Below are 1,074,909 nucleotides of genomic sequence, written 5' to 3' on the forward strand. Positions count from 1 at the left end.
AATCAGTGATTCTCCGACGAACAGAAAGTGGAGTCATAACACTAGCAGAAGCAGAGAATAAAGTAGCAGTTGGGACAGATAGAACAGGAACAGTAGGAGTAGCAGGCAGAGTAGCCTGTGAACTAGCAGGTGTAAGCGATACAGGTATAGGTTGAGAAGCCGGCAACCCTGGAAGAGGGGGTGCCAAAGGAACATTAATATTGACCACAGGAGGTACAGGAGCTTGATTCTGAGGAGCAGGAGCAGGAATACCAGGCTGTCCAGCAACCGGTAAAGGTGGAGCCGTAGCACCCTGTGCATACGGTGGGGGTGACCGTAACAAGTAAGACAACAGAGGATCATTTTCGGGGTCCTCTACTATCTTAGCTGTACTCGATGGCAAGGCAGGATAGCACTTGTCTATCGCTAAATTACGCTCTCTATTGGCCACCTCCATTGCTTTCTCAGACTCGTTGAGTTGCAGCTGCTTAGCAGACTGTTCTAAAGTCAACTCTTGCTCTTTCTGTTCTTTCTTCAGCTTTTTAATTTCTCTCTGTTTAGATTCTTTTCGCCAATAACGAAGAGAATCAAACATTGCCGGCCGGGCTTTCTTCTTGAACAATTTCGTTTCTAAATTATCAATAACTTGAGGTTCAAAACTACCATGCAGTGGCCAACTAAGGACACCGTCTTTCTCCGTATATCGGACCCACACCTCATTGTAAGATATAGAACCCACCCCAAACTTACAATACAGATCATAAAGAGGAGTTCCAATCGGAGGAACCAGACATGAGTCCTCCAACCGGGAATCACTGTTGCAACCAAAACACGACAACATACAATTTTTCCGACTTACCATTTTATAATCCGGAACACAGAACAGACAAAAACACGAACAAAGGTGCGCACTTGAACCAAGAATTTAGGCCTACCAAAGCGAACAAATGTATCGATACCCAAAACTAAACCAAATGATTATCGTAACTAGAACAACCAGTGATAATCTTACGAAACCAAACCAAACCAAGAACTAAAAGGATTTTATCCTAACAGGAACAACCCTTACGAGATAACCAACTAGCAACCACTTAATACTTAACTGAGGCACTGAAGACGTCACCAAGGAGAAACCCGTCTCGTCTCGCCGTACTAAGGACTGCACCTCGGGTCCAAGACAGGGCGACGGTCAAGGCAACGGACCACTGCAGCCGTCCGAACGGGAACCCTCGTGGAAGAGATCGTCGGGCCACTTTTGCGATATGCCGGGATCGATGAAGTGGGGCGCCTCCCTCAGGAATCTTCACACGAAGCTTCTCGAACTCTTCAGGCTTTTGGACCGGTACCGAATGACGTCGCCCCACGTGGGGCGCCAATTGGAGTTCTGGACTTTTTGGTTCCGTCCAGAGGTGTCAGGGATAACACCCGAAGACCCCGGAGTTCTACCTGTCTCGGTGCACAAGTAAACAGAAACACGGGCTTCTCGATGGTGGCGTCAAAGACCAAAGGTTTATTACTGCAGGGACACAGAAGTCACAGAAACCACACACGGGCAGAATCTAGGAGCCTGTTCGATTTGTACAAAAAGGGTTGCTCCTTATATAATGAATATTGGGCTTCGGGCAAATTCTTTACATGTTAGTACATTCCAAAACCTTTGTGTCCTAAACAATAAATATTTGGCGTTGCACAGGAATCGTCAACAATATCTGATGTCAAAACATTACGAACGAGGGGTTCCCACTGTTCCATCATAATCCCATGTCAACTTTTCATTCAAGACCCGGACCGCCTCATCGTAAATTTCGTTACCTCCCCCTAATAAAGGCCCAGAAGGAAAGGAGCAGAGCCAGGTGCAGAAGATAGAAAAGCAGGATAAGAGATGTTTGTGGGTCGTAAATGGGCAAGGCTACCAGCTTCGGCCGCCTAATCATGATCAGGCCAACGAACACGAGAACCAGTATAGCAGGACTGGCCTCGGGCAGAAGAGGCAGTTTCTGTCGAGTCATGTAGCCATGGCGTGTTCTGTTCTAAGGTGCACGTGTCACTAGCAAGGTGAATCTCCGGCTAAAGCTTACGTGTCCTTAAGTGAAAGAGGTCACTGCGTGTCCATTGTCTACGTGAGGGCAAGAAACACAAAATGGCTTCCGTGATCTAAGATGGATGCCGTGGGTAGATCAGAAATGTGTTCGTAACAGGAGTGCTCTTGCTCGTAGCATAGCGAAAACACCAGGATATGCTAAATGGATCATTTGCGGTTCACTGATACCAAAATTATGTATTTACGACAATGTTGAAAACACGGGTTCAAATCGTCACGGAACCTCACGTGTATTCCGGTTGTAAGTATGATGTCCATTACACATACTGGTGTGGTGGGGGTTCAAAGATGATGTGTATTATTTTTTGACTTACATTGCATTGGCCCCGTTTATGTATCATTACAGTTATCTCCCGACCTATTGGCAGGATTCATTCGAACAGTTTGTGAGTATAGTGCCTGCATCAGCTGTCATTTAGCATATTCGATGTAGTCAGACGTTATAGTCTAATAGCATGTTGGTTTTTGGTTTCTAGGCTGTGGGAAGATTTCTGCCCAGTTAAGCCTTGCAATCACCGGCTGGTGGTGCTTGGTAAGACTTTATAGATGTTTCGTTGGACGCTTTTTAGAGCACTTTTTTGTTTGATTGATTAGAAAATGTTAAGTTACACTAAGGCAGCATGTTTTTGATTGGTTCGGTCTGAATTTTTGAGCACTGTGGTGATGGATTTAGTACACGTTAAGTCACACTCTGGTAGCATGTCTCTGTTTGGTTTTCCTTTGGGTGATGAGACGATACCTGGTATGCAAGGTGCTTTTATATGCATTTATACTTATATTTATTTGTAGATATAATTGTGCAACTGGTCCTGAGGATGGTCCTATGGAATTAATTAACCGAAGAAGGACCGAAACGTCGACGCTTAACACCGTCTTGCTGATATTGATATCATTTTTTATGTCAAAGAAGAATGTATTATCATGAGAAATTCTCTCATACATGGTATTTTGTATGATCCGTGTGTCTAGCATGAGGTGTTGTATACTACGGAAAATTATCAACTGTTGTAGTATTTTTGTTGCCAAGCTTAAATTTTGATGATAAAATATTCTAATAAATTAAGTTGTTGGAAATAAAAAACAGTAAGAAACTGTATCTACCTTGCCTTGGATGAATGATTGATCACTTACAGTGACAGTACGAAATAATGAAGAAATGTATAAATTATTCCTTTGAGGACAAATGTTTATCTGCTATTTTAGCTGGCCCCTCACTTTTCCCTGGCACTCCCTTGCTAGCTACCACTACAGCGAGGGAAGAATGGGAACGTCCTAGCACTCTTAAAAAGAGACAGGTCAGAATCGCTCTACATGGAGCTTTATTGACCGAATACTATACAGCTGGAGCAGCCCCAGCAAGTCTGTTGGTGAGAATAGAGCCCGCATATTCCTGGACGATAGTGCGTTTAGACTCGATTGGAGTTTCATCGCCAACAAATGTACCAGGGGATGGCTCATTCTAATCATTAGTACCGCCAAAAGGTTGAGTGAGGAACTTTTAAAAAAAATCCTTGAACTCGAGGAAACTATACAGCGTGATACCACCCTGTTAGATACCAAAGAGCAATTGAAGATTATCCAAGACGATCTGACTGACTATAAAAACTATATGGTAACCCAGAAATCGAAAGGTCTAACCCGGAATTTAGAGAGATTCACACATGAGTGGGCGTTCCCATATGTGAAAGACGAATACTACCAGACACCACAAGAACAACAGACTTTCGGTGGACGATCAAGGGGGCGAGGTACAAGGCAACAAACTAGACGTACCCCAAACCACAGGACATTTGATAACACTTCCAGTGAGGAAGAAGAGGATATACCACAGGGTAATCGGGTTAGATTTAACCAACAGGGCCGGAGTGACGAGGATTTGGGTGCCTTATTGAGGTCTTTTTTCTCCCAGGGCCAAAGGAACAACCATCGAGGGGGAGGTCAGGCAGGAAGGGGCAGAGGCCGAGGCAACCAGCCCAACCAGTCCAATCAGCAACTCCCACAATGGCAAATCTTCTCGCCCAGAGTGACCCGCAGCAGAGGCAGGATGCAGAACTGAATGAAAGTATTGTAGAGAATCTTTCAGACCACACACTTACGAGGAATGAAGAGAGAGTCCTCTATAAAGGGCTTGGATTTATCCCCACCCCCACTCATGACTCCTTTAAATGTAGGATTGAGTTCCATGAAACCATGAGGAAGATCAAACTAAAAAGTTTTTTCAAAAATTAAAAATCTGAGGAGGCGGCATCTTTTGCTACAGACCTTAGAAAACCTTCTACTTTCTGCCCACCAGCCACTTCTATTGGGCCGGAGGTTGCAGTATTTGAATCTCTGGTGTTGCAAGACATAGAAAGAATTGAAACTACGCAGAAGAAGTTCAAATACAAGAATATGACCAAAGATGACTGGGAGGCCGTCAAGAGCCTACAAAATAATCAAGCATTGACGATTAAGTCAGCAGATAAGGGTGGGGCGATTGTCCTCCTGAACTCTGTAGACTAGGATGCTGAAGTGATGCGCTTACTGAACGTAAGGACTAATTATCAACCACTAAGTCGGGATCCCTTGGAAGACCTACTTAAAACTATACGTGAGATGGTGGGTAGAGCCAAGGAAAACAATTGGATTTCGGTGAAAGAAGCGGAGTTCTTGGTGAATGCCAATCCCAGAACCCCGTATTTTTATATACTTCCCAAGATCCATAAGCCCACATGTCCACCCCCTGGACGCCCGGCTGTTTCGGGGATTCAATCTGTTCTGGAGCCCCTCTTGCAGTATGCAGATTTTTTTCTGCGAGAATCAGTGGTTAATCAGAAATCATTTGTTAAAGATACCACTGATATTCTCAATATCTTGGAAGATATGCAATACAACCCCACCCATGAGTTCTTTGTCATGATTGACATTGAATCATTGTACACATGTATACCCCAGGATGTGGCGCTGGTGACAGCAGCCCGCGCCCTGGGTGATCAGGAATGGTTTTATGACACGACCCAGGCATTTGTACTGCAATGCATTGAACTGGCCCTCACAAGAAACTATTTCTGTTACAAGGACCAGCTCTATCTCCAGATCTCGGGGTCTTCGATGGGGGCCACTATGGCCCCCAGCCTGGCCTGTATCTATGTTGGGCAATTTGAGGAGCACGTCATCTACCCAGCGAGCAGTCCTTTCCAGAGCAACTTACGTCTCTGGAAGAGATATATAGATGACGTGCTCTGCATCTGGTCAGGCACGGAGGAGGATCTATTGAGTTTCTTGAAATGGCTCAATGATCAAGATGCAAATTTAAAGTTTACCTGGACCTATGACAGACATAAGGCAGTATACCTGGACCTCGATATTGAATACAAAAATGAGACTATTAACACCTGTGTACACCAGAAGCCTACGGATAGGAACTCTCTACTCTTATATGATTCATTTCACCCCGGGCACTGAGAGATAACCTGCCGGTAGGACAGTTTCTGAGGTACAGGCGGAACTGTTCTTCTACAAATACTTTTTTGGATCAATCACAAGAACTCACCAACAAACTGGTGAATCAGAATTATCCACAAAAAGTGGTGAAAAAAGAGCCGTCAATACACCACGCAGTGCCCTTCTGGAGAAAATTGTTAGGCATAGAAAGGACTGTGTTCCAGTTGTAATGACATATGATCCTATGGCAACCAAGATACGACAATCTATTCGAAAACATGGGTCCCTCCTATCTAACAATGAATTTTAAATGCCGCCTCCGAGATTTGCGTTCAAGAGAGCGTGTAATCTCAAGGACAAACTGGTACATACCTGTGAGCCTGTAGAGAGAACATCATCTGTGTCTACTGTTCCTAATGGTCATTACCCTTGTGGAACCTGCTCTGTCTGTCCTCTTCCTAAAAAGAGCACCAGCGTTATGCTAACATCTGGTAAAGAATGGTTCCTCAATCAATTTAGTAATTGCAACAAAACCCATGTGGTGTATAGACTAACGTGCCAATGTGGTCTACACTATATAGGGATCACGTCACGCAAAATCAAGGTCTGAGTGCAAGAGCATCTAAGCACTATAAGGGCAGGAAAATTGACGACTAAACTGGTGCAACACTGTTTTAATGAAAAGCATCCCTTTACCTGGACTGTCCTCGAAAAGGTGAAAGGGACCCCGCAAAACATTGAGAATATCCTGCTCTCCAAAGAAGCACGTTGGATTTATAGAGAGAAGACTGATCAAGTGGGGCTTAATGAAATTATTGAGTGGAACAGGATTAGACTCTGATGAGGGAGTCCCCCCGTTTTAGGTCTCGCGACCTATCAATGCGCACAAGCGCATTGAGCGGAGCGAGAATTCAAGTGCTCAAAATCCTCGTCAAACCAAGGGCTTCTTGGTGCGGTTTTCTTTAAGTTCACGTGAATCACGTGACCAAACAAGCAGGCGCATCAGCCCCCTCCCTCCTAATTGCATTTTTTCACGCCGCACAGCACATCAAAGGGCTTCTCCCAGCGTGTGCTGTGCGGCTTCTCCTCCCCTAATTATTCATGGCTGGCCACTGGCCGGCCGTACTTTCAGTTTCCCTGCCTCTCTTGTTGTCTAATTTTCACAGAAAGAATCACGTTTTTGAGTCGCCTAATAATTAGAAGCATTGTGTAAAGGATAGCATACTTGTCACTAAAGTGTCTCTTGTTTGTTGTATGTTCATGTTGAAAGCATTCGCCCGCTTCAGAGCACCGCGCTCAGTTTATTTATTTTACTTTAATTCGGTGCGTGTGCCCGATTTAGGGACACTGCTCTGTTTATATCTTTATTTGTACTTTAATTCAAAGCACGCCGCCCGCTTCAGGGACACCGCGCTCTGTTTATTTATTTATTTTTCTACTTTAATTCGGAGCGCAGCGCCCGCTTCAGGGAAATTGCGCTCTGTTTATTTTTTCATTTTTTTACTTTGGCTCATTGTTCTTGTTTGAAGGTAGAGACCGGATAAGAACCATTGCATTTGGTGAGGGGAGAGTTGAGGGGCGAGAAAGGGGTTAGTTAAGGACCGACTAGTTCCTATGTTATTAAAGTATAACCCCCATGCCAAGCCTCTTCCACATCTTTATTAGCCACTGACTTATCCGTGCAATAATAAGGCGCTATCTGGCCGGCAGGAGTGGGAAAGCTGAGGACTGTAAATGAATTCAGGTGTTTGGAACAGGCACAGCGAATACCTGTGTTACGTATAAAGCCAGAGCTCACATAGACAGTGTCTCTAGCGCAGGGAGGAGTGAGAACCGAAGCAGCTGCTGGGATCATTGTCTGAAGCTAACTTCTATGTGAGGAAGCAGGGCTAACGAAGGATAACGCAGCTGAGAGCTGGCTCTTGCAGCTGGACATCATCCACTCCCCCACAAGGCTGTCCGCGGCTTCAGTACTCTCCTTCCGCAACAAGATCTCGTCCCACCCACACTTTTAGCCCTCTTCTTCTGAGTCTTTTACTCAATTGAAACTTTCTTGCCAGACAATTGTTCTGCCTACCCAGCTACAGACCACAAGAACCCTGCCCTGGGGCAGTGGCTTCTCAGACCCCATTCCGACAAAGGGTCATCCGAGCGTGGACTGCCCCTTTCATTTGCACTAATATCACATGCTGAATGACTAACATGTACAAAAGCTCTTTTCATTACACACCGCAGGGCGAGTGAAGAGTTAAGGGCCCGGTGTTACGAATCTTTACTAAAACAAGAGGCCTGACCCCTGGTACATCAGGAGGGGCTGGTGTGAGAAGGTGTCACGTGTAACAGATGCTTGTTTGACACAGTGATCCCCCCCATGATGTTGGTTTTTGTTCACTCTGCTAAACGCTTCCTTTGTTCATTAACATGCATGGCTCTTCTCTCAGCGCGGCAGAGAATGCGTGTCGTGATCTGCACAGTTGCAGAGCGTCAGGAGTTGAGTTCAGCGCTTTCAAGGTGTGTAGGCATGTAGCAGTTGCCCCCTCCTCACTAGACTTGTGGCGTGCCTCTTGTGTGAGCCACTCCCGTCCTTTCCAGTCCATCCCTTAATATCAATGGGGGCTTTGTTGCAAATACAATATGTTCACTTTAATGAGGGATGACGCTTGCCAAGAAAGAGCACATCAGAAGAGTAGGCTCTTTTCGCCTATGGAAGCTGTGAGAGTTTGTGCAAATTCAACTACATACAGACTTTTACAGGTACGCAAATCTCTCCCTTCGGTTTATTATTTAAGAATGCATTAATCGCGCTGTGAAGTTCCTTCATCAGCGAGAGATCTGCCACCAGTTTACAAAATAAAGCATATTTCATATATGTTTGGTACAACAGTCAACTGCACATCCCAGGAAAATAATTCATTTGACATCTGAGTATCTCTCAGTGTGATAGGATTTCACAGTGCGAGAGATAATTGAAAATTAGGACTATTCCAAAGCCCAAAGTGTTTCTACCTGTAATGGCAGCAGAATTTGCAAAATGCATGGAAAGTCAAAGTAGATACTTTTCATTTTTGTACAAGCGCCCAGCTGACAGCTCGGGGATAATTAACAACATAGAAAAATTGCACAATGTGATATCTCAGCAGGCATTAAAACAAAACAAACAAGCATTTGCAATGCAATAGGTCTCGCATTCACGAGAGTTTGAGCTATTACAATTGCAAATAACAATGCCTTTTATTTTGGTTTTCATTTTAAAAACATAAAGGGCTTTGTCATTTACAAAACCAATAGCTCCAACTTTCCTACTGCGAGACCTATTGGCAACGCCAGTGCTTGTTTTCTTTGCTCTTTGATATCATTGAGTTTATGGTTAAGATTTTAACTCCCTACACATCAGTATGTTGTACCCAGTCCAAACTTGACACTGCAGCATGACGCACATGGTCTTAGAACATCTGCGTGGGACCATCGTTCATGACATATCAGTAACCTACTAGCACTATAATGAATTATAAACATCGATATATAAACAGGGAGCCTGATGTGTACAGACTATTTTTCTCGCTTGGGACACCTGGCCACCATGAGTATATTAAGCAGGCTCACATTGGATGGTGAGCTTCCCGAATATGTTCGTATTTTAGCCAGATTGGGATCTTAACAGTTTCATTCATGACTAGCCTAAGATGGCCTCTATATTCCCTGCACCGGATCATGTGATCCACTTGCTTTGCGGGGGAGTGTTTAACTAATTGACTCTAATCAAGTGAAGGCTGAAATGTATACACAAGACAATATGCTCACTACTAGTTACACGGGTGAGAATCGTGTATTTTGGCAGGCGCGCACTTGGAATCCAGTTATGGGTGTCTGGATTGGATTAGATTAGAGCCATAAATTACTAGCTTAAGATGGCCGCCACATTTGGGGCACCACATCACGTGACAGATACGCTGTAGCGTCTGCATGCCCCACGGAGGCATTTTAATATGGCAGAAGGACGCGGAGATCAGTGAACGAGATAAGGCGCTCGTCAGGAGACATAACGGTGAGGTTTAGAGTTACCGACGTGTGATTTGTGATGCACTCGAATGGTTGGTTGGCGATACGCTTGCTAGTATTTCCCTCGAGCTATGTGCAGATGCGTATACAGTGTTGTGTATTGTTGATGCGATACTTGGAGGGTGGTGCACTTTGCACTACGTTACAATAGTGGCTTCTCTGGAAACTATCGAAACCACTTTTGAATTCTTCCGGGTAAACTGTGTTTTTAGAATGGCCTGGCGCTCATTTAATACTCTGAGTGCATGTGGACTCTACACGAGAGAGAGAAGTGCAGCGTAGAAATGGTGAGCTTTACTTTGTGTTTGAAGTTGAAGATGGGAGGGTTCCCTGTGATAATGAAGATTGCACAAGATATTCAGATATCGCTGACATTATTGTTATGTGTTTTTATGCCCCTAGATTGATGTGCACAGTCTATGTGAGGTTGGAGACTCACGTTAGGAGTACTCTTTTAGCCCCTTAGATTCCCTGGCAGCTGGTATGAGCAAACAGGCTGCCTAAGGGTAGACAATTTTGACACAGTACTATACACATACATACAGCTCATAAGGGTGATACTGTATGTTTTTAACCACCTATATGTGCCTCTTTCTTTGACAGTTGACAAAGAACAAGTGTCCAATAGTGGAGTGGCAGCATATTGTGCGGCCCTGATGAATCTGCCAAAATTGCTGTGGCAGTGAAACATGTCGGCAATAGGTAATGGTGTGCATGAATAGCTACCAGCCTTTTTAGTTTAACAGCATACACCATGTTTTCTACGAATAAAGTTATGAAGAGAAGTGTTTGCTGTTTTTTATGCACTTTTTTGTCACTAGCAGACTTTCTCTGCTTCCACAGTTCCATACACTTTTTGGTTTGTTGTTTTGGACACATTCTCTCGTTTTCTTTGTGAACCGGATGACAACCGATGATGAGACAGGGGCCCTGTCTGGAGATTTCATACCAGTTACCCCGATGGTGGTGTTTCCGTGAGGTGTCATTCGGTTCTTTCACATTTTTTCTAAGTAGAACTTGGTCTAATCTGATGTGGTGGACACCTGGTACTGATTAAAGGTGTCAGACAGTTTTTGTTTTGTTCTGTGTAACTGTCAAAGAAGTGTTGGCCTATTGTTTTTTTCTTCAATTTTAAGGAACTTAGGACGGAGTGCAGTGAAACGTCCCCCTACCAGAACGAAAGTATATAGGGGAGGATAACAGTTATCAGTACTTACAGACTGTTCTGTTACAGAATTAACTGACACAATTCACGTTCTCTGGACAGGGTTTTTGAGTGGAGGGCAGCCCTGTCCGTATTTTCTCTCTAAGCTCCTATTTCTGCTAGACCAAATGGTATTCCCCCAATCTTGTTCAAACAAGAGCCGGAATACTGGGCTGTCGTTTTCAGACCAATGTTTGAAAAAAATCTGCAGTCCTCAACAATTCCACCATCCTGGAGGCGAGAAATCATCTCCCCAATCTTCAAAAAAGGAGATAGGAATGACCCAAGAAGCTATTGTCTCATAGCCCTACTCGATAACGAGGCCAAATACTATACAGGCCTCTTACTCCAGGAGCTAACATGTTGGGTGGAAGACACAACAGCAATTCCATATAATCAAACCGGTTTTTGCAAAAACATGGGGATAACCACTAACATACTAGCCCTATCTCTTTTGATTGATTCTGCACTTGCAGCAAAACAACCTCTATACCTGTGCTATATTGACTATAGCTCTGCCTTTGACCACGTCAATAGAAACCTGTTGTGGCAAAAATTAAAAAAGCTGAAAATCCCTCTGCTGCTGTTAAACCAATGAATTTGCCTGCATAGTGTACCTGGGTCCAGGTCAAACTAGGTGCAGGGGTTTTTTTATCCAGGAAGATCCCTACAAGCACAGGGGTAAAACAAGAATGCATGCTTGCAGTTGCACCAACATTATTTAATTTTTTCATGGCTGAACTGTCAATCTTGCGGAACAAAAGTAATTCCCATGCACCCAAGTTAGGGAGTACCCAGCTGTCCAATTTAATCTACGCGGACGATCTGGTGCTCATCAGTCTGACCTCGATAGGCCTACAGCAGCTGCTGGACATCACATCGCAATACTCTATAACAAACAAACTCAGAATCAACCAAGAAAAATCTAAAGTCATGTGTATCAGTACTCGCAAAACAAAAACAACGAACAATTGGTTCTTGGACTCAAGGAAGCTGGACGTTGTAAGCGAATATAGATACTTGGGGGTCATTTTAGACTCCAAGGACAGCTTCAAGTGACAATGCAAGGCCATAAAAAAAGAGAGGATTAATGACTGCGGTATCTCTAAGTCTCTAGGAAACCTAAAAAACAAGATCACTGGATCAAGCCTCCTCCAATAATAAAGGTGATTCAGATAAAACTGATTCCATCAATCACCTACGGAATCGAAGCGATGAGAGGAAGGGACGCTGAAACAGTGGATGGTACGGTAGCATTGCGCATGATCTTTGGCTTGCCGAGGTACACATCACCCGCGCAAATGAGGCTCGAATTTGGGCTTGCAAAGGAAGAGCTATTAAGGAGAACAAGGGTCCTCAGGGAATTCGATAAACAAACAAATTAAATTATAGACCACAATCCGTACTATAATCCAGTTTCCAGGCCCAGCCGGGCGAGGAATGTTTAATTTAGAATCAAAAGGAATTTGATTGACCTAGAGAGGGTCACATACAAACATTTAGATAGGGCACAATCCTGTACCTATCCCAAGAGTTGGAAAGACCATAGGGTAAGGAAAGTAGGTGAATCAAGAGGAGAGTTTTTTACAGGCAAAAAAAGTTTTGGAGCCAACTGTCACTTGCAAATTAATAATCAATTACAGCAAGTTTCGACATACAGTGTCTACAGAATAATATACAAATGGATTTCCTGCAACACTGTTTTAAGCGTCAACGTTTCGATCCCCTGGCTCCTAATGAACCGGGATCATCATCAGGACTGTATTAATCACTGCCTGTTTTCATTACGAATGCCTGCCAAGTCTGTGGGGTGGTCTTGGTCAGGCGCTGTTAGGCGTTGGGGGTACTACGAGGTGCCCAGATGTTGCCTTGTCTTAGACGGAATTGGCTTGAAAAACCATAGGTTCACGAGTGAGCCTTCCTTAGTAGTTGGGCTCGGAATTAGGAGTGCGTTGCTCCTTGGGTTATGGAGCCGCTTTAATGAAGCGGTCTCGGGTGCTTACTCCGCAGTGTGCTCGGTGATGGGTTGATGGTGGAGACACAGTGGTCTCTCTCCTCATCTCTGTCAGCGTGAATCCGCATTCGCTTCAGGGACACCGCGCTCTGTTTATTTATTTATTTTTCTACTTTAATTCGGAGCGCAGCGCCCGCTTCAGGGAAATTGCGCTGTGTTTATTTTTTCATTTTTTTACTTTGGCTCATTGTTCTTGTTTGAAGGTAGAGACCGGATAAGAACCATTGCATTTGGTGAGGGGAGAGTTGAGGGGCGAGAAAGGGGTTAGTTAAGGACCGACTAGTTCCTATGTTATTAAAGTATAACCCCCATGCCAAGCCTCTTCCACATCTTTATTAGCCACTGACTTATCCGTGCAATAATAAGGCGCTATCTGGCCGGCAGGAGTGGGAAAGCTGAGGACTGTAAATGAATTCAGGTGTTTGGAACAGGCACAGCGAATACCTGTGTTACGTATAAAGCCAGAGCTCACATAGACAGTGTCTCTAGCGCAGGGAGGAGTGAGAACCGAAGCAGCTGCTGGGATCATTGTCTGAAGCTAACTTCTATGTGAGGAAGCAGGGCTAACGAAGGATAACGCAGCTGAGAGCTGGCTCTTGCAGCTGGACATCATCCACTCCCCCACAAGGCTGTCCGCGGCTTCAGTACTCTCCTTCCGCAACAAGATCTCGTCCCACCCACACTTTTAGCCCTCTTCTTCTGAGTCTTTTACTCAATTGAAACTTTCTTGCCAGACAATTGTTCTGCCTACCCAGCTACAGACCACAAGAACCCTGCCCTGGGGCAGTGGCTTCTCAGACCCCATTCCGACAAAGGGTCATCCGAGCGTGGACTGCCCCTTTCATTTGCACTAATATCACATGCTGAATGACTAACATGTACAAAAGCTCTTTTCATTACACACCGCAGGGCGAGTGAAGAGTTAAGGGCCCGGTGTTACGAATCTTTACTAAAACAAGAGGCCTGACCCCTGGTACATCAGGAGGGGCTGGTGTGAGAAGGTGTCACGTGTAACAGATGCTTGTTTGACACAGTGATCCCCCCATGATGTTGGTTTTTGTTCACTCTGCTAAACGCTTCCTTTGTTCATTAACATGCATGGCTCTTCTCTCAGCGCGGCAGAGAATGCGTGTCGTGATCTGCACAGTTGCAGAGCGTCAGGAGTTGAGTTCAGCGCTTTCAAGGTGTGTAGGCATGTAGAAGTTGCCCCCTCCTCACTAGACTTGTGGCGTGCCTCTTGTGTGAGCCACTCCCGTCCTTTCCAGTCGATCCCTTAATATCAATGGGGGCTTTGTTGCAAATACAATATGTTCACTTTAATGAGGGATGACGCTTGCCAAGAAAGAGCACATCAGAAGAGTAGGCTCTTTTCGCCTATGGAAGCTGTGAGAGTTTGTGCAAATTCAACTACATACAGACTTTTACAGGTACGCAAATCTCTCCCTTCGGTTTATTATTTAAGAATGCATTAATCGCGCTGTGAAGTTCCTTCATCAGCGAGAGATCTGCCACCAGTTTACAAAATAAAGCATATTTCATATATGTTTGGTACAACAGTCAACTGCACATCCCAGGAAAATAATTCATTTGACATCTGAGTATCTCTCAGTGTGATAGGATTTCACAGTGCGAGAGATAATTGAAAATTAGGACTATTCCAAAGCCCAAAGTGTTTCTACCTGTAATGGCAGCAGAATTTGCAAAATGCATGGAAAGTCAAAGTAGATACTTTTCATTTTTGTACAAGCGCCCAGCTGACAGCTCGGGGATAATTAACAACATAGAAAAATTGCACAATGTGATATCTCAGCAGGCATTAAAACAAAACAAACAAGCATTTGCAATGCAATAGGTCTCGCATTCACGAGAGTTTGAGCTATTACAATTGCAAATAACAATGCCTTTTATTTTGGTTTTCATTTTAAAAACATAAAGGGCTTTGTCATTTACAAAACCAATAGCTCCAACTTTCCTACTGCGAGACCTATTGGCAACGCCAGTGCTTGTTTTCTTTGCTCTTTGATATCATTGAGTTTATGGTTAAGATTTTAACTCCCTACACATCAGTATGTTGTACCCAGTCCAAACTTGACACTGCAGCATGACGCACATGGTCTTAGAACATCTGCGTGGGACCATCGTTCATGACATATCAGTAACCTACTAGCACTATAATGAATTATAAACATCGATATATAAACAGGGAGCCTGATGTGTACAGACTATTTTTCTCGCTTGGGACACCTGGCCACCATGAGTATATTAAGCAGGCTCACATTGGATGGTGAGCTTCCCGAATATGTTCGTATTTTAGCCAGATTGGGATCTTAACAGTTTCATTCATGACTAGCCTAAGATGGCCTCTATATTCCCTGCACCGGATCATGTGATCCACTTGCTTTGCGGGGGAGTGTTTAACTAATTGACTCTAATCAAGTGAAGGCTGAAATGTATACACAAGACAATATGCTCACTACTAGTTACACGGGTGAGAATCGTGTATTTTGGCAGCGTGAATCCGCATTCACGCTGACAGAGATGAGGAGAGAGACCACTGTATCTCCACCATCAACCCATCACCGAGCACACTGCCGTGTAAGCACCCGAGACTGCTTCAATAAAGCGGCTCCATAACCCAAGGAGCAACGCACTCCTAATTCCGAGCCCAACTGCTAAGGAAGACTCACTCGTGAACCTACGGTTTTTCAAGCCAATTCCGTCTAAGACAAGGCAACTCCTGGGCACCTCGTAGTACCCCCAACGCCTAACAGCACCTGACCAAGACCACCCCACAGACTTGGCAGGCATTCGTAATGAAAACAGGCAGTGATTAATACAGTCCTGATGATGATCCCGGTTCATTAGGAGCCAGGGGATCGAAACGTTGACGCTTAAAACAGTGTTGCAGGAAATCCATTTGTATATTATTCTGTAGACACTGTATGTCGAAACTTGCTGTAATTGATTATTAATTTGCAAGCGACAGTTGGCTCCAAAACTTTTTTTGCCTGTAAAAAACTCTCCTCTTGATTCACCTACTTTCCTTACCCTATGGTCTTTCCAACTCTTGGGATAGGTACAGGATTGTGCCCTATCTAAATGTTTGGGTGTGACCCTCTCTAGGTCAATCAAATTCCTTTTGATTCTAAATTAAACATTCCTCGCCCGGCTGGGACTGGAAACTGGATTATAGTACTGATTGCGGTCTATACGTTTATTTGTTTGTTTATCGAATTCCCTGAGGACCCTTGTTCTCCTTAATAGCTGATTACCCATGGTCCAAAGGTATTTTTTGGGTTCCCTTGTTTACATGAAAAATGCAAAGGAAGAGCTGGCACGCAAAGGAGTACATTTAAAAAGCTTGTACAAAATAATCAGGGGAGAAGCAAAAACACTCAACTCTCTCCTGTGGAAGGAACTACAAACTAAAGAAAAACTGCCCTGCAAGGCTTCACCTGGAGGACGCAATCAAACAGTTGGGGCTGCGTCAATTATGGGATCTCCCAGGGCCCTTGGCGGGCTTCAAAAAAGCTGTAAATAACATTGTCAGAAAAGAATCTCTCTTGCAGGACAAAGCCTCATTGGCGGAGCGAGCACATGGCTGGCTAACTATACAATCTTACACCAAACTCAGGCCCCAAACATATCTTCAGACCAGCTTCAGCAAAAAGACAAAAGAGAAGTTTTTGACATATCGCTTAGGACAGTTGCCCTCTGCAAATCACTTGGCCCTTTGGCAGCGCCCCTCATTGCTAGCAAAGTGCTGCCTTTGTGGTAACGGCGAAGAAAACATCATACACCTCATCATCATCTGTAAGGACCTGCTACAAGAACGCCGGACCCTCTTGAGACCACTATTCAATAAAAAACGGATAAGGTCATGCAGGCAAGCAGTCCTGGCATGCTTCTCCGGCGATGAAGTCCAACTGAGCTGCAGATTGGTAAAATATCTTAATGCCCACCTTAATAAAGTATAAGAATAAACAGAAAAAGTCAAATTTGTCTGGTTGAAGAGCAGAAACAAGTACCACAATCCTCATGAAGAAGGCACTGCACTCGCATTAGTGGAAAAGTAGGAAGGACAGTGACGGAACCCAGCACCACCTTTGTACCCTTATAGCCAAAGTAATCGGATGGCAACAAGGGTCTAGTCGGTATCTTGGTGTTCATTTATCTTTACTTCTACAAACCCTAAAACTTTGAACAGCTAATGGTCAGAGCTCAAGAATCAAATAACTACGGCTTAGACGTGTCCCTGAAACTTTTGGTTCTTCAAGCAATCAATTGCTTGCGTTGCTACAAGGGCACTGTTGGGATTTCTTTCTTCTTTTTTCCTCCTATTGTATTTTCGCTTTCTTGAGCGGGACTAAGCAAGCACAAGTTTATGCAGAGGATCAACTCTTGTGGCCCAGGCACATTAAGGACTGCAATAATTAACTGAATTCGAATGGGAATGCAAGTTAGCCCAACCATGCAAAGTTTTTAATGGCATAACAGAATTGAGCCAGTTCTTAGGCCAATCTTACACTCTGCCCGTATTTTAATAGTTTTAGCTTCAGTACTTTTTAATAGCAGCTCTTGCTCATAGCTCCCCATAGTATCATTGTAATTTGTTAAGGCTGTTCCGAAACATGAAACTGTTTTTATTGATGATGGTTTGTAATGGTTTTAATTAACTTTACAATAAAGTATTACCTTACCACTGGCAACATTGCGTCCACACAAGGTTAAGGCCCACCTGTATTTTCCCATTAGACAATTAATTTATGAATCCAAAGGCAGCAACTTACATTTCTCACGATACATTGATCACCAGAAATCTTTTATTACCTACAATGAACTGTATAAAAGAAGGCCACAGACCAATTGTAAATTGAGACAGTCCTTAGACCCTGTGCCTGTAACTGTTCTCCCAGCCGCCATGCTTAATTAAACAAACTGTTCCTGTTTTGCCAAACCCTTCTAGGCTGTTGTTTTTTTTCAAGGTATTTCATGTTCAAGTAACAACAGATCAACAATTTGCCTCCGTTTGCATTACTTTTGGTGACTCTACACCGGCGCAATATGTGCAGAGTCACCAAAGGCGATAGTTTTTGATGCAGTGCCCAATTTACTAACCTTTGTAGACAGGGCCTCTGTGCCTGTTACTCTGTGGTCTGAAGATCCCTGATGGTCCAAGACTGCTTAGAAGATTCAATCTTATTAACAGATTAATAAAAAAAGCAAAATGTAAAATTTTAAAACAGTAGATTTTCAAACTGAAAGCTAAAAATGTAATTGGTATGCTTATCTTGATTACTGGGAGCAGCATAGTTGAGTGGTGTCCACAATAGAAGCAGCACTGGTGTCCGAAGCCGAAAAGAGACCATGCAATAGGAGCGAAAAAGACCAGGTGGTATGATAGAATTTACCATATCGCTTCATCCTTTTGGAAGTAAAACTACTTTTTGAAAAGCTCCAACCTTCTTAATAAAATTTAAATTTTCTGATTGTTTTGTTTGTGAATTAAATACATATTTCATAATGTACTTCTTTGATGTGTACTTTTGTCTGTATGTGTGTTTATTGTTTTAATCGTGGACATTTTGCGAGCGCTCAGCCGGGAGCTGCACGCATCTCCCGCTAGGGGCACCATTGCGAGGAAAGTGAGCCCGTCTGGCGGTGTGACGTCATACACCCAGGCTGGACACAAACTACGCCTCTCGCGGAAGTTCGTAGAGGGCTCTACGAAATCTTTACTGTTGCAGGGTTGTTTGCCAGCCACACAGGGCCACCATGTCCAGCACCGGGCTGCGAGCGGAGCTGGAGGAATACCTAAAGGCGCTCAACGTCGAGGCCGTCTGCCTGGAACACCCCGAGGTACGTGCTCCGACCCAGGCGCTCTTGACGTGTCGGGAATCCCTCACAGGTTCCTCGAAACTTATGCACAGACGTTCGTATTAGACACGTGTCCCCGAGTAATGTGCCTGGGTCTTCACGGCACTTACAGCCTGTCGCCTTCCTCGGAGTAAGGAGCACTGCCACGTGTCTCCGGCGCACGTCTATGCTTGCTTTCTCTTTTGAAGGCGCTGAATGGTTTGCCTCCTAGCAGTGCTTTAAATGGGGGGAAAATATTGTAGGTGCTCATTTAAATATGGCTAGGGGCGGGGCTTAGGGCAAGACCTGCCGATACTTATTGACTTCGATACTACTTGCAGCACATACCACAACACGAGACATTTCTTTCAATAAACAAAGCAGGGTTGTTTACTCATTACGCACAACGAAAGCCAAACACGGTGATATTTTAAGGTTTCATTGTGTTGTAATTCATGCAACATCAATACTGTTATTTACTGTTGCTTGGCACAATTCTATATATTCTCGAGTGCCACAAAGAAAAATGCAGACATGCACATACAAAGCATTCCACCCATTTCATGTAATATAACTTCTAACATAGCGTCTCTACTCTCCCTGCCCCCCCCCCCCACCCGTTTCTCTCGTTTTTGTCGTATGCAACATCAATACTGTTAATTGCTGTTGCTTGGCACAATTCTATATATTCTCGAGTGCCACAAAGAACAAGCATTTACAATGCAATAGGTCTCGCAGCATTTACGTTTGAGTTATTGGCATTGTGTATGACAATGCCAATAGTTATAACTTTTGCAAATGTGACACCTATAGCATTTGTAATGCAATATGAGTTGTATTTATGTGACTTAGATGTATTGATATTACAAATAACAATGGCTTTTAATTTTTTTTAATAGTTAATACTTAAATAAAAGTTATTGTAATTGAGTCGGTGGAAGGGTTAAGTAGGTCGTGTCCCCGAGTGATGGGGTGGTGTCCCCGAGTGACGAGTGGTGCCCCTGAGTGATGTGGTGGTGACCCCGAGTGATGTGGTGGTGTCCCCGAGGGATGTGGTGGTGTCCCCGAGTGACGAGTGGTGCCCCTGAGTGATGTGGTGGTGACCCCGAGTGATGTGGTGGTGTCCCCGAGGGATGTGGTAGTGTCCCCGAGTGAAGTGGTGGTAGCCCCTCATTTCCACTATCTATTCGGCATGCCACTGACACCTGTCCCTTGTAACAACTGCATCAAATCGACTGCCAGATTCGACACAATATCAGGCATGGGGAAGGCCAAAAGACTCAGCAGCAAAGCTGCATGCCACCGTTACAGCTGGAGGACTCTGCCTACCCTGCCTTGAATTGCACCAAATGACAATACACCTTCCCGAGTTTGTGGACTACTTCCAACCTTCTTTCAAAACCCCTAATTAGCTGATTCTGCAAAAAAAATATTTGGGAAACTTCAGACATTTCCACACAATAAAAGAAGAGCACAAAGGCTCTGCTCGTAACAACCCTATCTTTCAGGCACATTGAAGGTTTGGAAGTCGGGCCACAAACTTTTAAATTAGATGAAATTCTTCCACTCTTTGTCCTAAACAGATATCACTTTAGATTAGAAGGGAGATCTTTGGTTCTGGAAGGGTTTTTTGGATCTGGACCACCTAATACATAGTGGGCAATTTGTCGCTTTTACGGATCTCCAACACAAATTCCATATGGAGTCGCAATTTCTTCAATATCAACACTAGAAATGTATTCTTCTTCTTCAGAGGCTACATGGCAACCCTCAAACACCTGGTGATTCCACACAGCACAGGTATCTGACCAGGTAGGGAACACATATTAAGCTAATCTCAGGTCTCTATGAAACACTCATTGATCACATGCTCAAAACCCACCTCAAGTTTCCTGTAAAAACGATGGAAGCTCCATCTTTCTGACTCTCTAGAGGAAACCGATTGGATGAGTGGCAGCTAGCAGGGAAACGGGTGAGGGGGGAAATTATTATTTCAGTGCTCAGACGGGGATATGGAGCCTGTGCATGTTCCCCACGCAGGCAATAATGTAACGTCCAATTAAAGACTTATACATAAACTGAACAATCAGAAGGAAGATATGGGATTTTACAAACTTCTCACCTAATCCGCACCACAGCATCTACCATCCTGTGCAGACTCTGTTTGACAATTTGAGTATCCACTCTAAAGCCAAGCATGGTCTTTCCAGAGACCAGCTGCATCAGATGACCACGGTTAAAGTGGGATGCTTTACTGCTTCAGTTCCCTTCTTCTCATGTCTATCCATGTGTTATTCAATTGCTTGGATTCAACTGTTTTCCGTTCCTTAGACCCTGACCAAACATGGTTTGTTGTTCTTTTCAGTGGTATCAGACAGCCAAGACAAACTATGCCTTATAGAGATCTGTACCCTTAGATGGATGAGGTTCAATCCACTGAGTGGAATATCAGTATTGTGTAGTGCCACTTTTTGAATGCTCTTGCTCACATGCTACTGTGTGGTCAAAATGAATGCAATTTATTGTTATGCTGTGACCTACTATTGTTTATCGTAAAATCTAATACATATAATTATTACAAAAGTAGGCATTTTTCTGTTCATCTTTTGGTTCCATAATGTACATTATTGGCTTGGACAATGGCAACAAAAGGTAGAAATGGGGCGGATTCAAATCTTAAATACTGAACTACAGACTACAATGAGAATACGTGGTGAAATGAGAAGCCAACAGTCAGAAAAACAAAAACCAGTTTCAGAGAAAACGTGTTTTTCAAGTTAGCAGAGCGGCTGGGAAACCCTGCATTAGCTGATCAAAGAGACATAACTTCCAACCATGGGCCATGCTTTGCTGTAGAAAAGCAGCCGCTGCAAGAGAGAATGTCACAGGAAAGCTTGTAAAAATGGCTGTGTTTAGAGTGGTCTTCTGACATGCAGGTTCCCGAGGGCTGTCTTACGATCTGGGTGCTTTTCCTTCAAGGTCATATCCTGAAACGGTTTCCACCCAAGTAGTTGTGTACCCTCTTCTGAGTTGGGTACAGCATAAAACGTTTGAGTGAAAATTTCAGTTATAAAAGGAATGCAAATTCTTTTCTTAAAAGAGAAATAGCATTACAAAACAAAGCACTGGATAAGCAACTAGCATGACTTGTACTGTGTGAAGATTCTTATGGAGGGTTAAGTAGGAACAGTTGCCTTCCGTGCAAGTGCAGCTAGCAGGACTGTTAACCTATGGCACAAAGCCCCTCAACGGAGATGGGAAAACCTGCTTCTCCTTTGGACAGATCTGCGATGGCTGGGTATGCCGTAAGGAACGACTTCCATATTATCAAAGCCGTAATGTAAAGTCAATTACACCTTGATAACCATCCATGAAATACTTTACTCCTGTATTGTTAGCAAGAGAGGCCACACTGCCTATAGACAGACTCTCAAAGAGAGTACTCCACTCAAGCCAAAATTACATTATCCAGCAGCTGGTTTTCTCACGTTTTAGTGGAAACAAATAATGCAACTATTAGGGATCACAAGTCTATACTAAAGGAAAAAAGTATTGTTCAAAAACGATCTCTAAATAAACTTGGCCAATAATAGTCAAGAAAACACTTTATAAAACCCAGGCACAATTTCTGCATGGTCTGATAAAATTACAAAAATAAGATGAGATGCATTGTGGAGTGATCCTGCAGACACTTTGCAGCATTACGTTCCCTCCCGCAACATTCTTTACCCAACACCCATACTGATCCATCAAAAAAATACAAGATATCAACTCGCTCTATTTTCAACTACAAAAAGAAAAGAAATCAAAGAATATTAACATATGTTGCAATTGGAGGTTATCAACAAGACATGGACTTGTGACCTGTGCTCTATTCATTTTTTTCATGGGTCCTTTCATATGGAAGCGTGCACTTCAGACTACAGGGAAGTTACAACATTTGAACGGATGAGGAAACCGGAATAACATTCAAGGATGCACTGGCACTGCGTACTCTGGCTTAGTTATACAACTCTAAACTGAATCTGCTATAAATTGACCGCAAGAGTTATTTTAACTCTAGTAATAACCCGATACAAAGACTGACACTGCTCAATATATAGAGAATAAAAGATAACCAGTGAACACAACAACAAAGTTCAAGGAAATTATTCGAAAAACAAACACTAAAAGCAGAGACACATCAAAGATACAAACAAATACAACTATTTCTAGTCTTGGCAAGTAAGCACAATTCGAAACTGCGTAACCTGTTCAAACTGTTCGGGGGAAAAACAAACTGGTTTTTCATCTGCAGTTCTAGGGCGATCCTCACTTTCTCCTCTTCAAAATCTACCTTCATCTGCTGGCCTCAGTTATCCATTTCGTCAGTTCCACCTTTTATACCTATGCGGTAGACACACGTTCTCCGTATAATGGAATTAAGTTCAATCTGAACACTGACCTCTTACCTTGCTGTATGGAGGCCATTTATTCCTGGCCCAATAGTGAAAAACGAAATCCTCCACTTTTGCACATTTCTCAAGTTCTTTCTGACCTAGGCCTGGTGCACTTCCATCTGTGAAGCCTTCAGTCTTGATATCATACTTGACTCCTTGGGTAAATCATTTAGTCAGCTCTGGTTTCGCCAACCTCAGACACCTCTCCTTTCACAACAAATCTGTTTAAATCAATATTCTTTCAAATTCTCCAGACTAGACAATTGTCTCAACATGCATTCTGTCTCTTCCTCGTCCCCAATCTCCACTGTCCAAACGTCAGTCTTCCTTCCTCTGAAACGCCACAAATGTAACCAGGTCTCACTTAGCAAGGCAAAGAAATTACATTCCAACTCCTCTGCATCGTTTACTGTGCTTTATACCTAAATAGTTATCCTTTCCTTGTCATAAAATTCACCCGCCTACGAAAAACTTGCGGTCCAAGGTCCCAAAGCTGGCCTTCCTTCCATTCTACAATAAAACCAATACTCGCAACAGCTCAGCTCAAAATAAAAGTGACACACCACGCGCACTGATTCAACAGGACTAATACAAGAAACTCAAATTCCGCATTTGAATAGAGAGGACATTTTTTCACACCCTGATCCTAAAGTATTGCACCAACGTACCATAGCTTTTTGATTTGTCTGAGTTGTAGGGGAAACCACAAACAAGATTCTTTGATAGCCACAAATCTACAGTGCAGCCTTCTGGCCCTTAAAATGTATCGTAGACTGAAAATAACCACCATTAACTCACTTGGTTTCTCCCATACCCATCATGTGCCTTTACTGACTTCACGCCAGAGATGTCTACTAACACATGTAATGCCTATTTTCCTTTCACCCTGCAGTGCACAATAAGGCAAGTAATTTTCCCTTCTGCTGGCCTGCAGTAAATCGCCCCTTCCTTTGTTACATCCTGGTAATCTCAAAAACAGCTTACTGTGTAGCAGAGCCCAGTTCTCTTGTAAATATGAGGTACCTTACAACCCACTTTTTAATAATTATTTTTCATATTATCTCCCACTTCCTTTGTGCCCATGCTCAACTGTATTCATCTCATTTTGCTTACTAACTAAAATGACCCATTATTTGTTCTTCATTGGTGGTTCCTTAAATCTAACACATGCATGTCCATTTAAGATTTCTATCACTACTTCCACACTGAAACAGTTTGCAAACAACAGCTTCCATTTCATTCTCCTCTTCCTCAGCCTTCAATTGCAAACAACAAAGATGTTTGAGCATCCTCCTCCCCAACAATGCTTCAGTATTAACAACGTACTTTGTCCTCTAAAAGCCATTTTCTACAGTTTTAGGATACATCTCAAATAACTCTCTGTTCAAAGTACAAATGAGGATCGCCCAGGAAGGTGTGAACCTTTCAGCACAAGTTAAACACTATGCATGTCAGCAAGACAATCTGCTGAGCTGTAGGTTGTCAAATAGCAATCTCATCTCCAGAATAACCTGTTGGACCAGCAAAAGTCAAAGGGACAGAATAGGACATCTGGTGCATTTCTTAGAACACATTGTAATGCTACCCAAGTGCTGCTGGCACCCTGAAGTAACCTCATATCTATCGGCTAAACCTACACTGCTGCGTTTAGCAAAATGAAAATTTTGATTGTTGACAATAGAATGTCTGGTCAAAAAGAAAGCAACAGATGATCTGACCAACGCAACTTTGTGAAGTACAACATACTTCTTTAATGCTTTCACCATTCTTCAGCTTTCAAGTGTACATCAACAGACACCAATCTCATCTCCAGGCCCACCAACTCTTGGAGTGGTTTACCACAGACCAGTCCTTCAATCCATTGTGCATATATAAACTGGATCCGTCTGGATACTATCGTTCACATTCACCATTCACTCAGCACAAACTGGTGGTGATCCCTCGCCCCAGAAAATCCGTGTCAGACATTACACACTACCTTCAGAATACACCATTTGTGTAGAACATAGCAAGGAACTTGTGAGGCGTCAGCATGTCAACACACGCACACAGATAGTATGATACTGCAAATTATTGCCCACTAGCAAACAAAACGCACCGTGCTTCCTATCATCCATTCTCCTTGTCCCTGAAATGATGAGGATTAATGTAGCCACGTGCTGAAGAAATATTTATTAACTACAATATGTAACATCTGGGGGAGAGCTGAAACTCCAGCCTAGACCATCTATCACCGTTACCATTCCAAATCATGTTCTAGTAATGAAGACGAATTAACAATAACACACTAGCAAAAAAGGCAACACGTTGTCTACTACTAAGCCCACATCTCTACAAATCCATGGCAAGATACTACAGGCCCCAAAATACTGCAGGCCAAAAGAGACGGGTTAGGAATTAGACAAGCCCATAAAACAACAGTGCATTTAAAGCATTCGATCGTCCAGGTCTGTAATTCAAGGTCCACGTGGAAGCCTTCGATGTATGACGGTTTCAAAATGTTTCTTCTTCCGTCAATAATGTCAGTGTATGTTTATTCAAAGCAAGCTATAGTGGGTATTCATCACATATGTGACATTTCGACAAGTGTCTCAATTATACTTAATTGATTCCTCACCTCAAGGATTTTTACTAAAACCTTTAATCACAGCAGAGGTGATGTGTGAATGAACTGCAGTCGTAAATCAACTTCACATGTTCTAGTAATACGACAATGCACAAGAGTCAAGGGCACCCACCGTTAAGAAGCACTGTGTGCGTCACATGAACTTTTAGCACACACACAAGCAGGTGTGAATGTCCCCAAGGAAAGCCAAGTAAGCACTCTGTTGCAGAACACATGCAAAAAAGTGGGTCCGGTCATTAAAATATAGCGACTTTGCTTCATGTGAAGAGCGCCGCACTCAGTAAGACGAAACTGAACGTCGATTAATGTTGCTCTTTAAACCGTAGTCACAAAAGAAGCTTTCACTCTTCCCAGTCCCCTTCAACAGGCTGCGTTCAGCACCAACGAGAGCGCACTTACTAATAAGGGACTTTGTTACCATTCAATAAACTTTGCAATTATACGAAACTTGTGAGAGCCTCTTATGGTAATTGTAGATACCGAGGAAAACACAAAGAATGGTGCATACAATTTACCAATGGTTGTAAAATGAAACCACCTCTGAAAATACGCAATTATGCGTCTTACTTACAATGTTTTTTCGAATGAATTAGATTCATGGTGCCCTCTACGCTTCCCAGCTGAGTGGTCGCTCCCCTGTGGCTCCGGTATCGTTGTGCAGCGCATTGTGCCGGAAACTGACTGAATTCCATTGCCTGCTGTGTGCTTTAAATGCCGCCTTGTTTATTTGCTTTGTGATATTGCCAGCGCTACTTTTATTTGCTTTGTGATATTGCCAGCGCTACTTTTATTTGCTTCGTGATATTGCCAGCGCTACTTTCCTGCTGTGTTTGCGTTCTCCCCCAAGCGATCTTGCCGTGCTGACCCCTCCGCCTCCATTTTGTTGTTGTTGTCCTCCTACGTAGCCCGCCCCGCCTACCAGCTGAGCCGCCCTCGCCCCTCCCCACCCTCAATATATGACAGCTGCTCCCGCGCGCAGCGTTTACGCGCAGCGTTCGCGCCCAATCCGCGCCGAAGGTGCGCCAAAGGTAAGCCCGTCTACGCCCGTCCGCGCCTGTACCGCGCCCAGCGCCATACCCCCTGGCCCTCACATTGCCCAGCCCTCCCGCATTACCTACGATGCCCCCACCCTCCTAGCCCTTAACCCCGGCCGCTCCCCCAACTGCGTCCAAGCCGCTCCTGGACACACCCATGGACCTTTCTCATGCTACTCCTGCAAATTCATCGGCACCGTCAACAACTCCGCTACGATCACCCCACAGACTCCCGACCCCAACAACCTACAATGCATCTTGCTCAACACCCGTTCGGTCCACAGGCACGCCATTGACCTATGGAATCTACTAGACACCATCTCTCCGGACGTCGCCTTCCTAACAGAAACATGGATGAACGCCTCTTCCGCCCCAGACATCACCATCGCCATCCCAGAAGACTATAAGATCATACGCAAAGACCGTACCGGACACACAGGAGGAGGAATCGCCATCGTCCACAAAAAATCCATCCACATCTCAACCAGCTCTGACGTCAATCTCGCCAACTCTGAACACCTTCACTTCCAGATTCACACCGACCCCAAAACCACACTCAGAGGCACCCTCCTTTACAGACCTCCAGGACCCCGCGCACAATTTAGTGAAGACCTCACGGATTTCATCACTCCACACGCCCTCCCCTCCAAAGATTACATCCTTCTGGGAGACCTCAATTTTCACCTTGAAAAGAACAACGACCGCAACACCGCTACCCTTCTGGACAACCTCTCCAACCTCGGACTTAAACAACTGGTCACTTCCCCCACTCACATCGCAGGTCACACACTCGACCCTATCTTCACCTCCAGCAACCATGTCTCCTTTAGCCACACTACGGCTCTCCTCTGGACTGACCACAGCTGCGTCCATTTTACCTACAACAAGCCCAAACCCAACAACCACCCCCAACCTACTCTGCAAAGAAACTGGAACAAAATCACCATCGACCAGATCTCCTCATCGCTTCTTCAAAAGCCCCCCGCCCACTCCTCAAACCCCGACCAAGCCGCCACCAACCTCACCCTATGGTTATCCAACAGCGCCGACATGCTAGCACCCCTGAAAAAACGACAAATCAAACTTGGCAGCAAGAAAGCCTCCTGGTTCAACGATGATCTTAAGAAATCCAAGAAAATTTGCCGCTCCCTGGAGAAAGCCTGGAAAAAAGACCCAACCACCAGCACCAAGGAAGCCTTCAAAAACGCCACTCGCACACACCACCAACTGATCCGAAAAGCCAAGCAAACCTCCTTCAAGGACCGACTAGATAGCAACGCCCACAACAGCAAGGAACTTTTCAACATCGTCAAGGAATTCACCAACCCCTCGGCCAACTCCAACGACATCACCCCCTCTCAAGCCCTCTGCGACTCCCTAGCCTCATTCTTCCACAACAAAATTGCAGACATCCACAACAGCTTCGACAACCAACCCGGAGACCATTCCACCCAACCATCCGCTGGACCTTCACCACCCTCGAACACCCTTAATGACTGGAACCCAATCTCTACTGAGGACACTATCCGCCTGATGAACTCCATCCACTCAGGATCCCCCACAGACCCATGCCCTCACCACATCTTCAACAAAGCAGACTCCATCATAGCACCGCACCTCAGAAACGTCATCAACTGCTCCCTCAACTCCGCCACCTTCCCGGAAAGCTGGAAACACGCAGAACTCAGCGCCCTTCTGAAAAAGCCCACAGCGGACCCCACCGAACTCAAAAACTACCGTCCCATCTCGCTCCTTCCATTCCCGGCCAAAGTAATTGAGAAAGCCGTCAACAACCAGCTCGCCGCCTTCCTCGAAGCCAACAACTCCCTCGACTCCTCACAGTCCGGCTTCCGAGCCAAACACAGCACTGAAACCGCCCTCATCGCAGCAACAGATGACATTCGAACCCTACTGGACAACGGAGACACAGTCGCCCTCATCCTCCTCGACCTCTCCGCAGCCTTCGACACAGTCTGCCACAACACCCTTCTACAGCGCCTCAGAAACATCGGAATCCAAGGAAAAGCACTAGAATGGATCACCTCGTTCCTCACCGGAAGAACCCAGCGAGTCCGCCTTCCACCATTCAAGTCAGAGGCCACTGAAGTCATCTGCGGCGTCCCACAAGGATCTTCACTCAGCCCCACCCTTTTCAACGTATACATGAGCCCCCTCGCAACCATCGCACGCCAACACAACCTCAACATCTCCTACGCGGACGACACTCAACTGATCCTATCACTCACCAATGACCCTCACACCGCCAAAACTAACCTACACGAAGGAATGAAAGAAGTTGCCGAATGGATGAAACATAGCCGTCTGAAACTGAACTCTGACAAAACAGAAGTCCTTATCTTAGGTACCTCCCCCTCTGCATGGGACGATTCTTGGTGGCCAGAAGCCCTTGGGAAAGCACCCATCCCGACAGACCACGCACGGAACCTGGACGTCATCCTGGATTCCTCACTCTCTATGTACAAACAAGTCAACGCCGTCTCTTCATCCTGCTTCAACATTCTTTGCATGCTCAAAAAAACATTTCGTTGGATCCCCACCGAAACTAGGAAAACGGTCACCCACGCCCTGGTCACGAGCCGACTGGACTACGGAAACACCCTCTACGCCGGCACTACCGCTAAACTCCAGAAAAAACTCCAACGAATCCAAAACGCCTCAGCCAGGCTCATATTAGACATCCCGCGTAAAGAACATATCTCTGGTCACCTGAAAAACCTCCACTGGCTACCCGTCAACAAGAGGATCACCTTCCGTCTCCTAACCCACGCACACAAAGCACTCTACGAAATCGGACCAGAATGCCTCAACACACGACTGTCCTTCTACTCCCCCTCCCGCCAGCTACGATCATCCAACCAAGCCCTTGCCACCGTACCCCGCATCAACAAATCCACCATGGGAGGTAGATCCTTCTCCTACCTGGCGGCTAAGACCTGGAACTCCCTTCCCACTCACCTTCGCCTTACTCAGAATCACCTAGCATTCAGAAAGCAACTTAAAACGTGGATATTTGACAAGTAATTCCCCTCCCCTCCCCAAGCGCCTTGAGACCCTCTGGGTATGTAGAGCGCTATACAAATTCTTTGACTTGACTTGACTTGACTGTACGCCTACAACGTATTAAGAGAAGGGCATAAGTTTTGCACGGAAGACGTGCGTGTAGGCCCGGACAGCAGTCGGGTAGCTGTGAAGTCTTCTCGCTTTAATTCACATTTTCCGTGCTCGTACACACTGCGAACTGCAGACGCGGCCAAGCACGTGTGGACTGTATTTACAATCACAGCGCAGGTGCCGGTAGCCATGCTCCCTGGGCTCCCATTGACCAACCCACATGGTATCGGTGCATGTCGCCCTTTCATTGGCTAAGAAACCCGGTGTTCAATGGACGCTGATTTTCAGGCTTATCGGGCTCCAGTGAGCACACCGTAGACCAATGGGGGCAGCTTGAGCAAGCAAAAAAAAAAAACAAGCATTGGAAATGCAATAGGTCTCGCAGCATTAGAGTTAGTGCTTTTAGAATTGTTTATGGGTTTTTTTTGTAAATCTTTAGCATTTTTGTTTCCTGTAGCCAATGCTAAAGAATTACAAAAAAAAAGCCATAAACATTTCTAAAAGCTCTAACTCAAATGCTCCGAGACCTATTGCACTGTGTGAGGGTGAGGGGTTGAGGGTGAGTGAGGGTGAGGGTGAGTGAGGGGTTGAGGGTGAGTGAGGGTGAGGGGTTGAGGGTGAGTGAGAGTGAGTGTGAGTGAGGGTGAGGGTGAGTGAGGGTGAGGGGTTGATGTTGAGGGTGAGGGGTTGAGGGTGAGTGAGGGGTTGAGGGTGAGTGAGGGTGAGTTAGGGTGAGGGGTTGAGGGTGAGTTAGGGTGAGGGGTTGAGGGTGGGTGAGGGGTTGAGGGTGAGTGAGGATGAGTGAGAGTGAGGGGTTGAGGGTGAGTGAGGGTGAGGGTGAGGGAGGGTGAGTGATGGTGAGGGGTTGAGGGTGAGTGAGGGTGGGTGAGGGTGAGTGAGGGGTTGAGGGTGAGTGAGGGTGAGGGGTTGAGGGTGAGTGAGGGTGAGTGAGGGTGAGTGAGGGTGAGGGGTTGAGGGTGAGTGAGGGGGTGAGGGTGAGTGAGGAGTGAGGGTGAGTGAGGGGTTGAGGGTGAGGGGTTGAGGGTGAGGGTGAGGGGTTGAGGGTGAGTGAGGAGTTGAGGGTGAGTGAGGGTGAGGGGTTGAGGGTGAGTGAGGGTTCAAATCGGTTTTTGGGGGGTAGCTTTGAAATCAGTAGTCTTCGATCTGAACCGGGAGGGTTGGAATGTAAGGTGTCTGGCAGTGGATTAATGAGTCATGACCTGTATTTAAGACCATCCGCCTCGATATCAGCGAGACGAGATTTACTCGTACAACCGTGGGCTTCTGAGCAGAGCTTCGGGCATAGACACTTTGTTTTTAAAATAAATTAAACACTGCTCTTAGTCCCAAGTCAGACACTCTATCACTGACGCTTTGGGAGCTTACGGGATTATTGCCCCAGCTACCATGTCAGCGAGGGAACGAGAGAAGCACCGGGAAGCCAGCAGCTCCCAGTGCACTACAGGAGGCCTCGCTGCGGTGAGTTAATCGACCTCTATACAAGAACGCCCAATGCCCTCCCGCATGCCAGAGTCCACAGGGCCATTCGTCAGGAAGTGGTGCGTGGCAGCGCAGACCTCAGCGTGCGCCGGCCCTGTGCGGCTGGGTCGTTCTTTACTGATAATCAAGGGTCAGTTCCGGGGCAGCTAGAGAGAGACCTCTTCCGCTGCAGAAAGGTTGGCTGGCCCACCTTTTTTGGGGCGGGTTATGTGTTTTCTAACCAATGGCAGGGTAAACTGGAAAATACAGCCACAAAGACTCTCCAAGCTTCGCCTATCATCCTGTCAATCTGTTTAACACCAGTTTTCCGATAATCTTCTCTTGTTTTGGAAATTGAAGTTTAATAGAAATGGACTTAAAGTAGAGACGCCCGGATGTTTGTGATCTTCATTTGGAAGTTTTCAGGTAAGGCTTACATGCAGGAACATTCCGCCTGGATCCGGAAAGTTAATGCGTAGGATGTTATCGCTAACCGATTGAGTAAACGGAGGGTAAGTGAGGTACAGGAGAGCTAGGGATTTAGAAATACCGAAGACATACGTCGGATAGAAAAGTGTGCCAATTTGGAACAGGAGGCAGAGTTGCAGCAGAGGTTGGGGAGGCGTTGTAGAGAAGTCACGGCAGAGAGAGCAATACAGGGCACATGTATACTTAATGTGGCAGGGAGGAAAGAGGCACTGATTCATGTCTGTGATTCGGAAAGAGTGACTGACTGCAACAAGATCGTAAATGTTGATGTTAGGCAGGTGGCAAACATGGTAGCTTAGGGCAGGGGAGGGGGCGGAGCGGGGAGAGGGAACAGATGGAGCGAAGGCTGATAAGGGGAGGGGGGAGGAGAAATGCGACACAGCGGGCAGGGGAGGGGGCGGAGCGGGGAGAGGGAACAGACGGAGGGAAGGCAGATAAGGGGATGGGGGAGGAGAAATGCGACACGGCGGGCAGGGGAGGGGGCGGAGCGGGGGCCTAGTGCGGCTGAGGGAACTGATGTGCACGCGCTTTTAAGCTCAATGCGCATGCGCATTGAGCTTAAAAGTCACGGGCACTGCAAGGAATCGCCACGATTCCTTGCAAGTTGGATAAAGAGTGGATAAGCCCCCATAGTCTCGCTTGCTCGATGCGCATGCGCATCGACAGGCGAGACCTAAAAAACCACACACATCCTAACTAGAAAATATTTTTTCTTGTAGGATCAAAACACGCAAACAAAGCTTTTCTCTTAACAAATGACTGCAGGAAAAACTCGTGCATTTAACAGCTCAAGGTCTATTACAATATTAGATGCACGGGAGACAACGGCAAAATATCTGGACCACCACGATCACAGGCGAAGTACATAAAGAGGATATTTGAATTAATGATCCTGGATAAAACATCGTCGGGGAGCATCTGAACTCAATAGATCGCCGAGCCCACATTGCCAGACATCTGCCTGTAAATGTCCGTGAATTTAAACCGGCTACGGTGCATTTTCAATCCAGCATGTCCTTAATTGCCTAATGCACCAAAATATATTTGAAATGGAAGTGTCTCAAAAGACAGTTTTCAGAACTCTAGTGCTGAGCTTGCATCACACAGCTCTGAGATGCTGCAGTGCGGACTGCCTGTGTGCGCACCATTGCGCCACCACCAAGAGGACACAGCCAATGGCCAAGGCTGCTAGTTTCTGAAAATCCAACAAACATAACCAGCACCGCCTCTCCCCTACCTCCTCCACCGCCCAGGAACTCACAGGAATGACGGCACAAACGAAACAAAAAAAAAACCCAAAAAACGGGCGGAAACATAATACTGAATCCCGCCCCTCCAGGACTCCCTGACCTGCCTCATGGTTGCCAAGGCAATATTTCTGAAAATATTGTCGTGCTACCGTAAGGCAGGTCATGGAGTACTCGAGAGGTGGGATCCAGAGCAGACAAATCTGCTAAACAGGAGCTTTTTCCAATGGCAGGCCTCCGTTTCGAGAGGCCTGCCAATGGATAAAGGGGGAGTGGTTTCACGCAGTACTGAAATTCTCCTGTTCACAATAAGTCTTTTCCTCCAGCAGGGCCATGCCCTGCAATGGAGGCTTCGACCTAAAAATGCAGACATGCACATAAGAGCATTCCACCCATTTCATGTAATATAACTTCTAACAAGCGTCTCTACTCTCCCTGCCCCCACCCACCCTTTTCTCTCGTTTTTGTCGCACACAAAAACAATCATAGGCAAGCACACAGGCAAGAAGACAAACATAAACAGACAGTTAACAAAAGAATCAGGTGGGATTAAAGCCATTCGAACCTGGTTACCTCCCACGGCTTTCTTAATTACGCTGTCACCACCGGGCTGCCTCGATGTCTGTGTTTGCAACACAGCATAATGGTGAACACTCCGATGGTATGCAAATGAACCCACGCTGAATTGTTCAGCTCAGGGCTTAGGTCTACAGAAGTGCCTTAGCTATCAATGAAAGGCCGCCAGCACCAGCGTTTCATGATTGCAATAGAGAAGTGTTGGTACTCAGAGGGATAAATGTAAGAAGTGCCGGTACTCATTACCGGCCTATTTAAAGCACTGCTTCCTATGCTATTGTGCACGTGCTGTCCTGCAGGTTTGGATTCTGGTTGAGTTGCTGTTATGCTGCATTCGTGTCATGCTTCCAGTGCTATCAGCTAGGTCTGCTAAGGACAGACCCATCTTTCCACTAATGGAATCCCTACTGTTTTTAGGTCGAGGACTGCGTCGCACTGCGTAGCAGTGGGCGGAGCTCCGAGATTTAATGTTTCTTAGTAGGCGGCTTGAACGCGCCCCTCTTCTCCATTGGCTAGCTTCCTAAACGGAGGCCAGCCATTGGAGGAGAGGGGCGTCACTCGGTTCAAGCCCCGTCTTTTTCGGATTGGGGGGGGCGTGTTTTTTGTGTTCTTTCTCTCCCTGACATCATCCTTCCAAAATACGCCCCCCAGTCTGAAAAGGACTGGGCTTACACACAAAAGGCACGGCGAGCGCTTGTTTTTGCATGTTTTCTTAATTGCTGCATACCTAATTTATTTCCGCAATAAGGCACGCAAGGATGCCATCGTGGAATGGAGCAGACTATATAGTTCAGCAAACAAAGCAATGGGGTGCACGTAAAAGTAATAACTTAAAGGCAGCTCTGGAGAGAAATTACGATTTACGTTCACAAACTCAACTGCACATGTGTAAAAAATTATTGTATTTAGTTCTAATTCTTTATGAAGTTACGAACATGAACTAGTTTTTCAATCATCGTAGGAAGCACATAAATATAATAATACTCAAAGGTATAGCGCCAACCTTATAATTGGCCTAGAATCTAGAATCTACAGCTTCCTTAACCAGAAAATGTTGGTTATCTACAGAGGGTTAGTCCGAGTTGTGTATAGGGACAAAGCTGCCGATTTTTGGCGTTCGGGAATCAGGTTCGAATCTTGGCATTGGTTCGATAGCCTCAGATTCTGGACAAATCTGTTAGCGCCTGAAAAGAAGAAATAATGTGACTTTGTGTAACGTAACTGGTCATCGTGTAAAGCGCTCCGACAGCGTCGAGTCCGCGCTGTATAAAACTGTTAAAAAATAAAATATTTACAAGCGTGGCCACCAGTATGAATCTTATACCAACCAGACAACAGGTAACTTATAACAGCACCAGAATGCACATGTCGCACTCGAACTCAACCCATCCCGGCAGCATCTATGTGTGAGTGAGTTGCAACCAGCAATGGTCATGTGTGCTAAGAGCATCAGCTTGCGTTAGTCTGCCATTTCACAAACACAACAACAACGGATGCAACGTACACGGAAGCAGCCACCCTGTTAATGGAAATAGCCCTCAAAGTCCGAGCGAGTAGCCGTTCACTCTCACGGATTGCACTTGGGTGGGCAGATATGGCTTTGCAAATCACATATGAGATTCATGGTCATGTTCTCTTAAAGAGAATGGTCCCTTGAAGCCCATGGTGTCTTCTGCACTGTCACTATCACAACTGACATTTCACACAAGTTGAGTGTCAGATGACAAATTGCTTGCACAACTGCTGTCTTCTTCTCCACGTCCGCTCTCAGCAGCTCTGAGTCATACGTATATAAGGTGTGGTCCGTCCTCGTGATATTGTTTTTAATTTCTCCAGAGTTTATTGAAATCATCCTCCACCACAACATCCACCACCACCACAAGCACCGCATCCACCACCACATGCAGCACCCCCACCATATCCACCCCCACCACATTCACCCCCACCACATTCACCACCACCACATTCACCACCACCACATTCACCACCACCACATTCACCACCACCACATCCACCATCACCACCACATCCACCACACCCACCACCACCACATCCCCCACCACCACCACATCCACCACCACCGCATCCACCACCACCACCGCATCCACATCCACCACCACCACACCCACCACCTCATTCAGCACCACATGCACCACCCCCACCACATCCACCACCACCACATCCACCACCACATCCAGCACCACCACCACATCCAGCACCACCACATCCACCACCACAACACCCACAACCTCATCCAGCACCACATCCACCAACACCACATCCACCAACACCACATCATCCAGCACCACATCATCCAGCAACACCACATCCACCAACACCACATCCACCAACACCACATCCACCAACACCACATCCACCAACACCACATCCACCAACACCACATCCACCAACACCACATCCACCAACACCACATCCACCAACACCACATCCACCAACACCACATCCACCAACACCACCACATTCACCAACACCACCACATTCACCAACACCACCACATTCACCAACACCACCACATTCACCAACACCACCACATTCACCAACACCACCACATTCACCAACACCACCACATTCACCAACACCACCACATTCACCAACAACACCACATTCACCAACAACACCACATTCACCAACACCACCACATTCACCAACACCACCACATTCACCAACACCACCACATTCACCAACAACACCACATCACCACCACCACACCTACCACCACCACATCCGCCACCACCACCCCCGCCCCCACCACCACCCCCGCCCCCACCACCACATCCACCCCCACCACCACATCCACCCCCACCACCACATCCGTCACCGCCACATCCGCCGCCACCACCACATCCGCCGCCACCACCACATCCGCCACCACCAGATCCACCCCCACATTCACCTCCACCACCACATCCACCCCCACCACCACCACCACCACATCAACCACCACCACATCAACCACCACCACATCAACCACCACCACATCAACCACCACCACATCAACCCCCACATCCACCCCCACCACAACAGGCCTGGCTAGTTGTAGGTGTAATGTTACTTGTTGTATCATATATCTGGTTTCTTTTTCCCCCAGTGCTACCTGGGAGTGCAAATATTTTTACTCCTTCTTTGTGTGCTTTTTTCCCCTCATTTCCCTAAGCTAATCCATTGCTTTCCTCACTTCTCCCCATCAAGAGAGTGTGTGTTCACCCGTGTATGCATGTGTGTGCGCACGTATATACATGTGTGTTTTCTAATTATTTGATCCCCCAACCATTCAATGTTGCTGCGAAAACTCTGAGGTGCAGACGTGATGGTGCATGCATGTGTATATGTCATCCTGCTGAGGTAACCGTAGCGTCAGGATGCAGAAATGCTCTACACAATCATTTGTTACCATATTGGGACTTTCTTTTAGTTTATTATTTAACTCTTCCGCGTTGGGAATAAAGCTTTTTTTTTGTGGATACTACACAGCATTGGCAAACAGCAACTGGCTTGCTAATGTTGTCTATATATCAACTTCTGCATCACATTTGCTGTTTATAAGCACTGTAAATAAGAGATTATAGTCTTTTCAAACTCATTGCTGTGAAGTTTATAAACATCAGAAAAAATAAATGAGTTGATCGATTCAGCCACATTTTAAACCTAGATCTCCAGCTGATACACAGATCTCATCAGCGAGTCCGTATCTCACTGACCTGTCCAAGAATGTAAATGTTTTTGTACTTGTATAGCGCACAGCTACCCGCCGTGGGTTTCCCTGCGCTTGTACGAATACCGCAAGGGAACCCTTCCTGGCTTTCCCTGTGAAGTGTCCACTCCTGGGCACCCCCATGGTGTAGACCAGGCATCCCTCACGTTGTGGGGGCCGTTGTGGAGACTATGCAAGCTATTGCCCAGAGTTGCAGTGTGGGACCCATGATCAGAATAGGCACTGAGGCGAGAATATCCGGTCAGGGGAATTAATGAGCCCGAGACTCGCCGGGGTAGGAATCGAACCCTGGTCCCTGGCCAGAGCTCTGCATCGAGGTCTGCCCGCTCTAACCATTGAGCCACACTTCTCCACAAGAAGCATTGATCTTATGTATAACACTAACTCCCCAGATTCTTAGAGCCTTTAAAAACTGATGTTAATATGCCCAACTGAATGATGCTCATTTTTTCATCCCTAGAAAGATAAAAGCATGTGCCAGCAACACCAGAATTCAAAACCAACCTAAAAGTTAAACACAAATGTCAACAGTAAGTGCGTCGGTTTGTGAACATATATATTTTGAACATTTTACAGTATCCGATTTCCACAAAATTTGTCAGGGCCAAAGTGTAGGATTAAACAAATCTATACATTTCCATTCAGGCGATCGTTTGCTAATGCCTGGTACTCATTTTAGGTTTCACCTGTATAGCACTTGCACTGTGCTTGAGAAAACGATTGTGTTTAATATAAACCTACAAGGGACTTATATCCTGCCTCACCCTCTCACTATATAATACTCACTCTTTCACTTTTTACTACTCACTCTCTAACACTCTCTTTACTTATAACTCTCTCCTACTCACTATCAACTACTCACTCTACTACTTACTCTGTGTGTGGGGGTGTAACGTCCTGAACGTCTCAGGATCGTTTAACAAACAGGATAATGAGGACGCAACCACTTGTGTATGATTAGATACTTTAATGAAGGCCCAAATAATACAAAGAGTAAACAAAAGTTATAGTCACTGGAAATCTCCAGTCTATCTACGTTACCAGCCCACAGCACGGATGGTCCTCACCGTCCTCTGCAAATACGCCGATCCCGGCGTATGCCAACAGAGGGCAGGAAACGTAATGGCCGACAATGCCAACCGGTATGCTGTGAGGGGCACGAAGAGTGATGGGGAGAACCGAGGAGACAGGGAAACACCCAGCCGGGGTCTCTACCTGAAGGGAGCAGCCGCTCAACCTCTTCCTCGTACTGCACCGGGACGCGGAGTCACCTCCGGGTGATGCGTCACCGATACCCAAATCAAAGCAAGGGGACAGAACCGAGAGCAGCCGCTCGATCGATCCTATGGACTTCCTAGCCTGTAACGCGGCAAACACCTCCTGGTGTGCGTTACAGCTGGTAGTCCCTGTATCTCGGGTCGGGCTGGGAGCTACGACTCCTACCAGCTCAACCGCCAATGCGCCTTGACTCAGCCGAGTCAGAGCGAAGCTCAATGGTGGACCGGTAGAGCTTCCGGGTCAGTAACAGGTTGCCTTTGGACAAGACACGGCCCAGGGAGTAACGACTCAGCCTTCCTCCGTTCTCGCCTGACTGGAGCACCACTCCGGAACGCTGCTCTTCACGAAGCAGGTGCGTCAGTGTAAACACAATATTCGACAGCGTAGTACCTCCAGGTTCCTCCCTTTATAGGGCGTGTTTTCCCTGAGTTATGTAACGGCTCTCCCGTTTACATAACCTCTCAACCGCTAAGCATCCTGGGAGATGTAGTCCGTTTTCGCTGGTTACCGTTTTCCTCCCCTCGCATAACGGGAATTCTTGACAGTACATCCTCCCTCTCAGCGGCTCCCCACGGGGCCAGCACTGGCAGGAAAACGCCGATGGAGCAAGGAGACCAAGCGCGGAGCATGAACCCCTTCAGCCGGTTCCCATGATTGCTCCTCCGGGCCATAGCCTTTCCACGCAACCAGGTACCACAGCTTTCCCCTGCGCCATTTGGACGCCAGTATGCCCGACACTTCATACTCCACCTCTGACTCCACGCATACCGGCCTAGGTGTCCCAGACGGCTTGGAGGGTGCTGGTTTGAGCAATGATACATGAAAGACAGGGTGTATCCGCAAGGACTGGGGCAAGCACACCTTCACGTTCACGGGACCCATACACTTGGTAATTCGATAGGGGCCCATGTACTTGGGATGGAACACACTGTTCTTTCGAAACCTCATGTTTCTCGTGGATATCCAGACGTAGTCTCCAGTGCGGTACAGTGGCCCGGGCCTTCTCTTCCTGTCTGCCGCAGCCTTGTATCTTCTCTTGGCCTCAATCAGGACAGCCCTTGAGCGCATCAATGTGTCTTTAATGTGTGCCACCCTGTCCGCTGTGGCGGGAATCCTGTCCTCTCTGAAAGGATGTAGAAATGGCAAGAACCTGGGATGTTGGCCATAGTTGCTGTAGAACGGAGATGACTGTGTGGAGCTGTGAGTGGCGTTGTTGTAGGCTATCTCCGCTACCCATAGCAAGTCGACCCATTCTTCCCTGCCCTGGTCCACAAAACATCGCAGATACTGTTTGAGCGTTTGGTTCAGGCGCTCGGTTTGGCCGTCCGTTTGAGGGTGGTAGCTGGTGGACAGGGCGGTCTTGACGTGCAGCGCAGTGCACTAAGTCTTCCAGAATTGCGCTGTAAACTGCGACCCCCGGTCTGACACGATTACCCCAGGTAATCCATGCAGTCGTACCACATTCTTTAGGAGTAGTGACGCCAATTCCCCGGCCGTAGGGACTCTTATGCAGGGGATGAAGTGCCCCATTTTCGTCAAGTAGTCCACAACCACCAGTATTGCCGTCATCCCTTGGTCCACCGGTAGGCCCACCACGAAGTCCAGTGATATGCTATCCCACGGTCTATCCGGGGTTGGAAGTGGATGTAAGAGCCCTTGGGTTCGGCCATGGTCGGCCTTCATGGTAGCACACGGAGGACACTCCTGTCCCCACCTCCTGACATCCACTCTCATGGTTGGCCACCAGAAATGCCGTCCCATACTAGCCACCGTTTTTTCAAAGCCCAAATGACCTGCGCATGGAGAGTCATGGCACCAGATGAATGCTTGTTTCCTTAGCCTAGGTGTGGGTATCAATAGGCACCTGCCTTTCAGGGGTATCCCGTCCTTCAGCTGCCATTCTCTGTGACTGAGGAGCCACCTCCGCCATGCAAATGACCTGATCCCTCTCTTTATTCCCCTCAGGAACGTGTCCGGCTGGATCACCCCCAATACAATCCTCGGGGAAATGATGGAATGCTCGGTCGCAGGCAATGGTTCCTTAACGCTTCATTTTCCACTACAGGGGCACATGAGTCGAACGCATAACTCATTACAACATGTTGAATGCCTTCACTATATGATTTACATGAACAGTATGACAAATTGTGATAAAAATGTGATTGTATTTGGAATATAACACCATGCCAAGATGGCACTCAGAAAGGAGAGCATTGTACGATCTGACTCAAGTCCCTCTACTGTGTTTATACTTATGTGTATCTAATGGCTACCATGACTGTGATAACGCTGTGTGAGCAAGCCACTACGGTGGCATAACGCGTCACGGCGAGTTTATGAATTACAATAAACGCCCATACTGATTGCACCCAGCTTGTGGTTTTTTCGCCAGGACGATTCTGAGTGTGCAAGAGGAACTTCGTTTTACTGAGGATTTTGTCTACCGGCTTCTCCACCGGACTCGCGCCACCCCCGCAGATTGGGAGCACTTTCTGGAGTTTCTCGCACGCCAGTAGGTAGTTATAGTACATTCTATTGTGAATAACTTTGGCGCCGGTTGAGGAATCTGCCTGAAAATTTCCTCAAATTTGCCTAGTGGCGCCCCGGTCCTTCCCTGAAAGTTGGGGGGGGGGGGATTTGTCAAGCGGGGGCCGAGATAAAAGGGGGGTCCCAAAACGTCTTTTCCCCATGTTAATTTCCATAGGGCGGTCGACCTCCATTTTAGCCCGAACGGCAGAATGGATTTTCACCAAACTTGGCAAAATTGTAGGGACTGGTAGCCCGATGTGCCTTTGCTATGTCTCAAGATATGTGCTCCAGTGGATTTTGAGTAATTTAGGCTCAAAAAAATATTTATATCTATAAGCGCTCCCCGGTACGCGCACCGGGGCGCTAACCAGCGCGCTACGTGAGTTCGCACGCGGAAAGCTGATTGGCTCTCGGGTGTCCGGAGTGGCCGCCATCTTGTGTCTCGGTAGGATTGAGACACAAGAGGTGGCAAAAACAAAGGGGGAAATGACCATAAGGGGGCAGAGTAGACCCCCCTTGACCCCCTAGGTTTGATGTGGGGGCCATGAAAGGGCCCCGCGGGGCAAAAAAAAATGTCTTTTTTTTTATTTGCGCGGGGGGAGCGCCCGGTACGCGCACCGCGGAGCGTACCGGGAAGCGTTCCATGGGGAAAAAAGAATGATAGAGTTTTTAAAAAATGTAGCCTTTTTTTATAAATTGGAGGTAGTTCTAAAAAGAACTGGTTTTTCTCTTCTTTTTGTTGTTTTATATTTTTTTAATGTTTTTTGAACATTTTGTACTTTTTTGGGCTTTTATGAACTATTTTATATTTTTTTTGTTATTTTTATGGGGAGAAACAAAAAACAGGGAATTGAAAATGGCTCAACTGGAGCAAAAAAAAATCAGGAAAAAATAGGGTTTTGGGGGCAATTGTGGTTGTCACCAGCAAGGAGGATGAACTTTATGCTCTGCTCACCATAGGAGATGGTCTTACCACAAAAAATACATGTGATCCTGAATTCACCAAACCGTGGTTGTATGCAAGGGATCGTCCCTTGTCTGTTGCTTTCTTTTGGAGGGGCTGGTTGAAGATTGGGGAGAGTTACTGGCCAGTTCTCTCACCTCTGCGGCAGCATAGTTGTTTAAATGCTCGCGGTGCATGTGCCTAATCATGGTATTATTACCAAATGAATATTTTTTGTTCAGGTTCCCCCTTGAAAGTTCAATGCCACAGATTTGGCAAGTCACTTTGGGCGCATTGACTTTTTTCTTGCCCTCTGGGATAGAAAAAAACTCCCATACAATGTGCTGCCTTGGCCTGTATGGGGTATTGTCTTCTGGCAGCCACCTTCTCCCCTCCTCCTCCTCCTCTTCTTCTTGACCACCAATGTGATGTTGTGGTGGTCCTCTTGGTGGTGGTGGTGATGGTGGTGGTGCAGATGCTCCAGCTGCTACTGTAGCCATTTTAAAGTGCAAAATATTTCTGATAGATCTCCAAACAGGTCTTCCTCAGTCAAAGGACAAAGTCAGAATAAGGAAAAAAGGTGGGGTCTCATCATTTGGAAAAAAAAAACCTGTCCTGAACCAATGAAAAGTGTTATTTTCAGGTCACATGACCAGGGCTTTCATCAGTTGGAAACCAAAACTGTTTTACACCAATAAAAAGTGTTATTTTCAGGTCACATGACCCGATGCGCTTACGCGACGCGCCCCTGGGCGTGCCCGGGGGTGCGTCGCGTAAGCGCGTCAGATGCTTACGTTGCGCAATCGTATTCGCTCGAGTAGTTCCGGGTGCGCTTACGCCGTGCGTATCACGCGGACGCGGCTACGCGATAAGTCATGATATTTTCGTTCGCGGCAATAGCGCTAACGGGACGCTCACCGGTGCGCGACCCGGGGCGCTCTGGAAAAATGCGCTTTCCAGTGCGCACACCGGGGCGCGCACCGGAAGCGCACCAGGGCAAAAAAAATAAAAAAATTACATAAATATACAATATAGGATTCATTATAAAAAATATTACATTTCATAGGTTTGAGGCCTTATATATAGTTAGGAATTAGCATTTAAAAAACCTATGAAATTCACTGAAAAAACCATAGGTTTCACACCAGTTATAGTTAGCTGGAAATTTTACTGACATAAAACCATAGAAATTCCAACGTTCTAGTTAGTTGGACTCACTATAACAAGCGCACCTGCAATGCACTGCTGATGACGTCACATATTACATCACTCATGACATCGTCAGTGACATCACTCATGACATCACTTATGACACCATCCTTGTGACAGACCTCCTTTTAGTGTAATGTAACCCTTGAAATAGATATTCAAAAATAGAAACTAACATTTTCAAAAAAATGGAGATACCCATACCAGTTACAACAACCAATTCAGTAATTCCACCAACTATATACACATCCACTCATTTACCAACAGTTCTATATAGTCACTCATACATATACTCACTCATCATATGTAGTGATACATCTATACATCCTGTTATACACCGACAGTCATCCAAAAGTTACTCACACATGCAAATAAATTATTTAACATTCATTTATTTGCACATAAAACTATACACACACTACATCTTTACTTCTAAGGAAACTTACACATACTTGCTCTCTTAAACAATCATTTATATAAACATATACTTATTTAAACAGGAACTCATACAATCTCTTACTCTCACATATACTCACTTATATACATCAAAACTCACATACACTAGAATAAAATATATGTCGTTACTAAAAAACACAATAGTGAGACAGTCATTCACTCACTAACACACACATATACACACACATCCACCCATACAGTCCTGCACATATGCTGTCTTCAAAACACATACAAACAGTGAGTCAGTCCCCAACCCATGCAGCTACTTATACACAAAGTGAAACACTGATACATATATTTCAATATTTAAAAGTTACTCGCTAATATATGTATTCAATAAAATACACTTAATGCACAAGTTACTACTTGTGTAACGATATATCTGTAAGAGACATTAGTTAGTGATAGATTCCTTACCTTAGAATATCCCCAGGCGTCAGACTGGATCCGGAAAATCTTGCGTAGCAGTACCCTTGCGCGTCGGTAGGCGTCGTCTGCGGCTCCGCGTCCGTCGTCGGCGTCGTGGGCGCCGTGATGACGTCGTCGGAGTATATAGACGCCGCCTCCGCGTGCTGACGTCAGTTCTTAGCCACAGCTTTTCCGCGCCAGAAGCGCAGAGCCATGACAAAAACCGACACTGGTGCCAAGAAACTAGGGCCCTGAAAGGGGATGACCTTAACCCTAGATATCGGTTCGCAGAACGGGGAGGATGGGTGGGTCGGTAAGGAATCTATCACTAACTAATGTCTCTTACAGATATATCGTTACACAAGTAGTAACTTGTGCATCTGAAAGAGACACGTTAGTGATAGATTCCTTACCTTAGAATAGATACCCCAGCAATACCATCCCCGTGGTGGTGGGTCTGCGAACCAATATTCACACCAGAAAGTCCTGGAGAACGGAACGGCCGAAGTAGCCATCTCTCCGGACTTGACTGTCCAGGCAGTAGTGCCTCGCAAACGTGTGCAACGAAGCCCACGTAGCAGCCTGGCAAATGTCCTGCAGGGGCACACCTCGGCCCAAGGCAGTTGTAGTGGCCGTGGCTCGAGTGGAATGAGCCCGCAGCCCAACAGGTGGTTCCTTCTTTGCCAAGGAGTAACACGCCTGGATGCACATGATAATCCATCTAGAAATGGTCCTCTTGTGCACCGCTTTCCCTTTCTTAGCGCCCGCGTACCCAACAAAGAGTTGATCATCCACCCGGAACTGGCGTGTGCGATCCAGATAGAATGAGAGCGCACGTTTTGGGTCCAGACGGTGGAGCCTCTCCTCCTCTCTCGAGGGGTGCGGAGGCGGAAAGAAGGTGGGCAATGTGATGGACTGCCCCATGTGGAAGGCCGTGACCACCTTAGGCAAGAAGGAGGGCCTAGTCCTCAAAACAACCTTGTCCGGATGGACTGAAAGGAAAGGAGGCTTACAAGAGAGAGCCTGGAGCTCACTCACTCTCCTGGCAGAGGTGATGGCTACCAGGAAGGCAGTCTTTAAAGAAAGAAGGCGAAGTGGACAGTTGTGAAGTGGCTCAAAGGGAGCGCACATCAGAAATGTCAGAACCAGGTTCAAGTCCCACTGAGGCATCACGAAGGGAACAGGAGGAAAAGTATGAGTGATGCCCTTCAGGAATCGATTTACGATAGGGGACTTGAACAAAGAGGGTTGGTCAGGCAGCCTCAGAAAGGCCGAAAGAGCCGAAAGATAGCCCTTGACAGTGCCCAGAGCAGAGCCCTGCTGGGCGAGAGAAAGAAGGAAGAGAAGAATCTCAGAGAGAGGGGCATTGAGAGGATCCACAGCCTTTGCTGTGCACCATGCCACAAATCTGTTCCACCTGCAGGCGTATACCGTTTTTGTGGAGGGACGCCTGGCTGCCAGAATGATGTTGCAAACTTCAGGAGGCAAGTCAAATGGCCTCAACTGCCGCCGCTCAATCTCCATGCATGGAGGTGGAGACTGGACAGGTTCGGGTGGAGGACCGTCCCCTGCTGCTGCGACAGAAGGTCCTCCTGAAGAGGCAGACGAACCGGGGGATCGACTGACATACTGAGTAGCTCGGGATACCAGTACCTTCGTGCCCAGTCCGGAGCCACAAGGATGACTTGTGCCCGGTCGCGCTTGATCTTCTTCAGCACTCTGGGCAGAAGAGGTATAGGCGGAAAGGCGTACAACAGACCGCAGCTCCACTCGCGACGAAAAGCGTCTCCGAGCGAGTGCCGCCTTGGAAATTCCAACGCGCAGAACTGATGACATTGCGCGTTCTCTTCGGTGGCGAATAGATCTAACCAAGGCTCTCCCCAACGCAGAAAGAGGCCTTGCGCCACGTCCGAGTGCAGACGCCATTCGTGATCCATCGAGCACCGACGGCTGAGTTCGTCCGCCCTGGCGTTCAGAGAACCTGCCAGGTGTTGAACCACCAGAGTCACGCCCTGATGTTCCAGCCATTGCCAGAGGCGCAGAGCCTCCTGGCAGAGGGTCCACGACCCCACACCGCCCTGTTTGTTGCAGTACCACATGGCGGTGGTGTTGTCCGTGAACACCTGCACTGCACTCCCTCGGACAGACGGGAGGAATGCTTTCAGTGCCAGACGAATCGCCCGCAGCTCCAACAGATTGATATGGAGCCGGGACTCCGCCGGAGACCAGAGTCCTCTGATCTCCGCCTCTCCCAAGTGGCCACCCCAGCCCTGGAGGGACGCGTCCGTCACAACTACGTGCTCCGGTTGGGGAAGGGAGAGGGATCTGCCGTTGACCCAATCGCGGTCCGTGAGCCACCACTGCAGCTGTCTCGCAGTGCCCTCCGAGATCAGGACGTGGTCGGAAAGGTTGCCCCGGTGCTGGGCCCACTGAAACTTCAGGTCCCACTGCAGAGCCCGCATCCGCCACCGTGCGTGATGCACCAGAAGGATGCAGGAGGCCATCAGTCCCAGAAGCCTCAGCGTCAACCTGACCGAAACCCGGGACAACGGCCCGAAGACCGGGATCAGGGCCTGTATATCCCGGACTCGCTGTTCGGGCGGGTAAACCCGAAACTGCGCCGAGTCGAGAACCGCTCCGATGAAAAGGAGCTTCTGAGAGGGGCACAGGTGTGACTTCGGCACATTGATGGAAAATCCCAGCCTGTGCAGGAGATCCGCCGTAGTCTGGAGGTGGTGGACGACTGCCTGGGGCGAGCCCGCCTTCAACAACCAGTCGTCTAGGTAGGGGAAGACTGAAACCCCTAACCTGCGCAGGTGAGCTGCGACCACCGCCATCACCTTCGTGAACACCCGTGGGGCGCTGGTAAGGCCGAAGGGGAGCACGGTAAACTGAAAGTGCTCGAGGCCTACCGTGAACCGCAGGTAACGCCGGTGGGCCGGCAGGACGGGGATGTGGAAATACGCATCCTGCAAGTCCAACGCTACCATCCAGTCTCCTGGGTCTAGGGCAGCCAAGACCTGAGCCAGTGTCAGCATTTTGAACCGCTCCTTCCGGAGGAAGCCGTTGACGTTCCTCAGGTCCAAGATAGGGCGTAGGCCCCCTTTGCCCTTCTTGGGTACCAGAAAGTAGTGGGAGTAGCAACCACGTCCTACTTCTGGCCCAGGAACGCGCTCGATGGCCCCCTTGGCCAAGAGGGCCGAAACTTCCTCCCGCAGGAGCCGCAAGTGATCCCCCGACACGCGGTGGTGTTGCGGTGGCATGGCTGGAGGGGTCGACTCGAAGGGGAGGGAGTAGCCCCTTCGGACGATCTGCAGCACCCACCTGTCCGAAGTGACTGTGCGCCAGTGAGAGTGGTGATGGCGAACCCTGCCTCCCACTGGCGTCACCTGGGCCGGAAAGCACGGACTAGGAGGGTTTAGAGGCGGATGCTGCGGGGGCAGGTGTGGACTGGCTCCGCTTGCCTCCCCTACCGCCTCCACGGCGGTTTCCACGGCCGCCGCCGCGCTGGACGACAGTTTGCGGCGAGTGGCCGGCGGCACGTGTGGGGACGCCCCTTCCGTGGCCACGAAAGGAGCGAAAAGCAGCCACTTGCTGGCGCGGGGCCGAGAGGCCCAAGGACTTGGCCGTAGCCCTGGAGTCCTTAAAGCGCTCGAGCGCGTGGTCTGCCTTGTCGCCAAAGAGGCGACGGCCATCGAACGGCATGTCCATGAGAGTATTCTGGACATCAGCCGAGAAGTTGGCGGACCTAAGCCAGGCGTGGCGTCGAATCGCCACCGTCGTAGCCATCGCTCTGCCCAGCGAGTCAGTGGTGTCCAGTCCGCACCTAATCGAATACTTCGCTGCGTCCCGACCCTCCACAAGGGCTCGGCCGAGTTTGGCCCGTACCTCCAACGGGCACTCTGGCAGCACTTCCGCCACCGTGTCCCATATAGAATGGGTGTAACGGCCCAAGAGGCATGCGGTGTTGGAAGACCGCAGTCCACAACTAAGGGACGAGAAGACTTTTTTGCCAAAGGCCTCGTACCTCTTGGATTCCCGATCAGGGGGTGCTGACGGGAAGGCGGTCTGGGAGTTAGAGGCCTGGATGACCAGACTCTCGGGGGTGGGGTGGGTGGACAGGAAACATGGGTCGCCCGGAGCCGGGCGGTGGCGTCTGGCCACGTTCCTATCTACAGGCGAACCTGTAGCGGGCCTGGACCAAGTGCCCAACAGAACGTCCGACAAGGCCTCATTAAACGGCAGCATTGGCTCCATGGAGCTTGACTGCGGCTTAAGGACCTCAGTGAGGAGATTAGTCCTCACGGCCGCGACGGGGAGCTCGAGGTCCAAGGCCTGAGCAGCCCTCATCAACACCACACTATATGTAGCGCCCTCCTCCGAAGCCACGGAAGGAGGAGAGACGAATCCAGTGTCTGGAGAGGTGTCCAGGCCACTGGCCTCCCCAAGGTCTCCTGTCCAGTCCATGTTAGACTGACATTCCCTTGCCAGAGGGTCCTCAGACCCCTCCCAATCCTCCACTTCCCCCATCTCCTGAGACTCAGGGTCGTAAGTGAATGAGGATGGGTCACAGGGATGGAAATCCCCGACCGGCGTCGAGATCGGCGCCGACAGGCCCCGTCCCGACGCCGGAACCCATACAGAAGAGGAATTGGGGACGGCGTCGGCCGGGACCGACGCCGGCGGGGACACCACACGGACCGACCCCGGGGGGGTCGTAAGGTCCACCGGGGACGCTCCATCGCCCGACGAAGGCCGAACGGCGCCCTGCGGCGTCGGACCCGAAGGCACCGACGACGCCGGGACCGTCGAACCCTGCGGCGCCGAGCCCGAGGGCAGCGGCGGCGTCGGGATCGCAGAGCCCTGTGGCGCCGGCGTCGGAGACGTCGGCGGCGTCGAGGCCGAAGCACCCGACGGCGTCGGGGTTGAACCCGACCCACTAGGGCCCCCAGACGGGTTCACTGGGCCCGAAGGCGCCGTGGAACCCGTCGGGGAAGAAAGGGACCTCATGGCCATGAGGAAACGCTCTATCTCCCCCGGCGTCGCGTTCAGCCCAGGGACCGGGGGGTATGGAGCCGAACGCGGCGCCCGCGACTCCTGAGGAGCCGCGTGGGCGGTGTCACCCGAACCCCCGGCCGCATCGCGCGAGCGTCGGGGGGAGTCGGAAGAGCGATGACGTCTCTTCGACTTCTTATGCTTCTTACCTGACGACTTGGACCCGGAGGAGTGGCGCCGACTCCCGGAGCTGTGACGGCTCCGCCCCGTGACCTGTCCCTCGACCTCCCGTGGGACCGGGACCGGGACCTCACTCGGCGCGGGGCCGACTGGCGGATCTCGAGTCGCCTGCGGGACCGCTCCCGCCTGGCCTTCCTCGAGAGGGCCCGACAGTCGGAGCAGGCCTCGTCGTCATGGTCGACGCCCAAACACGTCAGGCACAGTCGGTGCGGGTCCGTAACCGACATGAGTCGCTCGCAACCGCCGCAGTGCTTGAAGCCGGGCATCCCTAACGGCACCGTCGGAGTCGTGAAGACTTCGAAAGAGATCAAAAAGATCCAAAAAGTTAGTCAAAAAATGACCAGGGAACTGCTTTTTCCAGATCTGCGCTGGCTGGCGCGGAAAAAAGAAGAACTGACGTCAGCACGCGGAGGCGGCGTCTATATACTCCGACGACGTCATCACGGCGCCCACGACGCCGACGACGGACGCGGAGCCGCAGACGACGCCTACCGACGCGCAAGGGTACTGCTACGCAAGATTTTCCGGATCCAGTCTGACGCCTGGGGATATTCTAAGGTAAGGAATCTATCACTAACGTGTCTCTTTCAGATAAAGCAGTTAACCAATCATTTTTTTTTAAAACATCCATTTACACACTTATTTAACCATTTATTCTTCCATCAACCTTTTCAAATACAAATATTAAACATATTAATTTTAAAGAAAGACACACATTCACTGGCTGGTGTCATCAGTGATGTCATGAGTGATGTCACTGACGATGTCATGAGTGATGTAGTATGTGACGTCATCAGCAGTGCATTGCAGGCGGGCTTGTTCTAGTGAGTCCAACGAACTATAACGTTGGAATTTCTATGGTTTTATGTCAGTAAAATTTCCAGCTAACTATAACTGGTGTGAAACCTATTGGTTTTTCAGTGAATTTAATAGTTTTTTTAAATGCTAATTCCTAACTATAACTGGTGTGAAACCTATGTTTTTTCAGTGAAAAAAAAAAAAAATATATATATATATATCTCCCAAAATCTGCTGTTGGCCCTGTGGGAGGTCGCGTACACACCGGCCGAGCAGGCCGGTAATCAATCAGCAACAACTCCAAGTAAGTACGCTCTCAGCCGCACAGAAAATGCCAAGCAATCCAAGTTCAAGGGTGTTTATTCACCTACAACATGTTTCGGCTTCAAAGGAAGCCTTGTTCATGTAAGTGAGTGCCAAAGAAAGCTATACGGATAAAGCTGTGAGGCAAACACATGTGTGTGTTTTATATATAAATAATAAAACCATAAGAAATATTAACTGTTGAATATGAATATATTAATGTTGGCAATACATGTAATGTTTAACACTGAAAAATCCCCAAACTATATTTACAAAAAATACTATAAACATTAAAAAAAATCTCAGAATAAAAACAAATAATATAAAACATAAAAAAGTACGCTATGAAATCTATTGAACCAATATTATGAATACTATTGGAGTCTAAGAATATTAAATAGACTATTCCCACTCTAGTTCATGCAACAGTAGGGAAAGTGATGGACTTCGGTGGGGGTTAGATTTACTACTCCTACACCAGTCATTGAAATGGGACTAAATGTTTTGGACTTTGGAGAGGTGAAATTTACTATTCCTACTCCACTCTACACCATAGTAGGGAAAGTGTTGGAGTTTGCACGGGCTCAATTTGCTGTTCCCACTCCAAACAACACAACAATGGGGAAATCATTGGATTTTGACAGGGTTAAACTTCATATACTCATTCCAGTCTCTGCAACAGTAGAGGAAGCATTGGATTTTCAAGGGGTGACATTTAGTTTTCCCTCTCCAAACAGCGCAACAGTAGGGAGAGTGTTGGATATCGTAGGGGTACAATTTACTATTCCCACTTCAGCAAGAGCAATAGTAGGCAAAGTGTTGGGCTTTGTGCTGTAAAATTTACTTTTCCCACTCCAAACATCAGGGAAAGTGTTAACTGCAAAGAGGTTAGTTTTACAATTCCTACTACTTACTCTTACAAACCCAACAGCCCGCAAATAACATATAACAAAAATAAATCATTATTATCAAAATTACATAATAAATATCAATCATAATTAATACCCATGAACATCCTTGATGTATTTTGAAAATGCACTTTAATGGTATGCACCGACATTTGAATTTACATACACATTTAGGGGCATATTATGATGGCGGACGGACCCGAGTCTGTCCGGTCACCATAGTGTAGGAAGGAACCTCTGCATGGCCTGCGGAGTTCCCTCCTGTGCAATTAGGATGTGACCGCCACCCTGGCGGTCACATCCTCTATTTTTACCATTGCGGCAGGTGCGGCTTCAAGCTGCATCCGCCGCAATGGTAACAAAGCATACATTGCATTTGTATGCAGAAAGAGGCAGGCACCGTGCGGTGCCTGCCGATTTCTGCATACAAACGCAGGGGGGTACCATACCCCCCATGTGCAAACCCCCCTTCACCCAGGGGGCCTGCAACGGGCCCCCGCAGTGAAGTTACACATGCTTTTCCACGGCGGAAAAGCCGCCGCGGAAAAGCATGTTTCACAGCCCATCCTAATCTGGCTGACGGTGTCTGAGAGACACCGTCACCATATTAGAGCTTTTCAGCCGCGGTTGTAAGCGAAAAAGCTGCGGACGGAAACCAGGACCCACCAGCCATCCTAATGTGGCGGTGGGTCTTTGGTGGGTCCGCAGAGGAATTTCCGCATCCTCCGGGCCGGCGGTGGCTTCCGGAGGATGCGGAAAATCCTCCATCGTAATAGGCCCCTTAATGTCTAAGATCTTGCTTTGAAGTTTTTTAAAATTGCATTTTAGGGTTTTTTAAATTTAAATGAATGAGCGACTATACTGCATGTGATTGTAGACCCTTTACTCAAGTGTAATTTTATTGCAATTTCTTTGACTGGTGTAATGGTTTTAATTAACTGCACTTTGAAGAAAAAGTTGAAATATCAATCATATAATTGAATAAAAGGAATTCTCAGTTAATCATTATCTAATTTACTTCTCACCCTATCCCCCTATAAACTCAACAATCCACTCACACTATAAATTACTATTAAAAAGGAATACAAAATTCTAAATCATTAAAAAGTGTGTGTGTATATATATATGTCCACAGGATGTCTCACACGGAGGCAAAGATGAGTCGCACTCGTTCTGGCAATATTTAAACATTTAATTTTCTGTTTGCAGTTACGGCGCTGTTGTTCCGATGAATTTCGGTCAAAACCTTGACCTTCTTCGGGGAAAGTCGCCTCGGCATCCACGCAGCCAAACATTTACTCGCCATGTTGTTTCTCCTTATAGCTGCTCGTCCCCTGGTGGTCTCCTCAAACGGGCTGATCAGCGCTAGAAGAATGCTGGTTCTCGTAGTCTGGTGTTGGCTGCGTCCCGTGATGGGTGATGCTCGTGTTAATGCTGCTATTAAAATTGTCCAGAATTACCCACGCTACCATATTTATTGTAAATATTGTTATTATATGGCGCAGACTTATTTTCGATAAAGTTAGTACAGTGCATTCGATAAAGACACATGTTTTAACCTGACACAATAAGTCTTGCTAGAAAGAGAAAAAAGTAAACTGCAAGGGAAGGCAGAGTACTATTTCTGTGCTCACATTGCTAGCATCCACTGAATTAACAAACAGACTGATTTCACGCAGAGGCTCAACAACACGTTGCGCAGTTGGGTAACTAAGAATCAATAGAAGGGCAGCCTTCAGTCTTGTTCCCAGTAAAGAGGATACAGGCAGAATTTGGCTCCAGCAGAGTCCAGTGCTGGTCTGATGTTGAAGAAGTGATTGTTGATTAAGCTGGAGAGAATTTACGAACTTCTATTTTTAACTTTTAGCATTTGGGCAACAGCCAATTAGTTGGTGCAATCTTTGCTCCAAACTGGTAAGCTAGACTTTTGATCTGCAGAGTTTTCCTCCTCTGAAGGCTGTATGAGAAGTACATCCCTTGTCCCATATTGCCTTGTGGGGACACCGACTTCTTGCAGCTGCCCTTGTGCAACCTCCAAAGACCTGCTATGATGTGAAGTGTTGTGTTGTCCCACAGACTGGTACTGGAGATAAAGGAACAGGAGAGAGAAGAAGTGCAGGGTGGCTTATCCTTATGTCCTAAGAGTAGCTTTAATCCTTCATCTTGCAAGTTCCATTCTCACAAATACGAAGTTGTTCGCTATCACAGGTGCACCATTAAGAACTACATCTGGTGCCCACATTGTTCACAATCATTGCAAAACCAATGGAAATGTTTTCAAACATTTCCCAAAGACAGATAGGTAAACACAAAGCATATCCTATCTATTAGAAGCTACTGGACATTGTTTTAAAAAGGGGAGGCCAGTATGCTTCCCGCTTGGATGCAGTCCTTGTATCCCAACACCTATAATTACTGCTAGTAGGCACGGACTGTGAAGAGAAGGGGGCTCTCACTCTAGGATAAATGGCAAGGGACTAAATGGCTGATCTGCCAATTTCTGAGCACACCAAGAGTGTCCATGTGAAGCACAATATTTGCAGGTTGAGGGGCCTCTTGGGTGCTCGCAAAACTCTGCTAAAAGCAAAAATAAAGGGGAAATCTAAGACAAAAGAAATATGGCAAGAATGTTGTTACTTTGTTGTAGCCTTTTGGCCTTCACTTTATGTTCTTAACACTTTTTTGGTGGTCTAGAAATGCGTATCTGTTTGGCCTTTTTGCTTTTTACCATAGACCTTGAACCATCAACAATTCAAGCCTGATAGTACTTGAATATGGAAATTACAGAACGGACGAGAGTGGAGAGGCTTGAACAGTTAGATATCTAGTTTACATAAAGTTTTGACTTGCGATTCCCCATTCAGGTCTATAATTGCCTAACCGAAGAAGTGGACTTTGCAAAAAGTGTTATTTTTCTCTAGCTTTTCTATTACACAATCCAGTTCAGACTGTCAGCAACTATAAGGAAAAGCATCATCTATAATATATAAATTTTTAAAGTTAAAATTATATTGTCCCAGCGTTCGGAATTAAGTTTTATGCCGGTGAGTAGTAGTGTATAGAAATCTAGGATATTGATAAATGGATAAGTTTGCAGAACTTTGGCATCCTATTTGCTTGAAAAGCACAAATATCTGTGTGCCTGTTGATCAAAACTGGATTGGACTTTTCAACCCAAAGTTTATATGAAATGCACTGAAGGTAAAGAGTCTGGCTAAAGATACTGAAATTAGGGCTTAATTATGAATTTGGCAGTCCATAGGACCACTAATCTCTCAGTGGAGGTGAGGTGGTGGTCGGAGACTGGCACAAAAGCGGTTCGACCGCTGTATTACGAGCACGCAGATCGAACCTCCATGAGACTGTCGCAATTGCCAGGGATCCATGATCCCTAGTGTTGGTGCGGTGGTCTTGAGCCCACAATATGCTTGGTTGTGCCACCGCCAAGCATATTACGGGCTTCCTCACCATTAGCAGTCTCATGGCGGTTCTCAGGTGGTGAGGAAACGTAGGAGGCCTCTACGGGGCCCAAGGATGCATACAGGGGGGCACATAGTATGCCCCTCTGTCTGCATGCACCAACAGTTCCAGCAGAGCATGGACTTTGCAGAGCCCCGCAACAGCAGCACAGGCAGTGGCGCGGCGATCAGAGGCAGCTTGTGGACCCCTACTCTGGTTATGGGTGATGCTGTACCAGCTTCCAGCGCCTGCATCAAGAGCCCTGGTGAGGGGAGAAAAGAATCAGCCACAATAATTGGTGCCACAGCGTGGGACCGGCCCGAAGCCTAAGACTAGTTTAAAAGGTTCAAGAAATATAAACAGGCTGGGAGCCACTCCAATTCCTTCTGATGGTCCAAAGGCCGAGCTGATGACACTGAACCACAAAGTATGCCACTGCTTGCCAGATCACCAAGCACCAACAGGAAATACCCACCGCTGCCAGTTGATAAATTGGAAGAGGAGGTTAGAAGGCGAATGACTGATGACAATACAATGTTCAGAGAAGAGTTCAATGTAAGATTCAGCTTTTGGAATTCTATTTTATGAGCAACAACATTTTGTGCAACTGTTGACCTTATAGAACGTTTAAAAAAAATTATATTGCTGCTTACTGCCTTAAGCCTAGAGCCAAAACTAGGGGCTTCTAGTGGTGCTGCAGGGACACTAAAGAGTGTGATTGGATTCTACAGTTGGATGTAAACTAGGATGTCATCACTCTCCTTTCTGAAAGTTGTTCTAGCACCACTGAAGGGATGAAGTCTACAAATTGTATGTTTGTGCATAGTGTTGTAGCGATTTTTGAGCTCATGATGCTTAAGCACAGAACAAATCTGCAAATGTCGCTGTAGGTTTTTTTTAAAGGACTAAAGTCGGATGAGAATTAGGTCTCTATGCGCAACTACTCTTCAGATTCACTCCCGCCAAGAGAGCTGAAGGCAGGAACGAGGGGGTGCCCCACAAATCTGCAGACTTTGGAACTGTCCCCTCCATTCTAAAACTGTTTTACCACGCAATACATCATTATCCCTAAAGTTACCACCATGTTGTTTGCCCTTTACCAAAGCACTCCTTTCTCCCCTTTTTGGGGAGGGATCCAGCATTTATTCCCTGGAATCTGAGACCCCCCTTAGAGAGTCCACAGCGTAAAGTGAGCCACACACAGTGGTGGTGTGGGAATGGTGCCCCTTGCCAAAGCACTCCCTCTCCCCTTGTTGGGTAAGGATCCAGTATTTATGGCCTGGAGTCTTGGAGACCTCTCTGAGAGACTCAACAGCGTAAAGGGAGCCACACACAGCAGAGGTGTGGGAATGACACCATTTCCACTCCGGACGTTGGACACTGTTTTTCCTCGTCTCCCGGTTGTGTTTCCTTGACCCCCCCACCCCTGCTCCTATCCTCTCTCCCCCGAATCTCTCCCCTTGCCTGCTTTTTCCCTTATGTATATGTTTTTAACACATGTAACTACTCTCCAGCAACTTATAACTATGCTCTGAAACTGTGTAGCTTGTAATTATGTAACCGGTAACTATGCTGTGAAACAATGCTCATCCTCATGTAAAGCGCTCTAATACCTCCAGGTCTAGCCAGCGCTATATAAAACTTTTGAAAATAAATAAAAATAAAATTTTCAGTCCGTGTTGAGCTGGAACACGCTGTGGTGGACCCAAGGCGCTACCTTTTTATGGCTCTCTTGTGAGCCTTTGAAGGACATCGCTATGGGCCCGCCGCCGCAGGCACAGGACCACCCAACCGGATTACAACTTCTAATCTGGCAGATGGTTGGCTTTGGTGGTGTGGGAGTGAGGAGGTGGTGTGGTGTCTCACTCCCACACTACCAAAGTGGTAATCAGGCCCTAAGGGGTCGATTATGACGTTGGCAGTTCTGCTCCTGCTTTGCACCAGCTCAGCATTGCCAAAGCTGAGCAGGGACCGCCTGCCAGATTCCGAGTACAGCTCGAGTCTGGTAGGCTTTTCTTTTGCCAATCCCACGGGGGTGCCCTGAAAGGCACCGCAATGGGAACGCAAAGGAAGTTCCAGAACAGCACAGCCTGTGATGTCCGTGCACTGCTGGAACTCAGTGTTCATGTAAACAGGGGGGCCCCTCTGAATACATACCCATGGCGGTGGGGCATGAGGGCCCTGTAGGGCCCCCTTTTTTTCCCCACCGCCAGCCTATTCATGGCGGTGAGCCCGTCATGAAAAGGCTGGTGTTGGGGAAACTCGAAATATGCTCATTGGACCATGGCAGTCCAGCCTTGCATATTGAATAGCCCTGTCCACTGTGCCACTGCCAGGAACAGTGGTTCCCAGGCGCAGCACTGGAGGCTACAAATAGCCACCCCGTAATATGGCGGCTGTAGGATCGCCACTGTGAGCCTGGTGGTCAAAAACCACCAGACTAAATCAGGCCTTGAGTCCGTACACAATGGAGTGAATAGGTCAAACTGAAACCAAGTTGTAGACCAAAAGCTGTTACAAAAGATGCCTGAGATATATTGAATTATTTGATTGTCTGTAGTGATATCTAAAAGGGTATATACAACCATATTTTTTTTTTTTGCACATAAATGTTTTTCTTGCTCTGCCAACCACTTCCCTAAACTGTACTTTATGATTTCTGTATTAAAGGGTTTCTGCTGCAGATTACTGAAATGCAACAGTAATTTTTTATTTTATTTTGTAGGTTTTCACAGTTGAAGAAATGATGCCTCATGTTCAGCACTTGAGTGGAGCTCACAGTAAAAATCTATTTCTAAAGGACAAGAAGAAGAAAAGCCTCTGGTTAGTTACAGTTCTTCATGATACACAGATAAACCTTAATGATCTTGCCAAAAAATTGAACGTTGGGAGTGGAAATCTGCGGTTTGCTGATGAAGCTACAATGTTAGAAAAACTGAAAGTGGGCCAAGGCTGCGCGACACCACTGGCTCTATTCTGTGATAACGGAGATGTGAAATTTGTCCTGGATTCACGTTTTCTGGAAGGAGGCTATGAAAAAGTGTACTTTCATCCAATGACCAATTCCGCCACCATGGGGTTAAAGCCAGATGACTTTTTGACTTTTGTGAAGAAAACTGGGCATGAACCTATAATGATCAAATTTGATGATTAATTTAAGTACTCGGGCAGTAAATACATTGAGAATCACTGTGAAGAAATAGATATAAAACATTATTACAGCATGATGGGATTCTGATATGCGGTGCATCCTTGCCATGTCATGGATGCAACACAATACCCATTGCATATATACTGGCCCTAGAAACAATTTTAACAATTCTAGCCCTTGGAATAAATTGCAAGAAACGATATGGCCATTAAATGTTCTAGTGTTTTTTAACTCTTAATATTCATTGTTTAAATGTGTTTCTGTGTGTCTTTTTACTTACTCCTTGGCAAATTGTTTTAACCTTTTATCATGCATATGTCATCCAAATAACTTACTGGTACAGTGCTTAAACTCATATACGTCACTGAAGAAATGCATTTCTTCTAAGCAGATGTTACAGGAGATGAGGAAGCTGTTAGTCAAGGGTATTGCTATTTAAATACAAGGTCCTTACGACCTGACACGAAAACCTGTTTTATGAAATCAGTGGTTCTCCATCCAGCCATCTGATTCCTATGCTGAACCTAGGCACATAGTGTAGGTCATCGAGAAAAGCCAACAGGTACCCGAATACCCCTCTTTTTCTGCTCATGAGCATCTGAGGTTAGTAAATTGTAGCAGGAAGAGAGCACTCCAGGTGGAGAGCTAAGAGGCTTGGTTGGGTGCTCAAAGACCCAGCATTAAGACATGATTCCTAGAGTGCCTGTGTAGCGTGAAGCTGATGAGGGTCTGTGGTGCTAGCAAGGTGGCCAGGTGTCTGGCCACAGTAACCACATTCGGAAACAGCCAAGTTAGTGGGAGTTACCCGTGGTCATGGATGCCACGGCAGTCCTCTTGCTGGGCACAGAGGAAGACAGAAATTAGACAAAATTAAGTTGCTGTAGTACCATGAAAGGTAGGAGTTTGGATTTGGTCTCAAAGTTCACCAGGTAAAACTGAAGCCTGAAGAAGCCATACGCCACTGAAATGGACCCTTCATGACACCAGTGGTTCCCAGATTCAGGGTTGAAGATAGAGAAAGAAACGTGGAAACCCTACAGTCGTAAGCATAATGAGACATGGTAAGTGGACATAGAAAAGTCAACAAGCCCTAGGACACATTACTCTGCGAATATGAAAAATAAATTTAGTAATAGCCAGAAATCACGTTTTAGGACCGTTCTGGAGGCATAAGAGAAACAAAGCTATGTAAATTAGGGCATGAGGGCCCAGCGTTGCTCATATCCTGTTGGACTGACGAGCCGCATTCTCATGACAAGCCATTAAGTAGCATACTTTGAGAAAGAGGTGAACGAAGAAGTTGCACATCTGTTGCATGACAGAGACCTTGCTAGATATTGACACCCTAAATATTGCTGAGAAGAGTAGGGGAGAAGGTGTACCAAGGAAGAATGGGAATCACACAAAGAGGCATCTACACCCTTTCGAAAAAAAGCTGAAGAAAATTGTTTCGTTTGTAGAGTGAGAGATACAGAATGAAATAATGCATGTTATTCAAACATTCGCAACTGTGCAATTTTACCTAGTGGGTGAACAGAGAGTGCATTAACTTTCTTAAAGTGTGATTTCGTGGGTGGGTAAGTGATCTTGGAGATAGGTGAGCAATATGGATCAACTTTGTGTGGAATTAAAAAAAAGGATTTAACAAGCACAGAATCTAAAGAAGTGCTAGTAATCTGGGGAGAATTTTCAAAGAATAAGAGTTGGGTGCTTTGTTTAATATGCAATAGATTTCCTCAAGTAATTTCGCAATAAATGCAGTTCAGGAAGTACGAGAACCGCTGGTCCTGAAGATAGAACCTAAGCTTGGAGAAAGAAATTCTATATCATCTTCTCATCCTGTAGGGGTTCACTGACATTGTAAAAACCTGCCAGGTTTCAGAAGGCCTCTAAATACATCGGTCCACTGAGTAGAAAGTGGAATATTTGTTTTTTAATGAACAACTATATTAAAAGAAATGTAAACACCAGTAGCATACAGCCTAAAGTATGTTGTGTTTTCATGAACACTGCTAAATATAAATAGAAGTGTGCAGTAGGGGCATATCTGGCGGCTAATAGGTGGCAGGGCAGTGCCCAAATGCCTCTCTTGATGAGCCTCAAATAAAAGGAACTCTTTTCAGGAGGTAGAGAGAACCCTCAAACCCTCCTAGATTATGTCAGTCTTGTTTTATTTGCTTGTTTAACATTACTGGCATGTATTACACCCCAAGAATTTCAGAGACCACCAGCTACAACTGTCAGTTGACTGGGGCAAAGTGTGTTTCTATAGGAAAAGAGCACCTGGGGGGAAAGCTGATGCTTAACACAGCTGGACTGAGTTGGGTTTGGCAACAAACTATTGATCCAGGCTATAGGACTGATAAGTTTATTTTGAAAAGTAGCTATTAAGGGAGTGTGTTTGACATATTTATTGAGAATAGCTTATGTGTGAGCCAACAGGATTTAAGGACGGACTGTTATGGCAGTGGGTTAAAGTCTGAAGTAGGGTATTTTATTTCATAAAACCTCACTGATTACCCCATAAGGCAAGGGTTTCGGTATTGTTTAATTCCTATAACAAACTCTGAGGGTAGACTATTCATCCTGTGGGAACCCTTGTCAGGCCCTCTTAGGACAGGTTGCCTATTGTATTTTCTTTCTGTAATTTTGAACATATTTGTACTTTTATGACCATATGCCTGATGTATGGCTTGTCGGAACGTTTAACAAGTATACAAAACAGTGATTGATGGAATGGTTTAACTAATCTCAGCCAATGGTAATCACTCGTGGTCGCATCCCAATCCATTGTTATTTTGCACACCACATTACCTCAGTTTGGACACAGCTATATGCAAATCAGTCTTGACCCTGCTCCATTAGGAACATTTAAGCCTGTAAAAAAAAACCCTATTAGAAGAAGCTTAGAGTAGGACGCATGGCATAATTGATTGGTGTTTCAACATACTGAAATCTAGATTTCACTGCCTAGACCTGTCTAGGTAATACACAACAACAGTGTTCCAATTGGATAGACCAACAGAAAAGATAAGACTAAACTAATTAACTTATTCTAATTTCCACCTCCTAAGTCGTGAGGTAGAGGGTAAGCAATTACTTCTATCAATAAGCAAGAGAGTATACAATATTACCAATACGCATCAAAATAAAGAAATAAATGCATGAGTTTTTATATGCAGCTTGACCGTGTCATTACATTATTTACATATGGTTGCTCCCGAAAGAAAGACATGAGTGAGAAAGTGCTCAAAAAGAGTGCCCCTGTAGGAAATTTGATTAGCGCATGAAAAGAGGAAGTCATACGTATAGCATAGCCATTACATATACGCCTGGTCTGTTTCATTTATTTGTACATTATAAATGTGCTCCCATTTCATAGGGGTAACAGATTCAATCATAGTTGCCCCTTTTATGGAGGAAAAGTCAAATCCAGGGTTTGCAAAATATCGACATTTCAATCTGACAAAGGGGAGAGGATCCAGTTAGAGCTTCAACAGCTGGACTTTATCGGGACTCAGTGACAGAAGAGAAGGGAGCAACCTGGAGTATTCATTCCCCCGGTGAGGTATCTGCAAAATTGTTCAGAGGACAAGGGCCGACTGGCTCCTTGTCTAAAGGGGATCCTGAACGAGACCCTTATGTGAAATTGCTATGGTTGGGGGCTTAATTATGTTGTTAGAATTAAAATATCCTAGCTGTGTTGTTTATATATTGTTCTACATAAGTTAGCATTTGCGGCACCATTTTATGTTTGGCAGCCATTTTGACCCATGATCAATCTCTCGGTGAGAAGCATATTTGGTAGTTTTAGTTTTCTCCAACGCTGTACTAATGGATGCACTGTTCTTAGTAGCGCATACCTTTCTCACTAGATAAGAGGCCTGCTCCCCCTAGTACAGCTGAGGGCACAGGCAGAACAACCTTTGGATAAAGATAGTGTGTGTGCCCGATCTCAGGATCAAAACTTTTACTTCTGTACCTTCTTTGTGTAGCTGCCTCCATTTGGAAATTTCCAGTCTTGGCGTGCCTTTATTGGTTCTGAATGGTACATAATGTATCACCATGTTTGCTGATGTCGGTCCCTCTGCAGCAATCCACAGAGACTGGGCTCCGCTTGAGTGGATGTGAATAAATATACTTTGTTTGTATTCTCTACTGTATGACTGACTCTTCATTTGTATGGAAGGCTGAGAGGTGATCGCGAGTGACCCGGGTGGCCCTAATCTGGTCACTTCCATTAGTTGGCACCCGAACAGGTACTCCATCGGGCGAGTGGCCCATCCCCTCCGGACGACGGGTGGAGAAGTCGAGGCAGCCGTCGGACGGACGGACCAGGGATCCCTACACGAGAAGAGTTCCTAAACTCGCAGCTGCCCCTTCTGTCCCGCCAGATGGTGCCTCGCCCGGCGGTCATCCTGACTGGAGTCCTGAACGGCAAAACCCTTGGATCTGACCATTTGGTCCAAAGAGTCGGCAGTGGAGAATAAATTAATTTGACCTGTGTGAACCAGGTGAGTTTGTTTTGGTTCTTTGGATATGGTAACATTTTAGTTTGTATTTGGCACAGGTTGAGGACCGAATTTGGGACAAAGTGTTTGTGTACACTTTGCCAGGCAACATAACAAATTTGGCTCACTTTTGAAAATGCCTGGAATTAGCAGATTCTTTTTTTTTTTGTCGTTGTTGCTCTACAGATGCTCGATTGGAAAGTCAGCCAGTGCCTCCAGAAGGCACTCCGAACTTTGATGTGTATGTGAAGCATGGCCTGTCCCTTCTATGTTTAGTACGCTATGGCACAAATATACGTAGGGACAATGCCAAGTTGCAGTGCTGTTGACGGGCCCCTTTATGAACAAAAAATTGGGTTTTTACAGTAGAAGTTGTTTGCGAAAAGAAGTATTCAAACAATTGAGGCCTCCCCTATATGCAACCGCATCCATGTAGGGGTTCGTTTGTTTGTTTATGTACACAACAATTTGGTGTCATTGTTTATACGTTTGTCACTATTTGTGTTTTTCACCACTATTCTCACGTTTGCACGATTACTTTATCTAGTGCACCTTTGTCTTTTCACATAGAGAGAGTGGCCAATGATGAGAAGTGGGTATACCGGCAATTGCTAACCGGGAACCCCCTCGGGTTGTTCTACCGTGAGGTACTCTCTCTATTTTTCACACCTTTTCTGGGGTGAATTGTATGTGGTCCTGTGTGATTTTACATTGAAGTAGTCCGCATCTTGACCTAAGGATTAATGTTACTAGACACATCCTGAGAAGTGATACTGATAGTCAGTCCTTGTCTCCTGGTCCTATACATGGATGCGGTTGCATATAGGTGAGGCCTCAATTGTTTGAATACTGTATGAGTGGGGGGCTGCCTTACCTATTACCTTCCCCCTCTACCCCTTGAGATTGTTCTGCGAAAAGATGTAGACAGTCTATGTTTGATTCTCTTCGAACGTGGCAAAAGGAGGCTAAACAGATGCGAATGAAAGCAGAGAAAGAGGCCCGAAGGGGAGAATGCAAACATTGACTCAGAAAGCTGTAGCACATGATAGAGAGAAACAAGATGGGGATTGAACGTGAAGAAAGGAGGTTTCGATTGAATATTGATAAATCTTACGTGACCCAAGAAGAAAATGATATGTTTGTGGAGCAATTGTTAGATACTAGAACCCCACCCCATATGCCCCGCAGAGGATATATCCTGCTTTTTCCACACAGCCCCAGCTACAAGGTTCTTCTGTCTCTGCTGTTTCTGCTTCTCTTACTGTAAATCGGACTGCCTTGGCCACTGCACCTCCGGTCCTTTCTTTGTCCTCACCGTTTGTGGCAACTATGACTGTTAGTACTCCTACAACACCTATTGCTTTGGCGCCCTTTCGCCAGCTCTTACACCTGCAACGCAGCTGGCAGAAATGTTAGTTCCTGCTACTTCTGTTGCTACTCACACTATGTTCTTCCATCCCCTGACATTACCGAGTAGTGCGACCAACAGTATGTGGATTTTAGGATAGAGACTGGACAAAGTTTAAAGAGCAATAGGTCTGTATGTGCGATCAGCGATGGGAGATGCAGAGTAAAGGTAGTGGCTAATCAGGCTGCGCAGTGGGCCCTAAACCACATTTATGGTGTGGAAGATGTGTGGAGTGTGATAAAAGATTATGAGCCTTTTTTACAACAGCATGCCCTTAAGCATATGTCTGCTACTTTGATCGGTCTTTGGGAGCAGTGTTTCAACGATGCAGCACCACAGATTTTGTATGATATTAAGGATCATGTATATGTTACTGATATGGCACCTGGTCAAGTTTTTGGTAATGTTGCGACGTTGGTTGCTTATCGGGGTAGACTGCTTGAGAAAAGCCCCACCCTGGAATCTCAGTTTCCAATGCGAGAGGTTCATCCTATCTATCACCCTGAGATACGGGAGCTAAGGGATCAGCACAATGTTGTTACTAGACGAGGAGCAGCAGCCCGTTTCCAAGAACAATGAGTTTATACTCCATGGAAAATGAGTGAAGTCTTTCATCTTAAGACTAAGTGACCTGATCCTAGGAAGAATCCAGCTGCTTATTATGAAGAATTGACTGAAGCCGCCTCCTCCACTGTCATGACACATGCAGATATTGAAATGTTCTTTGGCTTACTAGTTCCGGTTGATATTTGGAGACAAGTACCGACACAGGATCATGCTGCAGAATTAGGTGGTACCTGGGATCAAATTAAAATATGGGATCAGGAACAGAAGCCAGGTGATAAACCTAGACCAGAGATACTTGCTTTGCCTGGCCGTATTATTACGTATATGCATTCTCTTATTCTTCTGCGAAAAGTTGATTAGGACAAGTTATCTGCTTGTCGTTAGAAGAAAGATGAGAATGTGTCTGATTTTTTCACTCAGTTTGAAGATGTGTTTCTAGATTATAGTGGACAGGATTTGTCGATCGAAGGTGATGTTCGATTGATAATAGATTTGTCTCCAATTTGCTTCCTGAGATTGCGACTCAAGTGCAGGCTTCAGAGAGCACCTTGTCCACATCTTTCCCTTCTGTTATTTTGAATTTGGCGCAGTATTACGAACACAGGGAAAATTAGGTTCAGGAGAGAATGGAGAAGAAGCACAAGGATTTGAAGCACGAAGGTGTTGTTGCAGCAGGCTTCTAGGGGTAATGGTAGAGGACGTGGTGGTTCGGCCCGACAGCTTCCACACACTAGCAGGCTGCCAAATACCACGCCTTTAGGGCCAAATCAGTGTGTGTATTGTAAAGAAGAGGGACACTGTTGTAGCAAGTGTCTTGTGCTTTTGCAGAAGGTGGTGGTCCCGAGAGGATGAGGTTCTCGTTGACGGGGTCGTGGAGCTGGTGGTCAGTGCAGGGCTCAGAATGCTGTGGCCTCGCAGGGTCGTTCTGATCAAAAGTATTTTGATGACTTTCAGGGAGGACAGTATTATCATGATGATTATGCCATGGATGAGGTGACAGGGATGTCTTACAGCTAGACAGCCATGGACCAAGTGAGGGGCCCTTTTCGATACCCGTAGATTAACGTGATCTGCATGTTAGTGCGGATGTGCATGCTCGGCTAATGAGTTTTTGGTGGATACAGGTGCAACAACCAGTTCTATTTCTTATTCCTTGGTCCATGGGGCATCTCTGGCCATAATAATATTGCGGTAGGTTTTTCTGGTGTACCGGTTGTGAGCCCCATTTCAAAACCTCTTGCATTGACTATTGGTCCTTTTACTGTGGATTCGCCATTCTTGTTGACATTTAATTGTGGAGAAAATCTGATGGGGTTGGATTTGTTGAAGAATTGTATTCTACTATTTACTGCTCCCCCGCAGGTGCTTATATGACAATGGGTCTGCATGTAGTGCGCGCTACGTAGTGCCTGTCCAAAGATGTGCCTTTTCCTGCAGACTTTAAAGATGGGCCGGCGACAGGTGACACAGATATGGAACTGTTACAGATATCGCCAGGCAAGTGAGCGAACTTTATTGCAAACTGTACAAGATTTGATTGAGAAATGAGTGGTTGAGGAGATGACTGCTAATGTTTGTAATAGCCCTATTCGTCCCATTCTCAGACACCTTCGGGTTCCTCTGATGATCATGCAGATGTTTATTGCTTTGTGATTGACTTGCTTGAAGTTTCCAGTGGTTCCTGACATTACCACTCTTTTGACAATGATTCCTTATTGTGCTACATTCTTTTCTGTCATTGATTTGAAAAACGCATTCCTCATTATTCCCATTCATCCTGACAGCAGGTATCTGTTTGGGTTCACCCTGGTTGGTAGAAGCTTTAGATTCTGTTGCACTCCTCAAGGCTATACAGACTCCAAGTATCTATAGTAAGGCATTGAAAGGTCAGCTGGATTCCTTGTCGCTCCCTACCGGTAATGTATTGCTTCATTATGTCGATGACTTGCTCATTGACTCTGATACAAAACAAGGTTGCAGAGACAGTACAGTTAAATTGTTGTTGCATTTAGCTCAGCATGGCTATAAAGTATCCCTGTCCAAATTCCAGTATTGTCGACAACGGGTCATCTACTGTCGAAAGAGGGTAGGAGATTGACCCCTGAGCGCATCAGTACCATTGGTAAAATGCCCGTTCTGCAAACTCAGAAAGATGTGCGTGCTTTCATAGGTATCACTTCCTATTGCAGGTAGTGGATACCTAGCTATTTGCTGTAAATCAAGCCCTGCTTGCTCTAACACTAAAAGATGTGCACAAACCCCTGCCCTGATCGTCAGAATGTCAGCAGTCTTTTGAGCAATTAAAAAACGCGTTTTGTTCGGCTTCAGTACTCGGCACCCCCTAACTATACTAAACAGATTGTTGTACGTCCATGAGATGGCCAGTTGTGTGCTTTCTGTTTTAACAGAAAAATATGGAGATGAGCAACTGCCATGTGCTTCTCTGCTGCGCTTGATCCAGTCGCATGAGCCCTCCCGAGCTGTCTAAGAGCGGTTGCTGCCGTGGCTATCTCGATAAGACAATCGGCTGGATTCATACTTCATGCTGACCTCAGAGACATGGCGACTGCAGAGCCTGTGTTCAGGCCTGGTCGCCCCCACGCTCCTGTGCTGCTCCTGCCTTTGCCTGCTGCCGCTTCCTGTTATTTTCGTGATCGGCGACCCAGCCACCGCTGAGCCGCCCGCCCGCACCAGCTTCTTCCCGCCGCTGCCTCCCTGCGGCCCCGCCCCCCGCCAACCCATTCGCCGCCCGCTCCCACCAACCAGCTGATCCGCCCACCCGGCTCCCTACTTAAGGGGACCGTGCCACCTGATCGGGAGCGACTGCAGAGCCTGTGTTCAGACCTGGTCGCCCCCACGCTCCTGTGCTGCTCCTGCCTTTGCCTGCTGCCGCTTGCTGTTATTTTCGGGATCGGACGACCCAGCCGCCGCTGAGCCGCCCGCCCGCACCAGCTTCTTCCCGCCGCTGCCTCCCTGCGGCCCCGCCCCCACCAGCCCATTCGCCGTCCCACTCCCGCCAACCAGCTGATCCGCCCACCCAGCTCCCTACTTATGCTGCCCTCACGCACGCGCAGCGTTGACGCGTTGCCGGCTCGCCGATTGTGCACCGAAGGCACGCCAAAGGCAAGCCCGTCTGCACCCGTCCGCGCCTGGACCGCGCCCAGCGCCAGGACCTCTGGTTCCCACCGCCGATGCAAGACTACATGACAGACCTACGACGCCGCCACTCTCAACACACTCAATGCCGGCCGGAACCCTGCCTGCTACCGAGCCACCCTGAGACGCACCCAAGGACCCTTCGCCTGCCAAAACCTGCCGATTCACCTGCTACCGGACCTGCACCGCCCCCGCCAAGTCCAACACCAGCAGCAACCACCTGAAGTGCATCCTGCTCAACACCCGCTCCGTCCACAGGCACGCCGTGGAAATCTGGGACCTGCTCGACGCGACAGCACCGGACGTCCCCTTCCTCACCGAAACCTGGATGAACGCCTCCTCTGCGCCCGACATCGCCATAGCCATCCCGGACGGATACAAGATCACCCGGAAGGATCGCGTCAACCAGACGGGAGGAGGCATCGCCATCGTGCACAAGAACACCATCTGCTTCTCGACTAACTCCGACGAAACCTTCACCGCCGCCGAACACCTGCACTTCCAGATACACACTGACCCCAAGCCCACCCTCTGAGGCACCCTCATCTACAGACCACCGGGACCACGCACACAATTCAGCGAAGACATCGCAGACTTCATCAGCCCGCAAGCCCTTCCCTCCGCCGACTACATCCTCATAGGGGACCTCAACTTCCACCTGGAGAACAACAACGACAGAAACACCACCACCCTGCTGGACAACCTCACCAACCTCAGACTCAAGCAACTGGTGAACACCCCCACCCACTACGCCGGCCACACGCTTGACCCGTCTTCTCATCCAGCAAGCACATCTCCTTCAGCCACTCCACTGGACCGACCACAGCTGCGTCCACTTCAGCTTCAGAAGAACTACGACCCACCACCACCCGCAACAGGTCCCCCGCCGAAGCTGGAGAAAGATCACCGCCGAGCAGCTCACCGCCTCCCTCAGCCAGAACACTCCCACCAGCGCAACGGACCCCAACGTAGCAGCCAGCAACCTCACCAAATGGCTGACCGCCTGCGCCGATGACCTCTCACCACTAAAGAACCCTCCCAGCAGACCCGGCAGCAAGAAAACCCCCTGGTTCACCGACAAACTCAAGGAATCCAAGAAGAACTGCCGCACCCTCGAGAAAGCCTGGTGGCTCGACCAGACCACAGACAACAGGACCGCCCTCAAGCACGCCACCCGCAAACACCATCAGCTGATCCGCGCCACCAAGAAGACAGCACTCAAAGAACGACTGGACAACAACGCCCACGACAGCAAGGAACTCTTCAGCATCGTCAAAGAGTTCTCCAACCCCAGCGCTGGAAACAACGACATCACTCCCTCGCAAGACCTCTGCAACTCACTCGCCTCGTTCTTCCACCGCAAGATCGCTGACATACACAACAGCTTCGACGCACAGACCACGCACCCTACCACCGAACCAACGGCCACCACCACCACCCTCTGCAACTGGACCCCGATCAGCACCGAAGACACCACCCGCACGATGAACTCCATCCACTCCGGATCACCAACCGACCCGTGCCCACACCACGTCTTCTACAAAGCCATCATCGCACCCCATCTCCGAGTCACCATCAACTCCTCCTTCCACACCACCACCTTCCCGGAGAGCTGGAAGCACGCCGAGCTGACCACCCTCCTGAAGAAACCAACGGCGGACCCCACCGACCTCAAGAACTACCGTCCCATCTCGCTCCTTCCTTTTCCGGCCAAAGTCATCGAGAAGACCATCAACAAACAGCTTGCCGCCTTCCTCGAGACGAACGGATCCCTCGACCCCTCGCAGTCCAGGTTTCTGGCCAACCACAGCACCAAGACCGCCCTAATCGCAGCCACCGACGACATCAGAACCCTGATCGACAACGGGGAAGCAGCGGCCCTCATCCTCCTGGACCTCTCTGCGGCGTTCGACACTTTCTGCCACCGCACCCTAGTGAAGCACCTCAGCAACATCGGAATCCGAGAGAAAGCTCTGGAGTGGATCATCTCGTTCCTCACCGGAAGAACCCAGAGAGTCCGCCTCCCTCCGTTCAGATCCGACGCCACCGAAGTCAACTGCGGCGTACCACAAGGATCTTCACTCAGTCCAACCCTCTTCAACGTCTACATGAGCGCCCTCGCAGCCATCGCACGCCAACACAACCTCAACATCATCTCCTAAGCCGACGACACCCAGCTCATCCTCTCTCTCACCAACGACCCCACCACCGCCAGAGCCAACCTACACGAAGGGATGAAAGACGTCGCCGACTGGATGAGGAACAGCCGCCTTAAACTGAACTCAGACAAGACGGAAGTCCTCATGCTGGGATCATCACCCTCCGCCTGGGACAACTCCTGGTGGCCCCCGGCCCTGGGCACCGCTCCCAAACCAACGGACCACGCACGCAACCTGGGCTTCATCCTGGACTCCTCCCTGTCAATGACCAGACAAGTCAACGCCGTCTCATCCTCGTGCTTCAACACCCTGCGCATGCCCCGCAAGATCTTCAGGTAGATCCCCACTGAATCCAGGAAGACCTTCACCCAGACACTCTTCACCAGCCGACTGGACTACAGGAACAGCCTCTACGCCGGAACCATAGCCAAACTTCAAAAAAGACTACAACGCATCCAGAACGCCTCCGCACGACTCATCCTGGAAAACCCCGGGCACAGCCATATCACCGGACACCTGAGAGACCTGCACTGGCTCCCTGTCAGCAAGAGAATCACGTTCAGACTCCTCACCCACGCACACAAGGCTCTCCACGACCTGGGCCCCAAGTACCTCAACGACCGCATGACCTTCTACACGCCCACCCGCCAGCTACGATCGACCAGCCACGCACTCGCAACCGTACCACGCATCCGCAGAGCCACCGCCGGAGGAAGATCCTTCTCCTACCTGGCAGCCAAGACTTGGAACTCCCTCCCCACCCACCTTCGGCGAACCCAAGACCATCTCTCCTTCAGGAAGCAGCTCAAGACCTGGCTGTTCGAGCAGTAACATACCCCTCTCCCCCAGCGCCTTGAGACCCTCCCGGGTGAGTAGCGCGCTTTACAAATGCCGTGATTGATTGATTACCCCATGTTTTGGATGCACTTTTGAATAAGAGAAAGATACAGCACCTCACTGGTGCATGTCATACAGGTTATGAATTATCACTGTTTACCAAACATATTACGATCAAACAATGTGCCACCCTGAATCCAGCCATCTTTACTACTCCTCCCTCCTGAGAATGAGGAGATTGACATACATGATTGTATATTCTGGACAGAAGAAGAGACGAAAGTACGGGTAGACTTGACTGATGTTCCCTTATATGATCCCCAAGTGGAACCATATGTCGATGGCTCTTCCTTTAAATGACCAGATGGCACTACAACTGCTGCATATGCTATTAATACGCTGCGTACGGTAGTTGAGACATCACAAGTTCCCTATCAATTGGCCCAAGCTGCAGAGCTTGTTGCCCTAATATGAGCTCTGCGAATTGAGTGAGGGACTGGTTGTTAATATTTATACTGACAACCAGTACGCCTTTTGAGACTCCCATAATTTCGGGCGACTCTGGGCAGAGAGAGGGTTCCCTACTTCCCATGGTACAAAGATCCAGCACGGTCACCTAATATATAGGCTTTTCTCTGCTTTGACACTCCCTAAGAAATTGGCAAAAGTAAAGTGTAGCACCCATAGGAAAGTTACTGACTATGTAGGTAAAGGGAACGCTTTTGCAGATCAGACTGCTAAGAAAACAGCCCGGACTAGAATGAAAAGAATGTTTGTAGCAGGTCCTGCTAGGTGGTTGCCTGAGGTCACCACGTTTGAGGATACACTTGGGAACGTGAAGGAGATACAAAGTGAAGTCACAGTAGAGGAATTGACAGTGTGGAAAGAAAAAACTGCACAGTTGAACGATGAGGCTTGTTGGATTGACAAGTTGGGGAAGGAGAGATGGATGTTGCCAGATGCGTATGTTCTCCCTTTGGTCACGATGGCTCATGGCCCAGCCCATATCAGTGCTAAGGGTATTTGCAAGGTGTCAGATCATGTATGGCAGAATGATAACATTTCGAAAACTGCTGCACATTTAGTGAAGTACTGCATGGTGTGCATGATGCACAATACTGGGAAAGGTACCCTTACAACACCTGGTAATTTTGCACCACCCACTTTCCCTTTTGAGGTCCTCCAGGTGGACTATATTGAGTTAGAGGGTCAATAGTTTGAAGTACGTGTTGGTAGTTTGTGCATTCAGTACATGGGTTGAGGCTTACCCCACTAAAGACAATACAGCCATTGCGACTGCAAAGATACTCTGGAAGGCTTTCTTTCCTCGTTTCGGCTTGCCCAGTTTCACCTGGAGTGATAACAGAAGTCACTTCAATGCAAGATCATTCAGTTAATTTGTGATGGCTTGCACATAAAACATGTTTCATGCTACAAACCACCCACAGTCAGCAGGTTTAGTTGAGAAGTATAATGGCACTCTCAAACTGAAATTGACAAAGATTCAGGAGACAACAGGGTTACAGTGGCCCGATGCTTTACCGTTGTTTTTTTTGTTTATAAGAACAGCAGCACATTCTACAACAGGATTGTCACCCTACAAGGTTGTGTTTGGATGCCCGGCAAATGTCTTGGGCATCTTGCGACCTCGTAGGATCTCAGATATTGAGTATCCATTGTTGACAGACTATCTTTCCAGTTAACTGAAAATGTGCGTTATATTCACCAACAGGTCAGCGATTCCCTTCCACCCACACCAGACGGGCCAGAACACGATATTAGTCAAGAACTTCCTGCGGAAGAAGAGCTTGGAGCCCTGCTGGAAGGGACCTGAACAGGTCCTCCCGGCCACTCAAACCGCCATGAATGTCACTGGCCGAACTAACTGGATCCACGCCAGCCACTGCAGCAGGATACCCTTACCTTTGCCCTATGATCAGTGGATGGAGGACGGCATAGGGAACACGGAGTAAGAGAGGGTGCCTCAGTTTGTCCCAGTCAACGATGCAAAGTTACCATGGACCCAAACGGATGCAGAGAATGATAAAGTGCTAAATGCAGCAGCCCGCCAGAAATTCGAGCCATTAAGGAGCCACTGTTTGTTGACCTCTCCGTGCCTCGAGTCACCAGGTATAATTTGTGTCCTCGGCTGAGGAATAGTGCACCAAAGGAGAAGGCAGATTAACCAGGAATGGACTGTAAATTAGGGTGTACTTTGCTATAGTACCAACTGTGTTAGTTCAGGTAATCGTGGGATTGGTGCACTGTTCTGACATTGGACAGGATAGATCGGACGTGCTTCCTAGGAGGTGGGTACATTATCCTGTCCGACTTGAGATTCATCATGAGCTTAGGACTGAGCAAGCTCCACCGCCAGTGCTCGAGAGCGCCAACGTTGATGAACAATTGGAGCCTGCACCAGTGAGGCTCTGACTGACACTGGGAACCCTTACCTTTACTATTAGTTTTATTGCATTCCTTTTTCTTGCTTCATAATGCATCTGTTTGGTCGGCCTATTGATGAGGAGGAACAACCATTCGCACCACCACGTTTAGCACAGTGTTGGACAAGAAAGAGTAAAATAATTTGCATAGTAATTGGTGCGATTACCCTATTAACAATACTTGGAATATCCTGGTTTCTAGAGGAGAAATATCCTGTACATTCCTTGGTTGGTACAGCGCCCACTCTCCCTGAGCATGTTTTTGTCACTTTGGCTCCACACAAAGAAGTGAATAGGTTGTCCTACACCGATGATATCTTTATACAAATGTTGCATCATACTCGTAATGTATCTCCTACAACTAATTGCAGTCACTCATAAAAGCAATATTCTGTTGTCTATGCCACTGTCGTATATGGGTAGCTGTGAAGGTTGGTTTCAATTGTTTCAGCTGGTGTGCTACCAATTTCATCTTTGAACCTCGGGTAGAACATCCACTAATTCCAGTACCACCCATGAATATGTGCGCTTCTGCCATGGGTTCACCTCCATAGGACCAACAGGACAAGGGACTCTAGGGACACTGTCCTCAAAGCCATGTGTGAATACGTACTGTAAGGTGAAGAATGATACCAGGTTCCGAATGGAAATGGCTGATTTCCAATGGTTTTAACATATATGAGTATTTTCAATCTTTCCGAGCTCGAAATATTACTAAAGATAAACCGATACCAGTGGCAGTGGTTAACACGTCAGCAGCGTTTTGCGTTCAGGGAACTGGGGAGATAAGGTGAGGGAGAGTACATGTAATTTCACCCACCTTTGATCCTGCCCCATAATTTCTATTTTGTCTGTGGGTCATGTCAGGCCTCCTAGGGGATGGTCAGGCACATGTTATCTCTCATTCCTTTTCCCCCCTGTATGTGTTGCCCTGTCTAATTATCACAAAACACATTGGGTGCAGCGTAGGAGTACATTTCTGACACAAGTAAAAAGGGGTTATTGACACAAAGGATGTAGATCAAACAGACAGCACCGCACAACAATTTGGGGCACTATAAAGGGCCTCCTACCGTTTTGGGGCCCCATGGCCAATAGTCTACAAGTTTGTCAGTTAACTAGGGTTGTTGGAGCAATTATCAATACAACTATGCGGATAATGACAAATATCACTGCTGAGCTCCAGGCTAAGAGATTAGTCACTTTGCAGCACAGGATGATGTTAGATGTCATCCTTGCAGATCAGGGAGGGGCCTGTCGCGCCACTGGTAGCAGCTGTTGTGTTTACATACCTGATAACACTCCCAATGTTTATTCGGCCATACAGAAATTACATAGGCTGTCAGCTGAGATACACCAGGAAACAAGTACTTGGACTCTGTTGGGGCGGTTTTGGAATACGCTAACAACATGGGGTTGGAAGATCCTCATCCTTTTGGTTGTGGTTGCTAATATTATTTTTACATGTTTCCTATTTATACACTGTTTCCCAGCTTTTTGCACCTATTGTGTAAATGTTCTCTCTCCTAAACAGAAAATATCAGTTCATGATACTAGTGCTGAGATTATGTTGTAAAAGGACATTGTCGACATGATGCAGATCGATGAGGGTGTCTTTGAATACTGAGTATGTAAGCACCAGCTGATAGTGATGTTTCTTATCCTTGCAGCATGTTATACGTTTCTTGTTAGTGACATTTGCATAAGTTAGTATTCGCGGCACCAGTTTATGTTTGGCCGCCATTTTGAGCCATGATCGAAACTAATATATATATATATATATATATCTCTCTGTCTCTCTCTCTCTCTCTGTGTCTCTCTCTCTCTCTCTCTTTTTTTCTCCCCCCCCCCTTGGTAGTTTTCGTTTTCTCCAAGGTTGGGCCTTGCTGTACTCATGGATACACTGTTCTTATTAGCACATACCTTTCCCACTAGATAGAGGCCTACTCCCACTAGCACTAGTCCAGCTGTGGCCACAGGCAGAACGACCTTGGCATAGAGATAGTGTGTGCCCGGTCTCAAGATCGAAACCTGTACTTCTAAACCTTCTTTGTGTAGCTGTCTCTATCTGGAAATTTCCAGTCTGGGCGTGCCTTCATTGGTTCTGAATTGTACTTAATGTGCCACCATGTTTGCTGATGTCAGTCCCTCTGCAGCAATCCACAGAGACTGGGCAGACAGGGATCCCCTCAAGTGTATCTGAATAAATATACTTGGTTTGTATTCTCTACTGCATGATCGACTCTTCATTTGTATGGAAGGCTGAGAGGTGGACGCAAGTGACCCGGGTGGCCCTAATCGGGTCACTTCCTTCAATGTAGATATGCAAAATCTCAGTTCTTCATCGTTTACTCATGCGTAATCAATCAATCAATCAATCAAGTAATTTTTAAAGCGCACTACATACCCGTGAGGATTTCAAGGTGCTGTGGGGGGTGGAGGGAGGGGGGGGGGGTGCTTCTATTGGTCGAAGAGCCAGGTCTTGAGTTGTCTCCAGCAGGCCTTCGGTTTGCCGTAGGTAGAGGTAGAGGGGAGGGTGTTCCAGGTCCTGGTGGCGCGATGGAAGAAGGATCTGCCTCCGGAAGTAGTTCTACGGATGCGTGGGACCGTGGCCAGGGCGTGGTCAGCAGAGCGGAGTTTCCTGTTGGGTACGTAGAAGGAGAGACGATTGTTGAGATAGGCTGGTCCGGTCTTGTGGAGTGCCTTGTGTGCGTGGATCATGAGCTTGAAGGAGATTCTCCTGTCGACGGGGAGCCAGTGCAGGTTCCTCAGGTGGGGGGTGATGTGTTCGCGGCACGGGACATCAAGGATCAGGCGTGCAGAGGCGTTCTGGATTCTCTGTAGTCTGTTGATGAGCTTGGACGAGGCTCCGGCTATCCTCCATCCAGTCTGCAACTGCCTTCATTCCCTCGTGGAGGTTGGATTTGGCGGTGAGAGTGTGCTTGGTGAGGGAGAGGATCAGCTGAGTGTCGTCGGCGTAGGAGATTATGTTGAGGTTGTGTTGTCGGGCGATGTGTGCTAGTGGTGCCATGTAGACGTTGAATAGCGTCGGGCTGAGAAGATCCTTGAGGGATGCCGCAGATGATCTCGGAGGCATCGGACCTGAACGGGAGCAGGCAGACTCTCTAAGTTCTGCCGGAGAGGAAGGAGGTGGTCCTGTCCAAGGCTTTCTCCCGGATCCCTGCGTAATGGAGTTGAGTACGTAGTGTGCGGTGGCAGATGGTGTCGAAGGCGACGGACAGATCCAGGAGGATGAGGGCCGCCGTCTCGCCATTGTCTAGAAGGATCCTGATATGGTCTGTGGCGGTGATGAGTTCGGTCTCTGTGCTGTGGTTGCTGCGGAATCGTGATTAGGATGGATCCAGGATGCTGTTGTCTTCGAAGTGACGGGTGAGCTGGGTGTTAATTATCTTCTCGATGACGTTTGCTGGAAACGGAAGCAGGGAGATGGATCGGAAGTTCTTGAGGTCGCTCGGATCCGCATTGGGTTTCTTGTGTAGGGGGTTGATCTCTGCGGGCTTCCAGTTCTAAGGGAAGGTGGCGGTCTCGAAGGAGAGGTTGATGATTTTGTGCAGGTGGGGTTCGATGGAGTTACTGGCTTTGTTGAAGATGTGGTGCGGGAGAGGGTCGGACGGGGATCTGGAGAGAATTGTTCCCATGGTCTTGATTGTGTCCTCGATGCTCACGTTGGCCCAGGTTGTCAGGGTGTGGTGGGCGGTGTGGTGCGGTGGGTCTGGTGCGGCGAGGTCTGCAGGGGTCGTCCGGGGTTTGAAACGGTCATGAATGTCGGTGATTTTCCGGTGAAAGAAGGTGGCAAGGGAGTCGCACAGGGCTTGCGATGGTGTGATGTCGTTGGCACTGGAGCTGGGGTTGGAGAGTTCCTTCACGATGGTGAAGAGCTCCTTGCTGTTGTGTGCCTTGTTGTCGAGGCGGTCTCTGAAGGAGGTCCTTTAGGCGGTCCTGATGAGGTGGTGGTGGTTGCGGATGGCGTCTTTGTGGGCAGTGCGGCTGTCTGGCGTCTTTATCGCTGTGTCATATGTTCTCCAGTTTTCGGCAGGTACGTTTTGAGTCGAGGAATTATGGGGTGAACCAGCTGACTCTTTTGCTGGTGTCTCTGCTGGTGGGTTTTTTCAGCGGGTGCTACGGTGTTAGTGCAGTCCTTCATCCAGCGTTCGAGGGTGAGTGCACCCTTATGGGGGTTGGTGGGGTTAGTCAGAGGGTTGAGTGCGAGGCTTGTCTGTAGTTGTTCTTGGGTGACTTTGCCCCAGCAGCGGCGGGGGTCTGTAGTGTGCAGTGGTGTGTGTGGGGTATTCAGAAGGAGAAGTGGATGCAGTGGTGGTCTGACCAGGTGAGTTCGGAGGCGTGGCTGAAGGTGACGTGGGGGCTTAAGGAGAAGATGGCATCTAGCGTGTGGCCGGCGATATGGGTCGGTGTCGTGACGAGCTGTTTCAGTCGGAGGTTTTTGTGTTTGTGTGCGGAACGGGTGTTGATCAGGATGCCTCTAAGCTGGGTGGGTTCCGTTGTGGCAGATGTCTTGGTGCTTTTGCGTCAGGAGAAGCTGCAGTTCCGGCAGGTGAAGGAACCATGTGTGCGCTTCGGCGCGCCCTTGCAGCAGGTGTGGGTCCTTCCTGGGTTGAGAGCGACGAGGGTGTTGGCGTCGTAGCGGAGGCGACAGTCCTAGTGGCTGCTGCGGGGGCCAGGAGGTTCTGGCGCAGGGTGCAGTTCGGGCGCGGTTCAGGTGCGGACGGGCACAGACGGGCTTGCCTTAGGTTCACCTTTGGCGCACCAGCAGCACGGCCGCGCTGCGGCCGACATTATTGGGGAGGTGGGGAGGGAGGAGCAGCTGGCAGGCGGGAGGCGAGAGACGGGTGGAGCAAATGGGCGCGGAGGGGGCGGGGCTGCAGGGGAGGCAGCGGCGGGGACGGGGGAAAGGATACCGGCGCGGGGCACGAACTCTAGCAGGGGGCACAGAAGTACAACTAAGCACAAACAGAGGGGCACAGAGGTACAGAATATAAGGGGGCACAGACGTTGGCAAGGGGTACAGAAATCAGAAGTGGGCACGAAAGCAAGGCGGGGGGCAGGGGGGCCCAGAAGAGGGGAGGGCAGACAGGCAACACAAGCAACCGGCACAGCGGAAACAAACCTTAGACCACCACTGGACACCAGGGATGAGGCGCAGGTGGAAGCCTGCAGGTGGTGGAGGGCCTCGATATTACTGGCGGCAGTAGAGACAGCGGAGGTGCAGGCGGAGCTGCAGCGGGGGGAGCGACCTACCAGAAGGTCAAGGGTCGCTCTCCTCACCGCGCAGCGGCCGCCATATGTGGGGAGGGAGGAGCAGCTGGGAGGCGAGAGACGGGTGGAGCGAATGGGCGCGGAAGGGGCGGGACTGCAGGGGAGGCAGCGGTGGGGACAGGGAAAAGGATACCGGCACGGGGCACGGACCGAAAAGGGGGCACAGAAGTACAAAAAGCACAAAATCAGAGGGGCACAAAGGCACAGAAGTCAGTGGTTCAGAATATAAGGGGGCACAGAGGTTTGGGAGGGGTACAGAAATCAGAAGGGGGCACGAAAGCAAGGCGGTGAGCGCGGGGCAGGGGGGCACAGAAGAGGAGCAGGCAGACAGCAACACAGGCAACAGGCACGGCAGAAACAAACCTTAGGCCACCACTGGCCACCAGAGATGAGGCGCAGGTGGAAGCCTGCGGGTGGTGGAGTGCCTCGATATTACCGGTGGCAGCAGAGACGGCGGGGTGCAGGCAGAGCTGCAGCGGGGGGGGGGAGCGACCTACCAGAAGGTAAAGAGACTCTTAATGCATACATGTCCTTGGACTCTGCATCTGGCATCAAGGAATGCACTGATTCATGTGAACACAGCTTCTGGATTTTGTTTATCTACATAATTTTGCAGACATAGAATGATGTATTAATACATGCAGTGAGATACATGTTTCACTGGGACGTCAATCGATCACAGACTATTGTGGTCATTTATCAAGTCTCCCCTGATGGAGTTATTGATTTTGCACCAATTTATATGATACATTCATGATTTGGTGGTCATGGGGAATGGCATCTAACTAATACAGTTCAGCCATAACTAACACTATGGTTTACATTATGTCGGTCTAGTCGCTGGTGACATTCACAAGGATATGACATGAGTCTGCTGCCAACCTCCTTGCACTTTCATGAATTGTGGCAGTATAGAGATGAGACACTATGACAAACAGTGGTGAGCTCTGCTGCTTTTGGTTTCATGGCAGTTGACTGTCGCTCTCTGGTTTAATGGATGAGAATAATGCCAGCAGGGGGAAGAGTGGTATGCTCTCAGGTTTTAACCATTGCAAGCAAAATTATGGCTAGGTTTGGGTTGCTAACTAATTCGGACCTCAGTGAGACCCTGAACAATGATGGAGGCCCACCTTACACAGAAGAGAATTGTGGTTGTTTATGAAAACACTCCTATTGGTGGAATCGGTTGTCACTATAAGGTACTCACCAGAGCTGAAGAGTCTTATTTTTCACTTACAACCACTAAGCATAGGTGTTTTTTTTAACCAGCGGAAGAGTTCATTTGAATGTTGTCTGAGATACTTGATTAATGGTAGAATCTATGAATGTATATGTGGCCCAATGAGAATCCTAGACATGATGCAATTTATTTGCAATTGTTCAGTCCGTGATGGGTTCGTTTGTCCGGTCAGATCTACTCTGAAAACCTCCATATTGAGGATCTGAAGTTTTAATTGCACTATGTAAGCTATTTAGAGGCGGTTGGATAATTAGATTTGTTGCATTTTTGTAGAATCCTGCGCATCAAGGTAGTGACCATTGCGAATGGTCACTACCTTGATGCGACAAATAAACATGGGTCAAAACGTTGAAGTCCCTGACCCCCCACCCCTTGGTTGTTTTAACATTAAATCTTACATGGTGATACGGGATACAAACAGACACTAACTCCTATTGCAATTGTTGATTTGTTTTTGAAGAACTGTGGCCCCATGCTAACACTTTGTGGTGAGTACCTGGATGTGGCATTTTAGTCAGTGTTGCATGAAGGACAACAGTGGTACGAGAACTGAGTGGACTTTTCCCTTTTTTAATTTAAGTGCATTAATCAGATGACATTGATCCTGATGAGACGCGACAAATAAACATGGGTCAAAACGTTGAAGTCCCTGACCCCCACCCCTTGGTTGTTTTAACATTAAATCTTACATGGTGATACAGGATACAAGCAGACACTAACTCCTATTGCAATTGTTGATTTCTTTTTGAAGAACTGTGGCCTTTGTGCAGTGCCTTTGTATTTGTTGTGTGTGTTTGTATGTATGTATATGTATATGTATGTATGTATATATGTATATATATATATATATATATATACATACATATATATATATATATATATATATACATACATACACACTGAAACAACCAAAGGTTACAGGGACGTTATAGTTAGGTTCTGAATTTAGTTGCACAACACCATAGAAATTCAGCAATTATAGTTAGACTTATGTAAAGGAACTATGACCCGTTGCCTTGCGTTACATAATGGCACGAATTATAGTTTCTTCGGATAAGTATAACTATGACTTCTGAATCTCTACAGTTGTGTGCAACTGAATTTAGAACCTAACAATAACATCCCTGTAACCTTTGTTTTTTTCAGTGAATTTCTATGTTGTTTTTTTTAGCACACATGTTAATATGACCAGCTCTTCCATATGGGGTAACCTGTTTGTTTTGGATTGAATCGGTCAGCTCCGGCTGCGGGAGAAGCCCCGCTGCAAGCGCAGCGTTCTCAAGATGAAGCCATGTGGTGACATCGTAAAGAGAGGTAATCCATCACGAGGGAGTATGATGCAGCATGTTGAAAGCAAGACTGAACATCATCCCACTGGGGCAATAAGCTGTTTTTAATTTCACTACAATTTTAGGACGGACTCACTTGAGAATTATTAGGAGCAACTACAAATACCACAAGGCCAGAGAAGTGGCCACGCCCACTGGGGCGTTTTTCTGAAAATAAATTCAGTTGCAGATGCCGGTCCTGTTGTCACGTGTGAACGCCAATGATTAAGGGTCAAAGAGGACTCGAAACGCGTCTGGCAATGTATTAGCGATGACGTTCTTGCCTGTCCCTGTGTGCAGCCTTCTTGAATAAAATGTCTGGAATATAACTTACCTGTTGAGGCTCTTCCATATGGGGTAACCTGTTTGTTTTGGATTGAAGTGGTCAGCTCCGGCCGCGGGAGAAGCCCCACTGCAAGTGAAGCGTTCTCGAGATTAAGCCATGTGGTGACATTGTAAAGAGAGGTAATCCATCATGAGGGAGTAAAATGCAGCATGTTGAAAGCAAGACTGAACATCATCCCACTGGGGCAATGAACAAGTTACTTACCTTCGGTAACGCTTTTTCTGGTAGATACAATATCTGCCTGTGGATTCCTCACCTTGTGAATATCCCCTTGCGTCAGCAACATTCGGAAATTCTTTTTGTAGCTTCGCGCCAACGTGGATCTGGACGTCACAGAGGCACGGCACCGCTCGCGACTCCGCTGACGTCACCGACGCCTATAACAGGCCCACGCCGGCGTGATGACATCAGTTCGCCCTTTTTTCCGTGCCTTCGAGGCACACGGACGGACCGATGACAGTAGACATAAACACAGTATAAGCAGTATAGAAATCAAGGTAACACACACAGTGTGAAGCAAATGCAATAAAACATTTGAAATAAACAACTCCTTGACAATAAAATAATACATTAAAGAAACGCTGGCATAGAAGAGTGGACAACGGGGAGGCGGGTGGGTCAGGGAGGAATCCACAGGCAGATATTGTATCTACCAGAAAAAGCGTTACCGAAGGTAAGTAACTTGTTCTTCTGATAGATACATCTGCCGTGTGGATTCCTCACCTTGTGAATAGAGTCCCACAGCAGTCCCCACTCCCGGAGGAGGGTGTCCACTCCTCTAGACCAAGAAATCCTGAAGGACAGAGCGCGCAAAATGACCGTCCCTCCTCACTTCGGAATCCAAGCAGTAATGCTTCGCGAAAGTGTGGAGGGAAGACCAAGTTGCCGCTCTACAAATATCCTCTACAGGCACACCTCTAGCCAATGCAGAGGTCGAAGACTTCGCTCTAGTAGAATGAGCCCTTATACCCTCTGGTGGTTCCTTACCGGCCAAAGAGTAGCAGATCTTAATGCAGAGGACGATCCATCTCGACAAAGTCCTCTTATGGAATGCTCTTCCTTTCTTGCAGCCAGCAAAGCCAACAAAGAGCTGGTCATCCATGCGACAGTCTCTAGTCCTGTCCAAATAAAAAGACACCGCCCTCTTGGGGTCAAGACGGTGTAATCTCTCCTCCTCCTTGGAAGGGTGTGGGGGAGGATAAAAAGTAGGAAGGGTAATGGATTGACCAAGGTGGAAAGGAGTCACCACCTTTGGCAGAAAAGCAGCCCTGGTCCTAAGAACCATTCGATCAGCATGAATGGTCAAGAAAGGGGGCTTGGAACAAAGAGCTTGAAGCTCACTAACCCTCCTTGCCGAGGTTATTGCAACGAGGAAAACGGTTTTGAAAGTCAGGAGCCTCATAGGACATTTGTGAAGAGGCTCAAAAGGAGCACCCATTAAAAATGCCAAAACTAGATTCAAATCCCACTGAGGCACAATAAAAGGGGTAGGAGGGAACTTATTAATGAGGCCCTTCAAAAACCTTAAAACTATAGGAGATTTAAACAGAGAAGGCTGGTCAGGCAAACAGATAAACGCCGACAGCGCTGACAGATAACCCTTCACCGTGGCAACAGCAAGCCCCTGCTGTGCCAGAGAAAGGGCAAACTGGAGAACATCAGATAAATGGGCCCTCAAAGGGTCTATGGACTTCTCCCTGCACCAAACAACAAACTATGACCACCTATAAGAATAGATGGACTTAGTGAGTCACGCCTGGCTGATAAAATGACATCCACCACATCGTGAGGGAGAGAAAAAGAAATCAGGTTGCCCCGTTCAATCTCCAGGCATGAAGGTGTAATGTCTGGAGGTGGGGGTGTAGAACCTGCCCCTCCATCTGAGAGAGGAGATCTGCCCTGTGAGGGAGACGGAGCGACGGGTGAGAGGAGAGGTGGAGAAGGTCTGAGTACCACACCCTTCTTGGCCAATCCGGGGCAATCAATATGACTCGGGCCCGGTCTTGGCGAATTTTCCTCAGAACCCGAGGAATCAAAGGTATGGGAGGAAACGCGTAAAGGAGTTGCGAGCTCCAACTCAACTGAAACGCGTCCCCCAAGGCTCCTTGCATCGGACACTGGAGACTGCAGAATGACAGGCAGTGAGCATTCTCGTGAGTGGCGAACAGGTCCACCCGAGGAGTCCCCCACATCCGAAAGATGTCGTGAACTACCTCTGGATGGAGCCTCCACTCGTGATCGGCAGAGAACTGCCGACTGAGACTGTCTGCACGAACGTTCTGAACCCCGGCCAGATGATTTGCCATAAGACAAATCTGATGGTCCTGAACCCAGGACCAGAGACGCAGAGCCTCTCTGCAGAGACACTGCGACCCTACTCCTCCCTGCTTGTTGATATACCACATCGCGGTCGTGTTGTCCGTCAGGACCTGAACAGACAGACCGCGAAGGGAAGGGAGGAAGGCCTTGAGCGCCAGACGTATCGCCCGCAACTCTAGAAAGTTGATATGAAGCAACCTTTCCTCTGGAGACCAAAGACCTTTGACCTCCAGGTCCCCCAGATGAGCACCCCACCCGAGAGAGGACGCATCCGATATTACTGTGGCAACCGATGGAGGAATCTGAAAAGGCTTCCCTTGAGACAGATTGCCTTCCACGCTCCACCAAGACAGATCCGCTGCAGTTTCTCCGGAGATCTTCACCGACTCCCTGAGATCCCCATTGTGCTGATACCACTGCCTGCGGAGGCACCACTGGAGCGCCCTCATATGCCAGCGTGCATGGTTGACCAACAGAATGCATGAAGCCATCAGACCGAGCAGGCGAAGGACCTTCAGGACTGGAACAACCGCTCCATTGTAAAACAAAGGAATCATCTCCTGTATGTCGTGAATCCTTTGAGGGGGAGGGAATGCACGACACACAGTAGTGTCCAGTACCGCACCTATGAACAGGTTGCGCTGTGAGGGCACCAGGTGAGACTTGGGTACATTTATCGAAAAACCCAACCTGTGCAACAACTGAGTTGTCTCTTGCAGATGATGGAGCACCTTCTCCGGCGACTCCGCTTTGATCAGCCAGTCGTCTAGATACGGAAACACATGTATCCCCGTTCTCCTGAGATGAGCCGCCACCACTGCCATCACCTTGGTGAAGACTCGAGGCGCAGTAGTAAGACCAAACGGAAGGACCACAAACAGGTAGTGTTGTGACCCAACCGTAAAACGGAGATACTTTCTGTGCGACTTCAAGATGGGAATATGAAAATACGCATCCTGCAAGTAGATCGACACCATCCAGTCTTCTTCCAGCAGCGCTTGAAGAACCTGCGCAAGAGTGAGCATCTTGAACTTTTCCTGTTTCAGGTAAAGGTTCAAGATCCTGAGATCCAGGATTGGCCGAAGCCTGCCATCTTTCTTGGGGATCAGGAAATACCGGGAGTAGCACCCCTGACCCCTTTCCTGCTCTGGAACAACCTCTATCGCACCTTTTTGGAACAGAGCCAGGACTTCTTCCTGCAGGAGAAGCAGGTGGTCCTCCAAACAATAACCCTGGCAAGGAGGGTAATTGGGAGGGAATTCCTGGAAAGGAAGTGCATACCCATTCTCTACAAGATTGAGAACCCAAAGATCCGATGTTATTAATTCCCAATCTTTTAGAAAATGAGTAAGCCGACCTCCCACTGGGCCCACATGATCCGGAATGGCGGATCTAGGGCTGCTTTGCTGCGTTGGCCGGGGGTTGGGAAGGAGAGGAGAAGGAGGAGGAGGAAGTTTGACGACCTCTAGGGCGGGATCTTTGCCTGCCCCTGTATGACTTGTACAGCGTATTCTGCTGCTGTTGAGGCTGCTGCTGGGATGGTCTGTTAGAACGAAAGGAAGATCTTCCAAACCCCCTGAAGCGTCTACCAGTAGTACCTCTGGACTGAAGACCCAAAGATTTTGCAGTGGCCCTACTGTCCTTAAAACGTTCCAAGGCAGCATCAGCCTTCTTGCCAAACAATCCTGAGCCATCAAAAGGCAAGTCCATCAAAACAGACTGGACGTCTGCAGAGAACTCCGATGATTTAAGCCAGGCAGCCCTCCTAGTGGCCACGGAGGAGCCCATGACCCTTGCCACCGAATCAGCAGTGTCCAGACCACTCTGAATCACCTGTCTCGCAGCTGCTTGAGTGTCTGATATCACTTCCTGAAAATCCTTCCTGTCATCCTCAGGAATTTTCGGAATCAGCTGCTTGACAGAATCCATCAAGGCATGGATATACCTTCCCATCAGACACGTTGCGTTGGTTGACTTTAACGCCATACTGGCTGATGAGAAAACCTTCTTGGCACTCTGATCTTGCTTTCTGGATTCTTTATCCCCGGGAACCTGTGGAAAAGCACCAGCAGATTTCTTTGAGCAGGCAGCTTGCACCACCAAACTCTCAGGCAAGGGATGAGTTGATAAAAACGCAGGGTCCTAAGGTGCAACTCTGTATCTCCTCGCCACTGTTCTAGAAACTGCAGGAGCAGATAAAGGTTTCTTCCAAACCTCATAGATGGGCTCAGATAAGGCCTCGTTGAAGGGTAACATAGGTTCAATAACTGACGAGGGTGAATGAAGAACCTCAGTTAAAATATTAGGTTTATAATCAGCAGTGGGCAGAGTAATATTCAATAAACTCGCTGCTTTTTTTATAACGGTGTGATAAGGCACCACATCCTTCGATGGTACATTTGACACTGAAGCCAATTCCCACTCAGGCGACAGTTCAAGCCCACTGGCCTCACACAAGTCTTCAAAAGGATCCTCAGAATCCTGTAACTCCCCTTCTTCAGTATCTGAATATTGACATCTTTCCTCTTCCAGAAGTCTCTCGGTCTTTCTCCGAGATCTTTCCTTCACAGCAGAAGTCAACGGATTCGGAATCGACTCAGACGGGGTCGGTGCCGGCGTCGAACCCGAAGTCGGATGAGGTTTTTCAATACGAGGTCGGGCAGAATCCTGCCTCGGAGTCGTAGGCATCGGTGTCGATGAGACTGGCGTCGACGGAGTCGGCGTCGTGCGCTTCGGCGTCGACGACACCGGTGGTGTCGGAAAATGCCAATGCGGTGGTATAGCCGGCATAAAAGGCATGAAGGGCGCAGGGGCGTAAGCCTGGGGAATACCCAAGTTAAAGGCCATTGGACCAGTGGGACCAACAGGTGCACCAGACGGGAACATTGCCCTGGAATAGACACCAAACATGGCGTTCAGGAACTGAGAAGGATCCTGACCTGGAGTTGGAAATTCAGGATATGGATCTCTGGGTCGTTCCTGAGGAGGTGGAGTCGAAACGACGTCGACCTCTTCACCGAGTCCAGCAACCGGGGTCGACGAACACGCAGGCATCGGAACTTCGACTTCACCAGCCCCCTGCTCCTCACCTTCATCCTCCTGACCAGAAGGATTGGATGGAACCGGAGAATGGACCTGCTTCTGAGATTCGGGTGAATCCGGATGTGAAGCTTCACCAACAGAGACTCCGAAACCTCCACTTCCTTACTCAGAAGTTTGACCTGGGACTTCAGTCTTGAACTAGAGTCCTTTCCGGAGTGATGACGTGACTCATGGCTCCTCTTCTTATGTTTCTTCCTCGAAGACTTCGAAGCGTGACCCGAAGACGACTCCGAGCGTGACCTCGAACGAGGCCTAGACCCCGATCTCGACCTCGACCGACGAGTTCGAGACTTCGAAGACTTTTTAACTTTCTTATTTTTAAGTTTAGCCACAAGGAGTTTCGTCTCTCTTTCTCTTAACGCCTTCGGAGTCATCTTCTTGCAGCAAGGACAGTCCTCGACGTCATGGTCGGAACTTAAACACCAAACACAGCATTCATGAGGATCGGTGATAGACATAGTCTTGCCACATTCGCCGCAAGCCTTAAATCCAGTTTTCTTCGACGACATTTCGAAGAATATAAAGATAGACACAATAATAGGATAATAGTAACAAAGTTACTGTAAAGCTATAGTACGATCCCTGAAAAACGTTAGCGTCGACGACGCGGAAAAAAGGGAACTGATGTCATCCCGCCGGCCTGTTATAGGCGTCGGTGACGTCAGCGGAGTCGCAAGCGGTGCCCTGCCTCTTTGACGTCCGGATCCACGTCGGGGCGAAGCTACAAAAAGAATTTCCGAATGTTGCTGACGCAAGGGGATATTCACAAGGTGAGGAATGCACACGGCAGATGTATCTATCAGAAAAGCGTTTTTTAATTTCACTGCAATTTTAGGACGGACTCACTTGAGAATTATTACGAGCAACTACAAATACCACAAGGCCAGAGCAGTGGCCCCGCCCACTGGGGCGTTTCTCTGAAAATAAATTCTGTTGCAGATGCCGGTCCTGTTGTCACGTTTGAACGCCAATGATTAAGGGCCAAAGAGGACTCGAAACGTGTCTGGCAATGCATTAGAGATTACGTTCTTGCCTTTCCCTGTATGCAGCCTTTGTGAATAAAATGTCTGGAATACAACTTACCTGTTGAGGCTCTTCCGTATGGGGTAACCTGTTTGTTTTGGGTGGATGTATGTATGTGTGTGTATGTGTATGTGTGTATATATATATATATATATGTATATATATATATATATATATATATATATATATATTGATACACGCTCGCAAATTTCGAAAGAAAGCAGACGCCACTCCAAGCTGGTGGTATTGCAGTGAATTTAATGGCAGACCCCCTACCCCATAGAAAGACAAACGCGTTTCGCCGTAAAACGGCTTCCTCAGTGTCAAAGTGATTTGTAAAACACGCCATTTTATCTCCACCTCTTCATTGCCATCAAGAGAGGACTAAGCCACAGACAAGTTGGAATTATGGCAGACATCTTGTAACATGCAAATATATGTTTTTTCACATTCATATACGGAGAATGGCGATTAATAAAGTGCTCGTGCAGTTTAAAAACAAGGGGAAACCCCACATGATTCATTCGTTGGATACATGACTTGCTCAAAGAAAGGTAAGATATACATCTACTAATCAATTCATATATGTACACACATTTATATCCGGCGCTTAAAGAAAGTGCATTTATTTTTCTCTCTTGAGTTAAAAGGTTAGGAGTTAACATCAGGTGCAGATATAGTGCAAATGTTTAGCGTAACTCTCTCAATCAATTGTCATATTATATTAACATTTGTGTGTTATAAATGTACAGCAACATTTCATTTCACGCACCGTGTGTGTTGAAGACCTTTCTCTCCCTTGTTATATGTATTCTGAGCAGGTCACTCACTTATAGTGCCCTGGATGGGCTTGTTTTCTTGTTTTTCTAGGTCTTGCCCTGTATGGGCTTAGGCCTCCCTAATGCATTTCTAATGATTAATAGTCATATATACATAGAGTATTTGGGGGAGGTGGCAGATGATAGTGTCCTATCTTTGTTTCGGATGCAGATCATTTGTTGAAAGTTAGCCCCATATAGTTTCAGTCCAAATGTACCCAAAGCTCTTCATCGTTGTTTAGACCCCCCCGGCTTCATGGTTTGGAGATCGATAATGTATCTCGACTCCATTGCCCTGAGAATTCTGATCTTATCACCACCTCTTTCCTGTCTTTCCAGCTGGTCTATCAGGTAGAAAGACAGTAGGTCTCTGTTACTGTTATGGTGGGTTTCGAAATGGCGTGCCACCGGATAGTTCTTGTCCTTATTGGTGATGGCACGCATGTGCTCCAAGATGCGCTTTTTTGCTGGATTGATCGTACTTCCAACGTACCTAAAAAAAAAAAAAAAAAAAATAAATAAAAAAAAAATATATATATATATATATATATATATATATATATATATATATATACACACACTGAACACTGAAACAACCAAAGGTTACAGAGACGTTATAGTTAGGTTCTGAATTTAGTCGCACAACACCATAGAAATTCAGAAATTATAGTTAGACTTATGTAAAGGAACTATGACTCATTGCCTTGCGTTACATAATGGCACGAATTATAGTTTCTTCAGATAAGTATAACTATAACTTCTGAATCTCTATGGTTGTGTGCAACTGAATTCAGAACCTAAGTATAACATCCCTGTAACCTTTGTTTTTTTCAGTGAATTTCTATGTTGTTTTTTTATCACACATGTTAATATGACCAGCTCCCGCATTGCCAGGCCGGTGCGGCCTACCCTACAGTATGCACCAAACGCCAATTGGGTTAGATGCATTGGTTTTTTTATGTTGCCATTTTTTTATCTGGATTTGCGGATCCTCCGTGTGACATCCTCAGCATCGTTGGCATTAAATGTCACGTTGTGGTCACTTATATATGCGCCATTCAGCTGCACAGAGTCCGTTCCTTTTCACTTTTTCCATGCTGTAGGAAGTTCCCCTTTTTGCCTGACACATGTTCTTTCCCAAAGCTGTCCCTTTGTACTCACAATTGGCACATCCCTGGCCACAGGTAAGCCCCTTTTGTGCCACCCTTAGAGGCCCTTTACCTTAACACCCACACACTGCCATTGCAGGCTGCGTGGTTTGATGCAGAGAAAAGTGAAGAGTCAACAAGGCACACAACCCTGTGCCCCATGCCTGCGACCTATTGTCTGGGGTCTAGGTAAGTCACCTCTCTAGCAGGGTGCACTAGCCCCCAGGAGAGGGTACAGTGGCATGAGCCCTATACCCCTACAGTGTCTACGTCCATTCATAGAAATTATAAGTGTAGTAAAGCCATAAAGAGTATATCGTCTGGAAGTTTGTTATTACTAACTCCACAGCTCCATAATGACTTTACTAAAACCTGGGAAGTTTGGTAGCACACTTCTCAGCACATTAAACCCACACTGATGAATGTGTGGGATTTAATGTACAATGCACACAGAGGGCACCTTAGAGATGTCCCCTGAAAAACTACCAGCCCTGGTGTGGTTCCTGAATGGCTGCTTGCCATTTGCCACTGCCAGACAGGTTTCTGGACCACTGGGTAGAGAGCCTCCTCTCTCTGGGTCCAGAGAGATAGTCTATCCTGGGCAGAGGTGTCATTTTAAGGAATCTATCAAAGGTAACATTTTCTTGGCACAGTTAGTAGTAGCATTATGTCCCACCATATAGTGATGGGTATGTCACTACACTGATCCCACTTTGTGGGTGCTGTGCTACTACGTACCAAAGGACTTCTAGGAACTAGACATTCCTGACTGGTTCACCTCTGCACTAAGTCCAGAGTACCTTTTTGGAAAGGGAGAATCCATCCTGGAAGATACAGAACCACAATAACACCTCGGTTAAGGGATCTATACCCTGAGAAAATAATTGGAAGAGGCAACAAACCACTGGTAGGATCACACTATTATGAGTATGGTTAGAGGGTACACATTGCCAGAATCTGCCCCCACAAAAGCAAACACAAGCCAATGGATATGTGCTATGCAGGTGCTCACTACACAGAGATCTATCTTAGAGGAAGGCTATAGCTCCTGGAAGTCGGTATTAATGGAAAGGTGTCACTGGGTTTAATAGACAGTGGCTGTGTACAAGACAGCAGTGAGCCCTTCCCTTTGTAGCAACATAGAGACTGAGGACAGATAGCTGTATTTTACATTCATGACAATATCAATATGTTTCCTGCAAGAAAGGTACAATTTGAGCTGAATGCAGAGATGTGAGAGGAAGTGAGCATAATACCACACTTACCGGAACCAGTGGTCCCAGGGACATACATACGTGGATTCAAAATGTTGTCCTAGTCCAGCCACGGATCTCAAATTAGTGAAGAGAATCTGTATGTCGGGGAAGATATTTCATGAGGAATTTTACAAACCCCAAGAAGCAAAGGCAAGTCGCACAGACAATAGGAGAAGCTCCAGTTCTCCAGTATGACCAGGACATAACAAACTGGACAGTGGCTTGGAACCTTTAGAATAAGCAACAAGTCTAGCCTGAATGGCTAGAGCAGTCGACCTCGCAGCTGGGGAACCGGGTTCAAGTCTTGGCAACGACGCGCAACATCCTATGATTCTGGGCAAATTACTTAATCTCCCCTTGCCGAACAAAAAATTAATGTGTAACACAACTGGCGCTCTTGTAAAACACTCTGATACCTGTGGGTTGAGTTCTCGCTATATAATGCTTAAAAAAATGATATTTTTTTGGAAACTGCCCTGCTGTGAGCACAGAAAGGAGGAACCAAAGACTCACTTCCCAAATGGCCCTATTTTCAATGGGAGAAACGGTTGGTCTACAGAATAGTTCTGAATATCTTGCAGAATTAATTAATGGTACGCAAAGCTTTTAAAATGGTGTTCTGCATTTTCTGCAACTGCCAATCATCTTTTCACTGGTGGACATCAAGAAAAAACGAATGCTTTAACTGGTTTTCTGGCCTGGAGTGTTTGCAAAGGTCTTTCAGATTTGGCTACAATGTGAGGAATGACACCTAAAAGAATTGTTAACAAAGGAAGGGCATGGGTCCTTTGAATCATGGGAGGTTGAACAACAAAAAGCCAAGAAATGTATCTTGTGTGGTTCTCAGTACTGTTCTTCTCTTATTCCAACAAGATACTTTAACAAAATATAACAGCATAATAATGAGATGGAGATCATACACATGATTCAGTTACGGATTTGACACATAATTCATGCAATAACACAACGGCAAATACTAGAAATTGCGCAGTGCGTTTTTCATCACCAACAACAACAACAACAACAATTGTAAGAAAAGATTTGTGACTCTAAAGTAAAGTTTCAGTTCCAAAATGTTGTACATTTGGAGTATGTTCAATGTCCATACATAGTTTTTATCTGTACTATATTTTTCTACACAAAGGGAATAAGCAGTGGTTAAAGCATAATTATTTTCAGAAACCACACAGTGCAGCTGAATTTCTCTTTTGGAATGCTTCTGTGTAGATGCTCATATATTCATTCCTCTGATTGAAGGTGTCTATGTGTTTCAACCCCGCAGGACAGGAAACTGATAGCCTGTTTGTTAAAAAATAATAGGGAAAGGAGAATTAGAGGCCAGACAGGTGAGTCACCCAAGTGAATAGTGAGAAGTTAAAGCATATGTACCTCAAGCAGGTTTCACAATGCTCTGAGACCTAATGTTTGTAAATCACAAATGGAGGAGTTTTAAGTAGTGTAATGGCACGTCAGAGCCAAAAAGGGATCGGCACCTGTAAGCCACCCGCACAGGAGGACTACATGTTTGCTATTTGAGTCTAGAGACAATATCTAGCTGCAGATTCCTTACAGACTCACCTGGGCCTCCCCACTCTTGTTTATCTGATGCAGACATCTAGTTGCAGATTCCTTAACTTGTGAATTAAATACCATAGCTATACCCACCTAGGGGAGGGTCTACAAGCTAATCCTACCAAAGCTCTCAAAGAGAACCAGCTGGTCTAAATTGACCACAGACCTCTCAAAGAGAACCATCTGGTCTAAATTGGCCACAGGCCAGACCTACGTAGAAATTAAACTAAAGAGAGCATGGCCCTCCATAAAATTTGTGGCAATGACCACAGACCATGTAAATAAGAAACAACCCCGCAGGCACAAAAAACCAAAGCCTCAAGGGGAACATGATAATAGCCTATCAGAAGATATATTTACACAGTCAGGCAATAGTATTTAACCCCCAAAGGGTAAGTGAGACCTTGGACTAGAAGTGCCTAAAGGCAAAGCGAATGCCATAAAACTCACTTTCTCTACATCAGCAAACAAATATTTGCAGGTAATGTGTCCTGATAATTGCCAAAAAGAAGGGTTTCCAAAACCCATTCCCACTAAATCCAAGATGAATAAACCCATTCATTCCAATGTCGGGAAGATCAATCTAAGTATTAAGACAGATGAATGTTGTAGTCCATCTCTAAAACAAAGATTTTTTTTCTAATATTACAAATAGCAGAACTATATCTCAACATGTGTAAACACATATACAACACACTTATGTAAACTCTGTATAAACATATGTATAAACGGAACTGAAAAAAACAGTCCCTAAGTACCATATAAAATAATATCAAGAGATATATCGCACCCTCAATAAAAACACCTTGGGTGACCTCACATTAAGATAATGCTGCCTGTCAAAAGTATTGTAGCAGGCTGGTACTACCTAAAGGAAACCCACATGAAAATGAGCCCTTGCCAGTAGCAAGTACGTATAACCACACTTGGCCTATAAGGTCAAGATGAACAAAATAAACCAAGTCCCTGGAAAATACCAAAAAAGGGAACCCAGTTGGAGTAATTGCCCACAAGGCATATGAGCCAAAATTCAATGTGACTGTAAGGCATGTAAGGCAGCCAAGTGTTCAAGTACAAATATTTAGTTCTATAACTAGATCATATGGTCTCACTATGATCCCTTAAAGGGCTGTAACGTACAGAAAGTAGCAAATGGTTAATAGAGAAAGAGAAATGCCCCCAAGGAGACAGAGAACATATAACCTCCTGACTATCAATAGTATCAATGCCAAGAGTATGCAAATATCCAGGATGTTCTTAAAGTGAAGAACGATCAACAAGCAAACCTTCTCTTCTGAGAAAACAGAAATCATTTCAACCATGTAAGACATGGTCGTAAATAGCCCTAAGGTAAATATTCAATCTGATAGAGACATCTAACCTCAGATTTCTTACTGGTGAATTTCCAGGCAATAAGGAATCTGCGGCTAGACCATGTCTCTATAAGTCAAGGTGCCACAGAAGGCAAAAAACGTGTCCAACACTGCATCTCAGATAACCTTAGAAGCAGAGCTCACTGGACAACCATGTTCCAGAAGTGAACATAAGAATAAATATCACCTTCAAAAATGAAGGAACCAAGACTTTTAAGTATTCTGAAGAATACAAATCAGACACCTTGAATTGCCAAACGTAATGTCTCCAGCAAAAAAGAGCACACTTCCAGGGAACAAATTACTATGTCCCCGTAAGGAACACATCACATAATAAAGCTGACACGAACCCCTTCCTGGGAAGCATAACCTGAAAAATTATCCAACGCCAAAGCTATCTGTGCACCATTTGAATTCAAAGGAAAGTGCACTGTGCTAAAGTAGCAAAAACGGCTACGTTGGAGAAACCAAAGACCAAAATTACCCTGAAGTGGAAATTCTGAGTATTCATGGAAAACAAGTATACATTCTATATACAAGGTCTCACAATTGGCATAAGTAATATGTGTCTATAAAAGGCAATGCAAGTCAACAGTAATGCATACCAGTATACCAAATCGCTTCAGAGGAAGCATGTGAAAAGGAAAACTTCCTAACCAGAAGACACATCACCTACAAATAAGCTCTTAACCAGGAAACCCCTTTTAAGTGGAAAAAAGAAAAAGTAAACACTATATTCCAGGTATCCTTGTACCACATAAACTGTTAAAGACAGTATTTAAACAAAAACATCTGCTCCTCACAGTAACACCAATCTGGTTTAACCAAAAGACGGACCGATGCCCTAGTAAGTAAAGTTTTAATTACACAATTAATTAAAATCATTGCAATGTACACACACTAGGCCAATACCTAACAAGGCTAGCCCAAGAAAAGGGTCAAAACTAAAGAACATTATAAACAGAGGAAGAGCAATTAAGACTCTGTATCACTTTGCCTATCACGGAAGTGTCTCAATGCCGAGTCGGGCTGAGCCCCCAAAAGATGGGTGCCATCAAAGGGCATACCGACCAAAGTCGCCTGTACAGCCTTTGAAAAACCTGAAGTTCTTAACAATGCAATACGTCATAGTGCCACTGAAGATGCCATGGCCCGACCTACTGAATCAGTAGTATCCATGCCACAAAGGAGGGTGGGTGCACACTGCCTCACATCCCATCACTGACTTTGCCCCAATGCATCATAGTAAATGCAGTGCATGATAACTCTTATTTTGGTGACAGGCTTTAGTTTTTCACCCTTGTTGGTGCAGCCAGTGCTGTGTATCTCTAGACATATGTTTCAGGATAGTTTATTTTATTTATTTTATTTGTGGTTTTGTATAGCGCTAGAATCACTCCATCAGGCGTATCTCTGCGCTTTTGACCGGTAACTCCACGAATTTATTGATATACTGTGAGATGTTTAAATTTGATTTTTGAATAAAATGGTTTTTAGTTGCTTACGAAATGTTAGATGTTCACTACATTGTCGTAAGGTCAGATGCAGTTTGTTCCACATCTTTGGTCCTAGAGTGGATAGAGCTCTACCTCCATGCCTGGCCTTTTTAAGTCTTTTTAAGTTTCTTCAGTAGAGAGCAACACAATCTTTTTGGGGGTGCTGGAAATGCTGCCCAAAATCTTGTCCATGTCCATGTACCACTCGCTGGGCACAGGGGCATCAACCAGAGCTCGTCAGCTCATTGGCTCAAGGGAGCCTTTTCAAACAAGAGGGTGGGCGCACTCTGCCTCACATCCCAGCACTCAGTTTGCCCCAATGCATCATAGTAAATGCAGTGCATGATGACACTTATTTTGGTGACAGGCTTTAGTTTTTCACCCTTGTATCTCTAGACACGTGTTTCAGGATAGTTGCCCTTCTTCAGTAGAGAGCATCACAATCTTTTTGGGGGTGCTGGTGTACCCCAAAAAGAATGCACCAACAAGGGTGAAAAACTAAAGCCTGTCACCAAAATAAGTGTTATCATGCACTACATTTACTATGATGCATCAGGGAAAACAGAGGGCTGGGATGTGAGTCAGTGTGCGCCCACCCTCCTCCTTTCCATGCTGCATCTAATTATCAACTTATCCAGCAGTTGACCATCTCTAATCAACTATTCAACATCAGAACGAAGGCCATCTGGAAGTGATGGCAACCTAGTCTGCAAATCCCACAAAGCGTATGAAAAAGGCCCAAGAACACAAGACCTTAAAGCAGAACTAGCCAAAGAAAAGATGTGTTTGCCACAAGCCTTCTAAGTTCTAGACTCTCTAGCCAATGGGTCTTAGGTGAGGAATCCATGTCCTGTGAGGCTGTAGCAGTCTAAACTACCAGACTACGAGTGGTAGGATGCCTAAGGAGAAACACTGGGTCTCCAAGAGCATGCAGGTGCCTGAAAGATATAGCACGGTCCACTGAGATCCCTGTATCAGGCTTGGACCAAGTACCTAAAATTATGTCAAACATGGCCTCACTCTATGGAAGAACAGGTTCTTTCCCCGACTGTCCTTGATAAAGGGCATCAATCAGCGGGTTGGTGGACCTCTCCACCATGGGCAGTGACAAGTCCAAAACTGCAGCCACTCCTCAAACATTTGCAAAGGAGGAACGTGCCTTAGTCGGAAAAGACTAGGAGGTGAAAGTAGCCTCGAGGCTTGTGAAGACTCCAGCCCACAAGCCTCAAGCCTCCGAGGACCGGGACAGACGTGCTGCCAGTAACTTCATACGGCTCTCCTTGAGCGCCTTTGGTGTTAGCCTCTGACAGGAGCTGCAATCCCCGGAGTCGTTTTGTTCTCCCAAACACCACATCCAAACAGAATGGGGGTCTGTAACTGACATTTGTCAAGAACAGGACCCACAAGGCTTAAAACCTGACAACATTAGAAAAAGGCACAGTGTCTCCAATCCACAAACACTATGGAAGAAGGCCAAAAAAAAACAGCCTGAGGAACTGCTTCCTCGGATCCATGTTGCTGCGCAGAAAAGTTGAAACTGACATCTGCGTACTAGAGTGGACTTATATGACTCCACTGATGTCATGGCCGGAGTCGATGACATCACCGAGTCATAAGGCGCAGTCCTTCGGTGTGTAGAGGGACTGCTGAAAATGTTACAGATTCAGTCTGATGCCTGTGGAGAATTCACAAGTTAAGGAATCTATGGCTAGATATCTCTATCTGATACATATTTTACCAATTCTGTATTTGGAAGGGACAATACACCACTCCAAAAACTGAATCAGTATCCATTGCAAACACATTTAGCGATTCTGAAACACTTCACAGAATCATTAAATGTGTTTACTGCATAGAAAAAGGGTTTTAGCGTTTGCAAACTCTGATTTATCGATTTGGTCACAGAGCGCTAAATCCTTTTGTACTTGAAGCATCTGTACCTAACCTGGTTCCATTCTGTCCCTTCAACAACTCTTTATGAGTTTTCTTATTTTGCTTTGTGTAGGAAAGTAGGATCTGTTTTCATGGCTTCCCCAATTTTTGCTGGTGTTATTCTGGTTTCTGACTAGTCTGACTGGAATCCTGCTAATAGTACCCCATTCACTGTGCTTCCTCCCTAAATTTAACAATGGTAAGTACTTTGGTACCTTCCCAATTGGCTACTGGTGAACCCCTGTAAGTCCCTAGTATATGGTACCAAGGAATCCAGGGCATAGGTACACTAGTATATGGTACTAAGGTATCCAGGGCATAGGTAGACCAGTGGTCTCTCATGGGCTGCAGCATGATTATGCCACAGATGATAGACCACTCAAACTGTGACTACAGGCCTGCCAATGCACCCTGTGTATGTTGGTGCTAGCGCCATGTGACGGGGACCTCCCAGGAGGAGAGTTCCAGGAGCCCCGGGGTACCATCAGGAGTTGTCTGACGTCCCCAACGTGGTGTGGCCAACAACCACTTCCGGCCCCGGAAGTATGAAAGGAGCTGCCAGAGGAGGAAGAGGCAGCAAACAGCGGCTGAAGAGGGTGTGGAGCGCCAGTCCGGAAGCGAGGGTCCAGAAGGACGAAGTGATGACAGAGGACGAGACCCAGACCGATAACGAGGAGAGACGAAGAGGAGCATAGGAATCGACCACCCGAGGGAAAGGTCAAATGGACGAGGCAACCATGGCTCTGTTACCGGGCCACGGCTTCAGGCAAGTAACCCGGGCCGGCAGAGTGTAAGGACCCAGAAGACTAAGGGAGCGAAAACCACCTGGCCCAGTTGCTCTCGTTTTATCCCCTCACTTTGGTGTTGCACACTTATTGTTTGAGTGCTCACTTCCTCCTAGGGAACCCCTTTTTGTCCACATACCCCGGGGTGTTCTGGTGAAGGAACCAACATTAGTTGTTTCGCCTGCAAATAACCACCTGTCCCTTTTTAGTTCTCCAGAAGATGGACATCCACGTAGGGCAATCCCTGAGGCCAGGGGGACAGCAAGGAAAGAGAAGGACAGCAGCACTACAGTGAAAGAGAGTCGGGAGGGTGAAAGAAGTGAAGAAACACTGAAGAATCGTCCACCTGATCATTCAAAAGTAAATGAAGGGTAAGACATAACCCCTTTGGATGATCTATTAAACCCACTTGTCTGATGCAATGGTTCTCCAGCCGAGGAAGAAATATTGAATCATGGCTCCCACCCGTCTGATGTGGGCTGCTGAAGACAAACTCCTGCATCAGGATTGTCAAGTGTTCATATGAAATTCATTCAAAAGTAAATGAAGGGTAAGACATAACCCCTTTGGATGATCTAGAAAACCCACTTGTCTGATGCAATGGTTCTCCAGCCGAGGAAGAAATATTGAATCATAGCTCTCACCCGTCTGATGTGGGCTGCTGAAGACAAACTAAAGCAGCTTTGCAGCCACTGCTGTAAGGAAAGAACTAGAAGACGGGTGACAGCTACTCCATGTGGTGTCTGCCAGAGGGGATCATTAAATTGTAGCAAGGGTTCAGATGATGTCGGCCCTGATTGAAGCATTTCTGTTAGAATGTTTGTTTTTGTCGCAACTAGGTCAACTGCAGATCTAGCACCCAAGCTTTTGTTGGTGGTCATGGTGGCACTCCAAGCTCCACGGCACACTGGAATTTTGTAATTCCAAGTCTTGTACACTGTCAGTATAGTGAATGGGGAGTATCAATCATCCTCATCATCAGTGTCCTGGGGGACCCTAAGTGTTTCTTGTATAGGATCAGCATCACAGCCATAAAGATAATGGAGCCTCTGCTGAAGTTGTGTTGCAGCAAAGGTACAGGGTTAGAGTCAAGCTGCTTAACAGGTTATGCTTCCATGCTCATGTAGTGCAACACTGGTTGAGCTTAGGGCAATGTTAGTCTGGGGTGCGACATGGGTGTTGTCACCAGGTCTTCTATCTTTGCCAGTGGATTCGGTATTAGCACTGGTGATACAGGAACTAGTGTGGTCCTTGGGGCTGGTGTTGAAGTCTATACTAAAGTCAGTAAAGGCAGGTCGCAAGAGGGTAGACAGTGTTGGGGAGGAACTAGCATGGGGTAATCCAACTAGATGTCCCTGCAGCCTCTCTCAAGGCCACTATTTTCCTCAGTGATGGCCCAGGGAGAGCTTGGAGCACTTCACCACCAGCTGAGGAATCAGTTCTGACGCCAGGGACTTTGAAGTGGTGTTATGCTTAACTTGACACTCTCATGCCTTTCCTTTGAGCTACAGTGGCAGGGTGGGTTTTAGTTCCAGTTTGTTTTTTGTGTTGGCCTTAGACTTTGACTTACTCGAATTCTTTGCCCATGAAGTGAAACGCATTCTTTGTGTCAAGTAGACGTTCCATGGGTGATGCATGTGCGTTCCCATGAATCCACTCATGGATTCTGATACAAATCCATACTTACAAAAACTTGTACACATGAATTTCTGCCAAAATCCTTTGACTCTGAGACAGTCATTACGCACACATGCAAAGATTAAATTGACTTTCAGCATAGTTTGTGTGCATGAAGAGACTACTTCCTGCACACAAATTATCCTGCCGAAAACGCAGACACGCTTGCACTATGGCACAAGGATTACTGTATTGGGAACTGGCTGCAGTAAGTGTCCGGCACAGAGAGAGCAGACCTGCACCTCTTCCTTGAAGATTTGGAGCGGTTCTGCTCTCTCCAGTTGATTCAAAGCAGTGCAGCATCTTTGCTTGCTGTCCTGCGTTGCGTCAATGTTTTGTAAATCTGGGCCACGGTGTATTAAAAAGTGCAAAAATAATACTTTAAGATGTCAAAAGATAAATGGGTCACACTGGTTGAAAGTAGTGCGTGCTCTAAAAGGTGTAAGCACTCTTTATTTTTAATAGCTATAATGTGATAGTTCCGTGAAACAAAAAAGTTTGTCTCAAGTGCAATGTAGAGGTTTTGTACAGTTTTGTTTCTTGCTTATTGCTTTTCCTTGAAGAATAATTTATAAATGAATGTACAGTCTATTACTGTTCTGCTTCCTTTGCAAACTTATTGGTTTTATTATACTGGAAAATAATAAAGAATCTTGTGTTTGCAGATAGTTCAAACAATGTATGGTCATCTTTTTATAATAAATAACATGATGCTTCTTTTAAGAGTGACACAGAATGCTTATACAATACATCATAAAGTGTAAGTCCTCAGAAGAAAAGAAACAGATTAGTGTACTTGTAGCAAGACAGTTGCAATTGTAAATTACTCAAAATGCTGTAGTTAATTTCTTTTGGACTTAATTTGCTTAAGCCTTCATGTTTTCTTTGCAAGTGCCTAACAAAAAAAGGCCTTTTCTTTGATACAAAAAACAGCCCTTCTTTTGTCCATGGTGAATATAATGACAGTTTTCATTTGGCTTTTTTTCAATGAACTCACTTAGTGATCGAATACAAAATTGTGCTTGAACATAAAACAGTAGTTTGTTGATGTACTAAATGTTTTCAGTCAAAAAGTTAAACTACTTTTAAGAGGAACACTTGACAAATGTATAACATAAAAGACAATTGGTGCAATATGTGAAACCCACTGGGATTCTTTGCAGTTTTCTGGTGTTTAAAACATGATTCTTAATGTGAATAAGAAAGGTATGAACAGTTAAACATAATTACCTTTGTATCTGTTCTTCCTCGTTACAATACTTACTTTTTGAGGAGTTATTCTCTTCTCGAAGCAGGATTCTATACCAGTTAACAAAATGCCACAATGAATGTTGACTAAAAGTTTTTTTTGTTAAATACCTTTGTCAGTTTATAAACGATAAACAACAAACACAAGCAGCACCGTGAGCAAAGATAGTTTGTTTTACACAACTCCAGCTGTAAATCTTTCTTTCATGCATACAGTAATGCGTGAAAACAACTCTTCTCCTTTCCTTCTTGTTTTGTTGAAGTCTTCTGTTGTAGACGGGCAGCCGCCGCAATATGCATCGGAATACTTACATTTTCGCGTCTTATAAATTAGGCTCCATTCTTGCCCCAGTACCATTCCAGCACTTCCTCAGGAAAGGCAGGGACAAATGTATGTTGGGAGTGGGCAGTCTTTCGCTGAGTATGAGCCAGCCACTAGTTTACAGTGGCAACATGTGGTGGTGAACTTGCAGTTTTTTTTATAGAGCAGGCTGATTGGTATCTCTCGACCCCTTGCGAGCTCAGTAAGAAATTGGGAAGTACTAATCAGTATTTAAGAGAAGAAGATGTGCTCAGCCAGTGTCTGACAGCCTCCAATCAAAATGGATCCTATGAAGTGAGAAGAGAAAAGGATGCACAAAAGTTTCCCTTCTCTGGGTTGTTCTTTGGGGGATCTAGTCTTATCTCTTGATGACCTGCATGAGATGATTGACAAGGCAGTTGCTTCAACACTGCAATCTTAAGAAAAAGCAGAAAAAGAGACTGATGCTGGAACCAGGGGATGGGAATGTTACAGAGGATTGTGAGGCTGAACCTCATACACCGAAGGTTCTTCTAGGACACCAAATGAAGGAGGTTTTACAAAGTATTAAGAAAAAACTGTGGTTTTGAAATAATGGATTAAGCAGAGCAAAATTAATCTTTCAGCACTAAGGTCCATCTGCTTTTGATTCCTAGTCTCCACAAAGTGATCGAATTCATTCTAGAAAGAAAGTGGAAAGACGTAGAAAAGGCTGGTTTTCTGAGGTTCCTCGATAAAGGACATTTGCTGGATAATTTGTACACAAATTTCAGGCAGGCAGTTAAGAGTAAATTCTGCCCTTGCAAGGATGTCTTCTAATTTGGCATCTTACGATGACATGCCATAAGACTCCACAGACAAGGTATGAATGGGTATTGCAGAGGAAACACCTAGTACTGATTTTTTCATTCAATGCAGCTACATATGCAACTTATGCCTCCTGAAAGTTTATGAAGGATTTTAAGGAATTATTTGATGGTTAAGGTGAAGATTGTACAGACATGCTGGCCAACATGTAGTTAATGGCCAGATTCTTATCCAACACTACCTTCGATAATATGTGTGCAGCAGCTACACCCTCAGGATGTATTACATCAGCCTGTAGGTGCATTTGGGCGAGTCCTTGAAAGCTGGAAAATATACAAATCTATTATATCACACCTGCCATTTTTGTATCCTAAGCTATCGTTCCTCAGCAGGAGGAAATGCTTAAAAAATGGGTTTAGAAAAGGAAAATCATACAGTTTTTCAAAGGATGGCCCTGATGTTTAATTTCTCAACTGTGAAGACAACAGTAGTCAAAGATAGGATTCTAAAATAGAAAGCCATTTCATGATAGGGCACGTGGTTTGAGAGATGGGGGGATAGGGGCACCTTTATTGACAAATTCTAACTGCCCACCATTGTCAATCCACCTCAACAGCAAATCAATGACTATTCTGGGATTCAAGAACTGGTCGGGCTGTTTATTAACATTTTCAGACACCTGTCATAAACAGATCCAAGACCTTAGGGTCTTGGACATTAGGTCTGCTGAGAAGAGAATAGACTTTTAGGGTCTTGCCCCAGAACTTCATGCACAAATACCTCACCCAAGGATCCAGTGAAAAGGAAATATCTGTGTAAATGGGATCAAATACTTATAATTGTTACAACTTGTATGGACTCAGTTATTTCCATACCTGCAGGATATACTAATGTCTGCTTCCTCTTTCTTTAGGGCTGAGAAGGACAGGAAAAACTGTTCAAATGAAGCAAGAATTTGAATTTCTTCGGTGGCGATTTTAACACGGTGGTCTTGGGCACACTGGACCACTACCCTCCTAGGGAAATAGGTCCCTCAGCAAGCTGGCTGCCTGAGTTCCTTGACACCATGGGGTTAGTGGACGCTTGGCGAGTATACCATCCAGGCCAAATTCAACGCACCTTTCAATCTGGCGCCCACCATAGCTTATCCCGCTTAGATTATTGCCTGATGCCGGCAGCCCAAATTTTGCACATACAAGAAATCAGACATTTAGCTAGGGGTATCTCCGATCACTTTCCAGTATGGACAAACATAGTACTCAGTCAAACCACGGTGGGCAGGCTGATTCCTATCAACCCCTGGTACCTTAAAGATCCGAAACTTCGGATAAACCTTCTCAAGGCCATAGACAACTATTTTGCCGAAAACACGGGGTCGGTCTCCTCGTCCCAGTCCCTATGGGAAGCTTTCAAGACAGTGATCTGAGGTCCGGCTCTGTCCTTGATCAGTGGGGCAAAGAGAGAAAAACAAAAAGCCATCCTTGACATAGAGGCCGAAGTCTATCAACTTGAGGGTGACCTAGAGGCGGGCGTAACACCAGAAAAGCTACACCTCCTGACCCTGAAACAACATGACTTTAGGGCCCTGGTCACTGACAGAGCCAAATCCCTGAGTAGAGAACGTAAAAGAAAGGCTATACGATCTGGGTGACGAAGCAGGGAAACTAATAGCCTGGTTGGATAAGAAGGACTGGGCGAGCAGACTAGTCCCTGAGCTAAAAGATGACAAGGGCGCCTCTCTGTCTAATCCCTAAGAGATAGTTGACAGATTCGCCGCCCATTTCCAACGTGTATATTCAACTGTGACTCCACACACTGAGGAAGACTCACACAACCTTTTACGCGATATTAGACTCCCTTGCCTACCAACAACGGATCGTGATTTTATGGACAGTGACTTGACTACAGACGAAATTGCGCAAGCAATACGGGCACTAAAAAACAGGCAAAGCTCTTGGACCAAATGGCATCCCCATTGAGCTATACAAATTGCAGCACAATAAACTTGTACCGCACCTGAAATCGATCTTTGTGGAATCGCTGGAACATGGGGCCTCACCGAAACGCGGCCCTGAACTTACGCAGGGTCCACGGAGTGCTGGGCAGAGCTTCAATTCTTCAGGAGTCGGCAGTGATAGTGTCCCTAAATGCGACCATGGCATTCGACACAGTGGAATGGGCATATCTCTGGGCCGTATTGACCAAAGTGGGTTTTGGGCCTAAATACATTCAGTGAGTGTACCTCCTATATCAGGAACCCTTGGCGCAGGTCGTGGTCAATAACAAACTGTCAGCCAGGTTCCCACTCTCTCCCCTGTTGTTTGCCCTCGCCTTGGATCCACCAGCGGCCTGGATCCGACAAGACCAGATGATACGAGGGCTGCGATGGTCCCCAGGATGGGAAGACCGCATATCGCTCTAAGCAGACGACATTTTACTCTACTTGGCCTCCCCGGCGAAATCCCTGACAGTAGTTCTAGACATTTTGGCAGTGTTTGGTAGATTCTCTGGCTTTACAGTCAACTGGGGCAAATCCTTAGGGTTCACGCTGTGGGGAGACCTGCTTAAACACCCCAGAAATTGCCCAATCCAGGTCAGCACAGCAGGCTTTTCATACCTTGGCATTTTTATCTATCATGATTCATGATTCCTCGGTGCAGTATACCCAAAATCTTCTCCCACCCCTGCACAGGCTTAAGAAAGACATCAGAAAAAGGAAATCCCTTCCCCTCTCCCTGCTGGGAAGAGCAGCCCTGTTTAAAATGATGTCCCAGCCTGCTTCCTCTATGCTTTGCAAAATACTCTTGACCCGGTACCCGCACAATATTTTGAAGAAATTAAGGTCCTGCAGAGAGAATTACTCTGGGGTGGTAAACCGCGAATCGCCCTCAATAAATTGACCGTGAACTGGTACAACGGTAGCATACGCCTTCCAGACATTAAAAAATACTATGGGGCCGCGCACTTAGCCGCCATAAATCATGGTACGTACGGACGGGGAGACTACACAGGCTATGCCATGAATAAATGGCTCCTCACTGGAGAGAATTACAACAGGGTGTTCAACTCACGGCCTAACAAATATAGCTTGACGGGCCCCACCAAACACTCAGTCCAGGTTTGGCACGATGCAACCAGCTCCCTTGGTTGGGGACGTAAATTAACGCTGGCTACCCCCCTTTGGGACTCGAATCTTTGGGCAGCCTATGAAGATCAAAAGGCTTAGACAGATGGGATATCATTGGCATTACGCAAATCAAGGACCTCTAGGGAGAAGGGGGAGTTAAGTTTTTTAATACGTTACAGACTGAACATGACCTAGCTGCAACAGAATACTTTTGTTATGCCCAAATTCTACACTCTCTCCGCACGCATATACCAGTTGGCACAACACCTCCTGCCGCCTCACCATTAGAGGACAGAATCCTGGAAGGCCACATTCCCGAAAAGATGATTTTCCTAATATATAAAAAACTGATAAATAATATGACTGACCCCCTCCAAGTATTAAAGGAGAAGTGGACGGGCGAAGGGATTGAGAAAGATGACGAAGATTGGCAAGGGGCAGTTTCATCTCCTAGAGTGGTCGCCTTACCAGCACGCCTTCGATTGTTTCAATTAAAAATCCTCCATTGTGTGTACATCACTGGGCCATGCTTGATCTACATGGGGATCACTGACAGAGGGGACTGCAGGAGAGGGTGTGGTCAGTTGGGAACCTTTTTCAACATTATATGGGAATGCAAGTTCGTTAGCGCCTTTTGGCATGAGATACACAAGATAATGTCCGCAGCACTCCATACCCATATTTTGCCAGAGGCAAGACGTTGCCTCCTCAACATATGGGACCCCACAGTTCTTAACACTCACCAGACACAGTGGGCGACCCTGGGTTTCATGATTGCCAAAAGAAACATAGCACAACTGTGGGGAGCGGTTAAATTGCCGACGTTAGAGTCCTGGGAGAGAGATCTCGACTGGTGTATGTTTAGCGAAAAGACGACATACGTCGCTAGGGGTAACCCAAACAAATGGACACGCATCTGGAGCCCCTGGAATAGTTATCGGGTGAAATCTGTACACCACTGGAATGCTCTGAACCGAATACCCCCCTCACCCTGTGATGGTCCCATTTTATGTTGTAATCTAATCCTTAATATCCGCAAGTCGTTTTTAATTTTTCCTCAGTTACTGTGACCTCTGTATTGTTATATGGACCTGATGCTTGAATTATAAAAAAAAAAGAATTCGAATTTTTTATGAATTTCAATATGTCAAGTCTGATATTTGCTCATGGCATCCATCTGAGCTAGACAGATTTGGACAGGGTGTTCTTGTCATTGAATCGTCCAGCTACTCCAATCAAGCCTAGTAGCTTTGTTGTTGAAGGACTCAAGTTGGCCACAACAGCAGATGTTCCTTTGGCTCGCTTCAATTGGAAGCCATTATCTGGCACATTCTGATGTTCTGGAATCCGGCGACTACTGATTTGAGGGTGGAAATTCCAATTTTGCCACAGATAGTCATGACTTGTGCAGCAAAGCCCTGACTGATCTATGGCAAAAGTGGTTGACAATCTGTTAAAGGGGTTGCCATTATCACCTCTCATACCAAAAGTAATGATGATGGATGCCAATGCTCAGGGTTCTGGTGCTATCCTGGGGAATAGTCAAGCACAGGGGTATTGGCTATGGAGAGAGGTGCAGCACAATTTCAATCGCAGGGAGCTGAAATCTGTGTTTTCTAGCTATACAAACTTTCGCACCTGGGATTCAGGGTCAAGTGGAACTTGTATGAATGGACAAATCATTCTTTGTAAATGAAAATGAGAGAGGCAAGTCAGTGCCTGTTAATTCATTCAATTGGGAGCTGGACAGAGACAAATCTGATTTCCCTTTCAGCTTGTGATACTCTGGGGACAGCAAGTATTCAGGCCGATCATCAGAACAGGAAATTTCCATCCTGCACAATTTTCCATCTGCAATGGGGAATGTCTTGGACTCTGGTTCATCAAAAGGGGAAGCGGTAGCTGGCCCCGTTTGAGACAGAGAACACTCTTTTAGCCAATTTCTGCACCAGGGCATGGTCACACAAAAGTTGGGCGTGTGAATGCACTATGCTTCACAAGGCCAAAAGGTCTATTGTTGGCGTTTCCCCCAATTTCTCTCCTAAGAGTGTTCCAAAAGGTTTAAGTGGAGAGAGTAGAGGTTCTGTTGATTGTTCCTTTTTGGTCAATAAGACCATGGCTCTCACTCCTTCAGAAAGTTGCGGTGATGGAACCAATTAACTCACCAATGGTTCCCTGACCTCTGAAGATACTGAGCTAGCCAGTTTTTACTCTCAAGAAGCTCTATTTGACAGCCTGACTTGTGAGAGGATAAATCTTCAAAAGTTGGGTTGCTCTCCGAAGACTGCAGAATTGATTTAGCAGCGTAGAAAGTCAACCATGTTAGCTTCATATAGAGGACACTGCCCGTTGTGCTGTGGGAAATATTTGAATCTCGATTCTTTCGATGTTTTTACCATATTATATTTCTGTATGTTTTATGCTGGGAATAGCTGTTTCCTTGCTAACGTTTCTGTGGGCAGCTACTAGGGTGATTTAACAACATGGCAATTCTATTTCTAACATGGAAACCTTAGCGGGCAGATTGCCCATGAGGTTTCAGAATCACAAACCTATTGGGTCTTCTCTGATTCTACATTGGGATCTTCCACTAGTGTTAAATGGGCTATAAGAACCTCCATTCGAATCATTGCTTTTGGTTTCTTTTCTACCTGCTGAGTTTCTTTTTACTGGAAATAACATCAGCTAGAAGACTGAGTGAAATAGTGCCCATGCTCGTTGACAAGCAACAGACAAAACTGTGTTTAGGCCAGGCACTATCTTTAGACAGAATATTTCTTCTAAGTTCCATTTAGAGCAGAAAGTAATTTGTGACGTTTTTTACACACAGTCTGCATCTATTGAACGTGAGAAAGGCAGTCCAAATTTACTTGGAATGTACGGCAATATTCTGTTTGTGACAATCTTTTTTGGTGGGTTTAGGATCAAGTGACAAAGGTCATGAGGCCACCATGTCTACTATTAGTCACTCAGTCAGATCAGCTATTATCTCAGCTTATTAATAAGGTAAATAAAGATGTTCCTTCCTTCATTGTGGGTAAAGCGACAAGGGGTTTAGCAGCATCCTGAATATAACCTTGAAATTTGAGGCTGGTTTGGCCAAAGCAATTCTATGGCAAATAAATCTTGGACGTATTACTTGAGTGACTGGCATGTTCATGTTCATAAGAGGGCTTGGCATGTCCTAATGAAGTAAGAACGGCAACCAGGATGAACAGATAAGGAGGTAATGCCTAGATTACTTAACAGCAAGCTTCATTACTTCGAATCTGGGTCCTCTTTGTCCCAGTCCTAAAATCTCACCTCTCCTCACCCAGCAGGATGTATTTATCAAAGTTAGTTGGTATTAGGAGGAAGATGGAAAAAGTGGGGCTTTCAAGCTGCATAATTTGCATGTAAGAAAGACTTGAAACTGAGTTGTATACGAAAAACGTAATTAGTCACCATCTGTTGAGGGAGGTTGTAGGCTATAGAAGCCTGTACGAGGGAAGGGTAACTCCTCATGAAGAAAGGACTGCGACTAGGATCACCCAGATTCGGAGTAATATAGATTACCAGTATGTAACCTAGACATTATACATCAGTTAGACTATGTGTTCCAGGAAACGCGTTAAAACCAATAACATGCTTTTTACAGGACACAAGAAAGACAATTGCGGTCAAAACAGAACATGTTTTAATAAATGAGCAGGTTCTTAGAATTAAATGTCAAGTAAAATATTACTTCATGTCGTTATTTACATTGTCTTCTTACAGAATGAAGTTAGAAGTAAACTTACATAAAAGACAGCATTTATTTCACTCACAAGTGAAAACAGCAATGAAAAAAATTTAACTAAAACAAAACTACTTAAATAAATTGATATTGACACAAGTATGGCATGACCTTTAATTGAAAAAAACACGTTGCAGGAAACCTCAGATGATTATCCGATTCACCTGGCTAATGTCATAAAAACATCCTTGTAGAAATTATGTTACTGCAGACCATAAGGAGTTGTGGGCTATGTTACTGCAGATCTTAAGGAGGTGTTGTGCTTTGCAAACATCAAACATTTCTTCAGATAAGGTGGCATCAATACAATAGTCCCATGAAAGAGCATCGTCATGCAGTATCTGCTAACTTCATAAGGCAGTGAACATGCCAGCAAAAGTCTGTGTACTTTACATTGGTGGTTTTGTCAAATACACGTTTCAAGTGAAGATCATGAAATACAAAATGATAAATGTTGCTTACAATAAGCTGCACCTCTAAGGAGGTAGGTGACCGAGTTTAATGGCAACGTGATTTTCGGTTTCTGGGGTTTGTCCTGATATACTAAAATGCATGATCCGATCCTTGAGAGAGCAGAGCTGTCCACGAGTTCGAGATCTTTGCACAGTGCAATATGCAATAAATTCTTAAGACATTCTACATCGTTCTGCAGTAGACTCAAGAAGAGCTCCTTGATTCAAGGAAGGTGTAGTCCTTGCCTGCACTATTCTTGAAGACTGGATAAAGTTCCCAATGTTTTGTTAACGGTTCTACGGTCGTCTGTCTTGGCAATTCAGAACTAATGTTCTCTCTGAGAAATTGAAGGACACTTTTCTCTCTCTGTTTTGTTCGAATGCAGAAAGAAAAAGAAAGAGAGTATGAGAAAGATAAGGTAAGTGATGTAAAAGTAATGAGAAAAGTTAGTAAAATGAAGAAATACTGTCATGCAACAGAATCTGAGTTAGACTGGGTAAGAAAGAGGTAGAAAGCTATTGATGAATTACAGGAGAATGCACCAACAATTCCAAAATACTGAATGCTCTTTAGAAATACACGTACGGTGAACAAATATAGCAAAGACACTTTCTTATATATTTTTGCCATGCAAGAAAAGCTGTTATTTTGCCTTATGTTACTGACTGTTTTTAGCAAATGTTTTAAAAACTCTAAGGCCATTTATCTGTGGCATTAAATTCATAAAGAAGATTGTGGCATGTTCCCTGCCCAGGCAAAGCTTATAATAGCAACCCAAAGTGGCTTAACTGTGAAGCAAGACACCAAGCCGACCAAGCAAGCAAATAATTCACTGGTTAATGCCATGTGCATGGATTCTGGTAATGCAGTTAGTTTTGTAAATGAGACCATGATAATCTCATTTACAATCTGGGCAGGAAACTCACCACATGCCCCACATCTCTTGCAGAGTGGGTGGCTAGATTTATGAGCTTTGTTGCTCCCTAGACCTGCTTTTTGAATTTCTTATTGGTGGTGTTGCTTCCACACCTGCAGAAGAAAAAATGTAGTATAATTTTCAATACATCACAGATTTACTTACAAAAAACATATCTGGAAAAAAAACTCCTGATGTGAAAAGTAGCAGACCCTTATCCAAAGTACAGAATACATGTGATATTCAAAATTTTCAGATGGTCACCTACATATCCCCAGTAAAACATTATCACATAAAAAGATGGCAGTAGTCACATTTCAGAGTTCAACCTGTCACACTACCGAGAGCATGGCACTATAAGAACTACAAAGAACTTTCTTCCACAAAACAGTGCTTTTAACTTGAAACAGAGTAATATTGGCCTGTCACAGCTTTCAAAAAAAATCTGGAGATAAATATCATACATTTCAGCAGAATGTTACACACCAACAATGTTAACTGAGCTCCTCTAGAAGTGCAAACTGTTCTACATCTACCAATGGACTTTGTCCTGTTGGTTGCAGTACACACATGGAACAAATGCTGTTTCATACATTATAAGAACACAAACTATTTTATAAGGTGGAAATACAAGGAACATTAACCTTGCCTTGCAATGACTATAATAAAGACAACTACATATTGTGAGTTGGGAGGATGAGCTACTCAGCCTGCACTTCAAAATTAAAAACAGTGTCACTGTCTCAAAAACACAGCATAAAGTATGCCCAAATTAGACCTCTGCAGCCTTTCTAAAGCAAAACAAAGATGAATTATAACTGTACTACACTCTTTATAGAGAATAAGAAAATACCTTTATTTTGGTTTCTGGGATAATTTTCACTATAAAATGATTATGTTTTTTATAGAGATGTGCCTATATCACATTATTGTTTGTGCTGTCCTATTTTATTTCACTGCTGTAATACTGGGTGCCTTAAACTTAAAGGAGATGGGGAACAGCAAAGTGGCACTACTCAGTTAATCTAATGCGGTTAATTTGAAAAATACTGGCATAAACCATGTATCAGTTTGCCACTGGGAGAACACAAGGAAGCGATTGCCTTAACAAGACTACTCTGTGTCTCTTTAGCGCATTAAAGAAAGTTTAAACGTTAAACTGCCCAAAACAGAAAATGCAAGACTGTCAACCATTTTTTATATGCCCACTGTCAAACAGCAACGGTTGCTCCTCTTCCCAAAAAAGCATATATTGTATCCTCATGTAGTTGCTAATTACAGGCAGCCAACCCTATACAAATCTCAGAACATCTGCAAAGCAACATTATATACATATATATCTTTATCCCGATACAGTACACCAGAAATGTAGCTGCGATGAGAATTACGTGGCTCTCCATCAGTCTCAACATGACAATGGAGGACTGTTGGCACGTTATACACATATCTAATCTTTATGGTGCCCTAAAGACAAATCATTGTCTGGAATCCAAAAACAGAGAAGACGGCTTTGATCATGGTCAGCAAAATCGTAGTTGGGGAAAACACTGAAGATATTATATACAGTACCTTGATTTTGGAAAAGCTTTTGATACAGCACCAACACGAATGGTTCAATATTAAATTAAATTACAAATGTGAGTTATTAGTGTCTATGCAAATGGGTTGATATTCAGAATGTTTCCATATGAAACCAATGCTTTTTGACAAATTACTAAAAGATTTAGAGATTAATGTAAAAACTCTATTTCCATCTTTCCTGTGTTTACAATTCAGAGTAGAATAAAAAATATAAAGCAGGGCATGCTGATATGACCTAGAAATCTGATAACATTTAACAATGTCAAAAATGGTGGCACAAACTGTTTAGCATGTAAAGAAGGCAGTGACATTTATTTTGATGTCAATTATGCATACACCATGTAGAAACCAATGCAGTCATTTAGAGTGTAATGTATGAAGGGCATCTGTCAATAAATGACCCACCATAGTTTAATTGACACCCTAAATAAAATAGTATGAGTGACGTCTCTGGCTTCTCGTAGAATGCCAGCTGACCATAAGTGTGCAAATGGCATGCTGTGCCCCCCTTTTTGTAAATCGTTTTTGGCCACTATAGGTGTGGCAGGGTATACTCAGACATGAGTCCCTTTCTCACTGCTCCATCAGGATTCAAGCAAGCCGGGCCGAAGAAGGCTGAAATGCCAGAAACCGGTCCCCGGTAGCTTGTCTCCTTTCTGGTGAAGAATTGGCTTGGTAGTTTAGTCTGCCCTGTTCCCATGATGCACTGGGCCAGGGACAGACTGATTTGCATATAGCCAGGTTCTGAGCTGGGATGGGGCAGTGAGATAAATAACGGTGATGGATCAAGCCCTGATCTTTGGACTGGGTAAGAGTGGTCTGTTTAACTCAGACACTCTGTTCATCACCACCCCCTTTTTGTAAATCGTGGGTTTTGAAACAGCTTTTTCTCCAGTGAATTATATAGCTAAACCCTCCAGACAGGCAGGAATACATTTGCATGGTAGTGTGTTCCAAGCAAACCTGACCTGATTTTTTTTTAACTCAACAAATTCTGGACTGTGTGCGGAGGGGGCTTCAGCAGGTCTACCCAACAAGCAATGGTAATCGCTGTAAAAGAACCTGGATAATTGTAATTATGCTGGATTTAATATAATTAGTGTTTATCTACCCCAGTGCATTATAACTTAGTGCCTGTGGTAGATTTAAGTGCAAAGAGGAAAGCATTATATAACATTGGTTCTAATGTATAATTGATTTCCTCTGCAGATTCATGACCTCTATTTATAAATATCCTGTCGGTTGGCAGCCTGGAAGCCCTTCTCACTATCACTGTGCTATGCACTAGAAAAGCAAACCAAGAGTGGTGACATCCTAAGATATAAATGGTATCACTGTGTCAATAATGCCACTCAGGTCTCAGGTATTTGCATGTGAAGACCTGATTCCGAAGTGCACGTGCAATTAGGTGTAAGACCCCAAGGGATGAGGAATTACTGCGTGAGACGGATTCTTTCAGTACTAAAACCACACAGAATCCCCTATTGCGTGCAGTGTTCCGGAGTATATTTAGATCGCACGAGCAGGTGGTAAATGTATAAACGGGCCAGTGGGTGAAGTGAGGAGAGTAGGGGAAAAGGGAACATTTTCACATTGCATACTTTCCCGCTTAATAAAAAATGTGGAATGACTTTTGGCTGCTGAGGCAGCACAAATCTCATACTAATTTCCTGACGAGTATTACTTTCCAGAAACACCATGTTTACTTGTCCCACATCTAGGAAGAGCAGGTGAGAAAAAAACAAACATATCATAATAATGTGGATCGAAATGCATGCATAAAAGCATGCGCTCATTTGACTCCTCTTTACTCGTAATCAGGGCCGTAGAGGGATTCTGATGTACCAAAGAATAGGAGGGGAAAAGAGCTGAGCAGGTTATAAAGAATTTGAAGAAGGTACAGAGTATCTATCATCAGTGTGACCACAGGTATATAAATTGTCTTTTAAATGATAAAACCACCCATACACATCATCCATCTTCGAAATGTTTCCCCAGCATTATCATACAAATTTGGACAAAGGAACCTTGGAAAGCAAAATGAAAATGGCTGGTCAAAGACGTGATGCACCACCCATATTAATACAAATTCTCTGACCTTGTATCTGAGTCCAGGCAATAGTGTTTAGCACATTCATGTAACACATGTCAAATGTCAAGTGTCGGTCAAGATTAGCGCCCAGATTTATTAAGTATTTGCGTTGTCCCGGTGACGCACAAGGGCAAAACAATCGCTTCAGTAAGCCACTTGCAAAGTCATGCAAGGGACGAATTGCGCTGCCTAGCGTGGTTTTGTAAAGAAATGTAAGGCAACGCAGTAGCTTGCATTGCGTAACAATTTAGGCTGGTAGACGTTTCATGGGTGGAGCATAGGCGTTCCCATGCTCCATCCCTTGATTTTGGCACATTCCCAGATTTAATAAAGCTAGTAAACCTGATACTACGCCAAAATGCTACGCTTTCCACAGTGAGGTGTAACAAGGAGAAATACCTTTATTTCTCCTAGTTATTTCCTCTTTCCACGTGTGCACACATAATAAGAGGAAACTGGCTCTAAAGATTGTCTTTGTGCAGGGAGGTGTCCCTTACTGCACAAAAACAAACCTGCCTGTAACGCAGGTACCCTTGCACTATGGTGCAGGCGTGCGTGCTTTAGTGCTAGGCTGCACACAGTGCAAACTGAGAGCTGAAATGCTCCATTTCTTTGTAAATATGGAGCATTTCTACTCTCGCCCTGTTACACAGAACAGTACAGCAAATTTGCTTGTAACCCTGTGTTGAGTGAAAGATTAGTAAATATTGCATAGTAATTAGATTTATATAGCGCTTACTACCCATGATGATGCGTCAAAGCCCTTTTTTTGGCGAGTAGCACCCTACTCCGGAACCCATAAAGGATTAATGGTGAATTAGTATAATGAAAATATGAAAGTAATTTGATTGGTGGCTATGTTGGTCAGTTATTTGGATTGAGAAGGATAGTGGAGGGATGGAAGAGGGGAAAAGGTTTGCATTTATATAGCGCTTGCTACCCTTGATGGGGTGTTGAATTGCTTTTTCGGCGAGTAGTATGCCCCTAGGTGTCCCGCTTACAGATGTCCTACTACTGTAGTTGCTTAGCTTTTGGCTGAAACATATCACTTCATGATACAAGTGAAAATTCAGTGAAGTCCTGTCTGTTACTCCTACGCCATTGGATAATCGACCATTAACGATAAATACGTGTCTAACCTATCAGTACTTATCAGTTATTGAGGTGTACTGACTGAGAACCATTTTCAGATTTAATCTATAGTGATGTGAAAAATAAAGTACACCATTTTAAGAGTCAATGGTTTCAAAATATTAAGATATACCTCACCTTTATCTAAATCTAATATCGTGTGACAAAACACACATTTCACTCTGCTAAACTAAGAGATCAGTAAACTTTCTGTCACCTGGGCATCACATCTGTGGAACGAAAGTCTTGCTAATTCAGAAGGTTGCTGTGTTCACCAGATAAGATCATGATATACTGGCCTGCCATTTACAACATATAAGACCGCAGGCTCTCAAAGGATCTGTGGATTTCTGGTTCACAAGGTATACAAAGTCTTCAAGCCAAATAAGCTTAGGAAATATATTTTTCTCCCTGAGGTCCGACTGAAACCAAATAGAAATCTATTTTATTAAGTGAATTCTTCTTCTTCGAGGTGGGAATGCCTCACCGAAATAAAGTGACAAATGAAATGCGTCATGCTTTTTGGTATCAAATTTGATTTGCAAAATGTACAGAAAATCCCAGCCAGTGTAACAGAAGCAATGATCTTAAGGAGTGTGAACACCACCACTTTCTAGGCGATATATTTCAAGGGAGAATATTTTACAGGTGCACCTGCACCCTTTCATCTTTGTAGTTAGCAGCACATCAGTAAAAACATAAGATGCTGAAATTAGTCCAAAAAGGAGTACCATCAATTGGTAAAGCTTTCACCGAAAATACTTCATGGATGTTTTCTGTAAACTGGCAAAAAATAATAATGAAACTAAGCTTCCTGAAAGGGAGCAGAGAAGATGCAATCCCCTCCTCACTATGACATTACAATATCTAACAAGGAAAACATCTTAAACACTTCTTTCTTCTTATATTGTTTGTGAGCCCAGAGATCCTCAATGGGCCTCAGTTTTACATTCTCTCTTGCTGGAGATCAGAATGCTGTTGACTAGAACTGCGTAACCACCCTGCCAGCTGCACTACTTGTATTAAGGGTTTTTGCAGCATTTGTTTCCCTTCTTAACTGAGGGTTTCTTGGTAGCTGTCTTGATTTGAGAATTGTCGAGGATGAAAATCTGATGGGGACCTGGTAAGTGGGTGTACACCCTTTTTACATCCTGCTGGATCCATTGATTCAAGATCAGCCTTTCCAATTCCAGGGAGAGCTCCATCAGCACTGGCTCTCTACTGGCATCCAGAGGTCTGAGTGACTGAAGGATGAGGTGTTTTTCATTGACATTTTCCCCTTACAAATATCTCTGACAGAGGCTGCAAATAAAATGGCTGACCCATTTCAAACTTCTGCCTCTGTTGAGAGGTTGAAATCATGGTTCTGTACTATTGTGCAGCAAATCAACTAATTTCTGTAATGCTGAGAGGTACAATAAACCAGCTATTTGTCTCTACTACTTAAATGTTTCTAAAATGTGGTCAATCCTTACACCCAGTATATTCTCGTTACCTGCAGGCTCTGATCATCTGCCAAAAACTACAAAACACATTACCACACATTTCTTTTCAGAGGGCATGGTCTTGCAATAGCCGAAACTGTATCATGTCCTGATGGCACAATAAGCTTTGCTCACTCAAAGTCTTTGCAGATGCATCATGACTGATCGCACTCTTCACCCGTTTCCACATTGAGAACTGGGACCATGCCAGTTTACTTTCAGTATTCACACAAAGAGGTGAGAAAGAACAGGATTAAAAGCACCTCTTGACCACATCAATTAATTTTTGATGTTCTGCCCTGCACCAATGTCAGAAAAACATTCGACCTAAGCACGCATTCACTGCATGCTTGATCAATGCCTATGTCACCAGGTGACCAGACAGACAGAATGGGCTATCTGGTATAGATAGTACCCAGCAACTGATGGTTTATGACCAGGCGTCTCTCATTGCCAGCAACAAGGCTCATAAGAGGGAAGGTTCAAAAGGAAACACGTCTTTTATAAATGAACTAGCACTGGCCTTGCCTGTCTCGCTTTACAAAATACTGGTATCAGCACACCCATCTGTCTAGGTGCGTGTTTTCGAAAGAATGTTGGAAATCCACAACCAAAGGGCGACATGAGCCTTTCATGGTATCCCACTCGGCCCCGCTCTTGCTGTCAGCTCTCCTGAGCAGTGCCCTCAAGAGGCTGAGGCATGGCAAAGCCCGACTTATAGTGTTGGGGCTAACCAAACTCACTCCTACAGCATGTCTAACAGAGGACATTGTCCTCCCCCTCGTAGACAGAAGAATACAATGAACCTCATTCACCCCTGGCATACAGTCCATCTTGCAAACAGTACAGACTTCCAGATCCAAAGTCATATGCACATGCAAGATAGCTAGCTCTTCTTTACAGTATTTTCAATTGTTTTACCTAAACTGTTGTTCAAATAAGTTATATTTCATCTTCTTCCTATGTGTTAATGAATCACTTTTGAATCACGTTTGGGCATCACGTCTACTACCACAGAGACGCAAACATTAAGGATCGAACTGTGAGACCTACAAACTTTCCTGTAGTGTGTTTCTGCTGTGTCACCGCTGGAGGATCAGTAAATTGGACAACAAATCATCCATAGGCAGCCTGACTGGAATAGCTGAATTCTCTGATGATGCTCCATCATCAGATCTGCGCTGTGTACCAGAAGCCATATGTGCTTAAAATGGGACATTATGTATAATATCTCAGCTTTAGATGCATTAAAATGCCGCATCCTTGGCGGAACATCCACAGAATAATGACTCCACTACCAACTCTCTCCTGAGATCAACTCCCTTACATTCGAAGTCATACCTAGACAGGCTTTTCAATTCCGGATGGCATGGTATACTTTGAAACACCTTGTAAAGCGTGCAGAGTTGTATGATACATTTTTGCACAACAAAATATTTAATGAAACATAAATTGGGGAACACAGGCTTCACTGTGTCATTTATAGATTTCTGGCGTTTACAAGAACTATAAGTGCCAACTAGGGCCAGGGTAAAATATTGGCACTGAGCTGGTGCTCCCCAGACAGAAAAAGTGTCTGTGGTCCTAACCTGTTGGATGGGCAATCTTGAACGGATTAGTGTTTACAAGGTGTGGTCTTCCTTATTTCACATGCAATAGACTCCCCACACTTGAAGGAAACACACACCCAAGAATGTGGTACTACTGGAGGATTTGGATAAACACCAAGATATAGCCATGTAAAGCTAGAACACCTGATCAAAATGTAACAGTTTTAGCCATAACAGTATAGCGCATGTGAGCCAATGCATTAAAGCACTTGAAGAAGCTCACATGAAAAGTATGCCTAAAGTGCACAAAATAAATTGTTTTGTGAAATCATCTATAGGTTTCGGATCCTATAACTTTATGTACTTTTGCTTTTATAGGTATTGGTGGCACTTTTCAGATTTACATATATTAATATGTATTGATGAAATCAGCAGACATCGTAAACAAAGCCCTTTTATTGAAAAGGGCAATAAATGTAGACTGCTTCAACTAAAGAAATGCATAATCTACTGCAAGCGGCGGGTGGAGCAGGGAACGTAGAGGTTATTATTTGTCATTTGTGAGCACACTGAGAAAAGGACATTAATAAATCTATGGATGTCTCCTTAGAATGTTTTGAAAAATATATATTCTTTACTCAACATGTCAATGTCCAACCCCACCTCTGGTACATGCACACTTTAACTGTAGGGTTTCTCAGATATATAGTTTCCTTCCTCTTCTCTTACACGTCTATGTAACACTCCAAGCTACATTGAGTTTTTTGAATAGGGCAGATTTCCATATGAATTCTTAAACCAGCCATCTGTATTCCATTATGCCAGCCAATTTTATAGGGAATCCCTTCAACCAATTTAAGTGTTATGGCATTTGGGGATTCTTTTTCCAAGGACCCAGCATTACGACTCCCAGATTATCTGTATGGCAAATGTATGCATGCTGCTGAAGAACATCATACACTTTTGATCACCAGATAAAATAGCTCATTGGTTACTGAGTTCATACTTTTACAACAATCCAAAGAATGTGCTCGACCTTTTTGGATCTTGAAAAGACACTAAAGGTTACAAAACAGTGCATCAAGTGCAATTTCCCCTCTTAGGAGTTGCAAGCATATTCAATCAGAAATCTGTGAATGTCACTGATTTCCTGTGGAAACTCAGCTACAAGTCCTATGTATCACACACCTCATGAAAACACTTTGGTGGCCCTGGTTACTTGCAGAAACCAATACCTAAAAACTAAGAAAATGTATGTTTTATGAAAACTGTAACACTAAGTTTCTATCATGAGTTAAAATGTTCATATAAAACACCATTTTAAATAACGTTTACTTACAAGCCTACCCCCTTGAAACACTAAAAAATAACCGCAAACAGCTTATTGGAGTAAGGCTGCTGAGATTTGCAATTTGCATTTGGGCACCAAAACACAAAAGGCCCCGGTATGGCTGTTTGGTGCAGTGTCGCATGTGTGCCAGAAACTCTACAATGTACATGCGTACTGTACTGCGTGAGATGCAACCTAAAAACAGAAATATATAAAGATGGCATCCGAGTCCATCCAGTATATCTTCTAAAAATAAGAAGTACAGAGTAATCTTAGTGAACCAATAAGCAGGCTATTGTGAGATACATTTTATACATTCATTTTCATTCAGGAAAAACAAGTTGCAAAGGCACCTAAAAGCAAGGAAGTGATGAATATTAGAGACATTGTTCACATTTCTTTCAACAGAAGCCAGACAGTATTTTTAAAAAGTTAAATATGAAGTGCAAATGTCTGTTGTGGGTTAAAACATTGTATGAACGTAACCAGTTTAAATAATGTACTGGATTTCTTCTTTTCATCTTTTGGCCCCTTATTTCTTCAATGGACTCACTCTGTATGCTGATCTTGATACAAATCACAGCATTTGTAAAAACACACCTTTTTTGTCATTCAAAGTTTTCCATTATTTAGTTTTTGACAAAATAATATAAAATGTATTATGTCATTTGGTGGGTGCGAAATAACATGCTGCATATTCATCAGATGAAGGGTCTAGACAGCATCAATAGGAATGCACAGCTTGGTCAATTAAATGCCAAAAGAATACAGTAGTTGGACCATCACCGATTATCTTTAAACATGTGGTAGAAGACTGATAACTCACAGGTTATGAATATATAATTTATCTTAAGAAAACAATCAAATAATAACCAAAAACAGCTACGTAGTTGAACACTGATCAGTTTTTCTTTAAATAAACAATAATTTGCATTTTCACACACAGCCATACTCATACCAAAGAGTTTGATTATCCTCCGACATCACAAGCTGAGACTCTGATTCATTGGTATAAACACAAAGCTCACTACTACTGCTTCCTATTGTGTTCTGTTGTTCATGTTCAACCATTTTGTCTGTGTTTTGTTCATTATTTGTCTGGATAGCTTTTACTGGAAATTCACAACCTTTATCTGTTTCTTTTGATTTAGTCCTTTGAGGTATCCCACTGATAGTGCTCACCAACTGTGTGTTTAGGCAAACAAAAGGATGAGACATGTGAGGTAGAGCGCACGGCCTCTGATCACTTCCTGATGTCATATCTTTTTCATTGAACAACAATATATCTAGAAATTTAGCAGCTTCGGGACTGTCAGTCAATGGATGGCTTAACCTGTCTAATTCACAAACAGAACATTCCATGTGACTCACATTACAGGAATCATTATCTGACTCACATCCACAGGACATAATTGGAACTGCATTCCATGCAACTTGTTGACCGGGGGAATTTCTAGGACACACTGAATCAACAAGAGAATAAGGAGATAGCTTAACGTCCGAGTACTCACTAGAGGGTGAAGGAAGGCTGGTTTCAGCAGTAGTTGGAGAAATATCAATCGATACTGGTTGTCTGCTGTCCTTAGATAAAAAATCATGAATACTTGTCCTTCGGCTGGGACCTTCAGCTGTGGAGATAACACTGCTTGCCCGTGGTAATGTTGCATACTGGTTACTACTTTCTGAATGTCTTTGTGAGGGCATTGTCTCTGCTTGTTCTTGTTCTGGCGTAACCTTTCCCGGAGTACATGGTGAGTATTGAAGCGGAGACCCTGCTTTGTTTGTGTCTTCTGGTGTGCGAAGGCTTGGTTTTACATATTGTTCAGGCTTGGTTCGATTTCTATCACTTGATGTAAAAATACTAAATCTCGCGGGCAGTGTTGCTGGCCTTTCTTTCATCACAAATTCAGTAGACTCCGACAAGCCTTTCATAACTTCTTCTAAAAGATTTTCCTGACTTGCAGACTAAAGATTGGAAACATAACAATGAAACAGATGTTACAGGATCTTGACAACATATGTTTATTATACTTGTGTGAACATACATTAAGCTTAAGTTACCTATCTGATTTAGCAAATTATTTTTTTGGAACGGAGGTAGAGGTTTACTTTACAGTTAGCCAATGATGAACAAAAACAGAAGCATGAAAATGTAAAGAACAAGCATTTGCAATGCAATAGGTCTCGCATTAGGAACGTTTGAGCTATTGGTCTTGTAAATGACAATTTTTTTATTTATGTGTTGGTTTTTTAAAATAGCTCAATTCATAGCTTTGTCATTTACAATGCCAATAGTTATAACTTTCGCAAATGTGACACCTATAACCTTTCCCACACAAAGTGAGTAGATACCTCACTGAAGCCCGGCCACAGCCATACCTACCGTTCCGGGTTCTGCAGTTTTACGTAGCACCAGTGCGTCACTCTGGTCACTACACATCACTAGAACAGCAAACAACAGGAACAATAAGAGTAGGGTAGTATTAAAAACTCCCACTGTGTGAAGAAGATACCAAGTTCACACCGGTTGTGGATGGGAGGCAGCATTTGGGTCAAGACACTGAAGAGGTGGGGGTAGTTGGGGACTCCAGCAAAGTTTATTCCATATTGTATGCAGTGTGCACTGGAGGCGCGTATGAACGCTTGAATTAGTAGTGTGGAGACAGTCGCTGTTCAGATGGGAAAGAATGGAGTGCTCAACAAGGTATGGACGAGGAAACAATGTGAACAGTGTTTATGTATGGCCAGGAGATGGTGTCCGAGCACAGAGTTTGTGAACTGGCCTCGGCCCCAAGAATAATGAAACCCTCTTTTCAACACTAACAAGTAGTAGCTCACTGGGTTTCTCGATGCAAATGTGATATCAAGTGTGAAAAGTAGTGATTCACCCACTTACCCCTGAGACTTAAATCAACACACCCTACTTCATACTGCACAGCCACCATTTAGAGTATGTATGGATCACCACCTCTGCGGTCCTCATCCGTCTGCATTAGCACCCCAGCTCTACGATTCCTGCAGGCACTCCCTCCAGCACCTTTCCTTGGCAGGGAATCAAATACACACACAAAACTGATATCCACCTACCCGAACCTACTTGTTACCTCCAAACCTTCTGAGATCCACCAACCTGAACCCATTTTGGACCTTCAAGCCACCAAAGATCCACCACCCTCAGCCTACCAGTTACCTCTCTACAACCAATACCTACTGGTTACACTCAAACCAACAGATTGCGACTGCGCAGAACTGATTTGTTGCCCCCAAATCATATGAGATCCACCACCTTGTACTTACTTGTTACCTCCTAACCACACAAATCTATATTTTACCACATAATCACCCCGAGCCTCACCAAGATCTCGATCGCTCAGCCTGCTGGAGTCCTCACAGTGACAGCCTCCCCCCGATGCATGGGCTAGCTCGCTTCCCAACTACTCATATGGCTCTAGTCTGTATGAACAGATGATGGGCATTTATGGTAGAAAGGAAGTATGCATCAAATAAACTCAAGTATACAATAAGCCCCTTCTGTCCTCCCCACGGCAACAGACATTGGGGCGCGTCCTCACATTCCCCCCCCCCCTTCAAGCTCTGCTGACACCTTTCACTGCCCCAAACATAAGACCCTTCAACACACCAGAAGCAAAACGACCTCTCATCCCCTTCAAAACAGAGGCTCCAGCCCAGTTTCAGCCATCAGCGCATCTTGGCTCCCGGCTCCACACACACTCTTCCCCAGGTCTCGAGCTCACCTCACTGGTGCTCTCCGGACCCGAGAAGCACATCCAGTGGGGTGCCGATCCAGACTGGACCCTCCATGGACCCGGGGCCGGAGGCGGGGGCCGTCCTCACCGCTCCCTGCCCCGGACTCCTCCTCCTCCTATGCTCCCGTGAGTCCCTCTCCGATGGAACCCGGACTCCTAGGCGCCCCCTGTGCCGGTGGCTCCTGGCCGTCCACCCCAGGCGGCTCCTCGCGCAGGGAGGTCGCTCACACCCGTCAGTGGTCCAGGTTGTTGACTGAACTCTGGCTGCTCAGTCACAGTTCTGATTGGACCTGGTAAATACCCAGAATTTCGCCCACAGCCGTCGCGGTGCAGCTGAGGCTCGAGCCAGCCTGTAACTGTGCTCCGGATAGCTGCGTCCAGCTGCTCACAGCCAGAGCCTGGGACCCCAGAGCAGTGGGTTGGGGGTGGCAGCACGTGAATGTGTGGCTCTCCTGCAGCTCCGGTGGGCACACGCGCACCCTTCCTGCTCTCGCGGGCTCTGACAAGGCTCAAGCAGGCTCGCGCTGCTGCTCGAGCCGCTGGTCCCAGTCTCCGGAGAACGTCTCAGGCCAAATCAAAGGGAAGCAAGATGCAACAAGCATTGGCCGCGCGGCAGTAAAGCTGCACGGCCGTGAAAGCCCTCATTTGCGTACACTGCAATAACTCCTTCCACCAAGGAGAACGAGGCAACAATGACGAAAAGCACACGCACACAAAAAAAAGGGGCGGGAACAGGATACTGAATCTCGCCCCTCCAGGACTCCCTGACCTGCCTCATGGTTGCCAAGGCAATATTTCTAAAAATATTGTCGTGCTACCGTAAGGCAGGTCATGAAGTCCTCAAGAGGTGGGATCCAGGGCAGACAAATTTGCTAAACAGGAGCTTTTTCCAATGGCAGGCCTCCGTTTCCAGATGCCTGCCAATGGAAAAAAGGGGCGTGGCTTCAGGCCATACTGAAACCCCCTGCTCACAATATCTCTTTGCCTGCAGCAGGGCATGCCCTGCAATGCAGGCTTCGACCTTAAAAGGAATGCATAAATAGTGTCATTGTACACAACTGCTGAAAACTGATTTGCAAATATACAGGCAATTACTCGGGCTGTTAGCTGGGAAGATGCACCATATTAACAAGAACACTGGAGTTACACAAACACACATCTAGAAGTTCACAACTACAAAGGAAATTTTGCATTAACATTTCCAGATTACATAGATTGAACTGGTGCCACAGTAATAAAGCCAAAACATAAGGACGGACATTGGGAAAGAAAAATAAGTTACTTATCTTTGGTAATGGTACTGAGTAAGCAGAGTAATTTTTTTTTTAGCTTTGATACACCACAGCTGTAGTTTAAGAACCTAGAATCTAGTGCCAGGTTTCATCATTTATGTCCAGGGTGTTGACATGGTAGCAGACAATATTGACTACAAGTGGCAACATCAAGTACGAGAGTGGCACTAGAACCCCTAAGTTTGTGGAAATGTCATGTCCTACTGTTGTCACTTGAACTGTAAGGGGAGGTGGGCAGTCGATAAAGAATTTGCAGATAGAACACAATTAACTTGATAACTAATTGGTGAATATTCGCTTTGTAGATTCCTTAACTCTGAAATATTATCCAGTACTGTCAGATGTATGCAACTATCAATATTAAAACTCTATCAGCTAGATTCATCAAAGTAAAATCGGCTCGCAAAGGGCCAGATTCTGAGAATCTGGCCCTTTGCGAGCGCAATTTTTGCATTTGGGATTCATCATCCCAAATGCAAAAATCGCTATTATAGAATTTGCAAATTTGCGAGGAATTGCATTTAAGGAATCTATTTGAGATTCTTAAATGCAATTCATGAAACATTTAAAAATTGCGAATTCGCAATTTTGGGCCGCTATTTACCGCGAAGTCAAACCTCGTGGTAAATAGCGGAAACTTAGAAAAATGAACTTAAGTGCATTTTTCTAGTTGTATGTTACACACACACATGTCCTTGGGACATGTGTGTGAGTAACACCAGCATCCAATATCATTTCAGGGGTGCACCCTTGAAATCGCAAACTCAACATGCGAATCGTTAATAGCGATTCGCACATTGATATGTCTTCCCATTAATTCCGATGGGCCTTTAGGCCCATAGGAATGAATGGGGAGTTATTCCTTATTTGCGATTAGCAATTCGCTAATCGCAAATAAGGAAGCTGTAGAAATCGCAATAAATATTGCGATTTCTACATGAATCCCGTTTTGCGAGTCTTTAATAGTGATTCCTTAATAAACGCTATTAAGGACTCGCAAAACGGCACTTTGATGAATCTGGGGGTATGCTTTGTAAACCACACCCTCTTGAAGCGACCCCAGAGGCAACACAAAATTCTCTACTCACCACATCTGGCAATGTCCAACCTGTTCCACCTCCCTTCGCCCTTAGAGTATAGTGGTGAGAAGAAGGCTAACTATTCAAAAGACTGGTTTAAATGAAATTCAATCACCATTTTATGAAGGAAGAAAGCCTTCAGTGAAAAGCCAATTTTTCTTTGGAAAAGACTAAATATGGCAAACGCGCTGACCAGGCCTGTGACTGACTCACCCCCTTGATTGTAGCTAGTACTACAAAGAAAACAATTTTAAGGGTAAGGTACCTGACAGTAAAAGTTTGCAAGGGCTCAAAAGCAAAACAGCACACGGAGCACCCTTTTAACGAATGCCTTATAAAATTTGACAGATCACTGCGATACTCAAAAGTAGGCTCATCGGGTTACTTCAAAAATATGGAAATCACCGAGCGGGACATGTACTGATAACCTACAGAAAAGTAGCAGATGTATGTATGCATGTATGTATGGGTATTTGTATAATGTAAATCATGCAGTAAGCAATGGCAGGACCCTCAGGCTGGTTTACAACGAGGTACACTATTTGAGAGAGGTGACTCCTATTATCTTGAGATGTGGTAGTCTCTGAAAAGGAAGACATCAGACACTGAATTATAGATGGTTGAGGTGGGTCTAATAGTAGCAAGGGATGTTATTCCAGATCCCAGTTTGTCTTCTAGTTTTCACTTTTTTCAGCAGTCTGATGGGATTCTTGGATGCATGCCTAAGGTGTCATTTTCTTGTACAGGTACACAGGAGGTGACATTTTTGGTGACCTTGTATGTGATGCAGTTGGTTTTGAATATGAAGAGACTTGGATACGGAGTCAGTGTAGGTCCTTCAGGGTGGGTGTGATATGGTCGTACCCCTTCCTTCTTTTGATAAGATGTGCTACAGCAAGAAGGATGCCTATCAGAGAGGCCAGTGTTCTGAAGCTGGATTCTATGAGCAACAGCTTTGCGTTCTTTATGGAAAGCTGATACCATGCTCTTTTGGTTTCCTTGATATGTTTTCTTAGAATGAGAGATTGGAGCTGAAGGTAAATTCAAGACATTTTGCCCATGGTATAAGGAGGGGGCCGAAACCAACCAGGTTCGTTTTAGTCAATTTGTAGTTGCGTGTTACCTGTGGAGGAATTCTGCCTAGGTGGTGCTGAGTTTAAGGTAGGCAACAGATATCACATTTTGAATGAAACACAGGCAGGTTTACTAACGCTGAATGCAATGGATATTCTCAGGTAGAAATGGGTTTTGTTGGTGTACTGATGGATCTTGATGCTACTGTCAGTGAAAAAGGTTGCATGTAGAGAGTGAAGAATAATAGGATAGAGTAAAGTCCATCATTCATGGGGTTCCAAGCATCTTGAAGATTCTATCTTTGTGAATTGGTGGGACGTGGGAACATAGAAAGTGAACCAATGCACAACCATATTGCAGAAGTCCATGCCTGATTCCAATGTGTTGATCAGTGCTTGGTAGTGAACTGCATCAAAGGCTACAGAGAGATAAAGTAAGATGAGGAGTAATTACCTATGGTGTCAATAAACAGGAAGGCAGTATTAACTACCTGCATTGTTGGGGTATCAGTGCTAGTAGGAATGGTAACCAAGTACCAGGTTGTTCTTTCTAAACTTGTTTTGGAGGCTAGCATTGACTCCTTTCTCAAGAATGTTTTGGGTGACTGGAGAGGTTAAAGGGGGCACTAGTTGGTGGGATCCTCTGAGTTCAGAATAAGCTTTTTCAGCAAGGGACGAGAGAAGTTTAAAGATTTTCCAATTTTGATAACGGACTGGAAGCAGTGTAGTTGTTTGTCTGGTATTGCAGATTTGTGTTCTGATCTTATTTAACTTTTTAGTGGAAAAGTGATTGATAGAAATGCACTTACCATTTGGCTATAGCACTGGAGAGTTCAGAAGGGACTGACACTGTGCTTTACTGCCTTGAAGAGTGCTTATCCTCTATTCCACATATATAACAGCTCACCTAAAATAACTGCACTGGCTCCTGACGCAAAAATTGATTCTTTTCAAATACTTAATGCTAGCACACAGGGCTTTCTATGGGTTAGGCTAAAAATATATCACAGCCAGATTTACACAATGCATCATCAACAGATGCTTGAGATCCTACAACTCTAACCTCCTTCAATGTCCCAAGTTCAAGGTTAGAATGGGTGACAGGCCTTTTGCCTATTTGTTAGCAAAAGCCTGAAGTAAGCGCCTGGCCCCTCTCATTGAATCAGAGAGTCTGTTTAGGAAACAACTCGAAACATTCCTGTTCTCTAACATTTCAATGTAATACCAGCAATATGGATTGTATTTAGGTTAACATTGGGAAGTACATACTGGGTAGTTATTAGTGCTTTATAAATTCCATTAATTCATTCATTGGAGTCTTGGTTAATGGTGGTTTTGTAAAAGGTTGCTTTGGCGGAGGTGATGAGTATGAGTGCAGAGTGGATTGCTTTAAGTGAAATTGACATGTGTTTTGGTCCATCTCCAAATCTTTCCTTATGTGGAAATGATGCATTTACTCTTATGAGCTCTTGGGAATACGAAAGTGCTGAGGGTTTAGAGGATCACGTTTTCAGTGGTAGGCTGGTGTTTATGAATTGTTTTGGGGGAGATTCCACTGGAAAGTTTTGGATAGAACAATAAGTTTAACTTTATTCTTTTAAGGAGATAGCATGATGGTCCTTCTAGTCCAGGAGTAACAGGGTCTGGAAGGTGTTTGATGAGATACCGCTATGACGAAAATTGGAGACTTGTTTATGAACAGGTTTGTGAAGTTGGTGGGTAGGAGTAGGAGTATACTTACTGGAGGATTTATGATGAATTTCAGATAACTAGATTAAATGTTTTAATTGTTCTCTTCTCTAGGCTATTGGTCACTGCAAACTATATATAACACACTGAAAGGTTTCTGTCAGTAGAACGTGGTTTATCAACTTATAGGTAAATGAAATATGTATCAGGTTAATGCTGAATTAAAAAAATATGTACAATAAATATCACTTTGTGTATTATCTAAATAAACCTTGGTGTACAAAAACAACTGAATGGGTTTAGCTAGGGCCAAATGTAGGAGCTTGAGCAAACAATATGAAACTAATATCTTAATTAATTCTCCATGTGGAGCAATGATTTTCTGGTCGCTTTTGTTCAAGGAAGTATTTTACTTGTTTAAGTTAATGTTTTACTCTTTTTATTTCCCCTAAGACATAAGGATACTGGTTTGAGTGAAATGGACCAGTACCTTCATTTCTGTGCCAGTGGAAAAATCATGTAAACTAGCAAATATATTTTCCTGAAAGGAGCAACAATAGGAAAGACATACTTTAACAGGCGCCCTCACAGAGCCAAGGAAGCCTCGACTGACTGGCTCAGTTAGGTACAGGATTCCTCATTAAGGGCCAGATGTAGGTAATTTCTATTTACCTATTCCTAAATACCAAATGTTACCGATTCAGTATTTAAGAATCAGTAAATAGAATGTAGGTAAAAAAATCGGTAAATGTTACCGATTTAGTAATATTCGTTATTACCGATTCGGTATTTACCGAATCGGTAATAAGGAATATCTTTCCATTCATTCCTATGGGCCTGGAGGCCAAGGAAAATCAACAAAGAGGAAAAATATACACCACTAACTTCAAAAATAAGTAAAATATAAAATTATAATAGCTTATAAACTAATTAAGCTCTTTGTAATAGTAAAATGAAAAATGTACTAAACACTACTACTTTTATGTCTCTTAATATAACTATTACAAATCAATTAATGCAACATTGAGAAAATACCAAACTGCACACAAATGACAAAACATTCACACCTAAAAAAAGAGACTAACAAAAAGTAAGTTATTTAAAACATTTACTAAACAAAAACTCACCTTAAAGCAGAAAAAAAACCTAACCAAACTTGTTCTGCCCCCACTAACTACAAAAAACAAATGTCAAAAATAAAACTAAACATTTTTCCTCCAACAGAAAAAGACACATCTAAATTACATTACTGAAACCCCAAAAGAAAAATAGAGAATAACAAGTGAATCTACAGCAATACATCCCACACACAGATGTTTACAGGGTAAGTAAAAAAAATGTTTTAATTTTATTTTTAAAAAAAAAACCTTTATGTACCTTACAGTTTACACAGCTTTGGCCTACAACCCATGGGGCCGGCCGCAATCTTGTTTTGGCAGTTGCGTATCAACAGGTAGAAGCCTCAAAACTGGTTGTCATGTTCTGGAATTCGTAATTACGCAATAAAGTAAAAGGCACATAATTCGCAATAGTTTGCTGATCTATATAGGTTTGGTTTTCTATTTTTTAACAAAACAACAAAAAACATAAAGAAATCACATTGCGGTCATCAATGATTAATTAGTTTCACATTAGCTGAGTCGGTAAGCGTTCCCACTGTGTATACCTATACTTATCCCCACAGAGCCGGGCACAAAATGTAATATTGGGACTGATTGGGCTCTCATGTATGGGACTCCTTAGGGGTCCCGCCCTTGTAGTTCCTCTAATCCTTGTCATCTAGGTCCTAGGTTCTTCCCCGCGTCCCGTGGTCTCCCTTTCCCTTATTACACATCTAGAGTACATTAGTCTTCCTCCCCCTCCTCATCTGATGTTGTTGGGTCGTCTTCCGTCAGGGGCTCACAGATCTCCCCTCTGTACACATTCCATGGGGTCCAGATTTTATTCCATTTCCCTGGGCATGCCCGGCTAGAGTATACCGCCCTTTGTGTTACCATCACCCTGTCCATGTTCATGCACCATTGTGTTTTCGTTGGTACTTCCGCCGCCCCCCAGCACTGCGCAATGTCTCGTTTGGCTATTATCATGCCTAAAGTAACCCAGAGTTGGCCATGCCTGGACAGATTGTTGGGTCCCCATACATTCAGTAGGCATTTTCGTGGCTCGGGGACCAGGGAGGTCTCCAGGGTCTGTGATACAGTGCGCATTATTTGCCTCCAGTATTCCTGGATACGTGGGCAATCCCATAATTGTGTGGAAGAACGTACCCTCCTCCCCACAACCACGAAGGCAATAGGGGTGCTGTGCTCTGTGTATGCGATGCAGCGTCGTTCTTGTGTAATATACTCTATGTAGAACTTTAAGTTGTACGAGCCTTAATCTTGCAGAGATGCCAACTTCTTTTGGCGACGCCAGCGCTTCATTCCATTCGTCTTCATCCATAGCATTTATGTCACCCTCCCATTTATCTTTCAATTGGGTCATTGGGTCCGGCAAGTTGTTAAGCAACTTGCGGTATGTAAGTGATGTCGCTCGTTCAATCATAAAATCTGTGAGGAGGCGATCCTCAAGCGGAGAGGATTCTGGCACCCCCGCTCCAGGGGAGATGGCAGTGAGCAGTGCGTGACGTATCTGAACGTAGCGGTGACTCCCATGCCCCCAGGTCGTATAGTTCCCTCAATCGGTCAAATGGAATTACCTCTCCTTTTTCCCATAGGTCTCCCACCGTGGAGATCCCTATAGTGTCCCAATGAGAGAAGCCCTTACTGTGCCTCAGGTTTCCCAGGGCCCGAGAGTCCCACAGTGATGTAAGCTTGGTTATTTTTCCTTTCCAACCTAGCGCCGCTAGCGCTGTATGCCACAGGGCTGCGGTAAGTCTTGTGGGTCCCACCAATTTGCGTACTCTTCGCTGGTCATAAAGCGGGGCTAGCAGACTATTTGTGCCGAGTTGCGCCCTGTCTGCCGGGTCATTTTGCGGAACATGGATCCATTGATTAATGGGTTTCAGTTGTGCTGCCCAATAATACAATTTCAGATTCGGCAGCGCAATTCCCCCGTCAAACCATCCCCTGTGCATTTTGGCCTGTGCGATGCGTGCCGGGCGGTTACCCCATAAAAGACTAGACACCAACGCCGCCACCTTCCTGAAGTATCCTGGTGCCACCGGGTATGGTGTGTTCTCAAGTATGTACAAGAAACGGGGCAGGGACATAATTTTATAAAGTGCCGCTTTACCCAGCATCGTTAGAGGCAGCCCCGCCCAGAACTTAACGCCCTGCTTGAGCCGCTCCTTGGGAGGCGCCAGTTTTTTTGCATAAATTCCGTTGGGTCCATTGTAACATGGATGCCCAAATACTTAAAGGAAGAGCCAGCTGCCCTTAAGGGGCATTCTGCGATCAGTGCCGGGACCGGGCCCTTCAGAACGTACATCTCCGATTTATTCCAATTTAACGTGTATCCCGAGATTTCGCCATACTCATCACAGAGAGTCAGGAGCGCCGGCACCCCACGTTCTGGGTCCGTTAGGTACACCAGCATATCGTCCGCGTATAGGGAGAGCCGGTCCTCCCAGCCCTCCGCCCAGTGTATTCCTTTCAGTAGTGGCGTCGTTCGTATCAAAGTTGCCAATGGTTCTAGAGCGATTGCAAAGAGTAAAGGTGAGAGGGGGTATCCCTGGCGGGTGCCTCTCCCCAAAGGGAATGTTCGGGAAATGTGACCATTTGCCACCGCATGTGCAACCGGTTTAGTGTACAGCAGCCTGACCCATGCTATAAACTTGGAGCTGAAACCCAGACATGCGAGGACCTCAAACAGATAGTTCCATTCCACTAGGTCGAAAGCCATCTTTGCATCCAGGGCCAATATGACCGCTTGTTCAGGGATCGATTCCGCCCTTGCCAATACCCTGTGCACTTGGCGTAGATTCAGCGCCCTGTTTCTGTGAGGCATTAATCCGGATTGATCTGGATGTATGAGGTCGGGTAGATGTGACATAAGTCGAGTAGCGATGAGTTTGGCCAGGATTTTAACTTCTGCATTAAGCAAGGAGATAGGGCGGTATGAGGAGCAATCCTCTGGCGGTTTCCCAGGTTTGGGGATTGCTACTATGGTAGCTATTCTTTGATCCAGTGGAAGTTCGCCCTTCTCCAAACATTCCTCGTACATAGCTAGTAGGTATTTACTCAATCTCTCCGGCGTGGTCTGGTACCACTCTATTGGGATGCCATTTGGTCCGAGCGCCTTGCCGGGCTTCAGTGCTCGTATAGCCATATGTATCTCTTCCATAGTTATATCTGCATCTAACTCAGCTGACGCCTCTGGCTGTAGCGTCGGGGTCCCGATCGGCTCTAGAGCCGCCCTAGCCATTTCAGCTGTTACTTCCCGTTCTGGGGTGTAAACCTCTTCGAAGTGTACTGCGAGTGCCTCCACTATTTGTTCAGGGCTTGTGTGAACCACTCCTAGTCTGTCCCTCATTCGCTGGATACCTCTGGAGCTCCCCCCCCTCTTATCCAGCCAGGCCAACATCTTACCCGCCTTATCCCCTACATCATAAATCCTGTTCTGTGTATCAGCTATTTGCCCCTTCACTTGATGCCGAACATGGTCCGTGTACAGTTGTTGTTGGAGGTGCAGTGCGTGGGACGTGTCTGGCGTGGGGTGTGTCTCGTGTGCTGTTGACGTATCTCGCAGAGCCAATTCTAGCCTAGCCAGCTCGGTGCTTTCTCCCTTTTGTAGCCCGTGATCGAATTTATGGCTTGCCCCTTAATACCGCCTTATATGCCTCCCATAGAATCTCTGAGGAATGCACTGAGGCAACATTTTCCGTGAAGTACTGTGTTGTCGCCATTTTGAGAGCCTTCCTGACCTTAGGGACCTTAAAATATGCTGCTTGTATGGGGTAGATTCGTTCAGAGACTTCTCTTGGGTGGAGACTGTTAGGGTGATTGGAGAGTGGTCTGATATACCTCTAGGGTGGATGTCTATGGTGTCTACGTGTTGTATACCATCGCCCAGTGCTAGGAAGTAGTCGATTCTCGATAGACTGTTGTGGGTAGTGGAGTGGAAGGTGTATTGCCTCTCCTGGGGGTGAGCATGTCGCCATATATCAATAAGACCCATAGCTGTCAAGAATCGTTGGAGGCGGGAAGGTCCCGCAGTCGGGGGTCGTCGCCGGGAATTTATCGAGCTGTGTGTCTATTGTGGCATTAAAGTCTCCGCCAAGAATAACATCTCCCTCAGGAAGGGTCAGTAGAAGTCACCTAATGCCGGAAGCTTCACTGAGTGAAGCGCCGGGGGGATGTACACCGAGACCACGTTGATGAGGCGCCCCTCCCATTGTCCCTGCAGGGCCGCGAAGCATCCCTGTCCATCAGTCTTGGTGCCTAGTGGAATGAATTCTGAGGACTTCTTAATTAAAATGCCAGTAGTCCGAGAGCCTGAAGTAAACTCTGAATGCACTATCATTCTGTATCCTTTCCTGTCCAGGGCCTTGGTCGCCCCACCCCCGTTAAGTGTGTCTCTTGTAGGAGTGCGAGGACAGGCTTCTGCCTCTTCAGTGCGGTTAATACCAGGCCACGTTTCACCTTATCTCCCAGACCTCTCACATTCCATGTCAGTCGTCGCAGGGGGGAGCCTTGTGATTGTGACTCGACCCCCTCCGCACTACGTATCAGACCGTCCGCCATAGCTAGTCATGTAGTCGTGTGTGTGCCTATCACGGCTTATGACCTGGACTCTTTGCTTCTTCCTGTCAGCTAAGCAACGCAGATGTAAAACATCATATCTCGACCTTACTTGTGAATTTCTAACAATTACTAAACAACCCTCCCTCTCCCCCCCTCCCCCCCTCCCTGCCTCCCTGCTAAATGGACCTTCAACTGCCCGCCACCCCAACTGAGCAGAGCGCTTAACCCATCCTAAAACCAGAGTACTTGCGCGTTGGGGGAGAGCGTCTCCCCAGGTAGGCGGCATCCCTGCACTCTTCAGGGTCACCCAGGCAGCGTCCAATCGCGACCCTTAAGCAATAAGTTCAAATAAAAGAAGTCAGCTGCCATTGTTGCACTAGATGTTCTGAGTTATTCTTCTCCTTCGGCCTCGGTTAGTTCTTGTGTCGGTGACTTGCCCGCGCCTCCTCTGCCTGACGTTTGTTACCCAGTTCGACTATCGTCGCGGTGTCCGTGGTTCGTTCTGTTCATTCTGCGTGGAGGCCCCGCGGTGCGCCATCCCTCGAGCCAGTCCCCGGCAGCCTCCGAGGAATCAAAGAACCAGACCTTTTTGTCAGCAACCACCCGAAGCCGGGCCGGGAACAACATTGAGTAGGGCAGCTCCTGTTCTCGCAACGTCCTTTTCACTTCCAGGAATGTCCTCCTTCTCCGCGAGACCTCTGCCGTGTAGTCCGGGAAAAAGGATATTTTGGAGTTTTGGATTTGGATGGCCGGCGCCACTCTGGCCGCTTGCAAGATGGTGTCTCGATCGCGAAAGTTAAAGAGACTCGCTAATATTGGCCTCGGCGGGGCCCCTGGTTTCGGTTTCCCTCCTGGTACTCTGTGGGCCCTTTCCACAGAGAAAAAGTGCGAGAGGCCCTTTGGATTAAGCTGGTTTTTAATCAAGTCTTCCACATAGAGGTCCATAGCACCCGTAGCTTCCGATTCTGGAACTCATGGTATACGGACGTTGTTCCTCCGGGAGCGTCCTTCCTGGTCGTCCAGCTTCTCTCTGAGCAATTTGTTATCAGCTTGCATTTTTTCCATTTCCACTTGTAGCTCTGACACATCCTCCACTAATGATTTGGTCACAACTTCCACTTGTTTCACCCTTTCATTCATTTTTTGGAGATCTGCGCGTATAAGGGTAACCTCTGTCGCTGTTGCCCCCACCGTCGCTTGCACCTGGGCCAGGGCGTGCAGCACGTCGGCCAGCGTGGCCTTCTTCGTTCCTTCGCCCTCCACCGCTTTCCCCAGTGACTTGCGTTGTTCCGTCAGGGGGGATTCTGCTTTTCGTAGGCGAATTTGTCAAGCTTGGCTTGTGTGGAATTATGCTTAGACCCTCTGCCTGCCATGATTACAAACCAGGAGTCCGCTCACCGCTGAGTGGTGTCGTACGTTATGGAGTGGGGTTATACATACACTTCACTCATCTGAGTCCTGTTTTATCATGTGATCTTCGCACGCCTACTCCTTCCGTTGCCGGAGTTTACAGGCCAGCCGCGTTGCGCTGATCCTTATATCCACCGTAGGCACTATCAGACCCAGCCAGCGGAATGGTATTCTACCGAGTATTGTCCCGAGTATATTGATCGGGGGGTCGCCCGAGCTCAGATTGTACCTCGGTTATTAGATTGTTCTCGTTGTCCAAGTATATTGACTGGGCGTTCAGTTCTGGTGCTCACCAGGGATATCGCACCGCCTCCTCCACCGCCGTGCTGATGTTGTTCTCTCTTTTATGCTTGCTGAGCCTTTAGTGCGGGTGTGCCGTGTCCGTTTCTCGAAAGATTTCGTGCCCGGGATGGTGTAGCCTTATAAAATGGCAGCGTCTTCATACGTTTTCCGGCGTCCTTTTCTTTCCTTTGTCGCCGCTTTCCGCAGTGTTGCGCCGTTGCGTGATGTCACTCACTGTTCGTGGATGGTCTGCGGGGGTCGCCAGGCTTCCCGCTGCCGTTTTGCTCGTTTTGTCCTTCGCCTCAAGCACTTCCGGTAGGCAATCTCCGCTGAGGGCTCACTTCCGCCCGGGCACCGCTCCTACCTCAGCCCGCTGCTCGCCGTCCGTCACTAGGCCCCGTCAGGAGTGTCGTCTCTCCACCATTTCCCGGTGCGTCGCTGCTTCGAAACTTCTCCTCCGGTTGCCGCTCGGTCACTGGACCCGGGGCATCCCTTTTGAGTACGTTTCTGAACGGATTGGCATGCGGATTGATGCGGGATGCCGCCTTACGCCGGGAGCCTCTCTAGTTTGCTGCCGCCATTGTCGGCTGCTAGCCACCCCCCCCCCCCCCCCCCCGTAAGTAACATTTTCCATTCAAGGAATGTATGGCTGTAGATACACATGCTTTGCATAGACTGTAAAGCAGTCCCTCTCCAAAAGCAGTGGGTAACCTGTGGGTGTTGCAGTTGTTTAAAGAGAGTACGTAGCACTGCCTGTCCCAACATTGGCTTATTGGCGAGCTAATACATCCACACAATAATGTTTGGTGAAAGTGTGTGGTGTAGACCATGTAGCTGCCCTACAGATGTCAGCTATAGAGATATTGACCAGGAAAGCCATGCATTTAATTATCCATCTAGAAATGCCTGACTTGGATATGAGCTTTCCTTTGTGAGAGGGTGAAAATGCTGCAAACAGTTTGTCAGTTTTACGAAATTCTTTAATTCTGTCAATATAGTACATTAGAGCTGTTTTGGCATCTAATGTATAAAGCGCCCTCTCTGCAACTGAATCATACTGTTGAAAGAAAACAGGTACCTCAAATTACTGATTGAGGTGGAAAGATGAAATTGCATTTGGAAGAAATGTTGGGCTGGTTCTGAGAAGCACTCTATCTCTGAGTATTTGAAAGAATGGTATTTCCAATGTTAAAGCCTGGAGCTCACTGGCTCATCTAAGAGAGGTAATGGCTATCAAAAAAACGACTTTCCAAGATAAAAAGTGTAGTGGACATTTATGTAATGGTTAAAATCATAGATCCATAAGTTTGGTAAGTACAATATTCAGATTCCACTCATGTGCAGGTGGAACTCTAGGTGGAATTACTCTTTTAAGGCCTTCCATGAATGCCTAATTAACTGGTACTTTGAACAAAGATAGATGTCTGTTTTGCAAATGGGCCACCACTGCTGCTAAATGTAAATGTAAGGATATGTAGCCAAGGCCTGCTGTTTGTAAATGAAGAAGATAGCAAACAATGTTTTGTAAAGATGCATGAAATGGATTGATTTGTTTACTGCGACAATAGAAGACAAATTGTTTCCACTTCGCTGCATAACAAGCTTCTTTAAGAATAGTCATACATTCAGGTGGGAGATTATGATAACCAAATTCTATGATCTCAAGAGCCAAATAGCAAGTTTGAGCTCCTTTGGATTTGGGTGTTTGATTTCTCCATGGTTCTGAGTGGGAAGGTCCGGGTTGAAAGGAAGTGTCTCGTGGGGAACTACTGAGTTTGAGTAGTGTACCATGGTTGACAAGCCCAAAGGGGAGCTACTAGAATGAGAGTGAGAGACGATTGCCTGATCCTCTGAACAACAAATGGAAGAAGTGGGAGAGGTGGAAAAGCGTAGGCAAATATCCCTGACCAGTTCTTCCATAGAGCATTGCCCTTGGATAGGGGGTGTGGGAGCTTAGAGGCAAAGTATGGGCATTTTGCATTGTTTACAGTTGCAAAAGGTCTATTTGTAGAACTTGGGGGTGGAGTTCCCTCTCGTGGACTTGTTGCCGCATCCTGCTGAAGAAGTCAGCATACTGGTTGTCCATCCCTGGGAGCTGTTCGTCTAGCAGATGGATGTTGTGACATAGTGTCCAAAGCTAAATTGTCTGAGATAGGCGTGATAACTTAGGAGAGAATTTCCCCCTTGTTTTTTTAAATAGTACATAGTTGTCATCTTGTCCGTCCGGATCGAGACAACGTTGCCTTCCAGAAGAGTTAGAAACACTTTCAATGCTAGGTGATCAGCTTTAAAATCAAGGGAGTTGATGTGGAGACTCTGGTGTTTGTCATACCAGAGATCCTGTACTGTGAGATTCTGTAGCTGAGTGCCCCATCCTGTAAGAGATGCATTTGCTGTGAGAATGATTTGGGGAACAGGGTCGAGAAATGGCCGTTCTTTTTGACATTTATTGTTTGTCCCACTGCTGCAGACAGGGATGAGATCAGCTGTCTACCAACACTAGGTCTTGTAAATGGCCCTGTGACTAAGATCATTGGTGTGACAGACATTTTTGCAGCAGGCACATATGTAGTCGAGCATGTGGTACTATTGCGATGAACAGATGCCATCATGCCTAAGAGATGCATACCTGTATTGATTGAGCTGAAACTGTTGTGACAGTATTTGAATATTTTGAATTCTGTTTGGATTTAGGTATGCCAAACCCAAGTGTGCATTGAGTATAGATAGCTCCCAAATACGGTTGAATTTGTAATGATTGAAGGTGTGATTTTTGTATTTTGATGGTAAAGTCCAGCTGACTGAGAAGATGGATAGTAATCTGAGTATTTTGTTGACAGAAGGGAAGTGTATTTGCTTTGATAAGCCAGTCATCCAGATATTGGAAGACATTAATGTTTTATCTGCATAGATGAGCTGCTACTACTGCTAGACAGTTGGTAAACACCTGTGGTGCTGTATTGACTCCGAATGGAAGTACTATGGATTGATAATGCTTTCCAGCTACAACAAATCTGAGGTATTTGCGATGAGCTGGATGTATTGGAATGTGGAAATAGGCATCCTTTAAGTCTAGTGCTGACATAAAGTTGCCTTGTTGAAGCAGTGGGATCACGTCCTGAAGAGTGACCATATGAAAGTGATCTGAGAGAATGTAATGAATTAATGGCCAGAGATATAAAATGGGTTTTAGTGATTTGTTAATTTTGGGGGATTAGAAAGTATCCTATTAGGAGTACACTCCTAATCCTTGCTGTTGAAGAGGGACAGGCCCTATGGCTCATTTTAGTAATACAGCCTGCACTTCCTGTTAGAGCAGAGTTTGATGTTCTATGGAGAGATTGTATCTGTGAGGTGGAATTTTTAGAGCAGTGTTTATGAGCTCCAGACAATAACCATGTTGGATAAAGTCCAACACCTACTGATTTGATGTAATATTTTGCCAAGTGTGGAAAAAATATTGTAGCCTGCCTCCGGCTGTTCGGGAAGAATGAGATGCGAGCCAGTTTTGGAGAGAGGGTGCAGATTGTGCTGAGGCAACTCTACCATGACCTTTGTAATTGTTCCCTCTATATGTGCCTCTATAGTATCCTCATGAGAGGAAGGTTTGATATTGCTGCCTGTATGAGGAGGTAGAAGCATCAGACGGTGTCGTTTCTGAACCATGTTTGAAGGAGGGAGGGTGCAAGGAACCAAGCAAAGCAGGGGTTTGTAGAGCCTCCATAGGTTTAGCTACTTCATTGTCTTTTTTCATCTTCTCTAATGCTTGGTCTACTTGGGGTCCAAGAGAGGTTCCATATCAAAAGGTACATTGAGTATTATTTGCTGTACCTCTGGCTTAAAACCAGATTCATGTAGCCAAGCATGTCTCCACAACAATACACTGGTACTGAAGCCCCTGGTTGCTGTCTCTGCTGAATCTAGAGCACACCTGATATCGTGCAATCTGCCAGTAATTGGAAGAATGTGTTGCTACCCGCTTCCCCGAAGCATCAATGAGTTTAGACACTTTGTCAGGTGGAGGGGCATCTGCTAATGTTTGTGAATTAGCTCTTCTATGGGCATTAGATATCACTAATGAGTATGGCGGAACCTGACCTCAAATGTAAATAGGGTCTGATGGAGCCGGTTTACATTTTTTGTCCACTCTGGGAGTTATGATACATGCTCTTACTGGGTCTTTAAAGATGTCATTAGAGTGACGCAGCATGCTTTTCAAAATAGAAGGTAATGGCATGATCTAAGTGTACTAGCTAAAGTTTAAAAACGGAAATCATCCTCTACAGGGTCTTTGTGTAATTGAACCTGGTGGTAGTTTGCTGCTCTAGCAATTAGGTCCTGATATGAGGAAACATTATCAGGGGTTGAAGGTTTGGCTGGGTAGAGATCTGGGTCAGTGTCATAATGATCTCAAAGATCTGTTGTGTGTGAATGAGTCATCTCTTCCCCCATAACCATCAGTGGAAGACTGAGGAGACCCTTGTGGTGTAATGTTCCCTGGAGAGTGAGGTGGTGGAGAAGAGAGTGATGGAGGTGGCTGAGGTGGTGGAAAAGAGGACGCAGAGGACTGGTTGCATAGTCCGTTCTTCTTTTTATTTGGCACTGGGACATCTACGGCCTCTTCAAAAGAAAGTTGACATTAAGATGGTTTGTGCACAGATTAAACTAAAATTCACTCAGTTTGAGGCTGTATATGCAGTTTTTTCTGTTTTGGATCGAGCCGGCAACCTTGATGCTATTGCCGAAGGTTTCGGTGCCATAACAGATTTCTTTTTGGAAACCGAATTGGCAGGAGCTGAAGTGGTTGGAGCCGAAGCAATGGCACGTGGGATACTCAGAATTAACGAGGGAGCTGATCAGCTAGGTGTCGAGTCTTGTTGACTCAGTGCTCATTGGGGCTGTTTCAGCTTAGATTTCGGTGGCAAACCATAGGGCGGGGCATCCGAAGCAGACACTTTGTGCTTACCATGGCCTGATGGCAGTGGTGGCCAGGGAGCCGTATAGTCGGTGCAGACAGATTGTTTTTTGGTTGATGAATCAGGGGCATGTGTACTTACAGTATGCTGTCCAGAAGGAAAATCTTGGATCTCTAGTTCGGCTTCAAGGTCAGAGTCGACGCCGGATCCGAATCCTGTGTCATGAATGGAGAAGGCTTCTTCCTCCTCTACCGAATCCTCCGGAGGCTCTTCCTGTTCTCGTTCGACATCTTGTTGCTCGAAGATGTCCAAAGTTTCCTCTATCTTTCTGTGTTGCATTTCTTGATGACACGCCTGATGGGCCAGCAAAGCCTTTTTCTATCGGAAGGCACGACAAGCTTCACAGTCTGCCTCCTGATGGTCTGGAGACAAACATAAGTTGCAAACCTGATGGAGTTCGGTTCTTGAGTTCTGTGCATGGCTCATGAACAGAAGTGAAATTGAGTCAGTTCCATTAGCAGCCCATTCTTGGTGGAAGCAGGGTAGTATAGATAACATGACCGAAAACAATACAGACAAAGGTGGAACTGGATAGCGAACCAAATTAAGCCCGAGACGGTCTTGAACGGAGAGCCACACAACATGTATGAACCCGATGGCGGAAATAAAACAATCCAACAATGGAGTTGATGCCTATGCGCATTATCACTAAGAGAAGGAGTCGCTTGTCTCGTGGTTCAAAGGACTTCTTTGAAGAAAAACAATTTGTACACCTCTGGACCCAACACTAGATGGCCGAAGTATGCAAAGCATGTGTATCTACAGCCACACATGCCTGAAACATATACATAGGGGAACATTCACCAAAAATTCATGCAGAGCAGAAAGTCACCTTGCTGTACTGCGTGACAGAGAAAGGGCAGGAAAGCACCATATTTAAAATAATGAGACGCATTCCTGTCTTTTTCCAACACTGGCACACAATGTGCTGCCTAGTGCCAATGAAAGAAACAATTACAGCAGTAAACCCATTAACCCAGGTGAGACCGGGTGAAGTTTCTAACAAAACAAAAATGTCTCAGCTGGAAGTCATTTGATCAGGGCAATTAGAATAATAGTATACATCACAAAAGGTGGGAGAATTACTTTCCCCAAACCCCTGAACGCTTTACTGGGTAGGATGAATGTGCTAGAGTACAACCATCTTGAATTTATATAGTTTCAGGTATTTGTTCAGAAACCCGACATCTAGAATTATAGTGCCACTCCCCTTCTTGTGGGAGAGGACATGCTTCAAATACAGGAAATCTTTCTATCACTCATTTCTGGAGAAGTGAGTGAATACTTATTTTTTACCAAAGTGTTTGCCTGGATAGAATAGAGATGGCAAAGGCTGGATGATTTATACAGAAATGTTAGGAAGTTTTTTCAATCCTGCTAAAACGCAACCACTTGTACTATTGACTGGAAAGTAGTCGCTCTTTGGTACCAAAGATGTATGGAAGTTTTAGTGCTGGAGGAGAAGAGGAGCAGGACGAGAATAAAATGTATTTCGGCCTCCTGTTAACTGCACGTTAGCATTAGCAGGGCAAACCTTTGGGTTGAGGCAGAGTTTGCATTTGCTGCCGCTGCTGGTTAAGTTATTGACTGTAGCCTATTAACATTCTGTGTTGCTGAGGGGGTTATTTGGAAATGCCAGCTCCACAGTGGATAATGGGCAGAAGTCAGCTATGCAAATACACTTGGAAAAACTATTATTAATATTTGTAAAGCTACAACGTTTTCCCAGAGTTTTCCCAGAATTCCTAATAGCCACTGCCTTGTTAACACACATATACTCTCACTTTTAATTACTTAAAGTTACAGTAGACAGTTTGCCAGTAGCACGTAGATTTTGAAGATGACAAATTAGCTATTCTTGATTCTTCTGCTGTGGATTAGCGAATTTAGACTGCAAATCAAATGCTGGCATTTAGGTGTGCCTACGTTTCTTTGAATTGGCCCTTCGTGTTTGCAAAAGGTCCTGTTTGAAATAAGGGCTTGACAAATTGCAAAAATAGGTTGATAACCACAAACGCAGCACTAGACCTGCATGCACAAGTGACACATCATGTTACAAGTGGAGAACATTGAAAAACAAGAACTAGGCAAAAGAGAAGTAGGTGATGTGAAAAAAGAAAACCATGATCATTAATGAGAACAAGACTAAAGGTGGTTATCAAAAGAACCAAGGACATATGAATGCCTTAGATGATAGTTAAAATGGCAAGTAGTAGCAAAGAAGACTTTACTCATTGTCCCGTCTCTACTTCTCCATTTTGCATACAGACCTACTCCCTTGGCTGGGAGCGTGGCCTGGGTAGGATGAAGGACAACGACTGCGGTGCAGCGTGCTGTTACCCCCGGAGGTTACCAAAAGGGCAGGCTTCTGTTTAATCCAACAAAAAAGTCTTCATAGAGCATATTATACAAGGAGTAGATTGTTTTGCATGGGACGAATCGACTAGGATCTCTGATTAAGGGGATGTGGGTAAAGGGGCACCCTTATCCACACATTGTGGGGAACCCCAAAATACAGTTCTGGGGTAAAATAGGCTACAGGATATCAGCAGTCTTGGCGGTCACACTAGAACTTACCCCGCAGTTGATCACCCTGGGCATATGGAGGAAACAGACACTGGACCGCTATACACATCTGTTCTGCAACGTCACCCTTATGGTGGGGAGAAGAAACGTATTCACAAATTTGGGGCAGGACAGAATCCCATTGGTACATGCATGGGAAACAAATGTAGACTGGTGCATGAGGGCTGAGAAACTAGTATACCAGGCAAGGGGATGTCTTCGAAAATCCAAAACAAACATTGGCAAAGCCAATATGTCATGTCTATGCAAGAGCTATTGGCTTTGGCAATGTGTTTTAGCCATGTTGTACATAAGTGTGGCTGCTGTTTAGCATGGCTGAATGTTAGTGACATTGTGTGGGGTGGAGTTGATTGGAGTGGGGTAGTGTGGAATGGAGTAGATTGGAGAAGTGTGGAGTGGGGTAGACTGGGGTAGTGTGGAGAGGGGTGGATTAGTTTAGAGTAGTGTGATGTTGGGTCGTTTGGGGTAGCATGAAGTGGGGGAGATTGGTTTGCAGTAAAGAGGGGTAGATGGGGTAGTGTGAAGTGGGGGAGATTTGTTTAGGAAAGAGTGGGATAGATTGTAGTGGGGTATATTGGGTTACAGTGAGGTAGACGGGCGTGGGGTAGATTGGGGTGGTGTAGAGTGGGGTAGATTGCGGAGAAGAATGGGGTACATTGTAGTGGGTTGGGGAAGATTGTAGTGAAGTGGGGTTGACTGAAGTGGAATGGGGTGGGGTGGGGTAGATTGGAGCGGCGAAGATTTGGGTGGACAGGGGTAGATAGGAGCAGATTTGGTTATATTGAGTTATACTGGGGTATAGTGGAATAGGGAAGATTGGAAAAGAGTGGAGTGGGATGGATTGGGGTGGAGTGAAGCAGAATAGAGTGGACTGGGGTAGTTGGAGTGGGGTAAATTGGGCATATGAGAGTTAGGTAGATTAGAATGGAGTGGGATAGGTAGAATGGAACCAGCAAGATTAAACTTATCCAGGACTCTTTTCCACCGGTGGCGCCCGCGGGGCTGACCAACCCCGAGGATGACCTGCACCCTCTGGCCCCGCTTGGTCCGACGTTGGCTGTTTTTCCACCTATCTCAGCCCCTGCTTCCTTAGCGCTTATGGGCAATCTCAAATCTGGGTCGCCTTTGGACCCTTGCCCGGCCAAATTCTTGGCAAAAATTGCGGAAGTGATAAATCCGCTGGCGAATCCACTCCTGAATCTCTCGTTGAGCCAGGGAGTGGTTCTGCAGGCCTGGAAGCAGGCAATGGTCATCCCTTTGCTGAAGAAGCCTGGTCTCGACCCTAAGGCCCCGGTCAATTACAGGCCTATCTCTCTGTTGCCTGCTCTTACGAAAAGTTTGGAGAAGCATGTTCAGACGGTGCTCTCCAATTTTCTGGAAACACACGAGATTCTGCATGCCACCCAGTCCGGCTTCCGCCCAAATCTCAGCACAGAGACCGCGCTCCTAGAGGTCTCAGAAACCATTAAAGGGGTTCTGGACACGGGGGGCAAAGCCATGCTGGTGATGTTGGATTTGTTGGCGGCGTTCGACACCGTCCCCCATGACGGCCTTCTCGCAAGACTCTATGAGATTGGCCTACGGGGGACGGTGCTCAGCTGGTTTTCTTCCTTTCTAGCTGGCCGCCGGCAAACGGTCTGGGCCTCCCCAGATTCCGCCGTGATGCCGCCTTTGGGAGTCGGGGTTCCACAGGGCTCTATACTGAGCCCGACCCTTTTTAACATCTTCATGACCCCTTTGGCGGCGCTGGCGGAGTCGTTCGGGGCCCAGATCGTATCCTACGCCGACGACACCCAGCTCCTCTTCTCTTGTAAGAGAGGAGACTTTGATGGAGAGAGTATCCGGGATTGCCTTGGGGCTGTTTTTAAATGGTTCCAGCTGAACAGCCTCAAGTGCAATTCCGATAAGTCCGAGGTACTCTTCTTCGGGTGCGCTACGGAGCCAGACTGGCAAGCTTGGTGGCCCATTAACATGTTCCCTCCGTCTTGCTCATCCCAAACTGCTAAGAACTTGGGGGTCAAGATGGACAAGGGTCTGACGCTGAGATCACAGATCCTTGGTGTGACGGGCACATGTTTTGGCCTCCTTAAGATGCTGCGGAGGTTTTTACCTCTTCTGTCTGAGGAACATAGGAAGCTGACTGTGCAGGCTCTGATCGGCTCTAGGTTAGATTACTCCAACGTTCTTTACCTGGGCCTGCCAGAGTACCTGCTGCAGCAGCTCCAAGTTGTGCAGAACGCTGCCGCGAGGGCCATTTTTGGCCTGAACAGGCGAGCCAGTGCTGCTGGCCTGTTGCAGACCTTACACTGGCTGCCCATCCGCAAACGGATTGTTTTTAAGGCGTTAACTTTGGCCTATAAAGCTCTTCATGCGGTGGGAGCGAAGTACCTCCAAAAGAGACTTGCCTTTTATCATCCGGCTCGTTCTCTCAGGTCAGAATCTCTGTTCCTCGCGGCTGAGCCGCGAGTGAAGAGAGCTAACATTGGAGGCCGCTCCTTCGGACTGCTGGCGCCACAGTTGTGGAACACCTTGCCGCTAACACTCCGGGGAGCCACCAGCCTACTTGCATTTAGGAAAGGCCTCAAAACCTGGCTGTTTACTTAGTTGGCTGTTCTGCTGTTCTCTCTGTTTTTTTTCTGCATTCCTCCCTGTTTTTATTACTGTGTTGTGTTATTTTGCTGTAGGTCTCCTTATTCAAAAGCGCCGGGACACTCTTTTTGAGTAGCCGTGCGCTATACAAAAATAAATATAACATAACATAACATAACATAACATAACATAACATTGATTAGAGTGGAATGGGTTGAGTTAGACTGGACTAGAGTTGGGTATATATTCGGATGGATGGGAGTAAATAGGAGCAGATGTGGGAGGATTGTGGTAGATAGGAGTTCTGTAGATCGGGGTAGATTGGGGTAGAGTGGAGTGAGGTATATTTGGGTAGACCTGAGAAGAGTGGAGTGGACTGGGGTGAACGTTGCGTGGGGTCGTGTGGAGTGGGGCCAAGTTGAATGGGGTAGATCGGGTGGATTAGAGTAAAATAGATTGGAATGGAGTGGGGTAGATTGGGGTAGAATTGAGTGGGTTAGAATGGAGTGGGGTCATTTAAAGTGGGATAGAGTGGAGTAGGGTAGGTTGGAGTGGGGTAAAGTTGAGTGGGGTAGATTAAAGTAAAGTAGATTGTAGTGTAGTACATTGAGCTAAACTGGAGTGGGATAGATTGGGGTGGAGTGGGTTAGATTGGAGTGGAGTGTGATATATTGGAATGGGATATATTGGAGTAAAGTGGAATGGGGTATATTGGGTTAGAGTGGGGTGGGCTAGAATGGAGTGGAGTAAAGTGGGGTAGATTTGGTGGATTGGAGTAGGTTAGAGTGGAGTGGGGTAGATTGGGGCACTGGAGCAGGGTAGAGTGGAGTGTGGGAGATTGGGGTAGAATGGAGTAGGATAGGCTGGAGTGGGGTAGATTTGAGTAGAGAGAGATAGAATGGAGTGGAGTAGAGTGAGGGCGGAGTCGGGTACACTGTAGTAGAATAGATTGAGTGGATTAGAGTAAGTATGGTAGATTGGATTGGAGTGGGGTAGATTGTAGTAAAGTGGAGAGGGGTAGAGTACAGTGAAATGGGGTAGATTGGATTTGAGTAGATTGGAGTGGAAAAGGATAGAATGTAGTGGAAGGGAGTGGAGTGGTGAGCCATGTCGTAGAGTGTCTTACCGTGGAGTGGCATGGCATGGATTGTCGTAATATAGAGTAGAAGGGCATAGAGTGTAGCAGAGTATTGTAGATTGAAGTCATGTAGAGGGTTGTAGAGAGGAGTAGTATAAAGTGGAGTTGCGTAGTGTGGAGTATGTACGATGTGAAGGCTCACTGCCATGACAGACAATACATTTCCAATTGAAAAGGGCCATTACATTGGCATAGAAATATAGTTTTACTGTGCACAAATGAGAATAGGTGGAAATGTGATCATCTAGTGTATTGATTTGTTTTGAGCATATTCAAATATTTGTTTTCCCCACACTTCAGAATTACAAAACAAAATGTGCTTCATTGCTACTGTTCTCATTCTGATGTATTCTGAAATATCAGCCCAGTTAATTTTTGTTGAGTGCTAGAAAAGATAACATCCTACAGCCTGTCCTCTCGCATGGGTACTCCGCAGGAAGGATAGTTACATAAATCCCATCACTTTGAAGTCAGTGAAAGAAAAGAAAACACCAATTTCCCTCAAAATAAAAAAGCCTGACATTTGACCTTTGTCTTTAAATACACATCAAATGAGACAAGACGAGAATAAGATTTAAAGGCCTGCTTACAGATAGTGAGTACTTACATGAGAGACAAAGTCAAGCTGGACACCCTAAAACAACAAGCAAATGATAGAGCCAGCTAGGAACGATGCACTCTGTAGAGTGGCTCAACAAAAAGAAAGGAAAATGCTACTTACCAGTATTCATCTGTTCTTGGCACGTAGAACTGCAGAGTTGAACACTTAGCATTAGATCGCCACCTGGTGTTGGGCTCGGATGATTGCATGTTGTTGTCGTTTTGGAAGAAGTCTTTGTAGTCACGAGATAGGTGACTCCTCCCTTAGACGATAGTGCGCATGGGCATCGGCTCCATCCTTAGATTGTTTTTCGCCATGATGGGAAATGATGGAGTTAGTAGAAGTAAAGAAAAAGATGTCCATGTGTGTGCATCTAAGTAAGATAAAACTGGAATGGATACCTGTCCCGGGAAGGCGGGAGGGCGTGTACAACTCTGCAGCTCTACATGCCAAGAAAGGATGCATACTGGTAAGTAGCATTTTCTGTTCGAGGCATAGGAGCTGCAGATTGTACGCTTAGCATCGATTGTGCATCAGTGACTCCCCTAGCGGTGGTCTCCTGTATCCGTTGCAGTAGTTTGAAAGAGAGGTTTAAGGAAAGCTTGGCCTACTGCAGCTTGCTGCTTGGCGTGCACATCAACACAGTAGTGTTTAGTGAAGGTGTGTGTTGTAGACTATGTTGCCGCCTTGCATATGTCCTCTAAGGGTATGTTTCCTAAGAAAGCCATAGAGGCTCCTAGTTTGCGTGTGGAGTGCGCTCTAGGAGGAACTGTTAATGTACCTTTTGCTTTTAGATAGCATATTTGTATACATTTTACAATCCACCTTGCAATTCCATCTTTAGAAATGGGGTTGCCTTTATGAGGTGGAGAGAAAGACACAAACAGTTGTTTTGTTTTTCGAAAGGGCTTAATTCTATCTATATAGTAGAGAAGAGCTCTTCTAACATCTAGTGTGTGTAAAGCCCTTTCTGCTACAGAGTCTGGGTTTTGGAAAAACACAGGTAACTCTACAGATTGATTTAAAGGAAAAGGAGTAATGACTTTTGGAAGGAATTTCGGATTAGTTCCTAGAACCACTTTATTACTATGTATTTGTAAAGAACGTTCTTGTATTGTGAAGGCTTGTATCTCACTTACTCTTCTAAGAGAGGTAATAGCAATAAGGGAAGCTGTTTTCCAGGTGAGAAATTGCAGTTCACATTTATGTAAAGGCTCGAAAGGGGGACCCATGAGCCTTGTAAGAATAACGTTTAAATTCCCCACCGGAGAAGGTGGCAACCTGGGTGGGATGATTCTCTTTAATCCTTCCATAAATGCCTTAATTACAGGTACTCTGAAGAGAGACAGATGTTGTCTGTTTTGTAAATATGCTGCAATTGCTGCAAGGTGTAGGTGTATGGATGAATATGCTAAGTGACACCTTTGTAAATGTAGAAGGTAGCAAATGATATTCTGGATGGAAGCTTCCAGAGGGTTAATTTGGTTATTGTTGCCGTAAATGGCAAATGTCTTCCATTTAGCCGCATAGCACACTCTGGTAGTAGGTCTCCTAACTTCTTTAATGATGTTCATACAGTCTGGTGGTAGGTTAAGATAGAAAAGAGTGTCCAATGGTTGTATTCGACCACAGTAAGGAGCAAGTAAACGGCTTCACTTAGGACGTTAAAGAAAGCCCTCACTCACCACCTAATGATGACATGCTTCATCATCGGGCCCCACCAAAGAGACCGAGTGTCTCTTTGGTGTGCTACAACGCCAGATTTTACTGCTGAGCGGGTTGGTGCGTTCTGGCAGTGTTGTGCAAAGAAAATAAACTAGTGAATGGTGGATGGTTAAAAATAGTCCGTAGTGTATCAAGATTAACTTTATTCTAATGATCACTAAGGAATGGTTAATAAAAACTTATGTGTTGGAAATTTGTCCACAATTAGTTGAGTGGTAGTTTCCTAAATATCAGTCGACATGTTTCAGCCACAAAACGGTATGATTTTACCTGGCATTCATCAGGACTCTGCGTGTGCTAAACCCTGGTGGTATGGACTCGCTAAGGCCCACCCTTACCTAGGGACGTGAAAGTAAAAATTAACAAAAAAGTGTAAAGTGCAAAACAATTAGGAAGAAAAGATTGTCTTTCTAATTACTCCTGGTTTAGGAGTTCTGCCAACAGATATATGTTTTGTGGAATGGCCCATCTCCAAATGCTTTGCTCGAGCTGGGACAGTTGTAGAGAGTGTGCCCCCCCTGTTTTTGTATATAATACATGGCTGTGATGTTGTCCGTTCGGATTAAGCCAGCTTTGTTTTGTACTTGTACTTGAAATGTTTTGAGTGCTAAGAATATTGCTAGCAGCTCTAGATGGTTGATATGGAACAATTTTTGTTGACTGTTGACTGTTCCATTGTCCTTGAGTTGTATGATGTAGGAGATGGGCTCCCCATCCTGTGAGAGATGCGTCTGCTGTAAGCACTTGTTGTGGAACAGGTTCGAGGAATGGCCGCCCTTTTGTCAAGTTTTTGGTGTTCCACCACTGCAGACAGCGATGTGCACGGCTGTCTACCAACACCAGGTCTGTTAATTGACCTTGAGCCTGGTTCCACTGTTGTGCTAGACATTCCTGTAACGGACGCATTTGCAGTCTTGCATATGGTACTATGAAGATGCAAGATGCCATCATGCCTATCAGTCTCATGAACACTCTGGCTTGCAGAGAGTGCTGGTGTTGAAAGGTTGTGACTAAGGCTTAAATGCTCTGTATCCTTGCTGGACTGGGATACGCTAGAGCTGTAGACGTATTTATTGTAGCCCCTAGATACTGATGTATATGAGAGGGTTGCAGGTGCGACTTGGTGTAGTTTATTGTGAACCCTAAGTCGTGCAACGCTTGAATTGTCTGTTGTGTGCGTTGGACACACTGATTGAATGACTTGGCTTTTATGAGCCAATCGTCTAGAAAAGGGAAGACATGTATTTGTTGTCTCCTGAGATCGGCTGCTACTACTGCTTGGCACTTTGTGAATACTCGTGGTGCCAATGTCACTCCGAATGGAAGGACTTTGAACTGATAGTGTTGTCCTTCCAGTACAAACCTTAGATATTTTCGGTGAGCAGGATGTATAGGAATGTGGAAGTAGGCGTCCTTTAGGTCTAGTGTTGTAAGGAAATCGCCTTGTTGCAGCAGTGGGAGCACTTTTTGTAAAGTGATCATATGAAAATGATCTGATTGTATATACTGTTTGAGGGGCCTGAGGTTGAGAATTGGTCTTAGTGTCCCGTCCTTCTTGGGAATTAGAAAATACAGCGAGTAAACCCCTGTTCCTTGTTCTTGTAAAGGAACTAATTGTATTGCGTCTTTTTGTAGAAGTGACAGAACTTCTTGTTTGAGCAGAGCAAGGTGTTCTGTAGACATTGGACGCTGCTTGGGCGGTATATGTGGAGGGGTTGCTGTAAGTTCTAGGCAGTAGCCATACTGGATAATCTGTCTCACCCACTTGTCTGTTGTTATGGAGTTTCAGACAGGCAGGAATTGTGTTAATCTGCCCCCCCACAGGGGTGGAATGCTCTTGGGGAGCAGAGGGAAGTCACTGTTTTGTAGTGGAAGAGGTTCGATTATTGTTGTTACCCCGACCTATTCCCTTGTTGTTATTTCCTCCTCTAAAATATCCCTTGTTAGAGGATGTTTGTGTGCTAGATTTGAAGGGTGTTGTATTGTCTGTCCCAGTTTGTTTGGAGCCTCCTCTGTAAAAGGAGCGAAGAAAATAACTCTTAGCTTGTGTGGACTGTAAAGCCCCCATAGATTTGGCAGTGTCTGTATCCTTCTTCAACTTTTCAAGTGCTGTGTCTACTTCTGGTCCACACAGTTGGTTTTGAATAAATGGTTGATTTAAATTGGTAGTTTGTACTTCCTGTTTAAACCCTGAAATGCGTAGCCACGCATGTCTCCTAAGTACGACACTAGTATTTACAGCTCTAGATACAGTGTCTGATACATCTAGTGCGCACTTGATTGAGGCATTAGAGATTAGCTTGCCTTCTTGTATAAGGTCATTTACTTGTGCCTTATATTGATCAGGTAGATGGTCTAATAGTTTCTCTAACTGATCATAATGCGCCCTTTCATATCGTGAGAGGAGGGCTTGTGGATTAGCTATACGCCATATGTTAGTAGCTTGCGCAGCTATTCTTTTGCCCGAAGCATATATTACCTTTGATTCTTTGTCAGGTGGGGGTGCCTCACCTGAAGTTTGAGAATTTGCCCTTTTCCTAGCATTTGACACAACTAGTGAATCTAATGGTAGTTGTCCTTTAATGTAGGCTGGATCTGCAGGCGCAGGCCTATATTTTTTCTTAATTCTAGCGTTTAGGATCCTAGAACGTACAGGGTCTTTACTATTGTCAGGAGCATGCTTGATGACCTCCTTAATCATGGGAGGAATTTAAACAGACCTTTGTGATTGTTCAAATGTGTCTAAGAGAAAGTCTTCCTCTGCCTCATCAGAATGCATAGTGACCCCATGGTAAATGGCAGCTCTGTTCAATAGGTGACCAAACCCAATGTTGTCTTCTGGGGGAGAAGGTTTTGATGGGTATGACTGTGGGTCAGGAATATCTGGCACATCCTGTGGGTTTGGGTACTCCCAGTCTGTATCATCTACAGGGTATGGGAAAGGCTCATCTGGGTCTATCCCCCTACCTATACTCATCATCATCTTGAGGTGAGTGTGAGGATAAAAGAGGAGAATGTGAAGGCGATACAGTGGTGAGTTGTTAAGAGGAACAGGTGATGAAGGAGAAGGAAGTACAGGAGAAGAAGGGTGCATAGGAGATGTGGCAGAGTCCTTCTTCTTGGCAGGAACTACAGGTGTGGGTGTTGCATCGGACTTCCTCTTCTTGTGCGGTGTAGTGGATACATGACTTGTCTTTGGGTCAATGTAGATCTTCTTTTGCAGAGGATCTGGTTGGAAGAGGTCTTTTCCTTGTGTAACCCTTGTCGGCGCCGATTTTTTCGGGTCCGGACGAGGTTGCTGTTTGTCTTTAGCCTTAGGAGGTGTTATAGTTTTCGGCACCGAAGGTTTTGATTTCGGTGTCATAGGCTGCTTCGATGGTGTGGGTCCATCGGAATCAGGCCTTGTCGGTTTCGGTACCGAAGATGATGGCTTCGGAGTGGAAGCTGGTCTCGTCGGCCTTGAGGCGTCGGACGCTGGCTTCATTTCTTAGTCTTTAGAAGTCGACGGTTTCGGAGCCGAGACTTCTTTCGGTTTCGGTGCCCAGGGAGCTTGTGGGATCGTCACGTGCGGCTTGCTCGGTACCGAGCTACTGGAAGGCTTAGGTATTTTCTTCGGAGCCGGGCTCAATGGTGGGGCTTTTGAAGTGATTTTTCGGTCGCGACTGGGCCCCGTAGGCGGAGTGTTGACCTTTGCCCTCGATCTGGGTGCTGTGTGTGGTGCAGGGGCAGTAGTACTCATGCGTTGACCCGATGGTATGGAGTCATCTGAGTCGTCTGCCTCTGATACGATCTGGAGATCACCTAAATCTTCTTCGGGAACGGGTGGAACCTCCTCGTCGAAGATATCCACTGGTTCCCGAGCTGATCTCTGCATGTTGTGTCAACGGGCCCTTCAATCTTGGATGGTTTTCTTGGATCGAAAGGACGCACAGGCTGTACAGTTGGATTTGTCGTGTTCTGGTGATAGGCACAGGTTGCAGATGGTGGTCACTGTGTGGAAAGTTTGCTCCACACTCGGGGCATTTCTTGAATGGCGTCTTTTCCATGAGGTGTAGGCCTCACGGCGTGGATAGACCCAACGGGCGGCGTCGACGACCAGAATCGAGGTGATGGAGTCGAAATGATGTTAGTCGATATCGAAAGTAGTTTGGTAAATTTTTTAGGAAAGTCTTTTGTGCTTCGAAGTGCTTGAAAAGTCTATTTCTAGCCGGAGCGGAAAACTTTCATCCGAACCCAGTGGCGCAAAAAAACAATCTAAGGATGGAGCCGATGCCCATGCGCACTATAGTCCAAGGGAGGAGTCACCTATCTCGTCACTACAAAGACTTCTTCCAAGACGGCAACAACATGCAATCATCCGAGCCCAACACCAGGTGGCGATCTAATGCTAAGTGTACAATCTGGAGCTCATATGTCTCAAACAAATAGTTGCTAAAAGTGCGAGCAGTGTAAGGAGTCAAGGACTATACTATGGGGGGGTGCCGGCGGGGTGGGGTCACATGCAAGAAGAGGGTAGTGTTGACCGCAGAACTGACCAGCAGGGAGCAATGAAGCAATCGAGAGTGGCTTTGAAGCCCACCAATGGTAAGTAATGTGAGGGCTTTAAGCCCACTACCAGTAAACAAAATGTCTTGAAGAGACAGCCCATGAACTGTCTACATGAGACCTAAAAATATGGAAACCCTGGCGAGCCAACGAAGATGCCGAGCAAACACTGTAGAGTGAAAGGTGGGGTCCCAGAGAAAGGGATGAACATGGAGATCTCGCTGTAGGAAGGGGGACGGCAGGAGACATCCACGACATGGTAGGTCATTTGTACTCCACTGTAAATGTGTGTACGTGAGGATGAATAAGGTTGGCAATGTATGATGACCGGTATATCTCACAAGTTTGTTTACGTGCTGTATATCTCACATGTGAAAGTTAATTAAAACTATTTCATAAAAAATAATGTATTCATAGGTGTTAGGTACACAATAGCAAACAGAAAACCCCTGTCATCTTAACTCAGAAAGTATCCACTGTACACAAGATGAAATATTTAACAAGAATAGTTGACTAAACAACCAGGAAATGTATTGCATATACTGATAAATGCTATTTTACACTGCACCCAGAATCCTGTAGTCTACAAACTCCAGGGTTAAAAACAATCTCCCAAATAAATTAGAATGATAATTTTAAAACATTTGTTTCCATTCACCTGTGCTCCTTCAAGGTTTTTGCTCTCTGCCAAGAACTGCTTCAATGAGACAACCTCACTTCCTGGGGATCTAGCTTTCTCTATCTGGAGTCCTTGGAGCACTGGGCTTGATCTAGTGTTCTTTTTTAAGTGCTGACCAAAAGGTTGAACTGGGCTGCTGCTGCTGCTGGACCACGCATCATGGTCACGAACCACACTGAATTCTCCACTACTGTGACTCTGTAACCCGAACGGGTCAATACCACCACCTGCAATAGAAAAAAAACAATAATGTGTCTTGTTTGATGTGGAGATGTGCATTGCATATTAAATGAATAGGTTTATGCAATCGGACACATCAAGGATTTATTATTCTTACTCAAACTCAGTATTTAGAAAAAGTATGATCTTGTCTTTTAGATCTCTAAACTGCTCCCACACTTAACACAGCTCCTAGATTCATATTCATGATAAAGTAATTGAGGAAAAAAGTCCACCAATCAATTGAAAGTGCTCACCGATTAATTACTGAGTTATGTTTCCACAGCAAGGAATGGATTCTTACCTGTAATTCTAGTTCTCTCTCGGGGGAATATCCATTAAAATCATCAACACTGAATAGCCCCGCCCACGTTAGTGAAGTGTAGATGTTTACCTTTCTTCAGTAAGGCCTGGAGAGACACTTAGGACAAAATTGTTTTGCAGCCTGTAAAAAGGCTATATTGGGCAATTTCTTTAGATTGCATTTGAAAAATGGTAATAAATGTATGTAAAAAATAGGAAAATTAACTGAAATTATGTTATTTGACTATGTAAATCTCTTTCACAAACACATTTTTTTAACGAAAAAAAATGAAGAAGACAATGTAGCCCCTTAAGCTGCAACTGTGCAGATATGCAAAAAAAACTGCACCTTTAAGGGCTCACAGCCCACCAGTATCCCATCATGCCCAGCACATGGCAGTTGTCTCGGTTCTTTTTATTGAGACAGTTGAAGTATCATGTAGGGAAAGTGAATGCCCATTTCATGCTTCATCCACTGGGGAGGAGGGTGGGTTCCTTATGATTTCAATAGAGATTTCCCAGAGAGAGAACTAGGATTACAGGTAAAAATACAATTCCTTCTCTCTCAGGGGAGCTCCATTGATAATAATAAGCACTGAATAGAGTAGCAAGCTCACCCCTTCAAACTGCGGTGGATAGGAAAAGAGACGATCCCTAGACCAGATTAAGCAAATAGATTCCTCAGAGAGGCCTTTCCTACTTGACCATCTGTTCTAGCATCTGAGTCCAAACAATAGTGTTCAGTGAAAGTGTGAGCAGATCTCCACATAGCTGCTTTACATATTTCAGCGAGGGGTATATTCCTTATTAAAGCTGCCATAGCAGTTTTCCCTCCAGTGGAATGAGCTTTAGGTGTACTGGATAGAATCATATTTGCTTTCCAGTAGCATAACAGGATGCAAGTCACTATCCATCGGGATGCAGATGGTTTAGAAGTGGCTAAACCTGTAGGGATCAGGCAATACTTTACAAAGAATTGATTAGACTTGCGCATATACTTTGTTTTGTCTAGATAACATTTTGAGGCTCGCCTGACATCTAGAGAATGAAGAGTTTTTTCAGCTGGAGTGGAAGGGCGCTGAAAGAAAGGAGGCAAATAAATGGCCTGGTTAATGTGGAAATTCAAAACAACCTTTGATATAAATTTCAGATGAGTCCTCTTAACGACCTTACTACTATGGAATGCCATATACGGTTTGCGACAACATAAAGAATGAATCTCACTAACCGTAAGTGCTGATGTAATAGCTACCTTTCCATGAAAGGTGTTCCAATGATGCTTTATGGATGGGTTCACAGGTAGCCTGCATGAGGGATGAAAGCACTACATTCAATTCTCAGGGCGGGGAGGGATGAAGTACTGGAGGGAAAACGTTTATCAAACCCTATAAGAATAAAGAGGTTTGTGAAGGACATTTTCTATATGCAGTAATTGCAGCCAAATAAACTTTAATAGATGAGAACTGTAAGCCTGATTTTGCCAGATAAAGCAAATATGGAAGAATAGCTTCTTCTCAGCACCTTGTTGGAAAAGTTCTTGTTAGAACGCCAGATACAAAATCTCTTCCATTTTCCAATCATAAGCTGCATGCGTTGATGGTCACTTAACCTCCTTGAGAATAGTCATGCATTCTTGGCGAAGGTTGAGATGTCAATATTGAATTAGCTCAGGAGACATGTTGCCAAACTCAAAGAGGAGAGATTGGGATGAACCATCTGACTATCTAATTTCATGCAAAAGTCCGGTCTGCACTGAAGCTGCATATGTGTGGATGCTCTGACATGTGAAGAAGGTCTATGAAACATCACTGTCAGGACCACTTCAGAGCTATTAAAATCGTTTTTGGCCCTCAAGTAAGACAGTTTGATCATTACTGATGGAATCAGGGGAATCATAGGAAAATCATAGAGAAATTTGCTGGACCAGTCGATACATAGGGCATTTCCCAGTTTCCATGGTTGGTAGCACCTCAATGCAAAGTTTTGGTATTTTTTGTTTTCAGTGGTTGCGAACAAATCTATGTGAGGGAAGCCCCACACGCAGATGATGTTTTGCACGACTGTTGTGAGGAACGCTCCCGTGGATTTCCTGAAGAATGCTGCTCAGGAAGTCTGCTTGAACATTTTAAGCCTCTGGAAGAGGGTTTGCAGTGATGCTCAGGTCTCTGGGTATCAACCAATTCCAAATTCTTTGAGCTTCATGAGACAAGGCTCTGGATGTTGTTCCCCCTTGTTTGTTCAAATAGTACATTGTTGTTGTATTTTCTGTCTTAACAAGAAGGGATATTGACTTAAAGGACATAAGAAAAGCCTTCAGTACTAGACAAACCGCGCATAGCTCGAGAAGATTGATGTGATAAGTACTTTCTCTCTGAGACCAGGATCCCTGGATTTGAAGGTGATCCTTGTGTGCTCCCCACCCTGATAAAGAAGCATCTGTTACTAATGTCTGAGAGAGAATCTCTTAATGAAAGGGCATCCCTTAAAGAAGATTTTTGGTTTGCACCACTTTTTGAGTTACTGCTTTGCTTTAAGGTAAAGCGTGATGTTGTCCTCAGAGTTTCCTGAGGAATGATCCCACTGATCCTCCATACATTCTTGAAGGGGTTTCTGGTGGAGACGGGCGTTCGGTGTCAGAAATATGCACAATGCCATCAAGCCCAGGAGAGATGACACTCTTCACACTGTGGGATGAGGGGCTTTCATAAGGGAGTGACATTTCAGATGGATTGATATTAGTCTATCCTATGAAGGATACAATTATATTTGTATGGTGTCAATGGTGGCACCAAGATAAGGCATGGACTGGACTGGAGAGGTAGTCGATTTGCTGTGATTGCTGTGCAGTCCTAATTGGTGGAGATCACTGCTCATCATCTGATAGAGAAGTTGCGCCTCTTGTTGTGTTTACGCTTTGATAAGCCAGTCTTATAGGTATGGCTAGATGAATATCCGGAGTTTCCTGAGATGTGCAGCGACCACTGCCATTGCCCTCGAAATGGTTCAGGGGGCTGATTTGAGGCAAAAAGAAGTTCCTTGTACTGGTAGTGATTGTGACCTACTGCAAATCTCAGGAATTTGGAGTTTTCTGACACGTGAAAGTACACATCTTTGAGATCTAGTGAGAAGAGCCAGTCTCCCTGATGGATTTGGGGATAAATTTGAAGTAATGCTAACATTCTGAACTTCTGTCTCTGTAACCATTTGCTGGCGAGTTTCAGGTCTAGTATGAGACTGAATTCATTTTTAGGGCCTTTCTTCTTCATCAGAAAATTACAGCAATAATTCCCCTTGCCTCCTTGGCTGGGAGGAACGATCTCCACCTTTTGCTTCTGCAAAATGATGTTTACTTCTGATCTGAGCATTTATAAATAGTGGGTGGATGGTTTTGGTGGAATATATGGTGGTGGGCAGATGAATCCGAGACAATAACCACTGTGTACATTATTCAGAACACAGGTGTCTTTTGTGATGGATTTCCACTCTGGCTGTTGTGGGTAAGGTGGCAGATGTTGAGACACTTCCCCCTACCTGAGTGGGTAAGGAAGAAGGGAAAGCAAAAGCTCATTGGTTGGTGCCGGCAGGATTCTTTCCTACTTGTGCCGGTTGGTGGCCAGCTCTACCTACGGGTTGACGTCTTTGGTGCTGTTGGAAATGTCTTTACGGCTGCTGTTGGATGTGGCCTTGTGACCAGTGAGGGGTTTGAATCCTCTGCGGGTAGAAACATCTTTCATAAGGCTTGTAAATGTGTCTACCATTTTTCTAGACCATCTGCCTTTAAGGTCTCCATCTCGGTCTTCATCTGAGCCATTTCGTCGTCGGTGTGATTGCCAAATGAGGTGTTGCCCAAGAAGGGGCAATTAAGAACCCTCTGCTGAGATTCGTGTTTGAGGGCTTATAGATGAAGCCAATAATGCAGTCTATGGGCCAACCCGTGACAGTATCTATGGGCTGCCAATAGAGGAGATTCTGAAGCAGCACTATTGACCAGTTTGGAGACCATCGGGCCCTCATTAACCATTTTGAGGAAGTTCTCTCTTCGATCTCTCAGGAGGTCTTCTGCAAACCGCTGCGAGTCCCATAACACTGTCATATCTGCCCAGTAGGGCAAATGCACTTGCTGCGTTCATGGTAGTGACAGCTGCACCACATATCTTGCGTCCCACTGAATCAAGCTACTAAGTCTTATTGTCTGGAGGAAGTGTAGAAGAAGGAGTTGATAAAGTGCACTTTTGTTTGCAGCTAGGAGGACAACTGAATCCTGGTTGAGAATCTTAATGAAGGAACAATGGATCCTGTTTCAGAGGACTATACTTTTTCTGGAGCCTCAATGGAGCTGATTTGGCTGCAGCCAGTGTAAGGAACAGCTCCCTGGATGGCTTCAATAAACCCGGAGCAAGTGGTAGGAGTGGTCTGGATGTCGCCTATTGGTCAAGCGCCTTGAAGATTACTGACCTTGATGTCGCTGCAGCAGAATTGGAATGTTCAACTTTGATCCCTTCGCATACGCACCTCTTGAAAGGTATTAAGGTCATCCACTGGACAGACCCTTTTCTGGGGAGAATTAGCCTCTGTTGGTTAATACCTTCCAGAGCTGGAGGAAAAAGTGGAGATTTGTGACTTGATCGTGTTCTAGACTTGGACGCATGATGGTAGTGATGCATGTGACAAGAAGATCGTAGTAAAGAGGAGTGTTGAAACTGATGGAGATGTCTTCAATGCGCTCATGCTCTTGCCCGAAGTCGAGATCTGGAATGAGGAGATCTTCATGTTCAAGGAGAAGCAAGAAACCTCGCTGACAGAGTTGCTTCCAGAGGGGTCTGTGGTTGTGGGAGAGGCGCTGACGAAGTAGGTTGAAGAGGTGGTGGAGGAGGCATAGGGGAGTTCAAAAGTATGATGGGTGATGATGGAGAATACGCCCTGGAGTCAGAGGTGGATGATAAAGAGCTTAATTTTCTGATTCTTTCCACAGTTTTGGAGTGTTTTTTTTAAAGTATCAAGTCGACAGACTTCTTGATTTCGAACTTCTCCTGTGTCTTAACGCCATGGTATCCTTCAACATCTACCTCCTATAGCTCAACGGTGAACGTGACCTCCTCTTGGACGTCGACCCAGCTTTCGACAGCGAGCATGTAGGCACTGTACCTTGTCTCGACGGCTATGTTCTTGAGTTCGACCTGGGACGATGTTGTCTTTGATGGTGGTCTCTCTTTTTGGATCTTAATTGCCTGGAGTCTTCTGGGGAAGGTGGAAGAGCCCTGGTTGAGGAGTGACCCTCTCCTCCTTGTGACTTCCCACCTTCAGACTGTGCCTGCTGCTGCCTGCACCGCTCTTCTGTCCAATTGAGACAAATCTTCTCCCTGTCCTTCAGGGTACATTTGGAAAAGGTCCTGCAGCGTTGACATCTGTCAGGTACATGACTCTCAGGAAGGCAGATGATAAAAAGTTCATGTGGGTCTGACTTGGCCTTCTTTCTTCCACAGGCAGGACACGTGTCAAATCAGGATGACATTTTATTTGACAAAGGAAAACACGTTTCTGGCTGAAAATGACAGAAAAAAGTTTTAAAAGATGAAATCCGTCAAGTAAAGTAGTTGCCAAAAAATCTTCAGTGAGATGTTTTGGGGAAAAAAAGACAAAAAAGCCAATCCCAGTGCGCCATGATCCTTTCATCAGGAGCCGGAAAAAAGGACAGAGACAGCTGCTACTTGTTGGCCATGATGGGATACTTGTGGGCTGTGAGCCCTTGAAGGAGCAGTCTCTCTTTGCATATCTGCACAGTTGCAGCCTATAGGGCTACATTGTCCTCTCCTTCTTCACTTTTTCCTTAAAAAAAATGGGGGTTGTGAAAAGAGATTTACACAGTCAAATAACGCAATTCTAGTATATTACCATTTTTCAAATGAAATCTGAAGCAGTTTGATAATATAGCCTTCTTATAGGCTGCAAAACATTACTGTCTTAATTGTCTCTCCAGGCTTTACTGAAGGAAGGGGAGCATCTATACTTAAGAAGATATATCGTAATGAAGTGCTCCAGGATCCCAGCATGTGGGCGGAACTATTTAGTGGTTATGATTTCGTTGGAGATTCCCTGAGAGAGAACATTGGTTCTGGTAGAGATCATGTACCAAACACAGATTCTTTATCTTTGAAATATGCTAGCTGCATGCTGAGATTCCCAAAACGTTCTCCACTTGTGTGAGGAGAGGGTGCAACTTTTGTACCAGGGAATGGAACTGGTGCTGCACGATGTTCACTTGATGTGACAACATCTAGGTATGTAAATGGGGTCATCTTGCCCAACTGCTCAGTTACTAAAATATTTTTAGACTAGCGCGCATTAGAAAATCCAAAACTGTCAGAGGAGGTGGCTAGCAATTTAGAATGTGCACAGTAAACAGATTATTTCAGTAAAAGCATATTAGCAATGGCATGTAACTTGCCTCTAACTGGATACTATGCTCTATGAAAATATTGTGTTTACCCATAAATACCTTACTATTTTAGGTGGAGACTCATTAGATAACTAAGCAGTGGAAGAAAGCTACTCAATATGAAGCTGAACTACTGATCTTCCAAGCAAAACTTTGAAATGGTATCAAATTCCAGGTAACAGTGTTTCACAAACTATGCAGAGGTAAACAAATGGCTACCTTACAAATATCTTGAAAAGGCACCACCTCAAACATGTCTTGCTAGATGGTACTTTGAATCGTGAGACTGTCTGTTAGCTGGGAAGGATAAATGGTTACCCTGTTCTACAGCTTTTTCATACCTCTGGTACCCCTTTTGCTTATTAGGCTACAGAGGAGGTGGTGCTGCCCTTCATGGCTTTTAATGCCTAAGGTCTTTAATCCCTTTCTCCTAATACTGCAGGAGTACATCTAGCACCAAAATGGATAACAAGACCCAGGAGACCTTGAAGTAGCCTCACTCCCATTTCCAGTTTGCCAACTCTGCCAACCCCTACAAAACCAATGGAAATGTATGCAACCTTTCTGCTGTAGACAAGAGGGGACTGCACCATTCTCCTCAAACATGTGTACCTGCCTGCATACAGTACTGTAGTAAGGGATGTGGGGATTACTCTTCAGTGGCTGCCATATCTGTAGTCTTTGCTTGATATTGCCTGTTGCTGCATGTATTGTTCTAGGCACCAAAGTAGGCCACAAGACCAGGAGACCAGAGAGGGCGATTTCATCCCCATTTCCAATTAGAGACTGGCTCAGCCCATATAAAACCATAGGAGACACACATGCCCTTAGATATATGTATCCCCTGTGTGGGTTAAGCCAAGTTTAAAAGCTGGCTCATTATCAATCTACCACATCTACGACACATGATGGAAAGGCACATAATTGCATTGCTTTGGCCCTTCCCTTAAATATGTTCCCAGAAAAAGAACAAATTACTTACCTTTCTTTCTGATGGATGATTTAGCTCCCGTAGATTACTTAAATGAACCTTCCCAGGTGCCAGACTGAATCAGATTTTTTTTCTGAAATAGCAGGTCACTTGTACTGAGTGGCACACAATGACATCAATTCCATGGCCACGAGGAAATTGAAAGTGGCATCAGTCTGCATTCCGAAGGTGCCACAGTGCAGGGGAGGTGTTGCATGCAGACACCTATCGTGGCAGAGAAGCAGTGGACAGAAATACAATACAAAAGAGGCCTGTAATGAATCAACAGCAGCTGAATCATCAATCAGACAGGACTCTTACTCAAGGCAAATACATTGTTGCCCTTATATCAACCCTATTCTCTATTTCTGGATTAGAGTTTGCCTCTTAAATTATCTGGCATGTAGGAAGAGTTCAGGTAGATAAGGTAGGCCTATCCTTTCTTTTCATAGGAATGGCGGAGTTCTGGTGTGCAAGCATGTGGCAATCCCAGATCAGCTGTGGAGAGAAGGAGGATCCTATCAGCACACCTCTTTGCCCCTTCCATGAATCTCTTGGATAGTGGAATTGAGAAAATGTGTTTGCTGTCCTTTTCAGTAGGCTTCTACAGCCTATAAATGTATTCTTAATGAACCATAGTGAAGCTTACATTCTGTCAGGTGTATAATGAACTGGATTGCGACCATATCTTGATGGAACATGTATTACATATTACAATTTTGACACCAGGTAATATATCTTTTCCACTTGAAAGCATAGAACTTTCTAGTGGTTGATCTCCTTGCCTCTTGAGGATACATAAAGTAGTTTTTGGTAGATTGATGTGTTCGATTCTGGCTATTTCAGGAACCATGCTCTCAACTACATTTCACCTGGACTTTAGTTTTCATAATTGGGTGGAATATTTCCCCCTGTTGTAGAGTGTTCCTGTGAAAGGAAATCTTGACATACTTTATCTAGGCAATTGTAGTAGATGTGAGAACCATAATTGCCGATGCCATTTCAGAGCAATGAGAATCATTAACATGTTGGAAATGGAAATTTTGAACGTCTCCAGAACTGCTAGGATAAGTGAAAAAGAGCATTCAAATACGCTGTACCAGCTTATCGACAGGCTATTCCTTAGCGTTCCCTAGCGACTGAGGATGGTAGTACCTGCCAAACGTTTGGCACTTTGTGTTTTCGGGTGTTATAAAATGGCCTACCTCATGTTTACCCCATCGCTGGAAAAGTGTGCCTACTATAGATTGTTTTAATTCCCAGTCGTGAGAGCAACTTATTTGCCAGCTTAGCTCATCAGCTTGTGTGTTTTCCAGCCCAAGACAAGATTTGCTATTAGTAAAATATATTTTTCAATGGCTCATCTTCAGAACTTCTGGCTCAATTGTGAGTGTGGGCATGATACTGCATCCCCCTGATTTCTGAAGCAGATATTGCTGTTGTTTTGTTTGGTAGTATCTGTACTATATCTGTACCATCTTCGCATGCAACTGGCTCTGGAAAGCTTTCAGTGCTAGAAAAATTATTTTGGGTTTAAGGAAGTTTATACCTCTTGTGGTCTCCTCTGTAAACTACAACCCCCTTATTCTGGGTGGACCATGTGTGCCCACCACCCTATGTGTGAGGCATCTGTGGCAATGTTGTCTTTCAGTAGTTCAGCTGTGAAAGGCCTCCTCTTTAACCGGTTCACTGCGTTCTACCACTTTAGTTTCTTGCTGACTTTGACTGTTCAAACCACTAGATCTTCCCACCTGCCTGTGGCCTGAGATCATTGATTGCTAAGCCACTCTTGCACTGGTCAAATGTCTAGTAAAAGTGTCATCACTGTTCTCACAGTCAGAGACTGTGATTCCTGATAAAGGTGAACATGTGCCAGTATGGCTAGGACCCTCGGTGTAGAGGGATGTTCAATTGTTATTTCTGTGTCTAGGTCCACCCCTAAAAATAGTTTCTTTGTTTCTGAAATGAAAGATAATTTCCCCCTATATACTGTGAATCCCAGTTGTATATGAAGTCTTTTATTCTTCCCCTACAGGAGAGCTTGGTCCATGTTTGCTCCTAAGAGCTAGTCATCTATTAGGAGCACGTCTATTATACAGGGATATTTAACTTATAGTGTTAAACTTAATCATGGTGTGAGAGTAATGCAGAAGCTCCCCAATATGGGTTCAAATTATTCAGAATGCTCAATTAAACATTTCAACTCCAATTCTACATACACCGAGGCCTTAAAATTCTACTGAAATAAGGCTTAAAATTCATGATTGTTAAATCTCCATAATAACAACCCACTTAGAAAAAAACTGGCCTGCATTTAGAGACGTGGACTATCTACTTATGGAAAAAAGGTAATTACTTGTAACTACAGCTCTCCTGCTTTGGTATCATTCACCATCATCAAGCTAGGAACCCGTGGTAACCAATGTTATATAGAAGTGTGCACAGACACAAGAACACTGAGAATAGCCAGTGTCCACACAGAGCCCATTCGGCTGATTATATTACCCAAACCTCAGCATAAAGAGGGCTAGGCACCCATTTGTACTCCACTCAGAGGTTCAAACTGCCAAATTGTCTGAGCTCGTAAGTTTTGATATTGCCATACAGCGGAATCTCTTCAGCACTGGACCTTTCATTGATTTACATGCTTAAATATTGCCTATCAAAGCAGAAATAATGAGAGGGCGTGGCTTGGCGCCCGGCGAGGACGGCAGCTCCGATGTGAGCGCTCCGGGTCGGCAGGGGTTTTCGCTGCCTTCTTCCACTCACCTGCGCCTGCAAAGTGGAGTTTCCCTGACCGGAGTTCACAGGCACCCGTGCGCTCTCAGATTTGGCAGCACTCGAGCGATGGAATGAACATTTTGACGAGTTTTGAGGCGGACGCGGCTCTCTGACGGCCGCGACCGCCATTTTGTTCCTCCTCAGCGCGATTCACGGCGCACCCGCTCGCAGGTCATGCGTGTCTGCTACGGAGCTCCCACTTCCACCAACTGCTCATGGTGAGCTATTTTCTTCATTTCTGCACTAACGCCACAAGCATTTAATATACGCTGGCTTTATGCGAGTTTTACTCGCGATTTTATGTATTCGGCGGCCATTTTGTTTCACTGGACTTCTTCTTTCCTCACGTAGCCTACCTGTATATGCAGTTTGAGCCTACTCTCTATCAAAAGCGCTTCAATTCCTCACGCTTTCCTATACATGGTTACTTGGCATTTGTGGCAGTTTTTCATGCTGTTTTTGCGCATTCACCTTCAACTGCTCTTTTTACATTCATAATGCGCCTCACCTGATGGACTTCTTTTGCTCCACAATATGCTACTTCTTTGCGCCTCATCGACATGGTGATTTTTTGCTTTGTTCTTCAATGTGCAGGATCCTCCACGTAAGCATATGAATGCTGCTCCACACATCTTTATAACTCCCTGACGTTCTTGAGCTCAGAGCAGATAGCCTTCTTCACCTTCTTCCTTTTTTGAAGTTTGTGTGCCTTTTCTCATTCAGGTGTTCCTGCGCACACTTATTAGTGTCTGCGGGCACGCAGCGGATACTACTGGACTTAATTTCTCTCTTATTTTTCCTCTGAAAGTGACTCTTTTTTTTTATGGAAAGAAGTGCAATTACTCGTACTCCCAAGATTCCACGTCGTGTTTTTATTAAAAACTCAAAAGTCTTTTCTGCATTGGCGCATCTCGAGGCTTCTCAGGCGCTTGTTGCTCAAATGTCGCAATCCAACACGGAGCGGCCTGTCCAGCCTTCAGGGAAAGTCACGACGAAACGCCTTAAAAAAGATCCTCCATCACCGACAGGATCCACATCGGCTGTCTCCATGGAGATGTTACTGGAAGAGATCCGTGCTCTCAGACCCTTTATGGGGGAAACGAATTCTAAATTGCAGGTTCTCACTGACAATTGGTCTCAGATGGATGCTAGAGTGACTACAGTGGAACGTTCTCCGTCTTCTCTTCAGGAGTCATCCTCCAAGGTGACACACATGCAGTCACAGATTTCCTCTCTCCAGAAGCAAGATGAAGAATTGGAAAACCGAAATAGACGCAATAACCTTCGACTCTACGGCCTGGCGGAGAATTGTGAGGGTACTGACCCCATTGCCTTTTTCAAATCATTCTTACCCAAGCTTCTTCATCTGCCTGAAGGTACTACGCTTAACATCCAGCGAGCACATAGGCTAGGCCGCCTCTCCTCTACTTCTTCTCCTTCTTCACGACCAAGAGGTGTCATCATGTACTTCTTAGAATATACTGACCTTCTCAAAGTCATCTCAGCGGCTCGTGCCTCACCTCGTCTTCAATGGTCAGGTTCTAATCTCTTTTTTGAGCAAGATTACGCCAAAGCCACAGCCAACCGTCGTAAAGCCTTCTTAGATATGCGACCAGAGCTTCGCTCTATTGGGGCCAGATATGGCCTTTTTCACCCTTGCCTGTTCAGAGTCACTCACAACAACAAGACAACGACTTACGAGGATCCTGTTCGTCTCCGAAGTTTTTTGAACTCTGCACAGGCGTCTGACATGGACTTATCCAGTTCTTCATCAGCTTTTCCTCCATGACTCTCGCATGTTGCCGCTTTGTTGTCTTAATTATTCTGCATATTTGATGTTTGATGCTGGCTGTTTTGTTGTTTGCCTTTGTTAGGTTCTCCAGCGTCCTCAGTTTCTATGTTCCTTTTTGATTCTCGCTCATTTTCTTATGTCCCTGTCATATAGTTATGTAATGTTCACTAGTGTATGTTGTATCCTTTTTTACCACTCACCTTCATTATGTTTATTTTTCTTTCCGAACTTATTGTTCTCTTTTTTTTTTTTTCTTCCTTGCAGGTTTTACAATTTATATTGTGTTTTCCCCTCGACTTGCTGGTTCGCTTGCGTTGGATGTTCTGCCCCTCTAGTTGGCGCTCACTCCTTTCTACTCGTCTCCTCTCCCCGGTGATCATCCTTCCCTAGCTCTCCCCTCCGTAAGTATGTTCTCCCTTTTTTCCCTGGTGTTCGCTTCCCTTTTCGTATCTTTTTTCCTCTTATCTTCACTGGTTTCTCTTGTTCCACAGGTGTCTTCCTCTTCTGTTTTTCGACAATTCTTCTGCTATAAATTCCTTCCTATCTTTTTCTCTTTCACTTGTATTACCTTCTTTTGTTTTTTAATTCAACGGGTTTTAACTATCACTTTTTTACTCTTTTTCCCTATTCCTTACCCTCCCTTTCAATCTTATATCGTATTGCCTCTTATAGACTTTCTTACTCTTTTTGATTTCTCTTCCCCTCTGGGTTCTTCTTACATCCTTTTTCTTCATATTGATATTTTCTTCTTTTCTTATGTGATATGTCATTGAAAGTAATTACATGGAATGTTAAGGGCATTAATTCTCCCATCAAACGACAGAGAATTTTATCTCACCTTGCAGGTTTAAATGTGGATATTGCTTTTTTACAAGAAACCCATTTATCTGCTGAAGAATCTGTTAAACTGAAGAGAAGTTGGGTGGGTGATGTTTACTATTCTCCTGGGGATGGTAAGCGTAATGGTGTGGCCATTCTCTGTCACAAAGCTCTTTCTCACTCTTTGCTCTCTCAGGAATCGGATGCTGATGGTCGTTGGACGTATGCTAAGCTCTCTATTAAGAATGTTCCAATTTCTCTTCTAAATGTTTATGCCCCTACTACTGGTGATCCTACTTTTTGGCATTCATTTTCCCGGCACATTACCAGATTTATTGATGACAATTTTATTTTAGCAGGAGACTGCAACCAGCCCCTAGACCGCTTTTTGGATAGAAATTCCAAGGCACACTTCATTCCTAATAAGTCACATAAATCCTTTTCTCAAGCTATCTCCCAGCATAAACTTACTGATGCTTGGCGTTTATGTAACCCAGAGCTTCAAGAATTTACTTTTTATTCTCCATGCCATCACTCCCAATCCCGGATCGATTACATTTTTGTTACCCACAACATTGTCCAAACTCTCACCCATGCTGAAATTGGTCCGATTTTACTCTCCGACCATGCCCTCACTTTAGTTCAATTGGATATTTTACCCAAATCAGTTGGCCCCAAACGTTGGCGTTTTAATAACTCCCTTCTCTTAGACCCTAAATTCACCACCTCCTTTACTGCCTTCTCAGAGGAATTTTTTTCCTTCAATGACAATTCCTCCATCCCCAAGCACACCATTTGGGACGCCTTTAAAGCTGCAGCAAGGGACTTTATAATTGGCTTTGTTGCAAAAAAACGAAAGGCTGCTCGCAGCTTCACAACGGCTATCCTTCTGGATATTAAGAAATTGGAGCATTCTTATTTTACTTCCCGATCACAGGAAAGTTTAACTGCCTTGATTAACGCTAAAATGAAATTTAACAAAAAATCCATGGACGATGCATCCTTGTATCTATTGAAATCAAGTGCCAAGTTCTATGGAGGCAAAAATAAGGCTGGTAAGATATTAGCTAATTATCTGAAAGTTAAGCAAAATAAGTTGAATATTGAATCAGTCTACGACACTAACTCCACTCTCAAACACACGGACACAGATATTCTTACTGAGTTTTCTACCTTTTACAAAACTCTATACTCCTCTGAAACCCAGCCCTCTTCTCAATCCCTAGACCATTTTTTCTCTACTATTCAAAAACCAACCCACTTCCCACTTGACCTTTCTCATTTAGAGCTTGACATATCCCAACGAGAACTGCTCACGGCACTTCAGACTCTCCAAAAAGATAAGGCTCCTGGGCCAGACGGCTTCACTGTAGAATTTTTTCTTCACTTTTCAAAACTTCTCATCCCAAAACTTCATTCCCTTATTGGCGCTTTTCTCACCTCGGGTTCCTCCTCAGGCTCTTTCTCTGATGCACATATCTGCCTCATACCCAAGGAGGGGAAGGATCCTCAACATTGTAAAAATTACAGACCAATTTCCTTGGTTAATATTGATTATAAAATATTTGCGAAGTCTCTCGCGGCACGTCTTGCTCTTCTTCTCCCAGATCTCCTGGGTGAGGAACAGTCGGGCTTTGTCAAGAGTCGCTTCATTACTGATAACACTAGACTTCTCTTTAATATTCTCTCTAAATCTCGCCTTTTACCCCATTCCCTTGCGGCCATTGCCCTCGACGCTGAAAAGGCGTTTGATAGAGTTGAATGGACTTATCTCTTTCATACCCTTCGTTGGTTTGGTTTTGGTCCTAATTTCATTACTTTATTCCAACCCGCGTGCAGCGGTTTGTGCCAATGGTCAAATATCCTCTTTTTTTGATTTGAAAAGAGGTGTTCGTCAAGGATGCCCCTTATCTCCCTTTCTCTTTAATTTGGCCTTAGAACCTTTTCTTTCTAAACTTCGTCAAAATCCCTCTATCCAAGGTTTCCAATTATCAGATTCCCACATCAAATTAGCCGCATATGCAGATGACATCCTCCTCTTTGTCTCCAATCCCACGGTTTCGATTCCCGCCTTCCTGACTGAAGTGCAGGCCTATTCCCAAATATCTGGTTATAAGCTTAACAACGATAAATGTGAGATCCTACCCTTGACAAAATTTACATTTAAGCCTGATTTTGCCGCATCTAATTTTACACGGAAGCCCTCCAATATTAAATACCTTGGGTTGTATATCACTCCTACTATCCCAGATACTGTCTCCCTTTGTATGTCCAAATGCATCCAAAAGTTAGCGGATCTCACGTCCAAATGGCACCCTCTTTACCTATCCTGGTGGGGTTGCCTTGACACTATTAAAATGATGCTGTCTCCCATTGTCCTTTATACTCTCTCTAATATTCCAGTCCCCATCCCTTCTAAATTTTTCAAAAAAATTAACTCCACTCTAACGTCCTTCCTTTGGAATAAAAAGAAGTCTCGTATGTCTTTAGCTCGACTGATTCGTCCTAAGTCAGAGGGTGGGGTTAACTTACCTGACTTTCCTGCTTACCATAAAGCGTTTCAATTGCGACAAGCCTCCTTCTGGCTACAGGACCCTAGCACTCCTTGTCCTTTATGGACTAAATTTGAACGTCTTCTTCTTTCTCCCTTTTCCTTTGCCGAATATCTTTCCTTCTCTCGCAAATCCTCTTCTATTTCCACTCCTATTCATAAATTCACTACTAAACTGCTCCTATCTTCTTCCCATCCTCCTCCCACGACCATTGCTGATTTTCTTTCCTCCCCATCTGGCATAACACTGCTCTGCTTATCCGTAACAAACCCTTCTTTTGGAAAACATGGCATTGCAGGGGTCTGTTGTGGATTTCCCAACTCTTTTCTCAATCCTCATTCTTACCTTTCACTACTCTTCGCTCCCTTTATGACTTACCTACCTCCTTTGCTCGCAACTATCAGTTGCTTAAGGACACAGTCCTAACAAATTTTAATCGGCTCTCTCAGCTCTGTCCTCCTCCTGCTTGACCCACTCTCCTTTCCTCACTCCACTCCTTTTTACGCAATGCACCAAAAGCTGCTGCTATCTACAAATACCTTTACAACGGTGAATCTGTCAGACCTAAATCCAAGGTGGAGGAATGTTGGGAACACGACTTGTCTGTGTCCTGGTCGGTTTCACTTTGGGACAGAATCTGGATCAAGATCCGTAAATCCTCGAGAGCGGCAACCCTTACACAGACTTAGTTTTTTATTTACAACAGACTTCTTTTTACACCCTTTGACCTTCACAAACGCTTTCCAAACACTCCGCACACATGTTGGTCTTGTTCATCACCACAAGCTACTTTGTTTCACATGTTATTTTTATGCACTCCTGTTCATGGTTTTTGGCTACAGGTCTGGGCTCAAATTAATCTGATTTTTCATACTTGTATCCCCTTTTCTCACATACACATCTTCCTGGGCAGCCTTTCCCCTTGCTGGGACAATGTTGATCTAAAGCCTCAGATTATTGACTTACTACTGGCTGCTGCTTTCCAGCAAATAATGGTTAATTGGAAAGACTTCTCCAATATTTCCTTCAAGGCGTGGTGGTTTAATGTCTGTCACAATCATAGACTTGACACTGCTTTTGTTTTCCCGGCATGTATGGCTACAAAACGCATGGACTTATGGTTCCCTGTCACGCTTTATTTGGACTCATGTACTAAACGTTTGTTTTATCCACCACCTTCGCAACAGGAAGTCCTCAAACCTCCTTAATTGCTCAATGCATTCCATTTTTCTTCATTGTACCATCTCCGTATTCCTTTCGAATATTTTCATGCTTACTATGTTTGCTGTTTTACATGCTTTTCTTTTGTCTTTTCTTTTTCCTTTCCTCCATTACCCAGATTTACCTTCTCATACTATTTGCATTTGTATGTTTGTTTTATTCTCCTCATAGTCTTCAAGTTTATATTCCAATGTACTTTGTTTTGACACCTGGTTTTTCTCTTGTCATTATCAAATAAAATTTTCTTGAACTTAAAAAAAAAAAAAAAAGCAGAAATAACAATAAACATATAAAAGACCAGAATGAGGCTCCCCTTGGGCAAAGAGATTCTGAAGCACAGCTTGCCCAACCACTGCTTCCATCAGAGATTTGTCAATGCTGCTGTGCTTGACATGCAAAGATCTCCACAGTGCTGCATTCCTTATCTTTTTTTGTGAGATTCCAATAAAACAAGCTGTTGTGTCCACCATTCCTATAGTAGATTGTCTTTAAACTCTACCATGAATATGCCTGGTGAGCAAGTATTTATTATACATGAAACTATTTGACAAGATCTTGTTTAGACTAGGCTGCATCTACCATTATTTACATGTCTATAAGTAATGAAATGTAAATCTCTATGGTGCAAACTTTGAGTTCGCTGAACATCTTTTGATATTAAGAGAACTTGAGGAGCACTCCTCTGCTGATGCTAGGAAAGGCTGTCTGCTGGTTTTAGTTGAAATGATGATGGTACTTTTAGTCTTAGTTCTGAGAGAACAATAGATACAAAGATAGCTCTTTAGATTAAAGTACTTGAATGCCACTTTTCTCACAGAAATTGTGACCAATAAAATGGTTGTCTTCCAACACAAATGGTGCGTCACAGATTTTTGGATGGGTCCAAATGATGGCTTCATTAACGGAACCTACATTTTTAGGTCTCAGCCTGCGATGGCTGCGCTTGCGCAGTCTCGCTGGCGAGATTTAATTAGATACAGAGAATATCACTAGCGAGGTTTAGCCCCACCCCTCTTCTCCATTAGCTGGCCTCCTAAACGGTGGCCAGCCATTGGAGAAGAGGTCCTAGGGACGTTCTTCTTTCTCTTTAAGCCCTGTCCTTTTCAGATTGGGTTCCTTGACTTACTGCTGAAGTAAAATGTTTCTTATCTTCTTTATGGGTCCAGATGGCCCCATAAAGAAGACAAGGAACCTTTTACCCCAGCAGGAAGTCCGGGAGACAAGTCTGAAAAGGATGGGGCTATAAGACAAAAGGCAGCACTTGTTTTTTTCCGTAACGCCATGCTGATCGAGACCATCTGATCCCTGCACCACGCTGATATACTATTGGGCTCTATGCACCCTTGCACCATGCTGGAACTCCCTAATGCAGAAGTGTATATATATCCCCATGTGCTGTCTCATGCACATCCATCCATGTACGTATCGTGCACCTTCTGTGCCTTCCCTCGTGCTGTCCTTTATAATTCGTCTCAGGCGTGCACCTTCTGTGCCTTCCCTCGTGCTGCCCTTTATAATTCCTCTCACTTGTCTTGTGTATTTCTTCAAGCATCCCTCTTATGTGCGGCACCTCTTGTGCACATCCTTCATATTCTAACATTTGCATGTTGTGCCCTCCTCAGCATCTAGCAGCACGCGTGCATTTCCTTGCGCACCAATCGGCATCAAATCTCTCACTCTCCCCTGTGGCCGGTCTCGTGCGCTCTGTGTACACTGTACCGTGAGCTCCTACTGTGCAGACGTGTGCATTCCTCAGGTTTTCGCCCCACTCTGCAGCCTTGTGTACTTTCCCTTTTACACCCGCTTCCTCTCTATATTTGCACAGACTCCCTGGTCCCTGCTCACTCCATGCAGAGCTGCCTCTCTCCCTTTCTATCCCCAAAAGAGCTGCCCCCACACACTTTATCACTAACAGAGCTGTCCCCCACCCAATTCACTCTAACACCAAAGTGTCGCCCTTCTTGTTTGTGGGTGTTCCACTGCTCACTCCTCTATATGTTCACGCACACTCCCTCTCAGTCCATGCAGAGCTGCCTCTCCCCCTCTCTATCCCCAAAAGAGCTGCCCCCCACACTTTATCACTAACAGAGCTGCCCCACACACTAACCCCACAAAGTGTCTCCCATCCTGTTTGGGGGTGATCCACTGATCACTCTTTTTTAACCACCCCAACGCCCCCTGCCCCTCCCAGCTCGAAGTCTCTGCCCTCGAGCGAGCAGTGTCTCCAGTATGCCCCCTCGTTGCACAGCATCAGTACCTCCACGCGCTCCGCTATGCAGTGCCCCCTCTGTGGCGTTGAGCCCCCTCTCGTGCGCGCAGTGTAGGATAGTTCCTATTTTCCCTATAGGCCCTGCGCATTGGAATAACAAACAGCAGTGTAGACGTAGGACTGCGGTCTTCTAGGTCTCTACTGACTATGTTAGACTTAATTTAGGTTTGCGCCAGCTAGCTCAGAGGTCACTGGAAACTTTCTTGACTGAATAGGAAGTGATCAGCTTCCCTGGCTCAGACAAAAAGGGATTCAGCTTCCGACAACCGCATAAACATGACAACTTTGCTCCTCAGAATAAGAGTCAATCTCTAGAGTCGTGTGAAACAATAGACAGCTATTTCACTCAGTCAGTTGTGCAGATTTAATTTCACCAGTGTGCAGAGAATAGAGAGACGGGCGTTTTCAATAAAAGATATTATTTATTGAGCAGTCTTCTTTCTCATGCAAGAGAAATGAATTGCCACAATTGCAAGACTTGTTATTATAAAAAGTGCGTACAGTAAAAGGAGTATTACGAAATAATACTGTAAAAGCATTGATAGTTAAAATGAGTAAAATATGTACATTCAAATATACATTGGCTAACGACCTCAACTGGTGCTTCTAACTACGCCTACCCCGGTGTACCTGACCTAAGCCTAATACATGGGAGGGAGTAAGTAAGTAGCAGTTTAAGTTAAGTTTGTTTTGCCAAGAGTTTGATTCAAGAATTCTCTCTAAGGGTTTAGTCAGCACCGTACCTCTGGAATAGAATGTAGGAGGTCTGGTATCTCCCTCTCAGGACCCGATATCCCAGTCACCCGCAAGGGTAGGCTGGAAACGCCAGAGCTGGATTTTCTCGGCAGGAGAAAAGACAGCATCTTTCTTAGCGCGTCAAAGAGGAGGGGCAGCGTCCGTGGGCTTCTCGCATCTGCTGGGCTCTCTGCAAGGGGACAGCTGTTCTGCTCCAGTATTCACCACCACCGTGTGTTTGCTTAAGGCAACGTTGGTATATTTATACCTGAAAGGTGCCGAATTTGACGTAAGTTTTTGGACATAAGACGTCAATAAAGATGTCACTAAGAACTGATCGTTCTTACAGTGCTCGCAGGAGTTTTATTACTAATCAAAACAAAGCAAGCAGGGCTTTCCCAGGTTGCTGGGGGTTTGGTATGTCGAAAGAACTCGGTGTGCTATCTAGGAATCTAAGGAAGTGGCTTCTGCTGTGTCATGGACTTTCATGGACTGCAGAGGCGAGTTACTGAAATATGGTTCTGAATATTATGCCATTTATAGGGATATGTATTGATTATAGCCGTATAGGGGCATGGGGTCACAATATTGATCGGGGTCCTAGATAAAATACATCAGCAGCCTGTCCCGGCTCGAGCTCTGCCTGTGCCCCGGGCCTCAGCACGGGCGAGGAGCCCGGCCACTACCTCCGCACCTAGGCTCAGGAAGCGCGAGCGGCTGACGGGAAGAAGGGAGGGAGGGCTAGGAGAGGAGGAGAAGGGCAGTGAAAGGCAGCGGGGCAGCGCACAGGATAACTCCCCGTCCGGCAGCAGCGCCTCCAGCAGCACCCAGTCTCCTGCCCCGGCATGGCCAGCCGCCACCCCCAGGCACCGCTGCCGCCCCTGGCGGCCGCCCTGCTCCTGGTGAGTACATGCCTTCTCTTACAGTGCTGCCTGCCACTTCTAGTAGCTGTGCCCCCTGCCCCAGCACTGAGAGGAGTGAGTGCTGCGGGCACTTTGCAGGGGGAGCCATCCTATCAGGAATGGTGCACGCTGTCACAACGACTGGAGGACAGCAGATGTCAGGAGAGTCTCAGAGTAACTTGTCAGGACGGGTGGACGCAATCTGTCCGGAAGAGCTGAAAGTGAATGATGGAGGGTCGCCTGACAAGTGACTTGCCACGACTGGTGGCGTGTTACATCACGATGGACTGAAAGTGGCATAACAAGCTGGGTGGAAAGTGACCATTCAGGAAGGATGGAGAGTAATCTGTCAAGATAGGTGGGAGCTGTCAGCGCCTCCAAAGTGCCCCTGATGCTTCTTCACAAGTAATTTTTAAACTACATTGGCGCTTGGAATTATGCTCTGGGGCTCTGTGTATGTGTGTGTGGCTCTGTGTGTGGCTGTGTGTGTGTGTGTCTCTGTGTGTGGCTCTGTATGTGTGTGAGTCTCTGTATGTGTGTGTCTCTGTGTGGCTCTGTGTGTGTGTGTGTGTCTCTGTGTGTGGCTCTGGGTGTGTGTGTGTGTGGCTCTGGGTGTGTGTGTGTGTCTCTCTGTGGGTGTGTGTGTGTGTGTGTGTGTGTGGCTCTGTGTGTGTGTGGCTCTGTGTGTGGCTCTGTGTTTGTCTCGGTGTGTGTGTGTGCGGCTCTGTGAGTGTGTGTGTGGGTGCAAATGCAATAGGTCTCACATTTGCAAGATATTAAGCTATTGGCATTGTAAATGACAATGCCATTTATTTATCTGTTTTCAAAACCAAAACATAAATAAAAATTTTGTCATTTAGAATGCCAATTTGCTCTAACTTTTGCCATGGTTGTTCTATCATTGAAACGAAGGACAAGATCTGAATAAACATGTAATGAATTCCTTCCTTATTCTTGATTAGAACAGCAATGGATGGTCAGGGGACCTCAGATATTGCGAAATATGAGCTAGATGCAGTATAACCAAAGAATATCAATAACCTAACCTAGATAGAAATAACAGATAAGGTAAAACTGGCGCAAAGACATCTGGAGCCGATCTAGACCCTTCGAGTTCACCTAAATAAGGAACAATTTACATTTAATTTCAAAGAATTTTAAGGTGAAGGACGATCTAGTTGTCAGAAATATCTTAAAGAAATCTTCCGAAAGATGTAAGGCACCAAACTCTAATTACTGAGGCGGAAAGCTGTGAGCTGCATGGAGTGTTCAGAGCATTGTCACGTGATAGCAAAAGATGATCTGACTCGAAATGGACAAGAGTCTGAACAGGCATTCTCAACAGCTCTGAAAACCTAAGTTGCCTTACCAAGCTCGAGCTATAAGAAACACCATTCTAGGCTCCTTTATTTGCCCTTCCAACTGACTGAAAACAAGGACACCTGCTCGCAAACAGAGGGCAGAAGTTGCGAGGGCAAATATGACGGGTTAATCGAAGCTTCAGGCGCAACACAGAAAATTGAGTCAAAGGCGTTGCTGAGTCCGAATTTGATGGAGCCAAAGCCGACGTGGTCAACGGCTGAGAAACAAAGTCCAGAGGCACAGCTTGTATCAAGGAAAGATCAGTTGATGCTGGAGTGGCTGGAAGCCCTCTCGGATCACCAGCGTGAGTAGGTGATGTACACACACTGGTCCCGATATCAGTCCGTACGGGACACAGAGGCAGCAGCATAAGCTGGCACAATGTTGCACAACTTCATCTGCTGCCACTAAGGAAATTGCTATGCAAAAGTTTCCGTATCCAGCCTGGAGGTATTTAAATCTTTTTGTAACCAAGCATTGGCTATATTACTACTTAGAAGCTTCAAAATTACTTTATTTGAGATGTTTGTGAGCATCTTTTTTGGGCAAATGGATTTTAACAAAACTCCAAGGTATAACCCAATTTCACAGTGTCCAGGACCCACTTGTGCAATTTAATGCCCTGTCATGTTGATGAAAAAACAAAATTCTCATTGAAATGGCAGGGTCAAATGAAGGAGGATAGAATGACCAACTCAAGCTCTTTTACTTTAATCAGGGAGGCATGAAAAGTGCACTGGTCTAGTTCGCTCCAGTGAAATTGTTTCTCTAATGCAGCTGCTGCTAATTGTATTTTTGTTGTGAACCGTACTGATGAAAGTGACAAAAGTTACCATATTGATGGTACTTCTGGTATTGTCTCCTGTACCCTGAATACGACTGACATCTATGTAGAGAGCCCAAGGACCCACTCGGTCTGTATAAGTGTTTATGGTTTGTATAGTGTCACAACTGTTCTTGCCAAACACATTAGTAATATCAAATGGCATATCAATTATTCTAGCCTGTATTTCAGGCCAAAAAGATGTACATTTTAGCCATCCGTAGAGCCACACAAGGTTAGCACTTCACGTTTATATAAAGCCAACATTGGAGAAACTGTACAGGAATCAATAAGGGCTTTGCCTGTCATCTGTCTTCTCAAGGTTTATCAATAAATGTAGCAGTATTTTATTGTGACTTGACCGTAACATCTATACATAATAGCCAAAGTATTTGCTATCATTATGTTACTTTAGACTAACACATTGGCTTGTCTTCCTATCAAGTCTCACTTTCTGCTTCCCATGTCCAGTGGAAATGTGCAAGTAATTGATAGATTTCTAGATCTGCTTTGACCAACTGCTGACATGATAGAATCAGTTTAACAGTTTTAAATATGTTTATGAAGTAAGCAGGTGAACTATCTGGTGCTTTATATTTCTTGCCCAGGACTGAATTTCTGGCTGAAACTGTAGCTGAGTTTTGGGTTTTTCATTAACAACACCCCTTCCTCCCATAGATGTTCCAGGACTGGAATTGTTCTGATGGACTTTCTCTTTAAAATCCAAGACGAGTTTTCACTGATGAAGAAAATGGTAAAGTGAATTTGTTCGACAACCTCCAAATAAGACTGTGTAATTGGCCTATGGCATCTGCAGGATTTTCTGAAGCCACAAAGTCACCCCATTCTGAGTCTTTAGCTCCCACAGGTGCTGGATTTTCCTCTGCATGATCTTGTGGACCCCAACTTCTATCATCAGCATCATTATTGTCTCTGCTACTTTTACCAAGGAAACTGTCCTGGTCTTCATCAGAATACCTCTCATAACTCACATATTGTAGTCTTTCAACTTTGTCTAGAGCCTGGGTCACAGGTGTTGTTAATGGAATTGAAAGCAGTGTCAGAGGAAGAGGTGGAGATGAAGGAAGCAATGGAGGTAGTAACCCTCTCAGCTGACTCTTGGATGGTAATGCCAGATATAAATGTGGTTGTACAGAAGTCGAAATTGGAGATGTTACTACTGATAAAGAGCCCGAATCAGACACACTTGAAACCTTTTGATATATATCAAATATCATACTCTGTAGAGACCCAAGCATTGTAAGGGTAAAAATTCATTATGAGCATTTGAGGTGCATTATACTGTCTATCATCCCTAGGAGGGAAAAGAGAAGTCTTAGAGTGACATCTGCTCCAAAGGTAATGCTCCTCTTCCTCATCCTTCTAGTCTTTATTGATTTATTTTGTATTTAAGTCTTTTACATTTTTGGTGTAGAAGAAGTCTTCCACTCTTCTCTCTGATTTTCATCCTCATTATCTCATTTGTGAAAACAGCCTCTTAATCTGACAAAGACGGTGAATCCTGAGAGCTTCTCAATCTTTCATACTCGACATGTGATGAAGAGTACTGCAACAAGTTCTCTTGGGAATGATCAGTAATTGAATTCGGAGGGACCAAAAGCAACTCTAAAAGTATAGACGATGATTCTGGTAAATAGAGAGAGCAGATGATATCTTGGCAAATGTTTGGAGAATCGCCATCAGGGAACCCGACGTGATAAGGGAAGAGGAAGATGAGGCAACCAACAAAATTATTCATGGAAGTGCTGATGTAGGAACTGCCAGAACAACCTTAAGCTAAATTAGCGATGGAGCAGGTACCTGGAAAACTGGTTCTGTTGGCATAGGAATAACTGACGAGGGAGGGACAAACTACGGATGTTTTGCTGGACCAGGCTCTGGTATCATCTACACATATACAACTGAAATGGTGACCATCTGCAGCTCAGCTTATGATCTTATGATGTTTTAGAACGCTGACAGACCTGCATTAGTCATTAGCGAGGCAACTGACAAAGTAGTCACCCTTACCGTGAAGAAGGCACATTTTTATTATTTTTTTACAGGAATTTCCGAATCCTAACAGGGAGGCTTTGTTTTATGGCAGTTTTTTTTTGAGGGATACTAACTTTTTGAGGTGGATGAAAATGCATACTTAGTTTTTCCCTCTGTTTTTCCTCTTTTTCTCTTTTCTCTTGTCCTTTCTTTTAAAAAAAAATCTCTTTATTAGTTTTTTCCGAACTAAAAAACAGATAATTACGCCTGTAAAGGGTCCCATATATCTCTTGGTCTGGAGGTCAATCACAGTTAAATGGGGGTATACAAATGTCAGAGAAAAAAGGACATGTAACACAAGACTGGGTAGACAAACAAGCTGTTTTATATATGAAAATTCACATTTGTTATAGATTTTCAGTGCAGATTGTCCCAAGTGAAGAAAATGTGAAACCTATGAGTACCGATTCAATAGATGCACAATAAATGTTAGCAGCCTCCTACTATAATAGTAGGGACTGAGGATTGGTTTGCTTCACGGTGTCGACGACATTTCGACCCAGCTATCAATGTGAGGTCTCATCAGGACCTATCAATGTAGGGACACCTGAAAGATGATAATTTATGTACCCCCATTTAAATGCGATTGCGCTGATATATTTATTGTAATATCAACCATTAAGTGCCCACAGGAACTATTGCTTTTTGTTTAATGGTACTTTGGAGCAGCATGTGTAAAGGAGGAAATACAGGATGTTTGTTAGGGAATTTGGGAGTAGCCACTTTGACGCACAAGTTACTTACCTTCGGTAACGATATATCTGTAAGAAACAGTAGTTAGTGTTAGATTCCTTACCTTAGAATTTCCCCAGGCATCAGACTGGATCCGGAAAGTTTTGCCTAGCAGTACCCCTGCGCGTCGGTAGGCGTTGTCTGCGCTCCACATCCGTCGTCGGCGTCGTTGGCGCCGGGATGACGTCGGAGTACTTAGACGCCGCCCTCGCACGCTGATGTCAGTTCTTATACACAGCTTTTCCGTGCCAGAAATGCAGAGTCATGATAAAAACCAACACTGGTGCCATGAAACTAGGGCCCTAAAAGGGATGACCTTAACCCTAGATATCGGTTCGTAGAACGGGGAGGATGGGTGGGGCGGGGGTGGGTTGGGGGTGCCGCCGAGCTCTTTGCCAGGGCCGGTTTTCTGCTGATTTTGCAGCCCGGTGGTGGGTCTGCGAACCAATGATCACACCAGAAAGTCCTGGAGAACAGAACGACTGAAAAAGCTGTCTTTCCGGACTTGACTATCCAGGCAGTAGTGTCTAGCAAACGTGTGCAACGATGCCCACGTAGCTGCCTGACAGATGTCCTGCAAGGGGACTCCCCGACCCAGGGCAGTAGTAGCCGCCGTGGCCCGAGTGGAATGGGCCCTCAGCCCAACAGGAGGCTCCTTTTTAGCCAAAGAGTAGCATACCTTGATTCACAACACGACCCACCGAGAGATGGTCCGTTTGTGCACCCCCTTCTTAGCGCCCATGCAACCAACAAAGAGCTGGTCGTCCTCCCAGAACTGGCGTATGCGGTCCAGATAGAATGATAGCGCACGTTTTGGGTCCAGACGGTGGAGCCTCTCTTCCTCTTTCGAGGGATGCGGAGGCGGAAAGAAGGTGGGCAAGGTGATGGACTGCCCGATATGGAAGGCTGTGACTACCTAGTGCAGGAAAGAGGGTCGTGTTCTCACGATAACTTGGTCCGGATGGACAGAAATGAAAAGAGGTTTGGAAGAAAGAGCCTGGAGCTCACTCACTCTCCTGGCAGAGTTGATGGCAACCAGGAAGGCAGTCTTAAGAGTGAGAAGACGAAGAGGGCAATTGTGAAGTGTTCAAAAGGAGCTCACATCAAATAAGTAAGAACAAGGTTCAAGTTTCACTGAGGCATCACGAAAGGAACAGGAAGAAACATGTGAGTGATGCCCTTCAAGAAGCTATTTACAACAGGGGACTTGAAAAGAGAAGGCTGATCAGATAGCCTTAAAAAGGCTGAAATGGCAGAAAGGTAGCCCTTGATAGTGCCCATAGCAGAGCCCTGCTGGGCAAGAGAAAGAAGAAAGAGGAGAACCTCTGAAAGGGGGGCAGAAAGGGGATCAACAGCCTTTGCAGTGCACCATGCCACAAATCTATTCCACCTGCAGGCGTATACCGATTTTGTGGAGGGACGTCTGGCTGCCAGAATCACATCACAGACTTCAGGAGGCAAGTCGAATGGCTTCATCTGCCGCCGCTCAATCTCCACGCATGGAGGTGTAGACTGGACAGGTTCGGGTGGAGGACCGTCCCCTGCTGCTGCGACAGAGGGTCCTCCCGAAGAGGCAGACAAATCGGGGGATCAACTGACATGCTGAGTAGCTCGGGATACCAGTATCTACGTGCCCAGTCCGGAGACACTAGGATGACTTGGGCCCGGTCGCGCCTGATCTTCTTCAGCACTCTGGGAAGAAATGGTATAGGCGGAAAGGCGTACAACAGACTGCAGCTCCACTCGCGATGAAAAGCGCCACCAAGCGAGTGCCGCCTTGGACATTCCAACGCGCAGAACTGATGACATTGCGCGTTCTCTTCTGTGGCGAATAGATCTAACCAAGGCTCTCCCCACTGCTGAAAGAGCCCTTGCGCCACGTCCGAGTTCAGATACCATTCGCGATTCATCATGCACCAACGGCTGAGTTTGTCCGCCCTGGCATTCAGGGAACCTGCCAGGTGTTGAACCACCAGGGTCAAGCCCTGATGTTCCAGCCATTGCCAGAGGCGCAGAGCCTCCTGACACAGGGTCCACGACCCCACCCCGTCCTGTTTGTTGGAGTACCACATGGTGGTGGTGTTGCTGGGGAACACCTGCACTACACTCCCCCGGACAGAGGGGAGGAATGCTTTCAGTGCAAGTCGGATCGCCCGCAGCTCCAGAAGGTTGATAAGGAGCCGGGACTCCACCGGAGACCGGAGGCCTCTGATCTCTGCCTCTCCCATGTGGCCCCCCAAGCCCAGGAGGTACGCATCCGTCACGACTACTTGCTCCGGTTGGGGTAGGGAGAGGGATCTGCCACTGACCCAATCGCGGTCTGTGAGCCACCACTGCAACTGTCTCGCAGTGCCCTCCGAGTTCAGGACGTGATCGGACAGGTTGCCTTGATGCTGGGCCCACTGAAACTTCAGGTCCCACTGCAGAGCCCACATCCGCCACCGGGCGTGATGCACCAGAAGGATGCAGGAGACCATCAGTCCCAGAAGCCGCAGCGTCAACCTGAACGAGACTCGGGATAAAGGCTGAAAGATCGGAATCAGAGCCTGAATATCCAGAACCCGCTGTTCGGGAGGATAAACCCGAAACCGCGCCGAGTCCAGAACCGCTAAGATGAAGAGGAGCTTCTGAGAGGGACACAGGTGTGACTTCGGCACATTGATGGAGAACCCCAGCAGGTGCAGGAGGTCGGCCGTAGTCTGGAGGTGGCTGACGACTGTCTGGGCCGAGCCCGCCTTCAACAACCAGTCGTCGAGATAGGGGAAGACTGGAACCCCTGATCTGCGCAGATGAGCCGTGACCACCGCCATCACTTTCGTGAACACCTAAGGGGCGCTGGTAAGGCCGAAGGGGAGCACGGTAAACAGAAAGTGCTCGTGGCCTACCGTAAACCGCAGGTAGCGCCGGTGGGCCGGCAGGAGAGGGATGTGAAAATAAGCGTCCTGCAAGTCCAACACCACCATCCAGTCTCCAGGGTCTAGGGCAGCTAAGACCTGAGCCAAAGTCAGCATCTTGAACTTCTCCTTCCGGAGGAAGCCGTTGACGTTCCGCAGGTCCAAGATAGGACGTAGGCCCCCTTTGTCCTTCTTGGGAACCAGAAAGTAGTGGGAGTAACAACCACACCCTACTTCTGGCCCAGGAACGCGCTCGATAGCCCCCTTGGCCAAGAGGGCCGTAACTTTCTCTTGCTGAAGTTGCAAGTGATCCCCCGACACGCAGTGGTATTGTATTGGCATGGCTGGAGGGGTCGCCTCTAAGGGGAGGGAGTAGCCCCTTCGAACGATTTGCAGCACCCACCTGTCCGATGTGATGGTACGCCAGTGGAGGAGGTGATGGCGAACTATGCCCCCCACTGGCGTCGAATGGGCCTGAAAGCTTAGACTAGGAAGGCTTCGAGGTGGATGCTGCGGTGGTGGATGTGGACTGGCCTCGCCGCTGTCCCCTGGCACGGCCACGGCGGTTACCGCGTCCGCCACCACGCTGGATGTTAGTCTGCGGCCCGTGGCTGGCAGGACGTGAGGGGGCGCCCCTTCCTTGGCCACGAAAGGAGCGAAATGCAGAAGTTTGCTGGTGCTGGCCCGAAAGGCCCAAGGACTTTGCCGTAGCCCTGGAGTCCTTGAAACGCTCAAGCGCACTGTCTGCCTTATCAGCCATCAAACAGCATGTCCATGAGGGAATTCTGGACATCAACAGAAAAGTTGGCGGACCTCAGCCAGGCGTGGCGGCGAACTGCCACCGTCGTGGAAATCGCCCTGCCCAGCGAGTCCTTGGTATCCACTCCACATCGGATAGAATACCGTGCTGCATCTCGCCCTTCCGCAAGGGCTTGAGCGAGTTTGACCCGGGCCTCCTCCGGGCAACCTGGCAGCCCGTCTGCGACCGTGTCCCACAGAGAGCGAGTATAACGGCCCAAAAGGCAAGCGGTGTTGACCGACCGCAACCCCAAACTGAGTGAGGAGAACAGCTTCTTACCGAACTGCTCATACCTTTTGGATTCCCGATCAGGAGGAGCAGTCGGGAATGCGGTCTGGGAGTTAGAGGACTGGATGACCAGGCTCTCGGGGTAGGGTGGGTATACAGGAAGCTAGGGTCGCCCGGGGTCGGGCGGTGGCGCCTGGCCACGTTCCGATCTATAGGGGCACCTTTAGCGGACCTGGACCAAGTGCCCAACAGAACGTCAGTAATGGCCTCGTTAAACGGCAGTAGAGGCTCCGAAGAGCTTGCCTGCTGTTTAAGGACCTCGGTGAGGAGGTTAGTCCTCAAGGCCGCGACGGGGAGTTCAAGAGCCAAGGCTTTGGCCGCCATCGTCAGCACCATGCTGTAAGCAGCCCCCTCCTCCATAGCCACGGTAGGAGGGGAGACAAAGCCAGTGCCGGGCGAAGTGTCCAAACCACTGGCCTCCCCTAGATCCACTGCCAAGTCCTGATACGACTGGCACTCCCGTGCCAGAGGGTCCTCAGACCCCTCCCAATCTCCCTCGCCTCCCATCTCCTGATACTCAGGTTCAAAGGATGGGGTTGGGTCATAGAAGAATTGCTCTTCTCTCGGTGTCGAATGGATCCGGATCGGGGGAAGGACCGGGGACGACGGCGTCGGGGGCGACACCCTTGGAGTCTGCGCCGGCGGAGGGGCCCTAAGGTCGACCAGCGGCGACCCGGATCCAGAACCGGATCCGGCGGGGCCCTGCGGCGTCCGGACCGTAGTCGTCGACGGCACCTGGGCCGAAGCACCCAACGGCACTGGGGCCGAAGCACCCGGCCCGCTTGGGCTCCCAGTCAGGGCCGCGGGGCCCGAAGGCACCACAGCGGGACCCGACGGAGGAGAGAGCGACCTCATGGCCATGAGGAAGGCATCGATCTCCTCCGGCGTAGCGTTCAGCCCAGGGACCGACGGGTATGGAGCTGACAGAGGCGTGTGGGCAGTGTCCCCCGAACCACCGGCCGCATCGCAGGAGCGTCGGGGGGAGTCGGAAGAGCGATGTCGTCTCTTCGACTTCTTGTGCCTCTTACCTGAGGACTTGGAGCCCGACGAATGGTGTTGACTCGCCGAGCTTCAATGAATGTGGCCCCGTGACTGGTCCTTCGACCTCCTCCTCGCCCTGGACCGGGAACGACGCAGGCCTATTGCTGGAGCTCCAGGCACTTACGGGACCGCTCCCGCCTAGCCTTCGATGTCAAGGCCCGGCAGTCGGGGCACGACTTGTCATCAGGGTCGGCCCCAAGGCAATACAGGCACCGGCGATGGGGGTCGTTAACCGACATCAGTTGGCTGCAATTGGCACAGGGCATGAACCCGGGCATCCCTACCGGCACCGATAATCTTACAACTCGAAAACAGGATCAAAAAGATCGAAAAAGTTAGTCAAAAAGTGACTAAGGAGTACTGCTTTTTTTGGATATGCGCTTGCTGGCGCGGAAAAAAGAATAACTGATGTCAGCGAGTTAGAGCGGCGTCTAAGTACTCCAACGTCATCCCAGCGCCGACGACGGACGCGGAGCCGCAGACGACGCCTACCGACGCGCAGGGGTACTGCTACGCAAAACTTTCCGGATCCAGTCTGAAGCCTGGGGATATTCTAAGGTAAGGAATCTAACAGTAACCTGTTTCTTTCAGATATTGTGTCTCAAGGTGATGTAGAGAAACAGCTGCATATATGTGGGGTTGATTCCCTGAAAGAAATCGCCACAATCACGGATGTTTCCATTATTATATAGGCCCCCCCCCCAGTTAGCCACTCCAAATTTCTGTAACAGTTGGCCGTAAGCTAATTTGTGCGTCACCGTGAGGTACGGATGGTAGGGAATGTCCAGAAGAGATGAATACAGCAAGTGCACAAGCGTATAGGCAGGCCCCACCAACCCGCAGAGGTACATGCAACATCAGAGGGTCAGCATACCTAATCTGGGGCTGAGTCCCAAAAAAAGCTGATAGAGGGACGGAGGCCATATACCCTTGCTCGATGGCCAGATGTGGCATATGGGGGTGAGGGAGTTGGAGCCAGTCTGCAGCAAGGTGCACACATAGATAATATAGATCCTTATCTGGAGCTTAAAAACCCTCCCTGCGAGAAAGACAGCATCAAGACCTCCGATTTCAATCTGGACTGTGTCCCACCCCATGTCAGTAGTATTAACTAAGTTTTCAAGTCCTTAATATATTGTGGACCTCGGTTATAAGGAATGTTGCTAAGGAGATAAAGCAGTTTTGGTAGTACAACCATCTTTATCAACGAGATTCTCCCTGCCAGCGAAAGGGGCAAGCAATCCAGCGCAAGATCGATTCTCTCAGGGCCTCTAATGTCTTGCAATGGTTGGCACGCAAGAGGTCCGCCTTATGTTTTGTGCCTGACATTGATCCCCAAATATCTGAGCCCTCCAAAGTTGATGAACTCTCTCAGAATGGCATTAAGACTGATTTGGGGTATCACGAACATAGAGTGTGATGTCGTATGCATAGAGGGACACCAAGATATGCCTAGTAGGATAGCGAAGTGCATGCTCCCCATGATGCTGCTGGAGTTTGGCTGCCGGTGGTTTAATGGCCAGTGCAAAAAAAAGGGCGGACAAGGGGCACCCCTGCCACGTGCCCCGCAAAATTGATAAAGGAGGGAGCACACGCTATTAATCAGCACTTTTGCTTGTGGCTGGCAATACAGCAGCTCTATCCTGGAGCGGAAGGACGGAGGGATCCCTATTCTGCCCAGGACCCCAATGAGATAATCCCATTCCAGGTAAACAAACACCTTGGTGGCGTCTAAAAAGACAGCCACTGCCGCCAAGTCGGAATCAACATCTTGTAGTAGAGAGAAGAAGGCGTGGAGATTGTGTGATGACGCATGTCCGGGTATGAAGCCCGACTGATCTGGCAGTATGAGGGAATCCATGAGGAGGCTCAAACGGTTTGCTAGTACTTTGGCCAGTATTTTAACGTCACAGTTTATTAAGGATAACGGCCTGTATAATTAGCACTTATCTCCCGACTTCCCAAGCGTCAATAAAGAGATAATTAAAGCTTAGCTCATGGATGGCTGAAGAATGGCAGTTTCCCAAGCTTCCTCGAATACTGCCTTAAGGATAGGATCTAAGTGACCAATATACGCTTCATAAAAATCCGCCAGGAGGCTGTCCGGCCCTGGTGCATGACCCGACCGCAATTGCCTCACTGCTGACTTGATCTCATCTTCCTCGATTTCAGCTGAGAGAAACTCCCTCTGGGCCACCCCCAGCCATCCCAACACGATGTCATCCATATATGGTTCTAGTATTAGTGGTTGTTTCCTCCTCAGTGCAGAGGGTGGAATAGAATTTAAAAAAATGTCTATTATATCGACTGTGTCCCAGTGTACTGTGCTATCCGACTCTTTGATCTCTAAAACATAGAGAAGCGAGGCTTACTGAGTTCAGCGAGTTCCTTCCCAGGCCTCTTCCGCTCACCATACCTACGAGCCTTGATGTATTTCCCTGAAATAAGCACTTCCGCTCCGCTGTGTCCTGGTACTCTGTCATCGTGTCAACAAACAAAAAAGAGGGGCCTGGTCAGCACCCTGTCTGTGTGCCGCAACTGAACTAGAAACCCGAAACCATTAGAAGCACTAGAAGTGATAACCCATGCCTGTTAGAAAAATTCCCATCAGCCCACCCATGAGGGTATGTCTAGCATCATTGTGGTTAATTCAGACTCTATCCCAGATCACATCTAGCCAATTTGAGCCTGATACACCACTTGGCACATACATATTACTTATTTTAAGGATACACTGTTAATTCTTGTTATCATCAGAAGGGTATGTCCAGCACCAACACCACTTGGTACATACGTATTATTTATGTACACATTGTCAACTTTTGTTGTCATTAGCATGGCATGTCCAGCTGCCTTCATTGTGTTTACTCTTGTTATCATCAATAGGGTATGTCCAGCACTAACACCAATTGGTACATACGTATTAATTACTTTTAGGTACACATTGACAACTTTTGCTGTCATCAGTATGGCATGTCCAGCTGCCTTCATTGTGGCTCGAACCATGTATCGTATTTCCAGACATTATGGCATACACATCTATTTTTTTCCCCCAGTGGTAATAGGGATTACTATGAACCCATATGATTCCCTATCTTGCAGTCACTAGATTTGAGTGCCTTTTCAACTTGGGAACAGTTGGTTGAGCTCTGTATACACTTCGGTGCCACACATCGGTAGTATGATCACCTTCGAGGTGTTTACATACCAGCGCATGCGCAGTACACTCTGACACATGCGCTGATCGTAACACTCGGTAACACTCGGTTCAGAGCCCGCGCATGCGCTCTGCGGCCTATGCGCTGTGTGCATGCGCGGTTACTAGTTCGCCTCTCACTCGCCGCACTATCGGGACGCCTAGCGCATGCGCATTTCAGCGCTGGCGTCCGATACACTAAGCGGTCGCTTTAACAAGCGAGAACAGCTGCAGCTAGTTGACTTTTACCCAATCAACGAGGGTATAAATACACAATGCGTGCTGAGCGTCGGTACCTCCGTTCCTGCTCGGATGCCGGCAGCGAGGTACCGACGGACAGGTAGGGTACCAGATCTTTAGTTTACTATGTCAATAGGGCGAGCCCCCCCCTCTTTTAGCACTAGTGATAGTTGCCTTGGAGAGTGGCTTTACCAACCTTTAGCCTCTACTCGTTTGCCCAGCACTAGCTTATTGATAAACTGAGGAAGTCATCTTTTTGCTAGTAACAGTCCCCCAGGTTACCAATGGTCGCTGACATAGTCCTCCAAGGAGTACCCTTACCCTCCATCTGTGGTTGATTGATTCTCTGCATAGCCTCTTAGTCTATTTTCTTACATTAGGTTGAGTTTCTTTCTTGATTAAAGCTAGGTTTTTGTTAAGAATAGTTATGGAAATGGCAACTATTATTGTGGTTAGTCCCTTTTGCTATTTTTCAAAGGTACTTTTTCTGTCCATTTCCCTCCTTAACTAGAGCGGGGCCTCCCTTTTTCCCGAGTGGGTTCCGGGTGAGGTGAGGCGTACTCCCACATAATGCTGGGTAAGTTACCATGCTCATTCTTATTTACGTGATTTTCAACACTGTTTATAACATAGCAATGTATTTAGCGGGGAGAGACAGTCTCCACCGCCCTGTTTGTGGGCCCTGTAACTTGTGCCTGTTCTCCCGAGACCTGCTGTGCACTATATGGTTTTTTGATTCACGCCTATGTCTCTTCCTTAGGGGATACATACAGTTCTGGACTTCCTACAGCATCCATCTGGGCTCAGAGGAACTGGTAGGATTTATCCATTGTACACTAGCGTGCATCACTGATCCTCTAAATTTTTGATTTGCAGTCGCAGTTTCTCTAATGGTCCTGAAGAAAGCTGAGACCAATAGTCAGTACAGCTGAAACATGTCGACCTCCACTCACTCTGCCCACACATAGTTATAATTTCAAACTATTTTGGCAGAATTTTAATCTTGACCCAAGCGCCATACTGATTAAAATTGATTTTGGCCCTCGGAGTCAATTTTACCTTCACGTTTATCACTTTTATTATTTCTATGCACTGCACCCCATTAGCGTCACCAGTGAAGCCCATTGGTCTGTAATTACACCATGTTAATCCTCCCATCTCTGCACCATAACTAGGTGCACTGTTTGAGAACTAGATTGGTGTCATCTCCCACATGACGACATTCCACCACATGGGTGGGCTGATGGGAATTTTTCTAACAGGCATGGGTTATCACTTCTAGTGCTTCTAATGGTTTCGGGTTTCTAGTTCAGTTGCGGCACACAGACAGGTTGCTGACCAGGCCCCTCTTTTTTGTTTGTTGATACTCTTGGGGCATGAGTGGTTCTGGTCGTTAAATATAGCCCTAGTTGACCCTCCCTACGATTTTTTTCTGTACTCTGTCATCGTGTTCCTAAGTTTAACCAGGAGGAGATTCACCAAGCCCTCTCTCCATCTGCTTCATATTTGACTTTAGCTTACAGAGAGTAGTATGCAGGTCTCGTAATACCCACCCCCCTTCACCATTACATCCCACGTACAGTGACTTTAAAGGCTTCCCAAGCTGCAGTTAGCTGAGGGGCAGTGCCTATGTTGCACTTAAAAAAGTCCAGTATTTCCAATCACATCTCCATCCGGAAAGGGATATCCAACAATGTAATGGAGGAGAGTCGCCATACCGAGTAAGGTGTCTGGTCATCCGGGGGCGGGGGCTAGCAACATCACAACAGGGAAGTGGTCTGAATATGTTCACGCCAGGTGCATTACTTGTCGCAACCAGGGGCCAAGGCCTTTAGAGATTATCCAATAGTTCGAGTCGTGACCATGTGGAATACACAGTGGAGTAAAATGTTCCCTCCTTCTGCACAAGGTGAAGACATCGCCAAGCATCTAAAAGGTAATTTTCAGCAACGACACCACAAACCTGTTGTTGGGCGGCGATGTAATGATGTGGCTGGGGGTGCAACCTGTCCATATGTGGCTCTATCGTAGTGAGTAGAGTAGTGAAAAAATCGGGGTCATCATTATTGGGACCATAACAGCACATAAAGGTGACGGAGTGCGATGCCAGTCTACCCTACATGAGACTGAAGAGGCTGTGTGTGTCCTGCAGTGATCCTAGTGCCACATACAGGGTATTTTGTTTAATAAGTATCATTGTGTCCCTGGCATAGGAGGCGTAAGAAGAGAAGCATCTATGCTCCGCCCAGCAGCAGGCAAAGGTGATAGGGATGGAGGGGCTCCTGTAACATGACAATGTGGATATTATGTCTGTCCCGATAGGTTAATATGTGTCTGCGTTTGCAGGGATTATCCAGGCCATGAACGTTCCAAGTCAGTAGGGTGAATTCCAATTGCCTGTGGTTACCTGTCAATTGATTACGACTGAGCAATTGTGTTGCTGTAGGTACCGACCATGTGACAGCATGCAATTAGCAACTAATAAGACCAGGCCATATCAAGCTATGACATGCCACATGAAATCTTGTAGATGCAACCCTAACCCTCCCCTAACCACAACAACAGCCCAAACCTGTCGGAGTCAGTTCTCCCACCCCACCCAACAGAACTGCGAAAAACAACATTGCAGCAGTTGACCAGAACCTCTGCAGAAACAGGGTACATTAGCATAGTAAAATTAAGGTTTTCCGATGGAACCTGTGTTCTGATAGAGAGTTATCAACCAAGCTAACCAAAGGTCCACGAGAATGGAGAGTAGAGTAAAAAAGAGTGATATGTAGATAAAGAGAAGGGAGACATGATAAGGAAACAAAGAAAGGAGCAAGGAACCAAACTATGCAGTAGGGATCGCCTCATGAGGTATCACCAAAGGGTGCAGCAGGTTCCCCCCCAGAGTGGCGAGGGTGCCTGGGATTGGTCTCTTAATGGTCTCAAAGGATACCACGTCCACAGTTATTTTTATCAAGAGGCGGGGGCTATTCATTTTTTTATGACACATTCTGGCATGTGCATAAAGTACTTGAGGTGAAATAAAAATGTGTGGTAGGCTGGGTAGATATTACTTCAACAATAAAGTACCCAATGCAAGTCTGAAGTAGTTTATGACTGTTCTGTTATGACTCAAAGGCTCTGACATCGGCGCGGAGGATCGAGAGAGCGAGCGTGCTGACATGCTCGGGGGCGATCCATCGTTGATGCGTTTCACAAAGTCGGCTACATGTTGTGGATTCGTGAAGAAATGCTGTTTTCGCTGGTGAGTGAAGCAGGGTATATCATGGCATAGACAATTTGGCCTGTTATAATTTCATTTTCACCAGCAAAAAGGTTTTCTTGGCATCCTGCACCGCCATCATAAAGTCATTATAGATAGCGATGTTAGAGCCTTCAAAGGTGAGCCGATGCTGTTCTCTGGCCAGACAGAGGGCAGCGTCCTGGTCTTGCTAGTTTAGGATCCTGGCGATGAAGGGCTTAGGGGTGGTCCGGGGGGGTGAGAGTTTAGACACCAGCGAGCGATGATTCATCTCAAGCACTAGATGCGCAGAAAACGCACCTGCCCAGACGGTGGTTGTGAGCTGTCGCTCAACATAGTCCTCCATCTGCCCTGTGTTTGCAGTTTCAGGACTGCCTAGGATGTGTACGTTATTGTGGTCTGACCACAGCTTGAAATCTTCATTTTTGGCCGCTATTACTTTCAAGAGGAGCTCCACATTGAGTAATTGTTCCTTCCTGCCCTCAGACATGTCCTCTAAATCGGAGATTCTTTGCTCAGCTTCCTCAATGCGGTTATAATGTTTCTGGGCTATAAAGTCCATGAAGGTGCACATCGAGTCCATTTTTGCTTCTATTGATGTGAGGCTATGCTACATTGTCACTAAGAGGGACTTCATGTCTTCCTCAAGGGTTATGCGGATAGTGTGTGACCCTTCCGCCATGCTTTGATAAGTGCTACTACTTTGTACGTGCGTCGATTTGTGGGGTTCAAAGGACAGTTTGGCTTATTTGCCCTCCGTTCTGCTTATATCGCGACAACTAATGGTGTGGTGATCCCCAAGCAATGGTAGCAGGAGTAATGGTGTGCCAGTGAGGGACTCCCGTTCCCCCCAATAGCAGCAAGTAGCGCAGTCCCATGCTTGATTATCAGCCAGGAGCAGCACCCCCTCCGGTAGCTAGGATAAGTAGTAGGTATTGGGGGTCTCACCTCTCAGCCCTCGAATCAGTTCAGGCTTCGTCGAGTCTGCAGTCTTTGCCGAAACTCATCAAGCTGCCTGGTGGGCCGCTGAGCTCCAGACTATGCGCAATAGACCCAGAATAGCCTGTTTCGGTCGTGCTGCCACTGTGGGGTGACAAGCGCTTCCCCTCCGCCTGGGCGATGGTTCTCAGCACCTCCTGCCCCACGCAGCTTTTGCCACCCTCTGGGTCACACTCCAACCTGCCCAGAATGGCACCACAGCATTTCGCAGCTGGTGCTCTGACGCGCTGGGCCGAAATGTCCAAATCCTGCACTACGCTCCCTTGCAGCTGCCACTATTGGTGTCTCACCAACGCTCTCCGCGTTGGGACCAGGCCGCTCACCGAAACATTCATCTTCCGCTGATGGGGCTTTCTCCTCCGCTCCTTCACCCAGACGGCGATAGGCCGACAATATTTTCCTCCAAGCATGAGCCAATTTGGAAACTCAAGCCTGCAGAACTGTGGACATTGCGCTTTCTCTGAGGTGGCGAACAGATCTAATCAAAGCTCTCCCCACTGCTGAAAGAGGCCATGCACCACCTCCAGATGGAGATGCCATTCATGTCCGCCGGGAATCTTTGGCTGACTTTGTCCGCCCTGGTAGTCAGACAGACCATCAGGTTTGAACCACCAGGGATATACCCTGACATTCCAGCCATGTCAGGAGACACAGGGACCCTTGACAAAGGATCCCCAACCGCACCCCGCCCTGTTTCTTGCAATACCACATGGCGATGCTGTTGTCCATGAACACCTGCACTAGAATTACCCTTGATGGAGGGTAGAAAGGCTTTCCATGCCAGATGAATCACCCAGAGCTCCAGTAGGTTGATGTGGAGTCCGGATTCCACCAGAGATCAGTGACCTCTGATCTCCACCTCTCGCAGATGGGCATCCCATCCCAGGAGTAGCGCATTGCTCGCTACCATCAGATCTGGTTGGACAAAGGAGAGAGGTCTGCCGCTGACCCAATCGCAGTTCGTTAACCACCATTGCAGATCTTTTTCAGTTTCCTTCGAGTTTTGGACAATGTAGGAGAGATTCCCCTGGTGCTGTGCCCATTCGAACTTCAGGTCCCACTGGAGAGCCTGCATATTCCAGCATGCATGTGTTACAAGGAGGATACAGGTGGCCACGAGGCTCAGCAGCCTCACAGTCGGTCTGACTGAAACCCAGGATAGAGGCTGAAACATCAGTATCATAGCCTGAATATCATGGACTTGATGTTCAGGAAGATTAGCCCGAAACCATACTGTGTCCAGAAGAGCCCTGATGAAAAGGAGCATCTGAGAGAGAATCAGCTATGATTTTGGCATATTGATAGTGAACTCCAGTGAGTGGCTGGAGGTGGGAGATGACTGCCTGGGGCGAGCACGCCTTCAACAGCCAGTCGTCGAGATAGGGGAAGACTAGTACCCCCGATCATCGGAGATGAGCTGCAACCAGCGCCATCACCTTGGTAAACACCTGAGGGACGCTAGTAAGGCCAAACGGGAGCATGCCTACCGTGTACCACAGATAGCATCTATGGGCAGACAGGACGGGGATGTGAAAGGATGTGTCTTGCAAGTCAAACGCTACCATCCAGTCTCCGAGTTCCAGGGCAGACAAGACTTGAACGAGCTTGAGCATTTTGAATTTCTCCTTCTCGAAGAAGAAATGGAGAGAGCACAGGTCTAGGATAGGACGCAGACCTCATCCTTTCTGGGCACCAGAAAGTAGCGGAAATAACAACCATGACTTACTTCAGGTGTATGCCCATCTCAATGGCTCCCTTGGCCCAGAGGGAGGAATGCCTGTCCTACGTGGGTGGCATGGGTGGAGGGTAGTCAAGAAGGGGAGAGAAGAGACCCATTGGACAATCTGGAGAACCCAGTGCTCTGACGTAACTGAGGAGATGGTGTGGCCTGCCTCTCACTGGCTGCCCATGATGGTGGGAAGGGGAACTAAAGAGGTTTGGGGGCTGCAGCTTCCAGGGGGTTGGTTAACTGGCCCAACCTCTGGCTGCCCAACCCACGGGGTCTGTAGGTAGAACATACTTGGCCACACAGAGGCTGGGAAGCGTGCACCCTGTGGTGGCTGGGCGGGTAAGAACACACCTGCAAGCCCCTTCCGTGACCATGAAAAAAGAGAATGGCGCACTGGGGTTGGCAGGAGGCCCTATAAGGGCCCAAGGACTAAGCCGTAGCCCTACTGCTCTTGAAGCGTTCCAGCACAAAGTCAGTTTTGTCTCCAAAGAGAAGGAAGCTATCAAAGTGCATGTCCATAAGTAAAGCCTGGACATCCTCTGAAAAGCTAGTCATCCTTAGCCAGACGTGGCGCCGTAACAAACAGCCACTCTGCCAAGCGAGTCGGTTGTGTCCAGCCCACATCAGATCCTGAACTTGGCTGCATCACTCCCGTCTGCTATAACTGGAGTATGGCCCGGCTCTCCTTCTGTACCATGGGCAGCACCTGCACAACCAAATCCCACAGTGCATTGGAGTAAAGTCCCAAAAGGAATCTTGTGTTCACACGCCACTGTGCCAGACTGGTGGAAGAAAACATTTTCTTTCCTAAGATGTCCAGCCTCTTGGATTTTCTATACAGAGAGGTGGTAGGGAATGTGCCAGGATTTACATGGGAAGTGGAGACTTCGACCACCAAGCTCTATGGGGTAGGGTGTTGTGTGAGGAAACTGGCATCCCCTGGCATGGGACGATGGCAGTGGCCAATTGCCCTGTTCACAGGAACCCCTATGCAATGGTTTGGAGCAGGTCCTAAGCAGAACATCCGTGAGGGCTTCATTAAATGGGAGAAGCAGTTCGGAGGTGGGCACTCCTGGGTGAAGCACCTCAGTCAAGAAGTTAGTCCTAACTGTCAATAAGTGGTGCCTGAGGTCCAGGACATCAGCTGCGCTGCTCACCACCACAGCAACCTCCTCCATTGCCATGGTAGGAGGAGAGACCATGCCAGTATCTGGGGAGGTGTCCTGTCCACTGGTGTATGCTAATTCCTCTCACCAGTTCATGTTAGGGTCTAGGGGCTGGCATTATTCATAGTCCAGTAAACCCTCCCAATCTTCCCCAAGTCCTAGCCCATGGGCTTAGGGCTGAGGCTCTGCCCTGGAGGCCCCGGCTCCAGTCGCTGCAGGAGTCAGACGATGACCCTCCGACTCCGTGTTGGAGTCCGGGACGAGAATGAGAATGGTGCCAAAGGCATCGACATCAGGACTGGGGAAGGTCGAGGTGGTATGACAAGCGCCAGTCTGGATCCATCTGTGGATCCAACGACTCCGAATGATACTGGGGGTAGAACTGCCGGAGAGGAACCAGTAGGGGTACGTTCCGAACCCGCAGTGTCCGAAGGCGTGCCAGAAGAAGATGGGCCAACTAAAGATGAGGTGTATGGCCTAATAAAATCTGCAAAGTTGAGCGGGGGTCGCGCCGGCTCCCGAAACTCAGGGAGGCGTGGAGTCGGCCAAGATATAGGCTTTACCGTGGAGCCAGGCCTTAAATGACGACGCTTCCTCATCTCGTCGGATGACTTCAATGTACTGGGAAAAGTCGAAGACCACTTCGGCTTTTGCTCTTCTTTCTAAGGGACTTAGCAGACAGGACTTCGAGTGGGACGAAGATGTAGGACTCAGTGACCGATCCTAGGACCTTCCTCTCGACGGGTATCGAGACTGTCGAGGCGTTGCATGTCGAGCAGCAATGAGTTTGAGGGACCGCTCTCTCAAGTCCTTGGGGTGCATGGTGTCGGCAGTTGATGCAGGTCTTCGCCTCGTGGTTGCGATCAAGGTATAGGCCAACAAAATGAAGTCCATCACCGACATCAGTCGTCGGTGACAGGTGCTGCAGGTCTTGAACTCGGCTTTCCTTGTTGACATACCAGCCACACTAGGAGAAAAGATCTTCATATTTTTTGGGGACAAAAAGTAAAAAAATTGTCAGTCAAAAAATGACTCGGTAGCTTTCTCCAGATCTGCGCTGACTGATGCGGAAAGAAAAGTACTGATGTCAGCGTTCTGGACAGCGGCAGCTCCTTCACTAAGGCGGAAGAGGGCCACCCCACTGTTCTTTGTGCGGTGCAAAAAGGAAAAACAAAATGATAATAACACAATGTTATTATCATTTTATTTTTTTATACTGTGGCAGTTTTAAGGGTTAGCGCTTGGTTGGGCTGAAGTCACAGCCAGGAGAGGGTGGAGTGGTTGGTGCATTTAAGGATCCTATATATGACAAATATATATCTCACCAAGGTACCTATATGTGAAGTTAGGCATAGAAAATCTATACTAACGTACCTTTCGTTGCTATTCTGGTCACGATATAGTGTCCCTTCTATATTCATGACCCACACTCATTTCCTCTTGTCGCCAGGTTCCAACACAGTGATTTCTATTTCACAATAATCCATAAATGCATTGCATTTGTGGGGGCTCCCAATCAAGCCATCCCTTAGCTGTACATAAATGTCCAATCACAAAATTGATATATATATATATATATATATATATATATATATATATATATATATATATATATATATATATATATATATATATATCTGCGCAAACTCCAAAGACAGCCACTACTGGTTCTTGTGAGAATCAGAACCCTCCAGGCAATAAGGAGACGGACCACGAACTGGATACACAGATGATTTATTGTCCAAGGGTTGAAAACAGCGAGGGCAATATATATATATTTTTTTGTTTTCCTCAAGCTCAGTCAAGTTTGATTGTGCAATGCACAGAATGATTTTTCAACTTTGCTATTCCAACTCAAGTTAATTTCCTATGTTCCATACGTACCCTTATCTAAACTTTTCCACAATAAAGATAAGTTGCAAATGTATGAACTACATTTGTGTTTGACAGTTCACAGTGAGGATAACAAAAGTCAGGGTGATGTCTCCCTTTATAGAAGTTCTAAGGAGTATGGTATAGATCATGAATATTTAACAACTAATCTATGGGTAACATATTCCAAAATTAAAGCAATAAACACACATACAGCATATATCTGAAGCAATTATTACCCTATTAAAAATATTCTATAAAGGCTCAAAAATATATTTGTAGTATGTTCAGACACAAGTAATGTGCAATAAAATCTCAAGACATTAATCAATTTCTGTGAAATAGCAGATTTACAAAACACTCACCAAACACATAAGGAGAGGGGAAGACTAACAACATAAAAATAAAAACATCCCTCACAAAATCAAAATGTTTTATAATCTGTACAGGTCAATATATCTTTTCCAGATAAGATTAAATTAATCCTCATTGCCTCTCCATTTAAAGCGCGGGTAGGCATCTAAAAGCACAGGCATTAGCTTTGCTTTTGTCACTTATAATATTAGGGCTAAAGATCATTCTGAATGGTCCCTGAATAGACCCAATTCAGTGGTATCATCTTTGCCTTAAGTGAGACTAGATGATTGTAACGGCCCTCTGGTTCTGGGACCAGAGCTCATGTATTTATAGGATGGTACGCCCTCTACCTCAGAGCCATTTTGATATTATCAGCTCAGTTTTGTTGATTCCAGCCGAACATTACATCAGTGGTCTTTTCTATTTCCGCTGCAGGTCTGTTTACATTACAGTAGGCCTCTACGGCTACCATTGTTGGTAGCAAGCCAATGTCGGTCTTGTTCAAAAGGGCAATGTTTCTGTATAATATAGGCTTCCCACTTGCTCTCCTCCTAACTTTAGGCGGAATACTTTGACTTAGGTCAATGGAAACTCAGGTCTATTACATATACATTGATAAACAGAGGTACTATTACGCATTCCTGGTTCAAACCCTGGTTAGAATTGGATCTTTGCAGATAATGCAGCATTAGCAACATGTTTTATTTTGACTCTTGTGTCTGAGTGTATAGCTTGGATAGCACACCACAAATTCTGTGGCATTCCCCAATGTATTAGCTTACTCCACAGCAGCACTCTCTCCACGCTGGAAAGGGTTGACTGGATTATTTCCCTTATCATATTTTATAAGGGAGGTTGGGCGAATCCAGCTTGTGAGCACCCTTGGACTTTACTTTTTCACAAGAAGGAATGGTATAAATAGGTCACTGTTGAGAGAGGTTAGCATTTGACAGGGTTTAGGGATTTACCTGTTGCATCTGTCTGCGTCAACCATATAAATTATTGTCGCACTCTGGAATTTATGAAAACGAAACAATCTCCCTGTGACAGAATTTGAGAACTAAGCAAAAATGAATCTGTGAATTTACTTATGGTATGGAACCAGGAGAAAAGTATTGAGTCTTCTTTAGCAACGAAAAAATCAGGCAGCGCTTTACTTTGGCACTTATATTGCTAATTTTTACTAATACTTTGGAGAACGTTTGGCAATCAAAATACAGAATTACTCCCATAGTGTGCTACATGCACATTCTTCATTACCATATGCTAAAGACATTAAGCTTTTGCCTCACACTGCCAGTAGCATCCAAGCCAGTGGAAAATGTACAGTGAAATAGGGGAGAGGAACAGAATGGCTGGTTTTGTGAGGACAGGGACAACCCCATATTAAATAAGGGCAATATGTGGAAAATGTATCAAAAGAAAGTCAACAGTATTGTGCAACAGTGATCAACTAGGACCCTACTTGGGGATTTAATCTGGCTTGGATGAATGATAATAACACCCTTACTAAATGCGTGATTAAGGATTTTGGGAGCCACAACTTGGCTTATTGAGTCATAGCTGTTGAAAATTTGGTTTGTTTTTCTTGCTGTTCTTTATTATTACCAAAATTCTATTGTTTTGAAATGTTCTGATACACAAAGGATCATTATTTCAAAATATGAGCAGCCTAAGAGTGTCTGAAGATTTGAAAACAGAGTAAATTCAGGCTATCTGATTGTTATAGAACAGCTGCGTTCTGGGATGCACTACAATTGGTGAGGCTTTAGAGCTCAAACAAGCACGTCAATGCAGAACCATATGAAATCGTTTAGAATTGCCACTACAAAATGCTTAACTTTTACCTTCCATTGTAAAAAGTTTGAGGGTTTAGGTTTAGATGTGATTTTTATCAAAATGATTCCTGTAAAGGGCTTTCAAAATTAAGGTATCTGAAGAAATTCATTCAAAATCAGTAAATAAATGTAAAACAAAAAACAGAAAAATGAACACGTTTGTCAATGCCGGGCATTAAGAAGACATGTTTATAGAGACAAATCTTCACATAACCCTGAGAAAATACAACCGGGGTATACCTTTGTCTTCATGTAATGAAGCATTATTATTGCTGTTGCTTGTGGATGTTCTGCCACTATCAAGACTGGTTGGTCGAGAAACTGCAAAAGCAAAGACAAAGAAGAAGCATAATAAATTAAACTTTAGCAAAAACTATGCTTTGCAAGACAGCTTGTTCTAAGTTCTGAAGCTTTGTAAGGACACCTGTTCCTCAGATTTTCTACCGCACGTCGTGCTAAGGGTATCTCCTCTGAGCTCTGCTCAGTTTACTACTCAACTGGTTTTCCAGTGTCTTCTGGTGATGTTCTTTATATTCTGGGTGTCTAAGGATCACAAAGAAGACATTGACGCCAGCCCTATCGCCAAGTAGGGTCCAACCACTTCCTCCAGCAGGTCTTCTGGAAGAGGAGAATTCAGGCGGGGCGGACATGTTTCAAACTGCGACAAGCCCCTCTGAACTTAATGTAAAATATCAGGACAGTTCACATGAGGAAGACCATGAACAGGAGGAAGAATACCAACCTCCTCCTATGACAGATACCCTAGTACTGGATAATATCAGTCTCTGAATCATCACCCTCCGTGCTCCAGAATGTGCACTTTCAAGCAGCTGAAACTGAGCTAAACAGTTCTTCCATGCAAGCAAATCTGTGGGCACCAGGAAGAAGGTCAGCATGGAGCTGGTCCTCAAAAGAGGCCTTAACCCTGGACACGCACCTTATGTGGAGCGTGGGGGCTTCGCCCCTGGTTCCCCCATTTACTGCCTCGTAATTTTTTATATTGTGCCACGTAATCACTCGGACCCAAGGGGCAGGCATTTCCATGGCATTTTCATAGGAACAACCCCTGTCGCAATTTTTACCAGGCTTCTCCCCTGTCAGCCCTTGCAGCATGCGACGCTGTAGGACCACACCCATTTGTGGCTCACAGCACTCTTGCTGATTGAACACAGCCTGGGCACTTTAGGCGTCAGCTCTGTTCCCATACTCAAACGTAAATATACAGCATATCCCTCTGTTTATAGGCATTTATTTGGACTATAGATATGCACCTACATATGTGTATTGCTTTGAATAAACGTGTACAATAATTATGGTTTTAAATATATATTCATTAGTTCTGCTTAACAAATGTTAAGATTACTTATGGTTATATTATTCTTTGTTTAACTTGTATATAAGTGACTGCATAAATAAGTAAATCTTTTATCATAACTATTTATTAACATTTGCTTCACTATTGAATTACAAAACAAAAAATACAACAAAATAGCTTAAAGTACATCAACACTTAAAAGTTTGACTTTATTAAATACAACTTAAATCTACATAAATGCCCTTCCTTGTACATGTATACCCTTCCATGGACGTATGTATCTTTATATTTATTACTTTGCTTCTAATTCAGCATCACCGATGTACTACCCTATATCTCACCCTATACCTCTCGCAATATATCCTGTACCTCCACCATAACCCATCTCAAACCTCCTTCTACTACTCTCTCCAATGCAATACCCTATTTCACACCCTACACATCTCTCAAAATAGCCTCGACCTCCACTCTCTCACTCATCCTAAACCCCATGCTACTACTATGATCCCCAAAATAACCCTTTTTACGCTCTTCCCTCCTCTACCCCTCCTGCCATCATCTCATACCTCTCATACCTCTTTTTACTAAGCAGATATCCCAAGCAAGTCTTTCTAAACCCTTTCCTCTGACTCTCCCCCACCACCCCTTTTCGCTACGAGGAGTTTCGTCTTCCTCTCCCGGAGTGCCTTCGGAGTCATCTTTTTACAAGAAGGACAATCTTTGACATCATGATCGGAGCTCAAGCACCAAACACAGCACTCGTGTGGATCAGTCGTCCACGTCGGCGCGAACCTACAAAAAAGAATTTCTGAATGTTGCTGACTCAAGGGGATATTCACAAGGTGAGGAATCCACTGGCAGATGTATCTATCAGAATAACCCTTTTTACGCTCTTCCCTCCTCTACCCCTCCAGCCATCATCTCATGCCTCTTTTACTAAGCAGATATCCCAAGCAAGCCTTTCTAAACCCTTTCCTCTGACTCTCCCCCACCACCCCTTTACTCATCCCAAACCCCCTCCTACTGCCATGAGCTCCACAAAACACAAAAACCTTTCTAAACCCTTCCCTCTTCTTTCCTTCAACTATCCTTTTCAAACCAATGAACAGACTAACATGGCCACCGCTCAAAATAATTTCATATTTTTCTATACTATTTCCCCACTAATCCTGTTTGGGTTCTGGAGTAGTGCTCTGCCCACTGAAAAGTACATTAACACCTCATCAGGGGTAGCAAGCGCTATGTAAATGCAAACCCTTTCCTCTTCTATACCTCCACTATCCTTTTCCAATACAAATAAACTCTCATGTCCACCACTCAAATTAATTTAATTTTCCTTATACTAATTCCCAAATAATCCTGTTTGGGTTCCAGAGTAGCATGCTACACTTCAAAAAGCGCTTCAACACTTTAGGGGTAGCAAGCGCTATATAAATGCAAACCCTTCTCTCTTCTATCCCTCCACTAATTTTTTCAATCCAAATAACAGACAAATATGTCCACCGCTCAAATTAGTTTCATATTTCCCTATATTAATTCCCTACTAATCCTTTTTGGGTTCCTGAGTAGCGTGCTACTCGCCGAAAAAGCGTCAGTTGTAGTAAGTGCACTATAAATGCAATTACAATTACAGCACTCTTGCTGATTAAACACAGCCAGGGCACTTTAGGTGTCAGCTCTGTTTTTCCCAAGGCTGTTTGATACTCAGTGAGGTTTCACCTTTCTCTACTTGCCACAGGGTGGGGCATGTTCAGCAATCATCGCGGACCACACTACACCTTGTAATAAGCTGGGACTCACAATGTCCCTGGCGCAGGCTCCTACTGGAAACCCAGGCTGCAGACGGTTCTCTTCAGGTTAAAGGGCAAGAATCCATACTACATTGCACACCCTGCCTTTTCGGTGTCCGGCACAACAATGAGCAGCTACAGTTGCACCGACAGGTAAATTAAGGTGGGAGGGCATCATTGCACAGTATTTAGATTTTCCTGTGACCTATCAAGAAGTAGGCTAGCCCGGCAGGTCGAGGGCCTGTTGCAATAATTCTGCTATAGCCTGCTGCAAGACATTGATTAAAAATCAAAGAGTGTTTAATAGTGTTTTTTCAATATGGCTTATTGTTGACACCATTTCTCCACGTTAAGGAGTTTGCCTTTCTGCTCTTATGAGGCCCAACACTGGCCCCAAGTGACAGGTTAACTTTTTGTCTTTGGCTTCAAAATCATTTTCTGTGCTTTAGTTTCGGTTTCCCTGCCAGACATCAGTTGGAAAACTGCCGAGGCGTGCCTGGGGTGACGATTGTGTGTCAAAAACAGGACAATTGTTTGACGCAGGAGCAAGGGGAGGAGTGGCGAGCGCTCTGTAACTGCACATGACGGTCTTGGGCCAGGCAAACAGTCATGCGCACTTTGAATGTTCTCCACCATTTTGTGATACTATTTATTACTTTATTATTTTTGCATTTTTACACTTGTTAACACTGCCTGAGCATTGCAGCCCATTAGTACCTGTTAAACACCCAAATATAGCATTAAGCTAAAGCATCAGAAAGGTTAATCTATGTCTACTCGTTTTAGTTAAAACCTACAGATTATGCCATGAGTTACATGGCCTATGCGGCAAATCTATAATTATGCGAAAAACACAGCTAATGTAAAATTGAATATTCTCAGCGACCCGGACCTAAGCAGAGGAAATGGATTGCTCCTGGTTTTGCAGTTTAGAATGCATGCCAACGGATAGATCATTCAAGTGCAGCGCAGCTGAAATTGAAACAGGCAAGTGACAGCTCATTGGATCAATGGCAGATGAGGTCCAAATTTACGAACCAGTAGCTTTGCCCCCTAGATGCATACTGAAGGTCTAGTATTGGTTAAAAAACGGTCCTGAGACATTAGACACAATTGCATCTTACACTCTTACGCCCCACCACTTTCACGGTTTACCAGGCCCACTGCCTTTACCATCTTCCCAGCAATGTGAATAATGCCCTAGTTGTTGATGCTGAAACAGTTATCAAAACTGGCATGAAGAATGTTTTAAGTACAGACTTCAAACCAGTCAAGATTGAAGACTGGATGTTGAGTTCATTGAGAACTAGATTTCACAGGACATCAAGTCCTAGATTTAGGTCTACGATGAGAAGACTATTGTTTCAACTTCTTTGAGGACAAGAGGAGCATGTCCTCTCTGTCCCCCTCAATACATTAGGAAACACATCAAGGAACATAGGTCATGTTGATTGCCACGGCTCAGATGCAAGTCGGCATTACTGGCATATGTTGCTTAAAGGTTTTATTTAGCTTGAAGTCAGAAGACTTGGCGTGCAACAAGTCAATTTCTTTTATAATTTGTGGCAAAACATGACATTTTTTTTAATGAAAAACATTGAGAAACTCAATGCCTTCAGACCATTCTTTCTGAAGGTGTGCAAGTAAGGCTAAGGCAGTTGACACATCATTTTCAGAGCAGCTATTGACTACAAGCAGTGCCACCTTTAGAAGATGGTAAATTGTTTCGATGTGGCATTCTAGTGATCAATTGAGATATATATATATATATATATATATATATATATATACATATATATAAATTCACTGAAAAAACAAAGGTTAAACTAATGTTATAGTTAGGTGAAATGATCTGTTTAAACTTCAACATCCACTGAAATTCACCAGTTATCTCAAGTAACTATAACTTGTGCCCTAAGGTAACTATAACTTGCTGCTTAAAAAAAATTTAAATTAATATTTATTTACAATATATTAATCCAACCCTTGCCGCTCACGGCTGGGGGGGGGTTTGCTCCAGGGCCTGTCCCTGCAACCAACCCCCGCTGTGCAAGGCGTTTGTTCGTGTTTGGCGAGGGTTGGCCACAGGGCCTAGGGCCAGGCCCCGCTGCCAATCGCCCGCATGCAGCCAACCCCACGCTGTGTAAGGTCTATGGCCGCACTCACTGGGGTCTCTCCACAAGGCCTGGCCTGCAGCCAGGCTATGTGGCCAACCCAGCGCATGCAGCCATCCCCACCCTGGCCATGGCCAAAGGTTGGTCACACAAGTCCTAACCTTCCCCCAGGCCCTGTGGTAAAACCCACGAAAGACAGCCCCCATACTGTGCACGGCCCTTGGCCGTGTGCGGTGGGGGTTGGCCACAGTGCCTGGCGGGGGACCTCATGGCCTCCTTCCCGAACCTAATATTACCCTGGGGACTCCATCCCACAGGGGCATTTATTAATATTAAGGGGAGGGGAATGTGCCTCCCCCGGCCAATTTCGGCCACGGGTACCCCATCCCCTGGGGCCTGGCACATTTGTGGGGGAGGGGGGGAACATGGTTCCCCTCCTCTGGCCGCTTTTGGCCCCAGGGACCAGCAACAGATTTAAGGGGGACGAGGCCTGCATGCTCCCCACCCCAGTCGGTTTTTAGCCCCAGGGGCCTGGATGCATATGTGAAGGGGAGGGTGGCATGTGACCACCCCGCCCCATGGGCCGCTTTTGGTCCTGGAAACCCAGGGCTAACCACATCTTTTAGGATTTGGACCCATAGACCCCACATCAACAGTGCCCACCAGCAGATTTAAGGGGGATGGGGGCATGTAGCCATCACCTTCCCTGGGCTGATTATGGCTCCAAGGACCCCATCCCCGGGACACGGCTGCATATCTGAATGGGGAGGGGCGCACACGGCCTAAATATGAATGCTGTTGGCAAAGACAAAATCTCATTTAAGTAATTATGAGACACATTTCAGGACTCGTTCAATGATATGATTAGCACCTTCTTTTTCAAGATTAGTCCCAAAGAAAGGAAACACATGTTTTATTTACCATGAATCCTTGTGCTTGGGCTTGAATTTTCGCTTGCTCCTTGGGGGCTTATGTCTTCAAATGATGTACCATCTACATATAAATAAAACATTAGGAAATATGACAAGCATAAAATAAATACGCCAAAGCTTATACTGCATTTCCATATTATAGCACTTTTGTTACAAATAAAACAAACATAAGGCACCACTCACACAAGTTACAGACAAATCCACGTTAACCAGTTCATGGAATGCAGTATAACTGTGATTAGTGTCGTTTTGGCAGAAACATTAAGACATACACGTTCTACATTGACAAAAACAACTGTGAATCACACTACAGAAAATGCACTGCCTATACCTTTCTTTTTAGGTATCTGCTTGGACCTGAAGCCTGCAGAAGGGATGGCTGCTGAAAAGTTGATAGCTGTAGTAGAGAAGGCCATAGATCCCAATTCGTTTCTCCTTTTCCCAGTGGAAATATCACCAGCACCCTCCAGATTCTCAGAGCTACCTGTCCACTGTCCTGCCTGGACCATGGACTGCACCAGGTCATTCATGGCTGGGATGCAAATGAAAGCAAATGGATCAGAATGGGTCAATGTCTTGTCTGTTTCACTGTATATGAGTAGCACAGAATGAAGCAGACAGCTGTGCAAGGACGAACGCATACACTGTGATCACAAGGTCCACTGGTGTGGCATGCATTCAGCGAAATGAAAGCAAGCGTTATTAGGCAGCATTTTATATTGTGCTTTTATAGATGAAGCAAGCTTTCCTTTTTCATTTGTCTACTAAGCATATGTGCCACTGCCATGCTAGCTCTCCAGTAACATATAATGCTTGAACATGAAGCCTTTGAGAACAAAATAAAATGCCAGTGTGAGACAGACAAAGAAGCCAATATAAACATCAAAAGCAAGCAGCGGAAAAAGGTCCATGGTCAGTGCAGTTCACTGCAATGATGTTGTATTCTGAACTATTAATTACAAGGATTTAAAGTGAAAGAATTCGTTGTTGACCTGTACATATAAATGCTAATAGTGTTTGAATATAAAATTGATAACATGTAGAGAAACTAGTTAACAAAGAGACCGATCGCCTTTTTTATTTTAGTATATCTCTATAATAGTTTTTATTTGTAGTTTATAAACACCCTTCTTTAATATAATATTGTGGATTTGCAAACATGTCAATAGTGTTATTGAAGATGTATATACTGGCATTTAAAATGTATATACATATAAAGAAGCACAGCAGTTTATAAAATGCAAGCCAATGCATACATACAAAGAAAATTTGTAGGTGTGTAGTACAGTTAAAACTGACTGACTATATACCTGAATGCAGGTTATATGTAGAATAGCTACTTAGATTAGCAGGACTTGCACTTGCAAAATAGGAAAAATAGTACAGTCCAGGGAATGGTTAGTGAAAAATTAGTAATGGAAGGCAGTGCAACTATTTGAACATAGCTGAACTGTTTAAAATCTTACACATGGAGCGACGGTAGAAGGCCTTCATTTTGTCTTTATCCTTCGGTCTGTTCCTCATAAAGGGTAGTCTTTTCAGTGCAACCACTTTTATGTCATAGCATGAGGAAAAACGGAAATAGGGAAATGAAAGAAAAAAAGGGAGAAGAACAGATGGAAGTTAAACGCTGAAACTAAAGAAATGAAAATGCTCGAATTTAAGGTATGTAGGGTCTAAAAGAGACTACTGCACCGATGCTACTACAGAACTGTAGTGAAATATGAAGGTGAATTCATGAAATGAGTAAAAAAATTAAACCCGTCAAACAGCCATATTGTTCCTAAATTTAAGCGGTAGGAAGTTAATAAATAGTTTCTATTAATGCACAACAGAACATGACAAGGCCTTCTAGAATGCCTATAATGAAAACAATGGGAGATGAGTTATAAAATGTAGAAGGTACTTTTAATACTTGAATTTCACGTTGAGATGTTTTTGTTATGATTTGGAAACTCTCTAACCATTCCTTTTGGCCACTTTAGGTAAATAGAGTTTCCTAAATAGCCTCTATGTTGCTCCTTCACTCTCCTCACTCTTCCTTTGTTTCTTCACCTTTACTTGCTACACTATTCACTTCATAAGGTATCAAGCTGTAACGTTGCAAACAAAAGCTCTGAGTTACATTCCTTAGCAAATCTTATATATTTATTAACAATTTTCATTTGCACAAACCTTACCACAGGCGTGTCTGTAAATATCGATTTAAAAATATCATCCCCTAGTGTGCAGTTTTTGTACTGTTAACTACAATGAGGCAATATTTTTGTAAACAATATTTTAGACATGGTTTTTATTTCAGAAAATGTTCCGATCACAATAGTAAGATACCATATCACAGCCAATATGTATGAAGCAAATTTACAAAAATGTAAATTTGCAGTTCACAAGTAACTTAAAGAAGGTTGTGCAAATTGACCTGGTAGATTGGTTCATATAATGGGCAGTGTCTTAGGGATGTGATGGATTTCACCACTTTCTTAGATGAATCATAGACTGGGCATACACAACTCTTCTGTGGGTTAGAGTATCAGATTTTCTCACAACTCCCAGTGAAGGATTGGTTCATTTAAGACAATGGCAAAGGAGCACGAGGGTTTACATCTCTTTCCTACAGGAATAATGGACTTTTTTCCGGATCTCTGATCGGATGGATGTCCAAATCTTCTCGGCATGCCATGTAAAGGATTAGGTGAGTGTTTGCCAACTTCTCAAGAAATGGGTTTCTAGGAGTATTGATTCTGTGCTTCAGAATGAGCGTTGTGCTCCAGAGGATGTTTGTTTTTGGTAGGTATTTGTGTATTGTTTGTGAAGGGCTTTTTGTATAGTATAGTTCAGCTTGAAAATGCTTCTTGCTTCAATGGGAAGTCATTGAAGCATGATTAGTGTAGGGTTAATGTGTTCAAACCACATGGCTTCTGACATTAGCCTCACTGAGGCAATTAAGGCCATCTTTGAAAGCTGCACTATGGTTTGTTGGAATAGCTGATGGTAAGGAAATCATATTGTCAAGTCTGGAGAGAACAAGGACTTGGACTGCCACTTAGAAGTCAGTTTTTGGACTATAGATGTGATACCTTGCAGAAGTCTTAGATGGTGGTGGGAGAGTTAAGTATTTAGCTCAATCAATTTCTAATCTGAATAAAATGGATTTCGATTAAGATATACATTTTTTTGTAGCCTCTGAAAGACATTCTAGCTCTGTTAAGTTTTTTTGTGTACTAAGACGTGGATTGCTTTTTGTTTTAATCTTTTTAGTTTGGGAAGGGGCAGTATCATTTAGAAATCCCAACAAGGACTAGTAATGAATCAGGAGTGAGTTTGTTTTTTGGTTTCAGTGAATGGTAATAATAGCTGTAGAGACTTTAGTTGCTAGATATGAGACTTTGATGTTCTTTCTATCTCTCGCCCATATTTTCAGTCTCTTAAGTTCATCAGCAGTTTTGGACCTGGGTATCTGGAAGGATAGTAGTATGTAGTCTGACAGTTCACCAGGATTGGGATCATTATTGGTTTCAGGCCTTCTTTAAAATACAAAGGAATTGAGCCTTTGTTGTGAGTCAGTGTCTCTCATAAAACTGTTAAAGGTTGCTGAAAGTGAGGAAACTAGAAAATGTCAAGACTACTGTGTCGTTGGGTGTCTCTACAGTAAAGGTTGAAGTCACCTCGGAAAAAACTGTTAGATGAAGAGACTAAGGGGCATGTTATCAAGGGGGTTTATCTCCGCTTTTTTGGCTTTAAAAGCCAAGAAAGCGGAGATAAAATTATCTCCCTATTACCTAGCTGTCCACACCAGTTAGCGACAGCTAGTAGGAGATAGCGACCATCTTGGGCCCCGCTTTGCATGTCAGTGAAATTTATCACTAATTACATGCAAAGTGGGCGTGCCAAGATGTTAGCTACTGGAAACAGTCGCTAACATCGCTATCTCCTATTACCAACTTTTGGAGATATTCGCGCTAAGCGCTAATATCTCCAAAAGCTAACACCTGCCCCTGAGCAGTTCTTAGCCATGTTATCCAATGGTAGGTGGATAACATGGCTAAGAGCATTTGCTCGGTAATGCATGAATATCGCTGACTTTACAGCGATATCATGCATTTCGGCCGATTTTTATCGCTTAGGAGATAAATCTTGATAATAGCAAGGTTCCTAAGCGATAAAAATCGCTGCAGCTCGGCGATAAAAATATTGCCGCTAAGCCAACATAGCGATAATTATCGCTAGTTGTTGGTAATATGCCCCTGAGTGAGTTGTAATTAGTTCTAAAAACTCTTAAAGGAATGACAGACTGCAGATTGAAAGGTGGCCGATAACATGAAATATTGTGGGGCGGTGCTGGTTGATTTCAGTTCAATCGGCAGGTATTCAAAGGTTTTGGTAGGAACTTTTTTCAGTTCTTTCATTTGAATGGAATTTCCACATGGAATAGTCACTCCACCTCCCGTTTATATTTCTTGGTTGAGGCAGATCATTCTGTAGTTTTGTGGGCCAAAGAGGTCGAAAATACTTTGGGATATTACAAACAGCTTTTTTTCCCCAGCTGACGAACAGTTTGACTATCTTTTACAATTAAGTCTTCCATACAGTGTTTTTAAAAAAAAAAAAAAAATCTTTTTATTGATATAAACAAATGAAGCAAAGACGTAGCAGGAGCAACACATTCAGTCACAACAATGAAGCGAACAATTTCAGATATCAGGATTTCTGTAAGACAATAAGGGAGGTTACTGAGACACCAATGCCATGATCGCTCGACAATATGTGACTACGTACAATTTACAATACCTCCTATGCGCTACGGTTCTCAGACCCGCCAACCTATAAAACAGGATAAGAAAACTGTATTGCTCCTAGATACAAAGACATAATCAGGATAAACGATGAATAATTATGCCTATGATAAAATAAATAAACAACGCAAGCGCGCAAACCCCAACCCCCCTCCCTGCACCCCTGCATGTAGCATTACGCTCGTCCCCAACTAGCAGTGAGCCTGTCGCCCCAAATCTAAACTACGGTATCTAAAAATAGAAAGTGGAGGATGACCTTTGGATAGGCCCGCAGCCCCCCCACCACCCCCACAGCTTAGCTTCCCCTATGTTGACGAATCTAGTGAATAAAATGTCAATATCTTCAAATCAGGGGAAATCATTATTCGCCTGTCTCGCCTCCCGCAAAATAATCATATAAAATTGAGTCCCGCACCGCTACCGAATCCAATAATGTCATATAGTAATCATATATTGGTCAAGCTTGGCCCATCCGATCAGGAGCATGAAGACTCCCCGGCTCATCTGCTGCAACTTCAGGAGAGTCAAAGAACCAGAATTGTTTGTTAAGTTCCGCCCAGAGGCAAGTTGAAAACAGCGAAGAATATTGGACCCCATAGTCTCTAATGTCCCATTTCACCGACAAGAATCCCTGGCCTTGCTTACGATTGAATGGCGCAAAATCCGGGAGAAAAGAAAGAGCCGCATCGTTACTCCTCAGGCCAGATATCTCGCTGTCCACAAGCTCCTGCACCTCTTGCTCCAAGGAATTCTCGACATCCGTTAACGTAGTTAGGTTGAGTTCTAGGACTTTCGCATTCCCGTCTAATTTAACCGGGTCCGCACTGGTTAGCCCAATCCCAGGCGCAACAGCCTCCAATTTACAATCCAGGGCTAACATTCTCCGACTCAGGGAGCAGTAAAATCCAACGATAGCCGCCATAACATCTCCTAGTGTAAGTTCCGTCTCCTCTCTCCCAGTAGTGATCATTTTCGCCTCCACCGGAGGCCCTTTGGGCAGGATATTTCGTTCTGGATTGTTCATTTTGGCCTTTCTAGTCCCTTTGGAGGAACGGGTCTGTGTTTTACTCGAGTCGCTTTCGGGCGCCATGTCGTGCACTACGTCTACTTTTTGTATTCCGCGTCTAGAGGCAAGATCTCCGTTCTGACACCATTTAACGGCCAGTGACCGATCCCACTGAAGTCCGGGTCACACCAGGCTGCCTCCGAGTTACACTCGCTTCAATTGGGCAGAGCTGCAGCCAGCCTCCATACCGTCCACTTTCGGGGTCGTCAGTCAGGGCCCTCCGGTTACAGGCGGAGCATTATTTCCTTATACGGCTGTTGCTGCTGTTCGGATTTGAGGTCCACCATTGAAATTAGGCGAATCTCAGCTTTCATCTGGGCCGACCGGTCCTTTTCGGTCACTCATGGCCGATGTTGTTCAACTCGCCTCCGGCCTCTCCATCACTCGAGGCCCCGGTTCCAAAGCTGGTGCAGGCCGCAATCTCCACGACGACATTTCTCCGTCCACAAAGCTGGTAGATCACTCGGAATCACACGGTCAAGCGTCGTTTCATCTCATCTATGCGGGGGCAAGGCATAGGCGCAGGATAAATAACAGGATCTTGTGGAAGGAGAAGGAGGTCGACGGAGCCGGGAGCCTAGGCGGCCATCTTGGTCGCCGGCTTGGATCCTCCCCCATACAGTGTTTTGATGCTCATTTGTAATTATGTGGGGTGCTTTTTAGTGAGGAGCTCTGAATCCTGTTAGCGGGGGTGGGTGCAGATACTGGCAACTTCAATAAAACTGTTGATGCTGGTCCCTTTTCGGGTATGGTCAACATTTTGCATTCTCTGCGGTACTATGGTGGGAATGGGAGAGGGTTTGGGATGTGCGCTTTCCTGTTTATTGAGGAGGTGTAGATACTGAGTAGGTCAAGGATGTTCCTGTTGAAGAGTGAAGGGACGGTGGTTCTACAAATAAGAGGGGGGAGGTGTTGATCCAAAGTAACATTATAGGATGAGTAAAGGTAGTCTAGTGTTTCAAAGCAGTTTATTTCTTGTGTCTTATAAGTGAGGCAGTTCCAAATTTGGTTAGATGTGTGCCATTGAGAGTAACCTTAAATTCCTCACAAAAGAATGCATTTTTTGATTTTCTATTCTAATGTGTCAGGATCCTGGCAGATAGGCATCTTCTTAAAAAGAAGATCATGTTGACTCTTTGGGAAAGACAAATCTATAGTCCATCTACAGCTGCTTTGGAAAATATTGCAATTTATTTAAGTTTATAGTAGGGCTCTTCATGTGCGATAGGCAGCAAGTTTCAGGATAGATGCTCCAATGTGTTTATTTATTTTCATCTGTCATCTGCATGGCATTATCCTCACAAAGTAAATAATTCATTACAAATCAGCAATGAGGCGGCTCACAGCTAATATGGGCCTATATTCCCATGCTAGCAGTTCTCTTCTCATGGTACCACTGCAGCACAGAGTACGTACAGTGATACATTAAAATTAATGCATGCATACAATTTGCTTTTATATGACTCATTGGTTGGGCATGGGTGGGTGTTGGAAATGCAGGCACTTTACTCTTATTAATGGTCTTGCACATATTCAGCTTAGGTGCACTGTATGCGCTGCATGAATTTCCTTCCATGCAGTCTAGCTGCTCTTATGTCACATTTGTTTATTTAGGCCCTCTAAATTCCACTTTCTAAATACAGATCAAAGCAAAGTCACTTCCCACCGACATTCCGATTTAGCAACACGCTTGTTTAATTCATGTGGGGTACTTTTTGGGCTGCAGTTAACAAATTTGTTTGAAAGGACACCCCGAATCAATTGACACAGCGCTCCTGTTAGACTTTTGCAAGCCTATCATTGGGCAGAAAGATGCAACCTTAATCAGCACTGACCGTAAAGGATACTCCACCTCAGCTTTCTGGACATGCAACCACACCATGTCCTCTTCAATATAAAGTATGATTGAGCAGGACCACTTTGGGTCTGCTGGATCACGAGGTAATTCTATTGTAATCATGGAATTCTGAGCATGTAAAACATGTGCTGTGATAAATGTATCAATGTCATATACCAGATAAGAGGGAATTAGATCACTTGGGGTTAATTAACTTTCCTTTACTGTAAACTATCTTCTCTCATGCTAAGTCTATCATACCTGTCTTCTCTTGTTCTTAATTGGTGGTGCTGCTAAGATGGAGGATATCACCTCATCATCAAAGGTCAAACCTTCTGCCATTGTTCACTATCACAACTGGGTACACTGCCCCTAGTTGTATGACCACTTGTGTCACTCGTACCTCTCAGAGCTGAGCTGCTCCACACACTATCTTCCCACACAGTGTAGGTGGTATAACCTCAAGTATATCCCCCTATATCGGCACGGCTCACCTCCCGGTACGCAGCAGTGGAGGGGCTACCTGTAGATTCATAGTAAGCGATGACCTTCTGACAAAGTAAGTGTTAGCTAACAGAATTATATAAGGCCCACGTGAGCCTTGCACTCTTACAAAGGCTCAGTTTAACCAGTACGCATATAGCATTAGTGAACGACGTCGTTATGAGGTGATGAGACAGCAGACTATGGAATCAGCGGTCCACAGGGGCCTTAAGCTTTTGAAGTGGGTCCGTGCTGCAAACATAAGAGGGTTTACAGTACCAGTTGAGTGCTCAAACCATTTATATTAATATCTGCCCTTGTGACATACAGGAGCAAAATCTATCAATAACGCTAGCCATGCATAAATTGAGCCCAGAGTGGACTTGAAACCCATGAATCCCACAATAAGGTCTCCAAGAGGAGTGCATTGACATTTATTTTCTTCCAAAACCTTTATTAAAGGCAATAGGCATTGAAACACAGCTTGGTGCCTACATCCCTGGGCGGACCGGCATCGCAGAGCAATGAACCGCAAAGCATTGTTGTCGGGGAAGACACACACAGCAAGCCGCCTACAACCACTTTGGGCCGGCCGCGTCTAGTGGGACCAGTTGAGTCAGTGTCAGCATTAAATAATAAGCATTTTGCCTTAATAACAAACAAACAAACCAGAAAAGAACAGTACCACTGGTACCCATTTGTAGGTGGAAGATGCCCGTGTGTGTTACACATATTCTGAGCAGCGAGTTATGGATTGATGTTGCCTGGTATCTCGTCTCCCTTCCAAGATATGTTCCCTGGCCTGGGTGGGGTCTTCAATACATCAGTTTACCTCCTATGGAGTTTGGCTATACTCAGTGCCTCAGGGGGCAGCAGCTGGGACTGCGGCGGCAGTATGTTCCAGTAGGTACATTTGGAGGGGGGTCCATATGTCTCCTGGGCGGGAGGAGGGGGTCAGAAGCTCTGCGTAGATTTGTAATTGTTCCTGACTATATATAGGATCTTGTAGCCACTCTTTGAATTTGGGTGCCCTCCCTCTTCCCCATCCGCAGGCTATCCGTCTTTTGGTGAGGAGGAGTGTAAGGGAGGCATACCTCCATGCCTTGGCGGCCAGTGTCTCAGTGTATCCTAACAGCGTGGTCAGGGGGTCGTCAGGAATATGTTATCCTGTCATGTGGTCTAGTGCTACCAACACCTCCGTCCAGAAACCATGAATGGGTGGGCATTCCCATGCAACGTGTCTGAAGTCTGCTCCCTCGCTCCCGCAGTGATCACATCGGTCGCTATCACAGAGACGCGGGCGGAGTAAGCGCGCAGTTGTGTAATAAAGACGATGAATGTATTTATAGTGGAGGATACGTAATCTGCTACTAGCAGAAATGCTTCCAGTTTGCCTGCAGCAGAAGGACCATTGGTCATCAGTGAGGGGTGAGTCCAGCTCTCCCTCCCATCTGCTCCTGGCCAAGGGGGGACCGTACGTCCTGTCCCTCTGCACGGTGCAATACAATAGTGACACAACGTGCGTGGGAGTGGTTTGCTATAGGTGTGTGTGCAGAGGAGATAGAATGAGAGGTTCCTGTGGAAAGCAGGCAGTGAGGGCCTTCATGCCTTGACGCAGCCTGATATAGTAAAATCGCTCCAATGGGGTAGGGGTTGTGGAGCCAAAGAATTCTTCGCTGGTGCAGAACTTTCCCCCAATGTAAAGTTGGCCCCAGGTCTGGACCGACAGTCTCCGAAGGAGCCAACGACAACCTTCCTCTTGTGTGTCCGGGAGATCATGTCTACCGAGGATAGGAAAGAGAGGGGAATAAAGTAGGGTGCATTGCAGCAGTTTAGCTAGATCGTGCCAGGCACTGGTAGTGCATTGTACAGTGGTGGAGGCAGAATGCTGCAGGACCGCAGGAGGGCTCAGATAGACAGTGCATGGGGTCGGAGTCATGTATCCGTCCTCTATCGCAAGATGTGGTATGTAGGGGGGAGGGTTTACCCAATATGATGCAAAGTGAGCCTGAGCACACATGAAGTATAACTTCAAATCCGGTATTTCAAAGCCGCCAGCATCAAAGGGCCGTGTGAGAGTGTCCCAGCATAGTCTTGCTTGTTTCCCGCCCCAAATGAGACGTATGAGTGGAGTATTGACAGATTTGAAGAAGTGTTGGCTGGGTGCATAAGGGATATTAATGAATAGGTTGAGAAGCTTGGGTAGTACTACCATTTTTATAAGCATAGCTCTCCAAGCCAGGGAGAGGGGCAGTGCTATCCATCTGGTAATTTTCTCCATGAGTAGGTCAAGTGCGCTGCCATAATTAGCTCTCATCAGTTCCTCTCGGTCGCGAGACACGACAATACCAAGGTAGGTGATCGTGTCGTCACACCACACAAGGGGATAGTCAGGCGTAAACCTCAGAGTTGCGCAGGTGAGGTGATATATCTGGGATTTCCCCCAATTAACGTTGACCCCGGAGAGACGACCAAATAGAATAAGTAGTCTCAAAATGAGGTTGAGACTTTCTTCCGGGTTCCGTAAATAGAGAGTAAGGTCATCCGCATATAGGGACATTAGTATTTGTCTCTATGGGTATATGAGGGCGTGATCACGAAAGTGTTGTCAGATCTTTGCGGCTAGGGGTTCAATAGCCAGGGCAAATAGAAGGGGCGAGAGGGGGAATCCCTCACGGGGGCCTCTGGCTATCGTGAAAGGGGAGGGGGGGAACCAAGCTCCGTTAACTATCACAGTGGAACACAGGTCATTGTATAACAGGTTTATCTAGGCCATAAAAGGAATGGGGAATCCCATGCAGCAAGGTAGTCCCATTCCAGGGAATCGAACGCCTTAGTGGCATCCAGGAAAATGGCTGCTGCATTCGTGTCAGGGTCAATATCATGAAGGACCGCAAACAGGGTTTGCCAATTGTGAGACGTGCCACGGCTCGGTACAAATCCCCACTGGAGGGGGAGGACCAATACGGGCATAAGGGGGCTGATGTGATTCGCAAACAGTTTGGCCAGGATCTTGGGGTCGACATTGATGAGGGATAGGGGCCTGCACGAGTTGCACTGTGATGCTGGTTTACCTGATTTTGGTAGGGAGATAATGAGCGCTTTACGCATGGTTTGGGGCAGTATTGCCGTCTCGCAGGCTTCTTTGAAGACATGCCGCAGCACAGGGATAAGAAGATGACGGTATGTTTTATAAAATTCGGCCGGAAGGCCATCAGGTCCTGGGGCCTTGCCAGATTGTAGTTGCATAATAGCAGATATGATCTCCTCATCCTCAAGAAGATATTCTCTTTGGTTGTCTCCCAGCCACGCAATGGCAGTGTCTTCGAAGAAAGGGGTGAAGTCTACTGACTGCATTCTGTGCATCTTATATAGGGTTGTATAAAAACGTTTGAAGACATTAACTATGTCTGGGGTATTTCTATGGATCTGGCCTTCATCATCCTCAATTTCCAAAACTGTATTAGAAAAGCGAGGGGGGAGAATCACAGAGGCCAGTGCTTTGTCCAGTTTCTCTACCGCACCAATACGGCATGCTTGGTGGTATTTTCCCCTAAATTTACATTACAGCTCAGCCGTCCCCTGGTAATCCGTAAGGAGGTCCCGCAAGCTTGCCTTTAGTTCAGAGGTGGGCGCAGCCTGCTCAAGTTCTAACATCCGAAGTGTAGTGCAGATATTTTTTAGAACTCCACCGCTTTTGGCGATTCAGATTACGTGCATGGTGACCTTAAAGGCCTCCCACACCGTGGAGTATTGTGAGAGAAAGTTATCATTAGTAGGGAAAAAAATCTGAAATTTCTTGTTCTAGTTCTTCTTTACAAACGGGGTCTAAGAGCGCCTGCGGGTTAAGGTGCCAGGAGATACAGGAGGATTCCTCATGAGGCGGCGTGAGGGTAAGGAGGACAGGCGAGTGATCAGAATATGTGCTGGAGACGTGCAGGGTGCTAGCCCTTTAGTAAGTATCCACCCATCTATTCGCGACCAGGAGGAGTGAGCTGTGGAGAAGCAGGAGCCTTCCCGAGTTTGTGGGTGAAGGGTACGAAAGGCGTCTATCAGATCATGATGCTGTTGAGGGTGTAGTGAGCATTGAAATAATGATGGGGTTGTGGGTGCGATCTGTCTATCGTCTGGTCCAAAGTGCCATTAAAATCTCCCCCCCCCCCCCCCCCCCCCCCCCCAAACCAGGTGTGTGGACCCTATGTCAAGGATTTTGCCCAAGAGGACCTGGAAGAATTCTGGGTCCTCAGTGCTAGGCCCATAGCAAGAGACCAGGGTTATCGATTGGGCAGATAATCTTCCCCACAGGATGCTGTATCAGCCTTGTGGGTCTCTGTAAGATCCTATGGGAGTGTAGGGAAGCGTGCGCTTTACCAGAACAGACGTGCCTCGGGCATAGGAGGAGTAGGATGAGAAGCATCTGCAGGACGCCCAGCGGGAAGCGAATGTGGTGGGTGAGATGGATGCGAGATGTGTTTCCTGGAGCATAGCACAGTGAATGTTGTGGTGGTCTAGGTAAGCCAGGATATGCCTACGCTTGCAGGGGTCACCCAGGCAGCGTACATTCCAGGTCAGGAAATTATATCTGGGGGCTAGGTCGGGTCTCCACAGTAGGTGTCTGTATTGATAATGGCGGACAGTGCGTGTAGTCTAACCTGAATAATCAGTAGGGGCATATGTGGGCAAAGTAGTGTGACTGCAAGTGGTATATGACATTACCAGTAACCTCCCCCCTCCCACATCAGCAGCCCAAACCTGCTGTGGTATGTCCCTCCCCCTCCCCACAATCCCCATGAGCCTCACTCCCAACAGGGGAGATTGAGACCAACAGATTAATCATGTCAAACCAAGTCAGTTTAGGGTTCACCTGATTGGGTGGTATAGAGAGGGCAGCCATTAACCCCTTGCGTCAGCAAGGGTGCTCGGGGGGTAGTAGTGTTGATCACCTCCAGTCCACAGCGAGTGTTCCTGCCAGTAGCGGAGCATGTGCCACAGTTCAACTTTGGGTGTGCAGGTCCTCAGCTAGTGTGAGAATAACACGCTGTCTAAGATTGTGCCACATTGAGATAGTTACGTGTGCCACGTGGTTTTGGCTAAGTTGTCATTCCACATCTGATGTGTTTCTTTCTTCTCAAGTGCGTATGGTCGGAGAGGATTTTTGCCATTCCTGGCAGAGACTTTAAAAAGTCATAGACGTGCTGCGGGTTTGTAAAAAAAAATGCAGTTTTCCCTGATGATTAATCTTAAGGCATGCAGGGAAGAGCATGGCGTATTCAATATTCATTTGTTGGAGTTTTTTCTTTATTGAGAGGAATTTTCTGCGACTTTCTTGAACCGCCAGCGTGAAGTCTGAGTAGACTGAGACTTATGTGTCGTCAAATATTACTTTTTTGTTTTTCCTGGCAAGTCGAAGAGTGCCATCCTGATTTCGGTAGTTGAGAATCCTTGCAATAATGGGGTGAGGAGGGGCCCCAGGCACCGGGTTCGGGGGCCAGTAATTGGTGTGCCCTCTCCACTATAAACACCAAGGAGAACGCCTCCTTACCAAAAGCGGCCAAGAGCATACGTTCCACATAGTCCTCCATTTTGCCAGTTGCGGTAAATTCTGGTACGACTAAAAATGTGTAAGTTATTTCAGCAGGAGCGTGATTCCAATTCCTCATTTTTTGCGGCGATGATCTTCAATACTTTCTCCATGTCCAGTGTTTTAGTGATGGTGGTAGCAGAGGAATCATCGAAGTCAGAAATGCGCTGCTCGGCTTCTTTGAGTCTCTCCTCATGTTGGTCACTTTTGTGCGCCAAGGTGTCGATGTGTGCGTTCATATCGTCCATTTAAGTTTCTATGGAGGTGAGGCTAGATTGTATAACAAGAAGGAGGGCTTTCAGATTGTCTATAGAGGTGGGTTGATCAGGGGCTGTGGATTGCTCGCCCTCCATTTCCACCTGGGATCGTGAAGACTTCCGTGTGTCAAAGTTCAATTTAGGTTGTTTAGCGTCTGTGCGGCCCATGTAGGGGTACAGGCTCCGCGGGGGCAGAAATTCCGGACTGGACTGGAGAGGCGGTTGCGGGTTGTCCTTGGAGGTAGCTCTAATTTCTCGCGCTTAGCGCTCTCATCCGTCCCAGCGGGGCCCAGTTGCGCAGCTCTATGTTCCAGGGGGGCCTATAGTTTCCAATAGCTGCGGAGCAGTCTTCCTATCTTCTAGCTTTTAGATCCAGGCGGGCACGGTGGAGAGGGTGGGTAGGGCGTGCACTGGTGGTTGCAGAGCTGCAGGTAGATGTGGGAGCAATACGGCAATGTGGGCGCTATGCAGGTGATGGATAGAGGTATGGGCAAGTATACCCTCCAGCGCCTCGCAGGATCCCGATGTACCCACAAGCAGTGTCTAGGAATTTCCTTGTCCAGCAATCAGTGTGGTCAGCGATACATGTACCAGGGGTCTATTAAAATGGCGGGGCTGCTCGTGGCAGTGTTATCAGTCAACAGTTAAGCAGTGCTAACATCGAAGCCGACAGCAGCCCATTGTTTTCTGTCTGCCCCAGGGAAGTTTTGTCAGGAATCTCCTCGCCTGCTGGGAATGGTGGAGGAACAGTGGCGGCAAGCAGGGACAGTAGAGTAATGTGGCAGACTCACCCGGGCTCCAGAAGCAGGGCTTCTCCCCTCCAGTAGGCAGAACTGTGGGTCGAGGGGTGCTCAGCTGTGCGGCGCGGTCTCGCAAGGCCCAGGCAGAGCTGCGCCGGATCCATCAGCGAGCGCTCTCTCCTAGACCCGAGAGCAGCCCCGGTTCCCGCCGCGTCTCCACCACCAACCAGCCAGTTGTCCGGGATGACTGTGGCGAGAAGGCGGCGCAGTGGTGATTTTGGGTGCAGGTGTCCTCCTAACCACAACAGTCCTGGTCCTCTTGGTCGCGGCGGGAGCTGAGCAGAGCGCCGGTAGCAAGTGGGACCTCTACTCGCTGCAATGGGTAGCGTGGCTACCGCTCTCCAGCTGTTGGGTGATATATGAGGCTCGGCACTTCCAGCTTGATGGATTGCAGGAGCTGGGAGATTACAGCACTCTGGAAAGCTTTTTGAGCGGCCGCGACCATAACAGCCACCATTTTGGTGAATCCCGATGCGGTCAGGTCGCATGCTGTTTCCAGTCTCTCCAGGTGGTTTTTTAGCAAATGGCGGTAGTGGGGTGCAGCAGAGGGTATTAACAAGCACATCAGTGATTTTTTAAGTTCATAGGGCTGGATCGGATAAGGATTATTAACGGATCTGGTCCTGAGCGGCAGGAGCCTCACAGAGGTGTGGCCATCTTGCTTGCCGCCCCCCGGAGTGCATTGACACTTAATAAAATCATTTTCTATCTCGGGTTTTAATGTAAAAAGTCCCATTTGTAGGATGGTAGCACTGGGCAGTGAGTAAACATGTATTTGCCAAGAATGTTTGGGATATATACAGGAGATATGACCATGACACATGGTTTGCACACACATTGAATCTGGAGTTAGGTGATTGACTATCAGACCGGCATGATTGGGTCATCAGTATTTTTTCACTAAACCCACGGGAATGTCACAAAAGGAATGCTAATGCGTTATTGGTGATTTTGCGCTGGTTTACCTCTCTGTGTTAATTGTCTTTATATCCTCAGTTTGTGACTACATTGTGCCATGGAACCCATAGTATAGTATACCTTGGGTAAGTGAATAACCATATCCTTCTGCAAGGGGCAAGTCTTATGAACGACCGAAAAAACGTTCTTTGATTACCATTTAGGATAAGGTGTACTAAAATGGGTTACCCTCCTTAATAAACTGAAATTTCTGGCTATGATTTTGATGACAACAAAGTGAGTTTAGTTGTCAAGAGATGCTAGTTGTAAAAAAAATACTACTACTTGTGATAGTAGGATATCAGAATGGGGTGATATCATGACTGAGGGTGCTAAGTTGGGGTGACATCATTTTGTTAATGTTTGTTTGGGTTTTAATTAACTGAATTGTAAGTCCTTTAGATCAAATTATATTTTTCTCCCAGTTTATGTTTTGTAATTGAAGAAGTGGACCATCACTTGTTTATATTTCCTCCTTTTTCTTTTTAATTGTTGTTTGTTTAGGTTGTGCCATTAGCACGTGGGGACTGGTAGGGTTTTAGTATTTACCCTGCATTCATTGTGTGTTTATATTCTATTTATAGGTTTCTTTTACCCTGAAGAAGACCCAAGACCTGATTAGGCTAGCATAGGGGTCGAAACATGTTGGTAAGAGTTGAATGGTTTGGGGTCAAGTGATCCATTGTTTTTTTACGTAATGACTCAACGTCTATGTTTTTAACCATACCAGAGATACTCGATAATAAAGTAGGTTTTGAGCATACCTCTAGATATTTTTAACAATGTATTTTCCAGCCAAATCAACAGGACCCAAGACATTGTCCTGGCAATAGATTTCTCAGAACTCACGAGCTCAAGAGTAACTGCCCTCGGTTGAGTCCACTGGGGTGGCATTGCTCCTACTCCAGTGTGAGAGGGCTTCAAACAATGAAGCATGCCTTTATAATTTAAGGGTGAGATGACCTCTGAAAAATCTTTTGATGACCCTGTCTGAACTGCGAATAGATATCAGTGATATTATGTAACCTGAAGTCGTTTTGTGTGTTATATGTGTATTTAGGGGGATACACTTTAGGTTGTACATTATAATCCCTGTGTGGGAAGATACAACACAAAAATCCCAACAGATCTAGGGCCATGGGAGTAACAATGATGATCTGCAGTGGAAATTGGAGGATATCAAGCTTGTCAAACTGAATGTTTTGAAGGGTAGGGGGAATTTTTTGTAACTCAGAAGTTAAAGCACATAGTCTGGGTGAAAATTTTTGAAAGAAGACTGAGTCTGGGCTGCAGAAATCACTGACTGTAGTAGAGAGCAGCTCCCAATTATATAGTAATGTTTTGATGCTATTGTAACATAATTTATAGAGTTTGCTACATAGTCATGAGTCAGTTGATATCTGCTGGCATTTGCTTGGTTAGGATTTTCTTTTCATTTTTGCAAGAATTATATTTTGAGGAAGGAGGAGTCATTATAGGCTCCACTTGGATATCAGACAGCCTGTGTAAGGATGAATTTACTCTGAAGGCACCAGGTGGTTTGGCCAAGAGGGTGGTGGTGCTTGTGGGTCCCAGTTTGAGTATTGAGGGGTTGTTGGGCAGGAGAAACAGCACTTTAAAATAATGGAAAGGGGAAAGTATTTGATTTAGACAAGCTTGATGAATTATCTAGGAAGTGGTAAGGAATATGTTTTTTTTGCTCGATTACTGAGTTTCGCATTGTGGCCTGAAAGGCAGAAGGGTGGAATAGTGCTTAGGGGCACAAAACTTGAGTTCCTTGTATGGACACCTATTAAACTTATAAAGCTAAGGCTCTACTTTGCCACTTAGTTACATTATTTCTTGTACTTCACAATAAGTGTCCATCCAGTGGTCGAAATACTCGCTTGCCCACGATCCTGGCAGCTTGATCGTGTGCTTGTTAATGATTGTGGATGCCAGACTAATGTTCAAATATCACAAGGGTTAGCTAGACTAGCGATAAGCTCAATATATGTGTAAACGGCGAAGACAAACAATTTAATTTGTGGCTGATTGAGTTTAGTGGACAGGATATTCCGCCCGTCCTAATTTGAGCCAGGCAAACTGCAAAGTTTATGGCACCAAAGTAAAATTTCCTCCATCATCATAAACCTTCCGCTGACAGCCTGAGGGAATAGGGCCAACTGAAGTAAGCCATTCGACAATCTGCCCTATCTAGAGTGAGTGGTTGTATGTTTTTTACTTAATATCCTGGTGGTAAGGCAAAGTAAAAATAAGAAATGACCCACGTACCATGGGAGAAAACTCCTATAGTGTTGGGGCCATTCCAAAAACAAACTTCCGCTTTGGAAAAAAACTTGAACGTTTGGTGTATGAGTCTGTCAACAATGACAGATGCACACCAAACATTTAATTTGCTCTGTATGCACCACTGTGACGACGGTTCATACAAACCCATGGAGTTCACTGCAGGGCCAGCAGTGAATTCTAAATCTGATGGAGGGAGTAAAGGCAGGGTGACAGACGTAATGTTTTCCATTGCCCTGGCTGACTTTACTGTGGCATCCAAACTCTAAATCAGGCCAATCTTAAGTCTTTCTGGTGGATACTCTAACAGTGGATTGCTCACCTTTTGAATGAAATTCCCTGAAGTGCCAACTGAATCTGAAACATTTTCAAGCAAATGCCCTCATGTGGTGGGAGGTGTTGCAGCACAGAACAGAGACGTACATAAGCAACGGACCTAATGGGCAAACTGGTCTATGCAGTAATTGTTGGTGAAGGCGAATATGGCTCCCCAGGCAGCCGCATGGCAAATCAAAGCCTTAGCCCTGCTGGAATGAGCCAAAAGACCCTCAGGAAGTTCCTATTTTGGCTAAGGTTTGCATAGCACATTTCTACGCAAATAATGATCCCTCCATATAAGGTACTTCTATTAAAAACCTTTTTTCTTAACCTCAGTTACAAAAGACTTGTAAATGGCAGTCAATATTTCCATTTTCTGTGTTTTCTATCTTCTTGATGTTTATGGGGGAAGAGGAGTGAAAACAATGGTACATTTCTGAAAAGTAGACAACATGTGGAATTAAAAGAGGGGTCATTAAGGTAGGTAGCTTATGATTTTCCAAAAGAAACTAATAGTTGAAATCCAAAACACATTACAGCAAGTAGTTAAAAACAGAAAGTGAGGACAATGTTTTATCATTTTTGTTGTTGTTGTGTTTGCCCTGATGACCTATCTACAAAAGTAATATAACATTACATTTGTCCGTTTTTTTTCAGTTGCAGTGTTCATTGGAGCCCTTCACTGAGCTAGAGACCAAGGGCCAGATGTAGGTAAATCACATTTACCGATTTTGAAATACCGAATTTTACCGATATGTCTGGATTTGTTACCGATACCTTAAAACTCAGTATTTACCGATTCGGTAAATTTACCGATTCGGTAAAATTACCGAATATGTGCACCTACATCTCCATAGCCCTTTACCGATCGGAAACGGCCGAAAATCGGTATTTTCGGCCGATTCCGATCGGTAAAGGGCTACCTACATCTGGCCCCAAATGATTTTTCATTTGTACAAACCATGTACCAATTCATATGGTAAATCTTAAGCATGAAACATGAAGATAAAGGAAAGCTATGCATTTATGTAAATGTATCCAAGAATTTGAGTTTAGGAATAGTGGTTATTCGTAAGGATCTGAATTTTGTATTACCCATGATATGCGATTTTCAGGGTGCTTTGCAAATTGTGTTCTTTCTTGCACACTGACTTATACTTAGAAGCTAAAATTGAATAGGAATTCAATAAGTACCATTCAACATTCTACTATTCTGCATTCCTACAGTGCTCTCAATAAAACTGGTAATCCACATGTTTGGGTGGGTCTATCACACATGAAAAGGGAGGCCAAAAAATTCAAGGTGCTGACATCAAGATTTTTCCTTGCTTGCAATTTCAGTCTTTCTGCTGATGTGAGTAGCTCTGTTATTTGGTCCAGCAGTCAGATGGCACCAAGTAAAATCTATCAATCACTGTTATTTCTAAAAACTAGACATCTTCAGGAGTCTAGGGTGTAGCTTGCATGGATGCCAGTTCTTTTTCTTATATATCTATCAGTATCAATAGGAGACTAGCTCTAGAGTGGATTAATCTGACACGGATATGGTAGATTAATATTAGTAATGTAGCGACTCAGTATTTTGCCAGATGGCAATGGCACCTGTTGGGTGTCTTTAGAAAGCCCTCACCCACCAACCTAGTTGGTGGCATGCTTCATCATCGGGCCCACCCAGTGACACCTAGCGTGTCCCGGGTGTGCTTCGACGCCTGATTACAGCGGAGCAGGTATGTCACTGTGTGTGCAGTGTGAGGTGCTAAGGTAAGTGAAGTTAAAACGGCTTGGCAGATGGTCCCTGAGGTGAGGATACTTTATTAAAAGGGCCTCCGCCAGCGGTTAAAAATAAGGCTGTGGGACGTTAGAGGCGGGTTACGACCTCCTACGTCCTGGAGTAGTCAACATGTTTCAGCCAGTGCCTTATATTAATCTGGCTTTCATCAGGACAATAAATATGTGTGGGTTAAAATTAGGGGTTGTGTAGTGTAGTCTATGTGTCTACACGCCCTAAAGTGTATCTAACTGTGAGACGGGGGATTCCCTTCTCAAGATCACCTGTACATTTAACATTGAGGACAGGTACAAGACAGACATGGGAGAAAATAGAGTCACTAGAAAGTATGGGTCATATAGTGTGACAGCCGACATAAATTGCGAAAGGTGCAGGCTATGAGCGGCTCAAGTGTAATGATACTGGTGGTATCATTAATGTGGTATCGCACTAGAACTTCGAGAGTGAAGTGGTTAAAACAGCGGTAAAAATTACTACAGTGAAAGGTGAAGATTTGTGGCGCAATGAACATTTCTTACGCTTTCAATGTTTGTTGTTAGCTCCAAGGTTATTGAAGTGGCAGGGTGAGGCCCTAGTAGGGAGAGAGAGGTAGGACCAATGGGATTAGGGAACCTGTAGGAGGAAAATGGGGAGCGCTTACCCTTGGTGGTGATACTCAGCATACTCACAGGATTTCTGGCCAGCACCAGCGTGGGACCTGTTGTGCCTCCTTCGCAGAACCGGTAGAGAATGACTGCTGTGACCGGCTTTTATGCTGTCATAGATTGAGTAATTGGTCGCACCTGTTGGGAGAGTAATGGTAGAAAGACTCGCAGGAGGGTCTAGATAGCGCTCAGCTGTGTAAGTTATTGGCGCTCGGTAAAACCCGGGTGGAGCGCCTGTGTAGGCGTCTGTGGCTGCCGGGTGCCGGAGCGGCTGAGTATCGCGCATGCGCGGCCGGGAAGTGGTCCGCGCATGCGTGGAGAGCATGTGCGGCCGAGATGTGGTCCGCGCATGCGCCGGAAATAGTGTTTCTGTTCGTGAACGGGAGAAAGTCCCTGTTCGCGCTGGGGATTGATAGTTTGCCCTACGTGGTGTGGCGGGGGCAGTTATTCAAGGGGAGCAATATCTGATTGTGAAATTGGACTATGCACCAGAGAGTTAAAATTAAATTTAAATAAGATTACTGGAAACAGCATAGACAAGGGGGAACTTCTCCTTTGCCTAATGCTAGAGTGAATATCTAATGGGGCTGGGTGTTTAGCGATAGTGCACAAGAGTGGCACAGCTAAATCTCGCTATTGGCACCAACTAGTCTCAAGTGCCAGGGTGGTGCAGAGGCATTAGATGGGGCCTACCAGGGGGTGGTAGAGGCCGGGGGACGTAATGGATGTTACGGCAGGTCCATTAGGGTAAGTGGCCTGGTGATTTGACTGGCATCATAGGGTTAAGGAGTTCCAGGGAATTGCGTCATTGAGCCCATCAGTAGCTGTGGATAGACGATATATCCATCTTTGTTCTTTGTTAAGAAGTTTTTTCTCATTGTTGATGGGGCTGACAGGTATTTGCTCAATGACTGTCCATGTAAAGTCATTGGGGGTGTGCCCATGCGTGATGAAGTGGTTTGTCAGCTTGCTGATGTTTTTCTTGCATCGCATGGTACTGCGGTGTTCTGTGATCCTGGTTCTCACTTTGCGAGTGGTCATGCCCACATATCTGAGTCCACATCTGCAGGTTATTAAATAGATCACATTCTGTGAATTGCAATTTGTGTGGCTCCTTTGGGACCACACTTTATTCGGTTCCAAAGGAGCCACACAAATTGCAATTCACAGAGTGTGCCCCCGCCACACCACGTAGGGCAAACTATCAATCCCCAGCGCGAACAGGGACTTTCTCCCGTTCACGAACAGAAACACTATTTCCGGCGCATGCGCGGACCACATCTCGGCCGCACATGCTCTCCACGCATGCGCGGACCACTTCCCGGCCGCGCATGCGCGATACTCAGCCGCTCCGGCACCCGGCAGCCACAGACGCCTACACAGGCGCTCCACCCGGGTTTTACCGAGCGCCAATAACTTACACAGCTGAGCGCTATCTAGACCTTCCTGCGAGTCTTTCTACCATTACTCTCCCAACAGGTGCGACCAATTACTCAATCTATGACAGCATAAAAGCCGGTCACAGCAGTCATTCTCTACCGGTTCTGCGAAGGAGGCACAACAGGTCCCACGCTGGTGCTGGCCAGAAATCCTGTGAGTATGCTGAGTATCACCACCAAGGGTAAGCGCTCCCCATTTTCCTCCTACAGGTTCCCTAATCCCATTGGTCCTACCTCTCTCTCCCTACTAGGGCCTCACCCTGCCACTTCAATAACCTTGGAGCTAACAACAAACATTGAAAGCGTAAGAAATGTTCATTGCGCCACAAATCTTCACCTTTCACTGTAGTAATTTTTACCGCTGTTTTAACCACTTCACTCTCGAAGTTCTAGTGCGATACCACATTAATGATACCACCAGTATCATTACACTTGAGCCGCTCATAGCCTGCACCTTTCGCAATTTATGTCGGCTGTCACACTATATGACCCATACTTTCTAGTGACTCTATTTTCTCCCATGTCTGTCTTGTACCTGTCCTCAATGTTAAATGTACAGGTGATCTTGAGAAGGGAATCCCCCGTCTCACAGTTAGATACACTTTAGGGCGTGTAGACACATAGACTACACTACACAACCCCTAATTTTAACCCACACATATTTATTGTCCTGATGAAAGCCAGATTAATATAAGGCACTGGCTGAAACATGTTGACTACTCCAGGACGTAGGAGGTCGTAACCCGCCTCTAACGTCCCACAGCCTTATTTTTAACCGCTGGCGGAGGCCCTTTTAATAAAGTATCCTCACCTCAGGGACCATCTGCCAAGCCGTTTTAACTTCACTTACCTTAGCACCTCACACTGCACACACAGTGACATACCTGCTCCGCTGTAATCAGGCGTCGAAGCACACCCGGGACACGCTAGGTGTCACTGGGTGGGCCCGATGATGAAGCATGCCACCAACTAGGTTGGTGGGTGAGGGCTTTCTAAAGACACCCAACAGGTGCCATTGCCATCTGGCAAAATACTGAGTCGCTACATTACTAATATTAATCTACCATATCCGTGTCAGATTAATCCACTCTAGAGCTAGTCTCCTATTGATACTGATACATATAAACCGGGGATCTGGACTAGCTTTCTGGTCCTCTCTCTCCCTCTTGATTCTCGTTGTTTTTTTTCGTTAGTTCTTTTTATTACCCAGAATGTCCTGCAAATCTCAAACTTTGGCTACAATCACAGAATTTCTTTATGTTTCTATGAGGAAAAGTTATGTAATCTGTGGCGATCGCCAAAAGTCCTACCACCCATCGTTCCAACACTTCTTACAATAAAAATGTTTCCCCGCTAGTGTGGGTTGCCCTATCACCTTTTTTTAGGAAAAACCTCAAAATGTAACATGGAAACATCAAGAGTTTTGGCAAATTTCACAGTCATGTCTCCAGTTTCAGAGGGAGAAAGTTCTGGAATGTGCATGAATTATCAAAAATCTTGCCACCAATATTCCCCACATGCTGATGGAACAATTGCGTGCAAAAGGAACAAGCCCAAAAATTGACCATATGAAGTCAGTTTAGTATGCAGTCTTCACATGATTACCATTTTGGTCTGTTCCATTCCTATGACATGTGTTAGGTCCCCCAATCCTGCGAGTTGAATGCCTATTATGAGAAGTGTAGGAATGCCGGGTGGTAGGACATAGAAAATACCCACGTTTTGTCCCATATTTTAACATTCACAGCACATATCAGGTATAAAACATGCTGGCACACCACTGTGGAACCCCCTGGTTTGGTGGGTTTCCACAGATGCCAGCAGCAACAGCTCCTCCCCTATGGCAGAGGAGTGTTGTGCCCACCCCCAAACAGCAGGAAAGGAAAAATCAAACAACACTCTTTTTTATTTCTCCTTTCCTAACGTCTTGGGGTGGGGCCAGGGTGGTGACAATACTGAGGGGAGGTGTAGTGAGCACTTCAAGGCACATGACGGTTTCACTGGCCGTCTCAGGCCGACCAACTTGTCATGTGCAGTGAAGCTGCTGGGTTTGGAGAGAGCAGGCACAGGCTCCTGGTCTGTCTTGAGTGCTAATCAATAGCACTCCGGCCAATCCTGAAGCTGCTCTCATGCCACAGCAGCTTCAGGATTGGCCGCAGGGCAGGCTGGGAGCCTGTACCTGAAGAAGAGTCAGGAGTATAGGAGGACTACGCGGCTGGCAGAAGGTACGTTATGTCTTTTTAGGTCTCGCCTGTCGATGCGCATGCGCATCGAGCAAGCGAGAGTATTGGGACTTATCCACTCTTTATCCACACTGCAAGGAATCGTGGCGATTCCTTGCAGTGCCCGTGACTTTTAAGCTCAATGCGCATGCGCATTGAGCTTAAAAGCGCGTGCACGTCCGTCTTGTTTTACCCGCTCCGCCCCCTCCCCTTCCCGCCGTGTCGCATTTCTCCTCCCCCTCCCCTCTCTTCCCTCCGTCTTGTTTATTTTACCCGCTCCGCCCCCTCCCCTTCCCGCCGTGTCGCATTTCTCCTCCCCCCTCCCCTCTCTTCCCTCCGTCTTGTTTATTTTACCCGCTCCGCCCCCTCCCCTTCCCGCCGTGTCGCATTTCTCCTCCCCCCTCCCCTCTGCCCGCCATTTCGCAGATTAATAACGCAAATAACACTGCTGATGTTCACAGCATTGAGAGCCGTCAAAGAAAATAAATACCAACATAATAAGGAAACATCGTTACACTTTGCAGTAGACATTTTTCTAAGTCATGACCTCTAAAATGAAAACAGACAGATGCACGCGCGAAACCAGTATAATTGATATGCACATACTTTGTACCAATTTGAGAACTTCTTCACCTTTTTTAAAGACGAGTAGACCTAGGCAAAAAACATCAACATATTCTAAAGGTTTCTACGGTGCCAACTAACTTAACAAGACACTATAGGTCTTGTAGGACACTGTTGCAAACTCCGAACTCCGCAACATAAACTCAGTACTACCAACCTGTGCAGTGAAAGCGCCTTCTGTACGAAAGTGGCGTGGGAGTCTTTTCTCTATGTCACTCACTTTGGAAACTTAACAACCAGCTACCCAGATGTAAATCCTAAAACACTAGACCAATCACAGTGAGGTATGGCAGCGGCCATCTTGGAATGTTAATAATTCTATCGATGATAAGCTTAAATGGTTTACATTCTCTTTGTATTTTCATTAAATTTATGTTTGCCAATGTATTGTAATTATTTAACACTATCTTTGTTGTGTGGTGTAGGGTTACAATGTTATTTATTTGCCAACGAATTTACGAATAATTCAATACCGCTTGCTTTTCCACACTAATTATTGTATTCTGTCCTTATTCCGATCTCACTAGTAATATGTCAGTTGAAGCGTTATGTAAGGTTTCACCCCCACCCTTCGCCGTAGGTAATAAGTAAAAGCCGAGCTCTTTGCGCGTGTTTGTACTGCAGCCGTGGGCTCAATATCGCAGTTTAACGAGATGATACATTTTACTCCAAAATGGCCGTCAAATGTACCCACTTTGATGCAGACTGTGGCGGTTTTAGCGCTGCGCAACGAGACTTCTCGGTTGCCTGGTGACTAGGGGACTCTCCTTTCGATGGCCCGTTAGCCTCTGCAAGGGTTTAGCCTGCTGTAGATCTCTCATTTTTGTTGGTGTCTTAAACACACATGAATGTTTATCTTTAACAATTGACAGCCGGATCAGACATGAGCAAAGTTGATGATTTCTGTCTGGCTTCCAATGGAGGGAAGGTTGTACTAGCCACGTCCAGCGACGAGAAACACCCTCCCGAGCACATCATTGATGGGTAAGAGCCGCATCTTTCCTATATCAATCTGCGGGGTGCCGCCATTTTAGCAGCACGGGCTTTCCCGATCACTGGACACTTACAAATTGGGCAGCAGCATTGAAGGCTTTGCTGCCTTACAAAACCGGCTCAGCGTGGCTGTCGCAACGCAAGTTTACACCCCCGCTCCGCCCCCTCACTCTCTCTGCCCGCCCGCTCTCCACTCTATCAGGCAGCCAGCCGCACTCCTCCCACACCCCCGCTCCGCCCCCTCACTCTCTCTGCCCGCCCGCTCTCCACTCCATCAGGCAGCCAGCTTCAGGAGAGCAATCTGGAGAGCAATCTGCGGGTTGCCGCCATTTTAGCAGCACGGGCTTTCCCGATCACTGGACACTTACAAATTGGGCAGCAGCATTGAAGGCTTTGCTGCCTTACAAAACCGGCTCAGCGTGGCTGTCGCAACGCAAGTTTCCGTGTCTCCTGGAAGGCATCAAGTGCAATACTCTATTCCTCGTGGAACAGATCCAGCAGGACAGACGAGTACAAGAATAGTAGTTTGTATCAAAAGCATGACCTTCATTACCGCATGATAGCTGGGTGTTAATCAGCATGGCTAAGTCTAATTCCTTACGCACGGTGACATTTCTAATGTAGCTTCAGCGCCATCGGAAGTATAAAGCACTATATCCGTATCATACCATTATCGGCACTACAGGTCTTGTGTTGCGGATTGAGTTTCCTTTTAGAGGAAAGTTTGGTTCTGATTTGCATGTGTGCCAACTGGGGCCTCTGGTCAAGAATTGTAACTTCTGTCATTGCACAGAGCCCTAGAACTTTGGGTGGCTGATTATCTCACAAGAACATAAGAAACTTTACACGAAAAAAACACGTCCTTTTGGCAGGGCCACTGGAGCTTACTTGACTAACTATTTACAGCTGTTGGCTGGAGACTGTCATGTCTGGGTTCATTATGATATTCCGAGCGTTAAAACATACACTGCCAAACGCGCCTTCACATCCTCACCCCCTCATCCTCACACACCCTCACTCACCCTCACCCACACTCACCCTCACTCACCCTCACCCACCCTCACTCACCCTCAAACCCTCACCCTCACTCACCCTCACCCTCAACCACTCACCCTCACTCACCCTCACCCACACTCACCCTCACTCACCCTCAACGCCTCACCCTCACTCACCCTCAACCCCTCACCCTCACTCACCCTCACCCTCACTCACCCTCACTTATCCTCAACCCTTCACCCTCAACCCCTCACTCACCCTCACCCTCACCCTCACTCTCACTCACCCTCAACCCCTCAGCATCACCCTCACTCACCCTCACCCTCACTCACCCTCAACCCCTCAGCATCACCCTCACTCACCCTCACCCTCACTCACCCTCAACCCCTCACCTACCCTCACCCTCAACCCCTCACCCTCACTCACCCTCAACACCTCACTCGCCCTCACCCTCAACACCTCAACCTCAACCCCTCACCCTCACTCACCCTCACCCACCCTCACTCACCCTCACTCTCACTCACCCTCAACCCCTCACCCTCACTCACCCTCAACCCCTCACCCTCACCCACCCTCAACCCCTCACCCTAACTCACACTCACCCTCACTCACCCTCACCCTCACTCACCCTCACTCACCCTCACTCTCACTCACCCTCACTCACCCTCACTCTCACTCACCCTCAACCCCTCACTCACTCACCCTCACTCACCCTCACCCTCCCTCACTCACCCTCACTCTCACTCACCCTCACTCACCCTCACCCTCACTCACCCTCAACCCCTCACCCTCACACAGTGCAATAGGTCTCGGAGCATTTGAGTTAGAGCTTTTAGATTTGTTTATGGCTTTTTTTATTTGTAATTCTTTAGCATTGGCTACAGGAAACAAAAATGCTAAAGATTTACAAAAAAAACCCATAAACAATTCTAAAAGCACTAACTCTAATGCTGCGAGACCTATTGCATTTCCAATGCTTGTTTAAAATTATTATTATTTTTACCCCCCCTTCCTTTGCGATCCCTATGCCCCCCCCCCCCCACCTCACCACTCGTTGGAAACATCAGCCGCTACTGGGTTCCAGCTGACACTGGACCAAAATGATGCAACCAGTCCCTGTGGAAAGAGAGAGGAAATTGTTTGTAGGCATATTTATTTTAATTTGCAGGGAATTCTGGGTAAGAAAATGCACTGGGATACACACAAGCCTCACTACCCTTAATCCCCAGGGTCTCTAGGTTTCAGACATGTCCAGGGTTAGTAGAGTTCACTGGCTGCCGGACAACCCTCTGCTAAAATGCTGAGCCATCTCACGGGGAAAAAGAGATGCAAATTGGGTGTTTAGCAAATATTTCTGATGTCTGCAGGGTATTTTGTGTAAGAAAATGCATGAAGATCTGAAATGCACTGTGTTGGTAGGGTTCCCTAGGTGCCTGCTGATCGAATACTGCCATGTCCCATGGCAAGTGGGAGGAAAACAGGATTTCTTTCAATGTAGATCTATACCCCTTACCCCATGGCAGAAATACTGTCTGGTGCACATGGGTGGGACTCAGTGATAAGATGGTCCAGCGCCCCACTTCACTGCTTTTATCACTTCTTACCATGGTAACGTGGTGCTTTCAGCTCCCTTAGGTAGGCGCAGTGGGGTGTTGACCCCATTTCAGCTTATCTTAGCAGGGGTCAGAAATCTCACCAGACCAACTGGGAAAAACGTGAAAAATAGAATTGGGTTCGGGCTTGCCCATCCTAGCACTGAATTGCATCCCCCATGTCTGGGATCCAGGCAGTCTCTCTGCCCACTTAGCAGCAGGATTGGAGGGTCCTCCTCCTATCTTTCTACCCAGGAGGACAGAAAGCCCACTATACACCAGGGATTGGTGTGGGGCATCAGCACATCTTGGCATCAGGTTCTACCCCTAGGTACTATACAATCTTTGTGCCACCTGGGGGAGCAAAATACCTCCCATCTCTACCGGCTGATATGTCAAAACTACACACCAAAAGATTTCAACTTTTATTTCACATGCCACGGGGATGGCAGCAGTTAGGGATCTAGGGCACATTGGAACCAGAGAAACTGTTTTGGGCTCTAGGGTTCATGAGTATGACCTGATACCAGAATGGACTGCCTCCAGATAATTTTTCAAAATAAATAAAAATTCCTGGAATTGAATTACACATTGGGTGCACTGTGCCTGTTTGTGCCATAGAGCACCCTTAATTGTGAAACACTGTCCTCCAAACACATGCAAACTTCCACAGTTCGTATCTGGAGTGAAGAAATTGTGGAATACATGGCTTCGGGTTAAAACATCTGCTCTGTATTTCACTAGAGGCAGACCAGCCTCTCTTTGTAAAGAGAAAGTGCCTGAACATCTTTGGGCCCATCAAGCGCACCAGCCAGGAAGCACCCTCCGGAGCTGCACTGACTGGGTGCCCACAGTCACAGTCAGTGCACATCCCAAGAGGTTGTTTTCCTCTGCACTCACATCTGTAATATGGTGCAAGTGAAGAGTCAATATATTCAAAAATGTACATGGTGCAATGCCATATGCAAGCATTTGTGGTTTTCTTTGCAGTACCAAGTTGGGAGTTTAGGTGTTCAAAAAGAGAAGGCACAATACTTGCTGTCTAGTGGACCTGGCATACAAACTGCTGGGACTTTAAGGGTAGGGTGAATGTCCCCCTGATGCCAGAAAAGTCCGGACTCCACTCCATTCATATTCTTTTCGTCTATCTCTGGCATCTAGTGAGCTAGTTGTTCCCCTAGGAGGTAATACTAGAGGTAAATCCCCTACTCTGTCCCCTTCGGCAGGGAGGGAAGTTGGAAGGGGCAGAAAGTCTGTTGGGGCTACTTATCTAGGGGGTCAGCCTGATGCAAGGACAGTATGGCGCCCACCCCAATCTTTTTTTAAAATCTTTATTTGGCTTCTAGTGAGCTTTCTACCCTCCCAGAGGGGCAGACGGCGGGATTTATCCAAGTCTGTTCCCCAGACCACAGAAAAACTATTTGAGGGTATGGCCCGATGAATTCTACCCCATAACTTTAATTTTTAAAATACCTGGTATCTAGTGAGCCCTTACAGAGAGATTTAAGTCTCACTGCATCACAACAAAGGGCACAGAGGGAACATATATGTAAACCCTTAAAAATGTTTACATATTTGGTTGGGCTGATCAGACAAATACAGGAAGGCCAAAGTGGCAAATAACTTTTAATGTTACCCAAGGCAAAACCTCATCAGGCCAAAAACAGGACAAACAGGAAGACATTTGAAAGTGTAGCCTGCAGCAGATAGAATTGATGGTCCTCACGCCCTCCCACAAACTTTTCTCACCATTCAAAGTCGACTGACTTCGTAGATGGATGATAAGAAACCAAGATGATATCCACTTCTTCCTTCAGCAGGTTAAATCCGCTGAGCAGATTCAGATAGGTTGTGGAGGTACTGCTGTTGAACCCTGCTTTGTTGTTGGGAGAGGGCTATCAGAATGAGCTGGGCCTGGTCTCTCCTGACCCTCTTCAGATTCCAAAGAAGGAGCAGTGTAGATGGGAACGTGTAAAGGTGACCCACGTTAGACAAAATGTGTCTCCCAGGACACCCCGAACACAAAAGGCGTCACAATCAGTGTTTTCTGGGGTAACAAAAAGCTATAGAGAGGCACGCTCCATTGGGTGAAAATGCCATGAATCACGTCCGTATGCAGATGCCACTTGTGGTTGGCTGAGCTCATCCACTCTGGCATTCAAGGACCTGCCAGAAGAATGTGAGAAGGCTGCCAGCACCTCCTGTCACAGTGCATGTTCTGCCACATCGTCCTATTTTTGTCATACCACATTTCGTCATGTTGTCTATTGGGACTTGAATAGGACTGAACTTGATGGAGGAAGAAAGGCCTCGAGAGCCAACACAATGGCACACAGCTCCATAAGACTTTGAATTATCCCCAGAAGCCAGACTGGATCTGGAAACTTTTCTACAGCAGTACCTCTGAGCATCGGTAGAGAGTGTTGAGTGACTTTGTAACTATGTCATCTACCGGATGTGATGTCAACTGAGTCCAAATAAGCCCTCCCTTGACGTGCTGACGTCAGTTTTTTCCGTGACTACTTTCTGCGCTAAAATGTATAGAAACTGCTATGGAAACAATGTGCCCAAATAGAATCTTCTTTTTGAAAAACGTTAATATTAATTATTTGTTTCTTTTATCAAACAAGGCACAAGAGTACATAGAAGGGATGGGGAAGAAAAGGAGAATCAGTTCGCAGAGCGGGGAGGATGGATGCGTAGGTAAGGAATCTGCGGCTAGATCTAGTCTCTACCAGATAAGGCGTTACTGTAGGTAAGTAAATTATTCATCTGATAGAAACGTCTAGCCGCAGAGTCTTCACCTCAAAAATGAGATACCCAAGCAATAGCATCCCGGAGGAGTGTCTGCAAACCGATTCCAAGAAAGATCCCCAACTAGGCTATTGAGTGCGTATAAGAAAAGAAGAGAGAGACCGTTCGTCACAAAGGGACGTGAGGAAGAATATATTCTACCAGAAACATTGTGGAGAATCATGCACTGAACCGAATCCGCAACTGTGCAAAAACTGTGAAAAAACACCAAGGTAGAAGACTAAGACGAGTTGTAAAGAACACTCCACAGAACATAATGCTACAACACTCCCATTATGTGGACCAGGCAAAGGCAATGGAGCGGAAGGCCAAGAAAAATAGACCTTCGAGACCCTCAAACGAGTGGTAGTTGCACTTATTATATCCAGGCTGGACTATGGAAACTCACTCTACCTAGGACTTCCAGACTACCAACTAGCCAGACTCCAGATCATTATGAATGACGTGGCCCGATTAGTGTTTAAGGTTCCCCGTCGCACCCATGCCTCTCCCCTCCTGTGCCAACTTCACTGGCTCCCGATCAGGCAAAGGATAAAATTCAAAGGGCTCTGTATCACACACAAAGCCATTTTCGGCCAGGCACGGAAATACATCAAAAATAGCCTAGTCAATTATGCCCTAACCAGAGCACTCCGATCTTCGCAGGCTAGGATGCTTGTCTGCCCCCGCTCTCGCCTGGTCTCCTTCGGGGGCAGAGCATTCTCCATTATCATCCTACAGATCTGGAACAAACTACCTGATAATACCAGAAAGGAACACTCCTTGTTTCCTTTCAGGAAACAACTAAAGACCTTCCTCTTTAAGGAAGCATGGGGCACACAGTAAAGTACCGTCTCCTCGACACCTATCCAAAGCAGGTCCCCTCTCTGTCAGCGCTTAGAGACCGTTGGTGATAACGCGCTATATAATTATTAATTACAAATTACAAATTACAAATAGCTTAAACTACTGCGCCAAAGCTCCGAAGCCATAGAAGTAAACAAGGCCGAGCACCATAAGCACCATAAGCATTGCGAGCAAAAACAACAATTATGGCCATAGACGACATCACAGGAAACACGGCGAGAGAACGAGGCAGAAGCGCGACCCACGAATCAAAACGAACATATCCAGTTCACAGAGAGAATCGTGCAGACATATGCCCGTTCAAGATTTGTTTTTAACTTTTTAAGATAAATACCTACACTGACCAAGAAAAGTGGAAGCTCCCCTACACATCAAACAAAGATTGAAGAGGTCGTCTATCCACGTGTATGAGACTTGCTCAGAGACTCCTATATAGTGGGCCCAAGGAAATCTGAGGAGCCACTACCCACAAACTAGGAAGATCAGAGGCCTCCAACTAATTTCTTCCTTTATATTGAAAAGGAAAAAGTATAACCTAACCGAGAAACCAGGTCCTGCAACAAGAAACTACATCCGAAGTTGTGCCCTGCCTTAAACCCAAACGATAGGGTGTCAAGCAATACGATCGGAAGCCGGTGACCCCAAAGAAACGGCAGTCCTGAGGAAGGTGCTACAGTATCTTATGTTCCTCGCACCGAAACGCGTCGACGCATTTTTCATGTAGAATCCAAACAAGGTCTAGTGAGCAACTGATACGCACGCATAAGTGGTACTGTTGGATGTCACTCTTTGATCAATTAATGACCTTTGGATCCAACAATTAGGAGTGGTAAAGATATCAGTTAGCCACATTACAGGGGGTTGTCAATGTTTTTTACTGTGATCTAATGTAATTCGTGCTTATAAAAATCTTTTTTACTTTACATGAATTTGATGTTCAATATTTGACTTGTTTTTGTATATGTATGTAATGAACTGTAGTAAACTGTTATGATTACTTGTGTTTTTTAAGAAAACCTTTTCAAAGATCGCTCTTTGAAATTTTAATTTGCCAATTTGTGTAAATTTTCTTATGTTTTAATTAAAAAGACTGTGAACGTTCGAATTTTAGTGTGGAAATTTAAAATTCTTTTTGTGTAGTTCCCTAAATTTAACGATTGAATGCCCAGATAGATAGGTATGGTATTAGAATAAGTCCATACTTAAGTGTGCGCCCAGGGATTTCCCTCTGACTGATTGTCACAGGAAACACCCCATGAAGGAAGGAAGCTCTCTTGGACTATGCAACGCAGAATCCTCAAGGGGTGGGGTAGCGAGTGCGAAGTAACAAACATACTGAGCAACACGAGTAAAAGAGCAAGAATGCCGGCAAAAACACACTTCGCCTTAGAAGAGAGGCAGGACAACATGACTTACTAGAGAGATATCTAAAAAAAGAAGGTATAAAATGTATAAAATGATAGGTATGAATATACAGAAATTCACACTGTATAATTTAATGTGTCTAAGAGGGGTACATATATACGCCCACAACATCGGTCATGGGCCGAAGATGGGATAATAGTGAGTTGGCAAGGATGGGGGTGGAATTTCCCCCCCCCCCCTCTCCCTGAAAACAAAGTGGGCAGATTGAAAACAACACTGAATGGTACGATCCGGTAGTTGAGAGGCAACTGAAGAGAAAACAGAAGGGGAGAAACAACCTGGCTAGAGTAGAGAAACAAAGGCTACTATGGAGGACTGTAAAAAAGGGTGGATTTGAACGAGGTCAACACAGGGCAGGCACACTCAGATACCTAATCCCCATCTTAAAAGAAAGAATAGCAGACGTAGAAGGGACCCAGATGAAGCAGCAGACAGAAAACATAGAGAACATAGTATGGGAAGACCAACGCCACAAGGGAAGGTTCACTCCAAGAACCAGTGTAAAGAACCGAAGTAACAGATGGAGAGGCAGTGCCTACAGCCGAGCAAGTGTGGAAACCAGAGCAAAGGAGTTCTTGTTTGCACAGAACAACCTGTGCCCGACCATCAAGCCAGGTAACATCGAGAGTGAGGACTTTGAAGTTACCAAAGATCGTATTTGGTATGCTCAGTAGAACAAGAAAAACGAAACCCCCAAGGGTTGGAACTGAATCCACGCATTCAAGAAGTGAGGGAAACTCCCCAGAAATATTCCCAAGGGAACACCAACCTCTGCATGAATTAATATAGAGAAGGTGGTCAAGGAACCCATGACCGAGAAGAAACAGAAGATGAAAATTGGCCATAAATCCCCAAAAAGAACAGAAGGCACGCCGGAAGAACAGCCAGGCCAGTAATGAAACATTGGGTCTTGGTATCTGTGGTGTCATGGAAATGTCTCCAACCCAAAAGTGAATAGCAACAGCAGCTCTGCGCAAGGCAGAGCAATTTAAAACGGCATGCCGAGGCAGAATAGAGAAAGAGTCGGCCGAGTAGGCCACCGATGCAATAATACAGACAAGGTATGGCAGCAAGGAGCCTAAGAGAAAAGGGGAGAGGGCAGGAGCCTGTCCTGCCTGTGAATAGCTAAAACAAGCACAAGAAGTGCTAACGCCTGAAGAGAGAAAGAAAGGACACTACCTAGGTAAAGACCAGAACATGCACCCTAGGCCAAGAACCATGCCTGGACCCTTGCGTTCACTAGGAAAGAAGGGCACCAGAAGAGTAGAAGGAAAGAACCCCCTGGCTAGAGTGAAGAAACACTAAAACATACAGGAGGGAGATGCACCAAAGCACAGCATGTGGAACCTCCTATAGGGGGTACTATGGTGTCAGAAACATATGGGGAATACCTGTAAGGCATACAGACGAAGTACAATGTAGGACAGGGAAAAATGCAACAGTGCATCCGCATAGTACCATGAAACCACCCCAATCAGAAGTGGGGTAAAAAGCAAGAAAAAAATATGCAGCCACCGGTGTAGAAACTAACCAGGGCAAGAAAATAAGGCACACCCCATAACAACCAGGGACCATAACCTGCCACCGACAGGGTGAGAATGCAAGTAAGGAACATACCTGCTGGGGCAGGCATACCCACGGAATGTCACTCAGACGTTACAAGTGAAAAGAAGAAGCCAAATGGCTCATACCGAAAAGAACCAAAGGAGACCATCCCTGGCCAGACTGATTACGGGAAGAATAGGAGAACGGTCTACCAATCAGGCATTAAGATTGCACTCCACTCCGACTATTCCAAAAATAGTGTGAAGCGGAGTCAGTTTGAGAGCCAAACAGATATTGACCATCGAAAGGCATGTCCACTAAGGCAGACTGAACAGCCCCAAAGAAGCCAGAGGTGCATAGCCAGGCTCGCCGGTGAAGAGCTACTGAAAGGGCCTTGGCTCATCTGACGGAATCTGCAATATCCATGCAATAACGAATCAGCAATTTTGCCGCCGGTCGGACATTCTGAACCACCTGAGTAAGAGTGTCCTGAGAGTCATCAGGGATAGAGGGGAGAACGAGTGAGACCAGATCCCACGACACATGAGAAAAACAGCCAAAAACATAAGCTGTGTTAAGGAACCGCAAAGCAGAGCTGGTGGCAGAAAAAAGATATCGACCAAGAGCATCTAGGTTTTTAGACTCTCTATCTGGAGGGACATCAGGCACAGCGCTGATGTTGGGGGAGGCATTAGCAGCCTGAACCACAAAGCTGCACGGAGTAGGCTAGCGGGAAAGGCAGAACGGGTCTCCCAGGGCTGGATGGTGCCTATGAGCTACAGACCAGTCCATGGAGGCTTCTCAAACAGGTTTAGCCCAAGCGCCCAACATGAAGGGGAGCACAGATTCAGTTCTTCTCTGGCCCTGATGAAGCACCTCAATTTGGACATCAATAGCCACCGCTAGAGACGGAAGCTGCAGCCCCAGAACCACAGCAACTCGCCAAAAAAGCAGAGCAAGCCTCCTTTAGCAAGGCAAGGAGGAGAAAACAGGCTAAGGGATGGAGAAGAATCAAAGACACTAGCCTGACCAAGTTCCGAGAGGAAAATAGGAGGGGGCTCCTCAAAGCAGAGGAAGGTAGCCTGGAAAGAACTGTTCCCCCAATGCTGTTCTCGACGTCGACCGGCATCGAAGAGACAAGACCTCAGCGTCCGGGAGGAGAGACAAAGTAGGGACGCCGGTTATGCCGAAGGTGGCGCCAGCGGATCCAACACTGGCTTCCCAAGGAGGAACCCTGAAGGGGTTGTGCACCGGAGCCGATAAGGTGTCGATCACTGATTCGGAGGGCCTCACTGACACCAAGGGAGGTCCCGCCGGTTTGGAGTCAGTCAAGGCCTCACTGACCTCCTAGGGGCTGAGACACGCACCAGAGGGAGGCTGAGAACTAAGGGAGAGATAGAAGTTCCTCATCTGAGCCAGAGTCACCTCAGCGCAGAGAAACACTGGAAGGTGCGGGGCAGTATCGCACTTCGACTCCGAAATCAGAGGAAAAGGAGGAGTGCCAGGGACACTGTGTGTACGTGGTAAAGTCGAGGAAGGCTGCATCGCTGACCGCCTATGGCGTGACTTACCAGACAACAGCAAGGACAAAGGACTTTTGGGAGCTGGTGTTCGAGTGGTCCTCAGACTGGCGCCTGGGGATTATTCCAAGGTAAGGAATCTGCGGCTAGGCGTCTCTGTCAGATGCATTCTTCACCACTATGAACACCAGATGGGGTAGGGAGAATGGCCTGCTGCAAGTCAGTTTGGAACCACCTCATCTAAGACAAATGTTGTCTGAAAGGCACCCATATTATTGAGCCTACTGAAGATGGAGGTTCCACTGTTGATCTTGAAAGTACAAACTGGCATAGTGCACCAGAAGAATACAAAAGGCCAGAAGACCCAGAACCGTCTGGGCAGGTATACCGGACTGAGCTTGAAACATCAGGATCACATCCTGAATGTTCCTGACGCAGGGTAGAAAGGTTTGGTTGCCTCTTTGTCCAGACGACTCCTATACAGGGAATTTGAAAATTTCTCCTATCTGGCTGAATTTGAAAATTTGACTCGTTGATGGAGATATCTAGGGAAGAGATGAGCAAGATGGTCATCTGAAGGTAGTCCACAACTGACCATGTTGAGTTGTCTTCAAACCGAGTCACTCTGGTATGGGAATAAGTACCTTTCTGACCTGTGAGGATAAGCCACAACCACCTCCATCACCTTTGTAAAATTCCTGAGGGCAGAGCTGAAGCCGAAGGGAAGTGAACTAAAAGTGGTCTTTTGCGACCAAGAAGCAGAGAAATTGCTTCTGAGATTGCAGGAAAGGTACATAAAAGTGCTTTTCCTGCAGGTCCAAGAACACCCTCTAATCCCCAGGATCAAAGGTGGAGAGGGCCTGGACCAGAGTAAGCATATTGAACTCAGAAGAAAGGTGTTCAAGAAATGAAGGTCCAACTCATATCATGCATGGCTATCTTTAATTCTCTCAAAAACTGAATATAACTTGTCACCATACAGCCTGGATCCATCAGGGGGCATATCCCTGGAGGTGGTCTGGACATTGTCAGGAATCAATATGAAACTAGGTGTCGTGAAACAATCACTGACACCAAAAAAAGTAAGGTCTAGGGTTTCAACATATCCAAAAGAAACTGACCAGGCATCCACAGGAAGACTATGAAAGACAAGTAAGTGGAGACAAGGAAGGCCCTTTGAGGCCAGGGCTGAGAAATCCTAGTACTTCCAGGTGATAACGGCTGAACACATAAACAAGATAAGCCCTTCCATGGCAGAAGAGACAGCATCAGTTAAAAAGGGAAATAGAGATAATGTTTGACCACAAGCTCAATCGTTGTTGGGCTTGTGCCACTTTGCTCCTATTTGCACCTGTTAGGTACCTTTTTTCCCTCGCTCAGTCTTTCAGGAGTTAGGCCCTGATAGACAGAGCTCTGCCTTTTCGCCGTCCCTTTCTTGTGTTGCAGGGGTTTCCCATCATTGGCAGTTGAAACATTATCTGGTTCTACATACACTATCCTACCTGGTTCTTCTGTTGTTTCAACACACACTATGCTATTCGATTCTACCTCTGTCTCCAGGGCTCTAGTCACAACGAACATGTTACTTACCTTCGATAACGCCTTAACTGGTAGAGACTTTATCTAGCCGCAGATTCCTTACCTTAGAATTATCTTCAGCTGCCAAACTGGATCCAGAAATGTTTCATGAGCAGTACTCTGCAAGCTAGTAGGTAGTGCTGGAAGTGTTGTGCGTAGTGCCTATACAGACACCACCCCAGAGCACTGACTTAATTTTTTTCCCGCAACTTTCCATGCCAGGAGTGCAGAGCCATGATGAACATTGACTAGTAGTATGAAAAACTAAAGCCCAGAAAGGGGGAAAAAACCCTGTCACCAGAAATCCATTTGCAGAGCAAGGAGGATGGATGGCCCAGTAAGGAATCTGCAGCTAGATGGAGTATCTACCAGATAAGGTGTTACCGAAGGTAAGTAACTTGTTCATCTGATACAGACTTCTAGTAGCAGTTTCCTTACCTTGGAATAGATTCCTAAGCAATACCGCCCCAAAGGTGGGTTTGTGAAACTATTTCACACTAAAAAGTACTCCAGTCAAGGCCAGAGCCCTGCTGGGAAAGGGAATGGATACAGAGAAGGACCTGAGAGAGGAGAGCAGAAAGAGAGTCAAGCTGTTTCTCCGCACACCATGCTAAAAGCTTGCCCCAACGGCAGGCGTATACTGTCTTGGTGGAGGGACATCTGGCAACCAAGATAACATTGCAGACTTTGAGCTGAAGATCAAAAGCTGTCAACTGTCACTGCTCAATGCACACACAAAAAGGTGGAGAGTTCACAGGTTCAGGTGGAGATCCCTCCCCTGCAGCTGTGACAGAAGATCCTCCCGAAGGGGCAGCCTGATAGGAGGATAGATGGCCATGCTCAACAGCTCAGGATACCATACTCTCTAAGCCAGACTGAAGCTTGGGCCCAGCCATTCCTGTTCTTCTTGAGAACGGTGTGCAGGAATGGTATGGGCGAAAGACGCACAGAAGGCCTCAGCATTAACCTGAGATGAAAAGCAGCTCTGATAGAGAGCCACCTTGAAACTCCATTGCACAGAACTGCTGACATTGCTCATTCTTAATGATGGTGAAAAGATCTAACCAATGCACTCCCCACTGCAAAAAGAGACCTTGCATCACCCGATTGTTGCAGTAGCACATGGCAGTGGTGTTGTCCTTGAACACTTGAACTAGCCTTCCCTTGATGGAGGGGTGAAAGTCTTTTAATGCCAGCTGGAGCTCCAGAAGGTTGATTTGGAGTCTGGATTCCGCCAGAGACCAGAGGCCTCTGATCTCCACCTCTCCCTGACGGCTGACGCATCTGTCACCACTGTGAGAACTGTTTAGGGATGGGAGAGGGGTCTGCCACAGACCCAATCGTGGTTTGTTAACCACCACTGCATGTCTTTTGCAGTTCCTTCAAGATCTGGACCATGTCGGGGAGATTCCCCTGATGCTGTACTTAATGGAACTTCTGGTCCCATTGCAGAACCTACATATGCCGGTCTTCACAAGCAGGATGCAAGAGGTGCCGGTCTTCACAAGCAGGATGCAAGAGGCGATGAGTTCCAGCAGCCTCAGAGTCAGTCTCACCAAAATCTAGGAGAGATGCTGAAACATCAGTATCATAGCCTGAATATGGACTTGCAGTTTGAGAGGATAGGCCCGTTACTGCACTGTGCCCAGAACCGCTCTGATTAAAGGGAGCGTCTGAGAGAGAGTGAGGTGAGACTTTGGTACATTGATAGTGAAATCCAGAAAAGTTTGTAGGTGGTAGATGACAGCCTGGAGCGAGCCCACCTTCAACAACCAGTCGTCAAGATAGGGGAAGATTAGCACCCCAGATCCCCGCAGATTAGCTGCAACCACCACTATCACCTAGGTGAGCATCTGAGGGGGGCTGGAAAGGCCAAAGGGGAGCATGGCAAACAGCTTGTGGCCCACCGTGAACCCCAGGTATCGCCTCGGGGCAGCCAGGATGGGAATTTGGAAGTATGCGTCCTGAAAGTCCAACACTACCATTCAGTCTTCCGGGTTCAGGGCAGACAGGACTTGGGCGGAGCAAGGGAAGATGGTCCTACGTCAGCCTGTTGCAAGCAGGTGGCATGGGTGGAGTGGTAGACACATAGGGGAGGAAGAAGTCCCTTTGGACAATTTGAAGAACTCATTGGTCTGATGTTCCAGACCGATGAGGGTAGAGGTGCATATTCCACTCTGGGTGTGGACTGGAATCTCCGCACTCGGGGCAGAGATTCTGCACTCAATGGAGATTCCACTCCAGGTGTGGAGTGGAATCTCCACACACAGGGCGGAGAATCTGCCCTGTTTGTGGAGATTCCACCCAGAGTGCGGATGTAAAGGTACTACTACTCGTAACTTACATTTGTGAATACCGAAAGTCATAAACTTAGACTTTTGGTCTAAGTTTACCTTCGTGAATCAGGCCCTTAATTCAGACGAATACCATTTTTCTGAAGGTGAACCTCTGTGGAGTTTGTTCCTTTTCAAAGGGGCACAGTTGTCCAAGGTATTGGAGAAGGCTGAGTTAAGGTTCCTTAAGTTGCTATCAAGTGAGGCACTTTTGCCGAGCTCCGGGGGACAAAATGGTTTAGAATAGAGTCAGCGTTAATTTTACTCCTTGATCTTTTAGGCATACTGGATGGATTTGATGGAGCTAATGGAAGTGTAAGAGGGAGGTTTATTAAGGAGTGATGGCAGGGTTTTTAATGGTTTCGATGTTGGGAGAATAACAAGTCTAATGTGTGGCCTGCTACATGTGTAGGGCCACTGATACATTGTTTTAGCTGGAGGATTCGAAAATCCCTCTCCAATTGTTTGCTGGTGGGGTTCTCCAGTAATCTCAAAGTGTAAGTTGAAGTCTCCAATTACTATGTATAGTTTGTGATTTTGTATTAGTGGGGAGAGCCAGGAAAGGCGATTGGCGGCCCATCAGGCATTATGGCTGGAAGGTCTGTAGAGTACAGCCCGTGTGAGTAGCCTCGGCTCTTTAAAAAACAGCTGGAAGGCTAGAATTTTGCATTTAGACATGGAGGAGCTATATTCCGTAGTGCAAATGTCCCCCAAGAAAACTGATATATCACATTTCAACATTTTGCAGCCTGTAGGCATTGAGATTGTGATCTCGGGTTGGGTGTGCTTATTGAGCCAAGTTTCGGTAATGAAAACTAGATCTGGGTTGGTTTCAGTGGTTAAGTGCCATATCTCAATACAATGCCAGAGGAGGGATCTGGCAGTGAAGTAAAGGCAATAAAGGATGGCTTCTTCAGTGTTCTTAATTGTACAAGTTGGAGGTTCCTCGAATGGCCAGGCTTCCCATTTGCAGTTACGGTATGAAAAAGGGCCTTCTAACTGCCCGCGCATCCCCAACATTGTCATGTGTGTAGATGACCAGCCTAACGTTAGTAGAGTGTGCTGTGAGTAGGACAGTAATACCTGGTTTTCAAATGCAAAACAGGCAGGGGTTTGGCATCTGGCAGGGGTTTTGGTCAACTGCTGCCACTCAATTTCCTTGCACAATAGTGTAGATTGCGCAGGTTTGTGTGCAGAACCCTGTCATGCAACTGTGAAAGAAGACCCTGCTAAAGCAGCAGCCTAATCGGAGGACAGATGCTCATGCCCAGAAGGTCTGGCTACCACACTGTCCTGACCTATTCTGGAGCCACTAAGATCATTTGAGGCTGGTTATTCCTATTCTGCTTCAAACCTAGCGGTACAAAAGGGGGTGGTGATAGACGGAGCATCTGAACCAATCAAACACTCACACCCAGTCAACAGATCTGGGTTTAATCCATCACCGTTCTTTAGCCTACTCTGCCTCCCCAGTTCAGACATGGCCAGGATTCTTGACGAAATTTGGCAACGGTACATCCCCATCCCAGACATTTTTAATGCTTCGTTGCCCAGCATGTAGTAGATGTACATGCCCTTCAAGTCACCAGCCCCCTTTTATGCCCAGATGAGGGTCCTGTGCTATCCATGCCACTGGAATTCAAGCTATCCTGGCTGAAGAGGGGTGAAACCCTGAAACCGGTCCTAGGATGCTTGTTTCCAGTCCAGGGAGAACCTAGCTTGGCAGTTCGGGCTGGACTGTTCCCATGAGGCACAGGGTCAAGGCTGATTTGCATATGGCCATGTCTGAACTGGGGTGGTGTGGAGTGCAAAAAACGATGGATTTAGACCCAGATCTCTGTACTGGGGTGAATGTATGACATTGTTCTGCATTCTGTCCATCAACTGTTGTTTTTGCATTTGTCACCCCGAGTGGGATGGGTATGCTCAGACGTGAGTCCCATGCTCTCCACACCAATGGAGTCAAGCTATCCTGGCTGAAGACGGCTGATCGCCAGAAACCGGTCCTAGGATGCTTGATTCCGGTCCAGGAAAGACATGGCTTGGCATTTCGGGCTGGACTGTTCCCATGAGGCACCAGGTCAAGGCTGATTTGCATATGGCCATGTCTGAACTGGGGTGGTGTGGAGTGCAAAAAAACGATGGATTTAGCCCCATATCTCTGTACTGGGGTGAATGTATGACATTGTTCTGCAATCTGTCCATCAACTGTTATTTTTGCTCCTTCAAACCTAGGCAGGAGAGGCTGAGCCAAAAAGACATACAGGAATCCTGAATGCACCTCCTAAAGAGAGCATTTAGGGGACTCCAACATGCATACGTTTTGACACTGTGAACTGTTGACGGTGGCAAAAAGAGCCAGCCAGGGTTCTTCCCACTGTTGGAAGATGTACTGCGCTACCTCAGGGTTCAACTGCCAGTTGGGATTTGTTAGGGATTGTCAGCTGAGCTTGTCTGTCCTGGAGTTTACCCACAGGTGGATCATGATCAGGGTATTGCCCTGACACTCTAGCCAACTCCAGAGGTCCAGTGACCCTTGGCACAGGACAAAACTCTTCCCTACTGAACCACATGGCAGAACATTGTCTGTGAGAATTGGCACAAGCCTTTCCTGAGGGAGGGCAGGAAGGCTTTCGACACCCACATATGGCCCATAACTCCACCAGTTTGATGTGGAGCTGGTTTTCCACCCGAGACCAGAGTCCTCCGATCTCCACCTCTCCCAGATGACTTTCTCAGCCCAGCAGTTCCACAGCTGTGCCTAAAGTCAGCTCTGGGTGATGAAGGTAGAGGGGTCTGCCGCAAGGTTATGATGCAGTCCAGCAGCCACCACTATGGATTCTGTGCAATCTCCTCCAAATTAAGATGACATCAGACAGGTTTCCTTGGTGCTGAGCCTACTGAGACTTTAGGTCCCACTACAGTGCACACATATGCCACTTGGGTAAGTGGACGAGTAGCATTCAGGAGGCCAATCATCCAAGAAGCCTCAGAGCTGCTCTCATCAAGATCCAGGATCGAGGCTGAAACATCAGAATCATATCCCAAATGTTTTGGACTCGTTGCGGTGGAGGGAAAGGCTGAACTGCATAATGTCCAAGACAGATCCTATAACAGGAAGTCTCTGCAAAGGAGTCAGAAGTGACTTTGGCATGTTCATTGAAACCCCAACTAAGTCTGGAGGTTTGTTGTCTTTGACTGGAGGTGGTCGGCCAATAGTTAAGGTAGGCGATAATATGTGGCAATCACTGCCATCACATTTGCGTACTCCCAAAGGGCTCTCGGAAAAATGGTGGAGAGCATCGCAAGCTGAAAATATTCCTGGCCAAGCTTGAACTATGGGTAATGTTTGTGGGACTACAGGAGGGACACATGAAAGTATGTGTCAGCTGCTCATCTAATCACTATAGCAGACAAAGCACTCTCCTCCACTGGAGGTGAGAAAACAAAATCAACTCTGTTTCAGGGGAAGTCCCAGGCCCCAATGGCCTCCTGTATGTACATATAGAAAATATTGTCATCGTAACGTGGGGGTAACCATCCCCTTTATCACAACTGTTATTGTCAGGTCTTGGAAAACTTTGGCCATAATCAGAGCCAAAATTTTATGATGGAGCATTTGAGGACGGCTCCGTAGTAAAGGGAGTGTTTTTTCGGAATAAAACTATACGGTAATTGGGGTGCTAGAGGGGAGTCAAAGAGTGACTTCTGACGTGGTCGACATGGATCCAGCTTGGGGTGGGAGACCATAGTTTGCAGGGGTTCGACCTCCGGTACCAGCATTGTGAGGAATGGTGTTGATGAAGATGGGAAAAGCATACGTCTTGTAGTTGGAATGGAAGTTGACACTATTATCAGTGTGAACCCGAATTGGGTTCCAGAGGCACAGATGAAAACGTAACAGCCGGTGGCAACCAGACTGGAGGCCTTTGAGAATCTTGAGGACTTGAAAGCATGCTAGAAAGAGCTGGAAGAGTGCCAACGTGCATAGCATTGCCTCCTTCACAGCCTCAAACTTCTGTTGGTTCACTGATGGCCAGGGAAATTTGGGGTGCAGCGGGACCACATGTGGAATTGGCTCCCCTGTTGGCAATTGGGAGCAAGATCTATTGACACCTTGACACCCTCCTGACTTCTGTTTGGGCAGGCAGTGGTGGAATGGGGTTAAGCCTTGCTTCAATTTCTTATTCGTCAACTTTGGCTTTGACTTACAGGATGACTTTGATCTTGCCTGGAGCAGCTTTAAAAGCAGGAACACATCTGCGCCCTCGAATTATAGCTAGACTTAAGTGAGAAATGTGACTTCTTTCTATGTTCGGTGACCTACAGCTTTGCTTCATGGTCCCGGATTACCTTTGGGGGCATATGGGGACATTCTTCGCATGACTTGGATCCATGCGCGGGCCGAAACACCAAAGGCAAATCTTGCCATCACTGGCATTTGCTTCTGACAATCAGGGCACGGTTTCAAACATGTAGTCTTCAGTAGGGACATAGTTCCCTTGTACGCTGGAAAAACAATTTGTAAGAATTTGTTAACTGGCGAAAAAGGGAGAGGATCCACGTTTGAAGGCGCAGAAATAAAGGAATTGACATTAGCAAACAGGGGTGACGCTTATATGTGCATTCAGAAACACTGATGTAAAACATTCCACATCCAGTCTTGAACCTATGAAACATTTTAAAGGCAAAAAATCTGCAGTTAGTAGCATCCAGCAAAAAAGTTATTTTTCCTCCATATACATTTAGGCAGCTTCTTAAAGATAGGTCACAGCCATAATTTGTAACTAAGTTGATAAAATATATGGGCAGACTCTTTCCATCCCAAATTGTAATTGGTTAAGCTAGGAAAATGTAGTAAAAATTAATTTTACTTTTGATTTTGAGGGGAGAAGCCCTGCCTCAAATAAATAGCAACTGCAGTCTTGTCAACATTAATAACAGTACTGGTGTGTCGACCATTGATTTATCAATAGTTTAATGAAAGAACAAAAACATGCAATGTCCATTGCCTAACAATACACATGCTACATCTGTTGAATTACACATCTGGCAAATGACGTACTTTTTGTTTTCACTTTTCACTTTTAATTTTAGTTTAAATCAGCTGTTTTTGAGAAGCATTTTTTCAGTGTAATACCAGCCAATTGCTTGCCTCAGCTTTTTTTGACATAGTAATAAGAGTATTACACACACATTAAAATTGATTTTCATTATTTGCCTGACAATTCTTTACAGATTTTAGGAAATTGTTGTACAGTGGACGTATGGCTCAAAATACATTAACAATGTTTGGGTGGCACAATTTTGGTTTGCATTGTTCTCTAAATAGTGCAATGTGCATAATGGGACAAGTTACTTACCTTCGTTTACGCCGCATCTGGTAGAGACATGATATAGCCATAGATTCCTTACCTTTCAACTGCATAGGCGTTAGACTGGATCCGGAAATTTTCTCTTGAGCAGTACCTCTGTGTGCCGATAGGTGGCGTTGGTCAACTCCACATAACGTCGTCTCCGTCATTCTGACATCTGCGGCGTCTATATAAGTGCCACCTTGGTGCCATGACGTCATTACTTTCCACGACTTTCCATGCCAGAAGCACAGAGCCATGAAGATGACTAACAGGAGATCGTCCTCTTCTGCACATCATGTTCCTTCCTTGCTCCAACGCATACCAAAAAGAGTTGGTCGTCCACCTGGAACTCTTTACTGAGGTTAGGGTAGAACAATAAAGCTCTTTTTGGGTCAAGACGGTGGAGACTTTCTTCTTCCTTGGATTGCCCCAGGTGGAAAGGTGTCACCACTTTAGGCAAAAAATAAGCCTAAGTGTGGACCACTATCTTGTCTGGGAAGACGGTCGGGCAAGGAGGTTGATAAGAAAGTGCCTGCAACTCGCTCATTCTCCTGGCAGAAATTATTGTCACTAAAAAGGCTATCTTTATTCTAAGAAGATGAAGGGGACAATAGTGCAGTTGCTCAAATGGTGAACACAGTAGATACGTGTGGACCAAGTTAAGGTCCCCCTGGAGCATTATAGAAGGTGAGGGGGAAACAGATGTGTAAGCCCCTTCAAAAATCTATTTACAAGGGAGGACTTGAGGAGTGTCTGTTAATCTGGCAACAGTAGAAAGGTAGAAAAGCTTGAAGGGTAACCTTTGAAAGTGCCCAGAGTAGAGCCCTGCTGGGCGAGAGATACGATGAAAAGGAGGATGTCAGAGAGGGAGGCAGACAGAGGGTCAATAGACCTTTCTGTATAATATTTACAAATTCTTTGCCATCAGCAGGTGTATACCGACTTAGTGGAGGGATGTCTGGCTGTGAAAATAACTTAGTATACTTCGGGAGGAAGGTTGAATGCTGTCAACTGTCGTTGCTCAATCTCCACGCAAGGAGGCAGAGGGTTGGCAGGTTCAGGAGGAGAACCATGCCCGGTTGCTGCGACAGAAGATCCTCCCGAAGGGGCAGCCTGATCGGAGAATCAATGCTCATCTGCAGAAGCTTGGAAACCAAACTCTCCTTGCCCAGTGCGGTGCCACAAGAATGACGTTCGCCTGGTCGCTCTTGATCTTCTTTTAACACTCTGGATAGGGGTGGTATGCGTGGAAAGGTGTACAGGAGGAAGGTGTATAGGAGGCCTGAGCTCCACTCAAGACAAAAAGCATCCCCGAGCAAGAGCCACCTTGGAAACTCCAATGCGCAAAACTGATGAGATTGCACGTTCTTGACAGAGGTGAACATATCTAACCAAAGTCCCCCACACTGCTCAAAGAGTCTTTGCACCACCTCTGGATGGAGACGCCATTCGTGATCCGCTAGGCACCGACAGCTGAGTTTGTCAATTCTGGTGTTCGGGGAATCGGCCAGGTGTTGAACCACCAGGGATATGCCCTGTTTTTCCAGCCAAGTCCAGAGATGCAGGGCCTCCTGGCAAAGGGTCCAAGTTCCCACCACACCTTATCTGTTGCAGTACCACATGGCGGTGGCATTGTCTGTGAACACTTGAACCAGCCTTCCTTTGAGAGAAGGTAAGAAGGCTTTCGTTGCCAGACAGATTGCACAAAGCTCCAACAGGTTGATGTGGAGACCAGAGACCTCTGGTCTCCACCTCCCATAGATGGCCGCCCCATCTCAGAAGTGACACATCTGTCACCACTGTAAGATCTGGATGGTGAAGGGAGAGGGGTTTGCCTGTGACCTATTCGCGGTTTGTCAACTACCACTGCAGATCTCTTGCAGTTTCCTCCGAAATTTGAACCAGCACCTTGGTGAACACCGTGGGGCCCTGGTGAGACCGAAGGGGAGCACGGTAAACTGAAAGTGCACATGGCCCACTGTATAGGAAGAGGTGTGGCGCCGCGGCTAGGGCGACTGACTCCGGAATCTGGGGATCATGGTTCGATCCCAGGCACCGGCAGCAGATTAGCCCAGCACCATGTGACTCTGGGCAATAGCTTGCTTAATCTTCCCAATGGGCCCCAGTGCCTAGAGACCCTTACGGGTGATTGTGCGCTTTGCAAGTCTGGATTATTATTATTATACTGCAGGTAGCGGCGATGAGCAGGCAAGCAGGGAATATGGAAATCGGCATCCTGCAAGTCCAATGCTACCATCCAGTCTCTCGGGTCCATGGCAGACAGAACCTGAGCATCTTGAACTTCTCTTTTCTGAGGAAGTAGTTGAGGGCTCTAAAGTTGAGGATGGAACAAGCTCTTGGAGATCGGGTGAGATGTGAGGAAAGCTGGGTCGCCCAGTGCAGGGCAGTTGTGGCAGGCGATTGTTCTATTCACAGGGGCCCCTTTGCTGGGCTTGGACCAAGTGCCCAGAATAACATTAGTTAAGGCCTACCTAAATGGCAGCAAGGGTTCCGAAGTGGAGAGGCCAGTGGAGATGCCAGGGTGCTGGACCTCTGTCACGACATTGGTCTTGAACGCCACAGTAGGAAAATGCAGGTCCAAGACATCTGCAGACCTATGTAAAACCATGGTAAAGGAAACTCCCTCTTCTTAGCCAGGTTATGAGGGGAAAGCATGCCCAGCTCTGGAGATGTATAAAAGCCACTGCCACCACACAGTTCCATTTCTTCAGTATAAAACAGGACTTCTAAGGGGTCGTGCGTAGCCTCCCAATCTTCCTCCAATCCTAACCCCTTAAAACAAGGCTGAGGATGAGACAGAGTTTGAGGACTCTGCTGGTGCCAGCCTCAGCGGACGCCCGGCCGGCTCTATGTCGTCGAGGATGAGACTGGGGCTGATGCGGCTGGTGGGCACTGCCGGCATCGAACGCGGAGTGGGGGAAGATCAAGGATGTGCAACCGGTGCAATTCCCAATATGGGAATGGATTCATAAGGAGTCATGGGCGCCAGGGCCAGAACCGCCGGCGAACAGCCCAATGGAACTCGTTCTGCTGAGCACAGGGGACTCAAAGGCTTGTCATCAGGATCAGGCGGCCAAAATATGGTTCACATGGCATTATACATTTGTTTCCATTGGGCAGGAGTCACTCCCGGTCCCGGAAAGGGATGGAAACATTGAGCTAAACCAGGCACAGGTTCTGTAGAATGAGGCCTCGAACGACGAGACTCTTCAGTAGCGTTGAGTGACTGACGGAGTGAAGTCAAAGCATGCTTGACTTTTGTGTTTCTTGTGGTTCTTTTTACTTGTCCCGTTAGAGGACTTCAAATGGGAGGATGAAGACTTGGAGGTCCCGGAGCAGAACTCAAACCTTCCTTTTGACCCTGACCAGGAACAGGAACAAGACCTCTGTGGCACCTGTCTCTGGGACCACCCCCTCAAAGCTTTAGTCGCCATTGTCCGGCAGTCAGAGCATGACTTCGGGTCATGGTCATGCTCCAGGCACCAAAGACACACAAGGTGTGGTGACAGGGGCTGCATTGTTTGAATCCCGAGTTCTTTTTGGACATGATGGAATACCTACACACCATTAAAAAAATGGTGACAAAAAGTCGAAAAAGTCTGTCAAAAAATAACAGGAGGTAGCTCTCTTTGACGGATCTGCACTGACTGGCGCAAAAAAAAAAGTACTTACGTAAGCGCACTGAGGTGGCACGATTGATGTCACGATGATGGCAATGACGCCGAGAATGTCATGTGGAGTTGACCAACTCCACTTATCGGCGCAGGGGTACTGCTCAAGAAAATCTTACGAACCTAGTCTGATGCCTGAGAAGTTCAAAGGTAAGGAATCTGTGGCTAGCTGTCACTATCAGGTATTCAGTGGCAGGTATTCCGCTAAGGTGGAGGATCATCGCCCCACTACTCTGCATCAGCAAAAGAAAGGAAAAATAAAATGATGATAACTAATGTTATTATCATTTTATTTTGCCCTCCTGCTTGCATGGGGGAGCTGCAGGGGAGGAGTGGTACAACCCTTCTAAGTGCGCAATGACTGTTTGGTCGTCCCGCTCGAGCTACCCAAAACAGTCATGCACACTTTCCCTGTTCTCCATGCAGGCTACATTACAGCCTGTGTGGAGAACATACACACCTCTTCAGCCCCTGGACGAGCGTTGTGGAGGTAACATACTTGTGCTTTATTTTGGGACATATATTCAGTTCATGTTTTCAGATGACATGTTTACATTTACTAGCTATGTGGAACAGCACTGCTCAGGAAAGAAAAAGTTACTTACCAATAACATTGATCTTTTAGCATGGGATCAGCCATGTGGATCTTTTCCAATACAAAAGGAGAACAAGAAATATGTGTTATATATTTTGGGCTTCATTCATAATTTTTTGCTGTAGGGCAGCGCTGCAGAATGCAGCACACACAGAAAAAGGAAAAACAAGGAGCAATACAGACATTAGTCTTCATTGTGCCGCCTTTACGTCTCCCCTGGGGAGGCGTACGTTTTTAGCGTTGCCTCAGAGTTACGATTTCTCGTAAATCTGGGGCAGTGTCAAAAAGCTATGGATGTTGCTGGGAACACATCCAGCAACACCCATTGCATGCCCCTTTAACACAGAAAACTGTGTTAAAGGGAACAATATTTACAAGGCAGCATTAAGTCAAAATAAAGTGGCTTAGCTGCCTGGTAAATATGGAGCAGGCTCCTGCGCTACTGGAGCATCACAAAAAGTGATGCATCTGTGGCGCAAGGGGCTTATAAATAAGCCACTTTGTGTTTACATTTCAGAGCACCTTAGTACCAAATATATAGTGGCCCTCTTCACGATACTGGATGCTCCACACGATTTCGCAGTAGAACTGCTAGGTGGTATGAACCGCTTATTGTGCAATGCCAATGTTTCCTCAATAGGATGGCCTCACATGCCAAGTCGAATTACTTAGATGGAGGAGGGCAAATTCCGTCTAAACTCACATTAGCCTTTTGTTGGAATAATACTGGTTAGTGTACCCAAGGAGTAATGGTTTGTATAAAGGTCTGGGATACCTCCTCGTTCTCAAGGTAAGAGGCAGCTCAGCCCCTCCACTGAGTCACGAGTCAGTGGACTGCCCAGTGTTGAAGAGCACCCTCTTGAGGTAAAGGGTACTAAAATACAGATCACAAACTGATTCTCTTTTCTTCAAATTTTTTGATCCATACTTATATCCAGATATGAAGCATCTGCTGACTAGGAAAGACAGGGAAAGTTGTATACGGATATGGATGTGCACCCAGGAGTAAGACAAATAAAGAGTCAGATGAATTAAGCATTTATGGTTGCAAACACGCTGATTCCGTGTTTGCAACCATAAAAATGCTTCTTCAGACCTACTGATATTATTTATTTCCCTATATGTATGTACAATGTAAGTAGTTGTAGTGTATTCATTGGAAGCATGCATTGGATGACACCGAGTGGGTAAGTGCACTTACTAGAGTTCAATTTGTCTCCCCTAATGGTTCAGTCAAGTCTCTGCACTGTAAAGGAGAGAGACAAGTCTACTTCCCACTCCGCAGGTAAGAATTATATCCAATATCTGAGTCGTCTGAGGGACGGTGGGGTATATGGGCCAAGTTACTTTGAATCGATCAAAAAGTCCAGCGTAATGGGGGTTATGACCTCATCCCCAACCCAAAGGCCTCACAAGCCTGTTCGTAGGAGATTAATGCCTTGGCCTGGTATAGGTTCGCCATGTGTTCACAGCCTCCTTCCCTCCATACATGAAAGGACATATTTTCCATCATACTGCGCACCGGGGCATGTATCCATATTGGTAGCTCTCGATGGCATGGAGCTGTCGTAAGACATGCTCCACCAATTTCTGCATTGTATATTTGCGGTTTGTATGAGTATAAACTGCATATCCTCTGAAATCCCTGCTCCCTTCATCAGTGCCAATGGGAGGTTTTCAAGCATTACACATCCCTTCAGCAGTCTCTTCTCCCAGTTATCTCACTCATCTAGCCACCGGCCTGTGTGTTGTAGGTGGGGCGCATAATAGTACAATTCCATTCCAGGGTCCTCAAGTTCCCCCTCCTCATACTGCCGGTTTAAAGTGGCCAGTGCTACTCTACTACAACGGTCAGCCCAGTAAAGAGACACCAATATTGAGTTCAACTGCTGAAATACTGACATGGGGACGGGACACAGCATGTTTTGGAGGATGTACAGTCAGTGCAGCAGTACAACCATCTTAGCCACTGCTAGTCTCCCCATTAAAGAGAGCAGAAGTTTATTCCAAAAGACACAGACTTTTTTAGCCCATCGACCATTCCGTGCACATTAAGCTCCAATATCTTGGAATCTACATGTGCCACCTGAATACCTTGGTAGCGGAAATACTGTACCTCCCAACTCAACCCCAGATCAGGTAGTCGCTCCATGGGTACAGTCGTCAGACGAGCCAGTGGGAAAATCAACGTTTTCTGTTTATTAAGACACAGTCCAGAGTAATCTCCAAAGTCCTTCATAAGCTGTAACATCCTCAGCATCGCCTCACGAAGCGAGGAGACGTAGAAAAGGGCATCATCCGCATAAAGTGAGATCACGTGGAGCGACTCTCAAGACCAAATACCCCGTCGCTAGAGTGCACTGTGGCCCATATTGCCAGTTGTTCAATGGCCAGCACTAATAATAGTGGCGAGAGCGGGCAGCCCTGTCATCTGCCACGTTCCAGTGTCCACTCCAGAGCGACTCTGACCCACTCAGACCCGAGCGCTTGGTGCTGTATATAGAAGTTTTACCCACCGCCTGAATCGCGGACCAAACCCTGTGACTCTTAATACCGCCAACAGCTACCCCAGATGACCGTATCGAAAGCTTTCTCGAGATCAATGGATACCAGGGTCAATTTGTTTCCGCTGTGTCGCACCTCAGGAGTTAAACATTTTTTGTTAATACCAGTGTTACGACCGGGAATTAACCCACATTTATCCTCATTTATCAGGGTCAGCATGTGTAAGGCTAAACGTTGCGCTAATATTTTACAGAATATCTTAATGTCAGAGTTGATTATAGTTATTGGGCGATAGGCTGGCAGGTCCTGGCTGTTACCCCCGCTCTTCAAAATCATGCATATTTCACCCTTTCACATGGTTGGGGGCAGTAGATCCCACTTGTATGCCTCTTTGAATACCTGGAGCAGTGGCTCTGCCAGTTTTCTTTAATAGGACTGGTAAAATTCTGTTGAATAGCCATCTTCTCCCAGCACCTTAGATCCGGGCAAGATCAGGATAACTTTACAGTTAAATCTCACTCCATTAATCCTATTATGCAGGCTGTCTTTTCATTATCAGCATACTGATAGAGCATATCCGACACAGCTTTTTCTACTGCTAATTCGAAGCTTGCACACAGTAGGTAGCATGCATTGCATAATGTCACTCATCATACATTTCCTTATACAATAAAGGAAACAATGTGAGGTTTGATTTTGCATGTTAGAGAGGAATTCATGAGGACTGATAATAAAAGGTTGCAGAGTCAGAATAAAGGTAATTTTAATATAATCCCAGGCCTCTACCATTCTCAACATCTTGATAGTTAATTTAATTCTACGTTAGCTCTGGGTTGGTGCTCTTCAACACTGGACGGAGGGTGTATCTCAGATGATATATAGCAGTAAGAAAATCAGGAAGTAATCTGCTGAGCATTGGTAGTCTTAGCATCAGTTTGGCCACCATCACTGCTGTCAAAGGTTACAAACAGCCAGCCTATGTAAAGACTGTCCCATTAAGCTAAAATTATAATGTGTGCCTAACAAGGAGGTTGTGTGGTATTTCCATTAAACAACCTAATGCCTTTTCTCCACCATCATTCAAGGAAGCATGATGGTGCAGAAAAAACATCTAGTGGAAATGAGCACATTTATCTGGAATTTGTTCACCACATTGCGAACAAAGAGGGCATGAGCCATCAAGGCCAACTTGTCCAGTGATACACAGTGTAACCTTCTGAGACAGAAATTATGGTGACAAGGGAAGAAATTCTACAGGAGGTTATAATCCTTCTAACCATAAAATTTATTTCCAGGGGACCGAGGGAGCAAAGGGTTATGCAGTCTGTCAGTTCGTACTTAACAGCCTGATCTTCAGTGGAAAGTGACTTTCTGTAGTAGGGGATCTCTGTGTATAGTCATAATCTAGTGAATAGTCCCGCCCATGTGCGTGTACTCCGGCAATCAAAAATAATCTCTTAAATTGTCAAATCATGCAGAAACTGCAAAGACACTTAGGAGAGAATTTAAAGACAAATAATGCAGCCTATATTCACAGGCTACACTGTCCAGTACTTCAACTAGAAATTCCACCAAACAAAACCACACACAACACAGCCTGCCCAGTTTCTTCCATAGAGAAACTTGCCTCTACCAGTAAAAGACTCTGGAATTATATAGAGGAAGGCATGGACAGACAAGCCCCATAGGCTCCCATTATGTGGCTTAAATAGGATACTTTGCCTTTTAGAGAACTTTCCAGAACTTTCTCCCAGTATCCCATAATGCACAGCAGGTCCCTTTTACTTTCAGTTCTTTTTTCCGGCTCCTGCTAACAGGACCCTGGCATTGAGCTCTCCCTTTTTTCAAGGGTTTATATTGGATTTAAGTTCACTTTTTGATAAAAGTGTTTGCAGTTTATATTCTTGATGTTTCCCTTCTCTCCTGTGTGTTTGTCAGGCTTTTTAGGGCTCTAAAATGCCTGCTCTTTTCGACAAATGCCCAGCATATGGAAGGAAGAAGGCCAAGACTGATCCACACGACGTCTGCATTATTTGTCTCCCTGAAGCACATGTCCCTGAAGACTGTGACATCTGCCAGAACCTCTCAGCAAAGACCCTGAGGGAAAGGCTGAAGATTAGGCTTCAAGGCCTGGAAGAGAGACGACTGCAGGCTGCAGGTGGGTCTGGGCAGGTTGGGAAGGTTCCCTTTGCTGAGGCCTCTGGGGGGCTCCCCAGAGGCAGGAAGACCAGCAAACGGTCCCGGTCTCCGTCGACGTCGATAGGGATGACGGCGGTGTGTTCCCCATCTCCCCGGCGCTCTGGGTCGAGACGGTGTGAAGATTCGACGTCGAAGAGCCTGGTTAGGCCTCCGTCGAAGCCACTGTCTACGGCGTCTTCGTCGTCGTCGTCAACGTCAATGTCGAGCTATCGACGTCGAAGGCGAAGCCACAGGCGTCGGCGCTCGTCGTCGAGGCGATACCGCCGGTCGCCGTAGAGAAGATGGTCGTCGTCGAGGGGATCCTCGGCGTCGAGGACCTCGAGGAAGAGGACGGCGTCGAGGAGGAGTCGATGCTCGTCGTCGAGAATGGAACGGTCGACGTCGGGAGGCGGCGTTCGGCGTCGAGGAAGGAGAGTTTGACGTCGCGGAGGCGACATTCGTTGCCTGAGTCGCGGAGGCGACATTCGACACCGGTAAAACGACGTTCGGAGTCGAGGAGAAAGAGGTCGGCGTCGAGGAGTTGTTCTCACTCCCCAAAGCGGCGCAGAAGGAGTTCTGGCACCAGAAGTCACGCTGAGTCTGGTGGAGGGCGCCGGAGGCGGCGATCACATACTGGAGGGGCTGGTTCACAGTCCCCTCCTCCGAAGAAGTCACCGGGCTCGGTGTACTCGGTGGTATATACACCACCTCGGCCGAAGACGCCTCCTACCCCTATACCTAAGGAGGATCCTCCCGTCAACCCTCCTCTACCACCACTTACTCCATCAGGACAGCCACCACCACCGCTCCCGCCGCATGGGCCCGCCCCTCGGCCGGAGATACCTTCTGTCCCTCCGCCAAGATCGGTGTCACTACCTCCTCTTCCTACACCACCTAAGGGGACTCCTAAACCAAGACCCCAGGATAGGCCACGGAAGACGCCTCCTTGGAAACCTGCAGAGCGCCCACGAACCGGGAGGTCGCGCTCTTGCTCCAGGAGGAGGGAGCGATCGCCCAACAGGTCGTCCACGCGGTCGAGAAGCCGCCATAGGAGGCACAGATCTCGCTCTCATACAAGGTCCTCAGTGACCAGGGACTACTCTCCAACTTTGTCGGGATCGCTGGACACAAGGGTGTCTCCGGTTGATGACCTAGTGGCGCTTCATGATGTCCTATTGAGAGGCGCTGCCAAATTGGGCATATCCTTGACGGTGCCCACGCCCAAGACATCAGTTATTTTTGAGACATTGCACCAGAAACACCTGTCTCGTCCACTACTACCTCTGGTGCCGGGCCTGGAGGAACTGGCCATGGACCTTTTTCTCACCCCGGCGGTGACTAAGGCGGCCCCCTCAAGATTACAGAAAAAATACCGGGCTCCCGATTCGGATCCGGCTTTTCTGAGGGTGGAACCTCCTCCAGATTCTGTGATTGTGACGGCGGCCTGCAAACAGCATGCCACCACCCCGTCATCCACAGTCCCCCCAGACAAAGAGTCTAGATGGATGGATTCAGCTGGAAGGAAAGTGTGTGGAATATCGTCTACCTCTATGAAGGCTGCGAGTGCCACAGCTTTGTTGGGACGCTACGACTGCGCCCTCTGGGACTCCCTCCAGCAGTTTGCGGAACACTTACCTCGCAAGAAGCGGGAAGATTTCCAGGAAGTGTTAAACGAAGGGATGCTGGTAGCGAATAAAATTATCAGCGCTGCAGCAGATTCATCCCTCTTGGCGGCGCATGGCTTTTGCCATGGGATTAACCAACGGCGACATGCCTGGCTCCGCCTAACGCCACTGAAACCAGACGCACAGCAAAGGGTTGCCAATCTTCCATTCTCTGGCGAAACCCTATTTGGGAAACATGCGGATGACGAAATGGCCCGCATGAAGGCGGAGGCCGAAACACTCACGGCTGTGGGTCTAGAGAAGCCCAAAGACACGAAGAAATCGTACCGCCAGTTCCAAAGGTGGTTCGGTGAACAGGGCAGAGGACGTGGCCAAGCTTCGGGACAGTCACAGCAACAACAGCAGTTCCGTAAGCTGTTCCAGAAACGCCCTAAGGGCAGAGGAGGCCAACAGTCTGCACCAGGTACCAAAGGCCCGGCCGGGTCTAGGCCCTGAGCACTTACTTCTCCCAGATCCGTTACCCACTCCGTTAGGGGGAAGCATCCAATTTTTTCTGGCAGAGTAGAGAAAAATTACTCAGGACAAGTGGGTGCTGAATATTGTTTGCAATGGATACAGTCTTCGGTTCACCAGCCCGCCTCCAGCAATTCCACCGGTTAGCTCGCAGTTTCAACTGCGCGAGCTCCAGGCGGAGGCAGATATCCTGTTAAGGAAAAGGGCGATAGAAGACGTACCTCTGTCTCAGAGAGGAAGAGGTCTGTACTCCCGGTTCTTCCTGGTTCGCAAGAAGGACAAGAACGAGTTCAGGCCCATTCTGGCCTTGCGACAGGCATACAAATGGATTCGCATGGAGAGTTTCGCATGCTGTCGTTGCATCAGATTTATCCTCAGTTGCAACAGGGAGACTGGCTATGTGCTATAGACCTACAGGATGCGTACTTCCATTTGCCCATTGCACACAAGCACAGGAAGTTCCTGCGGTTTCAAGTCGGCGCCAATCATTATCAATACACAGTACTCCCATTCGGACTAAAGTCTGCGCCGAGAACATTCTTGAAGTGCATGGCGGTGGTAGCAGCACACCTGAGGAAGAACAAGGTGTTTATCTACCCGTACCTGGACGATTGGTTGATCAAGGCCTCCTCCTTCTCGGAAGCTCAAGCACACTTCTAGAAGACATGCGTTCTCTTGAACAAGGTGGGGTTGCACATCAACATGTTCAAGTCTGTCCCGACTCCGGTCCAATGCATACAGTACTTGGGAGCCTCCATCAATACGCTGTCAGCAAGCGTGTCTCCTTCGGAGTTGCGACGATTATCACTCCTTCGGAAGGCTCGGGCTCTTATGACCACTCCATCTACAACAGTGAGGACGGTATCTTCTCTACTGGGATCGATGGCCTCTTGTATCTTCCTGACGCCACACGCACGGCTGCACATGAGACCGCTGCAGGAGTGCTTGGAGGACCAGTGGGACCAGAGAAAAGGATCTTGGGACGACAAGATACGACTGTCTCTGCATGCTCTTCAGTCACTGAAGTGGTGGTGTTCAGCGGAGAATCTCCTCAGAGGGGTTCCCTTCCACAAGGACATTCCCTCGCAGACTGTCGTGACGGATGCTTCCCTCCATGGGTGGGGGGCGCACTTCGGAAACCTACATATTCAAGGAACGTGGTCCCCGATGGAGGCCACGTATCACATCAATTTCCTGGAACTCTGAGCGGTTCACTTGGCACTGAAGGCCTTTCTTCCGTCCTTTCAGAACAACTCTCTGCTTGTACAGACTGACAATACGACCACGATGTATTACCTCAACAAGCAGGGGGGTTCGAGATCACGCACTCTGTCACAAGAGGCGCAGGCGATCTGGCACTGGCTTCTGGCTAGAGGACTGACGATAACGGCTAACCATCTGCCAGGTGTGCAGAATGTTCAGGCGGATGCACTGAGAAGACTGTTTCAGGAAAACCACGAATGGGTCATAAACAACGAAGTACTAGGAGAAGTCTTCGCAAGGTGGGGGACTCCAGACGTAGATCTGTTCGCCACCGGCGAAAACAGCAAATGCAGAGACTTCGCCTCCAGGTACTACCAGCAGGGGATGCTGGGGAATGCGTTATGGATCAACTGGTCGAACAGCTTTCTGTACGCTTTTCCACCCATTCCCCTGATTCCAGCGGTACTCATAAAACTGGCAGTGGGGGTTCACGGACCTGCTTCACTGGTCTCTCCTTCCTCACATTCGGCTGCCGTGCAGGCCGGACCTTCTCACGAAGTTCGGGGGGCAGATGTTGCACCCCAACCTCTCGTCTTTGAGTTTGGCGGCATGGCTCCTGAGATAGTGCAATATGGCCATCTAAAGCTGCTCGAAGATTGCATGGACATACTGAAGGAGTTTAGGAGACCTTCCACTCGGACTTCCTATGCTTACAAGTGGAAGAGGTTCTGTATCTGGTGCCAGTCCAAGAACTATGACCCGACGACGTGCAAGGAAGACGTCATCCTTCCTTACCTTCTACATTTGGCGCAGTCTGGCCTTAATGTTCATTCCATTAAGGTTCATCTTGCTGCATTGACTGCCTACAGGAAATGCCCTTCACAGACTTCCTTCTTCCAGATCCCTGTGATCAAAGATTTTTTGGAAGGCTTGAAGAAAGTGTTCCCTCGGGTCAGGCTTCCTTCGCCTTCATGGGAATTGAATGTGGTGCTGTCCAGATTGATGAAGGAGCCTTTTGAACCTATTCATAAGGCTTTGTTGCAGCACCTGTCCTGGAAGGCGGCGTTCCTCGTGGCCATTACATCGGCCCGCAGGGTGAGTGAAATTCAGGCGTTGTGTTGCCAAGAACCTTATACTGCATTTCATGCTGCTAAGGTTGTTATGCGTACTCACCCTAAAATTCTTCCCAAGGTTATTTCTGATTTTCATGTCAACCAGACCATAACGTTGCCTACGTTTTTTCAGAATCCTTCATCTCCAGCGGAAAGGTCTCTACATTCCCTGGATGTTAGGAGGGTGTTGAAATTTTATCTGGATAAAACCAAAGATATTCGTAGGTCACACCATTTATTTGTCAATTATGGATCGGTCAGGACGGGTCTTGCTACCTCTAAGCAGTCCATCTCTAGGTGGATTGTGTCCTGCATACAGTTGTGTTACCAAAAAGCTAATAAGACCTTAGGGGGTAAGCCTAAGGCTCATTCCACCAGGGGAAAAGCTGCCACGACAGCTTTACTCCGTAATGTTCCGATTGCAGAGATCTGCAAGGCGGCCACTTGGAAGTCGGTTCATACCTTTGCTAAGCATTACTGTCTGGACACTGATGCCAGGGCAGATGCTCAGGTTGGGCATGCTTCGCTGCGGAATTTGTTCGCACAATAGTGGTGTTAATTTTCTTCTCTCTACCGCCGCTTTGGTGTGGGGATGGGCTTGCCATTCTATTCACTAGATTATGACTATACACAGAGATCCCCTACTACAGAAGGAGTAGTTTCTGTCCTGTAACTCCAGTTCTGCAGTAGGGGTATCTCTGTTATAGTCATAAGCGCCCGCCCTCCTCCCCGGTGGAGATAAATATTCATGTAAGGAATGCTACAGGTCTGGCGCGCTACACCTACAAAAAGAACTATGCATTCTGGGTACTGGGAGAAAGTTCTGGAAAGTTCTCTTAAAGGCACAGTATCCTATTTAAGCCACATAATGGCAGACTATGGGCTTGTCTGTCCATGCCTTCCTCTCTATCATTCCAGAGTCTTTTACTGGTAGAGGCAAGTTTCTCTATGGAAGAAACTGGGCAGGCTGTGTTGTGTGTGGTTTTGTTTGGTGGAATTTCTAGTTGAAGTACTGGACAGTGTAGCCTGTGGATATAGGCTGCATTATTTGCCTTTAAATTCTCTCTTAAGTGTCTTTGCAGTTTCTGCATGATTTGACAACTTAAGAGATTATTTTTGATTGCCGGGGTCCACGCACATGGGCGGGACTATTCACTAGATTATGCCTATACACAGAGATACCCCTACTACAGAACTGGAGTTACAGGACAGAAACTACTCCCTCTATATCTGGTCCTTTAGGTGCCTATGATAGCAATAAACATTTCAGAGGTGTCAACATGGATGCGTAACTGCCAAATCTCTTGAGAAGGACATCTATCTCATTGTTAATCAAGCTGTCAGAAAAGCTGTGGCAACTTTCCTTCCAGTCTCTTCAGAGCAAGTTTTCATGCAAATATCAGAAAGTGGGAAAGGTACTGACTCAAAGGCTCCATCTTACCAATCAGACAGGACATGGAATTAAGCCTGGCAGAAGTGGGACCACTTTTCATGTCAGGACAGGAAGAGCCTCTCATAAAAAAGCTCTGTTCTTGTGAACCATGCATGCTACGAGTGTCTATATGCTTTCTGTTTGTCGACAATTTTCCATCATCAGGTCCTGTCCATTGCATTGGGTGTCATCCGTCCATCAAAACTGCTTGGATCCGCATCTCCTGAATTTCCTTTTTGGTGCTATATTTGCAGTCTTTCCTACTCCTGGGTTCACTTTGATTTCAACTGTGCTATTCCAGCAGCTGGCATTTTGTGCTCCTGCTTTTCCATCTCTTGACCTAGATGTGGATTTCTACCCAGTTCAGGCACTCAGATATTCCTCCTGTGCTTCATCCTAAGACCAGTGTATTCCTACTGAATTATAAAGAAATACACAATTGGCACCTCATTGCCTGGACACAACTGAATTATCTTTTGGAAGGACGTTTCCTATGAACCAATTTGCATACTCTCTGGAGAGATTAATTGTGCTGAGGACAGATGTACTTTGCTGGGATTCTCGTGCCATATTCATTATAAAGCAGTCATGATTGAACAATGTTCTGAAATGAGGATATACAACTTTAAGTCATTAGGTACTGCCTGAAGTCATGCTTTTTGATGACTATATTTAAGAACTGCATATATCACTAAATCAGTCATCCACTTATTAACTGTATGTTCACCCTCTTGAGTCACTGTTCTCATTAATGGAATATATCCAGGGTAGAGGAAGTCCAGTATGCCGGTGGTATTGAAGTTGTGGACTCTTCTTATTCCATTCACCATGTCCAAACTCTTTACTAATTGTGGTCGGTGAAAGAAAAGACTGAATTGGGATTCATCTGTGCAAGATACTGGTCCTGAACACTACGAACTTGAAGCAAGCAAATGAGGGTTGATGTGCTGTCAAATTACTAATAGCAGGAATGTGGCCATTCATTTATTATAGTGAGCTCTGGTGGAGGATTTCCTAGCAGCTGCCAGAATATTCTCAGTGGATGTACCATTAACATGTTGCCTGGAGATGACTGCTGGGGCTGTCTGCTCTCTTGCTGTGAACGACCACACTGTGCACCCCAACAGAAGACAATTCTTGTCCTAGGCTCTGCTGGCTTCCATATCAGGATGAAGGCGAAAGGTGTTGTCCGATTCCAGAGGAAAAACAGTGACTTGTCAATGTACAGAGTGCTTTTCCAACTAGAAGGGAAATAGGTACCACTCCCGGTTTTGGAGTCTCTGTTTTCCTCTGTGATACTTCTTGATGAAATCCAGTGTATATTGTGGGATAGGGTTGCTCTTGTTCTGCACTACTGATGGTTCTAGAGACCAAGTAGGATATATATGTAGGAGTTATCTAAATTAATATTCCTCATACAGAGGACACAGGTTATGTGGGTCACCAATGGATTAAATTTGGATTTTGTTGGTGCAAGCTACCTTGGCTGAGGGAAAAGAACAGAGAGTGAAAAAACAATTTGCGAACAAACAGAAGCCAGATCTCTTCCCCATCAAATAGGAGAAGAATTTAAAATGACCATTGTATGTACTTATGCAAAGAATGGGGTTGTGGATAGGTAGGGTTTTTAACCGTGTGTGTTATTGGAAGTGCAAACTTTGAATTACCAGCTACATTTATACCTCGGGTTGAGGTATTTGAAACCCCTGATTGTATCTCCAAGAAGGACGTGGAGGCAATTAAACCGGCATTCCTCAGGGAAAGGAGAACATTGAGGGAAGCCACAGAGGTTCAGAAATCGAGTGTCAGAACATGTTATGTTAAAACCAACCCCATTTATTGAACCTTATTTAATGGGCTCACTGACATCTTGTGAGAAATTTTTATTAACTAGATTTCGAATGAACCAATTTTACTATCTGCTTGTTAGCCCACAAAGAACTGTTTTTAATAAAGAAGCAGCTCCCTGTGGCTGCGACGGAAAGTCTCCGCAGGACATGCTGCATTTTATGTTTTTATGTACATTTTATGAATTTCCTCGCAAGCGCTATCTGGTACCTCTTTTAAAGAAACTTAATTTTTATCAGATCAGACCCGCTATGATGTATCTACAATGATTACATAGTGAGAGCGTTCTCTTTGTATTAGAAATCCTGAAATCAACTCTAAAGTACAGAAAATGCTTGGACTGTTAATGAACTTTATCAAATATTATTCTGTATTTATATATTTTATTACATTACGTATTGATATAAATTGCTGCTAATTTTGTACCATTGTATTTTGATAATGACTTTTTCTGTTCTCTTTTTTAATGAACTATGAATGCTGTATATTATTCTGTATTTATATATGGAGAAGTGTGGCTCACTGGTTAGAGCAGGCAGACCCTGAAGCAGAGGTCAGACCCGGGACCAGGGTTCGATTCCCGACGCGGCAGGGTGTTGAGCTCAAATGTCCACGGACTCGATAATTCTCGCTTCGGTGCCTGACCTAATCATGGGTTCACACTCTGCAACTCTGGGCATTAAGCTTGCTTAATCTCCACAACGCCCCCCGCGGCGGGATGCCTGGCTTTCACCTTGGGGATGCCCTGTAGGGGCTATCTCACAGGGAAAAACTAGGACGGGTTCCCAAGGCAAGCGTGGAGATACCCCTTCGGGGGTCGATTCTGGCGAAATATAATAATAATAATATATTGTACTTTTATGGTTTGCAAACTAAACCGAAATAAAGTTGGATTGATTGATTGATTGATACAACTAGGGGCCCACATTAGCTTGAGCAGTATCCACACACTGAGCATGCTGGTTTAATTGTTAAGGATTTCTTTGCTCCTGCATACTTCACCCCCTTCCCTAAGACCATGACAATATAGTCTAATAGGTACAATTTGTAGGTATGGGGTGCAGATTGTCTTTAGACCAGGTGCTTTCACCTTTCCCATGGTTTCTTGCACCACTTTCATAACACCCGTGAGAGGGACCTCCAGAAGGGAATGGGAGGGTCCCTGAAGGGGTGGGGAAGGGGTAGGCTCACTACTTTATTGGTAAGGAGATTGCTTCATTCCTTGCAGAGAGGCCAAGACCCTGTACATATCTCTTCATTCTTCTTCTTGGTGATGAATACCAACATCACTTTTGGGATCAATGTCCACTTACTCTATCAGTGATTCCCAAACCTTTCAGAACCACGGCCACATTTTTAGAATGAAAAACTGTTACAACCCACCTAGCTTTAATGGACAGGTGGATGATTTTTTTGATGTAACTACAGCATTGGGTGGTAGTGTATTGTCACTTACAGACAAGCACATTTTCCATTAAAATGGCCACTAAAATTGCACAGGCAAGTAGTTTTACTACTAACACTATATTGCTCAAAAATGATAATGTCTGGATATTGGGTTTCAGTGAATATTTAACATTTGTGCAGCAGTAAAGTGTATTGATTTGTTTTGATCCTATAAGAATATTTGTTTCCATCACAGCCGAAATTACAAAAAAATTGCTTTGCTTTTGATTTCCTAATTGCTGAAAGTGTACAGTTGTTTACATGTTGTTGTGTGTTACGAAAAATTACATTCTTCATTATTTTCTTTCACACTCCCCATACTACAGTAGGATTGTCACATAATTCACTTTACTTTCTTTTTCTGACTGCACAGTGAGAGGAGTTTCTAAACACCAATCCCCATGTTAAAAATTAAAAAAGCAGAATTAATGGTGGGATTACTCCTACGCATTTACAGCTGTTCCCTACATAGAGAACTTTGTTATGTCATTATTTTTATTGTGTTGTTCAGTTACACAATCTGCATTCCTTTACAGCAACAGATGTCATTTAAACGTGTGATGATGATTGTGCTAACTTCATTACATACCATATTATTTTTATTGATGCCACTGGAAACCTGGCGCTAGTACACTTGCATAAAGTTTGTTGGCAAGAGGATGCTCATCATCTGACAATGTACATTTTCTTTTCTTGCCTTGGTGCACCACCACTGAATGGCACTGTCATGATAATATTGTTTGTTCATGTATGCTTTACAAAATGTTCAATAAATACATTAAAAAAATAAAATAAGCAGCAAATTGAAAGAAGAGACTACCTAACATTTGACCTCTGTTTTTAAAATGCAGCAAATGTGTCAACATAAATACAGAATGTAAAGGCAACTTTATTGCTTGGACTTTTGGAACCCACCAAAAATCAGCTCTTGACCTACTATTGGGTTGCGACCTACATTTTGGGAAATACTGCTCTATATGCAAGCCAAGCAGATCCAGAGGGTCCTTGTACCGATGGTAGCCCACAGAGCAAACATGCACCAGATAAGTATTGCCCAAGAACAAAGCTATGCAGATCAGTTTCTGGAAAAGGCTGATGGTTCAATAAGCACAGCTTAAACTGGAGGGCTGCGGCCCAGGCTACCCGATCTGAAGGAAGAAAGAGATAATGGAAGAAATACAAAATCTAGACCCAAAGCATTCCAAGAACAAGGTCTAGCCTCCACTAAAAGAATTTGCTTTGCAAAAGAGTAGGGGGATCCAATACATACCCCTAGCTGAATAAGGGAACAGGTGAAGAAATGTGCACGTACACTCACGGAGAAGGGTATACATGTATAATGAGCACATGTATGTGTACATGTTACTTGAACCTCTCTTGTGGCTCGGATACCCAGAGGATGAGAAAGAGCCAGTACAGTAGAGTACAGTGGTTTGTGAGAGTTTCACAATGCGTATTGGCAGACCTGCAAGTATGTTGTCTTCCTTAGGTCAACAACTAATTCAAACTCTAAATCCTTAACCTGGTTTTCCCCAAAAATTGTGAAGATCTAGTCGGAGGCTGAATATCAGCAGCACTGTGGAAACTATTAGATTTTGTTGATACATTATTTTGTCAGCAATAAATTACACAGAAAAATGCAATTCTAATTCTTATTAGCTTAAGCCCTACTTTGGGATCTACCAGCTTCAGAGTTCAAAGACCTTGGCGGAAATAAGGGTGGCCAGGAACATGTGTTAGAGGGTTAGATTATTTTCTGTGTGATGAGTGAGGGGTGGGTTCAGGTTTCGGAGAGGGGTTTACCTTTGGTCCCAGAGAAGCAACACAGAACTATCTAAAAGTTCATTGCCTTCTCTGTACCTCCTCTCCTCCATAGGGCAGCTGAGAAGGCCAGGGGAAAATGGGAATAGGGAATGTAATTAAAGCAATTTTAGGTCCAAATCTCTCTGTGGTTTAGCACTTGTTTCTACGGTGGTAAGTTCAAATGTCTCAGTGACAAGTTAGTATTTTCTATACAATGCTCATTCCAGTTTCTCCATATGACTGATAAGCACTTACCTCAGCAGTGTCTAAGTCGCAAGAAACACTAGCATGTTTAAAAAAAACTCTAAACTAACTTATCATTCAACACTGGATCAAAATGGCTTTGTAGAAAATGATGTTAATTGATCCTGATGTTTATCGAGTTGAGAATGTTTCAACTCTTATGAATCAATTCCCTGGTCGTCATTGGGAGAAAACAATGGGAAGTCTAAGCATCAGATTCTAAAAAAGTAAAATAGTTTTAAAAATGTGAATTATTTAAGAAAAGTGTGAAAACATCTTTAGTAACTCCAAAAAGAATGTGAACTCAAACTAGGCATCATAAATTAGACAGAGGTGAAGGTGCCAGCCGGTCACAACAGCATAAATAAGAAGGAAAGGGCTGATGAAACTGGAGCAAAAGAGACACTTCAGTGCAGGTGAAAGACCCCACATGAGTGGTTACTTTGTTTATGTTTTTATTATAATTGCTACCCCATACGCAATTGTTGTTGCACTTTGTGATAGCCCAAGGCTCTTGGGTGGTCACTGAGTGCTGCTCCTGTTATTCAAAATTAGATGAAGGATAGCAGCTTCATTCACAGTTAATCTTTACTTGGATTTCCTTAGCATGTTCCACTGATCTTTGACGGCAAGTAAAAGAGCCAATGTGTGGCAGGCATGACGATGGGTGCCAGGTCTCTCTTTCAACGTTGGGATGTTGTAGGAGAGAAGGAGGGAGCTACATGGCTACTTTGGTCTTTCATGGTTACAAAAGGTAACTTAAATCTCAAATCACCATTCGTGTACATGGCTCTTGGTAACTCCTTGTGCGTCTATTTGATTAAGCTTGATGTAGTGTCAACAATGGGATACATCCCTGGAAATTGTTAGAGGGAGAAGAAAAGTGGAAAGAAGGTTGTAAACTTGGATATGGAAACAAAGAGGGGCATGTGATATGAACAACTACCTACGTTTGCCATTCTTACTACTCTCAAGTTTCTGCTGAATAGAAATCCTCTTAAGGTAAAAATCCCTTTTTGTAATGATCACAAACTAAGCTTTAAATGTATCACCGCAGATACTTTGTTTTTCACTCATGTCATTGATGCCTGGCTCAGGAAAAATAATGGAGGGTCATATCTGAGCAGGCCATATCCTAAATAGTCTCCCAATTTAGTGATTTTCTTCAATAAGGCATACTTAAAACAAATACCAAGTGTAGTGTGTATGGTGTTTGTTCTTGTTTGTTCTTTCAATAATATTGGACACATTGGCCCTGAAGAAGGTCTTGTGAAGTAGAGCTAATTGATGTCCTGTTAGGTGTGTTGACTACAGGCAGATTCAAGGATTTACTTAGGAATATCTCTAACTCTCATGGTGTATTCCTTCAGCCTAGTATAATACTAGGCTGACGTTTGATCTGTTGCATCACCCTGTACATATTTTTAATAGAAGAGGAGATGATGAACCACTTAGCACTCTATCACATGAAGCACTTTCGACACACTTTCTAATTCTATTTTAACTCTTAATAGGTCTGTGATAAATGACATAAAATTAATACAACTTATCTAGCTTATGACAACCCTGAGCTTGTGCCGCCTACATTCAATTTTAACTTTGGAACCTATAGTTTTATGGCTACATGAATCACACACTATTCCCTGATACAAGGTAAACCTATATGAAAGATATACTGTGGGAACTTGTGTACTTGTAAAGTGGCACCATTCCCCTACTGGAACAGAGTGGTGTCACATACTTTATACTTCGACCCATATCATGCCACATTCTATATATACAAAGACTCCTTCAAGGAAACTTAGGTAACCACTTAGAAAGCACAAAAAGCCACCAATTTGAAATAAACAACACACCAACAAATTAACATATAAATTTGCTTTTACAACAGATTTCAATCAAATTGTTGGTGAGCTAAATACATTTAAACCATAGAATTCTAAAAATCCATAAGTTTAGTTCTTAAGTACAACATAGCTAATTTCCAAAGTTTCTGGAGGTTATAATCCTCAAATGTCTAAACTGGTATTGAATTCTGAAAACAAGTCATTAAGCTATAGTACTTAAGAATTAGCATGTTTCCTTTACTCACTGCTGCTTTTTTTGGTTCCCAAGGTCTGGCCATCTTCAAGGGAATTTGACCCAACTGAAGAACTATCTTGGCTGTCTTGAGGTGGCAACTGAAGGAATCCATCACTTGATTCAGAACGGCAGGGTGTAAGGGTCAGAGACCTTAGACGCTCACGATTGCCATCTTTCTTTGACTTTATTAGTTTTCTCATTTTTAGTGTGATCCAGTTACCCCTCCTAAATAAATGATATATTGAACATTCATTAGTAATCACTTGTCAATATCTTGCTACAAACAAATCGAAAATTAAACAGATATGCACAGTCACATACAGTTGTTGTGCTTTCATAAATTCAAAATGCAGTTAATACATTGAGGGGTACCTCCTCGGAGGGGAAGGTTCATAAAATTTGTACTGGTCCATGATCTTCTCTTCTAACTTTTCCTTTTGCCTTCTCAATTCATTTAATTTGTCACTGTTGAAAGAAATGGTAATAAACAAAACATTAACTAACAGTTTCTATTCAGTACATCATTTCTCCAAATCAACAGTAAGCTCATTAGTTATCATCATTGAGTTTCAGAATAGCAGAGTAATTACCATAACAGTGTGTTACTTAGCCTTCACTCAGTGACATTTTGCACTTGGGAGTAGACCAATTGGACCTGAGCTGGATGCAAATACATACTGTGACTTAGAAATAGGCAGATATGGGTATGCAGAAATGTAAAGCTACAAAGTTCTTTTATGTCATAGCCTAAATGAGCAGCTGCAGGGTGGCAGAACATGCCAGAAGAGAAGAGATGTTGCACCATTCTGTATCTTTCTGTCCAAATATTTAAATTGATCTCCTCCCTTTGGTGATGCAGCCTGCGAAATATTTGCACTACTTCTAGCCAATTAACAAAAATAAAGAAAGCGAGTAGCAAGAGTGACTGATTGAAATCTGCATATTTCTTGGGACAGAGGAAAAGCTCCACAAACAAAACTCTTGTATTTAGAAAAATATTTTATGGATCCGATTAGCCAGTGGGGGTGTGGATTTTGCTGGATTACCAAAATAATGACTGCAGTAAGTAATCTTTATTTGCTGACTAATTAAAATCATTACAAAAAGACAAATCAGTGCAAAATGTAAAACAAATCTGTAACAAATAGGGCACACATTTAATTGTTGCAGTGTGCTTATTTGTTTAAAAAGTAAAATTAATTTAAAACTGGTTAAAACTCTGAGGGGCAGAGACTCCCCGTAACTACTAGGATGCAGTGCTGTTGTTTCTAAGCAGAAAACTGAATGGCGGGAGCTTGAAAATGCATTCCAAGCACTGTGCTGCCACTCACGGACTGTTACCTTGCAGTAGGAACTTTGTTGCCCTGCAAGAGAGCTGGAGTGACTGACTGCTCAAAAGAGTTAGCACAGCGGGGCAGCAGGATCTTCCTAGGCATATAAGACAAAACTTTGTTTTTACGGCTATCTAGCAGGACTTGCTTTCTAAGGATATATAAGGATTGTTGAAGCATTTAGGACTAGGCATCAGACGGTTTACAAATGAAAACTGTGACTTCACCTCAGAACAATTCCAAAGGGGTACATATATTCATAACCAAATTAGTCTAAGAATGGTGGGAAGGGGTGTTGAGGGAGAAGGTGGGGTAATCAGCGGGAAAGAAGTCTGCTCGCTTACAGGTGCCGGGCAGGGGTCCCCACATGCAATCAAGCAGGTCCTTCCTCCTGGCGCTTCAAAGGCTCTGGATCGTCTAGGAAAGGTGCTCACACTTGTGTAGAAGTCTCTATTCTGTCTTGTAGCCTACAGATAAGTCACAATTTCTTACATTCCGTCTGTTATTTTGAGTGGGTCTGTATCTGTGGGGAGTGCCAGAATACAAATGTTCACAGCGATGAGTGCTGTAAACAACAGGCATCCCGCTGGGTCGGTCGCCTTCGCCACGACGGTGACTTCGGTCGTATGGTGTAAGATGACCAAATTCATCAGACAGGGAGATAGGCATGTCCAGGCCAATGCCAAGAGTGTTATGTATCAAGGCCATTAGTGCCCCAGGGCAGGGCACAGGTAGTGGACATGGAGCGTGTCAGCATGGTAGAAGAGGCCCACCAAGTGGAGTATTTTGGTGGTCCAGTACCGGTCCTGTATCGTCTTAAAGTGGCTAAGTTTCATTCTCGAGCCCCCCGTCTAGACCCCCGATTATGTCTCACAGTCATTGTCTGTATAATTCATGTGCAGTAGGCCCTGCAATTTGGTGCGTAAGTGAGCTAGTAGCATTTGAGAGTGTAGGTCATAGAAGATAGACATCACCCATATAAAGAGACACCAATGTTTAAAATATTGCAGTGTGGGGGAGTCGGGGATGTGCCATGGCACTGCACCCAGTGTGTTGCGGAGGGCATGTGTCAGTTACAGGTATCACTATTCTTGCATCTGGGGGAAATGGAACTCATCGTGTTGTGTAGTGAAAGGTTTCATTGTCCCCTCTGATAGGAACTGATCGATTTTCAATATCCCCTTAGACTGCCACACCTTCCAGGCTATGGGTCCCTTTCCTATGAGTATCTTGAAATTGTGCCACACTGAGGCTCTATTGTGCATTTGAAAAGGAATCAGCTGCGATAGGTGGAAAGCCATTGCTTAATTCTCCATGCTTGGGAGACTCAGCTTACCGCAACGCCTATGATCGAGCATCCCAGACATCCTCACTCTAGGTTTCAAAGGTCCTCATATGAAACACTTTCTCCCTTGCTTGATTTAGCTTAGGACTGATGTTTCAACAGTAAGCGGCAACATCTCCAGGACATAGGTGAATCTAGGGACTAAGACCATCGTGACCGCCTGCACTCTACTCTATAAGGGCAGATTCGGTTGCGACCATTTAGCGTAGTCCACCTCAGTTTTGGCTACAAGTCGGTCAAGATTGTCCGAGACAATTCTGTCAAGGCCACTGATACTGCATCCCCAGATATTTGAGGCGTATCAATCACCACTGAAACTTATTGGGCTCAAATGTAGCCCTTGGTGTCAGCCAGGACAATGGTAGTACTTTGGTCTAATCACAGTTAATTTTATACAACATTTCGGACAATAACGGACATCAGTTGAAGGAGCGAGGTGGCCAGGTCCATCAAAGTGAGTAAGATGCCGTACGTGTAGAAGGAACCCTGGCAGGGTAGGATACCTGCTATGCAGACTTTTTGTCAGACAGCTGCCTCAAGCAGCTTTAATGCTAGTAAGAATAATAAGGGCAAAAAAAGTGAAACAATGGCATGTACCCCATAGCACCAGAAAGGGGTCTGAAAGGAAACTGCCAAAGTAGCTCTGCGCTGTCGGGGCAGTATGTAGACATTTAACTTTTCAATAAAGAATTTGCCCAAGCAAATCTATGGAGAGTGCGGAACATGTATGCCCATTCAATCCTGTAACACGCCTTCTCAGAATGTGAGCCAAAGTGTGCAGGTGGTTGTGGAAGGACCTGCTTGACACAAATCCAACTTGACAGTTATGAATATGAGTGGGGATAGTTCTTTGACCTGGATGGCCACTATCCATACTGGAATCTTTACATCCACGTTAAGAAGGGAGATAGCGTGCATTTTGAGTCTTGTGCCTGTTTATAGCTTGTATCTACCTCTCCCTGAAAAGCTTTAGACTGGGCGGCCCACGCTACTGCTTATAATGCAGTGCCTAAGGGGTAGTAACTTAGCCCAGTTACAACCAAAAATAGGTCGGGCCTGGACATTAGGAGTCAAAGGTCTTAACCCACACAGTTAGACCCAGTAGTTCCTGCTTGCCAGGTGACCCTCGGAAAGGGCTTCTGGCAGTAATGATTCATTAAACCTTAAATCAGGCCATAGTTTTCTCCATCCTACTTCTTTAAAGCCGCCTAATCTCTATCACTCAATTTCACTCTTTCTCCTCTTGTTTTTTCTCTGCTTTTGTAATCTATTATCACATGAATGGGATGCCGTGAGTCAAGTGAGCTTGGTCGCATTAAAAGGGATGCGCCCTTTAGCCTCATGTTTCTCTTAGCAATCTAAGCTGTCAAACACTGCTAAAACACATGTCTCTAGGCATTTCCAACTCTCCTTTATAGCCAAAGGCTTATTCTTTTGGTGGGTTAGTGCATTCAGTGAGTAATGCTTACAGAAGGTAAGCAGGGTAGCTAATGTGGCTCTACTATAAGTTTCCGAGATGGACATATGCCTTTGAAAAGCTATGCATAAGATCTTAGATGAGGATGAACTGCCCTTGTGTAGTTGACTTTGTATTTGTACAAGTCATCCACCTAAATATAGGTGCCTTAGCCACTCTGTTGGGAGGACAGGAGGAATGGGCCTGAAAGGAGAATCTAAGAGAGTGGGAAGGAAAGGTATGGAAGAGGAAGAAGAAAAGAAGAGAGTGGGAGTAAAATGAAAAGGTAAGGAAAAGACAACTGGTGAGGGAAAAGATAGCCCTTGAGAGGGAGAAACTTAGGATAGCAGTAGCAACAACTTTGTCTGAGAAAAGTGACACCACTTACAATTCAGGTCAGGCTGTGACCAAGGTTCCAAGGGAGCTTGTAAACATGTATGTAGAGGGGTAGGACATCTTAGAATGGTTTGTAAGCTATGAGGTCACTTGTAAGACGAAGGTCTTGAATGATGTGTCTAGGCTAACCGCTTTAATGTCCTGTATGCCATTGGACAGGACAGCAATCATTGAAATGATGCCTGCGGCAGACCAGGTGGCCTAGGAGTAAATGAAGGAAGCAGTAATCCAAAGGTTTGGGCTGAAGGGAGCTCAGCACATTCAGATGTTCAAGAAATACAAGAGAGCGGATGGTGGTCCATTTCAGACCTGGATTCATGGGGCATTAAGTGCATGGACCTTTTACTTTACAAAACTTTTTTTTGTAGGTGATGCTGATCTTGATCATCCTCTGATTTCGTACAAGTGACTGCATACTACTTACTGCTTTTTTTAGGCAAAATCTCAGATAACATCATGTAGAACAGAACTTATTTTGATGCAAAAAATAGGGCAGAATTGCAGAACAAAGGAGTCCTTGTCATATTGAAAAGTATTTAGGTGCTAGAATATTTGGAAATGGATTGAAAATGCTCTTACATTACTAACAAGGACATTATCACATTTTAAAAACAAAAGAATAGAGTAATAAGCGTATCACTCTGAGAGCAGGTGTTACTTAACATTGTTAAATTGTTCAATTTTGAGTCAATCAATGATGATTGTGATAGTCGTACAAATGTTTAAACTAGTTTAAATATTTGTCAAACACATCTGAGGACGAAATGTTTGAGCCAGTATGTTGCATTCATAAAAACTCTTTAAAGATTCACTGTCCTTTTATTTACTTACATATACTGCCTTTGTTCAACATGGAAAAGATCTTTACTTTCCATATTCTGTTCCAGTAATGACTTGTTCTGTAGCATTAACGTCTGAATTTGATCAAGTAAATGCCTATTTTCTTCCTCCAAGTTTCCTTTGAGTTGGCTCAGTAACTGTAAAAAGGCATTATGTTAATAACATTAGTGATTCTCAGATATTTAAAACCTAAAATTGACAAACTAGTGATTCATTTTCAATCCTTGGACATGGTATATATATATATATATATATATATATATATAACACATCTCCGCAGTGATAACTTACCTTCGGTGGTGGAAATGCTGAAGCACACATGTCTTAGCTTTATCGGCTACACTCTTGTTGCAGCCTTAACTGTACCATTTCAAAGGAGGTCCAACCATATGAAAAGCAGATGGACCGCTTACAAGAAAAAACCCACCCAAATTTCAAGGTGACCCTGCCTGGCTAGGCTTCCGTGGTGGGATGAAGAATGAGTCCCAAGATAAATAAATCCAAGGATTCACTTCCCTACTTGGAGTACCCAGACACATGGCATAGACATTTGCAAGTCCTTTTGTGCAGGGGGGCCGAAGAGCCAGAGGTCCTGATCATCCAACACCTTTGAGGAAGCTAGCCAAAGACAAATTGTAGTAGCTGCCTCAACAGAGATTTTGCAGAGGAAATGGGGAAATCATTTTGCATAACACAAATTAGGAGGCATAAACCAAATACCATAAATGATATTAAAAAAATGTCAATACATTGAACGAATAGTAACACACCCCTGAAACAGCACTGATGCAATTTTTAGCTTGACTATTGCAGAAGGGGTGGTACCTGGTAGGCTGCATTGGACTGCTATGTTCTACATCTATACCACGTACAGTGTGCATACCATAAAGCTCAGCCCCAGGCCCACTGCCCTTTTCTCACTATATGTTCCAACCTTTGGGGATATTTGTTTTCCTAATTGCGGTCCTAGTCTCATCTTCATGCTAAAACCCAAATCTTTTCCCTTTTTCCTACTTTTACATCCTACCTTTAGGTACCTGTCTCAAATGAGGTACTTTCATTATCCAATTTATTTCCCCTGCCCCCAGCTCTATGCAATTTGACCCCATAGTCAGGTTCCTTGAGGTTCTTTTCAACCCATCCATAAAAAAAGGAATCCTGTATGCACAGCACAGCACAATACACATTATTTAACATACACACGTTCAAATGTTTGATCCTTTTCAACAAGGTACTTGACTCGTGTTAATTGTGCACCAGTGGGCCTCCCCTCATACATCTGTGTGCTACCCCTCAAGATCATAAAACGTGCAACCAGAGCTCTGTACAGTCAACTTAGGAATCCTACCACTTCACCATAGAGTCATCAACCTGGCTGGCTTTCTGCAAAAACAGGGGTATATGGAGCTATTTGCAGAGGTTCATCTGTAGGCCTTTCAGTAACCTATAACCACATGTAACAAATCTGGATATTTTGCCAAAATTTATCAGACTAATACATGTGGGGACATTTTCAAAAGTTTTAGTGCAGTCTAAAAGATGACAGTTTCCTGCAACTTTCCATTCATCGGTTTTGTAGATAACCCATTCAGAAGTAGCTGAGCTAATCAGCAGATGAACAGCTAATGCAGTAAGCTGCAAAGCAGCAGTTCTCTTTTAATATTCTGGTCCATATGTGGACATATGGTGGAGGATATTTCTCTGGTGGAGTCTCCTAAGATTTAGTAAATAGTTTATTTTCAGCTACCGTCAATTTCTCTAATTAGCCCTTAATATAAAGGAAAAGTGAGTGTCTGTGCAGCTATAGACAGGTGTGTGAATTGAGAAAAAGTCTGGTTAAAGACGGGCAAAAGACTTACAATAGTTTGAGGCTAAATACAAATCAAGATTGCTGGTCTCATTATGAGTAGGGTTCTCGGTTTTTTACATTTCCGTCGGTATTTACCCATATTTATGTTTTGGTAAATTTATCTGTATTTATCCATATTTATTTTGGGTTTGTGAAAAAAATGAGTTTGAAACTGGTGCATTTCCACATTTATTTACAGATAAATATGAACTCATGCTTGAAAGCCTGCCAGGTTTCAATGTTACGAACATCTGAAGTAGATACATCAATGCACCTTATGTGAAAATATACAAATATCGGTGTCAACCTTGTGCATATCTACTGCTGTTAAAGCCTCTTTACTAAATGCCCTTTCTTTTTTAACCCCTTACCTATCAATCCACACAGCTATTGGCCTGACAGTCACAGAAGAGAGTATTTAGAATCACCCAAAAGCAACCAAGGGGCATATTATCAAGAACTGCAATAAAAATATTGCTGCTTTAGCGGCCGGAAACTGCCGCTAAAATGGCGCTAATAGCCTTGATAATATGTCCTTGTGAATTCCCATAGCAGCCCAGGTTCTGGTGTTAACCTGGGCTGCTATGGTATATTATCAAACCCATAATATATGCATATTATCAAGCCCATTATCGCCGTTTTAGCGTCAATAAGCGGCGATAATTTTATCGCAGTTCTTGATAATATGGCCCCAAATTACCGTTTTTATCGCCATTTAAAAATGAATACAGACAACAAAACAAATGGCTTTGTGTCTGTCTGATGTGTAAAAATCAGTAAAGACGGAAAACAGGGAGCCTTAATTATGAGTTGCCTTTACTTTTGGGGAATAGTGCACCAGGTAAATATCAATATTCCAGGGTTTGTTTTTTGATTGGGAACAGTATTATCTCCTGATTCTGCTGACTGAACATGGATCAGGGGTCTTGACTGAAAAATATTGGATAAGATCAATCACTCTGACTGGACTACATCTTCCACTCAATATTCATTTTTTTTTTTTTACTTAATGCATATCGGGGAATTTTCCATGCACAAAGTATAATAATTTGCGGAAAGACCTTACATTTATATTCAAAACACTCCTTACACTATATTCCTCCATATTTAAGGGGAAATGAAAAACACCACATATCCCCTTAAGTGTAAATCTCAAATGACCAGTGCTCAATATAACCCAAAAAGGTGAGCCAAAAGATCTCCTCCGGTTCGAAAAAGAAGCATACACCTGCTGTGATTACATGACTGCCTCAGGCTTCAGTGACAATATAAGAACTAAGAAAGAGGGGAAGGATGACAGGAGGTAGGTAAGATCAGACAGGGCTAGCTGAGAAAGGGGCTTGTGAGGAAATCTGAAGAGGGTGTACTGGAGGCATCCAGGGCTGCAAAGGGAAGTGATCTGGGATGAGGGATAGGTTTCAGATATTGGGTGATGGTTGGGCACGAGGGTGGTGGTTTAGCATATGCCTCACCTAAATTAAGAAGGCAAAAGGAAAGCTGTACCAAGGTTATATCCTGTTGCATCTTTGCTGTTCTCAAATAGAGTCTTTGGGGTAGGACCCCTATTTGTCCCCCACCAGTGAGTCAAATCAATAGTCGTGTGATGTCAAAGTGAAACCCACTCTAAATATGGACCCCCTTTTATGCATAGCGACCTCTAAGATGACTTCATATGTTCTGTGTCTGGGGCCAATGATGGGGTCGGTGTGTAAATTGCCTCGCAAACTCCTGGTTTTAAGTCAGAGGAATGACTGGGGTGAATTGATAGGTGCCAAAAATAAATCAGTTTAAGAATCACACAATTGTATTCCATAGAGCACCATGTCAGATCCAGCCCCCAAAAGAGACTCTGACAAAATCTCAGGAGAGCCTTCATGTTCTGCATTCTAGGAGGGGGTACTGGCATGGCACGTGCATGTTGGTGACATGCAGAGGACCAGCACACCCACCTTCTCTGCTCACAAAATCACTGAGTGTCCACTATCAATCATTCAAGTCACAAGTCGACAGAAGCTGGAGGAGCAAGGGTAGGGAAAAGAAGACATGCTCAGCAGCACCTATTTTACATTTGGTCTGCGCAATCACAGTAAGAGACCCATGGATTACTTCTCATTTATCTGCCACACGCACGCAGACTAGTCAGTGAAATGGGTGATCACTTTCCGAGGCACAGTCATGCAATTTCCGGGCTGCTGGAAGGAATCACCAGTATATCTTATTCTGCATTTTCTACTATTCAAAACCACTTTAGCTAGTAACTCTCAGCAGCCTAAAAAAAATACATAAATAGGTACATAAGCAATAAGAAAGCAAGTAGTATTTTGTAGTTACATAGAGCAGTCACAAAAGAACTACATTCTTTCAAGAGATTTATTCAATTAAGTCATGGAATGAAAGGTTGAATTCAGCCTGCTACACAATATTACATAACACATACATCGAAGCCCCATAGTCTTTTTTTAGAATCATTGGGTCAACAGGTAAAATTGACTTTAAAGCCCAAACCATGGCAAACGTTTTTAGGTGAACCTAAGGCAAAGCAATCGCTAAACAAATGGAAATCTGCACTGTCCCTTTAAAGCTGCTGGGTGGAACACATATCCCAAAACGGAGGGCAGTGAAGGTTGAAAGTCAGTTAATGTTGATGTTCTTGTGCATGCAGCAGGGTATTAAACATAGACTTCAGGCGCTTTCTCTTGGGGGCACAGTCATGGTTGTTTATGAATTCTAGAAGGATTCTAATGATGGAGAAGAAAAGGTAACACATCTTTGATAATGCTGGTGTAACGGAAACTTTGTTAACTCCACAAATTCTGTATCTTTTCTTCACAATATAAATATGTAGCTGGGACTCTGGGCAGAGGTGTTTGCTGTCACAGTGCTGGGAAGCTCCACGTTTGCCCCTGGTTGTCACACAGGTGTTGCATGATGGTTAAAGATAGTCCTATAACCTAGCACACTCAGGCATGTGGCAGGAGATAAAGAATGACAAAATCCTTTCAGGATTATACCACTGTACAGCGTGCACACTGAAAAAAGGCACCCTTTTGCTAAAGACAATCTTATGATTCCTTTCGTAGTGCTTGAGTGTTTCATGTGATTAATCAAATCACTCTTTTCATTAAAAGAAAAGATTCGATTACTTTGTTATACAAATTTGAATTTCCTTTCGATGAGGCTTGAGGCACATTAGTTTATGCCTTAACCCTCTTTAAGTCTGTCACTTTTCTTTTTCTTTCCCTTCTTCCTTTGTTTCACATTTTCCATCTCTGCTCCCTATCCCTCTTGAATCATTAACGTGCGTTTCATCAACGTCTGACAGATATACTGAGGGGCATGCGTTTGCTGCAGGAATATATTTACTTGCAGCCAACCATGAATACTGCCATGTACTTAGCAAAATGTACTATAGTTAACGGTCCTAGGTGCTATATATGTCTGTGTGTGCCTGGCTTTGTACTCAAGAGGAGGTGTGACAGGGTTACTTAAGCCTTTTCACCTTAGGCATTAAAAATCGAAGGTGTGGTCCTGACAATGCTGACCGAAATTTGATGACAACTTAGTACCTAGGTAGTTCAGTCGCATCAACTACTCCTGTTCCCAGAATTGTAAAGTTGAGTGGGCATCAGAAAATCTGAGGACTGCGAAGGAAAGTAGATAAATGTTAATCAATCTACACAGGGAACACAATAGCTATTACAACCAAATTTACCAAAGGTACAAGTCTTTTCTTCTAAGGGATTCTATTCTATTTTCAATTCTTACATCTTTAAAAGATTCCTAATGAATACCTAATACTTTTGATGGAAGGACCTCAGATGTCTAACCAAAAGAGAACCTTCACAAAAGCAGCCCGTACCAGTAGTCGCCTTAACAGAGTTTCACTCCTGGGATCCATACCACAATGTTTTGTAAATGCATGAAGCAAAGAACAACTGGCCACTCTGCATATCTTCTCTGAATGCAGTTCTCCCAAGAGTGTGCAATTTTTCATTTTGGTGGAGTCATTTTGGCAACCTCCTAGAGCTATCCAGTGAAGGATATTGTTAACAGTGAAATTGTCTGCCTTTTAAACAGCCAAGTCTTTGAATCCAATTCCCCAGATGACAAAAGACTGGCAATCAACTCGAAACTTGTGAGACCTGTAGAGTTTCTAAACCGCTTTCTGAGAATAAATCAACAGGTCCATCGGATTGCCCAAATGCTGAGACCAAAGAGGTCATTTAATAGTACTAAGCCAACATCTGGTAGAACAAGCAACATAAACCTCACCATAAGGCTAACAGACAAAAGAAAATATTAACTTGAAACTTAACCCTAACATGGAAAAGACACTCAACACTCTTTACCCAGGATACTATTTCTGTAAGTGGAATTGCATGGGCCTGAACATTATGGATTACTGCTACTATAAACTGAACCCTTCCTTTGCAAGATTATTAAAGACTTTTCCAAATTTCAAAACACCCACCCATGCAAAGGAGACATTGTTGCTTTGACATATGCCACAGTTTTTTCCTTAGACACTTGCATTTATAATTTGGTCTTGAGAACTCCACAGTTAGTATACCGCCTTCAAAAAGGACGTATTCCCGAACCATATTATGAAGGCTTCCTGTCTTATGGGATACATTTTTGTTTTAATTGTAATTAGTTTTGGATACAACAAGGTTGCATCCATGCCCCTATTTTGTTTCTATTTTATATAAACAATTCCGACAATTCCACTGAAATGGCCACTAAATTCGCACTGAAATGCAGTTGAACAAATAAAATGACATCACATTTGCACATCACCAAGTGAAGTAAACTATTTGTTTCCATCACACTTCAGAATTACAACAAAATGTGCTTCATTTGTGCTTTCATAAATCCTGATATAATTTGAAATACTTGTACAGCTATTTTACAGTCATTTAAATGTTGTAAACTGATATCCTACGTCCTTTCCTTTCACACGTCCTCTACCTAAGCAAGATTGTATGATAGTTCATTTGACAAAATCTAGTACTTTGATACTTTTATACTTTAAAGTACTACAGCTCACACACGCTTTCAAGCCTCAATGGGGTAATATCTCGCAAAGGTCAAAGGCTGAGCACAGACTCAAAAACTAAAGATAAGTCAGTGATCACCTCTGGGATATAGTGAGGGTTGATTCATACTTGAAGGAATTATTCAAGTAGCCGAAGTTAATTAAATTCTCTTAAACAAACAAAAAAACAGCACTCACATCGATTCATCAGAATATTTTTTGGAGCATTTTTTATTCTGATGTTATTATTTTATTTTTTTGTTAATCCAGAAACGTATCAAATTATTATACTCAAAGCTGCTTGAATGCAGTACACAACACTATAATCTGTGTTTCTTGTTAGATGTATAATCTTTTAACAAGTAAAATATTTTTGCAGCTTTTGAATATGTTAAACATCATTTTGAAAACACAATGGTACTCTTAATTAAACACCGAAAATGACTTACCTCGCACTGGTTATTTAGTTTTGTGTAGGTGATGTCAAGTTGTTGATACTGCTCCTTTAATTTAGAGAATTCAGCTTCTAATCGTGCTTGGTCTAATTTACCGTTATTGAGTAAACTCTTCACATTTTTATGATCACTTTGTAAACCTTCATTGTCCCTTACAAGTTGACAGTATGTATGATTCAGTCTGCAAATAAAAGAAGCAAGGTAGCCAAATAAAGTACTTGACACTAGTATTCATTACACATATCTGTTTAACTGTGTATTTATTCATTAGTTAGGTACACTGGTGAACTGTGAAGTGGAGAGGCTCAATACATGTTCTGAATAACAAGGGAAATGTGCCCCACATTCCTCTAGAAAGGTTTGGTAGGGTTCTCCCTCAAGTCATTTTTTATTACAAAAAAGGAGAAAACTGATCATTTTACAGCACACTATTGATATAAATGGACTAGAAATATCTGGGGATTAGAGTGAAACATTTCAAACTTCTTGCAGAATGACTCGCAAATCATAGCCTCCAGAGGTGGCATAGTAGTGTACGAATCAGAACAACAATTCTAATATTGGTTGAAGAGCTATATCTATCACAGGCAGGCCCATAAGTTTCAAAATGTATATAGCATATCAAATCAAGCAAATACGGTCCTAGGCAGTGCTTAGGACTTGGATAGGCAACTAAGCACTCTATTAAGCAGAAATTGATTTCCCCATGTGAATGCATCTTTAGACCCTTCTATGACCCTTCTATGAGGTAAAGAGTTGTGTTTCTGCCATTAGGGCACAGGGAGAGAAATCCATAAAGCATTGGCATTGACCGAAGCAATTTACTGTCCATAGTTTCCCTAAAGCTTTGAGGCGGAACCCATAGACGTTACTCAACTGACCTCAATGTTCTCAGAAGGTGACAAGCATGCTTCAAATTATTCCTGAACATTGCCAACTACTAGGGACTTTTGTTTTATCATGAGCCTTGAATTTGTGCAATGACTGGTAGCCAGCCCATCTCTCACAAATATTGGGAGATATGTACCTTCTAAGGCACGTTGAAAACACTCTTAATGCATAATTCTGCAGCACCTCCAACTTGTTTAGATAAAATGTCCTTGGCGTACACGCTCCAGCATTCTCTATTTACAGAAACTGGTGGTACTAGTAAATAGCAATTCCAACTACAATTCTGTCACCACACTGACAAACAGCTGCAAACCACTGACTAAACACCTCCCATTGGGCCAACCCTTACTCACAAAATCTGTGAATTCTTAGCCAATATTTTGGAACATTCCTTCTCATCATCTCCACTAATGCCACCAAACAGTCCTTATCCAACTTGTCATTAAACATCGAACATTACACCTTCCTCACCATAATTTTGTAGCTATATACAACTTTATTGCTGTTTACTGTCATTGTCCATTACTGCAATAGGTGACATAATATTATATGGAATAAAGTAGTCCCTGCTGTACATTATAAGAATAATGGTGCCTAAGGCAAGCCCGTCTGTGCCAGTCCGCCCCGACTGGGCCCAGGGGCCAGAACCCCTGGTTGTCCCACAAGAGGTAAGTTCTCTTACACCGCAAATCAGCTGTATGGCCTTAGAGAGATTGTGCCACAAAAATGCGGTCACACAATCGCGCCGACAAACACTAGGAATAAAGGGTCTCACCGTTCTTTTGAATTAGGTTCCCTGGCCACGGCCTCAGTTGTTAAGACCCCATCTTCTCAAACTGTTTTTAAAGTGCTCTTATTGAACTGTTGTTCGATGCTTAAGCACGCAATTGAACTCCGGTTACTGTTGGAAGAACAAGATTCAGATGCCCTGTTCCTTACTGAAACATGGCTCACCAACATATCAGATCCGGTGCTGGTTCAAGCATTTCCCCCCGGATATCTGATTCTGAGGCAAGATCAAGAATTAAGTTGAGGAGGGGGCTTGGCTATTATTTACAAAGACAAAATAAATTGTCTCATATCAGCAAGTTTGATTCCTGACTGTCAAAGTCTTTCTTTCGCACTTAGTCTGTGTCTCTTATACCTGTATCCTTTTCTGTGGTCCTCATATATTGGCCTCCAGGAGCTATTGGTCATTTCAGTAGAGACCTACCAGAGTTAATAGCCAAGTCAGTAAGTTCCTGCCCCAATTTCTCTGTATTAGGTGATTTAAACATCCATTTTGATGATACATCCTCACCTGCTGCAGAGTAAGTAACCAATAGTCTGGGGGCTCTGTTACTCAATTTGAAAGTGACTGGCCCCACCCACCAAAAAGGCCATCTTCTTGACCCGGTTTTCTCCAACATTAATAACCTTGTTGTTGAAAAGCCCATCCCCATACATACCGTGGTCATATCATTACACAATCTCCTTCTCATGGACCCATCTGGTTAGTAGTCTGCCACTGGAAAAGGTTAAAAATTGGAGTCGGAATTGGTCTAAACTCCCCACTGAGTTCTGGGCACTTATTCTCGATAATACCAGACCCGTGTTAGAGGACGACCCTGAAACCGCTAACAACAAGTTTAATAACTGGCTTGATTCCTCTTTAGATCTGCTGGTCCCCAAAAAATGGATGACCAATAAGAAAGGTCCGAACAGAATAGCCTGGTACTCTCCCAAGACTTCTCTACCATTAAGAAAACCAAAAATAGAGAGGCTACTAAAGCTTTAAAGACAGAAATTAGAAGTGCTCACTCTCTGTACTGCGAAAAAAGGATTATCTCAGCCTCGCACCCCCGCAAAACTTTCCAGATTGCGAAATCTCGCCTTAATCCCCTCTCCTCCCCTGCCATCTGATGACATTTTAGGACGTTGTAACAATCAGGCAAATTACTTTTTTTTTTTTTAAATCGAAGAAATTTATTTGACTTTTCCCCCTATTCCAGCTTTTTTAAACACCCCCCTTTTGGAGGATCAACCACGAATCCCAATCAACTAAAATCTGGCTCCCCTAGTGATGTGCCCCCCCCCCCATTCTGAGTCAGGTTTCAGATACGGTTGCTACAACCATTATGGACCTTATTAACATCTCACTATCTTCTGGATCCGTTCCCTCTCTTTGGAAACGGGCCATGGTCATAGCCCTTCTCAAAAACCCAAGTTTGGACTCGGAAGTATTTGCGAATTACCAGCTGATCTCGCTTCTGCCAGGGATCTAAAAAATTTGTGAAAGGTATGTTAACTTCGTTCTCTCCGCGTTCTTGGAAAAGAATGAACGTATTCACCCCTCACAAACTGGTTCTAGACCCCAACAGGACACAGAGACTGCCCGGCTGGCTGTAGTTGAAGCCAGGAAAATTCTGGATGTCGGCGGTTCCATGGCAATTGTCCTATGCCGTTGGAGGAGTACACCCTGGAGACACCTCAATGTCTCCGAGGTATAGGGAGTGGTGCACAAAAAGACGAGTTTCTCCTTTTTAAAAAGCCCCTCACTCACCAACCTGGTTGGTGACATGCTTCATCATAGGGGTCCCACCCGAATAGCCGAATGCTATCCCTGTGTGCTTCGACACCTGATTACAGTGGAGCAGGTTTTTTTCGTGGTGCAAGTGAGTGAAAAAAGTGAATTAAAAATTGGCAGATTTAAGTCCCTCAAAATGTTTTACTCTGGAGCAACTGGAAAATGTTAAAAACGCTTTCTATCATCTCTCCGTATCACCCCAAATGATCTCTGCGCACCGGGAATAAACATCTGGCAGTTGTTCCCAGGATAAATAGATCTCAAAGTGGTGGATGTCTGTTCTCATATACTGTGGCGAAATGCTGGAACCAGCTACCTAACTATATCCGTCTTGACAACAACTATTTGTCTTTTCGCAAACTCCTGAAAACTTTTCTGTTTCCTGAAGCCTGGCTGTACTACTGTGATGACTCTGCTTCTAGCGCTGGGAGGCCTTCTGGTAGCCATGAGCTTTAGAAATGCAAATTCATTCAATACTGCAAGTTGCAGAGGAGTTGCATAACCAAATACAGGAGAAAGGCCGAAGTCTGAGTTACCTTTATATTGTCATGGCACTCCGAAATGAGCTGCTACATGCTTTTAACATATGGCACAGCGTATTTAATTCCTTATCTAATTTTGTTGATTAAATCTGTATATTGTTTTTTAGAAAAACAAGAAAAAATACAGGTACAAGGGATGAGTTGACAAAACTGCAGTAATACTTGCCATGCATTTATTAACAATAGATGAGAAAGAGCATATGGTAGTTATACGGATGCGGTAAGGTGTGGTCAGTAAGGGGGCAGCATATGGCAAAGGAGGCTTATATAGGTGCATTTACATTGCCTGCTTGGCTCAGGATCATATGGCACTTGAGGTCATAATAGCGCTTGTGGTGTTCTCAGGAAAGGGGTCTAAATCATACGTTTCAGTTGGGAGGGAAATTCGGCAATGGCGAGTGACAAAGGTGCAGTGCGGTGATGGGGGAGAGCCGTGTGAACTAGGGTTTTAACTCTGACCCACTCGCGTCACTCTCGCCCACTCCTAGCTCCCTCCTGACTCTTAGTGAAGTTATGGCAGCATGCACGTTATCCTTCAAGTGGCCCCTAAGACTCTTGATCATCGCAGAAAGGCAACCTGACGCCTCGTCTTCTGCACATGTTAATTATGCTTTGTCTTGAGTCATTGTGACTGGTGCTTCTGCTCAATCTGCAGCGGTTGAGTGGTGAGTGTCTGAGTGCCAGTCGTTTTGAAAGCCCTGCAATATGGAGTCCCAGTTGGCGGCGATCAGGATTTTGCATAATGCCAGGGTGTTCTGCCTATGAAGTGCAGTGCTTTCGGCTTGTGCCCAGATCAATAGTGAGTGAGTACACGCTATTGTGGGAAGGGGTATAGTCAGCTTCCATCACCTGGTAATTAGGCGCTTAGCCGTCAATAGCCCTAGGTCAAAAAATCGAGAGGTGACCCTTTTCCCCTTTCTTCTGCAGAATAGGCCCAGGATGCATGTTTCCCATGTGTGTGCTACCGCGCACCCGGTACATGTGGCTAATTGGGTCATTACATATTGCTAGTAAGTAGCGAGGGATGGGCAGGCCCATATCATGTGACGGAGATCAGCGTCCAGTAAACAACATCTGTGACAGTGGCATCAGTTCGAATGAACTATCTATTTAATTTGCCTGGGGTTAGATAAGCTCTGTGAATTATATAGTAGTGGATGAGATGGAAGCGAGCAAATCAGGGGATGAGGGTTGGACCCTCGAGTATGGCAGCCCACACTAGGTCCGTGCACTGGTGGTTAAAGTCTGTGTCCCAATGACATTTTAGGAGTGTGAGAGACTGTGCTGTGTGCTGGCGCAGAAGTTTGCAAACCAATCGTAAGGGGCCTCCCTCTTCCCTTTACATGCAAATATTGGACTGTGAGGTATGTTGGCGGCTCCCTTGACATATCTCCCCAGGTGGATCCCAGCGCTGTTACAAGTGAGTTGTATAAAAGGAACTGATCCTGCCGTAGCTCGTCATCTTCCACTAATTTATCAAAGGGGGCTAGCGCCATCACTGTAGAGAACACCAAAGGAGTGTAAGCCAACCTCCAGGAGCAGTGAGGTTGGTGGTTTTCCGTACCTGCAAGGATGAAAAAGCTGAAGGATCATTGAGAGGGATTATGCGGTGAGGGAATTGCTGTGTCTTAAAAGCTTAGCCCATGCACCCATTTAGCCACCCACTGGAGCTGTGCTGCAAGGTAATATTGCTCCATATTCGGCACAGCAAGCCCGCCTTGATCAGAGGGCTAGTACATCTTAGAGAGGTCAACCCTGCATCGGGACCCATACCAGATGAACTCCCTCATGGTGCACTCAAAGGAGCGGAAGACAGGAGGCGGATGTATAACGACAGATTTGTGAAATAGTAAAGTAGCCACAGCAGGACTACCATTTGAGCAGTGCTATGCGTCCCATGACATTGAAGGGCAGCGCATGCCAGAAGAGCATCTGGGATCGAATGGCTGTTATTGCCCTCATTAAGTTTCTGTCTAGTAGGTCTTATGGTCGGTGGTACACCCTGGTTCCCAGATATCCAAAAGCAGTGGGCTGCTATTTTACCAGGAATTAATTTAAGGACAAAATTGGAATTAGGGTACAAGGGGGTGAATGGATATAAGCAGAATTTGGCCTAGTTGACCTTCAAAACAGAATGTGCAGGGAAAGCGTTGAGGGGCTGAGCCAGTGTGGTATGTGCAACCCTCATGTCCTGAATATACAAGAGTAGGTTGTCAGCGTATAACAAAATTGAGTGCGTCCCATCTACCAGTGGGATGCCCCATTCCACACTGCCAGCGTGAATAGCCATAGCATATGGCTCTATGGCTAAGGAGACCAACAAGAGGGATAGAGGGCAACCCTGATGGGTGCCGTGTTTATCGGCACAGGGTCTAATATGTAAGAGCCTGTCTTAACTCTGGCCGATGGTGAGGTGTATAAGAAACCTAACCAGATGGAGAAAGCGTACCCCAATGCCATAGCATGGCAGTACATCAAACTAGTACCCCATTCGAGTGTATCAAAGGCCTTCTAGAGCTCGAGCATAAGGCACCCCAAGTAAGATCATCGCTGCACATAGTATTTAGAGACCCAAAAGAAATGTTGTAGGATTGATGCAGGACGGTACAAACCTGTTCTGGTCGGTGTGGACCAGGCTCGATACCAGAGGCGCCAGACAGTCTGCCAGACAGTCTGCTAGCACCTTGGCCAATATCTTATAACTGGTAATAAGGAGAGCCAGCGGCTGGTAGGAACCCAAGGCAGTGGGATCTTGGAAGGGAGGAGGCCGATAGGGATGCTTCATAGAGGGCGAGTAGTTGTGGGGCACAGTGCAGGGGCATGGGATTTATAGTATTCAGCCGGTAAGCTGCCTGGTACCGGGTACTTGCCGGTGGCTAGGGCTCTGATGGCTTCATGGACCTCGACTAGCGAAATAGGTTCTTACAGTTCCGCACGCTGTTCCAGTGTTATGGTAAGCAAGTGAACCGATGAGTAAAAGTCTGAAAGACGGTCCGAATTAGTGCAGGTGACCGACTCCTATAATAAAGTATAGTGCCTCACCAGTTCTTCATGTATTTCATGCTGAGTGCCGCCGAAGACTGTAAACAGAGGATAGAGTGAAGAGGCTGGTCTTGGCATATCTGCCACACCAGTAGGCAGCCGGCATGGGCTGCCCTCTCATGTGTACGGGCAGAGTGTACAGAATAGTTCAGGCACCGTAGCAGTTCCGACAGTAAAGTATGCTCATGGTATACCTCCGATGCGGGTCAGGTGCGTGCTGATTCAGTTACTGGGCCTTTTTAAGCCATAGGAGCCCGCACTCAATGCATGTGATGTGCCCCTCTAACTGTTTTCAGATATTCCTGCTCAGACCCAATCAGTATCCCCTGATGGATGCTTTGAAAGCATCCCATTAATAATAATAATAAATAGGCATTTGTTAAGCGCACAGCTACCCCAACGGGGTGTCCCGGCGCTATCAGCGACAGTGAGGAGGGCAATTGGCCAAGCTAGACTAGTCCTGAGGGCTAAATAACCAGGTTTTACGGGCTTTACGAAACAAAGGTTCCAACTGAATGAGGCGTAGGTGCATGGGAAGTTTAAATGAAAAGTTGGGTAACCCACAGACAACAGGGCGCTCTGCACAATCCAGGGGTCAGGTCAAAAAACACAGTATCTAGTGGTGCTTCCAGGAAAGAGGATGCGGTTCTCAACATCCACAAAGTTTCACCTAGATAAAACCTCAAATTAAACAAATTTCCTCCCGAGCACTCATTTCATGTAAATTGTAATAGTAAAAGTAATCAGAATTTGCAAGTCCTAATTGGCACCGTCACCACAGTCCAAATTACAGAGTCAAAATCCGATATTCCGGAGGGGTTGTTCCATCCGCATTTATTTCTTTAATTCATTCCAGTCAATACAAAAAAAAAAAATCTGAGTGATGCAGCCAACACGTGTTTCGTCGTGAAGGTTTGTAAACACATTGACTTCCTGAGGACTGAAACCCAAAGTAAACAAATCTCATAAGTAAATGGGACCCCATCTGCGCCCAAAAATGTTTGTATTGACTGGAATGAATTGAAGAAATAAATGCATGGGAAGTTTGTTCCAACATTGACTGGCACCCACCTCAAATTATTTACCACCAGTTCTGGCTTTTTTGAATCTGGGTGTAATCAGCTGGCATTGCCTGTTGGACCGTAGAGTTCTGGTCTGAGCATAAGGGCGAAGTCTCCTTCTGAGATAGACAGGCCCTAGCCCTTTACCCGCCTGAAATGCCAGTGTCAGGGCTTTGAATTCGATTTGCTTAGCGATGGGGAGCCAATGGATTTGACGCAGAAAGGGGGAGATATGTTGTCTGAGAGGGGCACCACAGACTAGGCGGGCAGCAGCGTTTTGTACGGTTTGTAGTCTGCGGATCAATCTCAGGGAAAGGCCCAGGTATAATCCATTTGCGTAGTCCAAATGAAAAAGCTACTTACCTTCGGTAACGCTTTCTCTGGTGGATACAGTATCTGCCTGTGGATTTCTCACCTTGTGAATATCCCCTGCATCAGCAACATTCGGAAAATTCTATCGTAGCTCGTCACGCAAATGTGGACGATGTCACAGAAGCACGGCATCACGCGCGGCTGGGCTGACGTCACTGAATCCATAAAAGGACCCTGTTGGCGTGATGACATCAGTTCCTCCCTTTTTTCCGTGCCCTCGAGGCACAAGGACGGACCGACAACAGTATATATACACACAGTGTACACAGTACAAAATAATCAAGGTAACACACACAGCGTGAAGACAATGCAGTAGAGCAAAAAGAAACAAGACATTGACTTAAAAATAACATGCACAAAAGCAATAGCAAGTATTATAGGTATACAAGGGTGGACAACGGGGAGGCGGGTGGGTCATTGAGGAATCCACAGGCAGATACTGTATCCACCAGAAAAAGCGTTACCAAAGGTAAGTAACTTGTTCTTCTGATGGATTCATCTGCCAGTGGATTCCTCGCCTTGTGAATAGATTCCCACAGCAGTCCCACTCCCGGAGGAGGGTGTCCACCCTTCTATACCAAGAAGTCCTGAAGGACGGAACAAGCAAAGTGTCCGTCCCTCCTCACCTCTGCATCTAAACAATAATGCTTTGCGAAAGTGTGGAGGGAGGCCCAATCTGATGCCCTGCAAATGTCCTCCACAGGAACACATCTAGACAAGGCAGATGTAGATGACTTTTCCCAAGTAGAATGAGCTCTCAAACCTTCTGGACGTTCCTTACAGGCCAGGGAGTAGCATATCTTGATACACAAGACAATCCATCTGGACAGCGGGCGCTTGTGCACCGCTCTGCCTTTTCTGCTGCCAACGAAACCCACAAAGAGTTGGTCAGCAATTTGGAACTCCTTGGTTCTGTCAAGGTAGAAGCTCCCCGCCCTCTTAGGGTCCAGACGGTGAAGTCTCTCCTCCTCCTTGGAAGGGTGAGGGGGAGGATAGAAGGTAGGGAGGGTAATGGACTGCCCCAGATGGAAGGGAGTTACCACCTTAGGCAGAAAAGCAGCCCTAGTCCTGAGTACCATTCTTTCAGCATAAATAGTCAAGAACGGGGGTTTTGAACTTAGAGCTTGAAGCTCACTTACCCTCCTTGCCGAGGTAATCGCAATCAGAAAGACCGTTTTAAAAGATAACAACCTCAAGGGACACCTGTGGAAGGGCTCGAAAGGTGAACCCATTAAGAAAGTAAGGACAAGATTCAGGTCCCATTGAGACACAATAAAAGGTGTGGGAGGAAATATATTCGTAAGACCCTTTAAGAATCTTAAAACAACAGGTGACTTAAATAAGGACGGCTGGTCCGGCAGGCAAAGGAATGCCGACAAAGCCGAAAGATAACCTTTCACTGTTGCTACAGCAAATCCCTGCTGAGCCAAAAAGAGAGAAAACTGAAGAATGTCGGACAAGCGAGCCTTCAAGGGATCAATTGACTTCTCTCCACACCATGAAACAAACTTGGACCACCTATAAGAATAGATAGGCTTCGTGGAGTGCCGCCTGGCTGATAAAATAACATCCCCCATGGCAGGTGGGAGAGAAAAAGAATTCAGGTTGCCCGTTCAATCTCCAGGCATGAAAGTGTAAGCTCTGGAGGTGGAGGTGTAGAACCTGCCCCTGCGGCTGCGAGAGGAGGTCTGCCCTCAGAGGGAGACGGAGCGGAGGGCACAAGGAGAGGTGGAGAAGATCTGTATACCACACCCTTCTTGGCCAATCCGGGGCGATCAATATGACTTGGGCCCAGTCTTGACGAACCTTCCTCAGAACCCGAGGAATCAAGGGTATGGGAGGAAATGCGAAAGGAGTTGTGAGCCCCAACTCAACTGAAACGCGTCCCCAAAGCTCCCTGCATCGGATACTGGAGACTGTAGAATGACGGGCAATGAGCGTTCTCGTGAGTGGCGAACAGGTCCACCTGAGGAGTTCCCCACGTCCGAAAGACATGACGAACTACCTCCGGATGAAGCCTCCACTTGTGGTCGGCTGAGAACTGCCGACTGAGATTGTCTGCACGCACGTTCAGAGCTCCGGCCAGATGATTTGCCATCAGACAAATATGATGGTCCTGAACCCAGGACCAGAGACGCAGAGCCTCTCTGCATAGGCAATCTGATCCCACTCCTCCCTGTTTGTTGACCTACCACATCGGGTAATTGTTGTCCTTTAGGACTTGAACTGGCTGACCGCAAATGGAAGGGAGGAAGGCCTTGAACGCCAAACGTATCGCCAGTAACTCTAGAAGGTTGATGTGAAGCAACCTTTCTTCCGGAGACCAAAGACCTTTGATCTCCAGATCCCCCAGATGAGCACCCCACCCTAGGTTGGATGCATCCGTTATCACTGTGGCCACCGATGGAGGCAGATGAAAGGGCTTTCCTTGAGACAGATTGCCTTCCACGCTCCACCAAAATAGATCCGCCACAGCTTCTCTGGAGATTCTCACTGACTCCCTGAGATCTCCATTGTGTTGATACCACTGCCTGCAGGGACACCACTGGAGTGCCCTCATGTGCCAGCGTGCATTGGTTGACCAACAGAATGCAGGAAGCCATCAGACCGAGCAGACGAAGGACCTTCAGGACTGGAACGACCGCTCCATTGTAAAATAAAGGAATCATTTCCTGTATGTCGAGAATCCTTTGTGGAGGAGGGAATGCTCGAAACACAGTTTTGTCCAGTACAGCACCTATGAACAGGTGTCGCTGGTAGGGCACCAGGTGAGACTTGGGCACATTTATTGAAAAACCCAACCTGTACAACAACTGAGTTGTCTCTTGCAGATGATGGAGCACTTTCTCTGGAGACTCTGCTTTGATCAGCCAATCGTCCAGATAAGGGAACACTGGAACCCCTGCCCTTCTGAGATGTGCTGCCACCACAGCCATCACCTTGGTAGTACGTCCAAATGGAAGGACTGCAAACTGATAATGTTGCAATCCCACCGTGAAACGGAGATACTTTCTGTGCGACTTCAGGATGGGGATGTGGAAATACGCATCCTGCAAGTCGATCGACACCATCCAGTCTGCTTCCAGCAGCGCTTGAAGAACCTGAGCAAGGGTGAGCATCTTGAACTTCTCCTGTTTCAGGTAAAGATTCAAGATCCTGAGATCCAGGATTAGACGAAGTCTGCCATCCTTTTTGGGAATCAAGAAATACCGGGAGTGGCACCCCTTACCCCTTTCCTGCTCCGGAACCACCTCTATCGCACCCTTTTTGAACAGTGCCTTCACTTCTTCCTGAAGGAGCAACAGGTCGTCCTCAGAGCAAAAACCTTGGCAAGGAGGGTAATTTGGGGGAAATTCTTGAAAGGGAAGAGCATACCCATTCTCTACGAGATTGAGAACCCAAAGATCTGATGTAACCGATTCCCAATCCCGCAGAAAATAGGTAAGCCGCCCCCCCCACAGGACCCGCATGATCCGGAATGGCGGATCTAGGGCTGCTTTGCTGTTGTAGGAGGGGGGTGCAGTGCTGCCTGTCCTCCTTGCACTGTCAAGCCTAGGCCCGATATGAGCTCCGGGCTTCCTGTCGAGACTGCATCCTGTGGGGAGGAGGCGTAGTCAGGAGGACAGTGGCACCTCTACTCTCAGCTCACTGGATACCAGTTGTGCACCCCTGCAGGGGCCGCCCAGGTACTCTGTCCTTCTCTAAAGGCTTCTCAGTCCCAGCACGAGGTCCAGCATGTTTAGCGGCACGTCCCAACTCTGTCAGCTCAGGGGGCGCCCAAGGCAACCATTGCCTCAAGCCTATCCATAGGGCGGTGGGGGGCAGCTAGTCATGGTCAGTGCCACTAGCTACGAGGCCCCAGCGCCCCCGGTCAGTGCCATAGCTGCCATAACCCGTGGTCTGCCGCCCACGCGGGTGTAGGGTTCAGTAGTTTTTTCACGGCAGGAACATTTTCCGCTGCCCAGTAAGTTAAAGCACCAAGACAAACAGCAGTGGGAGGTCTCCGGTACTATTTTAGATGATGGATGGCATTGTTGGGCCAGGATTTGTATTGGATAAAGAAGCAAGTGTGCAGAGCCTCTCTAGAATGAGTCAGCCATCTGGGCTTGCTAGCCACGCCCCGGTGTATTTTATTCCTTATAACACCTGTTCACAAAATCAGCCTTTCCATGCACTGCTTCAGTCCTTGGTCTCTTTCATTTAAAAGTAGCAGACAAGAAGAATAAAAGCGGAATTTGTAATGTTAGAATAAACACATCAAAAAGCAGGTAGAAATGTACTCCCAAAAAAGACTTCAGAAGCAGTTTAATGTAAGGCAGATTTAAAACATTTTGTGGAAACATTTACGCCACTGTGACATTGATTAGAATGTCACAGTGGCCAACGTTCGAAGATGAGCTCCCTGCGCGGAGCATTGACTAGAGCGGCGTTCGTGATCACAGCTGTGGCAGGGGTCATTCCTGTGTACTTCTTCAAATAAACATCTTTTTTTTTTAAAAGACCTTTATTGTACACACTAGAAAAAACACAGCATAAGGCCTACAACCCCAAGGGCCGGCCGCCACATTTACATTTTTCCTCAATATTCTGGATTAATCACAGCCTTTTAGCCGACAACCCTGGGGCCCGGCGGCGTAATACTAGTTAGTGTCCTTGTTATTCACCATGCCATGTGTCTGATAGGTCATAGGTCTAACATTTATTTTTTAAACAACTTGCAATTGAGTTCAAGATATCAAACATACACGTTGACTGTCATTATGTCCATGGTGACACACAGTTTAGATACCTTTGCGTATGGAGACGGAGATGGAAAGTATTTTGTGCTAGCTCGCAATGCTTCCTACCTAGATCATAAATCCTTCTGCCCCCTTCTCTTCATCATCTGAACTGACACTATCCTCTTCTGGTAACGGGTCACATATGTCTCCTCTGTACGCATTCCAAGCAGACCACACCTTGTTCAATTTACGGGGGCATGCTCTAGTCACATACTCCACCCGTTCTGTCAGCATCAGCATATCCATGTGTTTGCTCCACTGTGACACTGTGGGTAGTTCTGATGCGCCCCATTTTTGAGCGAGATCTCTTTTTGGTAATATAATGGCGAGTGTGCCCCTTATGTGGCCATACCTGGATAAATCGGTCGGTTCCCATATGTTCAGTATGCATTTATGAGGTTCTGGTACCAGGGAGACCCGAGGGTCTGTGAGAGAGTGCGCATCACTTGACGCCAGTATTCAGCTATGAGTGGGCAGTCCCAGAGTGTATGTAGTAATGTACCTTCCTCGCTACAGCCACGAAGACAATATGGGTGCGGTGCTCTGTGTAGTTTATGGAGCATGGTTCTCGTATAATATATGCGGTGTAGAATTTTAAGTTGTACTAATCTGAATTTAGCCGAGATTCCCACCTCCCTCTGAGACACCAGCGCCTCATTCCATTCCGAGTCATCAATATCGCCAATCTCCTCCGCCCACCGCTCCCGTAATTTTAGTGTAGGGTCTGTTAGGTTATTGAGCAGTTTCCAATATGTAAGTGAAGTCGCACCATGTTGCATATAGTCAGTGAGCAATCTGTCCTCCAATGGTGAGGATTCCGGGATGTCGGTGTCTGCCGGTATTGCCTGTAGTAATGCGTGTCGGATTTGCAGATACCTGTAAGTTTAATTTGGTCCCAGGTCATATTGTTGCTGGAGCAGGGTGAACGGGATCACAGTACCCTTATCCCACAAATCACCCACCGTGGATATGCTGATGTTATCCCACTGTGCAAACCCCTTACTCTGTCGCAGTCGCCCTAGTGCCTTCGTATCCCAGAGTGGGGTGAGTTTGGTGATCTTTCCCTTTCAGCCCAGCTTTGCCTGTGCCGTGTGCCACAGCAATGCCGTGTGTTTCGTTGGTCCTATCAGTTTTGTTGCCTGGTGTTTGTTGTAAAGTACTGATAGCATGCTGTTGGTTCCTAATTGTGCCCCGTCGGTTCTATAGGCTGGGTCTTCTCTCGGTGCGTGAATCCATTGGTTCACAATTTTGAGTTGCGCATCCCAATAGTACATCTGTAGATTTGGCAGTGCAATACCCCCCTCATACCAGCTTCTGTTCAGTTTGATATGGGAAATGTGTGCCGGTTGGTTACTCCACAATAAGTTAGAAACCGACTGTGAGAAGTTGGCCCGATATGCAACGTTCGCTATTCTAGCGACCGCTATGTATCGTTCCAACGACCCTTATGGTGTTTGGTTGTAAGTCAACCTATAGACCAGCTATCCTAGTAGCGTGGATACGAGCAGTCTAAGGCTAAAGACTCGAGAGGGCGCGTTAAGCCAGCTGTTTACCACACATGTACCCCTTGAACACCCAGTGAAAGGACACCACACAAGTGTTATGAAAATAAACAGTATATTTATTAAGAATCACAACAGCCCTGTACTCTTTATGAGGACAGGGTACTTAGCACAAACCAAATCTCTTTAGCAAATACTTTAAGTGCACAGTTAAAACAAGTGTCCGAGGACACGGAAAGGTTAAGGCAAGTCGGAAGCGAGGGACTCGGGACCCTAGAGTAAGGAGGCTATGCAGGCACTGAAATGCCGAGTTACCTAGCCACGAGGGCTGCGGCTGCACAAGTCTTACAGGCGTCGGGGTCTTCGCTGACGAGCCAGGAGCCGGAAGAAAAGGAGTTGCTGGCCGGCGACCAGTGATGAATAGTTCGTAGAGATCCAAGCCTGGATCGGAGATTGATGAAACCTGAAAGCAGAGGGGACCAAGTTCGTACTACTAGCCAGTAGTCAGAGGGTACCAGGAAGGCACCAGTTGGCCGTCACCTCGACCAGGTGAGTGGGCGACGCTAGGCTCTACAGTCTCACGGACCAGGAGGCGTTGTCGGCGACCACGGTGGAGGTGCGAGCTGTCCCACGACGGATGACGCTGTCGGCGTCTTGAGTGGACCAGGAGGGTCCGGGGTGCTTCTCGAAAAGATGGAAGCAAGGGCCAGTCTGGAGCAACCAGACCGGCAGTGATGATTCTCGGATGTCGTCACAGAAGGACACAAGCCAGCGGCTAGTGACCAGACAACGTGCTGAGCAGCGAGCAGAAGGGCCCCACGCAGATCGTGGAGATGCTGGGGGACTGCGCTTCGGTGCTGGAGCGGCTCAGGGTCGGGGCTTCTCGAACCCCAGAGCACTCACCAGAGAGTTACCTCGATGGTCGTGCTGGTTTTTAAGAGCGTGCAGGTTCTGATGATGGCCGGTCCCTCGAGGTCTCGTCGCACCCACAGATCACAGCTGAGCTGATGACGGGGGTAGAGGTCAGAGGTGCCAGGGAAGCCGGTTCTCGTCGAGCTGGGCCGTCGGATTCCTTGAGGAAGGACTTACAGCAAACCGCAGAGTTCTTAGATGGTGCCCGCTGATGCAGGGTGACTACTCCTTAGCCACAAGGGAGAAATCTTGAGAAGAGTCTTGAAGTCCTTTCGTAGAAAGTATTCTTGATTCAAAGATGATCTAATTTGGAAGGGTCCCCGCTCCGGCCTTTATCCTAAAGAAAGGGGTGGGTACATGACTAGGTCCTGCCCTAAGGGTGGGACCAGGAAGGGGGGTAGTTACACCCCTCTCCCCTGCCGGACTTTCCCCAGGCCAGGGCTGTCGCCCCTGGAACTGGTTCTAACCGGCAGATGCGTAGTGAGCACCGGGGTGCCACTCCGCAGTCACCTTCTCGCAAAAGCCCTACCTACCCAGAATACACAAACCCTGTCTGGGATGGTGCGAACACCGCCCTCGACAGGAAACCCTTTGTCCAAGCGCTCCTCGCTGGAAGGACTCCCAGCAGCAGGAGGTCAGACTCGTGTCTGTGGTGGCAGCATCCATTTTGTGGAGCTGAGGCTTTCGTTAACTTTAACCGGGGTTCACAGTTACGTACATGTCGTGTCCCTCTAGAAGGGCGGAATGCTAACCTCGTCGCCAGAGTTGGTGAGAGGGCAGCATCCCGATTCGTATGACACCTTACTCGACATGTCTTGATAACGCGACACCGAAGTTACCGATGTGGCACGCGTTATCATGGAACAGCCATTGGGTCTTTTCTCCGCAAGCTGCAACCGGCTCGGCTCGGGCCAGAACACAGTTCACGCGAGCCCATGCACTCTGCCTTCAGGATTGTCAAGGCCTGCCATAGGAGTGACTGATAGGGACTCGGGTGTCCATTGTATGGTTAGATATAGAGCTACTATATCTAAAGCAAAGGGTGATTACACGACTTCGCCCCAGCTGTCATGCAGCCAGTTGTGTCAAATTTAGGAGGCCAGCCAGGGGTGGCATAATACATGCTGCAGCCCCTGGCGGCCCTGGGTACACCTATGCCCTGAGTTACAGGGTCTGATAAGGTGGCCCAGTACCAATTGGTAAATGCACCTAGGGTACATATCGTAATTTAGAAAGAGAACAGCCAGGCTGTGGGTCTGATTGGCAGGCCCACAGCCAGAGAAAGTCGTAAACCAGTGAAACAAAAGCAAAAAATCTGGGTGATCATAGGATTGCAGACCCTACTCTCCTACATGACCCCCCCCAAACGTCGGAACAACTAGCTAACCTTGACCAGGTGAGTCTTCTTGTTCTAAGTGGAAATATCTGGAGAGCCCATCGGCATTGCCATGATCAGTACCAGGTCTATGTTCCACTGTGAAGTCCATCCCCTGTAGGGAAATGGACCACCTAAGCAGTTTGGGGTTTTCACCCTTCATCTGATTTAGCCACAAGAGGGGCTTATGGTCGGTCTGAATCTTGAAGTGAGTGCCAAACAAGTATGGCCTCAGCTTCTTCAGGGCCCAAACCACAGCAAAGGCCTCCCTCTCGATAGCTGACCAATTCTTCTCTCTAGGGGTCAGCCTTCTGCTTATAAAAGCAATGGGCTGGTCTTGACCATCAAAATTCAGTTGAGAAAGAACAGCTCCCACACCCAACTCAGAAGCATCTGTTTGGACAATGAATGGTTTGGAGTAGTCCGGACTCTTGAGGATAGGCGCCGTGCACATGGCCTGCTTTAGGTCATCGAATGCTTTTTGACAGCTCGCTGTCCACTGAACCTTTTTTGGCATTTTCTTACTTGTCAGTTCATTTAATGGTGTCACGATGGAACCATAGTTCCTGACAAACTTCCTATAGTAACCAGTCAGGCCCAAGAAAGCTCGAACCTGAGTCTGGGTGGTTGGAGGAGCCCAGTCCCTGATTGACTGTATCTTGCTCTCCAGTGGCTGAACCTGACCTCCACCTACAAGGTGGCCCAGGTATACAACCTGTGTCTGCCCTATCTGGCACTTGGTGGCCTTGATAGTGAGGCCTGCTGCTTGCAGAGCCTCCAATGTCTTCCGCAGGTGGACCAGGTGATCCTCCCAGGTGGAGCTAAAGACAGCAATATCGTCAAGATACGCCGCACAGAAGTCATCCAGCCCAGTAAGGACGTGATTCACCAACCGTTGGAAGGTGGCAGGTGCATTTTTCAGACCAAAGGGCATCACCACGAACTGATAATGCCCACCAGGGGTTGAAAATGCTGTTTTAGGCTTGGCGTCCTCAGCTAACCTGATTTGCCAATACCCAGCTGTCAGGTCAAACGTACTTAAGTAGTTGGCCGAAGCCAGCCTATCAATAAGCTCGTCTGCCCTTGGTATTGGGTGGGCGTCAGTCTTAGTGACTGCATTGAGACCCCTGTAGTCTACGCAGAACCTCATCTCTCTCTTACCACCCTGGGTGTGAGGTTTCGGCACTAGAACTACGGGACTAGCCCAAGGGCTATCCGAGGGTTCAATGACTCCCAGCTCCAACATTTTCTGCACTTCACTTTTGATGCAGTCTCTAACGTGATCAGGCTGCCTGTAGATTTTACTCTTTACGGGCAAGCTGTCACCAGTGTCGACCTCATGGGTGCACCAATCGGTCTGACTGGGTGTCAGAGAAAACAGATGTCGGAACGACTGAAGAACCTGTTTACAGTCGCTCTGTTGATGTTCGGAGAGGCTGCCACAAAAGACAACACCATCTACCGAGCCATCGTCAGGATTCTGAGTGAGCAGGTCGGGGAGAGGGTCACTCTCCTCTTCCTGTCCCTCATCTAGGGCCATGAGCAAACTCATGTCCTTCCTGTCGACATATGCTTTTAGCCTGTTGACATGAAGCACCCTGTGGGGGCTCCGGGGAGTTCCCAGGTCGACCAGGTAGGTGACCTCTCCCTTCTTCTCCAGGATTGTGTGGGGCCCGGACCATTTGTCCTTGAGTGCTGCTGGGGCCACTGGCTCCAAAACCCACACCTTCTGTCCGGGCTGGTAAACAGTCAAGACAGCCTTTTGGTCATGCCAAGCTTTTTGGAGTTCTTGGCTGGCCTTAAGGTTTTCAGATGCCTTTTCCATGTACTCAGCCATCCGCGAGCGGAGGCCGAGCACATAGTCCACTATGTTGGTTGCCGGCTTTTTGAGAGGTCTCTCCCATCCTTCCTTCACCAAACACAGGGGTCCTCTTACAGGATGCCCGTACAAAAGTTCAAAAGGGCTGTAGCCAACCCCCTTCTGTGGGACTTCTCTGTAGGCGAACAAGAGGCAGGGGATCAGGACGTCCCATCTTCGCCGAAGCTTTTCCGGTAGTCCATGAATCATCCCTTTTAGGGTCCTGTTGAACCTCTCAACAAGCCCATTGCATTGTGGATGATAGGGTGTAGTGAACTTGTAGTTGACACCACATTCCTTCCACATAGCAGTTAGATAGCTCGACATAAAGTTTGCACCTCTGTCGGAGACGACCTCCTTAGGGAAGCCCACTCTGGAGAATACTCCAACTAGGGCTCTTGCCACAACAGGTGCTGTAGTGGTCCTAAGGGGAATAGCTTCAGGATACCTGGTGGCATGATCCACTACCACCAGTATAAACTTGTGCCCTGATGCTGTCGGTGGTTCCATGGGACCGACGATGTCGATCCCCACCCGTTCAAAGGGCACCCCCACCACAGGCATTGGTATAAGGGGGGCCTTTGTCGTGCCACCTGACTTACCACTGGCTTGGCAAGTGACACAGGAGCGGCAAAACTCCTTGGTATCCTCATTCATGTGAGGCCAGTGAAAGTGCGAGACAAGCCTGTCCCACGTTTTCGTCTGGCCTAAGTGACCTGCTAAGGGAATCTCGTGGGCCAAGGTAAGTAGGAAACCACGCTGAGACAAGGGTACGACCAGCCTCCTGGTCATGCCAGGCTTGGGGTCTCTTGACTCAGTGTACAGGAGTCCGTCTTCCCAGTATACCTTGTGGGTACCTGTGGCGTTCCCAGCAGCCTCAGCAGCAGCCTGCTGTCTGAGGGGTTCAAGAGAAGGGCAGTCTAACTGGTCCTTCCCCAGGTCTTCCCTTGAGGGTCCCCCTGAGCCCAAGAATTCAACTTGATCAAGTTCGAACTCCCTAGGCTCAGTTTCCCTCAATTCCTGTAGGTCAGCCTCCTCTGAGACTTGATCCTCGACCTGGGGCAAGGGGGAAGGCGCAGCCTTAACCCTACTGCTCTTTTTCTTGGGAGGTGTCTGGTCCGTTGTTCCAGGATCCAGCACCTGTTCAGTGGGGCATTTCCTGACCTGTGACCTAGTCACAGCGAACACATGTGCTGGCAAACCTAACATTTCCATGTGAGTCCGGTGCTCCACTTCTGACCATTGTGACGACTCCAAATCATTGCCCAACAAACAATCCACTGGGAGGTCTGGACTAACTACAACCTTCTTTTGGCCAGTTACCCCTCCCCAGGAGAAAGCTACAATTGCCATACTGTGATTGGTAGTGACATTGCTTGCATTGGTCACCAGGAATTCTGTACCTGGCATGATCTGTCCAGGGTCCACAAAGTTAGGCGTCACCATGGTGACGCTGGCACAAGTGTCCCTATAGGCCTGAGCCATCTTTCCATTTATGAAAGGCGTCTGTCGGTATTTGCCCAGCGTATTGGGACTTATGTCAGGGGACACGTCCGCGTCCCCTGTACTGACAAGGACAGCCTGAGTGAGTGTGCCAACTAAGTTGTCACGCCCCTCAGAACCCAGGGTTAACCCTACTAAACCCTTGGGAGGCGCACTACCACTGCTGACTGTACTAGGGGGCACAGGTGCCTTAGGGGCTGCAGTGGCAGGAGTCTGCCCTCCTCCTTTCTTGGTGCACTCACTAAACCAGTGAGATTTACTTTTACAGTACTGGCACCATCTTTTGGATTGGCCTTCTTTCTTCTTTTGGGGAGCCGGACCCCCACCCTCTTTGGGTTGTTGGGGACCCGTCGAAGACTTCTGGTCATTTTGTTCCCCTTTAGAATCTTTACCCTTCTGGTCTGCTTTCTTCTGACCACCTTGATTCTGGCCCTGGTTCTGTTTAACTCTCGTACGAACCCATTTGTCTGCCTTCTGTCCCAATTCTTGGGGAGAGGTCAGATCCGAGTCGACAAGATGCTGATGCAACAACTGGTTCTGACAATTGTTTAAAATTTGTTCTCTCATCATCAAATTATACAATCCTTTGTAATCAGTAACCTTACTGCCCAGCAACCAGCCCTCAAAAGCCTTAGTGGCACAATCGACAAAATCAGACCAGTCTTGAGCCTGCGTTTTCTGGGTATCCCTGAACAGCACCCTGTACTGTTCAGTGGTTAGGCCGAACCCTTCAACGAGTGTATTCTTCAAGACTTGGTAATTATTAGCGTCCTCTACCCTTGTGGTGAGGAGCTTGTCTCTTCCTTTTCCTTCAAAGGAGAGCCACAAGATAGCTGCCCACTGACTCTGGGGAACGCCTTGCACAGTGCAGGCCCTCTCCAAAGCAGTAATCCATTTGTGGATGTCGTCCCCTTGTTTAAAGGGGGGCACTATCTTCCCAAGGTGTTTCGTATCGAAACTCTTTTCCCTATTACTAGGTACATTGCTGCCACCAGTGGGGATTGCCCCACTTAACTGTTGCTCTCTAGCGAAAGCAAGCTTTTCCTTGGCCAGGGCAAGTTCTTCCCTTTCAATCCTCAGATTAGCTGCCCTTTCCTTCGCTTCGTACACTCTCCTCTGAGGGGACGTCATCCCTCTTTGAGAAGAGTTGTGAGAGCCGTTGGTATGAAGGGATCTGCCAGAGTCTCTTGACAGAGATCGGGCTCGTCCATTCCCCAGGTTAAGCGGAACCGACAGTAGCGCCGGGGTTCCCCCAGTACCACTATCGTGTCTGCTTAAGTTGGACCGTGTTAGTCTGACGACTTCTACCTGTCCCTTATCTGCCTCGTCCCCAGAGAGATCCTCATCCTCGTCCTCCTCTCCCTCTTCGTTCTCAGTTACGAGGTGGATGAGGTCAGGATCATCTCGGGTTCCCTCGAGGGGAGGCATGTCTCCTTCTGGATTAGAAGAGCTACGAAGTTTCTCAGCTCTCCTGGCATCATAAGTCTCCAAGAGACCAATCAGAAAGGACGTTGTGGGGTTAGACCCCTGCTGAATCTTCCGGGAGTGACACAGTCGTCTTAACTCCTTGAAGCTCAGCACAGTATATCCTGAAGGGATGACCTGTGGAGGGTCAACTGACACAAGGGGAGACTCAGAGTTTCCTCCTTGGCCCGACATACTGTTTCTAGTGTGGTGTAAGTGATGCACCTACCTACACTATGTGTTTTCCTACTGATCCCTTGCTAAGAGTTGTAGCCAAGGTGTGCTAAGCCTTGAGGAGCTACAACAGCTGGTTCAGTAGAACTCAGAGTATTCTAAGCTTTAGTTATATGTACTAACAGTACTTGCGCGATCTTTCAACAAGATATTCTTAGGATACGTGTGGTAAAACAACAGCAAGCTCAAATCCCAACCGCTGCTCACCAATGTGAGAAGTTGGCCCGATATGCAACGTTCGCTATTCTAGCGACCGCTATGTATCGTTCCAACGACCCTTATGGTGTTTGGTTGTAAGTCAACCTATAGACCAGCTATCCTAGTAGCGTGGATACGAGCAGTCTAAGGCTAAAGACTCGAGAGGGCGCGTTAAGCCAGCTGTTTACCACACATGTACCCCTTGAACACCCAGTGAAAGGACACCACACAAGTGTTATGAAAATAAACAGTATATTTATTAAGAATCACAACAGCCCTGTACTCTTTATGAGGACAGGGTACTTAGCACAAACCAAATCTCTTTAGCAAATACTTTAAGTGCACAGTTAAAACAAGTGTCCGAGGACACGGAAAGGTTAAGGCAAGTCGGAAGCGAGGGACTCGGGACCCTAGAGTAAGGAGGCTATGCAGGCACTGAAATGCCGAGTTACCTAGCCACGAGGGCTGCGGCTGCACAAGTCTTACAGGCGTCGGGGTCTTCGCTGACGAGCCAGGAGCCGGAAGAAAAGGAGTTGCTGGCCGGCGACCAGTGATGAATAGTTCGTAGAGATCCAAGCCTGGATCGGAGATTGATGAAACCTGAAAGCAGAGGGGACCAAGTTCGTACTACTAGCCAGTAGTCAGAGGGTACCAGGAAGGCACCAGTTGGCCGTCACCTCGACCAGGTGAGTGGGCGACGCTAGGCTCTACAGTCTCACGGACCAGGAGGCGTTGTCGGCGACCACGGTGGAGGTGCGAGCTGTCCCACGACGGATGACGCTGTCGGCGTCTTGAGTGGACCAGGAGGGTCCGGGGTGCTTCTCGAAAAGATGGAAGCAAGGGCCAGTCTGGAGCAACCAGACCGGCAGTGATGATTCTCGGATGTCGTCACAGAAGGACACAAGCCAGCGGCTAGTGACCAGACAACGTGCTGAGCAGCGAGCAGAAGGGCCCCACGCAGATCGTGGAGATGCTGGGGGACTGCGCTTCGGTGCTGGAGCGGCTCAGGGTCGGGGCTTCTCGAACCCCAGAGCACTCACCAGAGAGTTACCTCGATGGTCGTGCTGGTTTTTAAGAGCGTGCAGGTTCTGATGATGGCCGGTCCCTCGAGGTCTCGTCGCACCCACAGATCACAGCTGAGCTGATGACGGGGGTAGAGGTCAGAGGTGCCAGGGAAGCCGGTTCTCGTCGAGCTGGGCCGTCGGATTCCTTGAGGAAGGACTTACAGCAAACCGCAGAGTTCTTAGATGGTGCCCGCTGATGCAGGGTGACTACTCCTTAGCCACAAGGGAGAAATCTTGAGAAGAGTCTTGAAGTCCTTTCGTAGAAAGTATTCTTGATTCAAAGATGATCTAATTTGGAAGGGTCCCCGCTCCGGCCTTTATCCTAAAGAAAGGGGTGGGTACATGACTAGGTCCTGCCCTAAGGGTGGGACCAGGAAGGGGGGTAGTTACACCCCTCTCCCCTGCCGGACTTTCCCCAGGCCAGGGCTGTCGCCCCTGGAACTGGTTCTAACCGGCAGATGCGTAGTGAGCACCGGGGTGCCACTCCGCAGTCACCTTCTCGCAAAAGCCCTACCTACCCAGAATACACAAACCTTGTCTGGGATGGTGCGAACACCGCCCTCGACAGGAAACCCTTTGTCCAAGCGCTCCTCGCTGGAAGGACTCCCAGCAGCAGGAGGTCAGACTCGTGTCTGTGGTGGCAGCATCCATTTTGTGGAGCTGAGGCTTTCGTTAACTTTAACCGGGGTTCACAGTTACGTACATGTCGTGTCCCTCTAGAAGGGCGGAATGCTAACCTCGTCGCCAGAGTTGGTGAGAGGGCAGCATCCCGATTCGTATGACACCTTACTCGACATGTCTTGATAACGCGACACCGAAGTTACCGATGTGGCACGCGTTATCATGGAACAGCCATTGGGTCTTTTCTCCGCAAGCTGCAACCGGCTCGGCTCGGGCCAGAACACAGTTCACGCGAGCCCATGCACTCTGCCTTCAGGATTGTCAAGGCCTGCCATAGGAGTGACTGATAGGGACTCGGGTGTCCATTGTATGGTTAGATATAGAGCTACTATATCTAAAGCAAAGGGTGATTACACGACTTCGCCCCAGCTGTCATGCAGCCAGTTGTGTCAAATTTAGGAGGCCAGCCAGGGGTGGCATAATACATGCTGCAGCCCCTGGCGGCCCTGGGTACACCTATGCCCTGAGTTACAGGGTCTGATAAGGTGGCCCAGTACCAATTGGTAAATGCACCTAGGGTACATATCGTAATTTAGAAAGAGAACAGCCAGGCTGTGGGTCTGATTGGCAGGCCCACAGCCAGAGAAAGTCGTAAACCAGTGAAACAAAAGCAAAAAATCTGGGTGATCATAGGATTGCAGACCCTACTCTCCTACACCGACGCTGTGACCTGTTGGAAGTATTGCGGCGAGACCAGATATGGGGTATTTTCCAGGGCGTATAGGAATCTCGGGAGCGCCATCATTTTATAGAGAGCAGCTCGGCCGAGAAGGGTCAGTGGTAAGGACGCCCAATGTTTAACATCAGCACGCAGACGTTCCAGGGGAGGTTTTAGGTTTTTATCGTAGAACTCTGTGGCGTTGTCGGTGATATGTATGCCCAGATACTTGAAGGAGTCCGATGCAAGCATAAGCGGGTAGTCCGCTATGAGTGAGGGCTATGGCCATTTCAAAACGTATATCCCGACGTTTTCCCGTGGGTGTCACAGAGTGTAAGGAGTGCTGGGATGCCCCTGTCCAGATCTGTTAAGTATATTAAGCACCGGGACGCCCCTTTGCTGGGGCAGCCGTGCGCTATATAAGAGCATGTAACATAACATAACATAACATATTAACATGTCGTCCGCATAGAGCGATACTCGGTCCTCCCATCCCTCTTTCCAACTGATCCCTTTGAATAAAGGCGTTGCACTAATTAGCGCCGCCAGTGGCTCCAAAACCAAGGCAAAGAGCAAGGGGGACAGGGGACAGCCCTGATGGGTTCCCCTCGCCAATGGAAATGTATGAGAGATGTGGCCGTTAGCGATGACTTGGGCGATCGGGTTGGCGTATAAGAGACGGATCCAGGCAATGTACTTGGGGCCAAAGCCCATATGGGACAAGACTGCAAACAGGTACTCCCATTCAACCATGTCGAATGTCATTTTGGCATCTAAAGAGAGGATCATCGCCGATTATGATAATGAAGGAGCGCGCGCCAGGATTCCGTGTACTCGCCTGAGGTTGAGGGCCGTGCTCCTATTGGGTATAAAGCCCGATTGATTAGGGTGGATCAACAGCGGGAGATGGTTCATTAGCCTATTAGCTAACAGCTTTGCGAGAATTTTTGCTTCTGCGTTGAGAAGGGATATCGGGCGGTACGGCGAGCAATCCGCCGGTGGTTTACCGGGTTTCGGTATGGTTACGATCGTTGCTGTACGTTGTTGCAGCGGGAGTTCCGCCTTCGCCAAGCTCTCAGTGTACATTGTCAGCAGTGGTTTGCTGAGTTTCTATCATTCTATGGGGATCCCGTTCGGGCCCAGAGCTTTCCCGGATTGTATTGCAAGGATCGCCCGGTGTATTTCCTCCGCCGTCAGATCTGCCTCCAGCTCTTCTATGTGACTGAGGGAAGCTACTGCTGCCCATTCTGTGATTTCTCTCTCTGGGGTATAAACTGTCTGGAAATGTTCCGCTAGTGTCTGTACTATGTCCTCAGGGTGTGATTGTAGCCGCCCCTCACGGTTATATAACTGCTGTGTGCCTCTGTTGCTCCCTCCCCTTTTGTCCAGCCAGGCCAGCATTTTCCCTGCCTTGTCCCCAATATCATAGACTCTATGGGCCGTGTTAGCGATGCCGTCGGTCACTTGCATCTTGAGATGGTCTTGGTATTGTTGCTGGTACAGTTTCAGTGTATGTGCGGAGTCTGTCGTGGGATCCGCCATATGGGCCACGTTCGCTGTGTGCAGCGCCAGTTCTAGCTGTGAGAGCTCCCGCCGGTGCATTTGTTTGTGTCCCGAAATGGAAGCGATTGCCTGTCCTCGCAGGACCGTTTTGTAAGCTTCCCATAAGATCGAAGGAGAGGTTACCGATGGCGCATTTTCAGCAAAATAGTAGGTAGTTGCTGTCCTAAGATATTTTCTGATTTTGGGGACTTCCAGATAGTTGGGGTATATGGGGTAGATCCTTTTTCGGGTCTTTTCCCAACTGGAGAGTGTCAGTACCACTGGGGAGTGGTCGGATATGCCCCAGGGCAATATGTCTATGGTGTCTATGTCGCTCATGCCGTTGCCAAGCATCAAAAAATAGTCTATACGAGACAGACTATTGTGGACTGAGGAGAGGTAGGTGTACTGCTTTGCTGTGGGATGCTTGTGTCTCCAGACATCCGCTAGGCCCATCGAGTCTAGAAAGCCCGGGAAGCTGGAGGGTCTGGACGCGCGAACCGCACGGGGAACGTGTCTAGGGTCGGGTCTATTATGGAGTTAAAGTCTCCCCCAAAGATGGTATCCCCCCCTCGGGAGATTCAGTAGAAACTCTCCCATCGCTGGCATCGCAATTGATTGGAGGGCTGGTGGTATATAAACAGACACTATATTTAGAAGCCGGCCTTCCCATTGGCCATGGATCTACGCACAACGACCTTGATCGTCTACCTTGTGTTGTATAATAATGAAAGGTGAGGTCTTTTTTACCAGGATACCTGTCCCCCTTGAGCCAGAGGTGAACTCTGAGTGTGCAGCCATTTTATAACCCCTTTCTATCTAGTGCTCGGCATGTCTTCCCCGTAAGGTGTGTCTCCTGAAGTAACACCAGTGCTGGGCCCTGACGTTTAACCGCTTGCAAAACCAGTCCCCTCTTTATTTTGTCTCCCAGCCCTCGTACATTCCAGGTAAGTATCCTAAGGGGGGTGACTGCAGTGTGGTGTGCCGTGCCATCAGTGGCGGCGGATTGGGAGTGATGTGTCATAATGAGATGTTGTGAATGCGCCCTGCCTTTCTGTCTTAATCAGTGTATTATACTTGCCGTCCTGTTGTAATGTGCGTGTGCTAACCTTGACACAATTTGTCTCAACGTGTGGATCTTGAACCAAAACAATTGAACACCCCCACCCCCCACCCCACCTCTCTGCCCCCCTGCTCCACGGACATGGAACCGCCTGCCTCCCCAACTTAGCAGAGTGCTCTACCCTTCCCCAACCCAGTGTACTTGCTTGCGGGGGTAAGGAGTGTCATGTCAGCGGCGCGTCGTTCACCCTCCTCAGCTTCTCCCGTCCGGGAGTCCGAGGGCAGCCCCCCCACTGTAGGTAATTATAGTCGTCTTAGCTGCGGGTTCGTGATTTTCAGGAGTCCGGTGACTGTGTGCTGTCCTCGGATCTCACCTCAGATGTCCGCTCTAGATTTCCTGGCCCCAAGGACTGTGTCTCTGTAGGCGTTCCAGCACGTTGGTTCTGTTGGGCTCTGTTAGAATGGCGAGGCGCTCCTACTTGTCGCCAGCCCTCCAGCCAGTCCTGAGCTGTCTCTGGCGTGTCAAAAAACCATGTTTTTCCGTCAGCAATGACTCGCAGCCTCGCCGGGAACAACATGGAGTAAGGCAGTTCCTTCGCTCTCAGTGCTTTTTTGACCTCCAAGAAGGTTTTCCGACGCCGGGCAACCTCCGCCGTGTAGTCTGGAAAAAAGGCGAGCGTTGAGTTCTGGATCTTGATGGGCGGTGAAATTCTTGCTGCTTGGAGTATTATATCTCTATCTCTAAAGTTGAACAACCGGGCCAATATCGGACGTGGTGCAGCACCCGGCTTCGGTGCTCCGCCGGGTACTCTGTGCGCTCTCTCCACTGAAAAAAATTGTGACAGTCCCTTGGGCTGCAATTTAGTCTTTATTAGATCTTCAACATAGAGGCCCATTGCTCTTTTGCCTTCTGATTCCGGCACTCCTAAAATTCGCACATTGTTCCACTTCGAGCGCCCCTCTTGATCGTCCAGCTTCTCTTGGAGTTGTTTATTCATGGCTTTCATGCGTTCCATGGCCAGCTGCAGTTCCGAGGTGTCTTCTACTAGAGATTTTGTGACCACTTCTACCTGTGCCACCCGTTCCGAAATTTTGTGAAGATCTGACTGTAGTAAATTCACGTCTGTAGAGATCGACCCCACCGTCGTTTGCACACTGGATAGTGTCTTCATGAAGTCCTCCAGTGTCACTTTCTTGGCACCGTCAATGTCTTGACCTTTTCCCGTGGAGGTGCGTCCCTCCGTGTGTGGCGGGTTGTTTTTATCGTATGCGTATTTGTCCAGTTTGGCTTGCGTGGACATATTTTTGGGTCCTCTGCCCGCCATAGTGGCCGTCTTCACTGGTTCGCAGGGAGCGGGCTACTTTGTGCCGGTGCCAATAGTACCTTCTGAACTCCGTACTCCGTTCCTTGGCAAGCAGCGCTAGTCAGAGGCGGCCTTCAGTGAGGCGATGTTAATCCAGTGTAAGTCCGACGACTCGATAGTCTGGTGCCTCAGGGATGCGTCCACATATTTGTTGTTAGGGGCTCCGATCGCACAGTTCCCGCAGGGAAGGGCTCCCGTCACTACGAGTTTGGTACCGGATAATGTAGAGCTACAGTGTCTGTGCCGGTAGGCCTGGTGCGCATGGATTTGTGTCCTGTTACTTAGCACTTTGTATTACTCCCGTGGGGCCACTGTGCCGTTGTCGGTCCTGGGTCCTTGGGCCCCTCCGGTAAACTCTCTGTAGTCGCACACGGGGCACCCCCCTGCCTGTGCGCGCCGGATCTTTGTTATATCTTGCCAGGGTGTGATTGGCTCCGACTGCTCTGTCTGTGTAGTGTGTTATGCCCCGTCGCGGTTATGCAATGGCCCTGTGTCCCGTAGAGTGTCTGCGTGCCATCGGGCTGTGGCTGTACAAGGTCCGCTTATCGTCTGATATTAAACAAGGGGTGGTTTTTTTTTGTGTGCTCTTTGTATGCTTTTGTTTGTTTTATGCGTCCTGGTTTCGGGGGACAAGTCCGATGCAGGCAGCTGCCTTCTCGCCGCCGGGGAGTACTCCGTGTGTGTCCCTCTGCTGCTAGGTCTCACCGCAAGTTTGCTAATGTGGGGCTAGGTTCGGCTCCCTGTTATCCGGCAGTGCCCCAGCTCCAAAGAAGTGATCCGGCTGCCGTCTCCACCCTTTGGTCTGCTGCAGCGGTATCTGTGATACGCCGCTCCTGGCGGCGTCTATTTGCCCCCCCTCGACGATCGTTGTCCGATGTGTGGTCCTTCCCTCCACCTCTCAAATGCTGGCTACCTTCTGGCTGCTGTATTCGCCGTCTCTCCACCCCTGATGAAAGTAAAATGGCGACCGGCCGTGACGGGAAACCATGCGGTTGCTCCGGTTGTTGATATTGGAGTCACTCCGAGATTACGGCCGTCGTCTCACCAACAGAGTGCTTTCTCCTCGCTCCTCAGGACGTCTGGGTCCTTCCGCACAATCACTGCTGCGGGATGAGCTCCGGGCCTCCGGTGGTCGGCAGCGTTAGTATTCTCAGGGAGCGTTCCGGTGCCTTGTTCAGTCCCCTGTGCTGCTGGTAAGGTGCCGGTGATATCTCGCCTCAGGTTACTACGTTTGTGGCATCTTTTATGTTGGGCTCCGTCTTCTCACCTCCGGAACTCAGGCCAACTTACGTTTTCTGAGGCCGCTCACCCCTCACTTCCGCCTGGGTATGGTGGTACTCGAGGCCGGTGTTACCCTACTGGTTACAGGCCTCATTCCCGCGCTGAGTGGCAGTCCCGGTTCAAAGCGTCGGATGCCTACCGGGGTTGGGTCGGACGGTGCAGACTGCCCTCTGACCTCGGGATCCGCCTCCTGGGGTGAACTTGTGCCGGATAAATGAGCGGATTATTTAAACATGCTGCGTCGCCTGCAGAGCTCCTTCACTACACAGCCACCATGTTTGGCTGCTAGCCACGCCCCCTTCAAATAAACATCTTTGTTCATATATACTGAGTCTCTGTGTCCCTGCTGAGGTAATACCACTTTTCAACATTCTGTCTTTCTTGTGAAGCATATAATGCACGAAAATTAAAACAGTTGCCATAATTACTCTTTTCTGCTGATCACTGGTTTTAGAAAAACAGATCAAAGTGAAATGTCAGTTCTAATTCTTTCTCTTTAAATATCAGCTGTAATTATGCTCGGTGACCTGTCTTTCACCTTGGCTCCTGGCAGGAGGCATTGTGATGTCACAACTCAAATGTAATAACTTATTACAGTGGTACAGCTATGTCATTTTGTTATCACGGGTGGCAAGCAACATCACAGCCCAACTCTAATAAGAATATCAGAAAAAAATACAGGGTTTTATACTGGTATCGTGGGCTCCCAAGTAGTATAAAAAATAATAACTTAATACCATATCACAATTTTGTAATACCTCTCATTTTCATCGCTAAGTCTTTGGTAATCTGTTGAAACTGTTTCATGTTTTTTGTTTTCCAGCAGGATTTTTTCCTGTTCTGTTTTCAGCACTTTTTCCAGTTCCTCTAACTGCACCTTTTGTTTTAGCAACTGATTGTACCTGGGTAACGAAAATAAAATGGATTATGTTTTTAAATTGTTGTAGTTCATGACAAATGCATATCTTCACAATACTCATAATACTTAACTCTTGTATCAACTTTAAAATTGTCATCCTATTATTAAGTGGCATCATCAATTTTACAACAATGTGTACTTGCAATGATGTCTTGCCTTTGCAATGAATAGTTAAGTACTTAATTACAAACAACACTTTGTAGTATAATCAGTAGTACTACAATAGTACTTCTCACATAATAATGGACACATTTAGCACACCTACTTGCAGAGACCTTCACCTGCCCACCCACCTATCTTTTCTATGCAGTGTTCTCTGCCACAGTTGCAAAGGTCTCCGCACATGTAGGTAGCAGTTAATTTGGAAAGAATCTGGGGATGACAGGAAAATGGGGAATTACTACAAATGTGGGTGTGCTAGGTAATGAAGTACAATAAACCGTAGGTATTTTCAACTTTGGAGTTTCTGACCAGATAAACGTGTGTGCGGTTGCAACACGCAGGCTTTATTATGCCTGTAAATACACTGGAGAAAATGTATTGTATTACAAGTCCGTCATTGTGAAACATATTGAATATCTTTGAGCCCTGAGGAAGTTCCCCTTGAGGAAATGAAACAGGTTGCTGAGCTTTGTTTACTACTGAAATTAAGTATGATATTTAAAACAAAGAACTTTTTTTAAAATACCTACGGTCTATTGGACTTCATTACCTAGCGCACCCCCATTTGTAGTAATCAATCTTGGATGTGGAGCACAGACGCATCATGCGGCTGGCGTTGGGGAGTTTTGCTCAGGAACAAGAATTTGTTGGAACCAGCGTGAGGTGCAGAGCTAAGAGTCTGCCGTTGTATTCTTTGTCATTAGGAAAATGGGGAATACTTACCACTAAATAGGGCAGCATTAGGGAGGAGTAAGAATAAGCTTGGAATGAGGAGGGGTTTCGGGAGGGATATTCAAATACAACCCCCCACCCACAAAAGAGTAAGTTACTACAACCAAAAAGGACTCAAAATAGTTAAAATATATACTCCAGTCCAGCCTTGTAGTAAATCCAGCACAGTCACTTGTAGATACTGCAACACAAATATATGTAGGACCATGATATGCATATACATAGCTGTAAATATATCAATTAATTAAAAATCTACTTAAAAGGGAAAAGGGACTGCATCCAGGTAATAATAGGATCCCATACTAGTTGAACTGACATTGTCCTTGGTTCTTTTGAAAAATAGACATTTCCAATAATTTCAGGGGAAGGGAATAATATAATAATGCCAAAAGGTTTGCTTTAGTCCTTAAAACGTGACTTCAGAGATGTTGAATTGTACTAAATTTAGCAAAAACATGAAATGTGTCTGCTTTTAGATACTTCGGGGTCTATTCAGGGTACAGGACGGACTCTTCAAGCAATATGCTGTGTTATGGCCCCTTGCACTGTGGCCCGTTATTGGTTTGGGAGGAAGGGCCCAGAGACCGGTTGTATGTCACTGTTTGAATTTTAACCAGCTATGAAGCATGCAGTTAAGTGGGAAAAAAGAGAAGAGTACTATACTAAATATTGTGACACTACAATTCCCACATTGCCTGTGAATATATAAACACAAGGTCCTTACTACTATAGTCCACACCCACTTGAACAAGCATTGGAAATGCAATAGGTCTCGCATTAGAAAAGTTGGAGTTATTGGTCTTGTAAATGACATATTTTATTTATTTGTTGGTTTTTAAAATTGCTAAATTGATGGCTTTGTCATTTACAATGCCAATAGTTATAACTTTCGCGAATGTGACACCTATAGCATTTGGAATGCAACATGTTTTGTATTTACGTGACTTAGATGGCAGCTCTGGTCGTTAGGCCACATCTCTAGAGAGCAGGAGAGTGCAGCAGGGGAGAGAAGCACAGCAATGCAATAGGTCTCACATTAGGAAAGTTTGAGCTATTGGTATTGTAAAGGACACATTTTTTATTTATGTGCTTGTTTTGAAAATAGCGAATTAATAGCTTTGTTATTTACAATGCCAATAGTTTTATCTTTCGCAAATGTGACACCTATTGTAACACAATATGTGTTGTGAGGGGTTGAGGGTGAGGGGTTGAGGGTGAGTGAGGGTGAGTGAGTGAGGGTGAGTGAGGGGTTGAGGGTGAGTGAGGGTGAGGGGTTGAGGGTGAGTGAGGGTGAGGGGTTGAGGGTGAGTGAGGGTGAGGGTGAGTGAGGGTGAGTGAGGGCCAGTGAGGGCGAGTGAGGGTGAGTGAGGGTGAGTGAGGGTGAGGGTGAGTGAGGGTGAGGGGTTGAGGGTGAGTGAGGGTGAGGGGTTGAGGGTGAGTGAGGGTGAGTGAGGGTGAGGGGTTGAGGGTGAGTGAGGGTGAGGGGTTGAGGGTGAGTGAGGGTGAGGGTGAGTTAGGGTGAGGGGTTGAGGGTGGGTGAGGGTGAGTGAGGGTGAGGGTGGGGGGTTGAGGGTGAGTGAGGATGAGTGAGAGTGAGGGTGAGGGGTTGAGGGTGAGTGAGGGTGAGGGGTTGAGGGTGAGTGAGGGTGAGTGAGGGTGAGTGGTTGAGGGTGAGTGAGGGTGAGGGGTTGAGGGGGAGTGAGGGTGAGTGAGGGTGAGGGTGAGTGAGGGTGAGTGAGGGTGAGTGAGGGTGAGTGAGGGTGAGGGTGAGGGGTTGAGGGTGAGTGAGGGTGAGTGAGGGTGAGTGAGGGTGAGGGGTTGAGGGTGAGTGAGGGTGAGGGGTTGAGGGTGAGTGAGGGTGAGGGTGAGTGAGGGTGAGGGTGAGTGAGGGTGAGTGAGGGTGAGGGTGAGTGAGGGTGAGTGAGGGTGAGGGTGAGGGTGAGGGGTTGAGGGTGAGTGAGGGTGAGTGAGGGTGAGGTTGAGGGTGAGTGAGGGTGAGGGTGAGGGGTTGAGGGTGAGGGTGAGTGAGGGTGAGTGAGGGTGAGTGAGGGTGAGGGTGAGTGAGGGTGAGTGAGGGTGAGTGAGGGTGAGGGGTTGAGGGTGAGTGAGGGTGAGGGGTTGAGGGTGAGTGAGGGTGAGGGGTTGAGGGTGAGTGAGGGTGAGGGGGGTTGAGGGTGAGGGGTTGAGGGTGAGTGAGGGTGAGTGAGGGTGAGGGGTTGAGGGTGAGTGAGGGTGAGGGGTTGAGGGTGAGTGAGGGTGAGGGGTTGAGGGTGGACCATCCATGATGTCTTCGTTGATCTACATGCACAGAGTTTTGATGATGCTCAGCCTTGCTCCATTGTGCAAAGGTGCGACTGTCATGTATAATCGGGAATTCGTCCTCAAGGTAAACCCTACACGAGAAACTCTGAAGTACAGACACCCACCGTAGGGTAAGGCCTGTAAGATGAGTGATGTCATAAATCCCACTTCAGCTATAGGTATAGGAAGCGAAATACAGCTTCCACCCTTGTTTTCGCCTGGTTTCACGTGGCAGAAGGATTTGAAGCAAAGCCAGGTCATGCTATATTATTTGATTTGGCTTTGCGTCAAATCCAAGAGCGCTTGGCACCAGCCAGGCCACCCTCCAGAGAATACATTAATGAGAAATGGAGCGAACTGATTTTGATGCTGCTTGTCGATTTCAGAGGTAAAAACCTTTAAAGCAGGAAACTGGAAAGTCGATTTCTTCTGTCGTTTTAGCACCTGTACATCACTCAAATTAATACCCGTGGAAACCTTAGTTAATCTGAAGACAGGGTGCGAATCATGTTTTTTTCCTTTTTACATTTTTAAATGCCTCACTGAGCTGTGGGAACCGCGTTTTCGGTACACGGGAGCTGCAGACGAGTCTAAAGAAGACGGAGGGAAGAGAGAGAAGGGGAGGGGGGAGGAGAAATGCGACACGGCGGGCAGGGGAGGGGGCGGAGCGGGGAGAGGGAACAGACGGAGGGAAGGCAGATAAGGGGAGGGGGGAGGAGAAATGCGACACGGCGGGCAAGGGGAGGGGGCGGAGCGGGGGCCTGGAGTGCGGCTGAGGCTTGTCGATTTCAGCTGTAAAAACCTTTAAAGCAGGAAACTGGAAAGTCGATTTCTTCTGTCGTTTTAGCACCTGTACATCACTCAAATTAATACCCGTGGAAACCTTAGTTAATCTGAAGACAGGGTGCGAATCATGTTTTTTTTCCTTTTTTTACATTTTTAAATGCCTCACTGAGCTGTGGGAACCGCGTTTTCGGTACACGGGAGCTGCAGACGAGTCTAAAGAAGACGGAGGGAAGAGAGAGAAGGGGAGGGGGGAGGAGAAATGCGACACGGCGGGCAGGGGAGGGGGCGGAGCGGGGAGAGGGAACAGACGGAGGGAAGGCAGATAAGGGGAGGGGGGAGGAGAAATGCGACACGGCGGGCAGGGGCGGAGCGGGGGCCTGGAGTGCGGCTGAGGGAACTGATGTGCACGCGCTTTTAAGCTCAATGCGCATGCGCATTGAGCTTAAAAGTCACGGGCACTGCAAGGAATCGCCACGATTCCTTGCAAGTCAGTTAAAGAGTGGTTAAGCCCCCATAGTCTCGCAAGCTCGATGCGCATGCGCATCGACAGCCGAGACCTAAAAAGACGAGATGTCGAAACGAACCATGGGGCACTCCTAGAGAAAACTGCTGTTGCAATTAATGGCCTTACCAAATTGTCTCAGGGAGTGCAGTGTGTTTCTCCTTTGGTGATGGGGTTGTGGTCTTTTACCACCAATGCTGTACCGGCAGTCAGAGCGCGCCGTTTACAGACCACTTTGATGAACATAATTAAATCAAAGGCTATGCCCAGTGTTGGACACACCTTGTAAAGAAGTCGGAGAGCAGAAACTAATCTCCAGCACAAGCACTAGCCTAGCGCGACTTCTTCGATACGAGACGGACTCTTCAAGCATTAGGGATATGTATGGTCCCTTGCACTGAACACCAGCGACTTCGTAGACTGAAAAAGGCAGTAATCTGCTGAAACGCATCTCTAAACAAATAAATAGATTGGTCTGATCCTCGAGTGTGGGTCTCTTTTGAAAGGGTGGGAGTTTGTGTGAATGTGCAGAGGTGCAGCTGGTTACCCACCACCAGAACGTCTGTTTTGCCCCCATTGATCTGGAAGCAGCTCAAGCCCATCCAGTTGGAAATCGCAGAGAAGCAGCTCCCACGAAGTTCTGATGGGTTGCCATACTTAGGAGAAAAATAAAATACCAATTAGGTATCATCAGAGGATGAAAATAAAGTGCAGACAAAGGATTCTACAAGGAGTGTAGATATTAACAAGCGTTTTCCATGCAATAGGTCTCGCATTTACGAGAGTTTGAGCTATTGGCATTGTAAATGACATAGCCTTTTATTTATGTGTTTCATAAAAAACTGCAAGCTGTGTGTAAACATTCACTTTGTACTTATAGTCGTTGCTTACAAGAAGCAAGGCTTTTACTGCCAGACTTGCTTCTTGTAAGCAAGGACTGTAAGTACAAATTGTGTGTTTACGCACCGCTTGCAGGTGTTCAAAAAATATGAAGAAAAGGCATGGTCATTTACAATGCCAATAGCTCAAACTTTCGCAAATGTTAGAGCTATTGCATTGCAAATGCTCGTTTATCCTGTCTCTTCTCCCTGTTTTCCCCATTTTTAATGTTTTTCTCTTCCTCTGTTTCCTTCCCTGTGCACCCCAGCCCACCGCCCTCTTTCACGCTATTCTTTAACAGTGTAATTTATAAGTATTTTGTCTGCAAACAGAAGAGGCCCATAAATAACACATCGGGGGCCAGGCTACAAGCCCATCTCCTAGTGGCACCCTAGGGCCCTACGGTGGGGGTTCCCTATGCCAGTGGGATAAATGTGTTTGATATCCTTGGAGACTTTAAACTCAGGCTAGAGCGCCCCTAGGAACAACCTATCTTTGGGTTCTTACCCATCATTTGAAGGGGGGGTTGTGGGAGGGAGGTGGAAGGGGGGGGGGGGGGGAGGTTGAAATGTGGACTTAGGGTGTCAAACATAGGTCCCCAGTGCCATCTAATGCCACGCACAGATGCCGTTTTGACAACAAAATATGAATGTTTCCGCCCAGAATGCCTCGCCCTGTGTCTGGTGAGAGCCCTGTGAGGCAAACTTGCTTCTGTGCCCTGTTTACCCCTTCCCAGGGCACAAGGAACCCCGTCTGTTTCATAACACTCTCTTGTAACTTTAATGTCACAAGACACGCGAATAGACGTCACTTACGGCAGCCCTTCTAACCATCTCTAAAGCCCCTGTGATAGAGCTTACAGTTTCTTGTTTTACTCATACATGAATACAGACTTACTTTATTTACGTATGTGTTGTCTTATGAAGCGCTAACCACACCTGAGCAGGTATCAGAGCACTGAGAACAGGCAAAGTGCAGCATGCATTGAGTGGCAACATCATAAAACAGAGGGCTGGGCTGCCAGGTATGATATGGACGTGTAGTGCACCGAGTGCACGCACAGGTGACCAGGGGTGTGTGAGTGTGCAGTTGGAGACATTATTTATGCTTTTTATATAGCGCAGACTTTACCCGAGGGTGTCAGAGCGCTTCACAATAGGAACAGAACTGAAACATGAGAAAATTACAAGGGAACAAATTACAAAAGCAAAAGTTACATTACATGAGGCAAAAGTGACAATCGTGAGCAAACAAAATACAAGAGGTAGCAAACGGTGCATTACAGGAGGAAAAAGTGACGTGTGCAGGTTACAAAAGCGTACAAAGTACAAGTAGAGGTATAATACTACAATAAATGGAGGACACTCAAACACAAGAACAAACGTTACGTAGGCAATGGTGGCACATGTGCAAGTATCGAAAGCAAACAAAATATAAGAGGTAGCAAACAGTGTGTTACAAGAGAACAGTGACGTGTGCATGTTACAAAAGAGTACCAAACACAGGTAAAAGGGTATAACTGCAATAAATGGCAGTCTCTCAAAAACCACACAAACACACTGGGAAGGCACTTCTATAGTCATGGCGAATAGATATTTTCTATACTAAAGGGTCTTCCTTCAGATAATAGGGAGGGCATGAATTAAGTTTGGAAGTGTCTTTGAAGGAGGAGAACTTTGAGGTCAGTTTTGAAGGCCTGGGAGGAGGTGGTGGTCCGGAGCTGAGGCGGAAGTTAGTTCCAGATTCTCACTGCGTTGCCTGAAAAGGATTGGGCCATCGATCTTTCCTTCTTGAAATTGGGAGGTTCAAGCAGTAGATTTTCTGCATTTCGTGATGGTCTAGAGCCTCCAGAGAGTTTCAGTTTATTCGCCAGATAGCGAGGAGAGGAGGAGTGCAAGGCTTTGTGGGTGATGCAGGCAGTCTTGTAGATAAATCTTGCTTGATGGGAAGCCAACGGAGGGTGGATAACATGGTTGTGATGTGGTCGCTTCTTTTGGCCCCATAAATGAAACGAGCTGCTGAATGGAGAACAGACTTAAGGAGGGACAGGTGGGATTTGGGGAGGCCAGTAAGAAGAGAATTGCAGTAGTCCAGTCTGGAGAGGACCAGCGATTGGACCAGGGTTTTAAGGTCATGCTCCGGGAAGAAGCGACGAATCCCCCAGAGAAGGCGTAGTTGGTATCGAGCAGAATTAATGTGGGAGAGTAGATTGAGTTTTGTGTCGAGTATGACACCAAGGGATTTTGTGCTGTCGACAATGATGGGTTTATTGTTCAGTAGATTCATCTGGTCCATCCATGATTGAACCAGGGGAGGAGAAAGTGAGGAGGAGAGGAGGAGGAATTCAGTTTTGGAGGGATTCAGAATCAGTTGATGTGTTGACATCCAGTTTTTAATGGAGTCCAGAGTAGAGCTTAGGACGGAGAGATCGTGAGTGGAGGCAACCTTGAGATAGATTTGAGTGTCGTCTGCGTAGAGATGATAGTGGACCCCGGATTTACTTAGGAGATTTCACAGTGGTTCCAAATAGAGATTCAACAATGTGGGTGAAAGTATAGGGCCTTGAGGAACACCTTGACCCACCGCCAAAGGAGATGACAGACTGTCCACTATTTTGATCATTTGGGATCTATCAGAGAGGAAGGAAGCAAACCATTTAAGCACAGTGCCCTCCATGCCCATTCTCTGTTGAAGAGTGTTGAGGAGGGTGTTGTGATTGACAGTGTCAAAGGCTGCAGAAAGGTCAAGGAGAATTAGAAGACAAGACCCCCCGAATCTAGTATCCGCAGCGCGTCATCTATCACTTGCAGCAGGGCTGTTTCAGTGCTTTAAAATTGATCAGGTTGGGGGAATATCTTAGAGCATCAGGAAGGGCTTTCCACATCTGAGCTCCCCGTACCGTCAGAGATTGCCCCCCCAGGCGAATTCTCTTAAATCTGGGGACGACCACCTGCCTTCGGGTGGCAGATCGCAGCTGACGGGTCGGTTGGTAAAAGGCAAATCTTTTTGCAAGGTAGGGTGGACAAGGTCCATGCAGGGCTTTATAAACGAGTACCAGAGCCTTAAAACGCACTCTTAGGGCCACTGGAAGCCAATAAAGCTCCCTCAGTTGCTTACGAACGCTGAGCCTCCTAGGAATGTTGTAGAGGAGTCTCACCGTCGCATTCTGGACTACCTGTAGCTTTCTAATCAGAAAGTCAGGTGCCCCAATGTAAAGGGCATTCGCGTAGTCCAGGCGGGAGAGCACGAGTGCTCTGGCTACCGTTTCTTTGGCCGCTTGGGGGAGAAGGGGAAAGAATCTTCGAAGGGTGGTCAGGGTGCCAAAGCAAGTCCCAGCCAGTCTCGAAATCTTGTTCCGGAAACATAGATCGGCACCAAACCAGACTCCTAGATTCTTAGCTATCCCACCATCTCCCTTGGGGCAAGGTAATCCACTGGGCCAAAAGGACTCCCTAAAGTCAGTTGGAAATTGGCCGTAGAGTAAAATGTCCGATTTGTCCTCATTGCACTTGAGGCAGGCTCTTGCTAGCCAAGCAAATAGAGAGGACAGGCATTGACGGACTCCTGATGTGCAGATATTATCCTTGTTCCAGGTAAAGAGAAGTTGGGTTAGTGGTTAGTGATGGGGCGGAAGTTGTTGAGGTCATTCGCATCAGCAATGGGTTTTTAGGCAGAGGGGTGACAGGGAACAGGAACAGGGAACAGGAAGGGAGCCTTGACAGAGGGAGAGGTTGACCAGAGTGGTCCAATAGGGAAGAGAATGGGTATAGAAGTCAATGGCAATGGCACTAGGGATGGGGTCAAGAGAATGGTTGAAGGGCTTTGTTTCGAGGATGCACTTGAGGAGGACATCTTCAGAGATGGGGTCGAAATTCTGTCAAATGGTTAGTGATTTGCGCTCCTCTGGGAGGGTAGGATGAGCGCCCTGATCCACAAGTGATTTCACTTTTTTGTCAAAGAATACAGCGAAATCCTCAGCTTTCTTTGTAGAATCCTCACACTTGGAGTTTGGGGGAGAGCAGTTCGTATTCTTGAGGAGATCAAATAGTTTTTGGGTCTATTTTTGGCTGAGTCAAGGAGGGTTCTGAAGTGTGATGCTTTCCCAAGGAAGATGTGTTTGTGGTACATGGATCTTGCTGCACGAAGCGTGGCCAAATTCTCGGTGGAGGGCACTTGCCTCCATTGTTTCTCCAGGAGTCTTAGGTGCTTCCTTTCTTCATAGAGGGATCTGTTTAACCAAGGTGCTGAGGGAATGGTCCTTTTCTTTTTGCTTTGGAGAGGAGCGACGTTATTGATTTCGACTGCAAGGACTGAGAGGCATTGGGAGGTGAGATCGTGGACACATAGCAGTACAGCAGGCGAACAGCAGCCAGTCAGCAGAAGGAGGAGAGAGCCGAATATTATAGGATTAAGTGACTGGCGTGGAAGAGGCTTTCAGCAGAGACAGCGGGGCTGGGGCGTAGACAGCAGAATAGCAGCTGAGACAAACAGTAGTCACTCAGCAATAGAAGGAAGAGAGGGCATGATATTAAGATTAAGTGGCTGTAGTGAAGAAGGCTTTTAGCAGAGGCGGCGGGGTTGGGGTGGAGAGAGCAGAACAGCAGCGAAGACAAACAGCAGTCACTCAGCAATAGCAGGAAGAGAGAGGGCCGGATATTAGGATTAAGTGACTGGAGTCGAGGAGGCGTTCAGCCCTACTGGGGGCCCAAGCGTGGACCGCAACTGGCGAGGGTCTCTAAACCTTCTATTTGTAGCAAATCCAAAGGAGGGGGGTTCCACAAGAGAGGGCCCAGCCCTTTCTTCCTTAGGGCTACTGGAGGCAGTAGCTGCATCACAATTTAGATAGAGATTATCCCATCCGCTGAAACCGTGAAGCAGAAATCTATTAACTCTGTAGGTAACAGGCGCCAATGCTTGTTTGCATCGTATTCACTTTCTTACTATTCATCACCTTACAAACCAGACGTGGCAGCTTACACTTACACAATGCAGTGTAAGGGGAAAACGAATTGCGCATGTTTTTCTGATGGGAGCTCTCATCCCATCGAGGCGTCTCGGGAACTGCAGCTGTATTTTTATAGAATAACTGGATAATGAACAAAAGGTGAGTAATTGTTTGCACGCACCTGATGCTCCTAACGTCATATAATGGAAATGTGGATGATTGCTTTATGAAATCAGATTAAGGACATCACGGAGGGCGTGGCATACACACTGTATAAGCAGGGGGATGGGGCAGGGGGCTCAGGCACTTCTGTACTGTTCCTGCATACTGCAGAAGAGGCTGCGGTGAGTGTGTGACTAGTGACATAGCCCACAAAGTGGACGCCATTAAACAGCTGCTTACTCACCCGCAGCCAATTTCTCAACCAGGCATGTAAAGGGCAGTGACGTCGTAGCCCTCTCCCTAAGTCACATAACTGACATGTCTGATTGACAGCCGCAGTGGAAAGGACAGTGGTGCAGATGAACCGAACAGCACGTCGTCGTCTCAGAAAACTGCATTTACTTAAAAAATACAAGCTTGCTTTTGAAGCCACTAATGTGGCGTAACTTACAGAACTGCAGACCGGACTTTGTGCCTGGGGAACCTGGTTCGACGCTCGGAGGCGGCTCTACAAAACAAAATACGTAATAGTCAAAACTAATACCGTTTAAAACTTCTGGCGTCCAAATTTAGTGTATATGAGCACATCGAAGAGGGAGCAAACCCCAGGCATCAGTGGCGGTTTTACCGTGGGGGCGTTTGGGCGCCGCCCCTGTTTTCTCGCCGTGCGAGAAGAAGGCAGAAACAAATGGTAGTTATTTATTTATAACTACCATTTGTTTCTGCCTGCCCTTCTCGCACGGCGAGAAATCAGTCAGCAAACTTCCTCGAGCCTCAGTCTCCTACTCTGCATGCTGCAGAACGGAGAGTGGGAGGAGGCTTGGGGGAGTGGCTTGCCCACTGTTGTGAATACGGACTGTTTGGACAGCCTGAGAGGCTGTCCAAACAGACAGTATTAGCAACAGTGGGCAAGCCGCTCCCCCAAGCCTCCTCCCACTCTCCGTTCTGCAGCATGCAGAGTAGGAGACATGACGTATTTAGGGCAGCCGGCCGAACCAATCAGCGCCGGCTGCCATGGAGGGGAGGGAGGCTGCCTGCAGCCTTCGGTGACGAGGGAGGCATTCAAAAAAATCCAGGATGGCGCGCGGGAGTCTGCAGTATCGGCCCTCGGGACAGGACTCGAGTCGAGAGCCAGAGCGGGAAGCCAAGCCAAGTTACGTTTTTTTACATTTATTTTTATTTTTATTATTATGAGGCAGTCAGTCCGATTTTACGCCCCGCCTATTTCAAATGTCACCAGCCGCGACTGCCAGGCATGCACCCTAGCATGACCTTGGGGCAGAGAATGAAAAAAAAGTGCTCACCCATTCTTAAAAGACAGTGTGCAACTCCGCAAGTGAGAGATCCAATCCTGGTGGGCGGGGACAAAGTGGGCATGGTGGTAACAAGGAGGGACTAAGAAGCATCCTGTTGAATTGTGAGCCAGCGTTTAGTATGTAGGATGACGCCAGCGAATGAAAAAGATGGGTGGGGCTTCAAGTCTGCCTCAGAAAGCTTCGGAATGCGTATTGATTCCAAGAAGCCGTCGCATGGCGAGAGCAATGCATGCGCGCTGCTCAGGCCAGGCGAGACCTAAAAAGTGTGGGACTTGAAGGTGAGCTCTGAGGAACTCCACACTCAATTGCTAAGGTCTCAGAGTAGAAAGGGTTTTCATAGACTTGAAACTATGATCTTTTGAAAAAGAAGAAAACCAACCCAGAGCCTTGTTCTCTATCTCATAGATACACAACCATCTGTGTAGAGTGCTATTTCAGAATGGAGATGTGCGGGAGCAGTTACATGTAGGTGACCCCGAGTGATGTACCTTTTGATGGATGTGCGACTACAAAGGACATCACCCCCTCCTTGACCAGAAAGCCGTTATCCCCTAAACTCTAGGATTAATGTACCTACATAGATCCAGTATCAGGTAGGATTAATCTGTGACATTGTTAGTTTACGCACAATAGCAACAATTGTCTGTGTAGCTATTAGAGCCACTGAGGCTAGTTAAGGCATTCATAAACCCTGAAGAATGCTCCAGGCCTGTTAATCTATAATTGAAGTGCAGAAACATGTTGTCAGATAAGAGACAGGTCTGAGTCATTGTCCTCTGTGTACTCTCTCATCTTTGTTTTTAAATATACCTGAGGTCCTCAACAATAAAGGTGAAATATCGAGGAACCCAAAGGTATTTTTAGTTAGTCTGGCTCCCGCCATTTCCAGTAGTTTTTACCTAAGAACGTCCTTCTTCCTTAAAGTCTTCGAGGAGGTTGAGTCTGCCCTGGTGGCACTGACCTACCAGGGTGGGGAGAGGATGCTGATGATGAAGCAAGACACTACTACGTGTGTGAGATTTCTTCTTCCATAAAAGATGACTTGCTTTAAAAGCTTGGCAGAAGTCCTGTGACATACAAACTTTGGATGTCTGATTGTTTCTATAGGATTAAGTAATAGTCTATCTTTTATCACTCTTTTTTCATTCCTTGCGCTGCCATACTAATTTTTGTGATTACATTGATACTTCAGGGGACATACAGTGGCCTGCTCTCCACCTCTCTGCTTATGTGCTAAAGGTTGTGGCCCCACATCCCCGGATCTACACTTTGAACCAGGCATGATGGGGGCCACAGGGGGAAACTGCATTCGCATTTGTTACAAGATGGAACATAGCCCTGATTGGGACAAAGACAAGAGGCATGCTGATAGTCTCACATCTCCTCTGGAGTTTGAGAGTAGCTGGAAGGGGCCAATTCCAGGTTAGATTTCTTATACTTCTTTTTGGATTTTTCAGAAAACATGGACTGCAATGATGATCTGCTGCAGAGGATGACATCTGGCGCGGGAACAGGAACTGGACCCTCCTTTCAACTCCGAACGGCCATGGAGTGAAGTCTTCCATTGTTTTGCGACAAACAACTTTGCCTCGTGGTCCCCTAGGCCTTGGATTCATCTTACTGCATTCACCGCAGGCCCTGGAATTGTGCTTCGCCCCCAGGCAACAAACATAACAAACAAAACAAACAACAAACATAATTCGTAAGGGCCCGTCACTGACAGTTGTTTGCAGCAGTCATTTCACAGCTTGAACCCTGTTGTTTTAGGGTAAGTCAATTTCCTTTGCATACTGGGTAGAAATTTTGAAAAAGGGTCTACAAAGACCAAAGAGTAGTTCTGGATTCGAGTTTGAAGGTGTGGGAAGAAAGGAACTGACGTAAGCACGCATAGGTGACACTTATATGTGGGTCCATCTACCACTTCTGTAGAGGAACGTCAGTGTGAAGCCGCACGATGCCACCGACTGGCGTGCAGGAATACTGACTTAACATTTCTGGATGCAGTATTTTCCAAGTAAGTAATCAGCAGTAGCCATCAGAATATGTAGTCTTCACAACAGTGTAGTGAAATTCACCCACAATGTCGATAGCAGCTATCCACAACAGTATCCCTTTACACAACATTTTCTCCACCAGTTTTAAGTGTTTGCTACCTAATTATCAAAAGCTATAATTATTAGCCAATAATGGTACTAATTGGGTCCAACCTAGAAAATTTAAAGACTAAATCCACCCAGTAGGATATGAACATGTGACATGCAGGTTGCACCATTGACTAACTATGCATGCCTTCTTTAGTACAAAAAGACAGGCTACTTTACTAAAAAGATTACTTATGAATGAATAATACGTTGTAAACCACTTTGTTACCCTACAATGTCCTGGTGCTAGACACAATTATGTCAGGTGGAGTACAGGGTAACTAGGATGAGAAGAAATGTGCTTTCCTGACTTAATATGCACCACACCTTAAAGCATCAGCAAGCTAAAAGTATGACTTGAGAAAAACTAGGCCAGTAACACATTTTAACATAGGAAAACACATGATTCAAATCAATTATGAAAATATTCAACAATCATTTTATGTAATGCATGTAAATTATTTATAATCTCTTGGTCTACATCAATCCCAGTTGTAGACTGTCCACTAACGAAGACCCAATACAAGAGAAACCAGCTCCTTCAGTGTCTTGTCTCTGGCTTTCCAGTGAAAGACGGTCTGCCATACCTAAAGACCCATCATTTTGACAAACGTTACAGAGAAACAAAAAAATAATGGTGTGACATAATGAGCTTTCTCTCTGCTTGTGAGTTCTATTATTATTTCTCTGCCTGGGTCTTCTATGTTTAGTGGATCCAGACAGGGAACGGTGGTGAACATTCACCAATTTCACCACCTCAAATTAGAGCATGGGAACCACACGTTTCCCTAAATAGCACCACAAGGTAGAGAGTACCCAGCAACTGAAAATTACCTATCTTCAAGTTCCTTATGTTCAACCTCCAGATTTTTATGCACAGATTTCAAATTTCCATGTTTGGCAATAAGAGATTCATACTCTGCAGCTTGGTGTTCATGAAGATGTGCCAGCTTTTCGTGATCTTTAACCAAAGCATCATACAAGCATTTCAGTTCTTCTCGCTCCTTCATTACAGATTCATTTTCACTTTCCAAACCAGAATGTTGAATTAACAGTTGTGAATTCTGGTTCATAAGAGAGTTGCTTTGAGAATTCAGGGTGGAGTTTTCAACCTGTAACAACAAAAGGTTCATCAGAAATTGCAAAGTAATAGAAATTCTAGCTCAAAGAAGGTACTAATCTAAATGGATTTGATATGACATGCAGATGACAACATGAAACCTCTGATTATTATAAAACGCAAGAGCAGCCTTCAAATGTTACATAACATATGGAAAATCAATGCATTTTTTTTCAACGTGAACCAAAAAAGAGTTTTGAAATGTATTTGTTTAAAATCAGTTTCAAAATATTGAACTGACACATAAGAGAGTTCATAAGTGGCAAATAGAAATAATACCTACATCTGCGTGTATAAACGAAGCCAGTTTTGTATACAAGATATTATAATTTTAAATTCTACTGCTAGGCAGAAAAATCCAGGCATATACTATAATATTTCTAAGTACATTCCCAGGTGATGCATCATGTGGCGAATTCAAGGAGGCTTGATCGAATGCAGTTCACATGCAGACACATGGATGAGCTCAAGTTTGAATCTAGACACCTGTGAAAGTATTCTCTCTTAAATTAACTGGAGTTTAAGAGCCTCTTAAGGGTGTAATGACCCTGGAAGCTTGAAAGGATATCCACACACTCATTAGATGCACCAGCAGAAGAATTCCCATCCTGATTCAGGAAGATATTTCCAAGTATGAACATAAGCAATATGATGAAAAGCATACTGGAGATAAAAACAGATAACCTGCTGGAAGCTGCTGATAGAATGGATTGAAAGGAAGTTGTTATTTTAGTAAATTTGATTAAATCTGTGGACCTTCTATAGAGACTTACCATTTAAAATGACCCCAACAGATGGGACTGTTGAAAATGTTTTAGCAAACTGGTAATTCTAGGGACTGATCTAGCGCAACACTGTATTAGAATCCCTCACTTCTGCGATTGTTCTGTATAAAGATACAGCACACCACTGTCTATAATGGCCACGCTAGTCCACAGACAAAAATGGATGACTCTCTTTTACCTACATTGCTTCTTTCAAATACAATAAACATATTAAAATCCTTCTTCCACGTGGCCGTTCGGTCCTGATCGATGCACCTTTTAATCCTATTAGTGGAAAGCATCGACCTATATAATTTTCCATAGTAAATAGATGTATATCATCCTTGATAACCGAACAAATTGAATGAAGGTTAAAGTTGTTGTTACTGGAAACATCAACAGCAACCACCATAAGGAATTATATGCAGGGCAAATTTTTATTGAGAAAAGTAAAAAGAAGAAGCATTCTTCTTGCCATTTGTAAAGCCAGTGGAGACTGTGAAAGATGTAGCTGGGTTGCCAGTTTACCTTTCTAAACACACACATATTCTGAGGGTGCAATTTCCAGAGTTTTCAAGTTTTGTGCAGAATTGTACAGGTATGACTGCGAGGTGATTTGTACAGGCTATATCACTTATGTTTAGGAAGAATGCTGGACTATGAATTTATAACCACATACAAGTTTTATTTATTAACATTTATAGAACTGTATTTGTTTTGGTGATTTTGGGGACATTGTGACTGTGGAATTACCCTGGGTGTAACAGAACAGAAAGAGCTTCAGGATTAAATCCTTAATAAGGCACTTTGAGATCCAGCCTCCCTTTTCCTTCAAAACATTTTTTCACGTGGTTCTTTAACTGGAACTTCTTTTAGGTATAACATGTTACCAGTGGGTGACTGTTATGTTCCAGTGTGTGCATTGAGATTGACCCCTACCACACCAGATTCAGTGCAGGACCACCACCACCCAATATGTAGAAGGTGACCAAGGATACCACCATGGGAGGAAAGTGGTTCCCGAAGTCTCTACAGCACATTACCTGCCTTCTCTCAAAGAATGCATTGGAAAGAAGTATTCACTAAATTTGTACCCCATCGTGTGTGGTGCACACCCAGAGCAGCCTTTTATCCATAATGATGATGAATACGATTTAATGAGTGCCAAAGGGTGTTCTGGTGCTAGTACCAAATTGAGTCTAAAAACATATGTTTGGGTGGAGAAGAACTAAAGCCAGGATGTAGAAGACTTGTGAAACACTATGTGATTGGACTGATGGAACAATGAAAGAGGCAGCTGGTTCCAATGTCTGCAGATCTTGAGAAGACAGTGAAGAATGAGATAAACAGAGTGTAGGGTATGAGAGGGGCAGTATAGAAAAAATAGCAATGGCAGGTACCCAGGGTCTTGCATGAAAGCCTTATGGAAGAGACAGAGCGGCTTAAACATAGATAGCTCCTTAGTGGGGAGTTGTGTAGGCTAACAACATTTTTGGCAATGTTAGAACAAAGAGGAATACTCAGAATGAGATGGGCAGCAGCATTCTGCAGTATATGAAGCCTCGTAGTAAGGTATCCACTGAACTCCAGATGTCCAGATAGAGAACACTCTCAATCTGCAGGAATAGCAGGAATGATTTTCCTGGGCATGTGAATATTAAAAAAACAGGTATGTTATTTGTGGAGAGAGGGCAAGAGCTTTACCAAATAAGAAGTTCAAATCCTTGTCATATTTTCAGGGTGTAGGAGCCTATCTCCGAAGGCCACTGGTGGAAAAGTCCAGCAAAACCTTGTTTTTTGTCAGAGTTAAATTTGAGGAAATCGGTCCACACCCAAGTCAGACAGGTTTAGACATTTGATTGAGAACCCCTAGATTGTAAATGAGACTGAAGATAATCTGGGTATCAAAGGTCTTAAGAGAAAGGTCTTGGAAATAGAAGAGCTGCAGCAGAAGATAGTCATAGGGATTAAAAGGGTGGTGCTAAGGGAAGAGCACCTAGAGACTACACAGGCTTCAAATAATAGTAGTGTGGTGCAGGGCAGAGCCTTGGATGCCAAATCCAGAAAGTGAGTGACAGGAAGGAATGGGACACATTAATGAACGCAGTAAGTATGACCCATTAGAAAAATACAAAATACAAACAAAAAATTGCAGAATACAAGTCTAAGATCATGAAGTAAAAAGCGGCCTATTTTTCTCAAGAAATTGTAACAGCAAAAAACCCTAGTAAAGATCTTTACTCTACAAGTTTAAAAACTGGCTAACTACTGTCAACAAAAGTAAGTGGAAAGTAGTCAGTCGCTTTGTGACGAGATTGCGTTAGCTTTCAAAAAAAAAGTTCTTGATACTTTTACTATTTCTCCAGCTCTTTGAACAGTGTTTTCACAGCTGTGCACATTATCAAAATGGTTGATTTGGGGCTGGTGAACCCGCTTACTCCATCACTCAGCGCTGTCAATGATACTTTTCCATCTTTCTTTGCATTTTAACCCCTTCGCTGCGGGGGTAATTCCCCCGCTGTGCTGGGGGGGAGGGGGCGACACACAGCGCCTGCATGCTCATGACGAGCTCAGCTCGTCATGAGGCACAGCGCTCTTGTGCTCATGACGAGCTGAGCTTGTCACAGGTGCACGGGCTCCCGTGGAATGCTCAGCACAGCAGGGGAATTCTCCCCGCACCTGAGTGTTCCACGGGCAATGACGAGCTGAGCTTGTCATGAGCACCGGAGCGCTGTGGCCCATGACGAGCTCAGCTCGTCATGGGTATTGGGAGGGGTTAACCACCGTCGACGGAACAAGTAAATGAAATAATTCTCAACACCCGCTCGGTCTCCATTGGATCCCTGACCTCCAAAATTGCAGAAAAGGCAATAATTAATAAAGAGCTTACCTCATTCCTAGAATCAAATGATCTACTGGATCATTCAAAGTTTCGGTTTTGTTGCCAACACAGTATGGAACTGGCTCTCAATACTGCCACAGAAGAACTAAGGGCATCCCTTGATGAGGGGAACTCTGCAGCACTCATCCTTCTTGACCTTTCGACGACATTCGACACAGTCAATCATAAGATTCTGATTGACCATGTTGAATCTCTGGGTATTTGTAGGTCAGCTCTATCATTACTAGCCTCCTTTCTCAAAGACAGAGTGCAGTCAGTGTCTTTTGATGGCTACTGCTCAGATTCTTTTTTTCTCCCATGTTGGGTTCTGCAGGGATCATCGCTGAGCCCAACCCTGTTTAATCTCTATATGGCTCCGCTAGCCACATTGATTCGAAATTTGGGTTTTTCGTTTGTCTACTATGCTGATGGCACGCAAATTATTGTCTCAGTTGCTGGTTACCATAAATAGTCTGCGGCCACCTTCAGCAATTGCATGCAACAAGTTAACAAAGGAATGACTTGAATGTCTGAAGTTGAATTCCAATAAAACCGAGGTGCTATTGCTGGGAAATAATACTTTGTTTTGGTCCCCGTATTGGGGGCCAGAGGAGCTTGGGTCCATTCCAACCGCAGTCACGAAGGTGAAAAATCTGGGGTTGACTTTTGATAGCCATCTGTCGTTTGCCAAACAGGTGAATGCCATTACTTGAAGCACCTTTTTCAAGTTGAAAATTCTTAGAAAGATCTTACCTTTTATTCCTCTGGAGCTGAAGAAACTAGTGGTAACTGCCCTCCCTCTATCCAAAATAGATTATTGTAATGGTCTGTGTATCAATATACAGAAACACCTTCTTAGCAAACTACAAATTCTGCAGAACTCGGAGCTCGCCTATTGCTGGGAATGCCTAGACTAAGCTCAGTGGCTAAAGCTCTAGTGGAGCTTCACTGGTTTTCAGTTGATAAGAGGGTAGATTTTCAGGTGCTGTGCACCGCCTTTAAGGCCTTACATGGAGAAGGCCCTGACTATCTTAAAAATAAATTGACCAGATATATTACTGCTAGGCCACTTCGCTCATCCTCAGCAGTCAACCTTAAAGTGCACCATTTTAGAAGAATGTGTGTGGAGGGGTGGGGTTTAGAAGTTTTGTGCATGGCACAACCAAACAGTGGAATGTCCTACCTCTCAAATTAAAGACCAGTTCTATCATGTTAGTTTTTAGCAAGAATCTTAAGACCTGACTTTTTATAGCTTAAAAACTAGTTGTCATAACCATCCATCTGCTCTGCTACCAGCGCCAAGATGTTTTTGGGCATTCAAGTGCTTTATAAAACTTATTTTCATTTCATTTCATTTTCAGTAATCATCCTGACCTCAATGGATATGGGCAAGAGGGCAGATTGGGTGAAGAAAAGGGTCTACAAATGGGAAATGGTAGAATTCAAGAGATTTTTTCATTTAAGAAACTCTGAGATGAGGAGGCTAATGTGCTTTTTAAGGACGTGGAGGATATGATAAAAGAGAAACAGGCAATAGTAGCCAAGCGCAGATGTGACTGCTGTCTACTTTTTAAGATGGACAACTAGGCCATTGTGCCTGTCTTTCTAACATGACGTAGGTTCCCTCATTTACCTAGGGACATGCCCCACAGCTAACTTTGGTCCTACACTCTTGGTTGTAGAGAAACATCTGCAAATGTCAACTGAGCTCCATTTCTTGGCCCTATGAAAATGCTTTGAATCAGACACTTGACATCACAGACTTGCACAAACCTGCAATGTGTAACCTTAGTCTGAACCAAGACTATATTAATATCCCATTGACCAGTGTGACAGGGCCCTGGAAGAAACAGAGAAACCTCAAACAAGGAGCATGCTCGAGGTTTTCATAATAAAAATTGAAAATACTGTCACGCTGTTTCATGATTCATATCTGCCAAACTGCAAAAACAAAATCCCGAACCACAAACACTAAGGTCTTTTATGGTTCAAGGTGACTCCCTTCACACCATCTGCAGAACCTAAAGCATCTTCTAGCATAAAGAAATGTCGTTCCTTTCCATTTGACTTCCTGATCTTCCTGACAGGTTATGACCTGCAAACATCAAACATTCCCAAAGATGCAACTGGAGGTTGCTGCGATTCTGCTGCAAAAGCCTTCCTGAGGCATTAGGGACACTAAGCACTGCCACTTTGGAGCTAATCAGAATCATGTTCAGCAGACCGGAATTGACTACTTCAATGCATCATTCAATATCGGCCACACAGAAACACTTGAGAGGAAAATGCACTTTTTAACTGGTGTAGTGAAAAGAAATCGACCTGTGGATAGCCTTACATCTTGAAAAGATTTTAAACAACAGCTACAAGCATCTGCTTCGTCACCGGTCTCTCCTGAAGGTAGATGCTTTTCAGATAATAACAATGTTATATAAGCAATACCTCCCAGTACAGCTTCAACAAACCCACTAGAACACAGCTGATTATACACTGTATTGGGTGGCATATCACAATATCAACCATAAAAAACCTGACCAAAACGGACCTGCCCAAATACTGAATGGGCAATATCAACTTCCATTGTATCCTCTTGTTAAGGAGATACATGGAAGAATAAGTAACATCCTTTCAGTAACTCTCTTTCAGGTGCATATTCTATTTAACTGAAGATACCTCACCTTTTGGATTCCCTCAAGCACCAGACTGAACCAGGTCCTGTCTGCGGATAAGTTGAGCACTCTGCATTGGTTTTGTACCACTTTCAGAAGTGATAGCAGGGAGCCATATACATATGCAGCCTCAGTGTGCTGACATCAGTTTTAATAAAAGTAACTTCCATGCCATTAGACGCGGAGCAACTGACAGATGGTAATGAGTCAATGAACTTAATTTAAAATTGGACCATATGACCTATTAGAAGTACACCCCACAAAATGGGGAGAAGGACAAGTCAGTCAGATAGTATATCCACCAGAAAGAGCGTTACAGAAAGTAAGTAGCTTCTAATGAATGCTTGTAACCGTAAATTGCTCACCTATTCAATAGATATCCAAATAGTATTTTTTTTGGGGGGGGGGGGGGTGGGGGGATTTATATAGAGCTACTCAAAGAGTGTCCGTGCGCTTACAGTAAAATCTTAACACCACTAATAAAAGAGCTAAAAGGCTGACCCAAAGAGTCATGTCTGGAGAAGTTGTTTTAAGTTCATAATGTTCGCGGTGGAACGGAGCTGTAGTGGGAGAGCATTCCACTCCCTCGCAGCCAGGAAGGAAAAGGTGCTGCCACCCCATTTTTTCCTTCTAAAATGACGTGTTACCACTAGTAGGGAACTTGATATTACTCAATGCATTTGGAGTTTTTTGGCCTAGAGTAAGGAGCAATTGCGCATCATCGACGGAAGAAACAATTTGTATGCCAACCGATTTTATCAGAGTCACCAGGGGGGCCATATACACATTGAACAATGAGGGGCTCTATGCGGACCCCTGAGGAACTCCAAAATGTTCTGAGGTGAAAGGGGCCATCAAAACTGTTGGACAGGCCTCGTGAAGGGGCCGCTCCCTCCCCGCATAATAAGACCCGAACACCGGCTCTCCCGGTGTCCCCAGAAGAACCACCCCGGCAACCCCCAGAAGCAACCCGCAACCCGTTCCCAACGGGACTCCTGCCCCCGAACACCACGACAGCGGCCGGCCCGGGCCACCCTCCGCAGCATTGCCCCGGCCCAGCCGCCATCTTGGACACTGCACCACGAGGCCGCGTGGCCTCAGCTCGACCCCAACCCTGGGCCTGGCCAGGCCCCGACATCGAGGCACCACCATCCACCCAGGAGGTGAGCGGACCACTTGGCAGGTCAATGAGAGAGAGAAGTGTCGATGGCTCTCCCCCGCCAGGTGCCGATCGCCCCCAGCCTCCCCGGGCGCTGGCTCCACCCCCCCTGCTGGGTGTCTGGACTCACTCATCCCGGACCTCCCGACCTCCCGACCTCCCGACCTCCAAGAGCGAGGGTCCGGACATCAAAGGGCGCCAGACCTATAACTGGGGCAGCTCCAGAGCAGGAAGGCAGTTGTATCCTGGAGTCGAGAGACACCTTGAAGAACTCATCCTTGACGGACTGCTGGCGCTGCCGCAGCCCTGCCTTGTGAATCATCGTCCTGCCTGCTGGCGCTGCCGCGGCTCTCTGCAACCTGCATCTTCGTCGGGACCTGCTGGCGCTGCCGCGGCCCATCCTCGTGAACCATCGTCCGGCCTGCTGGCGCTGCCGCGGCCCTCTGCAACCTACATCTTCGTCGGGACCTGCTGGCGCTGCCGCGGCCCATCCTTGTGTGAACCATCGCCTTTGCCTGCTGGCGCCGCCGCAGCCCTCCTCAAGTGAGACTTATCATCCTAGCCTGCTGGCGCTGCCGCGGCCCGACCGTCCAGAACTCCGAGCTCGAGGATTGTGAGCTACCCATCTTACCACTTCGGTACCAGACCGGTACCAAGACTGTCCCGCTACCCTTTCCCTTCCAGAGACTAGAATTGAGAGGACCCTCGTGTCCCGATCTCACTGTATCGCTGATATCCTTGCTTCAAGAATCGTATATAAAGAGTGTTGATCTCATCCTTGTGTGGTGTCCATCTGTGGGGGGGAAGTTACTTGTCTGTACGATCACTGGAGACGGCCCTCACCGGAGGCCTCTCCCCTTGTCCTCGGCCGACCCTCCAGGTCCCCGTCTAACATTGGTGGCCAGCGGCGCGATCCGAACCAACGCGTAATCGTACAGAAAGTAACTCACCCCACGACTCAACCACAATGACAACAAAAGAGAGCGGATCCACAGAGAAATTCCAGATGGAGAAACTAGAAGAGTACAACCACCGAGAGCTAAAGCAATTTTGCATAGAACTAGGCATTGCTACCACCGGACTGAGCACGAAAGAGGACTTCAAACACGCCCTAGAATCTTGGGCAGAAACGGGTACGGCCGTACCCCAAAACCAAAACCTCGAGACACCGGAAACAAACACCCCTTCGACAAAAGGAAGGAGATCGGGTCTCTCCCTGGAGGAGATCCGAGAACGAGAGAAAAGCAGACTCCATGAATTAGAGTTGGCACGGCTTCGGTTGGACGGAGAGTTGAAATTGGCGGAACAAAAGATAGCATTAGAACATTTGCGGCTCCGAGAGGAGCGGGAAGAGAAACAAAGACAGAGGGAACTCGAGGAGAAAAAACTGGCATACGAACATGAGTGCAAGCTAGCCGAAATAGAGATTCGGAAACAGAATAAAGATCTCGGGGTGCCCGAACGCCCGAACACTCCGGGCACTGCAGAACCAAAAGTCCACATCCCCAAGGATGTTGTCAGAGAATACTATCGGAACGACGATATCCAGCAATGGTTCAAAGCCTACGAGATAGCCATGACCTCCCATCGGATTGATCGAAGTGACTGGGGAGCTGGGTTATGGGGGAGGTTCATCAATGAGGGGCGCGACGCCCTGCTGCAGCTCCCGGATCATCAGATGACGTCCTATGACCACATGAAGGCCGCCCTCCTCACTCGATACGGACTCACGCCCGAGATGTACCGCCAGCGGTTCCGCGACTGCAAACGGATCCCGGGTACAACTTGGGTGGAGTACGTCAACTTTTTCAGCAGAGCCTTCGAGGGGTGGATCAAGGGCAGTCATGTAACCACCTACGAGCAACTCTTTAACCTCATTGTGTGGGAACACCTCTCCAACAATTGCTTCGTCGAGCTCAGGCAGCACCTCCTCGACAGTAAACTGACTGAACCCCGGCAGCTAGCCGCCGAAGCTGACCGATGGGAAAGCACTCGAGTTGCCCGAAGTGGGCCCAGTGTGCCAAACAGAACCAACCAAGGTCCCCATCGGCCCCGAGGAGGAGGAGGCCAGGGTCGGGGCAGAGACACCATCCCGACAGCTCCCGCCAGCCACACCCCGCCCCCGGCCGGTAGGGGAAACCCCCCGATGCGTCCCGGGTTCCGAGCCAACGTTACTTGCCACCGGTGCCAGCGGACCGGCCACTATGCCAACGACCCTAACTGCCCGAAGAACCAGAGTCCTATACCCCGCCAGGTCACTGCCGCCGCCCTGGGAGAAGAGCCAGCTCCCGAAGAGTATGAAGAGTACGACCAAGAACAGCCCGAGTGGGAACCCGCCGCCATGTCCCTGGTTTGCCTAGGGGAAAGAGACATGATCCCGCGGGCTCCCCTACCCGCCAACACGAGAAAATACAGCCAGTGGGTGAACATCAATGGGCGCAAGGCTGAAGCCCTGCGTGACACCGGGGCCAGTGTGACGGCAGTCCGCTGTCACCTGGTAACCCCGGAGCAGATCTTGCCAAACGTTCTTTGCCCCGTCCGATCAGCTGACAATTCAGAGAGCCTGTGTCGGATGGCCTGCGTCCCCTTCGAGTGGGGAGGAGTGTCCGGTATGCTAAAAGTGACTGTCCGCGATGATGCCCCTGGTGGACTGCCTCCTAGGAAACGACCTCGAAAGCTCCCCCTGGGCAGCAGTTGAAAGAAGAGAGCACCTGGGGATGCTGGGCCTCCCGGACTGGGCCTGCGTAACGACCCGGTCCATGGCCGGCCGCGCCATCCCCAGTCCCGAAGAACCCGAGTGGCCAGCACCTCCTCCCCCGGTCGTCCCGGAGAGAGACACCCTCAGTACTAATCCCCCAGAACAAAACCAGGAAGGGCCCGCTCAGCTCCAGGACCTTCCAGAACTGGCCCAGTGGCATCAAGAGGGTGGACCCACCCAGGAACAATTCCGGCAAGAACAGAAGACCTGTCCCTCCCTCGAGGGACTCCGACAGCAAGCCCTCGCCCAGAGCGCCGGAGACACCGCCGGGGCACACTGGATCTATTGGGAGAATGGCCTACTCTACAGCGAGCAACGAATTGCTGAGTTGGGGGCCAGCCGGGTGCTGGTGGTGCCCCTCCGCTTCAGGGACTTCCTGTTGAACTTAGCGCACGATGTCCCCCTTGCTGGGCACCTGGGACAAGACAAAACATACAACCGCCTGGTAACACACTTTTACTGGCCCAAAATGCGAAATGATGTTTCCAACCACTGCCGGGCCTGCCCCACCTGCCAGGCCAGCGGGAAGAGCGGCCGAAAAATCAAAGCACCCTTGCAACCATTTCCCGTCGTCACCACCCCGTTCGAACGGGTGGGAATAGGCATTGTGGGGCCCCTGGACCCCCGAACAGCACAGGGGCACCGGTTCATCCTGGTCCTGGTGGACCACGCCACCCGCTATCCCGAGGCCATTCCTCTTCGGACCGTAACAGCACCCGTGGTAGGCCGAGCCTTAATGGGGATCTTCTCTCGAGTGGGCTTCCCCCGGGAAGTCGTCAGCGACAGGGGCACGAACTTTATCTCAAAGTACATGAGGTCTCTCTGGCAGCAGTGTGGGGTCACCTACCGGTTCACGACCCCCTATCAACCGCAAGGAAACGGACTGGTCGAGCGGTTTAACCGCACTCTCAAGGGAATGATCATGGGCCTGGAAGAACCCCTACGACGCCAATGGGACGTGCTGCTCCCTTGCCTCCTCTTCGCCTACCGAGAGGTCCCCCAGAAATCCCTCGGTTTCAGCCCCTTCGAGCTCCTGTACGGACACCCTGTCCGAGGGCCCCTCAGCCTGGTTAAGGAAGGATGGGAGATGGCCCCCCAGAAGACCCCTCCGGACGTGTATAAGTACCTCCTGACCCTCCGCAACCAGACCCGGCGATTCAGAGAACTCGCCAAAGCCAATCTTGAGGCCAGTCAAGAGGACATGAAGAAATGGTACGATCAACATGCCTCCTCCATTGAGTTCGAGCCCGGTCAGCAAGTATGGGTAATGTCTCCGGTCGAACCTTGTGCCTTGCAGGACAAATGGACAGGACCCTTCAAGGTGATTGAGCGCAAGGGCCCTGTCACCTACCTAATAGACATGGAGTCCCCCCGGAACCCCCTCCGGGTCCTCCACGCCAACAGACTCAAACCCCACTTCGTACGCTCGGAGCTCAGCCTACTGATGGCAACCGATAGTGGGACGGAAGAAGACTCCGAGCCCCTCCCTGACCTACTGAGGACCCGTGAAAAAGATGGCTCCGTGGAAGGGGTCCGACTCTCCGATGCCTTGTCCCCGGAACAACGCCAAGACTGTCGGGCTCTCCTGCTGCAATTTGCGAACCTGTTCCCCCTCACCCCGGGGGTCACCCCCTGGTGCCTCCACGACGTGGACACTGGGGATAGTCCCCCTATTCGACACAGGGCGTACCGAGTGCCGGATCGGGTGCGCACCTGCATCCAGGACGAAGTCTCGAAAATGCTCGCACTAGGAGTGATCGAGCCATCCGACAGCCCCTGGGCCAGCCCAGTCGTACTGGTCCCCAAAGCTGCCGCCCCGGGCGCCACCCCCGAGCTCCGATTCTGCGTAGACTATCGGGGCCTGAACGCTGTCACCCGAACCGACGCTCACCCCATTCCCTGGGCAGATGAACTGGTTGACCGTATGGGGGCTGCCCGCTACCTGAGCATCTTCGATCTGACAGCAGGCTACTGGCAGATCGGCCTCACCCCCAGAGCCTAAGAACGATCCGCCTTCTCTACCCCGGATGGCCACTACCATTTCAAAGTGATGCCATTCGGCATGAAAAACGCTCCAGCTACTTTCAAATGACTCGTGAACCAGGTATTGGCGGGCCTCGAAGAATTCAGTGCTGCCTACCTGGACGATATCGCTGTGTACAGTCGTCACTGGGCCGACCATCTTCGCCACCTCAGAGAAGTCCTGCGCGCCCTCCAGCAGGCCGGCCTCACCATCAAGGCCAGCAAATGCCAGATTGGCCAGGGATCCATGACCTACCTCGGACACCAAGTGGGGAGCGGTCTGGTGGCCCCCCTTCAGCTCAAGATCGCTGCCATCCAGTCCTGGCAGCCACCTGTCACCCAAACCGAGGTCCGAGCCTTCTTGGGGCTCACCGGATACTACCGGCGGTTTGTGAAGGACTATGGCAGCATTGTGGGGCCCCTCACAGAACTCACCTCCAAGAAAAACCCCAAAACCGTCAACTGGACTCCGGACTGTCAAGCGGCCTTCGAGAAGTTGAAGGCCGCCATGTGCACCGCCCCCGTGCTCCAGGCCCCCGACTACAGCCGGGAATTCATCGTCCAGACGGACGCCTCGGATCATGGCATTGGGGCAGTACTCTCTCAACTCAACGCCGAGGGAGTCGATCAACCAGTGGCCTTCATCAGCCGGCGCCTGCTGGCCCGAGAGCAGCGCTGGAGCACCATCGAGCGGGAGGCCTTCGCAGTAGTATGGGCCCTCAAGAAACTCCGGCGCTACCTCTTCGGTACCAATTTCAGGGTACAAACAGATCATAGACCCCTGCAATGGCTGATGCAGATGCGGGGGGAGAATCCAAAACTGTTGCGATGGTCCATCTCCCTGCAGGGGATGGACTTCACTGTGGAGCATCGCCCTGGCCAAGACCACGCCAACGCGGACGGCCTGTCACGCTTTTTCCGCCTCGGCGAGGAAAGTACCCAAGAAGATGGGTGACTCTCCCCGCCTTCAGCTGGGGGGGACGCATGTTGGACAGGCCTCGTGAAGGGGCCGCTCCCTCCCCGCATAATAAGACCCGAACACCGGCCCTCCCGGTGTCCCCAGAAGAACCACCCCGGCAACCCCCAGAAGCAACCCGCAACCCGTTCCCAACGGGACTCCTGCCCCGAACACCACGACAGCGGCCGGCCCGGGCCACCCTCCGCAGCATTGCCCCGGCCCAGCCGCCATCTTGGACACTGCACCACGAGGCCGCGTGGCCTCAGCTCGACCCCAACCCTGGGCCTGGCCAGGCCCCGACATCGAGGCACCACCATCCACCCAGGAGGTGAGCGGACCACTTGGCAGGTCAATGAGGGAGAGAAGTGTCGATGGCTCTCCCCCGCCAGGTGCCGATCGCCCCCAGCCTCCCCGGGCGCTGGCTCCACCCCCCTGCTGGGTGTCTGGACCTCCCGACCTCCAAGAGCGAGGGTCCGGACATCAAAGGGCGCCAGACCTATAACTGGGGCAGCTCCAGAGCAGGAAGGCAGTTGTATCCTGGAGTTGAGAGACACCTTGAAGAACTCATCCTTGACGGACTGCTGGCGCTGCCGCAGCCCTGCCTTGTGAATCATCGTCCTGCCTGCTGGCGCTGCCGCGGCTCTCTACAACCTGCATCTTCGTCGGGACCTGCTGGCGCTGCCGCGGCCCATCCTCGTGAACCATCGTCTGGCCTGCTGGCGCTGCCGCGGCCCTCTGCAACCTACATCTTCGTCGGGACCTGCTGGCGCTGCCGCGGCCCATCCTTGTGTGAACCATCGCCTTTGCCTGCTGGCGCCGCCGCGGCCCTCCTCAAGTGAGACTTATCATCCTAGCCTGCTGGCGCTGCCGCGGCCCGACCGTCCAGAACTCCGAGCTCGAGGATTGTGAGCTACCCATCTTACCACTTCGGTACCAGACCGGTACCAAGACTGTCCCGCTACCCTTTCCCTTCCAGAGACTAGAATTGAGGGACCCTCGTGTCCCGATCTCACTGTATCGCTGATATCCTTGCTTCAAGAATCGTATATAAAGAGTGTTGATCTCATCCTTGTGTGGTGTCCATCTGTGGGGGGGGGAAGTTACTTGTCTGTACGATCGCTGGAGACGGCCCTCACCGGAGGCCTCTCCCCTTGTCCTCGGCCGACCCTCCAGGTCCCCGTCTAACAAAAACCTATTGAGATCTCTCTGCCAAATTGTGATAGCCCTCCCTGCAGACCTAAGAATCAATACAATAGCACCTGGTAATATTGTGTACGAATGCCAAAGTACCAGCCTGGTAGATGAACAGCACCAGAACACCACTAGAAAAATTCTTAATGGTGCCCGTGGCTCTGGTGTAATGACCTTGAAGGCCTTGAGGAAGCCACATTATGGATAGGGCATACCAACTCTTGATACAGAGGGCAATACTTCTTATTAAAGGTTGTTTCTAAATTGCCCTACTTTCTTTGCACCAGAAAGTCTGATAAAGTGCTGGTCATCCACTTTCTGCTCCTTAGTTTGATGTATACAGAAACTAAGGGCTATCTTCAGATCCAAGCTTCTTCTCCTACTTAGAGGGTTGTGATTGAAAGAATAAAGTAGGTTCATGATGGAGTACCCCCACATGGAAGGGAGAAAACACTTTGGAAAAAAGGATACCAGAGACCTGAGAACCAACTTATCTGGGTAAGGAAAATGTTACTTACCCTGCAAGTATCTATTCATAGAGTATAGTCCTGTAGAATCACATGCACCGCATACTCCTGAAATCTAGTATTGGGCTCTGATGTTGCAACTTGTTTTTGTTCAAAGAAGTCTTTCGAGTCATGAGGTATGGTGACTCCACCCTTAGTTGGCGATGTGCATGGGCATCAGCTCCATTCTTGGAATGTTTGTCTCCCAGTGGGTGATGGTACAAATGGAGCAGTTTGTAGGACACCTAGGTGACCATGCATAAAAGTGTATTGAGAAAATGATTCTGTACCATCCACTAGCTCCTGTGAATGTGGGTGGGCGCATGTGAATCTAAACACTACATGCTACGAACGAATAAATTACTTACCTTTGGTAATGCTTTTTCCGATGGATACAGTACTTGCCTCAAGCGACCTCGTTCCATACCATTTAACAAACTTTGCCCACCTACCAGAATAGATAGATTTGGTGGAGTGTCTTCTAGTGGATAATATACCATCCACCACATGCAATGGGAAAGACAAGGAACTCAGGTTGCCCTCTTCAATCTCCAGGCATGAAGGTGCAGGAGGTGGAGGTGTAAAACCTGCCTCGGCGACTGTAAGAGGAGGTTTGCCCTGAGAGGGAGACAGAGTGGAAAGTGGAATGAGAGGCAAAGGAGGTCTGTGTACCATACCCTTTGTGGCCAATCCAGGGCGGTCAATATGACTTGGGGCCGGTCTTGGCAAATCTTCCTCAGAACCTAAGGAATCAAGGGTATGGGAGGAAACGCATAAAGAAGCAGCAAGCCCCAATCTAACTGAAATGCATTCCCCCAACGCTCCCTGCATCAGAATACCGGGCAGTGCGCCTTCTCTTAAGTGGCAAAAACAGGTCCAACTGAGGAAATCCACACATTCGTAAAATGTGAAGGACCACCTCTGGAAGAAGACGCCATTAGTGATCAGCAGATTATGTAAATCTGATGGTCCTGAGCTCAGGACCAGAGTCTCAGAGGCTCTCTGCAGAGAATACACAACCCTACTCCTCCCTGTTTGTTGATGTACAACATTGCGGTAATGTTGTCCGTTAGGACCTAAACCAACTGCCCGCAAGGGGAAAGGAAGGAAGGCCTTGAGAGACAAACGTATCACCCGCAATTCTAGAAGATTGAAGTGAAACAATCTTTCCTCTGGAGACCAAAGACCTTTGACCTTCAGATCCCCCAGATGGGCTACCCTCCCTAGAGTGGAGTTATCCGTTATCACTGTGGCCACTGGAAAAGGAAGTTAAAACAGCTTCCCTTGAGACAAGTTGCCTCGAACACTCCACCATAGCAGTTCCGCTGCAGTGACTCTGGAGATTCTGACCACCTCTTTGAGATCTCGGGTGTGTTCAAACCCCTGCCTGACGAGGCACTACCAGTCTACAGTAAGCAAACAGACGAGCAGGCGCAAGAACTTCAGGACTGGAACAGCTGCTCCATTCTGAAAAAGTGGAATCATAGCCTGAATGCCTAGAATCCTCTGTGGAGGCAGGAAGGCACAACTCACAGTAGTGTCCAGTACTGCCCCTATGAACAGGTTGCATTGAGAGGGCACCAGGTGAGATTTGGGTACTTTATCAAAAACCCCAACTCGAACAACAGTTCTGTTGTTACATGCAAATGATGCAGCACCATCTCTGGCGACTTTGCTTTGAGCAGCCAATCATCCACATAGGGAAGAACAGGAATCCCGACCTTCTGAGAAGAGCTGCCACCGCTGCCATCACCTCTGTGAAGACTCAAGGTGCGGATGTAAGGAAGAACAGAAGGACTGCAAACTGGTAATGTTGAAACCCCACTGTAGAACGAAGATATTTCCAATACAACTTCGGATTGGGGATGTGAAAATATGCATCCTGTAAATCGATCAACACCATCCAGTCTTGCTTCTCCAGCCCGAAAATAACCTAAGCCAGGGTCAACATTTTAAATTTCTCCGGTTTGAGGTAAAAATGTAAAACTCTGAGGTCGAGGTTTGACCAGAAACGACCGTCCTTTTTTGGAGTATGGAAAAACCGAAAGTAGCACCCTTGACCCCTTTCCTGCTCTGGAACCACCACAATTGCAACCCTTTTGTAGCAATGCCAGAACCTCCTGCTGGAGAAGGAGAAGATGCTCTTCCAAGCAAAAGCCCTGACGGGGACGGGAAGGGGGGGTGTAGGGTAGGACATACCCATTCTCACACCCAGAAATCTGTAGTAACAGACCTCCGATGCTGAAGAAAATGGGACACCCGTCCTCCAACGAGACAAGTATGCTCTAGGATGGTGGATCTAGAGCTGCTTCCCTGCCACACTAGCTGGAGGGGCAGAAGAGGAAGAGGAGGAGAAGACTTGCTGTTGTGCAGCACCCTGCAGGCGACGTCTGCCCTTTCCAGTGTAGGACCTGTACAAGGGATTTGCCTGCTGCTGCTGTGGCTGTTGCCTGGCATGCAAGGACAAGTTGTTTCCAAAGCCACAAAACTTGCGGAATTGCCCAAATCTCCTGGGTTGAGATTGAAGTCCCAAAGACCTTGCAGTAGCTTTACTGGCCTTAAAGCACTGCAGCACCGAATCCGATTTAGCCCCAAACAGGCAAGATCCATCAAAGGGCAAATACAGCAATGTAGCCTGAACATCAGGTGAGAACCCTGAACCACGCAACTATGCATTCCTCCTAGTAGCCACAGATGATTCCATCCCCCTGGCTACCGAATCAGCCTTGTGGAGACCAGATTGTATCACTTAGAGGGCAGCAGCTTGGTCATCCGACAACACCTCTGAGAATTGCCCTTGTACCTCCTCAGGCAACTTTGGGACAACTTCCCTGGCTGAGTACATGAGGGCATGGATGTAGCGATCAAAAAGGCATGTGGCATTTGTGGACTTAAGGGCCCGACGAAAACACCTTCTTTGCCAATTTCTCCATGTGCTTTGACACCGTATTCCCAGGCAGACGGGAAGGAACCTGCAGACTGCCTCGAAGAGCAGGAAGCCTGTACCATCAAGCCTTCCGGCGAAGGATGAGTGGACAGAAAAGCAGGATCCCCGGAGCCACCATGTACCTCCTTGCCACGGTCCTGGAAACGGCTGAGTGGACACTGGCTTCTGTCAGACATCAAGAATAGGCTCTGTCAACGCTCCATTGAAGAGGGAAGTAAAGGTTCTGAAATAGAGGAAGGAGAATGGATCAACTCTGTCAGAATATTAGACCTCAACTCTGCTGTAGGAAGAGGCAACTCCTAGAGGTCTGCAGCCTTTCTTATCACAGAGTGATATGTGGTCACCTCGTGCATCGGCAAGCCCTTTGGTGGCAAAAGAACCCACCCAGGAGAGGTGTCTAGGCCACTAGCCTCCTGTAAACCCTCAAAATCCAGGTCAGGATCTACAATATCTCCTTTCTTAGCCCCTCCATGTTCCTCCTGGTACTCTTCTACCTCCAACAGTCTTTGCACCGCTCTCCTGGACCTCATTCTCACAACCGGTGTCGGCGGGGACAGACATCACGACATTGGCATCAGCGTCAAAGCAGGGTCTAATGGAACTGGAGTTGAAGCTGGTCGAGGACCAGACGGCACCGGGGATGAACCATCTAGCAGAGCTCATCCCTCCAAAGACTGCAAACGGCTTCGTAAACCTCAGAGTAGGAAGAGGCCAACTCCCTGGAGCCATAGGCATGAAAGGCATGAGCAGTGCCTGTGGGAAGTGAGGTGGCAAACCTCCCAGGGAATATGCCAAGTGACCCATGGGGCCAACAGGTGCACCAGTAGGGATTGCTGGTCTGGTAAACAAGCCAAACATAGCATTTAAAAAAAATGCGACAGTTCTGATACCGGAACCGGGAAAGCAGGATACATCAGATCTGGAATCACAGGCTCTGGAGCCATCCGGGGAGGCATTAAATTTGGCTCTGGTTGCGGTGCCGGGGACCCCGGAGCCAGAGGTGAAATGTTTGTCTTCGGCAACGATGAAGGTGTTTAATCTCTTGGAGCTGGTGGAGTCACTGCTCTCGGAGATGGGGCCACAGTCACATCTGGTGAAGGAGTCAGAGAGATCTCATCCCTTGACACGGGTACACCGACTTTGGGGGTCGCATCTTTTGAAGAGCGACGCCAAGAACCATGGTGCCACTTCTTCTTGTGTTTCTTCGAAGACCTCGAAGTGTGTGGAGTCGGCGACCTGAGCCGTTCCTTGACCTCCTGCGACCTCTCTTCTGCTTTTTGCCCATGGCCATGAATATTTTGACCTCCCTCTCCATCAGTGCTTTTAGATTCATGCACTTGCACGAAGTGCATGTCAAGACATCATGGTCCAACGAGAGACGCCATAAACAATCTTCATGGGGGTTAGTGATAGACATCTGGCCCCCACATTCTCTGCATGGCTTGAAACCCTACTTTCTCGGAATAGTCATCTTCAACAGCTACAAAGTGGCAACACCAGCAACAAAGAAAAAAGGGAACTGATGTCATCACGCCGACGAGGTCTTCTTATAGCTCTGATGACATCATGTGGAGTTGCGTGCTGAGCCATTCCATTGTGACATCCTCGTTGACGTGGAAGAGCTTAGGAGAAAAGTTTCCGTGGGATGCTGCACATTGGGGTAATTCAAAAGTTGAGGAATCCACAGGTAGATGAATTCATCAGAAAGATGCTTACAGGGTAAATAACATTTTCCAATTCGTAGCATTTGTGGCTGTAGTAATGTATGCTCTGCATAGACTGTTGCATAGACTGTAAAACAGTGATCCCTTAAGTGGTGGTCAGCCAGGAGATGGGGCAGATGTTTGAAATACAGCCCTTAAAATTGTTTGATCAACTTTAACTTGCTGTTGAGCTAGGACATTCACACATAGTGTTCGGTGGATTGAATGTGTGGGGAGTGCCCCATGCAGTTGTCAGCTACAGGAAAAGAAGTCCATAGTGACTCTTTTCCTACAGGTACAATGTGGTCTGGGCCTACCAGGCAACATTCTCTTGGCTTTGAGATAGCAGGTTTGGTTGCACTCAGCAATTCACAGGGCTATTCCTGCTTTTGACAAAGGGTGACCCTTGAAAGGTTAAGCAACTGCAACAAAAAGTTGTGTTTTGGGGAAAGTCTTGGTTCTTATAATGCAGTACTTAAAGGACACGTTTTACACCAAGGGTGTGTAGCGCCCTTTGTACCACTGTGTCCGGTAGTGGGAAAACGACAGGGAGCTTGATAGTTTGGTTGAAGTTGAAGGGCTTATGACTTTGGGAAGGAATTTGGTGTTGGCCTTCAGAATGACTCTGTTGTTGTAGACTTGAAAGGAAGGCTCTTCAAAGATGAGTCTGTAGCTCTCTAACACGTCTTAGGGATGTGATAGTGAGAAGGAAGGTGACCTTCCACCGAGAGAAATTGTCTTAAGCGTACTGGTTCAAAAAAGGAGCCTATTAGCCTAGTAAGAACTACATTAAGGTTCCAGACCAGGGCAGGAGAAACTCTGAGTGGGATGTGCCAATTGAGCTCCTCTACGAAAGCCCTGATGACAGGGATCCTAAGCAAAGACAAGAGTACCCTGTTTTGCATATAGGCTGCAATGGCAGGCAAGTGAAGGCGCATGGAGGTGTACGCTAAATTTCAATTCTGTAAGTGAAGGAGGTAATATCTTGAACTGCAGGCTTAAGAGGGTCCAGGTGCTTCAAAATACAGTAGTGGACAAATCATTTCCACTTGATAGCATAACACACAAATGCTTAGTTGGACTGTGTGTTGCTTTGGGAATGTCCATGTATTTTTCAAGGAGATTGAGATAACCAAATTCTAAGACCTCAGCAGCCAAATGCTAGATTAAGCTGGCTGGGGTCTGATCTTACCTTGATCCTGGGTGAGAAGTTCTGGCCTGTTGGGGAGCTTATTGTGGGGTACTAAAGGCATTTCATGAGGGTGTAGTACCAGGGTGGTCTGGCCCATGTGGGAACCACCAGGATTAGGGTGAGAGAGGTTTTCCGAAGGCTTCTGACCATAAGCGGAGGGAGTGGGAGAGGAGGAAAAGCATAGGCAAAGTTCCATGATCAAATCATTCATTGTGCACTGACAAAGAACTGTGGGTGTAGAAACCTGGTTGCAAAGTTCTGACATTTTGCATTGTCCATGGAGGCAAAGAGTTCGACCTTCGAGGGCCCTTCAACAATGCAAATGCTTGTTGCCCACTCCTGATAAGTACTCTGCCAATGGAGAATCGTTCAATGTCAAATACTCTGTGCTAGTGCTAATAATTGCAGGGAGTGTGTGCCATCCTGCTTTTGTTGGCAATACATTGCAGCCTTATTTTCCGTCTTTATGAGGACCACTCTGTGTAGGATGACCGGAATGAAGGATCTGAGGGCTAGCTGGATTGCTAGGTGACTAATGTGTAGGCTCTGCTGATACAGGGACGCAAGCCTTAGCTGTCACATTTTGGAGATGCTCACATTAAACAAAAAGTGAGGTATCCGTGGTGATGGCCACACGAGGAAAGGGGTCCATTAAGCGCTGGCACTGCAATAGGTTTTTGCTGCAAAGAGTGATAAGTGCTGGTTCCTATCACCACTAGATCTTCCCAGTAACCCTCCACCTATGACCATTGTACCAATAGGTCTTACCGGAGAGGATGCATCTGTAGTCTGGCATAAGGGACTAAGGCTATGCAGGAAGCCATCATCCCTAGAAGATGCATTACAGTTCTGACTGTTAGGTAACGATGTGACTGAAAAAGAGTCAGTAACTTTTGAACAGCTTGTACTCTGGCTGCGCTAGGGTATGTTTTGCCACTGATGGAATTACAAATGGCCCCTAAGAAGGTCTGCATCTCAAGAGGCTGGAGAATACGTTTGGAGATGTTTATGGTAAATCTGTGGAGGAGGGACATGATGGTCTGAGTGTGGGCAGGCATGTTTGCTTCCATGCACTCTTGATCAGCTAATCATGAGGACTGGCAAATATGTGGATACCCCTCATTCTGAGATAGGTGGCTACCACAGCCAGACATCTGGTGAACACCCTTGGAGCTGTGGTGACTCCAAATGGTAATACCTTGTATTGATAATATGGATAATATTACCATTACATATGCTTACCATGAAGCATATGTAATGGCAGTGAGCGGGATGTATGGGTATGTGGAAGCAGGAGTCCTTCGGATCAGGAGCAGTCATGAAGTCGCCTTGCTGCAGGAGAGGAATGACATCCTGTAAGATAGTCATATGAAAGTGTTCCGACAGGAAGGTTTAGAGGACCTGTCTTTTTTAGGAATGAGAAAGTACAGAGAGTATACCCCCTTGTGGTGGTACTAAGGAAGAACTGGCTTTATAGCGCCCTTGAGGATGAGCATCTAAACCTCCTCTTGAAGAAGGCGCTAGTGTTTGGGGCTGAGGGTGTGTTTCAGGGGTGGGATATTCAGTGGAACTGAGGTGAGTTCACAGCAATACCCATGCTATATGATGAAGAAAATCTACAGGTTGGAGGTGATATCTTCGCAGTACGACAGATGATGTGTGGGCTGGGGGGCAAGTCACTGTTTAGAGGCACAGACTCCCTTAGGGGGAGTGCCTCTGCTTTTGTGTACAAGGCATCTATGTATAACCTCTGCCCCCCTGATGAAGGAAGGCCTGCCGCTGACACTAATAGAACTGGAATTGGTAGGGGAGGTGTCCTTCGAAGTGCCGCTACACTGCTGTCTCCTAAAGGCACCCCTGATTGTTGGTGTCTGAAGGGCACCTACGGTTTTATTTGTATCTGTGTCCTTCATAATTTTCTCTAGCTGCTTATCAATGTGAGGCATGAAAAGGTGTTCCCCATCAAGGTCAAGACGATAAACCTTTGTGAATCAAGTCCTGGGTGTTTCTGGCGGTGGCGAAAATTTCCCCCAAAAGGCATGCTCCACATACCATCGACACCCTGAGCCACCTCTGCATGGAGACTCCACTTGTAGTTGGCCAGATAAAATCTGCTGAAGTTCTCCACCCTGGCACTGAGGGAGTCCGCCATGTGCCAAACATTAGCAGAATTCCTTGAAGGTCCCTCTATCTCCAGAGTCTCAACCCTTCCTGATACAGTAAACATGATCCCACTCCATCCTGCTTCTTGCAGTGGAACATGGAAGTCATGTTGTCAGTCAGAACCATAACATGCTTGTTGTTGACAGAGGGCAGAGAGGCCTTTAAGATCTGCTAGATGGCACACTGGTCCTGAAGGTTGATAAGGTGCCTCAGCTTCACTGGAGACCAGAGGCCTCTAATCTTGACCTCTTACGGGGAATGATCCAGAAAAGATCCAAATTATTTCAGATTGAAATGTACATAGGAAGATAAAAAAACACATTTGCAAATAGATGGTCCAAACTGGGTAGGCATAGTGGGCAAAAGAACGATGGATTTAACCCAGATCTTTTGACTGGGGGAGAATATTTGCACTGTCAGCATTCTGTCCATCATTTGTTTGCTGTAACACTTTTCGCCTTAAGTGGGATGGGTATGCCCAGATGTGGGTCCCTTGCTCACTGTGCCACTAGATCCAAGCTAGCCTGGCTGATGAAGGGGGACATACCCTGAAACTGGTCCCATGATGCTTGTTTCCAGCCCAGGGAGGACCTGGCCAGGCAGTTAGGTCTGGACTGTTCCCATGGGGCAGAGGGTGAAGACCGATTTGCATATGGCGGAGTCCAAACTGGGGTGGCTATTGGGCAAAAGAACGATGGATTTAACCCAGATCTTTTGACTGGGGGAGAATGTATGCATTGTCAGCATTCCGTCCATCATTTGTTTGCTTTAACACTTTCGCCCTAAGTGGGTTGGGTATGCCCAAACGTGGGTCCCTTGCTCACTGTGCCACTGAATTCAAGCTAGCCTGGCTGATGATGGGTGACATACCCTGAAGAACAAGTTACTTACCTTCTGTAACGCTTTTTCTGGTGGATACAGTATCTGCCTGTGGATTCCTCACCTTGTGAATATCCCCTGCGCCAGCAGCATTCGGAAATTTTTTGTAGCTCTCCACGCCAACGAGGACGACGCCACAGAAGCCCGGCTCCGCTCGATACTCCGCTGACGTCACAGGAGCCATAAGAGAGCCTCGTCGGCTTGATGACGTAAGTTCCGCCCTATTTTTCCGTGCCTTCGAGGCACACAGACGAACCGACACCAATATGTACAGTATACATAGTACACAGGATTTGAAACAATACACACAGTGTAAAAACAATTCAGAACACTTCCATTAAGTACAATTAAAGAATATCAATATTGTAGGTATACAAGGGTGTACATCGGGGAGGCGGGTGGGCCAGTGAGGAATCCACAAGCAGATACTGTATCCGCCAGAAAAAGCGTTACCGAAGGTAAGTAACTTGTTCTTCTCATGGATATATATCTGCCAGTGGATTCCTCACCTTGTGAATAGAGTCCCACAGCAGTCCCCACTCCCGGAGGAGGGTATCCACCCTTCTATCCCAAAAAGTACTGTAGGACAGAACTCGCAAAGTGACCATCCCTCCTCACCTCAGAATCTAAGCAGGAATTCTTCGCGAAGGTGTGGAGGGATGCCCAAGTTGCCGCTCTACAAATGTTCTCTACAGAAACACCTCTAGACAAAGCAGATGTTGAAGACTTCGCTCTAGTAGAGTGAGCTCTAATACCCTATGGAGGTTCCTTACCGGCCAAAGAGTAACAGATCTTGATGCACAAGATAATCCATCTTGAAAGAGTTTGCTTGTGCACGTATCTGCCTTACCTGCAGCCAGCAAAACCCACGAAGAGCTGGTCATCCACACAATAGTCTTTAGTCCTGTCGAGGTAAAAACTCACCACCCTCTTAGGGTCCAGGTGGTGAAGCAGCTCCTCCTCCTTGGAAGGGTGAGGGGGAGGATAGAAGGAAGGAAGGGTAATGGACTGCCCCAGATGGAAGGGAGCAACCACTTTACGCAGAAAAGCAGCCCTGGTCCTAAGAACCATTCTATCAGCATGAATAGTCAAGTATGGGGGTTTTGAACTCAGAGCTTGAAGCTCACTTACCCTCCTTGCTGAGGTAATGACAAGGAATACAATTTTTAAAGACAATAGCCTCAAGGGACACTTGTGTAAAGGCTCAAAAGGAGAACCCATATATATATATATTTACAACAAGGGGTGGTGAGGGACAGAGTCTCTGAATTAAGCAGAAAGCTCTCACCCAGTCAAGAGATCAGGGCTAGATCCAACACCGTTTTTTAGCTCACTGCACCATCCCAGTTTCAGAACCTGGCTGTATGCAAATTAGTCTGTTCCTGTCCCAGTGCATGATGGGTACAGGGCAAACCAAACTACAAAAGGCAATTCTTACACTGGGAAGGAAACAAGCTCCCAGGGACCGGTTTCTGGCATTACAGCCGTCTTCGGCCCGGTTTGCTTGAATCCTGATGGTGCAATGAGCAAGGGTCTCACATCTGAGAATACCCTTCCACGCTTAGGGTGGACAAAAATATTTACAACAAGGGGTGGTGAGGGACAGAGTCTCTGAATTAAGCAGAAAGCTCTCACCCAGTCAAGAGATCAGGGCTAGATCCAACACCGTTTTTTAGCTCACTGCACCATCCCAGTTTCAGAACCTGGCTGTATGCAAATTAGTCTGTTCCTGTCCCAGTGCATGATGGGAACAGGGCAAACCAAACTACAAAAGCCAATTCTTACACTGGGAAGGAAACCGGTCCCCGGTAGCTTGTCTCCTTTCTGGTAAAGAATTGGCTTGGTAGTTTAGTCTGCCCTGTTCCCATGATGCACTGGGCCAGGGACAGACTGATTTGCATATAGCCAGGTTCTGAGCTGGGATGGGGCAGTGAGATAAATAACGGTGATGGATCAAGCCCTGATCTTTGGACTGGGTAAGAGTGGTCTGTTTAACTCAGAAACTCTGTTCATCACCACCCCCTTTTCTAAATCAAAAGGAGAACCCATCAAGTAGGTTAAGACAAGATTTAAGTTGCATTGTGGCACAATAAACGGAGTGGGCGGATATTTGTTGGTAAGGCCCTTAATGAATCGTAACACAATAGGCGATTAAAACAAGGACGGCTGATCCGGCAAGCAAAGGAACACCGACAAAGACGATAAATAGCCCTTCACAGTAGCCACAGCAAAACCCAGCTGGGCTAAAGAAAGAGCAAACTGAAGGATATTGGATAAACAAGCTCTTAAGGAGTCAATAGACTTCTCTCCACACCATGAGACAAATTAGGACCACCTATAGGAATAAATAGACGTGGTGGAGTGTCGTCTGGCCGAAAGAATCACATCCACCACGTCAGGTGGGAGAGAGAGAAAATTCAGATTGCCCCGTTCAATCTCCAGGCATGAAGGTGTAAGCTCTGGAGGTGAGGGTGTAGAACCTGCCCCTGCGACTGTGAGAGGAGATCTACCTTGAGAGGGAGATGGAGCAGAGGGCCCGAGGAGATGTGGAGAAGATCTGTGTACCACACCCTTCTTGGCTTATCCGGAGCGATCAATATGACTTGGGCCCGGTCTTGGCGAATCTTCCTCAGAACCCGAGGAATCAAGGGTATAGGAGGAAACGCGTAAAGGAGTTGTAAGCCCCAACTCAACTGAAAAGCGTCCCCCAAAGCTCCCTGCATCAGATACTGGAGACTGCAGAATGATGGGCAGTGAGCGTTCTCGCGAGTGGCAAACAGGTCCACCTGAGGAGTTCCCCACATCCGAAAGACGTGATGAACCACCTCCGGATGAATCCTCCACTGGTGGTCTGCAGAGAACTGCTGACTGAGACTGTCTGCATGCACGTTCAGAACTCCGGCCAGATGATTTGCCATCAGAAAAATCTCTGCAGAAACAATGCGACCCCACTCTCCCCTGCTTGTTGACATACCACATCGCGGTAGTGTTGTCCGTCAGGACTTGCACCGACTGACAGCGAAGGGAAGGGAGGAAGGCCTTGAGCGCCAAATGAATTTCCCGCAACTCTAGAAGGTTGATGTGAAACAACCTTTCCTCTGGAGGCCAAAGTCCCTTGATCTACAGATCTCCCAGATGAGCACCCCCCTCTAAGGTAGATGCATCCGTTATCACTGTGGCAACCGATGGAGGAAGATGGAAGGGCTTTCCTTGAGACAGATTGCCCTCCACGCTCCACCAAGACATATCCGCTGCAGCTTCTCTGGAGATCCTCACAGACCCTGAGATCTCCGTTGTGCTGATACCACTGCCAGCGGAGGCACCACTGGAGCGCCCTCATGTGCCAGCGTGCATGGTTGACCAACAGAATACAGGAAGCAAACAGACCGAGCAGGCGAAGGACCTACAGGACTGGAACAACCACTCCATTGTAAAACAAGGGAGTCATTTCGTGTATGTCGAGAATCCTTTGAGGAGGTGGGAATACTCGACACACAGTAGTGTGCAGTACCGACCTTATGAACAGGTTGCGCTGAGAGGGCACCAGGTAAGACGAGGGCACCAGGTGAGACTTAGGCACGTTTATCGAAAAACCCAATTTGTACAACAGCTGGATTGTCACCTGCAAATGATGAAGCACCTTCTCTGACGACTCTGCTTTGCGCAGCTAGTTATCCAGATAGGGAAAAACTGGAATCCCTGATCTCCTGAGATGGGCTGCCACCACTGCCATCACCTTGGTAAAGACTCGAGGTGCAGTAGTAAGTCCAAACGGGAGAACCGCAAACTGATAATGTTGTAACCCTACCGTAAAACGGAGATACTTCCTGTGCGACTTCAGGATCGGGATATGAAAATACGCATCCTGCAAGTCGATCGACACCATCCAGTCCTCTTGTTTCAGCGCTTGAAGAACCTGCGCAAGGGTGAGCAACTTGAACTTCTCCTGCTTCAGAAAAAGGTTCAAGATCCTGAGATCCAGGATTGGACGCAGTCTGCCATCATTCTTGAAAATCAGGAAATACAGTGAGTAGCATCCCTGACCCCTGTCCAGCTCTGGCAGCACCTCTATCGCACCTTTTTTCAGTAAAGTTAGGACTTCCTCCTGGAGGAGAGGAAGATTGTCCTCTGAGCAAGCCCATTGGCAAGGAGGGTAATTTGGAGGGAATTCCCGAAAGGGAATGGCATACCCATTCTCCACAAGATTGAGAACCCAAAGGTCTGAAGTGACCGATTCACAGCCGGCCCCCCACAGGACCAACATGATCCAGAATGGTGGATCTAGGGCTGCTTTGCTGAGGTAAGAGGAGGAGAGGTAGAGGAAGAGGAGGAGGAGGGCTGACGGCCTCATGGGCAAACTTTGTTTATGCCCCTGTAGGATTTGTACAAGGTGTTTTGTTACTGCTGTTGAGGTTGTCTATATGTCCGAAAGGACAACTTCCCAAATCCTCTGTATCTCCTGAAGGACGAGCCTCTAGTTTGAGCTTGAAGACCAAGAGATTTGGCTGTTGCCTTGCTGTCTTTAAACCTCTCTAAAGAAGCATCCGCCTTTTTCCCAAAAAGTCCTGAACCATCAAACGGTAGGTCTAAAAGCGTAGCTTGAACATCAGCCGAGAACTCCGAGAACTTCAGCCATGCAGTCCTTCTTGTAGCCACAGAAGATCCCATGATTCTGGCGACAGAGTCAGCAGTGTCTAATCCACTTTGTATCACCTGACGTGCAGCTGCCTGAGTATCATGTAACACTTCCTCAAAATTCTATCTATCCTCCTCGGACAACTTAGGTGCGAGCTGTTTAGCCGAATCCATTAAAGCATGGATAGATCTACCCATAAGACAGGTGGCATTAGTTGACTTTAGTGCCATGCTTGCCGAAGAGAATACTTTCTTGGTAGATTGGTCAAGTTTCTTAGACTCTCTATCCGCCAGAACTTGAGGAAACGCACCTGAAGATCTTTTTGAACAGGCAGCCTGAACAACAAGGCTCTCAGGAGAAGGATGGGAAGGTAAAAAAACAGGATCCCCTGGAGCCACCCTGTATCTCCGTGCAATGGTTTTGGAAACTGCAGGAGCTGAAAAAGGCTTGCGCCAAACTTTCATCACAGGGTCAGTGATTGCCTCATTGAATGGCAGTAGAGGTTCAATAACAGAAGAAGGTGAATGAAGAACTTCTGTTAAAATGTTCGACTTAAACTCTGTAGTGGGAAGCTGAAGATCCGAAAGTTCTGCTGCCTTTTTGAGCACTGTGTGATAAGGAACCACATCCTTGGAAGGAGCATCAGATGCAGGCGAAAGTTCCCACTCTGGAGAGGTAGCAAGGCCACTTGCTTTCCTTAACTCAGCAAAATATTCATCTGAGTCCTGAACCTCACCTTCCTCCATCTCCTCTAACTGATACCTCTGTTCTTTTATAACCCTCTGGGCTTCTCTCCTAGATTTTATTCTAGGTGCAGGCGTCAATGGAGCCAGGACCGACTCCGTCGGATTCGGAGCCGGCGTAGTGCACAGATCCGACAGCGCAGCCTGCGCCGAACGAGGTTGAATAGAAGGCGCCGGAGAATTTGGAAGCGGTGTCGATGTTCTCGGCGCCACAAAATTTCAAACCGGCGCTGCCGGAAGAAAAGGCATGAAAGGGGCCTGGGCATAGGCCTGAGTAACCCCCAAATTAAAAGCTAATGGACCCATGGGACCCGAAGGTGCACCAAAGGGGTATATAGCCCTGTTGAAGACTCCGTACATAGCATTGAGATAATACGATGGATCTTGACCCGGACCTGGAAAGGGAGGATAGGTCCCCGGGACTGAATCTGAGGCAGGTGTTACAGTGTTCGGGCCAGCCGGCACCGACAGCAGAACTAATGGAGTTGCCTGCTCCTCCCGTACAGGAATCTCTTCTTCTGGAACCGGAGAATGAACCGAAGTCAGTGAGGGAACCTGCGTCTGAGATCGAGGTGGAGAAGCTGCAGGCGAAGCCGATTTTTCAGGAGAAGCTGGATTCGAGGGAGAAGCAGACACGAAGTCCTTATGGAGTCGTCGTGATGGAGAGGTCGACTTCGGCGCCGCTTCTTTATCAGAATGACGTCTTGACGAACGCCTCTTCTTCTTCTTGTGCTTCTTAGCCCTCGAAGCATGCCCCGATGTCGACTTCGAGCCTGACCTGGAGCGCGACTTTGACCTTCTCCTACCTCTTTTTTCCTTTCTCATCTTCGCCGTTAAGAGCTTTGCTTCCCTCTCCTTCAGTGCCTTCGGATTCATTTTCCTGCAGCAGGCACATCCCTCGACGTTGTGATCTGACGATAAACACCAAACACAGTCCTCGTGTGGATCAGTAATGGACATATGTCCTCCGCACTCCCTGCAGGGTTTAAACCCGGACTTCCTCGACGACATCCTTGAAAGGAAACAAGAGGAAGCACAGGAATTTAGCCAGAAACACAAAGTAGCAAGTGAAACTACGGAGAGTCCTAGAAAAACCGATAGCGTCGACAGTACAGAAAGAAGGGAACTGACGTTATCACGCCGACCAGGCTCTCTTATGGCTCCAGTGACGTCAGCGGAGTCGCAAGCGGAGCCGGGCTTCTGTGAAGTCATCCTCGTCGGCGTGGAGAGCTACAAAATATTTCTGAATGCTGCTGGCGCAGGGGATATTCACAAGGTGAGGAATCCACTGGCAGATGTATCCATCAGAAACTAGTCCCATGATGCTTGTTTCCCATCCAGGGAGGACCAAGCCAGGCAGTTCGGTCTGGACTGATCCCATGGGGCACAGGGTCAAGACTGATTTGCATATGGCTGGGTCCAAACTAGGGTGGTGTAGTAGGAAAAAGAACAATGGATTGAACCCAGATCTTTTGACTGGGGGAAATTGTTTGCATTATCAGCATTCCATCCATCATTTGTTTGCTGCAAAGATACAGCATTGCCCCCTTGAAGGCCTCAATCTGCTTCAGAATCATTGATGGCAATGGAAAGTCAGGGTGCATCAGCTCAAACTGTGGCATGAGAAAGGAGACGGACTATGGAAGCAAAGTCCGGTAGATGCAACACCACCTGCATGACCTCTTCCTGGGACGGGAGCAGTGGAGAGGAGTCAACTCACACTTAGGTTTTTTGTGTTTGCCTCGAGTCTGGTCTTTCACCTTCATCTTGGACTTATCCGAGGACAATAAACAAGACCAAGACTTGGGTGGTGTAGTACAACTTTGCTTCATGCTACTTGTTATCATTTGGAGCATCAGGGAGCACTGATCACAGGACTTCGATTCATGCTAGAAGCCTAAGCATCAAACACATACATCTGTGGATCTGCTGCCGACATCTACATCCTGCAGGCACAGCATGGGTTGAAGCCTATAGTGTTTGGAGGGAACATTTTACTTAAAACTCTCATTTGTTGAACATATCTGGTTGTCAGTGAACATCGCTGAAAAGGTCATGAGCAGAGCTCAACACTTAGAATGGTGTGCGAAAAAGGAACTGACATTACCTTACTGTCTGGGCTGCTGCAGCCAAATGCTCATGCCATCATGCCAGCTGATTTTACTAGCTGAAAATAAATCTAAAAAAAGTTGTCTCTTAACATTCCAACTCCAAATCTAATTATCTTGACAATACAGTTGAGGTCAATACTGACTGCAACTGTATTGTCAATATTATTGCAGGTCCATATTAAAACTTCAACATTGAGACTTGTCACCTTGCTTGGAGGTGGCATTATTTATCACTACTGAAACTGGAATCCCTTGCATTTTAATGAGAAACCTGTCAATGACAATTTGGTAGCCCGGAACACCAGCAAAAGGATGTGGAGTTATCTCTTGTTCACTGGCCACTTCCATTCCTATCTTAAAAATGCATTACCCACCCTGTGAGGAGGTATCCATCCTTTCAAAAGCATAATCTCTAATCAGGAACTCATCCTGCATTATTCTAATCAGATATTGACAATCATTGTGCTTCACATTGCAAAGATCCACCCAGCCCGTGCTGTAGTCTGCAGATCCTATTTGACCATATGTGGTTTTGGACAGTTTGCACTGCAGTTCTGCTAGTAAGGGAAACATCGATCAATGTCTATAATAGGAAAAGTTCCATGCCCAGAAATGGCTTCAGGGGTAAAGAACTGGCAGGTTGTGAAGGCAGTCAAGGGAACCAGAGACTTGGTCCTGCCCAGCTTTATCCTACTTTATGGAGAAAGATCTGTAGTAGCATTGTCGTCTAACTTGAGCAAATGACTCTCCAAGGGGAGGTGTTCTGGAGAGAGGGTGACAGCCTAGTGCTATAAATGGGTCCTGATGAAGTTCCTGCAGTGGCATAGCCCTGATGCACACCCACATGAAATGCAGATGGTGCGCTGAAAACTGTTGGGACTGTGTGGCCAGACAGAGCAGAACAAATAATAGCACTAATCTGGTGAAAAACATCTGGACACAACTGTGATGCTAAGGTGCATGGTGGAGATGAACTCCTCTATTAGAAGGGTGCTGATGGCTTCTGGGATTGTGCTGGATTAGGAAGGTGGGTACTGCATTCCTTCAATTCAAGATTCAAGGCTGTACTGGCTTTGCTTTAGAACGAGGAAACCAGCAATAGACCTGGGCTTGTGAAGTAATGTGAGGCATGTGTTTAATATGTGTTTTTGAGGAAGTAAAGAAGTTGCATTTCAAAGTGTTAACTATATAGCTCAAATTTTGGGAAACAAAAAGTTACCTTAAGCAGCAATCTTTTCTGGTGGGTAACTGCATATTCCTGACCTCGTGAATCCCTTCTGGCACTAGACTGAATCCCAGAAACTCAGTTGCTTTATCGTGCCAACAGGCTCCGATCTAGGTTCCAAGTCCTCGACTGAAGCAGCTTGTGTGGGAAGAATAAAGTAGAAAAAGAATGTGTAGAAAGAGCTTGCAGCTTGGTGATGCTGCAAACATTTGTAACTGCAATAATAAGACCTAAGGAAGACCACATTCAATGTAAGAAGTCTCATGGAATAACTGTGCCTAGACTCAAACACTGAAACAATCTAAAAGTGAGCGCCACAATAAGGTCCCACTAGGAGATGATAAATCCGAAGTAGGGATCACATGGGTCAAACCCAATGGGTGGCTTGAAAAAGGAAGGCTGATCTGGTGAATAAAGAAAAGCTAACAAAGCAGACCAATTTTCCTTTACAATGCCCAAAGGAAAGCATGGTAATAAAGCCGTTAGAAGGTACATTCTACTGTCAGAACCCCACCTCACAAAAAGTGACCGGGGGCCAAAATAAACAGAGCTAATGGACATGGTGATGGATCACAAGGATGACATCTACTGCTTCAGAAAGCAAGTCGAAAACACTGATTGCCCTGTTCAATTTCCAGTCATTTGCGGTCAGTCATGTAATGCATATTCAAGTCTGACTGCACATTCACGTAACTTGCCAAATGGTTCAGGGACAGAGAGACATTATGAACCAGTGCCCAACACAGCTCTGCTTTATGTACTACATGCTGATCATATTGCCTCTGAGGACCTGAACAGCCCAACTGCCGACTGAGAGCAGGAACGCCATGAACACCCACTGTTGGTCACAGGTTACAAATCTCCATGGCGCTGAGATGGTGGTTCCAGCCTAAGGATGAGGCATGAATCACATCTGTAGTCACTGCGAGTGGAGGGCATGAGGGCTTTCCGCAAGTTAGATGTTCTAACACCCCCCACCACTGCAGGTCCTGAGCTACACCTGGGGAAATCCCAATCCTGTCCTTCAGTATACTCCAGTACTGAGCACATTAAAAATTAAGGCAACATCAAAGAGCTTGCATGTGTCTCCAGCAATGGAGGCAGCAGAATACAGGCGGCCACAAATCCCTGCTGCAGTACTGTCAGAGACTAACACTTGTTCATTATATTGGTATCATAGCATTATGTGATTCGCTGAGGACAAGGAAAAGCTCTCAGGGAGACCGTGTCCAAAACCACTTCTACAATAGGCAAACACTGCATGGGCTAGAGGTGAGACCTGGGGAATTTGACTGAAAACCCCAGATAGAAGACCATGGAGACTGACTCTGTTGATGGACTGACATCAGCTTGAATGACCTCGGCTTCAACAGCCAGTCATTGAGATATGTTAATATGTATGCCCTAACCACTGACATGACCATTGCAAAGACTTGAGGAACCAATGTCTAGCCAAAAGGAAGCAACGCAACCAGACAGTAAGTACAGCACACCACAAAGCAGTGGGTACATCCTGTATGAATGCAAGCCCACAATATGAAAATACAGGTACTGAAGATTAAGTGTCCCCGTCACAGCCTCAGATTCCTGGAAATATAGGCAAGAAAGCTCATTCTGAAAGAGCATTCTGAATTTCTGCTTCATAGAGGAGTTCAGGGCAGAAAGACTTGAAATGAGGCAAAGGTCCCATTACTTTCTCAGGGTAAAAATCTAACAGAAGTAGAACTCCTTCTTTCACGCTCTGCAAGATTCATCAGATAATCCACCAGGGAGTCACAAAGTGGGATACCCACCCACCAGAGGATGCTCACTTGCAGTAAGCCTTTTATGGTGCAGGAAGGAGAGAAGGTAGGCTGTTTGGTGTTGTGCATTCCTACCCTTGGTACCACCATGTTCTCTGAAGCCATGAGGAAACTGATGTAGCTGGTAGGTATGCAGGAATGGCTGGTGCTTTTGGTAGGACTGGCCCTATGAAAACCCATGAGCTTCTTATATTGTTGGTGAAACTGGTGTGCAGATGACAAAAGTTCAAAAGTGCAGTCCATATTGCAGGCCTGCTTACAGCACTCCAGAGCAGAGTCTGCCGTCTTCTGGCGAGATGGGAGTGGTCATAAGGCATAATCATAAGATCGCATATCACGTCACCAGAAAGACTAATGGAACATATCCAAGCATGTCTGTGGATAGCAAAAGAAATATCCATCAATTGAGCTACAGAATAATTGGTGTAAAGTTCCAGATGCAGAACTTAATCCCAGTCATTATGCACCACCTATCAAAGTGCATCCATATGTGATCTGGAAAACCACCAATTGGGCAATCTACCAGAGCGCACAGAAAAGGTGTGCCAACAAGCATGTGGCATCAGGAGAACCCACAGGTACGTTCACAGAGGAAACCATCTTTCTTATAGCATCTGAACATCTGCGCATATTAACAAGGCAAGTACTCACACATGAGATCAGCAATAAATGGACTTTCTACTTAGCTTTGGCCACAATAGCCTTAGTTTCCTGAAAGGGTGTATTCTAATTAGTGTTGGTACCACAGTGTTGATGTCAATGCCAGCACTCGTGCCACAGCAATTGGCAAAGCCTTTAAACTGTTGGAGGTGCCTTCAAAGCAGAGTGAGCTTTAAGGCTATTCCCATCAGGGTTGACCAGTGTCAGGGCTGGCGCTGCAAGCAGAGTGCTGGTCAGAGGTCAATGAGGCTGGAGTGTGCACCAGAGGGAGCTGGAACAGAGTGGAATATCTGGAACATGGTCAGAGTGTAGGCTGCAACCTGTTGAGGATGGCTATCAGTGCAAAGAATTGTGGAGACAACTTTTCCAATATTGAAATAGGCTCTGAAGACAAGATTGAGGCTGGAGTCCGGGAACACTGTATCTGACTTGAAAACATCTCATTAGAACAGATATAACGCTAAGAGTTGAAGGACTCACTCATGCAGTGTTTCCTGTGCTTCCTAAGGAGAATTTCTCCTTCGAGTACTCTCACTTCAATAACGTACTTCTGGAAGAAGAGACAGAGTGGGGAGGAAAGGGAAGGAGCTGGGAGTAAATGGAAATAAGGTGCAGATGTCATCTAGGAGAGTGGTGTTGTGGTAGGACTCAGAGTTGAGAATGGAGGCATGTGGTACTTGAGAGCTACTGCGAGAGGTTTCATGGTCCAGTCAGGCATCTGAAGAGATTTACAAAGTGAAGACTCTGTGGGCAGAATACTCCATCAGAAAAAGCATTTAGTTTCCATATATAACTGATATAACTGTCCTGAAATGTAATTCCAATCGTGTTTGAAGGTTTCAAAATCTTTATATTGCCAGATTCTCATATCACACATACGTGGTTCAGAAACTGAGTAAATCCTTGGACAGCATCAAACAAGAGCCAAAAGACATAAAACAGCAAATAGTTTATCATAATATGCACATCAACAATGAAAATGTTTAAGCATAACCTGAAGCTTGGCATTCTGAGTTTGAAGGATTGTACTTTGTTCCTGTAGAGAAATAGTCTGCTTCTGAAGTGCAAGGATCTGAGATTGCAGATTATTGTTCTGGGTTTCAAGTTGTTTCATTTGAGTCTTCAGTGACTGTTTCTCTGCCTGTAGTGTAGCATTCTTAAAACATACACAGAAGATAGAATATATTAGCTGCATGCTGCAGTTAATAACAAAGAGCAATAAAACAAATAATTTGGTACTATACTCTTCAAATGGTGTAATAACAAAATGTAATGTAGAATGTGTTATCACAGAACAAAAAATAAGCTGAAGAGACGTTACACACAAACAACCACTTGCCTCATGGAAGGCCTACTTCACACAAAAAATATAAACATTATTGAAATCTTTGGCTGAAGCATAAAAATTAGGATGGCAAGGACTGATTTAGGAGTGAGTGGAAAAAGCTTAGCCTTGCCTAAAATCCAGATGCTGGATGCATTCATATGGGTCAAAAGCACAGGACTGGATGCTTGAATCGATCATGAACCCATTGATGCCACCAGATCGATACTCAAATATGAGATTTCAGTCAGAAAGCAACCTATGAAAACACAACAGTTTTTTCTTCTTTCTCACAGAAAGATGAGTAACAGGAGATGTATGCTGGTCCAGCTGCAGTACATGATTGGATGATGCAATACTGGAGTGGTGATGACCACTTGATATAAGAAAGTGTCTGAATAGAGAACAGTGACCATAACTGGGAGGGAAGAAATGGCTCACTGACCACCACCATTACCTGGACGAGGGCCTGTAGCCAATAGACTGCTGATGAGATACTGGGTCTTGGCCACTGAAAGGTGAGAAAAGCAGAAACAAAGTGCATCGTAAAGGGCCAAGCTGGGGGTACAGCTGAACTTGTCCCTGTGTGATGCCTGTCAAAGAAGGAGCTGGAATGACTAAAAACCATGAGTTACATAGAAGTCAGCGGATCAATTTAGTTACACTCCCCTAAGCCCTGGGAGTATGGGCTACGACAGTGACCTGCAAACAGCTGAAAGACACCTCGGAGGGGCATAGGCACTTAAGTTGATTAGTCTGGGGCTGCATTTTTCTACCTGGACTGAGTATGCACCTTTCTGGCTTCCTGTCTTGATTCCTTTGCCCAGTCAAGTTCTCTCCAGTGATGGATATTATTAAATCTAAGGGACTGATGCAGCAAACATGATACACTTAAGATTTAAGACTGCATAACAACTCCTCAGGTTGCTGTACAGTGAGGCGCACACAAGCCATCCAATCCCTCGACCCAAGACAGGTTTTGCAGAGATCACTGGTACACGGTTGGTACAGTAAAAGGGCAGTATCTGGAACACACAGAGCTTGAGAGATGACCAAGGCTGGCCAGAGTGAATTTATGGGGCTCTGTTCTGTATGAAAGATTGATCAGGAGACTCCCCCAATGTGTCTTACCCTGTCTTGAAGAACTAAAGGAAGGCCTTGAGCTACTTATCTTCCTCCTGCTACCACTGAAACTAAGGGCCTGACTACAATAATAATGGGACCACCACCGACAGCCCGCTGGTGGCTGTCACCCCGCCATCGTGAATATCAGCTGCGGCCGCTGCAGGTAAGAGCAGTGGGGCAGGTGGGGGATTTCGAGAGACGATCACGAGGGAAAATGAAATAAATAATTCATTTTCCCTCGTGGTTGTCTCTCGAAATCCACCCTCACCTGGCCCCACCGCTCTTACTTGCGGCAGCCGAGGCGGGTAATAATGTTTTCGGCCTGTCACATTAGGATAGCGAGCGGATGGGTGGCAGTCAGAGAGACCGACTGCTACAGATTCAACGGGCTCAAGGAGCCTGTTGTAACCCCGGAAGGAAATCCAATCCCTACAATGGTGGCAGTGCCTACCAGGCACCGCTGTACGGATTATGATGTCCTTCCCCGCCAGCCGTTTCATGGCGGTTTACCTGCTACATATCCCTGCACCATGTGGCAAGCACCGCATGGTGCAGGGATATGCTGAAAGTCTATATTTTGCTCTGCGGTATGTGCTGCAGCCCGCAGCACATGCCGCAATACAAAAGATACACTTTGCGAGCCGTGAAGGCGGTCACATTGTGATATCATTGGCGGGACCACCAGCAGCAAGTCAGGCGGTCCCATCTCTGATATGATGGCAGTCGGACGCAAGTCTGACCGTCATCATAATCAGGCTCCTAATTATTTATCACATGGGCAACTACACCTGCACAGAAGGAAAAAACACTTCTCCCCATAAATACCATAATCGGTTTTAACAGTTTTAAACATATTCAAGCACAATTTCTGAAAATCACAGTTAAATCTTTCCATGAAAAAAGATAAGTTCTAGACATTAAAGTTATTTTGATTTGTGGTGACTTACGCACCATGACACAGTGTGATCACAAAGAAGGGTATGGTTGGGTGGCTGGAATTGTAGTTAGTAATGTGTTGTCCTATATATCCAGGGTGATACACAGGAAGAACATGTTGAAATAAAGTATGGAAAAAGCTGAAGAGCAGGAACACTAGCCAAGTGCCAATCGTAACAGAAAAGAAGGGAAGAACATGGGAGATCTACTAGCAGATTGGATCAAAAGAAATGTAATATTCAAGGGTTCATCACTCATCTTTTCAAAAGTAACAACCCACAAGGCTCTGAAATGTAACACCTCACTGTACACCCTAAGCAGGTCAGCTTTAACTGCTGCATTTCAGGGACAGAGACACAATCTTGCTGTTCTGTAGCAGTCTTTTCCTCACTCGCCAACGTTAAGTTGGCAAGCGCGAGCAAGGAAAATCCAATGCTAGACCACCTCCCAGCAAGATTTCTCAAAGCAGATGGTCGCTAACGCTTGTTTAAGAAATCTTCTGTTCGCGTTGAGGAAGCTGCTGCTTGAGTAGAACTTCTACTTGTGCGGCAGAAAGAAGCAGGGCTCTCTTGTGCTGCACGTGGTGCAGTTCACATGATTTTACAATGTGGCACAAACACCTGGCACAAAAATTCAGCGTAAATGTGTGACGAAACACACTCAGCCTCTTGCGAAACTTCATGTAGTGTAGCGCAAGTTTTTTTTTCATTTTGCGGAGTACCGCCTAGAGAAACTCTGCCCAGGCTACTTTACTCCGAAACAGCTGAGTGAGTTGTATCTGTTTCAATGTTCTGCTGTTCATGAACGCAGACCTCATTCTCCAGGTAGATGCATTTTCTTTGACTATGAGTTGATCTTTGTAATTTTGGGAGAGAAGAAAAAAGTTTGTTACCCCAAACTGAAGTTCTTCAGTGTTGTTATTTTTCGTAGATTCACATGCTTGAATCATCCTCGTTCTGGAACTGGGAGTCCCAAGGTAGATATAAAGATACCAATACTGGAGGACTTCCGTTACAGTAACTTATTTCTTCTGTAGTATTGGATCTTTCATTGATTTACATGCTTGAATCAGAATAGCAAGCAGTAAACAGTAATGTAATTAGTTATTAAAAGCTGTAGGGGGGAAATAGCTAACTAGTCTTCCCTTATTGGACTAAATAATTCAGGAGTGCTTGACCTACTATAGGCAGTAGTGCAGCCTAAATGCATGTGAATTTTCCTATTCTCTTCTCTACATATGTCAGCGAGGGATACACCAGCAAAGAGTGCTGTAGACATAGACACACTTCCTACAGAATAAGCTTTAACATTCCCTTGTAAGGGGTGACCTTCTTCTTTATGACAAAACATTATTGCCAAAGACACCCAAAGAGCTAATACTCAGTTTTGACAGTGGTTGTCCTTTCAAGTGTGACCATAATCTATGAGTAACTGATCAGGCTTTCAGATTTTTAGTTTTCTCATTGTAAAATTTTGAACATCATTTGATCTAATGAGTGAAGTGTTTTTTCAGCTGCATTAATTGGATATTATAAAATGTTTTTTAGGAATACTGGTTCATTCAGATAACAATCTGATGGTACTTTAGGTATGAAACATAAATTAGTTCTCAAGATAACTCTTATCTTCTTCAAATTGAAAGAAAGGCTCTTTTATTGTGAATCTCTCCAATTCTTCTGTCTGAAGTTAGAACTAACAAAAGCTCTACTTTCCAGTTCTGCCCTCTGCATGGGTTCAAAGTCTTTCTTTATTAATTGAACCAATACTGTACTCAGACTTCACGAAGGAAGGGATGTCTTATTGGAGGAAATACTACTACCTTACAGTCTTGTGGAATGTCTAATAAATGGAAATTATTGAAATCAGGAACCAGGTTGACAAACTGAGAGCGTAGGGGTCCAGGTGGAGACTTTTTATATTGTGAAAAGACAGTAGGGGCCAGATGTAGGTAACCAAATACCGGTCGGTAACGGACGAAAATACCGAATTTCAGCCGTTACCGACCGACATTTGAGATGTAGGGGACAGAAAATCGGCAGAATCAGTAAATTTACCGAATCGGTAAATTTACCGAATCGGTAAAGTTTCCGAATCGGTAAATTTACCGAATCGGTAAATTTACCGATTCGGTAAATAAAAAATGGTAAAAATGAAGTTTGAGATGTAGGTAACCTCAAAAATACCGAATTTGCATGAAATTCGGTATTTAAGAGTCGGTATTTACCATGGATTGATATCAGGTGGTAACCAGGTGCAGGCCATAAAAAAGGGCCCAAAATGCAACAGTTTGACCAGAATGGCGGTATTCTATGTGATTGCGAGGCGGCTACGGATCCAGGCAGAAGGAGAGAGGGAATGGAGAAGAGAGGAGCAGGTGTACAGGCAGAGGATCACCATATTCCAACAGGCTGAGGCAGAGATCCTCCAAATGTACAGGCTAGACCCCCAAACCATCCTGGAGCTAATCAGGGACCTCCACCCACTGTTGGAGCACCCAACCCCAAGGGCCTATGCCATCCCACCCCATGTGTAGGTGCTCTGTAGCCTACACCTGCTTGCCTCTGGGAGCTACCAGAGTGTCATTGCATCGATAGGTGGGGTGTCCCAGAGCTGCCTGTCCCGGTTTTTCAGAACATTTCTGGACGCCATGTTGCAGAGAATGCATTTTTATATCAGCTTCCCTGCAACGCACGCTGAACTGGTCAGGACCAAGACTGACTTTTATCAGATGGCGCATTTTCCCAATGTCATTGGGTGCATTGATGGTACCCACATCCCAATGTGCCCACCTGCTGCCACAGAGTACATTTATCGAAACAGGAAATCCACACACACCATAAATGTACAGGTAATCTGTGATTCCAAATTTATCATCACAGACATAGTTGCCAAGTTTCCTGGGAGTACCCACGACTTCTACATCTTTCAGAATAGTGGCATCTACTCACGGCTGACAGCGGAGGAATTTGGTGAAGGCTACTTGCTAGGTAATAGACTGTGTGAATCTCCCTTGATACATATTGCAGCTGTATGTTGAAATGTGTACATTAGTAATGTATTTCTATTCTTACAAATAGGAGACAGTGCATATGCCCTTCGGTCCTTCATCCTCACACCCTACCTCAACCCTTCAACACACAGCCAGAGGAGGTACAACAGGGCACCCAAATCCACCGGAACATTGTAGACCGCACCTTTGGGCTGTGGAAGAGCAGGTTTCGGTGCCTGCACAAGAGTGGAGGGGCACCCCAGTACACACCAGTGATCTGCTGCAAAATGATTGCAGCCTGTGCAATGTTGCACAACCTTGCAGTTAAGAAGGGCACTGAAGTGAAAATATCAGTTTTCGAGGACCAGGATGATGACCAAGCTCTGCCTGACCCACACACAGCTGGACATGCAACACCAACAGATGGCAGACACAGACGGGAAGAGATCACACGCAACTTTTTTTAAGTAAGTAAAGAGACACAGACAGGTGGAGTATGCAACCAACGTAGTCTAATTTAGTCACTACGCAGGTATCTAAGACACAAATGTGCAACACAAACTTTGAACTTTCAAAATTGTATGTCCTGGGTCACTTCCCCATGATAATAACGGTTTATTTGCGTCCACGCTTAGTAGTGGCAGATATATGTGGCTCACTGTGTTCGCTGGGCGTTTGGGCTGTAGCCTCACCTTGTCGCCTGCTGCTCCTCCTTGTCTCTACACCAAGGGGGCTTGCCATGCTGCTCCTACTTGTGCTCCCTTCACTCTCTGGCACATCAATAGTAGCAGTTTGTGCTGTTTGAGTATTAATTAGCGCCTCAAGAGCACCGGTCATCCTGGCTATGCCCCTTGTTACCTCATTGCTGTTTTGCGTCAAACACTCCTGACTGTTAATGCTTAGCCTGCATAGCAGGGATGTGGCTGTGGCCAGGTGGTGAATTACTTTGTTGTGTTGATGTGCACGCTGCTTCTCCTTGCGCCTTGATGCTATTTCTGTGTCCAGTTTGGTGCACATTAGCTGCACCGATTGTGTCATTTCATGTATCCCTGTAGCCATGTTCTTGTTCACTTCCACCAGTTCCCTGATGCCCTTACCTATTTCCTCCATATTGCTATTCAGGTTGCGCATTTGGCGTTGACAGGACATGATGGCCTTTCCCTGCATCCTCTGGATCTTCACCATGCTCCCCTCCAGGCCTTGGAACACACTGGACCCCTCCCCACGTGCACCTACACTCCTTCCTTGGACTCTGCGGCGGCTAGTGCTACTACCGACAACCTCTGCACTGGACTGCAGTGTGGCAGAGATATCATCTCTAGGCAAGGTGTGTGTGTCTTCCACCTCCATTTCACCAGCAGATGTATTCATTTCTATCAGTGGGGCAACGACATGCCTCCTGCTTGGTTGTGCTGCTGGTGTTTCTACATGCAGTGATGCTGGAATATCTGGTGAAGACATTAACAGAGGGGACTATGAACGTCGTGGGAATGCCTGCAAATCTTGAGTGATTTCAGGGTCTTGGGAAGGTGGCTGGCTACTCGGAACACCTGTATCCTGAGATGAACTGGGACCTGGCTCCTGACTTTCATCCCTCTCGGGTGCCGTGCCTTCAGTCTGCCGTGAGCGCCTTCTGGATGTGTGACCTGTGGACATATGAGCGTATATCAGCTAAGCGCAAATGTCTCACAGCCACTACAATTAAATATTTTTAAATTGCACAATGTACATGTTGCCTGCCCTTCATTATGTCTGCAATCATTTGCCTAACTTGGTGGTTGCTGTGCTGGATGACATGGTCTTTCATTAACTGACTACATGTACCATGATGCATTGCTACTGTATAGTGCTGGCACACCTGGACTGGGGTCACTTAGCTTCAAGGGGTGAGGGAAGGATGAGGGTGTGAGGGGGATTGCTGTGCATGCATCTTACCTTTTCTGCTTGCAGCTTTGGCTGAGCTGTTCTCTTCTCCCAGTCCGCAGACGCTTTCTGGCTCTAAGGTTGAGGCCACCATCTCCTCCACCAGTTTTCAATGCCTGTTGTGGTGGTCTGCCAATTTTTTTTTTGTGAGGCACCTCAGGTCATAGAACCTCTTTTTCAAGTCCTCTGTATCTCTGGTGGTCACTCCCACAGCATTCACTGTGTCCAGTATATCTAGCCAAATCTTCCTTTTGGCAGATTCAGCCACAGTGAGGGACTGCCTGCCAAACAGTTTGTGGTGCACCTTCACCATCTCCTCCACAAGGACCTGTAGCTCCATGCAGCTTTCTCTTCCTCTCTGGCTGCTCTGTGTCTTTGCTGGTCGCCATTTTACAGGTTTTAAACTGCACAAACTCTTTCTGCTGCTGCTCCCTGTCTCTCTGCTCCAACTGCCTCTCCAGAAGCTTCTAATTAGTTGCAGCTGCCTGTGTAGCCACTTCCTGGTAGGGAGGGGGAGGGTGGTAGCACCTGATTGGCTGTTTTCTTAAGATTCTCTTTTGCTTGCTTTCCGATTCGGAATTTACTGAATCGGTATTTACCGAATCGGTATTTACCGAATCGGTATTTCCCATTCATTCCTACGGGCCTTTTGGCCCATAGGAATGAATGGGAAATACCGATTCGGTAAATACTGATTCGGTAAATATCGATTCGGTAAATTCCGAAAGTCCGATTCCGAATTTTACCGAATTGGTAAAAAATACCGAATTTTTACCTACATCTCATTTACCGATTCATGAATACCGAAATTCGGTAGTTAAGAATCGGTAAATGAGATTTACCTACATCTGGCCCTAGATTCTGTGTTGGTTCCAACTGTATTTGTTGCTGCTCTGAAAAGAAAAGCAACTCAGTGAACTAATACTATCAGACCACCAAGGAGCTATGAGGATTATTCTACATGGCTCCCGTACAGAGGCAAGTCCCCAGGATCCAGGCAAGTGGTGCCTGCTGACGGAAAACTGGCATTTTTTGTTCTGATTGGTAGCATACAGGTCTAGTTTTGGTTGACCCCATAGTTGATATCCCTTTATTAATGGGGACTGATTTAGTTCCCATGCGTGACATTCTTTTGTTGTCATAAATGTTCTGCCTTTATCTGGATGCCATGTTCTATTGTCCAATTCCATATTTTTTGCGCTTCTTTAGACAATATAATGAATCATGTTCCTCCTTGTTTGTTGACATAATACGTGCTTGTTGTGTTATCTGTTTCTATCAACACTGATGAATTTCATATTTGAGGAAGGAAGAGCCCTAGTCGAATTGCCCTCAACTCCGGAATATTGACGTGCATCTTGGTTTCTTTGACCATCTGCAGCTGACTTGCAATTCCTGTAAGCGCATGCCCTAGCCTTCTAAAAAAAATTTCAAACAAGGGGTACCAGGCCACCAATTTCAGTACTGCTAATTAATACTGCAGATCCGAAATACAATGCAAAAAATCATTGTACTTTACTTTCATATTTGTATTGATTCAACTTCATTTCAAACAACTGTTCATTACTCTTGATACATAGGAGGAATACACATTTCATTCAGTATATAGTGCGAATCAAAATTGTATGAAAAACATTTTACAAAAACATATTATAATCAAAAACAAAGACAAAACAAGAGTACCTTATAGCTTTTGATGGGGTTCTTTTAAAGGCCCATCTTCTGTCCTAGAGTCTTCGTACATCTATTTCGATGACTCCCCATTTGTGTTCGTGTTTCCAGACACGGTCAACTTAGAACGTTTTGAATTCACCTTGTATGAAAGGTTCCTCTTCTACCAGATGAATTGTATCCTCATCTAAATTTGGGGCAGTATCATTTCTTTGCAGCTGTGTTCCTATGGCATAGATTCAGTCTTCTCTCACCAAAAGTGTATCCACTTTTGGTGAGAGAAGACTGAATCTATGCCAGAGGAACACAGGATGCAATTCATCTGGTAGAAGAGGAACCTTTCATACAAGGTGAATTCAAAACGTCCTAAGTTGACCGTGTCTGGAAACACGATGTACGAAGACTCCAGGACAGAAGATGGACCTTTAATTTAATTTCTAGGTTTGGTAAAGCGCAACAGCTACCCCAGCAATGGGGTGTCCCGGCGCTAGCAAACAAGCAAACTCCTACTGAACGGGGGAGGGAAGGCCAAGAACCCTAGGGAGCGGGGAAGAGGAGGGTCTTGATAGCTTTGCGAAAGACTGGGAGACAGTCTATGGAGCGGATGCTGGAGGGGAGATCGTTCCATAGTTTGGGCCCTAGGACACTAAAGGAGCGGCCACCAGTGCGACTAAGTCTGATTCTGGGGACTGTCAGAAGAAGTTGATTAGAGGAGCGAAGATCACGGCCAGGGACATAGAGTCGGGCCAGCTTTCGCAACAGAGGGGGATTTCCCTGTTTGACGATCTTGAAGATCGTGATAAGAGCTTTGAATTTCACTCTCTGTTCTACGGGCAGCCAGTGTAGTTTGCGGATGGTGGCTCTGGCTGAGCATCTACGTGGGAGACCGACCAGAGTTCTGGCCGCCGTGTTCTGGATACGTTAAAAGAACCCCATCAAATGCTATAAGGTACTCTTGGATTACACCATGGTCTAAAGCCCTGATGATAATCCCCCAATGCAGAAGGGGATTGGAAACGCGTCGGCACGTCTTTAATATTCTGCGAGGGACCAACATTGAATGGGACTCTAGTGAGGGTGTCATAATTAAAACATACCCCAAGAGCGAACTTTTAGAAAAAATAATTTTCCCCGCAGCTTGCCTGTCATACAGCCACATAGAATTTGAATTTTGGCAGGCAATTGTTGAAATGTTGGATTGGTGTAATTAATTGATGCAAATACAACAGTGTTTTGTCTTTGTTTTTGATTATAATATGTTTTTGTAAAATGTTTTTCATACAATTTTGATTCGCACAATATACTGAATTAAATGTGTATTCCTCCTATGCAGCAAGAGTAATGAACAGTTGTTTGAAATGAAGTTGAATCAATACAAATATGAAAGTAAAGTACAATGATTTTTTGCGTTGTATTTCGAATCTGCAGTATTAATTAGCAGTACTGAAATTGGTGGCCTGGTACCCCTTGTTTGAAAAAATGTATTAGACGTCCTGCCAGGCTCACAGAACGGACGAAACCCCTTTGGTTTAAACTAGCCTTCTAATAAGGCATCTGTTGTCATAACGAACTGATCCTCTTTCTACAGAAAAGACAGACCGACTAATGTGTTCTTGCAATGAACACGATGTGAGAGCTTGTTTCATTGGAGGGGTTATTCGTATCCAGTCTTGGAAAGAACCTGGGTTTTGCAAACACTGCCTTTCCAATGCTCATTGAAATGGCCTCATGTAAAGTTGGCAGTGTGGGATCAAATAACTGCAGAATTTTCTCATCCCTAAAAAGGACTTGAAGACTCTCACAGTGGAAGTTTATTCTTTCTGCAGGTGTGTCGCCATAGGTACTAAGCAACACAATCTCTTCTGTGAGAGAAGCGTATGTTTGTGTCCAGAACTCCTTTTAAAAATATAATCGTGTGTTGAGGATGCAAGGAAAATGTTTCACTGTTTAATTTAGGCAGAGATACTTGAATAGTCTTGTAGTGTTTCTTTAAGACTATGCTGTTTCCTTTGAAGTTCTTGCTTTGATTAGCCAAGCGTCTAAGTAAGAGAATACTTGGTAACCTGAGACAGGCACCTACTCATCGCATGCACGTGGTAAAGATTCTGGGAGCTGATTTGAGAATGAAAGATAGGACTTGGAATTGATAATAATGATTGGGTCCTTGGAATCTTAGGAATGATCAATCCCTGGGGTAATAAGGAATATTAAAGTATGTGTCCTTTAGGTCAACAAATATGACGTCTCAGTGTCATAGAAATTGTAGAACTTCCTGCAATGTTAACATAAGAAATGTTGTTTTTTCAAATATTCGTTGAGATGCCGAAGATCTAATATTGGTCTCCATTCTCCTGTCTGGATCTAATATTGGTCTCACTCTCCTGTCTTTTTCTTTATGAGGAAAATGTGAGCTATAAACCCCCACGTTCATTTATTCTTTGGGGGCCAGATCTATTGCTCTTTTTTCTTTAGCTTCAGGAACTCTAATGTATTTTTTGATTGTCTGGATTCCACTTTGTCCAGTAATTTTATTCAAGAACTCCCTTCTACCGCCAAGTCTTTGCAGAGGTTGAGTCCGCCCTAGCAGTACCATCTTACCAGGGTGGGGAGATGATGGTGATGATGAAGCATGACACTATTGTGTGTGCGAGACATCCTCTTCCATTGAGGATGACTTTCCCATTTTAACTGACCCTTGCTTAGTATAGCAGTAGTGGACTGACCTCTTCTATAATCTAAGTCATGGTCTTCCTCCAGAATCTCTGATCTTCTCTGCAGGCACCCTACTTTCATGTGATATATGAGTTGTTTGTGGGTGGGACGTCTGGATGCATTTTTCTCCACCTCTCTATATTGTGGTAATAGCTATATCTGGTATAATATGGGGGACAATCCAGCACTACCTTTACGTTTTAAATTAGTTTTCACTTTACTATTAACCAATACATGACTTTTTATTCTTTACATTTTACCATTTTGCGTTCATTGCTTATCTTATGACTGCCAAGCACGGAGAATAATCTAAGTGGGGGCCAGGTGGTACCTCACCTGGTCATATGCAAGCACTGCTAACGTGATATACAATAATTTATTTCAGTGTTCAAACACATTTAATGCATTTGACATGAAACGTTTTAATTATAAACCGATTACTTCAATCAAATTTTCATCACAAAATATCTGAAAAATCTCTTTTTTAGGTGTTCAAAATATTTTTTAGAATTGCATTAATGACATAAGTTTGTCATTAATGCAACTCCTACAACGAGAAGCCTTTTGGATAAAAAGGCTAAATTCTTCATCACCGACAGGGTTTAATGATGAATTTGAGATGTCTTGTTTTTTATAATGAGAATTGCATTACAATAATATGTTTACTTCCATGTACAATACAAAGATAAAGATACGCGATTCACATGTTTATCATCACACCACCGTGACTTGACGTCGTTCTGACTGACTGGGACGTTTTAGATTTCTTTTCAAGAAGGATATGGGCAGAATCTGAGATCACTAATAGCTTTATTGTATCCTTTACATGCTATTCAAAGATGGCGGCAATGATGGTATCATGGTCGAGTCGTCTTGCGTGAACTCGCGGTCGGATTTATTTAGTTTAAACTTCGAAAGTATCAGGCACAGGAGTCATGGTTCTACGCTGGGGAAGGTGATAACGCTTGTCTTCTAAGCGAGGCTTGAATTGCGAGCGCATAGTTTAAATTGTACGCGGAGGTTCAGTATGGTAAAGAGTATGATTTACGTTTTACAGAAACGTGGGCTGTTTTCGGCCGTCTAAACCCCAGAAGCATTTGTTATATGGATTCCTCATTCTCTGCGGGGGAAGGTGATACTGTTACATTAGTAAGTGAGGTTTGTTTAAGAACACATTGCTTAAATGCACGCAGAGGTTTAGGGTGGTAAACAATGTGATTTATGTTTTCAGAAACTATTTTTAACGAATTCGGCAGTTGGAAGCACCATGAGCTTCATGAAGTAGTTGAATGGTTTCGGTGAAGCCTGATTCTCCAAAGATAGAGGTATGGGTTTTTTCAAAACAAACAGGAGATTCTTTCAGCATCATGACAGAATTGGGTTTTTAACACACTGTAATTCCCTCTTGTACATAGGTCGAATATTGGTGAATCCAAATTGAAACACAGAGACTGTTTTACGTTTGTTGACGTAAGTGAGTTTAGTAATGTTCAGGTGATTGGCACTGGGACATGGTGTAACTAGACTGGAAAGGAACATTTTGACAGAATTTGACTCACTATTAGGGTGACTGTAGTAATGTAATGACTGACTTGAACACTGCTGTGAATATTGAACACATGAAAGCGCATATGTTTGATACTATGTAAATATATGTTTTCCCTACAGACATTGCCCCTGAGGAAGGGACTAGGTTTGAAGTTAATTTAATTTGGAATTCTTGGTTGAAGAAATTTTGTTTGCGAAAAACTTATGTCATTAATGCAATTCAAAAAAATGTTTTGAACTCTTAAAAAGTGATTTGTCAGATATTGTGTGATGAAAATTTAATTGAAGTTATCGGTTTATAATGAAAACATTTCATGTAAAATGCATTTCACACTTGTTTGAGCACTGATATAAATTATCGTATATCACATTAGCAGTGCTTGCTTATAACCAGGTGAGGTATCACTGGCCCCCCACTTAAATAGCTATATCTGACCATATCTGGCGATCATATCTAGCAATAACGTCTGGTGCGTTTGAGGCAACAGTGGCAGAAAAACGTTTCCAGATGTTTTCAAGTTTTCTACCCTTCCAATCTGGTGGAGCTGTATAGAGCGCTGATAGATTTCTATACCACATTTGCCTATTATCTGGTGCCTTATATATCTTATCCAATCGTGGTATCACAGCCACAGTTATGGCTGGTGTCTTCATGATCTGAAGACTTTCCTCCCAAATATGATCTATTATAGGAATTGATTTGTCAGATTTCCTATCAGGCTCCTTAAAATCCTATAGAAAACAAATATTTTTCTTTGTTACTGGTAAGTCAGATCTCTTTGATGCCCTTTCAATGAGGTTGTGGAAGCCATCTATGTTGCCTTGTGGAGAATCCACTGCTGGAGGCATGACATCATGCAGGGTGGTAATCACCGACTGATCCCCTTCAGGGCCTGAATATTGAGAAGTATTTGCTTATTGTCCCTCTTCCTGATCGTCATCCGTATCTAGCAATGATGGTGGAATGGATTGCGGTGTTGCTGGGGAAAAGTGAGGCCAAGGATATGAGCAGGTTGGAAATACTGTACTAGTGAAGAAGACTCAGTAGGTGTTGACTGAGGTCTGGAGCCTGTCAGTGTTGCAGGAATCTGTGATTTTGTTTGGGTTGAGCAGTATGTGACTATGGAATACATTTATAGTAATCTGTTACCATAAGACGTAGATCTCTGACCAAGGCCCATGGTATCAGCATCATCTCCTCATGTTGATCTTGTATAGAGTGTTCTGAAGCATCCACACCATATTGTCATCCATCATCCTCTTCTTCATTCCATACAAAAGACTGGTAGGTGTGTTCCCCTTTATATGAAGAGAATAATCTTCCTACTCATCAGTAACATTTAACTGAGTTGGGCTATAAGCAGGCCCAAAAGGACCATCCTCATCCAATTCCACTGTGTCAAAAAGGTGCCACTCTTGGTAAGTGGACACTTCGCTATGGGAAATATGTTTTGGTTTTAGAGTTTCTGGGAAACCTTCCTCCAATATCAAGGTGATCCTAGAATCCTTTGGAGCTGATAGTATTTCCTCTTTTGCTGATTTTATTGCATTTGTTGATTGTGTTGTGAATGTAAGCATGGTGGTTGTCATAATGGTATCTACAGTCATTGATCATAGTCTTTTAGTTGATGTTAGATTTGACGTCAACTGTACCATCAATGACTGTGTCGAAGTCATCCTTGTTATCGATGTTCCAGCCAATGTCTTCATCACCATTGTCATGGACTTCTTTTACATTACTAATGCCGGTGATACCATTGTTGGTGACCTCATCGATGGTGTGGTCACCGACTTCATCATCGATGGTACTCTCGTTGACTGAGATTTTAGTATTGCAGGTGCAGTCTTTTTCGTGGACGGTCTTATTGACGCTGTCTTTTTCGACAGCAATATTGTCAACAGCGATACAGATGTAGTCTTTGACACTGGCCAAGATGAGGATTGCCTTACTGGTTCTATAGTGAACCTCTTTTTCGTAGAGCTTGGAAGTACAGATTACATTTTTTGTCCTTTTTAGGTCTCGCTGGAGTAGCATCCGAAGGATGCGTCCAGCTAGAGACGTATAGCCGTCAGTCTCGGGGGAATTAGGGACAGGAGGGTGGCACGCGCTTCTGCTTCTGGATTTGCCTGCGTGAACGCGCACGTCGGCTCCGTCCACATTCTCAGCAATTCCCGCGCCGTGCACATCCCCGGGCTCCGATTTCTTGAAGTTTGCACACATACACACATGCATGCGCATACACACACAGACAGACACTCGCTCGCTCACACACACACCCCCTCCCCCTCCCCACAGTCATCGGCCTCTTTTAAACACACACACACGCATAAACACATGCATACACACAGACTCCAAGACACATACACACAGGCACGCTCACACACATACAGAGCCCCCCGCCGCCGCACGCGCACACAGACATGCCCCCCGCCCTCGTAGCTCAGCAAAGGCCCCCACTCACCGGTACTCGTCTCCAGCTCTCCATGCGAGGGCTCGTTGGAGGCGGCGGTGGTCTCTTCCTTCGGTGCGGGGCTCTCTTACCTCACGGGAGCCCCGCTAGTCCCAGCCGCCCTTCTCCTCCTGCCCACACGTCCCAGTGCTGGGTAGGCTCCCGCCTGGGCTTCCGGTGTGTCTTGACGTCCCGCCCCCGGCCTGCCTGACATCCGCCCAGGATTGTCAATGCCACGCTAGTTTCTTTTTTTCTGCTTTCCCTGCCGATGTCCACAATGCAGATGGCGTTCTGTTGAATTATGAATGTTAATAAATGGCGTAGCTACCAATTAATTTCCTGTTATGCGTGGCTTTCGGACAATCCTGGTTTTGCCAATACATCACGTTGCATGTTGAGCTTTGAATGTTAATAAATGGCGTAGCTACCAATTAATTTCCTGTTATGCGTGGCTTTCGGACAATCTTAGTTTTGCCAATACATCACGTTGCATGTTGAGCTTTAATTTTGAGCTTGTTCTTAGTTAAAAAGAATTTCTCTTGGTTTGTTGGGCTTGTCGTACTCTGAGCATGTCTGAGTGATTAGTATCTCTTCGGGGAGCAAGCTTGGTTGCGCGCTGTCTCTGAGTCTGTTCTAGTGATAAGTGTCTTGTGTTCTGAGCATACGAGGTAAAATTACCTTCGTTTTATTTGTTAAAACGGCAAACTCGTTTTTTATAGGGATCGTATAGTAGGCAGACGAGTAAGATAAATTGAGAGCAATGTCTTTGAAGGATTTAAATGAGGTAAGACTATTAAGATTGATTGGTGCATGCTTCGCAGTGCTAGTTTAACTTGTTTGGGGTTAGACACGAGGAGATAAGGGATTTGATCACAATCACAGGATGTTGAGCCCACACCGATATGACAGTTTTTTTCAACGTAGATTATCATAAATGAAGTCTGCAGTTTTCTATCACCTAACAATGTTTCTCTATCTTTGCAACAATCGCCGTACAGTCAGTGAAGTATTTCTTCTCACACTACAGCGCCATGTTTGTCCATAACGTGACTAAGATGAAGATTAATTGGGTAAATGAAGGCTGGCTCTCAGCCGCTCTTAAAACACCCCCCCAGGGCGCGCGCCATTGCTCCACTTGTCATGGGCTCTGCCTTTAGTGGGAGGCGCTGAACGTATCTTAAAGTGCTCTTATTCAGGTGTCTTGTTGACAGACCACTGTTTGTCGGGCTTGGGTAGAGTACTTCCTAAGCAAGCGTCACTTGTGCGAGGAGCGAGACTTAGTGCATATGAAATATCTGAATTGTGCATACACACCTGCATAGTCTGTTTATGTGCATTAGCTTACTTTTGTTTGGAATGATTGAAAACAGCTACATAATTGCAGTCACAGTCAACAGCATGATCGAAAAATACCATGGCTTTGAACATCCCGTAGGAATGAACGGGCCCAACTTCCATTGGCAAAGCCAACAGGCTTGTTCTTGTTGTCTTTCGTGGCTAACACAATCCAAGGGTGAGGTGATAGATTGTGGAGGTTATCTGCCACCCTGATTAATCACTGTGTTTTCCCCAGCCCAACTTACACACCGTTCACATGGGGGGAAACACTGTGTGAAGGAGGGTGGGAAACAAGACTAGCAGATTACGTCAAAGGGTTCAGTGTAGCTTGCTAAAATATAGCTTTTTGAAGACTGTCCGCCGCTGGAACTGGTCACCAGAGAAATTATGCAGGACTAAACTTTGTAATGATTTCAGACATTGGGGAGGCGCAGAACACAACAGTAATATGGTGCACATCTGTGGGACGGCACGAAACTTGACGAATACTGGCTTTATATGCCCCCTGCCTGCATGGCGCTGCTGCATGATGTTTCATTTTTACCTGCACTAAAAGACATGTAAGATGATTGGCAATTGCATTGGGCATTGATAGATTGGTTATCCTACGTAACTAAAGGACAAGTACAAGCCTGACACTTTTATTTAAGTATTAATTATTTAAAAAAATTAAAATGCATTCTTATTTGTAATATCCATATATCTACATCACGTAAATACAAAACATGTTGCATTACAAATGCTATAGGTGTCACATTTGCGAACGTTATAACTATTAGCATTGTAAATGACAAAGCTATTAATTTCGCTATTTTCAAAACCAACACATAAATAAAAAATTTGTCATTTGCAATACCAATAGCTCAAACTTTCCTAATGCGAGACCTATTGCATTGCAAATGCTTGTTCTGACAGAATCTTGTCAGTCATAACTGCTAAGTCTGAGGAATTAGTCTCCTCCTTTGACAATGTTTAACAGCTTTCTTGCGAGATTCTGCTTCAGATTTTTCCTTTGAAGGTCTCTCAGAGTGCAAATGAACAAGTTATTTACCTTCGGTAACGCTTTTTATGGTAGATACAGTATCTGCCTCTGGATTCCTCACCTTGTGAATATCCCCCTGCATCAGCAACTTTCGGAAAATTCTTTTGTAGCCCGCCGGCATGGACGACGTCACAGGAGCACGCATCGCGCGCGACTCCGACTGACGTCACCGACTCCTTATAAGGCCTACATCAGCATGATGACATCAGTTCCACCCTTTTTTCCGTGCCTTCGAGGCACCCGGACGGACCAATGACAGTAGATATATACATATACAGTGTACACAGTACACAATATTTTCATGAAAACCCACATAGTTTGAAGACAATGCATGAAAAACACCATATGTATACAAATATATATATATATATATATATATATACACATTTAAACATTGCCATAAACTCAGATAAAGAAGAGTGGACAACGGGGAGGCGGGTGGGCATGTGAGGAATCCACGGGCAGATACTGTACCCACCAGAAAAAACGTACCGAAGGTAAGTAACTTTTTCTTCTGATGGATACATCTGCCAGTGGATTCCTCACCTTGTGAATAGAGTCCCACAGTAGTCCCCACTCCCGGAGGAGGGTGTCCACTCCTCTATACCAGAAAATCTTGTAGGACAGAGCGCGCAAAATGGCCATCCCTCCTCACCTCGCTATCCAAGCAGTAATGCTTTGCAAAAGTGTGGAGGGAGGCCCATGTCGCTGCTCTACAAATGTCCTCCACAGGAACACCCTAGACAAAGCAGATGTTGATGACTTTGCTCTAGTAAAATGAGCCCTTATACCCTCTGGAGGTTCCTTACCAGCCAGGGCGTAGCAGATCTTGATGCAAAGTATGATCCATCTTGAGAGTGCGCGCTTGTGCACAGCTCGTCCTTTCTTGCAGCCAGCAAATCCCACAAAGAGCTGGTCATCCACTCGATAGTCTTTTGTTCTATCAAGGTAAAAGCTCACTGCCCTCTTAGGGTCCAGACGGTGAAGACGCTCCTCCTCCTTGGAAGGGTGAGGGGGAGGATAGAAGGTAGGGAGGGTAATGGACTGTCCTAAATGGAATGGAGTAACCACCTTAGGCAGAAAAGCAGCCCTGGTCGTGCTATATGCCAGAGATGTCCAGAGATGGTTAGGACTAGTCCAGAGGGATTAATGTGCAGTTCCAATAAGTGGGTATAAAAACTCTATCGTAGGTCAAACGAGTTATATGGTAATCCTGTAACTCGATTGCCGAATATACCACTATTTTCCCGTTTTAATTCACAGTGTGCATCTTCTTATAATACATTTTTGTTTCTGATGCAACACTGTTTTTATACCCACTTATTGGCACTGCACATTAATCCCTCTGGACTAGTCCTAACCATCTCTGGACACTTCTACACTTACCAGAGGTTGCCTCGGGTGAGGCTGGCATATAGCACGTTACTTGACAACCCGATGACTATGCCATGACGCTAGAGAAGGGGCGGATAAAAGATACATCGCAACAACGAAATCGTAGCGTCTATGAGGGTTGTCAATAAATAACCATTGGTTATTGTAGATACAAGTGTCCATTCTCTTTGGTGATTATTAAGGTATAAATTTAGAACACCGATAAGAATAGATGGACTTGATGGAATCCCGCCTGGCCGATAAAATGACATCCACCACATCAGGTGGGAGAGAAAAGGAATTCAGGTTGCCCCGTTCAATCTCCAGGCATGAAGGTGTAAGGTCTGGAGGTGGGAGTGTAGAACCTGCCCCGCCATCTGAGAGAGGAGGTCTGCCCTGAAAGGGAGACGGAGCGGAGGGCACGAGAAAAGGTGGAGAAGATCTGTGTACCACACCCTTCTTGGCCAATCCGGGGCGATCAATGTAACTTGGGCCCAGTCTTGACGTATCTTCCTCAAAACCCGAGGAATCAAAGGTATGGGAGGAAACGCGTAGAGGAGTTGCGAGTCCCAACTCAACTGAAACGCGTCCCCCAAGGCTCCCTGCATCGGATACTGGAGGCTGCAGAATGATGGGCAGGGAGCATTCACGTGAGTGGCAAACAGGTCCACCTGATGCGTTCCCCATGTCCGAAAGACATGACGAACTATCTCCGGATGAAGCCTCTACTCGTGGTCGGCTGAGAACTGCGGACTGAGATTGTCTGCACTAACCTTCAGTACTCCAGCCAGATGATTTACCACTAGGCAAATCTGATGTTCCTGAACCCAGGACCAGAGGCGCAGAGCCTCTCTGCAGATACACTGCGACCCCACTGCCCCCGGTTTGTTGACATACCACATCGCGGTGGTGTTGTCCGTCAGGACTTGAACCGACTGACCGCGAAGGGAGGGGAGGAAAGCCTTGAGTGCCAGACGTATTGCCCGCAATTCCAAAAGGTTGATGTGAAGAAACCTTTCCTCTAGAGACCAAAGACCCTTGACCTCTAGATCCCCCAGATGAGCACCCCACCCTAGAGTGGATGCATCCGTTATCACTGTGGCCACTGATGGAGGAGTCTGAAAAGGTTTTCCTTGAGACAGATTGCCTTCCACTCCCCACCAAGACAGATCCGCTGCAGCTTCTCTGGAGATCCTCACTGACTCCCTGAGATCCCCTTGGTGCTGTTACCACTGCCTGCGGAGGCACCACTGGAGTGCCCTCATTTGCCAGCGTGCATGGTTGACCAACAGAATGCAAGAAGCCATCAGACCGAGCAGACGAAGGACCTTCAGGACTGGAACGACCGCTCCATTGTAAAATAAAGGAATCATTTCCTGTATGCCGTGAATCCTTTGAGGAGGAGGGAATGCACGACACACAGTAGTGTCAAGTACCGCACCTATGAACAGGTTGCGCTGGGAGGGTACCAGGTGAGATTTGGGTACATTTATCGAAAAACCCAACCTGTGCAACAACTGAGTTGTCTCTTCCAGATGATGGAGCACTATCTCTGGAGATTCTGCTTTGATCAGCCAATCGTCCAGATAAGGGAATACTGGAATCCCTGACCTTCTGAGATGTGCAGCCACCACAGCCATCACCATGGTGAAGACTCGAGGCGCAGTAGTAAGACCGAATGGTAGAACCGCAAACTGGTAGTGCTGAGATCCCACCGTGAAGCGGAGATACTTCATGTGCGACTTCAGAATGGGTATTGGAAATAAGCATCCTACAAGTCGATCGACACCATCCAGTCTTCTTCCATCAGCGCTTGAAGAACCTGCGCAAGGGTGAGCATCTTGAACTTTTCCTGCTTTAGGTAAAAGTTCAAGATTCTGAGATCCAGGATTGGACGAAGTTTGCCATCCTTTTTGGGAATCAAGAAATACCGGGAGTGGCACCCCTGACCCCTTTCCTGCTCTGGAACCACCTCTATCGCACCCTTTTTGAACAGTGCCTTCACTTCTTCCTGAAGGAGCAACAGGTCGTCCTCAGAGCAAAAACCTTGGCAAGGAGGGTAATTTGGGGGAAATTCCCGAAAGGGAAGAGCAGACCCATTCTCTACGATATTGAGAACCCAAAGATCTGATGTAACCGATTCCCAATCCCGTAGAAAATAAGTACGCCGACCCCATACAGGACCTGCATGATCCGGAATGGTGGATCTAGGGCTGCTTTGCTGTTGTAGGTGGGTGGTGGGTAGTGGAGGAGGAGGAGGAGGAGGAGGAGGCTTGACGTCCACGAGAACGACCCCTTTGTCTGCCTCTGTAGGACCTGTACAAAGGATTCTGTTGCTACTGTTGCTGCTGGGTTTGCTTAAAGGAATGAATAGTAGACCTTCCAAAACCCTTGTACCTTTTGGAGACAGAGCCTGTAGACTGCAAACCCAAAGATCTTGCCGTCCCTCTGCTATCCTTAAACCTTTCCAAAGCAGCATCAGCTTTCTTTCCGAAAAGGCCAGAGCCATCGAAAGGCAAATCCATCAGAGCAGCCTGAACATCCGCAGAAAAGTCGGAAGTCTTTAGCCAAGCAGCTCTTCTAGTGGCGACCGAAGACCCCATGATCCTAGCCACTGAATCTGCTGTGTCCATACCACTTTGTATGACCTGCCGTGCTGCGGCCTGCGTGTCAGATATTACTTCATTAAAGTTCTTTCTATCCTCCTCAGGAAGCTTAGGCGATAGCTGTTACACTGTATTCGTCAAAGCATGGACATATCTGCCTAGCAGACAAGTAGCATTAGTAGACTTTAGGGCCATACTTCCTGACGAAAACACCTTCTTAGCATTCTGATCCTGCTTCTTAGAGTCTTTATCTCCAGGCACCTGGGGAAAAGCACCTGCAGATCTTTTCGAGCAAGCAGCCTGAACCACCAAACTCTCTGGCAAAGGATGAGTGGACAAAAATTCTGGATCTCCAGGCGCCACTCTATAAGGCCTCGCTACTGTCTTTGACACTGCAGGAGCAGTAAGAGGTCTACTCCATACCTCCAATATGGGATCAGTAAGAGCCTCAGTAAAGGGAAGAGCTTGCTCAACCACCGAGGAGGGAGAGTGGAGAACTTCAGTAAGGATGTTCGACTTGTACTCCACAGATGGTAAAGTCAAATTCAAGAGCTCCGCAGCCTTCTTAATTACTACATGGTAAGGCGCCACATCCTTAGAAGGAGCATCAGATACCGTCAGCAACTCCCATTCTGGTGAAAGTTCCAGTCCACTTGCATCATGCAACTCTTCAAAATAATCCTCCTGATCCTGAAGCTCGCCCTCTTCAATCTCAGCTTTTCCAAAATTTCTTTCCTCCAAAAGGCACTGCGCTCTACGCCTCGACCACTCTATTCGAACCGACATCGTCGGATCCAGTAACGACTCCGATGGAGACGGAGACGGTGTCGAATGAGGAGTCGGAGCCGCCTTCGAATGAGAAGCTGGAACCGGCGTCAAACTTTGAATTGGATCACAAGGTCGCTCCAGAGCCGGTGAAGCTGTGTACGGAGTCGATGACCTCGGTGGCGCCGAGAGATGCCATGGTGGAGTCGGCGTTGGCATAAACTGCAGGAAAGGAGCCAGAGCATATGCCTGAGGCACACCCAGATTATAAGCCAATGGACCCATGGGACCAGCAGGTGCACCAGAGGGGAACATTGCTCTTGCATAAACGCCATACATAGCGTTTAGAAAATGAAATGGGTCCTGACCAGGACCAGGAAACTGAGGGTAAGAGCCTACCGGCTGCTCCCGAGGAGGCTGCACCGGATTCGACTCCTCCTGTTCCTCTTGTTCTTCGGGACGTCATACCGGAGTCGTCGATCCTTGAGGAACTTCTTCTCCTTCATCATGCACCGAAGACTGATACGGATAGACGGATTCGATACCGGAGCCGGTGTAAGCTCCCGAGACTGTAAAGGTGAGGCCTCACCTTCAGGAGTACGAACTGGAGAGGGAGAAATTGTGTCCTTATGATGTCTTCGAGAAGATGACTTCTTTTTCGAGTCCGACTCCCTGCCGGAATGGTGTCTCGAACTGTGCTTCTTTCTCTTGTGCTTCTTTTTAGATGAACCAGAAGCATGACCCGAAACTGACTTCGATGCCGACCTCGATCGGGACCTCGACCTCGACTTCGACCTCGAACGGCTTGATATTGACCTCGAAGTCCTCTTGGCGTCCTTACCCTTCATTTTGGCAACTAGAAGTTTCGCCTCCCATTCCAGGATAGCCTTTGGGTTCATTTTTTAACAGATCGACAACCCTTGACGTCGTGATCTGAACCCAGACACCATAGACATTCTTGATGAGGGTCGGTGATGGACATCATCCTCCCACATGAATTGCATGGCTTGAATCCTGTCTTCTTCGTTGACATCTCGACGGAAGACAGCAAAACCAAGCAGATACAGAACAAAAGTTCACAATAGTAACAAAGTAACTATCCGTAACACAGAAGATCCCAAGAAACCGTTGGCGTCGACGACACGGACAAAAGGGAACTGATGTCATCACGCCGACGTAGGCCTTATAAGGAGGCGGTGATGTCAGTCGGAGTCGCGCGCGATGCCGTGCTTCTGTGACGTCGTCCACGCCGGGGTGCTACAAAAGAATTTTCCGAATGTTGCTGACGCAGGGGGATATTCACAAGGTGAGGAATCCACTGGCACATGTATCCATCAGAAGAGCTCTTATAGGAGATTTTAACGAGGCTTCACCTCCCCCCAACCAGAAGAATGGATATCTTCACATTTTGACTCCTGCTGCCCTGACAAACAATCATGCCTTTCTGTCTTTCAACGTCTTTGAATAAAATGGCCTACCAATCCTACATTTCTTAGCTTTATGAGTCAGATGCAGACAATAAATGCACTCTTTATGTTGGTCTTCACAGTGAAGTCTCTTTTTACCAAATTCCCATGTGGCATAACAAGGCACTTCCTGGGGCTTCAGACATGGTCTGGTTTGTAATTGATAAAGATTCCTTAGAATATGATGAAAAGGTACAGAATATTTATTTATCTGACCTAGTAAGCAGTGCTCAAAATGGACTCTCTTCACATATGACGTGCAGTAGAAATCTGATCTGCTAGCCTGGGTAAGGAGAGGTGATTGTAGTGTTTTGCTCTGATTGGGTGAGTTTTATAATGTTTAATAATGATGTGAATAGGCTGATGTTGTGACTATGTTAAAACTATTTTTTGCATGTTTAACATTGTACTGCTCATTATATCTGCTGAGGGACTCCCAGCTCGATGACGGGAATGATTCAAGCATGTAAATCCATGAAAACCAGTACTGCATAACATTTAGTGATGGGCTGTTTCATCGGAAGATCCTATGCCCTTGTTTCCTCTTCCTAACCTCACAGTTGGCCACAGTGACGCAATAGTGTCTGACAAACAATAGTACTGGTGGTGATGATGGTGGTGGCGAGAGGTTGCATTCTGCTCCTGCCTAAGTGGCTGGATCTGACATCAGTTAAACCTATAGTAAGGTGTTTATGCCTTGAGGAATATGTCTTTTGTCTAAGGGGTAAAAAGTCTGATCTTACCCCTTCTGGTGGTGGATGAAGCATAGCCAGGAAATACTTTAGAGAACTGCATGAAAGGGAAGTGGCTCTCACGTTCTGAAGGTGAATCACCTTCAGAGTTATGGAAGAAGTGTTGCGTTGCTTGCAGGTGCTCTCCATTTTAGAGCCGACCCCTTAAGTTGACATTTCTTTCTCGTGGTGACGTTTGCCACACTTCTATTCTGCTAATGAGTGAATGTTGCATTTCTGATAGGCATTGACTCCCTGTGGTCTGTATAGTTAGTTCCAGGGTCACATATTTAGGAACACAATGTCATTATTTTGCTTGCTTGATGTGCTCACTAGGAGACACCTTTTTTAGCTAGACAGTACAAGAAGAGCTGCCCTGCATCTTTGCCAGAGTGTGATAAGGGCAACACTTTATTGTATAAATAGATTTAGTGCTGGGCCTCAGAGAGAGGAGCACTTTCATGCTGGGATTATCACGGAACTTCCGTACAATATGACTGAGATGCAGCCCTGCTGACTCTGACTCTCCATAGCTGAATCCAGCTAAGGAGGATAATCTGTAACGATTTCCAGAAACCGAAATTAAGGAATGGGGGCTCGACTATCCCAAATAATCTGGCAGATAGATACACCTGTTGGGAATCGCTAGTGTGGAGCTAGGTACAGCTAGGAGTAGGAAAACATTAGCAACAATTAACATGGTTGAACTGTTCATTTGTTTGCCATTCTCTAACAATGCTGTTTACCATAACATGTCGCATCTTTCTAATAATCGTGGCTCATGCTTTTTATACCAGAATATTCTCATTACAATAAATATATGAAAATGTTTTGGTGTTATCTTTCTTGTGTTACCTTGGGTAGCCCCGCGTGACTAACTAAAGGGTAAGATATGCTTTTGCGGGTTCCTTGGGAATCAGAGTGTCATGTTCGAGGTTGCCCACAGCATATTTACCATGGTCAGTTTGGCGATTAGATGTGGTACTGTGAGCTAGTCAGAAATCCATCAACACTGATGGCATATGTAGTCTAAATCTTTATAATGTGAAGTTTGTGTTGGTCTAATACACAGTCCTGCTATATGTGTAGGAACCGTATAACATCATGCTTTGCAGGAAATGTGTAAAAAATATCCCAATTAGGTATATGAAGAGAGTGCAACTAGTAGATAGACTCATACAGAGGATATAGTTGCAAATAATCTTCTGTTTGCAGTTAATCTAAAATGCAATTCCATTCACAACTGTTTGTCCATTGTAGAATGTCATTATAAGAAAGGAGGAAGTGAATGTAATAAGTAGAAGCCAGCAACAATAATAGGACATAAGAAAAAGCACCAAGACCTTTTGAGAAGGAGACAATAATATTTGTCTGAGTAAGTGTGACAACGTTTTCCAGGATGTTTTACAGCAGTGAAACACAATTTTAAGCAGATGTCTGGGATGACTTAAAGGCTTGGCTAAACCCTTCCATTTGAAATTCAAAAATTCCAGCCAATATCAGCAGTATTAAAAATGTACTAATGTCACAGTGCTTGTTCAGTACATTATGCCAAATGTGTAGCTGGTCATTTCCCAGATCTCAGTGGGCAGTTGGCTGCTGCACACAAATGCGAAGATTACACTGAAAACTAACTGACTGAATGAATGGTCACTCATACATATAATTTCTAAGTTGTAATATTTTTTGACAAATGTTTGATAACAGGATTGAACATGACACTTGTTTGTTTCTGTGTGTTGTAAATTCAGTTGCACAAAAACGTCTAATGCATATTGGTAGGTACTAAACACAATGCAAGTTCCACCAATAATGTTCCGAAAACTATGCCTAGACTGGCATGTAAGTCAATACCTAGGTCATTAAAAGCAAGTTGTATGGTCTAAAAAAATAAATAAAAACTAGTTACTTACCTGTACACTTTGGTTCTCCGGTATTGATATTTTTCAAAGATTCACATGCTTCAATCTACCCAGTTGTCATGGTGGGAGTCACGCAGTAGTAATAAAAAGCTGTGCCATAGAAAAGCATTGAGAACCATAAAGAACTTAATTGACATTGGTAACCAATTCATATTGTTTTATAAGAACCAAATTTCAACTAATCAGAGCACAGACCATGAAGCACTCTTTCCCTGCAGGACCACCATACCTCAGATTTCAAGCATAAGGATACAAGATGAATGTAAGAGGTGAACAGAGTGGTGAGCCCCAATGGGAAGGAAGGGTTGAATGTGATTCTATGAAATCTATAAATACTGGAGAACCACAGTGTACAGGTAAGTAACTTGTTTTTTCTCTAGTATTGAATTTTTATAGAGTCACATGCTTGAATCCGATCAGTAAGAAGTACCAAGCAAAGGAGAGGTAGTGGGTATGGCAAACCACTCTGATGTAATAAATGACTATACTTAACATGCTAATTATCATTTTATAACTAACATTTTTTTTCTCCAAATATAAAACTTGAAACATAAAGCATAGCTTTAAATGTAATGAACAACAATTCTTTAGCCTATTGAAACATGCAACACAAGACCACTTGCCCAAGAGCAGCATCTGTTTTCCTAGGAGAATCCAAATAATAATGCTTGGTGAAGGTATGGACATTAGACCATGTTGCTGCTCTGCAAATGTCCGATAAAAGCCCCCCAGCAAACAGGGCTGTAGATGGGGCCACTTTCCTTATGGAATGTGAATTAACCTTCACAATCATTCTTTTTTTTTTATTTAAAGAATTTTTATTGTTTCCATCATCATACAGACCAGAAACGCCTCATCGTTCTTACAGCCATACCGCAGATGGCCCAGTGGTTGATGTACATATACGTCATTGTCGTGGTAGCAAAATCCTTCCCCAACAATCCTAACCCCCTCCCTCTTACCCTCACCCCCCTGTCGGTGTGCCCCAGCCTACTCGGACTTCGTAATAGATCCCAGTTTGTCCCATTTCTGACCACATCTATCATGATAAAAGAAATAAAGGAGAACAAGCAGGGAGTTCTAATAATCAACAGGCAGTCCCTGCATCTCTGCACTAAGCCACCAACATCCCTAAACCTGGAATGAGCAATTGGACCCCTCCATCTTATACCCTAATACACCACCCCTCCCTATGATCCAGCCATCCCCACCCTCTCGCCCTGAGCTAACTCTCCAACCTCTTCCTCCTCCTCTTCCTCTCTGTTAGGGATCTGGAGTTCAACTACTAATGCTCCCACATCCTCGCTGCTTCCAATGCCTTGTCATTAGCAGTGCGCCTAGCTAGCTGCAGGCGAAGCGTCCCCTCACTACTTACTTGCCCAATGTAAAAAACTCACCTACCACCTCAAGTAGCTAGGCCCTGTTCTCGACTTCCAGTGCATGGTAAGCTCTCTTTTCGCCATTATCAACCCCAGTCATAAAACTTGCTGGTGATCTTGGTGTTGGGGGTATGCAGGAACCAGAGCAATAAACAAGTTCCCATCTCTGCTCCTATCTCACGTCCTGTCACCCGATTTAGACAAGCCATCACCTCCTCCCAGTAGGACCCCAACCCCGCACAAGACCAAAACATGTGTCTGAAATCGGCCCTATCAGTATTACATCTTGGACATGGCGAGTGGGAGCCCCCGAAATACTGTAAGATTTTAACCGGGGTCAAATAGGCCCTATGTAATGTGAAGAATTGAACCAATTAGAACCTGGCGTTGCGCGTACCTTTGTGGGTAAAAAAACCTAGGACATCAGCAGAGTAAATGACCAATTATTCCAGAACCGGTAGTGTGAAGAAATAACAAAAAATGGACTGTATACAAATATATATTTAATAAGTATGAATAAAAATCATATAGATAAACAAGCTATATGATAGGGTAAAAGTATAATTCATTAAAAACAGACACAAGTGTTACAAATCAGTATATATCCTATAAATCATACATTTTACAAAACACAATACAATCACATCGATTAATGACATCAAAAGTATTATAATATTAATCATTAAAAAACTCGACGCGCGTTTCGGCAGAAAACCGCCTTCTTCAGGAGTCTCTGCTGATAATCTAAGAAAACATATACAAAAAAGAAAGGATATACATCAAATCATGGTTTTATTTTTTTGACTTACATCATTATTTAACAATACCTAAGAGCATTAAAAACAAAGAGAACATATAAGCAACAGGTTCATCTTATATCTAAAAAATTTGTCAATCTTCAAGCAAGATGGTGCTGCTCCAAAGAAGCGGGACGTGCCTGCAATATGGAGCGCCATTTTGGGACAGGCCGACTCCACGTTATGTGGCCAACAGTCCGTTATCGTTTTCTACTATTCTTTTCGTCCAAGCCTGTAATTTTCGCGCCACAACCGGGGCTTTAAATATCAGCCCGTAACTGCAGGTTTTCACTTTCCCGTCTGGAGGTACCTACGTGGCGTGACGTCCCGCTTCTTTGGAGCAGCACCATCTTGCTGCCCATGTCATCCCTTCTGTCAAAAGGTAAGAATTAGCTAGGATACTTTGGGACTTTAGATACTAGTAGACATACGACTTGTGAACTTAGCCCTTATTACCTCCCCTTTATTTATTTATTTTTTATTTTTTGAGTATAGCCTTTTTATATCCCTTCCTTTCCTTTTTTTATCTCTGCAGTTATATAATATCTGGCACCACTAAACGCCAATTTTGAACTACCCCTATCGATCAAATACGGATTAAGAAACACAACTTACGTACTCTCGTGAATAGATAAGGTACGTGTCCACTCTATACTATATGAGATGCGTATTGCTCGGAACCAATCGCGCAAGCTTGGTTTTAGAACAATGATTCCAAATTAGTGTAAGTTCATTATCTTCCATCCCATTTATTGGTATCCATTTTTTGTACCTTCTTTCATTAACTACAGCCACGAACAGATTGGCCTATTGCGGATGTCCATATCTCTTCCACGAATTTAAACTCCTACACCAGAATTTTATAGGAACTTCTTTTTCTAACTGTGTACCAACCCGTTTCTCAGTAAACGTGTTATCTGAAATAAGTGTACCCTAACATTTTATTTACGTGGTCATATGTTAACTTTATCCCCATATGTCCCGTTTTTCACCAATATAGTATCTTTTGCTATGCTGATTTTATGATCGTCCCGCAGCCTCGGCCTTATCCTCCTTGGTGCTGTTCATGATCATCGTGTTTGAATCTAAGACGATGTCAGTGCTATTCCAGGTATCTTTACCAACATCATGTGTTTTCTATATATTATTTTTTTTTTAATTACCTGGTAGTTAGGCGTCAGTAGACATAATAATAACCCACAGATTTAGACAATGGTAGCACGTAACTAGGTAACCGTCTGGACTGTTTGATCGTCAATTGGTACTTCCTGTTCTGTGACGAACCTAAGCATAGATACATCGCGTCTATGAGGCTAGCTCTCCACAATAGAGAGGCTAATGTAAGCATGTATCATAAATCCCCTCCTCTTTACTCCGTTATCCCCCGCTAGATGTTACTATCTATCTAGAGGAATATGAGAAATGCGTTAGACCTTCCATTTAGGTGGCGCCTTGTGTTCAAAGTGACTTATCATTCTGCATATCCCCTAAACTTTCCAATTACCGTTATTTAATTCATTCTTTGTATTATTTTGATCAGGTATTAGCCTCTATCAAGTGGCTCTGACTACCCGCATGTATGAAGATATCAACAGCTTCCATGAATTATATCAATGTAAGTGTTTACCGATATCACAGGGGATTCTTGGTCCTAAATGAATAGAAATCTTTTGTTCCCATCCTCCTGTTATGAAGGTCATATGTACATAGCCCAATATAAAGGGCATCATTGCCTATACATAGAGAGGTTTCTGTATGATTAAGTACTGCACAATATAGTCGAAAATATTTGTCAATCATATGACAAGAAATGACCAAATTTAATGTCTTTAATTGGTAGGTTGTGAAGATTGACAAATTTTTTAGATATAAGATGAACCTGTTGCTTATATGTTCTCTTTGTTTTTAATGCTCTTAGGTATTGTTAAATAATGATGTAAGTCAAAAAAATAAAACCATGATTTGATGTATATCCTTTCTTTTTTGTATATGTTTTCTTAGATTATCAGCAGAGACTCCTGAAGAAGGCGGTTTTCTGCCGAAACGCGCGTCGAATTTTTTTAAGATTAATATTCTAATACTTTTTATGTCATTAATCGATGTGATTGTATTGTGTTTTGTAAAATGTATGATTTATAGGATATATACTGATTTGTAACACTTGTGTCTGTTTTTAATGAATTATACTTTTACCCTATCATATAGCTTGTTTATCTATATGATTTTTATTCATACTTATTAAATATATATTTGTATACAGTCCATTTTTTGTTATTTCTTCACACTACCGGTTCTGGAATAATTGATCATTTACTCTGCTGATGTCCTAGGTTTTTTTACCCACATAGGTGTTTACCCTGCCCTAGGAGTCTGTATTGATACCCAGGGGGTCCTTGTTTTTCTCGCGTTGCGCGTACCTTTCCAGGCGCGCCGCAATAGTTGAAGCCATGTCGACTCTGGTATTAGTTTACCTATATCCGCCTCCCATTTGCCTTTCAGAGTATCAAGGGGAGGAGTCCGCTCAGTTGATAATCGGTTGTAAAGACACGTGATAGCCTTAAACGTGCCCGCCACCATGGTGACATATTGGCAGCCCAGCGAAGTCGGAGGGTCTAGCAACCCCATCTTCCAATGCTTTGGATTCCCGCTATTAGAGCAGCAAGCAACAGATAATCTCCTCATGGCAACTCAAAGGTGCTCTGCAGATCTTGAAATGACAGCAGAGCCCCATCTCTGTATAAATCCCCCGGCATAAGGACCCCGAGCTCCTCCCAAACAGCCAACGCCGACCAGTCTCCTCCATGCGGGAGGGCCGTACACATGCCCAGAGGAATCTCCGGAGCATATGGGCGAGGAAACCTTGCCCGTTTCTGGCTCCGGTTCCAGCACAAACGAAGAGTGCGTTCCTCAAGGGTAAGCTGATCAAGACCGATCTTCTGCTGGAAACCTTCACAATCAATGACCTGCTTTACTATGGCAAAATCAATGGCTGAAGATATCCATCGAGCTAGAGATAGAGAGCAACCACTTTTGGGTTGGACAAATAACATCAGTATTTGGTCGGATTTTCTAAAAGTCTTTTTTCTCACTATATACAATTTTAAATATTCCCTGACATCCAAATAATGCATGGATCATTCAGCTGTGATCAATAGGTTTTTGAAGAATGTTGTCAAAACAATCGATTTGTTCAAGTGAAATTAAGTTTGAACTTTTGGAATTAATTTTGGATTAGTTCTTAGTATCACTCTATCATCTTTGAGTTTTAAGTAAAGTTCATAAACAGTTATAGATTGGATTTCAAATATTTATTTAGCGGAGGTGAAAGCCAAGAAAAGGGACGTTTTCCACAATACATATTTCAGTTCTGCCTTATGAATAGGTTCAAACAAACTTCTCAATAGCTGTGATAGAACCATATTCAACTGCCAGATCACCGGAGGACTATTTACCAGAGGATAGGCTCGTGAATTCCTTGATCAGTCTTTAAGACCTATCAGTCTATTAGACCAGAGAGACACTTTACCACTGTGTCTCTGAAATCTTGTCATAGCTGCCAAATTAATTTTTATTGACTTGTAAGCCCTGACCTTGCCAAGTGGAGTAGGTGTGGTAGAAACTGTTCCAGAGAGGATGTGAGTGGGTTTAGATAGTGACTTGCACACCAACAACAGAATGTCTTCCATTTTGCTTTCAAGGATTTACTTGTGGCATTTGCTCGAGATTGCCACAAAATTGCCTCTGGTACGTTCAATTATCCAAATTCATTGCTGTGATTAGCCAAACTGAATCCGTGAATGAACGTTGTGATCTTTTTTCATGAAGATGAGATTTGTTGTTGGTTTGAGATATGTATTGAATATGTAGGCATTCTGATAGGAGAAGAAGCTCTGTGAACCAACATGGTATTGGAAACACTGGAGAGTCCAGAGTGAGGCGGCATGGTTCTGGTTTAATTTTTTTAAGAATCTTGGGAATTACAGGAGAAACTTAAATGAACATTTCAGTCCAGGCCAAGACAAATGTGTTTCATCATAACCTTCTCTGAGGAAATCTGCTTGCGAACATCTGTCTCAAAGTTCTGCTCAGGGAATCTGTCCATTTGCTTTCCACATATGGAACATGTTCTCATCATCATCATCAGTTTCTTTATTTCGGCAATATTCACCATAAAAGATATCACAACATTGAACAGATAAAACCAATACAGTAGCGATGAGAAATCCAGATCACAAGAGTGGAGGCGGAGTAAGATAACAATTGTCCATATAAAACATAGCTTAATTCCAAATTGCTTTAATCATAAGTACAATCTGTCATGACTAGTAGAAGACGACCCATCAACCACTGCATCAGTTGCTAGGAGTAAAATTTATACCAGTGAATTTAAGTCTAATCAGTATTGGATAAAGACCTTCGCTTGTGCCACATAGCTTCCAGAAATTTCGCTACAGCGAAGACAATCGCGGTTGATAGATCTGTTTTAAAAATCCTGTATGCCTGCATACAGTGTATAAAACTCATGTTTTTACAAATGGGTACAATCCAGTGTCTTCTAGCCTTGGTATATGCCGGGCAAAAGAATAATATATGTAAATCATTTTCCAGCTCATAGTTGCAACCAGGACAATTTTTTGAGGAGGTCGGAAACCATTTGCTTGTAAAGTTTCTAATCGGCAAGGTGCCGTACCTCCATTACAAATACAGTTTCCTAGTGATTTTAGGATAAATCTCATCTAAAACTTGCTCAAATTGATAGAGTCTTTAAAAATAGTTCTGAAAGGGTGCCGGTTTGTGTGCCCTGTATAGAGGCCATAGTTTTACTTTCATAGTACAATTTTGCCAAATGCTTGCGTGTGACCCTGATACACGCGGTTTCCGGGTCGGACCACAGTAAATGGAGTCCCAGCGAACGAAAACCGAGTTTAACATAATTGAGCCATGGGATTTTCCCCATGTTCGGGAGGCTTAAAAGTTCCTGTAGCTCAAGCCAGTAATTCAGTAACTCTGGCGTTGACCAAAGCCTCCGCCAAAAGGCCAGAGGCTTCAGTCCCAAGTCCTCATCTATTGGTCTGAGACCCACATCAAGTCTCAGAGGTAATAGTGGAGTCCTCGGGGGCATAGCCAAGAGCTGCCTGAGAAATTTATTCTCAGTAACAACCATCTCTTGTCTACACATATGACCCCAGAGTTCACCACCATACAAAACAGCCTGTAGTCTGTATATCTCTAGGGGAGGGCCAATCGGTCTAATAGTGGATTTGTTCATATTTACAAGCCTGGTAATGCCTCCCGCCAACTGGGCCAGCTTAAGTTGGGCTTTAATTTGGTGGTGTCCCCACGTCATGCTTTCATTTATGGTCACCCCAAGATATTTGAAAGTCTGGACCCTTTCCAACCTGGTAGTGCCAATCATCGGGTTGGGGTGTGTAGTTGATGGAGGATTAAAAATCATATATTTAGTTTTAAGAGCGTTGATCTCCAAACCATGTTCAACACAAAATGCCTCAAAACCATCAAGGACACGTTGGATCCCCAGAGGGGATTTGGAGAGTATCAGGGTGTCATCTGCGAACATAATCGCAGGCACCCTGCTACTGACAAGCTTAGGGGCATCACTATGTGATACCACGTTCAGATGGGCGATTACCCCGTTGACATAGAGGCAAAACAGGGTCGGTGCCAAAAGACAACCCTGTCTCACCCCCCTGTCAACAGGGAATCTATTCGATAACTCACCATTCCTACAGCATCGACCTGTGCATAATTCTCCGTGTGGAGGCGTATAATTATTTTTAAAGGTTGAGGTGGGATTCCCAGGTCTGAAAGCACATACCATTGCTTCCCCTGTGGGACTAAGTCAAAGGCCGCACGGAGGTCTACGAAAACAGTGTAAAGGCTACCGCCCTCAGAATTCATCGTTTTCCAAAATAAAAGGGTCAGACGGAAGATTTGATCCGTAGTGGATACATTTTTTCTGAACCCTGCCTGGTAAGGGGTCAAGACTGAGTTGTCATCCATCCAGTCCTGGAGGCGGTCTAGAATCAGCCTTGCAAAGGTCTTTTGTGGCACATCAATAAGGCTGATAGGCCTGTAGTTGACCGGGAGCAGAGGAGAGCCCTTTTTAAAAAATGGGGACAATCTCTGCTCCCAGCCAAGTACCTGGCACCTCCATCCCCCCCAAGACTGCATTATAAATGATTGTTAAGTAAGGAGCCAAGATCTTAGATTCGTGTTTGAATAAGTCTCCAGGGAGCTTGTCCAGACCTGGGGCTTTTTCGGCCGCTAGTTTTTTTTTTTTTTTGCACCTTTACATTTTATTAAATCCACGTTTGGTGTCCAAATATCCAAACATCATTTTTGTCAAGTTCTCACATGTATAACTATGTTTAAAAAACAACATATTTTTTATTTCGGCACAGACCTTGACCTCAGTAAATCCATCCCAATCTTTTTGGGGAATAGGATTTAATAAAACACCTCCTGTATGCCCTTCTGGGTCAAAGTTCGGTTTTTCATACAAGGCATGAAAATGATCCTCCCACACCATCGCAGCAATATTTGCTTCAACTGCAGGCGCCGGCTCACCAGACCCTGTCTTCACAATTTGCCAAAATTTACGGGCATCTCTGTTTTTAAGAGCAACCAACATTGTTTCCCAGTTGTCATGATCCCAATCAACCTTGGCGCTTTGAATTAGGCGTTTGTATTCTAATCTTCTGGCTTTTATTACCACCTTGCTGCTGTTTAGCTTTAAGGACGCTAATAGGTCTGATTTAGCCTTTCTACAGGCGCATTATACCAGGATGCTCTATTGCCCTTGGGTACCTGTTTTGTCACAGGGGGGTTAAGCACCTGAGCTACTGTACTAATCAATTCCCGGTGTAAGGCCCCAATTTTATTGTAATTCTCAGCGGGATTAGATTGGAAAGCTAAATCACCAATACCCTCAAGTACTGGGACGACCCGGCCATAAAGCTCCGCAATCTCAATAGGATTTTCTACTAGCTTCGTCCATCTGACTCTACGCCTATTACTGGATAAGATCACCCTAGAGTCACTGGCAACATTGACCATCACAATGTTATCTAAGACGCCAGCAGGGAAAATTCCAGAATCTGACCGTTATGGTCGATATCGTATCTTCTAATGACCATAAAATCACTGACCTTGTCCCATGCACGTGATTCTACAAAAATATAATCCAGATGTGACTCCTGGCCAAGTTTATTATATATTGGTTTGGGGGGATATCTGAATGTATACATCCATTGCAGGCCCTGATTGAGTGGTTAAGCGTTAGGGCCATGATTTGAACAGCTAACGGTGTCCAAGACCTAACCGGTGGACCCGCTATTGGAGGTATTGCCCACTGATCATCCTCTTCCATAGAAGCTCCGTCCATCAAACTTGGTAACGGCTCAAAGTGGGAGTTAAAATCACGCCCTACCACCCAAAATGAGCCTTGCGGAATGGAGTTCAGAAATAGGGAGAGCTCATCAATGGTTCGAGATTCCTTTGTTATGTTAACTGGTCTGGAGTACACATTGGACATCATCAGACTGAGTGTTCAATGTCCTGGCATTGCATCCTAAATGGGGCCCCACCCAGATACTTAGTCACGCAGACGGGCGCCCCCCCCCCCCATTTTGCCGGGATTGAAAATGTGACAAATCCACACCGTGAATTATCCTCTCTAGCCCAGGTTTCCTGGAACAGGCACACATCTCGCTTATCAATAAACGACCCCCACTCTGGACATGTCATTTTGTTGCTCAACCCTGCCAAATTCCAGGACAGAATTGACAGACAACCTCAATCAGCAATAGATGTATTACTTTTAGGCAGGGGCCTCTGGGATAGTATCATTGGGGTCGCCAAGGGAATATCTATGGTGTTTGGACCTTCTACTGAACTGCTACGCTCAGTAGAGCCAGGAAATGGATAACAAATTATAGCCACCCCAGATTGTATAGGATATTTAATAAGAGGTCCTGGGAACTTGGATGAACCTGGTGCCCCCTGCTTGTGTTGTAGTCAGTCGACCGAGTCCAAACAGCCAAACCTGTTATAATGCAAAAATTGACTGGGTGGGTAGGAGTTATAGGGTTTTTCCCAATTCTCCCTGCTTTGTCCTCTTAATTCAACTCTAGTCCAGCCCTCATCTGACCCCCCTCTGGTCCACACCGCTTCAGATGGATAAAAGGTTGACAATGGAAGGGCCTGGATTGATGTGGGAAACAGTTCTTGGGGCCCTGAAGTTTACCAGGACACAGTCACCACTGATGTTTTTATTAGTATTGCCCACCCAGGGTACCCTACGAACCATTAGAATTTCACTAAAAATCCTAGGGGGGAGTGGTCTGTATTTATTTAGTCAGCTGACAACTTTATTTTTCAGTGATGCAAATGATTTTTTTAAAGATGCATCAAGCTCAGGGACCCCAGCTAAGACAACCACCAAAAGAGCTACATCAGGGGGTAGATCGATTACCATTTTCTTATTCAGGATTTTACCGTCCAATACTTGGTGTCCCCCTCGCGAATTTGGCTTGTTAGCCACCATGGGAGGATTAGCAGACGGGGTGGGGAGGTCATTCCTGTTTGGCTCACTCTGAGCTGAGGGGAAGGAGGTTGCTAAGATCTGTGTGTTAACTACGGGCAAAACCCCCTTGGTACCCTCAGGCTTCCCCTGTATGCTTTTAAGTGAGTTAAAATAATCTGCAGTTGAAAATCTTGTTGTGGACGTCGAAGCGCGTCGAAATGGAAATGAACTTGCGCTCGATAACAGTACCGTCGATTTGGAAAGGGAATACGCGCCGAAATATAACTTTTCTTGAAGTCGATCCGGAGCGCTTCAATCCTCATCCGAACCCGATGTCAACTGGGGGATTAGCACTGGTGTTAGATGTTACTGTGGACTGGGGAGTAGCCAATGGGGAATCTATATGTGATGCGTCACAGCTCTCCAAATTTGGCGGGGTAGTTGTGACCAGGTTAACAACAGGGTGGGCCGCCTCTCTAATTGGAGTTACCGCATTTGCTATATGACCCAGAGACGATCTTTTAACATTGTCAATCCCCTGTGATAGTCTCCGCTCTTAGGTGGTAATCTAATGTGATAGGAGAGAACTAGCTCTAATAAGAAAATTGTCCATTGTTCCTACAGTGTAAGTAGCTGAGGACAATGCTTTACTCCTAGTCTCTCGCCCCGCCATGCTGCAGCCCAACGTTTACCAAAAGACCCAAAATTTAAAACAAAATCCAGTTGTTAGCACAGTGACAAATAGGTGTGGTCCAATAGTATATTTAAGTTTAGATTTAAGTTAGGCCAAGAGGGGTGGCCCGGTCCGGTCTCTCACGGTCTATAACGGGCACATCCCGCGCACGTCCCACGTTGCGTGGGAAGTGCTTGTTTATGTAGAGCAGGCATCGGGCTAATCACGGGAAGATGCACCAGCTGTGAACAAGCTGAGGATGCTGGTCCTCGCAGTCCTGTGAGCCCGTATCAGCACCCAAGCAGTCTTAGTAAAATCAACGCACTTCTGGCCCTCCAAAGTAATATGCAGCAAAGTCCCAGCCAGGTATAAGGTCCCGATAGCAGCAGTCAGCGAGCGGCACATATTCTACTGGGAAGGAAATTATGTGAAGAAGCAACCATTTCCATATTTTTTGCTCTAGTGTAGATAAAATCTTAAATTTTGCTCCTCCCTGTGTGATGAGACGGAACATGATTGTGGTATTGTCTGTTCGTACCAAGACAGTGGGATTGCATATTCTGGGAATGGAACCCTAAGAAAACTGCCTTCAACTCTACGAGGTAGATGTGCTTTCTTGTATCTCGTGAAGACCATTTGCTGCAAATCTCTAGGTCTTGAAGATGAGCACCCCCAACCCTCTAGGGAAGCGTCTGTCATCATTAAAAAGTGAGGATGTGCTGGGATGTGCTGGGATGAATGAGAGGCCACAGAGATATTTTCTTTTCTTCCCCACCATGCCACTGCTAGCCTCATAGTTGTTGTAATGCTATGTCTTCGAATGTTCCTCGGGCTGAATCCACTGCACATCCAATTATTCCGGCAATGGTCCCATCCTGATTCAGCAATTAATGGAATGCAAAAAGACATCATTCCCAACATTGATTTGAATGTCGGAACAGTAGTGAACTTTCTTTTTGATTGGGAAGTTGTTAATGCCATTATTCGATGAATTCTCTCTTATTTTGTATACGTTTTGAAAGCTTTTGTATACAGAACGTCTCCTAGGAAAACGGATGATCTGGATTGTTTTAGGGATGACTTTTCTCCGTTTAATTTTAGGCCTAAAGTTTTCAACAAGTGAAGACATACTAAAGTTGGTCTTTTTGCTGAGCAAAATGAATCGCCTGTGATAAGCTAGTCATCCAGGTATGAGAACACCCGATGACCGTTTCTTCTCAAGGATGGTGCCACCAAAGAAATGCATTTTGTGAAAACTCTGTGAGCCGATCGGAGCCCAAGGGAAAGAACTTTGAATTGGTAATGGCACCCTGCCACCTCGAAACTTAGGTACTTCTGATGCTTTACATCTATGGGGATGTGGAAATACACAGCCAGGCAATCTAGAGACGTCATGTAATCTCCTGAGTTTAGTAGCTATAAAATCTCCTGTAAATACAGTATTCTAATAGGTTGTTGAGTTATGCATTTGTACAAAAGTCTCACATCCATGACTTATCTTTATTTCCCAGACTTTTTCTTGATGAAGAAGAAGTTGGAGTAAAAGCCCTTGTTCTGATGTACAAAAACTGGCCTCTTTGTCTGCCTCCACGAAAGGGCTCAAAACAACACTGTTTTAATGTTCCCAATGAACATACGTATCTGTGTCTGCTTTAATAGATTGGAAAGCATCATTGACATGCTTTCCAAAAAGGCTTTCTCTGTCAAAAGGCAATTCAAATATTTTGTCTTGCTCTTCTAGATGAAAGACAGTGTCCTACAGCCATCCTTGTGGGCGTAAAACTGCCCCATCCAGCATCTCCCTGAATGCCGTCGAGAATAGATCCATTTCCATATCTATTATTTCAGATCAAGCCCTCTTACCTTCCTGTAATATTTCTTTAGCTTCCTTTCTTTATTCCTAAATCATGAAATTCTAGTAAGGCTGTCATGTCTGACCACATCTGCCTGGCTTACCTTCCTAATATAGCCAATGCGTTAGATGCTCTTATGGATGTTGCTGCCATTGTGGAAAACCGCTTACCAATGTTATCCGGACATCGGCCTTCTTTGTCCGGAGGCTACGAACATAGGGCAAAAGGATTTCTGGATCTTCTTTGGGCATCCTGCCTACCACGGACTCTGGACCTGAATGTCCTATCAAATATGTAGGCACATTTTCTGGTGCTTTATATTTTCTATCCAGCTGAGGAACAACCGCTGAAACAGAGGCAGAATTCTTCGTAAATTTTAATCCTTCCTCCAAAATGTAATCCACAATGGGAATTGATCTAACAGAATTTCTAGCAGAATCCTTGAAGTTGTAAAGAAAGCATTCTGTTTGCTTCACCTGCAAAGGCAAAACAAAATGTCTAGAAGCCTGTCCCATGAGTTCATGAAAGCCACCTATGTCCTTTGGAGGGGCGTTAGCGAGTGGCTGTGTGGGCGAGGCCGACAGGGGGGTGACATAATCAAACAACGCCTGACCGGAACTTGCTGGATCCTGAGGAAGCTCTCCTCCTTCCAACTTGTCATCCGCATCACTTTGAATATAATCATTCAGGATACTATTCTCTCTTTTTGTTCTTGCAAGCCCAATGAGCTGTGGGGAAGCGATTCCACACCGGAGGTATCAGAACACACTGGAGTACCTCGTGCCAGTGCATTAACCCTGGGGAACATCTTGTGATAGTAATTAAACATGTGACACAAATCTGCTACCAATGAAATGGCCATAGAAACTGTACCCTCCTGCATGCCATGTTGTTCCTCATAAGGTTCATCATATGGATAATGTTCCTCGAAATTTTCAATGAAGGTCCGATCGACTTTTACAGTTTCGGCATCCTCGGTATCTTGGCATTTGATGTGAAGTTGCATGGGTCAATTACCCGGCTCGAATGGTCCTTCAACACAAGAGTCTTCCATTGACCCAGGCGTAAAGTCACTGGAATATCTTCTTCAGTAATTAAAACTGTCTCCTTCTGTGCTGCTGACGGGATTGCCAATGGTGCAGATGACAAGGAAACAATCACCTGGCTTCTTGGTCTTTTAGATTGTTTGAAAAAAAGTTCTGCAAAGCTTACATTCTTTTTGGTTTATAGTGAGGGTGATGCCAGCCAGGAAACAACATAAAAGGTGTCACCTCTGAGTTGCTTGCAGGATCAAATAACTCAATTCTGAGAGAAAAAGGTCAAAAGTTGACTGAAGCACGGTAGACTGAGCAGACCTCAGGTACACTCCCTCACACACGACGTGTGGTTAGAAATCTGAGGTGTGGTGGCCCTACAGTCGTGTGGTTAGAAATCTGAGGTATGGTGGCCCTACAGGGGAAGAGTGCTTCAGGGTCTGTGCTCTGACAGGTTGAAATTGGGTTCTTATAAAATATTGTGAATTGGTTACCAATATCACGTAAGTTCTCTATGGTTCTCAATGCTTATCTATTGGCAATGCTTGTTATTTTTACGATGGGACTCCAATCATGACGGCGGGGAATATTTAAGCATGTGACTCTATTTGTAGATTCGATACTGGAGAGTAACAATTATGTACTTAAGACACCTGCAGATTTTTTATTGGCCTCATACATGAAATATCAGCCTCATGAGAGGAAACTTTACAATGAATCCGCATACATAGTACTAAATACTATTTCCAGTTGGACGACAAGCTAACACCGATAATTGGATGGGAAACTGATACAGCGCAGGAACCTTTACAGGTATTTATTCTAATGCAATAAAGGAATACATTAGGGGCTACTAGAAGACCTCTCATTGCTATAACATGATATCAGTAATGAGCATGAATGTAAATGGCACCAAGCTCAAAACTGACACCTTTAATGGAATGCAGAAAATGACTTTAAGTAAAAATCACAAGACGTATAATAACTTACGTTGCGCTCTATTTCTATTAATCTATCCTTCATCTTCAGCAGTTCTCGAGTAGCATCCTGACTTTCTTTCTCCCACTTATTCACAGAATTATTTGCTTCGCCAGCTCTCGGTGGGGAATTCTGTGACATCCTTTCTTCTTCTTGCCTCTGTTTGAGGGCTTCATAGTTTTTTTTTACCTAAAAAACAATGAATTATGTATATATGCAATTGTGTGGTATAAATAAAGACATTCCTTGCAGAATTACAACATTCGACATTACAAATTGAAAATAATGTTTATTTTCCGTATTAGATCCCATCCAAGTGAAGGATAACATTACTTTGATGGTAAATAGATTATTCCAGTCAACCCTTAACCTCGTCGATGCTCATGACGAGCCCAGCTCGTCATGAATCACAATAGAGCTGTGCTCCTGACGAGCTGGGCTCGTCATAACGGCTCCATGCCACCCACGCGCAATTGATCAATCAATGGGCGGGGCCGTGACGAGACTAGCTCGTCATGAGCACAGCTCCACAGTGACTCATGACGAGCTGGTCTTGTCACGAGCACTGCGGCGCCGCGCTCACCCCCGCCACCCCCGCACCTTGGGGGAATTACCCCTGCAGGGCTGAGGTTAAGTTATTGAATGAAAATGAGCATGATCAACTCTTATTTCAAGAACAGAAGTGATGAAAGGGTGCAACTACAGAGAGGAAGGGTCATGACCACTTAAATAGAGCACAGGTTGTGTGATATTATGTGCTCAGATCTCTGTTAAATAATTGTGGAAGCAATTTTCATACTGTGGTTTAGTAAAATCCACTACACACTACACACCATCCTGAAAAGGCAAAATGGCACACAACATTAGAGCCATGCTTACAACACCCATGCGAAATAAGCCAATTCTACCTGGGACACCACTACATTCAACAAGATTCAACAATCTGCAATGCCACAAAATCTTCAGCCAAGTTCTGGAAATAAACATCCACATCTTATAATGGTCCTTGCTACATAGCATTTGTCGATAGCACTGTATTACAACAATTTAACATGGCCAGGTATCTGCTGGTGGATAATGTATTATCAACTGTCTCGCAGATTATTCGGAACAGGCTTTGGCTTTAAGCCACAACCTACTGTCAAAAATACCTCTGCAAACCTCCTCTGGTGCACTCAGCCTTGAGCTTGCTTTACATGGAATAATAAAGTATGGACCCACATTTGTATATTCAGTAACTCTATGCTGTAGATGATTGTGGTGCTATCAGTGATGTAATCAACAATGTCATTTGAGACAACCTGTGCCTAACTGCTGCAGATGGCCAACCCCCAGCAGGTCACAACCTTCTGCATCTGTCACCTTGCACTCACAGTGCTTAATTTGAGTCTGGCACAGACACTTGTAAACACTGGCGCTTATGACAGTCTGCCACATGGTGGCGCTGTTTGTCTAATTTAGAAATGAGCGCAACAAAAGTTGTTTATTTCAATATATATAAAAAATTACTAATACCCGCTGCCAAAGCCATCCTCATAACTTTGGGGCCTGAAATAGTCTAAATTGTCACACTTGAAAGAGTGTGATGGTTAGTAGTTGTGTTGATACTGTCATTGGCAGTACTGTCTGGGACAATTGTGGTGCAAGCTGCAGTGGGCTAGTGAAGATGGCCCTGGCCCTTTTACATTACGAATTAAGCACTGGTACTCCACCACCCTCAAAGCAAGGCTGACAGGACTTTTGATTTTTTCGCTTTCCTTGCAAGCCTCTGAAATCAACCGCAACCCTGCTCTTTTGCTCACGACTTAAACCCAACATTTGTCCATGGTGAGACTATACAGGTTAGAAGTTCTTTTATGACCTTCTTCCAACATTACCTGAGTCTGATGCTCTGTCTCAAACCTCTCCTTTTTGCTTCTCACTGCCCATGACCATGAGCCACATGACTTTCACACTGTAACCAGCCATCTATGCTCCGTATTGTTCTCTCTGATGCAGCAATACCTAATTGTGATCTAATGTATTCTGTTTATTGATTAAGTCTCAGACACTACTGTGGCTGATTGGTTGGAGTTTATGCCATATGTACACAGTATGACATTGTTAAAAGCCTAGGTTTATCTCAAGTATATTTTGCTCAAGGTGCTGAATTGGTTGCTCTTACCGGTGCCTTGCCGTATATATATACATACATATATATACATATATATATATATATATATATATATATACACACACACGCACACACACACTTGCACATGCACACACACATATATTTTTAAAGACTGATTTAACGTTTTACAATGTGGATGGATTTTTACTAAATTTGGCAATCATTGGAAACGTCAGATAGGGTTCTGCATGCCAAGTTCCGTAACGATTGATACAGGGAGAAAGAAATTAGGGAGGTTGAAAAATAGCGGTTTCCCATTTTTACTCCAAAAGGAATTTACGCGCAGGCCGACAGTTTGAAACAATGAACAGATTTACACTAAATTTGACATGAAAATAGAACCTTACGCAGCAAGTGCTTTTATTGGTTAGGAGTAAATCTGTTCTGTAGTTTTTGAGAAAGAAGCCTTGAAAAAAGTAGTAGAGAATGATTTTAAGGGTTAAGACTTTTTTATACGGTTGCCATTTGGGATTTGCAAATTATTTGTAAGTGCAGGAATTTTAAAAAAGGGAGGTCAGGTTGGACAAGGGAGCCTGGTCTCCCATCGTCCCTTTTGGAACTGCTATCAAACCTCTTCTACTGTTTCTTCCTGCTGATAACAGCTGTAAAATATCTGCAATATTTCCCTTATTTCTCACTCTCGAAGCAAGTAAACATATCAGCCCTAGCCTAATTCTATCCCATCCCAACCACTGCTGCTCCAGTCATAATTTTGCCTTTCACATACCTTTCCACCATCCAACAACGTCTATCAACTCGTCTTACTGCACTCTATTTGCTTCATTTTCACTCTCATATGGTATTTTCATTCTCTCGTATTACCTTTACATGTTTCCTCTACAATTTCTATGGTCTGCTACTTTCCTTCCAACATACCTACCTGTTGCTCTGCCTTCCAGTTTTGTCCATGCTCCTCCTCATCCTGCAATACCCAATACCCCTTACGGGCATTCATTTCTCTTGTTATCGCCCAAACACTGGAAATCTCTCCCTCTTTCCATGTGCTCAGCAACCCCCACCCCACTTTTTGTGGTTGTTCAATCGCAATGTCAATATGAAGTTGCAAGTACGGTCAATGACTCTGCTTACTTACTGTCTTTAGCTCCTGGCGCAGCTGCTGGTTGAAATTTGTAGATTCTTCTAATCGAGCTTCCAGAGCTGCAATTTTCTCTTCTTTTATTTCCAGCGATTTCTTCATTGTGAACTCTAATTTGGACTCCAAGACCTTATATCTATTAATGCATCGGTTTTAAAAGAAATAAACTAGCGTCATTATGTAGTTATTAGCATTTCTGCAGGAAAACTTTTTTACTTAACAATTATTGTCTTGCTGTATAAAAGGTTTTGTAATCACAAAGGCACAGCTTCAAACGGCTACCCGCACCTCTAATAAAATCTAAATTACACTCCTGATTTTTCCATAACACAATAGCATTAAAATCAAGGATGCAAGCAAAATTATTATAATCTTATTTAACTGAATTGTAAATCTCTTTGAACTGTAGTAAAATATGACAAGCACAACAAAAAAATTAGAATAGTTACCACACTGAATTTCTACAAGCACAACAAATGTATAAGCCCCATTATGAGATCATTCTAAATGGAGCATTCACTTTTGTTATCAACCCCATCAGAATTAGATGGGCTGTGGGTTGACCTCAGAAGAGGTAGGTCTGGCTGCTTTCAAGAGTAAAAAAAAGGCTTTAATAGCAGAACAAATCCAGAACTGCAATGACCTCCAGGTTCGACCTGTAACTCATGTTAAGGCCCCCCTGAAAATAATGGTAGGGCTTTGATATGAAGATGCTTTTTTAGCCAGTCATAGAAGAAAGGGTAAATGCATATTGTCATTTTTGCCAAATGGGCTCCTAATCAAAACATGCATTTGGAAAAAGCTCCTGGAGCTGCATTTAGGCTCTACTTAGTAGTGTTTATCTATTGTAAATAGCAAAACGTCTAATGTTTCTGAGAGACTGGAATATGGAAGCATGCATTTTGACAACTGATCCACATCAAATTCCATTGATGGAGCATGGGGTTAATTTGCTGTCAAGCAATCATTGTGAATTTTTCTTATCTTATTAATGTTTCACTGCTGGGTCCCATCTCTTGATTTCATGCATTTTTAAAACCCCCAAATAGCAGATGTAATTGTCCTTTCATTTTTGGAGAGAGAAAACCAAGCTTCACTGTCTTCTTTTGAATCTACTTTTCAGTTCTGGAGAATTGAACTTGAAATCTAGCTATTTGTCACAATATTTATCTCTTGTTATTTTTTGCTTCTCAAAAGAGAGTTTTATATGCTAAACAGAGGGAAGCCACTGCTTTCCTTCAGCTTCTGTTCGCAATGTATATCGACCCATTTATCAGGAAGCTAGAAATAAACCTGTGTATCCACCCAATACATAGGCATGGATACGATATTAAAATGATGGCTTATGCCGATGATACAGCGCTTGTAACTCCTGATCCGGTAAGGTCAATTGAGTTGATTGAATTAGAGGCTTAAGGCTTTGGAGAGGTCTCGGGTTATGCTTTAAATAAGGAAAAAACACAGATTATTTTAAATGAGAAAATTGAATGGACTGACCCTAAGGTTATAAATAAGGCTAGATATATTGGGGTGAACATTCTGCCTGATATTGACTTGATTGTGAAAGAAAATTACGTCCCTTTAGCCACCGAGACGAAGAGGTCATTGCACAGGTTAAATAATTTGCATCTCTCTCTAGTTGGTAGATGTAATGTTTTAAAAATGATTATTTTTCTGATTTTTTCAAACTTTTTTAGAGCCATTCCTTTAGAATTTTTGAATCAAATACTAAATAAATCTGATAATCTATTTGCACGATTTCTGTGGGCTTAGTCTCAGCCTAGACGAACTATAAAGTTTTTATCAGTCCCACAGGATAGAGGTTAATGGGCGCTCCCTAATTTAAAGTTGTATTACTGGGCAACTATCCTGCAACACTGCCCCATACTGTTACAAGACCGTTCCCATGATCAAATTTCAGAATTTCCTGCACTGTTCAAACTTATGTTCGGCCCTGAAGCTTGGGGCTGCTTGTCACAGCAAGTAGAATTAGGTTATTTTAAGGGAGGTGAAGTTCAAGACACTTATGGGAACCTATAAGGCCTTTACTGCAGTTCGTAAATTTCTTGGTATTGGCAGATTTAACTACTATACTCCACCTAGAAATAATGAGAACTTGCAAAAGATATTTGGGCTGGGAGAAATAAACTGGGAGTTTTTTTCCCACCCGATAGGGTTATAGATTTTGGGGATTCAAGACTGAATTTCGGGCTTAGCCATAAGGAGTTTTTTAAATATTTATTAATTAGGAATTTTTAACGGCGTAAGGTCCCTCAGTATTTGTTAAATGTGAACTTATGCAGAAATTGGCTGATAGTAATTTGCGACGAATAGAGACTACCTATAATATTTAACAGCCTGATGTCAGATGACCTGCGTAAGATCTACGGGAAATGGCAGTTGACAGTCACTGATAAAACTTTTCAGCAAGTCCTCCTATACGCACAAACTGATTTACTTTCTCAGAATCTCCAAGCCCAGTTTTATAAAACTTGTTTTTTATCATATTAGACCCGAATAAAATCACTAAATGGGTGGATGGTAAAGGCACTAGGTGCTCTCTCTGCTCGGAATATGGGCTTGATTTAGTGCACATGTTTGCCACATGTGCCAGACTTAGAACTTAGACCTTTGTTGGAAGATATGTCAGGCTTTTTTAAGGAAATCATGTCCCGGAAGGTATCTCTAACCCCCTCCATGATTTTATTGGGAGTGCAGGATAATATTGGAAGGAAGGAGGTGGGGGGGGGGGGCTCTGATCTTTGTTGCTATGACCATACTCAGGCTTCCTGTCAGCAGTGGTTGGCCAGATTACTTTCGATTCATAACATGGATAAAGCAATGTATGCTAAGACAGGAATTTGTGCCAGAAAAAAAGGGATTGGGTATTTGGGACCGGTTGACCAACTGGGTATGTCACACCACTTTGCAACATAGGGGGAATGAAACTTGAAGGGCAATGAGGATTCCTGGGCCAATATATGTTGAATAAGTAACCTGTACTGTAAATCGTTTGATCATGAACTCTTTTTGTTAGTTTTTGCTCATTTGATATTGCAATATGTGGGATTTATGAGTGGGAACTTCCAAGCTTATTATGAACTTCCTGCAGAATTTTAGTCCGATAAACACCTTTGCACTTGACACTTTAGGTACCTTTTGTCCGGTATAGCAGGATGTTCCTAATATGTATAAACATATCCAGAAAGTTTGTAGGGGAGATGGTACTATTTGGAAAAAAGTAATACATTTTTTTTTTTTTAAAGAGAAAGGATGTTGTCTTCCTCTTTCACTTGCAGGCCTTCTCTCCAAGTAAGGCTACTTTGGTTGCAGCAAATGTTCGTCCCAGACAAATAGGTTATAGCTTCCCAAAAGAGCTATGGAGCTAGCCACTTTCACAGAGGTCACAATTGAACTGCAGACTTTACTGCCGACAACATGGTTTCTTGATTTCCTTATCTGGTTGAAATATAGGTAACAGTACTGTAGCATGATTCTGGCTAGTTACTACGACAGTGATTGAATATAGGGGAGTATCAATAAGTCTGTATTCTTTACTAAGTTGTGCTTAGGCAGTGTTTGCTTGGGCAGCACTGACCTCAGCTTTTTTCCTTCAAGGAGAGGATAGATTGGAGAAAACTTCATATGACTTGAAAGGGTCTTAAGTAGAACCGAGGAGCTGTCACAGACAGGTGAGAGTGAGGAACAGGTTTCATCAGATCATCTGCAGGTGGAGTTTGACTTTAAGTTGGCAAAAAAGATGGAAGATCAATTGCAGCAGCAGACTTCTGCCTTGATGAAGAACCAAGCTGTGAATGCTCAGATTCTGTGACAGATGTAAGACACTGTGCTAATCATTTTAGATGCTTAGACATTGAAGGGGATATAGATGCTGACTGCCTTGATCTTCAAGAGTGACATATGCAAAAGAAACAATTGATGGACGGATGCTGAAAATGCAAACATTCACCCCAGTCACAAGGATCTGGGTTAAATACATCATTATTTTTCTCACCTCATCACCCCAGTTTGAACCCAGACATATACAAATCAGTCTAGACCCTGTTCCTTGTGGGAACAGCTCAGCCCGAACTGCCAAGCCAGGTCCTCCCTGGACCGGAAACAAGCATTCTGTGACCGGTTTCAGGGCAACACCGTTCATCAGCCAGGCTAACTTGAATCCAGTGGTGTAGTGAGCATGGGACCCACGTCTGGGCATACCCTTCCGACTTAAGGCGACATATGCAAAAGAAACAATTGATGGACGGAATGCTGAAAATACAAACATTCACCCCCAGTCACAAGGATCTGGGTTAAATCCAACATTCTTTTGCTCTCCACTCCAACCCAGTTTGGACCCAGCCATATGCAAATCAGTCTTGACCCTGTTCCTTATGGGAACAGTCTAGCCCGAACTGCGATGCCAGGCCCTCCCTGGACCAGAAACAGGCATCCTGGGACCGGTTTCAGGGCATCACCCAGGCTATCTTGAATCCAGTGTTGTAGTGAGCATGGCACCCAGGTCTGTGGGACTTACCACATGAGTTAGTGTTCGAGAAATCTGCAGTGGTAACTGCATTTACACCTGCCTGTAATCCCTATGTAAAATACTGGAAAGGCAAAAATGAGATATTTTCAGGCATTAATTTTCTGTTTACACCACAAATACCTTTGTTAATAAGACCTGCAGAATGGTTTTCAAAGAGGATTTACAATTACCTTTCACTCAATAACTATTACCCATCTATAGATGGCTCTAATTGTATGCAGCTCAGACAATAATATGTGTCTTACTTTACATTAAAAGCTGATAGGTTTAGGTATTAGAAGACCATGATCCCCCAAGGTAGCAGCTTCTCTTACCTGTCATCATTGCTTTGTTCATCATGTAATAGACGCTCCTTATTTAACCCTATTTTTTCCAATTCATGTGTGAGCTTTTCTAACTCATTATTCATTTGTTGTGCTTTAAGTTTTTCATTAACTAAATCCTATCGAAAGAAAATAGAAATTAATCAACGTTTGCAATTTATTACACACATGCAGAGAAAGGGGGAAGAGAGAGAAAGAGACAATGAGGAAGGAACAGAAATGGCAACTATGGTGTGGCAGAGGGAAAAATGAAAACAACAATGGTTTTACAGATTAGATTAATGATACTCATATTTATGTGTATATATGTTTTTAAAACACCTCTATTTCAACTGCTTTTCCTTTGGAAAACTACCTCATTCAACTCCAGCCTTCTCCTGACTATAATTGCTCCTTCACTTCAAAATGCTTAGAGTATGGATTGTGGGCCACAGCTATATCTATAGGGCTAAAGAGGTTGTACAAAAGAGAGGTCACAAGGATCTGTGTTAAATCCAATATTCTTTTGCTCACCACTCCAACCCAGTTTGGACCCAGCCATATGCAAATCAGTCTTGACCCTGTTCCTTATGGGAATAGTCCAGCCCGAACTGTGAAGCCAGGCCCTCCCTGGACCAGAAAACAAGCATCCTGGGACCGGTTTCAGGGCATCACCAAGGCTATCTTGAATCCAGTGTTGTAGTGAGCACGGCACCCACGTCTGTGGGACTTACCACAAGAGTTTGTGTTAGAGAAATCTGCAGTGGTAACTGCATTTACACCTGCCTGTAATCCCTATGTAAAATACTGGAAAGGCAAAAATTAGATATATGCATTTGGGGACGTGATTCACAGCAAATTAGCGGAATACTCTAAATTGGGGGCAAGTGCTTTTTTCCAACCTATCACTGAGTAGTCCACCCCTAAATGCATCCAAAGACCATACTAACAACATAAACATTGTTATTGTAAAATGTACAAAGTACAGCTACATTGGATAAGGCAAATGCTAATAAAGTGCATGTACATTGAAGAATGCATAAACATCAGGTGACTTAAAATCTTACATAGGAAATTACGGAATGGATCTGGAGAGAAATAGTTTTAAAACCTATCGTATCTTATTAACATTCGCTAGCGGTATCTGCAACAAAATTGACTGTGTTTCTCTACAGGTGTACATACATGTCCTCCTCAGTGTTGAGACCATTCGGAACCCTTGAATTGAACCGAATAATGTGTCTAGATTCCAGCTGTCTCAGATATCTTTCTCTATTACCACCTCTTAACCTCATTGGCAATTGGTCCAGTACAAAATATTTCAAATATTTTATGTTACTATCATGGGTCAATTCAAAATATCTCGCCACTGTGTACGTCTGATCTTTATTTCTAATAGCTCTAACATGCTGTTACAGGGACATTATAGTTGGACTTAGATTTCACTCGCACAAAACCAGTGAAATTCAGCAATTATAGTTAGCTGATCTAACTATAACTCGTGCCCCAGCAATGCACTACTTATGACCTCACATATTACATCACTCATGACATGGACAGTGACATCACTGATGACATCAATGATGGCATCTCAAATGACATCACTGATGACGTTATCCAGTGACTGAGTGTTTTAAAAAAAGTTTATGAGTGTTAAATATATATACCAAGGGTGGGTGTATGAGTGCCTGTATGGATGATTCAGTGGGTGCGTGACTGACTGTATAAGTGATTGATTAGGTTTCTCAGAGAATGTATGGTGAGTCACTGGTTGTGTGAATTTTTGTGCCAGTCTGTCAGTTGGTGTCTAAGTGGCAGTATGGGTGTGTTAGTGGGTATGTGAGTGGCTGTATGGATAATTGGTTGTCTGAGTACATGTATGAGTGTCTGTGTGGGTGGGTGAAGGTGTGTGTGACCGCCTGTTTGGATGAGTGAATGGGTGAGTCAGTTGCTGGATCGGTTAGTGAGTGTGTGTGAGGGGATGTATGGATGAGTCAGTGTGTGTATGGCTGTGTTGGTGAGTGAGTGAATGTGTCAGTGGTACATGGGTGAGTATCTAGGTATGTGAAAGGCAGCATAGGTGAGTGATGGGGTATATGAGAGACTGTATGGATGAGTGAGTGAATGTGAGAGTGGCTTTATGGGTGAGTGATTGTATAGATGAGTGAGTACATGCTATTATATGCATGAGTAAGTAATTGGGTGTGTGTAACTGTATGGGTGAGTAAGTGGCTGTGTTGGAGAGTGAGTAGGTGTGTGAGTAGGTTCTATGGGCGACTGACTCAGTTTGTGAGTAGCTTTATGGGTGTATATGTCAGTGTCTGTAGTGAGTGAGTTGGTGTATGAGTGGGTGAGTGAGTGAATATGAGTGTAATTCTATGAATCAGTGAGTGGATGAATAAGTATTGGTATGGGTCTGTGAATAGGTTTGTGAATGGTTGTGTGGGAGTGGGTGTATGAAAGGGTCTATTGTGGAATGAGTTGGTGCATTGGCGATTTTGTGGATGATGTCATTGAGATGTCATCAGTGATGTCACTGACCATGTCATGAGAGATATAATATGTGAGGTTATAAGCAGTAAATTGCGGGTGCGCAAGTTATAGTTAGCTCAGGTAACTATAACTCTTGAATTTCACAGGTATCATAGGAGTCAAATCTGAGCCTAACTATAATGTCCCTGTAACCTTTTTTTAGTGAATTTCTAAGTTTTTTTAACGTGAAGTAAAATGCCCATCCCAATGCCCAGTGGGAGTGACGTTGAGCACAGGGCCTGGCATCGTGCTGCCCCTCCCAAGCTTGCTGCTCCTGCCCCCTCATCCTTGCCTTCCATTGTCCATGTCGATGACCCCGTTTCCTCATTACAGCGTGTGACCTTTCTTCTGCCACTGCCCTTCCTGCCTGCCCTGAACAGTTAGCCTGCTGCCCCATCCACCTCCTCTCTACTCTCTGGTGTCCAAATCCATGCACGAGCCCCCTCCTTCCTGCCAAGCATGGTTCGATGTGCTGCTACTACCTTCCATTTAGCTCGATGTCCCTGCCCACTCCTCCTGTCCGCCGTTTCCCAATTCTATGCAGCATTATTGTCCTCCTACTTAGCTTCTGTGATTAGCTTGCTGTCCCTACTCTCCTTTGGCCTGCCCTCTGATATCTGTGTGCATGCCCCTAATCCCTCCTTTCTGCCCACCATATTACATGGACCTGTCACCCTCCTTTCTACTCTGAGTGTTCTGTTGAGCTGCCACTGCCCTTCCCACCTGCCTAGCATGGTCAGATAGCTGCCACCTCTCCCTGCCACCTCCACCCTGCCTGTCCAAGTTCCATGCCCCTATACCCTCCTAATTGTCCTCCATGGTCCATTTTTCTGCCCTCCCTTCTGCCCACCATGCTCTTTTGTGCTGCAACTGCTCCTCTGGTCTACCCTGCATAGTCTGTTGTAAAGTTCCTTCCCCTGCCCTCTTTTATCTGTGTCCAGCCCCTACCCCTCGTTTGGGTCCTCCATGGTCTTTTGTGCATGTCTCTGACCCCTCCCACTTGCCCACCATGGCCGTTGTACTGCCACTAACCCTCCTGCTTGCCATGCATGGTCTTCTGTGCTGCCAAAGCCCCCCACCTGCCCTGTGTGGCCAGCTTGTTGCTCCTGACCCCCTCGCACCTTCGTTCTGTTGTCTCTTTGCATGCCATTATTGTCTACCTGTTGCCCTAAATTGTGTGTTGTGCTTTCAGTTCCCATCCCACCTGCCCTCCATTGTTAGCTTGCAGCTCCTGCCCTGCCCGCTTGCCCCCTGCCCTCCGTTTTCCATGTGCAGACCCCTATCCGCTCCCTCCTGCCTTGTTCGGTCGGCTGTCAGTCCCCTGCCCCCTCTCTCCTGCCCTTCATGGTCCGTTATGCTGCAACTGCCCCTCTTGCTGCCCTTGTCTCTTCCCTTCCGTTCTCGGTTGTCTATGTGCATGGCCCTGTTCCCGCCCTATTGCTTTCCACGGTCCGTTTGATGCACCGCTGTCCTGCTTGCCCTGTGTGATGTATTTTGCTGTAGCAACCCCCGACACCTGCTGTGTAAGGTCAGTTTGGTGCCCTGCCCATCTCCCTCCTGCCCTCTCTTATCCGAGTCCGTATCCCTACCCCATTCCTCCTGCCCTCCGTGATCCAATGCACCAAAGTTGCCAACATTTTGAACTTTGTAAGAAGGAGATTTTGAAAAACAAAAGAGGGACTTGATGTTCCCCATTGCCTTACATTGCAAAAGAGGCGGTTATAGGCAGGAGACAAATAAAATAAACTCCTTTTGGACTTAAAAGCATCAGAAGTCTCCAGCCTGATTCGGGTCTGTTGGCATATATGGTTGTACTGCCACTGCCTCTTCCTTCTGCCCCCATTGGTCTTTCATATTGCTGCATCCTTTCTTGCCTGTACTGCATGGTTGGTTAGTTGCCCCTGCCCCCCTTTTTCCAGCCCTCCATTGTCCTTTGTGCTGCCACTGCCCCTCCCGCCCGCACAGCGAGGTCAACTTATTGCCTCTGCACCCTCCTCCATGAGAGGGTCTTATTCCCATAGAAAATATGGCTAGTGCTCTAAAAAACTCAAATGAGGACAGAGTTCTCAAATAGCAACAAAGCACCTTAAAATAATTTGCAATCTTTATGTTTTTTATATAGTTGATCACATGATGAACAAGGTACTTACCTTTGGTAACGCTTTTTTGTTGTGGATACAGTATCTGCCTGGGGATTCTTCACCTTGTGAATATCCCCTGCGACAGCAACATTCGGAAATTCTTTTTGTAGCTTTGCGCCGACGTGGACGATGTCACAGAGGCATGGCATCGCGCGCGACTCCGCTGACGTCACCGACACCATAATAGGCCCAAGCCGGCGTGATGACCTCAGTTCCGCCCGTTTTTCGTGCCTTCGAGGCACACGGACGGACCGATGACAGCAGATATATACACAGTATACACAGTACATAAATGTCACGATAACACACACAGTGTGAAACCAATGCAGGAAATCCAATTGTAATAAACATTTCCTTTGACAATAAAAATATATACATTACAGTAACTTAGGTATAGAAGAGTGGACAACGGGGAGGCGGGTGGGTCAGTGAGGAATCCACAGGCAGATACTGTATCTACCAGAAAAAGCGTTACCGAAGGTAAGTAACTTGTTCTTCTGATAGATACATCTGCCAGTGGATTCCTCACCTTGTGAATAGAGTCCCACAGCAGTCCCCACTCCCAGAGGAGGGTGTCCACTCTCCTATACCAAAAAGTCCTAGAGGACAGAATGCGCAAAGTGGCCGTCCCTCCTCACCTCGGAATCTAAACAGTAATGTTTCGCGAAAGTGTGGAGGGAGGCCCAAGACGCCGCTCTACAAATATCCTCAACAGGTACACCCCTAGACAAAGTAGATGTAGAAGACTTTGCTCTAGTAGAGTGAGCTCTTATACCCTCTGGAGGTTCCTTACCCGCCAGGGCATAGCAGATCTTAATGCAGAGGATAATCCATCTCGAGAGCGCGCGCTTGTGCACCGCCTTCCCCTTCTTGCAGCCAGCAAATCCAACAAACAGCTGGTCATGCATCCTGAACTCTCTTGTCCAGTCCAGGTAAAAGATCACCGCCCTCTTAGGGTCCAAGCGGTGAAGTCTCTCCTCCTCCTTGGAAGGGTGAGGGGGAGGATAGAAGGAAGGGAGGGTAACGGACTGCCTCAGATGGAAAGGAGTAACCACCTTAGGCAGAAAAGCAGCCCTCGTCCTGAGAACCACTCTTTCAGCATGAATGGACAAAAATGGGGGCTTTGAACTAAGAGCTTGAAGCTCACTTACCCTCCTTGCCGAGGTAATTGCCACTAGAAAAACAGTCTTAAAAGACAAAAGTCTCAAGCGACACTTGTGTAAAGGTTCAAAGGGCGAACCCATCAAGAATGCAAGAACAAGGTTCAAGTCCCATTGAGGCACAATAAAAGGAGTAGGAGGAAATGTATTAGTAAGGCCCTTAATGAATCGCAAAACAATAGGAGATTTAAACAAAGGGGGCTGGTCCGGCAAACAAAGGAAAGCCAATAAGCCAAATAACCTTTGATAGTTGCCACCGCAAAACCCTGCTGGGCCAAGGAAAGTGAAACTTGAAGTATATTGGACAAACAAGCCCTTTAAGGGTCAATGGACTTCTCCCCACACCAAGCAACAAATTTAGACCACCTATAAGAATAAATGGACTTGGTGGAGTCACGCCTGGCCGATAAGATGACATCCACCACATAGTGTGGGAGAGAAAAGGAATCCAAGTTGCCCCGTTCAATCTCCAGGCATGAAGGTGTAAGGTCTGGAGGTGGGGGTGTAGAACCTGCCCCTCCATCTGGGAGAGGAGATCTGCCCTGTGAGGGAGACGGAGCGGAGGGCACGAGGAAAGGTGGAGAAGATCTGTGTACCACACCCTTCTTGGCCAATCCGGGGAGATCAATATAACTTAGGCCCGGTCTTGACGTGTCTTCCTCAGAACCCAAGGAATCAAGGGTATGTGAGGAACATAGTGTGGGAGAGAAAAGGAATCCAAGTTGCCCCATTCAATCTCCAGGCATGAAGGTGTAAGGTCTGGAGGTGGGGGTGTAGAACCTGCCCCTCCATCTGGGAGAGGAGATCTGCCCTGTGAGGGAGACGGAGCGGAGGGCACGAGGAAAGGTGGAGAAGATCTGTGTACCACACCCTTCTTGGCCAATCCGGGGAGATCAATATAACTTAGGCCTGGTCTTGACGTGTCTTCCTCAGAACCCGAGGAATCAAGGGTATGTGAGGAAATGCGTAGAGGAGTTGTGAGTCCCAACTCAACTGAAACGCGTCCCCCAAGGCTCCCTGCATCGTAAACTGGAGACTGCAGAATGACGGGCAGTGAGCATTCTCGTGAGTGGCGAACAGGTCCACCTGAGGAGACCCCCACGTCCGAAAGACGTAATGAACTACCTCTGGATGGAGCCTCCACTCGTGGTCGGCTGAGAACTGCGGACTGAGACTGTCTGTACGTACGTTCAGAACCCCGGCCAAATCTGATGGTCCTGAACCTAGGACCAGAGACGCATAGCCTCCCTGCTGAGACACTGCGACCCCACTCCTCCCTGCTTGTTGACATACCACATCGCGGTCGTGTTGTCCGTCAGGATTTGAACTGACCGACCGCGAAGGAATGGGAGGAAGGCCTTGAGCGCTAAACGTGTGGCCCGCAACTCTAGAAGGTTGATGTGAAGCAACCTTTCCTCCGGAGACCAAAGACCTTTGACCTCCAGATCCCCCAGATGAGCACCCCACCCTAGAGTAGATGCATCCGTTATCACTGTGGCCACCGATGGAGGTAGTTGAAAAGGCTTTCCTTGTGACAGATTGCCTTCCATGCTCCACCAAGACTGTAGTTTCTCTCGAGATCCTCACTGACTCCCTGAGATCTCCGCTGTACTGATACCACTGCCTGCGGAGGCACCACTGGAGAGCCCTCATGTGCCAGCGTGCATGGTTGACCAACATAATTCAAGAAGCCATCAGACCGAGCAGACGAAGGACCTTCAGGACTGGAACGACTGCTCCATTGTAAAATAAAGGAATCATTTCCTGTATGTCGCAAATCCTTTGAGGATGAGGAAAAGCACGACACACAGTAGTGTCCAGTACCGCACCTATGAACAGGTTGCGCTGGGAGGGCACCAGGTGAGATTTGGGTACATTTATCGAAAAACCCAACCTGTGCAACAACTGAGTTGTCTCTTGCGGATGAATGGCAGAGCGTACCTGGAGATCAGCTCCCTCGGCAATGCACCTAAAAGACCTGAAGAAAAAGAGAAACGCCTACTTCAGGAAAATTAAACGCTCAAAATCAGACTTCTTCAGCCTCCAGCTCGACCAAGCAAAAAACCGTCCGAGAAAACTGTTTGAGCTAATCAGATCACAATCCAAGGATCAACCCCAACCACTCATCACTGCGCGTGAGGCGCCATCCTGTGAAGACTTCGCTGCTTTCTTTTCCCAAAAAACTGACAACATAAAGAGCGATCTCCTCATTGACGCAAGCCTCTACTCCAAACCACAGTGCCTAGCAGCCACTGAACCAAAAAACAATGCCACATGGTCAACCTTTGGCACATACTTAGAAGAAGAAATTGGCAAACTGCTCAGCACCCTGAAACCATCTAATCACCTCACGGACCCCCTTCCTGCTGCAGCAGTAAAAGACTTTACCCCCTTGCTTACCCCTCTCTGGACTAAAATTATCAACAGCTCTCTTCAACAGGGAAGCATACCTGACTCACTAAAAGTTGGTCAGGTCACACCTCTCCTAAAGAAACCTACAGCCGACCCCTCTGATCTCAACAACTACCGTCCCATTACCAATATTCCCACCCTCGCCAAACTGCTGGAAAAATTCGCACAACTACAATTGGCTAAACACATTGAACAATTTGATCTTCTCAAACCACATCAATCAGGCTTCCGAGCAGGGCACAGTACAGAAACGGCTATGACTCACATAATTGACGACGCACTTCAAATGCTAGACCGGAACGACACCTGCCTCCTCATCCTCCTTGATCTCTCTTCAGCATTTGATACTGTTAAACATGAGAATCTACTAGAGCTTCTAAACACAAGAATGGGCTTATCTGGAACTGTTCTCAAGTGGTTCACCTCCTTTCTTCACAACAGGTCGCAGAAATTCAAGAGCAACAACAGGATGTCCTCGCCAATACCCGTAACGCTAGGTGTCCCCCAAGGATCCTCTCTATCCCCAACTCTATTCAACCTAGTCATGGAACCGCTCACCACCTTGCTACAAGCATCCAATGTACACTTTCACATGTACGCAGATGACACCCAACTTTATCTCAAATTACAATCCCCCAAGGACATCTTGCTCCTGAACTCAACGATCAGATGCACCCAATCCTGGCTGGCCGATAATCATCTCAAACTCAATGCCCTGAAAACAGAATTCCTTCTGATCTCACCTCCAGCGAAGGCCTCCACCACTCAAATTTGGCTTAAAGACCTAACTGCACTCAATGTCCAACCCACCATCGTGGACTCAGCAAAATCCCTAGGCATAACACTCGACACCAATCTGAGCATGCAGCAACATATCAGCAAGGCAACAAAGGGAGCAAACTTCCAGACCAACACTCTGAGGAAACTTAAACCCTTCCTCCCAGCCAAAGACTTCCAAACCGCAGTACAAGCACTAGTCATCCCTCGAATTGAATACGGCAGCATCGCCCTCTGTGGACTCCCCCTAACTACAACCGCACCCCTAAGAGCTTCTCTAAACGCTGCAGCGAGACTCATCACTGGGTCAAAAAAACACTCCCATATTACCCCGGACTTGAAATCCCTGAACTGGCTGCCATTTGAAGCTAGAATACATCTGAAAATCGCCTGCCTGACACACAAGGCGGTACATCTAAACTCACCCAGATACCTCGCTCAGAAACTGACAATCTCTGGAGGAGCTAGAAACACCAGAGGCTCAAACAATTTTCTGTTGAAACCTCGAAGATTTCGGAAGGAAAAAACATATAAGCGCTCTTTCTCGGGAATGGCGCCTAGGATCTGGAACTCTCTCCCGCCCGAAACAAGACTTATCTCTTCCACCACACTCTTTAAAAATGAAGTAAAAGCTATCCTCATGGCTAAATACACCTGAACTACTATCTGGATCACTGTTAGTACTCTGCACCGATCTATACTACATGTTTGACCCTTTTGATTTTGTATTAACTGTTCTATTACTCACATGTTTGGCTTTGTAGCCACCTATTTGTACTACTTTGTACTCATGTTGGGCTTAGTTGCCACCTACTTGTACTAATTGACCTATTGATTTATCTGTTTAACCATGCCCATGTACTTCTCTTTGTAAAGCGCTCTGATATCTGCAAGGATCTTGTCCACGCTATATAAAACTTTCAAAATAAATAAATAAATAAATGATGGAGCACTATCTCTGGAGATTCTGCTTTGATCAGCCAATCGTCCAGATACGGGAATACCGGTATCTCCGATCTTCTGAGATGTGCAGCCACCACAGCCATCACCTTGGTGAAGACTCGAGGCGCAGTAGTAAGACCAAACGGAAGGACCGCAAACTGGTAGTGCTGCGATCCAACCGTGAAACGGAGATACTTCCTGTGCCACTTCAGGATGGAAATATGAAAATACGCATCCTGTAAGTCGATCGACACCGTCCAGTCCTCTTCCAGCAGCGCTTGAAGAACCTGCGCAAGGATGAGCATCTTGAACTTCTCCTGCTTCAGGTCAAGATTCAAGATCCTGAGATCCAGGATTGGACAAAGTCTGCCATACTTCTTGGGGGTCAGAAAATAACCGGAAGTAGCATCCCTGACCCCTCTCCTGCTCAGGAACCACCTCTATCGCACCCTTTCTGAACAGTGCCAGGACTTCCTCCTGCGGGAGTAGCAGGTGGTCCTCCGAACAATAACCCTGGCAAGGAGGGTAATTTGGGGGAAATTCCCGAAAGGAAAGAGCATACCCATTCTCCCATTCTCCACGAGATTGAGAACCCAATGATCTGATGTAGTCAATTCCCAATCTCGCAGAAAATGGGTAAGCTGACCCCCACCGGACCCACATGATCCGGAATGGCAGATCTAGGGCTGTTTTGCTGTGTTGGCAGGAGGCTGGGAAGGGGAAGAGGAGGAGGAGGAGGAGGCTTGGCGACCTCTAGGACGAGGTGTTTGTCTGCCCCTGTACAACTTGTACAGTGTATTTTGCTGCTGCTGCGGCTGCTGCTGTAATTGTCTGTAGGTCTGAAAGGAAGATCTGCCAAATCCCCTGCGCTTTCCAAAAAGAGCCCCTGGTCTGAAGTCCCAAATACTTTGCCGTCGCTCTGCTGTCTTTAAACCGCTCTAAAGCAGCGTCATCCTTCTTTCCAAACAATCCTGACCCATCAAAGGGCAAATCCATCAAAGCAGACTGAACATCCGCAGAAAATTCTGAAGATTTCAACCATGCAGCTCTCCTAGTGGCCACCGAAGAGCCCATCACTCTCGCCACTGAATCAGCCGTGTCCAGCCCACTCTGGATTACCTGCCTTGCCGCAGCCTGAGTGTCCGAATTCACTTCCTGAAAATCCTTCCTATCGTCCTCAGGAATTTTAGGCACCAATTGTTTGACGGAATCCATCAAAGCATGGATGTATCTACCCATCAGGCAAGTAGCATTTATAGACTTCAACGCCATGCTGGCTGAGGAAAAGATTTTCTTGGCCGCTTGGTCATGCTTCCTTGATTACTTTTCCCCAGGAACCTGTGGGAAAGCACCCGCAGATTTCTTTGAGCAGGCAGACTGCACAACCAAACTCTCTGGCAGGGGATGCGTTGACAAAAAGTCCGGGTCACCAGGTGACACTCTATACCTTCTTGCAACCGCCCTTGAAACAGCAGGGGCTGTAAGAGGTTTTTTCCACACCTCCTAAATAGGCTCGGCCAAAGCGTCATTAAATGGGAGCATTGCTTCAATAACAGAAGAAGGCGAGTGAAGGACCTCAGTTAGAATGTTAGACTTGTATTCAGGAGTAGGCAGAGTAATATTCAACAAGTCTGCAGCCTTCTTTATAACAACGTGATAAGGTGTCACATCCTTAGAAGGTACGTCAGATACAGAGGCCAAATCCCACTCAGGAGACACCTCAAGACCACTAGCCTATCTCAGGTCATCAAAAGGATCCTCCGAATCCTGCAGTTCACCTTCCTCCAAATTTTCATCACGATACCTCTCCTCTTCCAGAAGCCTCTGTGCCTCACGCCTCAACCTCTCCTTCATAAATGAAGTCGACGGATCTGGGACCGGATCCACCGGAGCCGGAGCTGACACCGAACTCGAAGTCAGAAGAGGCAGCTTAATCCGAGGTCGAACCGGATTCAGTATCGGAGTCGAGGGTATTGGCGTCGATGGATTCAGCATCGATGGAACCTGCGTCGAATGCCTCGGCATCGAATGCCTCGACGTCGCCGGGAAATGCCAATGCGAAGTTGGAGCCGGCATGAATGGCATAAAAGGCGCAGGAGCATAAGCCTGGGGGACACCCACATGGCATTCAGGAACTGACTAGGATCCTGACCTGGAGCCGGAAAGGCTGGATAAGAGCCCCCAGGATGCTCTTGAAGGAGCGGAGTCTTCTCGACTTCGGCCTCCACCTCAGGCTGGTGCACCGGGGTCGACGAACCCGCAGGCAACGAAGCCTCACCCTCCCCTTCTTCCTCTTCACCTTCATCCTCTTGACCAGAAGGATGGGATGGATTCGGAGAAGGATTTAGCAACTGCTTCAGAGACACAGTCGAATCCGCATGCAAAGCCTCACCCTCGGAGACCTGTACGTCCGACGCCGAGGCCACCGCTTCTTTTTGAAGTAACTTCCCCTGTGACTTAGGCCTTGAACTCGAGTCTTTCTCAGAATGATGGTGAGATTCATGACTCCTCTTCTTATGCTTCTTTCTTGAAGACCTCGAAGCATGCACCGAAGACGACTCTGAGTGCGATCTCGAACGAGACCGCGACCTCGAACGTCTAGTTCGTGATCTCAAACTCTTTTTATCTTTTTTGTTCTTCAACTTCGCTACCAGGAGTTTCGTCTCCCTCTCCCGGAGTGCCTTCGGAGTCATCTTTTTACAAGAAGGAAAATTTTCGACGTCATGATCGAAGCTCAAGCACCAAACGCAGCACTCGTCTGGATCAGTGATAGACCTCATTTTGCCAAATTCTCCGCACGCTTTAAATCCAGTCTTCTTCGTAGACATCCTGACAGAAGACAAAGAAAACACCAGTAGAAACACAAAGTAACAAAGTTACTATACAGCTACAAACGATCCCTTGAAAACCGTTAGCGTCGATGACGCAGAAAAAAGGGAACTGATGTCATCACGCCGGCGTGGGCCTTATGGTGTCGGTGACGTCAGTGGAGTCACGTCCGATGCCGTGCCCCTGTGACGTCGTCCACGTCGGCGCGAAGCTACAAAAAGAATTGCCTAATGTTGCTGAGCAAAGGGGATATTCACAAGGTGAGGAATCCGCTGGCAGATGTATCTATCAGAAATATGATGACTTAGACAAAGACCTATTATTGACTTGGGAAAAAGAGATAACTGCCAATTCAAACAAATTAGTGGGTATCCTTGTTGAAAACTCAGGTGGAAAAGTAGCCAGAATACTAAATGATATAGACATAGTTGAGTTTTATGAACTTGAGGCCAGAGAGAAGAACTATGGAATTCTTAATGATATCACAATGAGACACAAAACAAAGGAAAGTCAAACAACTGAGGAGGGATAAATATGATTATAATAGCGGAAGGATTTATTACCTTTTCTAAGAAATACGATCATTTGGTCCAGAGACACAAGAGTAAAAACAGGAGAGGGACACTCTATAAGCTCCAGCTCCACATCACTTGATACCCAGATGACCAATGAGAGTGAATTTGAAAGGGGAGAGGGGAGAGGGCACTTCAAGTGGTCTAGCTATCGAAAATAATGTTTTGAGAAGTCATGAGAATTAAGAGAGGAAATTGAGATCAGAACAAATTAACTGCACCCACAGGAAGACCAGCAGAGGAAAGAGAGGGGGCACAACCAGAGGTACGAAAAGGGATGAAGACCAGGTATTGGGACAAAAGGAATTAGGGGATGTCTCGGTAACCAATCTGACTGACAAACACTTAACTCCAGACATGATATCATTACCCACTAAGGATATGTGATTTTGCCCCAGTAACATGGGGGACATTTGAAAACTGAAAATTGACCTGTTCAAATTAATGAGATGTCTAAGGATTAAGGAACACTTTGAGATCAATCATCCTTCTAATAAAGATTTGCCTTTGTGGCAACAAGATTTTGCATCTAGTGACTTATCAATACAAGATGCACTTGACACGAAAATGTTGTTATCCATATCTGATTATGAGGGCGACCCATCCACGACTAGCATGATACTAAAGGATCTCAATATACAAATGGACCCTACTGTTACTAGTGGTCTGAAAGAAAAATCCAGATGGACGCCTAATTTACACATGAGTAACAATGTGGATATTTTCCACAAATGGATACTATGGGATCTGGATAAACATGATAACCAAAAAAGACTCTCTGTTAACAAAACTAACAACCTCAACAAATGAGAGCATGAGGCACTTAACACTCTTATGACGAACGATGATACAGGAGGATGACAAGAGTGGGAACATCGTAATCATGAATAGTATAGATTATGAACAAGACAATCATTCACAATTAAATTACCCTAATTGTTATGAAATCTTACCTACAAAAGGACCTGACACCCTCTGAACAGTGACGTACAATTCTAGGACCTAGGGAGTCTTTTCATCATACAACTTCCCTCACAGGTCAATTTAACCACTACTAGCCTGTTGGTCCCACTGTTCAAAATTCAATCTAAAAAACTTCCATGTACCACATTTCAAACAAGCCTTAAGAGGAAAAACTCCACCATAGAAGAGTGTGTCATGTAAAAAAAATGTGCAAAGAAGTCAGAATGTACCTCACATTAGTATCTCCAGGGTAGGGGGCGCTGGTATAAATCACCATTATGCCCACACTATCATCATCAGTAACTTTCTTGACAAAGAAATAGAAATGTGTAAAGATAAATTGCCTAGAGGTGAGAAATCAAAGAAAGAGAATCAGTGAAGAGTGTATGCAAAAGCACTATTAGTGCAAATATCACTTAGTGCCCAGCTGGTCACAGAAAATAAAGGAGATGATATCCTCAGAGTTAAAATGGGGTACCGATCACTTGCGAAAGGAAAATATTTAATATGCGCAGTGAAAGTCCTCAGATTAAAACAGCATCTATTTGGCCATTCACAAATACAAAGGCCAACATGTTGTGTTGCCTACTTTAATTGTGGCAACTTCATCAGGGCTGCTAGGGAATTTGTAATCCACATAACTTTATTGACACTCAGTTTTCGCTATTATCGTTTTACCCACCAAGTATCATACAATGAAGCTTTAGGTATTGTAAATGCACATTACTTATGACTGTATGCTCAAAACACAATTAAGGTTGCACAGTGTTGATTACACTTTTTGAGTATTTTTTGAGGTGACCCTATATATACTTTACTTAGATATACAATATCAGTGTTTTATGTTTGAAACGTGATAAATGTATGCATAGCACTGACTTTGATTAATGCCTAATGATACAGAATCTGTTTTCATAAATGTCACGATTACAATTCCCAGCAAATGCAAGTTATGTTTGAATTTAAATATGAAGACCTTCTGACTATGCGCATGGGTTTCCACTGCACAAATGTGCTCCACCGTTGTCCTAACATTGAGCACCATCACAATTGAAGTCACTATTTGGTGATTGCACCGAAATAACAGTATCACATAACCTGCTATAGTGATTCTAATTTTTATACTTCTTTTAGCCCTGAGGAAGTCGCGGGACAATTCTCCAGACAGTGCGACTAATCACAAGTTGGCTATGTCTAAGGCTTTGAACTAATACGGTCGAACAAAAAGAACAATAAAGAACTAAAGGAAAAGAAAATTACCACTTACTTCTGTTTATACTTTGTTTTGAATTTATCTGTGTGCGCTGGGGGACTACATACATTTAGTTTTGTTGTATTTGACTGCATACTAGGGAGGAGGGTGGTTCTCTCTACCTCTCCATCACCGCTACCTTTTACAATTAATTAGACATATTATTTTGTGAACTTTCCTTTAGGGCGCAGTTTCCCTACATATTCACCGCCCAACTTCTTTTAGTATATTCTTCAAAGTAGGGGGCAGCCCAGGGCACATAAATAATTCAAAATGAGTGACAGAATTAATAGAGACAAAGAAGCAGAAGACCTTTTTAACAACCTCAATAGATAGATATATAAAAATTTGTTTTAGTTCTCTCTCTGCCCCGCTTATGAGTTGAGATATTACGTGCTAAGAGTGAGTGAGACTATTAAGTGCTTTTGTTTTTACCACAGACTAACTATACTTAACTCTGTAGGTTTCAAGTTCTTTTCAAGTAGCTAAAAAGATAACCTTAACGCCATAAGTTTTGAATTTTTGGGGCAGCTAAAATGTATCTTGAAGGTATACAGATATGGGGTTAAGTATTGTAAACCTATGCTTACCTATATACACTTAGTTTCTCAATATTTCGCTCCTTGATATTTTTGCCACAATAATTGGCTCCCAGAGTATCAAGCATCAAAGATTGTGCTTTACATATGATACTCTCTGCTTGCCAGGAATGCCTCCTCATGCAAGGGAAGGCAATAGATGCCAAGGAAAGACAATCAATATCAGAGATGACGGTCAGAAGCAACGGATGCCACTTTAAGCTATGGATGCTTAACCCTGCTAGGGACGCTCACCTACACCAGTGTTGTCAACACCTTGTAAGGCTGACCACCCCATAACAAGCTACCAGTAATTAAATGATGCCCTTGCTCTATTATACAGGGCCCTCCAACAGTAATTTGTCCCCATAGCTTGGTGACAAGAAAGTTGCCACAGTCCACCGTAGAACTATCTTAGCATTATGTGTCTCCATGGTATCGGTAAGCACCCAGGGGCTTCTCAGTATTTCCTTCAGGCATACACAGTTTTCAATAAGGGCAGGCTATGGCCATCAGATTTGAAAACCTACTGCATACACTTTTCCACAATGTATAGTTGTAATAAAGTTAAGCCCCTCCACCCAGCACTCTGTCCTAGAACCCAATATGCATAGCTTTCAGCTATTTATAGTGGGTAGAGGGCACATGGCATGACCAAAAGCCTGTACTCCAAGAACTATATAGATTTACACCAAACCTGGCAAGAAGATAAAATTTACAGTGCAATGTCCAATTTTTTGTAGAAGTAAACCTGTATAGCAGTTGTGGTGCTATCTGTGGTTTATATATCAACAGTTCAGACTTGAAAGTGTAAAATGTATGTATATGTATACCGTCAAACCTTGGTCCAAAGACAAAAGTTGACATTTGCTGGCTTGGAAGGCTTTCATTGTTAACTTCAATGAACAAGAAGAAACAAGACTTTTCTTTCTGTCCCATGATTTGGCTTGCCAAAAGCGACATTCCGCAAAAACCTTTCAAATGGCCCATGAAGGGGTGGGCTATGTATGTATGTATGATGTAGTGCTACAGCTTGAACTTAGCCAGAAGGCAGCAGAGTCAAAGACAGGCATAACATCAATGAGTAATAGCAGAGGCAGCTCCTTTATAGGTTAATAATCTTTTAATGCATTGTGAGGTACCGTTCTTTAAAGAGGTGGATCTTTAATTCTTTCCTAAACTGAAGCAGTGTTGGGGTGGTCCTGATGGATGTTCCAGATCCTGGGTGCACAGGTGATATGGCCTGCTGCCTTGCTTTTTCATTTTTTACACTTCTTAGTCTGCTATCTGAAAGTGTCCTGGATGCAAGTGTGTAGGGTACCACTGGAAGATAATTAGAGGTGCTGGTCGTGATGACATGGAAAATGATGTAGTTGGTTTTCAAGATGATGCAGGTTGGCCAGGAGAGCTAATGGAGATCTGGCAGGATGGGGTGATAATCACATTTCTTCAGGCCTTACATGAGATGTGCTGCAGGATGTAGGATGCCCTGAAGGGGTGCCCAAGGGCAATCTGGGAGGCCATGGAGCAGGGCATTACCATCACCCAGAGAAATATGAGTGCTTGAACAGCAAGTCTAAAATTTTTATCTGGAAAAAACGGGTTTCACTTTGTTTAGAAGAAAGGGCTGGTTACAAGCCATCTTTGTTTCTTTGGCAATGTGGTCTTTGAGGGTGAGATTAGTGTCAAGGTGAATCCAGGTTGCTTGGCATTCAGTGAAAGATGGCGTTTGAAGCCAGCAAAGTTCATGTCATTGTACTGTGTATTGTTCTTGGCGATATACAGGAATTCTGTTATTGTTGGGTTGAGATTCAGAAAGGCGCTGGACATCTAGGTCTGAATAATGTGCCAGCAGTATTTGAGGTGCTCGATGTCTGAAGTTGAAGAGACTTTCAGATACAGTTGCGTATCATCCACATTTGGCAAATCTTGATGCTGTTATCTATGAGTAGAGCACCAACTAGAGCACCACATCAGTCACAGACTGCCCCATGTGCAATGAAACCACACTCTAGAAGTGTGGAAAATACTTTAATTTCCGAAGGAACATAGTTAGTAAAGGTAAAACGGTTGATAAATATAGGTCTTGTTTTGTGTACTTGGTGTGTGGATGATTTAGGGAATGAAAAGAATTCACAAACCATGGCCTGAAGATTATTCATAAATTGGAAGTTTCATGTGAACTGCTAAACAAGGTTTGTGAACCAGGCACTTGACTTATCAAGAGCAGTTTATAGACAGAAATCCTGCTTAAGAAACCTTAAATGTAATTAAGATCAACTGCAGTACATAAGCCACTAGAAACTGATTTGTGCTTTAAACAATTCCCACAATAATAGGAAAGGCATGGAAATCCATTGGAACAAGGATCACTGTTGTTGAAATATAAGGTAAACCCTACAAAAGCCTCAAATTAGGCTGTTAAGTGTATTAGCCCACTAGACCATAATGCAACAAAGTTCACACTTCAATGGAAGATGCTTTGATTTGCGTCGCATTAGCGTAAAGTTGTTGCTGAAAAACATTTTTGTCGGAATCTGTTCAGTAACTAAGTGACACTTTGTCTAACATCCATTTGTCAGAGCAGATTTTATTCCCTCTGTGAGAAAATCCCTAGGTCCACTCCTTGCTCTGGTGTAGTTTGTTCAGGGCATTTGTGAATCATTACATCTGAAAAGGATGGAATGGCCTGTAACATTGCTAAAGGGCTCAATCCTAGCTCAAACGCTGGTCAAACTCTACATGGAACTGCGGAGTTCAATCTTCACAGAATCAAGTGCTTCCTTTCATCAATAGGTGGCAGACACACAGTTGAATTCCAAAATAAAAGTCTATGGCTGGGAACATCCCTATTCCCTCATTTATTTATTTGAAAATGGTTATATAGAGCGAACTTATTCCTAGTGAATGAAGGCAAAAACATATAACCAATAAGCATAATCTGTATACATAAAAAATAAAATAACAGTAAGGTCGTAAAATGGAATTCTGAAGGTTTAGTCTAGAAATGTGTTCATAAATAAAAGTTTGACTTCTTTCTTGAAAGATGTAGTTGAAGGGATTAATCTTATTTCAGGGGAGAGAGAGAATTACAAATTCAAAGGACGATGCCGGAAAAGCTCTATTGTAGGTGTTCTTCTTGAAGAAACGCTGTGGTTTTAGCGGTAGAAATTCTTCAGGAAGAAAACCTACAGCAGAGCCTTTTCTGGCATCTTGTCTGGTAAAACTGCTTACATGGATTTATGAAAAGTTTTTAAGCCTTAACCCACAATAGACTGAATTCCTAATTTCCTCCCATCACAGAATCAATTTCGAACCCCTCTTTCAAGAAGGCCTGGCAACAAAAGACTTCTTTCAACTTTGCAAACAGGAAAATCTCTGGATTTTACTAAAGACTTTACACTCAGTCGCATATTACGTGTCAATCAAGTTGGCAAATCTGCACATTACTTCCTTGTCTAACTCACGTTAATTCTAGACACCAATTAAGAACTAATGTTCAAGCTCTAGTCATTTCAATATTTGACTTCAGCAATGAAATTCTGTGAAACTCTAATTCACAGTAGTATAACTTATGTTGCTAAAACAACCTTTTAGTCATGGTGAATTTTAGTTATAGCTGAGTAGTTGCCCACCACAGGACTGAAAAGGAAATACGAAAATGGCTCTATAATTCATATTGCTTTAATTCTAGTAACTAGTAGTGAGATTAGCTTGTTAGTTTTGCCTCTGGAATAGTAAGAATAAAGTTCATGCTTCCTGTCAGGCGGTAACACTCCCTACAAACCTGCTAGTCATGTTTAGCTTAGTCCAATGGCTGAAAATTAGTGGCTTATGGCTGAATCTAACCTCCATTCTGATTAGCATAGATTCCTATTCCTGACTGGAGGTAGGATGAGGCGTCCTATAACCACATGTGGTGCAAAGTGGTCACAAGCGATGGTGCCAATGTTTTGCAATAATAACAAAAGCAGAAACTGAAAAACATAAGTGTAAACTAAAAATCACAAAATAATAAACAAATACATAAAGGCAATGCATCTTTTAAAACAGAACTAGCATCTCTACAGCCAGTACCAACATAACCAACTGAGATTGCTGTTACGAAAGGGTAGCATCAAGCAGCTGGGTCCTAGGAGACTGCACCACCAGTACTAGTCACGCCAAATTCACTGCCTGACAGGCGGCCATTCGGACACGGCTCCATGGACACGACGCGACGTACAAACTATTCGGGTTTACTCTAAGAGAATCCCTTTCCGACCCAAGAGCTTCTTATACATTTTTTTACAGAAGTGACAATTTTCCCCTCAATATTGACTACATTTGAAGGATTTCCTTCACCGCCAAATAATCTTATTTGCCCTGAAGAAGCCCATGTTTGGGTGAAACTAGTTGGCTGGTTTCATCTTCTGCATACTGAAAATAAAAGACAAATAACAGAATTTCAATATGTCGTCTCATTAAATGTTTACATATTGCTCTATTGTTATAAGTTGCCTCTCATCTAACTAGCTTCTGTTAAGAAAGGGCTTGTGAACAGAGAAGGGTGGTGCCTAGCTGCTTAAAAATTCTGTGCTGTTCACAAGATGGATGATAACTATCGGGGCAGGAGAGACGAGGCATGATGACCGCGGACGACAGTTAAATCAACGAAAAAGATTTTCACTACTGAGAGAGTGTGGAACGAAAAGTAATTTAATATGGAATCTGTCTGATGAGAAACACGAAGAATAGAGGCAGTCCTGCCCATCAAAAATAAAGGGCGACCATAAACAAGAGCTCCAGCAGAAACACATGTCTCTTCCTGCTACGCAAACCAAGCTACAGAATAAATATAACCTCTAGTCGATGTACTTGTTGTACACTTGGGGGATTGGTTATTGGTGCTACAGAGAAGCTAAAAACTCGTACACAGAAGAAATAACACATAACTGGGTATTACTAAATGAAAGGTACCCTGCACACACACGCTGAGGGGAGAATAAACTTTTTCTCATATGGTCCTGAGGAAGGTGGTCAGAATCCACCGAAATGCGCGTAGACCTGGCGTGGAAATACACAAATAATATCTGTGTTACCTTAACCTTAGAAATTGTTTATGGGTTTGGAAAGAGTGTAGAAATGTATGAATGAGTAAGTGTGTATGGTGTTTGGTGTGTGTCAGACAGGCTCTTGATCTTCACTGTATGAACACTTGTTGTTTTTTAAATACATTGTAAAGATAAAGGTATTTCTCACTGTATTTTAATGCTGATCTGATTATAACCTATGTTTATGAATTTATGAGTACATAAGGTAAAGAGTTAAAAAGAAGAAAAAATATTTTTGATATACTACAGAAAAAGAATAAAAATAATAAAATATTTAAAATGAGATAACTAATTTTGTTGTATCTGTGTTAATATGAAGGCTAACTGATTGACTTTATGAGCCACGCCACATAGGAAAGTATAAATTGACCACAGGGGAATTTCAGTATTTTTTCCATTGATGTTGTCCTCTCTTTTCCCTGGTCATTCAATTAACCATAGAGGGGGTCCCAAATATATGCTGTCACAAGATGGACAGTGTCATGAAACATCATTATTTACAAGATTATCTATTTTTTCAGAACCCTATTTCAATTAAGTTGTATACAGAAACACATTTAAAGTGCACTCTTTCAGAAAAAATACACAGGTATGTTATCTAGATATTTTGGAAAATTACCTCTCGCAACGTGAGAAGAGTTTTCTTATCAATTGTTGCTCTTTTAACAAGTTCCCTATTTTCCTTTTCCAGCTCTTTCAATCTTACACATGACTCTTTTAAAACATTTGCTTCCTTAAAAAGCAATTTATTTTCTTTTTCTAAACTGGAAATTTTCATATTATCCTCTTCAAGTGTAATGTCTTTAATTTCGGCCTGTTGTCGAAGCCTCTTATTCTCTTTCTCCAGTTGTTTCTTGTCTTTTTCCAACTGCGATGTTTCCTGTTCTAACAGCTTACTTTCTTTTTCCAACTGTTCCAGTCGTTTACTGGATATTTTTAACTCTTCAAGATTCTTTTGCATTGTGTGGTTCTCTGCCTCTAAGTCTTGAATGTCACCTTCTAGCTGTTGAATTTTTTTGTTGCTATTTTCCAAAGCTTTCTGTAACCTTTGGTTTTCTGTATCCAGTCCTTGGTAGCTGACTTCTAAACGTTCAGTCTTCTTAGATGAAGCCCTCATAAGATCCATTGCTCTCCTCATTTGCTCCTTTTCATTGTCAAGTTCTTTATTTTCTAATTCTAACTGTGCCACTTTGATGTTTGTGCACTTCAGAGATTCAATAGTTCTTCGCAGTTCCAAGTTTTCTTCATCAAGTTGAGAATTCTCTTTCTCTAATGATTCCAGTTGAAATGAGAGGTTCTTTAGATTATCCAAAGTCTTTTTTAGCTTACGGTTTTCTAGTTCCAAGACAGAATTTTCGTGCTCCAGTGTCTCAATCTTCTCACATGTGATTTTCAAGCTTGTGATCTTTTTCTGCAATTGTTCATTCTCCTTTTGAAGGTGATGGAGTTCTTTTTGAAGCTCATCTGCTTTTTCTCCTTTCTCTTTATAAAGTTCCAATTCTTTTTTCAGTTGCTTCCTTTCAAACTCCATCTTATTTAGTTTGCTGCTGGTTTCTTTTATGGACTGATGAAGAATTTTGTTTTCTTTTTCAATGTCTTTTACTCTTGCCTCAGTGCCAATTTGTGACCTCTGTCTAAGCGACGTTATAGTTTGATTCAAATGCTCTGCCTCCTGTTCCAGCCCTTTTATCTGCTCAATGAAACAAAAAGAGAAAAACATTAGATGGGTTCTATTCAGTTTAATCGCTAATACATCAAGGAAACATGGCAGTACAATTCTGAAAAAAACTGAAGCTATAACACCTATATGATACTATTGTGATTTGAAAAATTGTCAAGTGAAATGTAAACGTTTTGCTCACCTGTCGTTCAGAGTTTTCTCGAAGAGTCTCAAGTGTTTTCTCAAGTTGTCCTTTTTCTTTCAGTAAATCATTGTTCAAATTTTGACTACTTTGAAGGCTTTGCCTCTCATGGCATATTTCACTTTCTAGTCTTTCTAACTAAAAAAAATGATAAACAAACATCATGTAAATGAGCCATTATCCACCTGACAAAAATAAGAATAAATTAAAGGTTGTAAGATGTTTTTTCTAGCACTTACACCCACTTCTATCCACTTTCTGCTATGAGGAAAAAGGTTACTTCCCTGTAATGGACGTTTCCCCGTATTGGTATCTTTCACAAATTCACATGCTTGAATCATTCCAGTCATCGAGCTGGGTGGCCTACTGTAAAATTCAGAAAGTAGTACTATGACAAACAATACCTGCAATGGCTGAAAAATATTTACGTATTATCCTGTCCACATAATTTGAAAATATCTAAGCTTCAGCCAATCAGAATGCAGCATCCTGAACAGCACTTGCCCCCAGGCTCCCATACTTCAGATCTTTTTTAACAAAGTGAACCTTTTTTGAAGAACAGTTAGTTGTACTGAATAGGTGGGACCACATAAGGGAGGAGGGTGAGGAGCAAGTGAATCTATAACAAATGCCAATACTGGAGAACTACAGCAATTTTATCTCCTTCTCCTGTATAGAATCATTAAAAGAGTCACATGACTGAACAAGAATAGTAAGCAGTTAAACAATACATACTAAACTATTGTTGCAGATGTTGAGAAGTGAAAGACAAAAAAGGCTCACTTTATTGGAACAAATACTGTAACAATGGCTTCCCCAGTACTGCGTCCTGTTGAATCCAAATAGTAATGCTGGGTGAATATTTGTATATTCTTCCACATTGCTGCTTACACATGTCTTGTATTGACACACCAGCAGATACAGCAGTACAAGTAAAAACACTTATTGTTGTCAGATCCCGATTAGCCCACAACAAGACAGTTCCTGCTAGACCCAGATTTACTCTGCATCATGCTGTAAATATCATGTTTCCTATCTGGAGTTGGTTACAAAGGGAGGTGCGATCTGGGGCAAGGTCATTCTCTTAGTGGTTCCTGGTTGTTCCGCTACTTCTTTAGGTCAGCGCTCTAGTGGTTATTGCAGGCGGCCATTTCATGACCGCTCGCGCGATCTTCTGCGCACTTCAACTGTGAATTTCTGGCGGTTAGACGTGCTTAGCCGCACGCGTCTGGTAATTCCGCAATTTGCTTGATAAATTTTCTCCGCAAGACTTAGGAGCTCAGGAACTGTTGTCCGCTCCTATACTTCAGTCCCACAGATCCAGTTAATCTTTCGTAGCAGCCTTTTCCTCGTCTGCATATTTTCTCGGCGGCTTGCTGAGGAAATTCTGAAGTCTGCGCTGGAAAGGATCCTCTCTCTCAGTCAGCACCTGGTAGTAGTTAGCAGTCCGCATATCATTGACTCAGCTTCTGTGGTAAGAGACTTCGATTCCGGTGCATATCGTCTGAGAAGTTAAGTCTGAGATTCCGCATTCCAGCCTTCTTACACTTTGAACTGTTATCATTCATTGCGAAGCTGAACTGTTTTGAACTCAGTCTAAGGAGAACAGTGTGAATAAAGGGTTTTCCATTTTGGGCAATGAGAAGAAGCTTATGCTGAGGATATTATCAGTAGGGTTATTCTTCCATGACTTCAACCAGCCTCCAGTCAACTGATGTCAAGTATATAGGGGTATCTCATTCTATGCATAAAATAGATACAGTTGTATACCACCTGTAACTTTCCAGTCTGGAGGTTTTGCCTTGGAAATCCACTTGTGTAGCTTTATTCCTGAAAAGAGACAATTATTCCTCACAAGAAAATTATATAAGAGAGCAGCTAACTCCACACATTAATAAGGTAGGCAGAGTCTGGGAATAAACAAGAGTAGTTTGAGAAGCCAAGCATTTGTAGAACTGTAGTAATGTTGTGCTTACTGTTCTAGGTGCAACTCGACCTGAGTAGAAGAGTCTAGAAGGCACCGGTGTGGAAGCCTCTCTTTTGTCTGTCCACTTCCCCTTTCCCTTTCATTCCTGGACTCAGAGTTCTCTGGGTCTAGGGGTGTGGGGGAGTTGGGAACTACTCTTCAGAAGATATTAGTCCTTCCCGTCTGCTGCTCCCACGGAATCAGAGGAATTCAGGTACCTTCTTGACAATTGTTGAGCGTGCATTCACCTTACTTGTTTGTTGTATTTGCAATGACAAAACACAATAGCCACAGAGATCCAGTGGGCTATGCTTTGTTTTGACAGAGACCTTATTTGGGGTACCACAGGGTACGAACAGTTGATCTGTCTTTCTAAATTCTTTAGTCCGGACAATGTAAAATCTCAAGCATCTTCTTACATCAAGGTTGGGAAGGGCTTCTCCGCCACATGCTTCAGAAAGAATGTCTTTAAAACCACTGGCTCATTTAAGTGAAAATCTGATGGTACATTTGGAATGAAAAAAGGGTTATAACTTAATATAACCTGGTCAATCCCAAATTTGTATGTATGGCTCTATGTAGAAAAGGGCCTGTATTTCACTCTTCTTGCAGAAGTCAATGCTGACAGTAACACCAACTTCCAGGAAAGATATTGCAGTTCAGCTTTGTGAATGGGTTCAAAATAAATCTTCATCAACTGCAAAAGTACTTTATTTAATAGCCAAAGAGTTAGTGGATACTTCAATGAAGGATATGCTCTAAAAAGTTTCACAATTTTATTAGATCACAGAGATGGTTTTTGGAAGATATTCTGAAGCGTGAAACAGTTGCTAAAGGTGCTTTAAAAAATGATTGAGAAACACCTGATTGGGCCAGGTGTAATTGATAAGGTAGCGCCTGTTCCAGGCTAGAGGGCTTACAGTTGTTCTTATTGTCCAGACAGTATGGGCAGAAATGCTTCCATTTACATTTGTAACGTTTGGTTAGTTGTCTTTGCACCTTTGAAACCATGGGTGTTGGAGGGTGAGGGGGGAGCGTAGGCATAAATTCCTGATCATGCTATCAAAAATGCATTCCCTCATGACTCTAGTTGCGTAAAATTGGCATTTACGTTTCTGGGCAGTTTAAAACAGATGCAGCTTTGGTTTGCCCCAATTACTGAATATCACATTCAGCAGTTGCTGATTTAACTCCCATTTGTGGCAGTTCTTTGTAATCATGCTCTATGAGACAATCCACTGATTGTCATTGCCCGGCAGATGCTCACCCATAGTTCTGATTTGATGTTGTACTGACCATTCCCACATTTTGTGTGCTTGCACAGATATTAGCAGGGATTTTATGCCTCCTTGTTTTTTGACAAAATGCTTTATTGTTGTATCATCTGAGCCTACTAGGATGAAAGAGTCTCTGGTTTTAGGCAGAAACGTCTGAAGACCAACTGCCACGGCTTTTAAGAGTAGGAGATGATATACAAACTCAACTCTTTCAGTGGCCATTTCCTGGTTATTACCAGATCTTGTATATGCACTCCACACATGTCTAGGGAACCTTCTGTGGTCAGTACAAAGTGTGGTACTTGAGCAAAAAAGGCAAACCTACTGCAATATTTATTTCTAGAGTTCGCGAGTACACCAGCTTTCACTTAGAGTGATGTTCACTATACTTTTTAAGTAACCCTGGGTTCGAAACCACTGCTTCTCCAGTGCCTTATTCATAGGCAACAAAACAGAATTAGAGGGATTCTTGATGACATCATCCCTATTAGAGTTTTTGAACAGGCATTAGGAATCTCTTTAACAATTTGTTGGCAATGTCCATCATTTTTTTTAATGTCTTTCAAGCATGTCTTTTGTAGTATCCAGAATGATCCAAATGAATGTTATCTTCCTGCATGGTTGGAGGTACAATTTGACTCTGTTGAGAGTAAGCCCTACATTTTCTGAAAGTTGTGGACAAACCTTGGTTGACTTTTTAGCCAGTCCTAAGGTAAGGAAACATTTGGTGACAATTTCTTTCTCAAATGTGGGGCCACTGGAGCTAGACATTTTGTAAAAATATGCAGGGAAAATTTTAGGTCAAAGGGGAGGAACATTAAGGTTTGTGATGTTTTGGACTTATAGGGGTACATCTTGGTTCAGATGTTGAAGAATGGTTTGGAGTGTGGCCATGCAAAATGATTTTTTTCTGCGGTATTTCTTTTAGAAGAACCAGAGTCAGCCTCCATTCTTCAGATTTTTTCTTTATCAGAAAGAAGCAAGAGCAGAAATCCATTTTTTGGTGAGTAAAGGGCATTTGTTCCATTATTTAATAATGTTAGAATCTCCAACTGCAACAGACTACGGAAACAATGAGAAGGACTATGTGGCAATCATTGGATAAATTCTAAAGAGTGATTGTTTAATATGAAGTCAAAAACCTATCGGTCTATAGTTACACACTCCCAATGGCAGTGAAAATTGGTGATTCATCCTCCAAAAGACTCAGGGAAAAGCTTCTTTGTCATGCACTATCTTCTGACAGAGTCCTTACTTTGATGTCCTGGTTTTCTTTGAGGAGCTTGCTTCGTGTACGTGGTTGAAAGTGGAGCACTTTACTGCTGTTATGGATACTATTGCTGGTACCACTGATAAGGAGGCTGAAAGAGTGGATATCTTTAGGATGGATTTGCACTTCTAAATGTAAATTGACCTCAGTCTTTAGCTCCACTAAAGGGCTTCCATCTCTGTTGCAAAATAGCAAGTGATCTTGCCATGTAAGTGAAAGTCTTAAATCGCTGCAAGGGCTTGTCCACGTGCTTATCAAAAAGTGCATTTCCTTCATAAGGCATGTCCAAGATCTTACTCTGGCCTGAACAATGTTGGCTTAGCCAACCCTGCCTCAGAGAACGCAACCACTGCAAGCTGCCTGAACCATGTAGCCTCTACAGCCATAGTACAGTCTATCATCTCGGGTGAAGCTTTCTCCCCTTCATTCAGGATGTTCTTTGCCTCAGCTCTCTTGTACTCTGGTAAAAGATCAATATGTGTGCCGATTCCAACCAGATCTGTCTGTTGAAACGGCTAAGGACCGCTAATGAGTTAACCGCTCTAACCATAGTTGCTCCTACAACTGCAAATATTTTACAAATATTATCCAAACGCATCCGTCCTCTGTTTTGTGGTGTGGGACAGGTAGTAGATGGGTTTCATTATGTTCTTTAGACACCTTGCATTACTATAGAGTTGGCCAGAGAATAACTAATTGAAAAGGCAGGTGACTCGCCTGAAGCCTTATAGTTTTATCCAGATGAGAGACACCTGTTGAGAGCGTGGCTGGGAATCTTATGAACTTTATGCCTTAATTCCAAATGAAATCAACTATTGGAATGACATTACCAAATTTGTGATTTAGATCCTTGAAATTGTATAAAAACAATCTGATTGCTTGACTGGTGTTGGTAGATCAAATAAAAAAAAGATACCCATCCTAAACAGGCATAAAAGCTTACTTTGTCATCCAACTGTGAGTTTGATGATTGTAAAGCAGCTGGTGGGGAAACAGGTGCTAAGTGATCATTCCACTCTAAACCTTCAATTTTATCCTCTGGTACTTCTCACTCCACACTATTGTCACCGGAATAAGGGTCATCCCCCACTGTACATAAAACAATCGTTGGCCGAGGAGTTTGAGATGGCTGCTATAGTCTTGGACTACAGCATAGCATGGAAGTGATGGTATAGTATGTCTTGTACATGGCATTTGTATACGCGCTTGCAAAACTGGTGACGTGGAGGTACAAACGATTCCTTTGGCAATTTAATTTTCGAAGGCTATGGAAATCTTTAGTTATTTGAAAGCGAAAGAAAAAATGAGGTTTTCAGGTTTTAAACATCTAAAACATATCTATAGATATGTATAGATATAGTGTGCCACCAACCAGGAAAGACGGAAAAGGACAACACATTTTCTACGGCACATATTGTGAGGGCGCAGTATATTAGGTCACAAGTGAGGTGCACAACAATTTAGTTTATATATGTGGAAAACGTGAAACTATTTCAACCAGGCAATCGGCTGCCTAAAATAAAAGGTTTTGTATATCGTAGCAGAATTAGAAAAGGAAATTCTTGATCAAACTCTAGTCATTTCTAGGTGAGAATTCAATCATTTAGAAAAACTGTGTTGAATTTAAATATATTAACCTTAATATCACACTCACCAAGCTTCAGAAGGGCATTTCAACTACGACAAAAACATAACTTACTCTTACCTATCAGATCCTTACTAATAGGTAAATACTGAAAATACACAAAACAGGTCCACTACAACATATCAGAAACACATCATCTTTTCTCATTTATCTGTCACATGTGAATCTGACACTGAAATTGAGCCACAAACTAACATTAGCTCCAGGTTCTCACTTTCATGACCACCAGCACATCCTGGAGGCCTAGCATCCTTTTTTTAGGACAGGGACGAGGACATGGCAGGAAGAGAGCAAGAGAAAAGGGTTACCACAGTACAAGTAAGCAAGACATTACATCAGACCGGGAGTTGCTTCCACCAGTGGTAATATCTCATGGTGTCAAGAAGCCCCCATTTCTTTTTTCTTTTTTTTTGGCATTTGCAATGTAAAACATTGAACAGTTACATTCAACAAGACAATCAGTACAGCACTGTTGGAACAAGACCCCATTTCTAATCTTTCTCTGCCCACTTCCCACCATCCACCACAATTTCTCCTGAGGTCATAGTTTTTTAGAACATAGGTCCTGATTACGACTTTGGTCGTCTTGCAGACGGCCGCAACGCCAGTGCCCCACTGCGAGACTGCCAAAGCTGTGCGCACATCGCCTGCCAAATTAGGAGTTTGATCCTGGTCTGGCGGGGGGTGCTTTTGTGGTCCCACCGTAGTGCCTTTCTAAGGCTCATATCTGAGCCTTAGAAAGGCACTGCAATGGGAGCGACAAAGCTTGTTCGTGAATGACATGGACTGTGCAATCCATGTCGTGCAAGAACAGGGTGCAACACCATGTGCCCCCCTGCAGGCACATCATGGCCCAAAGGCAACAGGGGGCCCTATGGGCCCCCCTTAGCTTCCTCACCACCACCCTTTTCATGACAGGCTCACCGCCATGAAAAGGAGGGCAGTGAGGCAATTCATTAAAAGCTCTGGGATGCTACATCAGTACCGCCAGCACATTGCTGCCTCAGACCACTGCACCACCAACGCAGGATCACAGATCCCCGGTGGTTGCAGCAGTTCAGTGCAGGTCTGACCACCACAGTTGTAATACTGCTGGTGGTCCGGCAGTGTGGCTGTCTCCAGATCGGGACTACGGTGGTCCTATGGACCGCAGTACTCGTAATGAGGCCCAAAGCCTTTAAAAATAATTGTATTGCTTAGGGAAGAAAATCCGTGCATCAGATTTAATCTGAATCAGGATGAGCAAACTCCTTCGATATTCAAAGGGATCCAACAGTGACGATCAAATCAACTGATAAAGGCGGAGGTATAGTAATTCAGAACACTAAAGATTACAAAGAAGACTCTCAATCCACAACTCTCTATACCTCACCACTATCACAAGCTTCCTAGTGATCCATTCAAGCAAATAGCTACTATTATTAAAACTATTACCTCACACAGCTACAATATTCAAAACTATTACTTCACAAGTTAAGTAATTCAAATTCCTTAACTCAATTTCATCCCAGGGAATCGTAATCTATACCTGGCAGAAAATTCACTGATGACAGGCTGGTCATACCATCATTTCAAAGTGTGGATAGTTCTTAGAACCTCTCTGCCTATACACTGTTTATTTCATAAATGTTTTGTGAAGCACACAACAACCTACCTAAGAGACAGCACTGTCTTCATGAACTACATTGCTAATCTCTCTTTTGACAACAATAAACAATTCCTAGTGACCCTAAACGCTTAGTCTCTTTTTAAAACATTCCCAAACAGGAGGCCATAACAGTTATTAAAGATACCTTGGATACTCTCTCAGCCCCTCTAGAAGTTCCTACAGATTTCATCATTTATTTGCTAAGCATCACCACGAAGAAGAACTCTTTCAAACTTCATGATGAGTAGTACTGTCAAATTATAGAAGTAGCCAGCCATGGGTATAGGGTTTGCTCCTAATTTTGCCATTCTGTTTACTTATCATTTAGCAAAACAATTATTTTTCAATGATGCAACCTGTTGTAATCAAATCTAGGCCTCTAGTGTAATTTTCCCGATCCATGCCATTATATAGGTATACTTTATCATATGCTTATATAGGAAAAGAAATCACTACCGTATTTGGTCTAAGCCATACAGCCCAAATACGGCATGGCTACTTCCACTAGGTTCCGAGAATTAACAACAATTTCTTGGAAGAACCCGCCTTCAGCAGCGAGGAACTTCCCCCTGCTTGAATATTAAGTTCTCCAAGAACTCCTGGCGTTTTCTAAGAATTTAGCCGTTGAGTGACGATATTAAGTCCAAACATGAGTCAAACTTGGCACCTTCAAAGTATAAATATGCCCAGGTTTGCCCAGTCAAACACACAGTGGTTTAGAGCAGATCGACTATCTACAAAGACCCCCTTTTCCGGTAAAATACTCCAATAGACGTCTGGAGTGGGTAAAAGGATAATATCAGCAAAAACTGAGTAGGACGAAAATCATATGTATTAGTTTTTGGTTTATTCAACGTTGAAGGATACAGTGTTCCAAAATATTGTGCACCGAATCTTAGTTTCCTTGAAAACCTTGCTCTGCAATAACTTTCAGTCAAAAAAATGTCAGAGAGTGACGACGAAAGGGAGAGAGCTAGAGTAGCAGCTCAAGTAGTCTTAAATGACACAAATCTCCAACAAAATGACGTGGATGTGATAATGATCCCGGCAAATGTAAGGAAAACCATAACTAAAACTTATAGAAAATGGGGTATCATCAAGAGGTGGTAAAGTAATCTTTGTTATAGAGGCACATGAATATCGGCAAACAGAGGTATTTTATTCATAGATTATGTTTCCTGCAGCAAACGCAGTAACACACGAGTTCCACTGCTACAAGTTAGAGGAACCTCCAGCGGAATACGTTCCTTTCGAGGACGTTGAAATTCCATTAACTTACCAGGAGCATCAGCTCTGGTTTAAAGGCGCCCTACAACATCAAAATCACATTACCAGGCTCGGTCCACTAGGTAGACCAGGAGATACATGGTACTAGCGAGCAATACACCACATCCTGACATTAACGGAATGACAGGTCCAGAACTGCTATCTCAGCTGAAACAGTTAATTAAAATACACAGACAATTGGTTCAATATGTCATGCGGACTTTAACAGTCCAACCAGCTATAAAAGTTCCACAGCACACCCCGTATCAGGGGAACACAAATAAAATAACACCACAGACTATACAATCAGTCATTGGTAAATTACCCGCAAAGAGGGTTAGCTCAAAAAACGTACTCAGATAGAGGCAGTATCCCTGATAGTACACCTCATGAGAAACACAGAATTCTGACAATCTGTTTACCAATGAGGATCGCACCACATGTGGAGGACTGTGACACTTGGGGTACAGTTTTTGCTTCAATCTACACAAAAACATATGGTGTACCGCCTATGGCGGTAATACCAGACGTTCTGAGGCAGATTCAAAATGAATACGGCCCAGAACTGGCCTTAAATCTAGGTATGAAATTACGGAAAGATTTCAAACAGGTCTCAGCTATATTGTTAGCTAACACTAAAGGTGAAGCAGCATCCGTGGCAATCCGCCAAAAGTTAAAAGAAACAGATATAACAGATCAACCTTTTGAGCTTGCTAGAATTATTGAAAAATCTTATGAAGAATTAGGAAGAGATAGTTTGGGTGGGAAACCAGTAAAACCTGAATTAACAGAAAATCCTGAAAAGGTGTTTATTAAAAATATTCTCACTACTCCTAAAAAGAAGTGGGAAAACACTAAACAGACTCTTCCTAGAGAGAAACGTTCTCAGTCCAGAGGAAGATCTCCCCAAAGGGGAGGTAGGTCTCCCCAACGGGAGCCCTCTGAAAAAAGGTATAACCTTAAGAATAGGTATAATTTGAAAAAACCTGACAGATATCAAGATAATGATACACGTCCCTCTCGATCTTTTCAGACTTCCTCACAGAAATCGGAAAGAGGACGGTCAGAACACAAGGAGGAATGCATCAAGTCCAAAGACAAAGAACCCGTTCACCAAAGTAAAAAAGCTCAATTTCCCAAAAAGAAGGTAGCAAGCATAAAAATCAGACATGCCGAGGATCTTGAGGACACGACTCAAGAACGGGGAGTGGGCTCAAACAATGCTAGACAGCGCAGCAGAAGTCACCATAGTCGCAAGATCCTGAAGGATCATTTGGAGACAGTGGACTTGAATGAATGCATTCAGGTTGAAACTGCAGACACCAGGGTTAATGTACCCCACCAGTTTTATGAAATAACACTCCGGATTGAGGGGAACATATCTAGAAAAATAAGAGCACTATTTTGGGAAAAGCTCTCTAAGGGCTATGAAATACTTCTAGCTGAACAAGACTGGCCGCCTGAATTGGTCAAAGAGGTCCCACATGGCGAAGAGATAATTATGCCAGCCTTCTCAAATCACATTCCAATTCATAAAAAATACACTTATCCCAGAAAATGGGCAGTAGCTCAGGCTCCAGCATTATATAAAAATCATGTGGGATGGGATGAGGATTCTCCTAACCATAAAATCCAGTTAAAAATCAACCTGCTGCACAAAGGCAGTACCCAGTTAAGCAAGAAGCTAAGAAACAAGTCAGGGAGATTCTAAATCAACTTAAATACCAATGGGTGATTGAAACATGCACCTCATCAATGAACAATCCTTTGTTTCCTGTCTCCAAACCAGACAATTCATATCGTCTAGTATTGGATTACAGACACTTAAACTCTTGTTGCAAAACCTTTGCAGTACAAAATGCACTTAGTGCGGCACTGATGGCAGCGTGGTGGCGTTCACGTTGCAGGGAATTCATTGGCTGATGATGCCGCGAAGGTAGCTGTGCAAACGGCTTCCGTAGCTGCAATCACCCGGTCAAAAAAAAAAAATAGACAGCGAAATAATGCAAGCTGTCACTGCTTCAGTCAAAGACAGTGGTAAGACACTCCCGAAAGGCTTTCCAGTGCGATGCGAATAATGTTCCTTTTGCTCGAATCCCTGGAGTGGGGGATAGGGCAATCCCAAACATGGAACATAGGTTAGGACTAATTGTACCAGTACATGAAAGGCTCGCATCTACAAACGCGGAGTTTCCGCCACAGTGTCATTATTAAAACAGAGATACTGGTGGCCGCGCATGAGGAAACAAACTAGAAACTATGTTCTAGAATCTGAAATCTGCCAGAAAATAAAACTTTCTACAGTGAAACGTCCTGCACAGACGCCCCTTCTGATTTCAGATAAACCACTAGCGTGTGTTTACCTGGACCACTGTGGTCCCTTAACAAGGGATGGCAACTATAAATTTATTATGGTCGTAGTGGATTCCTGCACAAGATTTATTTGGTTATGGCGCCAGCACTCCGCTGACGCCAGAACTGTCAAAGGATTTGAGAGTCTTTATCGGCACATACGCAATCGGCACGCTACATTCTGACCAGGGTTCTGCGTTTAGCTTTCGAGCTTACAAGGAGGCTATGGTTAGCTTGGGCGTTGCATTGTGGTATTCTAGTCCCTTCCATCCTGAGGGTAATGCGGTAGTGGAAAGAAAAAACCGTGACATAAAGCAATCCATAACAGCTAAGGTATTAGGTTCGGGTGATGGGTGGGTCAAACATTTAATCAGTGTTCAACGTAGTCTTAACAATCTGCCAAGGAATTCTCTGGGGGGAATCACTCCTTATGAATTAATGTTTGGTACTAGAATGATAATCGAAGACCTCGATTGTCAAACTTCAGTGGTGGCACAAAAACCCTTTGATTTCAAAGATCATTTGGCTGTTTTACAGAACCTAAATGAAACAAGAAGACATCGGAGTAACACAACCCAAAACCCAACAGCCACTGAAGAAAAACCAGCTGTCCAGCAAGACCTGTCTGGATTCCAAAGATTAGGGATCTAGTCAGGGAAAAGATAGCGGTGAAGAAGGAATGTGGGCCTTCTTACAGAAAAGCAGTACCTGTCTTAGCAATCCAAGGAACAAGATCAGTAGTATTACCGCCCTTTGCTGGTAAAAAGGAGAACCGAGTTGTGTCCATCGACCTGGTCAAACCACAACATGTGGACGCTAATAAGTAGTAGGCCCAGTGGACTCCCAAGAAATAACAGAAGACCAAATCTTGCTACTATCCAAGTGGTTCAGACTGAAAGACTAATCACTTTTGAAAAACCTACAGTAAGAAAAGAAGGACTATGCAACAAAGCCATGGAAGTCGTACCTCTTGAGAGCCAAATAACAGTTCGTCAAGAAACACCTGTCTACAATGATGTAGCCTCTGACTATACCATTATGACAAAGGAAGAAGCAACTCCAAAGATTAATAACAATCCTGATGCAATTCCAACAATTGACAGAACTGCCTCTGGCTATTTTATCAACTTTGATACATTCTTTGAAGATCCCAGTGAACCCAAAGAAAGGCCAGGAAAGAAAACTCTCAAATAAAAAAACAACAGAACTGTTTCATCAACTGGAGAAAATATATCTGGTTTTACAATGGATTGAATTTTGGATTGTTTAGGTGTATTTTTTCTCCTACTCTGGCTGAATTTAGTGTTAAGCTTGGGACAAATGATAGATGGAAAATACAGTACAATGGACACAGCAAGTCAGAAAATCAACTTGGTCCTAAAACTTCACAAATCATCCCATCGTGAAAAGAGAGACCTGTCATCAGTGAACATCACAGCCGTTCCTATACCTGGTGGTGTAGCATGGGATAGAACTGATTATGACATCTATGGCCCAGTGGAGCTGCTAAAGATTCCACACCAGTTCAAGGTTTCTTTAAGTGACTTTGTATCACCCAGCACATTTTCAGATGATTGGGACTTTGAGACTATTAATAATATGATGTCAGATTTAGAAATGTCTGCAAAATTTACTGAACATGACTATTTAGAAGGGTCATCAGACTATGAACAAATGTATTGTTTTAATCACTATGGTCACCACTATTTGCACAAATCAGCTGTCTACATTAGGCTTTGACTTTTGGAAAGACAACATTGAGACAAAAACTGTCTGGGGCACGAAAAATGGCAGGTACAAGGTGTAGAGGCCTTGTTCAGAGCCTGCATTATCTCTAGTAAAAGAGAGAGGGACCACAATACCAAAGGGATAGGGTACCACAAAAGGCTTTCGTCAAGTAATTAAATTTCCCTTGGGCGCCTTACTATTAAAACATACATTTACACAAACATAAACAAATATAAATGCACCAATTACCATTCATGTAATACCACACCAAAGAAGCAATGTAAAAGAAACAATTTTTATAAAATATACAGCACAATTTAATCATATTAAACCAAAGTACAATTATTAAAAATTAATTAATCATCAGAGAAACAACTCATTTCAACATTTCTAATTAAAACATACATTGACATAAAGGGACCGACATTTCAAAGAAGGAACAATTTCAATTCCTATTAGTAACAAGCATTTACAATGCAACGGTTTCACCTTTGTAAAAGTTAGAGCTATTGGCATTGTAAATGACACATTTTTTATTTATGTGTTGGTTTTGAAAACCGATAAATAAATGGCATTGCCATTTACAATGCCAATAGCTTAATCTCTCGCAAACAGTAAAAATGATTAATAATAACTAACCTCCTTCTTATCAAAGGACCAAAAACCCTGCCTTAAGTTGCAGTCATTAAAGAGCTTGCTGACAATTAGGAGCTCCCTGAGTGATGGTGTGTGTTTTGTAGGTGTGTGTGTGTGCACGTGTGTATTGCTGACATGCAATGCTCACATTCAATTAGGAGCTCCCTGAGTGATGGTGTGTGTGTTTGTAGGTGTGTGTGTGCATGTGAGTATGCAGATGTGCACAGGTGTGTGTGCATGATCATTGTGTGAATGAACGTTCACGAGTGTGTATGAATGTGCGCATGTGAGTGAGTGTGCATATGCATGGATCCACAAGGCATGAAAATGTATGTGCCACTCTAGTTCGTTGTGCCGATACTAAGTAACTGTGAGTACCGGCCCATTTAAAGCATGAATAAACGTGTTACCAATGTTTCCCTGCGTGTTCCATTTACTCCTTGTATGCAACAATGAGTAGAAAGGAAACAGAAAACAAAGAACGTGGAGACATTAACATTAAGTTGAAACTTAAAAGAAGCTGTTTTGTTTGCACGAGACTCCACAACCAACATTAAAGTGAACAAATTAAAACCAAGCTATCAGAATGATATGCATTTAAAACATACAACGGAAAGAACACGAGATATGAAAAATAAAGTAATGCTTATAAATGCACAATATTATTACTGCAATATGCGAACATGAAACAAATGCATACATAAGAAGCATATTGCTAAGTAGCTACTGTGCGATCAACGAGATTATTTCGTGATAAACACATCGCAAGAAAAAAGCAACACAGAGATAGCTTAAAAAGTACATAAAACGTACTTTATACTTGTTTATTAAAGAAGATGGAAAGAGACTAAGTAACATAGACAATACACAGACACAAGTTTAATAATGATGCATGCCAGGATAGCGGTGTTGAGGCGATGACTTAATTACTTGCCAAGCTAGGAAGAAAAGGGCAATCGTAACATAGTCTTACCCAACCAGCCTTCGAGATTGCCTCAAACTATGCATCCCCATCAAGCTGCAGTGCATGGTCGAGGCGGCGAGACAGCGCCCTGTTTCCCCAGAGACACCCATGGGACAGCCTCTGTGCCAAGTGCACCGGGAGCTGCAGAACACGGGGGAGCAGGTGAGACCGCTCCTTGTGCCCCCAGAGAGACCAAGGGGGCAGAATCAGTGGGAGCAGCGGGAGCTGCTGTGCATGGTGGAGCAGGTGAGACAGCTCTCGGTGCCACCAGTGAGACCCAGGGGGAAGCCTTTGTGATAGGAGTACCGGGAGCTGCTGTAAGGAGTCCGGACGGCGGACCTGAGGCCCCCCTGCCCGGTGTGCAGCATCCTAGCGGAGCACAGTGCTCTCGAGCCTCAAACAGAGGCCGCCACGGACCCAGAGATAAGAACGAAAACCTACTCCATGCCAATGCTGCACTTGTGAAAAAACCAGAAAAAGCAATTGTCAAGCCCAAAGTTTTCTTCAGCACCCAACTCGTGGGGACGTCAAATGTTGAGGTGCCAAATAGGAAGGCTACGCACCCCTTTACTTAACTTTTGCAGGTGCTTTTTGTACCCCTGGTTCATCCATTTGTCACAGTTTTTCTGTCTGTTTCTTCCTACTTTATCCCTTTTGTGTTTTTCTGTCTTTTGCTTGGAACCAAAGTATGTTAAAGAAAAAGAAATACCGTCTCTTAAAATAAGGACCAGTTGACCTCAGGGGCTAACGCCTTGTCAGTCAGATTAAGCGCTATTCTGCTTCATGGCGATACCGTATATATGAGTGAAGTCATCAATTGTGTAATTTCAAAGTTCGTAAGTGATGTCATTAAAGTTGTCATTAACATGCCATGAGTGATGTAATACGTGAGATCTTAAGCGGTGCTTGACAGGCACGGTATATGGCTGATTATTTAGTAATAATTACTGGAGAATTTCAATAGGGGTTTGCTAGGACAGATCGCACACACAGAATGAAGGCGACAGTTCAATGTAACCAGCTCTGTGACACCATAACGTGATGCTTTAGAACGGAGTGCGCAAGAGTGATCTGCCTCCAGGCGCTACAGTCCACTGGCTTCACGTGGCAAGGGGCCCTGCACCCGATCTCATATAGTGAACAGTGATACTAGAGACACCCACATCATCTGTCTCTGAGCAGCATTAGGTGCTGGAACTGGAAGTAAGGACGAAGGTCAGTGTTATATCTCATGGCTGGGAGGGTGCGGGGAGCGGCTGTGAAGCGTCTCCCGGAGGTGGTGAAGTCTCATACCCCTCCCCCTGCCGCACTTTGCACAGGGGCACCTCAGCACACTCCAGCTACTGTGTGTGCTAAGGTTCCCCTGGATATGAGTTGCACGTCGAGCCTAGCGTGCTGACGTTTTCTGTGTGTGCATTATTACGTACATTTCGGTATTACCGCATGCACAAACTAATGCATTATAGCTGTATGTACAGGCGAGTTTTTTCAGTTAACTTGTGACCGCCCATTTGCTTTTCTAACCACTCTAAATAAGAGTTGATGCTACTAATCGTGTTGTGGTGTTCAGCTTACTTTTTGCACAAGGATGAAAGGCTGAGTCGGCCCTGCCTTTCAGAGCACTGCAGGTGGGTGCATTGAGCGTCAACCTACGGGGTGGAGAGCCGGAAGACAATATGTAGCCTTTTGTACTGTGTAAACTCGTGTTACCTCCTATACCGATAGTTTAACCGAGTTTGTGTTGTACACGTGTGTGTAATCATAGATTGCGTCACACTGGCGCAAACGCTCTTGTATCAGCGAGGCAGCCTGCCGCCTTGGCACCTTTGTGAGTAATCTGCTGCAACACAATGTAGACACGCCTGTGTGATGCCTTGTGGCCGTGAGCTCTCGCGGAGGGGGCGGGGGGCGGGAGGGCGCATGGTTCCTCTCGGGCGCCTGCGCCTCTAGCGCTGTCTGGAGGCCGCAGTGACTGTCTCTGCATGTGTCACTGAGGCAGACAGCTCACGGCTGCACTCACTAATGCACAGCAGAGATCAGGGTGAAGCGCACTCTCATTAAATAGCAATGGAGGGGGGGTGGGAACGGAGACACGGACAGCGGGAAGTGGGGGGCGGGTGAAGGCAGGACATCATGCACGAACAGGGGGTGGGGGGCAGGACAGCAGCAAGCACTCTCCAGAGGACGACTTCTTCTGGCGGCGGTCGGGGCAAATGAAAAAATAAACAGCTGCAAAAAAGAAAAAAAAAGTCAACGCCCACCGCCGGAATGACGTCACAAAGGGGCGGGATGAGAAAAATTTGATGGAACGCCCACCAATCGCCTCGAACAATGACGGACGCCTCTCTGTTCCAATGGCTAGCCTCCATTTATGGAGCTAGCCAATGGAACAGAGAGGCCGGACAAAGCCCCATACTAGTTAACAAAAGTTTTCGCCTGCGCGAAACGCTGCTTGCGCAGCTGTTCGCCAGGCGAAACCTAAAAAAGAGATACCAATAATGAAATCAATTCAGCGTAACGTCAGAATTGTTGTCAAACAGTATTAAATGTATTCCTCCTTTACTTCTAGCATCTTTGAAATGTCGGTCCCTTTATGTCAATGTATGTTTTAATTATAAATGTGGAAATGAGTTGTTTCTCCGATGATTAATTAATTTTTAATAATTGTACTTTAAATTGTGCAGTATATTTCCATAAAAATTGTTTCTTTTACATTGCTTCTTTGGTGTGGTATTACATGAATGGTAATTGGTGCATTTAGATTTATGTTTATGTGTAAATATATGTTTTTATATTAAGGCGCCAAAGGGGAACTTAATTACAGAGCCTGCATTATACCAGAACAAATAATGTTTTTAAACGATACTGTTCAACAGACTTCTTGTCTTGACCTGGCTAAGATAAAAGATTTAAATAAACCGTCTTTACCAAAACCCACTTCTGAAAGTAATGACACAACAGAAAAGGAGGTAGACATACCATTTATTTTAACACAAAACAGAACTAATCCTGATTGGAAATATGGTTAATCTGGCCCACAGACACCAATAACTGTCATGATAGATTCCTGAACAAAACACAGGGGTTAAAACTGAACAGGCCAGATCCAAGATACTCCCAGAGACAGCATCCAGGGATAGTAGCAACATATAGTGTAGAAAAACTATGCCTTGAGTGGCTAAAGACATCCACACTTCGGGAAATCAAACAACACTTATTTTTACTTAAAGAAAGCAATGATTTGCGAGATTTCTTAATGGGGCCTCGCAAACCACGGCAAAAACGTTTCATATACGCCGGTATATACGCTGCGGTCAACGAAGCTTGGAAAATAACGCAAATGGAAAGTGCAGAAAGAATACGAGATATTGATCATATTAATTTAGAGAAAGCTCTCTCTGTAGTGGACAATGGGTTAACGACTCTGTCCTCCAGAATATATTCATTGGACAGCATTGTATCCTCTGCAATTGATATAATGGAACAGGACTTGCTAATGTTACAACATGGCCAGTCATATTTACGTTCTATAATGCAGTTAGGCTGGACGTTGCAAAATCTTCGTTCAGGCTACGTGCCATGGCGTCTAATCAACACAACGTCATTGTTTGCTGTATTTAACCTTACAGATAAACCAATCTCTTTGACACAAAGAGGAACAGACTATATGGTGCTGAGCATTGAAAAACTGGAAAGATTACCATTGACAGTTTCTGAGAAGCCTGTCATTGAATGGATAATTCATGGCACCATCATGATACCAGTGGCGATTTTCCAATTTCAGTATTGTCTACAGCATATGCCAGCAGGCCTGTCTAAAAGGTTGGGTAAAGAATACATTAAGTCGACATGGACTTAACTTACACACACAAATGTTGGAACAAGGGAAAAGAGGTATTCCTTAGTGGAAATTTTTTTAAAAACTCACTAAGTGGTACTCTTTTGTGCAAAGGTATTAATTTACACGGAGCCTGCGACGGTTCTGCAAATAACCTCTCTTGCCACCTGCACGGTACTCCCTCCACCGTGATAGAGCCCATTTTCAGGCAACTATGGCAGTTACGTTATGTTGAAAGATCACAGCTGCTGTGGCATGATGCCAGGAAAACTTTATCTCGTTAGTGTGTCGTCCATGGTCACTTGTTGTACGCAAGAATTGCATCCAACTCACAAGACAGACAGTGGGACGGCATTATGGCCTTCACTGAATATCTCTTCTATACGAATTGATACTTTAAGCAGAATAGAAGCCATTCTTTTGCAAAAGTCTGTGCCACTGACCTCGTCTAGAGAAACGTATGATCTGCAAGTTTCGAGGACCTCTGCAGAGATACATGCATTATTATCAACAAACTGCCCGCCCAGTACATTTCGCAGAAATGTTAAGTCAAATCTTAAACATGTCTGATACCAGTGGCAACATTTCTGCTTTAAGGTTATGCATAACTGCTTGTATGTTTATGTATTATATCCAATTTGTTTTTTTGTGATTGATTAAATAGTATCTATTGTGTTTTCTTTGTATTTTATAGGTAATACGTGGTTACTCCTGAAGAAGGCACTGGTCGCCGAAACGCGCGCCGATAGTATTATTGTGCCACTGTGTTTTTTATAAAATTTCCTTTTTTTAACAAAATATTTGCTGTATAAATTTATGATGTCTTTTGTTAATTTTTGATGTCATTGGCTCATTGAATTTGAGTTATACATCTTTTTAAGCAATGTGTTATTATATAGATTTCTTTGATTGAATTAATAAAAAGCAGAATTTTAATTGTTATTAGTTTCCTTTAGCTCTCTGTTACTAGACATGACAAGCAAACAGTAGATTGCCTAGGTTGTTATTTCACATGTTGTTATGTCCCTGACCTAGGAATTGTTAAAATCAGTCACTCAGGGGGTTCTTGTTGTTTACACCTATGATACCAGTGGCATCGCACATGTATTTAAGACTATTTTATCGGGACTGTTAACTCCATTCGAAGCAGTCCTCTGCATTTTTCCAAACTTCGCGCACTCTGTGTTCGGCAGCCTGCCTCTCATCTTGGGACTCGTAGCAGGAATTCTATTTTTATTCCTTCTGCTCCGATATGGCAAGTCCGGCAACCAATGATACCCAGACCAACATGGAAGGGGCCCTCCTTGCCATGAGGTATCGTGAGAGGATTTCACAGATTCTTGGCTTGGCTCGTTTAAGAGATCTGAACACAACCTGGTTTCTATCGTTCAGACCAATCTGGCAAGATTGCATCTTACCTGTTCTACGATGCCTGCTTTGCGGAGAGGAATGCGTGTTGGACATCTGTCTTACACTTCAATCAGCCCTGCCATCGGATGTCGACGCCTTGCTAGGTCCTGTAAAGGCTCATGCATCGTGTTGTCCCCAATGGCTACCGATCCTGATGACGGCATTCATTGAGGGCTCACCATTAAGTCTAACTGAGGGTGAGATATGAGAATCAACAGGCACACAGGTACTATCTGATTTGAACACTGCTAATGTGGCACCTGGCGCTGACGGCAATGCTTCTCATCTGTGCACATTTGATCTGCTTGATCAAGTGGTTCCACTTTTACCTACTGGGGTAGACGATTTCTTTGCCAGCCTTGATGATTTGATGCTTTCTCCAGAAACCGAGAATAACTTTTGAATCATGCACACAGCGTTCCCTGAACTCTGAAATTCGGCCTTCAATTTTTTCAAAACAAAGAATTTTAACTTTGGGACTCTATTTTTTCACAACCATTTGAATTTTTTTCTCTCTCCAAAAACATTGAACTTTTTTGGCACAGACTAATCTGCTTAAAGTAGGACTATTCATAGAGAACAAGAAAATATTTTCTTTTTGAACATTGCCTAGAAAATATATTTTGCCTTGTCTTCATATAACCATTGACATGATATGTTATGTTATGAAATGGTCTTGATCTTTCTTTCTGTATTTAAGAGCCATTTTCATAAATGTAAATTCATGATTCATACAGTTTGCATATTTAGATACCATACTATATGCTTAGAATGTCATCACTTCCTCACAAAGCATACTGTAGAAATGCTCAATATTTTGGGGTAGGATTGTAAACACTAGCTTTAGATATGTTCAGTGCTTTTTAGGTTAGCTCAATTGAACTTAAGATCGTGGAGTAGGTGTTGTAATCGAATCTAGGCCCCTAGTGTAATTTTTCCGATTCATGCCCTTATATAGGTATACTTTATCATATCCTTATATAGGCATAGAAATCACTACCCTATTTGGTCTAAGCCATTCAGCCCAAATACGGCATGGCTGCTTCCACTAGGTTCCGAGAATTAACAACGATTCTTGGGAAAACCCGCCGCCAGCAGCGAGGAACTTCCCCCTGCTTGAATATTAAGTTCTCCAAGAACTCCTGGCGTTTTTCCAAGAATTTAGCCTTTGAGTGACAATATTAAGTCCAAACATGCGTCAAACTCTGCACCTTCAAAGTATAAATATGCCCAGGTTTGCTCAGTCAAACACACGGTGGTTTGGAGCAGATCAACTATCTACTTGCCCAACGCCCTGCAGCAGCAAGTGCCGAAGGAAGCGGACCCGCCAGCTGACGCACTGAGAGAGACGCTGTCTTTTCTCTTGCCGAGAAATCCAGCTCCAGTGTTTCCGGCTTACCCTTGCGGGTATCTGGGAAATCGAGTCCTAAGAGAGAGATACAAGACCTCCTTCATTCTAACACCAAGGTACGGAGCTGATTAGACCTCTTAGAGAATTCTTGGAATAGAATCCTGGCAGAGAATTGCTAAACTTAGACTACTCCTCATTTACTTCTTCCATCGTACAAGACTTCGGTTAGTTACACCTTACATGTACACTATGGTTCTCTCTCCAGTATTAGCTTTCATAAATTCACATGCTTGTATCTTCCCCGTCGTCATGGTGGGAGTCTCCCAGTAAAAAGAATAACCGTAGCAGTAGAAGAAAAATCTGCCTGTAAACCATAGAGAAGCATAACCATAGGCAACCTCTCCTCCTCATTATGTGGTCCAAACCACAGCCAATCAGCTGCCAGCACCCAGATACACCATCCCCAGCAGAGCCACCATACCTCAGATTTCCAACAGCACAAGAGTGAGCTAAGTAAGAAACCAGAGATAAAGGCGGTCCACCTAGAAGCAAATGGGGAGGTGGGTGGGCGCATGTGAATCTATGAAAGATAATACTGGAGAACCATAGTGTACAGGTAAGTATCTAGTTTTTTCTCCAGTATTGTATTTTTCATAGATTCACATGCTTGTTTCAGAATAGATAGCAGTCCTTTTCCAAGAGCGTTTCTAGGCTAGACCCCTTTGTCTCAGGGCTCTGTTGCCTAAAATCTTTTATTTTTATTTTTTTTAAGAAAGGACTCATGAAGAAATTATGCCATTGAAAACATGTTTGTGTATACACACCTTTACAGAAGTAAGAAATTGAAAAGAGAAAAACATGTACCTTAGTTAAAATGGTGTTGCAGAACTGCTTGTCCCACTGCTGAGTCTGCTTTCCATTCTGTGTCCAGACAATAATGTTTGGTAAATGTATGGATATTTGACCAAGTTGCTGCTCTGCAGATGTCTGGAAGCGATATTCCTACTAGCAAGGCTGTTGAAGATGCCATCTTCCGTGTATCATGAGCACGTACTCTTTTGCACAGAGGTTTACCCGCTTTTTCATGACAGAAGACAATGGTGGAAGCAATCCATCTGGAAATAGAGATCTTGAAAGAGCCAAACTTTTTCTTGGTCCTGAATAAGCTATAAATAATTGATTTGATTTATGAAATGATTTTGCTTTCTCTATGTAAAATTTTAGACCTCTCCCAATATCCAAAGTATGTAAAGCCTTTTCTGCCGTAGTGGAAGGATTCTTGAAATATGTAGGAAGAATCACAGGTTCATTTATATGAAAAGAAGAAGGTATTTTAGCGACACATTTTGGATTCCGTCTGAGAAGTACCTTATCTGATCTGAAATTTTCTGAATAAACCTTTTAGGAATTCTTTAATTAGTCTTTGAGACCAAAGAAACGGACATCCTGGAGATCTGCGGTAATTGGAGATTGCCGCTAAATTAACTTTTATTGAAGAATGAGAATGTCCCGATCTGAATAGTTGAAGCAGATATGGAAGAAGTTGCTCTGGTGAGGAATTAAAAGGATGTATATTATTTGAAATACACCAGATACAGAATATTTTCCATTTAGCTGTATATGTCTTGTTAGTAGACATTGCTGTAGAATTTGCCAGAATTTCACGACATTCTTGAGGAATATCTAGTGACTGAAATTCATGTTCGAAAGGTTCCAAGCTGACAATTTTAGAGAGTTCAATTGTGGATGAAGAACTTGGCCTTTGTTCCTGGAAATCAGATTCTGGACCATTGGAAACGGTACCCTGGGTTCCACTGACAATTGGAGAAGTTCTGTGTACCAAAACTGTCTCGGCAGGCTGGGGCTATTAGAATTATGTTGCAAGGTTCTGATCTCGTTTTTCTCAATATCCTTGGAATTAGAGGAAATGGTGGGAAAGCATAAGCAAACATCCCTGTCAATTGGAGATGAAGAGAATTTCCTCTTGATCCTTTTTGTGGTAATCTGCTTGTGTAATGTTTGCATTTTTTGTTGTTTTGAGTCGCAAACAAGTCCCAATTTGGTTTGCCCCATAGATTGAATATTCGCGAAGTTGGTCTTGATTCAGTTCCCACTCGTGGCAAATGACAGATGATCTGCTTAACAAATCTGCCCTTATGTTGTCTACCCCAAGAACACGTTCCACCTGTAGAGCTATGCTGTGATGTAGAAGCCAATTCCAAATTATTTGTGCCTGAGTAGAAAGGGGTTTCGACCTTGTGCCACCTTGATTCAGAAGATAGAACATCGTTGTTGTGCTGTCGGTCCTTACAAAGACCGATGAACCACAAATTCTGGGAAGAAAGGCTTGCAGACCCAGAAAAACTGCTTTTAATTCCAAAAGATTGATGTGTAGCTTTACCTCTCGAGGTGACCAATGGCCTTGAATCTCTGGGTTTTGCAGATGCGCTCCCCAACCTTGTAATGAAGCGTCTGATGTCATGACGTAACTTGGAGATTGAGGTTCGAACAGTAGGCCCTTTGTCAAGTTGCTCCAGATACCCCACCATTACATTGCCCGTTTGATCTTAGAGTTGATGACTAGTTTGTCTTTGAAAAAACCTAGTGCTTGAACCCATTGTTTGTCTAGGGATTCCTGTAGCAGTCATATATGCAAATGGCAGTTGGGAATCAATGGGATACAGGATGACATCATTCCCATTAAAGACTTGAAGATCCTGATGGAAGTGGACTTTTTTGATCCTACTGATGCTGTCAAATTTAAAATCTTTGTTATGCGTTCCTCTGAGGGAAAAGCTTTCGCTTCCTGAGTTTCAATAGCGCCTCTAGAAATTGGAGAGACTGTGACCGAATAAGGGAGGACTTCTCTCTGTTTATTCGAAGGCCTAATTTCTGGAAAAGATCCATACAGATTTGTAACGACTGCTGCGTCTCCTGGTACGATGTTCTTTTATCAGCCAGTCGTCCAAATATGGAAAGATTTGGAGACCTTGTTGTCTTAGATGTGCAGCGATTGGTTCCATACATTTTGTCAAAACCCTTGGGGCAGATTTTAGGCCGAAAGGTAATACTTTGAACTGGTAATGGCGCCCCGCCACCAAGAACAGCAGATACAGTTTGTGTTTTTTGTGGATTGGGATAGGGAAATATGCATCCAAAAAGGTCTAGAGAGACCATGTAATCCCCTCTGCGAAGTAAAAGGAGGATTTCCTGTAAGGACAGCATGCGGAACGAGATTTTCTTTATATATTTGTTCAGATCTCTGAGGTCCATTACCTGCCTTCATTTGGAAGACTGTCTTTTCTTTGTCAGGAAAAAAAGCGAATAGAATCTTGCACCCTGTTGTTCTGGTGGGACTTCTTCTATTGCCCCTTTCATAAGGAGAGTTAAAATTTCCGTCTTGAGGGCGGAAAGATGATTTTGTCCTTTGCCCTGTGGAATGTCGGAGCACTGTGTGGAGGCTCCTACCTCTTTCCTGCCTGCCGCCGTTGGATCGTCCTGAGGGAAAGCTCAACGCCTTGCCGGACCCGCTGCGCGGGTCTCGCTGCGCCTGCAGACACTGAGGGGCTTTGTGAGCGGAGCTGAACATTTCCTGTACCTCTCGGCACACCGGCAGGGCTGCGAGCAGCCTAGCAGGGACTCAATTGCCCAGGAGTCCCTGCGTGTCACACCTGTGGCCGCTCTCCCTGCCGGTCACGCCTCCTGCCCTGCCCTAGCCCTATTTCAGAGTTTGGAGTTAACGCTGCGCGGTAGCGACCGGGAGCGACCGGGGCGAAGACCGGGCAAAGAGCGGGCCGTTTGAGGCCGTTAGAGACTGTTTGACACTGTTTGAGACTGGACTGGGCCACAGCTCTTGGCTCCAAAACTTGACCTTAGCTACATTGCCCAAAACCTTTCCCAGATCACGCATTATGTCAACACGAGAATACAAGAGTAGGGCAGCGAAGGGGAAGTTGAAAAACGGAACCTTAGATGATTTCATCTCCAGGACCAATATTGCCATAGATAAGGAAATTGGCAAAATGCAGCGTAGGGTGTCCTGTGAACTAGAAGCAGCGCGAAGGTTATCCCAGGAACTGGCCATGGCTAAAAAATCTTCTCTAGGGCACTTCGCTTTTGCCAAATCACCAGACCGTACAACTGAACCTACTCCTATTCTGATTGTTGCACAGGCTGAAATCCATCAGCCACTAGCACCTACGTCACACACACCCAAGGCGGAGTCCTCACAAGCAATCCCCTCCACTCAAACATCTTTAGCAAGCGGGGAGGCCGGGTTTGATATAACTGGTGAGGGGGCCCCGCTGAAGACGGTCCTTACTGTCAAAACTAAGGAAAATACCGGGGGGATTCCGCATCTCATTCAAAAGGGCCCTAACTTTAACCTCAAAAGAAAGCGCAAACAAACCTCTGCCTACTCAAGGAAAAAGGCCAAGGTAGCTAAAGCCCAACTACCCACCAAGGCACTGCCTCATACACCGCCCAAATCTCCTTCCAATCCAGAAATGGAACCCAGCGTTGCAAACTCAAAGGATGAGACTGACCTAAATAATCTTGTAATTGATAGCGAGGATGGCGGGGTTCCACTTTGTACTATAAAAGGGAAGGATGTGGAATTCCTGACAATTGTGTGGGGAACACTTAAAAAACTTTTAACGCCCGTCGAAGCCAGACTAATACGAATAGAAACCCAGTTGCTAGAGATTGAAAAAAGTATCCAAAATCTAGCCACTCTTAGTATAACCGACAAAAATAAAGCACCCTGTCCACCGACCGCTACCAATAACACATTACCACCACCATCTGTTGCCACATCATTACCTGCACCAAACCCCACAAAGGCCCTGAAAGCCAAACCTATCCCAAAACCTCGGCATAAGGGTGTCAACGATATTCCTGTTAATAAGGTAGTGGCAGGCGTAAATCAGCAGGTGATCCCTCCTGCTCCTGCTACGACAATCACAACAGCTACCACTAGCGAGCACAATAACCCTCATTCAACAACATTGAGAGCAAAACCTAACACAAATCATTATAGGGGCTATGTAGATCTTCCCCCTGACGTTAGGCCATATGTAGTCGTGCTCACGGGGGTGCCAGAATTGTCATATCATCAGCAGGAAGACTATGGGTCACTTAAAAACAAAGTTATACACTGGCTTAACACGCACAGGCCTATACCCAACCACCTGAGAAGTAAAATTCTCATGGTGCGTCGGGTACCCTGGATAGGCACCTCGCATAAGTCTATTGATGGTGATTGTGTGATTGTCTCATTCGAAAATCCCAATACCGCACACCACATTTACTCCTGGAATTATAACAGTGCGAATTCGCCCATAGCATCCAGACCCCTAACTTTCTTTTATCCTCCACTTCCTCACTACAACACAGGAGGAAACTGGAGTTGGATCCCAGAGAGGAAACGTACGCATGGTGGGACTTACAACCAATGGGCAAAAACACACAGTGGGTGGCTAGGAGCCCCTGTCTACAATAGATTTGGGTGCCTTGAGGAAGTGGACTGACTCTCTCATAGGCTCACAACTAAACTACCACAAGTAGACTTACTTAACTGCTCTGCCCACCCTTTGGTACGATCTGCCTTCATCCCATCACACTCACGGTCTGGAGACTCCAATCAATCTGTAGATGAGAACAGGCATGAAGAGGATCTTTCCGTTGACCATTTTGTAGGCACTATACACACCCCGATAATCCCAATCAATAAGTCACTTAGTGTCAATAGTGGTTTAATTACTAAGTATAATTCTCCTCTAGAGGAAATGTCTCAATCAACCTCACTGACAAAAGAAAACACGCCTCATTATTTACACAGTCACCTAAGGGCAAGTGGGGCTTCCCAGGGGGAAAACGACACTGATCAGTCTGTGACCCCTGGCCGACTCTCCATACTCTCTTGGAACATCGCAGGGCTGGCTAATAAAATAGGCTCCTCTGAGTGGCTGGAACTAATAGAAGGTTATGACATATGTTTGTTCCAAGAAACATGGGCCAGGGAGAAGCAATCCCATACAGGATATGCTTCTTTTGAAACTTTGGCAAATTGGTGTGGGAAGGGACGCCCATCTGGGGGCCTTTTGATCTGGGTGGCTTCTCATCTTGGCTGTAGGGAAACACTCCGCGAAACTGACTCAGCTGACTTCCAGTGTGTTGTGTTGGAATGGGCACACGGTCCTAGCATAGCACTAATTAATGTATACGCAAGAGCGGTAGGGGTAGTAGGCACCTCGAGAACAATTGAGGATTTAGCACTATTCCTTGACTCCTCTAGCCTAAGTTCCACACTTATCGTGGGGGGGGATGTCAATACCCAATATGAGCCTCTCCCAGACCATCTAGTGGGTGTCACGAGTGATGAGGAGGATCTTTGGGGGATCCCCTCCCTGGTGGCTCCACCGTTAAAGGCTTGGACACCTATCGCCACCCAAATTACCTCCCTAACGCTTTGCCACTCACTGAGGGCATGTAATGGCCGAGCCGAAGGAGATAACCCACCTAAATACACCTTCAACAGGCCAGGCTATGAGTCTAGAATAGACTATATCATGGTCTCGTTGAAGGACTGGGATAAAGTGCAGGACTTTAGGATAGTCTCTAGGAATGATAGCGACCATAATGCTCTCTCAATAACATTTATGGCTCAGGGTCTGCCTATGGGTAGGGCAGAAGAAAATTCTGCCTCCCCGGCTGCTTTGGTCCGGCAAAGCAGTAGGCGCAGAATCAAATGGCCGAAATTCCTAGAGAACCCAAATAATATCCAAAGATTGTATGCAGCGGTGGTCAACGCGCTAGAACAAGTTGAGGTCCTTACTCCGCACTCGGTTACTGCCACTGATCCTCCTGTTTTAGAACAACCTGAGTTACCTAATAACACTGAAATCAACTCTGCTGACTACCCAGTGCTTGGGGTTATTCACTCTGAGCTATGTACTAACCTGGCAGAAGTACTAAACCCTGTGTCTAGGCCTAAGAAACCTAAGAAGAAAAGAGCCACATGGTTTAGTGCCTCTTGCAGGAGAGCAAAGGCTGCACTGCTAGAGTCACTAAAAACAAGGGAGAGCCTAAGCAAAATCAGGGCAAAACGACTTGCCTATAAATCCACCCTACATAATGCCAAAATAGAGTGGGATGAGGGAAATTGGTCTGATATGACAGCCGCCCTTTACACTAGTGACAGCCGGAAATTCTGGAAAATTGTTAAGCACGGATCAGCAGAACCCCTACCCGCAGTCGAAGCAAATATAGCACCCGCAGTTTGGGAGGAACATTTTAAAAATCTATATAGTCCACACAATTCGGAACAACCAGCGACCCCTTTAGAATATACAATGGACTAACACACCGAAAACGTGGTACCCATGGACGGATTCACCTTGGAAGAGGTTACTACGGCGATCATGGGGCTGGCGCCCGAAAAGGCGCCAGGCCTCGATAGGCTTCCAGGTGACTTATATAAACACGAAGCAAAAATTTGGGCCCCGTACCTTAAGGTGCTGTTTAATGCTATTCTGAATGGTATGATGATCCCCCCCTACTTGGCTGGGGGCAGAGATCGTACCCATTTTTAAAAAGGGTTGCCCTCTGCTCCCGGTCAATTACAGGCCAATAAGTCTGATAGACGTTTCACAAAAGCTATTCGCCAGGCTATTGTTGGAACGTCTGTCTGAATGGATGACGGAACATGACATACTGAGTCCCCTCCAGGCGGGTTTTAGAGAGAAAGTTTCAACGATGGACCAGGTCTTTCGGCTTGCCCTCATTCACTGGAAAACGGTACAGTTGGGGGGTGGCAGCCTCTATACTGTATTCGTGGACCTGAGGGCGGCGTTCGACCTGGTCCCCCGTAAAAAACTTTGGGATGTACTGGCCAAATTGGGTGTCCCCAAGGGCCTGCTGGAGATGATCATCCATCTCCACACTGACAACTTTGCACAAGTAAGGTGTGGCAAGGATGGCGCCTTGTCAAATAGGTTCCCCGTTGACAGGGGGGTAAGGCAGGGCTGTGTACTCGCACCAACCCTGTTTTGCCTCTACGTCAACGGGGTTATCCCGCACCTCAATGGGGTGGCCAACTCTGATGCTCCCAAGCTAGCAGGATCCCGAGTACCGGCGATCATGTACACCGATGATACCTTGTTGCTTTCAAAGTCCATGATGGGTATCCAGAGAGTACTCGATGGTTTTGCGGGTTTCTGCGGGGAACATGGTCTAGAAATTAATACCTTAAAGACCAAATTTATGGTGTTTAATCCCCCCCAAAACTCCGATCCACCCCTTTTATTGAACATAAGAGACTGGAAAGGGTGAGGACCTTTGAGTATCTAGGAATTATCCTAAATGAAAGAATGACCTGGTGAACCCACCAAGAAAAAGCACTCCTTAAATTGACTCAGTACTCGGGTGGCATCATGAAGCTTCTGTGCAATAACAAGTCATCTATCCGGCCTGTGGGCCCCCCACTGCAGATCTACAGGGCACAGGCAAGGGGGCTGCCATGTATGGGTGCGAGCTCTGGGGTCATGTACCCTCTCAGGATTTGCTAAAAGAGGAGAACAAGTTTATCCGGAGGATTGTAGCCCTTCCCCCCAGCACTCCCCTTGTTCCCCTAAGGATGGATCTTGGGATGCGACCCCTTGATGAAGAACTGGCTTTCCGACCACTAGCATATTGGCTCAGGATATGGTCTGTCCCGGAACTAAAGAGCTACAGACAAGGACTTCAGGAGGTGCTTGCAATCCCTAATGGGGGAGAAATTAAATGGCTGAAATTTATAAAAACAGAGCTGGAGGGTCTGGGCCTTCTGAAATTGTGGTCCGACCCCATAACCACCTGCCCACTGCTTCCCAAAAAGCTATTGGCCAAAACATACTATGATTGCAAATTAACGGCACTGTACCGCCACCAAAACAACGGGACACTAACTGATTCATTTCTTTGGACTAAGGACACTTATATTTTTGAGCCAGTGCTAGATAACCTTTATCCCTCCCTGCTCAGGAAACTCTATTTACAATGGAGACATGGGACTCTTCCGCTCCGAGTATTCACAAGCAAGTGGAGTGATCATGCAAATAGTATATGTCCTGCTTGCAAATTGGCTGATGAGACTGAGCTCCACATAACTTTCTTTTGCCCTGTTTATCATGCGTCACGTAGGAAATGGATTATTCCTCTGTGCAGAAACTTGAAATTTACTGAATGTTCGGCCCCTTTTAGAGTTCTTAAAACTGACCTGTCCAACCACATTGTATTTACTGTAGCCAAGTACCTTGGTGCCGTCTGGTCTCTTAGGAGTAAATGTATCAAGGCTGCTTAGCAAACAACTTACATTGCAATGTGATGACATTTTTTGTAATGGACTGGCCGTACCTGCTAATTATTATATTTTAAATGTTTTATAATGTACAAATGTCTTTTATGGTAAACATTTTTGCCGAAATATAGAACAATAAAGTAAAGATTTTGATTTCTGTAAAGAGGTGGACGATTCGGAGGTATTTGTGAGAATTCCAGGGTGTGACCCTGTGTTATGATGTCTAACACACCATTTGTTCGATGTTATTGATTGCCAATAATTTAGAAATTGAGAAAGGTAATGAAAATGTTTGAGACGAGATGGGGCAGGAGGCGCCTGAAGAATTTCACTGTCTTCGACCAGAATCTTGCGCCTTTCCTCTTGCAGCAGGTTTTCTCCTTCCTTGCTGCTGAAATGATGTATTAGAGGACCCCAAGGCTCGTCCATCAGCCCTATTTTATTTAACGTTTACCTCACACCTTTGATTACGTTAATAAAATACCATCGGCTAAAAGCCATAAACTACGCTGATGACACTCAGCTCATCCTCTCGTGGGAGGGTGAAGAATCGATCCCTCTGGAATTGTTTCACGATTGTCTGAGAGATACAGAGGGTTGGCTGCATGATAACTCCCTGCAATTTAACTCCTCCAAAACCGAGGTCTTGTTCTGTGCCAGAAGCCGGATCCCCCGCCTGTTCCCAGCCGAATTTTGGCCCCCGGAAACCCCGGATAAGCCACAACCGGTCACCCCCGTCCGCAACCTTGGTGTCATGATGGACAACAAACTTAGCATGGAGACGCAGGTCGCGAAAACAGTGTCCACCTGCTCGGCCCTTCTGCGCTCCTTACGCAAGATCATGCCACTTCTCCCCTCTCAGGCACGGGCACTAATAGTCAGGTGCACCATTCTCAGTCGCCTTGACTATTGCAATGCAATGCTGCTCGAAGCCCCAACTGTACTACTAGATCGTCTCCAGAGAGTTCAAACAGCCGCTGCCAAACTGGCCCTCGGCTGGAATAGGAGATCCTCGGCCACAGCGGCATTGGCCGAGCTGCACTGGCTCCCTTTGAAACAGCGAGTGGCTTTTAAATCACTCTGTCTCATTTTTAAAGCATTGCACGGAGTCGGGCCCAGCTCCCTGCAATCTATGTTCACCTGGTACTTCCCAACCAGAGCCCTCCGGTCATCCACAGCTCGCCTTGTCACAGTACCAAGATTCAACAAAGTCAGGACCGGAGGAAGATCCTTCAGAGTTGCAGCCGCAAAACTGTGGAACAGCCTGCCCCTCGACATTCGCCAAACAACTGAACTTCTTCCTTTTAGAAAGCGGATCAAAACCTGGCTTTTCCCCAAACTTTAAGTCTGGTACCTCGCTCGGTTGCCCCCAATGCCTTCCACCTTAGGAGTTATTTATACAGCGCCAGGATACCTGCAAGGTGACAGCCGCGCTATACAAATGTTTTAAATAAATAAATAAATAAATACTGTTTATTGGAGGAGAACTGACGGTACCACTGTTGATGGTACGGCTGGAACCTGTTCAACTGAAAAGAGGAGCGTTGCTGAAAATGTCCTCTCGATCCTCTGCCACGAAAAGACTGGTAGCGACCTCGCTGTAAAGATCCCAAAGCTCTAGCAGTATCAGTGTCTGCTTTTATTCCTTGTAGCGCCTCATCAATGTGCTTCCCAAACAGGCTTTCTCCATCAAAATGCATGTCCATGATTTTTGATTGGACCTCAGGCCTAAAAAATGTTGATCTTAGCCATCCCTACCTACGAACAGCAATCGCTCCAGCCATTTGACGAAAACCCACAGACACAATGTCCATCGCTACATCAATAGACTCAGATGATGCTCTGGCTCCATCTTGAAAATTGTATTTGCTTCCTCCTTTTTGTCTTCTGGGAGATAGGACAGGATTGGTGCGATGTCCGACCACATTTGCCTGTTAAACCTACTGATAAGCGCCAGTGCATTTGCTATACTATCTAGTCCTTTTCACCTGTGGTAAGGGAGCTGAGTTCAACGGAGAGAGCATCCGCCGGTGCCTTGGGACTGTCTTCGACTGGTTTCAGCGAAACAGCCTCAAGTGCAACCCTGACAAATCAGAGGTGCTTTTCTTCGGGTGTCAGGCTGACCCGAGTTGGCAGGATTGGTGGCCTGTGAACATGTTCCCCCCCTCGTCTTCTTCTTCGGTGGCTAAGAACCTTGGGGTCAAAATTGACAACAGCCTATCTCTCAAGTCCCAGATCTTGGGCCTGACTGGCACTTGCTATGGTCTCCTTAAAATGTTGCACAAGTTTCTTCCCTTGCTCCCTCTGACGCATAGGAAGACGACGGTCCAGGCTCTTATCTACTCCAGGCTGGACTACTCAAATGTTTTATATTTGGGTCTTCCCGACTACCTACTACAAAAACTCCAGGTGGTCCAAAACTCGGCGGCACGGGCCATTTTTGGCCTACCTCGCCAAGCGAGAGCCTCGGACCTCTTACTTTCCCTACACTGGCTCCCTGTTAGGAAGCGGATTGTTTTTAAAGCACTTACGCTGGCGCATAAGGCACTCCATGCAGTGGGAGCTGAATATATCCAGAAACGCCTTGCTTTCTACAAACCTACAAGATCCCTTAGATCGGAATCTCTTGGTTTGGCTATTGTCCCTGCTGTTAGGAAAGCAAGGTTAGGGGGACGTTCTTTCAAACATCTTGCTCCTCAGTTATGGACCACCCTCCCCCTGTCACTCCGCCGTACCCCGAACCTGCTGGCCTTTAGAAAAGGTCTGAAAACGTGGCTCTATGGACAGTAATCAGTCTGTTTTTTTCACCTTTTCTTTCTTCTTTTGTAGCTTTGCTGTGGGTCAGAAAGCCCCGGGACACTCCTTGGAGTAGCCGAGCGATATATAAGACACCCATAACATTAACATTAACATTTTACCTTCCTTATCAGGAGGCGCCAAACAGGCTGAAACCGGATTTTTGGAGCGTCTTTGCGCCGCTTGAGTAACAACACACTCAGGACGAGGATGTCCAATTAGGCATGCTGGAGCTGTCTCTGGAGCACGGTATTTCTTATCTAGTTTAGGAATCGATGCTGGAACTGATGCCGGATTTTTCATCAATTTTATTCCTTCATCCCATATGTGCTGGATAATCAGGATAGCTCTTACCGATTTCCGAGATTACGCCTTGAAGTCGTAAAGGAAATATTCACTTTCCTTAACAGGCATAGTAAGCTCAAATCTTTTTGCAGCTTTTTCAATCAGGTCATGAAAACTGGCTATATCTTCTGGTGGAGAACTCGCTTGAGGTAACGGAGACAAAGGTGAAGTTGGAACGATGTATTGGTCCCATTCATCCCCAACTACATCATCCTGGGGAATCTCTCCTTCAGCTTGATCTTCATGATCACTATCAATTAAGTCATCCCGAATTGTTATTACTTTCGGTGCTTCTACTCGTTGTACTGGAGGAGGAGACCGAACCACTGGTGTTTCCTTCACAGATTGAGGAATATTTGCAGGAGTAGGAGCAGAGGCTGCAGCGTTATCCTCCGGGAAACGGCGGTAATAACTGTCTATCATGTGCCTTAAGTCAGAAATTAAAGATAAAGGCACTGACATAGACTCTTCCTGACATTGGGACTTACTTCCTCCTCCTCTTCAAAATTATAAGCCTGATGAAATGACTCATAACTTTAAGGACCTCTTATTGGCCGATCCTTAAAAGAGAGTTGTTCTTGAGCCTCTTGGAAATCCTCTTCCTCTGATTCTTGACATTTAATATGTAGCTGCGAGGGGCTATAGGCAGCTCCATAGGACCCCTCATCTTCAGATTCCTAGCAATCCAGAATAGTAGATGGAAGAAGTGGAGAAATTTTGGGAGTAGAAAACTCTCCTTTCTTACTCGTCGACGAGCCCGTCGACGCGATAATTCTCTTAATAGATATGAAGGTTTAAGTCATCATCGTCGGAGATCCAACAGTTGTCATCGTTGACGATTTTCTCGTCATCGACGGGATCCTCGACGAGGTCGTCGATGGGATCAATGACTGGATCGTCAACAGGATCGTCTATGAAGGAATAATCGACGGGATCGTCGTTGACGTAGATCTTGACGTCGACGAAGGTCTGACACTCACCGTCAACGGAGTCGTCATCGTTACTGTTGTCAACGACGCAATCGTCGCTCAGATGGTCGTCGTTGTCGGGGTTGTCGAAGCCTTTGTCGGCAATCTGACTGGAATTTCTTTAGTTTTCGACAACGGCAACGACGACGGAGTCTTCTTTTCTAAAGTAGACTTGTGAGGAGTTGGAGGAAGAGAAGAAGAAGTTTCCCCTTCTTTAATTGTTCCTGATTTTTGTCTTTTTTGATCTCCTTTTCCTCAGAGGACTCTCTCTTATGCTATTTAGAGGAATGTCCTTTGGCCTCACCATCAGACTCAGAGTCTGTAGCTTTCTTCTTTTGAAGCCATAGTAATAGGCGTGCTTCTCTGTCCTTGAGTGTTTTAGCAGAGAAGGTACGGCAATGTTTGCAGTCCTTAGGAACATGCTTGGGATACAAGCAGTACATGCATTCCTTATGTGGGTCTTCAGAAAATAATCTGGCTTTGCCACAGGATCTGCAAGGTCTGAAAAGTCTCCTCTTGGAGCCTTCAGACATTTTCAAGTAAATAAGATTGAAATTCAGTACCTTACTTCCAACTGTAGAAGGCCAAAAGTTCAGTAGAGAAGGAACTGAGCTCAGCTCAGGGAGACTCCTTCTCACACGAAGGTGGTTGGAAATCTGAGGTATGGTGGCTCTGCTGGGGATGGTGTATCTGGGTGCTAGCAGCTGATTAGCTGTGGTTCGGACCACATAATGAGGAGGAGAGGTTGCCTATGGTTATGCTTCTCTATGGTTTACAGGCAGTTTTTTCTTCTACTGCTATGGTTATTCTTTTTACCGGGAGACTCCCACCACGACGACGGGGAAGATACAAGCATGTGAATCTATGAAAGATACAATACTGGAGAACTTTAGATACTCTTCATGAATGAAGGAGTAGAGTATACAGGCACTGGTGCAAAACCAGGCCCTGCTGCTGTGGCAGAGCACCTCCCTGAACCAGAAACCTGATCGGGGACACATGCTCATGTCCAGACATTCCGGGTATCACAGTCTCCTGGCCTAATCCAGAACCCCCAGGATGACTTGGACCTGCTTGCTCCAGATCTTCTTCAGAACGTGGGGCAGGAGACGGTGGGGTCGGCGTATAGGAGTTTTGTGCTCTACTCGAGCTGGAATGCGCCTCCCTGAGACAGCATTCTTGGGAACTCCAGCATGCAAAAGTGGTGACAATGAACATTCTCATCCGTGGTGAAAAGATCCAGCCAGGGCTCTACCCACTGTTGGAAGTTTACCCTGTGCCAACTCAGAGTACAACCATTAATTGTGATTCACTGGTACCATCAGCTAAGCTTGTCTGTCCAGGGGTTCAAAGATCCCACCAGATGGTTCACAAGCAAGGAAATGGCCAGTCATCCCACTCGACTCCAGAGGCAAACAGCCTCTTGGCGCAGAACCCAGGACCCCACACTGCCGTGCTTGCTGAAGTACCACATGGCAGTGAAGCTGTCCGTGAGGGCCTGTACCAGCCTCCCTTTGATGGATGGTAGGAAGACCTTCAGCACCAGGTGAACAGCATGCAACTCCAACAGGTTGATGTGGAGTCAGATTTTTGCCACAGACCAGAGTCCTCAGATCACCACCTCTCCCAGATAACCTCCTCAACGCATCTGCCACTATTGTTAGTTCTGGGTGGGGAAGGAAAAAGGATATGCTACTGGCTTAACTGTGTTCAAGCAGCCAGAACTTTATACCATTTGCAGTCTCCTATTAAACCTGGATGGAATCCAACAGGTTTCCTTGGTGCTATGCCCACTGAGGCTTCAGTTTCCACTGCAAAGAGTGCATATTCTGAAGTATACAACAAAAAGTGATCTCACCTACTGGTAATTACTCGGGGCTGTATCCAAGTCAGTTGTTATTTTGCACACCATGCTACCTCAGGTTGAACCTAGCCATATGCAAATCAGTCTTTACCCTGCTCCAATGGGAACAGTATAGCCCGAACTGACAGGCCAGGTCCTCCCCGAACCAGAACACAAGCGACACAAAACTGTTTTTACCCTTATTAGGGATCATAAGTCGCGTATAGCTAGATTATAATGGCATAATGTGCACTGGGCCTACATTTGGGCATATCCGTCTCATTTAGAGCATCACACAGAAACAAAAAGTGATGGATGGAATGGTTAAATTAATCTCAGTCACAGGTAATTTCTCGGGCTGCATCCCAGTCCATCGTCATTTTGCACACCACGCTACCTCAATTTGGACCCAGCCAAATAGAAATCAGTCTTAACCCTGCTCCAAAGGGAACCATACAGCAGAACTCCCAGGCCAGGTCCTCCCTGAACTGAAACATAAGCAACCCAAGACTGGTTTCACCCTTATTAAGGCTCATCAGTCAAGTATAGCCTGGTTCCACTGGCACAGTGTACAATGGATTCTGGCCTGGGCATACCCGTCTCACTTGGGGTGTCACACTGAAGTCTACAAAAACTGCCCGCATATGTCACCTGGCATAGTCAATGAGCAGGATGCAGGAGGCCAAGAAGCGTCTGAGCCACTCTCACTGGGACCCAACACCGAGGCTGAAACATCAGGATCATAGCCTGAGAGTCCTGGACTCGTGATGGAGGCAAACTTCAGAACTGCACCATATCTAAGATGGCTCCAATGAAAGCGAGCCTCTGCCAAGGAGTCCAGTGTGACTTCGACATGTTGATTGTGAACCCCAATAATGTCAGAAGGTTTGCAGTCATATGTAGATGGTGACCCACAGCAAGTCATCAAGGTAGGGGATACGAACAATAGTTACTTACCTGTAATCTGTGGTTCTCCAGTATTGGTGTCTTTCATAGATTCACATGCCTGAATCATTCCCCGTCGTCGGAGTGGGAGTCCCACGGTACATAAAAAAGCAATAAAATGCTATAAATATATAGTAATACCAATAGAAATGAACCAGGAAGTAAAACAGCCAATGGTACAGTAGGCAAAAACTTCCCATCTATGACTATCATAGTCATTTTGTATAGTCCAAACTACAGCCAATCAGGCGCCAGCACCCACCAGAATGTTCTCCCCAGAGGCTCAGGCTCTCAGATTTTCTCGCAAGGAGTGAAGGTAAACCATAATAGCCTAGAAAGCCTCTGAGGGGAGGTGGGCGGGTTGCATGTGAATCTATGAAAGACACCAATACTGGAGAACCACAGATTACAGGTAAGTAACTATTGTTCTTCTCCAGTATTAGGGGTGTCTTTCATAGATTCACATGCCTGAATCAGAGTAGCTAGCAGTACATATCTTTGCTGAACAGACGCTCATAACACCCAGCTTGTCAGATAGTAATGTAAATAACAATGCGAAGTGAATAAACACATATCATATAAAGCATAACATAATGCAATCAAGAAAATATGTGAAAACATAACAAAAGAAGCGTCTGACAGCAGAAAACAAGGAGGTGGGAAACAGAGGCTCACCTTAATGAAACAGGTTCCGTAGAACAGCTCGACCCACAGAAGTATCAGCCTCGCTGATGGACTCTAGACAGTAATGTCTGGTAAAGGTATGGCGACTCGCCCAAGTCGCCGCCTTGCAGATCTGCTGAAGTGGGACTCCAGCGAATAAGGCCGTAGATGAGGAGACTGCTCTTGTAGAGTGCGCTCTGGGCGCAGATGGTAAAGGTCTCCCGGCCTGTGCATGGCAAAAGGCAATGGCAGCAGATATCCATCTTGCAATAGTCTGTTTTGATACTGCCTGCCCTTTACGAATCGCACCGTAGGTAATGAACAACTGGTCAGAGGTGCGTACAGCAGAAGTTCTTTGTAGATAGAATTTGAGACATCTTCTAATGTCAAGCGAGTGTAAAGCTCTTTCCGCAGGAGTTTGCGGGTCTGGAAAAAATGATTTAAGAACAACAGGTTCGTTCAGATGAAAATCCGAAGGCACTTTAGGAATGTATTTGGGATTTGTGCGAAGTATGACAGAATCGCTAGTGAATTGGAGGAAAGGATGATGAACAGTGAAAGCTTGGATATCACTAACTCTCTTGGCGGATGTTAAGGCTAAAAGCAGTGATACCTTCCATGAAAGATACTTCAAGTCAGCTCGATGGATGGGCTCAAATGGGTGACGCATGAGTTGACCCAGGACCACATTCAGATGCCACAAAGGAGGTGGACGACGTACTGGAGGGAACATTCTAAAGAGACCCTTAAAGAACTGTTGGATAATTCTTGATGAATACAGAGAATTGGACCCATCCTGTCGATATCTGGATATTGCAGCCAGAAATACTTTCAAAGTAGCATGGGACAGACCTGTTCGTGCCAACTGCAAGAAAAAAGGAAGAATTTCCTCAGGCTTTGCCAAAAAGGGGTGAACACCTGCTGAACGGCACCAGATACAGAAGCGTTTCCATTTGAGACTGTAAGTCTTGATGGTTGCGGGTGCTCTAGCTTTGGCCAACACCTCTTTACAGTCTGCTGGGATGTTCAAGTGTGCAAACTCATGGTGTTCAGGAGCCAAGCCGCTAATCTCAGCGATGCTGGGTCCGGATGGAAGACTTGACCTTCCTGAACACTGAGCAAGTTCGGGATTGGATGTAACTGAATTTGTTTGCTCTCTGATAGTAGGAGGAGCTCCGTAAACCAATACTGGCGCGGCCATCTGGGCGCGATCAGGATCAGTCGGCAAGGTTCCTTCCTCATCTTCCGCAGAACCCTGGGGACTAACGGAATCGGTGGGAAAGCGTACGCAAACCTCAGGGACCAATCGAGGGAGAATGCATTCCCCAGAGAATTCTTGTGGGGGTGCCAGCTGGCGAAGCTCAGGCATTTGCTGTTGGTACTTGTCGCAAATAGGTCCAGGTCTGGCCAACCCCACTGATGAAAGATGTGGTCCACTGTGTTCTGGTGAAGCTCCCATTCGTGGTTGGTGATTGTGGTCCTGCTGAGTGCATCCGCAAGGACGTTTTCCGTTCCCGGAACATGCACCGCATGCAACTGTACATTGTGGTGAAGAGCCCATGTCCATAATTCCTGCGCCTCTTGAGACAGGAGAAGAGATCGAGTTCCTCCCGGTTTGTTGACGTAGTGCATACTTGTTGTGTTGTCTGTTCTTATCAACACATTGGTGTTCTGAATGATGGCACAAAACGCCTTGAGGGCAAGAAAAATGGCTCTCAGTTCCAAACGATTGATGTGCCACCGTTTCTGTTGCACAGTCCATTTGCCACTGATCGTGAGGCCTTGCAGATGAGCCCCCCAGCCCTCGAGGGATGCATCTGTAGTGATGGTGAGACTTGGTGGTTCTTGAAGGAACGCATGACCCTGACTGAGATGACACCTCTGTGTCCACCACAGAAGAGACTCTTTCATGAGTGGTGTGATTTGAATGAGGTCCTCGAAAGTGCCTGAAACCTGTTGCCACTGCAGGGCTAGTTCCTCCTGGAGCGGCCTCATTTGAAGCCGGCAATTTGGAAGTAATGGAATACAAGCCGATGCCATCCCCAGAAAGGATTTGTATAGTCGGACAGAAACTGACTTTCTTTGCATGAGATCTTGTGCTAGCCGACTTATTTTATTTGTCTCTCCTTGGAGACGAAAGCTTTGCATTTGTGAGTGTCCAACATTGCTCCTAAGAATGCTATTCTTTGAGACGATTGCATTTGGGATTTGGAGAAATTTATTGTCAGGCCTAGAGACTGAAACAGGTGGAGACACTGGTGAAGGTGACGTTGAACGGTGCCATGAGAATTGGCCTTTATAAGGCAATCGTCCAGATATGGGAAAATTTGTATTCCCTCCAGCCGGAGGTGCGCAGCTACTGGGGCTAAAACCTTCGTAAAAACTCTTGGAGCTGACCGTAGTCCAAATGGAAGGACTTTGAATTGGTAGTCTCTGCCAGCCACCCTGAAGCGAAGGAATTTCCTGTGGCGAGGTAGGATGGGGATGTGAAAATATGCATCCTGGAGGTCTAGGGTGACCATGCAATCTCCCGGTGCTAAAAGATGCAGAATTTCTTGAAGAGAGAGCATCCGGAATGTCAATTTCCTTAGGTATTTGTTTAATGCTCGAAGATCGAGGATCGGGCGCCACTCCCCGTTCTTCTTTCTGATCAGGAAGAACCTGGAGTAAAATCCTAGTCCTCTCATCCTCTGAGGAACGCTCTCGATAGCTCCTTTTTGTATCATCATTTTGATTTGGGTAAGCAGCTCCTTCAGGTGAGCTGGAGGCGGGCCCTTTGGCGGTACATTTGGGGGAAATTTTTCGAATTCTAGGGCATGGCCCCTGGCGACAATATCCAGGACCCATTTGTCCGTTGTTATCGACTGCCAATTGGAGTAAAATTTGGAGATTCTTCCGCCAAGTCTTTTGAGAGGGTGAAAAGACGGTGGTGGCAGGTGAAAAATATCATTGTCGCTTGTCCTTGCCGCGGTATGTAGCCCTACCCCTGTTTGGGGTGTATTGAGATTTTTTCTGCCCATAAGACTGGTAGCGCTGATTTTGGTAGCGCTGATTACCCTGACGGTATGAGGATTGTTGATGTTGTTGCTGGTATCCACCTCTATTGAAGGACGTTCCTCGTCCTCTCGCTCCTCGAAAGGGCGGCTTGTGAAATTGTAGAGTGCCTAAGGATTTGGCCGTTTCGGTATCCTTCTTGATAGTCTGTAAGGCCTCCTCTACCTCGGGGCCGAATAAATATTCGCCATCAAATGGCATGTCTAGAACTCGGTTTTGCACTTCCTGTCTAAAGGCAGTGGAACGTAACCACCCCTGTCTACGGAGAACCGCAGCCCCTGCTAATTGGCGAAAACCTGTAGATGCCACATCAACAGCTGAATCAATTATCTCTTCAGAGGTCCTTTGACCTTCACTGAGAATCTGGAGTGCTTCCGCCTTGGATGGCTCAGGGAGTAGATCGATAAATGGTGAGATGTCAGACCACATTTGACGGTCGTAACGACCTAAGATGGCTAATGCGTTGGCAGCACGGACAGTTGTTGCAGCCATGGTGGAAACTCGTTTTCCTATTGAGTCTAGGCGTCTGCCATCTCTATCCGGCGGTGCCGTAACTGCAGAGGACGGATTTCTGGCCCTTTTCTGAGCCGCCTGGACAATTACCGAGTCAAGTTTTGCTTGTCCAATGAGACAGGCAGGCGTCTTGTCTGGAGCTTTATATTTCTTATCAATTCTTGGCAAGACTGGAGGAATGGAAGCCGGCGTTGACATCACCTTAACACCTTCCTTCCAGATGAATTCCACAATGGGTATTGTCTTAATTTGTCGTCTGGGCTGATCTTTAAAATCGTAAAGGAAACATTCTTGTTGAGTATGCTCCATTTTCATATGAAAACGTGCGGTTGCACGTTCCATCAGCAAGTGAAAATTTGCTACATCAACAGGAGGGGAGGCCGACGCAGTCTGAGGAGATGTAGAAGGAGATTGGACCTGATAGTCCTCCCACTCCGATAAATCATCCACTTCTCCTTCTTCCCGTTGGTCGTCATCTTCCGAGGATTGCGGGTCCTCTTCGTGAGCAGGTTGTGGGTGTGAAGGTGGGCACATCGATGGGAGCACGGGTGGAGGCGTTTCCGAAATTGGAGTTGCTTGTCCAGAACCTGCCGATTCCGAAGGTGGAAACCTCCGATAGTAATCGTCCAGCATAAATTGTAAGTTGGATATTAAATCCAAAGGCACTTGAGCAACAGGGGTAGTGACAGGCATCGATACGTCAGCAGGAGAGTGAGGATCCTCACATTCATCATCTTGAAGTTTAATATGTAACTCCGATGGACTAGTGGCTTGTCCAAAAGTATTCTGGACCATCTCATTGTCACTGTCAGAATCCAGTAGTTGGTCTGGGACTTCAGAGGACACCTTGTGAGGTGAAACACGTAGGGGTGAAAGCCTCATTACAGTGTTGAGCAGCTGTTCTGCTGCTTGGCGTGGTGTTAAAAACACCGTCGACGGAGACCACACCTGTAGTGCCGTGCATGAGGATAACTGCGGTGTCGTCGGAGGGTTAACTTCCGATGGATTTGTCGTCGACGGATCACCTCTCGTCGACGGGACACTTTTCGGCAACGAAATAGTCGTCGTCGACGGGACACTCGTCGTCGACGGAAGACCTGTCGTCGACGGGACACTCGTCGTCGACGGGACACTCTTCGTCGACGGGACACTCTTCGTCGACGGGACACTCTTCGTCGACGGGACACTCTTCGTCGACGGGACACTCATCGTCGACGGGACACTCTTCGTCGACGGGACACTCTTCGTCGACGGGACACTCTTCGTCGACGGGACACCCTTCGTCGACGGGACACCCTTCGTCGACGGGACCGTCTTCGTGGACGAGTCACTCCTCGTCGACGGTGGTATTTTCGTCGACGGCGTAGAGCCTGACGACGAGCCCGTCGACGGAGTCTTTTTCGTCGGCGGTAAAGCCTTTAAAGACGTCGACGACGAGGCGTCGACGACGGACGTCGACGAAATAGGCCTCACAGAAACAAAAACCATCGTTGGAGATGCCGTAGACGAGGACATAACCATACTAGGTTTAGGAGATGAAAATGTTACCGTAGATGTCACTGAAGTCGTCGTTCTCGTCGACGAGGAAGCTGAAGAAGACTTCACAGGAGGCGGAGATGAATTCTGTGGTAAAATCCTGTCAGAAGATAGGGGAAGCTTGAGTTTTTTCACCCTTGAGGAAGCAGAAGCGCCTTCCATGCCCCTGGAGGTGGGGACAGCCTGAGAAGTGGAAGGCTGATCCAGTCCTTTAGCAGGTGGTTGTTTTTTAGGTAGTTTAGCCTTGGGAGATGACATTCCCTCAGGCGCAGATCTCTTCCTGGAGGCTGAAGTGGAAGCAGAGGTGACACTGTCTACTTCTGAAACAGTATTAGAAGAATCCTTTAGCCTCTTCAACCACAGCAGTAAACGACCCTCTCTATCTCTGAGAGTCTTCTGAGGCATGGTTCTGCAGATTTTACAATCAGAGGCCTGGTGGTCTGGGTAGAGACAATAAATACACTTTTTGTGTGGATCCTTCTCAAAAAGCCGAGGCTTACCACAGCAGTCACAGGCTCTGAAGAGAGATTTCTTTGAAGACATCCTGAAGAGAAGACACAGATGAAGTAGAAGTTAGAAAAACTGAGCAGAGCTCAGGGAGACTCCCTTCACACGACGTGCGGTAGAAAATCTGAGAGCCTGAGCCTCTGGGGAGAACATTCTGGTGGGTGCTGGCGCCTGATTGGCTGTAGTTTGGACTATACAAAATGACTATGATAGTCATAGATGGGAAGTTTTTGCCTACTGTACCATTGGCTGTTTTACTTCCTGGTTCATTTCTATTGGTATTACTATATATTTATAGCATTTTATTGCTTTTTTATGTACCGTGGGACTCCCACTCCGACGACGGGGAATGATTCAGGCATGTGAATCTATGAAAGACACCCCTAATACTGGAGAACTGGTATTCCAACCTCCAAAGTTGTGCCGCAACCACCACCATCACTTTTGTGAACACTTGCGGGGTACTGTTGAGGCAGAAGGGGAATACAGCACATTGAAAATGCTCCTGGCTTACCTTGAACCACAGGTCCCATCAATGGGATGGCAAGATGGGTATATAAAAATACTAGTCCGGCAGGTCCAGGGGTACTATCCAGTAGCCTGGATCCAGGGCAGACAGACCCTGGGCCAGCGTGAGCATCTGTCTTTCTGCAGGAAGGCATTCAGAAGGCGGAGATTTAAAATAGGACAATGGCCTCTGTCCTTTGGTACAAGGAAATAGTGTGGTACTAACAACCAGTCCGTACCTGAGGCCAGTACACTCTTTATGGCCCCTTTGGACAAGAGAGCCTCTGCCTCCTTCAACTAAATGCCGGGGGCTCCTCTGAAAACTGTGTATGATGTAGGTGGAAGATGCAGTGTGTCAGAAAGGTATTCATTTAATGGCAATCCCTGTTGAATAGCATAGAGGACCCATCTGTAGGATGTGATCCTTTGCACACTTGAAGAAAGTGTTGGAACAGGCCTTCTACAGGGTGGTCATATGTTATGTTATGTTATATTTATTTATATCGCGCATGGCTACCCCAGCAACAGGACGTCCCAGCGCTTGCGGACATATCTAATTATAATAGGGCCATATGGAGGTGTGGGTGCCAGATTACCAGGACATCCTAAGCAGAAGAGAACAACCAGGTTTTAATGCGTTTTCGGAAGAAAAGATGGTTGAAAATGGTACGGATGCTTAAGGGAATGGAGTTCTAAAGTTTTGGGGCGAGATACCTGAAGGACCGGCCTCCTGCTCTGCACCTCCGGATCTTGATACTGCGTGCCAGAGAGAGGTCCGCAGAGCGGAGGGCCCGCGCTGGAATATAGAAGGAACATAGGCCCTGTAAAATTTGGGGGCCAAGGCGATACAGCATTTTATGAATTAAACAGAGGGTTTTGAAATGTATACGTTGTTTGACGGGCAGCCAGTGCAGCCTGCGCAGACCTGGGAAGTATGGCAGCGTTTTGGCAGTGCGAACAGAGTGCGCGCAGCGGCATTCTGAGCCCTTTGCAGTCTGTTGATGACTGTCAAGTTAGACCCAAGCATAAGGGCATTGCAATAGTCCAGGTGGGACAAAACCATGGCCTGGACAATTGTCTGACGTACGGAAGGTTCAAAAACCCCTAGGATGGGTTTAAGGGATCGGAGGCGGCCATAGCAGGTTCCAGCCACTCTTTTAGCATGGGATTCGAGAGAAAGTGAGTCATCTACAATAACGCCTAGATTTTTCACTCCTTTCTTAGGAATAGGAGGCGGACCCAATGAAGGGGGCCACCACTGCTCATCCCACTTCTGTGTATCACTTCCAATAAGGAGAACCTCAGTTTTCGATGAGTTCAACTGGAGGCAGTTCTCCGTAAGCCAGCTAGAGATGGCCAGAATGTCTTCCTGGAATTTGGCTCGATCACCCACGGTGTCATTGGAGAAGGTAAAAATGAATTGCGTATCGTCCGCGTAAGATATTAGTTTGATGTTACGTTCCCTGGCCAATACGGCCAAGGTGCGGACGTATACGTTAAACAACGTGGGGCTAAGGGCAGAGCCCTGGGGGACACCGCACCCTAAAGGAAAGCTGCTGGATGAGTATGGCGGGGCATGGACCTGGAAGGAGCGGTCAGATAGAAATGACACAAACTAATCCAGGGCCCTGTTCCCAACACCGATCTCCCTCAGTCTCCTAAGAAGGATCCCATGAGAGACCGTGTCAAACGCTGCACTCAAATCCAGCAGAACCACGGCCGCGGTGTTGCCCATGTCCTGTGTCTCCCTTAGCTGTTCCGTGACGGCCAATAAGGCCGATTCGGTGCTATGTTTGGCACTGAATCCATTCTGAGACTCCTCCAAAATCCCGTTAGTCTCCAGATAATCTAGCAGAATGGAATTCACATGACTCTCCGCCACTTTGGCCAAGTACGGGAGCAAGGAAATAGGGCGGAAACTTTCAGGCTTGGAGGGGTCCAGAGTGGGTTTTTTTAACAGGGGGACCACTTTGGCATGTTTCCAGGTTTTGGGGATCATAGCTGACTGGAGGGATCTGTTAATCAGCCTTCGGTCATGATGGAGTCCAGGAAAAGTTTGAATAACTCTGGTTTGACCGGATCTTCTGGAGAACCAGACTTGATTTTTTGCGCCAAGATTCCCTTATCTGTTTGTGAAATAGATGGAAGGGTATGAAGTGAGTAGGGGAGGTTCAGGGGGTCTACGTTGGCTTTAGGACTCATTGGAGTACCACCAGAGTTGAGGGCCTTATAAATTCCTTGAACTTTATTAACAAAGAAACAGGCCAATTCTTCGCATTGTAGATCAGATACTATTATGGAATTGTTTCCCTCAGGTGACTTAGTCATCTCCTTCACTAGTGCAAAGATGGTTTTCGCGCGATTAGTGCTGGAGTTAATCAGCTCAGCATAGTAGTCAGCTTTGGTCTTTTTTATCAACCTGTGATAGGCTTTTGTGGCAGTTCTAAAATTAGCCTTAGCACCGGGGTCATAAGACCGCCTCCAAATTCGCTCCAGTTCTTTACATTGTTTTTTTTGGCTAAAAGTGCTTCACAGTACCAGGGATGGGATTGTTCGCGTTTGGGCCTTGATATTTTCTTAGGGATAAAAAAATCAAGAGACTCATTAATCCACTCTCTATAGGCTAAATCCGCCTCCTCCATATTATCAGCCCAGTCTGGACGAGAGTTTTTTAACCTAGCCTCAAATAAAATACCATCAAGTCTATGCCAGGGGCGTCTCCAGAGAGAGGGAGAGGGTTTCAACCTGGGGCTACCTTGGGTCTTAATGTCAATTTGGACCAGAAAATGATCTGTCCAACTGAGGGGACAGGGGGGGTGGGGGGGAGGGGGAGACCATAATTTTCTGGATGTTTGAGAACACCGGGTCTAGCAGGTGGCCTGCCTGATGTGAAACGCCCTTCCACCAGCTGACATAGCTGGCAGGCTTCCAGATCATCATAAAACTTCAGTGTAGTCTGAGACTCACGGGACTCAAGATGAAGGTTGAGGTCTCCGAGTACAGTGAAGTTCGCCGACTACAGAGGGCGGTATATCAAAAGCCCGGTCAGGGTATAGATATCAGAAACTCTTAACGTAAACAGAGTACTTTCACAGTTGGTGATATTTGAGGGGGAGAGAGTGCAGGAATAAATGGTTTTGAAAATCACCGCTAGTCCCCCACCCCTCCCTTTGGGTCTGTTTTCAGTTAAAATAGAATAGCCTGCGGGGAGAGCCAAAGTCAAAATGGCCACAGAATCACTTGTTAGCCACGTCTCCGTTAGAGCCAGCAGGTCAGGAGAGCGATCAGTGAGGAGCTCAAAGACATCCTCATGATGCTTCACTAGAGACCTACAATTAAGGCTCAGTATCTGTAGAGTAGCAATTTTTCCCCCAAATGAGGCCACCACAGGAGGAGGTACAGCTTCCGAGGCCTCAAAGCCACAGTAATCACACCGCAGACATTGTGTACCTGGATGCCAGTGATGAGCCGTGCATGTCGTATGATGTTGAAGCGCCAACAACTCCCCGCGGGCAAACGGGGCCATTACAACGGCTATCAGGCCAGGGGTTCTGGCCACGGGCGACGGACCAGCGCGGACGGGCGCAGAGCCTTCGGTGACCCGCCGCGCGTGTCCGCTGCGCGTGGGAAGATGGCGTGCCTAAGAAGGCACCGGTTCCGCCTCTGAGGGGAGCGTTACGCCCACATGGGTCGGGCAAGAAGGTCGAAAACGCCCTCCACACAACCGGCACCAGCCGTGGTGGACCGAGGCAAAGACCGACTTAAAGGTGCAGTATACTTTCTGGGCAGTACAGTTTTAAAATACACGATTCGAATTTCAACATAAGTACAGTTTTAAAATATTGCAGAAACCAAGACACACACTCGCCGTTACAGCGCCTCTCTCATCAGGCGGATCATGCGAATAAGTGTGGACTACAGTGGCTTGGAGGCTTATTATTATTATTATTATTATTTGTACGGCGCAATGAATCAACCCTAAGGGGGTCTCTCTGTGCTTGGGTAGCAGACAACATAATTAGTAGGGAGAGCTCATTAAAACAGCCAGGTTTTAAGACATTTCTTATTTTGTGCCAAATTGGAACTTGCTCGCAGATCCTCTGGCAAACTGTTCCAGTGGGCGGGGGCTAGATGAGAAAAAGCGCACCCGCCCATCTTGGCTTTCCTGATTCTCCGAGTGCTGAGCAGCTTTTGACCGCTCGATCTCAAGAGGCACACTGGAATGTACCATTCTAGTTTTTTTGTTAGATATGCCGGGCCGAACCCCTGGAGTGATTTTAACACCAGACAGGAGTTTAATGACTGATATTTTCCTGATAGGAAGTCAATGCAGTTCTCACAACAAGGGTAGTGACGGGCTTGTTAAGGGCAAGGCGCGCTGCTGTATTTTGGACTACTTGCAACCTTGATAACAAATCTTCCCTGATTCCTCCCAATAGAGAATTTCCATAATCTAGTCTGTTGACTAGAAGTGCCTGTATAAGGACTTTTCTGGTAGAGAGAGGAATCCATAGGAAAGATTTTTCTCAGCATGCGCATCATACCAAAGCACTTGCCCGAGATGGTTTTTACATGCTCCTCCATAGAAAGTCTGTCATTGATTACGATGCCCATATTCTTTGCCCATTTTTTAGGTACAGGGGCTTCCCCCACTTCCCCAGGCCACTACTCCGCAGTCCATAACTCCTCAGCTTTCCCACACAGCAGAATCTTTGTTTTATTGCAGTTAAACTGTAGGAAGTTCTTGCTTATACATGTGGCTATTTTTAACATGCAGCTCTTAAATTTTTCTCTGGTCGAAACGGGGTCCTTCTCTATGGGGTCGTCCACATAAGAGATCGTTTGGAACACCCAGGATCTGATAATAGGAGCCAGATAAGACACATAGATATTGAACAAGGTGGGACTTAGGATGGAACCACTGTCCACTGTTGTGGTCTGTGACACAAATGTGTCCAGTTGTACACATTGTGTTTAGTCAGTCAGAAAACTATTCATCCATTTAAATGGCGTTCCTCTGACACCAATCTCTCGCACCTTATCCAGAAGGATTCTGTGAGAGATGGTGTCAAAGGCTGCCGACAGATCCAGAAGGACTAACATTGTGGGTGTTCCCTCATCCAGCAACATCCTTATCGAGTCTGTTACCTCCATCAGAGCAAACTCAGTGCTGTAACAAGCACGGAAGCCTGCCTACGAAGAGTTGATCAGATTATTTTGTTCCAGATAGGCCGAGAGTAATCGATTAATCAAGGTTTCCATTATTTTTTTTAAACATGGGAGAAGCAAGATGGGTCTATAGTTTTGTAAGCCTACAGGATCCTATAGTGCTTTCTTAAGTAGTGGGTTGATTTAGGCCTTCTTCCATTTTGAAGGAAACAAGGATGAGTGCAATGATAAATTACAGACTTCCATAATCGGGTTAGACAAGGCCGGTGCCAAATCTGAAATAATGTAGGGGGGGCCACATCTAGCGGGGAGCCTGACTTAGTATGTGCCAGCAACGATAGAACTTGCTTATAGTTGATGGCTGAGAAAGTCTCTAGACTAGGAGAGAGAGGGTCTTCCGGGGGAGGTGTTACCGCCCTAACCAATTCAAAGAAATTATAGATTTGATCAATCTTCTGTTTAAAATGTGTGGCTAAATCATTACATAGCCCCTGCATGGGTGGGAGGGAGGAATTATTGTCTCTAGGATTGGTGAACTCCTTTTTTTGTTCAAACAATTTTATTAATTTAAGAGAGAGAGTATAAATAATTAAGGTACTACAGCATGTAATACATAAAAACCATTTTGAACAATAAATAATTAATAAAAAAGAATAGATATGAGCAATATTATAAATAATGGATAAACCTTAATAAGAACAGATATATAAGAACTACTCATGTTAATTCATTTGAATTACATTTAAGTAAAAATAATTGATCCCACAAAAGATAAATCAAAAAGACCTGCAAGAGGAAAGAAAAGAAAAAAATAGTAAGATAGAGAACAAGAAAGAAAAAGAGAAAAAGAAGAAGAGAAAGAGAGAAAGAAGAAAAGAGAGAAAGAGAAAGGGACTCCAGCCTTACTAAATAAAAGGGAAAATCGATCAGCGGTAAAAAAGGATTCTGGACCCTTAGAAGCTAAATGGATATATTTGTCAAGCGATCTCCATACACTGGAAGAGATAGAAGGGGTATATTGTCTCTCCTCTATCGAGGTGTGAGCACCACGGAGAAACGATACCCATGCCCACCATGTGTGAAATGATAAGGAATTAAATGATTTCCATTCTGATAAAATAATCTTCACAGCTATGGATAACAATAGATCCAGGAGTTGTAAATCTAACTCATCTAAAGGAAGTAGAGGTGAAGCTGCCCAAATACCCAACAAAACTAAAGGAAAGAAAAGATCAAACTGGATATTAAAAGTTAGTAATAAATGCTTATGAATTAACTTCCAATACACTTGGAGAAGGGATCATTCAAAAAACATATGTTGAGGGGTACCAGCAGCACTTTTACAGTTCCAGCAAAGATCATCATCTTTAAGTTTAAGTGCATACAGACGAGCTGGGGTCCAATGCAGAACATTAACGGTGAAAAACTTAGATTGAATCAGAGAAGGAGCAACTTTATTACGTAGGGAACATTTCACAATGTTTTTCCAAGTGTCCTGTGTATAATGTTTGAATACATCAGCATCAAACTGGTGTATCCATTTGAGCTGTGTAACCGTAGAAAGCGATGACGGTGTAGCGAACAATATCCTAGAAGCAATATGTCCTGTCTTACTCCAAAGCTGTAGGAGAGAAACAATGTGTGAATCTGGATGAAAAATACTCTTGGACAAAGCTACCTTAATTTTAAGGAATAACGAATGGAAAGGTAAAGGTTCATTGTTAACAATATAAAGATGCTTGATCAATGTAACGCCTTTGTTATCCCAATTTAACCTCGTCGCCGCATCCACCTGAATCTTAATCCTGGGATTATGCCACAAAGAAGACCAACTAGAGTTTTGAATGTGTAAGGAAACTTTCTTATCAATCTGTTTCAATGCTAAAATGGTATCTGATATAATACGTCCAGAGAAGGGGAAAGTCAATGTAGATGCAGTCATCAAGCAGAGGTAGGTAAGGGAGGACACAAATGTTGTTCAATATATAACCATGGCGGAATATACCTAGTATCAGAAGGAAACCATAAAGCCCCCTGAGAGGCTAAGAACGCCAACTGGTAAGCTCCAATCTGGGAAATTGCAACCCCCTCATATCATAAGACTTTCTCAATTGATTGTACGTGATCCTGGCACGTTTGTTGCTCCAGAGAAATTTAGAGGTGTTCACATCCATTTCATGAAAAAAATAAGAGAGATTGGGGAACTCCTTAAGGATCTTAAAGAGCTCTTTACAGGAGCTCTTTGCTTCGGCGATTTGCGTATCTAGATGCGATCTCCTGGCTGTATTACAATTCTTAGATACAGTCTGTGTGCTATTTTATATGCCAATTTATCCTCCTCCAATTTTGATTTTCTCCATTTCCGCTCTCTAATTCTACAAGTGACTTTTACTGCCTTTGGGCTCTCTGAATACCACGGGGCTGGGGCAACCCTATCCTGCACTGTGACTGCCTTGATCAGAGCAATAGTGTCGAGGGCCACTATTATAGAGGTCTCCAACATATGCTTTATTACTATCTGTACAGTTGCTAAATGACGGGGGAGAGTATGCCAAACTAAATGCTGTTAGTGTCAATTTCCACCATGATCTACGGGAATTCCTGCAACATTGGGGCTGGCTTAATGGTTTCAGGATGATCAAAGAGAATCCTAGAGCCAGATGGTCAGTCCAGCTTAGTGCTAGAGGGGGTTCCACTATGAGATTCTGAAAGTTCGTAAAGTTGTTATCCAGCGTATGTCCCGCTGTATGTGTCGAACTACGCATTTGGGGAAAAAGACCTAGGGACTCCGTAGCTGCTAATAAACCGGTGGCGTCTGTATTGGAGATGGTGTCTAAATGATGATTAAAATCCCATAGGAATAGGAAATTATCTGCTTGCAGGGTATATGGAGCAAGATTTTCCAATAATGACGCACAGAAGGATTTCTTGCTTTCCCCAGGGTGGTGGTAGGCTACAGCTCCCATCAACGTAATGCCCTGGGCAGGCTCTATTCTGAATACCAGTAATTCCAAGGAGTAGAAATAGTATCCAAGATTTTTATATGATGGGTTAGGCGGGTAGCTATAGCCAAACCTTCTCCCCTCTTGCCTATTCTGTCTAATCTAGCCACCGTATATTCTGCAGGGAAGGCAATTGCTAAAGAAGGGGAAGATTGCATATGCAGCCATGTCTCTGTGAAAAAGCAGATATCTGGTTTCAAATCATACAGCAAATCCCAGATTTCAGCAGCATGCTTGGGGATGGATCTGGCATTGAGGTACAATCCTTGAAAGTTGGCTGCTTGCCCTCCCTTATTCTGCTTTGTCTCCCTGGGAGTCTGCCTGTTGGAAATTCGCTGGCCTAAGGGGTACGAGTGGTGTGGGTCTGCTATTTGTTGAGGGTGACCTTTAGCCCAGTCACATTGCGGGCAGTTACTTGCATAAACACCATTATCAACGATTATTGTTCCCTAACACCCAATGCTAGATGCATTATCTCTTAGATCCAGTAGCACCTCATTAGAGTAGATTAAAGGAGGCATTAATAACCGGACTAAAAAAGGCCAGCGTTTCCTGTCAGATGGCAGGGTCCAGGAGTGGACGGGCGCAGACGGGCTTGCCTTAGGCGCACCAGCGTCGTTTCCGCTGCACGTCCGCAAACGCGGTAAATTTATGCCCTGTGGGCCGACAAACGCTAGAGCGCTAACCGCACCTAAAATGGCACCCGTGAACGGCCCTTTGGATTCGGCTTCCTTTCTCCACTCAATCGGCCATGTGCAGAGGCCGTGTTGGACCGGAGAGTTTCCAGACAGTGATCAGGTAAGTCTCAGTGAAATAAGACATACCCCCAGTCAGTCAGCAAACAAAGTAACAGTGAATAACAAACAAAAGATAAACATTTAAAAGAGCGATTAAAAGCTATAATCCGCATACAGCGTGTTGGGCAAATAAATGGTGCTTATGCCTCAGTGTTGGGGGTCTGGGATGCTCGCTGTCCCTGGTGACCTGAATATTGACCTCCTGAACCCTGCTCCCAACCTCAAAAGGACTGTGGTGCCTGCTGAGGAGGTCGGGGGATCCTGGCGCTACCCATATGCCAACCCTCTAGAGTATGCTCAAAAGGGATGAAATTGCAGGGGAAACTGCCTGACAGGTGCCGAAAGGCCCATCGAACATGCTGTGACTCGGCTTTCCTTAAAGCATTCCTGGTAGAATCTTGATAAACAGATGAAACCTGTCAAAAGACATATCCATAATGGTTTTCTGGACATCTCCAGTGAATGTTGTAGCCCTTATCTAAGCATGACATTGGAGTACCTCACTGTACCGACTGCCAGATCCAAGCAATCATTAGTATCCAGGTCAGGCCTAAATACTTATTGGGCTGCACCCTAGCCATCCTCAAACGTTTGTGCCAGTGTGACAGCGTTCAGGGACTGCAAGCAAGGTCTTGCCAATCATGCGCCAGAGGGCATGAGTATATTGACTATGCAGACAGCCGCACTATTCGACCTCAAGACTAAGGCCAAGTGTAAAAAAGCCCTTGAGATCTCTACACTTACATTTTTAGGTGATGGACTTTAGTGCAGGAAAATGCTCAGGTAAAGCATATGCATAAGAAAAGCCTCCGTCCAGGTTAGCCATATTTTACTGGCAAGGTCTGAAAGTAAAGCAACTTTGCAGAGAACAATATCATTACTCCCCTGCCTGACAAATAAATACCTATTAGTTAATGCTGCAATAACAATCCATAGTTTTAAACCAGAAACAGCCATTTGACTATCCTTGGTGATGATGATTGCGGTTTATCTAGACCAAGTGATAGAGAAGTACCATCCCCTCAGAATGTGTTCGTTTATAATACATAATGGCTTTAAAAATTCCCCCCACTGAGGGTGTAAAGATCAGGTTATGGTCCAGGTTTCTAGTATTTCAGACTACCAATAATTGTGTAAACTGCTCAGTCTCATTCTATGATATCTGTTCTACAGTTAAAAAAGGCAGACTATCTTGTTAAATGTTGAGTGTTAGTACCTCTTATGACAAACTATTCAAAAAAGGTACTGAAAATCTACTGTATTCCATTCTCTTTTCAACTTATACTGCATACTTTATACTTCTTTTTAACACATATGCTGTGAATAGATATAAATTAAATGATGCTGTTGCTATACCCATGAAATTGACAGCTTAATCTTGTGCGTGAATGACCTGCCACACATATAAGCAAACTAATGACCACAGATAAACTACTTTTTATGCCATGCTCAAAGGTTATGTGGACACAGTAGAGATGCTGGGAGAGTATAGTGAAGGTTGGAGAGCACATCTCCACATGCCTAACAAAAATGAATGTGTTGCCAATAGCTCAAACTCTCGCAATTGCGTGACCTACTGCATTGCAATTTTTTTATTTAAATATATCCGTGTGGTGCAGGTTTTTCAGGAAGACTTCAAAAGGCATATCCTGTTCTTTATTTGCACGGGGGCTGGTAGTTAAGTGGGCAAAACGATTCTACACTGAAAAGCGCAGTGAGACGGCAATCACTCAACACAGTGAGACGTCAATCACTCAACGCAGTGAGACTGCAAACACAGTGAGACAAGCCTAAAGGCGCTGATGGGAAACCTGCAGGACAGGATGGGAGTAATAATCCCAACAGGGTCAACCCGGCGGTTTATTCTCTCGATATCAGCCACTAAAATGCCATTACCATCTGAGATCCTAACATTTTAGCCAAGAAACATCAAAAAGGTAGCACAAAGGGTTACACAAGAAGGTACTAATTCTGCTTTCCATGTGCTTCACCAACCTTCCAGCACATATTACAAATACGTTACAGTCATATTACGCTAACATAACTCTTCACAGATACAGCCTAAATACTTGAGGAACATCTAGTAAACATATTTAATTTGCACCCCAGCAACTTCCTTCCCCTACAAATGTGAGCAGTGTTTCTGTAGATGAGTTAGACATGTAAAACATGACTGCTTGAATGAGCCAGTAAAAAAGAAATGGGAGTTGATGAAAGTTAGAGGGTTAGATTTCCTCTTGGCACTTCCTTAACATACTGGAGAAACACTCAAGTACACACCTATTGTAAGCAAAGTATGTTTAATGGATTGAACTTCCAACGAAATATCAATTAATGATGACCGGACTCTAAGAGAGACTATCAGGGATCCATGAAAGGGTCAGTTTCTCCAAATTGAATTCCTAGTGGATTATTGCTTTGATGATTACCAAAACCTTTGCAGCAAGTCCTATGTGAATGCAGGATTGTGGTATCAATAGCAAACCACTAAAGCTCATAAACTGATAGTAAGGATAATACCTTTGGTGGCAGATCAAATCTGTCCATATCCATTGGTCGTACTGCTCCCTGTTCAGTGTAAGTGGCTATGTGCATTGTTTTAGTAGTTTTTAATTTAGATCTTGGTTTACCTCATTCTTGGCACTTTACGAACACGCCGGTCCCTGGTCTGCTGCAGCTTTTACGGCTGATTGTGCGGAGGTACGTGGCTCCTCCCCCTTAGCTCTCTCATTTCCAGTGCATGACTGGCTACCTAACCGGCATGGGGGTTCGCATGCGCAGCGGAAGCGCGCGCGCTACCGGCACGCCAAAGGCAAGCCCATGTGGGCCTGTCCGTGGCCAGCGCCGGCCATACTGCCGGATTTAATAGCAGTAAGAGAATTTGCTGGCCACGGGAAGCCCTCCTTGCTTTAAGAGGGAATCTATGCCCTGGTGATCATGCCATTAACCTGGCGATTGATACACTCCATGCTGCCGTAAAGGATGTAACCTGGTTCTGGGACACTCTAGATGAGCCCAGGGTAATGGAGACATAGGTTACAGTAAGGGTGGGCAGAATAGGCAGGTTGGCAAGCTTAGAGCGTGCCTGATCAACTGTAGATCTCTTCCTAAACATGCAGAATATTTTTGGCAAATGATGTCTGATAACAAATGGGATGTAATGTTTTTGACACAAACTTGGTTATAAGATTAAGCCTTATCGGCGGTAGCTCTGGCCATTCCCCCGGGTTTCAAAATCTGCTGTGCAAATAGGGAGTCGGAGAAAAGAGGAGGGGGGTAGCTATTGTTGTGAAGGACACCTGGGAGATCTCCACTTCAGTGCTGCGCACTATGGGCTTGATAGAAGGTTTGAACTTCTGTATTAAGATCGGCCCCTCGATTTCTTTTGCGGGGCTTTTGTTATACAGTTAGTCAAAAGGGGGAATCCCTGGGGTCTGCTGGTCGACCGATAGCTATTGGCCTTTCCTATTTAAAGAGGAAAGAGGTCACAAAGTGCAGAGGGTATTTGAACAATTGTAAAAATAGTTTTCCACAAAGAAATAGGATCGTTAACAATCTATATTTATTAAAAAATACAATCAATCACGTAATAAAAACAAAGCAAGTTCATACAGTTTTCACAAAACAATTTAAAATCCAAGTAAAAGGTACCTTGGAGGGATAAAAATCAACAGTGTTACACATACATGATATTACGGTACGCGGAAAGTGAAGACATAACTAAAACATTTGCAAAAAATATACAGCAAAATACATGTAAATACAAAAAACCCCTTAGTGCATATGTGGCTCACCAGATATCTTTGCCACTCAATTAAACCAGATCCAATGGCCTGACCCAATTCAGTTACTGTAAAGCTTTAGTGGAAGAATGAGATACCCATCTAAAGTTTTACCCGGCCCTAACTGGATTCTTTTAAACAAAGAAACAGTGCGTCGACGCGTTTCGGTGCTGTACAGTTGATTTTGTGGCACCTTCCTCAGGACTTCTCTTTTCTGGGGTTTCAGGGAACGGATGGTTATACTGTATCCTTAGGGTTGTGTGGGCGATGTACCGTGATGTGGTCTGCTTGATATCGTACTAGGCTTCCTCAAATTTTGTTCCTTCGGCCTTCTTTCTCCTAGCTTTGGAGCTCCTTATCTTGGGGTCTCTTTTCTTCTCTCAATTGTCAGGCGTTCTCTCAAGTTTCATGCATCTCAAATAATTTTAAAACGTGCTTTGAACGGGCATATAAAGTTGTAGGTCTCTTCCAGAACCAGATATGTTCCGAATTTCGTAGGGGCCGTACTTCTGCCTCGTTCCTTCTCTTGCTGAGAAATATTTTGTCCTGTCTATGTAATACAGGAGAGCTCTTTTAACATCTAAAGTGTGCAGTGCTCGGTCTGCCACCGAATCTGGATTTGGGAAGAAAATGGGCAGTTCTATGGTTTGATTAATGTGGAACTGCGACACCACCTTAGGCATGAATTTAGGGTTGGTACGTAGCACTACCCTATTAGCATGAATCTGAATGAAAGGTTCCTCAATAGTTAGGGCTTGAAGCTCACTAACTCTTCTTAGCGACGTGATTGCTACTAGAAAAGCCACTTTCCATGTCAGAAACTGTATCTCAAAAGAGTGAAGAGGTTCAAAGGGTGGTCCCATTAGTCTGGTGAGAACTATGTTCAGATTCCAGACAGGTGAAGGAGGGTGTCTGGGAGGAATTACTCTTTTGAGTCCTTCCATAAAAGCTTTAATGGCTGGCACCCTGAAAATAGAAATATGCTGTCTGTTTTGAAGATAAGCTGCCATGGCAGCCAAATGTATCCTGATGGAACTATATGCTAGATTGCATCTGTATAGATGCAACAAATAACATATGATGTTTTGCGTGGACGCATCTAGCGGATTTATGTAATTATTGGAACAGTAAATGACAAATTGCTTCCATTTGGCCGCATAGCATGCCCTGGTTGTAGGTCGTCTTGCCTCCTTGATGATGTTCATACAGTCAGGGAGCAAGTTGAGGTAGCCAAACTCTATGACCTCAGGAGCCATATTGCAAGGTTCAACTGTTGCGGATCTGGGTGCTGAATGTCTCCATGGCTCTGAGTGAGGAGACTGGGCGTGAGGCGCAGTCGTTGGTGAGGCACCACTGGTAGTTCTAGGAACGTGGTGTACCATGCCTGCCTTGCCCACGTTGGAGCAACCAGGATGAGCGTCATGGAGTGCTGCCGCAGTTTGCGTGCCACTAGCGGTATGAGCGGTGCTGGAGGAAAAGCGTACGCAAATCTGCCTGACCAGTTCATCCATATCGCATTGCCCTGAGACTGCGGGTGTGGGAACCTGGCGGCGAAGGTTTGGCATTTTGCGGGTTGAAGGTGTGATTTCGGGTAATTTAGTGAAAATCCTAGACTGTGTAGGAGGTGAATCGTGCGGGACATGTGGCTGGCACACTGCTGGGCTGACTTTGCTTGGATAAGCCAGTCGTCCAGATAAGGATAGACATGGATGTGTTGTCTCCGAAGGTGCGCAGCCACTGTCGCTAAGCACTTGGTGAACACCCTGGGGGCAGCCGTGACCCCGATAGGCAGGACCTTGAACTGGTAATGCTGGTTGTTTATGGTGAACCTGAGATATTTCCTGTGTCCTTGGTGGATGGGAATGTGGAAATATGCATCCTTTAAGTCTAGGGTTGATAGGAAGTCCCCCTGACTGAGCAATGGTAGAACTTGCTGTGAAGTCAGTATGTGAAAATGTTCTGAAAAGATGTACTGGTTCAGGGGTCTGAGGTCTAGAATGGGCCGGAGAGACCTGTCCTTCTTTGGGATTAAGAAGTACAGTGAGTACACCCCTGTACCCTGCTGTTCTAAAGGCACGAGTTCTATGGCCCCTTTTTGCAGCATGCAGATTACTTCTTGCTGCAATAAGTGCATGTGCTCTGCGGACATAGGACGGTGCCTTGGGGGTATGTTGGGTGGAGTGGAGGTTAGCTGCAGACAATAGCCGTATTGGATAAGTTATCTCACCCACCTGTCTGTGGTAATGCCTTTCCAGACTGGCAGGAACTGCTGAAGTCTTCCCCCGACTGGTGTTATATAGTCTGGGGGCAGTGACAAGGCGTCACTGTTTATTGGTGGCGGAGGATCTGGCATTATTATTTCCACGTCCTCTGCCTTTGGTGCTGTTCCCACGATATCTACCCCTATTGTTCTTGTTATAGGTGGCCTGCGTGCTCCCTTTGTGGTATTGGGCTTGCTGTGATGCTTGACCTCTAGAGGCTCCCCTGTTACCGGAGCGGCGAAAGGAACCGCCCCTGAACTGTTGTGACTGCAGAGCCCCCATTGATTTTGCTGTCTCAGTGTCTTTTTTTATCTTTTCAAGGGTCGTGTCTACATCAGGACCAAAGAGAAAGTCAGGGTTAACCGGCTGATTGAGTAAAGTTGTTTGGATCTCTGGCTTAAAACCAGAAATGCGGAGCCAGGCATGCCGTCTAAGCATTACACTCGTGTTGATGGCCCTAGCTGCTGTGTTTGCTGCATCGAGCGCACACTTGATGGATGCATTGGAAATCAACTTTCCCTCTTGCACCCAGAATTGAACTCTTGGGAGTACCTACCCTACCTCATCTCAGCCCAACCCATGTCTATGCTAATGAAAGAACTAACACAGTATATTTCCAGTGACGTTGGGACATGCTTTATGTAGCCCAACAGAGCTTCAACAGTGATGGATGACAACGACATGCTGGAGTTTTCTACAGTTGCAAAAAAATTAGATTTGTATACCCAGACACCACCAAGCCAGGTGCATAATGTCTGTTGGACCATTGTTACAGCTTCTTCGTTATGCCTCATCCACAAGATCATGCTTTCACAGCCTACCCGGGGTGTGATAGTATTGTTATAAGAACTTGTACTATAAGTGTCTATCTGCTGTCCTACTGGCCATGCATTCCAGACCTGCTGGTGTATTCAAAAAATTATGGGCAGATTTACGAGGCACTAGCGACGCATTTGCGCAACCACTGAGTCACTTCTGTGACACAGCAGCTGCATAAAGCAAGCTCCATGCTGCGACGGATTTACAACGTGATGCATCTAGGGAGATGAGTCAAGCCGTAAACCACTATGCTACATTATACCTGCATCAGGTATAATGTGAGAGTACCGTCGCAGTGTGGGTGGTCCGTCACAGGAAAGCCTCGGAAAAGTGCCTGAGTGAAACCTACGAGATAGGCGGGGGTGTAACAGTGCTGGAGTTGCATCGAGCCCACGACACAACTCTAGCACTGCGCCAACCTTACGTCGGCATATACGACACACATCTTCCTATCGGTGCACCACGGCGCGCTGCACTGTAAATGTGGCACATCCGTGTTGGCGCATGGGTAGTTTTGCGTGTCGCAAAGTTTCTGGCGCATCCCTGCTGATTTGCAGAGATGTGCCAGACCTTGTAAATCTGCGCCTATGTGTTTATATTGTTTAGTTTGAATAAAATGTGTTTGCCTGAGAAATTAATCTGGTTCATTGAGGTGTTGGGCAGAATGGCCATAAACAGACTTTGTACCCTGTAGTTAAGGAACACGTCAAGTGCAGTCAAAGCAGGATTCTACTTTTACTTGCTCTACAGTCTTGAATGTGTTTTTGTCTAAGAATAATTCCCCCTTATCACACTAGTCTAGTTTTTCTAATTGTCTACCTACAACCGATCCCAATGAATATGCTATCAGCAGCAATAGCAGTATTGCCTAAACCAGGTAAAGGTAAACAAGAGTGTGGGTCGTACCGGCCAATATCCCTCCTCAATGTCGATTTTAAAATATTCAGGGACATCCTAGCCACCAGGTTGGGTCTGCTAATCCCGAATTAAATAGAGCCAAATCAAGCAGGGTTTATTCAAACTCGGCAATGTGGGGACAACACAAAGAGAATCCTAGACCTCATAGAGAAAGCGCACCAAACGCATATGGACGCCTCCTTCTGGCGGTCGACGCTAAAAAGGTGTTTGAGCGGGTAGACTGGCGATTCCTGGAACAGACTATTGCTCATTTTGGGCTGGGAGAAAGATTTCGGGAAAGGGTCGGTGTAAGAATGTGGCTCTATATATACTGGACCAAAGCAAGGTACAGTGTGTATAGAGTCCCCAATCTCCAGAGGTATAACAGTTGTTAAGGTCAGATATGACCTTACTCTCTAAAGTGGTAGATTGGTCGAGCAGTAAGGCAGTATCAGAGGACAGTGTAAAGCATGTGTTGTACACACTCAGTCAGCAAAAGGTTTCACACACTCAAGAACTGTACTCTAGGCCAATTGCTTTTATATCAAAAGATATAGTTGTTTTATTTTAGAACCAACAGGTATCAAAATATACTTTTCTCAATACTTTGCAGAAAGGCAATAGACTTTGTAAGTACAATAGCTACAGTGGTTGCAATAGGCAACACAATTTTAAACACAATTAAACATTGAGCTCAATGGGGCTTTCCTACATAAATGCAGTTGATTACTTTAAGAATTACTTTTTTAACCACAGGACTGGATCCTGGATTCAGTCCCAGGACCTAAGCTGTAAACAGTTAAGTAAAAGCAATTTGGTTACAGCTGTAATTTTTAAAGAACATAAATGTATTTTCAAAGTTGGCACTTAGAAACTTTTCAGTGAAAAACAAGCAATGTTATCCTATGGAAGGAAATTCAAGTCACAGGTAAAGTAGGCTCTCGTTACTTTTGTAATCCAGCACTAAACTCCTAGGTTCAGCACTGGGACCCCTACCTATGGCAGGTAAGTAATTTCGGTTTGGTAATTGGTACGACTTTTAAAGAATATTTGTAGTTTACAAAAATCGACACTTAGAAGAAATTTCACAGAAAAAGTCAATGGTTTCCTATGGAAGAAAATGCAGGTAACTGGTAAGTACAGTTAAGATTACTTTTGCAGTTCAGTACTTGGCTAGAAGGTACAGTACTGACTTCTCTCCTGATCACAGCTTAGTGATTCGGAATTCGTTATTCGGCTGATTTTAGGTGACTACTTTAAAGTTTCAAAACTCCACACTTTCAAGTGAAAACAAGTCAATGGTAATCTATAGAAGGAAATAGAATTATCGGCTTTTAGGTAAGTACTCGACTGGTGGAGTTAAGGTTCTGGGCATAGATTCAGGGGCCTCACAGGGTCGGAAAGGTAGAGTAGTTACACCCTCAGCGGCACAGACAATGCGGGGACAACAGCGGGGGTGCAGAGAGAGTAGACCTAATGCAATCCAATGGAGGGTAGGGGGCCTTTGGTTGGTGGCTGCAAGCAAGCAGGCCACGCGAAGGTGGGAACTGATCTCCTGTCACTTACTCAGGGCAAGTGGGGAAGTAGAGTAGGGTAGAAGTTGTACTTCCAGGGGCACTCAGGGGGCTGGGTGCAGGGTACTTTTGAGTCGTCAGGCGCTCAATGTTATCCAATAGGAAAGTTAAAAGGTGAACAAAGGCAGCAGGCTCGGGACGGAGATTCTTCAGGTGCGACCACCACTTGGAGAGGTAAGTTGGGATCTTGGAGAAGAGGTAGGTACCCCAAAGGAGGGCACAGAGGGGCCTCAGGGCGCCGGGTGCAGGGGTGTTTTTTGGTGTCGGGAAATCGTACCCTCGGCTGGTCGTGGTTGGAGGGGTCCCTGGTTCTGGTTCTGAGGCTGTAGGCGTCGTCTGGGTCATTGAGGCGGGTCTTTGGGCACTGGACTTCGGGTCCCAGTTATCGGGGGGATTCCTTGTGGTCTTGGATCACTCAGGCACAGGCCGGGCTTGGCGGGTGCAGATTGGGCTGGATTCGCGATTCCTGGCTGGCACCAGGGGTATTGCTGTTGGAGAAGAACCACTGCTTGTGGTATTCCCAGTCTTTTGGAAGGTTCAAGGCAGGCAGGTCCTCCGGGGTTGTCGATGTTGCTGTCCCTGGAGACGCCGGAGTTTCGCAGGAGCAGGTTCAAGGATCAACAGGCCTGTAGAGTTCTTCGGCCAAGTCAGTGGGTGTCGTACTTTTCTTAGCAGCTGCACGGTAGGTCTTTGTGTTTCTTGTTCTTGTTGTTGTTGCAAATCGGGGTCTGAGGAAAGAATGTTTGGGGTGCCCCAAAATAGTAAATTTAGGGGTTTTACAGGTAGGGCAAGGCCAGGGACCAATGGGTCCCTGCCCTGGGGTGAGTACACCCCCTAGTCTGCTCCTCTCCTGTGGAGGGGGGCAGGAACCTAGCTGTGATTGGGCAGGCCTCCCCATCTTCAAGATGGCCGGAGCCCGGAGTCGTGCTTCACCGCGACTCTCCCACCTGAGGGGTGGTGGTGTCATAAAATGGCACACTCCCTTTCCTCACTTAGGGTTTCCCGCCGTTCTTCCCGCCAGAGTGGGGGTCAGAACCCGTGGGGGCCAGTTTCTGGGTACAGCAAACGGTCTGGAGAAGCTCACAAAGGCTGAATGCCTTTGAAGCTTCCCCTGCCCATCCTGGGGAGGAGGCCGGGCACCTCGTTCCAGGATGTGCATTGTTTCAGGCTCCCGAGAGGGGGCAGGCTCTCGACCCAGGGGTCCAGAAACATGTCTGGTGGTGGCACCCTCGGAAGCTACACAATCAGGACACTGGGAGTTTAGGTTTCAGGAGGCGTCTCTAAGATGCCCTATGTCGTGCATTTTACATTAAATCCCACCCTGGCATCAGTGCGGGTTTAATGCGCTGAAAAGTTTGATATCAAACTTCTAAGTTTTCAGGGAAGCCATCATGGTACTGTGGTGTTCATAATGACGACCTCCCAGCACCATATACTCTCAATGGCAGCACTGGACTTACGCAGGAATGGCCCTGGGTACTGTAGGGGCACAGGGCTCACGCACCTATGCCCACACCACTGGCATAGGGAACTCAGCTAGAGGGGTGACTGCAGGATGCCAGAGCAGTGAGCTTGTGGGCATGGCACACATGGATGCGTATTATCAAATCTCAAATGTGGACGTAGAATGTTTTTCTTTATATCTACGTTGATCACTCCTTCATGCTTACAAGGTAGTGTTGCACCACTTTATTTGCCTTCTTTTTATAAAATGGTGTCTTTTGTCAAATGACAGTCATACCCCATCAATTTTTAGAAGACGGTCAACCATGGTATATATTCCCCAAAAAAAACACACCCATAAATGTGTTTTAATATTTCAAAAATAGTGATAAAAGCAAAATGGCACCTCACATGCGCACCACCAGTTGAGCTTGCTGATTGGTACTCACCAGCTAAGCTCACTTTTATCATCATCGGCAAACCATTTTGCTAAAACTTTTATGTGTCCCCAAAAAAGTGATCAAATGATGAAAAAAAAAACCACACCCTATGTGTTTTTGCGACTACCGAAAACAAAACAAGACCCAATACAAACTGAAATAAGACGCACAGATTACCAAATTTAATTATTTTCTTGTGCGCTTAATTAGGAATTTTAAACCAGCTGCATACATGCAAACCACCTAATTTCTTAGCAGACATGTTTCATCGTCATTAAATCTTTCAGGCAATTTCTTCAGGGCAGGGTCATTCGTCGCTACTGTTGGACACTGGTGCAATTTTCTTAAAATAACATAAGGGAGCCAGGGTCAGTTGTAACAGCTCTCCTTATTGTTAGGGGAAATCCTGTTGTGAGATCCTCCCTTCAAGGGCATACCCTACATTAGGTTCCGCCCGTCTTGCCAAGTCGTGCCTCATCTCGTCCCTCGGGCACGACTTGGCAAGACGGGCGGAACCTAAGGTAGGGTATGCCCTTGAAGGAAGGATCTCACGACAGTTCTAGCTGGTCAAGAAGGTATTGCTTACCAAACTGATTGTTCTCCACATTAAAACTTTGCAGATGCTCCTGTGTGGAATTTCGATGAACAAAGTACCTGTAATGCAATGCCTCCAGTGGAAAGAGATATGATCCCACCCAACAGATGCCTGGTCACCTTTAAGTGAGCTGCTATGATGCAGGAAGCAACTCATCCTGCTAAACTCTGTTTATTCTTACAAGCAAGTTTGGGGTCACTGGACTAGAATCCTGCATGTGCAAGACAGGACTGAAAACTGCTTTGATTAGTTCAATAGGAAGTAAAAAAAAGTCACAGTTTTTGCAAATTCTTCTGACACGAAACTTGCACAAGGTCAACTTGCAAGCAGGGATTATCCCCTGTGAAATGCAGAAGGGAATGAAAAATTCTTTCAATGGCTATTGCAATATGAGCAGCTAGAAATATGCGAGAATTAGCATATACAAACTCTGGTAGCCTGCACATGAAATTAAGCTCACAATCTCACGTTAATAGAATCCTGAATTTTAAACAAATTAAATGTAATAAATCAAGCAAACATATCCATTAAGTGCACAAAAATTACTATTACCATGCATTAAAGCCTTTGACGTAACATTATCAAACATATGGAAAAAACACTGATACGCAACAGTGTTAGTACCAGTAACAATGATCTCAAAAGAAAAACATGTACATATGAGTATACAGTCAAACCCTAGCTTCATAAGTGCCACCTGCACCGAGTATTTTGTAGAGGTATTTGACAACTTCATGCCTTCAGCCAGTCATGTTATCTGTCTACCATGAAATGCAGTAATGTTCTGAGCAATTGGTATTTGGATATGCATAAACAGGTGCCACGTCCCCCCTCCCCCCCCCCCCCCCCACGTTAATGGATCTTAGAAAGTCACCCTCTTTGATAAAAGGGAAAATATGTTGATTGGTGGTATCCTGAAAATTTGCAGGAAATGTTCGTTGAGATTGCTAAAATCCTAGATATGACTTCATTCTCCAGACGCAATGTCAATATTTCATCCTTTAACTGGAGGTTTACTGTGAACCTCTGTCTGTGGAGTTTTGAGGATGTCTTCCTAAAATGGCTAAAATGTGCCGATGATGTATGAAGTCAAGTACCCGCCTGTTTGTTTCATCCTGCAAGTGCAAAGTGCTGAATTTCAACCCCTTGATAAATTCCCCCTGTTTCTCTGAAATACATGAAAGGGCTTTGTTTTGCGTATATTGTGCTACATGCAGTACAGCCCTTATTGTATGCATCACATGCTAATTTAACTGTTATTTTGCATTCAGGTAAGGGTTCAAGCAAAAGTTCTGGAATAAAACCTTGAAAGCGAATAGGCCAATTTGTTGTTTACATTTTGTAACTTACACATGAGTGGATTTCCATGTTTCCAATGTGTCTAAATAAGACAGAGCAATAAACAACAAAGAACATGTACATATTCAGATAAAGAAGAAGAAAGAGCGTAAGAAATTGATATGAATCATCATATCCATCAAAAAGAGCATTACAAGCATAGGTAATTTGTTCTTCTAATGGATATGTCCTCCTGCAGATTCCTTACTTTTAATCTTCCAAAGGGATCTAAAAAAAAACGAGGGGGTTTAATGATATTGCTACACTTTGAAGCAGAAACCCCTGCAACGTTGTCCTAACAAAGCAAGATTCAGCACGGCTTGGCATTTTCAGACTCTAAAGATTTGAAAAGGAGTGGAAAGAAGGCAAATGTAGCAGCCTTACATTTTAACTGCACAGGAACAATTCTCAGAAATTGTGATGTCATGCCCACAACTCTTGTGAAATGAGAGCTGAACACCTCCCAACAGTTTTTCACCATCAAAGAAATCCAATTGGAAATCTTCTGCTTTCAGACTGCACAAACAATCTTTTGGCCACAGAGTTAAAAAGAAGGCTCTGTTCCAACTCATAACACCTGGATGACATACTTAAATCTCTGTAACCAGGTACAGGATGCTAAATGAATCTAATGACGCCACCGAAATGACCAAAGGAGGTTTAGAAGTTTGGGCTGAAAAAAGGACACATTTGTAAAATAGAATGGTTGGAGATGAGATGTCTAGCACTTATTCATAATCTGTTGAGAAGGATTGTTACAGGCAGCTCAGCCATGATCGAGTTTAATATTTCTGCAAATGCATGTGCTGCTTGTGTGGACAGAAAAATAAATAAAATAACTTGAGGAAAATCTGCTCAGTTCAAAACATTCCAACACACCAGGCAACCATATGGCCATTTGGTGACAATATATGATTAGAAAAACCTTAGCTAGAGTGAAAAGTGGCTATGCATTCTTCTGATATTCTGTGATATGCTTAAATGCAGATCATTTTATTTTTCGTCCTGCTGCGGTCTTGGGGACAGGGCCACAACACTGCAGCAGGGCGAGGAGGAATGGTGAACCCTGCGTTCAGTGCACATGGCAGTTTGGCCGGCCTTCTGAGTCTGGCAAAACTGTCATGCGCACTGACATCACTCCAACCCAGCTGAATTGCTGGGTGGAGAGATCAGCAGGCACAGGGACCCATGTCCCGATGGAGCGCTAAACGAGTGTACTCTGCCCAACCCCTAAGCTGCTCTGTTGGTTAGAGCGGCGACAGGATGGGCCTTAGGGAAAGCTTGGAGCTTCAGCCTAAAAAGGAGGCACCCCTGCGCTTCCCACCCTGCGCTGCTACTGCCTCACCACATTTCCCTTACGGATGTATGACGTTTCCATGCATACTTTTACCACGCATACCTTTACAACGCGGTATTTACAACGAATACCGTTACAACGCATAGCGCTTAGAGGTGCTGGATAGTGGTAAGTATAATTTTCTATTGCAACTCCAGTCCCCGTGGACACTAGGGAAGGTGTTGGATAGAAAATTAAACTTATTCCCTATCCTGGAGCGCCCCCCAGCGCAATGCGTTGTAATGGTATGCGTGGTAATGCCTGCGTTGTAATGGTAGTGCGTTGTAAAAACTTAGTTGTAAACGTTGCATACCTTCCCTTACATCAGCCACTACTGATTACAAGTGCATTACATAATCTGGCTGATAAGACAGGATATCCAAAGTCTAAATCAAAATACATCAAAAGGCAAATGTGTGCATTCTTTACCTTTTTGTTTAATCTTTGGTTTTCCTTTTCCATTTTCAGAATCCTTGAGCTGCTTCCTTCTGCAATACCCATTGCACCTTGTAGCTGTTCCACAGTCTTCAATAAATTTTGGTTTTCCATTTCTAGCTTCAGTAATCTGCTTGATGTTAGCTCATTAACTTCATGCCCAAGGGACAGCTGAGGTGCTGTACAATTGAATAACACATATTGAATATGAGAAATGACAACATTTTAATTCAAATTCAACAGAGACCTGCTTTATGATTTTCCTACCATCAGGAAGGTCACTCGTTTTGGACAGCTGTTCTAATTCCCAGCCAAGATGCAAAGATTCATCCATGCTTTGTTTTTGAGCCATTTCCAGTGTCATGTTTTCTTCCATCAATTCCTCAATCTTCTTTCTGTCCATGTCACGCTCCTTAAAACAAAGACATTTGAATGTTTTTACTGTGATAAAATGGTTAGTGGACATTATATTTTAGTTTAATAATGTGACGCTGTCTGAGAGAACAAACTTTCCAAACAGAGTTCCCTCTTTAGAATAGTAAACAGCTGTACCATATTGGAGGTATCTATAAGCTGTCTTATGCGCTCTACAGCCTCTTTCTTAATTTTGCACATGTAGAAGACTACGCATTACAGCAACACAACACAATGCAATAAAACTTGATTGTTTTCACATACACTGTTACAAGTGGTTGTCAGACCATAACAGATTGTTTCAATAGATCTACATAAGAATTTTGATCTCTAGGGTTTTGCAAGTTTTCCCTGGCAGCCAAGGGTTTCCCCATCTCGACCTGGTTCTTGTTTTCAACTCTTCTAACCGAAGCTATCCAGTCGGTGAAATCATCAGAATTGGGATTCTGTGTATTTCCATGCCTGAGACTGTCTCTTGTTTTCTCCATTATTGACAAATTCAGTCAGGCTCTATTTTTCACGTATGTATCTATGCCACCCTCCTTCATTTTCAAGTCTATGATTGATGACTCTGGAATTGCTTACCAGTATTTGTATGGTGCTCTTTGGTCTTCACGGTGATTACATACACAGTTATAGTGTAGTTCCTACCTTGCATTCTTTTCCATACCATTCCTTCTATTTTTGTGCTTTATCTTTTAAACTGGGAAGTATACTTTTCTTTGGACTACTTTGAAAGCATGTGTGCCAATGTGTTTGTTTTAGTTTCTATGTGAAGCATGCCATTTCGTCAGTGGCCATCTCCTCCAGTCACCAATGGTTTCTAGTGCATAATTTAGCTGAGCTTCTTGGAATTTAAAAATAAAAGCTATTTTGTTATTTTATGGAAGAGTAACCAAACGTTTGTGGTATATCTTTCAACTTCAAGTAGAAGTGGGTGTCACTTCTATTCTGCCGAACAGACATTTTGGGACTATTCCTATCGACTTTCAGTGCTAGTTTAGAGAAAAGGGGCATGCTTTCTTTTGGATTACTGTCCCACTTGATGTAGTTGAAACTATACTAGATGGTTGATTGGTTTATGTTTGAACTATTAGGTTAGAGTATGTACTTATGAGTACATAGTCAATTTCTGTGCTGGTGTCACTTGTTAGCACATTCACCTTAGTTTTGAAAGAAGAGACTCTGACTTGATGATGCTGATGGATTCCTTATTCATGGTATGTTGATTACGATTGTGTAATGGACAGTGCATAAGATAAACGATTGTTTCTGGAATAGCACCCAGCCATCTCCTGTTCTGCTGGAAATTAGGGAGCATCCCTCAATGGATCTTTTATTATCCTATTTTGTTCTATTTACAGAATGCTCTAATCACTGACTTCTTTAATTTGTGTTTTAAAATGATTAGCTAATTCTTTGAGCTTATTCCTGTTTCTAATGGGATTTCATTACTGTTCTTTTTTATTTGTTGTGTTAATCTTCAAATGCATATATTTGGAGTGATTACCTGCATTGTACTTTTTGTTACCATCAGCTGGCATTATTACCTGTATTCCTGTGTCTTTTTGATTTTTCACATTCTTTATCTGAACTTTGGGAATATATGCTGAAACGTGTTATGTCTCAATGTAAATGTATTCTTTATATGGTCCTCGCATGTATACATGTGGAATGTGTATTGCGCAAACATAAGTATAAGACAGTAGAGCAATGTACAGAGTCAAGGAAACCGATGCAGTTACAGAGTGATAAGAGAGGTAGTTGGGTTCCGGGAGAAGAAACTGACTGTTACAGCATAGAGAATCAGTGTCCTTTAAAGAGGTGCATCTTCAACTGTTTTCTAAACTGGAGCAGAGTTGAAGGAGTCATGAAATATATAGGGATGGTGTTCCAGATCCTGGGTACATAGATGAAGAAGACCTCTCGTCTTGTTTTATCTTTTTCTTTTTTGCACTTCTATGCCTACAGTTTGATGGTGTTCAGGTTGTGAGACTGCCAGGAACAACTGGAGATGGTGTGCTCGTCAGCCAGAGATGCTGGTAGTGAAAAATTTTAAATGATGCAGCTAAATGTTAAGATAGTGAGGGATCTCAAGGGGAGTCAGTGAGTTTCCATTAGTAGGGTGTGATGTGGTCATATTTCTTCAGGCCATGGATGAGATATTCTGTGGTATTTTAGATGCTGTTGAAGAGCGGGTATTGTGGTGTATGGGTGGCCATTAAACAAGCTGCTGCTGCCATACAGAGGCAAGATTATGAGGGCTCGAAAAGCAGTTCTGAATCCACTTCCCAAAGGAAAGGTTTTGCTTTCATTATTAAAGAGAGGAAGTCCCATGGCGTCTTAATTTTTTGGGCGATGTGGGTTTGGAGGTGAGGATGGCGTCCAGGGTGAATCCAAGTATCTTTGGGCCTTGTTTAAGGTTTGGTGGACAAAGTAAAGTCAGACAGGATGGTAGAGGACTTTTAAATTTGACACAATGACTGTACTCCGCCAGGCAAATTGAGAGATGTCTGCTGGGCTTGAGGACATTCCTTTATATTAGCAGGAACTGCTGGTTCCTGTCAAAATTGGAAACATTTGATGGACAGCACCCCAAACATGATAGCAGGCCATTACATTCTACAACGTTTTTTTTCTTCAATGAAACATTAAAACAAATGGACCCAACACCATGGGAGTTCTCTACCATGGTGTGCGGAAGTCAATATTTTTTTTCATGTCCCTTGCTGCCTGATTTTATCTGGTGGTGATGGACAGAAAAAAAGTATTACTTTCTCCACTTTAAATAGGGCTAACAGTGTTGTGTGCTTCTTATGACAGCTGCAGTCTATCAGGGTGTTAGAGGAAGGTTTACGCTGATGGGTTACATTTTACTCTGTCAGCCTAAACCTGGCCGTCCTAGGTGTTGGGCGAAAGTTGGGCTGTTAATCCATCCTGATCTATGACACGATACAGGTTTGACTAGTTGTTATTTGCTGTTTTTAGCAAACAACAGGAATTCAGTTTTGGTGGGGTTGAAATTCAGGTAAGTGGTAGACATCTAGGTCTTGATGAGGTGTCGGCAGTGTTTGAGGCATACAGAATGTCTGGAGTAAAGGAGTCTACACATTGATGAATTTTAATACTGTTATCAGTGAGTAAAGCCCTAAGGTGTCCCACATAGAAGTGGAAGATGATCAAGGATAAGATGGAACCCCGTAGGATTCTGCAGGTGCTAGGAATCTCCAGCGACTTGGAGGAGTCACTTTTACATTTATACTAAAGAAGTGAAGAACCAGTGAATGACACTACCACTAAATCACATTCAAGTCCTCAGGGTGTGCCTCCCATTAACTGTCATGCCTTCACTGTCCATGAGGGCTCTCAGACATTTGTTGTCAAATTCAACTCCGAGAAGGAAAGTCACAAAAAAAGGTACTGCCCTATTCCCTCTCATCAATGATACGTCACAACAAGGGAACATTTTCCTGTGATTAAAAAAAATAACTGTAAAAAATAATAAAATCACAGCTTTTATGTTAATGTCACAACCTTCCAACCTTTGAAAGGAATTGAGTAACTGTGACAAAATCCAGACACTAAACTGATTTTTGTCAAATAAGTTAAAAAGAGAACAGTCCCATGCTCAGGAATCCTATACAGATGCTGAAAAAAAGGAACATCTGCAAAAACGCTGCATAATGGGACACAGGAACTGCAGATTACCTCATGGTTTAGTGTCAAATGTCAAATAAAAGTAGCTGCTATGCATATTGGTCTAATTTCCTAATTTTCTTTTATTTTAACAAAGAATTAATGACATTTACCTCAGACATCTAAGTTAGCACAACTAACTGCCAATGGCCACAGTAAGCCCTCAGATAGACTATACTATATTTTCCATATGTTTTTAACTATTCATTTAGCAAACAAACATATATGTTCTTAGTGCTATGAGATCCCACACAAGGGCGAGATTATTCAAGTGGTTATAACTATCAAAGGAGAACTGATGATGAATTGAGCAGAAGCACCTGTGCTAGGCATCAGTGTTTTACAAACTTCAGGCATCAATTTCAATATATTTGATTGGGTTGTAGCAAGAAGGGGTTTATGAACTGTACCATGTTAACACATTTTCACGTGAAAACTCTACTTTCCATGGGTGCCTCATGACATCTCTTCCAATACACCGCTGGCCTGTGGGAGCATCTTAGGACATGTTTATGATATGGGGGCCCATGATCACCATAACATTGGAGATGTGTAGGTATCTGAGTTCCAAATGACATCACATACAACTCAAGCTTCACTTTGCTGATATAACTTGGAAGACTTTGTTGGAAAACAGCTCTGTTATTGAAACCTATCCATCGACAGTGCGATATGAACAAGTTTCATACCTTCTGTAAAGCCTTATCTGGTAGAGACTCTATTTAGCTGCAGATTCCTTACTTAAGGATTATCCCCAGGTGTCGGACTGGATCTGGAAATTTTTCGTGAGCAGTACCCCTGCATGCCAGTAGGTGGTATCCTTCGGTTATGCTTGGCGTCGTTGGCAGTGCCATGCGCGCAGACTATATAGGAGCCACCACAGTGCGCTGATGGCAGTTTCTTTTTGCGACTTTCCACGCCAGAGTACGAAGTCACAAAGAACACTGACCACTGATGTGGAAAACTAGGGTCCTTGAAGGGGAAAAAACCCTGCCCCTAGAAATCTGTTCGCGGAGCGGGGAGGATGGGTGGGGGAGTAAGGAATCTGCAGCTAGACAGAGTCTCTACCAGATAAGGTGCTACATAAGGTAAGTAACTTGTTCACCTGATACAGACATCTAGCTGCATATTCTTTACCTTAGAATAGATACCTCCCTGGAGGTGGGTCTGCAAAACCGTTTCACACTAAAACGTTCTGCAGGACCGAACAAGCAAATTGCCCGCTCTGACTGCCTGACCAGCCAGTAGTGCTTGGTGAGGGTGTTAAGAGAAGCAGACGTTGCTGCCTGGCAGATGTCCAGGATCAGAACTCCTGTGTGCAAACGCAGTGGGCGCAGCCTTAGCTCTGGCAGAATGAGCACACAAACCTTCAGGGTGTAACTTCTTGGCTAGTGATTAACAGATTTTAAAGCAGGGCATGATCCATCAGGGGATGGTCTGTTTCTGAATAGCCTTCCCCTTCTTCACTTTAACATACTTCACTAAGAGATGGGTGTCCACCTGAAACTCTTTTGTGCAGCCAAGGTAAAACAACAACGTTCCTTTTGGGTTCAGTTGGTGAAGTCACTCATCTTCAATAGAAGCATGCAGCAGAGCGTAAAAAGTAGGTAGGGTGATGTCCTGGCCAACATGAAAGGGAGTAACAACTTTTATCAGGAAGGAATCTCTGGGACAAAGAACCAGCTTGTCTGGGAAGATGTTTAGCTACGGAGGCTTAGATGACAAAGCCTGGTGCTCACTGACCCTCCGGACAGGTGTTATCGCCACCAGGAAGACCATCTTGAAGGTAAGCAGCCTGTGAGGACAGTTGTGCAGTAGCTCTAAAGGAGTGCACATCAGAAAGGTGAGTACCAGATTGACGTCCCACTGAGGCAACATGAAGGGTGAAGGTGAAGGGGAAAATATGTTAAAGACTAAATCTATTCACAACCACAGAAAGGCTGTGATGGCAGAAAGACAGCACGTTGCTTCTGGTGTAAAAGAAGCTCAACAAGTGTACTAGAGAGTTACATTTGAACTGCATTACTGCATGACAGCAAGGTGCTCAAAAAGAGCCCTGCCGGAGGAAAAAAGGGATAAATAGAAGGACCTGAAGAAGGGGAGTAGACAGAAGGTCAACTTACTTTTCTGCACACCAGGCTAGAAAATTGCCCCAGCAGCAGGCGTACACCGTTTTGGTGGTGGGACACCTGGTTGCCAAGATAACATTGCAGACTTCACGATGGAGGTCAAAAGCTGTCAGCTGTTGCTGCTCAATCTCCACGCATGAAGGTGGAGCATTGCAAGGTTTGGGTGGAGGACCCTCCCCTGCTGCTGCGACAGGAGATTCTCCCAAAGGGGCAGCCTGATCGAGAGACCGATGGCCATGCTCAACAGCTCAGGATAACAAACTCCTGTAGCCCAGTCCAGAGCCACAAGGATAACTTGGGCCCGGTCGTTCCCGATTTTCTTGAGAACTCTGGGCAAGGGTGGTATGGGTAGTAAGGCATGCAGGAGGTCTGAGCTCCACCTGAGATGAAAGGCGTCTCTGAGCGAGAGTTGCCTCAAAAACTCTAGCACGCGAATCAGCTGACATTGCGTGTTCACAGCGGTGGCGAGAAGATCTAACCAAGGCTTTCCCTACTGCTGAAAGAGACCTTGCACCACCTTCAGATGGAGAGGCCCTTTGTGATCCCCTAGGCATCTTCAGCTGAGTTTGTCCAACCTGGCATTCAGAGAGCCCACTAGGTGTTTACTCATGAGGTATATGTCCTGACGTTCCAGCCAATGTTCAGAGGCAGTGCCGACTCTAGGGGGTGAGATCGGTGCCACCGACCCAACGGGAGCAAAAAACTCTTCCAACCGTCGCCTCATCCACCGCATACAATAGGTATATGTGGGCTGATAGGCAAAAGGCCGGGGGAGAGGAGTTGGCCTAACGGTTAGGACAGTCGACCTGAAATCTGGGGAACCGGGTTCGAGACTCGGCAAGGACGCACAACGTCCTGTGATTCTGGGCGAATCACTTAATCTCCCCGTGCCTAACAAAAATAAATGTGTCCTCATGTAACGCAACTGGTGCTCTTGTAAAGCGCTCTGATACCCGGTAACCTCGGGTCAAGTTTGCGCTGTATAAAACTCTGTAAAAAAAAAAAAAGAGAGAGAAAACAGAGACAATAGCTCTGCAGGTCAAGGTGGCTATCCTAAAAAGATAACTCTAGTAATCTGTTGTGCAGAGCATGACACCTAACTTAACAGAAGAGACAATATACCTTAAGACTATCTTGTGTAACACACTCTGTATTCTTGAATTGAAACTGACTCAATATAAATTAATATTAAACTATCCTTTCTGCTGCCATAATGCACACTTTCTTAAAAGAGTTCAAAGTTTGTTTTTCTACCATCACTACCTGATTTCTGAATACTGTTTTCCAGTAGTCTCATGTAAAAATATTTCTTGAAATAGTTTTTCAGATGAAACAAAAAGCTTGAATCCAATCTCAAGGTTTTGGCTGCAGAAACATTGAGGAACATTCGACTAGCAAGGACACCGTAGAACACTAGGGACGGTAAATGCAATGATTCTAGATGGCCATCGTCATCTCAAAATCACGTGAGAGTTTAAGGTTTCCTGGAAATTCCAGTTGTCTTGCCCCGCACACTAGCACAGTATGTTTTCCACAGATGCAAATCCTTTTCTAAGGCAACTCTGACATTTAATCACAAAGGCCACGCTTTCCTTCCTTACAATAATTTCAGCATGAATGAGTTGAAGTATTAAACCTCCCATGCCCTCACTAGAAAGACCTGTATCCTACACATAGCTTTATTGGGAAAAGAGCAAAAGGAGAGGGGTCGAAAACAACCAAAGGGACAGGACACTGTAACAACCTACAAAGCCAAACAATTGGACACTTAATATTGCACTTTTAATTATTGCCGTTGTGCATCATGTAATCACACACTAGTTACAACCAGCACACTGTTATCGCCCCTAGTCAAATATAATTTGGTACCACAGATTACGAATAGCTTTAATTAAACACATAAAAATACATATAACTCTATGTGACCATAGGGTTACATACCATAACTAATCTTTATATCAGTTGGGGACTTTAACCATGCTATCTAACACAATTTAAAAACATCAGCAAATGACGGCATAGATACTTAAAAATATTTATTCCTAACAATCATGCAAGTTTGTCTAAAAAAAAACACAAATAAATTAAACTATGCCAAGAGTGCAACACATAAGACAATCACTTGCTACTGATCAGTTTGAATCATTGGTTATGACAACTGATTTTTCTTATTTTTCTAATGCATCTCAAAGTTCATCAGATTTAGTTTGAACTAAATCTGATGAACTTTGGGATGAGCATGAACTAAATCTTATGAACTTTGGGATGTATTAGGAAAATAAGATAAATCATGTGCTTTATCCAATGAGTCAAACAGATTAGTAGCAAGAAAAGACAAATGTGGCTGTCTTATGTGTTCCTCCCTTGGCATGGTTTAATTTATTTGTGTTACTTTTACGACAAACCTGCATGGTTTTTAGGAATAAATATTTTTAGGTATCTGTTCCGTAATTTGCTGATGTTTTCAAATCTGTTAGATAACATTGTTAAAGTCACCAACCAATACTAGGATGAGTCATGTAGAATTATATGTATTTTCTATATGTGATATTACAGCTCTTCTTAATCTGATACGATAACAAAGTGCTGGTTGTAGGTAGCGTATGATTGAATTATTGCTTTTGTGCATTTTGCAGTGTGCAATATTAAGTCTCCAAAGGGAAATTGTTTGACCTTATTGGGAAAAAAGCCCAGATGATTATGGTCTAAAGATAAATTGGTGGAAAAGTCAGTAATGCAGTTCAAATGTAACTCTCTAGTACACTTGGTGAGCTTCTTTTACACCAGAAGCTCACCTCGGGCTTGCAAGGCCTGTTCTTTCAGCTCTGCAAGAAGATGTGCATTTTTAGCTGAATGTAGTCTGTTGATTACTTTTATAGGGCAGCCTAAGAACAAAATGTTCCCAAGTTGAAAGGAAGTAATATGAGTGGGTACTTTCCCTCAAATATAATTACATGAACATTCTTAATTGGATTATGATGAAATGGTGCACCACCGAGGGGAAACATCCATTACAACGCAGTCATTACAACGACCTACCTTTACAACCAACTGTTACAATGCAAATGCCATTACAACACATACCATTACAATGCATGCCATTACAACGCATTATAAGGTAAGTAATGGAGATTTATTTAGTATTAGGGTGGGTATGGGTTTTTGGGTACATGGGAATAGTGTACTCCTGCACTATCCAACACTTTCCCTACTGTTGCACTCACTTGAGTAGGAATAGTAATTTTTAACCCTACACTATCCAACACTTACCCTACTGTTTGCCATAAAAGTATTATGCGTTGTAATGGTATTCGTTGTAATGTGATGCGTTGTAATGGTAGCTTTAAAAAAGGCATTGTAATGGCATGAGTTGTAAAATCATGCAATGTAATGGTAGGTGCGATGTGAAGACTACGTTGTAAAAGCATGTGTTGTAATTGCATGTGTTGTAACGTCATATATTCACCCCCGGTGCACGTTCATGGACCGGAGACTGGACGTCTTAGAGAAGTGGCTATGGTATTGATGACGGGCCTACATACCTGAGCCCTTTCATAGTACTGTTCTGTATTTGACTGTAGTAGCGTTGATCCTTACATATGAAACCATGGGGAGATAAAGTAAATTACAGTTTTTTTCGATTCACTGCTATTCTAGCAACCCCAAGTTGGATTTTTGACCGATTTTACGTTTAAGCCCTGATGAAGTTCACTGTCAATTGAACGAATAGCGTTGGCTGGAGTCGATGTATTGACATTATTTGAATAAAGTTTGGGAAGGAAGCTCAGTGGTGCACCATTTCAATGTAATCCATAATCTTGATCTGCGTTGCAGTTGCACCCAACGACGGCAGGTGCAGGATTTGTTGTGCACACTCTCATTGACCATTGTTTCAATAACAGAGCTGTTTTCCAACATTGACCATTGTAAGACATTTCCACACAAAGTACATAACAGTGAGGTGCATCTATCATAGTGGCCGCCGTTTTGTCTTTTTGTTAACATTCTTAAGAAGAAAAAAAATCGATTTTTTTAATAAAACTAAGAATACAATAAAATAATATATAACTACAGTCATGTCCTAAATCATGAATCAATATATCACTTACTGTTTCCATATCATGAAATTTGGCTTTTAATTGTAGGTTTTCTTTTTCTAATTCATGTAACTTGTCAGACCGGGCTCGGGTTCCCTCTAATTGATCTTCCAACATTGCTTTTGTTTCTAAAAGTACTTGATTGTCTTCTTTTAACTCCTTCAGAATATAAGAAAACAAGAATATCAATTTTATTGACATGTTTTATATACTACAGAGTGCACACGTCTCAGACATTGCTAACCAGGCATCATTAGAATTAAGACACGAATTGCTGGTTAAGAAAAAGCAAAATGTGTCAATTCAAATGGGACTAAACAAAATAATCAAGCCTTACGACCTAGTCTTGGATAGCACCTGAGCAGGAGAGGGAAGTCTAGGTGGCAGAACTTTCATGAGCACTCTGATATCTTGCAGTGACTCTAAGGGCAGGTATCCCCATGACTTACAGAAGGGTTTTTGTCAAAGAACACACACCTGTTTATGTCTCAGAGTCACACAATCAACAGGAGAGGGCTTTTGCCTTGCCCTTGCTGGGCAAAGTCTCTCTCAACTACTACCAGCCGATACACACCCGAGCTCTCATGTATGAGTTTGCTTCCAGGCCTTGTATTTGTGCAGCAAAGCCAGCTTGGGAGAGGGCAGACTCGGCCAACCTGGGGACTTTGAGAGGGAATCTAGGATATTCCACAGAATATTTAGATAGTCAGACAACTTCAACTCATATGGTATCAGTATCAGTGTGAAACCTCAAGCACAATTGAGAGGACTCCCTATCAATTTTCCACAATCTTTCATAGTTACAGGAGACCATCTACAGTTATTTGAATTGGATTAAGAGTAATGGGGTGGAGATGACAGCCTTAGGGGAGGGCATAGGGTATCTTAAATATAAAGCTGGTAAAGGCTGGCAAGATGTTGGCAACATATTGAATACTCTTTTTCGATCTCAGGACTTCTGCATCTTATTCTGTATATTTGTTTTGATTAATCATCAGACACCCCATAACTAATTGCCACACCCATGCAAAGTAGGACTCTGTTGGGGAGGCTGAGTTCTTTATGGAATCAACAAATTGGATTCAGCGGTTTCCAATTCTTTTTTTATGTGTATATTTTAAAATGTTTGTACAATGACTCTTTAGAGCCAAAGTTAATGAAACTCTCTTCTACTTCCAGTAGTGCTGACCACGCAAACAAAGGCAGGACCAATTTTAAACAGAATTAACATCAAATGTATTCTTGAAGCTTACATGAGGAAGGACATACCATTTTCGACCAAATACGCAAACTTATCCAGGTAAAGAATAGGCTTATATATTTATGTCTATTTGTATAGTGCACAATGCTCTTAAGCATGGATACAATTCTGCAAAGAGGTGAATAAGGTTACATTAGTGTGGCCTGGCATAATGGGGCACAGTAGGCCGAGGTCAAATAAAACATTCTTGTTATCAGCTTACGTTTTTAAGGACTGACACCATTATTATTTCTTTAAATTTGTTTGGTGGACATCATAGCAGCAAACTATCAAAGGAAGCAGTGATGGTTGGGCTACATTGGAGTCTCACTATATTGTGCATTTGCTTATTTGCTTAACAAAGCCTCAATATATATAAGCAATCATTGATTTGCAGTATCTGTTTAGCTCATATATTTATGTTCATGTGTATGCATCAATTTGTGCTAAATTTATTGTGAACATGTAGATTAATTCTCATGTTCTTCTCACCACCTGACTTCATGAATCATACTGCTGATTTTTCTCAAAATAATTCAGCCATACTTCTAAGACAGGACACAGACTGTAAGATGGATGATGTTAAGGTGTGAATGATTGATGACAAACTCTATATATTGAACACTTAAAGATCAGCAAACCTTTGACGCTTAGATTAGGCATGTATGAATGTAGAACGCACCATGTGCTATGTTGTCAGTTTACATATTATTTCCATTCTGTGTATTCACATTAGCGACAATTGTCTGGTTACGTGTAATGAAACTCTTGGATTCATTCTGCACACAAATTGGCTTCATATTATGCCTTAAAAATGATGGATTTCTTGTGTATGCAGTTGGGGAGAATTATTGCAAGAACACATAACAATAAATCAAAACGTTTGAAAGTATCTAGCAGATTCGGTTACAGACCTAACGAACAAGTTACTTACCTTCGGTAACGCTTTTTCTGGTAGATACAATATCTGCCTGTGGATTCCTCACCTTGTGAATATCCCCCTTGCGTCAGCAACATTCGGAAATTCTTTTTGTAGCTTCGCGCCGACGTGGACGCGGACGTCACAGAGACACGACTCCGCTCGCGACTCCGCTGACGTCACCGACGCCCATAATAGGCCCACGCCGGCGTGATGACATCAGTTCCGCCCTTTTTTCCGTGCCTTCGAGGCACACGGACGGACCGATGACAGTAGAAATATACACAATATACACAGTATAGAAATCAAAGTAACACACACAGTGTGAAGTAAATGCAATAAAACATTTAACAATAAAATAACTCATTAAAGATACTCTGGCAAAGAAGAGTGGACAACGGGGAGGCGGGTGGGTCAGTGAGGAATCCACAGGCAGATATTGTATCTACCAGAAAAAGCGTTACCGAAGGTAAGTAACTTGTTCTTCTGATAGATACATCTGCCGTGTGGATTCCTCACCTTGTGAATAGAGTCCCACAGCAGTCCCCACTCCCGCAGGAGGGTGTCCACTCTTCTAGACCAGGAAATCCTGAAGGACAGAGCGAGCAAAATGACCGTCCCTCCTCACTTCGGTATCCAAGCAGTAGTGCTTCGCGAAAGTGTGGAGGGAAGACCAAGTTGCCGCCCTACAAATATCCTCTACAGGCACACCTCTAGCTAATGCAGAGGTCGAAGACTTAGCTCTAGTTGAATGAGCCCTTATGCCCTCTGGTGGTTCCTTACCGGCCAAAGAGTAGCAGATCTTAATGCAGAGGACGATCCATCTCGACAAAGTCCTCTTATGGACCGCTCTTCCCTTTTTGCAGCCAGCAAAGCCAACAAAGAGCTGGTCATCCATGCGACAGTCTCTAGTTCTGTCCAAATAAAAAGACACCGCCCTCTTGGGGTCAAGACGGTGTAATCTCTCCTCCTCCTTGGAAGGGTGTGGGGGAGGATAAAAGGAAGGAAGGGTGACGGATTGACCAAGGTGGAAAGAAGTCACCACCTTCGGCAATAAAGCAGCCCTGGTCCTAAGAACCATTCGATCAGCATGAATGGACAGGAATGGGGGCTTGGAACTAAGAGCTTGAAGCTCACTAACCCTCCTTGCCGAAGTTATTGCAACGAGGAAAACAGTTTTGAAAGTCAGGAGCCTCATGGGACATTTATGAAGAGGCTCAAAAGGAGCACCCATTAAAAATGTCAGAACTAGATTCAAATCCCACTGAGGCACAATAAAAGGGATAGGAGGGAACTTATTAGTGAGGCCCTTCAAAAACCTCAAAACTATAGGAGATTTAAACAGAGAGGGCTTGTCAGGCAAGCAGATAAACGCCGACAGCGCTGACAGATAACCCTTCACCGTGGCAACAGCAAGACCCTGCTGTGCAAGAGAAAGGGCAAACTGGAGAACATCAGATAAATGGGCCCTCAAAGGGTCTATGGACTTCTCCCTGCACCAAATAACAAACTTAGACCACCTATAAGAATAGATGGACTTAGTGGAGTCACGCCTGGCTGACAAAATGACATCCACCACATCGTGAGGGAGAGAAAAAGAAATCAGGTTGCCCCGTTCAATCTCCAGGCATGAAGGTGTAAGGTCTGGAGGTGGGGGTGTAGAACCTGCCCCTCCATCTGAGAGAGATCTGCCCTGAGATGGAGACGGAGCGGCGGGTGAGAGGAGAGGTGGAGAAGGTCTGAGTACCACACCCTTCTTGGCCAATCCGGGGCGATCAATATGACTCGGGCCCGGTCTTGGCGAATTTTCCTCAGAACCCGAGGAATCAAGGGTATGGGAGGAAACGCGTAAAGGAGTTGCGAGCTCCAACTCAACTGAAACGCATCCCCCAAGGCTCCCTGCATCGGAAACTGGAGGCTGCAGAATGACAGGCAGTGAGCATTCTCGTGAGTGGCGAACAGGTCCACCCGAGGAGTCCCCCACATCCGAAAGATGTCGAGAACTACCTCTGGATGGAGCCTCCACTCGTGATCGGCAGAGAACTGCCGACTGAGACTGTCTGCACGAACGTTCAGAACTCCGGCCAGATGATTTGCCATCAGACAAATCTGATGGTCCTTAACCCAGGACCAGAGACGCAGAGCCTCTCTGCAGAGACACTGCGACCCTACTCCTCCCTGTTTGTTGATGTACCACATCGCGGTCGTGTTGTCCGTCAGAACTTGAACTGACCGCCCGCGAAGGGAAGGGAGGAAGGCCTTGAGCGCCAGACATATTGCCCGCAATTCCAGAAGGTTGATGTGAAGCAACCTTTCCTCTGGAGACCAAAGACCTTTGACCTCCAGGTCCCCCAGATGAGCGCCCCACCCGAGGGTGGAAGCATCCGCTATTACTGTGGCCACCGAAGGAGGAATCTGAAAAGGCTTCCCTTGAGACAGATTGCCTTCCACACTCCACCAAGACAGATCCGCTGCAGTATCTCTGGAGATCTTCACTGACTCCCTGAGATCTCCGTTGTGCTGATACCACTGCCTGCGGAGGCACCACTGGAGTGCCCTCATGTGCCAGCGTGCATGGTTGACCAACAGGATGCATGAAGCCATTAGACCGAGCAGGCGAAGGACCTTCAGGACTGGAACAACCGCTCCAGGGTAAAACAAAGGAATCATCTCCTGAATGTCGCGAATCCTTTGAGGGGGAGGGAATGCGCGACATACAGTAGTGTCCAGTACCGCACCTATGAACAGGTTGCGCTGTGAGGGCACCAGGTGAGACTTGGGTACATTTATCGAAAAACCCAACCTGTGCAACAACTGAGTTGTCTCTTGCAGGTGATGGAGCACCTTCTCCAGCGACTCCGCTTTGATCAGCCAGTCGTCTAGATACGGAAACACATGTATCCCCGTTCTTCTGAGATGAGCTGCCACCACCGCCATCACCTTGGTGAAGACTCGAGGCGCAGTAGTAAGTCCAAACGGAAGGACCACAAACTGGTAGTGTTGTGACCCAACGGTAAAACGGAGATACTTTCTGTGCGACTTCAGGATGGGAATATGAAAATACGCATCCTGCAAGTCGATCAACACCATCCAGTCTTCTTCCAGCAGCGCTTGAAGAACCTGCGCAAGAGTGAGCATCTTGAACTTTTCCTGTTTCAGGTAAAGGTTCAAGATCCTGAGATCCAGGATTGGCCGAAGCCTGCCATCTTTCTTGGGGATCAGGAAATACCGGGAGTAGCACCCCTGACCCCTCTCCTGCTCTGGAACCACCTCTATTGCACCTTTTTTGAAAAGAGCCAGGACTTCTTCCTGCAGGCGAAGCAGGTGGTCCTCCGAACAATAACCCTGGCAAGGAGGGTAATTGGGAGGGAATTCCTAGAAAGGAAGTGCATACCCATTCCCTACAAGATTGAGAACCCAAAGATCCGATGTAATTAATTCCCAATCTTGTAGGAAATGAGTAAGCCGACCCCCCACTGGGCCCACATGATCCGGAATGGCGGATCTAGGGCTGCTTTGCTGCGTTGGCTGGGGGTTGGGAAGGAGAGGAGGAGGAGGAGGAGGATTGTTGACCTCTAGGGCGGGATCTTTGTCTGCCCCTGTACGACTTGTACAGCGTATTCTGTTGCTGCTGAGGCTGCTGCTGGGAAGGTCTGTAAGAGCGAAAGGAAGATCTTCCGAACCCCCTGAAGCGTTTACCAGTAGTTCCTCTGGACTGAAGACCCAAAGACTTTGCAGTGGCCCTACTGTCCTTAAAACGTTCCAAGGCAGCATCAGCCTTCTTGCCAAACAATCCTGAGCCATCAAAAGGCAAGTCCAACAAAGCAGACTGGACGTCCGCAGAGAACTCCGATGACTTAAGCCAGGCAGCCCTCCTGGTGGCCACAGATGAACCCATGACCCTTGCCACCGAATCAGCAGTGTCCAGGCCACTCTGAATCACCTGTCTCGCAGCTGCTTGAGTGTCTGAAATCACCTCCTGAAAATCCTTCCGGTCATCCTCAGGAATTTTCGGAACTAGCTGCTTGACAGAATCCATCAAGGCATTGATATACCTCCCCATCAGGCACGTTGCGTTGGTTGACTTTAACGCCATACTGGCTGAAGAGAAGACCTTCCTGGCACCCTGATCTTGCTTTCTGGATTCTTTGTCCCCAGGAACCTGTGGGAAAGCACCAGCAGATTTCTTTGAGCAAGCAGCCTGCACCACCAAACTCTCAGGCAAGGGATGAATTGATAAAAACGCAGGGTCCTCAGGTGCCACTCTGTATCTCCTCGCAACTGTTCTTGAAACTGCAGGAGCAGACAAAGGTTTCTTCCATACCTCATAGATGGGCTCAGTCAAGGCCTCGTTGAAGGGTAACACAGGCTCAACTACTGACGAGGGAGAATGAAGAACCTCAGTCAAGATGTTAGGCTTATAGTCAGCAGTAGGAAGAGTAATATTCAACAGACTCGCTGCTTTTTTTATAACAGTGTGATAAGGCACCACATCCTTTGATGGCACATTTGAAACTGAAGCCAACTCCCACTCAGGTGACAGTTCAAGCCCACTGGCCTCACACAAATCTTCAAAAGGATCCTCAGAATCCCGTAACTCCCCTTCTTCAGAATCCGAATATAGATACCTTTCCTCTTCCAGAAGTCTCTGAGCCTTTCTCCGAGACCTTTCCTTCACAGCCGAAGCCAACGGGTTCGGAATCGACTCCGACGGTGCTGGAGCCGGCGTCGAACCCGACGTCGGATGAGGCTTCTCAGCATGAGGTCGGACAGAATCCTGCCTCGGAGTCGTAGGCATCGGCGTCGATGTGACTGGCGTCGACGGAGTCGGCGTCGAGCGCTTCGGCGTCGACGACACCGGAGGTGTCGGAAAATACCAATGCGGTGGTATAGCCGGCATAAAAGGCATGAAGGGCGCAGGGGCGTAAGCCTCGGGAACACCCAAGTTGAAAGCCATAGGACCCGTGGGACCAACAGGTGCACCAGACGGGAACATTGCCCTAGAATAGACACCAAACATGGCGTTCAAGAACTGAGATGGATCCTGACCTGGAGCTGGAAACTCAGGATATGGTTCTCTGGGTCGTTCCTGAGGAGGCGGAGTCAAAACGACGTCGACCTCTTTAACGAGTCCTGGAACCGGGGTCGACAAACCCGCAGGCACCGGAACCGCGACTTCACCAGCCCCCTGCTCCTCACCTTCATCCTCCTGACCAGAAGGATTGGATGGAACTGGAGAATGGACCTGCTCCTGTGATTCGGGTGAACCTGGATGTGAAGCCTCACCAACAGAGACATGCTCCGACTCCGAAACCACCACCTCTTTACTCAGAAGCTTGACCTGGGACTTCGGTCTCGAACCAGAGTCTTTTCCGGGGTGATGACGTGACTCACGGCTCCTCTTCTTGTTCTTCTTCCTCGAAGACTTCGAAGCGTGAGCTGAAGACGACTCCGAGCGTGACCTCGATCGAGACCTCGACCTCGAACGACGAGTTCGAGACTTCGAAGATTTCTTATCCTTCTTACTCTTAAGCTTAGCCACAAGGAGCTTTGCCTCTCTTTCTCTTAGCGCCTTCGAAGTCATCTTCTTGCAGCAAGGACAGTCCTCGACGTCATGGTCGGAGCTTAAACACCAGACACAGCAATCATGAGGATCGGTGATAGACATAGTCTTGCCACATTCGCCGCAAGCCTTAAAACCAGTCTTCTTCGACGACATCTCGAAGAATATAAAGTTAAACAGAATAATAGGTTAATAGTAACAAAGTTACTGTAAAGCTACAGTACGATCCCTGAAAACCGTTAGCGTCGACGACGCGGAAAAAAGGGAACTGATGTCGTCACGCCAGCGTGGGCCTATTATGGGCGTAGTTGACGTCAGCGGAGTCGCGAGCGGAGTCGTGTCTCTGTGACGTCCGCGTCCACATCGGCGCGAAGCTACAAAAAGAATTTCCGAATGTTGCTGACGCAAGGGGGATATTCACAAGGTGAGGAATCCACACGGCAGATGTATCTATCAGAAACACAATCTCTATAGGTCATTTTAAAGCTAGGCAAGAGCCATAACCTGTCGGTTCTCCCTGTTCAAGGAAGTGAAATTATACATACCTGTACTTGCCTAGTGGCCAAGGGAGCTCTAACTGGGTTGTGATCATGGGAGGCCCATGACAATGAAGCAGACCCTCAAATAGCGAAAATGCTCTTCCTTTACTGGAATACAAAAGTAGGCATCATGGAGATATGGAGATCTACCGATGTCATCTAATCCCTTATTGGCAATGTCAATAAATTTGAGGTACCGTAACCACTGAATTGAACCCACTATGAGAAGTTGTAAAGCTCTACCAACATCATGATGACCTCAGTCTCTTGGGCATGCTAAAGTATATGGAAAAAATCTTAAGCCTTTTTTTCATTGTCCAAACTCTTTCTATTACTCGCATAAAAGTACATTTTGAATTTCATCCAGAAAATCAGTAGATGATTTCTGCGATCGTGGAGGACCTGAAAGGGGAGGTAGAAAGATTGGGGTCAATTCTGCTTTGATGACACCGCATAGAACATAGTCTTGAAGTGTATGTGCCCACTGGAGGTTCTTTGACCCACTAGAGGAATTGAGGTTTGTGGCAGCTGAAGAAGTAATAACTACTAAGAAGGGGGACCCCTGAAAAGAAAGAGAGCCGGTAGACAGGGGAACAACAGGAATGCCTACACCAAAAACTACACGCCCGAGTCGATTGAACAAGGCCCCAGAAGGGGGTCCTTAAATAAACCCACTGTCACCAGAGCAATGTAAATGCAGGGAAGATCAGTCACTCCAAGTAGTACAAAATATAAAATGTATTTGATTTTTAACACCTATTTCAAAAGGATATCTTGTTTAACAAAATACATATAAAAGCATCAAAAACAGAGAATATCAAAATGTATCATTACAAACTCCCCTTTTATACTGCACATTAGTTTCTTCATCATTACCACCATTCAACACACAACTCAATATCTCAATCATGCAATTAATCACATTCACACAAGCACAAGAGATGAATCAATGCCACAAGATGGTCCTGAGACCGAATAATACGGCGTTGAGGAGCCAAGCTGCTAATCTCAAGGAGGCTGGGTCCGGGTGACAAATTTGACCCCCCTGAATGGTCAGAAGGTTCGGTATTGGTGGAAACGGAATGAGATCGCACTCCGAAAGGAGGAGAAGTTTGGTGAACCAGTATTGGCGAGGCCATCTGGGAGCAAGGAGGATGAGGCGACACGGCTGTCTCTTCATTTTGCGGATGACTCAAGGAATCAACGGAATCGGAGGAAAGGCGTATGCATATATCTGAGACTAGTTCATCGAAAGCACATTCCTGCATGAGTCTTTGTGGGGAAGCCAGCTTGCAAAGTGTGGACATTTGCGGTTCTGAATTGTGGCAAACAGGTCCAGATCGGGGTGACCCCACTCCCGAAAGACTCGGTCCAGCGTCGGTTGATGGATCTCCCATTCGTGATTGGATATTGCAGATCTGCTGAGAGAATCTGCTTGTACATTGGAAATCCCTGGAACATGGACCGCTGAAAGATTGATCTTGTGACCCAGAGCCCAATCTCAAATCTCCTGGGCTTGCTGGGAGAGAAGGGCAGATTTTGTACCGCCTTGTTTGTTTAAGTACTGCATACTTGTTGTATTGTCTGTCCGAATTAGTACCGAGGACCCTTGGATGACTGTTCAAAAGGATTTCAAGGCCAAGAATATGGCTCGTAGCTCCAGGAGGTTGATGTGCCACTTCCTTTGTTGCACAGTCCACTTTCCGTTGACACTCATTCTCTGAAGGTGTGCTCCCCATCCTTCGAGGGGAAGCATCCGTGGTGATGGTAAAATGTGGTACTTCCGCCAGGAATGCACATCCCTCTTGCAAATTTTTCATCTGAGTCCACCAGTGAAAGACTTCTTTCATACGAGGAGTTATGTGAATAATGTCGTCGAACAACCCCGAAACCTGCAACCATTGGAGGTTGAGTTCCTCTTGTAAAGGTCTCATTCTGAGACGACAGTTGGGTATTAGAGGGATCCAGGATGAGATCATCCCTAGGAAAGATTTGTACATTCGAACTGAAACGTACTCCTTTTCTTGCAATAGGTGAGCCATCTTGCAGATCTTGTGTTGCCTTTCTTTTGAGACGAAAGCCTGAGTAAGATGGGTATCCAGTGTGGCTCATAAGAATGACTTTCTTTGAGACGGAATGAGATGGGATTTTTCGAAGTTGATGGAGAGACCTAGAGACTGGAATAGAGACCGGCATCTTTGAACATGTGCACTTGGTGTCGTAAAAGAACTGGTCTTGATGGGAAGATTTGAATGCCCTCTAAGCGGAGATGTGCTGCACCGGAGCTATAACCTACGTGAAAACACGGGGCGCTGAGCGAAGTCCAAAGGGGAGAACTTTGAACTGAAAATCCCTGCCAGCCACTCTGAATCGCAAGAATTTTCTGTGTCTGGGGAGGATCGGCACATAAAAATAAGCGTCTTGAAGGTCGAGGGTGGCCATGTGATCCCCCATTGAAAGAAGCTGGAGTATTTCTTGAAGTGTTAACATTCGTATTTGTTGAGGGCATGCAGGTTGAGGATGGGATGCCATTCCCCCCGATTATTTCCTTATGAGGAAAAATCTTGAGTAAAAGCCTGTTCCCTTTTGTAAGTAAGGAACTTTTTCGATCGCTCCCTTCTGTGTCATTGATTGTATTTAGGTGAACAACTACTTGATATGAGCTGGAGGTGGGCCCTTGGGAGGAGAATTTGGGGGAATTTTGACGAATTCTAAATTGTGTCCTCTTGCCACTATATCCAGGACCCACCTGTCTGTAGTAATTGCGGACCAGTTCGAGTAGAATCGGGATATTTTTCCTCCAACTTTTGACTGGGGGGAGGATAGAGATGGTGGCAGGTCTCACTGTTTTTTATTGGAATCTCTTCCACGGTAGGAGGACTTCTTACTGGACTGGGTGTTACCCCGCTGTCCGTAAGACTGTTGTTTGTAGGGCTGCTACCTCTGGTTGGATTGAGAGGTTTGACATTACTTCTGTTGATTGTAATTTCATCTGTTGGAAAAGGATCCACGCCATTTAGCCCCTCGAAAGGACGACTTGCGAAACTGCAGGCTACCTAAAGATCTTGCTGTTTCAGTGTCCTTTTTGATAGTCTGTAGAGCCTCGTCAACATGCTGGCCAAACAGAAACTCGCCATCAAAATGCATGTCAATTATTTTGGTCTGGACCTCTTGGCGAAATGATGTAGACTTTAGCCACCCCTGTCTTCTCAACACAGCCGCACCCGCTAGATTCCTGAAACTTGTAGACGCCACGTCTACTGCTGCGTCGATTATCTCTGCTGAAGCAAGTTCACCCTCTCGCAATATCTGCTTTGCCTCAGTTTGCGCAGGTTCTGGTAACATCTCAATATAGGGCGAGATCCACATTTGCCTGTCGTATCTCCCTAATATCGCTAGGGAGTTTGCGGCTCTTACAGTGGTTGCTGCCATCGTGGAGACCTTCTTCCCGATGGAACCCAAACGCCTGCCATCTCTATCAGGTGGAGCAGAAATAGGTGAAGAGGGGTTCCTGGCCCGTCTTTGCGCCGCTTGAGCAACGACCAAATCAGCCTTAGGTTGCCCTACAAGGCATGCAGGAGATTTGCCCGGAGCCTTGTACTTTTTGTCTAACCTGGGTAATACAGCCGGAAGGGAATTGGGTGTCGCCATAATTTTTAAACCTTTGATTTTAAAAACTATGAAGTTAATAATGGGAATAGTTTTGACTTGCCTTCGCGGCTGATCTTTAAAATCATAAAGAAAGCACTCATCTTTCTTTGTTTCCATCAGAATTTGGAATCTTTTAGTACCTCGTTCCATCAGGATATGGAAGCCTCCGATGTCTACTGGAGGCGAATTAGCTGCAGCTGTAGCATAAGGTGACCGTGTCTGAGTTTGGTAGTCATCCCAATCCGACAGACTTGATTTGTCATCCACCTCTCCTTCCTCTCTATCCTAATCCGTCGTGTTCGCTTCTTGAGAATGATGAGATGGCACTGGAGAAGGTGGGCTTGGAGATTTCAAAGTGGATGTAGAGGCCTGAGGCATGGCAGTGGATGGGAGAGATGCCGCAGACTCCGATGGAGGGAAACGACGATAGTAATCGTCTAACATGTGCTGTAAATTATTAAGAAGGGCCAAAGGCATTTGTGCTGAGGGCACCGTGGCAGGAGCTTGACATTCAGAGAACTGTTCTTCGTCTGGATCTTCCTCTTGATACTTAATAAGTAGTTCAGATGGACTTGTAGCAGTGCTGAACCTGTCGTTTACATCAGATTGCTCCTCATCATCATATGAATCCAGCAATTGATCAGGCAATTTAAGCGGTGATAGAGCTTGTAATGACGAGCCACGTCTCTCAAGCAAAGAAGGTGTCATAATCGGTTGAGCAAAAGAGGCCTTAGATGGTATGGAAGACCATACTTGTAGTTAAGTACATGTTGTTAAAAGTGGCGTCAGCGGTTTTGTCGTCGACGGTGTGCCGCCGTCGAAGGAGATGGTGTCGACGAGACAGTCAACTTAAGCGATAGTGTAATCTTCGTCGACGATGTTTTCGACAACGAGGCATCCTTCGTCGACGATGCTTCGTTGACGGGGCATTTTTCGACGACGATGAAGCTGTCGACGACGAGGCAGTCTTCATAGACGGTGGGGTCGTCGACTTTAAGCCAGTCTTCGTCGACGGAGCACTCATCGATGGGGTAGTCTTCGTCGACGATGGGGTCGTCAACGTCGAGCCAGTCTTCGTCGATGGAGCACTCGCTGACGGAATCTTACCTCCCTTCTTAATCGACGACGAAGTGTCGACGATGGAAGGCATTATCTTTGTCGACGAAATAGGTCTTACCACAACAGAGAACAGCGTCGCCGGTGAGGAGGCTGACAACATTATCATCTTAGGCTTAGGTGATGAGAAGGTGACTGTCGACATTGAAGTGGCGTCGACGATGATAATCGACGACGATGGAACCGACGACAACTCCGTCAACGGCGTAGACCTCTTCTTCTGAAGAAAAACCTTCTCAGGAAGCCTCTTAGATGTCAAAGACTTTCCAGTCCTTTTAGGGGGTGATACAGATGACGATCCAGAAGGTGGAGAAGCCTTTTTGGCAGAATGCAAGCCAGAGCCCTTGGTGGGAAGAGCTTTCCTCAACACCTTAGCCCCAGTGGAAGAAAGATCTTCCTCAGCCATCCTCTTTCTTGAGGATACAGATGACCCTGAAGCCACACTTCCCACTTCAGATAGGGGATTGTCCTGGTCTTTAATCTTCTGTAGCCACAGAAGAAGGCCTCCTTCCCTGTGCCTGATGGTCTTTTGAGGGAAGGTCCTGCAGATTTTACACTCTCTCACCTCATGATCAGGATAAAGGCAGTAGATGCACTTTTTGTGGGGATCTTCTTTAAAGATTCACAAGGCCTGAAGAGAGATTTTTTAGGGGGTGACGTCTTGGATGAAGACAACCAGTCAGAAAAGTGAAGTACTGAGCAGAGCTCAGGGAGACTCCCTTTACACGACGTGCGGTAGAAAATCTGAGTGCCTGAGCCTCTGGGGAGAACATTCTGATGGGTGCTGTCGCCTGATTGGCTGCAGTTTGGACAATACAAAATGACTATGATAGTCATGAGTGTGGAAGTTTTTACTCTTGTGGCTTAGGGCTACTTTAAATCCTGGTTGTTTATTACTAAGGTTTAATGGTTATTATTTGCATATTATTGCTTTTTTATGTACCGTGGGACTCCCACTCTGACGACGGGGAATGATTCAGGCATGTGAATCTATGAAAGACACCCCAATACTGGAGAATTTACATTCCTTGTCTGATGACTTGTGTTTCATCTTAAGACTAGACTTGTATCCACACTTCAAAGTCTTCAAGGCTTGGGAAGACTGGATGGAGACATGTATCTGACTGTTGCCTTTGTGGCACGAGGGTTACCTCACTCAAACACTAAGCTAAAAAGCCACCTGTTTTGCACATTTCCTGCACCTCCTCGGTTGTTGCTGAAATGCAGCCTTTTACAATTAAACACATCACCACTTGCAAACAGACTGATTGATAGCGCTGCATTTTGTGTATATTTTGAGTTTGTTTACATGCAATTTTTGCAATGCTGTCTTTTTGCCCTCCGAAAGACAGTTTAGGAATTGTTCAAGAGGATTAGGTGATAGAAGCTAAGAAAATTTGTTCAAGTTATTCAACCTGTACCAGGTATAAGTAACCATAATTAAAGCTGCATTTATTTGCTAAAGCAACAGGTAGGTATTCCCAACCTGATGACATGGGTTTCTGTTTTTCTTCTGCTGTATGCAATACCTGACAACATTCTTTGCTTGAATCTGTAACTAGGAGAAGTATCTGAGTGTTCTTCTATATTAATGGAAGTGGCCAGAAGCAAAGGAGCAACCACATAAGACTTCTATGCATCTTCATTGCTCATCTCTTTTTGCCCGATCCTGGGCAGGATACCTTTCTTTCAGGATTATATAGTCCAGTCACATGTTAGCATTTGTGTAGTATATGAAAGTTATTGTTCAGGAGACTTCCTTGAAGAAATGATAAACTAGTATGATGTTTCCTTTTTACTACAAAACACACAAACAATCAAGCTTTACCTTTTAGCAAAGTGCCACCTAAAAATGTTTGGCGTTTTCATTCATACTCTGCCTTGTGCATGCATTATAGTAACGTAACTTAAGCACCACCAAACTGTTGGTTATTTATCACAGGATATTCATCATAAGCATCACCATTTTAGCCACAAAGGAATATAAACAACTATGTTTGACACAACAAACATGGTTGCTCCTTGGTAATCTATTTGTATTATGCGCAGTGTTAGACTGTGACTAGATATTTTAAGCGCAAAATATGCCACAATCTTGGGTAAGCCCAACAATGAAATGGAGTGGTTAAAGGTGGAAAGAGAAGAAAGAAGGAAAGATAGAAAGAAAGAAGAAAGAGAAAGAAAGAAAGAAGGAAAGAAAGGAAGAAAGAAAGGAAGGGAAAAAAGAAGAAAGCAAAAGAAAAAAGAACGAAAGAGAAAGAAGGAAGAAAGAAAGAAAGAAAGAAGGAAAAGAAAGAAAGAACAAAAAGAGAGAGGAACAAACACAGGCCGCTATTTGAGCGGAAAATTTCCACTCCTGGAAATGCTCTTGTTGGCAGAAAATTACTTTTTATTGCCCATCTGAACGGAAAAATTACATTTTATCTGCTGCAGGAGATTTTTCTGCTACGCAGTAAATGTTAGATAAAGAGGGTGACAGACAGCACCGAGGGCTCGACAAGGCCTTGGAGATGACGGGGTTGGTGAAGAGAATGTGTAAATTAAGAAGAATAACACATATTGATACACTTGCTTCACACAATTAGAATTATAACACTATTTCATGAAAATATTTGTTAAACACATTTTGATTTCTATTGAAAGTCATTATAATGAACTCAAAACTACTTTTCAACATGCTCGATTCCATTTACCAGTTGTCTGTTTGTCGGCACTGTTAAAAAATAAATGCATGTATAATGTAATTTTAATGGTGCATACCTCAACTCTTGCCTTGTAAAAGTCAATATCGTGCATCCTTTCTTTGTATCGAATGACTTCACTCTCCAGCTTGTCAACTCTGATTGCCTTTTCTCGCAGTGCATCTAATTCATCACGGTACACTCTAGCAGAGCGCGCATCGGAAAGCAGATTCAAATTCTAAAATAGAAACAATGGTCATATTACAACAAAAACAAGTAATGGCAAAACCACTAAGTGTAGGTATTTTATTAGTCAAAGTGCTTCTTTATTGATTGGGCAGTTTGAGTGTGTGTTGTGTCCCTGAGTGAGTGGGTTGATCGTAGAATAACTTAACAGTTTAATAAATGGGTGAGTAAATGACTGCATGGATAACAAATGGGTGAGTGAGTGCAAGGACAGATGTTTGAATGGTTCAGTTCATGGATGAGTAAATGAGTAAAATAAGTGTTGGATAAATGGTTGGTGCATGAATGGATCAATGGATATTTGAGAATGTGGAAAGATGTAGGCAGGTTACACAGTCTTACAGTGTTACTCATAAAAGTCCCAAAAATTAGCAATAATACACCAGTGCATCATTGCACAAAGCTGGGCACCACTATGCAAAGAAAACCCACAAAAAATGAATAATTACTACCATCATGCCAGTGCGTTTTGCCAAAGAGGAATTGCCACCATTGTGCAGAAGTCTTTAGTTCATGTATAAATTTGTCCCATCTCTCCGTAATCTTTGTTACATGTTTCGATTTGCACTGCCACGCATTCCATTTGAATGCATGTCTAAATTTGCACGCAGAAAACTTCAGAGCTGACTTAGATTTGCACCCTCACTTATGCGTTTAAGACTCCATGACTACATTTGCCCCAGACACATTTTTCGATGCTGCATTCAGTTTTCTACCACTGCTCATTAATCAATAATATAAACCTAGAATTGTACTATCACTCATCAATAATTAGTGCAATATGTATTACCTCAATATTCAGACATTTTTAACACTTGGCCAGATTTGCACCTTCAATTAATAACCTTTAATGGACGTTAAGATTTAATACAGCTGTGTGAGCCTCACCACTGGACAGTCACACAGCGGCGGCCACTCCATTAGAGCGGAGGAGCGCAGACCCCTGCAACCACCAGCAAATAAAACGAGTTTGAAACCTGTTTTATTTTAATCCCCTGGACCCACCCTCAGGACTCTGATGAGTCTTGGGGGTGGGTCATGGGAAGACACTGCTGGTGGGGGAGTGATGGACACTTCCTTCACTACACATGGGGTGTTTAGCCGGCCGTCCCAGGCCGGCCAAACACCTCAATGGCAGTGATACTCTCTCCTGCTCCAGCCCCAGCTGCGTTGCTGTAGCTGGAGAGGGCAGGCACAGGCTCCCAGTCTGCCTGGGAGCACAAGTTGTCAGTGCTTGGCCACAGTGCATTCTGGGAACCTGTGCCCAGAACCAGGAATAGCACGATGTGGCGGGAGACGGCTGCGTAGAGGTAAGTTCATTTTATTAATTTAAACTGCAACATCCCTTTAACCTTGGTTTTTTCAGGGAATTTCTAAGGGTTTTAAAAAAAATGTAAAGTAATATAAAATTTTGATTCTTAACTATAACATCAATTTAACCTTTGTTTATCTGTGAAATTCCATGGTTGTTTTTAAGGTAAGATCAGATGTTCATCAGCATTCAACCCCGCCAGGCGGTGCTCCCTGATGAACATGGCCTTCCGCTGCACCCAATTTGGGGTTAGACACAGGGCCTGGCCTGATGCAATGCCTTTTACTCAACCCCTCTGTGCTCCCAACACCTCGAAGCACATGACATTTGGCTGTGGAGGTGTGAGGTCGGGAGCAGGGCCTGACCTGTGACCAAGCACTGCACCAACTACCTGCAGGTGCAACCCTCCCCACAACCCCCTATAGCGTTCAGCCAAAGGCCATGTTTTTTTTTTAAATATGAGGCAAACCTATTGGCTTTATTAGGTGAACATATCAACATACATAAAGCAAACCTATTTACTTTGTCAAGCAGTCACCAATGCTAATAAAACTTAGATTTTATAAATACACTATACTCTCAGAATATTTTACATAAAGCATTAAAAAAAAACATAAACAAGTCTTTGAGTTTTTTAAAACATTTTTCAGGCCACAAATGCAGCCAAAGAACCAACCACACGGGAACCCTGCCCTCCAGCTGAAGTAACCTCTCCGGGCGCCTGGAGTCAATGACCTAGGAGACTTAGGGCATCATTTTGATGCCAAGCGGTCGGACTGCCGGCCACTATTGCGCCAGTTAGAAGACGGCCGACAAGCATGCAGGTGGTCCGACTGCCCTATTTGGATGCAAACTCGTCGGGGCATGCTAAGGCCTTTATAAAGCACATGCCAACTCCCTACCGCACATCCTACACGGCCGTGCACCGTGTGACATGCAACATGTTGTGCATGGTACACAGTGCGCAGAGGTGAGTGGGGCACTACTTGTTCCCCCAGGGTCACTTTTCAGCGGCCCATGATGGAAGGGGGCCTTGTTTGGGGCACCTAATATCCCTTTTCGGCAAGCTTTTCTTGGCGGTGTTCTCGCGATGAAAAGGCTGTCAGAAAGGGATATTGTTATCCCGACGGCGGAGTCTGCCTTTGCACCACTGTAATGCTGGGACGATGCTCTGACTGCCACCCTGTCGGATTTCTGATCCTGGTGGTGCTTTCGTCTGACAGCTGTGGGTCCAACAGACAGCATGGTAATGCAGGAGTCGGACCGGAGGGATGTTAAAATTCAGGCCCTTAGTGTTATAGTTTTTTTTATGTTGCTGGGGGACTGCTGCATTCCCTGCAGTCCATAACAACATTAAAAACAATTCTTGGTGGTGCCATGCCCCTTATAGGGGATTCAACAGGATCAAAAACTATACATAAAAAGACCTTGCAGGGTATTACGTGGTGCTCTTTGCCTGGGCTTGCATTTATTATTCCTTTTTATTATTTGTAGGGGGATTTTTTGGGCCACCGGGCACCCACTCCTTTTTTAAATGTTGAGGAGCCCCAAGACCCTGCGGCTCCTGCCAGTTCCCCAGCCAGTACCCACCCTGGGGGCAGCGGGAGCCAGCTCGGTTCCAGCCCTGGCGGAAGCAGCTTTTTAACTTCCCCCTCCAGGCGGGAGCCAAGATGTGTTCCCAGCCTGGGAGAGTGTAGGCAGGGAATTAGATTTACACTCCCTGTCACACTCTCCCAGGCAGAGAACAAGTGAGTGCCTCTGGATAAGGTCCTTTTGGCACTGGGGGATGGGTTTCCCGGGCCATCCTATGGCAGTAAGAGGGGAGCCCTCCCCATAAGTAAAGCAATCAGCCTTCTAAAGGCTCGGCGAGGCGGGCCGCACGCCCCACCCTAAATTTAATATTGGAGCCTGGGGATGGGGTGCCTAGGGCCTCCTAAAGGCATGGAGAGGGGTGTGTATGCGCCCTCCCCATAAATAATTATATCAGGCCCAGCACATGGGTTCATGGAGTCACAGCTGGAGCTCGTCAGTATCACATGGCAGGGCTGAATAGTCATTGCTCTGAATAAAGTCATCCAGACCAGTCAGAAGCACAGAAAGAGTATTCATAAGATTAAGAATCTGCAGTAGATGCATCAGAATTGTATTGTTAATGTTAGAGTTAGAGTGCATGAATGAATATAATGTAGCAGACAGGCTAATGCTGCACAATCTGCTTTGCTGTTGTATGCTCACCTCTTGTTGAAGTCTTTTAACTTCTGTTTCCAAATGTTCGAGTTCTTGTTTGCTGTCCAAAAACTGCTCCGTTTTTTCTTCCCTAATAACACATACACAAAGCAAGAAATTATATACCAACGATTTCTATAATGTGTATCCTATTGCAACATCAAGAGGTTATTTACAACATGTAGTCAAAATCTAGAGCTCACACTCACACATACATTTAAAAATCGAGCTAACAGTTCCGAACTGCATTTTACTGCTGGTTTGATGCAGTCAAAGCTATGATGTACTATTTCTGTTACAGACTGCTGTTATTTGTATAGCTACAAAGAATGAGTAGACTGACTGGAATTACTTTTTGGTAGTCCAGTGGTGTAGTGTTTATGAGGTTTCCAAAACAGACCTCACATTCAGTTTGTGAAATGTATGGTTAGTTGAGGAGATAATGTATCTCGGTTAGCTGAATGTGTCAGCATGGATGAAATAATGCCCACCTCGAATAACAAGTATATGTGGTGCATGTGGTACAGGACGATATAAAAATACAGACACCATATACTGAGCTCCAAGTTGTTGAGGTTAAACCTATTATTTCCAAAGGTAAATTACAGCACTGCCCCCAAAAGAGATTCCCAATTTAAGACAGAGCAAGACACAAGGACAAACTGAAAAAGTAGTGAAGACAGGAAATACACCCGCCTATTGTGAACAGAGAAGACAGTTAAGTGGCTCCTGCACACATTAGCTCAAATTGCACTTCGTGATTGTTTCCTGGAGATTATGTTTTTGTGTGAAGTTAGAAGAAAAACTGTGAAGTGTGAGAATAATGTTCAGAGTAGAACCAATCCAAAAGTGGACCTATTGTTTATTTATCTAGTGACCTCATAAAATTGACAAAGCATAATAAGGAAGTAGGGGATTTTGAGATGTACCCTGAGAGAAAGATAGAAACTGAATTCTCTCTGTAAGACCTCATCTGCAATACTAGGTTTATTTCTAGATATTAAGAGCCCAGGAAGTAGAAATGAAAATTGTATGTCTACAGCACACAAACTTTGGCCACTTCACTACCCGTGTAGTGTCACTTGTTGTCGTTCAAAGAACGGAGTCGAAGAATAGGCAAGACTTTCTTGTTTTCATAAACCCACTGTGAGTCTTTATGATGTGAAGCAAGGGAACTCTCTATCAGCTATTTTAGAGAGAATCTGATGGCAAAAAGGAGTCTAACTGACAAAATACAAAAATCTTTTGGTTTTAAATGCAGAGGTGGGCAATTCTAAGTATGGCACCACAAGCATAAGCACTGTTAGGATAAGTGTTGTTAATCAGATGTTTTTGTTATGCAGACACAGTTGAGAAATTCATGATTGGGTGTGTGAAAGCTTTTGTTTATCAATGATTTTACTATTTCTGGCAGACAGCAGTTTCGAACAGATTTAAGTGTAAGGGTAAACTGCTGAAGAAATGTAATCTAGCGGAGGCAGGTAGTTTGACTAAGCATTAGAGGGCCCTTATTAAGTGTATAAACAATTTTGAGCTTTACCAGGTGCAGGAATGCACATTGTAAAACGTCATGATTTTTTACCTTCATTTTCCAGTGATGGAAAAAATAACTGGAACAGGGTACAATAATGAGCCTGGTAATTCCAAGTATCATGTTTGCCCCCACATTTCGGGAATTATAACTCGTAATGGTTGGTTACTGAGGTGAGATAAGAGCCAGAATGAGTGACTTCTTTCTTGCCAGTCTTATTTATGTGCTTCTTATTCATTGGCAGTCCTTCCTCTTGTGTTTGTCCCTGTCTTGGAGCATATCCTCTTTACTATCCTTGGACTGAATGACTTTTGTTCAGTTCATTTCAGGAACTTTATTCAAAAGGCAATGACAATCATACAAGTGCAAAAACAATTAAAAACCGTAGATTTAAGACAAAGTACAGTTGATTTAACAAGCATTGGAAATGCAATAGGTCTCGCATTAGAAAGGTTGGAGCTATTGGTCTTGTAAATAATTTTTTTTTGTGTTTATTTTTGAAATAGCTAAATTGATAGTTTTGTCATTCTCAACGCCAATAGTTTTAACTTTTGCGAATGTGACACCTATAGCATTTGGAATGCAACATGTTTTGTATGTAGGTGACTTTGATGGCAGCTCTTGTTGTTATGCCACATCTCTAGAGAGCAGGATAGTGCAGCAGAGGAGAGAAGCACAGCAATGCAATATGTCTCTCATTTATAGAGCTCCTAATGCCATTACTTTAGTTAGTATTTAGTGCGTTTCTATTGAGGATTATGACTTTAAAATCACCCCCCCCCCACATACGACAACCCACAAAGTAGACCAACCTCTGTGTCTAGAAATGTCGAAAGCTCAACAGGGAAGAGGACATGTGACTAATTTAGTTCTGAACCTTTGCCACTCACCAATGTGCATAGTCTTGTTAAAATCGTGAATTATTGGGTTTTGAATATTTGTTATAGTTTTTATTTTATGCATGCTTTTTGCATAATGTTCACTATTAATATCCTGGTTTGAACAGAAAATGTCTTGAGGGAATACAGTCAGTCTGCCTTTGCTGTATGTGTGGCGCTAGCAATATCCACCTCATCACTTCATCTATCTTGCATGACCTTTGTATCCAGTGGAACACTTCATGTAAAATGTTAATAGATAGCAACCTTGAGAAGATTTTTTTTTTAATTCTGATCTCCAAGTTAACAATGAAAACCACATACATTAGTTCCTTTTGATTGTAAAGTACCTGTGTATTTGTGAAATGGGGTGGAGGAAGCAAACTCATTACCCTGCAAGCTGAGCGTCCTCCCATCGCACACCCATCTGTGGCTTGAGTGGTGTGGGTGTGAGGATGAGGGTTGTGAGCGTGAGGGGTGTGGGGGTGAGGGGGTGTGAGGGTGAGGGGGTGTGAGGGTGAGGGGGTGTGAGGGTGTGTGATGGTGAGGGTGAGTGAGGGGGTGTGAGGCTGAGTGTGTGTGACGGTGTGTGAGGGTGAGGGTGTGTGACGGTGTGTGAGGGTGTTTGATGGTGAGTGAGGGAGTGTGAGTGTGTGGGTGTGTGACGGTGTGTGAGGGTGAGTTAGGGAGTGTGAGGGTGTGTGAGTGGGTGAGTGTGAGAGTTAGGGGGTGTGAGTGTGAGAGTTAGGGGGTGTGAGGGTGACTGAGGGTGTGAGGGTGAGGGGATGAGGGTAAGGGTGTGTGAGGGTGAGGGGTGTTGATGGTGAGAGGTTGCGAGGCTGAGGGTGGGTGAGTGTGTGTGAGGGTGTGTGAGGGTGAGGGTGTGAGGTGTAGTGAGGGTGAGGGTGTGAGGTGTAGTGAGGGTGAGAGTGTTGTGAGGGGTGTGAGGGTGTGAGGGGAGCGAGGGTGTGTGAGGGTGAGGGGGTGTGAGGGTGAGGGGGTGTGAGTGTGTGTGAGGGTGAGGGAGGGGGTGTGAGGCTGAGAGTGTGTGAGGTGTAGTGAGGGTGAGAGTGTTGTGAGGGGTGTGAGGGTGCGAGGGGAGCGAGGGTGTGTGAGGGTGAGGGGGTGTGAGGGTGAGGGTGTGTGAGTGTGTGTGAGGGGGAGTGAGGGGGTGTGAGGCTTAGGGTGTGTGACGGTGTGTGAGGGTGAGGGTGTGTGAGGGTGAGTGAGGGTGAGAGAGGGGGTGTTAGGTAGAGGGTGTGTGACGGTGTGTGAGGGTGAGGGTGTGTGAGTGAGTGTGAGTGAGGGTGAGTGAGGGGGTGTGAGGGTGTGGGTGTGTGACGGTGTGTGAGGGTGGGTGAGTGAGGGAGTGTGAGTGGGTGAGGGTGAGAGTTAGGGTGTGTGAGGGTGAGGGTGTGAGGGTGACTGAGGGTGTGTGAGGGTGAGGGGATGAGGGTAAGGGTGTGTGAGGCTGAGGGGTGTTGATGGTGTGAGGGTGAGGGGGCTGAGTGTGTGTGATGGTGTGTGAGGGTGAGGGTGTGAGGTGTAGTGAGTGTGAGAGTGTTGTGAGGGGTGTGAGGGTGTGAGGGTGTGAGGGGAGCGAGGGTGTGAGGCTGATGGGGGTGCGAGGGTGAGGGGGTGTGAGTGTGTGTGAGGGTGAGGGTGAGTGAGGGGGTGTGAGGCTGAGGGTGTGTGACGGTGTGTGAGGGTGAGGGTGTGTGAGGGTGAGTGAGGGTGAATGAGGGCGTGTTAGGCTGAGGGTGTGTGACGGTGTGTGAGGGTGAGGGTGTGTGAGGGTGAGTGAGTGTGAGTGAGGTTGAGTGAGTGTGAGTGAGGTTGAGTGAGGTTGAGTGAGGGGGTGTGAGGGGGTGTGAGGGTGTGGGTGTGTGACGGTGTGTGAGGGTGAGGGTGTGTGAGGGTGAGTGAGGGAGTCTGAGGTTGTGTGAGTGGGTGAGGATGAGAGTAAGGGTGTGTGAGGGTGAGGGGATGAGGGTAAGGGTGTGTGAGGGCGAGGGGTGTTGATGGTGAGAGGGTGCGAGGGTGAGGGGGGTGAGTGTGTGTGAGGGTGTGTGAGGATGAGGGTGTGAGGTGTAGTGAGTGTGAGATTGTTGTGAGGGGTGTGATGGTGTGAGGGGAGCTAGGGTGTGTGAGGGTGAGGGGGTGTGAGGGTGAGGGTGTGTGTGTGTGAGGGTGAGGGTGAGTGAGGGTGTGTGAGGCTGAGGGTGTGTGACGGTGTGTGAGGGTGAGTGAGGTTGAGTGAGGGCGTGTTAGGCTGAGGGTGTGTGACGGTGTGTGAGGGTGAGGGTGTGTGAGTGTGAGTGAGGGTGTGTGAGTGGGTGAGGGTGAGAGTTAGGGTGTGTGAGGGTGAGGGTGACTGAGGGTGTGTGAGGGTGAGGGTATGAGGGTAAGGTTGTGTGAGGGTGAGGGGTGTTGATGGTGAGAGGGTGCGAGGGTGAGGGGTGTGAGTGTGTGTGAGGGTGTGTGAGGGTGAGGGTGTGAGGTGTAGTGGGTGTGAGAGGGTTGTGAGGGGTGTGAGGGTGTGAGGGGAGCGAGGGGGTGTGAGGGTGAGGGAGTGTGAGGGTGAGGGGGTGTGTGTGAGGGTGAGTGAGGGGTTTTGAGGCTGAGGGCGTGTGATGGTGTGTGAGGGTGAGGGTGTGTGAGGGTGAGTGAGGGGGTGTGAGGTTGTGGGTGTGTGACGGTGTGTGAGGGTGATTGAGGGTGTGTGAGGGGGTGAGGGTGAGAGTTAGGGGGTGTGAGGGTGAGGGTGTGAGGGTGTGTATGTTTATAAGTAATTTAAATGTGTTTTTTTAATATGTGTTGTATTAAATAAAATGTGATAGAGCTTTCCTTTTGAATTGTCCTGCCTTATGTGTATGTTTTTATGTAATTAAACTGTGTGGGTGTGTTTTTTAATATGTGTAGTGTTATGTGTGTGTTTTGTGTCTGTGGACTCCCGTATTAAATGTAATATTTTAAAATGGCCGACGCAATGCGTCACCTTGACGCTACCGTCAGCGTTCTAGTTTTTTTTGTGTTGTCACTGATTACTTTTGATTGACGTTTATTTGTAGCCAATCGGAGCGCTACGTTTTTGACGTAGCGTTCCGATTTGCTTACGTCGACGGTGGAATTCCCCAGAAGATCGAGAATCGTGGTGCGCGGAAGGCGTGTGCTTGTTCCTGCATCGTTTGACAGGTAAGATTTAATTTCTAAGTTTTTTTGTATCTAATTTAAGGTAGTATCTATAGTATGTATGAATTAATTAATGTTTATGAGTGTATTTATATAAATAGTAAAAAAATTTGTTAGCGATTGTACTATTTGTTACTTATTTATTTAAAGAAAATTTAAATCATATATTTTAACGTTGATATGTAATGTATATGCTAGCGACAACTCTAATTTAATGTTTTTTTAGCTGGTGTTTGTTATTTGACGTACATGAACTGTTTTTTGAACTTCGAAGGGCTATTTCGTTTCGAGTATATTTATGTATGCGGTTTATTTTCTTTATTTTTTTGAATACTTAAATGCATTGTTTAGATTTCTTTTGTTACTTTGAGTAGAAAACTTTGTTGTAGTTTTGGAAGAATTGCAATTAGGCTGTGAAGTCTTGTGCTTTTGTGATTACGCACTTTGTTTGTGTTTTTTATTTATTCTGGCATTGTTTAATGGTTTATTTTCCCTTACTTTAGTAAGTGCTTTATGTTGTGAATTTGTTTCCTTTAGCTGGCTTTGTCCACTTTTAAATTGTTGTATTATTTGCTGTGTATTCAGATGTTTGCCTATTTTTTGTGCATTTTTTTGTGTGAAAGAAATGTTTTATTTTACAATCCCTTTCATCATTTTTGTGTATTAATTGCTGCACTGTCCTTGCGTTGCATTAAGTTTTAATTTTTGAATAGCTACAAGTGTGTAATCCGATTTTTACGCATTAAAATAAATGTTGCCTAACGCTATTTATGTGTGGAGTTGGAGGGTGGAGTTGTAGTTGGAGGGTAGAGTTGTAGGGTGGTATTGTAGTTATAGGGTGTAGTTGGAGGTTGGACTTGGACGGTGTGAGTGTGAGGGTGAGTGGATGTGAGTGTCTGGGTGTTTGAGGGTGTGTGATGGTGTGTGAGAGTGATTGAGGGTGACTGTTTTAGTATGAGTGAGGGGGTGAGTGTTGTGAGTGTGTGTGTGAGGATGAGGGGGTGAGGGTAAGGGGGTGTGAGAGTGTGATGATAGGTGTTGGTGAGTGAGGCTGAGAGTTTGAGGGTGAGTGTTGTGAGGGTGTGAAGGTGAGTGAGGGTGTGCAAGTTTTAAGGTTGAGTGTGTGACTATGGGTGAGGGTGGGGGTGGGTGAGGGTGTGTGAGGGGGTGTGAGGGTGAGGGGGTGAGGGGGTGATGTTGAGTGATTGTGTGTGAGGGTGTGAGGGTGAGTGAGGGTGGGTGAGGGTGAGGGTGGGTGAGGGTGTGAGTGGTTGTGATGATGCCTATAAGTGATCATTTTTTCTCCGTGAATATTGTACACTTCAAATGTATTAATGTTGTGAAGCGTTGTTTCAGAAGCTAATCGAGACCTATGTAATGTTGATTGATGCTGTTGTTAACGCTGAATCAAAAAACAAACACATCAGTAACTTCTTTTATATTATCCATGTAAAAAGTTTTCATTTTTTTTGTAAGGTACACATCAATTCGCACTGCAAAAGCTTTGCTTGCATTAACATAGATGCGCAGTCATTTTGGAGGGTGGAGTTGTAGGGTGGTGTTGTAGGGTGGAGTTGGAGGGTGGAGTTGGACAGTGTGAGGGTGAGTGGATGTGAGGGTCAGGGGGTGTGAGGGTGTGTGATGGTGTGTGAGGGTGAGTGAGGGTGACGGTGTGAGTATGAGTGAGGGTGTGAGTGTTGTGAGGGTGGACTTGGACGGTGTGAGGGCGAGTGGATGTGAGGTTCAGGGGGTGTGAGGGTGTGTGATGGTGTGTGAGGGTGAGTGAGGGTGACGGTGTGAGTATAAGTGTGGGTGTGAGGGTTGTGAGGGTGAAGGGGTGAGGGTGTGTAGGGGTGAGGGTGTGTGAACATGAGGGGGTGAGGCTAATGGGGTGTGAGAGTGTGTGACAGGTGTGGGTGAGTGAGGGTGAGAGTTTGAGTGTGAGTGAGGGTGAGTGTTGTGAGGGTGTGAAGGTGAGTGAGGGTGTGCGAGTTTGAAGGTTGAGTGTGTGACTGTGGGTTAGGGTGAGGGTGTGTGAGGGTGAGGGGGTGTGAGGGTGAGGGGGTGATGTTGAGTGATGGTGTGTGATGGTGCGTGGGTGAGGGTGATTGAGGGTGTGTGGGTGAGGGGGTGAGGGTGTGTGAAGATGAGGGGGTGAGGGTAATGGGGTGTGAGAGTGTGTGATGATAGGTGTGGGTGATTGAAGGTGAGAGTTTGAGGGTGAGTGAGGGTGAGTGTTGTGAGGGTGTGAAGGTGAGTGACGGTGTGCGAGTTTGAAGGTTGAGTGTGTGACTGTGGGTGAGGGTGAGGGTGTGTGAGGGTGAGGGGGTGATGTTGAGTGATGGTGTGTGATGGTGAGGGGGTGAGGGTGATTGAGGGTGGGTGAGGGTGTTGAGGTTGTGGGTGAGGGTGTGATGGTGAGTGATGGTGTGTGAGGGTGTGAGGAAGAGTGAGGATGAGTGAGGGTGTGTGAGGGTGAGGGTGAGGGTGTGAGTGGGTGTGAGTGTGAGTTGTTGTGATGATGCTTATAAGTGTTCATTTTTTGTCCGTGAATATTGTACACTTCAAATGTATTAATGTTGTGAAGCGTTGTTTCAGAAGCTAATAGAGACCTATGTAATGTTGATTGATGCTGTTGTTAGCGCTGACTCCAAAAACACATCAGTAACTTTTTTTATATTATCCATGTAAAAAGTTTTCATTTTTTTGTAAAGTACACATCAATTCGCACTGCAAAAGCTTCGCTTGCATTAACATAGATGCGCAGTCATTTTGGAGGGTGGTGTTGTAGGGTGGAGTTGGAGGGTGGAGTTGGACGGTGTGAGGGTGAGTGGATGTGAGGGTCAGGGGGTGTGAGGGTGTGTGATGGTGTGTGAGGGTGAGTGAGGGTGACGGTGTGAGTATGAGTGAGGGTGTGAGGGTGGACTTGGACGGTGTGAGTGTGAGGGTGAGTGGATGTGAGGGTCAGGGGGTGTGAGGGTGTGTGATGGTGTGTGAGGGTGACGGTGTGAGTATGAGTGAGGGTGTGAGGGTTGTGAGGGTGAAGGGGTGAGGGTGTGTGAGGGTGAAGGGGTGAGGGTGTGTGAACATGAGGGGGTGAGGCTAATGGGGTGTGAGAGTGTGTGACAGGTGTGGGTGAGTGAGGGTGAGAGTTTGAGGGTGAGTGAGGGTGTGAAGGTGAGTGAGGGTGTGCGAGTTTGAAGGTTGAGTGTGTGACTGTGGGTGAGGGGGTGTGAGGGTGAGGGGGTGTGAGGGTGAGGGGGTGAGGGGGTGATGTTGAGTGATGATGTGTGATGGTGAGTGGGTGAGGGTGATTGAGGGTGTTGAGGTTGTGGGTGAGGGTGTGTTGGTGAGTGATGGTGTGTGAGGGTGTGAGTGTGATTGAGTGTGTGAGGTTGTGAGACTGTGTGAAGGCGGCAGGGGAGGGGAGGAGAAATGCGATCCTGGCTGTGTGCGTGGAGAGAGAAGGGAGGTGGTGGCGACTGGGGGCAGGGGAACAGATGGCGAAGGCTGGCGAATTGAGTTGTGCATGCTCGCTTGGAGTCGTGGAGTTTGGCAAGTTGCAGCCCGTTCCTTTCTGCTGCTACTCCGTTTGTACCGAGAGTCGAGGCTGCATAGTAAAGACCAGGGCTTCAAACTGAGCCTGCAAAGGGAAGCCGCATTGAAAGCCCCCTCAGCCCCCAACCCCATCAAGGCACACGAAACAGATAGAAGGCTGCCATTTTATTTTGATTTTGTTGGGCTCACCAGCATTGGAACGCTGCCGTTCACTACCACACATCTAGGGTAGTGTATTTATTGTTTTCGGTACAAGGCTAATTAATGTGTGTTAGTTATTACAAATTCTTTTAAGAACATGAGGCTTCCAACATCTTTTAGTATTCAATGCGAAGATGTCAAATGCGGGTTTAAGATGAGATACGGCCGTGAAACTGCAGGGAGAGAGAGGGGAGGTGCTGGCGGTTGGGGAGGGGGAGGAGAAATGCGAGCCTGGCTGTGTGCAGGGAGAGAGAGGGGAGGTGCTGGAGAGGGGAGGTGCTGGCGACTGTGGAGGGGGAGGAGAATTGCGAGCCTGGCCGTGTGCGGGGAGAGAGAGGGGAGGTGCTGGCGGCTGGGGGCTGGAGAACAAATGGCGAAGGCTGGCGAATTTTGTTTAAAAAATAGTCTGTTTCAGTGGGCAAAAAATGAGTTGTGTAGGTTTAAGGGTTTAAGACGAGACACGACCGTGAAACTGCAGGGAGAGAGAGGGGAGGAGCTGGTGGCTGGGGAGGGGGAGGAGAAATGCCAGCCTGGCTGTGTGCAGGGAGAGAGAGGGGAGGTGCTGGCGGCTGGGGAGGGGGAGGAGAAATGCGAGCCTGGCTGTGCGCTGGGAGAGAGAGGGGAGGTGCTGGCGGCTGGGGAGGGGGAGGAGAAATGCGAGCCTGGCTGTGTGCGGGGAGAGAGAGGGGAGGTGCTGGCGGCTGGGGGTGGGGATAGCTGTGGGAGAAGCCTTGTCGCTTTCATGTGCACGCGCTTTTAATGTCAATGCGCTTGCGCATTGAGCTTCAATTTGACGGGTACTGCAAGGAATCGCCATGGAATCGCAAGTAGGTTAAAGTCTGTTTAAGCCCCCATAGTCTCGCAAGCTCAATGAGCATGCGCATTGACAGGCGAGACCTAAAAATAAAATCCCACCTAAAACAGACCACCTCATTGCTCGAAAGTTGTAAAAAACGTAAAGCTTCTCTGCAATTAGTAAATTTATGTATTTTTAGAAAAGCCCATAAAAATTGTTTAGTAAAAACGTCCTATAATTTGCACAAAAAACTGCAAGAGAGACTGATCGGAGACACTGTCATAAGGACAAACACACGCACTAGGGTTACGGTCCTGCACTAAAGGGTATTTACCAGAGGTACATCTACACTGGAGGTACATCTACACTGGATGACTTGTATCATTGCACTGCTCACATTCAGAGATCTACAGAGAGTACATATGTTTTTTGACACTCTCCTGCCTGTGCTGCTTCTCCCAAATCCCAATAGCAGCTCAGAAATGCAAGATGTCTTTTGTGAAGCAATCCTTGTGCACATTATTAGCTGAATATATTAATTGGAAGATATTCAGATTACATATCAAGACATATATGGATGCAACTGCGCCCATGAGGATAGTTACCAGTAGATAATTAAGATACAGTACTGCACTAAAGGGAAGCGTAGGAGATCTTAGATTGTGCCAGCTCTAAACCTGAATAATAATGCCCTCTCCCAGAGGCCAGGTACATAAATCCACTAATGCTCCATACTGTTAACAGATTTTAGAGTAGCAAAGAGACTCACAGTCTGTTTACCAAACTTCACACCTTCCCTCGTTAACAGTCTTTTTTTCTAAAAACATACACTTGTCCTGTGATGTATCCTCTTTATGCACTGAGGATGGGTTCTCAAAAAGGAAAGCCCTCCCCAACCCTATTAGGCTCTGTTTAGCGAAAGCACTTTCAGTCCTTTGTCACACTACAAGCTCTCTCTAATTGTCGAGTGGATTAGGGATGCCCAATTTAACAATATCTTCTAAATAGCGGAGACCAAGTTCCTCACGACAAATGTAATGGGACGTGGAAGGGGGTACACTGAGGAGACGTCTACATAATTGATTTTCCTCTGGCTATAAAGTGGGAACAATTAGCATAGGCCAGCAGCCCATCCACATATGTGGCCATGGGTGTACACTGAGATTTGTAGGTCTCAACTCGTGGTACAACTGGTCTGATGACAACAAAAGAGATGACTGGGCTGTTCCTTAGGGAAGTAAGAAGGAAAGGGTCACTAGGGAAAAAGGGTTAGTGCTCAATGGAGGACAACCCCTGGGTATCCAATTTGTTGGATATAATGGCCTCACACACCCTTGCGGGTGTCATGCTTCATCATCGGCAATGCTCCTCGTTGGGCCGGCGGTGCAATTTCCAACGGGCTCAACTGAAAGAGGGGCTCTTTATCGGAGATCTTTTATCCAACTGCCTATGGGTGAAGTGGGGGTGAGGGGCCAGGACAGAGTAGATAGTGTGGGGGAGGATAAAATGTGGCACAAGGTACCGGAAAGCAATTTTATTCTGGTGGTCCTCTGCCACAAGTAAAATCAAGGATAGCCGGTGCTCATGGGGACTATGGTTTCCCAGAGTGTACCAGGGCTAAAGTGAAAATGGTGTGGTCAACATGTTTCTCGCTTCTAGTACATTGACTGCGATTCTTCAGGACCCACAAGAAAGACTGTCTTGATGGTAAGGAGCCTGAGTGGACAAATGTGCAGGGGCTCATAGGGAGCGTACCTAAGGAAAGTGAGGACAAGTTTGAGGTTCCACTGGGCCATAATAAAGCAAGAAGGTGGAAACAAATTGTGTAAACCTTTCAGAAACCTATTTACATTAGGGGATTTGAAGAGGGATGGCTGATCAGGCAATCACAGAAAAGCTGTAATGGCAGAGAGATAGCCCTTCAGAGTGCCCAGAGCACAGCCCTGCTGAGCAACTGAAAGAATTTAAAGGAGAACCTGAGAAAGGGGAGCCGAAAGGGGATTAATTTGTCTTTCTGTAAATCACGCCTCAGATTTTCCCCAACGGCAAGTGTAGACCATCTTGGTCGAAAGACACCTGGCTGCCAAGATAACATTACAGACTTTGGGAGGAAGGCTGAAAGCTGTCAACTGCTCAATCTACAGGCAAGAAGGAGGAGCTTTGACAAGTTCAGGTGGAGAAACCTCCCCTACTGCTACGACAGAAGATCCTTTTCGAATGGGCAGCCTGATTGGAAGACTTATGGACATGCTCAACACCTGAGGATACCCGACTCTCTGGGCTACTGGACCTTTGGAAACACCTGTGCAACCGTATCCCACAGAATGTGTGAATAGCAGCCCAAAAAGCATGTGGTATTCACTAACTGCAATGCTAGGCTGGTGGATGAAAACATTTTCTGATTAAGGTCCCCAGCTTCTTGGATTACCGATACTTAGGCGGTTGGGTATGCCCCAGGATTCACGTCTGAAGTGGAGGTTTGGACCAACAAGCTCTCTGGTGGTAGGATGTTCTGTGGGGAATTTGAGGTGCCCTGGAGCGAGGAGGTGGCAGCGGGCAATTGTCCTGTTTACAGGATCCCCTGTGTTGGGCTTGAACCAAGTCCCAAGCAGGACATCAGTAAGTGATTCATTAAATAACAAAAGCAGTTCTGAAGGGGACAGTCTAGGCAGAACCACTTCCGTCAAGACATTAGGCTTGACTACCACCGAGGGTAAGCTAAAGTTTAATACCTAAGCTGCCCTCCACACCACCATTGTGAATGAAGCTCCCTCCTGCTTAGCCATGGCAGGAGAAGAAAGCATGCTAGCATCTGGAGAAGCCTCCAGCCAACTGGCTTCACCCAGATTCTCACACCAGTCCAAGATATCATAAGGCTGGTATTGTTCAGGGTTCAGCGACCTCTCCCATTCCTCACTGACTCATAATCCATAGGAATAAGGCTGAATAAGGCTCAGGACTGGAAGGAATGGCTCCAGTCGGTGCCGGAGTCGCCGTTGGGTGATGCTTTTCTGGCTCCGTGTTGGAGTTGGGGAAGTAAATGGGGATAGCATCGCCAATAGGCGCCAGGAGCATTGAAGTCGAGACCGGCGTAGAGGAAGGTTGACATGGTACGCCATCCTATTGACCCCCTAAATTAGGTCTTCATAACAGAAAAAAGCTTTGGGCAAATTAGTACCAGCCATGTTCTTTGCTACCTCAGAAAACTTTCAAAACTCTATCACCTTCCTTTCATCTCACTCACAGACACACCTGTCAACCTTTCCTGCCTTGCACTTTGATACATTCCTCCATCTCAACTAATGATTTTGAATTCTACTTTTCTTCTAAAAGGACTACTATTAGAGACACACTCACTTATCTACAAATGCAAGATCGATGGATAGTAAATCTTGGCATCTGCACTTGTGCAAAACAGAGATGAATACAATTAGCAATGCCTCCTAACCCTGGTCAGATGGCTGGTGACTGAATGAATTGGGTACCCTGCATACAATTCCCAATTCGGTTTGCAGTTTGCGAGAGATCTTTGGATCATTTAAAGATCACAATCACAAACAGCCACAAAATCACTTGTACTTGGTTTTATCTAATAAATTCACTGAAAAACTCAAAAGTTAAAGTGACATTAGAATTGGAGGATGGAACAAGACAAGAACTGAACTGAAATTAAAAACAAAAACACTGACTGACTTCACATATTACATCACTCATAACATGTTAAATGACATAACTGATGGAATCTCAAATGACATTATTGATGACATCAGATGATATCATCCATGATACTATTACTGAAATTACTGCATTAGCCCACACATAATTTTACAAAAAAGCAATTGGTAGTACAGGGCTAATTGTAAAACACAGACTAAAATTACTCCGTATACACATGTTGATGGTTAGACTGGAAAAATGGCACTCCCTGGAGCCAAGTGTGGCCCTGCATTGCAAATGTTATTTGTTAGATGAGTTACTTATCAGTAAAGATTGGAATGCAAGAAACACCCACTTATATAAGGTAGGGCTGGACACACCTGTAATTGGTCACAAAGGCACGTTCAGAAGGTTCTGGCTTAAAAACAAAGCCTGTGCAAAAAATGTATGAGAAAAGCCAAAGTTTCTGATCACAACAGATTTTCCACCTGTGGATGTTGGGTCACTTGCACAAAAAGCAATGGATGGAATGCTTGAAAATCTCAGCCTTTGGTAATTACTCAGGGCACATCCGTATACCATTGTTATTTTGCGCTACATGTCACCTCCGTTTGGACCCATCTATATGCAAATCAGGCTTGACCCTGCGCCAATCAGAACACTCCAGCACGAACTGCCAAGCCAGGTCCTCCCTGAACAGGAACACAAGCAACCCAGGACCAGTCTTGCCCTAGTTATGGGTTCATCAGCCAGGTACAGCTTGGTTCCAGTTATAAAGTGTTCCCGGGACCCACATCTTAGCACACTCGTCCCACTTAGGATGACACATTTAATTATTCAAAAAGTGATGGGTGTAATGCTTAAAATGATCTCAGCCACTGGTGATTAATCGGGGACGCATCCTCATCCATCCTTATTTTGTACACCATGTCACCTGTTTGGACCCGCCTATATGCAAATTAGTCTTGACCCTGCCCCAGTCAGCACAGTCCAGCCCAAACTGCCAAACCAGGTCCTCCCCCAACCGAAACACAAGCAAATCAGGACTGTTTTCGCCCTAGTTAGCTGATTTGCATATAGCTGTGTCTCAACTGAGGTGGCATGGTGTGCAAAATAAGGATAGATTGGGATGCGGCCCGAGTGTTTACCAGTGGCTAAGATTAATTTGAGCATTCCATCCATCACTGTTTTGTATACTTATCATGTTAAATATATGTCATACAGTTCTGTACACAACTTGCAGAAACTTTTGTTGCTATTTTGAGACCCAGCACATACTTGAAGGATAACAAATGTAGGGGTAACACACTGTGAGATATTTGAACTCACAATGTGATTGAAAGTATGACATAAGTTGTATGTCATTGTGCTCATCTCAGAAATGTGTGCAGTGCATGGTATAAAACAATAGAGGGTTGTACTTAGGGTCTAACTGAAGGCACCTTATCAGTGGCTAAAGCATGCTTGTCAACCTTTTATCTCAAAAGAGTCTTTTGAGCTGTTTAAGAGGGTGATCCCATTACGATGAATATAGAATGAACACTTTTATTCTAGGCTGTTTAAGGTTTAACAAGGGGGTGGCCTCTTTAAAGAGTATTAAGACATTTTGGTTCTTAGATGAGGGAATACCAGTAAAATGAGGATAATATCCAGTCAGTGAGTTTACAGATCTGCAACCTATCATGCATGTTGCAGAAGGTTATGTCTACTATCAGTAATGTAATTATCCGTCTACACTCTTGAAGTAGTGTTCTTCATACTAGTTGAACCGTGTGCTACTTCCAGGGTAACACAAGCAGTGTCAACACTTGTCTCACAATACCTTTTGTTCAGTATCTGACAACAAATGTTTGTAAGAGAAGTAAGGGTTAGAAGAGACTTTTGCACCCAAAGAGACATCAATGCGGATTTGTATGTCTTGCTGCCAACTCTTTTTGATTATGCTTTCAAAATCTGATCTAATTGTTTATGTGATATTTTGTGACACAGCAATGGCCCCTATTACCAAAGGTACAAATACACTATTAATATCTGGATCCTAGAGAGAGAGAAACTCAAATTCGGATAAGGGGCGGAGTCAGAAACCTAGCTACCGTTAGGGAATTTGACTAGAGGATCCTGATCAGCTCATCAACTCCAAAGGGTCTATGCATGTTGATGAAGATCCAGAGCTGGAACACCTCTTTGGTACCACCCAGATGAAGTGAAAAGGGACAGGCTGTTTTGGACCACCGGTCCCCAAGCCTTGCAGTTGCTGCTTTCCCTTTGAGAGGTTCTCATAAGTGCATGCACCTGAAGCTTCCTCCTCCGAAATGGTCAGTAGAAGGCCAAAGAATGGGAGAAGTAACCTCTTTACCATTGCAGGGGGGGCATGGCTAGGGTGACAGCTTCCATCTGTAATGAACAGGGGGATAGCTTGGTCAGTAAGATTTGGGGAGGGGGAGCTTCAAATTTCCCAACAATCATGTTGGCATATTATGGTAAAATTCATTATTTCAGAAGCAGAGCATGAGGGGCCTTAAGAGGCAGTAGGATGGGATAGTAGTGTGGATTTTTAGGGCCACTTAAAAGATAATATGTTGCAAAATAACCAAAAGTTTTAAGAACTTCAAAACAGAGGATAGAGAGAGAGTGTGTGCATGTTTTTGTCTGTGTTTGCATGTAAAAATCCTAGGTAAAATCCGACAACCACCTAACTTTACCGGACTGAAAACACCTATACCCAACTATTTACTAGAGAATACATTTATTAGGGAGGTGTAAAACCCCAAACAACCCCCCCTTGAAGCTGTGCCCCTGGCAATGAAGTCCATGATCAATTTCACTACAGGTATCTTCTTGTGCATAATGAGAGACAATTTCATTTCAATGGATCCTTTGAGCAGGAGCTAGATGATTCTAGTGAATACTTTCTACTCAATTATTAATTGTCCAATTCATTATGAAGTAATTCTCTTTCTCAACTTTTGTAACATCCATTGTCATTTACGATGTTAATGAGCCTTCCCATGTCTGCTTTTGACTTTCTACTGGAGACTGTTTTGCTTAATTTGTCTGAATTAGCATCATTTAGGAATTTTTCTATGCCATCTCCATAAGATCATGTGTACAAAGGTAATTAGACAGGAGGCAGCAGTCCTGAGACAATCTCTTTTTTTTTAAATTCTTTTTATTGAAAACCCAAAACTTTGGCTTCGTACATTTTATGACGGTAACATGGTTGATTTGCAATATATGCACAGTGAGCCTCAAGAGTTCAAGCAACTCCAATACAATGTCTAAACTCACAGGTACATTGCTTTTACGGCCAGTCAACTCAGCCTACACATTCTGCCCTCTCCAACCCCCATCTTGTATTCCCTCCCGCAATCTCAAATCAGCCCTGTCCCCTATATGCCCTCCAAGCCCCCCCACACCTTTTCCCATTTTTTGGGGCAGCCTCTCACTTTGTACACCACATATTCCACCCTTTGGCACCAATCCAGGTCGGCCTCCTAGTCAGTTTCCACTGACTAGGAGGCCGACCTGCTCTCCCTATGTGACGCTTAGTGACTCCCTCTGCCATTTCAGCCAAATCTCCATATACCTGGACCAATCCTGCTTCCCTTTTATCCCCAGGAGTAACCATTTAGTGTCAAGAGGGACCTCCATTGCCACAACTCTGGCCATTATCGCAGTTACTTAAGCCCAGTAACCTCACACCAGATGACAGTCCCAAAGGATGTGAAAAAAAGACCCCTCGCTCCCACAGCCCCTCCTGCACAGGGGGGATTTACCTTCATCCATCTTATGCAGGAGATTCTCTGTATAATAAATCCTGTGAAGAACTTTAAATTGGGCCAGGCTGAACCACACCTTAATAGCCATCTCCCGAGGGCCCTAGAAGGCCTCCACCCAATCGTCATCCTTGAAAGCACCCAGGTCCTCTTCCCATGCTGACCTTAGGGGGCCCAATAAGTTGGAGGAATTATTTATTAGTTTCATATAGATCAGTGACACTCCCCCGTGCGGCAGGACCTCGGTCAGTATTCGGTCCTCCAGTAGCAAGGACTCGGGTAACTGCTTCCCCTCCTGGCGATGGAATTTCAGAACATGTCCCAGCTGCATATGCCGGAAGTGCTCAGATTCTGACAGATCATACTCCCCCTGCAGGTATGCTGTTAGACGGGGACCCGAAGGGTCGGCCGAGCAAGGGGGAGAGTCCTCCTGGTGAGGGCCCTCTCCTTCAATCGCACAGACGAGCAACTACCCCCCCACAGATGGACGCCACACCAAGATAGGTTCTGTACACTTTTATAGGTATTCTCAGGCAGGGTAAACTTGACGATACAGCAAGACAAAGATACGATGATCTCGCCAATTCTAGTCTCTGGGGGAAAGGGGGTAGCGGGACAGTCTCAGGACCAGTCCGGTACAGGGGGTAGCTGGTGTATAGCTCTCAATCCTCGAGCTGGAGGGTTCGCAAGTAGGGGCCGCGGCAGCGCCAGCAGGCTCTCGACGATGGTTCACAAGGATGGGCCACGGCAGCGCCAGTAGGCCTTCGAAGATGGTTCATGAAGAGGATGAGCCGCGGCAGCGCCAGTAGGCTTACGAAGATGGTTCACGAGGAGGATGAGCCGCGGCAGCGCCAGCAGGCTTACGAAGATGGTTCACGAGGAGGATGAGCCGCGGCAGCGCCAGCAGGCTTACGAAGATGGTTCACGAGGAGGATGAGCCGCGGCAGCGCCAGCAGGCTTACGAAGATGGTTCATGAAGAGGATGAGCTGCGGCAGCGCCAGCAGGCCTTCAAGGACAGTTCACAAAGAGGGGCCGCAGCAGCGGCAGCAGGCCTCCAAGGATGAGTTCGTCTCGGTGTCTCTCGACTCCAGGATACAACTGACTTCCTGCTCTGGAGCTGCCCCAGTTATAGGTCTGGCGCCCTTTGATGTCCGGACCCTCGCACTTGGAGGTCGGGGGTCCGGGATGAGGGAGTCCAGACACCCAGCAGGGGGGTGGAGCCAGCGCCCAGGGAGGCCGGGGGCGATCGAAACCTGGCGGAGGGGAGCCATCGACACTACTTCTTCCATTGACTTGCCAAGTGGTCTCTTTACCCCCTGGGTGGATGGTGGTGCCTCGATGTCGGGCTGGGCTGGGCTGGAGGTTGAGGTCGACCCGTGGCCACGAGGCCTGGTCGTGGCGGCTCCAAGATGGCGGCTGGGCCGGGGATGGTGGTTCGGGAAGGAACCCGGGCCAGCCGAGAATGTTGTGGTGATGGGCCGGGGCCCCGTGGGGGAAGAGCTGGGGGTTGGCCCGGCGGCTACAGGGGTGGTTCTTGTCCGAGGAACCGGTGTAGCAGGGGTCCGTGACCCGCCATGCGGGGAGGGGTCGGGCCTGCCACGAGGCCTGTCCAACATATGCAAATTGTATGTAGGCCTGGTTCCTCCAGACATCTCCCAAATGTTCTATGCCAATGAATTCCCATCTCCGGAATCCCTTCAAGTCTCCTATTTCTGACAGCTGTGCACTGCACCCGAGCGGCATCAGACCACTAGGTTTCCCCTTTTAGCCCAGGAACCAGGTGGCCAGCTGTTCCATAAAGAAGTTTCTTATGCCCATCCCGGCCCATGAATGCCCTGTCCACGCTATATGCCAGATTTTGATGGTCAGCAAATACCCAGTCATTCACAACCAGGAGTTGGGAAGCCCAGTAATATTTCAAAATATCAGGGACTGCTAGTCCCACGTCGTATACCCCTCGTAACTTGGCCAGTGCTATTCCGAGGGCTCCTCTTTTCCACAACAATCAACAAACCTCCTGGTCGATTCCTTTGAACACTGTTGGCGAAATCTTGTAGGGCTTGTTCTGCATAATATAGAGTATTCTTGGCAGACTCATCATCTTATACAGGGCCGCTCTACCCATTTGCATCAACAGCACATATCCCCAATGTGTCACGTCCTCTCTAAACCCTTCTAATTGTGGCTCAATATTGTTACTGAGGAACTCTCGTGGGTCCCACGTGTTGTAGATCCCTAAATATTGAAACCCTTCTGATCTCATATGGGGCAGGCATTCTTGAGGCAGACAGGAAGTCTCCCCGACATAGGGTATATCACTGGCTTGGACCAATTAATCATATACCAGAGTGATGACCAAAAATACGGAACACCTGCATGACGCCGACAAAAGAAGACTGGGGGTGTGTGATGTATAAAAGGACAACATGTGCATAAAGAGAGATCCTTTCCTCCCATTCCCCGCCTCGGCGGGTCTTGGGCTCAAAAATTCCACGGACCTGATAATTCTCGCCTCGGTGCCTATTCCAATCATGGAGTCCCACTCTGCAACTCTGGGCAATAGCTTGCTTAATCTCCACAACGGCCCCCACAACGCTAAGAATGCCTGGCCTCCACCTTGGGGGTGCTGAGGAGTGGACGCCTCACAGGGAAAGCCAGGATGGGTTCCACAGCGGTATTCGTACAAGCGCCTTGAGACCCTTGCGGGTGAGTAGTGCGCTATAAAAGTATCAATTTACATTTTTTTTATGTTACCAGTGACTCAAGTGCCAGGGCAAACATTATGAGGGATAATGGCCAGCCCTGCTGAGTACACCTCCAGCGTTAAAAAATACAGGAAATCGTGCTGTTATCCCTGACTCTGGCCATAGGGGCCCAATAGAGTAGCCAAACCCATGCCCTAAACTTTGAACCAAAGCAGAGTCTCTGCAGTACTGCAAACATATAGTTTCACAGCACAAAGTGGAATGCCACAATAGTGTCTCCAGGTTACACTTGGTCAGGTGAATCACTCCATATAGACATCTCTGGTTAAGCCAGGTTCTTCTGTTGAGAATAAAACCTTACTGGTCAGAGTGAACAATCGAGGGCAGGACCTCCAGTAGTCTGTTCTCCAGGGATTTAGCTAGCACTTTAGCCTCCACATTTGGTAGCGAGATCGGTCCGTACGATCCACAGTAAGTCAGGAATTTGCCATAGTTTGGTACCACTAATATCGTCAACCATCCTATGATCCATATGGAGGCAACCCGTAGAATTAGCTTGCCGGAACATTGCTAGCATTGGCTGAAACACAAGACCTGCTAACCCTTCATACAATTCGACCGGTAGGCCGCTGGGTCCCCAAGTCTTGCCCGACTGGAGCTTGCTCAACCCTCCTGTTAGCTCTTCCTCGGTCAGGTCCGTTTCTAGGGCCTCATTTTCCTCCACCAATAGCACCCAGAGGGCCACATTCTGGAGAAAGCCTTTACAATCTGCGTCTGTCATAGAGGTTCGGGAGACATACAGAGCCTCATAGTAGGAGGCAAAGGCCTCTGCTATAACTGTGTTGGTGATATGGTTGCCTCCCTGATTGTCTCATATTTCAAGTACCCATGACCTCTGTCTATCGTGGCTTTCAAGCCACACTAACAATTTAGCTGCTTTATCCCCACATCATATAAGTGATGCAGTGTCCCTAATTCTTGCTTCCATGCTAAATCCTCAGCCAAGGCCCATAAGTCCTGTTGGGGTCATTGCAATCAATGTCTATTCATCTCTCCCTTCTCTTCCTGTCACATTTTCAAGCTCCAGTATCTCTCTTTCAATGTCTGCACGAGATTCCTATTTTTTACCCCCATATTTCAAGTACCCATGACCTCTGTCTATCGTGGCTTTCAAGCCACACTAACAATTTAGCTGCTTTATCCCCACATCATATAAGTGATGCAGTGTCCCTAATTCTTGCTTCCATGCTAAATCCTCAGCCAAGGCCCATAAGTCCTGTTTGGGGTCATTGCAATCAATGTCTATTCATCTCTCCCTTCTCTTCCTGTCACATTTTCAAGCTCCAGTATCTCTCTTTCAATGTCTGCACGAGATTCCTATTTTTTACCCCCAATTATTGCCTGAGGCCTCCCCCGCCCTGATCACTGTGTTGAAGGCCTCCCAAAGATTCACCACCAAAACTACCGACCCATGATTTTCTTTGAAATAAAATTCAGCGCATGTGTGTACTTTATCTCTCATCTTCCTATTTTCAGGTACCAGGCAGCATCTGGTGACCCACCAACGGACCCGACAGCTAGACCTCCACTGGGGAGTGGTCCGATAATCCTCTTGCCAGGGTCGCTGCGGTGGAGAACTGTGGCACTTGGGTCTGGATTATAATCAAGTAATCTATTCTATAGAAGCTACCATGCGGTCACGACAAAGAAGTGTATTGACAACTCTCAGGGCTATGCTCCCTCCATAAGACAGCAAATTTTGTATTTGTATTTGGCATTTGTAGAGCGCAACCTTCATCCCGAAGGACATCACGGTGCTAGGATAGCATTCTATGTGGTGTAGGAAAAGAGGGAATTTGAATGCAGCGCAGGTTATTCCGATTAGTGAGTACTTGACTTAGTATATGGGGAACAGGAAGGTTTTTAGCTTCTTTCTAAAAAGCAGATAGTCATCTGTCAGGCGTAAGTCAGGAGGGAGATCATTCCACAGAACCGCAGCTGATTTAGAAAAGGAGCGATCTCCCATCCTGACTCTGGTAGTACATTTGACTTTTACAAGGGCCTGATGGCACCATCTCAGGTTACAAGACGGAACGTGGAATGCCATTTTGTCTCGCACAATATGGTGGCCTTTCTTATGTAAGGTTCTATGAGCATAGCAGAGGAGCTTGAATTTGGCTCTTTGGCACACCAGCAACCAGTGTAGCTCCTTCATGCTGTCAGAAGCTGAGCTGCATCTGTTTTAATTTCTGATCCGTCTAGCGGCAGCGTTCTGGACCACCTGAAGACGAGAAAATACGTATTCGGACATGCCCATGTAAAGTGCATTTCCGCAGTCCAGTCTGCTCAGAAAAAGGGCCTGAGTGACCGTTTTTTGCAGTTTAGAGGAATCCAAGGAAAAAGTCTGTGGAAAAGTTTCAGTATGGCGAAACTTTTTCCACATACCGTGCGTATTTGGTCCTGCATTTTATAGAGCATTATTGAATAGGATGCCCAGATTTTTGGCAGCATGTTTAGGTTCAGGGAAGGTTCCCAGCGCTTGGGGCCACCAGCTGCTGTCCAAAATTGAATGTGCAAAGTCTCGGATTTTCCAGCATTTAGCTTTGGGTAGTGATCTGTCATCCAAGTTGAGACTTCGGTAAGGCAGTTAATTAGGTTACCCTTAATGTCAGTGTTAGCAAGTCTGTCATCCAGGGGGATCAGTAATTGTGTATCATCGGCATACGAGCAGATGTCAAAGCCCCATATCCTGCTGATGACTGCTAGGGAAGAGACATGCGTATTAAAGAGGGTACGGCTTAGAGAGGCTACCTGTGGAACTCCATGTTTGATGCTTTTTGTTGAGGAGCAGGAGCCCATCTGAATTTTTTGGGTTCTGTTTTTCAGGAAGTAAGCGAACCATGAGAGGGGTTTTGAATGTAATCCTTTCTCGTGGAGAATTCATAGTAGTTTATTGCGAGATACAGTATCAAAAGCTGCAGTTAGGTCCAAGAGGATCAGTGCTACAGCTCTGTCTTGATCCACTAGGCATCTGATATTATCGGATACAAAGTGTCCTCAGTGCTGTTGTTGGCTCTAAAACCTGTCTAGAAGGGGTCCAGTAGGTTATTGGTTTAAAGAAAAGTGGTGAGTTGTCTATTAATCAGTCTCGCCAAGACTTTGGATAAGTATGGTAGCTGCAATATAGGTCAATAATTTGCTGGGTCATAAATTTCCAGACCTGGTTTTATTAATAGAGGAAAGACCACTGTTTGCTTCCATATATATATGGGATGGAGGCTAGCTCTAAAGATTGATTAAAAAATGTTGTGACATGGGGGCATAGCACTGACACTAATCGGGAGAAGATAAAGTGTGGGCAGGGATCAAGTGGCGATTCTGCTTTAAGCTCAGTTATAGCTTTAGCTACCTGCTCTTCTGAAAAGGGGGCCAGAGTGGCCAGATGGACCTGAGCCAGGGGCTGGAATGTCACGATTTCCCAGTCTATGTTATCTCCCTCGGGCTGGCGGTTAAAGGATGCTAAGATTTTGGTCACTTTGTCTGTAAAGAAGTTGTTGAGTAGCTTGCAGTTCTCTATTGTAGGTGCCATAGTTTGAGACAAGCTAGTGGGTTTGCAAAGTTCTCGGATTACTTTATATAGTTCTTTAGATGAATTACCATTATCTTCGATCTTTTTTGTGTAATAGTTTTTCTTAGCATATTTTAGGGCATAGTGATAGCTTTTCGGTTCGACTAGGTAGCTCTGCCTGTCCTTGCTGTCTTTTGCCAGTCTCCATCTATGCTCCCGGGTTCGGCACTTTATTTTTATTCGTTTTAGTACTAAAGAGAACCACTTTTCAGTTCGAGTTTTATTGTTAGATTTCCTGTTTAGTTTTGGAGCGCACTGATCAAGTGCTTTCTCGATTTCTTTTTGTAGATGTTCAGCTTCCGTTTGAACAGAATTATTGTGAGACGTGTCAGATTGTAGTGGGAGAAATGTGAGGAAAATGAGTCAACGGTGATTTAGTTCCATGCTCTTTTCCCTGACTGAAACTCTGTTTTAGCCTGGAATGTTTATCTGGTAGGCTAAAGGAGAAGAAGATTAGGGAGTGGTCAGTTCAAGGCAATGGTTTGATGTCCTGCACATTGATAGATTTGATGTTGAAGAACAGTAGATCTAGTGTACGTCCGGCCGTATGGGTTGATTCTTTGATCCACTGAGCTAATTGTATTATTGCCATGTCACTTTCCAGGTGTTTGGCCTCCGGGTTGGTGGAGTTTTCATAATGGATATTGAAGTCACCTATAACTGTTTCTGTTTTAGGCAGAGAGGGAGGAGTTGTGATAGCAAGTTAGTGCAGGCAGAGATTGCACACCTCGTGTAGGTCCTTGTGTGGGAGCTTCACACGTTGGACATCTCTTAAATGGAGTCCTTTCCATGGACTCCGGGCTGGACTACGTCGAGAAAGGCCTCCCGGTCTCGTCGACGTAGAAGAAAATGTTTATTGTTGGACTCGAAACGCGTCGGAATGGAAATGAAATCGCGCTCGATAACAATACTGTCGAATTGGAAAGGGAATACGCGCCGAAATATCACTTTTTCTCGAAGTCGATCTGGAGCGCTTCGATCCTCATCCGAACCTGATGGCGGAAAAAAACAATCTAAGGATGTAGCCGATGCCCATGCGCACTAGCACCCAAAGGAGGAGTCACCAGTCTCGTGACGACAAAAGACTTCTCCAAGAGAAAAACAAGTGCAATCATCCGAGCCCAACACCAGATGGCGATCTATTCATAATGTACCATCTGCAGCCCATATGCCTCGAACATGTAATTCTCGCTGGGTTTCCGGGGGTACTCCTCTCACTGGGCCCCTTCGGCCGATCTTTCTTTCTGTTGCCATTGGCCCCCTCCCCAGCCACCCTCCAGCTGTCAGCCAGTCCCGCACTTCCTCAGGGTTGGTGAAGTGCCATGTCTTTACATCTGTGATGACTTTCAATTTGGAGGGGTAGAGCATCATATATTTCCATTTCTTAGCTCGCAGTGCTCTTTTCACTTCATCCAAGTTTCTCCTCTGGCAGTTCACAGGCAAGGTAAAGTCGGGGAAAAAACGAATCACCATGTTGACAATGTATAAATCTCTTTGTGTCCGGTCTGCTTGCAGTATCGCGTCCCAGTCCCTGAATTTCATTGTCCAGGCGATTATTGTAAGCGGAGATGCTCCTGATCGCGTAGGTGGCCCAACGCCCAGTGGGCTTTCTCCTCTGAGTAAAAGTTTGAGAGGCGTTTCGGTTTCAGTTTATTAAGGATCAGGTCCTTGAGGAACAAATCAACACTGGGGCCCTGGGACCCCTTGGAAACTCCCACAACTCTTATGTTGTCCCATCTTGCTCTCCCCTTCTGGTCTTCCAGCCTAGCGGCCATGGCCGTGCTTTGTTTTGTCAAGGTCTGTACTTGTTCCTCCAGACGTTTTGCTGTGGAAAGCGGTCAGTTTATGTGCATTTCCGTCACTGCCACTTTTTCGGACATTTTCTGGAAGTCAGCCAGGAGGAGACTGACATCCAGATTGGGTTCAATAGGCGAGATGGAGCCCCATAGTTCCTGTATGGCAGCCATGATTGTGCGTAGGGAGGGTTCCTCACCTTGTTGCGACTCCCCTCTTGGAGTTGCGTTCTCTACCTCTTGGGTCAGTGTCCTGCCCACGGGCATCTTCATAGTGTACTTGTCTAGGTTATTCTGTTGTGGGGGTTTTTGGGGGTGGGCTTTCACCATTGCAGGGGCTTTTTCTTCTCTCGCCCAGCCTCCATGACCGGGCCTCAACCCACACGGGCCTGGGAAGGTCAAGCACCACTAAACACTGTCCGGCACACTGGACACACCAATCTCCCTATTGCCCACCTTAGTCTGGGTGTCAGTTCAAGCAAAATTTGTGGGCTCCAGCCCACTGCCACCTCTTAGAAACCTCCAGGCACTCCACTGCCCAGGAGGCCTCCAAACACCACGCCTAGCACACTCTTTTCAGCTGGATCCTTGCCCCAACATCTCACCAGACCCCCAAAGTAGGGAGCATGTGGCCAGTCACACCAGGGCCCGCAGATCTTCCCCAGCCCCCTAGGCACCACTCACAAGGCACACCTTGGCCCAGGTGTCCTGTGCCAGTGAGCTACCCATTGGCCTCCTCATCAGACTCACTCTCCATGCCTCAAATGGCTCTACTTCCACCGGCGTGTAGGCTGCACGTACAGGGCCGACGCCTGCAAACCATCCATTCATTCTCCGCTTTTGCGGACGCCGCCATGCCACTCACCAGGGTCTGCGGGCCCCCGCCTCCGCCCAAGGCTGAGCCCGCTACAGTCAACGCGGCACTAGATCTCACTTTGGCAGCCCACCCCCGTTAACACCTCTGGTCCCCTCCCAGGATTCTCACCGCCCTCTAGGCTCTTCAATGAAGGCTGGTTCATCCGCTAACAGAGCGTCCCAGGTCTGCTCTTCCAGCGGGCGAGCAGCCCGCATCACCTGTTGCTCTCCAGAGGTATTAACTACGTCAGTATGTGATGTGAGGGAAAGGGGTGAGTAAATGCGCTTTAAGCACCCTGGCCAGCAAGTCCACAACCACCATCTTCCTGAGGCTTCCCAGCTGGCTGCGAGACAGCTTTACGTGTCAGTGGCACCGCCCTGTCACTCTTGTGCCCCACTGTACAGTCGCCAGGGATTCTCTGTCACGTCCCCATCCAAGCTGGGCAAGCACTGCAGGATTTCTAGGTGGATATCGGGGGACCAGCCCCAGGCAACACAGAGCCCGTTTAGCAGGCAGCCATCTTTCTCGGATGAAAGCCGCGCCCTCCTCTTAAGACAATCTCAACCTACTCCTTACTCTCTCGAGAAGAGCAACCTCTTTGATATAACTACTATTGCCTCTAAATTGCAGATACCTATCTTGATAGAAATCGGACATTCTTTTTTAAAACAGTGGCTGTTTGACCTTCAGATTTACAATGCAGCAAGTCTTCAGACTTACTACCTCCACCCACGCCAAAAGCCTCAGGATCATCATCAACAGTAAACCCGACATGACCACCCATGTCTATGCTGTCACTGCCTCATCATACCATGAAGATGCTGAGGAAGATTTTCAAATAGCTCCTAATCAGCACTTTGGTCACATGCAAGCTGGGCTATGGGAAGACTCTCTAACCGGGAACAACAAGAGACTCACCAGAAGGCTGCAGACCATTCAGAACTTGGCGACTAGAATCACAGTCAACCTCCCACACTGCACTCACATCACATCATCCTGAGGGAACTCCACTGTCCCTCATTTCACAAATTAGCACAATTCAAACTCCTTATCCACAATTTAAAGGCACTACATAACATTGACCCAGCATACCTGAACAATCACATTTGCTTTCACAAACCATCCAGATACCTCCAATCATCCAGACACCTACTTGGACACATTCTAGGCATACGGAAAACTAGATATGGTGGTCAAGCCTTGTCCCACATCGCTCCTAAAGCGGGAATGTCCTGCTGCTACATATAAAAGTCTCCCCCTTACTTCCTGAATTCTGTAAGAAGCTGAAGACCTGGCTTTCTGAGTAGTCCCACCAGTCCGTAGTGGCTAGACTCACACCTACTCAGCGTCAGGATAACCTAGTGGTGATAGTGTGCTTTACAAATCTGCAAAACATAACATGCAGAACAATATCAGGCATCTGCTTCTTCCTGCACACTGTCCTGTGTTATAAAATAGTTCTTGCCTAATGTTGAGATGCCTACTATTGTGCTGCACTCTGGAGCCTCCTAGTGCCCCCTAGTCACCAGTGCTGCCAGACTCTGCCTGTAGTGTGATGGGGACAGAGTCACGTATGCATTTAGGAGTACACGAAGAAGTACTACAGGAGCAAAGAAGGCACATTCTCTTCTATTAGTACTAACTGTATATGAGTAGTCTAATTTTTCCCATTTAGATACTTTTGGGGTAAATGTACACAGTTATAAGAGTATGCAAAAGTGTATTACAGAAGTACGGCTTTGCATAAGCCTTTAACTGTAGGCCCCGTGAAGATCAGCTTGGCAGGGCTCCTCCTTCGTTATCTCTACTTCCAAACAGGCACAGCAGGCACGTTTTATCAGCCACACTTGCACCTGATCTCATTTTATGATCTGTTATTAACGCACTATTCAAGTCGTAGAGATAATTCACTTTCGACCCAGAAGGTTTAAAATACGTGCCTGCTCGATGAATACTGCTAAAATAGAAACCTTAAACATGTACATAAAATAACGTGAAACTAGTGAGTCATAAACATCTGTTCTGCTCGATTCAGCTCCTAATACTCTCCTCGTTTTGCTATGTTGTCAGACTCTTATCTAACCCCAAAAATATACAAAGAAAGAAAACCCAATATTATGTTTTAGATAGCTTTGAGTAGATACTGTATTTTTAACACATTTTCGTGAAACTGATTAAATGCAGTATCAAAATTATTCAGATTTTTTTCCAAGACAATTTGGGCTTTTTATCCTTTACTTTATTTGGAACATGAAGCCTAGGGAGGGTTGATGGAACGACTTTAAACCGCATTACCATGCAGACTCGACAGGCATTATTAAATGTCTAATTACAGGTTTGAAGCAAAGACTGGAAACGGCTGAGCAAAATTATAATGAAATCGCGGGCCTGCAAACCTGCACTATGTATTAACCGTCAATCAGACTAATAACTGCAATCTTTTCACTTTTTTCCCCGACTGCAGCTGGTTATAGACTCCCCAGTGCAGATCCGCAAGTACAGATTTATCCTGTGAAAGCTGGTACGAAGCATTTTCTACACTTGCCATATCTTCCTGAAGGGGCTTATGCCATGCTGAAGAAAAAAAACTGCTTACTGATTGAAAGCCTCTGGTTTATACATATCCAAATGTCATAATAATGAGAAAATAATGTGCATATGAATTTAACTGAGTGATTTTGACACAGGAAATGCAAAGCTGCTTAATGACAAATCGTACTAGCTGTGATCTGGCACAGTGTATTTTAACATCTCGTGTATCTTACCAATTTCTAAGCTTTAATAATATATGCTAGATGTACCATATGGATTACTGTTGTGCCTTCTTGATGTGGACAGAATTTTACCAAAAAGCAGCAGTCTGTATGGATGGGTTCAGAATATTTAAGTAACATAACTTCTGAGGCAAAAGTGTGGCAAAATAACATTTTTTACTTTTCTGCAAGAAAGTTTGATGGGATGCTGACACACTGATGTGTGTGCCTGACACCAAGAAACACCAGGAGGAGTAGATGGTTTGCACTATCGGGATCAGCTACGCCATTAACAGGGGGTTCTGCCTGCTGTCCTCTTTGGGAACACCTGGCCCAGTGAAGGAGATATACCATTAATTGGGTTTAAATAGAAGTGATCTGGTGTGAAATGTTTAAACTACAGACCACATAAAACCAAGCACCTAGGCTTTGCTTACATTTAAATTAATTAGGTATTTTTTAATCCATCTCGTAAAGTCCTATACTGGCGCCTGGTGAGGCAAAGAATAAAAAGATTTCATTGTCTTCAAAAATCGAATTTGATCACCGATTCAAATACTTACAAGATTTGGATAATCTGATCATGCAGCTCAGATTTAACTGCAAAACTCAAGTTGGTAAAATGTATATGAGACATCAGCGCACAGCTCTGCAACTCATGTACCCAAAATCTTAGGAATTACCAAATTTGGTGCATTCAAAATGGAATTGAAGACGAGTCTCTTCAAAGAGGCTCTCCCTACTACAAGGTATTCCATTCTCGTGTCCAGAATAAAGGAATGACTTCCCAAAAACAGAAAAAAATTTAAAACAAAGAAATAAAAAAGTGAAAACTTAATAGAGTTATCAGAAAACTATCATGACACCATGACGTTTGGTATGTCATATATAAAATCAGCGAATTACGGGGAGAATATAAAAAGCTTGTTTAACATACTAAACAATCTCATAATGACTCACTTTAGATAAACATTTTAACATGTGTAAATCCAAAGACTTCAAGAAATTCTGAGAATGTATCAATCCACTAGATTCTCCAAATTAAAATAGCTTGGGTTTTTTGGTAGCATTATCAGACTGGTAACTACATCAAGTGCCTGTAAGAGGATGGTACGTTGGTACAGGCTAGCATTACCGCCAGGCTCTCTACAAATGACCACCAGCCTGCAAACACTCATTAACAGCACTCAAATTGATGGTGCACCTAGCACAAATTGCCTTAGGACAGTTTTATTTAAATACAATAAGGATTATTGAGGTCTTATTCCAATATTTAGTATTGCCATTTTAAACTAAGCAATGCTAGATTCCTGGAGGGGCTCTATTTTACAACAGTTATATACAAAGGGCCTACTCAACACTCCAAGTAGTGACAGACTAATAGCTCTTCATGATGTCGATGGAGATCTCTTTGACTGGATGGACGAGCGCAGGCAGCTGCCTATTATTTGAGCTGGTTTTAGAGCCTATTCTTGGACGTCAGATCATATAACAGCCCTGTCAATGCTTATCAATAAGCACACTCATTCAAGTCAAAATGTGTAGGAAAGCTATATTGAGTTTGCTACTTACTTTGAATGCATTGATAGGACCTAAATATGGACAGAATTGTAGACCCGAGGGTCTTCATTCTACCTCATTGATTGCAATATGCCAATTAGTTAACAGAATGTATGTACAGACCACATTTGATAGTACTGCAACACATTCCCCAAAACTTCAAACTAACACATACCTAAAACAGGGTTGTGTAATAACTCTGATGTTTATTCTATACATTGATAATCTACAGTCATCTTTAACTGACGCTCATCCTTACCCCCCAAGAAATCCACATTCTTGTCCAACAGTACGAGGTTGACGTAGTGCTACTTGACTAAAAAGGGATAGGTGTATAAAACTAATTAGAGGCCCTTAATAATTACTGCAAATCAATAAATCTATCATCAACCTTGAGAAAAGCAACATTATTATTTATGTAATGGAGATATGGTTTTTGGACAGCAAAGAAGTAAAAAGAACTTCTCCTATAAATGTTGTGGTGTGTGGGTACATAAGCGGGGAGGTTACACACATCACCTGACTGGCCTTAAACCAAAGGCCACCCCCTTAGCATTTGAGTTTGAAAATCGCCAACAGTCCTATCAGGACCCTCCATCCAAGCACTACTTAAAGTAGTTAAAGCCATACCCCTCCACTCTTTAGCAAGAAGTTGTGAGCCATTTCCTGTGACAATGGCAAGCTGGTTAGACAAAACTCAATTCAACCTTTTCAGGCTGGTGCTCCCACAGCAGATTCCCTCCAACAAAACACTACTTTAAGAAGTTAAAGCCAAGCATCTCACAGCCTTAACAAAAAACTGTGAGGATTTTCGCAGCCCTCCGTTCCCCTGAAGAAGGCCCACCGACCTGTTTTGACTGAACCATGTCGACCTGTTACAACCTAACATCAGGTACGGTGGATCATTAACACATTCTCTTGAGCACCACCTACAACATTTTGTAACATTTCCCCTTCCCTGTCAAATAAAAGACCAAACAAGGGAACAGAGGTAATTCTAAACTCACCCATTTTGACACTGTTCACTTTTTAATCACACCTGTCTTGAAATCAGACGGTCTCCCTCCAGGTGGAGGAACGTAGATCACTTGGAGAACTGGAAACTTAAGTAATAAAGACCCAATGATGATGCTATTTAACTAAAAGACAGAGCGGACAATCAACATATACCCCACCCTGAGTTAGTGTGAATGAGGGTCTCCAGAACAAAGATCGTAAGACCCTGGAAAAGTAAGACATGTGATTCATTCTCCTCCGATTATCATCTTATCCCTATGGAAGCCAAAGTAATCTCCTCTTCTCTCTCCCTCTTTTGATTACATGGCCTATTAAGATGGTCAGCAACAGCTGAAAGATATTGTTTGCAGGTGTAAACTAGATCTGTTGTAAAAGTCAAGACAGCATTTCAGTAAAAGGGTTAGGGTTAGAGAAATCTGGGGACGATACTCCACAGAATATATTTCAAGAACTAGGCTATCACGTTCAACAACTGTGGGGTTAGGCTTCAAAATAATCCTCTGTTGCTGGTTAAGGAGAAGTTGGACCAAAGAAAGTTCTGAGAAGTTGAAGTTGGAGGGCAGTAAACAAACTCGGTCATGGACAGAGTTAGGCTAATAACAATATCTAACATTTGTTGGAAACCTTCACATTGTAAACAGTCCTGTGAATAAGGAAAGTTGTCAAAAAGGTGTGAAGAATAATATACAAGAAGAGCACTTGGAAATCCTCACCTTCTCCCAGATGAGATGCGGAGATCGAATGTTGATGTTTGAGTTTCATTGCAAATAGATAGATCCACAAACACCCTACTTGCTGAACACGGATAGATTCATATCCCTTTTTGGGGAAACTTGAAATAATTATCTTAATATGTTTGTATTACTAGATAGAGGGGGTAACACACAGAAGGTCCGAGATCGCTGGACAACTGACAACATCTGAATGGACGAAGGCAAGCAAACAAGTAAAAAATATATACACTAATGCTGGTTTCAAGCTGATATAGGTTTATCATTTAGATAAAACATACCTCACACCAAATGAAGGGATTTATTATACCTATAGATATCACCTTTAGGAAGTAGATGTGGGATGCCTGAGGATGATTTTCTGCACATGACGTGTGGGTCCAAAGGCGGAAAGTTTCTGGAGTGATGTGGTGAAATGTGTGAGGGATATGACTGCTGGAGTAGTCCAAAAAAATTACTATTTGGTATAATGCTAGCACACTTCGGGCCAGATGTAGGAATCCAAATACCGGTCGGAAACGGCCGAAAATACTGATTTGCGGAAGCTTTCCAACCGGTATTTGGATATTGAGATGTAGGGGCATGTTAAATTACAGAATCGGTAATTTTACCGAATTTGTAATTTTTCCGATTCGGTAAAATACCGAATTGGTAAAATTACCGATTCTGTAATTCAACATGTAGGTAGCACTGTAATCAGTGCTACAGGGGTTTAAGAATTCGTTATTTACCACCAACTAGAAGTTGGTGGTAAATAATGAAAATCCTTCAAAAAGCTTTTTTTTTGCTTTAAAAAACGTGCCATGTTGCAGACATACATGCCATAAGGGCATGTATGTCAGCAACATGTGCACCCAGCACAATTGAGGGCTGCTACAGGGTGTCAAAGTGACACCCTGTCCCCCTTGCAAATTTGGTAATTTTACTGAATCGGTATTTACCGATTCGGTAATTGGCATTGATTCCTATGGGCCTTAAGGCCCATAGGAATCAATGGCAATTACTGAATCGGTAAATACCGATTCGGTAATTACCGAATCATTCCGATTCGGTAATTTCAAAAGTGAAATTACCTACATCCCATTTACCTACTCTTAAATACCGAATCGGTATGATTCGGTATTTAAGAGTAGGTAAATCGAGATTACCTACATCTGGCCCAAAGTCTGTAAATTGAGATTAAATATATGGGCATTGGGGACAGCACAGGCCAAAGGAAGAATTGCTATACATTGGGGGTCCTTCTGTGCCCCAGCGGTGACACAATGGAAGAAAGACTTAGGCTTTCTGAGACTGCTCAATTTCATTTGCATATTACCCTTTTCACCCTTTCTATTCAAATTTGAGATAGTGACCATGGAGGGGACGGTCACACTGGATTGTTTTAAAAAACCATTGTAGTGACAGCCTAATTTGAAGAACTTTTTTTCTGGGCTGCCTGGGGGGAGGGCTATCTAAACCATTGGGTACAATGACGAACCTCAGATTATTTTACATATCTCATTTTCATTATCAAATTCATCTCTATTCAGAGTGCACTTACAGTTCTTGCCTGAGCCTTCTTATTTTTGCCTTAGCATCTGCTAATTCTACTGAAAGGTGCTGCCTGCTTTCTGTGCGTCTCATGCCCGGAGATCCAGAAGGAGATTGTGCTGCTGAGGTATGGGACGGAAAATGAAGGCAGTCCCGTTCTTCTGAAAGTTCTACAATTGTCTAAGAAAACAAAAATCAATAACTTCAACCTCTGACTTTGCTTAAAGAATACATTTTACTATCACATTACTTAATATCTCAGAATTTGAAACAACAATGTGCACATGCAAAATGGCAATTTCTGCACTTAAATTACCTGTTAAAAATACATATATTGTTCAAGGTTAACGGGAGATTTGTGAAGGTGCTGGTTTATAAAGCTGAACAACGAAAATAATACAAACTTGGACAAGAACTCTCAATTAGGGGTGCCTTAAGTATCTGTGAAGAAAGCTTGACATTTGGGAATATAAATAACCAACAATTATGATGATTGTTCAAAGCAGACTTGTTCAAATCAGACTCTGAAAAGTGGGACACTCATTTTTGCATTCAATTACAGCATAGTTTAAGTAAAATATCATACTTTGGACAATTAGGATATTTTTGTTTACAGTATAAAATCCCTTTAAGCTAGAATATTTCTTATAATTGAAGGATAAGACTGAAAATTATAAAATGTTGGATTTATATTTTAAATATATATATTGATACATTTAATGATTTTCAAAGAACGGTTTTGCTCAACCTTAATTCAAGTGACTTTTAAGGTTTTTTAATGCATTTTATTGTTTTATAAACCACAGCAAGATTGACATTACCTGCTTTTTCACACCATCTCATATGCTTTGACTGTACCAAACAGATATTCTATCGTATATCCAACATATGTAGATATTCATTTCATTTACAAGCATTACTTCAGAGTTTCAATTTATTTGTGTCAATTTTTTTAAAATTGGTACAATTGCATACAGAATAAAACAAGATTGTTAAGTTATATTGCAATTAGGTACATATACATAAAAAAAGAAACACCGAGTGGTTGTACATAACAATATAAAATCATCTTAGATCTGAATGGATGCTTAAAATAGTGGCAAGTGGAGAAAAGTAGCGTATCTGCATAGCTAGTCTGTCTGAGAATTCATTCTCTTAAAAGACATACCCCAAAACAATAATGGTCAGGGTATGTCCTCAGAAACACAATAACACCCGAGAAGCAATGTCTGCAGATAAACTGTTCAGAGCCTTCGCAGCATAATGGCAGTGGATATTATGTTAATACACTTCCCAAAGAGTGCCAGCTTCATGGCATCTTTAAAAGTAAAGATCCTGTTCTTTAAAAACAATAGTTTTGATAAAGTAAGTTGTGCTGTTAAAAACTGTAGGAAGCAGCAGAGGAGCAAATGTAGTAAGTAAGGCCTCTCTCCTGTAATCACAGAATCTGCAAGGGCCAATGCCGGTTGTTATTGCCCAATCAGAGCAGAAATAATTGATGGGAAGTATCATGGGTTTTGCTCAAAGAATATAAATCCTCCTCTCCTTACTTAGTATTGCCTTTAGATGGGATTGCATTTTCGTTATTCCATATGGTTTGAGAAATGGGGCAAGGTCATCCTTCCTTGAAAGGAACGCCGTCTGTTTCTTCAAGATGATTTTTATGAGTCATTGACTCACCTTTCTGGTACTGAGAAAATGGACTGACCGGGTTGGTAAAGATCAACCGAAACGGCAGTTTTTAGAGTATCTGGTTTGGCTTGCTGAAATGGGTGATATTATTTGGGGACGGAGGCCTTGCATTCAAATTTCTGCCCAGTCAAACAAAGCTCTATGAACAGCAGCGATCGTCAAGTTTATTTTGGTAAAGGGGAGAGATTGGGAGAGCATGTGGCCCGCCAGGGCCGCCGACCTCAAATCTGGGGAACTAGGTTCGATTCTTGGCAAGGATGTACAAGATTCTGTGATCCTGGGCAAATCACCTAGGGCCTGATGTAGGTCACCAAATACTGGTCGGTAACGGCCGATTTCGTAAATCTATATGTAGGAGGCACTGCAAACAGTGCGACAGGCCCCTAAGAATTTGTTATTTACCATGTAATACTATAGCATGGTAAATAACGAATTCCTGTGTACATGCACATCTGTGCATGTACACCTGTGCCATGTGGCACACAGACATGCCCTAAGGGCATGTCTGTGTGTCACATGGCATACAAGCCAGAAACAGGGGTGCAACAGGGTGTCAAAGTGACACCCTGTCCCCCTTGGCAATTCGTTTTTTTTACCGATTCGGTAATTACCGAATCGGTAAATACCGAATCCTACCGATTCGGTATTTGTTACCGAATAATTACCTACATCAGATTTACCGATTCATGAATACTGAATCGGTAAAATTCGGTATTTATGAATCGGTAAATCTGATTTACCTACATCTAGCCCCTAGTCTTCCCGTGCCTCACAAAAATGAATCTGTCCTCATGTAATGCAACGGGTGCTCCTGTGAAGCGCTCTGATACCCAATATCTTCTGGTCGAATTCACTCTATATAAAACTCCGTTACAAAAAAAAGTTTTCAAAAAAGGGAACAGTCTTTTGTTGGCATAACACTAGTTAAACCACTAGGGGGGAATTTTACCATGAATAGGCATGATGATCATAAGAGAGGTTTGAAAGTAGCTTGGCTCATGTGACTGAAATAATAGCCTCTGCTGATGGTGAGTATTGTTGAGAATTTAATTTACATAAGGCAAATGTGATTGCAAGGCCTTCCTGGTGATATGTTTTGGGTGTAAACTGGATTTGCCTGTATCAATGAACTATACAACCAGATGGTGGGTACTTGGGTGTTTGGGAGATGGTTAAATGCCCCAGCCTCCATCTTAACTTAGACTTGTTCCTATATCTGCCAAAGGCCATCACTTTAATTTTTCTGCATTGGCCACTAGCTTACTCTATAATACTGGTTTAGCTCAATAAGGGCAGACAGCAAACCCCTTTTCGTGTAATCAAGAATAGAAAAGTCATCAGCATATTGGATCATGGGAGGTCTATATAGACCGATCTTGGGTGGAAACGTATTTGCCTTACAAAGTGTGCAACCTATGTCGAAAGTATAAAGACTGAACTGCATAGGAGCAAAGACACACCTTGTTTTAATTCCCGGGTAGTCGGTATTTGATTAGTGGCAGAGTTCTCTGTGCCCCTTTTTACACAGACCCATCATGGATGTTGTTTGGAGGTAGTCAGGGGTCACAGCTGCAACCTCTAGCTTGATCCCTGCTACTCCTGACACTTATTTTGCGACCCCTGGCCTCAGCGGAGTAAAATGTTTTGTCTCCTCCGGGGCAGGGGTCGCAAAGGAAGAGGCAGGGGTCGCAAAGGAAGTGCCAGGAGTAGCAGGGAGCAAGCTAGAGTGACAGCTGTGACCCCCGACTACCTCCAAATGGCGCCCATGGGACCCATGTGGCAAAATAAAGCGAGATGATCGCGCTGAGTAAGGTGGAGGAGATTCCCCACTCTGCCAGTTTTGCCCAGAGTTGATATCGGTCGATTCCATCAAAGTCAGCTGATGGGTCCATACAATGCAAGAAGAGGGGCAGTCGAGAACGAGGGAGGCACAATACGACTGATATGACTGAGCAACAATGTTTTCAACATATCATGAATATTGTCTAAATTCTGTTTGATGAAAGTGTAAGGTTTGATTCAGCCACCCGTGCCTCAAGCTCTTGTAATAAAATGTTTGCATGGACTTTAGCCTCGACATCTAAATAGAGCAATTAGATGATAATTGCTTCCTTTTTTGTAGTTTTGGATGAAGGACTGACCCCTTCCAAATTGTGGGACCTCAGCAGATTGAAAGCAGTCTGCATACAAGGGGTAAGCAGGTAAGGCAAAAATGTGTGTCTGCTTTAAACAATGAGCCCAGTAAGTCATTTAGACTGGGCACCCCATAAGCTTGCATGGACTTAATTGTCTTCTGGACAGTTGCTCTGTAGAAAACCTCTAAGCAGTATTTCTCGTGTTCATGTTCTGAGTGCTGCAACACAAAACCACGAGTCTGCATCTCCATAAAGCAGCTGGACGAGTTTGACCAATTTCCCCTTTGGCAAGCCATTTCCTCTGATGGTAGATTTAAAAAGTGTTAATGTATGGCCAAACATCGTCCTGATTATTGCGAGCTAAATGGGAATACACATGTAACCATTCTGATTCCACATATTTCGCTTTTGTATTCCACAGGAGGATACAATGAACTTTAAAAAATTTACTCAGAGACTGTTGCACAGATTGGTTTGTTCTATCTTTGTTCTGTCTTCTGGCTGGAGCATTTAAGGCTGTTTTGCTTTTCATTAGTTCAGCAGTGTAGCTGGTGGACTAGGGGGATGTATGATGTTACAACGCGTACTTTTAGCACGTATACCATTACAACGGATTTTTTACAACGCAGGTCATGTTACAACGGATACCATTACAACGCAAAACACTACAACGCACATACTATTACAACGCATACCATTACAACGTAAGTATAGGTAAGTATATGATAATAATATATAATTTTAAAATATGTAGTAAATATTTATTAATGTTTAATTTAATTTAATTATTTGTTATATATTATTTTAATAAAAATATTAATTAAATTAATTTTAATTTTTTAATTTGAAAAATAGGTTAAAAATACCCCTGTACCCCAAAACCCAAACCCAGCCCTAAAACCTAAAAATACCCCTGTACCCCAAAACCCAAACCCAACCCTAAAACCTAAAAATACCCCTGTACCCCAAAACCCAAACCCAACCCTAAAACCTAATACCCCTGTACCCCAAAACCCAAACCCAACCCTAAAACCTAAAAATACCCCTGTACCCCAAAACCCAAACCCAGCCCTAAAACCTAAAAATACCCCTGTACCCCAAAACCCAAACCCAACCCTAAAACCTAAAAATACCCCTGTACCCCAAAACCCAAACCCAGCCCTAAAACCTAAAAATACCCCTGTACCCCAAAACCCAATGTTTATAAAAAAAGAAAAACTTACCTATAAATATACTTAGGATGTAATGGTATGCGTTGTAATAGTATGTGCGTTGTAGTGTAATGCGATGTGAAGGTATCCGTTGTAAAATGACCTGCGTTGTAATAGTATCCGTTGTAATGGTATGCGTTGTAAAAAATCCGTGGTAACAGTTGCATACTGGACTAGGGTTACTTCTCTGCCTAAGTTGCGATATACTAAGTATGCTATTAGGAGGACCCAGTCCTATTACAAATAGCCCAAGCTGATGTTTATGTGTTTCAATTTTGCTTTCCAGCTAGTGAATCGGTCCAAGCATAGCTCTCTTCACTTTGGTCCCCTTTTCAACTTCTTTTTAACACACCTGTGGAAGTACTGAAAAGGTTTACTTTGCTCCCGATAAGCTGCTCCAAATCAAATTGTATTCCAGCTAGAAAGTGGTCAGTTTCGGAGTGTTCCACAACCGTGAAAGCTTTACATGAGGCCAATAGAGAAGTACTAGCAAATGAGTAGTCCAAGGTAATAATATCCCTAAGTGTCTGTAGGGGTGTACTAGACTTTGTAATACTTGCAGAGAGGTGAGTTATGTAGGTGGGATGTATGACTGAATCATGCACGCGTTTAGCACGCATGCCTTCATCACGCCGTCATTAGTTTGAATGCGTTATTATTAGGCATTCATTCAGCAGGCAAGTGATGATAACGACTTGCCTTAGAGGGGTGCTGGACATTTGAATAGGATAATTTACTATTCCACCTCCATTCTGCGCGACAGTAGGGTTTATGTTGGACTTTAAATTCAACACCAGGGGGGCGTGGCCAAGATGGCGGGGTGAGCGGGCGCTTCCTCCCGCAGCTCCTCCGGCCCAATTAGGCTCGAGCCCTTTCCTTCAGCTTTTCTCCCCCCGCTGAAGCTCAGTGGACGAGAGGAGTGTGGCGAAGCACCGGGCGCACACATTGATGCCGCTTTGACCCTAATCGCTTCGGTGGAAGCGCCTCAAAAGACCGATCGAAGATCGAGGGACGACGGAGCGCCCAGGAGGCGGAGCGTATCGGAGTGCTGTCCATGCGCCTCGGCTGGGCCTAGTGCTGAAAGTTGGCGATCTGACCGGTGGCAGTCCCGGAGCTCGGCGGAGTCGAGGGAGAGCTGCTGACTGGAGGATCCGCTACGCTACGCGGAGGACTTTGGCAGCGCGACTTGGCGCTTGGACTTGAGGTGGTGGCACCTTGCCTACTGGGGGACCCGATCCCGGGATCGGAGAGCGATCGGCCTGAAATCGGAGAAGGTTCTCCGGACCTTTCTGAGTGAGTGTGGCCTTGGCTGCGTTACTTTTCCGGTTGCCTGCTTTCTGGGGTGCCCCGGTATTGTCGCCGGGCACGGGTGATCTACACGGCCCCACCCAGCCGCCATTTTGTCCCCGAGGAGTCGGTGTTGTTGGCCTTCCCCGGAGCCTCTCGACGGCGGATTTCTGCGCCCTCCGCCCCTGCACGGCTCTTTCCCTGTGGTGTGTGTTGGACGAGGCCCCCCAGCTCAGATTCCAGCTACCGTCTCGGCTGGGCGCCCACGGCTGGTAGCGCACGGACTGGCCCGCCATTTTGTCGTCTGTGACGCAGTCCCCCGGACCCGACAGGAGCTCCCCACATCGAGTGCCCGCTGGTGGCTGAGCATTCCCCAGAGCGGCGGGCCTGTGCCCACTTAGCGGCTTGAGCCCTAGGAATGACTGGAAGAGGGGGCTCGAGAAAGGGGGACCGTACCCTGCCGGACATGCTTGGCAGGGCCCAGCAGCTACGGGACAGGACACAGCCGTCGCCGGGGTCTTCCAGGGCCTCGGCGGACGCGTCTGGAGGAGAACCCCCTGTCACGAGATCCTTCATGGAGGAGCTGTTCAATTCCCTCAAAGAAGACTTCCAGACGCTGAAGCGGGAAGTGGCTATCGAGGTCCGGGAGGTCCGCAGAGAGGTGGAGGGCCTTGGTGAACGGGTTGAGACGGTGGAGACGGCTTCTCAACGCCGAGACGATGAGATTGTCCACTTACAACAGGACGTTCTCCGCCTCCGGGAGCAGTGCGTTGAGCTCCAGGCTCACTCCGAGGACCTTGAGAACAGGTCCAGGAGGAACAACATTCTAGTGCGGGGCGTGCCATCTGCAGACGAAGGGACTGATTTGGTGGGCTATCTGCAGGACCTGTTCCGGGAGATCCTGGGGGAGGCCGCAGACTTTCCTATTCGCATCGATAGGGCCCATAGAGTTGGCCGACAACGCCAGTCATCGGCGCCCCCGCCGGACATCTTAGCTTTTCTGCCCGACTTCCCGCTGAAGGAGCGCATCATGTCTGAAGCCCGCAGGAAACAGCCGCTAACTTTCCGGGAACGGCCTGTTGCGCTTTACCAGGACCTGTACGCCATCACACTGCAGAAACGCAGGTCTTTCAGGATTGCTACCGACTTCTTGCGTGACCAGGAGACACCATACTCCTGGGGGCACCCCTTTTGCTTGATCTTTCGCTGGAACGGAGTGCTGCATCAACTACGCTCCTTGCAAGACGTTTGCGGTGTCCTGGGACTCACGGCTACGGAGGAGGATGGAGCTACACTGTCGTGGAGGCGATCGGAGAGACGGGGCCGGCGGAGATCGGCGAGGAGAAGATCGACAGCGAGCGCTGGGCGTCCTGACTCCCCTACTATCAGGGCGGACATGGCAGGTGCCCTGAGGGCGGCAGCCGAGAACTTGGCCGACTCCAACGGCGTGGCCTTGACGGCCTAGACTCACTCCAGGGGGAGATGAACATAGCTTCTTCGATGCCAGGTTTGGGGCTGGGGGGGGATGGGAGGGGGCGGGCTGAGGTGAGTGGCTGGACGTCCACTTTTCTACTTTCTACGGACTTGCCCGTTTTGGGGCTTGACTGAGACAATGGGTTGTTTGAGTTTACATTTGGCTAGTTGCCATGGGTGTGTTTTGGGTGGGGTTGAGAGTTGTTCTGAAGTTGGGGGGGTCCCGTCCGATGCTGTCCTTGTCCGCGCTTGGCCTGCTCTGGCCTGTCCCGCGCTGCCGCCCCGCGCCCCCCGCCCTCTGGTTCCTTGCCCGCAGCATAGCGTTCCTGGTCCCTGGGAGACATGTCGTCCCTGAAGGTGGTAACCCTTAATGTCAAGGGACTGAATAATCCTGTTAAGCGCAGGGCGATCTTGTCCCTGCTTGAGGGGACGCAGGCTGACATTTGCCTTTTGCAGGAGACCCACTTGTTGTCCCGCGACTGCCATAGATTGCGTTCTGCTAAGTTCCCTACCCAGTTCTTTTCTTCTGCAGCGACCAAGACCGCGGGGGTGGCCATCCTCATAGTGAGCTCCTTTAGGGGGGAGGTGCTGTATAAATATGCTGAGCAGAAGGGGAGGCTTCTGGCCTATCGCCTCCGTTTGGGAGGCATAGCGTTTACGGTTGGCTCCGTTTATAGCCCGAATGACCATCAGGAACGTTTCTTGGACTCGGTACTGGTGGATGTCACTGCCTCTCCCGATCGCCATGTTATTCTAGGGGGGGACCTTAATATCGTCTTTGATTCGGTACTAGATAGGTCAGCACAGCGGTTTCCGCAGACTGGAGAACTTTCCCAGGCTGTGAAGGCCCGAATTGCAGACATGGACTTACACGACCTCTGGCGCTCCATGCACCCCACAGACAGGGACTACTCCTACTTTTCGCATGCGCACCGAACCTATGCACGGTTGGATTATCTTCTGGTTAGTGGGCCGATGCGTGCCGCCGCTACGACGGCGGACATTGGGGTCCTATCACTGTCCGACCACGCGCCGGTTACAGGCGCGTTTGCTTGGCCGGCGGCCTCCCCCTCTCGAGGGATGTGGCGCCTTAGGGACACCCTTCTACACAAGAAGACGGTGGTGAAACGTATAGAAGAGGTCATACGGGATTATCAGACACACAATAGCAATGCCGACACTTCACTAGCGACACAGTGGGCTGCATTGAAGGCGGTTCTTCGGGGGGAGTTCATCTCCATCTCCTCGGCGGAAAATAGAGAGCGGCAACGGAAGAGGGATGAGCTGACTGTACAGGTCCGGGAGCTTGAGCAGGTCCACTGCCGTACGGGTGCTCCGAGGGTTTGGAGGCAGCTGAAAGCGGCTAGGAAGCTCCTGTCGGCGTTGGACCTGGATAGAGCCGAATACGCCGCCCTGCGCTTGAAACATGCCTACTACACTGGGGGGGACAGGTGCGGCAAGCTCCTGGCGCATCGGCTTCGGGTCGCGCAACAGCGTAATGTCGTGAAGGAACTTGTGAGTACAGACGGGGTGGCGGTTTCCGGGGACGCGGAGGTGGCGGAAACTTTCTGCAGCTTCTACGAAACGCTGTACGCCGCGGAGCCCTCCTCGCCGCGGGTCGCCGAGGACTATCTGGAGTCGGTGCCCCTCCCGGCACTGGACCCCGCTCAGGCGGAGTACCTGGAGCGGGATATTCACGTTGAGGAGGTGATTTCCGCTATAGCTCGGCTAAGGCACGGGAAGGCTCCGGGCCCGGACGGCTACACGTCCTTGTTCTATAAGACCTTTAGCCCGATTGTGGCCCCTGTCTTAACTCGGCTGTTTAATTCCTTCGCCGACCCGGGAGCTATCTCACCGGATCTCTTGAGGGCGACGGTATCGGTGATCCCGAAACCCGGAAAAGACCGGGCTCTATGCGGCTCGTATAGGCCTATCTCGCTCTTGAATGTCGACCTCAAGCTATACACGGGGATTTTGGCGTCCAGGCTGGCCCTGCACCTCCCCGGTCTGGTTGAGGCGGACCAGGCTGGCTTTGTGCCCGGCAGGCAGACGGTCGACAACACCAAGAGGGTGACGCACGTTTTGGAGAAGGCCTCGCGGATCCCCGGGGAGCGGATGCTGCTGTCAGTTGATGCGGAGAAGGCCTTTGATAGGGTTCATTGGCCGTATCTCGAGCTAGTTCTCAGGAAACTGGGAATTGGTGATAAATTCCGCACTATGGTCTTCAACTGCTATAAGTATCCCTCGGCGTCTGTGCGAGTCAACGGGTGTAGCTCCCGGGGTTTCGCTATCGAGCGCGGCACGAGGCAGGGCTGTCCCCTCTCTCCGCTCTTGTTCGCTCTCTACATGGAGCCGTTCGCCCAAAGGATCCGCCACAACCCAGATGCTATTGGGATTAGGATGGGCCAGTACGTTCACACTGTCAGCCTCTATGCGGACGATGTCCTGCTGACCCTGGACGACCCCAGGAGGTCCTTACCAGCCTGCATCCAGGAGCTGGATGCCTTTGCACGGGTGGCCGGCTTTAAAATGAACATGAGCAAATCGGTGGCTCTAGATGTGTCTTTGGCTGCGGACACTAGGAGGGACCTTCAGCGACTATTCCCCATGCAGTGGTCTTCGTCCCTGGTACCATATCTAGGGATCCTACTGGCACCCACGTTGCCGGAGATGGTGGCGGCCAATTACACTTCTCTTAGTAAGAAGATTAGGGAGGAGCTTGGCCGCTGGAGTAAGGGCCTGCTGTCCTGGCTAGGACGGATCGCGGCGGTTAAGATGACGGTCTTGCCCCAGATACTATATCTTTTTCGTGCCCTCCCTCTCCAGCCTCCAGTGGGCTGGATTCGACAAACGCAGGCCGACATCTCCCGCTTTGTTTGGCAAGGCCGCAAGCCGCGGATGAAGAGGGTCCTCTCCACGCTTGCCCCGGAAGCAGGAGGCCTCAGCATTCCGGACCTCCGTAAGTACTTTCAGGCGGCGCAGCTACGATACCTTGTAGAGTGGAGCAGGTGGGAGTCCGACAAGCACTGGCTTTTTCAGGACCAGGCGGTGGCTGGCCGCACTCTGCAGGAGGTCCCATTCTTACGCCGTGCTCATCGTCCACCCAACCTGTACGCTTCTTTTGTCACGCGGGTCCCCTTGAGGGTGTGGGATGCAGTCTGTGAGGCTCGGGGCCTTTCCTCCTTCCCCTCACCGTTTACACCCATAGTGGGTAATCCTGACTTCTCCCCAGGGATGGAGCCCGGCGCTTTCTCCCATTGGAGAACAGCGGGCTGCAGGGCGCTCTTCCAGATCTACGGGCCTGACGGCGTGGTTCCCTTTCAGCAGCTGCGGCAAGACTTCGGCCTGACGGAGTTGGATCGGCTGCGTTACATGCAGGTCCGTCATTGGGCCCTCCAGCCCCAGGTGCGGGACACCGCCGACCGTCAAATTACACCGTATGAGCAGTGGCTGGTAACCCGCACCTCCGATGCCAAATTGATCACTGATCTTTACAAGCATTTACAACCCCCGCCGTTCCACTATTATAACCCGGGGAGGGAACGATGGCACAGGGAACTGGGCAGAACACTTAGCCACAAGGAATGGGACCAGATCGCACACCGGGCACGACATTCTGCGTACCATACCGGCCTCACTGAGACGTTTACCAAGGTGTCCACGTACTGGTGCTACACCCCAGAGAGATTGTGTGAGATGCATAGGCTTACTGACAGGGGGTGCTGGAGAGGTTGCGGGCAGGTGGGGACCCTCTCACATATTCTTTGGGATTGTCCCTTGCTGGCCGCTTATTGGAAAGAGGTTCTGGACGAGGTGGATAAACACTTTGAAATCGAGCTCCCGCGCTTCCCGGCGTATGTTTTGCTGGGCCTCCCTAATGATTTGATGTATCCACTGAAATCTCGCAGGGGTAGGCAGATAGCAATCGCATTGGGGTCTGCGGTCCAGAATATCCTTATCCATTGGCGCACCACCACTGTCCCCTCCATTACGGGTTGGCTACATAGACTCTGGCATGTGTTGGGGATGGAGAAACTGTCGCTCACGGTGGCGGGGGAGATTGACCAATTTGATGAGCTGTGGCAGCCCTTCCTCGCGTTGCTAACCACCGAGTTCAGGGAGCTCACCTGTCCGAGGTACCTCAGACTTCTGAGGCTGACGCCGCCGGTGACTCCGGCAGAGTAGGATAATGTGGGGGCGGGTTCCGGGGGGGCCGGGGGTGCGGCTTAGGGGCGGGCAGTATTGGTAGTGGGCCATTGGACGGAAGGTTGGGGGGAGTTGGGGAGTGGTTTCTTTCTTCTTGGGGCAGGGGTTCCGGGAGGGGCTGGGTTGTGACTTTTTGGGTTATTCTCAGAACAGGGATACAGGTTGCTTTTTGTCCTCTCATCTGCCAATGCTTTTCCTTTGGACTACGAACTGCTTCTTAACTACGCTCCTGATATTGCACTTCTTTTTTCTAACGTATTGTATGTAACCCTGACCTCCTGTTCCCCTTCCCCGTATTCTTTTGTCTTAATAAAAAATGCTTTAAACCTAAATTCAACACCCCCTCTAAAGCAAGTCACGTGTGTGCTGAACAAATGCTTGCTAACGACACACGTGTTCTATTGCTGGCGTTGTGAAAGCAGAGAGTGATTCCGACTTCGTCCTAAAGGACGTTTCCCATAAAGGTGCAGTCAGCTGGCTATCTTACCTGTTACGTGGGATCCGTTATTAGATGATGAGTCCACCAAATTGTCCGGGTTGTGTATATTAAAATCCCCTGTTAACAGTATCTCGTGTGAGAGAAATCTGCAGATTAGGTCGGTAAACGCTTCACAGAAAGCTGTCACCATGGTGCTTCTACCATTGGCGTGAATGTTTACATTTACATTGATTAACACATTTTATGGAGGTGGCACCGCTTGATTGTGACCTCTTGGAGAAATGGGTACTCCGTCTCAGCTGTCGTCTCAAGATTTGTGCTTGTAGCTATGTAAATTGAAAGACCACCCCATGGACGAACAAAAGAGTTTGTTTGAGTAGCCAGTCGGTGTGTTTCATGAAAGCCTGCAATCTGTATCAGAGAATGTCAACCTCTGGTGAATGTGAGGGCCTAGTGTTAGCTTAGAGTCTGCCTTAAGCCTGCTACTATCAAAGAAATTGAAGTAAGCTTAGGCTTGTGAGGGTATTTACAGGCTCTACAACTATTATGTCACTACCCCACTGTGCAAATGTGGCTTTTTTTTTGCTAAGTACTTGGGTTACATTTAGAGGAGCTATCCAGGTAACAATTGCAGATTCAGCATATAAAAGTGAAGGGCGCCCATCAAATTGAAATCTTAAAATGTCTGCTCTGCTAGTGACTAAAAGTTGGAATATGATGCAAGAGGCACAGAAAGATATCCCTTTTCAAAATGAGAATAAGATAATTCAAGGTACGGGAGCAGGATCGATCATGGTTGTTGCTCATGTGGGTTATTCAAGTATCAACCCTATCTGATTGACTCAGTGGACTATTTGGGCTATTTAGTTCCCCATAGCAGTTGGATAACTTGTCCAAAGAGGTAGACAAAGGCGGAGTTAACTGAATGCTGTTAATGGTCATTTGGGGCACTGGCCCTTTCGTCATGACCATATTCTCAGTTGACCGGATTCCTGGCGCATGTGTGGCATTGTTCTCCATGGGAAGGTTGCTAATTTGAGCCTTGCAGAAAATTGGGGATAGTTTTGACTGTACAGGCTCGTTGGTATGGGTCCTGGGGCCTAGCTTTAAAGGGAGTTACCCAACCTGATAGTCTTGTTAGGTTTTCTTATTTTTCCTGAGCCTTGTTTTCACTCTTCTACGAAGTTGGTTGAGTAGTTAGTGGGTGAGAGAAGTTTTGTCAAATGGCCCTCTGCTGGTCTGTTTGTTTTGCTGTTTGTTGCCTTGTTGCCATGTAGTGGGTCCTGGGTGACCACTTCCTGCAGAAAACCATCTCTGTTTTGCTCTAGGTCAGCAAGATAGGTGAGAGAAGTGACACATTCTGTGATTTTGCCCCCATCTGGTTTAATTAATCCTATGGCATGATCCATAGTTATAATCTCTCCTTCTGTACAGTTATCAATCTTGAGATTGTCTACAAGGAGTTAGAATAACTTCAGGAGTGTATAGAGCATATCCACTATTAGAATAGGTGCAGATCTGGATCCCTTCTGAATGAAAGTGTGCGCTTCAGTTGGCTTCCAGTTCTTTAGCTTTGAATCCATGCTGGTTGTTGAATTTGCAGGAGTTTGCATCAAGTCGAACTAAAGGTCTAGTTTGTGAAACTGCCCAGTTAAGGCATTTGTGTCAATAAGAAGAGTTGAGTTAATTGATAATAAAGTAGCCTCAATAGATGTGTTTCCAGTTGACCTGTGATCCCTTCCTGAAGAGGGTATCCCCAACGGTGTGTGTTCTATCACTTCCAGCAGCTTTTCATCTGTATCATTTAACAGGAAGCTTATCGAGTTCCTTGGTTGTGTCTCTTTGTCATTCGTTTTTGGTTGATTACATATTAGAGGGGCCGGACCATCAGTCAGCATGGACTCATCTCCTACCCTCCCAAAGGCTTGATAGACTTGTGCTACGACCTCTATAGTGTGCCATGGTGCAACAGGTGTGGAGTTAATAATTTGTACTGTTTCTAGGTCAAATTCCGATAACTTTGGTTCCGATAAGTCAAGTGTTGACGAGAGTTGAATGATGGTTGTGTTGCAGATTTCCTGCCTGGATTGCACCTACCTGGTCAAGCATAATTGTGGGTGGTGAATGCTCCTTTTCCACAGTGGTGCATGCTGCAGCATGGATGGAATTAGAAAATAATACATTATTAATTTGAGGACAGTAGTGCTTGATTAAATTTGGGCTCACTTTTCCAATTACTTTCTCTCCAGGTGATAGTGATGTTAAGTTGTTCACTTCTTAGCTCTTTTTTCTTACACTTCATGTCCGCATCTTGTTGGTGCCTCATGTTAAAAGTTTTATGCAACAATTTCCACGCTTGTGAAAAAGAAAAACGTAAAAAAGTTGTCATAATTTTGCTGCAACTGCTGACTTCTCAACTGACTTCTTTAATAAGGTGCCAATTTGTTTATGATCAGCTTCTATAAGGCAGTTTGGCACTGTGCCATGAGAAAGATGTTGAGTAGCCCACTGCAGTTAATACTTTTGCTGCTTCCTTCCCCAGGGCCCTCAGGTCACAGTTCCAGGGAGGTTTTCAGGTGACAATCTGTACTGTCTCTATTTACCGGGGCAAGGTAGTTTTGGAATTGTGTAGCTTGTGCTATTGAGCTGCCTCTAAAGGGTTTTGCTGTTTTGTGTCCTTAAAATCTTTTGTTTCTAAATCTTGAAGCTAGCTGAAGGCTACCTTGCTCATTAGTAGGTCAGTTAATTAGAGAGGTGCAGAGCAAGGCCGATGTTAGAACATGTTGAAATGATCTGCAAAAGAGAAGGTGACAAATGCAGCAAGAAAACAAGTTACTTACCTGTAACTTTGGTTCCCCAGTATTGGTACTTTCATAGATTTCCATGCTTTGTATCATTCCCCCGTCGTCGGAATGGGAGCCTCGGTAATAGAAAAATACCATAGAAGTAGATACAAAAGTGAAAGACAGGCCCAGGCCTCATCTCATTTTGTAGCCTATCCGCCTCTTTTTGTAAAAGAGACCCAAAAATTTGCAACAACCAATCAGAGTAGCCTCACCCCATAGAACCCTCCTGAGAGAGCCTCAGAGCCTCAGATTTTCGTAGCCGCTGCGTAAAAGTAATTACATCTGCTGAAGGCTGAGCTTTCCCAGGGGAGGCGGGAGGGCGCATGGGAATCTATGAAAGTACCAATACTGGGGAACCAAAGTTACAGGTAAGTAACTTGTTTTCTTGCCCCAGTATTGGACTTTCATAGATTCCCATTTTTTGTATCAGAGTAGCTAGCAGTAAGCAACAAATGCACATTTTGTTACATGCATATCAGCATATCACAGTATAAGTATTATCATAGATAGTCAAAACACATTGGGCCCGATTCATGAAACAAAATTGAGCTCGCAAAGGGCCAGATTCTGAGAATCTGGCCCTTTGCGAGTGCAATTTTTGCATTTGGGATTCATCATCCCAAATGCAAAAATCACTATTTGCGAAATTGCATATTTGCGAGGAATTGGATTTAAGGAATCTCTAATAGAGATTCCTTAAATGCAATTCATCAACCAATTAGAAATTGCAAATTCGCAATATTTGGTCGCTATTTACCACGAAGTCTGACTTCGTGGTAAATTGCGAAAAAATAGAAAAAAGCACTTTAGTGCATTTTTCTCTTTTGCATGTTACACACACACATGTCCTTTGGACATGTGTGTGCGCAACACCTGTGTAAATTTGCATTTCAGGGGTGCTACAGGGTGTCCTTTGTCCATCCCTGGCACCCTTGAAATCGCTATCTTATTTGCGATTAGCTAATTGCTAATCGCAAATAAGGAATGTGTAGGAATTGCATTTTATTTTGCGATTCCTACATATATCCCGTTTTGTGAGTCTGTAATAGCAATTCCTTATGAATCGCTATTAAAGACTCGCAAAACGGGTCTTTGATGAATCTGGCTGTTAGTAACAGTAGATAGGCAATATTATCAGATACAAAATGTGCAATAAAGGAAGGAGGGATACAAGGGAAATCTCACCGCTCACTGGAATAGATTCCTCAGGACTGCTTGTCCGACTGCTGTGTCACTCTTTGTGGAAGAATCCAAACAGTAGTGTTTCGTGAATGTCCTTGATAGGGACACCAGAGAACAGAGCCTTAGATGAGGACACTGATCTCGTAGAATGAGCTTTGATCCGTCCCTTCAGCGGCTTCCCTGCTGCTTGATGACAGAAATGAATTGTGCTGGCAATCCAACGTGATATCCCCTGCTTTGACAGGGGCAAACCTTTTCGTGGAGCGCTAAAAGCGACAAAAAGTTGCGAAGTATTCCTGAATTCTTTTGTATGTAGAAGATAGAACTTCAGGCATCTTTGGACATCCAAAGTGTGGAGAGATCTCCCCACCAGAGATGAAGGTCGAGGAAAGAAAGACTTTAGTACTATAGGCTCATTTAGGTGAAAATCCGAAGGGACCTTTGGGATAAATTTCGGATTTGTCCATAAGATCAAAGATTTCTTTTTGAACTGTAAGAAAGGTTCAACAATTGTGAGAGCTTGAAGTTCTCCAACCCTCCTGGCTGACGTTATCGCCAGAAGAAAAGCAATCTTCCAAGACAAAAACTTCATGTCAGCTTTATGTATTGGTTCAAAAGGAGCCCTCATGAGATGGGCAAGGACCAGGTTGAGTTGCCAAATTGGAGGAGGAGGTCTCACCGGAGGGAAAGCCCTGAATAAACCCTTCAGGAATTGCTTTATCACCCTTGCGGACCAAAGAGAAGGGCCAGAGGTTGCTCGTCTGACCCTAGAGATTGCTGCCAGATGAACCTTAATGGAAGAGTGTTGAAGACCTGATTTGGCCAAAGACAATATGTACGGTAAGATCTTATGAGGAGCCGAAGTAAAAGGATGAAGCTTTTCCTTTTGGCACCATGCACAAAAACCCTTCCATTTTGCAAGATAGGTCCTGTTTGTACTAGGAGCCCGAGCTTGAGCTAAAATGTCCTTGCAATCTTGAGGGATATCTAAAGCACTGAACTCCCGGTGCTCAGGAGCCAAGCTGTCAATTGCAGAGAGCTCTGGTCCAGATGCATTACTTGGCCCTGGGACATCGTCAGCAGGGTAGGAATGGGGCGTAGGAGAGTTTGTTGATCCTGAGACAGAAGGAGGAGCTCTGTTATATGAGTGGTGCGAAGCTCTGGAGACCCGTGATCGCTCACTTGAAGATCCTGTAATACCGCCCCCCCCCAGCCTTCTATAGAAGCGTCTGTGGTCAGAACTAATGGAGAGGGAGGAACCGTGAAGGAGAGAACTTCCTCGATATAGCTTGTTATAGTCCACCATCTGATTGCCTTCTTCATTACAGGAGTAATTTTTATCCTGTCCTCGAAAGACCCCTCTGCTTGACGTCATTGCAAGTCTAGTTGTCCCTGCAGGGGCCGCATGTGAAGCCTGCAGTGCGGAATCAATGCAATGCAAGATGACATCGATCCTAGAAGGGATTTGTACTGACGGACTGAAAGAGTTTGTTTCCTTTGAAATCGGTTGGCAGAAAGAATCAGTCTGTTCTGTCTCTCCTCTGAAGGGAAAGCTTTGCAATGAGTTGCATCCAGAATTGCACCCAGAAATCTTGCCGACCTGGACGGAAGGACAGACTTGCTTCTGTTTAGACCTAGACCCAGATGACTGAAAAGTTGAATACAATCCTCGACTGCGCTGGAGGCTGCTTGAGAGGATGAAACTTTTATCAGCCAGTCGTCCAGGTAGGGAAACACCTGCAGAGAAAGCTGCCACTGGTGCCAATACCTTTGTAAATATCAGTGGTGCAGATCTTAGACGGAAAGGTAGAACTCTGAACTGAAAGTGGCTCTTGGCTACTGTGAAGCGAAGATACCTCCTGTGGGCCGGATAAATGGGAACATAAAAATATGCGTCCCCCAGATCTAGAGTTGCCATATAATCGCCAGGATTTAGGAGACGCAATATATTCTGGAGAGTAACCATCCGAAAAGAGAGTTTTATGAGATAGGTGTTGAGCTCCCTCAGGTCTAGAATTGTGCGCCACTTTTCTTCTGTCTTGCGAACCAGGAAAAAACCTGGAATAGAATCCTTTTCCTTGTTGGGTCTGAGGAACCGATTCTATCGCTCCTTTGATGAGCAGCTGTTGAACTTCGAGACGCAGAAGATTCAGATGTTTTGATTCCGTGGCGCGAGGAGCTCTGGATGGTGGAAATGTTTGAAACTCCGGTGTGTGGCCGAATTGTATGATGTTGAGGACCCACCGATCCGATGTAATAATTTTCCAATTGTGGAGGTATTCTGATATCCTGCCCCCCACTGATGTTACTACAGGGGGGGGGAACAGTAGGCAGAGCCATGAAGCCGCTTTTGTCGTTTAGAAGTATCTCTCCCCTGACGTCCCGGTCATCCTCTTGATGGTTGGTGGTAGAAAGACGCCGATTGACCTTGGCGCTGCGAGTATTGGGGCTTGTATGACTAAGAGGACTGTGAGTAAGAAGAGTAGCGTTGTTGGTTGCCACCTCTGTACGACGAAAAACCTCTCCCTTTCGCACCCCTGAAAGGAACCTTGCGTTAATGCAATGTCCCCAAGGACCTTGCCGTGTCCGTGTCCTTCTTGATGTCTTGAAGGGCATCATCTATATGCTCCCCAAAAAGCATTTCTCCGTCATAAGTCCAAGATCTTATTTTGAACTTCCTGGCGAAACCAGGTTGCCCGAAGCCAGCCCTGACACCTCAAAACTGCTGATCCCGCTAGAGCTCAAAAAGCAGTGGTTGCTATGTCCATAGCACAATCTGTCACTTCTGAAGATGAACGTTCTCCTTCCTCTGCCTTTGCACCATCCAGAAGTTGGTCAACAACGGGGATAAATCGCACCACATTTGGCGATCATATCTACCCAGGATTGCAAGAACATTAGCAGCTCGAACTAGAAGACTAGACATTGAGGAGAACCTTTTTCCCACATTGTCCAGGCGTCTCCCCTCATTGTCTGGCGGTATAGTAAGTGGCGCTGATGGATTTTTGGACTTTCTTTGCGCTGCCTGGGAAATAACTGAGTCCGGCTTCGGTTGACCAGTCAGGCAAGCAGGACTGTTTTCTGGAGCTTTATATTTTTTCTCCAGCCGGAGAAGAACAGGAATGACTGTAGCTGGATTCTGCATCACCTTAGTACCTTCCGACCACACATGTTCAACTATCGGTATTGAACGGATGGATTTTTTGTAAGGCTCCTTGAAATCGTAAAGGAAACAATCTGACTGTATTGTTGTAATAGGAACACCAAACCTCTTGGACGCCCTCTCCATAAGGTTATGGAAACCTCCAATGTCTGTTGGGGGAGAGTCAACAGGATCCGGCAATGGTGAGGCTGGATCTTGAATAGCATACTCGTCCCAATCTCTATCCGGGTCTGGGGGTTGATCTACCAGATGATCTTCATCAGTTAAGTCATCATCATCCTGAATAGCAATAACTTCCTGATGGCTTTTTCTCGGTTCCGGCTCCGGAGCTCGAGAAACATGAGGTGTCACTTTAATTGGAGGAGTAGCAGGAATGGATGGAGGAGGAGGCTGCATTTGCTGGTCCGAAGCTTGAGACGGAAACCTTCTCCTTTAGTCCTATAGCATCATCTGCAAGTCCGTTATGAGAGAGGAAGGCATTGCTGAACAAAATGGCGTTCCTCTGTATAGCAGAGTCTAAATCTTGATATTTGACTTGAAGTTGGGATGGGCTATAAGCATCCCTAGAAGGGCCATCCTCATCATCTGATTCCTCCTCAAAAAGCAAAGTTGGAGGCAAAGGAGTCACTCTGTGAGGGGATGTCATCTCTGGAGTGATCTGCTGTCTCTTTATAGAAATGTGGAACCTTTGAATCGTTGATGACGTCGTTGATGAGCTCCGTCGACGAACTCGTCGTCACCGGGAATGTCGACGATACCGTCGACGGAGAGATGGACCTCGTTGACGGTGGACTGATCGTCAACGGTGCCGTCGACGAGCTCGCCGGCAGAATCATCACAGCTGTCGTCGTCGACTAAGTCGTTCTCGTCGACGTTGCAGCCGTCGACGCTATCTTCGATGTCATCATCGTCGACGTCGAAGATGCAAGCACCATCGTCGATGAGAAGGATACAGGTACCTTAAACATCGAAGAAGATATCACTGCAGCCGCCGTCGACGAAGCTGCCGTCGACGGTCCGGTCGACTGAGCTGTCACTGAACCCAAGTGTATTTTGGATGTTGTCGTCGTCGTACCACATATTTTCCTTGTCGACGGACGAGTTTCCTTATCCAATTTTCCTTCCTGAGAGACAGTAGAAGGTTTCTTGAATACCTTCTCCTTTTCAGATGGTGGAGAAGCAATAGAAAGGGTTTTCTGTACCTTCTTTGATGGCTGTGTCTCCTCAGTCTGTCCCAGCCTCTCCTTTACACCTCGGTGAGGAGATTGTTTGGGACTGGGCCTTTCAGACCTATCAGAGGTCTTTTGCAAGGCCTTAACATGGGGCTCAGATGATGTTGAAGGGGAAGATCTATCCCTTTTCTTGGATCTTCTGGAGGACGCAGCTGAGGAAGAATACTTACTGTCGGATGATAGAACCTCCTTATGAGACTTCATTTTCTGCAACCAGGTTAACAAGCGGCCTTCCGTGTCTCTTAAGGTCTTCGTAGAGAAGGTTCTGCAGATCTTACAATCTGTAGCCTTGTGATCTGGGTACAAGCAGTAAATACAGTCTTTATGCTTGTCCTCAATGTACAGCCTCTTCTTTGAACAGGTAGCACAAGCTCTAAATAATGCCTTCTCCTTATCAAACATAGTATAGTTGAAAAAGATGAAAATTCCAAAACTGAAGAGAAATCTGAGCAGAGCTCAGTGGAGACTCCCTTAGCACAACGTGCGGTAGAAAATCTGAGGCTCTGAGGCTCTCTAAGTAGGGTTATATGGGGTGAGGCTACTCTGATAGGTTGTTGCAAATTTTTTGGTCTCTTTTACAAAAAGAGGCGGATAGGCTACAAAATGAGATGATGCCTAGGCCTGTCTTTCACTTTTGTACCTACTGCTATGGTATTTTTCTATTACCGAGGCTCCCATTCCAACGATGGGGGAATGATACAAAGCATGGGAATCTATAAAAGTCCAATACTGGGGCAAGTGCAGCAAACATGAGTCCAGGTCAGCCCGATGGCGGGCCTGGACAAACAACCAGGTGCAAGCCACACCAGAAAGTAGGTTGGCCACTTACACACCCTGGAGTGCCTATGCCTAGTGCACTCTGCAGGCTCATCCTTCGCTCGCCCCTCGTTTTCACTCTCCTCTCTTCTCCAAGCTACATTCCAAGGAGTCTGTCAGCTTTCCACTTACACCGTGTGCTTCTTGGCTATCGGGGAACAGCAAAACCACTACTCTCTCCAGCCTCCATCCTGCTTGACCACAATTAGCATTCAATATCACTTCCTTCTTCATTACTTGAAGCAACTGATTTCACACTATGCTTAGTATTAGAGATGGTAAGTATCAAATAATTAACATTGTAACTGGCATAACTTAGAGCCTTGCATCTTATCTCTTTTTAGTATACACATGCATATATGAGTGAAGAAACCCGTTACTTGGACATGTGGTTCTTGAAGAATTGATGCCTGCAGTTTCAAGAACCGAGATTACTGTAATTTTGAGTAGTCATCAGGGACAGGGAACACCAAATTAATTAGCTAGTGTCCACAGTTACTACTGTTAAAAAGGTACAAGAGCAACTCATATGCGAATTGGTTCTCACCGGTGGTTCGTCCAGCCCCTGGAACTCCCTCTTCTGGCCCTCCTCTCTTGGTCCCGCACCCTCCCCCTCAACTACGGTCAAAACACTGGGTGTCAAACTGAACAACCAGCTCACCCTTCATTCACAAATCAGTTCCGTGGTCTCCTCTTGTTTCCTCACTCTTCGAACCATCCGCACTGTCTCCCATTTTTTCTCCCCACAGGCACTTAAGCTGATCATGGCCGCCCTGGTGATATCGTGGCTGGACTATGCCAACGCCCTCTATCATGGCATTCCAGCATACAGCCTGCGGAGACTCCAGATGATCCAGAACCAGGCGGCCCGGCTGGTCTATGGCCTCCCACGCTATCACCATTCCACTCCCCTTCTCAGGGAGCTCCACTGGCTTCCCGTAAAGGAACGCTCCCTTTTCAAGACCGGCTGTATGGTCTTTCAGGCCCGCCAGGGCACTGCCCCCGCCTTCATTTCTTCATTAATAAAAGAATATGTTCCCGCAAGAGAGCTCCGGTCTTCCTCCAAGTCCCTCCTTCAGATCCCACGTTTTACACGCAAAAAGTGGGGTGGGACCAACTTCTCCACCCTGGCACCCACATTTTGGAACTCCCTCCCTGACCATCTCCGTTCTGCCACCCACTATCTTTCCTTCCGTAAGGACCTAAAAACTTTCCTTTTCAATCAGGCATTCCCCGTTTAATTCTTCCCACCTTTCTCTCCTGTCTCCTCCCTCAGCTGCCGAACCCCCCACCAGCGCCAAGAAACCGCACGGTGCACGCTGCGCTTTAGAAATGTTTTAAATTAGAATTAGATAGGGAACCAGGATAATTATGATTAATAGGGATAATGGTTCACTAGGAATTCATTTAGTATTACATTCAATATATAAGTAACAACTTGGTTACGGCACAAAATCAATGCCCAAAAATTCAATATGTTTAGCAGCAAGGGAATGACTACAAATGTTAATGAAACAGCAGTATTAGCTATCCTTAATGAAAGCAGTATTATGTTTCATCATGAGTCGGATACATAATAAATATCAATGAAATAAGACGGAGATTGAAAGTGTGCTTAATGCCCCCAGTGATCACACAAAACAAGCAATAGTGATAAGGTTGTATCTATATATATAAAAACCAACAAAGACACTGGTCTAATCACAAATAGCAGGATTTAATTCATAATTCTCATCATAGTCCATAAATACACAAGGACCCAGACTGGATGTTGTGATATCAATACCATTTCAACCTTAATAATTGTTTTTCAAGGTAATCACCTGGTCAGAAAACAGAATGGACATCTATAAACAAAAACAGTAGCAAGAGAGGTGATCACAAATTATTATTATTTTTAAGGGAGGTAGGCAGACAAAATTGACACACACCTAAGTAACAGAGAGAGGATGAGTGAGAATAAAGTTACTTGCAAAACAAAAAGGCATCAGGATGAAGGTCAGTATCTATGGGCCAGATGTACAAAGCATTTTTATGGGCACAAACAGCCCAATTCGCTGAATCATCCGTTTGCAACCGTAAAAATACTTTTTCAAATGAAAAACGCAATTTGGTAACTTGTCCACGAATCACATTCTGCTTTTACGAATCGCTATTTGAAAGGGGTGTGTTCAGAGCGTCCTTTCCGAATACCAAATTGGTATGATATGTATTACTGTTTTACAACCGAATTCCAGTCACAAAACAGTAATACTTCACTACCAGTTTTAAACTGGGGGTGACCCAGTCACAAAGGGGAAGAGGTCTCCAAGGGATCCTTTCCCCTTTGAGAATGCAAATAATAATATTTTTAAGAGCAGGCAGAGGACCCACGGGCCACCATCTACTTTTTATTTTTTAAAATGCATCCCATTTTCCTTAAAGGAAAACAAGATGCATTTAGAAAAAAAAGATTGCTTTATTAATGAGCATTTAAAATGCAATAGGTCTTGCATTTGCAAGAATTTAAGCTATTGGCTTTGTAAATGACAATGCCTTTTATTTATCTGTTTTGATAATTAGCACACAAATAAAAGGTTTTGTCATTTATAATGCAATAGCTCAAACTATTGTAAAAGCGAGACCTATTTCAGAAGCGGCAGCCATTGTCCCGGGCTGCTTGGAAGTGAAAGCGTGCATGTCACGCTGAATGTAGCAGGAAAGCATTTCATGCATGCAGTAGGGAGAAACGCATCAAAGAAAATAGTGCTTACAGACCAAATAAGACATACCGTGTAACAACAGCAGTAAAAAGGCCAGTCCTCATGGAGGTTACAAATGAAGACAAGGTGGTACTAAGGAGGGACTAACAAGCCTATTAATCAATCAGAAGCCAGCATTTAGAAAGAACAATGACACAAGCCAATGAGAAATAAGAGCGGGGAGTGGGCGGAGCTTCAAGTCCATACTCGAAAACAGTATGCCTCGCCGACCTAAAAAGCAATGACAGACATGGGGGTCTGCTGACCTCAGCAGGCTACCATCCCTGTGATGGCCCTGATTTCTAATGGGTCGCAAACTGCAACCTACCTTATTAATATTCATGAGATACCGATTTCCTAATTTCGATACGGAGAGAATAGCAATTTGGAAATCAGCACTCCTCATGTTTGTACACGTGGCCCTATGATAATATGAGGTGCACATGTAATTATTCTAAAATATAGAGGAGAAATAAAAATAAAGCAACAGAAAAAGTGAGCCACCCAAGTTAAGACTCCAACGACTAGGTACTCACTTGTATTTCTGACCTATTTATAAAAGTCAATCATAAAGTACTGCTAGCCAACAAAGTTAATGGTGCATTTTTATCTAAGTAAAATACACTCAAATTCACTCAATCAATGTTATTGGAGTTCTCACAAGATTAAGGGAGGGGAGCGGGTTCACATCTTACCAGGTGAAGAGCTACCTCGCAGCAAAAAGCGAAGAGCAGGACAGAATAACTGTCACTGTCCTGTCACTAAACTATGATAGAAGATTAGGCAAGTTTGCGGGCAGCAAAAAATGGCAGCTGGGTCTGGGAATGACGCAGAAAACGCGGGGGACATAAAGTGCAAGTATCCAAATGTGTTGTTAGTAATTGAAAATGCATTTTCGATGAACTCAGTATATTTGAAAGAATACGTTAAGGCAGTAAATGAGTGACGGACATTAAATAGAAATAGAGGAGTGTGTACACAATAAATAGGTAGAGGGAAAACGTAGAACAAATATTTCTTGCTCCATGCGATGAGGAATACATGGAACAACAAATACTGTTATAATGCCAAACACTCTTAGGCACTGAGGAATATAATTACCCTAATGGTAATTGCATTAGGTTAGTTACGCTGCCTGGTCCCTCACAGTGCATGAAAGCAAGTTCCACAGGCAGGTGAGGTGGAATGTGTGTTGCATACCTGCTAAAGGGCCAAAATGACCCAGCATTCAGGCACTGTACAAAGGCTTCCCTGCTGGAGAAATTGCTTGCAAGGGTACTGCCAGAGGTACCTTAAAACAATTATAATCATTATGGCGCAGCCCCTCAAAGTCCTTCGAAAGCAATTGTGTTGGACTTGGAAATAGTGGTTTTTTTTTTCACACAAGAGTTTTGCCCACTCTTATATATGGAGAAGCTGAATCGACTCTTACTCTGCTTTCCTATGAAAGGTAGAAAAAATATGCAGGGAGTTATGTTGAGTGTTGCGTGTGTTCATAATCATAACTGACACATTTTGGTGGTTTTCCGTGCATGGCCACAACCATCGGTTTTTAACTGTTTTTTTCAGTAAATTTCATATTTTTTGTTATCATATAGGTAATGTTTAACCCTCGCTGTGCACAGCCCTCACCAGGCTCTGCGTCCCACAAAATGTGGCTGCCAGTTCTCCACTGTACATGCCATTATCCTGCAGCCGGACCCTGCATCTAATGTGCCCGGGCACTGCAAAGTGGAGATTGGCCATAGAGTCTACCCTGCGGGCCAGCCATGCCCTTCTACCTACATCCTGTTCACTAATTTTAAAGTTTGGCTTGCTCGCGCTTTATATTGTTACACTACATAAAACTTGCGGGTTGGCTCTGACTCAAGAGACAGAGACAATATGGTGCTCGATTCCAGCACTTAAAAGGTCTGCTGCAATGAATGCAATTAATGCAACTGCAACTAATGCAAGATTATACAACAGCAAAATAGAAAGGCAGTCAGCAAAATAGAAAGACAGTCAGCTATTTATTTACCTCTTCAACAGAAATGTATGATTGAAAGAAAATCTAAAGTTTAATAATTCACACTTAAGATACAATGAACATAGCTTGCAAAGAAAGGAGAGGTTCCAATTCCAAAATGAAGATACTACTAGAATTATTAAAAGCTAATCAGCTTCATAAAAAGAAAGTGATTATTAAATAACATACCTCAGAATATTCATCTCTCTCATCCACAAGTCGCTTTAGGTTAAAAGCTGTGTTTCTCAACAGTGATTCATAATCCTCTGGAGATAGATCAGTCATTTCCATTGACTGAAGGTCAAAAACATTTTCTGGATTATGGGTTACCTGTGGAAGATGCAGAATGACATGAAAAAGGAGCATATAATGAGACAATATCCAGTTCTAAATTAACTCCCAAATTGAAATTATTACCATGAAGAAAAAATTATTAATATGAAGACATTTTTTTTACTCTCCTCTGGGTCCTAAATATTCACTTTGAAGCGATCAACAATCTTACAACATCTAAGATCCTTCAAAACCTAGGCAGTTTTGAGCTCACTCAAAGTGGAAAGCGGCACCCATGATAAAGGGCATCTCCCGGACCCAGTGCTTAGTAATGACCCAATTTAAAAACCAAAAAACTGCATACGATGACATGAACAGATCATGCACTAATCTTGTTCACTTTGGAGGGTGCTCCTCCTCTTCAGAATAAGGCAAATACTACCAGTTCAGGCCATAAGTTGTCAAAAGTGAATGAAGAATTGTGGATGAACTTGTTAGTCTCTACTAAACCCAATACTAGGATCCACCAGCAGCTAAAAACTCCTCAGTAAAAGTGTGGATCAAAGAATCACTAGACGAGGTTGTTCCTATCACCACAATAAAGAAGGGACAGATAGAGAATTCCGCACCTTGGTTCAAGACCCACCTAAGTTCCTTAAAAAAAAAGTAAAACCCTAGAAAGGGAATAGAGAAGAAACTATAATTTAATTGTAAAACTCTCCTACTGAACATCCACTGCACACTATTATCAGAAAATCAAAAAAGCACAGGCAGCTTTTTATCAATCAGTTATAATGAAAGCAGCAAATGTCCCAAGCAAGCTTTTTTCACATCATTAAATTACTTTCCACCCCGGAAGCGGAAAGTATGATGCCTACCCCTACGACTGCACGCTCCAATGAACTTTCGTCTTTAACCAAGATAAAGTTGCAGTGATCTATAATAATTTGCAAAAGACAAGAAAAACACTGCCTACACCATTAGACACCCTTACCCCACAGAAGAGGAACACATGACTCTCAAACATCCTGTCTCTCACTATGGGAGCTCTCCCTACTTTACCTGACAAAGTGAAATCTGGCTCCCCTTTGGATCCAGCTTCACCTTATATTTTGGTACAAGGAGCGCTTGCTACAATGCTGGAGCTTTTATAATGTATCCTTCTCTACTGGAGGAGTCCCCAAAGGATAGAAACACATAGTGGTCAAGCCATTGACCCCTTTGTCTTGTGAAATACAGACCCATTTCTTTTCTTGCAGACATTGGGAAGAGTTTAGAAAAACACATATTAACCAGAACCTCTCCCAGTGTATGAAGGAAACTTCGCTCATTGACCCAACTCAGACCAGCTTCCAACCGCAACATAGCACGGAAACCATGCTAGTAGCTATAACAGAGGAGCTGAAATTGCTGCTTGACAAAGGAGGCTATGCGGGTATTTTCCTAATGGAACTTTGCACAGGGTTTGACAAGGTCAATCCAAAGACTCTGGTAGATAGGATGAGAGACCTAGGAATACAAAAACGCTGCCTTTAATTGCCTCTCATCCTTCATGAGAGATAGTTCCTTCCAAGTGTGTGAACATTCCTGATATTGAGACATTTCTCCTTTAAAGTGTAGGGTTCTGCAGCGCTCTTCCTTAAGCCCTACACGTTTTAACATCTACCTAAGCCCCTTAGCAGACATTGGCAAAGAACTATAGTGTCAATTGTCTCCTATGTGGACAACACTCAACATGTCGTCTCCCTCTCCTCAGAGACAGGCTTATATCAGCAACAACTCACTCCATGCCTAGGCAAAGTTGCATGGTGGATGGCAAAGCACTCACTTAAGTTAAATGGAGACAACGCAGAGGTGATGATTTTAGGAAATATGCTTAATCACCTAATGCATGCTGGATGGCCCGAGAGTCTAGAACCACCTCCTATCCTCGCCTCCCTCATAAAGAGTCAAGGAGTATAGTTGGACAGCTCCTTATCTATGGAAACTTAGGCAAAAAAACGTACTGCATCCTGCTCTTGTATAATACAAACCCTACGGAAAATTCTTGATCTCCTAACCACTAACTAGGACAATAGTGGTCCAAGCTTTGATCCTTTCTTTTTTTTTTTTTTTTTTTTTTTTTTTTTGAAAACCTTTATTTATCAGAGACATGGTACACAGCGTCTGCCTACAACCACTGCGGGCCGGCCGCTATGACAATAAATAGCCTTCCAAGGTACCTTGCGTTGCAAATAGAGGACAAAAATAACAAAACTACGATAGACTGGCAAGGAGCCACAGGCAAAGGATAGAGAGGGTTTCATTTTGTAATTTTGACGAATCGTCCTAAAGTCAGATCGGGTAGCAGAAAGGGCGGACCAAGTAAAAGGATATACACGAGTCAAACATCATTATCGAGATACTGGCGTAAATCAGCACAATAAGGATAAACAAGCAAAAAAGTACTTATCACCCCAGTTAGCGCCCGCCCAATCAATTTATCACATCAGGAGTCACAATCTAGCTTGTATATGGTATAGTAGGATATAAGAGGGATCATTCTATGACAACGATAAGAGGATCCTACGACATGCAAAAAGGCACTTGTTACTTGGGAAAATTCGCAGCAGAAAATGCGCCCCCGAACAGTAATATAAGAGGGAAGGAAAAGCAGGATGTGTAATCATTCAGTAACTATGCATTAAAATCGATGTCATGGTCGTGAATCAATAACCTTGCGATAGTGACACAGACGCAAAGCGCGAAAATCCGTCCCGGAAAGGACTAAACCCAACCCCCATCTGACCCGAGATACATAGAAAGAAGAAAGGAAACAAGAGAAAAACAAGAAGAAAAGGCCATAGAAACAAAAAAGAGAAAACGAAAATCAAGCCCCAACCCCCCCACCCTGCACGTCGAAGAGGCTACGGCCCCCCCCCCTACTAACGTGCCTGTCGCCCCAAGAGTACCCACATAAGGGAAAAGACGGGGGAAAGTCAACACAAGCAGACTCCCGCCCCACCCCATCCGCACAAAACAGCTCAGGCTCGATCACTAACAGACCAGCGGGTCGACAAGCAATGGCGGCGTCGTAGTATAGTTCAGCAAAGCGTCCACATCATAATGAGTGACCGGGGATCAGTCCTGCGATGCATAAAGGAAGAGTTCACCCCTGTCCCAACTTGACCCTTCCGTCGATACGTAGCCACTGAAAGTTTGCAATGGGGCACCGCCCCGGACGAACAAGGCGGCCAGGCGGGTAGACCAAGAGCAATTCCGTGAGCAGTCCCAGAAGCAAGGGACTGAAAGGTGATCTCCTTAAGACATGTAGGCACAGGAACAGGGCTCCGGGCAAGTCCCTCAGGTTGCGACCCGGTAGCAGCAACACAAGATGGCCGGGTGGTGAAACAGGCCCATGAAGGGAATCCGCACTTTTTGCAGCACTAGGCCCCGATGTCACATTCACGCGGCCGGTTAGGTGGGATCTGTGACCAACATCATCCAGGGCCCTCCATGGCACCACCAGTGGACACGTAGCAGGCACATCTAATGGCGGCAAAGAACCGCCCACGACACTACTTCTCACGGGATCGCCGGAGCCTTCTTCCAACGGCTGGGTGATAATAGCGTCTAAGCGCCGTGCAAGGTCCCCGGCCCCATCCAACCAGGTAAAGCGCAGGGAGCTCATAGCAGCAGTGAGGTCGCGAGCCGTAGGTTTCATGGTACGTGGCCAATATAAACTCACTCGCTCTCAGGATATCTTCTACCTCGGCCAGGGTCAGTGGCCCCCACCGAACCGCCCGGCCAGAAAGTTAGTATGAAATTCACCAGAGCGGGGGCTGGCGCCACCTCCAGCTGCTACGATCGATCCGCCATTACACTTTGCCAATACACAGTTCACTCAGTCACAGGATGCCCCATAAGAAGCGCGGGCAGCATTAGCGTTATGTGGCACAGAGTCTAAATAGCAGGGGCAGACCCACCAACTTTGCGCAAAAGCGCCGACCCCATACCTCCGAGGTCTGAAAACGATGCACCGATCTGCCCCAAGTCAGCCAGCGCCAGCAACGTTGCTCCCGTTCCAAAATGGCGATATCAGCCCGTCCAGTAGATCCACACGCAGCACAGAGAACAAAGGAACGGTCTTACTAAGCGGTGGATCAGATCTCCAGCGTGAGCGTCCGTGTCTGTGGCGGCGCCAAATCCCCACATCCGTCCGGGATGGCGCAGTGTCTCTCCCGCAGCTCAGAGATATGGGCTTCTTGGCCCGCAGAGCCGCGACCTCAAGTGGCATCCGCGGCCGGCACCAACATCCGGTCCCTCGGCCAGCAGTCGGACGCCGCCACGGCGTCCAGCGAAAAAGGGTGAATGGAAGGGTCGCCGGTCACGGCCAAGCGCCGGAGTTGCCGCCCGCTGATCCTCGCACCTTCCGACGCCGTGTGAGCACTGCCCGAGCCTGTGCGTCCCGGGGAAGAGCAGGATATTCAAAGGATAAATGCCGTGGCGAGCGGAGCTCGCGGACTAGGCGGCCATCTCGCTCCGCGCTCGGCCACGCCCCCCGCTTTGATCCTTTCTGATCTAGAGCACGGGAACTCCCTGTATATTGGCTCTCCCAAATACAATAAAAGATTCCATCTTATCCAAATTGTGGCAGCCAGTTTGATCTTGAAATTGCCCAGATACTCCTCAGCAAAATGTGCACTGGCCTCTTTGCATTGGCTAAAGATAAAGAGTATCAATTTCAAGGCGCTCTACCTGGCTCACATAGGATTAAACTGGAAAGGACCCTCACTGATTCGATACCTCCTCAACCACACATTCCCTCGAGGACCTTAAGATCGTCTAATGCTCAACTACTAAAGGACAAACTAATCCAACGGACTAGATAGGGTGGCAGATCCTTCTTGCATCTTGCCCAGAAATTCTGGAACTCAATGCTGGTTGGCTTGAGAAATGAAACGACTGAGGTCTGTTTTAGGAAAATGCTTAAAACCTGGCTACACCCACACTAGCCTCTATTCTAGGTTTAGCCCGCAAGTGCATACTATGACTCACTCAGTGCTGGGAAGTCTTTGGGTAGCTATGCACCCAATAATTCGATATAGTACGATATAGTATAGTAAAGATCAGGGATAGTTTTGACGACTACATCACATAAACCAAGATATCTCAAACAGAGATCACATATACTTTTAATATACATTGTTTAGGCTTCAGCTTTTTGCATTTCACAAAAAATATCACACCTCACAAAAGAGGTATTGCCTTTAAGGCAAACATTTGCAATGGACTATCTGTTTATTTAGAGGAACGGGAAAATGAAACTTACACAAAAATCATGTTCATGGTTTCAAAGTCGGGAATGTTTGCATCATCATAATTGCAGATGACCAATCATCCAATGTAAGGTGTCTTAAAATTTCACAGCATCTTATTTAGGTTGCTGGCAAAGCAGCTAAAAAGTAGAACTCTTTTGACCACTTGAATAAGGCATAAGTGCCCCTGCCTTGGATACAACACTTAATTAGACCATTGAGAAACACCCGTAACTCCACAGCCCTTGAGAAGTAGAAGGTATTGGGACTTAAAAAGGAATTTGAGCTGCTCTTCCTCAGCATTGCAGGAGACAAATAATTTGAAAGTATAATAAAAAAAAGAATTCTAAAAAAGTCCCCAAAATAATTAAACAAGGAAAACCAAAATACTACACATAAATAGGTTCTTGTAAGGCCATGGATATTACCTGTTACATCATCAAGTGATCATCAAATCAGTCTTTGATTTGGCATGTAAAACTAATGGGAAGGCGTACAAAGTATTTTAACAATCAAAAGTGTAACAGTCTCAAAATGATAAGGCTTGGGACTGCAAAGTACTGTTGTGGAATGTACAAAAGACATTTTACAAGTTGAAAAGTCTTCTGACGAATGAACAAGGCTTTTGTGACTCGTTCCCAACTGCTATTAGAAGCGGGGAGAGGGGAGGGGGGAATCCTCTCCTAGTCGTGACTAAAAATATGATTTATTATTTTTTGACCTTTTAAGGGATGTGGGAGGGTATAAGAAAAACTAAAAAATAAATGGAGGTCTACTGTTCCTCGCATGCCCCTGTCCTTGCATTCAAGGCCATTTTTAATTTGTTGCAAAATTAATGTTTATGAGATAGGAGATTCTGGGCCCTGCTGTGAACATTCATATTGTGATGCGATTTATTAGTAAATCAGTTGCATCACAAAATAAACCCTTGTTAGCAACACCAGTCCAATTTGCAGGTACTAGCTAACCAACAGGGCTTAAGACATTGAACCCTACACTTTTTACAAGTCATGAAATTATCAAACATAGTGGAAGAAGAAACAATGTCAGGGGCTATTTTGTAAGGCTGAATATTTGGAAACAGCTGGACAAACAAGTAGTGTACCACACTGAACAGGAAAATGGGTATGTAGTATGAGATGGAAAGCTGGCCTTTCTGGCCATTTTATTCTTCTTCCCACACTCTGAGACACTTTCTACTATCTTTGTAAAGTTTCTATCTCACATTCTTTTTATGTGCCAATGTGTTTTTCTTTCAGCCAGTATTTGGGGGTTGGAATTAATAGGACTGTGAACCTGTTACAAAGTAACCAGATTTTGGTAGAAAGATTGTGAGTGCCCATTGCACAGGACAATGCTAGCAGTAAGAATTTATCACAAATTTCATATTTGTTAACACTGAGGAAGCCATCAAACTATCTTTATGGTAACTGGTTAGTGTTACATTTTGTTCAGTTGTAGGAAGTGATATTGAATCCACAACAATTTAGTGATTGTGAACAGTATAAAGTCTGCAAATCTTGAAGCTCTATTTAGCATTGTATGTGTAAACATGTGCACATAATATTTGCAAATGTTTCCATTCAATAAAAATATAGGCATGAGGGGGTCCATAGGCCTTTGGCCACTGGACTTAATGTAGAAGAAGAGGAAGACAGGAAACGCTGCCACTGAGTGCTTCTCCTATACCCTAAAATATTACAATGATGCCACAAGGCAGGGCCAATGCAAAGGTATGCAACAGGTTGCCTCTCAAGTCTATAGGGAGGGTAGCCCTATGAAGGGTTTCCCCAATCTCAGGGAACATCAAGGGTGTCTGTGAAACAAGGTGTGGAATCTCTATGCCATGGAAAGACTCACTGCACTGGTACATGACCAGATGTAACAGTTTGAAAAAATATATAGCCTGCTCTTGACATTGATCAAACAACAAGATTCAATACTGAACAGCTGCCGAGCCCCAGTGTTATTGGCTACGACTGTCCGGTCTGCTTCTCCTTATCACACTAAGAATCGTTTGTCTTGGTAGGTGGCGCCATTGGGGCCTCATAAATATAAGGCTTGCTTTTGAGCAAGCGCAAATATGTTCTATGCACTCGTATGGTGAAGATGTTGGCATATGTTGTATGGTAGCTTCAATAAGGAGCAGTAGGGTCAAGCCCCCACTCACTGATTTAACACAACCATGTGACCTGACGCTTTTTCTTGAACAGATCTATTTGGATTTCAATGTATCTTATAGCTCCCACAATTTAGTTTGCTATCTGGGAAGTTAATACATATACTGTCCCCTGACATGAATCCCTGTTCATTTTAATATTCTGTTTCCTCTTCATGCACCCTACTGTGTAGTGCAATATATAAAAGAGAAGAAAAACACCAAAAAATGTTTGAAAAGATATGGAGTGCCCCACGGAAGTAACACCATGGGAGTCCCCTGGTTGGCTCAGGTTCTCATCATTAGCACTACCATATCAAAACAAGAAAAAAGAGAAAGAAGAATGTGCAGTTATAGTGAAAAGAAAATGTGCACCACTAGTAAAGATGCTGGTGCTGCAACTACTAAGAAGTATCTCCCTAGTGCATATAAGTACTGACCCAAAATAAGGTGGATCTTGTAACTTAAGACCAAATTATTTGGAATTAAAAACGAGCTATACCTCCACTGGCTTTACCTCTTTATTCCATGCCGTGAGGTTGCTCACTTTGAAAGACACTGTGTTGCCTTCTAACTCCTTAGAGGGCCAACATGTTTCATTGCCTTAAAAGATTTTTGGCAATTTCATCAGGACGAGGGTCAGTATTCACCACACTGCATGCATGTCATATACATGTAACCATTCAAATGCCCGACTGTAGCATACCGGTGACCCCCTTCTTTGTCACTCAGGCGATACAATCCATATGCTGCTTTCTGTGAGCCGGATATGTGAACGAGCTCTATTTGAAATCATCCGCTCCCATGGTGTTACTTCCTTGAGGCACTCTATATCTTTTCACACATTTTGGGTGTTTTTCTTCTCTTTTATATATTGCACTACACATTAGGGTGCATGAAGAGGGAACAGAATATTAAACCGACAGGGATTCATGTCAGGGGACAGTATATGTATTAACTGCCCAGCTAGCAAACTAAATTGCGGGAGCTACAAGATAGATTGAAATCCAAATAGATCTGTTGAAGAAAAAGCATCAGGTTACATAGTTGTGTTGGATATGTAGCTATGCTCCCATTGGGAAACATCCTTTACAACGCAACCATTACATCTCACTACACTTACAATGCAGTCATTACATCGCAACATCCTTTACAACGCATGTCACTACAAAGCAGGCATTACAACGCATGACACTACATCGCATGTCACTACAACGCAGGCATTACAACGAATACCATTACAACGCATAGTACCCCTACACTATCCAAAACTTACACTAATGTTGCACCCCCTGGAGTTAGAATAGTATTTTTTACCCCTACACTATCCAACACTTACCCTACTGTTGCACCCCCTGGAGTTAGAATAGTAATTTTTACCCCCACACTATCCAACACTAACCCTACTGTTGCACCCCCTGGAGTTAGAATAGTAATTTTTACCCCTATACTATCCAATACTTACCTTAAATGCAATGTAATGGTATGCGTTGTAAAGGTATAATGCAATGTAATGGAATGCGTTGTAAAGGTAGTTTCTAAAAATGCGATGTAGTGTCATGCAATTTAATGGAGTGCGTTGTAAAGGATGTTGCAATGTAAAAACTGTGTTGTAAAGGCATGCGTTGTAAATGTATGCATTGTAACGTCATACAATTCTCCCATTGGGGTTATTGAACACTACATGCAGGAGTGTTTCAAATGCAAAGGCTGTTAATAGCAAAAGTAGAATATGTTCCAGCAGATAACTCAAGCCTATGTTTTGTATTGTGTCATTTTATTTTGTGTATATACAGGAGCAGATGTTGGCAACTGGTCAACATTCATGTTGTTAAAACTTTGTGTAAATAGAGTTGTTTAAAAAAAACAGTGTACGTGAGAAAGATGTCTGTGTGGGTTAATTTTGAATGGAATATTGGATCTGGAATACTGACGGACAAACTAAAATGAGAAAATATTAAGTGGTGAGAACAAAAGGCAAAGCAGTGGTAGTACAGCGAAACACATAAAGGGACATCAGCAACTAGGCTGAGAGAAGAGTTAGAAATCAGGTGCAGAAACAGCAAGAAATAATAAGAAACGCATTGACTAGGTACCATACCCCTCCAAAATTCCAAACTAAAAGCAATTGGTCAACAGTCTATAATGAAGTGGTTATTTATTGTGAGGTTTAAATGAAACAGGGTTTCAATTTCTGTGGGTTTCAAATTTGTTGAATCTTATTCTATTAATTTCACAATTCCGTCTTTTGATCCGCACTTTACTTTTACTTCTCCATATATAATGTCATACCGGTCCTCTTACCAAATCCACTTAAAATAACAATTTGAGTTTCTTTTTTGGGCCAGGCTAAAGGCAGCTTTAGCTCTCTAACAGAGTTCAAGATATGATATGCAGTGGGAAAACAGTATATAGACGAGCTTTGGCTCCCCCGTTGTGTATCTGCTTTACAAGCGTGTGATTTAGCTTATGTTGTGTTAGATTGCCTGTGAAGTATTTCCATTGCTTATAACTGATAGTGTCCTTTGTTAATGCAGACCCTATATCAAATCTAATTGGATGGGGTTTGATGGAGCTCATCGTTTAAATCAATGGTAAATGTGATAGGGAGGGAGTTTACATTGCAAATTCCCTAACATATGCAAGAGGAAGTGGTTTTACATTGTAAACTCCATGACAAAAACTGGCAGGAAGGGGCTTTACATTGTTTAATACCGAAAGACAGTCATTCTCTGCTCTAGGTTGAGGAAGGGCTAGAGAGGCCTAATTATTATTATGTGTAATGTTATGGCTAGTATTTAGTTGTGTGCGAATTAAAATATTATTTCCTTTTTAAATGTAAAAACATTTGCTGGACATTGATATATTACATGTTAATATGTGCTTTGCATATTTCTGAGTTTCTAACCTTCACCATTCACCTTGGACTGTAGTGCTAATCTGAGATATAAGTGCTAAAGGGGTGCATTTGTTTATTCGGTTCAGTTCTAATTATATTGTAGCCTCAGAACAATACAGGCACAAGACTAAAACTGTCACAAGTGGAGCTCAATAACCCCCAATTACCCTGGTACTCCCTTGAACTAGCTCCTACATGAATAGCAATGGATGTGCATTGTTATAGCCCAATACTCCAGAAGAAATCAGACTTGCCACTATCCATTTCTCCTAGAGTCACCTTCTGTAGCACAGCAAGCTAAAATCAAAGCAAAGTTCCACCCGCCTCATTTAAAGTTGTCGCCTACATATACCTACAAAGGCCCAACCCAGTAAGTGCCGTTGGTGGTTTGGACATGTGTCCACCCACCCTATTTGGAGTGGGCAGACACATGGGCAGTTTTTCCTTTCACATACCGCCATATAAAAATGTCACTATATGAAAGCAAAAACCTGTAAATGACCCATACATCATGGGGGAAAACTCCCATGGTGAGGGTATCATTTTTTTATTCTTAAAAACAGAATCCCATATTTGTATTTTGTTTTTGAAAGTAAAAAAAAAGGTGTTACCTACGCCTCTTACAGGGATCACCGTACGGTCACCATGGTGAAGTACTTTATAAAAGCGCGTGACCTGTTGAAATGTAACTGGTGGTTATGTTAAGTGAAGCGTTCCAATACCTTCAAGTTGAGTTTACGCTACATAAGGTATCCTTATTAAAGAAAGCGCACAATTTAGCGTTTGAAAGGATATAACACAAACTATTGTTTACTGTTAACCTTCAGAACAAAAGGATTTAATAATCCATTGGAAGAACTGTGTAATGCAGAGCCAGAAAATTCTCCATTATCCAGTTGACCATACTGGGTGATCGTAGGTTTATCAATTTGCTTTATGGAGCCTCACTTTCCTCCATTTTTAAGGGAACACCATGAAGTAATTCAGTTCAAGACATGCTCTGTATAAAAACCCTCATCTGAATGTAGTTCAGACTAAAATGTAGTGCTGTATAATACTGACTGGCTTAATTTATAGTTAACACGACAAATTAACTTAGCTGTTAGTTCAATCACAACAACATCATCAAGGCATTGAGAGAATTCTTGAAAGCTCATTTTCCAAAAATTTTAATACATATCTCAACTTTTTATCAATGGACATTTTTAAAACAATTAAGGAGCATAAATCATATTTTTACACTTGTGCAACTATGTTGATGGCTTTGTTCTTGCTTTTGATTTTAGGGACAAATGTGACCCCTGGTACAGCTCTAGCTCAGCAATCTGTACAAATCTGCTGGCTTGCCAACATGTCCCTAGTGCAGTAGCTCTATGGACAGGGAGAAAAAGTTCAGGGCATTGAAACATACATACCTAGACTGTTAAACTTTTGACTAGCCCAATTTTTGTGACTTGTACACTGTACACTAAAACAGTGTATATTTACTTCTTACAATATAGGTAGAACTGTCATATTGCACTATAACATTTGGAGAGCGCCTTGTACCACTAAATGAGGCCCCAACTTTCTGGATCACTTTCTGTATCACAGAGTACACAGCTCCTCAGTTTCTTGTGCATGATTGGTAATATATGGACTTACAAATTATTCAAAGTGTAGTATGTTGAGTTTCGTGTGTATAATTTGGCGGTGTGCTCATTTCACAGTTGGGACTTAGCCACGCTTATGCCAGAAGATGAAGGGGAAAGTGAATGCAATAAAGGATTGTGGATACTTGTAGATACCATCTCATCTTGTAAGCTGCAAATGAAAAAAATTCATTATGGTTGTTAATTATCCTTATTTGTGCAGTTCCAGTGCTTTGATGTCTGTACTGAAAACGAACTTCAGCTGATACAAGACATTCTGAACCATTTAATAAGCAAGAACAGAATCATCCTGGGCTAGAGCCTCCTCCACAGCTGGTAGATCCAGAGTTTGAACTGGATTGTACACTGAGATACACAGAAGGTTGTGAGAAAGATATTACTTGCAATGCACAGTCAGTCCAGAGGAAACTGCCATTACAACGCGGGCATTACATCGTAATGCAATTACAACAAAACTTTTACAACGCAAAATACATTACAACACATGCTATTACAACGCATTCTATTACAATGCAGATGTTATTACTATGCATGCTATTACAACGCATCTTCAGGTAATTAATATAGTAAGTATTGTTTTACTTTTTAATACTCTGGTTTTGTTTACTTTACTTATTTTTATTAATTTAACATTTTTAAAAAGATTACATTATTAATTGTATTTTATTTTATAAAATGTACAATTTTCATAATAATTAATGTATATACTGAATTAAAAATAGTTATATTGTTACTCAGATTAATTTAAATAACTGATACTCAGATTAATATTAATTAATGAATAATTAATGATAATAGTTAATTTTTTTAATTTTTAATACATACATATTTTTATAAAATGAATTTATTACATGGGTATTATGATTATGTAATACTTCAAAAAAAGGATTGATAACAGTATTATTTAAATACTCAGGTATTATTTTGTAAAAAATAATAATTAATATTTTAATACTCGGGCATTATTTTTAAAAAGAATGCACAAATATTCTAAAACTTCTAAGAATAATTATTCGTTTCATAATTTTTTTTATAAAAAAATTAAAATACTCTGAGTAATTTAAATGAAAGAAGGTAGAATAATATTTACATTTTTAAAAATGTAAAAAACCCCAATGTAATTACAATACATTTTTTACATGAGTATTACGTATTAGTATTATTTGGTTCACAAGAGATTTTGAGTAATTTGGAGATATAAGGGGGAAAGGCATTGTGGATGGATGTGTGGACTAGGAAGAAGATAATCAACTCTATTCATGCTGCAAAGGGGTGTCTGTAATAGGTTAAAAGAATGGGGTTCGTGTATTCACATATAAAAAAAGAAAAATCGGAATGGTGGGCGAATGCAGTGCAGCTATGCGAGAGACAAAGGAGAGTTTTGAAAGTCATGCAAGATCTGTGTTGCCGAACCCCATTCATGAAATCAACAGTGAGTGAATGGTAGTTTTAAACTGAGCGGCTGAGATCAACTGCTGAACCTCATTGAGATTCTGCAAGTGAAAGTCAGCTGCTCTGGCAATGTAATTTAAGTATGGGATAAAAGATAGGTTCTGGTATATTAAAAAAATAAATACATTAATTAAGTAATTTTAAAAAAAATTATATTTGAAACATTTCAAAAATCTTTTTATATTTTTTATTAAAAATATTAGATAAAGTAATTAAATAGTAAAACATTATAAATTAAGACACTTCCTCACCCAAAACCCCTATTTTCCCTGCATTCCGTCCCAGTGGTTTCTTTTACAATTTGATTTTATTAAAAAATACATTGTAATGGTATGAGTTGTATTGCTTCACGTTGTAATGGCACTTATAATGCATTTATTTCATTTGCGCTGTAATGGTATGCGTTGTTTTATCATGCATTTTAATTGACTTTGCGATTTAATAAATACGTTGCAATAGCATTCATTATATTTGCATGGGTTGTATCGTCATACATCCCAGTCCAGAGGTTTGAGGCCGGAGCTGATGTGCTTGCATGACCACAGGTGTAAGCGTTGTCTAGTTGTAGACATTCAAGCTGTGAGGGTACTCTTAAAAAGCTTTTTGCCTGAAGCTACAAAGCAGCCATGCAGATGAACTGTTAGGTGGTTGAAGAATCATATTTTTAGCTTATTGTGGGGTCCTTATTATCCACTTACCACCTTCAAGCCTGCTTACTTCCATATTTCTTCAAATGCTGTTGAGATGGGAGATACCAACCAAAAGGGCAATTACGCAATGCAACGCAGTAATCTGCTGAGTTGCGTGAAAGGAAGAAACCATCTGCTGGATACGGAGCATTTCTTCTCTCTTCTATTGCTGGTGCTTTACCACCAGGTTTTTCCAGACAGAAACAGGCATTGAAAAATGGTATATGTCCACCCATCTAAATTAGGTGGGCAGACATACAGCCAAATTTGTGACAGCCCTTTCTCCTTCCGGCCATCAGAGAAGTCTCCGCTGTCATCAAAGATTTAAATGCAGGTGAACCATAGCCCTGGCAGGAAGGCAACTCCATTGCTGTTGTGATAGCACTCCCTCCCCACCAAGAATTAAATTAGTCCTTTTGTTTCTTTCACAGACCCGGAAGCAAAACGTGACACTATGAAGAGAGCATTAAAAATTACTGTAACCCCTCCTCGATAAATTTATTTGATATAGTAGCCAGGGGGAACTGTGAGGGCAATGTCAGGAGTAGAGTCCTCTTTCAACCATGTTTCAGAATAAAATGTCAAGATCATGGTCAAGAATAAGGTTCCTGTGTATTTGACCAAGGAACGGTTATTAGGTAGAGTGAAACTGAAGTGAAGTGAGCTATGAGTAGATGTAGGAATATTTTTTTGCAGTAACTTTACATGATGTAACTTTGTAAAGCAACAGCTGGGTATGCAGACAGCATTGTGAAATGCCATCTGTGGCTATTACACAGTTCAAGAAATCTCTACCTTTTATGTAGAGTGTGCTGTGGAAATCACATGTATCCAACCAACTGCACCTATGGGATTGAAGGGGGCTGGTACCTTGTAGCTGATTTCAGTACACTCAAAAGTGAGCTGGCTGAAAGTATCCTGTGAAAGGCAGTGAACAGAATTCCACAATTTAGACTCATCATTTACAGAGTATTTGTGAAGTACCCAATGCTTTGTTTATTTTTACAGTGTCTAAATATGTGAACCTGTCTCCAGAGGGAGACTGAGTGCTGTATGCAGCTGTAGGTAAACAAAAACAGTGCATTAAAGTCTAGCATACTATTGATGATTATAATGGAGGACCTGCATTGTTGGAATACTTTGCTTCATTATTGCATACCTTGAAGTCAAATGAGACTTTATTTTGGAGACGTTGCATTGATTTCTGTTGCAACCTTTTCCAGGTTCCCACATCACTTGAAATTCAAAGTTGGCGTAAGATTTAATGATCTGCTTTGTCCTTGCTTCATTTAAGTCGTTTCAAGGCAATACAAGTCCTTAAATGGGATTTACAAAACCAGACAAGGGGCTATTTGTGTCGGCTTGCGTGACTTTATTAAGAAATGTAATGCAAAGCAGTAGCTTGCAAAGTGGTGTGTTATATATTATGTTGTGGTAGGCATTCCATGGGTGGAGCATGGACGTTCCCCTGCATCCATCCATGAAATCTGATGCCATCCCAGATTTACAGAAGGCAGTAAACCTGGGATTGCGCCAAAATGATGTGCTTACTACAGAGAGAGGTAACAAGGTAAAATATCTTTATTTCTCCTTATTACTTCCTCTTTTTTCATTGTGATCCTTCTTGTACAGAAACAATATTGGTGCATGGTGCAAGGGTGTCTGCTTTGGCGCTGGGTGCATTGCATTTGGCGATGCAGTGAGCGCAACAAAATGTGCTATATTTATTTTTATGTTTACTTACCTGTATTTGTCTGTATTCCGTAGTTTACCACCCCCCACCCTGCCCCTGCCCCTCCCTCTCCCCACATCACCGTCCGGCAGCACTCCCACTACCGACCGCTACTGCTTAAAAGATGTTTTCTTACTTGGATTTGCCAGAATTGTACTGTAGCCCAGATGCCAACTCTTTTCCTTGTAAAGAAACAGTTGAGACTTGTTTTATTCCTAAGGACCAAATTACCGCAGAAGGTCGCTGCCTCCCACCTGCCAGATTATGACTACTTTTGTGGTCTGGTGGGTGGACGGCTGACGGTCCCATTGCAGTGCGTCTTTCAAAGGCACCGCAATGTGAACGCCACACGGGGTTCCTGCACGGCATGGACTCGAAAGTCCATGCCATGCAGGAACCTGGTTGCATGACCCCGCATGCATCCCCAGGCTGAGGGGGCACAGGGGGCCCCATAGATCCCCCTTTATTTCAGCACTGCCAGCCTTTTCATGGAGGAAAGACCTCCATGAAACCACAGGCGGTCCTGAAACTTGTAATATGCATGGCAGTGCTGCAGTGGCACCACCTACATATTACATAGCCCCTGAACACCGCACCTTGCCATGAAACAGTAGTTCACAGGCGGAGCCAGCTGTCCTATTATTTTCTGACCATCCAAGTCGTAATTGGGAGTTCGGGCCGCCGTTCAACGGTGGCTGGACCGCCACCACACCATCACCAGGGGCTGGTGGTCCTCGGACTTCCAGACTCGTAGTTTTTGACCTATGTGTCAAAGGTTGAGAGAACATATTGAACTCTCAAAATATATGGTGATGGACAATCTAACGATTATAACTTTGCTTGATATAGAACCGTATTTAAATTGGGTTGTTAATTCACAGCATAGATATCTACTCACATGTTTTAGGTAAGGACGCTATTTTTTTTGGTTACTTTTCCTCAGCCATTCATTACTTTTCCAAGCTCCCCGCATGTCCCCTTGATTTTTGTCCGTTCTTAACACAATGCATTTTAAGCTTTCTGGAAGGTTTAATGTATTTTTAGAAAGTGTTATTTGATTCTAATTTTAAGATCTGCAAACTTTAGGCAGTGAAGACCAACTATGCTGTATTTATTACATTTTGACTTTTCTCTATATGTGCCTTGCAGTGGGCCATTACACGTAACACTGAAGTGTACAAGCACTATATTACTAGGATGGACATTTCTAGTTTTATTTGCACATATGAAATATTTGTATTGTGTTTGTAACTCATGGTGTTTTATATGTGTATGTATGCATGTATGTATGGATTTTACCTACTGGAGGTCGCCAATAGGTAGTTATATCTAGAACCTAGTTTCCATAGGAAAAGCATTTTTTGATTTGCTAATAACTTTGGAGTCATTGAGGTATCTTTGGGAAATTCTCCAGAAATAAATCTATCCACGTCAGTTCCTATCCTGAAAGTTTGGGCGTGATTCGTTAGGCGGGGGCTGAGAAAAAAAGAGGGGTCCCAAAACGCGTTTTCCTCATGTTAATTTCAATAGGAAATTTTGAAACAGGCTACAGCCCGAACTGCTGAACGGAATTACCCCAAATTTGGAAAAAAGGTAGTGCTGGTTCGGAAAGCGACCTTTTTTTTAATGGTGTAAAGCCGTTCAGTAGTTGTTGAGAAATTCTAAAAATAAGAGTCAAAAAATCAATTTCCCATAGAAAACTTTAGGCAAGACTACAGCCGAAACTACTGAATGTAATTATCCCAAGTTTGGCAAAAAGGTAGTGCTTGGTTCAGAAAGCGACCATTTTCTTAAATGGTGTAAATCCGTTCAGTAGTTGCTGAGAAATTCAAGAAATAAAAGTTTCGATATCTATGGCCGCGGTGGAGTCGTGACCCCTTTCGATCACGAGCTTTATTCTAATTGGCTGTCAACACTCCAAACCAGGAAGTGTTGGCAGCCATCTTGTGACTCGGTACAGAGTCACAAGAAAACTGAGAAATAAGCATGAAAAACAAGAAAAGGGGGCAGGGTAAAAACACTCTCACCCCTTAGGCCTGCTCAGGAGGTCCCACAAGGACCCCCAGGCCCCAAAAAAGCATTTTGTTTTTTAAAAAGTTGCCAGAATTTGCGCTGGGTGTGCGAATCCGGACAAAGAAATGTATAAAACCGCCCTACCATAGCAAACTCTGCTTTGCTTTATTGAAGCGAGAACAGGGAAAGCTGCTCTTGTTTCAATGAAGCAAAGCAGATTGCTTTTCCACACGGGAAGCTGCATGTCAGCAGCTATCTGTGTGGAAAAGCAATGCCGGCTCCCGCAGGAGGCGGGGAACCGGCTGGGCACGTGGGGGCATTCTGGGCTCCCCCCACGGATAGGATTGGTTCCGGGGGATGGGGTCCCAGGGGCCATAATTGGTTTGAGGAGGGGGACCACGCTGCCCCCTTAGAACCCTCCCCCCCCCAAAAAACAGTTGGCCAGGCCCCAGGGGATGGGGTCACCTGGGCAACAATTGGCCATGGGAGGGGGCCATGCGGTCCCCCTCCGCATAACTTTAAAAAAAAAAAAAGTAGCAAGGCCCCGAGGGATGGGGTCCCCGGGGCCAAAAGTGGCCAAGGGAAGGGGGGCCACGCAGCCCCCCTCCCCAAAAAAATTTAAAATAAGGAAAAAAATAAGCCGGCAAATCGCCGGAGGCCCCGCCCCCTCCATGCACCACTGTGCAAATGCGCCCGTGTCGCGCTTTAAGGTGGGGAATTAGTTACCCTTGAATCCTGAGAGACCCTGGGGGCCATCTAGCCCACCAGGTACCTCCAGTATGCGCCACAGGCTGCGTTGCAGAGAGGTGGTCTGAGGCCACGCCCCTTTTTACACCTCTCTGCAACGCAGCTGTGTGGCGCTTACTGGAGGCACCTGCTGGGCTAGTTGGACCCCATGGACACTCAAGATTCAAGGGAACTTAATCCCCCAGGACACGTTTGCACACTTGTCACATCAGGCCCCGCCCCCTCCTTGCACCACTGTGCAAATGGAACTTCTCACCCACACACCTCCCACACACCCACACGCAGACTCGATCTCCCCAAAAAATACTCAGACAACCAATCAATAACCTAAATAGACTCTCATGTAGCTACTGACCAACCAATGCAGCAACTTGCACAACAACAGGCAGACTGATACAGAAATGCACACAGTTTAGTCACTAACCCATGCATTCAGTAAGATACATTTAATCACTCTCTTATACAGTCAGTCATGCACCTATTAAATCCTCTATCCAGACACTTATACACCCACTCATTCTTCAATACACCTTGGAATATATATAAACATATTTAAACTTTACAGAAACACACAGTCACTGGATGATGTCTCAGTGATGACATCAGTGATGTCATTTGATGTCATTTGAGATGTCATCAGTGATGTCACTGACCATGTCATGAATGACGTACTATGTGACGTCATGAGCAGTGCATTGCGGTTTGAACATAGAGAAACAGACAGTGGACCAATTCCTTCCCAGGCACCAAAACGCAAGTAAAATCAAACCAATAATTCAAAAAATGGTCAATATCTTGTGTGTAAAACTTCAACGGTGCTCACTGTCCAAGGGCACCACCCTAAGCAAGGGTAAAATGTAATTGCAATACTTGTATTGAAGTTGAACCACCTTAATAGTTCATAAATGTATATTAACATCAAAAGTTCAGCAAATGTTGAAAATTTTTCGCTTGCAGGGTGTGTATTTTTTTGCTTTATTTAGTGTAGTCACAGCCAACGCGTTTTGTTCTGGAAACAGAACTTCTTCAGGGCATCCGATGTCTTTTAAAGTCAGAAAGGATGATTCTGGAAATCCTCTTCTTGAGCATATGATAGGCCGCTTCTACAGCACAACTTCCACAGTATACAGAAAGTTCTACAAACTGACTAAGTAAATGTTGCGCAAATCCAAATTTCCAGATGAGGTATACAGTCCACCTCCTTCAATATCAAAAAAGTATATTCCAATTTCAAACGTTTTGCTCGTGGCCCGCCGTAATAAGGCTCCTAGTTACAATCCATTCCCTCCTTGGCCGTCTCGTATATTCAAAAACGACCGCCGATGGTAGTATCATACTATGTCATTTGATGTCATTTGAGATGTGCGAGTTATAGTTAGCTGAACTAACTATAACAGGGGAATTTCATAGGTTTTGTATGAGTAAAATGACCAGCTAACTATAACTGGTGTGAAACCTAAATTTTTTTCAGTGAATTTCAAAGGTTTTTAAAATGCTAATTCCTAACTATAACGTGTGTGAAACCTATGTTTTTTTCAGTGAATTTGCACGGTTTTTTAAATGCCAATTCCTAACTATAACATGGCTGTAACCTATGTTTTTTTAAGTGAATATATATATACATACACATACACATACATATATATGTTTTTTTATTGCTTTTTTCAATTTTCTATGCATCTTTTATTGATATACCTTTTTTTCTTAACCTAATAAAGAATAATTGAAGTGAGGTAGTCCCTGGGGATTTCAATCTTTAAGACCTACGTCACTCCTGCATGATATTTTAGCTTAATCAGTTAGTTCATGCAGCTGGCCACACCATCGACCATTGTTTGCCTGTAAGGAGATATTTATCATCATCTCCTTGAGCAGCCTAACTTGGGGCCACATGTACAAAACTTCAGAATTGCAATTTCCTAATTGCGATTCTTAGCAATTCACAATTTATAATGTAAGAAAATGTAAACATTTTCAGTAGCGTTTCTTAATGTGTCGCAAATCAACCTACCTCATGAATATTAATGAGGTAGGTTGCAATTTGCCACCAATTAGGAATCGCAGCCATCACAGGGATGGTGGCCTGCTGTGACTGACTGTAAATAAAGAAATCTTTTTTTAAAGCATCCCAAGAAAAACGGGATGCAGTTAAAACATATAAATGAAAAGTTTTCTTTTCATTTTTTAAGAGTAGGCAGTGATCTGTGGGACCACTGCCTGTTCTTAAAAAATGTTTTAACAGCCATTCTCGCAAGGTTTTCTTGTGTACCCCTTTCCATTTGCGAATGGGTTACCACCATTTTTCAAATGACCATAGTTTGTGAATATTTTTTGCAGCCTAGTTTCTGTCGCAAAATGTTCACACATACCTCTGCGATTCCTTATTAGGAAGAGACGCCCTAAACACAACCCTCCCTAATACCGAATCGCAAAGCCCAAATTGCAATTCAGTAACAAGTTACTGTATCACTATTTGTGCTTTGCATATGCCAAAAGGCATTTTTGCAGCAGCAAACGGGCCGAATCGGGTAATCGACAAGTTTGCGACCACAAAAATGGTTCATATGTGTAGCCCTAGGTCTGATCATGAAGCTATAAATTCTTTCAAATTCTTTGTCCTTCACAATCAAGATCCACTTCCAATCCTAAAGTCTCTATATTATATTGGCCTTGGTTTAAAGGCTGATATAGTATAATCAATGTTTCCGAACACCCTTCTACTTTTGAAAGTACAGTCCCCATTACCCTTTTTAGCTATAAATTCTCTCTCTGGCTGCAGTAACTGGGTCACAAAATCACTTGATTCTATTATTCCTTGTGAAATCAGAACTTCTTTCAGAATACACTCGTCCGCCCCCCACCCACCCCGCCCCCCACCCACCCCCCCCCCCCCCCCCCCCCAGTATTCAGAAGAACTTTCAGAGGCCAAGAGATGCTAGAAGAAACTAGAAATGGGGTGGAGATCAACCAACAACCTAGCTTCCAAAGTCCTTCACAAACAGGAGCTCAGCCTTTATAAAGGACTGGTCTGGACTACTGGAGCCAAGCATTATCATGAGTGCAAAACATCCAACAAAAATTATTTTAAAGACTAAAAAGATCTTCTCAAAGTATTGCATCCTTGCTCATCCTGATGCAATTTTTCTTCAGTTATCCTTACCCAACTGCTGTACTCAGACTTTCTGATTTCTTTCAAAATACAATTACGATGTTATTCAGCTCATTTTGCTCGAACATGGCTTTCAATTGTGCATCATCCCTGTCCTCTTCTACTCTTTCTTCACAAACTTCAGCTTCTGTCTGCTTATGCTTGGATTCTGTAACCAGTGATAATGTTCTTTCGACTCTTATTGCAACTTCATCTGGTTCTTCTCTGGATCGATGCCCTGTAAAGATCACTAAAGCAGTCGCCGTGTCTCTTGCTCGATTAGTGACCTTGCTGTACAATACATCACTCAACTTTGGCAAGGGACCTTCAAAAAAGCCTTTAATAGACCCCTCAGTCCTGTCTAATTATAGGCCCATCTTGCTGCTACCACTGACAACAAACATTTCTGAAATCTGACAAACCAACAACTGTCTAAGAATTTTGAGGGTCATGACCTGTCCGGTTTCCACCCTAATTTCAGTACAGAGACTGTGCTGATTGCAGCAATCATTGACATCAAGTTGATCTTAGACTATGGTTGATTATCTGCTCTCATTCCCTTAGACCTTTTAGCAGCTTTCAATACCATTTCTCTTGATATCATGCCAAACAGACTTGACACTTTTGGCATCAATGGCACAGTATACAACTGGATCTCGTCCTTTCTACAAGAACAATCTCAAGCTGCGTCACTGACTTATTTCCATTCTGATTTTAAGCACCTTACGCACCTCACTGACTCCCCTCTGATTCCCCACTCTTTGATAACTATGTTACCCCTGGCTACTCTTATCTGTTCTGTCTGCCTCTGATTTTATGCAAACAACGATCTTCTGCAGAACCAACGAGATGTCTTCGGATTCTCTCAGGCTATATGTGAATAAGGCGGAGGTGCCTGAATATGCCAAATCTGGTTCTCCAGTTGGTGGCCTGTGGCAGTGCTCTAATCCCCTCTTCAACTGCTCGGAACCTTGGCATAACAAGCTGCTTATTTATGCTGAAGGTGATTAAGGAAATCCTACCAATACTCCCCAGATCCTCTAGGAGTACTCTGGTACAAGCACTGATCACCTAAAAGTTGAATTGTTTTAATACTTTGGACATAGGTCTGCTAGCTAACTTCTTTACAAGCTGCAGTTTACTCAAAATGTGGCAACCTGCCTTATCCTAGTGTAAAGTGCAGGAAAGTAAGAGGCACTGTCCATCGTTCTGCTTTTCCCTCGCTCCCCACAGTCAAGCGCTGTCTTTTCAATACCTTCTGTTTGTGCCATAAGATGTTATACAGCTTGCCTTCTGTAAGCTACCTGGTCTCTCTCTTTCCTTTCTAAACTCGAGGACAATGTCTCTACGCCAGTACTCAGCATCTCATCAATATTTCAAAATTCAAGAAAGTTTGCATTGGTGGCCATATTTTCTCTGTGGTCACCTCACAAGCACGGAGTACTCTTCCACCGGCCATCCATACAGGAAAGAGTCTTCTCTCATTTGAGTAAACTTATCAAAACTCATTTATTCTCCTAAAAGCTCTGAAGCAGCACAGTTCTTTATTGTCAGGAAACCACTGGTTCCAGTATTTGCATGCTTCGTAAATCAAAATTCAAAGAAAGGTAAATGTGTTGTATAAAACTTCTATTCTATCAGGTTGTTCTATGTAGACCGGTATTGGGTAGCACTGAACATAGTGAGTTTACTTGCATTTGTAACTGTCTCCCAGTGCACATTACCATCATTCTGATATCTACTCTTAAACACCCTAGTGTAATTAGTGTGTCTCAACTCGCTTCTTAAGAATGTTTTATTTTAATGTCATATGTCAACTCTTTAAATAGGGAAAGTAGAAAACAACTAATGAGTGATGGAGGGAGGAATTAAACTCAGCCCTTTTGTATTTCAATATTCTACAGATTCACACAATAAAATTAATGATTTGCAGAGTTGATGATACGCCAATTCACCCACTACAACATTTATCTGCACTCTTTTAAATTTTGAGTTTTCATCTTTTTGTTGTTTTAAAGTGGTATGTTGTTGAAATATAAATCATTTGCATAATGCTTTCAAAACTGACCCTTCAGCCTAAAGTGATCAAAAATAACATTTTAAAGAAATAAATATGTGAACCACATACCTCTTGAATGTGTGATGCAACAGCAGCCTTGGTATCAAAATCTAAACCTTGGATTCTTTCAATAAATTCTTCTTTTTTCTCACACTGAAATTAAAATAGGTTGACAAAATTAATTATTGCAACGAGTCCTAAATGTCCATTCAATTTAATAGCTACTATGGAACAAACTATGGAACATAGGAATATCAACGATCGCTTTGTCACTATTCTACTCTCTGAATCAAACCATAACCATTTCATCTCAGTTTCATTAAACCCATACAGTCTCAGCTATTCATGCCACAAAGATAAAAACAGGAAAAAGTGCTATTTCATTACATTTGCTAAGTGATTATAGAGCTCTTCATCCTTTCTCTACCTCCTTTACAACTAACTGGGAATTGGCTTCTACAGGAAGAGAAGATGATTCAAACAAAGAATGTAATGACTTTTTAAGAATGTGGATCCCAAAATGTGCGAGCCTCCATTTCTATGCCTTAGCTCCACCCCTTAACTCTGCATCACTGATTGCAGATAGCATATGTTTAGGTCTCGCGACCTATCAATGCGCGCAAGCGCATTGAGCGGAGCGAGAATTCAAGTGCTCAAAATCCTCGTCAAACCAAGGGCTTCTTGCTGTGGTTTTCTTTGAGTTCACGTGAATCACGTGACCAAACAAGCACGCGCATCAGCCTCCCTCCCTCCTAATTGCATTTTTTTTAACGGACGCACAGCACATCAAAGGGCTTCGCCAAGCGTGCGCTCTGCGGCTTCTCGGCTTCTCCTCCCCTAATTATTCATGGCTCAGTTTCCTGGCGCACGCATTTGTTCACATTTTTTGTTCTTGCCTTTCATCTCCTACCCGTCTTATCCCATTGTTAACATTTCCTCACCTCCGTCCGTCTGTCTATACGTCTCTGCTTTTTAGTACGTGCCCTTTTCCCTCTCAGTTTTTGTAAGCGAACTTGCTAACTGTCCTGTCATGTGCTGTTCTTTATAGTGTCTGTTACGCACACATTTTAATGATCGGCAGTGCAGCGCCTCACGCGCACAAGCAGTGCTTGCAACGTAACATGCACTTCCTCCTTCATTTCAGGCACACAATCATGCTCTATTTTTATTTCATTCTTTCTCCTATCTCTTTCCTCTTTTGACTCTATGCCCTCCATCTCTTTAGCATCTGCATCGCCCCTGATGGCTCATGTTTGCCACCTGTCCGCTGCTTCCCTTGATTCTCTTCCTCCACCTTGTTTCTCGGCGCCCGTCTTTTTCTTTTTCTTTTCTCTTTTGGCTATGCTTCTTCCCGCCATTCTTCTTAAGCTATTTCGTTCCTAGTTTAAGTCCTGGGCTTTGCCTTTCTTCCTTCCCCTCTTTCCGTCTCTCCCTCTCTTCTCACGCCATCTCTCCCTCCTGAGCTCTTCTCCTGCTTCACTTCCCCTCTTCCGCTCCCTTCTCTAAGTCTTTCAATCGCCCCCTTTCTGACTAATTTTCGTGTTCATTCTTTCCCCTTCCGTCGACCCTCTCGTTGTTTGTCTTTTCGGCGCTCTTCTCCCCTTACCCATACTTTTGAGATTTCTCATCTTTCCACATTGAACACATGCGCTGTTTCTGCCTTCCGTTAGCCCTCTCCTGCCTTCACTTCTGGTTCATTGTGTAAATATTCATCATTGTCACATCAAATATATCTATATATATATATAGAATATAATTCTGCCTATCCCTTTCCCTCTCCTTACTTATTTCTATTTTTACACTCATTGCTTTATTCTATCTTGCTCTTTCTGTTCATGTCCTCACATTAGCGCCCCTTTAGACTCTCTCCCCTCTACTTTTCCCAATTCACCATCCCCAGCTCTCCCCACTTCACCCGTCTTCTACTCTTTCTAAATCCATTTCTGTTCCAGCCCCCCCACCCCACACGCCATTCCCTCTCTCTCGCTACCTCCTCTCTCCTCCAGACCATCCCTTCTCACCACTATCTGCCCTTTGTCTTACACATTCCCCTTTTCTCTCAATTTCTACTTTTCTTCCCGCAACCCTCCGTTGCCTCATTTCCCCCTGTAATTCTTTTCAAAAGATGCCTTGTTTTCTTCTCGCCTCTCTCTCCTTCACTCCGCCCGGACTCTATTCCCTCACTCAGCTCCTCTCCTCATTCACTTTATCTAGCTCAGTGTCCTTCTCCACCTCCCCCGACCCTTACCTCATTCCTTTTACCCCCTCAGCCCAATTTTCTTCTCTCATCCCCTCTCTCCCGTGCTTCTCCCACAGGCACAGGAGAGGAAGTGCGCGGCGCGAGCGCCTGCATCCTCTTAAAGAGACAGGCGCTCGCGCTCCTACTCGGGAAAAGAGCAAGACTTGACGAGTCGGGAGGAAAGAGAACAACCTCACACGTCTTGGGAGAGGGAGTGGTTATCGGGTATCCTCATTTCGGGGAGGTGTTGCACTGCGCGTTTCCATTCTTTAGAGTGAGGGGGTACTGGAGTTAGCGTGCAACACTGTGCTGTCTTATAGCCTTGTTTTAAACTTGTTTTGCTTCTGCTGCATCCATCGCCTCCACCTTCAGGCAAAAATACATTGTTCAGCAACACTTTCTAACTTTTTTAAAATGGTTTTAGAAATTGCACAGTTACTCTTTGCATTTACACATAAACATAAAAGTCCATTTTCATGTAGCATTTAATGGTGTCATTCTGGACCATAGTGCAGATAAAGGAAGCCTGCATTTGTTAAGGATGTACGAAAAACAGTTAAATGTGCAGCACACTGTGTATACCAAAGGCAATGACGGGGACCGAGTCAAATGAAAACAGTTGTCCAAAATTGTTATTGTCAAAACTGCGGATCGGTTTCATACAAGGCAACGCGCCTCGAAGACGTGACTTGCAGCCCTGGGCCCTGGCTTTTAGAAGCACAGCCCATGGTCTTACGGGAGTCATACTAGCAACCCGAGAAGCTGACAAGATAGCATTTCTCCTCCCCTAATTATTCTCTCCATGACCGGCCGGCACATCAAAGGCTGCTGCTCCCCATGCGTCTCGTCACCCTTCCTCCCTTGTTTACTTTGCAGGTCACGAGTGTAGCCAACTCGCGCTTTCATCCTTTCGAGAGTGGCAAACTGAGTGCCATTAATTTAAGTTTTAGAAATACACAATTTTTCATAGCACTTACAACCAACCAGTAAAAGTACTGTACGAAGTGTCACATAAAATATTATTATTATAAGCATTTTTCCAGTCTCGGAAACAAACGTGATATTTGGAACAGCTTTATTAAACAAGCAGTTTCCAAGAAACGTGGATAAAGTAACATGACAGTCTGATAATTGTTCGGTTTATTGTATGTCATCTTTGGTTTTTCACTGACCCAGTTGAACAAGAAATTAATGTTTTTCAACCGAAGATAAGATCGTTTTAAAAACAATAAGGGGAAGCGTGCACATATTTTGGCTGTCCCCACCCTGCATCTGTTGCTGTGGCTGATCGATTTCGGTGTTGTAAAAATTAAATGTATGCTGTTTTTTAGCAAGAAGCATTGGGTGCGTGGGGTGTGAAGCTGGAATTTCAACACGTTTGTGGTCTAGCAAATGTCAGCGTGGGCATCACTGTGTGTCAAAGGCATTTGGGATTGTTAAAGAGGCAGCTGAATCATGAGTATGCTAATGGGTAGAACTCTGGCATTGTGACGGGGCTTAAGAGAGGAGGGCGCACGTGGTCACAAGAAATATTATCCGCAGCAGCATTTTGGGTGTTTATGCGGACCTTCCTGTTTTTTTGCATGTATGCTTCTTATACTGTGCTTACAATAACATCGGTTGGCCTTTACACCAATATGTGCACTTCTCGTACTGCATGCGTGATTTCCCATGGTGCTGGAGAATTTCATTTCTCTACCTCTCACCTGTCCTGGCTTGTGGTCTCACAGAATGTTTCTAAATTCAGGGGTTGAGGTTGGAACTTACTCGTGGATACTGTGGTGGGGGAAAATATTGTGTTTTACAAGACATTGCAGTTCAGTCGCATAAGGTGGTATTTGATTATCAAATTCATACATTTCAGTACATTTTATTGCATTCAATACATTCCTTCCTTTCCTATTTTTCGTTTTCAGAAGCACACCAGCTCCACCGTCCCGTAGTTCCACATATTTTAAATAATCATATTCTGAAAGCCTGCATTTGTTAAGGATGTCCGAAAAACAGTTAAATGTGTATACCAAAGGGAAAGTTGGAGCTATTACAATTGCAAATAACAATGCCTTTTATTTTTGTTTTCATTTTAAAAACATAAAGGGCTTTGTCATTTACAAAACCAATAGCTCCAACTTTCCTACTGCGAGACATATTGGCAACGCCAGTGCTTGTTTTCAATGTGCACGCTTGTGGAACAACGCACGTTTATGACAGAAGCATGGTATAGAGTACCTGAATCGCCACATGGGAAATCATTCTTTACCCTGTCCTCTTCTTTCTTCTTCCTAACTAGTTCACAGCTTCTAATGCTGAAGGGGCCGAAGAAAACACTAGCAAACAGGCTGCACAAAACTACAAACCTAAAGTTGTATCTTTACTGATGGATGAATCCAGAGAGGCATGCCTGCAAAAAACATGACCAGCAGCCACTGATAAGGGGGAGGAGTATTTAGGTCATGCTCGATTTTCAATGTTTTTATTGTGACAGATGAGAAAGACGGCAAAAATTCTTACACCTCTCAGGATGGATTTTTGGCCTGTGTTAGCTTCATGGCCTATTATTTCTGAATGGCCACATGCTTGCAAAGTCAACTTCAAGGTTGTATCCTGTTTCACAGCACTTCATACCCTTTTATAGGGTCCTGCATTCTTCTTGTGTTGTTCCAAGCTTTCATCGACCGTGGCTGATTCAGTGTGTTTTACTTTTTTCCAACCTCAGTGTCTCCGTGCTTTAATGTTTCTCTGCAGAAACCAGCCACCATCCTCTCTGGGATCTCTTGGAACTGAAAAGTCGAGAGGAACTGAATTGTTATTACCTTCCCTTGCCTAATGCCAGCTTATTTATTCAAGTGTTACTTTTACCGTGCCTGGTAAAAGGGGCAAATAAGCAACATATGGTAAAGATTCTTTCTGTAAACATGTGGCATTCATGGTTCTAACCCATTGCCTTTCTCCGTCTTATATGAATCACTTTATACAGAAGTCGGATCTCATCATAATGAAGATCGTTCTTTTGTCTACTGTAGTAGTAAGATCATAAATGGCTGAGAGTTTTGGTCCTCATTGTAGATCTGCATGAAATCTTTCATCTGCTTGGAATTTTTTTTCTTCCCTCCTGGTTTCAAAACTCGCAACAGCATGTTTTTCTATATAAATGTTCTTCCTGAGATGCCTACTTCCTCAATTCAGGTTCTTAGCACATTTTCCGAAGGTGTATGCCACTAGGTCATAAATGTTGATGGGCATGTACGAATCCTCTCAGCAACAGAAAAGAAGACAACGTCCCCATCTAGCATAACTCTGGTGCACTGTCAGCTTACAATAGGAGCTACTTCAGGGGTGTGGAATTTAATAAAATATCTACTTGTTTATGGGGCAGATTGCTTCATAAATCTACTTGTTCTGTAACAAAATCCACTTGCCCCTTTGGTGCCATGTAATGCAGTGACAAATTATGGCAGCAATCACATTATGTAAGAGCTCGGAAATAGCCTCTTTGATTATGTTAGTCCTTATACCATAGTAGTGTTTGAATACCTGCAATCCCCTAATGTTGCCACATTTCCGCATATCTACATATGGGGCTGAAGGTAGTGGTAAGCAATAGTTCCAGGGTTACAATGCCCCTTTGAGTCTGTGCAAACCTAGTGACTTGCATGTTTTAAGGGTTTTCGACAACACTTCTCTAGTCTTTTCCCATACTGAGAAATGTTGGAAATTTACTCTTGACAACGGCAGGTGTAAACCTTCTTCCAGAGTTGGGAAACAAGTAGGTGGAGGGAAGGTGAACTTGCAAACACAGATTTTCCCATGAGTGAATCTACACATGCACATTTGTTCATGCTAAAATGCAGTTCACAAATATTTTCTAGGAGTACTATTTCCTGTCCTACTTCTGTAAACTCTTGGCAATTCACAAAAGCCACATAGCTGCACTTTATGCAAGGACATATACCATGGGTGCACTTTTGAGACTTTCTTTAATAATTGCACCCTAAATTTGGTCTGGTGTTGACGGTGACCTTTTGTGTTTATTAAAATTCTGTCTGTCTGTCTCTCTCTGTATCGGCTGGCTTCACTGTGAGTGACAGCATTCTGCTCTTTCACAAGGAGCATATCGGCAAACAAAGTTGTTTTTTTCAGTGCCTTTAACTAAAGTGGCAGTATATTTCCTTTTTGAGACCAAAAAAATAATTTTTGCTTTTGCCAATGTTTGTTATAATCGTGAGGCAGATCCCACACCAATAAGGTGTTACAAAAACAATGACAAAACAAGTCACACATTGACAAACCAAAAATCTGACCATCAATTTCAGACCTACTGGCTTTGCCATTGCTTGTTTGTTTATGTTTTCCATAATCCTATTGAAACTGGTTACACTGATTTTCCATTATGAGTATTTTTGGGATATTCTAGCATGCATCAACACATTACTTAAGATGCTGCAAAGAAATGATACCTGAAATTTTTCAGTAGTTTAGCAAAATGTTTTTTTCCTGCTTTCTTTTTCCTATGAACATTTTATTTTGAATGCAAAGAATGGTCAATCTTGCTTTCAAGCTTCTGCAAATATGTGCATCAAATCAGGGAGCATTCTGGGAGCATTATACATAGCCTCATATTGCTAAACTTTGAAAACGTCTGTACACATTTTCATACTAGAACCACTGTCAGTAGTGCATTGAGAGCTAACAACATATATTTATAGCGCTAAGCCTAATAATAAAGGCTTTTAATTAATGAACCATAAATAAAGGTTTGAACAGAATTAACATATGGGCAAAAATATTACCTTAACTGTAGATAGTGCCCTTTCCTGATCCATACTGTGGAATAGTAAATTGGCAGCCAAAGGGTTTGTGCTGCAAAGGGTTGGGCCTAATTGTCCCAAGGACAAAATAGACATGAAAACGTGTTTCCCTTGACCCCAAACAATATGTCCTGGCCATCGGGCTATAGGAATTCCACATCTCTGCTGATTTCATGAACTTTTCTCAAAATATTCAACCTGTTGGATATTTTTGCTATCCCTCCACAGCTCTGTCATGTATCTCCACCTATGTTCATCCTTCAGCATTTGTTCTCAAAAGGATGTCCAGTAACCTTTAATATCCATTGATAATCCCCAGAGAATGGGGGATTCATCCCTTCCAAGAACTGCCAATAATTTTAAAATCTTAGCTATTTGTTTTTCTTTTGGTATTCCCACCACCATTATCTTCAATTTGTTTTTATTAGCGATCTGCTTCCATTATTTTCAACTCTTACATGCAACTTCTAAAAGACACTACCGTGCTGAAGAGGTTCTGGTATTAAGCTAAGAAACATTTTCAGTTAGTGAGGTGGGGCTTGTCACTCCACTTATTATTATTATATTCTTCAGAGGCTGCAATAAGGTATCATGGTTGATCACGATAGAGCTAGCAGTTCGCCCTGTTTTACATGGTTCTTTAAATCCTAACTTCATTGGTTCTCCAGCTCTGTTCTTACATTCAGTATTGTGCTCTTGTACAGTTTTTAAAATTGTTTTTCAGAACAGTATTTATTTTCAACTTCTCCATATTTCCTCTCAGTATGGCCCATATCATGGTCTCAAATGCCAGGGTCTAATTTACATAAAGCACAGTCAAACAGTGGCTTCACTGTTTTTGTAAAGGACTTTAACTTGGCGATCATCACATAGTTCCTTCCATTTTTGATCATTCCAACATTGTTTTCATGAGATTCTTTGATCCACCCCCAGTGTTTTGGTTCTGAAGTAACCCATAGTTGCATTGGCATGATACCTTCTTGGTATGTCTGCAAACATGTTTTCTAGTGTCAGGCACAGAATTCTTTTTAGTCAACTCTGATGTAATTTTCTATGAGCCATTCTTAAAGGCCTTGCCGCACTTCTTTAACCCACAGTTTCTTGGGGTTAATGTTACCGTAGCATAATGGATTTAGATTTTACACACATGTCCCGCATTCACCCATAATTTTAAGGGTTTTAATTACTTTTTATACTTTTCGGGGGCTCACACTCCTAACACTGTTTACCATTACTGAGGATTTGATTCGCAACTAGCTCCCATTCCTGAGTGAGAACCTTCATGTACTGAAAGCTGATACCAACTTCTGCTTTTTTAAATAATGCTATGAATCCCTTTATTAACCTGGGTATGAAATATCTGCTTGAAAATGGAAGGTTGTAAGCTTTTTTTTTTCTTGAAAAATCATGCTCTCGTCTAAGCTCCTAATTTCTCTTTAAAATGAACGGATGATTTTCAGACCCCTCCAATTGTCTGATTTGAGGCAGAATACCAAATACAGTTCATACAGATTTGAAGTTTGTTTCAGCGGGAAGAATAGATTTAATGCATGTAGAATTTGACTTACATTTTATATTACAGAGGTAAAAACAATATTCTCTGAATTTGTATCTTTCACTCGGACCTACTTTATTTTCACAGTATTCACACTCAACTGTATTCTACCGGAGTCTCTGCTTCTACTGGCACTCAACTTGGAAATTGGATGCCATTCAAAGCCCACCAGCTGCCATGCTGTCTAAGACCATGCATCTAGCAAAAGCCAAATGTCAAGTTTGTTCACAAATTTCAGATGATCTAAGTATGCAATTTTTAACCAAATCCCTGGAATTTTGCAAGAAATAGTCCTCTTCCGACATAATGGCAGCACAAGCTAACACCATCAGACTATCTACCATGCTAATGTACAAGCAAAGGCACCAATAACAAGACTTACCAAGCCTTTTTGTTCAGAATGTTGTGGTGACCAACAGACTATCCACACTGGATAGCAGCTCCACCACTCAGGCCTTACTGGTGCAGTTGACTGCTATACCACCCAAGAAATAACAAGCAGGCAGCATGCTACCGGCAAACGGTACTACTTGTAGAACTTGACGTTGGCTATAGAAGTAAAAGAGTTCTTTAAAATAGTGTAAAAGAGGTAAATAATATATGAATGTAATATATCATCGTAAACAACAGGTGTCAGGAGCAACAGGCAGGAAGAAAATAAGTTATTATCCTTTATCTGTAGTTCTCCGGCACTGGAATCTTTCATAGATTCACATTCTTGAATCCCACAGCACCTTAGAAAAGCAGTGGAAGGATATGTATAGACTACAAAAGGCACCAGGCCCTTAAGTTTAGTAGCATATCATAGTCATTTAAAAAAGAGACTAAACTTAAGTGCAAACCGATCAAGTTGCCCAACCCTTTGGAACACTCATGTGAGAAGCTCCAGTTCTTCCGATTTTTAGAACACAAGTGTAGATAAACACCACATAAAGAGAACGTGTGCCTCCCAAGGGAGGAGGGTGAGTCACATGTGAATCTATGAAAATATTCCAATACTGGAGAACTACAGTTACAGGTAAGTAACTTATTTTCTTACTACAGTATTGGACATATATATATATATATTTAAAGATTGCTGCCCTCCTCAGGTCACTTGTTCAGTAATTGTAGTTTATTCAGCACAGTTTGTAGTTGGAAACTGTGCTGAATAAACTACAATTGCTGAATTGGGACTGATTGCATAAGAAAAAAAAGCACACACATGTATATATATATATATATATATGTATATGTATATATATATATATATATATATATATATATATATATATATATATATATATATATACACATAAATACATACATACATCCATATATACAGAAACCCATGTGGAGGATTCAAAAGCACACTTTATTGAGAAAGAGTCTTAAGCGAATGCATTTTGGCAATTGAGCCTTCGTCAGCGCTCCTCTCCGACCTCTTCGTATGATGTGGCATAGGCAACCCTGCCTCGAAGGAGATGTAAGAACCTTGCTCCGCCCCCTGTTGTCATTGAGCACACCTGTGTGGTCCTGTGAGACCGGACCTCAAGTCCCAGAATGCCTCTGAGGGCGGACTTGTTTGTTTGGGAGATCGCCATTGCCATCATCGGATCCTGCTACAGGGGCCGCAGCGGGATTTCAACTCCACACTCTCCCTATTCCATCGGCCTGGGACGCTCTCAACATGTGGCATCCTGGGAGTGGTAGTTCAGGATTCACCCACGAACTTCCACAGGTGTCCTGCATTGCTCTAGGGAGGGGCGGACCTATGCCAGTTACTTCTAGGCAGCAGGAAATCTCAAAACAACAGGATTGCATCGGGTGCAGGGCACTGAAGAAGGCTCACTTTGCCGAAATGCATTTGCCGCCACCCTTGCTGTTGCTCTGAACAAAAAAGCCTGTCTCACCTGTTCCCCTCCGGGTCCTGCCTCGTTCTTTTTTGGAGGATGATTTCGCAATATATACATATATATATATATATTCACAGAATCCTCCTTCACAGGAAAGAGCAGAAACCTATGTGGAGGATTCAAAAGCACACTTTATTGAGAAATAGTCTTAAGCGAATGCATTTCGGCAATTGAGCCTTCGTCAGCGCTCCTCTCCGACCTCTTCGTATGCTGTGGCGTATGCAACCCTGCCTCGAAGGAGATGTAAGAACCTTGCTCTGCCCCCTGTTGTCATTGAGCACACCTGTGTGGTCCTGTGTGACCGGACCTCAAGTCCAAGAATGCCTCTGTATGGTGCATGCCAGGTAAGGGAATGCTCGACGGAGTGACACTGTCGGAGTGGGAATCGAGAGCAGGCACAGTCGTGAAGCAAGTTGGGAGGTAAGTCAAATTCAAAGTCCGGTGCCCCCTCGAGTCCTCCACAGATTGTCGCAGCTGCCTCTCCACCTGGGAACTTTCACTGGGGTTGGCTCAGGAGTCCCGGTCACCCAAATTGGAAGTGTAAATACCTCCAAACTGCTATATATCCAGGCGTCCTGGCGGGTACTGGAAGTGATTGTAGCCACAATCAATGTTCAAACGCTCGTCAGAGCAAACAAGACCGTCCTGACCTCTTGTGCTGCGGGGTTTTCTGTAATGCGCGCTGGCAGTAGAATGTAATATTCACGGAAACCTCCTTCGCAGGAAAGAGCAGAAACCCATGTGGAGGATTCAAAAGCACACTTTATTGAGAAAGAGTCTTAAGCGAATGCATTTCGGCAATTGAGCCTTCACCAGCGCTTCTCTCCGACCTCTTCATATGCTGTGGCGTAAGCAACCCTGCCTCGAAGGAGATGTAAGAACCTTGCTCCGCCCCCTGTTGTCATTGAGCACACCTGTGTGGTCCTGTGAGACCGGACCTCAAGTCCCAGAATGCCTCTGTATGGTGCATGCTAGGTAAGGGAATGCTCGACGGAGTGACACTGTCGGAGTGGGAATCGAGAGCAGGCACAGTCGTGAAGCAAGTTGGGAGGTAAGGCAAATTCAAAGTCCGGTGCCCCCTCGAGTCCTCCACATATTGTCGCAGCTGCCTCTCCACCTGGGAACTTTCACTGGGGTTGGCTCAGGAGTCCCGGTCACCCAAATTGGAAGTGTAAATACCTCCAAACCGCTGTATATCCAGGCGTCCTGTCGGGTACTGGACGTGATTGTAGCCACAATCAAAGTACATATATATGGAATATGCTACTAACCAGTATGCATCTGTTCTTGGCATAGAGGGCTGCAGAGTGGTACATTATGAATAGATCGCCATCTGGTGTTGGGCTCGGATGATTGCACTTGTTTTTCTCTTGGAGAAGTCTTTTGACGTCACGAGACTGGTGACTCCTCCTTTGGGTGCTAGTGCGCATGGGCATCGGCTCCTTCCTTAGATTGTTTTGCCATAGTAGGGTTAGATGGAGTAGTATGATAGAATACAGATAGAAATGCCCATGTAAGTGTATCTAAATAAGATAGTGTTGGAACAGACACAGGTTTCCGGGGAGGCTGGGAGGGCATGTACCACTCTGCAGCCCTCTATGCCAAGAACAGATGCATACTGGTAAGTAGCATATTCCGTTCGAGGCATATGGGCTGCAGATGGTACATTATGAATAGACTATACAGCAGTTATCTCCCTAGCGGTGGCCACCAGTGTCTGTTGCAACAGTCTGAAATAAAGTCCTTAGTACAGCTTGTCCCACTCTAGCCTGTTGTGTTGTTTGCACATCTACACAGTAGTGTTTTGTGAAGGTATGCGGTGTAACCCAGGTAGCTGCTTTGCATATGTCATCTAGGGGAATGTTTCCTAAGAATGCCATAGATGCTCCTAGTTTACGTGTAGAGTGAGCTCTAGGAGGAACAGTTAATGTCCTCTTTGCTTTTAAGTAGCATATTTGTATACATTTTACAATCCACCTGGCAATGCCTGCTTTAGAGATAGGATTGCCTTTATGTGTAGGAGAAAACGCTACAAATAGTTGTTTTGTCTTTCTGAAAGTTTGTGTTCTTTCTATGTAGAACAATATTGCCCTTCTGACATCTAATGTATGTAGGGCTCTTTCTGCTACCGTCTGTGGTTTAGGAAAGAAGACTGGTAGTTCCACTGGCTGATTGATGTGGAATGCTGAAATTACTTTAGGCAAGAATTTTGGGTTTGTTCTAAGAACCACTTTATTTTGGTGTAGCTGCATAAATGGTTCTTGTATTGTAAATGCTTGCAACTCACTTACTCTTCTGAGTGAAGTAATAACTATAAGAAAGGCCACCTTCCATGTGAGGAATTGTATTTCACACCTATGCATAGGTTCGAAAGGTGGTCCCATTAGTCTGGTAAGTACTATGTTGAGATTCCAGACTGGGGCAGGCGGTAGTCTTGGTGGAATGACTCTAATGCGCACTTAATGGAAGTGTTAGTTATTATCTTCCCTTCCTGTAAAAGTTGGTCTGCCCTTTTTTGATGTTCCTTAGGAAGATGTGTGATGAGTTTTTCTAACTCATCATAATGCGCTCTATCATAACGTGCCAGTAGCGCTTGTGTATTAGTTATGCGCCAGCTGTTTGCTGCTTGGGATGATACCCTTTTGCCTGATGCATCTATTTGCTTGGACTCCTTATCAGGAGGAGGAGCTTCTCCTGTAGATAATGAATTTGCTCTTTTACGAGCGTTTGTAACTACAAGCGAGTCCAGAGGTACTTGTCCTTTGATAAATATAGGGTCCTTTGGGGCTGCCTTATATTTTTGATCAATTCTTGGGTTTAATACCCTAGCCCTCACAGGGTCTTTGAATATGTCTGCTGTATGATTGAGGAGACCCTTTAGCATAGGTAGTGTTTTTGATGTTCTTTGTGCAGCAGGTAGCGTTTCTAAAAGGAAATACTCTATTTGAGGTTCTGTATGTAAATCTAACTTATGGTATTTAGCTGCCCTATTAATCAACTGCACAAAACCTGTATTATCATCAGGTGGTGAAGGTTTTGAGGGGTATAATTGTGGGTCGTTATCATCGTCTGACCCTGCATCATAATTATCCCATGGGTCTTCCTCATCTGGGATAGTGTTGTCATCTCCATGAGGTTCTCTCTCCCCTGCATCACTGTCTACATCTGTTTGAGGTGTAGATGGTCTTGGTGTAGAAGGTGGAGGAATAGTTGGCCTAGTGTGAGGGATAGGAGAAGAGGGTGAGTCTCTAGGCTGAGGAGAAAGGGGAGGAGTTGTATTTGTCCCCATTGTTCACTTTTTAGGAGGAAGAGCTTTGTCATCTAGTTCATTCTTCCTCTTTTTTGGTGATTTTGTCACCACTTTGCCAGTTTGCGGATCGATAAACAAAGTCTTTTGTTCTGGATCGGTCTGCTGCTCCTGTGTCGGTACCGAAGTTTTTGGTTCCGAAAGGTGCCTTTGCTTCTGACCGTCAATGTTCTGTGTTTTTGGCACCGAGAATTTGCTCGATTCCCATTTTTTTCGGTCGAGTAAGTCTTCGACGTCGAAGCATGTTTCGGTTTCGACATGGAATGTTTCTATGCCGAGCTTTCTTTTGTATGGAGCTTCGGCGTCTATGTCGATGTCGATGTCGACCGTTTCTCGGATCCGACATGGTAGGAGGCCGAGAGTTTCAGTTTCTGTTTCGGTTTCGTTGCCGGGCCCGAAGGCGGGGCGTCGGAAACTTTCTTCGGTGGTCTGACCGGGCTCGAAGGCTGGGTCGGTACCACACGGGGTCGGTTTTTTGGTAAGGGGAAATCGTCACTCACCGTTTGTTGAACGTCGATTTCCTCGACATCAGACTCGTCCCCTTCTGACCCCGACTCGTCTTCATGTTCCTCTTCTTCATCTTCGAGGTGCTGGTCTTCGAACAGCTCCGGGATTGCCTCCGACTGCATTCTTGAAACCTCGTGTCTTCGAACTCGACGGTTTCTAATCGTCGACTTGGAGGAGAACGCTGCGCAGGCTTCGCAGTGCCTGGATTCGTGTTCAGGCGATAGGCAGAGATTGCACACCTCGTGTAGGTCCTTGTGTGGGAACTTAGCACCACACGTTGGACATCTCTTAAATGGAGTCCTTTCCATGGACTCTGGGCTGGACTACGTTGAGAAAGGCCTCCCGGTCTCGTCGACGTAGAAGAAAATGTTTATTGTTGGAGTCGAAACGGGTCGGAATGGAAATGAAATTGCGTTCAATAACAATAACGTCGAATTGGAAAGGGAATACGTGCCGAAATATCACTTTTTCTCGAAGTCGATCTGGAGCGCTTCGATCCTCATCCGAACCCGATGGCGGAAAAAAACAATCTAAGGATGGAGCCGATGCCCATGCGCACTAGCACCCAAAGGAGGAGTCACCAGTCTCGTGACGATAAAAGACTTCTCCAAGAGAAAAACAAGTGCAATCATCCGAGCCCAACACCAGATGGCGATCTATTCATAATGTACCATCTGCAGCCCATATGCCTCGAACATATATATATATCCAGAACTCCACTAGCACGAGCAGACTGCTAGCGGTCCTCGTACACAAAGAACATGGAGCACAGACCCAATTCAGTGCAAGCAAATCTTCTTTATTCAGCTGTTCACCAGTCGGCCATAACGCGTTTCGGTACCGTAGTACCTTGATCATATATATATATATGTGTAATTTGGAAGGGTTCGCAGGAACAGGCCCAAGCCTTTGTAAATGGGATTAACATCAATGATCATAATTTAAGATTCACTGCCTCAATTACGTCTAGCTCGGCTGAGTTTTTAGATGTGCATTTATATATTGAGCAGGGCAAGTTACACACAAAACTTCACAGGAATCAACGGCCGGGAATTCTATTCTCCACGCCCATAGTGACCATCTGTCACACACCATTAAAAGCATACCTTTTGGCGAATTTATTCGCAAGAAGAGAATCTGCAGCGATCCAACCACTTCTAACCAATGCCTGGCAGAGTCTGTTCAGAGGTTTCTGCAGCGCGGCTATAAATTAGATATATTAAACCGCGCTCTCTCGAAAGCATTATTGCCCTCGAGAGATGAATTACTAGCTCCCAAAAATAGAGCCACTATTGACTCAATCTCTATTTGCCCTGTCCGTCTAATTACCACCTTTTGTTCACAGGAACGTAAAATAAGACGGATTATCAATGCAGAATGGCCAATTGTTCTTACGGACATCATTTTAGGCCCTGTATTGCCCAAGTCACCGGCCATTACTTTTAGGAGGGCACCCTCAATGAGAGATGCACTGGATAGAACTATGCCTGAATTAACACCCAAACGCACTTGGCTAGCGAAAACAGGTTTTTTCAAGTGCACGTCTTGTCATGCATGCACATTCGCTAAGAATGGCATGCATTATAAATCAGCTTTTTGCGAAAAACCAATTGCCATTAATGAATATTTGACCTGTCGTAGCGAGTTTGTTATTTATCAACTATCCTGTACATGCAATCTTTCGTACATTGGAAGCACTAAGTAGCTGGCGAATCAGCGTATCCTGCAACATGTGCGAGCCATAGGAAATTCGGATAGTAATTATCCAGTGGCTCGCCACTTTAAAGCTGTCCATAATAACAAACTCAAAGATTTACAATACACTCTTTTGGGTTCGGTCCCGAACCCCGGACAGGGAGGTGACAAGGAAAAATTGCTCAGGCAAAAAGAAACTTATTTTATTTTGCTGCTGGCTTCAAGAGCACCAAATGGGTTAAACATCATTGATGAATTGCACAATTTTCTGTAATCATGTCATTTTTGCATATACTGATGTGTTTCTGTAGTATAATATCCTTTGGTTTGCTATAAATAGTTTTTTCAGGTTCTTGTAATGTGTTTTGATGATAGTTCAAACAGTAACATTTGTATTGTAGATTATCAGTATTGAGCCTTAGCCAAGACTGTCGCTTTTTTTAATATAGTTTATTTTTCACTCATTGAGCACCAGCACTTTAGCGGATTGGGCAGGTAGCCGTTCGTGATTTATTGATTATTACATCTTTATGAAATGGTATATATAAGTGATGTTCTTTGACCATGCAAAAAGTATTTTATGATTTGAAATGCTTTTGTCTTCAGCGTACCACATTTGATTCCTATGGAATTTTGCACTTGCACTTTATTCCTGTTATATCATGTGTACTGCTAATAATTATTCAATGTGTAATTGTTTTTTTGAGATCATTGGTCACTTGCCATCATTTAGGTTTGCATTTTTTGGTCAATATACCTATAGGGAATAGGAGCACTATGTTTTCATTGTTATATATGCACTTTACTTCCTGTATTTTGTATATCCCCCTGTCATAATTTTATTGGTTGCTACCATGCCTGCTGCTGATCTTTTGCCTTTCATCCTTTTTTCTTTGGGTGATAGTGCTTTTATTACACTTTAAAATGGCACACCTGCTCATGGCGCGTCATGTGACCAAGCTCCGCTTGGGGAGCGAAACGCGGCGAGGAGAGCACTTGCTTCACGATTGCAAAATAAAATACCACTGCTGACACGATTTTGGTGTGATGGCGATTTACTAAAATCTTGGGTTTAACACTTGGGGAGAGAGGTCTGCGCCTGCTAAGTTCGCGTGGAGATATATATATATATATATATATATATATATTCCACGATGCTGAAAACGACCATCAAGTCGAAAAAACAGGTACTGACCACGTCCAGGACTTCATAGTTTAAAGTGCTTTATTCAGTGAAAACAGCAGCATGACGCGTTTCGACCAGGGAACCCGGTCTTGATCACATGTACCTTAATATAGATAGAATATATTGCCAGCAATGCATATAAATCCAAACTCAAATGCATGTAACGGGTAAGAGGATGGTGGGAACAGGTTAATGGCTCACCTTCATTGGAAAAGATGCCGTAATATTGTTTGGCCTACTGCTGCATCACTGTGAACTGCCGCTTCCAAGCAGCACTGCTGCATAAAGTGTGTCTATTCTTCCAGGTCAGCGCTCTGCAAATCTCTTGGAGAGACTCACGGGCAAACAAATAATTGAAGTAGACACAATTGTTCTACAATGAACACATGTTGTGTGCAATAGCATGCCAGCTTTCTGGTGACTGAATTGAATGGTGCTGGATATCCATCTAGCTATGCTCTGTTTTAAGAGAGGATCGCCTTTTCTTGAAGCGCTAAACACTACAAATAGTTGGTTAGATTTCTGAAAGCTTTTTGTTTTATCTAGGTAGAACTTTCCGCACCTTTTGACATCCAACGAGTGTAATAAGCTTTCTGCAGGCTTCTTAGGGTCTGGAAAAAAAGGCTATCAGAATACAAGTCTGATGCCACTTTTGGAATAAATTTAGGGTTTGTGGAAGAATTATCCTATTATTCCTAAATTGAAGGAAAGGTTCTTGAATGGTGGGAGCCTCTATCTCACTAACTCTTCTGGCTGCATTAAAGCTAAGAGTAGAGCTACATTCCAGGACAGAATTGTAATATCTGCTTTGTGGATGAATTCAAAAGGGTCTTTCATTAGTTGTGAAAGTACTGTGTTCAGTTGCTAAAGATGTTAAGAAGGCCTCACTGGCGGGAAGACCCTGAATAAACCTTTGAGGAATTGTTTGATGAGTTTGCTGGAACATAATGATGGTTATGTGGCTGATCGTGTGACGTGGGAAATGGCTGCTAAGTGAACTTTAAGTGTCGCATGAGCAAAACCCAATTTGGCCAGGTGCAGAAGATAAGGAAGGATTTCTTATTTTGTAGATGAAAGCGAATGTACACTATCACTTTGGCACCAGATGCAAAATTGTATCCATTTGAGACGATAAGTCTTATTTTTACTATCTGTGCAAGCTCTGGGTAAGACGTACCTGCATTCCAGCATAATGGTTAGATGAACAAATTTGTTGATTTCAGGAGCCAGGCTAACAAGTGAAGTGATTCAGGATCCGGGTGCAGTACTTGGCACTGGCTCATTGTTAGTAGAGAAAGTAGGGGTTCAGCTGAATGAGATGTCTCTCTGAGAGGAGGATTAACTCTGCAAACCAATGCTGGTGTGAAAATGTTGGAGCTAAGAGGATGATCCTGCATGGCTTGGCTTTAATCTTCACAAAGACTTTTGGGAGGAGAGGAATCGGAGGAAAGGCTTAGGCAAAGATTCCGGGCCATGCGATCGAAAACGCATTTCCCCACAATCTCAGTTGTGGATGCCAGCTTGAGTAGAAATGCCATTTCTGGTTCTGGAATGTTGCGAAGAGGTCCATATTCGATTTGCCGCACTGGTGAAAGATGTTCTCCAGAATTTTCTAATCGATTTTCCACAAGTGGCAAGTGGTTGTCACTCAGCTGAGAGTGTACCCTATGGTATTCTTTATCCCTGGGACATATTCTGCTTGCAGATGCACTGTGTGATGGATGGGCCATTCCTAGATATTTTGTGCATCTTTGGATAGTGGGTGAGATCTTGTGCCACCCTACTTGTTGACTTAGTGCATCGTGATAGTACAGTCTGTGCGGGCGAGCACTGCAGAATTTCATATTCTGGGATGAAAAGATTGCAAGGCTAGATGTACTGCTTCGAGTTTGAGCAGACTGATGTGGAGAAGTAACTGAGAAGGTTGCCATTTGCCACTGACTTGTAGGTCCCGGAGATTAGCTCCCCACGCCTCTAGGAAAGCGTTGGTGGTGATGACCAAAGGACACGTTTAATTAAAAAGAGACAGACCATTGACAGATGTGCTTGCTGTGTCCACCGGGACAAGGCCTTGATCATGCCTGGAGTGAATTGGATGATGCAATTTCTCTTGCAGCCGGCGCATGAAGAGATGGCGGAATGGCACTAGAGGAATGGAAGATGATATCATCCCTAAGAGGGACTTGTAGAGGCGAACAGAAAATTATTTTTTTCTTTGACCCACTTTTGCTAGGGAGAGCAATTATAATTGTCTTTCTGGTGTGAAGTACACTTTGTTGAGCGTTGTATCTAGTGTATCACCCCAAAATGTTATTCTTCGTGATGGTTGATGAACTGACTTCTGTGCATTCAGTGTGAGGCTCAGCTTACTTAAGAGGTTCATGCAGGCCGTTGTTGAACTTTGTGTGGCCTGACAGAAAGGTGTTTTGACTAACCAGTCATCGAGATAGGGAAAAACTTGATATTTCTGTTGTCTCAGAAAAGCAGCTACAGGTGCCAAGCACTTTGTGAAAATGTAAGGCCGGGTTTTAGGCCAAGGGGAGGACTTTGAGCGGTTAATTGCTGCCAGCTATCGTGAATCTTAGAAATGTTCTGTGTTTTGGGTGGATGGGGATATGAAAATGCGCATCCAGGAGATCGAGGGTTGACATATAGTCATATAGAAGCTGATGTATATCCTGTAGTGTTACCATGTGGAACGGCTGCTTCCTGCAATAGGTTTCAGGTTTCTCAAGTCTAGGATCGGTCTCCACTCATTTGACTTCTTTCAGACCAAGCAGAAAACGGGAATAGAAACCTTTCCCTTTCTGAGCTACAGGAACTTGGTCTATAGCTCCTTTACTGCGCATGGTTTTAATCTCCAACTTGAGGAGTTGCAGATGTTTTGTGTGGAGTTTTGGAGTGGGATTGGCAGCGGTTTTTGGATGAATTCTAAAGTATGGCCAAATTAAATAAGGTCTAAGACCCATTGTTCTGTTGTGATTTCCTGCCAGTGTTGAAGGTAACTGGTTATCCTCTCTCCGAGGCAAGTTGCAGGAAATGGGGGAGTAGCTGGTGCCTGTAATTCGTCATTGATGGTGGCCAGTGTCCTTTCCTTGTCGTCCCAATTTTTTCCTTGGAAGTGGTCTAGTATAGGCCACCTGTGGTGGTTGTCTTTGCCGGTATTGAGGACAAAATTGCTAAGAAACAGTTGAATATGCTGGGTAGCGGTATTGCTGATAGCCTCCTCTATAGGAAGGTGTACTTTTCCCTGGGCGCCTTGAAAAGCAGTTTTCTGTATTGTAGGTTTCCCAATGATTTGGCCATGTCAGTGTCTGTTTTGATGGCCTGGATGGAATCATCAACTTGTTTGCCGAAGAGGGCTTCAACATCATAAAGAAGATCTAAGATCTTACTTTGATCCACCGCCCTGAAGGTGGTGGCCTTGAGCCATCCCGGTCTTCTTAAAACTGCTGCTCCTGCTAGTTCTCGAAAACCAGTACTGGCAAGGTCCATGGAGCAACCAATGATCTCAGCTGAAGTGCGTTCACCTTCCTGCAAAATCTTTTTTGCTTCAGCCCTTACATCATTAGGAGGTTTGTTGATGTTTGGGGTGATTTCCGACCACATCTGATGATAGTAACTCCCAAGAACAGCCAAAGAGTTTGCCACCGTTACTGTAGACGCTGACATTGAGGAAAAATGTTTTCAGATGTTATCAAGGTGACTACCCACTTTGTCCGGAGGTGCCGAAATAGGTACAGAAGGGTTTTTTGAAAGGCGCTGAGCCGCTTGCATAATCGCTGAATCACGTTTTGGATGCCCAGTGAGACATGCAGGAGAGTCTTCAAGGGCTGTGTATTTCTTATCTCGGTGTGGTAACACAGCAGCTACTGTGGCTGGGTTTGTCATTGCTTGTATGCCTTCATCCCAGATGTCGTTGAAAATGGGCATAGCTCTGATGCTCCTTCGGAAGGGCTCTTTAAAATTGTAGAGAAAACAATCTGTCTGTTTTGTAGGCATGGGAAGTTCGAATCACCTTGCTGCCTTTTCAAGAAGGTTATGGAAGCGCCCTCTGTCTTCAGGAGGGGAATCCGCAGGAGGCGGAGTTGGAGATGATGCCGCTGGCAGAGAGTCATTCCCCTCATTATGAGCTTAATGCAGCTCAACCTCTTCTCTGACATCATATGAAGATGGAGGATTCTGGAGGGGAAAGGTTTGAGGAGAATGCCTCATAGATGAAGGTAGAAGTGACGGCCTTGGAGCTTGAAGGGTTGATGGCTGCACAGGTGGGGATTTTGCAGACGGAGGAGTCTGCCTAGTCTTAGGCGATGTTGGTAGGAAACACTTTTGGTAGTCTATCATAAATTGTAGATCAGCGATGAAGGAAGATATACCATCTCCTCCTGATATTGCTGTTGGAATTGATCTTGAGGAAGGTAATACTCCTGGTAATAATATTTGTCGTCGTCATCAACCTATTGATATTTGGCATGCAGCTCTGATGGACTGTGCGCAACGCCAAAAAGGCCATCTCACAGGAATCATCCTCATCCAAGAAGTGGGAAGGTAACAACGATGGCACCTTACTGAGGGATGTATGTTCTGTTTTTAAAATGTTTCTCTCTTCGACAGGTCACCGATGAGGTTGTTGTTGAAGTTGTCAAAGGAGGTTTCAGTGACAATGTCGTTAAGGCCAATTTCGTCATAGATAGGAGTGTCATGGTCGTGTTGTCAGTGAGGCTGGAGTATGTTTCAGCGTCAACAGTGTGAGAAATGAGTCGTCGGCAAGAAGGTCTTTGTTGAGGAGGACGAGGCAGTCGACAGTGTGGTTACCGTTATGGTAGCCAACATCGTAGATACAGTGGTGTTTTTTTAATTGTCAATGGCATTGACTATGATTTCATTGCCAACGGTGAACAAGCATTGGAAATGCAATAGGTCTCGCATTAGAAAAGTTGGAGCTATTGGTCTTGTAAATGACAAATATTTTATTTACGTGTTGGTTTTTAAAATAGCTAAATTGATAGCTTTGTCATTTACAATGCCAATAGTAATAACTTTCGCAAATGTGACACCTGTAGCATTTGTAATGCAACATGTTTTGTATGTACGCGACTTAGATGGCAGCTCTGGTCGTTAGGCCACATCTCTAGAGAGATGTACGAAGTACTGAGGAAGACAAGATAAACTGCACTTCAATAATGATGTCAAAATTAAGTTAGTACCTCTTTGATCGTTTTACTGCATGAGTGTGGCTGTTTTAGCGGATGCACATGTATAATAAGTGAGAGCTAGTTAGACCTTTCAGTGCGTCTAGACACTAAAACACACAACCTGAATATTTTCTAAATTTGCAAAGAGCGATGTGTTTGGCTTCATGGTGACAGGCTTGAATCCTAGTGGGTCCACTTAACCATTTATCCTTCAGAGGTCGGACATAGTGCATTGAGTTGGGGAATTGCAAGCGTCTGTTATTTTAACACCAAGACACCCAAAGCTGAACATGCGCTTTACGTTATAACACAGCCTTCTACCAGTCTATTTAACTTTTCGTTTGGAACTAAGCACGTCCTTTTGTAATGTAACGGTTCCTATTGTGAAGCGCTCTGACACCTTCGGGTAAAGTTCGCGCTATATCATAAATAAATGCAAAAGGCTGCAGCCTAACATGTCACAAGGTTTTGTTTAGAAGTCTGAGTTCTGCTAATAGCACACGGTCTGCGTCCATTCGTATTAGTTCCACTTATTTTCAAGCAGTATGGGAGTTTGGACTGACTTTTAGGCACTGCGACCAACGACATTGTGCAGCAGTTGGTACAGAAGCACATCTAGTTTGTATAAATAAAAAAAATTAAGTTCTGCTGTCTGTGGTCAGAGGAGCAGAACCGAGGAAATTCTGCTGACTGGGCACTGCCTTTCACCTTCCTTTTGAAGGAACCAAGTTGGATACCGCAGAGACTAGAATGATTGTGCCAACTGTTTTATCTGGCACGGTTAATATAGCTGTAACATCACAGAGTTTCCAGCCAGATTCTTTCTCCCTGTGCCGCCACAGGTTCTCTTACACAAAGGAGATGGGATACATTTGGCAGGGTTGACAACATTATGCGAGAAGAAAATTCTGCTGGAGATGATGGATATCAGGCAAGTGTTGCAAATGTATAAGCATGCGGGGAAACGCCGCCCCCACCGTAGAACACCATGTGTAGTGGGACGCGCTGTTGGACCTGTCGCTCTGGTTATGAGTGCTAGTGACTGGCTGGCGAAATGTCCATGTACTGTAGCTTGCCTTTGCACTAGCGAGCGGATGCTTTCCCTTCACATACTTCGCGGTACTTGTGAGATGCTGGCTTTGAGGCACTTGTGAGATACTAGGGAGCGGCACCTGTGAGTTGCTAAATATGCGGCACTTGTGAGATCCTCGCTTCGCGGCACTTGTAAGATGCTGGCTTCGTGGCGTGAGATGCTAGCTTTGTGGCACTTGTGAGATGCTGGCTTCGTGGCACTTGTGAGATGCTGGCTTCGTGGCACTTGTGAGATGCTGGCTTTGTGGCACTTGTGGAGTGCTCTCTAGCTCCCTCTGCACCTGCTGCAACAGCGAGGTGCTGGGTGTCATTGCATCCCTGAATCTCGGCTTTCCATCGACTTCTGAGAGAAGAGGGCTGTATCTGCACTTCTGACATGCCAGCTGTCTCTGCTGCACCCTTGACATGCTGGCTGAGCCTGTGACATGTTGACTGTCCGTGTGAGATGCTGGTGGCTGTGCTTTTGGTATACTGGCTATGCATGTGACATGTTGACTGTCCCTGTAAAATGCTGGCTGCGCTCTTGACATGTTGACTGTCTCTGTGACATGTGATGTAGTGCTGGTATTGAGAATAAAGAGGCAGATCCGGCCTGGAGGATTTCTGGGTTGCAGGAACGGAGTGCGCTTTACGTCAGAGGGTGTTGGTGGTCCGATGTGTGCGGTGTGGCTGTGGATAGTGTACCAGGGAGGTGTGTGCATACACAGGCCTGAAATTACGCGTCACGTGACATATTTCATTTCTAGGGTGCGGCGCCGCAGAAGAGGGGTGTCCGAGCCGTGCTGGTGCCCAGGCAGGCCCTCGAGTTCCCACAGACCCGTGAAAGACATTGTGCTGATGGCCCCATCATGGACTCGACATGCATGTGCGGGAGCGTGGAAACACGTAGCACAAAAGCACCTCAGAGCCATAACCTGTCCCTGCGTCGGTGTGCGCACATACGTACGAACATGCGCAGACTTGCGCAATTGCTATGCCGTGTAATGCTGTCAGGCTTTCGAGGGGTTAAAATGTATGTTATCTCTTTTATTAAAATATATCACATGCTAGGTTACGGCCATGCAGCTACAGTCAAAAGGGCCTTTATGTGTTAAGTTTGACAAACGGGGAATACCTGAAGCCCCAAATTGAAAGATTATTCTGTACACACTCAGCGACCAAATGTCACCCAAAAAAGAAATGTGCCCCTGTATTACCGTAACTAAACACGCTAGGACCCTCTTAAAAATAAGGGGCAATGGCGACTACGTAGCAAATACCCAGTCTGAAACACGATACTGGTAGGCTTTCTGAAATCTCATCATTTAATTAAGAGGAGCATTGACATAATGAAAACAAAAAACTGTGACCAGTCAAACGCGACATATAGTTATTGAAATACCGAGGTGGCCACGCACATTGGCAAACAGCAAATATAAATATTACTCTGTCGGGGAAGTCTCTGGTTTGTATATTTTGTGAAAACTCCCCCACAAATACTTAACACTAACTGATTTAAAATTAAATATATAAAAAAAATAGGGAACTGTAGTAAACAAGTAGAAATAAGTGCAGTATTTTTTCCTTTAGGGGCGTTTCTTTGTTCAGTCCATGCCAAACAAAAACTCTAGATTGTGCAGTGAAATATCGGGATTCTGTGAATTCCATACTGCCAGCAGTGCTGTCCAGGCGACTTTATTTCACTCTGTATCTGAATTAAAACGCAAACAATCAATGTGAGCCCCGCTGATCTGTCTTTATCATTTCAGTTTAACAAGGTGTCGCCAGATATGACGGAGGGCACACACACGGACACAGACATTAATTGACACGTTTTACTCTTTTTCCGTTGCATCACATGACCTATGTGTGCAACGGAAAAATAGTAAAACGTGTTAATTAATGCTTAACATAAAAGCAACAAAATATGTGTGATTAGGAACAAACCGAGGGAAAATACATGCAGGTCAGGGCGGTTTGAGCCACACAAAGAAAAGAAAATATAATTAACAATGGCATTTCGAACAAAGCAAAGTGGAAACCTAACGGCACGCACCAATGTGATAATGATGGACGAGTGCCATGAAGGGACGGTTGAACGGCACGCAGCGCTATAAAATGCCTAGTAGTCGAATATCCATGTGTGTGGAGTCGTTAGCATGTATTATACAGTCATGTCCATGGGGATGCTTTCATGTCTGTCTTACTCCCTGCTCAAGATTCGATGCTTTGACCCTATTCTTGTGTTTAACTCACTCATGAAGCATGTCTGCTTTGTGTCCTTTCTGACTGGAGGAGTTGTGTCTTTCCACCGGTGATGTTAGGTGACCATTTGTTTTAAACAAGACGGAGGGCATTGCTGTGGGGAGGGGGGAGGGGGGAGGGGGGAGGAGAAATGCGACGCGGCCGCAGCAGGGGGCGGAGCAGGGAGAGCGGCGATGAGGGAGAGACATAATGTGAAGCAGCAGGGCCCTTTGAAGTGAAGCTAAGCTTCACTTCAAAGGTGTGGGAGGAGTGCGGCTGAGGCAGAGCGCACGCTGGGGGAAGCTTGTGGGGCGGAGCGGGAAGAGCTGCTGGGGAACAGATGGCTGGCGATTTGCTGCTGTGCACGCGCATTTTAACTCATTGCGCTTGGCATTGAGCTAAAAGCGCACATGCACTTCATCAAATCGCCAGTCTGGTTAAACTCTGTTTAAGCCCCTATAGTCTCGCTCTGCTCAATGCGCATGCACATTGACAGGCGAGACCTAAAAACTCATTGATGATTTCTCTGTCGACTGAGGCAACAACAGATTTTTACATTTGTGGAGAACTTGAGACGGACGGGTAGGAGACTCAGACCTTCGTTTTTCAGGTCTTTGTGAGGAGAAAATTGATTCTTTCTGCCCTTTTAGCCGTTTTACAGAAATCTCTTCTTCCTGTGCTGACATGTGAACTGTGAGACCTAGGCAAGGTCTTTTTAGAGGATTTTTAGGTGGTTCCTGGGAGGAATGAGAAACTGAAACATCTGTCTCTCTCTTTTCTTTCACCTTCTTGAGGAAGATAAAGAATCCTCACTGTTGTCATCATCTAACTCAGGCTCCTTTCTAGTTGTGAGTTTCTGGAGCCATAAAAGCAGTCTCTCTTCATGGTGTTTAAAGGTTTTTGAAGAAAAGGTACAACATACCTTCCAGTCCTTGGCCGTATGAGAAGAATATAGGCAGTATATAAAATCTTGATGAGGGTCACCATAATAAAGCCTCTTCTACCACAAGTGCCACAGGGTCGGAACAGACCTTTCTTTGATTTTTCTGACATATCAAGATGTCAGATTTGGAACAAGAGAAACAGATGCAACTGAAGAGATATAGTGATTAAAATACTCTGAAACAGATAGAACTGAGCAGAGCTCAGTGTAGACTCTCTCACATGACGTGCTGAAGTAAATCTGAGGGACTGGTGCTTCTCACAGGAGTGTTCCAAAGGGTGGGACAAACAGATTAGTTGGAACTTAAGTTGAAGTTTGATATATTTTTTAAAATGGCTAGGATATGTTACTAAACTAAAGGGCCTGGGGCCTTTCCTTGTCTATTCATATAATTACACTGCTTTTCTTTTTCTTTTTTTTTTTTTTTGTGTTCAAAGATTTTTATTAGGAGCTACAAAGAGATAAATCGGTTCATGAATAGACATTCGCCTTAAAATTAAGTACATACAGAAAAATATAAAAATTAGGTACTATAAGGTGGTACAGGCAAAGCAAATCAAGTCAAGACCAATAAAGCAAACAAAGTTCCACATATAATGTCCAGCAGGCAGATAGAGGAAAGTTGCATCCAAGGTAACCCGGCGGATTGTATAGCATGACCTGGAGAGAAATTGGCGCCACCACACAGGAGCAGTAGGATCAGGAGTTATACATTTGCGTAGCTCGAGCAAATAAGACCTAGGAAGGGTGGAATTATCCTAACCATTTGACCCTATGGCAGGACACATTCTGAGTGCCAGGAAAACAATTTTCAAGGAGGTTTGTGTGAGTCAAAGTGATCGTCTAGTGAAGACCAGATTTTCCTGAGTGGCGGTCGCCATGGGGTAGAAGTTAATGCTATGTTGTCAGCACCTCTTAATTGAGAGACCCAGTTCAACCAGTGGGGAAAAGAGGCTTTGTTTGTGCTTTTCCAGTTGTTAAGTATGATTTTGACCGCAGCCGTCAGCAGCAGGTCCAGTAGGGCTTTGTCATTATCATTGAGCGTGACGGCTTTGGTAAAACCAAGAACAAGCGTTGAAAATTCTCTAGGTAGGGTGGTATGGAGGACTTTATTAATAAAATCAAAGATCCTGTCCCAGTAGGAGGTGACACATGGGCAGCTGAAGATTAGGTGTTCTAGGTCTCCTCCTACACCCGCGCAATTCCAACACGTGTCGTCGGACTTGAGTTTATGGAGAAACAACCTCCTAGGTGTCCAGAAGGCCTTATGTAGAAGCCAAAACTTGGTTTGTGATAGTGTGGGTCATATTTTGTGGCGAGTGGTGGACTCCCAGGCACTGGCCCAGACTTTGTCTGAGTTAGGTGTGGAGGCGAATGAATCCCAGTAGCGTTGGAGCGGTGCATTTAGGGAGGATGACTGTGGCCGCATTATTTTATACAGTCTAGAGACTTGGTGTCCCAATTTGTTAAGAGAGGTGAATAAACCTGGGAGTGATGGGGTGACATCTTTTAAGTTAGCTTTCGTTAGAGCAACCTTAATGTGTAAGAAGTTATAGAATTCAATCTTGTGTAGACGAAATCTATCCTGAATTTCTTTAAAGGATAGAGGAAGCGAGTTTTCGATGAGTTGGTGGGGGAATACGATACCACTCTCTATCCAGGAGGGGTAATTTAGGGTTTTCCCTTTGTATGTGATGGCGGCATTGTGCCAGATCGACTCCCAAGATGAGTGTCAGAATTGACGTGGCTGGTGACAGCTAACTTTCAAAAGGGCCGATTTAGTATTCTTGAATATTGGGCCCGACCCTAGGCTAGGACGGAGTTTGATGGTGAGTAGGGCGCAGGGGCTGAGGCCTTTCAGTATTGACTTTTCCACGGAGAGCCACACTGGGGTGTAGTCAGACTGGGAGGCTAACCAGTGCGAGCCCTGCTTTGCTAAAAAGGCGATTTGGTAAGTCTTGTAATCTGCCAGGTTGAGACCACCCAATTTTTTATCTAATCGAAGCTTTTTTAAACTGATTCTTGCTTTTTTGCCCTGCCAAAGGAATGTCGAGATGAGTTTATCCAATTTGATGTGGAACTCTTTGGAGAGCATGAGTGGTAGCATTGTTACGAGGTAGTTAACCAGGGGGGATATCATCATTTTTATGGTTTCAATATGCCCCCACCAGGTACCACTGCTTTTCTATGGTATCGTGGGACTCAATCTCGACGACGTGGAATGATTCAAGCATGTGAATACATGAAAGGTCCAAAACTGGAATAACTGATTAAACAGAGTAATGGAAAAGAATTACTGAGTGAGAGACAGGATGAATATGTATTTTTTGAGGTACATGAATTTAAGATAGACAGAACTCAAAACTCAGAAGAGGAGGATAACTTTCTAAAACACATTTTCCTCAGGGAAGGTTGGTAGTAAGCCAATAATTTAACAGATGGTTAACCTCTAGTCCTGATTTCTCAAGAAACATTTTAGGTGTGTCTTTTAAGCCAAGGGAGGCACACTTTCATAAAGTGTTTTTTTGCAGACCCAGCTAAAACTGGTACAAAGGGAGCCCAAGTAGTAGATTGTTCAATTATTCCCGACCAAATCTATTTTAGATCATATTATAACAGAAGCCGAAAAAACACAAACACAATTTGCCTATAGCCCTAGGAAGGATAGACCTGTTAATGGGCAAAATCAGCATATACTTTGTAATAAGTCTTCAAGCAAATAATAAGAAGACAGACTAGCAAAAGGTGAATTGACAAACTTTCCAACAATGCCCTATTGGAAAATAAGCTCTATCTCAACTAACATTTGGAAAACTCACTCTGGAGTCTGTGTAATATTAACAGTGACAGATCTGGGACACGGATTTTCAGTGAAGGCAATGTGTGTCGGAGGAGTCTGGCCAAACAATGGCTAGAGATGTGGAGTCAATGATGCCCAAGAATTGGTAAAAGAGGGTGCGTTCGTAAGCAAATAATATTGAGAAGGTGGAGGATTGCCTTAGTCTGTGAATGAAATTAATTTATAGAAAAACATGAGATGCAACCTCTCAGAAGTGCCCGGACCTTCATCCTACAAGTGTTAGACGAGATGATGAAGGAACCTCCAGATCTAGTGTACGAGCTCTCTCTTCCCAAGTGTAATAAGAATTCATTGTGTATATTTGCCTTAATACTAACAGTCATACTGGGTCCAGCCACTAGTGTGTGACATCCCTTTGAGCCATTCCTTAATATGTGGCCTCAGCGAATAGACAGATATGCAACTGAGATAGTAAGGCTTGTACTGAGTCTTCGTATTTATATTGCCTAAACTTATGCTTAAACATCTTCCAATGGGGCAACATTTGGAGCTACTTGTTTACGGAATTCAGCACTGAGCCCCTGAATGAGGTTATGCTCAGACTTTAAAGGCAGAGATGCAGTTAATATTCTGCAGGATCTCTCATGGGATTCAGCCAAAGACTGAAAGAAGTGAAGGTAAGTCTGTCCTGGGCACTGTTGGTGACCTTACCTTTCACCAACCATCCAGAAACCTTCACTTTGCTCACCTCGCCGACACATAGATGCCACACATCCGCCGCAGTTGCACCGGAGGACCCTCTTTCTCTCACCTCGCCGCTAAAGCCTGGAACACACTACTTTTACACATCTGCATCTCTCCCTCGCTCAACCACTTCAGGAAGGGGCTCAAGACTTGACTCATTGACTGAGACCTGCAATTGAGCGCATAGAAACCCCTGGTATGATACATCACGCAATACAAATGCTGATTGATAGATTGAAGGTTTGTTGCCCCAGAATCCTCTGTGGGATACACAAAAATGTTTATTGTAAATAGAGACTTTGGTACACAGGATGCATTCTGTTGAAGGTCAGCTCTTTAATCTGACATAGATGTAAGGAGCAGGTAACAAGTGGCTGGTTGGTGGTTTTCCAGATGAGCTATTAACCTCTACACCAGCCCAAAAAACGTGTTGGTAGAAATGCAAAAGGTCTAAACTACTGGCAATCACTCAGAATAGCATTGCAACCTGTTGTATTTGGTCTACTGTGCCACTCTAGGCAGAAACCACCTTATACAAATCTGTACTGACTATGCTCCTCATGAAAAGAATTTAGAACCGACTGGATGAGGTTTCTCCTGTTTTTTTAACTCTCGATATTGCAGATAGATGGACTAGAACCAATGAGTATCTGAGACCACTCTACGCTAGCTCTAATTAGTATGGAAGTATTTAGTGATGCTGAATATACACATGATTAAATCCTTTACTTTTGCACCAAATAGAAAAACGCTTCCATTTGGCATTATAGGGTTTAGTGGCTGCTCTTAGTCAAGCCTACACCAGGATGGCCCAGCATTCCATTAGCAGATACAAGTTACTGAGTTCTGAACAGGACCATGCTGTCAGGCTCAGCAATTTGGGCTTGCGATTTAGTATCTCTCCACTGTGGCTGGAGTTTATTTTCAGCAGTAAATAATTGCAGGAGTCTGCTGTACCAATACTATCGTGGCCACACTAGGGCAATGAGAATCACGGAGCTGTGATCCATCTCCACCTTCCTCAGTACCCTAGGTATCAGGAGAAATGGTTGAAAGGCATATGCAAAGATGTTGGACTATTTGATTGAAAAGACGTTCCGCATGGTTAATGCTTGCCAAAATCTGCTGGATTAGCACTGACATTTCTTGTTACTCTGGGTGACAAACAAATCCGAAGTGGGGAGATGCCATATTTAGGTTTCGACTGGGGAACGGAGCTTTTAGCTCCGCCCCCAGAGAAATCTGTAGTTTCCAGTATGGGTGCCTTGAATACGCCCCTCTGTTTCATTGGCTAGCTCCATAAATGGAGGCTAGCCATTGGAACAGAGAGGCGTCCGTCATGGCCGGACCAGATTCGGGGGCGTTCCCGAGAATTTTTGGCTTTTGGCTACGTCACGCGACGTCAGCCAAAAGCCGGGAACGCCCCCGAATCTGTTCAGGCATTGCCGGCACCCGCCTTCCTGCTCCGGCCGTCTTCTGCGTCTCTCCTCCCCCTTTCCCGCCCCCTCCCGCTTGTTCCCTGATGCTGGTCCCTCCTAGAGCCCACTTCGCTCCAATCAGACCCCCCCTCGCTTTCTGAGTGTCCTTTGTGTAAGCCCAGTAATTCAGAAATCTTTGTGCCGGGGAGAGGGACTGCCCTGTCATGTGAGGAGGCCCTGGGGGCGGCCCCTGATTGGCCGGACTCGGCGAGTCTCTTCTGTGCGATCATGCTCTCAGCACAGCTCCTGACGCACACTGACAGCGTGTGAGCAAGCAGGCAGTGCACTGCCCACCTATCTAGGACGGACACTGTGCCCGCATGCAGCCACCCGGCCTCGGGATAAGGACTCCATCAGGATGGTAACGACCACTTTAAGATGATTTACTCTTTAAACGCAAAGGACGCATATTTTACTCTGTCTGGCCGGGCCAGAACAACCCGTGTGATCTTCCGTTTGTCCGTGATGAGGAAAAGTCCGCATCTTTAGATCGGAGTTTTGATCTATTCTTCGTTTTATTTATTTTATTTTTAATTTGAAGTCCCTTTTTTGACCGTGAATGGGGTTTCGTCTAACGGAAGCCTCTGCGGCTGCCAGTCACCAGGAACAGTCCCTGTGGTCCCATCGGGCAAGCGAGGAGTGACCCTGTCACTAGTGCATGGCACCAGGAGTGTGCAAGGTAGCAATGGTGAACATCGCGCAGGGTTGGCGGCCTGTTGTGCGAATGTTATACGTCCGACTGATACCTGCAGGGGTGTTATATTCTTTAGGGACACGCATGGCTGGTCTTGTACATCGCCTAATGGAAACTCATGTGTTGCAGAAGATAAAGGAGGCGTAATGTTTCAGAATCTCACTGGTTGGTCACCGGGACATACATTACAATCTAGCCTTACATTTAAAATGGACTTGCCTACTATCTCGTTTCGTATATTAGACTGCCCACGTGCTCCTTAAGCATTCAGGTATTTTGAGTGTGAAACGAGGGACCTAAACCATAGTGGGATGTTTAGGCTGCAATGCACGTGGTCTGTAAGGCACGAGAACCCGAGAGTTAAAGCAAATGCGTGCCTTGGGTGTTTGCGATTGGACACATGGTGCTTTATATTGTGTTGTGGTGTCGGAAAGGTGGATTATGAACAGGTGTGTTCCGTTTGTAACCAGTGTCATTTTAGTATTGGTAACTTCTGCGGTTTTAGCCATGACTTGTCTGAAGGAAACTGTTGTACCTCACTCTGAAACTTTGCTGTCACGTGTTTGTTTGTCGCTCGGGGATAACCGGGCACGTGCGCGTATGGCAATGCTATTTATTTTATTTTCTTGTTTAAGTATGACCTATGATTTTGTATCTATTGCATTTGGAGTTGAACTTGTCTTAAATCTTGTACAGTATATTCTGCAGGTGGTCCGTGTCCTCTCCCGCCGCCGTCCGTGTCCTCTCCCGCCCCCCGTGTCCACGTAGGTGCTTGTCTCTTATTTAGTCTTCTTAATCTCTCATTCTCTTCTCCTTGAAGTGTCTGTCTCTTCCTTTATTGCCTCCGCCTCCGCTGTCTTCACCTTTGCCCCTCCCCCTCCTTTTTGTGTTCTTCCATGCCCTTCTCACCCCCGCCACTCCCCACTCCCACTCTGCTCTGTTTAGTGCACTGTCACATGATGGCGCTTCTCCTCGGGGGCTCTCACTGCCTTGCTGTTTGGTTTATTTTTATACTGCTTTAGTCCCCTGGTGACTTGTTTGCAGACACTGGAGGCTGGACCAGTGCCAGTTTCGCCTCTTTACCTCCCATAGTGTCCTTCTCATAGGGGGCCCCGAGAGCACTCTGTGGGCAGGATCTACGTACCCCGACTTGGGGAAACAACCCTCCTGCCTCCTGGGCCTGAGCGGAATTGCTGTTTTACCAAATCAGCACCTCCTAAGAGCAGAGCTTCCTGGCTCCCGCCCAGGAGAAAGCTTTAAATTGCACCCTGCGGGTAATTCAGTCCAGGAGGAGTGGTGAGGTTCGTGCTCTCCTTGCGGAACCTCCTCACCCATCTGAAGCAGACGTGAGCTGCCACTGCTGTGGAGAACTCTAAGCTTCCACTTCGGAGTCCGGACAGCGCCTAGAGGCAACTCCCAATGCACTGCAGTTATGCTTAACGTACACGTGAGCCTGCTAGTGCCATTCCACTACCGTGTATCTGTAACTAAGCGCTTTTATAGCCGAAGCAGTTTGCACTGTGTAAATTCGTCTCTGTCCACATGGGTTACGCGCGCCGGAGAGAAAGAGAAAATAAAGGCCCCAGCTATCAATACTGCAGCAGGTGCAGTGGCACGGGGCCCAGGTACGGGAGTGTCCCACTTTCTTAGCCCCCATTAGGCATGGGCAGTGTGGACAGCTGGCCAGCGCTCAGTTCATCTCTGTGAAGCCCGCACCAGGCAGGAGAGGGCGGAGTGTTGTGTGTATACAATAAAGGTTACCCAGTGTGAGGAGGCCCTCCCGGAGCCTCTTAAAGTGAAGACATATATATATATATATATATATATATATATATATATATATATATATATATATATATATATATATATATATATATATATCTCAGTACTGGGCCATACCTGTGAGGCCCAGGCCAGTAAACCTGCTCCCTGTGTCTCGCAGCTATGACCCAGTGCGGTGAGGCCCAGCAGAGAGAGAAAACAGTATGTCCCCTCCCCTAAGCCTCACAGCGCTTAGACCATGGCAGCTATGCCCAGGGAAGAGGAAACCCTTACTGGGCCTTGCTGTACTAGGTCATAGCTTCAAGGCCCCATGGAGGAGGGGGCACTCTCCTAAGCCTCAAAGAGCTTATTCATAGCTGCTCTGCCCAGAGGAGGGCCCCCAACCCCTGGGTGTCGCAGTCATGTTCCAGTATTGTGAGGCCCAGCAGAGGGAGAGAAAAAGCCTCCGCCCTACCCGTCACTAGATCATCCCCTGGGCTTTGAAGTACTAAGCCATGGCTTGAGCCCCAACCCCTAACAGTGCTGGGTCATAGCTGCAGGTCCGTAGAAGAGTACGCGTTACACCATAGCTTTGAGGTACAGGAAGTGGCACCCCCTCTACGGGTCCTTACAGCACTAGAACATGGCTGTGAGTCCCAGGGGATAGGATCCCTTGCTATTGCCTTTGCAGCTCTGCATTATGGTGTTGAGGCAGAGGGAAGGAGACCTCTGCCCCCGGGATTTCGCAGTGCTAGTCCACAGCTAAAAGGCCCAGGGAATGGGTCTTATTATCCCTTGGCCTGTTCAGCTCTACACCATGGTTGTGCGGCCTATGCAAGAGGGCCTCACAACACTGCACCATTGCTGTGTGCATGGACCCATGTCAGAGGCAGGGCATGTCTGCGCATGTGCAAAGTAGTATATTATAACCAGCCACGTAAGAGGGCCGATCTGCGCTTGTGCAGAGTCCCCATCTCCAGACCTCACACGCGTCACCCAGCATCACAGGCACTGGTCACACTCGAACCCACGCCATCTTAAACCTTTGCACCTAGGGTCTCCGTGCAAACCAGGGCGCTCCACAGCCCGGGGATGAAGTGCTGTGTAAATGTCACAGTGCAGTACATGGTATAGGCCAATTCTGCTACAGTACCTGCTTCAGTGCACACTTGCACTGAGAGCAACTGCTGTGCTGTGACAGCTGTGTGGGCGGATGGCTGTGAGAGCTGTGTGGGCTGTGAGAGCTGTGTGGGCTGTGTGGGCTGTGAGAGCTGTGTGGGCTGTGAGAGCTGTGTGGGCTGTGAGGGCTGTGAGAGCTGTGAGGGCTGTGAGAGCTGTGTGGGCTGTGAGAGCTGTGTGGGCTGTGTGGGCTGAGAGAGCTGTGTGGGCTGTGTGGGCTGAGAGAGCTGTGTGGGCTGTGAGAGCTGTGTGGGCTGTGAGAGCTGTGTGGGCTGTGAGAGCTGTGAGAGCAGTGTGGGCTGTGTGGGCTGTGTGGGCTGTGAGAGCTGTGGCAGCTGTGAGAGCTGTGTGGGCTGTGTGGGCTGTGAGAGCTGTGTGGGCTGTGAGAGCTGTGTGGGCTGTGAGAGCTGTGTGGGCTGTGAGAGCTGTGTGGGCTGTGTGAGCTGTGTGGGCTGTGAGAGCTGTGTGGGCTGTGAGGGCTGTGTGGGCTGTGTGGGCTGTGTGGGCTGTGAGATGTGTGAGCTGTGTGGGCTGTGTGGGCTGTGAGAGCTGTGTGGGCTGTGAGAGCTGTGTGGGCTGTGAGAGCTGTGAGAGCTGTGTGGGCTGTGAGGGCTGTGAGAGCTGTGAGGGCTGTGAGAGCTGTGTGGGCTGTGAGAGCTGTGTGGGCTGTGTGGGCTGAGAGAGCTGTGTGGGCTGTGTGGGCTGAGAGAGCTGTGTGGGCTGAGAGAGCTGTGTGGGCTGTGAGAGCTGTTGGCAATGTAAATAACAATGCCATTTATTTATAAGTAAAAAAAAAAAAAGAAATGTCATGAGCAATGCCAATAACTCTAACTTTTCCAAAGGCGAAACCATTGCATTGTAAATGCTTGTTGAAAGGTGTAGCTGACTTGCTCCTGGTGGAGCTCCTACTTCTTGTAGTCTAATAGTATTGGAGTGAGTGAGTCCCCTTGATTGGTGTTGTGCCCCAGTGGATGTTCCACAGCAATGACAACTTAGTGAGCAATGGCCCAGTCCCACAGCAGTTGTGCCTTTTCTGTGAAAGGCTGCAATTCCATTCCCCTGCTTGTGGTGTAAAACATTGAAGATGGCTGTCCTGATGAGAGCTACTTGTTCTGCCAGTCTTAGGAGGAAAGCTTGTAGGTACAGTCTTATGGCCCAAAGCTCCCAGACATTGATATGGTAATCTTTTCTGTATCTGACCAGAGGTCTCTGGTTGACAATTCATGAATGTGAGCTCCCCTTCCATCCATGTACGCATCTAGTATTAGCACTACTCTGTTGAAAGAAAGCTGGAAAGAGAGGCCCGTATTAAGATTTGTAGGAAATCTCCATGATAACATTGCATGCTCCAGCCGCATTGTGGCTTAGGCCGTGTTGTCCCATCAACTGTCTATTTGTTTCCACTGAAGATCCAGTTGTGATTGGACAGATCTAATTCAGAGTCTGCAAAAGAGTATAAGGCCTATACAGGATTACATAAGGTCCAGCAGAGATTTGTACGGCCTGACTGTAATTGATTGCCTGATAAAGAGGCTTTCCAATGGCCTGAAGCTTCATCACTCTTTCTGGGGAAGACAAGTTTTTTCCTAGAAAGAGATTGCTCCCAAGAATTGAATTTTGAATTTGTGGTTCCATGGAGGATTTTTTGCCGATACAGGTGGCCATAGAATCCTTTACCTCTTCCTTTGATGGATTTTTGATGAGCCAGTCATACAAGTACAGGTACACTTGGCGACCATGTCATTTAAGGCAGGCAGCAACTGATAGTAGGCTCTTGGTAAATATTTGAGGCGCTAATCTGAGGCCGAATGCAAGCAACTTGAATTGATAGTACTGCTCAGCCATTGAAAACCAGGGTTTTTCCAGTGTGTCTGGTACATAAGGATGGGATAATATACATCTTAAAGATTCCAAGAGGTTATGTATTTTGCTCCCTAGATCATCAGAAGGACTTCTTGGGAGTGTAATCATAAGAAAATATAAAGGTTTTTTTTCAAGAACTTGTTCAGTTCTCTGAGGTCTGGAATTGGTATACAATGGCCCAATTTCTTCTTTATCAGTAAGAACCTAGAAGAAAATCCCTGGTTTCTCTGGGGACCATCTCTGTAGCTATAGGAGGAGAAGAATTTCCTGCTGTAGCTTCCTCAAGTGATGATGATGTTTGTTCTTGGGAGGATGACTAGGTGGTCTTTTCCGAATTCCTGCATATGTCCTGTATGTACAATCTGCCTCACACATAGGTCTGATGTTATGGACTCCAACATATGCCATATGTTTTAATAAATAAATAAGACAAAAATATTACCGCATATCACAGAACTCACACAACCCTCTTTCAAAAGTCTTTGGTTTAGCTCTTAAATAGGTGAACAATAGCATCAATACAGTAGACAACTCAAGGTTTCAATTATTGTGTGCATAAGTTACGTAACGATGATTCAGTTGTGACCAATGAGGATTGGTTTGCTATTAACACAATAAAGGAAATAAACATTGGTGAATGAACTGAACACTACACATCTGTAAGTACTCTAATACTCACTTGAACTGCACAGCCCAGTAAAAGTAAGAGCAGCTTTTGTACTTCTTCAGTTCCTTGTTCTAGAAAACAAATTACAGAGAAACATAATTATTTGTTTAATTATAACTTTATTTGACCTTTTGTGTAGCCAGGACATTAAAAAGACACACTGGCTTTTTGCTATTGTTAATCATGTATGTATGTGTATGTTTGTATGAATGACATTTATGTAGACTGAACCTTGCTATAATGCTGTGAAGTGCTGTACAAGGAACGGGCAGTTCAATGAAGACTGAAGCGTGTAGAGTAGTAAAGAGAAGGAGAAAGAATCTACACCAGGTTGAGGGGGACTGGGAGAGCTTTAGCTTGTACTTTGAAGAGGGAAATATTAACATCGGAGAATGGAGGACAGAGGATGTATGTCATTTGGCTGGTATGGGGGGATGAGGAGGAAGGAACCCATGTGATGGTAAGGGTTTCCATGCACAGGGGAAGAGTAAGAAAAAATAATGCAAGAATAAGAAGTCATTTATTTCTTGCTCCGTAACTGGGTGATTACATGTGGCACTGTTTTGCTAGAATGCAAAGAAGAGGATGGAGGCGAGAGAAGGAGTGTGATGGGGTATTTATTCCGATTTGTTTATGCACACACCGACCTAGCAATTTATTTAGTTTAAATTAGGTTTCACTGTGAATTCTCTTCACTCTTGATCCATAATTACGTTAAAACATTTATTAATCTGCCAAACACTAGTTCCGTGGCTTTGAAATTATAGGCATACAAAAAGTATATGTTATATAACTTTATCTGTAGATTTCCAAGGGTTGTAGCCTTCTCTAGTTACCACTATTTAGCATTGCCCACTTTCTCCTCTGGGACTTAATCCTTGCACACATTTCCACGGTTAGAGGTAGAGACCATATTACCAGTCCATTCTCACCACCCATTTGGTAATAAAGCTGAACCTAACCAGTAATAACAAAAGGCCATTAAAATTAGTTTTTCCGATACATTCATTGTTTGTTAAAAACTATGCAACAAGGGGAAGGATGAGACAGTACAGTGGTAACACCAAGTAGGAGGCTGTACAGTTGTCATTGGTTGCATCCGTTGCCGCTTCACTTCAATATATTAACTTTTCAACTCTTTTGAATATACTCTCAAAGATAAGCATACTGACTAAGATGATCGGATTCTATGTCAGGACCGGAGGCTTCGGATTATGCTATATCTTCCTTCACTTTATTAACATAAAAACTCCACAGCAGCTCAGGAAAATACTCAAACAGTGAAAAAATGCTTCCAATCCAAAAGAGCATTTAAAGAAACGATCTAACAGTCCAGAAAACCACAACTCCCAAGAGTCTCTTCTGTACTTCCAATCGACAGTCCTTCCACCATGTCTACCACAGATAGATAGCCAGTCCTCTCTTCCTCTTCCTCCTCTTTCTTCGCTGCTCCCGCAGCCAGATAAGTGCTTTTCAATGTTTACTTGAATTGTTGTGGCAACTGATGTTTGTAACATTGCACGGATTGTTGGGGGCTCATCGCGTTATCTATGTGTTTTGCCTTTCAGAGCCCTCAGTCGCGGGAACGCTTTAATCGTTCCTACGCGACTTTCTTTTTCCCCGACTAGGTGCGGTATCAACAAAGCCCACCAGAGGGCGCCCGCGCGTCTTGCCGACTCCTCAGCGCGTCTCTACTCTCACTGGAGCCGCGCTGAGGAGCCTGCCTGCGCCGGAGCCTGCCCTCGCCTACCCCTCTTACGCCCGGTTACCGGGTCGGTATTCTTGCCCTTTGTGACGCCCCGAAGGGGTCTGTATTGCGGTGTGGACCACGTTAACGCCTTCAGGCGCTTTGGTTGCACCAGTGTGAACACGTGTGGCTTAGCGCGCTCAGGGGGTGGCTGGACTCGGTCCCGGTGAGGAGAGTCCGCGCGCTGGGGGTTGGTGCCTCCCTATCTGCCACATCAGTTGGCCCAAAACTTAATCGCAGTCATCTTGTCTGCCCATATTGATTTGCAGTACACCCAGTTGGGTGCATAAAGTGCTAGGATTTGATCCTGTCTTTAGGGTTTTTTCCCTCTGTCACCTGTATAGTGGTTTTTGGTTTCAACACTGTTGGTATGGCCCAGGAAGGGATTATGAGGAGGAGCCCAACTCTTACCTCCAGGATGACGAATTCTACCAAGCGGTGGATAGTTCCATATACCGCTGCGTGACTGAGGTGGTGGGTCCCATGGAGGACCGCCTCTCAGCGCGCATTGTGGAAGAATGCGCTAAGTTAGTGTCAGCTCATTTGGGAGCACCTACTGACCTCCCGGGGACATCGGGCGAGAGACCGCCAGCACCAAAGAAGCCCTGCAGGGAGGGACCCCCTTCAGGGACGCAGGGGGTGGACAGAGGCGCCTTTGAGCGTCTCCGCGACGCTTTTTTGGCTAAGGCGACTGCTGCGCCCCCGGCACCTCTGTCGGGCCCAGAGCCCACAGTAGACATGGGAACCGCCCCCTCGTCTCCGGTGTATGATTCTCCTGACACGGATGATGACGGGAGGTCGGTGCGCTCTTGGCGCCCCTCGGGCTCAGCCGTGGAGCTTCCTCGGGACGAATCCGGCATGTTGGACCCGGATGAGATTGTTCACCCGCGGTCCGCGGCCTGGTCGCCAGGGGAGACTGTGGCGAAGTTCGTTGCGGGTCACCTGCGCAAACCGTTAGAGAAGGAAGCCAGAGGTTGCTTGCGGGGTGAATGTCCAAGGCCCACTTTAGACGGCAAGGTGGCTATGACCCCCGCTGGACGCTAAGATGGCCACCTTCCTGGCCAAATTCATGAAGGATCCACGCAAAGGCATTGATCGATCCTGGCGATCATGTCAGGATAAGTTGTTGGATGCAGTCGGGCCTGCCACAAAAATCCTCGATATGGCGGAGGAGGCGAAGGCGAATGGCACGGTTGTTTCCCCGGAGGTGCCGTCAAACTGGGCACAACGCGTCATCGTGTTCCTGGGAAATGCCAACTGCGCCCTGTCAACCGAGCGTAGGCGGTCCTTACTTATTAAGTTGGACCCAAAATTGGGAGACTTGGCCTCTTCGGAGGCTGGCGCGGTGGCCCAAGGGGGCCTCTTTGGCGAGCCTTTCATCAGGGAGCTGGGCAAGTTTGTGTCCACCTTTACCTCGCTAGACAAGGCGCAATCCAGCATCAAACGCGTTTTTCATCAGCGTTTCTCTGGAGGGGCCGGTCGCGACAGGGGCCGCACCACCGTCCGTGGCCAAACTACCAATAATAGAGGGCAAGGCTCCGGCAGAGGGCAATACCAGACCTCTGCGAACTTCAATAATTTCTACCCCACCAGAGGGCAACGTTTTGGCGGCAGAGGTTACCGAAAAAACTCCGGACCCAACAATCCCAACGGTGAGTGTCCTTTGTTTGGATCAGATTCCAATAGGAGGGAGGTTGGCGTCCTTTTACGAGGAGTGGGAGTTGCTCACTGCCGACGCTTAGGTCTTGCAAACCGTCCGTGGTTTTCACATAGAGTTCTACGACCACCCCACTCAGGAGGGTTTTCCACGGCCGATTGTGTTTTCAGACTCCGATGCGCTTTTGATAGACGGAGAGGTCGGGGAGTTGCTTCGCAAAGGAGCCATCCGTCAATCAACGCGCCACCCCAATGGGTTTGTCAGCAATGCCTTCCTAGTGGACAAAACGGATGGAGGCAAGCGGCCGGTGATCAACCTCAAAGAATTCAACGGGTGGTTGGTCTACCGGCACTTCAAGATGGAGGTTATCCACCTCCTTCGAGACGTGCTTCTCCCGCGGGATTGGATGGTGAGGCTCGACATCAAGGATGCTTATTTGGTAATTCCTATCCACCCGCCGCACCGTCGTTTCCTTCAGTTCCTGTGGAAAGACAAGGTGTTCGAGTTCACGGCCCTTCCGTTCGGCCTTTCATCGGCCCCCTGGTGCTTCATGAAAGTGTTGCATCCGGTGGTGGAGTATCTGAGAGGCCAGGGAGTTCGGATGTTGGTCTACTTGGACGACATACTTTTAATGGGACAGTGTCCGGTGATGTTGGCCGGGCAGTTGCAACAAGCCGTGAAACTCCTTCAGCGACTGGGGTTCGTCGTCAACGGCTCCAAGTCGGTACTGGTTCCCACTCAGAAGCTTACCTTTCTAGGATTCGTCGTGGATTCTGTGGAGGCCGTTCTCAGCCTCCCGTCCAGAAAGATCACAAAAATCCGACATTTGTTACGGCAGACGGTCGCAAAGGACAGTACGTCTTTGCGACACGTCGCCAGGGTGGTAGGACTCCTGTCGTCCTCCATCCAAGCGATCTTTCCGGGGCCCCTACACTACAGGGCGCTTCAACGCCTCAAGGCCCAACACTTCCGGAGAGGGATGAGCTACGATCAGTTGATACCCCTCACGGAGGAGGTGAAGGAAGAAATGTCATGGTGGCTTTCTCATATGGAAGCATGGAATGGTCGAGCGATTTTCGGGTCGGTCCCGGACCTCATCATAGAATCCGACGCCAGCAGATCGGGTTGGGGCGCTCGGTGCGGGGACTTCTCCACCGGCGGCGCCTGGTCTTCAGACGAACAACGGTTGCATATCAACTGTTTGGAGCTCCTGGCGGGCTCCTTCGTGGTACGTTGTTGGACCAAGGATTCGGTGAAGGCCTGCATTTTACTCAGGATGGACAATGTTTCAGCGGTTCGATATGTGAACCATCTAGGGGGTCCTCGCTCTCGCGCCCTGGCGAATTTGGCGAAAGACTTCTGGGACTATTGCCTGTCACGTCACATTGCGGTGACAGCGGAGTACCTACCGGGTCAGGCCAATTAGGTGGCGGACTGGCACTCCAGGTACCTCAGGGATGCCAGTCAGTGGAAACTGCATTCAGGGGTCTTCCAGTGGATACATGACCTTTGGGGTCCGTTTTCGGTGGACCTGTTTGCGTCCCGCCTGGATCACTAGCTTCCGAGGTTTTTCAGTTGGAGGCCGGATCCCGTGGCGGAAGCCACAGACGCCTTTCTGCAGGATTGGAGTCGGGAGAGGCCTTTTGCGTTTCCCCCGTTCTCCATGGTGATGCGGACGGCGGCCCAGGTTCGCCGCCAAGGAGTGGAGTTGGTGTTGATTACGCCGCTTTGGAGGTCTCAAGTATGGTTTCCGGTTCTTCTGGAACTTTCTTCGGATTTTCCAATCCTACTCCCCCTGTTTCCTCTCCTCCTGAGGAATCCGGATCAGGAACCGCATCCTCTCATCCTGCGAAACTCGCTCCGCCTCATGGCGTGGAGGCTCTCAGGAGACGCTGGGCGCTCCCGGGCCTTTCGAGATCAGCTGAGGGTCTTCTCTCCAAAGCATGGGCCGAGAGTACGACGAAGCGCTACAGATCCACTTGCCTTAAGTGGATGCGTTGGTGTCTTCGAAGGGATTTGGATCCCTTGGTCGCGGGCCTTGTTCCCATCTTGAATTTCTTGGCCGAACTAGCCACCAATGGTTTTGCCTACAGAACAATTAATGCTATCCGATCTGCGATTTCTGCGGGTCACCACCCGATCGACAATTCTCCGGTCGGAGAACATCCTTTTGTATGCCGGCTTCTGCGAGGTATTCCTCTTTCGTTGCCTCCAGAGCCTCGGTATTCCGTCCTTTGGGACGTCAATGTGGTTTTGAACTTGTTCCTTTTGTGAGAAGGTGGCCTGATATGCAGTGGTCACTATTCTAGTGAACACTATGTATCAGTCCAGCAACCCTTATTGATGATTGGTTGTAAGTCAACCTTATAGACCAGCTATCCTAGTAGCGTGGATACGAGCAGTCTAAGGCTAAAGACTCGAGAGGGCGTGTTAAGCCAGCTGTTTACCACACATATACCCCTTGAATACCCAGTGAAAGGACACCACACAAGTGTTATGAAAATAAACAGTTATTTATTAAGAATCACAACAGCCCTGTACTCTTTATGAGGACAGGGTACTAAGCACAAACCAAAACTCTTACGAAAATACTTAAGTTAGCACAGTATATACAAATGCCCGAGGGGCACGGAAAACCATATACTTGAAAAGTGGAATGCAAAATTACTAGCAGGTAAGTACAGTACTACTAGGCTTTGGAATCGCTAGGACTTGACTATAGAATCGTTAGATTACTTCTAGGAGACCCAGGGGACTCGGGTGCAGTGTGTGCACTCTCACGCGAGATGCGGGACAAAGTCTATGATAGCTAGGAATTGCAAAGTTAGTGTTCTCGGGCGAACCCGACCTGGTAGGGAGAAAACGAAAGTGGATCCTGACCCTTGGATAGTGAGGCTATGCTGGGGCACCGAAATGCCGAAGTTACCTAGCCCAGGGGCTGCAGCTGCATAGGACTCAAAAGACGTCGGGAATCCTCGTTGACGGACCAGGAGCCTGGAAGAAAGAAGTTGCTGGCAGGCGACCAGTGAAGAAAGTTCGGTGGATCCAAGCCTGGATCGATGGAAGATGACACCTGAAAGCAGAGGGGACCAAGTTCGTGACTACTAGCCAGTAGTCAGTGGGTACCAGGAGGGCACCGGATGGTAGCCACCTCGACTAGGCGAGTGGGTGACGCTGTGCTCGGAGATCTCACGGACCAGGAGGCGTTGTCGGCGACCAGGATGGAGGAGCGAGCTGTCCCACGAAGATAGAAGCTGTCGGCGTCGCTGGACCCAGGATTGGGCAACAAAGCCTTGGCAAATTCAAGCCCACGCGGTGGACCTAAAATGGCGTCTGGAGTGGACCAGGAGGGTCCGGGGTGCCTCTCTTGAAGAAGGAAGCAAGGGCCAGTCTGGAGCAACCAGACCAGCAGCAGTGATGTCGTCGGGCGTCGTGAAGAAGGCCACAAGCCAGCCGGCTAGTAGCCACACAGCGCGGTGAGCACGCAAAAGCAGAAGGGCCCCACGCAGATCGTGGAGATGCTGGAGGGCTGATCTTCGGTGCTGGAGCTGCTCAGGGTTGGGGCTTCTCGGACCCCAAAGCACTCACCAGTGGAAGACTCGGTGGGCTTGTTACAAAGAAGTCGTGCAGTCTTGGCGATCGTCGGTCCCTCGAGGTCTCGTCGCACTCACGGTTCTCAGCTTTGCTGTAGAGGTGAGTAGAGGTCAGAGGGGCCAGGGAAGCCGGGTCTCGTCGAGCTGGGTCGTCGGATTCGTGAAGAAGGACTTGCAGCAGACCGCAGTGTTCTTAGGATGGTGCCCGCTTGATGCAGGGTGACTACTCCTTAGCCACAAGGGAGAATCTTGAAGAAGAAATCTTGAAGTCCTTTCGAAGAAAGTCGTGTCTTGATTCCAAAGATGATCTAATTTGAACAGGGGGCCCGCTCCCATCTTTATACTAAAAAAGGGGGCTGACCCGGTGACTAGGTCCTGCCTATGGGTGGGACTAGGAGGGGGGTGGTTACACCCTTCTGCCATGCCGGACTTTCCCCAGGCCAGGGGCTGGTGTGCCCCTGGAACTGGTTCAGACCGGCCTATGCGTAGTGAGCACCGGGGTGCCACTCAGCAGTCACCTTCCTGAAAAGCCATGCCTACCCAGGATACACAAAACCATGTCTGGGACGGTGCTAGCACCGCCCCTGACAGGAAACCCTTTGTCCAGGCTCCCCTCACTGGAAGGACTCCCAGCTACAGGGGGTCAGACTCGTGTCTGTGGTGGCAGCATCCATTTTGTGGAGCTGAGGCTTTAGTTAACTTTAACCGGGGTTCACAGTTACATACATGTCGTGTCCCTCTAGAAGGGTGGAATGCTAACCCCGTCACCAGAATTGGCGAGGGGTTAGTATTCCAATTCGTATGACACCTTACTCGACATGTTTTGATAAAGCAATACCAAAGTTAGCATTTAACCGCGAGGATTATAATGCACTTAAGAGTATATGGTATGCGATATCATGGAACAGCTATTAGGACTTGATTCCGCAAGCTGCAGACAGGCTCAGCTCATGCCAGAGCACCATCTCACACGATTCCAAGCACTCTGCCTTCAGGATTGTCAAGGCCTGCCATAGGAGTGACTGATAGGAATCTGTGTGTCCATTTTAGGGTTAGGTATAGGTATACTACACCTACAGCAAAGGGTGATTACACGACTTTGCCCCAGCTGTCATGCAGCCAGTTGTGTCAAATTTAGGAGGCCAGCCAGGGGTGGCATAATACATGCTTCAGCCCCTGGCAGCCCTGGGTACACCCATGCCCTGAGTTACAGGGTCTGATAGGGTGGCCCAGTACCAATTGAAAATGCACCTAGGGTACATGGAATCCATTTTACAGAGAGAGCAGTAGGCCTGGGGTCCTGATTGGCAGGGCCCCAGGTCGACTATGTCAAAAACCAGCTAAAACACAGGGCAAAAAGTTGGGGGCAACCATAGTCAGGAGGTACCTTCCTACACAACCCCCCCCCCCCCAAACGAAAGGAGATAAGGCTATCCTTGTCCAGGTAAGCCTCTATTACCTAAGTGGCCATATAAGGAAGGACCAGCTCTGGCTTGGTTTCCCCCTGTGTCATGGTCCACTAGGCAACCCCTCACCCTAAGGGTATCTGAGGGTCTCCACCATAGGGAATCTCTGTCTCTGGTGTGTCTTGGGAAAGTAAAAGGCTGATGCTGGGATGGAGTACTGAAGTGAGGCTCCTCTACCTTTGGGCTCAACTTCCTCCAATCACCATCCATCATGTGTGCCTTTCTTTCTTTAGCTGAGATGCACTGAGCTCTCAGGGTCAGCCTCTGGCTACCTAAAGCTGGAGGCTGAGTCCCTCTGTTTGGCTTACTGGAGGGACAGGTCAGGTCTGGGGTTTTTAGGCCCCATGTTTGGCTGTGCCCAACAGTGTCCAGCTGTGGGAGGTCCCTAACTACTTTTAAGGGGGATCCCTCAGGAGTCTGTTTTATTTTCACTTGGCTAGGTTTACCAGCTTCAGTGATCCTAATCTGCTGATTAAGGGGTTCTTTTGGACAGGGGGCCCTTTGGGGTCCACCACTGGCCTCCCTGACCTCCACAGCCCTGGGCTGACTGAGGCAGGGTAGAGAGGTGCAGGTTACCTGCTCCAGACTGGGTCCCACCTGGGAAGGGTCCACTGCCATCAGGGGCTCTGCCAGGCTAGGCCTGACTACCTCTGGGGCAGTTCCTTCAACAGGGGTAGAGTCAGTTCCCTGAGGAGGCTGGCTCTCACCTAGTGTCTGGGAGGGGGAGGACTCTTCTTCCTCCTCAATGCTCTCTGTTTGAGTGGAGTGATCCATTGTTTCAGGCTTCACAACCTCACTATCTGTTTGAGTAGAGGCTGAGACCATTTCAACCTTGCCAATCTTTTCAGGAGGGCACTCAGTCTGTGTTTGGGCTGTGACTGTCACAGCCCTCCTATCCTGCTCTGGAAAGTCTGTCTGAGCCTGGGCAGTGGCTACCACTGCCCTTCCAACCTTTTCAGGGAGGACTGGTGCTTGGACTGGGGCTGTAGCTATTACTGCCCCACTAACCTGTCTGGATAGGTCTATCATTCTGGAATGAGTTTCTTGTTCCACCTCAGCCCATGCTGAGAGTTCCAGGTCATTCCCCAGTAAGCAATCTACAGGTAGGTTATCTGTCACTGCCACTCTCATGGGCCCTGTGACATTACCCCAGCTGAGCTTGACTACTGCCATGGGATGCCTTCTCTTCATTCCATGAATGTCTGTCACCTGATAAGTAAAACCAGGGGTCAGTTGAGCAGAGGGGACCAGATGGTCACTCACCATGGTGAGGCTGGCCCCTGTGTCTCTGAATGCCTCAACTTTCTGACCATTCACTAAAACTTCTTGTCTATACTTTCCCAAAATGTGGGGTCCAGTAGTGAAGTTGGCAAACCCCATGCCAGTCTCACAGACAAGAGTGTGGTCAGGGAACCTGGCTAGGCCATAGTCCTCCTGATTGCCCAAAGTAATGCCCACCACATTCTTGGGGGCACTCCCACCACCTGGGGGATTGCCACTAGTGGTAACAGGAGGTTTAGGAGTATTACCTGGGGGTATATTTCCCTTATTACCATTTTTAGGGCAACTGGCATCACTTTTGTAATTACCCACCTGTTTACAGGTATGGCAATAAGGTTTCTTCTGTTCTGAAGGAGTGTTCTGGGACCCACCACCCTTGTTGGAGTTTTGGGGCCCTTGGGAAGTCTTCTCTGTGGATTTATCCCCACCCTTCTCTTGAGGCTTGGTTGATTCCTTTTTCTGGTCACCACCCTGGTTTTTAGGCCTAACCCTGGTTCTGACCCATTTGTCTGCCCTCTTACCCAATTCCTGTGGAGAGGTCAGATCAGAGTCTACCAGGTGCTGGTGTAATAACTGGTTCTGACAATTATTTAAGATTTGCTCCCTCATAATTAGATTATACAATCCTTTAAAATCAGTAACCTTACTACCCAGTAGCCAGCCTTCAAAAGCCTTAGTGGCACAATCAACAAAGTCAGTCCAATCTTGAGACTGAGTTTTCTGGGTGTCTCTGAACAGCATCCTGTATTGTTCAGTGGTTAAACCAAACCCATCAACCAGTGTATTCTTCAAGATTTTGTAATTGTTAGCATCCTCCACCCTTGTGGTGAGGAGCTTATCTCTACCTTTACCATCAAAGGAGAGCCACAAGATAGCTGCCCATTGACTTTGGGGAACACCCTGCACAGTGCAGGCTCTCTCCAAAGCAGTAATCCATTTGTGGATGTCATCCCCTTCTTTAAAGGGGGGCACTATCTTATTCAGGTGCTTTGTATCAAAACTCCTTTCCCTATTGCTAGGTTTATTGCTGCCACCAGTGGGCTGTAGCCCACATAATTCTTGCTCTCTAGCAAGGGCAAGTCTCTCTTTGGCCAGGGCCAGTTCTTCCCTTTCAATCCTCAGTTTGATTGCCCTTTCTTCAGCTTCATACACTCTCCTCTTAGGGGAAGACATCCCTCTGTGAGAAGAGTTGAGAGAGCCATTGGTTCGAAGGGATCTGTTAGAGCCTCTTGATAGAGACCTAACTCGTCCATTCCCAATGTTAAGCTGACCTGAGAGTGGGCCCAGGAGTCCCCTAGTACCAAGCTCATGTCTGCTTAAGTTGGACCTGGTTAGTCTATTGACTTCTACCTGTCCCTTATCTGCCTCATCCCCTGACAACTGGTCCTCATCCTCATCCTCAGCATCATCTGCTTCCAGGAGGGGATGGTCCTGGCTATCAAAGGGTCCCTGTAAGGAGGGCAAACTTCCTTCTGGATTAGAAGGGTCTGGGTTACCAGCCCTACTGGCATCATAAGCCTCTAAGAGACCAATCAGAAAGGAAGTGGTGGGGTTAGACCCCTGTTTTAGCTTCCTGAGGGTACACACTTGTCTCATCTCATGGAAGCTAAGAGCAGCATATTTTGAAGTGAGGACCTGTGGAGGGTCCACTGACACAAGGGGATACTCAGAGTTTCCACCTTTGTCTGACATGCTGATTCTAGTGTGGTGTAAGTGATGCACCTACCTACACTATGGGTTTGCCTACTGATCCCTTGCTAAGAGTTGCAGCCAAGGTGTGCTAAGCCTTGAGGAGCTGCAACAGCTGGTTCAGTAGAACTCAGAGTATTCTAAGCTTAGTTATATGTACTAACAGTACTTATGTGATCTTTCAACAAGATATTCTTAGGATACGTGTGGTAAAACAACAGCAAGCTCAAATCCCAACCGCTGCCCACCAATGTGAGAAGGTGGCCTGATATGCAGTGGTCACTATTCTAGTGAACACTATGTATCAGTCCAGCAACCCTTATTGATGATTGGTTGTAAGTCAACCTTATAGACCAGCTATCCTAGTAGCGTGGATACGAGCAGTCTAAGGCTAAAGACTCGAGAGGGCGTGTTAAGCCAGCTGTTTACCACACATATACCCCTTGAATACCCAGTGAAAGGACACCACACAAGTGTTATGAAAATAAACAGTTATTTATTAAGAATCACAACAGCCCTGTACTCTTTATGAGGACAGGGTACTAAGCACAAACCAAAACTCTTACGAAAATACTTAAGTTAGCACAGTATATACAAATGCCCGAGGGGCACGGAAAACCATATACTTGAAAAGTGGAATGCAAAATTACTAGCAGGTAAGTACAGTACTACTAGGCTTTGGAATCGCTAGGACTTGACTATAGAATCGTTAGATTACTTCTAGGAGACCCAGGGGACTCGGGTGCAGTGTGTGCACTCTCACACGAGATGCAGGACAAAGTCTATGATAGCTAGGAATTGCAAAGTTAGTGTTCTCGGGCGAACCCGACCTGGTAGGGAGAAAACGAAAGTGGATCCTGACCCTTGGATAGTGAGGCTATGCTGGGGCACCGAAATGCCGAAGTTACCTAGCCCAGGGGCTGCAGCTGCATAGGACCCAAAAGACGTCGGGAATCCTCGTTGACGGACCAGGAGCCTGGAAGAAAGAAGTTGCTGGCAGGCGACCAGTGAAGAAAGTTCGGTGGATCCAAGCCTGGATCGATGGAAGATGACACCTGAAAGCAGAGGGGACCAAGTTCGTGACTACTAGCCAGTAGTCAGTGGGTACCAGGAGGGCACCGGATGGTAGCCACCTCGACTAGGCGAGTGGGTGACGCTGTGCTCGGAGATCTCACGGACCAGGAGGCGTTGTCGGCGACCAGGATGGAGGAGCGAGCTGTCCCACGAAGATAGAAGCTGTCGGCGTCGCTGGACCCAGGATTGGGCAACAAAGCCTTGGCAAATTCAAGCCCACGCGGTGGACCTAAAATGGCGTCTGGAGTGGACCAGGAGGGTCCGGGGTGCCTCTCTTGAAGAAGGAAGCAAGGGCCAGTCTGGAGCAACCAGACCAGCAGCAGTGATGTCGTCGGGCGTCGTGAAGAAGGCCACAAGCCAGCCGGCTAGTAGCCACACAGCGCGGTGAGCACGCAAAAGCAGAAGGGCCCCACGCAGATCGTGGAGATGCTGGAGGGCTGATCTTCGGTGCTGGAGCTGCTCAGGGTTGGGGCTTCTCGGACCCCAAAGCACTCACCAGTGGAAGACTCGGTGGGCTTGTTACAAAGAAGTCGTGCAGTCTTGGCGATCGTCGGTCCCTCGAGGTCTCGTCGCACTCACGGTTCTCAGCTTTGCTGTAGAGGTGAGTAGAGGTCAGAGGGGCCAGGGAAGCCGGGTCTCGTCGAGCTGGGTCGTCGGATTCGTGAAGAAGGACTTGCAGCAGACCGCAGTGTTCTTAGGATGGTGCCCGCTTGATGCAGGGTGACTACTCCTCTTGAAGAAGAAATCTTGAAGTCCTTTCGAAGAAAGTCGTGTCTTGATTCCAAAGATGATCTAATTTGAACAGGGGGCCCGCTCCCATCTTTATACTAAAAAAGGGGGCTGACCCGGTGACTAGGTCCTGCCTATGGGTGGGACTAGGAGGGGGGTGGTTACACCCCTCTGCCATGCCGGACTTTCCCCAGGCCAGGGGCTGGTGTGCCCCTGGAACTGGTTCAGACCGGCCTATGCGTAGTGAGCACCGGGGTGCCACTCAGCAGTCACCTTCCTGAAAAGCCCTGCCTACCCAGGATACACAAAACCATGTCTGGGACGGTGCTAGCACCGCCCCTGACAGGAAACCCTTTGTCCAGGCTCCCCTCGCTGGAAGGACTCCCAGCTACAGGGGGTCAGACTCGTGTCTGTGGTGGCAGCATCCATTTTGTGGAGCTGAGGCTTTAGTTAACTTTAACCGGGGTTCACAGTTACATACATGTCGTGTCCCTCTAGAAGGGTGGAATGCTAACCCCGTTGCCAGAATTGGCGAGGGGTTAGTATTCCAATTCGTATGACACCTTACTCGACATGTTTTGATAAAGCAATACCAAAGTTAGCATTTAACCGCGAGGATTATAATGCACTTAAGAGTATATGGTATGCGATATCATGGAACAGCTATTAGGACTTGATTCCGCAAGCTGCAGACAGGCTCAGCTCATGCCAGAGCACCATCTCACACGATTCCAAGCACTCTGCCTTCAGGATTGTCAAGGCCTGCCATAGGAGTGACTGATAGGAATCTGTGTGTCCATTTTAGGGTTAGGTATAGGTATACTACACCTACAGCAAAGGGTGATTACACGACTTTGCCCCAGCTGTCATGCAGCCAGTTGTGTCAAATTTAGGAGGCCAGCCAGGGGTGGCATAATACATGCTTCAGCCCCTGGCAGCCCTGGGTACACCCATGCCCTGAGTTACAGGGTCTGATAGGGTGGCCCAGTACCAATTGGAAATGCACCTAGGGTACATGGAATCCATTTTACAGAGAGAGCAGTAGGCCTGAGGTCCTGATTGGCAGGGCCCCAGGTCGACTATGTCAAAAACCAGCTAAAACACAGGGCAAAAAGTTGGGGGCAACCATAGTCAGGAGGTACCTTCCTACACCTTTCATGGCTGGACAACACCTACTTGTCTCTAAAGGAGCTATCAGCTAAGTTGGCCATGCTGTTGTGCTTGGTTTCCTGTAGGCGTGTGTCTGATGTGCGCGCTCTGGATATATCGGCGTGAGTCTTCTCCCCTGATGGGGTCACTTTTACTGTGGGGCGTCGCACAAAGTCGGCGTCGCGATCTATCTCATACCCAGCTTTTCTGGACACTCCTAAGTTGTGTGTTGTGCAATGCTTGAAAGCTTATGAGGGGATAACTTTAGAACTCCGCCCTCCGGGCGAACGTCAATTGCTGATTGCCTTGCGGAAGCCACACAATGCAGTCTCCTCCCCCACTATTGCAAGGTGGGTGCGTTGGGTCATGCAGGAAGCAGGCACCGATACGAAGCTTTTTGGACCTCACTCTGCCCAGAGGGGCCATGGCTTCTAAGGCATTTGCAGTGGGTGCTCGCTTGGAGGATTTAATGCGAGCTGCAGATTGGTCCTCGGACTCCACGTTTAAAAGGTTTTATTTTAAACCAGTAGTGGATCTGGCCCAGTTGGTGGTGAGTAAGCTTTGAACTAGCATAATCCGAAGCCTCCGGTCCTGACATAGAATCGAAATTTGCCTAGCTTACGTAACGGTAAGTTTCAATTCTATTAAGGACACGGAGGCGAGGATTATCCCACCCGGAGTGCACAGTGGTTCACACCCGCCCGTATGGCAGTAAGTAAAGTCTTTTCCTTTATGCGGTTATGTTATGTTGCCAGTACATGATGCTCCTCTGTCTCATGCTGTCCCACTCCTGTGACACCTCGTTTACGCTGTCGTTTTTTCTGACAGGCAACGAGGGGAATAAACAGGATCAGTGAGGCGGATGCGTGATCTGCGCGAAGAAAGAGGAGGAAGAGGAAGAGAGGACTGGCTATCTATCTGTGGTAGACATGGTGGAAGGACTGTCGATTGGAAATACAGAAGAGACTCTTGGGAGTTGTGGTTTTCTGGACTGTTAGATCGTTTCTGTAAATGCTCTTTTGGATTGGAAGCATTTTTTCACTGTTTGAGTATTTTCCTGAGCTGCTGTGGAGTTTTTATGTTAATAAAGCGAAGGAAGATATAGCATAATCCTCGCCTCCGTGTCCTTAATAGAATTGAAACTTACCGTTACGTAAGCTAGGCAAATTTCGATTCAGGGTGGATTTAACAACATGGTTTCTATATCACTTCCAGGCAAATCCTGGCACCAATCTTGGAAGCAGAATGTTATGCAGTAATGACTGGTGAATCTAGGTACAGAAAGTCAGATAGCATTTGTAGATTTCCAAAACTGGAATCTATGTTGTGAAACCTGGTATTACAATCTCACTACAAATTATTTAGAGGTAGTGTGTAGTAAGGTCTATTTCATTTCTAAGAAATGAAGAGACCTCTAGAAGAGAGGAGATTAGAAAAAAAGGAAGTGAATATATATTATCTGTTTGTGTAGAAAAGTTTAATTTCCATCTAAACCAAAATGTTTTATGCAATCACAAATCAATGAGGTGACCCATTTGCAGGTGCCTTGTTCCAGTGCAAAGAAACGGGAAACTAATGTGAGATGCAAAAAATGTGGATCTATAGTAGAACCATCTTATATTCCTCACAAAAAGAAATCTTACCCTTATTTGTGTTATTTAAAACCTGCACTATATGCATGATAACTAAATAATGGAATTTAAAGAATCCAATAATGAAGACGTATTTAACAAATAAAGCCACTGATTAAAAGTCACGGTGCAAATACACCTCTTACACAAAGCTTGACAAAGAATTGGATCATGTGCAAAATGGAAGCGTGTGGATATAATAGATTTATTTCTCAGAAGACATTAACAGTTATAAAAAGTTCACTCAGAAAACATGTTGAAAATGCTGAAAAATATTTTATCCTGCAGCGATATGCACCAGGGTACAATTTACCTTAAATGTACCTTAAATTAGATATTGCAAACAAAGACAAATTTCCAAACAAGTATTGTTAAAAGCAATCAAATGTTAGAAGATGTTAGCCGTCCTTTTGCCAATGCTTGTTGCTGATAATGAGCAGCAGCTTGGGCAAAATAAAGCCAAAATCTAGCTGCAGTGTGATTACGCAAGCTTGAGCTAATGTATTGCTGCTCAGGCCATTTTGCCTCTTGATCCCAGGATAATGAAGTATGTGCATGTGTGTCTCCATGCATGCATGTCATAAGTCATGATCCAATGGCTGTTTCTTTAATTTTAACATACCTTTCCGAGATGCTGGACACACATCTTAGGCGTTAGAGAGGGCGAGAGCCTGGGAGAGATTGGTCATGGAACTCGCACTCCCTGCAGACGAGGATGGAGGGACCCCTGCGCATAGCCCTGGGACACACCGGCCGAAGGGGGTCAAGATGACAGGAAGTCGCCGAGAACTACTTGGTTGCACACTGATACCCCACACTGGATAGTGAGTGAGATGCATCTTACTACATAGTATCTACTGGTCCATTTGCGAGATAGGAGTTATGCAGACAGCCCCTTTACAGCCCAATGGGCTGCACCACGACACGCCTAGGGGGTGTGGGGGTGTAGAGTGTTGAAGGGGGGAGAGAGGGGAGGGGGGAGGAAGGGGAGATTATAGTTAGAGTAGGAAATAGTGGTTGGAGGCGGGGCTCAGGGGGGAGGGTAGTTGGTCCGGTTGCAGTTGGTTACATTGCCACTTTAATAACTCAGAGCGCAATAGTTATGTGTACACAAATTCCACAGATGCACATGGTCAGTAATGGCGTCATAGCCTGAGGATAGGGCGCTGTCTATGATTATTTTATGATCCGATAGAAATGTTATGCGGGACTTTAAGCAATGATCTAAGAGGACATCAAATTTAATACAACACCCAGACCTACACTGCGCACGAATGTGAAATATCACATGTATGAAGAGCTGCCAACGAGAGAACCCTCTGAAGTCTTTGTTACACTGCATCACAGAAGAAGAATTAGGGAGCTGGGTGTGGGGGGCTATGCTCTATTCTCTGTATGAAGTTGTTATTTTGTATGCAGTCACAAACTTCATAGGTCCAGTATTTGTATATGCTGAAAGTATATTCCTCATGGTACAATGTATGTGATTATTAAGACTAAATGCCAATAACATTTTTTTTTTTAAATTCTGGACACACATCTTAGAATGGCAAATACAATAAAATGTTTTTAAAAAGAATGCTGGACACACATCTTACATCTTAGAATGGCAAATACAAAATAAAAAAATGTGAACAAAAGCACATTTAGTGAACGAAGTAGCCAGAAAAATGCTACAGTAACTGGGATGGGAAAGGGCAGTGGTGCAACGGAAAAGCTGGAGTTCAGTGTATGAAATAAAAGTAGAGCCGGACAGAGAGCAATCAATGAACTTGGGGGAAAGATATTGGGGAGCAAAACAGAGAGCACAGGGCGCAAATGTGAAGTGGAAGATATTACACAGGGGAGAAAGTAAGCAAACAGATGCACTCTCATGGAGGTCTGAAAGCAAAAGAAACAAGCATTTACAATGCAATGGTCTCGTCTTTGTTAAAGTTAGAGCTATTGGCATTGCTCATGACATTTTTGTTTTTAAAACATATAAATAAATGGCATTGTCATTTACAATGCCAATAGCTTAATCTCTCGCAAATGCGAGACCTATTGCATTTGCACCCACACACACACACACCGGGCCACATACAGAGCCACACAGAGAGCCACACACACCCACACACACACAGAGCCACACGCACCCACACACACAGAGCCACACACAGAGCCACACACACACAGAGCCACACACACACAGAGCCACACACACAGACAGAGCCACACACACAGACAGAGCCACACACAAACAGACAGAGCCACACACAAACAGACAGAGCCACACACACAGACAGACAGAGCCACACACACACAGACAGAACCACACACACACAGACAGAACCACAAACACATTATCACATGGGGTGTCACCAAAATGCAAAATAGACAATCTCATAGCAGAGAGAAATATAATCATACACAGACAGTAATAATTACGGTCTGTCTATGATTTTAGCTATAATACGACATTCGCAACATCACTCACGTGACGTGGAGGCTCCCGGACCAACAGTTTTCATCAACCCCTGGACCCGCCGATTTCATCAGCCCACTGCCCACGCCCACGGTCACCACCTGACTGAAAAGAGTTTCACTCAGAAAACTTGCTAAACCAGACTAGGGAACGACCTAACACCTCCTCTCAGTGAGCCCAGTGGGCGGACTCTCCTTCATTGGTGCTCTGAGAAGAAATCACGAGCCAATCGCATGGGGGCCAGCCCAAGCAGCCTATGGTAGGCAGAGGCGCCAGATAGGCTCTGCCCTCTTGTTCTGTGCCCTCCACTGACAGAGCAGTGGGAGTCTGGTGAACAGGTCCTGAAGTGTGTGAGCCCCTGGTGTGCCATGGTGCCACTTACCTCTGTGATGGAGTGTGGTCGCTTCTGACCTGCGCTGCACAGACTGCTCTCCGACAGACACATGGGTCAAATATTCAAAAATGAGAAAAAGCATGGCGACAAAATATAAACATGTATAACAATAACACGTGTAATCGACGCATGCACACAAAATATCAATAAAATGCACAAGGAACATGCACCTTTTACCTCGATCTCCCCTCTCCAAATAGTCTGCAGCCACTGTCAACCGCTGGATGTTGATCATGTGCACACCATCCATGTTTAAATTGTTTTAAAATCATTTAAAAATAATCCTTCAAAAGGTTGACCGAGTTAAAAAAAATAAGCGTACTGGTTCCTTTTCGAGTAAATTTGAAATAAAAAATTGCACCGTTGCTTATCGCCTCCACAGGAGAAATATCGAAGCAGCCGATTAAAAAAATGAAATAAATAAAGAGATGAGTCTGGCTGTGGGAACCTTGCAGGGCCACTTCGGAATCGTGCTCGTATTTCAATGCTGTTGCTCTTATCTTTGCAAAGTATCAGGGCTCGTTAAAATACGCTTTAAAAGAAGGTATATAACGCCAGTAAGATACAAATAATAATAAATAATAATAATGGTGGATGGGAAGACTGTCCGCAAAGCCTGGGCTGACTGCTGCCTTGCTGCTGTCAGCCTCCCTCTGCTACACAGTTTTGTTTACCTCTGGATGCTGCTGAGGCTGGAGAGAGAGGAGGAGCATGGCAGCAGCTGACAGCAGAGGGACGACAACGCTTTCTGGGTAATGTAGTTTTGAAGCCAGAGAACCCAAGGACAGCGGAAAGATCGGAGACAGTTGGTATCACGGGAAGGGTAGTTTGGTTTCGAAGCGGAAGTTCATGAGGCAATGAGGAGTGCCTATGGGATAGGTAGCTCCAAAGTGCGCTTCGGATGCTCGGGAAGGAGGAGCAGCATAAACAGGCGTATTGGGTAATGCGGTTTATTTTGAAAAACACGACATGGTGGAACTGAATAAAAAGGAAGTTTGGCAAGAAACCTATGTTGGAAGTGTCAGCGGTGGTAGTCCGAGGAAGCGCTGCACAATTGGAATGCAGAATTTAAGGGACTTTAAGGCTTCATAAATCGGAATGCGGCACGAGCAACAAACCAAACGGAGTCTTAGGGGTAACACCACCATGTTTCTCCGAGGTCAAGCAGAAATGGCTCGGAGAAACGCCCCGTTATTTTCAGACTGGGGGGCGTGTTTTTCTTTCTCTCCTCTTCCCATTGGCTGGAATGTAAACAACTTGCGTGTTTTGACTTGTTGTTGTTTACATCCAGCCAATGGGAAGAGGAGAGAAAGCAACAAAAAACACTGCCCTCAATCCTAAAAAGACGGGGCTTAAATGGAAAGACAAACCTCTTCTCCAATGGCTGGCCTCCGTTTGGGAAGCCAGCCAATGGAGAAGAGGGGCGAGTTTAAGCCCCATACTAAGAAACATAAAATTTCACCAGCGAGACTGCGCAAGCGCGGCCTTCGCTAGCCAAGACCTAAAAAGTTGTTTCCTTAGTGGAAGAAGTGGAAGGAAACAAGTTGTTCAATCAAAAGGATGATAAAGATGTTATGCTCCAGAGGAGTAACATGCTTTACAAGAATATGGAACAGCATGGAATAAAGAGCAAGCGAGTTTGTCAAGAAAGCATAAGTATTCTTCAAATTAAGTCTGTCAACAACAAAAAACCAAAACAGGTGATCAGCGAGACCTTAAACGTAGTATATTCTATACTTAGGAATCAAGTACAGATTCAAAATGTAGTGAAGCCAACAATGACCATTTTACAAAACAGATAATAAAAGTAATACTAATTCCAGGACTTAAATTTCCAAAGGAAACTTAGAGAATGATATCACTAAAAAACCTATATTCTTAAACCGAACAAGACTGGCATTACCCCTTTTGGTGATAGGGTAACATAACAATTTATCACCACATAATCAGTTCTCCATCTAGAAAATTTACATTTACATCCATTTTCTAGAAAAAAGTCACTCATTAAAAAGAATGCTTATGTGATGCTCCACTAACAAAAAGATTTTGAGCTGTGCCAAACAAACAAGCTAATAAAAGGTTGCAGCAACAACAGCAGTAGCCCTAATTAACCTATATTCGTTTGTTATTTCATACATCACAAAGACAACAATATTTAACAAATACCCCTCGTAATGTGCCCTATAGACTACCACAGAAACTAGCAATATCAAGAATAGAGGAGTAGAAAGATACTTGTTGGTGAGAAATAGTTGAGAAAAAGTCCATTTAAAATGACAAAATAAAAATATATGCTCATCGATGTGAATGGTGGTTGGTGAAATACACCAACGGCCCTTAAAAACAAAGCAGCACTGTAAAGAAACCTCGTGAAGATTAATGAACAGAGATGCAAACAATGCTGCCAACTGTTAAGAAACAGATATCTTTTCAAGGATTACATCTGGTGAGCGGTAACTGCCACAGGTATAGAGCTCTACATTTGTGCTTGGGGGGCTGAGCATTTCAGGGTGGGAATGCCATCAATCGTTGTGCAGACTCGCAAACATTTGTGGATATCTTACAAAGTATACCTCTTCGCCAATTAACAAAGCTGAGCTCTCGCAACTACATGTGAGGTAACAAAACAGGGTACAATGACCAAATTTGAAAAAGAAGCGCAGAAGCAGGTTCTTTGGTGTATATCTTAACATTCGCCGACACGTTTTTCGTCGTGTACGGTTGAGTCAACACGACTCTTCAGGGCTGGCGATACAAAATAACGTAAGCATGTCATTCTGCGTTCATGTACATCTATGAAAACTGCATATAGTGACAAGAGGTGCATCCAACATGCAGTAGTGACGTGCGTGTTCATTCGCACACGGTGGGTGAGATTGGTGATGATGCTGACATAATGGGGCGAGTGATTGGTCTATAGTGCTAGTGTGCACGTCGTGAGTGAGATGTAAATTAAAAGACCTGTGTGTGGTCGTTATTCACTCGTACACAGTGGTCCTAAATTTAGAGGGTTTCTAGGGTGGAGGGCGTTTACAGTGAGGTGTAAAGAATATTGATAAATTGTATGTGAGAGAACAAGGTAACTATGCGGCGTAATAGCGTGGTAGAGTTAACGGTGCCTATTGAAGGAAAAGATCCAGACAGCACTGTCCATGCATTTAGCTACTATTCTATGAATAAGTGGTATTACCTTCAACTCCAATTCCAATTGTAAGGTTGGAGTAAGTCTGGGTCTTGTAATCTCTGTTCTGGCTAAGTAGCGTAAGGAAAAAAAAAGGGGGGAAAAGAAACTCATAAGGAGGCTTCCAAAACAAGGGAAATGTATATAGTACCTTAGGTTAACCAAGGTCGGGATACTGGGCAGAAAATCAATATTTCTCTTACCACTCAGTATTCAGTATGACTAAGTTATAGTCGATACAATTGAGAGATTGAACCAGTAGGGATATAGGGGTGGTGATTCTCTCGTTTATATGTGGTCACTTCCCACTGGTGGTGATGGATCTCGAGTTAGGCGCTACATAGAGATAAAAGAATAGTAAGTTTGTGCGTCGATGCGCTATATTCTGTTTCTACAAAAAGTATTACAGTTGCTGTGGTGCGTTAGATCTGGTTGCCCAGTCACGGGTTAAAAAGCAAAAACGCAAGGATTTACCTGGGTAACGCTTGGGTATCAAGCGGAAAGCCGGGAGGGGATTCTACTGTAGTGCCACACGAAGGAAACGGGTGCGTCTCCTCTACGGCGGTATGCTGATGAGCAAAAAAGATTCCAATTAGAATGGTGTCCATCAGGACACGCACCCAGAGCCCTGGGCACCCGACGTTTTATCTAGAAAACGCGGGCATGTAGTCCAAGAAAAGGCGGTGGGAAAAGTAACACTCACCCGATAAAGGCAATCCCTCCTCTGTTAGTTCCCGGCGGTCGTCTCTCGTGTACGAACACGTGACCCCGGGCGAGGAGGGATTATAACAGATTTGGTAGACATCGATGACGTCCTTCTATTAGCTATGTTAACATGGGCGCCATTTCTAAGAGGGGAAAATACAGATGAAAGGGGCACGTTTGTGTATCTCTTTCCCGCTATGTCTGTAGTTCACCTTATTATAGTTCGCTGTCTTAGTTAGGTAAAGGAGCAAATGTAATTCAATATGGTGTGAATAGGTAGAATAATTGGATGCTGCTCGGAAATGGAAATTTGTTTCACCATTCCTGCGTATGGTGAGAGTGTTGAGGAACCACAAGGGAGTCAGTTATCTATCTCATCATAAATTTGTTAGAAGTAATAGGCAATGTTCGGGGAAATGTGAAGGTGTGACATTGTGCATGCAGGGACGTGCCGTGTATGGCCGGATAATTTGTGTATTGAGTTGTGGGGTGAAGAAAGGGGACACACCGTACCCCCGGTGATATAAGTGCTACATATCTATGAGTATATCAATATTAGCCCAGAGTCTCGATTCTCATAAGTGGGCAATGGGAGTGTATATGTTTCAACAAAAAATCACGAATTATAAACATTTACATGTACCAGCTCACAAGTATGATAGAGACATCTAGTTCTATTAGATAGTACATTACAAGTAATTTTTGTAGTGCAATATAAAAACAGACGTTGATTACATTTAACTCCATAGCAATAGAAACTTTCTCATGTTATTGATTACTGTTCATTAGTTAAATATTTACTGTCATTACAAAGAAAATCAGTCGTTGTGTGCACCAAGGATCCCCCCGGTGAAACTCTAATCGCCTAGGAAATATTGGAGCTCAGGATCGTAGTTAAGCCCATGTTCTACGCTCTGTAAGCGCATGATCCATGTGGCCTCCCTACGCCTGAGCGTCAATTCACGGTTGCCCCCTCTGATGTTGAGGGGAATCAGATCGATCCCAAAAACACGTACTTTGATGTCGTCCTCTAGGGGTTGACATTCCGCAATATGAAGGGCTACCGGATATCTGGGATCCCTCCTTTGTATGGCTCTCATGTGCTCAGCTATCCTCTCTTTGAGAGCCCTGATCGTACTCCCTACATAAATCTTGCCGCAATGGCATTCAATTATATACACTACAAATTTGCTGAGGCAAGTAATATTGTGTTTAATCTGATAGACCATTCCATCATGTCCTTTGAAACTTCTGGTGCCATGTTTGCCCCATATACACATGGAACAGAAACCACATTTGTGGAATCCAAGGCCACGTGTGGATAGCCAGTCCCGTGCTGTGGTGTTAGGGGGAACGGTAGGGCTCAGTTTGTTTCTCAGAGTGAAACCCTTCTTGTAAGTGATGGAAGGTCTCTCAGGAATGAATTCCTTAAGTGTAGGGTCATCTTTTAGGAGTTTCCAATGTCTATTCAAACTCTTTTTGGTGAAGTGGTTCAAAGCATTAAATTCAGTTATGAGTCTGATGTGTTGATCAGGGGATTCAATCTCCGTACGTGTTTTCAGACAATCAGGTCTTGGAATGGCCCTAGTTTTCAACTCTGCTTTCTTGAGGGATGTTTTTGAATACCCTCTCTTCTGAAATCTGTCTTTCATGTTGGCAATACAGTTATCAAGTTCACAAGCTTCACTACAGTTCCGTTTAGCCCTAAGAAATTCTCCATAGGTGATAGATCGTAACTGGTGTTCAGGATGAAAACTGGAAGCATGTAGTACGGAGTTGCACGAGGTGGGTTTTCTAAAAAGTTTTGAATGTAACTGATTGTTTTTCACATAGAATTCTAAGTCTAGGAACTCAATGCTGGTTAGGCTATGTCGCATGGTGAAGCTGATTTCCCATGTGTTAGTATTAAGGTATTCGAAAAAAGATAGAAGAAGTTCCTCAGATCCTGACCATAAGAGAAAACAGTCATCTATGTATCGACCCCAAAAGACTATGGAGTCGGTGTATTGTGTCCCTTTGGTGCCCCAGATAAGGTCAGCCTCCAATGCCCCCATGAAGAGATTAGCAAAGGAGGGTGAAAATTTTGAGCCCATGGCTACTCCTTTCTTCTGGCGGTACCATTTTCGATCAAACAAAGAAATTATTTTCCAGGATAATCTTCATCATGTGTATTAACATGTTTGTGTGTGCCCATAGTGAAGCCGGTCTGTTGGATAGAACTTTAGTAATGGCAGCGATTCCTAGGTCTAAGTTAATGCTGGTGTAAAGGGACACCACATCCATGGTTACTAGTATGGTGTCTTTCTGCCAATCAATATCTGCCATGATGTTTAGTATATGTTTGGAGTCTTGTATAAATGAAGGAAGGTTTTTCACTAAGGGTCCCAAAAAAAGGTCCACGTATTCAGCGATTCTTTCCGTGGGGCCCCCAATCCCCGACACTATAGGTCTGCCAGGTGGGAATGGTAAATCTTTATGGACTTTGGGTAGGGTGTACAGCCATGGATATGTGGGTCTGTGGACTTTGAGATATAGGTATTCATTATCATCTAAAAGACCTGATTGTTTCCAGTGTAGTAATTGTTCATTCACTAGTTGTGTTACTGGACCCATGGGGTTATGATTGAGTACTTCGTAGCATGAGCCATCGCTCAATTGGCCTAGGATCTCATTGTTGTAGTCAATTAGATCCATGACCACTACATTACCCCCTTTGTCAGCCTCCCTGATGATGATATTGGGGTTCTTGCTAAGAGTAGAAAGTGCCGAGCGTTCACCTCTAGTCAAATTGTCTTTATATTTGAACTTCATGTTTAGGTTCCTGATGTTAGTTCTGTTCAGATCCTCCAGAACATGTTTGTGAAAGTTATCAATAATGTTACCACCTGATAGTGTAGGTGTCCATTTAGATTTGCATTTAAGACCACTCGTCATGCTATAATCAGTTTCCACATCAAGTTCTTCAAGTAATTGTTCCATTTCTAGTGGACTATCTTCCCTGTCTGTCAAAGAAAGAAGCAGGTGTGTTGCTTGTACATCTTTAATAGTCAAAGGTACATCGTCAAATACATTCGGAATCAGTGTAGGCTGTCTTTGTGTCTGTTGTGATCCCGCAAAATGTTTCTTAAGTTTAAGGTTGCGTATAAACTTAAAAAGGTCAATTTTAGTTTGGCATAAATCACCCGTGGCATAGGGGTTGAAATTAAGGCCTTTACTGAGTAGGGAAATCATTTCTGGTGTTAATGGAATTGAAGAAAGATTAATGACCTGTACATTATCTACTAGTGCGGTTAGTTTCTCTGTGTCCCTGATCTCAGTTTCCTGCGATATTCCTCGCTTGTTCCTGCGCTTGCCCCTATGGGGTTTGGGTCTACAGCGACCTTTGGTGGCTGGGTTCTGTTGCCCTTCCTCACCCGTTCCACTTCTAAAAAAAAGTTCGAATTGTTTGGTTCTGCGTTGGCTAAGATTTCGTTCTCAATATCACTGAGTCCTGTGGAGCTCAGGGAGGTGGTGCTAGAGTGAGCGGAATTGGATATACACCAAAGAACCTGCTTCTGCGCTTCTTTTTCAAATTTGGTCATTGTACCCTGTTTTGTTACCACACATGTAGTTGCGAGAGCTCAGCTTTGTTAATTTGCTTTGTCTGTTGACCTGTTTGGACGGTTAAGGGTGTTTGCCGTCTGCTCTTCACGCACTACACAACGATATTCCGTGTATCTTTCACACACTGTAACGTTCTAACCTAGGCAGTGCGCCCCCGGAGTCCGAATTTTCTAAAAACCCCTTTGTACAGTACACATTTACTTGTTTTAGGACTGGGTGCCTCCACGTTACTCACCTTACTATTAGATCATTAACACAGCTGATAATTGTCCATCACAACATGGACAGGGATAAAGCAGCAGCAGATCTCTTTGAAAACCTGGCCAAAGGCATGCCCACACACCAGGCATCGGCCGCAGCGGGTCCTGCACGAATTGAGGGTCTTAGAGACAAATTCCTGAAATTAGAGAAGCTTAAGAAACAAGAAAACTCCAGGTGGTGGGATGGGGCCACCCTCAAGCACTATTTGAAACTCAAGATAGTACCTAGGGGTTTACGGTCCCACATCTTCCCGACCTATGATGATCTTGACCGGGATCTCATGGTCAAATGGGAGGACTCACTTAATCAGAACTCCACCACACTCATGGACATTCTTATCGAAAGTGCTGACCGCAAAACCGCTAAACTACAGACAGAAATCTCTACTATAGAACAAGAGATCAAAGATCTGAATAAACCCGAGGCCACCGTAAAGAATTACACCCTACTGGATGAAATTCTGCTTAAACATCAAACAGAGATCAAAAATAGAAAGGCACGCCAAATCAAGAGGGATGAGGCAGACTACAAAAATGGCAGAGTCTACACCTTTGATCGCAAATATGATTCTTTGATCCCCAAACCTAAGGCTAGTTCCCAAACTGTGAGACCCACCACTTCCAATTCCGCTCACTCTAGCACCACCTCCCTGAGCTCCACAGGACTCAGTGATATTGAGAACGAAATCTTAGCCAACGCAGAACCAAACAATTCGAACTTTTTTTTAGAAGTGGAACGGGTGAGGAAGGGCAACAGAACCCAGCCACCAAAGGTCGCTGTAGACCCAAACCCCATAGGGGCAAGCGCAGGAACAAGCGAGGAATATCGCAGGAAACTGAGATCAGGGACACAGAGAAACTAACCGCACTAGTAGATAATGTACAGGTCATTAATCTTTCTTCAATTCCATTAACACCAGAAATGATTTCCCTACTCAGTAAAGGCCTTAATTTCAACCCCTATGCCACGGGTGATTTATGCCAAACTAAAATTGACCTTTTTAAGTTTATACGCAACCTTAAACTTAAGAAACATTTTGCTGGATCACAACAGACACAAAGACAGCCTACACTGATTCCGAATGTATTTGACGATGTACCTTTGACTATTAAAGATGTACAAGCAACACACCTGCTTCTTTCTTTGACAGACAGGGAAGATAGTCCACTAGAAATGGAACAATTACTTGAAGAACTTGATGTGGAAACTGATTATAGCATGACGAGTGGTCTTAAATGCAAATCTAAATGGACACCTACACTATCAGGTGGTAACATTATTGATAACTTTCACAAACATGTTCTGGAGGATCTGAACAGAACTAACATCAGGAACCTAAACATGAAGTTCAAATATAAAGACAATTTGACTAGAGGTGAACGCTCGGCACTTTCTACTCTTAGCAAGAACCCCAATATCATCATCAGGGAGGCTGACAAAGGGGGTAATGTAGTGGTCATGGATCTAATTGACTACAACAATGAGATCCTAGGCCAATTGAGCGATGGCTCATGCTACGAAGTACTCAATCATAACCCCATGGGTCCAGTAACACAACTAGTGAATGAACAATTACTACACTGGAAACAATCAGGTCTTTTAGATGATAATGAATACCTATATCTCAAAGTCCACAGACCCACATATCCATGGCTGTACACCCTACCCAAAGTCCATAAAGATTTACCATTCCCACCTGGCAGACCTATAGTGTCGGGGATTGGGGGCCCCACGGAAAGAATCGCTGAATACGTGGACCTTTTTTTGGGACCCTTAGTGAAAAACCTTCCTTCATTTATACAAGACTCCAAACATATACTAAACATCATGGCAGATATTGATTGGCAGAAAGACACCATACTAGTAACCATGGATGTGGTGTCCCTTTACACCAGCATTAACTTAGACCTAGGAATCGCTGCCATTACTAAAGTTCTATCCAACAGACCGGCTTCACTATGGGCACACACAAACATGTTAATACACATGATGAAGATTATCCTGGAAAATAATTTCTTTATGTTTGATCGAAAATGGTACCGCCAGAAGAAAGGAGTAGCCATGGGCTCAAAATTTTCACCCTCCTTTGCTAATCTCTTCATGGGGGCATTGGAGGCTGACCTTATCTGGGGCACCAAAGGGACACAATACACCGACTCCATAGTCTTTTGGGGTCGATACATAGATGACAGTTTTCTCTTATGGTCAGGATCTGAGGAACTTCTTCTATCTTTTTTCGAATACCTTAATACTAACACATGGGAAATCAGCTTCACCATGCGACATAGCCTAACCAGCATTGAGTTCCTAGACTTAGAATTCTATGTGAAAAACAATCAGTTACATTCAAAACTTTTTAGAAAACCCACCTCGTGCAACTCCGTACTACATGCTTCCAGTTTTCATCCTGAACACCAGTTACGATCTATCCCCTATGGAGAATTTCTTAGGGCTAAACGGAACTGTAGTGAAGCTTGTGAACTTGATAACTGTATTGCCAACATGAAAGACAGATTTCAGAAGAGAGGGTATTCAAAAACATCCCTCAAGAAAGCAGAGTTGAAAACTAGGGCCATTCCAAGACCTGATTGTCTGAAAACACGTACGGAGATTGAATCCCCTGATCAACACATCAGACTCATAACTGAATTTAATGCTTTGAACCACTTCACCAAAAAGAGTTTGAATAGACATTGGAAACTCCCAAAAGATGACCCTACACTTAAGGAATTCATTCCTGAGAGACCTTCCATCACTTACAAGAAGGGTTTCACTCTGAGAAACAAACTGAGCCCTACCGTTCCCCCTAACACCACAGCACGGGACTGGCTATCCACACGTGGCCTTGGATTCCACAAATGTGGTTTCTGTTCCATGTGTATATGGGGCAAACATGGCACCAGAAGTTTCAAAGGACATGATGGAATGGTCTATCAGATTAAACACAATATTACTTGCCTCAGCAAATTTGTAGTGTATATAATTGAATGCCATTGCGGCAAGATTTATGTAGGGAGTACGATCAGGGCTCTCAAAGAGAGGATAGCTGAGCACATGAGAGCCATACAAAGGAGGGATCCCAGATATCCGGTAGCCCTTCATATTGCGGAATGTCAACCCCTAGAGGACGACATCAAAGTACGTGTTTTTGGGATCGATCTGATTCCCCTCAACATCAGAGGGGGCAACCGTGAATTGACGCTCAGGCGTAGGGAGGCCACATGGATCATGCGCTTACAGAGCGTAGAACATGGGCTTAACTACGATCCTGAGCTCCAATATTTCCTAGGCGATTAGAGTTTCACCGGGGGGATCCTTGGTGCACACAACAACTGATTTTCTTTGTAATGACAGTAAATATTTAACTAATGAACAGTAATCAATAACATGAGAAAGTTTCTATTGCTATGGAGTTAAATGTAATCAACGTCTGTTTTTATATTGCACTACAAAAATTACTTGTAATGTACTATCTAATAGAACTAGATGTCTCTATCATACTTGTGAGCTGGTACATGTAAATGTTTATAATTCGTGATTTTTTGTTGAAACGTATACACTCCCATTGCCCACTTATGAGAATCGAGACTCTGGGCTAATATTGATATACTCATAGATATGTAGCACTTATATCACCGGGGGTACGGTGTGTCCCCTTTCTTCACCCCACAACTCAATACACAAATTATCCGGCCATACACGGCACGTCCCTGCATGCACAATGTCACACCTTCACATTTCCCCGAACATTGCCTATTACTTCTAACAAATTTATGATGAGATAGATAACTGACTCCCTTGTGGTTCCTCAACACTCTCACCATACGCAGGAATGGTGAAACAAATTTCCATTTCCGAGCAGCATCCAATTATTCTACCTATTCACACCATATTGAATTACATTTGCTCCTTTACCTAACTAAGACAGCGAACTATAATAAGGTGAACTACAGACATAGCGGGAAAGAGATACACAAACGTGCCCCTTTCATCTGTATTTTCCCCTCTTAGAAATGGCGCCCATGTTAACATAGCTAATAGAAGGACGTCATCGATGTCTACCAAATCTGTTATAATCCCTCCTCGCCCGGGGTCACGTGTTCGTACACGAGAGACGACCGCCGGGAACTAACAGAGGAGGGATTGCCTTTATCGGGTGAGTGTTACTTTTCCCACCGCCTTTTCTTGGACTACATGCCCGCGTTTTCTAGATAAAACGTCGGGTGCCCAGGGCTCTGGGTGCGTGTCCTGATGGACACCATTCTAATTGGAATCTTTTTTGCTCATCAGCATACCGCCGTAGAGGAGACGCACCCGTTTCCTTCGTGTGGCACTACAGTAGAATCCCCTCCCGGCTTTCCGCTTGATACCCAAGCGTTACCCAGGTAAATCCTTGTGTTTTTGCTTTTTAACCCGTGACTGGGCAACCAGATCTAACGCACCACAGCAACTGTAATACTTTTTGTAGAAACAGAATATAGCGCATCGACGCACAAACTTACTATTCTTTTATCTCTATGTAGCGCCTAACTCGAGATCCATCACCACCAGTGGGAAGTGACCACATATAAACGAGAGAATCACCACCCCTATATCCCTACTGGTTCAATCTCTCAATTGTATCGACTATAACTTAGTCATACTGAATACTGAGTGGTAAGAGAAATATTGATTTTCTGCCCAGTATCCCGACCTTGGTTAACCTAAGGTACTATATACATTTCCCTTGTTTTGGAAGCCTCCTTATGAGTTTCTTTTCCCCCCTTTTTTTTCCTTACGCTACTTAGCCAGAACAGAGATTACAAGACCCAGACTTACTCCAACCTTACAATTGGAATTGGAGTTGAAGGTAATACCACTTATTCATAGAATAGTAGCTAAATGCATGGACAGTGCTGTCTGGATCTTTTCCTTCAATAGGCACCGTTAACTCTACCACGCTATTACGCCGCATAGTTACCTTGTTCTCTCACATACAATTTATCAATATTCTTTACACCTCACTGTAAACGCCCTCCACCCTAGAAACCCTCTAAATTTAGGACCACTGTGTACGAGTGAATAACGACCACACACAGGTCTTTTAATTTACATCTCACTCACGACGTGCACACTAGCACTATAGACCAATCACTCGCCCCATTATGTCAGCATCATCACCAATCTCACCCACCGTGTGCGAATGAACACGCACGTCACTACTGCATGTTGGATGCACCTCTTGTCACCATATGCAGTTTTCATAGATGTACATGAACGCAGAATGACATGCTTACGTTATTTTGTATCACCAGCCCTGAAGAGTCGTGTTGACTCAACCGTACACGACGAAACACGTGTCGGCGAATGTTAAGATATACACCAAAGAACCTGCTTCTGCGCTTCTTTTTCAAATTTGGTCATTGTACCCTGTTTTGTTACCACACATGTAGTTGCGAGAGCTCAGCTTTGTTAATTTGCTTTGTCTGTTGACCTGTTTGGACGGTTAAGGGTGTTTGCCGTCTGCTCTTCACGCACTACACAACGATATTCTGTGTATCTTTCACACACTGTAACGTTCTAACCTAGGCAGTGCGCCCCCGGAGTCCGAATTTTCTAAAAACCCCTTTGTACAGTACACATTTACTTATACCTCTTCGCCACCCTGGAACAGGATGCTCCTTCCTCCGTAGCCACGGTAGGGGTCTTAAGCATATCAGATCCTGGGGATGTGTCCAGACCACTGGCATCCCCGAGTTCCTCACATCAATCCATTTCTTGGCCTTCTAACTGGAATTCTAAAGGGTCCAGTGACCCCTCCCAAAGCCTAGCCCCTCAGAATAGGGCTCAGGCATCAACTTAGGACCCATGGGTCCTGTTGGTATTGGAACCTGAGTCCATGGATTATGTTATGGCTCCGTGTCGGATTTGTGGATGTAAATGGGGCGTCCGCCGATAGCATTGGGAGCATTGGTGTCGCAGCCAGCATTGGAGAAAGTCGCTGTGGCGAAACCGGCGCATATCCGGATCCAGTATCAGATCCAGAGGGCCTGTCATAGCCGAGGCTGGGACCGTTGGCACAGGGTTGTCCGCTCAAATATGCGGCGCATTGCCTCGTAAAATTATTTTATCTGAGCCGGTGTCACTCTGGCTCCCGGAAAAATTAGGAGGCTTGGAGTCAGCTCTGGCCACAATTACGAGGAACTATGCCTCAAACGTCGATGCTCCTTCATCGCGTTAGCGGATGGATGAGGAGTGACTTCCTGTGCTTCTTCCCTGATTTTCCTGAAGACGTAGAGTGGGAGGAAGAAGACTTGGGGCTCCTGAAGCGGTTTTACAACTGCCTTCTCGATCGGGACCAAGACGTCCGAGGAGTCACGCAACGAGGTGCCGCCTGCCTGGACACAAGCAGCTTCGGGAACCGCTCCCTCAAAGACTTCAGCGTCATGGCAGGGTAGTCTGAGCACTACTTGGAGTCGTGTTTGTGCTCAAGACACCACAGACACACTGGATGTCGATCTGTAACCGGCATGGCATATGACAGGCGTCCCATGGTTTAAGACCTGTCTCCCTCAAAGAGATCACACACACCAGGGAGAAAAATCCCTCAAAAAAGAATGACAAAATGTCAATAAAAGTTAGTCAAAAAACAACAGAGGGATAGCTCTTTTTCTGGATCAGTGCTATCTAGCACGGAAAGAAAAGAACTAATGTCAGTGTGCCGAGGTTGCACCTATATAGGAGACACGTACGTCACTTACGGCGCGGATGACTTAGCTTCTTCTGTGCCCAGACCACTGCAACGGGTTCCTTCTTTATCGCACTCTACCTCTGTTCCAGGGGAAGTAACCTCTTACTAATGAAGGCTACAGGTTGATCCAGGCCCTTTTCATTTAGCTGTGCAACGCCCCTATGCCATGCTCTGAGGCGTCTGTCAGTACAATGCATTCTTTGGAGAAGTCAAGGGACTTAAGCACAGGTGCTGGGAAGATGGCCTCCTTCAAGGTATTAAAAGTGTTCTGGCACGCCTCTGTCCATGTCACCTGTCTGGGCTGTTTCTTTGAAGTCAGTTCTGTCAAGGGTGCAACAATAGTGCCATACCCCTTGATGAATTTCCTGTAATAACCAGTGAGGCCTAAGAAGGCTCTCACCTTCATCTGGGTCTTGGTGGAGGGGGGGGTTGCATTATGGCCTGGGGGGTATGCACCTTGCCTTCTCCCACTTGGTGAGCCAGGTAGACCACTGAACACTGCTCAATCTAGCACTTACTGTCCTTGATACTCAAGCCTGTAGGGCCCAAAGCACTTCCCTGAGATGTCATAGGTGGTCGTCCCAGCTAGAACTGAAGACTACAATGTTGTCTAGATAGGCAGCACTGAAGTTCTCCAACCTAGTCTGGACCTGGTTGACCAACCTCAGGAAGGTGGCAGGGGTGTTTTGCAATTCAAAGGGCACTACCTGCAACTGGAATTGCCCTTCTGTGGTAGAGAACACAGACCTCTTTTTGGCCCCACAGTCAATGCAACTTGCCAGTAGCTATACATTAAATCAAACATACTGAGAAACTTGGCAGCTCCCACCTGATCTGTGAGCATATAAGCTTTGAGGATGGGGTGTGCGTCAGTCTTGGGGACCACTTTGAGCCCTGAGTAATCCACACAGAACCTAAGCCCTGGAACAGCACCTGAAGGAGCTGCCTTGTGGACCAATATCACTGGGCTGCACCAAGGATTGTTTAAGGGCTCAATAACCTCCTCATTAATGCTGCCTCTCACCTTGTTAGACAACCCTTAGATTTTACTCTGTACAGTCATACCGTTTCCAGAATCACTAACATGGGTGCATCATGTCCAGGGTTACTGTACAAGAGAGAGGCACATTGCTCCAAAAACTAGTGACTAAGGGTGGGCGTAAAATCTGTTTCGCGGGCGAATTTGCGGATTTTCCGCGATTTCGCGATCCGCGAATCTCGCGAAATCGCGGTAAAATCCGCGAATCAGCAGGGACGAATTTTCAGCCAAGCAAGGGTTACAGCAGCAGGTGCAAAAGTTGAACCTAATTTCTTTGTAACCTTTTACAAAAGGGTTACAAACAAATTAACTTCAACTTGGACACCTGCTGCTAATTGCTTCCTGGCGCCTCGTTGCCTACTTGCAACTATTCTCTGACCCTGCTCTGACCCTTGAAGCAGGGTCAGAGAATAGTTACAAGTAGGCAACAAGGCACCTGTCCAAGGAATTAAACCTCATCAGGAAGCACTTACAGATATAAAAAACAGGAAAAAGGGAGAGAATGGCAAATACACCCATTTTGAGTTGTCAGGAGGGGTTAAACTAAAAGAGACCTTTACAGCACAATTTTCATATGCATTTTGCTAAAAATAAAAAGCTGTATGTTCTGTAGGGGCAACTCAGGAATCTGGCCCTTCAGAGATCCGGCCTCTCTTTCTTTCTCTCGTTCTCTCTCTCCCTATCTATCTATCTATCTATCTATCTATCTATCTATCTATCTATCTATCTATCTATCTCTCTCTCCCTCTCCCATAAACGACTGCATGGGTAACTTCGCTATGCAAGCGGCTCGCGAAGACGCAAAAAGCCCCGCGAACATGCAAAAAACCCAGCGAACACGCAAAAAAAAAATGCAAATTCGCACAAATTCGCGAATTTTGCGGATCGCGAATTCGCAAATCCGCTAATTCGCGGATTGCGAATTCGCAAAATTCGCCCATGCTTACTAGTGACAGTATCTCTGCTGTTCTAGGGTCAGTGTAGGGGAGAGGCTGACACCCTCCACTGATCCATCCTGCTCTTTGGAAGAAAGGAAAGGTTAACTCTCCTCCTACACTCCATCATCTATGACCAGGACTTTTCGAAGTGGGGTTTGTGGCGATTCATGTGCAAAACCCTAAGAGTCTTAAAGTCCACCAGGTAGGTGATCTCACTCTTTCGCTCTCTCCTCCGAGATCATTCATCTTGTAGGGCGCTGGACTCCACAAGCTTTATCACCCATTCTTTTTAGCCAGGTTTTAGCCAGGTTAAAACTTGACCAGTGTGGCCTTCTGATCATACCACTGGTGCATTTCACCTCCAATATCAGCCATTGATTACTATTACTGCCAGAAGCACTTTATCTGGATGCGGTGTGCCACCATCAGCATGTATCTGTCCAAATCCTGGGGGGTCTTTCTGACACTGTCAGACGTGAAAGTGAAAGCTAACTGGAAATCTGACCCAGAACAGACAGCACCCGACGCGAGAGTGAAAGCTAACTGGAAACCACTCTCCTCAGCACTTTAAAAATAGGCCCACGAGCAAGATGCGAAAGTGAAAGCTAACTGGAAATCTGATCCAGAACAGATAGCACCCTGAGCGCTCCCAAGACCCTTAGGCCGTGGGAGTGAAAGTTTTGAGGGAAGGGGGACATGCACCCGTTTTTGGTCATTTGCATGCTTTCAATTATTGAAAGCCAAATGCAAAGTCCAATGGGATGTGTGGGCGGAGGCACATCCAGACGGAGAATGCTCTTGGAAGTCTGAAGTGATTCCAAGAGCCCTCTCCTAGGCAGCGCATCACGCTGTGCTAGGCGAGACCTAAAAAGTACCACATTTGAAAACAGCAACTGCTCCTCCGTGTAGTGTCTAATGTTTGGAGATGGTGCTTTAACGAGCACAGTAAAACAGGGCACAATGTTGTTTGACCTTGTACGAAATGTTCAGACTGAATCCCAGCAGAAGAGTCGAATAACGGTAATAACATGTGCAGCCTATTTCTAAAATAATATTGTGGAACGAAACTAACAGTGTTACAAGAGGCTGTGCAAAGCAAATGTGGCCTGTAAAATGCAGTTAGGCTAAAATAAGGGAAAACTACAGCGGGCCTAAGTAGGAACTCACTACAGCATGACCTGCACAACTCATCTGAGTCCATCCTCACATGAGGATAAATAAAAGTGGGTCAGGCCTTGTCCTGCCCTAGATGACTTGTCAGGGGTACATCATGTGCCAGCTCCAGCAGGAAGCACAGGTCTGTAAAACAAAGACTGAACATGTGCTTTTCCCCAATCAAATTGGACCGTCCCTGATAATCTTTTACTTCACTGCACTTCACCCAATCAACTTGTGCCTTACAAAACGAGTTCAAAAAATCAACCCAGAATTGCTGAGGCAGTTTCTGGATGTCATTAAGCCCCTGCCTGTACTTCTCAGTGGCAATGCCATACTTCCTGACAAGGGTTTCCTTCATGGGGGGATAATTCATTCTGTCACCTTTATCTGATGCCAGTAGGTTGTCCCTCCTCTCGCTAGGGATGTGCTGCCAGGGGGTAGCCCCCCCCCCATCCTCCTCAGGGATTTAATGCATCTGCAAAGCCACCTTATACATTTGAGATCACTTGTTGACATCATGTTCTACAAAAAGGTAAGGCACAAGACCTTTGGGTATATGGACCGTCTTGTCTACAGAGGGCACTGTAGAAATGCTGCTACCATCACTGCTGGACTCTGCCTGGCCTTGAGGCCCTGCTCCTTCACACTCCGTTCATGAGCCAGTAATCACTTTTTCTCCTCCAAGGACCTCTCAGTCTTCTTTTCTTCCATGGACAGTTTCCTCTCTTCCATTCTCAACTAGGCCATCTGCAGCTTAAACTCCCTCTCTGCCTTTTCGCCAGCTCCTATAGAGACAGGCTGTGGGAAGAAACATTGCACTGAAAGGGAGTTTCAAGTAAGGAGTGAAGTTATCACCCTCAGCTGAAGGCTGCATCTCAGGGAGGTCCTCTCATTCTCCTTCCACCTCATCACTCCCTTCTGTGACTTCACTCAAAGACTGGTGAGCTTTCGCTCAGGCTCTCAGCGCCTTCTGAAGTTCCACTTTCAAGGTGGTGCTTTTAGCTAGATGTCTCCGTTCCTTGCAGACCTCCTTGAGCTTGGCCTTAGTGTAGACATACATGTTGGCCAGCTTGAATTCTATCTTGCAGGTGTGGTTTCAGAGACAAAAGTCAGAGGGAGAATATTGGAAAAACAAAAAGAAATCAATCAAGGATAATTTAAACTTGAATTGGTTTTAGATATGGGATGGTAGTGTGCACAAAATCATGGAATGGCACTCCACAAACACAAGTCCTAATTCTCATTGCTGATGACCAATGTAAGACATTGGGTTGTTGGTGAACTGGGGTGTGAGCCCTGGTCAAGCAGCAATCACAATCCTTCTCAGGGTGAGGCACAAGTCAACCCTAAATTTACCAGTGATCAGCCCTTGGTGGCTTGGCACAGAGCAGTTAGGTTAAACTCAGAGGTAATGTGTAAAGTATTTGTGCAACACGTCAAATAGTAATAAAGGGATTAGCACCACACAAAAAGGATCCCACACCAAGTTAGAAAAATAGTTATTTCTAATGAATAAAACAAGGCACAATGACAAAAATCCAATCAGTAAAACTGGAGAAATGCAATTTTAAAGAATTTAAAGAAAATAGAGCCAAAAAGCACAAAGCTGGGGATATCTGGTCATTCCAGACTGGGACACAGTCACACACAAATTCAGGCTGACCGTGATAGTGAACAGGCCGGCTTCAGGGACCCAGTTAGGGCCACTGAAAAAAAAAATACCTTAAATCCTGGCTTGCAGAGCTGCAAGTCTGTGATGCGAAGTCCGGCACAGTTGTCAAGGCTGCTGTTGACGAGGGATGCAAGGGCCCGTGCCGACTATATGTTGTGCCACAGCGGTTCCAAATAAGTTGGTTTCTGCAGCAGTGATGCAGGTCTTTGCGACTGGTCCAATCCATGCTGCAGCAGAGAGACGTCGGGTCAGCTCGGGTTTGTACCACTCAGCATATGAAAGGTGCCGGTTCTGCTGGATCAACAGAGGCTGGTAGAGAACATTAGGCCCACTTTCAAGCATGCAGGACTGGGGTGGTAACACTTGGCAGCGTAGACTCACAGATGGCCGAGTATAGGCGCAGTTGCAAGGTTGTTGGAAGCCAGTTATGTCCCTGAGGCTTCCGATCAGGAGGCCGACCAACTAGCTCTTGCAGTCAGTCTGGGATTCAGGGTTTAAGAGCTGCAGTTCCAGTGTTTCTCCCTCATGCAGGAGGGCATCAGGACAGCACAGCAACAGTCCTTCAGAGCAGCAGTCCAGCAGAGTGGCAGCCTTTTCAGCAGCGCAGCAGTCCTTCTTCCTGGCAGAGTATCCACAAGTGTACTGAAGAGTTGGTGTCTCAGGCCTAGCATGTATTAATAGTTGTGCTTTTGAAGTGGGGGGGGGGGGTTCTAGTGGCATGCCTTTGAAGGTCACAGATGCCCTACCCTCCTTGCCTTGGCTTCAGACTAACCACAGCCCTTTGTGTGGAGACAGAACACAGCCTATTCCAGTGTAAGTGGTGTTGTGTCCAGTCTCTCCCTCCCATCTTTTCAGTGATGGCCCATCCAGGTACACCTAAGCTCCCTATTGTGTGTGGCTGTCTAGGAGGAATACACAAAGCCCAACTGTCAACTACACCCGGGCATGTGACCCAGAGACAACCTGCAGGCGCCAAATGGCTAAAGTAGGAAAAATCCAACTTCTTAAAAGTGGCATTTCAAAATTGTAATTAATATCCAACTTCACCCTAAGTTAGGATTTTTCATCACAATTCCAAAGACAAAAAACATGTACTGATTACCTGCCCTCATTTGGAAATTAAAACTTATTATATGTAATAAGGAAACTCCAATGTTAGTCAATGGAAGAGGTAGACAATGTAGTAGTGAAAAATACAAATTTGAGAGTTGTTTTCACTACCAGGATATGTGATACTTAAAAGTACATGTCCTACTTTTTAAATACATTGCACCCTGCCCTCTGGGCTGTCCTGGGCCTAATCTAGGGTTGACGAATATGTATTAAAAAGGAAGGTTTGGGCCTGGCAAAAGGTTTATTTTCCCAGGTTGAATTGGAAGATTAAAACTGCACACACACAGGCAACAATGGCAGGCCTGAGACATGTTTTAAGTGCTACTTGAGTGGGTGGCACAATCAGTGCTGCCAACCCACTAGTAACATTTAATATACTAGCCCTGGGCACAGGTAGTGCCACTTCATTAAGGACTTACAGGTAAATTAAATATGCCAATTGAGTATACACCAATTCTACCATGTTTTAAGGAGAAAGCACAGGCACTTTAACACTGGTTAGTAGTGGTCCTAAAGTCAGCAAACCGGTTGTCTGAAGGCAAACATTCAGGGGAAAACCCGCAACACATGATTCCAAGTTTAGCAATGCCCATTCTGTGGACCTCTCTTTTCATTGAGTTACCCTCCTTTTGCAGCAACCTATTTATTCTTCCTTCTTTTAAATCCCATAAAATGTATATAGCACTCTATTTAGGTTCCAATCTACCCATCTCAACCAGTTGCATGCACCAAGCTTTGGGCTTTGTGCTGCTGGCACTTGATAACGGTCTGAGCACCATTACCTTTTGTCAAATTGAACCACAAAGCTACTACAGACCACTCACAGCAGAATCACCTTCCATAGAGTTTGGTCAGAGGACTTTGACCACTACTGCCATCAACCATAACAACACAACAGTCAATTAAAATGCAGCCATTGATAGCAAAACATTGCAAATAATTGATTACAGTTGCAGAGACAGAGAAAAAGCAAACAAAAGGAGAATATGGACAGAGTGCTGAAACTTTTCTGACACTCACCCCTAGTCACAGATCTGGGTTGAATCCATCATCGTTCTTTAGCTCACTTCGACACTTCAGTTCAGACCCAGCCATATGCAAATCAGTCTTGACCCTGTTCCTCAAGAGAACAGTCCAGCCCGAACTGCAAAGCCAGGTCTTCCCTGGACCAGAAAAAGCATCCTGGGACTGGTTTTGGGATAACACCCCTCATAGGCCAGGCAAGCTTGACTCCAGTGGCTAAGTGAGCAAGGGACCCATGTCTGCGCATACCGTCCCAACTTAGGGCGAACAAAGCAAATACAAGATGATGATGGTCGGAGCGCTGAAACTTTTCAGACACTCCGCCCCAGTCACAGATTTGGGTTAAATCCACCATCAACCTTTAGCTCACTTCGCCACCCCAGTTCAGACCCAGCCAAATGCAAATCAGTTTTGACCCTGTTCCTAATGGGAACTGTCCAGCCCAAACTGCCAAGCCAGGTCTTTCCTTGACCGGAAACAAGCATCCAGGGACCAGTTTCGGGGTAACAGCCCTCATCAGCCAGGCTAGCTTGAATCCAGTGGGAAAGTGAGACTGAGTGATAAGTATACTGCTGCAGGCCAGGTTATGTATAGCCGCAAAAAATAGGTGGAACACATCAGAACAAGTCCATTACAGTAACAAAACTCCAACTCAACAAATTTTCTCTTAGTGCTTTTATTCCATGTTTTCCTAGAATGTGGTTGGCTGGCTGCTGAGGGAAACAAGCAACTTGAGAGGAAAAGAAATTATTTTATCAGGGGTAGTAGTTACTACATGTGGTCAGCTTCAATTGCTTGTGAATTCTGGATTCAAACTAGTGTTTTCAGAAGGTCATAAAACTGTTACTCTGACCTCTATACATTGCTCTATCACTGTGAACCAGTCACAGCTCGAGATGCATCCAGCATGGCAGTAGTAGTGACACAAAGTCACCATCATTTATTTAAGGTTAATAAAATGTTAACTTGCTACATGCTTAACCATTACTTATATGTGCGCACACAATATTTTACACTTAAAGATTTAGTGAAAGAAGTGGCCTGACTCCATTTTGAAGTAAACATTATATTTTTTCTTGGAGTGCATAACTTTCTGTCTGTTTCGAGCACAAGATTCACCGCTTCTATTTAAAAATTATTTTCTGTTGGCTTGTTGTGTGATGGTCATGTTTGTTGCAATTAATTGGTTCAACGTTACTCTCAGCACCTGCAAGTGGGGGGAAGTTTCTCAGCACCTGCACGGAAAGGAAGGCAGAGGAAGAATCTGGCATTGTATTATCTGTGAGAAGGAGGATGACACCAAGTATAGTGGAAACGAACAAGTTACTTACCTTCGGTAACGCTTTTTCTGGTGGATACAGTATCTGCCTGTGCATTCCTCACCTTGTGAATATCCCCCTGCGTCAGCAACATTCGGAAATTCTTTTGTAGCTCTACGCCGACGTGGACGACGTCACAGAAGCATGGCATCGCGCGCAGCTCTGCTGACATCACCCACTCCATAGTAGGCCCACGTCGGCGTGATGACATCAGTTCCGCCCTTTTTTCCGTGCACACGGACGGACCGACAACAGTAGATACATAAACAGTTTACACAGTACAATATAACCAAGGAAACACACGCAGTGTGAAGGCAATGTAGCAAATCAAAAAGTATACCACACTTCTTTTGAAAGTTACATATGTACATTAAAACATTGCATTATCGTAGGTATAGAAGAGTGGACAACGGGGAGGCGGGTGGGCATGTGAGGAATCCACAGGCAGATACTGTATCCACCAGAAAAAGCGTTACCGAAGGTAAGTAACTTGTTCTTCTGATGGATACATCTGCCAGTGGATTCCTCACCTTGTGCATAGATTCACACAGCAGTCCCACTCCCAGAGGAGGGTGTCCACCCTTCTATACCAAGAAGTCCTGAAAGTCCGTCCCTCCTCACCTCTGCATCCAAACAATAATGCTTTGCAAAAGTGTGGAGGGATGCCCAAGTTGCCGCCCTGCAAATGTCTTCCACAGGAAGACCCCTAGACAAAGCAGAAGTAGACTACTTCGCTCTAGTAGAATCGGCTCTCAAACATTAACGAGGCTCCTTACCGGCCAGAGAGTAGCATATCTTGATACACAAGACAATCCATCTTGACAGCGTGCTCTTGTGCACCGCTTTGCCTCTTCTGGCACCAACGAAACCCACAAAGAGCTGGTCATTAACTCTGAATTCTCTAGTTCTGTCCAGGTAGAAGCTCAACACCCTCTTAGTGTCCAGACGGTGAAGTCTCTCCTCCTTCTTGGAAGGGTGAGGGGGAGGACAGAAGGTAGAAAGGGTAATGGACTGCCCCAGATGGAAGGGAGTTACCACCTTAGGCAGTAAAGCAGCCCTGGTCCTGAGTACCATTCTTTCAGCATGAATGGTCAAGAAAGGGGGTTTTGAGCTTAGAGGTTGAAGATCACTCACCCTTCTTGCTGAAGTAATCGCAATCAGAAAGACCGTTTTAAAAGATAAAAGCCTCAAAGGGACACCTGTGCAAAGGCTCAAAAGGAGAACCCATTAAGAAAGCAAGCACAAGATTCAAATCCCATTGTGGCACAATAAATGGGGTAGGAGGAAATTTATTTGTAAGACCCTTTAAAAACCTTAAGACAATAGGAGACTTAAATAAAGACGGCTGATCCGACAGACAGAGAAAAGCCGACAAAGCCGATAGATAACCTTTGACTGTAGCCACAGCAAACCCTTGCTGAGCCAAAGAAAGCGCAAACTGAAGAATGTCAGACAATAGAGCCTTCTAAGGGTCAATGGATTTCTCCCCACACCAAGACACAAATTTGGATCACCTATACGAATAGATAGACTTGGTGGAATGACGACTGGCTGATAAAATGATATCCACCACATCATGAGGGAGAGAAAAAGAATTCAGGTTGCCCCGTTCAATCTCCAGGCATGAAGGTGTAAGGAGTGGAGGTGGGGGTGTAGAACCTGCCCCTCCATCTGGGAGAGGAGGTCTGCCCTGAGAGGGAGACGGAGCAGCGGGCACGAGGAGAGGTGGAGAAGATCCGTGTACCACACCCTTCTTGGCCAATCCGGGGCGATCAAAATGACTTGGGCCCGGTCTTGGCGAATCTTCCTCAGAACCCGAGGAATCAAGGGTATGGGAGGAAACGCGTAAAGGAGTTGCGAGCCCCAACTCAACTGAAACGCGTCCCCCAAAGCTCCCTGCATCGGATACTGGAGACTGCAGAATGACGGGCAGTGAGCGTTCTCGTGAGTGGCAAATAGGTCCACCCGAGGAGTCCCCCACGTCCGAAAGACGTGACGAACTACCTCTGGATGAAGACTCCACTCATGGTCGGCTGAGAACTGCCGACTGAGACTGTCCGCACGCACGTTCAGAACTCCGGCCAGATCATTTGCCATCAGACAAATCTAATAGTCCTGAACCCAGGACCAGAGACGCAGAGCCTCCCTGCAGAGACACTGCGACCCTACTTCTCCCTGCTTGTTGACATACATGTGAAGTAGTGTGGCTCACTGGTTAGAGGCGGCAGACCCGAGAGCAGAGGACGGCCCGGGACCAGGGTTCGATTCCCGGCACGGCAGGTTTCTGGACCAGGGTCAGCGGACTCGATAATTCTCTCGCATCGGTGCCCACTCTGATCAGCGATCACACTCGGCAACTCTGGGCATTAGCTTGCCTCATCTTCACTAACGGCCCCACCAGACCGCCGGGGATGCCTGGTCTCACCCTGGCGATACCCATTAAGGGACCATCTCTCAGGGAAGCCAGGAAGGGTTTCGCAGCGGTCGAAGCGCCTTGGGACCCTCTGGGTAAGTAGTGCGCTATATAAATGCCTATACATACATACATACATACATACCACATCGCGGTAGTGTTGTCAGTCAGGATTTGAACCGACTGGCCGCGAAGGGAGGGGAGGAAAGCCTTGAGCGCCAAACGTATCGCCCGCAACTCTAGAAGGTTGATGTGAAGCAACCTTTCCTCTGGAGACCAAAGACCATTGATCTCCAGATCCCCCAGATGAGCACCCCACCCTAGGGTGGATGCATCCGTTATCACTGTGGCCACAGATGGAGGCAGATGAAAGGGCTTTCCTTGAGACAGATTGCCTTCCACGCTCCACCAAGATAGATCCGCCGCAGCTTCTCTGGAGATTCTCACTGACTCCCTGAGATCTCCTTTGTGTTGATACCACTGCCTGCGGAGGCACCACTGGAGCGCCCTCATGTGCCAGCGTGCATGGTTGACCAATAGAATGCAGGAAGCCATCAGACCGAGGAGACAAAGGACATTCAGGACTGGAAGGACCGCTCCATTGTAAAATAAAGGAATCATTTCCTGTATGTCGAGAATCCTTTGTGGAGGAGGGAATGCTCGACACACAGTGGTATCCAGTACTGCACCTATGAACAGGTTGCGCTGGGAGGGCACCAGGTGAGATTTGGATACATTTATCGAAAAGCCCAATCTGTACAAAAACTGAGTTGTGACCTGCAGATGATGGAGCACCTTCTCTGGAGACTCCGCTTTGAACAGCCAATCGTCCAGATAAGGGAATACTGGTATCCCTGACCTTCTGAGATGTGCCGCCACCACAGCCATCACCTTGGTGAAGACTCGAGGTGCAGTAATAAGACCAAAAGGAAGGACCGCAAACTGGTAATGTTGCGACCCTACAGTGAAATCCCTCACCACCGGGTCAGTTCCACCTAGCTGGAAGGCTGCCTGTGTCATGCCCATTATAAAGAAGCCGGGATTGGATCCAGTGAAGCCGGAGAGCTATCGACCTATCTCCCTCCTTCCATGGGTGACAAAGATCACAGAGGCTCATGTGAATAACATCTTAACGAAACATCTGACCTCTGCACACCTACTGGATCCTACACAGAATGGTTTTAGACCTGGGCACAGTACAGAGACGGCACTCCTATATATGGTTGAACATCTCCGCTCTGTACTAGATGCAGGTCAAACGGCGGCACTGGTCTTATTAGACCTCAGTGCCGCCTTTGACACTGTATCCCACACCATTCTTATCCGCAGGCTTGGTGAGGCCGGCATATCTGGCAAGGCGCTGGATTGGTTTCAATCGTTCCTTTCGGAACGATCCTTTCAGGTAGTAGTGCCACCGTTCAGATCTAAGCCTCATGCCATCACTCAAGGAGTTCCGCAGGGATCGGCGTTGAGCCCCACTCTCTTCAACTTATACGTTCAACCTTTGGCGGCGGTTGCGAAGAATTGGGGTCTCACAATGGTATCATACGCCGATGATACCCAGTTGGCGGTGGTTCTCAATGGAGACTCTGACCAATTGGCATCAAACTTTGCGGATGGTTTGAGGGCTGTTGCTGGCTGGCTTACTGCCAACTGTCTACAGCTCAACGCCCTAAAAACCGAGGTGATGGTATTAGGGAAACATCCTGATCTGTGGGGTGCGAGCTGGTGGCCTAACGAACTGGGACCCCCCCCAAAACCGGTCTCCGAACTAAAAAATCTTGGCGTGTGGTTGGAATCCAAACTAACCTTCTTGTGTCATACTAAGAAGGTGGCATCTACGTGCTTCGGCATTCTGCGTGGTTTGAGGCCTATCCTCAAATTTTTTGATGCCCCCACTCGCCAGATGGTGATTCAAGCTAGCGTATCATCAAGGCTTGATTACGCGAGCTCACTGTTTTTGGGTGCCAATCAGGCGGAGGTCCTGCGACTCCAACGGGTGCAGAATGCGGCTGCCAGGGCCCTGGTGGGCCTGCCACGCTTCTGTTCAGCCCGCAGTACAATCTCCAAACTGCACTGGCTGCCTGTAATTAGACGCATAGAGTTTAAGACTCTGTGTTTTGTGTTTAAAATTCTCAAAACTGACACCCCTACCATCCTCCAGCACCTCCTGACCCTGTACACTCCTTCACGTAGCCTTCGCTCTGCAGGTCAAAATCTAGCACTTGTTCCACGCTTCCAAAAATGCAGACTAGGCGGCCGATCATTTACTGTGTTGGCCTCCAAGCTCTGGAACGCGCTCCCTGTTCATATTCGATCTTTAGAAGATCTCCTTGCTTTCAGGAAAGCTGTTAAAACGTATCTTTTCCCCCTGCCTTATTAAAATTTCCCTACTTTGTCTGCTTTTGTTAGTTATGTTACCTTCTCAGATATAGCGCCGGGATGCCCCTTCGCTGGGGCAGCTGTGCGCTCAAAAAATCAATTAACATAACATAACATAACATAACAGATACTTCCTGTGCGTCTTCAGGATAGGAATATGAAAATACGCATCCTGCAAGTCGATCGACACCATCCAGTCTTCTTCCAGCAAAGCTTGAAGAACCTGCGCAAGGGTGAGCATCATGAACTTCTCCTGTTTCAGAAAGAGATTCAAGACTCTGAGATCCAGGATTGGACGAAGTCTGCCATCCTTCTTGGGTATCAGGAAATACGGGGAGTAGCACCCCTGACCCCTTTCCTGCTCCGGAACCACCTCTATCGCACCTTTCCTTAGTAACGCCAGGACTTCCTCCTGTAGGAGAAGGTGGTCCTCTGTGCAAAACCCTTGGCAAGGAGGGTAATTTGGGGAAAATTCCCGAAAGGGAAGAGCATACCCATTCTCCATGAGATTGAGAACCAAAAGGTCTGTTGTGACAGATTTCCAATCTCACAGAAAATGAGTTAGCCGACCCCCTACAGGACCCACATGATCCGGAATGGCGGATCAAGGGCTGCTTTTCGAGGCTGGAGGGGGGTGGGAACAGGAGGAGGAGGAAGAGGAGGAGGAGGAGGCTTGACGCCCTCGAGGACGACCCCTTTGTCTGCCTCTGTAAGATTTGTACAGCGGGTTCTGTTGCTGCTGCTGTAGATGTTGCTTGTAAGATCGAAAGGAAGACCTCCCGAAACCTCGTTAACTCTTACTCACAGAACCTCTGGACTGGAAACCCAAAGATCTAGCCATTGCTCTACTATCCTCTCCAAGGCAGTATCCGCCTTCTTCCCAAACAATCCCGATCCATCAAATGGCAGATCTACTAAGGGAGCTTGGACATCAGCAGAAAATTCAGAAGACTTCAGGTAAGCCGCCCTACTGGTGGCAATAGATGACCCCATGACTCTCGCCACAGAGTCAGCTGTGTCCAAACCACTCTGGATGAATTGGCGAGCAGCAGCTTGAGTATCAACAAGAACCTCATTAAAGTTCTGCCTGTCCTCCTTAGGAATTTTAGGAACCAATTGCTTCACAGAGGCCATCAGAGCATGGATGTAAAGCCCTAAAAGGCAAGTGGCATTCGTTGACTTGAGGGCCATGCTAGCTGAAGAAAATACTTTCTTTGCCGACTGATCTAGCTTTTTAGACTCTGTGTCACTAGGCACCTGAGGAAAGGCACCAGCAGATTTTTGGGAGCAGGCTGCCTGTACCACCAAGCTCTCAGGGGAAGGATGGGAAGATATAAATTCTGGGTCTCCAGGACCCACCCTATATCTCCTTGCGACAGCTCTCGACGCAGCTGGAGCCGTAAAAGGCTTACGCCACACCTCCATGATTGGCTCTGTCAACGCCTCATTAAAAGGAAGCATAGGTTCCACTACTGTAGATGGAGAGTGGTGAACTACCGTCAAAATATTTGACTTAAATTCCGCAGTGGGCAGTTCTAAATTTAAAAGTTCAGCTGCCTTCTTAATGACTACATAATAAGGAGCCACATCTTTTGATGGAGCATCTGGAACAGAGGGTAGCTCCCAATCTGGAGATAGTTCTAAACCACTAGCCTCCCTCAGATCATCAAAGAAATCTTCATATTCCTGCAGTTCACCTTCTTCCATCTCCACTTCTCCATATCTCTGTTCCTCTGGAAGCTGTTGAGCTTCCCGTCTCGACCTCACCTTCGGGATCGGCGTCAGTGGATTTGCAACAGACTCCAATGGAGCTGGTGCCGGCGTCGATGATGGAATCGGTGTCGATGATCTCGGCGGCGCCGAGAGATGCCAAGACGAAGCCAGTGCTGGCATAAAAGGCATGAACGGCGCCGGAGCATACGTCTGAGGGACTCCCAAATTAAAGGCCATCGGACCCATGGGACCAACCGGTGCACGAGAAGGGTACATGGCTCTCGAAAAGACTCCATACATTGCATTTAAATAATGCGTAGGGTCTTGTCCCGGGCCTGGAAAAGGAGGGTATGAACCCACAGGCTGTTCCTGAGGAGGCCCCGGATTCAGGTCAACTGGAACTTCGGGACGAGGGACCGGAGTCGTCAAAACGTCAGGCAAAACAGACTCTTCCTCCTCTCGAGTTGGAGAATGAATCGACGTCGTGGACGGATTCGATTCCAGAGCCTGAGACTGCTCCGGTGATCCAACAGGCGATTGCTCACCCTCCGGATCCGGCACAGCAGGTGAAGGAGAAACATAATCCCTTCGATGTCGACGACTTGGAGACTTCGATTTCCGATCCAACTCCCTCTCGGAATGACGCGAGATCCATGCTTCCTCTTCTTATGCTTCCTCTTGGAACGAGAAGACGACCTTGAAGCCGACCTCGACCTCGAACAAGACCTCGAACGCCTGGAGCGGGACTTGGACCTTTTTTTCTCCTTCTTGCCTTTTAACTTCGCCACAAGAAGCTTTGCCTCTCTCTCCTGCAAAGCCTTCGGGTTCATCTTCTTGCAACTGGGACAGCCTTGGACGTCGTGATTAGATGATAAACACCACACACAATCTTCATGCGGATCAGTTATCAACATAATTTTCCTGCACTCTCCACAGGGCTTGAAACCAGTTTTTTTCGAAGATATCAAGAAAGAGAAACAAGAAAACACTGGAAATACTCGACAGTAACACAGTAACAGAAGAGCTACTAAGGATCCCTAGAAAAACCGTTAGCGTTGACAACGCAGAAAAAAGGGAACTGATGTCATCACGCCGACGTGGGCCTATTATGAAGTGGGCGACGTCAGCAGAGCCACCCGCGATGCTGTGCTTCTGTGATGTCGTCGGCGTAGAGCTACAAAAGAATTTCCGAATGTTGCTGACACAGGGGGATATTCACAAGGTGAGGAATCCACTGGCAGATGTATCCATCAGAAACTGGTTTTTGATCAGTTCTTACTGGGTGGTAACCTATGGAATTTATCTCTTGGATCATTTCATGTTTTTTACCATGTAAAACTGGTTTTCATTAGTCAGACTAGACTTGCCCATGTCCACCTTTGCAGATAGACATGCCCTCTCTTGAGGCTGAATGACTCTTATATTTCTGCTCATAGATTTACTTTATAGGGAAAGTAAATTTCCCCTTTCCTTAATTGGAACCTCCAACTGGTTCTACTTTCGAAGGTATATTTGCTGACTCCACCTGCTTCAAAACCTTCAGACTTACCCACAACCTTAGCTTAGCATTAGGAATTTCCCTTTATGGAAACAGATTTTTATATTAAATTGCATATGCTCTGGATTATATTCATACATGCTGTATTCAGATGCCTACTGATTAATGATTAACTGATTTGATTTGTGATTATAACTTTACTAAATTGTTAATAAACCTTTAAGGTTTTCAAAATTACTCTTCTCTGTGTTCCTGTGGGGCAAAGTCTGCTTCTCTGTCACTGATATATTACTGAACTTATGATTTTAGCCTCAGTTCGAGATACAGGTCCATCCAAGAGGACATAGTGTGAACACCATCCTTACTTATCTCCAGTAATGCCATTTCAAATAAGGAGTCAGGGCGTTGGTGTGTCATCAGAGATGCAGAGTGAGGTCAGAGTTCATCTTTTGAAAGCTGCCTCACAGAAGATTAAGAAGAGTCTTCAGCAGAGATCCGTGCAAAAGAAAGACATCAAGCTGCCAAAATAATGCTCCATGCTTTCAGTCAGAGGCTGCACAAGGTAGGAAATAATACACTCCATGAAAAGATGCTTGTATAAACATGCGGCTGGTAATTTGAGGTTGGTAACTCCATTGTTTCGTGGTTGGTGGTTTGTGGGAAAGGCAATTTCCGCGATCCTGGGACCATTAAGGGAGTCAAGTTCAACCTCAGCAATGATAGATGTGCATAAAGTCTATCGATTTCTTTATGAAGTGTTGGTGTTGGGGCCTGATCAAACAAAGATTTGCCTTTTTAGGTGTGGTTGGCTTGCAGAGGTTCTGTAGCATATGGACTCAGCCTAGTGACTCCAATAGGTAGGCGCCCTTCTTTGCTTAAAGCTGAAGTTTCATTACATTATTCAATGCTCTAGCTGATGTCCTGACACTGGACAGCCTTACCATACATGCAAGCAATCTGGAAATTTCTCCAGATTCTACCAAGCAATCACTGCGTCTACAGGCCAAAATGTTACTTCTCAATCCATCTACATAGAGGCCTTATTGCTGATTTGATCAATAATAGTTACTCTCTTTGTTTTTACATTTTTCCTTATTTATAGTGAATCAAAATCAATTCAACAAGCTGGTTTTAATAGATATAATTTTCATTACTGGATACAAAGACTATTCATTTGGTGCCTTGTGCTTCTTCGGTTGCATATAGAATGTATACAGAAAACAAAAATAGAGATCACACACATTCAATTGTTTATTAATAATACATCGACCCTAATTGAATTCCTGCCAAATAAACTAGAATTCTCTAGAACTAGTACCACATTTGATGTCTGCTCTTTGTTGATTATGACCTTGTATTTCTAAAGCTCGCTCTTGACTGACAGTGTTGTTTTTTCCCCTTAAATTCTGTTCTTCTTCTTTCAAAGTGTTCGTTTTAATCTCGATCCCTTGTCATTGTCACTGTTTGTTCTAATACAACCAGAAAATTAATATTTTATTATTATTTTTTACAGTCTTTATATCACAGTGCGGGGTTGACAACTTGAAAGGCGCAAGTGTACAGTCTGGATACTTGTATTTCTAAGGCTGTTCAGCAAATGCTTTAAATGGAAGTAAGGCCGATGCTTCCAATCGCTCTCGAAATAAATCACTGTCCTCGGTCGTTAATAGGAGTCGGCTACCTACTAGCGCTTACTGAATGTTCTGATTAGAGCCGTTTCGCCAGATTCGTGGCACTAATGCGTGGTCGGCTTGTTGGCCTTTCAATTGCTGTTTTATTAAATGAGACTTTGCAAGCTTCTTACGATGGCCTAGATGCGAACTGCTGTTATGTCTTATCAGCGAGAATAATCTTCTTACAGGTTTCCAGATGCCGGCTCATTCTTATCTTTTCAGTGTGGAGCAAGCTTTTTTGCTTTGTCAAATGTCACTTATTTAATGTCTTGCCTGTTCTATGTCGCATGTCATATCGTCTAAAAGGAAGACCTGATCATTTCTATATCTTCACAAAGCCCTGGAAACAGTGAATATAAAATAGACTATTTGCCTCGAACTACGCTGTGTAGGCAAAATTCATGCCTATTTGAAATTGCTGCTGATTAACACCAAAGGCTACCACTTATTGTAAACATTCCAACTTGATAGTGTTTTCTAATTTGCATGGTACCTGAATCTGCGAAAATATTGCTTCATGATCTACTGCGAGTGAGGTAAGCTAAACACTTTATCTCACACTGTTGATCCCTTAAAAGGATGACTATTACATTTCTATGATGTGGGACGGTTTTTTTCTGTGTATGAGACTGACTACATTGGTTCTTAGTCAAATACAAGATCCCAAATTCTCTGTTAAAGTTGTTATGAATGATGTGCTTTTATCAAATATAGAGTCAAAAATATGAATTTAGCTACACTTACCCTCGGTCGTCTTTGCTATTTAGGGCTTCATCATTTTGTTTCAGTCGCCACAGTAGTGTACTTTCATACTGCTCAGTTACAAAAACATTTAATTTTACTTTATCTCTCAACCCCCTTGTTCACAAGGTATTCAATTTCAGCATCTAAAAGATTTAATTCTCGGACAGATATCTCCCCAGGAACCTTCTCCTTATGCAATCTCTTTATCACTTCCAACAACTAGATTCGTAACTGATTTTTGTTGTGTTGCATTTTAATTCAATGTGTTGCCGATGGAGCTTTGCGATTGCTCGTTCTGATGTAGCTTTTATGTTCTACTGTACAGGTCTAAGTTTCCTACTAATCTTGCCCACATTTGCTTTGCCACTCGACCATTTAATAATGGGTATAATATATAGGATCCTGAAATCACTGCATTAAAAACGGTCTTTAATTTCCTTAAAATACATGGGATTCGGCAATGCCTGTATAAAATCCATATCTTTATAATAGGCGACATTTGCGCCCACCTAGTCACCTATTAAAAATAAATCACTTCAGATGCAACTGTAATAACTTATAACAGTTGAGTTCTGATGTCACAATGCCTGCTGTCAGAGCCAGCAGCCGAGTTGAAAGGCAGGTCAGGTCACAAGCTGTTTCGAGAATAAATACGAAACGTAGTAGCTTTTTTTTTCTTCTGCTATATTTACTACAGTGACAACCAGAAGGTAGACAAGTATGGAAAAATGTTTATTTTTTGCCCTCCTAAGGTAATTATAGAAGATTTAGAATATTTCTGCATGTTTCTAACCATTCCAAGCTACTGCACCTTTTTATTCTTTTAAATGACTTTATTAAACTGATTCTAATATCGTCTTGTAACAAATATCCCACAGCTTTTTTTAATGTCTTTCGTTTTTCACTAGAGATTCTATTTGTATTCTTCAAGTTTACAAACAGGTGCTCTCTTTTATATTAAAGAGCTGTATATCAAGGATTTCAATGGTTTGTGGGAAAGGTGGTAGTGAGACCATATACTATAAAGGACAAGCATTTCCAATGCAACTGGTCTCGCCTTTGGGACCGTTTATGTATTTAGCTATGCAGCACATTAGCCTGGGTGCTGAAAGATCTACTGTTCTTTAACATGGAGGGAAAGTAACCACCAAACTGCGTGACACACCAGGTATGGGAACACATGGAGAGAAATATTGCCTTTCAGAAATGGTATAGTCCAAAGCTCTGTTTTTAATATAAAATCAGGGCCTTCTGTGGACTTATCACTGAAAATACAAGATTTGAAAATAATATTATTGTCTACTGGTGCTTGTGGAAGACAATTTCTAAAAAAAATGTTAAAAAAAGAAAGTCCCGAAGCAGAGAGCAATTCTGGTATTTTACTGACCTCTAGTGGTTGTTTTCTATCAAGACAGTTAAATAGAGGCCGTTCAACGGAAAAAAAGTCCCTAAGCGGAAGCAGACAAGTCCTAGGGCTGATCTCCAGAGCCCACAAATACATACACATACAAGTATATACTAAAGTATATACAAGAGGTCTTGGATGCTCGACCTAGTAAAGTAGTTGGAAGCCAACGAAGGGGGGTGCGTGAGCTGGTTGCTTTGTGCCAACCTGTCTCTAATACAACATTTTATAGCATCAGAGGTGGAGACAGTGCTCCAATGACGGGGAGACATTCCCAACCGGCTACAGGAGCGGCAGTAAACATGGGTCATTGCGAGCTATGGAACTCCAGGAGATCCTGCAAGGCCTGAGACCGCAGGCACTGGCTCGCTCTCACTGGAAAAAAGACTAAGAGCACCTGGCCAGGTGAGGAGCGTGGATACCCTACCCCCTGAGCAGCGGGTGATCCCATGACTAGGCGGAAACCCGGGGCTTGGTTGTTGCCTGGCGATGGACACACAGCTGGTCGCAGTTGGCAGCCCTAGGGCGGAGATGGCATTCCTGCACTAGAGGGCCCGACGACAAACAGAGCACCCGGACAGCTGCAGAAGCGGCAGTGAACGGAGACCAGGGGGCGCTGTAAGTCACATGACCCCGGGAGGTCCTGTGGGACCCGAGAATGCAGGCACTGGTACGCCCTCGCTGGGAGGAAGAATTGTGAAGCAGTGTATGGCTGGGTAAAGAGCTGAGATAGGCTGCAGGCTGCAGCACGAGTGGCAGGGGTGGGTGAGCCCACGATGCGGCGGACACTCAGGCTTCATTTGAGGCCTGGTGAAAGACCAGGGCCCGGTGTGATCGACTTTCCTCACTACCCTGCTGCGATCCCCCCCACCTCGAAAACCTGCCTTGAGTTCTAAGCTGGGTCGGCGGGCCCTAGTGGAGCCTGCCAAAGGACAGAAGAGATACAGCCCCCCTGGGCCAGCGCCAATGCATGTGGCGAGGGAGATATACTACCGGCCCCTCATTATATAGGAGAAACTTTCCAATGAGGTCCCACTCCTTGGCCTGGTGGGGGCCAAGCTGCCGGAGGTGCCATCTGGGGGTCCCCTCCTCCCTTCCTCCATTGTAGATGAATTCACTCCCTCCTGCCTGGAGTGCTATGCTGACTGGAGGAATAAAATAACTGCACTTGATTGGATGAAGGCCTCATACAGCCTTCAGAGGACTGGTCCACAACATCAATTCATGCCCTGCTCCTTTGTCCTGCTGGGGCGGGCCGGACGTGGTGGCCTAGGGTCTACTTTGTTAGTGACTACTAAGAGCAGTTCGGACCTTGCCCTGCTGAGGGCTGGCAGCCTTGAAACACCAAGCTGGCATAGGCAAGCTTGCAGGTCCCTGACCCTGAGCTTGGGGAGCCCTCTACCAGATGTATCAACATTTAAGAGAGCGGAAGACTGAGGACACACTATAGATTGACGTTACTAGACCCCTTTGGTAGGCTGAGATGGTTAAGGCCAGAGCAAAAATTTACGAAAGCACTGCCAGACTAGGAGGATGACCCACCTTGAACAGAAACAAGAGACAGCCTGAATATCAGCCCCATCTGACCCAGTGCAGCAACAATGAACTAAAAAAAGCATCGCCAACACTATAGCAACTCTGCACCAAGATATTAGCACTGTGTCAATTGGACTGGAGCTCCTCTGAGTTGAACACCATAAGCTTAAGCGGAGTGGGTGAAGGTGGCAGAATCCTTGATTGCTGATCTTCACTCTGTACAACAAACATTGTTGCCGCAGATAGGGTCCGCACACTGGAACATACAACAGAGGACACAGAAGGGCAACATCGAAGGAACAACGTCAGAGTGGTGGGTCTACCCGAGGCAGTAGAGGGTAAAGACATGATCGCATTTCTGGAACCCTGGCTCAGCACAGTGATCGTGCCGCAAGGCCTGTCAACATTCTATACCCATGAGCAGGCTCACCGCCTCCGGCACCGGGGCGCACTCCGCACCTGGTTATGGCCAAGCTCCTTCACTACAGGGACAGAGATGTTCTGTTACAAAAAGCAAGAAACCAATGGCACATTTATAGTAGATAACAGCAAGGTCTCACTATTCCCAGACTACACACTCGCAGTCCAACGGAGACAATCTTCCTTTTTTAAAGTCAAGAAGACCCTGAGGATAGAGGGGTTACAGTAATCCCTAATGTTCCTTGCCCAACTTCACATTGTGTTAGAGGGCAAAACTAATTTGTGACGATCCCAAGCTAGCATGGGAATGGCTTGAGGCTTCTACACCTGGAGGTCCTCCCCCAAAGATTGGCTCCGCTACAGGTCTCCGAGCTTCAGGGCCAAGAAAATTACCCAGGAAGAAGTCCAAACATGACCCACCGAAAAAAAACAAGCCGATCCCAGACTGAGAAGGAAAGGGCTGCTGCCCTCAAGGCAGTGGCTGGGATCGTGAGGGATAGGTACCTTACCTCGGAGGCTGGCTCCAACTCAGAAAGGGGGAGCGGGGTATCAGACTCTGACACATCCCACGCAGATAGCGTTCCATTACCGATTGTTACTCCAAGGATAGCAGTTGATATAATTTGATAATTAATCTGTCCAAGGGAGAAGCCTATCTCCCTCTGGGCATACTGTTCTACTAGAAATGTACCTGTATATGGTTTGGCTTGGACCTATGGAATGTACATATAGCAATAAAACATATGGGTATGGAGAATTAATTTTGGGTAATGAGATTCATAAATTGCCAAAAATATGCTAAATGTGCAGGTGACTGATGAGCATAAATCTGAAAGTTTAATTAATAATATGCATCGAGATATTTAATGCGTGGCCGACATGTGCATAATATGTTGAGCTTTTCATACTGCGATTTCGATAGAGGACAAGTAATATCTGATAAATACAGTCATTGTGATATTCGCGGGTTAAATAAAGTTACAAAGCGACATTGAAAGTGAGGAAATATGGATATCGTCCACCACGGAACTACCGGAGTAGTCCAATAGGAGGAGGGCGCATTTTAGTAACGTCATAGAAATGGCGCGTTTCCAACGAGTGCTTCACGTAATGGCACCGCAAGATTTTGCATAAATAATACGGGCAAGTTGCTTAGTTCACTTTTTAGACCCGACATAACCAGAGCGACCAGGGGAGCAGGGAGGCTGGTATATAAATACACGGTAAGAACGCAACCTTTAACCCGGTTTTCTATACCCCCTATTAGCAAGATCAGGATAATAACATCTAGCTCTAACTCCGGTAAAAGCGCACTTCAACCCAAGTGACCTTAATTTAAAAGCACATGAATTGTGAATGCCGTTTCCTAAATCTTAAAGACCGACGGCACATGTATTCTGCAGTAAATGTATAAACCGGGTTGGCATGTTTATACCTACGCTAAAACGCGGATATCCGACTAGCTTCGGCTTTGATAGATAAAACATAATGGGGTCATGGAAGTATAAGCTAATTAATTTACCCATACTATGAAGACAGTTAATATTGCCTATATAGACAGAACAAGACTAGATAAATAAATAAATAAATCTGTAGCCAAGTCAAAATAATGTTGGCACATAGTGCCGAATAAACATGGCTCTCAAACTGTCCATTCCACGACAGGTCTATGAGACTACAGACAACCAACCAGTGTCACGAGCAATTGGTAAATAAAGAATACAGTCACGGTGTAACAGTGGGCTCAAATCCCTGTTCTTTGGGTAAGTGCAATTTCACAACGACCATTCAAATCTGTCGATTTTACATCGTAGTCGATAATAGTACTAAAAACAGTATTTTTAACTGGTAACAGAGACAACTCTGCGCATATCAAGCGCGTACGGTCAGGACCCCCAAGTTGTGGCCAGATCTGTCTGATAAACAGGTCAGTAAAACCCGGTAGGCCACTAATAATGGAGGACCATTAAGTCAAGTAATAATGAACAGCTTGAAAGAATGTATACTTTGTGTTCCCTCACAGTGACCGCCTAATATATCACGGTGGCTCCCCTCCGCATTAGCTCCAACTACAGAGCATCTTAAGGTAACGCCAGTTATCCTTAGGCTTTTGTCAAACGTAGAATGATTGTAACTCACTATGTGGCCTCTAATTTAAAAAGACGTCTCTATACACTTATGTATTCCCAGTTATAAACGCATGGCGCATGTATGAATAAAGCCGCCTACAATAAAGTTTCACTACAAAGAAGGTGGTTTCGCTTTACATAACCTCCAAGGGATAACAAGAGGTTTCTCATAAACATTAAGGTATGAAATGAGGTAATATAATTACAGCTTATTTCAGAGAGACATGTGTCGCTCCCTCCCTTCTTTAAACCTAAAGTGTAACCCTACATGACCCAAACCATCGTAATCCACAAGAAAACAGTATGCATGTGAATGTTTTGTATTAAAAAATTGCATAATATGGCTCTATTGCAATTTGAACAATGACCTGTGCCCAAGTTGTTTAAAAAAAAGAGAATTCTTTGGATTAACTAGTGCTTGTTTCTAATTGTATGTTTCTCTATTTAGAACCTTGTCATGATGAAGGTGCTATCGTTTTAACCGAAACGCTGCGGCGACAACTTTCTGCACTCTGTATAATATTTTTTTAAATAATTTTTTTAAATTGTCTAATATGTGTACTGACACAATTTTTTTAATTACATGCTTGGCACTGCATTGGTGCTATTATACTTTGAATCGAATTGTATCAATTGTAATAAACTGTGCATTTTTTTAATACTGTTTTCTCTCAATTTTATGTTGAATATTGGTAAACAATTTGATAATTGTGGTTGTTATTTGTGGAAGGTCTTTGAGTGATGAGGGGTGTACACAAGAGGTTTTTACATTGTCTGTTCTCTAGGGACCTTTGAGTTTTCTGGATATGGTTTGGCTTGGCCTTAATGAAATCCGGGTCAGCGTGGGCCGAGCGGGAGACTGCTCCACTAGAGCTTGGACTTCCCCTCTAGAAGGACCACTCTTTTATTTGACCAGGTTCCTCTACCGAGACTAATGGTTTATCAACAGTTGCTAGACTTCTCTGGGATTTGGGAGTTGATGATTGTGGGTGTTTTCTTCACAGTTCAAGTTGTTTCATTTGCAGGGGTGGACATGGTTCCTCCATCTGGGAGGGAGGAGACGGAAGGGGGAAGTGCTCATCTGTCCATGGCACCCACACACCATGCTTTGACATTCCTGACGTGGAATATATGGGGATGGGCTCGGCGGTCAAAAGGCACAGATACTTATGACACAGGGCAGTGCAGGTAGCCCTTTTACAAGAAACTCATCTCCTAAGGGGAGAGGTGGAGAAATTACGTAGAAGATGGAGGGGTCAGATATTTGCGACCTCTTTCTCAGAGTTTGCCCGAGGGGTATTGGTTTGGATATGGGCGGGAGTCCCCTTTGAACCTGTACGCACTCTAATAGATAAAGACAGATATGTGCTGATACCTTGGAAACTATATGGCTGAGAAATCACGATTGGTAGTGTATATGCCCCTAACCAAGATCAGCTGCAATTCCTTCACGATTTCTCTGCGCAGATGGCAGATCTGCAGACAGAGACTAGGATACTTGGGGGGGGGGGGGGACTTCAATTGTGTAGCAGATGCTTCCCTGGACTGCTCTCATCCTCCACTGGCTGGGGCCCAAGCCCATTGTACAGCCACTGAGTTCAGGTCTGGATGACACATTGGGGGTTGGAAAACACTTGGAGGATCCAACATTTAGAGGGAAGGTATTATTCCTTTTACTTACCTAAACACCATTTATACACCAGAATCGACGCCTTCTTGTACTCCCCCAATTTTAATGGCACTGTTACACACACCGAATATTTGAGACGCACATTTTTGTACCATAGCCCACTACTACATATAGAGGGAAGGGGTTATTCCTTTTACTCACCTATACACCATTTACACACCAGAATAGATACCTTCATGTGCTCCCCCAATTTTAATAGCACTGTTACACACACCGAATATTTGGGACACATATTTTTGGACCATAGCCCACTACTAAATCCCACCAACCACTGGGGAGGTGCCCCCCGATTCCTTTATGGTGACTCATTCCCTTAATGCTGGAGGATGTCTGCTTCAGGGAGACACTGGGCTCCTCCATTGACACGTACTTTCTTAACAACACACAAACGGTATCAACAGGATTGGTGGAATAGGAGCCGTTTAAAGTAGTGATAAGGGGACACTGATAGTGGTGCAGAGGGAGCTTAACAAGGTATTAGAAAGCTTAGAAGGCAAATTACACATGCTGGATAATGCTCAGGGATCAACAGACTCTGCTCTAGCGCACTTGCGGGAAAAAGGACACTCTATAATGAGACACTTGAACGGCTGAGATGCCGTGACTATAAACATTACCTTACTAGGGTACAGGACAAAGAATGCAGGCCCGGCCATATGCTGGCATGGCTGATTAGGCCAGAGATCAGAGGGTCTAACTCTTAATTCCAGGTATATTATGCAAACTTATACACTGCCCCCCGCCGTTCCACAGGAGGAGCTCTGTAAATTCCATGCTCCACTTCAACTCCGGGTGTTGGATAGGCAGGCCCAGGAGAAGCTGGGCGGCCCAGTGACACTACAGGAAGTTTGAGACGCCATTAGTAGCATGGCAATGGGTAAAGCGCTCTGGCAGAAGTCTACTTGGCATATGCCTCCAGATTAGCAACCCAATTAGTGACTCTCTATGCGGAGTCCCTGAAACTTGGATGGCTCCCTGAGACAACATGCGATGAGCTTGTGGTCCCACTTCCTAACACAGCGGTTTTGGGAGCTGGGGTAGTAGACTATAGACCACATTCCATGCTCAACATGGATTTTAAGATACTTAGCAAGTTCCTGGCGCTCCGACTTCTTCCCTATATGCCTACCCTAATACACACCGACCAGAATAGGTTCATCCCGTCTCAACATACTTCCTTTAATCTATGAAGACTGTATTCTGTGATATACAATTCTGGGGTACGATCCCTTCTCGGGCCGCCTTCCTGTCGATTGACCGGGAAAAGGCTTTCAACACACTATTCTGGGATTATTTATTTGAGACACTGAGACGAATGGGTCTTGGAGACGGTTGGGTGAAATGGGTGAGGGTACTATTGAAAGGCCCCATAGCACGGGTCAGGACAGGAAAAACTGAATCCACACAGTATATGATTTCCCAAAACACCCTCCAGGCCTGGGGGTACCGAACTTTGAGTTCTACTATCTGGCCTCACAGATGCAATGGTTGGCAAAGTGGTTGGAGTGAGTGAACCTGGAGGGGACATAAATGAAGGAGCCTAGAACCCATCCATACTTACTACTGGCTAAGTTGCTTGATCCTACTATGGTGGTCTCCTATCGGTCAGTGCTGCAAACCACAGCCCTCCAGTGTTGGAACGATGTACAATCAAAATCATGGGGACCACTAGGTACACACCTGTTATGCCATATTTACATTTGGACAATTAAAAGCATGGACAGAGATGGGACTGGAGAATGTTAGGAACTGTTACCAGGAGAAAACCTCAACCCCATTTGAGGACCTTGTTGGAGGCCACGGTCTCCTGCCTGGACACTTTTTTAGATACAATGCGTTGGTCTCTACATTTGGGGCACAGTGGTGTAGGAGTTGGGAAGAATCTGAGACACATGTAGTACTGCATGCTTTTCTTACGCTAGGTGCTGCTAGGCATCAGGTGAAATGGCTTTATGCTTCACTGATTGAAAAGCTCTCTTACACCATTACTAACACTGCGAAGGCGATGGGAGATTAACTTGGACCTAGACCTCACCGACCTGGAATAGGGCAAAATTCTTCCATCTCCCAAAAAAGTTTCCCGAAACACGATATTGAAGTATATACAATTCAACCTCATATACATGACCCGCCATAGACTCCAGGTCGTCTATGGAGTGAAGCGCACAGGTGACAAAGGTGTTATCACAATGACGCAGACTTTAATCATATGACCTGGGCCTGTGACACGCTGCGCCCTTTCTGGGATGAGGTGTTGACGATGTTACAGACATCAGTTAGAGTGCACAATTGAGCCCAAAATTGGAATATGAATGTTGGGACTTTTCCCCAGGCCACCCAAAAGGAAAGTGGGTAATAAATGTATCAATCTCGCCCTGGCCCTAGCTAAACGATGAATAGCCATGACCTGGAAATCCATAGGTGGGCCTGTGATAGGAATACGGAAATGGAATGTAACATATTGGGTTGGGGCCGAGGTCAAAAACCTTCTTAGGGAGGAGTCAAAAGGATTGAGACTTCATCCCGTAGCAGAGCAATGGAAAGAGGTATTGAACACATGGGAACTCCTGACTCAAATACACACTAGTGTAGAAGAGAGTGGTGATGGATATAGGCCTGGACCGGAGTGAATCCCTGGTGCATACACCTTCCTCTGTGGGGACGTCTGGGTATGGGGAAAACACAGACATTGGATGCTACAAGTCCGGGATGGATGTGGGAGATTAAGGGTGCTTTTCACTTATCAATTGTGTCTACCAAACCCTACCTCTGTACATGCTCATGATGTGGGCGCATGATACATGGTTTGTAGACCAGATGAGAGGCTGCTAGATCTTCCCAGGCCACCCCCCCATTCCATGACCGGACCCTCTCAGACTATAATTCTGATATGCGGAGTTGTCCACCCCTGCACAAGTTAGTAGTTTTTTCTTGATATCGAACAGGCAGAACAATAAACAAACAGGAGTAAACCCGTTAACCCAGTTGAGACCGGGTAGTAATTGCAACAAAAACACAGTCTCTCAACTGAATATCACGCTGGAGGACAGTTCAAAGTGAAAGAAAATCACATTACATGGGGAAAAAAACAAAGGAGACCAACGGATAGTACAAAGGTTGTTATTTGCATATAAAGGCACAAAGAAACAACTAAATTCCAGTAACCGTAACAACCAGATGTGTACTGGCAGTGTATAAGTGAATGAACGGTGCAGTGACACATGTGATTATAAACAACGTGAAGCGGCGCAAGTAAAAGGAAATTGGTGAAGGTCAAAACAAATGTATTTACAATTACAAACAGAAATTCGTTATTTGTAAGTGACCATTAGGAGGCCGCAAATGGCGTTGCAGGGTCGACGGTGTTTCAACCTCTATGACTTGAGGTCATCATCAGGACGATGGTCACATGAGTTAGGTATAGTGCTCTGTCAGACAAGGAGGTAGGTATCCCGTCTGGAATCCCTGTAGAAGTGCCTTGGGAGTGCAATCAACCTTTAGAAACTAATCAAGAGGTCCAACGTCGGTTGTGACAGAAGAGCAAGGTGTAAATTAACGCTTGTGGTGGGGCACGGAATGTGGCCAAAGAATTTACTTTCCAAATCACTCAAGGAAAAGCCGGCATGGTCGGGCTGTATCCAGGACGAGTGCCGGCAGGGTCGGGCTGTATCCAGGATGAGTGCCGTCCTGGATACAGCCCGACCCTGCCGGCTTTTCCTTGAGTGATTTGGAAAGTAAATTCTGCACACAAGACGAACAAGTTACTTACCTTCGGTAACGCTTTTTCTGGTAGATACTATATCTGCCTGTGGATTCCTCACCTTGTGAATATCCCCCTTGCGTCAGCAACATTCGGAAATTCTTTTCGTAGCCTCGCGCCGACGTGGATAGGACGTCACAGAGACACGGCTCCGCTCGCGACTCCGCTGACATCACCGACGCCTGTAATAGGCCCACGCCGGCGTGATGACATCAGTTCCACCCTTTTTTCCGTGCCATCGAGGCACACGGACGGACCAATGACATAAGGAATATACACAGTATACACAATAAACAATTGCCAAGGAGAAAACACATAGTGTGGAGCAAATGCAAGAAAGCAAATAAAGCAACTCCTTAACAATCCAATATAATAACAATATAATCCAATAACTCTGGTAAAGAAGAGTGGACAACGGGGAGGCGGGTGGGTCAGTGAGGAATCCACAGGCAGATATAGTATCTACCAGAAAAAGCGTTACCGAAGGTAAGTAACTTGTTCTTCTGATAGATACATCTGCCGTGTGGATTCCTCACCTTGTGAATAGAGTCCCACAGCAGTCCCCACTCCCGGAGGAGGGTGTCCACTCTTCTAAACCAGGAAATCCTGAAGGACAGAGCGCGCAAAGTGACCGTCCCTCCTCACTTCGGTATCCAAGCAGTAATGCTTCGCGAAAGTGTGGAGGGAAGACCAGGTTGCCGCCCTAAAAATGTCCTCCACAGGAACACCTCTAGCCAAAGCTGAGGTTGACGACTTAGCTCTAGTGGAATGAGCCCTAATACCCTCTGGAGGTTCCTTACCGGCCAAAGAGTAGCAGATCTTTATACACAGAACGATCCATCTGGATAAAGTTCTTTTATGGACCGCTCTTCCCTTCTTGCAGCCAGCAAAGCCAATGAAGAGTTGATCATCCAAGCGACAGTCTTTAGTTCTGTCCAAATAAAAAGACACCGCCCTCTTAGTGTAACCTCTCCTCCTCCTTGGAAGTATGCGGGGGAGGATAAAAGGTAGGGAGGGTAATGGATTGACCAAGGTGGAAAGGAGTCACCACCTTAGGAAGAAAAGCAGCCCTGGTCCTTAGAACCATCCGATCAGCATGTATGGTCAGGAACGGGGGCTTGGAACTTAGAGCCTGAAGCTCACTCACCCTCCTTGCCGAGGTTATTGCAACGAGGAAAACTGCCTTAAAGGTTAAAAGCCTCATAGGACATTTATGAAGAGGCTCAAAGGGAGAGCCCATCAGAAAAGTCAAGACAAGATTCAAGTCCCACTGAGGTACAATAAAAGGAGTAGGAGGGAACTTGTTTACAAGACCCTTCAAAAACCTTAAAACTACAGGTGACTTAAAAAGAGAGGGCTGGTCAGGCAAACAAATAAAAGCCGACAGAGCCGAAAGATAGCCCTTAACCGTGGCAACTGCAAGCCCTTGTTGTGCCAAAGAAAGAGCAAACCGGAGCACATCTGACAAACGGGCTCTCAAAGGGTCAATTTCATTCTCACCACACCAAGTGACAAATCTAGACCATCTACATGAATAGACAGACTTAGTGGAGTCACGCCTGGCAGACAAGATGACATCCACCACGTCAGGCGTGAGAGAATAGGAAATCAGGTTGCCCCGTTCAATCTCCAGGCATGAAGGTGCAATGTCTGGAGGTGGGGGTGTAGAACCTGCCCCTCCATCTGAGAGAGGAGGTCTGCCCTGAGAGGGAGACGGAGCGGCGGGTGAGAGAAGAGGTGGAGTAGATCTGTATACCACACCCTTCTTGGCCAATCCGGGGCGACCAATATAACTTGGGCCCGGTCTTGGCGAATTTTCCTCAGAACCTGAGGAATCAAGGGTATGGGAGGAAACGCGTAAGGAGTTGATTTCCCCAACTCAACTGAAACGCGTCCCCCACAGCTCCTTGCATCGGATACTGGAGACTGCAGAATGACGGGCAGTGAGCATTCTCGCGAGTGGCAAATAGGTCCACCCGAGGAGTCCCCCACGTCCGAAAGACCTGACGAACCACCTCCGGGTGAAGCCTCCACTCGTGGTCGGCAGAGAACTGCCGACTGAGACTGTCTGCACGCACGTTCAGAACCCCGGCCAGATGATTTGCCATCAGACAAATCCGGTGGTCCTGAACCCAGGACCAGAGACGCAGAGCCTCTCTGCAGAGACACTGCGACCCCACTCCTCCCTGCTTGTTGATGTACCACATTGCGGTCGTGTTGTCCGTCAGGACTTGGATCGACCGACCGCGAAGGGAAGGGAGGAAGGCCTTGAGCCCCAAACGTATCGCCCGCAACTCTAGAAGGTTGATGTGAAGCAACCTTTCCTCTGGAGACCAAAGACCCTTGACCTCCAGATCCCCCAGATGAGCACCCCACCCTAGAGTGGATGCATCCGCTAACACTGTGGCAACCGATGGAGGTAGATGAAAAGGCTTTCCTTGCGACAGATTGCCTTCCACGCTCCACCAAGACAGATCCGCTGCAGTTTCTCTGGAGATCCTCACTGACTCCTCGAGATCCCCGTTGTGCTGATACCACTGCCTGCGGGGACACCACTGGAGTGCCCTCATGTGCCAGCGTGCATGGTTGACCAACAGAATGCAAGAAGCCATTAGACCGAGCAGGCGAAGGACCTTCAGGACTGGAACGACCGCTCCATTGAATGCACGACAAACAGTAGTGTCCAGTACGGCACCTATGAACAGGTTGCGCTGGGAGGGCACCAGGTGAGACTTGGGTACATTTATCGAAAAACCCAACCTGAACAACAACTGAGTTGTCTCTTGCAGATGATGGAGCACCTTCTCTGACGACTCCGCTTTGATCAGCCAGTCGTCCAAATAAGGGAACACAGGTATCCCCGACCTCCTGAGATGAGCTGCCACCACCGCCATCACCTTGGTGAATCCGCCAACTCCTCAAAACAGCTCTCCTCCAATTCACCTTCTTCAACATCAGATTGTGAATCCATGTACCTCTGCTCTTCCAAAAGGCGTTGAGCTTCCCTTCTGGATCTCTCCTTTACACGCCTCGCAGCCGGATCCACCTGCGGCTCCGACGGATTCGGGGCCGACGCCGGTATCGAATCCGATGGCACAGAAGAATGCCCTCGAGGACGATCTGGAGCAGGCGACGCTGGAATCGGCGTCGACGACTTCGGCGGAGCCGGAAATTGCCAATGCGGCGTCGGAGCCGGCATGTAAGGCATGAATGGAGCAGGAGGATAGGAGTGAGGAACACCCAGGCTGAAAGCTAAAGGACCCATGGGACCCGAAGGTGCACCAGAGGGTACCACGCCCTTGAGAAGACGCCATACATAGCGTTAAGAAACGCTGAAGGGTCCTGGCCTGGAGCAGGAAAGGGCAGCTGAAAACCATCAGGCCGGTCCTGAGGAGGGATTGGATTCGGCTCTTCAACAGGCGCAGAATCCACAACCTCCCGAGCCTCTTCCTCTTCACGGCCCGGGGACGGCGCCAGAGACGGATTCGGAGCCGGAGAGGGTACCGGAGCCGGAGTGGGAGAGCGCCCATGCGACTCGGAAGGTGAGGCCTCACCTTCAGGCTCAGAGAATTCGAGAGTAACCACCTTCGAACGTACCTTCTTCGGTGACCTCGACCTCGAGCCCGACTCCTTACCAGACCGACGTCGGGACTCATGTCTCCTCTTCTTGTGTTTCTTCTTCGACTTCGAAACATGATCCGACGCCGACTTCGAAGACGACCTCTCTCGAGAACCAGATCTCGACCTCGCCCTGGACTTCGACCTCGCCCTTCGAGAACGAGACCTCGACGACTTCTCCTTTCCAGCTTTCACCTTAGCAACCAGAAGTTTGGCTTCTCTCTCCCTCAAGGCCTTCGGATTCATCTTCCGACATGAAGAACAATCCTCCACATCATGGTCGGAACTTAAACACCAGATGCAGTCTTCATTGGGGTCGGTAATGGACATAATTTTACCGCACTCCCTGCAGGGCTTGAAGCCGGTCTTCTTGGATGACATCGTTGAAGAGACAGGATACAGAGAAGCAGAAATATGCAACAAAATGGCAACAATGTACCAGAAGGCTACAGAGATTCCCGATAACCATTAGCGTCGACGACGTGGAAAAAAAGGGAACTGATGTCATAACGCCGGCGTGGGCCTATTACAGGTGTCGGTGACGTCAGCGGAGTCGCGAGCGGAGCCGTCTCTCTGTGACGCCCGATCCACGTCGGCGCGAGGCTACGAAAAGAATTTCCGAATGTTGCTGACGCAAGGGGGATATTCACAAGGTGAGGAATCCACATGGCAGATGTATCTATCAGAAACCGCACATAGCACAGCCTTCCTCAAGCAGGGGGACCAGCGCACAAAGCACAGTTCCAACAGCCTCTTCCTTGGTTAAAACAGCAGCCCCAGATCACGAAGCAAGGGTCCGTCCTTCCCAGTAGTCTCTTCAGTTGTTCCTTCTTTAGCAGAGGTTCCTCTTGACCACGAAATGGGTCCAAACCTTTTCAGTCTCAATCCAATTCTATTTCAACGTTCAGGGGTCTCAGCTCTCATAGTTATACCCCTAAGGGCCAGATGTAGGTATCCAAATACCGGTCGGTAACAACAGAAAATACAGATTTCCAGCCGTTACCGACCGGTATTTGGATACTGAGATGTAGGGCATTGAAAAATACAGATTCGGTAATTTTACCAAATCGGTAATTTTACCGAATCAGTAATTTTACTGATTCTGTAAATTTATCGAATCTGTATTTTGAAATGTAGGTAGCACTGTAAACAGTGCTACAGGGCTTTAAGGATTTGTTATTTACCACCAACTATTAGTTGGTGGTAAATAACGAATTCCTATGTAAATGCAATTATGTGCATTCACACCTGTGCCATGTGGCCCACATATATGCCCTTAGGGCATGTATGTGTACCACATGGCACACAAGCACTAATCAGGGGTGCACCAGGGTGTCAAAGTGACACCCTGCCACCCTTGACTATTTCACAATTTTACTGAATTGGTATTTATCGATTCGGTAATTGACATTCATTCCTATGGGCCTCCAGACCCATAAGAATGAATGGTAAATACAAATTCTTAAAGATTCGGTAAGAAATACTGAATAATTACCTACATAGGTTTTACCGATTCTAAAATACCAAATCGGTAAAATTCAGTATTTTAGAATCGGTAAAAGCTTTTTACCTACATCTAGCCCTAAATGTCTTTGAAGTTCATTGTCCCCGACCCCTGCCTAAATCAGTTCTGGGTGTCTTCCTCCCAGTGTCTCCTTTCTCCCTTTGATACTGGTGGTCTGGATCATTATTCACTCAGCAGGAGATGGGCCAATTGTTTTATAGCAGCAACCCCGGCCTCTTCACCTCCCGGGGCTTCTCCTCCATCTACTCTTCAGATGCAGAATTGGACCTCTTGATTAGTTCCTAAAGGTTGATTGCACTCCCAAGACACTGCTACAGGGATTCAAGACGGGATACCTACCTCCTTGTCTGACAGAGCACTATACCTAACTCATGTGACCATCTTCCTGATGATGACCTCAAGTCATAGAGGTTGAAACGCCGTCAACCCTGCATCGCCATTTGCGGCCTCCTAATGGTCACTTACAAATAATGAATTTCTGTTTGTAATTGTAAATACTTTTGTTTTGACCTTCACTAACTTCCTTTTACTTGCGCCGCTTCACGTTGTTTATAATCACGTGTCACTGCGCCGTTCACTTACTTATACACTGCAAGTACACATCTGGTTGTTATGGTTACTGCAATTTAGTTGTATCTGTGTGCTTCTATATGCAAATAACAACCTTTGTACTAGCCGTTGGTCTCCTTTGCCATCTCAACCCCTTACTGGGTCAAGACCTCTCTCACCTCTCAGATCCAGACAGTCAATCCACATTCAGCAGAGACACACAGACATGCTTAAAGCACAAAACTCAGCCACTTTCTAAAAGAGTGGCTTCTGAACACACCGTGACAAAAACACTTTCATAGAAAGATGTGTTATGACACTGAGTTCATACATACTAAACTTCACCTCTCCATTTCAAACTTATGGGAAACTATACTAACAAGCACAATACCTAGCCTCCCCCATTCCGTCCTATAGGCAGGATGGCCTTTCACTAGTGAAAATGGGCATTTTTCACTGTCAAGACATAGCACCCACCTCAGTATATGTCCTGCCTTTTACTTTTACTGCACCCTGCCTAGGGGTTACCCGCGACATACCACAGGGGTGCCCACTGTGTACGCAAACGGGAAAGTAAGGCATGACAAGTGGTTGCACTTGTCAGGACAACATGCTAACTTAGCAAACTGCGCGTAGGCCCTACAGTGCAGGCCTGAGTTCCCTTCTCCGCGCACCTTTGCATTACTAGCCCTGGCACACACAGTCACATCACTAGGGACTTTACTAGTAAGGCAAACATACCAATCATGGCCAACCAATTACCATTACACTTTACACAGCGAACACTTGTACTTTGATATTGATCAGCAGTGGCAAAGTACCCAAAGCATCTAAATTGGCAACTCTATGTCAGGAAAACAGTCTAGGGGAAAGCAAAAAGTTTAGGGAACTTTAGCCAAAAAGACCAAGTCCTACACAAAACGTATAAATGTCAATACAAATATGTTCGGAAAAAAAATGATAAAGGACCCTCTGCCGTACATTCTAAGGATACTGTAAGTCACCTTAGATTTGCGTAACCTTATAAATGAACTAATTCCTCTATACGGTCATAGAACTCTTCTGTGATTTGCAATATCCTTATAAGGTACGGCAGAGGGTACTTCATACATAATACATGGGATTATGCTATCCCTGTATAAAGAAACCTGTCTCTAATTTCTTTATTACTCAGTAGCGGCTCTTCTTCTACGGCGGAGGAGTGTCGCTCCACTGCTTCAGCTGCAAGCTGAATATAAAAAATAAAATAATAACATGTGTTATTATTATTTTGTTTTTTGTATTCAGCTTGCGGCTGAAGTCAGGTGGGCAGGGCTGGGCTACCAACATCACAGGGGGAGGCAGTGGTCCTCAAACATTTCAATGCCGCCCCTCCCAAGTGAAAAAATGAAATGAATCGGACCCCCTTCATAATTTTTCACAATGACTCCATTAAATTGGCAATGTTTAAATATGTCTCGACTTATTTAAAATGTAAAGGAAGGAGTAGTGGCACACCTGTTTATTGATTTGTCTCCAGTTTAAGGGAAATAGTACTTTTATGAGTTCAGAATGGTTGCATGCCTCGCCTCAGCGCATGTAAATGAAGTTGAATCGATACCTTGCAGCAGAACTCTGGTGCAAAACCATTCGCACAGCTTCTACAGAGCACGTCACAACCCTATTTTGATTGAAGTTTATTTTTATTCTTGTCTTTTTTTATCACATGTAGTCAAATTTTTCTTGCTTATACACAATGAAACAGTCCAAATATTCTTTAGCTTCACATAAAATAGTTGTGCCAATCCAGGCCTCGTACTACTTCACGGCAAGGACATATAATTCACGAAAAACAGCTATAGTGATATTCTCAATGCATTTCGGGCCTTTTTTTGCCCTTCGTCAGGGAAAGCTGTTAAGATTGAAAAGGTAGAAAAAACCCATGTTAGTCCTCAATACAACAACACTATCATGAATTTTCCCCAAATGTCATTTTAACATTGTAATTTATGAAGTCTCCTAATCTCACCAAGTGCATGATAAACAAACCCACTAGCCCTCAGTGTTATTCTCTAAATATGCAGAGTTTACTGAACGCGATAACCTCCCCCACTCCTTCAAAGGCAAGCCCGTCTGCGCCCGTCCGCGCCGGGACCGGGCCAAGGGCCAGAAACCCTGATCCCAAGCCCTTATTCATCTCCTCTACAAAGATGAACCTGGCTATCACAGAGACCCAGGCTGCTCTTATCACCCATAACAGCAACCGGCCACTCCTTAGGTATAACTTGAAACAGCTCCGGGCACTTAGAATCCCTTTTTCACCGGAATGCTGTAAACTGAATCTGGAAGACGAAACTACGTCCTGCCCCAACTGCAATTTCAGAGTTTCCACTGGTGGTAAACCAACTATGGACAGGAAAAAGCTAAGAGCAATCCAAGTACAGTCCAACATAAAACATTTCCTTTCTTAGCCTGAACTGTAGGTCCTTACCTAAGCATAAATTTGAAATCTTCAACTTATTAACGGACGAACAACCTGATGCCCTTTTCCTCACGGAAACGTGGCCCTAGGAGAGCTCAGGACCTGACATAGCAGTGCGGTTGCCCGACCATTACGCAATAGTAAGAATTGACTGTACCAATAAGATAGGAGGTGGGATTGCTATTCTCTTTAAAAAAAAGAGTACACCTGTGACTTCACCCACCTGCCCATGCCCAACTGTGAAACTGCAATATTTAAGCTTGCCCTCACCCCTAACTTTACTTTTTCCGGCGTACGTGTTTATCGCCCAGCTGGCTCTACTACAGCATGGTCAACTGCCCTCCCAGATATCCTAAGCCCTTTTGTGTTGAAGGCTGCTAATTTCTCTCTCATAGGTGATGTCAACGTACATTTAGATAATCAAACCTTTACATCTACTTCTGAGCTTGTCTCAGACTTAGCCCCCCTAAATTTGAGCCTACTTAATTCAGGATCCACTCATACGGCTGGTCATCTTCTTAACCCTATTTTTTCTAACCTAAAGGGAATTAGTGTTCTTCCCGCATTGCCAATCTGCTGGTCAGACCACTACCTGATTAAATTCTCTTTTCAAGTGATAATGTATGACTCTAAAGCTCCTTCCAACGAACCCACACTAATAAGGAACTGGAAAAAATTAGATATACAAACACTAAACTCAGTTCTTAACTCCCACCTTCCTTGTACAAAACAATCAATACATTCCCTACCCACAGCAGTGCAGAACTGGCTTCTGACTGCTCTAACTAAACTAAAACGTAAGGGCCTTCGACCTTCGGCCCCATGGTTTACGGAACTTCTGAAAAAAGAAAAATCGGAATGTAAAACCTTTGAACGCAAATGGAGAAAAAATTACTCTTTGGAAGCTAAAAAAATCTATAAAAGTAAACTAACTAAGGGGATGATTAGGATTGCGGTGAATCCGCATCCTCCGGGCCGGCGGAAGCCACCGCCGGCCCGGAGGATGCGGATTCACCGCTGCGGAGCCAGAAAAGACCCCCCGCCAAATTAGGATGGCTGGGGAGTCCGCGGCGGAAGGGAAGACCGTCCGCCACTTTTCCGCCGCGGTCGCCTTCCGACCGCAGCGGAAAAGCTCTAATATGGTGGCGGTGTCTATCAGACACCGCCAGCCATATTAGGATTTGGTTCGGGATATGCCTTTCCGCGGCGGCAATGCCGCCACGCAAAGGCATACCGTCTTTTCTTTGGGGGCCCGTTGCGGGCCCCCAGGGTGAAGGGGGTGTGGGGGGTGCACATGGGGGGTACCTATGGTACCGCCCTGCATTTGCATGCACAATGCTGCAGGCACCGCGTGGTGCCTGCCACTTTGCGCATGCAAATGCAAAGCATGCATTTTTAACATTGCGGCGGGTGCAGCTTAGAGCAGCACCCGCCGCAATGTTAAATATACAGGATCTGACCGCCAGGGTGGCGGACACATCCTAATTGCATTGGAGGGAACGCCGCAGCCCCTGTGGACGGTCCCTCCACCTCGGGGGTGGCGGACGGACCCAGGTCCGTCCGCCATCATAATCGACCCCTAAATACCATTCCCTTTGCAACAAAGCGCAAGCTGACCATGTGTGCTCTACCATTTCAGAAGCTCTAAATCAATCCAAAACCCTATTTAAAATGGTAAAAGTACTTGCAGGTTCTAAAACATTAGCCATGCCACCTGATTTAAACAAACAACAATGTGACACATTGGCTACCTTTTTCATACATAAAGTGGACAAAATCTACCAAGGTATTGCTACTGCCCAAAATAATGGCCCCCATATGGCTCCCATATGGCTCCCAGGTGGAGTGTTTGGGGAGAGGATTTGGGTAATGCATTTTTGTATAGACAAAGGGTGTGAGGTTCATGCATGTTTGTTTTTTTCATAGAGATGGGGTGTTTAGTGTTTACTTGGTAACACAAATATATGGGCAGGTTTTAAATCTAGGAAGGAGTGGGGGATGTTATCGCGTTCGGTAAACTCTGCATTTTTAGAGAATAACACTGAGGGCTAGTGGGTTTGTTTATCATGCACTTGGTGAGATTAGGAGACTTCATAAATTACAATGTTAAAATGACATTTGGGGAAAATTCGTGATAGTGTTGTAGTACTGAGGACTAACATGGGTTTTTTCTACCTTTTCAATCTTAACATCTTCCCCTGATGAAGGGCAAAAAAAGGCCCAAAATGCATTGGGAATATGACTATAACTGTTTTTCATGAATTATATGTACTTGACATGAAGTAGTACGAGGCCTGGATTGGCACAACTATTTTATGTGAAGCTAAAGGATATTTGGACTGTTTCATCGTGTATAAGCAAGAAAAGTTTGACTACATGTGAGAATAAACTTCAATCAAAATAAGGTTGTGACGTGCTCTGTCGAAGCTGTGCGAATGGTTTTGCACCAGAGTTCTGCTGCAAGGTATCGATTTGACTTATTTAAACACAAGACATATTTCAGCATTGCAATTAAATTCACTTACTGTTTTAAAAAAAGCAACAAAATACATGATTGCGAAACATACTATTCTGTTCAGGCAGACCTTACTAATGTGTAAAAGTATCCATAGGGCTATTATTAGAAATGGTGGTGATGGTGTAGAAGAATATTTGGAGTCCCTTCCCTTTTGACACCTTCTCTCAGTCAGATATAAATGGCAAAAAAGGCTAGTGATGTCCCGTTACATAGAGGCTTACTGCGGCTCTTTTGTTTCCATGCTTAAAACAAAGCTGTTAGTATAATTCTTTTTTTGTCCATAGGTTGGCGTCCTCCCTGGGATCACTTGAGGCCCCCAAAGGGTGCCCGCCCCCAGTTTGAAGACCTCTGGGGGGAGGAGTGGTGGCAGCACCTAATGTGCACATGAAGCTTTGGCCAGACGTGTCAGGTCGGCCAAAGCATCATGCATGTTTTCCACCCAAGCTGTATCACAGCCTGGGTGGAGAACATGCACAACCTGCCAGCCCCTGTCTGAACACCGAACCACAGCGCTCAGACCAATCACAACGCTGTTAATGCAGCATTCTGATTGATCAGGAGACTCTGGAAGGCTGTGTGCTTGCTGCCGAGAGGAGGACGGAGAAAGACGAGGCGGCAGCGGCGGTAATTGCTCGTTTTTTTAAGCTTCCCTCCCCCTTGTTTCCCCTGCCCCACCATCCGTGGTCAGTAGCATCCGCCAAGGCGACGTGTGGTGCACCTTGTTGCCTATTATACAGATATCAGAGCTCAACAGTAATAATTTATTAAAGTTGAGTTCAGACATCACAATGCCTGTTGCCAGAGCCAGGAACCAATGGAAAAGGCAGGTCAAGAGGAGAGACTAATTAAACCAGCTGTTTAAAGAACGAAAAAGAAGCATTGCTTATCTTTCTTCGAATGGATCTTGTTATCCAGCAGTCTTTTTCCCCACAGGGAAACACAACGCGGTTGTTACAACGACCGCGTTGTGATTCCACATACCACTACTCCGCAAGTCGGAACGACGACTTGCGAAGGGGTGACGCTGGATGTTGGAATAGTATAATTTACTATTCCAACTCCAGTCTGTGCAGACAATAGGGAAGGTGTTGGATTTTAAATCCAACACCTTCCCCCCCTCCGCAAGTCGTTGTTCCGACTTCCGGAGTAATGGTATGCGGAATCACAACGCGGTCGGTGTGACAAACGCGTTGTTATTCCCTATGGGGAAAAGGATTTGTGGTAAACGTTGTTTACCCTTTCTTCTGCTCTGCTTCTCTAGCGAACAGTGACAAGCAGAAAGTAGATATTTATGGCAACGTGTTTATTTTTGGCACTCCTTAGGTACATATAGAATTGTTAAAATCTTCCTGGATGTTTCTACTGTGCATTTTTCACAAAAACTTGACTTGTATTAAACTGATTCAATATCTTTTTGTGCAACAAATATCTAACAGCTAATTTGATGTGATTAATTTTACAGCAGATATTCTATTTTTAGTCTTCACGTTTGCACACATGCTCTCTCTTCCATGTAAAAGTGTTATGTACCAAGTATTTCAGTGGTGTGTGGGAAAGGTAAAGAAGTAGGTACACCCTTCCGAACATTATAATGATATTGCAAGTCTTTCCAGAGTTTCATAACCTTATAATGAAACTTAGACTTCAGCCTCATTCCTCTAAATGGTTGTGGAACTCCTCGGTGACTTGCAATATTCTTATAATGTATGGCAGGGGGTACTTCACCCCACATATTACAGGAGACTTGTGACATACCTAGTCACCTCTACTGTACCATCTTATTCCAGTTGAGTTCTGACAACACAATGCCAGCAGCCAAGGTGAAAAGTAGGAAACAGAGCATAATTAAACCAGTACTTTCTGCTCTGCTTTTTTAGAAGGGCAGTGATAAGCAGCAAAGAGACTTTTGGTAATGATAGGAAAATAGACACTCTGCATGTTTCTACACATTCTAATCTGCAGCATTTCTTAAAATATGACATATTAATCAAGGAACTGTTCCTTTCTTCTGAGTATTTAAGATCATTGGATCTTTTTTGGTGTGGCGGCTTTGTTTTCCCTATCATATCATTTATGTTATTTTCTCTTTTATAGGCCATCATTTGAGGCTCTCGGAATTTTCTCCTGAGTTCTTAATTAGTTTCAACACGTTTCCAGTGTTCAGGATCAATCTCCATATATAAAGCTTTCAGTGCTAAAATTATATACAAAGCTTGGTCTTTCTCTAGTTTTGGCTTGAGTAATAACTCTTTTCAGCTTTGAGTTTCTATGCTTTCCTATGCCTAAGTCTAGATTTCGACCCTTATTTCCCCCATCTATTAATTTTTGCAATATTTTTATTACCCCTATCCTGTACACTGTTAGGTCTGATATTCTCTTGGTCTTCTATACCTGAGAATAAGGAAAGTGTGTGATCAAGATTCTTAGGTGGAAATTATTCCCATAGAGCAGATGGCGCTGGTCTGTCTCATCTGTACATAGTGTTATTTCCCAACTGCCTTTGTTGATTTAAATTACATTGACAAAGCGAATATTTCTGAATAGGCAAGACCCATTGGCTTTGTCAACACTTGTTTTGTTTCTGTAAGAAAAGAAAAACGCCAACAGGGTGACCAAAAGCTGTTGAGTGGTAGTCCAACAGCCTATGTGATATAGAAATCTCACCTGATGAAACCTGCTGATCAAGTGCCTTAGAGCCTCCCTGGGCTTTGTGAAAAGCCCAGGGAACTCCAATTGATCTGATTTGCGGCTGTTGGGGTATAACAGACAGCTCACTAATCCCCTGAAGAGGTACAAAGGCAAGAAATGGAAAGCATGTGCAAGAAGCACAAAAAAACGATATGACGCAGCCAGTATTTGCCACGTCATCTCGCCTTTTTTCTGGCAGGAGGAGTTGGGGCAAGCGAGAATAGGGGGAGGGGAAACAGGGCAAATAGTGATTAAAGGTCAAGCATTGACAAAGGGCAACGATGACAGGCAAGGAATTAAAGAAAAAAAGGAGCCCAATTCAAGTGTGAGCAGCGGAAGGATACCAATGAAGAAATGAATCAGTACTTGGTCCATGTCCCAGTGAAGGGACAAACACATAAAGAGAAAGAGATTCCTGCATGCACTGACCAATGACAAGAAAGGAAATTAGAGTGACCATGAAGCCCACCAAATGTAAGGTGTAGGTGTAGAAGGACTCTTAGCGCCCTTGAAGTTTAAGTTACAAAAGATCTTGGAAGCTAATGACCCATTTTAAATCATCCTCAAGAATTATGTTTTCTGAAAAGTGAGTAATTATTTTAGTGGAGGAGCACTGATAATGTATGCTGTTCCTGTGCTTCTTTGCGGCCATACCAACTTACACCAGCACACATGGAAAGGTTATGCGATAGAGGGCATTTTTAGTGTTACAATTTGTACGTTTTTAAAATTCCTATCAGGTGTTCATGCCCAAGTCAATCTCCTTTGCTGCATGTGTATTCTAAATGCATTTCATCTGTTCCACAAATAACAGTCTGTCACCGGTGGTAGGCTCCAAACTGTTGGATGCACAAATTACTGAGTTGTGGTCTTTGGACTTGTGTGAACTAAGTAGTCTCTTATTTTGTGCCCTACTTAAAATGCAAATATGGGTTTCACCACATGCCTGTTGCCTGTGTTGAGTATTCTCCAGTGTTTGTTCATGATTTTCTTTAAAGAATTAGATTGTTCTAAATACATGGTAACCTATTTTACTCTATGTATGAAGTATGTTCGTCTCCAGCACAGTGTTTAAAATATCACAGTGGGCTCTTTTTTCTGGCTTTTCTCACATGATTGACATGATACCTTGTCTCCAAGGGTTACTGGCAATTTTGCTGCCCTTTTCTTCAAACCTACCAATAACAGTGCAATAGCGTTTCAGTAATAAATGCTGTCTGTAAGGGAAATTTTCCCTCAGTGATGTTGGATGTTAACTGTCAAAGTTGAAGTGTGTTGCGATCATCCAGTTTGTTATAGACCTCAATTTTAAATATACCCCCCATGAGAAATAATCGACAAGTTGAGACAATCTGGTTGTAGTTTGACTATTGTGCTCATGAATCTTAAATGAGGATCTTAGGTGTTAATCTACTATACATAGTTGCCTGCCTCTGTTTCATTACCTTTCCAAATGAATAGTATTTTCTCTATAAACAAATGTTATAATCTTATGTATCACTTATGGGACTTCTATATTTGCATATATACTTAAATGCAAAATCATGCAAGTATGGAACGACTAGACTTGGAGCAAAGGTGCTGCCCATTGAAGTACCTTGAATTTGGTGGCAAATACTTCCTTCAAAGTGTAAATAGTTCTTTCAGAACCAGTGTTGCACGTTCCATAATAAAGGGAATTGGTGCCATATATTTTGAACCTGGGCTGTATATTAAATATAGAGAGCCAAGGGGTAAATCTTTGATTCATTTCAGAACATCTTTTGAATCCCTGAGACGTGAGGGCATGGATTTGACCAGTAGCTTCAAGAAGAATTAAGAAAAGATTGGCAGTGGCCCAGGAGCTGATCCAATACCCAAGTCAATCGGTCTGCCCCATGGACGTCTGGGCTTATGTATTTTGGGAAACGTGCAAAGTAGGGCATTCTGGATTTCTCTTTTACAAGCAATTCTCATTCCTGCTAAATGATCCAGCCCTCACTCTCCGTATGCATGATTAGGATGTTTGATTCAGGTGTGTCATACATAGAGTAGTAAGTATGTTTTCTGTTACTTTTTTGATCAGAGAGACAACATGCACATTCTACTCAATAGGACTATTTTCATTGTATGACAACTGCCCCACCCTTCTAGGCTGGTTCAATGACAATGTTGCTTACAAAAAAATATGACATTCCGTTGTTTTCTTTCACATTGGCCTCTTTGGCGAAGATATTTTCTTGCCCTTGTTCCAATAGGGTTGTGGTGAATGAATGGTGATAGTAGTTAGTGGGTGTAGTATGTACAGCTTTTATTCTCTGAAGGTAATCCATGGCAAGGTTAAAAACTAGTGCAGACCAAATGAACATTAGTTATTCTTTGGTCCTTTGTGTGGTCAATGAATAACTGATGTTCCATGACATCATTGATAAAATCACTGTAACATGTGGAATGACATCATTGATGACAACACTGTGTATGGCGGTGCATGAGTTATAGTTTTAGTATTTCAGTTATATTTTCTTGAGATTCAACATTGCTTTTAAGTAGTGTCTAGTGTGGTTATTTGAGCCCAACTCTCCTTTTTCTGATGGTACGTAGTAGTGGGCAATAAGATGCATATTTGAACCTGTGATTGCTTTGGTTATAAATAGCTTCACCTTTAGCATTTAAGTGTAGCATGCAGGTATGCAACCACAAAAAGCTTTGTTCTTTGCTCTGCTGCCTAGAAGGTAGCATCATAACTGCTGGGTGCCAACAAAAGTCAGAATAGAATAAAGTCAGTAATATGTTTCGTCCCTACCCTACACACTCATGGGAGGTAAAAATGTCCCAACATTAATAGCTTTGCGAAATTACATGCGCAAATTTAAACCAACATTGTATTTAAAAATAAATGAGCACACATTTTATTCTGTTTAGTTGAAAAGCAATATAAAAACCTTTGTTTTTATGGACTTTAATGGTATTTTCAGACACTCCGATCTCGAGTGAAATTTTCTGAGGATGCCTGGTAAAGAAGAGAGGCATGTATATTTACTGCTCACACCTGATGGAAAACATTTCGTTTTTCCTTCAATTAAAAGATCTTAAGTCTCTCATAGACAGTGCAATATTAATCCTTGCAAAGGGTAAAAAATGAAATGTTTAAAATGCAACTTACATGTAGACAAATCCACACTGTCCTTTGTGAGATAACGTCCATCGTAGCCCCAAACACAGTGCCTGGTGAACAATCTCTGCAATGCAATAGGTCTCGTATTTACGAGAGTTGAGCTATTGGCAATACAACAGCTTAAACTCCCGCAAATGCGAGACCTCATCCATTGCACATAATTTTTTGTTTACTAGCGCCCAACTGGAGCTTTGCCATTTATGGAGGTCGTGCCCCTTTCTTTAGACAAGAAAGGGGCGTGGGCGACATTAAAGTGAAACCGCGGCATGTGGAGTTTTGACCAAAAAAAAGCATCTGTTTGTCTAGTTGAAAAACAGATGTCTTTTTTTTGTAAAAGCGCCCGTGCTGCGCTTTCACTTTAATAGCAACCACGCACCTTTCTTTAGATGCGGCGTGTCTGAAGAAAGGGGTGTTGCCTCCATGAATGTGAAAACGCCACACGGGCTTTAGTAAACAAAAATATAAATTTGCGTGGCCACTATACTTAAAGTGGAACGCCATTGGTAAGTAAAAGAAAGAAAGAAAGAAACGTGGCCGCTATAGTTAAAGCAGACCACCATTAATAAGTAAAATAAAAGCGGGCGGTGTGCTGCGACTTTGTGGCTGTAATGGGGCGAATCATTAAACAAAATAGTGCTCACAGCGAAGATAAAGCAGACTGTGTAACAAGACAAGTAAAAGATCCAGTCGTTATGAGAGGTTACAAATGCAGACAAGCTGCTACTAAGGAGGGACCAACAAGCCTAATAACGACTCGGAAGCCAGCGTTAACAAAGGACAGTGACACAAACCAAAAAAATATGGGGGGAAGTGGGCGGGGCTTCAAAGCCATACTCCACTACTGTATGCCTAGCAGCAGCGCATGCGCTGCCCAGGCATGACCTAAATAAAATTATCTAAACCAGAGCTCTTCCCTACTATGGATAGCACACATTCTCTGGCTGTTTGCCATGTGACCAGCAAGTATGGGAACACCAAGCTCAAGACTTTCAGATGAAAAAGAACAAACAAAACCAGTACACTCTGCACTGCACCTATAAACAAATGCAAATGCTCAAACACTAACAACGCATACAGCACTTGCACAGAAGCATACGCACGCCACACAATGTGATACATACACCACTGTACAAATAACATTAACCTATGTTAACTTTACAGCCTCACACTTAGGGCCCAATTAGGAATCTGGTGGTCAGAGGGCAGCCAGACTCATGGTAGCGCGATGGTGGCGGATCCAAGCCACCGCCGTACCAGCAGTCCAACCATCCCATTATGAGTTGGGCGGTCGGACCACCAGCTTTCCCTAGGAACCGCCGTTCCCTGGAGTTAGAGCGGCAGGTCAGAGGCCGCAATATGTTGAGCGGGACCTCCGCAGTCCCGCCAAACATATTACACGTTTCCTCTCTTTTATGAACTTGAGAAAGGAGTGTCCTTCATACAAGTGCTAAAATTATCGTTATGATTTAAAGTCAAGGACGATGAGCCAGAAATAATGAAAAATATGTTACATGAAATGCTCAATGTGTAGTGCAACTGTTATTTGTATGTGAATAAAATGTGAATTGCAGTGGTCTAGCAAGAATATCACACAAAGCTCAATAACATTTCTTATAAAATGATTAAACTGAGGGACACTGGCATATCAAGTTAATGAGTAACACAGAATGGAAAGAGATTCACTCTGAAGATGCAGACAGTGTCATTAAGTCATTAATGGTGAAGGTGGAGTATATGGTAGTGAATCTGGCAATATGAGCCAAGAAGGTGTTTAGGATTTTGCATGTGGTGCTTGAATATCAATAATTGTGTATTGTAGTAAATGTGTTCGCCACTTGTCTTAGTGTTGAAAAGAACTGCCAGTGTTTAAATTTTACAAGGGGGACAAGAAGCTGTAGAACTCTTTATCTCCTGTCTTTGTTCCTTTACCTTATTTATGTGCTTAAGCAAGGCCACCGAATGAGAAGCTAGCAATACAGCCAGTGGCTCTGTTATTATCGCTTCTCTGCATTTGGTCAGCAGAAACTGTGAAAGAAATTTTGAAGGATTTGACATGTGCTTAAGGATCTTTGGGAGCAAGCTGAATTAAGGCGACAGTGGATCTGGGAAAGTAGTATAACTAGACAATGGTCAAATTATAACAGAGAATCAGAGAGACCTGAATGCCAGAAAATTTCGGAGGATTCTGGTAAACACTGATAAATGTGTGGATGGCTCAACCTGTGTCTAAAAATAATTGACACTGTTTCCTAGACACCAGGTTAACTGATTTGGAAAGGGACTGATCCTTCAGCACTGGACAAAAAGAAGTTTCACCAGTTTCGTAATCTTATGTAAATTGAAATGCCTGCCAGATATGTAGGTGTTTCGTTCTAGTAAAGGGTTATTTACAAAGAAAACCTCTATTTTTTATGGCAATAGGATAGCTTGCAGGCAAAAGAAAGTTTTTTCCTTGGCCCTTAGTCTAAAATCTAGTCACTGCATGATATATTTAGAAAATACATATTGTGTTCTTTTTCAGGGTCGCATCAGACACTTACTTTCTGTTTTTCATGCAACTGAGCTTTTATTTAGTTCATCATCATCCTTTTGTCATAGATTTAAACAAAACAACAAATTCCGTAATTCTTGTTCGAAAACCGGAAATACTATCACGTGAGCGCTCCAAGTTATTTTTAGCATTTTTGCGAAAACTTTCCACAACTCATGAAAATAAGGCAACAGGTATTAATCAGAAGCTTACCAGAAAAAGGATTCTTGCCAATTATTAAGACATTTGGCAATGGCATCATGATCAGCTGTTGCAAGGTCTCCTAAGAAAAAAAGAATAAAATAATATATTACACAAAAACAAACTGCATAAAGCCCTGAATTCATCAATAAGAAACTATTGTAAGTTTAGCCACTGACTAGGTCTTGCCTTTGGGGCCTACTGGCTTTACAAATGCTTTTTGTGCATACTCTACAGTGTCTGTTTTTTCTGCGCTGTGCATCCTTGCTAAAATTCAAAAAATCTATAAATACTGAATGATGCTGATGGTGGTTGCCACCATGACACTCATGTGCACATGAGTGCGGACACGTGCCTTTTGCGATGATGCATGTGCAATGCATCAGAATGCGCGCGTGTGTCAAGAAAATAACTCGATTGCCATTTGCTTTAATTTTTATGATAGTGAACAACACTCTTATTAGTAAATAAAAAAAAATAAGATTGTTTTTGCAAGATAGTTCATATTTAAAAAAGTAGGGGGGAGTTAGAGGCTAAGGAGGAGCAAATGGGGGAGCAGATGGGACAAGGAGGGGAAGGGTATTGCACAAGGAAGAGATCAACATAGTGAGAGGGAAGAAGTACACTTGGAACGAAGAGCATAGAGCACGAAGGGGAATGAGGAGAAGCACACAAGAGCACTAGAAGCACACTTAAGTGCCAGCGAAACGAGGAGCATGGAGAAGCAAAGGAGGGTGAAAACAATGAGAGCACCAGGAGATTGGGGCAGGAGTACATAAAAGAGAAACATGAAGCATGGGTAAGCACTTGAGTGACACGAACAGGAGGGAGGAGAGAGCTGTAAAACACATGCACTCTCATGGAGTTCTTAACCAACAAGCATTGGCAAAGCCAATTGTTCACGCCTACGCAAGGTATTAGCCTTGTAAATGTTTTAATCATGCAATACAGGGGGCGTGGCCAAGATGGCGGGGTGAGCGGACGCTTCCTCCCGTAGCTCCTCCGGCCCAGCTCAGCCCGAGCCCTGATTCCTGCGCTTCTCTCCCCCCGCGGCTGCACTGCGGGTGAGAGAACTGTGCCGGAGTTCGTGGGGCACATTTTGATACCACTTTGACTTCTGTGGCCCCGGGGGAAGTCCCCGAAAAGTTTATTCGGAGACCGCTCCGAGGAGTGGAGCCCGGGTCGCCCCGAGGTGAAGAGCCTGGAGGCGGAGCGTATTGCGGCGCTGTCCGCGCGCCTCGGCTGGGCCGAGTGCTGAAAAGCTGAAAGCCGGAGTTCCCGGGGGAGCGGACTAGACGGACTCCGCGGAGTGTGGAGGCTTCCTGGCCGGTGCCCTGGTGGCAAGCACCATTGCTGGGCGACGAACCCCAGCCCTGCGCCGGCGATCTTCCCCCTACCCTGGGTTTCGAGGAGTGCCGACTTGCGAACTCCGCGCCTGGAGGCACTGGATGGCGGAGTTCGAGCAATGCCCGAGCCGGGCAAATCAACTGGTGGTCAAGGGAGACATCGGTTTCGCACTTTCCGGACCCGTTGCTGTTTGAGGGTTGCCCACGGACTTGCTGGCCCGGGCTGCCTTCTTGGGTTCCACCCTCCCGCCATCTTGTCTTTGTGTAGCTGAGCCCAGTGGCCCTTGCCCGCGCCCTTCTCACACGGAAGCCTCGGCTCGTCCTGGTACCGACTCATCTGCTGCCCCCTCTGGGAGTACGAGGCTGGAGGCCTACACTTTGGACGTTGCTGCCTGCCCTGCTGGCCCGGGGGTCGTCTTGCCCAGGCCCGGGCCGCCATTTTGTCGCCTGTGACGCACTACCCTTGTCCCCGACGAGGGCCTCACATCTGGTGCCCGCGAGCGGTGGCGCTCGCCTACAGCGACTGACCCTAGGCTTCACCGGGGGCCAAGATGACTGGGAGACGTGGCGCGGCACGAGGAGATCGCACTTTGCCGGAAATGCTCGGCAGGTCCCAGCAACTACGCGACAGGGCGCAGCCGTCCCCGGGGGCCTCCCGGGCATCAACAGACGCAACCGTGGGCGAACCACCAGTCACGAGGTCCTTCATGGAGGACTTATTCAGCTCCCTCAAGGAGGAATTTCAAACTCTTAAGACCGAAGTGGCTGGAGAGGTCCGGGATGTGCGCAGGGAAGTCGAAGGCCTGGGCGAGCGGGTCGATACTGTGGAGACGGCGGCCCAACGTCGCGATGAAGAGATAACTCATCTCCAGCAGGACGTCCTCCGCCTCCGGGAGCAATGTGTCGAGCTCCAGGCCCACTCGGAGGACCTCGAGAACAGGTCCAGGCGGAATAACATCCGGGTGCGAGGGGTTCCATCCGCGGATGAAGGTGCGGACCTAGTGGCCTATCTGCAGGACCTGTTCCGCGACATCTTGGAGGAAGGAGCGGATTTCCCGATCCGCATTGACAGAGCACACAGGGTGGGCCGCCAGCGCCAGTCATCGGCACACCCGCCTGATATCCTGGCATTCCTGCCGGATTTCCCCCTAAAAGAGCGCATCATGACGGAGGCCCGCAGGAAGCAACCGCTGACCTTCCGAGAAAGACCTGTGGCGCTCTATCAGGACCTGTCCGCCATCACACTGCAGAAGCGCAGGTCTTTCCGCATCGCTACGGACTTTCTGCGAGAGCATGAGACAGCCTATTCCTGGGGTCACCCCTTCCGTCTTATCGATGGAATGGGGTGCTGCATCAGCTGCGCTCTTTACAAGATGTCTGTGGAGTACTGGGCCTTACTGCTACGGAGGAGGAAGGGTCTACACCCGCATGGCGGCGCCCCGAACGGCGGGGCCGACGGAGATCGAGGAGGCGCCAATCGTCAGCGACGGCGAGTCGTCCAGACTCGCCCACCATCAGAGCAGACATGGCGGAGGCCCTGAGGACTGCGGCCAGGAACTTGCCTGAATCTACTGGTGTGGCCCTAACGGCCTAATTTTTCTCCGGGGGGAGAGACTCTTAGCTTTAACGATGCTGGGCTGGGGCTGGGGCTGGGGGGCTGGGGGGGCGAGGGGGGAGGCGTGTGGCTGGACGTCCACTTGACTGTTTTCTGCAGACTCGCCCACCTGGGCTGGACTGAGACTATGGGGTGTTGTTTCCTGTTTTTTGTTTTGGTTGGTTGCTATGGGTTGGTTCTGGGGGGGTTTAACTGTTGGTTTGGTGTGGGGGGGGTCCCGTCCGAAGCTGTCCGACCATGTGCGATGCTGCCTCTGGCCTTCCCTGCGCCCCTGCCCCGCGCGCCCCCTCCGCTGATCCCTCGCTCGCTGCATAGCGCGTTGTTTCCCTGGAGGCGATGCCGCCCCTGAAAGTAGTGACCCTTAATGTTAAGGGTCTGAATAACCCCGTGAAGCGTAGGGCGATCCTTTCCCTGTTGGAGGGGTCGCAGGCGGATATCTGCCTCCTGCAGGAAACCCATTTACTTTCCAAAGATTGCCATAGGTTGCGCTCTGCCAAGTTCCCCACGCAACTCTTTTCCTCTGCTGCGACTAAGACTGCTGGGGTGGCCATTCTTCTAGCCAGCTCCTTCAGGGGGGAGGTGTTGCATAAACATGCTGAGCAGAAGGGGAGGCTTCTAGTGTATCGCATGCGTTTGGGAGGTGTTGCCTTTACGGTTGGTTCGGTATACAGCCCAAATGACCACCAGGATCGCTTCCTGGAATCAGTGTTGGTGGACGTTACTGCCTCGCCCGATCGCCATATCATCTTGGGGGGAGACCTGAATATGGTCTTCGACTCCACCCTGGATAGGTCTGCCCAGCGCTTTCCGCAGACAGGGGAGCTTTCTAGGGCGGTACAGGACCAGATTGCGGAAATGGACCTGCATGACCTCTGGCGCGCCATGCACCCCACCGATAGGGACTACTCCTATTTCTCCCACGCGCACCGCACGTATTCACGGTTGGATTACCTCTTGGTGAGCGGACCGCTTTGTTCGGCCGCCACAGCGGCAGACATCGGGGTCTTGTCCCTGTCCGACCACGCACCGGTTTCCGGAATCTTTGCTTGGCCGGCGGCCCCCCCTCTAGGGGGATGTGGCGGCTTCGGGACACGCTTCTCCATAAGAAATCGGTTGTGAAGCGAGTGGAGGAGGTCATCCAGGACTACCTGACCCACAATAACAATTCTGCCACGTCCCTGGCAACGCAGTGGGCGGCTTTGAAAGCGGTCGTCAGGGGGGAGTTTATCTCCATTTCCTCGGCGGAAAACAGGGAACGCCAACGCAAGAGGGAGGAACTGACGGCGCAGGTTAGGGAGCTTGAGCAGGTTCACCGCCGAACAGGGGCTCCTCGTGTCTGGAAGCAGCTGAAGGCGGCACGGAAACTCCTCTCTGCGTTGGATCTAGATCGGGCGGAGTATGCAGCGCTGCGCCTGAAGCATGCCTTTTACACCGGCGGAGACAGGTGCGGTAAGCTCCTGGCCCATAGGCTCAGGGCTGCGCAGCAACGCAATGTGGTGAAGGAACTGGTGGGAGTGGATGGGATCCCGGTTTCCGGTGACGCGGAGGTGGCAGATTCCTTTTGTTCCTTTTACGAGGCGCTGTACGCTGCAGAGCCTTCCCCACCGGGAGAGGCTGAGGCCTATTTGGAATCCGTGACCCTCCCGGCCCTGGACCCCTCCCAGGCGGACCACCTAGAGAGGGACATTCACGTGGAGGAGGTCATCTCCGCGATTGCACGGCTAAAGCATCGTAAAGCCCCGGGCTCGGATGGCTATACGGCCTTGTTTTACAAGACCTTCTGTCCCACTGTCGCGCCTCTACTGGCTCGCTTGTTCAACTCCTTCTCCGAACCGGGAGCCATCCCACCGGACCTTCTCTCAGCGACTGTGTCGGTTATCCCCAAGCCGGGGAAGGACCGGACCCTGTGCGGCTCGTACCGGCCCATCTCGCTCCTAAATGTGGACCTCAAGCTTTACACCGGAATCTTGGCGGCCAGACTGGGTCTACACCTACCAGGTTTGGTGGAGGCAGACCAGGCCGGTTTTGTACCCGGTAGGCAGACGGTCGACAACACAAAGAGGGTGACGCACGTGCTGGAAAAGGCCTCACGCGTCCCGGGGGAGCGGATGCTGCTATCGGTCGACGCGGAGAAGGCCTTTGATAGGGTTCATTGGCCATATCTCGAGCTGGTCCTTGGGAAACTGGGGATCGGCGAGAAGTTCCGCACTATGGTCTTTAACTGCTATAGGAGACCGTCAGCGTCAGTGCGTGTCAATGGACACAGCTCCAGCAGCTTTGCCATTGAGCGCGGCACGAGACAGGGTTGCCCCCTCTCGCCGCTCCTCTTTGCCCTTTATATGGAGCCGTTTGCACAGAGGATTCGCGATAACCCGGACGCTATTGGGGTGAAGATGGGGCAATACACGCATACTGTCAGCTTATACGCGGACGATGTCTTGCTGACCCTGGATGACCCCAGGCGGTCGCTCCCTGCCTGCGTCCAGGAACTGAGCGCTTTTGCCCGCGTGGCGGGCTTTAAAATGAATATGACTAAGTCGGCTGCACTGGATGTGTCGCTCTCTGCCGACACCAGGCGGGACCTTCAGAGTCTCTTTCCTCTGCAGTGGTCCTCCTCCACGGTGCCTTACCTGGGAATTTTGCTTGCTCCCTCCCTGCCTGCCATGGTCGCAGCTAACTATTCCTCTCTGGGCAAAAAGATCAAAGAGGAACTCGGCCGATGGAACAAGGGCCTACTCTCGTGGCTGGGCCGTATCGCGGCGGTGAAGATGACGATACTGCCTCAGATCCTGTATCTTTTTCGCGCTCTGCCTCTCCAGCCCCCCGTGGGTTGGATACGGCAGACGCAGGCAGACATCTCCCGCTTTGTGTGGCAGGGCCGTAAACCTCGGATGAAGCGGGTCCTCTCCTTGCTTGCCCCGGAGGCGGGGGGTCTCGGAGTCCCGGACCTCCGGAAGTACTTTCAGGCGGCGCAGCTCCGGTATTTAGTTGAGTGGAGTCGGCGGGAATCGGACAAACACTGGCTCTTTCAAGACCAGGCAGTTGCAGGCCGTACCCTCCAGGAGGTCCCGTTCCTGCGGCGCACTCACCGCCCGCCTAATCTCTACGCCTCTTTTATCACCCGGGTCCCGCTAAGAGTGTGGGACGCGGTGTGTGAGCTGCGTGAGCTCACCACTTTTCCATCGCCGTTCACTCCCATTGCTGGCAATCCAGACTTTACCCCGGGTCTGGAGCCGGGAGCCTTTTCCCACTGGGTGAGCGCGGGTTGCAGGGCGCTCTTCCAGATCTACGGGCCGGAGGGCGTGCTCCCCTTCCAGCAGCTCCGACAGGAGTTTGGCCTGACGGAAGGGGACAGACTGCGTTACATGCAAGTCCGCCACTGGGCTCTTCAACCCCCAGTGCGTGACGTCGCTGCCCGTTCGATTACGCCCTACGAGCGATGGTTGGTAACCCGGACCTCGGACGCCAAGCTCATCACTGATTTGTATAAGTTTCTCCAACCCCCGCCGTTTCATTACCATAACCCAGGGAGGGAGCGCTGGCACAGGGAACTGGGCAGGACCCTGAGTCACAAGGAGTGGGACAGGATTGCGTATCGGGCGAGGCACTCTGCGTACCACACTGGGCTGACGGAAACCTTCACTAAAGTGTCCACCTATTGGTACTACACCCCGGAGCGGCTCTATGAGATGCGTAAAATCGGCGATAAAGGTTGCTGGCGCGGCTGCGGGCAGGAGGGCACCCTCACGCACATTCTCTGGGAGTGCCCGGTGCTGTCGGCCTATTGGAAGGAAGTCTTAGATGAGGTGGATAGGCATTTTGAGATCGAGCTTCCGCGCTTCCCCGTGTATGTCTTGCTAGGCCTCCCCAATGACTTGATGTACCCGCTGAAATCCCGCAGGGGCAGGCAGATTGCGATTGCGCTAGGCTCCGCCGTTCAGAACATACTTGTACTCTGGCGCACCCCCACTGCCCCCTCTATCACTGGTTGGCTGCATAGGCTCTGGCAGGTACTGGGCATGGAGAAGATGTCGCTAACGGTGGCTGGGAATGTTGACCAGTTTGAGGAGCTCTGGCACCCCTTTTTGGCACTGCTGTCCACGGAATTTCACGAGCTCACGTGTCCACGGTATTTGCGCCTCCTTAGGCTGACGCCGCCGGCGGCTGCGGCGGAGTGAAAGTGCAGATCGGGGGCCGGGGGTTGGGGGCGGGAAGAGGGGTTATATTCTTCTAATGCTGACTTTCGGACGGGGATGTTGGGGTATTGTTTTCTTTCTTTTCCTCCTTTGCTTTTCTTTCTTCTTCTTTTCTGGGGTCGGGGGGTTGGTGGAACGGTATGCTTCTCCTTTACTGTGTTGCGGGGTGCTATTCGGGCTCGGCCTTGCCTAGGGAGTGGGGGTCTACAGGGGGGTCGTTCACAATGCCTTATTGCCTTATGTCTTTGCCTCGTTACCCTCTGGGGCTTCCTGCCTCCCTGCTTTTCTTTTGACTCGCTGCAACGTTCCGCTTCTTGTACTGTATGCTTGCTTGACCGCCTGCTCCCCTCCCCGTGTTTTTGTGCCTTAATAAAATACTTTAAACCTAATCATGCAATACAGCAGCAAGGCTATGGTGCAACATTTCTGAAAGTTTACCCAAAAAAGAGTTATGATATGGCCTGCGCTGACTGCATCATAGCTCATTGTTTTGTTAAGGCGGGCAGGTGAAGCAACAATACGGGATCTGGGGGAAAAGTAATAACAGGAGGGAGGGACAGGTGGATGGCTGTAATATTTTCAATAAGGCATTATGACATGGCTTTCTGGCCATGTTATAGCATATATATAGCATATATTTCTTATTTTGGCAGGTGGGGATAAAACAGAAGAAAGGGGCAAGCAACAATAAGGAGGGGACAAGCAGCAACATGGAGAGAGGGAAGGGGCAAACAACAACATGAAGGATGGTGGGGGTAAGCATAAACATAGACAGCGCTTAGAGGGGTATGAAAAAACACGGACAGTGGGAGGGGGAAGCAACAACATGACACGAGATGGGGAAAGCAACAACACAGACAGCGAGTGTGGGCATACTACAATGGAGAGCTGGAAGAGGCAAGCAACAATGAGGAGGGTGGGAGGGGGCAAGATTCAATACTGACAAGTAACAAAAGACAGTGAGAAGAGGAAAGCAATGCCACTGTTAACTTTTTTTTACGATCACTAAGATCATAAAAGTACATGCTTCATAAATAAATAGCTCAAAATTGGTCAGGTCCCACTCGTGCGGCCTGAGCTCAAACGTGCACTGCTATGTGGTTAAATACTACCTGAATCTTCCTATTGTCCACTCATTAATAACCTATTAAACAAAAGATTTTTTTCGTTCACATTACTGCAATTTATTATTCAGTGCATGATTAGTAATATTACAACATTGTGTCTTTTTTCAGATGTTTATGAATAAATCATTCTATTCCTTATTACATTCCATTATCACATTGTATATGGTGATTGAGGATTCTTAGTCCAGCCCAATGCATTTCGGCACTGGTGGTCCCTTCGTCAGGGGCAACCTGTAAACAAATACATGAATTGATTACCGTACCTAGCTTCTCGAGGTACATATACAGAACCATCTTCGTGATAAGTTTGGCAGTTATTATCTTGATTAACATTCATGAAGTACAAACATCAATACCCCTTTCAATGAAAATGCTGGTCATCGACATATTCAGAATTTACACTGCAGTGAGCGTTACATGTCAGAAGTCGTAAATTATACTAGTAGAAAAAGTTTATTAAAAAAAAATTATATCACCTGACCATGTGTTTTAGTGTAGTTTCAGTGTGACCTTATTTATGATTTAACAACTCATAACTGAGAAGTGATGGTTAGCGTTACTTACTAGGCTGTATCCAGCTCAGTGCCGTTTTTTTCTATAGATATTGTACGATCGCAATATTGTGGTCAAAAAGCATACAAAAGCAGAAAAGCATACATTTTATTTAGTTTGAACCTGGAGTAATCTATATAGAACTGAGTCTTACTCCACCAGTATAAATTTAAAATCTTACCACTATGTTTCAAACTCGTTTGTGTGCTTCTAAGTTTTTTTGTATCCTAGATCCCTGTGTAAAATACATAGTCTCATCATGATTTTTATAGCACGTGCTAACCATGTCTATATGCAATATCGAGCCTTACCGAATAGTGATCTTCTACCTCTCTGACTATCGTTGCGCTGCGTGTAGTTCTCACGAGGTATATATTTCTTGTTATCCTTGATGTTTCAGTGTTTCCTATATCACAGATAGTAACTAGTTAAAAGCAGCCCTCCTCTAAGAACGCGTTCTAGTTATTACTATAAACATTATCGGACCTTACCTAAAAGTGAACTTTTATCACTCCGACTTTCGTTAAGCTGCGTGTAGACTAGGTCGCGGAGTGTGTATTCTTCGGGAATCTTTGATTTTTCTATGTTACCTGTGTCGTCAACAAAGTTACCAATTAAAAGAAGCCCTCCTCGGCAGAAGGAAGTAAGATCGATATGCCTCCTTACGGTCTCCTAGCTATCCAACTGTATTTCCCTGTGTTCAGCGGTTAAAGTGTTCAGCGACCCTAGTTTATTTAAGTCAAGTATTGACCGAAGAGTGATAACGCGTTCTCTCGCGAGAGTTCTAATAACGTGAGCGCTATCTTAAGATGGACTACTATTCTTAATACATCGCAAACCTCTAACTACGCTGATTTGATCAAAAAAATCGGCGTGTAAAACATTCTCGCTAAGTTATGGTATTCATGTAGCGGAGTAAACATAGCTTTGGTATATTAATCTCTTGTGAGTGCTCCATCAACTTGGTGATTATTTATTATGAAGTGATCAGAGTACTAGAGTCACTTCCTTTCGTACGTGCCCTACTGACGCTAATCGCCATCTTAAAGTTGACTTCTATTATTGATATTTCATGGGACTCTATGATAATAATCCATATTTATTCTTCATTGAAAGGTACCTAAAGTACTATAATCAGGATATTAATTGAGCTTACGACGCACCATTTTGGGGAAAATCTTTAGACTCCTTGTATGTTGCAGAATTTGTTAGATCCGTTATGTTCACAGTAAAAATTATTTAAATCTCTAAACTTAATAAACTTTCTTGCAGACTTTACTATGCCTATTTTATGTATAACTTACCCGAACGAATAGGAAAGTTTTAGAAATTCGTGAGATCCCTGTAGAGAGTAATTTAGTGGGGAATGTCAGGTAGTAGGAATAGAACAACAGGCCTGCGAATTTGTATCGTCCACTTTTAAAGTAAGACCAATATGTGACAATTCGCTGGCAAGGGGTGTGAATGTCACCGAAAGTATGTTAAGAGACGCGCCTTCTAGTGCAATAGATCATAGCGAAAATGTTGATTTAAAATTGATATCTTGCAATATAGCGGGGTTGAGTAGAAAAGTTAGCGACCCTGAGTGGAACAATTATATTAACACGAATGACATTTGTATTCTTCAGGAGACCTATGCGCCCGAGACCCCACATAGGGTTGGGTATAAAACCTTTCAAACTGCCGCAGTTCCGTCTGTGAGAGGAAGGCCCTCTGGTGGTCTTAAAATTTGGGTGAAAGTGACCCTTAAGATCAGTGTCACTCAAATATGTATCGACTCACAAGATGTCCTTGGAATAAAAACTGTCACTAAAGATAAAAGGGTTCTACACTTATATAATATTTATAATAGAAATTGTCCATCATATAGGGAGTCACCTTTAATAGAAATATTGGACACACTCCTAAATGTGTTAGACCCTGGAATTGGTACAATTTTAGGTGGCGATCTTAATTGCAACTATGAACCTATTACAGGATTTGGGAATATATTGGAGGACAAAGTTCAGGGCTAATAGGATACCCGCTATGAATAGTATTGGGACAGTCCCAGGCACTGCCCTAACCCTCCAAATTATGAGGGTAATGGCCAGTCATGAGTTGAGGGCGTGCAATGGACGTTTACCATTGGATAGCCCAAAGGCCCCAACCTTCTTTAGAAGCAAGTGTAAGAGTAAAACTGATTATCTTATTTTATCATTGGACATTTGGCCATTTGCTGTAGATGTAGAGATTAGACCTAGAACAGAAAGTGACCATCCCCCGCTTGAGCTTCTTCTTCACGGCAGCCTAATGTATAGCGTGATTGAGACAACAACCCATATTAGTCCAGACGACATTATAGTTAGTAACAATCGTCGTACAGTTAAATGGGCACATATGTTGGAGTATAATGATTTGTTGCCAAATATTTATAATATTTTTCTTAACATTTTCAGCCATTACGTTACTTTGGAAAATAGGGAAAAATCATTCCTAGACTTTTTTTTTTTTTATATTCAAAAGATCTTTATTGACAGCAAAGCCATTGACATCACCAACAATTACACATGAACACGGTGTACCTCCGGAAGCGGTACCAAATTCTCATAAACAGCCAGTAGCAGGTCGTACACAGCCTTTGTGCCAGCATCCCGGAGGCCTGGCGGCGAGGTAATGAAGTAGCAGTACAACAATGCCATTCAAGGGTTCACAACGTAGGCAGCATACTGGTGTGGTGTGGCAACTGGCAATCAACTTGTCCATGTGTTATACAGCGATCCAGCGTCATGGCTTCAACAAGAAACTAAACAATACCCACCCAACTCCCCCCCCACCCGCTAGTGTGTGTCTGTGTGTCCGCCTATCCTGTCCCAACTATAAAACCTCCCGAGTGTGCCTACCCTGTGTCCCCCCCCCGTCCCCCACATAGAACAGCCCTTACTCAGTTACCCTCCATCAGGCCATCCCCGGATTCTCACAGCTACCCTCAGTCAACCAGGGACTTCCCCACTCCCGCCCCCCCCCCGCGCCACAGTGTTCAGTGTTAGCTTCGAGCTCCTCTACTCTATCTTGCAATTCCACTGCCTCAGCGGTGTCGGAGCTGTCCTCCTCACCCTTCTGTATGTACTCCTTGTAAAGATCCCAAAAATTCTTGGGCCTGCTTCTGGGCGGAAGCAGGTCGCTATACAGTTCTGTCTGGGTACAGCAGTACTGCAGGTCCCTCAACCATTTAGCCTTCGTGGGGAGGGGCCCCCTCATCCAGCAGGTCGCCACCACCCGCCTTGCCAGGAGCAACGCCATGTCTGCTAGTCGACGCAATCCCGGGGCTAGTGGCTTTGAATAACCGATTAGCGCCAAGGCAGGAGTGCGAGGTAGAGGCTCCCCTAGTATTTGATCGAGTTCCGCGAAGACCTCCCCCCAGAACGCCTGCACTCCAGGACATTGCCATGCCAGATGAAAAAAATCGGCTACCGGGGTTCGGCAGCGTTCACATTCGGCCGTGTCTCGGAGGCCATAGCGATGGAGGCGCGCAGGAGTATAATACACTCGCTGTAAATATTTGAAATGCACCAAGCGGTGCCTGCCGTTCAGGGATATCTTGCGCGTGCTTGAGCAGCAGTAGCGCCACATCCCGTCATCTATGGGGGATTGGAGGTCTGCCTGCCAGGCCTCCCTGGCCTTCGACGGCTGCAGACGCTGCTGCGTCACACCCAGCTTATTAAGCTGTGTAATGAGCTTCGCCGCCGTGGTGGACTTCAGTATATATGTCAATTCCGGTATCTCCTCAGGTTCCTCCAAGTCTGGGCCCAGTATTTCACGAAAGGCCGAGCGGAGCCTGTGGTATTGGAATTTATGTAACAGGGTGTGATCTACCTCAGCAACTAGTAACTGGTCCCAAGTTTTGAGTACGCCTCCCTCAAACAGGTCTTCCGTTTTCGCTATACCAAGAGAACTCAGTGCCTTAACCACTCCCTTCTCACCGAGTGGATCAAGCCAAAGGGCCCACTCCACAGGCAGCAGTGGGGAGTAAAGCAGAGTGCAGCCCGAGAGCGCACTAAGCAATTCCAGGCGTGATTGGTCGCCTTCAGCGAGACCATCCGGCCAATTGCTCGGTCTGTGGGCAGGCAGACAGTTGCAGGCAAAGGAAGCGGGTCAGCAAACAACCGCTCCAATATAAGGTGCGGGGTCCGAGGGTCACCGTGCACCCATGAGTGTAAATGCGACGCCTGGGCGACCCTATAATAGCGTTCTAGGTCCGGCGCTCCTAGCCCCCCCATCTCGCAAGGGAGTATCAGAGTCTTCCAACTAACTCTGGGCTGTTTTCCCCCCCAAGCCAGTCTCACCAACACAGAGGTGAGCTGCCGAAAGAAGGTCCTAGATAACACCACAGGCAAATTCAGGAAGAGGAACAGAAACCGGGGAAGCACCACCATTTTCATTAGTGCTATCCTACCCGAGAGTGAGAGCGGGAGCCGGATCCACCTATCTACGTCGTCCACTAGATTGTTATAAGCTACTCCGTAGTTATCTCGAACAAGGACCTCCGGGTCCGAGTGGAGTTGAATGCCCAGATAGCGAACTGAGTCGGTGGACCATTGCAATGGGTATTCCATTTCGAACTGTCGTGTCACCGGGGTGAGTGGGAACGCAATCGATTTGTCCCAGGTCACCTTCAAGCCCGACAACGAGCCGAAGCGGACCACCTCGCGAAGCACCGCAGGCAAATTCACTTCCGGTTCTCTGACGTATAACAGCGTATCATCTGCATAAGTGGATATCCCAATCTTATAAGTAGGGAAGCTAACACCCTCCAGGCTGTGGAACTCCCGCATGGCGCACGCCAGGGGTTCCGCCACCAGTGCGTAGAGCAACGGCGACAGTGGGCAGCCCTGTCGAGTGCCTCTGCCTATGTTAATCGGGTCTGTCACTCTATCACCCAGGCGCAGCCTAGCAAAGGGTCGATGGTACAGTGCCCCAACCTGCTGAAGGAACTGTTCGCCCAATCCCAGCTTGCGCAACACGCGGACCATAAAGGGCCACTCAACCGAGTCGAACGCCTTTTCCATGTCGAGGAAAATAGCTAGCGCGCTGTTCTCCTGTTTGATATGCTGCATCGCGCCTAACACTGTACGGATATTGTAAGTTAAATTCCTGCCCGGGACAAATCCGGACTGTTCCGGAGCGACCAACCCAGGCACTAACAGGGCCAGACGAGTGGCCAGAACCTTAGCATAGATTTTGGCATCTACGTTAAGTAGACTGAGCGGTCTATACGAGCCGCAAAGATCGGGGGGTTTACCCGGCTTAGGTATAGTGATGAGCAGCGCCTCCCGCATGGTGGTCGGCATTTCACCGTTCTCGCAGATGGCGTCAAACAGGGTGACCAAGTGCGGCAACAGCAAATCCTTAAAAGCCTTATAGAAACCAACCGTGAGGCCATCCGAGCCCGGCGCGCTTCCCGAACGCATACCTGCCAGTGCCTCTAGTATCTGGTCTTGGTGGAAGGGGGCCATTAAGAATTCCCTGTCCGAGTTCTTGAGGAACGGCATGGCAATATGGTCTAAGTAGTCCTCCATCTCACCCTCCACTCCCTGTGTTTTAGACCGGTATAACTCCGCATAATAGCTCCTGAACGTCTGAAGTATCTGTTCCTCGTCCGTCACTGTGTCTCCCTCCGGAGTCCTCAGCTCCTCTATGACTAGCGGGCGTCTCGTGCTGCGGACCATGCGTGCAAGCAGCCTCCCAGGCCTTTCTCCCTCCCCATATCGTCTTACCGTGGCGTATTTGCCCATATAGAGGACCTCTCTGTCCGCCAGCGCCTGAAACTCGGTCAGTAGTTGCGAGAGCACTCCTCCTTCCACTTCGCCGCCTAGCCGTAGCCGCTCTGCCTCAAGCTCCGCCATCTTAGTCTCCAGAGTAGCTAGGTCCCGCCGTATGGATCGTAACACACTAGAATGTTTCGACATCGCCACCCCCCTGATGTAGACCTTAAATGCCTCCCAGACCGTAAAGAAGTCATCCACTGTGCCCATGTTCGTTGCAAAATACTGTTCTATTTCCTCAGCTAGTTCCCCCCTGAAGGCCTCGTCAAGCAGCGCAAAAGGCGGGAACCGCCAAGTGAAGGCCGGGATCCCCCTCCTGGACGTTGCGAGGCGGAGAAGAATAGGGGAGTGATCCGAAAGCGTGCGTGGGAGGACTGCACATGAGCTAATGTTGTTAAGTACCAGGGGGGGCGCCAACCAGTAGTCTATCCTGGTATGCACATCGTGAAATGCTGAGTAATGTGTAAACCCACCCGTCTTTGGATGTTTCTCCCTCCAGACATCCACCAAGTCAGATTTAATCATTTCAGCTGCCATGTACGTGGCCGAGGCCACAGGTCTCCGAGCAGGGCCCGCTGAGTGGTCCAGAGCTGGGTCAAACACAAAGTTAAAGTCCCCGCCCCACAACATCCAAGGCTGTGCATGCGATCTAGCAATAGCAGACAGGGTCACATAAAATTCAGGGTGGTCATAGTTAGGGCCATAGACATTCACTATCAGTAAGTCCATCCCCTTACCCACACATCTCGCTAGTACGTATCTACCTTCCGGGTCTGAGTGCACCGGAATAAGCCGCAACTGTGACATTGGATTGGCCCAAATTAACACCCCGCGGGCATGTGTAGTGTAACCCGCAGCCACCGTGTTCCCGGACAAACCCCTGGATTTTAGCATTATGCTGGAGAGTGGCAGGTGTGTCTCCTGCAGCAGAGCTATGTCAACCTTATGTCTACTGAGATAGTTAAGGACCTTCCTCACCTTACGGAAGTCATTCAGGCCCCGTACATTCCAAGTCATTAAATTCAGTTCATTCGGGGCACGTGCATGCAAATTCGGTGTGGTATCAGCCATTACTGAGTTGCTTCAGAGCATGGTCCGTAAGGATGGGTAATTCAGGACACAGTGGGACACCCCATCTCAAAGTCGCCATCCGGCGCTTGCGAACAGGGACAGCAGCACACTTCAATTCACACACTCCGCAGTCAAACCCCTCTAACAACCCCAACCAAACACACCCCCCAATCACCCCGAGTCTCGTTCCCACCCCTGTTCCAGCAACCCACCCACAGCCGACCTCCCCCAACCTGGTCAGACAGACCCCACACACCCCCCCCATGTACCCCCAACAGGTGTAGTGTCAAACAGTCCGACACTAACCCCTCAGAGAGTAAAACAACCAAAGGCACCAGGGCAGAGCGCACCACTATAGTACACCACGAACTGTTCCGAGAGAGTGTCTGTACCGCACCCCTCCCAGCTCCATTCGAGAGTCAAAGCTCGAGGCTTGGCTAAAAGTGCTACCCAGTCCCACTCTAACTGGCCCCCTCGAGCTTTCACCGCTTGTCCAATGTACTCTTCCACGATGCACACATCACCTTACCAGGTCCATTGTGTAATCAAGGTGTCCTTCCCCAAACTGTGAGGCAGGTGCCCCTGCATGGCCGGAGCGCACATATCGCCAGGGTCCGTGTTCCATCTGTCGTGTAGAGGGCGATCTCCTCTTCATCCGCCGTTTAGTCCTGTTCCTCCATAGACACCCCCTCCTCGTCCTCCTGGCCATTCCGGTTCTCCTTCCTTTCCCGTGTCCAGTTCTTGAGGGACTTATGCAGTTCTTTCGGGTCTGTGAAATAGTACGACTTCCCACCTGTGTTGATCCGGAGTTTGGCTGGGTACATCATTGCATAGTCCAAGCCTAGTGTTCTGAGTTGCTTTTTGTACGGCGCGAACTGTCGCCTTTCCTCCTGCACCTTGGCTGTGAAGTCCGGATAGAGGGAGATGTTCATGCCCTCATGTTGGAGTTTGCCCTTCTCCCTCGCCACTCTCAAGGCAGTGTCTCTGTCGCGATAGTTGAGCAGTTTCGCGATTATAGGGCGAGGTGGCATGCCGGGTTGAGGCTGCGGGCCCAGTGTGCGGTGGGCGCGTTCCACAATGAACATGGGGGAAAAGACTTCCTCACCCAAGAGTATTTTCAGGAGTTTCTCCACGTATAGTTCCATTTTCCCTGTTTGCGTGGATTCCGCCACTCCTGTGATACGGAGATTGGATCTGCGAGAACGCGCTTCCAGGTCCTCTGTCTTGTCCCTGATGACAGCCAGGAGTCTATCGAATTGCTTGCGTTCTTTGTCCCACTCCATTTGGGCTTCCTCAGCCTCAGTGAGCCGGCGCTCCGCCTTGTCAAGGCGCTCCGCATGTTTGTCCACACGTTCTGCCATACGGTCCATGCGGTAGGACAGAGCGTCTATCTTGGTGCCCACCGCTGCAATACTATCTTGAATGCCTTTCTCCATGGCTGCTAACATGTCCCCGAGCTCTGTTGGCGCCTGGGTCGGCGCCGCCGTCGCACCCTTCGGCGACGCGTCCGGCGCTGGCACCTCCGATCCCTTCAGACGGCGCCGTTCAAAGGAGATCTTCCCCTGGGTTGCATCGTTCTTCCCCATGGTATTCTCCGATGTGCGACAGCTCTGGGCGAGGAGGTTCACCGATCAGGCCGTGCGAGGATCTGCTCCGTTTCTCGATACCTTGCCGCCAGTGGTCGGGTATCCGGTGCGCCGAAAATGGCGACAGCAATGGCGGGCAGTCCTCCGTCGTCCGCAAGTTTCAGAACGTCCCAGTGCCAAAGGTTGCCAGGTCCTCGTCAACAGCCCCAGGCAATCTGGTCCTCAAAAGGATAAGGGCAGGTGGCAGAGCCTCATGCAACCGCTTGTAAAATAGCCAGGCTGCGACACCGGGCTCGTTGTCGCCCCACCACGTGGCGCGGTGCTTCGGGTATACGTGCTTCACCGCTCCGCCGCTTCCCCAGTCCCCTGTCCCACAGTGTCCGTGTAGAGTAGGAGGTAGAGGACTTTGCGATCCAAAAGTTGTCTCAATCGTGCATCTGCCTGCACGTTGTCCGACAGCCGCCGGTGTTGAGGCCGCACGTACAGTGACGTCGCCCGGCCTCTATTCCAGGATAGTGCGCTGCTTTCGGCCTAGTCCGCCACCGCCGCGCCACCAGGCACAATGCTCCGGAATGTTCAGGAATTCATGCCCTGCAGTCGGTCAAAAGGGTCCTCAATCGCAGCCCGGGGTGCCAGCAGATGTTTCTGGGCGAGCTACAGCCAATTCGAGCACATCAAGGATAGTTAAGCAGGATAATTCTGGAGCTTTGCGAGGAGCCGAAGGCTCACGCGTCCGCCATCGACGCCGGCTAGCTCCGCCCCCCAATCATTCCCAGACTTACATACAGGATTTCTAAAAGAACTCATGCCACATTATAACAAAAAACACAAAAAAAGACTGGTGGAGTTAGTAACTCCCAGATGGTAGGGAAATCATGGTATAACCAGGAATGGCGTAGCGCAAAGGCTGACCTAGTACACGCAATAAAAAACAACAACATGGTGATAGTTAAAGCAGCTAGGACCAAATATAGAATAACTCAAGAGAGGGCGAAAACATCATGGGATGAGTAGATCTGGTCCAGCATGCTAACTGCAGCTAAAAATAATGACCACATGTCGTTCTGGAAAATTGTGGCTAAAGGAAACAAAAAGGAAAAGGGATCCAGGGAAGTCTTTCTTGATGAAACTACCTGGATCGATCATTTTACAAAGCTATATGAAGCTCCCATTGAGGATCAGGCTTTTTCCGAGGCCGATACATTGTTGACTTTAGACGAGGATAAACTAGATTTCGAATTAAAGGAAACCGAATTAGCTATTAATTCGGTCAATAATGGCAAGGCACCTGGTTTAGATAAAATTCCAGGGGACTTATACAAACATGAGATTCGTATTTGGGGCCCCTATATTAATGACCTATCTCACTGTTACCCGCTCCCGCAAAAATGCTTGAGTCTCACCTCAATTGCCATCTTTCTACCTTTCTGGATTCATCTGGGTATCTTGACAGCTCCCAGCATGGATTCCGAAAGGCACATAGTACGGAGTCAGCTCTAACTATGGTGGTAAATAACATCCGTATGAAGGTGGACTCAGGCCAAACCACGGTATTGGTCCTACTGGACCTCATCGCAGCGTTTGACACCCTGTCTCCCTCTATTCTTACATCTCGGCTGAGGGAGGCAGGGATTGCCGGTGCGGCTCTGAACCTTCTGCACTCCTTCTTACAGCACAGAGAGCAGAGAGTCAAGCTTGGGGAATTTCTTTCCCCTGTCAAATCCTTGCAGTGTGGGGTGCCACAAGGGTCGGCCCTTAGTCCAACCCTATTTAACATTTATGTTGCCCCCCTTGCCAGGTTAGTAAAATCTCAGGGGATGGAAGTGGTGTCATACGCCGATGACACACAAATCATGGTGTCACTGGCCCACTCAGTCTCTACATCCGCCACCAACTTCAGGATCTGTATGCAGACAGTCTCTTACTGGATGCTTCAGAACTCCCTGAAGTTGAATGGCGACAAAACTGAGATCCTGGTCTTTGGCAAAGACCAGGATATCTGGTCCAATGAGTGGTGGCCGTCCTCGCTGGGAACTTGTCCATCGCCTTCCCAGTCAGCCAGAAATCTAGGCGTAATTTTTGACACCTCTCTGTCCATGACCCTACAGGTCAACCGTACGGTCGCCACTTGCTGGGGGGTCATAAAAATTCTCAAGAGAATTCTTCATTATCTCTCTCCCTCAGCACATAAGCAGGTGGTAGTGGCATTGGTGGGTTCCAGGTTGGACTACTGCAATGCACTCTATGCAGACTCCAACAAGGGACTCATTCATCGACTCCAGGTTGTGCAAAATGCGGCTGCTCGTTTTGTTCTAGCACTTCCCAATGCATCCTCTGCCACTATGGCCAGAAAGAGTCTTCATTGGCTCCCTATTCATCTGAGGATCTCGTTTAAGATCCTATGCCTAGCCTACAGAGCTCTGACAGACGGGTCTTCTGATCCCCTAGGCGCTTTGCTGACTCGCTATTTGCCCTGTAGATCTCTTAGATCTTCAGAGATGAATCTGCTGGTTGTTCCTCGTGCCAAAAGGGTACGTTGGGGCAATAGAGCATTTTCCATTGTTGCCCCCAAATTATGGAACTCGCTTCCCCAAGAGATTAAGATTCAACCATCTTTGTCCTTTTTTTTAAAAAGCGCTAAAAACCTGGTGTTTCATCAAGGCCTACCCACAATAAGAGTACACTTTGATAGCTGGTATTTTTTGGTTATGCGCCTTGATGCCCATTGGGCTTAGTTGCGCTATAGAAATTGACTTTCATTCATTCATTCATTCAATGAGCTATGTAACGCTGTAGCCGCGGGTGCAGATCTCCTGGAGCCATGGAGAGGAGCGGAAATTATAAAAAAAAATTTAAAGGGCGATAGGAACGATCCAGCAAACTCTCGCCCTATTAGTTTAATAGATATCTTACAAAAGATCTATGCAAGGCATATTTTAAATCGTATAAATATTTGGATGGAGGAAAAAATGGTGCTCACAAAGTTTCAAGCAGGATTTAGAGCCAAAATAAGCACTATCGATCAGGTCCTAAGGTTTCGTTGTCTGTTCTGGAAGCATGTCACTCTGAGATAGGGTCATTTGTAAGAAGCCTTCATAGACCTTCAGGCTGCGTTTGATTTAATTCCTTGCAAATTGTTATGGCAGACACTTAATCTTCTAGGGCTACCTGCCAACCTTCTAGGTTGGCAGGTAGCCCTAGAAAAAGCTGCATGAAAATAATTATGCAAAGGTTAGGTAGGGCCCAGGCGGAGAGCTTACAAGACAAATACCAATAAAGAGGGGTCCGCCAAGGATGTGTGCTGGCCCCCACATTGTTTTCCTTGTTCGTCAACGACATTCCATCTTGTATGGAGGAGTGCAGTAACGATTCTCCAAAATTAGGGGGCAAAAGGGTCCCAGCCCTCCTTTTCGCTGACGACACTATACTTATATCTCAAACACCCAGGGGCCTACAGAACCTACTAAATACATTTGAGACATATTGCAGCAAAAAGGGCCTTGAGATTAATGCCAAGAAGACAAAATATATGGCAATAAACCCTCACAAAAATGTAAGGAAAATTGGAACCTACATTGTTACAAAATCAAACATGTACACAATTTCAGCTATCTGGGTGTTTCCCTGGATTCCAACTTACTATGGAAAACGCAGATAGAAAAAAGCAAAGTAACATTTACGCAAAAAATGTTACCTATAAGGAAAAGACATGGAAGTAGCCAAAACAAAGCAGTTTCGCCAGCTTTGGAGATTTTCAAGTTCAAAGCGCAGTCAGCTGCATTGTATGGAGCTGAATTATGGGAGCCCATGTGTAAAAAATATTTTGAAGCTGATGAAAACAAATTCTTTAGATCTTTGTTAAGAGTACTGGTCAGCACTCCCTTAGTACCACTTATTTTAGATCTTACTCTTAAACGCACTGACCACCATGCAATTTTGAGACCCCTGATGCTATGGGTTAGACTTTGGTCTACCCCTGAGCTGTCAAATTACAAGGATGGTCTGAATGAAATAATGGACTTGGATTGCTGTCACAAAAGGCCATGGTTTAAACATATCAGAACTTGATTAACAAAAATCGGTTTAGTTCATTTTTGGAATGATCCTTCCACACTATCTGTAACGTCGAAAAAAATCTTTAAATTATCTTTTTGGGCATATTTAAATCATAATGTGTTGAATGGAAGAGTGTATGGATCAATAACGAATAGCTTCCTCATGTTTCAAGATTCAGCAAATTATGAATGCTTCTTAGACGAGGTATATCCACCATTAGCCAAGACACTTTACATGAAATATAGATATGGTATCTTGGGAACCAATGAAAGTGAAGCTAGATGGTCTAATAACAATAATAATGATCAATGCACTCTATGCCAAGGTGAAGTCAAAGAAGATGAATTCCACATCTTGTTTTTTTGCCCAGACTATGTGGTACCTAGAAAAAAATGGATCAGACCTCTTTGCCTAAATATAGGCGTACAATCATACAAAGAGGCAGGAAGGATCTTAAAAACGGATACCAGCCAGGTCATTGTCTTTGTCATCAGTAGATTTTGTTAGCCACAAATTTCATAAGTGTTAAATTGGGTCTAAAATTTAAGCACAAATTAACTGTTTCAAAAAAATCACAATTTGCTCCATACCACATGGTTTTAATGAATTGATAGAATACTTACAAACCCGCTCAAATCAATACCTAATGCAGGATTGTTGTGGTTTCATTGATAAATTCAATGTACTTTTTATATTTGTATATATGCCTTTTTAACTTTTAATTTATTTATAGAATTTTAAATGTAATGATAATCGCCCACAAAACTGTCTTCCGGAATATTTGTCATCTGTTTTTACCTCGATTGTTATTTCTGATCAATTTACCTAATCATGTCTAAATGTATGAAATTTTAATGCATATGTTGTGCTTTTGATGCATCTTTTATGGTACTAAATGTACCGAAATAAAGATTTTTTAAACTTTTTGAACTTTGTATAACATACCCCTAGTGATGTAAAGTATGTGTTAATCTCCCCGTTAAATATGAGACTTCTGACATGTTTACAATGCTTCCAGAGTTAATGATTGTCGAACAGCATATTAGTATCTAATCTGCTGAATAATCGTCTCTTAGTCTATCTTTTCATTCCTCATTGCTTTGTTTGCTTTATCAATTGTCAGAGACTTTTATTCTATACTTAGTGTTTCACAGTTTTAGAAATGAAACTTGTGCAGTGGAGTCACCCTCCACCTATATAAAAAACTAAAGAATCTGATATATCTAAATAAATATTTGGTGTAAATTAAAGGTTTGTGTGAGTATGTTTAGCAGCTGCAGTGTCTTCTGGATTCTTTATTTTTAAATTATACTCAGTCATAAAAAACATGACATGTCCAGCTTGTCATTAAGACCTAATGGCATCATTGTGTTAAGTTTCCTGATCCAATAAATTTCCCTCTGTAAGTGTAATTTTGAATGGTCTATTCCGTCCCTTGAGGGGACGTGCTCAATGATTTGAAATTTTACCTGCGCAATGTTATGATGAGCTTCTTCCCAATGAACTCCCCTATAGTTCGGGACCATACAGTACAGACTCCATTGCCTTTACATTATACATTTCATGGGCTACCCTTCTAGATTAGGTTTCATGGAGGATCTTGTCTATATTTGCAGTCTGCTGGATAAGGACATGTGGGCCTTCTCCAACTGAGATGCCCAACTCAGGTTGGGTGTGAATCTAATGCCTAAGTAATCAAAGGCAGCTACAAGATCCAAAGGGGTATTTACTACTAGAATGCGCCTATTGCAGCGGCTCACCTTGCGACTTGAAAAGTATATACACTTGGTCTTGTCGCTATTAAGCTCCAGGCCCCGCTCATCGCAAAAGGAGTTAAAGAGGTCGAGCAATAACTGGGGCCCCTGTGGTGACTTAGAAATCAGCTGGGTTACGTCTGCAGAGAGGAGGGCCGGGATCCACCTCCCCCAAGTTTAAGCACGTAAGACCTGTCCCTGCTTAAGTACTCCATCACCCCTTTTATATAACGGGAGAATAGGTAGGGGCAAGGAAGCATATCTGTCTAACTCCATGATCTACCTTGATGTGTTCGGTCACCTGCCCATCCTCCCCCCACCTTACTTGGGATATATTATCTCCATGCATCCTTACCAAGATGTTCAAAAGAGGAGCAGGAATGCCCATTTATCCTCAACACCTTTCGGACTTCCTCCTCAGAGCCAAGTCGAAAGCTGTGCGTAAATCAACAAAGGCAACAAAAAGCCTGCCCTTGTTGATTAACACCCGTCTCCAATAAATGCAAGATAACCAGAAAACCTGATCTAGAGTGCTAACATTGGCTGTAAAGCCTGTATGCAAATCAGGAAGGACATACTCTTCTGAAATCCAGTCCTGCAGATGTACCAGCGCTTTATTGCAAAAGATATGTTGGATGGAATCTATCAGGCGTATAGGTCTGCAGTTTCCTGGAATTGCCCAATCCCTCTTCTTATAAATTGGATCTCCGCCAGTTTCCCTTCAGTATATCCAGTCCAGAGCGAATGCCATTAGATAAAATGTTTATATATGGGCCCAACACTTCCGGGTTTGGCTTGTATAGGTCATTAGGTATCCAGTACATTTATGTTTACAAAAATTAATCGCAGGCAGTTTCATTTAATGAGAATAAAAGGGTACTTGAAATACCCTTGTTTAAGGACACTATCACCCTCCTCAACAGTGCCTTCATTTGTGTACAGCTTACTAAAATAGGCCACACACTCGTCTGGTTGTAAACATACATTTAACTCAGTTTTGGGGACATTTAGGCAGACTGCACATTCCTCCAGGAACATTTATTATCTTTTACAATTATGGCTTCATGTAGAGAAGACTACAGGGAATTATCCCACTCCTTTTTAGCTAAAGCCAAAACCTGCCTATTCTGGCCCTACACCACATTGTGTCTGGACTGGAGTTAGTCTTTACTCTTTTAGCTGACCTGCATTCATGGTTGTACCAGGAAGTGGTCTTGGGCCCCTTCTTCTCCCCTCCTGTGGCTTTGCCTAGAAAATCCCTGACTTGATCTCAACACTACCCTCCTTTACTCCAAAGGGAGTTGGAAAATCTAATCAACCTCTTTCTCCACTCTGGCTTTCGGTGCCTTTAATACTGGCAGATTTTTACCACCCTATTCCACCTGATGGTCTTCCTATATTGTTAGCTGGAGAAAATCCACCCAGATTTGTGTTACCCTGGAGTATTGGTGTAATAGCTGAATGCTCTAAAAGTGTCAGAGCTAGTGCATGATGGTTGCTATCAGATCTGTCCACAGCTAAATTATCTAAAACTGCTGGCCAGAGCTTCACATCAACCAAGAAATAATCAATTCTACTATGGTAGCCAGGCCTATTGAATGTCGTTCTAACTTTGAGGGAGCCCGACCATTTGCAGCTCTTAAGTCAAAGTTAAGCGTTAGTGTTAGTGCCTGGGCTGCTTCGGGGGTCCATATCACACTTGGCAAGTCTAACTGTGGAATGCATCACTGGTTGTCCCAGTCCTCTGTTAAGTTAGAAGGGGTGCCTGTTAAAGATTTAAATGTGGTGTTAAAATCTGCAGCCACCAGCAGGAGACCATTCCATATGAACTCAGATAGAGATTGCTCTATTTCATTTAACACCCTGGTGTCTGCAGTGCTTGTTCCTACTCGATTATGAACATTAAAAACTATTAAAACATTAGAATGTTGGGAGCTCCATTGCAGACAATGGAGTGCTCCCTGCTTCTACGGGCCGGTACAGGCCTGCAGAGCAACATTCCAATGTTCTACAAAGGCTTCTCGAAGCTCGAGGGGATTTATATCCCATCGAGCTTCGAGAACCCTTTGTTTAATTTGTTAGAACATTCTGCCCTCTAGTGGCAGAATGTTCTAATAGCCTTATAGCCCTTCGTAGCAGGGTTATATCGGCATTCAAAGTCCCGCTGTCTCGTTAAAGTCCCTCGCCTTCGGCTCAGGCCTTTAACGATTCAGCGGGCCTTTAATAGCCGGTATAGCCCGCTACGGTGGGCTATAAGGCTAGATTAAGAACAGCCCTGAAGGTAGCTTGAGGCCAACTGCCATAACGTCAAGAGAGCCAATGGAAATTTCACTCATCTCGCATTGAAAGGCTGTTTTGACCTAGATTCCCAGCCCCCGAGGGTCGACCCCTTACAGTTTGTACTGCGTTAACACTATAGGAAGTCATCCCACTACTTTGGAAGGGGAACATGCAACATGCTTCTTGAAAGAGGCAAATGCGGAAATCTGTGAATTTTCCCCATCCCACCTCGGAGAGCAATTTAGAAATCCCTGCTACATTCCACAACAGTATTTTAAGTGCTGGATGCTGGGACAAAAACACGGCAAGGGGATCTCCAGTTGTTGTCTCACCGCCTGGGTTGATATTTTCGAGGTCATCCGGCCTTCTATTCACCAGGGGTCGCCTGGGAAACCTTAAACAGTTAACATTTGGGTTTGTGAAATCCCACCCCTGGCTTTAGAGTGAAGATTAGCTAACGTTGGGGGTTGAAAGCTTGGTTGAACTAGCCACCATAGCGAGAGAGAGAGAGTGTGTGTGTGCGTGAGAGACATGCCATAAGAGTGTCCCAAAAGAAGACTGGGAGGTTTCCTTCTTTCTCTTTGCATTTTCCTAGGTACCTTACTCATTCAGCTAATCGTGTCCTTGCAACTAAACATACAGCAAATGGCATGATCAGTCCAGGTGAAGACTGAGAAAAAATGTTAGGAGAATGGATATTATGTGATATTTGGATCCAGTCCAGAGCCTGGCCTATTTCATAGATGGGGAACCCCACCCATTGCTTGAGCGCTACAGCATTCATATAGTTAAGAAAGAAGGATATTCATGACTATCTTCTTGCAAAGCCCAGATATTAAAATTCCAAGCAAGTTGAGCATCTCCTTAAATTAGTCCTCAAATGAGAAGAACACTTCCAGATATCTATGCACATAGAGAACCAGACAGATGGACACTGGAGACAGCGGAATCTACAAGCCACTACCTCAAATGGGGAATTACGTGGCTAAGAGAATCTGAAGAGCATTCATCTATTTGAATATTAGGGCAACCCCACCATGGTGGATGCCTACGCAAATGTATTGCAGAATCCTATAAATATCTACTGCAAAATGATTCTTAGACCAGATTTCCAAGGCTGTTAATAGCTCTAATTTATTGTCCAATATAACTAAAAGCAGGTCAAAATGATGGACATGAGCTGGTCTAATCAAGTCTGACCTCTTGCATACATGTCAGATATTTCTATTCCCTGCCAGGTCCAGAGTTCCAGCCATCTCTCTCTCAAAGCTGGCTAAAAGGTACCTTCAGGTTGCTTGATCCTGCTTGTAGATTACCTATGGCCCACAGAGCCCCACATACATCCACAATCGTATTGCAGGTGGTCTAGTGGAAACATGCTGCTTGAGGGAACCCTGGGGCTATGAAGTGGGTGTCCAGATATATCCTAGACCCACTGACAAAGTTAAACTAGCTCTTGCACTACACATTCAACACCTCCTGGGGAACATCTTTTAACCTGCTAGTGCCATTTTGTTACAGGGGGCCGATATTGCAGCACTACTGCAAAACCATCGCCCAGTAACAAAACCGGCCCTCACCGGTCAAAAAACAGTCCCCATCCTTTCGGCCCACCAGGAAAACGCCAGATGCCTGCTACGATCAGTCCAACCATGATCCTCAGTGACAAATTAAGCTGACGTGGGCCTGAACCCCTCACTTACTATTCAACATATGGATCATTAAATATAAGGTTGTCTATGTCACATATATATTTAAGCAATTAGTTCTGTCGGGTTTCCTTCTCTGTTACATAAAGACTCACAAAACATAATGGGACAGAATTACTATGATTAATGGTCACAGACACTAGTCACAATTTGCAATCAGTATAAAATGTTCTGAATCAAATAATGAACAGGTCAGTTAAAACAAATCTGAAACAGATTGAGTAGCAAATCGATCTACCAAATTAATATTCATTAGGTAGGTTACAAATTGCAACTCCCACCATGCCTGTTTTTGTTTTTTAATTAAAAAACGTTTTTTAAAGCAATCCATTTTCCTCAAAGGAAATGGGGCTGCTTTTAAGAAAAAAATATGTTTTGTAAACTTTCTCTGAGATTTAACCATTTTGCCTCTGTCTACTTCAACAACCATTTTCCCACAATTTACAGAGGGCAGGGGTCCCTTCTGCGAATGAGTTACCACCCCATCTTGGGAGTCAATACGTTTTCAGTGGTTTGCGACCAGAATTTCATTCCCAAACTATTGATACATATGGTACTGATTCAAATTTGGAAAAGGAAACCTACAACACACCTTCTAAATCGCAAATCAGTATCTATTCACATGACCACATTACGAGAAGGTAAACATTTATTGACTCCGAAAAGAGGATTTGTTGCTATCCAAAAGAAGTCCAGAGGTAGCCATATTGTAGTTTATAAGTAGAAGCTTTATTGAGCTTATTTACAGGTTTTGATAGTAAGTAGGACCTAGGGAGTTGAACCCCACCTGGATCTGCATCCTTGCTGCTCAGCAAACACACTCCAACTGTCGCTCTGTCAACCAAACCAGGCACTCCAGCATTCCACTACCTCATCAAGCATTCCAACATTCCACACACATCACATTCATACTGGCTGAGCAGCAGGGAACTAAGGGAAAGGATAACAATTAATAATAATATTACAACAAAGTACAAAGAAAGAATGCACCATTTGATATCATAAACACGAAAGAAACATATACAATTAACCAACTAATTGCAAATTGAAAGGACTCAGGATTGGAGTATATCAAAACAGTCCTAAGATATCAAAAACATTGAAATTACACCATTGTAATGTTATGCAGGACTGGGAGAATTGAGGACACCGCTAAGGTGTAACTCCCTCACTCACCCCCTTCGGCACAGTACATATAGAACACCAGAAATGACTGGAAATATCAGGCAAAACAACTGCACAGGGTGCATGACCCCGAAACACACACAACTCGCACACCTGACAGGACCGCCAGTCTTAGGTGAACAACAGCACAGGGCACACAAACCCTCAATGTACACAACTCACACACCTGACAGGACCGCAAGTCCAGCACAGGGCACACAAACCCTCAATGTACACAACTCACACACCTGACAGGACCGCAAGTCTCAGGTTGAACAACAGCACAGGGTACACGACCCCTCAATGCACACACCTGACAGGACCGCAAGTCTCAGGTAAACAACAGTACAGGGTACACATGCCCTCACTAATGCACTAGGATACACAACTCAACTACACTACCAAAATTAAGCATAACTAATGCCACGCACCCTACTAACATTGGGTGGTAAAATCAAGGATCAACAAGAACACAGTGGCAGCAGCTAAGGTGCATAACACACATCATACCCCTGCCACCATGGGTAAAGCCACACAACTTAAAAAAACTTGGTAATAAACACAATAAGGCATACTCCAGCATATTATTAAATAATCTGTAAATTTTTACTTTAAAACAAAACAACACTAGAGCGCCAACAATGTGAGGAAACAGGACAATATTCAACAATAACAATTATGGTCACTGGTGAGCGATGTCTCACCCGAACATTTTACCAACTTGTAAATGTTTGAAGACCTCAAACCTTAAAAGGCTTTGATTGAGCAAGGACTCGTAGAAAAGAGACTTGCTCAGACGCAATCCTTTCATTTAACCTCTAACATTGTATTAACCTCATATTGTGTTAAACTAATGCACACCACATTGAACATAAAAGACAGAGAAGCTTCCCTACGTGTTTACTAATAAAGTAACTCAAGTGAAATTCTAAAATGGCTGCTAAAGGGAAATATTTATTGTGCATGAGTCAACTGCATCTACGCAGTATGATGAGTTGTCGCTTGGAGGGAATTTCTTGCGCTTGCCCAGATGCTATTAAAATGGCTGATTTGAAACTCACATGCTTGGCATCTGCTCTGCTGAAACTAAACCAAGCTGATTTACTAATGCTAATGCGGGGAAAGCATTGAAAAATGGGGTTAGAATAGAGATAGGTGTTATACAGTGAAACCATTTATTTTTTAAATTAACATTTGCCTTCTTGGCTGTTTTATTAGTGCGTGTATTGGGCCTTTCATGTGAACCAAAGTGTGTAACCCACCTCACATTTGCACATGTGTGGTGTGAATGAGCCAGAAGAAGTGGTGTGACTCTTGAACACAGCCCAAGAACAAAAAAGATACATACCCTGGAAACTAGCACCGAAGCCCGCTGAAACAAATGGGAACACATGAAAATTATACTTTTGTGTCTATTAAAATGTGAATACGGGTGGGAATAAAGATTTATGAATAAAAATTAAGGGGCGGGATTTTTGAACAATGAACTGAAAGACTAAATTGAAAAATAAGCATGGTGTGATGATCACCTCCCCTTGCCTGTTTAATCAGAGTTAGTATTTTTATGATATTGAAACATTAATGGGTGGTACATGAGGGAAGGAAGAGTATAATTGAGGTAGCTTTAGTTAGTTAAGCATGAGACCGAGATGCTGTCCGAGTAAACCTGAGTTGGAGATTTGTTGAATGCTGCAGAGCTCGGGATGCTGATGGAGTGACGAGAGATGCTGAAGAAGAATCGAATGCAGAACCATTTTTCCTAAACTAATTTACTTAGAAGAAGATCACAGAAGAATCTCGAGGAGGAAGAGAGTGTCAGAGAGGGGTGCTATGCAAGCGTCAGTGATAGAGATGTCATCTATTTTGTCCTGAATCCTGTCCTGAAGCCTTCGTCGCCTGACCTTTCCCAGGGGAGCCTTACCAGCTCCTTGGCTAGGGGGTTGATTTTCACACCATTCTTGGTAACTATTATTTTTGAGTAATATGCCAATGTTCTTTTCTCTCTATCCTCTCCTTTCTGAGCATAAGTCATTGCAAGGTATAAAAGTATGTGTTTGATGATTGATTAATCGAATCTTCCTTCCTATGAGAGACGGAGACTGTACTGTACTTTGTAAGTGGTTCACATGAAATTAATTTAGATAAAGATTTAAAATACTTCCCGAGTCTGTGATCATTTATAATTGTAAGAAGATTGTCTTTTATGTTATTTCACCATCAACTAGTTCAACTAATGGTCCATTAACCAGCGGAAATAACTTGTTGATGAGTTAAAGAAAAGTCAGGGAAATAAGAGGTGACTAATCTTGAAATAATAGAAAATCATATACATTGACTCCAGCGGTTATTGCCAGGTTATGTGCGTGTGTTTATGGGCCCAGGTGAGTATATGGTATTGGAGTACCTGTTGCTGGTGAGGCGCTGGATCAGCTTCCTGATTAAACGTGCAGCAGTATGAAGAAGCGAGTCCTCTGTATGCATGCATGTCAACTATGTGTGTAGAATGGTGCCAAATTAGATTTTGTTTCCCCCAGGCAACCAAAACAATTAGTGAATCACAGAAGGTAGCAATCCTCCTTCTGACTATTGGACTCCAAGCAGGCTGCTACCGAAATCTATGGTGACTCCCAGTAAAGAAAGCGGTGAAAAAGAAACATAAAAAACAAGTATGGGGCAGCGACTTGAAAATGTGAGTGCAACGTCATGCTCACCGCAGGTTTACACACAAATCATCCCAATTTGCTAAAATGGCTGCCAGTGCGCCATGTCACAGAATTTTCTTTGGGCGATGGAAGTAGTTACGCTATCCTGTACCTTCCAAGACGTCATGGTCCATGCATTAGCCTCCATCCTCGAGCTTGATGGAGAGCGCGCACTCCACCCACAGGGCCAGAAGCTGACCTCATAGGTGGAATCCAAGAGTGGATTTGAATGCCACATACTCACGCTCAGGTAGGCAGACAATAACCTAAAAGGCTTGCGCTTCCAAACTTGTGCTGCCTTCAGTAATGGGAGATTGTTAGAAAACGCTGCCTCAATTACTCGCTGCCAAGCTTCATAAAAGTATGAAACAATGTTAAGAAGCACTCACAGCACCAGTAATTCCTTGGATAAATTCCACCAGCAACACATTGAATGTCAAAACTCAGTGCTTAATAGTTCTTGTTCACGTACAGCAGGCTGTAAACAAGTCAAATGCCCTAACTATCCACCACTCAGATTATGTCCGTATATGATGGGCAGTCCACTGCTTCAGCTACAAACTGCGCTGACTGGCTGATGTTGTTAAGAAGGTTAAATGCCCCAGACAGAGAGTGAGGGACCAGAGGCTGTACAGAGAGTGAGGGACCAGGGCGTTCCTTTTCCTTCTAGCTTCAGGTTTCTTTGCGTTAGTCTCTTCCCTATCTTCCACATCTTCTTATGGTTTTTTCACCAAATCGTCGCCATTGTTGCAATCCAAAAGAAGTCCAGAAGTAGCCATATTGTAGTTATAAGTAGAAGGTTTATTAAGCTTAGTTGCACGATTAGATGGTAAGTAGGAAAAAGGAAGTTGTGCCCCACCAGGAGCAGCATACCTCCTGCTCAGCCCACACAGTCCAACTATCTCTATCAACGACACCAGGAATTCCAGCATTCCACAACCTCATCAAGCATTCCAACATTCCACACACATTACATTCATACTGGCTGAGCAGCAGGGAACAGGAAACTAAGGGAAAGGATGCAAAGTAAAAAAAAAAAAACTCACAACAGGATTCTTATGTAGCGAAAACATATTTTACAAATGAGAGTGTTTGCGACTGCAACATAGGTTACACCTGGCCCCAATAATTGATAATAGCGCTCCTCATGCAATTTGGAGCAGACAACCAAGGTCTGAGAAATGTTCTTTGTAGATTGTATACATTCACTTCGATGGAGATATTGGAGTTGACCAAGCAGTGATATTAAAGGGCAATTAGGGAAACTCTAAAGTTAGGGTGTCTATTTTAACACACCAACTGTTAAGTCTCTGTGACTTTGCAACTAGTAATATATTAGAATAAGAAATGTTCATGAGTTGCACAACTGTCAATTCGCTATGTAACGAAATGCTAGAATTATCTCAGCTAATCCAATTGTGAATACACCTATATTACAGTGGGCATGTCAAATGTTCATGAACATATTTACTATTTAGCCTGACAATAGCACTCATTTATGTTCACTGTGTAACAACTTTAACATTTCAAAACAGATCTTAACAAAATCAATACAACAAAAAGAAAGTGACTTACCTGATAGTAAGATTTGATTTGTTTCACTAAAATAGCAATATTTTGTACTCTAAGAGATGTATCGTTGTTCACTTTCATATTCAGTCTTTGATTTGCTAATTTAGGGTTTCTGTAAGAAAAAAACAAGAAGCTTACAGAACAAAGAATACATGTATTTGCTAGTACCACACATGTTTTAGCAATAGACATACATACATTATCAATTAAAATATAATTTTAATTCAGAAGAAATCACAGAGACTCATAGAGACCGATGGGCTGAGAGGTTAGTGAACGGTTTTTCTTTTCATTTACTAAAAACATTTCGGGCCTGATTCCCAAAGGTAAGTTTACGTTTGTTTCGGAATTTACAAACTACGATATCTTAGTAAGTTAACTACTGCAAAGCTACGAGTGTGGAGCCTCCGCAGTTGTAAATTTACTATGAAAACAGAGTTTGTGAATTCCACACCAAACGTAAACCTACACAAAAGTTTAAAATGACCTTTGTGAATCGGGCCCTTGATGTTTTCCAACTTACAAAAGAAGGTATTTTTCATTATCAGCAGAACTGTAACACTGACATTTTTCATAATGTGAACTAGGATGTAGTGCACCACCTCTTAAAGGGTTTGTCTTCACAGTGTCTTCCCCTCCAGGCACCTTTATCTGGAAACAAGAATCAGGCTACTGACACCAGCTGTCAATCAAAACATATGCGGTGTAGTAGGGACGATGATGGAGGAAAGTAATTAAACAGGCACTCTAAGATAGGCACACATGATTCTACTTGGAGTGAAATGTTGCATACTGGGTGACCTATCCGTCTACGCAGGTGCTTGCTTTTACTGTGTCCCTCTGAAGCACTCCACCCTTTATAACACCACAGACTGACTGTCTCTTCCTCCATTCTAACAAGCTGGCTCAGCTTCTATTCTGCCAATGTGGGGTAAAACCTCATGTCACCCACCCTCATGAGACCCTACACCTCTCCTGACTTCAAAGGGGCTAAACGACAGTGAACAGTCCGATGACACAGACCCATGTTGCACAACCCTGGCAATAACCTTCCTCGCTGCAAGGGAACCCCATCTTTGCTTTAGGGTATACGAGCAAGGCTCTTGGGAAAGTAAGGCGCCTGGACGATCTGTTCCCTTGCCCCAAGTCCTCATGGATAGAGAACATTCTACACCTCCTTCGGGTTGCATGAACTTTGACACATGCTCTGTCATAAGGCATAAGGTTAATAGAAGCTCAAAAGCAAATGATCTTGACATTTTATACATTGTGATCAAAAACAAAAACAACTGAGTGTATGTCTCATTTACCATCAGTTCAGCAAGTCTAGGATTATCAAAGCCCATTATATACTGGAATACTTGTGAACAAGCAGTGCATTTACCAGTAAAATATGCATGTACAACGACATATTTTCATATTTCGTTTTTTCATTAAAAACATTTTGTCAACTTATCGCATATATTTGAGAGAAATTCATTTTAATAAACTAACTTTCAAAATCAAGTATGTATGAGATTTCCTTTGATAGGAAAAAGGTGATAGGAGGAAATGTGTCTAATCCTCTGGGTAATTCTCAAGAAAGTGAGCGACCCGGAATACCCTTGAGGGCTTGGGTAATGAAAGTAGAAGGGTAAAGGTGCCTTCAAGGGACTTTATTTAATCTGTATTTATTAATTCAAAATATTATTGAAAAAGGACCAATCGATCGTCCTTGGGGTGAGTTAATCAAAAATCTAATATTTTAACAAACAACAATAATCAATTTGTATTGTCAACATTTAACATATAAACAAAGACACCAGGTGTATACGAAAAAGTGTTTTTATCAAATAGTTCATTAAAGGAAATCAGCTTCATATACAGATAAATAAACAAATAAGATTTAGGACTGTGGGTACACACATAAGTAAATTGCTAGGTGACTCAACAGAACCTAAAAAACACCTATCCCAGAATACATTGAGTAAAACAAAGAAAGGGATAAGATGTACTGTCGACGTTTCGGTTTCTTAGGAGTTAATTGGTGAAACGATCCTCAGGACTGTTATCAATTGTGATCTGTATAGAGATAGTGTAGTCTGAAAATCAAAAGATATTTACAGTTACAATATTACACTGAATATATTCGTTACACCCGGGTGACAAAACAATAAGACTAGACTCTAATAACAAAAGACAAACTCATGATATGTATAACATCAACACCATATGAACATAGGGTTCATTGACCTAAAAACAATTTGAATATGTAATTCATTTAGTCAGGTTTAAAAGACACTGTGATCCACAAACAAATCTTTTATGTGACGCAGTGACAATACTATGTATTCTGGGAAAGGTGTTTTTTAGGTTCTGTTGAGTCACCTAGCAATTTACTTATGTGTGTACCCACAGTCCTAAATCTTATTTGTTTATTTATCTGTATATGAAGCTGATTTCCTTTAATGAACTATTTGATAAAACACTTTTTCGTATACACCTGGTGTCTTTGTTTATATGTTATATGTTGACAATACGAATTGATTATTGTTGTTTGTTAAAATATTAGATTTTTGATTAACTCACCCCAAGGACGATCGATTGGTCCTTTTTCAAAATATTTTGAATTAATAAATACAGATTAAATAAAGTCCCTTGAAGGCACCTTTACCCTTCTAATCCTCTGGGTGTCACTTCAACGTATCAATTTTAACTTGTCTTTGCAATTTCAGAAGGAGAGTAGAAACAGGCAAGGAAAGGTGCATCTCAGTTCCCTAGGCGACCTTCCACCAACACAAAATGTTTGTGTGTATGTGCGTATGTGTGTGTGTGTGTGTGTGTGTGTGAGCCAGTCGGCTTCACCGAAACGCGTAGGGTTTTACTTTGGCTTCAATGTGGAAATAAACTATTCCTTGAAAGCAGAAGTGCTGGTTTACGGACGTGATTACTACGTGGAGTGCATGTGCATTTTTATGCACAGTGAGGAAATTGAATAGCCGGGTTACCTCTGACCTGGGGCTGCACCGGGGCATGAAGTGTCCCGGTGTGTTTTCGGAGGATGATATATATATATATATATATATATATATATATATATATATATATTTCGCTCGACTCTCCTCAGAATCCACAAGAAAGAGGCAGCACTCGCGGACCAAGATTAACCAGGGTTTAATTAGAGGGAAAAGAAAAGCACAGACGCGTTTCGGCGTGAGCCTTCGTCAGTGAAAAAACCATAGGTTATAGACCATATATAGTTAGGGATTAGCATTTACAAAACCTTATTTTACTCACAAAAAACCATTGAAATTCGGATATATAGTTAGTTGCACTAACTATATATTGCGCACCCGCAATCCACTGCTGATGATGTCACATATTACATCATTCATGACATGGTCAGTGACATCACTGATGACATCTCAAATGACATCACTGATGACATCACTGATGACAACATCCAGTGACTGTATGTTTCTGTAAAGTTAAAATATGTCTTACATATTGAAGAATGAGTGGATGTATAAGTGTCTGGATGAAGGATTTAGTAGGTGCATGACTGACTGTATGAGTGAGTGATTAAATGTGTCTCACTGAGTGCATGGGTTCGTGACTAAACTGTCTTAATTTGTGCATCATTATGTCTGTTGTTCTGTAAACTGCTGCATGTGTTGATCAATAGCTATATGAGTAACTATATGGATCATTGATTGGCTGCCCAAGTATTCGAATGGGAGACTGAGTGTGTGTGTAGGTGGCTTGGAGGTGTGTGAGTCTTTGCATAGATGTGTGAGCAGTTGATACACTAGATGTATGGGTTCAAAAGTGCATGTGGAAACATCTGTATGGGCGGTTGACTGTGTGCATGAGTGTATTGGTGAGTGAATGGATATCTCAGTGCTACATGTCAAAGTAAGTACATATGTAAAACACAGTACATGTGAGAGTTGACATATATAAATAACTGTGCATAAGAGCCAGTGAATGTGTGAGTGGCTGTATGGATCATTGTGAACTTGTATCTGGGATTGTATAAGAGAGTAAATATGTGTTAGTATATGTTTGAATAAGTAAGGTGTGTATAACTGTATAGTTGAGGAAATGGAGGTGTGAATGATTCTTTGCATGACTAACTAGGTGTGTGAGTAACTCCATGGATGAGTGACAGTCTGTGAGTGTCTGTTTACACTGATTGTATCTAAGGTTATATTAGAGTCTGAAGAGGTTCATTGTATTATCACATAAATGATATCATCAGTGATGTGATCAGTAATGTCAAATGAGATGTCATCAGTGATGTCATCAGTGATGTCATTTGAGATGTCATTAGTGATGTCATCAGTGATGCCATTTGAGATGTCATCAGTGATGTCACTGACCATGTCATGAATGATGTAATATGTGACATCATCAACAGTGGATTGCGGGTGCACGATATATAGTTAGTGCAACTAACTATCTATCCGAATTTCAATGGTTTTGTGTGAGTAAAATAAGGTTTTGTAAATGCTAATCCCTAACTATATATGGTCTATAACCTATGTTTTTTTCAGTGAATTTTCAAGGTTTTGTAAATGCTAATTCCTAACTATATATGGTCTATAACCTATGGTTTTTTCAGTGAATTTCAATGGTTTTTTAATAGCAAATATCAAAAGCTGTAAAATGTATTCTTCTTTGAAATGAAAAATATATTTTATATGTGTTTATTATAATTTTTTTATGCATCTACCAAACCCTGACCTCTTAATAGTGCACTGTGGTGGAAATGATTTTGTGACTATGACTGGGGTTGGTCTGGAAATGCTTTTAAAGGACACCTTACATCAATTGATGACACTTTTTCCCCAAACTGCTTTGGTATATTCCAATATATGCCAAAGACAGAAATGGAACTGTTCCAACCAATTTTGTCCACAATTTGTGAAAGCACGGAAACATGTGGATAAATCTGTTTGTGCTTACATGAGAGACTTTAGAATGGGATGACCCCGGCACCAACACCGGACACACACGAGCAGTAAACACACTAAGATCCGGAGGCCCACAGTATAAGCACGTATTCTAGCGCCAGGCACAGATACAGACACCGGGGTGGGGGGGTAGCGTCCCGGGATCCTGTAGCGGAACACGTACGAATTTTAGCAAGTGCAAGAGGGAACGGGGTGAAAATACAAAAGCAGAGGGCGGAGAACCCCATATGTCGAATGCAGCAGACAACCCAGTCAAGAGTGCAAACTGAAAATGAATAGCGCGCCCGACCTCCGGGTTGTGGGCTGAATGGCTGTGTACGGGGAATATGGGAAGAAACAGGGGACCGACTCTGCACACAGAGATTCTGATTCCAGCAAAGTACATTGTAATTGACTCTGCAATAAAAATTGTTTAAAAAAAAAAAAAAAAAAATGAGACATTAGAATGGGTTCAATATACAACAATAGCTTGCGTTACAACATGCAAGACATCTACAGAGGAGATGGTGTGCACTTCTCAGATGAGGGGAATAGAATATTCCTCCTGAATTTAAAACTGTGCATTGGAACCTACTTGTAGGTACCTAAATCAACCACAGAACCCAATAGCTCTTTTCAGAGCTACCCTACCTCTGATCATTCAAAACGTTTATCTTTTTCTAACTTTTTTCACTATTTTTCACCAAAGTACGCTTCCCGGTACGCTCCCCGGTGCGCGTACCGGGCGCTACCCGCGCGTTTTTTGTAAAAAAAAAATAATTGCCTATATGAGCGTCCTAAGCCCCCCTCAGAAAACCTAGAGGGTCAGAAAGTGTCTACTGTGCCCCCTTCTACCCATTCTGAACATTGTTTCCCCTTCATCTTGTGTCTCAATTCTACCGATACACAAAATGGAGGACTCCCGTAACGCTGCCGGTACGCGCACCGGTGAGCGCTCGCTAAAAAAAGGTGGGAAAGTAATTTACAGAAAAACCACTGGAGACACTTTCATCAAATATAGAATAGGCCCTACTACATAGCAGTCCCTACCATTTACCCAAATTTGATGGAATTCCATTGAGAAAATTATGCTGTAGGCCTGACTAAATATCCTGAGGTAAATTACATGACAGAAACACATATGAAGTGTTAGAATTGACAACCAATTAAAATGTTACTTTCATTTTCTACTATTATTTCAAGACATTTGATATGTTATGTACCTGAATATATATAAAGAAAGAGAGAGAAACACAGGCATTTTGACTACTACTTCCTGAAGTACATTTCAAGAGCATTTTCACTGTCAACTTTACCTTCTTTTTCAAAGGTAAAATATAATTTAAAAAATTTGAAAGGAGAACTATGTTATGTACTTTAAATTAAATAAGGAAAACGTTTTCAGATAGTTACATACTGTCCCTCTATATGAGTTAGTCATTGAGAAAGACTTAATTATTTAAATTATTGATTGAGTTAGGCTTCTGTGGTATAATTATGAATTTACTTAGGCTTCATCACAGGCACTTTTTAATAGTTCTACTTCCTGCCTGAAACCATGCACTGCCCAAAGATTACTTCACTGATAAAAACTCACAAGCACCTGTCTGAACTTAAACCCAACAGTGCCCTATCTCCACTGATATATATTTTTTAATGCAATTTACAGCAAGAAAATGGAAGCACAGCAAAAACAAAATACAATTTCATTTGAAATTAAGATTGAAAGCAATCCAAACCAAGAAAAAGAAGAACTAGACTTTATGGATGAATCAGAAGACCAAGAATTATTAAAATGTACTGAAGAATGTGAATGTGATTCTTGGAATGAAAAGGAGGACATTCCTGATGATTTAATGTTACAAATTCTCTTAGATTTTGAAAAATCTGAACAATAAATTTAAATTTTAAAAGTTAAAATTGTTTGAGACATTATTCTTTTTAATATGAAAATTATGAAATAGTACCCAAAAAGATAAAATATAAACTGAGACTTAAAATATACTGTGCAACTTTTTTGTGTTACATAGTAAGTTTGCTCATAGTTACTTCCTTTCTCTCACTATATTATATCCAATGTGTATTTAACATCTGTTTATCATCTCCTGCCTCCATGTTCTTTCTGCTTTCCTCACAGAATATGCTATGAATTCCATATACCACAATAACTTCTGAAACAACATGCAAGATAGCTACAAAGGAAACGGTGTATATTTATTTTTAGACTCTGCATTGGTACCTACATGTTAGTACTTAAATAAAAAAATAAAAAACTACAACAAAAAGAACAATCAATAAACATACAATATTTGAACATTCTTTCATTCTTTTTTCCCTATATTTTGCTCCCCGGACCGCTTCCCGGTGCGCGTACCGGGCGCTCCCCCCGCAAAAAAACGATAATAAAAAATATTTTTTTTGCCCCGCGGGGCCCTTTTAAAGCCCCCTTATCAAACCTAGGGGGTCAGGGAGGATATACTCTGCCCCCTTATGCTCATTTCCCCCTTTGTTTTTGCCACCTCTTGTGTCTCGATCCTACCGAGACACAAGATGGCGGCCGCTCCGGACTGTTTAGAATGTTGACAGTCACCGGGGAGCCAATCCGCTTCTCCTCGCGAAGTTCTGTTACGCGTCAGGTACTCGAACCAGGGCGCTAACCGGGACGCTGTCACAGATATATATATTTTTTAAAACGTTAATTTCTCAAAATCCACTGGAGCACATATATTGAGACATAGCAAAGGCACGTCGGGCAAACCATATCTACAATTTTGCCATGTTTCGTGTAAATCCATTCAGCCGTTCGAGCTAAAAGTGATTCAACCGCCCTATGGAAAAATGAATGGGAAAAACGCGTTTTGGGACCCCCCTTTTTTCTCGGCCCCCCCTTGACGAAACCCCCCCCCCCAAATTTTCAGGGGCTGATCGGAAACAAAATGTGCCATTTTCCCGAAAATTTCAGCCAATTCCGTCCACAAACGCCAAAGTTATTCGACATAGAATTTTCAGAAATCCCATAGGAAAAAAATCCTAACTATATATACCTACTGGCGACTGCCAGTAGGTAATATATATATATATATATATATATACACATACACACTTAAAAAAAACAATAGGCTTCAGACATGTTATAGTTAGGGATTGACATTTAAAAAACCTTAGAAATTCACTGAAAAAACTATAGGTTTTAGGGGTGTTATAGTTAGCTGGACATTTCACTCGTACAAAACCATTGAAATTCCTCTGTTATAGTTAGTTGTACTAACTATAACTCGTGCGCCCGCAATCCACTGCTGATGATGTCACATATTAAATCATTCATGAAATGATCAGTAACATCACTGATGACATCACTGATGACGTCTCAAATGACATCATTGATTACATCATCCAGTAAATGTGGTTTGGTTCGATATTTAAATAAGTATTATATATATATAGCAATCTGAATTGAAGACTGAGTGGATGTATAAGTATCTGGATGGAGGATTTAGTAGCACTGTGATTGACTGTCTAACTGACTAATTTAAAGTGTCTCACTAAATATATGCGATAGTGATTAAACTGTGTGAATATCTGTGTCCCTCTATCTCTTGTTGCGTAAACTACTACATAAGTTGGTTACCAGCTATGTGAAAGTCTATATTAGTTATTAGTTAGTTAAGTGAGTATTTGTGTGGGATAGTGAATGTGTGTGTGGTTGGGTGGGAGGTGTGTGACTGTCCAAAGATGTGTAAATAGTTGATTTAGTAGGTATATGAGGTTAAGACTGTATATGGAAACAGTTGTTTGGGTGAGTGAATCTCTTTATGGGTGTGGTAATGAGTAAATATATTTCTCAATGATACATGTCCAACAAAGTAGAAATATAAAAGGCAGTGTATGTGACAGTTGTTGTATATAAATAAGTATACATAAGACTCAGTGATTGTATGAGTGACTACATCAAAAACTGTATACTTGTAATAGTGATTTTATAACACACTAAGTAGGAGAAGAAAATGAAGCGGTGTTTGTATAAGTGTGTAGCTTACTAAATGAATGTATGATCAATTGTTTGCATACGTGAGTAGGATGACTGCATAAGTGAATAGGATGTGTGCTGGTGTGTTCTAGTGTTCTATTGATCTTTGATCTTTGTTAGCATGTATGAGTGAATCTATAGGTAAGTGTTAAGATGTGTATGTGGATGTAGGAATCACTGAGTGGGTTTTTAGAAACTTGTATTGGTGGGTCAATGGTTTCAAATATGGTACTCCATATTTTATAATGAGTGTTGAAAGGTTATACTAGTGTATGATGAGATGTATCAGATTGTCACATGGATGATGTCATCAGTGATGTCACTGACCATGTCATGAATGATGTAATATGTGACATCATCAGCAGTGGATTACGGGCGCGCGAGTTATAGTTCGTACAACTAACTATAACAGAGGAATTTCAATGGTTTTGTACGAGTGAAATGTCCAGCTAACTATAAAACCCCTAAAACCTATGGTTTTTTTCAGTGAATTTCTAAGGGTTTTTAAATGCTAATTCCTAACTATAACATGCCTGAAAACTATGTTTTTTCAGTGAATTTCAAAGGTTATGTAAATGACAATTTTTAAATGTGTTACTTGTTATATTATTTTTTTTTTATACTGATTTACTACATTTTTTTAAACTATTTATTTTTAGATAATTTATTTTTTAAATTACATTACATATTTTTAATATAAATTAGAAAAAAAAGGTTTTGAAAAATATTGAAATTCTAATTTTTTTTTGTATTTTATATTTTTTTAAATATATTTATATATATTTTATATAGCAGGCAATGATATCCTATGGAAAGAAATTCAAGTTACTGGTAAGTACGGTTAGAATAACTTTTCAGGATCAGTACTGGCCTCAAAGATGCAGCACTGAGGTCTCTCCTAATAACAGGTGAGTAAATCGGATTCCGTAGTTCGGCTGATTTTAGAGGAGTATTTGTAAGTTTCAAAAATCGACACTTAGAAACTTTTTCAGCAAAAAGGAGGCAATGATATCCTATGGAAGGAAATTCAAGTTACTGGTAAGTACGGTTAAAATTACTTTTCAAGATCAGTACTGGGCTCAAAGATTCAGCACTGAGGTCTCTCCTGATAACAGGTGAGTAAATCGGAATTTGTTGTTAGGCTGATTTTACTTCGGTCCAGTATATATAGAGCCACTTTCCTACACCATCCCCTCCCTTCACCACTGTGCAAATATGCCCTGTGGCGTGTTTTCAGTTGAGAAAATAAATCCCATTCAATCCTCAGGGTCCCTAGAGTCCAACTAGTCCACAAGGTACATCCAGTAAGCACCACAGTGCTGCGTAGCATAGAGATGTAAAAAGGGGCACGGCCTGCACCTCCTCTCTGCAACGCAGCGCAGTGGTGCTTCCTGGAAGCACCTGGTGGGCTACTTGGCCCCCAGCGTCCCTTAGGATTGAAGGGGAATTTTTCCCCAACTTAAAACGCGCCACAGGGCGTGTTTGCACACATCACCTCAGGCCCGTATCCTTCCTTCACCACTTTGTAAATGAGCCCTGTGGCTGTTCTAAGTTGAGAGATTTAGTCCCCTTGAATCATAAGGGTCCCTAGGGTCAAACTAGCCCACTAGGTACTTCCAATAGGTGCCACAGAGCTGCGTTGCAGAGAGGTGTAAAAAGGGGTGTGGCCTCTGAACAACTGTCTGCAACGCAGCTCCCTGGCGCATACTGGAGATACCTGTTGGGCTATTTGGCCCTCAGGGACCCTCAGTATTGAAAGAGAATTAATTCCCCAACTTAAAACGCTCCACAGGGCGCGTTTGCACAGTGGTGAAGGAAGCAGTTGTGGCCTGAGGTGACATGTCTGCAAACACGCCCTGTGGCACGTTTTAAGTTAGAGAATTAATTCCTTCTCAATCCTGTGGGTCCCTGGGGGCCAACTAGCCCACCAGGTACCTCCAGAATGCGCTAGGGGGCTGTGTTGCCGAGAAGTGTTCTGAGGCCACGCCCCTTTTTACAACACTCTGCAACGTAGCTCCGAGGCGCTTATTGGAGGTACCCGGTGGGCTATTTGGCCCTCAGGGACCCTCAGTATTGAAAGAGAATTAATTCCCCAACTTAATCGGCCCAGGGCACCCCACCCCCCGGGGCCTGGCCTTTTCCTTTTTTTATTTTTTACGCTGTTGGGGAGGGAGCCCCGGGACCCCCTCCCAGGCCGCTTATGTCCCCGGGGACCCCATCCCCCGGAGCTGGCCTTTTAAAAAAAAAACGATTTAACTTTTGGGGGCATGGCCTTTTTTTTTTTTTACTGTTGGGGAGGGGGGCAGCCCTCCTGGGCCACTTATGGCCCTGGGGACCCCATCCCCCGGGGCCGATCTTTCTATTTTTTTTTTTTTTATTTAACTTTGGGGAGGGGGGGATGCGCGCCCCCCCCCCCCCCCTCCCGGGCCCAGCTAACATGCTGCTCCCTATGTGGAAAAGCAATCTGCTTTGCTTCATTGAAGCGAGAGCAGGTTTCGCTGCTCTCGCTTCAATGAAGCAAAGCAGTTTGCAATGACAGGGTGGGAGCCGCGAGGCTCCGGCACTGTCATTGCAAACTACCGTGTCCCGGGGGTGGGCACCCCGTGCCACTGTAGTAGCCGGCCCTGGGGGGGTGGCGGTACCCCGGGCCACAACAAAGCCCCAGGGGGGGGTGGTCCCCGGGGTTGGGGGGTCCGTCACGGACCCCTTAATTTGAATCTTTAGTGCCCCAGGGAGGTGGCGGTCCCCAGGGTGTGTGGGGGGCTTGAGCCTCCCCACACAGGGTATATTCATTAAAAAAAGCCCCAGGGGTGTCTGTCCCCGGGGCTGCGGGGGAGGCTGTGTGCTCCCAGCAATCTCAATTAAGTCGAGCCCTTGTGGGTGGCGGTCCCCGGGGCTCGGGGGCCTTAGAGGACCCCAAACATTAAACTATTAAGCCCTGGGGGGTGGCGGTCCCCGGGGCTGTGGGGGACCGTGTGCCCCCCACAATTATTCATACTTTGCCCCGGGTGTGACGGTCCCCGGGACAGTGTGGGGGGGATTGGCCCCCCACACACTTTATTTTCAACATGCCCCCGGGAGTTGGCCCAAGGGGGGCTAATTAGCATCGAAGCACGGGAGACTGCGCTTCGTTTTTTTTTTTATCTGCGGGATCCGCGCACCCTTGGCCTTGGGGTTCCTTGTGGGACCCACAGAGCAGTCCTAGGGGTTCAGGTTGTTTCTACCCTGCTCTCTTTTCGTGTTTTTCAATTTTTTTTCCTAGGTTTCTTGTGCCTCGGTTCTACCGAAACAATCTGTCAATTTGGATCCTACATGGAATATTTTGTGCTGATCTGCCAAGCAAAAAAGAAAAAAGAAAAAGTGGATTCATAAAAGAGCCATTTTCCATTTTAAATCCCGGAGCATTCTTTGCTTTTCAGTGCAGAAAAAACAGCTGAAAGGACATACACCAAATTTAGCACACAGGTAGAACTTTTTTGAAGAATTGTGCCTTTCTTGGTTTGGTGTAAATCAGTTCAGTAGTTTTCTAGAAATTAAAGTTTAAAAAGGTGCTCGGGCTGGACAAGAAGAGTTTACCATTTGCCATTTAAGAAGTCTTTATTCGATTATTTCATCTTAAAAGACGTACATACATAATATACACAATGAAATAACAAGTTCATATAAAACAGTTGTAACCGACATACATATAATGGGTACAAAACATTAATTCATTATGGCATTAAAAAAGTATTAAATCAGCTGATATAGACATTCTTATAATGGGTACGTAACAATAGATTAAAATACAGTATAAAAACCAGAAAGATCAAGATCAGCAGTTAAAGGTTACTATTTAAATGTACAAAGGCAATCCTAACACTGGTTGTTTTTTATATACCTAGTTCTAATCACCCACGCCCATCCGAGGAATTTAGCCACACCAGTAACAATAAGAGGGGTTAGATTGGTTCTTAAGAGTCTGATAGCCTCAATAGCTGAGCGAGTACCCAGGGATCTACAGACTGGGCGAGCCATTTGGACCTTGGAGCTGCATAAAGTGGGCAAACAAACAAGAAGTGATCAACCCTTTCGCTCAAAGCTTGACAAAGAGGACAACATTCTGACCCCCTTGAACACCATTTGTTGGTAAATACCCTTATAGGCAATGTACCACATCTAAGTTGATGGAACAACTTACTGTCCATTGGTTTAGTAATTAAGTCCCAGTATTTTTCAGAGGCATCTTTGTATTCAATGAACTTACTAGAAAGGTTGTTAGCAGGCAATCTCTGATGACGGTTCTTGGTCACCCAGTCCCAATACAATGCTTTTAATGTTTTCTTTGTGGGAAAGACTGCCGAATCAGGGGCCACCCAAAGATTACTTAACCCTAGAGCAAAAAGTGACAATTTAAGATCTCTAAACCAACTTATGTTCGATGAACCAGGGATGTTTCTAACATCAAGACAGGCCTTTGCATACATGTTAAGCTCCGGCGTCGTCCATAGGCGCCTCCAGAACGCCAATGGGCGAAATCTAGCCTGCTCTTCAACCGGAAGACACCCTAGATCGTACATAAGTGGGATCCTTGGGGTTGACTGCGGCAACCCTGTGGCTACCCTGAGAAATTTGTTTTGGGCTAATCTCAGAGGGTCCAAGTTGCCATACCCCCAAAGTTCCGCCCCATAAAGAACAGAGGGAAGAACCTTGGATCCGTAGATTTTTATAAGTGGCGAGATGGGCCGAGTATAGGATCTTTTGTGCTCTTTAATCAGCGCACCTCCAATCTGGAGATGTTTCAAAGCCATAAGCGCAATCTGTGGGGTCCAGCTTAGGGTGTCGCTGAATGTAACTCCTAAGTAAGTGAACAACTTCAATTGTTCAAGGGGCAAACCCCCCATTGTGACCCTCGCGGAGGTCTGATTGTGGCATCTTAAGACCATAAATTTGGTCTTAGAAACGTTTACCTCTAACTCATGTTCGTGACAGAATAACTCAAACCTAGAGAGGGCCCACTGAAGACCCTGTCTGGTTTTAGATATTAAAAGGGTATCGTCAGCGAACATGAGTAGAGGTATTTTCATCCCTGCTAATGAAGGGGCATCTGTGGGGTGATTAGCATAGTAATTGACAACCCTATTAATATATAGGGAAAAGAGGGTAGGGGCTAAGACACAGCCTTGCCTAACGCCTTTTGCCACGGAGAACCTGTCTGTCACTTCCCCAGGTTTGCCCCAACGCACATGGGCATAGGTATTCCTATGTAAACTAATTAACAAGTTGACAATAGGAGTTGGCATGTCCATATCTAAGAGGCTCTTCCATAAACCAGCCCTTGGTACAAGGTCAAAAGCAGACCTAAGATCTACGAATGCAGCATAAAGGTTGCCTTTGCCTAAAAAGACCGTCTTCCAGAAGAGTAACATAAAACGATAGGCCTGGTCTAAAGTGCTAACATGGGACCTAAATCCAGCCTGTAATGGAGTCAAAATATTTTCAGAATCAATCCAATCTTGAATCCTAACAAGGACAAGACGGGCTATAATTTTTTGTACTGCATCTATTAGGCTGATAGGCCGATAGTTGAAAGGAATCGACCTATCACCTTTCTTATATATTGGCAATATTTCCGCCCCAGCCCAAGAATCAGGAACTCTGGCACCAGATGCCAGAGCGTTGACCAACTGTACCAGATATGGAACCCATAGATCTTGATCCTGGAGGAATAGGTCGGCTGGGATGCTGTCTGGTCCAGGAGCCTTCCCTCTCGGGATAGAGTTCAAGACAGATTTCACTTCTATAGAGGTAAACACTAGAGGGTCTGCTGGTAATGGCCAGCAGATGTTACCTAGAGAACAATCCGGACCCTTAAATTACATTTTAGAGATATCTGAACCATTAATATGCAAATGATGCATGGTGTTGTATCACGGGCCTCTGGAGCTCCCAAATTCAAAAGGTGCTCAGATCTGAATGGTTGAGCCAGCTTTTTCTTCCATCAGCCTTTCTGGTACCACAGATTCGAAGATGGATCTCTGGTACTGGGACCATCTGATTTGCTTGCCGCTTCATCAGGAGAAAATGTTGTGGCTGCCATTACAGAACACTGGTACTCAGTACTCGCGTCTAAAGAGTTAAAACAAATGGGCACATCATTATGTGGCAGGGTGAGCACCTCAAATCCTGGGCCTAGGTAACAAAGGGTCAAAGTTAAAAAATAAAACTGCTGATTTTTTCACTGTATGCATGGATCTTCTACAGCTCAAAAAAAACGCACCCTGGTGCAGCAGAACCAGTCTTGTTTCTGCTGTACTGGCAAGCATCCAGTACCTGGTGAAGCAAAACCCGGGCTAGCTTCATGTTTCTATGTTAACCTATGGTAGCATCCACTGCTCCCAGATAAGGGGCTTCAACCTAAGTAAGAATGAAAAAACGACCAACACCTTCCCACTAAAAGATGGAGCAGAGAAAGAGATAAATAGCATGCTAAAATGGATCAGTACAGAAATAGTGTATGTCCTAAAATGTCCCTTTAACCTAAAGTATTTGGGAAGCACCCCATGTACACCATATGTACTTGAAAAAAGAATTCTGGAACAACCAGGGGCTATCAAGAGAAGTTATTATACATATTCAAGAGCCAAACATAGGAAAAAGGACATGGAGATGACATACAAATATTGTAATATTAAGCAATAGATGGAGAGAAAAATCCAGTAATAGGTGGAAACACAACAAAAAGACTGAGATAATTAGAACCATTCTACATTTTAAGAATGGGTACCATGGAACCATTCAGGTTAAAAAAAACCGAGGAGCTAAATATCTTTCAAGGAGAATCAAGGCAGTAATGAAGTAAAAAAGGAAAAAAATTGAACGAAAATTAAGTCAACTACAATTCAGTGATGAATCTCAAAATAGTAAACATATACAATTAAACAACCCACTTGAGGAAAATATACCAACAACTGAGAACATTTTTCTAAAGTAACGTTACAGCATCCTCACAGATTATGGTTTTCTTTAAAACATTAAAATAATTAAAAACAATACAAATGAAAAATATTCATTTGATAAACCTCACATTGAACTATACCCCCATAGAACTATATTAAAGGAAATTTGAGTGAGTAATTATCCATGCAACTAATCTTTTATGCACTCAAAGCAAATGTCATATGTTTTTTGCTACAACTACCACAATCCACTTAGGTATGGTCATAGCAAATATGGTCAAGAGCCAATGTTTAAGGTTAAAGTGAAAAGGAACTGGTATCTGTAAACAAGTTGGTCGAATGCATCAGAACCAAAATTTGCAATTATAAAATAAAGGCTTCAAGTGTTTTCAGAGTACTGTGTTACTTATAAAAGGATTTTTTCCAGGATATTGGACGAAATGACGGATGTGACAACACTCAATGCAATGTGATATAATTTTAGGGATATGCAGTGCATGCTAAATATTGGGGGTAAGCCCTGTTACAGTAAAGAGAGCAGCAGTGCACACTTCATGCAAAACAGGAATAAATGCAACAATCACTTCAGATTGTGGTACGGCGGACATGGTAAGGGAAGCAGCTTGTAGTACAGAAGGCATGAGGGTGGGGCAGTAAGACATAAGTGAACTCTCATGGGAGGTTGGTAGAGAGGAAAAGAGCTTGATCAGAGATGCACCAGAGTATGAGCTTGACGTCATGAAAGGGGCGGGAGCAGGGAGGAATGGAAGGAATCACATAAGGACTCCCCAGTGCTTACTCTCTCCAAACTGTACACTTGACCTAGAAAACTCTTCATTAAAAAAAGATAAAACTCTGAAGTAAGCTTTCTTGGAAATGCTCTAAGATTCTGGCATGCCATTCCTCCTGCCATTAAAATAAATTCCTCGCATGTCAAAAGCGTAAAAGAGAGGAAGAGCTTACTGTTCAATAAGCTTCTCACACTGTGACTGGGAGAAGTCTTCCTCTAAAATGATTCTTGATCCAGCTGGATTGTGGATTCTCCTAATTTTGGTCCAATAACTATTGTATCATAGGTACTATGCTGTAGATCACCCTATATTTTATCCTCTAGCTGCTGCCATGCATACATTTTATTCCTCTGTTAGGAGCTCTGCTGCGCATGTGGGTCTGGTTCATACTATGTACAACTGCTCACAAAATAAATACTGTCCTTGCAGAAGATAAAAGCAATAAAGAAATATAGAAGGAAAAATTAGAATTTTTGAGGGATTATTGATGATTTTAAAAAATATATACGGATCACTGACAGAATATCGGAAACAGAAATATCATGCGAACATAATATCATGTCAAAAGTATCAAGGGCCAAAATATCGAGAAGGTAAGTGCAAATTGGTAAGTATAGATTTACTATTCTTAACTTCCCATCTGCATGCTTTGTTATATATAGGAAAACTTTGCTTACCTGTACAAATGTACGTTCAGGATATTTTTGGCGTCAATATTCTTGGCGTGATATTTTGCCCCACGATATTTTTGGTTCTGGTAATCTATATAACCACCAAAATATACAATACAGTACCAGACAGCCTTGCTTTCCTCCATTTACTGTCTCCACTGTCTCCGAAGACCAGCATGCAATATACAGATCATCCCAGTAGGTGTCAAGTTGAGTACAGTTATTGGTAACTTTCCCTAATAAGCATTTAAGATGTTACACCAGCGGCATGCAGTTACACTTGTACTGCGATCCACCTTGGAAGTTGTAAACATGCTTAGAAATGACCAGAGAAATCAACTGCCAGATCACTTCAAAGCTCCAGATCAACGTTCTATATGCACAGAAATATGCGTTAACTGTACCTTACCTACAGAGATCTTGATAAATATCAAAGCTACAAGTAGGACATCACACTTCTCCTTCCTTTTGAAAACAACAATATATAGTTTTAGATTTCCCCAAAACAATGCACATACAAAAAAGACAAAAAACCCAAAGAAATAAAATATTAGCATAATGAGTGAAATATGTAATAATTAATTACACAAGAAGTGAAAATTTGACCTTAATGTATACATTTAATAAGAGATACTAACTTGCATAGTGTAATACATAACTTGCCCGTTTATGCATCCTGAACCTCTTCCTTTGACCAGTACAAACTATATCACCCTTCTTTGAAAAATGTGATATACCATTATTATCAAATGTGACATGATCATCTTATTTCTATTCTTTTTAGCAGATGCTAAATTAACTGTCAGGCTCTATTTAAGTTTCAAATTCAGACATCCTATATTTTATAACATTTTGAAGAGCTTTCTTACTTTGTAAATTCGAGTAAATCTGGACCATGGTATACAGCCCACTGGTGGCTTAATTTATACCACATCATCAACAACTTTACCATGTAAACTTTTCTTATTATCAAAATAACTTTTCTTCTTCTTTTGTAACTCTGATTCTTTATCACACTACTGAATTTTATATTATTACCCCATCTCATCTAGCTTGGACATAATAATGTATTGGGAACCCACCCCTTAAAAAGTTCAAATGGAGTTTACCCAGTGGAGACATGTGGTGACATGCGATAAGCAGTGATTCTATTTTACAAATATTTCCTCAAATCACAACCATTAGCTTTGAACAATTGAATACATTATTTCAGAGTTTCATTTAACCTCTCTACAGCACCATTGGTTTTAGGATGATAAAATGAACACTTTTGTGAGTAATACCACAATCCCTTAGAAAGCCCGCAAACTCAGCTAAGCAAAATTGAGGTCTGCTGTCAGTCAGTATGGAATTAAGACAACTCTGTTTTAAAAATATTTTCCAGAAATGTAATCTTACTGAAAGAAAACATATCAAGAACACAAGTAACCTAGACCATAGCATCCTTTTAGAGGCCCAACAAAGTCCACAGCATCTTCATCCCACAGATAAGTTGGACGTTTCCTACACACCATAGGATCCTGCCTCCTGAACAAAACTCGTTATTACTCTTATTACGCTCGACACAATCTCTCACATATCTCTATGTCTATGTGCCCATTCTAGGCTACCAAAAAGTAAACTGTAATCTCTTTTTGGTTTTAACTATACCCAAATGACCCTCATGAGCCAGAAAAAGGAGTTTGCTCCTCAGGGTCAACGGAGACCCCTACTGAGTGCCTCTCAGCAGAATACCATCATCCACAACCAGTTCACCCTTCACAATGGATGAGGTTTTGTTCAGATAACTTGTTTTGTCTGTGTTTATAGTATTCACTGCCTTGCATAACTTCATCCTCCAGCATTTCCATTCTCCCTTCATCCTCAGTCACTTGATGTGAATTCACAAACATTTACTCTTTCTCCAATGAATTCATCATCCTCATCACAAGGTGAAACTTTCCTCTCAATATTCCCTACCAAACATGAGACATCTGTAATATTGAACTCTTGAAGATAAATAATCAGTACCCACCCGATGGTGCTCCATTCTGTTTGTGAACACAAGTATGTCTTGACAAATGTGCTCCCAGTACACCTGCTCATGCTCCACTCCTCCAGTGTGCATTCATATGCATGGCCGCACACTGTCCGCCTTTGGGTTGTGGAGCCCTGATGGCATGGTAGCTATCCTTGGGTGGTGTAGAGGGTTGCCTGTTGTTGAAGCTTGTAGCCCGTAACTGTCTCTGCAGTGTTGAGTAGCCCTAATCTTTAGCCTATCGGAATCTTATTCTTTAGAGGAGCTGTTCTTGGAAGGCAGGTGAGGCCACTCCTTAACTGTCCTTAAAAATGGATTCCTCTTGGTTTGTTCTTGGGCTATAGAGTCCAGGAGCTGTCTCCTTGGAGATTCGAGCATATAGCCTTACAGGCAACTGCTGGGAGCTATACCGGTTGGTAAATGCCTCAAACCCAAGGCTTATAATGAGGGAGAGGGTCTTTAACAAATGGTTTAGATACCACATAAAGGGTTGGCTCTCCTGAGCCCAATCCCCAAGTGGAGCCAGCCGTGGCTGGTCAAGCTTTCAGGATCCTCAGCTGGAATATCGCGGGTATTTCCCGGAAGCTGGACCTGCCCGACTGGAATTCACTAGTGGAGGCGTATTCGATCTGTATCTTCCAAGAGACCTGGAGAAAGGAGCCCTGCTATAAGGTTAGTTACACCACTTATTTTGCACTAGCAGTCCCTTCGTCCTCAGGGAAAGGTTGGCTTTCAGGTGGGCTCCTCATATGGGTCGACATTTCTCTGGGTTGTCAAATTTTGCAGAGCGCGACCAACTCCCCTGACATTCTTAGAATTTCACTAAGGGGGTTACGTAGAGGGCACACCTTAGACATCTTTAACATCTATGCCAGGAGTACTAAAGGAGATTATTTGTCCCCAACTGTCTCGTGCTTGGAAGATGTAAATGTAAATGTATTGCGATTTATATAGCGCACGTATCACCCGAAGGCATCAAGGCGCTTGCCTTGGGAACCCGTCCTGGTATTCCCCTGTGAGATAACCCCAGCAGGATATCCACAAGGTGAAAGCCAGGCATCCCGCCGCGAGGGGCCATAGTGGAGATTAAGCAAGCTATTGCCCAGAGTCGCAGAGTGTGAACCCGTGAGTCGAGTAGGCACCGGAACGAGAATTATCGAGTCCGTGGAATTTTTGAGCCCAAGACCCACCGAGGCGGGGAATTGAACCCTGGTCCAGGACCGATCTCAGCTTCCGGGTCTGCCGCCTCTAACCCCTGAGCCACACTTCTCCACAAGATCAACTCAGGCAATGCCCAGCAAGCACGCTTGTCCTGGTCGCGGGGGATCTCAATTGTACTTTTGAGCCTCTAGCGTTGGAGGACATTTTGGATATTGCCGATGAGGATTCTAGGAGGGGTATACCTGCACTAACCGTCCAACATATAAGGAGATGGTCCCAAAGGGCCATACAATTGAATTCCTTGACCCTGGAACTAGGATTGAGGGCAGCAAATGGGAGAACCATTTCTGACCAATCTGGAGCCCATACCTTCAACAGAGTGCACCATACTTCGAGGATTGATTACATCTTGCTTGATCTTCTGCCATCAGTAGATAGTGACCATAATCCGCTTTCTCTGGCGTTGCACCCCTTATGGACGTGCGCGCCTGGTGCGGTTATGCCATCCAAAGTGCTCTCTACTATGGATGTCTATCCCTCAGGTTGCGGGAGACGTTTCAAGTGGGGTAAGGTTGCTTTGGATGAGGGAAAAACCCAAGCTATAGGGGCACTTCTAGAGGCAATTCAGATCAAGTTGGATTCCCCCTCCCTGGCACATAGTGATGCGACTCCACTCTTTTGTGAGACTATCACAGCCTTGAGCAACTTCTTCATAATCCCAATTAAGGACCCTCCTTTGGGTGGAGTGTAAGAAATCGAAGAGTCTTTTTGGCTGGTTTACTAAAAAATGTAGGAGTAAAAAATCTGCACTTATTGCAGCAGTTAAAAGTAACTCTCCGGCCAAAATCAGGCTGGCTAGGAAAGACTATAAACTGACCATTAAGGCAGCTAGAAAAGAATGGGAGGATAGGTACTGGTGTAACCTAAAGGAAGCCAGTGCAGGAAGGGACCCCAGAGGGTTTTGGAACCTCATTAGGGGGAAGAGCAGTTTAGATAATACCCTAATTACGTGTAACATCACGGGCCAAAGCTGGTATAATCACTTCTCGTCCCTTTATAACACGATCTTGGAGGGTATTCAGGTGCCGTCTAACTCCCATTCTATCCCAAGTGACCCCATAGAAGACCAACTAGGAGACCCTTTCTCTCCAAAGAAAGTTGAAAGTGTAATAAAATCATTGGTGCCACTTAAAGCAGCTGGTCCCGACGGGATACCGGGAGACCTGTTACGCGCTAGTCACATTGAGTGGGGGAAGATAATTTCGTCCCTACTCAATGCTATTAATACCGGAGCACCAGTCCCGGATTCTTGGAAAGGGGCGGAGGTCGTCCCAATTTTTAAAAAGGGGAGCTGGGACGACCCCGCCAATTACCGTCCAATCAGTCTTATTGATGCTACACAGAAGGTGGCGGGTAAAGTGGTGTTGGGGAGAGTGCCCCAGTGGGAGGCCGATAACAACATTTTATCAGACTACCAGGCTGGTTTCAGGTCCGGCACTGGGACCATTGAACAAGCTTTTAGACTGTTGATCATCTATTGGAAGGTGGTGGTACTGGGCAAAGGCAGTCTTTACTTAGCGTTTATAGATCTAAAGAATGCCTTTGACCTAGTGCCCCGGGAGGGGCTGTGGGAGGTCCTGTCCGGACTGGGGTTGCCCCCGTATATCTTGTCCTTACTGGTGAGGCTTCATGCTGACAACTTTGCTCAGGTGCGGTGGGGCTCGAATTACCAAAAAAACAGATTGGATCACAGTGAATAGGGGCGTCCGCAAGGGTTGTGTGCTCGCTCTCACTCTATTTTCACTTTATGTAAATGGAGTGGTTGAACATCTATTAAAAAAATCCATCAGATGCACCCTCCCTGGCGGGCAAGCGGATACCAACCCTGCTATTCGCTGAGGACACTCTCCTCATCTCGAAGTCCCAGGTGGGCCTGCAGAGCCTCCTGGATAGCTTTCAGGCCTTCTGTACCCAAAGGGGATTGATTATTAACACGAACAAAACCAAGTATCTGGTTCTGAATCCGCCCAAACAAATGTGACGACCTCCAGTATTGAATTCTGTACCCCTGGAGAGGGTTGCGGAATTCGACTATTTAAGGATTCGGCTAACAAGCAACATGCAATGGAATTCGCACATCCAAAAGATGTTATTAAGCCATAAAAAGATAGGGGGGGGGGGCCCTCCTTAGAGAACAGCGCTCCTCATCAACAAAACCCATCGCCCCGGTTATTGAGATTTATAAAGCAAGAGGGGTTAATGCGGCCCTGTACGGGGCAGAGTTGTGGGGCTTATGTAACACCGAGGTACTAGTCAGATCCGAGAACAGATTTTTGAAGGATCTGATGGCACTCCCCCAGAGAACCCCGAGCTTACCTTTGTTATTAGAAACGGGGTGCTGCTCGATCAAAGACCAAGCACAAATCCGCCCGCTGTTATTATGGGCCCGGTTATGGCGAGTGCCAGAGTTGGCTTCTTATGCTGAAGGTTTGAGGGAGTAAGTGTAAAGAGGGGTCCCCGCAAGGAGAACGTGTTGTGTAAAGCACACACTGACACAGTTATGAATCAAAAACCATTAATCAGAGATAATCAAGGTTACTCTTAACAAGTATTGTCATTTATTTAACAACACTAGGTTTAAATCAATAAAACATTACATTCACATTTATTGAGTGAGTGGCCCCAGACGGGAGGAAGGAAAGGGAAGAGAAAAATGTGCTCAAAGCGGTGTAAAGTCAAGAAAAATACACAGAGTCAAAGAAAAATAGGTTATTACAGTCTTCAAATCGCAATTGGAATTATTCCAAAACAAAAGGCCTACACAATTGTGGCATACATTGTATCACTATTAACCTAGGGACATTCAATGGTCACATACATAGTTCAATGTAATCAGGGGGATGTGCCGGAGGTCCCAAATGAGAAGGAAAGTCGTCGACGTTTCGACCCCTAACCGTAGGCTACATTAGGTCCTTTACCGGGGTCTTCATCAGGACAGGTACATGGGGGAGGGAAGACGAAGTAGGGTGGGGCAATCCTATCTGTGAAATTAAAAAACCAAGGTCAAACCAATGAATTCATGAGACCTGACAGTCATCATCCTGTCTAGCAAAGTACTTTAGTTATGGAGTTAAACTTAACCATGGAGTCCGGGCCAAGAAGGGCCTCTGGACAAGGACAGTGAGTAGGAGCAGGCGTAGAGTCATGCTCAAACTCAATGATATGATATAATTGCCTAGATTTGGAGCCGACTTTGTAGTACCGGTGCACCTGCATCCATCGAGTAACTCTTCCATGTCTTTGACCACAGTCTAATAGTGACTCCGCCCCCAACTCCGCGTAGCTGCCGGCAGAGTTTGCAGAGACGAGTCTGACTATCGCGACTTCGCCTCTTTGTGGTTCTGTAAGTAACATCCCCTGCGCCGCTTCTAAACAATGCGTTCTCTGTTGAGATCCGATTAGTACTCCCGCTCCTCCCTGACCCGTGATTTGTTTCCTTCCTAGGATTCAATTATCACAGAACTTTCCCTTTTAACTATACGTTGAAATATGGCGGAATCTGCCGTGTGTACCTGGAAGGGTTGTCCCATTTAGATCTGCTCAGACGTAAAAAGAAAAGATTTTCAAACAAGGTATGTTACGGAGCACTTTGGCTCTTAACTCGGAGCCGTCTTACTTTTTCAATCAACTATGTTACCAATATGGCCTGTATTGCTCTGTTACAGCGATTGAACACGCAACAGTGTTACAACAGAATACACTTCGGTTTTGCCCAGACTAATACAATTGGTTATATCGGCATTCTCTTAAGGTATGACTCTTTAGTTTTATGTAGTGATTTTTAAGTCGGTCAACCACATAGGTATGTTACTAATTAGGGTTTTAATGCTTCCCAACAGTGATAATTCGTGAGGCAAAGTGACATCAGGCACCTTATCCGAATTGCATAGACTACCAGTGTATTCACTCCTGTGTAGTTAATGTAAGTTATAAATGGAATCGTATACTACTATGTGGGCGTTTTGCTTAATTTTACTAATAGACTAACAACACTGTTACACCTCTAACCTACAGTTGGTGTATTCTCGGAGCAGCCAGTCTTACCGGGAATAGTAACAAATTGAACGTCTTTCCACTTCAGCAATTTGATTGTTCTAAGCTGAAGTAAGTCTCTTGTAAACTTGGGGATTTGTAGAGCGCAGTTGTTGCCCGTGGGCGTCCAAGCGCTGGGGAAATCGTAAACCTACAGTGCACATGAAGGGGACAGAGGAATAAGTTAGCAAACAGATGTGAAGAGATGAGTTTTCAGTTGTTTGCGGAATATATTAAGGTTCTGGGTGGCTCTAAGATGAAGTGGTAGAGCATTCCAGGCCTTAGCTGCGTTGTACATGAACGTTCTGCCGCCTGTTCTGGATCTCTTTATTCTTGGGACAACTGCCAAGAGGGTCTGGCTAGAACGGAGATTCCGCTTCGGGATGTATTGACAGATCAGGTTACGGGTGATGATAGGACCCATGTTCCAGAAGGCTTGGTGGGCTATGCATAGCGCCTTGAACAGAACCCTCTGTCGGATCGGTAGCCAGTGGAGGCTTATTAAGCCGATCCTAACTGAGTGTCTGTGGGGGATTTTAAGTAAAAGGCGAGCAGCGCTGTTCTGAACAGTTTGCAGCCTACGAAGGGTGTATTCAGGTGCACCCAGGTAGAGTGCGTTGTTAAAATCAAGCCGGGAGTGGATGAGTCCTTGGATGGCTGCCTGTTTGGCTTCCAGGGGGTGGATGGGGAAGATTTTGTTTAATACCCTCAGAATGGAAAAGCATGTAGCTGAGAGTTTAGTGGCTTGGGTATTGAAGGCGAGTGAGCTGTCCAGCCACACTCCAAGACTTTTAATTGCGTTTTTTGGGGTTGGCGGCGGCCCTAGGCTGGAGGGCCAAAGGGAGGGGGGAGAGCCGGTTCTGAGGGTCCTAGGAGCATTAGCTCGGTTTTGTCTCCGTTTAGTTTCAGGGCTGTTGCCGTCATCCAGCTCCTCACTTCCTCTAGGCATTCTCTGAGCCCACCTGACGCTGTTCGGGATGACTCTTGCGCCAGTGAGACCACCAGCTGTGTGTCGTCCGCATATGAGATGATAACTCCAAAAGGGCGGACGACGCTGGCCAGTGGTCTCATGTATAGGTTGAACAAGGCCGGGCTCAGAGAGGAGCCCTGAGGAACTCCACAATTTAGTGGTCTGCTGGAGGAAGCTGAATCACCGTCAAAAACCCTGAAAGACCTGTTCCTCAAAAAGGATTCAAACCAGGCCCAGGCTCCATCCACAATCCCCACACGAGACAGGCGGTTTAGTAAGGTGTCATGACACACTGTGTCGAAAGCCGCGCTTAGATCAAGGAGGATCACTGCCACTGATCCTCCTTGATCCAAGATTTTTCTCGCTTCCTCTACGACCATAAGGAGAGCGGTTTCTGTCCCGTGCTTGTGTCTGAAACCCGTCTGAGTGGGATCCAGTATATGGTGGTCCTCAAGATAGGACACCAGCTGTTGGTTTACATATTTCTCCAAAACCTTGCTCAGCCAAGGGAGAAGAGAAATGGGGCCATAGTTCGCCAGATCAGACGGGTCCAGATTGGGTTTTTTGATCAGAGACCTGACCATGGCCCGTTTCCACTCGGGTGGGACAGTGCCAGAGGAGATGGAAGAGTTTAAAACCTCTCTGATGACAGGCAGGGTAGTGTGGGATGCTGCCATTAGGATGTCCGGAGGGGCAGGGTCGGACGGGGAGCCTGACTTAACACTGAGGGCCAGTGATTCTAAAGTGAAGAGGTCTAACGGGGGGAAGTGAGTTAATTTGTAAGGGGTGGGGGGAGGCGGTGGGCTGGAGGGGTTATTAGGTTGAGCGGGCGGGTCGGTGTTTGAAGAAGAAAAAGTTGAGTAGATTTTGTTTATTTTCTGGTAGAAGAATTCGGCGATGTCGTCACACTGGGTGACCGATTTTTCGACATGGGCTGTTGGGGATGGATTAGTTAGCTTTTTAATGATTTGAAAGATCTCTTTAGGTTTTGATCTAGCGTTCAGGATCTTTTCGGCAAAGAAGGTCGATTGTGCTGTTTTTATTTGGGATTTGTACTAGTTTAGGGTTTCACGGTACCGATTTTTGTTATCTACTGATCGGTCTAAGCGCCAGCGTCTTTCCACGCTTCTACAGAGGCGCTTTTTTTCTCTGAGGGATTGGGTGTACCACGGGGCGCTTTTCTGAGGCCGCTTCAGTACAGTTTTGCTCATTGGGAGCGTACAGTCAAGGGTTTGGGAGATCCAGTTGGTGTATGCCTGATTTGCTAAGGCGGGATCATCCTGGATTTCTGGTTGTGAGCTGGCTAGTTTTGTGCACCACTTATCCACCTCAAGACGCGCCCAGGCCCGCCTGAGTTTGGTGGTGGGAGCCGGAGGAGAGGAGCGTCTCTACTGCATAGAGTGATTTTCACCACGTTGTTTTTAATTCCTTGTTGGTTAATTCCCCTCTGGTAAGCATGATTTATATCATTGAGTTTGAGCATGACTCTACGCCTGCTCCTACTCACTGTCCTTGTCCAGAGGCCCTTCTTGGCCCGGACTCCATGGTTAAGTTTAACTCCATAACTAAAGTACTTTGCTAGACAGGATGATGACTGTCAGGTCTCATGAATTCATTGGTTTGACCTTGGTTTTTTAATTTCCCAGATAGGATTGCCCCACCCTACTTCGTCTTCCCTCCCCCCTGTACCTGTCCTGATGAAGACCCCGGTAAAGGACCTACTGTAGCCTAAGGTTAGGGGTCGAAACGTCGACGACTTTCCTTCTCATTTGGGACCTCCGGCACATTCCCCTGATTACATTTAACTATGTATGTGACCGTTGAATGTCCCTAGGTTAATAGTGATACAATGTATGCACAATTGTGTAGGCCTTTTGTTTTGAAATAATTCCAATTGCGATTTGAAGACTGTAATAACCTATTTTTCTTTGACTCTGTGTATTTTTCTTGACTTTACACCGCTTTGAGCACATTTTTCTCTTCCCTCTCCTTCCTCCCGTCTGGGGCCACTCACTCAATAAATGTGAATGTAATGTTTTATTGATTTAAACCTAGTGTTGTTAAATAAATGACAATACTTGTTAAGAGTAACCTTGATTATCTCTGATTAATGGTTTTTGATTCATAACTGTGTCAGTGTGTGCTTTACACAACACGTTCTCCTTGCGGGGACCCCTCTTTACACTTACCACATAACGCCCAGGTCCCCGCGACTGCATGGGTTCAACCCCCCTTTTTGTGATGAAGGTTTGAGGGAGGTCTTGTCTATGCATGCCTGGTCCAAAATTAAATGGTTGAAAGGTGTAAAATTCCTGCTTGGGGAGTTAGGTTTGGGAGATGCTTGAGACTCCAGATCGGCTCCACCTAAAGCTGTTCTTAAGAATCTGCACTGGAATTGGATCACCAATAAAAATTGTTCTGTGTCGAGGCATTGTAGATCTACCATCGAATTCCTGAGGGTTAAGGATGTGGCTGCTTGCGAACCATATCTGGACATCATCACGAACCCTGTAGATCGGGCCTTGTATTTCAAATTTAGAGTGGGGTCTCTACCAGTAGGCGAATTGACTGCGCACTGGAAACCTCCTCAACAGACCTCACCTTTTTGTCCGATTTGCATGACTCGGGTAGAGTCTGTCGCCCACTTGTTATTCAAATGCCCGGCCTACGAAGTCCCGAGGCGTTGTTGGTTAAAACCAATATGTAGAGAACTTGGAACTCAACATTATAGTGTGGCGCTACGTATCTTGATGTCAGACACTCGGACTTTGTTTGCATGTGCTGTGTTCAAAATTTTAGGATGGTCATGGTCCATCCGATCCAAAAGGCTTTCTTTATCAATTTAATGATTGTTTTTAACCCCTTCTGTGCTGCGCGAATTTTGCTGCGGTGCTGAACGTTCCATTGGGCCTATGGAACCATGACGGAACGGTTCCGTCATAAGCACAGGCCAACTTACGCTCATGACGGAACCGTTCCGTCATGAGCATGGAAGGGGTTAATATATATATATATATATATATATATATTGTTGTTTTAAGTCAGTGTGTACTCCACCAAGTATGTTGTATTTATTCTGGATTTTAAATGTGTTGTAAAATTCTTTTAAGATATATTTTTATCGAAATAAAGCCTTTAAACTTGAAACTTGAACAAATGGTGTAGCCCGGGACAGAAGGGTTTAAAGGCTGTTAAAACCCACTGAGGGTAGAATGTCATAAATTAAAAAGGGAGATACAGAAAGACAAACATTGAATATTGGAACTGATGACTTATACCACCCATTATTAGCCCATAGCCATGTCATTGTCTTCAATGGAGTTATTCCAATGTTCTAATTGTTGTTAATGGACCTAATTCCTTCAAGAATTCCTCACATTCATCTGGTTTCTCAACCAGAATGTTACCAGCTTCCATCTAGTGAATGTTATTTTTGATAAGATAACACAGGGCTATTTGTAGAAAACAAGAGGCATGTACTAGAGACTACCTGGGACACATCTTAGAGGCTAGCGGTATGCCTGCCAGTGGAAGCGGAGGAGCTGTGTGTCTCCCACAATCAACCTAGGGACTGTCCTGTTTGGAGGTAATCTCGCCTACCATCATTGGGCCATCTATTCTCTTCAATGTAAGATGTGATTCAGACCCTTGTGGAAGCATTTCCAGGTTATGATCACCAGCAAATAGGGCAAGAAGACCATAGACCAAAAACACATAGCCTGGACACTGGGTTTCAAATGGTAAGCTTGTAGCTCACACCCTGCCCTTTGCCCCAAGACCACTCGAGAGGTGTCTCCCTCCCCTAGGCCTTCCCATGCATTCCCTTAGAGGCTCCAGGAGGGGGGCCCCCTTTTTGAGCCCAATTGTAAAGAGACGTGTTTCTTTCACTTTGATCGGCAGGGGTACACAAGGACTGGTGGGGTGTTGCCATTGTGTGGGGCCCCATCCTGGTAGGCAGAGTGTGAGTTACAACCTGAGTTGGAAGTGACGATGATCCTGAATTTGTGACAGTCAGTTATTCATTCATGCCATTCTGCAACACTAGGGCTATTTAATGGCTGTCATGTTATTCCCGCTGCCCCCAACTGCGGGGCCCCCCTGAGCACAAGGCCCTGGGCAGCTGCCCATACCGCCCATGGCTAGGACCGGCCCTGCCTGTTGGCAGCTCTTGCCATTACGCAAGACCACTTTTGTTGTTTACTGGCATTTCCCTGGTTTCCAATAACTAAGACTTTCAATGTTTATGTTCTAATGCTCCTCTCTGCATGCTTAGTTCAGTTTCTGCCATTTTGAATATGCCTTCATATTCATCTAGTCTCTGCAACCTACAGTGGTGAGCGTACATTTTATTGTATACTGCCTTTCTGCCTAATTTGTGCTCTCAAAGGCTACCATGTATTTATTGTAATATTTATATTTAATGCTCATTTCAGATGGTGGAGATGCCATACTTTGGTATTAAAACAATCTAAAAGCTGGTGTTTCTACCCTAACCTTCTCACATTTCCCATGCATCTGGTTATAATTACTTTTCCACATAAACAGGTACAGAGCATCTGAGGGCCCAGAAAGGTATTGGGACTGACTGCTCACATCCACCATGGCACTGGCAGTCTTGAGAGTGAAACGTCTAAGCGTGAAACACCAGAATTGGAGTATTCCATGGTTTGTTTGTTTTTATAATTCCCTATTCAGCCAGTATCTACTGTAACTAGCTGAAACAGGAATTTCAGCCTACTCAGAATTTTGATGGTCCAAACCAGAGAATATTTTACAATCCACTTATCTCCTCTGATGTGCCTGAACAGTGCCTTTTGCCACATTACGTCGCCCTTGGTAGAACATTTGGTATTAAGTAAACTTAAGTCACAACTAAATTCTGTGAAGTGCCAATCTCCTCCCGGCTGCATTTGAGCTCTTTCTTTCCCATATTTTCTGACTTTGAGGAATGCATCTTATGGACTGAAGGACTGGACATGTATAGAGCTGTAGATATTGCACGCTGTCACTCTGAAAAGTTTCAACTGGTCTGTTTGTTTCGGATGTAACATATCGCACTGTGAGCTGTTGAGTGAGGAGTCGAGTAATTAACCTGTGCATGCCTGTAATGGACACAACTTAAGCAAGCGTTGGCAAAGTCAATGGGTCTCGGCAATGCATCATCATAATGCTTTTTTTCAGTGACTTTCACCCATGCTTAACCGTAGATGTGCTGCTAGGCAACATGGCTAAATAAATTTACACTGACAAGGCCAAGAGCTCTGGCATTGCCGAGAACTATTGGCTGTGCCAGTACATGTTCGGGGCTGACCGGGTCTTGCTGAACAAATGTGGAAGTGACAGTGAGAAACAGTTAAGGAGCTTTGAAGCGAAGGGAGGATGTTGCGTAATGGCAAGAGCTGCCAACAGGCAGGGCCGGTCCTAGCCATGGGCGGTATGGGCAGCTGCCCAGGGCCTTGTGCTCAGGGGGGCCCCGCAGTTGGGGGCAGCGGGAATAACATGACAGCCATTAAATAGCCCTAGTGTTGCAGAATGGCATGAATGAATAACTGACTGTCACAAATTCAGGATCATCGTCACTTCCAACTCAGGTTGTAACTCACACTCTGCCTACCAGGATGGGGCCCCACACAATGGCAACACCCCACCAGTCCTTGTGTACCCCTGCCGATCAAAGTGAAAGAAATACGTCTCTTTACAATTGGGCTCAAAAAGGGGGCCCCCCTCCTGGAGCCTCTAAGGGAATGCATGGGAAGGCCTAGGGGAGGGAGACACCTCTCGAGCTGCCCATTCAGAGACTCCGCAGGGTGCCCATTGTCGGCACTTTAACCCATATAGGTTTAACTCGGCTCCCAAGCAATTCTCACACCTTCAGTCTGAAATGGGCTGTACAAGAGGTGTTTGGGGTGGCTTAGAGGAGGAGCTGGGGCCCAGTTGGAGTCTGCACAAAGCAGCTTCCCGAGATCATAAGGTGTCACTTATGTAAATTTCAGGGGCCTCGCACATTCCCTTTTGCCCAGGGCCCCGAAAATCCTAGGACCGGCCCTGCCAACAGGGTAATAGGGGAACCAGGTTTGAATCTCTGGGTTGGTAGAACAGTTTGTGATTTTGGGCAAATCACTGATGTATCCCCCTGCGTAGTGGTATGTGTGTATGTGTACAACGGTGACTACGGCAAGACGTAGGACAGAATAAGCGCTTCAATACCATTCAAATGTACAAAACAAAAATAAAATAAAAGCAGCAGCGATGAGGGAGGTAGTGGGGGGACAGGTCAAGCAGGGGTGCAGGTGGGGATGGGGAGATGGGCAAGCAATGATGGGAGAAGATGTGGCATAAAGGCCAGATCTGCTGACTTTGGAACTGGAACCAGGTTTGAGTCTCAGCATGGGCTAAACATCTTGTGATTCTGGGCAAAACGTAATCTCCCTGTGTCTACCAAAAATGAATGTGTCCTTGTGTAATGTAACTGGTGCTCCAATACCTGCGGGTCGAGTTGGCGCTATATAAAACTGCAAAAAGTAAAAAGAGGGGGCATGAGGAAGCAACAATGAAGGGGTAAAAAAATACCTTAAATGAAGCAGGATCAGCGACAAAAATCAATGTGTCATTGTGAAATGTAACTGGTGAGCACTTCAAGTGCTCCAAAACCATTGGCTGCATTAGCACTATGGTAAGACGGAGGACGGAGGGAATGCTCCAATACCATTTATTCGTGCCAAAAAATAAATAAACAAATGCTGTCAGTATTTGAACAACTTTTTAAGAAATGCATTCGTTTATGTGCATGTGCATGCATTTTAGTGGTATGTGTATATCTGTACAATGGAGAAGGCACGGAAAAACACAAGTACTCCTATGGAGGGCTTGAAAAAATAACTCCACCAACCAGGAGAAGTGTAAGAAGACTTATTTGGTCCATGCACTATGGAAGGCCTAAACACAAGAAAAGGGCCTGACGCCTGATTGCCAGGACAAATGGCATTACAGAAAATGAGAGCAACGCTAAAGTTTACCAAAGGTGAGTCGACTGATATAGAACAACACGTCTCTTCAAGACAGCGCATGGCCTATCTAGCCGATAAGCACATGAGCCGTCTAGCAATGACCTAAAAATGAGTTTCCGGTCCAGGGAAGACATGGCTTGGCAGTTCGGGCTGGACTGTTCCCATGAGGCACAGGGTCAGACTGATTTGCATATAGCCATGTCTGAACTGGGGTGGCAGAGTGGGCTAAAGAACGGTGATGGATTAAACTCCAATCTTTTGACTGGGTGCGAGTGTTTGATTGATTCAGATGCTCCGTCTATCACCACCCCCTTTTGTACCGCTTTTGGCCACCATAAGTGTGGCAGGGTATGCTCAGACGTGAGTCCCTTGCTCACTTTGCCACTGGATTCAAGCAAGCCGGGCTGAAGACGACTCGAATGCCAGAAACCGGTCCTCGGAAGCTTGTTTCCGGTCCAGGGAAGACATGGCTTGGCAGTTCGGGCTGGACTGTTCCCATGAGGCACAGGGTCAGACTGATTTGCATATAGCCATGTCTGAACTGGGGTGGCAGAGTGGGCTAAAGAACGGTGATGGATTAAACCCAGATCTTTTGACTGGGTGTGAGTTTTAGATTGATTCAGATGCTCCGTCCATCACCACCTCCTTTTGTACAGCTAAAAATGAGTTCAGACTTTGCAGCTGCCCACCTACATTCCTCCATTTGTATTAAACGTAGACCTGGTCATTTGCCTGGAGATCCAACTGTGTGCTGTCACAGTGGCATGCTTCCTACTCTGTGTGTTTCGTGAGACAGCAAAGGCACTGACTGTTCAATATGCTGGCCTGATTCTCTTGTTTGTGGTAAATTATTTTAGATTAATGTTCTCTCCTGCTTCCATGCACGATTTAGTGCCACTGTCTAACTGTCCACCATCAGCAGCACAGTGAACATTCGCTACTTGTATCCCTCTATGCTGCATCTACAAATGCTTTAAATGCTAGTGGGTATAGAAAGGAGGGATTTTATGAACTTGTGTAGAATGAAACTGAAGATGTACTGTATAGGATCTGTGTCCGCCACATTTTCTGACTGACTGACCCCTGACACCACTGCTCTATACACTTCTTAACAAGACTTCACATACCTAAAAGGAAAAACATAACTGAAAGATGTAAGTCTTTTTAGGTCGAAGCCTAGCCGCGCAGTCTCGCTGGCGAGATTTAGTGATATTGGGGAGAACAACTAGCGGGCTTTAAGCAACGCCCCTCTTTTCCATTGGCTGGCGTCACCGCTCATGCTAAACGGTGGCCAGCCATTGGAAAAGAGCTCCCAGTGACTTACAGTTTTCTCTTTCAGAGCCGTCCTACTTGGACGGGCTTGGCCTGACTTCCTTGTGGCGTAAAAGGTTTGTTATCTTCTTTATGGGTCCAAACAGATACCCCCATAAAGAAGATAATAAACCTTTTACGCCACAAGGAAGTCAGGCCAAGCCCGTCCAAGTAGGACGGCAAAAAGAGGAAAGTCTACGTCGTGGCGGTGCTGTGATTATACCAAAATGAAAGAAATAGATGTTTTTTCTATTTCTTTACTTTTGGTATAATCACGGCACCCGCACTTTACTTATAACATTTTAAAAGTAAAGCGCGGGTGCCAAGATTATACCAAAAGTAAAGAAATAGAAAAAACAACCATTTCTTTCATTTTAGTATAATCGCGGCACCCGCTCTTTACTTTTAAAATGTTATAAGCAAAGCGCGGATGCCTGGCGAGCGCTTGTTAAAGTACTGCTGAGGCAAGGAATGAAACACGAGCATTTGCAGCAACCGTTTCTCATGCGCACCCACAAGGCTGGAAAGGATGCAACTAACAAGAGGTGCCGTGTTTTAACCTTCACTTTTTTGGAAGGGGAAGGGGTCTGATAGGCTTTGTGATTAAAAATGCATTGTAGCAGAGAAGCTCAAGATTTAACTGCGTCCATTAACTGAGGCGAATAACGCGTTATTATGTCTGTTTCCTGAGAACGCAGACTAATAAATACCGACCCGCACGTGCCAAGTCTGGCTAATGGACTCCGTGCTGCGTCGCCAGTGCCTCAAATGTTACCGAAGCCCGGTCTCGAACCCGCGGCGGCTTTACACCTACCAAAATGTCCCGTCTCGTACTGTAGTACAGTGCACTGAACGCTCCGCAGCCTGGTAAAATGTTGCGGCTCCAGAGGTATGCTGTGTTGAGAGTGTAAACACATTTTAATTAGCTTATGTAAACATGGTTCAGTGGAACAGATATCCAAGAAGCTTGGTGCATGTTGTGTACTCTGGTGCAGAGCGGGGGTTCTCCAGCCTGATATGCAGCGTAGGCTGGCATGAGTACGTGGGCAAACCAGTCACTTATTGACCATAGCCACATTAGTAATGTTGAAACCGCGAGTAGCACGGCTCTGTTGAACTTGGGGGATATAAAGCGCCAATTGAAGCTTTGTGAAACCCGGCCGCACTGACAGCTCCGGGCCACTCTTACTCGGACTGGAAAGTTACCTCCACGGCCTGACTGGTTACAGATGTCTGAGGTGGGTTGTCTGTCTGTGGAGAGCACAGCTTGGCTACTTTATGAGGTCAGTGGGCAGACACAAACAGTAAAGCAAGGCATGAAATAAATAACTTCTGCCAACAGAGGCTAGAATAGAGGCACGAAGTGTTAGCACTCTCTGCTATTCTCTCGCGATAGCACCTGGTGCTGAGCGGCTGCCTCCCAGGATGATACCCTGTGCTCCTCTCCCTCCCACAACCCCTACGCTCCAGCTTTTTGGATGTCCTTCTCTTTTTCTCTATCAACCCCCATCCACTCTCTCTCCCCTATCCCTGTCTTTTCACTTTCATCAACAACCTATTCATCTCTTTACACTCCATTCTTCCTTGTCTAGCTTTTCTGTTCTCTCACTCCCCTTTCCCCCACCCCTTCTCAGTAGCCTTTTCTCTAGTCTCCCCATCTCGCTCTTGTACTTCTCACGTTTCACTTGTTAGCACGTCCATTCATCCATCCATCCATACATCCATACACCCACCCAGCCATCCATCCATCCACCCACACAACCATCCATCCAATATCCATCCCACCCACCCACCCATCCATCTGTTTTCTATCTTCCTCTCTCTCTTCCTCTCAGTCTTCCTCTCGCTACCTCTACATCTACATCTACCTCTCTCTCTACCTCTACACCTCTCTCCGTACCTCTGTAAGCGCACGCATATGCACATATATAAATATGTGTGTATATATATGCATATGCATTTATATATCCAACAAAAACCCCTCCGTAGCAGAGAAGCAAGAGGCCACACAGGGGAATTCCTTTAGGTGCCTTTAATGGGACACACGGGCATTATGCATTTCGGCAAACATCGCCTTCCTCAGATGCCACTGCTGACAGAAAACTACTCCACTCACACTTATATGTGTCCTGCTGCACTTCCGTTGGTTTAAAGTGCTCCACCCCTCAATCATGCATTTATATATATATGTGTGTGTATATATATATATATATATATATATATATATACACACACACATACATAAACACACATATATATATATATATATATACACACACACACATCTGCATATCTATATAAATATAAATGCATGCATACATATACATATATGCATACATATGCATGTTATGTACATGAAAGTTTGCAAAACACTAATAAAGGCAAAGCTAAAAAGCCACCTAATTACAAACAGAATTGCTTTAACTTAAACGAGGGCGAGACCAATTGTATTTTCAATGCTTGTTATAATAAGTAATAGGTGTGATTTTAATTTTGGGCCACAATGATGATCATGATTGATGTAGTCCAATTGTGTTCCAAGAATGACTAGACTTATGAACAATCAGAGAGTTCATGTTTCTGTCCGTTTCTAGTGGAAGGATACACATAATAAAGGGAATACATGTATCAAAGCAGCATTGTGTACAGACCAATCTGTTCTATGTATGTATGCATCTACTTTATAAGCAATAAACAAACGAGTTAAAAATCTGAATTACAATCCTTGCAAGACCTACCCTATGTAGAAGGGGTAAGTCCGCCTAGGGATCCGCTGGTTTTTGGCATTGTGTACTGTACTGTCTGTGCAGTATGCCACAGAAAGTAGATATATGGGCATACGAACAGCCACCTGTAAAATGACTATCTTGCACTCGATCATCATTCAAGGTATATAGGTACAGGGGGCACATTTAGGCTCAAAGTGAGTGAAATTACCACAAGGCATTGCGGTTATTTTTCTCCCTCCGTTTACAACTCTTTTCAGTAAAATCGCATGTGATTCTATGTCAGGACCGGAGGCTTCAGATTATGCTATATCTTCCTTCGCTTTATTAACATAAAGACTCCACAGCAGCTTAGGAAAAGATATAATAAGAACAAAAATGCATTAAACATAAAGCATTAACGTAATGTTCAACAAAAAAAAAAAAATAGACAACAACTCCCAAGAGTCTCTTTGCGTAACAATAGTCCATAGTCCTTTTACTCTGTCCATCATCACTATATAACCGGACTTCTCATCATCTTCCTCCTCTTTCTTCGCTGCTCCCGCAGCCAGATAAGTGCTTTTCTATTGTTACCTTTTCATTGCGATTGATTGTCTTGTGTACGATCTTTGGGGGGACTCTTTGCATGGTTTATTCCCTTACAGAGTCCCCAGTTGCGGGAACGTTCTTCGTTCCTACGCGACTTTATTCCCACTTGTGTGCGGTGTGTACATAGACCACAAGGGGGCGGCCTGTCGTCTCGCCGACCCTCCGGCGCGCCTCCGCAGTGCGAGGAGCCACGCCGTAGGGTCTGCTTGCGCGGGGGCCGATCCTCGCGTACCCCTCTGACACCTGGTGATCCGGGTCAGTACTTTTGCCCACCTTTTGACGCCCTCTGGGGTCTGTATGGCGGTTCTGACCGCGTGAATCGCCTTCGGGCGAGATCTGTGCACCTCTTTACCCGTGTGTGGCCTAGCGCGCTTGAGGGGTACGTAGACCCGGTCCCGGCGAGGAGGGTCTGCGCGCTTGGGGGTTGGTGCAGCCCACCTGCCACGTCAGCTGGCCCAAAACGTGATCGCAGCCGCTTGGCCTGCCCACATTCGAGAACTTTCTCGGTTGCCGCCCTCTTGGGTGCCCCGCATTTGCCCTTGGTTCCGAGATGGAAGGGGAATACGATGAGGAAGCCTGCCCCTATCTGCAGGATGATGAGTTCTATCAGGCGGTAGACAACTCCATCTATCGTTGCGTGACGGAGGTGGTAGGGCCCATGGAGGACCGCCTTTCCGCCCGCATCGTGGAGGAGTGCGCGAAGCTGGCAGCGGCGCAGGTGCCTCCGTCCCCCGAACTCCCGGGGACGTCCGGCGGGTTGCCACCCGCTCCGAAGAGACCTCGTGGGGAGGGACCTTCATCAGAGGCCCAAGGCGTGGACAGGGGCGCTTTCGAGCGGCTTCATGACGCCTTCCTGGCCAAGGCGACGGCGGTGCCCCCTGCACCCTTGGTGGATCCTGGCACTTCGGGTGACGTGTCTACGGCGCCCGCCTCCCCGATCTACGACTCTCCGGACTCGGATGACGACGGGGAGTCGACCCGTTCTTGGCTTCCGACACCTTCAGCGAAGGAGATGCCCCGAGACGAGTCGGGCATGCTGGACCCGGACGAGATCGTCCACCCCCGATCCGCGGCCTGGGCCCCGGGGGAGACGGTGGCGAAGTTTGTCGCGGGCAGGCTGCGCAAGCCCCTAGAAAAGGAGGCGAGGGGTTGCCTGCGTGGGGAATGCCCTCGGCCTACCCTGGAAGGGAAAGTGGCCATGACACCAGAGTTGGACCCCAAGATGGCCACCTTCCTGGCGAAATTCATGAAGGACCCCAGGAAGGGGATCGACCGGTCCTGGCGGGCTTGCCAGGACAAGTTGTTGGATGCGGTCGGGCCCGCCACGAAGATCCTCGATATGGCGGAGGAGGCTCGAGTGAATGGCACTGCCATTTCTCCGGAGGTGCTCTCCAACTGGGCCCAGAGGGTGATCGTATTTTTGGGCAACGCCAACTGTGCCCTGTCCACGGAGAGGCGGCGTTCGCTCCTTATCAAGCTGGATCCGAAGCTGGGGGACCTGGCCTCGTCGGAGGCAGGTGCCGTGGCTCAGGGTGGCCTCTTCGGTGAGCCTTTCATCCGCGAGCTGGGAAAGTTCGTGAATACGTTCACGTCGCTGGACAAGGCTCAGTCCAGCATCAAGAGGGTCTTCCACCAGCGTTTTTCTGGAGGGGCCGGTCGTGGCAGGGGCCGCGCGATCGGCCGTGGTCAGCAGACCAACAACCGAGGACAAGGCTCCGGAAGAGGTCAGTACCAGACCTCAGCCAACTACACCAACTTCTACCCCACGAGGGGACAGCGCTATGGTGGCAGAGGGTTCAAGAAGAACTCCGGACAAGGAAATGCCCCCGGTAAGTGTACTTTGCTTGGATCAAGTTCCGATTGGGGGGCGGCTGGCAAGCTTTTACGGGGAGTGGGAATTGCTCACTGCCGACGCTTGGGTTTTGCAAACTGTAAGAGGTTTCCATATCGAGTTTTACGACCAGCCAACTCAGGCGAGGCCCCCGCGCCCGATGGTTTTCTCAGAATCCGACGCGCGATTGATAGACGAAGAGGTCTCAGACTTGCTGCGCAAGGGAGCCATCCGTCTATCAACACGCCACCCACATGGGTTCCTCAGCAACGTCTTCCTAGTGGACAAGACGGATGGGGGCAAGAGGCCGGTGATCAATCTCAAAGAGTTCAATGGGTGGTTGGTCTACCGTCACTTCAAGATGGAGGGGATCCACCTCCTTCGAGACGTGCTCCTCCCTCGGGATTGGATGGTACGACTGGATCTCAAGGATGCCTACTTGGTCGTTCCCATCCACCCCCCTCATCGTCGTTTCCTACAATTCCTGTGGGATGACAGGGTGTTCGAATTCACCGCCCTGCCGTTCGGTCTTTCCTCGGCCCCGTGGTGCTTCACGAAGGTCCTCCACCCGGTGGTGGAGTTTCTCAGAAGTCAGGGGGTCCGGATGCTTGTATACTTAGACGACATCCTCCTCATGGGGCAGTGCCCGGAGGTGTTGGCGGGCCAGCTGCGTCAAGCTGTCGGCCTGCTTCAGAGACTAGGGTTCGTCATCAACGGCTCCAAGTCGGTTTTGGTTCCCACTCAGCAGATCACCTTTTTGGGTTTCGTGGTGGACTCGGTACAGGCGGTCTTGAGCCTGCCGGGTCGGAAGGTCGCGAAGATTCGACACCTGCTTCGGCAGACGATCGCAAGAGAGCGTACGTCGCTGCGTCATATCGCCAAGGTGGTGGGCCTTCTCTCGTCCTCCATCCAGGCGATTTTCCCGGGCCCGCTGCACTACAGGGCTCTGCAACGCTTGAAGGCGCAGCATCTGCGCCGTGGGATGTGTTACGACCAGTGGGTTCCCCTCACGGACGAAGTGAAGGAGGAAATGTCGTGGTGGCTGTCTCAAATGGAGGCATGGAATGGGCGAACGATCTTCGGTTCGGCCCCGGACCTGATCATAGAGTCCGACGCCAGCCGGTCGGGCTGGGGCGCCCGGTGCGGGGATTTTTCCACCGGCGGCGCCTGGTCGTCAGAAGAACAACAATTGCATATCAATTGTTTGGAGCTCCTTGCGGGCTCCTTCGCAGTTCGCTGTTGGACCAAAGACTCGGTCAAGGCTTGTGTCCTGTTACGGATGGACAATATTTCGGCGGTTCGGTATGTGAACCACCTAGGTGGTCCCCGTTCCCGCGCCTTGGCGGATTTAGCGAAGGATTTCTGTGATTATTGCCTGTCTCGTCACATTGCGGTGATGGCGGAGTATCTGCCAGGCCAGTGCAATCAGGTAGCGGATTGGCACTCTCGACATCTCAGGGACGCCAGCCAGTGGAAACTGGATCCGGAGGTCTTCCGGTGGCTACACTCCCTTTGGGGTCCCTTCTCGGTGGACCTCTTTGCGTCCCGTCTCGACCACCAGCTGCCGCGGTTTTACAGCTGGAGGCCGGACCCTCTAGCGGAGGCCACGGACGCGTTCTTGCAGGATTGGAGTCGGGATCAGCCGTTCGCGTTTCCCCCGTTCTCCATGATCATGCGAACGGCGGCTCAGATACGCCGCCAGGGTGCGGAACTGGGGTTGGTTACACCGCTGTGGAGGTCTCAAGTATGGTTTCCGGTTCTTCTGGAACTTTCTTGGGATTTTCCAATCCTACTCCCCCTGTTTCCTCTGCTCCTGACGAACCCGGATCAGGAACCTCACCCTCTCGTCGTGCAGAACACTCTCCGCCTTGTGGCGTGGAGGCTCTCAGGAGACGCTGGGCGCTCCCGGGCCTTTTGGGGTCGGCTGAGCACTTGCTCTCCAAAGCATGGGCCGACAGTACGACGAAGCGTTACAGATCCGCTTGGCTTAAGTGGATGCGTTGGTGTTTACGAAGGGATCTGGATCCCGTGGTCGCAGGCCTGGTTCCCGTGCTGAATTTCCTGGCGCATTTGGCCGACAAGGGTCTAGCGTATAGGACGATCAATGCTATCCGGTCGGCGATTTCTGCGGGCCATGATAACATCGATGGCCACCCGGTAGGGGAACATCCTTTTGTGTGTCGGCTTCTGCGGGCTGTTCGCCTCGCACTGCCGCCAGAACCCAGGTACTCCGTCCTTTGGGACGTCAATTTGGTTCTGAATTTGTTCCTGTCGTGGCCAGCCAATTCTTATCTGTCTCTTAAGGAGCTGTCGGCGAAGTTAGCCATGTTGTTATGTCTGGTTTCTTGTAGGCGCGTCTCGGACGTGCGCGCGCTGGATGTCTCTGCACGCATATTTCCCCGGATGGGGTTACTTTCACCGTGGGCCGGCGTACTAAGACGTCGTCGCGTTCCATTTCTTATCCAGCCTTTACTGACACTCCTAAGTTGTGTGTCGTGCAATGCCTCAAAGCGTATGAGGACCTGACCTTGGATCTGCGCCCTCCGGGCGAGCGTCAGTTGTTGATTGCCCTGCGGAAGCCACACAAAGCTGTCTCCTCCCCTACTATTGCTCGGTGGGTGCGATGGGTCATGCAGGAAGCAGGCATCAATACTTCTCTCTTTGGAGCACACTCCGCCAGGGGGGCCATGGCCTCTAAGGCATTCTCGGTGGGTGCTCGTCTGGAGGACCGAATGCGCGCGGCGGATTGGTCCTCGGATTCCACCTTCAAGAGGTTTTATTTTAAGCCGGTGGTGGATTTGGCTCAGTTGGTGGTAAGTAAGCTTTAAACTAGCATAATCTGAAGCCTCCGGTCCTGACATAGAATCGAAATTTGCCTAGCTTACGTAACGGTAAGTTTCAATTCTATTAAGGACACGGAGGCGAGGATTATCCCACCCGGGCCACAGTGGTGTCTCTCCCCACCCGTATGGCAGTAAGTAAAGCGTTTTCCTTTACGTTGTCGGTACTGTGTTGTTCACTGAATGCTCCTCGCCTTGTTGTCGCATTCCTGGGCCACCTCGCTGACGCTGTTCCTTTTTTGACAGGCAACGACGGTGCTAAGTAGGACCAATGAGGCTCAAGCGTGATCTGCGCGAAGAAAGAGGAGGAAGATGATGAGAAGTCCGGTTATATAGTGATGATGGACAGAGTAAAAGGACTATGGACTATTGTTACGCAAAGAGACTCTTGGGAGTTGTTGTCTATTTTTTTTTTTTGTTGAACATTACGTTAATGCTTTATGTTTAAAGCATTTTTGTTCTTATTATATCTTTTCCTAAGCTGCTGTGGAGTCTTTATGTTAATAAAGCGAAGGAAGATATAGCATAATCCTCGCCTCCGTGTCCTTAATAGAATTGAAACTTACCGTTACGTAAGCTAGGCAAATTTCGATTCCTTCGCATGTGGAAAAAGCAAGCGGTAAAATTGCGTGGAAAAAGTGTGCCTGGAAGCGTATCCGGAATTACTGAGCAGTAAAAAGCATGCTGTAAATATAAACTTGCTATTATGAGATGAATGGTAACCGTTTCCCCATGAGCAATCAACACCAAAGTAATCCTCCTGCCAACAGCAGGTGCAAATAATGACCAAAGAGCAAAAAACCTAGTGAAATGCACAATCTTAACCCAGATACAGCCAAAAGAGAAACATATCACAACTAAGCAAGGAAAAAGAGCAAAACATGTCATTCTTGGGGGATTTTTTTTACCAGGACAACAGCAGCAATATACCAATGCCATTTGAATCAGAGACTATATCATATGCAATAATTTCTAACTCACTTGTACACTTGTTCAATTATTCCTAAAACAGCACATTCATACAATGTCAGTGAACAGAGAGTTGTTTTAAGCAGCAAAGACGACCAAGCAGAAACAAAGTCCTCATCCTTCCAACCTATTAAATACACCGACACAACCAACCCAGGCAACTACGCTAAACTAACACCCAATTCCAATCACACCTCTCTTTCATCCTCAAGTTACCCCATGCTTATGCTCAATCACTATGATACCTCCCCACTTACATTACACACCCCTCACTGACTCCCCTAAAAAACCTAATTAGTGGCAGCTACACAGCAGCCTCTATTTCCACCCACCTAAACAACTAACCGGCATCTCCTACCATCCTGACAAGACACACCTCACCATATAAACATGAACAATGTGCTTGAATTTTATAAGGCTTATAGTGCACTACTTTGGGAAGCTGTGGAAGATGTAAAAAATGTGAGTAATGGCTCCTGGAACTGCTGATTGGAGCATCAATCTGTGTGCTGGACAACTACCAGAGCTGTTCCTGTTGCAGGACAATAGGCACATGTGTGTGACTCCAGTGATTTCAATATGTCATGTCCATCCGCAACGAGTATTTTAATTTACGTAATCACACGTCATGTTGTAAAAAGCCAGTTTATTTATCTTTTGGTCTGTCATATCAACTACACATTGCCTCAACGTAGACTTTATGGCCTGCCATAACTGAATGCAAATATATTTACAACAAGGGTTGGTGAGGGACAGAGTCTCTGAATTAAACAGAATACTCTCACCCAGTCAAGAGATCAGGGCTAGATCCAACACCGTTTTTTAGCTCACTGCACCATCCCAGTTTCAGAACCTGGCTGTATGCAAATTAGTCTGTTCCTGTCCCAGTGCATGATGGGAACAGGGCAAACCAAACTACAAAAGCCAATTCTTACACTGGGAAGGAAACAAGCTACCGGGGACCGGTTTCTGGCATTTCAGCCTCTTCGGCCCGGCTTGCTTGAATCCTGATGGTGCAATGAGCAAGGGACTCACATCTGAGTATACCCTTCCACGCTTAGGGTGGACAAAAATATTTACAACAAGGGTTGGTGAGGGACAGAGTCTCTGAATTAAACAGAATACTCTCACCCAGTCAAGAGATCAGGGCTAGATCCAACACCGTTTTTTAGCTCACTGCACCATCCCAGTTTCAGAACCTGGCTGTATGCAAATTAGTCTGTTCCTGTCCCAGTGCATGATGGGAACAGGGCAAACCAAACTACAAAAGCCAATTCTTACACTGGGAAGGAAACAAGCTACCGGGGACCGGTTTCTGGCATTTCAGCCTCTTCGGCCCGGCTTGCTTGAATCCTGATGGTGCAATGAGCAAGGGACTCACATCTGAGTATACCCTTCCACGCTTAGGGTGGACAAAAATATTTACAACAAGGGTTGGTGAGGGACAGAGTCTCTGAATTAAACAGAATACTCTCACCCAGTCAAGAGATCAGGGCTAGATCCAACACCGTTTTTTAGCTCACTGCACCATCCCAGTTTCAGAACCTGGCTGTATGCAAATTAGTCTGCAATTCAGACATGAGTCCCTTTCTCACTGCTCCATCAGGATTCAAGCAAGCCGGGCCGAAGAGGCTGAAATGCCAGAAACCGGTCCCCGGTAGCTTGTCTCCTTTCTGGTAAAGAATTGGCTTGGTAGTTTAGTCTGCCCTGTTCCCATGATGCACTGGGCCAGGGACAGACTGATTTGCATATAGCCATGTTCTGAGCTGGGATGGGGCAGTGAGATAAATAACGGTGATGGATCAAGCCCTGATCTTTGGACTGGGTAAGAGTGGTCTGCTCAATTCAGACACTCTGTTCATCACCACCCCCTTTTGTAAATCGATTTTGGCCACTATAGGTGTGGCAGGGTATACTCAGACATGAGTCCCTTTCTCACTGCTCCATCAGGATTCAAGCAAGCCGGGCCGAAGAGGCTGAAATGCCAGAAACCGGTCCCCGGTAGCTTGTCTCCTTTCTGGTAAAGAATTGGCTTGGTAGTTTAGTCTGCCCTGTTCCCATGATGCACTGGGCCAGGGACAGACTGATTTGCATATAGCCATGTTCTGAGCTGGGATGGGGCAGTGAGATAAATAACGGTGATGGATCAAGCCCTGATCTTTGGACTGGGTAAGAGTGGTCTGCTCAATTCAGACACTCTGTTCATCACCACCCCCTTTTGTAAATCGATTTTGGCCACTATAGGTGTGGCAGGGTATACTCAGACATGAGTCCCTTTCTCACTGCTCCATCAGGATTCAAGCAAGCCGGGCCGAAGAGGCTGAAATGCCAGAAACCGGTCCCCGGTAGCTTGTCTCCTTTCTGGTAAAGAATTGGCTTGGTAGTTTAGTCTGCCCTGTTCCCATGATGCACTGGGCCAGGGACAGACTGATTTGCATATAGCCATGTTCTGAGCTGGGATGGGGCAGTGAGATAAATAACGGTGATGGATCAAGCCCTGATCTTTGGACTGGGTAAGAGTGGTCTGCTCAATTCAGACACTCTGTTCATCACCACCCCCTTTTGTAAATCGATTTTGGCCACTATAGGTGTGGCAGGGTATACTCAGACATGAGTCCCTTTCTCACTGCTCCATCAGGATTCAAGCAAGCCGGGCCGAAGAGGCTGAAATGCCAGAAACCGGTCCCCGGTAGCTTGTCTCCTTTCTGGTAAAGAATTGGCTTGGTAGTTTAGTCTGCCCTGTTCCCATGATGCACTGGGCCAGGGACAGACTGATTTGCATATAGCCATGTTCTGAGCTGGGATGGGGCAGTGAGATAAATAACGGTGATGGATCAAGCCCTGATCTTTGGACTGGGTAAGAGTGGTCTGCTCAATTCAGACACTCTGTTCATCACCACCCCCTTTTGTAAATCGATTTTGGCCACTATAGGTGTGGCAGGGTATACTCAGACATGAGTCCCTTTCTCACTGCTCCATCAGGATTCAAGCAAGCCGGGCCGAAGAGGCTGAAATGCCAGAAACCGGTCCCCGGTAGCTTGTCTCCTTTCTGGTAAAGAATTGGCTTGGTAGTTTAGTCTGCCCTGTTCCCATGATGCACTGGGCCAGGGACAGACTGATTTGCATATAGCCATGTTCTGAGCTGGGATGGGGCAGTGAGATAAATAACGGTGATGGATCAAGCCCTGATCTTTGGACTGGGTAAGAGTGGTCTGCTCAATTCAGACACTCTGTTCATCACCACCCCCTTTTGTAAATCGATTTTGGCCACTATAGGTGTGGCAGGGTATACTCAGACATGAGTCCCTTTCTCACTGCTCCATCAGGATTCAAGCAAGCCGGGCCGAAGAGGCTGAAATGCCAGAAACCGGTCCCCGGTAGCTTGTCTCCTTTCTGGTAAAGAATTGGCTTGGTAGTTTAGTCTGCCCTGTTCCCATGATGCACTGGGCCAGGGACAGACTGATTTGCATATAGCCATGTTCTGAGCTGGGATGGGGCAGTGAGATAAATAACGGTGATGGATCAAGCCCTGATCTTTGGACTGGGTAAGAGTGGTCTGCTCAATTCAGACACTCTGTTCATCACCACCCCCTTTTGTAAATCGATAACTGAATGCAAAGGCATGATGCAGATCTGTGGGCCTGTTGCTGCACCATCACCAGATGACTGATGTTGCCACTCAGAGCCTACTTGAGATTACTCACTGTCAGTGTCACCTGTGGAGTCATGTGAGTTTGTATACAGTGCCACATGACCAGCCTCCAAGACACAAATCCACCCGGACCAACACTTGACCCACAGTGCTGGAGGTGGTTACCAGAGGAGGGTGTATTTCAGTTGGCACTGGCTCCCCACTTCCTGTGTAAGTTGGCACCAGTCTATGTCGGCCCCTAGTTGATGACCAAAAAGCTTGGACAGTAGTGACAGTGGGGGTAGTTGATTGAGTGCTGCCTGCTGCAGAGCTGGACCACATGGCAGGGTTACCAGGTGTAGTCATGGCCACTCTCTGTGCTGTGGACCAGTTGGTGCCACCGGCCTAGTGGGCTGGTTTGTCTTTTGCTCGTCTTGCAGGTGGTGGTGCACAGCTTGAATAGAACTGTACTCAGTTCTCCAGTGCTGTGTCACCTGCTACGACAATGGTAGTGGATTATTTAATGAGTTAACAATCCCATCTCAGAGCATGCGACAATAGTGAAATGATTACATGAGTCAGGCCTGGCCATTTGTATGTATCTGAGTGATAGCCTATCAGTTAGAACTTTAATATAGAATACACATATTTTTCTTATGCTGCCCCCATAGGCGCTACCTACCCCATCTGTCATGGATGATGTCTTGCCAGTAGATACCTTATTGCAACATGGTTCTATCATTCAAGCAGTTTACTATCATGGCAGGTGCAACATCTATACATTTATATGACAAGGGTGCATGGACATGAACAGTGATGCTTGACACTCACCTGGATCCTCAGTTCCTCCAGCTTTCATTCCCTTGATGCTCGTAAGGCAGACAATATTCCAGACCTGCTACTCGGAGGAAATCAACTTTATTCTGGTTCAGATCCTCACCCCATTACAAGACTCTCACATCTGTATTTAGCAACGAGTTACCTTACAAGACATTTTACATTTTGAAACATTGTCTTGCAGTCTTTGCCTCTATAGCGGTGTGCAGAGACTGCTTTCACCTTTTGGGTGACATGCTGCCATGTTTTTGCACTAATGTTGTCACTGATCTTAGTTGACAAATGGCCTATTAGCCAGAGCTCTTCTCTGACAACTTCCTCTTCCAGGTATCTGCAATGCAAGCTCTCTAAACTTGCATTTGCGGAGTCCCTGAGGGGTTCTATATGGAATTTAGCAGGTCTGATGTTGTGGGTGGAGATTTTTGGGTGGATTTTAGTGACTGTCAACCCACAAGAAGACTACTAGCAGGTTTAGGGATTGAAACGGGCTCTCAGGAAATAACCTTTCGCTACTAAAAAACCACAAGGATGTTGTCAGTGTGCTATCCTCTGCACTGACTTTGGATGCAGCACCAGAAAGTGTCATACTTGCTGCTGTTTTTTGCCATGTCCTCTTAACTGTTTTTTTTTCACTCACGCACAGCCATTAAAATCATTTGTGTGAGCAAAACCCGGGTGCAAAACATCATAACTGGTAATCCCGATTCCACACAACTCAGCAAGTTCTTACAATGAAGTGGACTAGCAGATCCTGCAGTCGGTTTTATTGGCTGCTATCAGTCATTTCAGGTATGATTTTTTTCTCGTCTAACTGACCTCTCACTCTTAATCAAGGCCAATGTTGGGAGCCACAGTTTATCAATCACATTCCACATATATCTTCAAATGCACAGTAAGCTATGGGGTCTTAGCCAAGGCTTGAGGGATTCAGGAAATTACCCTACTGGATTAAACAGATTAAGATATACTCAAGTGGGGAAAGTATATGCTTAGTACACATACAATACAACACCATTTGCATCATTCAGGGTGGTGTGCAAACATCTGGGAACAGTAATGTTCATGAAATCTCTCCAATCAACCAGATCAACCACTGGGTTCTCTTTCTTTCAGATGTGAGTTAGGCATGCCACTTTCAACATGAGTGCTTCCATAACATCAAGGGATTTTAGTAAATCTCATCTACAAGGGGAAATATATGCCTATCCTAATGCGATAGATTAGAGCCTGGGTTTCGCCGTTGAAAAAAGATTTATATGAATATTTAGGATGAACTTGAATATGTAGACGCCTTTCGTATTAATGGTAGGAAGGCGCTGTAGATATGCGGGTGCATGTTTGTAGGGCTTTACATATTATCGATATGATGTATTTTGATGAACATGTGGTCCCTAATGAAGGGCATTCCTGAAAAGCATTGTGGCCTTACATCATCGCTGTATAAATGAAATGAGAATATTGAACATATGAAATAAAAAAATAGAATTCCCATTCATACTGGGATCAATGAATTAATTTGATGAAAAATATAATTCCCATACATACTGGGATCAATGAATTAATTTGATGAAAAATATAATTCCCATACATACTGGGATCAATGTATTAGTTTGATTAAAAATGTCAGGATTTAGGTGCACTTATTAACACTGCATGCATGTTAGTCGATGTTCATGGGCTAATGTATATATGTGGACTGTGCGCATGGTGCCTCTTTTGATCTGTGTATGGAATGCTTTAGACCTGCAATTTGGTCCAGATGTGTGTGCGCGCGCATGCTTCTTTCCTGTTTGTGTGCACTTCCTATACAATAGTCAGATCAACCAGTTTTGACTAAGACTTGTTTACTTTTCTAGTTCCCTACATATCACTATCGATCAAGAGACCCTTCCCAAACGACGCTTGTCATCGGCGGTGTCCAGGGTCGGATTGGCAAGGCGGGCATTCGGGAAACGGCCGAAGGGCCGTTGTCTCAGTGCCCTCTGTGGGCCGGTTTTTTTCTCCCCTTTTTCAGTTCACAGAGAGTGCTCTCTGCTATCTGCTCTCTGTGAACTTGGGAAGGGGAGAAAAAAAACGGCCCACAGAGCGCACGGAAACAGAGACAGAAATGAAAGCGCTTCGCTGTGTGCCATGCAGTGATTATTAGCTGTGGCCTCACTTCACCCCCTGCCCCTGAAAAGCAATCACGCCAAGGGTGGGCTGGGGAGCGGTGATTGTCTGCGAAAATCGGCCTCCCTGGGGGCCAGGTGTTGCTCAGGCCTTGAGCCATTTCCACCTCGGCCCCCCTGGGGCCCACGCAGCCGAGAAACGGTGTTAATCTTAACACCTCGCCCACAGCCCCTCAGATTCAGGGCACAGTGGGCGAGGAAGAATGGGTCTGGCTGTGGGGGCTAGGTGATGTTTTGAACTCCCACCATCTTCACCTCAGCCTTCCCCTGTCTACCATTGTGCTCCCCTGCCAAGACATTGCCCTGGAGCCTGGAGGGCTGGGGAGGGCTGATTAATTTACTAATTGCAGGGGCCATACTGCTGTTCATGTGCTCTTGAGCTAAGTAGGTTAGTAATAGCAGGGGCTTCCCTTCTTTTCAGGTGCTCCTGCACTGAAGTTCTTGAATAATTTTGTGACAGAAAGGGGCCTTGCTGTTTTTTTAGTTGCTCAGCATGTAGGCCATTGTCACCTTGGGCCTGTGTCCTGCGCAAGAACAGTATCCTCCCACTTTCATTCCTTATCTTTGCATAGGCATAGGTGGCCTAACGCCAGAGTTGCAGAGATGGGGATTCAAGTTTGAATCCCAGGGTCTGCTCAACAGCCTGTGATTCTGGGCAGATCACTTCCTCGCCCAGGCCCTTAAATAAAAAATCAGATCATGTGTACTGTAATTGGTACTCATGAATAGAACTCAAATAGCCTTTGTCTTGGGCTGAATTTACACTACATAAAACTGTCAAATGGTAAGAAAATTATAAAAAATAACCATTTGTTCATGCTTTATGATTCTGCAAAGGGACCATGATAATTAAAGAGGACACTTTATAAAAAAATGTCCATATTTTTAACACAGCTTTTCCGATACAAAATTTCCATTTCATGTGCCAGTTAACAATTTAACTCTATTTAAAGGCCTAATCCAAAATGCAGACAAGGGGCATATTTCTCTATATGCCAAAAATATCATTTAGTAAGTTTTGGTTAGTTTTTTTTTGTAGTTTGTAGGTCATTCTGACAGTAAACACGCATTATCCCGAATCTTTCTTGCCGCATACCATCACTCCGCATACTTTTATTACGAATCTACTAGGACTCCGCAATGCCGTTATAACGCATGGCATTACATTTTATATGCTTTTACCACGCATACATTTACAACGAAACTCGTAAATGCATGAATGATAAAAGCATGTTTTTTTGTATATGTTAGGATAAGGTAAGTATGGGTATATAGGGTATATGTTTTGGGGTTCTGAGGTATATGTTTTAGAGTGATTGGGTATTTTAAGGGTTCAGGGATAGTTTTGGGGTACTGGGGTATTTTTAGGTTTCAGGACTAGGTTTTGGTTTTGGGGTACAGGGGTATTTTTAGGGTGAAGGGATAGGTTTGGGTTTTGGGGTACAGGGGTATTTTTAGGGTTCAGGGATAGGTTTGGGTTTTGGGGTACAGGGGTATTTTTAGGGTTCAGGGATAGGTTTGGGTTTTGGGGTACAGGGTATTTGTAGGGTTCAGGGATAGGTTTGGGGGTACAGGGGTATTTTTGGGATTCAGGGATAGGTTTGGGTTTTGAGGTACAGGGGTATTTTTGGGATTCAGGGATAGGTTTGGGTTTTGAGGTACAGGGGTATTTTTAGGGTTCAGGGATAGGTTTGGGGTTTGGGGTAAAGGGGTATTTTTAGGGTTCAGGGATAGGCTTGGGTTTTAGGGTGCAGGGTGTATTTTTAGGGTTAGGATGGGTTATGATTATGGGGTGCAGGGGTATTTAAAGGGACCATGGTGGGATTCGTTTTTAGGGTATTGCACAACTTTTTCTGGTTGGTTGTGTTTTGTTATCATGCATGTGGGCCCCAGAACGTGCTTCAGAGTTGGTGCTACATAATGTGTCTTACACATGGAGGACATGCGAAAAATTGTGAGGGATTGTTACACGGTTGGAATATTTAAAACCAATAGCACTAGTTGTTTGCAGGTCTCTTGTACCATGATTCAGAGAACAGAGTGTGTGTATTGCTTCTTCTATATAAGGAGGAAATTAGTAGATTTCCTCCAATGGAATGGTGAAAATCCTCAGAACATCGCATTGGTTTTCATTGTTGCTGAAAGAATGGCAGAAGTAAACATAACTAAAGCTACAATTGCAAACACAATGCCCGTATGGTTTATTGTGATATTGTGTGCTAGCTCACAAAACAACAACCAAATCACCCTTACCACTAAAAATGTGAGAAATAGGCAGGTTGCACACAGAATTCCACGTCAAATGTTGTTGCAATTTAATGTACACAATTTACCCAAGGAATGATTTTGCAGCATTATTCCAGATTGTATTACATTATGATATAGCCCTGAACATAGGTGCTCACAAACATTTTGCCAGGAGCAACAACATCTGGTCTGAGTTATGACCAAGAGCTATGTTGATACCAGATGAGTTGCAGTTGGGGGTAAGGTGAGTGTAAGGGAAGTGAGGCATATACATCTAGTTTCTGAATTGCACAATGTGATACCAACAACTTGGCATTAATACTGGTTTCGTATCTTAATCAGATCATGTGATCCTAGGCAATTGTTTTATTTCACTCCCCATGGCCCAGACTTTAAGGCAGCAACAGATATGAATAAAACTGTGTTTTTTTGTATATAGACATCACCTGCTGACTGTGAAATAAATGTATGACTAGATTGTACAGATACATTTTTTCAGCATTCTTTACACCCCAGACTGCCTTTTCCTCGTTTGTGAATTCTTACTTTTGTTATTACATGTTCTATTACCAGAGATTCCAGTCTTACCCTTTCTCCTTGACTTTGTACTAGATTTCTGGTTTATGTGATGATTAGAGTCTAGGACATAGCTGGTTAGGAAAGAGTATCCAACGACATTGTGCAGGGCGTTAAGACTGCAAGTAAGTATTCAGTTATCTGAACTGCAGTGCTCCTAGTCTTTACCAATGTTACTTGCTCTGTAAGCTTTAAAAGGCTTAATTTACTAAATATTTGTCTACAAATTAGACCTCAAAGAGTAACCAAATGGTGTTTCATGAAAGGGCATGCCCCTCGAATGTGGGCCACGCCCCTTAGATGTAGGCCACGCCCCTTAGATGTAGGCCACGCCCCCTTAATGTGGGCCACTTTTTCGTCAGTGCCCGGGCCAAATTGTGATCCCAATCCGACCCTGGCGGTGTCCCACCACATTCGCCCTCCAAGCATTCTTCCCCCCTTGGTTTCATCACCTCCCAGTTCTCCTCAGGACGCCTCCCTGGCAGCGTGCTCCCATTGTTGAATTTCCAGTCAGACGAAGGTCGGACCTTTTGATCATGAACATACGGACAAGGGAACACTGAGGCAGCCTGGGGGTGACTGGGAGAGAGGAAATGCAGATAAGCCATAACAATGCACAGAGAAAGGTTTAGCAGGAGCAAGGAACGCATAAAAGAGCATTGAGAGTGAACAGAAGACACGATAACCCTACGGTGCTCTACACTTTTTTAGACGTTTCTTTCCTGCATTACCGGGCACAGTAAATGTAGGACCCCGCTTTGTTTTTAACCTGATGGATTGTATCACATTTCCATACTAACACCGTTCCTGGATGTTTTTTGCTTTGACTGAGACGTGCACTGTGTGAAATAAGTCGTAAGTACATCAGTCTGAGACCCTCGTAGAACATGTCCCATCGCAGACATCACAAGTAACCCTATGTGTACATTTGGATCCTGATACTTCTGCTTGCCTGTGTTCAAGCGAAAGCTACACTTACTCGATCGACCTAAATTCTTAAGTACAGAGCTGGCGTGACGACTCGGACTTCGCGGTCAGAGTGATGACATTTCGATGCAGATTTTAATAAGATTGTTTTCCTCACATTTAGGGAAGTTGAAAATGAATACAACGAGTCTAGCGGTGTGTGCGGTTGTAGTTATATTTGCTACTGGCCTAAGGAACATAAATACTATTACTCACTGGCAATGAGGCTCTTTTTCTGCAGAAATGTATAAACATTACTGCAAAAAAAGTAATGCTTTCAAAAACATTGCTATAGGGAATGTTCTGATATTCTATTGTATTGTATTGTAATTGCATTTATATAGCGCTTACTACCCCTGACGAGGCGTCGAAGAGCTTTTTCGGCGAGTAGCAGGCTACTCCGGAACCCAAGAAGGATTAGTTTTGAATTAGTAAAGTGAAATATGAAAGTAATTTGAGTAGTGGATAGGTTAGTCAGTTATTTGGATTCAGAAGGATAGCAGAGGTATAGAAGAGGGGAAAAGGTTTGCATTTATATAGCGCTTGTTACTTGTTGAAGCGCTTTTTTTGTAAATCTACGTTAATTTTTTTGTTAAAATTTGTTTTATTGATTTTTAAATGAGCATTATAGGCAGACTTGCACAGATATACACCTATTTCAAGAGATAAATACATACAGGGCACTGTTATTCAATCTTAGCACTTTTGGTGCATTTTCTGTACGCAGCATGTGGGATGTAGGGTGGGATAAGAGGTTGCTGGAAGGAGATTGGGGGATAGAGTGAGGGTGATGGTGAACAGGTAAATGGGATAGTAACATTTGCCCAGCTTGGTATTCCGCCGTCTGCCAGTGACTGCGCCACTTCCGCGCCTTTGTGTAATTAATGTGATATCTTTATGTGGTGTAGGCCCCCATCTTCTTGAATGATTGTAATGTGTCCTGGATATATATATGTAAGGTGCATAAGACTTGAGGTCCTGTAGAGCCCCAAGGCATAGGCCGCACGCTGTTACCTGTATTACTCTGTGTTGGCTACTGGTGTTTGTGTCCTATCTGCGTCTCAGGGGTCTCTTTCGTCTCTATACTCTCCTGCCAGGAGTTGCGAAGATCTAGTAAAATCGGGTCCCATGCTGTTCCCATTGGTAGTGTTCGCAATCGGTGTAGGACAACACTTTCCGCCTGGGCCCAGCACACAAGTGATTGGAACCTGGCTTTCCTTGCTGGAGTTTTGAGGACTTCCAGCGCCTGGTAATAATGGGTTTGGCCACAATTAGCCCGAGATCTATGAAACGGGATGTCATCTTGTGTTTTTTGGATCTACGGTATAGGCCCAAGAGGCAAACTTCCCAAGTGCATTCCAAGGTTCGGCCAGTGCATTGTGATACGTGCATAGTGACTATTTCCCAATAAGAGACAAGGACATAGCAGGTCCATAGCATATGTAATAGGTCTCGGTCTACCTGCCCCCATCTAGGGAAATGGGCATCAGCGCGGGCAAAATAGTTGTTAAATTTAGCTGGTGTCATGTATGTTCTTTCTTATTCTGAAATACAGTATTATTCGGAACATGGCATTTCTTGGAATATGTGTGGGCCCCTCGAGGATAGCCGATTGTCTGTGTAGGTCAGTATTCCAGTGTTGTCTGAGTGATACCAATGGGTGCTCTGCATGTGTCCTTAATGACTCAGTAAACCACTTTGTGAGATGTCTTCCGGTACCCATTACATGTAGGTATTGAATTGTAAGGTGTGTTGTGGGCTCTTGGCTAATATCGCCCCATATAGTTCGCAACATCCGCACCAGTGATGCGTCTATTAAGAGTTGGTCTTGTTCTAGGTTGTGTTCTTCAACTAGTGTGTCAAAGGGCATTAGTTGTTTGTTGTGGTACAAATCTCCCGGTGTCTTTATTCCTGCATCCTCCCATACTGTGAGTTCTGTCATGACGATAGCACAATGCTTTCTGGGAGTGCTTTGTATCGGTAAGGAAGGCGCGTATGGTATTACAGATTTTTGTGAGCTGTGAGCTGCGAGCTGCGGTGGAAACAGCTGCAAGCAACTGCTAGCATCAATTGGGTAGGTGCTACCCCTTTTCTGCTGGTGTAAGACAAGTTTATGACGAGGGAATGTGTATGTCCTGGTTGTTGTGTAGTAGTATCTGTTGTTAGGTACAGTCCGTTGATACACCAGGCTACCCATTGTAATTGTGCCGCTAGACGTTCCTGGCATGTTGGCAAGTAGAGTTTGGCCACTTCTACTCTACTTATGAGCCATGCCATATGAAGTGTTGGTTTGATATACAGAGGCAAATTTGTAAAATGATTAAGTAGTCATGGGAGAACCACCATTTTTAAAAGCGCCATTCGACCCATGATGGCCAGGGGAAGGTGCACCAAAATGCCATTTGTGACCTGACTGCATTGATGATGCATGTGAGGTTCCCTTCTAGGGAATCGTCTGGTTGACGGTAGACCCGGATTCCTAGATAGTTTAACCCCTTGCGTGCGGCGCAATTTTTCACGCTGTGTAGGGATTTATATAAGTGGGCGGGATTCAGACGGCCTGGGGGCAGTCCTCCGCACATGCCCACCGTGACGCTTGACGGCTCCCGGCCGTCATGAGCACGCAAGGGGTTAATCCTGACTGCCGCCATTGCACCAAGTTGCCGTTGACCACTAATGTTTGGTCGGGCTTGTCTTGGTGAATATGGTACAGGCACGATTTCCCCCAGTTTACTTGCAGACCAGACAGGGAAGCAAAGTCTGACAGTCTATTTCAGCGCTCCGCTCCCCCACTTCCCTGTGACTCACTCTACTCTCCCGAGCCGAGTGGTCGCTCACCAGCGTCTTGACGACACCTGGTATCGTGTGCAGCGCCTCTCTGCCTTCTCCTGCATTCTGCCTCATTCAGCGCTTTGTAACTGTTATATATTGCATTGCCGCTTTTAATCTGCATTGTTTTAACTTTGGCTGTGTTCGCGCGTATCCACCAGCGCTCCGCTGCCATTTTGTGGTTTGTTGTGGTCAAAGGACACCCGCCCCGCCTCCCAGCTGAGCAGCCCTCGCCCCTCCCCCCCTACCCATATATGACAGGAGTTCCCGCGCGCAGCGTCCACGCGCAGCGTCCGCGCCCAATTCGCGCCGAAGGTGCGCCAAAGGTAAGCCCGTCTACGCCCGTCCGCGCCTGGACCGCGCCCAGCACCAGACCCCCTGCCCCTCGCGCTCCCCAGCCCTCCCGCATTACCTACGATGCCGCCACCCTCCTAGCCCTTGACCCCGGTCGCGCCCCCAACTGCGTCCAAGCCGCTCCTGGACACACCCATGGACCTTTCTCCTGCTACTCCTGCAAATTCAGCGGCACCGTCAACATCTCCGCTACGACCACACCACAGACCCCCGACCCCAACCACCTACAATGCATCCTTCTCAACACCCGATCAGTCCACAGACACGCCATTGACCTATGGAATCTACTAGACACCATCTCTCCAGACGTCGCCTTCCTAACAGAAACATGGATGAACGCTTCCTCCGCACCAGACATCACCATTGCCATCCCTGAAGACTATAAGATCACTCGCAAAGACCGTACCAGCCACACAGGAGGAGGGATCGCTATCGTCCATAAGAAATCAATCCGCATCTCAACCAGCTCTGACGCCAACCTCGCCAACTCCGAACACCACCACTTCCAAATACACATCGACCCCAAGACCACACTCAGAGGCACCCTCCTCTACAGACCACCAGGACCCCGAGCTAAATTCAGTGAAGACATCTCGGACTTCATCACTCCACACGCGCTCCCCTCCAAAGACTACATCCTTCTGGGAGACCTCAACTTTCACCTTGAAAAGACCAACGACCGCAACACCACCACCCTCTTGGACAACCTCGCCAACCTCGGACTTAAACAACTGGTCACTTCCCCCACCCACATCGCAGGTCAAACACTCGACCCAATCTTCACCTCCAGCAACCATGTCTCCTTCAGCCACACCACGGACCTCCTCTGGACTGACCACAGCTGCGTTCACTTCACCTACAACAAACCAAAACCCAACATCCACCTCCAACCTACCCTGCAAAGAAACTGGAACAAAATCACCACGGACCAAATCTCCGCATCGCTCCTTCGAAACTCCCCAGCCCTCTCTTCTAACACCAACGAAGCCGCCGCCAACCTCACCCTATGGTTATCCAACACCGCCGACACCTTAGCACCACTGAAAAAACGTCAAAGCAAACCTGGCAGCAAGAAGGCCTCATGGTTCAACGATGATCTCAAGAAGTCCAAGAAACTCTGCCGCTCCCTTGAAAAGGCCTGGAAAAAAGACCCAACCACCAGCACCAAGGACGCCTTCAAAAGCGCCACCCGCACTCACCACCAACTGATCCGAAAAGCCAAGAAAACAGCATTCAAAGATCGACTTGACAACAACGCCCACAACAGCAAGGAACTTTTCAACATCGTCAAGGAATTTTCCAATCCCTCGGCCAACTCCAACGACATCACCCCATCTCAAGCCCTCTGCGACTCCCTAGCCTCATTTTTCCACAACAAGATTGCAGACATCCACAACAGCTTTGACAACCAACCCGGAAACCAACCCACCGTACCATTTGCTGATCATCTTCCCCCCGTGAACACCCTTAACAACTGGAACCCAATCTCCACTGAGGACACCATCCGGCTGATGAATTCCATCCACTCAGGATCCCCCACAGACCCATGTCCTCACCACATATTCAACAAAGCAGACTCCGTCATAGCACCACACCTCCGAGACGTCATCAACTGCTCCCTCAACTCCGCCACCTTCCCGGAAGACTGGAAACACGCTGAACTCACCGCCCTCCTGAAAAAACCAACAGCAGACCCCACCGAACTCAAAAATTACCGCCCCATCTCGCTTCTTCCATTCCCGGCCAAAGTCATCGAGAAGGCTGTCAACAACCAGCTCGCCGCCTTCCTCGAAGCCAACAAATCCCTCGACCCCTCACAATCTGGCTTCCGAGCAAAACACAGCACTGAGACCGCCCTCATCGCAGCAACAGATGACATTCGAACTCTACTGGACAAAGGAGACACAGTCGCCCTCATCCTCCTTGACCTCTCTGCAGCATTCGACACAGTCTGCCACAGCACCCTTTTACAACGCCTCAATAACATCGGAATCCAAGGAAAAGCACTTGAATGGATCACCTCGTTCCTCACCGGAAGAACCCAGAGAGTCCGCCTTCCTCCATTCAAGTCCGAGGCCTCTGAAGTCATCTGCGGCGTACCACAAGGATCCTCACTCAGTCCCACCCTCTTCAACGTATACATGAGCCCCCTCGCGGCCATCGCACGCCAACACAACCTCAACATCATCTCTTACGCGGACGACACTCAACTGATCCTCTCCCTCACCAATGACCCCAGCACCGCCAAAACTAACCTACACGAAGGAATGAAAGAAGTTGCCGAATGGATGAAACAAAGCCGTCTGAAACTGAACTCGGACAAAACAGAAGTCCTCATCTTAGGTACATCCCCCTCTGCATGGGACGACTCCTGGTGGCCAGAAGCCCTCGGAAAAGCACCCATCCCGACAGACCACGCACGGAACCTAGGCGTCATCCTGGATTCTTCACTCTCAATGAACAGACAAGTCAGCGCCGTATCCTCTTCCTGCTTCAACATTCTTCGCATGCTCAGAAAAACATTTCGCTGGATCCCCTCCGAAACAAGGAAAACAGTCACCCACTCTCTGGTCACGAGCCGACTGGACTACGGAAACACCCTCTACGCAGGTACTACCGCAAAACTCCAGAAGAAGCTCCAACGAATCCAAAACGCCTCAGCCAGGCTCATATTAGACATCCCACGCAACAAACACATCTCTGGTCACCTTAAAGACCTCCACTGGCTACCCGTCAATAAGAGGACCACTTTCCGTCTGCTTACCCACGCACACAAATCACTCTACAACATCGGACCAGATTGCCTCAACTCACGACTGTCCTTCTACACCCCCTCCCGCCAACTACGTTCTTCCAGCCAAGCCCTCGCCACTGTACCTCGCATCAACAAGACCACCATGGGAGGCAGATCCTTTTCATACCTGGCTGCTAAAACATGGAACTCACTCCCCGCGTACCTTCGCCTTACCCAGAACCACCTAGCATTCAGAAAGCAACTTAAAACATGGATATTTGACAAGTAATCCTCCTCCCCTTCCTAAGCGCCTTGAAACCCTCTGGGTATGTAGTGCGCTATACAAATTCCATGACTTGACTTGACTTGACTTGTCTTCACTATGGCATCACATTGCTCTCTTATATCTCTGAGGTATGTTAATAGGTCACCCGCATACAGAGGACTGCATGTGTGCCATCTCCCCGGGGAATTTCGCATTTCCCTCTTGCTTTATGTAGAGTCTCGGCCAGTGGCTATGGAAAACAATCATGTGGAGAGCAGGCATCCCTGTCTGGTACCACACCCAATGGGGATCGAGTTAGACATGTAAGGACCTGTCTTGACTTTTGCAGTAGCTTGGGTATACACTAATTTACTAAGAACCAGGAAGTGAGAACCCAGTCTGTACCTGTTTAGGGGGGCAAATAAAAAGTCCAGTTCTAGCATGTCAAACGCTTTCTCTAGGTTGAGTACCGAGCACCCTGAGTGTGGCCAGCATTCCTTCGAGTAGTGAACCACTCGGAAGAAATGTCGTAAGTTCAGTAATGTGCAGGGAGCTTGAACAAAACCATTTTGACCGGTGTGGGCTAGTTGGGGTACTATTGGGGCCAGTCTATTCGCTAATATTTTGGCCAATATCTTGTAGTCCGTATTCAATAGTGCTAGCAGACGTTATGAACCCAGTAATTCAGGGTCCTGTCTGACTTCGGCTAGTAGGGATTCACAAAGTGTCTCCGAGAGGATGGATGCCTCTTGTGAGCTATTGTACAACGACAGTAGATGCGGGGCTAAGACTGTCGTTTTGCCTTATAATATTCAGCTGGTAGCCTGTCCTTGCCCGTTACCAATGCTTGTTTGGCATCCTGGACCTCCAGAAGTGTTATTGGTTCGTCAAGTTCTGCCTTCTGTGTTGTGGATACCGTTGGTATGGGTGGTGGGGACAAAAAGGCCTCCAGCTTTGTAGGTTCAATATTGACAGCTAATTTATATATCTTAATGTAGTGTCTGGTGAATTCTTGATGGTTAGTTAACAAGTGCCCAGTCGTTGAACGCAACAACGGAACTGGGTGGCGTGTTTGTTCCTGTCTGATCAGTCGCGCCAGTAACTGACCTGCACTGTCAGCTGTTGTGTGAGCTTGTGCCGAGTACGTGGCATAAATCAGACATCACAGCCTTTCCATGACTGCAGTGTGTTCTTGTCTCAGTTTGTCTAGGGTGTGTTGGGTGTTAAGGTTGTGTGCTGCGTCGGATTTCAGTCTAAGGAGTGTGTCTTCAATAAGTTTCGCCTCTTGATCCAGCTGGTGACGAATGCACCAACTGAGTCCTAAGCACTGTCCTCAGACTACTGTTTTGAATGCTTGCCACTCTATGCCTTTGTCTGCGACCGAGCCTGCATTTATTTCAAAATAGGCATCTATGGTTGTTCCTAGTCATGCTCTGAAAAGAGGTCTTCCAACGCTGTTGGTTGTAACCTCCAATAGTGTTTGGTTTGCTCCCCTTGAAGCTGTAGTCCGTTCGTGTGCAGTTGGTGATTAGTGCCGCAGTCCCTAGGAAGGAGTCTATTCGGATATGTAGTCCAAGTGGGAGAGAATATTAGGAGTAGAGCTGTGTCTGTGGATTCAGAGTTCTCCATATATCGACCAGATGCAAATGGTGTACCCACTCCTTTAGGGCCCTAGCATTGGATGTGGCAGTGGTTTGTTGAAGTGGAGGGAAGGAACTGTCTAGATCTGTGTCTGATACTGTGTTAAAATCCCTTCCCAACAACCAAGGAATGTCACATCAGAGGTATAGTACTCCGTTTGATATATGCCAAAATATTGTCTGTTCTGTGTTCTGTGTTCTGTGAATAAACCTCACGTTTCAATAAATGACGTTAATGATGGCAACCTAGTCTGACAACATATAAACGTGTATTAAGTTACACGCTATATCGTCCGTTTAGCAATGGCCGCCGACCACAGGTTCGGTAGTCCTTTCTCTATATCTGATACCGTTTAGTATACATTGAAAAGGGACTTCAACAATGGATGTTGAAACCGACACGGCGCATCGGGCAGTGACGCCGTCACACAGTTGATTCAATATTCACCCGGTAAGTCGGCTCTCAGACGGTTATATACGTACAGGTCACCGGCCAAACAAATCGCTCATTTAATGCGATGCAATTATTTTGTTTCCCTTAGCGCCGAAAGAAATATTAACACAAGCGAGACCCTCCGTATCAATTCCGAGGCTCGCAGATAAATACCATTTACTTCAGTATTTGGTCGAACTTACTGCGTATAAATCATGTTGAGTGCAATACAACTTACACGCCCGTTTATTTATTGTTTCTTAGACCCCACAAAACAGTGGCTATATGAAAGACCTGCAGGTGAGCCATTTGTTTAAACCTTGAAGTATACCACACAGATAGGTGATATATGTTCATAGCATCGTTTACAAATATTCCACTATTCTCTATTTTTTAACAGAGTTCTTTGAACCAAGATACAGATAAATTGCTTTCAGACCTTTTCAGGCAACTATATTCACGCATATATGAACTACTCACTTAAGATCATTTCTTTTTACTGACCCCCTAGATTGACTGCACATTACGGTATATTTCACACGGTATAATCATACCGGATGAACCGACAATTTTGGTAAGGAATTCATACATCTCTCCAGATTACGAAATTAAAACCCTCAAAGGCATCATGAGTAATAGAGTTTCCTCTCTTTTCTTTCTTTTCTATAGACCCCTGACGAAGGGGTACCTACCCCGAAATGCATTAGGTTGTTCAGATCACCTTGTTTTATATTGTTCGGTGTAAAAAAAATGATATATGTATTGTGATTGTAATCATTGTTTATGATACGTTTAAATTGAACATGTATTTCATTGGATGAATTTATGATGAATTAAGGATAAAAAGTGATTTCAACAAACGTTTCATTTGAAAGATTCTGTCTAACTGTTGTGCGCGCTAGAGTCCTGGTCATCTAGCGATACCAGGCCACATACATTTGTTCTGTGTTTAGAGCATATATGGAATCTACCACTAAGTAGTTCCCATCTAATCGGTCTTTCACTAGTACAAAGCGCCCGTGCATGTCTATTTCAACCTCCTCGGGACGAAATCCTCGGGCAAATCCAAATGAGGGCTCCTCTAGCATAGGAAGAGTATCATGTAGTGATTACTTTCCCCCGCCACCTGTGTTGTAGCCTGCGGATCTCAGGATGTCCCAACTTACATCAAAGGACACATCTTGGATCAGATGTAGACCAGCAGATTCCCGGTGAGGGATCTGAGTATATCACCTTGTGGATGGTCTGATCACCACCTGATTTCCTTTCAGTATCCCGGCCTTGGTCCCCGGAGCTTTTAGGAGCGTGATTATTGTTCCCATACTAAAGAAAGCGGGAGCCGATCCCACAGATATGAAAAACTATTGTCCGGTATTCCTCGTACCATTTTTGGCAAAAGTACTTGAGGTGCATGTAGCTCGCCATCTCTGCTCTTTTATTGACGAATCAGAGTTCCTGGACTCCTGGTCAGGCAGGATTTAGGCCAGCACACTCCACAGAGGTTGTGATTATGTCAATTGTTGATGACATGTAGAACAAAGCTGATAAAGGTAATACTCAAGCCTTGGTGCTACTGGACCTGTCAGCGGCTTTTGACACGGTCGACCATGCAATTTTGGCTGACTGGATCAGGGCCGTGAGGCTTCGAGACTCAGCTTTGAACTGGATCATTTATTTTTTGAGTGAGAGATCCCAATCAGTCAGGGTAACCCCCTTTGTGTCATCTGAGGTACAATCGAACTGCGGGATCCCACAAGTTTCCTCTCTTTCTCCTTCCCTTTTTTATTATCTACATCCGCCCCCTTGTTCTTTCCTTAAGAACAAAGGAATCAACATCTTTAACTTCGCTGATGATATGCAATTACTAGTCTCGATCAACGATAGCCCCTCATCTAGAAAATAATTTCAGGACACTATGCTGTTCATCCGCAATTGGATGAACAGAAAACAGTTGAAGTTGAATTCCGGCAAAATTTGAGATAGTTATTACAAAAAGTAAGGTGGACCATTGGGATCCATCACTCTGGCCCTGTGAGATGGGTCCCACTCCCTCTCCTAAAAAGTTGATAAAAAGTCTTGGAGTCATCATTGATGAGGAATTATCGTTTAAGCAGCAAGTAGGAGCCGTGAAAGCGGCAAGTTTCTGCCAACTGCGGCGCATGAAAATGATAAGAAAATTTCTTACCAGGGAGGCTTTGACCCAAGTAATAATAGCCGTAGTCATCTCTAGAGTTGACTATGCCAACTCTCTTTATTTGGGTCTTCCCAAAGTCCTATTGGTTTGACTCCAGTTAATCCAAAACCAGGCCGCTCGGCTGATACATTATCTGCCCAAATATGGCCACATCCCCAAAGTGAACAAGGACCTTCACTAGCTGCCAGTCGCACAGAGAACAATGAAGAATGGATTATACTTTGGTAAGTAGTTTTAGGTTATAAAGATAGTAGCCACTCGAGACAAATGTAATGAATATTAGCATGATCTTATGAATAATTTTGCCAATAGGTTAGATGACTAAAGACAAGAATAATTTAATTGCTGAAGAATAAACGTCTTATCTTGATCTAAGTGAGTACATGGGTCATAACTAGGATTAAAATATGATAAATAACTAATGCAAGATATGCCATTTATAGAGGGCACACCTTCACAATTTAAGAAGTAGTACATGACATATATGGAAAAGCCTATAAAACCATATTTTTGGCCGTGATTACCCCACAAAGTTAATTTTGGGTAAGAAATTTCACGAATTATCGTTCTGGTTGACTATGATTTTTTAATAACTAATAGAACCGTCACCAGTAAAAATAGAGGTGGTATTAATTTTGGGACACTTTTACGAATAGTAACCAGGAACCCTTGAGGGGATAATAATAATATTCCTTATAATGGGACACCCTAAATTGATAAAGAGTATGACTGAATATGTTGAGTACTATTTATATATTAAGGATACACTGAACCAAAAAATTTAAATTAGACACACACGATAAAGGATTGTATGTAATTGTTGTATTATTTATTTTTAGATATTTTTGGTCTGCGGTTATGGATTAAAGAGTTTTAATAAAGTCCTGAGGAAGGTGTCGAAGAATAAAAAGATACATCGAAATGCGTCAACACTTGGACAAATACAAATTGTTTTTTAAGATTTATAATTGTGATGAAAGATGTGTATTGGTTTTTAACAGTTTTCAAATGTGTTATATGCAAACTAATATTGTACATGATGAAATGAATACAGACAAACTGAAGTTAGTTGGTTTTTAATCTCTGTATTACTGCACCACTTGAGTAATAGAGTTGGCCACAAGTTTCTGTTCTGTTTTGATTAACTTAAGACAATTATCAATGTAAATGGTTTTTATGCAACTGTGGGTCTTTGATACTGTGTCTAGATTTCATGTATTCAATTTTGTACAGAATTTTTATTTTTTAACAAAATACAACCAGAAACAAGTAACCTGTGAATAAAGATATATCCATCATAGAAAAAATGTGTTATGATACTCAATACTAGGGATACCTTTTGGTTCAGTGCTAACTTAAGGTTGGTACTGGGAATTAATGCAGATACAAAAGGACATTTTTTCTTTGAATAGTATTATCACTCGGTCCCCCTTTGGTCTTATCTGGGTTACTCTCTCATTTTATTGGTAGTTCCGGAACACACCTCTTAACCGTCAGGAATGTGCTTCTTTGCTTCGGCACTCCCAGGGTCATAATCTGGGAATAAGAGAACTAGGGAGTTGTCCACTTCGACCTCCTCCAGCTTACATACTTCGCAAAGTCCTGTGTCGCGATCTTTGAAATTGAGAAGGCGAAAGAGGAAGGGTCTGGGTCCTGTGCCCGGTGGGGAGCAGCCCGAGGATCCTCTATGAGCTCTCTCTACTGTGAAGAGAGAATATGTCTGATGGCAGCAGGGACTTCAGTTATTGCTAAATGTATGTTGTCACAGCACCTTGACCTGCCGTCCCTTTGTGGAGTCCCACTACTAGAATATTGTTGCGGCCCTCAGCATCGTCCAATTGGTGTTCTAGATTGTGCCTTCGCTCTGTGAGTTCCCGCACTTCAATTGACGTGGCCTTGGCAGTCGGGAGGACCTCTTCCATTTCTGTCTCCATTTCGTGGACCCTCTCTGTTAACTTTCAATGGTCCGCATGTAATCGTGTGAAGTCAGAAGTGATTTTGTCTATTTGCTTCACTAGAGACGTGTAAGTCTGTGCCAGAGAGACTGCTATCTTATCCACTGTCAGGAGTACTGAGTCTCTTAAATTCCAGTGTGAGGTTTTTGGGAGTTTCTGTTCACTCGGGATCCTGCCCTGATTGTTTGGCATTTCTGGTTAGATATGTGGTTGCCAGCCCTAGTCCGGTGCGTCGCCTGCCCATCTTGAGGTGCTCCGAGGGGGTGGTGTTGTCTCGTTGCTGCTGTTGTGTGAGACTGGTTTGAGTAAGGTATATTATGCCAGTGTCTGGTTCTTTTGCGGGAGTGGGGCACTTCCTGGATTGGGTTTCTTTCTCAGCTGCACTACCAGAGGATTGTCAGCCACCCAAGAAGCTTGCAGGTTGTGATAGCCTGTGATTTTTATCTTACAGACTTACAACACAGTATGTTAGTGGGTGGCACCAGAAATCGTATCTCCCAGTGGGGGATAGTGGGCTGTATAGCTGAATCTGATTTGGTTTTGAAATCCTTACAATTAATTTCTCTATAGGGCCAGTGCATTCGATAGGCAGTCAGCTGCTCACCCCCGTTCCAGAGAGCCCGTCTTGGTTTCACAGTGTAGGTTTGCGGGGGTAGTTCTAGATGTCTATGCCAAAGCTGTTTAATCAGGCGAGGGTAGGCTGTGTAGCCGGGTGTCTTGTGTGTGTCTTGCCCCCTCACTTCCTCCTTTCCAATATATTGAACTGGGCCTCACCACAAGCACAGGAGGAGGGAGTTTCCTCTCTCACCAGCCCCAACTGCGTTGCAACCTTGGGTGCCGTGGTAAGCTCGTTTGCAGTTCACGGCAATGGGGGGACAGACGTTTGTGCCCTTCTCTCGAATCCGTGTTGTACCTGCGTGGGCATGAGTCTGGGCCTCATGTGGTCTCCCAGATGCCGGTGGTGCTGCAGCTCCCTGCTTCACCCGGACGGCCAGTGGGACACTAGTTGCCTGTAGATCCTCCGGGGTTGCAGTGGTGCAGCTTACATCCTCTGGGTTCCGGTAGTGTCCTGGTGGCACTGTGGACTGGGATACAGCAGGGTTCCCGATTATGCATACCGCTTAGTTGTGTGCCCCACTCTCTTTGGGTGCGGCAGTACCTTGGCAGCTTACGAGGTCCACTGCGGCTCTGCTCACCAGTGTTGTGAGTCTAGGCCCAAAAAGGCCCCAGGGCCCTGTTGAATATCCAGTGAGGGGAAGTGAGTGACTCCAGTTCGATGCCACGCCGGGACGGAGAGATCATCTTGCGCCTTCTCATGTGATGCCAACTGCAGGCATCTCACTGCTCCTGGGGATGGACCGTGCGGTGTTGCGTGGTGTGTCGCTCTCTGCTGCTGCGCTCGAGTCGCTTACTACGTTTCGTTCTGGGTCGCGGGTCATGCCTCTCACCGCTCCCGCCATTGATAGTTCCCTCAGCCTCCACTGATTCAGACCTCGTTTCCACTGGCACACCTTCTTCCCCTCTTCGGCAGGGCGATGTCTGAGCAGCTTGCTACAGAGTTTGAGGTTCGTCCCCGCTCACCTTTCAGAACAACGAGCCCTCACATCGGACCACTGGATTAGCTTGTCAGCACCTTATACTGTGCGCCTTCCGAGGAGGGCTGCGGCCCTAAGGGACAGCCTCCCTGGGCTCTGGGTTACTGCTCTGCACTGTGTGGCTCACCTCGCCATGTCTTGATTGTGTCTGCTGTACAGGGGGCTCGACTGAGTGTATAGTATCTTCATGTTGTGTTATTATGTACTATGTTATCTTGTCCCTAGCTGCTCAGCCAGTGTGTGTGTTCTGTGTGGAATGCTGGTGTTGGGCCATTAGTGGAATGATTGAGTGACTGGGTATGAGTGGTGATAGTTGGTGAAAGGGCTGAGCAGCTATCAAGCTGCACCTGGTGGGGCTGCTCTACAGAGCTTAACTACTATCTGGTATCTACTTTAATAAACCTACATATATTACATCTTACTAGTGTGGACTACAATACTACAGAGTGGATGGCGCCGATGACCGTATTATTGAGGCGGATAATAAGGGCTGGAGTACAGAGCCGTATTAGGGTGCTTCAGCCATCTAGGCTGGTTAGCCATGCCCCCCCTGATTGTCTATGTTCATTACCCGAGTCCTCTTCCTCCTTGGCAGAATCGTTGCAATGAGGATGAACCATCATCAGACTAGTGTTCATGCCAATGGCTGGTAGCCACAGTCAATGTGTGCCAAGGGCCTTCAACCTGCATACACACCAAGGGCAGTCAGTCTCCTAGGACCAAAGCAGGTGTCTTCTGTGCGTGCGATGGCAATCCACTGGGCAGTACAACATGAGATGTTCTTACTGGACATACACATTCCAACTCCATTCACGATTACCATCAATTCCCATTGGGGTGAATGTAGGAAAAAAGTAGTGACACTGATTGACTTGTTAGAAATGTTTTGTAATTTCTAATACGGTTTCAACATATCTAGAGAAATATAGGCCAATAGTACCAGTGCTTTAAGTGGGATGAAAAAGTTAATGTGGGGGGCTCTTAAAGGGGTGCGGCCAAAGAAGCATAACAATGGGCCCTTTCCAAGAGGTGGGGACTATTTAATTGTTGATGTGGCTTAAAACTGGTGAATTAAAATCGTGTACACCCCACAGCATCCTACACGCCCCGTATTTGGGTGCCTATTTGAGTTTTCGATTATTGCATTTAGATATGTCTTACAACAACAGGCATACATACCACAGACAAGCCCGACCTTTTGGCTTTGTGAATACTTATTCAACTGTGTTTACATAAATAAAGAACAATGATTTTGTTGTGAATAATTAAAAATGAAAATCTTTCACGTCTGAAAATAGAAGACTGTGAATTAATTATTACTAAGGTTTGCAGAAGAGGGAGAGAGTGGGAATCAGAGTGTCTCAGACACTCCAGTTCTCTCCGTCACACCACTTTATTCTGCTATGTCTCCTACTCTCCAGAATACTTATGCCCTATGCCTCCCTACCACTTTCTAAAATCCTTCTCCCATAGATCTCAAACTTTTCCACAAATAAATTGCCACATATGCGATGACTGCTCTGTGTGCGCTGCAGAGAGGCCAAGGTGTTTATGTGCATGTAGTCTGCACACCTTCATGACACACTGACAGGCACTGGGAGAAATTCGCACTGTCTTCTGCCTCAGCGTCAGACCACTCACTCGTGCTCAATCATGAATACCTGCTTACAATTTAAACTCATTCACACACCTAGAGGCAACTCTGTTCAAAGTAAGCACTATATAAGAGTCATGTTGCATGAAAAAGCTGCAAAAAACACATTATCTTGAAAAAAGCAAATACTGTTAAACAATGCACAATTAAGAAAAACATTTGGAACGTAAACAGGGATTACATTGTTAACATTGAATATCTTAAGGGTTTTCACAGCCATTGTTAAGAAATCTATCAGTGACTTTGCCAGTAAAGTTAAGGACATGAATAATGAACCAGATATGGATCCGTTTCAAAGTCGTTTATTAATTACTGCCCCATTGAAAGCCCTAAATAGTATTAATCTACGCATATATCGACTTCAAAATATGGTCTACCAACATATCGTCAAAGTAAATGTATAAAGTAGTGTAGTTTCACTATTCTTAACTCAACTACTGAAATTGACGATAAGTTGGTAGCTGAAATTGTGGAGTCAATATAAATGCATGTCGACATTAAACAAATTAGGGCCTATCCACAAACTGTAATTTGTAGGTCATTTAGTAGTACTATAAATGTACTACTCACAAACTACAAAACATTATTCACAAACCTACGTACGGACTCCACTGCCTTTCCTATCTTTTCAATGCAGAGATCTCCACCCTGGTTCCAGAGGTCTCCACACACACACAGATATAAGTTTTAGTAGTAAATATTGGAGGAACCTGAATGAGTGGCACGAAAATGAGGAATGCGTACCATTAAATGGGAAGATATTAGCAAGAGGTAAGGAGGGGCTTAGTGAGAGGTAAGGAGGGGTTTATCGAAGAGCATGCAAATACAAACACCCACCCACAAAAGAATATGACCAATGTTTATCATAAACTGCGCTTAATTATTTACTTTAATTTAATTTAATGAGCTGTAACATTTCATTGTTTTAGTTTTAGGCTACTAATAATTATTGTAAGTTAATTTACATTTCTATTTTGCATTAAACTATTTATAATATTGTTTTAAAAAATATTAAATTTTATTTATATTTCCCTTTACTTTAACACAGGGAGATCTCCTCCCCGGTGGTGGAGACCTCCACCTGCATGTGTAAATACTGTTCTAGCAGACTACTCCTTTGAGGCAATGCAGACATGTAAGTCTGCACCTAGTAGTTATTTACACTCAGAAATGGTGAATAGCAAAAGTGTAAAGTTAATATTAAGTACTGTAGTAAGATTACATATGTGAAAACCTATGCATTGCAAGTTGACCTCTGTGACTAGGACTCTAATACATCACAAGTGGGGCAGAGTTCCAAAATGATTTTTCTCAATCGTCCTCACGCTCAATGTCTACCTAGTGCTTGGTGGGTCCTCAGTGTAGAAAAGGTTGTGACAATGAAGAAAGAGGAGCATGCCTCAATCACCTACTGGTAGTCTCCGGTACAGAACAGAACATAATCAGTTTGGAAAGTGTAAAAACCACAAAGCTGACTAAGTCACAGTTTCAACCTCCAGGAAGGAAGAAAAGTACACAAATACACAATATTCCAGGTATAGTTTAACAGAAGAATCATTTGCCAGGACAGTTGTTCTCCTTAGTGGTATATGTAATTATGCTACCTGTACCATTGCAGTTGCCATAACAGTGCATAAACCAGGGTAATGGAATGATGTTCATCTAGCAAATGTTAGCTTCACTGTTATTTCATACTTCTGGTGTAAATGTTTGTGGGTGTACTCCAATTTCCAAGAATAATTATGCAACACTGCTAGATGTTTCCTTATTAGGAAAAGAACAAACCAAATAGTATGCCCTTCCATTCTTATGGTGCCCTCTTAGTGCAAAAGCCTTTCCTGGAACCTTTAGAAAACGCTCTATCAAACCTGAGCAAATTTCCTGTTGCAGATATTGGACCAGATATTGCATTCTCCTCAGACAATACAAGTGTTTCACAAAATGGCCTCAAGATATGTACGTTTTCTTTTTACCAGCTCTCAAAAGTTGCAAAATATTTTGATTTCTTTAAATATTCAAACAGTTTTCAGTTTAAACTTTAATCTACGTTGCAACACTCTGATATATCCTGAGCTAAATTCCACAACAATCAAGGTTCATAGTAAATCAAAGTTGACGCAGTCTTCTTGTATCCTACATTTATTTTTCTTATTCAATGATGATCTTCAAACTGGAGCCTAGCCAACACGTGTTTCGTCTTTCGTGGTAACAACCACAGACTTCGTCAGTGCTAGAATGTTACAATACACAATATATCAAACCATAAACGGCATGTGAATCAAACCTAAACATAAAATATACCAAATCCAAATCAAAGAAACTAAGTGTCATTGTAAAAGCAAGAACCAACCCCCAATGAGTTATCTAAACCACCAAAAGTGAAGCAGATGAAGAAAGGCATATAGATCACTAAATCATTCTATCTTTGTGTAAAGAGAAAAGCAAAGAAAACACCACCGGAGAGAATCCAAATAGTCAAGCAAGAAGTGTAGACTGCCATGATTAAAGAAGGATAAGGGTGAATATCACAAACTACCATACCTTATTAATTAGGAATGATGTCAAGAAAAAACAAACACCGCATGCACACTATACATGCAAAGCAAAGGAGACAGGTCATCCTTCTAACAGAACTCACCTAATTGTTTCAAGGAGTAAAGTTAAGCCAGTAGGCAAACTTTAAAATCATTAAACAGAGTCAATCCCACTCGTCACGATTCTATTGAACAAAACCACTCTTGAATAAAAAGGAAAACTACAGCAAGCAAGCCTCTTGTTTAAGACTTGAGAAGTATGTGTAAAACTCACTAGTACTATGTCGTATTCACAGAGAAGGTGTGTGTCCTCTCCTAGTAGTATTCTCTCAATATCAGAGTCAACATCGGACCTGTCAACCAATGTATACATTACTACGGAAGATATATTGATGATCTCCTGTTCATATGGACAGGTGGGGAGGCAGAATTCCTTAGTTTCTCTGCATACATGAATAACAATGCCTACAACATGTCCTTTACAATAAACTACAGTAATGAAAAAATTGTTTTTTTTAGATCTAGAGTTATATATCAATCATGGGCATGCTTTGCAGTAAAGTCTTTAGGAAGAGTACTTCTTGTAACTCTATACTACATTCAAATATTGCCGATCCGAGATCGCAAGTGAATGCTATACCGTATGGTGAGTTCTATAGAGCACAACGTAACTGTAGTGAAGAGTCAGACTTTAAGCCATGCGTGAGAGATATAGAGAACATGTTTTTGTTCAGAGGATATGGACTTGAGATTGTCACCAGAGCCAGAGAAAGAACTTTGAAACTGGACAGAAGGGTCACTTTACAGTCTAATAAGAAATTTAGTAAGGACTGTGAGAATCCAGTCACGATGGTTACCAACTATCACCCATGGTCAGCTAAGATATACCATATCTTGAAGAAATATTGGTTCATGCTCACGTCTGATCTCATGTTGCGACCCTATGTGGAAAATCACCCATCGATTACATATCGAAGGGGTCTGACAATAAAGAACTTGATTAGCCCTAGCTACCCGAGAGAACAGACACAGAAGCCAACATGGTTACACACACTTAACAAGGTCTCTTTTAAGTGTGGTGGATGTAGAATGTGTAAGCTAATGCAACATGGTATACAGAATTTTAGCTATATTGGGTCCTTGAACTTTCAGATTAAGACACACATAGATTGCAATACGACCTATGTGGTCTATGCAGTAATCTGTAGATCCACTAAGGTCTACATAGGAAGCACAATTAGGAGATTAAAAGATCACATTGCTGAACACTTCAGGGCTCTGGAGAATAGGGATATGAGATATCCGATAGCAGTACATGCATTAGAATGGGAATCACAGGGGATACACTTATCCTTTTCTTTCCATGGGATCGAAACAGTCTTACCGGATGCCAGAGGTGGTAATCGCGAATTAAGATGAAGGCAAAAGGAAGCATGGAGGATCATGCAAGAACATGCGGTTGATAAGGATCTGAACATTGACAATGAACTTCAGTATTTTTTAGGAAATTATTCTGTTCAAGACCGCACTGTACTTTGTATGACCCTCCACATTATTCGCGAAGATTGTATCAATGAGATGAGACAATATCCGCTTGGATTTACGGAATAAATAAAGATGACTGATTTTAGAACTACCTGAAAACAACCGGGGTTGGCTCGAAATCAGCAAGGCTGAGCCACAATCTATAATCAACAAAGAACAAGTGCCTATACTGATAGTAATTTCAAAAGGTTTGACCACCAGAACAAAGAACGTTCTTCAGAGCTGGGGTGTGCTTATAAATTGCTTTTTTATTTTAAATGTCTAGGTCAAAGAAAAAAGGGTATATTTGTATTAATCATATACAATTGAACAGAAACAACATTTTTTATAAACACCAAAAAAATTATGGGCAAAAAACAGTGAAGAGTTAAAATCCAACATGCATACCGAATTCATTCATATCACAATCATACCTCACCATTCATACACCAAACATATACAAATACTCAACACGACCAGATACGAATATGTAATCGTGTTGGGTATTAGGTCTGCTGCAATATGTACAATTATATATACAATCTTTACAGTGATTTTACAAGTGTAAATCAAATAAATCAACAGAGTCAAATGCGTAATCAAAAACAATGTATACAACAATTTATAGCCAGTAATGTGACAATATGTTCACACTGCGGGAAGAACCAAAAAGGAGCAGACACTGGACATGAAGGGGCCTACGCGTTTCAAATCCCTATGGGTTGGAAGGGATTCTCATCAGGGCCAGGTAGCTCACTATGGAGAATATCCGAGAGAGGGGTAACACCTTAAGTGTATGCGATAGCCACGTTGTTGTAAATTCAAGTTGAAAAATTGGCGGCTAGATGAAGCTGGATGGCCGGGGGATCGTGAATAGTCACGTCCAAGCACAGGATTGTGGATTAGAAGAATTAGACCTCGTTGGTTTTCAGCCTCGGTATAGAGCCATGGATGTATTCGGAAAAATCACCGGCGTCTCCAACAGCACTAGTCTCTCGCACATGCGTGGAGTCACTCCACGCATGTGCGAGAGACTAGTGCTGTGCCTAGCCATCCAGCTTCATCTAGCCGCCAATTTTTCAACTTGAATTTACAACAACGTGGCTATCGCATACACTTAAGGTGTTACCCCTCTCTCGGATATTCTCCATAGTGAGCTACCTGGCCCTGATGAGAATCCCTTCCAACCCTTAGGGATTTGAAACGTGTAGGCCCCTTCATGTCCAGTGTCTGCTCCTTTTTGGTTCTTCCCGCAGTGTGAACATATTGTCACATTACTGGCTATAAATTGTTGTATACATTGTTTTTGATTACGCATTTGACTCTGTTGATTTATTTGATTTACACTTGTAAAATCACTGTAAAAATTGTATATATAATTGTACATATTGCAGCAGACCTAATACCCAACACGATTACATATTCGTATCTGGTAGTGTTGAGTATTTGTATATGTTTGGTGTATGAATGGTGAGGTATGATTGTGATATGAATGAATTCGGTATGCATGTTGGATTTTAACGCTTCACTGTTTTTTGTCCATAATTTTTTTGGTGTTTATAAAAAATGTTGTTTCTGTTCAATTGTATATGATTAATACAAATATACCCTTTTTTCTTTGACCTAGACATTTAAAATAAAAAAGCAATTTATAAGCACACCCCAGCTCTGAAGAACCTTCTTTGTTCTGGTGGTCAAACCTTTTGAAATTACTATCAGTATAGGCACTTGTTCTTTGTTGATTATTGATTTTAGAACTAGCCATCTAACTTACTACAGTAATGTCTATAATGTCTTTAATGTGGGATATATACTTATTGATGGTTGTTGTTTCTCCACTTTATAGCCTATGTTAGACTCAGTGCTATCAAACAAGAGATGTGCACTTGGATTTAAGATAAATGTGGTTGATTATGATTTATAATTGCATTATTACCATGAGTATACTTGTTTTGTCCATAACTACACACTTTAGACCATTATTGTTATATGTGCCCTCCAGGTTATATTTTTCATTCTGTGGAGATTAACAAAATTAATTCTTTTTGATGTGGTGTGTTAGCACCAATATATGTGCAGTGATATTTATAATATTGTTATTTCATTATGTGACGAGTTTTATACTATGTGAACCAAATTCAAATGAGTCATTGAATAGACAAAGTCAAGACTTGAACTTCTTATTAGACTACACAAAGGCGAGTTTTCTTTCTCTTATTAACCCACTTCACGCTCCTTGTTAATATTATTCTTTGTATGTGTGTGGAAATTTCACTACGGTTTTTAACATATATTTTCAATTTTGATATCGGGACAAATATTTTTTTCCCGAGCAATCGTAACACACAGATGCGGTCTGTATACAGAGCCTGTCTTAAGATGGCGGCCGTCTCTAACAGCATCATAAGTCCTCTCTCTAAGTAGTGAAGGAGTACGCCCATAAATAGGACATGAAAAGATGGCGCTCTTGCGAGACGCAGATTCACACGTGCGCGCTGGAAACGCTACACTCACCGGTAAGCGCACTTTTCTGCTCTGAACAAGGGAGCCATTTGATGATAGTCCATATTACCTCACACTGATATTAAGGTTTAACATTGGTTTTAACGTTATTAGAGAGTGATACACTCTCAGTTCTACAGGTCCTTGAGACGAAGCTTTGGATAAATCGTTCGTATAATTGTATGCATTAAATTAACTCGACTCTTTGACTTTTTCATCCCATATCTATTTTGGTGATAGTTTAATGATTAGTTTTGCATATACAAGTGTTTTTAACTTCTTGACTATTGATCATAGAACTTTTCGAGTATAGATATATGGGTATTCTTCTTTATTATTGATAGGCTCGATGTCGAAACATACGAGTAGTTTTTACTTTTTGACTATAGATTATAGATCATTTCAAGTATGGATATATGGGTATTCTTCTTAATTCTTGACAGGTCCGATGTTGACTCTGATATTGAGAGAATACTACTAGGAAAGGCCACACACCTTCTCCGTGAATACGACATAATACAAGTGAGTTTTACACATACTTCTCAAGTCTTAAACAGGAGGCTCCCTTGCTGTAGTTTTCCTTTTTATTCAAAAGTGGTTTAGTTCCACAGAATCGGGACGATTGGGATGGACTCGGTTTAATGATTTTCAAGTTTGCCTACTTGCTTAACACCATGGCTGCTATTGGTTTTCCCCTCCTGTGCTGGGTGGCTTTGAAAGCCCATTGTTCATGACGAGCTCAGCTCGTCATGAGTGTATGGAGGTGTACATCATGACGAGCTGAGCTCGTCATGAGCGTCGAAGGAGTTAACTTTACTCCTTGAAACAATTAGGTGAGTTCTGTTAGAAGGATGACATTTCTCCTCTGCTTTGCATGTATAGCATGCATGCGGTGTTTGTTTTTTCTTGACATCATTCCTAATTATTAAGGTATGGTAGTTTGTGATATTGACCCTTTTCCTTCTTTTATCATGGCAGTCTACACTTCTTGCTTGCTTGACTATTAGGATTCTCTCTGGTGGTGTTTTCTTCGCTTTTTTCTTTACACAAAGATAGAACGATTTAGTGATCTATCAGCCTTTCTTCATCTGCTTCACTTTTGGTGGTTTAGATAACTCATTGGTGGTTGGTTCTTGCTTTCACAATGATACTTAGATTCTTGGGTTTGGATTTGGTATATTTTATGTTTAGGTTTGATTCACATGCAGTTTATTGGTTTGATATAATGACTGTGTGTATTGTAACATTCTAGCCCTGACGAAGTCTGTGGTTGTTACCACGAAAGACGAAACACGTGTTGGCTAGGCTCGAGTGTGAAGACCATCATTGAATAAGAAAAATAAATGAAGGATACAAGAAGACTGCATCGACTTTGATTTACTATGAACATTGATTGTTGTGAAATTTAGCTCAGGATATATCAGAGTGTTGTTGTTTATAGTAGTGGATTTTTCCACGCTATTTGGTTGATGGTAGATGGCCATCACCTTATCCTTTGAGCTTGGAGCTTGTGACTTACCCTACTAATTACTACCCTGCGCAACTATCACCCAGCCATCTGTTCGTGAGTGAAGAATCTACGTTGCGTTGAGAAACAGACACAAGTACCACATTTTTTATTTTTCTTGAGTATATCCACTTATGTAACTAATGGGCAGTGTCAAACATTTCTGACAGTATACTAAACTAAACTAGTTAGTGAGAATGGCAAAATAACTAAACTAAACAAATTTTAAATTAATTTGGGACAGTCTCATTTCTTACAAGTATTTTTCAATCAAAGGTCCTTGCCCATAACTGAAAAGAAATCCAATCAATACATACGAATACATTGTGATTGTAATGCCAGCATCTACACCGTAATGGCATCAGAAATTAACTACTCCAGCAAAATGGTTCAATTTTCCCTCTCGCTTGATTACCACGAGATGCAATTTCTGAATCTAAGCACGTATGGGCAGATGTTTAGATGCAGAAGTACTGATGCCAAAGCATTTCATGGGCATCCATTTCACCCTAAACTGTTACACGTTTTTTGGAGTATGCTTTCTCCTGACTGCCAGTCGGCTGCCCGAGACAGGTTGCAAACTTGTAGTACTTCCACCATGTGTAGTCTTTTCCTGCTGATTTATTATTTATTATTATTGTTGAAAGCTCCCATGATATGACTTATCCACCGTTGTGGTAATCAGTGTGATAAATTGGCATATTTATCTTTCTTTTAAGGCCATAGTATAAGGTGCAGCAAAATACACCAATAGCATACAAACGCTAAATGTCACCTGTGGACTGCAGCACATGTTGTGCTATCCACCAAGCTGTCAAGGGAAAACATGGCTTCAGGCCTACATGTGTAGCTTGACTACTGCAGCATTTAAACCTGCAAGTGAACCTTTCAAAATAACCATTTTCAAAGGAAAAGAACACTATTTTTAAATATTTAATAAGTCACTCCTAAGTAGGCATTACAGACCACAATGGAGGGTGACTAGTTATTTAAAAGTGGTAAATGCACAAATTTACTGCTAGCGTGTACGTACAGCAATTAGTCACAAAAACTATTTTCACTGTAGAAGGACTGTAGATGCCATATAAGAAAAACCAAAGTTCAGAATAAAAATAACACTCTGCTAACTTTGTTTAAAGTTCAGAATAAAAATAACATTCTGCTAACTTTGGGGCCGATTAGGATGGCGGACGGAACGTCACCGCCATGCAGGCGGTGGCGATCCGTCTGCCATCCTTGCTCGTCCGCCACCTATTTTAGGTCTAATATGATGGCGGTGTCTATCAGACACCGCCAGCCATATTAGGATGGGCTGAGGGAAATGCCTTTCCGTGGCGGCAAAGACGCCACGAAAAGGCATACGGTCCTTGCTTTGGGGGCCTGTTACGGGCCTCCAGGGTGAAGGGGGGGTGCACATGGGGGGTACCTATGGTACCCCCCTGCGTTTCACAGTACAACATGGCAGGCACCGCACGGTGCCTGTCATGTTGTGCTGTGAATCACAACATGCATTTTTGACATTGCAGTGGACGGTGCTTTCAGCACCGTCGGCCGCAATGTTAAAAATGCGGGATGCACCCGCCACTGTGGTGGGTGCATCCTAATTCAGGGCACGGTACCTCCCCCCTTGTGGTGTACAGTCCCTGGCCCAGAGAGGATGGCGGACGGACTTTGTGCGTCCGCCATCCTAATCGACCCCTATGCTTGGGTCAATCTGCAAGTCCCATTTAAACACTACTTTTAATGTTTAGTAAATATCCAATTCACTTGCAAAATCAGATTTTTAATAAATATTTAAGAACAATTATTTTTATAAAGTCCAACTTTGTCTGCCTGAACCTGCATTAGGCTAATAGGTTTTCCAGCAGCAGATTCTGACAGTGCTTCCACTAAATGAGGTGTGAAAACTGCTCCCAGAGCAGAAGCAGTGGCTTAGGTATTTTGACAGGAAGACCTGGATGTCAGGTATGTGACTTTTATCAGTTCAGAAAGGGTAGCAGATATTAATTTGAAAGTACCAGGGTGAGGCTAGTTTATTCATAGAGAAGTGCAAATGGAGACCTGGGAATAAAGAAGCCTTTGTCCCAAGGGCCATCAATAGCCAGTTTGGCACCAGCCTAGTGGGAGGGGAAGCTGGTCCCAGAACTGGTTTGGCATAGCTGAAGTGGAGGGGACTGCTCACTTCCCTAATCATACCCCTGGATGGCACATCAGTAGCATCCAAGAGCAGAAAGATGCTGACAGTTTGAATTTTAATTAGAGTATGCACTGCGGGCTACTTTGCAGTAAGGAAAATAGGATGTGATACAAAAGTGTGAAGGTTTGCTCCTTGGAACTTGTTTCTCATTGGTTAAGAAAAAGCCCAGTTATCACCCACACCCATTGGCTATTAGTGAATCCTACAAAAGAGTCACCTGATTCACAGCTCATCAAAACATATCAGGACTTGAGTAAGAACAGAAGAGAACCGGACCTGCTGTCTGTGACCTGTGTGGAGACCTGAGGGCTGGACCTGCTCCCACTTGTGCACAGGACTGAGAAGCGGCCTCCAAAGATCAGTTGGCTAAACTGGGTGGCTACAGAGACACAAGCTGCAAGGGACCTTTTCCCTCAAGTGCCCAGAAGACCAGTAGCACCTGGACCTTGCTGATGGCCTCTGCTGGAGCAAGTTCAGGCACAAAGGTTCTGGGGGCGTTAGATGTGGTCAAGAGCAGATGCTAATGAAAGTCTGAAAAGTTGGGACTTAAAAAAGGTTTGGACTTTGAAGACATCCAGAGAATCACTGGGACCTGTCAGCAAAAGTGTTGGATTTTGGAAAGACTCCATCAGATACTCGGATACAGCTTTGGGTTTACGCCTTTGGAGGTTTTAGAGCTTAAAAAAGAAAGTCAAAGTCTGAAGGTAGAACTCTCTACCAGGCATACGCGCAAAACGTATCTGAACAATGAGAGCACTTCATAGGCTTGAAATTTGAATTCTCTCGCTCTGTACTTTCTCCCCATAACTAACTGCTCCAGCAGGATCAAGTTCAAAGGCTAGCCGACACTAAGTGGATACAACTTGCAGCTTTGCACCGCTGGAGTATTTCGACTTCCAGTTCAGATACTACGTCAGCAATTAAAATTGTTGACTGGGAAGACCTGCTTGGGATATGCGACCTCCATCTAGATTTTTGTCCACCGCGAACAGGGACATCTGATTGGTGCTTTTTTTCCTTTGGTGGCTTTTTGCATTAAAATTAAAATTCAAGTCCCTGACTCTTCTTAATGAAGTGCAATCATTTTGCTGTAATTTTTCTTTTAAAATGTTCCTCTATTTCAGAACTTGGTTATTGGATTTTTAATGTGTTGAGTTTCTCTTCTTATTTGTTTTGATAGTAGCAAATACTTGGCACACCTTTCCTTATATTAGGCTTACTGCTCTGTACAATAGCTACCAAGGGTTGAACCCACGTATATTTATTGAACTTGTGTGTTGATCCTAACAGGCGTTTTGGACTTATTTCTAGGGAATTACTCCTATTCCATACAACTAATAACCCATTTGCTTACAATACGATTTGGCCTTACCAGTCATCTGAGATGCCCAATTGTGGTTTAAGAGACTTACTAACTCAAATAATAAATAGCACACCAGACATGTTTTACATGACATCTGTTTCAACTTTTTTTAAAATCAAGATTCTATTTGGTGAATACATACAAACAGCTGACAACGTGTTACCTCATATTTTTTTATGACAGTGGCTCTCTAACCACTTTGCAATTACTTCCAGCCATCTGCAATTTCTGGTAGAGGGCGTCAGGACTCCGCCCCTTTACGTGTGCTTGCAAAAGCAAAGTGTTTTATGTTAATTAACTAGTTTCTTCTTGTGTGGCTGGGGTTGCTGTACAGGGCCTGCCACTCAATGTACAATGACACTGTAGTCTGCAGTGATGCTAATGCTGAGTGACCAAATTCTACAGTATTTGCCAGATCGACAATCTCACAGCCCTGAGGCCTGTGAGGTCATCGGTTCAGCAAAGCCATAGCTTTGAGAACCAGACTCCACCCCTTGATGACGTGGGGGTAAAATTAGCCCCAGGCATTTTACATCCTCTCCAGGAGAGGATGTGGCCTAACAGCCGGAGCGGTTGGCCTCAAACCTGGTGAACCAGGTTTGAGTCTCAGCCGGGGTGCTCAACATCCTGTGACTCTGGGCAAATCACTTAAACTCTCAGTGCCTAACAAAATGAATGTGTCCGTCTAACACAACTGGTGCTCATGGAAAGCACTCTGATACCTTTGCGTCAAGTTCGCGCTATATAAAACTCCAGGTAAAAAAAAAAGTGAAGCCCTGTAGCGCTGGGACTTCACGTCGCTCAGGGAGTAGAGAGCATGGTCGCCCTAATCTTTGGTCCGCTTATCTGAAACTTGGAAGATAAGAGATCATAATTAACTAAAATGAAGAAAGAAAGGTTGGATGCTAGAAAAGGGAGAGAAGGGTGAATGAGTGGATTCATAAGACAGTGAAATGAGGGATCGATGAGTGGGTGAAATTAAGGGTGAATGAAAGGTTAAATGGATGAGTGGGAAAAATGATGGATGAGTGGGTAAAAGGATGGATAGGTGGCTGGAAGGATGGGTGCGTGAAAAGATAGATGTGTGAAAGGATGGATGGTTGAGTTGGAGAAAGGATGGGTGGCTGAGTTGGTGAAAGGATGGGTGGGTGGCTGTGTGGATAAGAGGGTAAAATAATGTGTATATGGGTTGATGAAAAAATGGCAGAGTAAATGTAAATCTGAGAGGATGGATGAATAGTAAATGTAAATCTGAGAGGATTGAATGAAGGATGGATCGGTGGGAAAAGGTATAGCAGAGTAAACGGAAATCTAAGAAGATCAATGGGTGGGTGAAAAAAATAGAGTAAATGGAAATCTGAGAGGATGGATGGGTGGGTGGGTGAAAAGGTGGGAAAGTTAACAGACATCTGAGAGGATAGATGATGGCACAGTAAATGCAAATCTGAGAGGATGGGTGCATGAAGGAATTGACAAAAGGAACAATTGAAGCCTGAAAGGTTTTATTGATGGATGGGCGAAAACAAATGATGGCTGTATGGGTGGATGTATTTATGGATGGATGTATGCGTAGATAATGGATGTGTATGGATGCATGTGTATATAATGGATGTGTGAACGGATGGATACGTGGAAAGGCCGGTAGATAGATGGAATGGTGAAAGATTAGAATGATGGGTGAAAGAATGAATGCATGTCAAAATGTAAAGGTGAAGTGGTGGATCTCAGCATGTAGATGAAGGGTGAAACAATGATGGATAAATGCTTGGATAGAAGTGACAAGAGAGCTCTTCTAGGGAGGTTCAAGCCCGCTTGCATTGCATGCTTGGTGCTGTCAGAGCTGTGTTTGAAAGTGGGGGGTATTTTAATTTTCATGCTACTCCCTTGCACTTGTGGCAGGGCAGGCAGCACAGGCGATTACAAGCAGGTATGTAAATCAAGGTGAGACCATGGCGGTGCGGGGTGGCGGACAGGGACCTATGTTTTGGGTGGCTATATGACCCCGATGGTTGATTCTTGTCCTTATATTTACTTCAAAGGGGTCGCGATTCCGGATACACTTTGGCATAAACAGAGAATCTGGCTCTTCAATCTCCCTTCATATGCTCACCTCTTCCCTCTTGTTTACATTGCCTCCCAACAAAGGCATTCAAAGCACTCTGCATTCCATCACCATGCCGCTTACACCGCTGGCAACTGCGAGAACTCGACCTGAGCATATTGATAATGTTGTTCTATAATAATCTGTGTTCATATGACAACTGCCTTGACTCTTACTTCGATATTTCACTAATAGCTCATGTTGAAACAAGCATTGGCATAGCCAATAGGTCTAGCTTTTGAGACCTTATAAGTGTTTAGCCATGCAACAGTTACTGTTGTTGCAGTAAGGATATTGTGCTGCATAAGTAAATACTTAAAAGGTCCCAAAGGTGAGACCTATTGGCTATGTCAATGCTTGTGAGAGCTTCTTAGAGTTTCTCATTGCTCAAATTGGTTTACATTTCTGATAATTATATGTTTACACCGTCTTTATTCCTTAATATTGCTCACGAGAAAGTGTCACTCATAGTTGTTAAAATGTCACTCAATTACACTGAAATTGTGGAACTGTCACACACAGCAATCTGAAACCTTGGCAGCTATGGTTATACTAAAATAAAATGTTAGATTTGGACAACAAAATAAATTATCAGTGAGCCTGAACCATATAATAACATAACAGATCAATGATAAACTAATAGTTATAAAATGGCTACTTCATTCGTCTTATCTTCTAAAGTATTAGATTCTTGCAACATACGGGGGTGGGGGTGGAAGCTGGGGGGGGATGAGTGCAATGCCGTCACCTCCGGTGGACAGCCAATAACCAAACCCACGAATGTTTGCCGCAGACTTGCAACCTGGCAGTGTTACGTCTCAACAGTGGCCCGTGTGTAATTATTCCCCTCCTAAAATGGCTAGGAATAAGCATCATGTCAAGGGCCGTGTAGGTTGGTCCCAGCATGCTTGGCGCTTGTTGACTAAACACGGGGTGGTTTGAAGGCTGTTCCCCAAGCCAGAGGGTGAAATTAAGATGAGCAAATCCAAGGATGCCGCAGGTGAGCAGCCCGGGCCTTTACACCTAGGAGGAAGCCGGGGCGAGAGGGAAGTCGTACGAAAGGGGAACATGCAGCAGAGAGGCATAAGTGTTTCAAGCTGCCTGCATACAGCTTTTCTCGAATGTAGAGCAATGTTGTACCAATGATTCACATTACGCTCTGTCAAAAAAGATGCGTTGTACTTGAAAAATGTTTCTCTTTGCTCAAAACGGTTGGTTGTATTAGTAGGTAGACCATACTTTTGAAAAGCGCGTGCGAGACGCGTTCTGTGGTGGGGAGGGGGAGGGGCGTGCATAGAGGGATGGGAGAGCGAGATGAATGCTAGATGGTGGCTGAGCGTGTGAGAGTGAGAGGGGTGAAAAGCGCGCACAAGTTGCGCTCTGTGGTGGGGGAGAGGGAGGGGTGTGCCCGGCTCGCTGGTGCTCGGCAAAAGTCTTTGGTAGTACTTCAAAAACCTGCTTACTAAATGTCTCGCAGAGCAGTGCATGCGCTGGCTCAGGCGAGACCTAAAAACTATCACTCCAATAAGTACTTGTAAGTGCATTGTTTTAAAGAGACGTATTAATGTCATAGATTATTAAATGAAAAGCAATTGGGTTTTGAACAATTGGTATTCAGAGCACATATATTTGAAAGTGGTTTCATACGCCATAATGAAGGAAAATAGTTTCGTGAGGTAAAATATTTGCCTAAGATCACACAATTTAAGAGAAGATGCCTTGATTTAGCTACGTTTTCTCGTTTCACTTAGTATAAATTAGCTAGTAATTGGGCATCAGTTTGTTTTTTCTTATATTAAGGGTAAGGGGTTGTTTTAACCTAAGGCACGCCTGCCGCCCCCCCCGTCTCAGGTTGGCTGCAAGACTTGCGCAGAGCCCTCATAGCCGAAATACAAATTGCCCACTGCATGTGCCCGAGCCGATCAAACACAACTAATACTCCAGACTGGATGGCATACCTTACTGCCATAGAGACAAAACTGGGTATAGTCCCAATCGTCACACTCAAAGCTTTGTCAGGGCCCAACACAGGCATGACTGAGTAACACCTCCCGCAACACAAGCTCAACAACAGTAGTGACAAGGAAGAGTGCGATCCCATTTCGTCTCCACGACACACCGGATCCGCCGGTTCCCAGGTCAACCACATCCAGAAGCGGCTGTGCTTTGAGGATTCGCTGGACTTTATTGTACTCAATGTGAAAAGGGCAGAAGAGCCTTCTGTCGCCTCCTCTTCATGCACTGCGCAGCAGCTGAAGAGCAAGAGTCTTCTCTTGTCCCCCGGTGGGCACCACGCCAATGGCCTCACCAAGTCCGCTACGGTCTCCAGCTTCGCCAGCAGCAAGCCTGGACCTGCCAAGAAGCTGGTGATAAAGAACTTTAAAGCCTTCAAAACAACCCTCATATAGCAACAACCCCACCTACAAGAAATGTTGTTGCTGCTGCCGGTTGGTTTCTATCTATGAAGGCAGTGAAGTTACTACTGATTCTGGATGTCCTTGCTCCTACTAGACAGTCTGAGATGATGTCAAACTAATCATGTCGCAGCACCTTGTGCAGGCCTTATTGGGCTTATTGTCACTCATCCTGGTCAGTGCAGTTTACCTTATTCCATGTCACAACAGCTGGGTGACTACAGACTAAAGACACTGATCACAACAATCTTTTACACTACAACAGCTTCCATCAACAGGCATTAAAAAAAATTTGCTTTATTCTCAAGTCGTTTGAGTTAAAGATTACTTCAAACCCTACCAAACTATCCACAAACACCACTGACATGCTCAAACGATTCAGCAATAGAGGATATCCTCAAAACTTTCTTGACCTTGCGTTGACTAGATCTAGCTCCAGAACTCGTGAAGACCTTTTTACACCCACTCAGCGCAATAAAAAAGAAGGGACTGATATGGTTAAAAACTTTTCTCAACAAAGCTTTAAATTCAGGAAAACTATCTTAAAGCATTGGTCGATGTAGTAGCTAGAGCCGGATTTCAAAGGGATCTTCATTGAGCCACCTCTGTTTGCATATGAATGTAGCTGGAACATCCGCGATTTATTCTCTAAACCTACATTGAACCACATCACCACACAGAATCAGGGCACCATTCCTTGTCTCAACTGTAACAACATCATCAAAGGAACCCTTGTTACACACCCACTTAAAGGCAATAAAATCAAACTCAAAGTAACAGCCACATGCGACACCAAAAATGTGGTTTACTTATTGAAAAATCCTTGCAGACTGGGATACATTGGAAAAAGAGAACGCAAGATGAAAACTAGGCTGAATGAGCATAAGCTCAACATCAGAACTATGAACCAGAAATCAGTCATCGCTATGCACTTCCTAAAGTCTAAGCAGAACATCAGATAACTCTGCCATCTGGTATTAGAAGTTGTGAAAATTTGCGAAGGCATAAACAATCAGAAACACCTACTTCTACGAGAACTGTTTTGGATTAACTTTCTGGACACCCTTATACCGAATGATCTTAATGACTGTTGAATTCAGCTGCTTTCTCTAAATCGGCATGATCTGACAGTTTCTTTTGTCTTCATTTAATCTGTCCACTTCACATATCCTATTTCACACATCTTTGCAGTTTCTTTTTCTCCTAACATCTTTGCTTTTCTTCTACCACAATTCTTTCAACTCAATCCTTTCACCGAAGTGCCCATTATACATCTTTATACCCAGTCCTCCTATTTGCAATTTTTCACTTAATCGCTATTATCCTTTTCCTATCACTACGAGTTCCATTTCCTCTTATGTATTGTTTTTCCACATGCTGTATGGTTTTTAACACTGACCATTCCAAGATGGCCCCCACGTATTCACGTGGAGGTATGCTGCTTTATCTGCTGTCTAATCTCCTGTTTTGATTTCTTCTTTCTTTTTTGTCTAGTTCATCACTCGTGTATTAATTTAATCTGTGTTCCTCTTTGTCTATTTTAGTTTTTTGTTTATTGTTTATTTGCCCACGTATTTTTTATTGTTTATTGTTTATTATATGTCCATGTCATTCGTCCATGTGTTGTATGGTTTAAACATTGACCACTCCAAGATGGCCCCTATTTAGCCACATTTGATATCTATTTAGTATTTCCTCAGAGTCCAGTTTACTCACTCCCCTGTCTCCCTTTCCCCCACGTGCTTCCATTCCTCATATGACGTGTGTCTTGGATATGCTACGCGCTAATAGCTTATATTATTGTGTAAGCTCACGTTTTTCTCCAAAGCATGTACTGGTAATTGCAACTGTAATTGTAACTGATGTAACTATATAACAATGTTTTGAAACAATGTCCTATCTCATGTAAAGCGCTCTGATACCTCCGGGTCTAGCCAGAGCTACATAAAACATTTCAAATAAATAAATAAAAATCACACAAATATGGCAAGAGTCGCTAGACGATCCCCCCAAGCAATGTACTGGACACCCAGGTTACCTGCATATACTAATGACACCTTTGTTGAAATTGACCCCAAGTCATTCTGAGATCCCCTGCATAGGGCTAATGTAGTGAGGAGGGCATAAATGTAAATGTAAATGTAATGGACACTAATATAGCGCTCCTACCACTCCAAGGAGTATCTTGGCGCTCAGCCAACCCAGATGAAAATAGGTTGGAGGGAAAGAAGCCATTCGGTGAACACATACCTTACACTAGTGCCCTGCACGCAACATCTGTGAGGGAAAACACCCAACTTTTTAAGAATTTCCTAAAGTGACTTTCATGGGACATGGATCGAAGGTGCAACGGAAGCTTGTTCCAGGCCTTAGCTCCCAGGACAAACAGAGATTTCCCTCCTTTAGTTGACAACTTAAATCTGGGGACTATTAGCAGATTCTGGCCAGCAGACCTCAAACAGCGGGTAGGGTAATACCGTTTAAAGCCACTGAACAGATATTTGGGTCCTTGCTGTTGAAAGGCTCTAAATGTGATCAGGAGGATCTTAAATAAGATCCTTTTGCCGATTGGTAGCCAATGAAGCGCATTAAGTGCGGCCGAGGCAGATGACTTACGCGACCACCGTAGTACTAACCGGGCAGTTGCGTGCTGGACCATCTGTAGCCTATGGAGTATGGACTTATTGACTCCAGCATATAGGCTGTTACAGTAGTCCAGCCTCAAAGTTATTAGCACAACTGCCACCGTTTTCCTGGCTGTCAGAGGAAGAAGATCAAAAAATTTCCTCAAAGATTTAATTATGTGGAAACACATGCCAGCTACGGCCACCGCTTGCTGTTTGAACGACAATTGGTCGTCAAATTTGATGCCCAGGTTTCAAGCAGAAGAGATGGTACTGGGGGGGGCTTCAGGATCATCAGGCCACCAGTGTTTCGGGGAAAACAGATTTTGATTTCTAAACGGCAAGATTTCCGTCATACCGGAATTACATTTGAGATGATTGTTAGTCATCCACTCAAACGTAGCCGTTAGGCATTTTTTCAGGTTTTCCTCTGCACCAGGCAGTTCCTTATCCAACACCAGAATGAGCTGCGTGTCATCAGCATACGATATTGTGCTAATCTGGAATGACGCAATTAGCTCAATCAGGGGTACCATGTACAGATTGAAGAGTATAGGGCTTAAACTAGAGCCCTGAGGGACCCCAGAGCTGATGACTTTAGCTTCCGATTGAAATGGGCCCAGGACTGTGACTTGGCGTCTGTTGTTAAGAAAATTTCTGAGCCAAGCCAGAGCTACCCCTCCTATTCCTGCAGTAACCATCCGGTCCACTAAGATGGTATGTGAGACCGTGTCGAAGGCTGCCGACAGGTCGAGTAAAATCAGGACAGCCTTCTTTCCCTGGTCCATGGCAATTCGTAGGGTCTCTGCTGTAAACAGCAGGGCAGACTCGGTGGAATGTTTCGACCGAAACCCTGACTGGTTTGGGTGCAGGATGTTATTCTCCTCCAGAAAATTCGTGAGTTGGCTATTCACGAATTTTTCCGCCAGTTTGAATACCAGTGGGAGCAAGGAAATGGGACGCAGGTTGGAGAGGGTGGTCACATCCGATAGGGCCTTTTTCTGGAGAGGCTTGACTGCAGCAAGCTTCCATTCATTGGGAATTTCTGCTGTGGCTAATGATGAATTTATGATGTTATTAATAGTAGGGTTAATCACCTCTACTAACGTCTGCAGGACTGAAGGTGGGCAGGGATCAAAAGGAGATCCAGATTTACTGACCAAAATGGCCTTAAAAGTATCATCAAGGGAGACAGGATCGAATGAGTCCAGGCGAGGGGACCTAGTAAGTAACTTCTTCCCCTCTGTCTGTTCTGGATTCCCTGGAATGGGGGATACCGGAGGGAAGGTCTTCACGATGTCCAAGATCTTATGTTCAAAATAGTCAGCAATCGCATTGCAAAAGTCCTGAGACGGAGGAATCTCCTGTATAATCATTTACTATTTTGAAAATTTCCTTTTGTCCAGTGCCCGCGATAGATATGGCCTGCAAATAGTGGGCTTTTTTGGCTAACTTGATCCCTGCATGATATTGCCTTCTGGCTGATTTATAGACGTTACGGGCGGCGACATCATAATTCCTGCTCCACCTTCGTTCCAGTGTTCTCACCTCCCCTAGTTTTGATTTCAGGTCTGGCGAGAACCACGGAGCATTCCTTTTGCTCTTGGTGATGCCGGAAGTATTTTTGCCAGTTGAACCTAATAAGGCACCAGCAGTTGCTATCCAGTCGCAGAATTTTTGATTATCAGTGGAAGTATCATCCGTAAGAGCGGGCGTGCTTTTATTTATTTATTTGCGGGTTTATAACGCGCTAGGATCACCTCCCAAAGGAGTATCTCCGCGCCTTTGGCAACCTTCCTACACATATACAGTGAGTACAAGTCTTGTCTAACAATTTTGAAATAGAAAGGTTTTTAGTAGTTTCCTGAACGGAAGAAATTCCTTAGAGTCTTAAAGAAACTGGGAGGCTGTTCCACAGCGTTGGACCCGCAATTGAGAGGGCTCTGCCACCCTGTCTGGTCTTTTCTGCTCTTGGGACCTGCAACAGAGCTTGTTCACTGGATCTTAAAGGACGTAAAGGTTTATAGGGGAGAAATTTATTAATCAAATACCCAGGGCCTTTCTTCTGAAGACACTTGTGTATTATGCAGCAAGTCTTATACTTCACCCTTTGCTTGACAGGAAGCCAATGCAGGGTATTCAAGAGGGGTTTAGAGGGAGTGCGAGGGGGCCGGTTTAGCACAAGGCGGGCCGCAGTATTTTGGACAACCTGCAATCTGGCAATTACTCCCTCATTAGTTGATAGAAGCAGCCCATTACAGTAGTCCAAACGTCTCTACATCAAGGCCTGCACTAACGTCCTTCTGGTAGAGTCAGGAAGCAAGGGAAACACTTTCCTTAACATTCCGATGACATGGAAACAGGAGCTCACCACTTGATTACTGTGTTGCTTCAGGGACAGCTCCTGGTCCAAGCGCCCACCAAGATTTTTTACCACCTGTTTAGGCTCCGGGACTGGTCCCAGATCCTGTGGCCACCAATCAGGGGACCAGAGGAGTTTGGCCTCACCGAACAGCATCACTTCCGTTTTAGCAACATTACATTGCAGGAAGTTAGATGCCATCCAGTGGGCCACTGCCTTCATCCCCTGGGAGAAGGAGTTCCTGACCTCATCGGTGACGTGTGTAAAAGGGAAGAGGAGTTGGGTGTCATCTGCATAAGACACAGGGATAAACCCATAGGACCTCATGATGTTCGCTAGGGGGGCCACGTAGATATTAAACAAGGTAGGGCTCAAACAGGAGCCCTGTGGCACCCCCTTCGAGATCTCCAACTCCTCTGACCGATAGGCACCCAGGGTGACAGTTTGGGTGCGGTCTGTCAGGAAACTCCTCAGCCACGTTAGGGCCTCACCTTCCAGGCCGATGTTAATAAGCCTGGTGGTCAAGATGTCATGTGACATGGTGTCAAACGCCGCGGACAGATCCAACAGAACCAGGATAACAGAGTAACCTTTATCCTGGAACATATGTAGATCGTCCACGACTGACAACAAGGTGGTCTCGGTGCTGTGTCTCGGCCTGAAACCTGACTGGGATGGATCCAGTCTGTCTGTCTCCTCAACATAATTGGACAGGTGTCTATTAACAAATTTCTCGATCACTTTCCCCATAAAGGGAAGGAGAGAAATAGGTCTCAGGTTAGTGAGTTCCGTCCAAGGAATGGTGGTATTTTTCCTCAGCGGTCTCACAAGTGCCCTTTTCCAGTCCCTCGGGACCTCTTCCGTACTTAATGACATGTTGATTAACTGCTGTATTTCTGGGCCCAGAACTTCCGCCAGCATGGGCATGATGCGTGCAGGGATGAGGTCCTCGGGGCTGCCACTCTTAATCTCAGTCATTAGAGCAGTGACTTCCTCTAAGGAGATAGGGGGAAAGTTCTTTAGGTACCTGGCATGAGGCTTGTGTTGTGTATTATTATGGAGAAGACTATTGGGATCGGTCGCCTCAGTATTCTTTGAGGTCATTATTTTTGCATAGATAACATCCATCTTCCTCATAAAGAATAGAGAGATCCCGTCGCATAGGTCTTGAGATGCAACCTCAACGGTTTCACATGCCCCAGGCTTAGTAAAAGTTTGCAAGATCTTAAATAAGACTTTTGAATCTTTTCCTGCCTTGGTGAGCTGCATCGCGATGTGGTTTTTCCGAGCTGCCCTTATGATAAGACCTAACATATCTACGAGGTCAGGTCTACTGGAGAGTTTCTTCCAGTTAGGTTTGTGGTTTTTAGAAGGCCTTCTATTCTTTATCGTATTTACCGAGACCTTGGATTTCAATACAACGTCAAACGGAATGAAATAATGATCGGACCAAATTAGAGGACAGGGGGGTTTAACCATTAGTCTAGTTGAATTAGAGCAGATACAATCCAGTAGGTGTCCTGCAGTATGCGTGGGTTCTCGGTTAAGGAGAGTGAGGCCGAGAATGTTAATAATATCTGTAAAAGTGCTTACTCCTGGCTCTTTGGGGGAGTCCAGGTGCAAATTCAGATCCCCTAATACCGTAAAGTGGGACAATCTGAGCGCCAGATTGCTCAGAACATCACCTATGCTTTCTAAGAACTCGGTGGGAGGCCCAGGAGGGCGGTAGATAAGGGCACCTGAGAAGGAGTAAGAGTCATGAATACTCAGACAAAAGGCCAAAGCCTCTGCCCCTTTAATGTCTGTCAATTCCTGGATGGAACACTTAAGTGAGTTATGATAAATGATGGCCAGACCTCTCCCCCGTTGTTCATTCCTATCCAAACGCTGTATCAGGAAGTTCTGAGGAAGAGCTACAGCTAAGTCAGGGTTACACCAGGGTTTCAGCCATGTTTCCGTAACCAAGAGCCAATCTAAATTGGTATGCATGATCAGGTCATTAATACTTTGAGCGTTTCTACAGAGAGAACGAGCGTTAATAAGTCCTCCGCGCAACACAGAAGATTGTGAGAGTTAGAGTTACAGGGGTGGAATGAGAGGTATAATAATGCAGAGACTTCACTCATATCGCTCTTCTCCCAACATTTACTTTTGTTAGTATATAGAGTATTGTTTTTAATGTTATAACAGATGTATCTTGCAAGATTGTAAAACGTACGCAACCCACGCCTTAAGTTGTGATCACCAATGCATATATGAATGAGAAATTGTAAAACACATGACTCCGGTACTAAACTCTTACACTGTTATACATTAGTAATGACAAGCAGAGACACTATGCTATACAGTTGTATCCTATGTAACTGTATTAGCGGTGGATGCATACATGAGAAAAGCTAATAAAGATGTATCCAAAACAAAAGGGTTTGTTTTTAACTCTTGTTCCTTTTTCTGCAGTTTTTATATAGGTACTACAAGATTTCGACCCGAAGGTATTGATAATGTTACTCTATAATAATATGTGCCATGTACAGGGTTTACATGGCAACCATCTTGCCTCTTAAGTAGTTCACTAATGGTTCATGTATAAAAACTATCAGAAGGGGTGTGAAATTCCTATAGCCCGATGCCCAAGACATACTGTTCGGCGTCAAGGACACGTTTTCATGTGTATTTTGTCCTAGGGACAAGTAGGCCCAAACCCCTGCAGCACAAACCCTTTGGCTACCAATTTACAGTACCAAATTATGGATCAGGGGAGGGCATTTGTAAAGTTAAGTTAATTTTTGTGCTCATATGTCAGTGCTGTTCAAACAAGTATTTATGGTTCAATAATGCAAAGCCTTTAATATTAGTGTGAGCTTTCTAAGGAAATGTAAGCTTGGACTGCACTACTGACAGCGGTTTCAGTATAAACATGTGTACACACGTTTTCAAAGTTTAGCAGTATGATGCTATGTATATTGCTTCCTGAATGCTCTCTGATTGGATGCAAATATTCACAGAAGCTTGAAAGCAAGACAGGCAATTATTTGCTTTCAAAATAAAATGTTGACAAAAAAATGCACCTAGAATTTTTTTTTGCTAAATTACTGTAACATGTTAGGTATTATTTCTTTGCAGCATCATTTATAAAATGCATGCTAGTATTTCCAAAACTAATATTCCTAATAGAAAATCGGTTGAACCAGTTTCAACATAAAAAAAAAGAATTAGATAAATCAGTAGGTCTGATATTGGTGGACAGCCTTTTGGTTTTGTCAATGCGTGTCTTGTTTTGGCATGGTTTTTGTAAAATCATATTGGCATGGGAGCTGCGGGCCCTCACCATCATAACAAGCATTGTCAAAAAGCAAAAAAAAAAAAGTTTGGTCTCAAAAAGCACACATTGCCACATTATTTCTGGCACTGAACAAAACTACTTTGTTAGCAATATACTCCCTGTGAAAGAGCAGAAAGTTGTCACTCATAATAAAGGCAGCCAATAGACAGATAGAATTTAAAAAAAAAATGTTTTGAGTTTTATGTAGCGCGAACTAGACCCGAAGATACCGGGTATCAGAGTGCTTTACAAAGCACCAGTTTTGTTACACAAGAACACATTCATTTTTGTTAGGCACGGGGAGATTAAGTGATTTGCCCAGAATCACAGGATGTTGAGCGTCATTGCTGAGACTTGAACCTGGTTCCCCAGCTTCGAGGTCGACCGCTCTAGCCATAAGGCTACATCCACTCCTCAATGTTAATAAACACAAAAGGTCCTCATTAACACCAGACCGAATTAAGAGCTCAATTATTTTTTTTTATTGTATGCTCCACAAGCATTTTATTTTGTTTTCAGGAATACAGGTAAGCAAAATTAAACTATTGCATACTTAATTTAAAAATAATAAGATTATTTTCTGGTTTCAAGCATGAGGCAACTTTAATGGTAACATATCACTTCAATGTAATTTGATTCCTTTATGAGCATAGTCATCTGTTATCATACTACCTCTCCACTTATTGGTCAATACAGTCTAAAGGAATGTGCCCAATATCTTAAATTTAAATACAACAGAAAATACAGGATTCCATTTGAACCAAAACTGTAGACATGGACCCAGTGTAGCTGTCATAAGCATATGCTTGTAACTTACACTCACCAACAAATTGTGTGATCCTATGCAAACCACTACTTCTACCCATACCTCAGTTCCTTTTTTTTTTTTAAATTTTTATTGTTGTTAGCCGGCTAACATGAAAGAAGCAAAAAAAACAGAGGAGGACAGAGAATACATCAATGGTTTCATGCATGTACAGAGTGTATAAATTGTAAACCGAATAATTTGATATATGGAGACAATAAAATTCCTGTTACAAAATCAAACTATAAACATATTCTTCTTTGCAAGGAAAAAAGAAACAAGAGAGAGAAAAAGAAATAAACAAATATGCAACGTTTAAATAAAGTTTTACTCCAGGAAGGTACCCCAGTTTCTATTAAATTTGATCAGTGAGCGTGTTCCCCTAAGATTTGCTAGGGCTAGCTCCATGGTATGTATCTCTGTTACTAGAGTCCACCACTTCCAAACCGTCGGTGGTTCCGGGTCAGTCCAGGCCCTGGCAAGGGTTAGTTTGGCACAAGAAATAAGTATAGTGGCTAAGGCTGTATTAAAAGCTCAATTATTAAAGAAGTCTCAAAAATGCACCCATGGTATATGTCCTTGCATTAATGCATTTTTAGGGCTTTCATGATTTCATAATAATTTTTTAGATGTAGGTCAAGAACTCTTAGTCCTAGAATATTTGCAAATTGCATTTTAGCACGAGTAAACATGCATGGGTAGATCTGCTCATGCAAAAATCTGTTGAGAGTTTGCAAGTTCACCTTCCCTCCAACCACTTTTTTCCCAACGCTGGAAGAAGTTTTACGTCTGCATTTGTCAGGAGTACATTTTTAACCTTTCTCAGTATGGGAAAAGATTAGAGAAGAGCTGGTGAAAACCCTTAAAACTTGCAAGTTAGTAGGTTTGCACATACTCAAAAGGCATTCCAATACGGCAACTGTTGTTTACCTCTACCTCAACCCCAGTATGTAGATCTGTGGAAAGGTGGCAAAATAAGGGAATTGCTTGCATTCAAACACTACTCTGGTATGAGCCCCGGCATAATCAGATAGGCTATATCAGTGCTACACTACATGGCACGAAAGGGACAAGTGGATTTTGTTACAGGGCAAGTAGATTTATGAAGCAACCTGTCCCATGGATAAGTAGATCTTGTCTTAAATTCGACACCCCTGCTATCACTGCATCATTCTATCCTATTTTTTGTTTGTTTTAAAGATTTGCACAGGTAATGGCGAAGAGCCTCCTAAACAATGCTGTCCTGGTCCCCCCTCCACCCCAAAGGCTAAGCCCAGTCACACTACACTCAAACTTCACCAGCCACCCCTGCTCCCAGAACCCCCATCTGCCTAGCCCGTCCTGCTCCGTGATCTTTCCTTTCTGTTGTTCACCCTGCCCCTGCAGTCTGGAAGCAGCCTCTTCATACCTCTCTGCCACTTGTGGCCCGTGCTTTTCACTGGATGCTTCCCTGCAAGACATACCACAAATGGTGGTGTTGAGCCCTTGAGGCAACTGAGAATGGGAGCAGGGACAGGAAGGAGTTGTTTTTACTAATTCTAGAAATCACCACATCTCAATAAATAGTTTATAACCTGACATGTAACAATTAAAATATACTTCTTGTGAAAATGCCAAAACCTTTTCTTGTATTGTGAAAACATACACCATCTCATAGGGCGTCAAGATCCAGGAAGTGAGCATCTATAGCACAATTAAAAAAGAATGCCTAAAATGTGAATTTAAGCAAGTAAAGGTGCTAAATAATTATGAAAGGACTTGCAAAGAGCATAATTCTTAATGACTCAATATCAAGCTAGTGCTTTTAATCTTAATAATATAAAAGGACTTTAATTTAGACACAACTAAAAACTAAGCAGAGAATTATGATTGTATACAATGAAACCAAGTCCTAAGCAGGACCTCCAAAACTAGATATCTATGCAAAAAGGTCGCTCAGTGTTCAACACGGTAAAGATTCTTCCTTTGGTGTTTGTCAAGTTAACACTTTCTTACTGTAGCTGTCTTACAGTTCAAAGTGTAAAGCCCTATCTATTGTAGTTGCCGGAATTCACAAACTAAACATGTTTCCTATTTCATTTGCCAGAGTTCAGAATATAAAATTCCTTCCTACATGCATATGTCGGAGTTTTCACAATGTAAACCATTCCCTATTGTATTTGTCAGATAGTTCAGCAAGTAAATCCACTTCATCTGATATGTTCTACTGCATTTATCAAATGGTTACCGTGTACAACCCCTTCAAAGTGCAACTCTCAGTTTGTTATGTAAAACCCATTCGAATTTTATTTCTCAAAATTCCCAAATCAAAATCCTTTACTGTTGCATTTGGTAGAGATTTCCCAACATAAAACTCATCCCTGCTGCACGTTAAGAAGTTCCTCATTTGTTGTTTGTCATGAAGTTAACAATGTTAGATTTCCGGTTTTATTCCTCACAGAGTTCACAATTATAAGCCTCATCCGACTGCATTTGTCAGAGCCACAATGCAAAACGCCTTCCTATTGTATTTTTTAGAGAGCTCGCAGAATAATGCCCCATCCACTTGCAGTTATTAGAGTTCATAATGTTAATTCCCTCTGTATCTTGTTTGACAAGGAGTTCACAGCGTAAAACCCCACCCTACTCTATTTGTCACAGACTTCACAATGTAAATAAAACCTTTCCTATTGTATTGGTCACGGGGAAACACCATGCATATCCACATCTAACTGTATTCTACACAGGTTCTGTGTTCAAAAATATCCCTATCAGTTATGAGAAACAGATCTACTTCTTATTCTGACTAAAACAACTACTGCCCAATCAAACGCTTGAAGAGAAGAAGATCAGATGTGGGTGGAGCCAAAGCTCCCTTCTTTGTACTGATTGTTAAATCACTTTTTCTGATGATCACATAAATTCTTAAAGATAGCTGTGCTGCCATGTCAGACATAAAAAGGCGTAAAACACTCACAGTTTTGAAAGTAGGGAAAATTCACAGATTGAAACCCTCCCCAATCCATGAAAGCAGATCAGCTCAGTACAGGGTTGCAGGAGATGCAGAAGAATGGGGCAATGACTGCCTGTGAGTGCTCCACATTGGTCAGCACTGGGCTTTCAAAATGTTAATTTACAGAGACCGTTTTCTCTCGCCTTCCTATTTGGCCCGATATCTGCAACACAACTTGAAGACGCTGGAAACAAGGACAAGATTGCCAAAATATTGGCTTGGGTTTTATTTTTTATTTTTATTTTTTGTTTTTGCTACGTATCCTTTATGTTAAAAATATACTCTTTACGGAAACTGCTTCAGCAGGGCAAAGGAGCAAAGAAACAGTCTGTACAGAGCAGAACAGGGAACAACAAACAGCTAACAGGCACTTCGTACGCACACAATAAAAAATAAAAGATTGTTATAAGAAAAGGCAAACAATAAAGTGTGTTCATACTTTATTCCCTCAAAATTGTCTTTATTATTGCAAAAACATCAACTCCATTTCAGGACCAGAACAGAAAGATCTACATTTAAATGTTTCAGACAAAGTATCATCTGCTAAGGGTGATCGGGTTAGTATAATGTTTAGTAAAGCAAAAGGCACATTTTGAATGCAAAACAGAAGAGCTCAACGTTAAAGTCATATATTTTCGATTTTGAATACTGGAGCTGTTTTTGTGAGGTGGAACATCAGAACGCTTTTCTGAAGAATAGCTCAGCAAAATAGGGCAACTGTGTCTAGAAGTCAATAGCAGCACAGCAGTTAAGCACTGCCTTAAGCAATATTACATTTTAAAGCAACCTACTTATGACAAGTCACATCAATTTCAGTTCAGATAAAGTGGGCAGAACACCCACCACTATAGAATATTAGTTTTTAAGAGCTTTCCAAAAGGAATATGAAATAAGTAATCTGCCATTCTGAGATTGAATTAAAGCCATAAAACTGTTACTTTAGGATTAACAGAACCCTATTATAACTGAATCAGTGGCCGACATCTTTCAAAAATAGAAATCTGATAACTTAATGGGTTCATACTTTAGTATGAACAGACTGAAAAGCAGTGGCTTCTCTCGTGCCATCTGTCCACGGATGGTACTCAACAGCCCAACAATCTATTATGGCACCGAATGTAAGCCTCCCGGATTAGATTTTGTTGTAAAATAAATTCAAACAAACATTTATTTAATAAAGTGTAATTGGATGGTGTTATACCGGCTGCTTAAAGAAGCATTTATTTTATTTCAAATTAACGCCTTTCCTATTTCCAATCCATATTTGTGGTACGACATTGCTGAATTAAAAATACACTTTAAAAAGGGTGTTGGGAGAGAAATCCCCAGAGAACACGCATGTATTTTAATGTAGGTTTTGAAACAATTGCCAAGATCTAAATCTGTACTGAGCTGACCTTCCAAACTGTATCTATTCCTGCCCTAGACATAATGAACAAGAAAAAACGAGGACAACAAAGCAACTTTTAAACCCCAGCTAAGTTTTTTTTTCAAAACATGTCTTTCTATTTGAAGGCATGATATTTTTTGTGAACTCCAATTGAGTTTTCTATAACATAGAATACAGAGCACAATTTACATTAGTAGTAGTTCTACGACTCTTGCTGGTGCTAGAACAAACAGCTCCTTTCTGAGTAGCCATATGTATAAATAAAATAAAATAATTAACCCTAGGATTGCTACTAGTTATAATTCAAAATATACATCACACAAATGTTCATTGGCAGCCTGTTCTACAATATTCTTATGACTGTGAATCAAGCTTCCAGTTCCCCAAAGAAGAGCATATTTATAGCCTTCTCTGCCTATGACGTAATTCTCGTACGGCTGCATAATGCATGATACTAGAAAGCACACTAGATATTATCATAATTGAGAGTGAGCATTCTATTGTTGTATTGTTTTCTTTTTATTTTCACAGGACATTATCAAATTGGAGCATGGAACGAAACACAAATAAAGTATTTCACACAATATCTATGTCAAGTTCTGTTGTTTCACATTGCAGGCAAATTAAATGGTTCAATGACCTTCCAATCACATTTCTCCACAATTCCACATGGCTCATGAGATATGTATTGACCATCGAGATCTGAATAACTAGTTCAGGGGTTTGAATTCCCAGAACAGCTGACTCCCCCTTTCAAGGGAGAAAATTCAATATCGCGGAGCGGGGTAAAAGTTGGGACTTCTTCAAAACATAAAATATAGCTGGGTAATTATACAACCCTTTCATTAGATACTTATGAATTGTTAAAAAAACTTGGAAATTATATTGCTATGTGCCTTGCCAAGAGTCATCAATTCATGCGCTTTAGGGCTGGCGCAAGATGGTTGATGTCTTGGGGGAAAAATTGCCTCACCATCTTCTGAATATCCTTTATCTAAATATTTCACAACCTTGGCACAACCCAGAGCGAATGAACACCTCCATCTCATGTTAAAATGATAGGCAAAATTAACGTACTTCCTTTAAACACAATGTGTGGCACTCAGGTGGTAACAGCCTTTACAACGCGGGTATTACCACGCGCTACCATTACAACGCTGCTATTACAACGCAAGTCGCTACAACGGCTTGCGCTGGAGGGCGTTGTTAGATAGGGAATAGTTTAATTTTCTATTCCAACACCTTCCCTACTAACGTGGGCTGGAGTTGGAATAGAAAATTAAACTATTCCACTATCCAGCGCTTATAGCGCAAGTCATTGTAACGACTTGCGTTGTAAAAACAGGGTTGTAATGGCACGTGTGGTAAAAACCTGTGTTGTAATGCCATACAACAGCACTCAGGCAGGATCAGAAATCATGATTATAGGGGGGTCGACAGGAAATAATGACCAATAGCCACAGTTAAAAACAATGACAAAATGAGGCAGAATTAGAAACAATGAACGTAGGAGACAGGAATCAAAACAACGGTCATATCAGGAAGGATTTAAAACAATACACCTCAGACTTCTTTGCTACTCAAGCTTATTTATAACACTTCACATGCAGTTTTTGCAGCCTCTACGTTCTGTGAATAACAGGTATTACTGTTACAAACTTTAATGATAAATAATTCAGCATCCCTGGAATGACGAGTCACGACAGATGTCTGAGGCAACATTTAATTCACTGAGATCTCTTGCCGACATGGCACTGTTGAAAGTCAACGACCATCTAATGGAAGCTGCAGACAAGGGCCATACTTCACTGGTTGTGATGTTGGACCTGTCAGTGGCATACAGAGGAGGCCAACCTATTCGAAAAACTATAAACCATAGGGAATGTTTCAGGAGTGGCAATGACATGGTTTGAATCCTTTATGAAAAATCATTACACAAGAATGACGATCCCAACAAGTGAGGCTAGACCAATGAACATTTTCTGTGGTGCATTTCATGGCACTAGCCTAATACCTACCTAATGTGTATAATGTACCTTTACATAAATGGAGTGGGTTTATGGAAGTATGCAGGTGACTGCCAGCAATTCTTCCAGGCCACCTATATCCAAGACTCGGAGCCCAGTGGCACACTAAGAAGCAATAAAAACATGGATGGAATAAAATTAACTAGTCCTAAGAACCAAGAAAATGAGATGATTCTAATACGCTCCAAGTTAGTCTGTGAAAAACTTTAAAAAAGAGAAAAACCGGATTGTGCATTTTTATTCAAACTCTAACGAAGGTTAAGACTCCTGGAGTGACGTAGATTAGAGTGGTGCATAGTAAAGTGCAGTGGTGCAGAGTGGAGTGGTGCAGATTAGAATGATGCAGAGTAGAATGGTAGAATGGTGTAGAGTGCAGTGTCGAAGAGTGGTCCAGGGTGGAGTGGCATAGAATTGAAAGATGCAGAGTGCAGTGACTCAGAGTAGATCTGAGTGGCATAGAGTGCAGTGGGACAGAGTGCAGAGTAGAGTTGAGTGGCGTAGAGTGCTGTAGAGTATTGTATAGTGCCATTGAGTGCAGTGACATAGATTGCAGTGGAATAGAGTGGAGCAGCCTGGAGTGGAGTAGTGCAGAGTAGAGGTGCGAAGAGTGCACTGTTGCAGAGTAGAGTGTCAGACTGAAGTGTAGCAGGGCGGCATTTGAAGCAATGCAATAGAGTATAATGATGCAGCGTAGGCTGCAGTTGGATAGGGTGCAGTGATAGAGTGCAGTTCTGTAGAGTGCTGTGGCAATCAGTGGAGTGGCGCAGAGTGGAGTAGAGTGGCATTGAGTGCAGTAGTGTAGACTGTTTCAGAGTAGAGTGAAGTGGCATAGAGTGGAGTGGTGTAGGGTAGAGTACAGTTGCATAGAGGTGCATAGAGTGCATAGAATATATTTTTTCAGAGTAAAGTAAAGTGACATAGAGTGGAGTGGTGTAGAGTGGAGTAGAGTGGCACAGAGTGCAGTGGCGTAGAGTAGAATGTTTCAGAGTAGAGTGAAGTGGCGTAGAGTGGAGTAGTGAAGGGTAGAGTGTAGTTGCGTAGAGTTGCATAGAGAGTAATGTCGTAGAGTAAACTGGTGTAGAGTGCATAGACCGAGTGCAGTGGTGCAGAGTAGATTAGAGTGGGGTATAGAGGATTGGCATAGAGTGCAGGAGCATAAAGCGATGTGTTACAGAGTAAAGTGCATGGGCATGGACGAATGATACTCAAATTACGGTCTGGGGGCCACATGCGGCCCTCCTGACCTTTAAATGTGGCCTCTGGTTGAACAGCAGCACCAGGCTGCTGTTTACTTTACAAAGCACTAACATTCATAATGATATTAAATAAACAGCAAGTCTTGAAGAACACCTTCAGTTTTAAAGGCATCTTGAAACAAATGTGTAAAAATATGATAAAGGGTCTGAGTTATATCTCGGAAGACGTGCTACTTCGTCACAACAGTGACGGATATCCCTTCCGCCGAAATATAAATCCCATTATATCCTACGAGATTTATATTTTACGGGCGGGATATCCGTCACCGTTGTGATGCAGTAACCTGTCCGCCAAGATCTGAATTAGGCCCAAAGTCCCATCAAAATTCAAACAAGCATTTGTAATGCAATCAGTCTTGCATTTGTGAAAGTTAGAGCTAATTGTGTTGTAAATCACAGGAAGATCAGCAAAGCAATCTACGAATGTGAAATCTTGAAAGCCAAGAATCTTGTGACGTCTTGTTAATAATATATATCCAAGTTGGAAACAGCTCCTGTAAATCACCAAACAAGTTTAGTGATCTATATAAATATGCATCGATATTCCAATCGTACCAATGTCTTATGGATTTTCTAAGGAATATTGCCTTCTATCCCTGCCGGTATCATATGAAGTCCACGGTTAGATGGACGATACTTTGGGCACGAGATTCCTGGCTTTCAAGATTCCACATTCGTAGATTGCTTTGCTGATCTTTGTGATCTGATTCACAACCCTGATGAAGTCCATCTATTGGACGAAACACATTGGCTGGGCATTATGCTTCTGATTGGAAATGAAAATAAAGATTATATGAAGAAAAGAAATTTCAAGACTCCCCGCACTTTAATTTTCACATGAATTTGATATTGTTTATAATCTATAAATGTACTATATTTGAATATATGCTCCTTTTAATTATATCTTTATTCGAAGAGAAGTTTTCTTCTCATATAGTGTGACTTCTATAGCAGTGGGGTTACGAAAAGTGGAGCATTAAGATTTAAACACTCATGGGAACTAATATACTGGTTCAACCATTTAAGCCCACGCTGCGATTTCTCTAAAAAATTCTACATAAAGTAGTAGAAAGAGTGTGTGAGAAAGAGAGAACAAAGAGGAGAAAAGGTTACAGACCCATAAAGGGGGTGCCCTTGTGTACCCAGAAAACACAGAAAGAAGAGGAGGAGAGTATGTGTTTGCGGTTTGTATTTTTTGAAACGTTATGATAAAGAAAGTGTGCTAAAAGACCTAAAGTAAACTAATATGGGAAATGCTGGATCAGTGATTGTGTGCTGGATCAGGAATTATGTGGCGTGGTGTTGAATTATGTGGCATGATGTGGAATTGTGTGGTGTGGATTGGATGTTTGAGGTGTGTTGGTGGAATTATGTGTTGTGTAAGGAATATGCTACTTACCAGTATGCATCTGTTCTTGGCATAGAGGGCTGCAGAGTGGTACATTATGAATAGATCGCCATCTGGTGTTGGGCTCGGATAAATGCACTTTGTTTTTCTCTTGGAGAGTCTTTTGTATCTTGGTGACTCCTCCCTTGGTTGGTAGTGCGCATGGGCATCGGCTCCATCCTTAGATTGTTTTGCCATAGTAGGGTTAGATGGAGTAGTATAGTAGAATACAGATAAGAGTGCCCATGTAAGTGTATCTAAATAAGATAATGTTGGAACAGACACAGGTTTCCGGGGAGGCTGGGAGGGCATGTACCACTCTGCAGCCCTCTATGCCAAGAACAGATGCATACTGGTAAGTAGCATATTCCGTTCGAGGCATATGGGCTGCAGATGGTACATTATGAATAGACTATACAGCAGTTCTCTCCCTAGCGGTGGTCGCCCGTGTCTGTTGCAACTGTCTGAAATAATGTTCTTAATACTGCTTGTCCCACTCTAGCTTGTTGTGTTGTGTGCACATCTACACAATAGTGTTTTGTGAAGGTGTGCGGTGTAACCCAGGTAGCCGCTTTGCATATGTCATCTAATGGAATGTTTCCCAGAAATGCCATAGATGCTCCTAGTTTACGTGTAGAGTGAGCTCTAGGAGGAACAGTTAATGTTCTCTTTGCCTTTAAGTAGCATATTTGAATGCATTTTACAATCCATCTGGCAATGCCCGCTTTGGAGATGGGATTGCCTTTATGTGTGGGAGAAAACGCAACAAATAGCTGTTTTGTCTTTCTGAAAGTTTGTGTTCTTTCTATATAGTACAATATAGCCCTTCTAACATCCAGTGTATGTAGGGCTCTTTCAGCTACTGTTTGTGGTTTTGGAAAGAAAACCGGTAATTCCACAGACTGATTGATGTGGAATGCTGAAATAACCTTCGGTAAGAATTTTGGGTTTGTTCTAAGAACCACTTTATTTTGGTGTAGCTGCATAAATGGTTCTTGAATCGTAAAAGCCTGCAGTTCACTTACTCTTCTAAGTGACGTGATAGCTATGAGGAAGGCCACCTTCCATGTGAGGAATTGTATTTCGCACCTATGCATAGGTTCAAAGGGTGGCCCCATTAGTCTGGTAAGCACTATGTTGAGATTCCAGACTGGGGAAGGTGGTCTTCTTGGTGGAATGACTCTTTTGAGTCCTTCCATGAAAGCTTTAATTGCTGGTACTTTAAACAGTGACAGATGTTGCCTGTTTTGTAGGTACGCCGCTATGGCTGCGAGATGAACTCTGATAGAGGTATATGCTAGGTTACATTGCTGTAAGTGTAATAAATAGCAAATGATTTGTTTAGTGGATGCGTCCAGAGGGTTGATGTGCTTACTGTTACAGTGTATAGCAAACCTCTTCCATTTTGCTGCATAGCATGCTCTGGTGGTAGGACGTCTTGCTTGTTTAATGATTTCCATGCATTCTGGTGGTAAATCTAAATACCCAAACTCTATGACCTCAGGAGCCAGATCGCTAGGTTCAGTTGTTTGGGATCTGGGTGCATTATTTCTCCATGGTTCTGTGTAAGATGCATGGGTAATAACCTTAGCTTTTGATGTGGTACTTGTGAGAGTTGTAGCAGCGTGGTGAACCACGGCTGTCTTGCCCACGTGGGTGCCACTAGTATCATTGTCATTGAGTGTTGCTGCAGTTTCCGAACCAGTAATGGAATTAGTGGTAGAGGAGGGAACGCGTAAGCAAATTTGTTGGACCAATTTATCCACAGTGCATTGCCCTGGGACCTTTGGTGTGGGTACCTGGATGCGAATTCTTTGCATTTTGCGTTCTGATGATTGGCAAACAGATCTTTCTCTGGTTGCCCCCATTTTTGGAAGAATGGCTGTAGTATTTGGTCGTGCAGCTCCCATTCGTGTACTTGTTCTGACTGTCTGCTTAGGATGTCTGGTATTTGATTTTGAACTCCTGGTAGGTGTTCCGCTAACAGGTAGATCTTTTGAGGAATGGCCCATCTCCATATGTCCTGTGCTAGTCTGGACAGTTGGAGAGAGTGTGTCCCCCCCTGTTTTTGAATATAATACATTGCAGTCATGTTGTCTGTTCTGATCAGGACTGCTTTGCTTGTTATTTGCATTTGGAAAGCTTTTAGTGCTAGAAATATTGCTAATAGTTCTAGGTAGTTGATGTGCAGTTTCTTTTGCTGCACACTCCACTTCCCCTGTACTGTGTATCTGTCCATATGCGCTCCCCATCCGGAGAGCGATGCGTCCGCTGTTATTATTACTTGTGGGATTGGCTCTAGGAACGACCGTCCCTTGGAAATGTTTTCTGTGTTCCACCACTTCAGAGAGCGATACGTCCGGTCGTTTACCAACACCAGATCTGTAATCTGACCTTGAGCCTGATTCCACTGTGTCGCTAGACACTCTTGTAGTGGGCGCATTTGTAGTCTGGCATGTGGTATTAGCAGTATGCAGGAGGACATCATGCCTAATAGTTGCATAAACACTCGTGCTGGTAGTGAGTGTTGTGGTTGAAATCTTTGTATTAACCCGACCATTGTCTGTACTCTGATTGGGTTGGGGTATGCTATTGCCTTTTCTGTGTCTACTGTAGCCCCCAGGTATTGCTGAATCTGGTTTGGTTGCAGGTGTGATTTTTTGTAGTTCACCGTGAACCCTAGGTGGTGCAGCAATTGAATTGTCTTCTGTGTGTTGTGAAGACATTCTTCCTTTGATTTGGCCTTTATTAGCCAATCGTCCAAGTATGGGAAGACATGTATTTGTTGTCTTCTTAGGTGTGCTGCCACCACAGCTAGGCATTTTGTGAAAACTCTCGGTGCTGTTGTGACACCGAACGGAAGGACTTTGAACTGATAGTGTTGTCCTTCTAACACAAACCTTAAGTATTTTCTGTGGGCTTTGTGAATTGGGATATGAAAGTAAGCGTCTTTTAGATCCAGTGTAGAAAGAAAGTCCCCTTTCTTCAGTAAAGGGAGTACTTGTTGGAGCGTGACCATGTGGAAGTGCTCCGAATTTATGTAAGCATTGAGAGGTCTGAGGTCTAATATTGGTCTTAGGGACCCGTCCTTTTTGGGGATCAGGAAGTATAGAGAGTATACTCCTGTTCCTTGTTGATCTTTTGGGACCTTCTCTATTGCATGCTTTTGTAGAAGTGCTAGAACTTCTTCTCTTAACAATGTCAGATGATCTTGACTCATTGGACGCTGTTTGGGGGGGATGTTTGGTGTGGTAGCTGTGAGTTCTAGGCAATAACCATGTTGGATAATTTGTCTCACCCACTTGTCTGACGTGATGTTCTCCCAGACAGGTAGGAACTGTGATAGACGTCCCCCGACCGGTGTTATGTGGTCTGGGGGGAGTTCTATGAAGTCACTGTTTTGGTGTTGAGGCGTTGCGGTTGTTATTATTTCCGCGGCCTCTACCCTTATTGTTGTTACCTCTGTAACTGCCTCTTGAATTACCTCTGGGTGATGTTGGTGTGAAAGATGTGGATTGCTGATTCGTTCCTGTGTTCTTTGAGCCCCCTCTATAGGTGGATCTACGAAAGGAACCTCTGTGTGTTGGCTGTTGCAATGCTCCCATTGACTTAGCCGTTTCCGTATCTTTCTTCATTTTTTCTAATGTCTCGTCTGTGCTTGAACCAAACAATGTCTTCTGATCAAATGGTTTGTTCAGTAGGGCTGTTTGTACTTCTTGTTTGAATCCTGTTATTCTAAGCCATGCGTGCCTTCTTAGCATGACACTAGTGTTAATAGACCTTGCTGCAGTGTCTGCTGCGTCTAATGCACACTTAATGGAAGTATTAGTTATTATTTTACCTTCCTGTATTAATTGGTCTGCCTTCTTCTGATGTTCTTTTGGGAGATGTGTGAGAAGTTTTTCTAACTCATCGTAATGTGCCCTGTCATAACGTGCGAGTAGTGCTTGTGTATTGGCTATGCGCCAGCTATTCGCTGCCTGTGATGCTACTCTTTTGCCTGATGCATCTATTAACTTCGACTCTTTATCTGGTGGAGGAGCCTCTCCTGTAGATAATGAGCTTGCTCTTTTACGAGCGTTTGAGACCACCAGCGAGTCTAGAGGTACATGCCCTCTAATAAATATTGGGTCCTTTGGAGCCGCTTTGTATTTTTTATCAATTCTTGGGTTTAACACCCTGGCTCTCACTGGGTTTTCGAATATTTCCTCTGTGTGAGTAAGAAGACCCTTCAGCATAGGAAGAGTACCTGATGTTCTCTGTGCATTAGGTAGAGTCTCTAATAAGAAATCCTCTATTTGAGGTTCTGTATGCATATCTAGTTTGTGATATGTTGCTACCCTATTAATGAGCTGCACAAAACCTGTGTTATCATCAGGTGGTGAAGGCTTTGATGGATATAGCTCTGGGTCGTTGTCCTCATCTAACCCTACATCATAATTTTCCCATGGATCCTCCTCATCTGGGATAGTTTCGTCATCCCCTTGAGGTTCTCCCTCCCCTAGATCACTGTCTACATCTGACTGAGGTGTAGCTGGTCTTGGTGTGGAAGGTGTAGGAATATTTGGCCTATTGTGAGGAATAGGAGAAGAGGGTGTGACTCTAGGACGAGGAGAAGCAGGAGGAGTTATATTCGTCCCCATTGTTCTCTTTTTTGAAGGAAGAGGTTTATCTTCTGACTGTTCACTCTTTCTCTTCTTCGTGACCACTTTCCCAGTTTGTGGATCAATAAACAAGATCTTTTGTTTGGGATCTGTCTGTTGCTCCTGAATCGGTACCGAGGGTCCTGGTTCCGAGAGCTGTTTTTGTTTTCGATCGTCAGATCTTGTTGTTTTCGACACCGAATGTCTGCTCGATTCCGACTTTCTGGGTATCGAGTGTCTTTTGGGCGATAAATCATATTTATGTTTCGACATGGAATGTTTCGATACCGAGCTCTCCTTTGTATGTAGCCTCGGTGCCGAAGTCGATGTCGCCCTTTTCTCGGATCCGACATGGTGGGAGTCCGAGTGTTTCGGTTTCAGTTTCGGTTTCGTTGCCGGGCCCGAGGGCGGGGCGTCGGAAACTTTTTTCAGCGGTTTGACCGGGCCCGAGGGCGGGGTCGTTACCGCACGGGGTCGGTTTTTCGGTAAGGGGACGTCGTCACTCACGGTTTGTTGCTCGAAGAGTTCTTCAACCTCCGACTGGTCCCCTTCCGACCCCGACTGGTCCTCTTCTTCCTCGATTTGTTCGTCTCCGAACAGCTCCGGGATCGCCTCCGCCTGCATTCTGGAAACCTCGTGTCTTCGAGCTCGGCGATTTCTAATCGTTAGCTTGGAGGAGAATGCTGCGCAGGCTTCGCAGTCCCTGGATTCGTGTTCAGGCGATAGACAGAGGTTGCACACCTCGTGTAGGTCCTTGTGTGGGAACTTAGCACCACACGTTGGACATTTTTTGAATGGAGTCCTTTCCATGGACTCCGGGCTTGACTGCGTCGAGAAAGGCCTCCTTTTCTTCGACGTAGATCCAAGTTTTTCTCTTCTATTTTGAATTTGTAACGCGTCGGAATGGAAATGAACGCGTTCGATAACAATACCGTCGAATTGGAAAGGGAATACGCGCCGAAAAATCACTTTCTTCTGAAGTTGATCTGGAGCGTCTCGATCTTCATCCGAACCCGATGGCGGAAAAAAACAATCTAAGGATGGAGCCGATGCCCATGCGCACTACCAACCAAGGGAGGAGTCACCAAGATACAAAAGACTCTCCAAGAGAAAAACAAAGTGCAATCATCCGAGCCCAACACCAGATGGCGATCTATTCATAATGTACCATCTGCAGCCCATATGCCTCGAACTGGAATTTTGTGGGACAGAATGGAATTGTGTAGAGTTGAATTGTGTTGTGTTGAATTATGTGGCATTTGTGCAATTATGTGGAGTGTAATTAGGACACGTTACAGAGCTGAACTTTGTTCAGTGTAATTATGTGTTTTGGAGCGGATTCGAAATATGTGGAGTGTATTTTTGTGACACGAAGTGGAATTATGTAGTTTGGACTGTGCAGTTTTGTTGAGTGCTCTGGATTTTGGGTGGAGGGGAACTGCAGCTTTAAAATCACACAATAAACCTGGTGAAATGTTCTATTTTAAGTTACACAACGAGCTGTTACACCTAATCACTTACTGCCTTCCACCAAGTTCCCTCCTCAGCCAGAAGAGAGTCTGTGTTTTAACTTCAATCTCTTCTTATAAATCCCATGAAGGATGGACGAACAGCTGCTCTGTTCTCCCCTTTAATGCAAATACTGGGAACCACAGCCTCATCGCTGCATAGACACGAAATCAAAAATCATGTCAGAGGAGAGAGCACAGAAGCCTTCATTGCACTGAGGTCTAGGTCTAGGTCAAGTCATAAATCAGGGCCGTCATGGGTAGCACGTTTGCGTTGTGAATGAGTGACAGCCCTGATTTTAAACCACGGTCTAAGCAGAGCCAAAGGCACCTGCATAAAATTACAGAACCTTTGCCGGTGCCGCCCATTCTATATATATTGGGCACACAAGGGCAAATGCCGCCCAAATGTACACAACCTGAAAGGGTTTTTTTTCCCTGCACAAATGGGAAAATTATCGCCCATTTGTGCAGTGTGAGAGGAGGTGGCACAATAGTGAGCTGCCGACTTGGGAACTAGGGATCCGTTTTCAAGCCTCTGCGTCAGTTCAATATCCTGTTAATTTTGGCAAATCACTTATTCTCGCCCATGCCACATAAATGTACTAATTTATTTTTTATTTGTAAAACAATCACAGCGATCATGGAGGGCAAGCAGTGTTTTAGGAGAGGTGAGGGGGTGGGGAGAGACAGCATAGAAAGATTAAGTATAAGAAGCAGTGATTTCAATAAATAAGCTTGAAGCCTGAGCCTCAGCGTCGGCTCAATATCCTGTGAATTTTGGCAAATCACTTATTCTCGCCAGTGCTATACAAATGTATATATATATATATATATTTTTTTTTTAAAACAGCGATCGCAGCAATTTTTAAGGGTGGTGGGGTGGGCAAGCAGTGAAGCCTGTTGTTGAATCAGCGGACGCTATACTAATAAAAGGCTTGCAGCTGCACAAGACCCCTGACATAACTGCAGCACCTCTGAGGTGATTTTCTGGCACTGCTGTTTCAAGAAAGGTTTGATATAAAGCAACAATGTCTCAACTGGTAAGCAAGTATAATATACAACAGGTCAATGTCAAACACATAGAAAAAGGAGACCACACAGATTTTAGGAAGACAAAGGTAATGGTCGGTATATTTTACGGTATTAGTGTCAAGAAAGGAGACTCCAACATGGATTCCCAGAGTGAGAGGATGTGGCACAGCAGTTAGAGCTGCTGACTCAGGAGCTTGGGGTCGGTGCTCGAGCCTCAGTGTCGGCACAACATCTTGTGAATTTGGGCAAATCACTTATTCTCCCCCTGCCCCAGCTATACAAATGTACTAATTTCAAAGAAAAAAAAGCAGTGATTGCAGCGATCTTGATGGGGTGGTGGGGGCAGTCAAGTAGTGTTGTGGGATGGATGAGGGGATGGGAGAGAGGGCACAGGGAGATTAAAGTATTAGAATCATAATTTAAAGAAAAAGAAAAAAGCCACATCAGAGGGGTGGTGGGGACAATGCAGATGACAGTCAGCAATTCTTACAGGTCACTGAACCTATTTTCAAGACTCGGACCCTCGTGGCACACTATGAAGCAATAAAAACATGGATGGAGAAATACAAGCTTGTCCTAAACACCAACAAAATAAGATGATTCTAACACGCTCCAAGTTAGTCTGTGAAAAGCTTTAAGAAGAGAAAAAACTGAATTTATATTCAAACTCTAACAAAGATAAAGATTTCTGAAGTGATGTAGATTAGAGTGGTGCATAGTAGAGTGTAGTGGTGCAGAGTGGAGTGGCCCAGATTAGAGTGAGACAGAGTAGAGTGGCCTAGAGTGCAGTGGTGTAGAGTAGAGTGGTGTAGAGTGGTGCAGAGTGGAGTGGCGTAGAGCTGAGTGATGCAGAGAGCAGTGACTCAGAGTAGAGCACAGGGAGATTAAGTGAAGGCAGAGCAAATGAAGCTGCTAAAGCTAAGTAAACAGAACACTTAACGAGCAGAAGCAGGCCAACAAACAAAAACTGTGCTCGCGAAGCTCTCTGCATAGCCTGATGAGTGAGAACACACGTAACTGGGGCAGTCCTCATGGAAGGATACAAAAGTCCAAAAGGAGGGACCACTAAGTGTATCTGACAAACAAAAGCCAGCATTTCCAAACAACAGAAAGAGGAACCAATTAAAATGATGGGCGGTCCTCCAAGCCCATATTTTGAATAGAGAATGCCTCAAAGGACAGCGCATGCGCTGCCTAGGCAAGACCTAAAAAGTGTATTTCATTAACATGCAGAAGCGTTTCATCTTAGTACATCAGATTATAAAAGTGATTGCGATTTCTTTCAAACATGAATTTAGAAACATTCATGCGTCCCCCCACCCTGACAACAATGCCAATAATGAACTAAGAGTAAAGTCAGTTGTTATGCGCACTGCACCCTCTGGCTGGCCTAGGTTGCTATTCTACGTAGACAACATTATAGTTTACTAAATCAAAAACAAGAGGAGTTTTTGTACACTGCACATACTGAAATCATTTATTCTGAGGTGCTCCTTTATGTTATAATGAAGATAAAGGAGGCAAAGTGAATAAAACAATTGTCTACAATCTTTCAATTTGGTGTCACATGGCTAGGTTAGGCCCAGGAAGAAACACTGCCATTTTACATATACGTGTTTCTAAAGCTGCCTTCTTTTTCCACACAATGACTTTTGACACACATTTGCTTAAGTGACAGAGCAGGATTAGGTTCTCTGAAACCACATTGCTTAAAATATCACTGTGTAAGTACACTATCATGACACCTTGAACATTCAGTACAAGGCCTGAACACATAGTGTGCAAATGTTGTTTATTATTCGTCCTTAAGACGACTGTGCTATCACAGAGACAATAAACAATGTCAGCTTGGCTGAAGCCGCAACACAGAAGCATGGATGCTATTGTTATAAATACACACGTTCTTCCGTGCTCAAATTAGAGGAGCACTCTGCTCTCATTGCGAGGTCATCGCTATCGTCAGTGTTTCAGCACAGTTGATTCCTGTTTACCCTCTGCAAGAAGGGATGTCCAACTTGTGACCAAGATGGGGATCAACATACCTTGCTTTCAGGTAATGGAGATTTAGGTCATCCAGTAGGGGATTCTTGGCAGAACAAACACCCTAGGCAACTAGGTTAGGGAAAGCATAGCAGGAGTACACTACACACAGTATATATACACTGTTTTAGCATGATGGTGGAATTGTTCATTCTTTCCACTGTCCTTATATTGCTAATCCCTTTTGTCAGCCTCTGTCTATGAATCATTGCAGAGCATATATTTTATACAAGAATCACAATGGTTCAATAAATATTGAAAATGGCCCTTGTGTATGTCTTGTATTTCTCTCTTAGTGAGCAGGAGTGACTGAGCAAAAAGGTTCTAGAACTGTTACCAGGTTTCCTAGGGAGTCAGGATTGTCATGTACTGAGGTTGCCCAAAGCCTTTGTTACATTACCAGGTTTAGGGGCACTTATGGTGGCACTGTGAGCTAGCAGGACTATAGGCCAACATATCCTGAGGGGGTGTATGGTATGCGTCTGGCACCATCCCAACATTTATGTTGTCCAACAAACATACAGTTCCTACTGAAAACCGTACATGGTGCCCAATGTGGTAGATTGGGTTTTTATTTAATGGATCGCCTGAGTAGTTCTCTTGTGCATACCTTAAGACACCTCCTAACTAGAGAGATCCAAGGAGATAGGGATTATCCTCCTCAGCTGAGTAGGGGGCTCCTATGTATTGGCTGTAGGTTGTTTAAGTTTAAACACTTCAAAGAATTTATTACAATTGTGTTACCCTCTCTGTAATCCATTCACAATTATGTCAGGAGATGATGACATGGACACACTTAACATTGCTGAGAATTGCAAACATGGGGTTACTCAGAAACTATTACAACATGGTCTTGCACTTACGGGTGGAGATGTTACGGTTGTGGTTGAGGCTCACGAAGAATCTAGGAAAGAGGTGTCTATTCATGGGATACATTCTCCGTAGCAGACAACACAACAAGGCTAAATCACAAATATAAACAAGATGAAGTTCCAGACAACTACACACCATATAAAGAAATAGAAATACATTTAACATACTAAGGTTTGATGGTGCCCTACCACACAGAACAGAAGACGTTAGACTAGGTCGCCTCAGTAATGAGAGAGCAACATGACTAGTCTTAGCCGGCTACACACCACATCCTAATGTTGAAAATTTGTCAGCAGCACGATTGCGGAGCCTATACAAACACTTAGTGACAATATATAGATGTTTATATTTGGGTTGCACCACTACGACTGTAGCGTGTCTCTCCGGGCACCGATTGGTACTTGCTGTGACTACAGCTTGATTCAGTGAATGATTGTAAAGAATATTCTTCTCATGCAGTGGTTTTTCAAAGTAATTCTATAATTCACATATATTCCAATTTGTTCAATTTACATGGGTTCGTTCATTGCTTTTAGAACTTCATATCCCATAATGCTTCGTTTTTGCATTGCTGTTCAACCTTCTCCCTATGCATTTAGGCATGTGATGCCTTCATCAGGGGGATATCTGAAAACATTAAGCAGATCTACTTCTGTCATCTCGTGTGAATTCATGAAAGGCGTAAATCTTCACCAATGTAGATTCATAGACCTGCGGTTGCACTTCAATGACTTTCTTAAAGTATGTATTTACAAAGAACAAGGGAACCCAAAAGGTAACTAAGGACCCTGGGTGTCAATTTTATACTGTAACAATGGTCCTTAGAAAAACACATGTATGACAGAACAATAAATATAGACCAGGATGGGTGCTATATTCCACTGTGTCCAGCCGGACACACAATTTAATCAAATAAATAAATGTTTCATCATTTGCAAGAGCAACCAAAAATAGAGTGGGACGCAGTCCTGCATCCAATACAGAAAACAGAAGACAAATACATACGAACATTAAGAATTTCAGGCAAAAGACATAGGAGGCTTTGAGTCAATTTGAATACTTGACAAGCTATCCATAATAGTATCCACACTAATATCACACAATTGTTTAACGCGTGAAACTATTATGTAGGTCGACTACGTTTCGATCGCTTTCAGAAGGATAATGGGATTATCTTCAGGACTGAATGATTGATTACATGCCTGAGTATGAAGACACTGCCTTAGAGTGTTGTGTGGCTCTAGTATTCCGTGTCCCGTTACGGCGATCTAAGGTCAAACCAGAAACAAGGGTGCCCGCTGCGGAAAAAACGGGTGGTGTCAGGTAGCCTGTTTACAATTACTGAAACATGTGTCGGTGAGTACTTGGGCCATTAGTTACCTTGGCTCTGCAAGGAGCCGGTAGTGGGAGTAGCAGAGCTCCATGGGGGGCTGCTAGCGGATCGCATGAACCATGTGGGAAATACCACAGTGTGGCTTGCGGCCGGGACGATTTCCAAGTACTGCCGGTAAAGTTATTCTGTTGGCGGTACCATATGAATGGGTGGCAGTGGCCGGATCGGAGGTTCCGTTGTGCGCGATGGCTGGATGGATTCCAATGATTCAGAAAAGGGGGTGGTGATGAACAGAGTGTCTGAATTAAGCAGACCACTCTTACCCAGTCCAAAGATCAGGGCTTGATCCATCACCGTTTTTTAGCTCACTGCACCATCCCAGCTCAGAACTCGGCTATATGCAAATTAGTCTGACCCTGGCCCAGTGCATCATGGGAACAGGGCAGACCAAACTACCAAGCCAATTCTTATACTGGGAAGGAAACAAGCTACCGGGGACCGGTTTCAGGCATTTCAGCCGTCTTCGGCCCGGCTTGCTTGAATCCAGCCATCGCGCACTACGAAACCTCTGATCCGGCCACTGCCGGCACATTGCTTGCTTTCAAAATAAAATAGCTAATCGTGTTCCCCTTTTCTGCATGTATTTGCATATAGAATAAAGGAACATTCTGGGACCATTGTAAATAGCCACCAATCGTTACATTCTGTAGACACATGTACACATTTTTATACTAGAACTACTGTTTTTAATGCAAACTGAGCTATGGCTCACTGTATTTCCTTAGAGCATTAGCACGTCATAAACTGTATGTACCATTCCGATCATCCTGTACACTTGGATGCATATTTTGTTATACCAGCAAATAATCCTGTTTCCCACTACCATACTGTCATACTGTAAACTGCATGCAAAGGGTGTCTGCTTCAAGGGGTTGACTTGTGCTGTGAACACAATAAACATGCAGACTTATTGTCCTTGACCCTAAACAATATATCCCTGGCATCCACTCTGTACTACTACCATGATTGGATCTAGGCACCTACTCCACAACATTAGAACAAACACCCTACTCACATACAACACAGCTCTGTTGTTCCATTACAAACTCCTGGTTATTGCTGTCATGTAATGACACATTGTACAATTGATAATGCATTCAACCAAGAGAGCATCAAACACTTTTTGTAAGATCAGAGGCCACACTCACTAAACACCATAACCCATAGAGATCAATTAATTATTAAAACACAAATGTTCCAAAGAACTGTACACAAACCACTTCAAAAGTGACTTTACAGCCCGTAAATCCAGACTCATAATCAGTACAAGAACATACTAGACTCGGAATATTCTGAAAACCCATACATATGACAGACTGTGGGCTATTTTGGTATATCTAACACAACAACATACATTGCAATGCCCTTTTTTGAGTGTTCTCAGGAAGCTAGTACAAATGCTTCAAAAGATCCTAAAAGCAGATGCTAGAAATTAGGGATTGACAACATATTTCCTCTATTTTATACTGACTGCACTGGCTGCTGACAGAAACTAAACTGGAGTTCTCTTAGTAGAATCTGTTAAACGTTTAGAAAAAAACACGTCATCCTTTGAAATTGATTTATTGATCTCAGAAATACTCAAAGTTCTCAACTCACTTAAAAAGGTAAATCTCCAGACCCAAATGGTTACACGGCGGAGTTCTATTTACATTTTTCAAATATAGTACTTTCTAAACATATGCAGCTTTTTCAAATTTTCTTTCATACAGGTACAGCTGAAGCTACTTTTCAAGAAGCAACAAGTTGTCTTATTCACAAAGATGGTTGTGATCCCTCACAGTGCAAAAACTATCCACATATCTCCCTTATAAATGAGGATTATAAAAATGTTCACCAATTTACTAGCATTACGCTTAATCCATTTTTATCCAAATTGATCGGTAGGGAACAAGCAAGATTGTTAAGGGTCGGCTTGCCTCAGAGGTTATTTTTTAATGTATTAAATAAAGTTTCAACTTCCCCTATTCCTTACCTGCATTTGTTAATAATGCGGAAAAGGCATTTGTGAGTCGATTAGACCCTTTTACTGAAATCTTTTGCTTGGCATGACTTTGGTCCCAATAATATTATACTCATATCTTTATTTTATAGAGCCACTCAGGTCTCTGTCATGGTCAATGGATGTATACCTCAATATTTCCTTCTTCAGCGAGGGGTTCGTCAGGGGTTTCCTTTATTTCCCTTATTATTTGTTTTAGCCCTTCAGCCCTTTATATTTCTGATTTGAAAGAATAACCTTATATCAGGATTCTACTATGGCAATAAACACTTGAAGCTTTCTACTTACTCAGCTGACATTCTTCTCTTTCTTTCTAATCCTGACATTACAATTCCCATTTTGCTTCAGGAAATATCTGAGTTTTCTTCAGAATGATTATAAATTAATTTTGATAAAACAGAAGTTTTACCCATTACCAGACTTTGTACTAAACAATCCTTTAACCAAACTAGCTTTCATTGGAATAATTCTAAGATTAAATATTTAGGTATCTGGTTTACCAATTCGATTACTGAATCAGTTACAATAAATAAGAAAGAAGGATTAAATAGAATTGTTAACCTTCTATCTTCCTGGAATCTGCTATTAATGTCTTGGTGGGGTAATCTTGACTCCATCAAAATATTGCAGCTATTCTGCTATATTTTTGTGCATGATCCCAGTTTACATACCTCTTGCATACTGTCAAAGAATAGATTCCTTTCTTTCCAAATGCTTCTGGAATAATAGAAAACATGAATTTCCCTAGCACTGCTTAAGAACTTTAAGATAGCAGGTGGAGCTCATTTTTCAGACTTTAAGACTTACCACAAAGCCTTCGGTTTGAGAAAGTCCTCTAAATGGCTCCTCGTATCCTCTTTCCCACTTACGCCTTTATGGCTTGATATTGGACACTTGCACTGTTAAAGAAGTACTTTCTTTCTCCTCAAAGAACATAACTGCTTCTTCATCATTATTTAAACATACATGTTTGTTATTGAAGCCTTTGTATCAGTCACATTTTTCATTTAGAGATTTTTTTTCGCAATCTCCTCTTTGGGAAAATCATCTTATAACCATAAATAATAGACCTCCATATTGGAAGTCTTGTAGACAAAGAGGCATAATATGGGTTCCAGACTTATTTGAAGATATTAATCCTCGTTCTCTCCCTCACTTCCAAGCAACATTTAATTGCCCAAGCTTGTTTTGGCATACATTTTCTATTCTTATAGAAAAAAAATTAAATATTCTTTATTTACTCCCATAAAATCCTACATCTCCTTCATTCGATGCCTCACTCCTAGCCATACTTACCCTTATTCCCAAGGCCAGCACTATCTATAAATACTTTTTCACCCCGCTAACAACAAGATGGAACTCAGTTGGGAAACAGATTTGGGATGTACTTGGACAATCTTCATTTGAAATAAAATATGGTCTTGATTATTAAAAACTCCAAGAACAGCCACAACTACTCAATCTCTGATCTTTTTATATCATAGGCTCTTTTTATATCATAGGCTATATTATACACCTATATCTATAGCCAATTTCTCCAAGACGAATAACAAAGCCTGTTGGTCATGATGTTACCCTTATGGTGAATAGATGTACCTTCTCTTCTCTTGTCCTTCCACTGCTTCCTGTTGGAGAAAAGGCTGGCCCCAATTTACAATAATATTTAAGCTACACTGCCCTATGTCACTATCAATATGTTTTCTAGAAAGCTTATCAGATGTTGTCACTTAAGTTCACATGAAAAAGGATTATTTGACCTCATTTTGACCTTAGCTTTTCAACAAATTGCAATTAATTGAAAGTGTACCTCTAATATTTCTTTTACAGCTTGGTGGTTTAATGTTTCTCATTATCATAGATTAAATGCAGCCGTTGCCTCTTCTTGCATGCCATGTGTTAATAAAGATTTATATTGGTTGTCATTAACAAATTTTGATTTGATAATACTGCTAAACAAAAGGTTAATTACGCGCATTCTGAAAACTTCAAACTTCTGTAAAGTTTAACTTTATCTGCTTTCTTTTATTTGTATTTTACCTTACCAACCATTGACCCAATTCAATTTACCAAGGCAATCTGAAACAAAAGTCTAACTTTACAACTTTTAGTATTCACAGTGATCATTTATGAGTCGTATCTTGCAGTCCGCAGTCGGGCTGGAATCTCCAGGTTAGGACGTACTCTCTGCATCTGGGCCGAACTCTCAGGCTCGTCCCGGATGAGGTGTAATCAATGGGCCGGAATGCCATTTTAACAAAAAGGAACATTAGAAATGGAATGGAATGGAATGGATGGATGGAATGGAAGTGCATTTGTAGAGCGCGAATTGCTGCCCGGGGGCGTCCAAGCGCTAGAAGATAATAGAGGGGACCTCATGGAGTAACTAACTGGGGATTAGTAGCGAAGATTGAAGAGGAATGTTTTTAGTTGCTTTCGGAATGAGGAATGGTTGGAGTTGGCTCTGAGATGCAGGGGGAGAGCATTCCAGGTCTTGGCTGCATTATAGGCGAACGTCCTACCGCCCGACCTGGTCTTTTTTATTCTGAGGGGTGTAGCTAAGAAGGTCTAGCTAGAGCGGAGGTTTCTGGGGGGTACGTAGTGGGTGACTAGATCCCGGGTGATCATAGGACCCCTGTCCCAGAAGGCCTGGTGAGCAATGCACATGGCTTTGAAACGAATTCTTTGACGTACTGGCAGCCAGTGAAGGTTGACCAGGCCGGACCTCACTGATTGTCTGCGAGGGAGTTCGAGCAGTAGACGGGCCGCACAGTTCTGCACTGTCTGAAGTCTGCGTAGGGTGTAGTCTGGGGCGCCAAGGTATAACACATTGTTAAAATCCAGGCGGGACTGTATCAAACCCTGTATTGCTACCTGCTTGGCTTCCATAGGCAGGAGAGGCAAGATTTTCCTAAGCATTTTAAGGAGGCCAAAACAGGTTGCAGAGAGTTTTGTGGCTTGAGTCTTAAATGAAAGAGAGCTGTCCAACCATACCCCAAGGCTCTTGATGTTGTCCTTTGGAGCTGGAGGGGGGCCTAGATCAGAGGGCCACAGGGAGTTGAAGAAGAGGGGGTCGGAAGGGCCCAGAAGCATCAGCTCCGTTTTGTCCCCATTCAGTTTGAGGGATGATAAGGACATCCAGCTTTTTACTTCTTTTAGGCAGTCTCTAAGTCCGCCTGGCGCAGGTGGGTTGGCTACCTGCACCAGTGAGACCACCAACTGTGTGTCATCCGCGTAAGAGATGATCTTAATCCCATAACGGCGGACGACATCGGCCAGTGACCTCATATAGATGTTGAAAAGAGCGGGACTTAAAGAGGAGCCTTGAGGGACTTCGCACCTAAGTGGTCTACTGGTGGACACCACCTCACCGTCAAAGACTCGGAAGGATCTGTCCTCCAGGAAGGATTTAAACCAGAGCCAGGCTTTGTTCTTAATTCCGACGCTGGACATACGGTGCAGCAAGGTGTCATGGCTGCACTCCCATCAGGCCGGTCCTGCCGGGTCATTTGGAAGCCAGGAGGGAGAGCGCTAACTAGGGCGGGATCTGAATCTGTGGTGAGCCATGTTTCCGTTAGGAATACTATATCCGGAGTGAGTTCTTCTATTAACAGGGCGATTTCTGTCCTATGTTTCGGCAGGGATCTGCAATTTAACAAGAGCATATGGTAATTGTGGGTTAGTGCGGCTATGGGCTTAGGTTTAAGAATTGATTTACATTTGGGGCATGTTTGTGGAATGTTTTCGGCTGCATAGAGGTGCCGAGAACAGTTCGTAGCAGGGGGCCTTAGGCTATGGAGAGTTTCAGCATTGTAGTGCCTGGTCTCTGGTGTCTGAGGTATAGGGGGTACGGCCCTGGGCCCGGACTCGGCGCGGACGAGCGCAGACGAGCTTGCCTTAGGCGCGCCTTCGGCGCGCAATCGTCACGCTCGTCCGCTGCGCCTCCGGTAGATACACATGTATATAGTGTAGGGGAAACTACAGGGGGCGTGTCCTCAGAGTGGGCGTGTCCCTGTCTGGGTGTGGGTGCTGGCGGGTGGAGTAGGTCGGCGATTTCCCCCTTAGCAGCGCTCGTTCCGCTGTGTAGGGGAAGCCTGCACAAAGTAATCGTGTGTCAGGAGGAAGGGTGAGTGAATTTCAAAACCAGCAATTTCACAAGTTCAAAAGCGATAAAGCGCTATCTGCTGCCTACTCCCGGCTGTGCCTCAGGAGGTTCCTTACTATCTGCCGCGCTCGTGAAGTCAGCGCGTTTTTAAGATGGTTGCAGGGGGCGTGGCCTCAGAGTGGGCGTGTCCCTGTCTGGGCGTGGGTGCTGGCGGGTGGAGTAGGTCGGCGATATCCCCCTTAGCAGCGCTCGTTCCGCTGTGTAGGGGAAGCCTGCACAAAGTAATCGTGTGTCAGGAGGAAGGGTGAGTGAATTTAAAAACCAGCAATTTCACAAGTTTAAAAGCGATAAAGCGCTGTCTGCTGCCTACTCCCGGCTGTGCCTCAGGAGGTTCCTTACTATCTGCCGCGCTCATGAAGTCAGCGCGTTTTTAAGATGGTTGCAGGGGGAGTGGCCTCAGAGTGGGCGTGTCCCTGTCTGGGCGTGGGTGCTGGCGGGTGGAGTAGGTCGGCGATTTCCCCCTTAGCAGCGCTTGTTCCGCTGTGTAGGGGAAGCCTGCACAAAGTAATCGTGTTTCAGGAGGAAGGGTGAGTGAATTTAAAAACCAGCAATTTCACAAGTTTAAAAGCGATAAAGCGCTGTCTGCTGCCTACTCCCGGCTGTGCCTCAGGAGGTTCCTTACTATCTGCTGCGCTCGTGAAGTCAGCGCGCTTTTAAGATGGTTGCAGGGGGCGTGGCCTCAGAGTGGGCATGTCCCTGTCTGGACATGGGTGCTGGCGGGTGGAGTAGGTCGGCGATTTCCCCCTTAGCAGCGTTCGTTCCGCTGTGTAGGGGAAGCCTGCACAAAGTAATCGTGTGTCAGGAGGAAGGGTGAGTGAATTTAAAAACCAGCAATTTCACAAGTTTAAAAGCGATAAAGCGCTGTCTGCTGCCTACTCCCGGCTGTGCCTCAGGAGGTTCCTTACTATCTGCCGCACTCGTGAAGTCAGCGCATTTTTAAGATGGTTGCAGGGGGCGTGGCCTCAGAGTGGGCGTGTCCCTGTCTGGGCGTGGGTGCTGGCGGGTGGAGTAGGTCGGCGATTTCCCCCTTAGCAGCGCTCGTTCCGCTGTGTAGGGGAAGCTTGCACAAAGTAATCGTGTGTCAGGAGGAAGGGTGAGTGAATTTAAAAACCAGCAATTTCACAAGTTTAAAAGCGATAAAGCGCTGTCTGCTGCCTTCTCCCGGCTGTGCCTCAGGAGGTTCCTTACTATTAGCCGCACACGTGAAGTCAGCGCATTTTTAAGATGGTTGCAGGGGGCGTGGCCTCAGAGTGGGCGTGTCCCTGTCTGGGCGTGGGTGCTGGCGGGTGGAGTAGGTCGGCGATTTCCCCCTTAGCAGCGCTTGTTCCGCTGTGTAGGGGAAGCCTGCACAAAGTAATCGTGTGTCAGGAGGAAGGGTGAGTGAATTTAAAAACCAGCAATTTCACAAGTTTAAAAGCGATAAAGCGTTGTCTGCTGCCTACTCCCGGCTGTGCCTCAGGAGGTTCCTTACTATGGAAATGTGTGATAAATGGTAGAAGAGGTCATTAAAATCAGTTTGGGCAGGGAAAAGGGTGTGGCTGGACACTACATCATCTCCCATAAACTTTTGCTCTTTTGAATCATGGTACATGCAGTCCATAATTTGCACTCCCTCAGTGTTGACGCAAATTAACAGCTTTAGTTCCTTCTACATTGTTAACAATCTTGTAGATTTAATTTTCACATGTGTTATATCTGTTACTCATCTTTATGTAACTTTATTCTCAATAAAAGCTGATTAAACTTAAAAACAATAAATAAAAAACTGAGCATTACAGGAAAAACAATCAATCATACAATGGCCACATACAGATCCACACCTATAACATAGGTGACACTGTCTCACTCTCTCACTTGCTAACGCTAATCCATGGAATCACCCCCACACCCTTAGTCCTGACTTGCTTGTCACAGCTAGAGTTGACTCACTGCAGGCATAGTAGGTTAAGAGGTGCCCAGGACCAGAAGGTTAAAGCATCCAGTCCATTCAGATTCTCCTCCACTCCAGGGCACTTAGAGCACGAGAATCAATCACAAAGCCCAGGGAGGTCAGAAAGGAGGGAGAGAGGAAGTCTGTGTATGCTGGGGTAGAGAACATATTTTGGAAGGTGCAGTTCAAAGGACCAAATCAGTAATGGGATTCCAAAACATAAGTTAGTGGGGAACTGTGAGGCAGATGAATGGGTTTTGAGATTATGGCAGGGTTTGAAAGCTCTTGGAATGAGTAGTCTGTTACGGGGAGTATTAAGTTTAAGAGAGTAGCAGGGATAGTCCTGGATTCCTGGTTAGAGTGACTAACAGCGGCATCATCTGGAAAAGGAGGACCAATATGTTGGAGCTCAGAATCTGCTAGTCATCCTACACTTGACTGGACCAGTGAGGCCCATGCTGCAGTGCTGTGAAGTACATGCCTAAATCCACAAAGAGCAGAAAGATTTGGGCAGGTAGCAGGGCTCATCCAAACACATTAGGCAAATATGCAAAATCAGAATGGATTACAGATTTGCGATCTATGCTGTGGCATGGCTGGTTATAGTGGAACCAAGTAGGCAGGCGAATTCCCAAAGATGGAGACCATGCACCCGCATGTCTAGAAGACTTGAAAACCCCATGGTTCCATTGCCATCCAACCCTCAGGCAAGGGGACAGAAGGTCTCTGATATCTTTTCAGAAGCCTTTGTAATATAAGCTCGCAGTCAATCATCCCATGTGCACATGTGTAAGACATTCAAATCATGGTGCCTGTACTTCGCCTCTATTCAGAAAACAAGCCCATATAAAACTCTACCCCCCCAAAGCAATGAGAGTTGAGGGTGAGAGTTACAGGCCATTGGCTTGACCTGGAATAACAGGAGCAACCAAACTGGTAAGTAACTATGATTGGATATTAGCTCTACTCATTTCTGTGGGAGGAATACAACTCACTCAGTAAGGATCTACCTAAGCATGAGAGCCCCATGCATGACTGTCAAGCAGCATGGAAACTAGGCTTTGGAAAAAAGATCTGAAACAGCCGTCACAGTGGGGACCATGCAGTGCAATGCTCTCAGCAGCTGTCAAAAAGTGACCCTGATAATGCTCTACCTAGAGCTGCACCTACAGAACACAATCTAATGAAAACCCATTTGTAGTAACTTCATTATCTGTTTTAACACCACTGGAGATCCTTCCTAAAGATGAGTGTATGCATGAAAAGAAGATGGTTATACAATAGGAACAGTCTGATAAATTCAAGACATACACACCACACAGAGATCCAGCTCCACAGACAGACAGTGGAAGGAAACTTAACTAAGAGAGTGGGAAATTCAAGGCATACACACCACACAGAGTTCCAGCTACATGGACAGACAGTGGAAGGAAACTTAACTAAGAGAGTGGGTTTACTAAAGCAGGGCTGAATGTGCACACAGGGGCAGGGAACTGTGGTCATCACATGAATAATAACAGATTCTAGTTTCTTTCTATACTTTTTGTATGTTGTATATAAGAAAGTAGATGGATTTTAGAAGTACCAAGAGTGTTTTGAATAAAATCCTTCTCTCAGTAGAAGTAATGTTATGTGCCATTAGCGCCTGTCTCTTCGCCAGGACAGACACAAGATAAAACCAGCATTGGCAAAGCCAATAGGTCCAGCCTGCACAAGAGCCAATGGCTTTGCAAACATGCTTCAGCCAAGGGTTACACGAGCATGGCTGCTGTACATCATGGCAAAAGGTTAGCGGGATAGAGGAGAGTGGCGTGGAGTATCGTAGAGTGGAATGGCAAATAGTAGAGTATCATAGAGTGCAGTGGCATAGAGTAGTGTGTATGGGAGTGGCATTAAGTGTCATGTATTGGAGAGGCATAGAGTCGAGTCACACAGCATGGCGTACAGTGGAGTCGCGTAAAGTAGAGTGGACTGGAGTAGAGTGCATTGGTTTAGAGTGTTGCAGAGTAAAGTGGTGTTGTGTAAAAGTGGCGTAGAGTGCAGGGGTTCAGAGTGCAGCCGTATAGAATTCAGCTCTGTACAATGCAGCGTTGTAGAATGCAGTGGCATAGATTAGAGTGGTTCATAGTAGAGTGCAGTGGCATAGAATACAGTGGTGCAGAGTGGTGTGGTGTAAGTTAGAATGTTGCACAGTATAGTGCAGTGGCACAGAGTGCAGAGGTAGAGAGTACAGTAGAGGGGCATATAGTTGAGTGGCGTAGAGTGGAGCGGCTTAGAGTGCAGTGGTTCAAAGTTAAGTGGCATAGAGTGCAGAGGCATAGTGTGGTGCAGACTAGTGTGGCGTAAGGTGGTGCAGAGCAGAGTGGCATAAGGTGGTTGCTAGACTTGGGCCTTTTTGCAGGGTCATCCCAGAACTTTTTGCCTTCCTCCTGGTATTTTTCTGACCTGGTATTGGTGGTTTTAGGACTCTGGGCGCTTTATCACTGCTGTTCAGTGTCAAAGTGCATGTGCTCTCTATGTTAAACTTGGTAAGATTGGTCTACACCTTTGGCATATTTAATTTATCTATCAGTCCCTTGTAAAGTGGTATTCCATATACCCAGGGCCAGTAAAGTAAATGCTACTGGTGGGCTTGCAGCGCTGCTTGCGCCACCCACCAACCTAGCCTTCAAACCAGTCTCACGCCTCTGCCATTGCAGGGTCTGCGCGCACAGTTTACTTACGCTGTGACGTGTCACCTAAATTGGTTGCCACATCTGTGACTCCCCTTTTACTACATATCATTCACCCCGAAGGTAGGCCCTAGCTAACCCTGTGGGCAGGGTGCAGTGTAGGTAAAAGGTACGATATGTGCCTTAACTGTGTAGCATGTCCTGGTAGTGACAAACAGCCTATTTGGGGTCTCACTATTGTGAGGCTGCCCTCTCATAGGAATGCATTGGGTATTCCCGGATATGTGTTTCAGTGGTAATTCCGGACATCAGAGTAGCGTGATCAAGTTTGGTATGTTTGGAATAGTGGTAATAAATGCTGCATAATGGTGTTCGCAGATTTATTATCACTATTTTAGAAATGACACTTTTTGAAGTGGACATTTCAGGGTGCTATGTGTCTTTGTGCCTGCCTGTTGTGTATTGCCTGTTTGGCTCCGGATGACAGGTGCTGGGGTGGCGCAGTGGCTCCAGAGGGGCTGGGTGAGTCAGGACTAGGCTGAATAGGCCAATCTGTATTTGGAGTAGTGGGAGGAGTAGCACCTGACCCTGAATAGGACCGTGCCTGCCTTACACAATGCTGGCTCCTCCCCCCTGTGGTGTGTCTGGGGACAGAGCCTACACTGACAAGGGGGACTGTTGTGCACTTGTTAAGTGCCCCCCAGAACTGGTTTGGACTGGGTCCCAAGCCCTGTGCCAAGGCAGAACAAAGACACATGTAGTATAAATATTGGGGCTGTGACCCCATGTAAAGGTGCTGTTGTGCTTAATTGGGCCTTGTGGCCGGCAAGCTGCTGGATGGCCAGAAAGAACCACCGTGGTACCCAGTTGCTGCCTGAGGAGTTGGAGGTGCTGCCCTCTGCTGGGACGCCCTGCGTGTTGGTCTACCTGTGCCCAGCTGTGCCCTTGGGGAGGTCTGGCAAGGAAGCACTGCCTGCTCCCGGTTGGTGGCTCCGGTGGGAAACGGGCTGAGCGCTATACTTTTCTTTTGATCTGCCCTCTAAACCCAGCGGGTGGTGAGCGCTCCGGATCCCGTGACCTGGAGGGCTTGACAAGGGCATTGTGTCTGTAGTAGCGTGGAGAGCGCTCCAGGATTGCTGTGCCGTGAGCGTTTGGAGCCCTGATGGGGTTTGTGTGGCATGATTGCCCGGCAGGGTCAGATCGGGAAGTCACACTGTTTCCAAAAAGCAGACGGAGACCTCGCTCCATAATTACTAGTGGGCCGGAAGTCAGGCGGAGGCTCAGCCTGACTCTGGGCGAGGCCCATGCAGTAAAAGCAGATGCTGAGGGCAGGACGTGCCCATAACTGGAGGTCAGGACGTAGCCTGGTTGTGGGCGAGGTGTTCAGTGAGCTGCCCGCGCGGCTGAAGAGGTGCCGGTTTCTTCATTTTGGGAGTCTGGCAACAGCAGTTTTGGAGATCCTGAAGAATCCCAGATGCGCCGCAACACTGGGGCATGAGTCTTTTTTTTTTGCTCCCCACCAGGGGAAGCAGTCCTCTCCCCCTCGGCCATAAGGGAGGAAAAAGCAAGGTGAGGAGCTGAGTCGACGTAACCACACGTGGCCAGGGTAGCAGCTGCTTCGGATGGTAGAGGGAAGCTGCTGGAGTGACCCTTGGCCCCACAGCCCTGCTTTAAGGGGGCAAAAGCATTGTTGGGGGTCTTGGAAGCTCGGAGTAAACCTCAAAGAAAGGCACCCTAGCCTTGGTGGAGGAAGTGCCCTCCACAGAAATCACTGTACTATCCAGGTGGTGAGCGCAGAGGCGCTGGGACTGCCGATTGGGGGCCAGTAGGCACCCAGAGAGATTGTTGCCTATAAACAATTACGTTGATGCCTGAGAGGGGCTAATGTGATGTACACGGTGGCAGGTGTTACTATGGTGCACGGCTGCTGATGTTATGCATAAATGTGTTATGCTCAGGGTGACCCCTACTGTAAGGCTCCTGCTGAAGGAATGTAATGTGCTATAGTGCACAGCGTGTGGGTGCACCTTATAAGTGATTATGGTGCACTGTTGCTGATTATGTTTTGCATAATAATGTGCCCTTACCAGTAGTTACTGGTTGTTGTCACTAACTGTGAAATGTGATGGTTATGACAGTGGCCCGATTGGCCCTGTAGTGTATATAATCCCTGTAAAGTCATACTAAGTGCCAGATGGCCCAGTGTATATATGTGATTACGTTCTAATGTGTTTTATGAGTAATACAAAGGCTATTTTCGATATGACCTTGTGTGGAGTTTCTTTTGAGGTGTGCCTAGTGTGTCGCTGCTGTGTGTGTGTGTAGCTTTACACTTTGCCTCTGGGATAAGCCTGACTGCTCTGCCAAGCTATCAAGGGGGTGAGCAAGGGTTATCTTCGGTGTGTAACTCCCTTGCCCTGACTAGAGGGGTGTTTCTGCCTGGCTTAGGCGAGTGCCCTAGCCAACCAGAAATCCCATTTCTAACAGTGGTGCAGAGTGAAGTGGCATACAGAGTGCAGTGATGCAGAGTAGAGTGGGTTAGACTGCATTGGCAAAGAATGCAGTAGTGCAAAGTAGAGTGGGGTAGAGTTCTGAGGCGTAGAGTGCAGAATTGCATAGTAGAGTGTCATATAGTGCAGTGGTGTAGAGTGGCGTAGAGTGCATCGGTGTAGAGTGCAGTGGCATATAGTGCAGAAGCATATAGTGGCAGAGTAGAGTGCAGTTGTGCAGAGTGGCGTACAGTGGATTGGCATAGAGTGCAGGAACGTAGAGTGGAGTGGTGCAGAGTAGAGTTTATTGGCATAGAGTGCAGTGGTGTAGACAGTGGCGGCTCCTCCATTAGGGCGGAGGAGTGTCGCCCTACTGCTTTCTCGCAGTGCGAGAAGCAGAAACATAAAATGGTAAAACTACCATTTTATGTTTCTGCTTCTCACACAGCGAGAAAGCAGAAGGGTTTGGTTGGGGATGGGCGGGAGGGCGGGTCTGCTGGAGGGCAGCGGGGGGGAGTAGCTAGCCCAATGCTGTGGGTCCTAACTCTTTGGTTGGCCCTCGGGGGCCGACAAAACCAGTCATGCACACTCTCCCTTTTCTCCATGTAGGCTGCATGCAGCCTACATGGAGAAAATTGCCCCCCCATAGGCACCTGGCTGGGCGCCTTCCCCACCAATCAAAATGCTGCCATTGCAGCATTGTGATTGGCTTAAGGAAAGGGAGGGAGGTTGTCTGCTCCCTGTTCCATGGGACCCGGCCAGGAACTGAGATGGTGTGGGACACCTGAAGATACGTTTGTTTTAATTTTTTAATTAAATCCCCCCGCGTGTGAACTACCGCGCTATGCAGGTCACGATTGGGTGTAGAGCCAAGTGTGGCAGAGTGGCATAGAGTGGCAATGTAGAATGTAGTTGTGCAGAGCGCAGTGGCGAAAAGTGCAGTGGTGTAGAGTAAAGTGGCGTAGAGTGCATTGGCATAGAGTAGAGTGGTGCAGAGTATAGTAGAGAGGCGTAGAGTGAAGTGGCATACAGTGCAGTGGCGTAGAATGGAGTAGTGCAGAGTGGAATAGAGTGCAGTGGTGTGCAGTGTAGTGGTGAAGAGAAGAGTGATGTGGCATGGAGTGGTGCAGATTAGAGTGGAGTAGCATAGAGTGACAACACATCTTCTGTTCAAATCACTATTACATTTGCCCAGACATACAGACGCAGAGTAGAGTGGCCTAGAGTGGAGTTGAGTTGTGTAGAGTGCAGTGGTGAAGAGTGCAGTCGTATAGAGTACATTGGCATAGAGTAGAGTGGTGCAGCATAAAGTAGAGAGGGGTAGAGTGAACTGCCGTAGAGTACAGTGAAGTAGAGTGGAGTGGTACAGAGTAGAGTAGAGATGCGCAGACTGCAGTGACACAGAGTGGAGTGGCATGGAGTGATGCCGAGCAGAGTGCAGTGGCGTGGGGAGGTACAGAGCAGAGTGGAGTGGTGTAAAGTGCAGCATGCATGTTGTGGTGGCGCACTGCTATTACAAACACATTTTCAATTGAAATGACCATTACATTTGCAAAAACAGACAGTTTTACTGATAAAAGTATACAGCGCACAAACGACAATGTGTGGGAATGTCCTCACCTAGTGTTCTGACTTATTTTGATCATTTTAAAATATTTGTTTCCACCGCACTTCAGAATTACCAAAATATGTGCTTCATTTGAGCTTTTCTAATTCTGAAATATCTGCACAGACCATTTACAGACATCTAAATTATGTTGTGTGCTAGGAAAAAAATAACATGGTACAGCCTTCCTCGTGCTCACCCTGGAGTCAGCATGATTGTCACATAAATCCTCTCACTTTGAAGTCAGAGAAAGAAAATTAAACAGCAAGCTCCCTAGAAGGGAGAGTCTGACATTTGATCTATGTCTTTGTATGCAAAACAAATGTGACAAGATAAGAACAAGATTTAAAGTCCTGTTTACAGAAATGGAGCACTGGTGGACAAATACAGTAAATAGGGTTTGGGCAAGGGAAGGGAAGGGATAGACTCGAGTTAGACAGCCTAAAACAAATAGTGCCAGGAAATAGAAAGCAAGCAAATGTGAGTTACAAACCACAAAGCCAATGGTAAAGAACGGGTGGAATGCACTCCCATGGAAGCTTTCCGAATGACCTTAAGATGTCCAAACAAGACAGCTGAGCTGCCTGATAGTCTTCGACCTAATGAAGCAATTTGCACCAGCTGAAAACTGCAAGGATGGCCTGGATACGACACCCTGTATGCAAGTATTGCTTACTTTAAAAATTGTATATGGACTTCCTACACATAGCCTGCTCTCACAGTAATATTTTCAACGATAAATAGACACTCATACCTAGAACACATCACGTTCACCGTCTAGTTCACCAATAAAACACAAAACCTGAAACACTGGTTCAGAGTGTTTGATCAGAAAGTAAAGACACACCTTTGAAATTTACATTACCACAATCAAGGTCCAGGTATAGTTCACTGAAGCATTCTTATGAAGCTCAACGCCATTTTGGCTTCTCTGCTATGCACAGTTGACGAAATACAACAAGTGGTTTAGTACATAATGACTAGTTAAAAAAAGAGTTATGTCAGTGCATTCAAAAACTCTGAACTATAGAATATTACATCTAAGATCTGAGCCTTAATAGAATTCGTTTTAAGGGTTTTTTTTAAATAACATTCAAATTGACTCCCTTTCACTATATATTATATAAATTAGCCCAATGCATTTTAGAGGCACACATTCCCCTTTCTAATAGGCATAATACTGTCACCTTTGTATTTTAAAACTCGCCAATAGACAACTCGAAAGACTATTCAACAATAAATAAACAATTGTTTAATGCAATTTTGAGGTGGTGGAGAAGGATTTCTAGATTCTCTCAAATACATTTTGCAAAAAGAAGAAACATTACATGATTATATCATGTATAAGAATATGTCGGTGTGTTATTTATCTTTTAGTTTGTTGTCTTCCTTCCAACTTTCTTCTCTAATTTTAAAATACTTTTTCCAACTGTGTTTTTATAATTTTCATATTTGTCCCTGCTTTTTTCTTAGTTAAGTTTCCTGATTAATGCAGAAGATGGGGCTTCTCTCTAAATTGCTATTACACAGGTAATTCCACATTTTCTGATAGGAGCTCCAAGCAAAACATCTATGTGTGGCGGCGTACCTCATGGCACTTTTCCTCCTTGAGATTCCAACAGGAGCTATTGTGTTGAGTATGGTATATTTAGAACTTCTGCCTGACCGTCCTTTCCTAAAGAGCCTAAATGTTTTGTTATATTACAGATTTTGAGATAGAGGCGTATTCATTTTTGCTCTCACGGCCCCATATACTTCTGTGAATCAAGTGCTCCCAGCAATCTAGATTGCAGCCTCCTCAGATGTAAGTGTGAATTCAACTTTCCAGTTTACGGGTCTGGTGCGCATTAGACTTAGAAAAACACATTTCCCCCAATTGTCACCTTGGAGATTGTGCTTATTATTTCTCGTTTACATGCTCAATGACCCCTTGCAAATATTTTAGATATTGCTTTGCTGACCTTCATTTTCTATTCTTTATAGTAGATTTCCATCTTCCCCCATATTTTCTTCAGTGATGAAGCTCTTTGGGCTAGTAACAGTGTTAACATAATAGTAGATCAGGGCAAACTAATATATTCTTATTATTGTCTCATTTCAATGTGAAGACAAAGGGGAGGGCTGGCATGCTACTGATGTAGATGGAGGAGGGGAGCTAGTAGACACCCTTTCTTTACTCCAAAAGTGACATGAAACTGTCCTTTGGATTTTTTGCCGTTTCCAAATCAAACAAGTCAACAAAAATAACATGCAGCTCTAATGTCAGCCCTACAACGCAGAGGTAATGGCTATTTTTTAAGATTTCATCACAGCACAATCAGATCTACCAAATAAAGCAATGACCAACAGTCATGGACATTGCAAAAATATATGTTTTTCATTTCTATATATTTTATTATTATGAAAGCTTGATCAACTGACTGGTGGAAACCTCCAAAGCAGATGGTCAGTATTTTCCTCTTCATCCACACTCTGAAAATGATAAAATTTTATTTTCTACAAATGTTGAGCTCCGACTCTTTATTGGTTGTAAGCATAAGTGACTCTTGGTCCCGTGTGGAATAATTTTTTCAGAGTGGAACAATGATGCTGTAATGCCATGACTGGATAAGGTTTCTTGTAGAGGGCTGAGACTCTCGTTGATAACCTGTTTAAATACTACATTTAAGAGCGGGTTCGTCCAGAGTGCATTCCAATTGCTAACTGTCACAATGGATACTATTATCAGTTTTAAGAAAAAACTTTAACCATCTCTTTGTTTTCTTGGATCTGGTGCTCTGTACGAAACACCCGTATGAATACCACTTCTTTATGTCAGTGTGTTGTACAGATACTCTCTAAGAGCGGTACCAATGTTTTCTGTGGAATGCATTCTTCCATAGTAAGTGGTTCAAATTATCCTTCCCCGAGTACACCATTTCCAAAATTATTTTGTAGTATTCGATTTGGCTGCATCCCTGAAGTCATCAAATGTTCGTGGCTAATAAGCCTCTTTTTTGATCGGGTCACATTTGGGTAACAGCCTAATACATTTTGGACCTTTTTCATTCTGGCCCAGAGCGGCTCCTCCATGATTAAATCCCATTTGACTCCACCTTTTTACAAGTCTACACTAATAAAGTGGGGGTCCCGTTTTTCCAGCTTTCGAATCCTCACTTTCTCTCAAGGCTATCTTAGTCATTGAGCAATACACTTTTGTGTTTCTCTGTCCACATTCTTGCTGTTATTTCCAACCTATCCACTTCATCCTTTTCTCATATTTCAATAGTTGCCAACACTGTCACATTCCTAGTGACCAATTCTCCTCTTTCACGCAACCATTCTCCATATTGATACCTTTTTATCTTCCTGTACAGGTTACTGGTCTTCTATTCTAATTGTCCTCACTGTCTGAGCTGTTATGTAGCATTGCATCAGTCTTATTTTAACATAGTCTTTCCTTCCCCTTTCATGTCCCTCCTTACTTTATTTAATCACTCTAGCTACTGTAAACTAACATAATAATTGTTACATTCTTACAACTGATTTATTGTATGTTATGTACTCTTCTGCAGTGTTTTGGGGAAGGGGGCAATATATAATAAACAAAATTAAAGTACGAGACTATCACACAAATGTCCCTCTGAATGCGGCTTGCAGAGTTAAATAAAAGCAAAAGACTTTCAGCCATAATTCTCTCTATCAATAGAAAGGGGCTTATTTAGCTTATGTAACCTACAGAGTTGAATGCTAGGTTACCAGGTCATAAGAGACAATAGTCCTCACTCCCTTAGTGCAGGAGCACCATATTTAGAGACTCATCAATTTCTCCAGAAGGCTACCCTTCCATTACTACCTTAGGGGCATCCTACATGCAGCAGCACACCTCATCCAAGGCCTGGAAAACAATGATCACCTCACCCCTGTCCTGATGGTCAAATAGAACCTGATTGGTCCTCCTTGCCGGCCAGCACCATCTTCAATACCAGCTGCGGCATTTACAGAGCCATCACGGTTAGTCAGGCTAGCCATCTCTGGTGGCTCTCAGCAAACACGCAGCCAGAACACCATCAGGGTGCAGACTGAGAAGTGTAAAAAATTAGCTAAGACATCTGGCCTTTTCAGTCTATGCACCCAGGATATGGAACAACACCCATGTATCCATCTGGACCACCCCATTGTTGCTCCAATTTAGGAAAGAGTTGAAGACACGCCTCTTTAAAGGACACTACATCAAAATGAATTAAACAGTCACAACCCAGTTTCCTCTCCTACCACTTGTCAATGTTTTGGTTGTCTTTGACCATGTATAGCACTAAGCTGCCTTTTGGATAGATTTACACTGTGATAATAAAATATACATACATACAACTACCTGATACTGACCAGACGAGGACCTTACTACTGATAAGGTTAAGCTGGCTATCAGACAATTGAAGTCTAGCAAAGTTCCTTGTCCTAGTGGCCTCCTAGCAGAAGAATCTATGTTGTTGCCTCAGCCCAAAGCGCTTACATTTGTTCCTAGGGGCAAAGGTTTGGGGCATCCTTTCAGATGATTTGAGCCTCTGATAATATTTTGATACATAAATAGCGTAAACCCATAATTTCCTGTCACTCCTATTGGCTTATCTCCCTTATGACTGGGGGATTTAGATTCTTGCCTAAGTACTTGCAGATAAACTGTAGACCTCCACTTCTTCTATGCTTCACCCAATCAAGTGAACTTTTCGAAGGGTCCAGCATCAATATGGAGAAATTCAGTTCTATCAAATGCTCCCTTTAGAGACATTCAAAAATTGGTTTTGGTTTTGTTCTGTCATTAGTGTTCTGGGTTGCCATGCAGCAGTTAGAGTGAATGAAATACTGACTTTCCAACAAAGGTAAGGTATAAGATTGGGCTTCTCTTGTCTTCAAAGCTCATTGCCTTTGAAATCGAATTGCTGGCAGACCCACTGTCAACAGATATCATTGGCTGAATGGTACTGAAGATCCGACATTTTTATATGCTGATAATATCCTTCGATTCCTAACAGGTTCATGACACCCAGACTACTGTACAGTTTCCGGAAATCTGAACTAGATTCTGGGTTTTATGTTAACTGGTCCAAATCCACCTTGTTCCCATTCAAGACTGGTCTGAAGGACATCTTGCAGAGGTTATTGGTCACTGGAATTAGGTACCCTTGTCCCTTCTGAATAGAGAGACATTGTTTGAAATAATTTCCCTTCTCTGTTTTCTATGTATTTTACAAAGCACCTCATAATGGATACCATAAACATACTTTCTGAAAGTTGATTTTACTTCACAGATCCTACTCGAAGGGGTATAACGCTCCAGGGTTATCATAAAGCTCTACCAATCAACCTATGGGGGGGGGGATATCCTTGCAATACCCAAGGAGTTATGACGGCACAGCCAGCTTATGCGTAAATAATGACTAAGCATACCCTACTCTGAAGAAAACAAATATCTGTTTAGATTGGTTTCAGGCGATAGGACACTTCTTTTATACAGAAAGGGTGCCAAGAGTTTACCACGTGTGACTGCTCTGTAGTTAGGGCTTGAGCAATAGTATTCAGAACAGTGAGAAGGAAAGGCAAGCTCATGAAAGGGACCTCACTGTGGTAGTGCATCAAGCTTGGAGGGATAGCTGTTTTGGGGACACACAGAAATATATATCTGAACAGCATGACCAGCAATACCAGACCACGCCCTAACAGAAGCTGAGGTTCTAATGGAGGAACGCACAGATAGTTCAGTTTCCCAAATATATAAAATTATTTTAGATAATATCCCCTATGCCTTACATGGTTTCAGGGACAGATATATGTCTGATCCAGGATTGATTTAAGATGGAGAATGAGATGAGAACCTCGTGCATGGGGAACATCCTTTACAACGCAGATGTTACACCACAGTTCCCTTACGATGCAACTTTTACAACGCAAGTCGTAACAACGAATTGCACTGGGGGGCGCTCCAGGATAGTAAATAGTTTATTTACTATCCAACTCCTTTCCTACTATCCACGGGGGCTGGAGTTGGAATAGTAAATTAAACTATTCACTATCCAGCCCCCAACAACGCAAGTCGTGGTAACGACTTGCGTTGTAAAACATGCATCGTAAAGTACTCCGATGTAAAACATCGTGTTGTAACGACATACATCCCTACATCCCTCGTGCATACTAGGAAGTTGCAATCTGATCCAATTTGAGGTCAGTACAGCTTAAGATTGTATGTTGATTGTATGCTACTAGGCATACACAGACTTTTCACCATTCGACAGATAAACTACTCTGTCCATATATGCTGTCACAGAAAGGTAGCCATCTTTTACCATACTATTTGTGCTAAAATTCAAATGTTGTGAGAGACAGTGAGCGTGGAATTATTGACAGTCCAGTGGGATGAGATAACATTGGGACCTCAAATATCTGTTTTTGAAATGAAGGGTGAGACTGCTTAAACCAAATATAAACTGACCCCGGAAACAATGGGTCTGATACTAACCCAAAGGGACCTAGTGCGTGAAGGGGATAACAGCTAGGTTCCTGATTTGGAGGAGGGGAGTAGAGCAAGGGATTGATGTATGACACAAAAGTCACAAAATACCAGGGCTACCATTTAGCCACGACCACTCTCTCCAGATTCTCCCCAGGGCACATGCATACACATGGGCAGACACTTGAAAGCAGACACACACACACGGATGTGCTCACTGATACACAAACTCAATCATACATGCTTATTCAAATGCTAGTATAAGCATTCACACATTCACACACACACAGACACATACACACACACACACAGACACAGCCTTATTCATAAAGATAAACTTACACTTGTGTGAGTTTAATGTTACTAATAGTAATTTTACACTTGCGGAGTCTCTGCACATAAAAAGATAGGCCTATCAAATCAAAACCACAATTATGACTAATGATGGGAGGAAACTGGCTATTCCATTTCCGCTAGTGCTGAACATGCACAACACTACTATGCACACCATTGTGCTTCTTCTGTTGGTCACTATGAACCCTGCCAATATGACTTGGAACTAGAATGGTTTCATCATGACAGCCGGACATGCACTCACCAAAATTCTGAACTCCATGTTTCAGCCCTTAGAAGGGCTGACAACAGTACTTTTATAGTAACCAAACCTGTGTAGGCTCAAGAGCTGGAGACGAAATAGAGAGAGTAAAACCAATAAGCAGAAGAGATGGAACTGTTAGTCACAGTGACATAATCACAGCTCATTAATGTATCCCTAAAGATTATATATAGGTATAAGATATAAGGTAATATATATATATATACACACATTACCTACTGGGGTTCACCAGTAGGTTAGTTATAGTTAGGGCTGCTTTTGTATTATGTATATTGTTATGATGTCATTTATACGTCATTACAATATACATAATACAAAGAATGTTGAGGGAACATTCATGGGACATACCAGGACAGATATGGAAGCTGATTTACAAGCTCCATTAAAGATATATTAATTAATTATATTTATTGTGTCTAATGGATTTCTTTACATATATGTGAATGTATATATACATATATATATAAATATATGGATAAAGCAAAGCGCCCCTGCGCTAACAGAAAGGCTCACCACAGTGCCCCTGGCCATCCAGCCCTTTCACGGCTCCCGGTATCCTCGACACTTTGCCCCTTAGAATGCATAAAGTCAGACGCGTTTCGGGGCCAGCAAACGCCCCTTCTTCATGGACAGCAAGCACAGGCATGGCGTTCGCAGCTGTTGTGGTTCCAAACACGGTTTTGTTTAGAACAGTCCGCCCTAAGTGGGTGTGGCTCAAATGCGTCAGACTTTATGCATTCTAAGGGGCAAAGTGTCGAGGATACCAGGAGCCGTGAAAGGGCTGGATGGCCGGGGGCACTGTGGTGAGCCTTTCTGTTAGCGCAGGGGCGCTTTGCTTTATCCAAATTACCGACGGTTGGCCCGAACCGTAGAAAGAGCTCCGCTTCCCATGCACGAAGACAGTACAGCGCGGCAAGGGGAGACTGAGGCAGAATTCCTAATCTTCCACCAGTCAGCACAGGATCCCACATAATACTGTAGACTCGATGTCTGGCAACCCGCCTACTCAAGGTTTTAACTAAAAGACTTATTTGCACCCAGGCACAGCACCTACTCAAGGATACAAACTACTCAGCTGTTGGAACTACAATTACCAGAATTCCTGGTCTACCTTTCCATGAGCCACACCCACTTAGAGCGGACTGTTCTAAACAAAACCGTGTTTGGAACCACAACAGCTGAAAACACCATGCCTGTGCTTGCTGTTCATGAAGAAGGGGCGTTTGCTGGCCCCGAAACGCATCGGACTTTATGCATTCTAAGGGGCAAAGTGTTGAGGATACCGGGAGCCGCGAAAGGGCTGGATGGCCGGGGGCACTGTGGTGAGCCTTTCTGTTAGCGCAGGGGCGCTTTGCTTTATCCATATATAAATATATATATAATTATCCTGTTATTCTGGGAAATTTTGTATGTGCCTTTAATTACTCTAAAACATGTTTACGTTAAAATGTAACTGTAAAAAATCATTGGCGACCTTTCCAGTTGTTCTAAAACTCACGCATGCTTTTGATCAAAAGCTTGGGAGTAGGTTGACCTATATGGAAACCAAGAAACACTGCAATTCAATTAGAAAGGCATTCAGAGGTCATTTAAAATCATTAGAGCTGCCTTGAGGGATTGTCAAAGCAGCAGGGATATAATATGGGTCAAGAAACAGGACACACTTCCTGAGCTGCAAGGCACAGACCGAACAGCACCTGTCCACTGAGCCAGACTCTAGAAAACCTGTATTTTACTTCAGGTTTTCAACTATTTAAGATTGTCTAACAAAACACAACGACCCACAGCAAGTTTATACCAAAAATATAATAAAGTGTGTTTCTCATAAGCAACATCAGACCAATAAACGTCATCTTCGGTGTGTATCAGTGTTCTTTATCTATGAGTACTTAGTAAACATAAAGGCGGCAGAATTTCGCTGCTTGCCAAAACAGTTGAAAATTCATCGTGCCGCACGTGTGGCTGCAAACACATATAGACTAAGTACACATACACACTTCTGAGGTCTTCTGTTATTGAAGGAGAAGGCACCAAAACCATTGGGTATGTTCTCAAAATAAGCAAACATTGGCAAAGTCAATAGGAGCTAGTGTGAAAGGTAACTTTCTTTTATTTTTTTAATGACAAGCATATGCCACAAAAGTAAAAAGAAGAAAAAAAAAAAGAAAACATGCTGCTGCCTAAACTTGGACACCATATATTTGCAATACAAATTTTAAACAGCACGGTTGCCTCCTAGCCAGCTGGCAGGTGTATTTATAAAGTTATTGTTTTATTGACATCACAAGAAAATAAAATGCATATTGGTACAGAGGAAAAGTACTACTGGGTTTGAAGAACTGTAACCTGAAACTATAGTTTAAACATACAAGGGATGGCTAAATTTTAAACAAAAAGAATATGGAATGGAAAGAAAATTACATCAGTAAAGTAAAGTCTTGGATCTGTGGTCGGAAAAATGCTGTCATTCACAGAGCAAGAGAGCCAATAGCTTAGTCGGCTATTCCATTTACCATGGTGAGTGCTGTGGTGTGTGGGTGCAAAACCCCAATGGCAATTGAACAGACCAAAAGATTAAGAGGCTGTCCCCAATTCCTTCTATAGTTGTCTCCAGGACAGACCTAAACACAAATGACATAACTAAAGAAAACATACAGAAACTAAAAAACCCTGAGCTCTACTCACGCCAAACTCGTGGCGACAACCTTTCTTCCACCTGCTCCTTTAAAAAAAAATTCCATGGAAAACTATTTTTATTTCCTTTTGGAAATCACAAATCCGAACTTATGCTCATGATATGTGAGTTTATCCAAAAACGTTGTTTCTCGGTAATGGATTTGTGAACTATTTTGACTGAAACTAAAGGTGAATAGCATGATGTTATTGTTACACTAATTCTTTTGATTTGACTGATTAATCCTCCACTAACTTAGTAGTTACAAGCAAAAGAGATAAAAGATTGACTCAATTTATGAAGGTGTAAAGAAAAAGAGAGGGGCTCTTAATAACCCAGAGGGAAATGGAGCGCCAATGTACTGTAAAGTAAAACAAAAGAGTTTTCCCACTGGGGAGTATTACAACCTGCTCCTAGATCAGGACTCAAAATCACAAACATTAATCACACCATTCATTTTGTGGAACTGAAACACTTACCAAGAAGGAACATATACAAACAAGTTATAAAAAAGGGTACAATTTATTAAAAATATTTTTGGTTACAAAAGATATCAATAAATCATCAATTAAAAACATATATTGCACAAAGATACACGAAAATATAAAAACACAGTTGGGGCCACCTAATGTGGACGTGGAGAAATTAATCTAGGGAGACACTAATATCTGTCTTTGTCATTTCATTTCGGACTTCTAGTTTGTCAACAATGGAAGGAGTATTATTCCTTTGAACCAGAAATGTTGTTGGCAACGCCGAATATGAATTGAGATTTAGCGTCGACGCGTTTCGGAAGCTTCAACTTGATAAAGGCTTCCTTCCTCAGGACAATATATATTTCTATTCTCCACAACGTGAAAGAGTTAAACCTAATGCACAAAAAATACAATGCAATGCAGCTGTTCTACTGACATGTAGTGTTATATGGATCACATACAGTTCTTTTTGCTGTGCTGAGTTTACTGCTAATTTACCCCCTTAGTCATTATGTTCTCATTTCTAAGATTTATTCATGGGTATTCATACTAATGCAAACCACCCCCTCGGATATTAGTCCTACCATGGAGCGTTTGTTGGTATTTCTCACTTATTAGTGTTGTAAAACAACACCACCGGTGTTTATTTATTTCAAGGATATCACACTCTTTTTTTGGGTGACAATAGATGTTTCAACATTTTTTACCACCGACTAATTAGGTGAAGTTCTAATAAACAAACAATAGCATATCCATGTTTTATCATTATGTCTCTCTTTTTTTTATAAAAACTGACAGTGCACATTTTTCAACACAAACCTTACAGTATCTAAAAGGGCCTATACATTGCAAACTATTCTCGGATTACATTACAGCTGCTAAAAAACATTGTACTCAAATGTAACCTTCTGGTTAGTGTTGTCCACAGTCTCTTGTCCCATACACAACCACACACGAATGTCTGTCATACAGATAAATTTATATGAGCACTAACCGGAATGGTTATGTTGCTAGTGGAAAACTACCAAGAGTGTAGCTCCTTGTCGCCTGTGAAGTCATCAAGCTTTTATACTCCTGTCTGTAATTTAGAGGAGTATAATATTAGGTAAAACATGCCCAGATATTGATATATTTATTATTGGGCTTCTAGCGCGCATTTTTTGTTACCTTAACTTTGTTTTCAGATGTTTGTATTTCACAACTTGTCTGTTCGGAGAATAATCCAAAACAGAAATGGCACAAACCTGCATAAATTACAGAGATTAAATTAATTGGTTTCCCATTGTATTATTGCTGCGTTATTAATAAATGGCAGCAGGGGTCTCCTAGACGTGTTATTAAATTTGCATCATAAGGAAATACCTTTTTATCTGCACCAATCGACGTGCTTGATTTGATGTTTCCCTTCTGTTTTTAATCCTTTTGTACTGCAAAAGATATATTATGTTATATTATATTGTAAAGTGGGATGAACCTCTAACTGAACAATGTTTCCTCAACCTTAGTTTTATTATTCATTCTTACCTAAAAAACGGGCCTCGTCTCCGTGAAGGGGGTTCTGTTTTGCAGCCGGGTAATTATACACACGTGGCTGTATTTCTCACTAATAAGTGAGAAATACCAACAAACGCTCCATGGTAGGACTAATATCCGAGGGGGTGGTTTGCATTAGTATGAATACCCATGAATAAATCTTAGAAATGAGAACATAATGACTAAGGGGGTAAATTAGCAGTAAACTCAGCACAGCAAAAAGAACTGTATGTGATCCATATAACACTACATGTCAGTATAACAGCTGCATTGCATTGTATTTTTTGTGCATTAGGTTTAACTCTTTCACGTTGTGGAGAATAGAAATATATATTGTCCTGAGGAAGGAAGCCTTTATCAAGTTGAAGCTTCCGAAACGCGTCGACGCTAAATCTCAATTCATATTCGGCGTTGCCAACAACATTTCTGGTTCAAAGGAATAATACTCCTTCCATTGTTGACAAACTAGAAGTCCGAAATGAAATGACAAAGACAGATATTAGTGTCTCCCTAGATTAATTTCTCCACGTCCACATTAGGTGGCCCCAACTGTGTTTTTATATTTTCGTGTATCTTTGTGCAATATATGTTTTTAATTGATGATTTATTGATATCTTTTGTAACCAAAAATATTTTTAATAAATTGTACCCTCTTTTTTAACTTGTTTGTATATGTTCCTGCTTGGTAAGTGTTTCAGTTCCACAAAATGAATGGTGTGATTAATGTTTGTCAATTTATGAAGGTCCATTTATTTTAATAGAAAAGTACTGGTAAAATGAAAAGGGGTTAATAATGAATATCCTAATAACTGTACTTGGTCAGTATAGGATAGGAGGAAAGAACAAAAAAAAGTGTCAAGTTCTCAGACAACATTACAAATGCAAATCATTCAAATGATTCGAAACCCCTTTCTGCCTATTATGTACAAACGTGTTTCAAATTCACAAAATAGCACCAGATCAATAATCGAGTTTTTCTTCAGCAGTGGCTGATGTGCATTTCCATTTTCTCAAAATCATTTTAATTGCTAACAGTAAAGCTCTAGATAAAGACTTCCCTCAAGGGACGATGGAATCATTTTTCGGGAAAAACCTGCAGAAATGGTAGCAAAGGTAATCACTGTACTCTCTGAATCAGAACAGAGTACATTCCATCAAAACCGTTAACCAATATGCTGAAACCATGAAGCAGAACGAAATCATATGACTCGGAGTACAAACTGACAATTTTCTGGTGCAGCATGAGACAGAACCTCGTAATTTAAACTTTGCCGTTCTTGCCAGTGTCTAACAAATCATACAAATATATGTTTTTATAGGATCAAGAGGAAATAGAGGTTTAAATTTCAATGTATTTAAATGAATAACAATTCTACTGTCCTTTGGTATAGTTTGCACTATATAATACCCCCAAAAACGAATCTGGCATTGGACCAGCAGCATGGTTTTGAAATGGTCAATAATTTCAAACTGCAATAGTGACTCATATTTTTTAAGATGACAGTGTGCAGTTGTTGGTCCTATATGGGGAGTTGGTTTAATACAAATTCACCAACTAATCTTTGGACTAGGTATAATTTTTGGCATCAGCATATCAGAAAAGGCAACTGAAAGCCCAACACAAAATCCAAATACTTCCGATAAATTCCCTTTTGAAGGCCTCTTCTGAATCAAGTGATACGATTGCAATGGATTCATCCATGGAGAAGTGTGGCTCAATGGTTAGACTGGCAAACCCTGATGCAGAGGTCTGGCCAGGGACCAGGGTTCAATTCCCACCTCGGCGGGTCTAGGGCTCAATTTCCTCAAACCTGATAATTCTTGCCTCTGTGCCTATCCTAATCATGGGTCCCACTCTGCAACTCTGGGCAATAGCTTGCTTAATCTCTACAATGGCCCCAACTGTGCTGGGATGCCTGGCTTCACCATGGGGTGCCCAGGAGTGGGCATTTCATAGGGAAAAGCCAAGAAGGGTTCCACAGTGTTATGTGTACAGCGCCAAGACGCCTCAGGGTATAAATGCGCTATACAAGAACAAATTCATTTCATTTCATAGATATGTACATAACACCAACAAGCTGCATTCTATTGGCACTAATATGTTTACATTTACTGAGCTATGTTTTAACTTTCTCGTAACCTCATTATTGTAATGTATGTATACTTGTAAAGCGCACTGTTACCTCGTTACGTGGCATCCTGGCGCTGTATACCGCTGGTGAACCCGTCCTGGCTTTCCCTGTGAGAGGGTACCCCCAAGGTGAAGCTAGGCATCCCCGGCGCTGCTGGGGCCGTTGTGGAGATTAAGCAAGCTATTGCCCAGAGTTGCAGAGTGGGACCCATGGTTAGCGTAGGCACCTAGGCGAGAATTATCGAGTCCGCAGACATTGACCCAAGACCTTGCAGCGTCGGGAATTGAACCCTGGTACCGGGCTGACTTCTGCTTCAGGGTCTGCCGCTTCTAGCCAGTGAGCCACACTTCTCTTAATAGTAGCAGTTCCTCCATTGTAGAAATTGGGCTCTGCCCAGCCATCTTTTAAAACAAGCATTTGCAATGCAATAGGTCTCGCATTAGGAAAGTTTGAGCTGTTGGTATTGTAAATGACACATTTTTTATTACTGTGTTGGTTTTGAAAATAGCAAATTTAATAGCTTTGTCATTTACAATGCTAATAGTTATAACTTTAGCAAATGTGACGGGTATAGCATTTGTAATGTAATATGTGTTGTATTTACGTGACGTAGATGTATTGATATTACAAATAACAATGGCTTTTTTTTATAATTAATACTTAAGTAAAAGTTATTGTAATTTATAATGGCAATAGCTTAAACTTTTGTAAATAACTTTTGTGACGATTATGTTGCTTGAAACATTGAGAGAACATATTTGAACCAGTTGTTGTTGAATGGTTGCACAGATTGATGCTGTGGTGGCGCTGAGTGATGTTGTGGTGGCGACGAGTGATGCTGTGGTGTTCAGTGATGCTGTGGTAGCGCATAGTGATGTTGTGGTGCCCCTGAGTGATGCTGTGGTGGTGGTGAGTGATACTGTGGTGATGCGATAGATAGAGTGAGTGCAATAGATAGATAGAGTGAGGGCGATAGATAGATAGAGTGAGGGCAATAGATAGATAGAGTGAGGGTGATAGATAGAGTGAGGGAGATAGAGAGATAGAGAGATAGAGAGATAGAGAGATAGAGAGATAGATAGATAGATAGATAGATAGATAGATAGATAGATAGATAGATGGTTGCGTGTGTGGTTGTGTGTGTGGTTGTGTGTATGGTTGTGTGTGTGGTTGTGTGTGGTTGTGTGTGGTTGTGTGTGTGTGGTTCTGTTTGTGGGGTTGTGTGTGTGGGGTTGTGTGCGTTGTGTTTGGGGTTGTGTGTGTGTTTGTGGGTGTGTGTTGTGTTTGGGGTTGTGGGCGTGTGTTGTGTTTGGGGTTGTGTGTGTGGTTGTGTGTGTGTGGGGATGTGTGTGGCGTTGTGTGTGGGGGTTGTGGGTGTTTGGGGTTGTGTGTGTGGGGTTGTGTGTGTGTGCGGTTGTGTGTGTGGAGGTGTTGTGTGTGTGGAGTGGTTGTGTGTGTGGGGGGGGTTGTGTGTGGGGGTTGTGTGTGTGGGAGGGTGTGGAGGGTGTGTGTTTATGACAGTGCACCCAGTGGCCCATTTGTCTTTAATAGATACAAATATATGGAGGTTTAAGATCGTCCAGTTATAAATCACGATTACTAGAGATTTCAAAGTTTAAAATAAAAAATGAAGATAAACACTCAGAGCTAGCCAGACAAGTCTGGAACACACACATTCAAGTTCAAAACCTGGTCTTCTTGGCTGCAGTTTAGAAGAAACAATGGGAAAAGCCAACAGGTTTCTCCTTCGTGACCAATGGCTTTACCAAGGTTTTCAACCAGGCTGCACAGCACCTAGAACGGGCAGCATGACTAGTTTAAAATATCAACAACAAAAAAAACACTACAAATTCTTTGATGCGGTCACCAGAGTTATCTAGTTGGCACGCACACCACGCAAGTGCGCTCCTACAAAAATTAGCACTAGCTTTTAATATATTTTTAGTTACTGATAAGAGTTGGATCGGTAACTAAGAAAGCAACACAGGGAACGGTTGGGAACAGCATTGCTACACAAGGGTAGAAAGGGGGCGCCGAAGCAACACGGAAGTGGACACAAGCAAAGGTGAAGGGCTGGAAAGGATGCAAATGTGGAGGACAAGAGCAAAAGCAACACCAGAATTAGGGGGAACAGCAATGGGGAGAATCACACAGGGGGGCACAAGAGGAAAGAGGCCCGGAAGAAGCAGCTGGGCAACAGGAAGCAACACGGAGCAATGTACACAAGTGTGATGGGTCAAAAACACACCGCTCTAATGGAGGGGGGGAAGCAATGGGGAGAATCACACAGGGGGGCACACGAGGAAAGAGGGCTGGAAAAAGCAGCTGAGCAACAGGAAGCAACACAGAGTTCATACGGAGCAACGTACACAAGTGTGACGGGTCAAAAACACACCGCTCTAATGGAGGGGGGGAAGCAATGGGGAGAATCACACAGGGGGCACACGAGGAAAGAGGGCTGGAAGAAGCAGCTAGGCAACAGGAAGCAACACGGATTGCACACGGAGCAATGTACACAAGTGTGACGAGTCAAAAACACAGCTCTAATGGAGGGGGGGAAGCAATGGGGAGAATCACACAGGGGGGCACACAAGGAAAGAGGGCTGGAAGAAGCAGCTGGGCAACAGGAAGCAACACAGAGTGCACACGGAGCAACGTACACAAGTGTGACGGGTCAAAAACACACTGCTCTAATGGAGGGGGGGAAGCAATGGGGAGAATCACACAGGGGGGCACACGCGGAAAGAGGGCTGGGAGAAGCAGCTGGGCAACAGGAAGCAACACGGAGTGCACACGGAGCAATGTACACAAGTGTGACGGGTCAAAAACACATCGCTCTAATGGAGGGGGGGGAGCAATGGGGAGAATCACACAGGGGGGCACACGAGGAAAGAGGGCTGGAAGAATCAGCTGGGCAACAGGAAGCAACACGGAGTGCACACGGAGCAACCTACACAAGTGTGACGGGTCAAAAACACACCACTGTAATGGAGGGGGGAGCAATGGGGAGAATCACACAGGGGGGCACAAGAGGAAAGAGGGCTGGAAGAAGCAGCTGGGCAACAGGAAGCAACACGGAGTGCACACAGAGCAACGTACACAAGTGTGACGGGTCCAAAACACACCGCTCTAATGGAGGGAGGGAAGCAATGGGGAGAATCACACAAGGGGGCCCACGAGGAAAGAGCGCTGGAAGAAGCAGCTGGGCAACAGGAAGCAACACGGAGTGCACATGGAGCAACGTACACAAGTGTGACGGGTCAAAAACACACCGCTCTAATGGAGTGCTCCACAGAAAAAGAAACAAGTATTCACTTCAGATGTTCCAGTCCAGCAACCACATGAAAGAAGTGGAAATCAAGCTCGCCAGCAGTTAAAGGGAAAACTAGAGCTCGCACTTTAAATAAACGAAATGAGGAGAAGTTTGTAAATGGCCTATGTGGGGGTGGGGGGGCGAGCCGCGACGTCATGGCTCTGAAGAAAACAAACATTTGAAGGAACGAAGGGGGAGGGGGGTCGGGGATGAATTGGAATGCATCGGACTGTGGGAGAGGGGAGGGACGGGAAGAATTGCCTCGCGCGAAACTGAAACGAGCTTGCCTCAAAGTTAAACACGACAAGCTCTCTACATTGCTGTGGCGGGGGAGCGCATTCCTTTCAAGTCTGATGCGGGGTTGGGGAAGCGGCAGCCTTTGGAGGCTGATGCCGAGGCACAGACAAATGGTGATGTGGCTGGTGATGATGTGCACGCACCTGGCTCACATGAACTGTACGCGATCCGCAGCTAGGTAGACTTTTCGGACCGCTTACTATAATCTCGTCTATCATCCCTTCGGGATATAATAGGCGAGACCTAAAAAGCCTGTTCATATTCAATAAACAGTACAGGAGCTTCTGCATACTCTACTGTACATAAAAGTGCTTCTGCAGACTGCCAGCGGCCATGTCCTCGGAGTAGTGCACAGTGCCTGGCATGTGGCAGGAGCTGGCCTAGATCACCATAGGAGCGATGAAAGAAAGCAAGAAGCCATGGCTCAAAATGCTACTCCCACTGCGAGACTCTACCTTCACCCACCTTGTCACTCGTTGACCCGACCCCAGCCTGTGACAATGTGGGAGAAGGTGGAGCTTCATCCTCCTTGTTCTGGAATAAATCCCCCTCAGTGCCGGAGGCTGAATCTATCAGATTCACCACTGAGTCCCAGGCTTGCAAGTTACCAATGTCTGCCCTGACACGCTTAGCACCACATGGCTAGACTGCCTTTTTGCCTCCTCCCACTCCAAGCTACTGTCGTCTGAGGGAGGGTGGAGACTAACAGCTGTAAATTGTGGGGAGCCTAGGGAGCATGGATTATATAAAGGATAAGCAGCAGGCAGGAGAGGGTGTTCAAGGTCTTAGACGTGAATCTATGACTGTATGAGTAAGCAAGTGAAAAATTGCCTGTTAGATTACCGTAAGGACACATGTGGTAGACAGCTGTATGTTTTTAATAACAGAGCAGAGCTGAAACCCTTCTCCGGTGATCTAGTGATAAAAGGCAGGGCCTTCTCCGGCGGCCCACTGATGAAAGGCAGGGAGCAATTGGTGGTGGCATGGTGGTGTTTCTGGTGCCTCAGTAAAAATCTTGCTTCAAGCATGATACACTCTTGATACTCTGGTCTGTTCTCACTCATTAATATTAGGCTGAGGTACTATTCATCACCTGTGTTTCTTAGTGTTGTCCTGCACACTTCCTTCAACACTTCGCCGCTTTCCAAAGCCTCCTCTCTTAATAAGTCCAAGAGTTCTCTTCCTGCCCATTTTTCCCTTTAATATTGAGGTCCTTGATTGGATTTCCAACTCTGCTGGGTTAACAAGACATCGTTTGACCTGAACATCTATGGTTTGCCTACTTACAAGTGCTGTTCAGAGGTTTGGTACACTCACGAATGAGACAACATCTCTTGACAAGAACTTCCCTAGCCCACTTCATGACGAGAAATATAAAGAGACTTAGTATAGCTGAGGCACAGAGGATCACAGGGTACCAACACTAAAACACCATCTCATCTGTTGTTTACTCATGCTCGTGTTATTGATTGAAGGCTTGATATTAAATTAAAGGATTTTGATAGGATCTATTTAAACTTTACTGTATGCCTTGTATTGTTTCTACTGTTTTAACTTTTTAAAGGCTAGACCAAAATAACACTTCAGACACACATAATACACTCCTGCAACAAAGCATAGGCATTCTTTTACATAACTATCATGGTGCCCTCTATAGCAATAGGGTCTGATTTATAATTAAGTGGATGTACAAATGTGACGGATATCTCATTCCCTGTATCACAAATATATTATATCCCATGGCATTTGTAATGCAGTGGACAAGATAGCTGTTGTAAAACAACGGAATGTCCCATCTACCAAAAGTATAAATCAGGCCTTTAACCCCTTCACTGCGGCGGCTAGTCCGCCGCAGTGCTAAGGGGGTGGGGGGCAGCCCGGCGGTCCCGTGCTTGTGACGGAACCGCTCCATCACGGCACGCGGGTGAGCTGTGCTTGTGACGGAACGGTTCCGTCACTGCCCCACCCACGCTACAGAACGTCAGCGCAGGCGCGGAATTCGTGCCGCGCAGGCGCGGCGAGAGGGCCGTGACAGAACGGTTCCGTCACGAGCATGGGAGGGATTAAAATCAATACAACATCTAATAGGACACTTTGTGTGTCGTCAGTGTAGGATATGATGTTGACTCAGTGCCTTTTGGCCATGCTCGCCAGAGGTGTCATATATGTGTTGTAGAGGGTGGGGCAGAGCGAGGATACTTGGAGTACAAACATCCAGCTCCGAACAGATATGCCAAAGTGTTCGGAATCACAGTGCCCAAGACTGAGCCACGTTTTTAATATATACTACAGTATACTTTAGGAGATAAGTAAGGTAAGTTTTCAATGATATGATTTACCAAAATCATTACAATATCAAAGGGTAAAACTAGTGAATAAAACGTACAAAAATCCCAACATATAGCATATACTTTTGTGCAAATCTGGCTCTTGCATAAAAATATAAAATTAAGTTGAACACAGTTTTCACAATTGTGGAACAATTAAACAACCAGGTGGTAGAATCGTTGAGACTTCTAAACCACAGAGATTGGGACCATTAAGTAATAAAATATGCACAGAACTATTTTTAGACCAAATTAGAAATACCCATATGGCGTAAAGTGAGCATAAAGCGAGCCTTCATTAAAGGGCATATCATACAGTGGAAATAAAGTTTTGTTTTAAACAGGGTCTGCAAGTGCTTAAAATCTCAAACACCAGAAAGATTATGCCCTAAAACATAACGATACAGTATCCATAAATTCTGGAAGTCTCCTTGTTAGCAGAAAAGAGCATTACCCAAGCAATACCAAATTGCAGTTTTACATGAGTGGGTTACTATTTCATGTAATAAATAATTATGCAAATGTCTTTTTTCAGTGTTCAAAACTGATAGGTGCACAAAATATGGCCCACAGATTCCAGCCTACAATTACACATGGAACATAAAACATTCTCAGTCAATTATTGTTTCTGATACTTCCCAAATGTTAAAAGACGTACATACATTTGTGCAGATAATGGTACATTTAATTAGGACAATTTTGTAACAGTATCAGTGAAAGTCAAGAATGTATCTTTGTTGAACAATATATTTAAAAAATTCTCCGAAGTGAGGTGCAGTAAAATGTTGCTGAACAACAGCCTTAAAATGGGTGTAAGAGATATTGTCTTTGAAGTAGGAAGTTACAATAGTGACTCTATAAAATCGACTTGCACTGTATCGTCAAAGTAAGTAGAGGTGGTGTTAGAATAATTAATCTTTACAATGTGCCCCTTAATATCGAAGCCAAAATATCGAGGTATACAAATAGCGAGGGCAAAGTATTGAATCGAAAATATTGAAAAGTAATTAAGTATTGCTTTTCTATAACTATTTCCACGTGTATGTACTTTGCCAATATATATCTTCAAGGTATGTAAACGTGAAATTAGTAATAGTAAACCTATTCTTCCGCTATATGAACTTACACTTAGATATTTTGGTTGTTGATATTTTGCAAACATTATTCTTGTATCTTGATAGTCTTGGCCTTGATACTCAGTAGTAAATCAATCTATACATCCCTGTGTATGCTTACTTTCACTATATTATGCAAGTTTATATTGTAGAGGTTGATATTTGTACAGATCGATATTTTCGATATTTTGAAAGTCAATATTGTGACATGCAACAGCTGTTTCATATTTCTGCCTCCTCCAGAGAGATCAGTGTGAAGTAGTCCAAACGTGCATTGCTATGACTGGGATATATGATGTTACAACGCGGACTTTTACTCCGCATACCGTTACAACGCGGTTTTTACAACGCGGATACTGTAACAACGCATGTATTTACAACGCATTTTTTTACAACGCAGGTACCTTTACAACGCAGACCATTACAACGTAAGTATTGGTAAGTATATGTTAATATTAATAATATAATAGTAACTTAATTTTAAAAATATAATTTAATGTAATTTTAAATAATTTAATTTCCGTTAATTATTTTATATTTAAATTAATATTACTTTATTTTTACCATGTACCCCTGTACCCCAGAAACTGAAAACTGACCCTAAACCCCAAAAATAAATTAAAGTAATTTTATGAAATATAATTTAAATTAATTATTGAAAATAAAAAAAAATATAACTTTATTTTTACCCTGTACCCCTGTACCCCAAAAACTCTAAACTGACCCTCAACCCCAAAAAGTAATGCAATGTAATTTAATTTAATTTATTTACTATTAAATAATTTAATTTAAAATTAAATTTAATTTATTTTTACCCTGTACCCCAAAAACTGAAAACTGACCCTGAACCCTAAAAATACCCCTTTACCCAAAAACTAAAAACTGACCCTGAACCCTAAAAATACCCCTTTACCCAAAAACTGAAAACTGACCCTGAACCCTAAAAATACCCCTTTACCCAAAAACTGAAAACTGACCCTGAACCCTAAAAATACCCCTTTACCCAAAAACTAAAAACTTACCCTGAACCCTAAAAATACCCCTTTACCCAAAAACTGAAAACTGACCCTGAACACTAAAAATACCCCTTTACCCTAAAACCCAAAACTGACCCTAACCCCTAAAAATACCCCTTTACCCCAAACATATAACATTTAAAAAATAACTATATACTTACCAATACTTACGTTGTAATGGTATGCGTTGTAAAGGTACCTGCGTTGTAAAAAAATGCGTTGTAAAAACATGAGTTGTAACAGTATCCGCGTTGTAATGGATGCGTTGTAACAGTAGTGCGTTGTAAAAAATGCGTTGTAACAGGTGCACACCCTATGACTGTTAACAGTTAAAAGTAGGATTCCCCTAGAAATACTCTTTTAGGGAACCTTCTGCAGCACAATTTTAGATATTGATGTCCAGTGGTTAACAACTGCTTCAGAAGTTTGAAATTAAAACACAGCTCCTGTGAGGTTGATTGTGAGACCCTAAAGAATGAAAAAGAAAACTCTGAACCAATTCAAGTCTCAATTCAAACTGAACAGTAAAGGCGCCTGTGCTGTACCTCAGACAAAACAATTTAGCCCGTTCAACAGCCAAAAGAGCGAACAGAGATAGACCAAGGCTAATTAAGTTCCTAAATGCTAATTTTAAAGCTAACAGATTGTACTTAAAATGTAATTTAAAGCTTTTACAGTCCTTAACTCTAAGCCCTACACCGTTGTAAGACTAAACATTTAACTGAGAATCGCTCAGGAGCAATACGCATAGACAGTATTTGTTACGGCCAAATACCAGAATTTGGGTTTTTGTGATATTCACTACTAACTTAGCTGTATTTTCCCACAGCCAAGAGTGATTCAATGTTCCAGATACTATTATGGATCCGTCTAAAACAACTGAAGCATCTGTACTTACATCTCAGTTTAGGATGAAACGCGGAATGATCTTGCTACCCATGTTAACCAAAAGTGAACTTAACAACACTCCTGTTTCAAACCACCATTTACGCAGAACTAGTCAAAGGGGTAAAAATGTTAATGCATTACCATTTAACAAAGACCCAGGTGTCACTGTAGGCTCTAAATGGCGAACACCCATAAATATGGGATTCACCACATCAAAACAGTCAAAAGCTGCCCTGCAGCCTATGAAACATGTGAACAACGGGGTCTTTGTAAGGTGGACAGATTGTAGTACTAGGGAGAAGGCCAAAACTTCATCCAGGGTGTTACATTTATAACAAAAGCCTGTCTGACACAAGGAGCTGAGGGTGGCTCCAGAGGCCCAATCCACCCAGAGACGCAAGCATGGGCTGCTTAAACCATTATTTCATTGTAAGGCAGGATCTGCTTTTATACGATAGACGGAAGTAATGAACACCTTCACAAATTAGGAATGATGGGTGTTTACAAAATGTACAAGAAAAGAGTGCCCAATAACACAGATCTATTTTAAAAGTCACAGCTGAAAGACTGATGGATCCTGGAGCGCCAGACAAAATGACTTACTTCTATGGCAGTCTCCCCCCCCCCCTGCTCTGCAGGCACTTTATAATGACGAATTTGTGAGCAAAACGGAGGTTCTTCACTCACAAAGAGTAACATAATGTAGGAGATCCATGTTTCATCTGAAAATATATTACCAAGAGTCACATGAATGCGTTTATTTAAATTATTTATCAATATGAACTTGTTTTGATCATTCTGCTTGCAGACATCATGACTAATGTGCTATTGTTTGCTCCTATAGTTGACTCACAAACAGCCTCTTTTGAAATGTAATTTCTTATGCCGTGCCTTAGTTACTATTCGTGGACTTAGAGGAACTATATACGAAGACCGCTCAAAGATTTGTGCAGCCCAGACGGGAAACAGAGATGGTCAAAATGTTATAAACGTTTTGGATGTTTTGGATGTTTAATGGGCCATTACAAACGAGGTATATGAGACTGAATGGAGATAACTGCTTGAGTCAACAGGCTGGTGGGTGACACTGACTCAGCATTTAAACAGATATGTGCTCTGAGCTGCTGAGTCAGCAGGGGCAATTAGAAAGATTCCATCAGGCTCGTGATATAGAACCAAACGTTACTCGTTTCAGATGTACAGTTACTCTACATTCAACAATATTTTCCAGCAATTGCTACTGATGCTTGAAGTCAGGGTAACCACGCTAGAGTTCAGAAGTTGAATGAGCAATAGAGATTTTATTTATCTAATCACAAATGCTGGGCTTCAAAGGCAGAGGTCTAATGTCAGTCTGTATCATGTGATAAATTGCTTATTGCTCTTTTAACATGGAGACTGGTGGTTACTTTCTCTGATGCACTGTCTGAGGATTTTGTAAAGTGAACTCTGTGACACTCTTGCTGGGGACATGAAATGTGAAAGGAAAGGCTGTAGGATGTCATTTTTTTCTAATGCAGAACAAAATCTAAATATCTGTAAATGAACTGCACAAATATTTTAAAATATATGAGAAGTTAGGAAAGCAAAATCGAAGCACATTTCTTTTACAATTCTGAAGCGTAATGGAAACAAAGATTTTGACTTTACAAGCTGATGCACAAATAATAAATATTAGCTGAGAATCAATTTCCACCCGTTATCGTTTGTACGATACATAGTTTTATCAGTAAAACTCTACGTTTTTGAATGAAAAGTGTGCTGTTTGTAAATGACAATGCACTATCACACCATGCTTTAGACAGGGTGCTCCAAAATGCATCACCACTACATACTACACCCTTACCACTGTCTTGCTGAATACATTTCCTACATTTGTTCTTAGTGTGGCATTTGGAGGTTTCTCAATCCCTTTGACTTCAGTGATGTAACAACTGCTCTGAAAATTGTTTCAGGGCTACCGGCAATTGCAGTCTGTTTGATACTCTTGAAAAAAATAATCTGAGGAGAAAGGTCACTTTCAGTTTTAGATAATATGCAAAGTTCACAGCAAATTGTGTATAATCAAGAACAGCTTTTCATAAAACTGAGTAAGGAGCATATTGAATGAAGGTGTCTGAGGGGAAGCATCTTTCAGCATTTGAAAAATTAAACCATACAGTGAGCAAAAGAGATTCTGCTAATTTATACCTTCTCCGATCCAGGAAAGAGTCCAAAGAAATATCTCTTTGACCATTAACCCAATCAACTAATTCATCACTCCAGGGAGTACAAATTACATTTAAACTAAAATCCCCAAATAACATTAGTTCTGAAGCGATGTCACTGCATAGCAGAAATTGTGAGGTACAAGCAAACCACCAACAATAAACCTTTTACCCCAAAGACCAGGATTAATATACACATTAACTACCAAGAAACTCACATAGATCAATAGCCCGCCAAATGCTCTCCCTTAATTGTGTAGTTTGAAAGCTGCAATGGAGAAATTCTGAAACCCATAAAAATAGCTCTTATCAATTTCCCGCCTGCATACATGGCACATCAAAACCCAATACTAACGCGAGTGTACCCAGTTCATATAATAATCTTTGGCTCTCAGATTCATTCCATGACACTGCTTTAGCCTCTGGGTTCCAGGGTCATAGCTTCTGGTACTGTACTTTAAAGATAACATGCACATCACATCATAGATGTGCCATTTGGTTGGGTACCACGAAGCACAAGGCATAGCTCTCCACCGGGAATCCGAGCTTACTGTCACTCAACAAAGCACTTTTAAAAGTAGCCACTGGTGCACATATAACATGGCCCACAATTGTCGGTGCTGGGGTAATTCGAGGTGCAGCAACATTTGCTACAATCCAACTACTGTACCCGCCTACACATCTGGCAGTCAATGAGCATGGTACTGATCTAGAAAACTGAATGGTGTCTCACCCATCGGTCTCTGAGAACACTCACCACTGATTTTATGATATTTTCCTTTAAAGGAAAGTACCAAAATGGGCTATCTATCATATCAGGACAATTACGTCTCACAACTAGTGGAACGTTTTATTCCAGACCCTGTGTTCATTTTAACCGCTACGAAATGTAATGTGCTACCAGTGGCTTGAACGAGTTCCCTTATTATCCACCACACAGCCAAATAGACTAGATAAAACACTGAGCATTCATCCAACTAGCCATAAGGTGGGTATCAACATGCTCATAGGACTACCAACTACCAAAAAATAGTGCATCCCTGGCAGAGTAACCTTAGATGTTGACTAAAGTACTAGACTTCCTGAATAATAGACTTGTTAGATTGGTGAAAGAGGACAATATGGCAGGACGAGGGGATGCCTCCTGCGTACCATGTTTTAAAGGGGTCACTACTCTTAAGCTGCATGAGTGGTGTACAATAGGACCTATGTGGGTGTATTGCTGATTGTAAACTGAAATGCCTATCCAATGTAAATACTGTGTAACTGAGAGCTTCAGAGGAGGTGGGACTTTCCTTGGCCGATTCTGTACTGTTACTCTTCTTTAGTAAAACAACAAAAGAATTAAAAACAACACACTCAAAACATCCAATACAACACTTTAGACAGAAGACTTCACTAACATCCAACATAACATAGATGTGCCATGTAGTTGGGTTCACAACACAATACACCAGCTCCAATACTCCATATATCTAACAACAAAGAGAAAGTTTTGTGGAGACATTTAGATGTTAGATTTCACGTCCTTTATCGACCAGCGAGATGGAGTAATTTACTCCATTGCCCTGGTGGATGTCCTGCCTGCCAGATTTATAAATGTCCACCAACCTGACGGTCATTTGTAAAGCATTGGCAGGAACCACTGCCACAGCAGTTCCTGTAAATGCATTTTTCTGTTTGGTGCAGAGCTCCAAAAGAAAACAGTTTTCATTTTTTATTTTCAAAAACAACATTCCCAAACTGGATTTTCTTTTTGAAAATAAAAAATATAATTCCCCCTTGCCATGGGAGTTACCTTCCATTTCCATAGCAGTGGGGCACTATTTCTTTTTTACTGTCCATCCCTGCCAGGGTTTGTTTGGCGGTTATGGACAGTAAAAAACTGACAATATGTCTGCCCATCTCAATTGGGAGGGCAAACATATAGACAATTCTCCAATGGACCTTACACCTGTCAGAGCAGTTTGGCTATGGCGTTGACTGAGTAGTCTCAGCCGTACCCAATCTTAGGGTCAGGTTGGCAGGCAGACCACTATGGTGGTGGGAGGGAACTTTGTCGCTGTTGTGATGGAGTTTCTTCTCCACCAACATATAAACCAACCAGGATTTTTCTCAAATGTATTCCATACTAATCTATGGCCAACTAGAAAGCAACTGCATCAATACAGGCCATAGTCTGCTGCATGATAAATGGGACCATCTGGGTGTCTTTTCTATGGTGAGTTGGATTCCTAGCATGCTGCAGAAATAGCACACAGAACTAGAGGTGAAGAGCAATGAACACAGGCTCAGTGCAGTAACTGACATGGCCAGCTGACACCTCACTGTTTAAAGCAGCCCATCGATTACTACTATGTAGCCCTAGCCATTGCATGTTGAAACCATGAAAAAATGAGTACAACAAGACTGCCGTTTGTGTAGTGAGCCAAATAGTTTGTGAAAGAAACAAAAAGTATACGAAATATTGTTTTTATTTTTTTAGCTCCATATTGGGATGTAAAGCTACCTCACTCGAATGCAACGGGGTAAAAGACCCCAGAAGAAACTTAAAATAATGGATGCTCGCAATGAATATTAGGATCTTCAATTGCTGGTTTGCAAAATTCAGTTCCTCTGCCACGTCGCATTCGTTACTAGGAACAGCGAGTAGATCGCTCCATTATTCAGAAGCCTCTAAAAAACACCAGGCAGCTCGAGTGTCAGACAAACGGACAATGCAGGGCCTCTAGTGTAAACTTGACTTTATTGCAAACATATGGTAACAAAAAAACGGATTCAATCAAAAATAGTTCCCACCTCCCCGAAGACTTCCCGAAAGTTAAATCGAACTACATGAATCGAAATGGAATGTACAAAACCTTTGAGCAATGCACAAAGTATTCTCGGAATCTGTCCGACATTTGGTTAGGCGAGCAAAGGTGAACACTGTCCAGACTGGTGCCCCTTTCATCACTTGCGAAGAACAGCAGGGGTGGGGCGGGTGCAAGTAAAAGAAATGACTGACAGGAAGTCTGCAGCCAAGATTCTTTTTTATTGGCTGCCTTCTGAGCACATCGAATGCTGACGGCTTGCTTTTCGGCAGCGTACAGGCCTCTGCAATTATCCAGTTGTCTGCACACGTACTGTTTTATAAGAAACCGGTTTTATACATAAAGAACGCCAAAAGGAATATGCGCCACGGAATTCAATTACCCCAACCTAGGCCAAGACATAAACAATGCTGTCATGTAACGCAGCACAGACACTAGCACCTGGGACAGTTCAGATTGGACTGGCTAGTTTCAAATATATCTTCCACATTACTTCTGTATTACGTGCCTCCGAAAATAATGCGTCTTACAAAGAAAAAGAAGGCACAAAAAGTGAGCCTCCTCCGCCGCCCACTTACCGTCTTACTCTGCTGAACAATTCCCATGACTTCTAATCACTGCTTGTGAACACCAACTGATTACCATGGAGAGGACATTTAATGCACTGACTCAGACAAAGAATACTGAACATAGAAATGCTGCGTAACCAATCTGCTCTCGCGGTGACTCCATCCGAGGGTCGGTAACCCTAACAACCGGGCCGTTTTGACAGGTCACTTCCAAGAGGATGCACAGAGATCCTGGTCAGAGGGACGATGGTGAGACACTTTAAGAAAAAAATCCATGCCCTTCACTTCATTCAGCACGGCGAGACCACAAACGAACGGATGTTTGTTTAGACTTTAGAGGAACCTCGCCAACACTGCCTGCTCTTGCTTTCTCCACATTCCTCTGCTTGTTCCCACAGGAAAGATGGGGTCCCTGTTTACTGATCCATAAACAAAATGGGCCCTACCATACGAATACTAACTGGACTCGAAACGCGTGTGATCTCAAACGCAAGCCCCCCCAGACACAACATGCTTCATTTAGTGCAGCAGGGGTCCAGCATTAGGGGGACTTGGAGAAAAAAAACTAACAAAGATGGCACCTGGGGGGTGGTGTGGGGAAGAACCTCCAGACAGACATGTTTTGTTTGTGTGGGAGCACAAGCGCTCACATGAGCGTACACACAAACAAATGCACACTGCGTCTGCCCCTCACCCCAAGCATCTCTGGAGACTCTCGCCGTCCTGGCTCAGGTGGACCACCCACTACTGATCAATAAACGCTAAAAAGGCGTCTGTAATAACATGAAAATAAATTACATTTGTAATCAGACATCCCCACAGTGCCTCTACTGAATCCTTTTTCCAGGATGTAATAGGTCAAGGAAACGAGAAGGACTTTATTTGTTTAAATCTCAAGACACTTACTCTGTTGCGGCTCCACGAAATGCTGTGCCTTTGATTGTACTTTTGAGAAAAGGGTGAAGTAATCAGTTATAAGCGAGGCAGGGGCTATATATATTGACACCAATGAAAACAATTTAATATTATATCCTTCAACTGAAATTTGTAAGCCCAGTTACTTAAATCCACAAAAAATGCAACAAACACATAGCGTGGTAGAACCTACCTTAAATAGCAGGATACCCAACAGTAAAAGAGGCATGGAGGTCTACTTTGATAGCATTGCAATTACCCCTGGAGGCACAGAATGCTTAGAAATGATTTTGAGAAATTGTGGAAAGAAGCCTGGGTAGGAGGCATTTAAAAGTCTGGCTAAAGAAAGCTAAGGAAGTGATATAACCTCCAATAGGATGGGCCTTGTGAATTTCAGACAAGGGCTCCCGGCAACAAGAAGCATTTAGTGGATTGACACTATCTGTGGCTGCCTTCATTTTGTCCTGATATTCCTTAACCTAACAAAGGCTACAAGTAATTGCCTATCGATCCTGGGTGGCTTTGATCCAGAATCTAAAATAAAGATTAGGTTTAAACAGTTAAACTGCGCTCGTACAACCAGAAGTATATCTTGGCGCATCAAATCTCACTCACCTTGCCCAAATATAGTTAAGAAAATATTTTAGAAAGAATTACATTTTGAGTAACTCAATAAACCATGAGTGGCTGGAGGGGAATTTAATTTCTACGGGAAGTTTGTTTCAAAGAATAAGGCACAGAGAAGTTCAGTCCTCTCTTCCACTGCAAGGGAACACATTTGGCAAATCTGTTTATCAGACAAACAAGAGGACGGCCAAAAATGCAACAAGTAATATGTAAGATTTCAAAATCCAGTGTATAAAGTAACCAAGGATCTAGTAAAAAGACCAGCTGACAAGATGGCCGCCTGGTAGGAGCTCCTGTTAAGAGCTCCCAGTGCTTGGGATCCCAGTTAGGGCTTTATCCCTGCTAGCACCCACCAGTCCTGCGGAACGGAAACACGGAAAACAATTGGAAAAGCTACAAAAGTAACTGGATTGCCCGCTTATCTGATCCTGGAACCTGCATAGCCCCGCGAACGGCTACTGGACACTCGCCTTCAGGCACCCCCATCGCGCTGCTGGACTGTGCAGCTAAAGCCCCGGGAGCCTGCCGAGCCTCCACTTCCCCGCGGATCAGCGCTGCGACCGGCTCGCGCCATAACAGAAGAGCCCCTGCGGCGTCGGAGGACTGAGAGAGGCCCCCCTCCCGCCCGCTTCATGGCAGAGGACGCAGGCTGTGATGCCGGGAGCCCGACCGCCCGCTGCACCGGAGCACTTGGGAGCTGATACTGGGCTAAGCGGCCAAGGCTTTTCAGGAGCCTGCCTGCAGGTCGCTGGTTGGGTTGCCTGGCCGGGACGAGGCTACGCAACGGACCCCCCCCCCCCTCCCTCCCGCCCGCTCCACAGCACCGGAGGGTAGAGAGAGGCCCCCCCTCCCGCCCGCTTCAAGGCACTGGTCGCTGGGTGCTTTGCCTGGCCGTGACGAGGCCACGAAGACGGACCCCTCCCGCCCGCTCCACAGCACCGGAGGATCGAGAGAGGCCCCCCCTCCCGCCCGCATCAAGGCGCTGGTCGCGGGCTGCTTTGCCTGGCCGGGACGAGGCTACGACGACGGACCCCCCCTCCCGCCTGCTACACAGAGCCGGAGGGCTGAGAGAGGCCGGATGAAAGCACCAGGAGGGTCGTCGGTTAGTGGAGCCTGCCTTCGGCTGCACCGGAAGATGAATGCGACCGGAGGTGTGGCGCCACTGACCGGAGGAGCAGCTGAAGTGAGCCCTGGGTCAAACGAGAGCTAGGGGGCCGACAGGAGCTTGCCCCCACCGGCACCGGGCGTGGATACTCGCTGAGGAGTTTCCCCAACGCTCAGGGAAATACAGGTTTGGAATTCTCGTGGTAATCAGTTGAGCTCACGTCGCCTGGAAGGTTTGGAGCCCTGAGGCAAACGCACAGCTCACATATAACTGCATTTAGGCACTTGGATTAAAGCACTGCAACTGCAAAACTCTGCTGGCAAGCTCAACACGCTTATGGAGGCATAAGGTATTTATTTCAGCCCACCCGACTGCTCACATTTTTTAAACTACCTCCTTGGTGCAAAATGGCTGGAGCCATAAAACTGCTCACATTTTTAAACTACCTCCTTTGTGCAAAATGGCTGGGGCCATAAAACTGTAGCCATAAATCCCCTCCGGTATCCTTGATGGCCGCGAGGCTCTTCAGCTTGCCTCCCCCACACAAGACCAACAGAAATAGAGATAAGACTCCCTCCCAGCAAGCTATGAGCAGTGCTTGCTCAAATAGAAAGTGATATTGCCCTTCCCGGGGCTCAAAGCAATAGCAGCAGACAGAGGACCAACTTTTCTATCTCCCCTTTCGGTTCGGCCATATTAGTCTGTCTATCTTTGGGCAACCATCATGGGCTATTCATCTCTACCATCGGACCTATGGCCTTTTTAGACTACTCTTATCGGTTGCACAATGTACACCACTTGGTGCTTTCACGTCGGACTATGATAGAGTGTCTGCCTTTTATAGTGGTATTATATTACTATACTCCTAACTGTATCCAGCACATTTCACTTTATCTGCACCTGTAATGCACCGATTGCTACCTCATATTTCTTTGCCATTTACAGTGGTATTATATTTTTATATTCCTAATTGTATCTTGCACCGATGGCTACCTCATATATTTTTGCCTTCTACAGTGGTATTGTATTTAGTGTCACTTGTCTCATGTGACTTTTGTTTGCAATTGTATTTTGCTACTGACTCATGTACCTCACATATTTTTGACTATTCACTATTGTCACTTTCGATTCAGGTATTTTACTGTTTGCATAGGTATTTTATTCCAGTATATTATTAGTATTGTACGTCTACTTTATTCTGCATTTGACTTTTGTTTGCAATTGTATTTTGCTGCTGACACATGTACCTCACATATTTTTGACTACTCACTACTGTCACTTTCGATTCAGGTATTTTACTGCCTGCATAGGTATTTTATGTTATTCCAGTATATTATTAGCATTATACGTCTACTTTATTCAGCATTTGTTTGTAACCCACATCGAATTCACGTCTATTCCTGTAATGTACCAACTAATTTCTCATATAGACTTGTCACATTGATGTAACCTGCACCCATTACACCATTCCCTCCCGTACACACTGATTACGACTGCACATATTTTAGTTGCTCTCCGGTGTCGCCCCTGTGCCATGTAACTTATTGTCTTCATCTATATTCCGCTCCTGCTACAATTTTTATCCCTGTTTGCGTTGACTACTACCTCATATACCTTGGCTGCTCACTAGTGTCACTTTTATTCCCTGCAACCGGCGATTACTGGGCACCCGCACGCCCCTACCTATTCCGTCATCCCAACATGGAGCTCATCGGCAAGCACACATATAGAATCAACTACCCACCCGCACTCACCAAAAACGCTGCAAAACGCTTTAAACACAACTTACTGAGGTCCCACCCTGAAACCCCCTTTGCAGACACCTACTTCTCACCGGTCAATGGTGCCGTAAACATTGATATCATCTTCCACACCACACAAAGAGCTCAATGGAGAAAATCGTTCCTCTCTTTACTCACCGTCTCCAATTCCAGGAAATCCGCTCATGGCCGAACACTCACCATCACACCTTCCCAACTCTTCCCGGGCAGAACCACCATCACTATCTATAACAACGGGATTGTCCTAATCCAATCCACACACAGGAACCTGGAACTACTAGACAACCTGTTCCCCACTTTCATACAGCACCTCTCCAAACCGCGGACCCCCACCCACAGCACTCTCAGTCCTATCACCCTTGACTTCACAGCCCCCAACCACAACCATTCTATCCTAGCTCAGCCCCTAAACGACACGCACCTCTCCTCTACCCCCGGCACCATAGTCATTCCTCCACTTACTGTAGCCACCTCACATTCCTCAATCACAGACTCAGACCTCTCCCCCACATACACCAGCCGCACCCCCTGCCCCCTACCAACACCTTGACCCCCACTCATACCACTCCCATTCCGCTCACCCCTGACACCTCAGCCCACATCCACAACGCCGCTAATCTAGCTCAGCCCCAAAACGACACGCACCTCTCCTCTACCACCGGCACCTTAGCCATGCACCCATCCACTGCTGCTACCCCACAACCCTTAATCACAGACATAGATCTTTGCCCCACATACACCAGCCGTACCCCCTCCCCCCATACACCAGCCCACATTCCCATTCTCCTCACCCATGACATCACAGCTCCCACCCACATCCCGCCTAATCAAGCTCAGCATCAGATCGACACGCACACAGACAAACCCCACCCTTTATCCCCCCCATTCTCAGCCCCCACTTCCACCCATTAACCAACCACACAGAACACGCCACCTCTATCACTTCAACTCCGCCTCCTCAACAAAGAACCACATACAATCCCACCTCCCCCCCCATTCTCACCCCCCACTACCCTACACGCGCCCCCATCACCACTAACATACGCCCATCCTCCACCCTGCACTCTCCGCCTACCACCAATACCCTCTTCCTTACCAACAACCTCCCCCCGATGTCATCCACCCCCAACCCTCCCATCCCCACCACCTACACATATCCCACACTAGAGTTCGTTATGGCCTCCCTCCACCAACTCAAAGAAGACATTCACATCATCAAACAACTACTCTGCACACACTCCAGTCGCTCCTCACCCACCACCCTCCTCAAGCTCAAAGAAGACATTCACATCATCAAACAACTACTCTACACACATCCTAGACACCCCCCACCCGCCTACTCCACCAGCACCACCCCTCCCAACAGGACCTCCACCCGGTCGGCTGACTCTCCTACTCAACGCCCCTCACACTGGACCTCAATCCCCGTTCGCGATCATGAAAACCGTCCCCACCGCTCCTGCAACCGACTATCGGACCTTGACACAGTCACCCTCCTCCGCTCCTACGACCCAGCTCCCCATAACAACACACCCACCACCCTCCGCGCCATTCCAACGATTCATCCAAACCCCCTTAGACCTCCCACACTGAACAACAGAATTTCTATCCTTAGTAACCTGAGAAAAGTTCCACTCTCTCTAGAACCCCCCTCCACCTTCGACGCACCCCGTCTCAAATGCACCCTCCTCAACTGCAGATCGGCCTCTAGGCACTCCTCAGCAATCGCTGATCTCATCCTAAAACTGGACCTTGACCTAATTATCATGACGGAAACCTGGCTAACTGAATCGTCTACACCTATAATGGACATACTGGTTCCCCCCAACTACCACATCACTAGACTAGACAGGGTTGGTCAAAAAGGTGGGGGTGTCGCATGCATACACAGGAGTAACCTCTCTGTCCTGAAAGTAACCTCCCCTTCCCTACCCTCCCCAACCTCCTATGAATACATCTGCCTCGATATTATCAGTGAGGGCAAACCGATATGCACTCTTCACGGCATTTACCACCCACCAGGGGACAGCCGTACCTTCTCGCAACAAATCATGGATTTGATCTCAACCAATTCTGGTCGACAACTCACACAAATATACCTTGGTGACTTTAACCTCCATTGGAACGATCATAATGACGCGGTGGTAAATAGTCTTAAAAATTTCCTCAACGCCCTCGACCTCACCCAAATATGCGACAGCCCGACCCACGAGAAAGGCTCTATCCTTGACCTTATCTCCAAAGAGGACTCTATCCAACTTGAATCTATCCAACCCTGTGACTGGTCAGATCATCATATTGTCACATTCTTCATCAAGGAAAAAGTCAAATTGAACCCGGTTCAATCCTTCAAGCCCAAAGTCTGGAAAGGAGACCTGAAAAAACTCAATCCAAACTCTCTACCCCCAACAGCTGCAACCTCCTACTTCCTCCTACCGGCGTCACGGATGTCCAAGCTTTGACTGATCACTATCTCAACGCTATGACCTCAATAGTTAATGAAGCTGCACCTATGCAGCTAAAAAGAGCCTCCACAAAAATGTCCAATCCCTGGTACGACGGGAGTCTCAATGACGATAGACGGGCTATGCGAATGGCAGAGCGCACCTGGAGATCAGCTCCCTCCGCACTGCACCTAAAAACGCTGAAGAAAAAGAGAAATGCCTACTTTAGGAAAATAAAACGTCTAAATCAGAATTTTTCAGCCGGCAGCTCGACCAAGCCAAAAATCGTCCGAGAAAGCTGTTTGAGCTAATCAGAACACAATCCAAGGAACAACCCCAACCAATCAGCACTCTGGACAAAGCACCCTCCTGTGAAGACTTCGCCACTTTCTTTATCCAAAAAACCGATAACATAAAGAATGATCTCCTCATTGACGTAAGTCTTTACTCCAAACCCCATTGCACAGCACCCACTGAACCAAAAAACAATGCCACATGGTCATCCTTTGCCACCTATTCGGAAGAAGAAATTGGTAGACTGCTCAGCACTGTGAAACCAGCCAATCACCTCACGGACCCCCTTCCTGCTAACGCTGTCAAAGACCTTACCCCGCCGCTCCTCCCACTCTGGACTAAAATTATTAACAGTTCACTTCAACAAGGGACCATCCCCGACGCCCTTAAAGTTGGACAAGTCACACCTCTACTAAAGAAACCGACAGCTGACCCCTCTGATCTAAATAATTACCGTCCCACTACCAATATTCCGACTCTAGCCAAACTGTTGGAAAAATGCGCACAAGTACAATTGACTAAACACATTAATCAGTTTGATCTACTCAACCCTCATCAATCAGGCTTCAGAGCAGATCACAGTACAGAAACTGCTATGACTCACATAATTGACGACGCCCTTCAAATCCTAGATCAAAATGATACCTGCCTCCTCATCCTTCTTGATCTCTCGTCTGCATTCGACACTGTCAAACATGAGAATTTACTCGAACTATTAAACACAAGAATGGGTCTATCTGGAACTGTGCTCAAATGGTTCACGTCCTTTCTACACAACAGATCGCAGAAATTCAAGAGTAACAACTTGATGTCTTCGCCAATACCTGTATCTCTAGGCGTCCCACAAGGATCCTCCCTTTCCCCAACTTTGTTTAACCTAGTTATGGAGCCTCTCACCACCTTGCTAGAAGCATCCAATGTTCACTTCCACATGTACGCCGATGACACCCAACTGTATCTCAAATTACAAGCACCCAAGGACATTATGCTCTTGAATTCTACGATCAGAAGCACCCAATCCTGGCTGGCCGCTAATCATCTCAAACTCAATGCTCTTAAAACAGAGTTCCTCTTGATCTCACCTCCCGCGAAGATCACTACCGCTCAAATTTGGCTTAAACACCTAACGGCACTCAATGTTCAGCCCACCATCGTGGACTCAGCAAAATCTTTAGGCATAACACTTGACACCAACCTCAACATGCAGGAACACATCAACAAAGCAACAAAGGGTGCGAACTTTCAGATCAATACCCTAAGGAAACTCAAACCCTTCCTTCCAGCCAAAGATTTCCAAACTGCGGTACAAGCACTAGTCATCCCTCGAATAGATTACGGCAGCATCGCCCTCTGCGGTCTCCCCCTAACTACTACGGCACCCATAAGAGCGTCTCTAAACGCAGCAGCGAGACTCATCACTGGATCAAAAAAACACTCACACATCTCCCCTGACCTGAAATCGCTGAACTGGGTGCCTTTTGAAGCCAGAATACACCTGAAAATCGCCTGCATGACGCACAAGGCTGTCCACCTGAGCTCACCCGGATACCTCGCTCAGAAGCTGACGATTTCTGGAGGCTCCAGAAACACTAGAGGCTCAAACAATCTTTTGCTAAAGCCCCAAAAATTCCGCAAGGAAAAAACCTATAAACGCTCCTTCTCAGGAATGGCACCCAGGATCTGGAACTCACTCCCCCCTGAAACCAGGCTCATCTCCTCCACCATACTTTTTAAGAAAGAAGTAAAGGCTATCCTCATGGCTAAATACACTTGAATTATCACTAGGGAAGATTTTTACAAACGCTGAACCATTCTGTTCTACTGATCATTTTGCATTTTTGTATGACTCGTGTTATTGACATACCTGATTGTTTAAGCTGCCACCTATTTTTATTTGTATCACCATTGATGTATCTATCTGACTACGCTCCTACATTTATCCTCCCCACCCCAATTGTTATTTACTCACATGTTGTACCCATCGTCTGTAAAGCGCTCTGATATCTGCAAAGATCTTGTTCGCGCTATATAAAACTTTCAAAATAAATTAATAAAATAAACAAATGAGTGGTAGAAAAAGGTAATTAGCAGGTACCCATCCAAAAAGGGAGCTGCATTTTGAACCACCTGTAGGTGCTGCAGATGATTCCCAGGGATGCCCAGATACATAGAGATGCAGTAATGAAGTCTTGATTTTCCCCAGGGCCATGACAGGAGACAAATGTCACGAGGCGATATAGCTGGGCAAGCAGCCCACAAGTACAGATGCACTCAACTGTTTTAAGTAACAAACCGCTCCCCCCAAATATTTAACCACCCTTTTTTTTACCAATTCAGCTGTACAAATATATATGGAAACTCTTCAGATAATATGTACATCTACAACTGTCCCTCAAATAACAGGTCAATCACCATTCATACTTAAAACTTAAAGTGAATTGTTACCCAAAGCCACATACCACACACACACATACACACATAGACACACAGATACATATTCTCTTTCATTTAGACAGAAGACATGGCCAACGTTTTGTCCTAAGCTTTGATTCACCATAATACCTTTTGAACAGTTCCCACACCACACACTTCCCTAATACCACTCGAGGCGGATGCCAGGTGGGGAGAGTGTGAAAATTGCGCTGATTACGAGCGATTAGGTTGCGAATTTGAAAGCATAATTTTTATCCTGTTTTTATCCTTATTTTAAACAATTTATTGTATCGTCCTAATTGCTGCTGCTAACTTTCAATTCGCTTTGGAGCTGACTACTAGCTCACTGCTCTTTTGCTGTTTCCTGCACTTTGCACTTTAACCTCCTCCCAGGCACCTGAGGCGGAAAGCCGGGTGTCCTTAGGCCTCTCTGATCTTTAAATATTTCCTCCCTTTTCCTACTCACCTTGCTTGTGACGCGCTGCTCGGCCCGCAGTCTCCCTTCCCATTCAGCCGGTACATCGAGTTGCTGAAGGGTATTCGGGGACCTGCAGGCGCGCAGTTCTGTGGCGGCCATCTTGGGGGTAGGCTGGCTCGCTAGGCGGCAGACTAGTGGTGCAGAATCGCGCTGCCCGCGATGCTTTAAAACTAGGTGCACTTTTGTCTGCGCAGCGGACGCGTGCTGCGGAGGCGCCTAAGGAGCGCCGAAGGAAAGCCCGTCTGCGCCCGTCAGCATCCCGGAGATGGTCAGGCGCAGGCCCGGCTGGGCAGGTGAGATTAGGATGATAAAATACACAAGGGATGATCTGCTCTCCATTAAGCACACTAATAACAACTGTTCTAGGGTTTTCCCCAATTCTTCCCGGAATAATAACAGGTGCCCGGCCTGTGGCTGGCTACCAGGCCCAGGACTTATCTCTTCCCTTAATCCTCCTCCCAACAGTAGAAGGTGCTTACAGCTCAACACTAGGTCTTTGGGCAAGCATGCGCTTGACGTTTATAATCTATTGACAGACTCTAAAACAGACTGTCTGTTCCTGAGAGACATGGCTGGGCGAGGGTGCAGGACCTGATATTGCCACTGCCATCCCCCCGAGCCATGTTATCTTCAGAAAGGACAGAGCCAGCGGGAAGGGGGGTGGTTTCGCCCTAGTTGTCGACAGGCGCATCACATGCTCTATTCTTCCCTCGGACAACATCACTGGGTGTGAAGTTCTTGCCTTCTCCCTCTCCCTTTCACCCCAGCAATCATGTATAGGGCTATTGGTCTATAGGCCCCCGGGCCCAATGAGTACCTTTTTTGAAGAACTCCACTCAACTATTTCCACGCTATGCCTCAGATCTAATCACTGTCTGCTCCTAGGTGATTTTAATATTCATATGGATAAGGTGGATGACCCGGACAGCATAAAGCTCAATGACATCATCTCATCCTTAGGGCTTACCCCGTATCTCCAGTCCCCTACACACTGTAAAGGTCATACACTGGACCAAATCTTCTCCACTGTCCCTGTAGTCCTGGCCTCTCTCGCTCCGGTCCTGTGGTCTGACCACTTCTTAGTGGACTTTGAGATCTCTCTTAAAGAGAAGAGCGTCTATAGTGGACAGTGGCGTGAAGCGCATCCCTCCAGAGCTTTCCATCGATCGGGTTTCCTCGACTATGCTGATGCAAGCTTTAGATACCTACCCATGCCTGCTAACAGGCACTCTGGAAACGGATCTTGAGCTTTTGCAAGGATGGCTAACTCAACTGCTTGTCGACCTAGCCCCTCCCCTGCCCCCTAGGGCACTATCTGTGAAATCATCTGCCCCTTGGTTTTCCCCGGCACTTGCCGACAAACGACGGCAGTGTAAAAAAAACGAAAGGGAATGGCGTAAGCACTATGACGCCAGCTCAAAGGAAACCTATAGGGCTATGGTTAGAGACTATCACCACGATATCACAGCTGGTAAAAAGTCCTATTTGGCTAGCAGGATTGATGATGCTTCCAGTTCATGTAAAGAAATTTTCAGGATAGTCAAGGACTTTATCTCCCCTCCGTGGTGCACTCCTAGAACCACGCATTCTGAGTCCTGGATCTCCGAACTCGCTGACTTTTTTGCCAGCAAAATTCGGACCATCCAGGCCTCCTTTGGGACTACCAACACGTGCACTTCTTTTAAATCACGATCTCTTGATCCTTGCCAGACTCCTGCGGGCCCTGCCCTTTGGAACTTTCCTTCTCTGACCCTACAGGCCTCCTTAGATCTCTTCTCCAAATTGAAATCTGGTTCCCCGCTCGACCCATGTCCTGCTAAATTCCTTGCGCAAATGGCCCCTACTCTTAACCATCTTATTAACCCGATACTTAACCTCTCGCTCAGTACGGGTGAGGTCCCCCAGCCTTGGAAACAGGCACTCATTCTGCCACTGCTCAAAAAAACTAACCTGAATCCCGAATCCCATGCCAACTACAGACCAATCTCCCTCTTGCCGGCACTTGCGAAAGTGGTCGAAAAACATGTCCATACCACCCTGTCCCACTTTCTTGAGACGAACGACATACTCCATAAATCACAGTCCGGTTTCTGCTCAAATCTGAGCACCGAAACAGCTTAGCTCGAGGTCACCGAGGCTATTAAGGAAACCCTGGACAGGGGAGGCAAAGTCATGTTGGTGATGCTTGACCTCTTCGCGGCATTCGACACCGCCCCCCATGACCGCCTCCTTTCTAGACTCTGGGAGCTTGGTCTGAGGGGGACGGTGTTCCGATGGTTTAGGTCTTTCCTCTCGAATCGCCAGCAAACAATCTGAGCCCCACCTTTTTCTGCCGCTATGCCGCCTTTGGAGGTCGGAGTTCCGCAGGGCTAAATCTTGAGCCCTTTGCTCTTTAACATCTATATGACCCCTCTGGCGGCACTGGCGGAGGACTTTGGGGCCCAGATCATGTCGTATGCAGACGACATACAACTCCTGTTCAACTGCGACAAGGGCCGCGATTTTGATGGGGCATCTATCCGGGGCTGCCTTGGGGCTGTGTTTGACTGGTTTAGTCGCAACAGCCTCAAATGCAACTCCGATAAGTTCGAAGTGCTTTTTTTCGGCTGCCCCACGGGCCCCAGATGGAAGGAATGGTGGCCTGCTGCCATGTTCCCTCCTGCCAGCGATTCAGGGGCTGCTAAAAATCTGGGTAACCAGATTGACAACAGCCTCTCTTTCAGGGCTCAGGTGTCTGGTCTGGCCGGCAGGTGTTTTGCGATCCTGAAAATGCTGAGGAAGTTTTTGCCGCTCTTATCCTTAGAGCATAGAAAGATCACGGTACAGGCCTTGATAGGCTCTCGCCTGGACTACTCCAACTTACTGTACCTAGGCCTCCCGGACTTCCTCCTTGCGCGTCTCCACGTTGTGCAAAACTCTGCGGCCCGGGCCATCTTTGGCCTCACTAGGAGAGCCAGGGCCAGTGAACTTCTTAGAACTCTTCACTGGCTGCCCATCAAGAAGCGGATCACTTTCAAGGCCCTGACCATTGCCTTTAAAGCCCTTCATGGTACAGGTGCCCGTTATCTTCGGAAATGGATTAGCTTATATCTGCCTTCCAGATCCCTGCGCTCCTCTACCCAGGCCAGGGCAGTCACCCCTGTGATCGGACGTGCTCGCTGAGGGGGGCGTTCCTTCAAACATCTTGCCCCCTGGCTATGGAACGCTCTTCCTCTATCTCTCAGAACTAACAACAATCTGCTGGCATTTAGGAAGGATCTGAAGACCCTGCTTTTCACGCAATAACCCGCTCTATTCTGAGCTATGTTCTCTCTCTCGTTCCTTCCTTTCTCTGGGCCCGTGAGGTTCTTTCAGCGCCGGGACACTTTTCGGAGTAGCCGCGCGCTATAAAAGTACCCCATTAACATAACATAACAGATAATGGAATCCAATTTGGATGCTAGACTTTTGGCTGTGGCATGTAGGACAGTTTTGAGTGGCAAGAGGAAGTCTTGGAAGACACCCTCAAGGACGTCCTTCCCAAACTCCTTATGTGACAGAATTAAGATATATGCTGCCGTTCTTAGAAGAGAAGGAGGCTGGAGCAGACTTACTTTTTCAGGGCCCAAAGGTGATAGTTTGATGTGCTGGAGATTTTATTTTTATGGGGGGTGTTCACATATGAGGAGTCAAATGTGGGCAAGTTTTATTGGGAGAAGTCAGCAACATTATCTGTATCAGAATCTCTGGGTTACAGAAATGGTTGTGCTTGGAGAGAAAAGGATAAATGCAGGTTTTTAGTGGGACTGAGAGAAAGGAAGTTCTCAGATATCCAAGGTTTAATGTTTATAAGTACAGATCGGAGAGTGAAGATGTAAAGCAGTCAAGAGGTTATAAGCATTTGGATGTCATCTGCTTATAGATGGATAGAGACTGTACAGAACATGTAGAGATTGAAGGGTGTTGGGGCTAGAATAGAGCCTTGTCGGACCCCACAGATAATAGAAGCCAGGTCAGAGATATTAACTTCAATCTTTTCAATTCGACAGCAGTTGCATAGAAATGAGTCGAACCACTTTAGTACAGTCCCCTACTTGAATCAACAGAGGTGTTTAAGCAGAGCCAGCATTGGCTTATGGGTGATGGTGTTAAATGTTGCTGTGAGGATGAGCAAAATGAACAGGCAGTAATCGCCACCACCTAGCACCCGGTGGTTATCATCCAGAATTTTTAATGAAGCCGTCTTGATGCCGTGACCTACTCTAAACAGAAGCTGAAGAACAATGAGAGGTTTTCCAGCAATGATGTAGCCTGTTAGCTATTATGAGATGTATTTTCCCAGTCTGCCTAGCTATGGAAGGTTTGAGAAAGGGCGATAATCTTCAGGCAACTCAAGGTCAAGTTTAGGTGTTTTCAGTAGAGGAGTGATTTGACCATGTTTTAGAGAGTCTTGAAAAGTTCCCTGGTTAAAGGATACTTTGATGATTTTACACCAGGCCTCTGCAAAGTTTGCCTTGATGATGTTGGCTGGTTTTAAGTCACTGTAGTAATAAGAGGGTTATACATATTAAGTGATAGTGGTGAGCTCATTCTGGTTGACTATTTATAACACATTTTCAAGAGTTTCTCGTCTTTGGCTTTAGCAGTACAGGGTTACTACTGGGAGAATAAACAGGATGAATGAAAAGGATTTTTGTTGCTCAGTAGTTGAGATATATTTTGCACTTATTAGAAAAGAGCTGGCTGAAGTTGTGGCAGCTGAGGAGATATAGTCATGGGTGAACTTAATTGGTTATGTAGAGTTTATACACTGCTGTAATATGAATTGAAGATAATTTGATTTGACCAGTAAGAAGCTTTATTTGTAGTTTTTTGTCTCAGAGCTTAGAATGTTATGCAAAGAATAGGGGATTTGGAAAGTCTCCATTCCTTTTCAAGCCTGTGCATTTCTCATTTTTTAAAGATTAAATCCGGTGGAAACCATGACTGTGACCTCCTAATGTATTGCTTCTTTATCTTCAGGGGCCCAATCTTTCCATTGCAATAAAGACAACATTTTAATGTATGTGTAACTTACAGTGTTACTATTGTCATTTTGGAGGACAGAATGCAATTTTTAGGGATGAGTACATCAAGAGCATTTGCAATGAGACTCCAAAATGATCATTTCCCGAATTTCGGAGGTTGGTTTTTTGAGGTGGCAGTCGGTAGAAGAAAGGGAATGGAGTAAACCTGAGATCAGTCAATCTCAATCGGGGTGCGGCCATGAATCTTGGTGGGATTGGCAGTGATGAGATCCAGAATTTAACCTTTGTTGTTGGCTGGAAAATTAGAGAGCGGTTGCAGGTCATGTAGCTGAATAAGGGAGTTTAATAATTTGATGAGTTTGCATTTTTCATTCCTCTAGCCACCGCTGAAGTCTCCAAGGTAAGTGTTGTTTTGAAAGGATAATTGTCCAGAGGAAATGTATTCAATTATTTGAGATTAAAACTCTTTTTTGATCGGGGGTGGGGTTATAAATGATGTACAAAAAGTGGATGTAAGTTAGTGAGATCTCAATTTCAACTTTGAGGCACTCGACCACTGGCATGGATAACGTTGAGACTTGTGAGCACCAGGGGGATGATTTGTTAATGACTGAGGCACCCCTGCCAAATTGGGATTGTCTGTCTTTAAATACCTAATCATTAAATTATCACATAGTTTGTTGGGAACTAAGGAGTCTAGGGTAAAGTGGAAGAACTTGGTCAGTCAGGATTCGGTGATGCATAATAGAACGAAGTGACATCAGCATGTTAGGAGGTATCTCAGCTGGGTTTGTGAAGTATGCAGGACAGACTGGAGAATTAGAGTGTTTGGGAGAGAGTAAGGTAAACGTTAGACGTGGATCAGGTAGGTGACAATCAATCTTGTGTTATGGGCTGGCTAGGGACAGAGGAAATTACTCATAGCTGGTATCATTCATTGCCCTGGGAGTAGACAAATGTTACTGAGGTGGTTGGAGGAGGGAGTGGTAGGAAGTGGTGTAGAGGGGGGAGTAGTATAGAAGTACTAGCGAGAGTGAGGAATGCTAAACTGTTGTGCTAGAGGAACTTGGTGCTGTGCCTAGAAGAGCAATAATGTGTGAAAATGACTAGGCCTTAGAATGTACTAGAGAGAGCATAATATATACACCAAAAAGGACTTTAGAAAAGAAAGCAATATTACAGTACTTGAGAGTGTATTAATGAAGGCAATCTTATAAACCCATAATAGGAAGATTGCTTAAAGTGCAGAGTAATGTAGTGTGTGTAACTACCTGTTTTATACTAAATTGTCACTAAATACCCTTTAGAGGTAAACTGGAGTAAGATTTACCAAGTATTAGAACTTACTAGCTCTTTGGGAATTTTTAAGCTGTTTAAGTAAGGTGGGCATCGCTGTTTATTAACATTACAAGGATGCTTTCCGAATGTAAATGTAAATGTAAATGTCAAGGTATTTGTAGAGCGCACTGCCACCAAGCGGTTTCCTGGCGCTATTACTCATACCGCTGTGGAACCCTTCCTGGCCTTCCCTGTGAAGTGTCCACTCCTGGGCACCCCCAGGGTGAAGCCAGGCATCCTAGCGCTGTTGGGGCCGGTGTGGAGATTAAGCAAGCTATTGCCCAGAGTTGCAGCGTGGGGCCCATGATTAGAATAGGCACCGAGGCGAGAATTGTCAGGTCCGCGGAAATTGAGCCCAAGACCCGCTGAGGCGGGAATTGAACCCTGGTCCCGGGCCAGACCTCTGCATCAGGGTCTGCCGCTCTAACCATTGAGCCACACTCCTCCAAAGTCCCGAAGTTAGGCAACAATTTGTCATGCAAAGGAGGAGCAGATTAATTCATTTTCAGAAGATGTTTGGAAATATTATTGAGGGGAAAAAAGAATATGTTTGTTTCAAAATGTGTTTAAACCGTGCTGAGAGGTTAGAATGAAAAACACTGTGGATACACCTAATATATATTAGTTTAGGGTATGGGGTATTCAGGTGTCAGAAATAGTTAAAATACGTAGTATAATTTGTTAGTGATAAATCTTTCTCTAGTGCAATATTCACTGTTTTTTTACACAAAAGTGGTATGATATAAATAGTACAATTAGAGATTCAGCACATGGTCTGAAAAGTTTGTATTGTACTAGTTTTGCCAGTTGGATTCCTTCAAGCTCCTATGAGCTGTATTAAGCTCTAATCAGTGTCCTCTAGAGTTTAAATTAATCAAGGCACACTTATTTGACTTTGAGGCTCTGCATGTACATCCATTAAAATACCAATGATTGAGAAAATGATTTTCAGATAGTGACTTATGTGTGCACTATCTTGCTTTCTAAAACAGCTGTATCTGTACATTTTTGCCACATATGTCTGACAGCCACTAATTTTACTCCAGTGTGTAATATGTCACTGGAAGTGTTGTTTCTGAGAAATAGTCTTCTAGGTTGGGCCCAAGGGCACATAAAATTACTTTTTGACCGAATCTTATAAGCATATTCCCTAAGGGAATCCAATGTTATGTGGAGTATAGCTTTCAATTGTTATAAAATAATTTTACCGTTTTGTGAGAAACCGAATTGATTATAAGGAGATGGTGTTCTGAATTTTGGAGAATAGAATCCCAATGCCAGATCCCTGATCGATCACACAACTTACTTAATTAGAACGTTCATACTTAGTCCTCAGTAAGCACCATGGATTCTATTTTACTCCTTCAATTCTTGTTGACAAAGAGGTTTAGAATACTACAATCAAGAAAAATTCCATTGAGACCACACTGGTCACCCACATACCTCTGTTCATCAGCGTTCTGTACATTCTGTTCGTCATTTATTATCTAATTTGACACTCCAAATTCCACCAGCCTAGCCATTCATGAGACCTCTTTTGAGAACACTGTCAAGGGCTTCACTCTAATCCATTCAGAATAATGCCATTTTATATTTTAAAAAATCAATCATATACGTTGTCATGATCCTTCTCGAAGAACCCATTTAAGAGTGGAATTTCAAATAATATGGGGTAAAGAAGGACCAGTACCATTTATTTAGTTGCCCAGACAGTAATGCTTATGCATGCCTACTTCTACTTTTATAGACAGCGAATTACCTCAGTCAAACTTGGAAATCAAATCCGGAATGGGCAAAGGAGATGAAAAGAATGTTTAACTCATCAGTGAAATGCTGAATATATCATTTTAAAGTGGTCTTGAATTTTCTTTAACCAAAACAAAATTTGCTCTGGCATTGGGGAAAAGGCTACTTATTTTCAACATCTTTCATTCCCTGCAATAAATTCTCTAACGGATGATGGTGGTTTTTATGCCAGATTTTAGAGAAAATACTTAATACTATACAAGACTTTTGAACTTCCTCTCTTCATGTTGGTCCTAGGATGCTTGATTCCGCTCAGACGTGAGTCCAATGCTCTCCACACCACTGGAGTCAAGCTATCCTGCCTGAAGACGGCTGATAGCCAGAAACCGGTCCTAGGATGCTTGATTCCGGTCCAGGAAAGACATGGCTTGCCAGTTCGGGCTGGACTGTTCCCTTGATGCACAGGGTCAAGGCTGATTTGCATATGGCCAGGTCTGAAAAGGGCTGGTGTGGAGTGCAAAAAAAACGATGGATTTAGGCGCAGATCTCTGCACTGGGGTGAATTTATGACATTGTTCTGCATTCTGTCCATCAATTGTTGATTTTGCATTTGTCACCCTGAGTGGGATGGGTATGCTCAGACGTGAGTCTCATGCTCTCCATAGCACTGGAGTCAAGCTATCCTGGCTGAAGACGGATGATAGCCAGAAACCGGTCCTAGGATGCTTGATTCCAGTCCAGGAAAGACATGGCTTGGCAGTTCTGGCTGGACTGTTCCCATGAGGCACAGGGTCAAGGCTGATTTGCATATGGCCATGTCTGAACTGGGGTGGTGTGGAGTGCAAAAAAACGATGGATTTAGTCCCAGATCTCTGTACTTGGGTTAATGTATGACATTGTTCTGCATTTTGTCCATCAATTGTTTTTGCATTTGTCACCCCGAGTGGGATGGGTATGCTCAGACGTGAGTCCCATGCTCTCCACACCACTAGAGTCAAGCTATCCTGGCTGAAGACGGCTGATAGCCAGAAACTGGTCCTAGGATGCTTGATTACGGTCCAGGAAAGACATGGCTTGGCAGTTCGGGCTGGACTGTTCCCATGAGGAACAGGGTCAAGGCTGATTTGCATATGGCCATGTCTGAACTGGGGTGGTGTGGAGTGCAAGAAACTATGGATTTAGTCCCAGATCTCTGTACTGGGGTGAATGTATGACATTGTTCTGCATTCTGTCCATCAATTGTTGTTTTTGCATTTGTCATCCCGAGTGGGGTGGGTATGCTCAGACGTGAGTCCCATGCTCTCCACACCACTGGAGTCAAGCTATCCTGGCTGAAGACGGCTGATAGCCAGAAACCGGTCTTAGGATGCTTGATTCCGGTCCAGGAAAGACATGGCTTGGCAGTTCGGGCTGGACTGTTCCCATGAGGAACAGGGTCAAGGCTGATTTGCATATGGCCATGTCTGAACTGGGGTGGTGTGGAATGCAAAGAAACGATGGATTTAGGCCCAGATCTCTGTACTAGGATCAATGTATGAAATTGTTCTGCATTCTGTCCATCAATTGTTGTTTTTGCAGATCCAGGGACAGCGCATGCGCGAGCAGCCCTCGCTCCCCCACCCCTGTCTCCTCCCCGGCCCGGATGTGGGCCGAGCCGCAGATCCAGGGACAGCGCCTATACTTGATGGATAGCAGGATGTGAACATTCAGCAATTTCAGTATGGCATGGTGAGAGTACTCGCAGTATGTGCACATCACATGCCACTCATACACTGTTTTTCATGTGACTACTGTATGACAAGATTTCCGTTTGTCATTCGTTTGGCCATGGTATTCGAGGTAAATACAAAGACTGCATCCTGTGTGTTCAGGCATAGTGCACAGATGGTTTGTGGTTTCTGTGCTCAGGGATGTGTGCATGTACAAGCTGTGCCACTCCTTAAAGCTCCCTATCTCCCTTTTCCCGAAGGCACCCTTCGCAAAATAATTATGTATAGTGTCCTGAGGGCATCGTGCTCACATATGCTATGTATAATGTACATGCGGAAGGGATGAGTGTGTGTGTTCCTGTATGATTTACCTCTTTCAAGAATGTGTGTGTGTATAAATGTATGCACATGTATGCTCCTGTTCCAAGGACTTGGTCTGCGCATTTGCTTTTTAGTTTGCACTGTGAGTTGTGTATCTTTGAATACGCTGAATACTGCATTCCTGTACTGCTAATGCTTTATTAGAGAAGTCGCATGCAGACATACACTGTCTGGTGTAATCCTGTGCCGAAGGCTGCGCATATGCAAGATTTTGTTTGGTTGGTTTGGTTGCTGCTGGTTGTCTGGATATGTATACATATGTTTAAAGTGTTTCCACGCATTACGCCTATAAGAAAGGATACTCATTCAGCTGCTAGGTTGCACATGCAGTGCATTACAAGTTATGCGTCTCCTGGAGTGTGTTCCAAACAATGCTGTGCATCACTGCATGGCTCTTGCTCTGCACAAGCTGTGTGATGACAGCACACGGATGGGCTCACAGGCTCTCCGTGGATGGATGTCTGTGGGCCAACACTCAGTCTGGGCTCAGAACTGAGCTACGTTGCCTGGGAGTGATTCCGCCCCATCCTTAACTCTAGTCAAACGGATTCCTCGAAGATTATGCACATGCGCAGGTTTGTGTATAGAGTACTGTGTGGGAATCTTCACGGGGGAGGGGTATGCGGCCAGACTTGCAACCATTGAATAGACAGGCTGTGTTGTGAGACCAACATGACATAGCTCAGGGGTATGTCGGTCTCTTCAGCCCATTCTCCCATGCTTCAGGGCAGCTCTAGATTAGCTATTTTTTGCACAAGCAGGAAAGGCAGAATACCGAATAATAGTGAAGCTACCTAAACTGTTGGTGGCGCAGTGAAGTCAGAAACCCTGACAACTTAGCAGGCACCCATGCGGGAACACGTCATGACAACTGTCCCTCCCACTCCCTCCACACCTCAGCTGAGAATCCAATATGGTCTAACGAGCAACAGCTCAAACAGCGTCAGACATAGGTGGACCCTCAGCAGAACTCCCGGGGTGTGCATGCTGAAGGGTGACACTTGTTCTATCGCCAGGGCAGGTGGTAATGCAAAAAAATACCCGGCTTCATAGATAGGACACACGATTACGAAGGGAAGACAGAGGAAATGGCACATAAAATACTAAGAACGGAGCACAGGATTAGATAACTGATAATAGCTAAGCATGATGTAGTTGGATGAATAAAATTGCCATTTAAATACTTATTTTCTCTTTTACTTTTCACTGGTGGGAAATGTTCGTGTCACGAAGTAAGCACACATAATGCCTTTACTAATGATGGGTAACGATTTCACTCACGCTTGTGTGTTCTTCTGTTGTATAGACTAGGTACAGTGTGTTCGTATTCCGTGTTTGTGAGTAGCAGCTGGTGTTTCTCCTTTAAGATGTTGATATTTTTGTCCACACTGCGAGTCATTTCTGAATACAAAGAATACGTGCATTCCTGTGTGTGAAAGATAACGTGAAAGAAAAGTGTTGTCAACTGCACAAACTTGCCTTTACCGGTAGGTGCACGTGCGACCCGACCCTACTCCATCCAGGCTGTTGACGCCGCGAGCAGATACTGCTTGAAATACATAGCCATCCTCAGCTATTCATGATCACCTGCCCCAGCATGGACTGGAGGCTTTGTCTAACTCTCTATGCTTGTTTTCATGTGAGGGGAGCGCCTTTTATATGGGACTTTGCTCGCTCCTTCCTCTTCTGGAAGGGGAGGGAGTTGTGAACTAGCTCCGTGTGTTTCATGGGAAATTTTGCATCACACTCCTGGTATCTATCGTCCTCACTTACTCTATCTATCTATCTATCTATCTATCTATCTATCTATCTATCTATCTATCTATCTATCTATCTATCGCCCTCACTCTAGCTATCTATCTATCTATCGCCCTCACTCACTCTATCTATCGCCCTCACTCTATCGCCCTCACTCTATCAATCTCTATATATCTATCTATCTATCGCCCTCACTCACTCTATCTATCGCCCTCACTCTATCGCCCTCACTCTATCTATCAATCTCTATATATCTATCTATCTATCTATCGCCATCACTCTATCTATCACACTCACTCTATCTATCGCCCTCACTCACTCTGTCTATCGCCCTCGCTCTATCCATCACCCTCGCTCTATCCATCGCCCTCGCTCTATCCATCGCCCTCGCTCTATCCATCGCCCACACTCTTATCTATCACCCTCACTCTATCTCTGTCTATCTATCGCCCTCACTCTGTCTATCTAACGCACTATCCATCGCCCTCACTCACTCTATCTATCACCCTATCTTTCGCCCTCACTCTATCTCTCTGTCTATCTATCTATAGCTCTCACTCTATCTCTCTATCTATCTATCTCTATATCAATCGCCCTCACTCTATTTATCTCTCTATCTATCTATCACCCTCACTCACTCTGTCTATCTATATATCTATCGCCCTCACTCGGGGGCGTGGCCATGAGCCGAGCATGGCGGACGTGCTTTAGAGCGGCTACGTCCACTGCCCGGAAAATAAGAGTATTATCCTGATTTCCCCCGTTCCCCCGATCGCCACGATATTCCCCCTGGAACCTGTGAGGTGGTGCGAACCTCCGACTGCGGTCTGCCGATCCCGACGGCTGCTGGTGAGCGAACGCGGCCAACGGCCCGAGCGCGGCCTGGATCCTGTGGCGCAGCCGCAGGCTAAAGTAAGGGGCGGTCCCATGCTGACGGGACCGGTTGCTGGCACAACACGGAGCGCTGATAGGCGGTGAGCCGATTGAGACACGCAGAGAGGCTGAAAGGGGACTGCAGCAGCACGGACCTCAGGTGGTCACCGGCCATTGTGGAAATACAGCGGCGGTTGCTCACATGGGCCGACCGTGATGTCATCCTAAGCTGCGCGGAGGCGGCGCCAGGCATACTGCAACACTGAATGGGCGCGCCTGCCCCATCGAATACCGAACTAGAGCCCAGGCGGCAGCCGCCGCTGCTTACCCGCTCTGAGAAGTTGAAGTCGGGTTGACTGTGGACAAGCGCTAGGCGGGCCGCGCTGAGCGGAGGGCCTCCATTGCTTTGGGAAGCACCGACCACCGTATCCCTCCCACCGCCCGGCGATTGCTGCTGAGTACGGCGGGGGCGCAAGAGGGAATCGGATTGACGACACTCTAGGGTGCTGCTGGCATTGCGATTACGGTCTCTGCGACTCTCGAATGCGCCGAAGCCCTAGAAGTGGCGCACAGCGACCATTGGAGTGACTGGAGGCCGCCATTATCCTACTGGCCACCGTCGGCGCCCTAGCGGTTTGTACCTCGGGGGTGCTGGTGGGACCTGCTGCTAGAGGAGGCCGCGGCACCGGCACATTGTAGACCACCTATCCACGAATTGCTACCAAGGCCTGCACACCGGCTGCACTTGCTGACTATCAATTGCTTGCGGGACACCTTTGCATACCCTGACTCAGTGGCGGAGGAGGAACACAGCGACTGCCACCCTGCAGGCGATGTCCATGGGCAGAAACAAGACCAAGGTGCAGGACCACGGCGCCAGCGCCGATGTCCAATCTACAGGATCGGAGGATCCACTGGCCTCCTCCAACGCGGAGATGATCCCCCCAAAGGGCAAGACCTCGCAGGACACAAAACTGGACCTCATATTGGCCGAAATTAAGGTATCCCGAGAGGCACTGGAGTCCTGTATGGACACTATGGCGACGGGCCTGTCGCTCCTTAGGGCAGACCATACCAAGCTGGCGGAAAAGGTCACTGAGCACAAGATAGCGCTGGACGACCTCATCCCGCAACAACCGGTCCACTCCACGAAACTTGAAAATATGGAGAAGCAGATCAAAATGCTATGGGACAAAATGGACGATGCGGAAGGGCGGGCACGCCGCAACAACGTGCGCATCTTAGGTATTCCGGAACGGAGTGAGGGGAAGAACCCCACACAATTCGTGGAGGACTGGCTGAAAAAGAACGTCGGCCCCCAGGATCTCACTCCGATGTACAGTGTGGAGAGAGCACACCGGAAGCCGGCAAGACCACCAAGACCGGGGGTGCCGCCGCGCCCACTAATCGCACGCCTACTGCATTATAAAGACCGAGACCCTGTACTGAGAGTGGCGAGAGAAAAAGCCCCACTGCGCTATGAAGACAAAACCATCTCGGTGTACCCGGACTTCCCCCCGGCGGTACAGAGAGCTAGATTATCATTCCTGGGGGTGAAACGCAAACTGCGGGACAGGAACCTGAAATACGCTCTACTGTTTCCGGACCGGCTTAAAATATTATACGAAAACAAGTCATACTTCTTCGACACGCCTGAGGAAGCGGCGGAGTGGATGGAGATAACCCTGACGCCCCCAAATATGCAGGACCCCTTTGAAGAAGACCAGGGAGAAGGACCTTCTCACCAAGAAGAGCGGAGCCAGACTGGAGAGACTTAGGGAGGTGCGAATAGACGTGCAGCCCCAGGAGGGTCACCAGCGGCCGGATCTGGGAGGGCGACGGGAATTGGTCACCTGACGAAGGCTGCCCTGGCAGAACACGACGCTTGGGACCACACAGCCACAGATAGCCGCTCCGCCACGCATACGGAGGTGTCGGGCTCGGCTGACAGCCTACAACTGTTCCCTAAGATCACAGCACAAGAAGCGAATGAACTGTGAATGCAGCAATAGAAGACTTCGGGTGGTAACGTATGAACTATATGTAAGGGCGATTGGGGGTGGGGGTCTCACTTGCCGAGGGCACAACGGAGTGATAGCAACAGACTCAGGACTGGTGTAAGTGGTCCCCGCTCCCCACCACAGACATGTTTCGGTGTTACGCATGCCCACGTTGGGCAGTAATGTTTGGATCCCGAAGGGTTTAACTCGGGGACCTTGTAGTTGTGGGGTTGTATTTTGTTTTGGCACGGGATTCATGGTTGATTATGTGCACACACTCCATGGTGCAATGCTCACTGACTTTACCTGCTACTGACTGGAATGGGGACCCTTAAAGACTACAAAATGTGCACCTGGAACGTTCGTGGTATGGGGTCTGTCCACAAAAGGCACAGAATATTAGCTCAACTCAACCGAAGGAATGTAAAAATTGCCTGCCTTCAAGAGACCCATTTGACGAATGCAGAAAGTGGGAAGTTGCTCAAAAAATGGAAGGGACAATTGTTCGCTACCTCTTATTCAGCATTCTCGAGAGGGACAGCTGTATGGCTGAGGAACTCAGTCCCCTTCAAACTAGTGGAGCTGAGGTCGGATACGGAAGGCAGATATGTATTCATCCGAGGGTTGTTGGATGGCTCCCCTGTTGTGATAGGCAGTGTATATGCGCCGAACTCGGGCCAATCGGCCTTTCTAGTCAATATTAATGGAGTGCTAGCTGACTGGGCAGGATTTCATTGGCTAATAGGTGGGGACTTTAATGCAGTGCTGGATATCTCCTTAGACAGGTCCCACCCGCCCTAACAAGCAACCGAGAGCAGAAGACAGGCTGAAGCGCTGGCGCAGTGGGTAGAGGGGTGGAACCTAGTAGATGCATGGCGAGGTAAACACCTCTTGGACAGGGAGTACACATTCGACTCACCACCCCATAAATTACATACCAGAATTGATCATGTTTTTTGCACTACAACACTGCTGGGGGCGCTATCGACAGCGGAGCACATGGGCAAGACTTTCTCGGACCACAATCCGGTGGAAGTCACTTTCCAATGGGGTAGGATTCCAACACCCATACCAACATGGCGCCTCACACCAGACTTACTAGAGGATACGGCCTTTCGCACAGCACTTGCGGATGCAATCACATCTTACTTTGCTGTGAATGGTAAGTCTGCGAGCTCCCGCCAAATAGAATGGGACGCTTTTAAAGAATCGATTAGGGGAGAGGCGATGAGCACGCGGGTGGTTATGAGACACAATGTGATAGATAGACTCCGGGAAGTGGAGGGGCGACTGGCCATGCTCGAAAGTGAGGCTGCCGGCACGAGTGTGCCCTTTACACCACTGCAGGAAGCACACATCCAACACGCAGAACTACTTAAGGAGTTACGCATACTGGATTACAGGGAATACACAAGCCGACAGCATGCACAGGCAGATAGGGCGGGACCCTTGCTGGCCCGATTGGTGAAGGATGAACCGGTACAACTGCCAATACTGGAGGTACTTGAACAAGGGGGGTCAATGGCAACGACACAGATAGGTGTTAACACAGCCTTTAGGGATTATTATGGAACATTATATGGCCCACACACTCCATTACCTGATGAGGCACTTGAGGAATTCATGGAGGGATTAGAGTTACCGCGACTAGAGGACCGACAAAGAAAAGAGCTAGCATGACCAATTATGGTACCGGAAATACGCCAAGCCATACGAGCACTCCCGCGGAACAAGGCCCCGGGCACGGATGGCTTTCCTGTGGAATTCTATGGAACCTTCATAGACCTTGTGGCGCCACGGCTCCTCGAGGTATACCGGGAGGCACTGAAGACACGGGGCCTTCCGCAGTCCACACTTCAGGCCCTAAAAGTGTCACTGCTGAAGCCGGGACGGCTTGCATATGGCAAATTATAGGCCACTGTCGCTCCTAAACACGGACTACAAAATATTGAGTAAAATCCTTGCGACGAGACTGGCCCAATATATTCCGACGCTAATACACCCAGACCAATGCGGCTTCGTGCCGGGCAGGAGCACTGCCATGAACCTACGACGGCTCAGCCAACTTATGCTAGGCGAACCGGGACGGTTGAGCGTGGAGGGATGCGTCTCACTAGATCTAAAACAGGTGTTTGACTCTATTAAATGGGACTACATGCTTGCAGCGCTTGAATACTTTGGAATACCGCCAGAGTATATTGACTGGGTACGGCGGCTTTACACCTGCCCAACGGCACGGGTCCGCACAAATAGATGCATCTCTACACAATTGAACATAGCGAAGGGTACAAGACATGGATGCCCATTATCCCCGTTATTATTTATACTGGCGCTGGAGCCATTGCTATGCAAACTTCGCGGGTCTGCACAACACAGGGACATACAGAGAGGTGGGGTGACCCATGTGGTGTCAGCGTATACGGATGACATCATCCTCTACTTCGGAGACTTAGGGGGGATTTGAGCCCTGTACCTAACATATTCAACAGCTTCAGCGCCATGTCGGGTCTTACGATTAGTGAACCCAAATCGTACGGTTTTTCTTCTCTGCCTCTAGAGCGGAAACCCATCTGCCCTTTGCACCTCACTCTTTTCAGGTGGCGGAGACCACCTTCCGCTATCTGGGAATACAGATATACAGAGAGGCGAGGGATCTGTTAGATGGCAACCTGGGGAGGGCACTAAAGGCGCTGAAGTCACAAGTGCAATTCTGGACTACTTTGCCGCTTTCGGTGGCGGGCAGGGTGACCATTTCCAAGATGGTGGTTCTGCCCCGCCTTTTATACTACTTTACTGGATTGCCATTGTTGGTCCCTGCCTCCATATTCAAAACACTTAACACACTGTTGACAGAACTGATTTGGGACTCCGGGAGGCGACGTATTAGCTTAAATAAATTGCAGCTCCCCACGGATGCGGGCGGTATGGGGGTCCCAGACCTCCGGGCATATAACTTTGCCTGCCAATTGCAATGGCTGGCTTACTGGTTGGCAGGGCGCAACCTACATGAAATTGGCATGTCGGAAACGGAATGGAACAGGGGAGGTGTCCACACCCTGCTGCTCCCGAGGGCGGAAGTCCCGAGGTCAACGCCCCCCCTGCCCCGAATAGCGATCGATTACTGGAAAAGGGCGGTGAAATAAACGTCTAGCGCGTCAACCTATGCCCCTACGATACCACTACGAGGACTCCCAGTAGGAATGAGAACACTTTTGACTCCAATGCTTACGGAGTGTCATGATTCGAGCGTAACACAAGTGGGGGACCTATTTACAGATGGCAGGATTATGGCGTTCGAAGACTTCCGAAGTACGCACCACACGTCCGGAGGATCATTCCTACTGCACGCAGGGGTGAAACGCTATGTCACTCAGGTGTGGACTCTGGACGGGATAGAGCCACCCACAAACCCAGCACTCTTTTTCCCATCTGTTTTTTGGGGGCATATAGGAGATGTCCATCTGCTAGCTATGCTGCATTTTGCAGGTAGAAAGCTCAGTGTCTCAAACCTACTCTGCATCTTGCGTGTTTAGGCTTAGGGAAAAGTTCCAGTGAGCAATGTCCCTTTGTTGCCTCTATTTGTACCCCGGTGATCTGCCACAGTAATGTCACCGCCTCTCTCCAAATATCACCCTACAAATCCATGCCTCTGGGTGGGACCATGGCGCCCCAATCTCAGTACTCCGGACAAGTTGACGCTCTGTCTTCTTATACCTTAAGTGTCGATTCCCTGATGAAGGGCATGATCCAAATGCCCGAAATGCATTGGACACGTTGTAATCACATTGCCTGAAGTATAAAGTGTTCGAAAATTCTAATGGAAAAGAAACCTTGTTTTGAAACCACCAGTTGAAATCCTAATGAAATAAATAATACGCAAACAACAGAATCAACGGAGTGGAAGTCTTTTTTATGGGAAGACAACAATATGTGTGCCTGTAAAGGGATGAGTCTAGAGATCCTCTAGTCTCACTTCTTAACTTATGTTCACGACGCCGTCGGACCCTCGACGTCACCTTTCGGTGCACCATTAAATTTCAACCAAAACTCAGTACCACTGTTACAAACCAGCTGTGCATCTATCCGAATCTCAACCGTATTCTTATACCTTAAGCAATCTGGAGGGAGTGGGTATGTGGGACGAAGGTAGTGAAAGACTGTCAGATTAAACTTAGTGTGGCTCGCAATGTATTTTACATCTGTGCGTGTTTTCCCCCTTTCCTTTTTGGTCAACTGATCGAGTAAGTCACTGTCCTATCTTGTCCTATAACTGTCCCACTTTCTGGGGAAAGGTTTCCTATCTGCTTCTAACCCTCTCTCTGGTTGACTTATTTTGTCTAAAAGTTTACAGCTACCAGATCGGCAGCAATCTGCTGAATGGGGGCTGTAGCAGTACTGTCTTGACTGCCACTCCCCAGGTCACATGGAATCCTCATGCTGGTAACCTCATTTCATCAAGCAGATCGGTAACATTCCTTCTTCAATCATACCCCAGGGTGGTCTTATTTTCCAAGGATATTTAATAGAGAGAAATATCAACACATCATCTGCCTCGATATGCTGCATGTTCATTTGATTGTCGTCACTTACTAAAGGGTAAATTAGATTTCTAATACATTTGGGACTACAAACACAATCTTCTTACTGCTGTTCAGCTGATCCTGCAGTTTCTACTGGGCCATATAATATATCCATCTATTATGTAATTATGCTACTGATACATAAGCATGCATTTCTGTTACCAACCTTTTCTTTCAAAGGATAAAAATGAGGCCATGTTCAGAAGTGCTAGGGAGATCTAACCGAGAAAGCGATCAATACATGAGTCATAAACCCAATTCTTCCACCTGGAAATCCGAGTTACTAAGCAACAGAATTAAACATTCAGGGAGGTGAGAGTCAAGGGTTGCAAATGATTGGCTTGTGTGGTGATTTAAACACCCAAAGCCTGGGACCGCTGAATGAATTACATGCAGTCACTTTAATCAAGGCGCCGCACTGATACACCAACATATTAAATCACAAATGTGAAGATGGCACAAGACTATGGCAGCACCATAGCATGCTTTGCTTCACTGTCCATAAGAGGACTATTTCAATGCTTGATTTACACTCTGAATATGAGGCCTTCTATAATGTATCTTTCTCCTTTATTGCCCCAGGACTACCCTTTGCAGCACTTATGGCTAGCCACTACAATATGAGTAATTTAGTTTACTGAACATATTGACCTGCAAACACTTCTATCACCTTTCAGTCTTTCAACATCATGGTCCTAGTTGCCCATGTCAATGAACTCTCGCATTAAAAGTGCTCTATCCCAAAGCCTCTCTTACACACCCTAATTGTGTAGCCACGCATGTCTTTTTAAGGCAGCCTTTAATTTCTCCCTTTATTATTAATCACTTTAGCCTCCTGCCTCCCTGGCGCTCTATCATATATTGCATATCATACCTTGGGAAATCTGGCGCCTATGAAATGTCTGACCACTTAAATAACAATGGAGTTTCACTCTAGTTTCACTACTTGCAAAAAGCCTTCATTTATCTATAGTAGCTGTCTGTCACACCTTGTATCGCCCAACATTACCAATGCATCACACCCCAAAAGTCAAAGTGTAACAGAAAAAGTAGTATTACATTCTAACACAAGGACTGGACTCAGCTTCATAAAGGAAAGCAGTGCAAAGTAAAAAGGTTGTAAATAGTGGATACGTGATTAAAATAATAAGGCAACTCTATTTCCCCTCACTTCGACCTCTGGGTCCACCTCAGTCAACCCAATGATGTATTTGTGCCACCGCTCCACTCTCAGCTACGTATGTACCACACTGGCCCCTCTTAAGGGTGACCAACATACTGTTTAAGGGACTCAAGAAATAAGACATCACTACTACTATGACAAAAGTCCACTGGCTCACTTTGCCAGTTTACACTTCAAATCTGTTGCGTCATCTACAAAGCAATCACAACTGGCACACCTGCCTACCTGGCTGACACGCTCACCCTCTCCAGTGGCTCTCGGCATACCCACAGCCAGGACACCATCAGACTAGCGACGAAAATGTGTAAAAAATAAAAAATAAAACAAGGAAATAGACTTATCTACGCACCTAGAATCTGGAACAATATCCTTGTATCCATCAGGACTGGCTAAACCCTATGCTCCAATTTAGGAAAGTACTATACACAGGACAAACTAGTATGCCCAAAACGGAAACATGATTTCTTTTCGCAGGTGCAGTACATGTATCTAACCTGCACGACTCTGTGTAATTGAAAGACTGTATTCATATATTCCAATGACACTATATAAAATTGACACAGTGTCCTCAACAATGAAGTGTGAGCATATTGAGTCAAAACAGCAGCTGACACTAATTACTCCACAAGTTCAAGTCCATCCACATGATACAGTGCATCTGCTGGTGGTTATAAAATGTAGGGCACCTGGACTCGAACTTGTGAGCAGTTAGACTCAGACTTGTAGAGAGATGAATGAGCCGCCCTTTTGACTCAATATGATTATGCGTTGTTGCTGACGCCGCTATGCTCTGGAGACAGATGCCATTTCCCTCTTGATGAATTTGGTTGACAAATGAGGTTGACTCATACATGGCTCATGTCCTGATAAGACCCGCAGATTGACACTAGCTGATCGAAACGTTAACAATATATCTTGTATTGTTGTTTGAATATTCAAAACAGAGATCAAAAAAATTAAGTTGCACTATCATTTGACAACCCATGATTTACCTGTGTCTCTGTCTGTAAAATTCATATACTCACAACTTTTTAAGCACTGTGCCATCTGCACTATTGTCCATCTTAAATTGTGTCATTGGAATATACGAATAAAGATTTTTTTCATTTACACTGAGCGGTTCTTGTGTACATTCATGTGTATGTGTTCATATTGATTGATTAAATCTCAGGAGGTTAGATACATGAACAGTACCTGTGGAAAGAAATCCCACTGAACCGCTGTGCATTGTTTCATTTAAGGAAAGAGATGAAGATTCACTGCTGTAAAGAACACTACATCAAGATGCAGTAACAGCCCACACTCCAACTCCCCCATCTATCACACTTGGAACCCAGACAGTGCTTTGTAGTCTTTCGGCTAGGTTCATGCTACAGAAATACCCCATGCACACGAGTGTGAAATTTGTCAATAATTTATTTGCGTTTACATCTGAGATCGATGTTCCTCTTGCATATTTGAATCAAAGGCAACAAGTGTAGTTAAAAAGCAGGCTGCTAAATCATGCCTTCTTATAACAGCATTGAGTCAACCCACAAGCTGACCAGGAATAACACTAGTACAATGATAGCATACAGTTGACCAAAAAGCTAGCTGGTCAATCCTGAACTTAAATATTAAACTCTGAACATTTCAACAACCAGCCTATCACACTCAGGACACAGACCTCCAGGGCTTTAAATGGGTTCTTTGGGGTATCAGAGCCGGTATAAATTAAAAACAGAAATTGAAATGGATACCTATTGTGCCTATATTTATGTTCCAGACTTACAGGTAAAAACACTGATCGATTTCCGGGTAATTAATGTAAAACATGTTACAGTAATCCATGTCAGTGATTCAGTTTATATTTCACATGTTTTACTTAATCTTGCATTCCCTAAGAGTGTTTACTATTTCTAGGATGTAGTATGTCTGTATTTTTGTCATGTAGCATAATTCATCTTATATAGTGCATACTTTGAACTGAGTCAACTGTCTCTAAATCAAAAGAGGGAAGGAAGATAGAGATATTTAAACAAGGTCCTACACCCTAGCTCCTCCCAGGAAACGGCTCACTATTTATCAAGGTTGGGGTAGTTCCTCCTAAGCTAAGTGGCTACAAAGAGTTAAACCAGATTGCTACTATAAGTGTTTCTGAAAGATCTGTAAATCAGATCTTAGTGCTCTCACACACCTATTAGGGTGTCATGCTTCATCGTTGGGCGCTCCTCGTCAGGCCGGCGCTGCAAGGCCTGACGAGCCTGAAGGTTTCTTTATCGGAGATCTTTTGATCTGAGAACGCCGTATGGATGAGTGCAAGTGAGGGAATTGAATAAGTGCAGTAAGTGAATGGTGACAAAAATAGGCTCTAGTATCCTAAAAAACTTTTTATAGGAAAAGAGTACCAGGACTAAGTAAAAACAGTGGTGCTATCATGCGGTCATCAAGTACCAGGATAGCTATTAGTCAAATGTGGTCAACATGTTTTGTGCCTTGAGAGCCCAAGAATTGGGCGGCACTTCGTGAGGACAAAGAGAAAGTCCCTTTATGCCCCTCTCTGGGGTTACAGGTCTAATTTCTAAAAAAGGATGGCCTCTCAGTGTTTACCGGTGTACCCCTGGATGGGTGCCGGCCAACAATTCCACTTCGAGAGAGGCAGAGTAATGCTCCTTAGCAGCTGCGGCCCGTGGAGGGAGTTCGGTGGGGCAGGGAGGCGGTGCGGGGGAGGGGCAGGGTGGGAGTGGTAAACAACGGAATATGGATAATTGCAGGTAAGTAAACAATATAATAAATAAAACTAATTTCGTAGCATGCTCTGCATCGCATTTTGCACTAACATATCCACCACTCAAATTACTTTCATATTTCATTATACTAATTCACCACTAATCCTTTATGGGTTTTGGAGTACCGTACTACTCGCCGAAAAGGCGATTCAACACCCATCAGGAGTAGCAAGCGCTATATAAATGCAAAGCTTTTTCCCCTCTTCTATCCCTCCAGTATCCTTCTCAGTCCAAATAACTGACTAACATATCTACCACTCAAATGAATTTCATATTTCACTATACTAATTCACCACTTATCATTTACGGGTTTGGGAGTAGCGTTCTATTTGCTGAAGAAGCTCTTCGACACCTCATCAGGTGTAGTAATTGCTATTTAAATGCAATTACAATACAATACAAAAGTGGTACTAATGAGGTGAAGTCTTTGCCCCGCATTATTTGGTCATCCCCTGCAGCATAATTCCAGTGGCCCTGGTTTTATGTGCATGTCAGTTGTTGTGTTATATCCCCTGCAGCATAATTCCAGTGGCCCTGGTTTTATGTGCATGTCAGTTGTTGTGTTATATTTCTGGACGAAATAGAATAGTGGAAAACTCAGCGTAGTACCGAAATACTGTTCTCGTGGCACAGTATGGTAGGCACAAAAAAGTATGTTTACCTGTTGAAGCCACACCCATGATTACATAGGTCATGTCCCTTTTGGAAGCCTCACTTTTTTCATTCTACCTAAAGCCGTGCAACACACACTGAACATGCGAGCTTATGTGTGAGTGTTGTCCGAGTCCCTCACACGTCCAAGGATTTATGTTAACAGCACATACAACAATACAGACGTGTCTGAAGTTCACTTCCACCAGGGCGCGACTCCTGACGTCCCCGCGTGTGACAGACGCTGAATGCAATCAACACCCAGCAGTGCGTGCCCGGTGAAAGGCGGCGTGTGTCCGCTGCGGGATGCACGGCGGTCCCTCTCAGCGGGCAGACCTGTTACAGGGACACTGTGCGGCTTAAGGCAGCAGAACAAAGGCGCGTTTATGAGACACGTGTTCACAGCATGCGGTGTGGGCTCTTGGATTCCAGGGCACGGACAGCCACCACCGTTCGCACGGAACAGACCTCCGTTTGATACCGATAGGTGTGCAATAACCAAAGAGACCATTCTCCGAGAAAAACAGCCTACTTCGGTGTAGTTCAATGCTTCCTTATGACTTAATAGGGAGTTAGAACGTGCCTGTTGCTGTATCCCAAAATATCCCTCGTTTAGGAGTCCTGGTGTACTTTTCCACAAATTGCCTTCACATCCAAAAGCCACCCGTCCCTCCCGCCTGCCACTAAGAAAGCGGTGCCGCCGCTTTGCCGCTCCTTGGAAGGAGAACCTCTCTTTCCAGCCAAAAATGTTACAATGTCCCCAGTGTTTCCTTCCTACGGGCCCTCCCTCGCCCTCCGACCATGCCAATGGCAGGGCAGGACGGCGCCCCTCCTCCCCGGCACTTGTTGGCAGGTGTGACGGTGTTTCCAGGGGGTGTCCTGGCGGCCTTGACCTACGCTGACCGAGAGCAGGCGGCCCCCGTGCTGGGCCGTCGCATCCGCGTCCTGTGGTAATGCTGACAGCACCCTCCCTTGCCCAGGTCATTGACAGCACCGGTGCTGTGCCCTCCAAACCCACAACACCCAAAAACAAGAGGTGCATGCTGTAAATGTTTACTTCACATAACATGGTTATCCTTATTATTATGCATTTCTCTATGTGCTTTTCCCTCTCAACAGTGCACTTACATTTCCAGCATCACCTCGCTCAGGAAGATTCCATCCACAAGGGCCACGTACTCGTCCAGAAGTGTTTGTCCACCACGGGGCAGGACCCCCAGGGTCTTCACCTGTAGGACGACAAGAAGAAAACCCACCGTCACCAAATGGCAAAGCTGGACAGCCGCGTAGCAAGGGCGTCAAGCAAGGAAAATGCCCCCCTCCCCCCCCCCGGTTTGGTAGTAATAGCAGCTTTCAATAGAGTGAAATGGGCTCTACAGAACTCCGGGCCCCGGTGCCACTGCACCTGCTGCACAATTAATAGCAGTGCCCCTTAAGCTCACAACTGCCACCATAAACTCGCCTCAAACAGAGCATACACGTACGGTGAAAAGTACCCAATATAATACCACACTGATGCCCCTAAATATGAACGCGCTGTGGCCATAAATGTCCTCTAAAATAATCGAGGTATGACCAAATATGTCAAAAATAGAAGACAGCTATGAACAAGTGTCCCTCCAACTATGACCCCTTGTGACTTAGTCCCTACCCACAAAATGACGGCAGTGCCAGGACTGTTCACTCACTATATATGCTCCTGTCCATAACTCAAGTAAGAAAATATATCAGAAAACGTAGCCATGATATAAATACCCATGACCACATTGCAAATACGGACTGACAATGTGTCACGTTTGAGTGTTCCATACGTAATCTGGCCTCTTCAAACCGTACGCGTAAAATATAATTCCATTAAGGACACAAGGACTTCAACACAAAAGCCATTATGTTCAGAGATCAGTCCAAATTAATATCAGCGTGATTAAACATGTCCCAAAATAAACCCCACTTGTACACGCGTGACCCACAATGAGACGCCTGCGAGCGCCTGGAAAGGATTCCATCTACCGTGCCCGCTGGAAGAAATAAAAAAAAAATCCATTGTATCCAAACATGGCTCAAAACATAACCCTGCTGTGACTGACTGAACATGCTCCAAAATAGATTCTGGCACTGGAAGCAAGCCAAAGATATTCTTCCTGCCTGCAGTCGAAAGCAAAACATTCGCTGAAATATATCCAATTTAATCCAAGTACATCCCAATATATGAACCACAATCCAAAGTATAAACAATCAAGACAAATGCATAAACACAACATTGTTACAATATGACAACCTCGCATTGTGAGTGTGCATGCTCGCGATTTATATACCCTTACCAGGGGCATACGGATATATATACATGAGATATTTACTGATTTACCACGGTGATTGTATATGCCTCCGAATATATATCAATGTGATGAGGAATTTCACAAAAAGCACCTCGCTCTAATGAGAAGTGCAATTGAATATCCCCTGTGATTAAATGCATGCCCCTGCTTTGATGAGAAATGCCTTAAAATGTACCCAATTTGGAGGAATGCAGCAAACGTGAATTGGAACATAACATGGTAATGAAACATGCCCAAAATCAAGTCCACTGTGACAGAACACACCACAAACTATAACCGACGAGGAAGCTCAAGAAGATAATCCACTAAGAAAGGCGTATCTATGTACTCAACATTGTACTGCCAAATGCCTATGAATGCACCAGGTGTGATGACATAAATATAACCCATTTGATCAATAGACTCCGTAATATATGGCATTTAAAACAGCCTGTCCCCAAAACATACCTCACTGTTGCGTGAATTGCATCAAACATGCTGCCCAGTGAAGCATCAACACATATTCCACTATGAAGGAAACTCCATGTATTCCACCGGCATACCCCTACAACATACCACAGGGCACCGGGGAACACTAAAATATGACCCACTTAAACATGTCACGTCCTAAAATGTACATAATACGGTGACCCACACTAAAATACTCCACAATGAATGAGATCAAACTCAACATACATCCACTTCAATTGGCAGGGAGTCTGAGGTTAACCTAGAGATGTGGCCCACAATATACTCCATTGGAAGAAGGCATTCTGGCCCGGAATCAGACGGGCACGAACATGTCACTGGAATTAAAAACATACTCTGCCATTCTTATACAGAATCGTGTACCCAAATATATCACCCCCAAAACCCCACGTGACAAAACATGCCCTATAATGTACTGCGCGAGTCATAAAGCGCACCCCAAAACATGCCTCCCCAGACCCCGGCCTCACCCAGGTCACCAGCGGGCTGCGCATGAACTGCTCCAGCACCGGGGCGAAGACCTCGCTCTCCATTTTCCGCGTTGTCCTGCCGGAGGCGGCCGGGGGGCGAAGGAACGGCCGGGGCTGGGCGCTGGGCACGGGGAGCAGCTACACGTCCATCCAGGGCTCTGTGGGGGAGGGTGCGAGGACCCTCTCCTCCGGGCTCGCCGCGCCCCTCCTCCTCCCCAGGATGTGTCGTGCCTTCCCGGCAGGGAGGCAGTATCCCCTCAGAGCGGCGGATGCTGCCGATCCAGGCAGGGGTGGGGTGCGCCCTCTCTCGGCGGCGGGGACGGCGCCGCGTCCGTTAGCGGATCCCTGCCTACCCTCTCCGGCGTCCGCGGGCTGTGCCCGCTCCTCCTGGGCTGCTGGAGGGGCAGCCTCCTCCCTCAGACAGTACAGGAAGCGGGATTGGATGGGGGGTGTGCACGAAACACGGGGGAGAGAGCCGCCTCCGGGGCCGGGGAGGAGGAACGCCGGTGTCGCGGCTCGCTCCGCAGACCCCTCACTGCCCCGGGCGTGGGCAGCGCCCTGCCGCCGCCGTCTGCGGGAGACGCAAGCAGGGGCTTCACCGGTCAACGGCCGCCACATGACAGGGGCGCGGGGGCCTTTGAACCCGTAGGTACCCGAGGCATGAGCAGCCACATGGAAATAAACGAAACCAGATGTGTGAGAGCGGGGAGCCGCCTCAAAGGCTTTGTGTGCTCCTGGAGAGGATTTTTTTTTATTAAGACAAAGGGAGATGATGTGCGCCCTTCCACTGTGCTTTACTGCTCTGACCAGAGAGTCCCCGACCTGCCCTCCACCCTGGTGGAGCAGGCTGTCATGTCATGGGCCGGGGGATCACAGAGCGTTTGGGGCTGGCCTGGCAGCGCGGCACGTGCCCAACGTCCCTGATGCTGAGGCATCTAAACACATAACCGCTGCTGCGCGTGCACGGGTCCTCAGCATCCCCCAACCGCCGCCGAACTCACCACCCCCCCCCCCTTCACGCGCGCTCCTTCGTGGGCACAGGCCCCTCCACCGCCCCGCCTTGTATCCACGGCTAGACCTCTTAGAGCCCTATAACTGGCGGCTTGTTCAGGGGAAGCCCACTTCCCTCCCCCTCAATCCCTGCATGTGCGCAAGACTGAGCGAGGGCGGATTTCCTCCCTGAACATAAATAAAAAAATATCTACGCCTGTTTGTGTGATTTCAGTCATTTGACGTCCCGAGATTTCCGTTATTGTTGCTTTTAAGCAGCGCTTAAGGGCCCAGGTAAGGAGCTATATAAGCGCTGATGTTGGGGCGGGTTGACTACCTAGTGCCACGCCCCCTTGCACAGACCTTCGAACCCCAAGTCTTGCCTAGCCCGCGGCGCAACCCAAGGCCAGCTAGGTAAAATAAAGGATGTTTCTTGGCTAAACCGGTAGATGTCATAGCAGTGGTGGCAGCTGCCAAGCAGACAACACTACATTCCAACAGCTCATTTCAAATACACCGAGCAGAAGAAGAGTTCCCTATGGAGACCTTGAAAAATGAAAAACGTACTACTTACTACCTTCCAAAACAAGCACAGGCCTTCCTAAAGCTGACTAACTGGGATTTATTCTCCAGTTCCTGGATCAGTTAGAGCAGCAGCTGTCTGTAACCGAAGACGGGGCCTGAGATTATTTCACAGTGCCATGCTAGTAAATCTGATTACATTGCCTGCTGGCACTGATTTTTTTCGGGGGGATAAACAGAATATATACAATTTTGCAATAGGTATTAAAAACGTTGTGAAAAGCACTTAGATCCTCAAAGGAAAGTGCAAGGCACAATATTCAAACACTGGCATTAGATTTGAATAGTACATTTTTACAGAAAAGCGATTATAGCATTCCCGCCACCCTCAATCTGCTGGCTCTGATTTTATCAAGGAATATGCTGCGTGGTGACAATAACATTCACTGCACTCGAATTATCCTCACTTGCATTGTCTAACCCCAAATTTTAGTAATACAATTACCAATTTCCTCCTCTAGTTTTTCAATATATTAACCTTTCCAGGGACCCCATTCATCACAAGGCGAGTGAATACATCTGAGATGTGGAAAACTCAAGGGCCCCAACCGGAGTTGTGCATAGGGTGCGGTTTGAGTTGGTATTGAAGGCGGCCAAGAGGTCCAGGAGGATGAGGGCTGCTGTTTTACCTTGGGTGAATAGGGTGCGGATGTCATCTGGTGGCAAGGAGGGCTGTCTCGGTGCTCTGGTTGCTTTGGAAGCCAGATTGGGAGAGTTCCAGGATGTGGTTCGCTTCAATGAATTCAGAAAGTTGGGCGTTGATGGCCTTCTCACTGACCTTGGCTGGGAAGGGGAGAAGAGAGATGGGTCTGAAGTTCTTGAGGTCCGTCGGGTTGGCAGAGGTTGTCTTCAGCAAGGGGTTAATCTCTGTGTGCTACCAGTCTTCCGGGAAAGTGGCAGAGTTGATGGTGCGGCAGAGTTCGAGGGTGATGGTGGTGCTGGCTCTGTTGAAGATGTGCTACAGGCTGGTGTCCGAGGATGCGCCGGAGTGGATGCTCTCCATGATCTTGAGGGTGTCGTTAGCGGGGAGGGGAGTCCAGCTGAGTAGGATCTGTTGGGGTCCGGTGTCCTGGGTATGGTGGCTGTGGTGGGAGAGTTTTGGTTTTCGAGGCTGTCGTATATCTCCTTAATCTTGCGGTGGAAGTAGGTGCTGAGATTGTTGCAGAGGTTTTAGGAGGGTGGGATATCTGCTGTCTCTGTAATGGGTCTGTCAAATTCTTTGACCACAGAGAAAAGTTCTTTACTGTTAAGTGCATTGGCTTTGATTCTTTCTTTTAGGGGTTGTGTGCTGAGGCATTAGATTCAGTGGATGTCGGTGGGGGGTGGTGAGCTCTTCGGTGACCTTGTTCCAACATCTGCAAGGGTAGCAGTGGGCATGGTGGGTTTGGTGAAGGAGAAGTGGACGCAGCGGTGTTCGGTCCACAGGAGCTCAGTGGTGTGGCTGAAGGTGATGTTGTCGCTGGCGGAGAAGATGGGGTGGAGCGTGGGTCCTGCTGAGTGGGTTGGGGAGGTGACACGTTGTTTGAGTCAGACAGTAGCGTGGTTCCCCAGCAGGGACAAAGTGTTTTTGTCATTGGAGCTGTCCAGGTGGATGTTGAAGTTGCTGAGGAGGATGTAGTCCGTGGAGGCGAGAGCGTGGGGTGTGATGAAGTCAATGATGGAGTCGCTGAAGGGTGGGGTGGGTGCAGGGGGTCTGTAGATGAGGGTGTTGTGGAGGGTGGTGTTCGAGTTGGTCTGGACCTGGAAGTATAGGTGCTCCATGTTGGTCGAGTAGTCGTCCGCGTGGGTGGTGAACAGGGGGTAGCTTTGTGTACGATGGCAATGCCTCCCCCAGTTTGTTGATGCGGTCCTTGTGAATGATTCTGTAGCCTTCTGGGATGGGATGGGGATGTCCGGTGCGGTGGTGGAGTTCATTCAGGTTTCCATGGCGCTAGCTGCGGTCCAGCCACGGACGGGTGCCGGCAGACTTGACTTTGGCACACCTTTGGCGGGCTAGTGGCACGGCTACAATTAAGAAGCATGAGGGGAGTGCTGAACAGCTGGGATGGCAATGCTGGAGGGGTGAAGGGCTGTGGGTGTCGGTCAGGGGAACGGCGAGAAAAGGCACAAAAGTGCAAAGTGTAGAATGAGAAAGAAAGTGACAGAAAGGCATGAAAAGATGAAAAATGAAGATGAGCAAAAAGGAAAAAATAAGGAAAAAAAATTAGAGAAAATCAGAAAGATAATTAAAGGCAGAGGCAGAGAGACAGATAGCAGAGCAGCAGCAGAGTAGAGAAGCTCCCCACTAGATCACCAGGGAGGGCCTTGAAATAGTGGACCAGCGAGGGTCAGGGGTAGCAGCTACCATACAGAGCTGTGTATGGAAAGGAGCAGTTCACTGACAAGGTCAGTGGTATTACTCCCTCTCCCCACACAGCAGCCGCCATTAAGTAGCGTGAGGGAGAGGGCTGGACAGCTGGGAGATGGGAAAGCTGTGCTGGAAAGGACAGAGCTGTGGGGGACGAGTAGCTACAGGGGAATAGCGAGAAAAGGGGGAAAAGAAAATTGGATAAAAACAGAAAGAAAATTAAAGACAGAAGCTGAGAGACAGAGGGAAGAGAAGCTCGCCGCTAGATCACCAGGGAGGGCCTCGAAGTAGTGGACCAGCGAGGGTCAGGCGCAGCAGCTGCCAGGTAGAGCTGTGCATGGAAGGGAGTAAAGGTTCTTCCTAGAAAAACACACACACAGTCTCTAGGAGTCTGTAAGGCTCAGCTGTCAGAACTAAAAGCCCTGATACTGGCACTACAAAATATGGATCATGAATTCCCCACATTCCAAGTGTGTGATTCATTTTACTTTGTCCAGTCCTATAACAAATATTTACATTATTGGCATCAGAATGGATTTACGGAGTCCAAAGGTTGCACAGTAAAGCACAAGATGCTCTGGGAACAAGTGGCGAAGCTGAAAGAATTCTTGCCACGGGCTCATGTTATTCATACATTAAGTCATCAACGTGCTGCTGTTCATGTTGAAGGGAATTCAAGGGTGGATGAAGCCGCCAAGGCAACAGTTCGTACTGCTGCTGCAATAACTCGCTCTAGCACTAGGGTAGACGGAGCAAATGTTATAGCTGTCAATGCTAAACACAACAGCTCAGCCCTGCTGATAGGCTTTCCACTCAAGTACTCTTACAAATTAGATGCACAAAAGATTCTGTCTGCTCAAATTCCAGTTGTGAGGGACAGAGTAATACCAAACACTGATCGAAGAGTGGGATTAATACTAGCTGCACCTGAGGGTCTGGGTGCAGCACATGCAGGGATCTCTGCTACAGTTTCACTACTAAAGCAGCGCTATTGGTGGCCAGGTCTTACTAAGCAGACCAAGGACTTCAATGTGGCATCTGTCAACTGATTAAGGGCTCCACCGTAACACGTCCACCACAAACACCTTTATTGATCTCAGACAAACCTCTTGTATGTGCCTATTTGGATCACTGCGGCTCCTTAGAATCAGACAGGGCTTACAAGTACATCTTGGTGGCAATAAATTCATGCTCTAGATTCCTTTGGGTTTGGCCCCAGTGCTCGGCTGACGCTCGAACTGTTATAAAGGATTTGCAAGTCTTTATTGGCACATACGCAATAGGCACACTACATTCCGACCAGGGCTCGCTTTTAGGTCTCGAGCTTACAAAGAAGCAATGGGAAGCTTGGGTGTGACCTTGCAGTACTCCTCCCCCTATCATCCTGAGGGAAATTGGTAGTTGAGAAGAAAAACTGTGACTTAAAGCAATCCTTAACAGCAAGGGTATCAGGCTTGGGTAGCAGTTGGGTCAATCACCTATATGGGGTCCAGAGGGCACTTAACAACATGCCAAGAAAATCCCTGAGGGGTAGTACACCATATGAGCTCCTATTTGGGGTAAGGATGTGGGTAACCAACCTCAATAGTGTCAGCACAGTGATGGCTGAAACACCATTTGACCTTGAGTAGGCCATGTGGGTATCGTATGATGTATATGGTCCTACTGAACTTTTAAAAATTCTTTGTTTGTTCAAAATTTCTTTAAATGACATCATCACCTTGAGTAATTTCTCTGATGATTGGGACATTGAAACTGTGCATAATTTGCTTTCAGATTTAGAGCAATCAGCTGCATTTTCTAATAATGAATTCTACGGTGGTACACGTAATTTTGGAGACATGTTCTGTTACCAGCATTATGGTCACCATTTTTTACAATAAAGCTAGTATCCCACGCACTGTTTATAATTACACAAAATAGGAACACTGCCCAAAACCGTCGAAAGGTAGTTCAAAGACTTTTGCACAGAAGTTTGCTTATTTTTCAGGTCTTGAAATATCAGAACCAGCCTTGTATTATTATAGGCCTGCACCTACACCTGTAAAGAAAAATATGCTAACATACACCAAGCTGATATACTCTGCTTTCTTTATTTCCCAACTGTTGATACAGGATTTCAATATTTGGAAAGACACAAAGTCTATCTGGGGGATAAGAGATTGGCAGGTTCAGAGAATGGAGGCCTTATTTAGAGCATGCCTCATACCACATCAACTGATTTTCCTGACCAAGAGAGTGCAACAAACATAATGTCTAATTTTGAAAAAGCAAAGGATTTGAATGCATGACGTACTCCCGCCTTCTCACGTTTTGAGAATTATCAGCACTTTACACACTTCAGTGAGGATACACTTGATACCATGATGCGTAATAGTTCTTTCAATTTATCAGACCCCAATTGGAAGAGTTGGTTGGTTTGACTTGTGGCACAAACAGGTACAATCTAAATTCCTGGGTAACACCAAAGGGTTTAGGATCAATAGGCATGATCAATGATATGTAAAGACAACTCTTGGGTGGTCATGTCATAAAGTGTTGGGAAGTTATGCCTAGATTGGCTAAAGATCTCAACACTCTCTCAGGTGAAGCAACACTTGTCCCTTCTTTCTGATGACATGGATCTCAGGGATTTTTTGGAACCCACGTAAAAAGCGCTTTTTGTATGGAATATACAACGAGCTGTGGAAGATTTCTCAACAGGAAGCTGCTAAGAGATTGTGCGAGTTTGATAGGGTTATTTTAGAAAAGGCTTTGGCTTTGGTTGACAATGGGATGACCACATTATCATCCAGAATGTATTCACTGGGCTTCCACAATTGACAAAATACAGCAAGACATGTCTATCTTACAACATGGACAGTCAGAATTAAGGTCAATAGTGATACTGAGCTGGACATTACAAACATTACGTTCTGGCCATGTGCCATGGTGCTACACCAACAGTGCGGATCTGTTTTCAACTTACAATCTAAAAGAAAGACAGATAACAATGGCACGTAGGGATGCAAAAAATACCATATTTCTCATTGAAAAAACTGGACCAAAAACCTTTCACTGTGGCAGAAACACCATCCACTGATTGAATACTCCATGGTTACATCATGCTACCGGTCACAACCTTTCAATTCCAGTATTGTCTTCAATACCAACACCAGCTGCTAGGGAGATATGAAGGTCTAGGGGAAGGATATGTATGCACAGACAATAGGGGGTTGCCCTGATCATGCCACCACATCTGGGAAATAACATGAGAATGAAAAAAAGACTGATGTGTGGCAACAATAGCAATATTCTGTAGGAAAAACATACATTATTCCCTACTTATGGGTACTCAGTCTCTAGACTTATTTCTTTTTATAATTTTAATACTCACGAACCAACTCCAAACTAGACTTTCAGAAAGATTCTTTATCTTTTCAAAAGTAGGAAAAAACATAAACAACAGTCAAAGGGAAGCTCCGGGTAGTGATTAAAGGAAGCGCGCTTGACGCTTCAGCTTCGACAAGTGATGTATTCACATGGCAGCTGGAGGATAGATGGACAGCCTCTTTAAGGAACAGCATCCATGTGTCTAGAGATCGACGTCAAAACTTTATTAAAGTGGACAACTGGAAGTATACGGGACACTGCAGCTCAGATCTGTGATAGGGAGGAATAAACGGATGACCTATAAGAGGTGAAAACGTCCATGCGTCTAAGAGCCGACACAAAACTAAATGGAAAGGGACAACCTTCTAAAAGGAAACACATTCAAGTGTCTAAAAACTTTATCAAATTTGTCAAGAATACAACCAAGGACCAAGTGTTGAAAAAGTGAACAGACCAGTCTCAAAAGAAATGTGCAAGACCCATCACCAGTCTATATAGTAGCCCCGAGGTATAGATGCTTGAAATCATACACACATGCTAAACCACAATACATGACATTGAATTACAAATTCATGAGAATGTACAGTTTGGTACAGTGTAGAAAACAATACAATTATTGCAGGAAAATATTTCAATACATAGATGGTATGAACCCACTAGAAAAGGCAGAGAAGCATCCGATTCTGACAAACAAATTTCTAGCAACTTCATCATCTGTAAATGCATTTCTAGTTACCCATTTCGTAATAAGGAAAACGGTAACAATACAGTGGTAGGACAAATGGGGTAAGACATAGGTTAAGAAAGTGCCCAGATTTCATTGTATTCCTTATTATGAAATGAGATGCTTCTCTGCCTTTCCTACATATACTTTGGGATTGCCTGGCTCTGAATGCGTTCTCGAACGACATGACACATAGACTAGAGACACAACCAAAGTTAGGATATTTAATGAGTGCCCCATTTGTCCTGTTAGCGATTTGAAGGGAATAGGATGCAACCTCCTACCAACGCACACTAATTAATCTAGAGAAATAGCATGTAAATCGGTATCCCCAGTGGCCCCATGGATAAAGGACTGGGAAAGGGATGTGGATATAAGTCACACACAGGAAAAAAACAATCTGTTTATAGGAGATGGTGTTCAAAGGATTTTGAGAAGATTTGGAAAGGATGGATTGGGGCATTTGATCCGGCGGCGGCCGCCATCTTGGAGCGGACTCGCGCGCTAAGGGCTGATTGGAGTAGCGGGACGCGCAGTTGGACGCCTTCGCTTAGCCTGAGTCCTGCCAGAGTCCTGCCCGTCTGCGCTCGTCCGCGCAAGGGAGACGCAGGACGCGGCAGGACTCTATCGTGCTGCAAATATGATTTATCAGTATTCCAGTCAGGCTCTTCATTTGATCAGACGATGTCTGCCCTCTTGTTCGCACTCGGCTCAGCATCCCCTGTGCGGCCCTCATACTTGCCCATGCGGATGGTGGAAACTATCGGCACCGACGATGGCCCCTAGCCAGGTACTGCCGCATCGTAAGAAGGAACCTTCACCCTCTAGTGCCGTTAAACTTTGGCACCATAATGTCAGATCCCTCTCGAAACATCATCGAGATATTTATGAACTTATCTCCTTAGAAGGTCCTGATGTCTTCTTCATGACGGAGACCTGGCTAGGTGATGAGGATACGGCCATTATTAATCTGGCCCTCCCTCCGGGCTACGCAATTCATACACTAAATCGCAAGGGGAGAGGCGGAGGCATAGCTGTGGCTTTTAAAACTTGCTTCACTTGCACCTGGAAGCCTATGGACTTGGCTGGCGCAGAGTGTGCCCATTTTTCCATCAGCATTAGTCAGCATCAAACATTGTCAGGTCTTCTGATTTACCGTTCTCCAGGGAGTGACAGTGCTTTCAGGAAAGCCCTTCCTGAGCTGGTAAGCTCTCTCTCTCTGCTCTCCTCCAACATTACCATCATCGGCGATCTTAATGTACACTTCGATGCCATGGAGATACCAGCGGTTAGAGGTCTGCTGGACGACCTTGAAGCAGTACAGCTACTCCAACTGGTCCGTCATCCGACCCATGAGGGAAGTCATATCCTCGATCCGGTCTTTACAAACCTTCAACTGGCCGAGGTCTCACCCCCTAGACCCATGGGATGGAGTGATCATTACCTCATTGAGCTTTCTGTCACAATGGTGACACAATCTATTGGGAAGCCTGATAAAACATCTTTCAGGCGGCCCTGGAAAAAGCTCAAATTGGAGGACTTCCATGGTCTCCTGATCACCACACCTCTGGCTCACACGGATGACGTTGCAACTGGGTATACCATCTTTTGCGCTTGGATTGTTAAAGTCCTTGACGTATTAATCCCAGCCGGCTGGAGTAGGAATCGACATTCTCAGCCTAATCCCTGGTACACGGAGGCACTCAGGTGTATTAAAGCTACCTGCTGACAAGCCGAAAGAGCATGGAGGAAGAATTATGATAAAGACCTGAAAGTATGCTACCTGGCCAAGGTAAAGACATACCACAGAGCTGTGTGCCGGGCCCGAGCTGACTACTATGCACGGGAGTTCCAGGCGAGCTCTAATCCATCCAAACTGGTTTTCAAAGTCTTGAAGGAGCTCACAGTGAACAGACTTCCTATTACGGAGATCTGTTCCCTTGCCCACTGTGAGTCGTTAGCCAGCTTCTTTGTGGAAAAAGTAAATGCCATCTACCGCTCTTTTCCCAAAGCTGACCCTGACAGTACGACCTTGACATTGCGTACTTCTCAGTGCTTGGCTTCTCTCTCTATACCATCGGAGCAGGAGTTTAATCTCCTAGCGGCCAAGGTCAAGTCTGGCTCACCGGATGACCCTTTGAGACCTGCCCAGTTTATGGACTCGGCGTCCTTTTGCCTTCCTCCTATCCGTCATCTGGTGGAGCAATCCCTTACCATCGGTTCAGTTCCACCTAGTTGGAAGGCTGCCTGCGTCATGCCCATCATAAAGAAGCCTGGATTGGATCAGTTGAAGCCGGAGAGTTATCGACCCATCTCCCTCCTTCCCTGGGTGGCAAAAATTACAGAGGCCCATGTGAATAACATCTTAACAAACCATCTGGAATCTGCACATCTTCTAGATCCTACACAGAATGGTTTTAGATCTGGACATAGTACAGAGACGGCACTTCTATTCATGGTTGAACATCTCCGCTCTGTACTAGATGCAGGTCAAACGGCGGCACTGGTCCTCTTGGACCTCAGTGCCTCCTTTGACACTGTATCTCACACCATTCTTATTCGAAGGCTTGGTGAGGCTGGTATTTCAGGCAGGGCGTTGGATTGGTTTCAGGTTGTAGTGCCACCGTTCAGATCCAAGCCCCACGCCATCAATCAAGGAGTTATGCAGGGCTCGGCGTTTAGCCCCACTCTCTTCAACCTCTACGTTCAACCTTTGGCGGAGGTTGCGAAGAGTTGGGGTCTCACTATGGTATCATACGCCGATGATACCCAGTTGGCGGTGGCTCTTAACGGGGACTCTGACCAACTGGCATCGAACTTTGCGGATGGTTTGAGGGCCGTTGCTAGTTGGCTTATGTCCAATTGTTTACAACTCAACGCCCTCAAAACTGAGGTGATGGTGCTGGGGAAACATCCTGATCTGTGGGGTGCTAGCTGGTGGCCTAAGGAGCTGGGACCTCCCCCAAAACCTGTCTCCGAACTCAAAAATCTTGGCGTCTGGTTGGATTCCAAACTAACCTTCTCGCTCCACACTAAGAAGGTGGCATCCATGTGCTTCGTCATTTTGCGTGGCTTGAGGCCTATCCTCAAATTTTTTGATGCCCCCACCCGCCAGATGGTGATCCAAGCTAGCGTACTATCGAGGCTCGATTATGCGAGCTCACTGTTCTTGGGCGCCAACCAGGCGGAAGTCTTGCGACTTCAAGGGGTGCAGAATGCGGCAGCTAGGGCCCTGGTGGGCCTGCCACGCTTCTGCTCAGCCCGTAGCACAATTTTCTATCTGCACTGGCTGCCAGTAATCAGGCGCATAGAGTTCAAGGCCCTCTGCTTTGCGTTCAAAATTCTTAAATCTAACACCCCTATCATCCTTCAGCACCTTTTGTCCTCGTACACCCCTTCGCGCAGCCTTCGTTCTGCTGGCCAAAATCTGGCACTTGTCCCCCGATTTCAAAAATGTTGATTGGGTGGCCGATCGTTTACGGTCTTGGCCTCTAAACTATGGAACGTACTTCCTGCCTACATTCGCTCTTTGGATGACCTTCTTGCTTTCAGGAAAGCTGTCAAAACCTATTTCTTTCCTCTGTCTTATTAATCACTCCCTATTTTTTCTGTGTTATTAGTTATGTTACTTTTTCCAGTTACAGCGCCGGGACGCCCCTTAGCTGGGGCAGCTGTGCGCTTAAAAAATCCAAATAACATAACATAACATAACATAGTGAATTATTTTTGATGCTGGTGACCTCGGAGTGAGGGAAGAGTGGGGGGAGGCAGAGGGGAATAAGTGGGTTACCAAGTATATGTTGTGTGGTTTGGAAAATCAATAAAATACTTTATAAAAAAATAAAACATGTATCCCAACAAATCTTCCCTCTATTTTATTTTCCCTGTTAGTGGCAATGTAGGTTCTCTGTGCACTACAGCGTAGGTCACTTGCATTGAAGATGTGATAAATCACTATGCAAGTGAGTCTGCATCTCCCTTGTGTTGCTTTCTCCACCCTCCCTACATTCCATGTCGGCTATAGAATGGAAGACATTACACCGCATGCCTTTACCACTCATACCTTTACCATGCATGTGCCTTTACCATGCAAGGTAAGTATAGTCAGGGTAAGTTAACCCCCTACATATCTAGCTATAACATTTATTTTTTGGGGGGAGGGAGATACCCCCCCAAACAATCCAATAAAAAAAATTCTAACTGCACTTACCTTGCATGGTAAAAGCATATACATGGTAAAAGAATATACATGGTAACGGCATTGGTGGTAAATGCAAGCATGGGAAAGGCGGTTTTCCTCCGTTATGTTGATGCCTCCCAACCACCATGAATCCCCCTGCCCCCTCCAACCTCCTGCCTGCCACAAAACATTAAACAAAGCTACATAGCATTTGCATTCCCGAGAGCTATTTGTCTTAGTCACTGCGTTCGGGCTGCAATGCAAAATGGCTTAGAGAGAAAATAACTGCTATGATGGGGTCAGCGCTGGCTGCATCCTAGCATTTTTGTTCTTTAGGTTAGGCTCGCACTGCTTTGCAACATGTCTAATAAAACACTGATAAAGCCAGTACATCTTGCAATGTTGAAACCTATTGACTTTGACAACTCTTGTTACTTTAGCAAAACATGCACCTGCAGGTTAAAACTGGGTAGCAAATGGTCCCCCATTAACAAATGAGATAGCTAAAAAAGTGGCCCACATTTGCAAATTAGGACAGTTTTGAAAGACATGCTGTATAAATGTTTTACAAGGTATACAAGACTGCATGCATTTGTTTTTACTGCAGGTAGTGCTTCGATAATATCAGAGGAACCAACAGTAACAATCGGCCCATTGAACAGGACAAACAGTCAAAAAACGGCCTGTAAGACCAGCCTGATTGCCCTCTAGGCTATTGAGCCTTGTGCCTCCCCTACAGCCTGTTGACATGTTAATGCATGTAACACCTTCTCAAGACCTTTCAAGCAAAAGGGTAGAGAAAAAGGACCTGTAAAGGTGTTAAGTGCATTAGCATATATATATATATATGAGATGCCTGGTCACACTTCCACCCTGAGGGGCCCCATCAAAATACGTAATGGGATCCCAGCAGGATCTCTTCTCAACTGTATTCCTCCCTTCTTCTGCACGGCATGCAAGATGAGAAAGCTTCTTTACACTGCTGCATTCTTTCCAAATGAGCAGCTGGGGAATTCTTTCTCTCAGTGCCTAGAAATGCCATGCACACTTCTGTAGAGAACCTGGGTGCTGTGAAAGTAAAGGCTGCGCATGCACCCTACATTGAAAATAGGTCCCAACTCCTTGGCCCTAGAGCAGCCCAGCAATGGTGAGCCACCCAAATAGTAATGATTAACATTAATGCCACATCGTTCCTCCTCCTTCTATCTCTGGGGGGTCAGAACAGGGGGTGGGCTTGAAAGCAAATCAAGGTCTCAACCCTTGTCCTACCGCACTGGCCTCCACGTTGTCCAACCTTCCCACTGGAGGCTGCAGCCTCTGGGCCATCTGCAGCATGCCAACAAGGGCCTCTGTGGGGGTGTGGTGGAACTTTCAGTGTGTGCCAATCTCCTCTCATCTCTCCACAGAACCCCCTTTAGTTCTCATGGTGCCCAGTTGTTCCATCCCGCCCATCACAGTAGGTCATTTGTTGTCTGGGGATTGACGTCTGGGGGGAGGTCAACAGCTGCCTCCGATCCATCGGACTCAGAGTTCCCTATTCCGTGCCCAGAGGACGATTCTCCCTTTGCATCTGTGGCCTTGTCCTCAGTGATATCTGTCACTGCCTGCTGGGCTACCGCATTTGCTCTGTCCGTGTCCTGGTAGGTTTCACCAGTGCACTGTGGCATGGAGCGCCCCATGAGCATTGCCTCCACCTCTTCCTCTTCTCCCCTTGGGGCTTGCGAAGTGCTCTGCTCCCCTGCCTGATACGCTTCAATCCAGTCCCATGCTTCCATTGCATCCTGGCAGAAGTGGAAGACGCCATCCTCCATGATTTTCAGTTTTGCTGGGACCAGCAGCTAGTAGCGGAGGTCCTCCTCTCGCAGTGCCCTCATAACCTCTGGAATAGAGGCCTGTTTGGCCTGTACAGTTACTGTATAGTCTGGGAAGAGAGTCACTTGGCCTTTGTCTACTTTAAACAGCCCAAGCTCCTGGGCCCATTGCAGGAGTGTGTTACTGTCCCTTTAATGTTATATTTTGGTGACTACTAACCTGGGCGAGCGTCCTGGTGCTGGCAGCTGCGTCGGGACCCTATGTGCTCTATCTCTCTCGGATGCAACAAAAGGGGTCAGTTGGGTTAAGGCCACAGCAGTCTTCATCCAAGTCTCCAAGCAGAATAACATGTCCGGGCCTTCTGCCAGTTCAGGGAGGTCCACCACACGGACGTTATTCTCCCAATTGCAGCCTTTAGAATCCTCAGCCCTGTACTCATGCTTACACACCCTCTCCGATAGTCCCAGCAGTTGTTCATGGCTTTCTGGGCCGGCTTCAGCTCATAAATTATGGCCTCCGACTCCTTGACTTTATGGGCCAGTTTATGATGATTCACCCTCAACACAGACTAAGTTCAGCCGAGACAGAGCCAATATCCCTCTGGAGCTTGGTCTTCGTATCAACAATGGCGGCAATAATATTGCCCAGCACTTTTTGCTGGGGTTGGGGAAGGGATACCGGGGCTACATTGTGTCTTTGGAATGAGTCTGGGTTCTCCCGGGTCCTGTGGTGGGCCCTGGGTCTTGTTTCTTGGTTTGCCCATCTTTACCCCTCAACGCCCTCTGCTGGACCCCGGTAGAGTGCACTGTGGGCCAAGGGTCTCCGGGCTCCTCGCAGGGAGATGTCAAGCCTGGGGGACAGCCACCTCAACCGTTTGGAGCTTCAGCCCTCAGTCCCCCTATCTCATGGGGCAAATGTCCTAGTGGTGGATCCTAGTTGGTCACCTGCGCTGGCTATCATCCTAGAAAGGATACTATCAGGGCCTTTGAGCAGGCTGGAGGGGAGGCATAGACATAGGTTTGGCCTTGCTACTTTTTCTGTACCTGTGACAGGCTGAGATTGGTACTATGCCTCTCCAGGTGGCCCAAGACCTCCACCAGTCTATGAGGCCCTGGGTTCTTATTTCTCCAGTGCCCCATAACAGTCATACTGCTTCCAATGGTCTTTGGGGACCGCCCACTCAATACGCAGCTACCCCCAGTGCTGGGTCGGACCTCTCTGCAGGACTCCCACACACCAAGGGGCCAGACAGGTGCCCGATTGCACAGCTGTTTCCTAGTTACTTCTGACCGGTCTTTGTGTCCCCACAACCACCCCCTGCCAAATGTGTGTGCCAATATGTGTGCATTGAGAACTAAGCGATCCAGGGGGTTTGGCCTATCACGTCACACTCTGCCCAGGCTTCGTAAGATGCAGACAATCAGGGTGACCCCTCCCTGGGGGCGAGTACCCCTTCGACCTGGGAGGGCGCATCCGGCAGGCCCACTACGGGTGCGAAGATAAGTCCAGAATGGTGGTAAGAGGACTGTCCACTTACACTCTTCCCCACTCACCGCTGCCAAGGGGGCACTGCTTCTTTAGGGGTCATCTGCCACGGAGGACGGAATCATCGGCACCACACTAGAGGCCCTAGACTCCAAGGCTCCTTTTTAGGTTTTGCCTATTCTATCCCGCAGGGATAAATAGGCGAGATTATAGTAAGTGGAAAAGAAAAGTCTACCTAGCTGTGGATCACGTACAGTTCATGTGAGCTATCCGCATGCACATCATCGCCAGCAATATCACACACCACCATTTGTCTGTGCCTCGGCATCAGACTTCAAAGGCTGCCGCTCCCCCGTCCTGCATCAGACTTGAAAGGAATGCACTCCCCCGCCCCACCACAGCAATGCCGAGAGCTTTTTTTTTTCTACATGGCTCGTTACTTATTTCCTGTCTTTCTCTGGCTCACATTTTGCTTTCTTCTCTGACTCATGCTTTTTTCGTCGGATCGTGCATTTCTTTCCCCACTCTTTCGTCTGCTAGTGCTTTTTTCCCCCACTCTTGTCGGCCCGAGCTTTCTTCCTCCCACTCTTTTGTCGGCTCGAGTATCCCCTCCCCCACTCTTTTTATCGGCTCGTGCTCCCCCCACTCTTTCTCACTGAATTTTTTGCCCAGATTGGAATTAAACCGGGTGATTCAGGTCCATTTAGCAGCACAGATTTATTCAGACGCTGCTTGGTCGTCAACTTTAATACAGACGCCGTTCCGTTTTTGATTAAGATATGCCGACTCTGAGGCTGTTTCCAGCTCTCCGAGACCCGCGCCATTGACAATTTTGTACATCCGTGGATCCTATCACATATTGATGCTCTCAGGGCCAACTATATCAACATCCGCCACCTCCTAAACCTCATCAGCACCATACCAACTCGACAACCCTGTCCTGAAGAAGATCCCAAAACAACCGTGGATCGAAATGCCGTCTACACCACAGCGCAATTGTTTGGTGCACTTTAGCGTTTGGCTCATAACTATGATTGAATGTATTATAATTGTCTAAAACCTTTTATCTATTGAGCTATCATTGTACATATTTTGGTCACCTTGCGCCGTTCACGCTGTTCACCTCTATCACTTGCGTCGTCACTCCGTCACCAAGTGCCTTTGGGTTGTCACATGAATTTTCTTGTACAGTGCTGCCTTCAACTGTATTTCCATGTGTAAATATTTCAACAAATTGGTGAATTACAAGCCATGCACTAACCACTTGAGTCTCCTTATTGCCTTCCAATGTAATGCTCTGTGCATACATATCTAAACTACCTTGTGATTGTTACCTGTTAGGACATTGTTTTTTCTACATACTTTATACCCAGTCCCAGTGTGGTCTATGGGTCTTACTCCTGTTCTATATCACTACACACTGCTGTACGCCACACACTGCTGCTGCACGCCTCACACTGCTGCACGCCTCACACTGCTGCACGCCTAACACTGCTGAACGCCACACAGCACCACCACATCACTCAGGGGCACCACAATATCACTCTAGGACACCACCATATAACTCTAGGACACCACCATATCACTCTAGGACACCACCACATCACTCTAAGACACCACCACATCACTCTAGGACACTACCACATCACTCTAGGACACCACCACTTCACTGAGGGACACCACCACATCACTCAGGGACACCACCACATCACTCAGGGGCACCACCACATCACTCAGGGACACCACCACATCACTCTAGGACACCACCACATCACTCTGGGACACCACCACATCACTCTGGGACACCACCACATCACTCAGGGACACCACCACATCACTCAGGGACACCACCACATCACTCAGGAACACCACCACATCACTCAGGGACACCACCTCATCACTCTGGGACACCACCACATCACTCTGGGACACCACCACCTCACTCTGGGACACCACCACATCACTCTAATACACCACCACATCACTCAGCCCAACCACATCATCACTCAGCACCTCAACAGCATCACTCGGCACCACAACAGCACTGTCCTTGCTTGCTACCAACAAGCATTGCCATAGCCAATAGGACTTGCATTAGGAAAGTGTAAGGTATTGGCTTTGTGAATAACAATGCTATTAATTTATATATTTTCAAAGCCAACACGTATTTTAAAAAAAATGTCATTTACAATACCAATAGCTCACACTTTCCTAATGCGAGATCTATTGCATTGCAAATGCTTGTTTAGGGAGAGGCCAAGGGACACCCGCCGAACCAGGATGGCAAAATTTAACAGGGCAAGATCTTCCAATAGCCAAATCTACCAGAAGCCAGAGTTTAGTTATAAACATTTCAAGAACCAAATTGTCAACCTTTCAAACCAAAATATTACAAAAAGGTTTATCTTATATTTTTTCTGATGAGTCTAGTGAGGTAGAAACGTAGATTTGTTTTTTCAAACTTATGAGAACTCTTCGTCTCAAACAATTTTTCACGAATGTGATAACACCTAAACCCTATTGAAGACAAAGGGAGACTATTGGACCTAAAACCCAAGAGTATGTTTCAAGCACATATTAAAAATCAGTGCAACCAGCAGACATAACTTAACACTGAAAGAGCATAATGCCATCACAAGCCTGGCTAATAATGATAAAATCATCTGCTGCAAAGCAGATAAGGGCAGAGCATTAGTTATCCTGGACCCAGACTTCTACCTGAACAGCGTTCAAACACAAGTCGATGACATTACTATTTACATGAAGTTGAATTCGAACCCCACTCGAGAATTCACTAGAGTATTAACCATGGCCCCGATCAAGAAACCCTCAAACAATCATACCAACAAGAAAGCCAGCTGGTTCACTGAAGACCTCCGAGCCTCCAAGCAAACCTGCCGAAAGCTGGAGAAGATCTGGCTCCGTGAACGAACACCGGACAGCCACGCCGCCCACAAGAACGCCACCCGCAGAAACCATCACCTCATCTGATCTGCCAAAAGGGCCTCCTTCAAACACCACCTAGACAACAATGCGCACAACAGCAAAGAGCTCTTCAACATCGTGAAGGAACTCTCCAACCCCAGCTCCAACACCAACGATGTCCCACCCTCGCAAGACCTGTGCAACTCGCTGGCCACCTTCTTCCACCGCAAGATCACAGACATCCACGACAGTTTCAACGCCATGACCGCCCGACAACCACTGAGACCTCTGCCCCCACGACCACCATCCGCACCAACCGCCTGCTCTACTGTACCAACATCAACGACGATTACACCATCAAAATCATGAACACCATCCACTCCGGATCTCCGTCAGATCCATGCCCACAGCACATCTTCAACAAAGCCAGCACATCCATCGCACCCCATCTCCGGAAAGTCATCAACACCTCCTTCGAGACAGCAACCTTCCCGGAGAGCTGAAAGCACGTCGAGATCAACGCCTTACTCAAGAAACCCAAGGCGGACCCCAAGGACCTCAAGAACTCCCGGCCCATCTCCCTGCTCCCGTTCCCGGCAAAGGTCATCGAGAAGACCGTCAACGAACAACTGACCCGCTACCTCGAGGAGAACAACATCCTGGACACTTCCCAGTCCGGGTTCCGCAGCAACCACAGCACTGAGACTGCCCTCATCGCCGCCACCGATGACATCAAGTCCCTGCTGGACAACGGAGAAACAGCGGCCCTCATCCTCCTGGACCTGTCAGCCACCTTCGACATGATCTGACACCACACACTACGAACATTCCACCACAACGCTGGGGTTCAAGAAAAGGCCCTGGACTGGACCACCTCCTTCCTCTCCGGCAGAACACAGAGCGTCCGCCTTCCCCCCTTCCGCTCCAAAGCCACCGAGATCATCTGCGGCGTACCCCAGGGCTCATCCCTCAGCCCAACTCTGTTTAACATCTACATGGCACCGCTCGCCCACGTCGCCCATCGGCATGACCTAAACATCCTCTTCTACGCCGATGACACCCAACTGATACTCTCCCTCACCAAGGACCCCCACACCGCCAAAACCAACCTTCACGAAGGAATGAAGGCCGTTGCTGAATGGATGATGAACAGCCGACTGAAGCTGAACTCGGACAAGACAGAGGTCCTCATCCTCGGATCCAACCCTTCAGCCTGGGACGACTCCTGGTGGCCGACCACATTGGGAACCGCTCCAACACCCACCGACCACGCACGCAACCTAGGGGTCATCCTCGACTCCACCCTCTCCATGACTAAACAGGTCACCGCCGTCTCCTCCTCCTCCTGCTTCAACACCCTCTGCATGCTTCGTAGGATCTACAAGTGGATCTCCACTGAAACGAGAAGAACAGTCACCCAGGCCCTTGCCAGCAGTAGGTTAGACTATGGAAACGCCCTCTATGCAAGAGCCTTGGCCAAACTCATTAGACGGCTCCAACGCATACAGAACGCCTCTGCACGCCTGATCCTCGACATCCCCCGCCGCAGCCACATCACACCCCACCTGAGAGACCTGCACTGGCTCCCGGTCAACAAGAGGATGACCTTCAAGCTCCTCACCCACGCACACAAGGCACTCCACAACACCGGACCAACGTACCTCAACAGATGACTCAGCTTCTACACCCCCACCCGCCAGCTCCGCTCCGCCGACCTATCCCTCGCTACAGTCCCCTGCTTCCGAAGAGCGACCTCAGGCGGCAGATCGTTCTCCCACCTCGCCGCAAAGGCCTGGAACACCCTCCCCATCCACCTACGGCAGACCCAAGACCTGCTGACCTTCAGAAAACTCCTAAAGACCTGGCTTTTTGAGCAGTAGCAGCATTCCCCACCCCAGCGCCTTGAGACCCTCACGGGTGAGTAGTGCGCTTTACAAATGATATGATTGATTGATCATTATCAACAAGGCTTTAAATATGGAAACCATCAATGAATTATGAGATAAGAGATTTCTAATCAAATGTAAATGTAAATGTAAATGTATTTATATAGCACACTTCTACCCTGAGGTCTCGTACCGCTGTATTCATACCGCTGTGGAACCCTTCCTGGCTTTCCTGTGAAATGTCCAGTCCTGGGCACCCCCAAGGTGAAGCCAGGCATCCAAGCGCTGCTGGGGCCGTTGTGGAGATTAAGCAAGCTATTGCCCAGAGTCACAGAGTGGGACCAATGATTAGACTAGGCACTGAGGCGAGAATTATGAGGTCCGGGTAGATTGAGTCCAAGAGCCGCCGCTGAGGCGGGAATTGAACCTTGGTCCCAGGCCAGACCTCTGCATCAGGGTCTGCCGCTCTAACCATTGAGCCACGCTTCTCAAAGACAACCCAAGTATACCTTATCTATATATGGTCCTGAAAATACATAAAAACATGGACAAACCCCCATTCAAACCCATTGTGAGTGCCAGAAACTCCATACATGAGCCCATAGGGAAATATATAGACAGACACCTTGAACCTTGCGTTAAAAAAATGTCAACTTACTTGCAAGACCCAACCGATTTCCTGGTGAAACTTCAAAAGGTGATGCTGAGTAAGGATGATGACAGTGCAATCTTGTGTACCATTGACGTTAAGTCGCTGTACACCTCTATCCCACATGATTTGGGCCTACAGGTCATGGAATCCTTTCTTCTTGAGAAAAATGAAGATTTAAAAGTCTTTTTACTGGAATTGATGCATGTCACCCTGTATCATAGTTACTTCACTTGGCAAGACCAATAATACACCCAACTGTTTGGTGCATCCCTGGGGAGTTGCGCTGCTCCTGCGTATGCTAATCTTTTTATGCACCGGTTTGAGGTGGACAAAATTTTGTCTAAAACCATCTGGACGGAAAATCTTATTACTTATCATCGATACATAGATTACATATTCCTAATTTGGAAAGGAACAGAAAGCAACTTACTTCAGGCTATAGGCGAGATCAACAACATTGACAAGCGCATACAGTTCACACGTAGCCTAGACAGACAAAGGATTTAGTTTCTTGATGAGGAAATTACGATACAAAAATCACAAAATAGTGACATCAGTATTCACCTACTCTACCGATCGGAATAATTTTTTACACTTCCACAGTTCCCATCAAATGAGTTTGGAAAACATCTTCCATACTCCCAACTGTTGAGGGTAAGACGGATACCATCATTTGAAGATTTATATCATGAAAATAAAGAAAAGATTGTGTTGAAATTCAAGCAAAGTGAGTGTCCAAAATCCATTTTGGAACAAGCAGAGAAAAGGGTCAAACGAAAAGATAGAGCGAACCTACTTAAACCCAAAATCCAGATAGAGAAAAAAGAAGAAAAAGCTGTATTTGTGTCTAAATATTCTACCAAAAGTGTTAAAATTAAACAAACTATTCAAAAGTATTGGCCTTTACTACAGGCAGAAATAGATTTCAAAAGCATATTTCATGATTTTTCTAATTTTTGAGTAGCAACGCACAAAAAATCTGCAACAATTACTGCAACAAAAGAAATTGTCTACCGATGCTATTTATACTGGCACGGGGGTACTACACTGATGCACCCTACCCAAGGCACTTCCCATCAAAATATGAGTAACAGCTACCTGTGATTCCAGTAACGTGGTGTATTTGTTGAAATTCCCATGTGGGTTACCCTATGTTGGAAAGACAGAAAGGAAAATTAAAACTCGCTTGGTTGAACGTGAAAGTAACATACGGTTAAAGAACTTGAAATCAACAGTTGCTGTGCACTATTTTGATAAAAACCATAACATCAGCCAATTGAGGTATTTTATCTTGGAACAGGTAGAGATAAAAGAAGGGAGAGACAATGCGAACAGTACTGGATTCACAAATTGAACTAATTGAACCCGAGGGGTCTGAATGAACGTTTGGAATTTAGTTGTTATCTGTAATAAGTAACTGCACTTCTTTTGTGTTTAGTTATGATGGTTAATTAAAATACCCCTTTTAATGATATACAGATTCTACACACATACTATAGTAAACCTATTTAAGCTAGTATTTCCATTTTTTAAGGTGATACTGATTTTCACGTATCAATGTACTAGTGCTCTTATTATTTTTAACTGCATTGACATATGTTGTTTACTCTAGTGCAAGACGGCATTGCGATTATGCGATGACTATTTAACACACTCAGAATTCTGTGCTCTTTCAAGTTAATTTTGTAATTTTATTTTCGTTCACCACACAGGTTTAAGCACATGTTCAACACACTGCGCTAAGATGCATACATTAGACACGTTGGTTTTCAATAGAATCGTTTTTTCCAGTCAACTATGCTGTCTAGTCTTTTCTCAGCGGAAAGAATGCTTGTGGCACTCACTTCCGTGTCGGATAAACATTTAGTTCCGGCTCGTATATATCCGATTCATACACACAACGCAGCGGTCGTTTCACGGATCACGCTCTATCATAGAGCACTTACAGGTACGAGGTTTCAAATATTTCTGAAATAACTCTGTCACAGACTATCTGAGCACTTACTTATTTTATAGTTACCAGTGCACTATTTTCCGTCTTCATGGTTTGAACGTTAGGTTGCACGTACCGAGATAGAACTTGTCCTTTTTACTCTCATTAGAGCGTTTAGACAAGTGCACATCATAAAACTTTTCCGTAAAATTACCCAGCAACTCTGATTGCACGGACGCATGGGCACAGCGCAGCCTCTCTGAGCACTTCGAATGCATTACTGCTTTATCTATTTTCACGAGCACAGTTTCTTTGAACACATGCGTTATTGCCTGAACGTATCACTTTCATGAGTATAATTCATTTTTTGTTGGCACAAAGTACCACATGTGGGCCACTTGGCATGAGCTATTTATTTTCAATCTTGTATGTCACCGAGTATGATTGCAATTATTGCTATTAGATTGTCGCATATGGACCCAGGGTCAATTGATATATTACTTTTCATTTTTAGGGAGAACCCCATGAAGAAGGGCTGGACCCGAAATGCATTGAGGATTTGCTACTGCTGTGAACCAAATAACGACTGTTTTCGAATAATTGAACATTTAAATGCATTCTTGAAAGATATATATGAAATTGATGGATATTTCACTATTGGAATATGAAGACGAATAAACCAAAGTGAAACATGCTGAACGGAATGGTGATTGTTTAAAGCGAAATTTTCGCAAAGGAGTGCTCAGAGGAGTTTGCCCTTCCAGAGGTGAAGGACTTTACTTTGCACTTACACTCTTCCCCACTCACCGCTGCCAAGGGGGCACTGCTTCTTTTGGGGCCATCTTCCCCAGGGGGCAGAACCATCGGCACCACACTGGAGGCCCCAGACTCCCAAAGCCCCGGTCACTATTGCACCAGGGAGCCTGGCCAAGTCCTGTGGTTCCGGGACCGTTCACCACCGCCACCAAATCGTATGCTGCCAATCGCGTGGTCGGGCTGCCATGCTTGTCACTGTCCTCCATCGCACCCCAAGACCAGAGGGGCAGGCTCCTCACTGTCCGCTACCGCCGCACCGGGCCGCACTGCTTCTCCTCGCCTCCAGGCCCAGTGCAGTCCTTCAGGCCCCCCGATCAGGGCCCATGCAGGCGTTGCCACTCAGCAGAGCTGGCAGGCCCTGCTCCGGGCTCCCTCCTGTGATGCAGCAACAGGCAGGGGGGCTCCCCATGTCTCTCACTGTTCTCTAGGACCGCAATGCAATCCAATGTGCAGGAGGCAGCCTCCTCGCTGTCAGCCCGCTTTCCCATCCGTGGCCTGTGCCACTTGTCAGTTGCTGGCTCCTCAGCACCACATGGTGTTGTTTCATACAGGTACCCCAATATAGGCTCAGGTAGTGAATGCACCTTTCTCCTACATTTCCCCTGCCATTATACTACATAACAGTTCTTAGTACTGACCTTTTACCTAGGTATGGTAATACCTAAATGACATGGGGTTTTCTCCCAAAACTAGCCTCATTCATTATGCAGGATTCTTGAAATCTCAGCGGGACTACCATCTCCTGCATAATAACTGTGTATAAGGGTCATTCATTCCGTCATTGTAGTCCGACATGACACAGCAAGGCATATCCCCTGAGGGTACCACTTTGGGTACATAAACACCATATCTCTGCTCCGGCAGGCATAGGAGAAAAAGGACTTCCATGCTGACACACTGACGCGAGAGCTGAGGTTCCCGCATGCAGACACTCCAGCTCGCAGTAGTCTGTCATCCACTGCGGGTGTCCATCTCGAGACCAATCACAAGTGTAGGGGTCCGCTGCACTCACTTAGTTCATGAAGGTAGCAAAAAGTGTAAAGTCCAATTAGACAAGGTGAGGGTGCTCAGGAGGTTCGCCTCCCGTCCAAGAGGTGCTGTGCTTACAGGCGTAAGGTGTGTCTCTTGAGCATGCTAAAATCAGGCTTAAAAAAAGTGTCAACAAATCTTTACTCCATAAAGTAATGAAGGTTTATGTTGCCATTCATTTATTCCAAATGTTCATTTATCCAAATAGAAAAAATATGCTGTTCCAATTTAATTCTTGGTTGCACAAATGTGATGTAAATCATAAGATATCAATCTGTAGACATCAGGTTAATATTCACACTTGCATCTTTTACTTATAAGCACAGCCTAAAAGCATAGATGTTTACCAACACAACATTAAAAAAATGGAGCAAAAAGTGAATATATAAAGATAATAACAATGAAAAGTGCATAAAAAAGTATACAATTTATTTCAATAAAAAAACATTGTTAAAGAGACAATAGTCACCATTAATGAGTTACAAACATACAGTGGGAACAAAAATAATAAGGAAAATATTTCCTATAGTTTAGAGAGAGCTACACTAGTCAAGAAACACAATCACACTACACAATTCGTACAGTATCGCAGTTGGAGCGGTTGTATTAAAGACTTAATGTAGTATAACTCAAAAGTTGCATCAATGCGTTTCGGTGGGCTGAAAATAGAGAGCCAACACCTTCTTCAGGATTAAAACACAAAGATCCTACACAAAGATAAAGTATCTCATATAGTTCGCCGAATGGTACTTCAAACTCCCCAATATTAGACAGCGATACCATAAAAATGGTTATCTGATAGTGCCGATATATATTGGGAGCATCAGCCCACAAAATTACAGGAAATTTATTGTCTACCAATTGTGTTACTGGCACGGCAGGGTTTATAAATCCCAAGTCTCAAAGGCAGCCAGAACCGCCCGTGATCTGACGGTGCGGATGCTTTGGGGAACGATAATAAGCTTAGACAGTCAGAAAGTGGTTTTCTGTTTAAAAACGTCACGGATCATATAGATCCCCAGTCTCTTTGTGAGCACGACTGCCCGCAGTCTGATATTTTACTGGAGACGTATGTCACGGAGATCCTCCGTTTTGTGAAAAATCCACATAAACCACCATTCAGACGGATTGATAGTACGTGTAAGTCAATTCACGAACCCAAGTCTCAAAGGCAGCCAGAACCGCCCGTGATCTGACGGTGCGGATGCTTTGGGGAACGATAATAAGCTTAGACAGTCAGAAAATTCACGATCCCAAGTCTCAAAGGCAGCCAGAACCGCCCGTGATCTGACGGTGCGGATGCTTTGGGGAACGATAATAAGCTTAGACAGTCAGAAAGTGGTTTTCTGTTTAAAAACGTCACCGATCATATAGATCCCCAGTCTCTTTGTGAGCACGACTGCCCGCAGTCTGATATTTTACTGGAGACGTATGTCACGGAGATCCGCCGTTTTGTGAAAAATCCACATAAACCACCATTCAGACCGATTGATAGTACGTGTAAGTCAATTCACGAACCCATTGGAACCTATTTAGATAGACATTTACAAATGTCAGTCAAACAGATGCCGAGTTTTCTGCAAGATATCACTGATTTCTTGATAAAACTCCAAGCCCTGACTTTTGATCAATCCACACAGTACTCTTATGTACCATCGATGTTAACTCACTCTATATATCAATACCCCACATTTTGGGTCTCCAAGCAGTAGAAACAGCATTACTGCAATCCACCAAACCACCTGATCTTCAACTTTTCTTGATGGAACTTTTACAATTCACTTTATTGCAGTTATTTTACGTTTGACAAAAAATTCTACATCCAATTATCCGGAGTAGCGATGGGTAATTGTGCAGCTCCTGCATATGCTAACCTCTTCATTCATGAATATGAAAATTCCAACATACTCACCATCCCAGATTGGCAAAACCATCTTAAATTTACTGCAGATACATTGATGATATTTATTTGTTATGGAATGGCACATAAGAACAACTAGTTTCTGCCATACAAACACTCAATACAGTTAACAACAGAATACAATTCACGTATCATATCAGTTCAACACAAATATCGTTTTTGGACGTGGATATCAAATTTAATGGCAACAGCTTGGAAACATCCATCTATATCAAACCCACTGATCGCAACAATTTTCTTCACCATTCAAGTTTTCATCAACCTAGTCTGAAGCGTCATTTACCATATTCGCAATTGCTACGTGCCAAGCGCATTGCTTCCACGACGGACAATTACAATCATGACAGTAAACTGATTATAGACAAATTTCGCAACAGAGGATATCCTAGTGACAGTTTGAAAGCAGCAAGCGAGAGAGCATCACAAATAGAGCGAAGTGACCTGTTGAAACCCAAAGCAACCACAAGTGCATCTGAAACATGTAGTGTGTTTATATCTAAATTTTCTACTGACAGTAAAAGGATCAAACAAATTATCAAACAGCATTGGCAAATTTTACAACTTGAACCTGACTTTAATAAGCTCTTTGAGCAACAGCCTATCTTTGCATATCAGCGATCTAAGAATCTTCAACAAATGTTGAAATCACCACAAGAAATACCCACAGGTTACAAAGGCACAATTCCTTGCCATAATTGCTCCAATTGCTACAATATCATCCCAGGTAATGTGGCATTCCACCCCACTCAAGGGACTCCGATCAAACTTAAAGTGAATGCAACTTGCGACACCACAAATGTGGTTTATCTGTTGAAATGCCCGTGTGGCCTCCCATATATGGGAAAAACTGAGTGGAAAATAAAAGTTAGATTAACTGAGCACTGTAGTAATATTCGCACAAAAAACTTGAAATCTAGCTTAGCAGCTCACTACATTCAACAAGGCCACAACCTCAGCCAAATGCGCTTTCAAATTCTTGAAGTTGCTAGAAAACCTACAGGTATCGATCTGAAGAAATTTCTTCTAGAAAGAGAACTATTTTGGATTCACAAAATGCATTCCATGCATCCTAAAGGACTCAATGAAAGACTAGAATATAGTAGTTTTCTCTAACTTATTGGTCAATCTAAGTTTTCTTCCCATCTTTTGGTAGCCTTTCTTCCATCTTTTTTCAAATTTTTTTTCCATCTTGTTTCTTTACTTCCTTTCTCTTTCCGTTCGGTTTTCACCTATCTTCTTCTTTTCTTTCTTTTTTAATTATCCTTCTTTTCATGACTTTCGACATGTTTAGTTTCCCTAGTTCCCAGATCTCCTTTATATTCTATCCTTCTACTCCTTTTCCCCATTTTTCTTATTCCTGTTCCATTTATTGATATCGTCTAATTCATAATGATACTCTATAATTTCCTTTTGTGACCTTCTATAGTTTCATTTTCTTTTTAATGTTTTCTCTTTACTAGATTTAATAATGTAGTGTATCTGTTACAAAATGTTCCTATGTTATTTGTATGCACATCGCTTACTTTTTATATTTTTTATATTTTTTATATTCTTGTTTATTCTCTGGGCTTCTGACACAACATTCCCCAGTCACTTTTCTTGTTTCGTTTTACGGTACTATTTTAGCCCGTTTTCACTTGCGGCAATTCCCCTTGTCGTTCACCACACGGACGTTCACTTCCTTTCTGTAGTCCTATTTCTATTCGCACTAACCACACGCGGAGATTATACACGCTTCCTGGATCCGGGTTTGTTCCATGGCGTTCTGTTAGCTTCGTACGCGGTGCATCGGTGAGTTCTCGGTCCGATGTAGCTTGTTTTCACAATCCGTATGTTTAACTGTACCCTTTTACCACTATTGAACGGCATGTTGATTCTTCTACAGTAGGTTACCACATACTCACCTAGTAAGATTGTGACTTTCTATGGGCTGCACACTTTTCACCACGATTTTGTGATTCCGGATGTTTCGCTCTTGCTTGTTATCTAATTCACCGTTCTATAAGTCACACCTTTCGTTTTCTTCAGATATTAACATCACCCCCTGTATTTGCACCTCCCGTATTTTTCACAGTATCACGTGTAGCATTGTGGTTCACAGCGTTCATTTTCCCTCTTTCTACACGTCACTTGGTCTATACACTTTTCTATTCAACTCCTTTCTTAACTAAGCGACCATAGCCTTGGGCTCTGATTTTACACTTAGTTTCACATTGTTTGCTTTTTTCCTAGACATTTAACCCCCTGAAGAAGAGCCAAACCAGGCTCGAAATACATTGGGGTCAATATGCACTGTATTGAAGGATGATGTCTACATATTGATATCTTATGATTTACATCACATTTGTGCAACCAAGAATTAAATTGGAACAGCATATTTTTTCAATATGGATAAATGAACATTTGGAATAAATGAGTGGCAACTTAAACCTTCATTACTTTATGGAGTAAAGATTTGTTGAGACTTTTTTTAAGCCTGATTTTGCCGTGCTCAACAGACACACCTTACGCCTGTAAGGTTCGTCGAGTAGCTAAGCACAGCACCTCTTGGACGGGAGGTGAACCTCCTGAGCACCCTCACCTTGTCTACTTGGACTTTACACTTTTTGCTGCCTTCATGAACTAAGTGAGTGCAGCGGACCCCTACACTTGTGATTATCCCCCTCTGTCCACGCCGCTTTGCACCCAACGTACAACGACATGTCTTACGTGGACATCGCTAACTTGACCAGCAACAAAGCTGATACTTTCAATTTCACCACAGAAGACACAGACCGCATCTATACACTCATTCAGGATCCCGAGTGCATATCGTCCAGCACAGGGTCTGTGCAGGCTAACATACAACAACTTATTTTCTCCGCCAAAACGGAAATAAATCAATGCCTACATGCGAGTACGCTCATTCGATACCACAAAGTCCAGCGGATTCCGAGGGGTCTGTGTATCCCGCTGAAATCTACCCTCTGCAAGAATAATATTAGGTTCACAGTCAAATGGTTTTGAATCCTTAACAAGTGTTCACTTGATTGAATTTTATTAATTGTAGAAGAGCTATCAAAAATGCTTGAGGAACTCATCTCAGAAGTTAGTCAACTAAAAGATGAGTTAAGCACCAAACTCACACCGAAAGAACTTGGTCAAACTCTTGCTGACATCAACCTACAACTTGATAAATATACTAAGGAGATTAACGAACGTAAACTACGAAAGTTTAAAAAAGATACAGTTGATTATAAACTGGGAGAGGTGTACAACTGGGCCGAAATTTATGCAGTTAGACAACAACAAAGACAGCAATTCAATAAATCGAGTGATGGTGACACTTCTTTGTTCGATGACTCTAACCGTTTAAGATTTTCGAAACAAGATTCGCAACAACAGCCACCTTCAATAGCTAAAACATCCAGTAGCACTTTGTTGAGCCAACCAACTACATCAAACACCACTTCGACGTCTTTTTTAGAGTTAGGCACTTCCGCAATCGGCGATCCAGGCGGACTCAATACAAACGAATTACAGCAATCAATAGCCAAGTCAACACGAAGTCACAAAACCTAGTTAGGAATATCTCCCAGACCGACATCTCTACATCGCAAATGCAAGTTTTACAAAAAGGAGTTTCCTTTTTGTTTCAACATATACTACCAACGACTTAGAAACTCAAGTTAGTTTCTATAAATTCATGCGAGTCCTCCGATTCAAACACTTTTTCACAAATGTGTGTGAACCTCAACAAGTGACAGAAGACAACACCCTAATGGATTTACGTCCAACAAGCTCTTTCATGGCTCCAGTGAGCCACAAAATACTTGACCTATTTCAATCATTGGTTCAGAAAGACCACCAAACTAAGAACATTCCCACTAAACATTGTAAACAAAATCTCACTAAAAGTGAAAAAAGTGCCATATCCAAATTGGCCAATAATCCGTCAATCACCATCTGTAAAGCAGAAAAGGGCGTGCCCTTGTGATCCTTGCTACTCAGTTCTACCAAGATAATGTGTACGCTCATTTACAAGACACCAACACATATTTGCAAATCGACAATGATCCTACTTTGGAATATAGACCTACTCTCCAGTCTCTCATTGACAAAGCTGTTGCAGAAGGAACTATCACAGATAGAGACAGAAGGTACCAAACTAAGACTCAACCACAAATTCCATATCTTTATATGCTTCCAAAAGTACATAAAATCCACATAAACCACCATTCAAACCGATTGATAGTACGTGTAATTCAATTCACGTACCCATTGGAACCTATTAAGATAGACATTTACAAATGTCAGTCAAACAGATGCCGAGTTTTCTGCAAGATACCACTGATTTCTTGATAAAACTCCAAGCCCTGACTTTTGATCAATCCACACCAGTCTCTTATGTACCATCGATGTTAACTCACTCTATGTATCAATACCCCACAATTTGGGTCTCCAAGCAGTAGAAACAGCATTACTGCAATCCACCAAACCACCTGATCTTCAACTTTTCTTGATGGAACTTTTACAATTCACTTTATTGCACAGTTATTTTACGTTTGACAAAAAATTCTACATCCAATTATCCGGAGTAGCGATGGGCAATTGTGCAGCTCCTGCATATGCTAACCTCTTCATGCATGAAAATGAAACTTCCAACATACTCACCATCCCAGATTGGCAAAACCATCTTAAATTTACTGCAGATACATTGATGATATTTATTTGTTATGGAGTGGCACAGAAGAACAACTAGTTTCTGCCATACAAACACTCAATACAGTTAACGACAGAATACAATTCACGTATCATATCAGTTCAACACAAATATCGTTTTTGGACGTGGATATCAAATTTAATGGCAACAGCTTGGAAACATCCATCTATATCAAACCCACTGATCGCAACAATTTTCTTCACCATTCAAGTTTTCATCAACCTAGTCTGAAGCGCCATTTACCATATTCGCAATTGCTACATGCCAAGCGCATTGCTTCCACGACGGACAATTACAATCATGACAGTAAACTGATTATAGACAAATTTCGCAACAGAGGATATCCTAGTGACAGTTTGAAAGCAGCAAGCGAGAGAGCATCACAAATAGAGCGAAGTGACCTGTTGAAACCCAAAGCAACCACAAGTGCATCTGAAACACGTAGTGTGTTTATATCTAAATTTTCTACTGACAGTAAAAGGATCAAACAAATTATCAAACAGCATTGGCAAATTTTACAACTTGAACCTGACTTTAATAAGCTCTTTGAGCAACAGCCTATCTTTGCATATCAGCGATCTAAGAATCTTCAACAAATGTTGAAATCACCACAAGAAATACCCACAGGTTACAAAGGCACAATTCCTTGCCATAATTGCTCCAATTGCTACAATATCATCCCAGGTAATGTGGCATTCCACCCCACTCAAGGGACTCCGATCAAACTTAAAGTGAATGCAACTTGCGACACCACAAATGTGGTTTATCTGTTGAAATGCCCGTGTGGCCTCCCATATATGGGAAAAACTGAGTGGAAAATTAAAGTTAGATTAACTGAGCACTGTAGTAATATTCGCACAAAAAACTTGAAATCTAGCTTAGCAGCTCACTACATTCAACAAGGCCACAACCTCAGCCAAATGCGCTTTCAAATTCTTGAAGTTGCTAGAAAACCTACAGGTATCGATCCGAAGAAATTTCTTCTACAAAGAGAACTATTTTGGATTCACAAAATGCATTCCATGCATCCTAAAGGACTCAATGAAAGACTAGAATATAGTAGTTTTCTCTAACTTATTGGTCAATCTAAGTTTTCTTCCCATCTTTTGGTAGCCTTTCTTCCATCTTTTTTCAATTTTTTTTTCCATCTTGTTTCTTTACTTCCTTTCTCTCTCCGTTCGGGTTTTCACCTATCTTCTTCTTTTCTTTCTTTTTTTATTCTCCTTCTTTTCATGACTTTCGACATGTTTAGTTTCCCTAGTTCCCAGATCTCCTTTATATTCTATCCTTCTGCTACTTTTCCCCATTATTCTTATTCCTGTTCCATTTATTGATATTGTCTAATTCATAATGCTACTCTATAATTTCCTTTTATGACCTTCTATAGTTTCATTTTCTTTTTAATGTTTTCTCTTTACCAGATTTGATAATGTAGTGTATCTGTTACAAAATGTTCCTATGTTATTTGTATGCACATCGCTTACTTTTTATATTTTTTATATTCTTGTTTATTCTCTGGGCTTCTGACACAACATTCCCCAGTCACTTTTCTTGTTTCGTTTTACGGTACTATTTTAGCCCGTTTTCACTTGCGGCAGTTCCCCTTGTCGTTCACCACACGGACGTTCACTTCCTTTCTGTAGTCCTATTTCTATTCGCACTAACCACACGCGGAGATTATACACGCTTCCTGGATCCGGGTTTGTTCCATGGCGTTCTGTTAGCTTCGTACGCGGTGCATCGGTGAGTTCTCGGTCCGATGTAGCTTGTTTTCACAATCCGTATGTTTAACTGTACCCTTTTACCACTATTGAACGGCATGTTGATTCTTCTACAGTAGGTTACCACATACTCACCTAGTAAGATTGTGACTTTCTATGGGCTGCACACTTTTCACCACGATTTTGTGATTCCGGATGTTTCGCTCTTGCTTGTTATCTAATTCACCGTTCTATAAGTCACGCCTTTCGTTTTCTTCAGATATTAACATCACACCCTGTATTTGCACCTCCCGTATTTTTCACAGTATCACGTGTAGCATTGTGGTTCACAGCGTTCATTTTTCCTCTTTCTACACGTCACTTGGTCTATACACTTTTCTATTCAACTGCTTTCTTAACTAAGCGACCATAGCCTCGGGCTCTGATTTTACACTTAGTTTTCCATTGTTTGCTTTTTTCCTAGACATTTAACCCCCTGAAGAAGAGCCAAACCAGGCTCGAAATACATTGGGGTCAATATGCACTGTATTAAAGGATGATGCCTACAGATTGATATCTTATGATTTACATCACATTTGTGCAACCAAGAATTAAATTGGAACAGCATATTTTTTCAATATGGATAAATGAACATTTGGAATAAATGAGTGGCAACTTAAACCTTCATAACTTTATGGAGTAAAGATTTGTTGACACTTTTTTTAAGCCTGATTTTGCCGTGCTCAAGAGACACACCTTACGCCTGTAAGGTTCGTCGAGTATCTAAGCACAGCACCTCTTGGACGGGAGGTGAACCTCCTGAGCACCCTCACCTTGTCTACTTGGACTTTACACTTTTTGCTACCTTCATGAAGTAAGTGAGTGCAGCGGACCCCTACACTTGTGATTATCCCCCTCTGTCCACGCCGCTTTGCACCCAACGTACAACGACATGTCTTACGTGGACATCGCTAACTTGACCAGCAACAAAGCTGATACTTTCGATTTCACCACAGAAGACACAGACCGCATCTATACACTCATTCAGGAGCCCGAGTGCATATCGTCCAGCACAGGGTCTGTGCAGGCTAACACACAACAACTTATTTTCGCTGCCAAAACGGAAATAAATCAACGCCTACATGTGAGTACGCTCATTCGATACCACAAAGTCCAGCGGATTCCGAGGGGTCTGTGTATCCCGCTGAAATCTACCCTCTGCAAGAATAATATTAGGTTCACAGTCAAATGGTTTTGAATCCTTAACAAGTGTTCACTTGATTGAATTTTATTAATTGTAGAAGAGCTATCAAAAATGCTTGAGGATCTCACCTCAGAAGTCAGTCAACTAAAAGATGAGTTAAGCACCAAACTCACACCGGAAGAACTTGGTCAAACACTTGCTGATATCAACCTACAACTTGATAAATATACTAAGGAGATTAACGACCGTAAACTACGAAAGTTTAAAAAAGATACAGTTGATTATAAACTGGGAGAGGTGTACAACTGGGCCGAAATTTATGCAGTTAGACGACAACAAAGACAGCAATTCAATAAATCGACTGATGGTGACACTTCTTTGTCCGATGACTCTAACCGTTTAAGATTTTCGAAACAAGATTCGCAACAACAGCCACCTTCAATAGCTAAAACATCCAGTAGCACTTTGTTGAGCCAACCAACTACATCAAACACCACTTCGATGTCTTTTTTAGAGTTAGGCACTTCCGCAATCGGCGATCCAGGCGGACTCAATACAAACGAATTACAGCAATCAATAGCCAAGTCAACACGAAGTCACAAAACCTAGTTATGAATATCTCCCAGACCGACATCTCTACATCTCAAATGCAAGTTTTACAAAAAAGAGTTTCGTTTTTGTTTCAACATACACTACCAACGACTTAGAAACTCAAGTTAGTTTCTATAAATTCATGCGAGTCCTCCGATTCAAACACTTTTTCACAAATGTGTGTGAACCTCAACAAGTGACAGAAGACAACACCCTAATGGATTTACGTCCCACAAGCTCTTTCATGGCTCCAGTGAGCCACAAAATACTTGACCTATTTCAATCATTGGTTCAGAAAGACCTCCAAACTAAGAACATTCCCACTAAACATTGTAAACAAAATCTCACTAAAAGTGAAAAAAGTGCCATATCCAAATTGGCCAATAATCCCTCAATCACCATCTGTAAAGCAGATAAGGGCGGCGCCCTGGTGATCCTTGCTACTCAGTTCTACCAAGATAATGTGTACGCTCATTTACAAGACACCAACACATATTTGCAAATCGACAATGATCCTACTTTGGAATATAGAACTACTCTCCAGTCTCTCATTGACAAAGCTGTTGCAGAAGGAACTATCACAGATAGAGACAGAAGGTACCTAACTAAGACTCATCCACAAATTCCATATCTTTATATGGTTCCAAAAGTACATAAAAATCCACATAAACCACCATTCAAACCGATTGATAGTACGTGTAATTCAATTCACGTACCCATTGGAACCTATTAAGATAGACATTTACAAATGTCAGTCAAACAAATGCCGAGTTTCTGCAAGATACCACTGATTTCTTGATAAAACTCCAAGCCCTGACTTTTGATCAATCCACACCAGTACTCTTATGTACCATCGATGTTAACTCACTCTATATATCAATACCCCACAATTTGGGTCTCCAAGCAGTAGAAACAGCATTACTGCAATCCACCAAACCACCTGATCTTTAACTTTTCTTGATGGAACTTTTACAATTCACTTTATTGCACAGTTATTTTACGTTTGACAAAAAATTCGACATCCAATTATCCGGAGTAGCGATGGGCAATTGTGCAGCTCCTGCATATGCTAACCTCTTCATGCATGAATATGAAACTTCCAACATACTCACCATCCCAGATTGGCAAAACCATCTTAAATTTACTGCAGATACATTGATGATATTTATTTGTTATGGAGTGGCACAGAAGAACAACTAGTTTCTGCCATACAAACACTCAATACAGTTAACGACAGAATACAATTCACGTATCATATCAGTTCAACACAAATATCGTTTTTGGACGTGGATATCAAATTTAATGGCAACAGCTTGGAAACATCCATCTATATCAAACCCACTGATCGCAACAATTTTCTTCACCATTCAAGTTTTCATCAACCTAGTCTGAAGCGTCATTTACCATATTCGCAATTGCTACGTGCCAAGCGCATTGCTTCCACGACGGACAATTACAATCATGACAGTAAACTGATTATAGACAAATTTCGCAACAGAGGATATCCTAGTGACAGTTTGAAAGCAGCAAGCGAGAGAGCATCTCAAATAGAGCGAAGTGACCTGTTGAAACCCAAAGCAACCACAAGTGCATCTGAAACACGTAGTGTGTTTATATCTAAATTTTCTACTGACAGTAAAAGGATCAAACAAATTATCAAACAGCATTGGCAAATTTTACAACTTGAACCTGAATTTGTCCACATCAATGCTGAGGCAATTCTTCTTGGATGCTGAAATTTTTCAAATCCCATTGTTCATGACGAGCTCAGCTCGTCATGAGCACACAATCAGTGTACTGCATGACGAGCTGAGCTCGTCATAAGCAGCGTAGGGGTTAATAAGCTCCTTGAGCAACAGCCTATCTTTGCATATCAGTGATCTAAGAATCTTCAACAAATGTTGAAATCACCACAAGAAATATCCACAGGTTACAAAGGCACAATTCCTTGCCATAATTGCTCCAATTGCTACAATATCATCCCAGGTAATGTGGCATTCCACCCCACTCAAGGGACTCCGATCAAACTTAAAGTGAATGCAACTTGCGACAACACAAATGAGGTTTATCTGTTGAAATGCCCGTGTGGCCTCCCATATATGGGAAAAACTGAGCGGAAAATTAAAGTTAGATTAACTGAGCACCGCAGTAATATTCGCACAAAAAACTTGAAATCTAGCTCAGCAGCTCACGACATTCAACAAGTCCACAACCTCAGCCAAATGCGCTTTCAAATTCTTGAAGTTGCTAGAAAACCTACAGGTATCGATCCGAAGAAATGTCTTCAAAGAGAACTATGTTAGATTCACAAAATGCATTCCATGCATCCTAAAGGACTCAATGAAAGACTAGAATATAGTAGTTCTCTCTAACTTATTGGTCAATCTAAGTTTTCTTCCCATCTTTTGGCAGCCTTTTTTCCATCTTTTTCCATTTTTTTTCCCTCTTGTTTCTTTACTTCCTTTCTCTCTCCATTCGGGTTTTCACCTATCTTCTTCTTTTCTTTCTTTTTTTATTCTCCTTTCACGTTTCCTCTTTTTCATCTACTTCTCATGTTTTCTTTTTAATTCTTTTCATGACTTTCGACATGTTTAGTTTCCCTAGTTCCCAGATCTCCTTTATATTCTATCCTTCTGCTACTTTTACCCACTTTTCTTATTCCTGTTCCATTTATTTATATCATCTAATTCATAATGCTACTCTATAATTTCCTTTTGTGACCTTCTATAGTTTCATTTTCTTTTTAATGTTTTCTCTTTACCAGATTTAATAATGTAGTGTATCTGTTACAAAATGTTCCTATGTTATTTGTATGTACATCGCTTACTTTTTATATTTTTTATATTCTTGTTTATTCTCTGGGCTTCTGACACAACATTCCCCAGTCACTTTTCTTGTTTCGTTTTACGGTACTATTTTAGCCCGTTTTCACTTGCGGCAGTTCCCCTTGTCGTTCACCACACGGACGTTCACTTCCTTTCTGTAGTCCTATTTCTATTTGCACTAACCACACGCGGAGATTCTACACGCTTCCTGGATCTGGGTTTGTTCCATGGCGTTCTGTTAGCTTCGTACGCGGTGCATCGGTGAGTTCTCGGTCCGATGTAGCTTGTTTTCACAATCCGTATGTTTAACTGTACCCTTTTACCACTATTGAACGGCATGTTGATTCTTCTACAGTAGGGTACCCCATTCTCACCTAGTAAGATTGTGACTTTCTATGGGCTGCACACTTTTCACCACGATTTTGTGATTCCGGATGTTTTGCTCTTGCTTGTTATCTAATTCACCGTTCTATAAGTCACGCCTTTCGTTTTGTTCAGATATTAACATCACCCCCTGTATTTGCACCTCCCGTATTTTTCACAGTATCACGTGTAGCATTGTGGTTTACAGCGTTCTTTTTCTCTCCTTCTACACGTCACTTGGTCTATACACTTTTCTATTCAACTGCTTCCTTAACTAAGCGACCATAGCCTCGGGCTCTGATTTTACACTTAGTTTTCCATTGTTTGCTTTTTTCCTAGACATTTAACCCCCTGAAGAAGAGCCAAGCCAGGCTCGAAATGCATTGGGGTCAATATGCACTGTATTGATGGATGATGTCTACAGAATGATATCTTATGATTTACATCACATTTGTGCAACCAAGAATTAAATTGGAACAGCATATTTTTTCTATTTGGATAAATGAACATTTTAAATAACTGAATGGCAACATAAACCTTCATTACTTTATGGAGTAAAGATTTGTTGACACTTTTTTAAGCCTGATTTTGGCATGCTCAAGAGATACACCTTACGCCTGTAAGGTTGGTCGAGCATCTCGAGACCAAGACAGGGTCCCACAGTTTCTCAATTCAGGTAATGGGGTTGGCTTTATCCTAGGGGGAGTCTTGGCTCTACACCTACATACATGCTAGGTACACTTAGGTAAATCTAGTTAGGGTTGCATCGTAGTAGTACTCATTATTATGGTCATGTATTTTTATACTCCCCAGTATTCATTGTTTTAGCACTATAATAGGAATCTACCATCTTTTAATTCTATTGGTGCTTACAGTCATCTATATCTGTTTTTGTCATATGGTTGTTTCAGCACACCTATTTTACATTAGAATGCCGCTAGTTCAATAAATACTTGAAAAACGTCCCCACCGTTTATTCTGTGTCTTTATCTGAGATGAAGTGAGCACGAGTGACTGAGTGAAAAATACTGTACTATTTCCACGATCCCTGATGGGAAAGAGTTGTCATGTTCGATAGTTGCCAAGAACTATTCTCTCCTTGGTAAGAAGAGTTTATAGTGGCACTGTGAGCTAGCTGGTTGCAAGCTAACATACTCGGTGGGGGTGTCGGGAATCAGTCAGGACACCAATCCCGCAGTGTATGTTTTCTAAATGCGCAGATCCTGTAGAAGTTTATAGGAACTATATGACATGGTGCTGACAATGTTGGTTTGGTACTAATTTAACGGTCAAATCTGAGTAGTAGTTCAGTCATGCTGTTCTCAGAGGAGTGGGAAGGGAACAATCCACCACAGCTGAGTGGGCAAATCCTATGTATTGGCAGTAGGTTTATCAAGCTTGAAGGACAAATAGTTCCCGGTCCAGGGAAGACGCGGCTTGGCAGTTCGGGCTGGACTGTTCCCATGAGGCACAGGGTCAGACTGATTTGCATATAGCCATGTCTGAACTGGGGTGGCAGAGTGGGCTAAAGAACGGTGATGGATTGAACCCAGATCTTTTGACTGGGTGTGAGTGTTTGATTCAGATGCTCTGTCCATCACCACCCCCTTTTGTACCGCTTTTGGCCGCCATAAGTGTGGCAGGGTATGCTCAGAGGTGAGTCCCTTGCTCACTTTGCCACTGGATTCAATCAAGCCAGGCTGAAGACGGCTGGAATGCCAGAAACCGGTCCTCGGAAGCTTGTTTCCGGTCCAGGGAAGACATGGCTTGGCAGTTCGGGCTGGACTGTTCCCATGAGGCACAGGGTCAGACTGATTTGCATATAGCCATGTCTGAACTGGGGTGGCAGAGTGGGCTAAAGAACGGTGATGGATTAAACCCAGATCTTTTGACTGGGTGTGAGTGTTTGATTGATTCAGATGCTCCGTCCATCACCACCCCCTTTTGTACCGCTTACTTTAAAACTAGCAGAATATGGAGTCACAGCTAAGGGTGGGACAGTAACTTTCATGATTGAGGCACAAGAGTCATACAGAATAGTGGTATTCTATTCATGGGTTACATTCCCACCAGCAGATGTACGCACAAATACATTTCATTGCACTGAAGATGAAAAACCAGATGAATACTGTCTGTATGAGGATATTGAAGTTACACTCACTTACCAGGAGCATTTACACTAGTATAAAGGCACCCTCCCACACACAAAAGACAAAGTAAGACTCGGTCTGCTCGGGAGAGATGGAGCCACTTGGCAAGTCTTAGCGGCTTACACACCGCATCCAGACACTGACTCAATGCCAGTAGCAGACTTACGTCCACTTCATAAAGAAGTAATAAAAGTTTACAGAAACTTGACCAATTTGTGATTAGAACACTCACACTTCAGCCAGTAAGGGCTACACAGGCAGGACCAATTCAGGGATCTGCAACTAAAATAACTCCACAAACGCCACAAGCAGTTACAGGTAAAATGCCCACTAAGCATGAGCAAATGCCATTCTGTATAGATCAGAAAATAAGCCAGTGTTCCATTGGCAGTGTTTCCACACACAAGCCCTCAAGAAAAACATAGAATGTTAACAATCTGCTTGCCAATGGGGTTGATCCCCAGATAGAGGATTGTTTTCGCTGCCATATATACCAGAACCCATGGTATCTCTTCAATAGCAGTAATACCAGATTTATTAAGGCAAATACAGAATGAGTATGGAGCAGAACCTGCTCTGAACATAGGTATGAAATTGTTAGGAAATTTTGGTGAGAGTAGAGTTGAATGAACATATCACAGTAGAGACACCTGATACAAAGGTAAGTGTCCACATAGGTTACACGAAATAACACTCCACATGGAGGGGGACAAACCCAGAAAATTTAAAGATCTCTTTTGGGAGAACCTGACTTCAGTCAATAGCTTTATTCGCAATGTAAAAACAAATCATAAAAGCATGTACAATACAATCACAGAAACATAAAAGGTAAATTTCAATTTAAAAATTTTGAAAAATCATAAAGGCAGCAACAGTACATAAATAAAAACAAATACATCAATACGTTTCATTTTTTAAGAAGTAGCGTGTGTTAAAAAAGGATTACATCAATAAGATAAATCAACTGATCAGTAAGAGCGGGGGAGTAAGATAAGTTAATTAAGCATGGAGATAAATCGACCACTCGATACACGTCCAGTTCTGCCCGTCCAATGATTGTTATGTTCTTTTTGGGAATGTGATAGAGCATAAAATGTCCTGGGGTAGAAATCAGTTAGACTCCAGGTGGATATAGGCCCATCTCCTAACTGTGGCTGTCGAGATCGAAGGTATGAGACGACATGTTTATTCCTAAATTTAACAAGTACCAGATCGCCCTTAATATGTTTTGGGAGAGATCCTAACCAGCCCACCCTTCTGACGCTTAATATGGTACCATCAATGTTGGGTGGGAGAGGTCTATTTTTAGATAGCCAGAACACTACCTTGTTTCTTAAATCCTGGTGGCTTTCGTGTTTCCCCATTGGGAGTTCTGGTACACCTGAGAGGACGCACACAATGGGAGCTGCCTCAGGTGGCAAATGTAGATGGTTAGTTTTTTGTGACATATTGTCACAATTGACCGCTATTCCCTTTTGAAATGACATTTCTTTGTTTGGCCTTTCTCTAGGGTGGGAACTCCGTCAAGTTGTGACTGCTTTCGAGGGGTTTATGTTTTTACTACGCAGGGTTGCTGATTGATTATGGGTGGTCTTACTTTGGATGGCGGTATTGGGCATTTCTGTGGGTGGTGGACACAGTGGATGAGAGGGTCCTGCCTTGATTCTTAACAGTAGAGAATTTGCCTTAATTGCTTCCTCGACCCCCGAGAGCCTATCCCCTAAGCTAGTCATTTTGTCAATTAACGGAGAAATTATTGACTTTATCATAATTTCAAGTGAGGCTAGTAAAGAGGCATTGGTAGATACTTTTGGTGTTACAGTGCTAGGAATGTTAGGGAGTGGGGAATTTGTAGTTAGTGTTTGTTGCTTGGCATGCCTCCCCGTTTGTCTGACCCCATCTCTATTCCTTTTAGTAGAGGAGACCTGGGTAGCAACAGTGGATTGTGAGTTAACTATTGGGCGTGTTACAGGGGGAGTACCCTTTGAAATTTGGGTAAGTTGAAGTGAGCAGCTAGTCCTCGGGCTAGTCATTGCTATAGGGGATGTAGGAGCACTAGATTGGAGATCTCCTGATTCCACAGGAGCATACGTGGATCTACACATATTATTTAGTTCCTCCAGTAATGATATTGCTTGGGTTGCATCGGCAGTCTGCGGGGAAAAACACACACTCGGGGAACTATCCATAGCTGGCGAACGCTCTATTCTCTCTAATTTGCAGACAATAGGGAGAACAGAGCTCTTAATGTAATAATCCATTGTTCCCCTAAGCGAATTGCTCTTGTTGAAACATTTTCTATTGCCCCCCTTACAGTTCATAGCAAACTAGCTTTAGAAAATGGGCACTGAAGCAATATCACCTCCCCAATAAAAGTTCACCGGTTCCGCTACGACGACACTTGGGAGAGACCGATATGGAAGTAGAGATAGTCAAAGGGTGTCTGTACCTTAGGTCCTTTCCCTTCTTAGGTCAGTTCCAAGGGGGGTGCCCCGGCCCTGCCTCCTCTGGCCTATGATGGCCTTAGATGGTCCGCCCTTGTCCCGGGCTTCTCCCGGCTGCTCCTGCGCGGGGCGAGAGGCGTTCCGCTGATTTCAAGCGCCTCCGGGCGCGTCTGCGGTGTCACAGGGTAGCCGGGGCAGCTGGGAGCTGTGGTTCTCCCGCTGCTGCCGGTGGGTCCGTAGTGGAGTTTGAGCCGTTCCCCTCACGGCGGTCCTGGTGGCAAGATGAAGGCCGTTGCCCTCACGGCGTGCTGGCAGGTAAGTGAGTGAGTCCCCCTGAACCTGACTTATGGATATGACATCCTCTTGGCTGAAAAAGATTGGCCGCTGGAAATTGTTATAGATTGCCCAAAGGGTGAAATGGTAATTTTACCCGCTTTTTCCGACCTCGTTCCAGTATACTTAAAACAGAAGTGGGCAGTAGCACTCCCTCCAGCATTATATCTCAACCATGTTGGATGGGATGTTGAGTCACCTCACCATGTAATCCCAGTAAAAACTACTCCAACTCCCCAGAGAGCATACCCAATAAAACAAGAAGCAAAAAAACAGGTCAGGGAGATCTTAAATCAACTTGAACATCAGGGTGCAATAGAACTTGTACCTCTTCAATAAATAATCCTTTGTTTCCTGTAATGATACCCGATAATTCATACCGTCTAGTTTTAGACTACAGACATCTTAACACATGCACTAAAACATTTGAAGTACAGAATGCACATAGTGCTGCATTAATGCATACCATTTGGCGGAAAAATACAAAACAACACCAGATATCTCAAATTGATTTTTCTGCCAATATATAGTGCCTGAAAGCAGATTTTTGACAGCATTCTCAGCATTAGGCACTAAGGGACAATTTTTGAGACTCTACCAAAGCTATAAAAATAGCCCTGTGTTGTTCTCAGCTAGGGTAACAGAATTACTTCAGAATTTGGATGAAGAGGCATTGTCCTATGTAGATGATATTAATCTGATGGATAATGATTTAATGGATCATTTGACCGGGGTGAGCAACATTATTTTGGGGTTCGCCTCTGAGGGCTACAAATTCAACTTTAAAAAATCAAAATTAGCCCACCTCAATGTCCAATTTTTGGGATATGAGTTTTCAAGTGGAAAAAAAAACCTGGCAGCCAACTTTTTAGAAAAATGTGTGCTGCACCAACCTCCTAAATCTTTGAAAAAATATACAATCCATATTGAGATTCCTAAATTTTGGCAGAACTTACATTTTGGATTATGCAGAAAGAGTAAAACCTTTCTACGACCTAATAAAACCTGATTTTTCAGATCATCTTTGGACACAGGAACACACGGATATTCTTTGTTCCCTACAAGCTGACATGATAGGTTCCAAACACCTGCACACACATGTAAACACCACAAATTTGGCGATTCATGTTTTAGCGGGTTAATCTGGGTACACTCACCTAACCTTCAATGAAGGAGAAACTGTACCAATAGCATATAAATCATACTTGCACACATAAAAAAATCTGACAGCAGTACAGACTGCTGTAGTGAGAGAAAGAGCACTGGCTCAGGGGAAACAAATAATTGTCATGGCTCCAGTACTGGCCTTAGAGACTGTCACAAAGGCAAGCGTTCCAAATGCAAAAGCTTTACATCCAAGATGGATACAATGGGCTAATTCTCTCACTGCAACAGATATAGATTACAAATTTGAATCTAGACTTAAACGCAAGCATTTCTGCAATACGAACAAGAATATCCTCTCCCACATAAAATAATGTCTCTAGATTAGTATGAATATATTATTTACACTGACGGATCGGCTCAGCCGGCCATAGGAAGTAAACAACAATGCAGAGCTGCATGTGCAATTGTGAAGGGTCGTATGCAGGAAGGTAAGTTACATCCTAACAGTACGAAGACACAGTCTCTAGGAGATGGCACAGCACTGCTGGCAGAATTAAAAGCACTTTTACTGGCACTAATAAATATGGATCGAGAATTCCTCACATTGATTGTGTGCGGTTCATTTTACTGTGTCCAGTCATATAATGAATATCTTCAGTACTGTGGTCAGAATGGGTTTAAAGACTCAAAAGGTTGCACAATAAAGCATAACATGCTATGGGAACAGGTAGCTGAGTTGAAAAACGAACTACCAAGAGCTTGTTCTCAACTGGATTATGTTGGGTTGGTGCAGAGCCACAAGATTAAATGTCTGCCATCGTGGCTTGCTTGGCCGCTTGATGAATTATCATGGCGATTTCCATGGCTCTTTCGATCGATAGAGGCCCCAGAAAAGTGAATCCTTTCATCAGAAGCAGAAAAAATAAGGACAAGGATGGTCAAGACAAGAACCAGGATGTCTGCTTTCCTTTTTTAACTGTATTAGGAGAACCACAGAAGAGGAGACTGCCCTCGTCTAAATTCAATAACCCAGAGAGCCACCAACCTATTTCGCAGGGCCCTTATGGAACTTAGGCTGATGACAATAATTAGTGGGGAGAAGCAAGCTGGAGTTTTCACCCAAGTACTGCTAAACATTCAGATATTTCCATAAACCTTGTTTGTACATGCTCATCAGTTGTCTTAATTCTGATAAATTGCCATTACAGGATGCTGGTTAACCACCTATTTTTTGCCCATCAAAAGTGTCTCAGAAGTGTCACGGACATAACAAAACAAGTAGAACGAGGGATGAAGAGGAAAAAGCACTAATGATTTTGGAACTCGGTTGCAGTTGGGAGGCTAGGTGGAGAGGGACATGGTGGCATTGAAGGATTATTTTCTAGAAAAATATCTCAATATGAGAATGGTAGAGGCTGACCTTGTTTGGTGCCAGGTGGTTCACCAGGACTGTCCTGCTGGAAAACCCCCTAGGACAGACGCTGGCAAAGAGGACAAAGGCATAGAGTAGGCTGGATTTGCCACTGAAGACCCCACTAGACCAGTGATACTCAAAGTACTACCCGAGGGCCACTTGCAGCCTTCTTGACCTATAGTTGCACCGCCCCGGTGTACAGCAGCATGAACTGCTGTTTACTTGCCAAGCACTGATATTCAGAAAAAAATGTTAAATAAACGGGTAAGCATTTCATTTCAGGTTAAATAAAGTTGTTAAGTACCTACGGTGGTGTCCTGCACCACTTAACTTCAGTTAACCTGCAAATAAATGGCTGCCCATTTATTCAACATTTTTTTAGACCTTCTTGCACAATCCCTGATCCACCCTGCTAGCATAAGTGAGGCCCGCGGTCGCACCACAGACCATACTTTGTGGCCCCATGGCAAATGTTTACGAGGACCCATGTGCTAGACCTACACAGTTGTCTGCAATAATTAGGGAGGAACGTATGTTTACCATCCTCTGTCTCCTGTGAAATGTCTGTCTTAGCTACCATGGTTCACTTGCTAGAAACTAAAAGAATAAGGAACAATGTAAGTTTCGAAGTGAGAATGCAGAAGGGTGAGAAATGCCTTGGTACAGGGGTCACTGTTCCAAAAGGGGAGTCCCGTATCAGCAACAGATAGGCCAGTTTCGGTTGCCCTGGAAGTCATTTGCCTATTGGGAAAAATACCCTTCATGGAAGAAACTGCTGAGGAGTTGAAGAATATTGGGAGGCTGGGCACCTGACAATTATAGCTCAGGCACATCCTTAGAGATCACTGTGAGGTCTGAAAGACCGTAGGAACATCACCAGGTTGTCACCTTGGTATGGTAGAGTACCTTCAGAGGTACAGATATCAAAAGCTGTCTGACCAACCTATTTTGAATACTCCTGGGTATTCAGTTTGGTCTACAAAACTAAGAGAGTGTATCCCCAGGACACAGTGTCCTAGTGATAAATAGATCAATAGAGGATGGAGAGAGATTCAGAAAAAGAAAGAATTCTTTCTTTTTTCATAAACCCCTCACTCACCAACCTAGTTGGTGACATGCTTCATCATTGGGGTCCACCTGAGTGACCGAGTGCCACTCAGATGTGCTTTGACGCCTGTAACTACAGCGGAGCTGGTTTTTGTGAATTGTGAAGGTATTTCATAAGTGAGTGAATTAAAAAGTGTCTTTTATGTACTCCCTACAAAGTTTATTTTAGAGTCATAAGACACGGTTAAAATCCGGTGAGATACTTCTACTGGCTTGATTTGACCGGAAAGTATCAGTGTTGTTGTGAAGATATGGTCAACATGTTTCAACCTTTTGAAAACAATTGTAAGGTTTTCGTCAGGACCAAGTGTGTTGAATCGAGAGGTCTGCGCAAGCTAAGGCGCACCCTTTTCTGAATCAACAGAAGGCCGGACTGTATACTTACGGTTCAGCGCCCTTACAGCCTTCTGTGTAAGAAAATAAATCTGAAAAAATAGTGCAGAACATCAACGTTGCACAGTTATATATGATTTTCACTGTGAGTGATTTGCTCCATTCAATGTGCATCAGTTCTCCGTGAGTCAGTGCTGGAGGAATTTTTTCAATCAATATGTCAATATTCTGTGACAAATTGTTCAGGCGATCATCCAGTGGTACATCATTTGAATGTGGTGCATCATTATTCAAAGCTATAAGTTTGTAAGTTTTACTTCACGCAAGCAATCCATACCCACTCGCTTACATCATTATAGGTGGGTGTCATACGCTCCATATGTTTTTGAGAGCGGTTTTGACTAGTCATGATTACGTTTTTCAAGTGTCACTTATTCAGGCCTGAAGTGATAGTACACTTTAAATCAACAGACAAGGGGAGGGGGAGAGAGGGAGAGAACCAAGGTTACAAGCCTTAATAACATGCCAAAGGTTTGCAAACTTACAGGAAACTAAGTGAAGTTTCTCCCCATGGAGACCGTGGGGGGGGTCTGTTATAGAATAATTCTGTTGGCAAAAAATGTGTACATATATCGGGGTCAGTAGAGACAGACATTGGTTCGTATGGCTAGCGTTTGTAATACTAAAACTGATGTCTAAATAACAGAGAAACATAGCGGTGCCCACCCGCATTGTTGTTTTTACTCACGTCAAATAACGAAGCGGCCCACCGGAAAATCTGCTAGTTGCCCTCACGGAGTCCCGAGGATGTGAAGGGGACATATCCATGTACTTAAATGCAGGATTTTCCTTACGGTGTCAGCCAACCACGTAGCTCGCGGTGTGGTCAGGTGACTGCGATACGCGTGACGGAGGATAAGGGAGATGGGGCTATAGATCTATGGGCGTTCTGCTTTGCACGCTCAGTGTAGCTAAGGGACCGGGTGAAAACTCTTTACGCGTTCGTGGAGTTTAGGGATCTGGGGCAAATACATGGCTACTTGAATGTTGTTTAACTTTATTGATTCCATCATTTAACATTGCCTGGTGGATGACGGTAATGTTAATGTTATATCATATCTATTACAAGGCATAATCCCATGATCCCAAATCTTCAGAGAGGGGTAACCAACCATTTTGGGTATTTTAGTGTGAATGATTCCCTCAAGGTGTTTTAGTGATAAGTGCTGTTCATGGGAAGGAGAACAGGGACATATGCATGTTACATACGCTGAGACATTGCAATTAAATTCAAAAAAAGAATTAAAAGCTGGTGTCTGGAGACCCAACTGTGGTGATCACCTCTGTCTCACAGTGTTCCAGGGTATATTATCATTCAGGCCAATGATGTTAGTAGCTAACCTTTACACCCAGCGTTGCTCTTTCTCAAATAGACGTTGTGTTGTCTTTTGTCCCGGTTTTACGACCTCTATCACTGTCCATCTCATGTCATTGGTGGTGTGATTGTTAGTGAGGAAATGCTCAGTCAGTTTTGTGGTGGCTTCTTTGCACCTGATTGTGCTGCGGTGTTCGCAGATTTGTTATTTGACCTTCCTCCCGGTCATGCCCACGTAGCGTAGACCGCACAGGGAGGTTATCAGGTACACCACATTATTACTATTGCAGTTCGTGTGAGCCCTTTGTGTCCAAATTCTGTCCTTTTCCAGATTCAGTGTTTTGGTTGCCGTGGTCAAATGGCACGCGCTGCAATTGCCACGTGGGTAGTGACCAGTTACTTTCGGTAAACCCCATGGGCTAAGTACTGTTGTTGATTCCTCTAGTTCCTCCTGTCTAGGGCTAGTGTTCACTAGGGTGTCCCTAATAGTTCTGGCTCTTTTGCAAGAGAAGAGTGGTTTTACCCATTTCAGGTGTCCAGTCTTGAGGATACTCGAGTGCTTGTTTATGGACTTGGTCACTTGGTTGGGCAGTATGTTTATATGTAGTTACACACTTGAGTAGCGGTTTTTGCTCAGTTTAGACCTGGCCCTCTAGGAGTGCCTCTCGTGGTTGGTTTCTAGCTCATTTCTGGCATTTTCTTAGTATGTGGTCTAGGTAGCCCCTGCTTGAGAGTTCCTTGGCGAGGTCAGTGGCCTGGTAGCGGTAGTCCTGTAACTTTCTACAATACTTGTTAGTCGAAGATACTGGTCATAAGGGAGATTTTTTTTCAGTGCCCTAGGGTGAAAACGTTTGTATCTTAGAGAGTTGTTCTTTGCAGTGGGTTTGTGGTGGGTCCTGGTTTCAAAATTATCTTCTTCTTTGGTGATGACTAGGTCAAGAAATACCATAGTCTCTTTGTCAATTGAGTGAGTGAACCTCAAATTGTTATCACATGTACTGATCCATGTTATGAATTCCCTCAGAGTATTCTCTGGTCCTTGCGAAATGGTAAAGGACGTCGTCAATGTATCTCTTCCAAAATACAATGTATTGTGCAAAAGGGTTAACCTCGCCCAGAATGAACCTTTTCTCAAAATCGAAGATGTAAAGTCCCGCTACACTTGGAGTGAAAGTGCTCCCCATGGAAGTACCCCCTGTTTGCAAGTACAGTTTGCCTTTGAACCCGAAGTAGTTCCTCTTAAGTGCTAGGGTGGCAAATTCCAGAACAAAGTGTTTGGGAGTGTTGTGTGTCCATACGATTTCATCAAGCGCTCTACCTAGGACCTCTAGGGCTTCGTCCTGTGGTAGGCTAGTGTAGAGGCTTTCGATGTCGAAACTCACAAAGATTGTGGTTTCATCTACCTGAATGTCTTTCAGGAGAACCAGAAGGTTTTTGGTGTCGCACAACTAGGTATCAGTTTTTTGCACCATATCCTTGAAAAAGCAATCACAATATCTCGATAGGGGCTCTAGGAGGGACCCAATGCCAGACACGATGAGTCTGTCTGGTGGAGGAGTTTTATTTTTGTGCATCTTTGGCAGTATGTAGAAGTATGGAATTTTTTCTTCACTTGTTGTTAGAAAATCAGCCTCATGTTTGGTGATGTAGTTACACGATTCAGCTGCATCCACTAGTGATCTTATTTCTTGTTTCAGTTCTTGTGTGGGATCAACACTCAGGGGACTGTAGTTTCTGCTGTCAGTGAGAAGGCGAAGGCACTCGGTCTGGTATGCTGTTTTGTCGAGGACGACTACACCTCCGCCCTTGTCTGCAGGTTTGATTATGATCTCTCTGCAGTTCTTTAGCTCCTCTAGAGCCTTAGTATCCTCTATGCTCATGTTATAGAAGGGTTTCTTTTTTTCCATTCTTTCAATATCATTGTACACTGCCTGTTCGAAAGTTGTTATTTCAACTGGAATTGTGTGTGGGGGTGGTAAGAACGTGGATTTGTTACGTAGGCCAGTGCCTTCTCGGGTCTGAATGTCTTGGGTCTCTGTTTCTTTTTGCAAAAAATGCTTTTAATTTTTGTTTTCTAAAAAAATTTGCAAGTTCGCAATGGAGACCAAATTTATCCACTCTAGCTGTTGGAACAAAATCCAAGCCTTTGTTGAGTGTTTTCTTTTCTACTTCTGAGAATTCCCTGGAGGAGAAGTTTGTTACTAGGTCCTGGTGTTGCTCGTCCCTGGTTGTGGTGTTTGTGTTTTGCTCCTTGTGTGATTGCCCACACTGTCCTGCTCCTCCCAGTGTACCTGACTGTTTCCCTTTCGTCATCCTCTTCCTCTCCGGCCCATCCCCAAAAAAGGGGGGCGGAATTCATTTTGTGGGAACATAAGCTGTGTGAGCGGAGGTTGCCATCCAAAACTTTTTGGTGAGGGTGGAATGGGCCTGGGAAGTTACCCATCAGAGGTGCATTGTAATGTTGCGATGTAGCCTGGGCTCTACCTCGCCCCCTCTGTCTGTTTCTCCCACTCCCTGTGCTTGATCTGCTACGTACTGAGGAGTCATCGATGGATGCTTCCGAATTTCTCTCTCCCTTTGTTGGTGATATGAAGTCAGGGTCAGAATAGGGGTATGTCTTAGAATATGAAACCCGTTTTAGGTCTTTCTGGAATTTCTGTACTTTCTGCTGGGTTAAATTTTCTTTATACTCATTCAGTTCTTAATTCATTTTGTCAAATCTTTTTTTGTAGCCAGTAATTGTGGTTCTTATGTGGCTCTCAGTTTGGTCTCCAGATTCCGAGATGAAGGAAATACATCTTGACTTCTGAGAACAGAGGGAAAGTGGTCCCTTCTGAGTGGCCATTTATAAAGAAAAGACCCTAGGAGGTAAGGCTTATTGTGCAATCCAGGCAACAGCTCTAGACCTCAGCACTCCTGGACAGGCAGGGGACCCATGCCTGAGATTTGGGGTGGAGTTTGGACACACTTCAACACTTATGCCGTATTGCCTATATCTGGAAGACTAATAGCCAAAAAAACAGCAACCTTTCTAACCAAGGGACAAGGTTAATAAACCAGAAATAATACCAAAGCTCCCCTAGGTACTTCTGAAATAACAATATACTATTCAATCCACAGTAACACACTGTCAAATATCAACCTGAGGCCAATGTAAAATACTAACATGGATGCCACATATATAGAAATTATGTTTTATCAATTGTTTATAAAATGTTTTCTTTTTTATATGACATTCATACATAAAAAATACATATATGCTGAACACAATAAAACCTAATTACTGAAGAATTGAAAACAGATACATCCGTGAGTGTTTAAAAACAATCACATGTCCCATAACACATCACTGTACAATTATGTATATTTCTTCCATGTAACATTGTCCAGTGGAGGTAGATTGTGAAACTTAGGTCATAGACACTTTTGGTGGAATGATTTTATACTACCCACCTTCTTCAGAACATTAAACTACTTTGATCTTTCATTAGTTGTATCAACACATAGTATGCCTAGACAATCTAAATTTATTAAAAAGAAACAATTTGACAATGACCAAAGTGTACAACAAATATGTCCCTAATCAAACAACAAACATTATCTTTTCTTTTGTTTACTCACAATGGTATGCTTGCAACTTGCCACACCGGCTCTTTTAACTCACTCATACAAAAAAATCACACTCCGAAATGATCTTTGAGATGAATGGGGTCTATCTTTATTATTCAAAGTAAAGAATCTCATTATTCTGGATTAGCCAATATTGTATCCAGTGTATGTCATACTTAATTTCCACCCTCTCTTTTCATTATTTAGAGATATTATTTAATTCTCTGTTGCCAACTAACGGTTCATACCACTCCAATGTTAAAGAGGCTCACCTTCTTAATCATGTTGAAGGGTCTGACCGCTATGTAAAGTAAATGTATACTTCAAGCACAGCAGACTCTAATTTATTTTAGACCTATCTCATTTTAGAGCCACATTGTTATACACCAGTATAGTACCGAATTAATTACATGTCGCTATTATACAAACATATGAAGTAAATACCTCCTCCAAATTTATCCTCACCTTAGTCATGTGATGAAAAATGAAAAGCACAAAGTGTTATCATGACCAAGTTATCAGGACGTATTCCTATGGCTAATTCTTCATCACACACTATTTTATATTCGTAGACACTTTCTTCCTACAGAAAGAAGAATGACCCCCAGTAATTGTTAGAGCCTCATGTAACTTTAAATGAGATCCCTACCACAAACTACTTCATATCCTTCCTTACCGATGTGTGGCATCTGTGTTCGTTTCTTATTGGGCTCAGATTGATATTTGAAAGGAGGTTATTGTGGATTGAACAATATGTTGTTTAGATAAAGAACACAAACAGGCGAGTCTTATTTCTAAAGAACTGAGGTCTGTTTCTGTTGCGTCCTGGTCCCTTCATCTCTCCACCTGTGGGGTTCAGATAGCAGAGACTGAAGGCCACAAACGCCCCAGCTTCTGATAGATTTTCACTATCTTGTTGCTGACGGATGTATGACGGTACAACACGTGGTATTACCACGCGTACCGTTACAACGCAGGTTTTACAACGCAAGTCGTTACAACGACTTGCGTTGGGGGCGCTGGATAGTGAATAGTTTACTTTACTATTCGAACTCCAGTCCCCGTGGATAGTAGGGAAGGTGTTGGATAGTAAATTAAACTATTTCCTATCCTAGAGCGCCCTCCAGCGAAAGTCGTTGTAATAATTTTCGTTGTAACACCTGCGTTGTAATGGTACCGCGTTGTTAGAGTTTCGTTGTAAAGGATGTTCCCCATGGCTGACCATCCACCAGGAAGTCCCTATTGTCTTAGTCCAGGGGCCTGCATCAGATACAGAGTTCCAGCTGGACAGCGTATCCTTGACATGGCTGAAGAACCTAAAAAGGTGCAGCTGAAAACCTACTCAAGACACCTGAAGCTTTGGTCCATGGACACAGTGGAGAGAATTCAGATGGCTTGTACCCTCGGAAAGCTGGAAGGAATTTCCAGATCAGATAAGAGTCCCTGGTCATGGTCAAGAGCAGTAGGCCCTATACATCCCATCTGAAAGGGCATGCATTACTGCTGAAAGTCCTTCCATGGCAAGGAAAGTTGTGCATTGCTGTCTCATTTTAATTTTGAATGGCTTGTCCAGACTTTTATTTTTGTTGATGTTCAATAGTCTTTTCCTAGGCAGAGCTTCAGATGGCAGAAAATAAGTTTGGGTACGCCAAAGCATTTTGGAGAGTCATGGTTAAGGGGTAAAGCTAAGCTAGTAAAGGGTGTGGCTAGGAAGTGAACAGTTAATTAATTTGCTTGATTTTCTGCATCATTTCTGTGCGTGTAGAGCTACTTTTATTCTGGCATGTATAAAAGAACCAATTTGATATCGTTTTTTAACTTCCTCTTATCAGCATCGCGGACATCCATGCCCAGAATCCCTCATGCACCTACCAGGCTTCCCTTGTTCTCATCAGCGAGTCGATTTCCATGCCCACGGTTCACCACGTTCTTGCTTACCATGCCTCCAACTCTTCCTCAGCGCAGAGTGTCTTTCACTGCATTGCCTAAAACCTCTGCCTCTTGTCCATACCGAGTGCAGGATTCCCCCGTCCTCTTTCCACTGCCCAAAGCCAGGCGGCATGATTAGCTCACCCACACCTCATATTTCTTTGAATTCCGGTACTTAAAGTTGTGCAAGTAACTGAACTACAAGTACAAAATTCAGAGTGAAATCCAGAAACTAATAGTTAATTCACCGCTAATCTTGAATGATGTGTTTATTAGGAAATTCTTTGAAGCCTCCCTTTGCCTCTGTCACTCCTCCCTCTCTTGCCCACCTAAAATGTCTCATGCCAGGCATCGTAAGTAATTGATCCGAGTCATTTGTTTTGCATCCTGGTACTATGTATTGAGGATCAAACTAAACAAGTACCAGTGTGCATTGGACAACCGGGACTGGATACTGTCCCACCCCCCTCTCACCTACATCGATTCTGAGACATCAATTAGGTTCCCAACAAATTCTATGCTATTTTTTCTTATGCTCTGGTCTCTAAATACACTGACATCTCGAGTGGTTAGGATGCATCTCCATCATGGCCCACATCATGTATTTGTAACACAGGGTTAGGTCATCACCAGAGCCATCACATTGCAATTTTAGTGTGATTTATAGCGCTCCCTTCAATCAATCAATCAGGGTTTGGTAGAGTGCATTACTCACCCGTTAGGGTCTCAAGGCGCTGATGGGTGCATGTGAGCAGCTCCTTTGGGGTTTCTGAAGAGCCAGGTTTTGAGGTCTTTCTTGAATTGGTGCAGTGTCGGGCTTCGCCGGAGGTGAAGGGGGAGATCGCTCCAGGTCTTGGCAGCGAGGTAGGAGAAGGACCTTCCACCCGCTCTGCTTCTTGTCCATACAGAGTGCAGGATCCCCCGTCCTCTTTCCACTACCCCAAGCCATTCCTGTAGAAACGTGGGATGGTGGCTAGGGAGAAGTCGGCTGAGTGGAGGTTTCTCTTAGAGGTGTGCAATCGCAATACTGAGATATCCGTAAATCTTAAAGTGCAACCTCAATTCTGACTTGCATCATGCCCTTATATGTCAAGAGCTCTCTCAAAGCTCTTCAATCAATCAATCAAAGACATTTATAGAGCGCACTACCTACCCGTAGGGTCTCAAGGCGCTTGGAGGGGGGGGGGGGGTGCCGCTACTGCTCGAACAGCCAGGTCTTGAGCTTCTTCTTGAAGGAGGTCGTGGGTCAGGCGCAGGTCGGCCGGGAGGGAGTTCCAGGTCTTGGCGGCCAGGTAGGAGAAGGACCTTCCTCCTGTGGTGGCTCTACTGATGCGTGGGACGACGGCGAGGGCGTGGCTGGCAGATCGGAGGTGGCGTTTGGGAGCGTAGAAGTTGATGCGGTTGTTGAGGTAGCTCGGGCCTTGATCGTGGAGAGCTTTGTGTGCGTGGGTAAGGAGACGGAAGGTGATTCTCTTGTTGACCGGGAGCCAGTGCAGGTCTCTTAGGTGTCCGGAGATGTGGCTGTGTCGTGGGATGTCGAGGATGAGTCTGGCTGAGGCGTTCTGGATGCGCTGGAGTCTCTTCTGGATCTTGGCGGTGGTTCCGGCGTAGAGTGCGTTGCCGTAGTCCAGTCGGCTGGTGACGAGGGCCTGGGTGACGGTCTTCCTGGTCTCCGTGGGGATCCACCAGAAGATCTTCCGAAGCATGCGCAGGATGTTGAAGCACGACGAGGAGACGGCGTTGACTTGCCTGGACATGGAGAGGGAGGAGTCCAGGATGAAGCCCAGGTTGCGTGCGTGGTTCGTCGGTTTGGGTGCGGTGCCCAGGGCGGGGGGCCACCAGGAGTCGTCCCAGGCGGAGGGCGAGGAGCCCAGGATGAGGACCTCCGTCTTGTTTGAGTTCAGTTTCAGGCGGCTCGTCGTCATCCACTCGGCTACCTCTTTCATCCCTTCGTGCAGGTTGGCTCTGGCGGTGGCGGGGTCGTTGGTCAGGGAGAGGATCAGCTGGGTGTCGTCGGCGTAGGAGATTATGTTGAGGTTGTGTTGGCGTGCGATGGCCGCAAGGGGGCTCATGTAGACGTTGAAGAGTGTAGGGCTCAGCGAGGATCCTTGAGGGACGCCGCAGATGACTTCGGTGGCCTCTGACTTGTACGGTGGTAGGCGGACTCTCTGTGTTCTTCCGTCGAGGAAGGAGACGATCCATTCCAGTGCCTTCTCCTGGATTCCGACGTTGCTGAGGCGCTGTACTAGAGTGCGGTGGCAGACCGTGTCGAAAGCCGCGGAGAGGTCTAGGAGGATGAGGGCCGCTGTTTCTCCGTTGTCCATCAGGGCTCGGATGTCGTCGGTGGCGGCGATGAGGGCGGTCTCGGTGCTGTGGTTGGCACGGAATCCGGACTGCGATGGGTCGAGGGATCCATTCGTCTCGAGGAAGGCGGCCAGCTGTTTGTTGACGGTCTTCTCGATGACTTTGGCTGGGAACGGAAGTAGAGAGATGGGGCGGTAATTCTTGAGTTCGGTGGGGTCTGCTGTAGGTTTCTTGAGTAGAGCGCTGAGTTCGGCGTGCTTCCAGCTCTCGGGGAAGGTGGCGGTGTCGAATGAGGTGTTGATAATGTCCCGCAGGTGGGGTGCGATGACAACGTCGGCTTTGTTGAAGATGTGGTGAGGGCAGGGGTCGGTCGGAGATCCGGAGTGGACGGAGTTCATCATGCGGACGGTGTCTTCGGTGTTGACCGGGGTCCAGGCGCGGAGGGTGGTGGTGGGCGGCTTTGCTGCGGTCGTGGCGTGCGTCGGTTGAGTGCTGAAGCTGTTGTGTATGTCCGCGATCTTGTTGTGGAAGTAGGAGGCGAGGGAGTTGCAGAGGTCTTGCGATGGGGTGATGTCGTTGTTTCCGGCGTTGGGGTTGGAGAGCTCTTTCACGATGTTGAAGAGTTCCTTGCAGTTGTGTGCGTTGTTGTCCAGTCGGTTCTTGAAAGCCGTTTTCTTGGCGGTGCGGATCAGTTGGTGGTGTTTCCGGGTGGCGAGCTTGAGGGTGGTCCGGTTGTCCGGCGTGGGTTCCTTTCTCCAGGCTTTCTCGAGGGCTCGGCAGTTCTTCTTGGAGCTCTTGAGTTCGTTGGTGAACCATGGGGCACTCTTACTGCCGGGTCTGCTGGGTGGGATCCTCAGAGGGGCGAGTTTGTCTGCGCATTTGCTGATCCACTTCGAGAAGTTGTCGGCGGCCTGGCTGGGGTTCGCTGAGCTGGCCGGAGGGTGCTGGCTCAGGGAAGCGGCGAGCTGGTCGGCTGTGATCTTGTTCCAGCTTCTTCGGGCAACCTGTTGCTGGTGGTGGTGGATCGTCGTTCTTCTGAAGGTGAAGTGGATGCATCTGTGGTCCGTCCAGTGGAGTTCTGTGGCGTGGCTGAAGGCGATGTCTTTGCTGGATGAGAAGATGGCGTCGAGTGTGTGTCCGGCGAGGTGGGTGGGGGTGGACACCAGCTGCTTGAGTCCAAGGTTGGCGAGGTTGTCGAGCAGGGTGCTGGTGTTGCAGTCGTTGTTGTTCTCCAGGTGGAAGTTGAAGTCTCCCAGGAGGATGTAGTCAGCGGAGGGGAGGGCGTGCGGGCTGACGAAGTCGGCGATGTCCTCGCTGAATTGGGTGCGTGGTCCCGGAGGTCGGTAGATCAGGGTGCCTCTGAGGGTGGTCTTCGGGTCGGTGTGGATCTGGAAATGTAGGTGTTCGGCGGAGGGTGGGGTGTTGTCGGTGCTGGTTGTGATGCGGATGCTGTTCCTGTGGATGATGGCGATGCCTCCTCCCACCTGGTTGGCGTTGCGGTCCCTCCGGGTGATCTTGTAGCCTTCTGGGATGGTGTTATGGCAGAGTTTTTGGGCTCTATTTAGCAGTGATATAGACCTTAGTCTTGCTCACATCTAGTATAGGTATTCCTAGCCTGTGTTGGCCCTTTTAAGCCCTTTTTCCAGACCTAGAAGAGGATAGCTGCTTAATATGATGATAGATCCTTTATTCCTGACTTTAACCTGTCTATTGCCTATTGGCTTTGACATATTAGACACATTGGTATGGTTTATGTAGGTATTCTGGCAGAGCTAAGGGGCATTTCATCCCTTTCAGGCCTACAGGCCTAGAACTAGAGCGACTCCATCTTGATGAAGCTGAGAGGCTTTTCAGGGTAAAGGCAAAGTTTATAGTTAAAGCTGTTTTTCACTTGGAGAGAACCGGTCTGGGCCAGCCCTTATCGGTAGGCTGTATTATTCTCTGTGTGGAAGACACAACAAAAGGCCGGCCGGCTGGGTGTGTGTCCTTGATGCGGGGTGATGCAGAGACCTGGTGGGCGGCAGGCTGATGGCTGGAACTTTCCATGAGGAAACAGCATTCTATATCAGTGAAGTGCAGAGGCGGAGTCAGGGAGTCGAGTAGAGTGAGAGTCGAGTAGAGTGAGAGTCGCGTGGAGGTGGCGAAGCCAGTCAGTCGTGTTAAGGTGGAGGAGTGGAAAGCAGTGGAGTGGAGTTGGCAGAGAGAGAGGGTTCAAGCTGGAGAGAGAGCTGAGTTGAATAGTGAGCTGGAACTGAAGGAAGCAGTCAGAAGCAGTTACTTATCAGGAGGAGGTGTGAATAGCTGGAGTCTGAAATAATGCCTTTTAGAAGAGACGGAGGAGAGATCGTGGACTAACCTATGGGAGCAGATGGAGTTAATTGGACATTGGCGCAGAGACAGAGTGAATAAGCTAGTGGAATGAACGGTGATCAGAGCGGCAGGAACCATTAAGATTGAAGCTGGAAGGTGGAGACAGTTCGTGGGGGAGAGGAGTCCAGTGCAAAGTGATCAGCGCAGAGGTGTACCCAAGAGTGCAGGAGAGAGAGAGAGTCTGAGATGAGCCAAGGCACAGACGAGAGAGGAACCCAGATGACAGCTAGAACAAGACTACACACTAATCAGGTGAATTCTAACCATAATCTTGCCCTTATTCCCTAAGCTATTGCATGTCTAATCTTTTCTCTTTCAGCGGAGTGTTCCTGTTATGTTTAATCTTTTCTCTTTCAGCGGTGTGTTCTACCTATAGTCTTTGTCAGTTACAGATCTGTGTAAATGTTAATATTGTAGTAGAATAAAACCCCAATTTGTAGTAAATTAAAGCGCCTTATATTCTTGTTCAATCTGGGTAAATGCATATCCTAGGTGTTTACTAGGTACATGAATGGATGAGTAATCCCAATCAGGTAAGTGGTGATCACATAAATAGGGAGTGAGTGGACCTATGATGCCAAGAATAAGAGGTACATTATATTAATTGGCTAACTCCTAATATTGTAGTAGCAGACCCTTAGTGAAGAGACTTCCCAATATATATATATATATATAGGTGTTCATAGGAATGTGGTCGTCGTTGATATGCGGCGTTAGTGAGAACGCCGGGTAGGAGACCAGCGTGTATACCCACAAGATTGTGGCTTGAATAAGTGAGAGCGTCAGGTGGGAGACTGGCGTGGAGGTTTGCAGGATTGCGAACCGTTTGGAAAAGGGAGCATTGGGTTCTGCAGGCCCATGTGTAGACGCACCGGATTGTGTGTCATATCTGCCCTAGGGTAGACCGGTCTGGGTCTGAGTGGCCGCGAGACCAACTGATGTGAATATAAGTGTGGTGTAGGGTATGGATATCCCTAGTAATCAGTGAGTATTCTTAGTATCCCTATAGATTTAGTGGTGTTTTTAATAATATGAGCTTGTATATTGCGAGTTCCCCATCCTCAGGTAGGTACCCAGGTGCCTGGATAGTTGGTCCTGAGGAGGGATGTGATTACGTTCTGGCTGGGTTGGAGGGGCCCCTAGGGGCTGATCCCATCTAACCAGAAAATCCAGTCATTACATCTGGCGTAGTCGGCATCTTACGAATCCTGTGTGTCCTGGCCATGTGCTTAGAGAGTTTCCCATGTGTTCTGAGGGAGTGCCCTGAGCGCCAGACATTACATCTGGCGTAGTCGGCATCTTACGAATCCTGTGTGTTCTGGCCATGTGCTTAGAGAGTTTCCCATGTGTTGTGTGGGAGTGCCCTGAGCGCCGGTTCCATCTGGCGTAATATTGCAGTTTATGTAGCCTGTGTGACCTATGGGCTTGAACAGTTGCAGCGTGAGGAGATTGCATTACATCATGGCATTTGGCTTATTCAGGGTGGAAGGAATGGTTTTCATCTTGGTGTTTAAACTGTCAGGGTTGAAGGATGGCATTACATGAGGAAGCCAGTTACATCTTTGTGATGGTCCAATTGTATAAATGTGTGTAAAAAATGCTTTTAAATTGCCCATTAAATTGCTTGCTGCATCTGCTTATGCTGTGCAATGTGAAATGTGTTCATTTTTATATGATCTGTGGAGTTCTTTGCATATAGCTCCTTGTAAATATGGCTTGTGAATAGCGCCATATTAATGTGGCTTGTGAGGTGCATGTTCTCATGTTGATCTGCTGTGTTCCTTGTGCATTGCGCCTTGGATATATTGTTTGTGAAAAGCTTGTCTTGTAAATATGGCTTGTGAATAGCGCCATGTGGTCATGGCTTGGACAGGGCATGTTATCATTACGTTAGGCAGGAGAGAGCTGGATCTCTCTCGGGTGCTTGGGGATAACATTTTGAAAATGTGTGTACGTGTTATCTGTAAACGTGAAGAGATGTGTTCATGATTTTCCCATGTATCTGCAGTCATTGGGAATTGATTGTGCTTGAGCTGCCAAAGGGTTAATATCTTGAATTGATATGGCAGTCTTTATTTTTAACATGCTGTCAACATGCATGGTTATTTGACCTGACTATAAAAGTCAGTGGATTATTTTAAGGATTGATGGTTTGATTTTGACTTTTTTTTTTTTGATTCCTTGGTCTGCCTACGTGCTTTGTCAGCTTCTTGACGGAAAGGTAACATCTTGTGCTTTGCAAAGGGTTCTGTTCATTTCACATTCTTTTTGAACTGCGTCTACGAATTTGTGTGGGTTTACCTTGGAACTGTAAGTTATAAATCAACCAGTCGGATTGAGATAAGGGTTTGCACGGAGAGAGCTGTGTTCTTTTAAATACGCTTCTTAATATGCATCCATAGACGTGTGGAGTATTATTTTTGAATGCATGATTTAAAATGAGTGAAATGTTAAGGAGGTGGCCCGTTAGAATGCATGCTACGGGCTGTTTTCATTAATTATTTCTTTGAGGGTTTTCCATCTAGAAAGGAATGTGCTGGTTGCAGTGATCACAGGTTGAGAATAATCAATCTTGCCCGACAGTGCATGGTAACATGTGCTTTTAATTAGTGAAAGGCAACCGTGTGTTTTTGAAAAAAGGAAATGTAAATGTATTCTTATTATTATTTTCCCAAATGTAAACTAAAACCTTTTTTTATAAATGTGTCAGCAAAACCAGCCTTGGTAAGTTATTCAACTCAGTTAGGAAATAATTAGCTGTTTCATAATATATGCATGTGGCCCTTTTATTAGGGTGGATTAAATAGCTTGCATGTTTAATTACACTGTAATGCAAAATTCCATGATGCCCCTGGTTGAACTAAATACAATGTTGAAATGTGTCTGCATTTTATGTTGTTTTAAAATTATTTCTCTTTCAACAGCTGACTATAGTCCATGTTAATTCGTTTTTTCCAAATGCAGAATGCATACTCTTGTGTGCACAACTGAGTTGCCCCTTACTAAATAAGTGCCCTTATTTTAATTATCTTGCCTTTACCTGAATTAGTTAGACAAAAGTCTTTTTAGAAACTGGAGCTTTTAAGTAGCAGTACATTGTAACAGAATTGTTTTTTTTTTAAATGCTGGCTTTCGTTAGTTAGTGCAATCAGGCCTGGGAACAAGCTTGCAAAGAATTTGTTTGTCGACCTTGGCAGACCAGCTGGCTTGTGAAGACGAGTTTTTTTTTTTTTCTTCCTCTGCAGGCTCCGAACACGGCCCTGTCTCGTTATGATTGGCTATAATCCAATTTTATTCCGCGGACGGCTTGTTTATGTAAGGGCGGGGGAACTGGCTCTTCCTGGCTGTTGACGCAGGCAGCTTCATTGCCTGCTGATAAGGGATTCTTGCACACTCTTGGCCCTTGGCAGTGGGCCTGGGCGGGCTTCTCTGATCAGGGAATGGGAGGCTTGCAGTGCCCTGCTCCTGCTGTGAGATCATCATTTGGCAGTGATTCAAATTACTTCATACTGTAGCCTGGCTCCTGCTCTGAAGGGAGGGGTGTCTCACAGAGGATTAGGGTATGTTAGGCCCTACTAAAATTTCATTAAAAGTTAAATTTTGAATGTTTTTAATTAATTAGGATATTTTCTTTTCAATAATGAAAGGCACCCAGGGTGCTTTTTTAAATGAAAATTTTATTTTGCAAGAATAATGATACTTGTTTTCTTGTCCCTAGGATTGCTGGGTTGTGGTTGTGCGTGGGCCCCTCCCCCTCCCACTTCCTTTATTGTTTCAGTTTTTTACTTTCATGTTTTTATGTTAGTTTATTATTTTTGGAAGATGGAACCAGACCAGACCAGACCGGAAGGGTGGTGGATGGCCGCATCGGAGGAAGTGTCCGGATACCGAAGATGCAGGGTGGTGGCCTACACTGAAGTAACAAAATTGACATTGGACTCTTTTTCCTTGGCCTGCATTTTTCTTTGCAATCACTACGAGCAGGCCCCACTTTTAAAAAAAAACAACAAACATGTTACCTATTATAGTTTTTCTGTTTTCTTCAAAACAGTTTTTGCCAATGAAGGACTTTTTTTGAATGGTGGTGCACACATGTGTTCCACAGTGTGAAGAAACTAAGTGATATATATATACACCAGCTGTCTTGTAGAAATGGGGTTGTTTTTTACTGTTATTACATTTTCACCTTGATTGATCAAAGGGTGCTTACCCTAGACTTTAGATTGTCCTGGGAGGTGTGTCTTTTAGTATGATTATGTATTAATGTTTGCCCAAATCTTGAAACAGTTTGTCATGTCTATTTCTCAGATTTCACCAAAATGTTTCTTTAAATTCACAAATGTCAGTAGGCCTCATTTAGGCCCATTGTTATTTTCATCCCACAAACAAGCCCCTACACCAATAGATTTCATGAGTCATCATTAGCTTAAGTTGACTATAGTAGGTAGGCCTCATTTAGTTCTTAAGTTGTCCGAAGTAGGTAGGCCCCTTGCTGTTTTCATTCAACACATAAGTCCCTACATCACTAGATTTCACCAGTTATCACTAGAAGTTGAGGCACATTTAGTTTGAGAATGCTTTGGTTAGTTTCTGTTGTTATCAGATCCAATCTCAGATATGTTTCAGCATTCAAGTCAAGGGTGCTTTGATTTGTTTTCAGTTGGTTGTTAGGTTTGTATTCCCTACAATTGAGTTTCAGGTGGAATTTCCTTAAGTTGTCATTACTTTTAGGGAGTTTTTTAGTTTTTGATTTGTTGATAGATTGTGTTGATGTTTGTTTATCTGGATGTTATTGTTTATAAGATGTTCGCAAGATAAGGATCTAAGGGTGGATGGCAGAGTTTTTGGCTCTATGTAGCAGTGATATAGATCTTAGTCTTGCTCACATCTAGGATAGGTATTCTTAGCCTGTGTTGGATAGATTATGTTGATGTTTGTTTATATGGATGTTGTTGTTTATTGATGTTCGCAAGATAAGGATCTAAGGGTGGAATGTTATGGCAGAGTTTTTGGGCTCTATTTAGCAGTGATATAGACCTTAGTCTTGCTCATATCTAATATAGGTATTCTTAGCCTGTGTTGGCCCTTTTAAGCCCTTTTTCCAGACCTAGAAGAGGATAGCTGCTTAATATGATGATAGATCCTTTATTCCTGACTTTAACCTGTCTATTGCCTATTGGATTTGACATATTAGACACATTGGTATGGTTTATGTAGGTATTCTGGCAGAGCTAAGGGGCATTTCATCCCTTTCAGGCCTACAGGCCTAGAACTAGAGCGACTCCATCTTGATGAAGCTGAGAGGCTTTTCAGGGTAAAGGCAAAGTTTATAGTTAAAGCTGTTTTTCACTTGGAGAGAACCGGTCTGGGCCAGCCCTTATTGGTAGGCTGTATTATTCTCTGTGTGGAAGACACAACAAAAGGCCGGCCGGCTGGGTGTGTGTCCTTGATGCGGGGTGATGCAGAGACCTGGTGGGCGGCAGGCTGATGGCTGGAACTTTCCATGAGGAAACAGCATTCTATATCAGTGAAGTGCAGAGGCGGAGTCAGGGAGTCGAGTAGAGTGAGAGTCGAGTAGAGTGAGAGTCGAGTGGAGGTGGCGAAGCCAGTCAGTCGTGTTAAGGTGGAGGAGTGGAAAGCAGTGGAGTGGAGTTGGCAGAGAGAGAGGGTTCAAGCTGGAGAGAGAGCTGAGTTGAATAGTGAGCTGGAACTGAAGGAAGCAGTCAGAAGCAGTTACTTATCAGGAGGAGGTGTGAATAGCTGGAGTCTGAAATAATGCCTTTTAGAAGAGACGGAGGAGAGATCGTGGACTAACCTATGGGAGCAGATGGAGTTAATTGGACATTGGCGCAGAGACAGAGTGAATAAGCTAGTGGAATGAACGGTGATCAGAGCGGCAGGAACCATTAAGATTGAAGCTGGAAGGTGGAGACAGTTCGTGGGGGAGAGGAGTCCAGTGCAAAGTGATCAGCGCAGAGGTGTACCCAAGAGTGCAGGAGAGAGAGAGAGTCTGAGATGAGCCAAGGCACAGACGAGAGAGGAACCCAGATGACAGCTAGAACAAGACTACACACTAATCAGGTGAATTCTAACCATAATCTTGCCCTTATTCCCTAAGCTATTGCATGTCTAATCTTTTCTCTTTCAGCGGAGTGTTCCTGTTATGTTTAATCTTTTCTCTTTCAGCGGTGTGTTCTACCTATAGTCTTTGTCAGTTACAGATCTGTGTAAATGTTAATATTGTAGTAGAATAAAACCCCAATTTGTAGTAAATTAAAGCGCCTTATATTCTTGTTCAATCTGGGTAAATGCATATCCTAGGTGTTTACTAGGTACATGAATGGATGAGTAATCCCAATCAGGTAAGTGGTGATCACATAAATAGGGAGTGAGTGGACCTATGATGCCAAGAATAAGAGGTACATTATATTAATTGGCTAACTCCTAATATTGTAGTAGCAGACCCTTAGTGAAGAGACTTCCCAATATATATATATATATAGGTGTTCATAGGAATGTGGTTGTCGTTGATATGCGGCGTTAGTGAGAACGCCGGGTAGGAGACCAGCGTGTATACCCACAAGATTGTGGCTTGAATAAGTGAGAGCGTCAGGTGGGAGACTGGCGTGGAGGTTTGCAGGATTGCGAACCGTTTGGAAAAGGGAGCATTGGGTTCTGCAGGCCCATGTGTAGACGCACCGGATTGTGTGTCATATCTGCCCTAGGGTAGACCGGTCTGGGTCTGAGTGGCCGCGAGACCAACTGATGTGAATATAAGTGTGGTGTAGGGTATGGATATCCCTAGTAATCAGTGAGTATTCTTAGTATCCCTATAGATTTAGTGGTGTTTTTAATAATATGAGCTTGTATATTGCGAGTTCCCCATCCTCAGGTAGGTACCCAGGTGCCTGGATAGTTGGTCCTGAGGAGGGATGTGATTACGTTCTGGCTGGGTTGGAGGGGCCCCTAGGGGCTGATCCCATCTAACCAGAAAATCCAGTCATTACAGATGGCGATGGCGATGTCGGGCGCTGAGGAGGCGTTCATCCAGGTCTCCGTGATAAAGGCAACGTCCGGGGCTGTGGCGTCTAGGAGGTTCCAGAGTTCGATGGCGTGTCTGTGGACGGAGCGGGTGTTGAGCAGGATGCACTTGAGGTGGTTGCTGCTGGTGTTCGGCTTGGCAGGTGCTGGTGTCGGGCAGGTCCGGATGCAGGAGAACTTGCAGGTGTTGCAGCTGAAGGGTCCGTGGACGCGTCGTGGGGTGGCTCGGTAGCAACCCGGGACTCGGCCGGTGTTGAGTGCGATGAGGGTGGCGGCGGTGTACGTCAGGCGGGTCGGTCGGGGTCCTCGAGGGCCAGGGGTCCTGGCACTGGGCGCGGTCCAGGCGCGGACGGGCGCAGACGGGCTTACCTTTGGCGCGCCTTCCGCGCACAAACGGCGCACCCGCTGCGCGTGACCGCTGCGCGTTCGCACGGTCGCCATATATGGCGAAGTGCGCGGGGGGCGGAGCAGCTGGGAGGCGGGAGCGGGGAGGGTACAGAAGGGAAAAAGGGGCGGGGTAAGCGGCGGTGGCGGGAAGCGGGGAGGGAGTACGAAGGGCGGCGCGACAAGGGGCAAACAGGAAGAAAAACGCAAAAACGATCAGAAAATACTAAACAGGCACAAAGGAAAGACAAAACAAAACAAAACAATAAGCAATCACAGAGTTACACGGAGGGCGGCGCGACAAGGGGCAAACAGGAAGGAAAACGCAAATACGATCAGAAAATACTAAACAGGCACAAAGGAACAACAAAACAAAACAAAACAATAAGCAATCACAGAGTTACACCAGCAGGCGAGCACGGACCACGCCGCTCGAAGGAGGGGGCGTGGTCACGCGGCGGCAGCGAGGCAGGCAGCGAGGCAGGCAGGGCAAGGGGGCACACGCATCAGCTGGTGGCCGTGCGGCGCGGGGGTGTCCTACAACTAGTTCTGTTCTGACTTACAGTGTGTGCGGGAATCTCTGCACTGAGATACTAACAATAATCTTAAAATATATTTTGTACAACATATTCCATAGGGAGGTGAAAAAAGCCTCCCTTTCTGGTAGGGAAGTTATGGAATTGGCATATCTGCTGCAGAGATTTGCTCAACATCTTTACAGGGAGACCATCTAAGTTCTCCGTCATCACAAGAGCTATAAAAGTAACACTTCTGAGCCCCCATGCATTGCATTTACAGCGTACAGTAAAAAAAGCTGTCTAGCTCCATCCATGAACTTGAATCACTTGGGTTTTTAAAGCTGGTTAAAGGTTCCACAAAGGCATTAAAACACATGTAAGAGTCTTCTTTTCTGTCTATGGTAGAGCAATGGGGAAAGCTAACTGACTTGTGTATTATTTAGAAGAGCTCATGATACAGGAAGCAGTGTAGCTGCAGGTTATAGATCTGAACCCAGTTAGACCAGGAGGTGTGCTTTTCCTGCATTTAAGAGGAACCCTCACTAGTTATTTTGCTTTTTTTGTTAATCCAACTGGTGCATAGATGTGTAACCTGAGGGTTCTGACCCTGTATGATGTGTGACTTTAATGCATCAGCTGATACCTGCACAGAACCTATGTGTTGTACTTTCCTAAAGCACTGGAACAGGTATCTGGGTTATGATAGTGCTGCAGATATTTTCTTTTTATAACTTGCTGATGGCCAGTTAAAATCCCAGTAAAACAGTCAGGGGGTTAAGGTACCACTTCCCAAGAGGGAATTTTAATCTTCAGGTTACATGTCTCCATCAAATTAAGATCGTTCAAAGGGCCTACTCCAAGATCAGGGTCATAGCGGACATTGGTGCAGCAGGTGCAGTGGCACCCTGGGCCAGGAGCCCCGGGGAGTCAATTGAGCACTGAGAGTTTTGTATTTTGCTACCTCAACAGCAGTCAACAGGGCAATTGTCCTTGCTTGCACGGGGGCCCCTGGCATCCTTACACGCTGCTTTTAATGTGTATTTATTGTGAACGATGAGGGTAGGACCATTGCAGAGCTGTTGGCACCTTGCAAAAACACGTTTTATATCAGTTTCTCAGGGGCTCAGACCACTGCACAGTTCTATGCATAACTTGCAGGTTGCATTCCTGGAGGACCAACATGGCATTCCATCCTTCCAAAGTCGAGAAAATGGACGGATACGTTTAATGATGGTACCACTGAGAGCTGTTTCTCACGGTGGGCATCTTGGATTGACATTTGCCGTCGCTTTCTATAAGGGTGGCAGTTCAGGATTATAAACAGACACACGAACGACTCTGGGCACATCACCGACTTCTGAAAAAGTTAACATCTCTTTGCCACCCTTGAAGTAAAAAGAGAGAACTGTGTGAAAGACGCCAACTTGCCGATCACCAAAGAAACAAACGAAGCTTTTATCAGCACAGAGCTCGAGCGAGAGGTTTTAACATCTGAAATATTTCTCTGCTATAGTTGCAAAGTAGCAATATGATAATCGCTTCCTTTGTTTTCCCGTCGGTGCTGGACTCGTCTCCAGGAAAAGAGGAGCGAGGGCTCAGACAATATATAGCGTTCAGGGAGCCACGCACCGCTACAGAGAGGCGCTATCTCGCGCCGGATGAAACAAAAAAGATGGACTCTGCAACAAATCAAAATCATCATAAAACAAAATGTTAACAGTATGAATTAATTTGTAAATAACTATTTCATATTACCATGACAGGGAGGTGGGTTGATAGGTCATAAATGGCGATAATTGGTGATAAACACAACATTACTAGCCACCTCGTCTCGACTGACAAGCATCAAGGAAGCCAAGAATGACTATTTATGACAATGTCCAACGTAGAGATATGCTGAGCAAAGTTACCAGTAGATGCAACAGGTTTGCCTTTCAGACACTCGTCCCCAGGAGGGATATTCAATATGGAAGACAGTACTGGACAACTGTGGCAAGGATGATTGTACACCGAGAATATGGCATACGTTATAGTATTTAGCACTAAAAATAACTAGTGATGCCAAGTCAATAAAGTAATCTTTAACATAAAATGAGACAGAATCATTGGATTATTTAGATACTCTTCATTACTTTCGCTCCATTCTTCCTCGTACATCTTCATTCTTTCTCTTCATTGTTCTTCGTACCATTCTAATAGGAAATGAGTCATTTCACTTCCCATCAGACGGAATCAAATGGCCTGGGTTTTCACTTACCTCGGTATGTTTGGGACAGAGCTTTATTGCTCGGATTAATGGCATGTATTTATGTTACTCCTGATAATTATCCTGTCCTCGCACTGACACCAAACATGCCTATGCTGTGCTGACCTACACATGCTTCCATTTTCTAGCAATAGGAAAAGAATCATACTTCAGATCCTTCGGTTTCAGTTGCAGTTTAAGCAGTACCGATATTCAGGAACAAATGAAGTCAACAACAACGTGATTTGGTGGAATGTTTGCCAACCAGAGATGAATGCCTGGTTTAAAGTATGACGTCCTTGCTGGTGGCGCTTATGAAACAAGAGTCCATGAGGAAGATGGTACTCACAGGGAGGAAGCTCAGAAGGAATGCTTTCTCTTGCGAAATCACATTTACTATGTTCCACTGGAACACTGGAGATTTTTGCTTCCTCGGGTTCACAAAAAAATCATTGCTTAGTCATTGCAAGATGAATCACCACTGGCATGTTCCGGCGTTAGGAAAGGTAAACTTGGCAAAGTCTGTGTTGGAAGTGGGGTGGCTGGCACATTCTGACAGTCGGTGGCCACTGTGGAAAAGATGGGTTAATAGTAATTGATGAGAGAATTCATTGTCTGTCTGACTTTTCCAACTTCCATACGTAGGAATTAGCCTTATAGGCAGAGCAGTGGACACACGCAAGGGAACGTTTAGTACCATTGTGTCTCGGAGTAACCCCCCGTTTTGCAGCGAGGATGTATCCCACCACCAACCAGATACTCAGAGCAGCAGTAAGGATATCAGGCCAGAACCACAGAGGGATCCAGTATGTGGAAGGAGGTTGCTTACCTTGGACAGAAGTGGCAACGATGAGAGGTTGCAGAAGCAGCATCGGATGGTGGTGGTGAAGCAGGCGGAGAAGGCGGGCACAGAGGAGACTTGTCGCACCAGCAGGTGCCGAGATACCAGCAGAGGCAGTTCGGCAGGAGGTCTGGATGCAGAGCCAGGCACCTGTTCAGAACCAGAAGCTGGACGCTGTTGTCTCTAGGAGGAGCCGCTCGTTTGCAGTGAGGAGTCATAGTAAAAACTTGTGCTATAATTCTCGCAAACTGGCTGTTTGATGTGCATTATATTTGCTGACTGTTTTGTTGTTGTTGATTTTCTCAGCATTCCAGTATAGATCGAAGTGGGCCTGCACTTCACCAGATAAGCATGTACAAAATCAAAAACTACAATCGGTTCATGGGCTTGACCTAGCTCCAAGAGCCTCATACACCGACGCAAAGAATCGCTTCACTGAGTGCATATAATTCTCTTGTGACATTACCAGCCACTATACATCTTGGTTCAGTTGTGATGTCATAAGGTCAGCTACAAGAGGCAGAACTGAGCAAATAGCACCTGCCAGCTCCATCTTTATAGATAGGCCTGTTGTAAAGTTAACAGACACTGGTGTTAAACACAAAGTGATGCAAAGGGAGAACAGTTGCTGGGCACATGCATATCTTTCTTACATGCTCCGGTCCTTTGTTCATTGCGGACTCTAATAGCTGAGATGACCTGACCTTACATCTGCTGGCTATCTGTCTGCAGAGAGGGCACTGGGAATGCTAGTGGCGGCCCCTGGCACTGATTAGAGCTGCTGGTTGTCAGGCTTTCTAGGGCAGCCTCATGATGACGTGCATCGATCTTGTTTTAAAAAAAAATTCTTTACCATTCTAAGAAGAAAGTTACATTTGCGTGAAAACGCACTTTAAAAAATAAGCAACCTGGTAGCAAATTGCAGCTGCAAGTCACTAAAAGAATGTGGGGACTTTTTAGTTAGGAAAAAAACTAGGGGAGTTAGAGGGTAAATAGCTTGGCTCGCCCTCCGGTCATTAAAGTCAGAAAAAAGGTTTCTGTTTCCAGATACCTGAGAGCCTAGCTAGAGGAAAGGACAGCCACTGCTCAATGTGGTTGGCTGTTGGAAGTAGTGTCTAATGTGTAACAAAGGAAAAATTGTTCCTTTTTTAGGTGTCCCCTCACTCACCGGGGTTGCCCCACGGTGACATGCTTCATCATTGGGGCCATCCCAGTCCTCTACGGGCTGGGGCGTGCTGCGACTTGCGGAGTTACGTAGGAGCACTTAAGTGGACTATGTGTGGTGCATGTGTATTTGTGGGGAGTGGACTATGTGATGAAATTAAAAGTTACCTGCCCAGTAGGTTACTAATAAACTTTATTCTGGCCTCTAGGTGGTAGTATTAAAAACGGGGTAGGGAGATAGGCTATCCTAAACTTAATGTGTCCAGATGTTCCTATCAACTCCTAAGTCGACATGTTTCGTGCATACCCCAAGCACTTCTTCGGGACTACACAGGGACCAGCCCTGTGTTCGCCACTCCTTACTCTATCAATGAGAGATTTGTAAAAAGATTTTTAAACTGCAGCAAACTCTATTAAGTGCATGCATTTATACCTACGTATTTTGTTTCCCAAAAACACGTGGTTCCTGAAAGATAGAAAACAACTTTAAAATTCAAGGGGTGGTTGGCCCCATTAGTTATCACACACAGTTTCTACCAGAAGTGATGTATTCTGTGAATATTGAACGCGAACTCATTGGCCGTGTTTTCATGCACAAAAACGTGATAGATTTAGTGCATATTTCGAACGTGGTTTTTAACACCTATCATAGTGTCACACCCATACATTCAACAATCATACACACTCATACATACTTTCTTTTGAGACCTAACTGGGCCCCATGGAGTCGGAGGGGTATCGGTATCCTCGCAACTCTAATGAGAGAGAAATAGAGTTGTTAAGTTCCCCAGCGTTGTTCGCTCCTTGGGCAGTGTCTCCGTTTAGAAAACGGCATTCCTTCGTGCTCTATTTCACTTACTTGTGCTCCGGTTACCTCCTGTTTTCAGGCACCTACTGTTTCTCCCTCCGGTCCGGATGTTATCGGACTGGAGGTACCGAGTGGTTTAAATGCTGCAAGCAATCGCGGTGGTCCCGCGGTTTCCTGGAAACGAAAGAAGTTCTCGGTGAGGGCAAGGCGGCAGCATTCCAGCACTACATGCCTAGGTGTTTTGTAATCCCATTGGCTTTCGAATAGAATGTCCTCTAGGATCTGTAGGGTCTCTCTGTGAGGTAAGCTTGTATACAGACTCTCTACGTCGAGACCTATCAGAATCTGTGTCATGGGGTCAAAAGGTAGGTCTTTAAGGAGGCACAGCACTGATTTTGTGTCCTGTAGATATGTTACTGTCTTCTGTACCAATGGTCTTAAGTAAGCATCCGCAAACTTAGACAAAGGCTCAAGTATTGACCCTATACCTGAGACGATAGGTTTTTTTGAAACTGACGGTTAAAACCCTTATAATATAGCAAGTACTTTGCAGAACACCATAAATTGTTTCAAAAGTGTCAAACTGCTGTAATAGTCGTGTTAGACACCTTAACTCGACTACCTACGAAGACCGATACTCCCAAGATGGCCGCCACGCAGACGGGCGGAGTAACACACGCTCTAGCTTACACGAAGGGCGTTCCCCTCAACAACGCGGGACCACCGCAATTGCTTGCAGCATTTAAACCACTCGGTACCTCCAGTCCGATAACATCCGGACCGGAGGGAGAAACAGTAGGTGCCTGAAAACAGGAGGTAACCGGAGCACAAGTAAGTGAAATAGAGCACGAAGGAATGCCGTTTTCTAAACGGAGACACTGCCCAAGGAGCGAACAACGCTGGGGAACTTAACAACTCTATTTCTCTCTCATTAGAGTTGCGAGGATACCGATACCCCTCCGACTCCATGGGGCCCAGTTAGGTCTCAAAAGAAAGTATGTATGAGTGTGTATGATTGTTGAATGTATGGGTGTGACACTATGATAGGTGTTAAAAACCACGTTCGAAATATGCACTAAATCTATCACGTTTTTGTGCATGAAAACACGGCCAATGAGTTCGCGTTCAATATTCACAGAATACATCACTTCTGGTAGAAACTGTGTGTGATAACTAATGGGGCCAACCACCCCTTGAATTTTAAAGTTGTTTTCTATCTTTCAGGAACCACGTGTTTTTGGGAAACAAAATACGTAGGTATAAATGCATGCACTTAATAGAGTTTGCTGCAGTTTAAAAATCTTTTTACAAATCTCTCATTGATAGAGTAAGGAGTGGCGAACACAGGGCTGGTCCCTGTGTAGTCCCGAAGAAGTGCTTGGGGTATGCACGAAACATGTCGACTTAGGAGTTGATAGGAACATCTGGACACATTAAGTTTAGGATAGCCTATCTCCCTACCCCGTTTTTAATACTACCACCTAGAGGCCAGAATAAAGTTTATTAGTAACCTACTGGGCAGGTAACTTTTAATTTCATCACATAGTCCACTCCCCACAAATACACATGCACCACACATAGTCCACTTAAGTGCTCCTACGTAACTCCGCAAGTCGCAGCACGCCCCAGCCCGTAGAGGACTGGGATGGCCCCAATGATGAAGCATGTCACCGTGGGGCAACCCCGGTGAGTGAGGGGACACCTAAAAAAGGAACAATTTTTCCTTTGTTACACATTAGACACTACTTCCAACAGCCAACCACATTGAGCAGTGGCTGTCCTTTCCTCTAGCTAGGCTCTCAGGTATCTGGAAACAGAAACCTTTTTTGGGACTTTTTAGTTAACACGAACTCAAGGATTGCAATAGCAGGGTGAGGGAGGGCTCGGTAAACACAAGGTAGGGAGGGCAACTAAGATTAGAGGCAGTGCTTGTGCATTGAGAAGTGGATGAGGAGTGCATGGAGAAAGAGGCCAAGAGCAGCAAGAGACAGAACAGCAAGCCTAGGATGTGTCAGAAGTGCATTTAAGGTAAATAAAGAAGCCACTACATGCTGATGACATAGAACTGTTTGAAGCTAAATAAATAAAATGCAGTATGTGGCCGAGGTCCATTAGTGGATGGAAAAGCTGTTCACTGAAAAGCAGGCATATGAGAACTGTTTAAGAATTCAGTATGCGACTGAAGTTCCCCCCCAAAGGTTGGCTAAAGCTGAAGAGAAAACTAGCTCCCACAAGAGAAGCAGTGGAAGGATACAAGTACTTGGGCCATGCTCCATGGGAGGGGTCTGCAGGCCAAGCCGTCACACATACAAGCAGACATATGAGAGTGACAATGAAGCCAACCAGTAATAATTAAGCCCATTGATAACAAGCACATTTTTTGAAGAGGCAGAATATGCACTGTCTAGGCGAGACCTAAAAAGCATCTAGTTTCATCCTTGCCACTGACCTCTTTGTTAATAGACACATTGCCTAGAAAATAAAGACAAAATGATACTAACGCTCCCTCTTCTGAATAAAGTGAAACACTGACGGGTGCCGCTCGTAGTTGTGACCGTTTTGGGGTCAGAGGAGCACGATAATCTTACCGGTGCCACAGGACAGGGCGGAGCAAGCAAGAGCGGGACTGCGAGTCTCAGGATCATCAGCGGCGGGTCTAACAGCCGCACCTGGAGACTCTTCCCCACCGACCATGCCTCCTTCCTGGCAGCAGAAAACCACGACTCGCGGCCCCCGCTTCGCGGGCGCCGCTCGTAGGTGTGACCGTTTTGGGGTCAGAGGAGCACGATAAACTTACCAGTGCCGCAGGACAGGGCGGAGCAAGCAGGAGCGGGACTGCGAGTCCCAGGATCATCAGCAGCGGGTCTAACAGCCACACCTGGAGACTCTTCCCCACCGACCACGCCTCCTTCCTGGCAGCAGAAAACCACGACTCGTGGCCCCCGCTTCGCGGGAGCCGCTCGTAGTTGTGACCGTTTTGGGGGCAGAGGAGCACGATAATCTTACCGGTGCCGCAGGACAGGGCGGAGCAAGCAAGAGCGGGACTGCGAGTCCCAGGATCATCAGCGGCGGGTCTAACAGCCGCACCTGGAGACTCTTCCCCACCGACCACGCCTCCTTCCTGGAGTGCCCTGCCCACAATATCTATTAGATCACGCCCCCTGATGCGCATCGCGGAACGGCGCCGGGCGAAGCCCGAGCCAAGGGCGGGCCCGTTGTAGCCCGTTCGAGCACGAGAGGCCACCTCTCTAAGTCCTCGACTGTTCCTGGCCCAATCGGGATCTAACCAACATGGCAACAAGGGAGACGAGGAGCAAAGCAGCCTCTCTGGCAACAGGTACTTTAGATAGCTTTTTCATTAAAGCCAATACTGTGGTAAACAATGGATCAACAGCCCTAGAAAAACAGCTAGTAGAGGGGATTGAAAGTACACAGCAATCCTCCCTGCGTTGTTCCATTATATCCCCAGAACTCTTGGACGCTACCCACCTATCACTTTTGGATAGTATCGATCAAACAATTGAATATGTGTTACAGCACCTGAGGACACCCTCTAATCCACATCGAGATCGAGACTCACTCCCTATCATTCCTGAGACGACGCCACCTTTAACACCCCACCCAGTACTGACCAGGGAAGAGGGGAATGATACTAACTTAACCTATCCACGAGGTCTGCGTGAGGGGGCAGCCCCAAAAAGAAAGAGATTCAAACAATCAAAGGGTGCAAAAAGGGCTAAATTGGACCACATTCAAAACACCATTGTCAACACCACTGATGTCACTGAAATTTCCACCGCCGTGATTGCCAACGAAATGGTGAGTCCAATGCACCCTGTTAACACCCAAATGTCATCACAGTCTGGCCCGTTTATTTTTGGACAGGGGTCTTGCAGCAGTATGGACAATTCTACCCACCATTTTACTAACATCCTTAAAAAACTGCTAGACCCGCTGTTGGTTAGGCTTGATTCTATTGACGCTAGACTTTTAGCAATAGAAAAAGCATCTGGGGGTATGGATGATCAGCAGGGATCCCGGTCCAGCAACAAAGGAGCAACTGTGACAAATACTGGGATTTCCCCTCCCCTTTGTGCTCCTAGAATTGTCATTGCAAATCAGTCAACCTCCGCTGCTAATGGGAATTTCCCCACAGTTATCCTACCAAAACCTAATCCAGTAGCCCCACCAAGGCAACTGCCTCCAGTGCCCTTAGTTCGAAAGTCAAAGCTGCCTAATCCCACTACTAACATGAGTCAGGAAAAGTCTCCCATTAGAATGACAGACCGCCCCCGGCCAATAGTAGTCAATCTGCCTCCTGAGACGGCAGCCCACACTGTAATCCTGACTCGGGTTCCCAAGCTCTCTAACTCTGCGGTGGAATCCTATGACTCCCTACGCAATAAAGTCATCAGCTGGTTAAATATTCATAAGCCATTACCACCTAATTTGAGAGGGGAAGTACTGATGGTCAGGAAGGTTCCATGGGTTGGCCATAAGGTAAAGAAAATAGGGGGCGATTGTATCATTGTGAGTTTTAGGAATTCCCAGATTGTCCCGCACATCTGCAACTGGCTGGGGTACACGCGGAACACATCCATTGATATGGTCCCGCTGTCGTTTTTCTACCCGAGAAGCATCTTGGAGCAAATGACGGCTGGACTAGGGTGGGATTTGCCATTGATGGTTCCAGGTATAGGCCCCCACGACATGACTCATTCACATTTAGTAATCATGTTCATGCTAATAGATATAGTTGCCTTGACCAGGTTGACTGACTTCCAAGGACAGTACGCACTGGGAATAGCAAAGGGGTAGTTTCTCGTACTCCTCAGCTCGGGAGAGGGATAGATGCCACTGTCACGGGAAACCGCACCCCTGCTCCTTTATCATCAGAGCGCCGAGTATACCCTAGTAGGCAGGGCCCCCAACTGATCAATTACTAAGAAACCTACATGAAGTAATTGATTTGGAGGCCCAAGATGGTCAGGTAATCATGGATGGTTTTCCGACCCCATGCGCTGATACAGACGGTGAGAGAGAGAGGGAAACGCCAGCCAAGCCAGGCCCGAAAAAGATGAAGGTCCTTTCATGGAATGTTGCAGGCATCGCCAATAAAGTAGACTCTAGCGATTGGGGGTCCCTAGTAGACAGTAATGATATCTGTCTCTTTCAGGAGACTTGGGGTAGGGAAGTTTACCCCAGGGTGGGTTATGCAACTTTTTATGTCCATGCAAGGTGGGGTGGCAAAGGGAGGCCTTCTGGTGGTCTTGCTATTTGGGTGGCCAGTCACATTGGTTGTATAGCAGAGGAAATATCAACTCGCTCGGAGGACATACAATGTGTTCTTCTCAAACGGCCGGACGCCTACAACCTGGCGATTGTGAATGTGTACTCGCGCCCAGTAAGTGTGTCTATGGAATCACCCACTCTAGACAATCTATCTTCATTCCTGGATAACTACCCGCTGATTGTAAGATACTGATGGGTGGGGATTTTAATTGCCATTTTGAACCACTAAAAGGTTTAAAGGATGGTGCTTTAACAGCTGAGGACGAGCACTGGGGGATTCCCCCTTGTCAATCTCCTAACCCAAAATCATGGTCCCTAGCGCTGCAGATCATGTCCCTCACCTTGAACCACTCTATGAGGGCTTGTAATGGGCACTCACCGTCTGATGCCCCTTCAGTGTGTACATTCAACAGGAAGGACCAGGAATCTCGTTTGGACTACATTTTTGTTGTTACAAGCATGTGGCCCAAGGTCTTGGATTTCAGAATGATTGAAAGATGAGATAGCGATCATAATGCTCTCTGCTTGGATATGGTGCACGCGGGGCCACAAGAAGGCACGCTACCCAATGAACCAAGGCAGGATACAGGGTCCCTAACTCTATCACATAACAGACGAAGGGTGAGATAGGGAAAAATAGTCAGTTCGACAGAGTGCATCACAAAAATCTATGATTTGGCGCTCCCCAAATTAGTTGAAATGGAAGAACTGATTAATAAACCCAAAGCTACTGATTTTAATGAGAAACTGGGTCAAATTCATGCAGACCTAGTGGGAAGTCTAGGTGAGGTTTTCTATCCCGAGACCGCGAACAGGAAGAAGAGGACACCTACCTCTGCCTGGTATAATTCCACGTGCAAAAAGATAAAAACAGAGTTGATCTTTATGGTCAAGTCCGATGCCAATAAAAAGAAACTATCAGAGATGAGACGGAAATACAGGGAAGCCATCGCCCAAGCGAAGTTCAATTGGGATAGGTGGCATGACCTATCACTGGCACTAGAAACCAAGGATTCAAGAAAATTCTGGTCACTAGTCCATATAGGTGCGGGGAACCGAAATCAGCGGTGGAGCCAAACATTGCTGCTTCAATGTGGGAGTCCCATTTTAGAAAATTGTATCAAGACACCTCTGTAATTCCCACAGAGCCAGTTCCTGACACCCCCTCTGATCCCAATGAAAAATTAGTGCTGACATTGGATGAGGTATCAAATGCTATAGGGAGACTAGCGTTGGGTAAGGCTCCAGGCCTTGACAAACTCCCTGGAGATTTGTTTAAACATCAACCAGAGATCTGGGGTCCTTATCTGCACATTATTTTTAACTCCATTCTAAGTGGGATGGAAATCCCCTGTACCTGGCTGGGGGCAGAGATAGTACCGATCTTCAAAAAGGGCTCTCCTCTGCTCCCAATCAACTACAAGCCGATTAGCCTTATAGACGTACCTAAGAAACTCTTCGCCCGTCTCCTGCTAGACCAACTCCTGAACTGGATGGAGGACAATGCGATCCTTAGTCCGCTCCAGGCGGGCTTCAGGAAAAACACATCCACCATGGACCAGATTTTTCGCCTCGTTCTTCTCTACTGGAAAACGGTGGGGATTGAGGGGGGGAGTCTGTACATGGTGTTCGTGGATCTGAGGTCCGCATTTGACCTGGTACCACGCACAAAACTATGGGCGGTGCTTAGGGAGTTGGGTGTTCGCCCACAGCTTCTACAGGCAATAGTCAGGCTCCATGTTGGAAATTTTGCCCAGGTCGGGTGTGGGAGGGAGTGGGCGCTGTCATCTAGATTTCCTGTCCACAGGGGGGTAAGACAGGGCTGTCTCCTTGCACCGACCCTGTTTTGCCTCTTTGTGAATGGGGTAATATCCTACCTTGATAACGTCAGGAATAACGATGCCCCCAGGTTGGCAGGCATGAGGGTTCCGGCAATCATGTTTGCCGATGACACGCTCCTGCTTTCCAAATCCCCGATGGGAATTCAACGGATTCTAGATGGGTTTGGGAATTTCTGCAGGGTGCACGGCCTTGAAATCAATGCAGAAAAAAACAAATTCATGGTATTCAATCCCTCGACAACCACCAGGCCCAATCCAACCTTGGGATCTGATAGGCTGGAAAGGGTTAGAACATTTCAGTACTTGGGGGTAACTTTACATGAACATCTATCTTGGGGTCCACAGATAGCAAGATCCAGTCTAAAGTTATCCCAAATGGTGGGGGCAATTCTGAAGGTTTCGAACTCATCAACCTTCAAACCAGTTAGTCCAGCCCTGGAGATGTACAAAACCCAAGCCAGAGCAGCTTCAACCTACGGTGGTGAGTTGTGGGGTCACAATGCTGGGACAGAACTTGTCAAGGTGGAAAATAACTTCCTTAGACGTTTGCTGGCTCTACCACAAGGTACACCCCTGCTACCACTGAGACTTGATTTGGGGCTCTCTTCGATAGGAGATGAACTGGATCTAAAGCCGCTGAGGTTTTGGCACAGCCTGTGGTCCACTAGCGAACTCTCCCACTACAGGCAAGATCTGAAGCACGTCCTGAGTCTTAACACCTGCGACAGAATTCGATGGGTGACATATGTGAAACGGGAATTCTATCGACTGGGACTGGCTGATCTGTGAGATAACCCTGAAGGAGGCTGTTTAGGGCTGTCCCGCAAAAGGCTCACCAAAATTTTTAAAGACAAGAGCCTAATTTCGCTCGTGTGTGCCCCGAAAATTGGCTCCCTCACCGAACAATTCCTGGACACTAAAAGTTCTTTCTGCTTTGAAGGATATATGGATATTATATTCTCTATCACCACAAGGAAACTCTTTATCCAGTGGAGGTTTGGTAGATTGCCCCTCAAATCTTTCACAAGTAAATGGACAACGCTGGACGACAACATTTGCCCTGGGTGTAGCATGAACGTGGAGGATGATCTACAAGTGATGTTTTTCTGCCCTGCCTACAGCAGACCGAGACAGTACTGGCTAGTGCCATTATGTAGGAATCTGGGCTTCAGAAACTATTTATAATCGTACAGAATTCTGAAGACAAGCACCTTGCACTTTATCGACTTTGCCGTAGCCAAGTACCTAATGGCCATGTGGCAGATAAGAGGAAAAATATTGAAAGGGTAACTTTTAACTCCCAAATGTGGAATTAACTGCACTGAACTGTAGCTAATTGGGTTTTAATTTCAGAGTCTTTTATGAACTGATTCAATTAGTCCCTTGTTTTCCTACATTGTTTTTATATTGTATGTTTCCATGTGTTTTAAATGCTTTTACTGTATCTTTTATGGTCTTAAATGGCCGAAATAAAGAAATTTTGGATTGGATTGGGAAACACTGACTCCTTAAAAATGACTTTGGAATAACTTTCAAATCCTTAGTTTTCTCACCCCCAGAAGGAGACAATTCAGAAAGAAGTTAAAGACTGACCTCTTAAGAGAACACTACATCTTGATACAGCAGTATTCACTATTCATGAATATCCTGCTTCCCCTTAAATTATACTTCATTGTAAATCAAGGCTCCTGCCATTGTGGACTAACTTCCATTTGCCTCCAACTTCTAGAAAATATATTTTTGGTCACTCATGCAGTCTCCAGGTCTTCAAGACCGTTGTTACATTTTAAATATGTAAATTGTGGAATACTTAGTTATTATCATTTTCTTTTAGTTGTGGGATGTTAGGTTTCTAGGTGTCTAAAGTGGGAAGTTAATTAATAAATAATTAATTAACAATTAGATATTAATTGGTAATTATTTATTTGATTTTGAATATGTAAATTACGGAACAGTTATTTTTTTGTTATATTGTAGTTGTAGACTGCTAGGTTTGTAGGGGTACAAGGTGGGAAGTTAAATATTTAATAATATAATAACAATTATTTCCTAATTGATAATTGTTTTATTGAATAGTAATTAGGTAAACAGATTAAAAGTTTTCAGTTATATATATATATATATATATATATATATATATATATATATATATATATATATATATATATGTATATATATATATATTTATGTTAATTTAAATGTTTTATATTAAGAGTTTAATATTCTTTCTACATTTGTGGAGTTACTCATATATGTAATGTGTTTGAAGTGAAGTACTTTTCCTACTCTTGCTTAGACAGCAGTAGAAATAGTAAAATTAACCTCTTTGTAGCTCAAAACTTTCCCTACTGTTGCACAGACTAGAGTGGGAATAGTAAACTTTACCTCTCCAAAGTCTAACACGTTCCCTACTGTTGCACTGTTTGAAGTAGGAAAAGTAAATTTTAGCCCTCCAAAATCCAATGCTTTCCCTACTGTTGACCTGTTTGGAATGAGAACAGTACATTTCACCCCTCCAAATTCAACACTTTCCCTTCTGTTGCACAGACTGGAGTGGGATTTGTAAATGTTACCCCTCCGAAGTCCATCACTTTCCCTACCGTTGTTCTGTTTGGAGTGGGACTAGTACATTTTACCACTGTGAAATCCAATGCTTTCCCTACTTTTGCACTCTGTGGAGTGAGATTAGTAAATGTCATCCTTCTGAAATCCAACTCTTTGCCTACTGTTGCACAGACTTTAGTGTGAATAGTAAATTTCACCCTTCTGAAGTCCAATGCTCTCCCTACTGTTCACAGATTAAAGTGGTAAGAGTACATTTTACCACTCCAAAGACCAACACTTTCCCTACTGTTGCACTGTTTGGAATGGGAATCGTACATTTTACCCATCTGATATCCAACTCTTTTCCTACTGTTGCGCTGTTTGAACTAAAAATAGTAAATTTAGCTCCTCAGAAGTGAACACTTTCCCCACTGATGTTTAGACTGGAATGGGATTAGTGACTTTCACACTTCTGAAGTCCAACAATTTCTCTACTGTTGCTTAGACTGGAGTGGGAATAGTACATTTAACCCCTCTGAGGTTTGACGCTTTCCCTACTGCTGCACTGACTGAAGTAGAAATAGTACATCTAACTCCTCTGAAGTCCAACACAATCCCTATTATTGCGGCGACTGGAGTAGGAATCGTAGATCTAACCCCTCCGAAGTCTATCACTTCCCCTAATGTTGCCTAAACTAGAACAGAAGTGGAAATAGTACATTTGATATTTTGGGATTCCAATAATTTTTGGAATATTGGTTAAATAAATGTTATAACATTAATTTTTTTATCTTTTTGTGTTATTTGTTTATTTTTTAAATTACATTTTTTAATTTATTTTAATGTTTGTAGTATTTTTAGTAAATGGATTTTTCAATTGTTAACATTTTATTTATTGACAACATTAATTAATATATTTTTTCTTATACAACGGTTTATATATTTTATGGTTTTATTGTGCATGTATCATATATACTACTTGTGCCTTGATCAACGTGTGATCAAGGCACAAGTAGTGCCGAAACTTGTAGCGTGTAACTGAGAATAAATTATTTTGCTGTAAGTTCCTGAGTGCGCCTTTGTGCTTTGAAGCAAACTGTTGAAAAATTGAAATTTTCGGCCTGGAGAAGTCCGCCGAATTTATGCACCACCTGACTTGGGAGAAAGGTTCCCGGAAGGACCCTTCGTGTTGGTTGATATATATATATATATACAAACACACACATGTATAAATGTAACATAATGAATAATAACATTTTAACACAAAAGGAAATAGGTCAGATTATCAAGCTCAAGGTAGACATGGAAGCATGACTTGAGAAACTCGAATCAGACATCAAAATGTGCAAACAGAGAAAATTCATAAGAGATCTACAGGATTATGCTACAGGATGCATTTTGACTTTCAACAGAAAGAATGATAACATCTCACAGCGGATTCTAGCAGGGAGACGCTGGAGGAAACAGACAAATCGGAGATGGAGGAGCCAGTTTGTCAGAAGGAGAGAGCACCAATACCAATATTTTTTACAACAATTTTGCCTCCAGAGAAGGAGTTGAGTAACAAATTAAAAATCCTTGAGGGGTAGAGGAAGAGGAACAAGAGGTCGAGTTCGAGGTGGAGGCACAAGAGGAAGAAAAAGAACCACCAAAGGAAAAGAAGACAACACAGCAAAAATGCCCATAGGAATCTTCAAGAGGGGTCCACCAACGGGACAATGAATTTGGTAAACAATACCATGGCCCAATCACATTGTTTTTAAAGAAAAAATACTCACCTGTGAGGCGATGTGGAGGAAAATTATGTCATCAGAACAACAACAAAAGGTGTATTTGGGAATGCCTGCCAAACGTCAGCAGAACCTATGAGGAAGGAGCAGGGGTTCCAAAACGTGTCAGGTTGTGAGAGGAATCAGAACTGTTAATGCTGGTTTCCCCGCTAATAAAGATTCTGCAGAATCAACCGCTGTGGAGTGCGTCCTCAATTTTGGACAGAATGGAAGCATATTTCATGGCAGTCCAGCTGTGTAGGATCGCACCACCCTCTGAATGAATATGGGACTGCAGGGACTTGAATGATGCAAACCCCGTTGTGGCACAGCTGTTTTAAAATTCAAATCGGGCATTTTCTTTTCTGAGGCCCACTGGAGGGCTGTAAACATTGATTTCAATACACTATGATTTGCAGAACCCACCAAGGGGTAGAATTGATTCTCAAACACTACAAATCCCAGCATGCTTCAGAAATAATACTTACTTGCGAGGTGCTGTGGAGGAAAATGATGTCACCAGAACAACAACAAATTGTGTTTTTGGAATACCCTGCCAAATGTCAATAGAACATTTGAAGAAGGAGCTGGGGCTCTGAAACGCGTCAGGTTGTGAAAGGAATCAGAATTGGTAAAAAAAAAAATATATATATATATATATACACACACACACATTCCTCAGGTCGTATGGCAAAGTTATTCCTATGCATACAAAAGTAATGATACGTAACATCAGGCCCCAGTGGCAATACTTTGTGAGATAGGACTGTTCTGCTTCACTATCCACAAAATCAAAGAAAAATATACTACAATATGTGTCCCCAAAAGTGTATGATGTCGAAGAGCAGGGTAGAGAGTCCCTTCCCATCCTCCTTGTGAAGGAAAGGAACAAGCATTGGCATAGCCAATAGGTCTCGCCTTTGGGACCTTATAAGTGTTTAGCCAGAGATATTTGGAAAGAAATTGTACAAATAGCCATGCAGATCAAACAGAAAAGAGCCTCTTTATCTATACTTTGCTCATGTATTAGGGCCTTTCATATCAAATCAATGAGCTCAACCATAATGCTTTAAGGAATGTGAACTCAAAGGTATGGATCACTTAATTGTAACAGGCTGAATGTTATACAAATACCCACAATTTATCAAACATGATTGCTGGCTTAACAATGCTGTGTGCACCTGGGGTCTGACTCGTGGGGTAGGTATTTACGCTTTTGATATGCAATTTGGGTATGTCTTCGGTTCCGCATAATCGTTTGTGTATCTATACCACGTGCTTGATGCACACTACGAGCACCGGGGAACTGCCCAAGTCAACTTAATGTATGTTGCATAACGACCTCTACCTGGCATGTGTCCAATGGGGAAACTGCGCCTCGCTACCTGGAATTTCCCTCCACATGATTAATTACTGCATATGTGTAGTATACGCTGTGTGATGACTCGAAAGTTAAGTACATTTGACATACACGTGGGGTGAGGTGACGGGACCCAATCACTCATGGATTTCTGCATTTAACACAAAGTGGGCCCCTGGGATCGGGGAGGCATCTACATTTAGCGCACGTCTACACACACGGCTCACTGGAGACACATGCCTGTGCATGGTGAAGTGCGTTGAACACACGCAGTGTGCACTTGGGATGGGTGTACCCACGGTGAATGTTTCCGTATTTATTACACGTTTAATTAGAGCAATGCTGTCCTGCGGTGGGGGTCGCCTCTCGTCTGTAATCTGTACAAGCGATGCAGTTTCATATGGACTCTCAAGGAAAGATCTAATACCGTCGAGGCTAGACTCGCACCATCCCGCCGGAGAGGTGATGTGTAAGACATACCGTTTCTAAGCTCTACACTGCTCCTAAGGTGACAGAACTGGAACTTTTCTGCCCGGCAGCAAGTAACACTTTCAGAAATTACACCCTTTTGCATTCCCGTAACTACCAGTGTGGGAGAGTAATAGGACTCTGCCACAACTTGTGAGGACTGCACCGAGTAATTGCCTCGGCAGGCCTGAAAGCGCTTTACAAAAGGCAAGTAAATAGCATAAAATACAGTATTTTTTAATGAGGTGTCCCTTCCACTTTACTAAAGGCGGCTTTTATTACGAGGCAGTACAAATCCCACTCTCTTACTTACTTATCCATTCACATAACTTGATAAAGTGATGCAGAAAACAGGCATCACTCGAAGGGTTGCAGGCACGCCTTAGAAGACAGCTGTACGAGAATGGAGCATGCCACCCTCACCCCTCCTACACTGACCTCGAACCACAACCAGGAACGGCGCGCGCCGCCAGTGCCAATTAAATTCTGGTGTGATTACTGGCAACAAAATGGATAGCGACAAAAGATACATAAAAAATTATTACCTAACAATTATATTTTGCATGTAAAACAGGTTTAGAAATCCAGTCTAATCAAGCTTTTTTCTCAGTCATGTCCTGGGCTCCTGTGATGCCTAGAAGGAGGAGTTTAGCGCAGTTTGCTGGGAGGGGCGCTGCGGGCTGGGAAAGCAAGTAGTACTCCGAGTGGGGGTTGGTTTGTCCAAAGATAAGACAATGTGCTCAAACTGCCCAAAGAACAGTGTCTGTGTTGTTGGGAGCCAGAGTTAATGAGATGTTAAAAAGGGTCCACTGCGACCAAAACCGGTGGACCGTCCCGCTGCCTGCAATCCCAGGAGATTTGTGAATACATTTTTTTTAAAAAGTACATGACGATTGTCACTAAAAGATGGTAGGAATGCCAATAAACCAAAAACATGCAACAAGTCTGGGAGTGGTGCGCGCGCGTGCTAAAAGGAATTAGCACCAGGGCCAGCGCATCCGCCATCTGTTTCCAATTAAGATAATTGGAAATAAATGGCGCTGCAGCTCGTTTCCGAGCTGCCTAGACCAAGGCAGAGAGAAGGCAGGCCATGCACCCGCCTTTTGCCAATTGCGTGCTGTCTTTCTTAGAAAAACGCATGCAAAGGCCAATTGCGGGTTAAGCACACACACAAGCATGTGTTCAGCATTGGAAAGCCCTTAATAAATGCCTCGCAGTGCAGCGCATGCGGACTGGTTCAGGCGAGACCTAAAAAGTAAATAAAAAAACTTGTGAAGAATATTTAAAGTAAATCGAATTTACACTTAAAGCCAAGAGGGCATTCAACACTCTGGCAATAACATTCTCTTATCATAAACATACAATGTAATATATATTGCTATCATAAGTACATTTAAAATCTGTGTAATACTGTTTAACACTGATCAAATACGGTTAAGATGTTTGAAATAGCAACAGTCAACCCAGATGAACCGAAAGTTCCTCATCAGAATTCATCCCAAAAGGGACTCTAGTATATTCATACAAGATGTATTCCTCCTCAGTGTGAGGACTCCACCTTGGGGAGCATTCTCAGCCCTCTCAATGCTAAAGAAAAATTTAAGAAGGTTGCAGTCACTGAAGTGGAATTGCTCATAATGTCTGACCACATAATAGTTACGATCACGGTTGGTAATTGCCCTCATATGTTCCAACACTGTTTTGCGTAAAGAGTGGATCGTACTCTCTACATATCTTAGACCATAGGGGCATTATAGAATATAATCCACATAATTGATGCCACTGGTAATGAACTGAGATATCTCCCTTAGTTTGCAGGGAAAAGGTATATCAAAACATTTGATGTTAATGGAATTCACACATGCCTTACATTTGCCACACATAGAAAAGCCCCTCAAAACAGGTTTCAAATCAGTGTTTCTTGTTGTGGCATCATTATGTACCAGAACATCTGCAAGTGACCTACTCCTCTGGCACATAATGGCTGGTCACTAATCACTTCACCAATGCTAGCATCACGTTTCAGCAAGCCCCAGTTCATATTCAGGATCTTCCTAACATCTCCTGGTTTGTTATTACATGTGGTGATCAGCCTCAGAGGTCCGTCCTCAGCCTCAGAGGTCCAATGGGTACTTGTTAAGTACCCATTGTGGGTACCATGTCCCCTAAATCTCTTAATCACATTCTCTTTTTCAAGAACAAAGTCTCGTTCATCACTGCAATTGTGCTTAGCTTTTACAAATTAAAATATTTAAAATCAATTACTTGAAACTGTATATTAAAAAACAATATTTATGTATATTTTGTGATGTATTAGTGTCAACTATATTTTTTTGTGATAGTTTTGTACTTACCATTATACGTATTGGAGTTCAATATTGTGGTAAAAGATATTTTTCCTGCAGAGGGGTGGAACTCGAACTCACGCAGGCCCTGGGTTGGGAGGTTCCCCACGACCTGATACGCCTGCTGCTAGGGGTGTTTGACGGCCTTGATGGCTCTGGGGCAGACAAGCGCTTTCTGGGGATGGCCGTGGCGGTGGCAAAAAGAGACATAGCTGCGCACTGGTCCCCGGCTAAGGCACCAACTGTGCAGAGATGGAGGAGGAGAGTGGACTGGTGTGGAATGCAGGAGGAATCCCTATTTCAAGCCCGGGGATGCCCTGACTTATTCGGTAAAGTGTTGGGTAAATGGTTTAATCTGCTACCACTGTGATGATCTGCCTTCATTTTATTTTACATACATCTGTATTTAGTATGTGAACTGCCATGCCCAACCTTGATGGACCGCCTTTGTCTTACCAACTGTATACAATGTCATGCTGCTCAGTGATTAATGATCTGCTGCCAATGAATTTCTGTGTTATTGAAAATACAATAAAGTTGATTATCAAAAAGATATTTTTGACACAAAACTTTTGTCAACAATTTTCTTTACCATAATGTTTTGTCAGTGAACCTGAATGCACTCAAATGCAAATATGTGGTATTATAACTTTGTTATATGAAGTGCCCTGCTCTCTGGACTGATAAGGCACACTTCAGGGTTGAAAGATTAATAAACTGTATGATGTGCAGTCCACATAAGGGACAATGGCCTCAGACATTAAGGTGATGGTTCATAATACTGCATGTGTAAAATAAGCGACTTTCGGTGTAGATTCATTGTGGATTTGTATTAAGTACATATGTCTCCTACAACAACAGACTACATACTGTTATTGGATGTCTCAATATGTCACTATCTATTGTTGGCTATTTTGGAATAACTTTCCACCCATAAGTGTCGATCACTGTCATTTGTATAATGGTGCCTACATTTCTTTCTGTATATTCTTTAATAAACAGCATTTGAAATGAAAAAGAATTAAAAAAACAAGGAAGACTAAATGATAAATATAAGAGGGGTTTCCAATGTAGCAAATACACCTTTCCTTTCCACGTGGTACTGTAGTGCTTTTTAACTGCAGCCCAGCCAGAGCACAGGGGTGCTCTTATCATTCCTATATGTTTGTCATATTTGTGGGTGGTGTAACTAAAACTGCAGTCATTATATGATATTTCACTTCCATACCATTGGTGCATTTTCTTTAACATTTGACATGACCTTAAAGGAAAGCTAGACCACGTAGGTTAAACAAATTTCCACTCTACTATTTTAGAGCTAGAGCATAAGCACTGTGGCGATGAATAGCATCATCATAGAAAACACAGTCCAAATACCAGCAAAAACAAGGTGTTGTAAAGGAAAAATCAGGACTGACCAAGCAGTAGATTGCCGGCAGTTGCCTAATTGACTTGGTGAGCACAGACTACTGATGCTTCTTGGGTGGTGTCTGGTAAGAGGAAAGGTCTATAGAGGGCTTTCAGGTCCTTGTGATAATGATAAAAAGATAGATTGCCCCTGTTTGGCTTTCTCTTGATTGGGTGAGTATGAAGGTGTTCAGGAGTCACACCGCTAGTCACTGTGGGTGTTTCTGGGGTGCCTTCTGTCATGAGAAGATCCTTTCAGTGTTGTTAGGTCCTTTTGGTGATGGAGATAAGACAGATAGACAAGAGGAAATGTAGATTACTCTTCTTTGCATGAACAATGGAGTAGGATGATGTTGACTGGGTGGGTGGGAAAGTGTGTAGGAGTCACACTAGCAGCCACAGTGGGTGTTTTTTTCGGAGACACCTGTTGATGAGGAGATCCTTTGACTGTTTCAGGTCCTTTTGTGTCTTGACTTGAAGAGAGTAGGATGACAAGTGGCAGAGGCCATGTTTAAAAGTGATTATTCTGGATGGTGGAAGGTTCTTTTGAAGATTTTCAGGCCTTTGTGGGAAATTTTACTTCAGGATTTGACTGAATATTTCTGCCACACCACAAACACCTGGTTGAAAGATTACCTCATAGGGCTGGTTATCAATTTAATTAAGACCTTAAAAAGTGATGTGGCTTGAAAGTGGAAAGGTGGAAAGACGAAAGAAAATCAGTCAGTGATCACATATACTTGGCTATACTTCTGCACCTAGCTTTGTTTGAAAGGTATTTCTACTCACTCCTATTACAGCAAGTTTGAGAAATCGCCTTGCTCTAAGAAACAGCAAAAGTGCAAAATAGACCCATACACTGACCTGAATAAAGTGTGCAGTGCCCGGATCCCCTCAATGATAGCATTTTTACAGTGCAGAAGAGGATAGACAGGCCTGGATGCCGGAAAAGGGGAAAGAAAAGAAAGACTTGGTAGTTCTCCTAAATAATAAAACCTGAAGTAAAATAAGTAGATTGACCCTGGTGCTACCCATTAAAAACAACACATTGGGAGCTTGAGTTGTAAGAAAATAAATGGAAATGATAAGAATGGGGATCAAAAAAAGAAAATAAAAGGGAAAATTAACACAGAAAGAAATGTACATGGGTCCACATATGCTTTAAGGTAAGAGGGTGGTGTCTCGCACAACGAATGGATGAGGCAGTCGAAACATAATGAAAACCATGAGGCATTTGCCATGTCCTCTCCGGACCTAAAATGGCCACCATTGAGGATTGTAGGGCGCAAAGCCCTATAGTACTTTTTATAGGTGCTAGGAAATGTAATGTTTGTAGCATGTTTTATGCACCTTGATTTATGCTTATAGATGTGCTTTTATGCTTATTAGGTTTTTACCTTCTACGTCTCGACTTTTCTACCTTTCAATCATGCGCCCACCTAACCCCACCCGAAACTCTATGCTCGTGCGTTACGGACCCAACTCCTGGTCTAGTAACTACCCTAACAAAATGACTAGTAATGCTAAAAAGAACTTCAAACACAGTACTCTAAAACAACACCCGGAAACACTCTTTGTGGATAACTACCACTCAGCATCCAACGGTAGCACAAAAACTAACTTAATTTTTTACACCAATCGCCCGGCTAAATGGAAAAACACCTTCTCTCTTTACCTCCAAGTCGCCAAGTCAGTAATCATTCCCTATGGTGAAAAAATCTCCACTACCATATCCCGACCTTCAAAGGGGAACTCACCATTTCCATCCACAGAACTGGAACCATTCTCATATAAGCCACCGACTCGCACCTCACCACTTCTGACCGCCACTTCCCCACACTTCTCTCATTATTAACTCAACTGAGCCATCAAACCCTATCTCCCCCATCCCTCACCACCCTCACTAATAACGTACAACTGATCCAATCTCCCTGCCCTGAAGACCCCCTCTTCAACTCATGGACATCCACCATCACTCATGTCAATCACACAACCCCTATCATTACCCTCCGCCGCCAAACTCCCACCACGAGCACACTGACTGGGCACTCCAGGAGCAACAAACTCACAATTAAAAATCCCCACAAGGCTGATCTTGACAGTTTGGTCACTAACCTTAGCCCTCCTGTGACTGAAATCCCCTCAGACACTCCCCCCCCCACCCCTGATAATCTGAACCCTCCTGCACAATCTTCCCCGACCCCCTACACAGTCCCTGTTTCCCTGACCCTGTCTCCCCCGGGTCTAACGCCATTTCCAATCCTATGGTCTCTCTCCCCCTCCCGCTTCTGCACACTCCCCTTCTACTGCCGCACTCCCACATACACAACCTACCTCCACCGCTAATCTCTCTGACATGACCCAGATCTTGGACGCCCTGCCTAGAATTTCTCTCCCTCCTATTTTATTTTATTTTATTTTATTTTGAGGTTTATAGAGCGCGAACTTGACCCGTTAGGGTATCAGAGCGCTTTACATAGTCAAGGAGTTTGTAAAATCGGAAGGGAAACATTGGTGTACAAGGGGATGCAAGGAACACAAGATACAGTTAGCATTGCAATAGCATAGGACAAAGGAGTGAGGTAGGATGCAAGTATTGTTAACATTAAAGTTGCTGAAGGTAGGCCCCAGGTTTCACGGTGGGACGAAAGTTCGACGGAAGGAGGCAATAGTCACTGTGGGGTTAAGGGACAGTGTTTAGATGAAGAAGTTACTCATGAGGAACGATTTGGCCTCCTTTTTGAAACGTGCAGCAGAGGGGATTCTTCTCATGGCGGGTGGTAGGGAGTTCCATATTCTTGGCGCAGCCCCAGTGAACGCCCGATTATAGGTTTTTCTTTTTCGAAAGCGTGCAGGCTGGAGTAGGAGGTCTCTGGCGGACCGTGAGTTTCTAATTCCGCCCGATAACACAAGTTTCTGTGACAGATATGCAGGGGAGTTCGTGTATACGGCCTTGTGCGTGATGCATGCCAGTTTCAGCTGTATTCTGGCCTCGAGGGGAAGCCAGTTCAGCATTTTCAAGTGTGGGGAAATGTGATCAAATTTCCTTGTGCCGATGAGTAGTCTGGCGGCCGCATTGAGGCAGGCTTTTAATGTTGCTAGTGAGATCTTTGGTAGGCCAGATAGGGTGGAGCAGCCATATTCCAGTCTAGAAATGACTAGTGCTTGGACTACCATTTTTAGGTCGGGAGCGTCAAGGAAGGGTTTCAATTTCCATAGATAGCCCAGGTGGAATCTGGCGTATTTGGCCATCGAGCTGATGTGATTTTGCATGTTCAAGTTGCAGTTCAAGGTTATTCCCAGCGATTTAGCCGAGTTCACAATAGTCGGAGGACAGTTTAAGGCTGTGATGGCCTTAATCCAAGTTTGAGTTTCAGGGTTGGTTTTAGGAGGGGAGATGAGAAGAAATTCTGTTTTCTTTGCGTTGAGTTTGAGTTGATTGAAGGCAAGCCATTGGACAGTCTGCTTCAGGGCCTCATGCAGGGAGAGAACCTCCTCGAGAGATGAGATTTTGATGTAGATCTGCGTGTAATCAGCGTACATATGATAGGAGATATTTGCGGTGCGGAGGATTTCGGCAAGTGGTTCTAGATAGAGGTTGAAGAGGGTGAGGGACAGCGTTGAGCCTTGAGTGACTCCTACTGTGACCGAAGAGGGAGCGGATAGGATGCCGTTGACTAGGAATCTTTGAGATCGGTTTTGGAGGAAGGAGCTAAACCATTCAAGAACGGTACCATCTAGTCCCATCCTAAGTTTTAGACGTTCGAGCAGTTTCCCATGGTTGACCGTGTCGAAGGCAGAGGATAGGTCTAGGAGGATTAGGAGACAGGTTTTGCCTTGGTCAAGGGCTTGGAGGGCATCATCGACGATGTGGAGCATGGTGGTTTCAGTGCTGTGTCCTGGCCTGAATCCAGATTGGAAGTCATCGACCAGGTGAAAGTTGTTTATGTGACGACTAAGCTGCTGCTGCACACATTTTTTCAGCACTTTGGCTAAGAGAGGGATGTTGGAGATAGGTCTGAAGTTGTCAGGTGAGGCTGTGTCCAGAGATGGCTTTTTCAAAATGGGGAGGACTTGGCCCACTTTCAGGGAGTCAGGAAATGATCCCTGCCGGAGGGAGGCATTAATTATCGAAGTCCAACTAGGGATAATGGATTGGGTGACGGTAGTTAGGCATTTGGAAGGGAGTGAGCCGTTGAAGTGGTTGTTCGGCTTTAAGGTAGATAGGATTTTGGAGTCCTCGTCGTAGAGTGTGAAGTTAGTCCACTGTGCTTGGTTCTTGGGTGCAGCCTGTTGGGACAGCGTGGGTGGAGGAGGCGGGTCAGGGGGGGTTAGAGAGAGTGGGGCGGAACTAAGTTTGTTACCTAGGCTTTTAATTTTGTCTGCAAAAACCGAGGAGAATTCCTCAGATGAAATTAGGGACTTGGGGTTTTCTTTTGTTATATGCTGTTTTATACCGCGCTCAATTACTACCGGAGTATCCTGGCGCGAATAGACTGCTGGGGAACCCGTCCTGGCTTTCCCTGTGAGATGGTCCCTACTGGGTATCTCCAAGGTGAAACCAGGCATCCCCGGCGTATGTGGGGGGCCATTGTGGAGATGAGGCAAGCTAATGCCCAGAGTTGCCGAGTGTGATCCCTGGTTAGAGTAGGCACCGAGGTGAGAATTATCGAGTCCGCTGACCCTGGTCCACGACCCTGCCGCGTCGGGAATTGAACCCTGGTCCCAGGCCATCCTCTGCTCCCGGGTCTGCCGCCTCTACCCAGTGAGCTACACCACTCCACTTTTGATGTTTTGGCCAATTTGTTGGATTGGGGTTTGACCAGTTCGAAGAGTTTGCTGGGCCTGTTCTGAGCATTCCCCAGTTCCGCTCTGAAGAAATCTTTTTTTGAGTTGAGGATGTATTTCTGGCCAGGCGGAGAAGTTTCAGGTGAGCAGCAGAAGGGTGCTGTCTCCATATTCTTTCGGTTTGTCGGAGGGATCTCCTCTCAATGTTGAGGGATCCAGTGAACCAGGGGTTTCTATCTTTGATTTGGGTTCTTTTTAGTTTTAGAGGGGCCAGGTCATCCAGAATGTTTGACATGGTAGCAGAGTAGTGACCGTTGAGGTCACAGACCGTTGTGATATGTGGGGGAGGGGGGAGGTCAGATTTGCACCTAGCCTCGAGTTCCTTGTGGTCAAGGTTCTTAGTGTCTTTGACCCATCGTTTAGGAAGCCCCATCTGGAGGGCCCTTGTCTTGGAGGAGCCTGGAAGTAGGAAGGTAATGACGTGATGGTCGGACCAGTCACAGGGGTCTATTGAGATAAGCTTGACGGTTTTTTCCTTAGCAATGATCCAGTCAAGAATGGCTCCTTTCGAGTGGGTTGGGATTAAACAAGATTGTGTCAGGGCTTGATCGATCAGGAGGTCTTTAATGGCGTTGACATGAGCATCCTTGAGGTCATTCCAGTGTAAGTTGAAGTCGCTGAGGAAGATGTTATTCGCACTGGGGAAATCTTTGCTGTGAGGATTTCCAAGAGGAGGTCAGTGAAGGAGTCGTTTTGCCTGGGGGGTGGTAAAAAATGTAGAGGTTGCAAATTAGGGTGGAATTATTGCAAATTGAGAGTGCAAGGTATTCACAGGAGTCAGAGGTATCCGCCAGGATTTCCATGACAAGAAGGTTAGAGCGATAGATGCAGGCGATGCCCCCTCCTTTCTTGTTCTGTTGTCTGTCCAGCCTTGCAATGTTGTAGTTGGGAGTGACTAAGAGGTCCAGGCATGGGGATGAGGAGTCATTTAGCCATGATTCCGTTAGGATTGCTAAGTCGAACTTACTGTTCATGATGAGAGCAGCAACATCAGCGGCGTGCTTTACTGCCGATCGGCAGTTAATTAAGAGACCAGTCAGGGAGCCGTCAGGGGGGTGTTGGGTGTCGGGGTAGACAGGAGTATAGGCGTTAGATTGCTTCTAGTCGCACTTCTATTGCAGAGGGTGGCAGATCTGCAAGGATTGATAGCAACCGTGCCGATGGGGTGTTCTCCATTCATACCAGAGGAACAAAGGGTGACTGTGGCTGCATTGGGGTCCTGTAGGATGGCGAGGATTTCTTTTTCAGTGAGGTCTAGTGGATTTGGTGAGGCGAGGGGAGGGTTATAGGAGAGGGCAAGAGCTAGGGTTTCATCCTCTGATAGGTGGCAGGAGTGCCTGCGAGGGCGAAGGTGCCTCAGGGATAGAGGTAGAGGGTGTTTGGGGAGCTCTGTATTAGGTGGGGAAGTGGAGCTCAATTTGGTCTTCAGGCTGGCGAAGGAGAGTTCAGAGAGGTGGAGGACGTTTGTTAGATCCAGGATGGAGAAGTGGATGCTCTGGATTATTTTGGTGGCTCTGGAATGCAGAGTATCGATATCCACATAAAGGGGGCGCGGTAGGGGTGCTATGAGGGTTAGAATGGGCTGTGATGGGAGCAGGCGTGATAAGGGTGCTGGGAGGGTTAGGCTGGGTTGAGAAGGGATCAGGCGTGATAGGGTGAGGGTTAGAATGGGCTGTGATGGGAGCAGACGTGATAGGGGTACTAGGAGGGTTAGGATGGGCTGTGATGGGAGCAGGCGCGATAGGTGTGCTAGGAGGGTTAAGATGGGCTGTATTGGGAGCAGTAGGTGGGGTGAATTGTGTGCTAGCAGGGTTAGCTTGACCTGCATCATAGGACCTTGGAGAATTACAGGTCTCAAAGTCCGAGAGGAGAGTTAGGCAGGTGGAGACCAGGGGTTTCTGGACGATTACGTTAGCAGGGCCGATAGATGAGCTACGGAGGTTAGGGTGTACTGTATAAGAGACCTCCGATACTATAGGGGGAGAGGGATGGGAGGGGACTAGGGGTCTCTGGGCCGAAGTGTTGGTAGGGCTGGTAAAGGGACTGGAGGGGTTGGGAGGAGTATCGTTGGAGAACCTTCGAGAGGTGGTTAGTGGGCGGTTAGATATACGAGGCGGGCAGGTCGGAATGTTGTCGCGGTGGACACTACTCCCACTCCTCCTCCTCTGAACTCCTCGAATGGGAACATGACTAATCCGGCTCCCTGTGTACAACCTCTCCCCTCTCCTAATCCTAGGGACTCCATCCTATCCCTGACCTCTGTTAAATCTCCCTCCATAGACCCAAGTCAGTCTCCACCCCTGCCTAAAACCTCAAACTTTTTCAGTTTAATAACACAGCAACTGAACAGAATGGAGATGAAAATTAACTCCCTTACTGCAGATTTCCTTCACTTACAACAAAACCTCCGCAAAAGAGCCAAGCCACCGTGCTCCTTCCCCCTGGGTATTTCTGCCCCTACCCCACTCAATACACCTCCCTTGGCCCCACTTAATACACCTCTCATGGCCCCTACCCCACTCAATACACCTCCCATGGCCCCACTCAATACACCTCCCATGGCCCCCTGGAGCACCCCTCGACCCCCCAGTCCAGCAGCGAGTCAGACACTTAGTCCCAACTGGGATAGCCAGCCCTTTCCGGTACCGATTCCAGATGAGATCAATGACTCGGACCTCACTTCCAAACAGAAGTCTACCCCTTTCCACATCCCTGTTATTATTGGCACAAACAGAATCCCTAATACTGTCCACTCGCCTAGACCCCCTGCTCAATACACCTCTATCCACCTAACTCCCCCATCATCGAGACTCCCCGCCCTCTCTCTTGTATGCTCCTAAACTGCAGATCAACAGTACAACACGCCACTGACATTGCTGAAGCTTTCCTCACTGAATCCTGGCTCAATGTCCACTCTACCCCCATCCTTGACATTCTCACCGCCCCAGGGTACAACATAATCAGACAAGACAGGCGGATCAAAACGGGGGGGGGGACTAGCCATCATCCACAAAGCTGGAATACAGATTACCAATCTCAAACCTGCAGAATACCTATCGTTTGAATACCTGGGTGTCGAACTCATCACTAAGGGCACCTCATCCATCAAATTCCACACCATCTACCATACGCCTGGAGAACGTACTCTCTTTCCCATAGAACTAACAGACCTAATAACACGGTTCTCCTTGACAGATACCAAAGACATGTTCCTGGGTGACCTCAATATCCACTGGAATGACCCTAAAGACTCTACTGTCCTGAACCTATCCAACCTTCTCGAAATACATGACCTCAAACAACTATGCAATAAGCCAACTCACATCAAAGGTGCAACACTAGATGCAAATATTACCAACAACGAGCTGGTCTCTCTGAGCGCGATTTCTCCCATTGACTGGTCCGACCACCACCTCATTCTGTTCAGGATTGACACACCTGTCAGACAACCTATTCGTGACGTCAAACCTAAACTCTTGATCAGAAACATCAAAAAAATCCCATTATCCGAACTTGAATCCATGATACATTCACATCTTCATCTTCATCCCTCATCATGGAATGCTGATGACCTCACTACACACTTTAACTCTAAAATGACAGAGGTTTTAGACCAAGTAGCTCCACTCAAAATCAAACAACAGAGGCAAAACAAATCGAAGCCCTGGTTTAACGTGGAGCTAAACGATGAACGGCGCCAACTCAGACAAACGGAAAGGGATTGGAGGTTTAACCCATTGACCTTACACCTAACACAACTTAGATCTGCTCGGCAGGCATTAAAAAAACACATTTTCAGTGAAAAGGCGTCCTTTTCCCGCAACCATCTAGATCTGGCGAAAAACAGACAGAGAGAACTCTTCAGAACTGTCAAAATCCAAACTAACGGCACCCCCTCTCAAGATATCGAAGCCACAAATGAGCGATGTGAAGAAATTGCCACCTTCTTCACTAATAAAGTCTCTAAAATCGATCAGTCCTTCATACAAACCGCAAACACTCCTTCCCTCTTAACCTGCCCCCCTTCTACTTCCCTTGACTACACAGAAAGAGCTCTGTATAAGGACAATCAGACTGGCCTCCAGCTAAAAAACAATGCGCACTGGTCAGACTTTGAGCTAATAGCGGAAATCGAGGTCTTCAAGATAATTTCTAATCTAAAACCTTCCTCCCACACCCTCCATTCCACAATCATAATAGAACTCAACCACACCATCTCCCCTTTCTGGACAAAAATCATCAACGCCTCTCAGGCTGTGTCCCAGACTCCCTTCAACTAGGACAAATCTCACCCATTCTCAAGAAACCAGGGGCCAACCCTAATGAACTGAACAACCTCAGACCTATCTCAAACCTCCCATTCCTTGCAAAAACATTGGAGTGATGTGTTCTCCACCAACTCAATAAACACATTGATGAGTTCAACCTCCTCAACACCTTTCAATCGGGATTGAGGAAAGGCTGTAGCACTGAAACAGCCATACTCAACATCTCGGACGGCATTCGCAAAGCCTTAGATGATGGTGATGCCTGCCTACTCATCCTGATTGACCTATCTGCGGCTTTCGACACAGTTAATCATCCACCTCTTCTTGAGACCTTGTTGAATCGCTCCGGCATAAATGGTACTGTACTAAAATGGTTCACCTCTTTCCTCCAGCATCACTCGCAACAAATCAAAATCAACTCCTGTCTCTCAAAGCCAACAAAAGTCACACTTGGGGTACCACAAGGCTCAATCTTCCCCCGTCCCTCTTCAATCTCTTCATGGAGCCCCTCACAATCATCTTGAAAAAAGCTGGAGTGAGATACCACCTTTACGCGGATGACTCCAAATCTATTTCAAAATCAAGTCCCCCGATGACATCCAACACCTCAATACCACTCTAACAGAGATCCAAACTTGGTTCAACGTCAATCACTTAAAGCTCAACCCAGATAAAACGGAACTGATCCTATTCTCTCCAAAAAGCAACCATCGTCCTATCCAAGAGTGGCTCAAGAATCTGATTGCACTAAACTGGCTCCTCGTTCTATCCAACTCAGTTAAGTCTCTAGGCATCACCCTTGACAAGAACCTATCAAAGGAGGCCCACATCAAAAACTCTGCAAAAAGTGCTCTTTTCTCTCTTAAACACCACAAGGAATTGAAACCTTTTCTTCCCCATGATGACCTCAAGACAGTAGTTCAATCCCTGGTTCTCTCTAAAATCGACTACGGGAACGCCATCCTTACAGGGAATCCTAAAGCTCACCTAGCCCCTCTAAGGGCAGTGCTGAACATGGCCGCTCGACTTGTATCTGGAGTAAAAAGATTTGAACACATCACTCCAGCTCTTAACTCCCTGAAATGGCTTCCAATGGAAGGGAGATGTATTTACAAGCTGGCCTGCATCACACACAAACCCCTCCACTCTCCGGCCCCCAACTACCTTAACAGCAAACTGGTTAGAGCAGGTCAAGCCAGATCACTGAGAAGCTCCAACTCACTCCTTCTCATTCCACAAAAAATGAAAAAGAAAACCACCCAATACCGATCGTTTTCTGGCAACGCTCCCAGGATATGGAACGCTCTCCCGGGAGTCCTCAGATGCAACCCCTCCTTCTCCTGTTTCAAAAGGGACCTCAAACTCCATCTCCTTAACAAATACTTTCCTGAACAACGTCTAATAACCTAGGCCTCAATACTCCGAGTTGACTTCCATTCAAGGATTGTTGATGAATTGTTGAGGATGCTAATCACCTTGTTTTTCTTTTTTTTCTCCCCCTCCGTTGCACAGTCATTTATTGTTCATGCTGTATTCTTTATCCTTGGTTTGCTTACTTACTGTCAGCCTCCTAGGTAATGTACGGCCCTTCTGTTTTTCACAATGTGCATGTGAAGCGCTCTGATACATACGGGTCTAGCTAGCGCTACACAAAACTTTTAAAATAAAAAATAAAAAATAAAAATAAAATTATAACTATGTGCAATGTTTTAGCTTATGACTGGAAAGAGTGGTTTGCAACATGTGGCGCTATGGAGGGAAACCTACCGCCTAATGGCACACATCCAGGGTTGGACTGGGACAGAATTTAAGCCTGGGTGCCAAAATAAAACAGGCCCCTATTAGCGAATTAGATTGCTAATAAAGTGGTCCACGTTAGACAATCTGGCTAGTTTTTAACTCGTACACATATGCTGAATAGGTGCTTTTCGAGGTAAGAGAGACTGCATGCATTTGTACTTATTACATGCATGTTTGCGGGAATATCAGGGAAATCAACAGTAAACACTGTCCCACTAGACCACGAAGCAGGTCCACAAACAGTCAAAAGATGGTCCACAAATTGACCTGTCAGATCAGCCCTTCTGGTATTGCCCTAAAGACCAGTCCACCCCTGCATGCTCTATACGAAGTTGCACTGGTGCAGAAATGTACTTTCACCAACAAGTATTGTGGTGCTAAACCTGCTACTACATTGATGGCAAAATAGTGTGTAAAAGTAACACCAGAAAATGGTTACCAGGGCAATCATTCAGTAGTTGCAGGTATAAAATAAAAGGGGAGTAGCACTGCGTGGAAAAGTAGATCAAAAGCCTAAACAAATACAAAACATTGGAAAGTGATATGGAAAGCAATTCATAGAGAGTCCAACCAAAAATAACAAAATGTAGAATAAAGAGTAATCAACACCCATAAAGTACCTATAATGAAAAACATGTTGATCGAATAAGCATATAATCTAAAATAAGTAAAAGAAATATGAATGGTTAACAAACACGCTAAACAAGAGCTTACATGAAAGGATACTCATTCTGTTTAGTGAGCAGTAGAATAAAATACTGGAGGTAATCTGTTGAAATGTTTTACAGTTTTGCTGACATTATTATGTCGCTCTTACTTCATAATGCCTCCTTTTGCTGATGGGGATGTGGTCAAATTGAAGAGATTATGGCTTTGACATACACTTCTGGTTCTTGGCAACAAATGCTCAAATGATGTGGGGTTGTTTCTGTTGGCCATACATTAAATAAATGCAGCCACGGCCCGTGTAGAGCGTTAAACCGGGTGCTGACGCCGGGCGGGGGAGGGGCAGGGTGGGGGTTGTGTAAAATGAGGGAAACTGACGATTTCAGGTAAGTAACGAATACAATAAATAAAACGAATTTTGTTGCGCGCGCTGCACCGCCAAATGCAATGCAGCGCGCGCAACGAAATTTGTTTTATTTATTTTTATTTATCTTTCCCGCATTTTACACCCCCCACCCTGCCCCATCCCCCGCCCCACATCACCGCCCAGTGGAACGCCCTACACGGTGCCTTGGCTGCATAAATGTTGCTACTGTATTGTTACTGTCAAGAGACTACATCAAGCCCATTGCTCAAGTCCATACCCTTGCGCTGATCCTTCACGAACTGCTCCATTCAATCACCTTCTCTGTCTCCTCCCCTTGGGCGTGGCCAGCGTCCCCAGTGGTCTGATGACCTCCAACTGCTGGCCTTCTCCACAGTAAGCAGGGCTTTAAGTGGGATGAAAAAACTGGGGGGTCTCTCAAAGGGGCGTGGCCAGTGTACTTAGGGGCGTGGCTTTAAAACACTTACTCTAAAAATCTGTGCTCAGCATAGTGTGACACCCGACTTGTATTTTGCGGTTCCTGTCATTGCATCCAGATATGTGATACAACAAGTAACATCATACCTCCAATAAGTCAGGACTATTGGCTTTGTCAATGGTTATTAGTTGCATAGGATAAATAAGCTGTAACTATGGCTTGTTACATATAATAT

At 45.2% G+C, this 1,074,909-nt stretch overlaps 2 protein-coding genes across 3 annotated transcripts; one reads left to right on the forward strand and one right to left on the reverse strand.

Moving 5' to 3' along the window:
• The first annotated feature begins 18,443 nt into the window (after positions 1–18,443).
• On the forward strand, positions 18,444–58,306 carry LOC147709059 (prolyl-tRNA synthetase associated domain-containing protein 1-like). The gene is made up of 2 exons (XM_086927665.1): positions 18,444–18,639; positions 57,643–58,306. The coding sequence occupies exons 1-2, from the start codon at positions 18,556–18,558 to the stop codon at positions 58,069–58,071; spliced, it is 513 nt and encodes a 170-aa protein (XP_086783791.1). The 5' UTR covers positions 18,444–18,555; the 3' UTR covers positions 58,072–58,306.
• Positions 58,307–109,002: 50,696 nt separating this feature from the next.
• On the reverse strand, positions 109,003–974,881 carry CCDC88A (coiled-coil and HOOK domain protein 88A). Of its 2 annotated transcripts, none has more exons than XM_086927667.1 (33): positions 973,749–974,881; positions 971,603–971,703; positions 778,334–778,442; positions 745,809–745,878; positions 663,586–663,644; positions 625,812–625,895; positions 601,813–601,953; positions 575,203–575,372; positions 541,036–541,117; positions 537,322–537,480; positions 521,546–521,692; positions 511,465–511,609; positions 511,192–511,376; positions 442,945–443,082; positions 441,702–442,772; positions 419,844–419,971; positions 414,978–415,116; positions 411,724–411,900; positions 369,525–369,686; positions 333,276–333,553; positions 318,355–318,498; positions 287,638–287,824; positions 280,296–280,441; positions 275,309–275,401; positions 274,947–275,161; positions 208,028–208,111; positions 206,893–207,093; positions 206,551–206,622; positions 200,651–200,731; positions 154,750–154,997; positions 121,167–121,620; positions 110,498–110,600; positions 109,003–109,937 (listed from the first exon to the last, which is right to left on the reverse strand). In XM_086927667.1, exons 1-32 carry the CDS (start codon positions 973,809–973,811, stop codon positions 110,536–110,538), a joined length of 5,598 nt encoding a protein of 1,865 aa, XP_086783793.1. In that variant the 5' UTR covers positions 973,812–974,881; the 3' UTR covers positions 109,003–109,937; positions 110,498–110,535. The 2 variants fall into 2 exon arrangements, with proteins under 2 accessions (XP_086783793.1, XP_086783792.1); XM_086927666.1 differs by having other exon boundaries at positions 275,297–275,401.
• Positions 974,882–1,074,909: the final 100,028 nt, after the last annotated feature.

Source organism: Lissotriton vulgaris, chromosome 6 (genome assembly GCF_964263255.1).
Source record: "Lissotriton vulgaris chromosome 6, aLisVul1.2, whole genome shotgun sequence".
NCBI lineage: Eukaryota > Metazoa > Chordata > Amphibia > Caudata > Salamandridae > Lissotriton > Lissotriton vulgaris.

What these genes read in the sequence shown, in the direction of transcription:
- LOC147709059 (XM_086927665.1), top strand. Translation starts at nt 18,556, where the DNA reads ATGTCCAGCACCGGGCTGCGAGCGGAGCTGGAGGAATACCTAAAGGCG. An exon ending in TCTGCCTGGAACACCCCGAG is followed by an intron (nt 18,640 to 57,642) that starts GTACGTGCTCCG and finishes TTTATTTTGTAG; the next exon opens with GTTTTCACAGTTGAAGAAAT.
- CCDC88A (XM_086927666.1), bottom strand. Translation starts at nt 973,811, where the DNA reads ATGGAGAGCGAGGTCTTCGCCCCGGTGCTGGAGCAGTTCATGCGCAGC. An exon ending in GAACAAAGCAATGATGACAG is followed by an intron (nt 415,117 to 419,843) that starts GTAAGAGAAGCT and finishes ATGCATTAATAG; the next exon opens with ATATAAGGTCTTGGAGTCCA. An exon ending in GCAGATACCTAAAAAGAAAG is followed by an intron (nt 206,623 to 206,892) that starts GTATAGGCAGTG and finishes ATTTATATGTAG; the next exon opens with ATGGTACATCATTTGAAGAC.